This window comes from Macaca nemestrina, chromosome 1 (assembly GCF_043159975.1).
Source record: "Macaca nemestrina isolate mMacNem1 chromosome 1, mMacNem.hap1, whole genome shotgun sequence".
Lineage (NCBI taxonomy): Eukaryota > Metazoa > Chordata > Mammalia > Primates > Cercopithecidae > Macaca > Macaca nemestrina.
Window position 1 is genome coordinate 34,244,935 of NC_092125.1, and position 1,153,433 is coordinate 35,398,367.

At 40.5% G+C, this 1,153,433-nt stretch overlaps 4 protein-coding genes, 2 long non-coding RNA genes and 2 pseudogenes across 18 annotated transcripts; 2 read left to right on the forward strand and 6 right to left on the reverse strand.

Annotated features, from left to right (window-relative positions):
* The first annotated feature begins 78,707 nt into the window (after positions 1 to 78,707).
* Positions 78,708 to 384,034, forward strand: LOC105484475 (pappalysin 2). Of its 2 annotated transcripts, none has more exons than XM_011746126.2 (23): positions 78,708 to 78,956; positions 80,621 to 82,436; positions 119,538 to 120,609; positions 202,506 to 202,651; positions 219,539 to 219,832; positions 221,535 to 221,727; positions 225,183 to 225,304; positions 228,560 to 229,049; positions 232,044 to 232,172; positions 235,798 to 235,889; positions 239,486 to 239,679; positions 241,363 to 241,509; positions 268,540 to 268,675; positions 268,894 to 269,110; positions 298,688 to 298,859; positions 302,669 to 302,846; positions 304,030 to 304,243; positions 322,155 to 322,323; positions 323,707 to 323,842; positions 325,793 to 325,902; positions 337,663 to 337,734; positions 378,595 to 378,693; positions 380,803 to 384,034. In XM_011746126.2, exons 2-23 carry the CDS (start codon positions 81,521 to 81,523, stop codon positions 380,875 to 380,877), a joined length of 5,373 nt encoding a protein of 1,790 aa, XP_011744428.2. In that variant the 5' UTR covers positions 78,708 to 78,956; positions 80,621 to 81,520; the 3' UTR covers positions 380,878 to 384,034. The 2 variants fall into 2 exon arrangements, with proteins under 2 accessions (XP_011744428.2, XP_011744427.2); XM_011746125.3 differs by lacking the exon at positions 78,708 to 78,956 and adding an exon at positions 79,036 to 79,520.
* LOC105484474 (protein tyrosine phosphatase type IVA 1 pseudogene) lies at positions 141,926 to 142,438 on the reverse strand (annotated as a pseudogene).
* LOC105484476 (astrotactin 1) lies at positions 329,039 to 711,619 on the reverse strand. 4 transcript variants are annotated; one of them, XM_071076083.1, is made up of 23 exons: positions 710,864 to 711,619; positions 602,576 to 602,763; positions 573,825 to 574,218; positions 572,181 to 572,327; positions 571,006 to 571,113; positions 565,987 to 566,136; positions 564,801 to 564,992; positions 555,899 to 555,983; positions 504,205 to 504,279; positions 497,395 to 497,532; positions 496,723 to 496,873; positions 488,272 to 488,438; positions 485,019 to 485,213; positions 483,009 to 483,136; positions 475,040 to 475,144; positions 472,944 to 473,132; positions 432,666 to 432,934; positions 426,203 to 426,336; positions 422,464 to 422,615; positions 421,000 to 421,135; positions 414,963 to 415,063; positions 407,277 to 407,460; positions 329,039 to 329,495 (listed from the first exon to the last, which is right to left on the reverse strand). In XM_071076083.1, the coding sequence occupies exons 1-23, from the start codon at positions 711,144 to 711,146 to the stop codon at positions 329,420 to 329,422; spliced, it is 3,747 nt and encodes a 1,248-aa protein (XP_070932184.1). In that variant the 5' UTR covers positions 711,147 to 711,619; the 3' UTR covers positions 329,039 to 329,419. The 4 variants fall into 4 exon arrangements, with proteins under 4 accessions (XP_070932184.1, XP_070932182.1, XP_011744434.2 ...); XM_071076081.1 differs by lacking the exon at positions 329,039 to 329,495 and adding an exon at positions 399,464 to 402,904 and having other exon boundaries at positions 710,864 to 711,616; XM_011746132.2 differs by lacking the exon at positions 329,039 to 329,495 and adding an exon at positions 399,464 to 402,904 and having other exon boundaries at positions 564,825 to 564,992; positions 710,864 to 711,614.
* LOC139357691 (B-cell CLL/lymphoma 7 protein family member C pseudogene) lies at positions 636,470 to 639,880 on the reverse strand (annotated as a pseudogene).
* LOC105495756 (uncharacterized) lies at positions 639,922 to 641,706 on the reverse strand. Its single transcript, XM_071076086.1, has 2 exons — positions 641,552 to 641,706; positions 639,922 to 641,047 (listed from the first exon to the last, which is right to left on the reverse strand). Exon 2 carries the CDS (start codon positions 641,030 to 641,032, stop codon positions 640,526 to 640,528), a length of 507 nt encoding a protein of 168 aa, XP_070932187.1. The 5' UTR covers positions 641,033 to 641,047; positions 641,552 to 641,706; the 3' UTR covers positions 639,922 to 640,525.
* A 5,782-nt stretch (positions 711,620 to 717,401) lies between the features above and the next one.
* On the forward strand, positions 717,402 to 829,646 carry LOC105484478 (BMP/retinoic acid inducible neural specific 2). Of its 3 annotated transcripts, XM_011746135.3 has the most exons (9): positions 717,402 to 718,211; positions 767,659 to 767,803; positions 774,793 to 775,137; positions 801,218 to 801,408; positions 802,482 to 802,690; positions 818,442 to 818,547; positions 821,157 to 821,393; positions 823,509 to 823,731; positions 825,347 to 829,646. In XM_011746135.3, the coding sequence occupies exons 3-9, from the start codon at positions 774,869 to 774,871 to the stop codon at positions 826,461 to 826,463; spliced, it is 2,352 nt and encodes a 783-aa protein (XP_011744437.1). In that variant the 5' UTR covers positions 717,402 to 718,211; positions 767,659 to 767,803; positions 774,793 to 774,868; the 3' UTR covers positions 826,464 to 829,646. The 3 variants fall into 3 exon arrangements, with proteins under 3 accessions (XP_011744437.1, XP_011744436.1, XP_011744438.1); XM_011746134.3 differs by lacking the exon at positions 767,659 to 767,803 and having other exon boundaries at positions 717,403 to 718,211; XM_011746136.2 differs by lacking the exons at positions 717,402 to 718,211; positions 767,659 to 767,803 and adding an exon at positions 728,505 to 728,649.
* On the reverse strand, positions 726,680 to 801,989 carry LOC105484477 (uncharacterized). Of its 7 annotated transcripts, none has more exons than XR_011611302.1 (4): positions 801,770 to 801,989; positions 801,199 to 801,338; positions 790,013 to 790,134; positions 726,680 to 727,420 (listed from the first exon to the last, which is right to left on the reverse strand). It is a non-coding gene; the product is annotated as an uncharacterized lncRNA (long non-coding RNA). The 7 variants fall into 7 exon arrangements; XR_011611301.1 differs by lacking the exon at positions 726,680 to 727,420 and adding an exon at positions 768,460 to 772,319; XR_011611299.1 differs by lacking the exon at positions 726,680 to 727,420 and adding an exon at positions 768,460 to 772,319 and having other exon boundaries at positions 790,009 to 790,134.
* LOC139357702 (uncharacterized) lies at positions 821,387 to 887,782 on the reverse strand. Its single transcript, XR_011611304.1, has 4 exons — positions 887,697 to 887,782; positions 886,038 to 886,136; positions 876,159 to 876,759; positions 821,387 to 821,940 (listed from the first exon to the last, which is right to left on the reverse strand). It is a non-coding gene; the product is annotated as an uncharacterized lncRNA (long non-coding RNA).
* Positions 887,783 to 1,153,433: the final 265,651 nt, after the last annotated feature.

Genomic DNA, 1,153,433 nt, shown 5'->3' on the forward strand with positions numbered 1-1,153,433 from the left:
GTTTGAAATCAATAGTCTATTGTCCTTCTGTTTGCACTTGGATATTTGCCTGGGGAAAGCTGGAGTCATGTGCTCTTGGACCTGATGCTATGTTGGTGAGGCACCGGGACCTCGAAAATCCTCTAAATGGTTTTACAAGAACTTTTACATGAGCCACGGTCATCCTTAAGCAATCTCTGTGTTTCCTGGGCACTTTTCTCATCCCATTTAGCCTTTCAAGGGAAGCTTTTCAATCTTATTAACTGCTCTCGGGAAGAGAAATCAGTTCTACATGAAAAAGTTTTTTATTCCTTTATTTCTACCACCAAAATCTACCACCACACTTCCTCTCAGGATCATAGTCTCATTGCATTTCCTTTCTTGTGACCTTGCTGAATGCTCATACTTCCCTTTGAAGGCTCAAGAATTGGGGGATGTGAGGCTAAAATTGTAAAACCAAGGCTTTCAAACAGTTTTACTCATGATCAACAATAAAATATGCATTTTTTATTGTGATCCATTATTACACACATGCACACCAAAATAAGATTCATGTAACACTACTTACTCTAAATACATGTGATATATTCCATTGTCTAAACTATACTATTTAGTTTAATTAAAAATTATGGCCAGGTGCAGTGGCTCACACCTGTAATCCCAGCACTTTGGGAGGCCGAGGTGGGCAGATCATGAGGTCAGGAGATCGAGACCATCCTGGCCAACATGGTGAAACTCTGTCTCTACTAAAAATACAAAAACTAGCTGGGAGTGGTGGTGTGTGCCTGTAGTCCCAGCTACTCAGGAGGCTGAGGCAGGAGAATCACTTGAACCTGGGAGGTGGAAGTTGCAGTGAGCTGAGATTGCGCCACTGCACGCCAGCCTGGGTGACAGAGTAAGACTCTGTCTCAAAAAAAAAAAAAAAAAATTATGCTGGCCTAGACATACAAAATTATTTTTATGACCCACTAAAGGGACTCAACCCATTATTTGAAAAACATTGCTATATGGATTCACCTCTCTCTCAAGTATGGGTGAGGAGAGAATGAACAGCAGAGAAGTCAAACTATTTCCAAGTTAACAGCTGGGTTATCTGCTCTTAAAGGCATGGGACAGTTATGGAGGTTCTATAAGTAGCTGTTAGACCATCTAGGCAATACCTAATGTAACAGATCTGGAAGCTGCTGGCCTGATCACCTTGGGTAGGAACTATAGCTGAATATTTTGAGTGGCTTCTCCTATTAAAAAGACTGTAGAATAAGAAGCTTGTGTCAGACTATGGGTCATGAGCCATCAAAGGTGCTTTATTTTCAATAAGAAGACATTGAGAAATCTTTGTCAAGAATCCAGATTGATTTCACAAAACCATTCCAATGGAATATATTCTGATATTTAAAAATTCCTTTTAAAAATTACTTGAATGTAATTTGGAGTAAAGGGTAATGGCTAAGATCATAGACTCAGAAGGAGTTGGATAAACCTCAATTTGGTTCCTGGCTCTGCTACTTGTTAATTGTGTGCCCCTGGGCAAGTTACTCAACCTCTCCTAGTTTCAGTTGCCTCATCAGTAAAATGGGGAGAAAAATAGAATCTACCTACTGATGTCATGAGGACTGAATGAAAGAACATGAAGTATTTGGCAGGGTGCATTACAGAGTAACAGTCACAGCCTCATGATAGTTACTGGCATCACATCTGATCCCAGATGTAGGTTCAAACAGTGGACTCATTTTTATCTCAGTTGGGTTTGAGAATGTGTCTTAACCATGAGTATTGTGCCACAATATTCTTGAGACATTGATTAGGCAAAACAGAGAATGGCCAGGGAGACTGGCCAGTCCTCTCCTTTGAACCCAGTTCGTTGCTCTTGAGTTCAAAGATAAGGGGTAGTCTTGCTCAACCATTGTTGAAGCCTCTCCAGCTGGTCTTGGATGAGGACCAAGTCCTCATTTACATTTATATATGCAGATCACATTTTAAGTACACATATTTATATCACAGTCACCTATTTATGTCACCGGAGTTAAACTTTGATGACCCTTTGGTGGTGCTGGATCAAGTTGGATGGAGATAAGATCTAAGTTATATAGGGCCTTGAGGGCAGACTGACTCTTTTAGTATCTTTACATTAATCCATTGATGAGGATATTTTCTCCACAAGTACTTGACAAGGATTTTTTCACTCAAAAAACATTTTGGACCCACCAATAATAATAAGTTAACTCATTTAATGATCACAGCAACCTATCAGGTAGATACTATTATCAATATTTTGAAGATGAGGAAATTAAGGCACTGAGAGGTGAAATAATTTTCCCAAGTCCACACAACTAGTAAATGAATTAAAGCATGGGCCCAGATTCTGGGAGTGTAAGCCAGCAGCATTAGAACCATCTCTTTTGGTGCTCACTGGTTTTTGTCTTGTTGTTCTTCTTGTGGAGGTTTTGGTGGATGGAAGGTGGGGAGAAGCATCTCTTAAGGACTCACCAGATCTTTTAAAAAAAGGCAGTGGTTATTCTTCTTTGGCCTTCACAGCATCACAGCAGTGAAGACAATTGTATAGCACACTCTCTGCTCACCAGGCTAGCAGGCAAGTATCCCTAGGAAATCGCACCCCCTGACTTAGGGGACTGCCTTGGGAAGGGAGAGGTGTTAGGGAGGAGACAGTGTGATTCCAGGGCAGGAGGCTATGCGGACCCTTGGGCATTCCTCTAGGTATTTGCTGGGTAATTTTAGAGGGGGCTGGCTTAGAGAAATATAATGAATAGAGGAGGATCCTCTCATGGTCTGTACATTCCTTGCACTTTTCTTCTTGTAGGTCATCTACAATATTCACTACTTAGTAAGTTTGAAGCTTCTATAGAAAAAGTTAGAATACCTTGCTTTCTGCATGAAATATAGGAAATTCCCTTCTTCAAGCACTGCAGTCAGGAAGCCTCAGCATGCAAGGTAGAATACAATAACTTGACTTGTAACATTGACCGTCCTTGTTGTAATTCCCACATTTATAGCACATCAATCTTAAAGCATAGAAAGTTAAAAAAGAATTATTTTCACAAGCTTGGATTGGAAGATTTAGCCTGTAGAAGAGAAATACACAGGGAAGTGTCCGAAGCTGAGTCCCTCTCCCCCTCCCCCTGGCCACAAGTGGCATTTCCAGCTGCTTGACAACCTCTGTATCCTAGTTTTGAACACTGGTGCTCACCAGCTGCTGCTGGAGAGAAGCCGGCTGGTGGGGGAGGGGTCTGTGTGGAGAGCAGCCTTCTCCCCATGCCCTGCAGCCCACACCTACCTCTCTCGACCTGTAACTGGGCCTCCTCCGTGCCCAGCTTGGCTTGGCAGTACTGCTCTGTGCAACAGTCTCCAAGAAGTCTCTATGCGTCCCCAGCTCCTGGGGCACCCGAAAGGGCAGTGCTGCATAAGTCTCAGTAACACAGAGCAGCCCCGGGGAGAGGGCCGCTCCATGGCTTTTGGGCAGGCTGACCTGGAATGAGCTGGCAGGCCTGATTCCAGCCCTGAGGGACAGGTACCGACATCAGGAAACCACTATCCTAACTGGCCCCATTTTTGGCAGTCTCAACTGAGAGGCTAAGCAGGGAAAGGAGAATGTAGAATTCCACCCCACCTTAAGGGAAGGCAAGTAGGTGGTGGGGCGTGGAGGCAGGAAGGCTCGAAGGGCCAGGTGGGGAAGGGGACATGCAGGGGACATCATGAGCACCGGGAGCTGTCTGCTGGGCAAGGTCTGCCCTTACAGATGCTCATCTTGTACCTCTTTCCACACTCATGAGGGGCATCCACATTTCACAGAGAATGGATGAAGGAAAATATTTTCTTTCTCCTGCAGTAATTTCCTTCCATGACACTAGTTAGGACCACCCCTTCTCTCTCTCCCCACCCCTCCCTCAGGCTCTTGCCAGGAAGGAAAATCCTACGTTCATACCTGGAATCATAGAGCAGACCAGACCAGACGAAAACACTAAAGCCAGTCACCCGACTGTGCACATATTCTCCACCTTCCCGGAGCAGCCGCCCTCAACGCCTCTCCTGGGCATACCTGTGACTGCATCTAGGAGTGCCCCTCTCTCCTAGGCCTGCACCTCTACCCCACAGTGCATTCCTCTTGTCACCTCATTCTGCCCTTGGCCTACCCGCAACACCCACCCTATTAATGGAGAAGGATTGTGAAAGAGGGGAGGGTTTCTGAAAATAAGTCTGAACTCAAAGTGACAAAGGGAGAAGAGAAGCTTTCTGAATATTGGATTAAGACTGGCTCCAAGAATATTGATATTCCCATAAGGAAGCCGTTAGCTTGCCCACTACTTTAGATTCCATGAATATTTCATTGGTTGATTTAAGCGCTGAGATTTTAAAGCACACATGCACGCACGGACACACACACACACACACACACACACACACACAAAGCACCTTTTTGGCAACAGGGCCATCGTGCTGTCCTCCTGTGCCAGGGTCTTCGACATGACTCTGGAGTGATGCCATGTGGCAGCTTTGAGATAGAATAATCTGTCTACCTCACAAAGATCTAAATTTATATCCAACCAGGGACATCTCCTAGTGTGGCCAGGGCAAGGTATCCAGAAGAAAAACAGTGGTTTAACATGCACTTGTTACTCACTCAGGAAGTAGATTTCCTCAGCTACCCATTGCTGAGGTGATCAGTTGTCAAATTAGCTGGCTGACTGCTGCAGACTTAATAAAAGGGGCAAATCAGTTCTAATCCTAGCATTTGGGGCTAAGACAAAAATTGAGGCTATGACTTATACTTCTCTGATCCTGGACAAGAATAGATGCTTTTATTGTTTTGTTTTCTTTGTTTGTTTTTGAGATGGAGTCTCACCCTGTCGCCCAGGCTGGAGTACAGCGCCGCCATCTTGGCTCACGGTACCCTCTGCCTCCCAGGTTTAAGCAATTCTCCTGCCCCAGCCTCCTGAGTAGCTGGGACTACAGGGGTGTGCCACCATGCCTGGCTAATTTTTGTATTTTTTTTTTTGGTAGAGATGTGGTTTCACCATGTTGGCCAGGCTAGTCTCCAACTCCTGACCTCAAGTGATCCACCTGCCTCAGCCTCCCAAAGTGCTGGGATTTATAGGCGTGAACCACCACAGCTGGACAAGAATAGATGCATTTAAAAGGTTCTGTCTCTACACATTTCCTAATTAATATCAAAATAAAGAGTTTTTCTAATTCCTTTGATCACAATGCCACACAACTCTGAAATTCTCTTTTCTTCACTGTGAAAAAATCTCATCGCATAGAGGTAAAAGAGGACAGCCATTCAACACAATTCAGAAGAGTCTCCCAGTCATACTGAAATCTATTAGTCCAAATCCTTCTCTTCCCTAAGCTGAATAATGGCAGTTTTTAGGCTTTCTGTGTAAATGTCAGTCATAATGAATGCAGCTGCGTTTATTAGAGGAGAGTTTGATATAGTGGCAAGTACTGTTTATTTAGAGTTAGGAGACCTGTCTTATAGATTCAACTTCGTCATGGATACTTTGGTCCAGTCACTAAACTCATCAATTGTTTTTATTTCTATAGTCACTAATTGAACATTGTTAAGCTATTTTGCTCATAACTTTGTGGTGTTAAGTGAAGATCATTAAATTCTAACTGGCATGAACAGGAAAAATGAGTCTTTTTATGTAACCAAAAAGCCCAGGGGCAGCTTCAGGCTCAGCTAAATACAAGGATCACCGAAATACCATAAGAATTTGTTTTTTTTCCTGGCTCTGTTTTCTCTCTGTTGGCTTCATTTTCAGGCTGACTCTACGCTTTTGGTGGTAAGATGACTGATAGTATCTCTGGGCTTATAGCCTATCTTCTCAGCTTGATGTTCAGTGGGGAAAGAATTCCTCTTTCCCAGATGCTCCAGTAAAAGTCTTTGGTTTGAATCTTATTGGACCAACTTGGGTTATGTGCTTGTCATCCCTGAACTGATCACAGTAACCAAGAAGTGTGGCACTCTGACCAGGCTCTGGTCACATGCCCTGCTCTGGGTTCGAACCTACCCAAACTGCATGTAATGAGGGAAGAGGATGGGGGCATCCTAAGGAAAATCAGAGCTCTAGTACCATTAATTGATGAACTGATGGCAAGATGCTGCTTGGTGAAGGTGACGGATGCCCTTTCCAAGGTTACCAAATGTCCTTCATGTGGCTGAAGGCATGGTCAATTCTCATTCCTCCTCGTACGTGATCATCACTGTCACTGGACATACTGGATCACTTCTCTAGTCTTGCCATATTTTCTGTACTTGGGATTCCAGGTCCCCTACCTGTCTTTGTCCTTTGCTGACTGCTCCTTTGCTGGTTCTTTTTCCCTCTCTGTGACTGTATCAGTCAGCACCCAATCAGAAACTACACTAGTGATCTGAACAGAAACAAATACAATACAAAGAATTGTTTTATGCTAGCCTATTGTTTTGCTAGTATATTGGTTAAGAGAAGAGGTAAAAAAGGACTCTGAGGGATATAGAAGTACTAAATGCAAAAAGGAGCTACTACTAGGGTCTAGGGAAACTGAAAAAAGGAAGGAACCCTTCTCCTCCCTTAGGTGAAACTCAGACATTTTGTTTTTTTTTTGAGACAGAGCGAGACTCTGCTGCCTCCCAGGCTGGAGTGCAGTGGTATGATCTTGGCTCCCTGCAATCTCTGCTTCCGGGGTTCAAGCGATTCTCCTGCCTCAGCCCTCTGAGTAGCTGGGAACACAGGTGCCCACCACCACGCCTGGTTAATTTTTGTATTTTTAGTAGAGACGGGGTTTCACCATGTTGGCCAGGCTGGTCTCAAACTCCTGACCTTGTGATCCACCCTCCTCGGCCTCTAGAAGTGCTAGGATTATAGGCATGAGCCACCACACCTGGTCTCAGACATCTTTTAATGGGGCGTGGCTGCCTCAGGAAAGGGAAGATTGCCAGTGGTGAGGAGATTTGATAGGGGGAATGGGGAGAAGCTGCAACTTGTCCACGAAGGCTCCTGACGGGAGGGCTTTCCACCCTGTGAACCCAGTCTTCAGTAAATGGCAACTCTACCTTTGTATTTGCTCAGGCCAAAACAGTGAAGTGAACCTTTCTTTCGTATTTCATATTTAACCTGACAGCAAATTGTATTGGTTCTACATACAGAATGTACCCAGAATTGGACCACATCCACTGTCACCTCCCTGGTCCAACCACCTTTATCTCTCACCTAGACACTGGCATTGTCTCCTGACTAGATTTCCTGCTTTGGCACTTTTGTCTCAACACTTTAATTTCAATCCATTCTCCTCCTATGTGCATAGTTTCTGAGGACATGTCAGATGCAGTTTTTATCTTGGCTCCTTTGTAGGTAACGTTTTCCCCCCTCTGGATTCTTTCAGGACTTCTCTTTGCCTTTGATATTCTGTAGTTTGAAAATAATATATATGTGTATGTGTAGTTTTAATCTGGCATTTGCCCTTCTTGCTATTGTCTGTTTCCTGGATCTGTGGTTTAATGTGTGACACTAATTTTGGGGAAATTACCAGTCAGTCTTGCAAATATTTTTTCTGCTCCTTTCTCTTTTACTTCTCCTTCTGATATTTTCATTATGCATATGTTACACTTTTTGTAGTTGTACTACAGTTCTTGGATAGTCTGTTCAGGTTTCATTTTCAGTGATTTTTCTGTTTCCTTTGCAGTTCAGAAATTTCTATTGATGTATCATCAAGCTCGGGGATTCTTTCCTCAGCCGTGTCTAGTCTACTACTAAGCCCTTCAAAGGCATTCTTCATTTCCCTTAGTGTTTTTGATCTCTAGCATTTCTTTTTGGTTCTTTCTTAGAATTTTCATCTCTCTACATCTTTACATTACCTATCTGTTCTTGCATGTCATCTGTGTTATCCATTAGAACCTTTAGCTTATTAATCATAATCGTATTAAATTCCCAGTCTGATAATTCCAACTCTCTGCCTTATCGGAGTGTGGTTTTCATTCCTGATCTGTCTCTTCAAACTGTGCTTTTTGGCTTTTCACTTCTTTCCTGCCCGAGCACCAGTTTCTGTGGAGGTTTCTGCTCTGGCAAGTTATGAGTCTCTATATTCACCTATCAGTTTCTCCAATTTAAGGGGCAATGGTTTGCTCTGTGGCTCCACTTCTCTTAGAAGTAAAAAGAGTTGTTGATTTTTCAAGTTGTTCCACTTTTTACTCGTTAGTACAGAGTTAGTACAACTTCCAAGCTTTCCATACTCTGGACTGGGAAACAAATCTTCTGGCCTTTTTGTTACCACAATCTCAGCATCAGCAAGGCAGCTAAAGCGTCCTTGTAAAAATATAAGATAGATTACATCAGTCTTCTGCTTAAAGCCCTCCAGTGATTTCCATCTCACTCAGAGTAAAAGTCCTTATTAATGGCTTTCAAGTCCCTAATGATGTGTCTCCCCATTACCTCTCTGATCTCATCTTTTTTCTTCTGTGTCACTTCATTCTAGCCATGTTGGACTTCTTGCTATTTCTCAAACTCTCCAGGCATATAACTTTTCAGATCTTTGCATTTATGCTTCCCTGTGCCTAGAAGCCACATGATTCACTCTCCCACCTCTTTCAATTATTTGCTTGTATGTCACCTTCTCAGGGAAGCATTTTCTTATAACCATATTTGGACTATTTTTAAAGAATTGTTCACCAACTTTATTTTCTTCATAGCACTTACCACTCTTGGCATACAATATATATACTATATATCTATATAGATATAGATAGATATATAGATATAGACAGATATAGTTTATTATCTATTTCCTACCACCCTACTGAAATACCTAGATATAAGCTGCATGAGAGCAGGATTTTTGTTTGTTTTTCTCACTGATGCATTCCTAATGCCTGTCATATAGTAGGCGGGGGGAGGAAAAATTTATCTTCTATCTTCTTGAATTCAGTGACTGGGAATTTGAAAATTAAAACGACAAAAGACAGATTAACAAGAGGAAAGGCATACAGCTTTCATTGATGTTAATCTTTTTATATGCATGAAATTTCACAGAAAAGAAGTGAAAACTCAAAGAAGCATTTAGACTTGGAGGCTTATGTACAAAGGGCAATAAATTGTAGAGGAGTGACTACACAAAGGAAAGGGGATTGGACTTCTAGAGGTGACAAATTGTGGGAAAATGACTAGGAAATATATGGAAGAAATTAATGGAAGTTAAGGGTTATTTTAGTAGGGTTTGTTTATATAAGCTCATCTTGGTGTCACTCCCTGTCTCCCGTGATGAATCAGTCTCTTCTTCCTCGTACCATGAGGTACCCTCCTCAAAGGGAAATTTATGCCCTGCTTTTAGGCACATAAAAGAAGGATGGATAACTTTTCTTGCATGTCTTGTTTATTAATTGCCTTTAGTTCAAAATAATCCACATGCTAAAGTAGCATGTTTTGGAGTGGCATATCTTGATCTCCTTTATAGGTTCTCAAAAATACTTTAAAAAATCAAAGAATTAATGTCTTCTTTACTAGTATGTGTGAGAATCTGTGCCAGAGCCTGGGATATTTTAGAGATAGTATAACACATAGCCCTTGACCTCAAGGAGTATACAGTCTAGTAAGGATGCTTAGACAGGTACAGACATCTCTACAGTGCACTGTAGAATATGACATGTACAACAAGAGAAGTTCTAGGCAGCAAGTGTTACTGAGATTTGGAACTTAGAGAAATTGTATCAACTTTATGAAATTAAGAAAGACTTCACAAAGAAAGCAGCTTTTGAGTGGTATCTTAATTCTCTAGGTGGGGAGCAAACTGAGGGCTTTCAAATGGAGGAAAATCACAAGCACAGGCCTAGATGCGGGAAAGCACAGGTACTTTTTGAAACCATTGAGCAGTCCACTGTGAGTATGGGTATAGGCATGGATCCAGCAATGGACAATGAGAGGGAGAGGCACACTGGGACTAGATTGTGGTTGGTCTTAAATGTGAGCATGAAAAAAAGTATGCTTGAAGTTTAGGAGGCCTTGGAGAGCCAGTGAGGACTTCCGAAGAAGGGGGCTTTGTAATTAGATAGCTTGATAATGTTTACAGGTGGAGGGAAAGGAGCTAATGTGGGAGGGGAAGCAGGTGAATTTTTTTTTTAAAAAGGAAACAATTGAAGTTAAACCAAATCTGGAAAAAGTGTGAAGTATGAGATTAAGAACCAGGAAAACATGGCCAAAATGGCCTCCACAGATCCTCATAAAAGGAGAGAGCTGAAAAGTCCTCATCTTCTCTCCTTCACCCCACCACCCTCAGATAATTTGACATAAACTATTTAAAAACATATCTTATAAAATATAGGTAAATGTAATTGTTAAGAATCAGCAAAATAAGCATTTCTAAAAAGGTAGCCTTCTGTGTCAATAGTGGCTGGGTTGCTGGTGAAGGCCATCTTGGCCAAAGTCTACCCTAGAGACATCATTCCATGTGCATCCCTCTGAAATAGGCTCTACTTGCAGCAGCATTCAGAAAGTTGCAACTTCCAAATCTCCATATCTTCCCTGGAGCCTACCTTCTTACTGTGGAAGACTGACTCCTGGAAGACCTAATTACCTTGCTACTGTTCTTTGCTAGAGTTCGGTTTGACTTTGACAATCTTGGCCAGGTACTCAGAATCCAACTGGGAAGTGAATTGTTGAATTTCCAAAGTAAAAGTCCTAAACCATGATTAGAAATCAGAAATGGCCAACTGAGTGGCCAGGGCTGGGGTCAGTATCCATGGAATAAACATGGCCTGTTCTGCAACAGCTAGACCTAGTGAGATAATTAGGCTGGATTGGTTCACCAAGAATTCATTCTTTTGACTCTAATAAGCATTTATTGAGTGTGACTATTATAAGGGCCTTGGCTAGGACCTTGTAGGGGTAGAGGTTGAGGCCAAAGACAAATAAGATGTGATTCCTGTTCCCCAAAAGGATTTAGAGTCAAGTAGGGTCAGATGTGTGTAAATAACACAAGAGAGGCAATAAAAGGGACAGGGAAGAAGTGAAAAATAAGATAAGTTGAGCCAAGGCTGATAGTATCTAGTCTCTAAATTTTAAACTGAAATACTGAGTTAAAAGGACACTTCTAAATTCAACAGAAACAATGAGGTTGATGTGGAAATCCTACCTGGGATTTTAGGCAGGCAAGTAGAAAAAATGGAGTGGGCTGTTTTAAAATTCTGTTTTAAGGATAAGCAGCCAAAGTATCTATGGAGATATTAAAACCCTCATGTTGTTATTCTATTTTCTCTGTATTGTATGATTGTTTCTGTAGCTGTTCTGCATGGATAGAAAATAAGCCCAGGTATTCCTCATTTCCCAGTGTAATTAAACTTTTGTACGCATCTTCCCTGTTTTTTGTTTGTTTGTTTGTTTGGTTGGTTTTTTTTTAATATAAGAGAATGGTAGAGCTGGTTGGGTCATAAGTTATTACCTCTTAAGGATGTTATAGCTTTATCCAATAAATATATGAATTGAATTGTGGAAAATAATGAGGATTTGAGATTTTATATCTATCTATCTAGCTAGCTAGCTAGATAGCTAGCTATTCCCATATATATTGGCTTATATAACATATAAAATTAACTTAGAAGTATGTATAGAGAAAAAAATGATCATAGAATGGGAGCCTCTGGAAACAGGGTGATGGTGGAAAGAGTGTAAGAGTGGCTTCTAAATTAGATTTGGCTTAGTCACTGAGTAGTTGTGTGACTTAAGACCAGCCCCTAACTCTCTGAGGTTCCCTTTCCTCACCTGAATAATTGGGATGATAAGATTATCTACTTTATATACGGTTCAGGTGCAAAACATCCAGGACAGTGGAAGGCCCATAGCAAGCGGTGAACACTTTGTAAATACTATCATTTGTTCTGCTCCTTTTTGAATGAAACATGGTTGTTCATGGGCTTCAGAGAAATATAGTGTAGTTAGTGTATATTGGTGAGAGAAGACCCAGAGGTTTGGTTCCTCTCTCCCCTACTCCCTCCTTAATCTCTTTTTGTCTTCTACCATCACCTGCCCTCTCTATCACAATCTTGGGTGGATTGTGCTAGGGTTGGGGAGGCACTGAAGTGGGAGTCTGGTTCTAGATTTAGCTAGAACACTGAGTTCTAGTTTTAACTCTGCCACTAATGAACTGTAAAACTCTGGGCAAGTATTTTAACTTCTCTGGATCTGAGCACTCTCATCTGTATAATAAGGTTGGAGTACATGCTAGGAATGTAGTGATTTTCAAACTACGGATCAACACCCATACTTTACATAGTGACCCAGTGTATATGCATGTGATGTGTGCCCATACACAAACACAAGCTGTCACATTCATGAATGTAACAAAAATATAAGTTTTATAAAACAGTGATTAACCCTGCTATGTATGCTATATTCTGATATTTTCTGTCCTGCCCTGTTCTGTTCTCTAATACATAATTTAAAAATTGCATGTTGTGGCCTCGTTAATTGATTTCAAGACCAGCCATGAGTTGGGATTGAAGTTCAAACAACTGGTCTTAGCACCTCCCCACTCTAATGTATGGGATTTTAATGCATAGAGGAGCTTCCCAAGGGCTGCAGTCTCCAAGGCCTCAAGTCAAATACCCTTTATGAATACTTTATAGAAAGTAGATTTCACTCAGAAGTAGCATGCTTTGGAGACGTTACCATATTGATCCACTTAGTTCTCCAGAGAGGCTGGTGACACGTTATAGTTGGCAGGTAAATGCCTGAAATCTGCAGCAGCTGTCCATCTCTAGGAGTCCCATGGCAGCTACTGCAGATTTGGGGCAAGCTTTCTGACTATGTAATCCTGTGTCTGCTCTCCCTATAGAAGGTCAGAATCATGTTAGGATTATTAGTTTTGCAGTCTAGGTATATGGGTCTCCTTTTAGTGATTTATTTTTAGTGCTAAGAAATAAGTTTTGAAAAATTGGACAACTTCAGGCCCATTGGTGGTTCCTCTGTAATTTCAACTTTATATTGCCTATGGCATCTATGGCACTAAATGACACTTATTTGTTTATATATGTGTCTACCCACTATTAATTCCTTAAAAGCAAGGACTGATGCTCATTCTGCTATTTAGATCTACATCTTATCAAAGGGCCTAGCGTTTGGTATATGCTCAATAAATATTTGTCAAATTGGTTTAGGTGAATTTGTGAAACAATTTCAGACAGGAGCTCCTTCCACTTCTTGTTCTATGTCAGCTAGACCAGACTCCAGGAAAAGAAGGCTGGAAAGAAGCAAAGTTTCTTTGAAGTATCTTTTTTTTTTTTTTTTTTTTTTTTTTTTTTTTTTTTTTTTGCTTTGGTTCTCTTTTTCCAATAATGATAAGCCTTTCTTCCATTGAGGTCCCAGGACCCCTCTGTTCTATCTTCTATCTTTCAAAGGATTTGATAAACTAGTTTATCCTATGATGAATGCATTATCCCTTCCAGGGGAATTTAATAAAAACAAGAAGTGTCAATTCAAGTGAATGATTGACTTTTAATATTGGATCTTCAGTTCTCAGGCAGCCTGATAATGGAGGTATTTTGGGGATAGGGCTGGCAGAACAGGAAAGGTATTTCCACTTTGCTGAAGCTCCACAACAAACATAGTTATCCTCTCTGCTTGCCTGTAAAACTATCCCAGGTTATATTTGTGTGATGCAAATGTAGAATCATAAAACCAGGAAACCTATGTCTGTTTGGCATAATTTGATCCTAGGTTATATGTTTCTATGCATTTTCTTCCAAATATTTCATATGTGTTCATCTTCTCCCTCCAGGGATGCAGACTCCATTAGTTCATGCAGATTGCTCAGGAAGCATGTTTGTCTGAAATGACCAGAGTTCAAAGAAGCCAGTGCAGGAATCAGCTGGCTCCTTCATGGCTCAGTTCTCCCTAGTGTGGACTTCCACTATGATGATAAAAGTTCAAAGGACCCAGGCCACTTGACTGTTTCTCCTATGGTCACACCATATCTGTGGTAGGAGCCCACAGTCTAGCTCGACCTCAGGTTCTCAATGCCCCAAATAGGGCTTTGTTTTGGTTTTGTTACCATGCATCCTAGTCTGAAATATGGACTATCTTACCTACCACAAGATGTCTGGTGACTATGTGGTGATTTCCTTAGCCTGAAACCTGATTTACACATGATCACAAGTGCTGGCTCTGCCTGTAACCTCACCAAGGGCTAGTTCTCTAACTGGCTTAGCTGCCCAAAGGAGAAAGAATGAATCTCTACTTCATAACCTTGTTAAAGACTGTAGCTCTTGAGAAGTCAAGATAACTTTGTTCTTTGATCGGACATTTACTACATGCTGACTAAGTGCCAGGCACTATGGAAAGGCTGGAGATTCAAATATACATGGGTCAGTCTCTGTCTTCAAGAGGCTGACAGTCTGGTGAGGGAGAACATAGAACTGCGATATATTCTGGTGTATGTCATTAACTATCTGTGTGGATTAGATGCTATAGGAGTCCTGAAGTGGGAAAAATTAGTTTTGTTTGGAGAGGAGATGGGAGCTGTCTTCTTAGATGAGGTGTGACATCTGGGCTTGGCTTGAACATAAGCATGGAGTTAGAGGAGGGAAGAAGATATTTGCATGAGAAAAAACACAAAGTTATGAACATGTCTGACATGTTTGGAAAATGTAGAGGCTGAGTGTGGTCACAGCATAGAATGAGCAGAGTAGGGGGAAAGATAAAAAAATAAGTTAAAAAATGTAGGTAGGACCAGATTGTGAAAGGTGATCTTTGTCAAAGGAAGTTATTTAATTGATAAGATGTATACATGAGAAAAATAAACATTGTTGCTATTTTATATGCATGCTAAAGACAGATATCAAAAGAGAACGTATTTATCATTATTATTAGTTCCTTAAAAACACTAGTAGTTATTTGTTTTGCTTCTATTAGCAACATTCTGTTTTGGGAAATGCAAGTATTTCTAAGTTTTACTCACTGCACTTTAATCCTGGAGTTTCTGTTTGGTTTCATCTGATACTATTGAAGGAGGAAAATGTGACACAGAGACATGAAATGATTTAGCAAAGGTCACATGAGGAAGTGGCAGAAATGAAATATCAACTGAGGCCTTCCAATTCTATGCCCTGCACTTGTCAAACACAGCAGAACCCAGGCTCTTTTATTCTGGGAAAGCTTGTGGTTTTATGCCCACAGGATGCTCCTGAACACCAAGCATGGAATCCTGTGTCAAAATGCCAATGGGTCAAATGAATGAGATTGGAAACAGCAAGATGTGAGGATTTGCGAATGACAAACATCTCTACAACTCGAGGGCAGACTCAGTGGTGCTCACAGAGCATGGGTGCAGAGAGCCCAGTGCTGTAGGTCTCCCTTGCACAGCCACGAACAGACGGCTGAAGAGTTGGCTTAGGCATGGCCATTCTCCTTCTTTTCTCTGCTGTGCTACCTCTTAGCTTAGGCAGGATTTCTGTTTCTTCAGTGACACTTCAGTTTCTCCACGAAGAGTAAGGAAAATATTTTCTTGATATTTCCAGAATATATAACAATACTTGTTTTGATGATAATGGTATTCTGAGATGCCAAAAAATTAAATAATTTGCCTCAAGTCATATAGTTAGTCAGTGGAAAAGCTAAATTTGGATCCCAGTCTGTGTAACTCCAAGGTTTGTCATAACTATTATCCTTTTCTGCAGTATAAAGGTGCTTCCAGGTCAGAATTTCCTTTGTTTCTAAGCCCAGCTGATCTGGGGCTCTGCCCATACACTGCGTAGCATCAATGGCTCCTTAGAAGAGTGTGAGTGTGGTGGTGGTAGTGGTGGGACTGCGGCTACTTTTTCATGCTGGAGAGATGTACAGATTTGAAAGTCAGCTAGCTCAGATGTTTCTCAATTATAATCATAAAATAATCATAAAGTAAGCATAACTATACCTTACATATGGTTTGAGCTTAATGGTTTCCAAAGCATTTTATTTGCATAATCTAATTTATTACTCCTTGGCTTGGTGGATAGAGTGTGTATTATCATTAAGGAAACTGAAGAACAAGTTGAAGGTTGAGTAGAAAGTTAGCAGAACTGAATAGATTTGAAATATTTTTAATTACAACCCACAATAGAAAATATATTTTCTGTTGTGAATCAGGATAATACCCTCTAGTGTGATCTATTTTATCCCATTCTATTTATTTCAATGAAGAATGTTGGTCACAATCCAATACATTGATTATATAATATGCTAACCAATTATGACTTTCAGTTTGAAAAACACTGGATAAGGTAACCTATTAAAGTTTCTCCTACTGCAATGTGTTATGATTCCATGAGTGGAGTGTGGAATCATGAATTGTTCATGCCATATGAAAACAAGTTTGAACCTTGAAGTAGAGTGAGGGCAGTGATCTCTTACTCTTTCCTACTTTGCACTCCTGAATCTGATTTTCAATGGCAACCACTTTCGATCCCTGATATTTGCCTCCCTATTTCTAAGTAATGCTCTTAGACTGTTAGTTTTTAATATGTCAGTTTCAAACATTAGCTAATGAGTTTTTGTATGGCAACCTCCACTCATTAAAATGTTGAATTGACAGATGTCAAGATGGCAGCTCTGTTGCTCCTAAAGCTATTGCGGAACATGGCTTATGTGTGCTGGATTTGTGAATACCAATCTCCTGAACAAAACAGACCTCACCCCCAGTCACAGGCAATGCTGCCTCCCTTCTCAGGAGTAAAATCAATAGCATGAGAGCAGAGAAGAATACATATTCTTTGCAGGCAGGAAGATATCACAAAGAGCGTAAGAAGAGGAAAGGGCTGGATTAGATGTGTTCTATTCTCCCAAATTTACCATCCACAAAACCCAGTCTTCCTCTGGAGAGGAGAAAGTGAGAAGTGACAAGTGGCTCAGAAGGCTCTGCTAGGTTATGTCATCCACAAGGAAACTCATCACATGGGAGACACACTTGGGCATGCATCCATCTAAGTTCTAAATAAACAGTTCAGGAGAAAATCCTACTTCTCTGGACTCAAAGCAGGAAATAGGACTTTGAATAACTGGTTAAAGGAACTAGAAACATCTTAGTTAGAGAATTTTTTTGGATGATTGGTCTGGCTCAATATTGCTATTTAATTGTGTTTTACCACTCAAAATCTTATTACCAGATGCTCAGGTCTGGGAAACCCAATTGTTAACATCATTGCATAAAATTAAATTAAATTTCCAAAACCACATAAATATTAAGACAAAGCTATGGGTATGTCTGAACATAAATTAGACTGAAACTTAGACTGAATACTCTAAGAATGCTAGGCTTCTAAATGTCATTACATAATTCACCGATCATCTAAGGTGGGGAGTGGAGTCTGTTCGGCACCACCAGCTGATTTCGGTATTGTTGTTAAGGCCTAGCCTAGAAATGAAATCTACAGCAGACAATGAATTAGGGCTATGTGTTAGGCTTTTATCTGAAGCCACAGACCAAATCTTGGAATCATTCTTAAAGGTCTGACTGCAATGGGAGGCCACACACAACACATAGGCACAATAGCATAGGGCCTTCCAAGTTAAGCTTGAGAAATTTAGTCATTTAATTATATGGCCTGTGCAGAAGATGAGATTGCCAACAGAACAGTATTCTGTTGCATTTTCCTGACCCTTGGGGATTACATTTGCAACCTGCACCAGCAAAACTTTTGGCATTTAATTCTATTAAAATCAAAGAGCCAAATTTCTGCCTCCTGTTACATGAGCACAGTTCTTACTGACGTCAATGCAAGCTGTGCATGCATAACTGAGGGCAGATTTTGGCCTGGGCTATAGACATGTGAGAGCTGGCACACCATACTCACATCAGAACTCTGTCCCACCCGGCCTTCTGATAACACGGCCTCCTCATTCGTCACTCTCTCTGCACACACTGGGAGCTGGGCCTTAACCCAAAACACAAATTAGAAGCATCATCTAATACAGAAATCTAAGCCAGATGCAAATTTAATGTAGATGTGGCACAAGCAACCTGAGTGGGGAACCATCTAACTGTAAATTTCAGCAACAGATTGTGGGTCACCTCCCCTTGAAGCCAACTCAGTGTCATTTCTAATTTATGCATTTAATTAGGTAGGTGAAGGAGGCTTGCACCCACTTCCATCTTAGTCTTTGATTTTTTGCACTTGAGAATGCACTGCCTACACTAAAGTCAGACCCCTGCTGCTGGCTTAGAAAATGCTAAAAATATTACTGTGCCTGGTACAGGGTCTGGGTCAGAAGATACAGCCTGGTGAATACGTATTGGATGAATGGATTTTTGTAAGGCAACAGATGATGATAATAATAGTTCGCAGTACACATTGCTAACTGTATGTCAGGTGCTGCCTCATATCTATTACTTAACCCTTATCACACCCTAGGTGTAGGTACACATCAGGTAGGTTTACTCTTTTATAAATCAGGAAACTATTAAGAAGTTAAGAAACTTAACAGCTACCTGTAACCCCAGCACTTTGGGAGGCCGAGGCAGGTGAATCACCTAAAGTTGGGAGTTCAAGACCAGACTGACCAACACTGAGAAACCCCGTTTCTACTGAAAATACAAAATTAGCTGGGCATGGTGGTGCACGCCTCTAATCCCAGCTACTCAGGAGGCTGAGGCAGGAGAATTGCTTGAATCCGGGAGGTGGAGGTTGCAGTGAGGCAAGATTGCGCCACTGCACTCCAGCCTGGCAACAAGAGCGAAACTCTGTCTCAAGAAAGAAAAAGAAAAAAGAAACTTAACAGTTAGTAAGTGGTGACTGGGATGTGCATCCAGGCAGTCTTACTCCAGAGGTCAGATTATTATTCACTCTGCTGAAGTGCCTCTCAGTTAAAATATAGCTATTTTTTATTACTAATTAGTTATTAGTCAAATAATATTTATTGACAGCTGGGCAATCCCACTGAGAAAGACAGAAATATCTTACCAGTTAGAAAAAAAATAAATTTTGGTGTGAATTTCTTTTTTTTATTAGAGATGGGTGGTGCGATCATAGCTCACTGCAGCCTCAAACTCCTGGGCTCTAGCGATCCACTCCATCTTCCTGAGTAGATGGAACTGTAGGCATGAGCTATTATGCCTGGCTCTGCAGTGAATTTGTGGAACAAATTTTACATATATCACATTTAAACAGATTTTAAGGTTACACTGACTATTCAACTAATGTTTCTGCAGTCACTGTTTTATTTATAAATTAAATATATTCAGGTTATGACAATGCTAGGAGGATTATTACAACTGTTTTTAGTCATGGTAAAAAAAAAAAGGTAGTGGCCATTTTTTTCTTTGTGGGAGCATGTCAGAAGCTGTAATTGAGTTTAATAAATATATATGACTTGATATATAAATATTCACTTTTACATAGAGGTTTGAGGGGCACAGCTACAACCAGAAGATGAAACCTTTGTCTTTGCCCAAAATTCCACAGGCAAAAATGGGAAGAGAACGGTCCTGGTCTCAGAAGTTACCTGTTCTGTGTGGAGGAGTTTTTGAGCTTTGGTTTGGTTTTTGTATTGCTGAGTGTTCCTTTACAAGGCCTGTGGCCTATTTCTCATTTTGGGCACTTCATTGTCTTTGGTGTCAGTTGGAAGTTCCTTAGTTTGTCCTCCTACACTGTGAACCCAGATTTCCTCTTTAGCTTATTGCTCATGAAGTCATCTCAGAGATGTCCCTCGTCATAGTGGGCAAATGATGCACCACAGGAATCTAGGAAGAGGTCGAATTTGACTGCATCACATGAAATGGGGAAGTCAAGAAAGGGAGCCTAAGAAGAAAGGAGAGTAGGGGATATTATTTTAGCAATATTGAATTTGAGATGATGGTAACTCATTCAAGTTGTTTGGGGAGTGAGGCATGGGGCTTGTCCACGGTCACATTACTCAAGAGTAACATGAGTGAGGACATGAATCCAGGACACTTAACCATCAAAACCTTTATACTAAACATCCCAAAGCACGGCATAGGGCCAGAAACACCCCCTCAACCTTTTTTTTAAACTAGACAGAAAGAGATTTGGACTTATGTCCATTACAATCCTATCCCATTGCCAGGACATGTGACACATATATGTTCCATGTGGTCTTTCCTGTACTTAGAAATACTGTATTGCTTTGGCTTTCATTATGACCTCTTTCACCAATGTGTCTAAGTCCCAGTTAGATTATATAAAGTCTTCACGTGTTCTCTTCTACTTCTTTAGAATCTCTCTCAGAGAACATTTTCTGATCTCATTTAAAAAATTTCAGAGTCAATCTGTAGACCTTCATTTTGGGCTTCTGTGACCACCTAATGCAGAATTCATCTCCACAGTGTTCCTTACTGATGAGCAGCAGCTTCTCCATACATGTTTCTGGGGACAACATACTTACTACCTCACAAGGCATCTACTACATCATTACTGAAGACTTCTAATTATTAAAATATAAATAAATTATAAAGATGAAAAACTTGTCTCTTAAGAACTTTGAGTCACTAGTTCCACCTTTTGGAGCAGGGATTTCAATCTGGAGCCCCCAGCGGGATCTTTTTCAAAACTGTATTTTGCTTGACCCACAAGGTGTTTTTTAAAATAACAAGCCAACGTTGAAGAAATTGAGAGATTTCACATAAAAATACGGTTTTTGTGGCTCTTTTTGGAAAAGTAAGGTCTTGCAATATTGCACCCACATTTCCACAGGGCAACAATTAACTGGACCTGAGTGGGGGTTGCCTCCTTTAGATGAAAAACAAGTTCTCCAGGTCTCAACAGCCCTCCACTGCCTAGAGATTTGCATATGCTGGGGCTAATACTTGCCATTCATTATCATGCATGTACTATCATTTTTTTCAACATCTGGTTAGCTTCACTCCCTTATGTTACCTTTCTGAATCCTATAGGCAATTATTTACATTTCTGAGCCCTAGAATTGGGCAACACTGACTAAATATGCATCTTTCCCTACAGAAAAGACTGTTCAAATAATTGAAGTCCATTGTGTCTTTAGTCCTCCTTTTTGTAAGGTAATAAGTTTCAGTTCCTTCTAGTGCCATCACTCCTCTGCACATCCCTTTAATTGTCTAGGCCTCTTTTAAAACATAGTACTCAGAATTGAACACAGTGGTGGAGAGTTGGAACCACAGACTCCCATTATACTTTTCTTTTTTAATTTTTTTTTAATTTTTTAAATTTTTTATTATTGTTATACTTTAAGTTCTAGGGTACATGTGCATAACATGCAGGTTTGTTACATATGTATACTTGTGCCATGTTGCTGTGCTGCACCCATCAACTCGTCAGCACCCATCAACTCGTCATTTACATCAGGTATAACTCCCAATGCAATCCCTGCCCCCTCCCCCCTCCCCATGATAGGCCCCGGTGTGTGATGTTCCCCTTCCCGAGTCCAAGTGATCTCATTGTTCAGTTCCCACCTATGAGTGAGAACATGCGGTGTTTGGTTTTCTGTTCTTGTGATAGTTTGCTAAGAATTATGGTTTCCAGCTGCATCCATGTCCCTACAAAGGACATAAACTCATCCTTTTCAAGGATCTAGAACTAGATGTACCATATGACCCAGCCATCCCATTACTGGGTATATACCCAAAGGATTATAAATCATGCTGCTATAAAGACACATGCACATGTATGTTTATTGCGGCACTATTCACAATAGCAAAGACTTGGAATCAACCCAAATGTCCATCAGTGACAGACTGGATTAAGAAAATGTGGCACATATACACCATGGAATACCATTATTCTTTTCAACTCCAAAGTTAATTTTTTTTTTTTCAGAGTCTGATAAACCTTGTATGTTGAGGAGATAGGGTGGATATTTTCTGTTTTGTCTGCACAGTGTTGTTTTCCTCAGGGCATAGCACTCTCCTCTTCTCTGGGACCTGCTCCTCTTTCAAGTCCTACTCTGGGAATTGCTAACTGCTTGTGAGACCCTCTCTCCTTAGCCACCGAGATTCATCCCAGCATAGGCACCTATCACAAACCTAAACAATCAGATTTTCTTTTCTGTGATTTTTCTAACCAGAGCTTATAATTTTGGTTTCTGAGATGGTGAAGATAGAAATCTGAAGCTGGCCAGGCACAGTGGCTCACGTCTGTAATCCCAGCACTTTGGGTGGCCACGGCGGGTGGACTGCTTGAGGTCAGGAGTTCAAGACCAGCCTGACCAATATGGTGAAACCTAGTCGCTACTAAAAATACAAAAAAAATTAGCCAGACATGGTGGCAGGTGCCTGTAGTCCCAGCTACTCCAGAGGCTGAGGCAGGAGAATCACCTGAACCCAGGAGGTGGAGGTTGTAGTGAGCCAAGATCCTGCTGTTGCACTCCAGCCTGGGTGACAGAGTGAGACTCCATCTCAAAAAAAAAGAGGAAAAGGAGAAGAAGAAGAAGAAGAAGAAGAAGAAGAAGAAGAAGAAGAAGAAGAAGAAGAAGAAGAAGAAGAAGAAGAAGAAGAAGAAGAAGAAGAAGAAGAAGAAGGGGGAGGGGGAGGGGGGGAGGGGGAGGGGGAGGGGAAGGAAGAAGAAATCTGAAGCTACAGGTGGCTGGCCTCCATGCTTTTTGGAAATGCTGGTCAGAAGTGGCACAAGGAAAAATATCAGGTAGCATCGTTGAAACCTCTGGAGCCACTCACACCTAAAACTGTCCTTTCCACATTTTGCTTGTTTCAGCCAGTGTATTACTTTCCCTTGTTTTTCTTCCTCCCTCTTTTTTTCTCTCCCTTCATTTTTATTTGTTTTTAATTTTTTTTCTAATATTAATTTACATTGCTTTTCTCTAACTGGCAACTAAGTGAGAAAATCCTACCTAGCATATCGGGTGACTCAGGGTGATATGGTGATATGACTGCAGGAAAAGAACACATAGTTACCTGGCTGAATGAGAAACTCTTCCGTTACTAGAATGGGTTATGAATTTTCTATGATTTCTAGTCTATACCAATTAGTTCAGGAACATGTAGTTTTGGGAAACAATTATTTAATAACATGATTTCAACTATGTCTTCTTAAATTCTCATATCCAAAGACTAGTAAATTAACCGTAAATAATGGTTCAATTTAACTGAGTAGAATTTTGGGCTATGTGGCAAGTCATGCCATGGTCTCAGAGTAGATAATAATTGCCTAAATCTTTGCATATTCAGAATTCTGCCTCAAAGTTATTCCAAAGACCTATAAAAGTCTGCCAGACAGTTCACACACATTTTAGGCAAGTGGTTTTTAGCTTATCCTTGGGCCTGGAGACATGTATTTAAATGATCTTAGTGAGGAAAAGGATGGGACTGCTTTGGATGCTCTGATCTCTACTTCTGTGGAGTGTATTTGTGATCTCCTGAGTTTGACTTCTAGCCCAGATCTGGTTTCCAGTGGGGGAGGGGAGACCATGGTGAACCACTGGCTCTGCCAGCTTTCCTTCATACTGCTTCCCTCTCCTATACACAGAAAATGATTCTGAGGCCAGAAAAACCATTACAAGGAGAATTTGCCTAAGGGTTGGTCTTATCACAGTCTATCATACTTTCTGGACAAGTTGGCCAACCCATGATTTAATTTACTATGTGGATAACTACCTTTTGGGGTTGTGAGTAGGTTACTGTCCCTGTCTTAGCTTGTGTTAACTGAACAAATGCTTGCAACATTTTCCTGGGTCTGAGTCGTGATGTGTCCCTCTGTGTGTATGTATGTATGTATTAGGAGGTCATCGTGTTCTTTCAATAATAAATGAGAACAGCCTGCTCTTGGTTTGGAATGTTTACACCCTTTTGCAATTTAATTAGAAATAAGGATTTTAAGATAAATGAGTGTGTGGGTTTACATGGATAATTGAACTCAAGTCAAAGGAGAGGTGACATTTGTGAAAATTTTCATATTTAGAAATTTGTATAAGTACATAAAAAGTTGTGAGGTTTTGTTTACCCGGTAAAAATAAGATAACTTTCTAGATATTTTCTTTCTTTTCCCACACCTCTGAAATTGGAATATTTTCCTATTTACTTTTTCAGTTCCATGTATTTTATTTCAAAAACAAGAAAAACAATGAGTTTATAGGACAGACCAAATTAAACACAGTATATTATTTTGTTCTTAAGCAAAAGGAAAAATGACTTTAGATACGGAAAGTCACCAGAAGAAAAAACAATTCAATTTCCTAATACATGATATTTCTGAAAGCTTTTTAAACTATAATTGAATTTTAAAAGAAAAGTTAGACCTCTAAATATGTGTACATATTTGTATATACATAAATTTATATATATAATTTATTTTATATATTTATACACATATAAAACTATTTAACTTAGTTCACATCCTATTTATGAACTCTTTACTGTTTGTAATAGCACTTATAATTTAGGCCTATTTATCTCAAATCTGTTTTGAACAGCAACATGAATTCAGTAAATTTCTAGGTAAGATTAGAGGTACATTCTGCAGTCATGCAATAAGTCAAATATAACCAGTTCCTACTGGAATTAACCTTTGATAATGATTCAATAACAATTTCCCCTAACCTATGTATGTGATAACATAAATCTAAACCATAGTTACTGTTGACGTCATGGCTAACATGTCATTGAGAAATCATCCGGAGGCAGCTTATTTAAAATATTGACTAATATGTGCTTTACTTTGCTAATAGCCTTAGCAAATTGGTTTTCATTTATAGTATATTAGTACCCGGAAGGCTGCTAGGTTAGCATTAACTGCATACTGTCAACCTTACTAGTTTCCAAATGTTAACCATAAAATATGTTTTATTTTATAGTATATATAGGCATATATAATATATTAATAAGTATATATAATAAATAGAATATACTAATATTTATAATATAATTATATGATATAGACATATATCATAAAATTACATGAAAGAAAAAGAAACCCAGTGGAAAGACTGACTCCAAGAGTTAAAAGCACAGAAGTAGCAGCACCAAAGCAAATTCCCAGAGTTAATGGAAAAGCTTTTTCTAACAGCTTTGTTATCTCTTAAAAGTTAATGGCTTCTAATAAATATCTTCCTATTTTTTAGTTATCACATTTAACAATTAGTCTCTATTGTTTTGAATGGTAATTACAAAGAAACAAGAAATGACAGGTCTTTGCTAGAAAATCTATTATTACTACAAAATTGATCTAGGTAAAGTTGTCCTGTCCCTCTTTGTCCCCATTTCCATCCCTCAGGCCACTTTTCTGCAAACCCTAAATTTGCATCCTCACTTCTGTCCAAATTGATGAAACATTTTAAAAAATGACAGAAACTTAAAACGGGAGCAAACAAGCTAGTAATGTACTACTTCCCCCTTGGCACTTGTAAGACCTTTTCTCTCTTGCTAATGTAATTTTCCAGTAAGAAATGGGGAAGCCTTTCTCAAGGTTATGTCAGTATAAATGTTTGTAGAAGAGCCCAGAGACTCCATTTTACTCTTTGTAATAGTCAAAGAAGAGCGATTGCTTCCTTGACTTTGTGGCCTTGACCATTCCTTAAGTGGCTGAGTAAAAAACAACAACATGTCTCTAGAGGAGAGCTTTCTAATGGTTTTCCTGTGGTCCATCGCCCCTGGGATGCTTCCATCACAGCAAATCACCATGGTGATGCCACAGTTCAAGCCTCCCTCTGAACCTTTTGCAATAGTGACACCAATATCTCATTTATAAAATTAATGCACTGTGGTTCAGTGGCATAGTTGCTAAGAAAAGACAATCTTTTATGGAATACATGAGTGAAAAACCAATGAACATAGACTAACACAAACAATAACTTCTTATGTAAGTTTTCTATTAAGCCTGGAATAGCTCTTAAGAAATAAGCAGGATTGACACTACCCGTTTAATGTAGGAATGACCTACTAAACAATGAACAAATCTTGCAAGTTTTATCATTTACTATTCTCCAGACATCTGATTCAAGACTTGATAGCTGTCTGCACCACTCTTTCAGAATCTAATGAACAGTTTGTTTGAAAGCATTGAAACGAGTTGGCAAGGCCCCAAACAAGGTTTTTTGTCCATATATCTTTAAACTTAAACGATATTAGTGAAGTCTATGTTTGTCATTTGGGTGTAGTATAAGTAGCTATAGCATAGCTATGAAGATAGGGATTGAGTTACTTGTATTTTCAGCATTTCTGATGTACTTATTCTATCTAGAACTTCCTTCATTGGAAATGGCTAATGCAATTGATATGATCAATTTTTAAGAAGCTTTTCTTAGAAAAATATTTATTTTGTTCGGTTATACCAAATAAGCTTGTATGTATTATTCTTAATAGTATCCTTACCTGTGTCTTGCTCCACCCTCGATGAACAACTAGATACTGCATCTGGTCAAACTTTAAAGTAAACAACTAGGTATGTTTCAGGTGGTGGGGCTAGATATTAGGACAACAGTGCTATCTCTCCATATGAAAGGCAAGTAAGTGCTATGGAAGGTGTGCATGGCAAGACTAACTTGTTTTTCCTTCAAACAACTTACTTCACATCTAATTGAAACATGACCTATTATTGGATCTTCCAAGTTACTTGTGTGTCTTGACTATCAAGAGGACTTCCAACATTTAATTCCTGTGAAGAAAAGGGGTACAACCTGATTAGGTGCCTGTAGAGTCCATGTCATAGGTTTTTCTTCCAGTCAATAAAACCGGTTCATGTCCTGAGTATGATGCACCTAGTAATCTATATAGTTAAACACTGGGGAATAAACATTGTATTAGTTTACTATTGCTGCTGAAATAAATTGCTACATATTTCATGGCTTAAAATAACACAAATTTATTACCTTGTAATTCTGCAGGTTAGAAGTTTGAGGTAGGTCTCACTTTTACATTGGGACAAAGTAAAGGTGTCAGAGGGCTATGTTCTTTCTGGAGACTCTAGGAGAGAATCAATTTCTTGCCTATTCCACCATCCAGACACTGTTGACATCACTTGGCTTGTGAACCTCATCCATCATCAAAGCCCATGGTGACTGGCTGAATCTTTCTTATGTTTCATCACTCTGACAGTGATGAAGATGAGGTATCTTCTGCCACTCACTTCCACTTTAGAGAACGCTTTGATTACATTGAGCTCATGTGGATAATCCAGGATAGCTTCCCTATTTTAAGATCAGCTGATCAGTAATATTAATCCCATTTACAATCTTAATTCTCATGTAACATAATTTCTTTCCATAATTTGCCATGTAGCACAACATATTTACAAATTTCAGTGATTAGGAAGTAGACATCTTTGGGTGGCCATTCTTCTGTCTCCCACATTAACGCAGAAGAATTCTAAAAGATAGTTAATTAGAATCATAAAAAATTTAAAACATAGCCATAGAGGTAGTTGTGAAATTTCTTGATTCTCACAATAAAACTCAGAACTTCTTAGCTAATATGTTCATTATTCCAGTGTGGCATTGACCTTGTTCTTGTGCCACAGCTCTAATATTGTGAAGTGAATTCTGGAGAAAGTAGTGTCTGTTCTTTGTAAGGGTTAGGCAGAGGATTGGCTCTTGCCATTCTGGAAAGTCAAGTTCCATGCTCAGAAGACAGATATTGCAGAATGGCTTCTCAGATTAGGAATAGTTCATCAGTGGCAATTTTTGCGGGAGAAAAACATAACAGGAAACAAGTAGTACAAATAAGCATTAAGCTCTGTTTTATTTATTTGATAAGGGTATCATGAAATAAACATCTCTACAGAAGTGGGATGAAAAAACTCAGCATCAATATCAGGACCTAAGGAAGTCACTTGAAAGTTTTATTTCATGTATATTTTTTAATAAGGTTAATCTCTGGAAACTATGAAGAACTTCCTTAAGTTCATCTTGGTTATGGTCTTTCTGTGGTATGGTTCCATATCTTTACCCCCTATGACATACTGTAACACTGCTGGGGAAATTGACTGACCAATATCAAACTCTTCTATGTACACTAAGCAACAATTTTTTTTTTTTTTTTTTTTTGAGATGGAGTCTCGCTCAGTCACCCAGGCTGGAGTGCAGTGGTGTGATCTCGGCTCACTGCAAGCTCTGCCTCCCGGGTTCACGCCATTCTCCTGCCTCAGCCTCCCGAGTAGCTGGGACTACAGGCGCCCGCCGCCACGCCCGGCTAATTTTTTGCATTTTTAGTAGAGACGGGGTTTCACCGTGTTAGCCAGGATGGTTTCGATCTCCTGACCTCGTGATCCGCCTGCCTCGGCCTCCCAAAGTGCTTGGATTACAGGCATGAGCCACTGCGCCTGACTGAAGCGCAATGTTTAAAAAGTCATCAGGAAAAAAATAAATAGCCTTGAAAAAATTTAAACAGTACAAAAGGGTGTATAATATGAATATTTCTCTGAATTTACACTCCTATATTATGTTTCAGAGAAACATTTTCCTGCATATTATTTCAGCAGTATCAATTTTCTGTGCATTCTTTTAGAATATTTCTATGCTATACATGCAGATATATGAATATATTCTGTTCTTAACACAAATGAAAGTATGCTGTGTACACTATTATGTTATCTTCCTTTTGTTCACTTAATATATTTTTGTGGTCTCCACGTATCAGTAGATATAGATCACTTTTTAGTCTTGCTAATGGCTGTGGTAGTCACTTAAGCAGAGACTGTGTTCAGGATGGAGTCCACATTCAAACGCTTAGCTGCATTCCCTGATGCTGTGTGGTTTTTTCTATAGGAACTAATCCAAGACAGAAGATCAGTTGCTGTTAATATTCACAAAATATTGTTTTCTTATAGTTCCCCTGTCTTTGGAAAGACTTTGTATTTTTGGCTTGTTAAAGTAATGGATGGAAATGTGACCTGCTTAGACCAATGCAATGTGTGATTTTCAAGGCAAAGGTTGCAAGGGCCATCTCATGGTTTTCCATATCTCTTTTCCTCTACCATAAAACTGTTTATGTCTCAGATGGGTACTGCTCCTTCAGATAGATAATGAAATGAAGATAATATGGAACAGAGCTATAATCCACCCATAATGGATGGGCAGCATAAGTGAGAATAAAATGTAGTTATCTTAGGTAACTGCTATTGGAAAGTTACTTGTAACCACAGAATGATCTAGCCCATTGTATCTAATAGAGGGAGTTACCTAAGGAACAGTAAAAGAGTGTGAAAATGCTTTAAAAAATAGTTCTTCCTGTTGTGAAATGACTTTCTAGTGGCCTTGTCTTTCCTAATTCCTTCCTCCCCAGTTCATTAAATAAAATGACCAAAAAAACCCATTAATAAATAACACAACCCAATACTCATTGACATCTGTAGCATTTTCATTCTATTTAATCAAGTCCTTCAACCCTTCCAAGGCTATTTTGTTCTCAGATCAAAATAATCAATGCGTTTGTGCTTTAAAAGCAAACAAAAGCACATTCAGAGTCAATGTCTGCTTGTGGTCCTCATGGAGTTATTGGGTCCAGATTTCCTCTCCCATTATAAACAACTAAAACAACTGAGCTAAGTACGTGAGACAACTGTTTTTTGGAGTTTGGAAAACAGGCAGCACAGGACTATGATTCTTGAAAGTGGAGAAACACGTGAAGTGAGCCATAGATTGCCCAACTTTTGCCTGGAGACACTTTCCACTTTTGGTTGAAAGAAGAATTCTCAAACCAAGTAGTGCAGAATTGCTGAGTTGCAGAGATAGAGATTGGAGTTCATACAATTAGAAAAACTTAGATTGGAGGTTACACAATTAGAAAAAACTATTCTAAAATTCATATGGAACAACAACAACAAGAACAAAAAGCCTGAATAGCCTTTTACAGGGACAGAGTGAGACTCCGGCTCAAACAAACAAACAAAAAAACACTGAGTTGACTTCAGTTTTCAAGATAGAGTATTGGAGAGGAGGGAGTTGCACAGGAAATGAGGTTCAAAAATATCATAGGGATTCTCTTGAGTCTGTTGTTGAATACTTAAACATGCGTGCAAAGGAATAAATCCTACAAGACCAGTAAAAAATGAAAAACTGAAGGGTTCCTAGAGCTCACAAAGGGCTAGAAGATAGTCAGATTTTAAGCAGTTAGACTGGAGAGTTCTTATTAAGAACTTGGGACATCTTGGGTTAATTTGTGTATATAGTGAAAGATAAGGGCCCAATTTCATTCTTCTGTGTGTGGCTAGCCAGTTATCCCAGCACTATTTATTGAATAAGGAGTCCCTTCTCCATTGCTTGTTTTTGTCAGCCTTGTCAAAAATAAATTAGATGGTTATAAGTGTATAGCTTCATTTCTGAATTTTCTGTCCTGTTCCATTGGTCTGTTGTCTGTTTTTGTACCAATACCATGCTGTTTTGGTTATTATTGCCTTATAGAATAGTTTGAAGTCAGCTAGTGTGATGCTTCTGGCTCTGTTCTTTTGCTTAGTATTGCTTTGGCTATTCAGGCTTTTTTTTTTTTTTTTTGGTTCCATATGAATTTTGGAATAGTTTTTTTCTAATTGTGTGAAGAATGACATTGCTAGTTTGACAAAAATAGCATTTAATCTGTATTGCTATGGGCAGTATGGCCATTTTAATGATACTGTTTCTTCCCATCCATGACCTTGGAATATTTTTCTATTTATTTGTGTCTTCTCTGATTTCTTTCAGGAGTGTTTTGTAGTTTTCCTTGTAGAGATCTTTCATTTCCTTGATTAGCCATATTCCTAGGTATTTTATTTTCTTTGTGGCTATGTAAATAGGATTGTGTGCTTGATTTGACTCTCAGTCTACTCACTATTGGTGTATAGAAATGCTACTCATTTATGTGCATTGATTTTGTATCTTGAAATCTTGCTAAAATCATTCATCAGGGCTAGCAGCCTTTTTGTGTAGTCTTTAGGGTTTTCTAAGTAGAGAATCATATCATCAGTGAAGAGAGATAGTTTGGCTTTGTAAGACCTCAAACTATAAAAATCCAGGAAGAAAAGCTACAAAATACGCCTCTCGACATTGGCCTTGGCAAAAAATTTTTGGCTAAGTCCCTAAAAGCAATTGCAACCAAAAATTGACAAATGAGACCTAATTAAACTAAAGAGTTTCTGCACAGCAAAAGAAACTATCAATAGAGTAAGCAGACAACTTACAGAACAGGAGAAAATATTTGCAAACTATGCATCCAACAAAGGTTTAATATCCAGAATCTATAGGGAATTTAAACAAATTAACAAACAAAATAACCCCATTTTAAAAAATGGCAAAAGACATGAACAGACACTGCTCCAAAGAAGGCATGCAAGTGGCCAACAAACACATAAAAAAATGCTTCATATCACTAATCATTAGAGAAATGCAAATCAGGCTGGGCGCGGTGGCTCAAGCCTGTAATCCCAGCACTTTGGGAGGCCGAGACGGGCGGATCACGAGGTCAGGAGATCGAAACCATCCTGGCTAACACGGTGAAACCCTGTCTCTACTAAAAAACACAAAAAACTAGCCGGGCGAGATGGCGGGCACCTGTAGTCCCAGCTACTCGGGAGGCTGAGGCAGGAGAAAGGCGTAAACCCGGGAGGCGGAGCTTGCAGTGAGCTGACATTCAGCCACTGCACTCCAGCCCCGGGGACAGAGCGAGACTCCGTCTCAAAAAAAAAAAAAAAAAAAAAAAGAAATGCAAATTAAAGCAACAATGAGATACGATCTCACAGCAGTCAGAATGGCTATTACTAAAAAGTAAAAAGGTAACAGATGCTTGTAGGGCTATGGACAAAAGAGAACTCTTCTATACCTTGGTGGGAATGTAAATTAATTCAGCCACTGTGGAAAGCAGTTTGGAGATTTCTCAAAGAACATAAAACAGCACTACCATTTGACCCAACAATCTCATTACTGGGTATATACCCAAAGGAAAATAGATCATTATACCAAAAAGACACATACACTTGTATGTTCATTACTGTGCTATTCACAATAGCAAAGACATGGAATCAACCTTAATGCCCATCAATGACGGAATGGAAGAAAATATAGTGCATATGCATCATGGAATACTACACAGCCATAAGAAAGAATGAAATCGTGTCTTTTGCAGCAACATGGATGGAGTTGGAAACCATAATCCTAAACAAATCAATGCAAGAACAGAAAGCTAAATACCATATGTTCTCCCTTATAAGTGGAAGCTAAACATTGAGCCCAATGAACATAAACAGGGATACAGTAGACATTGTGGACTACTAGAGGAGGGAGGGAGGGAGGCATGGGATGAAAACCTGTTGGGTACTATGCTCACAACCTGAGTGCAATATACCCATGTAACAAACATGCACATGTACCACCATATCTAAAATAAAAGTTGGAATTTAAAAAAATTATATGAAAAGCAGAAAAGATACCAGAATAAAAAAGTAAAAATTTGAAAAAAGACCCTACAAAACCCTAAAAACCTTGGGGCATTTGGTCAAGACCTCAGAGAAGTCATGCTTTCATAGTGGGGCTAAACTATCCTTATAGTAAAGGCTACTCAACAGAGACTTTATAAAGCTTAAAAACAGTCTTCAAAAAGATCAAGCTGATCTTCTAGTAATGTAATTATCTACCAGAACAAGTGCAACACTCTTTAAAGAAAAACTATAAAATCCATCATTCAAAGCACAAAATTAACCAAGTACGTCATTCCATGAAATTACTAATCATGTGAAAACAGGAAAATATGATCCATATCCATTAAAATAAATCAGTTGGTAGAAACATACTGAAAATGACAGAGATGAAAGAATTAGCAAACAATTTTAAAACAGCTATTGTAAATATGCATAATTATATAAAGAAAAATATAAACAGTATGAGGATAAAAATGACATGTAGAGAAAAACATAAATCATAAATTCTAGTTCTGAAAAATAAAATATCTTGAATGAAAAATCACTGCATGGAATTAATAGCCAATTAGACAATGTAGAAGAAAAAATAGGTGGGGAACTTGAAAACATAAATGAAAACTATCCAAAATGAAGTATATATAGAATAAAAACTTAAAAAAAAAAAGAACAGAGTCTCGATGACAATGATATGGCTTGGTTCTGTGTTCCCACCCAAGTGCCATGTCAAATTGTCATCCTCACATGTTGGGGGAGTGACCTCGTGGGAAATGATTGAATCATGGGGGTGGATTTCTCCCTTGCTGTTCTCATGATAGTGAGTGACTTCTCATGAGATCTTTTTGTTTAAAAGTGTAGCACTGTTCCCCTTCACCTTCTCTCTCCTGCTGCCATGGAATATGTGCCTTGCTTCCCCATCCTCTTCTGCCATGATCATAAGTGTCCTGAGGTTTCCTCAGCCATGTGGAACTGTGAGTCACTTAAACCTTTTTTTTTTTAAATAAATTACTCAGTCTCAGGTAGTTCTTTATAGCAGGGTGAAAATGGACTAATAAATGACTTTTGGAAAAATTTCAAGCAGTGTAACATAAATATATGTTATATGAAATATATGTATAGTGTTTATTATATCTAATATATAATTAGATAATATGTAATATATATTTAATTAGAGTTTCAGAAGAATGGAGGGGGACAGAAAAATATATGCAGGATTATGGCTTAGCTGGGCGTGGTGGATCATACCTATAATCCCAGCACTTTGGGAGACCGAGGCTGGCAGATTGCTTGAGCCCTGGAATTTGAGAACAGCCTGGTCAACATGGCAAAACCCCATTTCTACAAAAACAAACAAACAAAAAATACACATTAGCTGGGCATGGTGACATGTGCCTGTAGTCCTAGTTACTTGGGAGGCTGAAGCATGGAGATTACCTGAGCCAGGGAGGTTGAGACTGCCATGAGTTGTGATCATGCCACCACACTCCAGCCTGGGTGACAGAGTGTGACCCTGTCTCAAAAATAACAACAAAATAAACCCCAAAAACAAAAAATAAGAAAAACAAATATGGCTGAAATTTTTCAAATTTGGTGAAAACTATAAGCTCACATATTTGAGAAGTATAAGGCATTTCAAGGAGGCTAAACACAAAGACAAATATACTAAGACACATCATAACAAAATTGGTAAAAACTGGCAATATAAAGATAATTTTAAAAAGCAGATGGGGGTGGCGAACATGTTATGAACAGAGCAACAAAGATAAGAATTATCATAGTTTTCTCGCCTAAGGCTATTTAAACCAGAAGACAATGTAGCACCATCTTTAAAGTACTGAAACTAAAGCAAACAGAACAAGAAAATTAAATAAAAATCTTCTGTTAAACTAGAATGCCATATCAAATGAATATTTCTTTTAAAAGTGGAGTTTAAATAATGACTTTTCAAAGAAAAGTTGAGAGAACTTGTATTTATGAGATCTGAACTGCAAGAAATGCTATAAGATATTCTTGAGAAAGAAATTAGAGTTACATACAGACATAAAGAGCCCTACAAATTGTAAATATATGAATAAATAAAAAATTTTATTTAAGAGTTTTTCAAAAGATAACTGAAGCAAAAATAGTAGTATGTTGTATAGTCTATAATACATACAGATAAAAATATATAATAGTACAAAGAATGGGAAGGAAAACATGGAAGAATGTCACTGTAAGTTATATAATAGCACTGAAGGTAGACTGTGCTAAAATGTATATTTTAAAATTTAAAGCAACACACACACACACACACACACACACACGCACGCACCCAAAAATGAAAAGACAGAGGGAGAGCTAATAAGCCGGATATAAAATCCAATCAAAATATTTAATTTAATCCATAAAAGGCAGAAAAAAGGAAAAAAAAAGAATTAATGGGACAAATTGAAAACAACTATTAAGATAGTTAATTCAAACATAGCCATATCAATAATCATATTAAATGTAAACTTTCTAAGCACTTCAATTAAAGGGCTGACATTATTAGAATGGATTAAAAAAAAAGAACTAATCGTTCTTGTTACGTGTTGTCTATAAAATGTGTACAGTAAATGCAATGTCACAGGTAGGTTCAAAATAAAAGGATGGAAAAAATATACCATACAAACACTAATCAAATGAAAGCTGTAACTGATATATTAATGTTAGAAAAAAGGAATTTTCAGAGCAAGGTATATTACCAGGGATTATGATACAGAAAAAGCATTTGTAAAAAATACAGCCCTCATTCATGATTAAAACTCTCAACAAATTAGGAATACAAGTCCAGTTTTGTGTACTTCTGATTTACAGGGAATCTGCAAAAACTTACAGTGAATATCATACTTAATGGAGAACAATTGAATACTTTCCATTTAGGACTGTGGCCGAGTCAAGGATGTTTGTTTTTATAACTTTGATTTAACACTGGTGGTCCTAACTGGTTGTGATAATTTTATGTGTCAATTTAACTGGGCTAAGCGGTACCCAGATAACTGGTGAAACAAAATTTCTGTGAAACAGCTGTGAAGATGTTTCTAAAAACGATTTGCATTTGTATCAGTAGACTGGGTAAAGATGACCCTGACCAATGTGAGTAGGCATCATTCAATCTGTTGAGGGCCTGAATAGAACAAAAAGGCAGAGGAAGTGAATTTGCTCTTTCTGCTTTAGCCTAGCATATCCAATTTTTCCTGCCTTCTGACATTGGCACTCCTGGTTCTCAGACCTTCAAACTTGAACCTGGACTTCTACCATCAGTCTTCCAGTTCCCTGGTCTTTGAACTCAGACTGAAACTTACACTATTGGGTTCTCTCCTACTCGGTAGGTGATGATTGGACTTTATAAATATAAGGTTTTTTTCTTTAAAAGGTGCTATTAAAAAATTAAAATTAACTCCATAGATTAGAATATTCAGAATACCTAGGTCAGACAAAGCACTTGCAACTAGAATATATAAGGAACACTTAAAACTTGATAATAAGAATAAAAAGAATCCCCCCAAAATAGCAAAGTATTTCATACCATTTTTCAGAAGAAGACATAAGTGGCCAATAAGCACATATAAATATGTTCAATAAAATTATTCATTGGGAAAAGCAATTAAAACCACAATGAGATTCCGCTACATCTTTACTAAGACTAAATTTGCAAAAAAAAAAAAAAAAAAAAAAGACCACATTCAGTGTTGGCAAAAGTGTGGAGCAACTGGAACTTTCATACACTGTTAGTGGGAATGTGAAATGGTACACCACTTTGGAAAAAATTTGGCAGTTTCATTAAGTGGCAAATTATGATATATCCATGAAATGGAACACCACTTTGCAATAAAGGAAATGAACTACTGCTAACATATGTAACAGCATTAAGGAATTTCAAAAGCATTATGCCAAGTAAAAGAAGCTGGCCAAGTAAAAGAAACTAGATACAAAAGAGTACAGCACTCTGTTTATAAGAATTTCAAGAACAGATAAATCTAATTTATAACAACATAAAGCAGATCATTGACTGTCTGAAACAAGGGGTGAAGAAATTGACTACAAAGGAACATGAGAAATCTTTTTAGGGTGATGAAAATAGTCTGTATTTTATTATCGTATTGATTACTCTGATGTGTGCATATATATATGTCAAAACTTATTGAATTATATACTTCAAATGGGCATTTTAGTTTATAAAAATCATTGTTCAATAAAATTGATTAAAATATTTTTAAAAACATTAATAAAACATATTGGGCCCTTTACATTTCAGCCGGTGTTTACAAATTAAAAAAAGCAATGTAAGAGGTGCAGCACCAGGTCATAACACAATCCTTCTGGGTATCAGACTGAGTACCATTCTCACCAGGTATTTTGCAGGAAGCTGATGAATTTCTACAGCAGTTTCAAAATTTAGGGATAGCCTGATCCTTCTGCAAACTCTGAAAGATTATATGAAGGACTGGAACTTATACCATCGGCTCTCTTGCTTCCAAGGCCTTCAGACTTGAACTGAAACTGCAAAATCAGCTCTCCTGGGCCTGGACTTAGCCTCCATAATTGTGTAAGCCATTCTTTATTATAAATTTCTGTCTATCATCATTACCATCATCATCATCATCACCATCATCATCACCACCATCGATATCTTCTACTGATTCTGTTTCTCTGGAGAACGCTAACTAGTACAGATTTTCCTTCACTTGTTTTTCTCACTCATATTCCATAGCTTTTTGGATAAACTTGTTACTTGCTTATATTTTTCTAAATTGTTAATAATTTTTTTCTTTATTTTTTCCTTCATTTTTCTTTATTCAACACAAGCACAAAGGTTTTTCCTGTTTCTTTCTTAAATGTTTCGAAGAGAAGAGTCTACCTCTTCTTCTTTCACCCTCCTCTGATTTTCCCTCCCTGCTTCTCACTTGAGACATTTATCAAAATGGAAATAGAACTTTCATTTCTGAGAAGAGAAAGCCAGCACCATATGAATAGAAGTTGAAATATCTGAGTTCCCATCCTAGTTCTTCTGTGAACCAGTTGTGTTATCTTGATCCAGTTGGCGAATCCCTGATTCACCAGAAAATTTTTCTGATTCTGGTCTCAATTTCATTATTTGTAAAATGGGAGAGTTGAATTCTATGATCTCTTCTGTCTCTTACAATTATTCTGTGAAAGACTCTAGAACGCTCACAGTTATTCTCTTCTCATTTATACACTACATCATCTGTTAGATAGCAGTTTGTATCTTGCTGGAAGCCCAAGAGGGGTAAGAAAATGCATGTTAGGTATCTGTCTAGGACTCAGTCGAAGGCAGGCAGCTGAAGTGAGCATGCTGTCCGGGAAGTCATGACTGTAACCACTTTCTCCAAAGAGCACCATCCATCCACATGCAGCACAAAAGGCTCTCATACATGCCATCTCAACATAAATGAGTGATGGAGGCTTATTACCACAATTTTATGGATGACTATTTTAGAGAGACAACAAGATACACCCTGTGTTTGTCTGTTTTGCATTGCTGTAAAGGAATATCTGAGACTGCGTAGTTTATAAAGAAAAAATGTTTAATTGGCTCACAGTTCTGCAGAAGGTACAAGAAGCATAGTGCCAGCATCTACTTCTGGTGAGGCCTCAGGAAGCTTACAATCATGGTGGAAGGTAAATGGGGAGCTGGCACATCATACAGTGAGAGAGGGAGCAAGAGAGAGGAGGAAGTATCAGACTCCTTTAAACAACAGCTCCTTTAAACAGCTCCCATGGGAACTAACACGAGGGAACCCACTAGTTACATTGGGAGGGGCACCAAGCCATTCATAAGGGATCTGCCCCATGACCCAAACACCTCCCACCAGGCTCCACCTCCAACACTGGGGATCAAATTTCAACATGAGATTTGGAGGGGACACACATCCAACCCACATCACTCCTGGATCCCCCAGACCTTAACCCAGGTCTGCTTCTGCAGTCTTTCCCTTCACCACATGGATTTGACTTAAGTCAAAACCCCAGCGGAGCAATCTCGGGCTTTCAATCATTTTGACTCAACCCTTGTTTCACTGCAGCCTAGGCTTGTTACTGACAATAACATTTTGACAAAATATACGACTTTAAAAAAGAGGTGTAAACTTATTTATCCATAGCATTCTTCATGGGATGAATCTGTTTCAAGGAAATTTTGACTTTGAATCAAATTTTAGGCATGCCTAGGACGAAAAGGAGGCTCAGCAGAAATGCGATGACAAAGCCCATGGATTACAGAAAGCCACTCCAGCTTGTGCATGTTCTGTGGTAGAGTTTGCCCATTCCAGACTGGCCTTGCTGTCTGGAGGCATTTTCCTCCATTCCATCAAGATGATTCTTATTCAGTGTTTACATCTCTATCGAGCTCTTAGTGTATATTCAGCATTGAGGAAGAGATCAGAATGAACACATTGGTCTCTGGAGTCCAAATACTTTGCTGCTAATCTTGCTTTGTTAGTTGTATATTAATGGGCAAGATATTCACAAAATTCGCTAGACTAGTTTTATCATCGGTAAAACCGGGAGAATTAAAATATATACCTCCTAAGAGTAACTGAGATAGTGCCCATAAAACACTGAGTGCAATATTTGACACTTGGAAAGTCTTCAATAACTGTTAGCAAATATCATCATTATCACTGGGGGAGAGGGACTTGCAAATGTTAATAGAGCAGAACACAAAATAAAGAGTCATTATTTCTGACCAGCCTAACGGGAATGGCTTCCCAGAAAGAGAGACACTTGAACTGCCCTGGAGGATGGATGGGGAGTTTGATAGCCAGGAACTGTAAAAGGGCATTCTGGTTGGATGGGTCAGCAATACAGTCCCCATATGATACAATCTAGGAGGATTGTGATCACCCAGACTTTTTAAAAATAAAGAGCCTGAAGCTCACAATGGGAGCAACCACGGTGGAAGGACAATTAAGTTGCAGCCTGTTCACGGGCTTCCTGCCGAACCTAAACAGATTTCTCAGACCAGTGACTCATCAACAAGACAAACTACATGTACCTGTTGCATAAATCCGGTGCTTTAGGTTTATTTTTATCTTGTCCCTGTGACCCCTCTTTGCTCCATTGTTAATACCCACTGCACTGGGCGAGGCTGGCTTAGAGACGCAGTAAGCTTCATTTTGGTTTTTTTTTTTTTTCACTTTTGCATTTTGCGACCAAAAGAGAGTGAGTTCCTTACCTCTCCATCCTTTCTTCTTTCTAGAGAAATGTTCACTGTGACATGAAGTGGCTGTCACTTATGCACTCCATTCCATAGTGTGGAAGACATTTCCCTCTTGCTGGGATAAATAAGTGGAACTGATATTTACTGAGTCTTGCACTAGGCACTTGAAGACTCTCATTTAGTCCCCACAACAGTTCGCGGAAGGAAGCATTACTAGCCCATTTTATGGATGAGACTAAAAGCAGAGGAGTAAACTTGCCAAAGTCAACTAGCCTAAATGTGAGATATTTTGCTTAGTGACTTTCTCTAGTGGCTCTTGTTCTCATCACAGGACAACATGTTCTCAAGATACCCACAATTGGGAAGAGCAACTGTGTAGGGGAAGGTAGAGCCCCCAAACCATTTCTTCCTTCTTTTAATTCAGATCCCCCCCAAGCTCAAGTCCATGGTTGTTGAGTGTCTCATCACAAATGCTGCTCAGATTCCCTTTTCTGTCCTCAAAGTCAAATGAAGAGTTTAATTTTTTTTGTTTGTTTGTGACAGGCTTTCATATACCTGAAGAAAGTTTAATTTGAATACCTCATTCTCATCGTTTACCATCCTCCCCACTCCCCCATCCCCTGCCTTAATATTTCCTTTTTAAGGCAAAACAGTTTCCATTTAGAAGCAAAGAAAGGTAAGTGATTGCTAAGATTTGAATGTTTGTGTGCCTCCAAAATCCATGTTGAAACTTAACCCCCAATGCAATACTATTCAAAGGTAGGTGATTAGGTTATGAGGGCTCTGCCCTTATGAATGATATCAGTGCCCTTATAAAAGAGCTTGAGGGAATGAATTCTATTCTTCCATCCCTTCTGTCATATGAGGACATAGTGTTTTTTCCTTCTGGGGGACCACATCAACAAGGCACCATCTTGGAAGCAAAGAGCAAGCCCTTATTATACAACAAAACTAGAATAAAGTCCAGAACTGTGAGAAATAAATTTCTGTCACTTTCAAATTATCCAGTCTGTAGTAATTTGGTAGACCAGTGAGAATGGACTAAGATAGTGGCCATGTGTCTATCTCTGGCAATCTGATTGGTTCTCAAAGGTCCTATGTCGGTGAATCACATTCATTTGTGTGGATACTTTTTCTCAGCTACTGTCACTGCCATTTTCAGCTTTATTTCTCTTAAAAATATCTATTATCTGGTTCTCCAAGTTTCTGTTTTGTAATTTCCAGTGTGAATGAAACTTATAGATTAGTAAAATTTCAATGTGACCGATTTAACCTACGATTCCTATCTGTTCTATTCCTACCATATTTATAGAGACTCTTCCTTAACCTTCCGCATAAACAAGGAAAAAATTTCTGTTAGTTAAAATGAGCTTTTTCATTAAAAAGCCAGCACTGCAATGGTATTTCCCCCTTTCTTTTCCTGCCTGCCTTGCTTTGACTGGTGGTGGGATTAATTGGGTCTTGATCAATCTGCTAAAAGACAGCAAATCGGGAATGGCAGGTGGAAGGAGGAAAGCATGAATATTAATTAGCTAAGATTCCAAACAGAAGCCTTTTAATTATATTAAAATGCACAGGCCTGCAGGCAGTGAGATAGTTCCTGCTGTAAATCTGTCGACAGGCCATTACCTCAGCAACGTCAATGTCTTTTAATGAATGAATATATACATTTCAAGTGGGGGAGAGAAAAATACTTTGGTGTTTATAAATATTAAAAAGGAAACTATCAATGTGAGGAGATACTCATGACAGCTCTTCTCAGGCAGGAGGTGTTTAGGGAAGGCAGTGAGTCATCCCAGGCTGTGAAACCAAAGCCTGTGGCTAATATGGGGACTGATGCAATTAAAAACAGGTGACCGTGAGGCAGGGCAAGATAGAGGTTCAGCTTTTCTGTAGGTCAGTGAGTGAGGCATTTAATAAAGTTGCCTTGACTTTTCAGCTCACTTTGGAATCACTCACCACCGGAAACAAGGCAGTCAGGCGCCTTTCGTTGGTACTCCTTACATGAAGAGAACATTTAAAGGTTGAAGGGTTTCTGGCCACCATGGCAGAAGGAAACGAGAAAATGAGAAGAGCTCAGAATTCCAGGGCAATAAAGAAAGGAAATTTATGAAAGCAGGTTTCAGTAGGTCTAGAGTTGCCTTGAAAAGATCCATGGAAGAGGACCTCAGGACGAACCAGAAAGTTAATGAGAAGGAAAGACCAGTCATGGATTACCAGACTCAAAGGGCTTGAATAGAACTTAGTGACCAACCATCTAACCCCCTTCATTTTAGAAAACTTGAAACAGGCCAAGGTGGGAGGATTGGTAGGGAAATGTTATTTATCTGCTTACCTACATATCTACCTACCTACTTACCTATTTGCCTGTTCATGTACTACTTGTTTCTATAAAGCCTTTGAGGCCTCCCACAGGTCTCTGACTCACAATCTGGAGAACTTTCTAGGACTTCTTGCCACCTTCCTAACTTTAAATAAGAATGCACTTGAGGAAATTAGGAATACCACATGCTGTGTAGACCTTATGTAATCGTGAAAGCATCCATGTCCCAAGCCAGAATAGTTCAACCCAAATGCAAAGAGTTGACAAAGTCCATTCTGATAAACTGGAATGTCCAGAAGGACTTCAGTGCCTTTATGGAGTTACCCGTAATTGTGGAAAGCTTCACAGGTAAAAAAACAAACAAACTTACCAGAAGACACCCTGAAACTTTCAGGCCTTTAAGTTTGACTTGGTGGGTTTGAAAGTAAGCTAAACAGAAAATAATCCCTTTGAGTGTAGTTAAAAATAATACTAGGCATTTGAAATCCAATCAAGTGTCCTTATTTTGAAAAGTTGTTTTTGTTTTTTAAGGCTAAACTCAGGAACCATCTGCATTTAGTATATTCCTGAACATGAGCCCACATGTGTGTGGAAGTGTGCATGTAAAGGGTTGGTGAAAACAAATCATATCTTGATCCCATCAGCCTGTGAGACTGCATTCCCAGAATGGACATACATCTCAAAAAAACCTGCCTTAGGCTGAATAGGAATTCAGGAGAAAATGTGGATGACTTTGCAAGAGGTACTTCTTACTGGAAAAGCAACTTAAAGGGCACTTAAAAAAAGGGTAGAAAAATACTACTGCTATATCAGAATGAGATAAATGTTCACATATGTTGTTCTAGAGAGTGGAGACCAGGAAGACTTAAAATGTCTGAGATGTACTTAACTTACAATCATAACTATAAGACATACTAATATAACTTATTTGGTAACATGGAGGAGAATGAGGAAGATGGTAAAAGTCACACAGAATATGGTAAATATCCATGCAGTTCAATTCAATGTGGCTTCAATACCTTCCATGTGCCAAACATGAGATTAGAATCTAATTTTGCAAAATAGAGTAAGACATAATCCTGCTCTTTATCAGCCAACTCTTCTCACAAGTCACATGAACAGGTAACTTCAGTACCATGGGTCAAGTGCAGTAGTAGTAGTGTGCACAGGGAACAAATGAGCACAGAAGAGCTATACTTGGCCTACCCTGTAGGACTGGGTGAGACTCCTGGAGAGTACAGAGTCTGAGAATGAGTTGGATAGGTGAGGAGGTGGGGCTGGTGGAAGTGAAGGAGGCAAGGAGAGGAGACAGCATGACCTTTACACCTAACAGCAACAGCAAAGGTATGCTTTTCCTGGCGTATATCATTTTTCTCATTAGGGAAATGACTATTTTGCTGTTCTTGCTTCAGATGAAGGTCCAGGGTCATCTAAACTAGAAATTTCCCTCTCCATGCCATGAAGACAGGAAAAACTAATAAAACATCACATTATATGTGCATTGTCCTGAGTTGCTCATGTTTGGAAGACTTGGCTGATGGTAATCCCCAGGAAGTAGAAACAACATGAGTGCCTGTCAGCTGTTCACATAATTAATCACAACTAATTAATGTAAGCCAAGATATGGTGATTTATCACAAACTCTCTACACTTGCTGGTAGTATTTTTTTTCATTTTTTCCTTTTTAATATTCTTAACCAGACAGTGGAGTTGAAAGTTGGTAGTTGGCTGGGAGCTATAGTGAAAAGAAACCCTTGGCATTGTCCCTTTGGTTATTATCAAGTACTCTTCTACTTGACTGTGTTTCTTCTATAAGGTGAGCAAGGAGCAGAGAAGTTAGCACTGAGAAGCTTGGACTGGAAAAAGCTGTACCTTATCTTTGGCTTAATTTGTTTAATCAGTGATAGTCCTTGGGGCAAGGTCTTAGCAGTTGGCTCAGGTCAGAATTTTGGCTGCACAGAGAGGGGATGAGAAGAAGGTCATCCCTTTGTAATGTTAGCAGTTTTGTCTTACTCTAGACAAGGAACAAAGTGGGAACAAAAAATGTTACCTTTCTCTTCTTCCTCCTTGTCCAACTCTGCCTCTTGCTTCTCCCCTTTCCACTCCTCGCTCCTGCTATCTTGGATCCACACACAAGGCTGGCTAGAGACTGTACCATGCTGGAGATTTGTTTCTGGTCAAACGTGTTCACCCTCTTGCTTCTCAGAACTCTCAGAAAATTCTTGAACTACCCTAATTCGGTTGGGTTTGGAAACTTGACTTACTGGAAGTCTTTCTAAAGTCATCCAGGTTCTAACAGTTAAGTCACACTTTCAGAGAGCAGAATTATTGAGGTAGAAATAGATCTGGGGAACTTCCAGTGATACATGGCTATCACTGACACTGAAGATCCTGTCATCTCTGTGTCAGTGTTGGATCAGTAGCAGGGACATTTCATAGTTAACACTTATCGAAGATGGCACGTGCAGATCTTTCTGATTACGGTGAACTCATGCTTTTTGGGGTAAGCTAATGACATACAAGTTTCAAGAAGACATGCAAACCCTGTTATTGCAGGATCTGGCCAGCAGCCTGCAATGCAATGGGCCTCTTTCTTTGTTCCCAGGTGGATTGGCAGGTTGAGAAATAGTAGATACACACAAGATAGTGAAAGCTGGATACAGGGGGGTCACTGCCTTCTGGTCCTGTGATGCCACCAATGCACTAGATATACCAGCATTTATTATTACATTTAGTGAGGGTGGGGGTAGGTTAGTGAGGGATTTAAGGTCATTTGATTATGAGGTGAGGTGGTCACATGGGGATGAAGTAATTCTTTAACATAACATCTGTATGCAGAAGTACAGTATACAGAGATAACAATATACAATATAGTGTGGGCATCAGTAATTTCTAACAGAGTCTTAAAACAGGAACACAGTCTTTCCATAACCTATGATTAGCAAGACATTAATCAGCAGTAACAGTTGTGGCAAAAGCTGATTGCAAGCAATCCATAGAAACAGGACGTGAAGTTAGACAACCGGTTAGACCAGAAATTCTCAGAAGGGAGTATGCCTTAACCCTAAAGCGGCCTAGAAGAGCTGTGGCAAGATAAGGGCGTTTATAGCTCTATCTTATCCGTATGAATGGGCGCCCCTCATGCATCTGTTTATAGGCTCTCCACAAGGGTTGCATTCCATTCCCAGAGCTATGAACATCTGCTTTTCTGGGATAGGAATCTTGGTGATGTGAAACCTCCCTGACTGCATGTCCATTCATAGGCTCTCTGCAGGGGGAAGCACATCATGCATCATTGGCTCATTCTGGCAGTCCAACCTGGCATTGTCTTTACACAATCCTGCATGCAATTTTGTATGTACAATAATCAGGAGCATTTCGTCTTTTATTCAGTAGCAATAGTTTCAGGGGATCTCCCTACATCCTATGATAATTGAGTTGCAGAGTAAGTGTGAGTGACTGAAAAGCAAGGGAGTTAGGGGAGAAGAAGACTGCTTGGTGGGGAAAGACTGATTTAGTGGACTGGTCTTGCAACCAGATTCTCTTGGAATTGTTTCTAAGGCTTAAGGACCTGCCAAATGTAATAGGCCAAGTGAGTTGGGCACAGTAGTGCATGCTTATAGTGTCAGGTACTCGGGAGACTGAAGCAGGAGAATCACCTGAGCCCAGGGGTTTGAGGCCAGCCTGGGTAACATAGCAAGACTCCTTTTCTAAATAAAAAAAATAAAATAAGAAAGAGAAATAGACCTAGTGGTTCTCGTAAGACTTTCTCTTTGCAAGAGCTTGAAAGTGGAGGGATGCCTGAGGTTTGATGTGAGAAAGCATAACATTGGGATGTGTGTGTGTGTGTATGTGTGTGTGTGTGTGTCAGAAAGAAGGAAAGACAGAGAGAGAGAGAGAGAGAGAGAGACAGACAGACAGACAGAGTAGAGTGGTTTAGTGGATTAGAGATAACTACAACTTTTCTTTCCTTTTCCTTTTATTTTTTTCCACTCTTCCCATTAAGAAGCAAAGTTTAGTTTCCTTCCTCTTGGACTTCACCAATATAATGTAGCAGAGATGATGCTATGTAACTTTTGAGGCCAAGTCTTAAGAAATCTACAGCTTCTGCTTTCACCTTTCATGGAATGCTCCTTCTTGGAACTCAGCCACCACCCTGTGAGGAAACCCAAGAAACCACATGGTGAGACCCATTAGCAGGAAACCAAGTCTCCCAGCAGCAGCCCACACTAACTGTCAGCCATGGTGAACGAGGCCATTTTGATCTTCCAGTCATCCCAGTGCCCAACCTATACCATAAGAAGCAGAAGAAATGCTCAGTCAACCCAAGGATCATGAGAAATAATAAGTTGTGTTTTAAACCACTCAGTTTTGAGGTAGCTTGCTATATAATAACAGATAACAAAAACCTCTGGAATTTCCATATTTTGGAGGGAATAGTTTAACTGAAGTGCAGCTTTGGCCAGAGAATGGGAGGACAGCCACCAGCTTACTACACCTGTGATAAAAGCTAGGCCCCCTCACGAGGCAACTGGGGAAGCAGGAAAAGTGATGACCACCAAGTGGTGGCAGATAGTCCTTATACTAGAATGCATGAAGAATGCCCTGGAGAAACTTCTAGAAAGATTTGGGGGGACTTTGATGAGACTGAAGGCGAGACTTAGAGATTGAACAATAATGAGGAGGCATGAACGAGAGAACCCCAGCCTGTGCTGGTTTTCATGTTAGTATTGTAATCCTGATATTATCTAGGGCCTCCCTTCTCCTTGAGATCTGAATAAGATTGGTTTAAGTCTCAAATTGCATATCCTGAGGAAGACTCCCCAACATTACTATGAATTTCTAGGGGAACTATTTCCCTCTTGTTAGACCTAGATCCAAACTCTGGCTTCTTCCATCTGTGGAAAGTCTCACCGTTCTTTTTATACTGTTTCTGTTTCACTTAAAATCAACCTGAACATAGCATTTAAACATTCCTTTTATTTTTACAATTTCTACTCATAAAAGCAATCTTTGTGACTAACAGACTAATAAGAAATTTGAGGGTATAAGGAGAAGATTTGAAGTTGTAGCAATATGGACTTCAAATTGAAATTGAGACTATCCTCATTCTTCAAATGCCTTTGGTTGCCCTGCCGCAGGAGATTTTTCCAAGTGACAACTCTGTTAGTACTGCCTGAGCCTCATTCTATGTCATGGTTCCTCTCTCTCCCTTCCAACTTTCAAAAGAAAAAGTCCTCTCATTTTCTCATATAGAATAGCTATCTGCTTATTATACTCAATGCTTTACCCTCCATCCTAAGCAGCTTATCTTGGTATGTTACTCCGTAAAGACAGTTGTCCCCCAAGAGACAATTATGATATCAGTTGTTATAGTAATAAAATTAGTCTTGCACTTTCTGCCCTACTCAAATCACTGCAGTTTCCTGCAGGAGTGCCCAGTGCTGGTCTCTCTCTCTCTGAGTATTGGGCAAGAGGAAAATCAAACATAATAAGCCTGGGCTTCACCTGACTCATTGCCATTCCTCTTGCTTCTTCCTCTTAGATGGGGGAGATGAAGTCCTAGTAGGTGCCCTTTAGGGTGTTGTTTCTTTCTAACTCTTCCACTTTGTGTAGATGAAGAGGGAAGAGTTTCTGCAACTCCTGACACAGAGGATCTCTCACCCCACATCAGCCTTCTCTGCTAGACTGGGGGACATCAGAGCATCCTTGTGGCCTTTGGCAAACGAGGGGCAAGGGCGGGCATTTCTCAGGATCAAACACAGCAACTTCTTAGCTTGATATGAAGTATCCCCTTTTATTGCTCTGGATTCATCAGGCAAGGTTTCCCCTGATACAGCAGCTAAATATGACTTCTTGGTATGCCTGTTTACATGTGCACTTGCTTCTCTGTGGGTATGGTGGGCTGAATCTCTAGCCTAGATTTCAGGGGCACCTTAACCAAACCAAATCCAAGCAATTTTGTTCTTGGTGAGCTATTGAGTAGGCTGATGAGTTCTAGCATCTTTTTGTGAAGTCTACACATGTCTGAGGTATAACTGCTGATACCAGCCTTTTCCCACTTTCCCTACCTCTACTTTCTCCTCCCAATTTCCCAAGAAGTCTGTTCCCTAATCTGGACATGGAAAGAACTATTCCTTTGGATGGTAGCTAAATTTCCCCCAATTCTTCCATTAATCACACTTTAAATGCCCAGAGACTGTTAGATTATCAGATTATCTCTGGTTTCTAAAAGTAAGACTATGACAAGCTTGAGCCTCTCTGCACAGGTTAAGCCTGATTCATCACAGGCTCAATATTATTTCTCTTCTTTGGGAGACCCTGACACTTGGGAAATTTCTGACAAAAATGATCTGTGCTCACAACTTTTGAGTTTGATTTTTTAAACAATTTTTCTAAGTGACATACCAGAGATAGTGAGTGGTCTCTTTCATTTGGAAATTCATTTATTTATTCATTGAATTTTTATTTTTTTGCCATGACTCTGTAGTAGACATTCGAGGAAGTCAAATATGAATGAGACATGGGACCTCTTGTTAAAAGAGCTTACGATTCAGAGAAGAAATAAAACAATTATACCTAACCCATTTAGCAAGGTTGAGGCCCCTGTGGAAATGGGAACTGTAACTGAATCAGAGACATAAGGATTACTTATGGCATAGTCCCTGTAGAATTACATCCCCTTTTGTACCTTGGCAAATGGCTCTTCTCTTCCCTCCAGATTCTCTGAAGTTGTGAACTGCAGTGTTACTTCAGCTTCATTCATATAATTGTTTGCCACCCTGTTAGGTGACAGTGATGTTTTAGACCCTGTAATATATCAAAGAACTCCCACCAGTCCCTACTTTCCCTCTCTGTCTTCTCATTAATGGCCATTTCCTTGAAGAATTTTCAAGCTGCTCTAAAACTTACATTTTAACATTCAGAATGGTACTTTTGCATTTCTTCGCAGCACTGTCATTTTCAGACTTTTTTTTCAGTCATTCTGGCTTAAGACTATTGTCTATAAACACATGGCAGATAGCAGATCTGATGTAATAAGCCATATACACTACGGAGTGCACTCAGCTCAGGGTAGCATGGCAGCACCTTCTCTGGCAGGGAGAATTTGCAATATGGTGCCATGACAATGTCCAAGAATGCTGGAATCTGGCTGCTCTGTTGGCTTTCATGGACTGGCCCTCAGGTCACAGGAAAGAGAGCTATATGAGTAGCACACTTTAATTTTTTTCTTAAATTTTCAAAGAAAACAGCATTATAACAACTCAACACTACAAGGAAGATGATCTTAAAATAAAGATGCAAAAGTAGGATAGTGACCTCAAATAAAACAATATTATAGAATACTATTATTTTTGGCTCTGATGATCGGGGAAGACTTCCTGAAGGAGGAAGCCTTTGGTATGACACTATCTTCTTTTAATGAATAATGAGACTGTTCAGCATGGGGTAAACAAGTTTTTTCTAACTAAATGAGGAGTGATTAAGAGAGCAGAAGTCTGGTTCTTTCTTGTAGAGCTGCATTTGCTCCTTGTAAAATGTTACAGCCTTAAAATTTTAGGAGCATTACACAGGACACTTCAAAGAAGCAAGCTGTGGCTGTAGATTTTCTTTCTTGAAAGATAGGAACTATTTTTATAGGAACTATCTCTTACTTATATTTATATTCCTAGACCCTAGTACAGTTGCTGGCAAATGGCTCAATCATAACTTGCTGATGGATTGGCTGAATAAATAAATGAATCAATCACTCTGTTAAGGAAGACTCTTCTGGTTTCTGACCAGTTCCATATCTTCATTTCAAGCATTTATCTGTGAAGTTTAAAGTGTCCATACTCACAATGGTGCGTTTGCTTGTGTAGTTTGTCACTCCAGAAGGTGTGATACATTAGGACAGTGTTCTGCTTTATAATTACAAAGTAGTTAAATAGGAATATCAAAAAGATGTTCAGGATTTCTTTCAGGACCTTAGGATAGTGGCTCCTAATGAGGTTCATGTAAAAATGCCTGTCTGACTACCTTAGAATCACCTGGGGAACATTTTAAAAATGCAGATTTCTGGGCCCCACTTCCTCTGTAATTTTGAAAAGTTCCTCAGACGATTCTGATATACAGACAGGTTTGAAAAACACTGCCTTAATCTTTAAAATACAACTGAAATTTCAAAATTCCTAGTTACTGGAAAATTTCTAGAAATCAATCATGTGGCAGAGGTCCACTGAGGGTATAGCCAGGTTGCTGTTGAGAAGGAAGTCTGGGTCCCTCTGAAAGTTACACTTCTTGCTGCAGGTATTCACTTGGTTCTTCCACTAACAGTATATTTCTTGTGTGTTCAATCTCTTGGAATGGTTTTAGGTAATCCTCTACTTTGGAATTTTGAACCAGTTCTAGTTTTAGGTACTCTTCCCTGTTCTTCTCCTGAGTAGAAGTGGGCTGCTAGGATCTGTATTTTAAGATGAAGCTCCATGCTTATGGAGGTTATAAAAGCTGCCCAGTGACCTGAAGCTCTTGAGGCCATGTTTGCCTCACTATATCATGTTGCCTCTCCTTAGTGACTGTTGACTGAGGGCTTACAATAACTCTGAAGTTGTGTATGGATTCCTCTACTCGTTGCAATAACCCTGCAAAGAAGATGGTCTCTGGAGTTGTCCATTTTGTGGATAGGGTGTTCCAAGAGTTGATCACCTCCAGGAGATTGCTGCTATTTAAATGCTGGGGCCATTGCTGGCTCTGGAAAAGACTGCTTTGTATTCACTAAACCCCTTGCTGTTTCTTATGACCACACAGCTGCCCTATGTTTCCCAGCATCCCTTGCAGTTAGGTTTGACCATGTGACAGAGTTGTGGCCAGTGGAATATGGGCAAAACTGGTTTAGCACTTTAGGAAGCTCCAGTATAATCCTTTGGGCTTGTTCTCTTTTGCCATCTGTAGGCTGAATGTGGCAAATGAAAAAGCCCTAAAAGATGACAGCACCGCATGGAAGGAGAGCTACTGTGGAGGGAGCCGTGTCTCTGAATGATTGTGTGGACCCTTAGTAGATGATCTTGTGGGGAGAAAACCTTTTACTAAGTTAAGACACTGAGGTTTCTGGGTGACTTGCTACAGCAGTGAGCTTCCCCTGACCAATAAAGCTGCCCTCCCTTTTTTCCACACCTCTGTAGCTGTACTGACAATTTTTGATCTGAGAGTCCTAAGCCAGTGGGCAAAAGGAAGAGGTCTTTCACAGGAGCTACTAGGAAAGTGACACGGCACAGGGCTTGAGGTTGGAAGATGTGAATTCAAGTCTCACTTTCTGCCCAATTGTGTGACATAAACTAATTGCTTGTCCTGCCAGAGATTCTTCCCCTGTGAAATGGGAATAATATGAGATAACATATGTAAAGGTATCTGGCAATGGTGCTCAATACAACTTTTTATTTTTACTTTTTAATTTGTTTTTATTAAACTTCTTTTTGTAGAGATGGGATCTCACTACATTGCTCAGGCTGTGCTGTTGTTGAACTCCTGGGCTCAAGCAATCTTCCTGCCTTGGCATCCTGAAGTGCTCGGATAACAGGCATGAGCCAGCATGCATGTCCTGAATAAACTTATTTAAACCTAAAGAGTCTTTGGAAATGCAGCAAAAGTTTAGCAGAGGTGAAGGACATTGTATTGAAGAAGAACAGGTTGTAGCTTCAAATAGCAAGTCCAGAAAGCCAGTGGATGCCACCATGGCCATATTGTGCAGAGTCTATGTGGCAGGCTCTGTAGCGAGGGCTTAACCTGCATTATCACATTTGACCCTACGACAACTCTGTGAGGTATGTGTTATCATCTCCACATTGGAGATGAGGAAATTAAGGCTCATCAAGAGTAAGTTTGTAGCTGGATAATTTTTTGAGACATTTCTTCCTGCTTCTGCTTCTTTCTTGGTTCAGGATAAAGATAGATAGAATGTAAGTTCCATGAGGACAGAGCTATTGTCTGTCTTTTTCCCCCTGTATGCCAAGCATTTATCACAGAGCCTGGCACAGAGTATATGCTCACTGTATATGTTTTGGGCTGAATGATTGGTTAATATCTCAGAAGAATAAAAGAGTGATTTGTTCCTTTGCTTTTGTCCCCATACTCTATTCCTCTCACTTGCAGGTAGAATGGCTAAGCCTGTATATTCAGATTTCTAGACCCCTGTGTTCCTAGTGTTATTTGATGACTGTTTTAGAGCCAAAAAGAAGTTTCCATTCAGAAGAAACCCTCCAACAAGACTGGTGCTTGAGTTAAAGGGGCAGAACTGGCACTGAGAGGAAGGTAGAAGCAAGTCCATTGAAGGCTGGCAGCTCTGCCCAGCTCCCTGACAGAGCTCTGTGTGGGAACAGAGATTCTGCTGGAGTAGATGTAAGAGTCATTAGTTTGGTGGACATTGAATGCCAGGCAGGGTGGCCAACTCATTTCAACTTGCCCTAGACTTTTCTAGTTTTAAAACCCAAAGTCCTGCATCGTGGAAACCCCTTTAGTCCTGGGTAAACCATGACAGTTGGTCACTCTACTGCTGTATCTGAGGATTTATAGTGAAAGAGTATCATGCCAAGCTTGGCATGGGGGAAATAGCATGTTCTGCATTCAAATGGACCCGGAGGTCTCTGACATTAATAACTCAAGTGGTCCAAGATGGACTGAAGAGCAGAGGCCCTTCCTCATAGTCTGGTGACTATATACTCCTTCTGAGATTTTTGAACTTTCTTATGGAGGGCAGCTCATTCCCTGACCTTCCCACCCCTTACACATGATAGAGAATACATTTCTTGCTTCCTTGTGGAGATCCAGAGCTAGATTTAATTTGACTTGAAGAAAGAAGCAATGTGATGTTTCTTACACCTAAAGAGGTGAGCAAATTCATATCAGCTACAAAAGACTTGCCCAAAGGCCCACAGCTAAATAATAGAACTACCATTTGAATACAGGTGTGTCTGGCCCAAATGTTGGTTTTCTTTCCCTTAGGAGGCACAGTGGCTCCAAACACTGAATGAAAAGTAATTTGTCCATTCTAATGGACTTTTAGATATGCAGTCATTCACAACTCTCTCTTTCTTTGTTTCATCTGACTAATTTGATTTACATACTCACCAGTTTCCCTTCCCTCCAGTCCAAATTTCTTAGTCTCACGTTCAAGACTCCCCTGGTTTCAACCCTAACCTATCTTCTCAGGTCGACAGTCCATGATTTCTTCCACATACCTTTTCCTTCTCCAAATAAGGCTACTTCATGCTTTCCCCACCTTGTGTGTCTACTTTGCCATGACTTCAACCTGGAATGCCCTTTCCTCCAACCCTCTTATCAAGATGTTGCCATCCTTCAAATCCTCGTGATGCCTTCCTTCTTATGATTCTCTGCAGTTAAAAGCACCTTGCATCCAGTTATTGCCACAATAACTTGTCTTGCTTATTGGATTCCAAGTTCCTTGTGGGCAGGAAGCAGACCATGCAGTTTATTTTGTAACCTCCAAAATAACTGAACATAGCAATCTGCACTGAATAGGCACGTACTCTATAAACATTTGTTGAAATGCAGTGGAAGAATTAAGAAGAAAAGGGAGTCTTTAGATTTTCCCTGGAGTGTGACTTAGAATTGGGACAAAAGCTAATTTGGTGAAGTGCATTTGAGGAAAATCAGGTGGGAAAAAAGAGACGATAGAAATAGAGGTGAGAGAGTGCAGCCAGCAGCCCATTTTATTCTGAGTGTCCCTGAAAGTCTCAGAAGGAGCCAGAAACTGATCTCTCTGACCTTTATCCAAGTGTTGGAACACATTGCCCTGTGGTTTGAAAGCCCACTCCGAAGCTCTCCTTCCAGCCTTTAGTAAACCAAGGGAGGCAGACAATTAGGGGAATGCTTTGGATTTGGTCTCCTGGCTGCCGATTTCACCGAGGTCCGCACTTTGAAGTGCTGGAGATGTCAGTTACATAAGGTTGTATGGCATTTTCTTCTATCCTGGGGCAAGGGGAGGAGGAGGGAAGGAGAACAGCTATCACAGCTCAAGAGAGCTACTGCACAAGCTGGTGCCCAGCAAGAGACCAGTGCTGCCTTCCCTTACCACATACACATCTCTTCTAAATACGCCCTGACGTTGCATTCTCCAACCCAAACAAGACACCTGGAGAAAAATGATTTTGTGGCTAGCTCTGTTTTCAATACCATGGAACGTTTGGCAGCATGGTGATCCATCACCAAATTTTTTTTTTTATTAAACCTTCAAGATGGCCACTTGCCTTTTTTATCAGCAAGTTTGCATGCATGTTGCTACTTACCGTCTCTTGAGGCCAATTTTTTTTCCCCTGATTTTTTGCCATCTGTGCCATATTTTTAAAGAGTTTTTCTTCTCTAATCCCTTCTTTGATGCCAGGAGAAGCAATATCAATGGGCTGGAGATATTCCAAAGCTTAATATACGGGGACCAGCTAAAAACCTCAACAACATTACTTCACACACATTCTCTCTCTTTCATTTTTGCAAGTGGGCATGTGATAGGGGCCACAAGAGAAGATAAATAAAGCTCACAATTCAACAGGACCGGCAGGCTACCTGCACTTGAAACATAAATCAGGAGGCCCAGGGTCCCGGCTGCTGCCTGCAGTCCCAGGGAGACATGATTTTCCCAGTCATTTGGAATGGCCAAACCTGCAAGTCACAATTTTAAGGAAGACAGGTAAAACCTCACATTTTCCTTGGGCTTTGACTTTTGGCTAAAGTCAGTAGCTATGAACTCTGTGAAGCTTAAGACTCATCTATATTTTAAGAAAACTTAGAAGACCACTGTAACCCACATAATATACTCAATGGGACAAGAACAGTGAGGAACACAAGCAAGGGCCAAGCCAATTAAAAATTGATTAATTAATTAAAAAGAAAAAAACAACTCCAGAAGTTAGCATCCCATCCTCTAGAATTCCTGGCTTACTTTGTGCCTAGAGAACACTTGGTAACTATTGTTCATTTTTAAGTCTTGTTAAATCAAAAAAATAAAGCTTTGGTAAATTTGTAAAAATATATTCATCTCATGCAAAAAAAAAAAATCTGTAGAACTCTTCCTTTCCCCTTAAATTATGTGGTAGAAAGAAGTTGAGGCTAAGAAACAGCAACGTCCACCAAATAGCTCTGTGGTCTTGGAAAAGTCATTTAAAGTCTCTGGATCTTCACTTTTTGATTGATAAATTACATGAGTTGGAAAAATGACATAATTCTATATTAGGGGCATACATTTCAAGGAGTTCCCTTAGAGATAGGGGGTTGAATTAGCATGGAAAATAGGGTCTGAACACTGGAACCCCAAGTTTGATAAGACTAAGGAAGTTTATGCATTTTTTTTCTTTTCTTTTTCTCCCTACTTTTATACATTTCTACTTCTTGTTTCCAACTGGGAGAATCAATTCTATGACCACATGAAAGTCTCATTAGTCCCAATATCTCAGGCCACTTTGGTAGTTCATAAAAGACAACCAAAGTTTTAGTTCTGTCTAGATGAGGCTACCAGGCCAAACTGGAACTGAATGTTCTAATTTGTATTGAATTATTTGCCAAGCAAATATGGAGCTCTTTTGATGTAAACAGGAGTGTTCACACCAACACGGTTTCTAGCAGCAGGCAGGCAAGCCAGATCCAACTTGGATTCTGCCTGTTTCCAGTAGCTCTTCATTAATGTTGATGTAAGTAAATCCAGCTTGCTCTTGTGGGATGTTCAAGGTTCACCATCATTGGTTTTCAGTGTATTGTATCAAAGTCCAAGGCTGCTGGACACATGACTTCCTGAACAAGGCTGGGATCTGAGAAAAGACTCTGTCTGGGCGCTAGGGTGTTGAGAATGCTTATACCATGACATAAAGATTACCCTAATCCTGGAATTATAGTCTGAGAATTAATCAATATTTATTGAGAACCTATCCTAGGTGCTGGGAACATAGCATTGATGACTTTCTGGATGTAGTATTTGTCGGTTTCAAGTTTTCCCATAGTGTCTAGATTTTCAGTCAATTTTATCAAGGAAACTGGCTACTGTTCTACCTTCATGAAGAACAGTAGCTGTGATGCTTTCCTTCCTAGCATTTGTGGGTACTCCTTACAAGGATGTGCTAAGGTCACTGTTGAACAAGCAACTGATATCTGACTTTGGTTAGGGGATCTAGATGTCAGTATTTCTCTTTACACAGATCCCCAGGATTCTCCTCCCAACTGAAGTGGTAACGGTATACAGATCAGTTAAAAAATGTAAAAGGCACAAACATAAAATGGAACGAGTATTCTTTAGTATTTTAAAGCACTCATACTGAATGTTCGCTGGCTCTCCGGCACATGTGGGCACTGACTGACGATTGTTGTTAATGATAGCACATCCATTTCTTGGGAATGGGGCTTCCTAGAGGCCTCCTGTGTTAGGGCTGCCTGGCCTGGGGCTCAAGAACTGGCCCTGACATTTTGGCAGTGGTGCTGAAGAAAAGCTGTCTCTCACTCCGAGGTTTTTCAGTCCATAAACCAGGAGCAATTTGGTTGTGGAAGACCCCGGCAGAAATAACAAGAGCAAATTGAAAACACATAAGCACATTTACCGGTTTAATAGCCCTGCTCCCTCTCTCTACCTCCGGTACCTTAGGCATAAATTGCTGACCTCTATTTAATTTTCTGAACTGCAAGAATTATGGGCCCAAAGTTCAGTGAATTGGAAGAGGTAAGCTTTTATGCCTCTGAGCCAGCTTCCCCATAAGCATTAAGTCTACAAATAAAAGCAGCATTTCTATTTATACTTCCTGGGGTTTGTGTATTAGGGAAGCCAAGCACGTCCCTGCAGCCCTGCGAAGGTGACTGCATGGTCAAATCTGCGTCCAGGTAATGCAGCGGAGCTTTCCCTTCTGGGCCAGAGGAAACAACCAAAGCAGATGGACAAGAGATATTAAAAATAACACACGCAATTTCATTTGGAAAAAGGCACCTGCTTAAACAGTGTTTGTTTGATTCTCCTTCTGGCCGTGGGTAACAAATGTGTGCCAGGGGAAGTCTTACGTGTATACCCTTCCTGGGTACTCACCTTTAATCAGGACAAGGGCCAAAAGGCAACCCAGCTTCCTGTCCCCACATGGCTGTGGGTCAACGTAGCATCACCCTCTCACGTCAGACGCAGTAGGGGTGTGATCCTGGCTGCTTCCAGTCATGCCTGACACACACCGCCATGTCATGTCATGTTTTTATGTGGCCTGGCCTGACTTTGCTCTCGGCTCCCTAGATCCACCTTTGCCTCTGTGTCTGTCTCCGTCTCTGACACTCGGCATCAGTATAATCACTCAATTCCCCACACACGTATTGCCCGCCCCCTGTGGGTGCCCTGCACTAGACTTCCAGCCCCTCTGCTCACTCCAGATTTGCCCATGGCAATCCTGTGGGTGGTTCACAGTGAGGCATATGAGGGTTGTGAGGTTTCTATTTGATTCCTTTCTGCAGCCCCTCTGCCCTTCCTCAAGGTCATTCTTTGCTTGCTTTATAACTCAAAACTTTCCCTTATTCCTGTCGAAGCTTTGTTTTTCTACTCCTTTCCTCTTGCCTGTGTCCTGCCAAACACATTCTGAACATGGTGTAGGTAAGCCTCCCTCTCCAGGGGTGAACTTTGCATGTTGCCAGAGGCTTTCTGGAAATAACAACTCAATGCAAAGGTGTGAGTCAAATGCTAAGAATGTTAGGCACCTTGGCAGGGTGCTGAAGAAATTATTTTGGGGGCAAGTACATGGTTCTGCTTGAAATATTCCCTGTGACTCTGTCCATAGATTCTGCCTTGGCAAAAGACTAGGTCGCAGTCACCACCACCATAAGCCATTTTATTGAAGCTGAGCCCAGAGTGCTGGATCACTGAAAGGTCTTCAGCTACTGAGGAGATAGTAAGATAAGTGTTTTGTTTCTTCAGACCACTCCATCTGGATCTATTTGTTATTCAACTGTGGTGCTATTTAAATTACTTTTCTTTGACCAACCAGCTGGATGAGTGAGGATGTTTCGTACCTCCTCCCTGCCACTTCTACAGCCATGGTTACACCTTCATAAACACTTGTCACCTAAAATTTCCTTCTACAGGGATTCTGCCTTTGCCCACAGCAGCATTTCTCAATCTTGAATGTACCTATCACTTGAAGAGCTTGTGAAAATGCAGATTCTAATTCAGTGGAATGGCCCTCGATTCAGCAATTTTAACAAGCTGTCAGGTGATGCTGATGGTGCTAGTCTCCGGACCACACTTTGAACAGAAAGGGTGTAGGCCTACGCTGTCCAACAGAGCAGCCACTAGCTGCACGTGGCTATTGAGTTTTTGAAATGCTGCTAGTCTGAACAGGGACTTGCCATAGTGTAAAATACACACCAGATTTTGCAGACTTAACTCATATAAAAGAATGTAAACTGTCTCATTAATCATTTTTAAATGTTGATTTACGTTTTAAAATGATAATATTTTGGATATACATATTTGATTATACAAAATTTTTATATAATGTTTCTTTTTACTTCTTTTAAAAATATAGCTAATAGAAAATTTAAAATTATACAAAGGGCCATTATTGGATAGCCCTGATCTAGAGAACCGTACCCACAGAAAGCAGTAGGGAAAAGTAGCTTCTGTCAGAATGATCCCATGTTCTGGTACCTCCTAGCATTTCTCCCCTGTCGCCCCAGGATATTGGATTCCCATTAACTCCCTGCCTATTTTTCCTAGGTTCTAATGTTAGAGTCTGAGTTGACTGCTAATTTCTCTGTATTCGCTGGGCCCAGCCTACTCACTTGCTTCTATTCCAGTCCCGACCTCTCTCCGTATCCATGATCCCTAGCTTCCCACAGCCTCAGCAAGACAGTGGTTAAAATTTGCCCAGATTGGAAGAGCTATTCTGGCTGCCTAGAACAGGAAAAGAACATATTGTAAGGATCGGCTGTCTTTAGATAAGAAAGACGTAAGAAAACGAACACATTTGAAGATATTTGATAACAGATAGAATAGGCTCACAACTAGGAGGGAATCATCTTACTTAGGACTGCTAACTACAAGAAAGTCAATATCAACCTGAGCTGTGGCTAGTCTGAATGGAGTATATGAGAGGTGTGTGCTTGAGAGAAGCAATGTGGTTTATCTCTGAGAGTAGCAAGAATTCCAGATTCAGAGTGGCTTTCTCATGGGCATCCATTTCTAATGGAGACTCCTAAAACTTTGTGAATCATGTGCTTCAACTGCAAGTACATACTAGATGTGACTTTGAGGGTATCTTGAAAGAAGAACGAAGGAGAAGAAGGAAGGTCAGCAAATAGTTGGAATAGAGATGCTTAGCTCTGGGAATCCTGCTTGAATTACACTCAAATCCTTTGCAAATTGCTGAATGTCTTGCTTACTGGGGTGCAAGAAGATCCAAAATTACTCTTCACTGTGTTCTTTGTGCTCTGATTCCCATCAGGAACTAGAGAACTAGAGGGAGACTCTAGAAGGCTGCCATACAAAGTAGAGAGTACCAAGGAATGAATCAGCTTGCCACAGGGTGGAGAAAAATGGGAAGAAGGAAGCCAAAAAGAGGTAAAGGATAAAAGAATAAAATATGAGAAAAAAAGTGTCCTCAAAAGAAATGGGCCTATTGTCTTCTCCTTTCTTCCTTACTGCTGGGTAGAATGTGGATGTGATAGCTGGAGCTCCAGTAGCCATGTTGCACTATGAGGCAGAAGCATGTGTTGAGGTTGTAGAACAAGAGAGAGGGAACCCAGATTCCAGATGACTGGGAAGCCCATACCCACCCTATTTTGCTAACTGCTAGATTTCATTTTTGTAAGAGCTGAATTCGATGTTTTCTACCACGCTTTCTCTACTACTTTTTTGAGTTTGCTCTCCTTTGCAGATAAACTAATTGTACTGATAACAGAGACATAACACACAAATAACTTGGGAAAAGGAGTGTGGTTTCCTAAAGGTACATGAGAGATGTGGGGGCCAGTGTTCTGGTATCTTCTGAGAACAGGTTTTTATAGGAGACAGAGAGCAGAAGAGCACCAGGCCAGAGGGAGAGGGTGCAGTGTGGGGGCAGAGAAGCAATATCTATAGCAGCTATGAGAATGGGATCAGACAGACTGAGTTCTAATCTCAGCAATATCACATACTAACCATGTAGGCTTGGAAAAGTCTGTGTCACTTCTCTAGGCCTCAGTTTTCTCATGTATATATTGGGAATAAGGGTAGTTCTTGCCTTTCAAATTTTTGTGAGAAATACATGAGATATCGCACAAATAGTGCTTATCATAGGGCCTGGCACAGAGTAAGTGCTGCCCGTCATTATGTGAAAGTGAAGGCAGGAAGCCCCAGGACATGTTCCACTTTGTGCCTTCGATTTTGATGGTCTCCTGACAAGTGCTTTTTTAGAACCTCACACTGTAACGTCCCAGGGAAAACATACACGGCTAGCATCTCAGCTGATGGAAGAAGCTCTCTGCTCCTCACTAATTAAGCTAATTAACAATTCATCATAACAGCCTGTGAGGTTCCCCTGTCACGGGTATCTACTCACAAAAAAAATAATAGCATCATTAGCAACAACCTGTCAGGAAAACAAGGCACAAAGTTCTGAGGAAGCAGTCACTTGCTTGCTTTGTCTGATGTTTTCTTTTTTCTCTCTGGAAAGAATAACAAGTTGTGAGAAAGACATTTTGCCTTGGACAGCTAGGTAGGGTCTGGGTGAGCTTTTCTGCACTTCTTTTAAAAGTAATGACTGTAAATAATAATGACAGTAACAACATTGATGCTGAACAACATGTTCAGTTTATCTGTTGCCACCATCATGCTACATAACAATCTTATAATATTAATTATAAAACCTTATAATAATCTTATAAAACCTCACTGACACACATGGTATAGATTTATTTAGCTCATGAGTTTGTGGGGTTTAGGTGATCTGACTTGGCTGATCTTGGCTAGGCTTGTTCATGCTTTTGAGGTTGGCTACAGGATGGCTGAGTGGCTCTGCTGATCTAGGTTAGATTTGGTTACCTGTGTAGGTATTGGCTAGATCTAGAATGGCCTCAACTGGGATGACCAGGAGCACTTCTTACTGTTCCATGGTTCCCATTCTCCAGCAATTAACCTGGGCATCTTCTCAAGACCATGGCAAAGCAGCAAGAGAAAGCATGCCCAATCTTGCATGCACTTTTCAAGCATCTGCTTGGTCACGTTTGCTAGCGTTCCACTGACCAAGCCCGGAGTCTGAGTGGGAGGGCACAGCAAAAGCCAACCCAGGAAAGAGTAAAGAATTGGAACCATGAAGCAATACAGTACAAATGGCATTGGATACGTATGCTGTACGTGAACACTGTGCTAAGCTCGTGTCACGTATTACCTCATTTAATCAGTTCATAACCCTATGAGAGAGGTACAATACCATTCTGATTTTGTGAATGAGGCCTGAGGCTTAAGGCACAGACATAGCATTTGGTAGAGTTCGGTGTGAACCCTAGTTATTTAATTCCAGGGCCCATGCATTTAGCCTTCATAACATACTTTCCCCATTCATGACCCAATTGAGGTAGAGCAGATATTTTCCTAGCGATTTGTTTTCTAAAGGAAACTTTCTTTATAGATTCTCCTAGACCTGACTAATAATGAAGGGTAAGCATGTTGTTGAAATAATTTTGTACTCTCGTTGCTCCTTTGCTCTGAGTATACATGGTATGGATTTAATTCTGTTCCCCAGGGCTGACTCAGTGGATAGCCACTAGTTGCTCCCCAGCCCTACTCCTATCAAGGCAGTGGACAAGGCTCAGGTGTTAGAAAGTGAAGGTACTAAAATGTCATCATCTGTGCTGTACCATCTTGCAACTCTGTATCCAATGCTTTCTAATTAGTCCCTAAAGACTTTAGTTCCTTTCATGCCAATTCGTCTGGCATGTATTTTAAATGGGTCCTCTGAAGACAACAGATGCTCAATAAATTCTATACTCTGACATGTTTTAAAATTCCTACACAGTTGCCTGGTGCATCAAAGAAGGTGTACAGAATGGAATACAACTTTCACCTTGTCCATGCACCAAGTCCTGTGTTCTAAAACTTATTTTCCTTCTTTTTGGCAGTTAAGGAGCCAAGTCTTTTGACTTTTGGCTGAAAAGAGAAAGTACACAAGATGTCCGTTTCAAAGCAGAGTAGGTATGGAGTGTGTGTGTGGGGGTGTGTGTGTGTGTGTGTTAATGCTGTGACCTCTGGGACCCTGGCCCTGATACTCAGGGCCATAATGTCACCTTGATATTTCTGCCTTTTACCCTCTTGGCTACTTGGACTTCTGTTGCTTTTTTCATCTCCACCCACCCCTGCATAATTTAATCTCATGTTTCATGGATTCCTTCTTCTACTGGAGTTCTATGTCCTGAATCCAACCATTCAGCCAGAACTACTATATTTCTCTCTCTCTCTCTCTCTCTCTCTCTCTCTCTCTCTCTCTCTCTGTCTCTCTCTCTGTGTCCCTCTTTCTCTCTCTCTCTGTCTCTCCTTTGAGACCCTGAAAAGCTTTAAGGAAGACTCTCGCCTCAACTCTGCTTATTCATCTTCTCTGCATAGTAATCCAGAGTGTTACAAGCCTTGTTTTGACCTCACAACTTCTCACCTTCTCTTCCTAACATTTCGTTCTGTTCATACACACTCTCATGTGTCAGGATTACCTCTTCCAAATCTCCCCTTTCTCCTTTCCCATTCAATTCCCCAACAGTTGGGATGGTCTCCAGGACTACCACTCTTCACATGTCTTGAGCATGTGTTAGGTGTCAGGAGTGAACCAAGCACTTCACATGTATTTTATTCAATCTTCACAACCACCTGTGTGGTCAGTGCTATACTTTCTCCATGTATAGAAGTGGAAATGAAGACATGGGGAGGTGAAGGCATTCATCCAAGGTCACATTGATAGTAGATGACAATGCCAGGCTCCAGAACCACATCAGAATCATGCCAAGGTCTGTGCCTTGATCCACTCTTCCAATTCAGATTTCTTCCTGAAGTCAAACCAAGTTAGATTTTCCTCTGAACAAGGTCCCATGATTGCTTTTAGAGAGGAGGGGGAGAAATGGAATGTATAACCTTTCTCCGTTTCTTTTCTGTTTCCCTCAGTTTTCTTCAGTCTCTTTCTTTGTGCCTTTCCCCATCTCCACCCACGGTGGCCCAAGTTTCCTCAGCAGAATTCACTGGCAATCAGGCAATCTCCTTTAAAAGTTTCTTTGCCTCATCACTAGACAATACCCCACAAACTCAAGCCACCTATAAACCGTATTGTCAGATCTTCATTTCATGGGTCTTTAAAAAGCAGACTTATAAAAGAGGCCAGCTGAGATCCTGGTTCTGACAGTCTTACAGCCTGTTTTTGCTTGACCTCACAGATTTAAAAAGTTTTGGTTAAAATTATGGCTGTTGACATAACCTTTAAGGATTATCCCTCAGATTCTTGACGAGGCTTCAGTCATCTCTGAGCCCTTTTCCTTTCACCTACATGGTAATTCCCTGGCTGGTTCTAAGGCTCACATATTGATGAGTGAAACGGAGATTCAACTTTAATAGGTTCTAAGTAAAGTCTTTTATTTCCCTTCTGGATAATCCCCTCACCAAACCCTTTCATCTAGTTCAAATGCCTGGGTGCTGGTGCAGCTAGGCAGACAAGAATCATTCTGACAGCAGAGCTTAAAGGATTCGGGAGTTGCTCCAATTTCCTCATCTGGCTGCCAGGATTTGTATGGAACATAGGGTATGAGCTAGGGCTGAATAAATTGTATGGGGTCCAGCCAGAGAGGGGAATGCCAGGGGTAGGCTGAAGGCATGTGAAGTGAAGCACAGGCTCACGTCATGGTGGCCTGATCCAGGAGGAACCACAGATGCCACCCTCAGCAGAGGAGATCCCTTACACATGGCCTCTATTCCTGTTCAATTCTACAGACATTTACTGTAGCTCCTATTTTGTTGTCCAGGCCCTGTTCTAGGCCCTAGGGACATACAGCTAAATAAGGAAAGGTCTACTCCATTAAGTAGCTCACAGTCTGGGGTGGAGGGAAGACCTCTAGAAAGAGAAAGGAATGTTCAAGGTGCTGGTTATGACTTCAGCTGAGTGTCACGTGATTTTTTTTTTTCCTAACGAGCTATAGTATGCTTTGGGCATATGAGTAGGAGATTTGTGTACTAGGAAGTGGGTGCTTCTACCCCAATAAAGCACTCTTCCCACTGGGCCAGCAAAGATGCCTTTGGACACCTGATCTTCTGCCCTTTATCCCATGGGAACTCCACTTTAGTCCTGTTCCATTCTCAGGAGAACTCATGCTGGATGGAAAGTCACAGAACATTTTGCTGTGGCCATGCATTGCTTTCAGGTCTAGCCTTGGCTGAGCCTGATGCTGAAAGAAAAAATGTGGATCAGTTAGCTGTTTGCTATTCAAATAGTATTTGTTTTCATTGTCTCTGGGAAAGCTGTGGGTATCATTCTAACCTATGTATACCTTTTCTGATCTTAGTCTGCTGGGAAGGACTCCAGGCTCTTTATTAACAAGAAGAGGAAAGGGAAGGACAATTTGCTTCTCTCTAGGAATTTCTTCTCCTCAATGGTCAAAATTGCACATGGTTTCATACTGAGAATGTTTTTTTCAGATCTCTGGTAATACACGAGTAATAAGACACAAGTACCATCCTCAATTGCTGTGCAGGGTCATTGGGTAGACAGACATAACTGTAGGTAAACTGCAAGACATTGCAATAAATGCTATTTTGGAGGCTTGAATAAAGTGCTACTGAGGCTACCTACATAAGCTGTTACCTTTCTAGACATAATTGACAAATGGGGTCTAATTAAACTAAAGAGCTTCTGCACAGCAAAAGAAACTACCATCAGCGTGAACAGGCAACCTGCAGAATGGGAGAAAATTTTTGCAATCTACTCATCTGACAAAGGACTAATATCCAGAACCTACAAAGAATCAATCAAATTTACAAGAAAAAAACAAACAACCCCATCAAAAAGTGGGCAATGGATATGAATAGACATTTCTCAAAAGAAGACATGCATACAGCCAACAGGCACATGAAAAAATGCTCGTCATCACTGGCCATCAGAGAAATGCAAACCAAAACCACAATGAGATACCATCTTACACCAGTTAGAATGGCAATCATTAAAAACTCAGGAAACAACAGGTGCTGGAGAGGATGTGGAGAAATAGGAACACTTTTACACTGTTGGTGGGATTGTAAACTGGTTCAACCATTGTGGAAAACAGTATGGCGATTCCTCAAAGATCTAAAACTAGAAATACCATATGACCCAGCTATCCCATTACTGGGTATATACCCAAAGGATTATAAATCATGCTGCTATAAAGACACATGCACACGTATGTTTATTGCGGCACTATTCACAATAGCAAAGACTTGGAATCAACCCAAATGTCCATCAGTGACAGACTGGATTAAGAAAATGTGACACATATACACCATGGAATACTATGCAGCCATAAAAAAGGATGAGTTCATGTCCTTTGTAGGGACATGGATGCAGCTGGAAACCATCATTCTCAGCAAACTATCGCAAGAACAGAAAACCAAACACCGCATGTTCTCACTCATAGGTGGGAATTGAACAATGAGATCACGTGGACTCTGGAAGGGGAACATCACACACCAGGGCCTATTATGGGGAGGGGGGAGGGGGCAGGGATGGCATTGGGAGTTATACCTGATGTAAATGATGAGTTGATGGGTGCTGACGAGTTGATGGGTGCAGCACACCAACATGGCACAAGTATACATATGTAACAAACCTGCACGTTGTGTACATGTACCCTAGAACTTAAAGTATAATAAAAATTAATTAATTAATTAATTAATTAATTAAAAAAAAGAAATGCCCTTCACTTGAAAACTCCCTGTTCAAAATCACTCTGTCTTTGAAATGCCCTTGATTACTGCATGAAGAGTTTATCCTTAGTGCTTTATCCTTAGTGCCTAGCAGTGCTTCATTAGAAATTCTGAGATAGCATTGATAGCAATATCTTACAATTTATACACTCTGTGTCTTTCTCCCTAATGTATCTGTGAGGCAATCCAGAGCAGTGCTAGTATGTCATTATTGGTGTATCCCCAGAATCTACAGTGATGGCTCATATCTAGAAGGGCTCAACTTATGCTTCGTGGAAGATTAGGTAAAGCCACAATGACTTAATTTTCTTTTCACTCAAGATCTAGTTCAAAGGGCAAGATGAGGCCAAAACGTGAAGTTGAAGTTGAGATGTCTCAGCACATACACTAAACTCTGAGCCATGTGACCAGTTAGCCTAACCTTCTCAATTCAGCCAAGTAAAGTGAGAGCTCCAACACCCCTCAGCAGAGTGCATGTGTAGCATTTTATGGAAATCATCTCCCACCAGAGACAACTAAAACCTGCCCACCATGGCTTCTGAGTTCTTACTGGCTTACCTCAAGAACTTCTCAAAGCCTATGTTGATCCTGGACTCTGTAACTAACATTTTCCAGTGATAATTTGAGGCACATTATGTGGCACTGGGGGCTAAGAACCAGAGTCAATGATTGGAGTTTCAAGATCTATAATCCTGGACACCGTTCTCTATTATTTTTTCAGTAGTGGGAGCTCAATGGAACTGAGTAAATGGCTACTTGAGCAAGGATAAGCTTCCTGTATGATATTTAGAAAGGTGATCACTTGATAGAATGTGCTGTATACATCTGTGTATATATAGGGGACACACAGTTCTAACCACTATTGAGGAGCATATGCTTCAGCTTTATCTCCACAAACCATACAGAAATGCAGTTAGAGGCTTCCACATGATTTCTCCACTTGTGGATTTTGACAGTGCATCAACAGCAAATACATTTGTCATCAGGATTTAGCCAGAATAATCTGCACAGTATTTTGGCCTTAGTTTAGATGTGTGGTTCTCAATGGGGGAAGTACTGTCCCATAGGGACATTTTGGAAAGTAATAAGGGTAGTTTTGGTGTCACAATCATTGGAAATTACCACTGGCATCCTTACTAAGGTCAAAATGATTGGAAATTACCCCTGGCATCCTTGGGCAGGCACCAGGGATCATTGATATTCCTCTAGTGCATAGATAGTGCCACTGAATAAATTTTCCTGCATCCTGCTTGACTCTTGAATGCCATGCAAAACATCCATGCAGATGAAAAATGCATTTATAATGATCCACATCGAGAAGCTAATTCCATTTTGATATAAACACTTTAATGAAAAGTATTTTTTGTACTCTTTAAATATACATTCCCAAGAAGGCAGCTACCATGTTACTGAAGGAAGCTTGCCTTTTGATTTGTTCACTAATTTCACTAAGACTTGTTCTCCATTTTGGGAAGTCACACCATTGATGCAATGCTGCCCACAGTATCTGAGTCACTCAGACCACACACCAGAATCAGTCTCATTTGGAGCTGTTGTAGTCATGCTGACTCTACAAATACATGCTGATACACTTTGTTAGCACTTAATTCAAAATGTCAACGTAAAGAAAAATACCTATCATGTTTGTTGAATAGTTTCTTATTTTCCTGAAGTCTGAACAGGTTCACAGGAAGTAGGTTCAAGCATTTGATTACTTTGCCTTTTAATGTAGTTGTGTCAGAAGTATTTACACATGAACATTTTTATTATTTCACTGTAAATTATTTCCTCTTATAGATAGAGCATTCACCTTTTTTGAACTTACATAAGGTAGGTCATACTTGTTTGGATTTTCAATACCAAATGTTTGCAATAAAAATGGGATTTCTGAGACTGACAAGATTGACAGTTTTAGACAAACATAGGAGCAACTGGGACATAGGAAAGGATTAATTATTTGAGTATGGTGAGAATTGATATCAAAATAGACCCTTGGGAGTGACAGAAAATTTAAAATTAAAAAAATGTAGGACTGAAGATTTGAAGCAGCTGACTTCTTTACTAATGCTAATGTATATCAAGTGCTTCCTCTGTGCTGGATCCATTGCTGAGAAATGTTCTTTGTTACAGGCTCTCAGACAGCCTGTGCTGTCTGATGCCACACAGGCAATAGGGGCAGAGCCCAGATTAGAACAATGTTTGCCAGCCTACCAAGCCTGCCCTCTCAACGATACCCCATTGGCCAGTTTAGTCTGTGGAATACAAGCTTGAACCTCCCCCTGGTCCTTACTGGACAGGATCTCTGTTGAATGAGTAGGAGGACATCTGACAAGCTTATGGGCTCAGACTGCCTTGGTTTGATTTCCTGCTCCCGCTATCGCTGTGATCTGTGGAAAGGTTAGGCTGGAATGGGATTTAGGAAGGGTAAAATGTCCTGTTCAGTAGGTCTGCTCCTTTCCCCAAAGACATCCAGGGGGCATATCTATTTTGAAATGATATTTACACATGAACCATGTTTCATCAGTTAAACAAATTGTTTAATAACAGACCAGCAACAGGAACTCCTTTTCAATGTATTTAAAATCTTCTAGGCTCTACAAAAGTTATCCAGTATGAGTTCTTTTAATTCCTTCAAAAAGACAGTTTTAACTTTGCATTGCCACAAATTCCTGGACTGTGGCTCCTTTCCTTGGAGTTTCAAAGTGTGGGAGGAATTCCACAACCACCTACAACATCTCTGTTACTCTATTTCAGATAGAGGGAAAATGAATTCTAAAGATCAGTGTTGGCTTCTTCAGGTTCCCCGTCATCTTGGGGGTGGCACTATACAGAAGTGCAGTTATGACGAAGAGGCAGCTAGGCTTTAGGGAGTCCATGTGTGGCCGCCTATTCTTCCATATGTGTGTCAACGGAAAGTGCCACTCTCCTGTCCATGCTGTCCCCAGCCCTGGAACCAGCCCACTCTCACCTCCATTGCTTTGTACACAAGCAGTAGACTCTGTTTAAGAAAATCCTTCCAGAGTCCCCACCTGGAGTTTTCCCTCAATCCCCTTGTTCTCCTTTCTCTGCCTTTTCAATATTGAGCCCCACATTCCAGCTTCATCTCTGCACCTGGCCTCTTCTGTTTGGTCACTTTCTGGAGCCTCAGACTCCCCTTCTAACTTTGTGGTTGATGTCTTTCTGTGTTTAGCTCAGCTGCTTCTTCAATTTTGACTTCTTTGAGGAACTATCCCAAGACTTTCAGAACCTCACTGACTAGGTCAGGACACCCCCTCCTTCCTCTGCTTCATCTCCAATGCCACACCTGGAGATGGGGGAAGGACTGAGCATGTTTCTCGTGGCACAAAGTGTCTGTCAGGGATTCTACGCCCCTTCCATGGTGTAGAGTTGTAAGGACGTTGTTGCCAGCAAGGGATTGTATTTTCAGCCCATTAGGTTTGAGGTGAAGACATTAACTATTTCTTTCCAATGATGTGTGATCTGTGTCACTTTCAAGCTGGAGTGGTTAAGAAGTGGGCCATCTCTCTTTCCCTACTTAGTAGCTGAAGGCAGTGGACTTCAAGGCTGTAAGGGAGGGTGGAGCCCAGATGGCAGGGGTCTGAGTCACTGAATCACCACTCATCAGCAGCAAGTCTTGTACTGGGTCTCAGTGAGCAAGAAATAGACTCTATCATTTAAGTTACTTAGGTTTGGGATTTAGTGTTAGATCAGAGAGCATTTCCCTAGTGTGTCCCCAGTTTCCTCACCTCTAGATGCAGGACTTTCATGAGGATAGGCAGAGCCTAGGGAATACCCCAATCTTGATGTCAGGCTTGTAAAGGCACCATGTAACTGAGACCTGCTGATTTACCTCAATCTGGTTGCTTGCAGTCTGTAATAGTCTTGGACAAGTGGCTTAAGTAGTTCAACTGTCAACCCTTGCATACATAAAAATGACACTATTAATAATATCTAGCTCTGATGCCATGATGCATGGCTAGTGCTTAGTATAGGAATGTAGGAGTTGTTCCACACATACCAATTGTTATATTAACACTGATTCTGAAACACTGATGGCCTATCTTAGAGTCAGCTCTGATCTAGAATTCCAGGTGTTATCTCAGGTTCTAAATACTGAGTGGTACTCAGTGTCATTCCTCAACTACTTTTGAGTAGGAAATCCCAACTGGTTTTCTTTATATTCGTATGCAATACCTCTGGCCACCAATTGAGTGGGGTTTTCTTTCACACCAAGCAATTCTTCAACTCTGTAGATGACAACTGAATGTCCTGCAATTCAATTCAATTCCCACGCTATCTACCTGGGCTTAGTGCAGATTCCACAAGTTAAGGGCTCGGTCCTACAAGATTGCTCTCCCCCAACTTTCAGACACCAATTGCAAATGAGGGATTACCCACAACTTCTCTTCAACCTGGCTACAAATCTGAGGTTCCCATAAACCTCCCTGTTTAGGTTCAATCATTTGCTTAGAAAAGATCACGTAATTCAGGAAAGCAGATTATTACTAGATTCCTGGCTTAGTGAAAAAGTATACAACTCAGGAACAACCAGACGAAAAAAATGCATACGGCAAGGTGTGGGGAAGGGGCACGGAGCTTCCATGTCCTCTCCAGCTGGCCACCTGCACAGCTTCTCCATGTGTTCAACAGCCTGGAAGCTAATTGTACCTCTTCCTTTTGGTTTTTTACATAACTTTGATTGATTAAATCATTAGCTGTTGGTGATTAAACTTAATCTCCATCCCTTCTCCCCCTCTTGGAAGTCGAAGAGGTGAGGCTGAAAATTCCAACCCTTTAACCATACGGCTGGTTTCCCTTATAATCAGTTCCCAGTCTTAGGGCTTTCCAAAAGTCACCTCCTTAATCATGCTCAGGCGTGATTGAAGGACCTTGCTATGAATAACAAAAAATGCTCCTTTCACCTTTGTCTCCCCTATCACTTAGGAAATCTTGAGGGTTTTAGGAGTTCTGTGCCAGTACCTGGGATAAAGACCAAATATAGTCACCACTCTCTGTATGACTGTGTTCTGCATCCATGGATTCAACCAACATCTGAAATAAATAAATAAATAAATAAGTAAATAAATGTACCTGAACTGAAACTGTGCAGGATTTTTTTCTTGTCATTATACCATAATCAATATAGTATAACAACTACTTACATAGCACCTACATTGATTTAGGTATTATAAGTAATCTGGAGATGATTTAAAGTATCTGGGAGAATGTGTGTAGGTTATATGCCAATACCACATCATTTTATATAAGGGACTTCAGCATCCTCAAATTTTGGTCTCCTCAGGGGGGGTCCTGGAACGCATTCCTTATGGAAACTGTGGGATGACCATGCATACTTCTTATTATAAACCACAATGTCATAGCCTTCTTTTAGCTAGGATGAAAAGGTGGGCAGTGAACTAGAGTTTCTCTCACTCTTTTTCAGTCATAAATTTTTTCTTCCTGCTTGCCTTCTGGCATCAAATTATTGAGTCTCAGTTGGTGCTCAGCCCAGTGCCCGGTTCTTAATGCACACAAGTCTCCGTCATGGAAACGTAATTTCTTTGGATTCTTTTGATGCACACTTACCAAACTGAGGAAGGTAGCAGTGTGCAAGAGGAAGGCAGAAACAGAGCATTAATATGGCATTTATTCCTGGAATATCAATTTGACTCAAGGTTAATTAATGTCAAAATAAGTATGGACAGATTGTATTGTAGAGTAACATGCACATTTTATTTATTTATTTATTTATTTAAAATAATAGAACATGAGATTTGCTCTCCTTTGTCTAGGGCTGCTTCCTGGACAGTTGGAGAAACACTGCTCTAAAACCTGTAATGCCCCTTGCTGAAGTAGAGAGATTTTTGCTACCCATTTTAATGCTGTAATTTAGATATCCACCTCACCTCACCGCACTCACTCTACCTGGGACATTTTGGTGGTGTTATTTTATTTTCTCTTCTCCTCTGGGGTGGATAGTTGAGTAATTGAAAACAATTTAGGTGGGGAATACAATAGGGCAATCAGCCCTGGATAAGAGAGTAATTCTAGAATATTTGAGAAAAATTGCTCACATTTTTCTATTAGTCAAAAATAAAAATAAAAAACTTTACCCAACTCCTAATGAATATTAACAATAAGAATGGTAGATAAAATCAATCTGATAAGGAATAAAATAAAATTGCACATTTACATATGAATTTACATATGAAAAATTTGTCCTGGGAAAATTGGACTCAGTAGCAATAATTATTGCAAAAGATAATGCACAACAGTTGAAGCTGTAATTGATAAGTCTCATGTGAACAATAGCTAAGAATTGGTTTGGATGAAAATTGATTTTAGTAAAATAAACATACAAATAGAAAACAATGAAAATGCTTAACCACATCGATAGGAATTGATCAAAGAAGTAACATGACTTAATACATTTCCCTCTTGAAATATAATTAGTTTTGGAAAAATGCTGATTTTGTGATTTCTTTTTATTTCTAAATCAATAAATTTCAAATTTTAGTGTGCATTTTTGTAATTTGAGGTAAAATTATTTCCAAGGACCAAAAATGGTGGCATTGAAATGATTTAATGGGTCAAAATGATGAGATAAAAATTAATCAAAACAGTGGGCCAAAGTATTCTGAACCTTTGGCTTGCATGTGGAAGTTTTCCTGTAAAAGTTAATTAATAACCACAATCCTCATGAGTGTCTCTGTGCCACCCACTATACAATGAAGTTCCCATGTAATATTTCATGAATCCTTTGGATAATCTGTGTGATAGATGTTAGCACCTCTCTTTTGCAGATACAGAAACTTTATGTCAGCCTGTTCATATAGCTCATCTGAAAAGACCCAGCTTTTTACGGGTCTCTCTCCTAAGCCTTCAATACATTTTACCCCACTGCCACCCACCACCCACCATTCTTGGATAGCTTGAAACCCTAGGGCATCATTTCATTCATTGCCTCAATTCAGTTAAGTAAATTGTGGTTGATTACACTACTGTTCCCAATAATTTGCTCCTATCCCTGTAGGAAGATTATATAATCATGTCTATTGCTGTGTGACTTCTTGTAGTTTCCTGCCCTGCCTCAATGACATCTGCCTTGGTTGTTCATGACTTACTTTGGCCAATAGAAAACAGGTAGCAATGACCTGTGCCAAACCCATGCAGAAACTTTAACAGCAATTGCATGGTTTGTCATTGCTCATTTTCCCTCTACACAGGGTCTCTCAGGACCAGATAATTCTTGTTGCTGGTGGAGATGGAGTCTGTCCTATGCATTGGAAGATGTTAAGCAGCATCCCTAGCCTGTACCCACTAGATGACAGCAGTATCTGTCTCTCAGTTGTGACTACCAAAAATGCCTGGAGATAATGATAAAGTATTCCCTGGGAGGTGACATCATTTCTGGTTAAGAACCACTACTCTACCACAACAATGGTATGTCCCATAAGAGCTGTTTCTTTTTTCCAGGATTTTTTTTTAAAGTGGAGTGCCAACCCACAGCTACATGTAACATGTATGAAAAATCAACCTTTTCTCTAGTCTTTGAGATTTTTGGGTTGGTTGTTAGCACAACATAATCTAGTGAAAGCTGACTAATACAGACATGTAGAGGAAAGTGCAGGATACATTAGAGATGGTCATATCTTATTAATTTTTTAATTAGATGAAAATGAAATATTTTAATAAATAATTGTTAATAGACTATCAACTCAGCGGTTATTAGTATAAAAAGTCAGTATCAGTTAAATAGACAACATAACATTTATTTATCTTGTATGATTCCTTCTAAATGGGATTAATGAGTTGGGGAAATGACTGGTTTTCCATTTATATTTGGTTGGCTATTTGTCTCTTAGATTTTAATGGGGGCATGTTGGATCTGGGGAGCAAGGGTAGTAGGAACAAGAGCTCTTGGGGAATCTGTGGAAGATACTCTAGCACTGGCAGAAGTGGGACTTTCCCTGACTGCTGCTGTTGGCTGGGCTACATTTCTTGGAGGCATTGGACCCTCACTCAATAGAGACTTTAGGAAAAGACCCAAGAAAGATCTTTCCATTACTCCAGAGGAATTACTGAGTTGTCCTCACCAGGAAAAGTCTGGTTTTGTCATGCTGGGGGTCAAATCATGGCGTGTATTTACACCCTTCACGAAAAGGCAGTGCAGTGTGGTGACCACGAGTGAGAGCTCTGGAAACGGGCACTTCTCTTCCAGGTGAGTAAGTTCAGTTGCTTGACTCTATGCTTTGGTGTTTCCATCTAAAAATGGGGATCATAGTGAGCTATATCACAAGTTTGTTGTTGAATTAAATGAGATAATTAATAGATTTACATTGATGCTACACTGGGCATGTGGTATGCGCTCGATAAATGCTAGCTACTACTGTTACTAGTTGTAAGTGGGGATGAAAATGGGCTACATTTCTTGGAGGCATTGGGCCCTCACTCAAGACAGGAAAGCCTGGTTTTGTCATGCTGGGAGTCAAATCATTTGAAAATGGGGATGATAGAGGCACCCACCTCACAGGACTGTTGTGAGGATTGAATCAATTAGTATATATGAAGTGGTCAGGACAGTGTGTAAGTAAACATTTTTATTATTGCTAATACTATTACCATCTCATGGAAATCACCACATTTTAAAATTCTAGTGCAGTACCAAATTTAAAAAAGCTGCTCTCATGTAAGTGTTTTCATACTAATGCCATGTGTTCTATATTTGAGTTGCAAAATATGTGATAATGCTACAGATGCATAGGACATCTTTTCCCCTACAATAGCAAAGCTCTAAAACTCTTCGCATACTACCCCTGTTTCTGCACATTAGTGTTTTAATAAAGTCACATTTGAATATATGGCTTTCTCTAAGGACCAAAATAAATGTCATAGGTGCCCACTGCTAATGTACACTTGAGTCTCTGGTATATTTATAGGAAGTGAGCCCTGGCTGTCTTTTATAAATGAGAAGATAGAATGTTAGAAAAGTGTTGGGCTGAAAAATAAGAGAATCTCATTTTACAGATAGCTCAGAGAAGTTCATTAACTTGCCCAAGATCAGGCAGCCGTTGAATGGCAGAACAGTGGCATAATTGTTTATTTGGTGATAGAGTATTTGATTTATTGAGGCCATCTGGGCTGATGGAGCTGGAACTTTAAGCCAGCTAAGTGCTCCATCCAGCCTGGCTCTGAAGGGTCCCCTCAGAGTCTAGGCGAGATGGCCAGTGAAGAGTTCGGGCACAGAGCAGCGCCTAACCACCACCAAGCAATGTCACACAATCTTTTAGTCTTTGGGCACTCGCAGGATGTAGATAGAAGAATACTGTATTCAAAATTAAAAGACCCTAGACTTACCCCTGGCTCTATCTGCCCACCCCCACCACATCTACTGAGGCATCATCTACCCATAGCAAGCTTTTTTAGTACACAGTTCTTTGAGTTTCGACAAATGCTTACAGTCATGCATCATCACCACAACCAAGATAGAGAATAGCCATGTAAGCCCCAAATCTCTTTGTGCTTTTTCTATTCAACTATTTCCCCAACCTTCAGCTCTTAGTAACCACCGATCCATTCTCTGTCCTCAAGGCTTTGCCTTTTTCAGAATGTCATAGAAATGGAATCACACAGTTTGTAACCCTTTAAGTCTGGCTTCTTTCACTTAGCATAATGCATTTGAAACTATTTCTGGCTGTGTTCTTATTGTCTGCAGGTCTGTGGGTAAGTAGTTTAACCTCTTTCAGCCTCAGTGTCCTCATCTGTAAGATGGGCATTAACACTTGCTTTGCATTCACGTTGTTGTGGTTAGAAAGAAAGAATGCATACAAATGTGGATTAAGTAAGAGGAAATGCAAGTGTACAAACGTACTCATTATTTTTGTTATGAAGTTGCCTTTTGAAGAGATTCCAGCTACAAAAGCAATCCTAATTGAAATATAAACCCTGCAGAGCCTTTGTTTGTCTGATGAGCAGGGCAGAACCCAGCATCACTGTTAAACTCTCCCCCAGCCAAAGGGCTCCACAAGCTAGTCCCAAGCCTCAAAATCTTACAGAAAACACCTACCCAATAGGGACTGCCACCAGGGAATGTAGATCTCTGGCATATTGCTTTCACCATACTGCTCCCCTGAGGTGCTGGGAAACCTAACCTGTCTATGACATACTTTGATCTATTTGGATGGAAAGTAGCTTTTAAAACATGACCATTAACACTGCTAATAAAATATAATGGTAATTGTGTTCTGGAAAAAATATGAATATCTGACATATGGAGCACCAAACAGTTCCACAAGAAGATAGGGCTTGTCTTGGCTCAAAAAGCACAGGGAGGAGGGTGAAATCCAGATTTGCATTTCCTTCTGAGTGTTATGTGATTCTGAGTTATAGAACACATATGACCAACATATATTCCCTGGGCATTTTTGCCGGGATGTGGAACCTGGGAGGTCAGTGTCTGATACTGTCTTCCCATCCAATTGACAAATGGCTGGCAAACCAGCCAGACAGGTGAAGACAGTGCATAGCCAGAGAAGGCAAAAAAGCTGGGCAGGGATTTAGGAGACCTGATGCTACGTCTGGCCCTACCATTAATTGTGTGACTTTGTGCTTGTTCCCTTACCCATGAAAAAAGGGGGCTGTCGTAGATTACCCTGAAGGAATCACAAGTTACACCCGAAAGATGGAGCCCGACTCCCATCTCTGAGCACCAGAGTAAGGGGAGCAGAAAGCAGCAACCCTGAGCCTCGGAGTGAAATCCTTCAGAGAAGCTCCCTGTTTCCAGCACTAGCTGAATAAGATTCCAATAAACATATTGCTGAAATGTTTGTTTCCGGGTGTCATTTTAGACTGCAAGTAGCTAAAACAGATCTGGCTTCTATATATAGATTCCGCATTTGGTTGTGTTCTAGGAGGCTTTTATTACTACGCTCCCTGGCTGGCTCCCAGCTGAGCTTTTCCTTCAAGGGATCAGATTTTGGAACCAGAAAGTCAAAGAGGATCAGTGACCATATTAAGGGGCATCTCTCTCTCTCTCTCTCTCTTTCACTCTCGCTCTCTCTCTCTCATTCTCTCTCTGCTAATGCTGTATACTGCAGGTGGATGCCAGCGTGGACTGGCTTCTCTCTTTGTGCAAAGACTCTTAATAATAATGATGACAAAGCTAATGAAAACTGACCAGCCCCACTATGGGAGTAAATACAAGCAAAACACTCCTGACGTCCTGGGCTTAAAGGAAACATCATATAATTTGGGTTGAAATGAAGTGCAGATGATCACAAACAGCCCATTCTTTAGATAAGAGGACCCAGGAACCTCTGTGGATAGAAATAAAGGAAGGGGCTATGAAGAATGGGTTTCTTTGGGGGAGTGGGTGTCTGAATTTTACTCATGAATTCTCCAGGGGAAGATATGCTGGAAATGAAAGGTGAAAGAAGGAAGGTGGAGGTGGAAGTTGGAGGCAGAGATGCAGGGAGGGAAAGCGGAGGGAAGAGGAGTTCCCTTAAAGAGACAATGTTGAAGCCTGGCAATCGGATTTTGTAAAACGTGTCCAGTCACTAAGAGACAGTCCCCTACTGTGTGTCCTTTGTTTTCTGTGCGTAAAACCTAACCTCGATCCCATGTGATAGTGTCTTTTCCCTTCACCTGCCTCTGAGATTTCTTTATATTTAATCATCATGGATCTAACTGCCTTCCTGGTCTCCATATTTTTGTGCCTCACCTCTTTCTAGTTTTTCTTCCTCCCTGTTTCATTCTTCCCTCTTCTCTTCTCTACTTCTCTTTTCCAGTTCTTTCTCCTCCCAGAATCTTCTTTTTCCTAGTCCTCCTACCCTCCCCCTTCCATTTTACCCTTTCCTCCTCCATCTCTCCCCTCCCCCTCGCCTCACTCCCTTCCCTTTTCCCTCTTTCCCCACGCCTCCTTCTTTCTTCTCTTTTCTTCCCCCTTACCCCTGTCTGTCCTTCTCCCCTTCTTTTCTCTCTCCCCTTTCCCATCTCCTCATCCCCTCTCCTCCCTCTCCTTGCTTTCCTCTTTTCCCTTTCCCTCCCTTTCCCTCTCCGTCCTGGTCCTTGTTTATCTGTAAGCTCCAATTTCTTGCCTTATAGATTTACCTGCAGAACAAGACACCGCTCCTCTTGCAAAAAAACTGTTTAAGAAATCCATATCCTCTCCCTTCATTCCTTGGGCATTTCAGAAATGATATTCCTCCCCCAACTACCCCCGTCAAAATAAAATGAATCCAGCCAGCTCCTGCTGTGTGTCCTTAAATCCATTCCCTCTAGCTTCGCTGGTTTGAAAGCCTGTACCCTAGAAGGGGCCTCCTGCATTTGCTGGCAACCCTGCTCAGTCTGATCGCCACAGATAGTGCTTTGGAGTGAAAAAAAGGGGGAAAAACCCTCTCCTTGGAGATTTCAAAACAGATTCGACCAGCTTTCAAGTCTGTGCACTTGCGGAGTGGCAGGGTTTGGGGAAGAGGGGTAGGGGACTTGGGGTGTGGGTGTTTGTCATAAACAAATAGCAACAGAATTTATGTCTATATAAATTTGGGTTTCCCTTGGCATGTCTGGTGTCTTTCTCCCTGGCATCGAGGGTGGGTGCTGTGCAAGCCTGACTTCCCTCACACTTTTGCTCGGGGGTGTGTATGTGTGATGGAATTGAGGAGGGGGTTGCTGTGTTTTTGATCTGATTCACTTGACAGATTATTTGAATCCAGCCCACCTTTCCGCACATGTCAAACAGATGGGATCATTGTTAAAAGCCTTGAGAGAGCCGAGGCTGAGCGGTGGGTAAGGCAGGGAGGGGGAAGAGAGGAGGGGGGCCGAGGGAGGGAGGGGGCACCTTCTAGTAGCTTTGTGTTTTTCACACATTGGAACTGACAGGAGCCCTTCTTCTCTGTGGGGGTGTGTGTTGCGGGTATGGGGCTGATGAGGGGTGGGATGGAAAGGAGAGGGAGGTGGGGTGTTGGTGGGCAGGGTTATGATGTCACAGCAAAAGTTACAACAGGAGGAAAACACAGAAATGGTTCAACATTTTTTTTTTTAACTTGGGACTGCCAAGAGCTGAAGGAGAGTGGTGAGCAAAGGAATGAAGGGAGAGAGAGAGAAACTAAACTGGAAGCTTGAGTTTTGTGTAGCTTCTTGAAACCTTATGAATGGATTGCTAGAAGCTGAGAGCCAGGAGAGACCTATAGGGGATGCAAGATCCCTTACACATTAAAAGGGGGAGAAAAGCAGGCGGAATTCTTCTTCCTGGCTGTGTTATCCCTCCTTCCTGAAATGAATGGTAGGAAACCTTTTTCTGAGGGTTATGGGGTGGCATGCGGGAGGGGGAAGTTTACTTCTTTTCTTACCTGAGTATCTTCCCTTTACTTGAACTAAACCTCCTGTCTTCCTTCCCTCCTTTCTTTTCTGCTCCCTCTCTCTGTCTCCCCTCTGCTTTCCTGGCTTTCTTTATATCCCCCTCCCCAGAGCCCTAATCTTTATTCTTGAGCTGCTTCAGAAAGAGAGGGAGAGAGAGAGAAAACTGAGTCAAAAGTGAAGGGAAGGAAGAAGGGCAGTCTAGGATTGAGGGGTATCTGCTTAGTAATAGCCACGTGCCTGAGTTGATATCTTCCTGGGGGACTTGCATCGAGGCTCCAGTGGATGCTACATAAGGAAACAGGACATACTGGGAATGAAGTGTTTAAGATACAGCATTTATAATGCAAACAAGTCAGTTCTTAGTTGGGGTAGAGGAGTTTAGAAGATGATGAGGAGACTCAAGGCAGAAGAGGCAGTGTGATCTTACTCCAGAGTATGTGGACTGCATGTTTTAGATGTGGGCAACACAAGCAGTGACTTTAAAAGTGTAAGTGATTTTTCTTATTATGTGAATGAAGGACACAATGCGTTTCTCTACTGTTTCATACCACCTGCGGTCAGGCATCCTTACTTGTGTTAAGAATTCAGAACCATGCCATGTGTTTGTCCATGTATACATGTATGTATTTCTGTACATGCACATGCTTTTGGGGGGTGGGGACCCTTTGAGAAAGCCTTTATCGAGGCATTTAGGCAAACATTGCATAGGTTAAAATTATGACATTTTCTTCCCCATCCTTTCTATCCATTTCAAATCAATTGGAAACATGGTTGCTTGGGTCTAGCTGTTCATTTTGGTAAATTACTTATTTTGAACATCTCATTTGTTTATTTGCTCACTCAGCATATGGTGACTTTTAGTAACTTGAGATTGAGAAACTTCTGAGATAAAAAGAAGATCTATGTAGTATGAATTCATGGCATTTCCATTTAATACTTCTCACAGCAGGATACTTGATTTCTCCTTTCTCCCATGTCCGATTTAAAGTGAATTTAAGATATTGTTCTTTTAAATCCCAAATGATTGATCAAAGTGAGAAAAAATACTTCATTTGTTTTGTTTGTGACAAAACAAAAGAAAGATACAAGGGATCCCTGAAAGGTTAGTGTGGGCTTGTTAGGCAGTAGGTAGATCTGTTCACAGTAAGTGTGTGTGTGTGTGTGTGTGTGTGTGTGTGAGAGAGAGAGAGAGAGAGAGAGAGACAGAGAGAGAATACACACAGAGAAGAGTACTCCAAAACAGTATTGATTCTTTGCTATTGATTGTGTAGGCTGCGGCTGCTGAAAGAGAAAGCCCGAGATGTTTACTGGGGAAACCAAGAGTAGTGTCTGTCCCCTGTGCCTTGGTGAGGTGGGGAGGTTTTCAGGAGGAAGGAGGGGACAGGGAGGAGTAGGTGGAGTGATGCATTGAACTTACTAGCTTTGACATCATCATTGTCTTTAAATGAAAAACAAAACTAAACAAAACAAAACAAGAAGATATCTACAGGCAGAGAGAAAGGGAACCAAGGGGAGCAGGAGAGACTGGAGAGAATAGGTCCCCTGAAGTATATACTCTTCTTTTTGCTCTTTTCCCGATCTTCCCAGGAACCCATAAGACTCCCAGAAGGTGAAGTTAAGAGCTCCCAGACTCATAAGGTTATTAGAACAGCAAACTGGCACCCCAAAGAACTTTACGGAGACTTGCAAACTACCAACAAGTTGTATGAGGGATTAAAATCCTTCAACAACCAACAACCCCAAGCATCAAACTGAAGGAAACATTCTAACCCTCACGGACAGACTGGAAGCTGACTGAGGACATCTGGAGAATGAAAGTTAAGTACCAGCTTGGATTTTTGTGCCCCTAGATTATTTTTGCATTTTAAAATAAGAAGCATCAAATTGCATGTTTCTGTGTAAAAGTTCTAGCAATTTGTTTTAAGGTGAACTTATTTTGGCTTAAGGACTACAAAAAGAGAAGGTAATTCACAGGGAAGGAAGAAGAGAAAGAAATGAAAATTAGAGAATAAGATTATTTTGAATGACTTCAGGTAGCGAAGAGTGTTTGTTTGTGAGTGTGTATTTGAGACACTTGGCTCATGCCTGTGGGTCTCTCTTCTACTATCAGTGAGGGGAGGGATTATTGAAGAAGAAGGAAAAAAAAAAAAAAGAAATCTGAGCTTTCTGGGAGGAAATTCAAAGGAACCAAGAGAAATTAAGTTCGTTCTGCAAGGACTAAAATAGAGCAAGAGGAGAGAGGTCAAGGGAGAAGCGTGCAGGAAGCACACGCGCCGGGGAGGCATAGAAGCCACGCTGGCAGAGTGGCCAGCACAGGTAGCCAGCAGAGGCATTCTTGGGGCTCTTTGAAAAAGTTTGGTCTGTGAACAAAACAGTTTCCCTGGTGACTGCAAATCCATTGCTAGCTGCCTCTTTCTCATCTGCCCATCACTCTGGTGTGGTACCCAGAAGTTGACTTCTGGTTCTGTAGAAAGAGCTAGGGGAGGTATGATGTGCTTAAATATCCTAAGAATAAGCCTGGTGATTTTGGCTGGGTGGGCACTTTGTTCTGCCAACTCTGAGCTGGGCTGGACACGCAAGAAATCCTTGGTTGAGAGGGAACACCTGAATCAGGTGCTGTTGGAAGGAGAACGTTGTTGGCTAGGGGCCAAGGTTCGAAGACCCAGAGCTTCTCCACAGCATCACCTCTTTGGAGTCTACCCCAGCAGGGCTGGGAACTACCTAAGGCCCTACTCCGTGGAGGAGCAGGAAATCCGTCATACAGGACGCAGCAGACCAGACACTGAAGGAAATGCTGTGAGCCTTGTTCCCCGAGACCTGACTGAAAATCCAGCAGGACTGAGGGGTGCAGTTGAACACCCACCTGCCCCATGGGTAGAGAATAGTCCTACTGGGCAATCTGAGCTGCTAGGAGATGATGACACTTATCTTGGCAATCAAGGATCCAAGGAGTCTCTAGGTGAGGCTGGGACTCAGAAACGCTCAGCTGTGGCTGCCACCACTGCCACCATTTTCACAACCCCGAAGGAACCCAAACCAGAGACCCAAAGGAGGGGCTGGACCAAGTCCAGGCAGCGTCGCCAAGTGTGGAAGAGGCGGGCAGAAGATGTGTGGGGAGACTCCGATATCTCTTCACATTTCCAACCTTGGCCCAAGCATTCTCTTAAACACAGGGTCAGAAAGAGTCCACCAGACAAAAGCAACCAAAATGGTGGAGAGGACTCCTACCAGGAAGCAGAGACCTTTAACTCCCAAGTAGGACTGCCCATCTTATACTTCTCTGGGAGGCGGGAGCGGCTGCTGCTGCGTCCAGAAGTGCTGGCTGAGATTCCCCGGGAGGCGTTCACAGTGGAAGCCTGGGTTAAACCGGAGGGAGGACAGAACAACCCAGCCATCATCGCAGGTAACACCCCTCTCCTGGGCTTTCTGAGATCCTGAGGGTTTGGCTGGCTTTATTTCTGACAGGTTAGATATAAGGAGCGAGGATGGGAAGGGGACCCAACAGGAAAGCCAGAAAGGGCTAGCCAGGGAGAGGGGGAAGGGCCGTTAGTAGTCAGCCCAGCAGGATTCCAGACACCATCAAAAAGGAGATAGTGACTCTAGCCATATCAGCCTCTGTACCTTGTGTTGATCTCATGTCCTTCTATACATTGTGCTTGCACTTAGGAGACTTTAGCTCTCTTACCTCTGTTTGAAGTCATAGAGCTCCTTGGTTCTTTGCCAAAAGAGAAGGGGTTTCACACTCCATTGCTGGTAGACCAATATGAAATACCCAGGCAACCTTGAAGACAGATGAGAATCCAAGGACCTGAGCAATGAGTCACGCCTGGGCTGGTCCAGGCGGTGAGGAAACAAGGCTGCTAGGTACACAGCTGTCAGGTCCTGCCTGGATTCCTTTTCTCTGAGTGCCCTGGATCTTGGCAGAAAGTTACCCTCTGGTCCAGGTCCTGGAGTTCCCTTCACTTTGTCCCAGCAATCATGTGTCCAGCTTAGGAACAGTAGGGCCCACTGGAAAAAGTGAGCACTTATAAGCCAAGATCCCGACTTCTAGGCCTGCTGTTGTAACGACCTAAAAAATGAAACCTGTATAACTCCATGGTTTTGATCAGGAGCACTTGCCTGGGAACATGACCCACATTTGTTTTCCACTATACACAGATCTTGGTTTTCATGGAGAGTCACCCAGAAGGGCAAAGAAAAATTAGGTTAAGAGTAACTGTTTCCTGTTGCCTTACTGGGAAGGTTGTAATGAAGCAAGGGGTCATGGATTAGACATGATATTTCATCATTTAGTACCTTATCCTTTTGAATTCCCCATGACAGAACCTAACACAAAGCAAGGTGCATAGTAGAACCATATAATCTGCTTAATTTGAATTATCCACAGTGCCCTTTCATGTTTTCCAGTTCCATTATATTGATAGGGAAACTGAGGCAATAAAAGGCATGCAATGCAGGCTGGGAATAGAACTCCAGGACACTTGAATTGCTTGAAAAATTTCCAAATTAAGAAAAAATTCTCAGGTTACTGGTTGCCTGCAAGAAAGTTTCAGAAAGAAGGAAAGAAGTTGGCAAGGAGGGAAGTTCTTTCAAGGGGGGTGTTGCTGGAACATCCCTTCCGGACACTCTGTCTCCCCCTCTTTGGCTGTGATTTCTTCTTCGGAAGCTGGGATTCCCAGACACTGAGCATCCTCAAGTCTTGTGGTTTTGCTGTATTTTATTTTTGGGTGGGAGAGGGGGTGGGGGAAGGGGAGAAAGAAGGGTTGGGCTGTAAGTTAGGTGGGGAAGAGAAAGAGTAGAAGGAAATCCTTATTCTGGGGCCAAATGGAAGAAATAATGAGATGATTATCTGATCAGAGTTGGCAGCTCCACAGTTTCTCCCAGATGACATCTTCGTGCTGCTTAATCTTGCTTCCTAGTACCCATCTGCCAGGGAAACTGTGTGCTTGCAGTCTAGACTAAGACCCACAACTCTGCTTTCCCCTCCTCTTGCAGTAGCAACGTAAAGACCTGGGATCAATTCCCTGGCTGAAGAAAATGAGAGAAAGATCCAATAGGAGTCTATGTGGGAGGCTCTAAGGGGCTACTGCTTTGGGTTACTAGAGGCCAAACCTGGGGAAACTTGACTCCTGTCCTGTCCCTCCTGTGTCCTGTCTGATGCTCTGCATAGAGGAAAGCAGTGTCATGATTTGATTCCAGTTACAGCATTTCTCATGGCACCTCCCTCATCCCCACCCCAGGACATCTTTCTCCCTTGCCCACCTGTCCACTGCCACCAACCGCTGCCAACACTGCCACAGCACCCACTCAGATCCTTCTCTAAAGTGCCCATCTGAACTCTTTTAACTGTAAGCATGTAAAATTGGGCAGGAAATCTTTTGCAAACTGTCTAGCTTCTGAGTTTTCCTTCTCTTCAAATCAAAGTATCCCTTGTGGTGTACTGACATTTCCCCCCTTAGGTCTACAGCAGAAAGGTTGAGGGCAGGGAATGCCCAGGGCTATCTCATCTCCACCTACCACTCTGTATTTTTCTTTCAATTTCTGTACATCAGAAAATATTCAGTAAAGATGTAGGGTAAAGGTCTGGGAAAGAGGGAGGTTGGGAACATGGTTTCATTCTTCAGGATTCTAGCAACAGGGCTTCTGAGGGCTTGGACATCCTTGTGTACTCACTGTGTTTAGCTGCTTACACTTCACCTGTGGTCTCCATGCCTGAGAACCATAATGTTGCGAAAGGCATTTGCCCTAATCTACTCATGCCTATGGACAGACCAGACCATCTTCCTTCTCTTCCATACAGCACTTGCCCCTGAGCTGGTCATTGTCTATTCCTAGGATGGTTGGCCTTCACCTATGCAGAATGACAATAGAATCATGTCCCCCTATGCAGAATGACAATAGAATCATGTCCCTGGGAGCCACATACAATTCAGCAATTCTGCTGTTCCACTGGGAATGATCCGAGGTGTTGCGAGACTTGGCCCCTACACTTTTTCAACAGCTCTCAAAGCGTAGCTTCTGTCTACTCAACTTAAACCCAGTTTCCCAATCCTTAATCTACCCGACTTAGGGCATTTTTTTCTTCAACAGAGACTTCAAGCAATGCAGCCATAGCCATTTACAGAGGAACATTCCCCTCCCCAGTCCCAGATGCGGGTGTCTTAGAGGATACTTTCTACACAGGACACTAGGTGGCAGTGTTGCTTCATTCACAGGAGAGTAGGCAGCCACGTAGTGGGGAATGTCTCTGATTTCTTGGAGGACTGTCCTGCCCTGGCTCTGGGCTGTATGTATTTAATTGTCCTCTCCCAGAATGTTGTTCGTAGGCATCCCTTGGGATCAGCTTTATGCAAGTGTTTTTTGCGGGGCTTATGTGAAAGGGCAAAAGTGTCATTTTTGGGGTTGTGACTAACTTGCACTTTAGCAAGTGGTAAAGAAAAGAAAATCAACTAAAGTTTCCCCTCTCCCTCCCCCACTCCAAACTTCCACATTCTTCCAAAATAGAAAGTTGAATTCCAGAATGAATTGCCAGAATACATTTATTTAGAGTTGAGGACAGCACGGAGCTCACAGGCTTTGGGTGCTGAACGTCTCTCTGGCCCTCGGAAGGGGAGACATGGTACCTGGGTCCCTGCAAGGCAGATCTTCTGAAGCGGCCTATTTCCCGTAACAGAGACAGAGCAACCAAGGTGTAGGAGAGGACTGTGTACAACTGCTCCACTGTAGAGTCCTCCATAAGAGTCGCTAGGAAGGGGCTTGGCAGTTCAGGGCCATGTAGCCACCTAGGAGTAGACTGAGGTCAAGAGCCCATTTGGTTGGGCCATTGGAACTGAGTACTGGATGTAAGCCAAATTCTGTCCCATCCACGTGTGTAACTTTTAAGCTCCAGCACCCAACCCCGAAACCATCCTGTTCCTTTCCCTCCTTCTCAACTTCCTTTCCTCTCTTTCAACCCCAACATACACAAAAGAGAAGATTTTAATAGGTTCCTCCTCACCCGTAATTGATTTCAAATGTTCCCTGAAGTTGCCCAGCTGAGTAACCACCTGCAGCTCCAAGTTGCAGGAGACTGAGTCACTAAGTCCATGGCAGAATTGGAGCCTGAGCCCAGGATTCTTCATTCAACAAATATTTATTGAGTGCCTTCCATGCAAAGCATGGCAAGGCCCTGAGGGGAGCACAAAGATGTCTAAGAAACTGTCCCTGACATGAAGACAAGTTTTTCTCCTCTGAGGATCTGAGCAATATGCTCGTGTAGAACTTGGGAGGCAGGCTGACCCGGCATCAGATTCCATCTCTGACGCTTATCAGGGCTGTGGTCTTTGGCAATCCATTGAGCTTTTCTATGCCTTGGTTTCCTCAAATGGAAAAAGGAGAAAAATATATGTGTACAAAATATCATTCCATTTAAATAAAAATGAAAAAAGCTCCAAAAAATGAAAAATAAGACGATGTCTTGCAGAGTCGTTACGATACTTGAACAAGTCTTGCATGTAAAGTGCCCACCACAGGGTTTGGCTGTTGTGTTTACTCATAGCCTGGCAGGAGCTAAGAGTCGGAGGCAATCATTACTGGGAGCAGCAGGTTAACCTGCTCGTCTTTGGTTCTAACCCACTAACCTATCATTTTTCCTTAGGTGGAATATTCACTTTAATTTCTTAGGAATTCAGTTTACTAAATTGTAAAATGAGAATGATAGTAAACAGACCTTTTTACAACACAGTCTAATGTGTTGTAAATGCAATAGAATCAGAGGCCCCAAAGGGCTCATTTATTTTATTTAAAAAAAATCCATTCTTTTTAGCCTGAGCAGTACTATTTTGAATAAATTGGACAATGGTGCTAAAGTTTTTTGGAGGCCATAAAACCTTTTAAAAATCTGATGAAAGCTTTGTCCACTCCCTAGAAAAATGAACATGTTCACATAGTTCACACAACGTTCAGAGCTGTATTAGTCTGTTCTCAAGCTGCTGATAAAGACATACCTGAGACTGTGCAATTTATAAAGGAAAGAGCTTTAATGGACTCACAGTTCTACATGGCTGGGGGGGCCTCACAATTCCACATGGCTGGGGGTGCCTCACAATCCCACATGACTGGGGAGACCTCACAATCATGGCTGAAGACGAACAAGGAGCAAAGTCATGTCTCACACGGTGGCAGGCAAGAGAGCGTGTGCAGGGGAACTCCCATTTATAAAACCATCAGATCTCATGAGACTTATTCACTATCACAAGAACAGCACAGGAAAAACCTGCCCCCATGATTCAATTACCTCCCACCAGGTCCCTCCCACAACATGTGGGAATTATGGAAGCTATGACTCAAGATGAGATTTGGGTGGGGACACAGCCAAACCATATAAAATGACCCTCAATACTCTTCACGATTTCCTGACGGCGAGGGTCTGTTGACATTATGTATAAAACCCATTGTTTAAGGCCTATATTGATAAGTGTTTTTTTTTTTTTGACATCTAAGAAATGAGATTTCACAGAATGCTGAAACATCCCCTTCTCCCAATAAGAGAGATTTATACACAAGGTGGAGGGTGTCATCCACGTAGAATATGGAGCTTCATAGAAGGCAGATTCACATACATGTGAAGAGAATGTAAAAGGTAGGCCATATGTGGGATCTCTTCCTTTATCCGATAGGACTTAGTGACAGATGAAGAGACAAATCTATACTTTTCCCAGAATCTTCCTGAAGATGAGGTTTGCACAGTCATCTCCTTAGTTGCTGCTTCCTATATCACAGCAAGGTTTGAAGTCAGAGTGTTCGTCCTCCAAGAATCCTGTGGAATTGTGCAGTTCCCTCCACATTATAGCCCTGCTCCCTGGTTAGGATCCACATGTGCAGCAAAGTCATGGCCACCTGCCCTAGGCATGGACGACCCATGAATGTGAGGGCTTGCTGTTGGTTTCTGGGGATGGATTTACCCACAGTGATGAGTACGAGTTGCACAAGTTGTCTTGTGTGAATAGGGCATAGCCCCTGATGGTTGTAAATTAGCATCTCTGTATAGAAGGTTTTATCATGTGGCTACATGGCCCCCAAGAAGAGAGGAACATGGAGGGACTGTATGGTATTTGGTTTAAGAAGTAAAACAGACTGTGACTATGACCCTTCTTCTTACAGCCTGTAGCCATGCCCCTCATCCATATGGGAAAGTAATTTTCTCTATGTCTCTGCCTCCAGGGCTCTTCATGTGTGGTTTTCTAGGGTGCATATTGATTCCTGCCTTATTTGTTATGTGCATGTCTCATTTCTATCCACCGGTAATTCCTCCAGAGCCAAACGCATGTCTGATTAACTTTTGTCATTCCAAAATATCTAGCACAGTATTAGAGACTCTCAGTTATGTTTGTAGAATAGAAAAAATAGAAATTTAGACTGCTGACTGCCCATTAGGGATGAATAAAAGGGTGGGAGGAACTTTCTGAAACTGGAGTCTCTTTGTGGAATCCAGAGCAGTGGCTTTCAGATTCTGTTTTTGCTGCCTACTGAGGTATCTTCCTAGCTTCTGAGGGGAAATCACTGAGTGCAGGGTTCCCTTTCCACCTTCAATAGGAGCATCCCTTCCTTACCTGTTTCACGGGAAGGAGGGGCTTAATTACTTTAAGGAAGTTTAAACCCCACAACTATAGAGCAGGGGTTGGCATGTTATGGCCTATGGGTCACATCAGGTCTAAAGCTGAAGCTTGTTTTTGTAAATAAAGTTTTATTGGCACACAGCCACACCCATTTGGTTATGTGTTCTCTGTGGTGACTTCCCTGCTAACTGGTGGAGGTAAGTAGTTGCAAAAGAGACCTTCTGGCCCACAAAACCCAAAATATTTACTGTCTGGCCCTTTGTGGAAAAAGTTTGCCAACTCATGCTTTAGAACATTGCTTCTCAAACTTCAATGTGAATAGAGATCAGCTGAGACTATTCTTAAGCTGTCTGCCATGGCAATGCACCTGGTAGCAGGTGCAATGTAAGTACGTCTTGCACACTGCAGGGAGTTTCATGGACCAAGGACCCCAGGCGCTGTGCTCTGAAACACATCACTGCATTTGCACTGAGGCCACGGATCCCTGGGGTGGCATGGATAAAGGCAGGCCAGTTCCTGAGAGACAGTCGTTGACTTTGGCTGGAGGACTCAAAAAGGCCTTGCAGGAAATTCCTTAGACTGCACTGTAGTCAACAACACTTCCATCCCACCTTCCTTCCCTCTTTTTTTTTTTTTTTTCTTTTTGCTTCAGAGTCAGACTTGCAGCAATGACTGATGGCTTTCCCAGCCTTTTCAGGATCTCTCTATATTTCTTCAGAGTTGTCTCCTCCAGTAAGATCCTACATATTTAATCCTGTATTGGCATCTACTTCTTGTACTAACACAACTACCTTATGCAAATGCAGATTTGGGTTCAACAGGTCTGGGGCAGCCTGAGATTCTGCATTTGTAACAAGCTTCAGGTGCTGTTGCTGCTGCTAGTATGTGGACCATGATTCAAGTTGCAGGACTCTAGACTCTTGAGTCCAGGCTCTTGAGTCCAGGGTAGAAGACAGCAGACTTTTCCTGTAAAAGGACAGATAGTAAATAATTTAGGCTTCTTGGGCCATGCAGTCTCTGTTGCAAAAAATTAAACTCTGTTGTTATAATGTGCAAGCAGTCATAAATGATATGTAGACACATTTCTATGCCTGTGTTCCAATAAAACTTTATTTACAAAAACAGGTGGCAAGCTAGATTTTTCTCATGAGCAGTAGTTTGCCAACTGCTTTTTCCACCATCCTTTTGTGCTTTCCTTTCTAGTTTCACGCTATGAAAAATAACTCCAACAGAGAGACTGTGGCACTGTCAGTGGTAGGGACATACCTTTTGTTGAAGTATAAACAAAACTTCCCAGATATTTCTTGCAGGAAACAAGTCATGCTAGTTTCTTGGTATGAGCACTCCAGGTAGAGTTTATATTTATTTCTTTCCTTTTTTTTTTTTTTTTAAAAAAAAAAAGCATACTGAGATGTGACTTATCTTAAAGTTCACATGTTTAAAGTGTACAAATAATGTCTTTAGTATTCTTACAGACTTATCTCAATCTATTATCTCAATTGTCTCAATCAATTATCTCAATCTAATTTTAGAATATTTTAATGGCACCTGAAAGAAATGCTGTACCCATTAGCCCTACCCACTTCCCTCCCTTCCTTTCCAAATTCACCATAGCCATAACCATTGGCAACCTACTCTTTATCTCTATACGTTTTGCCCATTCTGTACATTTCATAAAAATGGGATTATACAATATATGATCTTTTGTGGCTGACTTCTTTCACTTGAGACTTATCCATGTTGCAGCATGTATTGGCACTTCATTCCTTTTTATCATTAAGTAATATTACATGCATATACTACATTTTGTGTATCCAATCTTCAGTTACTGGATATTTTGGTTGTTTCCACTTTTTGGCTTTTGTGAACATTGTGTACAAGTGGATATTTTTTCTATGTCTTTTGGTTAGATACCTAGGAGTAGAATTTCTGGGTCATATGATGACTCTATATTTAACATTTTGAGGCCCTCCCAGACTGTTTTCCAAGGTGGTTGCACAATTTAGTAATCCCCATCAATGCATAGAGGCTTGGTTTTATACCTCTGACCCTCTAAAATGAAATGGGGGCTGGGCACAGTGGCTCACGCCTGTAAATCTAGCACTTTGGGAGGCTGAGGCAGGTGGATCACTTGAAACCAGGAGTTCAAGACCAGCCTGGGAAATATGACGAAACCCCATCTCTACAAAACATACACAAATTAGCTGGATGTAGTGGCATGCACCTGTGGTCCTAGCTACTCAGGAGGCTGAGGTGGAAGGACCACCTGAGCCTGGTGAGGTAGAGGCTGCAGTGAGCTGTAACTGTGCCACTGCATTCCAGCCTGGGGGACAGAATAAGAACCTGTCTCAATAAAATAAAGTAATAAAATAAAATGGGCTTCTGTGACATCACTGGTGAGTATGGTTTGGCCACTGCCAGCGTCTGAGAGCACCTCAGTGGTCTTGGAGAAATGTGCCATTATTGCACAATGAGAAGAGACACCTGGGGCTCTGATGCTGAGGCCTCTGCAATTGCAGGGAGTCCTTCCTAGTTGAAGTGGGTTCTCTCACCAAGCTCCCTCTTCTAGCTTCTTGACGGTATCCTAAGATGGGCTTTTGCTTCCCTGAACCTTCACCTTTGGCCTGAAGCATATTACTTCCTATTACCTGCAACCTGGCTGAATCCCCAATGCTAGGCATACAGAAAACACTCAGGCACTTAGAAGTCACGGTGCATCAGATTCTGATGCGGCAGCACCTTCAGAAAGAAAAAGAGAAGAGAAACCAAGGGGAGAAGGGAAGATGAAGCTCACATAGCTCACATAGCCATGAACTTTCTCCTAGATTCCAGCTCTATGTCTGGCCCCAGCTGGGTTCTTTGGCAGACTGTTCAGGGTTTGGTGTCTGACTCACAGGGTTAGATCTGGGCCTTTGGGGTCGTCCAGTTGTTTGGGGTGCAGGTGGGGGAAGGAGAATCACTTCCAGGCAGTGGCGTAGAGGGATTTTCTGTAAGAATGGCCTGTGATTATCCTATTCGCCACACTCCAGCTTCAGTGCCTGGCACCTGTTACTGCCTTTCCTCCCCTCATTCCCCAGTTTTCATTTACTGTAAAATATACTATTATTGGTCCTTTGCATCTCAGGGAGACAATACAGTGGATGAGGCTTTGACTGACCAAGGTGGCACCATTACTGCTCATCCGCAATCCTCTGGGAGCTGTGTGTTCTTTCTCAGACCACAGGAATGAGATGGAAACCCACAGAGACTCTCTTCTCGGGGTAGAGCAAAGATTGTCAGGTTGGAAATATTCAGGAGTGACAGAGACAGGGTTGGAAAGTAGGAATCACTTTTGGCAGCCCAAACACATCCAACTATTCTCTTGTCAGCAGCAACAATTTGTCCTTCCTCACCTCCTGCCTCCTCCTTTGTGCACTTCCTTCTTGTTTCTTTGGGCTGACCATGTGATTCACTCAGAATGTGTGTGCCAGGAGGTCTGACTCCTCTTTCCTGTTCTAATCTGTGCCTTGAGGAGGCTAAATAAACACTTTATTTGGTGTTTACTAACAGAAGGGCAACACCTTAGTTTGGCTCCTGAACCTGTATACCGTGCACATCCATTAGCTTCAGTTCCTGATGTCATAAACAAGGACACAGATTCCATACTTCTGCTCCTGAGTACATGGAATTACGTTGCTCTGGGGGCTCATCAGATCAATTTCAGCTCACATCGTACACCCCCTTGCCCTAGCACCTTCCAGAAAGCATATTTCTACGCTAAGTTTGTATCCGAAAAATAACAGCATCGTTTCTTTCCCATGTTTACTACCTGTCTCAAAACAATCTTCCTCCTTGGATTTTTAAAAGAGAACATCCAGTAAAGAAAACTCAGTGGGCAAACAAAAACATCCTAGTTCTCTTTATGAGTCAGAATTGAGTGGGGAAGAAAAGTGGTTCTGCCCAAATATAAAATGTGGAACCTGGAACCCAAAGTCTCAGAACATTTGAAGTATTGCCATGGCAACTGGTTAGGCCATCAAGATGAGCAAGTATGTTCATTTCTGCATTAGAAATCCAGTTACCTGATCAGAGGGAACATTGCAGAGCCTATAAGTTAATCAGTTAGTGAGTCATCATTCAAGTGGTGACTCAGCATTTGCTATCTTTCCTACAAATAATTGCTCTACATTCTGGGCAGGTTATAAAAGTAGTTTAGTTTGTTCATTCATTCAATATTTATTGAGCTTCTATTAAGTGAAATATCAAGCCTTTAACCACATGTTGGGGAATCAAGAACTACTAAGGCAGGAGTTGTGCCTGGAAGGTGCTCAGAGTTTAGGCCTATAAACTGTAAACAAATTATTAAATTTGTTTTAATAACAGATTATATGTGTATATGTAAACAGATTATTACAGCCTGGCTACTGAGAGTGACCAGTCCTGCCTGGATAAACCAAAGGATTTGTTGAGGCTAGGGAAGGAGAGCTGGTAACCAGAGAAACAAAAAGAGTACTGGGAAGTAGCAGAATTAGGACAAAGAGAAAATGATAGAGTTTTCAAAGTGTCAGATGGCACAGGAGCACCAAATAACACATCAGGCCTAAAGTGGGTGCATTGGATTTACCAGTCAGGAAATCATGGATGACTTTAGGGAGAGTAGTTTCACACCTCAGTTATGGGTGCATCCATATCACATTAAGTAGAGATATGAATGAGAGGTAAGGGAGTGAAGACGGGGAGCAAAGTCTATTGCACTCTATGCAGAAACTCGGCTGTGATGGAAGGAGCAGAGGAGATGTCAGAAGTAGATATGGGTTCAGAGAGATTTTATTTTAAATTCAGAAAGATCCAAGACTCAAGGTCTTGTATTAAAGAACTGGTCATCTAAAGTAGGAGACAGCATAAACACAGGAAAATGATGGTAGATAAAGTAACAGAAATGTAAAGCATGCAAATGCAAGCTCAATCACTCTAAAGAAACTATTGCATAAATTTTCCTTTGACAAGTGGTTCTGTAGCACTTACTCTATGCCAAGCATTACTGCAATCTGTTTACAAATATTAACTCACATGCTCCCCAGGACAACTCAAGGAAAAAGACGGAGAATCAGAGCATAGAGAGAAACAGGATACTGTCCAAGGTCACACAGTTGGTGCAGGCAGAGCCAAGATGTGAACCTGGACATTTGTCCTGAGAGTTCTTTTCCACTGTGCTATATTGTCACTATCTTTTATCTCAGGAGCAGTAAGGATTGAAGAGCCCCAACCTTCCTCAACTGAACCCTTCATCCGTCTCACAACCATTGCTTATCCTGTTTCCTCTATCTCAGCACACAGCCAAGAACTCTGGGAGTTCCTGTCTCACATCACTGCCCCTCGCTCTCCACATGACATGTAATGCCAGTAATCAATCACCAAATTCTGTCTGGTTGGCCTCTTCAGTTTCTTTTGGCCCTGTTGTATTCATCCCAATAACCAAACTAAAGCTAAGTTTTGGTTACAATAATTCTGACCATCTCTAAACCAAGAGATCAATTTATTCTTCAGCTGTTTGATTGCAACCAAGAAGAGCATTTTCAAATACAAAGCAGCTCAAGTCACTTTCCTGCCTACAACCATCAGATGACTCCACTGCACCCTCAGGATAAAGTTCAGCTTCCTTAAGTTGTCATATGAGACCCTACTTACCTTTTCAGTCTCATCATTGCCTCTACAATAGACACACACACCCATGCATACTCATGTGCACACATGCATGCACATATATACAGGCACACTTACACAAACTTGCACACCCATATGTACACATGTGCACATGTGTGCACAGATATACATGCACACCCACCACACACCCACACCATCATATATGATATAATCATGCTCTCACACCATACTCACATGCACTCACACATATACTTCCAGTCCAATTTCTAGCAACACCAAACCACTAGCAGTGACACAGACATACCACTGTCCCTGGCATCTAGCCCCTGATGTCTATCCTTTGTAATTTTTCTCCTAATATGAAACCACTCTCCAAAATCAAATGCACCTGAATTGTTCTTACTTAACCCCCTAGATTTTTAGTGAATACGACATCTCTTTCAGGAACTCTTCCTTGACCTCTCTAAAGACTGATTTAGGTTTCCTCTCCAGTACGTTTTCCTGATACCTTATACTGTGCCTTATCAAGACACTAAGAGAAACCTACTGTAATTTCCATTTTACTTCTCATTAATTGAACACAAGCTCATTGAGCTCCTACTGTCTGCTAGGCACTGGACAGAGTGTTTGATGTTAAATAAGCAGACATGGTTCCAATGCCCAGTCATTTCTATTCTAGGCTAGCTCCCACTGGGCTGTAAGCTGTCTGGGGTCAGAGGCTGCATCTGGTTCCTTGCTGCCTTCCTAGCACCTAGTGCTTTGTCAGTTAATAACAAACAACTCATTCAATATGTATTTGATAAGAGGATGAAGGATAAACTAATTCTCTTTGGAAGTAGGCACATGAAAACCTGGTAATCTTTAAGTTCTATTGATGTTGAAGATGGCTAGGAAGTTTAAATTCCCCTCAGTAGTATCTAGAAGGAGGAGTTATCCTTACCTTCTACCTGAACTCCCCCTTTCTCCTCCCCACAAATCTACATATATCTGACAAATGTAGACTAGGAATTTGTCTCATAGAAAAACTGGATATAATTTACAACTTGGTTTAGCTATGTTTATTTCTAAACTTTCAGAAATTATCTTTTTTATTTATTTACTTCTTCTGGGTTGTCTTTTTCTCATTCTCATAGAACTTTTGTTTGGTGCACATTATTCCCGTGGGTGGGAGGAAGAGGAGGAGTGTATATACCTAGAGAAATGTAGATCTTGCTACCAGAAGAAGAAGCCACCAGGGGGCCAGGAAACACTCCTTGAGTTTGAAGTCTCTCCAACTCCGAAGTTTGCTCCTTCTCCGGCCCTTTGAAAATCTGGAGTTTTAAAAACTCTCTCTTTTTTTTTTTTTTTGATGTGAAGATATTTTTTTTTTATTATTATACTTTAAGTTCTAGGGTACATGTACACAACGTGCAGGTTTGTTACATATGTATACATGTGCCATGTTGGTGTGCTGCACCCATTAACTGGTCATTTACATTAGATATATCTCCTAATGCTGTCCCTCCCCCTCTCCCCCACCCCACAACAGCCCCTGGTGTCTGATGTTCCGCTTCCTGTGTCCAAATGTTCTCATTGTTCAATTCCCACCTATGAGTGACAACATGCAGTGTTTAGTTTTCTGTCCTTGCTCTTTTGGGAGGGTGAAATTATTTTAACATCGAATGTGTTTATAGACTGTTCCTAGCTCAGTTTATTTATTAGCCTTTCGCTCACTCACTAATTCATTTATTCAACTGATGCTTCTTGAGCACAAAGTAGGTATTCAATTACTATTTTTGAAATTAACTCCAACTTTATGCAGAATAATAGTAAACACTAACCACAGCAGAGCTCTATTTTAGACATTGTTTGTTTCAAGGCACATTAGTAACTTGAAATAATTGCACAATAGAATATCCTTATAATCCTTATAATAAAACCCATGGCATGGATCCTGAAGATAAAAGGAAACTTGGGCAACACTCCCTCCTGGGTGTGGCAGCCTCGCTGGGCCTTTGGACCACCTCCTTGTGTCCCCTCCTCTGCCATGGCTGGTCCTGGGCTAAGGTCAGGCAGGTGACAGCCGGGTGCCATGGCAGAGGAGGGGGCACAAGAGGTGGTCCCAGCCCCTCTGGCTCTCTGCTTACAGCATTTCTGGAAACTTAGCATCTATGTCCTCTACTGTGGTGTGCTGCCAAAAGCCAAGCACATTTGAAGAAGGCAGCTGTTCATTTTGCCATTCCCAGCCCTTCTGTGAACATCTCCTCTGCTGACCCTGCCTCCCTACACTGCTACTGTCCTCCTCTCTCCCACACTGTTCTCACTTCCTGAAAGTCCAAGCTGCTTAGCAGTGGAAGCCTTCAGATAGCCTGTAGGCTTCTGGGGGCTTCTATGGATCTCCATCATCTGTGTGTCCCTCCAGCACCTGGGCCTGCAGCAGAATGGGCAATAGCGTTGAATGGACGCATGGAGGACAATCTAGCTCCTCATACACACAGAACTTTATCTCTCCTGACTCCCTAGAATGAATGATGTTCCTTTCTCTTCTCTCCACATGACTCACTCATTAACTGCTCCTTACCTTTGTGCAAGCCATCACCTTAATTTTCCTACCTCCACCTCCTCATCCATTTAAATTCTTTCCCTCACTGTATAGTTAGGAATGCAGGATCTGGAGCCTGAAGGTCTGGGTTCAAGCCCTTTACTAGCTGTGGGAACTTGGCAAATTGAAATCCCTCATCTGTAAAATGAGGCAATGGTAATTTCCATCTCAGAATTGTTGTGGTTAAATACATTTATACAAACTGTGTGTTGAGTGCCATGCCTGGAACGTTAGGGCTTGGTTAATGCCTGTTGCTATTTCACCCTTCTGTGATGATGTGATGTCACAGAAGGGACCCAAGACTTGCCCCAAAGATGCTGCCATCCAAACTGGCCAGGTCTGGCTCATATTCCTCATTCCCAAGGCCTTCTCTACCCGTTCTAGTCCATGCAAACTCTCCTCCTGAATGCTTGTTGCACGTATATTAATGTGATATAACTTAGCATGAAATTATTTGTAGTGAGATTTTGATTACACAGATTCCACATAACCACTATCCTTTACGAACTCTAATGTTTTAATTATTCTATTTCGTAGGAGATAGAGATATGTGACTGCAAGATAAATTCAAAAGAAGAATCCAGTAGAAACAAAACCTGCCCATTAACTTATGGGTTCAGCCCAATCCTTTTTACCTTCTCTGGCCACAGACTCAGGGTGTGGGGTAGTGAGAAGTGGTTAGAAGGCTGATGATCTTAAAGCCCTTCGAGATAAACCTCAAGATGAAGATTCTGGGCATGGGCTGTCAGAGCATCACAGCCCAGGTGACACCCCAGCCCATCTCTCCTTCACAGATGGGGCAGTGAGACCCAGAGAAGGAAAGGCAGTTTCCTGATATTACACAGGGGCAGACTGAGACCCCAATCCAAGTTCTTGGCTCCTAATTTGGTGTTATTTCCACTCCTCCAGGATGCCTCTGACTAATTTAAGCCTCTTACTGGAAAGCAGAAGGAAACATTTTAGAAAGATTTTCAATAAGAAAATGTATGGCTTTAGTCCTTACTTAACCTGTGTCAATTCCTCAGATCACTTAGTTTCCTTGACCTTTCTCTTTCTCACTCAGGGGCCAAGCAGCCAAAGCTATTGCACAGCAGAGGTTGACCCAGAGGTCAGCTTTACGCATCCTCTTTGAACACTGGGCTCTGAAGACTCACCTGGGTTCAATTTGAGAACACACAGACTCTGTATCCTCTGGTTTCCTCTCAGACTCTCAAACCAGTGGGGAAAAAAAGAGACTCTGAGCCTTTAGGTTCTGATTGCCATAGTATTTGGTTTTGTGTGATCCCTGGGTTGCCTAACCTCACCAACAAGTTGCTTCTTAGAAAGCAGTCAGAGTCTCCTTGGGTTATTGGTGACCACATGGTAGAGACAAAAACAAAAAACAAAAAACATTCAGGTATTATTAAGTGAGTGCGAGTAGGATATGTACACTGAAGCAATATAAGACACATTGGACAATTACTAAGGCTGTGAAAGTCACACCATATTTCACTTTAAGAAAACCTGACATGCTAATGTCTAACCTTAGCTGATGGGTAAGCTTAGAGGTCATTTTCATTGCAATAGGATTTTCTTCACCCTTGCTTTGAATAATGTCTCCTGTAATGTCCCTGGATCACTGAGTATATGTTTAACACTATTTAAACACTTTTTAAGGGTAGTATTAATTCTATAAACTGTACCTGGTAACAGGAACCCCGAAGAAAATTTCCGAGAGGGATCTCAAAATTATTTATTTGACTGAGAAGAGGAAAATCTGGGAAATTGGTGTGGTGCTGCCTCATTGGAGTTATCAAAGAGTTCTCAAAAGAACCTTGAGAGAGATGGGGTGAGGGTGGAGAAGTGCTGAGGCACCTTGCTGTGGGTGCCACCAGGTCTCTGTGTCTCTTCCAGGATGACAGGTGCTGGGCAATAAGGTATCTTATGAAGGTTAAGGAATGTGACCCACTTCACGACCCCTAAGGTGTATGACTTCCTGGCTTTTGCATGAGCTATCCTCTGCATTTGGGGATGTAGATCCTTTCTGTTGTGCTACTGGAATTCCACGCACATGAATTCCTATTTTCGTTTGGGTGGAAGATCATCTTGATAGAAAGAGAAGCCTACAGGTAGCTCTCCACCTCTGTTGAGGAACAGCGCCCGACACCTCCTCACATTCTATATGCTCATTATGGAAACTGCAGCCAGTTAGCCATTGGACATTGATGTGCTGTTTATGGAATTCCATAGTCACAGGACCAGCAGAGAATATAGAATGCTCAGGAAATTTCACACTGGTTGTTCTTGAAGATTATTGAAAATGGTTGAAATTACACTCCAAAAAAATCATGTGTTTAAAATTACTCAGGAAGTTTCTCTTTTTCTCTCTGTCTCTCTCTCTCTTTTGGGGGTAATGACTAGACATAGAAAATATATTACTTTTTCAACTAAATAATTTAGTTGGAGGAAAAATAATTTAAAGTTTCTCAAATGTACTGAGATAATGGATGGTATTGGAGCAAAGTATTGACTCTAGAGAAAATTGTCCAAGATGAGTGGGGAGTGACAAGTCTGGTCGTAACTCTTGATTCTTCCTGATCCCTCGTAGGTAATGTCAAAGGGGATGAACAGCTGGCATGCTTTTAGAGGGGAGCACTGTGGGCAGAGCTGTGCTAGGTCAAGTCAGTAACTGTTCTTGTTGTGGAGAGTGACTGGTGTATGTATGTGTGTGTGTGTGTTGGGTGGGAAAGGGTAATAAAGGGATTTTTTTTTTTAAATTAGGGGAAATGGAGTTTTTAGAGTGTCATGTGACACATCATTGTTTTGGAGGATACCATCGACATCTCTGCTAACTATCTCTTGTCGATTCAATCCATTAGTGAATTACTTGTTTTTACCATGGGCAAGATGTTGGCCTTGATACAAATGAATGTGGAGAAGTACAAGGCAGAATTTGCCAGCTGTCAAGTAACTTACAATACAGTTGAAGACATAGGCCTATATATGTTAAGATGATAATAATATTAGTCAGGAATAATAACATGGAGTATTTATTATGTGCTGAGCATAATAAGTACTGTATTTTACATGTACAAATTAGTTTTGTCTTCTCCGAAACTGTATAAAGTAATACTATTAATATCTCCATTTACTGGATGGGGAAAATGAGGTATTGAGGATTTCTCTATGTTGCTTGAGATTGTAGAGCTATTATGTTTAGTTTATCTAGTAATTTAGCTAGTTGATCCAGATGGTGGCTCTAGCCCCACCATTTGATGTTTTACCTAGGATATCGTTTACTATTTTAAAAAAATTTTTCAAATGACTGCTGGGCAGCTCCCTTTGGCTATTCTTGGGTCTAGATCAAGGCTTAGAGAGTTCGGGAAGTTGAGAATGGGGCAGACTTGTCCTGGGAGATTCTCATGAGGCTCCTGAAGGTATTGGCCACTCTCTGGAAGGCACAGGATAACTCCAGGTTGACTACCTAGGTAGCTTTTACTGATCCCTGTGGGTTACTTTTTCAGCAAGAAAATACACGGATGTTTTGCATAATGATGTTTTGGTTAACAACAGACCATGTATACGATAGTGGCCACATAAGATTATAATACCATAGCAACGATACTGTACCTTTTTTATGTTTAGCTATGTTTAGATACAAAAATACCATTTGTTTTACAGTTGCCTGCAGTATCCAGTACAGTCACATGCTGTACAGGCTTGTAGCCTAGAGGCAATAGGCTGTACCATATAGCCTCGGTATGTTCTAGGTTTGTGTAAGTGCACTCTATGACACAATGACAAAATTGCCTAATGACACATTCTTCAGAATATATCCTGGTTGTTAAGCAATGCGTGACACCCAGGCAGTAGGTGATGAGCACCTAAAGCCATGTTTATACTTGCTGGATGGCCAAGGAAGCTTCCTTAGGAAGGAGACCCCTGCTGCTCCAGATTTATCTCAGGTCAATGGCATGCTGGACCTGGTTCTTTGCAGTTGTGGGCTTCCCAGTGACCCAAGTCCTTTGCTTTCTTGACTTTCCACAGTGTGCAAAATTCCTCTAATTAACCCCAGGCCCATGCAGAAATGGAAATGGTCGATAGGCAAGCATGTATCTATTTTTGTCCTTACATTGTCATTATTATTATTAATATAATCACTACAATTTTTGACAAATAAATCCGATTAGATCACCATCTGCCATGTTTACCTTTGATATCCTTCAGTGGCTCCTGATTTGTTACCCAGAGTGTAAAGTCAAATCTTGTTCACTCTTATTCAATGTCCTTTATGATCTGCTCCAATGAACATATCTGGTTTTCATGCCAGTGCCCTGCATGCCTGTGTGTAATTCATTCATGAATTTGTATATTCAACAAATATTTATTAAGTCTCTAATATGTGCTAAGTTCTGTTCCAGGCACTGGAGATATGGCAGCAAACCAGACAAAAATGCCCATAATTAATAACAGCTAACATTTTTGAGTGTTTACTATAGTTAGGCTTTACGTGTATTAATGTATTTAATCTTCAAGTGAAGTAGATATATCTTTAGTTTTGTTCTAGAGATGAACAGACTCAGATAAGTGGTTTACTGTAGAAGTTTAAAAAATGCTTTTCCTGTAAATCTGTACTTAGGAAATTAACACCTATTTATTATTTTATACCATTTGGATCAGAGCATACGTATTGTCCCAGAACTTACTTTGTTTTCTAATAAGTAGGCTGTGAATATTTTCCTGTGTCCCTAAATATTCTTCTCAAGTGTGATTTTTTAATGGTAGGGTAGTAGTCTATTGTTCAGATGGACTGTACTGTTTCTCTATTATAAATAGTGCCGTTCTGAACATCCATGTTCATCCTTAGTTCTTGGGTTGTTTCCCTAACAATGATTCCTAGAAGTGAAATTACTGGGCTGGAGGGTGTGGCTGTTTCTGGCAAATGGTTGCTAAATGGTTTTCCGGAATGGTTTACTAATTTTCTCTCACTCCAGCCATGCATGAGTGTGCCCTTTTCCCCACAGTGTCACCAAATCTAGAGACTGTTACTATTCTTCCTCTTTGCCAACTTAAAGGACAAAAGTTTTAATCTTGACTTCATTTACATTTTCTTGAGACTAAAGACTTAAAATTTGTATTTCTTTTTTGAGTTACCCCATCACTGTCTTTCCACCCTCTTTTTTCCTATTGCTGTCACCCAATGTTACTGTGCAGGTGATATGTAAGTAGAGAGAAGTGTCCCAAATGGTCACTACGCAAACATGTCAATGGCGGGGGCGGGGGGGCTGTGTGTGTGTTTGTGTGTGTCTGTCATAAGTGAGATGCAGGTAGGAGTGGAGACTAGCCTGAGGATGTTGATTGTATTGAGCCAGTGGATAAGTCTCTATCCATTACTCACTGCTAACAAAGGGTCATCCTCAGGACACAGATCGTGGTCTGCTCTGATTTGGAGTCCTGCTCCTCAGTGTATGGTTTGAGATTCAGCAGCATCAGTTTCACCAGATAGTCTATTGGAATGTAGAATTTCAGGTGCCATTTGATACTTGCTAAATCAGAATCTGCATTTATTCAGATCCCCGGGTTGTTCATATCCACAGTAAAATCTGAGAAGCTCCAGACTTGTCTTTCAGGAGGTCTGTGTGCAATTTCAGCTTGACTTCCGACAGGTGCTGCTGATTTTAGATAGTGTAGAAAATGTTGCTAAAACAGAATCTGCATTTATTCAGATCCCCAGGTTGTTCATATCCACAGTAAAATCTGAGAAGCTCCAGACTTGTCTTTCAGGAGGTCTGTGTGCGATTTCAGCTTGACTTCCAGATAGGTGCTGCTGATTTTAGATAGTGTAGAAAATGTTGGTGCTTCTGATTTAGCTCCCTGCACTTCCCCCATTCCTAATAACTAGCAATAATAACTGTAAGAGTAGCTAATATTTATTGACACTGTGCCAGGAACCATGCCAACTGCCTTCTATGGGCATCATGTGCAGGCCACCTCTTCAACTCCTTTAGATTCTTATCCCCCATCTCACCATTCTGTGTTTTCCTGTTCTCTCAAGCAATCACAAAAGCAAGCCCCGTGCTCTCCCTGCAAATCTGCTTCATTGACTTCCACCCTGCACACGGGTGGCCTAAGGAAGGCCAGGGGAATCTCTTCTCCTGTTTTCTATTATCCTTGCACATGAAAGCATGACTACAATAAAAATAGACTGTAATGAGAAGGTGAAAAATTTACTGGAAAGGTGCTAGTGAAACAGTCCCCAGGAGGTTTTTCCCACTCCGTGCTCTTATTTGTAAAAGCTTGGAGTCACAGACAAAAAGCTAAGCCTAATCCTGTCTTAAAGGAAAGTTATCTAGAACAGCTGAAAAACACCTCCCCAAGCTTCTTTTTTTCACTTTCTCCCACTCTTCCTGCTCACACGGTCCTGCTCTCTGCCAGGTTTGCCTGATCTTTGATGGATGGCTTTTTTTCCTTCTCCTCCTCGGTTGTTTTATTCCCCTCAGGCTCTCTCTGGGGGGTCAGGGTGTTGGATAAGTAGTTCTGCAGAAGGCCGCACGTACGTGTGTGGGACAGCCACAGGCATAACATCCTGAGAGAGGACCTTGCCTCGTAGGGTGTTGATTTATGGTCATGACCTAACCTGGCCCTGTTTTTGCTCATTTTCCTCCTAAAAACAAACTTGCACCACACAGCATGTTTTTTTAGTTACCAGAGTTGATGACACTGCATGACTCCTCTGTTTTTTTGAATAGAGCTTCACCTTCCTGGAAGCTGATGGGGCTTCTTGGAGAAGGAGGACTCTCACTCCTAACTTTAGTCCTCCCAGAGGTACAGAGCAGAACTCTGCCATGGGGGTTTCCTGGAAGTGAGATTCCATGGATGTGTCTGTGCCAAGAGCAGCATTTCTGCCTGGACCTTATCTTCATCTTCTGCCACCTTGGCTTGTTGTTAAATGATCTCCTCTGCGAAACTCTGCCATGGATAAATGTTCCCTCCAGAATGAGGCTTTGTCCAAGAAAAGCTGTCAATAAGATTTATCACATATGCTGTAATCTAACTGTGTAGGATCTAGAAGAAAGCATCTTAGTATGTGATGGCTGTGGAAAAGCTCATCTAACATTATGGGGAAAATCAACCACATGTAGTTGCAGAGCAAGGGGCATGCTTGGTCCCCTTGGATCATTCTTCTAGGTCAGACGCACTTGCAAGGTTACTAGCATTCCCCAAGACTTGTGGGAAATGCTCGTTTTCTGGGTCAAGTCTCTCATGACCCCATTTGACTTCAGGAGCAGAGTGGGAACAAGGAAATACAACCCATCCTTTCTTGCTCCTGTGGTAAATTCATAGATGTCTAAGATAGGCTCTTGTCATCAGGGGACTCTCAGATTGCTTCACAAATAGCAGCAGCTCAACAAAGCTCAGCAAAACAAGATCACTTTGACTAAGGTAGTCAAGGAAAACTTCACAGACAGGATGAAACTTAAGGTAAGTTTTGAAGGGCATATCCATAGAAGGGAGGCATTTCAGACAAAGAGAGAGATACGTATTGATAATGTATATCAGGCCTATATAACCTATATAAAAGGGGCAGTTTTTTGCTTTTCCATTCATTTGAACACCCTGGAATAAGTTGGCACAATGTTCCTGAAATACCTGGCTTTGAGGAAGAAAAGGGTATGAGACAGTGCCTTTCCCCTTTTGCACTACCATCAAATAAGAACACCAAGGAGAGGTGGATTTCTGACAGTTCTTAGAAGATATTTTCCTCACTTTTTAGTTGACTATTACAATTCCAAGGGTGGATTATACTTTTCCTTCTCATTAGGGTGGTGGGGCACTGTTGAAGCATACCCAGTCTATCTGATCTTGTGGTCAGGTGACTCCATTCTGTCAAAACCCACAGACAGAAGGTTCCAGTAACTGAGAAGGGAGCTTTCCAGTAGAGAAAGGGTGAACAATTAGAGCATTTGAGGGGCAGAAGCAGTTCCTAGCTGGGCTATCTCACTTTTTTTTTGTTACATTCCCTTCAAATACAGATTCTATTCTGCCAGGTACATACCAAATGGGGAAACCAGGAAAAAGGAGGAAGTGGGGATTGAAGTCACCTGTTTGGAAGTGAGTTTTCAGTTGTTTGCTCTTCCCATTAGCCCCTCCTTATCTTGGGGTCCTCTAGAAGTGATTACTAAATGTTATGTGTCAAAAGTCTGCAGGGCCACCCAGAAATTTTACCAAATGTTTGGCAAGGCAGCCTGTCAATTTACTAATGGCCAACAGGGAGATATAAACAGCTGGGCCAGCCACTCTGTTCTGTCCTCCAAACTTTCCAGGTGTGGATGTTAGTCTATACATTTTTTTGAGTCAGATTCCAGTCATCTGCAAGTAATGGTCTGCAAATTTGTTAATGTCACACTCACCAGCCCTTGTCACTCTTCTTGCCCCAAAACAACAACCAAGAACTAATTATTTTGTATTTAAAATGTTTTAGTGTCGTAGAAAGAGCATGGGCTTTTTGGTCAAGTAGACTTGTTTTTGATACCTTTCTGGCATTTGCTAACTGTGAGATGGTGGATGACTTGCTCAACTTCTCTGATTCTCAGTTTTTTGGTCTGATACACTCAGCTCATACATTTATGGTAGAGATTAATAGAGTGGCACATGTGCAGCATCTGGAGCAGCAACATTAACAATTTTTTGTTTATTTTTAAAATTGATATGTAATAACTGTATATATTTATGAAGTATGTAGTGATCAAATCTGAGTAATTAGCATTTCCTTCATCTAAAACATTTATCCTTTTTTGTATTGGGAATATTCAATATCTTCTCTTCTGGCTATTAAGAAACATATATATTATTTTAACCATAGTCATCCTATAGAGCATTAGAACTTATTCCTCCTACCTAGCTGTAATTCTGTATCCTTTAACAAATTTCTCCCTATCTCCTTCTTCCTGCCACCCTTCCAAGCCTCTAAAACCTCTATCCTACTTTGTACTTCTAAGAGATCAACTTTTTAGGCTTCTGCATATGAATGAGAACATGAAATGTTTAACTTTCTGTTGCTGGTTTATTTCACTTAATATAATGTCCTCCAGTTCTGTCTGTGTTGCTGCAAATGACAGGATTTCATTCTTTCTTTTATGGCTGAATAATATTACATTGTGTTTATATACTGCATTTTCTTTATTCATCCGTTGTTGGGCACTTGGGTTGATTCTATATATTGGCTATTGTGAACAGTGCTGCAAAAACATGCTGATTTCCTTTGCTTTGCATAAATACCCAGTAATGGGATTGCTGAATTATAGGATAGTTCTATTTAGAGTTTTATGAAGAACTTCCATGCTGTTCTCCATAGTGGTTGTACTAGTTTACACTCCCACCAACAGTATGTAAGAGTTCCTTTTCCTCTTCATCATTGCCAGCATTTTTTTTTTTGTCTTTTTAATAATAACCATCCCAACTGGGGTAAAATTATATCTTATTGTGATTTTGATAGGCATCTCCCTGATAATTAATGATGTTGAGCAGTTTTTCATATATTTGTTGGCTATTTTATGTCTTCTTTTGATAAGTATCTGTTCAGATCATTGCCCATTTTTTCATCTATTATTTGTATTTTTGCCATTGAAATGTTTGAGTTGTTGTATATTCTGGATATTAGTCCACTGTTGGATGAATAATTGCAACTATTTTCTCCCATTCTATAGATTGTCTTTTCACTCTTTCAGTTGTTTCTTTTGCTGTGCAAAAGCTTTCAGTTCAATCGTTTTTTCATTTGTTGCCTGTACTGTTGAAGTCTTATTCATAAAATCTTTTCTCAAACCAATATTCTGAAGTGTTTCCCCTATTTTTTCTTCTAGCAACTTTATCATTTTGTGTCTTACATTTAGGTCTTTAATTCATTTTGAATTTTTTTTTAATAGGGTGAGTGGTGGGGGTCTAGTTTCCTTCTTCTGCATATGGATATCCAGTTTTCTGAGGTGCCCGCCACCACGCCTGGCTAATTTTTTTTTTTTTTTTTTTTTTTGTATTTTTAGTAGCAACGGGTTTTACTGTGTTAGCCAGGATAGTCTTGATTTCCTGACCTCATGATCCACCCACCTCGGCCTCCCAAAGTGTTAGGATTACAGGCGTGAGCCACGGCACCTGGCCTAGGTTTTTCTTTATTTAAGATCACTTCATTTGCCAATGGACAATTTTACTTGCTTCTTTCCAATTTGGATGCCTTTTGTTTTCTTCTCTTGCCTAATTGCTCTGGCTAGGACTTCCAGTGCTATGTCAAATAAGAGTGGTGAGAGTGGGCATCCTTGCCTTGTTCCAGTTCTTAGAGAAAACACTTTTTGCTTTTCCCTGTTCAGTACATGTTAGCTGTCACTTACAGCCTTTATTGTGTTAAGGTACTTTCTTTCTACCTAATTTATGAAAGTTTTTATTATTAAAGGATGTTGAATTTTATTAAATTATTTTTCCGTAATACATTCATTGAAATGAATAAATAATTTTTGCACCATTTTTGCATGTCTGGGATGAATCCCACTTGATCATAGTGTATGCTTTTTTTGATGTGCTGTTGGATTTGGTTTGCTAATATTTTGTTGAGGATTTTGACATCTATATTTATTGGATATTGGTAGGTAATTTTCTTTTTTTGCTGTATCCTTGTCTGGTTTTGGTATTAGGGTTATGCTGGCCTAGTAGGATGAGTTTAGAACTACCTTACCCTTAAACTTTTTTGGATTAGTTTGAAAATAATTCATATTAGTTATTTAAAGTTTCATTTGAATTTTGTAGTGAAGCAGTGAAGACTTTTCTTTGTTGAGATACTTTTTAAATCACTGATTCAGTCTTGTTACCTGTTATTGATCTGTTCAAGCTTTATATCTCTTCTTGGTTAAATCTTGGCAGGTTGCATGCGTCCAGGAATTTATCCATTTCCTCTAGACTTTTTAATTTATTGGAGCATTCATAATAGTTTGTAATGATATTTTGTATTTCTGTGACATCAATTATAACATCTTCTCATTTCTAATTTTATGTATTTGGGCCTTTTTCTTGTTTAACTCTAGCTAATGGTTTGTCCATTTTGTATATCTTTTCAAAAAACCAAGTTTTTGTTTCATTGAACTTTCTTAGTCTCTCTTTTGTTTATTTTTCCTTTTATTTTTATTTATTTCCTTCTACTAATTTTTGGTTTTGTTTGTACTTGCTTTTCTCATCCTTTCAAGTGCTTTGTTACATCATTGTTTTTTGAAATATTTCCAATTTTTGAGGTAGGTTTTTATTGCTGTAATCTTGTCTCAATACTGCTTTGGATGTGTCCCATAGGTTTTGGTATGTTGTGTTTCTATTTTCATTTTTTTTTTGAGAAATTTATATATTATCTTATTATTTCTTCATCCATTAGATATAGGAGTATCTTGTTTAATTTCCATGTATTTTTATGGTTTCAAAAATATTCCTATTATTATTATTGATTTCTCATTTTATTCCATTGTGATCAGATAAGATATTTGATGTTATTTATTTTATTTATTTATTTTTTTAGAGACATGGTCTCACTATATTGCCTAGGTTGATTTTAAACTCCTGGGCTCAAGTGATCCACCCGTTTTGGTCTACCAAAATGTTGGGATTACAGGCATGAGCCACTGTGTCTGGCTGACATTGATTTTTAAAATTATTTTGAGGCTAGGCATAATGGCTCACACCTGTAATCCTAGCATTTTGGGAGGCTGAGATGGGAGGATTGCTCAAGCCCAAGGGTTTGAGACCAGCCTGGGCAACATAGTAAGACCCTATCTCCACTAAAAAAAAAAAAAAAGGTAGATATGGTGGCATACACCTGTAGTCCCAGCCACTTGAGAGGATGAAGTGGGAGGATTGTTTGCACCCAGGAGGTTGAGGCTGTACTGCCACTGAACTCCAGCCTGACCGACAGAGCAAAACCCTGTCTCAAAAAAAATTGTGTTGACATCTGTTTTGTGTCCTAATGCTTTGCCAGTACTGGAGAATGTTACATGTACTGATAAAAAGAATGTGTATTCTGCAGCTGTTGTGTGAAATGTTCTGTAAATTTCAGTTAGGTCCATTCAGTCTATGGACCAGTTCAAATCTTATGGGCTTTTTTTGTCAATATTACATCTAGCTGAACTGTCCAATGCCAAGAATGGGTATTGTGGTCTAGCTATCCCTTCAGATCTGATAATATATGCTTTATATATCTGGGTGCTCTTGTATTGGGTACATATATACATACATAATTATTATACCCTCTTACTGAATTGATCCTGTTGTTATTATATAATGCATTTTTGTTTTTTTTTTAAGTTTTTGACTTAAAATCTGTTTTATTATATATAAGTATGGCTTCTCCTGTTCATTTTTGATTTCCATTTCCGGGAATATTGTTTTTCACTTTCAGTCTATGTGTGTCTTTACAGGTGAACTGAGTTTCTTATAGGCAACATATAGTTGGATCTTTTAAAAATTCCTTTGATCAATCTATATTTTTTAGTTCATTTTATTGATTGTTTCTCAGTGTTTTGTATATTCTTTATTTCTTACTTTCATTGTTTATTTTTATGTTTGGCATGGTTTTTGCAGTGATAAGGTTTGATTTCTTTCCTTCCTTCCTTCCTTCCTTCCCTCCTTCCTTCCTTCCTTCCTCCCTCCCTCCCTCCCTCCCTCTCTCTCTTTCTCTCTCCCTTCCTTCCTTCCTTCCTTCCTTCCTTCCTTCCTTCCTTCCTTCCTTCCTTCCTTCCTTCCTTCCTCCCTTCCTCCCTTCCTCCCTTCCTTCCCTTCCTCCCTTCCTCCCTTCCTCCCTTCCTCCCTCCCTCCCTCCCTCCCTCCCTCCCTCCCTCCCTTCCTTCCTTCCTTCCTTCCTTCCTTCCTTCCTTCCTTCCTTCCTTCCTTCCTTCCTTCCTTCCTTCCTTCCTTCTTCCGTTTTTGAGATGGAGCCTTGCTCTGTTGCCCAGGCTGGAGTGCAGTGGTGCAATCTCAGCTCACTGCAACTTCCGACTCCCAGGTTCAAGCAATTCTCTGCCTCAGCCTCCTGAGTAGCTGGGATTACAGGTGCCTGCCAGCACACCTGGCTAAGTTTTGTATTTTGTATTTTAGTAAAGACAGGTTTTCACCATCTTGGCCAGGCTGGTCTTGAACTCCTGACCTCATGATCTGCACACTTTGGCCTCCCAAAGTGCTGGGATTACAGGCGTGAGCCACTGTGCCTGAACTGATCTGTTTCTTTTTTTTGTGTATTCACTCTATCTGCAAGTTTTGTACTTTCATATGTTTTCACGAACACATGCAGTTACTGTCTTTTTGCTTCCAGAGGGAGTCTTCCCTTAAACATTTCTTGTAAGACTGATCTAGTGGTGATGAATTCTCCAAGTTTCTGCTTATCTGAGAAAGACTTTATTTCTCTTTCATTTCTAAGAATAGCTTTGCTGGGTATAATATTCTTAACTGACAGATTTGTTTGTTTTTTTTCTTTTAGTACTTCGAATATTTCATTCCATTCTCTTCTGGCCTGTATGTTTTTTGCTGAGACATCTGCAATTGGGTTAATGGGTATTCCCTTATTTGTGACTTGGTATTATATTTTTCTCTAGCTATTTTTGTCTTTGACTTTTGGCAAAATTCAAATACGCCTTGGAGAGGACTTGTTTGGATTAAATATATTTGGAGACTTTTGAGTTTATTGGATCTGAATGTCTACCCCTTTTCCAAGACATGAGAAGTTTTTCACTATTATTTCATTAAATAGGTTTCCTTGATCTTTTCTCTTCTCTTTCTGCAACCCCCATAGTGCCAATATTTGTTCACTTACTGATGTTTCATACATTTTTGTAGGTTTTTCTTTCTTTAAAATATTTTTTTGTCTGCCTGAGTTATTCCAAAAGATCTGTCTTCAAGTCCAAAAATTCTTTCTTCTACTTGGTCTAATCTGTTGTTTAAGTTATTGATTATACTCTTTGTTGTGTTATTCATTGAATTATCCAGCTCTAAAATATATGTTTGGTTCTTTTTTATGATATTTCTTTATTGAATTTCTCATTCAAATAATGAATTTTTAAATTTTGTTTAATCATCTATCTGTTTTCTCTTGTATCTCACTGAGTTTCCTTAAGATTATTATTTTGAATTGTTTTTGCTATTTTGTATATTTCCTTATAATTGAATTTCGTTACTGGAGAATTATTTTGTTCCTTTGGAGGTGTAATATTTCCTTGATTTTCTATGTTTGATGTGTTCTTACATTGATTTCTGTGCATCCAGTAGAACAGTCACCTCTTGCAATTTTATGAAATAGATTTATAAAAAGAGACTTTTCTTTTTTTGTGTGTTTGTGTGTTTTGTTTTTTATTTTTACATTTGTTTTAATTTATATCTTTGATAAAAATAATTCAAATGTTTTGCCTCAAATACAATTCTATTTTTTGGCAGCAAATCCAGGTAGGATTATTTTTTATTAGATTTTCTTCAAAAAAAAGAAAAGAAACAGGGATACATGTGCAGAATGTGCAGGTATGTTACATAGATATTTGTATACCATGGTGGTTTACTGCACCTCACCCCCATACCCCAACAGGCCCTGGTGTGTGTTGTTCCCCTCTCTGTGTCCATGTGTTCTCAATGGTCACCTCCCATGTATGAGTGAGAACATGTGGTGTTTGGTTTTCTGTTCCTGTGTTAGTTGGCTGAGGATGATGACTTCAAATTTCATCCATGGCTGTGCAAAGGACATGATCTCTTTCCTTTTTATGGCTGCATAGTATTCCATGGTTTATATGTACCACATTTTCTTTATCCAGTCTATCACTGATGGGCATTTGGGTCAGTTCCATGTCTTTGCTATTGTAAATAGTGCTGCAATAAATACAAGTGTGCATGTGCCTTTATAGTAGAATGATTTATATTTCTTTGGGTCTATATCCAGTAATGTGATTGCTAGGTCAAATGGTATTTCTGGTTCTAGATCCTTGAGAAATCACCATACTGTCTTCCACAGAGGTTGAATTAATTTACATTCCTACCAACAGTGTAAAAGCTTTCCTGTTTCTCCACATCCTCACCAGCATCTATTGTTTCCTGATTTTTTAATAATCACCATTCCAACTGGCATGAGATGGTGTCTCATTGTGGTTTTGATTTGCATTTCTCTAATGATCAGTGATGTTGAGCTTTTTTTCATATGTTTGTTGGCCACATAAATGTCTTCTTTTGAGAAGTGTCTGTTCATACCCTTTGCCCATTTTTTGATGGGTTGTTTGTTTTTTTTTCTTGTAAATATGTTTAAGCTCCTCACAAATTCTGGATATTAGACCTTTGTCAGATGTATAGATTGCAAAAATTTTCAACCATTTTGTAGGTTGTCTGTTCACTCTGATGATAGTTTCTCTTGCTGTGCAGAAGCTCTTTAGTTTAGTTAGATCCCATTTGTCAATTTTAGCTTTTGTTGTAATTGTTTTTGGCATTTTTGTCATGAAGTCTTTGCCCATGCCTATGTCCTGAATGGTATTGCCTAGGTTTTCTTCTAGAGTTTTTATGGTTTTGGGTTTTACATTTAAGTCTTTAATCCATCTTGAGTTAATTTTTGTGTAAGGTATAAGAAAGGGGTTCAGTTTCAGTTTTCTGACAATGGCTTGCCAGTTTTCCCAGCACCATTTACTGAATAGAAGATCCTTTCCCAATTGCTTATTTTTGACAGGTTTGTCGAAGATCAGATGGTTGTAGGTGTGTGGTGTGGTTTCTGAGGTCTGTGTTCTATTCCCTTGGTCTTTATGTCTGTTTTGCTAACAGGACCATGCTGTGTTGGTTACTGTAGACTTGTAGTATGGTTTGAAGTCAGGTAGCGTGATGCCTCCAACTTTGTTCTTTTTGCTTAGGATTGTCATGGCTATTTGGGGTCTTCTTTGATTCTATATGAAATTTAAATATAGTTGAAGGGTGCAGCAAACCAACATGGCACATGTATACCTATGTAATAAACCTGCATGTTGTGCACATATATCCTAGAAATTAAAGTATAATAATAAAATTAAAAAAATAAAGAAATTTAAAATAGTTTTTTTCTAATTCTGTGAAGAACGTCCATGGTAATTTGATGGGAGTAGCGTTGAATCTATACCTTACTTTGGGCCTTATGGCCATTTTCATGATATTGATTCTTCCTATCCATGAGGATGGAATGTTTTTCCATTTGTTTTTGTCCTATCTTATTTCCTTGAGCAGTGGTTTGTAGTTCTTCTTGAAGTGATCCTTCATATCACTTGTTGGCTGTATTCCTAGGTATTTTGTTCTCTTTGTAGTGATTGTGAATGGGAGTTCATTCATGATTTCGTTATCCACTTGTCTGTTGTTGGTGTAAAGGAATGCTTGTGATTTTTCACATTGATTTTGTATCCTGAGACTTTGCTGAAGTTGCTTATCAGTTCAAGAAGGTTTTGGACTGAGATGATGGAGTTTTCTGAATGTAAAATCATGTCATCTGCAAACAAAGACAACTTGACTTCCTCTCTTCCTCTTTGAATACCCTTTATTTCTATCTTTTGCCTGATTGCCCCGGCCAGAACTTCCAATACTATGTCAGATAGGAGTGGTAAGAGAGGGCAATCTTAGAAAAAGACTTATTTCTATAGATAGGTCTTAGGGTGTCAGTTGGGTAGGGTGTATTGGCTTTAATTCCACATGGACACAGTAGTCTCTAGTCAGTTTCTTCAGCTGTAATTCATGCTAGTGATTTTTCTATCTCAGTGGCCTAGGCTGCAAGAGTTTGTGGCAGCAGTGGCACAGCTTTGCTGGGTGTGTGCTTGCTGGGCCGTTTCTTAGGTGGAGGGAGGGATGTGAGTGCACATAATGCCCATGGTAAGTCAGTCAGCTGGGGGTCTGGCTCACTGAGGTTAGGGCTATGGGCCTTTTACTCTGGCCAGGGGTATGGGCATACAGCTCCTTGGCTGCCCTGGGGATGTGTCCTTGAGGAGCAAGCCCACTGGGCTGTTTTTCAGACCTCAAGAACAGGCACACAGTCATTTGGTCAGTCTGAAGATGTGTCTGTCCAAGGTGGCCTGCCAAGCTGTTTTTCAGGACTTTGTTATGGGTGGCAGCATGTCCACCAGGGATAGAGTTGCACATAGTAGACAAATTATAAAACACAGTTCAAGTCTCTTTGTGTGTTTTTGGCATAAGCAGCAGATATCCTGAGCATCAAAAAAGAAAAAACAAAAAGCAAAAAACACTCAAGTAATGGAAAGAAGCAGGATTACTACTTTACAGGGGCCACATTAAAAACTTTTGTTTTCATGAAACAGCTGTTTGTAACTCTATCTATGATGTTCAGTGCTTTATTAGAATTTTTCGTAGTTGCTTTGGAGGAATATATTCCAGTTTGAGAGACAACCTTTCTCCTTGAGTATAATTGACTCTATCAATTCCAAGTGCTGGTAATTAATGATAGTAGAGAAGTGGATACAAGTGATGTTTGCTAAGACCCACAAGAGCATATTGCTCTGTGAGATACCCATGGTCTTTAAGTACAATTTTTGGAGTTGAGAGCAGGTATACAATTAACAGGATATCCTCCCTTAATTTACTTTTCTTTCTCTCAAAACTCAGGTTAAATACAAGGTAAGGTGCTTGAACAGTTTTAAATTTAGTTAACATATATGATGGAAGCCAGTCACAAGAAAGAGCTGAGAAAATGATTCTTAGTAAGATGATATGGTCCAAATGTTTGGCTTCCACACTACCACCATCTTTTGAGTTACATCATTTGATCTGATTTTTCTAATCCATGGGCTACCATGGTTCAGTTTAGTGTTGAGTAATTTCATAAATCATATTCATGTACTGGTCCCTCTGTTCTTTCCAAGAATGTGGCTTTGATGAATAAACAATAGTTATAACATGTTTGTTTCTATCTCACGTACATCCAAAATTATAAAATCTCAATGTTGCACAAACTCAAGAGTTTCACCACGTATATTGTGTTGGCTTGGACTTCATTGGTTTTGTCAGTCTTTACTCTGCTAGACTGAGAAGAAGTCTCCTAAATGTGGGATTCTGTAATTTTTCCTTTGAAAAAAAGTTCATCTTGCTTTTGCTTAATGAGGTCAATAAAGTAGGACTGAGGGTCCCTCCTGAGAGCATGTGGGGAGCTGTGCAGGCTGCTCTATGACCCCAATTTGTAGCTAAAGAATGAAGAAGAGCAGGCCTGGGATGGACACATTTTGTCCACAGGTACAGTTGGTCACTGGGTCTTCCAGTAGACATGTTGTGGCTGAAAACTCAGATTATAGGTAATATTTACCCCCTTTTAAATTACAAAAAAATGATATTATCAGCAAAGCAGCCACATCTAACTTTGTAGTCCAAGGGAAAAGGAGACATTTGGCAGCTTGCAATTGCTTTCCTTTTTAGTCTTTACAGTAATGGAATCGACTCAAACTGGTTCATCAGAGAAACTTGTACATATCTCTTCCCAAATCCATGTTCAGTGACATCATACTGGTAACTTAAAATTGGCCATTGTGGCAGTAATTTATATCACAGAAACTGGCAAATGTTGCAAATCAGGACTTGGATTTTTTTTTAATCTTCAGAGGACCAGTTGTTAAATATTTACTAGCATACCACTGGTTTTATATCTAATTTATTATTTCCTTTGATAACACATCATGAAAGTCCTTCTCCTCATCACAGCTAATGTTTATTAATCACTTTATTTGAGCTGAACACTGTGCTAAGATACTTCGCATATGATATTTTATTTAATTCTCACAGCAACCTCATGCGGTCTAAGGTCTCAGCTTGTGGTTGAAGGATGCTGAAGATGCACAGATTTTATTTCTCAGGTAAAACCTTCAAATAAGGAAACCAGAGCTCAGCAAGGTGATATAACTTTTTTTTTTTTGAGATGATACAGCATGTAAGTGGTATATTGTAGAATATAATTTCTGGCTGACTCATGCTTTTAACCACATGCACTATGGTCTTTCCTGCATAGGGTTTGTAGAAAACTGTTCTGGGCTCAAAATAATGATATCTTGGTTCTAGTGTACTCTCTGCACCCAGTCTGACACCTGATCTCTCAAAGCCTCAGTGTCTGCATCTATAAAAGAAGGCCAATGACAATAACTCTGCCTGCCTCAGAGGATGGTTTTACCACTTAAATAACAGTATGCAAAAGATTTATTTGGAAAGCTCAAGGACTATATAAATGGGAGATAACATTACAGGCTAAGTAAAAGTAAATAGAGTCACACATACACAGGCACACACACACACACACATACATACACACAAAATTCCAGTGTAGAAGATTTGGCTGAAGTGAGTAATTTATATAAAGGCAGGTTCTGAGGACTCTTGCAATGAATATTACTGGGTAAACTGGCAGGACGTTGAGCTTGGCAATGTCTGACCTTATCTCTTGGAATTCTTTGGCTTTGGTGCTCTCTAGCCTTCCCAGACAGTCTGACTGGTGATCAAGGTAGTCCTAATCTCGTGGGCAGATTTTTATGGTGGATACCTTCTAGGAATCAAATTATTAACAAGACAGGTCAGTGTTGGGAAGTTGACATTTAATGGCTTTAGGGAGAATTTCTGCTATGTTATGTCCATGTTTTAATAAAGAGGTCCTTTTGCTGCACCCATAGCTATTTATACTTTCAGTAGTCAGCCTATTCCATTGTTATTCATTTCAGGTTTATTTTCTGCATTACATTGAACTATCCATGATATCATATAATTATTTGATCACTATAGAATCTCCAGCACTAAGTACTGAGATTGGCAGATAGTATTGCTTTGTAAATATCTACCAAACTTGCACTTGCATGGGTGAGCTAACTTAGTATGCTTCTGTGCACTTATTCATAACAGGTCCTATGAATCCTAACTACCTCGTTTATCCTAACTACCCCTCATTCCATTAGTTTGCTGAATTAATGAACAAGTATGTATCACTGTTGCATGGACACCTTGGACAAATCTAAGATTCCTGATCTAGTATAATTTTTAAACAAATGATTTAAAAGAATTTCAGATGATCTTTACATTTTCATGTCTGATTTAACTTACCATTGATATCAATCTTGCTAACTTTCCTTCACTGAATGAAAAATACTAAGGCTCTCAACTTCTGTCTTCTACATTTCATTCTACTAAGCAGCAGTGAGGAACTTGATTTCTTTTGTAATATGGGATAAGCTCTCCATATGGCTTTAAAATAGTCTATATTTGTGAAAGCTTCACATGTGACTGATTCACAACTAGAGCTGTTGGCACTGAATCAGAGAATTCTATTTGCTAAGTATGCCTTTTTAACTGGAGGGAGTGCAGGATAGTGCTTCAGCAACTATATACTCTATTTCCCTACAGATGAAGTATGAACAATGGTAACAAAGCAAGTAAAATGTAGTTATCTAAGCAATATAGTGAGGTTTTTCATTTGCTGTTTGGACATCCTAAATTAGAGAGCAAATAATCATTACTTTGGTAATCATTCAGAATAATACCTCTACATACTGGCTACATCTCACAAGTAATATAGATGATCTTAGTGCTCTTGGCTATAAATATTTTTTGATATAATTGCTAACTTATATTAATCAGAACTAGACTAGTATAATCAGAGTTTTCCATCTTCTATTTAGTATTTCAAGAAGTTAGAAATATCATTTCAGATACACTATTAATAACTTTATGCCTTTCTATGAGACAAATAAGAACAATTATTTTTTTGATAATAGACTAGAAGTTCTAAGGACAGCAAATTAAAATGTTTAAAATTGCAAGTAGATGCCTGGCAGATAATCATGTTAATTATCTGGTAACTTATATGTCAAGTCTAACAATTTATATCTGAACTCATACATATACCTGTGTGTATGCATCGAATATAAAGTAACCTCCCCAGTACTTTCTCTTAAAGATCAGCAAATAGCTGATAGATTAGTAACTCCATGGTCCTGATATTCAGTATTGCAGCCCATGTGATCATAGGTCAGATAGATAATTAAAACTACTTACTACTTATTAAAATAAGTGGACCAGGAGAAAATATGAATCAGGGAACTTAGTGTTAATCTCACTAGATTTATTTGCTTTTTTTGAAAATCCGCTCAATACAAGAGTTTGTAGAGGAGTATTCCTTACACTTCTTTAACAGATAGACCCCAGTGTGAAAACAATAACAACTGAAACCCCGAAACCCAAATCGGAATACCCCATTGAACTGTAGCTAGTCATCACTAGTAATTCAAAGTATAGTTGCTAGAATTACTGGGTTAGGGAGGAAATATTTTTGCTAAAAAGTACTTCTATTTTGTAAACCATGAGTTATTAATTTATGCTAAAGACAGAAGAGAAGATATTCTATCACTTTTGGAAATATAACTACTTGTAAAGCACTTGCCTACCATCAGAATAGGAATCCTCATGGCTTATAAATCTAGACTGTCTAAGAAGAATTATTGTTGGACTGGATTGCATAGGAGGTCAGGGAACAAATAAAAGTCTTATTTAACAAGCTTGGGGAGAAAGACTCTTGATGTTTACCCAGGTATCTGATCAAAAGGCTAGTATATTTTTCCATCATTTATTCATCGGTGCAAGCAATATTTATTAAGCATTTCCTATGTGATGTACTGACTTCTTGTGATTTATTAGTAAAAGCTATTCCTGAGAGACTATGTACTAGAAGAGGTACTGAGGAAGAGATGGTGGCTAAACTGAAGATGGGTTATTACGAACATTTAAGGCCTCCAAACTGCCTGAGTCCCATCTGCAATCATGCCACATCTGAAAGTTTGTGCCCCTTCCTGCTGCCAACTTATTAATGATCTGACTATTTATGGGTGTTCTATCCTTTGTTTATTCAATTAGATTTAACAGCCCTGTGCCTGTTAAATGCCCTGTGCCTGCTCTGAGCAAGGCAGGTAGTGTATGATAGGACCTTTATTAATCTGGAAACAGTCTGCTTCTGTACTGTGGTGGGTGGTATTGGGTATAGAACAGTCATTCTACTAACTCAGTGACTAGATTTTTAGGCTAGGACCATGGGGCAGTGCCATATTGCTTTCTCTGGGGAGCAGTTGTTCACTGTGGATGGGCATCCTTACCCATGAGAGGTGTTAGAGGGAATAGTGGGCTAGGAATGATGTCTGGGATGTTATCATCTTCTCTAAAAAGAGTCCCTGATTAATCAACTCTTTGTTTTCTCCCTGAGTATCATCTTTTTAACGTTCAGTAGAGAAAAATCACCTTCCAGAGGGTAGGAAATGGCTGTCATTTGCAAAAAGTATGACTACTCTCAGGGCTTCTGAGGAAATGGAAAAGCGCTAGGATCAGTGAGGAAAGGCATGGACTCAAAGCCAGTCAGCATGAAGCACATTTGTGATGGAGTGCTAGAGAATTCTTGCCATTTGCATTGAACATCTGCTTTCCAGCTTCCATTTTGGTTATGTAAACATACCAGAATGAGTTAACTTGGCTGGAATCTCAAATCACTCCTTTTGGGGATAGGATATGCCAGAACGGCCTGATATAGGGATATGAGCAGGCATCTCAGATGAGAAGTCTATGTCACTTACTTTATTTCCCATTAAAAACCTGCATTCCTGTTATTTACATGGGCTTTCTTCTCCCTTTCTCCATTCCCCTTTGTATCTGGTATCTCTTCCCTCGATTCTTCCTTCTTTCCCAGGTGTGTTTGATAACTGCTCCCACACTGTCAGTGACAAAGGCTGGGCCCTGGGGATCCGCTCAGGGAAGGACAAGGGAAAGCGGGATGCTCGCTTCTTCTTCTCCCTCCGCACCGACCGCATGAAAAAAGCCACCATCTTGATTAGCCACAGTCGCTACCAACCAGGCACATGGACCCACGTGGCAGCCACTTACGATGGACGGCGCATGGCCCTGTATGTGCATGGCACTCAGGTGGCTAGCAGTCTAGATCAGTCTGGCCCCCTGAACAGCCCCTTCATGGCATCTTGCCGCTCTTTGCTCCTGGGGGGAGACAGCTCTGAGGATGGACGCTATTTCCGTGGACACCTGGGCACACTGGTTTTCTGGTCGACCGCCCTGCCACAAAACCATTTTCAACACAGTTCTCAGCATTCAAGCGGGGAGGAGGAAGCGACTGACTTGGTCCTGACAGCGAGCTTTGAGCCTCTGAACACAGAATGGGTTCCCTTTAGAGATGAGAAGTACCCACGACTTGAGGTTCTCCAGGGCTTTGAGCCAGAGCCCGAGATTCTGTCGCCTTTACGGCCCCCACTCTGTGGGCAAACGGTTTGTGACAACGTGGAATTGATCTCCCGGTACAATGGATACTGGCCCCTTCGGGGAGAGAAGGTGATACGCTACCAGGTAGTGAACATCTGTGATGATGAGGGCCTAAACCCCATTGTGAGCGAGGAGCAGATTCGTCTGCAGCACGAGGCACTGAATGAGGCCTTCAGCCGCTACAACATCAGCTGGCAGCTGAGCGTCCACCAGGTCCACAATTCCACCCTGCGACACCGGGTTGTGCTTGTGAACTGTGAGCCCAGCAAGATTGGCAATGACCATTGCGACCCCGAGTGTGAGCACCCACTCACAGGCTATGATGGGGGTGACTGCCGCCTGCAGGGCCGCTGCTACTCCTGGAACCGCAGGGATGGGCTCTGTCACGCGGAGTGTAACAACATGCTGAACGACTTTGACGATGGGGACTGCTGCGACCCCCAGGTGGCGGATGTGCGCAAGACCTGCTTTGACCCTGACTCACCGAAGAGGTAAGGGACTGGGGTTTGGGGTGTCCTACTTGTAGGGTGCATTTCTAACATCATTTTATCTGTTTGGTTTTGGAGACAAATGTGTTCACACAGTCCCTGAATACAACATTAATCCACCCCATCAGACAGTATTAAGCTTTTGTGAAGTGCTAGGTGTTCTGTTAGGTAATTAGGAACACAGATGACTGAGACAAGAGACAGCCCTCACAGAACTCACTATTTGTGGTGCAGAAAGCTGTGTACACAGTGTAGGCATATGCACCAGATACTTGGGGCACAGGAAAGCTGAACAACTTGCTCTACCAGAGGAGGCCAGGAAATCTTCGTGGAGAATGAACAAGGTATCCAGACATAGAAACCAGTCAATACTTATTACACGTGACAATACTTCCTATAGTCTTAGGGTCTTGGCAAAGTAATACAGATCTGTGAAAAGGTCTTAGGTCTTTTTAGTCTAAGCAGTTCAACACTTTCGTAAAGTTTCGTGTGACAGCTAGCCACTAGTCTCCTTTAGGTGACTGAGATCTTTCACTGTTGCCCCATTAAATTCCATTCTTTGTGCAGCATCCAGAAGGATCTTTTGAAAAAGGTAAGTTGGATACTGTCATTTCTCGTCTTAAGATTTTTTCCTCCACTGCACTCAGAATAAAATCTGAATCCCCTACCTGACACACAGGCTCTTAATGCAATCTGCCCCCTGTCTGCCTCTCCATCCCCACCCACATAGCACAGCCTCACTGACTTGATTCTATTCCATTGAACAGATCAAGCTTTTTTCTGCCCTCAGGATTTTGCATTTGCTGTTCCATCTTCTTGGAATCCTCTTTTCCTTAATATTCCCTTGGTGGGCTCTCTCTTGTCATTCAAATGCCTACTTAGATGTTACCACCTGGGAGGCCTTTCCTAATCCCTCAGATTAAAGCAGCTATCAATTACTGTTACATCAACTAATTTAAATTTCCTGTTTAACACTTAGTACTTCTGATATTTTTTCTTTCACATTCATGTATTTGTCTGTTTTTCCCCTATTTGGAATATCAGCTCCATGAGATCAGGGCTCTTATCTATCCTGTTAACTACTATATCCCCAAGGCCTAGAATAGCAGCTGACATTTAGTTGTTTAAGTTGATGAATAAATGGATCTGATGTGTCTCTTGTTCTGAGACAGAAGCCATAAGAAGATTCTCATTTGATGGCTGATGCAGGGGTTGGACATAATAGAGGAGGGTAAGAAAGTAGGTAGGTAGCTAGTGAACTTGTTAATATGTGTTTGTGGACAAGGTATCCCCAGTACACAACTGGTGCCTTTGTTCAAATTATGAAAAGGCTTACCTGACCTAGGGTACAGGGCTGGTGGGAGGTGGGGGAACAGGATCTCAGCTCCCACCCAATGTCTTGATGGCTGCTTTTGTGTTGGACACCATTTGTACAAGTAGTTCCGGGTACCCCTGTGTGTGGGAAGTCCTCTTGTTATGAGTTACCACTAATAGAGTGGCCTGTACTTTAAGCATGTGGTGTAAAAGACTGAGTATACGATTTGGAATCAAGGGACACGATTAAATTTTGGAGTCCTCACTACTTAACTAGGTTTACAAGTTACGCAAGTCACTTTTGGAAACTCAGAAGTCTTCTCTATGAAGTAAGGATGATTGCAGTAATACCTTGCATTATCAGTATTTTCAGGTTATTTTGTGAATCAAATGAAAGTATAGGAAAGTAGCTCTAAAGTTTTCAATGTACACAAATAGTTCTAAAATAACATTAGTTCTTATTATTAAGGCTGACAGATAGGAAGTCTTTTTTTTTTTTTTTTTTTTTTGAGACGGAGTCTCGCTCTGTCGCTCAGGCTGGAGTGCAGTGGCCGGATCTCAGCTCCCTGCAAGCTCCGCCTCCCGGGTTTACGCCATTCTCCTGCCTCAGCCTCCCGAGTAGCTGGGACTACAGGCGCCCGCCACCGCGCCCGGCTAAGTTTTTTTTTTTTGTATTTTTTAGTAGAGACGGGGTTTCACCGTGTCAGCCAGGATGGTCTCGATCTCCTGACCTCGTGATCCGCCCATCTCGGCCTCCCAAAGTGCTGGGATTACAGGCTTGAGCCACCGCGCCCGGCGGAAGTCTTTATTTACATAGTGATGCAAAGAGAACTAATCAAATTATCAGAACTATTTGTATAATAAAATTCTGTTTAGAACAATGAGAACACATGGACACAGGGAGGGGAACATCACACACTGGGGCCTGTCAGGGAGTGGTGGGGCTAGGGGATGGATAGCATTAGGAGAAATACCTAATGTAGATGACGGGTTGATGGGCGCAGCAAACCACCATGACATGTGTATACCTATGTAACAAACCTGCATGTTCTGCATGTGTATCCCAGAGCTTAAAGTATAATTTAAAAAAAGAAGAAGAAAAGAAAATTATGTTTGGGTTTGGTTTTTAGATTTTGGTAACCTCAAACAGAAGCTAAACCTCACTAACAGCAGTGGTTAGCAACACTTAGGATCCCCCGGAGAAATGAGAAAGTCTGGTCTCCCAGTTTATAGTAATGACCTCCTGCCCTGTCTGAGAGAGCTGTCTTTCAAGGTACCCAGGTATTGTTCTCCTCAGAATTTCCCTTTCTTTCTCTAAATTCCTATCACACTGCCCTTATCTGGGTGTTTATGACTTACCTCACTGCCTGCAGAAGAGGAACTCACTCCTTCTATTTATAGACCCAGTAGTGTTTTGAACCTTTATTCATAAGTGACTCTTTTAGCCCCACATATAAAACCTGCTTTGCGGAATACAAAGGAAATATTTATACTTTTTGATAGTTAAAAATACTAACTCAAAGTGAAAATTGCTCATGGTTTAAAATATCAAATTATACCAAAAGACAGAAGGAAGAAAATCAGTCACCTGCCTAACTCTTCCCCATCCTTCTCCACACTCTGTCCTTGCTTTGCACAGGTTACTATATCTATTTTTTTCACCTTTTTTTTTCTGGTAGTTTCCTGTACACCTCCAAATATTGTATTTATATTGCTTGGTTCATCAATTTTAAACATTATCCATTGATTTCTTAAGATAGAGACGGGACTAACTCCCTTACATTATCTCCTTCCTTGTCCTTACATCCTTCCATATAATTACTTTACTATTTTTGTTGAATCAATTGTATGTATTATAGTATTATGACTGTGAAATGTTATTTGTTGCAGAACAAAGTACTATTCTATTATTATATTTCTTTTCTTGCACAGCTTCTTCCCATTCCCAGCCCAACCCCTTGAGTCTCTATTTCCTTCCTTCCTTCCTTCCTTCCTTCCTTCCTTCCTTCCTTCCTTCCTTCCTTCCTTCCTTCCTTCCTTCCTTCCTTCTTTTATTCTTTCTTGATATTCTTGATTGCTTTCAAATGCTTTATTTTACCGGCTAATTTGTAGAATAAATTTATAAAAATGTTCCCCTCCTCTGAACTGTTCTAACACTAAATAAAACTCTTCTTCTTTACCCTTCAAAAAATGTTTTTACACTCCTCTAGAGCTCTCCCTTTTAGTTAATTGTATTCTCTTCTTCCAATCTTGGCCAGTTATCTTTAGGTCTGCTGCACAGTTGTCATCCTGGGACTTCTGTTCAATGCGTTTTTTTGGGGGATAGAGCCACTGTGTCCTGAATTACATGAATATCTCTTAATTTACTACCTTATTTTACTGGAAAGCATCCTCAAGTAAATTTGTAAGAAAAGATGTTTTAGGTAATCTTTTCTGAAAATGCACTTCTCAGAATGTTTTTGTTCTACCTTCATACAAAACTGATAGTTTGACGGTATAAAATTTTGAATTGAAAAACAGTTTATCTCAAACTTATGAAGAAGTTCATTAATTACTTCTAGCTTCTGTTCTGATAATTGTGTGTACTTTTATAGGTGTGTGAGTATATATATACACACACATATATATATTTATATATTCTTTTAGAATCTTAGCCTTGTTACTCTAGGAATTTGTAAGATTATTTTTTAGGGATTGACTTTTATTGTTCTTTTGTTGAACATTGTTCAGTTTGGACACTTATGCCCCTTGTCTCTGGAAAAATCTCTTAAATTGTTACTTTGATATTTCTTCATTCAGTTTTCTCTATTCTCTTTGTTACCCCTGATGCTCCTGGGGATGAATCTACTGAACTCACTCTTTGTCTCTTTTCTCTCCTACGTTCTCTGTTAGTTTGTTCTACTTTTTTTTTTTTTTTGAGATTTCTTTGAGTCTTTCAATGCTTTTATTTACTTTTATATTTTAACAATCATACCTTTAACACCTTCTTATTCTTTGATTATTTTTAATATAATTTTAAAAAATTTTAAGACAGACATTTTCAAAGATAAAAATGTGATTCATTTGGAAATTTTTTTGTGTGTGTTATATCTGATACCTCTGAAGTCAACTTTTCTTTTTTTATTGTATTTTAAATTAATGACTGTCCTTTATGCTGGTGACTTTCCTTAAATGTCTAATGCTTATTCACAGTAGAAATCACACTTTTAAATCTCTACCTATGATTATCTAAGAAAGAATAATTATCTATGAATTTTCTCTTTTGAAAAAAGAAATTTGAAGGCAGAAACATAGTGGAGGAGAGAGGTTTTCTTTCTTCTCAGCTCTCTTATACTTATTTCATGTGTAGGTCTTTTCTGCCTTCCCTATCCTATTTTTTGTGCTGAATTTTTATTATAAAAATATTAATTTTTTATGACTCTTGGCAAGAGCAATATTTTGAAAAGTAATTATTTATCAAGCTTCTATGATATGCCAGGCATGGCAGAGGGACACATGTAAAGACTACGGAAATGGTAAGGGCTAACAATTTAGAGGAGAAGTTCAGTAATTTTATCTAAATTCTCTGGGTTTAAATCCAGGCTGAGGCATTAAGAGCAGAACATGGGGAATGGCTTTTCTTTGCCATGGCTTAGATTGTTTGAAAGGACTTTTGATTCATAGAGATATAGATCTTTGGGTTTCCATAAGGTCCTGTGACTTGGTGGAGTTAGTCTCTGAACTAGATTGCCTTTGTAGAGCCTGCCTATTACTACAGTTAAATCACAGAGCTCAAGCTCACAATTCCATTATACTGTTACTCTGAAGGGACTCAACTTTGACAAATGCTTTGCCAGGCATCTATTGAGCGGAGTGCACCAGGCACAGAGTCTTTCCACTCACAGTGGAAGCACCAGAAGCTCACAGTTTAGGGTCGGGGGAGAGTAGTAGAAAGTGGGGGACAGACCTACAAATAGATCACTAACATTTGAGTGCAAGGATTGATGTATGAACAACTCTCCTTACTTCCCAAATCCTGTTCAGTCTTCCTGCTGTGGTTCCAATGTGTCTCCCAAAGTTAAGAAAATGTGGCACATATATACCATGGAATACTATGCAGCCATAAAAAAGATGAGTTCTTGTCCTTTGTAGGGACACAGATGAAGCTGGAAACCATCATTCTGAGCAAACTATCCCAAGGACAGAAAACCAAACACCGCATGTTCTCATTCGTAGGTGGGAATTGAACAATGAGAACATTTGGACACAGGGTGGGGAACATCACACACCAGGGCCTGTCATGGGGTGGGAGGGGGGTGGGATAGTATTAGGAGATATACCTAATGTAAATGACCAGTTAATGGGTGCAGCACACCAACATGGCACATGTATACATATGTAACAAATCTGCACGTTGTGCACATGTACCCTGGAACTTAAAGTATAATAAATTAAAAAAAAAGAAATTTAATCCCTAAAGCAACAGTGTTGAGAGGTGAAAATGTTAAGAGATGGTTATGCCATGAGAGCTCTGCCCTCATTAATGGATTCATGCTGTTATCACAGGAGTGAGTTTCTGATAAAAGGATGAGTTTGCTACCCCTCTCTCGTGCCTGCTTTCTTGCACTTCTGTCTTCTGCCATGGGATGATGAAGCAAAAGGACCTTCACTAGATGCAGGCCCCTCAACCTTGGACTTTACAGCCTCCAGAACTGTAGGAAATTAATCTCTCTTTTTCATAAATTACCCATTCTCATGTATTCTGCTCTGGCATCACAAACCAAACCAAGATGCATTCCCACCACCCCCAGCAAGAAACCACAAATCTAGCCCAAAGTAGTTCCTCTCCCAAATGCTCTGAGAGGAGAGAAAGCCTGAAGAATTCAGCATCAAACATCTGTAACCCAGATGAGCCTATCAAAGGGAGAGTACTTATCAGGCTCTGGACTGGTCAGGAGGAGATATGAATTATAGATACATTACCCAGCCAGTTGAACAGACCTACCAAGATAAAGGAACTTGGAACTAGGCAGGGCTACATAAGCCAGATGTCTGTTTCTACATAGTAGCTTCCCTGAGAGATGATCTGCAAGAATTAAGGGAAGGAAGGGTGTTGAGTGTCCACTTCAGTAAAATCACAAATGTCATTGACTGTTCCCTGTGGTGCATACTAGGGAGCCGAGCCCAAAGGAATTTCTGTACCCTCAGGGGAACCTGTCTTCCCTGACCTTTGCAGGCTTCAACTTTTTTTTGGTTATTAATTGTTTCTGTCACATTTCTCCCTAAAATTATGTCTCAGAGTTACAGTTCTTTGCTGCTGCACCTACTTTCCATCCCATGCTTTCTCTCCTTTTCACAATAGAGTTGAGCAAGTATTTCACTAAGTCTGGAACTCTGCTTGTCTCTCTTTCTTGGTTTCTATATCTCAGATCTCATAATATTGCTATAATGTGAAGAAAAGTCTCCAAATAAAAACAAATAGTTGAACAAGGATCAATCATTTAGTGTCTGACCATGCTCTGAAGCAGACAATGGGGATACTGTATATTTGTTTTCTGTATATTTGTTTCTGAAGCCTGTGATGGGCTAACATCTCTATATGTTGGCAACTCATTGTCTCTTCTTTGCCTCATTTCCTGAGGTTTCACTGGGGAGTTCAAGGGCAGAGGACTCTTATACATAGCAATACTTGCCCATGGCATACTTCCCTCTATAAAGGTCCTCAAGAGGGTGGCTGGGAATTGTTCTGGGGGATATGGCAGAGAGTGGTGTCTGCAGGTATACACTAGAAAGGGTGTTTCTTGGGACAGGAAGGCAGAGGCACATGGCATCAAAGGGAACAGGTGGAGAAGTTGGTGCTGCACAGACCTGGATGCCTTGGATTAGCTGTGCTCACACTCGGAGGCTGTTGAGCCAAAGGCATGGTCAGGCTGGGCTCTTGCAGTGGCTGGTCTGTTAAACATCAGCCAGGCTTCATTATAGGTTTCTTTTGAAGTTGAGATTCAAAGGTCCCTGAAGCCAAAAAAAACACACGCAGGGAAAATAAGCATAAGGGGTAGAAAAGGGCAGGAAGAAAAGAAATGGAGGAGAAATTTTAAAACTAAACAGCAAAAAACTGTCAGTTCCCTCACTTCAAAATTCACAGGCAGTGTGAACTCTAGAGCGAGTGTCACCTTCTCATGGTCACGTCAACTGGCAACGGGAATAGAAGGAAAGAAGTAAGAGGAGGTTCCATAGATAAGCACAGTAAGTTTACCTACAAACAGAAATGTCTCTTATTTATTTTCCTACAAGCCAGTTTCTCCACAGTTCCAATAGGCACTCTATTATGGAGCAAATGAAATCCACAGTTTTTCTGTTCACCTGACTTAGTGGACTTTCCTTCTCAGGTTAGTGGGGGGTGGGGCAGAGTGGATGTTTTTCTCCTTTTCATAGTTTATTTCCTACCCAAATAGACAGACTGGTGAGTGAGCCGTGTAGTCTGTCTGGGTTAAAAATATTTCCTCTTAGAAATTTTTCAGAAGAGACCCCAGTCTCCAACTATACTCAGTTGTTCAAAATACTTCAGCTTTTTCCTAGGAGTTGGGGTGCTAGCCCTGGTGCCTTGGCCAGATGCCAGTCTGTCTCAGATGATTTCACTTAGAGGTTCCTTCCTAGGATTTAAGCCTAAGAGTTTGAAAGACAGCTGCACACTTAAACATTTTCTTTCTTTTTTCCTTTTCTTGGACTCTTGTTTGTAATGACTTCAGTGACTGGTTATAAACGAAATCTTGTTGGTCGGTCTTCCCCTAACCAGGCCCTCATTCCCTTGATGTCAGAGTTGTCGAGTGGGTAGCGGGTGGCACATGTAGTTAGCGTGGCCGTCAGGGATTTTTCTGAGGTTCCATCAGAGCACCAGCCTCTGGAGGAAGCTCCTGATCTATTATTAATTTCAACTCCAAGGTTTCTCTCACTTCCTACCCAGAACGCTGTCCAATGGTTGTGGATCTGATTTCCAGAGCCAAACACTTAAACAACTACTACTTATCCTTCAAGTCTCAACTAGGATGTCCCTTCCTTCTTCTTGGAGCATTCTGTTGTCCTCAAATACAAATTAGCTACCTCATTTGAATCACTTCTCATCCCCCTGTAGCCACCACCGTAATCCAGGTCCCCATCTTCACTCACCTGGATTATTGCAATAGTCTTTTAACTGGTATCCCACTATTGCCCTTGCACTATTGCCTTGAGTCTATTTTTAGCACAACAGTCAGAGTAATCCTATCACGGTATAACTCAGATCAAGTCATTCCTCTCCCCCTAATTCTCCAGCAGTTTACCAGCTTATTCAGAGTCAAAGCTAACAGCATGACTGATCTATACGGTCATATAGCATCAGTCATTTCTGTGGCTTCACCTCTTACCATGCTCCTTATTGCACTCCAACCACACTGGCCTTCTGACTTGCCAGACATACTCCTACTATGTGACCTTTTCAGTGGCTTTTCACTTTTCTGGAATATTCTTCCTCCAGATTTCTACATGGCTAACTTTCCCACTTTCTTCTGGTCTTTTTTCAAAGCTGCTTTCTAGGTGAGGCCTTCCCTGGAGACCTCACGTAAAATTGTACACACTGTCTTGGCTCTTTATGAATTCTTCCCCTGCTTTATTTTTCTTTTTAGAATTTATCACAAACATGCTATTTTGTTTATTTTGCTTAATATTCATTTTCTCCACTAGAATGTAAATTCTACCAGGGAAGGGGTTTTTATACGTTTGGCTGACTATTATACTCTAACACCTACAACAGCAAAAGGAACTAAGTATTCAATAAATAATTGTTAAAGAAAGGAATGTTCTTACTCTAGTACAGTGGTTGGCAAACTATGGACCATGGAACAAATCTGGCCTATCATGTGTTTTTGTAAAAAAAATTATTTTGGAATACAGTTACACTCACTTGTTTACATATTGTCTATGGCTGCTTTCATGTGGCAGAGTTGTGCAGTTAAAAGAAAGACCACGTGGCCCACAAAGCCTAAAATATTTACTATCTGGCCCTTTATGAAAAAAATGGCCAACCCCTCCTTAAATACATATTTATTATACCATACTGTAACTTCCCATTCCTGTCTATCTCTTGCACAAGACTTTAGTTTCTTTGTTCATAGTTCTTGGAACACATTTGATATTTTTAAAATGAATTAGTGTACATATATAAATATATATCTATATGTAGATGGAAAACCAATGACATGGGGAAATGACAATGTAGCTCAAGGGTTTTAGGAGGGTAAAAATTTGTAGGCAGAGTATAATACTATGTATGGGAAAAGAAGGGTATTCAGAAACTACACTCTAGTCAACTTCTCTACTGGTCTCATCACTGTGGTAGCACGGCCCCATTTAGATCTAGTAAGTAAAATAACTGACAATACTTATGGAAGTGTGAACATGTTAGCTAAGGAGGGAATGGCTTTAAGCCATTTTCTTCATTAACTTGTTATTTGAGTAACTGGGCCCCCAGGAGGCTCCAAAAATCTGAAACATGGAGTAAATTTTGATGAGCATAAACACAGCTACAATAGCCAGAAAGTATTTATAACATGAATCCTTTTTACCTAGGGAGTCAGTGAATGAGAGAAAGACCAGATTCCAAAAAAGGAATACAAGATCTCTTGGGCATGATGTTACAGATTAGGCAAGATCCTTGTCAAGCATTTTAGTTAGGATTTTGCAATTGTAAGGAACAGACCTACTCATGTTCACTGCAGAAAATGGATTTATTGTAAAATTACATATGGGCTGGAAGTGGAGCTAGAGAGTTGCAGAGACTGTGGCAGTCAGGAGCTCCATCTCTCTCAAAGCCTACATATTTCGCTACGTCTTAGTTAATTTGCACCATTCATGTCTCATTAGCAATCTGCTAGATTACTCATAGTTTTTGCTTCCTTATAGCTTTAGTTTAAACCGTTGCTTCAGCTTGCTCTGGCTCGTAATTTATCTCATAGAATTTTTCCCTTCAGATTTTTATCCTATTGCTAGTTGCCACAGTTTCTCACAGTACCTTGGTTCAAATTCTAAAGATAGTCAATGTCAACTGGCCTAACTCATCTTTACATGTTAGTTCAGAAGTCATAGGTTTCTGGCCAGCCTTGGGTTTAAGAAACTGTGGCCAAAAGAGCAGGATAGCTGGAGGGCTCCTCAGGGCTACAGGTCCGCAACCCTCTCTCAGCTGATGTCGACTCTGCTCGGAGTAGAATGAGCTCTCTTTTTTTTTTTTTGAGATGGGGTCTGGCTCGGTCGCCCAGGCTGGAGTGCAGTGTCACAATCTCGGCTCACTGCAAGCTCCGCCTCCTGGGTTCACGCCATTCTCCTGCCTCAGCCTCCCGAGTAGCTGGGACTACAGGCGTCCACCACCATGCCCGGCTAATTTTTTGTATTTTTAGTAGAGACGGGATTTCACCATGTTAGCCAGGATGGTCTCGATCTCCTGATCTCATGATCTGCCCACCTCGGCCTCCCAAAGTCCTGGGATTACAGGCGTGAGCCACTGCACCCGGCCGAATGAGCTGGTTTTTCATCTTTACTTCTTAAGGATGAAACTTCTGGCATGTTTAATTTCTGGTAATGTGCTTTTCTTTAGACCTTAGACCCTGGTATTCTTGGTGATATAACTCCTACTGAATTTTAATGCTAATTTTAGTCTTGGAATTGCATGGTTTAGATTTCAAACCCAAATATGCTAGGATATCCAAGTAAAGTACCTGGTTCATAGTAAAATTATATATAATATTATATATATATAAATATATATATACACACACACATATATGTATATAAAATACCAATGAAACAAAGCATTTTGCATGGATTATTTTATCTAATGCTCACCATAGCTCCAAAAAGTAAATATTTTGATTATATGTATTTTATGCTTAGATTTAGATAGTCAAATAACTATTATTATGCAGTAGCAGACAGAAGTTAAACTCCAACTTCAGAGCTTATTTTTCCAACTGCCATTCTATATTGTTTGTTAAGTATAGGTCTTACACACCAGCAAAATGTTTAGCCTATAGTGGATTAAAAACTAAATATTTGTTGATTTTAACTATGTAATGATTATTTCAGAGAATGCATTCTTGGAGAATGAGGGGAAGGAAAGGATAACTACTATGGGCTTAGGGGTTATGAAATACTTTATAGAAGTCCCTCCCTTCCTCCCTTCCTTCCTTCCTTCCTTCCTTCCTTCCTTCCTTCCTTCCTTCCTTCCTTCCTTCCTTCCTTCCTTCCTTCCTTCCTTCCTTCCTTCCTTCCTTCCTTCCTGATGGAGTCTTGCTCTGTCACCCAGGCTGGAGTGCAGTGGTGTGGTATCAGCTCACAGCAACCTCCGCCTACCAGGTTCAAGTGGTTCTTCTGCCTCAGCCTCCCGAGTAGCTGGGACTACAGGTGTGTGGCACCACGCCTGGCTAATTTTTGTATTCTTAGTAGAGATGTGGTTTCACCATATTGGCCAGGCTTGTCTTGAACTTCTGACTTTGTGATCTGCCCACGTTAGCCTCCCAAAGTGCTGGGATTACAGGCATGAGCCACCGTGCCTGGCTGAGTTTCTTAAAATATGTACAGTAGAGAGCAGAAGAAAGGTCAATTACATGAACCAAAGTACAGATGTGCAAACATGTTAAGGCCACTCTAAAAAGAACAGCTTGAAAGGAGGAAAATTTCTTAGAGAAAAGTGAGGAAGAAAACTGGAAAAGTTATACTGGACAACAGTCCCTAGATTTTGGGCTGAGGGATTTGAACCATAAGCAGTTAGGAACCATGAATGATACATGGATATATACGTGTCTGTTTTAACAGATATATGTGTTTTCTTTTTCTTTTTATTATTTTTATATTTATTTTTATTGATACGTAACATTTTATGTATTGACTGAGTGCATGTAATATTTTGTTACATGTATAGAATGTATAATGATTAAGTCAGGGTTTTTGAGGTATCATCACTCTGAGTTTATCATTTCTATGTGTTGAGAACAATTCAAGCTCCTCTCTCCCAGTTGCCTTAAAATATACAATGCATTGCTGTTAACTGTAGTCACTCTACTCTGCTGTTGAACAGTGGAACTTATAGCTTTTATCTAATTGTATGTTTGTACCTAACCTACCTCTCTTCATATCTGTTTCCACCCATCCACACTTCCTAGCCTCTAGCATCTATCATTCTACCCTCTAGCTTTGTGAGGTCAACTTTTTAGCTCCCACATATAAGTGAGAGCATGCAGCGTTTGACTTTCTGTGCCTGAGTTAGTTCACTTAATATGTGACCTTCGGTTTCATTCATGTTGCTGCAAATGGAAGATGTCATTCCTTTTTGTGGCTGAATATTATTCCATCATGTATATATACATGTTCTTTATCCAGTCATCCACTGATGGACACTTAAGTTGGTTGGACTTTCTATTAAATATATATTACTACCTCTCCCTCTGTCCTCCGTGTGCTCTAATATCTCTTCAGTTTTTCCATGTCTCTGCTGTCCTGTGCTGCATTTGAATAGCTGTTTTTGTATTTGCCCAGCCGACTCTTTCTTTAGGTTTGGCTAACCGGCTTTTACAACCCACCAATAAACTGTTAATTTTTATTAGTGTACTTTTAATCTCCATAAGTTATATTTAGTTCTTTGTCGCATCTGCCTAGCCATTTTTTATTTATTTTTGTTATTAATTCATCCTTCGGATATGCTTTTTTTATTTTTAAAAGCATGTTAAAGTGGTGCATACATGAACTTGCATAAGTAATAAAAACACCCACAAACAAGTATGAGTGACACTGGAGATATCTGAACAAGATTGATGGATTGGATCAATGTCAGTATCCTGGTTGTGGTATTGTATTATAGTTTTTCAAGATATCATCATTGAAGGAAACCAGGTAAAATGTATACAAGGCTACTCTGTAATATTTGTTACAATGCGAATCTACAGTTTATTTCAAAAGAAAAATTTTAATTGAAAACATTAAGCATTTAAAAATATTTTACATCAGCTAGTCTGATTCTGTTATTTGTTATTACTGCTTGCTCTTCCTCACAGTGTTTTGTTTCTTCATATGTGATTTTTGATTGTAAGTCCATGTTCCTTAAAACTTTATCTGTTCAATTTCTTTCCAACCTGAGTTAAATATATGCTGTATTACTTCTGGCAATTGCCTAGGGCACTACCTGCATAAAACCACTTTAAAATATATTATCGGCATAATTTTTTAGAACATACCATCTTATGAATTTGAGGTGCAAATCTGTGATATTTGGCTCATAGCTGTAATTGTCAGGGAAGATTTTCCCCCTATATTTTGAGTCAAGGCCAAGGAATACAGGTTTTCTTGCTGTACCTCTTGATAAAGCGGGCTTTTTAATTTTTAATATTTTTGGTACTCTGTTTTATTGACAGTGCAGTCCTCAGGAATTCTGGCTTTATGTGAGGCTGTCTTATCGAACACCCTATCTTGATAAGCCCTTTTTTATACAAGATTCTCAAAAGGCTGTCAAAGAAGTTCTTGGGCATTAGGAATAGGGAGAGCCCTCATACAAGTTAGTGGCTTCAGAAAATATTTATTTTCTAGATTCCTGTTTTTACTTTGTATGTGGAGTCTGAAGATATCCTTTAATTTCTTTCCAACTTTACAATGCATTTAAAATTTATTTTTGTATATTCACTGGTTTTAGTTGTTTTCAGTGGAGGGATGATCAGGAATTCTAAACCCTTTATACTAGAAACAGAAGTCTTAAGCCATTGAATATTGAATATTTGACTAATTATTCAGAAAACTAATCTGGAGGCGGTATCCAGAATCAGTGTTACGGACCAGCGAGCCTAGAGGCAGGAAGATGTGTTAGTAAGTTCTTATAGTAATCTAGATAGAAAAGGGTAGCAGGTCGGAAATGGTTAGGAAAATTATTTTTGCACTGTGAAAAGAACTAGGAAACTAGAAACAAGAAGAATTAGATTATAGTTTTTGCTCCAGTGTAGTCACATAATTTAATTATTTGCTTATTCATATTCATTCATTCATATTCAACAAATGTTCACTGAGTACCTGTTCTAGGCCAGACACTGTTTTAGGTTTTGTAGTGCAGTGTGGTATACTGTAATGAAAATAAATTTTTCTTCTCTTACGGAGCTTACAATCTATGAACTGTAAGAACAGCAATGAATAAACAAGTGTGTACATCATAGGCCAGACAGTGGTAAGTGCTAGAGAAAGAAATTCAGCAGAAATAATGGAAACAGAGAGTACTTGCCGTGGAAGCAGGGTAAAGTGTGTCTGTAGAGAATCTTACTGAAAAGATTATATTTGAGCATATATCTGAAGGAAGCAAGGTAGTGAGCCACATGGAATCTAGACTTATTCTAGGCAGAGGGAACAGGAAGGAGCTAGCGTGCCTGAACTGAATGAGCTAGGCAGAGAGTGGTTGGAGAAGACAGGAGACATAGAGCTCATTAGGCCATTCTCAATGAGCTGTGAAGCTTCCAGGACTTGGGCTACAGAGGGCCATCTGTGGTAGAGTGGGATCTGTGGAGGATGTGTAAAGAAGTGGCTAACTGCCCTGTCTACCTCAGAGGGATATTGTGAAATTCACATGAGATAATGCTTGTTGGAAGTGCCTTGTGACTTAAAGATACTTCATAAGTGAAAGTGTTTGGTGAGACACTGCATTGGATTCAGTGGTGGATTTGATGAGATGATGGATATTCTCAAGAAGACGTTAAGGTGATTGAAGAGGAGATGTGAAAAAGGTATTTATCTCAGTATGGAATTTTACAAGGGCAGGATCATACCTTATATAGTAATAAGGATTCATCATGAGGCAGAAAGCATGAGACATGAATCATCCTGCCCCATAGGGAATCTGTGCCCTATCTCCCCTCAGAGGCCTTTTTCCTATTTGAGTGTGAAAACATAAAGCTGAGTACAATGAGCACGTCCTCTCTACTGTACTCTGTTTTCAGGCAGATGTATTCTTCAGGAATGGCTATGTCTCCTATTCCATAGCCATTTCTAGGAATGCCTATGTCTCCTAGTTGTGCTCAGTACCAGTAGGTACTCAGAATTGCCTGCTGAATTAATGCTTCAAAGTTGTGTGTGTGTGTGTTGGGGGGTAGGGTTTATAGGAATGAAATTAGAGTTTAGGATATAAAAAATGTGTAAACCAAGCTGGTGGAGACCTATGTTTGCAGCATTAAATAGGAAAATAATCATGGGTGTTGGGTGGCTGTAAGCGTCATGTGAGGTCAAAGTGTGACGTGGCCGTTAAAAATATCCAACAATCTTGGGCTCTGTTAAAAAGGAGAAAGAGTACAGATTGCTGAAGGAGATGCTCCCCTTAGACACAGTCCTGGTCAGATTTTGTCTGGAATCTGCACAGTTCTGGGCAGCAGGTTTTATGAGGAACATCAACAACCTGGAGCACATCCAAGGTCTGGGGAAGAGTGGTGATGATTAAGATAGTAAAATGGCCCTGTTCTCTTTTTAATATAGGTTTTCACTTTCCTCTGCTTTGCTGAGGAGCCAATAGAAAATAATTTTAAAAAGAGTCACAATGGCTTTTTTTGCATCTCATTCTATTTATTTATTCATTTACTCATTCAGTTTATAATAAACATTTATTGAATATCTACTATGATTTAGACACAGTAGCAGACACTAGGGGTATGATTCTTGTCCTCAGAGTTCAGGTGGGAGAGACAGACATGTATGCATATAATTGCAATATTGAGTATAATAAAACCAAGTGCTATCTTTAGTTATCTTTAGCCCTCTAAGTCTGAATTTTTATGATAACTAACCAACTTGTCTTTCTACTTCCGGGCTCCCTCCATGTTAACCCCAAATTAACCCTGCACACCATCATCAAAATAATCATTCTAAGAATCATTTCTATATTGAGTGCTTTCTGACTAGAAGGACTCAATCTGGGAGGGAATGGGATTTCAGGTTGTTCTTGAAAGATGGGTAGTGAGACCAGTAGAGAGAGTATATTATACGGGGACGTAATGTCACAGAGAATTGGCATCTGGCATCTATAAGAAGGTTTAGGATAATAACCGTGATAATAACTGTCATTTGTTTAATAACCTAACCATTAACAGTGAAAATAGGGTAGCATTATGAGGTATTCACAGTCCAATATTAAAATGGCAATTAATCAGACTAACTTAATGTGGCACCTAATACTTTTATTAAATGCTTGTAATTATATGTAAGTATTCTGTTCAATAGTTTGTTCTAGCCCTTTTCCATAGATTTTAATATAATGGAAAAAGTCATCATCCCTAATTCTGTCATTTCTGTACCTTTCTGCATGATCATTGATCCTTGGTCAGCAAATTGATAAAAATCACATTTTTTTTCTTTCATTAGTAGCCTAGTCTGCCACAGGTAGTTTTGATAAGGATATGTAGTGAAGATATCCTATGCAGTAGTAACCGCTCCTATCTGTAGCATTCTGGGGGAGCTATTAGAGAATCTTTATGAGATTAATTTGAGTGGCTTATAATATTTCAAGACTTTATTGTGGCCAATATTACAATAAAACTCAAATCTAAGGAATCTTTTTCTAAGGCTTATTCCAATGCCTTTCTTAGTTTTACTTTCTTTCATTTATCCTATTCATTCATCCATTCATTCATTAACTCATCTGAATTTTATTTCCATGCCTAGAGAAATTCTTATATATTTTGATACATATTTCTAAATTAAAGATTTCTGAAAGAAGTATCTATTCATCTGTTTAGGTGCTAGTTATGCCATACCTTTTTGCAGGTAGGACTTAAGTTGGATTTTATATGTTCATATAATACAAGAATTTAATATAAGAAATATGAATTTAAAAAGGGAAAATGAGGACACATAAGAAAAGACTGGCCAAGTGCGGTGGCTCATGGCTTTAATCCAAGCATTTTGGGAGGCTAATGTGGGCAGATCACATGAGGCCAGGAGTTTGAGACCAGCCTGTCCAATATGGTAGAACCCTGTCTCTACTAAAAAATCTAAAAATTAGCTGGGCGTGGTGGTGCACGCCTGTAATCCTAGCTACTTGGGTGGCTGAGGCATGAGAATCGTCTGAACCTGGGAGGCAGAGGTTGCAGTGAGCTGAGATTTCACCTCTGCACTCCAGCCTGGGTGACAGAGTGAGACCCAGCCTCAAAAAAAAAAAAAAAAAAAAAAAAAAAAAAAAAAAGACTAAGGCAGTGGCAAATTCAGTATACAAAATGACAAAGTGATTGCCCATGCATTAGAGTTAGAGTGCTAGAGAGAGGCCACCATTTTAGTTCTGAGCTTCCCAGAATCAATACAAACAAGGAAGTAGGTAAGTTACATTGTTTATTCTATTTACAAGATGAAAACAAACAGCTTCTCAAGAGAACAACTGCCATAGGTAATCATACTGGACAGAAATTTCTCCTGGGGACTACATATAGAGGAAGCTATGTAGTGTAATGAACAATGCTCTGAACAATATCTTTATGCAAAAATCCAGTATCATCTTAAAGAATCAGTTTTGGTTCTACTCCTAAGTGCAAGAAAAAGGCCACTTTATGTCCTTAATGTCCTTTTCTAGAAAGGTTAAAATAATTGTATTCCAGGACAATTTTAAAGAAGAGGAATCAAGAGAGTAGCCCTTTTCTGGAGGTCGAGGAGGAAGGGGGTCGGAATCCAAGCACTAGTGGCAGACACAAAGTGAAGAAAGGACACATCTTTCTCTGAGACTGGAAGGAAGGAGTGGAGGGTGGATGCAGATTTATGAGTTGTTGGCATGCAGGTGGAGATTAGAAAAAGCTTTTCCTGGTAGCCTTGATCTTCTTGATGAAGAAGGCAGTTGTCTCTTGGGAGGGAGAAGATGGCTGGCAGGGTAGAAACTTGAGGGAAGTGGAGACTGTTCACAGCAGCCTCTTTCCAGTCAATCTTCAAGTGCTGAAATGTGAAAGAAACTTATGTGTCTAACTCCATTTCCTTCTTTCCAAGTCATTGTGGAAAAAAAGCAATTCTGAACCAGCTGCTGCAAACTTCTAAGGAGGTGCAACCAAGGTAAATTCTGAAAGACATAATGAGTCCACTCAGATTCAGAGTCACAGAACTTCATTGCTGGACCTCAGGGACCATCTAGTTCAACCATTTCATTTTATTTATGGATGAGGAGGCATCTCTCAAATTACAGAGCCCGTTGATTATTGGATTAGATAATCCAAAGAGAAGTCATCTGACTCTTGTTTGTTTCCCCACTGCACTGTACTCAGCCACCCAAGGTATTAGGCAAGAGGCAGAGGACACTATGTCAAAGTCTATGCCTCAGTTTCTCCATTTCATTCCATGCTTCCACTTCACTCCATAGCCTCAAAAGTATCTTTTGAGGCTCAGAAGGAGAAGTTTGAAATCATAGATTTCTGTCTTAGTAGACTCCCTTGCCTGTGTGGCCATAGGTTTATCATAGTTTTTTTCATCTAGTTTTACACAAAATAATCATTAATAAAGTAGATGATGCTGGGGAAGAAAAAAAAATAAGGAACATGATCAGGTTTGTGAAGAGCGTATGAAGAAAAGTTCAAAATAAGAATAAAGCCGAGCACTGCCTGTCAAATGGGTAATGTGACTTCCAGGAAATTTGAATGAGCTAATTCAGTGTTGTCTGCAGTGGGGCCCCCAGAGAGGCTGCAGGCTTGGTGACCAAACAGCATCTCTTTTTGCAGTTGGCATGGAAAGCAGCCTGCAAGTCCCAGCTTAAAAAGAACAAAGAGCCATATGTCCATGCTTCATTGCAATTGTCGCAGGAGAGATTGGGAAATAAGGAAAAACTCCAACGATGAGTGAGCTGAGAAAGCCATATCCTTTTTCTACAGCAGGCAGTATTCTCCTTTGAAAAATGAGTAAGCTACTAACCCAACCCAGAAGCAGAGCTGAGAGGGCAAGAGAGATAAAGCAGTTGGATAGTGAAGGGAAAGAGGGGAATGAGAGGAGGCACTTTGTCTTTCTTTTCTTCAACTTTAACTTGTTTGTTAGTTTACCAGCCTTTACTAAGTGTCAAATGGAGATCAGATTGACCCATCTATTGCCACATGGAAGGTATGACTTAGTCATTTTCCTAGAGACATGGAAGCTAACTTAATTGGGCCATGTACTGTCTTGTAGCAGGATCTGGTGTTAAGTCACCCTTGCTTGAAGCCTGTTAAATGTTCGCAGTTATTACATATGAAAACCTGAAAAGTTGGCTGGGAACTAAGCAAACCACTTGAGATCATGTTTATTTCTTAATTTCCTCCCTGTCAGTTTTCATGCAAGGGCCTTCTCAGATATCTAGAAACTTCATATTGTGACTAAGCAGGGTTTCAAGTATGGGTTTTAATGATTTGGTCCATTATTTCATTTTATTTCAATAGTTTTTTGGGAACAGGTGGTTTTTGGTTACATGGACAAGTTCTTTTATTTTTGCATTTCATTATTTATTTAGATGTTTAAGCTCTCGCACTACATTTTTACAAGCTGGTAAACACTGACAAATTATTTCTCCCACAGTACTGTAACCACACATCCCCAGACAGTATAAATATATGGTTGAACTAATGTTAATACACATCACCATTTTATCAATTATATAATAAAACAAATTATCAAGTATCCAAATATTAAGTTACACAGCTCAAAAGGCATATAAAATATTAGATGTCTGCTCAATTCATGAGCAGATACCCACTTCTTTTTTTGCAAGCAAGGTTGGGAAGAGAAGGAAAAAAAATCACACTTTCAAACAAAAATAAGTTGGTAAACAACTTCTGATAAGTATGGAAAAAAATGCAAGAATTTCAGGAAGTTTATGATTATAATAACAAAGCATCTCTACCTTTAAAAATATTTTACTAAATTAAAGAGCATATTCTGCATGTTCTGCACAAGACAAAGGCAACATTTTGCTAAAAGTAATTAATAGGTCCCTCCCATTTTTTTTTCTCAGGTCCTCCCTGTTAAGCTGCACCTCAGAGTGCAAACATTAAATTAACTGTAAGGCTTTTTTGTCTGAAGACATTAAAGACATGTGCTTTTGTACAATGTAGATTTTCAAAATGGAGGTTTTTTTTTTTTTTTTTTTGCCCAGGCTGGAGTGCAGTGGCACAATCTTGGCTCACTGCAAGCTCTGCCTCCTGGTTTCACATCATTCTCCTGCCTCAGCCTCCCGAGTAGCTGGGACTACAGGCGCCCGCCACCATGCCTGGCTAATTTTTTGTATTTTTAGTAGAGACAGGGTTTCACCATGTTAGCCAGGATGGTCTCGATCTCCTGACCTCGTGATCCGCCCACCTTGACCTCCCAAAGTGCTGGGATTACAAGCGTGAGCCACCATGCCTGGCCTGGAGGTTTTTAATAAAAGCACAAAGTGAGATTTATAGAAACACATGAAATAATCATTGTAAGGCTTGGTTTAAAAAATATCAATGGCTAAGCAAACCTGATGTCTACTGGTATGAATATGGGAGACGTAAACATAAAGTGAGCAGACAAATCACCATGTAGGCCCTACTTTCAATGTTTGAAATGATTGAAGGAATAAACCACATAAAATCTAAAGTGTTCATAGTTCCTGAGATTTTAGTTCTGTATGGTGCAAAAAATATACAAGTATAGTGCTGGGTATTTTGGTACCTAATTTTCCTTAATTTCTTATGTATCGATAATATTCTGGCATGGAAATAGATTTAAATAAGTCATAACTCAATACTGCCTGATTTTGGGAAAGGTCAATTGGTACGAATGACAAGCACATTTTATATACTGACAGAAAGAATCTTTTGCCAGGTGTCCAAATAGGTTGACTGTAACCCAAACACAGAGGTTTCCAAATCTGTCTAGCTTGTGGCCTGGTAAAACTGCCTGTCAATACTCCTATGGAAGCTTCATTAGACTATTCGCTAAGCCAACATGCTGGCTAATGTGTGTAACAAATTAGGTCCTATCTCAAGTTCCACTTCCAAGAGCGTTAGGCACCCCGGTTTTATTGAATGCAACAGTTGTTTACACGACCATTGGAATCTTTGAAGCGCAGCCGCATTTTAGGATGATACTTCTCCAAATACAAAAGTTGCTTGCTTTTAAAAGCTCCACGCTGCTTTTGTCCTCTGAATTGTATTGCATCTTCATGTTTCATTCCACCTTCAATTAATGCTGGGGCAACAAGTACTGGAGCTCTCCCAAGGCCTGCAATGCAATGAACAGCAGTACAACAACCAGGTTCTTCATGAAACTTAATTTTTATGAAATTTAACCTATCAGCAACTATCTGGTTGGATGGTGGTGCACCATCACCAAATGGCCAATCGAGGACATAGGTACCTTCTTTCTCCACAAGAGTAGTGTCATAAGTTGCTTCACATACTCTTACGATTGTGGTAACTCCATACTTCTTAAGTTCCTCTATAAATTTATTTAAGGTCACATTGTTTGGATTGTGTGCAATAGGAAATCTCATGTTCTTGTATGTGACTTCCACAGGAGCTGGGTGGTTCATTCGAGCTGTGTAAATTTAGCTAAAGAAGACTCAATAGGATTATGAAATAATTAAAAAATTGAATACAAAAATGATGCAAAGAAACAGAAGTCTACTTCAACATATTCCACTTGAAATTCTCAGTGCTTTGAGTGTGAAGTTGTAAGTAATGATAAATGAAATGAAGCTCCTAACAAGAAGCAGCAATTCTTCAATCCAGTAATACTGAGGCAACAAACAGAAAAGAAGTGCACTGAGATTTACCCCTTTCAGGTCAGAACTCTTGTAAAATGCTCTGTGGATTTCAATTCAACACTTCTGTGTCCAGGATAACCACTCCTATAGGGGCTTCTTGGTGGAGTAGTAATTAATTTCTACAGTTTACTTGTCTGCATAGAGATCGCACTGTGCCTGGCAGTAATCTCCACTGCCTTTCAGAAACTCCATAAATGTGTGACCAAGAACACCGCAGAACTGAGGAATGTATTTACTCCCTGAAGATTATGGCCTAATCATACAGTTGGTCCCGAGGCAGCAGTGACACAGGGGGTGGTGGGGGCTACAGGGCAGGAGGCAGCAGTTGTCATGGCAGAGTGGAAAAGGTGGTGGCGATGCAGCAGACAAGTTCTTTAGTGGTGATTTCTGAGATTTTGATGCACCCATCACACGAGCAGTGTACACTGTACCCAATGTGTAGTTTTTTAATTCTCACCCCCCAAGTCCCCAAAGTCCATTATATCATTATATCATTTTTGTGTCTTTGTGTCCTCATAGCTTAGCTATGATATTTAGTTTTTGATTCCTGAGTTACTTCACTTAGAATAATGGTCTCTAACTCCACCTAGGTTGCCATGAATGCCGTTATTTCATTACTTTATATGGCTGAGTAGTATTCCATGGTATATACATATATAGCTCACATTTTCTTTATCCACTCATTGGCTGATCAGCATTTAGGCTGGTTCCATATTTTTGCAGTTGCAAATTGTGCTGCTATAAACATGTGTGTGCAAGTGTCCTTTTCATATAATGACTTCCCTTTTTTGGGTAGGTACCCAGTAGTGGGATTGTTGGATTAGGTCCATTTTTTGAGTAAACTATGGCATATGGAGAAGGAGTCCAAGTAAACTCCATAGGAAATTGAAAAAGTGCTCCTTCTTAGGGAATCAGGACATCTTATTGGTTGAAATGACTTGTCTGAAAATCTAAGCTGACCTAAACTGTGCTCTATAAAGGAAGGTTGAGGCCTGTAGCTATTGGTTTTGGAGCTGTGAGAGTGATGTTTGGAGCAGCTAGATGACATACTAAGTGTGAAAGCTGGAATTTGAGGAATGTAGTTAAGTTGCATCATGAAAGACTATTCCCAGGATGTTTCTGACCCTAGTAAGTACTGATTAGTGTGGCCTCTTAGCCTTAGCTTTTCCATTTTGGAATGTTGGATATTTTGATATTAAGCTAAACCTTGAAGTTAGCCACTATAGATTGAATTTTATGACCTCCATGCATAGTTCATATTCTGAGTCCCATTTTGTCAAAACAGTTTTCCCAGATATGCCACCTAAGCCTTCAAGGGTCATCAGATCTATGTCTTATTTTCAGAGATGGATCACCATTGACCCAATGCTTCTTAGTTACCATACCAAAATACTCAAAGAGACTTAATTGCATTTCAGTCAACCACTCAAACTGAGAAATAAGAAAAGATGTTAGTCTTGTTTGGTCCATATTAGTGGATATTTTAATTAATGAGTTTTGCCAGTTTATTTCTCTATAGTGTTGTGAAGGACAACATGAGAAAAATTATACTGTGTCCATTAGCTCATTTGTTCATCCATTCAAACCATTTTGTAAACACAGATGATGGGGGGTGTGCCCAAGATGGCTGAATAGGAACAGCTCCAGCCTCCAGCTCCCAGCATGAGTGACACAGAAGACAGGTAATTTCTGCATTTTCAACTGAGGTACCAGGTTCATCTCACTGGGGCATGTCAGACAGTCGGTGCTGGTCTGCGAGTGCAGCCCGACCAGTGAGAGCTGAAGCAGGGCGAGGCATCGCCTCACCTGGGAAGTGCAAGGGGGAAGGGAATTCCTTTTCCTAGCCAAAGGAAATTGAGACTCACAACACCTGGAAGATAGGGTAACTCCCACCCTAATACTGTGCTTTACCAAGGGTCTTAGCAAATGGCACACCAGGAGATTATATCCCACACCTGGCACAGAGGGTCCCACACCTGGCACAGAGGGTCCCAACCCCATGGAACCTCCCTCATTTCCAGAACAGCAGTCTGAGATCTAACTGCAAGGCAGCAGTGAGGCTGGGGGAGGGGCGCCCACCATTGCTGAGGCTTAAGTAGGTAAATACAGCCACCTGGAAGCTCAAATTGGGTAGAGCCCACCTCAGCTCAAGGAGGCCTGCCTGCCTCTGTAGACTCCACCTCTAGGGACAGGGCATAGCTAAACAAAAAGCAGCAGAAACCTCTGCAGATGTAAATGTCCCTGTCTGACAGCTTTGAAGAGAGCAGTGGTTCTCCCAGCACGGAGGTTGAGATCTGAGAATGGACAGTCTGCCTGCTCAAGTGGGTCCCTGACCCCTGAGTAGCCTAACTGGGAGACATCCCCCACTAGGTGGAGACCAACACCTCACACCTCACACGGCTGGGTACACCCCTGAGACAAAGCTTCCAGAGCAAGAGTCAGACAGCAACACTTGCTGTTCAGCAATATTCTGTCTTCTGCAGCCTCCATTGCTGACAGCCAGGCAAACGGTCTGGAGTGGACCTCAAGCAAACTCCAACAGACCTGCAGCTGAGGGTTCTGACTGTTAGAAGGAAAACTAACAAACAGAAAGGACACCCACACCAAAACCCCATCAGTATGTTACCATCATCAAAGACCAAAGACAGATAAAACCACAAAGTTGGGGAAAAAGCAGAGCAGAAAAGCTGGAAATTCAAAAAATCAGAGCGCATTTCCCCCTCCAAAGGAACACAGCTCATTGCCAGCAACAGAACAAAGCTGGACGGAGAACGACTTTGACAAGTTGAGAGAAGAAGGCTTCAGTTGATCAAATTTCTCAGAGCTAAAGGAGGAACTACATAACCAGTGCAAAGAAACTAAAAACCTTGAAAAAAGAATGGATGAATGGATAACTAGAATAATCAATGAGAGAAGACCTTAAAAGAACTGATAGAGGTGAAAACCATGACACAAGAACTACATGACAAATGCACAAGCTTCAGTAATTGACTCAATCAACTGGAAGAAAAAGTATCAGTGACTGAAGATGAAATGAATGAAATGAATAGAGAAGAGAAGTGTAGAGAAAAAAATAAATGAACAAAGCCTCCAAGAAATATGGGATTATGTGAAAAGACCAAATCTACGTCTGATTGGTGTGCCTGAAAGTGACGGGGAAAATGGAACCAGCTTGGAAAACACTCTGCAGGATATCATCCAGGAGAACTTCTCCAACCTAGTAAGGAAGGCCAACATTCAAATTCAGGAAATACAGAGAACGCCACAAAGATACTCTTCGAGAAGAGTAACTCCAAGACACATAATTGTCAGATTCACCAAAGTTGAAATGAAGGAAAAAATGTTAAGGGCAGTCAGAGAGAAAGGTTGGGTTACCCACAAAGGGAAGCCCATCAGGCTAACAGCAGATCTCTCAGCAGAAACTCTACAAGCCAGAAGAGAGTGGGGGCCAATATTCAACATTCTAAAAGAAAATAATTTTCAACCCAGAATTTCATATACAGCCAAACTAAGTTTCACAAGTGAAGGAGAAATAAAATCCTTTACTGACAAGCAAATGCTTAGAGATTTTGTCACCACCAGGCCTGCCCTACAAGAGATCCTGAAGGAAGCACTAAACATGGAAAGGAACAACCGGTACCAGCCATTGCAAAAACATGCCAAAATGTGAAGTCCATCGATGCTAGGAAGAAACTGCATCAACGAATGAGCAAAATAACCAGCTAATATCATAATGACAGGATCAAGTTCACACATAACAATATTAACCTTAAATGTAAATGGACTAAATGGTCCAATTAAAAGACACAGACTGGCAAATTGGATAAAGAGTCAAGACCCATCAGTTTGCTGTATTCAGGAGACCCATCTCACATGCAGAGACACACGTAGGCTCAAAATAAAGGGATGGAGGAAGATCTACCAAGCAAATGGAAAACAAAACAAAACAAAAAAGCAGGGATTGCAATTCTAGTCTCTGATAAAACAGACTTTAAACCATCAAAGATCAAAAGAGACAAAGAAGGCCATTACATAATGGTAAAGGGATCAATTCATCAGGAAGAGCTAACTATCCTAAATATATATGCACCCAATACAGGAGCACCCACATTCATAAAGCAAGTCCTCAGAGACTTACGAAGAGACTTAGACTCCCATACAATAATAATGGGAGACTTTAACACCCCACTGTCAACATTAGACGGATCAACAAGACAGAAAGTTAACAAAGATATCCAGGAATTGAACTCAACTCTGCACCAAGCGGACCTAATAGACATCTACAGAACTCTCCACCCCAAATCAACAGAATATACATTCTTGTCAGCACCACATTGCACTTATTCCAAAATTGACCACATAGTTGGAAGTAAAGCACTCCTCAGCAAATGTAAAACAACAGAAATTATAACAAACTGTCTCTCAGACCACAGTGCAATCAAACTAGAACTCAGGACTAAGAAACTCAATCAAAACCACTCAACTACATGGAAACTGAACAACCTGCTCCTGAATGACTACTGGGTCCATAACGAAATGTAGGCAGAAATAAAGATGTTCTTTGAAACCAATGAGAACAAAGATACAACATACCAGAGTCTCTGGGACACATTTAAAGCAGTGTGTAGAGGGAAATTTATAGCACTAAATGCCCACAAGAGAAAGCAGGAAAGATCTAAAATTGACACCCTAACATCACAATTAAAAGAACTAGAGAAGCAAGAGCAAACACATTCAAAAGCTAGCAGAAGGCAAGAAATAACTAAGATCAGAGCAGAACTGAAGGAGATAGAGACACAAAAAACCGTCCAAAAAATCAGTGAATCCAGGAGCTGGTTTTTTGAAAAGATCAGCAAAGTTGATAGACCACTAGCAAGACTAATAAAGAAGAAAAGAGAGAAGAATCAAATAGATGCAATAAAAAATGATAAAGGGGATATCACCACCAACCCCACAGAAATACAAACTACCATCAGAGAACACTATAAACACCTCTACACAAATAAACTAGAAAACCTAGAAGAAGTGGATAATTTCCTGGACACTTATATTCTCCCAAGACTAAACCAGGAAGAAGTTGAATCCCTGAATAGACCAATAGCAGGCTCTGAAATTGAGGCAATAATTAATAGCCTACCAACCAAAAAACGTACAGAACCAGATGGATTCACAGCCGAATTCTACCAGAGGTACCAGGAGGAGCTGGTACCATTCCTTCTGAAACTATTCCAATCAATAGAAAAAGAGGGAGTCCTCCCTAACTCATTTTATGAGGCCAACATCATCCTGATATCAAAGCCTGGCAGAGACACAACAAAAAAAGAGAATTTTAGACCAATATCCCTGATGAACATCAGTGCAAAAATCCTCAATAAAATACTGGCAAACCAAATCCAGCAGCACATCAAAAAGCTTATCCACCATGATGAAGTGGGCTTCATCCCTGGGATGCAAGGCTGGTTCAACATATGCAAATCAATAAATGTAATCCAGCATATAAACAGAACCAAAGACAAAAACCACCTGATTATCTCAATAGATGCAGAAAAGGCCTTTGACAAAATTCAACAGCCCTTCATGCTAAAAACGCTCAATAAATTTGGTATTGATGGAACCTATCTCAAAATAATAAGAGCTATTTATGACAAACCCACAGCCAATATCATACTGAATGGGCAAAAACTGGAAGCATTCCCTTTGAAAACTGGCACAAGACAGAGATGCTCTCTCTCACCACTCCTATTCAACATAGTGTTGGAAGTTCTGGCTAGGGCAATCAGGCAAGAGACAGAAATAAAGGGTATTTAGTTAGGAAAAGAAGAAGTCAAATTGTCCCTGTTTGCAGATGACATAATTGTATATTTAGAAAACCCCCTCGTCTCAGCTCCAAATCTCCTTCAGCTGATAAGCAACTTCAGCAAAGTCTCAGGATACAAGATCAATGTGAAAAAATCACAAGCATTCTTATACACCAGTAACAGACAAACAGAGAGCCAAATCATGAATGAACTCCCATTCACAGTTGCTTCAAAGAGAATAAAATACCTAGGAATCCAACTTACAAGGGATGCAAAGGACCTCTTCAAGGAGTACTACAAACCACTGCTTAGTGAAATAAAACAGGACACAAACAAATAGAAGAACATACTATGCTCATGGTTAGGAAGAATCAATATCATGAAATGGCCATACTGCCCAAGGTAATTTATAGATTCAATGCCATCCCCATTAAGCTACCAATGAGTTTCTTCACAGAATTGGAAAAAACTGCTTTAAAGTTCATATGGAACCAAAAAGACCCTGCATTGCCAAGACAATCCTAAGCCAAAGAACAAAGCTGGAGGCATCACGCTACCTGACTTCAAACTATACTACAAGGCTACAGTAACCAAAACAGCATGGTACTGGTACCAAAACAGAGATATAGACCAATGGAACAGAACAGAGCCCTCAGAAATAATACCACACATCTATAGCCATCTGATCTTTGACAAACCTGACAAAAACAAGAAATGGGGAAAGGATTCCCTATTTAATAAATGGTGCTGGGAAAATTGGCTAGTCATAAATAGAAAGCTGAAACTGGATCCTTTCCTTACTCCTTATATGAAAATTAATTCAAGGTGGGTTAGAGACTTTAATGTTAGACCTATAACCATAAAAACCCTAGAAGAAAACCTAGGTAATACCATTCAGGACATAGGCATGGGCAAGGACTTTATGTCTAAAACACCAAAAGCAATGAGAACAAAAGCCAAAATTGACAAATGGGATCTAATTAAATTAAAGAGCTTCTGCACAGCAAAAGAAACTACCATCAGAGTGAACAGGCAACCTACAGAATGGGAGAAAATTTTTGCAATCTATCCATCTGACAAAGGGCTAATATCCAGAACCTATAAAGAACTCAATCAAATTTACAAGAAAACAAACAACCCCATCAAAAAGTGGGCAAAGGATATGAAAAGACAATTCTCAAAAGAAGACATGCATGCAGCCAACAGACACATGAAAAAATGCTCATCATCACTCACCATCAGAGAAATGCAAATCAAAACCACAATGAGATAGCATCTCACGCCAGTTAGGATGGCAATCATTAAAAAATCAGGAAACAACAAGTGCTGGAGTGGATGTTGAGAAATAGGAACACTTTTACACTGTTGGTGGGACTGTAAACTAGTTCAACCATTGTGGAAAACAGTGCGGCAATTCCTCAAGGATCTAGAACTAGAAATACCATTTGACCCAGCCGTCCCATTACTGGGTATATACCCAAAGGATTATAAATCATGCTGCTGTAAAGACACATGCACACGTATGTTTATTGCAGCACTATTCACAATAGCAAAGACTTGGAATCAACCCAAATGTCTGTCAGTGACAGACTGGATTAAGAAAATGTGGCACATATACACCATGGAATACTATGCAGACATAAAGAAGGATGAGTTTGTGTCCTTTGTAGGGACATGGATGCAGCTGGAAACCATCATTCTCAGCAAACTATCGCAAGAACAGAAAACCAAACACCGCATGTTCTCAGTCATAGGTGGGAATTGAACAATGAGATCACTTGGACACAGGAAGGGGAACATCACACACCGGGTCCTATTGTGGGGAGGGGGTACGGGGGAGGGATAGCATTAGGAGATATACCTAATGTAAATGACAAGTTAATGGGTGCAGCACACCAACATGGCACATGTATACATATGTAACAAACCTGCACGTTGTGCACGTGTACCCTAGAACTTAAAGTATAATAATAAAATTAAATAAATAAATAAATTAATTAATTTTAAAAAAACACACACAGATGATATCCAAAGCCCTGTGCCTCTGTGAGGTTTACCAGATGAATGAGGTATAGTTTTAACTGTAAAAGAATTTACAGTGTCAAGTAATTCAGGAAGTTCTTTCTTCCAGTTTAGTATGTGTGAGGCACAATGATTAAAAGAGTAATGGGATTTGTATTCATTGCATCTCTCTTCTGTAAACCATGAATAGTGAAATATAACTTCTCTCAAAGTGTTTGTAATCCAAACTGGGAAGTGGGTTGTGGGGGCATAAATTATAACTAGAAGTAGCTATTATACAAGATAAATCATTTGTCGCATTTGAGCCATTAAGTATTATAGGGGTTTTAGAGACAAGAGAGGCCTCTTCCAAATGGGGCCATCAATAGGATAGCCATATAATTTTTCATCCAGATTGGGACACCACTGAGAGTGAAAGGGGATATGGTTGCTAATTATGGCAGGATAAGAGAAACGAACTGGTATCAGTCAGGTAAACCAGGACGTACTTCACACATCAGGGAATGGCTCAGGGAGGAAGTTGCATTTAAACTGAACCTTGCAGTAAATTTAAACCAGAATCACAAATCCTTTCTCAAATACAATATCCCATTAGTACTGTCTTTCACATGTGTGCCTTGGAGCTGCCTTAGAGTTAAACAGATTGAAGTTAAATTATTTCAGTAAATCAGTAGCCAATCTATTTTAAAAAGAAATCTGAAACCAACTTATATCTACATATGCTGTAAAAAGACTACTATATGGCAAGGTGTTCTCTATGTCAGAGAAAGTGCATAAGTTTTAACTGAGGTGCTAATTTTGACTGAATAACATTAGATTCCTGAAGCATGGTACTGAGAAGGATTCTGAGACTGTAACCTGATTCAGTTGGAAAGAATGCTGTATTTGATTAACAATGTCTACTATGGATACAGAAAGTTGAATTGGTGCTGCTCATTTGCTTTCTTTCATAAAAGCGTTTATATATAATTCAGCAGGTAATTTTTGAAAGTAAGTATACACTGTTCAGCTTACCACTTTCAATTACTAAATCTCTGAACAAGAGTAAAAATAATAAAATTAAATTGAATAACTGTTCTTAGTGCTAGATGACCTGTTCTATGGGTCTTTCCGTAATCTGTCATTTTTCTTTTTCATATACTTTTGAATGGACTTAAATATATCAAGTAATATGGTCATCCATTAAGATGTCAATAACATGTTCATGATACTACAGTAGTGCTACAGGAAATTGAGTAAAGGGAGCTGCAGTGACTTACTTAAAGTAACTCAGTAAACTCATGATGAAACAATACATTGATTTTGATGCCTTATCTTACGGAAGGTAGTATGGTATATTGAAGAAACCACTGGATTGGGAGATAGATGTCTTAGTCCATTTATGCTGCTATGACAAACTATCATAATATAGGTGGCTTGTAAGCCACAGACATTTATTTGTCATAGTTCTAGAAGCTGGGAAGTCCAAGACCAAGGCACTAGCAAATTCAGTGTCTGGTGAGCATCAGCTTTCTGGCTCACAGATGGCACCTTCTTGCCATGTTCTCACATGGTGGAATGGTGTGAGGGGTCTCTCTTGATCATCTTTTATTAAAGCACTAATTTTATTCATGAAGGTTGTGCCTTCATGATCTAATCACCTTCCAAAGTCTCCACCTCCTAATGACCATCACCTTGGGCATTAGGATTTCAACATACACATTTTTTTTTTTCAGAGATAGGGGAAAAAACACAAATATTTAGACCATAGATACTTTGGATTTCTTGTCCAGCTTTGCTATTAGTTATATTAATGCTGTTTAGGCCACTTACTTCTTAAAGTCACAATTGTTTAATCTGCAAAAAATGAAAATGGATTTCTGATATTCCTTTTTCAATTTGATAGTCTAGACATTTCAAATCACACTTCTTCTATAATTATATACTTTCTCAATGAAGAACTAATAGTAAATAATTTAGCCTTTGCAGACCTTACAATTTCTGTCACAAGTACTTCATATTATTGTTGTAGTATGAAAGCAGTTGCAGACAATATGTAAATCAATGGGTATGACTGTGTTCCAATAAAACATTTACAAAAATAGTTTCTTGCCTTAGAGCTTTAGTTTCCCAACCCCTATGTTAATCTGTCTTACCAGATAATAGTTATCTATTGCTGAATAATGAAAAATTATAGCTTAAAACAACAAATCTTTATTATCTCACAGTTTCTGAGGGTCAGAAATCTGAGAGTGGCTTAGCTGAGTACAAAAAGTAATTCAAAGTTTATGTACGTTGTCTCAAGATAAACATTACTTGGTTTCCCCTTTTCCATATTTTCCTTATAAAAGTATAATAATATTTTTATGGACTTCATACTAAAGGTACATTCTGACTTCAGGTATAGAGATGCCAGAGATACCAGCAAAGAGGTTAAAGTTTCCACAGAGAGGGATCAAGAAAGAGGAAGGTAGGTGGGCAAAAGAGTGGCTTCTAAGTGAGAGAAGACAGCAGGAGTAGAAAATCCCAGGCCAGAAGGAGTTATTGAAAGACTAAAAGGAAGGATAGCTAATATATTCATAACAGGTAAGAATGTTGCTTCATGAATATGTTAATAACTTAATCTGTTCTTCTGAGGTTGAAAACATCTGATAATCATTGATCTTAAAGCTACTTGGGGTCTTCTGAGATGTTCCCAGACTAAGTCATTGTGTTACTTTTTTAATCTAACAAGCATTTGTTGTAATGAAAGATGACAAGCCCAAAATCAGGAAGGATGTAATGTGCTCATCAAGAAACTCAGATTTGGCCTTGGGCACAGTGATAGACAAACGGGGGACATCCTACCTACCGGCCAAAGCTGTTGTTCTCACCATCAGCCCCCTTGGCACCCTGGCTCCCTAACCCAGTTGGAATGACTGACACCTCTAGTAGCTTCTATCCAGACTTTCCCATGAGACCTCACTCTTCCAAGTAATTTAGCACACCAGGCCTTATTTAAGAAACAATCTGAAACAAAAAGAGAAAGAATGCAATGGCAGTTGTTTTTGACAAAGCCAATTTCTTTGAAGTAAAGATTGGAATTTCATTCAAAACCAGAAATGACCAGTTGATGGCAACATTTTTTTTTTTTTTTTTTTTTTGCATAAGCCACTACTGTGAGGAACCTGCTCTGTCAGTGAGGAGTTGATTAGGTTCAATGGCCTATTGTAGTAACTGCCTCTAGTGAACACACCACTCACAAATGCCAGGAAACATTAGTCTTTCTTTAAAAAAATAACAATTAAGAACACTTTGTATGAATTATAGAGTGTCTTTTGCCAGAGTTTTTATTAATATTTATTATCATTTGACAGCACCTGTATGGTGTTCTCATTAATCAATTATACTTAAATTTAAAATATTTCACAGTTTTCTTTTAACTTAACACCTATCGAGGGTGGTAGAGTTAGGGTTTGGAACACATGCAGGAGAAAGTTCTCATGGTGTTCTCTGCCCAGAATGCTGAGAATTAGAACTAAATTGAGAGTTGTTACTTGCAGAGATCATGAAAGATCAACTATCTGTAGTTCATCTCCATTTCATAGTGCTTCTGAGACACTGGGGTGATTTCGGGCAGCATTTACACTGAGTTCCCTGAGGGAACAGAAGTGTACCAGTTTATCTTTGTACTGCCAGAAATGAAAGAAATGATATGAGTACTGATTTTTGTGTCAAGCACTGAGGTAAATATTTTACATTTATTTCATCATTTAATTTCTATACTGAGAAATTAGTTTTATCCTTATATGATGGATGAAACAACCTGAATCTCTCACAGTTTGCTAGGATAGTATAGCATACAGAACGTGGTAGGTACTCAACAAATTTGTGCTAAATAAATTTGTTGAAGGTACAAATATAAAAACTGTGATCTAAGAAAGTCAAGAATGATGTCTAAAGATCTAATGGGCCTTAGAATGATCAGCTTAGACCATCAACTGTCCCCAGAGGTCACTTACCAGCTGTTTTTCCTCTTGTTTGAGATCAAGGTATCTTGAAGCAAATGCCATTTCTAACTTCATAATGGTAAGCCATAGGAATGCAAAGCTCTTTCTGAGGTTAGGGTGTTGACTTTGAGCACAGCTGATGTATAGAGAGTTGGTAAAACATTGTGTGCTTAGTACAACATAGTGGGACTTCCAAAATCATGCTGCTCTAATTAACTCCAGTTTTGCCTATTTAAGTCCAAGAGAAATAAAAATGGGATAAAATGGCATCTTAGTCCATTTGGGCTGCTACAACAAAATACATTAGACTGAGTAATTTATAAACAATAGAAATTTATAATTTACAGTACTGAAGGCTGAGAATTTCAAGATCAAAGTGCCAGCTAATTCAGTGTCTGGTGAGGACCTTTTCCTCAAAGACAGTACCTCTGTCTTCATATGGAGAAAGGAGAAAGGCAATCCTTTGAGCCTCTTTTATAAGGGCACTAATCTCATTCATAAGGTTGGTACCCTCATGACAATCACTTCTCAAAAGCCCTACCTTTTTAAACTATCACATTGGGAATTAGATTTCAACACAGGAATTTTGGAAAGACACGTTCAGACCATAGCAAATGGTAAGAGAAGTCACTGACTAAGAGCTCAATATATTCTGTTGCATTTATTATTATTATAATCATTCTACAGCTGCCCCCAAGAACTTCCATTTTCATTCCCACTCTCTGGCCTATTGATTTTCCCTTTCTCATTCTTCTCTGAGCAAAGTCCTTTTGGTCGGATTAGTCAATGTATCTTTAATTCAGAGAGGTGAAACTCTTCTGTGTGTTTCTGATAATTTACTGTTGCCACACGGCTCATTGGGAAGTAAAGAGTTTCTGAAAGTCAGGAGGGCATTGAAATGAATAGTGCAAACTTTAGCAGTGCCAGGAAGCATTAAAGCCAAACTCATTATAGTAGAGGCATAAAAACAACTAGTCCTCCTTTCACCTGGGACTGTCCCTAGTAAAGACATCCTTCCTGGAACAGCTACATTTTCTTTCTTTCTTTCCTTTCTTTCCCTTCCTTTTCTTCCTTTCCTTCCTTTCCTTTCCTTCCTTTCTTTCTTTCCTCCTTTCCTCTCCTTTCCTTCCCTTTTTCCTTTTCTTTTCTTTCTTTCTCTCTTTCTCTTTCTTTCTTTCTTTCTTTTCTTTCTTTCTTGCTTTCTTGCTTTCTTTCTTGCTTGCTTTCTTTTCTCTCTCTCTCTCTCTCTCTCTCCCTCTCTCTCTCTCTCTCCTCTTTCTTTCTACAAGGTCTTACTTTGTCACCCAGGCTGGAGTACACTGGTATGAACACAGCTTGCTACAGCCTCTACCTCCCAGGATCAAGTGATCCTCCTACCTCAGCCCCCCAAGTAGCTGGGGCTACAGGTGCATGCCACCATGTCCAGCTAATCTTTCTAATTTTTTGTAGAGATGGGGTTTTGCCATGCTGTCCAGGCTAAAGCTGCATTTCCTACAGGGAACAGATGAGATAGCTGTCCTGGCACTCAGATGAATAAAATAAAATAAACAGAATTATTGGGAGACTTCCTAAGGGACCAGGTTTTTGTTTGATTCAATGTAAATACATCCACCAATACTTCACTGAGCATCACCTATGCTCCTTCCTATATGTTATGTCCTTAAATACATCCACCAAAATTGCTGCATATCTGGGCAGATGCTCTGCCTGTTTCTAGCACCTACCTGAGGAAATAGTATGGATGACTGAAGTAGTACTACAGGGGTTCAGAGTTCCTTGAAAACTAAGCCTTATAAATCATGAGAGTGAGTGAACACTAATTCCCAAATAGCAGAATGCATTACGTTGTTTGAGGTCAGTAATAGCATCATTTTTTAGTGATCAGAATACATTAAATGCATGCCAATTTTGTCACCATTTTTGTTAGCAAGATACTTAAGAACTTCATTTTCCTCTTATCTATCATTCTACTCTCATCTCTCATCATTGCCTAAATTCTCATTATTTTCCAAACACATCAGGCTTCTTCCCATTTTTGTTTTTTTGAAGAAGTCGTTCCTTCCTGCTGGCATACTGTTTTTCTCTTCTATTTGATAAACTTATTAAGACTCAGCTTAAGTATTCCTTCCACTTCTATCCCCATCCCAGTCCTACCTCTATGCTTTCAGTATCATATTTATTTATATTGTAATGATTTTAGGATGTTTGGGAGCAAAGTCTACTGGGACTATTCAGGAGAAAGGTGAAGAGAAAGAGAACTTGGCAGGGCTGGGACAGATCAACTTAACCAGGTTGCAGGACAGATCCCCAGGAGGGCAGGCAGGAGAGTATTCAGTGGATATATAAGTGGGTGGACAACAGCAATAAGCAGCTAAGGACACTGTGACCAACAGGCACTGAGCCTTCCGGAGTTCCTCCACACAGGGAAGATATCTGGGGCCTATATTGCGGGCGATTATTCAGATCAAAGGACTGTTGTCTGTAGGCAATCCTGCTGTCAGAAGGAGTTTAAGGCCGGTGCTGGGTAAGGAAATTGGCCAGTAGACTTGGCCAATACCACAGGAGTAAGAAAGCCAGGGCTCACTCTGACCCGTTGGACACTGAGTCTGACAGCATCATCAATTCCACCCTGCTGAAAAAACTCCTGTTCAGATAGTTAACTTAGAAGCTGAAGAGGGAGAGAAGACAGGAGGAGAGTGTCAGAGTCTCCAGCTAGGAGTGAGGAAGGCAGAGAAATACTGTCATTTTGGCAATTTGGAAAGGTGCTACTTTCCTAGCACTAGAACACACACTCAGATTAGTCCTCATGTCTCATTTGTCTGTGTCTCCCTAGTGCCTAATACTCTGCCTGACATGTAACAGTCTTTCAATAAATGTTAAAGTGAAGCAACACATCAGTAAATACACAAATATTCCTCAGCCTCTATAAAACACACTCTCTGTTGCACTATCTATCATCAGTTGAATAGAAACACTCAACTAATATGTTAGTGACACAATACATAATTGTCTGATTATAATTCCTATTCTTAATTTCTCATCCCACTATCTTCCCATACTGAAAAGTATAGTACTTCAAATTTATTTCAAAAATAGGGTTGGCAGAATTTACTTTTTATTATAAAAATATCATATATGGGGAAGAGTATATACTACATACTTGGCAATGGCTCACACCAGTAATCCCAGTAGTTTGGGAGGCCAAAATGGGAGGATCACTTGAGGCCAGGAGTTTAAGACCAGCCTGGGCAACATGGAAAGATCCCTGTCTCTACAAAAAATTTAAAAAATTATCCAGATGTAGTGGTGTGCACCTCTAGTCCAAGCTATTTGGGAGACTGAGGCAGGAGGATCACTTGAGCCTAGGAGGTAGAGGCTGCAGTCAGCTATGGCTGTGCCACTGCTCTCCAGCCTGGGCAACAGATTGAGACTCTGTCTCTAAAAAGATTTGTAAAAATAAAAAAAAATTATGAAATACCACATAACTGCATTCTTTAAATAATCTACATAATTTAAATAATTACAAAGTTCACACCACCGCCCAGGTTCAGACATAGAACATTGCCAGTGCCTCAAAAAGGCCTGTATATATGTTTCTGTCTGATTTCACTCCTTCTCTTCCCTGATATCCTAATTTTTCTGATGATAATTTCTTCCTTTTTCTTTATGATTTTGTCATTTATGCATATGTTCCTAAAATATATATTTAGTTTGCCTGGCTTGAACATTATTTGAATAGAATCTTCCTATATATATATATATTTGTGTGTCACTTGCTTCTTTGGCTAAACATTAGATTCGCAAGATTATGTTAATTTATTTTGAGATTTTTTTTAAACATCTCTGTTGCTTAGAGGACTGGAGAGTACGTTTGCCTTTTACCCTTAGGGTGGAAATTTCTGAGTGAGCTATAGTGTACAGCCATGCCCCTCTCTCAGAAAAGTCAAACTGACAAAACAAACATTGAAAGTGGTTATTTATTTTACAAAAATTTCATCATAGTAGTCATTTAAAATGACTGGGTTAAAAATAAAAACTTAGTGTTTTGGAAAGTCTTATCAATGGAGTTATATTAGAATTGTTTCACATGTAGGTCAAAAGGGAGTGCATATGAGAGTGTAATTAGCATGAGGATTAGGGAGGACAGCTGGAAACTTGATGTCCAGACAGCATAAGGTGATGAGAAATCTCACTACCTTTTTGGGCCAGGAGCCCAGAGAAGGAAGTACTGTATTTTTGGCAATAAGATTGAGTGTGTGAACAGCTGAAGATAATACCTGTCTTTCTTTCTTTCTTTTTTTTTTTTCCACTATGTTGTCCAGGCTGGTTTCAAACTCCTGAGTTCAAGTGATCCTCCCACTTTGGCCTCTTAAAGTACTTGGATTACAGGCCGAGTCAACATGCTTGGCTTGTTTTGCCTTTTGTATCTGAGGAACTTCCTTTATTTCTTCCTATTTTCTTAACAATTCAGGCCTGTACATCCAGACCTATGCTACTGGTACTAAAAGAAAGACTGGTTCTGTTTTTGAGGCATTTAGCTACCAAGAAGGTGCTGTTAATTACTCAAGTGATTTCAGCTATATAGACTTGATAACATTCGTATGTGTCCACTGGTTTGGCAGCAAATCCAAAAAGTTATCAAATAAATAACCACTTCTGAAAAAAGTTTGTTGGATTAAGTCAACAACTTGTTACCCATAAGTTGTTTTTTAAAAAGCTATCTGAAAGAATTCAAATTCTAGATAAGAATCTGACAGCTGGATGGGATAGCAAAGATCTCTAAGTCTAATCCCCTTAGCTCAAAAGAAGTTCAATAAATTGCACAAAGAGCAGTGACTAGACCTAGGTCTCTTGGTTCCTGGTCGAAAGCTCTATCCACTGCCTCCAAGTTTTCATTTAATTTATCTGGTGTCTATAACTGAATTTGATTTTAATGCTATTCTTTTAAAAAGAATCTAAAGAAAAAGGCATTATTTTCATTATTTAAAAAATACATTTTTACATTGTAATTTATCCTTTCCTATAAGAAAAACTCAAGATACTCTTTGAGGGTGTAGCATGTCACCTTTAAAATCAGTCTGTCTAGGGGAGAAACAACCTATAGAAGGTGAGAGAGAAATCTAGTGTATGATAGGAAGGCTGTTTTTGGGTTAGAGCCTGTGAAGGTCACTCACGTAACAGTAGGAAAAGCAGAGTGTAAGAGTCCATGGAGAAAGGCAGGTCAGATGTGAAGGTGAGAACTTGCCTAAATGCTCTTCTCAGTTCCACTTCCCTTTGAAATAGGGATTAAGGTAATCAGTTGAGGATTACTTCAGGTTGTGAGCAGAAAGGTGCTGGGGGTTTGAGGAGGGAAGAGAAGGTATGAAATGGTCATTAGGCGAGCAAGAGAATGAATGGGCCAGAGAAATGTAGTAGGATCTGGACTGCAGAAGGGCCACTTGAGATTAAAGACCATGCATTCAAATTGAATCCAGAAAGCATATTTCCATGTTTTTCTCTGGTCACCATAAGCTACATGGGTGCAGACAGTTTGCAGAAAGGTTGATTTATCTAGGTTTGGGATTTTGCCAAGGGAGTACAATGAAATAGAGAAAGCAAGGGCAGAGGGTTCAGAATGTATGCAAGGGAGTGATCTGATGATGAAAAATTATTATGTCTGTGTCTCAGAAATCCCTGTGTCCTGTAGACCCATTTGCCAAATTCAGAGCTGTGTTTAGACAGGGATATAGTAGACTCTCAATACATATCTGTTGAATAAATGTCTTTCAGTTAATGAATTTGTTGTTAATCATAGATTTATACTACCATGTTATGTACTGTGAGGGAGACATAAAGAGACATGTCTTGATTTCACTCTACAGGACTTTATAATCCAATTGATAAATAGAACATGATGTGAAAAATGTAGTAAAATAGAAAACAAAAGCCTTTTGTGTTTGTATGTTTTGTAATGCTATTGTTTAATTCCTATTGGATATTTTCTTTGAATACTTGCTGCCACTTGAGCATATACAAATACATGTTGTTTTCTGGTTGATAAACCCAAGCAAAGTAGAAGTAGATATGATGAACTGTGTGAGATGGTTTTAAAAGTTCCTTTAAAAACATAATCTTGTTTTTGCCTTTTCATTTGTTTTACCGTTTGAAATTGAAACTGTCTCTCAGTGCTGAATAAGGATTTGCAATCTTCTATTTTTAAAGAGTTTGCTTGCGGATACAATTCAATCTTTCTTTCTGGTTCTGCTCTTCACAAGATATATTGCATTTGACAGTTCTTTTATGTTAAGAGTTGAATATGGAATCCTAGGTCGAAGTTGCGATTTATGCTACCCATAAAACTTAAGGCCTTCACTGGCAATGGAAAAGCAATCAAGAATTGATGTAAACAGACCAATCTGACCCCCATCTGTTGCGGTTTAGTATTTTCTCAGAGAGAGACATTTACTCCAATAACTCCCTGTGATGTTAACAGGAGGTTATATACAGTATCAGAGCCAGCCTCTTTTTGAGTAGGGGGATATAGGTGGATGCACAGTTGTCAGGATTTCAGAGTCCTCAGGAGAAACTTAGTCCATCAGAAGGTGTTTCCCCCATCATAATGATAATGCCTGACATTTAATTGTTTAGAATATTGTTTTCATGATTTCAGTGAAATAATAATTTGTGATGTGTTAGAAAATGTAGCCTTATCATCATTTAATGATAAATGAAAATATTAAATAATGAGATATCCAAGTGGGTGACCACAGTGATGATGGAAAATTTGGTATTTATATATGAGGTCTGTGGAAATCCAAACATGCAGGTTGGCAGGTGGGCAACTGGCAACAGATGGGTCTGCCAGAGCCTCAGATACCAAGACAGATGGGTCTGCCAGAGCCTCAGATATCAAGATTGGGTTTAGAGTTTTAGACCCTTAAAGTAGTCTGTGTTTGAATTGGGCTGGATTGTAATTCTGGGTGGGCTTAAGGTACTGAGCAGGTAATAAAGAAAGGAACCTAGGGACAATAACACAGACACAAGTTCAGTGGTCAGGACTGTGACATATAGCAGAGGTTTTCATTCATATATTCACCCTCATTCTTGTATTCTTTAATAAACAAATGTATATTGAACATCTGTGTACCAGGCATTAGGGAGGATACTGGAAAATAAAGACAAATATAACTATTTTGTAATGTGATCAGTGTGACAACAGAATACATAGGTTATATTTTAGAAGCACTTGAGTGAATCATTCAAACCAGACTAGGAGGAAGGGGAGAGAAAGCTTTCTGGAAAATGTAAGATGTAACGGTGTAGTGGCAGGCATCTGTAGTCCCAGCTACTCTGGAGGCTGGGGCAGGAGAATCACTTGAACCTGGGAGGCAGAGGTTGCAGTGAGCCGAGATCGCACCATTGCGCTCCAGCCTGGGCGACAAGAGCGAGACTTCATCTCAACAAACAAACAAATTATTGAATGTCAAATATATGGCAACTAACTAACTGTAGGACACAAAGTTAAGTGGGAGGGAGGGTCCTTTCTTCAAAAGCTTACAGCATCATGTGATCATTGTGTAATCAGATATCACTAATGAGAATTGGCTACATCAGATAGGAAAGTGAAGGAAACTTACCTACATAGTAAAACTTGAGTGATGGGAGAATTAGCTAGGTGAAGGTAGAATATATGTTTACATATATTGTGTACAACATATAAATATATTCTAGGCAGATAAGAAGTTTGTGCAAAAGCACAGAGATGTGAAATGACAATCAAGGTTTGTAAAACTGGAGCAAAGGATATATTTGGGAAAAAGCCGATGGTGGTGCCAGGGAAAAAGGCAAGGACCAGATAACGAGAACCTATGTGCTAAGCTATGGAGTGTGGCACTGAACATTGTTTAAACAGATGATGTGACAGGATCAACATTTTGTAGAAGTATGGAGAATGGGTTGGAGGGGGGCATTGTAGAGGTTATTTTAGTAATTCCCAGAAAAAAAGGACAAATCCTTAAGCTGAAAGAAAGCAGTGGCAGTAAAAGTGGAGAAAAAAAAGATGGATGTAGGAGGCATTAAGAGCTAACTATACAGACTCTGCTAGAGGGGCTGACAGGGGAGGTGACACATGTATTCATGGCATTGATTACATGGTGAACGCCATTTGTCATCATAAAGAATTGATGAGAAGCAGCTCGTTTGGGAGTGGGAAGTGTGTATAAGAGATAAATTCAACTTTATTGAGCTGCATTTGAATAGCCCGGGAGTAAATGGGCAAAACTGTCCAGTAGAAAATTAAATATGCAGTTTGAAACTGAGAGTATAGCATGTCGATCGGAATATTTTTTGAGGGTGATCAGCAAATTGGTGAGGGTTCATATTATAGATTTGGATGAATTCATTCAGGGAAAGCCTGTAGAATCTGAACACCAGACAGTTAAATGAGAAGACGTTAGAAGAAAAATCCTTAAAAGAAACTGGAAAAAAGCAGAGGTGGAAGAAAGCTGGGAGGCTATGTGGTCCCAGGAATTTAGAATAAGAGAATTTCTCAAATGAGTATGGGGTCAATAAACAAAATACAGTATATCTATACAGTGAAATATTATTTGGTCACACAAAGGAATCAAATACTGATACATGCTACAACATGGATGAAACTTGAAAACAGGCCAAAAGAAAGAAACGAGTCACAAAAGATCACTGTGATTCCACTTATATTACATACCCAGAATAGAAAAATCTATAGAGCAGAAAAGAGGTTAGAGGTTTCTTAAAGCTGGGGAGGATGGAAGGATAAGGAGATAGTAGCTAAGAGAGACAGGGTTTCTCTTTGTGGTAATAAAAAATATTCTAAAATTGACTGTGGAGATGATTGCACACATCTCTTAATGCACTAAAAACATTGAATTGTACACTTTAAATAGGTGAATTGTATGTTATGGAAATTCTATATCAATAAAACAGAAATAAAAAGAGTATGGGTAAAATCATAAACTGCAGTAATGAGGTCTAGTAAAATAAAGACAGGAAAATCTTGATTGAATTTGACAATATGGATAAATCATAGGCAAACTTCATGGGAAATTTTAGTGATAAGGAGGAGTGAAATACAGATGACAGTGGGTGAGGAGTGAATGGAAAGTGAAAATGTGGAGATGAACTCTTTCAAGAACCTTGGCTGAGAAAGGAATAAGGGAACTAAAAGCTAAGGGTAAAGGCAGTATTTCTTTAAAAATGGGGGAGACAACAAAACCTTTTCATAGGGAAAGACCCAGGAGAATATGAAAGTTTTGAGATTCGAGAGTAAGGGAGAGATGGAAAGTGATGGGATCTATTGCACAGGTGGAGGAGAGAAGAGGGGGAGTGTAAGCAAAAGGAGAAAGGATAGAGGATGATGGAGATGTTTGTAGCCGGGAAGTAGCAAGTTAAGCGAAGTGTTGTCATGTAACTTCTGTTTTCTCATTAAGCTAGGAAGCAAATCTGTTAAGGTTGAGTGGGATTTGGCTTGGTAGATGGTTTAGGAAGACAGTGAAGATTTTCACTCATGAAGAAAATGGAGAAAGATGCTTGTTAGAGATATGGATTGCTAGGCAGCAATGAACTTCAACTGAGGTTGAAGACCAATAATTAGTAATGGCGTGTGTGTGTGTGTGTGCGTGTGTGTGTGTGTGTTTGTGTGTGTGTGTGTGAACAGCTCTTAGGAAACTAGAAACAAGACAGAATGCTGCAATTGATTCAACTTTGAAGTTTTGTGGACTACTGTATGTAAAGAGAATCAGAAAATCAAATATCAAGATGAATAACTAACATAGTGGGGAAGGGATCAAGAAAGTGAAGTCTGGCAGTGCTAATAGTAGTCTAGTGGTCTGGGAGACAGTTACTTAACCCTTATTTTAGCAACAGACCTATTTTGCTTAATGAGTAAGTTTAATAAGTAACCCTCCAAGGAAACAAACAGAGCTTCTTTGGTAAAAACAGGACAAATGACCTGAAGGCATATCTTTAAGCATATTCTTTCCCTCTTCAGCAGTCCTTGAGTTGCCTCACAGGGTCCTAGGGCTCTTACAACAAAATTTAAAAACCACTGGTCTATGGAAGACTTAATGGGGTGAAATAATAAAAACAAGATATGGAGATAATAACAACAACAACAATCAATAAGATGAAGATGGGAGAGGAGGAGAAGGAGAGGAGAAAGAAGATGAAGATGAACAACATAAGAAGAAGGAGGGGGAGGAGAGGAAGGAGGATAAGAAACAGTAACTGAGCACTTCCTTTGTACTAGGCCCTGGTTTAAGTATTTTCCATCTAATCTTCACAATAACTTGATGAGTTAAGAAAACTTATCATCTCTATTTTTATAGATGAGGGCATTGAAGCAGAGAGAGGTGAGTCACTTACTGGAAGGCACTTGCTAGCATGAGGAGCGGCAGTCAGAGTGCATTATGAGAGTAACTTAATGCTGATTATGAGATGCATGCTTTACTCGTAAAGTCTCCTGTGTTGGCCCACAGATGGGAGCTATAGATGGGGCTGAGTGTGGGAATCAAGTGATGCCAGCTCTGGAGAGGATGAAGGACGTGGAGGTTTGGAAACAAGCAAGATCTCAGAGGATAAACAGGACTCAGTGAATGACTTAGGATCAAGGGACAGCAAGGAGTCCAGAATTATTCCAATAATTATTCCAATAATTCCAAGTCCTGGAGAAGTGTTGCATCTTGTAAAATTTTGAAAACCTGAAGAGGAATTTGGTTTAAGAGGGTAGGGAACAATTAGTTGTTATGAAATACTTAATGAATGCCAAGAACTATTATCCTTAGTAGACATCATTGTATTTAATATAAGAAAATACCATTACCCAGATTTGACAGATGAAGAAACTAAGGCTTTCAAATATTAGATAATTTTTCTCAAGCGATAGTCTGAAGACTTGAACCCAGGTGATTTTACTTGTAAATGCATTGATTTTGGGAGTGACAATAAGGCGCTATTGAGTACATAGATGAAGATAGATGTCTGTAGTCTGGGAAAAGATACATTCTAGTAATAGAAGTTTCATAAATTTCCACTTAGGACTAACAGATGTAGTTAAAATTTCCAAGGAGATAGATAGATAGATGATAGATAGATAGATAGATAGATAGATAGATAGATAGATAGATAGACAGACAGATAGATAGATAGACAGATAGATGCACAGCAGAGCAAAGGACTGAGGACTAAACCTCGGAAATAATTACATGTTGGAAGCCAGGAAACAAAAGAGGAGCTATCTAAGAAGACAGAGCTGACTTAAGAAGCAGAAAACTTCACTGCTACAGGCGGAAGCTTTCAGGTTTTTATCACCCTGACATCCAGTTAGAAAAGCATTTTGCATGCCAATCCAGTATGTATATGGGTGTATATTTATGAATGTAGGCAAATCAAATGTTTTCAGATATAATATTTACTGTTAACAGTGTTTGATGTGTGCTGACATTTTTCTTCTCTTTTTCTTCATAAAAATACACTTGGGATAACAACACCCTACAATTATTTTGTAACTGAATGATGGGGTCACAAGCCAGTATTTGAAAACATTGCCCTATAGCTACCCTCAAACATTCAGGGTACCACAATGACGTGGTGATGCTGCAAGTTCTCAGGTTTGGCCAGCCGTCTTAGAATAATAGCAAATATGAATGACTCTCAAATGGCTGCCTTCATAATTTATCTTGAGAAATTGTGGGCAATAGTTCCATCTCTAAGATCCACTCACTTTCTAGTTTTCTGACCCAATATTTGTTTTCTCCTCTCTTAATTTCTTGTTTTCCACTCAACTTTCCTTGTTCCCTTTGACTTGGAAATTAATTCTTCCTGGGGTTGTTCTTCTTTTATTGTTTTTTTTTAACTAAATGAATTGAAATACTTTACAAGCTGACCTTTCCATGTCATTTCCAATCTTTCCTTGTGGCTGTTTTATGCTTAAGTATACTGTACCACCGTAGGAGAATGAACATTTTATTGTGTGGTACATAGTTTTCATTATATAATAATTTAATTATATGACAAATGAGGTTGCAAAACTGATGTTACTCACAGCACCTCGCACAGATGCCCCTGAGTTAACCTGACATTGTCAAGAATGAATCCTGGAAACCCAGAACCCACAGATCCTGGAATGCCAGATGAAGTTTGTCATCAATTCTGAAACCAGAGCATCACAGTAAATAACATGAAACAGCTATTCTTCTATGCTCTTTCCTCCCTCTGTGGCATCTACAAGAAATGGCTTCCCCTTGATGCATTCTGCTGTTGAGAACATGAAAGGGACACCATCAATAAACACAATAGTATAGTGACGGTCATATAAATTAACAAAGAAGTTCTACTGGAACTTGCTCATTTTGCAGAGATAATTATAAGATTTTAAGAAGTATTGACTTTGCCAATTTCATTGTTTCCATATTTTAATTGGAGAGACTGAGGTTTGAGAGTCTAAGTGACTTAAACTCACATTTCTCTGCTATTAATTTAAATAGCCAAACCTAGATTCCAGTAGTGGACTTGAATAAGCTCCAAATGTAAATCTGTCTGAACTCTTTCTCAGACAGGATGGCTGTGTCTGTTAATTCCTACCAATTGTATAGAAAGTCAGAGGAGGAACACTGGACAAACAAATGAATTTGACATGCCTTACAGATGGACAAGTTTTTAGAATTAGTGGGCTGATATAACTTCTAAGTTGAACCTAAATATTTGGGATTGCTGATTCAAACTTTTTTCCCCATTGCAAAATTTTGTAGATTGCTCCCTCACAAATTGTATTGTACAGCAGATTCATCAGATTTTTGAAAAAATTCTGGTGCTTGAACTCTACTAAAATGTATTTTTTAACAAATCTCAGAGGTGATTGTGATCCTTGAAAAACATTGGAAATCTCTGGTCTAAGAAGTAACACATTTCTGGCACATGAAGACCTAGATTTATTCATTTATAAAATAAATAATTATTGAGTGTTGTTTTTAAGAACCTAGGTTCTTCATGAGAGATAAAAAGCAGTCAGGCATGTATGCAATGAACTCACAAAGTGGTAGTGGGAATAGATAAAATAGAAATATGAAACAATGTAAAATATGATTATGTGTTAAAATAAGATATGGGATGTCATTGTAGATATCATACAACCAGAGTGAAGAGGTAGGAATTAGGTTGTACTTCTGAAAGAGGTAAAATCTTATCTGGATATTGATGAATCAAAAAGACTTGGTAAGGGGAGGATTGTAGGAAATGGGGGATAGCATGCATGAAAGTTTGGAGAAAATGTCTAGGTGGAATCAGGGGATAGACAGCAATGTCATTCAGCTGAATCGGGGCACTTGCAGAAGGATAGGGAAATAAAAGATTGAAGAGCAAGATAAAAAATCTTTAATATAAAACTAAGAGTTTTTGGAACTAATTATTGAGTAATGAAGAGCCATGGTTGGCTTTGAGCAGACTGGCATGACCAGCACTTATTTCTTAAAAAATTAATTTACAGCTGGGTACAGGATGGGTTGGAGGAGGGATAACCCAGATATAAACAGGTGGGTTAGAAGACTTATGATGTTGCCTCAGGCTTTAGCTTCCCCAATGCTTACTTGAGGCCTCTCATCTATAACAATGCACATAACAACATGTTTCACACGCTCCTTCCCTGCCTTTTGAATCACTGAATTTGTGGGACAGATTCTACAAAGTCTGAGTGCTTTTGATCAAGTGGGTACTGAACCAGTGGAAAGTGGACCTATAGTCCTCAAAGAAAATTGAAAGACTTTGATAGCTTTTTCATGACAATTTGAAGGTGAGAAGGCGTGGGATCTAATCCAAACTGTCTGGCTTTAATTGCTTTTCTTATTCTATGTTGTGCATGGGTACTATTGGTAGACAACACTGGCTCTTGATTCAATTGTTGGTGGCCTTGCTGTATTACAAACATGTTGATTTTCCCTTCTCTCTGCCTACTCTTGCTTCTTTTCTTATTTCATGTTCTAATCTCAACTTTTTGTAAAACTCATTTTTCTTTTTTTTCTCCTGACGGCTAGCCTCTTCTTTAGGTTAGCCCAAGAGGGTCACCATGACCCTTTTCCTTTGGGAAAAGAGGGAGTGGGACAACTTGATAATTATTGTTTAGAGTGGAGACTTTTTCTTTTTAGTTGAATTATCTTAGTGTCATCCCAAGTGCCTTGCACAGTACTAGAAAATAATAAATTCTTAAAAAACATTTTTGAAAGGAAGTACAACATACAACATCAGGCATATTTATGTCCTTAATAGTGAAGGTTTACTCTACTTAGATTTTTCAGGACAGTCGTGATTTCAAATATTCTATCCTATTGTTTAATAAAATGCCTTTATATTATAAAACCATCTATCCTGATTTTTGGTTTGAAAATATGCATGCCATACCCATTAAAGATAAATATGAATCTGTACCCCCAAACATAATACATATTAGAAAAAGACAATTCTTTGGGTATTTTACATACTCATCTTGGAAAAAGCCAAAATGAAAAAATAGAAAAAGAAAAAAAACAAAACAAAACTGAGTGGCAAGAAGAGGAGGTGGTGGGTAGAGATTTGGCGGGTTTCGTTGAGCTCCGGTAGAACGCTCTCTGGAACAGTTTAGCCAGCGTTTTCATTGGCAGCCTCAGCAGAGCCATTAGAACTATTAAACGAATGTATTGTTTTGAGTTTTCTTTGGCCCAGTCTCCCCCAATATTTAGGGAAACTGAATTGCACATTCTCGGGAAAGAGGGAAGGCTGAATGCCAGTGACTTGAACCCTCCTTCATGGCGCACTGTAGATGAACAGGCCGGATTGTTGGGGAGGGCTGAGAATATCTAGCCCCTGCAAAGTCCCATGTGCCAAGTGCTCTACTGGATCTGATCAGGATTCTTGGATTTTTTTTTCTCCTTCTGGTTAACAAGTAATCAGAGTTTTGTGAAAGTTCCTCTAATAAATTACATAGGCCTTTTTATATCTGGCAATGAAACCTTTTTAGAATGTCTGCTCAGGAGCAGAGGGCCCTGATCTGGAACATCCAATCTCTCTGGCCTAAAAATAAACCTGGGTTTTAAGTAACTGTGGTGTGTGTGTGTACATGTGTGTGTGCGCACATGTGTGTGTGTGTGTGTGCGTGTTTGTAGGGGAGGCAAGTGGAGAATGCTAAAGGTCCAAAATACTTGGTTAATAGATCCTGGAGTTAGAAATGCTGACTTTAAAAAAATATATAAAAGATGAGGCTAAACAGACGACCCATCCATCCTTCTTTTTAGCTTGTCAAGAGTGTCTCTGGGAGAAATGCCAGATGAAAAAAACTAGGATGAACTCACATGGTTCTTTCTCCATTATGTTTCCATTCTCTGTTAGTTATTTTTGGTTGACCCCACTTTTTGTTCCAAATACTAGAGTTAGGATAATTAGAGATGAAGTAGACCAAATTCTGCCTAGGGAAGCTCTTACACAGAGAAGCATGGCCCCACCTAGTTGCATTTGAAAGGCCCGTTGCTTTAGCCTATGCATACCGGCCCCTCCATTGTGTGGCTGCTTTTGTTACATCATCTAAAAAGATTGCTTGGTATAGGATGAATATTCTAACTTAAATCTAATTTGGCCTTTTTATTCTTTAAAAAATGAGCTTTTCTTCAGAAATAATACATTCTGCTTGTAAATTTTCAAGCAGTAAAGGAATAGTTCTAAGTTCTGTCTTTCTTCCATTTTCCCTGCCTACTTCTTCCCATCTTTCTACCACTTTTGAAAACAAGCCTTATTCTGAGTCTAGACCAGTTTATAAAAGTATGTTTTATTGTTTTTTTAAATAGACACTGTTTGAAACCTAATAAAAGTGGCCCATTTTCTTTTCTTTTTCTTTTTCTTTTTTTTTTTTTTTTTTTGATACGGAGCTTTGCTCTTGTTGCCCAGGCTGGAGTGCAATGGCATGGTCTGGGCTCACTGCAACCTCCGCGAGGAATGCTGGGTTAAATAACAATTGCTTTTTACGTACTTGGTGTTTTGCTGTGTGCTTTACATACAATATTTTATTTAATCAGTGTGGCAGTTATAGAAAGCAGGTACTATTATTTTTATTCTCATATTTTACATTATGTTCATTTTTATATGATCATGATTATTTTTCTAATCATGAAACTAAGACTTAGAGATATTATAAAAATACCTGAGCTCATACAAGAAGAAAATGGCAAGCCTATATTATCTCAGGTTATTTAAACTCACAGCTACAATTTTTGTCACTACAGTTCCTATGCCATTCCCTGGGAATTTTAACAGATTTTGGGTTTATTTAGTATAGGAAGTCTCAGGATTTTTAATAATTTGCATTTCTTATAATAAAGAAACGAATACACTCTTCTCCTATTTTTTGACCATGAAATCCCTTTTATGAAAAGCTTCTTGAGGAACCACTGTTTCTCTTAAAACTTAATATAGTCTGAGCCAGCCTCATCATCAATTTGGTCTTGACTCTGGGTGATGGAGGTGTTATTGAGCTAAGTGTTTACACAAACACTAAGAAAAGTCAAGGACATGTAGGTCAGTGTGTACAATTTTGCATCAAAGCCAGTTCAAATAGTCACATTTCTCCTAGAACTGCCATTTGACTCCATAATCTAATTACTACTTATCCCTATAAGCAATCTGACATAAAAATTTTGAAGCAGAAAGATTTCATGTTCCCAGAATTTCCTTTTCATTTTAAGCCCTACTGAAGGATAACAATTCTAGTTCTCTAGCTAGTGCCCAAGCCACCCTTCCTTTTATAGGAATGTCTCTGAGTGGTATGGAAAAGTATTTTTCTTTAAAGAGTACATAACTGAGGAAGGCATGATTAATAGTTGTCTATGACTTATTTTAATTTAAATAACAATAATTGCAAAGGATACTTGATTGCATATTTGCTATAATTGCATATAACTTTTAAAATTCTTTTTCTGTATTCTAAGTTATTTGATAACATACATGTAGAACTTTTAGAACTAAACAAGAAGTGGCTAGGTAGAAATAACACAAGCAAAAGAGAAAAGACACTAAGCAGCATAGGTGAGTGTGGGTGGAAAACCACAAGTAGTTTGATGTTATTGGAACATAATGCATCAACCTGATGGTGACAAGAGATGAGGTGACTGTAAGAAAGACCAGAGTTTGGTCAGATTTGTGGCTTAAATGAATTGCTTCAGATGCTATGTGGATGACAGTGAAGCAGTAGGCAAGAAGATAGAAGACCACTGCTATAGTTTGAGCAAGAGATAATGAGCCCATGATATTTAAGTGAAGGGGATAAAATTGAACATAACCCATAGCTAAAATAAGTAAGCATCAGTAATTGAGTGTATGTTAGGGGTAAGAATGAACATGGAGGAGAAAGGATCACTGTCAAGTTTCTACTTAGGGTGAAAAGGAACAGAAAATATAACTCTACAATCTTCTCCCACTGAGATATTTGGAACCATATGTGGAAACATTAGTGTCTTGCCTCTAATCTTTGTAGAACCGTATAGCTATAACATTCTCTTCGTTTTTTTTTTTTTTTTTTTTTTTTTTTTTTTTTTTTTTTTTTTTTTTAGACGCAGTCTGGCTCTGTCGCCCAGGCTGGAGTGCAGTGGCGGGATTTCAGCTCACTGCAAGCTCCGCCTCCCGGGTTTACGCCATTCTCCTGCCTCAGCCTCCCGAGTAGCTGGGACTACAGGCGCCCGCCACCTCGCCCGGCTAGTTTTTTGTATTTTTTAGTAGAGACGGGGTTTCACCGTGTTAGCCAGGATGGTCTCGATCTCCTGACCTCGTGATCCGCCCGTCTCGGCCTCCCAAAGTGCTGGGATTACAGGCTTGAGCCACCGCGCCCGGCACATTCTCTTCTTTTTGAGAATGAAGAAATTAAATCACAAAATAGTTAACAGACTGCATTCACCTATTGGTCTGAAAATGCCTTGCCTTTTCTGGGGGTCACTTTTTTTCTATATGAGCATAATAAAAGTATAAGACCTCACTGAATCCAAAATTAACAATAACAAGGAATAGCTACCACTTATTCTGCCCATCTTATAAGCAGGCAAAGTGCTTTATATAGCGTGCCATTTTATGTTCACATCAATCAGGAGAGTTAATTATTACTTTATGCCACAGTTGAGAAAATTGAGGTGCAGAGGGGTTAAATAATGTGTCCAGGGTCACATAGCTAGTAAAAAAATGGCAGAGCTGGACTGTAAATTCCTGTCTGTCTAAATTCAGACCAATGCTCTAAAAACATACCTTAGTGTAGAAAAGAGATTAGTGAATATTTCTGTAAATCGCCAAATAGTAAATATTTTAGGCTTTGCTGGTCTGCAAGCTACCTATGATCTCTTTTGCATTTTCTTCTTCTTCTTCTGTTTTTTTTTTTTTTTCAATGCTTTAAAAATGTGAAAACCATTGTTAGTTCACAGGCCATAAAAAACTAACCATAGGCTGAATTTAGCTCGTACCATCATAGTTTGCAGATTCCTGGTCTAGAGTATACCAGGAGTACCAGTATACATAGAGACCTTTCAGAATCTATCAGTGGTGAAAGGGTCATGTAGGGAGTACTAAAGGGAAAGGAGAAAAATGGAGAAAATGCTTAGCTCTAGATTTCCTGGGGAAAGGGAAATCCAGCTGGAATAGAATATCCATGGTAAACACAGGAAGACCACAAGAGGGTGAGTCATCACCCGGCCATAGTCTGAATACCATCACTCAGCCAACAAACGATCCTCAGATGGCTTCAAAACACTTGTGTTGGGCGGGAGAGGGGGAGATTGATTAGAAGAGATGTGCTCTCCAGAGAACACAGGCTCTGTCCTGCTGGAGGAGGAGCCATGGTAGAGTGGATGAAGGAGGTGTCTTTCTGGGCACCAAATCTTGGAGGAGAGGAGAGGGTGAGGGACAGCCAGGTGGTGCGAGTGAGGTGTACCTCTGTGGGTGTGTATGGAATACTCTTTTTTCAACCACCTCAACACTTGCAACTTTCAGATGGATAAGGTTGGTCTGGCATCCTTCTGGAAGGAAATTAAAGGTTACAAATGATGATATAAAAGGCAAGCAAAAATTATTGACAAAAGCTCAGTGTCTTCACCGGGAGGCTTGTGTACTGAATATCTGTATGGAGTCTGTGTGTTTACGAAAACTTAGCAGGGGAGAGGGTGAATTAGGTGCCCTCTGTTCTTTGAGATATGATAATAAATGAGACTCAGGTAGGTTCCAGCAACTTCTGGGGAAGCGGTGAGCACCATCAGAAGGGCCCAAAGAGCTTTCGTGGATTTGGATCTTTTTATATTGTGTCTCCTTATAACCCAATAGGACTTATCCTGGAGTTTATGAGTGACAGGATTTTAAAAAATGCCTATTTTATTATCCAGCCACTCTTGGCACTTAATTATTTCATCAAAAGGAGTTAAATACGGATAAAAAAGGTTGTTTTCTGCATTGTGATAGTCCATTGTACATATGACAATGGAATTTATTTTAATTCCTTTCTGAGTCTCAATATTGAGAAATATGTAGTCTGTCATTAAAGGCAATATGCACCATGGATAGAGAAAGGGCTGGGGAATGGGAAGAATCTAGGTTCAAGTTTCGGTTTTCCACAGGTCACCAGCATAACGTGACAAGTGCTGTGCTGCAAGAACACAGAGTGTGCTAAGGGAGTACCTAAGCTTGGAGAGAAGTCTAGGCTCAAAGGTTGGGGTGGATTTCAGGAAAACCTTCCTGGATAAGGTGACATCTATACCACCTTTTGAAAGAAGAGTAGTTAGAAGAAAAGGACACAGGAAAATAAAGCATTCTCGGCAGAAGAAATATGCATGCAATTTTATGGAAGCAGGAAAAAGCACGACACAGGTGTAGAGCCATAAATACTTCTGATTTTATTTAATTTCAAAAGTTTTACTTATGTAGAATAGTTGTACATATTTTCAGAGTATGTGTGATAATTAAATACAGTCATATAATTTGTAAAGATCAAAACAGTACATTGAGATATCCATCACTTTAAATATTTGTCTTTTTTATCTTAGAAGCATTTGAATTATTCTTTTTTCGTTATTTGGAAATATACAATAGGTTATTGTAAACTATAGTCACTCTACTGATCTTTCAAACACTAGGTCTTATTTCTTCTTTCAATTTGTACCCATTAATCAACCTCTTTTTATCCTCCCTCCCTTCTATCCTTCCTGACCTCTGGTAACAACAATTCTACCCTCTTTCTTTATGAGATTCGTGTTTATTAGCTCCCACATATGAATGAGAACATGCAATATTTGTCTTTTTGTGTTTGGCTTATTTCACTTAACATGATGACCTCCAGTTCCATCCATGTTGCTGCAAATGACAGGATTTCATTCTTTTTATGGCTGAATAATATTTCACTGTGTATCTATACCACATTTTCTTATCCATTCATCCATTGATGAGCACTTAGGTTGACTCCATATTTTGGCTATTGTAAATACTGCTGCAGTAAACATAGGAGTGTAAATATCTCTTCAATATATTGATTTCTTTGATTTCTTTTCTTTTGGATATGTGTCCAGTAGTGGAATTGCTGGATCATATGGTAGTACTAGTTTCATTTTTTTTTAAGGATCTCCATACAGTTTTTCATAGTGACTGTACTAATTTACATTCACCAACAGTATATGAGGGTATGTATCCCTTTCTCCATATCCTCACCAGCATCTGTTGTTGCCTGTCTTTTTGATAAAGCCATTTTAGCTGGGGTAAGATATTATCTCATGTGGTTTTGGTTTGAATTTCCCTAAGGATTTATGATGTTGAGCATTTTTTTTTTTTACATGCCTGTTGGCCATTTACATAGCTTCTTTTGAGAAAGGTTTATTTGTTTTTTTGCCTCATTTTAAATTGGATTATTATTGTTATTTTACTATTGAGGTTTTTTAGTTTATGTTTTCTGTTTATTAATCATTTGTCAGATGAATAGTTTGCAGATATTTTATTTCATTCTGTGGGCTGTCTCTTCACTAGTTGATTGTTTCCTTTGCAGTGCAAAAGTTTTTTAGTTTGATGTAGTCCCATTTGTCTATTTTTACTTTGGTTGCCTGTGATTTTGAGGTTTACAGAATAATCTTTGCCTAAACTGGGCAAATGTCCTAGAGCATGTTTTCTTCTAGTAGTTTCATAGTCTTAGGTCTTAAGTCTTTTATCCATTTAAAAAGTTTTTATTTTTAATTTTTGTGGGTACATAGTAGGTGTATATATTTATGAGGTACATAAGATGTTTTGATTCAGGCATACAATGCATAAAAATCACATCAGGGTTAATGAGGTATCCATCACCTCAAGCATTTATCCTTTCTTTGCATTACAAACAATCTAGTTATACTCTTTTAGTTATTTTTAAATGTATAATAAATTATTCTTGATGGTAATCACCCAGTTCTATAAAATACTAGATCTTACTGATTTTATCTAACTATATTTTAGTACACATGAACCATCCCCCCACCTGACCCCCACTACCCTTCCCTGCCTCTGGTAATCATCATTTTACTCTCTATTACCATGCGTTCAATTGTTTTAATTTTTAGCTACCACAAATAAATGAGAACACAAGAAGTTTGTCTTCCTGTGCTTGGCTTATTTCACTTAACATAATGACCTCTGGTTCCAGCCATGTTGTTGCAAATGACAGGATCTCATTCTTTGTGTGGCTGAATAGTACTCCATCACATCTACGTATCACATTTTCTTCATCCATCCCTCTGTTGATGTACACTTAGGTTGCTTCCAAATCTTGACTATTGTGAATAGTGCTGTGATAAATATGGGAGTGTAGATATCTCTTTGATATACTGATTTCCTTTCTGTTGAATGTATACCTAGCACTGAGATTGCTGGATCATATGATAGCTCTGTTATTAGTTTTTTGAGGGAACTCTAAACTATTCTTGATAGTGCTTGTACTTATTTATACTCTTACCAACAATATACAACAGTTCCCTTTTCTCCATACCTTTGCCAGCATTTTTTATTGCCTCACTTTTTGATAAACGCCTTTTTAACTAGGCTGAAATAATCTCCTTGTAGTATTGATTTGCATTTCTCTGATGATCAGTGATGTTGAGTACATTTTCACATACTTGTTTGCCATTTGTATGTCTTCTTTTGAGAAGTGTCTATTCAGATATTTTGTCCATTTTCAAATTGGATTATTGGATTTTTTTTTCAATTGAGTTGTTTGAGATCCTTATGTATTCTGGTTATTAATCCCTTATCAGAAGGGTAGTTTGCAAATATTTTCTTCCATTTTGTTGGTTGTCTCTTCACTTTGTTGATTGTTTCCTTTGGTGTGCAGAAGCTTTTTAACTTGATATGATCTCATTTGTCCAGTTTTGTTTTGGTTGCCTGTGCCTGTGGGGTGTTACTCAAGAAATCTTAGCCCAGTGCTATGCCATGAAGAGTTTCCTCAAAGTTTTCATATAGCATTTTCATAGTTTGAGGACTTAGATTTAAGTCTTTAATCCATTTTGATTTTATTTTTGTATGTGGTAAGAGATAAGGGTCTGGTTCCATTCTTCTGCATATGGTTATCCAGTTTTCCCAGCACTATTTATTGAAGAGACTGTCCTTTCCCTATTGTACGGTTTTGGTACCTTTGTCGAAAATGAGTTGGCTATAAATGCATGGATTTATATCTGGGTTCTCTACTTTGTAATATTGTTTTATTTTCCTTGCCAGTACCATGCTATTTTGGCTACTATAACTTTATAGTGTATTTTGAAATCAGGTATTTTGAGGCCTCCAGCTTTGTTCCTTTTGCTCAGAATTGCTTTGGCTATTTGGGGTCTTAAGTAGTTCCATATAAATTTCAGGATTCTTTTTCTATTTCTATGAGAAATGTCATTGTTATTTTGATAGAAATTGCATTGAATCTGTCTATTGCTTTGTGTAGTTATTTCAACAATATTAATTCTTCCAATACATAAGCATGAAATACCTTTCCATTTATTGCACCCTCTTCAATTTCATTCATCAGTGTTTTTTATAGTTTTTTGCGTAGACTTTTAACTTCTTTGGTTAAATTGATTCCCAAGTATTTTATATTCTTAGTAACTACTGTAAATAGGATTGCTTTCTTTATTTCTTTTTCAGATTATTTGCTGTTGCTGTATATAAATGCTACTAATTTTCATATGTGGATTTTGTATCCTGCAACTTTCTGAATTTGTTTATCAGTTCTAACAGTTTTTTGGTGGAGTCTTTTGGTTTTTCTAAGTATGTGGTCATGTCATCTGTGAGCAAGGCTAATCTAAGTCCTTTCTTTCCAATTTGGATGCCCTTTATTTTTCTCTTGCCTAACTATTCTGGCCAGTACTTTCAGTACTATGTTTAATAACAGTGGTGAGAGTGGGTATCCTTGTCTTGTTCCAGATCTTAAAGAAAAGGCTTTCAATTTTCCCCCATTCAGTAAATGTTAGCTGTGAGTTTGTCATATATGGCTTTTGTTATTTTAAGGTATGTTCCTACTGTACCCAGTTTGTTAATGGTTTTTATCATAAAGTGATGTTGAGTTTTATTGAATGTTTTTTCAGCTTCTGTTGAAATAATCATATGGCTTTTGTTCTTCGTTATTTTAATGTAATGTATCATGTTTATTGATTTGCATATGTTGAACCATCCTTGCATTCTTGGGGTAATCCTACTTGATCCATAGTAAATTATCTTTTTAATTTGTTGTTGAATTTGGTTTGCTAATATTTTGTTGAGGATTTTTGAATCTATGGTAATTAGGGATATTGGCCTGTAATTTTCTTTTTTTGTTGTGTTTTTGTCTGGTTTTGATGTTGGGTAAGACTGGCCTCGTAAAATGAGTTTGGAAGTATTCTCTCCTCTTCAATTTTTTTGAAGAGTTATTTGAGTAGAATTTGGTATTAGTTCTTTAAATATTTGGTAATTTTGGACAGTGAAGTCATTAGGTCCTGGGTTTTTCTTTGATGGGAGACTTTTTATACTGGCTTAAATCTCCTTACTTGTTATTGGTTTGTTGAGATTTTTTATTTCTTCATGGTTCAATCTTTGTAGGTTGTATGTGTCCAGAAATTAACTCACTTCTAGATTTTCCAATTTGTGGGCATATAGTGAATCACAACAGTCTTTAATGATTCTTTGTATTTCTGAGGCATCAGAAATACAGAGGGGTCTTTATGCTGAAGTCTTTTTTGTTTCTGGTTTGAGTCTTCTCTTTTTCTTAGCCATTCTAGCTAATAGTTTGTATGTTTTATCTTTTTTTAAAAAATCTTTTGTTGATTTTTTTTTGTTCTCCTTTTAGATTTAATTTTATATATTTCTACTTTGATCTTTTTTATTTCTTTCTCCTAACTTGGGGTTTGGTTTGTTCTTCCTTTTCTAGTTCCTTGAGGTGTACCATTAGCTTGTTTATTTAAAGTCTTTCTAGTTTTTCATATAGGTATTTATTGCTATAAACTTCCCTTTGCTGTATTATAAATTTTGGTATGTTGTATTTCCATTTTCATTTGTTTCAAGAAATTTTTAAATGTCCATTTAAATTTCTTCATTGATGTAATGGTCATTCAGGAGCATGTTGCTTAATTTCCATGTGTTTGTGTTTTCTGACATTCCTCTTGCTATTAATTTCTAGTTTTATTCCATTATAATCATATAAGATACTTGACATGATTTTGAGTTTTGAAAATTTTTTGATACTTGTTTTGTGTCCTAACAAATCATCAATCCTGGACAATTCTATGTCCTGCTTAAAAGAGTGTGTATTCTGTAGCTGTTGGGTAAAATGATCTGTAAAGGTCAGTTGGGCATATGTACTATAGTGTACAGTTTAACTCTGATATTTCTTTGTTGACTTTCTGTCTGGATAATCTGTTCATTACTCAGAATGGGCTGTTGAAGCCCCTTACTATTATTGTATTGCAGTCTTTCTGTTTACATCCATTAATGTATACCTTATATAATTGGGAACTCCAGTGTTTGGTGCATAGATATTTATAATCATTATATTATCTTGCTGAATTGTCCCGTTTTTCATTATATGGTAACCTTCTTTGTCTCTTTTTACATTATTTGATTTGTAATATATTTAATCTGAAATAAATATAGCTACTCCTGCTCATTTTTGATTTCTAGTTGCATGAATGTCTTTTCCTACACCTTCAGTTTCAGTTTATGTGTGTCTTTATAAACAAATTGAGTTTCTTGTGGGCAGCATATAATTGGGTCTTGTTTCTTTGTCCATTCAATCACTATATGTCTTTTAATTGGAGAATTGAGTTCATTTATATTCAGTTAGTAATAAATGAGGACTTGCTACTGCCATTTCTTGCTTGTTTTCTGGTTGCTTTGTAACATATTTTGTTCTTTCTTTCTTCTTTTATTACTGTCTTCCTTTTTGGTTATGTGATTTTCTCTGGTAGATTGTTTAAATTTGTTGCTTTGTAATTTTCATAGGTCTATTATAGACTTTTGTGTTGTGGCCACATGAGGCTTCAGGAAAACATCTTATAGATATAACAAGTTATCTTAAAGAGATGACACCTTAGATCACAAGGAAAGTAATACAAAGAATTAAAGAGAAAACTTTTTAAAAGTTGATACTTTATCCCTTCCACATTTTAACTGTATGTTGTCTCAATTCACATATTTTATATTGCCTATCTCTTGTTAGATTGTTGTAGCTCTTATTAGTTTTGATAGATTTGTCTTTTGGGCTTTTTCCTAGTGTTATGAATTGATTGCACACCACAATTACACTATTAGTGTATTCTACATTTTTCAGTATACTTAATTTTAATAGTGGGTTTTATACCTGTAAATGTTTTCTTTTGCATATTAGTGGGGTTTTTTTTCAGATGGAAGAACTCTAGCATTTCTTATATGACAGGTTCCGTAGTGATGAAGTTTCTCAGCTTTAATTCATCTAGGAAATAATTTATCTCTCCTTCATATATGAAGGATAGCTTTTGTAGAGACAATATACTTGAATGGCAGTAGTTTTCTTTCAGCTCTTTGAAAACAATGTCCCACTCTTTCCTGATCTGTATAGTTTCCCATAGGGAAGTCTGCTGCCAGACAAATTTGAGCTTCTTTTATGTGCCATTTGTTCTTTTAGAATCCTTTCTTTGTCTTTGACCTTTGAGAATTTGATTATTATATGCCTCAGAGTAAACTTACTTGGTTCAATTCTATTTGGTGTTCTTTGACCTTCCTATATCTGGAATTTTATCTCTTTCTCAAGAAAGTTTTCTTGAGGAAAATTCTCTTTAGAAAGTTTTCTATCAGCCAGGAGTGGTGACTCACGCCTGTAATCCCAGCACTTTGGGAGGCCAAGGCGGGTGGATCATGAGGTCAGGAGATTAAGACCATCTTGGCTAACATGGTGAAACCCCATCTCTACTAAAAATATAAAAAATTAGCCAGACATGGTGGTGGGCACCTGTATTCCCAGCTACTTCAGAGGCTGAGGCAGGAGAATGGCATGAACCTGGAGGCAGAGCTTGCAGTGAGCGAAGATCGCACCGCTGCACTCCAGCCTGGGCAACAGAGTGAGACTCCGTCTCAAAAAACAAACAAACAAACAAAAAAGAACGTTTTCTGTCATTATTTTTTAAATAAGCTTTCTGTCCCTTGCTCTTGCACAACTTGTTTTTAAACACCAATAGTTCTTAGATTTGGTCTTTTGAGATAATTTTCTATACCTTGTTGGCAATCTTCATTCCTTCATTCTTTTTTCTTTTTTCTCTTCTGGATGTGTATTTTCAAGTAGTCTGTCTTTGAGCTCACTATTTTTTTCCTCTGCTTGCTTCATTCTGCTGTTGAAAACCTCTAATATAATTTTTAGTTCAGCAAATGTATTTCTCAGTTCCAACATTTCTGTTTTTTAAAAAATTATTATGGCAATTTCTTTGTTAATTTTTTCTGATAAAATTCTGAATTGTTTTTCTGTGTTATGCTGGAGATCACTCAGTTTCCTTAATGCTGCTATTTTGAATTTTTGGTTAGAGAGTTCACATAGAACCATCTCATTAGGGTCAGTCACTGGTTCTTTGTTTTGTTGATTTTCGAGGGCAGCGGTGGGGGTGGTCCTGGTTCCCTATTTGCTGTTGTTTCTTGTGGATGTACATCTATGTCTTTGCATTGACGAATTAGCTATTTACTTCAAACTTCTCTTTTTGGCTTGTTTTGTTTTATACTGGATATGTTTGCTTAGAGATTCTTTGTAATGTACCTAATTTATCGTTGCTTTTCTTTGTTTTCCACTAGGTTGCTGCCTCCTTTTCAACACTAGATGGCACCTTAAGTCCAGATTTACCTTGGTTCTAGTAAATAATCAGAGTGTGCCCTGCACCAAATTGGAGAGGTCCTAAAGGAAATATACCAGTAGTGTGGGAAAGCTGGCTAGGGATTCATGCCCAAGGCACCTGTGGAACAAATCTGCTACAACATGGTCCTGCTGAACAGACACTCTGATTTTGCATCTTCTTTGGCTAAAGTACAAAGCAGAGTTTCCAGGTCTGGGGATGGTAGTTTCACCTCTCTTCATTGTCTCTGTTTTGTTCTCTGTTTTGTCTCTCTGTTGCCTTCATTGTTTTGTATGATAATTTTGTGTCCTAAAGCTTTACTAAATTCATTTATCAAATCTAAGAGTTTATGGTGAAGTCTTCAGGGTTTTCTAGACATAAGATCATGCCATTGGTAAACGGAGATAATTTGACCTCTTCTCTTCTAATTTAGATGCCTGTTATTTCTTTCTGTTGCCTGATAGCTCTGGCTAGGTCTTCCAGTACTCTTCATTGTCTCTGGCTGTCCTCAGGTATGTTTCCCCCTTCAGTCACTCCTGATGCTTCCCATGGGTTGAGACAGGGACAGTTAGTTCTCCTGCCAGGAAACCTAAGATAGTGAGGAAGCTAATTATCCATCTTGATCTTAATTTTTCCAGTGTAGAAACCATGAGTTGGGGGAATTTTCTGCATGCATGGTGCTGGGCAGGTTGTAGGGACGAGCATCTTAGATATGGGAGTCCAATTCTCACCTCTCTGTGACCCTGGGAATTGTCTCCATCTCATTTTGGTTCTGGGACATTGCTAGTGATAACCTCAGCAATTTATATTTGTTCTTGGTTTTCTCTCTGGAGAGGAGTGGGAGTGAAGCCAGCTTGCTTCTACACCACCATTTTAAATGCAGAAGTCACTTCTTAGTGACTTAGTCTGCTACTTTTAAGCAGGAGTTACAACAGGATTTGGGAAAAGGTGAGCATGGAAGTATATGTTTTGAGTACCGTCCAACCAATCCTCCTATGTCCCCCTAGTAAGTTGTTTCCTATTCCTTGTTCCTCACAATGTGTGTTCCGTGCCTTCTAAGTCTTCTCAGATCTCCATACTCATCATCTCACTCACCACTCTTAGAGGATCATACCCCTTCCACTTCATTCAGAACACAGCAAAAACTAAAGGAACATTCCCTCACTGGAAGGACACCAATCCTCAAAACTCTGCATTCTTCCTTCCATTACATCCTCGCCTTTTATTGCATTAGCATGTATTCCTCTTTGTCTTTGAGGAGGTTCACAACAAGTGAAGCCTGAGACAGGAATTTGGGCACATGTGATTTATTGAGGGGTTATTTTAGCTAATAGCAATGAGGAAAACAGGATAAGGCAGGACAGGGGGCTAAGCAAGGATGTGGTCTCAGCTGGAGTCTAACTTCAGTCTGATCTTACAGGGAGCTCTGGAGAATGAATTGCAACATGGATTTAGTCCCACCTTGGGGCAAAGAGATTGGCTTTTTGTGCCCTTCTGTCAATCAGTCATTGTCTATGAACTGCTCCTGGGAGGAGGCAAACATAGCCTCCTGTGAGGCAGCTGCTTTGGCTAAGGAAATTCTCTAAAGAAAGGGACCATCCATGAGCTGTTAGCAGTCAATAATCACAGCAGGTAGGAGGTGGAGGTGCCTATTTGGATGGGGCACCAACAGTCTCCTCAACATTCCTATCCAAGGTAGATCTCCCCTGCTGGGCTCTGCATCTCATTTTCTTTCTTATATGGTCTTTTCTGTTATTCTTCATTTTCTTTCTCTTTATTGGGTTCTTCCTTTTCAACAAATTTAGTAATGATTAAGTCTTTTATTATAAAAAGCTTTCAGTTTTTCTCTGCGTGCTGACTTATCTTTCCCTTTCCTCCTTATGGTCTTTCTTTGTGGCTGAGATTCTTGTCTATGCCCGATACCTTTTCTTCCTTATGCCCCATTCTCTCTCGGATTCACTGCAATCTGATTCTGTCTCTATTGCTCTTTTGGAATTGCATTTGTCAAAGTTGCCAACCTTTTCCTTGTTTCTACTTCTGATGGATAATTTTCTGTTCTCTTACTTGAATTGCCAGGAACATTTAGAATGATCTTCTCCCTTGGCTTTGGAGATGCCAATTCTGCTGGATTTCTTTGTATCTCTTCATTATTGTTTCTCAGACCTCTTTGCCAGTTTCTTTTCTTCTGCCTATTTTTTTTAATTTACTATTCCTGTTCACTCTGTTGATTATTTCTTTTACTGTGCATAAGATTTTTAGTTTAATTAAGTCTCATATTTGTCTATTATTGTTGTTGTCGCCTGTGCTTTTGAGATCATAGTCATTCATAGTCATTGCCTAGACCAATGTCCAGAAGAGTTTTCCCTAGGTTTTCTTGTAGTATTCTTATAATTTCAAGTCTTATGTTCAAGTCATTAATTCATCCTTAGTTGATTTTTGTATATGATGATAGATAGGGGTCCAATGTCATTCTTCTGCATATGGCAATCCAACTTTCTCAGCAACACTTATTTAAAAGGTTATAATGTCTCCAGTGTATATTCTTGTTGATTTTGTCAAAGATCAGTTGACTATAGATATAAGGCTTTATTTCTGGGTTTTCTATTCTGTCCCATTGATATATGAGTCTGTATTTATATTAGATATAATATATATAAGTATATACATTTATATATTTTGGTTACCGTAGCTTTGCAGTATAATTTTAAGTCAGGTAATGTGGTGCCTCCAGCTATGTTTTTTTCTTAGGACTGCTTTGGCCTTTCAAGCTGATTTTTGTCCCAAATGAATTTTAGGATTCTTTTTTAATTCTTTGAAAAAAAGTTGGCATTTTGATAGAGATTGCATTGACTCTATAGATTGCTTGGGCAATATGATTGTTTTAATGACATTACTTCTTCCATTCCATGAGCATGAGATGGTTTTCCATCTACAATTTTATACATTAGTATTTCATAGTCTTCTGTGTACAGACTTTTCGCTTCTTTGGCTACGTGTATTTCTAGGCTTTTTTTTTTTTCATAGCTATTGTCATTGGGATTGCCTTCTTAATTTGTTTTTCAGTTTGATCATTACTGATATATAGAAACACTACTGATTTTTGTATGATAATTTTGTGTCCTAAAGCTTTATTAAATTCATTTATCAAATCTAAGAGTTTATGGTGAAGTCTTCAGGGTTTTCTAGACATAAGATCATGTCATTGGTAAACAGAGATAATTTGACCTCTTCTTTTCTAATTTAAATGTCTGTTATTTCTTTCTCTTGCCTGATAGCTCTGGCTAGGTCTTCCAGTACTATGTTTGAACAGGAGTGGTGAAAGTGGACATCCTTGTCTTGTTCTACTTCTTGAAAGAAATGCTTTCAACTTTTCTGCATTCAGTATAATGTTGGCTGTGGTTTTGTCATATATGACTTTTTTATTTTGAGGTGTGTTGCTTCTATGCCTAGTTTGCTCATGGTTTTTATCATGAAGTGATGTTGACTTTTATCAAATGCTTTTTCTGCATCTATTGTGATATTGAACAGACAACCTGCAGAATGAGAGAAAATATTTGTAAACTATTCATCTGACAGGGAACTAACACCCAGACTCTACAAGAAATTCAAACAAGTCAACAATAATCACTTTAAAATGGGCAAAGAAAATAAATAGGCATTTTTCAGAAGACATATAAACGGCCAACAAGTAGATTAAAAAATGCTCAACATTTCTTATCATGAGAAAAATGCACATTAAAACCACAATAAGATGCCATCTTACATCAGTCAGCATGGCATCTTCTCACTTATAAGTCAGATAAAAATAATGTGCCCACATGGACACAGATTGTGAAATGATAGACAGTGGAGACTCGGAAAAGTAGAAGAGTGGAAAGGGGGTGGATGACAAGAAATTACTTAATGGGTACAGTGTATGTTATTTGGGTGACAGGCACATTAAAAACTCTGACATCACCACCACACAGTATATCCATGTAACAAAATTACACTGCTTCCCTGTAAATTATACAAATAAAGAAATACAAAATAAAAATTTCTGTTCCTAAGAGTTTATCCTCTTTTCTCTTTTGATTCTACACATCTTTTCCTGGGCCAGTTTGAGGGCTTTGAGAACCTCAGAAAAGATCCCTTCCATCACTGTCCTAGGATATATAAATCAAAAGTAAACGTTTAATTTTTAAAATAAAGCAAAATTAATATTGTCTCTTTCTAGATTTTCAGAATATATTTTTTCAGAAATAGATTTCTGAATATACTTTCTTTTTTTGATGTGTTGTTCTTTTTTGTATATTATTATTATTTTTTTATTATAATTTAAGTTCTAGGGTACATGTGCACAATGTGCAGGTTTGTTCCATATGTATACATGTGCCATGTTGTGCTGCACCCATTAACTCATCATTTACATTAGGTATATCTCCTAATGCTATCCCTCTCCCCTCCCCCCTCCCCACAGTAGGCCCCGATGTGTGATGGTCCCCTTCCTGTGTCCAAGTGATCTCATTGTTCAGTTCCACCTATGAGTGAGAACATGAGGTGTTTGGTTTTCTGTTCTTGCGATAGTTTGCTGAGAATGATGGTTTCCAGCTGCATCCATGTCGCTACAAAGGACACCAACTCATCCTTTTTTATGGCTGCATAGTATTCCATGGTGGATATATGCCACATGTTCTTAATCTAGTCTGTCACTGACAGACATTTGGGTTGATTCCAAGTCCTTGCTATTGTGAATAGTGCCGCAGTAAACATACGTGTACATGTGTCTATATAGCAACATGATTTATAATCCTTTGGGTACATACCCAGTAATGGGATGGCTGGGTCAAATGGTATTTCTAGTTCTAGATCCTTGAGGAATCGCCGCACTGTTTTCCACAATGGTTGAACTAGTTTACAGTCCCACCAACAGTGTAAAAGTGTTCATATTTCTCCACATCCTCTCCAACACCTGTTGTTTCCTGAATATACTTTCATTATTGAACTTTCTCTCTCTTTTCTGGTTCCCTGAGCACAGGTCCCAGCAACTTAACACATCATCTTGCATATTGTCAAGTGCTTATTCAATAGTAGTTGACTATATTAATGCTGGAGATGAACTCTAAATGGAAAACAAGGCAGATAATACTTCATTGCTCCCTTCTCCTAGGTTTGCTGATATTGCTCTGCTGTAGAATTCCCTGAAACCACAGAGTCTAGTTATATCTGAAACAGCTAAACTCCAAAGAGCAGTATATAGGACCTGCTGCCACTGGTAGGCAGCAAGAAACAAAACTACACTCAAAGCCCAACCTCTCTCCCCACTCTGTCTTTGACAACTCTTTGTGTGGTGACTAAGGGCAGAGCAGATTCTTGGCAAAAACACTCTATGATGATAAGCTCTCGGAGCCTGAGTGGGAATGGGCAATGTAATTCCACAGGCATTACACTAGGGTTAAAAATAGGAAGCTTTTCCCGGGAAGAGTAGTTATTGTTGGTAACTGGAGCGCACATGATGTGTCTCAGCTAATGGTAAAAACTCGTGAAGTCATCCAGTGTTTTAGTCATTTTCTTGTGTTTCTTCTCTCTTCTGTTAAACCTCTTTCCTCAATTGCTTTAGAACATTTTAAAGATTTTCTTCAAATCCTGTTTTCAAACGAAGCATTCTTTCTGTAATCTCTTTCTCTCTCTCTCACATACACACACACAGAGACACACACACCAGAAGTCAGTTATTTTTGACAGCATACATGCACTAAACTGAACTCTAGACTTTCTGTTTTATTGAAATAGAGAAAGTAAACTGGTCTTATAAGAACATTGGTCATTGAAAGTTCTTTACACTTTGACGTTAGAGGTGAGGGGGACATACTCATTAATTCAGAGAGGAATTACTGAGCAACTACTAAATCTCAGACCCTGTGCTGCATACTCAGGGCACAATACTGAACAAGCCCAGACAGCATTCCTACTCCCACAGTCTGTGGTTTAATTGGGGAATCCTCAAGAAGCAGCATTCTCCCAGGTGCTCTGGCAGTGAAAGTAAAAGGTGTCACAAAAGCTCGTGGACAAGAGCACCTGACCAGGATTTAGGGTATTAGGAAAGCCTTCCCAGAATTAATATCTATATCAAAATCTGTCAGGTGGAAAGAAGTTATCCTGGAGGTAGGTATGGCAGGGAAGGAAGAAGCTATTGGTCCAAAATCCTAGTGGCCTGGATAAGAGAGAGGGAAACATTCATGAGAGTTAGAAGGAAGTAGAAAGATTGATGCCTGAGAGGTTACCAGCAGCCAGATCCAGAAAAGTCTTGTAAACCATAGTAAGACATTTAGAGTTCCTTAAAGCAGAGAAGGAACATGATTAGATCTGCCCTTTTAGAAAGGTCAGTCTTAAGAAAGCATGGAGTTTGTATTCAAGGGGTGCAAAACATGTAACAGAGAAGCTTACTAGAAGGCTGTGGTCGAATTTAAGAGACATTTATAAATAGAACCAACAGAAATTGGCAATTAATTGAATGCGGTGTAGTGAGGAAGAGGAAGAATCCAAAATAATTTCTTAGTTTTTAAATTGAGTAATTGGATAGCTCAGGCAGTATGAAACGGAAAGAACAACAAGTTTGGGTGGGAATTTGAGGCCTGTGTGGTAATCAAATTAGAGATACTTATTACTTATTATCTGTGTGGTTATGTAGATCTGAGTATCATATAAATTTAGAAAATATTAACATATATATGATAGCTAAAGCTATGGGGGTGAATAAGGCATTGCATGGCTAACATCCTAATAGGGGATTCTACAGCAGGACAATATCAGTGAACCTAGGGGAGGGAAAAAATGAAGGATTATCTGCCTTATTTTCCATTTGGAGTCCATCTCCAGCATCAACATAGTCAACTACTATTGAATAAGCACTTGATAATATGCAAGATGAAGTGCTAACTTGCTATCATGCTGAGAAAGGAATGATACTTGCCTGCTGGGATCTTTCTCCAGCTAATGAAATAAGGAATGCTCTCTATTATATATATATGTACATATGTATATACATATGAAATCCACTAATTCAATGAATGCCACAGTGGTGCTGGCCACACCTGGGGGAAGGAAACTGAAAGGAAATCTAAGTTCTTTATTGTGTAGGCCACAGGGTATCAAGAGTAAATAGAGGAACACCAGTGATATTAGAGGCAGAAAAACAATAATACACTATAGAACATCAGAAATAAAGAATCCATTCCAATACTACATATTTTTGATATTATACTATTGTGGTTGATGCATAATTGAAATTCATATAAATATCTTTTTAAATATCTAGAAGTAAGATCTTTATTGTTTGCAAATATTGCCAAAGCAGGCTTAAATATTATTGCTATATTGTGTGTTTAGATTAGACTAAATGACACAGGGATTGATATAGATATATAGATATAGATATTAGTTTAGGCTGGGGTGATCAGTGAAGGCTTCATAGAAGAAGTGTTATAGAAAAGAGGCCTTGAATGTCAGTTAGGATTTTGATAATTACAGATGTAGAAGGAGGACAGCATCAGCAAAGCAGGGAGGTAGATAAAAAAGCAAAGCCATACTTGGTGTTAATGAGTAAATCCACTCATTCAATCAATGCCACAGTGGTGCTGGCCATACCTGAGCAAAGGAAACTAAAAGAAAATCTAAGTTATTTATTATGTAAGTCATGGGGTATCAAGAGTAAACAGAAGAACATCAGTTTTGATGCTGTACAGGGTGGACTAGAATGGATATGATATTAGAGACAGAAAAATAAGAAGACATTATTGAACATCAGAAATAAAGAATCCGTTCCAGATAGTGGCAGTGGGACAGGAAAAATGCAGACATATTATACATTAGACTTTGGGAAAGGAAATTCTATAGAATTTAGTAAATATTTGGATGTATAGGTGTCTAGCTGTAGCTTAAGCTAAGCAACTAGCAGAATTTTTATGGCATGAATAAAAAAGAAAACTAAGAATGGAGATATGGGTTGGGTAGGAAGATTATACTAATGAGATATATGACCTGTTGACTGAGGTCATGAGGGCTATATTAGTTTCTTAGGGCTGCTGTAACAAAGCCCCACAAACTGGGGGACTTAAACCACAGAAACGTATTGTCTCACAGGTCTGGAGCTATAAGTCCAAGATCAGTAGATTTGGTTCTTTCCGAGGGCTGTGAAGGAGATTCTGTCCCAGGTTCCTCTCCTAGCTTTTAGTAGTCTCAGGCATTCTTTGGCTTGTAGCTGACATTCATTCTGTGTCTCCACATAATCTTCCCTCTATGGGAATCTGTTCCTGTGTCCAAATTTCCCTTTAGAAGGGCATAGTCATATTAGATTAGGGCCCACTCTAATGACTTCATCTTCACTTGATTATCTGCAAAGACCCTATTTCCAAATAAGGCAATCTTCACAGGTATTCAGGGTTAGGACTCCAACATCTTATGGGGCACACCTTTAACTCATAACAATAGTTACCCCAGTAGGTGCATTCAAAAAGTATAAGAAAATTAAAAAGAGGATATACAGATACATAAATCATTTGTATTAAGATAATCATTGAAATAATGAGAATGTGTTTAATCTTCAAGATTGTGACAATTCAGAATTTGAAGGATGGTTCAATTTAGTATTCTGCTTAATATAAGAACTTATCTCTTTAATATATCTGCCAAATAACCCATTAGCTGCTGCTTAAATATTTCTAGTGTTAGGGATGTAATTTCTTAACAACTATAATTTGGTAAGGCTCTCTGTATACTGAGGCAATATATGGATGTGTATAATTTTGCTCATTGGCCCCAGTTTTTTCCTCTGGAGCTGCACAGAGTGAGGCTCTTACATGAAATCAACTTTCAAATATTTAAACAATTTTAAGATTGCCCCCACCCCTGGCATCTAGACTACATGTGCACCATTTCTTCTACTATTCTTCCCATGGCATGGTTGCCAGATTTGCCTCCTTTTTAGTATACCTCTTCTGGGCATGTCTTCCAAAGTTGTAATGTCCTTAAAGAAGCATAGCACTGATCCAGGACAGATCTGTTCGTGGCAGTACACAGTGTTTGTGCCTGGGATTGCGGCCTAAGAGTCTGTACATTTTCCCCCAGGAGAGCCATGGAACACTGTTGGCGACTGAAAGCTATAGGCATTTTCCTCCCATTGATTGGTGTTAAACCCAGAGTTTCTAATGCTGTATTTTAGTAGTTGTTTACGTGTGTGTGTGCTTAAGTGTAGATTTTTTACATCAGAAACTTTTAGATTTTACTTTCTGAGTTTACTCTCATAATTATAACTTTTTTGAGGCCAATTTAACAGTCATGTTGTTTGCAAATTTGACAAACTTACATCGTATGAATTACTGCAAGACATTGATTAAATTACTGAATGAAATAGGGGCAAATACAGATATCGGGTCTAGGTATATAAAAACTATTTTGGGGACAGTCCCAGGATTTAGTGTGAGTTATTATAAATCTATAATTATAGGCCGGGCGTGGTGGCATGTGCCTGTAATCCCAGCACTTTGGGAGGCTGAGACGGATGGATCACGAGGTCAGGAGATCAAGACCATCCTGGCTAACCCGGTGAAACCCCGTCTCTACTAAAAAATACAAAAAACTAGCCGGGCGAGGTGGCGGGCACCTGTAGTCCCAGCTACTTAGGAGGCTGAGGCAGGAGAATGGCGTGAACCTGGGAGGCGGAGCTTGCAGTGAGCTGAGATCCGGCCACTGCACTCCAGCCTAGGGGACAGAGTGAGACTCCGTCTCAAAAAATAATAAAAAATTAAAAAAAAACTATAATTATACACGTTTTCCACCCTCCTTATAAAGATCTCATGAGAGATTTATCCAACTTCCTGTTGAATCAAGGGTACACTCTCCAAAACAGTGTCTTGCTCTAGAAAATTCAACAAAATAATCAAAACAACAACAATAAAATGTGATTAGTTTTGCATGATTCTTTCTTCCTGGTGAGCTCATGATAGTTCCAGTAATTACTTCTTCCTTGTCTAAGTAGTAAAAATTTGTTTATTTAATAATGCCTTGAAAATATTTCTGGGAATTGACATTGAGCTAACTAATTTATAGTTTCCAAATCTCTCCTGTTTCCTGTATCAGCAGTTGAAATATCTTTCAGTCTTTAGCCTCCTTGCATCACTCTATTATCTACAAAGATTGGAATTATTTGTTATATAAACACCAAAACAGGTCTTTTTGGGGTCTTATGAGTAACTCCTATGATTCTGGAGACTAATTCATTCAAAAACAGTTCTCGCACTATTTCTTCAGTCAGCTATCACTTGTAATTTCTCTTTGTTGCATTGTTCTTTTGCTTAAATATATCTTTCCTGACCTTTCTACCACGAGAATGAATATCAAATATTGAAAACACAGTTGGAATAATGTCTCTGAATCAGTCAAGATATAGTTGCAAAAAACAGAAACCACTGTAGCTATTTTAACCAAAAAGGGATTAAATACAGGAATTGAATTGCTTCCAAAATCTTTGTAAGGGCTAGAGTAGTAGAATTTAGGCTGGATATCTAGAACTATCTCTCAGAGTAAGATTATGGAACTGGTCTGCAAGTGGAGCTGCTATACCTGCCACAGAAAGGGAGGTGGGAATTCTGAAGCTTCCATTAGAACTGCCAGTTTCAGGGACACGCTGGCCAGCAGCTGTCTGGAGATCAAGAAACCACTGATGTCATCACTAAGTCATGCTGTGCCTATATAGATCCACACCAGCAAAGAGGGTTTGCCCCATAGCTTGTCTCTGAAGACCCATATTGCTCATGACTGGATGCCAGAACACTATTGCCCAGCCATTGCAGGCAAAGTCAGTGAAGGCAGTGAGAAGCAAGGTGATCATCTCACAGTCACCTTTTAGCTCTAACATGAAGAGCTACTGATGGTAGACTGTAAATCTCCTCCAAATCCCTGGGTGCAAAGGAGCTGGAGAAATGTAAAATTTAGCTTCTCTGTCCTCCAGAACAGTGAGACAGACTAGAAGGAAGGTGGAATAATTATGTGCTGACTAATACACAAGATCTACCACATTAATAAGTGTCTTATTAATGTTTGATTATCTAAGCATATTTTTCACTCTGTCCTTTGTTCTTTCATGTAATTTTGTACACACTTCTATTATGGTGCCTGTCACATTGTATTTTAATTATTTGTTCACATAATTGTCTTGCTCATTGACTGAGCTCCTTGAAAACAAGAGCCATGTCTTCTGTATCTTTTCATTGCCAGGGTCTAGCACAGTGACTTGCAGATAATAAGGGAAACCAATTTAAGGTTAGAAGAAAGAATGCATGCTTTGGAATTAGAGGAATCCAGGTTTAAAACTTTCCTCCAAAACTTACAATCTATGTGATCTGGGGGAAGACACTTTACCTCTGAAAGCCTTAATTTCTTTTCTGTAAAATGAAGTAATTGTGCTAACCTCATAAAGTTGTTTTGAGATTTACAGGAGAAAATATATACAAAGCATGTGGCATACAGTTGGGACTGAATTAATTGTGATCACTATTATTAGTAGTAGTAAATAAATGGTACCAGGTAAATAAATTATTGAGCGGATTTCCATTTTAATAATTATTCATCTTGGTAGCAAGGCAGATTTCTAAGAGTTCAGGTTGTTTTTCTTTTCCCTTCTGTATCAGTATATTATATTTTTATCAATGCTCTGAAACAAATACATTTTAAAATTTATCATTCTTTGTGTTTTTTCATGCTTATGTTGGTTCAAGGCTTTATTTTTTTGCTCTATTTTTAACCATTTTATGCTATTACTCCTTCCAAAATCTACACGTGTTCTCTTAAAATTTTAGCTTCCTAGAGAGTTCTCTTTTAATACCTGGTTCTTTTTGATGCTTTATATCTCCTTTCTGTTTTATTGGGACAATCTAGGATTAAATTGATTTTTAAGGGTTCTATCCTTCCACCTCCAAAGGGCCATTTTCCCCTTGAGAGTCCTACGCATTAAATCATTTCCTTTTTGGAAATCTAATTTGCTAAAGCTTGAAATTTTAGTGTTATCAGCCTGAGCTGTTATAAATACTAAAAATATAGAGGTTTATTTCAATAAGGAAATTTACTCACTCAACATCACCAGCTAGTTATTTCTTATTAGTGAGAATTAAAATCAAACTATTATATCTCTTTGTTGTTTCTTGAAATTTTTGAGAGTCAAGAAAAGTATTTATTGGAGGTGCTGTTGCTATTAGCAGAAGCAGCCTTCAGGCAGGGATCATCTCACTTGAGGTTGGGGTTAATCACTGTATCCCTCTTCTGTGACCATTTTGGAACTTGCTTTTGGGAGGTTTCAGAATCACTAATGCAAGTTCCACACTACTCTGTGTCTTACCAGGCCAACGGTAGTTTGTGCACAGGAGAGTTTCATTTCTACTTTATTGTTGTTGAAAGGTTCCCATCATGGATTGACTTTAGGGCGTGAATGGAAGTATACTTTCTTCCTCTCTGCACTGTGGGATTGCCTCCATTCCGTTGCACCTTTTAAGCAAAGTATACCTGCTCCTTAGACATAAGCTATGATTAGCTCTCTTCCAAGTCTTGGAAATAACACTTGCTTTCCTACATTATGACATTTGAACTTTGTTTCTGGCTAAGTAGACATTTGAAGCCATAGGTATTGGTATTCATAATAAAATTTATTGAATGTTTATGTGTGACACTATAAAGTGTCACATTTATTAAGATATTATCCATTTTTTACCTGCCGATAACTGTATGAGGTGGGTTTCATGTAGTTATTTTCATTAGTTACTATAACTATATATTTGTGTATTAGTTACTATATTTTCATATAGTTATTTTTATTATTCCTATCTTACAGTTGAGGAAGCTGAGATACATTGATGGCAGGTGCCTTGCCAATGCCACATAGCCATTGAGTGGGGGAGGTGAGCCTAGAGACTAAGTTCTTCCGGCCTGAGAGCCTGTGCTCCGGACACACTGGCTCCCTCTTGACTGTTTTCTCTCAAGTTCTCCTGGGGACCTCTTTCACTACACTTTTCTTTTGTGTGCTTTATATTTTGTCTTTCTAAGTATCTGTAAATGATGAGTTATCTATTTTTATCCTACCCTTCTAAATAAATTTTACTATATGGCTCTCTTGATATGGTGGGTAAAATATTGCCAAAACCTGGAGTGGTGGAGTACGTTCTTTTCCTCCTCTTGAATCCATAATTCTGGTCTCAGAGGTTTTTTTTAAACAAATATTTTCCTTTGATACCATCTTTTAAAGCCAGATGTTCACTCTCTTTATGCTCTTTTATTTTCCAATGGCATTACTTTGAAGTGAAAAGAGATGTATTAGCTTTCAATTCTTGCTGTAATAAGTTATTGTAAGCAAAGTGACTTAAGATTACATGAATGTATTGTACTTGTGTAGGTCAGAAGTTTAACATAAATCTCACTAGGCTAAGATCAGGATGTCAACAAGGCTGCATGCCTTTGTGAAAGTTCTAGAGGACAATCTACTGCTTTGTTTTCTGCAGTTTCTGAAGGCTGCCTGAATTCCTTGGCTTTGGGCCCCTTCCTCCTTCTTCAAAGCCTGCATTCTAGCTCTCTCTGATCTTGTTTCCATCACTACATCTCTTTCTCTGATGACACGTAGGAAAAGTGCTTTTAAGGACTTGTGTGATTAGATTGGGTCCACTGGGATAATCCAGAATAATCTCCTCGTCTCAAGGCCTGTACTTTTAGTCAAATCTAAACAGTCCTTTTTGCCATGTAAGATGACATATTCCCAGCTTCCAGGGGCTAGGACACGGACATCCTTGAGGGCATTATTCTGACTACCTTAAAGTGTTATGACACTAGACTTTGAGTCCTTTCAATCTCTGATTATTTCTTTTATTTCAACCTCAAGTTCTTACAACACAAATATTTCTAGAGAAAATTCCATTTTGCTTCTAGTAGTATTCATTTCTACATGAGTCAGCAAACATTAGTTAATATTTTGTGTATAATGTCTTGTCAGGTTTTCCATATTTGAATTTCAAGAAACAAATATATTCCTGGTTGATGATATTCTGGTGATGATACTGTCTGGTCTCTTGTGTGGCTTTCAGAAGGGAAACAATATTCACCACCATGTCTCTTCTTTCTGGGGTCATCAGCAGTTGGTTGATTGTACTGAGGGGGTGGAGTGAAGGAGAGCAAGGAATGAGGGAGGAATTCTGTGTTTTCTACTGGTGTCATAGAAAGAGTATTCGAAGTGGCACCACTTCAGAGAGGGACCAGGGAGGAGAAATGGGTATGGGGAAGATTGTGAGCATTGTCTTAGAGATAAACTGAATATCCACAGTCCACATAATGCTGTGGGCATGAATGAGCTCATACTACCATTAACAGTCAAATTACATTAGCTCAATGTGTAACTATAAAATCTTATCCTCATACAGTGTACCTTTTTGGAGTCTCCAGAAAGGTGTGCCTTTGCAATTCATGCCCACCGGTTCCGTGGCTCTCCTGCTATTTACCATTCAACACTGGCAATGGTATTTACCTTGTCTGCTGACACTCAGCATTTCCAGATGATGCGCTGCCCTATTTCTCTGGGGAAAAGCTGGCCTTAGAGAGTTGGCACCTGATGCAATCCAAGGCTGTAAAACTCTCAAGAGTCAGAATGGTGCTGATGTCCCTTAATTCTTGCCAGAAATGGAGACAGCAACCCTTATCCTCATTAGTACTTTGTTTTGTTGTTAGGACTTCAAGCAGAACTGCTTGTCTATCCTGGATTTATAAATTTTTTTTATGAAGTTTAGTTTCTTCCTAAAAATCTCAAAATCCAGTTTGTAAGATTAGGTAGAGGACAAAATGCCAATGTGTTCCTTCTCTTGTCCTTGATTTTTAAATCTTTCCATGGACACAGGCATATATTTTCTCTGTATTTAACCAAAACTCAATCCTTCTTGCAAATCTACTCATGGAAAAACAAGTCAACAGATTCACCAGCTGGAACATTATGTCAGATGCATTGAAATTCACTTTGTCTGACTTTCTTTTGTACTCAGATAGAACCACCAATTACACTGACATGCTGACTTCAAGGTTTCTGTGCACAAACCAGGTAGAAATATTGAATTGCTAGGAAAAGAACAAGAATCTAATCTTAGAGGAGAGGTAGTACTAGTTACATTTATGTTGGGGAGTTACTCGAATAGTGATGGTGCTTTGAAGTTTAAGAATAGAAAGGTTCCCAATGGTGAGCATGGAGAGTGAGAAAAGAATGGGCCACAAACAGAACCCTGGGAAATAACTTTTAAAAATTATAATGGAAAAGAGGAACTCACAATGGAGACTGAGATTGTTGGTCTCTAAAGCAGAAAGAGAACCAGGAAAGAGCATTGCAATGAAAGCAAAGGAAGTAGAGAGTTTTTGGAGGGAGAAATAACTAATAATATAAAAATGCAACAAGAAGTTCCAATAAGAGAATGATTTTTTTTAATTTTCTGGGCAGAGAATCTTAAGTAGTCAATGATAACTTTAATGAAAGCAATTTTGATAAAGTGGTACAGATGAAAGCCAGATTATAGTGGGATTAGGAGGCACATGGAAAAAAGTGAATGGGAGATGAAAAAATTATTCCTTTAAGAAGTTTGAATTGGAAAGGAAGAAGAAAAAGGACAGGGTGTTAGCTAGGATTTTCTCGGAAAACCTCATCTTGTGGGATCAGGGAAAGGGAATACAAATAGATAAGGAAGTAAATGTGTGTGTGTGTGTGTGTGTGTGTGTGTGTGTGTGTGTGTGTGTGTGTATGTGTGTGTTTGAGAGCGAGAGAGAGAGAGAGAAAGAGAGAGAGAGAGAGAGAGACCCAGTGACCCAGTGACCCAGTGATAAAGTTCATGATGAATGGGCTTGATTTTATCATCAAAGAAGGAGGTATGAGCATCTACTAAGAGTCATGAAAATAGAAAAGTTGAGGTGAGAGGAGCAAAAGAAGAATATTGAAAATTTCAGATTACCCCTGGAGAGGAGATGGCCATAAACAATTGAAAGTACAGACAAGTGGAACTGAAAATCTTCATGAGATTAAAAATGAAAAATAAATAAATAAATCTTAATAAGGGTGACAATGAGAATGGATAGGCAAAGGGAAGTGAGTGAAGATCATTAGAAATAGGGAGGTCAAGAATAAGACTGTGTTGGTCAGGTGCGGTGGCTCACACCTGTAATCCCAGCACTTTGGGAGGCCGAGGCGGGCGAATCATCTGTGGTTGGGAGTTCAAGGCGAGCCTGACCAACATGGAGAAACCCTGTCTCCACTAAAAATACAAAGTAGCCGGGCATGGTGGCACATGCCTGTAATCCCAGCTGCTCAGGAAGGCTGAGGCAGGAGAATCACTTGAACCTTGGAGGCGGAGGTTGCGGTGAGCTTAGATCGTGCCACTGCACTCCAGCCTGGGCAACAAGAGCAAAACTCCGTCTCAAAAAAAAAAAAAAAAAAAAGAGAGTAAGACTGTTTTCAGTGGATGCTTCACACAAGTGTTGAAATTCCTCGGCCGGGCGCGGTGGCTCAAGCCTGTAATCCCAGCACTTTGGGAGGCCGAGACGGGCGGATCACGAGGTCAGGAGATCGAGACCATCCTGGCTAACACGGTGAAACCCCGTCTCTACTAAAAATACAAAAAAAAAACTAGCCGGGCGAGGTGGCGGGCGCCTGTAGTCCCAGCTACTCTGGAGACTGAGCCAGGAGAATGGCGTAAACCTGGGAGGCGGAGCTTGCAGTGAGCTGAGATCCGGCCACTGTACTCCAACCTGGGCGGCAGAGCGAGACTCCGTCTCAAAAAAAAAAAAAAAAAAAAGAAATTCCTCAGGTGATGATAGGAGGTGGAGTAAGGGGAGAGCCCAGGAATCAGGTACTGGAACTCTTTACTCCAGAAAACAGAAACCAGAGAACAGTAACCAGAAAACAAAAAATGAAAGGAAGTGAGGAGTATATGGGGATGAGTAGAGTTCCATGCACCTAAGAGCAAAAGGAATTTTACAGGAACAGAGAAAACTATGTGTTTGAGGTTGCACTGAGCAGCCTGGAGAATGCTTCCAGGGGCCCACAAGTCCCAAGGTGTGGGCCCACTGAATGGGGTGGGGGATCAGGTCAAAGGTGATATTCCCTAGAAAGATGAGACATAGTGGGAGAGTGGATAGGGGATGGGAATGGCAGGGGACCCTCCTGCATATTTTGGATAGAGAACCATATTTTACAGTAATGACAGGAAGCCTTAGGATTAACCAAACCCAAATGTCTATGAGGCACACGTTGCTTCTGTGAGGGGAATTGGTTGAAGGTCCTTAGGGGTATCTGTTTTCCTTCTGCAGGTGGCTGCCGTATCAACTGTGGAGTGCGGTCAGGCTCCTCCTTTGGCGTGGGTTTACTCTGACTGTGGGAAGTAGGGCTGTGGGTCCCAGTCTCAAGGTGCACATCCATCCTTTATGTCTTGTTTTCTACATGCCAATTTTTGATACTGATTCAACTTCCTTCAGACAGCAGACAGCTCAGGATCTTTTGCTTATTTCTGGCTTCCTTCTTGAATAATTGCTATCAATGTACAACGAGGTTTTTTAACTGACTAATAAACTACAGCACAAAGAATCACTTTTCCTACACTTTTACTTTGTTTAGTTGGGAACTAAGCAGTAGTTGCAGTTTGTGTGTACATTTAGATACTGGGATGTGGCTGGAGAGCCAGCTGTCAGGGGCATGGCAGAAGCCAGAGAGAATACACTAAGGCAGGGAGGCAATGAAACATGGTAGACTAGAAACCCGGCAATGGCTAATCCCAAACCAGTAGGTGACAGTCATAGAATGGTGAAGCAGATGTGCACTCTCCTTGGGGCATGTCAGAACTAACAAGCTGGAGCAATGGGGCAGAACAGCTTGATATGTCAGCCCCAAGGACAGCCTGTTACTGAGATAATATTTATAAAAACCAAGACATAACTTTGGTCACTCTGAGTCCTTCAGGGAGACATGTAAGTGAGTATCCTTATCTAGAGTGTACAGAGCATGAGGAAAGGTAGGTCCTGGCAGAAATTAAGCAGATTAATGCAGTTTATCCCCTTTTAATACAAAGTTCTGGTCAATGCATGCCCTTTATGCATTTCACTGCATTTATGTGTGGCATTCTGCCTTCCCTTGAATATTAAGCTAATTTGAATGGCACGTCTATCTCTTAATCATTTCTGAAGTAAGGTGCTAATCTCTAAATTTGAAAATAATGTCCATTTTTTCTCATCCTAAGCCCATGAACTGGGTTCTGGTCATATTGGTTGAGAAGCTAAGACATATATCTTTATTAGCTCCGATTAACTTTTGAAATGGTTACCTGTGTTGCAGTAGACAGAGCAATCTGCATGCAAATCAGACACACTGACTTCTGCATGTTTGCTCTCACTGGTTTAGAGGAAAGTCTGGACGGTAGTCTTTGTTTCCAGCAAAATAAGGGTTTCTTCTATCAATTCAATTAATGACTCTTTCTAGATTTTTAAAATTTATTCTCTCCCTTATACTTGATGACGTATATCTCTATCTCCAGGAAGTACAGGAGTCTGAGTAACCATACCCAGTTTGCTACCAGCATGACATAAATACTGTGATCTGGAAGGGTAATTTATGGCTGGAGAGAGAATTGGGCAAGGAAGAAAAGGAAGATGAGGAGAACCAGCTAATGAGGTTGGGGGTGGAGGAGGAGGCCCCTTGGAGGTTGCTCAAGAGAAATTAGTGGAACTGCTGGGTTGAGGGAGGGTGGGAGGATGGTGTCCAAGACTGCTAGATGGCAGGCAAAGAAGCCAGTAGCACACAGATAGCCAAAATAAGCCATGCCAGGAGCAGGGAGGTTGGAGAAGTGCCTGCAGAGAAGAGAGAGAAAGCTGTCAAGTTACCAACTCCCAATTTTAATTGGAATCCAAGAATAGGAACAGAGAAAGGGTATGGCTTTTCTTCCTTGGTACCCTGAGCTGAGCCCATGCTCAGTCTCTGATTCTCTCTTCCCCCTTCTTTTCTTTTCTTCTCTTTCTTTTTCTTTTCATTTATTTTATTCTCTTTTCTCTTCCCCTCTCTATCTTCTGACCTATTGAAACATCTCCACGTTGAAGACTCACTTGATATCATCACCCCAAACCATCAATTCATCAATAAAAGAAATTATACTTATTTCTAATAAAGGAGAAAGTAAAAGAGAATGTGACTAATGTATCAGGAAAACCAGGCAACAACTCAGAAAACATTGTGTCTTCAGGAAAGCAACAAGAGAACTATCCCCCTGATCACATATGACGTCATCTCTTGGAGTTTGGTGATTTCTTGCAGCTGAGAGCTAGTTTTCCAAGATATTATAAGTCAATAAAAGATGGTATTTTAAAAGCTCTTTTCTCCTAAACATCTTTGGTTCTAAAGCAAGATCTTTTTTTTTTTTTTGTCTTTCCTTTTATTCCTATATTTGGTTCTGTTCCAGAAAACAAATAAACAATCTTTGGGATTGCCCTTTCTCAGGTGATTTTGCCAGCACATCTTACACTTGGATGAAATAGATGGCATCAATAGTCGGGAGGCAGAGCAAGCTAGAGGGGAAGGGTCATGCTGTCCTAACATGAGCTTCTGGGGCGGTAGATTTCAGTGTCTGCAGCTTGTCTACTAGAATAGCATCAACAAAGCATAATCTGTAAAGGAAATTTCCAACCTGTGTGGCCAGGCTGTCTGCCCAGCTGACGCTGTGATAAGAACATTCCTATCTCTGGAATGGCAGACCATGGCCACTGTGGGGAGCATCTAGTAAGTCTAAGGGGCCATTGAGCTCTGGTTTAGTTGTTCCTTCTTAAAATAACACTTCAGTGAGAATAGAAAGGCCCTGTTTGCTTATGGTAAAGTTTTAAGTTTCACTGATGCTGAGAAGCTAAAGGTCTTTGACTATATATGAGTTTAGAAAGAGACCAAATGTTTGTGTCCTTTTCTATAAGCCACAAGTCATGTGTTTTTAACAAACCTTTAATTCTGTGCATCAATGCAAACATAATATTGCCTAGTGCTTTCAAAGTCACCAATAAACATACTTGGTAAATATCATAAGGTAATAGGAGTATGGTAGAGTTTCTATGGATTAAGGGACTAGAAAGAGAGATGTCTATATAATTGTTATTCTTTGCAGTAGCTTTATTATGTGCTTCCCTGCTTTTAACTCATCTCATTTTTTCCTCTTTTACTTTATGTTTTCTATCCTCTATTTCCTTTTTTCTTTTAAAAAATAATGCTTGAAGTAGGCATACACTGAAAAAGAGTTTGAACTGGAATTCAAGGATCATGCAGTGTGATGGAAAGAACAAGAAACTGAGAGTTGGAAGGCCTTCTTCACTGTGGCCTGAGAATAATTCTCAAGACAAAGAATTCATGGGATCATTAGGTTTATCTTGAAGAAATAATCTAGGTGTAGGGTGGGGAATTGAGTATGATGTTAAATATGGAGTATTCATACAAACATTATAGTGTTTTAAAAGGTCATTATGCTATTTATTGGTATGAGCATCCCAAATGTGTATTAGTGCCTTTTCTTCTGGTCTTCACGATAGGCTGGTCTCTGCCCCATGTCCCTTCAAAAGGTAATGCTGGCTGGGAGTGCCATTAGAATCTGATTAAGTCTGGCTCTGCTATTCTCTAAGTACCAATTCTTTGCTGTGACATTTTCTCATCTTGCACGCTCTCTAGGGCATACATGAGTGTGAAGGAGCTGAAGGAGGCCCTGCAGCTGAACAGTACTCACTTCCTCAACATCTACTTTGCCAGCTCAGTGCGGGAAGACCTTGCAGGTGCTGCCACCTGGCCTTGGGACAAGGACGCTGTCACTCATTTGGGTAAGTGAAATGAAGACCAAACATGGTAGGAAAAAACAAAGAAGACTGAAGGAAGCTTGTGAAAATAAGTTTGGGGAAAAAAGAAAGACAGAGAAAAAGTAAATTTACACAGTGAATTAACTGCTTTGCACTGAGAGTGGCTCTTGATAGAGCCTGTCAAAATGTTTCAATATAGACAGGTAAGACGTATTAGAGCAAGCAATGACAAATGCTCAGGATGTTCTAGACTGAATCTATAATTTAGATGAAAATAAATTGCTGGCATAGAATAAGATCATTTTAAGTCTTGCAGAGCCCCAAGTGGGGAACTATCAAATTATCAAGAAGGTGGCTGGACTGTGAAACCTGCTTTACAGTGATCACTGTTCCAGAAGACTGGTGGGCTTCTTGTATGGTAGGACTCCTGAGGAAATCCCAGGAAATTCAAAAAGTGGGGTTTGCCTGCTCACTGGGGAAAACAGTGGATACCTTAACACCAAGTGCAACTACTGAACACAAGAAAGACAATCGTTTTTACAATGTCTTATTATTATAAAGGGAAATCTTACTGAGCAAGCAATAAGAGTGATTACATCCATTTTATAAACATATGGATAAAGAGTAATTATTGAACATAATTAGTATATATTTCCAAAATGTCTTAGATAGCATTCTATAAAAATTTATTTTAAAATAAGTTACTGTAATTGAGAGTAATATTTTGTGTTGGAAAAAGATTGGTTAGACAGACTGGAAACAATTTTATGAATGATTTTTAAAAGGTACTGCAAAGTTGGTCTTCCTAGTAATCAAATAAGAAGCAGAGAGGAATAAATTAAAGTAATAGAACATAATGCTGTATACGTCAAATACTTGGTCACAGTGAAGTCTAGAACATATTGACTTGACAATCATAGAAAATATGAGCAAGTATTCAAAAGATAACCAGTGTTGTAGATTGGGGAAGGAGGAAGATGAGCAATGCGTTAGCAATAGACAAAAAAAAAAGGTTGCTGTTCAATGCTGTTCAAGTGTGAAATGGTGGTAAAAATCCACAGAGTGAATCAGGTTGAGATCCAAAAGGGTTATATATACCAGAAAATGGAGGATATATGCTAATGTATATATACACACATATGAATGACAAACATGTAAGAATCCAAATTAAATGCTTTGCTAGCATGCATAGCTGGGTTTCATTGGCTCTATAGTATCTGATTCAGTTTTAGAGCCCTTTTATCACTAAACTGTATTTTTAGTTCTCAGTACATCAGAAGTCAGAAATTTGTGATGTTAGTGTTGGCCTGAGGCTACCAAGGCAAGAGCATTGCGTGTGTTGATAGCATACTGTCAGGTTCCTCAAGTAAGGACCTGATATTTCCAGGGATCCATTATAAACCAAAGAAGGCATTCAGATTTATCTACAATTACTATGAGTGAAAAACTAGGGAAAGAGAGGTTTCTGGGTGGGATGAGATGTTTTGTTGGGCCTGTCAGAAAACAAATTTGTAAGTCATAGGCTGCACTTCATGGCTATTGGTTTCAGGAAAAGTTCTAAAGGATTTTTGATACAGCTGACAGAAAGGGGCTGTAGATTTCAGTCATATATTTCCAAGATGGTCATGTAAACTGGAGACACCCCTGTGCTTTCCAGATGAAAGCTAGTGTGGGTCATTCTAGCCTTCCTGGTAGCAATGGGTGGACTAGAAAGTCATATTCCTGTAATTCATTTAATAGTGAGTACGGGTGTTTTGAGCTACGCTAATCAAAAGCAACAGTAGCAGAGGGGGCATATAACACTATAAGAAAATATCTCCAACTTGGTGCACACTCCAATCACCAATAGTAACCTTTCTGCTGTATGTCTATGGAGGTCCTGACAGCAAGATTTACCCAGCAGTGGCTTCCATAAGGCCAAGGTCTATCAATAGGAACTGAATCTATTTGGTTAAAAGACCTTAAAAAATTATCTTCCTGGCCATTATGGAGACAAATGATGACTTCTTGATAAGAATTGTTGGGCTGGGGCATACCATTGAATGTTTTCTAACTTTATTAGAATTGGGCATTGGCAAGACTCATTCAACTATAAAAAATGGATAAAATACTTTAAAATTATTTATTTGAAAGCATCAGACTGGCTAAGGCAACAAGGATATGAGGAGTCCAATCTCAGAAAGAAGAAAAATGCATTGAACTGAGTCCTGTATATAATTCAGTCTTTTTCCTTTCAGGGAAATTGCCAAATTCTCAGTGGAAGACATAGAGGCAAAGCAGAGAGCAGCAACCTAGAGCTTGCTTTGGTCTCAAGACAAAAATTAGAGTTCAGGTTTTCAGGGTAACCAAAACTTGAGGGACCAGCATCCTAGAGAAATGGAAATCACAAAAAGTAAGCCTGATTTTCTGCTTGTGATTTTCTTTTAAGATATTTGTTAGTTACTAAACTTACATTCTCAGGGCCACTGGGCAAGAAAACATGTAGAAAATACCTTCTAAGAGATTAAAAAGCCAAACAGTGATTTTAGGAGTCTCATAACAGAAGAGAGAAAATTGGGAGTTGAGGCCTTGTCGAGAAGAAGGGGCTCTGAGACACCCTCTGTGCAAGGGTAAACAGAAGTAGCACAGCTTATACAAAGTCTAAAATCTAGCCTGAAACACTTTTATAAACGTTTCAGTAGTTTTTTGGGGAACAAGTGGTGTTTGGTTACATGGATAAATTTTTTAGTGGTGACTTCTGAGATGTTGGTGCACCCATCACCCAAGCAGTGTACACTGTACCAGTGTGTAGTCTTTTATCCCTCACCCTGCTCCCACACTTCCTCCTGAGTCCCCAAAGTTCCATTGTATCATTCTTATGTCTTAAATCCTATAGTTTAGCTCCCACTTATAAGTGATAATATATGATGTTTGGTTTCCCATTCCTGAATTACTTCACTTAGAATAATGGTCTCCAACTCCATCTAGGTTGCTGCAAATGCCATTATTTTGTTCCTTTTTATGGCTGAGTGGTATTCCATAGTATATACATATACCACATTTTCTTTATCCACTCATTGATTAATGGACATTTGGGCTGGTTCCATATTTTGCAATTGTGAATTGTGCTGCTATAAACATGTGTGTGCAAGTGTTTTTTTCCATATAGTGACTTATTTTCCTTTGGGTAGATACCCAGTAGTGGGATTGCTGGATCAAATGGTAGATCTACTTTTAGTTCTTAAGGAATCTCCATACTGTTTTTTCATAGTAGTTGTACTAGTTTACATTCCCACCTGCAGTGTGAAAGTGTTCCCTTTTCACCACATCCACATCAACATCTATTAGTTTTTGATTTTTTTTAAATTATGGCCTTTCTTGCCGGAGTAATGTGGTATATCATTGTGGTTTTGATATGCATCCTATCTACTTTTCTTTGTTTTTGTTGCATTTGCTTTTGGGTTCTTGGTCATGAACTCTTTGCCTAAGCCAATGTCTAGAAGAGTTTTTCCAATGTTATCTTCTAAAATTTTTATGTTTCCTCCTGAAACACTCTTAATCCCTGTTTGGAGAAAGTTTATCTGCCTATATTCTAACTGCCTAGAAAAAGAAAGTTAAATATTCTTTGGAGAAAGACATAATTGAAAGCCTCTACAATTGTTCATGCACAGTGTCTAGCAATCAATAAAGAAATATCAACTATTTCAGGAGACAGGGTCAAATGATGATAAACCAAACAAACAAGTCATACAGAATCAAAACTTATCCAGGTATTGGCATTATTGGGCACTGGCTTTAACTATGATTAATAAGTAAAAATAGATGAAAATGCATAGTTTGTTCATAGAACTGGAATCTCTAATAGTGGATCAAATGGAAATTTTAGAACTAAAAATAGATACCAGTAAGAAAAATTAAGAAATTAATAGATGGGTTTATGAACAGAAGAAAGAATTCAAGAACTAGACCATTGTAGAATATTTACAAATTGAAGCTCTGAAAAAGGAAGTGCTGTGAAAATACAGAAGAAATCTCAGGTAACATTTAAGACTCCATGAAAAATTTCTATTGTAAATTGGAGTTCTAGAAGAAGAAAAACAAATTGTGGGCAGAAACAATATTCAAAGAGATAATGACTGAGAATCTTGCAAACTGACAAACAATATCAAACCACAGATTCTAGATATTTTACACTTGCCATACAATCCAGTAATTGGACTCCTGGTCATTAATCCTAGAGAAATGAAAAAATATATATCCACTTAAAAACTAGTACATGAATAAATCTTCATAGCAGTTTTCTGTTTTCTATATAGTAGCCCCAAACTGGAAATGACAAAAGTGTCCTTCAGTGCTGACTGCTTAAACAAACTGTGTACATCCACACAATGAAATACTACTCCACAAAGTATTAATGCATGCAAAAACTTGGATGGATCTCAAGGGCATTATGCTAAGTGAAAAAAAAAAAGCCAATCTCAAAGTTACATGGTGTAACATTTCACATTTGCAGTATTCTCAAAATGGTAAAATTCTAGAGATAAAGAACAAACTAGTGGTTTCCAGGGTTTAAGAATGAGGAGGCAATACATGGTCGGAGGTTGAGAAGAGTATGGATGTATTTGTGACATAAAGGATAGCAGGTGGGACATGTTAATAGTGATAGAACAGTTTAGTATCTTGACTATGGTGTTGATTACACAAATGTATGTATGTGATAAATTTCATAGAACTACAAACACACATACACACACAACTGCATGTAAAAACTGGTGAAATCTTCTGATAGACATCTATGATCTCTATAAATAAGCAAGGTACTTTGCATATAGCAGGTGCTCTGTGAGTGATCATTGAATGAAGGTATAGATGAGTAAAAGTATTAAATTTAAATGATTTCAAGAAATGCTTAAATTATCTCATGAATCACTGACTTCTAATGGAATTGCGAAAGAAGCAAGGGATATTTATATTTTATTCTTAATCCTTTGAGAAATAACTGTACTCCCCTACAACATGATTGTTAATGTGCTTTTCAGAAGTAAAAGACTAGACTGAACAGCTCACAGATCTGATTCAATAGAAAATTGTGTTCTTATTTATTTCTTCTTGTTCAATCATAGCTGATTAAACAAAGGAACTGTATTGATTAAAATCAGGTGTAGAGTAGTACAGACAGCTGACATACCATGATAGAGGAAGATATTCAGAATTTTCTAAATAGAGCCTTTTTGAGACTCAAGATGGGATTACCTGTTTGTGTCAGCATGTAAAGGCCCTACATTTTCAGGGTCTGTTGAGTGACCTAGCGGATAAGCACACTAGCCTGAAAGTTTGAAGACTGAATCCAATTTCTGACTATCAATGGCTTAAGTCACTATGTGAAAAGACCAAGGTAATTTGTCATCGTGATTTGCCATCAACACCATTTCTGCCCTTTCGTATGATTTTGTGCTTTCAATGCTGTGTTAACACAAAGAAAAATCTTTTTGCAGGTGGATGAATGAGTGGGATCTTCTTGAGCTCTAATATTCAGTAGTTTGAACATTTTTAGCCATAGTAAACAATGCCTGAATTGAAAACATATCTTTAAAAGCAGAACACTTAAGTTAGTCATAAACTAGCCTTTTTATAAGCCTTGGATGCCATACTCATCATCATTGATTCATTCAAAGAAAAGCTTGACTGTGTTTTGTGGCAATGCCATAGATAGAATAATGAAAACAGTCGCTCTTAAGGAGTGCACAGCATGATTGGGAGACAGATATGTAATACAGATTTATAATACTATGTGATGGCACCATACATGAAGTTAGGCAGGAACATAGAAAAGAAAGTGCCTAATTGTGCTGAAAGTATTAACAAAGAGTTTCCAGAGGGGCTGAGGCTTGAGATGGGAATTGAAGGATAAGCAAGAGTTTGCTTGGCAGACATAGGAGAGCATTCCAGAGCAGAAGAACTGGCAGATGGCGGGGTTCAGCACACACTTAGAAGTGGGGGTGCTTTGCATGGCTACAGTATTGCTCTTCAAACTTATTTTTTCCCTTGTACCTGTGAAGAGACTCAAAAAACTCAGCAAACCTTCATACATTCTCAAAGTAACATCTAAACATCTAATAATAGGTTTAATAGTAGCAAAAAGAGTAATTGGGGCATGTAATTTTATTTCAAACTACTATCATTTAAAAATAAATCTTAAATTTAGTTTCCTAAGTGTCCTCTCAGTACCATACCAATTTGAAAATCACGATCATTTATTTTTTTAAAAAAATCATGGTCATGTACTTTTTAAACATTGGGCAAGTGTTCATTGTTTTCTTTTTTTCTTTTTTTTTTTTTGGTCTCTTTAAACTTGTGTTTCCATTTCACTTATATAGAATTTTATACTAATATAACATACACATGTATTTTTTTTCAGAGTCTAGTTGGTTGCCTGTTTCTCAGCTAAAAACATTTTGAGTACAACTCTTTTGTGATCACATTTTGTTAAACTAGACTTTCTATTTTGAGATATTATACATTCACATGTAGTTGTTAGAAACAATGCAGAAACATTCTGTATAACCTTTACCCATTTCCCCTAATGGTAACATCTTGTAAAACAATAGTACAGTCTCACAAACAGGATATCAGCATTGAAACTAACATAAGTTATTAAGCGTTAAAAATCACTTCTCAGTTGAGTTATCATTTGCAATGATTACTCTTCTACAATTGATCAAAACAGTATTTTTAGATGTTGGTTAATCACTAGTAAAAACAAATACTTGGGAAATGTGTATTTTAAGGATATAAACATGGCTCTCCCAACCCCAAAGTAGTTCTTGTGTCTGTGAATGAATAGTAATTATTGCTGTAATGAGAAAAGATTTAACATAAATTATATTGCTTTGTTTCTCATTTATAGCTGTAAGTGCTAAGAAAACTTGTTCGAATAAATGAGGGATGGGGAAAGAGAAGTTCTGTTTGATTGACTAAGTGGATGATGGTGCCAAGGTATAAAATGCAGGAAAAGGAAAGGCAGATGGGGAGCCAGTTTGCTTTTGGATATGTTGAGCTAGGGGTCTCTAAAATCAACTAAGAAGGGGCTTCCATGGAAGAGGGAGGAGGAAAAGATATCAGGGGGTGTACCAGAAACCAAAAGACAGAGAGTTTGAGAAAGTCTCATGGGGTCCACAGCTACTGCAGAAAGATGAAATCAGCACACAGGCATTTTGGCCAAGTTAGAGAGAAGCATCACTGTGGCACAGAAGCTAGATACTTCCTAGTGTTCTGGTCTGCCACGTTCCTAATTGTTCTAGAGAATGTCTGTACCACCACAGAGCAGTGAGAGCACCCAATCAGCTCACAAGCAACATGCCCTCAGGTGCATGGGACCTGAGGACACTGTGGGAGGAAACTTGAACCTGGATCATGGGGGTTTAAACATAAGGGATCTTCAAATGAGTCTGGATGAAGTGATTCTTGACTGGGGGAAAAGAAAATATTTGAATGATGGAGTGTGGGTTATGGCTTCACATGGATAGGAACAAACGGGACCTGGGATTTTGTTTCATCATATGTAAAATGGGGATAATAAGCATGAGGAAGAGTGTCTGGCATAGAGCAGGAGTTCAGTAAATATGAGCTTTAATAGTAGTAGTAGAAGCTTCAAATACAGTGTATCTGTGGTTGCCTTTCCTGGTTGTGCCTTCAGCCTTCAAGATAGAAACTTTTTCAGTGCCCTGGAAAAATCTTGGCTCTTTTATAAAGGAAAGAAATGTGTTTTTAGGAATGCATCTGCTTGCAATGGTAGAACTGCTTGTAAGAAGCAGAAAGAGCTTCCTTACAAATCAGAGAAGGAAAGGGTAAACAGTGGTGGGTGATCTAGGGAGGTGAGCGGTCTGTGAATGTCCTAGAGCCCAGTGGACTGCAGTGGAGTAGCTGTCACAGGGTTGGTACGGGTAGGACCACTACCTGGGATAAGGTAAAGCAGCAGCAGTATAGGTGGCAGAAACTAGCTTGGAGGTGAGATACCCCTTCCTCATGCAGAACTTTTGCAGGGGTTCTTCCAGGACAAACTTCAGCTTTCTTTCAACCAAATAGTTAGATATTGAGATTAAAGTTTACATCAGTTATGATACATAGATGCACAATGTGAATGAAGCCTCAGGTGCTAAGAACTATTCATAGATATGGTAAGTGGGAAGTCTTTGATAACATCAACCAGATTGTTTCTGTGGAGTCTGGGTGCAGAAACCAGAGTGAGACAGGTAGAGGAACCCACAGAAGGTGAAGAGGGGGGTGTGGATCTTTCAAGAAGTTTGACTGTGAAGGCATACAGCACTAGGGTGGAGAAGGTGATGGTTAGAGGGTGATGAAGAAAGTTTTGGATTGAAAGAGACTTGAGCATGGTTATAGTCCACAACCTGATGGAGGGAGTGCTCCGAGGCACACCAACATTTGTAGATCATGAAGGTGTTAACTGGATTCCGTGTCCTCTGAGGGTATTAGTCATTAAAGGATTGGGCTAGAGCAAAGCCACCATTGAGAGCTAAGGAATAAATAAGATGTGTAAACTGGAGTGCACATGTAAATATTAGAGCTCATAGTCATTCATTAGGCAGCCTATATGACATAAACAAGATGAGAACTGTTCCTGATAATTACCCCTTGGCTTCTGTTGTAGATGATTTAACTGTCGGAAGATGACATTTAGTAAATGACGCTATTCTGGGTGCCTTGGAATTTGGAAAACAGGGAGCACTCTTGGATATTAAACACTTTAAACAAAATTAGCATAGAATTTGAATGCTGTACTCTGAAATATGGGTGCCCCAAACAAAGATTCCTGCATTTAAAAGCATGTGATGTAAATACCCACTTTTATATATGGTGATTTGAAAGGTCTTCTCTTCTAAAACATGTCCTAGTACTCATTGAATCCTTGATACTCCAGAACAGTGCCTGGCATAGATAAATGCTCAATAATGCTTAATGAATAAATGAATTATAGGAAATATCTTCCCCACGCATACTCTGTAGTGCCTAAAATTCTGTCATGATTTTCCTGCAAAGTAGACAAAAAAAGAATCCATCATGAGGTTTGTGTGTGTGTGTGTGCGTGCGTGCACGTGTGCGTGTGTGAAGTATTGCCCCCATAATGGAACAAGGAAAGGGTTATATATTAAGTCTCTAATGCCTTGCTAATAACATCTTCAGTTTTAATTCAACAGATTACTTTTCTCCACAATGTGGGAGTGGCTAGCGCTCCCTGAGTGCTTGACTGTTGCAGATAGGAGTAACTGAAAGGGTATACAAGGAGACAAAAAAAAAAAAAAAAAAAAAAAAAAAAGACACCAGATTCAGCAAAATCTTCACCCTCTACACATGCTTGTCTTGGTTCAGTCTTAACTGGAACAAAGACTGCCTTCTAATGAGACCACAAGCTGTAAAATCAAGCCAATACGAGATTTGGAGATGAATGGCTCCTGGGCTGGTTCTCTTAAAGATTCACTTCTTTTTCTAGCTCCAGTTATTATTATTTTTAATTGTCCCCATTTCCTTCTCTCCCCTTGCCTACCAGTCCACCTACACCACTTTTTCTTTCCTTGTCCTGCCTTGAAGTGCTCCTTCCCTGGACCCCAAGGCACGGTTTTATAACTTTGTCCCTTCATTATGGACAGTATGTTTTGAGGAGCAGTTTCACAAGTCACTGGAAGTAATTACATAGGCACTTGCAGACCAGCCCTCAACCTCCCCGTTTTATGGGCATATAATATTCAGCCCTAAAAATTTTACGGAACTGTTTTAGAGTTTTTCAACCAATATCCTTTTCTGAAGCTGCCCAAAGCTATTTTATTTATGTATGTATTTATTTATTTATTTATTTTACTGAAGGTGGCTTTGGGGATCATTCTCTTTACCGTGAGCCACTTGGGTATTCTTGTGTTAAAGCCTGGAAAAGCCAGTAAGAACTTAGAAATATAGAATCACTTTGGAAGCTTGGCTGTTTACTACTAAGATTTCATCTTCTAGTTAGCAGATTCTTTCTTTTCTTCCTCCACACCATCCCCTAGACCACACAACAACTCTGTCTTATTGTTTTGGCTTGTCTTTTGTAATCAAGGCTGAAAGATCTTCTAAGAAGGCATGTGTTCTCCTGCTGCCAGTCCATTAAGGAACAGCTGTGCCACACATGGCCCCCAGTTGCTGGGAGCCCATTCATATTGCGTTCCATGTACAAGTTGATGGTACTGGCACACACTGGGTTCAAGTCTTGGCATACACATTCAGGCATGCAAGAAATGTAACTTACTTTATTCTTCTGTCATTAAACTTTATTTCTATTTTGAGCCCCCATGCTACTGAGTAGTAGTAATTTACTCTCAGTCAATTATGCCTGTTATGCTTGGGGCTGTACCTAACTATGGAGATGGCTTGTATGTGCTGAGACCACAGGGAAAATGATTCATTTTTGTCCTTGGTCACCAGGTGATGCTGGTCACCTGAGATGACCCTGGTTCTCATCACAGGGACATCCTCAGGGAATTTCTGGCAGGCTGTGTTGCCCTTCCTGCTTAGCTCTGGTGGTCAGTGGTTCCTCTCTAGGGCTAAGCCACTTAGGAATCTATTACCGTAATGAAGCAAGATCCCTCTGCTGTCAGATCACACAAACCTATTGTGGGTTTTTATCTCTTTTCCAGCTCGAAAGTCAGGGTACAGTCAACTTTATTGGACCCACTACCAACTATTCATTTCCATTATTTACCTTTCGCCTCTTTCCTCTTCTTTCAGCTTGGGAGAATCATTTCTAGGCTAATGTGGTAGTGGTCGTGTTGGTAGTGTGAGAGCGAGGGTCCCTGTCTTCAATCCATCTACCATGCTGGCTAAACTGTGGATGGAGTCGTTTCAGGACCCAGGTGGCAGAGGCTTAGAAACCCCACAGCCAAAAAAGGATTTCTTGTTTCCTTGCTTTTCATTATGTTGTATTACTTCCTAGTGAGGTTAATACATGTGGAAAAGTCTGGCATTGTGAATTGAGTGGAGTAGGGAGAAGAGAAGCATGGAACCACTAGGGTAAAATGTTAGTATTTCCAAATTTTTTCCATCCTTTTACACTAGTACTTTAAAGTTTCCCCTGAGTAAGTATTCCTGGTCTTGTTATCAGTCCGTCGACAGTCTTGCAGGATGGGCATTGGGGAAGTGAGTGAAGGTGGGGGGCGCCTGAAAGTGCCTCAGAGTGGAGACTGAAGCATTGTGATATAGTTGAAAATATGTGTGTGCATTTCTTTTCTCTTCCTGTTTCAATGTGTCAGACAAAAGCAGGAACACCAAAGAAGGGATTCAACTGTAGGGGATGGAATCTCATCCCTACCCCACTCCCCATTCTACTATCATATTTTATCTCTCATCTGTGTTTCAATTTTGTCATCCAAGATAAGGAATGATAAAAATTAATGGTTTTGAGTATAAAAATGATAATCATATTCCCCATAACTAGAGAGTTGGAAGGGAATGATTATTGGCACTATAGAACAAAGACATCTAGTGTAAATCTGATCTAACAATAATTTGAGGTCTATGAAGAATTATGCCAACAGCCCCAATTTGGTAAGATTTCCTTTCCTCCTGCAATTAGCAGCCTAATTTCAGACTGCCAGGAATAAATTTTGAACCCTAATATGTTGTCTATGAAGAGAATGGGCACTTGTCTATTTGCAGCCCTCTCAAAGTCTTGCTTGTCTTCTGGATGCCTGCAGTTGTTAGGATCAGAACAACATGAAGACAAAGTATGAGCAGCTTAGAGGAAAATCAGAGCTTCTTGTTGAGGTTGTTCTCCTACTGTGCCTGGCAATGCCTGGTTTCACTCTGGGAGGTCTGTCTAATTTATGGTCAGGCCCCACCTTCTTTTTTATTTTTTTATGAATGAAGGTTAGGTGGGAGCCAATGAAGGTTATAGGCAAATGAACGTGTACTGCCAGATTGCACATAGAATAATAATATTGACAAATGGTCTAATACATATTTTGAGTCTCTTTGTTTTAGGAGATAAGCTAAATGCTTATTTATTTACCTTACTACTTTAATCTTCATGAAAATCCTTTGAGGTAGCATCTCTTGTTATTACCGTTAAACAGATCAGTAAACAGCCTTGAGAGCTTCTAAGGAGTGTTTCCCCATATCAGGATCAATACCTTTACAGTGCCAGCTAAAGAAGGAGCCCTGGCCCCTCCAAAGGCTACCTTGTGAGAGAGAAGCTTCTGCCCAGTGGTGCAGGAACCACATGTAATCACGCACAGTCTGACCCATGTAACTGGAAGAAAGTGTGTGTGTAGATTCTAGCTTCAGAAGATAATGCTGGTTCATTTGAATATATTACTATAAAATGGTACTGACAAGTAGCATTTCTGACTATTTTTTCATTATTCCTATGATCTTGCCCCTGAGAAAGGATTGCAGCTTTTCCTGAAAGCAGGGGAATGCACAGTCCCTCAGGCCCCCTCCTCCTCATTGGGGGAAGACTTAAATGCTGGTGATGGCAGGAAGGGATTGCCACTCTGGCCACTCAGTTTTTATTTATTATTTATTATCACATCTTGTTCCTTTTAATGAAAAGAAATGCTTGCATTCCTCTTATTAAATTTTGGGCAACATGTCTTTATGCCTCAGTCTGGCTTTGGCATGAGTTCATGTGTATGTGTAACTTTTATTGAAACATGAAAGAACTTTTCTAAACTAAATCACCAAATAAATTTAATGTCTTTCCTCACCCCTACATTGATATGAGTGTGTGTGTATCTCAGTGAGTAATGAAAACCCACTCCTTAATAATGTGAGTATGTGTGTCTGTGAGTGATTAAAACTCATTTCCCTAATAACGTAACAAGTTTGATTTGGTTGGAATAAAGGGTGGGTGGGAAGAAAAGTGTGAGACCCCGTATCTGTGAGAGTGGATGAAGGGTGCAAACCGGTTGTATTAGTCCGTTCTCATGCTGCTATGAAGAAATACCTGAGGCTGGGTAATTTATTAAGGGAGGGCGTTTAATTGACTCACAGTTCAGTAGGGCTTGGGGGGCCTCAGGAAACTTACAATTATGGCAGAAGATACCTCTTCACAGGGGGGCAGGAAAGAGAATGAGTGCGAGTATGGGAAATGCCAGACACTTACAAAACTATCAGATCTCTTGAGACTTACTCATTGTCATGAGAACAGCATGAGGGAAACTGCCCCCATGATTCAATTACCTCCACCTGGTCCCACCCTTGACATGTGGGGATTATGGAGTTTACAATTCAAAATGAGATTTGGGGTGGGGACACAGCCAAACCATATCACCAGTGGAGAGGGAGTGAGGATTAAAGGGTGGCTAATCCGGGTCACTTGGAAATCCACAGCAGGTCCGAGAGTAGGATGGCTGGCTTCTCACTGCCAGCTTTCCCCTTTCCCTCAGGCCACTGAGAGTTGGGAGTCTTGGAACACAAACTGCAAGGCCGAGGCAGTGACAGTCCAGGACAATACAGATTCCTTTACATGTATGTGTTCATGACTGTCCCACAAAGCCTGCATGTTAGCTCTCAGAGTCTGGGAATACAGATGGGAAGAAATCTTAGTGATAAGTCAATCTACCCCCTCATTTTACAGATGAAGAGATTAGGGGAAAGGTTGAACAGCCAAGGCCATGGAGTGAGTGAGGGTCAGCTAATGGTCCACACTCCAAGCTCCTCTCGTTCTAGTCCAGGGGGATAATTTTATAATCTGGTGCTGTAGTAGATATAGAATTACTATAAGAGGTCTAGGACCTTGGGATTTTTGTTCTCAACATGTGTTGGTGTGCACAACAGTCATCCCTAAATTAGAGCAATATTTTGTTCTATATTTTCTGTATTTCTTTATTTTGTGCAATATTCTAGTTAACACACATGTAGTTACTAAACCCGTTGCCATGTCTTCCATATAAATGAGTTATTAGCATAAGTACATCTCTCTGCAATTGAAAATATAACTTGCAAATGTGTGTTAAAATGCTTATGTTTTTAGTGGAAATGTAAGTGTTGTTTGATTAAAATTTTATTCTTCTGTGTTGGAAATGTGCACCACGAGTGCTACAATGGAGAACCCTGGCCAATTGTCCTGGGTATGGAGGGGATTTCCTGGGAGTGTCGAGGGCTTGCATTTTTATGCTTCTTCTTCCAGTTATAAACAAGCTGGTTTATTGAAAGATGGCTGTTGCAAAATATTTTTAGATTTGGAAACATCTCATTTGGGGTTGAGGTAGAGACTTCTGCTGGTTGATTAGAAGCCCAATATTATAATGACTGCGCCGTATTCTCAAGTGTTTCCAGTCCACACTCCTGGTCATCCCTCCTTTCTTGGCACATGTTGATTTTGCCATCCTTTCTTCCTAGAACCATCTTTCTTTTCATCTATATTTTCTTTATCTATAACTGAAGGAGATCACAAAAGGACCTGGACCTGGCTGGCCATAGGATGTGGGGATATTTGATGTTTTGCTCAGAGCTAAAATATATGAGCAGAAGGTAACTATTGATTTGAACTTTTTTTTTTTCCATCTTTGGTAGTGTTTCTTGGATTGTGCTCTGAGACATCTGCTCCAGAGATGTCAAAAGATATTCTACCTCGGACATGTTCTGTGTTCAAATAAGTTTGAAAAGCAAAGGGTAAAACTCAATTGATGAAGGACTTTTCAGGGCCTTTAATACAACAGCTCACTCTCATGTACATTATGGATTTTTCAGGAGGATAGTATGGCATGCTGCATTTTCCTCAAGCATATTTAACCACTGATGCCACTTGTTTTTTCAAAGTATTACCCTGGTTCAGATTTTATAAACCCAATTTGGGAAGGAAGCTAATCAATGTAGATACTTAAACTTTATAGGTAAATTGTGTAGCCTTTCAAAATCCTATTTCTGAATATTAGTTTTATTTTAAGCCAAAACTTACTTAGAAATGGGGGAAAGAAAGGAAAGAGTAGGCAGAAAAGGGATTAAACATATGTAGAGGTTAGAAGTGTGGTGGAGGAAAAAGGATGAAAAAGGTGAAGGCACCTGGAAAGAACAGAAAGCTGTTCTCTTAGAATTATCTCCACTGATGCGAAGGTCGATATTGCCATTAGAGGACTGGAGGAATAATTGTACATGAACATTGGTGATGATTACTGCTGCCATCGGATATGTAAACATGAAGTGTGGGCTCTTGGAAAGTGGAAATACTGTGTTTCTCCAGGTTTATTCAAATAACAGGCACTCTCGAATCAGACCTGTTTTTAAGTTAGTTTAACCTTATGTTGACATCATGATGCACAAATGAAATAAATATTCAGAAAATAACTTTATAAAAAAAGAGAAATAAAAAAGGATAAGTTTAGAGAATAAAAATTTTACCAGAAGTAGTAGAAATAATAAACATGGGAGGTGAGGTCTAGTTTCACCTGAGATGTGAAAGGAGACACTGTATCTTAGATGAGTTTGAGCATGGCTTGAGTAAGGTCAGTATGTTCGAGTAAACTGGGAAAGACTGGAACTTGGACTTAAAAACTGTCCTGTGCAGTAAAGTAGTCACAAGAAAGTCAATTTAGCTGCCTATTAGGTAGATCAGTGGGTGTGGTGCCAGATATCCTGTGATTGTCTCCTGCCCATAAAGCTGTGTATGTGGTTGTCTAAGGGATGTTGAATGGAGGCAGGAATAGGACATAGTCCTTGGAATATGACCTGGCAAGAGAAAGAGCTATTCTCCTGGAGGACCTACTATACTCAGAAGACTATTGATATAGGGAAGACTCAGGTGTGAGAAGTGAAGCAAGTCCTGGGAACTGGGATCAGACCTGGGACAGAAGGGCAGGGCCAGCTGGGCAGCACAGCCAGGGGTGACCTTGGACCCCAGAGGGTTGATCCAAGGATGTTGACATTCCCTGTTTCATCTTTCAGAGATAAGACTAGGCCTGGTCCTGACAATTTTGGGGTGTAAAGAAGGAAAGCTAGGTGGCTCAACCATGGGAGAGGAGGGAAGCAGGAATTAGGATTCCAACAAGCTACACAGATAGAAGTTGGGTCACTCAGAGATCCTTAGCCTTTCCATTTGTAAGTTTCCAATGATACCATTAAGTCTCCCATCTAAGCCTGATTGGATGCAATGAACTCTTCCCTGAAACACATCCCTTCGTGTTCTCATGGAGATTTAGGGGGAGTGAGGGTGGGGAATATTCTCATAGTGACTGTGACATTCCCAATTTTGTGGTAGTTCAGTTGAACTTATCTTTTGTCTAACTAGTTGTTGAGAGTAGGGATTGTTAAATCAGAAGCAGCCTACACAGCTGTCATTTCCTTTATGTGCCAAACACTGAAAAAAAAAAACAACAAATTTTAGTGTTATCATCCCCACTTTACAGACAACAAAACTGAGTTCTAGGAGGTAAGACAGCTGTTTAAGCCCTCAAAGCTGGGATGTGGAGGGGCAGGAATTAGATCAGATTTCCTTGACTCCAAATCCCATGGGCTTTTGCCTAGAGCAGTGATTCTGAACCTGGGAAGTTTTTAAAAATGTCAGTGCATGAACCTTATCCTCGAATGTTTGGACTCAATTCATCAGGGGTAGTATTTGAACCCCTGTATGTCTTCTTTTAACTCTCCAAGGTGATTTTAATATGCATACAGTGCTGAGAATTCTGGCTCTCTATTATGTCAACATTGCTATCCCAGGCCTCTAGTATAACACTCACCCATGTAGAGGATAAAGAAGTGTGTATTAATTTGTTTAGAGGGTTTCTGTGGCAAGAAAGAAGAGCAATGACTGTATGTCATCAGAAGTTATAAAGTGACTCCTTAGAGGCTGAAATGGAATATTTGATGTTTATCAGAAAACACAATTAAGGATTGGAGAGCTGCTGTTCGTTCTGTGTTCTGAAAGGCTTTTCGAAACTTTCATTGCAGGTGGCATTGTCCTCAGCCCAGCCTATTATGGGATGCCTGGCCACATGGACACCATGATCCATGAAGTGGGACATGTTCTGGGACTTTACCACGTCTTTAAAGGTGTCAGTGAAAGAGAATCCTGCAATGACCCCTGCAAGGAGACAGTGCCATCCATGGAAACAGGAGACCTCTGTGCCGACACCGCCCCCACTCCCAAGAGCGAGCTGTGCCGGGAACCTGAGGCCATGAGTGACACCTGTGGCTTCACTCGCTTCCCAGGGGCTCCGTTCACCAACTACATGAGCTACACGGGTATCACCACTGTCTTGCTTTGTTTTCTATTAAGAATACATGGGGGCCTTTGAGAGCTGGGAGGGTGGAGGTGTGGGAGCTGATGGGAGAATGAGTAAGTGGTCCTTTGTGTCAGAGAGTTGAAGTGTATTTATTATAGGGTATTATTATTTTTTCATGTCTTTGAAGAGCTTGAAGAAATACTGAAATATTAAGGTACTTTGTTCACTGAATTCTCCTCTACTAGATATTTAAAAATATACTTCTATCCTTGGTAGTAAAAAAGGCACAGAGCTGAAAGCCCTCTTGTGATCCCCTTGACTTCTAGAATGTAGTTTTTTTTATTTTTTACCCACATTCTTAGACATTTACTCTGAAGAAGAGTCCAGTAGAAATAAAGGAAAAGAGTTTATGGGTCAAGGTGGCCCTTTATACTATTTTTGAAGTTGGTCCACGAGGTGGCTTGGTTAATTTAGGCTCAGGATTTTTTTTTTACTTTATGTTATTAAAAACAAGCAAAATCAGATTCTCTTTTTCCAGCACTGGCCAAGTACTAATTCTTAGCTGCCTGCCACCCTCTCCCCACCAAAAGGTGACATCTAATTTAAAAAAAAAAATGGCATCTTCCTGGCCCTGGGAAAAACTTGTCATCTGATCTTTCCTTCCTTAATTTAGCTTCTGTACTATTCTTCACTGTCTCTCATGCCTTCCTTGTTTCTCGTGAAAAGTAATAGTGACTGGTTTCCTGTAATGGACTCAAATTTTTCCCTAAAATTAAAGACTTATTTGATTTGATTACCTAGTCCAATGGTGAAATAAGATATTTTTTTCTATAAGTTTTGGGGTCTTGTTTGGTGACATATTCTTCTAGAACTATCCAAAAAAGAATAAACCACCACACCCTGATCGTGACTTTGAAGGGAAGAAAGCATCATGAGCCGGTTCTGTCTGTCACCTTTCAAGATGTAGGTCTATCTGAGTTTCATTGCGGTGAATAATTCAGGTGTGTCAGACGTGTAAGCACCAGCACCTTTCCTCCCCCATCAAGGGGCAGAGACACCAGACGATGCCATGCAGAAGGCAGAGGTCTGGAGGCAGCACCTTTGAAGTGGGAAGAGGAAACATTTAAGAAGCTGAGTGAGGCAGTACTTGACTGGTGTGTTTTCACTGAAAAAGTCCCTGGCACTAAGAAAACTCCCTTTCCAACCCTATGCAAAATGTACCTGCTAAAGAGACCTTGCCAGATCCAAAAGTAAAGCTGAGACCACCATTCCCAGCCCTGCTGTCTCCTTGACATTTGGCTCTCTTTCCCCTGGAGCAGCTCTGAATACTCACCAATGTCACTGGGCGATAAAGCAGGTGTCTGCAACTCCACAAATGTTCACAAGTGGAAAGGCCATCTGTTGAAACACTGCCATCTTGTGGTTTGCTGAATAAGCAACCATCAACTCAGAGCAACCTTAGTCTCACCCTAGGATGCCCAACTTTAAGGTCATGACCCTGCTTTAGATGTAAAACTGCTACATCTCTGGTCTCTGTCTTCTCTTACCCTTTCCAGCTTAGACCCTTTCTGGAACAGATTGCATTTGTTCATTCATTTAACAAGTGCTCATTGAGCCTAATAAGTTAACTCAGCCATGAACAAGGCACAATTTATCCCTGCCTTGGTGGACTTGTTGGGTTAAAATCTCCATCTCTTGTGCTACCTTTTTTGTCTCCACAGATGATAACTGCACTGACAACTTTACCCCTAACCAAGTGGCCCGAATGCATTGCTATTTGGACCTGGTCTATCAGCAGTGGACTGAAAGCAGAAAGCCCACCCCCATCCCTATCCCACCTATGATCATCGGACAGACCAACAAGTCCCTCACTATCCACTGGCTGCCTCCTCTTAGTGGAGTTGTATATGACAGGTGAGAGAAGCACTGACCGTGGGTGAGCTGTTTTATTTCTCTATGGCGTTTCATATAAATAAGAGGAAGAATATGAAGCCAGGGGAACTCTAATTTGGAACTATAAATGTGTGCACCACTGCTCAGAGCTGCTGCTCCAGCCTGCTCTGTTCTCGTTGCTTTAGCAGAACTCATGGGCTCTCTTGGGAGCCAGTGGCTCATCCTAAGTGCTCAATCCCCCTCAGGGAGGCCTGGAGAGGCTGACCAATGTGACAGGGATAAATTGGCAGAACTGAGAGGGCATCTGCCATTTGCCTCTGTCAGCTGTTCCTTCGTGGCATGAGGGTGGAGTGGTGGCTTGCCACTTGCAGAGTGGTGTTGGGGGAGGGATTACAGCATACTTCTCCAGGCACTTCTGGGTGTGGGTGGATGGGAGTGTGCTCACTGCCATAAGCTGTGCATCAGAGGGCTTCCCTGACTTATGAGGGTGCTTCTGACACCTTCTCAGCCTCCAATGCCTCCCCCTCTTACGGCCACTATCTCATGGAATTGTCATCCTCTGCTTATTTTCCTATCTGCCCCACTTGACTGGTAACTATTGGGGGAGGCAGGATTCTTTTTTGTCTCTTTGTCTCTTGCCCTGCCACAACAGACACCTAATATGTGTTTACTGAAGAAAAGCATTACACCTAAAACTTTCATTCATCCTTTGCATATTGGTTTGAAAGAATATCAGATAAACTGTTGTAGAAAGGAAAGGTAGGAAAATGAATGACATCTGATAATTGGTGGGGGATGAGAGAATATGGTTTCACTGAGAAGGACCAGAACCCCTTCTGTGACCTGTGCGGGCTGACCTCATTCAAAACCTACTGCTATATTCTAAATAACGACAGTCCCTTATCTATTGGTTGCACTGTATGTGAAGTGTTGTGCGAGGTATTTTCCTTGCACTTGTCTTATTTAGTCTTTGCAATAAACACAGCTCCTGCTAAAGAAGTGAGAATTCTGAGGCGTAGAGAAACATACAATGACAAGCCCAAGACCCCACAACTGACTAGAGGTGAACTGGGGAGTCCAGTGGAAATTTGGGAATAAGGAACACGGAATGGATGATTTCTTTTAATTTAGAGCGTTCTCATTTAGCATATCTCTTCTTTGTACCACACTTTCCCTCTGGGTGTCAGGCCTCAGCTAAAGAGAAGGGTGTCCCTGGAGCAAGTTTCCATGCCCTTCAGCTTTGCTGAAGGCCTAGGGAGAGTGGCAAGAGAGAGACAGGGATAGGAGGAAGCTGGTGAATCCTCTTTCACAGTGGTGTTTCAGCCTCTTGGGATCTTGATACCTGTCCCTGATACCTTGATACATACTTAGTGTGTGACACCACTTAGACCTCACAACCCTACAAAGTAGTTTCATGGTCATCAGTGCCCAAACCCTCATGGGCTCTGTTTGTGAGTCAGCACACATCTATGTGATGTGTGTGAGAATCGTCTTCCTGCAAGTGTGACCTTGTGCAGCTTTGGTCGCACTGCCTGAACAGCAAGTCCTCTTTGGGTATGTGCAAACCAGAGTTTTACATCCGTTTATGTAACACATGTAAACAATTTAATCTTTGAATTCTCTCTCTGGTACAAACGTTACGATAAAGCGGACATCAGTACGGGTGTGCTGAGAGTCTGTTGGCAGAAAAGCCTGCAATTTGCTTCCTTTTCTCAGCTAGGTGGACTGCAGTTTTGAGACCTCCCAACATGTGTGTCAGGGGGACTCACGTCACATGCCCAGCAATTTGTGTCATGCTTGGAGTTGTGTTTACTCCACCCCAGCAGGTATTTGGAACCCTTATGTCAGAGAAGAGCCCCAGCTACGCACTTAGCAGCAGCCCCGGAAGGGCCAAGTGCATCAAAAGAATGAGCTTTGGAATTATGTTCACATTAGAAATGAGTGCTGATTGGAGTCGGAGGTTGGATCTTAACTACACCTTTTAGTTTCCAAAGTATTGGACTCTCAATGGTGTTTGGGAACTTGCTCAAAGGAATTAAGGAACTTGTTGTGACCTTAGGCAATTTACTTAACCTCTCTGAGCCTGAGTTTTCTCATTTGTAAACATAAGGTTATTACAGGAATTAGAAATCATTTATGAAAAGCACGACATAGTGGCACAATGCCAGTTATGTGAGGTACTTCAGAAATGGGAGCAGCTGTCATAATCACTACCTTTATTTTATAATAGTATTTTTCTGGCATATTACAAGATGTTATTCTTATTTTCTTACCTTTTGAGAGACCTGACTTGATGCCTCCATTTTCAGATGTGTCATTCACAAGTGGGCTTCTAAAAAGATTCTAAGGATCAGAGGCAAGCCCCATGAAGTGACTTACCGTTATTATGTAGTAGCTATGATTGCGTCTACCTCTTCCAGTTACCTCAGTTACGGTACTTGTAGAACTTTTCATAAACTGTATTAATCACCTCATGGATATCCATAAAACAAGCATTCACAGAGGGACTGCTGGATCCAATCCCTGTGCTACCTTTCGGGAATATAAACAGGAATAGGGTTTTGTCTGGACCTGCTCACAGGCAAAGGAGAGGAAAGAATGGGAATGGAAATTCTCAACACCACATAGCAGAGTCCTAAGAGAGGAGCCAGCAGGTGAAGTGGGTGCACAGAGAAGGGAGTACTGGCCACTCAGAGGAGAGAGGCTTAAGTGCTACTGCAGAGTTTACACTTGAATGGTTCTTGAAGGGTAAGTAGGAGTTTGCTAAACAGAGAAGCTTGGAAAGGCTATTTGGCAGCAGAGACAACAGCTCCATGTTTTATGGAGCTGAAGAGCATGATGTATTTGTGGAATGGTGATCTGTTCATTGTGCTGGAAATACAAAACTCAGAAAGGAACTGCAGTAGGTGAGGCTGGAGCTAGCTTGCGAAGGGCCTTGAGTCGTGATAAATAATTTGGATATATCCCCAAGGGCAATGGTGAGCCAAGAGACATTACATTTCACCTGACTTTTATTTTATGTAAGTGATTTAAAGTAGGGAGTTTGAAACATAAGGACACATATAGCTAATAAGTTTATGTGGGAAATTATTGTCTGTTTTAGTGGGGGAAATTCAAGGAGGCTTTGAATGACTTATTGAGAGTCAGTGTAGAAGGGAATTTTATGTTGAAAGATTCAGATTTTAATTGTTTGGTGTTTACTTATTTCCTAGGACAGAAACTGCCCACTTTCATCTCCAAAGGCCTCTTTTATGACTTAGTTAAATTTTTCTGCTTCATGATCTTGAAATTTTCATGTCACTGAATATTGCAAAGATGAGATCCACACAAGAAAAAACGATTGAGATACAGTTGTTCTAGGTCCTTACTAACCATCAACCCCTCCCCTCCCCACACAAAGGTCTATCTAATTTTCTTATCCCAACTCATCTGATGAACTCTCCTCATCTCCCATCTCCATCCCTTCATCTCCCCAGGGCCTCAGGCAGCATGTGTGGCGCTTGCACTGAAGATGGGACATTTCGTCAGTATGTGCACACAGCTTCCTCCCGGCGGGTGTGTGATTCCTCAGGTTATTGGACCCCAGAGGAGGCTGTGGGTAAAGTACCATGATGCTTTTTCTTTATAACCTGGTGACCACTGAGGATGGGGGTGGTGGTAAAGAGTGGAGTAGTGACGTGGTGAGAAAAAGGCAATGTGTGTGTGTGTGTGTGTGTGTGTGTCTGTCTGTCTGTCTGTCTGTCTGTCTGTCTGTATGTGTTTTGGCTGGATATCTTCAGGAGCCTTGCAAACTGTCTGGTGCTGCTGTGTGCAGAATGTCCCATATGTGTCTAACATAGAGGCCCCATGGCTGTGGTGAAGCAGAGATCAGCATATAGGACAGAAGGGTGGAGAAGTCAGCTGAACTCAGGGTGTGACTTCAGGGTGAGATAGCTGGGAGGTGTAGTGTTATGTGTGCCTACTGGTCCTTGGAGCAGCCGTGCCACGTGACAGTATAAGCTGACCTCTTACTCCTGTATATCAGGAGAGTAATAGAGAACACAGTGCAGAGAACACTCATGCACTGGCTGAGCGAGTCTGGGTGGGGTGGGGGGAACCAGGTGTTCCACACTGATCGTTCTTGTCTATGCTATTTTATGAGTCTATTAATCACTGGTAATGGTTGTGCTTTGGATATGATCTGAGTTAGGCTCCAGGAAGCGGAAAATATTTTTTGTTATCTTTTTTTCTGTACCTCCCCTAACTTTTCAAATAGTCACACATTCACTCACATATGTACATTAATGCCCCTAAGATAAATTACAGCACGAATCTTTTCCCAGTTCAAGTCAGAAAATACTGTTGACAGGATTTTAGCACCTCCTAATGAATGGCTTGACTTCTTCCATCATCATCATCTTTAATGTTTACCTAATTATCATCTTTTTTCTTTGCCTTTAAAATATTAAGACACTAAAAACAATTAAATAAGATGTGTTGGGCAAAGTCCTGTTTGAATTAATCTGCAGTCTTGATTGTGACATGAAAAAAGGAGAATATTGGTCTGAGAGTCTACAGTATCTGCAAGATATAATCCTGAGCTCCCAGTCACTCAAGTGACAGGGCTTCAGGGATAAATCTGGAAGGAGATAATTTACTTGATTGATTGTATATGACTTTTTTCAAGTGAGAATTTTCAGGGAAGAATGGAAAGTGAGTATGAAATTTACTGCTTTGGACTCTAAACAGAGATTCGCATTTCATAAAGAGCCATTTTGTGTGAGTGTGGCAAACAGTCTGTCCTGTGCTGGTGTTTTAATGCCTGTTTGATTCCCTGGCCCAGTATTTTTTTCTTTTTTAATTCTAGGGAGGAAAAAAATCAGTTATCTGAGAGAGGTAAAAGGAATTAGAAGTTCTAGGTTCTAATTCTTGTGTCTTGAGGCAAACCAAGTTAACTTTCAGGGCTTCCATTTCATGCTTTAACATGAAGTCATAATAGAAACGTTTTGACTGTCAGTGCCACTGTTAGGCTGATTTCTAAGGACCTTTATTCTGCTAGTATTGGGGGCTTCATAATAATAGTTAAGAGACCAACAGAAGTTTTTAGGACTACTAACATTGGACTTCACAAGCATTAATTCATAAATCATTAATAAACTAAGTATATATGAATAATAAGAAATACTGGTCTTCCTTTACTTTGAAAGGGTGAGGAACCAGGTCATATTTAAAATATACACTATAAAAGTAATTGAATCTCTAACAGAGCTGGCATAAACACATGTATTTATAAATATGTCTAATGAGCACTACTTAACCACCAACTGTTTTCTAAATGCTATGGGGATTAGAAAACTAAAACAGACATATGCCCTGCTTAAGCGTCATCTTCATGGTGAGAATTTTCTGGCTTCATAACCTAAAATAGCTCCCAGCCTCACCTCGTAATTCTGTATCCCTTATGTTCCTCCACTTGTCTTCACAGATATCATTACTACCTAGTATTATACTTTATATCCCTTTATATATTTATTGTTGCATCTATCACTTTGTTGTAAGATATAGAAAGGCAAGACTTTTGTCTCTCTTGTTCACTCCTCTATCTCTAATACCTAGATTAGTATCTCTAATACCTAAATTAGTTCTAATACCTACATTAGAAGTACACTACCAATTTTTGTTGAATGAATGAATCAGCTCATAATAAATGAATCAACTCACAATATAGGTGAAAAACAATAAAAACCATAAAATGTAACACACCACACACACACACACATAGTTGCACACACATATTTTTGAAATTAATAATATGTGTTTATGTTTCCTGCTGTAGTTTCTCCCTGCGGCTACCTCTTTGCTCCCCATACCTGAACTGAAAGGGAAATTGCAATGTTTGAACTGGTTTTCTCTGGGCTTTGGGACATAATTCATTTTCCAAATTTTGAAGGGCTAAATACCTCTACTTTGGTAAATGTAGATATTTAATTTCTCTAGAACATTGTATAGATCTACACTGCCCTAGTAAGGCAGAGGTTAAACATTATCGCTTATTTTCTAAAAGAGGAAACTTAGGCATAGAAAGATGTGCCACAGCCACTCAGCTAAGGGCACAGGAGGCCTGACTCTGCTGGTTCTCGATTCAGCACTCTCTCTTCAACTCCCCTCACACGACAGAAAAGAAAACCATTTGGGTAGATTATTTCCATGGAGCTGACTTTCATAGATTTGTGATATTTGATTTTTTATCATTACATTTTTATTGGCTACTGAATCTTCATTTTTTTCCCGCTCCATAGTATGTGTTTCTATTTCCTGCCTGCAGTTACCTACCTGCTTACACATACCTGAACTGAAAGGGAAATTTCAATGTATGGTTTTAAAGTTCATCTAACCATCAGTTGAAAGGATTGCCAGGGTGGGATCTTAGGGAATGAGAGGAGTTTTGTGAAGAGCCCTACAAAGATTGCAGTGACAGGGTGAAATCATTGGTCTTCAGAAGCATTAATTTATCGTAAGTTATGAATGAAGTAATCACATGTAATTCTCTCCTCAAGGATTCTTTAAGGATATGACTTTTCTGCAGCAGCCTTATGTTTCCACCTAGGATGTGGATTGCTCCCTTCCCAATTCCTGGCTGGTTTCCTCTTGCTAAGGGCACCATGTACAGGAATGGGGTAACAAGAGTGTAATGCTTTTTACTTTTACAACTTTGTTCTTACTAGTACTTAAGATCTAACCTGCTAAGATGACCAACTTCTACAGGAATTCTAAGCGTTCTCTCTGTAGTTCCTCTTTCTGGCTGCTAAGGGCTACTCATTTTCTGACTTTTAATGGCTGCTACTGATGTATCTTTCTGCTGATCTCCCACCAGGGCCTCCTGACGTAGATCAGCCCTGCGAGCCGAGCTTACAGGCCTGGAGCCCTGAGGTCCACCTGTACCACATGAACATGACGGTCCCCTGCCCCACAGAAGGCTGTAGCCTGGAGCTGCTCTTCCAATACCCGGTCCAAGCTGACACCCTCACCCTGTGGGTCACTTCCTTCTTCCTGGACTCCTCGCAGGTCCTCTTTGACACAGAGATCTTGCTGGAAAACAAGGAGTCTGTGCACCTGGGCCCCTTAGACACTTTCTGTGACATCCCACTCACTATCAAACTGCACGTGGATGGGAAGGTTTCGGGGGTGAAAGTCTATACCTTTGATGAGAGGATAGAGATTGATGCAGCGCTCCTGACTTCTCAGCCCCACAGTCCCTTGTGCTCTGGCTGCAGGCCCGTGAGGTACCAGGTTCTCCGCGATCCCCCATTTGCCAGTGGTTTGCCCGTGGTGGTGACACATCCTCACAGGAAGTTCACGGACGTGTGAGTTTGGTAGCATGACTATGGGGCTTCCTGGGGCTCTAGGGGTGGGTTTTGTTACTTTTTCCCCGCTTTTTAATATTCAGTCATGCCCTCCGTTGGAGGAATGTTTAGACTCTCAGAGGGGATTTTACTGTAAAGTGACATATCTGAGGTAAAGAAAAACACTTCCCAGAAAGGGGCAAGCAGGTGTCTGATTGCTGATGCCATCATCATGATTATGGACAAAACAGGTTAGTGTATGAGATGTTTCAGTTGAACTGAACATAATTGCCACAAATGAGTTGATCAGAATCACATACTCCTGTCTGGTGACAATTTAATTTCTAATTCTTTGCTTTAGATGTCTGATCATCTGCCACAGACCTCATAACATTTATAAGGTATAGTCAATTCTTCTATTGCTATGCAAGGAGGCCAAGGGCCCAGCAGACAAGACGATGCACTCAGTTCCATGACTCATTCATGATATGCATTTCATTCTTTCCCCTTCTCTCATTTCTCCCCCCAACCCCCCATCAACCAACTCTCTTTTATCTTTCTCTTCCAGCTCTCCTCTTTCTCTTAGTTCTGTCTTTTCTTCCTACCTTTAGTGAGTTCTGCTATGTTCCTGGCACTGCATGTTCAGTGCTGGGGGCACAGACTAAGATGAGGTCCTTACTACAAAGAACTCAATGTCTGGAGCAGGAGGCTGGTACCTCCAAAGGCAAATTCTCTCAACCGCATAACCTTCTTTGGAGACTGCCCTGAGGGCAGAATTAGGGCAAAACAAAGTTTTATCAGAGATGCTGTCAGTTAGTTTTTGCTGCATTAGAAATCATCACAAAATGTAGAAGGTTAAAACAACAAACATTATTTCCCATAGGTGGGTTGAGTGTTCTCATCTAGACTGATGTGGCTGGTGGTAGATGACCCAGGATGACCTCCCGCACAGCTGAGACAGCTGGCATGGCTGGAGAGATGAGGGCCTCTTTCCTCATGGTCTCTCAAGACTTGGCCTGGGCTTCTCATGATAGTGGAAGGGTTTCCAGCAGCAGAGAGGGCAAGCCCCCAAATGCTTACCCTTTTCAAATATTTGCTTTATGTTATTCATGATAATGTTCCACTAGCCAAAGCAAGTCACACAGCAATTTTAGACTCAATGGGTGGCAAAATAAACCCTCCCTTTTGATGAGAGAGGCAGCAAAGTCACATCATAGAAGGGTACATCGGGGACAGGGTAGTCATTTGGCAATCTACCATAGCTACAAAAAAAAATAGAGATAAATGTCCACCTTGAACTTCATTACATTTTTCTTCCCATATTTGCCTGTCAATTCGAATTAGAAGGTAGTGAAATGACCAAAAAGCTAATACAAATGCAAAGGTAGCTTTAAAAAGAAAAAAGAAATGCCATTTTGAACTTCTTAAATAAGGCAGTTAAGATGACGTTTGTTATCTAGTTTGCTACACACACACACACACACACACACAAAGACACACACATGTTTAAGGTCAATAATATCTCATTTTATAGATGAAAAATCTGAGGCTTAACTTTGATTTGGTTCAATAGCTAGTAAATAGCAAAATTGGAATTAAAATCCAATTTTTCAACTGGATCTCATTTTGATCCTCTTGCTTCAGTAACACTGCCTTTTACAAACTCAGATCCTGGAGGGCTTGGGCTACCTGCTGCTGAGTTTTTCCTCAAGAAAAATAAACACATGCTGATGTTTCCATCCAGTCCTTTCCCCAGCCACAGAAAAGTGTGAAGCTTTTATGCATGGCTGGACAAGCAGTCTGACGGAAACCGCCTTGTAAAGGGAAACTGTCAGCATTGATTAGGATGTAAAATTGGTTTTGCTTTAGAAATATCTGGCATTCTCATAAGAGGTTTGCTTCCCTGGGGAATGTGGGGGTAACTAATTTGGAAATTTAAAAGACTTTAATATCTAGGTTTCTTTTCTATTTAAATATTTAAAGGCCAGCACAGAGGTTTTTAAAGATGTTTTTGAAACCCTGAGACATTTCCTGGTTGCTGGTTGCTGCATCAGCTGAGGGAGTGGAGGCTTTGTGGGTGAGCTGAAAAGTCTGTTAAAGAGGAGAGAACCATGTCAGAATACTGATGGCAGCCACTCACGGTAGTCCCAGCAACCCTTTGAGATCCTGTTTCACTAAGTAACTCCCATCCTAGCTTGACTTTGGTGATAGTTTTCCAATTAGGGTAGGCACTGGGCAAAATTAAGATGAAGATAGAATTTGTCTTTCGGATCAGAAGCTCCCCTTCTTGAGCCCTTTTCCTCTTCTCAGTGTCCTGCCTTTCACCCTCACCACACAATCAGTGCACCCGGGCTCTAGAGAGTCTGACAAGCTCCTTCCATCTCCAGGGTCAACTGATACGACTCCATTCCTGATACCTACATACTTTAATAGGTTTGGAGGTGAGCAGTTGTTTAACGCATTTCTAATTGTGGAACTTCTTAAATTCCCCAAATTGTGACCAAAGGTGTTCCTACCTTCTGTTATGAGACAGTTTATCTTATTCCTAAGGATTCAGTCTCCTCAAGACAAAAATTCTCTTGAGAGAAAACTATGATCGCAGACCCGAGAAGGGGGCCTTCCTGAGCCCAAACACTGAAGCTTTAATCTCCAGTTTCTTTGATTACTTTGATGATACAGAAGACTGGCTTTTAAATAGTTTTGTTTTGCTTTAACATGGTAAAAATGCACTTGAAATACCATCTTCCTAGATTGACTAGGACTGTTAAGTTCAGTGTTAACACAGCAAGCGTTTACTGTGCATTTACTCCGTACAACGCACAGGGATACAGAAATAAATATGGTTTCAAACCTGGTAAGACTGTGCCTTGATCTTTGTTTTAGACAATGCAGCATATGTTTAACTTTTATGTTTCCCATAATATTTCCCTTCAACTTCTGCAAACCATCAACGAAGGACTCAGGGCATGCCTCACTTTGTGGCTGTAGTGGTCACAAACCCTTTGGTTTCCATAGGGAGGTCACACCTGGGCAGATGTATCGGTACCAAGTTCTAGCTGAAGCTGGAGGAGAACTGGGAGAAGCTTCGCCTCCTCTGAACCACATTCACGGAGCTCCTTATTGCGGAGATGGGAAGGTGTCAGAGTGAGTATTTTGTGTGTGTGTGTGTGTGTGTGTGTGTGTGTGTGTGTATGTGTGTATCTGAGCAGGGACACTGCTCTGAACAGAAGTTTCAGGAGTCTGACTTGTTTTGGAAATGTAGGGAGCAAGGCACCATTTGATTCTAGTGTTGAAATTCTAAAATCTGGGACTTGGTTTTGTCAGGTCTTGAGATCTGGCATCTCTAAATAGTTATGGAGGAACCCACTTTTATAGCTAACCCCAGAGTATTGAGGTATTGAGACTGATTATCTGGGAGCCCCTTTTATGGCCTCAGCAAGCAACTGCTGGACAGTGATTCAGGGAAGGAATTTATGCAGAAGGTTACTCATCAAATGATGCCGAAAGACGATCTCTTTTGAACAAATGGCCTATTCTACTAACTAGTTGTGTGATCTGAGGAAATTCAGTATAGCTTTCGGATCTTCAGTTTCTCATGTAAGCCTTAGTAGAACTGATAACAATATAATTTCCAGCTATTCTGTAAGCATCACCAAGGTAGAAATGGAATCACTCTTTCTATTTCTTAACATACCATGTTACTTTTCTTGTTGCCCTTTTGTGACATTAACATAGAGGACTAATTAATTCATTCTGGTTTGCCTGGGACTTTCCCGGTTTTAGCACTAGAAATACCAAGTCCCAGGAAATCCTGGACAGTTGATCACCCTACATCAACCTAATTTTAATGCTCATCTAGCCTTATTTATTACTTATATAAAGCTGCTGGGATTAGGAGGCTGGAAGACAGACACTGTGATTTGTCTTAGATTTTGCATCCTAATGAGATGGGTTATTTGTATTTTCCCAGACCAAGTGAAGATATATCGTATCTTGAAGCCCTATTGGGAATCAATTCTGTAGCCTTTCTTGGGATTCCATCCCATCATTTAGCAGTCGCTAAACATTGTTTATCTCCTCAATCGTCTAAGATCCTGAAACTATAGTAAGTCTATTCCTTGTCATAGAAGTATAAACACTAAAATGTTCCCAGCCCTCGATAATATGTAGAAGCCATTGAAGTCACCTCAACCTTGCTCATGTGCTGTCCCTTGCCACCTACCTCAGCCTCAGCCTGCCACCTTCCCTCCTTCATTTCAAATCAGATTTCTCCCTGGGATGCTTCACATTGCAGAGGACAGGTCCACTTGATACTGTTGTTGTTTTCTCTGTTTTGGTTGCTTCATTTTAAACCTACAGCCCACCAGTTAATGTGTTGGGGGGCTGGGTAACCACTACTACGCTGGCAGGACCCTCCTTGAACAAAACACTCTGCCCCCTGCCCTAGCGTCTTCCAAGGCAGCTGTCTAATGGTGGCCACCCTGCAGCCCCAGGGTGCCATTTCTGCCTGAAGCATGTGGGGCTGAAAGGGTTGGAGAGCTCTTTTCCTACCCTGGTTTTGCACATTTTCTCACGTGCCTTAAAGCAGTTTCATCTAAGGCAGCACTGCTTGGCTACTGGGTCTCACGAGGTTTCTTATCAAAATGTTCCTTGAAACTTCTGCCTGTGTTTTCTTCTCTGTGTAACTAGTGCTTCCATCCAATGAGAAGGTATGTAACTCCAAATCTGGCTTAACCAAAGGCACCACATTACACATAAAACAAGGAGCCATACAAATCATTAGTGATCACTTAGATATCACTTGTCAATAGGACCATCAAAAGAAGCACAATGCAGGGCCCTGAAATTATAAACAGTATTCATACAGAAGTTACTCATTTCAATCTGTGCTGTTCAATATAGGAGCCGCCAACCATAGGTGGCTCTTTTTGCCTTTAAAATATACCAAATGCACCTAAAAATCTGAATACTGAATTTTATTTAATTTTTAGTAATTTACATTTGGTTTAAAAACCAAAACTCAATTTGGTTATTGGAAAATCTTCAAGTATATTTGGAACAACTTGGGCAGGTAAATCTTATGTTTCAACTATAAGTATTATAAAATCTAAATACAGATCAAATAGTTAAATTCAGATGTGTTGTAAGTGAAAAATACACACTAGATTTCAAAGACTTAGTATGTAAAAATTATGTAACATGCCTCATTTTATACTGATTGCAGATTGAAATAATATTTTGAATATCTTGGGTTAGGTAAAATATAGTATTAAAACCAATTTTACCAGTTTCTTTTTACTTTTTAAATGACTACCAGAAAAATTAAAAATGTGACTTTCACTACATTTCTGTTGGGCCGCATGGCACAAGATGGTACATAGCATGCTTATACTGATTGTTTAGATTATCTTCAAAATGAAAATATAAAGTTGGCGACCTCCAAGATTATTCCTGCACCCCTTGTAGCAAAACACAGATGAAGGTTAATCTTCTCTCCATAAATAAGCACATTAAGGCATAAAGTATTTGGAGACTTCTTGGATATAGCACACATTTAATTAGGTCCCCAGTATAGTCTCTTTTCATTGAACTGCATTGCATTTATATAGAAAAATGATTTGAAGTTTCCTTAATTTCTTCAATTATGTTGTTTTTAAATCTCTTTTAGCCTTCTCCACTTCCAGCTTGCCAAGTAAAATATGATTACTATATCACTGTATTCATAGCATACATTTAATTCATTTTAAACCATTCTCATTTCTAATTATTTAATCTTTCATTCATCCTGGTGAGGAATACTTTAAACAATAGATTAGAGCTATTTGTGATGTTCTGGGTCTGAAAACACTTTAACATTCCAAATCCTTTATCTATTGAGTTAAAATACATGTCCATTTTGAGCATAAACAAAGTCAAGGAGAAAAAAATGGTAATCCTCATGCATTTTGCAATAGCCAAATGTTGGTTCTTTCATAGGAGCATCAACCCAAACTTATCTATTTTGTTTCCATAAGTTGCTTCATGTCCCTTTCACTATAAACTAACTCACCCACCTCAATTCAAATTTTGTCATCTGCTGTATTAGCATTTGAGATTGGAAACTAAAAACGTTTTTCTTCTCTTAGCATTTGTTTCTTCCCTGCAATATATGTTAGCTGTCACCAGGTGGTAGTAGGGAGTAAAGACAGGGACCTGAGCCCTAGAGATGCCCTAGACGGAGAGATGGCCCCATAGGGCTACTTAAGTCTCTAGGTATATGAACAGGAGATTGAATTTTACAAAATCCTAATTTTTATAACAACGGCACCTTTATGTAACAAAACAATGAAATCATAAAGAAATACTAGATAAAAATGAATAGATGAAACCACAGAGACAGGCAGGCTTTCTCCTTACCGTTGTCAGCTATTTTAAGCCTTTATTCATTATAGGGCTGGCAGGGCTTTTCTAAGCTTAAGACCCTCTCCCGAAACGCCATCAAGACCCTCATGGATCTCCTAGATGTTTCTGCGCCATGAGCTACCTGACTTCCAGGAATTCCCACAACCCACTGGATATGCCAATCAACAATCATTGAATAAATTGTATCTACTTTATATATCCGTATGTTTGTTTCTATTTTCTGTAAAAGCATTCTTCTAGCTCCTACTTTTTTCCAACTTGCACTTTTTAATATATACTGAGAAATTGTAAGAATTTTAAACAATGGTAGCTAAACAAGAAAAATTATTTTTTTGTGTTATATATGCATGTATATTTTACCCTCTAGGAGCCTGGGAGAAGAGTGTGATGATGGAGACCTTGTGAGTGGAGATGGCTGCTCCAAGGCGTGTGAGCTGGAGGAAGGTTTCAACTGTGTAGGTAAGTTCAGGACTTCCAGTCTAAGATTGTGTCCTACTTTTAGAGGTGTATTATTTTGTAAGTTCTTGATACCTTGTAACATCTAGCTTAGTGATAATAATAACCTTTGATGTGTCCCTTGTATGCCAGACATGAATTGTTTCACAGGTATTATCTCATTCAATCCTTAGAATAATTGTGGGGAAACCAAAGTGAGCTTAAATAACTTGATTTCATTTATGCAGCTAGAAGTGGTAAAGTCAGCATTTGAACTAAGGAAGTAGAGCTTAAATTTGAACTAAGGAAGCAGAGCTTAAATAGCTTGATTTCATTTATGCAGCTGGAAGTGGTAAAGTCAGCATTTGAACTAAGGAAGTACAGCTCTAGAATCTGCATTGTAAACCACTAGGTTATTCTGCTTCCTAGTTTAATGTTACCAAAGATTTCTCTTGGGTCCTCCAGGGTAACGCCAATATGTCAGGTAAGTAGCACAATCATATGGACTCTACATACAAATTACAGTAAGGAAACATTCTAAGCCAAAGCAAAGGCAAGACATATTTTGGTGACTGTGTGTCATAGATTCAATCATGAAGAATAACAGAGGATCCTAACACATTTTAGCCTTGGAGAATCACTGGTAAAAATTTTAACTCTAGAGTATAAGGTGCTTTTTACTCTAGACTCTTGCCACTCCGGGGAGGCAGTCTACAACACTTTTCCAATTCTGATTAAAGCTATCATCACCAGGTTCCTTAGATGCATATATTTTCCATTGTCATCTACATAAATTGCAATTATTTGGTGGAGCATAACCACACATTGAAGTTTTTTTAAATAGCAGTGCATTTAAAACTATTTTAAAGTCTTGAAATCTTAAGATAAAGTAGAATGTGATTACAATTATATATAATTTATTAAGGTGTTAAGTACTACACAGAATATACAAATGTCCCTGCTCTCCAGAGCCAGACCTGCATCATAGAATGTTGGTGGTCCTCTCTCCATGCATTCATCCATCCATCCATTTGAAAAAGGCCCGTTGTGTACTATGTGTTCAGCGGTACCATGTATTCTGTGCATGTTGTGTACCATGAGTCTGATCGAGTCCCTGATCCTTTCTTGAGTACGAGTTTATCAGTGACTTAGAGCACAGCTTCTGTCTTACATAAATGCCTCCTACCAAAGCATGAGAGATGAGTTTCTAGCTTCTGCTTACCTAACTCTAGCAGTGAAGAATGCACCTTGAAACAGACCATTCTGTTTACAAATGGCCTTATCTGTTGTAAAATTTTTTCCTTTTTTTCCAGTTTGGAAACTGAGGCTCAGAACATTTTAGTGACTCATCCAAGGGCATACAATGAAATCTTTGCAGAGCCAGCCCTGGAACTCAGCTTTCCTCATGCTTAATCAAGTGCATTTTCCCTGCTATGAAACTACAGAGGATATATATTTTTTTCTGTTTTATTTGACTACCATTCAGATATTTGAAATACCTCTCCATTATTCTCCTTTCCAATCCAAACATCCCCTCATGTGATTAGGATTCCAGACCCTTTCTTATTTACCCCAAACTGGCATGCTTCATGTGGTCAATGCCCAGAAGGAAATCCAATACTCCAGATGTGGTCTGGCTATGCAGAATACATTGAACCGATTACCTCCCTCTTCTGTACACAAGTATTTGTTAACACAACCTCTGTTAGCATTATTTCTTTTTGGTAGCCACATAGTAGTCTCATATTAAATACAATATATATTCTCCAAACACTAAACTTTCCTCAGTGCAGCTCAAGTCTTATTTAACTTACAAGGAGACCTTATATTGTGTCTATCACATTTGATCTCATAAAGTTTGGCTATTTCCTTCAACCCCAGTAAGACTATATTTAAATGGTTTTAACTATACAGGGTAAGGTTAAATGATATATTCCAACATTAGACTTTTTTTAGTGAATCGTAAGTTCATCATATGCTAAGCACATAGTTATATTCCATTATTTCTCAAAAGTTCAGGTTTGAAGAAACCATTGTAAAATATATTTTTAAAGTATTCAGTTATTTTCAGATGAATTTGAAAGAAACATAAACAAAAATTTTAAGTCTGTGCTCAAAAAAATAGAGACAAGAAGCAAGAAGAGTAGTTACTGGGTTATAAGTAGAAAAACAAAACAAAACTATACACACACGTAAAGAGAGAGAGAATTATCATGGGAAAGTCATTCCAAAAGCACATACATTGGCTTTGGAGAGTGCTTTGAGTAGGTTTGATGAAACGTATGAGTTGAAAGCCCAAAATAGATTTTCAACCAAGTCCTGTGGACAGTGGCTTATATCTGGCAAGTAGAGATAGATTTACCACAGAAGGGTCTTAGAGGAAATTATTAAGAGAATAATTAATAACTATATGTTGATGGACAGCTGGCAAATTACTGGAACAGTCCTGTGGTATTGCTATGAAGAATTGAACATGAAAAAAAGGAAATAGTAACAGTAAATTTTAGTAATGCTCTCACTGAATATATACGTAGGTGTTATTTTGAATCTTAATCTTATTTTCATGTCCTAATTTTTAAGTAGAAAATAGAAATTTGAATTGTTCCATTAATATTAATTGCCTCATATTTTGGTAAAAAATGCAACAGAACTTAAATGGCTTTGTAAGTGTTTCTCAGCTATCTACATTTGAAGGCACTGTGTCTATGTATCTATAAAGAGTCAGTGCTATTCATTTACTAGGAGTTATTATATGAGCAAGAATGGAACTTGTCCAGTGCATACCAGCTGGCTTTACAACCCCAGTATATTTTCTCAGATATTCGTTTCTCACCTGTTTGCTTTTGAAGACAGCCCCTCTGTCTTAGTTTGAGGCAGTGTGGAGTAATAGCTGCTGAACCTTCATTCTGGCTCTTGGATTTAAGCCTGACTCAAATTAATGCTCTATTGCTTACCATTCAAGGGTCCTTTATGAAGTCACATAAAATCACTGAGACTCAGGCTTCCTATCATAAAAGAAACAAAATACAAACCTCACAGGGTTGTTCTAAGACTAAAAAAAAATCAATACATATGTAACCCTCATAAGCCTGGAGCCTATATTCTCCAGTTTAATAGCAGTCACGCAGTTGAAGAAACACAAGCAACAAAAAGTGATTGAGAAAAATCCCCCCTAATGCTTTAATATTTCAAAAACTATGAAAAAGATTCAAATATATAATATATGTTAGGATTTATTTACATTCCTTTCTTCTTTTACCATATTATATCTCTGGCTTCCCCTAAATATCTTACTCAACTATTACTTAAAATTTCTTTCCACACCCAGCCTACAGCTGCTTTTTTTCTCCCTGTTCTTTCTTCCCTGATCTCAACCCTTTCTGTACTTTTATAATGTAGATGGTTTCTACCTTTCTCCCAATGAGAAAAAAATCCTTCTTCTTTAGGGATGTGTGGGATGTATGTGTATCTGTGTGTTTGGGGTAGGCACTAGACTGGCAGGCAATTGCAGAATTCTCTTTAGTGGGCTGGAGAAGAAATGTCGTGGACATTCCCATGTTCATTTTTATCATGACATTTATGAAAACACTCTTTCTGTGTCACACAATATTTCTTGGCAGGAGAGCCCAGCCTTTGCTACATGTATGAGGGAGATGGCATATGTGAACCTTTTGAGAGAAAAACCAGCATTGTAGACTGTGGCATCTACACTCCCAAAGGATACTTGGATCAGTGGGCTACCCAGGCTTACTCCTCTCATGAAGACAAGAATAAGTGTCCTGTTTCCTTGGTAACTGGAGAACCTCATTCCCTGGTAAGTTAAGCCAGATGAATAGAGTCGAGGCTGTGCAAATTGTAAAGTGACTCCCCCTACGCTTACACTTGGGGTCTGTGTTTGCATAATTAAAAGAAGAAAAAGAAGAAGAAAGGAGTTAGAAGGCCTAGGCAACATTACTGGATCTACCAGCATTGCTATTATAATTACATGATGTTGGACAAGTCACTTAACCTCTCTGGGACCCAATGTTCTCACATGGAAAATGGGTATGGTAACACCTTTTTCATGTTCAGTGGTTTACTACAGTGATCAAATAAGCTTTAAAGTGTGTATTGAGGATCAAAGTATAAATTGATTTAAAGAAGTTTTATTATTGAAGAAACTGTAGAGTTTTTGCTAGAAGTAAATCCTTGGGTATATAATTTTTTTTCTGAATATCCACCTAAATAGATAGGAGATCCTCTGACAGATCTAAAATGCTATACCAATGACATCTATGAGATAACGTTGAAGACTGAAAAGAAGATTAAAGGCTCACGACTCTTGGGACCCATTCTAGATGCTTCTGTTACAAAATAAACTCTTCAATTTATTAGAATAGGCAATACAGTCCTTTCACAGAAGTGAGATTTAGGCCTCTAGATAGTTTAGGCCAGAATGAAATAATATGATTTTATACTTGAGAAGACATCTTTGAAGAGATTGAGGAGCCAGCTAAGGTTGATGCTCCAGTTCAAGGATTTCATCAAGGACCCAGGGTCTTCTAGATTCCAGCTCTTTCATCCTCGAGTGCAGCCTTCTTCCTCCTGCTCAAAACATGGCTGCAGTTCTCCTAGGTGTGAAATCAGCATTTCAAGGAAGGAGGGGACAGGCCAAAGGGAAATAGGTGTATGTCAGCTGAGTCTTTCCCTTTTTATTGAGAAAATGATAGCTTTTCTGGACATTCCACACAATAAACTTCCACCCACCTCTTACTGGTCAGATCTAGGCCACTTCATCACCTTTAGTTGTAAGGAACCCTAGGGAGATGAGCGTTTATAACCAGATACACTGTCGCCTTGAACAAAATTGGAGTTTATTAATAAAAAAGTAAGGGGAAATAGATACCAGTCGGCAGCTAGCCATTTCTGCCACACTCTCTCAGCCTAAATTCTGGCATCTTGCTCTTTCAAGTCCTGGCATCCGATGACAGAAAGCCAGGGAAGTTGGGAGATTCTGAGGTAATGACCGCTCTCTGAAGTGGCTTTTAGTCTAGCCTGTCTGTCTTCCCTAAGTGAAGTGGGAGAAATTTCCTGGAGTTTTATTTCTCTGGCTCCTTTACTTAGCTGAATCCTCAGTGGTTCCCCAACTCAGTAGCCTCACTTTTGGGGCAGTCGATGCTGCCTGGTAAGGGCTTCATCATCACCCCAGACAGACTCCCCTGCTTTGTCCGGGGGCAGTTACCTGAAATATGCCAGGACTATTTGTAACCACCCAGTGGGCAAGACCCGTGGGCTGATGATAAACTGAGGCCTGTTGTGTTTTCTACCCTTGTAAGTTATATCTTGATGTTAAAGAGAGCACTGAGAAATACTTCAATGTTGAGAAAAGTTTTCTGCCAATAATGTGATCATTAGGCATTCAGAAAGAGAGAAAAACTTTGCTATGAGCTGGAGAGTTTCATTGTCCTTATATCTTCACACTCCATACTTCAAATTGTTGGTTGAAATTGTATTTCAGATTTGCACATCATACCATCCAGATTTACCCAACCACCGTCCCCTAACTGGCTGGTTTCCCTGTGTTGCCAGTGAAAATGAAACTCAGGATGACAGGAGTGAGCAGCCAGAAAGTAGCCTGAAGAAAGAGGATGAGGTTTGGCTCAAAGTAAGTGGCCCAAATGTTTCTTTTGTGCGTGTGAAAGGTGTAAGTATGTGTGTGTGTGTGTGTGTGTGTGTGTAAATGGTGCATTTGGATGACCTGTCAGAAAATTTTCTTTTGTTATCTCAAAGTGCTAATATTGAGTTTATTTTCACCTCTCTGAATTGTGGACTTCTTTCTGTTAATACATGAGTAATCAGTTTATCAAAGTGTAACATACACACAGAAAAGTGCAAAAATCAGAAACGCACAGCTCAATGAATTTTTGCAAAGTGAACATCCTTTCTAATCACAACACAGATCAAGAAATAGGACATTTCCATCACCGCTCCCCTACAAGGCTCTCTCATGTCCCCTCTTAGTTATTACACCACTGAGGTGGATCTATTTCTATCATCATAGATTAGTTTTGTCTGCTTTTGAAATTTATAGGAAAATGCTTTACAGTATGTACTCTTTGCAACTGATTCTTTCTTATTTGGCATTCTATTTGTGGGATTCATTCATGCTGCTTCACTTAGCAGTAGTGTTCATTTTCATTGTGGTATAAGCATTGCACTGTATGAAAACGCCACCATATATTTAACCATTCTAATATTGATGAATATTTGAATTATTTCTGGTTTTTCTCTATTGTGCTATTATAAGTCATTCTGCTATAAGCATTTCTGTACATTTTTGTGGTGAATGTGTATAAACAGATGGGTATATTTGGAACTGCCAAATCATAAGTAGGCCAGCTTTGGTAAATAATCCCAAATAATTTTCCACAGTGGTTGTACTAATTTATACTCCCACCAGATGTTTTGAGTGTTTCAAATGTTTCACATTTTCATCAACATTTGGTATTTTAAGTCTCCATTTTAATGTTTTATTGAATATGTAAAGGTATTGCCCTGTGGTTTCAGTTTGTATTTGCATGATAACTAATGAGATTGGGAGCCTTTCATATGTATATCAGCTACTCGTACATATTTTTTAAGAGCATAGTCAAGTCTTTTGTTCAATTTTCCATTGAGTTGTCTGTCATTTTCTTCATAATTTATATAATTTCATCATAATTATATGCATGTTAATTATTTTTCAGCAATATGCTCTTTCATATCTTCCAACACTATGACTAACTTTTCTTGCTCATAAACACATCTTTAGACGAACTGAAGTTCTTTTTTTTTTTTTTTTCCGAGAGACGGGGTCTCGCTCTGTTTTCCAGGCTGGAATGCAGTGGTGCCATCATAGCTTACTATAGTCTTGAACTCCTGGGCTCAAGAGATCCTCCCACCTCAGCCTCCCAAGTAGCTAGGACAACAGTTGCTTGCCACTACACCCAGCTAATTTTTAAATTTTATGTAGAGATGGAGTCTAGAAAAGGCACCAACTCCTGCCAGTATCTAACATCAAACTCAAGTTAACCAAAGCCTCTTCTTTAAACCTGAGCAAAGGGATAATCAAAGTAAACTGCTTTCATGAGACACAGGGGCAAGCTTGTATTCACTTAATAATTTTGCCTTTACCTAAATTAATATAACTTATTATAGTCCTTGATACCAAATAATTTAAATGTTTAGCTACCTGTGAAATTCCTTTCCTGTCATTTTCAAAACTAGGCTGGGCTTATGACCTTTTTGTTGAAAGCATTGCTAATTCTTTATGTTTTATTTTGCCTCTAAAATGTAAAACTGTTCAGTCCCCCCAGGCCCAAAAACAATTATGGAAGAAGTGGGCGTGTGAGATTATATGGACCAGATTTTGAGAGATAAAATTAATTGAGACCCCCCAAATCAAAGACAGGCACATAGATGCTAACAAAATGCTTGTGTTTTATATAACTAATTACTACAAACCAAGATTATAGTAACTCAACACACATAAATTAGTTTTATAACCTTATTTTTTGACTTTTAGTTTTGACTCTTATATTACTTAAAAGAGGTTTAAGAGTTAATAAGTGTCTGCCCACCTTTGTTTCCATCTGGCCTAAAACAATTAATTAGCTATAAGTCTTTTAACTCTAAGTCCCTTGACCATAGGGATCCCAACAAAGGACATAATGGACCTGGGGCAGATAGCACACCACCCCAGCATCAGGGTGAGACAAGAGGAAAGCTTGACTATTAATACTATTTCTGGAGTGCCTTGACAAAAAGGGAAAATATAAACTGAAAAAGAAAAATCCATAGGCCCTCTACACACTGAGTAGATCCCCCACTTTGGCCAAAGGGAATTCCCTCCAAACACTAAAAAATCTAATTCAAGCCTGATGAGAAATAAAGGGTCAGACACACCTCACTATGCTCCCAACCCCTAATGTTTAAGCCAGGATCAGAGGCCATTCCAAATTATAACAATAAAGTATTGCCCTTTCCTACACAAAAAAGAATACTTTTTTTCTTCAATCAGGAGACTTAGCCTTACGGGGAGAAAAAAAAAAAAAAAAAAGGATACCTTAAGGATCAATTACAACCAAAAGTGAAGGGCCCCTATCAAGTATTATTAAATACCCTCACCATATTAAACCTTTAAAACGTAACTACTTGGGTACACCTCTCCAGAATAAAACGTGTTTTTTTATGAGTCACAGGCACCATAACGTACATCTGGGAAAGAAGCCATGACCTTTGAAAGACCTCCGCTACCTATTTAAAATAACACACGGCTAAAAGTAATAACATGATACTGTGGATGGGAATAGGAGCATTCTTCTTGATTATATTTCTTTTCTATCACTTTGGCCAACTACCTTCTCCTAGAAAACACCTCTTGTATCCTTTTTGGGTGTAGAGACTCTTCTAAGGCCCAACTAGACACCATGTTGGCACTATTAGTCCTGTTTGCTCTCTCAATTAACCTAATCCAGGGTGGGTGGGAGTAAAACTCTATAATAAAATATTTCAAAAATTATAGCATCAGGGAATCATCTTTGTGATTACTAAATTTGTCATCAACATTTCCAGAATAGCAAATTCCACCTTCTGGCCTATCCAGAAAAATCTCATGGCCATCTCCCCAGACCTCCTGACTAATCACTGCAATCTCAAAGTACCCAGTCCCCTACTTGTTAGGTGAAACTCTTCCCCACTTAATGGATTCCACGTAAACCCCCTGCCACTATTACCCAGACCTGGAAAGTTGGCTATCTTTACCTCTAGTGCACTAATAATTCTATCTTTTGTACCTACTGTTGTGTTAATGACACAAAAACAAAAGTTTCCCTTCAGTGCTCTAATCTAACTCTAAGTTGCCAAGTTCCCAAGGTCATAGCAAGGTAAATGGGATTCCACTTGTGTGCAAAAAATCTGTTTGTAGGTCTTCTCCTCAATCAAAACACACAGGGGAAAAGCAACTGCCTAATTGGGGAAGGTGGAAGCACAGCCCCCTTCTAAAGAACAAGGATAGTTTGACCACCCCCACTGGAGCAGGGGAGAAATATCTCTACAGACCCAATTTGGCCACAAAGGATAGACATCACACCTTGTGGAACCTCTGTGCCCCAACTGGGCTCATTTTTGTTTGTGGTCATGAGTGGGAAACATTCATATCTCATAACCATTCCCGACTTGCTGGGGAGCCACGTGTTCTTTTAGGCATAGCTTTCCCTTATATATCAAAAAGGTGAAATGGGTAAATATACATTAGCCATGCTTACCCCTATGGAGATCACTGTCTATAACCCCTTAAGATCCAGGAATACCAGAAATAAATGAGCAATAGGGTTGATTCTGGCAGGAATTGGGGCAGCAATAAGACTAATGGACCCCTGGGGTGGCTTTGCCTACCATGAGTTAGCCCTGAAATGCTTGACTCAAACCCTACAGTCATTAGCCACCAACACAGATTAGGCATTAAAGGAAATTCAAAAATTCCTAGACTCTTGGGCAAATATAATTATTGATAACAAACTAGTGCTGAATTATTTAGTAGATTATTAAACAAGGCAAGTCTATGCAGTTATTAATAAAATCTATACATATATTAATATTAATAACTTTAAACAGATTGAGGTTAACCTTCAAAAAAATCTATGAACAAACTACCTGATAACATAAATACAATGAGGACACTGGCCCCAGCTGTATTTGGTTGACTATCAAAAATGTTCTCCCAAGTCTTACCTGGTTCTTACCTCTCCTAGGACTTTTATTATAAAAGCTAATGATAGCTTTCTTGTTGTTACTAGTTTTTGTCCTTTGCTAATTTAACCTCTTTCTTCTTTTTTTTGTTTTGTTTTTGAGATGGAATCTCGCTCTGGCTCTTGTCGCCCAGGCTGGAGTGTAATGGCGGGATCTTGGCTCACTGCAACCTCTGCCTCTTGGGTTCAAGTGATTCTCCTACCCCAGCCTCCCGAGTAGCTGGAATTACAGGTGCCCACCATTACACCTGGCTAATTTTTGTATTTTTAGTAGAGATGGGGTTTCACCATGTTAGTCAGGCTGGTCTCGAACTCCTTACCTCAGGTGATCCGCCTGCCTCGGCCTCCCAAAGTGCTAGGAAAATAGGCATGAGCCACTGCACTCCGCCTCAATTTAAGCTCTTAAGAAAGTTTGTATCTTCTAGATTACAACAATTCCATGTAAAAATGATAGCGGCAAAAGGCTTCCAACCCATCCCATCTTCTGAGTCGAAAAATAAAAACACCCTCCCTTTAGGCCCCTTAGGCCAGCTATCCAAAGATTTTTCTTCCCCCATTGCTAGGCAGAAAGCAAAGTAAAATTAGCAGAAAGTACTCAGAGAAGATAGACCTCCACCCTTCTGCAGCCCCCTAAGGATTAAGGAGGAATATCTAATATCTGAGGGGGGCAGGTAAGGTAGAAGATCAGTAGGACTTGTTTTGTAAGCATTGGTCAGGGCCCTGCTAATCACAGCAGGATCTGGTTGAAACAGGCTACAGTGAAGAAGCCAGCCAAAACCAGCAGATGGCAATAAAAGTGACCTCTAGTTGCCCTCGCTGCTCATTAGCATAAAGACACTTCCAGCAGCACCATGGCAGTTTATAAATGCCATGGCAGCATGCTATGGCAATGACCCAAAAGTTACCCTATATAGTTCTGAAAACTCCTTGCCCCTTTTCCAGAAAGTTCTGAATAGCCCATCTCTTAATTAGCATATAATTAAAAGTGGGTATAAATATGACTGCCAAAAGCTCCTAGGCTGCTACTCTAAGAACACTGTCTATGGGGTAGCCCTGCTGTGAGAGGAGTGATACCTCTGCTGCCTCTTCATAAAAACTGCTGTCTAACACCACTGGCTCACCTTTAAGTTCTTTCCTGGGCAAAGCCAAAACCTCTCCTTGGCTAAGTCCCAATCTGGGGCCTTGCCTGCCCTGCATCAATTTTCTGAGAAAGTGGAGTTGAATTTTATCAAATGCTTTTCCTGCATCTATTGAGATGATATTTTTGTCTCTTTGTTCTGTTACTATATTAACTCACATTAAAAAAAAAATTTAATGTTAAACCAACCTAAGATATTTGGAAAACCAACAACCAATCACATCGTTTTGAATTCTGTTTGAGAATATGTTGTTGGTTTTTCATCTACATTCGTTAGAGTTTGGCCCTAATTTTCTTTATTTTACTATCTTGTCAGGTTTTATGATCAAAACTAAATAAATAGGTTTCTTAAATACGTTTCTTTTTTCTCCAGTTCTCAGTTCTATGAAATATTTTGTGTAAGGTTGGTGTTAATTTTTTGAGGATTCATTAGTGAAACCATCTGAGCCTGGAGTTTTCTTTGAGGAAAAAAATACAATTATAGATTAAAATTGTAAAACAAAGGTGGAGAAATTTGTGTTTTCTACTTATCTTAAGTCAATTTTAATAAGTTGGGTTTTTCAAATAATTTGTCTATTAAAAAAATCTAAAATATCAAATTAAGTTTTTCATAATGTTCTGCTATTTTCTTTGTTATGTTTCTACAGAATCTGGTATACTTTTTCACTCATGCTATTGTTAGTTTTTGGCTTATCTCTTTTGTTTTTACTGCTCAGTCTTGCTAGAGAGTTATCATTTTCATTAACCTTTTATTAATCTTTTTATATGACCAACCGAAGATATATATGATCTTATTTTTCATTATTTCCTTTATATTTGCATTAACTTGTTCTTTTTCTAGTAATTTGAGGTGATGCATAGGTAATTGATTTTTGTCCTGTTTTTAAATTTTATACATGAAGGCCATACATTTCCTTTTAAACATGACTTTAGCTACATTTCATAAGTTTTCACACCTTATTTCTGTTACCATTCAATTCAAACCATTGTTATTTCTTTTTTTACTCCTGAGTTATTTATAAGTGTGCTGTTTAACTTGAAAACATATGTGGATTTGGGATTACTTTTAAAAAAAAAAACTTATAGCTAGATTCTTCTGTGGTCAAAAATATATTCTATGTTTCAATTCTTTGAAATTTGTTGAGCCTTGAATTATGGATCAGTCTATGGTCAATATTAGTAAGTATTACATGTGCTTTGAGAGGAATGTGTGGTCTGCAATTGTTGGATAAAACATTCCATATATTTAAAATTTCCTATTTGTCGATCGTGTTGTTGAAATTTCCTATATTATATATATTTTGTATATATTGATTTTTCCCAATATTTTGTGTACTGTTTCCATCAGGTACTGAGAGATATGTATTATATTCCTCCAACAAAATCTTGGACTTGTTTGTTTCTCTTTTAGTTTTGTCATTTTTGAGACATTTTGAGGCTATATTATTAAATGTGAAGGCAGTCTTTCTTTACTTTGCCTGGTAGTGTGAAACCACAAAATGACTATACAAGTTGCAACTATGCAATGTAACCTTAATAATCAATGGGAAAAATTACACTTATTTCATGATATATAAAAGGTTTTTTTGTAACATTAAATGCTCTCTTATTTTTAGTTATAAGTATGTAGAAAAATGGAAAAACAACTAGTGAAACTGATACTTAGTTCACTAGAATTTGAAACAGAAACACAAAGAAATAAAGTGTTTCCTTTTTTGTGAAAAAAAAAAGAAAACTTACGAAGACTAGTTTAAACATTGTTTACCTTTTCCTCTTTATATGACTTACATTACAAAGCAAGCAGTTCTTCTGTGTGTTGATGAATTGTCATGTTTCTTGTGAAGTTTGAATCCACTTCCAGCATTTTATCCTTTGCACTTTCAATGTTATGAAATATCTCTGAGAGTTCCTTTAACATACGCTTTTTTCTTGACATCACTTCTGGGACAGCTTCTTCCTTTTTGTCACAACTTATTTTTTTATTTATATCAATAATTTCACTTTCACTGACTTTCTCTGACTGTATTCCCAGAGTCTCTTGAATGGCAGTAGAGAGTCAACATTCCCAGAGTCAGCTATTTCTTTTATAACTCCATTTATCTTTGATTCAAATTTCACTTCCCAACATTATCATTTTTCATTTATTTGCTGCATGTTCATCATTTTTAGCTAATTCTCTCTTTTGATTATCCATTTTTGTAAAGTGTCATTTAAGTTTATCACTAGGAGACAAAATGGTAACATAAGTATTCACTTTTTAGTTTCTGTATGAATGAAATAACAGATACCCAGTGACCAGTCAGTGACAGACTTTGAATGAAATGATGTGATTGGTCACCCATCATTATTCACATTTGTAATTCACATGGTGATTTTTGAATTGAAAGACTAATAGTGAAGTGGGTACTTTATACAGTTAAAATTAATATATTGTACAAACTGAAATATGAATCATGTTCTTGGGAGACTGGTTTTAGTTAGCTAAATTGTTATAACTGATATTCATCCATGTGAGAACTGTGTAAACTGGAAACTGTCAGTATATAATTTTAGATTTTTTTATCTTTTAGGTGAATTATCTCTTTTAAAACTAACTTTAAAAGCCATCTAGCAACACTTCTTGCTTTATCATAACCTTTGTCTGGTTTTATTGTAGCCATGCCGATACTGAATAACATTTTATATTTGTGTATTGTGTCTTCTTTTATCCTATTACTTTTAACTTTTCTTTATAATCATATTTAATATGCTTGGTTTGTTGTCAACATATTATTTTTTATATATATGCAATCTAAAATTCTCTGTTTTCTAGTTGGAGAACTTAGTACAATTACGTTTAATGTAATTAATAATGTTTAGTTTTAAACTTACCAACTTACGGTTTCTTATTCATTTGTTCTTTGTCTCTTTCTTGTTATTTGTCTCTTTCTTGCTTTTTTATAAAATACATAGTTTGATTATGTGATTTCTCATTCTATTAGTTTGTTAGTGTATTAGTCAGTGTTCTCCAGAGAGAAATAATATGATGTATCTACATATAAATAGATAATTAGAGGGTATTCATCAGGAGAATGGCTCACACAATTATGGAGGGCAATTGGTTCACACAATTAAGTCTCATGATAGGCCCTCGGCAAGCAGGAGACCTGGGACGCTGGTAGCATGACTCAGTCCAAGTCCAAAAGCCTCAGAACCAAGGAAGCCAATGGCATAATTCTGAGGCCAAAGGCTCAGGAGCCCCACGAAGCTGCTGGTACAAGTCCCAGAGTCCAAAGGCTTGAGAACCCAGAGTTCTGATGTCCAAGGGCAAAAGAGAAAGAGTTTCCTGCTCTGGAAGAGGAAGAAAGAAAATTCTCCCCTTCTTTCACCTGTTTGTTCCATCTGGGCTCCCAGCTGATTAGATGGCACTCATCCACACTGAGGGTGGATCTTCCTCTGTCAGTCCACTGACTCACATGACAGTCTCCTCCAGAAACACCATACAAGCACACCCAGAAATAATGCTTTACCAGCCATCGAGGCATCCCTCAATCCAGCCAAGTTGACATTTAAAATTTACCATCACAGTGAGCTATACTTTTATTTTCTCAGTGGTTAGTCTTGAGGTTGCAACACACGCACTAACTTGTTAAGAGACTGGTATAAATTAATACTCTCACAATTTTATAATACCTTAGAATGCTTTTCCTCCATTTATTGCTTTCTGCATTTTTAAAGTAAAATGAATTTAAATTCCCTAATATTTACCCTCTCCAGTGCTCTTTAATCCTTTCTACATTTCTATGCTTCTATTATTTTTGTTTAGCTTGAGGAAATTCACTTTTATTATTTCTTTTAATGCGGGCCTGCTGACAATGAGTTCTTTCAGTTTTTGTGTGGCTAAAATATTTTTAGTTGGCATTCATTTTCAAAGGATATCTTTGGTACAAAATTCTAGGTAGCCAGATGTTTTCTTTTATCCTTTGGAAGATGTTATCCTGTTATCTTTTCACTTCTATATTTTGGAGAGTTAGCTGTACATCTGATATATATTTGAAGGCAATGTCTTTTATTCCCTGGTGCTTTTAATATAGTCTCTCTGTTTTTTGTCTTCAACAGTCTTTCTATGATGTTCCCAGGCCTACCTGTCTTCGCATATGTCTTGTTTGTGAAGCTTCTCCAATCTGTGGCTTAGTGTCTTAGTTTAAAAAAAAAAAAAAAAAAAAAAAAAAAAAAAAAAAAAGTTTTGGATATTCCTTCTGCTCATTTACTTTTTTTTTCTTAGTTGCCAAATATACATACATTACACCTTTTTGCTGTGTATCTTTTTAACTTTTCTATTCTTCTGTTTGTTATTCCCTTCCTTTTCATGCTGTAGTCTGATTATTATACACTGAGCTATCTTCTGTTTCAATAATCCCAAATTTTGCTCAATATAATCAGCAATTAAACTATTTATTAAATCCTTAGTTTTGCTATTGTATTTTAACTCTAGAATACCTATTCAGTTTTTCCTGTGTATTCTTTGTGAAATTCTTCATCTTACAGTCTATTTAAAAACATATTAATCACAATCATTTTTAATTCTGCATCTGATAACACCAGTATCTTGATGGAGAGGTCTGTTTAGGTTGACTTTAAAATATCGTATTTATTTGGGCTTTTCTACTACTATACTAATAATGTTTTAAGTGAATATCAGATACAATAAATTGTAGAGGCTCTGACTAATAATATCTTCCTTTCAAGATTTTTTTTTGGACGCTTGGTAAGATTTGGGAAAGATCACTTTAATTCAATGAATAATTAAGATAATTCAAGCTTGTGCTTTATTTGTGAGCCTTTATACATTCTTTTTTTCAGTTTTTTCTTTCTTCTAAGGCTTGACTCTTCAGGAGTCTCAACTAAAAGCTTGGATTAGGACCTCCACATTGACAGTCTTTGAAGTACAATTTCTATTTCATCAGCAGTGTGTCTGCTAAAAACTCTCCTTAGTTTTTTGGCCTCTCTATTGCCAATTTCTACTTGGCCTTTTATACTCTTATTTTGCATTGCTTAGGATTTGAAGAATACCTCAAAGGTTAAAGTAACACAGAATATAAAGTTCCCTTCAATGTGTTCTTTTTTTTTTTTTTTATTAGACTTTTAAGTCCTGACTACTTGGTTGCCCTCAAATGCTTTTAAACTTTTTTGTATACTTAATTCATGTTTTATGATTGTTCTTGCCAGGACAGTTTGTTGTATTACACGCTACTCTATCATAGCTGAAAACAGAAATCTCTGGAATTGTTTTAATATATGTCAATTAGCTACATCTTACATTTCAGGTATGTACCTTGTTTTAGTCTGCCTTCTGATGCTCTAATAGAATACCACAGACTGGTTAGTTTATAAAGAAAAGAAGTTTGTTTGGCTCATAGTTCTGGAGACTAGAAAGTCCAAGAGCATGGCAGTGGCATCTGCTCAACATCTGGTGAAGGCCTTGCTGCATCAAAACATGGTACCAGGGTAGAAGAGCAAAAGAGAGCATGTGAGAGAGAGCTCACTTTTATATAAAAGACACTCCTATGATAACTAAACCACTCCCACGATAATGGCATTAATCTATTCATGACATCAGGGTCCTCATGACCCAATTGCCTTTGAAAGGCTCTGTCTCTTGACACAGTGCAAGTAAATTTCCAAGACATTAACTTTTGGGGACTACATTTAATCTATAGCATACCCAGTTCATACTAAAACTGATTCAGGAGTAATAGTCTTTGTATTAGAAAAAATTATTAATATCATTGAAAGTTCAGTTACTATATAAGACCTATTAAGAAAATTTAGTCTTCACAAATCAATACAACACCAAATAACTTAGAAAGTGATTTTTAAAGATAAGGTGGTTAGCTTTAAAAAAAAAAAAAAAAAAACACACACACACACAAAATAAACCTTTCAGAGAAATACAGGATTTCTGACTATTCTTCCTTTCAGTACACTTTAATCCTGATTTGATACACAAATATGATTAGTATGCAGTAGTTCAGAGACAAGTTTACTACAAATGAGAAACAATGATAGTGGAAAACATTAGTCTTGAAAATACCTTCCCAAAATCTTTCATTGACTAAAATCTTACTTGCCAAAAAAAATTTCTGTCATTTTAGTCTACATTTACTGAAGTAATACTCTTAGTTTTTCTTTTCTTCTAATCTTGAGCCAATAGACAAAAAGCGTAAGAATTTTCTTAAATATAAAATGTAGAGTCTTTTATTATTTACATAATAAGCACATTTTATAGCCATTTATGGTTTACAAAGTACATTCTCTTGCACTATTTGTGTTTGATCCCTAGTATAGCCTTGTGAGTTTGGCAAGGTAGGTGTTTTCCAGTTTTACAGGTGAGTAAAATAAGAATCAAAGACTCAAAGTACTTTTTCTACATCACTCAAGAATAAAATAATAAATCGGACGCTCACATTTATGCCTCTTGATTCTAATCCAATGTTTATCCATCTATACTATGTTCCTTCCTTCAATCAGCATTCATTAAGCACCTATAATATGCCAAAACCAGAATTAAACACTGGTGACAGACAAAAACATAGCACGAGCAAGAAAACAAATTAAAACATATGTTGAATTGTAAGGAAAGGCATCCTATCGTCTTTTGCTGGGTTTCTTCTAAATTCTTGAAAGACCATGTATCTATTAATCTAGTTCACAGGATTTGTTAAATACTTATTGTCAACTCTTGGTGTCATTGGGGGATTGAGAAAGAAACAGAAGGCATAATTCTTCCCAGAAAGTCCCTTGTATCTAAGTAATATCGACAACAAATGAAGCAATTTGAGAAGCAGATACTCAATAAGTACTTCTTGTTTGGTTTCATAGGGAGCCCGTCAACATATGCAAAATCATATGTTCATGTTTATTTTCATGGCTCCTCTAAAATGTCTGCAATTTGGAATGGTCCCATTCAGGCTGGACTGGTTAGCAATCCTAAAAGCAACCACCACATGCTCACAGTATTTTAAATACCAGGGTCTTCCACATCAGTTATAAATTACAGACCACTGCCTGGAAACCCTTGCTACAATAAAGCCCAAAGCCTCTTAACCATAATTTCCTCTCTTCCTTTGTTTGGGTTCGACTATCCAAACACTGACTGAATCTTTAACAGAAAATGCAATACATGTTTAATTGATTGGATTTCAAAGATGAAAATTTCTAACACCAGGCATCAAAGAAGAAGAAACGCATTGATTGAAATTTACTCTATTCCTGATTTTTTTTTTATCAATTCTCCTATAAATTCTTACCAGAGATATAATTTTTCTCATTCTAAAAATGATTATCTTAAAATTCAGAGATGGCTAAGCACTTTAGATAACATGGCTAGTAGAGCTACAGATAGGATTACAATTCAAATCCAGTTTATGGAAAAACTCATGGTCCTTTCTCTCAATACCAGGAAACATTTTCTATAAAGAAAGCAGAGAAAAAAATACTTTAGGGTTTATGGTCCATACAGTCTGTATCACAACTACGTAACACTTCCATTAGCGTGAACGTAGCTGTAGTCAATATGTAAATGAACAAGCATAACTATATCTCAACAAAATTATATTTATGAACTCTGAAGTTTGAATTTCGTATGATTTTCATATTATTCATCTTTAAAGTTTTTTTTAACCATTCAAAAATGCAAAAACTATTCTTAGCTCACAGGATGTACAAAAACAGGCAGTGGGTCAGATTTGGCTTGTGGACAATAGTGTGCTAACCCCTATTCTATATCATGTTTCCAGTAAGTATTAAAGATATTTATGAGTGTTTGCTTTATTTCCACACCATGACAACATTCACTTTTAATTCCACTTAGTAAACACTGCCTCATATGAACAATATGTTGTGATATGGAGGGATCCAAAGAATGAATGAATTACCGTGTTCACCCTTAAGGTACATACATAGCAGTGAACATGTTTACAAAAATATGGTAGAAGACAGAAAGTTGTGAGTCATGTGCTACAGATACAGTAAAGTGAAAAACAGACTTGAAAGAACCTGGTAACTGATTGGACATAAGGAGATAGAGATAAGCATTATCTCAGGCTGAATTATTTCATTTGTCACATCTTCCACACCTGTTTACACACACACACACGCACGTGTGCTCACGCACGCACACACACACACACACACACGGGTTTAGTCATTTTAATCATAACAGATTTATTTTAGTGCTGAAATATGTCAGAGTTTTCACTTTTCTATAACATTCCTGATGGGAAGCTCATATTTTTTTCCTTCTCTGTAAATGATTTACTCATTATGCCTCCCCAAGAAATACAAACTTACCTTCTACTTCTATCATTTAGCTCAAGGATTATTTCCATTATAGAACCTAACCCTTTCTAAACTCTTCTCCTGAGTCCCAGGTGGTATAATTGATCGCTTCATCCTCGATACACACTTCTCACAAAGTGCCTGTATACTCCACTTTTCTTGTTTACCTATTTCTTCATCCCGTGAACTATAAGGATCTCAGGGCAGAGGCCATGTGTGGTCAAGATTGTGTGTTCAACACTGAGTGCAGAACCTACTTATTGTAGTGCTCAAAACTGGTGAACGCATGAATAAATGATGGGATATTAAGTCTCAGCCTTGGCAATGGAGAGTGTATTGATAATATTATTTATGGCACAGAACAGAGGTAAATAAGTATGACTGTACACTGGTCTAGATTGAAAAGAGGATGGCCACTACCATTTCTTCTGAGGCCAGAAATAGTGGCAAACCACCTCTTCTTGCAAAGCCTTTTAAAAGATGGGCTGCAGTTTGAGTGGAAATCACATCAAAGGGAATTTTTCAAGAATGAGGAGAATTGGTGATTCTCTTTGTTTGTGGCAGGTTGGATTTGGATTCTCTAAGAAATATATTCTGAGATGGAATTTGGTATGCAGGCCATTTACTAAGGAGTGGTCTAGGGATCACCCTCTGTGAGCAAGAAGGGAAAGAAGCATAAGTGGGTAAAAAAGGAAGTAGAGCAGCTTTAATGTTAGACTCAGCTGACCTCTTCTATGGGAAATAATATATATGATCACAAAGGGCAAGGCAGTTCAAAGTAGAATAATACTGCTGTAAGGTCCTAACATTATTCATGGGATAGTAATATTTTTGGAAGTAGATTGCAATAAGCTAGAGATGCAAATTGTAATCTGTAGAATAAAAATACACATATGCACAAATAGCTATAGAGGAAAAGTCAAAGAGAAGATTAATGGAATAATAAAATTAATTGATTCAAAGAAGGCAGGAAAAGAGGAACCAAGAAATGAATAATTGTTGGAAACAATAGAAAATAAATACCAATTTGGTAGACTTAAACCCACCTATATCATTAATTACATTATTTAAATTATCTAAAAACTCCATATAAAAGGCAGAAATTGTCATATAAAAAGAACCAATTACAAAAACTGTTTATATAAAACACACTTCAAATAAAAAGACATGTACATCAAACATAAAAGAGTGGAAAATTATGTACCATGTAAATCCTAAACATAAGAAAGTTGATGTGCCTTGTTAATATCTGTCAAAATAGATTTCAAAACAGTGTATTACCAGAGATAAAGGAGCATATTTCATAATGATAAATAGGTTAATTTCTAAAATAGACATAATAATCATGTTACAAATTGAAGCACTTAAGAAGAGAAGCTCAAAAGAAGTGAATTATAAATTAACAGGAATAATGAGCAAACAGCCAAATTCATAATCATAGTTGGGGATTTTTTTCACCTATCTGTTAATAATTCATTTAATAAGTAGGCCAGAAAATCAGAACAGATATATAAGATTTGAAGATCATTATCATATATCATGACCTAACTCACATTTGTAGAAACACTACACTCAAAATAACTGTAGAATGCTCACAGAACGTTCACCAAGACAGACCATATACTAGACCATAAGACAAGTCTCAATGAATTTGTAATGTTTGAAGCATACAGATAAATTATAGCAAGATATCTAGGCCATCTCCAAATTAAGCAATACATTGCTAAATAATTCAAAGGCCAAAAAACATTGTAGAGAGGAAATTAGAATATATTTTGAGCTGAATTATAATGAAACAAAATTGAAATTTGTGGATGCAATTAAAAACAGTACTTACAGGGAAAGTTATAGCATTTAAAATGCTACATTTAGGAAAGAATCAAAATAAGATAAACAATCAGAGTTTCTACCTTAAACAATTAGAAAAAGATCAAATTAAAATCAATTAAAATATAAAGTAAAATCACGGAGAAAAGCAGAAGTTAGTAAAATAGAAAAAACTTCAATATCATTACTATTATTTTACTTTCTCTGGAAATAGAATCTAGCCAGTGCAGTTAGACTTTTGATTTTATACTTTATGAGATGTAAAGGAAGTTAAACATCAAATATAAAAGAAGGAAGTAAAATTTTAGTTAGCATTGAAAAGAGAACAACCTGAAAATTATTTCACTTGGTATCACAGTTTAATACAAAATTAAGGTGAAAATAAATATGCTGACTAATTTAAACAATCACCAGTAAAAATGAAAATATCTCAATAGCAATAAAAATGGTAAAATAATTAGAAATAAAACTAAAAATAAATTTGAAAGATCTATATGAAGAAATGCTACTGAGAGATAACATGAGGGCTTGAATAAACGAAGAGGCACAAACTGGTCCTGTATAGAAAGACTCAGTATCATATGAATGCTGATTCTCCCTAAATTTTAAATTTCCCATAATCCCAGTACAAGCCTAACAAGATTTTTAAAAGAATTACAGAGTTGATATTAATCAGTTGATTTTAATGTTGTTGTTTTTTTTTTTAATTTTTTTGTGGAGATTCTGAAAAAGATGACTAATGGAGGCCTGGCCTTATCAAAATATTAAAATACATCCTAAAATTATAGTCCTTAACACATCAAGGTGCTAGAACATAAACAAACAGATCAATAGAACAGGGAAGTTCAGAAATATGCCCAAACATGTACTTAACCTTAAACATAGCAGTTTAAAGACAATGAGACTAGTACATCATTTCCACGTATCCTTGCCCAAACCCAATATTACCCAATTATCTAAATTTAATTAAGATGATGGGAAAAAAGGTGATATCTTACTTTTGTTATATTTTTTATTTTTCTGATTATTGGTAGGGTATAGCATCCTTTACACAGTAATTATCAGGCATTTAGGGTTTTTTTTTTGTCGCTTTAATTATTAGTTTTTGCTAAGATTGCAAAGATGCCTTTTCATTTTTAAATTGGTTTTATGCTTTTGCCTGTCAAACTTTAGCCTTTAATATATTCAACATTTGTTTTTGTATATAGAATAAGATAGGGATCTACTTTTAAATACATGTATAATCCAATTTTTCTAGTATCATCTGTTAAAGCATCCACCCTTGTCCTAGTGATTGTAGAGTCCTGTGTTGATTACACACCAAGTTCTAGATATTACATGATTCTAATTTTTAACTCTCTTTTATATTCCACTGGTCTTTTCACCTGTTTCTTTTACCAGCAATACACTGTTTTCATTACTGTAGCTTTAACCATATGAACATAGCTAGCAGGACATGTCCTCTCTCCCACTTTCTTACACGTCTTTTTCAAAACTGAATTAATTTTGAAACCAATGAGAATGAAGACACAACGTACCAGAATTTCTGGGACACATTTAAAGCCGTGTGTAGAGAGAAGTTTATAGCACTAAATGCCCACAAGAGAAAGCAGGAAAGATCTAGGATCGACACCCTAACATCACAATTAAAAGAACTAGGGAAGCAAAAGCAAACAAATTCAAACTTGAATTAGCTATTCGTCATTCATGAACACTTACTCGTTATTTGTGTGCCACTGTGCCTGGCCAAGAAGTCATTATTAAACACACACACACACACACACACACACACACAATTCAGGGACTTGCAACCTATACTCCTTGTTGAGAAAAAATAATAAAACCAGCCAATTTCAAAAATAAAAAGATTTGAAATTTTAGAAGAAGCTTTAAGTCATTTTTTCTGCCTCTTGAAAAACATACGGTCTGAACTTAACCTCTTCATTTGTATTAATTGATATGATCCTGTGATTTTTCTCCTTTGATTCATCATTATGTTAAATAGGCTTGGTAGATTTTTTTTTTTAGCTGCCAAATCATTTTTGCCTTTGTGAAGCAAAACTACATGCTTATAGTATATTTTAAACATATTGTTGGATTTTATTGGGTAATCTTTTATTTTTGACTTTTGCATGTAGAATTATTTTATATATTTGTTTTTTGAATATTCCAATTATAGAAGCCTCATAGAATTGGTTGTACAATTTTCTTTTTTTATTTTCTGGAACCATTTGTATAAAATAAGGATGATCTGTTTCTTCAAAATTTGGCAGCGCCTACCTGTAAAATCAACTGGTGTGGGGCTTACCTGAGAGAATACTTATGACTGTCACTTAAGTTTCTTTGATTTTTATTAATGTCTTATTTTTTCTATTTGTTTCCAATTTTGAATTTTTTGTTATTTCCAGAAATTTATTAATTTCTTCCACATATGCAAATTTAGTGCTGATATTTGTTCATAATGTGTTTTTATTATATTTCAACTCTTTTAGCTGTAGTCGCTACATCCTTTCTTGTGTATATTTTTGAACCTTCTTTTTCCCTTTTTATTTTTCTTGATTACATATGCATGGGGTTTAGTCTGGCTTATCAGTGTCTTCAAAGTATAACTTTTACTTTTGTTCATCTCTCTTTTTGTTCTCGTTTTTTTGTATTTCACTGATTTCTACTCTTATCTTCATTATTTCCTTGCTTTTTGTTTGTCTGGATTTACACTGATGTTCTTTTTCTAGGTTTTTGTGTTGAAATGTTTGGCTAATTTGTTTTTGGTGTTCCATAATTTTTCCCTCTAAGTATTGCTTTAATTGTGCCTCATAAATTTTGACATATAAAGCTTTTATTGTCATTCAGTCCTAAGTATTTTGTAATGCTCTTATAATTTCCTTTTAAAACCTTAGATTTTTAATAGCATTTTGTTTGTTTGTTTCTAGCACTTATTTTTCAAGGCATAATAACTTTTTATTATGCCAACTGTGTCTTTATTAGAGATTTTTTTTTCTCCTTCTCTTGGCCCTACATTTTATTAGGAAGCACTTAAATAGTGAGTCTTTATTTATTCAGGAATTAAGGGCCAGTCCAAGGTGAAAATATGTGCTCTGTATCATTCACTGGCCAAAAAGTGTCTACCACTTTTACCAATTTTATCTCTATTTTTGTTTTTATACATAAACATCCACAAGATCCTTTTCTCTATTGCTCTTTTCCTTTTTAAATTTGTGTTCCTTATACTTCTTCCTTTTCTGTCTTCATTTTTGTTTTCCTAATTGTGATTTTTTTTAATTGATGTGTTTCATTTTTTATTTTCTTATAACTGACCAAAACCCCCCCCACACACACACACATTGTACACTGTAAATGTACCACTTTGTTGCCCAGGTTGGAGTGCAGTGGTGTAATGTTGGCTCACTGCAACCCCCATCTCCTGGGTTCAAAAAAAGAGAAAAGCGGTTCTCTTTTCTCAGTCTCCCGAGTAGCTGGGATTACAGGTGTGCACCACCATGCCCAGCTAATTTTTTTGTTTGTTTGTATTTTTAGTAGAGACGGGGTTTCACCATGTTGGCCAGACTGGTCTCGAACTTCTGACCTCAAATGATCTGCCCACCTCAGCCTCCTAAAGTGCTGAGATTACAGACGTGAGCCACCACGCCCTGCACAATATGATACTTTTACACACACACACACATTGTGAAATGATTACCACAATCAAGTTTATTGTACATTCTTATATCTTTTCAACTTTGGGTTGCAGAAAAAAATAGAGCAACCATTTAAATTTAAACTTTAGATAAACAGTGAAATTTTTTTTTTAGTATAGTTATCTCCATGCAATATTTGGGCATATTTAAACCTCATTGCTTATCAGATGGTCAAATTCAAGTGCCCATCGTGTGTTTTGGTTTGTTTTGGCTAAATCTGGCAAAATAGTTTATAATTTTAAAAATGTAATTAGTCAGATGCTAATCAGTTATTCCTAGATGACTTCAACCATCCAGGAAACTGTCCAGATATCATAATTTAGCAAAATAAGCAAAAGCCCATGTACAGATGGCACCAAGTCCAATTACTACTTTGGATTATTTGACTGTGCTCATAGGAAAGTTGACAAGACCCTTTGTTAGAGCTGTTTACATTGAATTCTAAGAATATTTGTTATCTGAATTTCAGCCTGTTCTAGAAAAGGAGCAACAAATTAGTAGGGGATTTAGAAACTGGGAGAAAAGATACACTCAGAAGACCAGTAATATAAGCCTTGTTTTTACCATTAACCAGTTAAGTGACCTTATAAAAATCATATTACCTCTCAGGGCATCAGTTTTCTATTCAAATTTGTTTCAAATGATGCGTTTGGATTAGATGATTTCTTTTGGATCTGCATTTAAGTTTAAGCTTGATGGTGAGTTTATAAAAGAAGATAATAAGCAAATATGATGAATGAAAGTATTACAATCTTAGACTACTAAGTGCTAAAGGCAAAGATAATTATATCTATTAAATAACTTTAAAGCCTTGTTACTCAAAATGTGGTTGGCATGAAGAAACATTGGCATCGCCAGAAAGCTAGTCAGAAATGCAGGATCTCAGCTCTAGGAACTCATAATCTGCATTTTCACAAGATCCTCAGGTGATTTGTATGCATATTAAAGTTTGAGGAGCACTGCTTCAGAGGACTGTTATCTTAGCATTTAGTAAGATAATTGATGTTCAAAATGGTTTGAAATTGTCTCCAATTCATCAAGTGAAAATTCAGTTAAGTACAGCAGGGATTCCCAACCCTCAGGCCATGGAGCAGTACTGGTCCATGGCCTGTTGGGAACGTGGCCACACGGAAAGAGGTGAGAATTGGGTGAAAGAATATTGCCCCCCCTGAGCTCCACCTCTTGTCAGATCAGTTGTATTAGATGCTCCTAGGAGAGCACACCTTATTGTGAGCTGCATGTGTGAGGGATCTGGGTTGTGGGCTCCTTATGAGAATCTGATGCCTGATGATCCGAGATGGAACAGTTTCATCCTGAAACCATCCTCCTCCATTCCCTCCATCTCCATCTGTGGAAATAATTGTCTTCCATAAAACAGGTCCCTTGAGCTAAAAAGGTTAGGGACTGCTGAATTTCAGGATTCTCTGCTTAAGGAGGCAGAAAATTGTCTAAGGTGCATTTAAATTATTGCTATATCCATGACTGAAATTTCTAAAATGGTCTTGTGCTTCAAAAGAAAATCTTCTGATGTTTGGAAAATGAACCTATGTGGATCCCTGCATTTTGTGGGAATCCTGCAAAAGCGCAGATGACTGTGTGTATGTGATTCTCATTTCCATCAAAAACTAACTGAGCGCACTGACAGAGAAGCTCCATTTCTCAGTGGGTGAATAGTTTATTCTGAGGGTAAAGCACTCATTTCCTTCCTTCCTGTTTCATTGTTACTAATCTTTTTACTGATTTTTACATGAAAGCTTTTTCCAGTCCCAGACATGGCAACTTCACAGACTTATGAATAATTGGGATAGCAATGCTTTTTTATCCAGGATAGAATCCTACCCAGCTGGGGAACGCTCTCATGCCTTTCTTCATTTATGCATTCTTGTTCCCAAAATAATCCTCTCCAGCTATGTTCCATAACACCTTTTCTCAATTTCAGGCTTTGTCTTAAATGGGGTTTCCCCAGGATTCAGACTCTGAGAGGAGGATTTGCCAGCAGATAGTTTATTGAGAATCTGACTCAGAGCAGCATCTGTGAAGGAGTGAAAGAACCAGCATTGGACAGAGGAAGGAGGGGAACTGAAACAGCCCCCCGCAGGTGTCAGCATCCCACAGAGAGCTGGGATGGCCCTTCAGAGTTGTCCCACTCTGTATACCACTCACCCCAACCAAAAGGTCATTGGACATTGCCTGTCCACTCCACCACCCACTCCAGGAAAATGGCTTGGCCTTGTGTAGGGAGGTTTTCCCCCCTCTGAGGGCAGTTTCTGGAAAGATTCTTTCCAATGAGCTAAATGCCAGAGTCATAAAAAAGGGGATGCAGATGACACATCACAGTACTCAATACAAATTTGATTTTGTCTCTTTCTGACACTCCTTCCAAGTTCTATAAGCTCTTCTAACACAGAATCTCTGCAGACTTAGCCTTGATGTCTAAAATCACAGTTTGAGGACATGCTCTCAGAAAGAATTGAGCCAGCCATCTGATTCTGATCTAACCCCCTTCCATGGACTTGACAAATCATACATTTTTGAATGTCTACCCCTAGTTGGGGTGGGATTATAGTGGTTCCCCCTTCATTTCAAAATATTATGGGTTGATCTCACCCTTCTGTAAACACACACACACACACACACACACACACAAACTCATGATGTGTTTGTAGCCTCTCTTATACTATGAAAGAATAATACAGGAAATCAGCTGGGTTTTGGCCATACCAAGGTAGGCAGGGGCTGAAACATCAGAAGAAAGTAAAAACAGGCTCCAACCACACCTACCCATTTTGACCCACATCCCCAATCATGTAGATAACCATGGAAGCTCACTGCCTTATACCCCCATTCATCCATCCTTGTAAGAGACATGCTTAAATTAATTTTACATTGTACATTTGTAGAGTTAGATTTCAGGTACAATCCCTTGTAGATTACATCTACATTTGTAGATTTGGATTTCAGGTACGATCCCTTGAAACTTTGATTGTTAAACTCTTCCTTGACAAAATTTCAGAAGTCCACACAGATAGCAATAGTATTAGATTGAACCAGAAGAAATTGCCAATATTTGATAATTCTTCACCTATAAAAAAAGTATTATGCCAATATTTGATAATTCTTCACCTAAAAAAAAATCAACAGTGCAAACATTCTTAATCTGATTTCTTTCAACCTCTAATTGGACCATGAATGGCTTTTAAAAGTGTCTCTCAGCACTCTTAAAATTGTGTAAAGCTTTTATGACTAAGAGATTATGTGACTTTATTTCTGGTGGGGGGTAAAGGCACAAACAACAGTAAGTTTTCTAATCTATGGTTTCCTGCTTACCCCAAACTAAGAACATTGGTTCAGTCAACAGAATATAGAGCTTAAAGTGGGAAAAACCAAGTTTCTTCCTCTCTAGCATTTACCTAGGGAAAGTCACTTAAGCTTTCATAATCCTAGTTTCCTCTTGTATAACATATCCTTTATATCTTGAGGCTACTGTTGTTCAAAAATATCAAAAAGGAGTAAAATCACAATGAGTGCAGTGGACCCACCAGCAGAGCCTATAATCAGGCTTGACAAACTGTGAAGTGCTATACAAACAGAAGGTGATACCTGCCTACTTTCTCCTGTTCTAAGGTCTTCCGTTTCCCTGTGGAATCAGGAAGTGCCATAGATGAGTGAAAATGAAAAGGCACAGAAAAAAAACAACAACCCAGTAACCAAAAGCATTTTAAAACCTCAGAGAAGATTCTTTTCAAGTTTGTGGTGTAGTTTCAGGATCTGCTATCCAGTGAGCACCACAAAGGATGACCTGGAAGTTGAAATGCTTGGCTTGGGAGCATATTGAGTGTGTCTGCGCCCAGCAGGCAGATTGAAGGGGGATTTCTTAAGCCCAAGCAGTTCTGCATCAGAGACACTTTCTTTCGATCTTACCCCTCACCGGTGACCAATGGTTAGATTGTGTAGTTAACATGCAGCCTTTGGATGAAAAATCAACTGAGTGTGTGAGACTGGCTTTCCCCATCTCTCAGAATCTATCTATCTATCTATCTATCTATCTATCTATCTATCTATCTATCTATTTATCTATCTATCATCTATCAATCAATCAATCTATCCTTTGTACATGTTCTCTTTGTTTCAAAATATTTTGTAATGAATTTACTGAGCTAATTTTACTAGCAATCCCTCTATCATGATACCAGTTCTCAGACCTGAGAATCACTTGCTTTTCTAACAGGACTTGTCTCCTACCTGATACCTAGCTAAAGTTTTTCTTCCTTGTAAGAGACATGCTTAAATTAATTTTCCATTGTACATGTAATCTATGAATTTAATCTCTTTGTTAAAACAAATAATAAAATGTTAGATATAGCTAATAATTCTTTTGACTTTCTAGCACTTTGATTTTTTTCTTATGGGGCATCAGTGATGCACATCTCAGATCTGAGTAGCCCCTGAGAGGTCTTTCAGGAGAGCTTTGTCATGAAGAGGACAGCTGTTCACAAGCATGCATTTGGAGTGATCAGAGGAGTGTCATACTTGCAGTGGCAAAGGTGACACAGGCGTACAGCAGAGCTTCCTACTGTCAAAGTGTCTTCCTGATGTTTCTGCTTGTCTTTCATGTCTAGGAGCATAAAATTCATTATTTGTCTCTAATAAAGTAAAAATAGTCTGGACTCTCTTTATATATATATAAAATGTATTTCTTTTGTACAATTCCTTATATTTCCATATAAAATGTATTCTATATATGTATGTATTACTCATTTAAATGTATTTTTAAGGTTGCTCTTTCCACAGCCAAGTCACAAATGTATATGTAAATATATATGTATTTATATATTTTTATATATGTTAAAATATATATTTATATATTTCTAAATAAATATCTTATATGTAAATATATTTCTATTTAAATTAAAGTCACATATACATATTTGTTACTTGATTGTGGAAAGAGCAACTTAAAAAATATATTTATGAATATAATAATGAATACACTTTTAGATTTCTATTTATAGTGCCAGTTCTAGAAGTTTCTATGTCTCTATGTACAGTAAAAATAGATTTTTAACAAATACATTTTAAAATAAATTTCTGAAAAACCTGTAAGAAAAGTTATATATGTATTTTTAAGGTATAATTTTATTTTTCATAGACTCAATTTATAAAGTAGAGATATATTCTATACCAAGGGCCTACAATACTGATCATTTCCATGGAATTAGATCTTGGAATACCAATTCACATTTCTACAAGTATCACTTGAAAATAGCATATATGAAATATTTTAGGCTATACATTTCAGAAAATCACAATTCCCTATATATTAAACATACAAATGTATGTTTAATTAAAAAATTTTTTTCACCTTTTTCCTACATTGTAAGTAGGCTAATTTTCTTTTTTGAAATACAAGTTATTGAACATTGAATTCTTACTAAATAATAGTCACCATTCTATGTATTTTTACCTGATTTCATTTAATATTCATAGTCAAGCTATCACTAACATCTCTATTTCTTAGTTGCAGAAAAGAGAAACCCTAGGCTCAGAGAAGAGAGATATATTGCTCAGATTTACCAGCAAATAAAGATCAATCCAAGAATTGAACCCAGGGTTTCTGCCTGGCTTACTCTCTCTCTAGGACTGTGAATTTACTTGGTTCCTTTTGCCTCTGCTTGAATTTATTATACATGTATATGCAGATTCATGCTGGTTTCTATTTTTGAAGATCCAGTAGCTGTATGAGAGTTCACACTTTCTTGTGCTAGTTGCTGTTGTGAACGTACATGGGGTCCGAGTGAATAACACTTGGCTACCTTTCTGTGTCCCTGTGAAAGGAAATGCCCAAGACTCAGCATTCCATAACTTGATCAAACACTTGTCTCTGTTTGCTTTGTGTAGCCTAAGACTCCTCTCTGCCTGTGTCTCCTTTGTAAGCCTCACCTGGGGTTTTCCTACTTAAGCCATGGCCTGGAACTCCTGGCATAGCTTCTTCCCACAAATCATGGCACAGAGACACTGCCACCAGGAACAGGCAAAGTGATTTTATATTCAAAGACCCATGGAACAAGGAGGCATATTGCTAGGAGATGAAAAATAGGTTGGAGATTTAGGCAGGACCTTCAAAATGTAGAAACTCACACCATAAGACCTACCTTTATTAACTAGTTTCAGGTGGGTGAGATCTATTTGGGGATCCAACAGAAGGTGGGAAGGCTGGGCTTCCTCCTTGTTGAAACCACCCTACTCTTCATGCCTGAGACAATGGGGTGAAGTCACCGGGTACTTGTTTGGATTCTGTTCCTGGCTCAGACAATGACACAGAACTTTCTTCCAGTACTCAGGTCTCTTTTGTGGTGTATGAAAAGGAAGAGGTTGTGGGAATTCCCAGGGAGCTTTGATGTCATTTGCTGCTGGAGCTGAGGGCATTGAGTTGGGCTCTTGGTTACCTTAGGGTGTGTTTCATGTCTAGCCCTCATCCAGACAGGGACAAAGAACTTCATATGGCAAGCATAACCTTGGGTCTGGATGTTTCTTAAGTTATGAAGAAATATTTGTTACTTCAAAGAGGAGAAATAAAAAGGGGGGAAAAGACACTGTGAAAAGAGAGTGTGTAGCTGGTCTTTCCCTCAAAGAAGGAGAGAAAGAAGGGAGAGCTGTGCTGCTTTGACCACTGAAAATCATAAAATAATCCTAATTAAGCCAGCAGTGCAAATGAACACTGTAAACACACTGCCAAAGCTCAGGAAAAATCAGTCTGTGGACAAGAAAGAATTCTTGTTAAAATGAAAAACATGTTTTACTCTCCTGCTCCCCACTTTTAGAGGAAGGCCCTGTCATTAGATGTTGTACCCTGCTTTTACACTGGGAGCAATTTTCCTGGAGCTTCATCACTCTTAGAACCTGATAAAAAGCTAGAGAAAGGCAGGTAGAACTTTGTAAGGTTCAGTTCCAGATTCTGATCGTACAACACCCATATAACACCAGGGACAGTTGGGATTTATTCTCAATGGAAATTAAGAGAAATATTCAGCTATGGGAAATAAAATGAAAGTAGAATTACCGTATCAAATAAGTCCGGTGTGGAAGATGAACACTAGACTCTCAGCAGTAGCAAGAATCTGCTCTTCATCATCCAACATCTCTAAGATGTTTTTCTTTTTCTATCAAAGGATTTCTAAGGACAACACTTCCATAGCTCACTCTGAAAGCCTGTTTTAGTGTTAATCACCCTAACCATCTAGGGACATACCTGATTAATACATGAATTTTCTTGTGTCCCATTGTTGGCTCATTTTCCTGGCCAGGGACTGGGTATACATGCTTGGTGCACCCAGAAGATGCATAAGGATAAACGGTTGGGCAGATTCTAATTTCAGAAGCAAGAGACTCTGCAACAGCATCTCTACCATGTCAGAGTTCACAAGCTATGTGAGAGGTTCTGATACAGATTTGGGGGAGAGATAGGAAGATGAGGAAAGATAACTAGACATGGCAGTTCAGAACTTGGAACAGTTTAGAGCAAGATGCTAGTTTGATGATTCTCTACTGCTTTCACTTTGGCAATAAGGAGGTACTTATGGCACTGGCTATGCAGTGATTTTATTGTCTCTGGCAATGGTTTCTTTAAATGATTCTTTTGAGAAATTTAAAGAAAGACAGGTTCAAGTGAAAAAAAAACAGTTGAGGTATCAGTCTCAGAAAAAGATAAGATGTTCAGCATCTGAAAATTATTTTTCCATGTGATCTTGATGTTTGATACAACCTTGAATACCTTTCTGTGTCTACTCCAAATTTTTACCATTTGTGAAAAAAAAAGGAAGCTCTTACTTTATAAATGGTGAGCTCTCCAAGAAGAATAAAAATGGTATGGCACATGTCTTGATAGCTCAATGAAATAATGACTCATACGTAAATGTGCTTATGCTTAGGTGTGTTTCAATAGACCAGGAGTGGCCAGAGCAATTTTTATTTTTTTGACAACTGATGGCCTAGATCCTGGAGAGCATCGGCAGCCGACAGTGACTCTCTACCTGACCGATGTCCGTGGAAGCAACCACTCTCTTGGTGAGTCTGACAAATATCCCTTTAGGGCCACTGGAGGACAACCCGGTAGACCCAGAAGTCAGCTTCATGTCTGTCTTTTATGTTGTCTGGGATCTCGCCTACATCATACATCTAGGTTTTGGCATCATACACCTATTAAGAGGATAAAATGAATACAAGATATGGAAACATGGTACTAACAATGGCTGAAAATATGATTCATCTCCATTTATCTTCAGGAACCTATGGACTGTCATGCCAGCATAACCCACTGATTATCAATGTGACCCATCACCAGAATATCCTTTTCCACCATACCACCTCAGTGCTGCTGAATTTCTCATCCCCACGGGTCGGCATCTCAGCTGTGGCTCTAAGGACATTCTCCCACATTGGTCTTTCGGCTCCCAGTAACTGCATCTCAGAGGACGAGGGGCAGAATCATCAGGGACAGAGGTACAAAGTTCCCTTTCTTTCTTTTGTTTCCTTTTCTTGTGGCTGTAATGAATGGCTCACATTTACATAGTGTTATGTATAGAGTGTTTGCTCAATCACTAACTGAAAAATGAATTTAGGAACTACTAAAAAGACATAGGAAGCAAGGAAAGAATAATCTGTGGAAGGCACGCTTGGGTTTTATATTTTGTTCTTCTTTCCTTCGCTGACCACAATTTTTATGTAAATATTTAATGTCTTTACAAGGTCTTAACATCTTTTTTACATATAAAACCACCAACTTCAAATCAACAGTGTTATATAAATTGCCAAAAATTCTCTGCCAAAAACTCAATGTTCCCTAAGCAATGTATATTTTTCCACTTATTTCTACCTGGACAGTGTATATAGCAAGTTTAACAATTACTTGCTAGGGCGTGTCATATAATCATTTAGAATTATATGTGGAAATAGGAAATGCATTAGCTACATATGTCTTTCTGTGGATGTCTGTGATTGTCATCGCCTAGACAGATGTGGCTATGAGGTTCACTGGCATCTCAGCAGCAGCTATTGGAGGGATTGTACTCACAGTGTTGGTGTGCCCAATGTTAGGGGAAGGAGCCTCCCAAATACAACAATCTGTTCTGCATTTCAGCTAGAATCATTCTATACATGGTCTAATCAATTGAGTGAGACTACAGGTGACAGGGTTCATTCCTCAGAGAAGGAGGTGAGATCACTTACTAGTTACTAGGTGATTATGATCCTAGTGACAAAAGCTGGGGTTCCGAGAAGTACTCCATCACCAAAAAGAAATTCTGGTGCCACAAAGCTTATTCAAGGTATCCCAGACACTCAGACCTCACAGGGATGGGCAGTAGAGAGTACTAGTATAGTATGTTAGTTATCTATTGCTGTGTAGCAAGTTATACCAAAAGTCAATGGCTGAACACAATAAACATTATCTCACAGTTTCTGTGGTTGAGGAATCTGGATACAGCTCAGCCGGGTATCTCTGGCTTAAGATCTCTTATGAGGTTGTAGTCAGGCTGTTGGCCAAGGCTGTAGTTACCTCAAACCTCAAGCAGAGCTGGAGAATTCACTTCCAAGCTCACTCCTGTGTCTACTATCAGGCCTCAGAAGATCCGCATCCAAGCTCACTCATAGGTGTTGGCAGTGAGCATGCTCACACAGAAGTGGCTCAATTCCTTGTCAAGCAGGCCTCTCCACAACTATCTGAGTGTCCTTGTGACATGGCAGCCAGTGATCCAAGACAGAAAGAGAGCCAAAGACGGTGAACACATGAGAGGAACACATGCCCAAGAAAGAAGCCACAGTCTTTTCATAACATAATATTGGAAGTGACAGTCCATTACTTCTGGCATATTCTATTCCTTAGAAGTGAGTCAGTAAGTTCAGTCCATACCCAAGGGGAGGGGTTGGCATAGGGGCATGAATCTCTGGGGGCCAGTAATAATAGTTTATGTCAACTAAGCATTAACTATAAGCCAGGTATTGTTCTAAGTGTTAGAAAGGGATAAACAGTAAGGGGTATTGAATATCATAAGGTTAACTAGTTCATCTGCAACTTTAAAGTCTTCTTTCTTAGTGAACAAATGCCTCCAAATATTAACACAAGAATGTAGACTATTAAAATAACATTTATTAGAATTATGGCCTCTCTCTCTCATATATTTTCAAATTATATTCTCTACTGGCTCTACCTCTGGCCTTAAGCCATACAGCATTTCTTTCAGGTCCCTGAAACATGTGTTCTTGGTGAGCTTTGCACATAATGTTCCTTTCCTACTTTCTTGACTGCCTTCTAATCCTTCTTTACTTAACTCATACTCTACCATCAAGATTCACCTTCTGTGAAGTTTTGGCAAACTTCCTCACTGTTCCCATAGGACATACTGCATGATGCAAACTCTGCAAAATCAGCTGTCACATTAGGTGGTAACTATTTATTTACTTGTTGTTCTTTCTCATTAAACTCTGAGCTTCCTGTAGTGGATAATTCTGCTCAGTATCTCTGAATACCTACAGAGGGCCTAGCACATAGTAGGTATGAGAAACTGTTTTGGATGACAGTTGCCAGCTTTATCTCTAAATACTCCATGGAACAGAACTGAACAAGAAAAACAAAAAAGTAGAAGTTACAGCCTTTCTAGACAAGAGGAACAAGAATTCCCCTTACAATCATAGCTGTGAAGTTTCAACAAAGAAGTTGATTAATTTTAATTACTGCTGCTAGTTCTTTACTTCTTCTCATGTGGCACTGTGGGAAAAACAAGTTTTATATGCATGCATGCAAACCAGGAGAAATAGGATATGATTCTCCAGTTTACACTGTGTATCTGGAATGCATAAGCATTTCCAAACCACATGTGACTGACAGGAGCCATGCAAATTGACTTTTCCTTGTCAGCCAGCAAATCAGTGCAATGTAGTAAATTTTGATATACAGGGAGCCTAGTAAATCTCATATACTTTAATTGTGAAGATATCTGAAACCTAAACCCCTATGTATTCTCAAAGAGTCACAGTGTTTTTGCAGCCTGTATCGATCACGGTTGTATATGTAGATGTACCACAATATAAAACCCTCAAATTCTGGGCAGTGAGAGGGATTCCTGGCTACCTCCTTCTTACCCCTTATGACCTGAATTCCACTGATACTTACATGGGCAGGGGAGAGCTGACAGATGCCTGCCAGTAGAAGATGTGTTTTCCATTTTGTATTTAAACATTACTGACCAGTGGCCCATCCCTCCTGCAACACTACACTTTAACATCAACCTGATTGGCCCACAGAAGCTCAGATGAAAGCCAGGAAACCTAAGTCTGCCTCTCCAGTGATGTTCATCATGATCTTTGTCTTGGACAAAGTAATTTCTCCTTGCTTCCCACTTAACTACTAACAACACAGAAGAATACGAAAACTCTTATCAATAGGAAAAAGCAAGGCTGGCAGCCAGAATCTGGGAGGATTTCCTCCTGATTACAAATGTATTGGGGTTAAATTGAGAAATATAATTGGAAATCAAAGCATACACTTTTTATTTTCTGGAAAGAAAAAAGCATTTAAAGAATAGAGCCATACTAAAAGAGGAGAGGGAAACAGGTTATTCTTCATTCCCTGGCTCCCTTAACTTTGTTCTGTCTCAGTCTTGTTTCCCATTCTGTTATGATGACTACCCAGTTTATGACCCTTTGGGCTTATTCTACTGATCATGAACCCCTTAGTCTTGAAAACCAAGTTTAGTTTTCCTGATTTTGGCTACCAGTGCTCAAGAAGAGCTCAATTCATTCTTACCCTCCAATTGTTTCCAGCTCTAGCCACTTTAGGGATAGGTTCTGCACAACTTGCCACAGTATCAGGAGCAGGCAAACCTCCAACCATCCCAGGATTGTGTTGATGGCTTTGGGAAGTGGAAACCATCTATTTTATTAACGTAATGGGATTTGCAGTGTGTCTGAAATATAATCCAGACACCATTATGTTAACATACCTAAGTGAGTGAATTCGTTTACAGACAAACAGGACTCTTTCTACTTTGGAAATTTACAAGGTCAAGATAGAAGAGTTTACCAGTAGGCAAGAATTGCTGATGGGCATGTGGTTTCTCCTATCGAATTTTGTTCTTCCAATCCAATGGATACAATGAAAAAAAAATGATTGTAATTTCTGCGACTTACCTGATAATATATCCATAAGATCTCTGAGTGCTGAATCTTCAAAAGATATAGAAACATTTCCAGGACATGGATTGATGACAATAATTGAGACTTTTGACTACTCTACTCATCTCTTTACAGAATTTACGCTTTTTCTTCAATCTGCATAGATTTCCCTGTTTAGCTGGTTGAGAATGTGGTGTCAACCTTTTATGCAATTGTGCTTCTTTCATTTTTCCCTTGTATTCCAAACTGTTTTTGATTTACATAATTTTATGTTAGATAGTTAAATATATAATTTTTTGTGAGCCTTTTGTCTTTATTAGGATCATACATCTTGCCAATCCTTTTACCCCTTTCAATGCTTGTGTCTTTGTATTCTACTCTTTCTGGAATTAAAATTTCTATCCTTGCCTTCCTTTTGTTTGTATTTGTTTGATAAATATTTGCCTTTCTTTTATTTTTAACCTTTCTCTGTCTTTGCTGCCAGTGAGCCCCAGGCACATAGCTTCACTGCACTGTTCACAAAGGCACTCAGATTTTGCCATGTCCAACTACTCCAAGATTTTATTCCAAAAGTGTATCCCATGATCCTCAAGCTTCTAGGATTCTTTAGGACTCAGTAGCATTTTACCTTTAGGACGTTTATCTCCCAATATATAACGGCTTTTGCCACTAGTTCCACACCCTACCCCAGCTCACTAAGACTTTTATACTTCCTAACCTGAAGTCTTGAAATGAGTAAAGAAAAGGCAGTACTGATAGGAATAATGGCTGGAGAACAGATCTCTGACCCATGCAAAACAGGGCCCAGTTTTCTGGTCTTTACAGGGGCCAGGAAATGAAGAAAGAATGACCTGTTTTTTTCTTTTAGTATGGATTCATTACTTATTCTCTCCTTTTCAGGAAATAAAAAGTACATGGTTTGGTTTCCAATGCTGTTTCTCAATTTAACTCCAATATATTTTTCAATCAAGAGAAAATCCTTACAGATTTTGGTTGCCAATCTTGGTTTTTGGTATTGAAAATAATTTTCATATTTTTCTATATTGTTGGTATCTAAATGGGAAGCAAAGAGAAATTACCTTATAGTATTCTTGTGAGATTAACTGAAAATAATACATGTGAGATTTGTAGCACCTTCTAACACCAGGTTGGAGTACCACCTGGGGCAATTTTCACAGTATTCCCCATCTTTATTTTTTGCCAATCAGGTGTGCTAGTTATCAGTAAATTTGTTCGTTTCCTCTTGGTTCCAAATCCAGCCGCATCACCTATGCTGTAATAGTAGAGCTGGATTTTTATCACTATTTATCCTTTGCCAACTGGCATCATGTTACGCATCATCAGTAGAGGGTGCTAGAGAGACAATGCCTGAGGAGGGGTTTTCTCTGCTGTTTCTGGTGTGATTTCTTCTCTTTTGTTGCTGTGACATGCTTGGCCAGTGGTGTGCAGCACACCTACAGTCAAATACAGCAGACATTTTTTCAGTTGGCTCTTCATCACAATCAACCAAACGTGGCAGCTTGGGAAATTGTGATGCTGCTGAATGCCGTGGATTACTAGCATCCCATATTCCAATGGTAAGGGACTCAGCATTGTACTCAAGACCAAACGCACAATCAAACTTGTCCCCAAATCCCATCCTTGTGAATCTATCTTCTAGTATTAACCCCAGTACCATTCCATCTCAGTTGGGATCCAATCAGGACACAGTAATTAAAATAGAGAAGTTCATAAAAGTAATTATTAACCAGTAATGGAATTGACTACTAAAGGGTAGGGAGAACTCTAACGAATAAAAGAATGATTGATAAAGGCAGCAACCATTACTTTTAGGAGTGATAGAAGAGTATCCAAGAAAGGAACAAATATGGAAGAGGCCGCCAACCCAAAGCTGAGGTTCAGATCTCATTGGAAGAAGTAGGCTGTGGCACGTTGTGTGGCAGAGAAGTTGTGGAGGTTCTACAGAATGGAATGGGGCTGGTAGTCAGTAAATGCTCACTGGGGTACACGTAAAAACTCATGAAGAAGCTGGCTCTGGAACACAATTGGGACTTGCTGGAAAGCTGTCACTGTGGTGCTGCTGGAACTTTCTGGGAGTCTCCCCACTGGGCACTAATGAAACTTGATGGGAGACATCCACGGGGTGCCACTGAGACTTGTTGAGAAGCCAGCTAAGATGCTGGTAAGACTTGCTGGGACATGTGGAGTATCCTTGAAACTCACTAGGTGGTGAGCACCACTGGTTGCCCCACACGTGGCTGGAGAAGCAAGGAGAGGAAAGCACATAGGAATGAAGGCAAGCCTCTTCATCCTGCAATGTCTCTCCAGTGCCATCTACTGAAGAAAAAAGTGACATGCTAGCTGGTAAAGAGAAATGTTTTCATGGTCCAGCTCTAGTATCATAAAGCAGAGCAATGAAGGGTGGATTTGGAACTGAGAGGCAGTAAGTTGAAAACCAGCAGAGAAAGTCTTGTTAAATAACCAAGAAGAAACCCCTTTTCTCTGTGTCTTTTGTGTTCCACACAGGAGTTCTTTCCTGGCTTCAATACTATTTTTCTTTTTCTTTTTCTTTTTTTTAGAGACAGAGCATCACTCTGTCACCCAGGCTAGAGTGCAATGGCGCGATCTCAGTTCACTGCAAGCTCCACCTCCCGGGTTCACACCATTCTCCTGCCTCAGCCTCCCAAGTAGCTGGGACTACAAGCGAATACTATTTTTCAGTATAATTTCTGAATAGATTTGAGCTAATTAGAAATTCTTTTTTTAATGTTTTGAACTTAAGTCCTAGACCAACATAAAGTATAAATACCTTATTAGTTTATTCAGTATAAATACACATTCTGATTGAGATGGAAAACAAGTAACAGATACTCATAAATATAAAATCCTAGTGGGTTCTAAGGTTTGCCTTAAACTATAACTTATCAAAGCCAAGTGTTCCAGTATAAAATTGAATAGGATATTAATCTTTTAAAATAAATATCCATGTGGAAACTAGGGTTCTTTCTTCTCTCTCTTGTTCTCACTCTCATTATATGTGTATATGTATGTGTGTTTGTTTGCATGTGTGTATTCATGTGTGTTGGTGTATAGAAAGAGATAAACTATTTGTTGTTCAGAAACCATTTAAGTGACTCAGTTGAACAGGAATAATTTTTCAGTTTAGGAAACTGAGACTTAAGTGCACAAATTTACTTTATTTGGGATTAGCAAAAGTAAGACTAGAATCCAAGTAACTTGTTTCTAGGAAGGAAAGCTATTATATAAATGGCAAACTATTTCAGAAATCTACTATCATGTCTACTACTCTTCAAGAAATCCTCCCACTCTCTCTCAAACCATATTTTGATTCAGGTAACAAGAGTTTAACTAGCTCTAGAATAATCAAATGACAGCTGTATTTTACATCTACTTATGTAAACGGGCATATTGGTTTAGAGGAAATGATGACTTGTAAATTCAGGCTCCAAGTAATACAGGTGAGCTGGAGAAACCTGATGGAGTAGGTTACCAAGGGGAAAATTGTAAAGATACTTTGGACTTTTGGGAAAGTGTAGGAAATATTTAATTCAGATTAGGGCAATTTTATGGGCACAACCCAGAGGATTTGAGGTCAATAGAAAAAGAGAAGTTTTGACCCAGCTCCTCTGGGGTCCTAGCCCAGACCAAAAAAAATTAAAAAATAAAAATCTTGTTTCTTAGAAAAGAAAAAAAAATCTGAAGAAACATATTCCACTCTCTCTGAGATTTAAGTACATCTAATCCAGGAAAAGAAACATAATTTTGAAAGCCTGGCTTATGTGTGTATTAGTTTTCTAATGTTGTGTAATAATACTACTATAAATATAGCAGCTTATAACAATGCTTATTTATAATCTTACAGTTTCTGAGGGTCAGGATTCTAGGCAAGGCTTAGCTGGGTCATCTGTAAGGCTATAATGAGGTGTCAGGAATGTGTTCTCATTTGAAGACTTGACTGGGGAAAGTCCACTTCCAAGTTCACATGGCTGTTGGTATTTGGTTCCAAAAGACTGTCACACTGAGGGCTTCAGTTTTTTTTGCTGGATGTTGCACAGAAACCACCCTTACTTCCCTGCCACATAGTCCACTCCATTGGGAAGCTCACCTATGGTAGCTTGTTTCTTCAAAGTCAACAAGACAAAGAGTCTCTCAGCAAGTAAACTACAATCTTTTGTAACATAATCACAAGTGTTACAGCTTGTCAACTTTGTATTCAATTGATTAGCATCATGTCACTGGTCCCACCCACACTCAAGTTGAGGAGATTATGCAAGGGTAGGGATTTCAGAAGGCAGGGATTATTTCCATCACAATAGTTTAGCCTGAGATAGGCGAATGTACGCAATACCCTTGGAGTTAGCTGACTACATGTGTCTCATATCCTGACAGAGCCACATGCTATAGCCATGTAGTTTCAACTTAGACAGCTTAGGACAAAAGGGATACACAAATAACTTGCTTGTAGGAAAAAAGCATGAAGGAAAAGTAGTGATTCCAAGAGTAAGGTATTTTCATAGAAACTCCCCAGCTCTTGATAGGTGGATTATCCAAGCAGTTCTCTACCAGAGAATGTCCTCGCAACTCTCTTTCATCCAGGAAAAAACACATCTGTTTTATGAATGATACCTGTCCAGATTTTTTCCCCTTATTCTTTAGTCTGCTTCAGAGCCACCTTCTTCATGGCTCACCTGGTATTTTTATAGTATCATCAAAATGAAATTTAATCAGTAATGTTAATGTGTTTCCTAGAAAATAAGATTACAGTCATGTACCACATTACAATATTTTTCTCAGTGAAAGACTGTATATATAATGATGATTTCATAAGATTATAATGCAGTATTTTTTGCTGTACCTTTCCTATGTTTAGATTTGTTTAAATATACAAACACTTATAATTGTGTTACAATTGCCTACAGTATTTGGTACAGTAACATGTGTACAGGTTTGTAGCCTAGGAGCAATAGGCTACACCATGTAGCCTGTGTGTGTACTAGGCTGTATCATATAGGTTTGTGTAAGTACACTCTATATTTGCACAATCAAATCACCTAACGACACATTTCTCAGAACATATCCCAATGTTAAGTGACACATGACTGTATATGAAAATACAAAAATTAAAAAGTTGTGGTTACTGTTTCGATTACGCTTATTCTGATTATTTTTATAATGATGGATAATTGAGAGTTAGCAATTTTGATCCAGTCTGGATCATACGCATATTTGACCACATTGGTGGTCATACACATACACCAATGTGGTCATATATCTGTATGAATATATGTGTGTGTGTATGTGTGTGTTTGTGAATATGTTTCACTTTATGCAAGACAGTCTTGAAAAAGGTTAATGCGATATGCATTGAATTATAAAACTAATTTTTAAAATGATTTAAATTTTTAAGTGGTTGTGCCATTCAAAAGAGCATTGTTGTTTTATTTTTAAGGTCTTTATTCTTTTAGAGCAGTTATAGGTTCACAGAAAAATCGAAAGGAAGCTACAGAGATTTCCCATATACCCACTGACCTCACCCATGCCTAGCCACTCCTGCTATCAACATCCCCCACCAGAGTGAGACATTTTTTAAAACTGATGAACCTACAATGACATGTCATAATCACATCAAATCTATAGTTTGCATTAGAATTCGCTCTTAGTGTTTGTTGTGCATTCTATGTATTTGGGCAAATGTGTAATGATATGTATCCATCATTATAGTATCACGCACAGCATTGTCACTGCCCTAAAAATCCTCTGTGTTCTGCCTATTCACCAACATACCCTACATCCCTGCTGTCCCAAACTTCTCAGAACCATTAATATTTTTACCATCTCCATCATTTTGCCTTTTCCAGAATGTCATATAGTTGGAATTACACAGTGCATGGAATTACACAGTTTTCAGATTAGCTTCTTTCACATTGTTACATGCATTTAAGTTTCCTTCATGTCTTCTCATAGCTTTATAGCTCATTTCTTTTTATCATTGAATAATATTCCATTGTGTGAATATACAACAGTTTATTTATCCATATACCTATTGAAGGACATCTTGGTTTCTTCCAGGTTTTGGCACTTATGAGTAAAGCTGCTATAAATATCCATGTGCTGGCTTTTGCATAGACATAAATTTTAAAATGTCTTTGACTAAATACCAAGGAATGTGATTGCTGGATCATATGGTTAAGAGGATGTTTAGTTTTATATGAAGATATATCGTTTTTTAAGAAAAACATAAATATTGTAAAGAGCAATGGCATCCTCAGATCTTTTTCCTCTTCTCCTTCTTTTCTTTTTTCTTTTCATCATAAATCTTTATTTTTCTATTTACTTAAATAAAAGTAAGCCTGTACTCTTGAACAACATGTAAATTAAGAGTACCAACCCTGTACAGTAAAAAAAAATGCATATAATTTTTGACCTCCCAAAAACCTAACTATTAACAGCCTACTGTTGCCTGGAAGTCTTACTGATAACATAAACAATTGGCCAGGCGTGGTGGCTCACGCCTGTAATCCCAGCACTTGGGAGGCCAAAGCAAGCAGATCACCTGAGATCAGGAGTTTGAGACCAGCCTGGCCAACATGGTGAAACCCTATCTCTACTAAAAATACTAAATTAGCCTGGCGTGGTAGTGGGCACTGGTAATCCCAGCTACTTGGGAGACTGAGGCAGGAGAATTGCTTGAACCCAGGACACGGAGGTTGCGGTGAGCTGAGATTGCACCACTGCACTCCAGCCTGGGTGGCAGAGCAGGACTCCGTCTCAAAAATCAAAATGAAACAAAACGACAACAATAACAACAAACAATTAGCACATATTTGATATACTAAATGTATTATATACTACATTCTTACAAAAATAGTAAGCTAGAGAAAGGAAAATATTATTGAGAAAATTGAGGAAGAGAAAATATATTTACAATTTATTGAGTGGAAGTGGATTATTATAAAATATATAAAATCTGAGTCAAGGAAAAATAATGAATTCATGCATTGTGTTATTATATGGTCCTATATGCAAAGCAAAAATCCTTAAACCAAGAATTTACCTTTTGCATTAAAAACATTTACCAATAGGCTGTTATTATGGACATCATTTGGAGTCCAGCCTCTAGCTCTTGTATATTTATCATAAACCTGAACATATACATATAATTAACATACCTGCCTTACTTTGCTAACCATGCTTATGTAAAGAAGAGTATCAAGTAATTTTCAAAAATGAGTAATCAGTGAATAATGTGTATTTGGTTTGGCTTGCAATGCCCCAGACTCACAGATAGAGACCTGCAAATTTGTGACATGAATACTAATTTAGTCACCTTCATCGTCTCTGTTAGCCTCTGCTCTTCAGGTTACTGTTCCCTGAAGCAGGGCCTGTGAAAATAAATAATCCTGGTAGAAAAATCAACAATTAGTCATCCAAATGACCCAAATTTTCCCTTTGCAGTTTATGAATTTGGGTAACATGCCATGTTAATCCTATCTTCAGGTTGACTTACTCCGGCTGCCTGGACTCCTCAGATCCCTGCCAATGGCACTGTGTGCTAGTGACACAAAAGATGTCTTTAGCCTTAGAAAGCTATTCTTAAGAAGGTGAATCTGCTGGCAGAGAAGACATAGCCTTACTCATTAAGTCCGATGCAGGTGATTTATGTGTTAACCTCTATTGTTCATGGAGAATTCACTGTAGACATGGAATTATAGTTAGGAAGTGGGGGGATGTGGTAGAAAGAATCGAAACTTTTCCGTAGAACTTCACTTTTATGTCTTTAATAGTCCCCAGAGCGTTTCTGGGAGGAAGTGGCTGTCTCATTTAGGAGATGTAGAGACTCAGGTGTGAATATGTTTCTTCTTGGTTATACTATAGGTTACAAATTGAGCTGGAGCTAGCTTATAGGACGTCTGAGCCCCAGTCCAGGGAGAGGAAGCCAGGGCACAGCTCAGTACTTGGCCATTCCATCCCTGCTGTGATCAGTCTCTGAGTCTGGTCTTGGGAATAGCATTATTTCATCTCTATTATCTGTCATTCTGCTTCATGCTTTATTTTTTCCCTGGAACCCTCAGCTGCTGCTTTACAGATTCCCATTGTGTTTCAATTACTTGGAGCTCAGATTTGAAATGCCAATTCTTTTCCCTCCTCTTCCACCTGGATTGGGTTCCAAACCTTTCCAGCCTTCTTCTTCCTCTGCTCGGTCCTATGTAGAACCCCTTTTGATAGCCTCAAGATGTGAAGGCTCCTCCTTTTTTTTTTTTTTTTTTTTTTTGGCTTAGGAACTGCATTTTAAAGCATTTATTTTTTGACTCCTCATCTTTTATTTTTATCATCAGGTTTCCTTTTAATGTTCCTGAGTGACGGGAAATGTTCTCTCTTGCTGCTGGGAAAGGCACTATAGAAATGAAATATGTATTGCCTTTCTACTTATTTGATTATCTGCTTCCTCAAAGCAGTTTAACAAATTAACATTGAGTCTCTTATTTTCTACACAGTTTCTTTTAAGCAAGGAAAGAATTATAGCTGCTCAATTGCTCCCTTGCTTTCTTGCCCAACTTCCTTTTCCCAGAATGATTTGTCCATAAAATAAGAAGGAAGAAGGAAAACCCACTGGAGAGGATTCTGATTCCCCCGGCAGATGATGGATGGCCGGCTGGATGACAAGTCGGCTTTGGGAGGCACAGTGAGCTATTTGAGCCTTTTCAACTGTTGTTTTTTGTTTTTTGTTTTTTTTTCTGACTCATGAGGTTATAGAGGAAAAATGAAGGGGCCATGGACATGGTCTTTTGGGTGGGCTTAATGAAGTATGACTAAGACAATTCCAGAATAGCCTTTATTGAAACATTACTTTGTCTGAGATTGTTCTTAGTGGGATACGTTCTAAGAACTAACTAGTAAAAGCATTGGATCAAATGCTAGGAACAGGTGAAACCAGCTTAGGAAGACTTAGGGTTGAGGTCCACCCCCAAAGGAATAGACTGATTTTAAAACAACTCCTCCCTAGTGACTTATCATAGTGCCTGAAATTCCATTATTAAGAATTATTTTCTTTAAGTCTCTACAATCTCCAGATGTCTCTTTAAAATAGTAAATAACTATATACTAGAACTAAAAGTGTTTTAAGTCTTTATCAACTATTTATAACAGAAGTATTCTCTTGGGGGGGCGGAGCAAGATGGCCGAATAGGAACAGCTCCAGTCTCCAACTCCCAGCGCGAGCGACACAGAAGACCAGTGATTTCTGCATTTTCAACTGAGGTACTGGGTTCATCTCACTGGGGAGTGCCCGACGATCGGTGCTGGTCAGCTGCTGCAGCCCGACCAGCGAGAGCTGAAGCAGGGCGAGGCATTGCCTCACCTGGGAAGCGCAAGGGGGAAGGGAATCCCTTTTCCTAGCCAGGGGAACTGAGACACACAACACCTGGAAAATCGGGTAACTCCCACCCCAATACTGCGCTTTAAGCAAACAGGCACACCAGGAGATCATATCCCACACCTGGCCGGGAGGGTCCCCACACCCACGGAGCCTCCCTCATTGCTAGCACAGCAGTCTGTGATCTACGGGCAAGGCAGCAGTGAGGCTGGGGGAGGGGCGCCCGCCATTGCTGAGGCTTAAGTAGGTAAACAAAGCTGCTGGGAAGCTCGAGCTGGGTGGAGCTCACAGCAGCTCAAGGAAACCTGCCTGTCTCTGTAGACTCCACCTCTGGGGACAGGGCAATAGCAAACACAGCCGAAACCTCTGCAGACGCAAACGACTCTGTCTGACAGCTTTGAAGAGAGCAGTGGATCTCCCAACACGGAGGTTGAGCTCTGAGAAGGGACAGACTCCCTGCTCAAGTGGGTCCCTGACCCCTGAGTAGCCTAACTGGGAGACATCCCCCACTAGGGGCAGTCTGACACCCCACACCTCACAGGGTGGAGTACACCCCTGAGAGGAAGCTTCCAAAGCAAGAATCAGACAGGTACACTCGCTGTTCAGAAATATTCTATCTTCTGCAGCCTCTGCTGCTGATACCCAGGCAAACAGGATCTGGAGTGGACCTCAAACAATCTCCAACAGACCTACAGCTGAGGGTCCTGACTGTTAGAAGGAAAGCTATCAAACAGGAAGGACACCTACACCAAAATCCCATCAGTACATCACCATCATCAAAGACGAGAGACAGATAAAACCACAAAGATGGGGAAAAAGCAGGGCAGAAAAGCTGGAAATTCAAAAAATAAGAGCGCATCTCCCCCGGCAAAGGAGTGCAGCTCATCGCCAGCAACGGATCAAAGCTGGACGGAGAATGACTTTGACGAGATGAGAGAAGAAGGCTTCAGTCCATCAAATTTCTCAGAGCTAAAGGAGGAATTACGTACCCAGCGCAAAGAAACTAAAAATCTTGAAAAAAAAGTGGAAGAATTGATGGCTAGAGTAATTAATGCAGAGAAGGTCATAAACGAAATGAAAGAGATGAAAACCATGACACGAGAAATACGTGACAAATACACAAGCTTCAGTAACTGACTCGATCAACTGGAAGAAAGAGTATCTGCGATTGAGGATCAAATGAATGAAATGAAGCGAGAAGAGAAACCAAAAGAAAAAAGAAGAAAAAGAAATGAACAAAGCCTGCAAGAAGTATGGGATTATGTAAAAAGACCAAATCTACGTCTGATTGGGGTGCCTGAAAGTGACGGGGAAAATGGAACCAGCTTGGAAAACACTCTTCAGGATATCATCCAGGAGAACTTCCCCAACCTAGTAGGGCAGGCCAACATTCAAATCCAGGAAATACAGAGAACGCCACAAAGATAATCCTCGAGAAGAGCAACTCCAAGACACATAATTGCCAGATTCACCAAAGTTGAAATGAAGGAAAAAATCTTAAGGGCAGCCAGAGAGAAAGGTCGGGTTACCCACAAAGGGAAGCCCATCAGACTAACAGCAGATCTCTCGGCAGAAACTCTCCAAGCCAGAAGAGAGTGGGGGCCAATATTCAACATTCTTAAAGAAAAGAATTTTAAACCCAGAATTTCATATCCAGCCAAACTAAGTTTCATAAGTGAAGGAGAAATAAAATCCTTTACAGATAAGCAAATGCTTAGAGATTTTGTCACCACTACACCTGCCTTACAAGAGACCCTGAAGGAAGCACTAAACATGGAAAGGAACAACCGGTACCAGCCATTGCAAAAACATGCCAAAATGTAAAGACCTTCGAGGCTAGGAAGAAACTGCATCAACTAACGAGCAAAATAACCAGTTAATATCATAATGGCAGGATCAAGTTCACACATAACAATCTTAACCTTAAATGTAAATGGACTAAATGCTCCAATTAAAAGACACAGACTGGCAAACTGGATAAAGAGTCAAGACCCATCAGTCTGCTGTATTCAGGAGACCCATCTCACACGCAGAGACATACATAGGCTCAAAATAAAGGGATGGAGGAAGATTTACCAAGCAAATGGAGAACAAAAAAAAGCGGGGGTTGCAATACTAGTCTCTGATAAAACAGACTTTAAACCATCAAAGATCAAAAGAGACAAAGAAGGCCATTACATAATGGTTAAGGGATCAATTCAACAGGAAGAGCTAACTATCCTAAATATATATGCACCCAATACAGGAGCACCCAGATTCATAAAGCAAGTCCTTAGAGACTTACAAAGAGACTTAGACTCCCATACAATAATAATGGGAGACTTCAACACTCCACTGTCAACATTAGACAGATCAACGAGACAGAAAGTTAACAAGGATATCCAGGAATTGAACTCATCTCTGCAGCAAGCAGACCTAATAGACATCTATAGAACTCTCCACCCCAAATCAACAGAATATACATTCTTCTCAGCACCACATCGTACTTACTCCAAAATCGACCACGTAATTGGAAGTAAAGCACTCCTCAGCAAATGTACAAGAACAGAAATTATAACAAACTGTCTCTCAGACCACAGTGCAATCAAACTAGAACTCAGGACTAAGAAACTCAATCAAAACCGCTCAACTACATGGAAACTGAACAACCTGCTCCTGAATGACTACTGGGTACATAACGAAATGAAGGCAGAAATAAAGATGTTCTTTGGAACCAATGAGAACAAAGATACAACATACCAGAATCTCTGGGACACATTTAAAGCAGTGTGTAGAGGGAAATTTATAGCACTAAATGCCCACAAGAGAAAGCAGGAAAGATCTAAAATTGACACTCTAACATCGCAATTAAAAGAACTAGAAAAGCAAGAGCAAACACATTCGAAAGCTAGCAGAAGGCAAGAAATAACTAAGATCAGAGCAGAACTGAAGGAGATAGAGACACAAAAAACTCTCCAAAAAATCAATGAATCCAGGAGTTGGTTTTTTGAAAAGATCAACAAAATTGACAGACCACTAGCAAGACTAATAAAGAAGAAAAGAGAGAGGAATCAAATCGACGCAATTAAAAATGATAAAGGGGATATCACCACCGACCCCACAGAAATACAAACTACCATCAGAGAATACTATAAACACCTCTACGCAAATAAACTGGAAAATCTAGAAGAAATGGATAATTTCCTGGACACTTACACTCTTCCAAGACTAAACCAGGAAGAAGTTGAATCCCTGAATAGACCAATAGTAGGCTCTGAAATTGAGGCAATAATTAATAGCCTACCAACCAAAAAAAGTCCAGGACCAGATGGATTCACAGCTGAATTCTACCAGAGATACAAGGAGGAGTTGGTACCATTCCTTCTGAAACTATTCCAATCAATAGAAAAAGAGGGAATCCTCCCTAACTCATTTTATGAGGCCAACATCATCCTGATACCAAAGCCTGGCAGAGACACAACAAAAAAAGAGAATTTTAGACCAATATCCCTGATGAACATCGATGCAAAAATCCTCAATAAAATACTGGCAAACCGGATTCAGCAACACATCAAAAAGCTTATCCACCATGATCAAGTGGGCTTCATCCCTGGGATGCAAGGCTGGTTCAACATTCGCAAATCAATAAACATAATCCAGCATATAAACAGAACCAAAGACAAGAACCAAATGATTATCTCAATAGATGCAGAAAAGGCTTTTGACAAAATTCAACAGCCCTTCATGCTAAAAATGCTCAATAAATTCGGTATTGATGGAACGTACCTCAAAATAATAAGAGCTATTTATGACAAACCCACAGCCAATATCATACTGAATGGGCAAAAACTGGAAAAATTCCCTTTGAAAACTGGCACAAGACAGGGATGCCCTCTCTCACCACTCCTATTCAACATAGTGTTGGAAGTTCTGGCTAGGGCAATTAGGCAAGAGAAAGAAATCAAGGGTATTCAGTTAGGAAAAGAAGAAGTCAAACTGTCCCTGTTTGCAGATGACATGATTGTATATTTAGAAAACCCCATTGTCTCAGCCCAAAATCTCCTTAAGCTGATAAGCAACTTCAGCAAAGTCTCAGGATACAAAATTAATGTGCAAAAATCACAAGCATTCTTATACACCAGTAACAGACAAACAGAGAGCCAAATCAGGAATGAACTTCCATTCACAATTGCTTCAAAGAGAATAAAATACCTAGAAATCCAACTTACAAGGGATGTAAAGGACCTCTTCAAGGAGAACTACAAACCACTGCTCAGTGAAATAAAAGAGGACACAAACAAATGGAAGAACATACCATGCTCATGGATAGGAAGAATCAATATCGTGAAAATGGCCATACTGCCCAAGGCAATTTATAGATTCAATGCCATCCCCATCAAGCTACCAATGAGTTTCTTCACAGAATTGGAAAAAACTGCTTTAAAGTTCATATGGAACCAAAAAAGAGCCCGCATCTCCAAGACAATCCTAAGTCAAAAGAACAAAGCTGGAGGCATCACGCTACCTGACTTCAAACTATACTACAAGGCTACAGTAACCAAAACAGCATGGTACTGGTACCAAAACAGAGATATAGACCAATGGAACAGAACAGAGTACTCAGAAATAATACCACACATCTACAGCCATCTGATCTTTGACAAACCTGAGAGAAACAAGAAATGGGGAAAGGATTCCCTATTTAATAAATGGTGCTGGGAAAATTGGCTAGCCATAAGTAGAAAGCTGAAACTGGATCCTTTCCTTACTCCTTATACGAAAATTAATTCAAGATGGATTAGAGACTTAAATGTTAGACCTAATACCATAAAAATCCTAGAGGAAAACCTAGGTAGTACCATTCAGGACATAGGCATGGGCAAAGACTTCACGTCTAAAACAGCAAAAGCAACGGCAGCAAAAGCCAAAATTGACAAATGGGGTCTCATTAAATTAAAGAGCTTCTGCACAGCAAAAGAAACTACCATCCGAGTGAACAGGCAACCTACAAAATGGGAGAAAATTTTTACAATCTACTCATCTGACAAAGGGCTAATATCCAGAACCTACAAAGAACTCAAACAAATTTACAAGAAAAAAACAAACAACCCCATCAAAAAGTGGGCAAAGGATATGAACAGACAGTTCTCAAAAGAAGACATTCATACAGCCAACAGACACATGAAAAAATGCTCATCATCACTGGCCATCAGAGAAATGCAAATCAAAACCACAATGAGATACCATCTCACACCAGTTAGAATGGCGATCATTAAAAAGTCAGGAAACAACAGGTGCTGGAGAGGATGTGGAGAAATAGGAACACTTTTACACTGTTGGTGGGATTGTAAACTAGTTCAACCATTATGGAAAACAGTATGGCGATTCCTCAAGGATCTAGAACTAGATGTACCATATGACCCAGCCATCCCATTACTGGGTATATACCCAAAGGATTATAAATTATGCTGCTATAAAGACACATGCACACGTATGTTTATTGCAGCACTATTCACAATAGCAAAGACTTGGAATCAACCCAAATGTCCATCAGTGACAGATTGGATTAAGAAAATGTGGCACATATACACCATGGAATACTATGCAGCCATAAAAAAGGATGAGTTTGTGTCCTTTGTAGGGACATGGATGCAGCTGGAAACCATCATTCTTAGCAAACTATCACAAGAACAGAAAAACAAACACCGCATGTTCTCACTCATAGGTGGGAACTGAACAATGAGATCACTTGGACTCAGGAAGGGGAACATCACACACAGGGGCCTATCATGGGGAGGGGGGAGGGGGGAGGGATTGCATTGGGAGTTATACCTGATGTAAATGACGAGTTGATGGGTGCAGCACACCAACATGGCACAAGTATACATATGTAACAAACCTGCACGTTATGCACATGTACCCTACAACTTAAAGTATAATAATAATAAATAAATTTAAAAAAAAAGAAAAGAAAAATGTTAATATTAAAAAAAAAAGTATTCTCTTATGGATTTTGATAATTCAAAAAATGAGCCCCATGGCCCTGCTGAAATGTAACCTAAGGTAGCCATTTAGAAGTTTTAGGGAACAAGAGAAGTAGAAAAAAGTGGTATTGAAAAGAGGGATGAATTAAAAATGTCACCTACTTCCCATTTTGCTCAGGACTGGCCTTGTCGGTATAGTCTGTATTCATGGCAACTGGTGGAGAAAGCACAGAAAATAAAAGGAAACCAGTATTTCCAAGGTTCTGTCATTTTGCCAGCCTGCCAAGGAGACAGATGCTGTAGACAGATTTGACCATAAGCTCTGGTTGAAATGACTCTCAGGCCGTGTCTGGTTTTGTGTGCAACCATAGCTCTGCCGGCAGAGGAAGTCTGGAGATTGAAGTGGCAGCAAACCCAATGCCCTCACTTTTGTCTACATAATTTAGTCTCACCGCATGATTTTAGCACAGTCTATTCCCTTCCTCAGCCCTTGATTTCTCCATAAGCAAATGAGCCATCAGTGTTGCAAGGCTCCAACGGGTTAGGAAGAGCAAAAGAACAGAAGATAATAATACTCCAAATCTGATATCAACCAAGGACTGGTAAACTCTAGGATTAGAAGATGACAGAAGCAACATGAAGCTTTTGTTGGGGAGTCTAGAAATTTACAAGGAAAATAAACCAAGGAGAAGTAGGGAGAGGTAGAGTCCCAAAGCGACCCCACAGGTGTTTTATGTTCTTCTTACTTCTGCATGTGAATTTGAGAGCCATTCAAGGAGCTGGATCGCAAATCCTTAAGACTTCCATTTAGCCATAGCTTATGTACAGCCCACAGAGAAGCCAGGCTACCCTGTCTTCCTGCCCTGTAGGTACTGTTCTAGGAGTGACACAGTCTGAAGCGTATGCCCATTAAACTTCATCACGGGGCTGTGTTGTTCTCACCTAACTCTATGTTTCACAGTTTCCCAGGCTCAGCCTATGAATGTAGCTGGGGAAGTGTCATTCCCTAGTGAATAGCTTAATTTCTGTGCAGGAATAAATAATAGAGAGAGAGTCGGCAGTGCAGTCCCTTGGAGGGTGCCAGTGATCATTGCTCTTTAGGAAGTGCCCCACAGGGAGATGGCTACTGCCTTTGCAAATCATGTGTGTTGGGAGGAGAAAAGCATGTAGATTTGACGTTTGAACAGCACACGAATTAGGGCCACTGACCTTCATACAGTCAAAAATTTCCCCATAATTTTTGACCTCCCCACAGTTTAACTACTAAAAGCCTACTGTTGACTGGAAGCATTACCAATAACGTAAAGTCCATTAACACATATTTGACATATCAAATATATTACACACTCTATTTTTATAATATTGTAAGCTAGAGAAAAAATCTTATTAGGAAAATCATGAGGAAAAAAATTATTTACAAATTCTTCTTATTTATTTATTTATTTATTTATTTATTTATTTATTTTTGAGAAAGAGTTTCACTCTTGTTGCCCAGGTTGGAGTGCAGTGGTGCAGCACAATCTCGGCTCACTGCAATGCCCACCTCCCGGGTTCAAGCAATTCTCCTGCCTCAGTCTCCCAAGTAGCTAGGATTACAGGCATGCGCCATCACACCCACCTAATTTTGTAGTTTAGTACATGGGGTTTCACCATGTTGGTCAGGCTGGTCTCGATCTCCTGACCTCAAGTGATCCACCCACCTCGGCCTCCCAAAGTTTTGGGATTACAGGCGTAAGCCGCTGCACCTGGCCATATTTACAATTTATTAAGTGGAAGTGTATCATCATAAAGATCTTCATCCTCATTGTCTTCATGTTGAATAGGTTGAGGAGGAGAAAGAATAGGAGGGGTTGGCTCTGCTGTCTCAAGGGTGGGAGAGGTGGAAGAAAATATGTATGTAGGTGGACTGGCAAAGTTCAGACTCATGTTGTTCAAGGGTCAGCTAATATATACATATCTTTTTGTCATTTTAAATAAATGATTCTGCTTCCCTGGGCAAGTGCTAGGAAGCACATTAACTGCATAGTAGTCTGCAGTTTGAATTGTTTTCATTCTTTCTTTGGTATTCCAGAGATTTTATAATCTATGTTAAAATCATGAGTTCTGAAACTTGGTGACAGACAGGGCTTTTGAAAGAGAGCACTTTTGGCTGTGTGATGTAAATCTGTTTCTCTTCAGAAAGGCAGGGGGTCTGTAGATGATACTTATTATTATTATTATTATTATTATTATTATTATTATTATACTTTAAGTTCTAGGGTACATGTGCACAACGTGCAGGTTTGTTGCATAGATATACATGTGCCATGTTGGCTTGCTGCACCCATCAACTCATCACTTACGTTAGGTATTTCTCCTAACGCTATCCCTCCCCCAGCCTCCTACCCTCCAACAGGCCCCGGTGTGTAATGTTCCCTTCCCTGTGTCCATGTGTTCTCATTGTTCAACTCTCACTTATGAGTGAGAACATGCGGTGTTTGGTTTTCTGTCCTTGTGATATTTTCTTGAGAATTATGGTTTCCAGCTTCATCCATGTCCCTGCAAAAGGCATGAACTCATCCTTTTTTATGGCTGCATAGTATTCCTGGTGTATATGTGTCACATTTTCTTTATACAGTCTATTATTGATGGACGTTTGGGTTGGTTCCAAGTCTTTGCTATTGTGAATAGTGCCACAATAAACATACGTGTGCATGTGTCTTTATAGTAGCATGATTTGTAATCCTTTGGGTATATACTCAGTAATGGGATTGCTGGGTCAAATGATATTTCTAGTTCTAGATCCTTGAGGAATCACCGCACTGTCTTCCACAATGGTTGAACTAATTTACACTCCCGCCAACAGTGTAAAAGCTTTCCTATTGCTCGACATCCTCTCCAGCATCTGTTGTTTCCTGACTTTTTAATGATCACTATTCTAACTGGCAGGAGATGGTATCTCATTGTGGTTTTGATTTGCATTTCTCTGATGACCAGTGATGATGAGCATTTTTTCATATGTCTGTTGGCTGCATAAATGTCTTCTTTTGAGAAGTGTCTGTTCATATCCTTTGCCCACCTTTTGATGGGGTTGTTTGTTTTTTTCTTGTAAATTTGTTTAAGTTCTTTGTAGATTCTGGATATTAGCCCTTTGTCAGATGGGTAGAGTGCAAAAATTTTCTCCCATTCTGTAGGTTGCCTGTTCACTCTGATGATAGTTTCTTTTGCTGTGCAGAAGCTCTTTAGTTTAGTTAGATCCCATTTGTCTATTTTGACTTTTGTTGCCATTGCTTTTGGTGTTTTATTCATGAAATGTTTGCCCATGCCTATGTCCTGAGTGGTATTGCCTAGGTTTTCTTCTAGGGTTTTTATGGTTTTGGGTCTTACATTTAAGTCTTTAATCCATCTACAGGCAAACATGGTAAAGCCCATATCCAGAATCAAAAATGAGTGAAGCAATTTGCCCAGCACTGGGACCTCCAAGTCTAGTTCTGAACTTGCAAATAGGTCACATTCTAGGAAGAGATGGACATTTCCTGACAGATCTATTTTGAGGAGCCAAACTCTGTGCTGAGACTTAAATAAAGGGGCAGAGAAACTTCCACTTTCCCAGGTTACAGGAATGGAAGGAGAAGTCGGTTTGGCATAATCATTCAACATTTTTCTATCATGCGAAGGAAGAATCAGAATTACTGCTGAGATTCCTCTGTTTCCCTCAGATGAGAATCTTCAGAGGAGAAGAACTTGAATTAATTTTATTTTCCAGTTAGTAGGGTTCTCAACACCTCAAAGTACCAGCATTGGTCCTCCCAAGAAGGAAATATATTTAACATTTAACCTGGTTCCTGTCCTACAAAGCAGAGATGAAGTCAGATGAGGAGGAAGCAGAATGGGGAGTCAGAATCAAGACTTTTTTCTCTGTTAGTTTGGATAAATAGCAAAGCTATCTAAGGATGAATGCTGTTATTGTCATTACATTTGGTTTTCAGTTGGTGGTGGGAAAATTAAATGAGGACTCTGTCTCATCCAGTCCACTGTGCATTCTATACATCCGACTCCTATCTGCTGCCAAATTCAGAGCATGTATTCCTTCTTAGCCCATACCCTCTTATTTCCATAAGAATCAATACAATGAAGTAAAATAATAGAGAAAAATCTGATCCTCTTTTACTACTTAACCTTCAAAGAGCTGTTTCTAGAAAGACCTCTGGGATTGCTATTTAGTCAGGGGTGGTACTTCTTGGATAAATGAATTACAATATTTTGTTTAACTAAGCAACTGAAAAGTTGGGACATTACTCTAAAAAAATACACTGGGCAAGAAAGATTATGAGAAACTCTTTCTTGAGTTCTCTACCACATCCTGCCTGTTCATGGGTTTTCTGCACTCCCACCCCAATACCACCATCACCTCATCTGTGAAACTCAATACCATGTTAAAGCTGGAAGGGCCCTTTGATAGAAGGCAGTTCAACCCCATCATTTTACTAATTTGCAGATGGAAGGCCAGGATGGTTAAGATACTTGCCCAAGGTCCTAGAGGCCAGCAGGGGCAAGCCAAGACCAGAACCCAAGTCATGTGGCCTTGGTCTACTACTTTCTTCATCACACTGTATTGTTTCTTGAAAAGTATGGTACAGATGCCAGTTTCTCTTAAGCAAAGCTAGATGCTAGATAAAAGTTGTGATCAGACTTTTATGAATGCCTGGGGGAGGGTGGATATTGACTTTAGAAAAGTTTATGAGCTGATGTCACCCTGATTTTAAGTCTGAGCTAAAACTCAGTTAAGTGCTTCTTTGTTGTTACATTACAATCTTAGTGTTGCAGGAAGTTCTGAAATATCCCATCATTTCTTTTGGGCTAAGTTTTCTCATTTAATACAAGAAATTTGAGTTGAATTCTCTTTAAGATCTGTTTCCATTTTAATGAGCTCTGATTCCTCTAAAATGGTTGTTAAATGCCCACCCTCCCCCACCTCCATCACAGTCAGGAAATGGGGTCTTTAATCTTTCACACATTCTTACATAGGAGAAGAAATGATTTTAGTACTGATTCTGACCGACTCTGATGTATTGTTGTAACCTTCTGAAGTCCTTTCAGGTTGGCTCAGACCCTCAGGGGAACCCTGAACCAAAGCTTCAGGGCAGCTGTAGGCAGAATAACAGGACTTTGCCTATTTGTTAGGAACTACTGAGCTCCGCAAATATGGACTTGGGTTGGAAGCTGTGCCAATGTCCCTGTGATGGTCTCAAAAAATGGACGACTAAAAGAGCTGCCTGGTTTGGCATTCTCTGGGGGACAGTTCTTGGAAAGTTTGTTGGTGGGGCTGGCCACTCTATCTGCAAAGAATGATGTCTGTTTTCTGGTGTCTACCTTACCCTGTTCCTCGCTAACTATTGAAAGATGTAGGAAGACTTTGGGAACGTGCCCCTAAGTCTGAACCTGCCCCTATGTCTGTCTTCCGATATAAAAGTTGACTCCTTTCAGTATAGAATTATCTAACGTTGTTAGTCAGGAGTTAAGAGATCTGCACACACTGAATTTTCCTCAGTTCACAGTTTTAGGGGAAATGATGTTTTTATCCATGTTTTGAGATTTCTGCTTTTCCTTTGTTCTGTCTGTAAAGAACTGGAGAAAACTTTCCAGGCATCTCTTGCCTTTCCAAATTGCACTCATTCATTAAAGTCACATCAAATTCAATAATAAAACTTTCTCAGAAATAGCCATGAATTTATAAGCAGTAACCCATGATTTAATTATTTTTTTCTCTTCAGCTGTATTCAAAGTTTCTTCAGAACAGGGGATATGTTTTATGCTTTTGATCTACCTTGTGGCTTCTTTGTGATAATTTGAGTTTAATATAATAAAACATAATGATGAAGCAGTGAGGCCAATGTCTCCTTCTGGAGTCAGTCTTGGCCTATAGAATTTATTGACATATCTTTCATGTTACATATATCTAGATCTTTATGGGGTTGAGCTTTACTCCTAGTGAGTATCAACACTTTGAAACTTATAAACATCAAATTCTGGAATCCCCCTGCAGGCCTACAGAATCAACATTTTCAGGGGATAGAGCAGGAGTAAATTTTTTAAAAAGCTTCCTAAGTGAGTCTAATGCACAGCTATGGTAAAGCCTGCCTCATGGAATAAGAGGGCCACTCTTAAGGGAGTATGCCAACAGAGGCTTCCCAAGTGCAGGCATCATTCACGTACACAACTAGCAAGGGAAAAACACACATCATTATTGCAGGGCATTGCTAGGATTGTGCCTGGGTGCCCACAGGCAGGTTGTGTACAAGAGGACAATAGCCAAAGGTTAACATACATTTTGAACAGAAATTCCTCAACCAAAAGCATGTTTTAAAACCTTATAACACAATGGCATTGGAAGTGAAGACCAGCAGAAAGAGAGTAGAGGCTTATCAGAGTGGAGAGGTAAAGAGCAAAGCTAGGGTTATGTGTAGGTGGTCATCCACATAGTATGATTTGTAAAGACCTACTGACTTAAACCTCCCTTGTGAAAAAATCATTTGGCTTAAAACACTGACTCTTGTTAAGATGGAAATACCTGCGAATCACATCTGACTGGGTACATCATATTCTTACCTGAGAACACATTGTAATGGGGTGGGGAAAGAGCTGGAAACACAGATGGAAAGAGAGAGGGTGTTGCCAAAAGAGGATGCACACTGGGCAGGGCATTGTGCAGACAGTGGCAGCTGGACAAATATCATCACTTGATTTACTGTTATTTAAAAGAGAACTGCTCAAAACTATGGGACTATTAAATATGCTATGTTTTTCTCTTGCCTACCCTGCTGAGAAGCTCCTTGGCTCACTCTGGCCTCTGCTGCTAGCTCCTGAATTGGGAAGAAAGCAACAGGAAAGCAACCTCATCCCACGGGAGATGGCCCGGTGGTCTAGGCTGGCCCTGAGAGTGAGGGCTCTGAGATCCAGCCTGAGGATTTTCCTCTGACTCGCTGTGTGGCCTCCAGCCAGTCTCCAAACAGCTTTAGTTTCCTTGTATGTCAAACCAAGATAAATACCTAACTTCCCACTTCTCTGGGGCATTGTAAGGCTTCACTTCTGCCACTTTCAGTAAGGTTTGTCCAAAGACCATAAGAGGAAAGCTTTTGAGTTTTAAGATGAATTACTTTTAGTACTTATGTAGCATTAGGTAGAGAGGAGAATGTACTGGGAGGGTGGGATAATGGAGAACACAACAACCTCACTCAGAGAAGCAGTGTTTGTAGTGGAAGAGAAACCCAAAAGGGCTTTTGGGGTTGGGGTGCAAGGGAGAGAAGTCTACAATTGGTACCAGATGCCATCAGAAGCTAATGACCTGACAAACTCCGTCCTCATAAAACAAATTCCTTAAAAAGGAAGCAAATGGAAATATAAGCTAGTGAAAGAATTTGCAGCAGCTGCCCTAAAACCATTTCTCACTTCATAAACAGGTCTGGGTTTGGTCCTTTTCTTTCTTTTTTTTTTTTTTTGGTGTTGGTCTTATTTCATGCCACTTTCCCCTCTCATATTCTCCCCTGTCTCATTCTTCCTCCCTTGCTGCTCCTGCTGGATGGACTTCTCACACTGGCAGTCATAACAACAGTAGTTCCCATTTTGATGGAGGGAGGCTCATTCAGAGCATTTGTTTTGTGTCTTGTCTCAACATGTATTTGTCTTCAATGATGGCATGGATTAATTGGACGAAGTCACTCAAAACAGCACTTGCTCTTTTCACCCTAACTTCTTTCCAATAAACTGATGTGGACAAGAGTATTAATGACTCTCTGTTTTCCAGTACTTCCTGTTTAGCATGCTGAAGAAGAGATTACGTTTGGAACATCCGTGGCATGTGGCATCTAGAGAACTGGAGTTCTTTAGCATCACTAATGAAGCATCATGATCACATTTCGTAAAGGATAGTCAGATTTTAGCTTCCTTGTCAGATAGATTAAGTAAATATTTGGAGACAAAAATGTATTTCCTACATTGCATATCAGCATTGAATTTGGGGAATTGGGGCTGACTCATTAACAACCCCCACCTTATATTTTTATTCCTTCATCAGGTCTCAGAATGGATACTTCATCATCACAGGAAATAACCAGGGCTTAAACTTGTGAAAACATTTTCTTCACACCGATCACCTCCAATTCTTCCAACTTATACATAATAAACATAGAGAAAAGAAATGAGAGTATCGTTGGCATATAATTTAAATCCCAAGGCCATAAGAGCAGGGTCAACAACTTTAGCATGTTTAATTTGAATCCATCCTTTTGGGGCTAGTGCTTTTTAAGTCAAGACTCAATTATTTCAAGGTAGTAGGTGCATAGTCAATGATGTTTATTCTACTTTCTCATATCATTGCCCAGATCTTTGATAGAATAGTTGACCACTAACACAATTCAGGGGGAAACAGAGCACACTACTGATGACAAGATTCATAGTAGTCATATCTTTTGGGCTAATAATTAGCACCAGGGACAACAACATCAAGAGCAAGAAAATATCTTGTTAGTCTTCCATACTAGACTATGTATTCCCTAAGAGTATGGTTCTTATACCACTGGTACTCAGATCAATGCCTTCCCAACAGAAAGTGCTCAGTAAATGCTTATTAATGAATGAGTGGAGAAAGATGGTTGAATCAGTGTTTAATGATATTTTCATATTTCAGATCCCTATTTGTCATTATAACATTTAACAAATTTCTCATTTTGATAGCCAAGGACTGACTTTGCTGTCTATAACATGAACAATCTTAATTTGGCAAATTTTTATTGTGTCGATTACAGCAAGTCATGTGTTTAATGTGAAGTGGGTAAGAGCCAGTTTTCCTCTTCAAAATGTCCATAATCTGGTTGGAACATTGAGCATTTAGGAGACACTCATATACTAATTACCTTGTGAATAAAAGGATAAATAAGTTAATTCACTGATTAAAGAATGAGAAAATGCATACATGACTATAATACAACATAAAGCAAAAGAAATGCTAGAAGTGAGCATTTTACTCACTGGGAAGTTCAAAGGAAGAGGGCATCTGAAGGGACTCTGAGAAGGAGGGTGTCTTAGCTCATTTTGTGTTGCTATAACCAAATGCCTAATTGTGGGAAATTTTTAAAGAAAAGAGATTCATTTAGCTCATAGTTCTATAGTCTTGGAAGTGCAAGAAGCATGACGCTGGCATCTGCTCAGCTTTCTTGTTGTGTCATACATAGCAGAAGCAAACACATGCAAAGGTGCAAAATTTGAGAGGCACCCTGACTTTATAACAACCTGCTCTCATGGGAACTAACCTATTCCAGTGAGAACTAATTCAGTCACCACCATGAAAACAACACTAAGCTATTCATGAGGGATCTGCCCTCATGACCCAAATACCTTCCACTAGGCCCCACCTACCAATACTGCCACATTGGGAATCAAATTTCACCATGAGTTTTTTGGAACAAACCATATCCAAACCATAGCAGAAGGCCTTGTAGAAATCTCAACAAATTGAGCAAAGGTACTGAAATGGGAGAACAAAGAAATGGGGTGACTAACAGCAAACAGACCACTGAGGCCTTCTGCAGTGAAGCAGTAGAGGAATAACAACTCTGTGAGGTTGCCATAATTATCCCCATCTTATAGGGGAAGAAGCTGAAACACCTGGGAATGAATAACTCACTCCAAATCAAACAGGTGGTAAATGATGGGTCCAGGATTCAGTTCCAGAGAGCCTGAGGCTAATGCCCTTATTATTAACCTCCATGGTTCTGCCATGGCAAGAGGGTGACACTCATTTTGCTCCAGTGTATTCTTGCTGCTGTTATGGTCCAGGCTGAGTCTAGATTGGCCCTGGCAATCCAAGATAGCAGTTCTCTGCTGAGAGGATGTCTGTGGAAGCATCTAGCATAAGTTAAGCATGGGACATGGATTGAAGATGTGTGAGTTTCCTCTTCCAGTAACCGGTTCCATTTCTGCTGAGTCTGTGCTACTCTTCAGTGGTATGTACTGCTATGGCTTTAGCAGTTATCAAAATATTTCCATACCAATTGGTAAATTGGTGTTGCCTTTCTGTCATCTCAGAAACCTAGGCCCTTCAGGCGTGGCCTTCTGTGTCACCTTGTGATCAAACATTTGAAAGACTGATGCCTGACATAACTAGGGGCCTTCCGATTTCACTCCTGAGCTTTGTTCTGGATTTGTTCTAATTGCTTGGGACCCAGCAGTACTGGTTGTTAAATATTTTGAGTGTCATCCCATGATCTGTTCATTTCTGAACCATGCAGAACTCTTGGAATATGTTCTCCACCTCATTTCATCACCATTTGATCCTTCTGGAAGAAAAAACCATAGAAATTCAGCTAACTGTTACTTGTTAGCTGTTAGTTTTTATGTTTATTATTTGCTGCGTGGTGTTGGATAGTAGAGCAAAAAGGGGATGAGTTAAATATCGGTTTTGGAGAAAATTGTTCTCTCTGGTTTAGGAGCCCTCCCAGACGGAGCTGCAAAGTCATCACTGCTCCTTACTGGTTCTCAATGAGTCCTAAGATGCTTCTGTTTCTCTCATCCCAGCTGTGTCCATCAGCCCTGTGGGAAGCAGGACAGCTGTCCGTCATTGCTGCTTGATCACGCCGATGTGGTGAACTGTACCTCTATAGGCCCAGGTCTCATGAAGTGTGCTATCACTTGTCAAAGGGGATTTGCCCTTCAGGCCAGTGGTGGGCAGTACATCAGGCCCATGCAGGTGAGTGGAAAGATCATGATCACCAGGACCAAGTTCCTGGGAAGGGGGGGTATTCACGCTCTTCTCTCTGGCTCCACAGGGAAAGAGCAGATGTTTTAAAGCCATTTGAAAGGAAAACATGGGGGCTCTAACAAGCAGAAAGAAGGATGGCTTAATAGAAATGCAAGGTATATAAAAGTATGTACAGTGCTGATTAAGTGGGTTTTAAATTTCTCCTAAGGTGGGCAGTAAATGGGAGTGCTTATTCTGTTCTTCTCCCTTGTTTGTCTTTCTATCAGAAATTATTTTCCCTGCTTTTACCTTTAAGATGAGAATGCCAAAGTTCAGACTTGTCTGTAATTTTCAGGAAAGATCGGTTGTAATCAGCATGTCTGTGGTTCACACTGTCCACCCACCCCGCAACAACCCTCCAACAAAAAGACTGAAGAAATAGAATCTGATTTTCTCCCCAGAAGCATTAAAGCTGTTACTGAGGCAGAGATTCTGTCATGATTCTAACTCTGGCCAAATTTTCCAAATTTCTACAAGCTTCATTTCAAATTTCTACAGCACCATTTTCAGAATTTCAAGCTGGTCTGGAGGTAGTAGAATATGTAGATTAACAGGATGGCTCAGGAGACAGATCAGAATTAAATTTTGGCTCCACTGTATATAAGATGTGTAACTTTGGATTAAAAAATAAGCAAAACAAATTAATCTCTTTAAGCTTGTTTTCACATTTTAAAATGATTAGAACAGAGTGCTTATCTGATTGAGTTATGATAATGACTGGAAATAATGTAAATGCTTTTAGCAAAATGATAGGTACATAGCACCCTAACCGTTGTCAGTATTATGAGCATGATCATGTATTCTCAACTAAGAATTCTGTTTTCCATCTTTCCTTTAGAGAGTTCAATTCCCTACAGAGAAATTTTAAACATGATATCAGCCATTAGAAAACATGACCATATTATAAGATAGAAGAAGGATGCCCTAGGGAAGAGATGATGGTGCTTGAGGAAAAAAAACCAGAAAGGTGTGGTCTCATAAGGAAAGAGTGGACACACAACTGTTAACTAGACATCAGTGACTTACAAGAGTTGATTTTTTTTTTTTATTTTGTGCCAATTGATTGCTTAACAGGTTGGGAACCTGTGGGAGAATTTCACTTGCTTAGAGATGTCAGGATTTAAAGGTATGCACTTTGGCTTCAGCTGGCTTAGTTTCTGCCTAGAGAGAAACAGGTTTAATATACCTTGAGGCACCAACTTCTTGGTCTGTGATGCTTTAGTCAGGATGGCAGAGCCCTTATTACCTGTTGTTCACCCATCTCAACTCAGGCAAAGGAATGTCCACTCCAGAAAAGAAATAAAAAGACTGGAAAAAAATGCAGGGACTGAATCTACTCATGTGATAGGTGAAGAAGGGGAGAGAAGAAAAGACAACATGTTTAATGCATTAAAATTAGAAGCAAATTCAAAACAAAATGGACAATACCTAACAGAGACAGGAGAAGCACTAGGCAATATATGCAGATTTTGAGAGACATTCTTTGTTTGCTTGTTTGTTTGTTTTGAGACAGAGTCTTGCTCTGTCACCCAGTTGCCCAGGCTGCAGTGCAGTGGCACTATCTCAGCTCACTGCAACCTCCCAATCTCCACCTCCCGGGTTCAAGTGATTCTCCTGCCTCAGCCTCCTGAGTAGCTGGGACTATAGGTGAATGCCACCATGCCCGGCTAATTTTTGTATTTGGTTTCATTCTGTGTTAGCCAGAATGATCTCCATCTGCCGACCTTGTGATCTGCCCACCTCGCCCTCCCAAAGTGCTGGGATTACAGATGTCAGCCACTGCCCCCAGTCTGGAGAGGCATTCTTTAAGTGATAGTGGCTCGTTGTAGTTAGAGCCAGACTTGCATGCTGTGTTAAGTGAGTGAGGGGCAGCATCTGGGCTGGGAGAAGGGTGGGAGCTCGCCGTTTGCCAACCACTTGGCGCAGTCAGCAACGGCACTCTCCAGCTGACCAAACGTGCTGTCACCTGAGGCTGGCCCCATGAAGGAAATTATACAATCCCTGCTCGTGATCACAAGACAGTGGGAATAATGCTTTTTGTTGACACAAGAACCGAAACTAAACAGAAAAATGTGTCTGGCTTTGAATTGGGTCCTTCTGGCAAGCAACAGGGAAACATTGGGAACCAGGAAGGAGCAGCTAGCCAGGAGTTGGTGTCGGGGGTGACAGGTGCCTTAAGCAGTCATTTTACCTGTGGCTTTGGTGCCACTGTGATTTCTTGGCAGGATGGTTGACTCAGCCATAGAAACTCCCCTTTCTGCCTTTGACCTTTGATAATCCAGTAGCTAGAATGTTGGCTGTGCGTTTTTCAAACAAGTGATAAGCTTCTAGGTCTCCAGGTCCTAGCTTGTTACATTCCCCCCACCCTAGACACCTTCTTCTCCCACCTCCCCGTGTACTGCTGGGAAGTCCTGATCATTTTTCAAAGGCCAATCCTGTATTACCTCTTCTGTGGAGCTTCTACATGCTGTCCTCCCTGGCTAAGGATGGCAGTTCCTCCTCCAGCTCCTTTTGTACCATCATACAGGAGCATGCATTATACAATATGGCTTTATTGTTGCATATTTATGTTTTCTTTCTTCTTGATCTCAGTTTTCTACTTCTGTTTTATGGTTTGCAGTCTTTATATGGCATTCTTTCTAACCATTACAGAAGTGGATAGGATATAACAAACAAAAATGTAGCTCTTAACATTTCCTTCTTTACTTTCTTTTCTGCCTTCCTCCCTCTTTTTCTCCTTTCTATTCTTCCTCCTTCACATGTTTTTGAATAATTGTTTCAACATGAGATTTGCTTGCCTGGTCGATTTTTAGTTCCTGGAAGATATCTTGTTTAGGACAGGACCTGGCCCTTCTAGGTGCTCAATAAATATGTCTTCATTGAATTAGTAGCAGTGTGCTCTAGGGCTGCCTTACTGAAATGGCAGGCCCTAGGAAATGGCTAGAATCTCTCACATTTAACTACAAGGTTTGGAAGATGCCTTGTATGCATTAACTCTCAGCACCATTCCCAGTGGAGGTAATTATTTTCAGTAGCATTATCAGTTGGCTTATTAATAAGAGTGCCAGCAGGAGACAGATGACATACTCAAAAGTGGGCAATTTGAGAGAATTTAATCAAGGGACCACTCATAAATGTGTAGGCAGGATACAGGAAAATCACAAGGAGATGGTGCAGTATCCCAGGTGAAAGGGCTCAGTTATCACCCCTAGGCCTGAAAGGTTTACCTTAGGAGTGCAGAATCACAGGAAGAAGGAGCAGAAACTATGTGGAGCAGGCTTCCAGAAGATATAGTCAATCTGCAGTGACCCTTGGGAGAGAGTGGGGAGAATCAGCACCCTGGCCTCCCTCTTCCCCTCTCCCTCTCCAGGCTCCTGACACTGTGTCCTGGATCTGAATGCAAGTACAAGTCAGAGGCATGAAATCTACTGGGGTCAGTTTCTCTGGACCAGAGCAGGGTGGAGAAGAGTTGAGAACAGGTCTGGAGGAGCAACTGGAAAGCAGACAACAGAGATGGCCTGAAGGAGTCTTGCCATGTCATGATTCTCTGGCACTAGCAGCCTTCTTTTATCAGCATCATACTGAGTATTGTAAGAATGTATATTAAAACAATGAGGCCTGAAGAGGGAGAAAGGCAAAATAATTTGTCCTGTTTTAAATGTTTAGACAGATAATCACCAATACTCTTCTAAAGCCTGGAAACTACTCTCATAAGCCTTTTATTGTGACTTTGACAGAAGCAATTTCTCTGTTTCTAGAAGGAAATTCTGCTCACATGTTCTTCTGGGCACTGGGACCAGAATGTGAGCTGCCTTCCCGTGGACTGTGGTGTTCCCGACCTGTCTTTGGTGAACTATGCAAACTTCTCCTGCTCAGAGGGAACCAACTTTCTGAAACGCTGCTCAATCTCTTGTGTCCCACCAGCCAAGCTGCAAGGTATTGTCTGGTCAACCAGGAACTGTATGCAAGTTCTCTTCCATCCCTCGCTCTTGAGGGTAGTTTGGGACTCTTTTCATCACGCCAACACCTTTCCCATTTGCTCCACTGTGTCACCATCTTCTGATAACTCCAGAAAAGTCCCAAAGGGCAACACCACTCTTTGTCCCCAACTACTTGAAAGGATGCACTGGCTCAGGTTCTCATGAATGAAGGAATCTTAGACTTTCCTCTATTTTTATTTGATGATGTGTACCCCAGAGGCAAGCCTACTAGAATGGTTGTCCTGATAATATTCATAATCAAGATACAGTCTATTGTGTACATTTTAAAATTTAATATTTAACAACCATCCTTTGAGTAATGTGTGACTTTGTCCCTGGCTTTAGTGCTGGTTAGAGATAAAGATTGGGTGGAGCCTGCTCTAACTGATGGCTTCTCAGACTTTGGTGTGCTTAATAATGACTCAGGAGGCTTGCTATAATTGCAGATTCCTGAACCTTTTCCAAGAGATTCTTGCTTAGTGAGTCTGGGGTGAGATAATGATGCTATGGTGAGTAGTTCATGGATTGCATTTGGAGAAACCATGAATCGTACTAAGGCATATAGTATAGTGTTTAAATACAGAACTCTGCATCCAAAGTGCCTCTGTTCAAATCCTGATTCTGCCCCTTACTAATTCGGGCAAGTTACCAATCCCCAATTTCCTCATCTGCATAATAGGGGATAATAATAGGATCTATTTCATAGGGTTGTTTGAGGTTTGAAGTTTACACAAGTTAATACATGTAAAATGCTTAGAACAGTGCCTGGCATATAATAAGCACTATAAAAGTGTCATCTATTATTATTTTAATGCTTTCCATGATACCATCACTGCTATATTTTTTATTATTTGTAGGTAGGAAAAGAAGTAATGATTTAGTTGGTAGCCCTTCTTTCATTTGGGTCAAGAAATATTTATCTGACCTCTGTTTTATGTAAGAGCATCACACTGGATGCTCTATAAGTAAAAAGATGTAGGACAAACATTTGACATGGGATTTTTGAGATGCTACTCAAGAAAGAATAATGTGACTTTTGAAAGACACCAGTAAGTTGAGAGGTTTTTATTTCATCTGCTATGATTATCTTTCTGGGCTCTCTGTTCTAAGCATCTTGTGCTTCTCTCTCTTGGAGTCAGGACTGAGCCCATGGCTGACATGTCTTGAAGATGGTCTCTGGTCTCTCCCTGAAGTCTACTGCAAGTTGGAGTGTGATGCTCCCCCTGTTATTCTGAATGCCAACTTGCTCCTGCCTCACTGCCTCCAGGACAACCATGACGTGGGCACCATCTGCAAATATGAATGCAAACCAGGGTACTATGTGGCAGAAAGTGCAGAGGGTAAAGTCAGGAAGTAAGTTGAATTGTTCCTGGTCTTTGGAGTTCTACCTACCTCGCTGCTTGTTATGTTTGTTTTTCTGTACTATCTCTCTTTACCTGCAGGACTATATTCTCCAGTCACGACAGGTAGGTGACCTGCTGTGCTTTCTGTAAATGTATTCTGTCCCATAGAAGATCCCACAGTCTCACTTGGGTACTTTTTAAAATAATTTCTGCCCTAATGATCGCTTTCCCTGAAAGTAGGAGTTAGCAGCATCCCAAGTGTTGTATGTGTCACCTGAATCCAACTCTGTGTCGGCCTATACTCGTCAGTCCAGTTTACAACTGCAGGCCTGGCCTGGTCCCCAGTGCAGACCCTTATGAGCTGTGGATATTGGGAAAATTCCTTTCTCTGCCTCAATTTTCTTTCTATAAAAAGGGGATGATGATAACAAAAAAATATATCTACCAGTTAGGGCTGATGTAGGAACTAAATGAATGATATGAATAAAACATAAAATTCAGTATATTTACTTTAAAAATATAAAACTCAACTGGCTATTAATATTGTTATTATGTCTTTCTGCTTTCTCCTTCCTGAATTTTAAGTATGTGCACTCCTAGACCTGTGGCCAGAAACACTTTTCTTCCAATGTCGTGGGGGATCTGAAAGAACAAAAACTTTATAATATAATTTAAGAGGAAGGGCTTCCACTAGAGTCATCTTGGGGTTCAAATCCTCATCTCCCCTTTATCAGCTGAGTAACCTCAGGCAAGTTACTTAACTCCTTGGGTCTTGGTCTCCTTCCTTTCTTCTAGGTCTCCTTCTTATCCTTTTAAGTTTAGAATAATGCTTTCATCAGTATTGAGTTGAAAGATAATTCAACCTTCAACTCAATATCCAACTCAAGGTTAACTCAATATCCAGCCCAGTGCCTGGCTTGTGCCAATTACTCAATAAATTGTTTCAGAAAAAGAAACTTTTTATGAGTGAACAAAAAACTTTCAGGGAAAGAAACTCCTTGCATTTAGGAAATAGTAGCTATTCTTTCTCTACCATAAATTATGAAGCTACAGGAGAAACCAAATCTGTTTCTTACCTAGCACTTACCTAGCTACATTAGTTCAAAGCTTGTCAATATGTATTCTTTTAAGATTTTGTTTTTGAACTAACAAAATCCTAGCCATGGTATTACCAGTGGTGCCGGGGCATACAACCTTTACTTGTAAGCTAGGATGGTCTAAAGGGACAGAAAAAAAATCAGGAAGCTATCTGACTCCCATTTACCCTTTCTCTAGTTGATCTCTCAACCATGTTAACATTTGGCCAATAGAGCAATGGCCTCTCCCAGGGCCTTCCACTCTAGAAAAGGCCCATGCTCATAAGTGGGAGGGGAAGAGCAAGCCCATACCCTGCCCTTTCCACCAGAGGGAAGGGCCAGGCTGATTAGAACATAAACAATACTGATGAAAAATTCATAGGAGGCAACACTCCCTGGTTCAGTGGTCTCTAGCAGATGCAGTAAACAGTTTTTGACAACCAAGAGCATATTTGCATGTGATTTTCATAGCATCTAGAGGCAATTTGCATAGGCAGTGAGTACCCAGGTAATCTTCAAGTGAAAACGTTACTACAATTACCCTGAAGGCTGCTGTTTTCTTGCTTTTTTTCTCTCTAGTCTTGCCTCTTTTTTCACACACCAGCAGCCACCTCAGATATCTGCAGAATAGTACCATGAAGAATAAATGACCAGGGGCCAGAGAAATGTCTCAGGACTGGGAGGAATTAAAGACAGCAAGATCATCACCAGTTTTCTGGGCCATGTCTCAGCTTTATGTTGGGAAAAAACGAGGCCTCCACCCAGAACTCTGGGTGGAGTTCTGGGTTTGAGGGACATTTTTGGACACAGCTTTTCTGACTGAGAAAGTAGATGCTTGCATCACAATGTCAGCATCAGTTTGGGCTTAAACGTTGACATTCACAAGCACCATGCTGAGGAAAGATTAAATTATTTACTGTGTTATGTAAGCTGATTAAATCTTAGTTTACACCTGTTTACATAGCAGGTAGCGGATTGGTAATCAGAAGTTTGCAAGTCTAGCATAAATCACTGCCACTTGCTGCTCATGTTTACTCAGTGAACTATGTCAGCCTTGTTCCTTGCATGTGGAAAAAGCCCAGCATTGTACAAACGAGGCCCTCAACTTCTTTCTAGGACATGCAAGCACAAAGAGAAGAAATTGAGAAAAGCAGAAGGGAAATCAATCCAGAGAGAATGGGCACATGATAATTTTATGCTACTGTACAGTGTAGTAAAAAAAATTTTTTGAGGGTTATATTTGCAACTTGTTTGCATGACCCTGAGCAAAATACTCAACGTCCATGTATCTCAGTTTTTGCATCTATAATGTGGGAAGTAGTAACTATTTATATCCAACAATGTTGTTTTGAGGCTGAATGTCGGGCAATGTCGTGAAAGCATTTTACAAACTTTGAAGTTCAAAACATATGCTATGCCAGATATTACTTTTTGTTCATCTTTTTTTAAAAGAAGAAAACAATTACTAAAATATCAGCCAAATACATTCCCCTCCTGCTGCTTCTCAAGTCCATGGTTTCAAGACAAAAGAATGATAAGTGCTGGATTTGACTTCCTCTGATATCCCTGTTCCAGCTTTGTCTCATTCTACCCAGGGATGTCACAGATGACATATTCATCCCCTGCATGCTCTGTGGCAGTCTCTGGGTTAGGAATAAAGACAGACACATAAATAAGACCTGGGCAGTCCAACCTCAAAAAATGGAGTCAGGATCTTTGTTATAGAGTTGTTGGCCACACCTTCCTTCTTGAAACTCTTCTTCCTTGATTCTCTTCCATCTTGCTCCCTGATTCATGTTCCTTCTTCCTGTCTGTCCACCCTTGATTTCCTTTTCTGCTTTTAGTCCTCTGCCCATTTCTTTAAAGTTGATGTTTTTCTGAGTTCTCTTTTCCAACTTGTCAGGCATGATGCTCATTTACCCTGTAGCCTCAGTTACCATCTGCATGCTGATGGTTCCTAAATTCATACCTGCCAATATAGTATCTTCCCTTAAGGGCCATAAGGCCCATAAGACCAACTGCCTATGGATGTTGCCGCTTAGATATCCTGTCTACATCTTGAACTCTTAACTATGCAAAACAGAGCCTATTATAATTCCTTTCAAACATGCATGTCTTTCTGTGTTCTGTGAAGCTGGTTGAACCGGGTGCGTGCACATCACCTGAGACTCTTCAGTGCCCTTTACCTTCTCTCAAATCAGTTATCAACTCTGTCATTATCTTACTGACTCAGATATGCTTGTTTCTCTCCATCCCTGCTGTCGAGTCTCTATAATAGACTATTATAATTTCTCACCTCTGAACTGATCTTTCTGTCTCCAGTCCTTTTCCCTTCAATATATTCACCACTTTGCAGCAAAAATGGCCTTCAAAAACCTCAAATCCAGTTTTGTTATTTCCCCACATGAAAATGAATGACCAGCCTACCTGCCACTTTATTTAAGGGCAAAAAGTTGAATATTAAGATAGTTTCAGTGCCTGCACAATCTAGCAGGGCCTTGCTTACTTCTCCAGCCTCATTGCTCACTATCTTCCCTGCAGACCACTTCCCTTCAGCTCTTACACAACCTTCTTAGCATAGGCTCTAATACTACTGGAGTTCTTTTATATCTTCATGGAAGCCATGGCAGTCGGGGCCTTCAGACATGGAATTCCTTCTTCCCAGAGCTCTCCCTGACAGTAACCTTTTGCTTGACTAATTCTTACTCTCTTATTTTTAGTGTAGGTGTGACGTTGTCCAGGAAGTTTACCAGGTCTCCCCAGACTGTAGGCCTCCTCTCATAGGCTGCCATTGTACACCAAATTTCTCTGATGATATCACTTATCTCACTGATTACAAATGATCTGGTTACTCATCTCTATTGGCAAATAGACCATGAATATTTTGCTTAGCATCTTGTGCCCAATGACTAGTTATTTACTGGTAGGTATTCAATACTTTCTAAATGGGTAAAAGCATTGCATTTATATGCAAACTTATGATAGAATTTTGATGTGAAAGTTGATGCTAAAAATAGTGAAGAAGAGGAGAGGTTTTCTTACAAGGTAATAGAGATCCCTGTTTCAAATGCTTTAGAGTGAATGAGAACTTTAAACATATATATGTAGTATTTTTTTCTAGCAATTATCTCAACGACATAGAAAGAATGGTCATTCTTCAAAGACAGTTTTAATTTTATTTATTCAACAGACATTTATGCCTGATTAGTGCCACTCTTTGCAAGTTAACAGTAACAGAAAAAGGATTACCTCTCAACAAGCTCACCAGAAAGATGCTTCTCATACTTGGCTGCTCATGAGAATCACCCAGGGAGATTTTAAAAATCCTAATGTCCAGGTCACACCCCAAACCAATTACATCAGAATCTCTGGGGGTGGGGTCCAGACATCTGTATTTTCCAAAGTTCCCCAAGTTGCTACCATGTACAGCCAAGGTCAAGAAGCACTGGTCTAGTCAAACTTTTGTTCCTGTTAGATTAACATCAGTTATGAAATTTTGACTTTCCTGAAAGATCCAGAATAAGGCTTCTCTATTTAAAATTTTTGTAGCAGCACTTTTGCATGATAGATTTTAACACGTCTCTTTGAGACTTTTTTATTTTTGAGGGTAATAGAGAAAATGTAAGCAAAATTGTAACTCCAAGGAGGTTGTAAAGTATATGTAGTTTCAGGAGTTCTTTCCTTGTCACATTGTAGAATATGCACAAACTCTCCTTTAAGACCCTTTCTTTTTTCTCCTATGCAATTTACTTCCACATACACATCATTGTTAATCATTCCTTTGCTGTTTCATTAACCTGATTTCCTGGGAAGCTAAAGTAAGTGTGATTGACTTATATTTTATCATTATGACCATATTATGTTCTCCCTTATCTTTCACTTCCATGGTTGCCTTTTTCTCATTATGTGTTATCTTTATGTGTGAAGGTTAGGTTAACGTCATTAGAGCCCATAATTAATTTAACTTCTAAATGATTCAAACCTTCCAACTTTAGTTAGACAATCTTTGTTTCTATAAGTCACTCATCAAGATGCCATCTGTGGGGTGCTGTAGTGTCAGATCTTCTTTTGGGTAATTGTAAACATCCATCCTTTCTGAGGGTTGCCCACAGCATCAACTTTTCCAAAGTATGTAAATCTGTTTAAGTTCTATAAACACAAATGAAAGTCAAGGCTGAAATTAACAGGCCTCACATTTTGACTATTTATTATTTAACAAATGTTTGGTTGGTGAATGCCTTTAGTGAAACCTTGTCTGACCTAACTTGGGGGAGAGCCTGAGATGGACTGGAGCTGGGTGTGTATATTTGACTCGTTTCCACACACATAGAAAGATTGGTGTGGCAGTGTTAAAAAGCTTAAAGCCTGGGCTCTGTTCTGTTGGGTATTGATGAGGATGACTATGGTGATGATGATTTGTCACTATGTGCTATATATGCTAGGTATTTTGTTCACAATACCCCATAATTTGTCATAACAGTAATACATTTTATCATTAACAAAATAATAGTATAGTAAAATATATTATTATATAATAGTATATAATTTGATATAGTAATTATAATATTTTAATATATTATTATTATCCCCTATTATAGATGAGGAAGCTGAGACTCAGTGTGGTTAAGTAGCCTGCCCATGATCACTCAGCCAATAAATGGTAAAATTAGGATGAAAACCATTCTGACTCCAGAAACTGTGCTATTGGCTACAAAGGCTTTTTGTTTCAGCAAATCACTTCATTTCTCTCAGCCCTTTCCTGCATTCGTAAAATAAACAGAAATAATTGAGTGATTTCTAGCCCCAAACATTTCTATTTTATTTTCTATCTCCACAATGAGAAGAGCCAACACTTTGGTAAAACATCATTGCAAGAAGTGGTAGATACATAACAATTTATTACCATCAGAAAAAAAAAGCAGTGATATATTAAAACACAACTGTTACACAGACATGGACTTAGTAGACAGCACTTAGGGCACTGTTAGAATAATACCTGAATAACTTTTGGTCTGCATGAGGAGCCAAGGTTTTGTTCTCTCCTTCTTGATGGGTTTTGGTTCATTGTTATCCATTCACATCCAAGAAAACTGGATCTAGTTCTCCCTTGAAGTTGGAATATTTGGAAAACTTTTTTAGAATTTCTAGAATTAAGTTTTAGAATTAAACACATCCCTAAAACTTCTAAAGAATGGCTAAGAAGGGTTTTCTTAGTCCAAGATTTATGTCTTCATTTAGTGGTTAATTATACAGGGTCTGGCATTATTGAGATCTAAATTTGAATCTCAACTCCACTATTTATTAGCCTTTTGACCTTGAGCAAGTTACTGATCTGTACTGAACATCATTATTCTGATTTACAGGATAGAAATAATAGGTGTACTCACTGGTTTTTGTAAGGAATAAATGAGATAATAGATGCAAAGAACTGAGCGAAATTTTTGGTCATATTATGCTTCAGTTCATCAACACTGCTGCTGTTTATGATCATCACCATCATCATTATCATTATCATTATCATTACCATTACCATCATCATCAACACCATCATAATTTCTACCAGGTTAATGGCTCTTACAAAATGACTGTTGCCGTTTGGGCTATCCTTCTGGTGCAATAGGGAAATTTCTTCTTTAACATGGAGTATACTCAGCTACATTTTTATCAGTGGCCATTGTCTCCCATCTGTGGTTGGTTCCTATGCTAAAAACAAAACAAAACAAAACAAATTTTAAAAAAACAAAATAGCAGAGTCCAGGAAGACTGGAATTGGCATTCAAGGTCAGAGGTACAGGTCTTCAATTACCAGTGGAAAAAGTGCATTTCCCTTGCCTATAAAAGAAAACACACACCAAAATAGAAAGTTTACTAAATTTTTAAAAATGTACTATTCTCCCCCAATTAGTACACTCTCTGTCTGCTTTATATCATCCTGCTGACAACTCAAGAAGTGACCAAGTACTACAGTGGCTTCAAGTAGATCAAGGAAAATGGGGGAAAGAGGGAGAAAAAGAAACCACGTAATCAGCAAGATAGAGCTGGTCATAATTTAAAAAATTAGGATGAGCAAATAAAGTCAGGCTGGTCTGGAAGGAGAAGGGCAAGGGCATGTCCTGGAGACATTACCCAGATTTTTAGGCTCTTGATCTTTTTGAACCATAGCTTGAAACTCTGGAAGATTCAAACTGACTTTATCCTATCCTAGGAAGGGAAAGAAAGACTTGGTTAATCAACTGAAAACAGTGCAGATAAGGCAAGATAAAACTCATTAAGTATCCTGGATTCATAGCTTTTAAAAAATTATAAAAGTAATCTACCTAATTGTTAAGCTCTGTGTCATAGCGATGTGCCTATACATAGGTGAATAGGTGCTAAACCTACACACGTGTATACACATGTTCTATCTATGATTGCTCAAGGAAAGAACACACATTAATCTCTATGTACACTCATGTAACTGTGAGAAATAGAAATGTGTTTTCTTTCCAATAAGACCTTGCCTGGCTTTATAATTAGTGTTTATAGTAAATACATTCAAAATTTATCCTTGGAATCCTCAAATCTCTTGCCATTGTAGGATAATGTGAGCTTTAGGCTAATTTATTAAAGCCTCTTTTGGCTTCACAGTGATTGAATCTCTGCCCCAGGCCTTGGCCACTCATATACACACCTAGCTGCAGACCAGATCTTGACTGCAGGCTTCAAGGGGCCTGGTGACCGGCATGCATGCTCTCACTTCAAACTCAGCCCTTGTTGAATTCGTAAATTTACCTGTTAACTTCAACCCCAAACTAGAGAGCATCACATTGTAAAACTTGCTGTTTTATATTGACTACTAATTTCTATTAATCAGAGTAAATTTTTAGAAACCTGAGTAAGAGCTTAATTGTTATATATAAACCAGTAGGACTTTATTCAACCCATAACTTCACCCCCTGCTGTTCTTTCTGGTCTTCGTTTGTCCTACTCCTCCTGTGTCTCTGGCTCACACTTTCTTCAGCCCATTGAGTGAACATTTTGGTTGTGGTTTTGCTTTTGCTCTCTAGTGATGGGGTCAGGCCAGGTCAAACTGATTCATGAACTGTCTCCTGAGGGATTCTGGGTGGGACAGAAATATGAAGAATTAAGCAGGGTGGAGAAAATGAGCAGAATGTCAACATTCCATACTCATCACACATGCGCACACACACACACACACACACACACACACACACACACACAGAGAGAGAGACAGAGAGAGAGAGAGAGGGACAGAGACAGAGACAGAGACAGAGAGAGAGAGAGGAGTGTGGCTGAGCAGATCTTCTGATCATCAGGCATGGCTAGTAATTTCCGCTGCTTGTTGATCGTGGTCATGTGCCATTCATTGAACTGCATACTTTAAATATACTACCTCACATAATCTACTTATGACCCTGTGGAGAATGTATGACTATCCCTATTTTCCAGCGAAGAAAACTGAGAATAATGGAGTTTACGTGATTTTTTTTTAAAGTTAGAGATTTATTAAGCACCAAGGCTAGAGCTCTAACATCTCCTGATTCCAGAGCACCTGCTTTCAGCCACTCTGCCACATGTTCTTCCTGATGAGAATCTCCCAGTGCAGCCACTAAAGGCCTGCTGAAGCCACCGTGACTTCCAATTCTCCCTTTTCAGTCAGGGCAAGGAAAATGGTAATCAGCTCTTTTTCTTCCAGCCCACATCAAGGAATGTAATGTCAGGAGTATGGCCAATGCAGGATCCACCTGTGTGTATTCCAGGTCCTTAGGTATACCACACCTTTTTAGAGGTTCTGATGACACTTTAGCAGACTAGGGTCTTATCATTGCTGTGGCTTCCAGATAAGGGACCATGCAAATAACATTGCTTTCTCAAGGAGCAACAGTGACCTGCAGTGGTTACTTCCCAAGTGAGGGTGTGAGTGTGTGTATATACCTGTGAGCACTTTTGATCATGCCTGTCTGTGAGTCAGACTGATCAGGAACAGAAATATAACAACACCTGGAGGAATTCTTGTGCTAAAAACTTTGTGAAGATGACAAAAGGAGTTCTTACAAATGAGATCACCTGTCCCCTGAAGTTGAGTGTATACAGTGTATTGCTCTTTTCTGCCAGAATTTTGTTCCAGTGGACTTCCCTCAGGCTCTTCCCCTGCCCTGACCCTCCCCAACAAGAGGTAGAAAAGAGAGGGAGGGAAGGAGAGGTAGAGGGAATATGCAGATTTCCTCCATTTCTCCATTTACACTTTTGGCTAAGACTTTTTAAAGTCTCTGGGTTCTCACCTGCACTGTTCCCTCTGCCTGGCATATCCTCCTCTGCTTCTCTACCTGGTGAACCCACTCAAAGTCTTCCTTTGCTGATATTCTTCATGCCTGCAGACAGTGTTGGTGCCTCTCTCAGGTCAGTATTCCAACCCTATTATAATATTTATATTTGGTTTTACAACTGCAAGACCTAATATAATAAATAGGCATATCCTTGGTGCTCAATAAATCTTTGTTGAATGAATGTGTAAATGGACAAGTAACTGAATGGTGAAAGAAAGAGGTTCCTATTAAATGTTGTTTTTAGTTTGGGGTGTAACCTGGGCATATTTGGTAGAAAAACCTGTTGGCTGCATGGAGAATGGAAGAAACTCATGAAAAGAGATGAAGTGGGAGTTGTTGAACTTGAAGTGAGCGAGACTAGGAAAGGAGATGTAGATGATTAAGACGTCAGCAATGGAAAATGGAGAAGGGGCCCCAAACTTGGGTTTAGGTGTTCAAACCTAGGGACCAGGCATGATTGTACCTGCCAATCTGGAGACATAAGAATTAGCAGAAGAAAGTCCAAAGATAAAAGTGAGGGGTGGGACGTAGAAGTAAAATAGTCTACACACTTTTACGAGTTAGCAGGTGGCTCATTTTTTTTCAGAGAGGCTCTATTTTACATGTGAGGAGAGCTTTGTAAGGGGCTTTTTTTTTTTCTTTGTCAGAGAAGAAGGCCAAATCCAGTATGTCTTGTTGGATGGTCCTGCTGATACTATTTTTCATCTTGTAGAAAGGGCTAGAATAGTATTAGAGAGTGCATGATAACTATGATGGGCTGCAGACTTACCATGTCTGAAGTCCACTTACTCTGTATTTAGGAAATTTGTTTGGGAAACCAGGCCCGCAATTTGTTAGAGGAAAACTGGCATGGGCTTTGGAAGTGCTGATGGTTCTGTTTGGGGCTAAGTAGAGAACTGTGTCTTTTAAATTGGTCTAGATCACTATTTCTCAATCTTTAATATGCATAGGAATTATTTGGGGGTCTTTTAAAAATGCACATTCTTGTTGAGTCAGTCTGAAGTGGATCCTGAGATTTATTTCTAACAAGCTCCCTGGTGATTCTAATATTGCTACTTTAGGTACCACACTGTGTGTAGTAAGAGGTTTAACCGTATTCTGAGTGAAAAGGCTTTCTAACTTCAGTTCAAAAACTGACCATGTATCAGACAAAACACAACAAATTAATGCTTTAGTTTTCTAATTCGTATAATGGAAATCATGCAATTGCCTCTTTCCCTTACATCTTCTTTTTAGGGATATTCTAAATGATAGGATTTGGGGATCCTCAGCACAAACTCACTAATGAGGAGAGGTAATTTATCTGTAGCTCCATTGGTGGAAACATGAGTGCTTCCATATTATAATATAGGCATTGGCATGAGACTCATCATAGTGCACATCTCTGCTGTGCCATCAACCAGTTAGATAACCCCAGGCAAGTTATTTTATGTTTCTAAATCCTACCTCATCTATAAAATCAACATCTATACATTCATTGAACCAATATTTATTGACAGCTATTATGTACCAGGCATTGTGCTGTGCACTGGGAATATCATAGCAAATAATGCTTTGCCCTCACCAAGCTCTTTTCCATGGTGGGAGCTGATGATAAGCAAGTAAAACCAATATACAAAACAATTCAGGGTATGCATCCTATGAAAGAAAAAAAGATGCTTTGATTAAGAAAGAAAAAGTTAGAGGGGCAAAATAAGGATGGTCTGGGGTGGTAAGAATTATGCTTAGATAGGAAGAAAGAGAAGGAGCCAGTCAGGAGAAGATTAAAAAAAAGAAAAGCATCATGACTCGGGAGAATGGCATCAACTCTTGTGGCTGGAAAGGTCATGGGTTGTGCTTGGGATTCTAAGTCCAGTGTCGGTGGTGAAGTGCATTAAGGAAGGTGAAAGTGGCATTGAATAAGGTTGGAGAAATTGGGGCCAGAACACACAGGACCTTGTAGACTGAAGAAAGAACTTTGGATTTCATTTTTCCTCCTAACAGAAGCAATGGAAATGTTCTACACAGGGAAATTTATTTTTTTGAAAGTTCCCTCTGACTGGTGTTCGCTGACTGGCTGGGAAGGGATCCAGAGGAGAAGTGGAGTGTTCAGTTAGGAAGTGAGAGATGGTGGCTTGTGTTAATGTTTGTGGTAATGCTGAAGTGTAGAGACAATTTTCAGAAATACCTGGGAGATGGAGCAGGACTTGTTGACAGGTTAGAAGAAAGCAGATGGGGTGAGCAAAAAGGTAAGATTGAGAGGAAGAATAGAATCAGTGATGGCTTCTAAGTTCCAAGTTTGAGCAACAGGACAGCTGATGGTATCATTTACTGAGCTGGGGATGGTTGAGGAGGCTAATATGTGGAGTGATGGAATCAAGAATCTAAACAATAATAGTCCCTATCACACAAAGTGTGTTTGAGGACAAAATAGTATAGATGTATATTTTTCTATACAATAGTTAGCACTTAAGTGCTCTACATGTTGTTGTTTTTCTGTTGTTGTTATTATTCTTGAGGGAGTACCCACTGGAGACACCAGGTGCCCTTGATCGGCAAAGACATGATAATTCTCTGGGACTCAACAAATCATTCTTTTATTTTCTCCAATGGAAAATAAATGTTGCTCTTGAAAACCTTACAGTGGTGATAGAAGGATGGGGTAGACTATGTGTGCCTCAAGTGACATCAATCAAACTTTCAGCCAACTTTTGATTACAAGATCTTTATTTCTAGCAATGATGTAAGAAGCAGAAAGAGCACAGCTGGGTTTTCAGCACTAGGAGGATACCATAAGTTCTCAAAATTGGAAAAAGCACCTTCTAACTTGGAAATTGTGCTGATTTGTCTAGAGAAGTTAGAGGGGAAATAAATACAAACCTTCCCCCAACCCCAACTCCTCATGATACCATTTACAGAGTAAGGAAGAAATCACAGAGCAAGAACTCTCAATTAACAACCCTAGCCAAAAGGCTGGATGCTTAGCAAAGACCAAATGGAATAGTCACAGGGCTGTGAGGTGGATGATCTTCCTCTCTGGTTTCTACACCTTATTAGCATGAGAAGGTAGCGTGAATTTTAGTAGTTTGCCAACCTGGCTGCACATAAAAACTTCTGACAAGTTTAAAGATACGGAGTCCTGGGCCACTCTCAGGAGGTTTAATGCACTAAGCCTAGCAATCCAGATTTTTTAAAGTGGCTTCTACATAATTCTGATGGGATTGGTCTACACATGTAAGTTGGAAATCATTGATCTCATGATCAGAATGTTATATTATGAATTGAGAACTTTGAAATCTATGAATTGCTGTGTGCGGGTAAATCACTTCATGGTTACTAATGTGATTTCCTGTCTACAAATGAGATGTTTTGGCTGATAGACAGCGAGTAGAATGTTTTACATGGAGGGTGCTTGGCATGGGCTATCAGAGATGTTTTGGAATCTCTGTCCTGGTAAGGGCCTGTTTGTCTAGTATCCAATGCTATCATTCTTTCAAATGCAATCTATTCACTTCATGACTTCAAGGAGTCGTTTGGTTCCTGATGCATAAGCCATACACAAAGGATCATTGTGAATAAACCAGTTTTTTCATTCATGATTTTAAAGGTGTCAAAGGTCACTCCTCAACATCACCAAACTAGAAGCAATGCAGAGGCACTGGAAATCAGTCCATCCATTGCTGTGTCTCAGTCAGTTTGAGCTGCTGCAACAGAACACCATAGATGGGTGGCTTAAACAACATGCATTTGTGTCTCACAGGTCCGGAACTTGAGAAGTCCAAGGTGCTGGCAGATCCCTTATCTGGCGAGGGTACCTTCCTAGCTTGCAGATGATTGTCTTTTTTTTTTTTTTTTTTTTTTTTTTTGAGACAGAGTCTCACTCTGTCTACCAGGCTGGAGTGCAGTGGTGTGATCTCGGCTCACTGCAATCTCCGCCTCCCAGGTTCAAGCAATTCTTCTGCCTCAGCCTACCAAATAGCTGGGAGTGCAGGCGCTTGCCACCTCACCTGGCTAATTTTTGTAATTTTAGTAGAGACGGGGTTTCACCATGTTGGCCAGGCTGACCTCGAACTCCTGACTTCATGATCTGCCCACCTCGGCCTCCCAAAGTGCTGGGATTACAGGCATGAGCCACCGCACCTGGCCAGATGATTATCTTTTTTCTGTGTCCTCACATGGCAGAGCACAGAGAGGGCAAGCTGTTACGTGTCTTCTCATGAGGGCATTGGGAAGGCTCCACCCTCGTGACTTAATTACCTTCCAAAGACCCTACCCCCTAAAATACCATCACATTGGGAGTTAGCATTTCACCATATGAGTTTGCAAGGGCCACAAACATTTAGTCCATAGCGCTAAGTAACAAAAACATGAGCAGGATGGGTGGCAAGATTTAGGCTTCAGTCTTCTTCAAGGGCCCTGTGGGGAAACCAAATTTCTTGGGACTAGGAAGAATACAGAACACTCTGAATTCCTGGCACAATCCAACCAGCTCATAGCACTGCAGTGGCAAATTTCATACCATGAAATCTCAAGGCTTGCACCATAAGCTGAGATCCACGACATGAACATCAGGCAAAATGAGACAGCCCTCACTATTGGGCCCCGAGATACTTAACCTATCAAATGCTTTGCTAGAAGACTGAGGGTGGAGACGTTGGTTGTCTGATATAGAGAGATGTGGAAGTCCTGGGAGGCCCATGGAGAGATGGCAGTGCAAAGCTGTCTTCTGTACAAAGGAGAAGAAACTATGAGGAAAAAGAATTGAGGCTCAGAGGGGCAAAGGAACTCCTGCAGAAAGAAAACAGAATTTCCTATGGAATTGGTACTCTGTCTGCCAACCTTTCCCTGCAGTGCCTCTTCGCCGGTCGGGGTCCGGTGTAGCTGTGCTATTCTCTTGCTGCCTTCTAGCCATCCTCCTCCCTGTGTTGATGGTGGTTTGTAGCGCAGGGCCTGTTGCATTGTCTGGGTGCCACGATGGAAGGCTACATTCTTCTTCCCCATCCAAGTTTGATCTGTCTACTCTCACCCCTGAGGTTATTAAACTGGCAAGGAAATATATGAAATCGGCATTCTTGAATGGCTCCTTAACTCTGGGCAAGGAAAGGGAAGACTATTTCCATGGTTGAAGTATTCCAACCAGTTCAGAGAAAAATACCACATGAAGTCAAAATATGATCGTCCTGGCCAAGCAAGGGTTTTCCTTCATAACCATGCTGACATGCAAGGTTTTTATAGCCATGCCTCTCCCCTGCTGTCAGTGGTATTGCCTGCTTTCTCCAGCTGGGGAATGTCAGTTCAGCAGAGGTAGGAGAAGGATTTCATCTGTGGGAGGTGGTAGAAAGAAGAGAGTCCCTGGGAGGATATAAACTCTGCTGTGTGAAGGAGGAGTAAAATATCCATTCTAGGTGAGGGACAGAAAGGAGCCTCGTTAGAGTAAAAAAGAGCTGCAAACCCTTAATTGAAAATAGATTTGGAGAGGCATTTTTAAATGTCATCTTTCTGGAGGGAAAGAAGCAATTTACTAAGCAGTACATTTCATTTGTATAAAGTTTAAAACCAGGCAAAACTCCTCTATGCTGATGAAAATCAGAAGTGTGTGGTGTTGCAGAATACTGTATGCCGTGAGGGTGGGGGGATTTTAACTGGGAAGGAATGCAAGGGGGAATTCTTAGGGGCTAGACATGTTCTGCATCTTGATCTGACTGGTGATTGGTTACCCAGCTGTATTCACAGGTAAAACTCCCTCAAGCCACACACTAAGATTTGCATATTTTTCTATGTGTAATTCATTACTCAATACAAAAATTTAAAGTTAAACTTCTTTTTTGCCCACTTATGGATGTGGCTTTGGGACACAGGGCTTCTGAGTGCTCAGCCGAGGATGAGGATGCGTTAGTAAAACTGTGGAGCGTGCCAGAAACAGTTAGAGCCTGATGTGGCAGGAGGACCGGGGGCTTCGGCTGTGAGCAAACCTGGGTCTGCATCCTGCCTGCAGGGTTTGCTGTGTGTTTTGAGTAAGCTTTACTTTTCTCTCAGGTTCAGTTTTCTTAAGTGTGGATAATAACATTTACCTTTAAATGTTGTTTGATCCAAATACCATATGTTCTCACTTGTAAGTGGGAGGGGAGCATTGAGTATACATGGACACAAAGAAGGGAACACCAGACAGTGGGGCCCACCTGAAAGTGGAGGAGAAGAAGAGGGTGAAGGTGGAAAAACTACCTACAGGGTACTATGCTTATTTCCTGGGTGATGAAATAATCTGTACACCAAACCACTGTGACACACAATTTACTCATGTAACAAACTTGCACATGTACTCCTGAACCTGAAAGTCGGACAGAACTACGATGCAAAAAAATTCCAGTCATAAAAATCAGATTTTTTTTTTTTTTTTGAGACACAGTCTCACTCTATCACCTGGGCTGGAGTACAGTGGCAAGATCATAGCTCACTGCAGCCTCAACTTTCTAGGCTCAAGCCATCCTCCCACCTCAGCCTCCCCAGCAGCTGGGACTACAGGTGCATGCCACTGTGCCTGGCTAATTTTTGTATTTTTTGCAGATATGAGGGTTTTGCCATGTTGCCCAGGCTAGTCTCAAACTCCTGACCTCAAGAAACCTGTCTGCTTCAGCTTCCCAAAGTGCTGGGATTATAGGAGAGAGCCACCATGCCCTGCCAAAAATCAGATTTCTATTGCAAAATGTTCTTGGGAATAAAGATATGAATCTAAATAATTATTTAATAATAAAACACTCAACTTATTTCTAAGTATGTATTATTTACATGTGTTTAACTATTAAAATATTTTATTATTAAAATTATTTGAAGTTGAATGAATTCTGTGATGTGAGATCTTTGACAAATTATTTAACATCGTTCAGTGTGTTTCTATGAAGTGGGGATTAAAAAGATGATTTCATAGGCTGGGCACATTGGCTCACGCCTCTAATCTCAACACTTTGGGAGGCTGAGGCGGGTGGATCACCTGATGTCGGGAGTTCAAGACCAGCCTGACCAACATGGAGAAAACCCATCTCTACTAAAAATACAGAACTAGCCAGGTGTGGTGGCACATGCCTGCGATCCCAGCTACTTGGGAGGCTGAGGCGGGAGAATCACTTGAACCCAGGAGGCAGAGGTTGCAGTGAGCTGAGATAGCGTCATTGCACTCCAGCCTGGGCAACAAGACTGAAACTCCATCTCATAAAAAAAAAAAAAGAAAAAGAAAAAAAAAGATGATTTCATTAGTATTATAATGATTCAACTTGGTATCTTCGAATGTGCCTTGCAATGTGCCTGACATGCTGTTAGTTTCAGTTCAATGATTCAATTCAGCAGATATTTATTTAATGCTGAATATAAACCAGATATTATTTTAGTTCTTGGGAATTAAAAACAAGACCACCACATAGCCTCTGGCTTCTGGAAGCTTTCAATCTAGTGGGAAAGACAGTCACGTGCATTTATAAAACAATGTGATAAATGTTTTACTAGTGTAAGATTAGAGTACTGCAGAAGCCCACAGGAGGTATGGCACAATAGTCAGAAGATAATATGCAGGGGTTGGTGGGCATATTTAACCCTTAAAAGGGGCATAATGAGACTAGAAAATGGTAATTTAAGGCTACTACATGTTTGGAAGAGTCAATGGCCAAAGGGTTATTTTTATTTTAGAATTACAAGCTTATCTGTAACCAGGAGTGTTTTGCATTAGAAGTGGGTATGTTAAAACAGCAACATGGAAAGCACTTTCAAACTGCAGTGAGTCAAAAGGGGAATGGAATGGAATCCTCAGTAGCAAGGACCCTAATTCCATTGACTCCAGTCCACACCAAATGCTGTCACTCTGGTTGGGGACCATGTCTGGGCATGAGAATGAGGACCAATTCTTCCAGGGCAGTATTGAGTCATGTCTACTTTGAGAAGCTGGTGAAAGGTATGCACTCTTTCCAAGGAAAAATAAACTTGTAAACAAATGAAGCAGTCATCTCGGAAGTTATTGTCCTTCTGAAAGTTAGGTTCAGAATCTCTGTTTTAAAAGAAAACTCATATTGCTGCACTTTCTCCCCTCTCTGAAGAACCAATAAATAGTAGCAACTTCATCAATTATATTGCCGTATCAACACTGTTGATCCTCAAATCACTTCTGATCAGTTCTCTGAATATGCAATAACCTTTTCTGTACCCCATCCTACCTGACATTTCATTGTACTTAGTTGTGAGTCTTTTCCAAGATGAAGATCTCAGAGAAAACCCAACTGCAATTTAGATGCTGCACTATTTATCAAACCCTCTTAAGAGTAATAGATGAAATATTTCTATATAACATTTACTACTACTTCAAATAATAAATGAACATTACTATTTTTAGTTCCATGATTTAGAAATTAGCCTCGGACAGTGGGACATATGGCTCACAAAAACCATCTGTCCCTGCCTATTTGCTAATTCTTATCCTATATTGCTGAGGATCGAGTCTTCTTTCATGACCTCCTTGAGAGATTCTGATGAGCTCTTTTGTTTTATGTTTTATCAGCAAGTTCCTGAAGATACAATGCCTGGAAGGTGGAATCTGGGAGCAAGGCAGCTGCATTCCTGTGGTGTGTGAGCCACCCCCTCCTGTGTTTGAAGGCATGTATGAATGTACCAATGGCTTCAACCTGGACAGCCAGTGTGTACTCAACTGTAACCAGGAAAGTAAAAAGGTAAGGAACATTTTTTGAACTTATTTTGGATCAGGCTGTGCTCTAATCTTGATGCCCAATCCAAGAAATTTGAGAAATGAAATTTCTAAAGAATTCCAACAGGCAGGGACTTGGGATTCTAATCGGGAGTGTTGGTATTATGCAATAGAAAATTCACAAAATACCACATATTTGAAATGTTCTCTCCTGAGTTCAGAACTTCCTCTGAGGTAAGAAGAAGAATCCAATGGGTGCAGTACCAGGTATATCCCCAAAAGAATGGTAGGATCCTGATTTAGCAATGTGATCCCCTCTCATGGATGGCCATTGACATAAGTTGACTACAAATACTAGTATTATTATTTTTCTAGAACAGAGTCCTGAACAGAAACACAAATTCCTTGGCAAAGCTGGAAGTGCTGTTTGACTATTCCCCTCCCTAGGATTTTGGCACAAAAGGTCTCAAATGAAAAACACAGTCTTATCTTGGTTGTGTGACTAAAAGCAATTTTATTTTAGAATCTTTTCAAGCCTCACACACATACATGAGACAGGAAGTCAAGCAGACTTCCTAGGCAAAGGTCAATGTCCTTGTCTGCTCCCTGGCACCTGTTATCTTAGTTTTCGGTACTCCAAGGTAAGCACCATGGAACAGATGTGAAAAGAATATGGCAGAAAATGAGACCCCTGAGAAATCAAGCACATCCATTTGCACTGATGGGTTAAGGAACCATCGAGTTGACCAGATGAAGGGAGGGCTACCTACATTTCTAAAATCTTACATTTTGGAGTTTTGAGAGTTAGTGCTACTCTCTGTGTTCTAGATAAAGTATAATTTGTGGAGCCAAGAGTTATACAAACCAGCACACATGTGGAGAAAGGGAATAGAATTTTGGTGAGACCGAAAGCAACTATGATGTGTCCATTCAAGCAGAAAGGCAAAAACACACCTTTAGAAAATATTATGAATTAGTTTCACTGGATGAAGCTCATCTTGAAAAAATCTGACATTTGCCACAAGCAGCATTTGTGTGATAGTAGGGATGAATCAGTGCAAAACAACACCATCTGGGAAACAATTCCGAAAATAGCTCTGAATTCATGAGCTTTGGTTGATAGCTGATTGTATTCCTATATATAAAGGAAAATACATTGTTAATACATTTCATTAATGGAAAAAAATTGTCATCATGATTCCTCTGCCTGGAAAAAGCAAAGAATTTTTTTGGCTTTTTTTTTTTTTTTTTTTTTTTTTTTTAACCAGTAACAATATGTTGTTTCAATAGTGTCTTTTGGTCCAGGTTCTAGAACTGGAGAATACTACCACTTAATCAGACCACTTTTTTTCAACTCTCAATAAAGTTAACAAAACGATAATTAAGATGTTTACTTTTGATATTCTAGCTTCCCATCCTCTGCACTAAAGAGGGACTGTGGACCCAGGAGTTTAAGTTGTGTGAGAATCTGCAAGGAGAATGCCCACCACCCCCATCAGAGCTGAATTCCGTGGAGTACAAATGTGAACAAGGATATGGGATTGGTAAGGATAGGAGTGAATCTTAAAGTCAATTTCCATGTCATTCTTTTATTGAGCACAGCTGAAATTTTTAAAATTTTATTTATTTATTTATTTTGAGATGGAGTCTTGTTCTGTCGCCCAGGCTGGAATGCAGTGGCGCAATCTCAGCTCACTGCAACCTCCGCTTCCCGGGTTCAAGCAATTCTCCTGCCTCAGCCTCCCAAGTAACTGGGACTACATGCACCTACCACCACGCCTGACTAATTTTTGTGTTTTTAGTAGAGATGGGACTTCACCATGTTGGCCAGGCTGGTCTCAAACTCCTGACCTCAGGTGATCCGCCCACCTCAGCCTCCCAAAGTTCTGGGATTACAGGCATGAGCCACTGCACCCAGGCTGCCCAGCTGAATCTCGAAGCAGAGACACTGTTCTCCCTGAAGAGTGGATTGAAATTGCAAGTTGACTCTTAGCTGCTTTAGTAAAAATGAGATTTATGGCAACTTTGAGGGGCCTAGACCAGATGGATTTGTGGTATGGTTTGTAGCTCCAAGATGAAAGGTGGGACTGTGTAGCCACATAGCATGTGTCTGCTGGGCTCTTCCATTCTTCTTTATTCTCTGTGGTTGTTACTGGAGTGGAGAATTACTGAAAGGGATGATTTGAGATTCCTCTTTCATGCATCATTCTTCAACCATTCTTTCTCTGCAGAGGACTAGGTTCCAGAGCCATGGACAGCTTCTTATTCAAGCAATTACAATTAAAGGTCTTTGTGGCCAGAACTGATTTATAGTGATGTTAACTTTGCCTTGACTGGCCCTAAATATCATAGAAAAGAGTTGTAGCTGATGCGAAACCTTGTAAGATTACTCCTAAATTCTGAACTGCATTAGCAAGGAATAATTTTATCAGACATTCTAACCAATGCCAATGAGTATAATTTGTATTAACTAGTAAGCTCATTGCCGTCTTCAAGATGCTGTTTGCACAGTGATGTCTTGTGGTCAGGCATAGAGTATCAGGGAATTCAGATGTGCCTCTTGGGTGGTGTTTCACAAACAGATTCTCATCCTCCAAGCGTCCAATTTCTGTATTAAAATATCATATACTCACATATCTAGAGCCCTTAAGAGGGATGTAGTTCTTTTGATTGTTTTAAAAGTCACTGAAAACATAGAAACATAGATAGTAGGGACTAAAAAGAAACTTGGAAATCATCAAATCTATAGATGAGGAAATAGAGAACCTAGAGAGTGTATTTTCTCTTAATATAATTTTAGGAGATATTTGGACTCTGTGTGGAAGGGAATACAGCAAGATTTTTCTGCAAGAGACCAATACATACCCAAAGTCTCTGCTTCTGATTCTTCAGTGCTTCCTCCTTTAATCAAATAGGTTTGTTGGCTGCCAATGCAATTATCTTTAGTGCAGCAACAGAGAGAATAGTATCGGGAGTAATTTTATAATTTCTGGGTCATTTCCTGCCATCCACCACCACCACTACCAGCATGTTAAGTTCTTAGGTAGTAGTTGTTGCAATTGTAAGCTGCCAGGAGACCATGTAAACAGGAATGATATTAGATATACTTAAAAGGTATGAGTCAATCAGGATAGACTTTGTCTAGCTAGAGTCCTGGAGGAGATCTTGGAGGCCCGCTGGGCCAGGAGTCAATCTTTCAGTTACTAGATGGTGTAGAAATTCAGGCATTCCAGAGGTGGTGTTATCCTGGAAAAGACAGAGGAGGGGACACTTGGGGCAAGTGGAGTTAGGTTGGGGGAAAGTCTCTTTACCAATTAGTGTGAAAGTACCCTTACGGGAACACAGATGACTATCAGCCCTGCCTACAACATCATAATATGGTGACCCATAATGAAATCAATTGTTCTTTAAAAACTGAAAGCTATTGATTCCTGAAAGAAAAAGAACGAGATCTGGGAAGTTCAAGTCTCTGCTGTAAACTTCTGTTCTTTCAGGTGCAGTGTGTTCCCCATTGTGTGTAATCCCCCCCAGTGACCCCGTGATGCTGCCTGAGAACATCACTGCTGACACTCTGGAGCACTGGATGGAACCTGTCAAAGTCCAGGTGAGGAAACGGACATCATTATGTGCCAAAGACGTGAGTCTGCTGAGCAACATTTGGAACATTGTTTTTCGGAGTAATTTCAGAGACTTTCAAAGCATCCTCAAAGCAAACAACCACATGGATTATTCCTAGAAAGAAAAGTTAAACATTGAAAAGCAAAAAGAGGGAGACTTGAAAAAAAAAAAGATAGCTCACATCTAAAGGAAAGTTTGAAGTATAAGATGGAAAGAAATCTTAGAGACATAAGGAACAGAAAGGAAAATTACTACTAATGAAAAATAGGATGGGACAGGTTAGGATAAGTCAAAGAAATATATAAAGATGAAAGAAGGATGGAAAGAAAAGGATGGATTAGAAAAGATGAAAGTAAAACTGCAAGCAGGGGAGTGCCTAAAGGAACTGAGTAAGAAGAGAATTGCCTTTCCTTTATCTATCTCCCACCCTTTCTAAACCTGAAATCCTTTTCCTGGGCCATCTGCTATTCAAAGTCAGTCATCAGCAAAATCCACGACATCCACAGCCTCTTCTCTGGGCTTTCTTTCCATTTGCTTCCTTTTCTATCTGAAATCTGGCTCTCCACTGAGGACTCTGCCTCCCCCGCAAGACTCATTCCTTGCTGCTTTCTCCCTCAGGCCCCTCCTAACCCTGGGCCTGCAAGAGGGATAGGCATCATCCTCTCTCCTCACTGCCATTTGTAAACCATTTTTCCTCCCTCCCCTGTAAAATGACTCACATTTGAATCCAATGTCAACAGAATGAACCACTCACTTCCCTCAATGCGGCTGTCATCTTCTGACCCTTACGGCACCCCTCTCCTTGCTTCTGAAACACTTTGACTCCTGGGGCGTGGCCACATTAGCCAGCCCTCCTGTCAAAACTTGCATTGATGTCTACATCTGCACATTTGATTCTTCTGAAATCAGGATTCTCAGCTCTGGGGCTTCCTTTCCTCCTGTGGCTGCCTTTCCCTTTCCAACTCCATCTTCCTTGTGCTTTCCTTGGCTCCCCCTAATCTTGCCTTGGTGGCTTCTTGGCTCTTTCCTAAACATGCCAGCCACACCCTCACCTCAGCACCTTTGCTCTTTTGCTTCATTCAGCCCAAGATCTTCTTCAGAATATCTGCATGGTTTGCTCCTTTCCGTCTTACAGATTTTTAGTCAAATTTCAGGAAGGCCCTCTTTGGTTATTCTATTAATATCTAACATTTTAACTCCCCTGACATTTTCTGTCTCCTTTCCTTTTATTTTTCCTCCTTAGGATGTATCATTACCAAGAATATTACATATTTTACTTACTTATCTATCATCTTTTTCTGCCATTAAAATAAAAAGCTCATTGATAGATTATTGTCTGTTTTATCATTATTATATCCCTAGATCCTAAAACAGTGCCTAGTATTTGATATGTGCTCAATAAATATTTGTGAAATGAGTGAATGAAAAAGAGAAAGAAAAGGCTATGCAGGAGTTAAATGGAGAAAATCGTGTTGTAAACTAATTGTTTCATCTTAGAATAGAGGAGGGTGGGGACATCAGAAAGCCTAAGAGCTTGGTTACTTAATTATTAGGCTGTTTAACAAAATTCTTGCAAGTCTGTTCTCATTGGATGAGCAAAAGAGGACTCCAGAGATACGCCACATTTCATTCAAACATTATCCTCAAGTCTCTGCTTTTCCCTCACAGGTTAATTGTGCTTTATTGTGGGCATGGATTTGTGTCAAAGCAGGAGGGTCAGGAAAAAACGTACTCTAAGTGTGATTTGGGTGAGGAATGGAGAATAACACAATCCTATTAATTCAGTTAGTCATTCACTCAACAAACATTTACTGAAGTTATTATGTGCCATGAGCTATGCTGAGTGATGGGATGTGGAGGTGAAAAATAATAGTCCCTCTGTTTAAGGACTTACAATTTGGCCATGAAATCAGATATCTATGATGATGTCACATGGGAAAAGGTTTGAACGTAGTAGAGGTGTTATGGGAACACCTGAGAGGAAGCAACCACCAAGTCTTCTGCTCCGGAGCCTAGTGGAGTTGGGGAAGGATCAATGGAAACTGACCAAAAAGCTTTTCCTCTGGGTCTTAAACTGTGATCAAGAGGAGCACTCAAGAGGGTAAGAAATAGTAAATGTTCCATCTGGCTGAAACCAGGGTATGTGTGGTACTGAGGGAGAGGAAAGATGGTGGTAAAAAAATGAGGTTGGGAGAAGCAGGCAGGCAAGATCCCACCAGGCATTGCCTGCCCTTCCTAGGATGTCAAGCCTCATGAGAACTCTGAGTGGAGGTGGAGTGCACCTCAGGGCTGAGGGCAGTGTGAAGACTGCATTGAAGTATGAAGGAGAGGGCCAGAAAAACACCTCCACAAGTTCTCCCATCCCCTGGCCTTTCCAGACTTTCACTTTTACTCTCCATTCTGTTGTTAAGGTTTAGCTAAACTACAGTAGCTGGAATTACAGTGCCCTGGAGAAAGACTTTCTGCCTCGTGTTTCATGATGTGCCAGATGGTCTAGACCCTTTCTTTCAGCCCCATAAACTCAGTGTGCTATGATGAAACACTTCTCTTTCTCTATAAGCAGGCAAAAGGAGAAAGCCTTGGGCATGCATGAGCATTTTCTTTCTCTTGGACATAAACTGAAATCGATCCTTCTTCATTTGCTTCACCATCCACTCCACAAGGCGTCTTTGGGAACAGTCAAAGATGCAGGGTCTGTGAGGCCCGAGTGCAAGCCTTCCAGTCAGCAGGGTTTCTTCTACCTCTGTGTTTCTAATGAAACATTCTGGAAAATGGCAGTCCATTTGTCTTCATGAAAACAGCAGGGATACCAATTACAGTGACTTGACTCTAAACTGGAAAACAATTTTCTCTGTTCGATTAAAGCCTCCCTTTTCTCAGCTATCCTTTTGGGGAAATCATTATTGTTTATTTACGTCTATTCCATAGCATTTTGTTCTTGTTTATATTCCTGATGCCTTTTTCAGTGCCTGGCACTTTGTAGGTTCCTTAGAAACATTGGTTGAATGAGCAAAGAAACTGGTATAGCACCATTTTCTTTTTTTCTTTTTAATTTAATTTAATTTTCAGTACCGGGATACAGATGCAGGATGTGCAGGTTTGTTACGTGGGTAAATGTGTGCCATGATGGTTTGCTGCACCTATCAATCAACCCACCACCTACATATTAAGCCTCACATGCATTAGCTATTTGTCCTGATACTGTCCCTCCCTCTGGCCCCCTGACAGGCCCTAGTGTGTGTTAATTTCCTCCCTGTGTCCATATGTTCTGATTGTTCAGTTCCCACTTATAAGTGAGAACATGCAGGTAGCACCATCTTCTACTTCAGAAGTAAATGCATATTTTTTTCTCAGTCTGGATGCATTTCAGCAGCTTCTTATTGACATATCCTTGTCAATTCTAAGTTGACCACCTCAGGAAAAAACATGCGGAACATCTTCCTTAAGTCAGTATATCAAACATGATCGTTTCTATCATTGCATTTATCATGACTATGATTTAGTCAGTAAATTCTTGGGTTTTGACGTAGGTTGACCAGACTTGATTTTGAGGATGTTAGCAGAGAAACACTGAAGACCCTGCAATAAAAAAAATACATTTTCTAAAAGCTGAATTTTTAACTCATGAGCTCTTTTATTCACCAACTGCATAACCTTAGGCAATTTACTAGTCAGTACCTCCATTTCCTCATGTGTAAGTGGAAATAACACTGATCTCAGTAGAGTAATGTGAGTATCAGATGAGAAACGTATGAATAGACCTTAGCTTACTCGATGCATAGTAAGTTTTCTTGATCAGTTGCCATTCTTATTTGAGGCAGGTTGCTTCCCCTCAGTTTGCCTGCCTCTTCTCATCTGTATGAGATTCTGCCCTGCTCTTTATAATTTGGGTATATAACTAAACTCTACGGCTTGTCACAGTTCACAGTATTGATAGGGATGCAATTGCTTTTCTGGAACTCTTGAGGCTTGTGTCACATTTCCATGTGAAAACAAAGTGAAATCATTAAATTAGCTGCTTCCAAAATGTAAGGGAAGAGCTGAGGTAACTTGCGAAATGAGTCTTGTCCTTACCTTAGAAGGATTATTTGTTTCTAGAAAAATTCCCAGCAATCAGAATTTCAGAAGTTGAAAACATAATTAACATTTTAATGTTTTCTTGAACTCCAAATAAATACCCTTTATGCCCAAAGAAAACCAAATAGTTAACCAATGGTGAACACTAATTATCACAGAGTAGCAAAACAAGCTGTTACCTATGCTCTCTCTGCTCTTTCACAGTTACTATGTTAAAGAATATTGCTTACAAACAAAGCTTGCAAGAGATGCTCTGTGTTTAGGAAATTGCAATTTTATAGTAAAAGAAAAACAAGAAAAAAGAAGTCACTGGATGCAGTGGAAATGATGATGAGATGATTGCCCTTATGTACATCGGGGCCTCTAGGATGAGATTATGCACCAGCCACAGGTGATCTCAGATGGCTATGGTTCTGTGGCACTCAGCAACTCACCCAGGGTGCGAAATCTAACCTTGTCCTCATAAATAAGAAGAAATGCCTCATAAACCAAGGCAATTCGTTAAATGAAACTCCATGTCGAGTAAAATCCTTGTAAGTCAAATTGACTTATCTTGGGAGTTGTTCCATGTTGTACTCAATCTTAAATGTTTGTGTCCTTAAGAATCGCTTGGGCAGTATGTAAAAAGAACAGCAGGATTCCAGCCTTCAGAAAGACTGGAGATGCTTTGGAATGAGCGTCTTTAACAAGCACCTTAGGTAATTCCACTGAAATGCTTCAAGAAACCCTACTATTACAAAATAAAATACTGACAAGGTAAATATTATAAATACAAGCACACCTCTCTGAAGCATGGCTCATTTGTTTAGTAAATGATGCTTGCTTATTTCATGAAAATTCCTGCTATCTGCCATTATTTCAAATGCCTTTGTATCTGGCAGGAGTACAGAGTAATGGATTAAATTGCATTATTTTCTCTAGTCTGCTTCCAATGACTTCATTCTTTGTAATAAAAAATGATACCTTACATTTGGATAACACTTTGTTGTCTTCAAAACATATATGTGTGAAAAAATACATATGTGATATATTACACACACACGCATACACATACACATACACGTATATATTTGAGTCTCATCACAAACCAATAAGCCAGGAAAGGAAGATTATATTATATTTATTTTACAGGCACATTAGCTGTTGTTGGATGACCTGTTCAATATTGCACAGCTGGCAAGAAATAGAAAAATAAATGCCACCAACTTTGCTGACTCCCAGTTTAATGCAGTACTCCCTGCCTCACCCTGTTTGCTATAGTCTTTTTTTCCCCCTTGTATATGTTTGAGTTAACTTGTCTATCTCATAGAGAATCAGTCATTCCTCTCAACCATGAGAAGCCCCTCATTTCCATACTTCCCCCAACATGAAACCTAAGAAAAAAAAAAGATTAAAAGCAATATTTCTTTATAATACTATTTTTTTTCTTGTGAAAACAATTGTGTTTGTTTTTAAAGAACAATCAAGTATAGTTTTAGATGCCTACAGAGTTTATTTGCCTTGCTCCGGGGGTTCTGCTTTGTATTCCTGCAAATGATGCCTGACTTATAGAATAATATATTTTTTATGAAAGGAAGAATTTCTGAGGTCTTAGGTAATCTGGGGTTTTGATGAAAAACATCTCGAAGTAGCAACTGACATAAAAGGAAGAATGAGGTCCTCCTGGGTTCAAATATAATGTCACTTACTCCTTGGAGCCTCTCTCTGCTCATCTACAAGGGTGAGGATAATATCTAGCTTGCATGGTTGCTATTAAATTTAAAATAACACATGTGAAATGTCTTGCACAGTTTCTAGCACAAACTTCTTAATTAAATAAAAATGAGATTTCAGTTCACTTAGTACAAATCTTTCCCCCTGGAAATATCCTCCATCCCTGAAAAGATATCACTAGCTATCTCCATGCAAAATAAACAAAAATAGGTTTCTATAGTTTGTGTGTGTGTATGTGTGTGCACGTGTGTGTATATACAATAATGTCTGGGTCATTTGTCTTTTTCTGTCTCTTTTATAAACTGAGCTGAGAAAGGAACTAATGGCTATTCAGTGTTTCCTATTGGAACACCTCTGACAACAGAAGCAATTTCTAAAAGCTTTTAATTGTGAGACTGAGAAGAGAGGAAGGATGAAAATACAGTACTTTTAGATGTTTCGAGGGCATGCTGGATGTGAGAGATAATAGGTAAGGGTTCGAAATTTTCAGATGGACTTTCTAGACCCTTGTCATTGCAATGGTGCCTTCCTTCTTCACCTTCACCAGTGTCACTGGAGCTGTTACACACAATTGTACCCATCAAGAGGACACTTTGGGGGCGGGGCTGAGCATTAAGAGCCAGAGGGAAGAGTGAGGTCATTTGGTTGGAAACTGGTTTTTGCCAGCGTATTACCTTCTCGTTTTCTTCCTGGTGGGGATCTAGACCCTTCTGGTGGGGTAAGAAGTATACTGACAGAAAGGAAGGATGCCAGACCATTCCATGCCTGTCAGCCAAGGTGACTGAGCAGTGGGACCTGGCGGTTGGGACAGGGAGGGGGGCAGCCAAATAGTCAATGCTGATGCCCATTGCACATGTCCTCATGTGACCAGATCAAAGGCCTCCACCCAATGCCCCTGCACCTGCAGTGGCACAGACACTCCTGATGTCCAAGGCACCTGCACCCAGCAAGTGGGTGAAGCTCCCTCAGACTTTCACTAGAGGCACTTTTTTATTTTCTCATCCCTTTTTTCTAGATTCTTCTTCTTTTTCTTCTTTTCTACCATGCTAATCCCAATTCCCCAGTAAACTGTACTACTACTGAGGGTGGAAATGGTACCTTCTCCTTCACCCCCGGTATCTCCTCAGTGCGGGATTCATTTCATCTTTTACTCAGGAGGTGGTGGCTGCGGGAAATCAAAGGGCCCACAGAAAAGAATGACTGCCAGGGAATCATTTCTCAAAGAAAACCTTTTTATTTTCCCAAAAAGCCTATGTTAAGTTGAATTTTTATGATTATCCTTAACCATTGTTTCAAGAGAGTGTTTTATTGTATCTGGTGACTTTAAAATAGGAAAAAATAATGTTTTAACTTACAAAGTACTGGTCCTTCAGGAAACTGATTTCATGGATAATTTTTTTTACACATTCTGGCAATTGTTTGCTTGTAAATGTAAATGCTATTTTCTAAATAGCATTTGAAACTGTTTCCTTCTGAAGTACAAAGACATGCATCATGACATCTCATTTCCCCTATTATTTTGCTTCATAAATTCCTTTTTCCACAGACTAAACAGCACTTTTTTTCTGGAGTACCATAATTATGAATTAGTGAGGTCCAAATAAGTGAGATTTTCCTGTGGCGACATGAAATAGGTTTGCAAAGAGCCTTTAACACTATATGAAATCTCTCTCAAATTCCCAGCTTTTCAACAGAATTCTCTAGTTATATCAAATCTTATAATTTCTAACTTTGTTTTCCCAAATTGTTCCCCAAACATAAATAGTCCTTTAAATAAAAATGACTGTTTTAAAGAGAAGAGAGAAGGAGGAAGAAAACAAGAAGATAATACGCTGGCAAAAGCCACAGTTTCCAACCAAATGACCTCACTCTTCCCTCTGGCTCTTAATGCTCAGCCCCGCCCCCAAAGTGTCCTCTTGATGGGTACAATTGTGTGTAACAGCTCCAGTGACACTGGCTGCAGATCATTGGAGACTCAGACATGAGTCATGGAAAGGTCTTCTTTTTCATCATTTTTAAGCATGGAGTCATTCCCTCTAGGCATCAAGTGTCCCATCACTAGAGGAGAGTAGACAAGAGCATCTTGTAGGAAAGGGGAAGAGGAACGGAAAAGCAAGTTGCAGGGTAGTGTGCTATGGTCTAAATAAACATGCAACGGATGTTTTACTCAGGAGCACATACATGTAGCAATAAGGAAATTATCACAAATGTGGACATTGGCAGAACTTTGTGCCCTGATGTGATTAGCAGCCCATTCTGTCAAATAACTACTCCCATTAAAAAATAATTGAGCAATTTTCTGTTAGCCTTTATTGTTGGCTATTCTTGAGTTTTGTGACCTTTAACAAGACATTTACCAGGCAACAGCCTTCATGGTGACTTATGACCATCCTAGTAACCTTTACTCTTCTTTCTTTCTCCCTTTTTCTTTCTTTCTTTCTTTTCTTTCTTTCTCTTTCTTTCTTTCTTTTTCTTTCTTTCTTTCCTTCCTTCCTTTCTTTTCTTCCTTTCTTTCCTTTCTTTCTTTCTTTTTCTTTCTTTCCTTCTTTCTTTCTTTTCTTTCTCTCTTTCTCCCTTCCTTCCTTTCTTTCTTTCTCTCTCTCTCTTTCTCTCTCTCTCTCTTTCTTTCTTTCTTTCTTTCTTTCTTTCTTTCTTTCTTTCTTTCTCCCTCTCTCCTCTTTCTTTCTTTCTTTCTCCCTCTTTCTCTTTCTCCCCCTCTCTCTCTCCCACGTCCTTCCTCCCTCCCTCCTTCCTTTCTTCCTTCCCTCCCTCTCCCTTCTTCCCTCTATTTTCTTTTCTTCCTTTCTTTTCCCCTTGCTTTTTAGAAACTTTCAAATGGTCCAATCAGGAGGAAATTTGTAAACTAAATTCTCTCTTAAACTTTTTTTATGTTGGAAAGTTCAAAACAAATCTTTGGCATTTAGATACTGGAATTCCATCATGCGAAAAGTTGCTTGTCAATAGCATAATGGCAATAGTTTCAATAACATAGTAATGCATAGATTTGCGTTTGTACAATAACAAATTCAGAATAGTTGTTACCAATAGGAAGGAAGTATAATGATGTTGGAGGGACATATACAGGAGACATTAATTGAATCTATAGTGACTTATATTCTGGAAAATCTTAAAAATTTTTGATAAAGTTGGGCAGAGGATATAAAGTTTTTTTATCATCATAGCTTTCAAATGTAATGTATATGATTGTAATTTTTCAAAAGTGTTTCAGAAAATAAGAAAACCAGCCGGACATGGTGGCTCATGTCTGTAATCCCAACACTTTGGAAGGGCAAGGTAGGAAGATTGCTTGAGGCCAAGAATTTTAGACCAGCCTGGGCAACATAGTGAGACCCTGTCTCTATAAATTAAAATTTTGTTTAAATTAGCCTGACATGGTGATAGATGCCCGTAGTTTCAGCTAGTCAGGAGGTTGACGCAGGAGAATCACTTGAGCCCAGGAGACCGAGGCTATGGCGAGCATGATTGTGCCACTGAACTCCAACCTGGGTGACTGAGTGAGACTGTCTCTAAAAAAAAAAATTATAAATAAATAAATAATAAAAGAAAAGAAAATCATTTCATCTCTCACCAGGAGTCAGCCCTTCCCTGTCCATCTCACTGCTTTGCTTTTCTTCCTGTTTCACAGCCCTCTTGCACCTCAAATGCTCCCATAGAATTGAGTCTTGAAAAACATTTGAAATTTCCCTCCAATTATAATCACGAAGTACTTGTTTTATTAATGGCATATACATATATTTATAAATAGGGAACATCTTTATGAGATACCTGATTTTCATAGGAGAAGGCTAGAGATCCAATACTATAATTAGTGGCTGGCAAATGCTTATAAAATTTCGCCTTTCTGTAAATCACTGAGATAAGAAGTAGGAATGCTAGATAGTCCCTATTCTAAAGGATTTTGCAATCTAGGAAGGGATATCACACAGTTACCACCAACTTGTGCAATTTCTGTAGCAGTTAAGGAGAATTGTCAGTGTAAATTAGTCTCAAAACTGAAATTTACATCATTAAAAATCTATAAGGTGGGTATTGTCAACTCCACTGTTATGAATTTATTCTTCAGATATACTTGTACATGATTTATATATAAGCTTTGTTTGTTATAACAAAAGACTGGAAATAACCAAAATATTCATCAACATGGATCTGATTAAAGCTTTTGAACTCTTTAAGGGCCTTAACTAGATTTATGGATTTGCAGATCCCTTGCTCACTGGACAATCTGACCCCTAGTGAGTGAGCGAGGTATTTATGCATTTGGTCTGAATTGAATCACTGACTGATTAGGATAGAGAACTGGGGGTCCATAGTGAATACCCTCCTATGAGAAGGAATAAAGTTCTCATGTATTTGCCTTTCAAAGGACAAATTATATTTTGCCATTGTTACTATCTGGGACCCCAAACTACTACAAACCATTGATATTTTAAATAACAAAATGTATGACCACTGCTCAGTAGAGCTCCAGTGGAACCTGCTTTAAAGCATAAACAAGAATTATTTCTAGTTAACAGAATTACTGTTGATATGCAAATGGTTCTGCATAAATGGCTGTAAGTGCAGGAGAATAACTCACTTTTTCAGTAGGCTGAAGACCCCTTTTGGGTTTACCTTATGTATTTGTTTTGATAATCCTTTTTTTGGTACAATAATGACTTAAGCCAAGTCACTTTCTAATAATATATTGCAATATGAAGTTTTGAATATCAAACTTTATAAGGATTTATACTATTTATTTTCCCTCTAGAGAAGCTGTGAAGGAGGGCTTTTAGCTTTTAGCAGTATGACTCCAGAAAAATATTGCAGATCCCCATTCTCCTACCTGACTATGAGGTATATATTTATAGACCTGCTATTAGCATATGTGAATGTCTCCAATCTAATGATTACACATTGTTAGCATTCTAGAATTCCTGTAGGTGCTATCTCATGTAAAGCTCCTATGTTGCCATGTATTCTTTTCCTTCTGAATGTATGGAATTTCAGTTGGACTGATTAAAATGTGAATATGCAGGTCTGCAGAAGGGTGGGTTGGTAGCAGGCTACAGAGAGAACCTTCTTTTCTCTTTGAAACCTGCTATGGGACTTTCTTTTTTCCTTAGAAAAGCATATTCTTTGAGAATTTTAAAATATATAAAGAAAAAGAAAAAAGTTTTGTGAAAATGTTTTGTTAAATTATTATTTAACAAAAAGTAGATGACTATTTGTTTAAATATGCATCTGGAAATGGCCATCAGGAATGAGGCAGTCACCAGCATCTCAAGATGAACCTAACTGCACTCCCACCAGCTTGATGTTGGTGTCACTTTGAGTAGCAGTGATTTCACACTAGCCCTGTGTGTCCTGTGTATGTGTTCTGTCCAGTTTCCTACAGGGCAGGCTGTATGATGATACCAAGAATTGCAGAGTGCAATTTCACCTCCAGTCTTGGTGTGGGCACTCACGTCTTATAATCTAGCATTTCTAAGGTCCACTTTAGTTGAAGACTCTTTTGTAAAACTGTATTTGTCAACCTTTAAAAGCCTGTGGTGTGTGATCAACACAACCATCCTACAATTTCTTGTAACATTATTTAAAATTTCAAAATAAGTGGAACTAATATTATGCCTGAAACCAGATGAAACTCATTATAATATTGAGAATGCTTTTTTAAAACCACACTACACCACTCTGAACATTTAGGTATTTTGGGAAAGAGAATGAAAAGTTTTGAGAAATCTCGTCCACCAAGATTTCTGCCTGAACGACATCTGTCAGGGTGGGCAGTGTGCACGGGAAAGGCTACACAGCCCCAATCCACTTTATGGGACACAATTAGAAACTAGCTGCTTGAGGAATGGAGTTGGACTCCTGTGGTGAGCTCAGGATTTGCCCCTTCTCACACAGAACAAATGTCTTTAATTTTGTTTTCTGTTTTTCCCGTCTTTCCCCTTAGAGCATTGTGTGCACTGGCCGGCGTCAATGGCACCCAGACCCCGTCTTAGTCCACTGCATCCAGTCATGTGAGGTAAGATGGCCTCCCCTTCCCCAATGCAGACGAGAGAACTCAGGTGGATTTAATTTATGGAACTTGAGTCCTTCTAATTTAGGACCCAGTCCCTCTCCTATTCCTCTGCCCTTTGTTTAATTTCTTAAATTAAGTTGGTTCCACAATCTTAAATTTACAGAAATTAGGAGCTCTGATTTTTGTTTTGTTTTGTTTTAGCAAAATCTTTGGAGATCCCCTTTAAATGACTTAATAAAAGCTAACTTAAAAAGCAAGTCAGAATTATTTATGGTTTTGGGATTCTGTAACTGGGCCTTGTTTGAGCTTAATTGGCTCGGGGTTTTGGAGACTGATGGCCCACTGACAGGTTTGTTTGGCCAGCGCAGTGTCTAAAAACAATTTTCTTTTTGGTTGCCAACGTTTAAAAATCAGGATTTTTACATAAAATTCATGTGTGCATATATAACATTACACACATCCCAAATAAAATAAATATTTAAAACTCTGCACAAAGATTTGTCTCTTGAAAAATAAGACTAGCTGGCAACCATGATGACAATTAGCTGGATCCGAGTAGCAGCTGCAACCCCAGAGGGGCAACTCTCTCCAGTTAGCACAGCTTTTACTTTCCCTATGGCTACTTACCTGGTGGGCACCCCTTGTTTAGACTAACTGCCTGGGTCATGCAGGCATCTATGTTTGCAGTCTCTTAGGTAGACCTGTTATCTACTGTTGATTAACCAAACTAAACCTTTACCACCTCAAGAAATCTTGTCCACTTCTTCACATAGTAGATTCCCCAATCAGTGCTGGGACATAGGCTGCTGTGATTTCTTTAGCTAGATTAACTGAAGTTAATTTTAAAAGTCAGGAACAGGGCAGAGTATTTCTAAGAAACAATGACCCAGAAATTCTGTCATAGGGGAAGGAGATGCTTACACACACACACACACACACACACACACACACACACACACCATTTAAGCCCTCCCACCCTAAGAATAGCCAGTGACAAGTACAAGCATTCTCATCTCAGTCACAACAGGTTTTGTCATCCACATCTCACATTGGAAGGAAATAAGCCACTTAGCAGCAATGCTTGGGTAATTCTGGCTCCTGTAGGTGCTGCAGAGAGACCCCTTTAACTGCCCTGATTTCCAGCTTCTTCCCTGATGCACACCCAACCCACATGCATATTAAGTTCATTCTTCCGTATCTCTGTGTTTCTTGATCTAATTCTGGGAATCCAGGATCCACATGAGACTGGAGAGGGGGAAAGGGTGGGGTTTGAGAGAAAAGGGAAAACTGGGTGGGGAAATGATACCAATAAAACAGCACTCTGCGAGCGCATCAGGAAAAATGCTAGCATGGAGTGTGCTTTGTTATGGTGTGGGCCAACAAAACAGCTCATCTTCTGCCATCATTAGAAAAACAGATGGCAGCGGGGTGGGGAGGCGGGAGAGAGGAGGACTGAATCATCCACTGGGCAGGGGGTAAGAAGGAGGGAAAAGAGGAGGCCAGGGAAGGAGGGAGATAAACAGACAGAAGACTGGGGAGCTGGGAACAGATCAAAGGGATCCTGAGAATTCCCTTCTGCTGCTTCTATGCATGATCTCAAGTGGGATAGTGGATGACAGGGCTTGGAGCTGGCTTCCGTGTTTCCCGGAAGGTTGTAATACAGACCTTTTCCCATTTGTTCTCCCCTCCTCTCTGCACCCCAGCACATCAGCAGGGTCACTTATCCAGAGCTTCCTAGGCTGTCATCAGTCCCTTTGTTGATGTGACAAGGAACAAAAGCTCCAAGTCTCCTCTGCCTGTCTGCTACCAGGCAACAGCTGTTGGTTCCCCTGCTCCAGTGGTTCTCAGCATCACCTGGGAACCTACTGGAAATGCGCATTCTCAGGCCCCCAAACATCTACTCGATCAGAAACTGGGAGTGGGGCCCAGCAGACTGTTTTAACAAGCTTGCAAATGATTCTACAGCTTGCTAATACTTGAGAACCACCGCCCCAACTGAGAGTTTGTTGTGCAGCAATAATTGTAGCCAACATTATTTAGCCACTTTGAGGGTGGAAGGAAGATGCAACAATACAGGTGAATCAATCCCCTAGGAAAGGAAGGGGAACTGGACAGGAGAGGAGAAGGAGAAACAACTCTGAAGAAATAAGTAATAAGAAATGCAAAGAGGCGGGGTGAAAATGAGAAAGAAAGGACAAGAGAGGCTGAAACTGGCATGCTCTAGGGGCAAATTGGCAGACACTTAATTCTTTACTGGAAAAAGTCAGCAAAATATGTTAGGGAGAACAGAAGAGTGTCAGGGACAGATGGAGGGAAAACAGACCAGAGGCAAGATAAAGCAAAGCGGGCCAGGTAGGAGAGAGGAAGTTTTTAAAAGTGCAGCACAGAAATCTGAGCTCAAATCAGGTACTTTGTTACCCAGTATCTAAAAGGGTTTTTTTTTTTTTTTTTTTTTTTTTGCTTCCCAGTACTGAATATCATTCTAAGAGGCCTCCTTTTGATATTTAGCCTTGTAAGGGTGGAGTGCCTCATTCATTATTTCTCCCAATAAGCCCAAGGCAGTAAATCCACCAACTCAGTATCCTCAGCCCATATTGCCCTTCATGTTACTTCAGCACCTTTGTTTGTATCACATTCTCTTGGCATAAGGATTTGCTTTCAATTATCCACTATTCTGTGCTGCTTATGTTTTCTGAGGTGCCACTGAGACTTTCTTTAAAAACTCTTATCTAAATAAGTCCATCTTCTTATGTTAGGTCATAAGCCAATTTTTGCCACTTATGTTTCCATTGTCCCAGCAAGAACACATGTATGCTACATATCTGCAATCCAAAATTGTTTGTACGTTCAATTCTATTTTTGTAGTTGTTGCTTGCATTTGGCCTTTGTGACATGAATACTCCTTGGATCTTCTGTTTTTTTCGTAAACTTCATATGGGCAAGGAATGGCAACTTGCTTAATGGAAAAGTTTTGAAGTCAAACAACTCTAGATTCCAGTCCTGGGTCAGCTGAGTATTGTGAGCCTCTGTACCGGGAAGTGGGGCAACAAAGCTGTTTTAAGGAGTTGTTATGAGGGATGCATGTGATAGCATACATAAAGCATTTAGTATCATGCCTGGCCCATAAGAGATTCTTATTGGTGTCATTTGTTGTGAGCTGTTAGCCACTTCGTGAATGTTTACTGAATGAGTAAAGCAGAAAGCAGGGCATTGCTGCTGGTGTAGCCCCAGTATAATTAGTTGTAAACTCTGAGGATGTGAAAAAGGAAAGGAAAGGAAAAGAAAAGAAAAGAAAAGGGAAACAAGTCACTCCCATAGAGACCTACTGAGAACCATAATTCACGAATTCACACATTGATTGTGTCCAATCAGTCATCAGGTCAGTTGGTCACCAGATCATTATATGCATAGCTCTACTCATTCCTTACAGTTGCCCACACTGGTTGGGACCCTCAACATTTCTCATCTTTTGCAGGAATTTCCTAATTGCTCTCCCTTCCCCCAGACCTGTGCCCATCAATTTCCTTCATTCTCTCTATTGCTATTACTGGGTTCTTTCTATTGTGTCTCTTCTGCTAAAAGTATCTCAGGAACTCCGCATTGTTTTCACATTTAAACCAGACTCCTTTGCAGGTAGTAACTGAGCCTTGTCTTTCAACCTTCTGTCTCTTCATATCTCTTTGTGCACACTCTACTCCAGACATAAAAAGCCTTTTCCAACACAGTATTCTAAAAAGTGGTTGGGCTTTGCACTGTCTGTTTGCTTGATCTGGGATTGAATATTTGTTCCACCTGTGGGGTGACACTGGACAAGTTGCATTAGTTCTTGTGCCCCATTACCCTCAACATAGTTTTAATAGCGTTTTTATAACAGGGTTTTTTCATTGTAATGCTTATTTCATAAGGTTGTAGTGAAGACAAATGAGTTATTAAGTCTAATGTCTTGTACATAATTGTGCATTATAAATATTATCTATTTCATTATCCATCACAGAAGTATTGTTGCCACATGTTACTTCACTCCCTGTATCTTCATGCACATTGAAACCCATTCCCGGGACTCATCCTGTGACCTATTTCTCTAAGCTAGTGATTGTCAGCTAGGGACAACTTTGCACCCACCACCTCTCTCACATTAGGGGAAATGTCTGAAGACATTTTTAGTTGTCACAACTGGGCGAATGGGGGGAGCTGCTGAAATATAATGGGTAGAGGACAGGGATGCTGCTGAACATCATATAATGCACAGGATAGCCCACAACAAAGAATTATCCTGCCCCAAATGCCAGTAATACTGCCCTGAGACACTGCTGTAGACTAACTCCTATTGATCTTTCAACACATTTTTCCAGGCATTTTTTCTACATGGAGTATTTAATGACTGGCACTCCACTCACCACACACCCTCAACCACAGATGGCTTATATAATCATACTCTGGTCTCTATTTTACCACTTATCACCTTAGGGAAAGTATTGGTTTCCTGTGTTTCTGCCTTAAGACACTGTAACTACTTACAAGCTAAAAATATTGTCTTTTCCATTATTATATCTTAGCTACTCAACACAATGTTTGAAATAACTGGGGCTCAAAAAACATTTATTGATTGAAAGAGTAATTTAATTTGCACATGGCTTTTAAAATTATAGATAAAATTTAAAATTATAGATATGCAAATATTTTATGATAACTGTATAAAAGTCCTGTTAAATGCTTGTCCAATAAAGTGTACTTTCTTCCCAGCATAGAGAGAGAAAGGAAGAGAGGAAAAGAAAGGAAAAATGGTTTTCCTCATCTCCTGGAGTAATAATTAAAGTGAGTGTTCACTCCATCCATGAACACTGTGATACTATGAGATAATAGATTATCTTCTTCTTTCCCTCCCTTCCTTCCTTCCTGCCTTCTTGCCTTCCTTCCTTCCTTCCTTCTTTATCTCTTTGCTTTTATCTTTCCTTTTTTCTCTTTCATAAAGCCATATTTATTAATTCTACCAAAGTTCACAATGCTAGATTCTACTTAAACCAAGAAGATTTTGTTCCCTAGGGAATGTACCTAGGGATAAAGACTTATCTTATACTTATGGTATCCTTTTACATAGAACTGATTAGGTTTCTTCGTACTTATGGGCTGGTTAAAATCCACCTAATTCTTTGACTCTGCTTTCTCTGTGAGCATGTATTTCTTGTAAGTTGATCCTTTTCTTCCCAGCAGTCTCCATTTTGAATTACAGTTTTTGATAATCTCTCTTCAACTCTTTGCTGGTAGAGTTGTGCCCTTTCTTTTTTTCATTTTTTTATTTTTTATTTTTATTATTATTATACTTTAAGTTCTAAGGTACATGTGCACAACATGCAGGTTTGTTACATATGTGTACACGTGCCATGTTGGTGTGCTGCACCCATTAACTCGTCATTTACATTAGGAATATCTCCTAATGCTATCCCTACAGGGAACCTACAGAATGGGAGAAAATTTTTGCAATCTACTCATCTGACAAAGGGCTAATATCTAGAACCTATAAAGAACTCAATCAAATTTACAAGAAAAAAACAAACAACCCCATCAAAAAGTGGGCAAAGGATATGAACAGACACTTCTCAAAAGAAGACATTCATACAGCCAACAGACACATGAAAAAATGCTCATCATCACTTGCCATCAGAGAAATGCAAATCAAAACCACAATGAGATACCATCTCACACCAGTTAGAATGGCCCTTTCTTTTTAAAAAGAGAAAGCTTCAGAGAAGAACAGAGGCCAAGTGATGTCAGAGAATTAGGTTCAAGTTCTGACTCTACCCTTCATTAGCTATAGGTACTATGGTACCTGTCAGGCTTTCTCTTAGAACTTCTGTGAGAATCAGGGGAAATAACTGATTTTAATGTGTTTTATGAATTATCAAATAATAGAACATACTAGCAGTGATACTGCCTAAGGAATGATACATATAACTTTGTGAGGACAGGGTCATATTGAAACAAGATATTAAGAAGCACACTGGGGCCTGTCATGGGGAGAGGGAGGAGGGATAGCATTAGGAGATATACCTAATATAAATGATGAGTTAATGGGTGCAGCACACCAACATGGCACATGTATACATATGTAACAAAACTGCACATTGTGCACACGTACCCTAGAACTTAAAGTATAATAAAAAATAATAATAATAATAATAATACTAAAAAAATAGTTTCCACTGAAAAGCCTGCTGCCAGTCATTAAAAAAAAAAAAAAAAAAAAAAAAAAAGAATCAAGGCCAGGCACAGTGGCTCTCCCTGGTAATCCCAGCACTTTGAGAGGCTAAAGCAGGAGGATCACTTGAGGCCTGGAGTTTGAGCCCAGCCTGAACAACATAGCAAGACCCTCATCTTTACAAAAAAATGAAAAGTTAGCCAGCTGACTATGGTCGTATGCACCTGTGGTCCCCAGCTACTCAAGAGGCTGAGGTGGGAGGATCACTTGAGTCCAGGAATTTAGGTCATGGTGAACTGTGATCATGCCACTGTACTCCAGCCTGGGTGACAGAGCAAAACCCTATCTCTCTTAGAAGAAAAAAAAAAAAAGAAGAAGCAATTAAATTACATCTAGTTTATATCTTTATGACTTTTTATTATATACTGCAAGTATCCATGGTTAATTGATATCCTTGGGGCTACCAATGCAACCTACAAGGCCTTTTAAAGTTTGGGGGAAAATTTCCAATAACTCTGTCTGAGCCTGAGCTGCCCAAGTCTCTAAATTCAATGCATACCTTTGTAGATGCCTATCCTCTCATCTATCACATATTTCAAGGTTATCCAATAGGTCTATTCTTCCCGTAGTCTACTAACTCCTGAGTGGCAGGAGGTGTGTTTTGTTCACTTTTGTATTCTCTTTGAGAGACGCCTAATTCTTTAGTGACAACTGCTTCTATTCCCCTAAAGACAGAGATGGAAAGTTGCAGACAGAACTTTGACTTTGAGAGTCTTAAATGGAAAAGACTGAATCAGTTTTCCATGAAGTTGCATCATGGAAGTAAAGTAGGGACAAGATAGATGAAGAAGTAGAAAATAAAAACCCTGTCATGAGTGGAATCAAAAGGCCTTGTAACCGCAGTGAAAGTGGCATGGGCTGGCAGAAGCAAAGGCTTTACACACAGCTCCATCTCTGATTAGCTATTTCCTTGGGCAAGTCAGTTAACTTTTCTGAATTTAAGTGTCCTTAGCTTTTAAATTAAACAGATAAAATTCATCTCTTAAAATTGTTGTGAAGATTCAGGTTCAGAAAACTGTGGAGACATGTGGTTTGAGGACTTCAGAGAGGTCACACCTCAGTAAAGCATGGTTGTGCTAATTTTTCAGAAATAACAGCAAACCTGCTCTTGTTTCTGGGAATGTTTTGCCTTCCAAGTAGATTTTGGTTTTCATTACACCCACAGGTCCTTCTCTTATAGGTCTTCTTTTCAGATTTATAGAATTCTTCTTGGTTAGCCTCAACTTCTTATTCACTGGATGGATTAGGTTTTGGAAACCTGTTAGTACTTCCTTCCTTGACTTTCAGTTCAAGACCAATCCTGGTTTTGGATTTACTACTTCTACCATGGGACTAGCCTGCCTGCAAGAGAGAAAACTCAGTCTAAGATAGGATGGATATGACAGTCAGGACATGATAAAGGATTCACAAGTACCTACTGTATGAATATTTGATAAACATAATTGAGTATGTGATAAAGGTTAGTCAAATTGCGTTTATCAGTAATGCTGAATCACTTCTGTTACTCAAAGCGCAAGGATGCTTCTCCCCACTATTAATTCTCATAGAACAGTGACAGGCAATACACACATGTATACATGTTGAGAGGGCAAGAAGCTGAGCTGGGCTGGAGAGAGAGTTGGTAAAGGACTGTTTAATAAGACCAGTAAGACCCTTTACATCCCCTACCTAATTATTTTGATTTTCTTGAAAGAGTGAGGAGCTGTCAAAAAAGCCAAGCAGTATTTGCTATTTTAGGAAAAAAAGGAGTTGAACAATAAGAGCTAGTTTGATATTTTCTTTTTCTTTCTTTCTTTCTTTTTTTTCTTTTTTGAAGGAGCCTCACTTTGTCGCCCAGGCTGGAGTGCAGTAGGACGGTCTCAGCTCACTCTAACCTCTGCCCTCTGCCTCCCGGGTTCAAGCAATTCTCCTACCTCAGCCTACCGAGCAGCTGGGACTACAGGCACATGCCAACATGCGTGGCTAATTTTTGTATTTTTAGTAGAGACATGGTTTCATCATCTTGGCCAGTCTGGTCTCGAACTCCTGGCCTCAGGTGAACCACCCATCTCCGCCTCCCAAAGTGCTGGGATTACAGGCATGAGCCACCATGCCTGGCTAAGTTTGATATTTTCTACTAGAAAAAGTTTTAGAACAAATTTCTCTAAGTACAGGCCCTATATTTGTAAGGAACATGCTCTCCTATACTGATGCTGTGTTCTGTGAAAGAATCAGTGAGGCCTATAAGATAAAGTAGAAGCAACTTCTTACATTTAGTAGATATGTTATTCTGGCCCAAATGATGTACTCCTGCCTTCAGAAGGCAGCTAAAGGAGTTGACACCATCTTGGATTATTACTACATTCTCTGTTGAGTTGGAAGACCCAGCCAGTGGAACGTCCAGGGCTTTCTCTGGTCACACCTTGTCTTTAAATGTTTCACATTGGCAGTGGATTCAGCTGATAATGTAAAAAATATACTTAAGAATTAAATGAGGTGAGGGGTACTTATTTTTAAAATGCAGATTCTTAGGTTCTGCCCCTCCCTCCCAATTCTTATATGTCAAGTCGGGTGTGAAGTACAAGAATTTGCTTTTTTAACAAATACTTCAGGTGCTTCTGATGCAAGTGGTCCTCAACTGTGCTTTGAGAAACACTAGGCAGGGATTAATTCATATGCTAACAAATAGTTATATGGCAGTGTCCAGCTCGCATTTTGGGAGAAAAGGAATCATCTTCCAGTGGTTCTCAAATAAATGAAGAAATCACTTGGAATAGAATAAAGTTCAAAAAGGTCAAGGATAGAAGTAAGACTAGCTGACAAACAGTGATAAAAATGAAATTATCCTAAGCCAGAAAAAGGTGAATTGTTTTAAAATTATAGTTATTTTTTTTTTAATTATGACTTATCCTGGGTAAACAGCAGCATGGCTCTGGTCTTGAAACAACAAGTCACATGGAAATAACTATAAGTGAGATTATCAGAAAACCTGAGTATTTCATTGTTTTGTCATTAATCTCACCATGGATCTCATTCTACTTTCTCTCTAGGGTTAGCTTCCACAGGCATTAGAAAATACGGAACACGTTGAAGACCAAAAAAGTGATATAAAAAGATTAATAATAATAATACCTTTGGAAAAAATCAAAAGAACTGAGGTTTTCAAGTCTAAAATGAGAAGAATAAAGGTTAATGTAGTAAATATGTTCATGAATTGAATATTTTGCTTAGAGAAAAGTTAGCAGTCACCATCCCCCAGTGAGAACAGAAGAGAATATAATGGGCTTAAAATACTGAATGAACTAGTTAAAGTAAATCTATGTGAGAATATCCTAAAAGTGTTAAACTTTATACAAGGTTATAAAGGGAGGCGTTGAAAAGGCACGTTAGTCTTTGGAGAGTTTTAAAATGATGCATATTCTCCCTCTCTGACATGGTTACACATTTGCCTCTATCTCAAACACCACTGATAGTTTGGTACCCTCTTTCCCTGTAAATCTAGGACTCCATGGATTTAAATGTGTATATATTTGTGTTATCTTAAAGCAGTCAATAGAGATATTTTATGTGTCTTTATCATCTGAGTACTACTTCCAAAGGAATTTATGTAGGAAGGAGCTGAGAGTAGAAAGGTGGGGCCTTGGGACAAATTTAACTTCATTGGAGTGGCTGGATTACTGAAAAGGAGGTGGAAAGTTGTATTGTTTTTACACATTTAGTAGTTGATACCAACAATGGTTCCATCACTAATTCATTCCATCTGTTACACCATTCCTTGGATTCTTTCTTCTCTGTTGTCTTGGACCTCTCTCTGCCTCCCTTTTATTATTTATATTCCAGATGGTAGCCCTGTTAGCTGTGTCTGGAACGCGTGCTTATTGATCACTCATGGGCACTGCCTGCTTTACTGCTGCAACTCTATGGGATGCAGAGGCCAATATATAACTCATGTGGTGGAAAATAAGGGCATAAAAATTGAGGGGTTTTGTACCATTTTTCTGGCCCAGAGTTTTAGCCAAGAAGAGGTAGAGAGTAGCTGAAGCCTGACTAACAAGTCCTAATTGAGGGGATATACTTCATTCTGGGATGTGAAAGGCTGCATATAGGCCTGGAAATGAGAGGATCAGAGGAGGGGGATGGGGAAGGTTAGCTTGCCGGAGACATTGACCGAGGAATAGTAGCAATCATGGGCTTCTGCATCGTGTGTGACCCTTTCAGAGGAAGGGCTTTGTCACTTTGTAGAGTTTTGTCTCCTTATTTTTAGGATGAGATGCAAATTGTGTGTGTGTGTGTGTGTGTGTGTGTGTGTGTGTGTGTGTGTGTGTTACAGTTCTTCCCATTTGACCCTGTGAAGCACCCCTGTAGTGTGGTAAATCTTTCAGCACATTCATAAATTCTAGAGCTCTTTGTTCTAAAAAGTGAAATGAAATATGTGGCTAAGAGACTCGAGTGCAGACTCCCCACATACTCTGTGGCAGTGGAAATGGGCTCAGGCCCACCTTTAGGAAAACAGGAAAGGGATTTTCTCCCAAGGTTACATACTTCAAGACAGAAGTGAGGCAGGCAGTTTTGCATCATCCACAGAGCTCGGATGCTCAGGACTTCCAAGTGACAGCAGTTGAAACCTGGACCTGTGAAGAATTGGAATGGTTTAATGGGGAGTGGTCCCCCACCTTTTTGGAACCAGTGACTAGTTTCATGGAAGATAATTTTTCTATGGACATTGTGGGCTGGGGGAGTTTCAGGATGAAACTATTTCACATCAGATCATCAGGCATTATTTAGATTCTCATAAGGAGCGTGCAACCTAGATCCCTCACATGCACAGTCCACCATAGGGTTTGTGCTCCTATGAGAATCTAATGCTACCACAAATTTTACAGGAGGCAGATCCAGGCTGTAACACTGGCTCCTCCACCACTCACCTCCTGCTGTGTGGCATGGTTCTAACAGGCAGCAGACCAGGTTGGGGACCCCTGATCTGGGGCAGTAGTGTGGTTCTGGACCAGTGGCAGCAGCCTCACCTGGGCACTTGCTAGAAATGCAGAATCTTAGGCCCCACTCTGGACTTCTGAATCAGAAACTTTGGGGGAGAGGTCCAGCATTCAGTTTTACCAGGCCTTTCAGAGTACTCTGATGTACTTGCAGGTGCAGGATTTGCTGGTCTAGAGTGTGGGGAAAATAGTAGCAGAAGAGTAACAGTTTTGAGGGACCTGAAGACTATATCAACACTAAGGTTGCTTCTCTGATCCCAAATCTCTTCCCTTTCTGTTCCCCTGAGCTTCATAATGAAACCTGTTCAACTCTTCCTTCCTCAGTCTTTTCTGTCTGTAAGACTTCTATTATTACACTTTAGTAATATATTTTTCATCAGTGGATAGTCACGGATTACTCTTAATAAATATCAAGGCTTGACAGCATAATCACAGCCCAAAATGGACTTAGATGTGTGACCAGATGGAATTGCTTCTGCTCTTTCAAAAAGCATCTCACTTGAGTATGTCTCTATGAATTCTTATTATAAAGATAAAAATGAATCTTATTTGTGATATCGGCATAAAAAAACCAATGTTCTATTTCAACATCATCATTTGTGCACTGTGTGATTGTTGTCTAACTTCGTTTCCTTTTTATTTAGATGTTGTCATATAAATAATAGCCAACAATTAAACTTCTCTTTGCCACACTTCAGCTGTTTACAAATCGGATATAATAATCATTCCTCCCCTGTTTCTCAAAAGGCACATCTTCAGGGCTTATTTTTCTTTTAATTCTTGCCAGGTTTTTTAGGATCTATTAGTGAAAAGGGGTTATAAAAATGCTAATTAGGATAGGGATAATAATGGCCTAGAAGCCAATAATAGGGACAGCTACTAGACTTCTAGCAGGGATGGTGTAGGTCCTTACAAATCTAAATCTAAAAAGGTGTTAGACATATTAAAATCCAGAGAAAAATTGAAAAATTGCTTAAGTTGGAACTGTCTTCCAGGCTCACTACCTGCCAAATTCTAATCCCCTTGAGATTTGTTTGTGAATTTCACTGCCAGTTTTGTGCAATATCTGCACCAGCCTAAAATCCCGGCATGTCTTTAAGCTTGTCTAGAGTCCCATTTGGTTCAGGGCTCAACTTCAGATTCTCCAGCTGGAATCTCTGAAAATCAGACTCCAAATGTTAATTAGGACTAAGTTTTCATTTTGAAAGCTAAAACCATTGCCCCCACACCCCTACGCCCCCACCTTTCCACCTCCAACTTTTTAAAAAAGTGAAACATTAAAAGCACAACCAACCGTGCAAACTGTAAAACCTCATCTAGATTAACAACATTCGTGAGAGTTTATGCTCGTCTAAAACTCCTCTGGAGCCGTGCTGTGACTTCCTGGTGGGCTCTCTGACAGGCTGCATTTTTGCTTCTTTTGTCCTCTTGGCCTCCTGGGTGGGCCACTTTCTCACTCTGTTAATTTTCTTTATAACATCTGTTATCCCTTTTTCCTCCCACTCCACCCTTTTTCTGATTTATTCTGGGCTTTTTTGTTTCCTTTTTTTTTTAAGGAGGGTTCTTTTTCTCTTTCACTGTCCTTCCTTTTTTAGCCCAGACTTGCAGATAATTTAAATATTACTCGCCTGAAGAATTGCCATCACAGAAATGCTACTACCTTTTCTTTAACCTGCCAGACCTTCAATTGCTTCTCGATGATTTTGCTGAAGTTATAGGAATGGACAGCATGCAAAATTATGTCTATGGATAACTCTAGCTTCTCCTCTTTTCAAAGGGACTTTGCTCAACTAAGATTTCTAATTGTGCTTCAAAGATGTGTTTTAAATGCATTCTAATAATGGCACAAATACAATATTGAGATTATTCGTGAATCCTATAAGGCATTGCTTATTTTACAATTTAACATCATGGTAATTGTTATAACTTCTTAATTAAATAATCCAATAGAGAAGCTCTTTCAGAAAGTTTATAAAATTTGAACCATTTCCAATTCATTCTACTAGCATAGATGTTCATTTAAGTGAAATTATTTTATTAAATACTTATTTATTACAAGGACGGAGTGCTAGCAATGCATTTTACTAATTTTCTTACACTTTATTTTTTTTTCCTTAAACTTTTATTTTAAGTTTAAGGTATATGTGCAGGAAGTGCAGTTTTGTTACATAGGTGAACATGTGCCATAGTGGTTTGCTGCACAGATCAACCCATTACCTAAGTATTAAGCACAGTATCCATAAGCTATTATTCCTGATGCTCCTCCTCCCCCAGCCACTCCTGTGGCCCCAACAGGTCACAGTGTGTGCGTTGTTCCCCCATTCTGTTCATGTGTTCTCATCATTCAGCTCCCACTTATAAATGAGAACATGTGATACTTGATTTTTCGTTCCTGCGTTAGTTTGCTGAGGATAACAGCTTCCAACTCCATCCATGTCCCTGCAAAGGACATGATCTCATTCCTTTTTATGGCTACACAGTATTCCATGGTGCATATGTACCACATTTTCCTTATCTAGTCTATCATTGATAGTCATTTTGGTTGCTTCCATGCCTTTGCTATTGTGAATAGTTCTGCAGTGAACATATGCTTTCATGTATCTTTCTAATAGAATGACTTATATTTTTCTGGATATATACCCAGTAATGGGATTATTGGGTCAAATGGTATTTCTGCCTGTAGGTCTTTGAGGAATTGCCACACTGTCTTCTACAATGGCTAAACTAATTTACACTCTCATCAACAGTATAAAAGCATTCCTTTTTCTCTTCAACCTCACCAGCATCTGTTGTTTCTTTACTTTTTAATAATAGCCATTCTGACTGGCATGAAATGGTATCTCATTGTGGTTTTGATTTGCATTTCTCTAATGATCGGTGATGTTAAGCTTTCTTTCTTATGTTTCTTGGCTGCATGTATGTCTTCTTTTGAGACGTGTCTCTTATGTCCTTTGCCCAGTTTTTAATGGGGTTGTTTGTCTCTTGTAAATTTGTTTAAGTTCCTTGTAGACTCTGGATACTAGACCTTTGTCAGATGGATAGACTGCAAAAATTTTATCCAATTCTGTACGTTGTCGGTTGACTCTGATGATACTTTCTTTTGTTGTGCAGAAGCTCTTTAGTTTAATTAGATCCCATTTGTCAATTTTGGCTTTTATTGCCATTGCTTTTGGTGTTTTAGTCATAAAATATTTTCCCATGCCTATGTTGAATGGTATTGCCTAGATTTTCTTCTAGGGTTTTATAGTTTTGAGTTTTACATTTAAGTCTTTAATCCATCTTCAGTTAATTTTTGTATATGGCGTAAGGAAGGAGTCCAGTTTCAATTTTCTGCATATGGCTTCCCAGTTCTCCCAGCACTATTTATTAAAAAGGGAATCCTTTCCCCACTGCTTGTTTTTGTCAGGTTTGTTGAAGATCAGATGGTTGTAGGTGGCAGTCTTATTTCTGAGTTCTCTATTCTGTTCCATTAGACAATGTGTCTGTTCTTGTACCAGTACCATGCTGTTTCGGTTACTGTAGCCTTATAGTATAGCATGAAGTCAGGTAGCACCATGCCTCCAGCTTTGTTCTTTATGCTTAGGATTATCTTGGCTATTTGGGCTCTTTTGTGCTTCCATATGAATTTTAAAATAGTTTTTTGTTTTTTGTTTGTTTTTTTTTTTTTTTTTACTAATTCTGTGAATAATGTCAATGGTAGTTTAATGGAAATAGCATTGAATCCAAAAATTACCCTGAACAGTATGACGATTTTCATGATATTGATTCTTCCCATCTATGAGCATGGAATGTTTTTTCATTTGTTTGTGTCCTCTCTGATTTCCTTGAGTGGCGATTTATAGTTCTTCTTGAAGAGTTCCTTCATTTTCTTTGTTAGCTGTATTCCTAGGTATTTTATTCTCGTTGTAGCAATTGTGAATGAAAGTTCATTCATTATTTGGCTCTGTGCTTGCCTGTTTTTAGTGTACAGGAATGCTAATGATTTTTGCACATTGATTTTGTATCCTGAGACTTTGCTGAAGTTGCTTACCAGCTTAAGAAGCTTTTTGGCTGAGACGACAGGGTTTTCTAGATATAGGATCATGTCATCTGCAAACAAAGATTATTTGACTTCCTCTCTTCCTATTCGAATATGCTTTATTTCTTTCTCTTGCCTGATTATCCTGGCCAGAACTTTCAATACTATGTTGAATGGGAGTGGTGTGAGAGGGCATCCTTGTCTTGTGCTGGTTTTCAAGGGGAATGCTTCCAGATTTTGCCCATGCACTATGATGTTGGCTGTAGGTTTGTCATATATGGCTCTTATTGTTTTGAGGTATACTCCTTCAATACCTAGTTTATTGAGGGTTTTTAACATGAAGAGATATTGGATTTTATTGAAGGCCTTTTCTACATCTATTGAGATTATCATGTGTTTTTTGTCTTCGGTTCTGTTTATTACACCTTATTTTTTAAAGTATATATGTATACACATACATTATGCATGTATATGTATGTATATGTATGTATCTGTTCTTTTGACTAACCCAGCAGTAAAGTGATGACAGAGGAAAGGGCAACACTCCTAAATTGATTACAAATATTTGTAAATTGCAGCAAATAGCATGCATAGTGAAAATAATGTACATTTCAAATCCTAAGAGGTTTAAATCTCAGCTTCACCCTTATACTTATTTGTAATATTTTTTTAAATTAATTTTAATTCTATAAAAGTAATACATGTACCTAATTTGAAAAGCTAGTTCACACCTCTAGGTTTATTTGGAAGACTTGCAGTTCCTACCCCTATGCTCCTAACCTCAGCCTCTCTCAGCAGAGGCCATCCCTTCATTTTTGTTGTTGTTGTTGTTGTTTTTGCTTCACCTGTTTCACTTATTTCTTCTGAAAATTATATATATACACATAAACATACATACATGTATATGTATTGTAAACCAAAAAGTATCTGAGACAAGTCTCAATCAATTTAAAAAGTTCATTTTACCAAGGTTAAAGATGCACCCATGACACAGCCTCAGGAGGTTGTGAGGACATGTGCCCACGGTAGTCTAGGTATAGCTTGCTTCTATACATGTTAGGGAGACATGATGTATCAATCAACATGTGTAAGATCTACACTGGTTCTGTAAGGTAAGGCAGGACAACTTGAGGCATGGGCCTCCAGATCATAAGTAGACAAGAGACAAAAGGTTACATTCTTTTGAGAACTTGATCAGCCTTCCACTGAATCCACAATTTAGTTTGGTTCAGTGAATCTGCATTTTTACATAAACAGTAGGATGGAGGAAGTATTCAGATATGCATTTGTCTCAGGTGAGTCTCAGAAGGATGCCTTTGAGTTCTTTCTGTCCTTTTTCCACAAGGAACTTTCTTGTGGACAAATTGTGAGGAAGTAAGGTATGTAGCTTCTTATATTTGTCGCTATCTTATTTAGGAATAAAATGGAAGGCAGGTTTGCCTGGCATAGTTCCCAGCTTGACTTTTCCTTTGGCTTATTGATTGTGGGTTCCTGAGATTTATTTTCCTTTCACAGTGTGTGTGTGTGTGTGTGCGCGTATATATATATATATATGTATTTCACAGTATATATATACACACACACACTGTAAATTGCAGCAAATAGCATGCATAGTGAAAATAATTTATATATATACACATATTATATTTATATAAATTATATAATATATAATGCTTCTACTGCTAATCTTAATTTTTTGATTTAGGACTTTTTCTCCTGATTTCCCTAATACAATAGATGAGGTTTTAGCTTTCTGACATCATCACGCATGCACACACACACACACACACACAGTCCTGCACTTTTGCCTTTAAAGGTACCAGATGCCTCTAACTCCTGAGCTTTCTGTTGGTTCTAGGTATTCTAGGCATTTAGTTTTCTGCTTTCCTGCATCTGCTGTGTCAGCTACTATTCATCTATCCATTTTCCAGTTTTCCAAGTTGACTTATTTATCAGCTGCCATCATCTCTCCTGTTGTCTTTTTTCTTATGAGTTCATGCCTTTTTTGTTCCTTTTTTATACTAATATTTTAGTGGAACTTCTGGAAGGGAAAGATATAAAAACAAATTCATGTATTCACACTTTCCCAGCTCTAAGCCTGAGAGATAGTGACCAATGTGCTATTACTACGAACTACTTCCTTCAACAGAATCTGTGCCTTTATGGAAGAAAAAGAGGCACCTGATAAAGATGATGCCTCTTACTTTGCTGTTTTTTCTCTCTGTCGTCTCTTCTAAATTCTTATTTCACCTAAAGTCAAGTAAAGATCTCTTCAAGATGGTTAACTCCTGAAAGTATAAATTTTAGATAGAGGAACACTTATTCAAGGACTATATATTTATTGTGAATGAATCATGTTAGACCCTAGGAATATAAAGGTAATCAGTAGAAAGCACAGACCCTATCTCCTAGGAATCCCCACTCTGCCTTGGGGAGAGGTATGTTCTAAGTGCTAGGGGATCAGAGAAAAGAAAGTGGTTGTATTTGGGAAGCAGGCAAGAGGTTGGCATGGGACATAAATTTGGGGAAGATTTCATAACAAAGTAGCACTCATGGGGCCTTGAAGAATATAATAATTCCACTAGTTGGGGACAAAGTGGAAAGCCCCATGGGCAGAGAAAATACTATAAGCACAGGGCACAGGGGTTTGTAAACACAAGATATTTAGAGAACCACTAGAGGATGGAGCATGTGGAAACCTGGAGTCTGCAGAGAGTCTTGGGCCAGATTAGGAAGAGTGTTTAATGCTGCCATGCTTGGGATGTAAACTTTTTATGAAGGCATTGAGAAGCCTGACACATTTTATCACTAGGAAATGATAAGATCAGATGTGGTACATTGCTGGAAATGAAGTCCGTGGAAGAGTGATGGGTGATAAGCAGAATGGCTAGGAGATGGTGTCCGTATTTCAAGAGAGAAATAGTGACAGCCCAGACTTGGCACCAAAATAGTATAGATAGGAAGAAGTAATCATTGAAAGCTTTTCTTTTAAGATATAAAATGGATTCTAGAATTCCATCCAGTGGGGGAAATGAGGTTCTGAATCTAACTCCCTGGTGCTTGGGTAGATGCTGAATGCCATTTACCTCTGTTTTAAAAAAAAAAAAAAAGGAAAGGGAGGAAGGAAAGAAGGAAGGAAGGAAGGAAGGAAAGAAGGAAGAAAGGAAGGAAGGAAGGGAGGGAGGGAGGGAGGGAGGGAGGGAGGGAAGAAGGACAGACAAGAAAATAAAAGAAAAGAAAGAGAAAAGAAAAGAAAAGATGCAGGCTTATAGGAGAAGATAATGGATTTGGCTTTAGACCAAGTTTGTTCCATAGAATTGGAAATAAAAATCTGGATTTCAGAAACAAAGTCTCAGTTGAGGACTTATATTGAGAAATGAGGAAAGTATGGATGCTAATTGAAGGCAGGTAAATGGATGAGGTCATGCAGGGGTGTGAATGGGGAGAGGAGATAGGTGGGGAAAGACATAGAGGCAGGAAGTTAGCAGAGGAAGTGAAGCCAGTCAAGGGGACAGAGGAAGAATGACTAGAGAGGCGGAAGGAAGAAAAGGAAGGTATGGTCTTAGGAAAACCATTTAAAAAGAAAGGCCTAAGGGAAAAAGAAATATTGAAGAGTGTTAAATGCTGGCCAAAAGTTGGCCAGCACAAGAAGTGAGATGGCAGTAACTTGAGTGGAAAATAGTTCATGGAAAGACTTTTGAGATGAAGAGACTGGAACATGTTTATTGACTTTGAGTAATAATCTGATTGAGAGCATGAAGACCAAAGATAAAGAGGGGATATAAGGGATTACAGATACTGCTGCCTCTCAGTCAAGTGAGAAGGGAGTAACAATAACTAAAAACAAAGTGTATACAGTAGCAGATGGAATTCAGGAATTCAAGGTATTGTATATGCAACGGTTTCTTGTTTCTCCGTGTAGACTTTCCCATTCCTGTCAATGGCAACGTCTTCCATCCGGTTGCTCAGGACAAAATTCTTGATGTCATCTCAATTTCTCCATTTCCCTCATGTTCCACATTTAATTCATCAGGTAATTCTATTAGCTCTACCTTTAAAATATATCCACACACTAGCCACATTTTACCATCTGACCCACTGCCCCCTGGTATGAGCCATCATCACCTGCAACATGGCTTATTGCAAGAGCCTCCTGACTGGTCTCACTACTTCCCCTGCCTCTTCACAGCCTATTCCCAGCATAGCAGCCAGACAGTCCTGTTAAAAATATAAGTTAAATCATAATGCTTCTCAGCTGAAGCCCTGTGGCATTTCCCCATTTCACCCAGAATAAAAGCCACAATCATTGCAATGGCTTACCTAGCCCTCCACATGTCCCCTCTCTGAACATGTGATTGAAAATTGCAACCATCTTCACTCTCTTTTTCTCTGGCCATCTCCCCACCACTCCCGATTCCCTTATACTGGCACTATTATTTAGTAGAATTACCACTTTCTAATTTGCTGTCGAGTTATTTGTTATGCTTAATGTCTGTTTTCCCCATTGGAATATAAGCTCCACAGGGCAGTAAGTTTTGCTGATTTTATTCACTGTTATATCTCAAGTCCTTAATACAGTGATGTAGTGACTGGCACATGGCAGATGATCAATAGTTTTTGAGTGAATGATGGAGATAAGAAGTTAAGGGCATCCACATGTCAGGGGGAGGGTCAGCCGCAGGGCAGAAGCCACTTGACCATGATGGAGAAAGGACAATTTTGCTGACTTGAGAAGAGTAAAACTGGCAGGAGATCCTGAATGTCACGAGTCCTTTAAAAGTCTTTTCTATTGACAGTTTTGTTGTTAAATTAAGCCTATAGTTAGCATCACTCTGTGCTGGGACTCTGGGGATGAGGAGGTTTGGTCTTTGAGGGTCTCTTCAGCTATTTGAAGGCTATTTGTGCTTTGGGGAAAAAAGAGTTGGCTTCACTTCTTGCCTTTATTCTCTTTGGTTGTGTGACCTCAATCAAAGTCATTTAACATTTAACTCTTATGAAAAAGTATCTCCGTTGCTTGACGTATACAGTTCTTTTGGCTCTCAAATGAGATAACATTTGTGAGAGCATTTGTAGACACTAAAATGCTACACATACCTGGGATTATCATCATCGTCATCCCTGTGTGAGAAGTCTTTTGAAGCAAGCCCAGGCTGAGCCGAGGCATGGCCATACTCCAGGTGATACATCCTGTGTGCTGCCCACTGGGAGTCCTGACCAAGGAAGCAGAATGCCTTCCAGGAGTTGCATACATAAAGCTGCACCATGATCTGATAAAGAGAAAGACAGCCTCTGCTTATCTCCTTTCAGTGCAGTCCAGCTTAAAGCCTGGAACTAATTTTTGCATCTCTTTGAATCTACCTAAGTGCAGGCCCCCAAACTGGATATCAGATCTTGATTAAGGAGACTAACAACAGCCCGGATCTCGGGCTTCCAAGTAACCCCCCAGCTCCAGCTGAGCAACTTGGGGTAACTTTCCTTCAGAAGCTCCTCTTGGGGGGATGCCCACACTCCATAGGGGATACAAATCTTCTGCCTTATTTGGCCTCTATTTCATTGAACAGAGTGACAAGAAAACAGCAAATAAGTCTTTGGATGCTTAACCAAACCAAAAACAAAACAAAACAAACAAACAAAACAAAACAAAAAAAACCATGCACCTATTTTGAAAACATGGACTTGCCTCATCCTTGTCTCCAAAGTCCAGTGATCCTAAGTAAGCCTCTTGGTTCCGGTAGGTTCTCCATAGCCTTTTCAATCTTATACATTGTTTTTCTTTCTATTTAAGATCAGTAATGAGAATTTGGCAGGAGAAAGATTCAAATGGGTCAGGAGGCTCTTGTGGCTTTTCTCGGGCTTGTTTTCCACAGCTCATTCTAGCCTGCAACATACTTTGCAAGAATAAGTTGGCTGGAGATCTAACCCATGGTGAGAGGCCGCCACTGAGGCAGCATTTCAGAATAGGGAGACTGGAGCCACGATCAGGCTTCCTGAAGCACACAGCTGGGGTGTTTCCTTACACATGCACATGCACACGGCAGCGTACACTGGGGATCCTCATCGAGAACAGATGTTGCTGCCCACTGTGCCAGCCACATGTCGTGCATGGCGTTTTCTTCTGCTAAACTCCTGGCAACAGCGTTTTTCTTTTCTTCTCCCCTCCCTCTGCCTCCTACCCTCTTTTCCCATCTCCTACACCCACTGCATGTGCAAATTCTCTCCTGATTCATACTTGGCCAGCCTCATATTTTTGTTGTTGTTATTGTTATTGCAAACATTAGAGGCTTCCAAAGCTGGAAAAAAAATAAAAAGAAAAGAAAAGAGAAAAAGAAAGAAACCACAACAACCCCCAAAGGAAACATGTTCTAACCCAGGAATGTACAATACTTCATGCATGGGAAGCATCTTCCCACCTCTCCAAGCTTAGCTACAGAAACAAAGGCTCCAAATTCCAACACATGAAAAAAAAATTAATCCAGCTTTTTTGTATGTGCATCATACCATTTTTCAATCTACAAGTCTGCTGCTCCCCCCAATGGCTAGGATTTGCAGGAATGTCATAGCCTCTTTCTCAACTTACACCATGGTTACAAAATTATGGTCACTGCTTCCAGTCCATTTATTTATTTCTTCAATGAAGATTATATTTTCTGAGTACCTACTATGTGTTGAGATTACAAAAATGAATCAGTAATTCCCAACGCAGTGTATATAATAGAGAGAAAAACATCAAATTACTATCCAGTGAGTATAAGCCGATAATAGAATCATATGAACAAGGGCATGTGGGAGCACAGGGAATAAAGCAAATAACTTATCCCAATTCCATGGATAAAGTTTCATAGAGGGGTAATCATTTGAAGTAGATTTGAAGAATAAATAGGCATGAAAGGCAAAGATGTGAAAGGAAATGGCATGAAGCAGTCATCAAGTTTTTCTGTAATAAAGCTGCATAACAAAATAATCCACAAATATCAATATCTTAGTAGCAACTTCTCACTCATGCATCTATAAGTTGGCTAAAGTGACTCTCTTAGTTTGTGGTCTGGGTTCAAGACCACAAATTTGTGGTCTCTCCCTCAGGGACCCAGGCTTTAGAGTTTCAGCGTCGGCAGCTACACAGGGCATGTTCTTTTCATGGTAGATAGCATGGGCACAAAAGGGTGAGTTAAGGCATGCTCATACATTTCCAACTTTTTGTCAAGTGTAGCATGTGTCACATACATTTATGTTCCACTAGTCAAGGCAAACCACATGGCTGAGTCCAAAGTTAGTAGGGAGTGAAGTTATGCTCTGCTGACATCGGACTCGTGGCAAAGGAAGGGTGAGTAAAAAGAATATAGACAAAGAATAATATCTACTAGTCAGCCTTTGCAGTCACAAGCATTCATTAAACATATTCACTCCACCCTATGCCAAGACACTCCAACAGTCTTATCCAGTCCTAGCATCAGGTTTGAAATCTAGAATCTCATGATTGATATCAGATTGCAATGTAGCTTCTCTTAATCTGGAGTCTTATATACTAAAATCACAAGCTCCCTGCCCCCCACTCACCCCACATGCAAAGTGGAGCAGAAATAAATAACTACAATAAACATTCCCTTTCAAGGCGAAAGAATGAGAGGTGCATAAAGGCCACCTGTCATTCTTTGAGCAAAAGTTGTAAAACCACAACTGGGAGAGTAGGGAGCACTTCTTGTTTAGAAACCTTTGGTTACTCCCTGGGTGTCACTTCCTAGTTGATAGTTCTTCATGGCTCTTGGCTCTGATCTCTAAGGAGTCCTTCATTTTCCACTATCTTATTTGGTCGTGTATTAAGAGCAGTAAAGAACATCCACTTTTGGAAACTGAGTAGCTTTCTTAGCTTGCTTCCTCCTTGTAGGATATAGTGGGCCCAAAGGTCTCTAACAGTAGGTCTCCTTCAATCCAGGCTGATAGTGATTTTGGCACCTCAACTCCCACAAACTTGATTGATTTTTGTGTATATTTCATAAGCCAAGAGCTATACTCGCAAGTCTTTTCAAGAAATGCCTCTCTCAGTAAATACAGGTATTCTGAGCTTGTGAGGCTTCTCTTGGATGAAGTTCTTAGTCTGTTTCCTCAGAGTCCTTTTGTAAACTGCAAGAATCTCCTAGGTGTTGATTTAATCCAATTGAAGGTCCTAACAAATGATGTAATAGTTCACTGCTTAATTTGTTTTTTTTGCCTAGCGTTGTCTTAACTTCTGTCTTAGAAGGCCCTTCCAATGCAGATTATTATTAAACTTGATCTTTTACTGGTCAGAGGTGAGAAAAGGTTTTATTTTTCAGTACTACAAGTTTTAGAATTTCTAATAATTTATATTCCCGGTCAATTCTACTGGCAAAGCAATAACCTTTGCAGTGCTCATCTCTTCTCGCAGTACCTTATCAAATTAAGGTAATAACCACCAACTAATCCTAGTAATATTCTTCTTCAAAACCTCTTTATTCAAAGCCAATAGGGCATTACTAAATTTTTGGCCTGCAAGTAATAACAATTAACAATATAATTTCTCTCTCAAGTAACTATAGGAAGCATTTTATGAAATACTTTGCTACCACATAAATGAATAACATAATTTTTCCAGCCTCCTGAAACATTTATTTTGCTTCCTGCTCCTCCATTCCAGAGCCAATCTCATATATTTTAGGTTTTTCATTTGTTTGTTATGGTAGCATCCTACTTCTGATGCTACTGTCTGTATTAGTCAAGTGTTCCTGCAATAATGTCACATAACAAACAATCCCTAAATATCAATGACATATAACATAAAGTATTATTAGTCTGCTCAGTGAAGTTGATCTTGAGGGAGATGAGGAAGTATGGAATGACAAAGGTTAAAAGAGGTAAGTAAAAGGTAGATCATTAGATCTCTGGTATGCCAATCTAAGCAATTTGGGCTTTATTCTGTAGCCAGTATTGATCCAAGGCTTATAAATAGAAGAATATGAATTAATCAGGGTAGGCTGCGGTCATAAATTAACCCTAAATTTGCAGTCATTTACCATTACATTTCTCACTTACATTAAGTCTGGTATAACTCTTTAGAGCAGCTATTCATTTCTTCCATCTTATTACTCGGCCCTTTCAAAATGTGATCTCCATGGTTGCCTCCATGAAGACAGAGGGGAAATACAAAGTGAGGCCATTAACTCCTGACTCCCTTGGACTAAAAGTAATGCATCATTTCTGTTGGTCCTCCCATTCACCAGACATGGTCACATGTCCTCAAGCCCATAATAAGTGAGGCAGAAAAACCTAAGGGACCACAGAGATATCTGTGAGCATTAAGTATCTCTGTAAGAGAGAAAAAAAGGTAGGATGTATAATTTAAGAAGAAATCACGGTGGCAAAATTGAACCATGGGGATCAGGGTGTTACCATCTCTCACCTGAACTAATGTAACAGCCACCTCACCAAACTGAAGAAGTGCAGAGAGGAGAAAAGAGCCCGAATACAAAATTATGTCTGCAATAGGATAGTATTTGTTTGCTGGGTGTGATGATGAGAGAGGAGTTAAAGATAAAGTAAACGCGATTGGAAAGGTGGCAGTGGTGGATGACAGTACCGTGGGCTTGCCTCTTAAACTGTCTCAGTTTGCTCTGAAATAAGCTCAGTCAACAGTTTATCAACACACATTGCTTGAACATCTGCTGTGGGGAACAAAAAGACCTGGTTGCTGCCTGCATAGTTGGAGGTGTGTGCTATTTGTATGTGATTTTGTTGCTGTATCTATTTTGAATGTCTGGTTAACCAGTTTCTAGTTGGCAGGGGCCATGTTGAATTTTTCTGTGTTTATACTGCCACACACCCAATCAAATTTAATAGTAAATACCCTAAAAGTAGTTAATAAATATTCACATTTGGCTAAGTGATGCTCATTTTATTCTCTTCTTTGGCTGTTCTTGTAATATATTTCTTGGGAAATTTCTTATGCATTAAATATAGAATATTGCAGTTCAGAGCTAGAATTAGTATTTTATTTCTAATTTATTTTTTAATTAGAGAAACCAAGTAGTAAACTGAATATGCATTAACCAGATGTGAAAGCCTTTGAACAAACAGAGATGAAATCGACTCCCCAATGTCCTCATCTTTGCCTGCCGGTTTGGAAGTTTAAAATACTTAAGTTTAATTTTCACCTCTATTGCTCATTCCCCAAGTGACCTTGGGGCATGACCCTTTGTCTCATTTTCCCCATCAGTGGAATATGGATAATCATATTAATCTGCCTCACCAGGCGATGTGAGGACTAATTAAAAATGAGATTAGATTCAACTGAAGTCTTTCTAATGTGAAAAATATTAAACTTGGTGATGCATGTCTGAAATGCTGTTAGGATCTGGGAATGGTCTCTGGCTTTGGAACTGCTTGTGACCCTGATGACATTACAGCTAAGACTGGAGTGCCTGCAGGCTGCCCGTCTTACTCATTGGCCAGATTGCCTCTGACCTGGTTCCATGTCCTGTGGGCCCAGTCTGAGGGCCAGCCCTGTGTAGAATTGACTGGTAACTGAATAACAGAAGCTAATGATCTGTTCACTTCTTAGTGCTTCTTCAGAGGCTTGCTTCCTGCCTTTCCTCCTCTTACCTCCTCTTCCTGACAGGATCTCTGGGAATTCTTTGGATTGATCCATCACTAAAATCGTCAGATTGATAAATTTACCAAATAACTTATGTGTTTTGCTCATACTTACTTCACCTAGGCAGACAATGCCCTGATACACAGAGCTGGCATTTCCAATTGTGTTTTATAAGTACCTACCTCTACTAGGTAATTTTAGGGGTGTTATGCATGGTCTCATTTCTCCCCTGAGTACTTGTCTTCCAAATGTGGTTCATAAAGTACCAAAGTTTTTGTAATTAAATTCATATCTTGCCTTATTCTTTTATCTTTTATTTAATTGCAGATACATATTAGTCCTTGACCCTCTAGTATGTCAGCTGCTTTCCAGAGGAATAGGAAAATATGCAGATACTGTGGCAGGGATGGAGACATTGGTTATGAGGGTCGTTAGAAGGTGCAACGAGTTCAGCATGAAGGTGGGGATGATAAGAAAAGAAAGGAGAGACTAAGAGACTCAAGACAAACTTAGATACAGCATTGCTGCTATACCTTAGCTACCAATAGAATCTAAGACATAATTAGGTACTGCAGATAACTTTGATTATTGTATATTTTGTTTGCCTTGAAACCACGTTATGTATTCTATCCCCATAGATGGGCAAGGTAAATGGTAAGATCCGAGATTAGAGAACACCGTTAAGAAAGAGGAAGAATGTCAAATCATTAGGTAGCCACTTTGGGAGGGCTGCGCTCCACTCTCACAGACAGAGAACCATTGATACAAAGAGTATCCAGGCACATTTAGCTCATGAAACAAACAAAAAAGACAACTGGGGATTGTTCAGTATATTTAATAACATTATTTAGTGTTTTTAGCATTCCAGGTCACACTATGAGGAATTATCACCACTGCTACCATCCTTATCTTACTGATGAGGAAACTGAGGGGCTGAGAATTTAATTAACTTCCCAAATCTCCTGAGCTAGCAAATATGAACCTCAGTAAATGAACCTCAGTAGTGTGATTCTAGAGTCCACGTTCTTAGACTAGTAGGAAGATTAAAAGCAAAGGAACAAATAAATGATGTATAAATTAGAAATGACTTGTAGAAAATACAACTGAGAGATGAAGATGGGGTGCTGACCACCTGTTAGGAACCCTTTCTGGGCTTGCAAGATTTAAGCCAGAATAAATGGAAAAGGAGGTATGCCAATAAACTCTGCTTAGCAAGGATCAGAGACCAAGAAAATGAAAGCAGAGAACATGTTGTGAAACAGATGCAGTCAATCAGTGATGAGTGGATAAGATACACAGACAAGCGTCCTGGAGATAAAGGGAATGTAAACAAGACACTCACACAGAGAATAGATTCCATATGGGTGAAAGTGAGACTGGATGGACCAACCAGTTAGGGGAGAAAGGAACAGCTGGGCCAATAAATCAGGATGGTGTAGCAGGTTGAGGATCAGAAGCACAATGATCAGCCACACAAACTGAACTGTCCAAAGACATGGGAACTAGATATTAGACTGAAGCTAAAAGAAACAAGACTACTGGCAAGAAAACATTCTAGAATAAATATGACACCTCCCTCTTGCCATTTTTCAAGTCAACTGGTCCTGGATATTGCTGGGGATGATAAAATGGTTATGTCTAAATTGTAGAAAAAGTCTGGCAGAAACTGGACAGGATAGAAAGTGTGTGGTGCCCCTCTAGACCTGTGTTTTTATATATAGGAAAAAGGAAAATGTGTAAAGCTTCTCACTATGCCCTGGGACAGGTCTTGCTGCCTGATCAAGATCTATGTCCCATGACTCAGACCTTTGATTGTGGTAAGGATACTTTCTAGATAGATTTTCAGTGATCAAATTATTTTAGAAAAGTGTATCATAATTTGAATAGTCAATGTCATAGATAAGCTTTCATCTCCACTGGTCTTCTGCCCACATATGGCCATTCAAGTGGTCCTGACAACTTTCCTTCACAATACCCCTCCTATCTGCCTTTTTCTATTCCATGTTATGACCAGCCAATTCTGTTCTTCTTCGTTCATAGTGCTTGAACTCAACTCCTACTTGGCCCTGGCCCCTGCGGTTGTCTCCTGAACGTTCCCTGTATTATCCCCAGATCTAACCTTCAAAACACAGCTTTTACCATTTCTTCTTCTGAAAAAACAAAACAAAACAAAACAAAAAAACAAAAAAAAAACAAAAAAAAAACAAAAAAAAAACAAAAAAAAAAAACTTTAGTTTTTCCCTATTGTCTTCAGAATACAGACAAAATTCCTCTGGATGGAGATTTTTACTTAGTTCCAGACTTGCATCATTAATATTTGAAGCAGAAAAACGCAGATATATATTTTCTTTCTCCATCTGAAATGTCAGCTTATATTTGGCCTTCCTGCTGAGGTTATTCTCCCCATTTCTCTGCCAAAATCCTATCCATTCTTCAAAGATTAGGTTTAATCCCATGTACCCCATAAAGCTTTTCTAAAATGCTACAGGCAGGTCCTCTTTCTGCACTGCTATCATTCTTATTAGTGGTACCATTAATTACTGTGGGAACTGACCCTCATTTACCTATGATTTCTTTCCTATGGTTTTAGGTGCAGTTCAGATTCTGTATTACACAGCACCTCATGGCACAATGACTTCTTTGAGGCAAATACTTTGTCACCCAGGAACCTTCTGTGGTGCCTTGTACATAGCAGACACACTAAATATGTATTGACCAAATATGCCAGGATTCTAACAACTAACCCTATGCCTGGCTTATAGTAAAATAGATGTTAATTTACTGTATAAAGTAATTTTGGCAAAATGTGAATGATTTTTTCTGGATAATTATAAAAGAGTTTTCTATTTTTCCTTAAAAAAACACTATATAATACATTTCTCATGGCTATCTGTGACACCGACTTTTCCTTAGACAGAAGATGGCTGCCTCATTCTCATAGTTTCAGTGGGAGGTTAGACCAGGTGTACAGTACCGAGCAGTAGAGTGAGGCATATTGTTAATACATGATAGCAATGCTGGAGGCAGCATGAGCATATCAGGATGGTCAGGGTACAGGCCTGAACACCGGACAGTGGCTCTATCCTTGGACACATTCCTTATCATCATGATTAGGCACATTATGATAAGACATATTCCTTAACAGCGCCAGTTTTTATTTTTTTCACCTGTAAAATGGTCATGATAATGGGTCCAATAACAGAGTTATTCCAAGGGTTCATAAAATCACATGTACAAACCTTGTAGTATACACCACACACCTATATAAAATAAAAATAGCATTTTGCTTCTATATAATGGTTTGTAGTTTGTAAAGACAGTTTTACCTTTAGGTTTGCTCCTTTCACCTGAAGATTTCAGATAAATTGTGTCCATCTATATGTGTGTATAATGTAAAAATATACTTTATGTTACAGATCTATAATATAGATTATATATTATTAATTATACACATAATATAATACATGAGAAAGAGAGAAGCATATATATGTATCATATGTATTTACCACATCTATGTGTATGTGTATATAAGTACATACAAATATATACATACAAATATATGTATACAGTTGCATATACATACATATGCACAAGCATTGCATAGATATGAAAGAGAATAAAAGAGAGAAAGCAGGTGCTATGAACACTAACAAAAGGCTGGGCGTGGTGGCTCATGCCTGTAATCCCAGCACTTTGGGAGGCCAAGGCGGGTGAATCACGAAGTCAGGGGTTCGAGACTAGCCTGGCCAACATGGTGAAAGCCCGTCTCTACTAAAAATACAAAAAATTAGCTGGGCATGATGGTGGGCACCTGCAGTCCTAGCTACTTGGCAGGCTGAGGCAGGAGAATCTTTTGAACCCAGGAGATGGAGGTTGCAGTGAGCTGAGATTGCACCACTGCACTCCAGCCTGGGCAACAGTGCAAGACTGTCAAAAAAAGAAGAAAGAAAGAGAGAAGGAAGGAAGGAAGGAAGGAAGGAAGGAAGGAAGGAAGGAAGGAAGGAAGGAAGGAAGGAAGGAGGGAGGGAGGGAGGGAGGGAGGGAGGGAGGGAGGGAGGGAAGGAAGGAAGGAAGAACACTAACAAAAACTCAAAGAAATGTAGAATAAAGCTAGTTTACCCCAAAATGAAACGCTTTCATCTTTGTAAAGAGCTGGATGTGGTATCAGAATGGGAAAAGGCTTGTCAACTGCTGTACTTTCTTTAAACAATTCTCACCCTAGCAGTCTCTGCTTTCTCCTCAAAATTCCTCTCAGTGTACTTGATTGCTGAGAAAGAGAGGGAAGGATGGAAGGAGGAAGGAGGGAGAGAATGAGAGAGAATGGGAAAGAAAAAAAAAATAAGATGCTCAGCAAACAGCAGGAGGGCCAAGAAAAATATTTAATCCAAACAGGGCATATGGTCATTTCCTCCCACAGTCTGCATTCCCAGTCACCTTCCACAGGCGGGCTCGGGGAGCCAAGAAATGCTGGGCTGCCTGGCATGTGCCTGCATGTGGTGGACAGGCAGGGGTGAGCACGCATGCTGGGGCTGTGGTGGAACATTCTGGTCACCAGCTCAGGCCTGCCTCAGCCTCCCATGAACTGAAGGCTGGCTGAGGAACCAGGAGACAGAGATGGAGGGAAGTCCAAACAGGACCTAAGAGACTGTCCCAGGCCTTCTTGCAGGGTCACATGCTTTTCCTTTCTTCCCCCAGCTGCAGGTTATCTATCCCTGACTTGTACCTGTCTCCTCATCCTTTCATCTCCCACAGCTATATGAGCTCCATCCAGACAGAGCATGTACCGCCTCATGTTTCAATTATGTGGCGTGTAGCCCTTGTGCAACAGCTGGCCAAGGGCCCAGAGAAGGGGGGCACAGTGAGTGGCCACCTAGAGAGGTGACCAGAGAAAAGCACTGGAAGGTCCCACCTTACTGGGCAGGGTGCCTGCAGTGGCCTGAAATTCTTCTCTCAATTTCATTCATCTGTAGCCTTAAGTCTGATATCTGGAAGAGTCTACTGTGAATGAGCCTATGACTGGAAGGCCATTCCAAGCTATTTTCATGTGATATTTTGGGGTGAGTAATTGATAGTGAAAACAAATACCTGGGAGGCAAGGGGACAAGATAGGGGAAATAATTGGGCATAGTGGTTTATACCTGTAGTCCCAGCTACTTGGGAGACTGAGGCAGGAGGATTGCTTGAGCCCAAGGGTTTGGGACCAGCCTGGACAACATAGCCAGACACCATCTCTTAAAAAATAAATTTTTTTAAAAAAACAGACAAACAAATAGATGACAGGGGGAATGTTGACCTTATCCTGGAGGAAAGGTAAGAGGAGTGAAAAACAAGAACTGTTCTGAGTTTTTAGTTTTATAGAGTTAATTCTGGAGAGAATTCACTAGTTTAATCCATCAGATATTCATTAAGCACCTATTGTAATGTACTGGATACTGTGCTGATGCACAGGGTTTATTGCTGATGGAGGAAGAGGGAACAGAAAAGAGACGAAAATGGAAGTGTTCCTGCCCCCATGGTCCTTGCAGAGTTGCGGCCTCTTGTGTTCAATGTTCTATGCCTGACCTTGAAACACAGTTGGTTGGCTCCAATTAGCTGAAAAGGAAGCAGGATATTCCCTAAACAAACGATTGTTAATCCATTGATTGTTTAAAGAAGAGAGCCAAATGTCATGCAGTAAGACTGTATCTGAAGACCTTGCAGGCCATCACTCCCACCATGAAAGCAAGAAAAAGGAAATTATAAGAACTCATGGGCCTATCAGCCCTGCAATGAAGACACCAGTGAAGTCTGATGGTATGTCATTATTAATTCTTGTAGGAGCCCACGATGAGTCCACTTGATGGACTGCTGCTGTTCCTGGGCAGCGTTTTAAGAAGCATTGCTGGGTGCTTAGAGGAGGAGGAAGGGTGACAGTGCCATAAAAACAGACTTTGACAGCAAAGCAAAGGACTGGGAATCACTGGAATAAAATCTTGACTAATGAATTGTACAGGATCAGCTTCACTGGAGAAAAAGGGGTCACATGGAGGATAGCAAACACTGATGGAGAAGCACACAAAAGTTTTTTGTTTCTTTGTTTGTTTGTTTGTTTTAGGACATGGAGTTGGGTTTGGTGTGGAAGGGTCGAGGAGTGATCCAGTGCAGAAGGAATAAAGGTGGTCAGGGGAGTGGAGCACTGGGTGCCTTCACAGCCTTCAAAGTGTGTCTTATATAGTTTGGTAACAGGTGAGGGAAGAGATAGGGCAAAGGGTACCCAACGCCTTACCATCAGCAAGGCCTCTGAGGCAGAGGAGGGCAAAGACACATTCCCATCAGGAAAGGCTCAGGCTGCAGCTCTCAACAGAAGGGCCACTTCTTGCAGAAGTTCTGTTGTTTTCAGTAGGGCCCTATGCAGGGATGTTCTGTCCTTAAGGAGCCGGGCTTCAACTTCGAGCTGGTGTTTTTCTTGCACAAATGTGCACGAATGTCATGTGAACACTGTCTTGCCCATCTTCACCCTTTGGGACTATAACTCCATCCACCAGCACTGCCCCCCTCCTGGCCTTGAGGTGGGCAAGACCACTCATATAGAACTGTGTCTCTCCCAGAGGAGAGACTACATGGGGAAGCAAGTCAGTGTGTGCTTGCACTGAGGTAGAGAGTTTGTGTGACTTTGAGTCTTTATTTGCAACTATTTGAAAGGGGCCGTGAGGTTAGTTTTGGCTGAAAAGTAAGTCCCAGAGAGTCTCCTCACCTTCCTGTTTTCCTTCAGCACATATCAGAGTAGAAATGTCTGTGTGATGGTTTGGGATTTTTTTCAGAGACTAAGACACCCAAGTCACCACTGTGGTTTTTGAAGAGAGCCCTAGTTTCCAGGAGCCAATCAGGCCATTCCTTTTCTGTTTTTATAAGTTTCAAAACTATTTCCCTTGTCACCTGACTGTCTGTTTCATGACTCAGGTACATGCATTGGTGGTAAAAGTGAATGGGGCAGGAGGCTCTCAGGAATGAAGCATGACTGGTTTTGACTCTAAGGTGTTGGTGGCAGAATCTTGAAGTTTTCTGACTAGAGTCTCTAGGGAGACAATTCAGGCACCAACCTGCAATGGTAAAAGCAATGGTAGTTTTCTTGCTGCTTTCATAAAATTATGAATTATTGAATGCTTTCTATGGGTCAGGCATTGTGTTATGTATTTCACCTCCATTTGCTCATTTATTTCTTGCAGCAATTCTGTGAGGTAGGTGCTATTTTTCTCATTCACTAACAAGAACACTGCTACTCGTTGTTAAGAAATTTTCTCAGATTCTAATTGTTGGTAAGGAGCAGAGCTGGGATCTGAGCATAGGTTTATGTAAAACCATATGCTGTGCTTTTCCTTTTCTTTTCTTTTCTTTTCTTTCTTTTTTTTTTTTTTTTTTTTTTTTTTGAGACAGAGTCTCACTCTCGCCCAGGAGGAGTGCAGTGGTGTGATCTTGGCTCACTGCAATCTCCTCTTCCCAGGCTCAAGCGATTCTCCTGCCTCAGCCTCCCAAGTAGATGGGATTACAGGCATGTGCCACCGCACCTAGAGACAGAGTTTCGCCATGTTGGCCAGGCTGGTCTCAAACTCCTGGCCTCAGGTGATCCACCCACCTCAGCCTCCCAAAGTGCTGGGATTACAGGCATGAGCCACTGAACCTGGCCATATCCTGTGCTTTTAATTGCCATACTCTATAGCCTTGATCGTTTCTGGGGCAGGAACTATGACACCCTGGGTACCTTGGAGTAAGTGAAGTCAATACAGGTGAAAGATGTCTTTTTTACCTTACATTTGCTTGCTTTTCTTTTTTCATCTAATTTCTCTCAGAGGAGATTGCTTTTTGTCCTATTTGATTATTTCTAAGACTTTGCTTTGATCTTGGTGTCAAATGTAGATAAGCTGATTATAATCAGGCTTCTCTTTCAGCCCCTGCTGAGGTACATAGTTGCCTTTTTAGAGGGTCTAGTGGGTTGCACAGGCAGTGGTTTGAGGTCCTACACAGAAGATGTCCTACCACACATGGGCCAGTGATGCATGAGAGGCCACACAAGTAGACGTGCAGTCGGCATCCCTCTCATCATCCAGCAGGAGGTGTATCTTCATTGCCTTCCTTTCAATTACATCTTCTCATCTCTTGTTTGTAGATTCCACCCTTGCCCTTCCAGGAGATACTCCGTACAACTTCAACTGTTGGCTGAAAACACAGAAGATCCTTGATGTCTTACTGTTAGTGACTTAGCCAGGCCTGGATTTGAATCGTGTAGACTTCAGAGCTGGTAGGCAGGAGCAAATCTCTTGGCTCCCAAGTGAGCCGAGCTACCTGTGGAGCATCATAATGTGATTGTGTCATTCCATATCAGTCCTCATAAACACTATCTTTTTATTAAAGTACTAACAGGGTCACATAAAAACTCCCTACCTTACAAAGGGCCAAGACCTAGGCCTTTATTCCAGATCATCTATTAAAACCCAACCACTTGATCACAGATATTTGCAAACATTCCTAGGACAGCCATGGTTTACTGCTTTCTTTCTGCTCTGGTTTACAATTTCTTCATTTTTGGCCTTTGGGAAATGTTCTTTTTCTTCTTATGATGCCAGATGTGAAACTGAGAGAATATTATTATGTTTTATCTAACATTTTAGATGGTTTATAGAGGGGTAATTTTTACATAGTATATTCTACTGCCTTGTCCTCCTTCCTGGCTGAAATGTAAGTATGATACGCCTCCAAATGGATGGATGTGTACCATGTTCTTCACCTAGAAGATGATCTACATATATATTATATACATACACATGACCTGCATATATATGTATATATGTGTATGGGTATATATATATGTGATTTATCTCAACTCCAGTGTCTACAGTATATGCATTTATAGTAAGAAATGGACCGGATGCCCAGAAAATCTGGACCTGTGTCTAAGTTATGTGATTCTTATAAAGTAACATACCTAGCAAATTTTCTAGCAGTACAGGAATAATGAAAAGGAAGGATCTGGTCATAAAGTATGCTAAGGAAAAGTAGTTTGCCTCCCACTTCAAAATAGGACAATCATATTTATTTATTTGTTAACAACCTACATCAGTCACTAAACTAGTAGCTGGGACTACAAAGCTGATTAGATCCCAAGCCTTTGAAAATACATTCCAGAGGTTAAGCTCTATAATAAATATGTGGATAAAATATACCGTAACTCAGAGAAGGGACAGCCCTCTGAGTCCTGGAAGCCAGATGAAATTTTCCAGAGAAGATTGTTCCTAAGAAAGTATTCCTGCATAATCCATCTTGATATATGTCTATTTGAATTTTACATTTTCCAAGAAGACTTGCAGACCCACAAATGTGACATCATTGGAACCCTCCATCCCAAGGAATGAACAGTGGACGAGTGGAACAGCACCATTTCCTTTTTTCCGCACCTGATAGCAATGAGCAGCAAAACGTTTGGCTTTAGCATTCTGAGTCTTGGAAATAGGTGTTTCTGGGCTGCAGGCATCTGTTGATGTGATTGGAGCACAGTGTTGCTTTCTCCTGGGGATGTCAGCCTCTAGGGGAATATACCAAGCCCCAAGTCTCAGAAGGAGCAACAGTGCCAGGCAGCCTATTTGGGATAAACCTTGACCCACAGCTGAGAAAAATAGAAGTGAAGTTGTGGGCTGGGTGTGGTGGCTCACACCTGCAATCTCAGCACTTTGGGAGGCTGAGGCGGGTGGATCACCTGAGGTCAGGAGTTCGAGACCAGCCTGGCCAACATGGTGAAACCCCGTCTCTACTAGAAATACACAAAATTAGCCAGACGTGGTGGCTCGATCCTGTAATCCCAGCTGCTCGGGAGGCTGAGGCAGGAGAATCGCTTGAACCCAGGAGGCAGAGTTTGCAGTGAGCCGAGATCACACCACTGCACTCCAGCCTGGGCAACAAAAGGCAAACTTCGTCTCAAAAAAAAGAGGAAGTGAAGTTGTGGGGGTCCAGAGGAATTGAGATTGTGCATGACCATTTCTTTGTCTCTGTGTTAGATTGCTAGGTTCACTTAATATACCCGTACCACGCCCCTTTTGTAAAGGTGCCGAAAGAATTTAAATTACCCTTATTTCCCAATAAATTAAAAGACTAATGAAACCATCAAATAGTGGTGGTATGGCATAGTAGAAAGAACAGAAGACCTAATATCTAGAGATTTGGAATCTGTTCCCAGGATTGCTACTAACTATCCTTGAAAACAAGACAGTTCACCATTTTAAGACTTCATTTCATAATTTGTAAAATAAAGGGTGTCTACTAAATAATCTTCAAGGTGTTATCTGGCCTTAGAATTTCATATATCTATCGTCCTTCAAAAAAATAACTTCAACATACTGATTTGATTTCCTTTGGATATATACCCAGTTGTGGGATTGCTGGATCACATAGTTTACATTCCCAACAACAGTGTGAAAGGGTTCCCTTTCCTCCACATTCTCACAAGCACTCGCCTTTCATTGTTGTTGTTGTTGCTGTTGTTGTTTTTGAGCCGGAGTTTCACTCTTGTCACCTAGACTGGAGTGCAATGACACAATCTGGACTCACTGCAACCTCTGCCTCCCGGGTTCAAGCGATTCTCCTGCCTCAGCCTCCCAAGTAACTGGGATTACAGGCAGGCACCACCACGCCCAGCTAGTTTTGTATTTTTAGTAGAGAGGAATTTCTCCATGTTTGTCAGGCTGGTCTCGAATTCCTGACTTCAGGTGGTCCACCCGCCTCGGCCTCCCAAAGTGCTGGGATTACAGGTGTGAGTCACCGTGCCTGGCAGTCTTTCATCTTTTTGATAAGCAACTATTGGTCTCATTATCAGGAGTCCCTGAGGAGCCCTACAGGCCCCCCAGGTTCTGCCCCCAAGATTCTAAGAGAGAGCTTGTACTAGGGCTCTAGTCTTAATGTTCTTTGCATTATTTGGATATGAAGCCCAGGATATGTGGGCACAACAAGGTAAATCATGGGATGCAAAGGAGATTGAAGATCAGGCCAGAAGTCACCGTTCATTGAAGAGCCAGAGAAAAAGAAAATTAGTGTACAGATTTGTGTACATTTACATAGAACTTCTATTTGCTGCAAGAACTCCATCAGGCACTGCACCATGCCTGCTTTGGAAAGGAGCTTCTTTGGGGCCTGATAGGACCGAATTAATATGAAGAAATTGAAGTGGCTCTGATTTGTCATTCACATAACGAGAAGATTTTTTTTTGAAAATGATGTGGAAGAGAGAAAATAGTGCTTGGCCTCAAGCAAAAATTTGATTAGCATCCTCTCTTGGTCTAAAACATTCATCAAGATAATAAAATAGGATTCAGTCCCATGCCTTGCCTTTAGAGATACAGTCCCTTTTGGCTAAGATTCCAACCTGTAGGTTAGTAAAGCAGAAGTTCTAAAGTCCAAACTAACCTTTCTAAAACATCAACGCGGTCTTGAGTTCTGTTGCAAGCTGTGGAAGAACGATGTTCTTAATCCGGTTCAAGAAAGAGAGATCTTATCAGCCAGTCAGTCAATGTTTGTGGAACTATTCCAGAGCCTGGGCTCTGTAATAGGCAGCCTGAGACCACTCACCCCTCTATTTCTTCTTCTTCTTAGATGGATCTTTCAGATTCCTCAGAATCATCCAGTCCTAAGCTCTTCTCCATAGGGCCTAGATGTTGTGGAGCCAGCTCCTGAAAGCAGATTTCCCTTACCCCCTAAATCTGGATTAGGTATTTAACTCCTGTTCACATCCTGATGCTACACTGAGCTATCACATGAGTTAAAAAAAAAATTTCTATGGTGGGTCCCCCCAAGGGCTGGAACTATGTTTCTTTTATCTCTGTGACCCCATAACAATGCCTGGCACATATAGGTGTGGAATAAAGAATATGGAATGATTGAATGGATGACTGTATATACCCATAGACAGCAGACAGGGCCGCACTATCTCTATGGCTAACTCCCCACAGCAGCCTCAAAATGGGAAACTTCGCCAGGTTATATAACATGCAGAAGAAATTACGTTTGCTTTTGAGAAGTTTCCGAAGTGGTATTCGTAGGGCAGACTGACAGCCTTTCCTTTTCGTATTCCACCGCTTGCACACAGTCATTATTTGTCCATTTCATCTGCCTGGAAAACAGTTAGAAAAGCCATGGCAAGAAAAGGCTTCCTATAGCAATGAAAATCGATATCGTTAGGCTCATACATCGTAAGAGGAGTAGTCCAAGTGCTCTCTCAGATTTAAGTATTCACTATAGGTATAATAGGGCTTGCCTTTCTGGCTCAAAGATAAATCATCTCTGAGGGATGTGTGTGTGTGTGTGTGTGTGTGTGTGTTTTAAAGGAGGCACATTTAGCAAAGGGGAGAGTTTTTCTATACAGTGAAATTAATATAGAGTTATGTTAATGACTTTGGGTTGTATATGTTGTTAAAAGGCAAAAAGATGGGTGTTTTATAAAGATATTTTTCTCTTACCAAGATGGTTAAAATAAAAATTAAAAAGTGACCCTTACCAGGATAAGCTTCAGATATTTGAAAAGTGCACTTATGTGAAACGCTTTATTTTCTGATGTTACAGGATAAGCAAGGTATACATACGGGCGGTGAAGTTCACCTATGTACACATTGTGCAGAGAAACCAAGCCCAGTACCTTTTCTTGGAAAAGATGCCTGTGGGTTAGAGTGATATCCTAAGACTGACATCTTTCAATTATTGAAATTAAAATTTTCTAGTCTATATTCAATCTTCAGATATTTTTAAATTTGGGATCAATTAGTCATTTTTCCTTTCCTATTTTTTTCATTGTAACCTTGGACTCAAACTGTCAAGCTTCCCAGGCACATGTTGCCATAGGAGACTCTGTTTGTTGAGGGTGGAGTAGTTGTTTTTGGCAGGTTGGGGGAGGAGCAATTAATTCTAATAGGTATATAGTAAATTAAACACTTGGATCTTTCTAGCCTTTTTTCTGTATTTCTGCTCTTTTCTATAAACTTCATTCTCTTTCCAGATGACTCTTTAAGAGCAGAAGAGAAGGAGCTTTTAGAAGTAATTCCCAGGCTATAGCAAAGGAAGTCCAGTGGGGCCTGGAGAAGGTCACTTAGGTCATTACTGCTCTTTTCAACATACATTCTCTAACGTTTTTGAGATTAGAAGTGACCCTTGGTGAAGACTTTAGAAAGAAAAATTCCCTGGGATCCTTTACTAACCCATTCAAATACTTAGATTGTTCTTATGAAAAGAAAGATATCTTTAGATATACCTTTAATTTCCATTCTGAATACCAGACTTATACATGTAAGAAAAGTATTTTGGGTGCTTCTTAGATTTTAATAGACAATTACATGGAAAAAAAAGAAGAAACTTATTAGGTTTTGCCAATGAGTCAGTCAGGGTTGGAGGGAAAGTAACAGATGTAGTGTTAGATGAATAAGATACACTCCAAACACTTGAAAAAAGAAAAATAAAACTCTGGGGAAACTCCATAGTTGTATCCAGTCATCCTGCGAGAACCCAAGAGCATCTATAGGTGTTAAGGATACACTAGTTATCTTTGACTTCAATTATTTGGCTGCAGTTCAGGACCTGAGTCTTGATTCTATAGTAATTCCAAGTTCTCTAGAGCCAGAATAACTGGTTACAGCATTAAGGACAAATGCGCATCACAGAATCTTCGTCTTTTATCCCAGTGAGGCCTGTGTTGAAAACAGAATTAATTTTCACTTCCTGCTCACAACTGACATTGCTATGCAGCTGTGCAGCAGCTGTTGAGTTCCACCCCACAAGTAGCAGCTTCTCAGCAGTTGGCAAACTGGTATACATCTGGAATGATGTTCAAATGACCTCAGGATCCCATAGAATAAATCAAAACATTGAAGTAATAACTTGGATAAACTTGTTCTGATGTAACTCAATTGCTGAGAGTTATTTAATGGCCATTTTTGAGTTGAGTGAACTCAAGAGTTCTGTGGCCCAAAGAGTTTGACCACAAGATGTTTCTTAGGACTTTATGGCTGAGCATCGCTCAGGATGGGGAGCAGCCCATTTATTGAGTAGGTGGGCTGGCTGATGTACCCTCCAGGGTACAGCAGGACAGCGTTTCCCTCCAGAGGTAGTTTTCTGGAGAAATAATGCACTGGGCTGCCGAGCTATTTTTTAACAACTTGTTGCTGTTCTTATTGTACATTCTCTTTTGGGGTGAAACACTCCATTAACTCTGGTTTGGCCTGGACCCCTTTCCCACTTTAGTTCATGTTGACTTACTGCAGTAACAGTAGTGGATGGAAACAGAACAGCTTTCTCTGCTCTAACCCTGTGTCTAGTTTCTGTGCATGAGTTGGCTGTACCTGTGGGAATATTTGTGTTACAGCACTGGTGTCCTCAACCCGAGCACCACTGCGGGCTGGACAGACACCATTTGAGTCTTTGTAGCACCCAAGGACTACTCAGGTCTCTAAGTATCAGTCTTCAGTGCACCAGGAGAGGGGTGGAGGTTAATATGTGAGAAGCACTACAAAGTCAAGATACATGACATCTAATACTAAGCTCTATCTGACACTTGCTATGTGACCTGGGCAATTCTTATCGTCTCTATGCATCCTCATTTCCTCATTAAAAACCAGGACTTTTAGCGCCAACTGCACTACTGCACAGGCTTTCTCCCATGCTCAACAGAGTTAAAAATATGTGGAACTGTTTTGTAACCTACATAATATAAAGACCTCTTATTACAAGAAGGCAGAAAAGTTGATCAAAGAGTTTAAATGACCTATCTCAGACCTTAGAACAGGCCAGGAGCAGTGCTGCCAGTGAAATGTGACAATTACTTGGACCTAGTGGACTTGAGATTTTTTCAACTTCTTGCAAATGTTAGTTCAATCTGTATCCTGCACCTTTGGTGCTTTTCTGTAATATCTCTGGAGTTTTATGGATTATGCCGGGATGGGAGGAGTGGCAGAGTTAAACAAGACATAATAAGACTGTACTGAGATGTTGCCTTCTAACCTCCCTACAGCCCTTCCAAGCAGATGGTTGGTGTGACACTATCAACAACCGAGCCTACTGCCACTATGACGGGGGAGACTGCTGCTCTTCCACACTCTCCTCCAAGAAGGTGAGTGAGAGAACCTGGAGATGGGGGAGGCAGTGGCTTCAGTAATAAAGGCAGGGTCTTTGGCTAGCTCTCCTTCATGGTGTGTAATAATGGGTTTGTATTCAACAATTAGGAGGGAACTATAATGGACAAACATTGGAGCTTTTAAAGTGACAGGTTTAAGGGTAGCATAGGTTCTTAGACAACCCCAGTTCTTTGTCGGTTCAGTGATTCTTTCAGAAAAGCCATGGTTTTTGCTACGGAAAGACTCATACCTGCTTATCATTGGCCAAGAAATGTCTCTGTAGGCAGGGAAAGTAATCGTCTTTACCCCTGGGTGAGGTGGGATTACCAACAAAGTGCTGTTCAGTTACTATCCGTCTTCATAATTACGTTAAGAATTTTATATAGTGTATTACAAGCATCTCGCAGACACATGTTAAATGGCTGCCACCAATCACCTGAGCACTCTCTGGATTGTATCCTGAGCAATAATCCTTTCTTAATGCCCTTTATCCCTGTCATTCTTGGCTCTGTTAAATTAGCAGATAGGCTCAAGCTAAGCCTTATAAAATAGAATAAGCTGAAATTTTGTAATAATATGGATAAAAATCTAAGTGCTCCAAAGGTATTTGAAGCTAGTTGGGTCAATATGATAAATCTGAAATAAGCAAGAGGTGTTATTTCCTTCCTTGTATGTGTCTCCACGATAAAACCACACCTACCATGATCACCTACATGCAGACTTGAATACTACATCTCTTCCTCACTAATGTTTAATCCTCACTCAATATGTGGCAGGCACTGTTCTTGCCACTTATGTGAATCAACTTATTTAATGCAGAGTGCTCAGGGGCTCATCATATCACTATTTAATTTGGCTCTCTTTTGCAATAAAAACCAATAAATACTAAACTAAGAAACAGATCAAGAGCTTGGACCGAAGGTCAGAAATCTGGCCAGCTATCTCTGTACAGGAAGACAAGATAACTTAGGAAAAAATAAAGCAGTTCTCTCCCCATCTCACACTCTGAAAATCTAGTAATTGTCTGTAATAAATTTCAGTGCCTGTGGCCAGCATACACAGGAATTAGGATCGAAAAGGCACTTCGCCCGTCTGATGACTCCTAAATCACATTTTAAAGTAATGTGCAAATATGCTGGAAAATCTCCCCACACAACCCCACCCATTCTCCTACCCACTTGCCCAATCACTAAGCCCATCTCTTTAGTGTGCTTGGACTAGTATTGTATGTGATATGCCTATTTATTTTTATCTCATTAGATTGTTAATGCCCTAAAGGGAAAAATCATTGCCACTTTTATATCACATTTCCCAAATGCCCAATTTTCTCTGATGCTAGTTATGGACACTCAAAAAGTAGCATTTATCTGTTTGTAGCAGTGCAAGCAGAAGAGAGTAACTTTTTCCAGACTATCTCTGGCATAAGGAAGAGATAGTTACATAGAAGGAAGGCAATACAGCCACAAACAATGGGTGGGGAGATGTATTATTCCACCAAGCCAAAGTATATCCTGGGCTCAAGAAGAGCAAAAACTCATCCTTTATGAGGGTGGCAAAGATGTTCCTATTGTTCCAAGAACACTGAGGATCTGGAGTTGGAGAGCTCGTCTTTGGCTAGTCTCGGCTTCCCACATAGTAGTGTCATTACCTTGAATTAAGTCACCCCACATCTCTTGCCCTTCCCTGTAAAGAGAAAATGCTAATGCCACCTATTCATCTTTCCTACTTCACAGGGAAAGTGACAGTAACAGTAAGAGCAGGATTTTTAGATATGAGTAGTAATATTAGAACTGATAGAATAGTAGTTATAAATGCTTGGCAAAATAGAAGAGCTTTATACTCATATTATTTAAATCACACAAACACCCTCTGGGGTAGTTTCTATTGTCCTCCCCAGTTCATATATGAGAAAAGTGAAGCAAGGAACAATTACCTTGCCAAAGCTACATGGTGACATGATGTGTGAGTGGGAAAACTGTGTGTTAATTTCCAGTTTGTGATATTAGCACATAATTCTACAGTTCCTCTGGGACCAAGTGAGGAAAGTGAAAGCTGGTTGAAAAGTGTGAAGCTATCACATTTCAACTTCCCTTTCATTCCCCTAGGTCATTCCATTTGCTGCTGACTGTGACCTGGATGAGTGCACCTGCCGGGACCCCAAGGCAGAAGAAAATCAGTAACTGTGGGAACAAGCAAGCCCCTCCCTCCACTGCCTCAGAGGCAGTAAGAAAGAGAGGCTGACCCAGGAGGAAACAAAGGGTGAATGAAGAACAGTCATGAAATGGAGGAAGGAGGAAGAGCATGAAGGATCTTATAAGAAATGCCAGAGGATATTGATAGGTGCCAACTAGTTCATCGAATAGCCCAAGTAGGAGAGAATCATAGGCAAAAGTTTCTTTAAAGTGGCAGTTGATCAACATGGAAGGGGAAATACAATGGATACATAAGGACCCTCCTCCCTCATTTATATTCTATTAAATCCTATCTTCAACTCTTACCCTGCTCCCCACTCTACACCCTGCCAACTATTCAGTCCCACCCAACTTGTAAACCATTACCAAAATACTAGAGGAGAAATTGGCAGGGATACTCTGTTAATGCCCATTTCGAATGAATTGCCATCTTTCAGAGCTTGTCTGCTCTCAACTGGCTTTTTTTCTTTTTGTGTAGTTGCCCTTAAATAATGAAGTTAGTTATTAATTCTTTATAAGTATTTAAACATAATTATATAAATATATTATATATATTATATTTTTTGCTGTTTACTAAGCTAAAAGTTATTCATTGTTCCACACATGCTGCTGTGAAGTTCACATTCAAAATGAATGCTGAGACTTTGAGGACAGAAAGGCAACTTATTTTCCCATCTTTCTATGGATGGGGATTGGCAGGTTGAATGGGAAGTGCAGAAGGAGAGACAGTAGTTAAATGAAATTCTGGATGCTAGCATGTAAAGCTAATCATCTTTTTGTTATGACCTGGGAGTTGGGCCCATTTTATGACCAAGGAGATGGAGAGTTGGAATGGTGGTACTAAGAGGCATAGGAAGTTGGGTCTGAGTACCATTGGTGATGGGTCCAGGAGAACTAGACTATGGTTCTTGAATATCTGTCCACAAAGAATATACTAACTTGTGTCCACTTCTCAGAACTCCCAATTGGAGTTGGTGAGACCCAGGATTTTCTGCACTTCCATACATGCCTGTTCCAAGTGTGGCTGTCAGCCAGTCAGCAAGTTTGTACTATGGCCCATTCTCTGATCACCAGGATTACAGGAACTCACACGCTCCTCATACTTGGCCTGTAGTCCCACTTCTTGTTAGAAGTCTCCAAGTCTGGCCATCACTCACAGTCACATGACCAAATGTTGATTTTTCTGGGGGAAAAATGTTATGGAAATGATATAGGAGAAAGGTAGGAGGAGACGAAAGAACAGGCAAGAACTGTCAGGGTTAAATCCAGGCCCAGGGAATGAGAATGGAAGTGATCAGGGAGACTCGGTCCTTGTTCCAAGTCTCCAAAGAAGACCAAAGTGGGTCCCTTGAGCAATGAAGAATCTGAGATAAATTCTCTTGAAGTATCATGTACAAAATCTGTGAGCTGGAGATTTTGACTTGAGCAAGTTATAGAAATGCATGGAGCAAGGGTGACACTCTGTGGGGAGACAGAAGAATTTCAGCTATTTAAGGTCCATTTTGTTGTTTTTACCCTTTCTTATCCAATAGATGGACTGCACATGAAATGACCACATTAAGCCTCTCTCTATTTACGTCCCAGGCTCACTGGGATGTAGTCTGTTGCAGTTACATTTTCTTGTAACGGTTTCTGGATTAGACCCTAGGGAAAGAGAGTAAGGAGCCAATTTCTGTTTAACATTCTAGTTTTACTCATTTTAGGAAGGCTATGAGGCTTGTCTCCCTTGAAGTTTCTTCTCCAATGGAAACCAAGAACAGACAAAATTTAGAGCTCAACTGTGGTCTCTTCCCATCCTTCTGCTCTTTTTGCTTTGACCACAGTTTTTCTACTCTTCCCATCAACACTAGAGCAATGGCTGTGCAAATAGGAATAGGAAATACTACCACAACTATAGAAATATTATCCATACTATCATGTAGGGAAGAACAATACCCTGAAAGGGAGTAAAACACGAATAAGGCGATGTACCCACATTAATCTGTGGGTTTGTGGAATGAGGGTGGCAAAGTTATTGGGAAAAGGAAAGAGCAGAGTTCACCCATTCAAAAAAAACCTTTTGTCCTCTAATCACTAGCATAAAGAAAGTGTCATTCAGATACCATTCATTGTCTTGGATCATGCTTAGTGCCTCCAAGAAGACAAACATATTTATTATTGGGATTCTGATAGGCTTCAATATGCAAAGGACAATGGAAAAGTTTAGACACTCTATTTTCAAAATTTTATAAAATTGCTTTCTTGGGGAAAATGTCCAAATTGCTGGACGTGTGCTAAGTTCTGCCTTGGGGAATCCTACCTTGTCTGAGATTGATGCAGAGGAATTGTTATCCTGGGCATTACTCAGCTCAGGAACATGGAGCCTGTGGTTCACGCCAGTGTGTGTCTTTATACGGTCTCTCCACAAGAGCAACAGTAAGAACATTTCTGTTTTAAACTTCTTTTTAAAATATTTTATTCTCTGCAATTCACCACTGCTCTGGGAAGGCAAAAGGAAAGTTCCTGTTGTGTGTGAAAAGCCTCTTAGGCTATAAGGCTTCCCAGCCATAGTCAGCTGTAGCTATTCAGAGACAGCAGGTTCTTCCAGTCTTTGTTCCTGGGACCTGATGTTTTGGGCAACTCAGGTCACTGATAAAGTGGAAGGACTAAGACGCTGTGGTCACAGATCCCAGTAACATCAACTCACACTCACTCCATGTGGTGGTCCACATTCTGCTGCTCTTATCCACCCATGTGGTCATTGACAGCCTTTCTCAGAGACTCTTCTGTGTGTTTGATTGTGCCCAGGTGGCCCAGGGCTAGCTGGCTCTGACAACTGGCATGACAGCTTCCAATCAGAAAGGCAGCTAAGGGGACAGGGTGAGGAGAATGGGCAGATTCTGACAGAAATGAAAGTAAGGGGATTGTGAAAGTAAAGAGCTCTTCCTGATTCTCTTCTTCTCTTTTTTCTATTATAAGGCATTGAACTTGGCACTTCCTGTATTCTTTGTGATCACTATTGAGTGCATTAGTTAACACCCAAGGGGATGGCTTGATTGGGAATGTAGTGAAAGGAGCTGATCTACTGTATTGTAATGTAAAACAGCTACAGCCAGTTATTTTGTAAGATTATAAGATGTTCATTAAAAAATCAGCACACAAAATATGATGTGTCTTGGTGTCTCTTTGTTTAAATCATTTCATCACTTTCTAATCACTTTCCATTGTCTTGTGCCGGGTCCGGGCAACAGTCATTATTTATTTGATTGATTAGTCATTTCTTTTAGTCATTTAAAAATAATTTGTTAAGTAAATAGAATGTGTAAGGAAGATGAACATGAAAGCCCATAAGAAGACATGGCATATATGAAAGTAGAATGTGAGGTAGGAATGTCAAATGTCTCCTGAGTTTTGAAATAAAGTGCAAGAATGACTTACAGTTCAGAGGAAGTAGGGCTCACTCCTGGATGCCAAAGGTAGGCAGCATTTAGAAACTGGTTGGGGAAGGATGCATATGATCTGACAGGCAGAAATGGGGGTGGGGAGAGGAGAGTCCAGGCAAGGTAAATAAGAGGGTTGAAGCTGTGGAGGTAGGAATGGGATCGGTGTGCATTATGGAACATCAGTGAGGCATCCAGCTTAGCTGGAAGGTAGAACTAAGCTAGCATGTACCATACGTTTGGTAAATACAGAATCTTACTTAATTCTTACAACAGAGCTGCAAATAACATATTCTCACTTCACAAATAAGAACGGTAAGCCACAGCCTGGTAGAGAAAGTTCTTCAAGATCATATGAAGGGAGTTAGCCTGGTTCTGTGGGACACCAAGATGTTAGAAGGAAAAGAAAAATGGTGATTAATAGGATGGAGAGAGGTGAAATGAAATGTCAAGGATGATGCCTCTGCATTAAATACACAATCTGAAAGCTTGTCAAGAGGAAAGCTAGCAGGAGCAGGCTTTTAAAGGAAGAGTATTCATTTGCTCTTTCAATAAACTCAGGTTGAGGGCCAGATAGGAAATGCCATCCAAAGCAGTATTCAGAATCCTAGAGGAGGCTTCTGCAGTTGGGGCCAGTTTGCAGAGTTTTCTGGCCACACCAGTCAACACCTGGCTACTGGAAGGGCTGAGTAGATATCTCAGCACACCTATGAGCCATGTGGAAAGAACTGTGGAATGGACAGTTGAGAATGTGAGCTTGGACTTGGGAGAGAGGTTTGTGGTTAGAAATAAACATTTGAGAGAGAGAAAAAAGCATCTTCTTTATGATTTACTAAGTGCTTTCATATGGTTTATGGCTACCCACAGGTTAGGCAGAGCAAGGACAGTTTTGTTTTGTTTCTTTTCATTTTACAGATGAAGAAAGCGAGTGTCTGTGAGGTTACAGGAAAATTTAAGTTCACATATCTAAGTGCACGTTGGGGTGGGAATCCAAGTTCTTTGTCCCCAAATGTAATATTTTCTACTGCACAGTGTTCAGCCTGCTAGGCCAAAGAGTAAACCCAGATCCATTTGCAATGTGAAAGTTTAATGTCTTTTTACCAGTTTATGTTTCAAGGTGCTCATTGCTTTCCTTGTGGCTTTTTTAGTAGCTAAGCCTATTTTCTCTCCTGCCTGTTGTTCATAGCAAATGGTAGGAAAACTGAGGGCAAACCTTCTTGAGCACCCTTCCAGGGCCCTCTCCTCATGCCAGGCCCTGAGTATAAGCAGATGCCCTTGCACATACCAGTTAGGCCAGCTGGACAGAAATGTCTGGCAAGGCAGCATTTTCCTTAATAGCTTCCCTGGGGAGAGTCCTGGACAGAGACTTTCGAGCTCTGGTTTCCATTGACTGACAAACTTAAATGACATGATGAGTCATCTGTCAGCTGGGAGACTCACTACTCTTAGATTCAGGCCATCCAGATGATGAAGGGCTTAGGGTAGGGTTGGGTGAGGTAATGAGAAGGGCTCCAGGGCATCTCTGAAGCTGACTTTGGGTCATTTCTTTCTATGTTGCTCCAGAAAGACCACTGAAATACTTTTAGTATTTCAGGTTTCCCAGTGGTTAGCTCAGAAGGAAAGGGTGGTGGTGGTGAGAATCTTGTAACCCATAATGATCCATGCCCATAAAAGCTTCTACATGTACCTGGGATATTTGGCCTGGCAAAACACAAGACTAGTTTAGAAAATAGATGGTTATTCTCAAGTCTCCCATAGTGTGAGCCTACCCGAGATTGAGTACATCTTTTCCAGTCAGAATTCAGTCTGGTGGTCAATGCACTATGGTGTGTGATTTGCCACATTTGGCTCCTTGCTGAAGACAGTTTGGTTTTCATTTTTAATCTGGTCCTGCCACTCAATCTTTAGGTTACACTGCTATGCATTAGCAATGATGAAGCACATTCTTGAAAGAAATCTACAGGTCAAATTTTTATTCCAAGTGCGTATAATAAAAACATTTCTAACCCCTGAAAGATAGTTCCGCGTAATGACAATAGTTCACATTAACTGCAATTTGCTAATGTTCTTCAAATTCAATTTTCTTCTAAGATAATTTAATATAGACGAGCTTCCTTTTCTTTGTCTTTGTCTACACAACAGTCAAATTTCAAATGCAAAAAAAATGAGTGAAAAAAAGGGACAGTGTTGACTTTTTAATGACTACCAATTATGTTGCGTCAACATGCCCTTCTGAAGACAATTGCTGGTTTAAAAATGTTTATACACATAAAAGACTGTTCAAGTTAGAGAATTTCCCCCATACCACAATTTAATACGTGCAACTCAAAGTGCTTCCTGAACAGTTAGGCAAGTTATCTTAGGGTACAAATGACTTCCAATTAACAACTTCGTAGGTAGCGAATCAATAACCATTAGAATAATCCGTAAGAAAATTTAGATAGCTTTTTAGAATATCCAAGTGGTCTTCACAATGGGGAAATATCGCTTATTAACTCAACATTGTTCATGCTTTCTCTACCTTGATAGGTGACCTGGCACAGGGAGGCTGCGGGCAGGGATGACTGAGCCTGGACCTAGAAAGTCAATATGTAGGATGTATTGGTGACTTGTGACCCATGGGCAGCAGCATAATGATCTGCAAGGATGACAACCACAAAGTTTCAAGGCTGACAAATCTGAGTTGAATTCTGGGTCCATTACTCACTAGATAAGTCATCTAGTTACTGAATCTCTCTGAGTCTCAGTTTCCTAAATATCTACTTTTGCAGCCCCATACCCAGCATAGTGCTTAAGAAGTGCCAGACAGGAAGGGGTTAAAGAGTGATTGATGGAGATGATGTGTATAGATTATTCTCTCAAAAAGTTTGCAGCTGGGCATGGTGGCTCATGCCTGTAACCCCAGCACTTTGGGAGGCCGAGGTGGGCGGATCACTTGAGGTCAGAAGTTCGAGACCAGTCTGGCCAACATGGTGAAAGCCCTTCTCCACTAAAAATACAAAAATTGAGCCAGGCATGGTGGCACACACTTGTAATCCCAGCTACTTATCAGGCTGAGACAGGAGAATCGCTTTAACCTGGGAGGCAAAAGTTGTGGCCAAAAGAGGCAAAAAGAGATTGCACCACTTCATTCCAGCCTGGGCAACAGAATAAGATTCCATCTTAAAAAAAAAAAAATAAAAAAGTTTGAGGGTGAAGAAAAGGAAGTTGGGGGTGGGGGAATTGCCCTTTTGTGGCTTCAAATTCTCAAACACCATGCCTCCCTGACATGAGAGAGACTAAGATATGTGCCATCATTATTTATGTTCCCAGGACAGTTAGAACAAATGGAGACTCCCAAGTAGTTTGGCTGGCAAAAGATGTTCTATCCCACTGATTCAGAGAGAAGCAAAGGGGATCTGTAGGGTAAAGGTTGTAAAGCATGGAGCTGAAGAAAAGAAAGTGGGCTAGGGTAAAATTTTGGAGTTGGCGGAAATGTTTGTTAACTCAGCCGGAATATGCCTATAAAGTTGCATTAGCTATGTGGAACACTGGTTATTTTCTTCAAAAGACAATTGAATTGCCGAATTTATCCAGTTATACAATAGCACAGTCCAATGCAACTTTCGACAATGATGGAAATGTTCTACATCTGCATTGTCTGATGTGGTAGCCACTAGGTACTACAGGTTGCCATCTAGCCTTTAAAGTGACCAATAAGACTGAAAAACTGAATTTTAAATGTTACTTAATTTCAGTGGTTTAAATAGCAACATGTAGCTAGCCATGCCACTGGCCAGTACAGTTCTAAAGTATTACGCACATATATAATTCAATTTGCTTTTTAAATCATGCTACTTATATCTCATGGCTAACGTAATGTTATATCATGCTTAGGTGGATATTTTGGGTTATATTATTCTAGTTTGGAAAAATACATTTAAATAAATCATCTACAAATTATACATCTAGACACCTGAAACCATAAATTAAAAAACAAATAAAAAGATCTCTTACTGACTTGTAGCTTTTATAAAGCCATTTTTTGGTAGCTGAGATAAGTAGTCATTCCTGGGACCCTAACTTTGGGAAGTCAGACAGTGACTGGAAAGCAGTGCAGCACTTAATATAAATGAGACATAAGAAATATTGAGAGAGCCACAAAGAAGCCCAAGATGGCACATCCAGTAAGTGGCAGAGCCAGGGTTTGGACCCAGTAGTCTGGTTCTAGAGTTCGTGCATTAACCCGCCATGCTCTATTACAACACTCCATTTCCTGAGAAACCACACACATAAAGCACCATACTTAGTTTTGCAGGTTCTCAGGCTTGAAAGGGTCTCCAAAAGTTCATTATTATTCACTATAGCATTCCTTCCAGTGAGTTGTCCTGCTTCATTATGAATTTACCTCGTATCAAGGAACTCAGTATCTCCCAAAGCTATGTGTTTTATATCTGGCCTTCTCTGACTTTAATGAAGTTAAAAATACTCACATAGCTGATAATATCATTATTTTAGTCAATATATTTTTGTTGAACAACTATTACATCCAAGGCCCTAGGGATACTATAGTGAGTAAAACAAAGTTTCTGTCCTCAAGAAACTTGAAGTTGAAGGAGACAAATAGTAGGCAACAAATATGTATGCCAGCTGTGGAAGATTGCTATGGAAAAAAATGCAGTGAGTTGGGGTAAGGAGTGGCAGGGCTGGAGAGGAGCTAGTTCACATAGGGAAGGTCCATGGATGCTTCTTGGAGATGTGAAGGGAGTGAGGAAATGAGCCAAGTGATACCTGGGAGGGAGAATGAGCCAGACACGGGGAACAGCAAGTATAATGTGGGAGAGACCTTCGTGTGTGTGAGGAAGACCATTGAGGCTGATATGGCTGGAGCAGAGTGAGGGAGAGAGGTGACGTCAGAGTTAAGTGTGGAGGGGTGGAGGGGACCATGGAGGGTCTTGTTAGCTATGGTAATGACTGGCTTTTACTCAGAGTAAAATTGTTTTCTACAGCAGTTTCTCTGTACTTGTAAATAATCCATGCATATCCTTCATATCTTTCACATCCATCATCCTCTTTCCATCTGCTGTGCTCTCACTCTGGCTGGGGCTGGCATCACTTCTGGAACAGGCCATGGTAAAGTCTCCAAGCGAGTCCTCTTCACCTGCCTCGTCCCCCTCCGACTGATTCCAGCACAGTGAGTCCACACTGTTCCTCTGAAAGCACAGCTCTTGTGGAGTCACCCATTACTTATGGAAAGAGTTTGCTGTCTCTGTGTCCTTAAGGTTCGAACACAGAGACTTTTCACACTGCACAGCCAACCTTTCACACTGACCTCCCCCTACTTCTGAACAAATACTCCATACCCTTGCCAAAGGTGATACCTCCCCAGTCCCTGAAGTTCCCACTTTTGTGCTCATGTTATTTTCTAACCTGGAGCGCCTTACCTTCTACCTTCACATGCCAAAAAACCTGCTCATTTTTTCAAGAGTTTCTCACACATCTCTAATCTCATGAAGACTTTCTTCATCTTTCTGTTTGATGAGATTTAAGGTTCCCATAACCCCTATTGTCCTTTTCTAGGATAATCAATATATTTGACTGATATTTTTATTAGATGTGTGTTCTTGTCTTTCTTCACTATTCAATTGTAACCTCTTTAACAGCAGGTGAACTTGGGACTCCACTAGGCCATTTGATGCCTTTTGGGAGAGTTAGAAAAAGGTATCCTTTTATCTGAATAAAGGCAAGTCAGCATCAGAGACTATGGCTTGAAAATCCAGGTAGCATGGCTGGATTTCTGGACATATTCACTCCTTGGATCAGGCAGCCTTGGGCAGGACACAACCTCACACCTTTATGTGGTGGCTCTGAAAACACTGTATTACCCATTTTTGGATCTCTGGCACTGCCTTACATAGTGTTCTTTCCTGCCCTAAATAAAACCTTGAAATGTGTCAAATTGAATTTCAACTGATTTGATGCATGCGAAAACCAAAAGAAAAGAGCATGTTGTATTTGTGTGTTTGCGGTTGATGGGTGGGTTGATCTGTGGATACTAGAGTTTTATGTTTTGATCACTTCTTGAGCAATAGTTCAAGGATTGATGGTAGTGCAAGGCCAACATAGAAGACTGTGGGTTTGGAGTACACAGCAGCAAAATGATTGATTCTCAAGTTGATCACTGTATTCTGGACTTGAAGATCAGTTTTATGTTGAGGCATGCTTTTGCCCAGCTAATAGACTACCAGGTGCACATAAACATCTCAGGTGTAAGTAGTTCACGTGGATGGGGGGGAAAAGTAGCAACTGTCGATCAAACAAGATAGAGGGTCTAAGAGGCAACTTGACCCGAGATCAAGTTGGGAGATCTTGAGCAAATTAGTTAATGGCTTGAGACTCAGTGTTCCCATCTGTGAAATGGCAAGATGTTAATAAATTTCCAACTTACAGAATTGTTATGCAGACTTACTACAATGAATGTGAAGTGCCTATCCTGGAGCTGGCACTTCAAAAATAGTTTTTCTGTGTATCACTACCCTAAGTAAACAGAAGTATCCGTGGTACAGAAAGAACCTAGAAGAAACAAATTAGTGGAGATGGTTATTGGTCAGCTTTTGAATTCCTGTGCACTTTCTGGCCTGGGATATACATCATTTTAACAGGCTGGTTAATGTTTCTCTCTCTCTCTGTTTCTCCCTCTCCCTCACACACATGCATGCTCACATACAATTAAGTATTCTATGAACTTTTGGCTATGTTTTAAGTATAATTTCATTTAAAGCCATGCCGTGTTCCAGTTTGAGGCCCCAGATTTAATAGAATGTGACCTTGATTCCAAGTTTTAAGGGAGGAAAAATTTTTTAAAAACTATGTCAGCGAGAGTGCAATTTCTCCACCATTTTAGAGGGTCATGCTAATGCCAGAGCATGTCCCGGGGCTCTTCCTGGGCAGCACACTCGCTAATGAGCAATCCATAACCACCCGTCATAATTTTAGAGTTAGACAGTTTACCTTCATGTAGGGAAGAGTGCCCCAGGCGATGGTCATTGCTTGGGGAGAGTAGCAGAGGTTCTCTCTAGGTATAAATGAAGTCCCCAGAGGTAACAAGGCATTTTTGTATTTCAGCCCTTGTCTCTCTCAAAGTGATCTTTGGTAGACATTGCAAGCACTTAGGTATTCATGTGTGCTCATCCAGGGAGTACAGACTTCAACATCAAGACCTAGTTGGAATCCTAGCTCAGGGAGACCTTGAGCAGATGATTGAGTCTTTTAGGGCCCATTTGTAAAGTTGAGGGATAAGCTTAAATTTTCTTGGATGTTTTACACATTTAAATGGGCAATCTAGTCATCCTTGAAGGCATCTGGCACACACGAAACGCTCTGCACAAGTTTCTTTCCCTAGTATAGCTGGAGCTAAAAATACAGTTATTAATACACATTTGATTACATTTTAAATTCTTAAATATTTAATATTTGATTACATATTTATTAGTAAATGGATTTTGTTCCTTCTTTTTCGGTGAAGTACCCTACATCACCTTATTAGCAATTCATAAGTGCTCAAAATCTCACTACTTGTTTCTAGTTTCCATTCATGGCACACTTTAGACATGAGTTTCTTCTAAGCTGGTTAAGGTTTAGGAATGATGACGACAGAAGAGTTAGTCTGAAGAAGGGAACTTAAGTAGCAAGACTCAGAGGTGAAGTCAAGTTGAGATTTTGGCAATATCTGTTTTCCAGGCTCTTCGGGGGGCCTCCAAGTCTCCTTCCTCATCGGCTACCTGGCCAGCAGCTGACCTCACTGTTACACTCTTATCAGAGTTTCTAGGAATCTCTTGGCTAGTGAATGCTTCATTCAACCACTGGACTCTGACACCCGACTCTGCCTTGACCTCAGGCTTTTTTGTACTCTCTAAATCCAGTTGCCAGTGCCATGCCAGCCCCAGTCCTTCCATATATTTATCATCTTGTCTTTTCTGGATCCAGCATCTTTCCAGACCTGCCTCTTCAACTCACTGTCATCTACAGTCCCACTGCTAACATGTCTTCCGTTTGATCAAACCGTGAGGTCTCTCAGACCCCAGGGCCACTGCCACAGTGAGAATACCATCTTAGAGTAGGGTAGGGAGCAAAGAGAAAGCCAGAAGTAAACTTCTGTAAGGAAGGACTTTCAAAGTGCCTTCTCATACCCCAAAGAATGTCAGTGTCAGAGTTTTTAGGGAAAAAAATAATTTGTAGATCAAGTCCCTTTTGGCTCTTTGAGGAGTTTTCCAAATTTCTTCTGGGAGGCCCCAATTTCTGTGGCTGGAGTATGGAAACCCACACCTGGGAGGCCTGCTTGTCTTTTCCGTGGCTGTCTTTATCCTGAGCATTCCTGAGAGGTACGGATAGTCCCTGCTAGTGGGCTGGCCCCAGGCTCTGTGGGAAGGAATGCAGCTACACTCAGACATTCCAGTTACTGCTTAAACCCAGTGGCACTTCATTAAGTCCTAGGCCACTCCTTCTCTCTTTTGAGTGTTTGCTGGCTTGCCATGGCAACCAGATACCCTTTCTTTATGTTCCCCCCACTTTGCCCTACTCTAGTCAGCTCCATCACCAACACCTCTATGTGGGCATTTTCTGATCCCCTCCTAGTTGCCAAGGGACATAGAAGCTACAGGGTGAGGATCAAAACATCTTCCTTCATTGGATACCCAAAAGTGAAACTGTTTGGAAGATCCAGAAGTCCGAAGTGCATTACACTGACCTTCCTGGTCAGGAGTTACCATGATGTACATGCAGCAGATCAAAATGGGTGTGGTAGAATGTGCCTGTCCTCTGACTGTATAGACATCCCAGTAGCTGGAATGGTCTGTCTGAGAATGTGGCCAGGCCAGGATGATAGTTATACTTGGTAGGTTAAGCCAGTGTAGGTTAAATTTCAGTGAGCTCAAAGATGGGAGGAGTTCTGGAGTTTCCGTTTCTACCTATGCCAATAAGCACACATCACCAGGAGCCTTGAAAGTGCACAGGCCTAGAGCCATAGTCATGGCTCCTCCATGGCAGGACTGCCTCTGTGCTAATGACCTGGATGCAGCAGCAAGGCTGGGAAATATAAAAAAGATTGCTACGTCTTGTTTATCAGAAGGCTCCCAGTTTTGCTGTATGCAAGAACTGTGTGCATTGCTCCCTCCTCCTAGATTACAAAACAAACAAAAAAAGCATTTTATCAAATTTTGCTGTTAGGTCAGTTCACTCACCATGTTGAACGAATGTAGAAGGGAAGGTGATTTAAGTGAGCTACATGGCAGCTTTGCAGAGTGGTAAAAAGGGGATATCCTAGCCTCCCATGCTTAATGGTGGCTCCCAGCTGTATGGTCCTAGACCAGTTAATCTAAGCCTGACAAAAAGGAACTGAAGTTTGTAACGTCTCATGTGTAACATGTAGATAGTGGTAGTATCTTTTTATAGGGTTGTTTGGTGATTTAGACTACAGACGCTATGCAAAAGTGCTTATATGGTGCTTGGTACATAATTAGTCATCAATAAACATTAGTTGCTATTAAAAATATAGCATCTTCGGCAACAAAAAAACCTCACATACGATAATCAAACCTCTTAAAGGAAATCCAATTTCAGATTCAAAAGATCTTTGGCACATAAAAAAAATGATGAGCAATGGAAATTTGGAACATGTTTTCTTGCTACCCTATCCTGTTATGAAGAGAAAGCAACTGGGGAAGGATAATGTTGGTGAAACATGTGGCCTCATTTCAGTGTCTAAGGGACACTGAAGAGGATACCAGAGTGATAATATTAGTTGAACACCTGCTAGGCATATTCTTGCCACTGCACTAAGTAATTTCAAGAGTCTTATCTTGTTCCACCTTCAGGCTGCTTGTTGCAGTTAGTAAGCTACTGTGTCATGGCTGAAACCCATCATCTGTCCTCTGCTTCGTGATGCTGCTTTTGGAACACTACAAACCAGTTCCTTTTTGTCAGTCAATCCATGTTAGAGTTTGTCGATGGGGGCATCAGGGAGACTGGAAGGAAGAAGGGAGAGGGGCTGGTGCCTTCCTGTCGGCTGGATGTTCAACTCAGTAGCTTCCAACCAATGGCTTCTCACAGTGGCAAAAGCAGTGTATTCCTGTCTCTTTCATCTTTGTGCATTAAAGAACCAGCCTCGGATAGGCACGGTGGTTCACGCCTGTAATCCCAGCACTTTGGAAGGCCGAGGCAGGCAGATCACTTGAAGCCAGGACTTCAAGACCAGCCTGCCAACATGGCAAAATGCTGTCTCTACTAAAAATACAAAAATTAGCCAGGCATGGTGGTGCCCAGCTATTGAAGGAGTTGAGGCAGGAGTACCACTTGAACCCAAGAAGCAGGAGTATTGCTTGAACCCAGGAAGCAGAGGTTGTGGTGAGCTGAGATTGTGCCACTGCACTCCAGCCGGGGCAACAGAGTAAGATTCCGTCTCAAAAATAAATAATAAATAAACAAAAGAAAATAAAGAACCAGCCTCATTACGTTCTTCCAAAGAAGTCCCGGCACCAGGCAAATGACCCCTCCTTTTTGAAGGAACCTAGGTTTGAGTCAACCAAATTCCTCCCTTTGCTCTCCCAGCCCTAAAGGTTGTGGCTGTGTCCTGCAGTTAGTATTAATACCTCTGTACTTTCTCAGTGTTTCAGATATTTTTGTTTTGTTTGGTTCTCCAGAACCTTTTCACCAATTCCTGATATTAAATTCTCTCTGTCAAAGTCTTGACTGCAGCCCTACTGATATGTTGCTCAAGTGGCAGAAACAGATGGAGACTGAAATTTTTCATTTTCTGCCATCTAAGATACCAAATCAACACTGTTAGGTCTTTAAAAAAAATATTGATTTATACCTAAAAATGGCAGCTCAGAAAACGTAAGGGAAATGCTATGAAATTGATGTGTAAGTAGTGGGGTTAGCAAATCTCAAAAACATTTGTTCTCACTCTATTTCCATTTTCAACATGTAATGAACTTATGTTCACCTTTGTATATGCCATAAGTTATGTACAATATGTGATGTATACATAATAGATTTTCCTAAATAGTACGGACTTTGAGTATTCCATGCCTATTTTAGCTCTATAAATTACTCAAGACAAATGCACGGCACATATCTTGCTATTTGCCATTTCAATATCTGTATGAAGTATTGATCATGCATCTCATCACTCTTTCTGGCCAGGTACAGATCCATTCTCAGAATCTTTTTCAAGTCAGTTTTCCAGGCAGCCACTGCTGCTTTATCAAATTTCGCACTCAAGTGGAAACCTATTCGTCACCCCTGCAATCAATCTTAGAATTCATAAAAATGTACTTACTTTTGGCATAAAATTGTTATCTTCCAGATTGTCTTTCAAATCCTAAAGAGTTACAAAATTTCCATGTCAGATGATATGTACTAACTTTTAGTTTGAAGTATATATTAATCAATACCTAGTCAGGAAAGCAGAATACATTTTAGGTAATTCCACAGAGGAAGCTCAAGGTGAGAAATCAATTAGAAAGACTTTGGGATTGTAGAAGGACAAATAGGAGCAACCTATCAGATTAGCAACATCAGGGCGCAGCTCCTGCTTTGAGGGGATGGAGGATCACATGGAGGAGACAGAGGTCATGAAGAAGATGCTGGAGACACCATCTGAGGCAGGGAGAAGGGGAAATACCCCTGTTGCCTTCTTCTTCCTTTCCTCCAATCATCTACAACTCCTCTGACTGTCCCAACACACTGGAAGCCTGTTGACAAAGGAGTCTGGGAAAAGTTCCAATAGTTTGTAAGCGTCAGCACTATGTGATACAGAACAGTGGAAGGTTGAGAAATGGATCGGAGAACAAACAGGCAGTGGTTGATTAGGAGTATGTGCATTACTGTTATAGTCAGTGGTCATCGGGGCAAAATGGCATGTAAGGCACATTCAGCCTTAGTTTTATCTGTGGGCACTTAAATCCTTCCACACCACAGGGACAGGGCATGAGCGGTTCCATCTCTAAGTCAGTATTTCAGGGAACACTGCCTGACTCATGGGACACCAGTAGCCTCAGGGGCACTTGACATTTGAATTATTTGAAACAAAGCAAGTTGCTCCTAATTATTAAGCACAAAATATGGCTAAAGTTCTCCCACTGAGAAAGATAGTAAGGAATCAATTACACTAATTTGTACTCCCATGTGAGCAAGCATATCATAGACTCTAACAAAAGGCAGATTTGGTGAAGAAACATGATGTCAAAACCTGTCTATCTCTAGGGGAATCAATCCAATTACAGCAGACACTGCAAACTACCAGAACAAAGAGAGTTATTTATTTATTTTCTCACTTTGGAATAGTGCAGACATGAGCCAAGTCCTGGACTCCCACATATGTCAAGAGAAATTGTAAAATTTTATTATATAATGTTGAGGTTTCGTTTGAAACCAAACTGCTCATTAATTGCTTACTTGATGTGACAATAAAATAGGAGTTGCTGGTGGGAGCAGGGTTAGGAGGCATTAGGTTATCAAAACATATCAAGCTATGCTGTCCTCAGGGCAGCAGGCATTTGTTCCCTGAGTTCTCACCCAAGCATTGAGTGTTACCATGGATGCATGCAGAAAACAGAGACTGGGACAAAAAGAACCATTAAAGCATAGTAAAAGGCAACATTGAACATACGGAGTGAGAGTCACAATTTCTTGGCTCTGAATAATCCTCACGTGACAAATGGAAAATAAAATAAAAAACCCAAATCAAGCTAAACAACTAAACAAACAAGAAGAGACAATCTGCTCAGCTTGTAAAGGTAATCTATATGCCCTGAGTTGATTTACTAATGGCATTACTGAGTTTGCACTGGCCAACCACACTCTCTCTTATTGTCTGACATGGGGTAACTGGGCTGCGATTTGCAAAAATCTCAGTGGGATGAGTGTTTCCCTTGTTAGGACAATGAATGAGACACAAACTCATTAATCATGATGGCAGTATGGTGTAAGGGTTAGTGTCAGACAGCCCTTGGTCAAAATGCCTGGACTTCCATTTAGCTGTGAACTTGGGCAAGATATATAAAGATACCGAGACTCTGCTTCTTCTTTCTTAAGAGTATTTACTTCAGACTTGCAATGAAGATTGATGAATATTATGCAGTTCAAGTGTTTAGCACAGTGCCTGGCACATAATAAGTATGGGGTATGCACATTTGCATCCAAAAAGTTCCAAATACAAAGGGACAGAAAAACAAAGTAAAATTGGAAGAAACTCTTCTCTTCCAATGTTTTTCCCTTGTCCCAAATTGTCCACACCCTTCTCTGTCTTTCTTTTCCCAGCTCTGGAACAATTCTCTTCTTCTCCTGGAATTCCTATCTGGGTTCTAAGATTCACCCCCTCAGAAGTATTAGGATACAGTGCCCCACCCTTCTTCTTGCTCCCCTCCATGGAGGCAGAGACCCACTTCATTGGTAACAGGGACATTTTGGATGTAGCCCAGTCTCCATAAGTTCTCATCTCCGAATTCATGCCCAGAGCAGGGCTTACCTAAATGTTCTGTCACTGAGTGGATGGAAAGGCACTGTTGACCCCTGATTGGATTCTTTTTATTTAAAAGATCCCTGGCTGGGAACAGTGGTTCACGCCTGTAATCTCAGCACTTTGGAAGGCCAAGGCAGGTGGATCACCTGAGGTCAGGAGTTTGAGACCAGCCTGACCAACATGGCGAAACCCCATCTCTACTGAAAATACAAAAAAAAAAAAAAAAAATTAGCCAGGCATGGTGGCAGGTGCCTGTAATCCCAGATACTTGGAAGGCTGAGGTAGGAGAATCACTTGAACCTGGGAGGTGGAGGTTGCAGTGAGCCGAGATCACATCATTGCACTCCAGCTTCGGCAACAAGAGCAAAACTCCATCTCACAAACAAAGAAACAAAACCCTTAGTGGCTTAAAGCAATAACCATTTTATTACGTTACATAATTTGGTGGTGGGGGCAGCTATTCAGGAGGAGCTTGCAGGGTGATTCTTCTCTTTCATGTGGTATTGGTGGAGGTTGCTTGGTAGCATGCAACTGGGATACCACCTGTCTTGGGGTCTCAATACAGCTTCATTCGCCTGTTTGGTGCTTTGGCAAGGTTATCTGAGCTGGGACTGTGGACCAGAGCCCTGCCATGTGACCACTCCAGCATGGTGGTCTCAGCACAATGGCCTTGAATTTCTTAGGTGGCAGCTCAGAGCTCCAAGAGCAAGAGTTTCAAAGAAGGCAGAAGCCCTAAGGCCTTTTTCGATTCAGACTTGAAAGTCACATAGTGTCACTTCCATTACCATCTGTTGGCCAAAATACTTAGAAACCTGCCCAGATCCAAGGAGAGAGGCAGTAGATCATACTTTATATGGGAGGAGTGTCAAAGAATCTGTGGCCATGTTTTAAAACTGCTAGAGTCATCACCTTCTTTTAATTGCCCCTGCTCGGGCAGGGACTTGGATTCTGATCATTACTTTTCAAGGGGACCTATTAAGCCCAGGCACTTAACACCTGATTATTGAAGAATTTAAATAGAATCACATATTTTGATGGCAGCTGAGATAATCTCTATTTAAAGTGGCATTGTAGAGAGAAAGAAAGAGATTACATATTTTGGGCTACCCGTCTTGAAGCATTTCATAAGTCAGCCTGTCTCAAATGCCCCTACACAATGTAAGACAGGAATGTGTCTGGGAGGGCCTTTTGCAACATTTTTCTTCAACGTTTTTCTTAAATGGCCAAAGTATAAATTTCAGCAGCTTTCACAGCATCTTGTACTTTTCTGTCATAGTCTTCCTCACCCTTGTGATGATAAGTTCAATGCCTAATTTTCCCCATAGGATGCCATGCTCTCTGATAGAGAATAAGCCTGTATCCTCTGCATCATGTGTAGTGTGTAAAATATAGCAGCTGTGCAACAAACATATTTCACTGGCTACTTATTTGGAGAAGGTTGTAGAGAGAAGATGGGACTCACTACTATTTAATGTTTATAATTTGCTATGAAATATTTGATTCTTTTTTTTTTTCCAGTTAGAATGATGACTATGAGGCCCGTATGTCTGGAATCTGAAGTGTAACATTTAAAACCTTAACAAGTTCCCTGGTGAGTCTAACCAGTTCACTCAGATTATTGAAAGACACAAGATAACATCCACATACCCAACACTTACTAATAGCTTTGTTTTATTATTCAGTTAATTATTTCATCTTTTATAATCATACAATAATTCTCTTTTAAACAACGCTGTTATACCTGAAGATGGTCACATGATATTCTTTCTTCCTTCTACAGTAGTAAAGTGTTTTTCTTCATACTCAGTTTTTTAATAGAACATTTGAATATCAAGAAGTGTAGTTAACTAAAAAATAATGAATGGACCAAACTCCATGGAAAACAATTGCACACTCAATTAAAAGTCTAATGCTATTACAGCGGTTCATGTACATTCAAGAGGAAACTCCAGAGGTCTTGGGGACACGGGAGCTGGGAGAGTGTTGGTGGGATATAAGCACCTCCCTTAAGACCTGTTTGGCAGCTTGAAAACTCGAGGTTGAATACTGGTCCAGTACCATCACCCTTTCTAGCCAGGATGGGTTCCTTCTGGCAAGCATCAGGAAAAGTCAGCAGGGTGCGATCAATAGTGTCTCAAGGGGAAAACATCCTCCAGTCAATTGTACAACCATCCTAAGACTTTCCCCTGCCCCATTCATATCAGCCTTTTTAACTTGAATGTAAGTAGGAGCCAGTCATAGTTGTGTGCATTGTGTGTGCACGCATGTGTGTGTGTGTGCACATACATACACACATTCAGTGGGGAGAACTCAAGGGGAAACTGGAGGAAGAAAGTCTTGGGGAAAGAGGGGTCTAAAAAAGGAGGGTCACAAAAAGAAGAAGTAAAAGACAAAGGTAAAGAAGGTAGAGGAACTTGGGAGACTGAGGGAAAGATAGGAGAGAGGAAGATAGTGTGTCTAAAATAAAAAGAAGGAGAGGGTGCAGAGGAGGGACCCTGATACCTGCTTCACCCTCTCCCTGGTCTGTCAACTTCCACATCATCCACTTCTGGGCACGAAGGCATCGGCAGCCTCACCCTCCTTCCACTCAAGCTTAAAGCACCATGTTCTGCACAGACGTGAATAGAAGGATGGCAAACAGTAGCAGCAAAGAGATGCTCTGGGCCCCGTCCGATTGGCCTGTCACATCTTCTCTGGCAATGGTGAAATATTTGCCCCTTGAGGCACTTTAACTGAGGCTCCAGCATTTGCCACAGGTGGGACAGTCAGTTTTTCTGCTGATCTTTTCTTTGAAAGTAGGGGAATCTCCGAGGCAGGTGCATTAGAGAGTTTGAAATAAATCCTTCAGTGTTTGGAAATAAGGAGACAGGAGAGTGAAACCACCCTGTGCTTTATCTCAGCCTCATCACAGGCTTCCTTCTCAGTCATGAGGGTGGGGAGGAGGGCCATGTGCAGTGGAACTGAGGGTCCCAAGGGTGCTCTAGCTCCAAAGGCCAAGGGCGCACTTTGGCCCCTCCTCCTTCCACTGCACAGAGGACACATCCATGCCACAGATGCTTGGGATAGGTAAAGCTCTCTGGGCAGGCTCCCTGTTGGGCTGAGAGCTCGGACAATTGTGTGCCAGATGATACCAGAAACAGAACTGAGTATTGCAGGGTAGCTAAGATCCTGTGCCCTGGAGACCAACAGCCTGAACTCACACTGAAATTCAGTGTGAGTTAAGTGCATGAGGGATTTGGGGCAAGCTGTATAACCTCCTTGCCTCATTTTCCTCAACACTAAAATGGAGACAAGAATAGCACTTTCCTCAGGAGTTGCTGTGAGAATTCAATGACACCTAAAGTGCTTAGAGCAGTGCCTGGCCTACAGCAAACACTCAATAAATGTTGCCTGTCATTATTACTATTTAGAAAAAAAACCATAGCTCAATGACTAGCCTTATAGGTCCTGCATCTGTTTCCTGACCTTTCTCATGTGTTTCCAAATGAGGAGCCCTGGTCAAAGGCATGATGGCTGAAGGTGTGTGTTCAGGCCACTGAGTTGTATGGGATGGCTAAGGCCATTGCTAGTTAACAGGGCCTTGCCAGGCTCTTTCTGAAAGTCTGGGCTTCCTGTTGCCTGGGTCACTATTGGTGACCATGCCAATGCCTGGGCGGTGGGATGGAAACAACACTCTAGTCCTTAACTGCAATCAGTGGTGCTTCCCTACACAGAATTCCAGCAACTGGATGGGCAGTGACCATGGTGGAATCCTCCTGCTTATGGTTATCAGAGAAACGATTTGCAAAACTAGCAACACAAGCAAATTTAGCAAGGTGGGGATGAACAGACGTTTTTTGTGATCAATAATAGCTTTAGTTCACTGTAACACTGATATGAAAGTGTTGACCCCTCCTGGACCCCATCAGACATCCGCCAAGCCTTATCTGCTCAATCTAAGAGGTGTGGGGGTTAAAGATAATCCAGGCACATGGATATATATTGGTAGGCTGGAGAAGTCCATCCAAAGGAAGCATGGATTTTTTTTAAAAAAATAATAAACTCCAAGTCTTTTCTAGAATGTGGACTGCTAACTAGTCTCCCAGGTAGACTTTTCTGAAGGTGCATTTGACAGATGGCATCTTGTTCCCTCTCAAAGATCATGTTGTTCAGAGAAGGGGACAGAGATCTGACAGAGGGAGATTTAATCCCAGTCCTGGCTTAAAATAAGGAAGGATCTCAAAACCCAAGTGGCCCACTGGGGCCTATAATGAAAGCTGGTTACACCTTTCAGGTATGGAAATAGTGACAGCAAGGCCTAGGAAGAAAACCAGGAGGCACAGACAAGGGCCACCTTCCCCAGTTTTCTAATTGTCTTTCTCTGTGAGCAGGGCCAAGGCTCCCAGAGTGAGATGCTTCCTGAGGCATGTTTCAGCGTGGGGCCTGAGGCAGGCCTAACAACTTTCTGACCTCACCTCTATCCCCGGTTGCAATGGATTTAGGAACTCAGTGAGCACAGGGTGCCTACTTAATAGACTTTTCATGGGGATCACAGCAGAGCTCTTGAGCATTTTGGTAATCTTCTCGGGGAAAAAAATGAATGGAACAAAGTAACGGCAAAGCAAACCCCAAAGTAATCCTCTAAAGAAATATGGCACTGCATGAAGCCACTAGCTGGCAGATTTCCCAATCATGCAGATGGAGAACATCATACTGAAGAAGTTCTGCAGGGAGCAAGGATCACTTTCTCCCTGGTTTTGATGTTGCTGTGGAGGTTTTAATGTTCCATTAAAAAATATTAAAAATCCACAAACCAACCCAGATGGATCCCTCCTCTTTCCTACTTCATTCTGGCAGCAGCTCCCTGACCTTATGGTGCTAGATCTCTTTGCTGTCCCCATAGTCGTTGTAGGGGATGCTCAGGGTTTGCTCCTCACACGTCTTCCTGAGGTCCCGGCTGAGCTCCGCCCAGTCAAGTCCATAGGGTTTGATCTCGCTGTAGCGGCACCCCAGGTACTTGAGTGAGCTGCGCCGCAAGCTTATCTTGGGTTCCTGAAGGAGTCCATTGCACCAACTGCTGAGGTCCCCAAGCTGGGAAAGGATGAGACCAGCTTTCCTATGGATCAAGCACAGAGGATACTTAAGTTAGAAGGAAGAGAGGGTCTGGATGAACACAGCTACTGTTAGTGTGAGACTCTAAACTTCAAGAGGGCAGAGTGTGGTGTGTTTTCTCCCTATTTTACCTTTGGCACTTAGAACAGTGAGCCCTCCATAAATATCTGTCAAGCAAATGAATGAATGAATGAATGAATGAATGAATGAATGAATGAATGAACGGGATAAATGTTCAAAGTGAGCAAGCACCAAAAAGAAACAGACAAAATGTAGTAAGGAAAAATAAGAAGAGAAAATTAAAAAAAACTAATATTTTAGTGGAAATGCATGCCTTTTAAAAATCATAGAGTTGGCAGGTTTGAAAGACAAATCAAATCAAGTTTCTTTAAAGCTAGTCATTTATCATCACTAAATGACAAATAATGTGCTCGACTGAATATTTCCCTTTCCAAGGCCGCTTCTGAACTAGTAGAAGCAGCCATTATGTTGAACTGAAAAGGATATTAGATGTGACCAATTATGCCTGGATGGAAGTAGCTGTAGTGTAATAAAGGCAAGGACAATAATACCCTCAGTTCATGTTGACACAGGATTATCCTTTGGGAAAATGAAGACTGTCAGTTGCACATATCACCTAGTTAACCTCCAGGTGAGCTCATGCTCCATTTCTCCACCTCCCTCAGAAAATGAAGAGGCCATTATCATTGTCACTTAGCCCCAAAGGAGAGGGAAAACAAAGAAGGTGATGAAGGTCACCTGAGCCATTGCAGATTCCTGAGAGAGAAGGGAGAGAGGAGAGCAAGGTGCCCCAAGTTGCACACACTGGAAAGGAGTGATCTCCCTGGGCCAGGAGCACAGAGTGTGAGAGCCTCTGGCATCTAGTTTGGGGGAAAGGACTAGCAACACTATGTCACTGGTGCAGACCAGTGGCACTCACTTCTGGTGTCATAGATAAAGAAAGCCTAGAGTCAGTTCTCAGACCTTACTGGATTTGACTCTGAATACAGGAAGAGTAAAAGATCAGGATCACCTCATTCAGTTGTGTTTTTCTTATTCTTTAAAAATGCAAGTAACCAGAGACCCATGAAGGAAGATACTCTCATTTGAACAAGGTCTTGTGACCTGGAAAACTCAACAAAGACTACTGACTTGGAAAACTCAATAAACACTATTCTTTGCAGCATTTATTGACTGCTAGTCTAACTCATGTGTGGAACCACTCTTTTCTAGTTTCATCAAAAATTTGTATTAGTCTGTTTTCATGCTGCTGAGAAAGACATACCTGAGACTGGGCAACTTACAAAAGAAAGGTTTAACTGGACTTACAGTTCCACATGGCTGGGGAAGCATCACAATCATGGTGGAAGGTGAAAGGCACATCTCACATGGCGGCAGACAAAAGAAGAGAGCTTTTGCAGGAAGACTCCCATTTTTAAAACCATCAGATCTCATGAAACTTATTCACTATCGCAAGAATAGCACGGGAAAGACCTGTCCCCATGATTCCATTACCTCCCCCCAGTTCCCCCCCCAAACACGTGAGAATTCAAGATGAGATTTGGGTGGGGACACAGCCAAACCATATCATAATTCCTTCCAGAAACTGAAATTTTATTCACCTTATTTAGAGAGAGGTTTCAAAGAACAATAGCCACATGCCTTTCATTTCTCCTCTACTGTCCTGGCAGAGAACATCACCAAGGGATGACCTCCCTGCATTTCTAAAGGGTGAGCTGGGAGAAGGGCGGAGATTGCAGTCCATCGGAGGAAGGGTTTGAGCTTCCGCAGCAAAGTCAAGGGCTAAGAGTGGAGTGAAGTCATGGGAGGTACAGTCATATTTTCTCCAACTTCAATAGTGGGTCAAAAGAAATCAAACAAACACTCTGCCTGCCGACTAAATCATCTTGGGCGGATGATCTGTACTTTCCCTATCAGCCTCTGCAGTTTGGCCAAGCAGGTTTTCCAAAAGTTGTCATCAGCAAGAACTCTGGTGGCCCTGCCTCTCAGTCTGTCCTACTGTATGCCATTAGTTGTTGACAAGTTCATGGGAGGTGGAGAAAGGGGAGAGGCAGAAGAGGGAGGGACAACATCGGCATCATCTTCAAGAAATGAACAAAGAACTCCCATCATCCTTCCAAAAGAATGAATTTAATTAGCCCATACAGCCTTTGTTGCTGCTTTCAGTGCTCACTTTAAATAATAATAATAATAAATTTGGGATTGCCGTTGACCATTTTGGAGCCTGTGGCTTTCTTTCTTATTCGTAGAGCAACCAGTGTTTTTCTCAAACTATTTTCAACCCTCAGCTCAATCTGGAGGCCTCATTAAGTTTTAATGAAATTGGATTGTGGTGAACTGAGGGAATCCTCTGTTTGCTCAGAGGAAGTAAGCAGCCATAGACCCTTTTCTGCTCATCTTCACAATTAACCCCAAAGTGGGTTGATGTATTTCAAAACAGAGGATTTTTCCTTTCCTGTGGTTGTCTCTGAGATCCATGACACTAAAAAGCCAAATTTTATTTCCTGCAGACTAATGAAACTACACAATGTTTTCTAATATATAGCCATGAAAGACTAGTATTACACATGAAGGAGCCTCCTGGGAGGAGACTGTGCAGTCAGTGGTGGCCTTACTTTACAACAAGATCTACATTTCTTCCCCTGCTCACTTTCTTCATTAACCAATTTTGCTTCTGACTCTTGAGTCACAAGAGAGAAATTTTAAAAGCACTCCAAATGCCCTTAGAAATCAAGATGATATATGCAATGTTAGTGCTTTTCAAATTGTGACATTTATGTTCCCTGACAAAGAACTGTATATATACACTCAATAAATGTCAAAAGAGAGAAGGGAAGGGAGAAGAAGAGGGGAGAGGGGAGCAGAGAGGAAAGGAGTGGGTGGAGAAGGAGGTAGAGAGAGTGGAGAGGAGAGGAGAGAGTTAGAGAATGGAGTTGATATTAGGGATGAGTAAGAATAAGGTAAAGACAAAGATAGGGTATGAAGTGAAGGGGACATTTTTAAACATGTATCTACTTTCTAACCCAGGATTTGTCTCTTACCAAAACTGAGACAAAGCAAATTAAAAAAAATTTCTCTCTGGTCTATAGTGGTGGCTCTCTTTGCCCAAGAACTATCACTCTTTATAAACAGGAAATTATTTATGGATTGTAGAAAAATCCTGCCAGATCTTACACATAAAATCATTTTATTTCAGGAGATAAACCTAATTTTCCTCTTTCCTTCAAAAGTAAGAAAATAGAATGTCCTCAATGATGGTCTTCTGGGGAAGTTTATAACTGCAAGTCACAGCAGGCCAAATGAGGCTGATTCTCTCTCCAGTTTGGTCAGAGGTCAGATGGATGGGATGACTTTTGGGTGGTACTTTCATTCTGCCCTGTTGGCTGGAGTGAAAGAATTCTTTAAGAGACAGAGGATTCTATAGTGTTGATTTTCTTCATTTCCTTCCTTCCTTCTTTCCTTCCTTCCTTCCTTCCTTCCTTCCTTTTAAATTTGCTCCTTCCCTCTTCATTTTCTTTCTCATTCATTCTTTTTTCTATTCTCACAGCCCTTCCCCTATTTTTATTGTTTCTGCATGAGCACCTAAATAATTTGGGGACATATAGGTAATAACATTCCATATGAAAATCCTTTTTATCATACTTATCCAAAAATTAAATCTTTCCAGGGAAGTCTGTTTTCTCAAAGCAGCAATATACAGTTATGATTAACAGAACAAAAGAAAAGTGAAAGAGAAGAAAGTGCACATTCTTCTCATTTCTTACTTTCCAAGCACACTATTCTGTTTGTGCAACCTAAAAGTGGTGGGTGTGGAGTATTAGGCAGTTGTGGCCCTTGGGGCCAAGAGAAGTTAGCACACACTATGTGACCCTAGCTCTGGCCAAGATTGACGTCAAGATGGGTCTTTGTCTACTCTCATGTTGCATTTCAAGAGATGTGGAATTTAACTCAAAACAAGTATTTACAATGCATATAATATATGAAAAACCTAAATGCAAAAAATATTTTTGGATAACTTCTTTAATAAAATTCCAAATTTTCTTTCACAAGACCATGCTTTTGGCTCTTTGAGTTTTAGAATGCAATGTCAACATGATAAAAAAGGAGGGTAAAATAGGTCATGAGCAAAATTGTTTTTCAGAGTTCAGGAAAAGCATTCATGGCTGGACTGCTTAAATAGAGCTCATCCAAAACTAATCTGCATGGGCTGAACTGTCTTAAATCAGGGGACTTACTTCTCTGATTGCCTAAGCTCATCCAGGAAATCTCTACAACTTCATTGATGCAGTATTACAGCACAAGATATACAAAATTTCAAGAAGTCTTTAAAAGGGTTGACTTAGTTTATTGATTACCTGGGACCTAACTCATCCTCACATCGCCAGGTGAATTCCCCGAAGCTCTCGTAGTGCTGGTTATAGTGGTAGAGGACCCGGTGTAAGGTGGGGGAACCCAGATCCAGGAGGGTATTGTAGGCGGTCTGCTGCTCCTTCCCACTGGTGTAGCCATTGAAGAGATTGTAGATCTTGTCTGCTATTTCTGAGGAAGCAGGAAAAGGAAAATAAGTTCATATTTACATATATACAAAATAATGTATGTATACACATATATTATATATGATCTATATCATATAGATATATCATAGACACATGTAGATCATTTATAATGTGTATATAATATGCATATATATCATATAGTATATGCATACACATAAATGTGTGTATGTGAATATGTGTGTATATACATATATGCATGTTTGCTTATGTGTGTGTGAGTATGCTGTTACTGAAAGAGTATTGAACCCAAGGCCTGAAGAAAGTGATTTGAGTAATTCACTTTGTGTCTGCCCCACCAGGCTTCAGTTTTCTATTCTAAAATGAAAGCCTTTGACTAGAATACCTCTAAGGTTTGTTTCAGTTACAATATTCTTTTTTTTACTCAGGTTTTCTAAAAATACCTAGCTTGAGGAAAAAGCTCATATATTAACACTTTTTTGGCAAGTGCAATTCCAGGGAAGCAGGAGCGAAGATAAAGAGAAATGAAGCAAGAAAGAAGAGAAAGTAAATGTAAGGGAGAGCATGAAGGAGCTGGTCATGCCTTCCTGATGAGCTGATTGCTACATTTTGCAGGAGAGGATGTGTGACTCACTGGATCTCCAGTGGGTCATTCAGGGGTAGAAGGAAAGAATTTATCTCCAACTTCCATCCGTGATTGGTCTGAGTGTGTTCCCATGGGTCATTAACAACCCTACACTTCTAGGTGGCACGTGCTTGCATACCAGGGTTCCTGCCAAAGCAGCAGGGCAGCCCTGGCAGCGAGTGGTGGGCGTTCGGCTCAGGGATGAAGTGAGGCACTGTCAGGCGGTGCTTGCGAGTGACATGAAGAGTCTGAAGTGGCCTCATGACTGTGGGAAAGCAGAACCCTTGTTAGGACCACCTAGACCAGACGCAGAGGCAGATCTGTGGAGACCCAGAAATGGAATCTAGTGTAAATGAGTAATCTTTCCATGGAATTTATGTCTCTGATATTTCTTCCTCAAAGGCATAAATTGCTAAGTCTGAAGTTGGTGGTGTGGCAAAGTGGAAATGATTTTGTATAGACTTGGCATTTTTTTCTTACAGAGCTCAAAGTACTTCATCATTAAATATTTTCTCTTTTAACTTGTCAGAAAGGAGATGTATTTACATTTTTCTCACTAAACAGCTGGGAAACTAAGATCTGGAGAGCAACGCTTTGTCTTGGATGCAGTGTTAATTCTGGGGATGAAGAAATGAAGTCCACAGGTTCCTAAGCCACAACTTGGCCAATGTGACTGCCTGTTAGCTCGCAGGCATGGTAGCCTGATTCCTTGTCAAACTTCCAAGTGACTTCAGCACTGCTGGTCATGACAAAGTCATCCTTGTAGCAGTTTCCAGAGTTGGAATGAATAAAATTTCTACCTCTATCCTGCCCAGACACAGAAATTATTTCTTTACATTTCTGTCTTACCTGCTGCCTATGAGGACAGGAGCCAGATTTTACGCCCTTACTGTCCTGAGTGGCTAGCACAAGGCCAGGCAATCTAGTAGATCCAAAAATGTTACCTGAATGAACAGAACTTAAACCTTTGGGAACAATTTAAATTTACTTTGGGGAAGAGTTTCTCAGTGATATCTCTCTATACCAGGTCACACCAATCCTGTAGCAACCAAACTTGCAGCCAGCATATAACTTGAGTATAGAAGTCCACTTAGATTTTCAGGTTGCTAAAGTTCTCATATTGTTAAAACTGGAATCAAGAAACAAAGAGGATAGTGATTTAGAAAATAAATATCTATGGTATCTCTAGTTGTTTATCGAAGGCCTATGATTGCCAAGAACTTTGCACATGTGAATTCCAATTCTCACACTACCACTGAAAGATGGATATGAATGTGCCTGTTTTACAAATGGGAAGATTTGGGAAAAGGTCAAGTTACCCACCTGCCCAAGGTCACACTGCCAGTGTGAGATGGAGTCAAAATTGAAAACTACGCCTATCTGCCATTGCTATTGTGTACTGATGCGTGGAAATAGGTGATGTATAACCAATTTAAGGTACAGGAGGCAGAGTCATGGGATGGAAAATCTGGGATGACTCTCTCTAGTCAAGGGCATTTCCCTGATTGGGCCACAGATGTCAAGAAAGAGGGAATCCTAGTAGCTGTGCAGGTGGTCTGTCATTTCTGAAGTTGAGATAAGAAGAGGCCGAGGGACTCTTCTTCTAAGAGCTGTGTTGTGTTCCATGGGAGGCAGGGAGCGCTTGCTGAGAGAAGAATGACCAGGGGCAGGAAAAATGCTGGTCATAAGACCAGAGCTGAGATAGGCAGGTCTGGACTTCCTCTCCCGCCCCTGCACTGGTGCCAGTCTATGCTTACTTGTTGTGATGAGAAAGAACAGTCCACATGCCAGGCCCTGGTTGTGGTAGTCTTTGCTGAGGAGCAGTGATGGCTGAGGAGATGCCAACCATTCTCATAACATAGCAGTCATATCCAGCTAGAGAAGACTAAAGGCTCCCAGCTTTTGCAGCACGTGGGATGAGACCAGTTTCCACCACAAATCTCCTAAAACCACAATATTCTAGCTCTTGGGTATGCTTAAGAGCCCACATCAGTAAGTGAGATGCTGTTTTCAGAAAGATCTATGCTCCAGGCTCCTAGCGCATGAATATTTCTGGCTCCTCCTATTTTCACAGAAAGAATTGAGAGAATTTATTTTGTTAGTCTTCATAGCATATCAAGAATTCACTAACTCAAACAATGGAAAATAGTAGAGGTATTTTTAGTTATAATTTTACTCAATTGCAGGTTCACAGAAACCTCAAGCTATTCAAGACAGATACCTGTCTTTTCTCTCTTTAACGATCATGATGTTTGGAAATACATAAGACGCAGGTGAAAATATGGCAAAGAGCCTGTCTACACAGTCTCATCACAAAAAACTTGATGAGAAAAGAACTGAGATATCTCAGGCGGCAGGATAAATTAACAAGGCTGAGACTGAGGCTCTCAGGCCCAGGCACCATGGCAACAAATGGAGTTGGGCCACACCCACTGTGTGACTGGGGACAAGTTACTTAACCTCTGTGGGTCTCAGTTTCCATGCCTGTTCAATGATGGTTAATAATACATACCCTCCAAGATTCTTGTGAGAATAAAAGCTATATTAAATGTCAAACCTTTTTTTTTTTTTTAAAGCACAATGTCTGGACATAGTAAGCTTATATTTATTCATTTATTAAATAAAATTGTTTTCGAGTACTTACTATGTGTCTGACAGTTTTCTATGTCCTTGGGCTATGTTGGACAAAAATCCTCACCCTTATGGCACTTACAGTCTGGTGGTAGGAGACAGTCAGGTCAGGTAAGCAATAAACGTAGTAAATAAGTAAAATATAGTGTGTTAAAAAGTGGGGAAAAATAAAACAAGAGGAAGTTCCTCCTTCCACAGCCTTTGTATTTCTGTGAAATCTGTTCTCCAATAATGAAAAGGAGAACCAGAAGGATTTGCCAGTGGGTTGGATGTAGAGCATGAGAGCAGGCAGGGGTCACTCCACCATCCATCAAGTCAGCCCCTTGCTCACCGTCCTCCAGGGCTTCCCAATCCAATCCCAGGCAGAGTCCAGTGCCCTGTTTTGATGACCAGGCCCTGCGGGATCCTTCCCACACTCTTGGAGCTCCTCTCCTGCCCTTCTCCCTCCCACTGTGCCTCCTTCCTCTTCTTCAAACACGAGCCAAGAATCTCTGTACCGCTGCTCCTCGATCTGGAAAGATCTTCCCCTAGATTTCTGCATGACTTACTCCCTCACCTTCCCAAGCCACTCCAGTTAAAATTCCACTCTCTGCACCTCCTATCCCACAGCCCTGCTTATTTATCTCCATAACACATATTGCCATCTGAAATATTACACACATTACTGTGTTGTTGTTGGTGGTCATCCTTGCTAAGATATAAGCTCCATGAGGCAGGAGGTTTGGCTCCAACTGCCTAGGACAGATATTTAGTAAGGGCTTAAGGTATATTGAATGATGTAATGAACTCATGAAATTAGATTGTAAATTTCTTGAAAACAGATTTTGATTCTAATTACTTTTGTATGTAGCATCTAATAGCAGGGTTCGCTAAACGGCTGTGGAAGGAGCAAATAAAGGGATGGATAAACATTTATGTCTGCATCAGGAAGAGAGAATGGGCATCAGGGAGGGATGGAGGAGAACTAGCCTTCCACGGATGAAGCTTCATGAAGGAGAATTCTCAGAAGGCCATGCCCCAACCTAGAGTCTAGCCAAGAGGGTTGATCTTATTACTCACATGAGCCTGAACCTACTGTGGGAGGCTGGTTTCAGCAAAACATTGGTAGAAACTTATTTCCACAGTGGCTTTAGTGTCATGATGCAGGAAAATTCTTCAGAGAAAGTATCTAGTTTAGGATAAATCTTCACATAAGGGATGAAGTCTGGCTTTTAGCTAGATAATGAGGAGCTGAAGTCATGCTCCAGGTCACTTAAAAGGTAATTCCCATTTGTTATTAGATTTAAACTTAGAACTGAGTGCAGCAAGATCGTATTTATGATCACCATCTGGGTGTGAGGAAGACAAAGCATATGGTATTTTGGTAGAACTTCTAGAACTGTATTAATTAGCAAGGATACCCTCAATTAGTCTAACTCATTAATTCTGGATTTACCTGCACAGGACACCTTCCTGGCTGAAGGATAGCAGGCCCTGGGAGTGTTATTTCACTGTCTCAACACTAAATTGGTTCTTCTGCTCCCAGCTCGTCTGCTGGGATTTCAGAAACTCTCTTTATTAAGAAACACAAGGAGGCATAGCACGTCTTGATGTACTCTGGAGGGCTTGGGCTGACCCGAAGGAGCCCCACATGGAAAACTGTGTAGTTGTCTGCTCCCAGCAAACTTCCCTATATGGGTCACTCTTTATTCTAGAATTACTTTCTACCTAGCCATCTCTGCAGGTAGCATCATGCTGCATCCCCTCCACCTGCTAATCACCTCCCTAATGTCCCACCACCTGCTGCGTACTCCCTGATGTCCCACGACTCACTGCAGGCTGTGCTACCTGCAAGGACACCAGCATACTCTCCAACAAAGGAATAGCGGAGGCACCTTCTCACCACCTGCCTCTCTCTGGCTTAGAAGAAGAAATCAGCAGATAATGAAATAAGGGTGTCATGGATCCTCTCCAGACAGTCTCTCATCCGGGAGTTTTCAATTCCAGTTTTCCCCATCAGGGAATTGCAGAGACCTTCGAAAGTCATTCAGTCTAAATCCTACAAGCAAGCAGCACTCACTCCAGAGGGTCTAAAAAGGGAGATTTTCGGTATGTAACTTGAACAGTCTTTCAAAATGTGAGCCTTTTCTTCTTCATCAGTATTTAGAGACAAGGGGAAGTGCTTCAGTCTTTGACATAATAACTCTCTAACCATTTTTTGGTAACCTGGACAAAATGGGAATTGGGTAAAGTAACAAATGTGAGTACTGGTTCTGCCAGATGCTTTGTGATATTGATCACTTTACTTACTCTACTCTGAACCTCAATTGCTGCATCTATAACATGGGGGTACTGTGTCATTCATTCAGTAAATACTTGTTGACTTCCTAGTAGACAGCAAGCTCTATGGTTGGTTACTGATAATAATAGCAGGTTTTACTGAATAATTATTATATGCCACGCATTGGGTGGGTTTTTTTTTTCTATTTTACATTAATTAAGTCATTTAATTTTCACTAGAACCTCATTAGCTAGGATACTACCTCCCCCATTCCCACTTTACAGATGAGTAAACTGAGGCATGGGGTGAAGTAACCTGTTGAAGATCAAGTGGTTAGATGGGAAACAGGCATTTGAACCTGGGATGTTGATTCCAGGTTCTCTGCAATGAGTTGGTCAACCACACTGCCTCCCAGGTGTTAGTGATTTAACAGTGGACAAAAACAGACTGGGAGCCTGATCTCATGGAGCTCACTGTCTTGTGAGGTAGACAGGCATTGAACACATCATTATAATAATAAATATGATGAATGTTCTGAAGAATGAAACATGGTACTGTGAGGATACCTCATTATGGCTCCTGGTCCCTTCTGCCCTGAAGGAGGGACACTTGGTCTGAGATTTGCAGACTAAGAGGTGTTCATCAGTTGACAGGGTAAGAGAATTCTAGGTAATGGGACCCATGTGTGCAAAGGCCTCATGGCAGAATGAAAATGGTGTTGGAAGAACTGAAGAAGGCAGTGAGGCTGGAATGCAGAAATCGGCTAAGGGAGGGGGCCAAAGTGCTGGAGAAGTGGGCTGGGGCCACTCCATGTAGGTCCTAATGTACCTGTTTAATGTTTTTGTCACAAGAGGAATGGCAATACATTAAAGAGTTTTAAGAAGGGCCCTTGATATGATCAGACGTCTGTGTTGGAAATAACCCTACCTTAAACATGCTCTGCAGATTAAAGATGAAAATCTTTTCAGACCTTGTACAGCGCTACAATATTAGTGGTTTTAATTAATGGGAATCCAGGTCACTCTTTCACCTGTGATTTTGCATCATCATAATGTCACCCCTTGGACATTCTGGGATTATGTCCCTCCTGTCAATCTAATACACCTGGAGTCAGGAGCCTTATACAAGGTGATTTAAGGAATGTCAGCAAATCAGACTGGACACAATGTTTCTCTTACTGAAACTACTGAAACTTGCACAACCTAAAACTTTCAGCATCAATGTCTGTTAATATGCAAATACTATCTGTTCAATACTACCATGTTGGTGGTTGATAAGATCACTTAAATTAGTGCTGGAGGCCTGTAGAAGTGTTGACCAGGATGAATAAAATTCTGGTTATAAATAGGGTGTAAAAACCTTAGAACAGGGGATGATGTCAAGACCAGCCAGGTACTGTCATGAGGAAAAGGTAAGCTTTATGCAAGGGATGCTGACTGAAGACAAGGTTTTCTTAATTAACAGGGACTGATCCTGCAGGGGAGCATGTACTGAAGACAGCCAGTTATTTATCAAACAACTGGCCCATAATAACTTCAAAATATAGAATTAAAAATTTTGATGCATTTTTGTCAGGGATGGGGGGATTTAGCAATTAACTCCAAATCTGCAGCCTTGCTGTACATGTTGATTCAAAATAAACTTTCAGGTGTACAAAAACCTGTAGACAGAGTAAATGACCATATCAGTATCTTGAGGGCAGAGATCACAGGTACTTCACTATGTATGTAAGCACCTGGCATGTGATCGTGTATGCTAGGGGGCTTCACCAGTGTCTCCTATGGGCTCCTTGACTTATGACTATGTGGAGTAATGCAATACGATGAGAACTTTTGCCAACAGCTGAGGAGTATTTCTGGAAAGGCAATGCTCCTGTACTGGGCCTTGAATTCTCCCTCCCTGCTGAACTCCAGGTTGCTCCATTCAACTCTCTTGGTCCCTCTGTCCTCATAGCAAGGGGGAGTACCTGGGGCATCCCTTCAGAAACCCTGCTAACTTCAATGCCTCTTACCTTGAGCTTTGACATCATCCACCACGGGGCATGGGGTCTTCACGATCACATCGCTTGGCCTGGAGCGCCGTCCTGTGTTGTCCACTCCCCACAGCGTGAACCTGGCAGGGAGTGGGAGGGCATGGTTAGCAGAAACAGTATGGCTGGAGACTAGATCTCTGTGGCCCTACTTCATGGCCCAGCTCTGCCTGGATGGGTGACTACAGACCCGGATACTCTCATCATCCTGGTTCACGTTTACTGCCACCATTCCAGGCAGAAAGATGCAGCCCAGAGCTCCTCACTGCTTCCTAGTGGGTCTTGGGTTGTAATTTGCTGCCGTGGGTATATTTTTTGGCAGAAAGCATCACGGCCTCAGGCACTGGTTCACAAAGTGGGGGTTCCAGACCAGCAGGACCAGCATTACCTGGGAAACTGGGAGCAGCAGACCCTAGCCCAGACCCACTGAATCAGAAACTCTAGGGATGGGGACTAGACCTCTGTGCTTTCCTGGGCCGTCCAGGTGACTCTGGTGCCTGTTAAACTTTGAAAACCACTCAGGGAAACAGTTTACATCTTTGGAAACGGATGGTCAGAACTTGGGTCTGAAGCCACATAGTTATAGTGAATGCCTGCGAAATGGAGATGATAATAAGACTACTTGTAAGCCACTATGAGAACGAAATGAGACAATAATGTACAGAAATACCTGAAAGATAATATGGTTCATGACACTACATATATCACATTAGTCCTCTTCAGTGCTGTGCCATGTGCAGTGAACCCAGAGGAATTCTAGGTTCTGCCACTAAGAAGGGAATCTGAACATAACCATGACCGTCAGCTCCAGTGTTTGCACCAAGGGTCTCTGATAACCAACCCAGTCAGTCTAAAGAAAATCACTGGCCGGGCGCGGTGGCTCAAGCCTGTAATCCCAGCACTTTGGGAGGCCGAGACGGGCGGATCACGAGGTCAGGAGATCGAGACCATCCTGGCTAACACGGTGAAACCCCATCTCTACTAAAAAATACAAAAAACTAGCCGGGCGAGGTGGCGGGCGCCTGTAGTCCCAGCTACTCGGGAGACTGAGGCAGGAGAATGGCGTGAACCCGGGAGGCGGAGCTTGCAGTGAGCTGAGATCCGGCCACTGCACTCCAGCCTGGGCGACAGAGCGAGACTCCGTCTCAAAAAAAAAAAGAAAATCATTAATGTTGCCTTTCTTGTCACTTTACTTTCTGCTGTGTCACCACAGGAGGCTGCGTTTATTGACAATTATTGATTTTCTTTCCTTTTGGCAGAGTTACAGGGAGGGAGAGAGGTGAAAAGGAGAGAGAGGCCCCGAGACACAGTAGTCCAGTTAAATGTCAGCTGGGCGTGGAACAGACACACTGGTGAAGTAGAAAAGATACAGATGATTGCCTAATGATACCAGCAAGAAATATGCATTTCTCTCAACAGAGAAAAAGCAACCATGGTCCACCACTCCCTCCCCACAAAGACATCCACAGAAACGTCAGTGTGAGAGCCTGTGTGCCATGATACATCATTTACCTTCTCTCTACTTTCTCCAAATTCTCATGCGAATCACGGGGGCTTCACACAGGCAGGTCCCATACCACCTGAACACTAGTCTGCTGGGACTCAGAATGTGATGACCTGCCTGGATTCAAGACACAGTGGGTTGGGCCACACCTGCTGACCTCCTGCAGGACTTCGGCCCCTCCTTGCTGTCAGACCAGGACCAAGTGTGCGAGCCTTCACTCCTGTCTGCAACACAGTGGCTCAATCCACTTCACTGGCCTCTGCCTCATCCCCTGTTCCTGAGATCTGATAAATGGTCTTACCTAGTACTCAAACCCAGCCTGACCCTGATTCCAAACCCAAGGTCTTCTCGCTCTTGTCTCCTTGCCATTCTTCCCCTCTGAGGTCAGAGGGGGCCCCTCGCACCCAGCCCCTACAGCTTCCCGGTGGCAATGCTAGGCTGGCTGGACCCATAGCAGTGGCAGCCATGAAATTTTCCATCATTTGGCCCCACACGCCATATGCTGATGCCTCATCAGCTTCTGGTACTGTTTCTAGAATTGCGAATGGGGCCACCAAACCCCAGCTGGTGTATCTGACCAGCCCTGTGTAGAGCCAGGTCTGTTCCTGGTTCAATCCCACAATCCAGTCTCAGGTCAGGCACCAACTCCCTCCTCTGTCCACCTGCTCTAGACCACCTTGACCTCCCTCTCAGGAAGGGCCCCAAAGGTGCAAGGACCAGAGGACTGGGCCAGGCCCATGCCCCAGCTCTGTGACCATGCTGGCCCGAAAGCATCAGCCTGGGAGAGAACGGGACTTCCTATCTCCTGACGCTGATGAGAACTCGCAGTTTGCTCTCCCTCTTCCTATAGGGCCTGCATCCCTGACTGTGTGTCTGAGTCTCCGTGTCTAGGCCCCTGCCCTGGTTTCCATTGCTGAGGCCCTGCCTGCCTAGTGCCCCATCCCCTGTCATTCTGGCCCTGCTCTGCCTGTTCCTGCCTGACTTCCAGAGCCCTGAGCATGGCCTTGGAACTCAGGGCTGCAGTCTGGCTATGTGCAGCTCTGGGCCACATGATGCTGCCTGCCATATGTTAAAAGGTCACCTGCCCTAGACCATTTGTGGCTGCATTCCAGCCACCTTTTGTAGCCCACCATTCCTTAACCCTGGACCTTTAATTTCTAAGTGTCCTTGGACTATGATAAGAAACATCCTAATTGGTTGTCAGATGGACCCCTTCTCTCTCAGTCCCCACCTCTTCCCTCCCCATGCTTGCCCAAGCTCTGCCTTGTGGCCTGTCTTGCTGTAAGTTCCAGCTAAACTGTATTGGATGCTGACCTAGGATGAAAATACCTGTCCTCACATTAATTCTCACATTACCCTGATGGGGCAAAATTTAAGTTCTCAAGCTCTTTCCACTTTGAGTAGTGTATTTTATTTTTAACATGAAGCAGGTATCAGAAAAGGAGATGCTTCAGTTAACCTTCCAAGGAGGGTTGGGGTTTGATCTAAGAGCCATTATTCAGTAGTCCCAAATCTCTCAGTCTTGGAGGGCCACTGAAAGAGCGGTCAGTTTATTTAACCATTATGGCCCGGGGAGCACTTTACACATTTCATGTGGAAATGCCTCGGCTTACCATTAGCGTTATCGTTTCTACCACTGAAGACTCAGCACCCTCAGAGGGTTAGATGGGATTACTGGGCAGAAGAGATAAGCCCTGTTCCCAGTTGGAGGGCTCATGTATAAGTGTATTTACTGCTTTGTCCAAAACTTCTGGGCTTCTTCCACCGTGCCTGGCTGGGATTGTTCAGCCCATGGCTAGAGACTTGGTGATGACCCCGACGCAGGCCGGTGTGCGTGCGCACCGACACAGAACAGCTTTGCTTCTAGAGGTGGGTCTTATAAGGCCTGAAATGCGATGTGAGTGGAGGACTCGTAAGCCCCTGCTAAGGACTGACTGTCTTGTCTGCTACTTTCCCACTTTCCTTCTCTGGGCATGGTGGTTTCTGCCCATCCCTCAGATTTGGTTCCCTTTTTTTCTGAATTATCTGTCTGCTGTCACACATCTGGAAAGAGAGCAGCTCTCCTGTGAGCATGCATTGTGATGATGGCGCAGTGGGTTGAAAGGCTCGTGAGTCACTTCCCTATCCTGGCCTCAGTTTCTTCATCTGTAAAATGAAGAATGCTGGACCAAACATACTTTAAGGTCTCTTTCAAGTAGGAGCTCTTCACTGTTTTTGTACCATGGATCCTTCTCAGAATAATGTTTTGAAAAGCATTAAATAAAATATACAGAGTGACAAAGGAAGCCAGCTAAGCAGAAATGCTGTTCCACCTCTGTGGATCTCAGGTGCAGAGCCAGCTCTCTGCTTTAATATGAGGTAATGAGGTCATGCTCTGAGATTCTCACAGTAACCTAGAGCAGTGGGGAGTAAGATGGAAGGCTTGCAGAACCCAAGCAACTAGCTGTGTGATTCTGGGGCAGATACTCCGTTTTCTTGCACCTGTTTCCTCAATTATAAAATGGAAACAATACCCCTAATCCCATAGAGTCAGAGAGGATTCTCAGAGACACTGAGTGTGAGGCACCCACGTGCATAGTCAGCACTCCATTAATGAAGGCCACCCTCCTGCCAGTTTATAGAAAGAAAACTTAGTTAGAGAAAGTTTAAGTGTCTTGCTTACAGCCATTTAGTAGTTAGGAACAAAAAACCAGGCTCGCAGCCCATGTATTCTCAACTCTTAATCCAGGCCTCTCTCCCTATCCCGGGGCTGAAGCGCAGCTCTCCTGGATCCTTCAGGGAGAGGAATGCCACTCCTGGCCTCCCACACGGCCCTCTTCTTGTGATCTGCAGCGCCACCTGGTGGAGATTTGCTGTTTCTTCCTTAATCCCCTGCATTGGCTCCAACTTTTCAAAAATCAGCATTCATAGTTTGCATTTTATAAGATGTAGGAGGGACATAATGGGAGATCACCAAAGACAGCTGGAGTGAGAGACGGTATTGGCCTCGGTCTCTGATCAGAAACGCAGCCAATCAGGCCAACATGAGGAGGGTCGCAGAGTGGGTAATGGCTGCACTCGTAATACCACCTCTTGTACATAGGAACTTTGGAATTCCTAATTAACAGTGTGACTTAGTCACAACTGAAGGACTATGAGTCTTTACTGTAAACAATAGTTCAAGTTTCACTGAGTTTGAGATGCTTTACAGCAGATTAGGTGGTCTGCACTCTCGAATCCTTGTTCCTTTCACCCGCTCCCCTCCAATAAAGGGGCCACAACTGCCCCCCATCAAAAGGGCCAAAGAGAATCATGGCATTGGTGGAATCACCCAAAAAATGGACCAACATGGTCTTAGTATTCTCATCTGTGTCTATATATACTGTCGAAATCCTCTAGAATGTCACTTGTGTTTATGTACTTTACTTTCATCATGCATGGCCCATAGCAACATCCCTTTTTCCTATACTGAAGACATTCAGCCTGAGCACTGAAGTTCATCTTGCAATCAATGCCACTCAAATTTCTAGTGCTTTTCATCTCTGAACTCTTTAACTGTAGAAATAGAAATGATTTATTCTGGAAACCTTGACTCTATTCTCGTGACCTCCTCTGCAAACTGTTAAATGTTTTTCATACTGATGGGGTCATGAAGTCCTACAACAACATCACTATGAATTCTGCCTTAGCACCCAAATTTTTCCATCAAGATTTAGATTCTATCATTATCTCTCCTTTTCTGGCATCTTTTACATCTCTGCGTCACAAACATTTTACAATTGTTTCCAGAGCACAGGGAGAAATGGGGAAGAGTTCACAGAAAGAATAGGGTCATTCCAAGGGCCATGATATAGTTCACTGCATTTCTTTGAAGAAAAATGCTGCCCATTTCTAACCTTTATAAATTACTTCAATGCCATCGGAGCTAGCTAGCTTTCCAAAGCGAGTTCTTGGTATTCTATGCCTTTCCTCAAAAATGACTCCTTGGACTTAGAGCATTCTATCTTTCCAGTCTCACTTTCTTCCTTTCCCTTTTACTCACCATCTGCCTCTGCCCTACTAGACTACTTGCTACTCGCCTTCATGCTTCTTCACCTTTGCTTTTGCAGTGTCCTGAGCCTAGCATACCCTTTCCAACGTGACTCTGTCGGTTGAAATTCTACACAACACAGTTTAGATGACATCCACTCTAGTTAGAATTAATCACTTCTTTCTTCTCTTTTACAATTTTTTTTTCATTTTTTGCTTTTCTATCTACATTATTTAATTCTGCCTTAAGTCAAAGTTAGTTTTTTATATTTTTCCACTCTATGTTGCAAACTCCTCAAGGGACAGGACCGTATTATCTCTCTAGATCCCCCCACTCCAGTGCCTAAGTACTCGAGAAGATTCTCTATAATGCCACCTGGGATAAGACTTAAGAGACTCAAAATATTTTACTGAGACTCTAAAGGAACTCAAGTAGTAAGAAGAAACCAGTAAGAAGCCTTGGGACTGTCAGGGTAAGGAGTCACTATGTAGGCATGTGTTACTCACATGTAAATGGTGTCAGGTTCCAGGCATCGTATGATCAGAGAGATGGTGGTGAGCTGCTTGTCCGGCACCTGAGACGGCATTGCACAAGGAGACTTTGCTCCAGAGATGATGTCATCCACAAAGCTCAGCACTGTTTCTGCCCAGAGGAAAAGGAATGGAAAAGGCATGAGAAACAATGATGGCCAAGCAATGAGGAGATGGAGTCAACTCAGTGAGAACTTAACATGACAATGACTTGGTCCTCAATCTCTAGGGTAGAGAAAGGAGGCCTAGAAGGAATGGCCTTTTCTATTTCATATTTAATCACTCAGAGCCATTTGTCTAGAGTTAGTTCAGACACAACTAGGGCAAGAGGTACACATCACATCTGAGGGCTTTTTTTTTTTTTTTTTTTTTTTTGAGACAGAGTCTAGCTCTGTCGCCCAGGCTGGAGTGCAGTGGTGCGATCTTGGCTTACTGCAACCTCCGTCTCCTGGGTTCAAGCAATTCCCCTGCCTCAGTCTCCCGAGTAGCTGAGATTACAGGCACGTGCCGGGGTTTCACCATGTTGGTGAGGATGGTCTCGAACTCGGCCTCCCAAAGTGCTGGGAATACAGGCGTGAGGCACCACGCCCGGCCTGAGCGCTCCTTTATAAAATGTTCTTGGCATGGACAGAGAAAGCATTCTGGTCAGTGGCCCCTACTATACCTCAGCAATACCTGTGCACATCAGGCAAAGGGCCTTGGAAGAAGCAGTAGGCAGCTCTCTATGCCTGAAGGCAGCTGTGTGCGTCTCTAACCCTCAGTGGCAAGCTCACCAGAAGCTGTTTATTTTGAATTAGATTGTTGGTGCCATCATCCTGCTAGTGACCACATCCCATGCATAAGTTTTTGGGATTATGAATGTTGACCTTTCACTGTGTGCAGGTAGTGAAATATTAAGGCAAGGAACATTTTTCATGGGGTGTTTCCATTCAGTTAAGGCTTCCCTCTTCTAGCTGGACCTGAGAAAAGCAGTTTGCTTCAGGAAAAGACATGGGCCAAACACATCTGTGTGCACATGCTTTTGCCTGGAGGGAGGTTATTAGCAAAGGAATTTTTTTTTTTCTGTAATCACGGCAGTGGTTAGCAGAGAATTGTTTCCTAATTGTGGGCTAGGATAACTAGTGTACTACATTGTTGTTTCTTTGTGAGTGTGCCTACAGGCAATGAAATGGACACCTCTTTTATAAACAAAAAGCAAAATCAAAACAAGGCTTTGTCAGATGCTCACCAGGCAAAAACTCTTAAATGGACAAGATGACTGCTGCTTGGAAGAACAGCTGCTTCTCGGAGAAGCAGAACAGCTTCTTCTTCTCCCTGCTCCTCCTGCACTGCCCTGGGCTACTGGGGACCTGGAGCAAAGCCATGACGCAGGGCATTTTTCTCTGTTTTTAGTTCTATCACCTTGGATCAAGACAAGCCCATGAGGTAGAAGGTGCTCACCTGTCTCCACTTTGGAGTGGTCCATCCTGTCAGTGACTTTCTCTTGACGGAGGAGGTAATCTACAATCTGCACCCCGATTGGTGGCTCTGAGTGTTCCCACTCCAGGACCACAAGAGTGCTGCTGGGCTCATGAACCGTGGAGAGTCTCAGCCTGTGTGCAGATGAGAAGGAACATGAAGCAGGGACACAACTGTGACTCACTTTGGGCATTGACTACCTCAATTGTGATACTGTAAACTTTTCTTTCCCAACCAACTGCAAAAATGATGTCTTTGAGGGCCTGTCTCTTTCAAAAGATAGTAATGTTTTTGAGGACTCTTGAGATCTAAGTTTTATGTATTAAATGCCTGTTACATATTATAAACTCAGCCAATAAGTGTAAATAAATAAATCAGTAGGTGAGTCAAAGATGAATGAATGTCTGCATATTACATGGGTCAGAGGATAGGGCTTTTGGAGTAGTACCTTTTATATGCCTGGAAAAATCATAATTTCTAGATTTTCTCTTGAAAAATATCAAGAAAGTATGTGTATACTGCTCATATAAAGACATATTGAAGGTGATGTCCAGAATCTCAAATTAATAAGGCCACAGTTGGTTTGGCTTCCATAACCTTATCAGGATCTGCCCTGCCAGTGGGGGAAACCCCAGCTTCCCTTCTTGCTATGGAAACTAACCTATCCTTTTATCCATGCCATCTGCTAGCTGGACCTTGGAACAGGTTCAGTTTGGAAGTAATATTCATAGGGGGCTTTACTGGACAAGAGAAAGTTGAACACATGTCAAGTTCTCCTTGGAGTGATGACCTCTGCCTGCTTACCCAGATTCTGATTTCAGTTTCTGTCTTTGCTCTTGGGTTTCTGTGGATATCCTGGTTCCTGATTCCAGCCTTTCCTTGTTTTTCTCACTTCATACTCTCCTCATTCTTTACAAGTTGTCCACATTTACCACTGTCTTGCCTTGACAGCTCATACCTCTCTGTACCTCATAGAAACTTAGTAATCCTTGTTGGCATTCACTGCTATGGATCTCTTAACTGTCCACGTGGCTTCAATTCACAGCCACCTTCTTATTTCTTGTATGTGCCTCAGGTTTCCCCTCTTTCTTCCAATTCTGTGTTTCTTTCAAGACCATTGGATTCTGGGAATGTTCCCCATTCCTGCTCACTCCAGCCTCCCTCCCTTACAAGTATTCCTGCCATTTATCTCATCCTTGGTTCCCAGATCTCATGATCACTCATATTCCTGACCCTCCTTTCCTCTGCTCAGCTCACAGGTGCCTGTCGGTGGTCTCAAGGATCACTGTGCAAGGTACTAAGAATGAATGACACCAAACCATGTGCAATCTTGAATTTTAATTCAATAGACATTTGTGAAGCACCCATTTGTTGCTGGGGATGCAGTGGTACACAAGCCCATCCAGTCCCTTCTTTCATGGAGCTTAGTGAACAATAGAAGCATATAATTATACATGTGATTATAATAATATGTGATAAGAGTTTCAAAAATAAATTATAGTAGGCTGTGGGCACAAAAGTAAGGAATTCAACTAGTGGGAAAATAATACAAAACACATGCTCTTCTGTTAGTGAAGGAGTGCATAGTTTGCATATGACATTGAAGATGGAATAGACCCAAAACAGTGCAGATATTGACAAATTCATTAATTAGAGTCATATGCAGAGTGCTAGTTTGAAAAAAAAAAGCATTAGGAATATTAAGTAAGTTAGACTTCTGAGAACACAAATTCTGTGAAAATATGGACTAAACCCAGTCTCTTGTGAGAAATAGAAGCGTATATGATTTACACAGACTTGTGTAAAACTAGAGTATATTTTCATTTCCCACTGAAATTAAGGTTTGCTACTGAAGGAGGTGATCAGTTGTCAAGAAAAGGAAACTCTTAAATAGACATTTACTGTTTATGAAAATTTAGCCCAATTTAATCTTTTGCAATAAGATCTAGTAAACACAGGTTTAAAAACAAAATAAGCCCTAGGACATTATGGCTGGATCTTGTGTCCACCTGATAACCATTTGGTAGCTTCAGTATTGTTTCAGAGTTAGCTCTCTTATCTGGTGAATTAGTCTAACAGCAGCAGTTCTCCTAGCAGCTCCCTTTATATTAAATGAAAGAACTTTTATTAATAATGAGCTTGATTCTCTTTTAACTCAAGAAGTCCAAATTGTGACTATGAAGAACAGGAAGCCAAAAGTTGGTGGATCTATAGCCAAAGGCTGTACGTATCTAACACCACCTACAGAGAGAAGGAAGACTTTGGACAAGAGAAGAAATTGGCTTGTAATGACCCTCTAGCGCTGCATTCTCCTCTTTCTCTGATTTCTTCTTGCTCTGTCCTGGTCCTATAGTGCCTACCCGCACCTGCATGAAACAGGCCTGAGGGCAGCCTCTCCATTGCTGGTTTCCTAAGTGGTCTGTTGATCCTGCCTACTCAGCCTTCCACTTTTGCAGGTCCTGATCCTTACTTTAGGATTTCTTTGCCTTACCAGCCCGTGGGGTCACTCTCTTCCAGCTTGTCCTGCCAGCACTCTTTATTAGATACAATATTCCTGTGGCTTCAGTCCCATGGCAGATGCCATATTAGAGGCTACAAGGGATTCTTGTCTCAGGTCCCAGCCCTCAGCTTGGCCAGTTCTGTTTAGTCTTCCATTGAGGGGAAGGAAATTGGGCAAGTCCATTCTCAGACACCTTTGTAGCACTTCATCCTCTTCACCCCTCAAATGCAGACCCTCCTATTGTTCATCCCCAGCCCTCTGCTCTTCCCACTTGATTCTTGTTCTGAAGCATTCTTTCTAATAGCTGTGGTTTCATCTCCCATTTCTCTGGGGTTGACTGAAATCTCATCCCTAGTATTTACTTTTTTGCAGAGCTCCATCTTTCTTTTGGCACAATGAACATCCCCATACACTCAACTACCCGACAGCTCCAAGGCAAGCCCAAATGAAACTGGCCTCCTCCTCAAACCTGCATATTCTTTTATTCTTCTTTGCTCACTGGTGGCCTATTCATCTTCCCAGCCACCAGGGTTAGAAGCCTTAAGTTCCCTTTCCACTTATCCTTTCTCCTCACCACTACTTCACTCAGTCACCAAGCCCTGTTGGTTCTACCCCAGACAATCTCTCAATTTTATCCTCTCCAATTTATAATGGCCAAGAACATGCCTCTTCGCCAATTCTGCTTCCTGCTCTACCACTTTGGAAAAATCATTCAATCCATTTGAATGCATTTTTTTTTTTTTTTTTGTCTATTAAATGAGCAGTATCTAACTGCTCCATACAATGCCTGGCACCCAGTAAGTGTTCAATGAGTGGTTATGCTGTTGGTCTAGTTAAGCTCTCAGTGTAGATCTCTAACTTCTTCCGTTACAATGGCACTTTTCTCCCCATTGTCTTCTAGATATGCTGTCCGACTTTCTCCACCTTCAAGGAGAAGTTCAAGTGTCACCTCCTCCACAAAGCCTTCACCACGGCTTCAGTTCAGACTTGACCATTCCCTCTTCACACTTTCTTTAAATGCCACTCGTTAACACTTGTCACACCCTTTCTTCTATCAAACCATCTGTGCTGCCTCCCCTGGTAGACTGAAAACTCTCTGAAGGCAGGTATTGTGTCATATTTTTCTTTATGTTTCCCAGTACCCAGCCTATTTCTTTGCAAATAGTAGACACTCAGTATTTGTTTCCAAAATAATGCTGAAAGAGAGAAAGAGAACCGTACACAGGCTGCGGGAGAGGTGCACAGGTGGGGAGTCCATCAGCTCCAAAAGCAGTGGAGTCACATCGACACCAGTCCTCGATGACATCTCCAGTCCCGGAGCACCAGAGAGAGCTCATGGTAGCCTCCTGCAAGAGCTGCGTGAGAGAACAGGGAAAAGATTGAGCGTTGAGAAGCCAGGGCTAGGCCATCAGAATCAAGAGGCAGAGTGTCAAGGATCTGCATGGCCCTAAATTACTTCCGGCAGCAGGTTGTGTGGCCACTTTATCACTGTGGAGTCTCAATTTCTGATTCCAGGAGATTGTTTCTGGGAAGCCTGAACCTCTTAGAACCTCTAGGGTGTCCCTCTCCCTTTACCGTAACAGTTCCCCCTTGTGGTAACTGGCTGCCACTTTGGGAGCAAGTCATATTCCGCCCTCCATCTGCCTCATATGCCACTCCATCATTCCACAACTTAGGCTCTAGAAAAAAATGATGCCTCTACCACACATCTTCTGGGTGGCTACTCTTCCCTCCGCCCAGAGAATTAGCCTTTTCCCAAATGCCTCTCTGTGCATCCTTATCTACCTGCCCCAGTATTCCCTTTGCATTCCTTCAGCATGCTTTCTAACCTGCTTACAATATTTTTGCAATGCTGCCTTGGGTTGTGATTAGGCATTAGGAATTTCTTTCTTAGTAAATCATGAACAGGAGAAGCAATGTGACACACAGGCTAAGAGCTGGGCTCTGGAGCTGTCGGCCCTGAGTGAGAACTCTCACTTTGCCAATCACTGCCATGTGACCTTGGGCAAGTTACATAAGCTCAGTTTCCTCAATAATAAAATGGGATAAAAATAGCACTTTCCTAATAGAGTTGCTGTGATAATTAAATATAATAATATATGCCAAATGAAATAATGTATGCATAGTACCTGGAACACATTAGTCACCAATAAATGCCAGCAATTATTATTGTCTTTGAATAACAGGGTTGAGTCTTAGGTAGAAATTTGTAACCAACATAGAACCTAGCAGAATTCTTTACATGCAGAGGGTTCATAGAGATATTTACTTTTAAGTAAAAGGACAGAAGAATAAAATTAGACCAGCGAAGTAACAGAACCCGTAATAGGGCCAGACCCTGGTGAGGACGTGGATCCTGATGGAGTACTGACCCTTCAGCGGGGCACTGCTGCCTCAGCCCCATCCCAAGGGGAGGGAGAGGGTGGGACTTGCTGCAGGGAGCATGGCTGGTCCAAGCTGACCAAGGTCAGGACTTTCTCTCTGGGTGAGCCCAACATCTGCAGCTGTGGCTGTTTCTTATGATTCTCTTCTCTTTGTTTCATTCTCACCACATTCACATCTAATCCGTGAATTAGAAAAGTGAAACCTAGCTATCCTTGAAAATTTTAGACCAAAGAATTCAAAAGAAAAAGAGACAAAGGGAAAAAAGGAGATAACTCTACAAAAATCAGAATGTCTAAACCTAAAGCCAGCAGCCTATGTTCCATTCTTTCAGAACTTTACATAGGCTACCTTAGGTTAGAATGGTTAGAATAAGGGTCCATCCTGCCCCCTCTCCGGATTGGAAGACTCTAGGAAACAGAAACCAATAAATGAGTATAACTATCATTTATGCAGAGATTTATAATTTACAAGGCCCTTTTCGATGCTAACACTTTGATGAATGGTTATCATGATTTACAGTGGAGAAGACTGAGAGTCAAAGAGGTGAGGTGACTTGCCCAGGGTCACAGGCTGGTGAACAGGGCAATGCCAGAACCTGAGTTCAACATGACTCACTGGACATCTTAGGCTCCCAGCATGAAGCCTGGTGCATATGCGCCCACTTTATGCTTTGCCTGACTGATCCAAATTCGAAATTAAAAGGTGCATTGCTTAAAACTAGGAAAACAGACGTTCTTTGAGATAGGTAGAATAAAGGCAACATTGTGACTACTGCCTTGCACAGCCTTCAATCAACAATTATTTGCTAAGCACCTGCAAGGGGCCATTTTCTACGTGAAGCATTAAGGATATGAGGATGCACAAGACACCTGTGGCCCCTGTCTGCATAAATCTTAAAGTCAGATGACAAACAAACAAGCAAAGTTACAATAACCAAATCACCACACCTGTGGTCAGAACCGCAAAGGAAAAGGTTGAGCTGCATATGGTGGCAAGAGAGACAAGGAAGAGTAGATAAGCTCACAGAGGGGTACGCGGAGGCCTCTATGAGGGTGCAACTTTTTATCTGAGCTCTGAGGGCTGGATCAAAAGTTATTTACTCATGAAAGTTGAAGCAGTGTTCCAGGTTGAAAAAACAATGTCAACAAGACCAGCCTGGATGGAACTTGACTTCTAAAATCAATGGAAAAAAGGTGGGTCTCTCTGTAAAAGACAGCCTGAGGGAGAAAAGACATTCTCAGCAAGCAGGAGGGAGACAGGGCTGAAACACAGAGGCCTGGTGTGTTGTGGTGAGGCAGGCAGCCACATTTCAAGACCACTGGTAAGTAATTGCAGTGTTTAAAAGAGTGGAGCAACAGGATCAGATTTTCAATCCAAAAGAGAAAGGACAAATACCTGTGATGACAAATATGCTAAATGTCATTTTGCAAAAGCTTTCACTCTCCATCTTCGATTCACACCACTGCATAAGAGTTCCTACTCTGGGCGGGGTGTGGTGGCTCATGCCTGTAATCCCAGCATTTTGAGAGGCCGAGGCGGGAGGATCACCTGAGTTCAGGAGTTCAAGACCAGCCTGGCCAACGTGACAAAACCTTGTCTCTACTAAAACTACAAAAAATAAGCTGGCCATGGTCGCGGGCACCTGTAATCCCAGCTACTCAGGAGGCTGAGGCAGGAGAATCACCTGAGTCTGGCAGGCAGAGGTTGCAGTGAGCTGAGATCATATCACTGTACTCCGGCCTGGGCAACAGAGCAAGACCCTGTCTCAAAAAAACAAACAAACAAACAAACAAACAAAAAAGAGTGCCTACTCTCTGAATCCTGGGCTGCAGGTAACTGCAAACTGTTGGATGAGGATAGAAGAGAGGAATTAAGAAGGAACCCATTTGGAAAGAAAGAGAAAGGGAAATTATCATTTGTCTGAGTATCTACAATGTACCCAGCATTGCATAGGGAATCCACATTTGTTATCAGACTTAATCCTTATTCCGGGAAAGAAATAAAATTTTCCAATTTTTGTTATTGTTATCTCCAAGGAGAGTGGTTGAACTTCAAGCTAAATTCATCTATCCATTCATTTATCTATTTATGCATCTGTTCATTCATTTATTTAGCAGAAAGCGAACTATGCATCAGCCACTTGCTAGGCACTGGGATTCTGGAGAAGAAAAACATCCTCATAGTCTAGAGGGGAGGAAACAACTATGTCAACAGCTGCGATAATAGGTGATACATGCTGTAAAAGATGTAGATACAAGTCGGGCATGGTGGCTCACGCCTGTAATCCCAACACTTTGGGAGGTCAAGGCTGGTGGATAACCTGAGGTCAGGAGTTTGAGACCAGCCTGACCAACATGGAGAAACCCCATCTCTACTAAATATACAAAATTAGCCGGGCATGGTGGCACATGTCTGTAATGCCGGCTACTTGGGAGGCTGAGGCAGGAGAATCGCTTGAACCTGGGGGGAGGAGGTTGTGGTGAGCCAAGATCGTGCCATTGCACTCCAGCCTGGGCAACAAGAGCGAAACTCCATCTCAGGGAAAAAAAAAAAAAAAAAAACAATAAAAAAACAAAAAGATGTATATACACACACAATGGGAATTACATGAAGGGATACTTGGGTTGGCCTAGGAGTGTAAGGAAGGGCTCTTGGCAGCTGGTGATATTTGAACTGAAACTGAAGTAACAGCAGGACTTTTCCAATGGCAGAAATGTGGGCGAGAACATTCTTGGGACAGAGAGTTTGAAGTCTGAAGGGCCTTATGCAGGAGAAAAAATGTGTTTGAGGGAGTAGAAAGAGTTAAATTTTGGAGTGCAGAGTATAAGATATAGAGTGGTAACAACCTAAGTAACTGAAGACAAAATTGGATCATGAATTGCCTTGTAATGATGTTCTGAGGACATTAGATTGTATTCAATAGATTCCTGTGGAGCCATTAAATTACTTTGATGCCAAATTATCCAAAGTCCATATTAGATATATAATTCTGGGTGGTCTGTTAGGGAGACCAATGAGGTTACTTTAACAGGATAGTAGCCTGATATCACAAAGGGTATCAGAAACAGGTTGTGATGGGGGTATCATAAAAAGAGAATGAATTCAAGAGATATTTGTGGCTCTTGGTGACAAAACGGATGCTGGGAATGATGAGGAAATTCTAAGAAGTGTCCCTAGTCTCCAGTTCAGGCAACTTAGTGGAAGACAGTGCCATTCACTGGGATGGCCACACAACAGGTATTAGTTTGTGCTGGAAGATGATGAGTTCAAATGTGTTGGGTTTGAGATACCTGGTTCATTATATGGTTTGACCTATTTGTTGGTTTCTTTATGATATTCACAGATTAGACTGAAATATAGCATCAGAGATTATTTAGCTCAACAGGAGGACAATGAGACCAGCAAAGGTCAGAAAATGGACCCAACGATGCTCCAGAATAGAAATAAAAACATACATTGAATTATACTCTAATGTCATGATTTGGCACTCCTCTACTTCTCAGCTTCTTCACTCATCATCTCCACTCTTTAGGAAAGGGCAAAATTAGAAAGAAAAACAGAACGGCGGATGGCAAAGACAAAATATGTCTAAGGAAGAAACATGACAGTGACTAAAGTCCAGCTAGGACCACTTGTCTATGTGTTTAGAAATTAAAGAGTTCAAAAGACGGCCAGATGGAAAGCATTTCTCAACTCATCTCTTAAAACTGGTGCAGGGAGAATGGGAAGGGCCTGAGGTATGGCCAAGTAGGGGATCCAGAAAGGGAGTTGCTAAAGACAAACTTCCTTCAGCTTCCCCATTTTGCTCGCAATGCTCCATAGAAAACACGATGCACTCTCTCATCTCCCAGCATGCCTGCTCCATTCTGCAGCTCTGCATGTCCTGTCGCAAGGATGGTTTTGCATTAGCTCTCTGATCCCACTGCTCCCAGGCAAGTGGTCTGGGAGCTCTTAGGGTATCAGCAGCAGCAGCCTTGAGATAAAGAGGGGCAGGTAACGGGAGAAGAAGAGGGCTGGGCATTGGCTTAAAGACATTGCAGGTCTGGGTTTCCATGGTGACCCAAGCCCTCTGCCTTTCTTTATCCTTTCAGACCCATCCTTCCAAAGGTCTCTTTTCTCCCACTCCTCTTCCCATAGCCACCTTTATCAGAGTGAAGACAAATGTGTAGGCCACGAGAACAATTTATCATTTTGCTCCTGTGAAAAACCTTATTTTCAAACACGCAGTGAAATATCTGTGGCAGAGGCGGGTAGGCGAGAGAAACACACACACCTACAAAATCCTTCCTGTTGGTCTGAGCATTACCTATGAAACAAACACCAGGTGTTCCTTAAGGAGAAAACAGAAAGCAATTATCACCCCACCTGGATGGGCACACCTCTCAGGCAGGTAAGCAGCTCACTGCTGCGACTCCTGCTGCCTTGTCGCCTTGTCCCCAAGGCTGCCTTTGCCATAGTTCCAGAAGTCCCACACCCAGCATCTCCTTGTTTTTACTTTTGTTGTTGTTGCTGTTGCTACTGCTTTGTGTTTAGACTCACTCTGATCTCTATGTCCTTGAGGAGGTTGGAGAGCTAGGAAAGGAGCTGAGCTACGGCCTCTGACACAGTTCTCCAGCCCTTCTTTTTGGTTCCATACATTTTCTCCTGGCATCTTTGGAAAGGGAGAGGCAGAGGCAAAAGAGGAGTGGTTGGGAAATGTAATGGCCCAGCAGCATAATAGAAAAGCAGAAAGATCTGCCTGGATGTGGTGTTTTGTTCTTAGAGCCAGAGTGATGGGCAGGAAACCAACCCCTTCCAGGCTGAGGCTGCCAGATTCTTCCCTTTGCAACCTGTGCCCGATATGCTCCTTCTAGTCCAGCTGCAGCTGGTCCAGGATAAGGGGTCAGGGAGGGAAGCTGGCCCACCTCCCAAGCCAACCAGAGTGAGGCAGAGCTGAGCATCCTCTCACAACTGTCCCCAGGGCATGAGGGTTCTCTGAACAAAGACTTTGATGATGGCAAATGTTGTGCCTCCCTACTTGCTTCCTTCCAGCCCTTTGTGTAGGGCTCAAAGCCCTACACAAGTGCTCAGTTGTGACTCTTGAATCATATTTTCCTGGGTGTTGTAGATGTAATGATTTGACTTAACATGCAAACATGCAAATGTAAGCAAATTAGGTGCCCAGATTAGCTAAACAAAAAGCTTCACTATCTATATTGTAGTATGGCCCTCAACCGCACCCTGTCACTTCCTCACACCATTTGAAAAGCCCTCTGTTGTGGTTGACGCCTCCCAGAGCCAAGAGTCCCAGGCCTCTTACCCTCTGGGTCTGGTTGTTGGTCACTAGTTCATAGATGGGGGCTGCTTTGGTCACCTCCAGCAGAACCGGCTCAGCAGGGGTGTCAGGGCTGGATGTCACATGACACAGGGGGCAGGACGAGGGGCATCGTCCCTTGCTCTGGCACTCCATGCGGACTCCGGCCGCCATGCGCTTGGTGCCGGAGTCTGACAAGCTCGCGATATATTCTGGGAACGTCAGCACCTTGGGGTCTCTTTCCCGCTCCTCAGACTCATCGGATGGGGAGTTGCCTGCAGACACAAAATGGAAAGAAACAGTGAGGGAGTCAAAACAGTAAGGACTAGCATGACCTCATGGCCCCTGAGTGCTGGGGTCCAATCTTTGGGATCAGAAACAGCTACTGAAGGGGTAATTCTGTGATTTTGCCATCCCACTTAATTTGGAGCACCCAACCTCCCAGTGACACACAGAGTTGGAAATGGCCCTTTTCAGTGAGAATCTAGGCTGTTCCTTTTCTGAGAATCATCAGCTCCACTGAATCTCTAGAGAGATCGGGCTCTGTGCTGATGACCTCAGTAAGAACACAAATCATAACAATGGTTGTTCTATGACTCAGTTTCCTCATCTATGAAGTAAAGATGCGAATAGTACCACATCTAGCATTGGGTAATGAATGAATGGCAAATCCTTTTATAAAGCACATAACACTATGGCTAGTACATGGCAAACCATCATCATAACAGTTTTAATTATAAATATAGCTAAGATTTAGAGAGCCTGTACTATAAAAGTGAGATCCTTTCAAGGTCTACTTTAACCATTATGACAACTCTCTGCATGGAGTTCTATCATTACACTCAGTTTACAGATGAGGAAAATGAGGCCAAGAGCTTCAAGGTCACACAGCTAGTAGACTGTGAGAGCTGGGGTTTTAATCTACTTTTGTCTGATTCTTAAGTCTTTTAGGTCAGAGAGGAAGACAGCTAGAACTCTGTTTCATTATTAATCAATGTATTGAAGATGGAAAGGGAATTTTGACTTTTTCAAAAAGATTTGCCCTCCAAAACTTGAGAGATGGGTCCACATCAATTTTGTTTGTTGAGTAAAGGATAGTTAAAGAATCTTTTTGTCTACTTTGGTAACAAACATAGGAATTGCCTGCCAGAGAATAATGGTTTGTTCTTTATACAAGAAAGCACTGCTTGGTATTTCTCTTCCCAGTCCTCATGATTGTCCATTTAACTTATTAATTCTAAAGGAAGATCGAAGTAGTGTTTGCTGACAAAAAAGCACTGGGTTTCTGAGATTCATCCCTCCTTTTTGCACAGTTGCAGTTCTGAATGTGAAACAGCTTCAGAGAGACCACTAGGCTTTTGGACATCCTGGGTATATACAGAACATTCATTCTGGCCCTCTCAGACTCATGAAGAATGCAAGAGATGATGGGCTGAACCTTTGGAGGCACTGGTTGGAAGGATTTTTAAAGTGGTTCCAGAAGGTGATTGTAGAGATGACTCATTGACTTTATAAAAGGGTTATCTCTTATGGGGTCCAGGGAGCTCTTTGCGATTCCCTTCTTGTTTGCTATGTAATATGAGCCCATTTAGAAACATCACAAGGCATTTCAGCATTGTTGTTTCCCAGAGGAAACAAAGAGGAAGTTTTACCTAGCACGTTAAGGCAAAGGACTCCCTGACTATAAATATGGCATGTAATTCATCACATACTTGCATTTTGTTTAATAATTGACCCAGAGCCAAGCTCAAGCCCATCCTAGATTATAAGAGAACTGCATAACTACTCACACCAAAAACAAAAATGATGCCTTCAAATAGAACTAACCCTCAAATCACTTCACCCATGGGTAAATCTTCACTGACATGGAGGTTTATGCAACCCAGTCAACCACGTGGCTACCAGTATTTGCAAAGTGGCCACAAGCTGACCCAGGACTCCCCTCCTCCAGCCCCTGGCCAGGCCCCCAGTCTTTTCCAATATATTGTATGGATTGGGCAGGAGCGAGTGCGGGTGGGGTGAGGTCTTTGATTCCTGGTGTGATTTCTGGACAAACAGCCCTTCATTAATGCCTCATGAAGTTTCTAAATGGGCTCATATTACATAGCAAACAAGAGCAAAATAGCAGAGAGCTCCCTGCATCCCATAAAAGAGAGCTCTTTTTGTGAAGTTGACGAGTTGTAGCTCATAATCACCCTCTGGAACCACTTTGCAAATCCTTCCAACCAGTGCCTCCAAAGATCCAGCCTATCAAGCATCATGTTCTGCATCTGAGAGGAACAGAATGAGTGTTCTGTGTGTGTCCATCATTCCCCAAAGCCCAGCGGTCTCTCTGAAGCTGTTTCATGCAATGTATGGAAAAGGGCTCAAGCATTTCAGAAACCCAGGGCTTTTTTTTCAGTAAACTCTACTTCATTAAGAAAGTAAGTAAAGGGCGAATGTGGTGGCTCACTCTTGCAATCCCAGCACTTTGGGAGGCTGAGGCAGGTGGATCACGAGGAAAAGAGATCGAGACCAGCCTGGCCAACATGGTGAAATCCTGTCTCTACTAAAAGTACAAAAATTAGCTGGGCGTGGTGAAGCACACCTGTAATCCCAGCTACCCGGGAGGTGGAGGCAAGAGAATCGCTTGAACCCGGCAGGCGGAGGTTGCAGTGAGCCGAAATCGCGCCACCGCACTCCAGCCTGGGCTACAGAGCAAGACTCCGTCTAAAAAAAAAAAAAGAAAGAAAAGAAAGAAAATAAGTAAAATCCCCCACCCTCCACACACAAAAAAATCAGTAAAGATACAGTTTCTTTTCAAAAAAGATTATTGAAATTTCGCCATGCAAGTCTTGCCAGGGGGCTTGAGGGTCTCCTAGCTTGCTCTTACGCACCTTCCAATCATAGGCATTTCCTTACTCTCCTGCAGCCCTCCTTGTTGAGAATCTGTTCGAGTCTGGGAAAAGAATTTCCAGGAAATGACCGCTAGATGGTGATATAAGTCTAAAATGACTTTCGTGAGCGGGAGAAGGAAAAAAATGGGTAAATCTCACTTTGGCACCATAGAAAATAAACTATGAAAAAGTAACACATGGCTACTTTAAAAATGTTGTGGAGGTACAATTTTTCTTCAACCAGAGAATAAAAAATTAGAGACTAAAACAATTCCATAACATTTACCCTAAAGAGAAAAATACAGAGGGGCATAGATGATGGCAGAATAATTAAAGGAAAATTACATTCCGAAGGGAAAATAACCCCTACCCCCAATATCCTTAACATGGAGTAAACTTCATGTTTTACTTCTTCAAAGGGGAAGTAATATGCCACCAATGTCTTTTTTCGCACCTTGAATCCCCAAATACCGAGGCAAGCTCTCCACGCCCCCTCCCCTCATTACTAAGCGTGTACAAATCTCATGACAAACGCGGCCACTAGAGGGCGCTGCGACCACAAACAGCCTGGAGCTGAGGGTCCGAGGGCCTTCCTGCCCTCCAGCTGGCCATCACTGGGTCTTGTCATACCTGTAAACATCTGAGGGGCTGCTCCCCTTGCTACTGTTTTCTGGCGATCCCAATTAAAATCAAGATGCAGCGAATCTCCCTCAAAGCCCTTCAGTCCTAGATTCCTGGCAAGGTTAGGGAGTAGACAGGAATGGGAATGATGCAGAAATCCGTGGAGGGAACCCACCAAACTCTTGCTTTAATTCAGAATTATATTTTCTGTCTCCGGAAAACCTTCAGGTCCATATAAAAAGAACCCTGCCGGAGACCAAGACCCACTGCCTTCTGGTCCGCTCGCCATGCAGCATAGGGCTGTCTGGAGAGGAGATGGATTCGCACAGGAGGGATGAGCAGCGAGCTCCCAAAAGCTATTCAGCTTCCAGCAAAGAATAGAGATGTGTGTGTGAGGGAGATTTTTCAAAGAAGAAATGCATTTCCTACGTGCAGTTAAAGATACAATTGGGAAGTACTCTTTAAAATGATGGAGTCCAGTGGTGAAAGCCCAGATAAATCTCCCTTAGCTCAAAGAGAGCACCTATAACCATCATGTCTGTGGTAAGCGAGAGTCTATCAGGTCCTAAAAGCTTCAGGAGAGGCTGATCTTTGACCCTTGCTTTTAACTCCTCCTGTGTGGGAGTGAACAGTGGGGGAGGCTTGTGCCTGGAGAGTTTCGGGAGAAGACCCCACCTTACTTCCTTGTGAGTCAATGGCTCACCCCCTCCACTGCCCACACCTATTACAGTTCTTTGGGGCATCTTCCCTCTTCTACCCTCTAGAGTCTGAGTAGAACTGCTCTAGAGGTTAGAGACACTAAGCAATCTTTTAGCAAAATAAATATTCTAGTCCAATAAGTACACTATCTCACTGGACAGAAGAAATAAGCTACAATTAAGGTCTCAAAATCTTTTAATTGACAAAGGTACCTTTTGATAAAGAATACCCAGGTGTGGCTCCCTCCCACCTCTGCAGAATTCACTCCACTGTTGTCAGAGAAGGTTCCGGAGTCCAGTCAGGATACTTCAGTTTCTTACAAATAGAAGAACATTCAACCTGAATGTAGTTAACAATCCTAAAACTGCAAAGCATTTTGCAAATACAGTTTGCTATAAATAAATGCCATTTGCTTTAGGCTAAATCTGTATCCTAGAGCATACAGTGGATGAGTTTCCCCAATAGAACATTGTGGTATGAGAATATTGGCGTCCTTAAAGCTCAGCATGTCATTGTGGATGTGCACATGGCCTTAGGCATGTACATAGTGGCCCACCTAGATTCAGGAGCACATGAGGGTGACAAAAGTGACCCACCCATTCTCATGCAGGATCTGCTTTTCTGGTGGTAACTGACAGGCCATGAGGTGAATTAGTTGTTATGAAGTAAATTGGTACAATTCCTATAGGATTCTGAGGCTGCTTAAGAATCTGTCTCCTGAGCTGCTGCCCAAGGCAATGAGATGCTAATGACATCACAGCTAGAACGACAGAAGCAGTTCATTAGGCAGCAAAGAAATCAAATGCAAGCTAAACAGATCCCAGCTTTTGGAGATAGCTTAGGATCCACAGGAAAGAAGGCTTGATGTGGGGCAAATGAAGCACGGGCCACCCTGAAGCCCACCAAAACCCTGCATTCCAGGATCTACCCCAACCCCCACCCCAGTCTACCGCTCCAGCCAGATGTCCTAGAGTCATCAAAATTCACACAGAAGTCCATCTACTCAGGCTCTAATAAGTCTCTTGGGATGTTCAATCATGTCTTTGGACAGAGAGATCACTATGGACTTAAAATGAACTGCTAGACCTGCCATGATGACATACTCTCTGAGCTCAAATAAAACACAGTGCAATGGATTAATAATTAGGGAAAAGAAGATAGGACATAAACTGACCATCTTTTTCTCCACTTCTACATGAAATAATAAGTGCCTTGGGGTCGGGAACTATGTCTTTTTTATCTTTGAAACGTCTTTGCCTAGTTTAGTTCTAAGTATCTATCTCCATATATCCATGAACATGTTGGAGTGAACATATTAAGTCATGATCTTAGGTTTACATTTTTAGAAAAAGTCAAACACAAAGAAGAAAACCAAAGCATTTGTAAACAGTTCTCTAGTCCTTTACTAACACATCAACTAATAAAGAGGAAAGAGAAAGCATTATTCTGATCACAGCCAACTCTATATCCCTGGCCAGGATCTCTCCCACAAGGAACAAAACCTCAATATGCTTGCTTGGACATCCACTTCTACGTCCGATAGGCACCTCAAACTCAACATGTCCCAAATTGCAGTCGTCATTTCCTCCACACTCTCCTCAGCAACTGTTCCTCCTCGTGCAGGTCCTAGCTCAGCAAAACACACTGCTAACTTCCTAGTTGCTCAAGTCAGAAATTACAGCTTCCTTGCTGGTGTGTCCTCTCTCCCTCCCTCCCTCCCTCCCTCTCTCTCTCTCCCTCCCTCCCTCCCTCCCTCTCTCCCTCCCTCCCTCCCTCCCTCCCTCTCTCTCTCCCTCCCTCTCTCCCTCCCTCCCTCCCTCTCCCGCTCTCTCTCTCCCTCCCTCCCTCCCTCTCTCTCTCCCTCCCTACCTCCCTCCCTCTCTCTTCTCCCCAGTCACCTAATCTAATGAAATTTACATTTGTTTTAGCCCCCACCTTCCACTTCTCTTGCTCCATGCCCACGGCCACTCAATGGCTGTTTAAAGTGTGTGGCCTGAGGCAGACTGCCTGGGGTTGATCTCTGACCTTACCACTTGCTGTGAAATTTGGGGTGTATTTCTTAATCTTTCTGTGTTTGAACTTTCTCATACATAAACTGGAGATAATAAATGAACTGATTTAGTAAGAATGTAGGAAAGGCTAACTAATATAACTCACAAAGACAGTTTAGAACTGAGCCTGGGACATACTGAGTGCTTTCTAAATTTACTTACTCTCTCAATGCCTGTTCACTTACCTGCCCTGCTCACCACCAACACCACTGGATGGCAGATGCCTTGAAGGACAAAATTATGCCTTGTTCTCCACTATAATATTCCACATGCCTAATATGTAACATACACTAATGTATTCAACAATTCATTAAACAAATATTCATTAAATGACTACAAGTATTTGTTGAATTAATAAATCATGTCTAATGACTTGTATACAAAATGACTACACTATATATTCTGCAGGTACTAGCTAGATAGGCTGGTTTTAAATTCATCTGGGGCATTGCTGTCCTGTGTTCTTCTGAGATTTTCTGGGTTCTTTTAAGAAGAGGGGCATCAATCCAGAGTGGGTTCCACTACCTTCAGGTACAAATAGGTATTCTTCAAAGGTAACCTAGTTGCTGAGATTTGGGGAAAGACTGCAAAAAGTGCATTTTGCAAATTTTGTAAAACATACAAACACATACAAAGATCATTAATTCCCTTGGGATGTGAGGACTTAAGTTTAAGAAAGGGAGCAGCCAGGTCTTGTGCTGAAGGGCAGACAGTGTGGTTCAATACGGCGAGAAAATCTGGGAAAGTTGTAGCCAATAATGTCACAAAGTGGCAAAAGTGTATGTCTGGTGTCCTGGGTCAGTGAAACCATGGGTACCAAACAGCAGCTGGGGTGAAAGGTAAACTTCTCCCTGTGGGAGCAGTTGGATGTAGCTCTGGGAGGCACAGTGCTTGTAGTCATACTGGGATTTGGCCTCTATGCTCCCCATCACCAGCAAAAAAGGCAGTGGCTGTGGTAGCAAGAGACAGTCAATCTGAACCCAAGGATGGTCATGTGATGCAGCATGAAAACCTGCGTCTTCTGCAGTTTTGTTATGCTGCCCAGTCTCGGCCTGCACACAAGAGCCCTTCCCAGTCTCCAACCTCACATTCAGCTATTCATCAACTCAGAGTAAACACACTTTTCTTGGGATTAAATAATGGAAAAACTAGCGGTTCACAACAGTCCAGCACATCCAGAAATAGTCCCGAGTCCAAAGGGTTTATGTTCTTGTTCCTTCTTACAAATGAATTTGCACAAGTTGAAAACAAATCTTTTGTCAGCATGTACCATTACTTTTTGTTCCAAAATTAAGGTTACTGTATGCTTCAGACCCTGTTCTTTGGTATTTGTTCAAGAAGTTTCTGGAAATAGCAGGAAGTCTTTGTCATAATCATGCCCTGCAGCCAGTCCCTCAAGAGCAGTATCTATAGGTGCTGTGAGGTCCAGTGAGATAATTAGCAGCCATCAGATACCCACAGGGCACCTCCGCAAAAATGTCATTAACTGGGATGTTCGAGAAAAGGTGTCTTCCGGAAAAATGAATTTTTTGTTTAACTGATACTTACCCAGAAAATGCTAACGTTCCCTCCAATCCCTGTTGACATTTTTCTTTTCTAAAAATGCAGTTTTCCAATTTCCTGCTGCCTCATGAAGCATTGCCTACCAAACAGCATTAAACCTTTCCCCAAGGAGCCTCCAGGTGATGATTTTATTCATCAATTATGACTATGTGGATTTGGAAGCTGTAGGATACAGAAACAAAATGGTATCTATACCCCGAACAGCTTTTTAAAAATGGATCGATAACATACGGTGGTATTTTCTGAAGATTTTCCCTTCTTAATTGGCATGTTGTCAAACAAATAATGGTCTGGTTGAGGTCCCTGGCTAATTAGGTTTATGTTAAACAGGTTTTGGTGTAGATGCCGGGGTTTGTCTTTGCCAAAAGGTGTTAGTCAGCATTGGCATGGAAACAGTGAATTTCATAACGAATTGACTAAACTGCCTCCCGTATGCTTCTTTCTGCTCAGTAATGGTCAGTTCCATTTGGAATGAGAGATTGGGTCAAAGAAATCGTGAGACAGTAGAATCTACCAAGAGCTTAATAAAAACACAAAAACAGCCTTTGAAACTTAGCTGTGACCCCAATTGCATCCCTTTATGAATCATAAACTTAGTGTAAAAATGAAAAGAATGAATTGCTCAGCGAGGCAGACACCTCTGTAAGGATTCCTGAGATCCAGCTCTACACAGCCTATGCATCTCAAGAGGAACAAGAATTAAATCCAAGAACTGCTGGGAAGTCCTGAAGCTTTCACTCCTCAAAGGAAGTCTTCTAATTAGCTAGACTGTTAGTTCCCAGTGGGCAAGAAGCTGCCTTATGCTTGGGTTGTCACGGCTCTCACCCAGTGCTCTACACTTGGACGCATTCAAGAAATACATGAGGACGGAGAGAAGCAAAGGGGATTTAGCCTAACATCCCTCAAATGACAACCCAAAGCCTCATGACGACTCGCCACAGGCAAGACTGGGAATGTAAGGCGCCTCCATGGGATTTTCCTAAAGCATTTGCTAAGTGCATATATGTGGGGCGGGTATGGGAGACCAAGCTGATACCATAGCTGCCCCCACCTTTGCACACCCTATAAAGTGTTTCCTTCTCTCTCCCTCTCCCTTCTTCCTATATATTTTTTGAGAGCTACTCTGCTCCCATCATTCCTTGCAGAACTAATTCTACTGGTACTTTGTGCCTGAGTCCACAGGAGCCCCGACCTCGCTGTGCCAGTGTTTGGCTTTATGGCCTCTCTGTCCCACTCACTCCCAGGGCGAAGTGAGGACGTACTCCTCTGCATGTCCTTAGAGCCTAGCACTCGGTACTCTGCAGGAGCTCCCTCTGTCTCGGCTGAATTATAGTAAATTTGTGTGTGCGTTATCTTATACCTACATTTTGAAACCTTTCGCTGGGCAATTTTGAGTGTACTTGATTCCATTTTTTCATTTGCCTCCTACACTCCTCCTTTTTGATTCACCAGATGCCTTTCTTGTGACTCAGAGCTAATCACCAAGGCTCTTGTTCTTATCAAATCCCTTCCTCTTAGTTTCCCAGGGCTGCTATAACAAGCCATCAGCAATTTAGGCGCTTAAAACAGCAACATGCATTCCCTTCCAGTTCTGGAGGCTCCACATTCAAAATCAAGGTATGGTCAGGGCCATGCCCCCTTTGAAATCTCTAGGGAAATATCCTTCTTTGTGTCTTCCCAGCTTCTGGTGGCTCCCAGATGTCCTTGGCACTCCTTGGCTTATAGCTGCCTCACTCTAATCTTGGCCTCAGTTATCATGTGGCTTTCTTTTCTGTGTGTCTGTGTCTAAATCTCCCCCTCATTTCTGTTATAAAGACACTAGTCATTGAAGGTAGTCTAGGATCACCTCATCTTAGTGTAATTACATTTGCAAAAACCCAGGTCCCATTCTGAGGTTCCGGGTAGGCATGAATTTGGAAGGATACTATTCCAGCCACAACAGTGTCCGTAGCCTTTAACATTGTGGCACAGGGAGCCCTTCCCTGACCCACAGCCTGTGAGGACTCACTTGGTGGCCATGTAGGGGCTTGCAGTCCATCCCCTCAGCTTCCTACTGGGGCTTCAGGGCAGTGGGAAGTGAAAAGAAGTTCCTGGCTCCATCGGCGTCCTGCTGCCGAGCAGCAGCTGTGTGCAGCTTCTTGTCAAAGTCAAAATAAACCTGACATAGAGATTCAGAGACACAGCTCCAGGATGTGGAGAGCTGTGCTGGATTATCCCTGCTGTGTCGCCACAGACAGAGCAGCATGGGGAGAGGGAGTGTGGGGAGAGGACGACACTGAGAGAGAGGCGAAAATGAGGAACACCTGCGGGATTTGCTATTTCCAAATCTCCATTAGCAGAAAGACAACGTGAATGAGTGGGCATGCTCAGCACGCTGCCAGGAAAGAGCCTCCCGTGCACTTGTCTGGAGATTAAGGCTTCCTCCGCACCCCCAGTCTTGTTCCTGATGGGAGGCTGAGCTGAGAAGCCAAGTGTGCATCCCCAGACCACTCAGGAGCAAGTGCCTCCCATCTTTCCTGGTCCTCCCCAAGAAGGAGCCAGGAAAGCTCTCAGGAATAGCCCAGAACACGGCAACTGTGGCACAGCAAGGCAGAGGCAGAGAGCGTGCTGAGGAAGGGGTGTCCAGCACCAGCCCGGACCTCGGCTCATGTTGAGGGCCCCACTGAGCTACAGAGTGGAGTTAGTGCTGCTTTTCTCTATCTACCCTGCGGCAGTTGTTTCTCGACTAGGGAGCGCACATGAGTCCCTTGAGTTTGAGCAGAACCATCAGCCCAGCAACGCTCTCTCTATGACTCCATTTACCCCTCAGAGCACCCCTGCCTGCTTATCTGTTCTCCACCTCTCCCTCCCTATAAGATCCAGCTCCTACCTCAACATCTCTCTGTTATTCCTACCTTCAAATCTGGACAAGAAGAGCACAGGACAGGGAACCCCTGGATAGTTCTACAAAGGGTAAAACTGACAAATCGCCATTACTTGCCCCAGCTCCACAGTACAAAACCTCAGCTGCATGTTACAGTATGACCTGTGTCTGTGTGAGGGTGCCTGATATGAGTGTATGCAGGCGGGTGTCTCTCACGGTTTAGGCAGCACCATAGCGGGAAATTCAATGCCTTGCTGAGACGCTGCAAAGGCTGGCTCATAAATATCTTTAACTACCAAATGGTCTAGAAATGTTTAATAAAAATATTATTCAATAATAATAGTACTCCAACTGGCAAGGGAATGTTGTAAGAGTCTCCATTTTCCTCTGGACACTCATCTGGCTTCTGTTTTTAAAATGGATTTGGATGTTAAATCCTCTTGCTGCCCTGACCAATTTATTCTGCAAATTAACTATATTTGACAGAACTTAAAGTCCGTTACCATTTAGCTTTGCCTCACTGAAATTTATGCTGCTTCCCTGCCTGCTGGAGCCACAGGCTCAAATAGACATGGCTCTTGGTGGCGATTTGGGATTCTACACAGTTCTCTCACCGCTTAGTCCTCATCTCTTGAGTTCTAAAATGTGCTGAGTGGACCAGGCTCTTTTCACCTCTCGGTGACCTGTGCCCTCTGTTTTAAAATACTCTGGTCTCTGCAGCTGCCTCTCCCAGCCTTAATGAAGCTGTCATTATGAGATGTAGTTTCACCCAGAGCTGCGACCCAAACTGGTTGGTGAGGGAGATTCATGTGGCTCTGACTGGGTTGCAATACCATTTGCAAATGGTAGAGACAGCTGGACATGGGGAGAAACAAAGGGGACAAAAGGAAGAGACCAGTGACGTAAGGGCCATGGCCGCTAGACCGAGGGATGGATCTCAGATTGAATTAAAAGAGCATGGTGACCAAGGTGACACAGAGAAATGGTGTGGTGGCAAGCCATATACCAGCAGTTGGTTTACCTCTGGGTGCCCAAGCTGAGAGTGACTCTGGCAGTGAGGATTGTGGGCCATCCAGAGGCAGTGCCATATGAACAATGGTTGAAGGAACTCGGGAAGTTTAGAGTGGATACAAGGAGACTTGGAGACAGACTTAGCAGCTCTCTCTTTGAATATTTGAAGGGTTGTCACATGGAAACAAGATCACATGAATTCTATGTATTTTCAGAGAGCAGAATTAGGATCCAAAGAGAGAAATAATGAGAAGAGTTTACTGAGCCACAGGTTTTCACTGAGTGCCAACATGTGTCAGAAACAGTGCTCAGTGCTCAATAAGAAAAGTACTCTGATAAATAAGAAATAATGCTCATTTTCCAGTTTGCAAGGGGTTGGGCAGACATATGATATGATAAGAGGTGTTATTAGTGGCATGGGACAAGGGCTTTTGCTTACACAGGAGGAAGTACTAAAGTCTACTTTGGGCCAGACACGGTGGCTCAGGCCTGTAATCCTAGCACTTTGGGAGGCCAAGGTGGGCAGATCACTTGAGGTCAGGAGTTCGAGACCAGCCTGGTTGACCTGGTGAAACCCCGTATCTACCAAAAATATGAAAATTAGCCAGGCATGATGGTACGTGCCTATAATCCCACCTACTTGGGAGGCTGAGGCAGGAGAATCACTTGAACCCGGGAGGTGGAGGTTGCAGTTGTGTCACTACGCTCCAGCCTAGGTGAGAGTGAGACTCTCTTTCAAAAAAAAAAAAAAAAAAAAATTAAAAAAATTCTACTTTGGTGGGGGAGGTAGGCTAAAGAAAGATATGTGATTTCTTTCAGGATAATTTTTGTGATAGTTTATAGCTTGTATAAATTAGGAGAGATGCCTTAGAGATGGTGACCCTTTGACTAGTAGAAGTATTCGTGTAGAAGCATTCATGTAGAAACCAGTCAATCACTTGCCAGGGATGCCAGAGCAGAGGGAACATTCCAGAGAATGAGTTCTATTTTCCTTTTAACAGCCAAATGTTAAAGTTATATTATTGAATGACCTGATCTGCTCCGTATTTTCCTAAATCCATGGAGCTGGAGAATCTGCATTTTATCAGGTACTCCAAGTGATTCTGACTTAGGCCGTCTTCAGACAACCTGTTGAGATCCACCACCCCAGGCAAAGGTAATTTATTAAATATGGTCAGAATGTTTTTTATAAATCTTATAAATAACCCCAATATGTAAGAGAGAAAAGGGAGGGGGGAGAATATACTCCTTAGGCATTTAATATCATTACTGTTTAGTAAAAAGAAACAACTCCATTGTTGATGCAGCTATTCCAGCAGCTACTCAAATCCCCAGGGTACAAGTGGCCTGATTTGAAAACTACTGACATTCATCTGAACTGTCCTGGAAGTAACCAAAAGTACTACTTCACAAGCACTTTGCTTCTTGAATTTTTCTAGACAAAAAGCACTACGCAGTCAGTCCCGCTTTAGGGGGAAATAATGCAAGTCAGAAAACTTTTCTATCCTTGACCAAAGAATAGATCTACATAATCATGTAAGTTCGCCTTCTTGTCAAGAAGGGACTTCCTGGAGAAGTTAGAGAAGAAGGCAACACCCCTGTAGACAGCCCCATTCAATGGGAGGAACCCCAACAACACAGAACACAGAGAGGGGCAGACAGAGAAGCCAGACCTAATGTTCTCCTCCAGACAATGGCTGGAAAGGCATGTATGAGTTAACAGATTACAGTATCAACTCATCCCATTCCAATGCCATGAAGAAAACTTTATCATTATGTCCAACCAAAAGAAGGTGTTATGGTTTTAGGTCACCTCCCTGCACTTTTAACAACAGTAGATATTAAAACAATTAAAAACATTTAAAATAGCATAACAGAGTGGTCCCTTTACAGGCCCCTACTGAGGAAGGTGGAGGCCGTTATTATCACAGCAGGGCCTACTTGGGAGTTATGATCACCAATAAAGAGGGCTATCTTGTTACTTTGCCTTCAAAAGCTTCTGCCACCAGGACTCCCTTTAATATCTAGCTCTCTTATGCAACACACACACAGAGTTAGCTTTTTAATTAAAGAAATTACTGGATGAAGGTTGACTAAGAAGCAACAGTAGCAGCCATAGCAGCAAACAGACAGACAGACATACAGACCTGGCCCTGCTCAGCCAATGTGCCAGCAGAGGCTCGCACACTCACTGGCATGTGAGGACACGGTCTGTAAGTAGACCAAGTCTCTGAGACCCCTGAGGTTGGACAGCAGGTGAAATCAGGAAAGCAGACCCACGTCTGGCCCTAGGAAGAAAGGAGAAGGCAGGAGAGAGATGCAGCAGCCCCATCATGTCTGAGTAAGCAGCCAAGGCAGAGGCTATAGCATATCATATCCCAGGCCACCCCCTCAGCGGGCAAAGATATCTTCACCTGGAATTCCTTAGATCATGGCACAAGGCAGTTGGCCTTGGGTTCAAAGTCAAAGCTCTGAGACATCATAAGATGCTTTATCTCTTTGGCCTTCAGTTGCCTTATCTGTAGAATAGGTTAATAACAGAACTCATCTCACAATGTTATTCTGAAGGTTAAATGGGATAATACATGCCAAGCCCTTAGCATGGCTTCTGGTATATAAGCTCTTGATGGTAGGAGCCATTCTTCACCATTTTATCCTTATTACCTGGCACAGTCTTGGCAACCAGGAGGTATAAACATGGGATGAATAAAAAAAAAAATAGCACTGTTCAGAAAGAAAACAAGAATCTCTACACACTAGGGACAAAACAAGAACATTTAGTAGTAAATAAAGGCAAAATTAGTAGGCTTCACGTCTGCAAGAATGTAGCCCACCAAGGTGGCTGTGAGGTCAGTTCCTGTATAGTAAAGGGACCAGAAGTCTCCTACATTGGTGGTGAACCAAAGCCAAGCCCAGAGGGTGAAAGTAGGATTAGGAAAGGCTCCACCACTTGCCCCCCAAAATGTGGCTGAAGAAGCCTTGACTCAGTCCAGGTCTCTGACAGCAACGAGTTGGGTGCCTGTGCTGGCAGGAGGGAGGAGACTATGGGCCCTGATGAACTCTGCTTCAGGCCTGGAGCCACACAGTCCTCAACAGCCTCACAGGTTGAGAAAGAGGGAAGAAAAAGATGATGTTAAATGCATAACTAGTTGGTGACAATGGGCTTCCATGTAAAGTTTTGATGCATGAGATCTATCAAAAGATGTGGCTGTTTTGCATAATGGTGGCATCTCAGACATTCTCATTGTTGCAGGCATGCTTGTTTAGAATGACATGATGCCTGTGGTTCCAAAGGGACCCTCAAGGCTGATAACCATTCTCTCTAGGAGTTGGGTGATCCTTTAATACATAGTAAGGGGAAAATGGGTATAAAAGATGCTGATCATCCTGAGCTTTAGCTCCTTTGAATAAAAATGCTACCCTGGCAGAACAGAATTAAGTTTTGGTCCCCCAAGCCAACCATTTTTGTTACAAAAGATTTCTCCCTGAAATGTAATACTAGTTGGATGGTGCTCACGTGGGTGAACGGTACATAAATGTCAGCCTCTGAAGACCTCCATTCTGAGTCTTGAATAACTATTCATGATACCTAGCTGTTAGCACTAAGAGAGTGCCAAGATTTCTAGATTCTTTTTAATTTTCACAGAAAAGAGAAAAAGCCTATCCCTCCTAGTAGCGGTAAGACCCTGGGGGTACCTTTCCCCTGCCTGAGTCTGGAATCACAACCCACAGAAAATAAGCCACTCAGCTATATTATGTCATGAACTCTATTTCCAAGGCTTGTAGTTCTATAGGATTCTGTATTTAATTTTCATTCCTACAGTGACAAGCCTACTAAAGCCTAGTCTAGAGTCAAAAAAACCACACAATGCAATGCCTGCCTCTGCATGTATGTTTGTGTATGCAACCATCCCCCAACAAAACACCCCCAATTCCAGGAAATTAAATGGTGTTGTGAAAACTGAGAGAACAAAACCCTTCTAAATGGTTGATAAGAAAATTCACTGTTATATTTCCAAATCTCTGAGGCGCATCTAACATTTTACTTTCAGAAGCAATAAGAAGCAAATGTTGTCAACAAGCAACCAATGCTGGAATTTTTCACGTGTCCTGGTAAGCACCTATCTCAAGCTCGTTACTATTATTTCTGTTTTTGAGTGCACATCTTTTTAGGCCTTTCTTGTGCTTCTGTCCTCAGTCTCCCAGGGCTTTGTTTTCTATCAAAAAGTTTGTTGACAGCAGTCAAAAGTCAGAAGACCCAAACAAACCCCACCCAATTGGGTAGAGCAAATACAAAGTTATTGAATGTCCACTCACAAGATACGATGCTGGTCTTCCAAATATACCAATATGAATTATGTGTAATCCCTACATTCGATGGATGTGTTATCTTGTTGAAGAGATAAGACAGACACTCAGAATATAAGCACAGTCACGCATTGCTTAACGACAGGGATACATTCTGATAAATGTGCCGTTAAGTGATTTCATCGTCATGTATGCATTACAGAGTGTCTTTACACAAACCTAGATGGCATAGCCTGCCACACTCCTAAATATATGGTGTAGCACAGGGGTCCCCAACGCCAGGGCCACGACTGGTACCAGCCTGTTAGGAATCGAGCTGCACAGCAGGAAGTGAGCGGAGGGCGAGGGAACATAAACACCTGAGCTCCACCTCCTGTCACATCAGCAGTGGCATTAGATTCTCATAGAAGTGCAGACTCTATTGTGAACTGCACATGCAAGGGATCTAGTTATGTGCTTCTTATGAGAATCTAATGATAAACGCAATGCTCTTGAATCATCCCCAAACCATCCCCTCTGACCTGTCCGTGGAAAAATTGTCTTCTATAAAACCCGTCCCTGGTGCCAAAAAGGTTGGGGATCGCTGGTGTAGCATATTGTTCCTAGGCTATAAACCTATACAACATGTTACTGTACTGAATCCTGTAGGCAATTGTAACACACATAAGTATTTGTATGTCTAAACATAGAAAAGGTACTATAAAAACATGGTATAAAAAGATAAAAAAAGGCCCACCTGCAAAGGGCACTTACCGTGATTGGAGCTTCCAGGACTGGAAGCTGCCCTGGGTGAGTCAGTGGGTGAGTGGTGAGTGAATGTGAAGGCTAGGGCATTACTTTACACTCCTGTAGACTTTAGAAACACTGTACACTTAGGCTATACTAAGCTTACTATTGTTTTTCTTTCTGCAATAATAAATTAACTTTAGCTTACTATAAGCTTTTTACTTCATAAACTTTTTAATATTTTAAATGTGATCACTCTTTTGTACTAACACTGAGCTTAAAACACAAATTCCATAGCCATATGAAAATATTTTTTCTTTATATACTATATATATATGCTTTTTTCTATTTTTTAATTTTTTTTTTAATTTTTAAACTCTTTTGTTAAAAACTAAGACACAAACACATACATTAGCATTGTTTGCCACCTCCATATCTTGTCCCACTGGCAGGTCTTTAGGGGAAGTAACATGCTTGGAGCTATCATCTCCTGAAATAACAATGTCATCTTCTGAACTACCTCTTGGAAGACCTGCCTGAGGCTGTCTTACAGTTAACCTTTAAAAAATGAGTACACGCTAAAATAATGATAAAAAGTATAGTATCAGAAATATGTAAACCAGTAACTGCCATTTATTATCAGGTATTACGTACTGTACATAATTGTGTGTGCTAGACTTTTATACGACTGGCAGTGCAGTAGCTTTGTTTACACCAACACCACCACAGACAGGAGAGTGACGCATGATGCTGTAACATTACAACGGCTACGTCACTCAGTGGCAGGAATTTTTCAGCCACATTATGATCTTATGGGACCACTGTCACATATGTGGACTTGCATTGACCAAAATGTTGTTATGCGATAAATGATGGTGCTCTTTCATAAAATATCAAATAAGGACCAGATTATATCAGGAGACTTAAGCAAGGGAAGATTCACTGAGAAGGAAGCTTTTGGGATAGGCTCAAGGATACAGGCATCTTTAATGACAAGAGCTACCATCTATGGTGGAAGTCGGCAAACTTTTTCTGTAAAGAATCAGATAGGAAATATGTTTGTCCATGCAGTCTCTGTTGCAACCACTCAACTGTGCCTTTGTAGTGCAAACACAGCTATGGGTATTATGTAAACAAATGCACATGGCGCTGCTTCAATGAAACATTATTTATGGATGCTAAAATTTATTTATGATGCTCATGGCACATAATATTATTTTTCTTTCTTAGTTTTATCTTTCAATCATTTAAAAAGGTAGAACCCAGTTTTAGCTTGAGGGCCATATAAAAACAGGTGACAGACCAGATTTGCCTGCAGGTCATAATTTGCTGACCCCTAACTTTTCATTACACATAAATGCTTTAGTACACCCATTCTCATCGAATTCTTACACCTGCTCTTTGAGGCAGGTACACTCATTTCCATTTTCTGGATATCCAAAACGAAGCTTAGAGAATTTAGGTCACACAGATCTCAGAGGCCTTTCTTTTAACCACTAGGCTATACTACCTCCCATAATGCTAAGGAACACATGGGGATGGTGGAATGAACAGGTTTTCTTTAGCCAAAAGAATTTAAAAATCTAAAAGTAGTTTTAACAAAGAATATGAGGTTTGCTATCATGGCTTTCTTAGAGCAAGCTCATTTTAGATCTCTGCGATTACTACATTCTCTGTTTTCACAAGTCAAGCACGGGAAAGATAAAATGTTAATAAACTCTAGTTTTCAGAATATAATATTCCCCCATATTTGAAGAAAAAAGAACAGCCTTCTAGCATTTGTTCCAACTTCTCTCCACCATCCATGATCCCATGGAAGGTCGTGCCCACCCCTGCAGGCAACAGATATGCTTGAAGATCTTGCGCTCCCCTGCTGGAAGATCAAATTCTATCAAAGTTGCCCACTTCTCTCTTTCCTTTTCTCACTGTTTTGAGCAACAATTATCTCTTACTTGGCTTCTTTGCTTTCTTCTTGTTTAAAGGTAATTTTATGTGTCAGAGAGAATGGAAGGAAGACAGAGGTTGCCATGTTCTCTCCATTACCTATTAAGATTACAGGAGATGGTGATTTCAGTTCTTTTTTGGTCATCTTCTTTCTCTAAACAGAGCTAAAACGTCCTTTACACTGTCTGTGGGTTTTTTCACAAATGTAGGATCACATGTGGGTTGTTGGCTTCCTGATGCTGCTATTCATAGGTTCATCAGTCAGTGCATGTCCATTAATGCACGTGCCCAGCATTGGGCTAGGTACTGTGTGAGCTGCAAAGGTAGGATTTACAATCTATGTGGGATACAAGACTAACAAACATGTGATAGTAGTAATAATAACAGCTGCTCATTATTAAACATTTTCTATGTCCCCAGCACTCTGCTAAATTCTGTCAAATAAAAAACAAATTTGGATTTAGAAGAATTTTATTCTAAGGGATTATTTCTGGGGCAGGGTAGGGGAACCACTGAATTTGGGAGAATGCTCTGATAAAGTCTGCAAGCATCTCTAGAGTTGAACAAAAAGAGTTTTTAACTTTTATAGACAGAAGTGAAGAAGGCTACAAAGAATCTGGTGTGGCGAAGCATCATGATTGGATAGTAGATAAGAGAATGCTTTACCCTGAAACCAGCCTACATTCAGGAGTCACTATACACAGCTCAGGCTAAGGGTGAGCCAAAGCTCAAGGGCTTGGGGGAAGAAGAAAAGTTTAACGAACATTTGATTCACAAGCATTTTGTTCTGATTGATTAGAAGACAAACAATTTAGCTCATGACTTATAAGGCAAACAGAGGGAATTTGAAGAGTGTGTCTGGCTATATTTTAGGTAAACAAGGGGGGCATCATGAGTCTTAGCTAAGTCTCATGGGGAGGGGTGAAATTAAACATTGTCAGTTCTCTATATGAACCTCAGTGGTTGGTGCTAAAATAGTTCCTATTTCACAGATGACAAAACTGGGCAACAGAGAGCTTTATTACTTTGCCCAAGGTCACAGAATTATCAGTAGAAAAGTTGGAGCTTATATCCAGGTCGGTCTGACCCCAGGGTAGTCAATCAGTCCTAAATTATATGGTAGAGACTATAAGTGTCACAGGACTTTGGAGGAGAGAGGACAAGAGTAAGGCCCAGGGGAGTCGCCAAAGGCCTCATGGAGGACTATGTTCTGAAGAATGGGCAGGCTTCGCTGACTAGGTAGTTAGAAAAAGTGTAAATTATTCAGGGCAGAGTTGATAAGATCAAAGAAACAGAGGTGAAGGCGGCCACAGAGGTCATTACAAAGTTTAACTCTGTGTTATGGAGGTTTTAACTGGATAAAGAATAAGCATTAATTTACATAAATAAGCTAGGGTCAGACTGTATGGGGTCCTGAAGAACCAGACCAGGAACTTTGAGCCTGAAGCAAGTTAGGAAGCAAGCAGTGTCTTGCCTTGGTCAGAAACTACACAGGAATGGCACTAAACCGAGTTAAACTGAGCCAGGCAGCGAAATGACTTACAACAAATGAAAGTTTGAGGCTGGGCACGGTGGCTCACGCCTGTAATCCTAGCACTTTGGGAGCCCAAGGAGGGTGGATCACGAGGTCAGGAGTTCAAGACCAGCCTGGCCAAGATGGTGAAACCCCGTCTCTACTAAAAATACAAAAAATTAGCCGAGTGTGGTGGCGGGTGCCTGTAATCCCAGCTACTTGGGAGGCTGAGGCAGAGAATTTCTTGAACCCAGGAGGCGGAGGTTGCAGTGAGCCGAGACCGCGCCACTGCACTCCAGCCTGGGCGACAGAGCAAGCAAGACTCTGTCTCAAAAAAAAAAAAATAAAGTTTGAATGAATGGTAGACCGGAGGGAAAAATAGCCAAAGGCTGTAACAATACAACCTTGGAGGTCTGGGGATCAGACTAGGGTAGCAACCGTGTACAGAGAATGAGGGGCAATCTAGGGGATATTTTAGAAGAAATGAAAGGATTTGGTGCTAGATATGGATAGAGGAGGTTAAAGAGAAAGCTTATTAGAAGATGCATAATAAAAACTCAGAATTTTTCTAAGTAGGTTTGTAGAACTTTTGTCGTTTAGGATCCTTTAATATCATTACTCAAAATTACAAATAGACAAAAAAAATTTTCATGCTCTGATGCAATGGGAAAATCTAAGTTAAAATTAGCAGGTTTTCTGTAAACCTTTGTAAAACCTTTAAAATTCTAATATTTATTACAAGTATCCAAGGAAAAAATAGAGCATACAGTGTTGGTCGAAAATAATATAGCATACAGTGTTGGTCAAAAATAATTTGAACATAAGAATCACTTCTTGCAGAACATTTCATTGAATTAGGGTGCTACCGAGCCCACTTTGGGAAATACCCTAATGGTTACATTACTGAGGACCAAGGTGCTCCTCCAGCCTATGTCTCTTGGTCCTTACAATATTCTCATTATCCTGTTTTGCAGATGAAGAAACTAAGGCTTGGAGGCTTTAAGTCATCTGTTTGATGATCAGGCAACCACTGAGTATCTAACTACCAAACCCTCCTCCCCTCTTTGCATCAAGCCTCCTTCCACATCACAGATGTACAAGATCTTCAAAAGCAGACTTTCCCAGCAGCCTCCAGAACACCTGATTATTGGATTTTTCACAGTTGTTTTCAACAGTTTCTGAAATCCTTTCCTGGATGCAGGATTTCATGCATTCTGGGCCTGCTGACACCAGCTTCCAATCTATTGGCATTCACCTGCCGTTGTACATGGCTTCCGGTGGTATCATTCAGATTTTAGATTACTCCTCTCCTTTGTTCCCCATAACCCAACATCTATAAACATGAAAACATAGGCAGGAAGGGGCACAATGAGCAATCTCCAGCTTCTTAATGCAGGCGGTGTGATGCGGGGAGGAGAGGGAGGGCACGATAAGGTCCCGATGTCTCACATGTCCCTGGAATTGACATGCACCAGGCTAGTGCTTGCAGTCACTACCATCACAGACCGTTTAGTGTTAAATTTAGAATAAAAACCAATTAAAAGATAACAAGGAAACATATGCTTGGAATGGCAAGAATCAAACATGACTGCTAGCTACTGCAGGGAGGTATTAGTATGTTTTACAAACCCGAAACTTCCCTTGCCCATTCTCAGTCTTTCACCCATGTCCCTGGTTTATCTCCACCCAAATGACTTTCAATGGAAAAAAATCACTGCGATCTTTACTACAGTGAATCTGAAAACTGGAGTTAGAAAAGACTCACCATTGACCCTTTCTCTCTTTTGTTTTTGAGACCGAGTCTCGCTCTGTTGCCCAGGCTGGAGTGCAGTGGTGCAATCTCGGCTCACTGCAAGCTCCTGCTCCCGGCTGCACGCCATTCTCCTGCCTCAGCCTCCCGAGTAGCTGGGACCACAGGCGCCCGCCACCAGGACTGGTTAATTTTTGTATTTTTAGTAGAGACGGGGTTTCACCATGTTAGCCAGGATGGTCTCAATCTCCTGACCGTGTGATCCACCTGCCTTGGCCTCCCAAAGTGCTGGGATTACAGGTGTGAGCCACCGTGCCCAGCCAGACCCTTTCTCTTGTGCTAGGCCAGATGACTGAGTCTGTCTGGATTCAAGGTTGTGTTTGAATCACGGCTGGAGCTAGGATTGAGGTGCTTCTCCTTGGAGTCACGGCCAAAGCACAGGTTATTTGTGAGACAAGGATACGGGGGAGTACGTAGGTTCCCCATTGCTCCCTTATATCTCAAGAAGGTAGGTGTGCCTGCAGCTCTGGAGCTTGAGGTAGACACCCCAGAAAGGTGAGTCTGCTGCCTTTGGCATCCCCGGACATGTCAGCATCCAGAAACAAATTGTACTGTCAAAAAAGGCAATAATTCTGCCGCTCAGCAAACCAAGTCAGCCAGTTTAATGTCTGGGCGAAAGATCTCTACATTCTTACCGTGCCATCATTGAGGGGGTTCCTGCAGAGCCCACAGGTTTTCCAGGTATGTCTCCCTAGGAGATTTCCACTGGTGGGCACTGCTGTGGCTCACTACATCCTCACCCTCCACATCCAAAGAGTCACCTACCGGCGGTATTTCCTAAGTTAACGTCATATCAACTTTCCACTAGACATTTCTTCCCTCTTCATCCAGACCCTCAGCAGCTCCCACCTGGTTTACTCCAAAATTTTCCTGACTGGTACACTTCCCCTCTCATTTTCACATCTCCCAATCATCCTCCACGCTGTCATTACATGTATGTTTCTAAAGCACAATCAGAACACATCTTTTCCTCCTGAAATCCTTTAGTAGCTCTCAAGGGACTTGAAGATAAAATTGGGCAAGAGGGCATGGCAGGCTGGCCCTTTGAACCTGCACTTCCCCAACCCACCCACAACCAGCCTCTCTCCAGCCTCACTTCCCCTACTTTCCCCACACTGGCCAGGTGGACAGCACTTTCTTACAGCCCAGGGTTGCGCCTTTTTCCTTTTTAGAACTCCTTTTGCAGAGTCGGCCTGAGGTTCCCTCACCCTCCTTCGTTCAGTGCAGGCAGCACTCCTGCTAGGAAGGTTCTCCTCAATCCTGCCCCATCCAGATCCACAGCCTCCTCTTTGGTGCTTCCTTTTTTCAGGTCTCTGGTAGTCCCTATCATACCTCATTGTAATTTCTGGTTTCCTGGACTCTTCCCAGAGACTTCATGAACAACTTGAGGGCAGGCATAGTTCTTATTCATCAATGTATTCCTAATGCTTTCCACAGGGCCTGGCACTCAATCACATGTAGCTGTAGGTATGTGTGGAATGGAACTCTTCCCAAGGTGGGGTGGCACGGTGAGAACTGGGCAGAGTAAGGATTTTCTTTTGTTTGCTATCATGTTAATATTGACTAGCAATAATAAAACTGTTCCATGGATGACCATGCTTCATCTGGCATCCCCATGGGAAAACGTGCTTCTCCTGGGGCAGCAGTGTGGGCAGATCCAGAAGCCAAAGACATGCCCAGGCAGTGGGACAAGCCTCTGGAGTTCTCCTGGGTTTTAGCAGAAGGGAAAACAAACGCACTGCTTTGGGAGGGAAGGATGATGAACTATGAAGCCTTGGGTTCCAGTTTCAGTTCTGCCCTGTGGAGTAAGGGGTGCTGGGCTACCAGCAGATGAGATAGAGAGCCACAGTGCAAGGACACGGGGTCTGTGGACAGATGTCCTGTGTGTGGACTGGTCCTACTGCCAGCATCCTCACATGTGGGACAGCACACTCATCTTGGAGACACCTCAAGGGACAAAGCTCTGTTCTACAAGGTGCCCTTCATGACTGGGCACAACTCACCACATGCCTTCACCAAACAGAGTCATACAATGTAACCTACCTTCTCACTTCATAGGGTGGTAAGAAAACAGTATATGTCAAAAATAATAATTTTAAACTCCTGCGTATCTATTTCCATCATAACTATTTCTCAGAGCTTTTGCAGTTATAATACTTTATTATTCTCCAAGTGAACTTGGCAATAATTAGTAGGCTTGACCTACTAATCTCATTCTGCCTCTCAGCCACAAAAGATACAGCTGGTCACTCCTTTTGTCACTGCAGCCCTCCTGTGATCCGCCTATCTCCTGACTGTTTCTTCATAGTCTTCTTTGCGGCACCCTCTACCCCAACCTTTCCTTTATCTTACCTCTTATGGTGGGAACAATTCAGGGCTGGGTCCTGAGCCTATTTCTCTTCTCTGTCTTCCTCCTTAGATAAACTCATCTATCCGCAGGGATTTAGATACTAGTTGAATTCTCCAGAACTCACAGATTTGCATCTCCAGCTCTGACCTCTAGTCTGAGCTCCAGACTGGCAAATCCAATGGCCTCCTTGACTTTTCCCCTTAGATGTCTCTATGGCAACACAAAACTGACAGGCCTACATGAAGCTCTTTATTGCTCACCCTCCCCCAACGTGTTCCTTCTCATTGGCTCTGAAATTATTATAGTAACTAGCACTTCTGCATAATCAGTTACTCAAGCAAATATCTAGGAATTCTTTGGTTCCTCTTCCTCTGCTTTTCCCTCCCCAAGCCTCACTCTATTGCCAAGTTTCTCTATCCCCTAAACAAACCTAGATCTTTTCTTTCTTCTCTGTGTCCTTTCTTTTCCATTGTCCAGATTACTGCTTTAGGTCACTAAATGGTATCCCTGTGTCCACTGTGGCTTCCCCGAAGCCATTTTCCATCCAGTGCAGGAGGGATTCAAAGAACAAAAATCTAAGTGGTACATTCCTCTTGGTGGCTTCTTACCCATGAGCCTAGCTGGGGTCTGTGTGGCCCTGCATAGCCAACCTCAGCCTTCCCAGCCTCCAGCTGGGCCACTGTTCCCTTACTCGTCCTGGCCCAACCCCACCAGCCTTCTCCACCACAGGTTTCTACACTGGCCATTTCCTCTTCCTGGGACATCTGTCCTCCGGCTCACCGTCCACATCTTGGCATAAGTGCTATTCAGCCAAGCTTTTGCTGACCACCCTTTTTAAAGGGGGCCACTGCCCCTGTTATCCATCATAGCATCCTATTCATTACCCTCATAGCCCATCCAACACTCATAATATTTTGTGAATTCTTTATTTTCTTTTTAATATTCTGTCTCCTTCACGCCCACTCTAACAAAGCAGGGATTATGGCTCTCGTGCGGTGTTGTTTGCCCCAAATCTGCACACGTTAGATACTCAGTACATGTTCACTGAATGACTCATAAAGAAGAACAAGCATTTTAAGAAAGAATAACTGATTGAATTACAAAAGAGATTTTCTTCGGTTTCATTTTGCCTTTATGTTTAACTGTAGATCATTAATGATCTCTACCAGCCCAAGGAATGCAGGACACGTGCTCTATGCAGATCCCAACATATTACTTACCCCCAAAAGAAAGAGTAGTGTGGGAATTTTGAAGGAAGCTCACTTCTTGTTTCTACTCTACAGTGTAAAAGATTCATAGACCAGTAAAGGCTGGCAGCTGGCATTTCCTGATTATCCTCATCCACCTTACCGTGGTCAGTATTGAATGTGAACCCACTGCGAGCCCAATCTATCACAACACCCACCGGGAGTTGTAAAGAGGTAGAGACGGAGTCCCTGCTCTCTAAGGGAAGAGGCAAAACAGACCAAATAAAAATACAAAAAGCTGAAAATGCCCCCCAAACACATCAATATATATAGAACCAATTACCACAGTAATCGACTAGGTTTATAATAAACTGACAAGAGGGACCAGGGCAGCCTGCATGGGCAATGGAGGCACACATAAAGCGTGACTTTATAAGCCGCCTCTGCGGAATAAACCTGACTGAAGAAAAACCCCAAGGACAGTGAAGAATGTCAGGGGAGTGCCGGCGTCAGGTTTACCCTATTAACGCTGGTTTCCCCTGGTCCTGGCACTCACGTTTCACCTACAAAGCACATATTTTAACTGGCAGATTTATCGAGAAATTGAGCTGGAGAAATGCTTCTTTCTACTTTTCTTTTTCTTTCTTTTTAATATGCAAAAGCAAAAACATTTTAAGGCCCGCTTGAACTTGCTTAGTTTTTGCAATTGCTCTAAACTGAGGGCTTTTGTAATATTGCATTCTAAACGAGAGGAATGGTGCTCTCCCTTGCCAGGCTTAAACACGCTGATGGGCTTTGTATGGTTATGACTTAGTGCAGCCATCTCCTGCTTTCTAATTATGGTGGGCTTTAGGAGGAGATAAGGGTTTCTCAGTCCCAGGGTATGAACTTGTTTAGACAGGTACTGTCCCCACTCCAGCCTCAGTGGGTAGCCACTGGACCTCTAGCAATCTATGAACAATCCTTCATAAAACTGCAAGGGAGTGGTCCGGGCATCCCACATGACCTGGGAATGGCCTAATCTAGCCGGATAAATCCTCTCCCCAGAAATGCCTTACGTTGCAAGGTCTTTCATTCATTCAAAGTTCCCCATACCTCCCCACTTGTTTCCCCTTACAGTGCCTTTCGGAGTCTCTCCGAGAGCAGCTGCCTTTGGTATAGGCACTTTGGTACTTGAAAACCAAATCTTGCCCCCTGGAAACTTTCCAAGAAATGGGATGAACAATGAATGTGGGGAGCGTGTTCTGGGTCTTACAACAGGTTTTCCTGCTTCTCCCATGGGTCCTGCTGAGGGCTCAGCAACACTGTCCTATGGATACTAGCTCACCAGCTGTCAGCTTTGCCTTCAACATCTAGAATTCCACGGTGGTTTATAAGTCTTCTTTTATTAACCACTGCATTCCTAGCACCTAACACTGTGCCTGATCTATATATAATAAACACTCAATACATCTTTTTTAATGAATGCATAAACATCATTATTGCAAAGGAATTCATAGATTTCCCTCAAGATGCTGCTAATTGAGGCCTACATACCAGTGACTCTGCAGACAGCAATATGTCAACAATAAAGACAAAGTTCATCTGGAAATTTCCAAGAGAGAGAAGTTAATCAGATTGGAAAACTGTCTACTTATCAGTAACACAGACTGAAATGATATATTCTGCGGCCTTTGACTAGTGTAGCATTGATTAATGCATTGATCACCTGCATTTCGCAGAGTAGCTGGCCATTAGGGCCAGATTTGAAAATGATGTGACTGCCCTCATTTTCAAAAAATGAGTTACTTACCTGATTCATTTCTTGCTGATTTCCTTAACATTAGTTTTTTCTTATATATTTGTATTTTTCCTTTAACTTATATCTTCTATTAATTGAACCAACTTTCAAAGAGTTTCATGAGATTCAGAGAATCTCATGTTGTCTCTGACAACAGAGAAATGTAAACTAGAAATGGACAGAAAATGGCTAGTGGCCAAACAAACAAGAGCTTAGATGAAAGGGGTTCCATTATTTGTTGGTTTAGGTCAAAGTATTTTTGTGCCTGTTGTTTCAGTTTAAACACAGGTTGCATGTTATACCTAATACACACTCCCTCACCTTCTGCAAAGAAAACTTTCCTACTCACTTTGTAAAAGAAAGGAAAATATAAAAAAGGTAGTAAAAGAAAGACTATTGTTGACTCCTACAACATTAACTGGTAGCTGGAAACTTACAATAACAATCACTAATTGGAGGTACACAAATGGATCTAACCCAGGTCCTAATAATTAATTCTAGTCTCACCTTGTGTTTAATCAGTTGGTTTTTATGTCCAGCTTGTTCTTTTAATGCCAAATTCCCAGACATCACATTATCTATCCCCCAACCCCAACCTAACCTCACACACACAAAGCAGCAAACATGGAGATATGAAAGGAGGGATGAGCAGCTGGAACAAGACCGCCTTCAGCATGATAAAAGGGTGAGCTGCTGCCAGGAGGTTGGAGGGGAGGGTGTTTGGGGAGATGCTCTCTTAAGCGACATGCTATCATTTCTGGGAAATAGAAGAAGAAGAGAAAAAATATGGCATTCACTCATTTATTAAAAAAATATTAACTGTCTGCCTGCTAGATGCTGTACATTGTAAAATGCATTGCAGGAGATGGGGTAGGAGTAGGAAGAGAATTCAGAGATTTGTGAACATGGCCCCAACCTTTCAACAATTGTTGACCCTCTTATGCCTCAGAGAATATAAAAGTGTTTCTCTAAAGCAGGATTGTTCATTGAAATCAGGACAATAAATAAGCCTAACAAAAACACAAAACTACTAATGGTATCTCTCAGCCCCCATTTGCACTTCTGTTGAAACTGGGTTGTTAATGGAGCTGGAGTCCCCCCTGTGAGGAACCAGAGGTATCTGCACCTGCATTTGTATGCAGCCCGTGGAACCGGCCTGTGCAGACTTTGTGTCATAGGTCACAGGGAAGCTGACACAGCTGGGCACTTTTATTTTTCCCACCTTTGGAGGATGTGCCTGACAGCTCCTTTGCACTTAAAAGGGAGTAACCCCCAGGCTGCTTATCAAAAAGCTTCCCCAGGGAGGCTGAGACGGGAGGATCCTGAGGCCAGGACTTTGAGGCCAGCCTGGGAGTCTTTTCTACAGACAGCACATTCTTACAGTGTCCACTCCAGTCCCCACTGCCAAAAAAAAAATTCTCACATGGGTGGGAGAAGTGGTATTTGTTTCCTGGTCTTTTCCAATAAAACTGGCTACAACAAGGTCTGAATATGGTTGGCAAAGGAGGTGATCCTGATCCTGATTTTTGGAATGGAGATTTGACCCTTCTGTTGCACTAACCGCAAGTTAGTAGGTGATTTGTGACTTCTGCAATATACATATGTGTTGTACAAAGGGTGAATTTTACCCAGGGCAAGTTTTACTAACATCTCTTTTAAATTTTTATCAGTTGCTATTTTGTTCAAAAATAGGGAGACGAGTTTCAAATTTCATTCAAATAACGCTAATAATAGTAATGTAGTAATAATCAGTCCCAATGCACTGAACACTTAAAAAATACTAGACATTGTGCTTTATGTATAATTATATCCAATCCTGGTACAACCTTTTAATATAAGTATTGCTAACCCTATTTTACAGACATGGAAACTGAGGCTCACAGCCATTAAGTAAACTTCTCAAGAACCATATCTAAAAAAAAATTTGAAGCAATTCTGTGTAATAATAAATCCTTGCTACAGACAACTACATTCAACTACTTCCATTGCCATATCAACCGAGTTAACCTGTTTAACCTTGAGTCAGGCAGTATTAAATGGTTGCATTCCCTTATCAGAAGTAGAAATCATTTGCTGAGTTTATAGAGTCACAGAACATTAGAACTAGAAGAAACTCTAAGTATAATCTAATTTCATTATTATATAGATAAGAAAATTATTTTGAAGAGGGTTAATAATTTACTCTAGGTCAGCTGGCTGGCTACTGGCTCAATTGAAACAAAAAACCCAGTTCTCCCAGATCCCAATCCAGTACTCTTTCCCTCAACATGTTGTCTGAGAGTAGGATGGGCAATACAGCAGGCCCCCATAATCATCAGGTTTGTTTTCTGCCACTTCAGCTAATTATAGTCAACTCAGTGCAGAAATAAGTAAGGTGAGACATTTTGAGATAGAGAAACCACATTCATCTAACTTTTATTACAGTATAATTATCTTATTTTATTATCAGTTATGGTTGTTAATCTCCTACCGATTTATAAATTAAACTTTGTCATAGGTATGTAGGCACAGGAAAAAAAAAAAAAACCTAGTATATGTAGGGTTCAGTACTATTCAAGGTTCCAGGCATCCATTGGGGGTCTTGGAAAAGATTCCCTGCAAATAAAGGGGACTACTGTATAGACATTTTATTGCTTAGGACATGAGGTACTCACCCCAAAAGATGTGAAAACCCCAATGATGTCAAGTTCAGATTCTCACATCTGATGTAGAATCTTCCCTTCCCTTACCCTTTATCTTGTGATTTTTTTTTTTTTCCTTAACACATTTCCTGCAGAGATAATTAGTGGTGGATTGGAGCCTATAACTTAATCAAGATAATATGCCTGGTAAATATATGTCTTGTACTATTTAGCCTCTAGCCATATGCTTACTTCTCCTGGGTCTGTATTTCCATGGCCAGCCCAGTTGCACATTGAGCTACATGTTGGATAAAAGAAAATGCGCTAAACAAATTGGCCCCAGTTTAGCTTGGCCATAAATAGAGTTTCTTCTCTACATACCCCATCCGGGGATCTACGCTTCTCTCTTTTCCACAGTCATGTTGGTTATCATTCTGATAGTTAGCAATTATTTCCTATAGGTCCTACATTATTCTAGGAGCTATGGGAATTCAGAAAACAATTGTAAGGGTTTTGCATTTGCTATTTCATCTGCCTGGATTGTTCTGCTTCCCATCTTTGCATGACCAGCTCCTTATCTTTCAAGTCTCAGCTCAAAATCACCGTCACTGAGGCTTTCTCTGTGCTGGCCATCTGGATTTACTCCAGTCCTCCAGTCAACCTCTGGTACGTCAACTGGCTTCAGTTTCCTCAAAGCATCTATGAGTATCCGAAATTATTGCTTTCATTTATTTATTACTTGACATTTCTCTTTCTTCTCACTAGGATATGAGCTCCAGAAAAGCAGGAAAAGTTTCTGCATCATTCATTATCATAGCTCCAGAGCCTAGTCCAATGACTAGTAGAGAAGGTGTTAAATAAATAAATGAACAGCCCATTCCAGGAAGCAATCAATCAAGTTCTGAAGGCAAAGTTTACATATCTGGAGTAGTTGGGAATAGTCCAGAATATGATAAAATTAACTACTAAATTGTATGGTAGAGACAATATGTTACTATTGTCAGGCTCATAATTATATGAAAGGAGCTTTCATCAGCACTAGAATTTTCCCATCAACCAAAATACTATCCAGGTTAGGATGCAAAACTCTTCAAAAACTTTCTAGAGGAAAAAATGAGGGCCTCATTTGAACACTGCTTTTAGCAACCTAGACAGAGATTTCCTGAGATAGTAAGATTAGGACAATGTTGCCTAGAGTAGTACAAAGCTATTAAATAAAAAAGTCAGCTTATTGCCTTTAATACTGATTTTTGGTATGTTTCCAATTCCTTTCAGTGCCTGAGGGCTTTAGATAGTTCAATTCTTCAATTCTGCACACAAACTATTTTCTGCACACAAGCCTAGTGATCAATGGCCTAATCAAAGAAAAGCCTTGGTCCAAAGTGAAAACCACTCAGGATAGTCCTCCTCTGTGGAGTTAACATCAGGGCATAACCCTGGAGACCACCGTGCCATGGCTCCAGTGTCGAAGTTTCTGTATTAGACAGGATGAAAAAAGACAGTAAGAGAACCCACTGCCTGCAGGTCTTCAAGAAAAATATATAGACTTGCTATACAAAATGTGGTCTTGGAACTAACAGCTTTGGCATCATCTGGGAGCTTGTCAGAAACGCAGAATTTCAGGACCCACCCAGACTTACTGAATTAGAATCTCCATTTTAACAAGATCTTAGGTGATACATATGCGTATTACATTTTAAGAAGCACTGTTGGATAAGAGACAAAAACTATTCCAACAACTGTGTCGTCATTATGGATCATGGCCAAAATAAATCCCACAACACTCAAAAATACAAAAAACTAAGAGTTAATGGCAGTGGATCACCATGAAATCTACCTAGGGTTGATTTCTGTTTCTGTGGTGGGTTTACCTTTGACCAGTTTCCTGGCTTCAGTTGTTTCTTATTCTACCGCATTTTGTTCACAAACTTTTCTACTTTGATCTGTTTTTGTGCAATTGGCAGGCTAAAAGGCAAGAAGCGATTCCCAGTCCATCTCAGTAGGTAAAGGCATTCTTTGTTTTGTTTGTTTTTTGAGAAGGAGTCTCCCTCTGTCACCCAGGTTGGAGTACAGTGGCGCAATCTCCGCTCACTGTAAGCTCCGCCTCCCGGGTTGATGCCATTCTCCTGCCTCAGTCTCCCGAGTAGCTGGGACTACAGGCACCTGGCACCATGCCCAGCTAATTTTTTTTGTATTTTTTAGTAGAGACGGGGTTTCACCATGTTAACCAGGATGGTCTCGATCTTCAGACTTCGTGATCTGCCCGCCTCAGCCTCCCAGAATGCTGGGATTACAGGCGTCAGCCACCGTGCCTGGCCAAGGCATTCTTTTAAATCCTGACTGTATTACTTACTATTTCTGTGACCACATGCACATTATTTAAGCTCTCATTATTATTATTTCCTAATCTATAAAATGGGGAGGGTAAGACTTAAATGATATGTATGTTTGAAGGTTAAATGAAAAAGGCGATATAACATGCTTAGCAAAGTGCCTGCTCAAAGTAAGTGCTCAAAAAGAGAAAAAAAAAAGGTAGCTATTTGGTAATATTATTCTTAGTAACTTTCTCCCTCAACCTACATATCTAGTTTACTCTGGACTCATTGCATCAGAGCCGAGGGACTTGGAGACTCAAATTAAATCCTCACACATATGTTTAGGAAAGCTTTAGAGTGTCTTCAGGAGGCTCTGTCTATGACACCAGTGGGCTTCGCTGTGGCAGCACCTTCATCAGGCCTGTCTGCCTATGAATGTCATTGAACAGCTGCCTTCTCTAAATCCCCTCTCTGCTCACTACAGGTCTTTGCATGTAGCAGGCCCTCAGCAAACATTTGTTGAATGAATGAATGAATTAATCATTTAGAGAAAATAACTATATGCCATAATTGCTTTGCTACTTGAGTGCTAACTTTGTTGTTATAAATGTATAAAGAAAGATCCTTTGGAGCTAGTTTGCAACTTTGGGGTTGTAAAACGTAAAGCCTTTTAGAAATTTGTTATGACTCCTCATTGGATTTCTATAAATTTGTGTCATTTTTATGACACATGTTACAATGAAGCAAGTTAGCCTAAGAACTACGTCAGCCTCAAATACACAAGGACAGGTCTAGGCTGACCAGCATTCACAGAGCAGGAGTAGAAGGCATTGCTGATTCGGCTGTTGTTTTTGGTTCAGCCAAAGCAGAGGTCTGTTTACTATCTTGGGAGAGGAACCAATTTAGTCTTCCTGGGCTTTATCCACATACAAACGTGGAAGACATGGCATCTTGTCTGCTGGAAATACAATGCCATGTAGCTGGTTTACTCCTTTCTTTGACTCTGATTTACCACTGCTTAGAGCCTGAGCATCACATTAGAGAATGAACTAAGCTTGTGCCTCAGAGGGAGAGCAAGTCATTCTTCTCAGCTTTCCCGATGGGAAGGAAGAAACTGGCCAGAAAAAAAAGATGGATTATGTAGAAAAAATGTGGATTACAAACGAGAAGGTGCAGTGGAATGGAAGAGCTTGCTTATTACAATTTGTCCACCCAGATAACCCCACTGATATGCACCAAAAGCAATAGCAAGAAAAGGTGATGGCAAAAGTCAGATCTAAAGCAACAATGAAAGTGATATTGGAAAAGGAAGGGAAGAAAGACCCAAGGAAATCCACTCCTGAATGAAGTATAAAGAAAAGAAAAAGAAAAAATATGTACCGTGCTTAGTGCATCAGGTGAGGTACAATTAAACCCCTGAAAGTTCTAATTTAAAATAGGTTTCCTTTTTTCTTGGTTATTTCTCTGGGATATACAGATCTATATCTCTTTACTGGTTTCTCATGAAGTAAGAAAATATAAAGGATCCATTCCTTTAACAAAATGTGGATGTTAATTACATGCCAGGCACTGTGTCAGGGATGAAGACTCAAAGATTAATAAGACGTGGTCATATCATTTTGTAATTCCTCCCAGACTTCAGTCCAAAGCTCAGCTTTCTGCAGATAAAAAAGTATGTTTTCCTTTGTTATCAGTTACCTCACTGATACAGTTAACTCAGGATAACATAAACTTTCAGAATATACTTTTCAATCTTTTAAAAGAGTTTTATTATAACAGTGGCAGATGCTTGTGGGAAAAGCAATTTGGAAGTTTTTAGTCCAAAAAATAAAAGTCCCTCATCCATATCTCTAATCTTGGAGCAAACAGATAATTTATTTTGAGATTATATGTTCATGTTTCTCTATAAATATGCATATTTGTATGTATGTGTATATTATATAAATATACACACAAACTCATATACATATATAACATACATTATATATAAATATATATTTTTTGAGAAAAAGGATAACATAATTAAATATATATGTATTTATAATTTTACAGAAAGACCAGACCCTAGTATATCTATTCTTCTAAAGCTTGCTTTGTTCACTTCCATTGGCTAGGAATAGACTATCTTTGGGTGGATAGACAATAAACTGGTAGCAGTGGTTGCCTGATTGCCTCTAGGGAGTGGAACTGGATTACTGGGAAATAAGAGTGGGAAGAAGATTTACTTTTCATTTTATTCTGTTTTCTGCATTTTGATTACTTTAAATAAATAAACTTTTGAAATTTAAAAAAAAAGAGAAATATGGTAAATACTGTCAAGTCTATTATTATGGAAGACAGTCGTGCAGGGAAATGACAATCCAGGGAAATGTGGAGAGTGCTGCCAAAGGATGCATATGAAGAGCTGTGAGAGCATAAAATAGGCAGCAGAGAACCCTGTCTGAGTGTCAGGGGAGGCTTGGTGGGAGTGATGTTGGAGCTAGCTCTTGAAGAGTGGGAAGGAGGAGATGGTAGAATGGAGGGCGGGTTAGATAGATTGAGAATCACATGCCCCAAGTCTTGGAAGTGTGAAAAACCTTGATGCCCTCTTTCAAACTAGGGAAATCTTAGTCCTGGACCCATGATGGGGCCTGACATTTGGCAGGATATTATTTAATTATTTAAGGTCTAGCAATTTATAGAACTTTAGGAGGTGAAAGAAAAATGCAAGCAAGAAACATAAACCATAGCCAGGAAGACTAATGTGTTGATCCTCAGGGCCTGGAAAGAGAGATAGATGCCCCCAGGAATTACGCAACAGAACAGACACAAAGGGACAAGAGAGTTTCAAGTGGAGGACAAGAGAAGCATTCAAGAGAGAAAATTTCTGAGTAAGACAGAGTAGTGGTGGAGACTTCAGAGAGCAAATCTGTGACCTTGGATTGACGCAGGAAGGAAGTCTCTAGGGACCTAAACTGTGCAGAGGCAAATGAAAAGGTTTAGGATTGACAGAAGATAACCTTATGTCATCAGAGTGGAGGGTACTCGGGGTAGGTAGCAGTCAGTGATGCAATGGCTGGAGAGGTGAGAGGGGGTGGTAGGCTGAAAAACGGCTCCCACAGTCCTAATCTCTAGAACCTGTGAATGGCAGAGGAGAGTTTACAAATGTCATTGAATTAAAGATCTTGAAATGGGGAGATTATCTTGGATTATCTGGGTGGGCCTAAAGCAATCAAAAGGGTGTTTATAAAAGGGATGCAGGAGGAGTCAAAGTCATAGAGAAGGCTATGTGGCTCAGAGACTGGAGTGATGCACTTTAAAGACGGGGAAGAGGCCGCACACTAAGGAATGCAGGTGGCCTCTAGAAGCTGTAAAGGACAAGGCAAGAGATTCTTTCCTAGAGCTCCCAGAAAGAACAAGCCCTGGTGGTGCCTTGAATTTAGTCCAGCGAAACTGAGTTTGGACTTCTGGCCCCCAGAACTCTAAGAAACATAAATATGTGCTTTTTTAAGTCACCAAGTTTGTGGTAATTTGTTGCAGCAGCCACAGAAAACTAATATAGGGAGTGCAGTCAATTGTTCGTGCTGAGAAGGCAGAAAGGAGTTACTGAAGGGTTTCAAGCTGAGGAGTGATGTCATTAAATAGCATTTAAAAATAACAGGCCAGGCACAGGGGCTCACACCAGCAATCCCAGCACTTTGGGAGGCCGAGGCAGGCGGATCACGAGGTCAGGAGATCAAGACCATCTGGCTAACACGGTGAAGCTCCATCTCTACTAAAAATACAAAAATTTAACCAGGCATGGTGGCAGGTGCCTGTAGTCCCAGCTACTCGGGAGGCTGAGGCAGGAGAATGGCATCAACCCAGGAGGCGGAGCTTGCAGTGAGCCAGGATCGCACCATTGCACTCCAGCCTGGGCAACAGAGCAAGGCTCTGTCTTAAAAAAAAAAAAAAAAAAAAAAAAAGGTAACAGACGGTGAACTGTAGAATGTAGAATGGAGTGGAGTGGCAGGAAACTGAAGAGGAAGAGATACATGACGAGGTGATTGCAATAGTTTTTGAGAACCTTGAAGAAACGGAGAATGGGAGATGCTGTTGAAGACATACTTAGGTGGTGAAAAGGACTTTGTAATGGTTTAATGTGGAGAGTAAAGAGGAGGATCAAGAGGGAATCCTCACTCTACGCTGTGACCCATCAATGGAGTTCACAAATCTACCACAGTGTAGTACTTATGGGGAAGAGAAAGCATCCATCATTGAGGTGCCTGGAGAATTTCCAGGTAGAAATGCTAAACACTCAAGAGCAAACGAGGTTTCGAGCCTCAGAAAAAAGGAGAGAATTAGGAGCGCCAATGGAGGTGGCTGCAAAAGGACAGTGCCCAACAATAGGAGGGAGAGACTCACTAAGCACAAAACCCCATGAAATGACCAAGATGCATATGGTTTCTTTAGAGGGATATGCACACACACAAAAAAAAAGAGAAATAAAGGCCAAAGATTTATGGAGAGAATCTGCACAGAATTACATCTGGGGCATCAAGGAAAAGAGGATTTTCAAGAAAGCTGCCCTGGTCAAGAGGGACACAGTCTTCTGCTGAGATACATGGGATGGTCACAGGATTGACATCAGGGAATCTCCAATTAAGAAGCCCTAGGGTAGATTTCCTTCTCCCAGCGTTGTTTTTGTAGAGCAAAATAGCTGAAAGTGATAATTGGAAGAGTGAACTGGAGGTGAGGAAGTAGAGAAAAGAGGTATAAACTACCCTTGTAAGAAATGAGGTGCCAATACATTGAAAAGAAACAGCGGTAAAGAGGAGTGCGTGTTTATAAAAGGATTATTTTTTAGGAAGATACAAGGTTGCAGAAGAGAGAGTTCAGTGACTGAAGAGGTTGTAAAGATTAAAAAGGAGGAAGGTAATGAAGGAGTGAGGTCTAGAGGAAGCAGGGAGGGATGGGTGCCAGCACGCAGGTGGAGAAGTTAGTCTGGAGAGGAAGAACCTCCCGACATTTTCTGTGGCATGTGGGCAAAGAACGATGGGAGAAGATAGGAGTAAGGTTAGACATGGGGACGGGAGGTTGAAAATTTCATTTCTGAAATGTTTTACTTGCTCTGTAAAAACAAATTAAGACAGAAGCCAGGTGCAGTGGCTCATGCCTATAATCCCAGCACTTTGGGAGGCTGGAGGTCGGGAGTTCAAGACCAGCCTGACCAACATGGAGAAACCCCGACTCTACTAAAAATACAAAAATTAGCTGGGCTTGGTGGTGTATGCCTGTAATCCCAGCTAGAGGCAGGAGAATCGCTTGAACCCGGGAGGCAGAGGTTGCGGGTGAGCCGAGATCGCACCATTGCACTCCAGCCTGAACAACAAGAGCGAAACTCTGTCTTGAAAAAAAAAAAAAAAAATTAAGACAGGCTTCATCAGACTTATCTTGAGCAAGATGAGCCTCAACGTTGGTATGGCAAACCACATAGTGTTAGCATGACAAATAAGTGCCTGTTGAATGGGAGGCTGCCTTCCGAAGATCTGGCCCAAAACACCCATCTCTGAATTTTCCTCAGTCAGGCATAACTAAAGCAAGTTACATATCTGCAATAAAACCCACATGGAAGTCACCACCTCAGGGGGGCTTTTACACCATTACTACCACCATCACCACTGTCAGTGACAACAAAGCAACAGCAACAGCAAACACCTTGAGTGCTTACCATGTGCTTGGCTCTGTGGTTCTGTGGCTCTGAGATTTAAAGTTGCATAAGGCAAAAAACCTACTCATGAGAATTCTATGACTTTGTAGAGAGAAGAGGAGACTTTTATCCGAATACCTAACCTGAGAACACATCCCATGTAAAGGAAGATTCATAAGGATTCCTAAACTGTCGGGGCTGGAGAATTAGAGAGGGCATTACAGATGCGGTCCAGATAAATGATTGACTAAAGCAATATCACCCGGATGACTCCAGACTTCCATCCTTAAGTCCTGTGCTTTTTCCATTTCACTTCACCCTGGTAAAGTTCCTTTCCTATTCAATCCATACATAATTTTAGGTATCTGGTCATAAGTATAGAAATAAGAAACAGAGAAACTCATTTTACTAGAAGGGTTTTCAAGTCAGAGCAGGCAATAACATGTAATCAAAGGACTCAAGCCCAAAAATAGTGTCCCTTGCATGTCACAGAAGATATAGCCCTCGCAGCACACTTGTCACTCCTAGGGTAAAGTTTCGTTCAGTATCAGCCCTCTCAGAGAGCAGGACAGAAGAATATCTCCCTTTGTCTTACGCACATATCATTCTTTATCAGTGACATTCCCTCGTGCAGCATTTTGGAATAAAAGGAAATGGATGCCAAAAGAGGAGAAATATATTTAAAGAACCAGACTAAAGAACAAAACACATAAACCCTATAACTTAGAAGTAAGTTTTAGGAATGAAGGTGGTAGATAGAGATTGACGTAGACCTACTAAAATGTTTGAATGTCTTTTAAGATTAGTAACAAGCAAGGAGCTTAATATAGACCATATTTCAGAGAACCAAAGTCAACACTTAGACTGTGGCAAAACTAGCTCCTGAGCAGCAAGAGAGGATTGCAATCAAGAAGAATAGGGCATAATGCCAAGGCCGTGGACAGAATTCCCTCTTGGATTCAGTATTTAACCTTAAGGACATTGCATTGCTTGGGAGAGAGGCAAGGTCTAGAACCAGGAGCTCTTGGTAGGGTCAGACTCTTATCTCCCAGAAATCTGAGACCCTGGCAATCCTTGAACCACTGGCAAACAGAAATAGAAGAGGATTCAGCCCTCTGGTTCAGTCCTCAGGCTCTGGCATGAAAACATAAGAAAGCTTTGCCAGCTGGAACTGGTAGTATCTACAGTTGCTTATATTACATTGCTCTCTTGGCAAATTGGAATCAGAACAATGTTAAGATCCTGAAGTTTGAAGAGATAGCAGAAGCCTGTGGTTGTGTTTCTGAGTTTACAGGAACCAAGGCTTGAGGGGAATGAATGACTGCAGCCACTGTAGCCCAGACACAAATCTCTTGTTTCTTCTGGGAGAAAGTGCCCAGCCAGAGGAGAGACCATCATAGCTCTGCTACCTCTTGAGCAAGGGAAAGCAGGAATTTGTGTGGAGCTCAGAGAACCAAGAGCACCTCAGTCAGAGACATACTTGCCCCTGTGGCAGCCCTGCTGACAGTAGAGGTCCCTTGTCTCAGAAGAGCCCTGCCTTGGTCATTGAGTCTTAAGATGACCCATTTCTTGAGTTTTTATTGGGCTAATTCATCACTTGCCCTTTAGCAAGTCCCATATCCACAACTTGGCCTCATCAGAATGCCATGTGGATAAACTCAAGAGAAATTCCATGAATGGCAATTTTAAAGCAGTCTTGGTTGATCAGATACAAATATACTGGCCACTATGTCTGCTATACCAGAGAGTGAATCAAGAAGGTATAAAAAAATTCCAATTTCTTATACTTACTTGAACTGAATACTAACTTGCTGTCAAGACAGTAGACAAAGATTTGTTTGTGAGGCTGTTATTCAGAGCTATATAAACGCTTGGCCAATAGAGATTCCCTCATAACACAAATCAGTCGGAAAAATGAGCCTACGCAGAGGGCAGGATGAAGCAAGAAGGGGTTTACTATGTATGTAGCTGCTATAAAGGGATTCCAGGCAGAGTTGGGTGTGACTCCTGGAGACTGAATCATGCTCTCTGCTACTTCTCTCTTACTTTATACGAGCAGTCTGATACTTTGTCCTCCCTAGGGTAGCAAAATGGATGGTGGCTGGCAAGAATCTTTCGAGGACTCTCTCTGTGATAACTAACATAGTAAGCCTACAGTTTTGACCCCATTCTGCATCTAAAATTCCCTAAACACTTTGATTTTGAGATTTGGTTTTTGCAACCAAACCTTGGAAATGTTAAAGATGGGCACAGAGCATTGTGGGAAAATCTGAGTAAGACCCGTTATTACAGACTCCTTAAAATCGGTCTTATAGATTGTATGCAGGCAGCCGGTACTGACATGAGGTATGGAATTTGCCAACAAGCATGCCACTCACCTTTACTGATGTCTTCATACTCCAGCCAGAGTCGCCGCTGGACCTGCTTGTTTGGGTACCAGATAGAACAGGACTCCTCAAAGCCGTAGACAGCTTCCTGGATGTAATGGTTGCCGAACTGGTCCAACAATGCCACAAAATCTGCACGAGATGTAGCCCCATCCAGCGAGTGGAGAGCATTGCTGAGGGCTATGGAGAGGCATCACCCAAGGGTAAGAATGAGGGCTCACACTTTGTGTATACAGATTCCCAGGCAATTCAGTCCCAAACATGGAAGTGCCTGTGTGGCTCAAAGTGATGTGGGAGAGCTAGCTAGAAGTGTCTGGTGAGTATTTCCATTTAGCTAAATCAGACATTTCGGTTCCTAAGTGAGTATCTTTTAAGCCAGTTGGTTGTATTAACTCTGTGCCAAGTTAAGCAAAACGTTGCCAAACCTCTACTCCTGCCCTCTTTAAATCAATGTTTTTTCTTTTTTTAATCACAGGTCATGACATTAAATCAATTTAGTGAGTTCAAATAATAGCATTTGAAAAAAGCAGAAACAATTAGCATAGTCTAAAATAGAAACACAAATACCAGTCAAGAACATTTCACATCATGAAGATAAAGTATCGCTTCATGAAACTTCTGTTGTGTGCATGTGGGAGTATGTGTACGCACAAGGTCACGATACAAAATGTGTTCTAACTGTGGGTAGTGATCAAAAAAGGCAATTGCAAAATACTGCCTTCAGACGTAGACATGGGCAATGAGAAGACAATGACAGAAGAAAGGAAAGAAAAGTCACTAATACATGCCTATTTTATTGCAAAAATTCTAAAATAAAAGGACTGGGAAATGACAAATGGAAAAGAAAACTTGTTAGCCTCCTCTCCCCCAACCCTGCAGGCAAATCTTGGATTTGCTGTCTCTCTTTAAGAGAATTACTATATATCTGTCTGAAAGATGGCCTATGGTAAATCTTCCAAATCCAATACCTTTTGGATCTGGCTAGCTTTTAATGATCTCCTCTTCTACATACCTGTCTCCCATGAAGGCAAAGTCAAGTCTAGCTCAGCTTGAGACTTCAAGTGGTGAGATCCACATCACAGTGACACCATTGTGTGACTTTGAATGGCATGTGGCAACAGCGATATTTGTTGTTAACTCCTGACATGCACAGCATCTGTGCTGGGTGCACACTGACTATGGAAATGGAGTAAAATCTCTAATGTATTTTCCTAGAATGAAAAGTAGCTTAGTTCTTTCTAGATGTGCTGCACCAGAAGAGTTTCTGTCAGTAAGGTCCCCATCCCAATCACTTCTTGCCAAGAACTCTTTTGTGTTAAAAGAGAAAAAGTTCTGAGTCCCCTGTGTCCTATGAAAATGTGCTATATCCTTAATGCATTATCTTTATGCACAAAACTTTACCCTTTGTGAGTTTCTGTCTCACTTAACTTCATAACTTCTCTATTTGTCCTCTACCATTTATCTTCCTCCCATTGGCCTTAAGGCTCTACCTCCCTATTGCTGACTCTAAAACCCTAAGTAAGTTTGGAACTCACTACTCCTTAACTTACTAACTATACAGAGCGAGCTAATATCTATTTCTCTCTCTCTCTCTCTCTTTCTCTCTCTCTCAATCCCTCAGTCTCTTCATTTCACTCACTTGCTGTTTAGGAGTATTAGGCTGATTTCTGGTTTTCCTTCCCCGCTCTTTCTTGCTCTCTTTTTTTAGTTCATTGTATGGAGTCTCTAAATTACGTTCTTTGCATTTGGAATGCTTAATTCTGTCAATTTGTAAAAAGTCTGCTTTTATGTATCCTCTCCACATACTGGATGAGCCCAGGAAAAATTATACCTTCATTGGCTCCGGTCTTGCCCTTTCCTTCTCTTCTGTAGTCCAAGATAACATGTGCAATGTAATCTCTACTTAGAAAAGAATCCGATTCTAGCCATCTGCTCTTTTGGATAAATCTGAGTAAATAGCTCTCACACCTCATGTAGTAGCTACATTTTAGGCTGCATCTTCGACAATGGGACCAAAGGCTTCTCCCCTTGGAAAGGACTTCTAAGTTCCAGAGAAGGTGGGCAGGATAGGCCGCAGCAGTGCTCACCCTGAGAGATGGCCACTTGGTTGAGTTTGATGTGGTACATCACAGACCGGACCTTCCAGTGCTGCAGCACAGGGTACCCAGACACTTCACTGAAGTTCACCATCCCTAAGGACAGAAGAGATGTAAGCTCAGTTCTGAGACTGATTCATAAGTCCCAAATCAAAAAACATGACCCACCTCTATGAGGAGAAGTGTTGTAATTGTGAGAAAATGATTAAATGTTCTTTGATGAAGAGGATTTCTGGAACCATAGTAACAACAGCTATCATTTATTAAACCCTTACTCCATGCCAGGCATTTTGCTAAGCACTTTGCATACATATATTAAGCCATTTGATCCTTGTGGGACAGTTGTTATTATTTGAATTTTTTAAATGAGAAAATTGAGGCTCTAAGGCTGGCTATGTTACTGCAGTAGGTGGTTTCAGAATGATAGTCACTTTTATACGCAATAACTTCTTGTTCTCAAAACCTGACTAGCCTCTCTCTGGCTACCTGGCAAATAGACTTTTTGGTGCCCAGTCATTTCGTCTGTAAAGTGAGAGGCTTAACTGAGATGACCTCTTGCTTCCTTTTCAATTCTGATTCCTACCAGCTGTATGATTTGGGGCCATGCAACTCATTTGTTTGCATTTTGATATCTGAAAAATGGGGATAATGGTATTCATCCAATCTACTTTATAGGCAGGTTGTGAGAACAATACAATTATGGGCATAAAAGTATACTTTGAAAAAAGATAAGGTCCCTAAGACACCAGGTAAGCCAGGATGGGGCTCCAGATGAGTCTGAGGCCAGGCGGCAGTTCTTACTCATTCTGGTATAATATCCCCATAGCAAATTTATATTAAACCCTAGGCTTACTGTAATACACCCGATTTTTACTCTTTTTAATGGTTGCAGTAATTGACTCAGCTCACATACCTGATAACATTGATTTTTCTGTCTCGTTTAACTGATTTGTGTTCAGTATTTAAGTTTTAATTACTCTCAGGCTGATAATGCTTATTTCTTCTTTACCAGAAGGAACAGTATCAGGGTGACTAAATCATTAAGTGGCAGGAACAGCCAAATATTGAGTGCCATCTCTGTGTCAGACATTGTGATAGCCATGTGTTGTCTCATTTCTACTAATGGAAAAACTGAGGCTCTGAGAAGTTAAGTTAGTTGTCCAAAGTCACTCTCAATAAACACAACCTTACAGCCTCTTAGTGATGTTATTAATGGGCTGTTCTTCCTTGAGTACCTTGAAGGAAGAACGTCACCCTGTTTGAATTCTAGCTATTACTATAAATATAAATGCTACCGAAACAAAATAATTAGGTCATAGGAAAAAAAGTTGCCTTGCTAGGTTTAGAAAACCAATTTTAGCTTTATTTCTATGCTTAATCTTTGCTATATGTGTAAGTTATAAGAATATATACACACTTGCATATGTGTGTACATATTTATATATATACAAATATAAGAGCAATATATAGTACATTTATATATATTATGCATAGAATGTGTGGTGTGTGTGCATATTTAAAATATAATGGCAATAATACATATGTAGTGAATTATCCTGCTATTTTGACCCATGTTTCTTTCAGGCTAAATCAACTAATTTAATACTTAAACTGGATGAAGAGTCAGTAGGATTAATTAGCTGCTTGTCAACCCTGATCAAATTAGGTGAGTAACTGCCAAATTTTCATTTCTGTGTGAATTATATGGGAATAATTTTTGGTAAGGCAAAAAGAAAACAGGTCAGGAAACGTGCTTAGTGAATCAATTGCTTAAATTTTATCTTAGGCAATCAAAGGTAAGCTACCTGAAACTAAGAGAAGGTTTTTAGTATTCTTTTCTTTCAAATATTCTTTTAGGGCATTAATCTTTGTGACTACCAACAGTCATACTACTACATACTTTGACTTTTAACTTTCACGTTAACTTCAGAAGCATACAAATGGAATTCTAACTTTACAAGTTTAAGACTTCAGTCACATGCTTTAAAGGTACATTTTATGAGAGCATAAGATGTGCATGATATGTAGAACTATTTAATATAACAAGTATTGTCTAATTAGGTCAGCTCAACGGCTTTGCTTTTAGTTTGAAAAGTTTATTTATAAAAAAAATAACAAGTCCACTAAATAAAAATTTTTCAAATTATTAGGCAAAGCCACCTTTAATTGAATTATTTCATAGGGGAAAAAGAAACAGGAAAGAAATCACAAAGCCTGAGCTCTAAGGTTGGCTGTGATGCTGCAGTAGGTAGTTTCAAAATGACCGTCACTTTCATACCCGTAACTTCTTGTTCTCACAACCTAACTATCCTCTCTGGCTACCTGGCCCAGGGATCTTTCTGTTCCCAGTTGTTTCATCTGTAAGGTGAGAGTTTTAGGTGAGATGATCTCTTGCTTTCTTTTCAGTTTGGATTCCTACCAGTTGTGTGACTTTGGGGAGGCCACTCATTTACTTGTGTTTTCATGTATGAAAAGTGTAAATAATAGTATTCATCCTATCTACCTTACAGGCAGGTTGTGAGAACAAAATAAAATTATGGGCATAAAAGTTCTTTGAGAAAGCTGGGCGCGGTGGCTCACGCCCATAATCCCAGCACTTTGGGAGGCTGAAGCGGGCAGATCACTTGAGGTCAAGAGTTTGGGACCAGGCTGGCCAACATGGTGAAATCCCATCTCTACTAAAAAAAAAAGAAAAAAGAAAAATAGCTGGGTATGGTAGTGCGTGCCTGGTGCATGCCTGTAGTCCCAGCTACTAGGGAGGCTGAGGCAGAAGAACTGCTTGAACCCAGGGGCCGGAGGTTGTAGTGGGCCAGGCTCACGCTATTGCACTCCAGCCTGGGTGACAAAGTGGAACTCTGTCTCAAAAAAAAAAAAAAAAGTTCTTTGAGAAAAGAGAAAGTATCATACACATACATGGCCTCCATAATTTTATCATGATCACCCTCCTTACCTCTCTCTCATCATACCTAACTGCGTAAACTTGGCATTTCTTAATTAGTGTTTTTGTTAAAACTTCCTGGGCTTTTTAGTCCAGAACAACAGAGGGAAGATAAAATAAAGAAACAAGCACAGATGTTGGGTGGGGAAGAGGGGTAGGGTGTTCCATATCCACAAAGAATGAGCCAAACAACTGAACTCCATTACTTAGTTGATCAACATTTCTCCTGGATGCATTTATGCCACACCATAGTCAGGGAACAGTTACATAACTGTTCATGCTTAGAAGTGTTTTTCCATGCCTACTTACAGATAATAATTCTGTTAGTTAAAACGAAAGGGGTATTTTAAAATATATATTTTCTAGGTGAGCCATATGACATACTTTCTCAAGGTGCCCTTGACAGGCAGTCAGTGTCATGCGCGTACGTGTGAAGAGACCACCAAACAGGCTTTGTGTGAGCAATACAGCTTTTTAATCACCTGGGTGCAGGCGGGCTGAGTCCGAAAAGAGAGTCAGCGAAGGGAGATAAGGGTGGGGCCGTTTTATAGCATTTGGGTAGGTAAAGGAAAATCAAAGGGGGGTTGTTCTCTGGCGGGCAGGAGTAGTAGTCACAAGGTGCTCAGTGGGGGAGCTTTTTGAGCCAGGGTGAGCCAGGCACAAGATAATGTCATCGCTTAAGGCAAGAACCGGCCATTTTCACTTCTTTTGTGGTGGAATGTCATCAGTTAAGGCGGGGCAGGGCATTGTCACTTCTTTTGTGATTCTTCATTTACTTCAGGCCATCTGGGCCTATACGTGCAAGTCACAGGGGATGCGATGGCTTGGCTTGGGCTCAGAGGTCTGACAGTCAGGTTCAATTTTTTTAAAAATTTTATTATTTTGGGACACATTTCTGCTGGATGACTATTTTTCAAGCAATATCTCTGACTATGTTTTCTCAAGAAAAAAACACTAATTTTTCCTACCTATTCTTGAAAGAAGAAGAACTGAAAAGACTTTACCGGCAATATTCAAAGCAAGAAAAAGAAAGAATAAGGAAGAAAGGAAGAAAGGCAGGAAGGCAGGAAGGGAGGGAGGGAGGGAAGACACTAGCTTTTTCTTGTTATTTTTTCTGAAATGTCAGGGATATATGTATATTGCCCCAAAGTTCTAAAGCCAAGAGTCCATCCCCTTTGGATGAACTTTAAAAAATTCTAAAGAGCCCAGAGGTCCAAACCTTCACATAGATTTGATGACTGTGGCACCCAACAGGCCTATGAATGCAGCCAGCAGCCTCCTCTACCTCCTCTGGACTTCCTTCCCTTTCTCAGCTGAAAGACTGAATACACAAATGGACAACGGCCAGATTATATATAAAAATAGAACTCTGATTCACAATCCTCAGCAACCAGCTCAGAAAACCAACCCGTTATCTAGAGTAACCAGCCTAGGAAGTCAGTCTACTATCTGTAAGTCAGACTGATAGGAAATCAGACCACTATCCATAACAAACAGCCCAAGAAGTCAAAAAATAACTGCTATAACAATTGACACCAAACAACCCAGACTTGATGAGTAGCTGACAACTTCCCTGTTTTTTTCCCAGTTCCACTTAAGTCCAAACAGAGAAAGTACAATATGCACCCCTAACCAACCACATAGGATGCTCACTTCTAGTTAAGCCACCTACAACTTTCTCAACCGACAGCCTCCAATATGGGCATACTTGAAGACTTTCCTATTTTTCTCTCTAAAGCTTTTCCACTCCTCTGCCTGTCTTTGAGTCTCTGCCAAAATACAAGTGATGACGGCTATAGCAAGCCTCCAAATAAATAGCCTTTGCCTGTTCTTGTTTGCTTGGTCTTTGTTTATTTCCATACAACATGTAACACCAAAAAGTCCTGTTATTTTGATGAAGAGGGAAGCCAGCAGCAAGATAAGACATGTAGTTCAGTATTTTCCAGTGTGTTCTTCAAACTGATAATTCTACAAGATAGAAATAGGTGTTATGTGTGAAAATGACTCTCTAGTTAAATGGACTTGGGAATTGCTGGCTTAAAGTGAAAAGGATTTCTTTACTGCAGGGCTTCTAGGAAACTTCTCTAATGTTGAGGTGTTGTGTATTGCTGAGAGGAGGATACTCTTTCCAAACATATTTGAAGGCAGAACCCATTTATGAATGGAGCTATGACTTTTCATAAGAAAAACAACAAATAAAAAAACACACTTGGAAATGCTGATATAGAAGATTCTTAAGATCACTTTAGCTCTAAAATTCTCTAAACTAAATTTACGGGAATTATGACCTATAATAGTAGATAGAGTGAAATGATATAAGATTCCCTGTATAAGTCTAGGAAAGACACAATTAAAATGTTCCCAGAACTAGAGTTAACATGGGGAAGATTTGGCCAAATATCTCTTTAATAGATTCTTCTAGTTATTCTGGGCTTTAAAATAAACCCATTCCCTGCTTACATCAAAGGAAATATGTGATCTTGGCTTAACTGGTACCACTTCTTAACAAAAATAGGTTAAAAACAAACACAAGGTAGAAAAGTAGCCAGGTCAAGATTCCCATACATTTAGCTTAGAGGATTTTAGAGTTAAAGTGATCTGAAGCTTAAATTTGACTGCCTCGGGACCATCAAAATAAGTGTCCTGTCTGGGCATCCTTCTATTCCTTTTACCGTCAATGGGCCAAATTAGGAGAGGACCAATGGCATGTGGAGGAAGAAGTTTCTATCGTGAATGAGGACCAGGTTTAGATCTTTCCTTGTTCCCACAGATGGGGAGTCAACCACATGTTTTCCTGATATTTTTCAGCTCTATCCATGCTCTCCTCCCCAAAAGCTTCAGGTAACATCCAGGACTTTTTCTGGCTATCTCATAACTGAAGTAAAATCTCCTCCCTCTACCATAAGTTATATTGTGAGAGAGGTGTCCTGCAGATCTTTAAGCAGAGCCATGTATCTTTTTACCAGTGTGTCACCTATGCTATTTGTATGTGCCACCTCACACGTCTTCAAGGCATTTTACATACACATGTGGAATGTGTCTGCCGAAATGGTTTGGCAAAAAGGAAACTAGATTCCTTAATGCCAGAGATGCAGGCTTTAGAGATATGTCCAGAAGTTGCAATTTAATTTCTTCAGATGTGTGTATGTGTGCATGTGCATGTGTGCATGTAGTATTTCATAGGGTCACTGATTTTGAAGGATTTATTCTTGGTCCAGAATATATCTAATTGTTTTTTCTCTTGCTCTTTCTTTTCTATAGGGTAGATACTACTTCATAGTTTTCATACTATTTTCTTTCTTCCTTTAAATATTTATTTATTCAACACACATAGATCTCATTATGGGTCAGGAACTGTTCTAAAAACTTTACAAATATGAATTTATTTATTCCTCATATCAATACTGTGAGGAAGAGAGTATTAGAATGCCCATTTTTACAGGTTAAAGAAATTGAGGGACAAAGAAGTTAAGTAATGTGTCCAGATCATGCAGCCAGTGACGAGCTAAGCCTTGCTGACCCGCTCCAGAGCCGAGGCTGTTAAACACTATGCTATATTATATCAGACAGACCTACATTGCATCCCATTCAGGTCTAAACTCACATTTTTAACATAGCTTGATGCCTGGAAGAGACCTACCCTTAGCTGAACTCATTCTTTAGAAAAGGAAGAAAAAAGGAGAGAAAGGTGTGAAAGGAAAATATCTTGGGCCCCCCAAATCACTAAGCTAAAGGGAAAAGTCAACCCGGGAACTGCTTAGGGCAAACCTGCCTCTCATTCTATTCAAAGTCACTCCTCTGCTCACTGAGATAAATGCATATCTGATTTGCCTCCTTTGGAGAGGCTAAGAGAGGCTAACCAGAAACTCAAAAGAATGCAATCATTTGTTTCTCACCTATCTGTGACCTGGAAGCCCCCTCACCTCTTAGAGTCTTCCTGCCTTTGCTTCCAGTTGTCCCACCTTTCCAGACCAAACCAATGTACTTCGTATATATATATTGATTGATGTCTCATGTCTCCCTAAAGTGCATAAAACCAAGCTGTGTCCCAACCACCTTGGGCACATTGTCAGGACGTCCTGAGGCTGTGTCACAGGTGCACGTCCTCAAGCTTGGCAAAATAAACTTTCTAAATTAACTGAGACCTGTCTCAGACTTTCTGGGTCTACAGAGGTATAGAATAAGGAAGACAGAATGAATAGGGAGAAGAGTAACAGAGAAACATACAAAGCAATCAGTGGAATTGAGCTCATGTCTAGTTTTCTAGCAAGTGTTGCCAAATCTCAGTCAGCTGCCTCTCATTAATCCATGGGACACCTTGAAGTCTCTTCCTTGGCCCAGGAGGTGCCAGCTGGGGGTCTTCAGAGGCACAGGCAAGCATACCCAGAGATTCCTGCCTCTTCTAATTAATCTGTGTGTTTGTTCCATAATGAGTCTGAAGGAAAAATACTGCTGGGCTCAAAACAGTACTGAGGGGCAGGCATTATTATCCCCATCTTATGATGGTGGACCATGAGGCCACATGAGACTCTATTGTCTAATGGCACACAGCTTGAAAGTAGCAGAGATGCAAACCCAGGGTCATGTGACAACAAAACTGTCATTTTCTATTTCCTCATGATGGCCGGTAAATACTTGCCAGGAAACCCAACAGTAGCAATGATGGATATTTAGGTGAGAGTAGCAATCTAGCTTCTCTCTCTGCCTCTGTGACCTGGTCACTTCCTCTACTCCCCCAAGAACTCCAAGCAACTATTATCTTATTTGTTTTCAATGCATCTCTGTGAAACTAACAAGAAAATACACTATTAGGACCACTTTGCAGGAGATTATATGATAATATCAACAATTTTATTGAAAAATAATCCTAACAGCATTCAGTTTTATGGCTGAGCTTTTATTGTGTATCAAGGAAATCACTGGCTTAGAAACCAAAATAAGTGAGGTCAAATCTTAATTTTATGAAACTGCAGGAAGCTGCCTGTTTGTGCCAGTTGAGTAAGGTTGAGAAGGCACACTCACCAGTCAGGAAGTCAGGGTCAGGGGTGGGCTCCGAGATCTCCTCTAGGCATTGATTCTCCAGGGGGACAGTGGCCACCACAAGACCATCTGGCAGTTGCTGGTCTAAACCACGAGCAAAGTTGTTTTGCCTAGAAACAGGGTAGACCTTCATTTCTTAGTGTTCAGGTGAACCTGACTCCTTACTGAGCATTTTTGTTTTTTTTTGTTTTTGTTTTTGTTTTGAGATGGAGTTTTGCTCTTGTGGCCCAGGCTGGAGTGCAATGGCATGATCTTGGCTCACGGCAACCTCCACCTCCCAGGTTCAAGCAATTCTCCTGCCTCAGCCTTCCAAGTAGCTGTGATTATAGGCATATGCCACCATGCCCTGCTAATTTCAACCCACAATGTAAGTGCAGTGGCACAATCATAGCTCACTACAGCCTTGACCTCCTGGGCACAGGTAATCCTCCCACCTCAGCCTCCTAGGTAACTGAAACTACAGGCATGTGCCACCACACCTGGCTAATATTTTGTATTTTTTGTAGAGATAGGGTTTCACCATGTTGCCCAGACTGGTCTCAAACTCCTGAGCTCAAGCGAACCACCCACCACCTTGGCCTCCCAAAGTCCTGAGATTATAGGCATGAGCCACCATAAATGGCCTCCCAATGTAAAATTCTTTCTGAACCAAGAAGTTCCCCTCACCCTGAACCCCATTGTAAATACACATCAGGAGTAAGACGTAATGGGTATGGTTGGTGGGGTAAGGGCTGGCAGATATGGGAAATAAACCAGCTGAAAAGATCTACCAAAAGGGTAAAGAATATGCTTTCCTCTTTCCCAACTCAGTCCCTACTTCCTGACCCCCTCTCGACAAGCTCTAGACAGTCAGTCTCATTTCTAGACTACAGTGAAGACTTCAGCCACCACTACATTAGTGATGACACCTCACTTCTTGCCTTTGGCAAACCAATTCCCAGGCTAAAAAGGGAAATGTTAGTAATGTCTCCTGTCTACAACAGAAAAAGCAGCTGATTCCAAAAACTGTCTTGAAAATTTACTATCAGTTTCTTCATAAGAGTCTAGGCCCAGGTTTCTGTCAACTGCTGGTCCATATCATAATACTGACATCCTCCTCCTCTTCCTCTTTTCCTCATCATCATCTCCTGGAAAATATTTCCCTGTAGGTTCTAAGAAGATGTATTTAAAGAGTCCAAGGCAGAACAGGGACAGGCATTAAATGGAGAATCACCTAGAAATATTCTAAATCAATGATTTGAAACATTTTATTCTCAGGATTCCTTTACACTCTTAAAAATAATTGAAGGCCCCAAGCAGCTTTATTTATTTATATAAAAAGGCCCAATTATGTCTGTCAATATTTACAATATTGGAAATTAAAATAGAAATTTTAAAAATTTATTAATTCACGTAAAAACAACAATTAATTCATTCAATATTAACATATTTTATAAAACATGAGAAGTAATATTTTATATTTTTTGCAAATTTAAAAAATATCTAACAATTGAAGATAGCTGGATTCTCACATCTGAATTCAATTTACTATAATGTCTTATTTGGATTAAAGTATGGGAAGAAAATTCAGCCTTTCTGTAGTTGGAAAAGGCAGGACCTTGGATATACCTCGAGAGGGGACCCTTAGATATCCTTGGATGACACTGTGAAGACTGCTGTTCTAGACTGACTCACACACTGATGCTTCCATTCATAGGGAAATGGAGCTTGAGCATTTTCGTGTGGGCTTCCATGCAAAATCTTCCAGTCCCTGCCTGGGCAAAGTAAAATCTCATTTAACACTTTACTGTTAACCCAAGCTAAGCATGGTTCTTGGATTCCGGAAGAAGGAATGTATTCTTGGAGAAGACCAAGGGCAAGAATGTAGTCGATCCCTTTAGGCATATCATATTTACCCTGCTTCAAGATATAAAGCTTTATGCTAGTGCAAAACTCTTTAGAGAAAGTCCACCAACAACCTTGAATAATCACTTCTATGCATATGAGGTTTACCTGAATGTTCCTTTCAGCACCTGTCCAGCAGCTACTTCCTTGGAATGGTTGTTGTAACCAAAGAACATCTCCCCAAAGAGGGTCTGGTTCATGGGAAGCTCCCTGCTTTCCCCACAGTCACTTCCCTCTGGACAGGTCTCCGTGATGAGTTGGCAAGAGCGTCCATCCACACCAAGCTTGTAGTCCTCGATGCACCTAGCACAGAGGAGAGCTCGATATAAGAAGTTATTACATCAGTGACCCATGCAGGCAAGTCAACCCCTGCATTGGGAGGAAATGCCTTTGAGAGCATGTTGGATCACCAAAGATTAGATTTCCAAATTAGATTCCAATTTGATTTTGACTCATTGGTTTTTTAAACCTGTAAACTGAGGCTTCTTTCATCATGTGATCAGACTAAATCTCTCTCCTTTGCTGTGCAGACAAGTGCTGTCAGAACTTTAGAGTGCCCTCTCCTCTAATAACTGTACAGTTTCCCAAATAGGTCAGGGTAAGAATCACTGAAGATAAGCTTGCAAATGAGTTAACACATTTAAATCCAAGATATTCTAGAGCTTTTCTTAAGAACCATCTACAGGTCAGACCCTGCATTTGTTTGGAGGCTAATTAGGCAGCAAAAAGAAAGACACTGTGCTTAAGAAATTAATAACTTTCTAATCTGGTCCTGTGACAAGTCAACTAAGAAATTAGAAAGATTTATCATCTCCTGGCGGTGTTCTGTTTGAATGTATCCAAACACAATATCAACCCATAAAAACTCCTCCTCCATTAAGAGTAGCCTTCCTGAACTAAATAGACCCTAGGGCACACAGTGTGAATGCCACGTGCACCATTAACCAACAACTGCCTCCTTGGCATCCTCCTCATTAGGATGGAAAAGCAACATCAATGTTAGTAAATATGGGTCAGCAACTCATAAGTCATTAATTGGACCTTATTTGCAGTTATAGTGAGAAGAATATACATTTGTTAGCTAAAGTAAGAACTTCTTTCATAAGGCTGTCATTAAAAAAGAATATTGATTTAATTTGGGTCTCTCATTAGACATACACCAAATTTAGAATTTAAAGATGCTCATGATATTAAAGCACATCATTTATTACTATCCACAGCCATTGTTACGATAAGATAAAGAACTCTGTCTTATGTAGAGGAACAAGGAATAATACAGTGAGAAGCAATATTGTAATAGCAGTGACTTTGTCCTTTACAGGGAAACCTTGGGTCAGCTGATTAACCTCTCTGAGCTTCAGTTTCCAAAACTGTAGAAAGAGGAAAAAAGTAGCTGCTTCACTGGGTTGTTGAGAAGATTGAGAGACTGCACGTAATGAGCTTATGCGGTGCCTAACATATAGCTAGTGATCATTAAATGTTGTTATCAGTAGCAGCAGAGGTGCAAATGAGGCCCATGTTCATGCAACTTTAACTGTTTTTTCCATTTCCCATTTATATATTTGTGTGAACAGGTGTGATGAGAGCTCTTTAATTATAAATGTATGTGATTTGGTCTTTATACAAGAATCTCAAATCAAGGACTTCTTTGGCAGGCTATATATAGTACCTTGGATAGTGCTAAACACACGGGTGTCTGATTCTTATTGAAACAGGGAAGAAATCCAGTCCAGGTCCTACTACATTAGTCCAGGAAATAGATGTGACTCAAAATTCCCAGAGGATTCCATGGCACCAGCTTAGATCTCAGACAAGATAGTGAAGTGGTTCCTTCCTTGAGCAATAACACAGTGTTTCTAGGAAGAATTTTGAAGCTGTGTGGTGCCCTCTCAGTCCATCTTGAACATCTGGACAGCTTCCCCTTTTATGCTGCCTCATCTTCCTCATTCTCCTGACCACGTGTCCCACTGTAAACTCCTTTGAGGAGAGAGATCGGGTCGGGTATCCTGTTTTTTTTCCTACACCTGACACCCAAGGGTCTCTGTGCAAAGTAGGTGCTCAAATATATGTTTATTAAATAAATATATTTATGTAACTTTGGCTGAATTGACCTCTGTTAATTGAAATGGGTCAACCCTAATGATAACATTACAGAGAATATTAAGATACAGAGCAAGCTTCCATTTATAGTATGAGAGTTTACAAGAAACTGAATATGAAAACGGCTCAGTTACAAAGAAATAAAACGAAACACAATAAAATAACATTACATGATTATTCAGCAGGCACTGGCTTTGGGCAACAATCCAGCCTAGTTTTATGACTATAAACATTGATTTTCATTGCAAGCCTATCAGACTGTGAGATCCCTGAGGGCAAGAACTATGTGTTATTTATCTTTGCAGCTCAGTGGTCGGCACAGTACGGGGCATAAAGTAAGTTCTGTCCTTAGCAGGCCGGAAGAGAGAGGGGAGGGGAGGGAGAGGGGGGAGAACAGAGAGTGGGGAAGGCTAGACAAGCTAACTATGGCTGTAGAATAGATGAATCTTTGTTTACTTTATAAATATAGCATAAAATGTCTTTAAATATAATTCCAGTCAGCAGTGTAAATTTAAATTTTTAGAGAACCACAGAACTTTTAAAAAAATCAGGGAAGGCCTGAATCTAGTCCTAATCTTCTCACTCACCATCTTCCCCGCTTTGAGGGAATCACTTAACCTCACTGTGCATTAGTTTTTCCATCTGTAAAATGGGGTTGCATTGCCTGCCCTGCTCCCTCAGAGAGTGATCCTGAGAAGAGATGAACTGAGATGGGTGGGAGAGCCGGTCTGCAGGAAAGGGCTCTTCACACACAGGAGTCACTGCGCCTTAGGAGGAGTGGCTGCACACAATGCTAGGACTTTGGGGCCAGAATTTAAATAAGTTTCCATTTGTCCAAAGACCAACCCCTTTTTTTGAGAATTGACTAGTTTTGCACACTCTTTCCCAAGTTTTAAACAATGAAAATCTTTTGTCACAAAACAGCTAATTAACATAGCCTTTCAAAACACAACTTGGAAAATGCTGGTTTAATTGGAGAATGATTTAAGTAAACCATGTAGTTAACTTCCCCTTGCAAGAAAATACCCCAGACTCAGTTTCCCCATCTATAGGGGTTGGACTAGACTTAGGTCCCACCCAACTTTAAAATGTTCCCCCTCGACTTTAAAAATGTTCCCCCTCCAGTCCTAGAGGCTCTTTCCTCAGAGACTAAGGGATGGCCTAGGGTGACCTATTCACTCACATTTCCTGGATTCAGCATTGAAAGTCCTGCGTCCTGGGACAAATGGACGCCGGGTGGCCCGCTGGCAACTCAACTCACCCACAGAACATGAGGATGTTGTACAGGGTGGGGTCGTCCGGGAAGGGCGCCATCTGCTGGAGGCACAGCTGCTCACAGCCGCCGTTGAAGCCGTCCGAACAGTCCACCCCGATGTGACGGTCATAGCAGCCGGAGCTGTCCTTCATGGGACTGAGTCCAGATGGGCACTGGCACAATCAGAAAGCATCCATATACGTGGGTGAATCGGGGAACTGAGTTCTCTGGGAACTGAGTGTAATCACTGACACCAGTTTGTAGCACTCAGCCTTGAAACTATTACCATTGGCAAGTAATCCACGAATTTCCCACCGCGGCGGACTTCTTTTAAAAACAAGTGACCTTTTATGACACCTTGCTTCTTCTCTCTGGACACGGATCACACACATTTCCATTAAAGACACTTCCTCCAAAAAGGCTGGAAGAGAGCATTGTAGCAAGACACAGCTGAGGTGTGCTGACCTCCCAAATGGGCCTCTGGCTAGCAGGAGAGTGGAAGTGATGGGCCAGAATTAAAATGCATTTGCAAAGATTCCACTGGGCTACAGGAAGGGAGTGCTGCTGTTTGGCCTTGATATTAAGAGTTTTTTAAATGTCTAAAGTCCTTTGTCAACATTGGTACCAAACAGCAGTGTTAGGGGGAATGGACTGAGCCAGGGCTTCCAGCCTGAAGGAGGAAGTGAACTTTCCCTGTAAGCTTGGAGGGGGATTGCTCTCATAGTGGGAGTAGCTTTATCATCACCTTCCTATGTCAGGGATGCTCTCTGGAAGACACACAGACAAGGGTACCTACTATGTGGTCACCCATAGGTGCTGCACTTGGGTTTGGCTGGATGCTTTTAATGCAAAATATTTAGCTTTTCTGCACTACCTTGTCCTCAGTAGTATACTCCCCAAGATTTATAGCAAAGAGAAAATCTAAGAAGATATGTCTTTTCCCAGGAGAAGACAAAAGGACTTGGTGAGCAATGGCGGCACTTACCCATCACCTATTATATGCCAGGCAATTGTCTAACCTGCTCACTAACTCATGTGACCCTCACAACACCCTGAGGAGGTAAGCAGTATGATCATCCCCATTTTACATATAAGGCAACTGAGGCACAGAGAGTTTCACTTTCCTAAAGTCACACAGCTGCTCCTGGCAGAACCATGCTTGAACCCTTTGTAGCTTGGCTGTGGAGTCCATGACTTAGCCGCTTCATCATTAGCGCATACCACACTCAGGCGTTTACACAGTAGTCACTGTTTACTGAACACTTATGAGGAGCTGGGCACTGTGCTTAAGTACTTTAGGTATTTTATCTCACAATATCCTATATTATCCCTATTTGGAGATAAGGAAACCATTAACATTGCCAGTTAATTCACGAACTCTTCTCATTGCACTGGGCTCTGTTTAAAAGTCAATGACTTTTTTCTCCATCCTGTTCCTTCTGCTTGTGCAACAGATTCTGTACATTTGCATTAGCGCCAATCCTTTCTAACAGGCTGGAAGCAGGTAAATAACTTGCACAAGGTCAAGCAGCAAGAGTTGGGCAGAGCTGGGGGTCTGTCCAGATCTGACTCCAATGCTGGGGCTTTTAATGACTATGCTATATACATACCGTCAACAAGTTAACACACTCCTCCAAAACCAATACCAAACTAAAACAAAACTTTCTAAACTCAATGAAACACAGTGTTAAACATCTCCCCTCCTCCCTACTGCCTGGTTTGCACTTTCTCTTTGCTGCCAACCACCTTATCTTAGTAGCCCACAGCTGCTGCAGGTGTGCCTCTGAAAACTCACCTCTCCTTCCTCCTCCTTCTTAGTTGAAGATCATCACGAGGCAGGATATGCACTGTTTGCTAACACTCATTCTGTAATTTCCCAAACAAATGCCCCCCTGTGGGCCTGCCAGGCTCCCAGCCTGGTCCATCCCCCTTTTTCCCCATGAAGGCAGCTGGAGTGCTGGAAGGTGACAGCATTTAAATAAATTTCCAAGGGCTGCCTCGTGCTGAGCAAATCCAGCTGTTCCAGATGATGGTAAACAAGCAAATGAGGCAGCTGAGGATTGCACCCCATGTTTTGCTAGCCTCCCACTAATCATATTCCTTGGCCACCCAGCTGTTAGGCCAGATGTGCCACCAGAAGGGAGCTGGCCCCAGCACTGTGCGGCTGCCCAGGCATGAAGGCAGGATGGAAACATGGAAGACATGGAAGTTTGACTGGAATTGAATGGGCTGCACTGGTTGCCATGAGTTTGGTTTATTTTTTTCTCCTTCTAGACAGCTTGCTAGAAGCCATTAAGCAGATAAAGTCAGTCCTCCTTTTATTCCCACCCCATATGATTTCAGCCCTCACACCAGCTAGCTACCTCAGTCACTAGCCAGTACTTTCCATCTTTCCAACCACCCACTTTTTTTCAGAGTTCTCCTTCAAGCATGATTTTTGACAAAGACTTTGTTGAATGAAACACGAGCAGGCTTTGTTTCAGAATTCCAAAACCACATCTTGCCTGACTTTAATGTCTAGATGACTACTGCTATCCCAAATTGGACCAGCTAAAATTCATACTCTCTTAGGAAACTTGCAGAAAACACAGTTAGCTGCCTCGTGCAGGTTTGTTTTTTTTTTTCTTATCAGTAAAACCAAAAATAGTATAACAGCTATCAGAAATTAAGCAATTCTTTGTGTAGAATGATCTACATATATTATCTTCAACCCAATAACACAGGTACATTTTGTCTTCCACAATTTAAAGATGAGGAAAATTAGACTCAGAAAGATGAGGTAACTTGTCTAGGTCACAGAGGTAGAAAATGGCACAATCAGACTTTGGGCCTAGATTGCCTATCCTGAAAGTGTGTGTGTTTTCCATCCACTCCGCCATGCTGCTTCTCTAGTATGATGAAATCTGGATTCATGAGAATCCCTAAAGAAACAAAGTCAATGTGTCAACAAAGCAAAGCAGTCCTGTAGATTTGTTGATCGCTTTAAGGAATTCCCAGAGTATATTCTGGGGTCAATTATGGATTTGTAGATTCAGTCTAGTATTTTCTTTCTCTCTTTCTTTTTTTTCCTCTCTCTTTTCAAACATACACACACACGCGTGCGCATGCATGCATACACACACACGAAATACTATGAATGTAAATATTTTAGGACAAAACATTATAAAATGTCCAGAGTGATGACCTTGATTGTGAGTCAAGATCCTCAATCACTGAAAAAGATGCAATTATCCCTACTGCACTGGAACTTCCTTGGGCTGCAGTTCACAGTAAAACATTTTAGAAAGATTTCCAGAAAAATAAAAAGGCTAAAACCCAAAATAATTTCCTTCTTAACCTTTGGGAACCAGAACACACATTCTTTAAGGAGTTTCCTATGGTATAAATTTGTTTTTTGCCTGAATCCTCTTTCTGCTATTGCATCCACATTCTGGGTTCCCTCAAAATCTATAGCTAAGTACAAAGAAACCAGAGTCTCCAAACCATGCTCTTCTTCTTAGAAGTGTTTGTTGCCAGAGTCCTTTTGTCAGAAAGAAATCCTACCTCCAGGAGACACATGCATTTTCTGTTTGCAAGAGCTGGATATTCTTTTCTCCTGGCTGTGGACAATCCCTCCATTTATTCCTTGAAAGAGAACTGTTTGCTCAGGAGAGATCCCCAAGGTCATATATTAATCCTTCTTTGCATAGGTTATATTTAGCATTCCCAGGGACTTTGTAAACTACGGACTTAAGAAGAAAACTCCATTTATTATGGCAACAGCCCTCCCCTATCAAAAAGGTTGAACAAATGAGCTCATATTTCAGTGACCCCTAAAATACACAAGGTTAATCATCTTTCATGAGATGCTCATGGCTTCTTGACTTATTAGTGGTCTAAGGCATAATTTGCTAATGAGATTAAAATGATTTTTCCCATTGAATTCCTTTTCTTTGTCATCTTTCCCCTCTTTTCCTACCAGTGATTTTTGGTTGATTAATTACTTAGGAGGCTGGTCAAATCTCACTAAGACTCACTAAGATGCATACTTCCGTTCCAGATGATGAAGTGGGTGCTCTGTTGGGAGATGAGTATGAGAGATAAACACACGAACGTATTCAGGGCCTCTGGAAGAAAAGGGATAGATTCCTGAAGCCGAGCCTCCTCGCCTTACCTTAGATGATTCATAGGACATGCAACTATAATTCCTACTAGAAATAGGTTCTCTTTTACTAGATGGCAACCTCACTTCTTTCACAAATAATGATTCCCAAACTTTTTGATGGGCTCTGACATGCAGGCTCAAGCCATGCAGGACTTCTCCCAAGGGTAAAAGTTTGATGGAGTTAAATTTATATTTCAGCAGTGATACCTTCCTGCCTCCATTTCTCTGGAAGCCTCCGAGGCACACTCTCCTGCTTACTGTCCTATAGAGAGAAAGAGAGATGGTAATCTGTGATGGTCTCCACATATCTGTGCTCCAGTAGAGGTGAAATGACACATTTCCTGGGAAACCATTGTAGACAGCATGTGGAGGGAAAGGCAGCAGGGTCGCTGGGTAATTCAAAGCTCATTAGAGCATAATGCTCTGACAAGGAAGGTCGTGTATTCAATACATGAGAAAGTGGGCACCTGACTTCTCCCCTTCCATGGCACAGCTGCTCACCTGTGTACATTCTTACATCTTACAAAGCTAAGGCATTTTTTGGCCACTTTCAGGATGAGTGTGAAGTTAAAGAAGGAGCATTAGAGCATGGGTTTTCCTCTTTTTTCACTGCATTAGAAATCATTTTCAAAGATTCAGACAAAATTTTATATGAAACCTCAGTAGATAGACTTGATAAGGGTGACGATATCCTGGCTAAAGCTCAGAGCAGGGAGGCTGAAGTCCTGCCAGCCAATCCTGCTCCAACCCCTACTGCCATCTCCCATGGATGCTCCCTCCAATGATGTCCCTGGCATAATCCTAGAAACCTGGAAGATACCACCTCACATGGCAAAAGCAACTTTGCAGATGTGATTAAATTAAGGATCTTGAAATATCCTGGATTATCTAGGTGGGCTCAATGTAATCACAAGAGTCCTTGAAAGCGGAAAGAGGAGGCAGAATTAGAGCGGGGGGGGGGGGGATTTGCTACAGAAAAATGGTCAGAAAAATTCACTGTTGCTGGCTTTAAATATGGAGAAGAGTCATGTGCCCAGAAATTTGGGTGGACTCTAGAATCTGCAAAAGGCAAGGGAATGGATTCCCCCTAGAGCCTCCAGAAACAATTGCAGTCCTGGTGGCATTTTGATTTTAGCCCAGTGGGACCCATGTTGAATTCTCATCTACAGAGTTGTAAGTCAATAATGTGTGTAACTTACAGCCACTACATCTGTGGTAATTTGTTACAGAGGCACTAAGATTATAAGTACTCTTGAAAGACCCTATAGGGCTCACTCAATAGACCAGAGAACTGCTGCTCTTGTACATCACCAGTAAGGAAGACAGCTCTTACCTTCCACACTAAGAACAAGGAGTAAGATTTCGTCATCAGCAGTGGGTAGCTGACCATGATGCTTGGAACCCTCATGAAATTTCAGCAATCCATGGCTATTGGAGAGCAGTCTGGCTTGGAATGCTGTGACTGTGGTTTGTACAGGTCTGTGCCTTTCACGGATATTTGTTTCCTGTCCTCAGAGACTATATAAACAATAGGGCAATTAACTGTGTAGCAATTAACCCTGTGGGAGTCCATGCATAACTGAAAAACATGTCCTGCTTCTTAGAAAGAATGAAGGTTGAACAGCCTATGCGGACCAAACATGAATCCCACCTGTCAGGTTTGAATTCAGCCAGGAAAATATAAAGGTACATTCTCTGCCTCTGCCCACATCTCTGCTCCTTCCTTAGGTTCTTTAAGAGTCAGCGTGTTCTGAGTTTCTTATCTCTCTCTCCTTTCATAAAAATAGACCTTTCTTGGGAAGCCTTTCAGTTCAGCACCCAGAGGACTGAAGGTAAAGTTTATGTGGAGAGGAAGAAGGCAGGCCAATGCTCTGCAAACTACAGTTGGTTCAGCTGATACCTTTGTCCCTGGTCCAATTCCAGATGACAAGGGACGACTCTGCTGACATATCAGAGCTTTAGGACAGCACCGATGCTCACTGGAGACGGGTCAGGCTCAAGGTCAAGTCTCTGACCTTCTTAGTGGGGTCACAAGGGTCATGGTGGGACACATCAGCTCTCACCCATCCATCCTCCTGCCTCAGGAAGCCTATGCTTCACAGCCAATGAGAAAAAGGAAATCGAGTGTGTCTGCCAATCCTCCTGCCCCTCCTTCTCCAGAAGCCACGTGGTCCAGTGGCTTCAAAGTATTATGCTAATACCAAGTACTGGTGTAACTGGGTGACTTTTTGCAGTGGCTCCAATTCTAAAATGCAGCAGCCTTATTGCAAATGCATATTCATCAGAACTATTCCTGCTAGCTCTGTCTCACAGATCAGTGTTAAAAGTACAAAAATCCATCAGCATAGCTATGTGCCAAGTAAAAGGGGCTATCACCAACAGAAGGCATCTGACAGGCAGACTCTGAGGGGTTCAGGAAGGGGCAGAGAAGTGGCAAAAGAGGGAGAGCCTAGCCCTGTGTGTGTCTGCTAATGCATGTACATGCTCAAACACGTATTGCAGTGGCTACAGAGGGTAGGGAGGGAGGTGCACATATGAACACACAGTGTTTCAGCACTTAGAATGACTCCAGACAGTAATAAGACATGAAAGGCTGAAATCTGGATGAAGAAATATAAGCTGAATAGCTTTTTTAAAAAGTGTCTCAGCTGGGAGCTCCATTAGATAGTGAAATTGTCTCCTGAGGATCCCAGCTGGGAGCACGTTGCTTAAGACATGTGAGAGTGGACCAGCCAAAGGGAGGGTGGCACTGTGGGACATCAATTTCCTCCTTGGCTGCCTTTGGGAGGCGTGACCTAAAGAGCACCGTTCTTTGCATTTTCCTGACAGTCTTTCCCCTCCTTATCATGGATCCACAGGTTCTCCTCCTATCTCCCCTCAGTGCTCTCTCTCTCCCTTTCTTCTTCTTCATTTTCTCTTCCTTCTCAGATGAATCACCCTCCTGTCAATAGGTAAAAGTTTGGGGAGGCCTTAGGACTGGGAGCACTCCACCCTGTACCAGGCACATATCTGTCTTTGACTGAGAGCAGCTCCCTGAACAGAACAGGTGCTCAGTGATGGGAAAGAGGGGAGGGGAAAGATGGCATCACCACAGCATCCTCACAGCTTGTCCCTGCTCGGGGTCCTCTCACACAGCACAGCTGTCAGACTGGAAAGCGAGACAGGGCACCATATCCTCCCTAGAGCTGGAAGCTCCTGCTCCAACCCCCACTCCAACAGAGCGACCAGTGAATCATCTCTTCCTCTCCTCTGCTCTCAGTCTGAATGGCTTTCCTCCCTGCCTCCTCTGTCCCATGCCCTTTCCTCTCTTGAGGACTATATCATTCTGCCTTCAAAGAAGGGAGGGACGGAAATGGACAATAGTGCTAAGGGCATAAGAGTGGCCCACATAAAGGAGCCAGCAGGCAAAGGCTTCATCTGCTCCTGCCTCCATTTCCCTGCATGGCACAGTACAGCCTTCACATTCATGATGTGGGAGATAGCTGAGTCCACTCTAGTCCAAATCGTCTTACTAGTTAATAGAATCACATTTTTTTTTTTTTTATGAGACAGGGTCTCACTCTGTTGCCCAGGTTGAAGTGCAGTGGCGAGATCATAGCTCATTGCAGCCTTGAACTCCTGGGTTCAAGGAATCCTTCTGCCTCAGCCTCCAGAGTAGGTAAGACTATCAGCATACACTGCCATGCCCAGCTAATTTATTCCATTTTTTTTTTGAGAGACGAGGGTCTCACTATGTTGCCCAGGCTGTTCTCAAACTCCTGGCTGCAAGTGACTCTCTCACCTCGGCCTCCCAAAGTATTGGGATTACAGGTGTGAGTCAGCCACCATAGACACAGTCCATAGAGCTGATAACGAAGTATTTTAGAAGCCCACCTTTGAAGAAGCAGGTGCCCATTGCTGTGGTCACAGAGGGGACAAAGATTTTTTCTTTTTTAGTTTTTATTTTTTCACTAGCATTCCTGGCATAACTTACTTCTTTCATCACTCTAGCTTTAGGTAGGTTTCTCCTAAAATTTTCTATTACATTTAGAATCAATGTCATACAATTAAGCAGTTATTTAGTTCTTATGAACTAAACTTTTTCTTGAATAGTTAAAGTGCACACAGTAGGTACTCCATAACAACTTCTCGACTAACTGACTCATGATTACCTTCTCATCCTTATCAAGAGAAAATCCCTAATTTAGCTAGCTGGTGTTTACAACTGGGGATCACAGCACATTTTTACCTATATATCTGCATTGTGTCTTCCCCTCGTGCTTTTCCTCCCCATCCCCCAAATAGAAAGTACTAGCTTGGCAGGGCAGACCTACCACGCAACCAGTGGAGTCCAGCTTGCGATCTGAAATACAGCGGAAATTCTTACTGCAGCCCCCGTTATCTTTGCTGCAGTCGCGCACCGGCCCAAAGGAATCTAAGAGAACCTCCAGGCTGTCGAAGGAGGATGAAGTCATCAGCTCCTCTCTGTGGGCAGAAAGAGTGGGAGGCAGGGAGGGGTCAAGGAGATTCCAGATGCAACAAGTGGCGTGGCATTACATTCCATGCTCCTCTCTAGTCAACTGAATTGTATCTCACTCTCTCTTATAAGAATTGAAGATCAACTATACTCCAAGCCTTGAACTAACAAATGATGGGCACTCTCCATATCCGGGAAATGAACCAAGGCTGTAACGCCTGGTCAAAGAAAGAGGTCTAAACTTGGGCAAGTAAATTAACATTTTATTGCCTGTCAGTCCTTAGTGTATGTGAGAAGTGCTTACAAACTCTAATTTTATGTCTTCTTCCAGTGAATGAGCCTTGGGATGTGCAATATTGACCCAGATAAAAAGCAGATCCTGGCACAACATAGGGGGAATTAGCAGGTTGCCTGCCAGTTTTTCCTTTTAGCTTGTCGTGACTCCTTCCCCAGCACCTAGAACCTACAGGTAGTTTCTCATTCTGCTTCCCAAGCCAATTGCAGGCCTCAGTCCTGAAGCCAGACTCACCTGACCTCCACAGCATCCTCCATCACGGTCATGTCCGTCTTGCACTTTGCTGATGGATTGATGGCCAGTTCGGCTGGCGGAATCACAAAGCTCTTGCTGAGGGGCAACCACATGCCCTCCCCAAGGGTGTAGGTGAATCTGCAGGGACATCCAGTGCCAGGTGGTCATGACTGGAGGCATCACCACTCACCACTGGGGGATCTGGCATTTCATTACCAGTGCTTTCTTCTCACCCTTTGCAGTCCTCTTCAGAAAGATTGCCATTTTATGGGTGCAATGACTAAGTTCTAAGGAGGTAGAGAGACCAACCCTTGCTCACATGGCCAGGCAGCTGGAGAACTGATTATGGTGCCTGCTCACTAGTTGTTAGAAGTAGTTTTTATCAAGTCATAAAAAGCAAGTTCCAGCTTTCTTCGGATTTGAAGCTGGGCTTCCCCAGTCTTGAGTCAGATATAATTGGAAGCATTTTAATTGAAGAGAGATGCCAGCCTCCCACCGTCCCCATCCCACGGCTGCACACCCACAGTGGCGGCAATGGCATCTCTCTGTGCCTGGAGGAACCCTAACAAAGAAAAGAAAGAAAGAAAGAAAGCACCCCTTTACAGCTTCTGTGTGATGGGAACAGAAATGACTGAAGCCAAGAGCCTCCAGGGAGGAGAGAAGAGCAGATGAACAAATGAACAGAACAGGCCCAGATTTATTCTCTGCACTCCTACCCACACCCTTGGCTAAAGGTGTTAACCCTGGGGATACAGGGAAGATTTTTTTTTATTATTCTTACAACAAGGGCTAAAAGGAGTAAAAGAATCAATCGGCATTTCAAGGGAGAGCTTAAGAAAACCATGAGAGATTATTTGTTTATTTATTCATTCATTTCATTTCAAAGACATTCAAATGCTCTGTGTTCATAGTCAAAAATAGTCTGCGGGATCAAAGCCAGTGTGGGTGGGCTATGAAGAGGCTGTGGCAGTCTGGCATCCCCTCCCCACTTAATGTGGAAGGAGGAACAATGGAAGGATGTTACAATTAAACAGAACCATTAGCATGCTCCTCACACAGCACCATTTCAGAATCCTGCTCCTTTCTCTATCTTAACACATACATAACCCTCTCCCCTCCCCAGGTTGCCTGAAATTCTAGGAAACCAGACTGATGACTTCAGATCTTTTATTTAAAAAAAAAAAAATGTAGCCCTCTCCAGTAAGCTGACCACTGACTAGCACCAATGGGACAGAGCAGACCCATTGACTAGGGCTCATGAGTTAGAGGGCAGCCAAGCCACATGATTTCTGCCCACAACATGAAAGAGAGTCCTGGGCCCTAGAGCAGCTGGAGGGGTGTGGGACATGTGCCAGCTTAACGCAGGGGATTTCCAGGGGCCAGGCAGAGCCACTGGTAGGAAGGAAGTGGCCAGGATTTGGGGGATTTTCTCCCATTTCCACCCTGACTCTTGGGCCCCTACTTCTCTGACCTGTTGGTAAACCTCTGCATTAAGCAGCATTGAAATGTTAGAGATGCTTCTGGCTCTGTAAGAGTCACTCAGTTCTCCCCACTCACAGGAGTATCAAGCAGTAAGTCTGTGCAGGGAGGTGCCTGCACCAGGGGAGGAAAGCTTGTTACTTAGAAGACCATGACCATGGCTTCATTCTTCTGTGAAGCAGTTAGCAAAATTGGAAGCATGACAGTCCCTTCATTCACACACACTCACACAAACACACACTCACACACTTCATCTGGTAAGATTAAGGAGCCCATTCAGGGCTGATTGCCTCAAGGTATCTGGAATCCGGGACTTAAGGATAATGTAAGTTGAAGAAAACAACCTCCAAGAATTTGTATAATTTCACTTGGCATTTCACAATGAACATCCTTGAGATAGAAACATTATAACAGGCAGGCTGGAGTGGGGGCACCTCCGCTATTATATTATTTTAGAGAGAATGTCTACAAGTAGTTTGAATGGTACCAAGGAGGAGGCAGTTTATTGGACATAGAAATAAAATTTTGTTTTCTATTTTGATTTCAAAATTACAATATTTGCATTGAAGCAGAGCAACAAATCTGTGACCTGTGGTTTATAATTTATGTAACTGATTTTAGGAAGCCGTTGGCAGTTCTGGTACATTTCCGATGGTTAATTTTTCTTTTGAAAGAGAAGGCTCCATGCCCATCCATCTCACAGTTTTCTCTTCCTCCTCTGAATACACTAATATTTCTAAGAGAAAAGCAAATCACATCTTCCCCCAACTTAAACTGTTTATGGCACCCTGTACCTACAGAATAAAGTTCCAACCTCCAAAGAGGTCATCCTCGATAGCTGATAGCTTCTTCAGCTTCTTTTTTCACCAAACCCTGGGTCACCCTCTGCTCTTACAATGAAATCTGACTATAGTTCCTAAAGTAGTCCTGATTTTCTCACCTCTTTGCTTTTGCTCCTAATAGACCTTCTTTCTGGATTTTCTTCCCTCTCTTCTATGTCTGACTTCTAATCATTTGCAGACTCAGGTAAGATCCTATCCCTTCCAGAAACCTGCCCAGGGCCTTCACCCTGCACCCTCAGGCTGAACAAGGGGCTGAGCCTGTGCACCTGACTCAGAGCCCCTTGCTGCTCCTGAAACGATGAGTTGTGCCTGTCTTTTCATGTGTCCATCACCACTCAGAAGAATGTGCTCTCTTGGATGGCAAAGGACAGTTCTTTGTCACCTATGTATCCCCACTGCCTCACACAATTTCTGCCCCAAAGAGGTCGCTCCATAAATATGTATTGACTGATCGATAATGATATTTCATTAGGTTCTTTAGTTTGCACAAGTTTCTGGGAAACACAATCTCCATGTTCAAATTTAAAGGTGGAAGCAGAGGTTAAGATTATCCTCTACGTAGAGCAGGCTATAGGTTAACCTCTAGGTTTATACGGATTTAAAGGTTAAGGTGGAAATGCATCTGATATTGTGAGAAACCTCCTATGTGCAGAGCAGCTCCTGAGACACTGCACTGGACCATTTTAATAAGAAAAGCAGCCTCTGGTAAGATCAAGGTGAAACCCTGTAGGGGAAGCAAAGCCAGGTGTTGGGTGAGACTAATCTTTGCAGAGAACTGTAAAGGGGCAGGTGCTCTGTAGTGTGGCCTCATTTATCCTTACAACAGTCCTCTGAGGCTGGTCAACTGGCCCCACTTTACCAATATATCAAGTAATTTTTAAGGCTAGTAACCTCTCCAAGGTCACCCTCTGTAAATGGGAAAATTGGGATTGGTCTGATTCTCAGGTATGGATCCCAGCAGCTTTCTAGTTCATGCTGGCTCAGGCCTATGGAATTCTCAAGTTTTCTTTCATCTGCAAAATCTACTGAGTAACTCCAAAAACCAAATATAGAACAAACTGTCAGAGAAAAGCTGTGTCCTAAAATCTCATCTGTCCCTCATTCATGCAGATTTGGCAGGAACAACTTCAAAAAGCTACCCAAGAGAAGCTGGGTGAGCATCTAGAATGCTTTCCCAACTCAGGCCTTCTCTGGAGACAGCTGGTGCTGACCAGTGCAGTTGATGGCTCAGCTGTGCACTGAGTCCTGCACACAGCCCTGTGTTCAACTAGAGCTAGAAATTCCTGTCCAGAGGCAAACACTCACCAGAGAGTGCTGCACAGAACGAGGCTGTGCTGTCACCGTGGCTTGCCATTAAATGGAATGTGAGGAAACGTATCAATTGCTATTGATCTGGCATCTCCATGCTTTCTCAGAGCAGGCTATTCCAGGACAGGGAATTGTTCCATAGGATGCAGGCACTCACTTTGAGGGAAGGTCTCTGTGGGATCAATTTGGTCTGTACCAATCCCTACCCCCACAGTCTAGTGGAAAGGAGTGACCCTAGCCACAGTAGAGAGGACTTCTTGGGCACTGGAGTGGGTTTGGTGAGAAGATTCAGTCGGTAGATTCAGGGTCCTCTTAGATCCTTTGAGTCTAGCTTGGGCCCTTCCCAGGTTATTTGGATTGCAGATTATCAAGGTTAGGTTGAACATCAAGGTCTTTTCTTACTCTGGGTTCAAGTTTTTAGGAAATAACTGAAATGATTATCTACATATATCTATTGAAGGCCTGCTGTGTTCAAGATTGTATGTTAGATGTTAAATATTTAAAGCGATATAAGATACCGCTCCTTCACTCAAGAAGAACATCATTTCATTGGGGAAAAATAGGCAGTTGAAAAATAAATATTAAATAACATAATTGACGAATACATATTACAATCCATATATGATGGGCTTTTGCAGGGGTAAAGTCATTGCGGATTGCTACAGTGGATTGGAGACATTCTAGAGCAATATTCTTCCATCCTGGCTTCAGGTTAGAATCACCATAGTGCTTTTAAAAACGCTCATGCCCTCGCCACACCTTCCAGAACTTACGAACTAATTGGTTTGCTCTGGGTATGATCGTCAGTCATTTTTAAAGCACGCTGGGGACTCTCATAGAGAGCCAGGGCTGGAGACTGCTTTTTGGATGAGACTGTAAATGCTTGAAGTCAGAGACTATCTTGGTCATATTTGTTTGGTTATATCTGCAGCATCTGAAACAGTACCTTGAAGGAGTAGGTGTTCAATAGATGCTGAGTTTGGTGGAGACTTGATCTGGATCCTAAAAAATGGTAGTATTTATATTGTGAGAAAAATGTGCATTCTTGCTAGAGGAAAGGGTATGAGCAAATGAGCAGAGTGGGAGACATTCAGTTTATTGCGGATATTGGATCACTTAGAAAACAGATTCAGCCAAGAACGAAAGGTTCTCTAGAAGAAGAGTGGCTCATTTAGAGGAAGTTGTATGTTGGCATTCGATAGTAAAAAGATTTAAATGGAGGAATTTAAACTCGATTTCAGAGTCTAGAGAGATGTTCAGGAGCTTGGAATTCAATAGGACACTAAATCATAAGTGAGCATAGTAGCAAAATAAGTAGCCAATTATAGTGACTGACCAGGTCACAGAATTTTTTAGAGTGGTCGTTGGTAGGTGGTTTACTCAGATGCCAGAGTGGTTTCGATTAAAGTTCCTGGTACCTAAAATAAACAGATTGTGACCCATTGCTTTCATTTGACAGGCTAGTTGTTTCCACGTTAGGGATACAAATTCTTAGTCACTTATTGATTAACCCACTGGTTCCTAAGATATCTGACCTCATGGGTCAAACCACACAATTGGTCCACTCTGCAGTGCTTGGATAAAACATCCAGTTGACAGCCAGCAACTTTGAAAAAAGCATAAATGGAGCTTGTGGGGATAGAAACAGTTTTTGTGCAGGTTTTGCTTGAATAGCAATTTTATTAAGGCCCTTGTTTTTCAAACTGCTAGTTTCTGACTTTCAGGGAATGAGGAACTTATCCATGTCAATAAGCCAAATTCCACCAGGCTCCTCATCTGCCTTATCTTTATTACCCTCTGAAGTTGTGGAAGATCAGCAGTAGGGAAAAGAAAGAAAAAATCAGCCGAATGATAAATCCTTGTTGGAAAGTTTTAATGCCCATATCACAGTCCAAGGAATGGAGCTGACATCTCTTGCGGCACAAATCCTCAAAAGCAGCCTGTAACCAATGCCATGAGCGTGACCCAGCCTTCCCTGGGACAGACACTCAGGAGAGAAAAGGACAAGGGAAAGTCCTTTGAGGAAGTGGTTCTGTGAATCCGCATTCTAGCTAGGAGCATGCCTAAGAGAACACGGCTGTGGCTAAGCTGAGTCCACAACCAGCTACAGGAGGAGCAGTAGAAGCTTTGCAAAAGAGTGAGCCCTAGGAGGCAAATGCAGGAGCAAAAATTAACACCTAGGCCAGGAATGGCTGACAGGGATGGTCTGGGAAGGGGCTTGGAAAGGTGGCAGTGAAGAAGTGAGACTCAGCAAACTATATGGGTGCAAGTCTTCCATTTGTCCTACACTGCTCACCATTTCTCCAGAAAAGGCATGCAGTAGCTGAATTCATCAGCCGCTTATGCAGGACTACTCACTTCCTCTACTAGACGACTTACTCAAGGAGGGACATGTATTCATGCCCATACTGTCAAGCCAAGCACTTAGAAGGAACTCAGCAAATGTACGTTAAGTGAATGATAGATTGACAAAATGAATGGATAAGATCTTATTTTGGAAATAAACTGTTCCAGCTAAGGCCTAGTATGAATTAAACTTTATGATAATCGAATCGCTCCTGGCTGGCACTCAAATTATTCCTCTGCTGTGGGCCTTTCTAATATGTGCTATTCCCAGGTATGTAGGTAGAAATTTGGGAGGGACTAGAAGCATCCAATTTGATCAGGCAAGTAGTAGGTAAAAGAAAATAATAATGAGGCAGAGTTTAGAAAAGGGGAAGGCAGGGGCGGGAGAGATTCATTTTGAACAACTTAAGACTCTATGAGGAAGGTGCAAATTAGATGCAAAAATGGAGTGGCAGAAACTGACATTAATTGCCCACTCTGTGCCAGGGATTTTCCCTGCATTATCTCATATATCCCTCACAACAACCTAGCCAGGCATGTAATATAGCCCCATTTAACAAATGCAGAGACTGGAGGCTTCAGGAGGTTGAGTAAATTAGTGAGGTTCCCAGAGCTGGCAAAGAAGGAAGCCAGGGTCCAAACAGAATCGGTCTGACCTCCAAGTCCTCCATGTTGTCCCTGGGCATGACTGGGGGCAAGCACTTTTGTTAGTAGGTGGCCATGACAACTCAAGGTGTTTCCCATTTTATACTTTACCACTAGGAAGTAAGTTCAGGTGGAAGTGGAACACAGGGTTTGCAGACATACATAAGCAAGTCCCTAGACAATCACTTACCTAAATATTTTATCAGAGGGCTGCTCTCCCAAAACCAGGTCAAAGCCTCGCTGAAATATTGTGTAAGGCCATGGCCTAAAAGAAGAAACATCATTCAATTAAATTCAACTCAACAAATACTCACTGAACGCCCACTTCGTGCCAGGCACAGTGCTGGGTGGTAGACACCCAGCCATCCAGGGCATAGCCCCTGCCCTCAGGAAGCTCACTAATATGAGCTCACACATGACTTTGAATCCTGGGACCTGACAAAGAACACAATAAATGTAAAAATCACTGAACTACTAGGAAAATGGAATTTAATAGCCATGACAATTGGAACTACATATAGAGTAAAATTATATGAAGATAGACCTCACATATTCATAATTCATGGTCCTTCAGATGTAGATTTGCAGAAACCTAGCTAGAAGAGCAGTGTGAGTTCTTGGGAATCAGACAGTTCTGGATTCAAACTTCATTCTGACATTGAACCAACTGTCTGACTATGGACAGATAATTTGCTTGCCAGTCCTAATTTCCTATAGGGTCAATAAATGATAGCTCCCTAACAGACCATTGTGAAGATTAAGCAAACCTCTTAGGCCAAAGACTACAGCTCATACAGGATATTCGATATGTTTTCTTTTCTTATTCAAAATGACAATAGGATGCTGGGTCTTTGATAGGTTTCAGACATCTTCAAACATTTTAATGTCACTCACTCAAACAGAAACAATTGAAATTGTGTTTGCAAATATTTCTTAACTGTAATGCTTTCTAGTGAACATCCAGGTATTGTCATATGTATTAGAAAGTAACAAGACTATTTCTTTCAAATAGTGTATATCTTTTCACTAACCCAGATCTCTAAGCCCATTATTTAATCATTAAAGCAAGAATTAGCAAAGCCCAGATCTTGTGAGTACTGAGCTATTGCACACACTAGGTGGATTTAGCCCTTACACTTGTGCAACTTACAGTCTTATAATGAACCCGATTATTGACAATTTTACTGTAGACATTCCTTTTGTTTTCAAGGACTACAAAAAGCCAGGAGAATAAATTATTAATTATTATTTGGGACTAATTCTAATACTAGGAGTTAATCTAGTGGTTTTCAGTGCAGAGGGTGTCACCCCATAGAGGGTATTTTGATAAATGTATGGCAGTTGTTCTTGAATGACACAATGACTGAAGGTCATTATTGCCCTTTAGAAGGTAGGGCTAGGATGGCTAGAATAGTGCATTGCTCAGGACAGTTCTGCAGAACAAAAATTTCCCCATGTCCTACAAGCTTTTGACTGTCATGCAAGACATTTATTTAGGTTTTGAAAACCCGCTTCTAATGGTATGAGCATAGATGCTAATTCCATTGACATATAAGCACAAAGTACAGTTTGAATACAGTGAATTTTCTAGGTCCATAACTACTTTATAATTTGAGGGGAGGTTACACATTGTATAATCACTTTGAATCACCAATACAGCACATGTGTATCAGTCTGTATTATTCTCACACATATCATAATATAATATTGCATTTTATATTATATATTATATTATGGTGAATCTGCACTAGGTACAAATGTCTATCAAATTTATTATTTATTTTCTTGTAATGGAGCATTAAAATATTTATTATAACTAGCATAGGAAGGTACAATTATTAAATATTAACAGTTATATCATTATAAATTATTCTTATTTCTCCCTTAATTAATATTAAGATGCTATATTTGTTAAAATTTTGTATCTACGGGTTTTATTATTTATAAATTTTATTTACACATAATAAAAGGGGTTAAAAATATTTGTTTTTTTTTTTTTTTTTGAGACGGAGTCTTGCTCTGTCGCCAGGGCTGGAGTGCAGTGGCCAGATCTCTCAGCTCACTGCAAGCTCCGCCTCCCGGGTTCACGCCATTCTCCTGCCTCAGCCTCCCAAGTAGCTGGGACTACAGGCGCTCGCCACCGCGCCCAGCTAGTTTTTTGTATTTTTTAGTAGAGACGGGGTTTCACCGTGTTAGCCAGGATGGTCTCGATCTCCTGACCTCGTGATCCGCCCGTCTCGGCCTCCCAAAGTGCTGGGATTACAGGCTTGAGCCACCGCGCCCCGCCAAAAATATTTGTTACAAAATATTGATAGTGTTGGAAATCACCAACTTAACCCAATAAGCTAAAGAATTAATTACCCAGAGTCTTTTTATTTGTTGCAAGGGAAAGCCATTGGAACTATATAAGGAAGTGGCTAGGATGAATGTGTTCATTATTTAAGCTTACTATTTATAAATGCATTATTCCTGGGATTCAATTTGGAAATACCTAGAGGCAAGAACTGGCTCCATAAAGTATCCAAACAGTGTACTGTGAATAACTCTTGCATCAAATAAAAGGCCCCTCCCCAGGTGTTTTTATGTTTGTTCGTCTTTGTAGGTGAACCCACTGAGTAGGGTTTGAATTTGATTCTTTTTTTTTTTTGCTGAACAGAAAATGGTGGTCTATGCACAGCTAAAAATATCTGTTAATTCAAGAAAAAGTCTAGAAATCACGAGAAAAAAATATTCCATATAATCCCAGACACCTAGAAAAGGCAATAAAAAAAGAGGGACATGCAATTTTATTTATCTCTATTTTGGGTAGGATCATATTTTATTTACTGTCAGTTTAACATTTTAAATAACATACATTTTGCCTTCCAACCATTTCCAGCACTCAAAACTGATACAATGTGTAATTATAGTTAATTGTTGGCATAGTTCCTAGGTTGTTTGAAAATATATTTTCAAGAGCCAAATGACTGGCATTAAATACTATGTGAACAATTAGCTATGCAGAATGACACAAATAAACCTGTATTCAAGCCAAAGTTAAGGAAGCAATGAGCCTGGATGTATTTATTAAGCACTCATCCACTGTTGCTAAGTAGGTTAGGTCAAGGAGACCTCCTGCTTTTGAGGGCCCTGAACATTAAGAATATCAACTCAAATTGGAAGGATGTAGAGGAGTGCAGTGTAGACCCCACCCTGATCACATTTAGAGGCAGCAGAGCACAGTGGTTTTAGGACATGGATTCTGGAGTTAAGCTGCGTATTTCAAATGCCAGCTTAGCCACCAATCACTGTGTGACTTTGGGCAAGTTCCTTCATCATTCTGTAACCCCATATCCTCATCTGTAAAATGAGGCTGATGGTAATAACTATCTATTTGACAAAGTTGTCATGAGGAGGAACTAGCTAATGTAATTAAAGTGCCTAGAACAGTTCGTGGCATTTAGTGAGTGCCACACATAGAATCATTTGTTAAATAAGTTAAATTGATCAATTATATGCATCAAATATAAATACTATAATAAGGAGTGGTTCCCAAACTTCAACAGAGGAAGAAGTGTCTTGCCCTAGGTGCAAATGCAATGCCAACGCAGGCTTTAACTCAGATTGTAGATGTCTTCACATAGGCTGGAGAGGAGGCAACGTGAGAATGGAAAGACCAAAGCCCCGACACCCCACCTCCCACCTCCCACTTCCCACCCAGTGGTCACTTCACTGGGCAACTAACTCTACAGCATTGACATTAAACTCAAAGAGCGGGGAAGAGCATATTGTGAAATGGCAAGAGAATTCAGCAAGTAGCAAATTGCACCGGCAAAGGAATAAAGGGGAATTTACTTAATTTCTTCCCTCTAGTCCGGAATGATCTGCCAGAGAGATGAGAAATCTTACTTGATTTATTTAGCAAATATTTGTGGAGGCCTATTGTGTGTGAACTGTGATATTAGGCAACAGGAATTGGGATAAAGAGATTCTTGCCCTCAAAGGAATCTAAGGTCTTTGTGAAGAAACACATATAGATCCAGACAAACCACTGAGAATGTTAAAAGGGAAGAGGAAGGGGTTTTTAGGAAATAAGCTAAGTGGTAGTGGCTGGTGGTAGAGTCGCCATCCTGGGTGCAAGGAAGGCTGGTGTTGGCAGTGCATAGAATGACAGTGGAGGGTCTGGCAGGGGAGCTTAGTGCACACAAGTAGAAAGCCACAGATGGTCATACAGGAAAAGGCGGGGCAAAGTAATGAAGAGCTGGACGTAAAAGCACTCATAACACTTTGAAAACGGACCTGCTTGAGACCCACTGAAAGAGGAAAGGCCTCTGTATTTGGGCTCTTTGAGTGCAAGAGAAAGTAAGAAAACCCAACAGGCCTCACTAAAAAAAAAAAAAAAGCCTATCATGAAGTCTTGTATCCAGGTTTAAATGGAAGTTGCCTCTGAGATACCTGCAAGCAGGGTCTAAAGGTCCTTCTAGGTGCCCCTCGCCTCCCTTTGCTCTGTTTTTCAGACTATGGACTTCACTCCAAACAGCTAAGACACATGGTGGAGATGCCCCCTAGCAGTATGGGCCACAGAGGAAACACTTTGTCTCCTCATTAGGAAAAAAAAAAATCTCTGGGAGAACTGCCTGACATATTCTGAGTCAGACGAACAACCTGGACCAATCTCTCGGCTGGGTAAGCAGAGGCTTCTGAAGAGATAGCAACTCCTATCTGGTTTTCTGGGCTAGAGCTGGAAAGGAGTGTGAGTGGCAAGCCTCAGCTTCTGTCTGCTTGTAGTGGTAAGAGTGTTGCCTCCATTAGAAGTGAGCAGCATTATTGAGCAGACTGTGCCAATATTCGTTTTTTGGAAAGGGCACTAGGCCATCAAGGAGCCCATGGATTGTGTCAGGTCAGATGTGGGGCAAGAGGTTGAACCCTGTCATTGGAAGGAACCTTCAGTCTCTCGTATCCACTTTGATATGTGGTCTCCAATATTCATTCAGTGCAGGGCAAACCACTCACATCTTTTTAGTCAGAATAGAGCATTTTTGTTTGTTTGTTTGTTTGTTTCATTCATTCTAACAAATAAAGACCCTGAAAATTGTCGTCCCATGTGGGCAGCTACAGGTGGCTTCCATTCAGGCATATCACAGGAAGCACCGCAGACCCATGCCCATGCAGGAACATAGCCTGTGCCACAGAGGAACCCATTGTAACAGATGCACAGCAGCCAGCAGGCACACATGCAAACACGTATGCTAACTAGTGGTAATCTTTTATTTGCCTTTTCTTTCTTCCTCCTGTCTCACACAATACCCACAGTCTATTCAGAGTCTTCTCTAAGCACTGGCAATTTCCAAGCTTTCAGTTTCTCTCCCAATTCTCTCTCCTCCCCCTTAGGACATATCCACTGTTGCAGGGATTTTTCCCTTAGTCTAGGTGATGTGTTGCGTCAGAGGTTGTCTGTGGCCTTGACTCGACTTGATGCTTGTCCATGTTGATAGCTTAGGCACTTCTTTCACTCTGTAACCTAGTGAGTAAAGACCCTGCATGACTAGGCTGACTGGATGCTCCCTTCATATGGGCTTTCTCAGTGCATCAAGGGACTACTCTTGCTTTAACAAGGGTCCTTTAAATGTCACTTTTTGATTAAGTGCTAGTCCCAACTTTCCACCTAACTGTGGCACTTGGAAACAGAGCTCAGAAGCTGTTAGCCAGCATGTCTGGTGATAGGCTTCCTTGTATAAGACTTGCCATCCAGGGAGAGGGAGGAGAAATAGGGAGAGACAGGTAGGTAGGTAGGTAGGTAGGTAGGTAGGTAGGTAGGTAGGTAGTTAGGTAGGTAGATAGATAGATGATAGATAGATAGATAGATAGATAGATAGATAGATAAAAGAAAGCAAGCAAGAAAGAAGGAAAAGTAGGGAGATAAGCAGAGTGAGAGAGAATATATGTATGTATATATGTATTTGTGTATATATGAATGTGGGTATGGTGTGTGTGTGTGTGTGTGTGTGTGTGTGTGTGTGTGTGTGTATTCTCTTTGATACAGTCCAGCATAGATGGGATGTTTCATTCAGAAGCAGTGATGAACAGGGCATTTCATTATGGACTTTGAGAAACTATAAGCTTTTTCTGGACTTACATATTATTCTACCTGTCATAAAAGGAACTTTCACAAATGGAAATATTTGTCCACAGTTAAATGAAAGCACATTCTTTCAAGCCTGCCTCTGGCCCACATTTGGTTGAGTTTCTGGTAGAAGCATGGTTTCCAAAATTTCTGCCCAGCTATTCACAGCACTTTGGGGTCCCAGTATGGGATATTATATTTATATGTAACGTGAGAGCATTTAAACAAATATTCCTTTTCTAAACTACGTAAATAAATCGCAAGAAGGGTGCAGTGAAACAAAGAGAGAATAGAGGCTCATTTTAAAAGTGCTTGTGGAGAAAGGCAGTTTGCAGTATATACAGGAGAAAGGTGAAGAGAAAAATGGCAAAAATGAATTTTTCTGCTGTGCAGTTGGCTGAACCATCACATGCTTCAATGTATCCTAATGGTAAGATGGGGAGATTATTACATGTCACTATCTTCACAATCATTACTAGTTCTGGGAAAAAATAAGTACTTAGAATGACCAATCCCTAGATTATCTGGTAAACCTGTGGCTTTATCAGAAGTTAGTAAGCATAATGATGAATAATGATGCCTAAAGTTTACAAAGGATGCTATAGGGCCTTGAGGCCTTTGCAAATGTTGTTTCTCTACCTGGATTACCACCCCCGACATATCCCCTGTCCCTCAACTGCTATTTACTTGGACAACTTACACTGTTCTGAAAGTCTAACTTAAAAATGATTTCCTAAAATAGGCCTTCCCTGGCACTCCTAGACTAGGTTATATTTCCTTGTTGTATTCTCTCATGGCACCCTGCACTTTCCTTTATATATATCTAGTGACTATTTTCTGCTCACCAGATATAAAGGACCTTGTCATCGTGTCTACTAAACCCACCATGTGCAGAGTAGTACCATTACATAGCAGGCGTTCAAGAAAGAGCTCCACTGTATTGCAAATGAGATTGAGGGTTAGACAGAGTTGAATTTAAGCCCTGGATGAAGCAATCATTGAATTATATGACCTCAGATAAGTCCTTTGATTTCCCTAACCTCAGTACAATCATGAGTTGCTCAATGATGAGGATACATCCTGAGAAATGCATCATTAAGTGATTTTGTCATTGTGTAATTACAGCACATTTACACAGACCCAGACAGTATAGCCTACTAAACACCTAGGCTATATAGTATAACCTATTGCTCCTAGGCTGTGAACTTGTACAATGTGTTACTATACTGAACACTATAGGCAATTATAATACAATGGTAAACGTTTAGGCATCTAAACATTGAAAAGGTACGGTAAAAATATAGAGTTACAATTTCATGGGAACACTATTGTACATGTGGTCCACTGTTGACTAAAATGTCATTATGTGGTGCATGACTGTATTTTCATCTGTAAAATGTGGATAAAATGGTGCCTCGAGTTATTACATGTTGATCACCCAGCAGTATTCAGAGCCCACTTGAGGTTAGCGGTCAGGGATATTAAATGAGACCAATCAGTGTGGTGGCCAGCTGCAGTCATTTGTGCAAACACAGATGTGGAGCCACAGGGTTGTTGAGTTTAACCAGTGTTGAAGTGTTTCAATGAATAAAATAAAATGGTGATAGGCCGGGCGCGGTGGCTCAAGCCTGTAATCCCAGCACTTTGGGAGACCGAGACAGGCGGATTACAAGGTCAGGAGATCGAGACCATCCTGGTTAACACGGTGAAACCCTGTCTCTACTAAAAAAGTACAAAAAAACAGCCGGGCGTGGTGGCGGGCGCATGTAGTCCCAGCTACTCGGGAGGCTGAGGCAGGAGAATGGCGTAAACCCGGAAGGCGGAGCTTGCAGTGAGCTGAGATCCGGCCACTGCACTCCAGCCTGGGCTGCAGAGCAAGGCTCCGTCTCAAAAAATAAAATAAATAAATAAATAAATAAATAAATAAACAAACAAAATAAAATAAAATGGTGATAAAATAGTGCCTACATTTGCTAAATGAACTACTACTTTTTTTTTTAATTTTTAGTTTTCTTAGAGACAGGATCTCACTCTGTCACCCATGCTGAAATGCAGCGGTGCAATCATAGTTCATTGTAGCCTCTAATCCCTAGACTCAAGCAATCCTCCTGCCTGTGCTTCCCAAAGTGCTGGGATTACAGCTGTGAGCCACCATGCTTGACCTCAAACTTACGTTATCTTTTACCATATAAATCTCATGCAAAGAAAAATTAAATATTGATGTGATTGTACTATTTAATGTCTATTAGTAGTAAACAAACTCATTTAGAATTTTTTTATACAGAAAAATAACACACTTGTCAGTAATTAGAAGAGTAGTTCATGTAGGTGCAGGAGCCAGACTGAGTCGGTTTAAAACCTGGCTCTACCACTTACTATCTCTGTAACCTTGGGTAAGTTCATTAATTCATGCGATGAGAGTATCCTATCCACTTCCCTCCTTGCTGCAGTCATACTTATACTGCTCTGCCCCCATCTTCCCTCCTCATTTCAGATCCTGGATCACTGTCCTCTCCCAAAACTTCTCCATAATTTTTGGTAACTTAAGTATCCACTAAAATCAAGTCACTCTGCTCTTTGACCTTTCTCCTCTAATGATCCTACCTCTACCCTCCTTTTCCCATGGTCATGTTCTAGATAACCAATATCTGCAGCCCCTCCCTGGTCTCAATTTCAAAAATCCCAATATCTAAGCATCATCTCCTATTTTGCCAACTTATTGTTTCTAATGCCATAATTTTCTACTTCCTGGATGCTTAGAATTTATTCATTCTACCATTGTTTTCCTGACCTTCACCCACCTCGTGTACGTTCTTCCTTCTTTTTTCATATTAAATTATGTCATCCATTATTGTAATCATTCCCTTTCATGTAACCTCAACTGCCACGCTCCTCCATCACTTCATCATACTTGTCTGAAACACTCCAACACTGGTTAAACTCAACGACCCTGTGGCTCCATTTCTGCGTTTGCACAGATGAATGCAGTTGGCCACCACACTGATTAGTTTCATTTAAAATCCCTGATCGCTAACCTCAAGTGGGCTCTTGAATACTGCCCAGTGATCAAACTACATTTTCCTCATTCATTCACTCTCCCTTTCTCTAGATCACCTTTTCATACTTTCTTTCTCTCAAACCTCTGACACCTCCTCCCCCATTTTCTCCTTCGGCACATGATGTGCTTCCTCAATAACTGAGAAAACAGAGGTAATCAAGATGCAAAGCTTTCACCACCACATCCACCTGCCTGCCTGCCCATGCCTATTACTCAGGTCTCCTTCCAGTAATGAGGCACGAACAGTTTCCACTCCTGACTAGAGTGCTGCCATCCCGGCCCACTCCTGGCATTTCATAGGCAATGGGATTTAAGAAGGGCCCTCCAGGGAAGTTACCAGTGCAAACTCCCCATTGCTCCCATGTCCCCAGGCAAATAAGAGCACAGATCCTCAACTTCTTCACATGTAAAATGGGAATTCTCAAGTACAGTATACTCCACAAAAACATGATTATTGTTGAACACCATGTATAAATAAATTGCAAATTCTTGATAATCTTTGGTTATTAATTTTTAATTATTATTTAGGGTAACTTTCAGTCTATCTTTTATATATATGTGCACACATGTGCTTTATATAAATTATCTCATTTAAAGATAGAGCAATAAAAACCTGACAGGATCCCTTCCTTCTGTGGCTCAATTTTCTCATCTGTAAATTAGGGATAATAATATTATCTACTTCATCAACTGCATAGGGTTGAATACTCTTTTAATATATGCAAATAACTTTCAATAACCTTGGGATGCAGTCAATTTTTAATAAATATTAACTGTTATTATGCACACATTAATAGGAATTTTGATTCTAAATGCTGAAATTTTTTTTTTTTTTTTTTTTTTTTTGAGACGGAGTCTTGCTCTGTCACCCAGGCTGGAGTGCAGTGGCGCGATCTTGGCTCATTGCAACCTCCGCCTCCGGGGTTCAAGTGATTCTGCTGCCTCAGCCTCCTGAGTAGCTGGGATTACAGGTGCCCGCCACCATGACTGGCTAATTTTTGTACTTTTTAGTAGAGACAGGGTTTCACCATATTGGCCAGGTTGGTCTCGAATTCCTGACCTTGTGATCCATCTGCCTAGGCCTCCCAAAGTGCTGCGATTACAGGCATGAGCCACCGCGCCCAGCCTGAAAATAAATTTTATAGATATGTCAAATGATTTTGAAATGGGTAGTAGTGAACAAAATGTTGTACCTTTTCTTCTAGATTTTGAAACTCAAGGATACAACCTTGTCCCAAAGCATGGCAATAAAGACAAATACACATGTAACATAAATGTGATGTTCACACTTGAACTTTTTGTCATCACACTCGGCCTTTTAGCCAAGAAAGAGCAAGTGAGAGAATAAGAAAAGTGAGGGGCACTGTCATGGGCCCCAGTTATGCAGAAGGCATTCATACCTTGACTCCCAGCACCTGACTTGGAGAAGGGCTCGCTGCTCCTTTGATTTAAGGATCATCATAGAAGGCAGAGACAGAGTTCATCTGTCCCCAAATAGGGGAAGCTTAGCCCAGAGAACTGTAGTTTCCCTGCATATTTTGGGATCAAGAATTATATAAGGCAAAGGGAAGAAATCTTGAGTGGGTCAGAAAAAGCTGGTAATAGCAGCTGCCATTTATTGTGCATTTCCATATGTCAGGCAGGTACTCTGTTGGGTGCTGTCTATGTGTCATTTCACAGCTACCTAGAGAACTCTACAGCTGTGTTATTATCCCCAAGTGGCAAAGGTGAACAAGGGTTCAGCAAGGTCATGTTAGTTGCCCAAGGTCACACTGCTAGTAAGGGGCAGAGGGAAGGATTGTCATGGAGCACATATCCTGGGATTTCTCCCACACCTTGCTCTGCTCTTCTCCCCATCATAGGCATAAAGCTGTTGGAGAAAATACACAAAGGCAGCATTGGGTCTACACACAGGACTGTTAGCTGGGCATCAGCTTAGCTTGTCCACCACTGGCCTCTGGGTACAAAGTAGTGGGTGGAGCAGAAGTTATCTGTAGTGCATAGAAAGAATTACTTGTCCCCTTGCCTGTGTTTTCATGGGGCAATATTAGCATACATGGCGTTGTATTAGAGTCACTTACCTGTCTTCTTTTATAAATATTCTCTCATTAAAATAGCTACTGAATCTCATTTATCATGGCATCTCTCATAAGCAGAATTATTCTCAAACTTTGGTACATCAGATTTACCCTACATATGGGTAAACTGGTCCTCAAATTTTGATGGCTCTCATTTCACCAATCTAGGATTGGGTCAAACATCAGTATTTTTAAAATGTTAGATGGATGATTCTAAAGCACACACTAGGTTGGGAATTGCTGACCTAACATGTATACATTCACACCTTAGCTGATCTTTATAGATGAGTTTGGCATTCTGTATAATTGCATAGAAACAGAAATTGCAATCTAGCCTAAGAATTCATTGGAATCCATTTTTTAAATTTCTGGATAATGAGAGGTGAAGCATATTGAGTTCCTCCCTGTTCCCTTTATCGATGAATTAAGATATCCCAAATCTCATTACAATTATATGAGATGCACATTCAGTTTTGAAAACCTGTCAGTCATTTCTATTTCTGAGGATCAACAGTTCCATGAAAACAGTATTATGCAACATTGAGATTTTCCTACATTCGGAAATTCATCTACAGGTACAGATGCCCCCACCTATGTGCACATACACACATGTGAGTTGTGCACATGTGACACACACACAAACACACCTATGTCATAGCTGCAGCATTTTCTTTGTGGGTAGGGAGTCAGACGACTGGTGAGACTCACGACTGCTCTCTTCCTCCTCTCTCACCCTGCTAGCAGCTGCTGCAGACACTGAAAGCAGTCAGGCAGAAAGAGCATGCTGAGAGCAGGGTCCCTCGCTGATCAACACTGAGCCTGCAGTTTCCCACACAAATCACCCCAGGAAAGTCTCACCATGGCTCAGGTTTTGTGGGTGAGCTCTGAAGTCAGATAGATCTCCATTCAAGTCCAAGTTCTGGATTCAAGTCCCTTGCTAACTTCATGCAACTGATATAGCTAAATATATTTGATCTTTCCAAGCTTCAGTTTCCTTTTCTGTAAAATGGTGATAATAGTAACTACTGTTTTCTTCCCTCCACTTCTCTCTGGTTCTGCATCTAAAGGTTCAGTTGACTTTTACCCTGGGCTAATACAGCCGGGGCCTCAAGTTTAGTGGTCCTGAAAGCTTGTTCGTCTTGCTTACTCCCGTCCATGGGCACAGCCTGCCATGTGTCCCCGGACACCCATCTTTGCTCACAAATGAACAGGACAAGAGCTCGGCAATGGATCTGTGCAAATCCATCCCTGTACAAGAAAAACAGTTTAACACATATTCATGACTGAATGTTACATCCCTGTACCAAGTAGGGTGAAATTCCTCCTCCACCACAGACACTAACATTAAATTCCAGTGACAAGGTAGGAGAGTGAACAGTACCAGCACAAGAGACAGTGAATAATAAGGGACAAGATGTACAATAGTAAAAATAGCTTCCTACATTTCTGTGATTTTACGCCAGGAAAAATTGACAAAATAAGTAAACCAGGGAAGAATAAAATATCCATCAAGGAACTATATTTAATATAGAGCTTTTATCGTTTTCCCAAAGTCTTTTTCTATCTACTAATCTGTTTAAATTCAACATATTTAGCAAGTTTCACTATTAATTCAATCACTCATTCATTTCTTCATTTATCTGTTTATTTAAAAAATATTAACCAGTTGCCATGTTAAAAAAACATTTGGCTAAACACAGTCAAGGGACACAGAAATGATTAATACACATTTTCTGCTATCAAGAATGTCATTAATGTACTGATTCATTCCTCAAGTGTTTATCACACACCTCTGATGAGACAGGCGCTACAGAGAGTACTGGGCTACGCAGATAAAAGGCCGGGTCCTTGTCCTGGATCAGGAGCCAATGAAACAAGGATGGCAAGTAAACAAACTATGGCATTTATTTTGTCAATTTTGATGCCTGAACAAGTAAAAGCTATTCGTTTTTGTGCATTTATACTAGTCAATGAGCCAAGCACTTCTTTTCACTTAATTCTCATAAGACCCTCTGAGGCACAGCTGTTACATTAGTCTTATTTAACAGGTGGGGAAAGTGAGGCCTAGAGAAATTAAAAAACATAGCCAAAGTCTCACAGCTACCAAGCAGCAGAGTCAGGGCTCAAGCCCAGAGCTCTCAGACACCAGAGCCCTGGCTAAGACCTCTGTGAATTATCAGCACTTGCTCCTGCAGGAGAACTAAGGAGAGTCACTGGGCTGCACTGGCTGAAGGCTAATGACTTGGGGTCACATCCTCATTCCTGGGCATGGTGGAAGAGATTTCAGGTGAAATGGGAGTGAGTGGGTTCAGAGGAAGAAGAAATCACATCCTGTTCAAGGGTCATGGAGAAGGCTCAGTCAGGAAGAGCTATTTTAGATAAGCTTTAAGCTTTGAAGGATGCACTGAGTCAGCATTGAAGATGCAGAAGGAAGGAAGGTTTGTTGCAGAAATAATGACGAACAAAGGCATGGAGGCGTGTGGATGTGAGAGAACATTAGAAACAGTGAAAGGTTCAGTTCATCTGAAGTGTACGATACACAGAGATAGAAAAAATAAATTAAAGCCATAACATGATGGTACCTGAAAGCAAATCTATACTTGGGTAGCCAATGGGGAGCCACTGATGGGTTTTGAATACAGGAAGACAGCATCAAGATTTTGCCTCTGTGAAAGCAGGATAAACGAGAAAGAGAAACCCAGAGGGAGAGGAACCAGTAGAGAAGCCTTTTGCAATCAAGGTAAAATGAGTACTTAGGATCTGAATTCGGTGGGAAGATGTAGATTTGGAAGAGAAAGACAATTCTTAGGCAGAATTTCTTGGAAGATATTTTAAGCAGTGGTTGAGGAAGAGGAAGTAGTGTAAGATGGCCTCAGAGTTTTGAGCTAGAAGGACTAGGAGAATGATTTTGCCATGAATAGAAACAAGTAGTTCCAGAGGATGATTTTATGTGTGTGTGTGTGGGGGGGGGGGGGCTGGTAAAGGGAGGTTCTTGTGGGGCAAGAAATGATAAGATTAAAATGAAAAGACTGAGTGCTATCTGTGAACATCTGGCAAGATGTGCAGCAGGTAGCTAGGTAAGCAGAGCTGACATTTAAAAGAGAGGCAAGTACAGAGATAAAGATTGGGAGTCAACATAAAGGACACAGAAACAGAAGACAGTAAAAACAAGTTCAATGACTGATCACTTAATATTCCTGTTGTATAGATAAGCTCAATGAGGCTCAGAGAGGCGGAATTGCCAAAAATCACACCTAAGAGAAATGAGGAAATATTCACTATTTGTTCAGAAAATATGCATTCAGCAGCTGGCATAGCCAAGCTCTGTGCTCTGGAGACACAGAGGTGAAGAAAAGCAAAACTGATGGAGGTCTGTTATAGGGAGTTTCTTGAATATATAACCATACGTTGAGGAAAGTGCTCTGAAGAAGGGAAACAGTCCTTGAGCACGTATGGTGAAGGGGAGCCTCTCTGAGAAAGTGAGGGTTAAGCCCTGGGCTATAGGGGGATCATGCCACTTCCCTGCTTTAAATCCTCACCCTGGTCATCAAGACTCCTGCATGCTCTAGCCCTTGCCCACCATGCCGACCTTGCCCATTGCCTCTCTCTCCCTGCTATGATGATATAGCAATGGTGGCTATCATCTATGATGATAGAGCAATGGTGGTTGACAATCCCTAGAAGTGGCCTGACTTTGTCCCCCTCCAGGGCCAACCAGGGTGCCCTAGGTCTGGAAAGCTCTTTCCCTCCCTTCTGACCCGGTTGGTCCTTTCTCATCTCTCAGTGTCAACTTAAACACACTGCCTCAGAGAGGCCCTGGTTCCCCCATTTCAGGTTAGTCCACTCTTCCCTGTCTTTTTACCCCCTTGTATTTTTCACAACCTGTAAGTACTTGTGATGTATTTATTTAGTTGTTTGTTTTAGTGACTCCCTTGACAGAGCGTTAGTCCCTTGAGGGCAGGGACCCTGTGACCCTTCCGGTCACTGTATTAGCAGCATGTGGCAGAGTTCAAAACACAGCAAAGCCCTCAGGAAAACAAAACAAAACAAAAAAAACAAAGCCAAACTGTTTAATGAATGATTCTGGTGATTATAAGTTAGCAGAAGTGTGTGATATTAGAACAATTTCTATGAGTGTGCTGTTTGTATGTGTGTATGAGAGAGAGTTTGTTTGTGTAAGGGAGATGAAAAGAGGAAGAGGAAGAGAGGGAGAGATTGCTAAATTGAGTTTAAACTTTCAAGGTAATAATTATAACACCAGCATCAACAATCTTCTTTAAGAAATTAACTGGTGATAAAATTAAAGACAGTATGTGTATGCATTTTTCTTAGGAAGTACAGCAGTGAAAATCACTGAGAAAAACCATATGGAGAGTTAAAGGGTCAAGGGATCACTTGACATTTGAGTAAGGGATAGAGGATGTGTGGGTATGATCATAAAAGCAAGAAGTGGCTGACTAGGGGGCAAAGACTGGAGAAATTGAGGAGTTAAAACAACAATTTAGGGTAGAGAATTTAGCTGTGACACGAGACCACATCCACTTCAAAGAAAGGAGTGAGAGGGGATGAAGACAAGGAGAGGTGACAGGAAGTAAGATGACAGGAAGTAAGATGACAGGAAGATAAGGGAGCCAGGTTCCCATTTCACTAAGTTAGATCTGAGGTTCGGGGCTTAGAGGGAGGGTCCAGGACAGAGCTGAGGCCTGAGGACAGTGGACAGGTTTTTGGCACATGACAAGAAATGAGTAAGAAGAGTTCGATGCTGCTGGAGTCCCTGGCTGGATTTACAGAATGCCTACCCACAGCCAGTTTCTATGAGACTCTCCCAAACTCCAGGAAGCTCCAGAGCAGCAGAAACACACACAGAAAATCAATGCAAGGCTGAGGATGGGCCAGGCAGGGTGGTAGAAGATAAAAGGGACGAGGATTTGGGGGTGAGATCTAGGTTGGGTAGGGAGGAAATAAAGCCAGAAATGTGCCAATGGACTTGATGACACTGGGAAATAAGATCAAAGAGAGCAGTTTTGGGTGGGATGGAATGGGGCAAGGAGAAGCTGAGAGACTGGAGAACTTCAGGTTCAAATACTAAAAGGTGGAATATTTTTAGGATCATGATGGCCTTGGTAACTACCTAAAATAAAGAAGAATTTGAAGATATTGAAACACTGAGAAATCTGTTAGAAGGGTAATTAACATGTACGCTTTTCCTTTCATTCAATCAGCAATTACTGAGGGTTTATTATGCACCAGACACCACAGTAAGCACTAAGGAAATAGGCTCGGTGCGGTGGCTCAGCCTATTTGGGGTGCTGCGGTGGGTGGATCAACTGAGGTCAGGAGTTTGAGACCAGCCTGGCCAATATGGCGAAACCCCATATCTACTAAAAATACAAAAATTAGCTGGGCGTGGTGGCAGGTGCCTGTAATCCCAGCTACTAGGGAGGCTGAGGCAGGAGAATCACTTGAACTCAGGAGGCAGAGACTGCAGTCAGCTGAGATTGTATCACTCAACTCCAGCCTGGATGACAGAATGAGACTGTCTCAAAAAAAAAAAAAAAAAAAAAAAAAAAAAAAAAGTAAGCACCAAGGAAACGAAGTCAAATAAGATATGGCAACTCTCCTTCAGGACCTGGAGCTTAAGGAAAGAAACAAGTAAGCAGATGATTATTATACCTGGTGACATGAGTTGCATTTTGTCCCCCCAAAAAGATATGTTGAAATTCTAACCCCCAGTACTTCAAAATGTGACCTTATTTGGAAATAGGGTCTTTGCAGGTATAATTAGTTAAGATGAGGTCAGCCTGGAGTAGGGGGTCCCAAAATCCAATATGACTGGTGTCCTTTTAAGAGGATGGCCACGTAAGACATAGACACACACAGGGAGAATGCCATGAGAAGACGGAGGCAGAGACTGAAGTATGCATCTCCAAGCCGAGGAATGCCTGTAGCAATCAGAACTGGAGAGCTCCAAGTAATATTGAGGGAGTAGAGCAAGCATGATGTGGTGATTGATTGGATGTGAGGTTGAAGGAGAGACAGGAGGCTGGTATGATTCTCATAGTTTGGCTTGGATACCAGGTGGTGGCAGCTCTGTTCAGTTCACTGTGCTAGAGAAGGGAGGAAAGCATTTGAACTAAGAGTGTCAGTTGTTTTAATGATGTGGCATAGTTAATGTATGTATCAAATCTGAAGTGAAATGTATGTATCAAATCTGAAGTGAAATGAGAAATGTTATCAAGTTTTGGATTGTTATGCTGGGTAGGAATTAGCTTCATGAGAGGCAATGAGATGAAGATTGGTGCCTGTTTCATTGTGCCAAATAAAAAAAGTCTTGAGAAGTCAATAGGAGGTAACTAACTGGAAGGGGAGGTCAGCAGGAAGACGGAAGAGGCCTGCATATGCAGAATTCAGTCAGTAAAGGGGCTTTACAACTAAATGTGTGCAAGGTTTCCAGCTTCAGGATAAGCACGAGGCTGTGTCTCTGCAAATTTCCTTCTCCAGAGGACTGGCCAATCCAAGGAAAAGTCCTGTGAGTTAAGGGTTTGTTATTAACTGATTCCTGTGAGAAAGAAATAGGGGGAAGACAGAGAATGAGATTCCAAAGCCATGGCTTTAGCAACTGCATTTATCCTGGGAAGTACTGAGGGCTATGCAAACCGAGGGGCTGGTAAGTCAGGATGAAGGGAATGCCTCTATGGTCCAATTCAGGGATGGCTTATTGGATGCCTTTGCTAGAGCAGCCGTTCACAAACCTTGGCATGCATCAGAATCACCTGGAGGGCTTATTAAAATGTGAATTTCTGGGCCCCACCTCAAGAGTGTCTGATTCAGTAGGTCTGGGGTGGGCTGGAGAATTTGCATTTATGACAAGTTCTCAGGTCTACAACCTACCAACCTGAATGTGCTCGATCTCACCTGATCTAACAAGTTCTCTGGTGATGCCATGCTGCTGGACTGCGAATCAGACCTTGAGAACCACCATACTATCACTGGGCACCAGAATCACCTGCAGAACTTTTGACCTTCAGAAATTTCTGATTTAGTATGTCCTATATGGGGCATAGCCATGGGTATGTTTTAATATACCCAAAGAGATTCTATTGTGCAGCGTAGAGAGAGAACACTTGCTTTACTTTGTGCCTGACCCCATGATAGACAACCCAGGAACACAGAGTGAAAAGACCTAGTGTGAGCCTTTAGGAGTTCGTGATCTAGCAGGGACAATTATATGTCTGCATATCTTTATGTAAGGTAAGGAAGGTAAGGAATAGAGGGACAGAAAAGGGCAGTGTGAAACTAAGGGAAGGCAGGGAAATCCACAGATGATGACTGAGGAGGGATTTGCAAAAGTACACTGGAAGACAGAAAAGGTCTGATGTTTCCAGGTATGCACACAGGGAGGAGAGCAGCCATGATGTTGGGGTGGGTGAAATTCAGTGATCAAAGAGGGAGGGTCCAGTCCAAGAAGGGGAGAACTGAAGAATGTGTGACAACATGGTTTGTTTGGATAATGCAAGTGGTTCAATGTGGTAGATGCAGCAGGGTCATGGAAGGCAGAGACCTGGGATGAGGCTGGACAGGTTGGCAGGTTGATCTGGGCCATTTAGGGAGTCATGACAAGTCCCTGGAGATCTCCCCACACTGTCTCCAGCACTTCCACTGGGCTCCTTTCCCTGCCTCGCAGCCACAGCCTCCCCCTGAAAATCATCACAACTTTCTCAATTTTCTTGTTATTTTCCACGTAAAAGACAGATAGGAAAAAGCAATTCAGCACCTTGGTCTTGTTAGACTCACAGTAGATTTCAATCCCCTTTACTTATTTATGGACCTATTTTCCCCAAGCGCTTCTTTTCCCTGGTATATTTGTAAACACCATTTTTATTCCACTTAATCCTTTTGGCAGCATTAACTCATTCTGCACTCACTTCCCTTATCTTTCCTAGGAAAAATATTCACAGACATAGTTAAAATTCACAGGGTTGTTTTCTGTTCTCTTCCCAAACTTGTTCTGATTTGGGGTGTGAGGATGTTTCCTTGCGTGGGCCATTTTTTGCTGAAGGCAACTCACTCAGCAGCTCAAAATGTTTTCTGCTTTTTGCATCTCAGTGCCCCTGTGCTGTGCATGCCAGCCTCTTTCTCTCTCTCAAGCCTAGTATGTATTCACGTTGACCTTGGACTTGGGCACAGTGGTCGGGCAGCCTCAGGCCTCTGCACTAACAAAAGATTTCAGATCCCTGTGGCTGATCATCATGCATCTCCCACCAGCCTCAATCTACTCATTCAAATGACAGATGCTGGGCCTACCACTGTTGAATTGTGCTGTTGTAGAATGATCCAACCAGAGCCTAATCCATTCTGTCAAGCCGACTGCAAGAGGAGACTTCAGGAAGTCCAGTGATTGTAGCAGCCCAGCCAGAGGCAAGGAAGAGAAAGAGACAGCAGCAGAGGCTGTCCTCCATACCTCATCAATACCGTGAATGCTTTGCAATTTCTTGGGCCTCTTAGCATTCGGCAAGATGGGGCCTTTATTCTTCCTCCACACGGCTGGTGCAGCAGCCAGCAACAAAACGCTGAGGTTCAGTAATTGTTTAGTACAGACAGCAAGAAGAAAGAAGTGTTGGAAAGTGCCATTCTGCAGTGCATGGCTTTTGATTTCCTCTTTCTCCAATTTAAGTGATAGGAGATGGTAAGCATTATTCTGGGGAAAAGGAAGTGGAAGGCCTTTACCTCCATTAGAACCATCTAGAAATAAAAATCAGTGCCTTGTAAGGTAGTGAGGTTGCCATCACACCGAAAGCTCACAGGCTGGACCCTTTTGCTTGTGGAAATGCTGTTGAGATGATTACAGTCTCCAGGGAAAGACTAGACTGGAGGAGATTACAAAATTAAAGGACTTAGCGGCTACAACCCTCACTGCAAACCCACTGCCATGTGTCCACTGAACAGTCATGAGCTTCAGTCCCCACATTTCTTCTTCTAGGGAAGACCATTCTATTTTGAAATGGTGATAAGCATTCAATGTTTTTCTGATTTGAGCTCAAATCTGCTTCTCTCTAACTTATACCTTTTATTTTCAGGTCTGTCTTTCTGGGACAAAACAGAGCAAGCATAACTTCCTTGCTACAGTTATTAGCATGTCCTCCCTTCATTTCTTGTCCATAATAAATATTCCCTGGTGCTTTACTCACTCCTGCCACATGACTGAGCCATCTCTGCTCACACTTGCCTGAACGTTCTCCAGCTGTCACTGAACTGCCTTGACTTAAACTTTGAACTCTGAATGATCAGACCAACATGCCATACAGCAAAATTCACAGAGCCTCCAACCCCCTCCCATCCACCTTTTACTGGACATGCTGATCCTATCAACTCTGTACAAGACAACCTTAGACACGGCTCAGATGAGAGCTCTTACACTACCCGTGAGTTTGGCACTTGGGGCAAGTGGCAAGCAGAACACCCACATTCTCACCACTCTGCCCTGCTATTGTGGATGTTCTGGGAACCACCCAGATCCCCCTTTCAGGAACCAGGCACTCGGCACCTCCAGGTGCAGCAGTATGACTGCTGCTGAACCACACGGAGTCCCTGTCTGGGAACTGTCCTCCGTTGAAGGGAGTTGATTTGCCTCATAGAGGCCTCCTTCTCAGGGCAGTCCACGTCCACTGGCTAGCTGATGTGGGAATCAAAGGCCCAATCCTTTGGCCTTCGTTTGAGATAACTGAAGGGCCATCCCAGCTCCAGATCTCCCCATGGAACTGGCTGAAGCCTTTCTTGTCATGGCCTCAGTGTTGAGCATCTCCCACTGCTTAGTCAGCTCCTCTCACTGCCTCGCAGGAGTTGCTCTGAGAACTCTCCCCAGGAAACCACCTGCATGCAAGTCCTGCCTCCAAGCTTGTACCCTGGGGAGTGGAGCCTCTACCTGTACCCACACACCTCTCCCTCCCTACAGGACTCAAGCCCAGCTTCTAAGCAGTGGTTGGAAACCAACTTCGTGCCTTCGTGTCCCATAAGTCCTCTTCTTCTCCAAATGTAGGGATTTTTACCCTCCAAATACCAGTGTGCTTTGTGAGGAGAAGTCACCTGTTCTGTGTGCACCAAAGGCCCTCTGTCACTCTCATCTGCCAGGGGTAAAATGAAGCATAGATAACATGAAAAGTCTTTTCCTATGGCAAGGAATTGTCAGTGAGGAAGCCCAAAGTTTCTTTCCCATTGACCTGTGCAGGACTCGGTCTCCACCCTCACATCTGTGGTCTTTGAGTCCTCCCCCAGCACTGCCCCACTGCCCATGCATTGACACTCTCCTTCCCCTCTCCCCATCTGGTCTCCCCTCTTCCCAGTCCTCAAGGTAATTGGAGCTTCTTCTGTTCTTTGTTCCTTCTCTTGGCTGTCACTGCACCCCTCACACTCTTTGCAACTTAAAAAAACAGGGCCAATCAAACAAAGACTCTGGGCTAAATCAAGTGGATCCGAGTGCCTGAATGGCAGGGTTCTGCTTTCATTATTCCCCTTTGCTGTTTGTTGCCACCTGGTGGCTTCCTGGTGCCAGCTCAAAGCCAAGGAAGCAGGTCTGTGGGTGCAGATCCTTTGCTGCACCTCATTTCTCTGCCCAAAGCTCCAGTCCCAGATGCTAAAAGCCCCTCTACCTGGACAGGCATTGACCACTCCATCCTGTCCTTCTGAAGTACAGCTACTTGAACCTTGTTCTCTAGTAAATAGGATTTTTATTTTATTTTCAAACTGTCATCTTTAGTCCCAGCTAGTTTATTGCTGCTCTCTCTCTCTCTCTCCACACACACACACACACACACACACACACACACACACACACACACAGCCTTTTCCTCCCATCTAGGGTATTTTCTGAGGTGGCCAGCTCTGGCATTCAGGCTGAAATCCTGATACACTCAGGCAGCTGGTGAGCAGGGTGAACTGGATGACAGGCTTCCAGAGGGCGCAACTGAGAACCACCTCCCTCGCCCGCCTCTGTAGCTGCTTCTCCAGCCTGCTCTTTTGTCCCTAGAAGCATTGTCTCCCTTTATGGACACCTTCCAGCTTACTTCATTTTTTAGACTCATCTTCAGCCCATTTCCCTTCACAACATTTGCACTCTTTGTGGACAGAAAAACCAGGAAGATGGCAAAGCGATTGCTAGGTCTAAATAACAAATAACTGCAGAAAAGAGGTTCTGATCGCTCCAGAAGTGGGAATAAGAAATCACTACTTTAAAAATGTTGTAGAGAGATAACGATTATTAACATCAAGAGAAAAGCAACCATTTTGAGCATCCAAAACATAGGTGCATTATGCCTGATTGATGTACATTTCTGCAAGGAGGTACATGTGGCTAAGGAGTACGAGGGTAGTTGGATGTAACACCTTACAGGTACAAAGGGATATGAAAAGATTATGTGGGTGTTCGTGTTTAAAGGGAAGTAAAAGTGGTTTGGAAGTCGGGGGAAGGAGATAGTTCAAAATGTCTATTTTTTACTATTCTCATATTCATTAAGCGACGAAGACATAGCAGTTCCTTTTTCTTGTCACTCAGTATAGTCTCATGGTTAAGCATGTGAATCCAGGAGCCAGACAATCTGAGTTCAAAGCCTGAATTTGACAGTTATAAGCTGACAAATCTTAAGTAAATATTATCTCTGTGTCTCATTTCCTCCTATGTAGAACAACGATAATAATGATATTCACCTTACTGGATACTGATAAGAAAATAATACCCACCTTATAGAATTATTAAAAAGATGAAGATAATTAATACATGTTAAGTGCTTATGGTGGCAGGCACATGTTAAGTACTATGTAAGTACCTGTCGTTATTATTCTCCTCATCATTACCTGTTGCAACTGTCTCCTAAATTATCTTCTATACTATGATCTAATCTCACTATAATCAAATGCAGTGGTTTACAACAGGAGCAACAGTGGATTTTTACCCCCCTCTTAACTAGGCAATGTCTGGAGACACTTTTAGTTGTCAAAACTGGAGGGTGGGGTGCTACATGCACACAGTTGAGGGAGTCAGGGACACTGCTAAACACCTATAATGCACAGGACAGCCTCTCACAACAAGGAATTATCAACCTCAAATGTCCATAGTGCTGAGGCTGAGAAACCCTGATCTAATGCAGGGGTCATGACACTTTTTTGGTAAGCAGCCAGACAATAAATATTTTTGGCATTGCAAGCCATACAATCTCTGTTGCAACTACATAACTCTGCTGCTGCAGCACAAAAGCAGCCATGGCCAATACATACATGAACAGGTATCACTGTGTTCCAACAGAACTTTATTTACAAAAACAGGTGACAGGTCATATTTGGCCTGAGGGCAGTAGTTAGCCAAACCCTGATCTAATGCCTCCTGTGCTTTCCTGTAATACCATATTCATTATCCCCTCTCCTGCTTAAAATATACTCTATAGCTTCCCATTTCCTACTAGGTAAAATCCAAGCTTCTCATTTGAAATTCAAAGCCTTCTGACCACTGCCTATATTTCTACCCTTACCCTCTCTGCCTCTCCTATCAGGATCCATTGCCCTGTCATTCCCACTATTCCCTGAATAAGCCATGTGCATTTCTTCTTCTCCCCTTTCACTCTGCTCATGGTAACTTCCCTATCAGGCATATTCTCCAATTAATTCCCAGGCTCTTTCCTTCTTTTCTTTCCTTCCATCTTTCATTTCAACAGATGTGCCTAATGGCAGTGAGAGCAGTTAGGAAGATGTTATCAAATTTTAAAGGCAATGGATTGTCCTAGAGTAAGACAATAGCTTTGGGAATAGCAAGAAGCAGCTAGGTTTGAGAGACACATCTGAGGTGAACAAAGAGGATTTGGTGACTAACAGGATGTGTGTGAACTCTGGAAGGTGTGAACCCTGTTCACACCAAACAGAGGGTTCACACCAAACAGAGGATTCACACCTTCCACAGTTCACAGAGGGGAGGGTAATTTTGGAGCAGTTATGGAGAATAACCCCCAAAGTTTCTCATCTGGAAAATGGAGTGGCTATTGATACTATTAATACAGGTCAAGAATGATGGGAGTTAGAGCATCAGGGTGGGAACAGGTCTCATGCTCTATTTCGGACAAGTTAATTTGAGATACTTGCAGAAAATCCATGAACAAATATCCAAGAAGTAGTTGAAAATGGAGCCCTGAAACCAAGAAAAGAGATTAGGACTGGAGACAAAAATTTGGAAAACATAATCATAGAGATCTGGGAGAGGGGGAGGTCACCCAGGGAAAATGTGTTGTCTACTAACAGAAGGGAACAAAGGACTCTACCAAAACTCCAGGAAGAGGTAGAAATTGCAGAGGATGCTATTGGAACAACAACAACAACAACAACAACAAAACCCTTCCTTTTAGATCCTCAAATGTTTGAACTTTGTCCAGGACAGTTTTATTATGAGAAAAGCTGAAGGCCAAGGTCTCATTTTAGGTTATTTACAAATTAATAGACATGAAGAAAAAATAAACTTTTATCCCTAGTTATAGAAACAAAGCAATTTCCAAATGAATTTCTGACTCCTTCAAAAGATCTTGGCTCTGGGTCTAAACCTACATTCTATCCAAACATAAATGTGTTTGAGAGTCTCCAACTGATGTTAATTGTACCCTTGAATATGAAGCTTGGAGGCAGCATTTATTCCTTGAAAGAAACTAAGAGATACAAATCCATTTGCCTCTCTCCACTCTTCGGAGGGATTTTGGTTTAAAGATCTTGGAAACTTTTCAGAGTTGCATTTAATAATTTTATGTATATTCATATGCCTGGCATCTGGTACCAGGTCATGGCTATAAGTACAGGGGAAAGAGAACTCACTGATGAAGGAAACCAAGAATCAGCATTAAGATGCATAGCCTACATGCAATTTAATGTTTCTACAAATATACACCTCCTGTCTATTCAGATGAGGCTAAAATGATTGATTGTAAGTATAAGGAATATTGAGCTGCAATTGTCACCCATTTGTTAAAATTGCAAGGCTTTAAACGATGGAATTAGTATCAAGTGTAATTTATGAACTGTTGACAATTAACCAGGTTGATACTTCACAAATGGAGAGGTCTTAAGTAATTAATAGGCTGAAACCCAGGAGTAAAAAGGGACATTTCCCAACTTCGACTTTGCCCTAGACCTCTATAAAATTGGATTTGCGGAAGTAAAGTGGATTTGCCACTGTGTTACTCACATGTGATTATAAGTGCGACGGGGACAGAGTTCTGACAGGATGATTCATTTTAGTGTTTGGGATTTGTGTTAACTTGTGACTGACTCCAGGTTTAGGCATTCAATTTATTCTTATTTAGCAACTTTTTATCCAGCTGTCAAAGGCATTAGATCTAATCACTGCCATTTTCTTTAGAGAACGGTAACCTCTGCAAGGAGATATTTTTTCTTCTTTTCAGTGCTAGGAAAAGAGCCAATTAAGCTTTGTCCTGCAGAGGTACAATGGCCTAACGAACAAAACATAAACCTGGCAACTCCATTAAACTTTTGCATTCGTATCCCTAGAAAAACAAAATCCGGAAAAATGATGTCAGCCACTTCAGGTCTCAGAGGTTCACTTTCTTTTTCTAAATGAAGAGTATGTGGGGCCCCCTTTATTTCTTCTCCCTTCCTACAGAGCTTTATTTCTTCTCCCTTCCTATAGAGCTTTATTTCTTTACTTATTCTCCCTTCCTATAGAGCTCAGAGAGAAGAGGAAGAAGAGAAGAGAAAATAAAAGAAAAGAAGGGGTTTGGCAGGGCCATGGTATTTTGCCGATAATGGACGAATAATGGCTCATTCCAGGAAGACAGAGAAAATGGGCTAAATTAGAAAACATTTCATAATGTTGAGCTTCAGTATCAAATTGAGCCAAACTCAATCCAGCACAGCAATTTCCCACCTCCCAACTGTTTCTGCTTGTGCTCAAAGCTCCAATTATCCAGCCTGAATGCTTCTTATGAGACTACTACTCTTGTCCGCCCTCCCCCTACCCCCATCTTGAGCTCTCTCTGGCTCCAAAAGGGAGTTCTGACTCTCTGTGGATTTGGGTTCCCTCCCCTCCTTCAGCTTTCTTGGACTGCCTGTCTTTTCTCCAGTGTCCTTTATTTAAAATGCTAATACTACCATTTTCGGCCTGGATTTCCAACAAATGCAGTAAAAAGGAGCATTGCTGAGGATGGGAGGGAACACGAGAGCCTGAGATGATCTGAACCAAGGAGCGGCTTTTTATCTGGCTGTCCCTCAACTGATGTTCACAGCCCAGAAAGCAGTGAAAGCACAGCAGGGGTGGGGGGTGGGAGGGGAGAAGAGGCTGGATTTTTTTTTTTCCTTTTAAAATTAAAACCCCTAAAAAGAGAAAATGCTGTCCTTGTAACTTTGGCAGGGACTTTTAGCTTTTGTTCTCTTTGTCAGAGTGGCAAAATTCATCTTCTATTTTGGAAGAAGAAGGAAGAAGTGCAATGGCCTGGAAACCTGGAATATAGCAGGTACTAGAGAAAGACAAGGAGGAAGATGAGGATGGGGGAGAATAAGTAGAGGAAAAAGGGAAATCAAGAGTGAGTGTGAGGCAGTGGGGTCAAAAGGAAGTAAGAGGGGAAAAAAAGGAAGGAAGAGGCTGGGCTGGATATAAATGAGCAGGAAGTGAAAATAATGGAATGGGTAACTAACACAGTAGAAGATGAAAGAGAAAATATGGCTATTAAAGGACTCTAAAAATTGCAAATAGGAGAACCTACATAATTCCCCCAGTGATGGGTGTAGTCTCCCCACAGATATTTCCCAGGGTGCTTTCTCCAATCCAACTTTACCTAAATCAGGCACTGTCCCCATCCCTCTCACCCCCATCTAATAAATATCAACATCACATTGTCAGCCTAACATTTCTTTCTTCTTCTTATCCCATTTCCTGGTTATATCCTCTAAACAATCTCTCTTCCCTGGTCTATGACTTTTTATCACTTTGATATTAAAGGTGATGGCCACATCTCATTTAAGTATATTTAAGTATATTTAATCCAAATTATACATTGCATGTTTGTTCTTTTCATCTCTCCCTGTAAGCCAATCCCTTTGCCCTCATAATTAGCTTCGCTGCTCTTCCTCAAAGTCCCTCATTTCTCTCTACTTCAGCTAATAAAACATCTTCAACATTTGACCATAAAAATTATAGAGTTGGCTGGGCACAGTGGCTCATCCCTGTAATCCCAGCACTTTGGGAGGCCGAGGCGGGCAGATCACCTGAGGTCAGGAGTTCAAGACCAGCCTGGCCAACATGGAGAAACCCCATCTCTACTAAAAATACAAAAGTAACCGAGTGTGGTGGCACATGCCTGTAATCCCAGCTACTCAGGAGGCTGGGGCAGGAGAATCGCTTGAACCTGGGAGGCGAAGGTTGCAGTGAGCTGAGATCATGCCATTGCACTCCAGCCTGGGTGACAAAAGCGAAACTCCGTCTCAAAAAAAAAATTATAGAGCCATAATGAGTGGTTGTCCAAAGCTGGAAAGAAAGAGAATTAAAATGGAGTTGAAGTGATGTAGAATCAGGAGCCAGAAGACCTGATCCCTTGATAATTCAAACACTAATTAGTTGTGTGACCGGGCTAGATTGTGAGCTGGACTGGATTACTGCTGAAGCCTGCTTTGGCTCTGACAGTCTAAGATCTAATCTTCATAACCCCGCAGTAGGGCAACAATTTGGAGGAACAGGTTTCAGAGACTAACTATCTTGGGTTCAAATCTTGGCTCCACCACTTACAAACCATTTAACTATGTAGTCATTTATTTGACCCTGTGATCCTTGGTATCCTCAGAGGTAAACTTGAGAAAATGATGTCAATCTTATTGGGGTCATTATAAAAACAGAGGTTCTCAAACTTCTTGGATCATAGTATTCAAAGTAACCCACTAATTTTCACAGCTCCCCTAGGCCAAAAGAAGTATCTACTAGTTTTATGTATTAAGTAGTTAGGTCTGAACAATGTAATAAATCTTTACATCTGAAAATGTATTAGTAGACAATAGAAAAAATACAATAGGCCGGGCGCGGTGGCTCAAGCCTGTAATCCCAGCACTTTGGGAGGCCGAGACGGGTGGATCACGAGGTCAGGAGTTCGAGACCATCCTGGCTAACACGGTGAAACCCTGTCTCTACTAAAAAATACAAAAAACTAGCCGGGCGAGGTGGTGGGCACCTGTAGTCCCGGCTACTCGGGAGGCTGAGGCAGGAGAATGGTGTAAAAACCCGGGAGGCAGAGCTTGCAGTGAGCTGAGATCCGGCCACTGCACTCCACCCTGGGCGACATAGCGAGACTCTGTCTCAAAAAAAAAAAAAAAAAAAAGAAAAGAAAAAATACAATAAGTACAAATTCAAAGTCGTTAGTATGGTATCGGACTGATATTGCCATTTTTGTTGACATTTCAAAATATCTCACAGTGCCCCTGTAAGATTGCTGCCGTCCCCCAAGTCCCTCAATGCATAGTTGGGAACCATGGAAGTAAAGTGCTACCAATAGGAACATTTCCCTGGCATCCAACACAGGACCTAAATAAATAAACTGAAGTTATTTCTGAGAGGGAAGAGTAATGAGTTTTTCTTGCCCTTTTGAGTCTCTGTCTACTCCTGCATTCTCCACCAAGTAATAGCTAATGAGAGATTTTGCAACAAAAATCATCTTAAAAGAGATGCCAAGTCTAAATAATAAAACTGAAGTTATTTATCTGGATTCATTTATTTCTCCACAGTGTCAATTCAAGTCTGGAGGAGATGGGCGAATATTGAAGTGACCTTCTGGGTTGGATCCTGCCCTTAAGAAAAAAATATATGCCTTGAACGTTGTTAAAAAAAAAAAAAGAGAGAGAGAGAGAGAGAGTTAAGAGAGAGTGGGAATTCTGCTTCTAAACTCATTAAGGACCCCCAACTGGGCTGTTGTGTCCACTGACATGAAGAAGCAAGCTAGATGAAGATTAGAAAGCATTCTCAACTTGCTAAACTGAAATAGCAAAAGAAGTTCTTGTCTCCCTTCCTTTCCAAAAAGACTTGGCATCTCTTTTAAGATGATTTTTGTTGCAAAATCTCTCATTAGCTATTACTTGGTGGAGAATGCAGGAGTAGACAGAGACTCAAAAGGGCAAGAAAAACTCATTACTCTTCCCTCTCAGAAAGTGACTCCAGTGGACCTATCAATCATCTGGCACTACTTGGTCATTGATTCTATCATTGATTTAGTGTTTATTGAACAGTGCTGTGGGTTGAATTGTCGCCCCCTGAAACCCCACCCAAATTCGAAGACCCAAATCCCCATGTGACTCTATAGGAGCTACGGCCTTTAAAAATGTCATTATGGATAATCAGGTTATAACAGCAGAGCTCTAATCCAATAGAATTGGCTTTGTTATAAGAAGAGGAACAGATAATGCCAGAGCTCCCTCTCTGCCATGTAAGAACCTGGCAAGAAGGCTGCCATCTGCAAACCAGGAAGAGAACCCTCAAAAGAACCCAGCAGTGCTAGTGCCCTGATCTCGACTTCCTGCCTCCAAAGCTGTGAGAACATAATGTCTGTTGTTTAAGCCACTCAGTCTATGGTATTTTGGGGGACAAATAGACAAATAAGAAAACTCAAGACAGTATAACCATTGGTGTTCTGTCTGTTTTCCCACTGGACTATAAACTCCTTAAGGACATGGACTATGCCTTCTCTGGCTTTGTGTTTGTGATACCTTACTCTCTAAGTCATACAGTAGGTGTTTGTAGTCGTCAGCTCAGCCTGCCCATAACAAAATACCATAGACTGAGTGGCTTGGGGGACAGCAGCAATCTTACAGGGGCACTGTGAGATATTTTCAAATGTCAACAAAAATGGCAATATCAGTCCGATACCATGTCTATATGTGGGTGCTATGGAACTCCAGGGAGAATCTTTTAAATTGTGACAGCAAAAACAAGGAGCAGAACAGAAGCAAGTGTTCTGGGAAGGCTTTCTAGAATAGGATTTAGATCAAATGGGAGCAGGAAGACATTTATCCTTAATCCCCCAACTCCCTTACCTCTACAAATCTAGTATCTCTCCCAAGAACAACCTCCTTTCAGAAAAACACCTGCTATAAAGTCTAGCTGCATTCATCTCACTAATACACACTTAAGTCACCTAATCGATGTCAGTGGAGACTCTATTAGCTTGTCGTTTTGCCATTGAGATAGCCATTGTCCCATCTGCATTAGTACTCTGGTAATCTATGGGGTCATTTCAGGACTCTTCTATTTTCTTCTACTATGTATACCTAAATCTCTCTTTAGGATGCTCCCTTCTCATTTATTCATTCATTTATTCATTCCAACTGATTCATTCATTCACTCATTCATTCAGTAGACATTCACAGTCCGCTTTCAGACTCTCTGGTAGCCTATACTGTACTTTATACATTGATCTATGCCAAAAGTGAATTTTCATTATAGTTCCAATGGAGATTCCTCGCTTCCTCAATTGAGGTTGATCCATATCAGAGACTCATTTGGATGTGAGAACTGTGTGTGTACGTGTGTGTGTGAAGGTGGTGAAAAGCCTCGGCTTCATTCATTCTGACATTATGGAGGTACTTAAAAGTTTTCAACCCCGCCCCCCGCCCCCCACCAATGAGAACTAAGAGATTGGAAAGAAAATAGCAGGTAAATTCCTCTCCTTTCCTGACTGACCTTCACTTTCTATGGACTGTTTAGTGGTAAAAGTTGCTATAAGGTCTGTTTATAGTACATCCTGTGGATCTCAGAGCTTGTAAAGCTAAGGTCAGTTTCCTAATGCAACACCTTGCATTTACTTTTCCTCTTTCCTGTCTCAATTATCTTTTCCCCTCACTCTTGCTGACTTGGAATTATACTTTTTTTTTTTTTTTTTTTTTTGAGCTGTTTCCCAGGCTGGAGTGCAGTGGCATGATCTCGGCTCACTGTAACCTTGCTGGGCTCAAGAGATTCTCCTGCCTCAGCCTCCCAAGTAGCTGGAACTACAGGCATGTGCCACCACATTGGCTAATTTCAGCATTTTTGATGGAGGTGGGGTTTCATCATGTTGGCCAGGCTGGTCTCGAACTCCTGACCTCAAGTGATTTGCCCGCCTTGGCCTCCCAAAGTGCTGGGATTACAGGTGTGAGCCACCCGCCCTGTCAAGGATTTTACCTTCTTATAAATCATTAGCTATAACCTTTGTTTCTAGGGTACTTCAACGAAAACAGCCTTTGTGCTTCAATTTCTTCACCTATAAAATGGAGATGGATAATGATAGTACCTATTCATAAGGTTGTAGTGAAGATTAAATGGGTTAATACTAGATGCTTTGAACAGTGTGTAGCATGTAATAAAACCTAAATGATTGTTGGGTATTATTACTCATCTTTTTTTCCAGGTGCCTAACACAATCCCTGAGACATAGAAAGTCATCAGTAAATGTTTATTAAATGAATAAATGATGGATGTATTCTACTATAGTCGTAGGTGGAACACAGATGATTTACCTCAGTAAAGAACACCATGCCAAATATTAAATATAAAAATCTGACTTCTCTTTTGTGGATTGAGAGACCTAAGCACTGGGAAATGCACTGAGACAGTCAAGCAGAGATTTGATAGAACTTGCACACATAACCTTATATGAAACCATTCACCGATTCATTCAATGAACATTTATTCAGTGCTTAATAATGAATGTGACAGGAAATGCCATAGGGTTACAAAGATAAGTAAGACGCAGCCCTGAACTTGCAGCTTGGGATAGTAGGGGCAGGGGCAGACCAGTGAACAGATGATTATAGTTATCAGATCATTATAATCACAGTTTGAAAACAATGGCAGAGATATGCAAGGATGTCACAGTATCACAGAAGAGGGCCACTTTATTAAGACTTGATAGCATCAGATGGGTATCTCAGATTAGACTATCTGGATGCAGATTTTAACAGTAAGTAGAAAGTAACCAGATAAGCTTGGGATCACAGAGGGAGCAAAGTAGGAAAAGCCATTCTAGGCACAGCACACTCATAAGCAAATGCACTGAAATGTAGGATAGCATGGCACACACAAGGGCTCTGCAAGAGATTCAATGTCATTGAAACAAAAAATTTCAGGCAGGGAGAGATTGAAGATGGGGCTGAGAGGGTTGGCAGGAACCAGATCAGGAAGCACTTGTAGTTTACCTTAGGAAGCTCCAAATTTATTTTCTGTAGGGCCATATGGGTCATTGATGGATTAGGGGCAGAGGGTAAAATGGACATACATTTTAGATAGATCTTTTGGTGGCTAGAGAGGAAGGACTTGGGGATAAATCAGGGGGCAGGAAGCCAGATGAGAAGACCATCATGGTGGTAAAAGTGAGAGATCGCCAGCCCGAGAGCAGTGGTGATGGCAGGTGAGTCTGTGTACATGTGTAAGGGCAAATGTTGCAGCGATGAAGAGGAGATGCCCCATGCTGGATCCTGGCAAGGGCCACTGAGATCTGGATTCAATACTCTCCCCCAACTTAAGAATTCCATAATGGAGCTCCACCAACTGGTCTTCCAAAAATAGAACAGGTTAGCTTAGTCTGGTCCTTGGACTTCAGTGCTGATATCAAAAGCCTAGGTTCATGCCGAAATTTAAAATCTGGGTCTAAGTAATGGCTTTGTTAAAAATTATTTCATTCACAATAGCCACAGAGCTTCAAAGGGACTAAGAAACTGAAAGTCAGAAAAAAAGGAGGCTCCCCAGTTCCCCAGGTAAATGGCAATTAAGAGACAAAGCCATATAACCTCTCTCTCTTTCTCTCTCTATCTCTGTCTCTCTCTCACACACATACACACACACACACACAAACACACACACAGAGAGAGAGAGAGAGAGAGAGAGAAAGAAAGAGAAAGAGATTTCTAACTTTACAGCAGATTCCTCACAGTAATTATCAAGTATATTCTCAGTATCCAGATCTTCCCAGGCAGTTTCTTTCCCTTCCCAACCCCCATCCCATGGCGCCTTAGATTACCAGCTGGAACCTCGCTATGCCCTACATTCTGTACTGCTGGCCCTAGGAAGTTTAATTGCTAAATTGGTTGAAGACTGAAAGAATGGGGAGAGGTTTTGCGATAGCATCACCAGCCCTCTCTCTGGGCTTCAGTTCAAAGGAATTGCAGTTCAGGGCTAGAGGAGAGAACAGCAGACTTAATACACGTGTAGGCTCCCCTCTCCCCACATCTGCAATCCTCTGGTGCACAAGGGCACAGCAGGGGTTGCTGGGAAACAGAGTCTTTGATGATGTGCTCTCCCTGCTGTGAAGACTAATGACTTCAAAGAGGGCATCCTGCCACGCTAGGGGCTTCCATGGAAAATCTGACTGCAGCGTAATTAGGCAAGAGGCTGGAGTTCAGGTTAGTGTGTCCAACAACACCCTCCCCTGCCCCCTGGAAAATGCAATTTGGGGAAGGGAGACACAAAGCTTTTGAAGAGCAGAAGTGTGTCTGATGCAGGCAGAGAAAAGGAGAAAAGTTAAAACCAAACCAATTCAAACAAAAAACAGCCTGCCCAGGGACTGTTGGCCAGTGGTCAGCTGAAAGGTTTTAAATCATACATGCAGGACTTCCCTCCTGAAAACCATCTCCCTGACAGGGGTTACAATGCATGATGCTGAATTTCTTGATTCTTACAGGAAGAATCATCTGATCCCATTGGCACCTGGGATTACCAAGCACCCTCCACAAGCCAGGCACTCTCACTTTCCACAATTCTTTTGTTTACTCCTCACTGCAATCCAATGAAGCAGGCACTATCGTGATCCCTAGTTCACAGGGGAGGATGTTAAGGCACAGAGAACTTTTGTAATTTGTCCCTAGCGAAGCGAGTAGTTAGTAAGTGGTACAGCCACGATGTGGTACCAGGTGGTCTTCTTATAGAGTTTTAAAACTTATGTTCTGCTGGCTTGGTTCCCTTCAGATTCAGGCTTCTCATCTCTAAAATGGAAAAGACCCTAGAGGACTATGGTGAGGATCAAACAGGGTGTGTGACACAGAGGATATCCTCAGAGGAGGTGATGTGTTGTGAGTGACAGCAACACATTCCCTTGTTCTTGTCCCTAATGTAAACAGTCATCTTCCCTGTAAGTCCATTTCTCATGACTTACCAGAGAAATCTCACCAGTAGCAATTATTCTATTTTTATTGATCACCTACTGTATGTACTTGAGAATGAGACCCAAAAATAAGCCCTTGCTCCAAAGTCTTATGGTCTAGCACAAGTCAAGACAAGGGATAGAAATAAGACAAGGCACACTGGGGCGATTGCCACAAGAGACAGTCACAGGCCTGAGGCACCCCAAGGAGGAAGAGAGGGCTTCCAACTGGGGAGTTGGAAAAGGCTTTATGGTGGAGCAGGTATTTGGGCTGGGCCTTGGAGAATGAACAGAATTAACCAGGTAGGGTATTAAAGGGAAGGAACTAGAGGGAAATAAATGACCTGAGCAAAAGTGGGGAGGGGGTAAAGTAAAAGGCAAGTGTGATCAAGAACAAGCAGTTCAATCGGGCTTAGAAACAAATGCTGGGTCTGTCTTGCTAGGAGTCTTAAGTGCCAGAAGGAATCTATCCTAAGAGCTCACATGGTCACCATATTTGTCTTCATATATCACACTGAGAGCCAGGATTTGGAGTCAGACTATTAGGGTCACTCTATCTCCTTCTATTCCTACTGTGTCCTCTCAAGCCAGTTATTGCACCCCTCTGTATCACAGCTTCCTCATCTGTAAAATGTGAGAAGAAAATAATGTGAATACTCATAAAACATTTACAAATAATGCTTGTCACATGGGAAGCACTCAATAAATATTACCTAGTATTATGTAAATGAGGCTACAAATTTAAAGCACCCAGAAGAGTGTCTGACTCATGAAAGGTTATGGTATATTCATCTCCCTCCCTCTCTTATACAGACCATGAGGCACCTCAAATATTTTTCCAAATGGACTTCACTGATACCTGGGGTATCATTTCTCTGGGGTAAGCTCTACTTCTCTGCAGGCTTCTTTCCAAGGGCAAAAGCTCCTGGGACCTGGGCGGGGAGGTGGCGGTGGGGAGTTCATTAAGTGACTGACGGTGGAGAGAAGATGATTACATAACCTCTCAAAGAAGAAAAATCAGAACACCAGGTGGAGGGCAATCCTGGAGTGGGAACTTCACCCACCCAACCGCTGTGCACACAGCCAGCTCAGCTGTCTGACTCACATTACCCCGCATTTCAAAGGAGGATGTGAGAGGGAGAGCAAGACATAAAATGGGGGCCTCTTGTCACCCACAAATCTGCTTATCCATAGAGTGATAGAGTGTACTGCCTTCTGTGCCAGGCAGCACCGTGAGGGTTTTCGTGCATGGACTCCAGTCAGAATGCCTAGGCTTGAATCCCAAATGACGCCACTTTCTATGGGTGTAACCTTTGGGCAAGGTACCAAACTTCCTTGTGCCTTAGTTTCCTATCTATAAAGAGGGGATAGCCTCACATAGTTGTGGTTAGATTAAAAATATATAGAACTCTTAGAAGTGTGCTAGGCACAGAATAAACTGACAGTAAATTATTACCTATTATTATTATCTTCACCTTCACTTATCAAATAAAAAACCATTGAGGGTCCCGGCATCAGAACTCCTTTTAAAGCAAGACTCTAAATGACATAAAACTACATAGCTTAGAGAAAGACAAGGCCTAAGACACACATGGAGACTGTGAAGGCAAAATCTCAACAGCTTTGCATTATCCAGGGAAAGAGGATGGATCAATCCTTTAAAAAAAATAAAGAATCCAAAGATGTCTAGGAGCTACAATTGATTCACTAACGAGACAAAATCCCAAGCTAGGGGCATGGCCATTGATGGAGACTTCTCAAGGTTGGCACTGACGTCATCTTTGAGTTTTAGAAAAGCACGCACTCACTGGTTTAGAAAATGTATTAAATGCCTCTTCTGGTCCAGACAGGATGAAATCTTTGAGATGGACTAGATGGAAATATGCTCAATGATCATCAGTATATTTGATGAATTCATGTGGAACTGAACAAGCACAGCCAAGAAGTTTTGAGTAAAGGGTTTAGTTCAATCTTCAGGAAGATCTCTAAGTGAAGCAGGGCTTGAACTTGCTTTCTTTAACAATTTTGTCAGTGACTTCGAGAAGGTGACTAAAGGTGATACGGTTTGGCTGTGTCCCCACCCAAGTCTCATCTTGTAGTTCCCAAAATACACACATGTCATTATGGGGAGGGACCCAGTGGGAGGTAATTGAATCATGGGGGCAGTTTCCCTATATTGTTCTCGTGATAGTGAGTGGGTTCTCACAAGATCTGATGGTTTTATAAGTGTCTGGCATTTCCCCTGCTGGCACTTATTCTCTCTCCTGCCTCCGTGAAGAGGTGCCTTCCACCATGTTTGTAAGATTCCTGAGGCCTCCCAGCCATGTGGAACTCTGAGTCAATTAAGCCTCTTTTTGTATAAATTACCCATTCTCAGGTATCTCTTCACAGCAGCAAGAGAATGGACTAATATGAATGTATGTTAATTAAAATGGCAAATTACATAAAGAAGAAGGGATAGCTAATACATGGGATAACAAAGTCAAGATTCAAAGAATTTCAATGGGATAAAGCTAATATTTAATATGATTTTATATAAGATCTATACCAAGGTTAAGAAAACAATTGACTTCAGTCTTGAATACACTTTGCCTTTCTGACAACAGTTTCTGCGGAAAAGATCTTTAGTTGACCACAAACTTACTATAAGAAAACACCATGACTTTTCTCTTAAAGGTCCTAGCACAAGCTTAGCTTAGAATTCACTAATAGAAAATACAAGGAAAGAAACAGGCATGCCATATTTTACACAGTGATTTGAACAGTCCTGGGCAACATAGTCTAAAAGGCATAATGACAAACTAGGGACATGCAAAAGACAGCTACTAGGATCTTTAAGAGACTCATAATACTTACAATCTAAAGAAAAGTTGAAGGAACAAGCTCTATTTATAAGAGAAGGGCCAATAGAGACATCATCCTATACACAATTATCTGAGACATTAGCACGTAGCCAGCCTGTATATAGTGGTCCTATTTGTTCACAGGTATCTATCCCACACTTTACAGTAGATGAGTATATTTTTCTAATGCACACAAAGGTACTATATATGCCAGTGGTCCTGAGCGTAGAAAATCAACATATTCTTTATTGCTCCAAAGGATGGAGCTGACCAAACAAATGGAAGTTACAGGAAAACATATTTTTGCTCAGTCTAAAGAACTATCTAAGAATCTGCATTACAACGATGGAATGAGTTGCCTCTTCAAAATAATGTAGCCCACATTGCCAAGAGTGTTCAAGCAGTAGTTGGGCAGCCATCTGATGAAATGGCCATAGGAGGGATTTCTACACTGGGTGGCAGATTGGATATTATGACCTTGAGGTGGGTTTCCACCTCTGTGTGTCTGGAATTGTCAGCGATTCAGCTGGTATTCCTACTCTTACTTCCTGAAATTAGGGAAGTGATTAACCACTCCATGAGAGAATCTAAAGATCCAATTAGGTTCAGAAAACAGAGGTCTGTGTATGATCTGCCCAAACAGCCCCCAGGCTTGGTAATACTGGAAAGGTGGTAGCTACTATTATTCTTAGGTATTGCTTATGAAAGACCATGGGAAGATGGACACATTTTTTTTGTTGTTGTTGTTTAGCAAGTACTTCTGGAACATCCACTATTTTCCAGGCAGTGTACTAAAGTATGACAATACAATTTTACATAAGAGACATTGTTTCTGCCTTCATGGAATTTATGTTCTAGAGGTAGGTTACTCTAAACTCAACTGCCAAATTGACATGAAGGTTGACATCATTTGGTGAAAGTTCAAAGAACATAAATGAGGCTGTGACCAACGCAAAGCATCATCAGTGTGAATAGGCCATCACTTATTGAGTACCTACATACTTCATGTAATATTATTGAGTGCAAGTCATCTTATTTAGGTTTTTAAAATAATCTTTATAACAATTCTATGAAGTGGATACTATTATTCTCGTTATTCTCATTTTTAAGAAATAAGACTCATAAAGGTTATGAGGTTAGCCAAAAACACAAGGCTTTTAAGAAGACGAAATGAGATTTGAATCCAAGTCCATCTGATTCCACGGTTGTGTTCTTCCCATTATGTTCTGCTGCCTCTCTTAAAGATACAAATGTGAGCAGGTGAACGTTAATCCTCTTAGAAGTGAGGTGTACATAATCTCTTGAATAGGATGAAATAGGTGGTTACTCCCACACCTGCAGGGCAGAATGTAGTGGGTACTATAACACCAGCATGCAAAGTACAATGGTTCACAATGGCATTGATGTTAATTCAACTCCTCATAGGTTTTTCCTAGTGTGCAATATGTCTCCACTTGTGACCATCCAACAATGGTGAGCACTTACTCCTTTCAAAGTCAGCCTTCTTATGTGGTTATACACTAGGGAGTCTCTAAGCATGGAAGACCATGCTTAGAACTGTGGTCTGGACAGCCCCATGAGAGACTTTCACCTATAGTGCTAATTGAGTTAATGCAATCTTAGGGCTTTGAACAACTATTTACAGCCTCACAGAAGTCTAGGGACCCTCTGACATCCAAGAGTCTTAAATCTAAAGGCCAACCCCAATTGGCAAGTCTGGTGTTGCCTATGTTTCTTCAAAATAACAATGCTAGTCTCAGTGTAGAAAACCACACAGAAAGGTTAACAAACCTGTTGAGAAGGGCCATAAAGGAAGGAAAAAGTGACCCCAATTGTTGAACTTCATTGTGGTTTAATGAAAAAAGCCTAGATGTTGGCATCAGACAGTTCTGTTCACTAACTGTGATTCTGGTCAAGGTACTACCAACCCTTAAATAATAAAATGTGCCTCTCTCTCTCTCTCCATACACACACACACACACACACACACACACACACACACCCCTAATGAGAAAGGCACATTATATATATATATATAAAATATATATATACACACACACATATGAACAAATCAAGAGACAGAACAATACAATGTTATTTTGTTAACAAAAGCATTATATCTAAACAAATATACGAAAAAGTCAGTATGAACACTCTCCAGGGAATGGTACTTTGGGTGGCTTGGATTTTCTTCTTTTTGCTGTTTTGTTTGTTTCTAGATTTTTTATCAATCACATGCATTCCTTTTGTAAAAAAAATAGATAAAGTAGAAAATAAGATATGCAATGGTAAAATGTTTGCTCTTACTTTTGAAATTACATAAAGTTTAAAACTTAGGAAAAATGGTTATAGTATGTGTGTTTGAACAAGAATCCATTGAACTGGCATAGGAAGAATAAACCTTAATATTATTTTTACTAGCATTGTTTTCACAGAAATTGTAGGTGAAATAAATATAATTAATTACTCACCTCTTTTCAAATATCCAGTTTGACCTCTATGCACACAAACTAGAAAATCTAAAGGAAATAGATTCCCGAAGACATACAACTCCTTTAGCTTGAATCAAGAAGGAATAGAAACCCTGAACAGACCAATAATAAGCAGAGAGATTAATTGGTTAAAAAAAAAATGGCCAAAGCAAACAAACAAACAAAAAAGCCCAGGGGCAGATGCAAATACATTCACAGCCAAATTCTACCAAATATGCAAAGTAGCATTGGTACCAATTCTACCGAAACTATTCCAAAAGGCTGAGAAGGAGAGACTCCTCTCTAACTCATTCTATGAAGTCAGTATCACCTTGATGCCAGAGCCAGGAAGGGACATAACACACACACAAAAAACTGCAGATCAATCCTTACTGAATATAGATGCAAAAACCCCAACGAAATACTAGCAAACCAAATCCAACAGCACATTTAAAAAAAAATCACCATGGTCGAGTGAGTTTCATCCTAGGGATGCAGAAATGGGTCAACATATACAAGTTAACAAATGTGAATCATCCCATAAACAGCATTTAAAAACAAAAGCCATATGAGCATCACAATAGATGCAGAAAAAAATTTGATAAAATTCAGCAACTCTTTATGATAAAAACTCTGGAGAAAATAGGCATAGAAGAAACATATCTCAAAATAATAAAAGCCATATATGAAAACCCACAGCCAGGCTGGGCGCGGTGGCTCATGCCTGTAATCCCAGCATCTTGGGAGGCCGAGGTGGGCAGATCACCTGAAGTTGGAAGTTCGAGACCAGCCTGACCAACATGGTGAAACCCTGTCTCTACTAAAAATGCAAAACATTAGCCGCATGTGGTGGCAGGCACCTGTAATCCCAGCTACTCTGGAGGCTGAGGCAGGAAAATCGCTTGAACTTGGGAGGCAGAAGTTGCAGTGAGCCGAGATCACCCCACTGCACTCCAGCCTGGGCAGCAAGAGTGAGACTCCATCTCAAAAAAAAAAAAAAAAAAAAAAAAAGGAAAAAAGAAAAGAAAAAAGGAAAAGAAAGGAAAACTCATGCCAACATCATACTGAAAAGGGAAAGGTTGAAAGCATTATGCCTAAGAACTGGAACAAGACAAGTATTCCCACTTTCCTCACTTCTATTCAACATAGTATGAGAAGTCCTAGCCAGGGCAATCTGGCAAGACAAAGAAAAAAAAGGCATCCAAATTAATTGGAAAAGAAGAAGTCAAGCCCTCTCTGTTTGATGATGATATTATCTTATTACCTAGAAAACCCTAAAACTTCCTCCAAGAGTCCTAGATCTGATAAATGAATTCAGTAAAGTCTAGGTTACACAATCAACGTATACAAATTATTGGCACTGCTATAAACCAACAATGACCCAGCTGAGAATAAAATCAAGAACTTAATCTCTTTTACAATAGCTACAAAAAAAAAAAACACACCTAGGAAAATACTTAACCAAGGAGGTGAAAGATCTCTACAGGGAGAACTCTATAAAACACTGCTGAAAGAAATCAGACATGACACAAGCAAATGGGAACACCCACCATAAGCATCAATTGGAAGAACCAATATCATGAAAATGACCACACTGCCCAAAGTAACCTACAGATTCAATGAAATTCCTACCAAAATATCAAGACCTTTTTTCACAGTTAGAAAAAACAATTCTAAAATTCATATGGAACAGCAGCAACAACAACAACAAAAGCCCGAATAGCCAAAGCAGTCCTAAGTAAAAATAACAAATCCTGATGCATCATATTACCTGATCTCAAATTATACAAGACTATCATAACCAAAATAGCATGGTACTGGTATGAAAGTGTATACACACACACACACACACACACACACACACACACATATATATATATATATATATATCTCAATGGAACAGAATAGAGAACCCAGAAATAAAGCCAAATACTTACAACCATATGATCTTTGACAAAACATACAAAAACAAAAATCGAGGAAAGGACACCCTATTCAATAAATGGTGCTGGGAAAGCTGAATAGCCACATGCAGAAGAATTAAACGGGATCCCTCTCCCTCACCATACATAAAAATTAACTTAAGATGGATGAAAGACTTAAATCTAAGATCTGAAGCCATGAAAATTCTAGCAGAAAACCTAGGGAAAACCCTCTGGACATTGGCCTAGACAAAGAATTTATGACTAACACCCCAAAAGTAAATGCAACAAAACCAAAAACAAATCAATGGTACTTAACTAAACTAAAAAGCTTCTGCACAGCAAAAGAAACAACCATTTTATTTCATAATCAAGAGTAAACAGACAACTTACAGAATGGGAGAAAATATTTGCAAAATATGCATCTGCAAAGGACTAATATCCAAAATCTACAAGGAACTCAAATAAATCAGCAAGAAAAAAAAAATCCCATTAAAAACTAGGCAAAGGACATGATTGACATATCTAAAAAAAAAAAAATGACCAAACAAACATGAAAAAATGCTCAACAGTATTAATCATCAGGGAAATGTAAATTAAAACCACAATGAGATACCACTTTACCCCAACCAGAATGGCCATTATTGAAAAGTCAGAAAACAACAGATGTTGGCATGCATGTGGTGAAAAAGGAATGCTTATACACTGCTAGTGGGAATGTAAATTATAACAACCTCTATGGAAAGCAGCAGGAAATTTACCAAAGAATTAAAAGTAGACCTACCATTTGATGCAGCAATCCCACTATTGGGTATCTATCCAAAGGAAAAGTAGTCACTATATCAAAAAAACACCTGCATGTATATGTTTATCACAGCACAATTCACAATTGCAAAGACATGGAATTAATCTAAGTGCTCATCAACTGATGAATGAATAAAGGAAATGTTATATATATAAAATATATATTCATACATATATGTAATGTGTGTACACATATATATAAAACGTGTGTGTGTATATAGTAGTGTTCCATGGTGTGTGTGTGTGTGTGTATGTGTGTGTGTATGTGATGGGATTACAGGCGCCCGCCACCATGGCACCCGCCACCATGCCCAGCTAATTTTCTGTATTTTTAGTAGAAAGATGGGGTGTCACCATGTTGACCAGGCTGGTCTTGAACTCCTGACGTCAGGTGATCCACTCACCTCAGCCTCCCAAAGTGCTGGGATTACAAGCGTGAGTCACCGTGCCCTGCCTAATGACAGCAATTAATTAGCATTATGTGAGGGATTACTCCAAGCATTCAGTGACATTGAAGTTGTAATGCATTAAATATGGTGTTGAACGTGCAGGATGCTAGATGGTGTTCCTACAACTTCTTCTTATACACAGACTTACAGAGATGTTTATATTAAAGGAGTTTGACTTGAATGCTAGGCCCTGTGCTGCTGTCTTCTTTCCTCTAAAAATAGTTTGAAATTGAAGGTTTTAAATTAGTCATTAAGAATAACATAGTCAAGGAAAAAGTTTTGAGAAAAATAATATATCACAAAGATACTTTTAATGCTTATTTCTTTATATGTCACCCTATTTTGTGATTATAAAATCATACATGCTCATTGTTAAATTATGAGAGAGAACAAAAATATATACAGAATCGAGGTGGGGGGTAGTAAAAAGCAAGCATTTGATGCATAGAAAAAGAAATTGGGGAGAAACACGCCAAAATGGTAATGGCAGTTTTCTCTACACATGGGATAATGAATGTATTTTTTTCTATTGACTTAAAAAAAATAAAAATAAATAGCCAAAATCTCCAAAGCCAGGAAAAATAACAGCACTCTCAAACCTAGTATTTTTATACTGAAACCCAAGGAAGGTGAAAGTCTAGGGAGCATTCCTAGTGGAATGCCCATGCATGCAGTAGGATATATAAATGCAGGACACTATCTGGAAAGCATAGGAAAGACATAAAACATTCATTTCTATAAAATTGAAACAATTTATCTTCCATTCTTGAGCAGATGGGAGGGTAAATTGAGGTTGATTTTTTTTCACCCTGGTGGACATGTTGGAGGAAATATGAGTGTTCCTGCCTCTGGCACTGTTTAAAATAAGTCTCTTGGTACCGTGACTGGACTAGTCAGAGACAACGGCGTGACACAGCCTCCCCACTCCTCTGGGGGTAGGCAGCACTGTAGGTGGACTCTTGTCGCCACGGGGAGGGGATGGGATGAAGATGGATCCCTCAGTCTTGGGGAAGTGGGATGCAGAGAAGCAGGCTGTCAACCGTAGACTGTCCACCTCCCATCTACAGCTGATCCCTGACTTTCAGAGTATTATATGCTCTTCACATTGCTCTCTCTTTTAAATCTTTATTTAGCCAACTGACTTGTCTCCAATACCCAGAGGTTACTATGAAGCTTGACTACCAGCTATGTGACCTTGGGAAAGTTACTTCACTTCTCTGGCTCCCTATTTCCCAATTAATAAAATGTGCCGGGGGCGGTGGCTCACGTTAGTAATCCTAGTACTTCGGGAGGCTGAGGCGGGAGGATCACCTGAGGTCGGGTGTTTGAGACCAGCCTGACCAACATGGAGAAACGCTGTCTCTACTAAAAATACAAAATGAGCTGGGCTTGGTGGCGCATGCCTGTAATCTCAGCTACTCAAGAGGCTGAGGCAGGAGAACCCCTTGGACCTGGGAGGTGGAGGTTGCGGTGAGCCAAGATCGCACCATTGCTCTCTAGCCTGGGCAACAAGAGTGAAATTCCATCTCAAAAAACAATAATAATAATAAAAAAATGCAAAGATCTTTAAAACTGCACTTAGTCACTCGTCTACAAGCTCATTCTTATTTTCATCGGAAAAAGTTAATTCACTGATAAAAGGATGCCTTCTTGAGGTGTCTGGAGACTCCATGTCTTGCTTAAGAAGTGTTCTTATGTCTGGCTGTGCTTCAGAAACATCTGGGGGAGCTTGTCAAATGTAGGGATTCTGGGCTCTCTCCCAGACTTGTGAAATTTAAATCTCTGGGGGTAGACGTCTGAAATCAGATGATACTTAGGTAACTGCTCCATGAATCGGCATGCAGGAGTCACTCATTACGGCACATTTTGTTCTTGTATCATCCTGAGTAACCAAGAAGGTTACAATTGCCTCTAAGAGGGGAGCAAAGGGCGTCACTCAAAATGATCACAGATTCAGCACTAGCTCAAGGGCCTTTGTGTAAATCAGAATAAAGTACCCATCTGGACAGATGCGCCCTTTGTCTCAGAGTTGGCTTGTTTTAGCAAGCATGGGTTGGGTTTTAGCCCTCCATTGCTGGAGAGATGTCCTCTTAGCCTGATGTCCTCTACAAAGAACAGTGTATCACTGTATTCAGCTGACTGACCACAAAGGTTTTGTGAAAAATCGGTCAAGTTAAATATGTTTTCACTTGAGAAAATCCCTGAGAAGGAGGTGCAGAGTTTCCCAAGCCAACTGGAGGGGACGATTCTGTTAAGTCTGTCTGTGGAGGAAATCCTGGTAGGTGGAGATTTACTTTCAAGCACTCAGTTCCTGCCTGAGGTTTTTTTTTTTTTTTTTTTTTTTTTTTTTCCTTTTAAGGGATGATGTTTCTGCTAGAATCAGGTTTCAGCAGGGCATCTCTAGAAAGAAGAAACAGAACTTTAGGTTAAATTCCAAGAGCCCCTTTGGTCTGTTGGACACAGAAAAATGTAAGATTCCTAGGGGAAGAGGAGAAGATAAAGGTAAAACAGAGAGAAAGAGGGGAAGAGAGAGAGAGAGAGGAGGAGGATAACAGAGAGCAAGAGAGAGTGGGGAGAGAGGAAGAGTGAGAGGGAGAGGATGAGAGAGAGGCAGAGGAAGAGAGAGAGGGAGAGGAAGAGCAAAAGAGGGAGGAAGAGAGATAAGAAGGAGGAGGAGGAGAAGAAGGAGGAGGAGGTGGAGGAAGAGGAGAAGGAAGAAGAGGAGGAATAAAATAAATTGCTAAATGAATATGCTGGAAATCCTTATTAGCAATAAGTGATAATGATGAGAGAGGAAGAAGAATTAAAAGAGAGCTAATGGGAAGATAATCCCATTTGTAGATGGCAAGGCAATGACAGAAGCTGGGCACAGACAATGAAGTCTGGGCTGGAGGGCAGGAAAGGAGGGCACCCAGAGATAAAGAAGCAGCCACAGTCTGGCCAGCAAATCTTGTTTGAGGGGTTGGATGAAGGTGAACGGGACAGCAGTGACCTGGAAACCAGCAAAGGGGTGGGGGAAGTAAGAGTCAGATGATGAGCTAGAAATAAGCAAAGAGTCAGAAATTTCCTATGTCACAGCAGACTGTCTGACCCCACCTGAGTCACTTTGGAAGAGACTTTGGGCTGGTCAAAGAAACAAGACATGGCCCAAGACCTGGGCTTGGAATCAGAGCTACAGCTGAACATGCCAGTCGCTGCCCTAAGATGGTCTAAGCATTTACACTTTGATGACAGCTGAGAGGAGGTTCTTGCTCAGTTTTAGGTAGACAGGAGAAGTCAGGATTGATTTTGGATCTTTTTGAATAATTAGTGAAGTTTGGCCTCACCTCAGTCCTAGAACTCAGAGGACTCTGGTAGAGAGTCCTAGAACTCTCTACCAGATGTGGCCTTTGCCATGTTAGTGGTCTCTAAGGAACTGTTAAGAATGACATCGTTCAGGCAGGACAAAATAAAATCACTTCCTGTCAAGGACATGTTTTGAGCAAGACAGAGGAGCTGAGGCCAGTTATGATGACACAGTCCTCATTCTTGGCTTCAAGTGGGAACTGGCTCCTATGGTTTGGGACATTTGCTCCTTATAAAGATATGGAATCCCTAAGCAGTCACTCCTGAGTGGGTGAGAAGTAGGAAGAAGTTGCAGAAATAGAAGGGGAGACAGTAGGCACCTGGGACAATGAGAATGACATATTAAGGCAGCGTGGGCCATGTATGAGTGAGTGAATGTGTGTGTGCCTGTGTGCACCTACCTGGCATGTCATGGTAAGTGCATTGCCTCCAGAGCAGGCAGTATAAGGAAGAAGTACTCTGATGAGCAGGACCACTCCTGACAACTTCTAACACCTGGGAGAAACACCTGTTCATTTTCCACAGCAGGTCACTTCCCATCTCATGAATGATCACTCTGTCTCCATCCTTCAGCATTGAAATCTAGTGATATTTTATATCTCTCTAGTAGGGAATCTCCTTGGTATTGCCCTCTGTATCTTAGATGCCAGAATAAGAAATCAGGCTATTATTTAATGGGAATCTTCAAATGCATGAATTTAAACTAATTGTGATATTCTGAAAATTGTATCTAGAGGCCCTTGGGTGTACTTTTAACTTAACAAAAAAACATGATTATAGTCTTTCATAATCATTTCCAAAGTAGCTACATAAATCTGTTTTTCCTCCTCTAATATTTTCATGTAAATCAATCTCTCCTGCCTCCTCCACCCTCATTTATTGTTTTCAATTCTCTTCTGTGAAAATTTTCCAATTTGTCCTTGTTGTCCTAGCAAACAAATATCAAACACAGACTTTAATAGTCCCTGGCTGTGTCTATGCAGCCACAGGGATGGCAGCCTGAGGAGTTATTCAGTGAATTCATACAGGGGAGACAGAAGACAAGGTAAGCCACTGTGCAGGGGTAAGACCTGTCCACCCTGGGTCCTGTGCCTGGCAGCAGGGTCACAAGGGATGTTGTGGCAGGGAATGATTGATTTTGTTGCCAACCTCAAAGACCAAGGCTGTAACCTCAAACATTCCATGTTCTTTTAATAACCCATTAGAAATCTGTCATCTGTGACTTTGTTTAAATGTTTCTGAAGCTATTTTTACTCTTAGTGAATAGGACCTTCTTGTGCACTGAATTCAATGATCTTGTAATCTGCCACCTGGACCCTGTCACCTGGCTGAGCTGGAGTGACTAGCTTCACCACTAAGACCAACACACAAATGTTTCAACCTGCCTCATTTCTCCCTGAGCAATTGTGGCAGAACTGGAGTCACCAGGAAATGATTGCAACCTCCTCGATTCACATGCTTTCTGCATATGGTCTCCAATTCTCTGTCATTCTCGGTTGTTTGGTCTTGACTTTTATCTACAGGATAATTTTAGGACTATGTTTTACTGAGATAATCCAGATAAATGAAAGTCTAGATAACCCCAAGAGGTTTTGCGTTTGTTTCTTTGCTTTTTAGGATCATTTAAATTTAATATGAAAGGTTCCAAAAAAGTAATGTGTAGTGAGAGTACACCTGGAACACCTCCCTCCCTCCTGCTAGTGGGTCTAGGGTCCTATGCACTGGAGCTGCAATGTCCACAGCCTTAGTAAACAAGACCTCTTTCCTACCTAGTCTTTTGCCACCTTACCAGCCTCTTGTCCTCTCTCTGTAAAGTGAATTCTTATGCTACATTGAGCTTTTAATTTACCATTCCTGAAAAAACCATGTTTCTCATGTCTCCATACCTTTCTACATTCTGGTTCCCTTTGCTTAGAATGGCCTTTGTTATCTGGCGAGTAGAACAGTTCACAATCCAAATTCTCCATGAAACCCTATTCCATATTCTTTGACCTCACATAACTCACCCCTTAAACTTCAATCCCACAGACTTTTGCTCACACCTTTATTTTAATAAGTCTTAGATTTCATTGCAATTACTTGTTACTGTTTCAACTATCTACGTAGACTGTTAGCTCTTCCATAGCAGGAACCACGTCTTCTTCTATCAACAACCTAGCATACCCTGGACCACAATAGGTAATGGGGCGAGTATCTGTTGAAAACACAAATGAGTAGGAGAATAAATGATGGAGTGGTGAGAGAATTACTATAAACAAACTGGCTTCCTGTCATGCACATACACACACACACACACACCATACAATCACACATATACCACACGTGCACACATACAACACAGGCACCACTCACACTCACACACACACCACATACACACACATGCACACACAAACACACACACACACACACACATTCAGGACCAGGTAACTAGAACAAGGCAGAGGCTGTGTAAAGTTGCAGGTGCCACTCCTCTGCCTCAAAAAAAATAATCAATTTGTAACTTCTTGTATTAGTGTCCTTGATGAATTTTCTTCCTTGTCTGAAAGTCATAAAGACTTATTTTTACTTTTCTCCTGGTACATTTGACCTTGATATTTCACTAAAGAATTTGTTTTAACTATTACTGGCCTAGGATTTGGTTGTTCTACTTCAAAGGAATCTTCAGCTATTTTAATATATGTAATATAAGAATGTGAAGTGAAAAACATTCACACATGGGCTGCTTACCTCCACTTCAGGAGAATTAAATAAAATATTCAGGAAAATCAGACATACCATTGATTTTTCCATAATACCTCAATACATATCACTAGTTGGCAATCTGTCAGGCAGTTTTCAATTCGAGTGACAGTCTTCATGTTCAAACCAATTTCGATTACTTTTTTGAGAATCATTTAAAGAAACATGGCATTGGATCCCTGATTTAAATCAAGATGTATGGCATTTTATACTTTTCACTTACCTTGTCATTTTATGAGGAAAAATACAGTCATTTGTCTGGCACTTTTTTTAATACTGTGTACATATCAACTCACACTGCTTATCACTCCTGGTTCCATTATCCTCAAGGTAGTCACTTTTTTCCTCCTCCTAACAGTTGCTCCATTATTTTATTAGTGTCCAAAATGAGACCTCATAGACAGTGATGATCATAGAATAATGGAAATTAAAGATGGAAATGACAGATTAGGTCTTCTTGTCTATTTCCTGGGGCTAATGTTCCTATCAGTCTATAACTCACTGCTTTAGCCTGTCTTGTTTTCAATGACACTTATGCTGGGACCTCAACCATTTCCCTTGAGGCTCTTGTCTACATCCTAAGACTGTCTCTACATACAGCCAGAGGGAACGATGAAGGCTTATGCAATTATCAAGTGAAGTCAGGCCCATCCTCACATCATCTGTCTACAAGGCTAGGGATGTGGAGGCTTGAGCGATTAGCCACCAAATCCAGTCACTACAGCCAGCCAGCCTGGATCACTCAGAGCAGAAGTGAAATATTTTGTCATTGTTTTCTCCAGCAGCAAGTCAGCAGCTAAGAGACAGAGATTGGTTATCCATCAGTTTTTACACTATTTTAATTAGTAAGAACCACAGTCCAGTGTGATTCTTAGCCATCCCATAAGCTAAAATTTTGGATCCCCAGAAACTATGCAAACATTTCAGAGGCGAAGACGGTAAGGGGACTCCATAGAATTTAAATAGCCAGTAGTATTATTCGCTCATATCCCACTGCACATCTGTCAGCCAAACCTCCTGCCCTTCTCCCCAATCTTTCAATAACAGGCTGCCTCATATGTAGCTGCCCTTTTACAAACACCTTCCTCTAAATTTTGTGGGTTCTCTCTGTGATATGACCTCAAATTCTGCCCAAACTGAGCAATCCTTCATTTTCACGAACAGAAAAATTTCATGGCATTTTGATTTCCCCAAGTTTTCTGACCTGTGACTCAGATTTCCTTTCTCTAACTTCATTCTCTCTTGTCCTTATCCCTCAACTTCAACCCGTTCCAGAACATTTGCCCTCCCCTAACATCTATGGGCATCTATCATGCCTTGACTTAGTCATCAGCTAGCTAAGTTCTCAGAGTTGAGTTCTTCTATCCCTTTATCATAAATCACTCCCTTGGGCTCTTCAATCATTTTTATTGCTCTTCTCCAAACGCTCACCCATTTGTCACCATATTTATTGCTTTGAGAGTCCAGAACTACATTCAATATTCTAGGTTTGGTCTCATCAGAATCACATGGAAGGAGTAGATCATTGACCTCAGGGACGTGAGTCCTCCATGGCAATGTCTGAAATGACATTGGTTCCTTTTTTCCACCTGTCAAGCTGCAAACACATATCTAATTTGCAATCCAAGGAACCATTCTGAGATGGCTTTTGCCTTGATTTCTTTCTAGTTTTTCCTGTTCCATTGATTACTATTATTAGTTTATTAGTTCACATTTATTGATCCCCTTCTCCTCCCACCCTCCTTCAGGACCCAGCCAATGCAGAAAGTAAACTCTCAACATCTAAAAGAAAGTAGAAAGTCGCTTTTAAAAAGTAATAGAGGGCAGGGCACAGTGGCTCATGCCAGTAATCCTAGCACTTTGGGAGACTGAGGCGGGAGGATGGCTTGAGGTCAGGAGTTGGATGTTACTGTGAGCTATTATCATGCCACTACACTCCAGCCTGGGCAACAAAGCAAGAAAATGTCTCAATTAAAAAACAAAAAGGCAATAGAAAGTGAATAATGGGGATGCTTGTATAATGTGAGTGTACTTAATGCCACTGAATTGTATACTTAAAAATGGTTAAATGATACATTGTATGTTATATATTTTTTATCCCGATAACAACATTCAAAATGTAAAAAATGAAAACAAAAAAGGAATACACTACTGGCTAACACCGTGAAACTCTGTCTCTACTAAAAATACAAAAAAATAGCTGGGGGTGGCAGACACCTGTAGTCCCAGCTACTCGGGAGGCTGAGGCAGGAGAATGGCGTCAACCTGGGAGGCAGAGCTTGCAGTGAGCCAAGATCACACCACTGCACTCCAGCCTGGGCAACAGAGTGAGACTCCATCTCAAAAAAAAAAAAAAAAAAAAGGAATACACAACGTAACTACTTTGTCCCACTCGTGTGTGTCTAGGGGAACACAAGTCTCATTGAGAAATGGTAATTGGGGATCAGGGAAAAATACTCTCTTATTCAACACAGAGTACTTCCTGAGTCTCTGTATGTCACCCCTGCTGACAGTCCTGGTGAAAACAAATTTCCACTCATGTCAGTCTTGCAAAGCTCATCAGGCTCTGGGAGAGCTACATTGGAGTCTCTGTGGCTTCATGTGTCTCCAACAAAATTATCAGCTAAATTCTGCCTGTGGAATCCTCATGGCTGGCGGCAGTGTGAAAAGGAAGAGAGGGGCAGCTTGATTTTCAGATCCCAGCTGGAAGCCGCAGGGCTGCGAGTCAGAGGCATCATCCCTTGACTCGTAAATGGAGAAAAAGATGATATGGACGTCACTGGAATGGTATAAATATGGAAAGGCATAGTGACATTTTTACCCACTTGCTGTTCAGAATATACCCACCCTTTAGCTCTATTCCTTTCCATGCAGTTGCTCCACGTCATGTCTGTGTAAGGAGCAGTGACATGTGGGAACCAGCTAAGTCGTCATGCCCTCACTTACCCCTGGTTTGTCCCCCATTCGTTCCGAATGCAAAGGTGCTTATGTACTGGATCCTTCATGTAGCCTTCGTAGCAGAGGCATTCCCCTTAGAAGCAGGGTAAGGAGGAAGAAAGAGAAACATGAAGGAATTGATTAACATGTCTGTGTTTGTAAAAATTCACATGAAATAGTCAGGGTAAACTCTTACTCTGATATTAGCATGAGTGACACAGTAAGTTCCATTATGTCATATACTCCCGTCTCCACCACTCACATGAATGGATACTCCCACCAATCTTTCCACTCTCCGGTGTGTGATACTTTTCATAAAAGAGGAATCTAATATTTAGAAAGCACCTATTATATGTGTTCTGTAAGCACAAAGACCAACAATCCTTTGAGGAAAATGACTTTTTCATCTTTATTTTCTCAATGCCCAGTATACTACAAGGCACATACTAGATGAATAATAATGTTTAAAGACTGCATAAGTGAATGATTTCACCAAATATTTCTAGGAATCTTGGAAAGTAAGTATTATTGGCTATGTTATGCTAATGGGAAAAATAGGCTTGAGAAAATTGAAGGCTTGTAGACAGCTTGTGAGTGGCAGAGTTAATGTTTGAGCCTATGTCTGTCTGACTCCAGACCTTTTTCTCCCACCATGCCAGGCTGCTAGCTCATAGAACAACTACTATATGCACAGGAGACCTCTTACAATGGTTTTAGAGGAACTCTGCATTTTAGCTTTTAAGTAAAAATAATTAATTATCTGGGAGTGGGTCACCAGAAGAATCATCTACAATTCCATATTTGTTTAGGATATCACTATGTTTCATTATAATTTGTTATTCCATTAGTATACCAAGGGATCCATAAGCCTTCTGGAATTTCATGCAAAACTGTACATGTGCGTATATGCATGTTTTTTTGAGGCAGGGTCCCATAACATTCATCTGATTTAGCAAATCCACGATCCCCAAAAGATTAAGAATCATTGCTCTATTCACTACTGATTTGGAAGAAAATTGTTGCTGCTTCATTATTACTGATAATTCTTTATGCAATGACATGTAGCCCAAACTACTGAAGTCAGTTATACTGCAACACTAGTTCCTACTATTTAAATGTCTGCTTGTTTAATTTATAACTTGTGAAAGAGCAAAGTGTGACTTTCTGAAATTTGTAAATAACAAAAGTGCCATGTCCTAGTGAAATGATGGGTATACCATTTCTTTATCTCTCCAGAAAGAAACACTTTAAGATGATATAAATAGAATAATAGCTTTGAGTGCTATTTTCTCTTTCTGAAGATAAAACCCAGTAAAAACGAAGTGAAGGGGCCTTACAGTTAAGGGGGAAGGTATTGGATAGGGCCTGAGCAAGAGCTTTTTTTGGCATCTTAGCTTAGCCATTCATTTCAAGATTGATCTACAAGCGGCTGTCCATCAGAGCCTCACTACCAGATCACACCATTTTTGTCCCCCACAGCCGTTCAGCTCGATGTGCTGAGAAGTAGAGTGAAAACCTCCTCATTAAAAAAAAAAAAAAAAAATCCCACAGGGAGTATTTGATCAGGACATTGCCTCCTGCATGCTGAATTCTGGCTTCCACATGGGCTGGATCCATAGTAGGTTCAAGTTTATTGGCTTCAGTGGTACTGAGCTATATCTAGAAATGGTCAGGGAGCTCTGAGCCAAAAATAGGAAAACACAGCTTGAAATTAGGTGGCTGATGAGGCCAGGCATGGTGGCTCACGCCTGTAATCCCAGCACTTTGCAAGGCCGAGACGGGTGGATCACAAGGTCAAGAGATCGAGACCATCCTGGCTAACATGGTGAAACCCCATCTCTACTAAAAATGAGACCAAAAAAAATTAGATGGGAGTAGTGGCGGGTGCCTGTAGTCCCAGCTATTTGGGAGGCTGAGGCAGGAGAATGGCATGAACCCGGGAGGTGGAGCTTGCAGTTAGCTGAGATCACGCCACTGCACTCCAGCCTGGGCAACAGATTGAGACTCTGTCTCGGGGAGGGAAAAAAAAAGAAATTAGGTGGCTGATGATAAGGTTTGTGGATGAAGGCTGTTTGTCTGATAACAGGAAAGATAACGAAGGCAATTACTGGGGAGGGCAAAAGAAGAGAGTACCAGGAGCCTGGCTTCATTGAGAAGGCTTCACACCTTCTCAATTCCAAAGAAAGCATGGATGCTAGCCTATAAGCTATACAGGGCAGAAACAAGGAATGAGGTTGGTCTTCCCCCATATGAGTAGGTCTTTGACAAATACTGCACAGTAGAAAATAAATTAATTAAAGGATGTGCCCTATATTTGCAGATATTTACAACCAATCCCGAAGATGCAGAGAGGTAAGCCAATTAATAGGTCAAGGTCTCAAATATACTTTTCCTTTTGGGAAAGATACTCTCCCAGTTGTCTTTGTGTGGACAATTAGCCATGGGCATGATATTTAGAAGCAGGAAGTAACCTTAGGAGTTTGTTAAAGCCATCACTCTGACTCTTAGAATGGTCTTGGCTAGCTGCCTTGCCTAGAATTAGGGATTGACAAAAATGGGAGTTCTCTTCCTCATTTGATACCTAGTTACCACAAAACATGTAAAAATAAATGCAGTAACAACTCAGAGTTCAAGCCGAGCCTTATTTTCCTAATGATGGCAATACCTACCATTTGTATAGCACATTTACCTTCTCAAATTGCCTTCGTAGTCATTATCTCCTTATGAGGCTTCTGTCACTCATTACAATGTGGGGGCATACTGCCGACAACCAATAAAGCTTTCCTCCACATAATGTCAGACACAGTCCAAAGTCCAAAAAACAGAGAAATTTTCAAACACATCATGCTAGATTTTGAGGATCTCCAAAATTTGCCTCTCACAGGATCCTCATTTCTGGAACCCACCAAGTGTCCCTCGTCTGTATTCCTCCACAAAACCAGTTTGGCCATCTCCAGCGAAAGGATTTCAGACTTGATGGGGGAAGTTGCTATGGCAACCAACTGCTAAATCTTGACTTTAAGAGGGGTTTTGTGAAAGCACAGGCTCCGACTGTTAGCTGTGAATTTTAAAGACCCCACAAGGGTGTTGGATGCCCTCATAAGCTAGAAGTGTTACAGTCTCCGCATCTGCTGTGACAGATGGCGGGAATGCATGAGGCGCCGACTCCATGGTGGTGTACATAGGACTCCAACGGAGAGACGTGTCATGGTACGGAGGAGAGCCCAGCCAGATAGAGTGTGCCCTGCAGGAGCGCTCAGGCAACCACACTGCCAAAGAGAAGAGGCCCTGAAAGGTGGTCGTGCAGGGTCTGGAGACAGCTGCACTTGATCTGTGCTTGGTACCCTGACAGTACATGCCTGGAGGTACCTTGGATGATGGACAGTGCCTTTGGGCACTTCCCATTCTACAGCTGAAGGACTGAGGCACAAATCTCATTCAAAGATTGAGGAAAAACCTTGATGCTAGGGGTCGTCAGACATGGCTGGACTCACCATAAGTTCTCCATGAGGAAAATGCAGATCAAGGCCAAATGCCCTCAGCCACTTCTATGCTTCATGTAGGGGTGGACTTTTATGAAATGAAATTGGGTGTGCTCCTTCTAAAAAGGGAAATATTTGTAAGATATCTGACTTGGGTAGTATCTCATTGTTTGGTCTCCCTTCCCAGCGGAGACATCAGAAAAGAGGCAAGTCCAGGGTCAAATAGCCCCAAGCAACTCTGGGAAGGGAGTCAGAGGGAAGTGTGCCAAAAGAACATCCTAAAGGAATGTGCTTTAATGGAGTCACAGAACGGAGTGTAGAACGCGTGGGCAATCCGGGTATCAGGAACAAAATCGAGACTGAGCTACCCTGCCAAATTAGGTAAAAAGCAAACCACCAACCAACCAACAAACAAAAACAGGGAAGGTTAGAGAGAGAGGCAGTGGTTCAGAGCAAGCAAAGAAGAGGGCAGCTGGTTTGACTCTGGGAAGTGGGTCGGATGCCCCTCAACAGGTTTACACATTTCCACATGGTTGGGTCTGGCCTATGGAAAGACCTGGGACAGAAGAGATTTCAGTGAACATCTTGGATAAAGATTAAAATTTAATTTAGCTGGGAAGCCTATGCTCCTTGCAGAACCATAAAAGCTATGTATCTTGAAAATGGCAATGAGGGTCTGTGGCCAGGATTGATGGGGGCTGTGAAATAAAGCAGGTGTGTGAAGCCTCCACGGCTGTCCATATGGCAGAACCAAGGCCAGGGAGAGAGGAAAGAGAAAGGCCACTGAAACCAGGTAGTCTGTGTCTCCATCAAAAAAAAAAAACAAAACCAAAACAATCAAACAAACATACAACCATAACAAAAAACCCTTGCAAAGTGCAGGGAAAGTCAACCTCTGGCTGCATCCGGGGAGCATCAAGTCATGCAGCCCTAGTGCTTTGCTGTTAGCCCAACTTAACCAGAGGCACACCTGGGGTTACAAACCTGGGGACATGTGGGAGAGAATGTCAGAGTGCAGTTGGCAAAGGGGGTTAATGGCAAAGCATCAGGGGGCTGGGGCTCTGCTGCAGTCACACAGAAGTGAAACAATTCTAAACCTTCTGCCTTAGTTCCTTTCCTGCAGCTTGAGCAGTGGGAACAGGTTTGAATAATGGTCAGGAGTGTGAGTTCTGAGTCAGGCAGCCTGAGTTTGAAGTCCAGCTAGGTCATTAAACTAGGTAAGTGATGTTGGGCAGATAAGTCAACAATTCTGTAAAATGGGGATAAGAGTACCATCTACTTCATGGTGTTACAGTGAAGCTCCAATTACATAAGCTAAGTAAAACACAATGCTTGACACATAGTGAGCTCTCAAACATCACCTATCCTTATTTTTACCGAAAACCATTTTTTTCTAGGCATTTCCCACCAGTCTCAGCTGACCTGGAAGGGCACACAGTAGGCTTTCTGAAATTGTCAATGCAATGAACCTAACTCACATGCATGCTGAATTACCAGACAGCTAAATGATAGGAACATAAATTGTCATAGAATGAGAATGGTTAGAAGAGGTCACAGTGCTCAGCAGAAGACTGGGAATGGCGGGCATACCTTGGGGTACCAGCCTACCATTTCTCAAGTGCATCCAAGTTCAAATTGGAAAGACTTTGGGCACTTGATGATCTTAAGAGCATTTGCTAGTGCTTAGTATATCCCATGCATTGGGCTGAGTGCTCTAGGTACGTTACATCCCTCCCAGGTAGCATGTTGCTAGAATAGAAATACAGAGGGAGGCTGGAATGAAAAACACATCAGCAAGTTTTCTCCAGCTCCAGTTCTTCCATAGATTCCTGATACATCTTTAAAAGGTCTATAAATTGCACAAGAAAGATATAAAGAGGGAGCAAAACAATGTTTTTTCTATCTTTATCTTTTCTTTTTATTCTATTTATTTATTTCTTTGAGACAGGGTCTCATTCTGTCACTCTGGCTAGAGTACAACAGTCCAATCTCTGCTCACTGCAGCCTCGACCTCCCAGACTCATGCAATCCTTTTGCCTCAGCCTCCCAAGTAGCTAGAACTACAGGTGTTGCACCACCCACCATGCCTGTTTAATTTTTTGTATTTTTATTAGAGACAGGGTGTATGTCATGTTGTCCAGGCTGATCTCGAATTCCTGGGCTCAAGCAATCTGCCTCCCTCAGCCTCCCAAAGTGCTGGGATTATAGGTGTGAGCCGCCACACCCAGCCTGTCTTTGTCTTTTCTCTCCTGCCTTAGTGTATAAGTTTTCTATTGCTACAGTAAAAGCATACCACAAACAAAGTAGTTTAAAACAACATAAATTTATTATCTTACCAGAATTTTAACATGAGTTTCACTTGGCTAAAATCAAGGCGTCTATAGAGCTATGTGGTCTTCTGGAGTCACCCGGGAGAATATATTTTCTTTATTCTTGCCTTTTCCAGTTTCTAGAGGCTGCTGACATTCCTTGGCTCATGCTTCCTTCCTCCATTCTCAAAGTCTGTAATGGCTGCTTGAGTCCCCACATCACACCACTCTGACCTCCTCTTCTACCTCCCTATTTCACTTTTAAGAATACTTGTGATTACATTGTGACCACTCAGATAATCTTCCCCCAAAATCTCCGTTTTAAAGCTAGTTGGTTAGCAACCTCCATTCCATATGCATCACTAATTCTCCTTTGCCATGTAACATGACACATTCGCAGGTCCTGGAGATGAGAATGTGGACAATTTTGGGAGTGCATTATTGTGTGTCTCACGCCTGGTGTTCTGGAGCATGGTGCAGGTGACAGGTAAACAGAGACTCCCTCGGGGACGCTTTTAGGAAGGATGCCTGAGGAGAGCTCCAGGCACCAGGAAGCTGCTCCTTTGCAGTGACTGAGCATCTGTGTTTGTGTGTGTGTGTGTGTGTGTGTGTGTGTGTAAAAGTACACAAGTGCACTGCACAGCTCCATGCATCCATATGGGCAGACCCCTCAGTATGGCTGGGAAAGCACATGTCCCAACACTATGACATTTCCAAGTAAGCTAGCTAGAGGATTTCAAAAATAACGTCGACTTGACTTGAAGCCAATTCCCACACTCAGCTCTTGGGAGAAAGGCTCTGGGATGGAGTGTGGGAGGCGATAAAGTTTCTTACTGATGAGCGTGTGGGATGACCACATCACCAATGCTTTCCAATTCCAGCATTCATGAAAAGGAGAGTCTTCGCAGTATTGTTTCTCAGCTGCTACCCAAAATGAAGATGCTGCACCTTAGTTTTGTCTTGGGGTTTGGGATCTTATTTTTAGTCTTCCTCTGTGTCTTTCCAATTGGAAATTCATTCATTGTCACAGACACTGAGAAGCCATTAGCAGGGGAGGGGCTTCCCAAAGTCATTTTCAGCAAGGATTAGAAATGAGACATCTGGAAGGGACTGAAGAGTTGATGGGAGGGCTTTGCTGTGGACAAGCAGCTTCCTGGTGCACAGAACAGTAATGCTTAGTAATGGTTGTTGTTTAAATAGTTTTGAATGACAAATATGTTGGATCTGACATGTCTGGGGAAATTAAGCAACCCTTTATAAGCCCACCTTTGCAGATTTCATGATAAATAAAACACAGACTCTGCTTTAGGTAGCTGTGGGACTTTGGGCAAATCATGTAACTTCTTAAAGAATTCAAATGTGAATGTAAAGCATAGAGGCAGTTTATCATTGAGACCCCTCCAATCATAAAGCACCAATCTCTTGTTTTCACATGTAACTGAAGGTGCTTCCTTTTCTTTAAAATCCAAGTAGGAGCATCCAAAGTTCCTCTGGGGATCAAGCTTCTCTCAGAAGTGAGTGTAACAACTGAGATTGTCCCAAATCCTTCCAATCCAAGCCAGCTGGAGAACTAGGGTACCAGAGACTAGCTCAGTTGCATGGAGAGCCCCCACCTCTGAGATTAGCTCTTTTCAATTTCTCCCAAGCACACTAACTTTGGGCATGGTACACAGCCCATCTGTTTGGTTTGGTGTTTGCCTGACAGCGTGGGAGGAGCAGCAAGTAAGCACAGTCTTAGACTTCAGATGTTTAAAATGTTGTACTTTCTCCTCCATATGGGGGCCTAGAATCTCTGTGATGGGCCCACATAAAACAACTTTAACACCTAAGATGGTGAATTTTAGATGTTTCAGTTACCTGCTACTCTCCCAGAGGGATCTAGTCATAGATCATAGCAGAAGTAAGGGCTAGATATCTTAGACTCATCCTCTATTAAGATCTCTCCACCTCAGCACCTGAAGAAGATACGAGTGTGGTGGGCTGGGGTAAAGGGGGTTGGCAGGGGGTGGCTGCACATGATGTACAAAAAGCTCCAGGGTTTGGGCCCCAACTCCAGCAACATTTTGCTTGGGATTCTTAGATATCACTGTAACGCTTTCCTTTGCTCTAAGGGATCATACTACTTTGGGAAGGATCTATTTGTGGTACTCAATTTACCAAAACCAAGTCTTCGTAGAGACTACTGTAGGTGAATGTCTTCTACAGTGAAAGTGCAAAGCAGCCTGAAATAAGAGATCCATGCTCCTGGCTGTATTGGAACCCAAGAAGCAATGGGAGAGCTTTAATTCATGCCACACCAGAATTTGAACCCTCCCTCAGGGAAACCCCAGTTCCATTTGATAATATAACAGACTTGAAGACATTCCTACTCTTTGACCCAGTACTCTCTCACTAAGATTTTTCTGAAGAAAATAACTTCAAATGTGTCTAGCATTTATGTGTAAAGATGTTCATTTTAATAGTATTTATAAACATTAAAAATTTAAAGCATCCTAAATGTCAAATAATAGGGGACTGTTTAAATGAGCTATGATATAGACATACAATGGAATACCAAATGGCCATTAAAATTATGTGTTTGAGGATTATTTAATGATTCTGGAAAAGTTATGATGGAATGTTAAGTGAATAAAGCAGGAAAACTCTACTAGACATAGTATGCTTCTAGGAAGCCCCTAAAAATCATGCATAGAAAAGAGATCAGAAAGGAGGACATTAAAAATTTTAAAGTGACTTATCCAGGAGATAGAAATATAGATGATTATCATTTTCCTCTATAAACTTTTCTAATTTTTAAAAAGTTTTCTATAATAAACATGCATTAATTTTATCATCATAAAATGTCTAGCCCCAGTAGTTAAATATCCCCTGGCTGTGTGACAAATGGGTTATGGAACTCATCCTAAAACTGAGTTTTCTGGCTTGGAACTACAGTTAGGATCCTTCCAAGTCTTCTGCCAGAAAATGACCACAGTTTTGGCCAATAAGTTCTACGGCCCAACCACATGCTGGCAGTCCACATGGTCTAGGCTCGAGATGGCAGTGGGACAAGGGAGTTGGGAGGCATGGTCTGAATTTCAAGGGAGTGATTGTAAAAGGCATGATCTCTCTGACAGTTACCCGCTGCCCGGTGCTCCCGCCTACCAGTTTCGGGGTCACATTGGTGTTCACAGGGGTCCAGGAGCCGCCGGGCACAGAGGTCCATGGCCCAGGGTCCACTGGAGTTCTGCTGAGAGAAGAGAACCACTTGGGCAGGGTTCAGCCAGTCACTGGCATCCAGCTGGCTCCCCTCCAGCAAGATGAAGCGGCTCCCTGCAGGGTGAGAGAAAGGAAGCATGCCTATGTGTGCAACACAGCACACGTCCACAAGCCACTGAAGACAAGGAAATCCCAACCTGAGAATTAGTACCAATCAGAGATCCTAGCCCATCATTACTCCCAGAGCAAGGGATCAGCAGACAGAGCCTGGGCCATCACCTGGACCTCTGTGAGGCCAGACATTGAACTCTCCAGCCACAGAGTCCCCTGCTGCCTTGCTCCATTCCATCTTTCCAGGGTGTTCCTAAGGAACACAGGGACAGAAGAGCCCTGTGATGGCCATGGCATGGCTCCATCAGACCCAGCCACAGGCCCTGGCACTCCTCCAAGGAACAGGGGCTGCTGCCTGTCTTCACGTGCTATGAGAATTGCAGGCCCTCTAACACTGCGTGAAGTCTCCACCTCTTTGCAGCCTTACAGCAAGTCAGAGAACAGACATTAACAAGTCAATTAGGTGCTCTGGGCTTAAATGATTCAGGGACTCTCAGAACCTATATTACTCCTTCATTATATTGGGGTCCCCCTGGATGAAAGCAAATTATTACTTCTGAGTTCTAGGCTTACAGCAAGTTACTGCAATTAGGAATTTCTCACCCAGGCATACCAAACTAAAGCATGGCTAATTCTTAAACATCTCTACTACTCCACTTAGCTTTTTCCTTCTCAAAGGCTAAGGGAGTCTTGGGGCCTTCCTACCTCTAGCCAGTGGGCTGTGCATTTCTCTCAAAGACAGAGACATATTAAAAACAAACAAAAATGGGAGAGGGCATAGAGAAGAAGAGGTGATCACTTTAGTTTATTTTTTTAACTTGCTTTCTAAGTTCATCTATGGGCAGTACAATTGTATCCTAATCCTTACTTATTTCAGTTTGGTTTTCCCCCGATAGAGTAATAGGTAACAGTGACTCCTGTCTTCTCTAGCCTTTACCCAACTGGAAAACTTTCCTTTTTGGGGGGCAAGGTCACATCCTCAGAAGAATGGGCTCACCATCAGCAATCAGGTGCTCAGGGACATGCAGGGTGATCTTGACAACGAGAGGGCAGTTGACGTGAGAGGAGCACACGAGGCCAATCACACAGCTGGTGATGCTGATCAGGGTCAAGGTGGTCTTATTCACAGGACTTCGGGGAGAACCCACTGAAAGTGAGACAAAAGCAAGATACACGGTGGTAAAAAGTTTGGCATTGAGAATCCAACTTGGGCTTTTTGCCACCCATCCTGGCAAACAGGGGAGACAGCTGGCAAAACCAGCCCATGGAGGGAACTGTCTCTGGCTGCATGACCTCAGTGACCTTCTTCCTCACAGACACCATGCCATCAGTTGGAGTCAGAGGGGACTTGGCCAACTGGTGGCCCTCAAGGTCAATAATAGTCTGTTGACCATTTTCAGTCTTCCTGGGCCAAGTTCACAGGAGAAGTCATAGAGGGGGCATTCTCTTCCCCTAGTTGCCTTACTGAGCTCCAGGCATTTGCCAAGGGTGGGAGGGATGCTTTAATCCCACACTGTACCTCCCATCGCTCTTCACAGAGGGCACTCTGCACAGAGCAGCTCCACCCCCACGGTGCACACTGCTGCTCCAGGAGGAACTTCCTGAGCTGGAAGAGCTTGTGCTTACTCTGTGGGCAAGAGTTCTACCAAGTGACTCTTACTCTGTGAGACCTGGAATGAGGAAAACGGGGAATGTCTGCTCTGTATGAGCAGACAACGTTGTCACACCAGGATGCTCTCCACAGTCCTGGAATCACTGGAGGAAATAATCATTGCTGAGGATTAAGAAACACTCCCAGGGAGGTGGAAATAGGGATAGGGAGGGAAGGGGGTTTTGTTTCTTTATTTTTTTACGTACCACTGCTAATTTTTTTTAATTTTTTGTTTCTTGGCTTTTTTTTTTCCTGTTGGGGAGAAGATGAAATGCTGTTAAGCAGGGGAGCCTTATGCTTATGGAAGCAGAACAAATGTGGGAAAGTAAGAAAGCAAGACAACAAAATGTGTGGGTCTTTTGGAATTTTTTTCTCTTCTGTGTTAATATTTATTACTGATAGTAATAAAAGGCTTCCATTAAGGCAGACGTTGTGCTGAGTGTTTTACATATCTTATTTTATTTTTAATATTTGCTTTCCAACAATAAGCCTATGAGTCTGTATGGGAGCCACCCGCTTTACAGATGAGGCAAATAGATCTGTAAGAGTTGATGCTCCTTGTGGCAGTTAACACTCATCAACTGGTGATTGTGTGTCAGGCTCCAGTGCTCAGGGTTTGATGTGGCTCGTATCATTGACTAGTGTCCCCAGTCTTATGAGGCAGCTCCCCTGGAGCAATAGAGGGTTGGAGAGGCTGGAGAGCATGCCTAGTCCCAGGAAACTACTAACATGTGGAGCCAGATAAAAAAGGAGATCTAGGTGAGGTTTCAGGCTGCACGAACAATGCACTACTCAGTCTTTGGGCCCACTGGTGCCTTTGGAACTGATGTTCTCAGGAACACAGGTATGAGTTTTTGGTTTATGGATATACTTGTCCTTTAGGGGAGCAGTTTCCTCTGGGTACATGTGTTGGCAGTAGCTGGAAAGGAGAGACTTGAAGGCAGAAGGTAGTCTCTGGGTCCTCCGTCCTTGATAGATGGAAATATTCTGTTCATGTTACTATCCTTTCATAATAGAGTCTATTTTCCTAAGCTTACAGGTTTCCAGCCCAGCCCAGGCCTCAGATGCAGATTCACCTTCTCTCAAAACCTCACTACCTCCTCTCGCCACCTTCTCCCAAACCCCGCTCCTCCAACTACTTCCATTGCCCAGCCAATGGCACTGCCACCTATTTGTTTTCTCAAGTTTAAAAACTCCATTATATCCAACTCTTTCCTCTTGCTTACAAGCCACACCCCCACCCTGCCCTCACCAATGCCATTAAATCTTTGTCTCTTTAGGGTATGTACCCAGCAGTAGGATTGCTGGATCATATGGTAGCTGTATTTTTAGTCTTCTGAGGGACTTCCAAACTGTTCTTCATAGTGGTTGTACCAGTTTACATTCCTACCAGCAGTGTACAAGGGTTCACTTTTCTCCACATCCTCATCAGTGTTTGTTATTGCCTGTCTTTTGGGTATAAACCATTTTAACCGGGGTTAGATGATATCTCATTGTAGTTTTGATTTGCGTTTCTCTAATTTCATGTCCAAAACTTATCTGGCCTCCATTCTTTCCATCCCTCCCTACCGATATCATCTTATAGCTAAACCAAAGTAAAAGCCATCCATCTGTTCCCCTGCCTCAAGGTCACCCTGCTGTCACCTATTCTGCATGCTGTCCCTGGAAGGATGCTTCATGGAGCAGAGCAGACCAGGACATTGCTCTTTCATCAGGTCCAAGTCCCTTGGAATCAAGCTCATGTACTTTCTGGCTTTTGCTGGTCTTCTAACATTATTTCCTAAGAAACCCACAAACCTGCACCCTCAGCTCTATTCTAGTAAACATTTTACTGCTCCCTGACAAGACCATCATAGTTTATGTCTCAGTGACTCTGCACAGATTATTTCCTCCTCCACAGAAGGCCATTTTGTCACCTTGTCAGCCTAGTATACACCTACTCTTCAAGTCTCAGCTCAAACAACATCTCCCTGTAAACACTTCCCTGAAACCTCCAAGAACAGATTCTCACTAATTCCTTGGTGTTCTAGCCCTCGGTGCGCCCTGCCGTTATAGCTCTTATCACATAGAATCATCACTGTTTACAGGCAATTGCCACTGCTCTCGTGTGACTGAAATGACTTGCTACTGATATTCCTGTCTCTATGGTCTTTCTGCATCACCAACCCATAATCCAGCATCTCTACCTGGTTTCAGAACCTCCAATGGTTCCTTACACCCAACCGAGGCAAGCAGAAACTCAGTCACATGGCATGTGCATGGTCCTTTGTTAGCCATTTTCCAGCCTCATCCTACCATCTCGTGTGCGTATGTATTTATAACTTGATGACAGCTGCCATATTGAATGACTTTTACTTCCTTTAAAACACCATGTTCTTTTGTCCCTTCAAGGCTTTTTATGTGCTATTTTCCTTTACTAAAATGCCCTTATCCTAGACTTCTTCTCTTTTGAGAAACCTGGTACAGTGTGTGTGTGTGTGTATGTGTGTGTGTGTGTGTGTGTGTGTGTGTCCGGGTTCTAATTACTTTCTCCCTTTTCGCCTCCTATTGCTGCCAGGTAGGATTAACTGTCATCTCTTCTGAGTACTCTCTTCACTTTATTTATATTATTAAATTAAGCCTTATCACTGCCATATTTTCATGTTTCTACCACCTATCACAAACCTGACCCACAGCAGGAGGGTTATAAAATGTTTTTGTTGGTCTGATGGATATATCCAATCCAATTCAACAAACACTTACAAGCATCTGTTATAGGAAAAATCCTTCACTAGGCACTTTGCAAAAATAAATTAGGCATTCCCCACCCCTAAGAAGCTTACAGTCTAGTTAATAGCAGTAAAAAGTTGATGCATTAGGAGAGCTTGGTATTTAAAAGAAACAGTTTCATACTGTCAAGAAACTCTTTCTAATTCATTACCATGGGTTTTTCTGAAACAAGACTTTACTAAAGCAGGACACTCCCTGCTTTGATCAGGCCTGGATTAGCTGGGCCTAGGTTGGGTATCCACTGTCTATAAATATGTAATAAGTATCAAGGGAGATTGGGAGACCCTAATTCACATTATAGCCTCAGAGAAACTGGCCATTCAACATTAGAATACCCAGGGCCCCATTTATCTCTTGAGAAAAATGATGGAAATAACTTTTATTATGCTGATAGCAGTTAAGCCTATAGAAACTGGAATTTACAATCAAAAAGGCTTCTTCCAATCTCTGGGAAGAACACCTGTTATGAAGGGAATTCAAGTGGAGGTACGAGAGAGTAAAACTCTATATATCTTTCAGGAGACACTGGTTGACTATCAGTTGAGGAAAACGTTATCAAATGTAGCACAAGGAGATGCCACTCAAATATCTTCTACTGCATCTTACAGGGACTCTGCCTAAAATTCTTCAAGATGGGGCACTGTATAAATATGGGGCTGCATGATGGAGAGTTGTAACAGCAACAATAGGGATTTCATAGTGCTTTAGCAGTCTCCAAAAAGGCACATTTTAATATAATTTAATCCTGATAAAGCTCTATGTTCTATGCACAAGGTATTGTTGACTCATTTGACATGTGAGAGAACTGAAGCTCAGAGAATTTGTTTTCTTATCCAGTATCACACAGCAAATAACTGGTAAAGCTGACTGGAGCTTGTGCCCCAAACTCCCCTGGTGTGGCAGTGATACCAGTGAAGACAGAGGCAGTGGGAGCTATGGCCGCAATAGCCACAGTTGAAGCCACTGATCATGACAGTGAAGTGGCACACAGTGGCTCCATGGAAGGATAGCTCTGTACACGTGGAGGGGAATGGATTAGCCACCTTAACCCTGCTAGGGGGAAGGAAGGAACTTGGAGGCTCAGGGTCCTGTGATTCTACCAAGCAGGGGCTTAAAGGTCAAAGATAATTACACAGATTTTGAGGCCATAGATCACTCCTCAACTGCACTGCCCCAATCCTTACCTAGCTCAATACCAAGGCCAATGTGGTAGAGGAAGCAGGGGTACATATAGTATCCATCTTTCCACATACAACACACTTTATTAACTTTAATTCATTTGTCTAAACAGTAAAATATGACTACTGAGTCTTCCAGAAGAAATTGAGAGTCATCTGACCAAGAAATAGCCTTTCAAACAACTTGGAAACTTGTTTGAGAGTGCCATTATCTGGGAGAGATGATTCTCTGAAATTTTCCACTCTAGGCTCTTCTTTCTTCCTTAGGAGGAAACACCAGTCATGGTCCAAAAATTCTTCTTGCAGAAACTGGTTTTGTTCCATAGAGCCCACAACCCAACCCAACACCTCTTCACCTTCATGCGCCTCCCTCACCCCAAGACCCTTTACCACTTTCTGCCACTTCTATCATTCCTACCTCTACTACGCCTCCTGCTCCTTGAAGGATCCGTGTAAAAGGTCAGCTGGGGGTCATTTTCTGCCTCTGTGCCAGAATCCCCTTCAGGGTTCAAGAAGGCAGAACCAGCTGTAATGAAAGCAGCATGGCCAAGAAAACGTTTTCAGTTCTGATTTCATAATACCAAACCATTGGGCAAGTTCAATAGGAAAATCAACAAAAATTAAAGTAAGTTGACTGACAATCTGGGAGAAGTAGCCAAGGGGGTTGGGGCTTCCTCATACCCCCTTTGGAGATTTGTTGGAGAAGTAGACCATTAGGACAGCAGTCACTGGAGCTCTACCCTGCCCAGCCCACTTCCCTCTGACTAGGGCCATTTCTGGCACCTGCTAGAGAGGACCTCCAGGGAGAGTGGGTGGAATAGAAGGAAAGGGGAATTTACCTCATTAAAGGGTATGATTCTGTTAATATGAGACTATCTAAGGGGTATAGGAAATTACATCTTTGTGTTTTTTTCTGGCTCTAGAATTATATATATTTAATATAAAAAAGACAGAAGAGAATAAAGGAAATACATAAAACTATGTAAAGGGAACAATTCTAATGCCCTCTAAATCCTTTAAATCAGAGATAAACTCTGCTAACATTTCATGTGTATACTCTCTGGCTTTTGCTGACACAGAAACAAGTAACAGTTTTTTAATTTCTCTTTTAAAATGGCATTATGCCGTATCTTCTACTTTATAACTTCATTTTTTCCCATTTAATAGATGGGTGGTCAACTTTCCATATTAACAAATATAGATCTGTATTATTTCAAATGGCTGCATGGTAAGTGCTGGACAGTAGACAGATGTGCCAGGTAGTTAACCAATTCCCTGTTGATGGACATTTAAGCTATTTCCAATTTTTCGCTTGTTTAAACAATGCTGTGATGAACGGCCTTTTACACACTTCTTTGCATACTTGTCCAATTATTTCCTAAGAATAGACTCTTGTTGGTGAAATTACTTGGTCAAAAGGTTTGCACATTTACATTTTTTTTGGTAAGTGGCTTTTAACTGGCCTCCAGAAAGGCTGTGCTGGGGCACACCCCCTCTAGCCATGCGTGAGAGAATTGGTAGAAGATATTAATGGCCCTGCCTCTACCAATATGAAGGAATCCACCCGCAAACCCTAGCATCAGACATGCATACCTCTCGCTTTGTTGTTGATCCGCTTTCTCTGGCTGCTAGAGGTGTGAGAGAGAAGGGTGGCTTGCTGGTGGTTGGAGTCCACAGGGCTAGTGGCGATAATGTTATCTTTATACTTGTTCATCAGTGACAGCTTGGCATTGTCACTTCCTGTATAAGGAAAAGATGAGGCAAAAACTTCAAGAGAAAAGACCAAAAGAAAGGAAAAAGGAAATCTGCATAAATCAAGAAGATAAGGTCTCACAGAATTGAAATAAGACACGAGCCAACTGAGAGACTGGCTGCAAGAAACTGAAATACTGCTTTTTAATTTCTGAGGGACTGCAAAGTTACGGGAGAAGCAGTGAAGTCAGGGAATTACAACTGAAAATCCAATTCAACTATTATTATATTATGTATTATAATAATTCTGTATTGATAAGGTCAACACTTGTAACCCTTTGGCTAAATACAGACTGCAGATTTCTTTATTTTGGTCAGCACAGAGTTTTAAAAGAATTTGAATTTGTGTGCATTCAGGCAGAACATGCCCCTTCTCTTTCATCACAGTCTGCACCATCCCCTATTGTCTGACCTCCTTCTGCTTCACATATCTGTGTCATCTGTTGGCCTCCTAAAGGCATTTGAGTTGATAATAACCCCTGAGTACCATACGTCTACTTCGTGGGCTTAGCACTGCACCAGGTGTTATGGGGAATATGAAGAGATGTTGATGATATGTCCCCCATATTCTCAAGGAATTCGCAGGTTTTAAATCTTATTAGAAATTGGCTTTTCGTGTAGAATTTCCTGTAGAGAACAAGCAGAATAAAAACCTCTACATGTTTCCACTCTTTCAAGCCCCTCTGAAAGTTCATATATAGTAAGCAATGTTCAGCATCAAATATGTCTTCCTCAAAGATAATTGGGCAGTTCTTTGAAGGATCACCGTTAAGGGTTTATCTATGGAGATTTGCTGATTCATAGAAGTTTTAAAGAGAAATAGGTAGGCTACTGTAAAGGAAGAGTGCAGTCTTTCTCTCTCTGCAGTTTTGACCCTGATCTTGTTCATCTGGATTAGTTCTTCCAGCCAGTGTCTCCATAGATACACAATGCATCCAGGGTCTGATATCATGATTGCAATCCTTCATATTCTTTGAAGAAGTGCATCTCTTGTAGAGAGCACAGAGGCATGAGCAAGATAACATAACTAAAACACTCCAGGCCCAATTCTCAGGAGTCATAGGAAAAAGCAGATACCACTGTCCCCTCCACTTCAATGGAGAGTTAAATTGCCTAAGCAAATATACAATATACAAGAAATCATATACACATGTTCATTTTTCTTGCTATCTCATTTCCCAGAGGGTTGCTCATTACACACTAAAATGGCTCTAACTCACTCCTCTGTTGAACGTTACAGTATGTTGCTTCCAGTGCCTGGTGAAAGTGAAAAGAGATCCAATTTACATGGTTTTTCTGGTTTTCTAGATTAGAAAACAGCTCTCATCATCTCAGGCAACAGGTTATTCTTGCCTATCTAGGGAAGGGCACTGCCACATCACACTATGTAGGACAACCAGCTGTTGTCACATAGCTGTTCCTACCCACTCCCCGGCTCCTTGGGATGAAGGACCAAACAGCCCCTTGCCTTTCTCCCATCCCCACCTGGTGTGAGGTCCATCCCCGACTTTTCATTGCAGCCCTGCAGGGAGTCGAGGGTGCGCGTGACCTGGCTGGCAAAGTCCTCCCCTCCGTTCATGCACTCCCTCTGCAGGTGGTGGCGCAGATCAGTGATGTCATACTCATAGCCGTCCAGGATGGGTGTCTCCCGGATGCTCAGGGTGCCACTGGAGTTGTGGCCCTGCACGCGGGCGTTGCGCAGACTCTCCCGTCCATGCCCGCCAATCAGCACAGAAGGAATGTAGTGAATCTCGTTGGCTGCCTCGGCACTGGCACTCTTCTGGGGCTGGGGGACCCGGCGGCGTTTGCACCAGCGCCGGCGAGTATACAGGATCATCACCAGGCACAAGATGGACAGCAGCAGAGCGATCATGCCACCCTAGGAAGAGAGGACCACAGATGGGTGTGGGAAGATGGGCAGGCTCCTCCCACAAAGAGTCATTGCTCCTTCCGCCACCACCATTCATCACTTATTTATGCATTCATTCATTCAACTGTATTAAGCATTTGTAGCAAGCATCATTCAGCAGTCAAGGGAAAGTCTGCTGTGACTGGTATTTAGGGTGAGAGAAAAATGGAGCGGGGATGACCAGTGCATCATTTCAAGTGATCCAGTTCCTTCGGGCTTAGCAAACAATTTGAAGAAAGAAGTCTTTGTGAGTGTGTGTGAGTGTGTGTGTGTGTGAGAGTGTGTGTGTGTGTGTGTGTGTGTGATTTCAGCTGCAAAAACAGGGGAAAGTGTTTATTTGTTAAATCAAATCTGCCACACACAAAGCTGGTTTCAGGACTTTATTTTTTTAGCAATTTGGGGTGGCATCTGGTTTCTTCCTGTCTCACGTCTAAAGATCAATCATAGATTCTAACAGTGGTTCCACCAATTATCAGTGGGTCCTATAAATTCTAAACCTCAGATCCCTCATCTGTATAATGGAGAAGACACCACTTAACTACCCAGGGTGGTTGTAAGAATTAGGTTAGCTAACTATGTAAAGTGCCTAGCATAAGATATCTCACATAATCAAAGCTGCTCTCAGCATAACCTTAAATGTCGCCATCTGAGTAACTGGCCCAGCAGGAAAAACCATTGACAAATCTGAATTGAAATTTACATCCATCAGGAATTTACCACCAAGTGTGGGGAGGAATCTCATCATTTGAACATGACTTTTTGGGTCACAGATTTCCCTTAACCATACAGTCCTGAGTGATGTTCCCCCTTCTTACTAAAGCTCAGGGGAAGGGATTGAGACGCAAGTCCTGAAGTCAGGCTGGTGGAGGAGTTACTTTCCGGTGCTCAAAGGCCAACACCTCGAAGGCCATTCCTTACAAATGAGGACACCACGCTGCTGCCTATCAGAGGTGAGGATGCAGGACTCAGTGAGACTGAACACATGGCCTTGACGTCACCGGGGCAGCATTTAGAGGGACAGCCTTTAAGCTTGGTGCTGCACGGCACTCGGTGGGCATAAATCTTCCAGTGCACAATCTCTATTCACTCCCTTTATTTTGGTCAATATCTTTCCAAACCTATTTAATTAGGCTAGCATGTGCCAAATGATTTTTCTCTCAATCTTGGGCTTCAATCATACCTCCCTATCAAATAAGCTAGAGATAAAAATCCGCTACTAATTCCCAGAGGGCCCACCTGCATAAGACTAGGTCAAGAGTATGCCCCCAAATACATTAAAGGGGCTTTTCCAGTCTCATAATAATTATGCCTTAGATTTATAAAATTCCTTTCCCTGAAAATCTTCCTATTTATCCTCCCTCTTTCACCATCACTGTAAGCAAAGGAATAGACACACACACACACACACACACACATACACTGCCACTTTCAAGCAGGCAGCACAGAGGAGCAGAGACACGAGGCAACAGAGTCAGCTGCCAAGTGACAGGCTATATCATGTGACTTGTTGGGGACAGATGTATGCTGACCTCCTGGTTTTCAATTCTTTCTTTTTTTTGCAGAACCCTTTCTCCTGGTGCAAGCTCTTATGCAAGTAATGCAAGCACAGAGAAAGAGTAAACATGCTCAGGTTCCATTGTGGGTAGGAGTCCAAAGCCAAGTATTCTAGGTCCTTGCTAACTGCTACCTCCACTCCCATCTATCCTGGCAGCCCTGCAGACACACACGCAGAGCTCCTGGGACCCCACAGAATACTGCCTAGAAGACACAGCGCCTCCACAGTGCTGTGCCACTCATTGACAGTGACTGTTTGTGTCCAAACCAACAGTTTTTTTTTTTTTTTAAACAGAACCTGTATCTCAGAGTCAGAGCTAACTTTTCCTTCACCTCAAATTGAAATTGCAACAATAGGTAATTAAGCCACACGGAAGGAATAACTTCCCAACTGAGAGAAGTTGTCAGACATTGAATTAGGCTAGTGAAAACGAGAGGTAATTTTATTCCCTAAAGAGCTCTAAGAGTAGCGTAAGCATCAATCTCTAAGGAATGGCTTAAACACCATGTTTTTTGCTCACGTAGGTTTTTTTAGGAGCTCCTTCCACTGTTCCTCTCTAATTCTCCTTTCAGATGGTCACAATAGTGTTATGATGAGGTCTGGGGCATAGGCTCATTCCCTATATTATGCAGTAATAAAACAAGATTAGCTGTCCATTATCATCCTTTTACCATGTACCAGATACTTGTTCAAAAGGTTCCTCACTTTCAACTCAATTTCCCATTTTACATTTGAAAAAGATGAGGCACAGAGGTTAAATAACTTGCCCAACATCACACAGCAAATGAGCAGTGGAACTGGAAGAAGACCACAACTCTTATTTCAGAGCCTATATTCTTAAGCACTAGCCTGCAGTCACCCAGAATGAGCATGGCTCACTGGAGAGACATCTACACCCCGGCACCTATCTTACAGATCATAAGAGGACAGAGTAGGAGAGTGTGGATGAATACATCCGGACCTATTGTCAGTGCTGGAAGAAAAAGAGTATTCAAATACTCAGATTTCAAATATTCAAAGTGCACATCCAGCTGACAGTGGGTCAAAGGAGGAGCTATCATAAACAAAGGACCTTTAGTAAGCACCTATGAAGCATCCAAATCCAAGGTTAGTCGGTAGTAAAAAGACAACACTCACGTTTTAAGTTATCTGTGTTAAAATAGGACTATTTATATCACTACATGCCTGAAAGATACCATTAGGCCCTCAACTGGGCTGAATTTAGATGAGAAATGTTTACTTTCTTTCAATTTAGGGATGCACTGCCTATCCATCTCTAGGTTCAGCCCCTTCCTTTTCTGATGAAAAAACCAAGGCTCAGAGAAACTACAGAACTAGACAGTGCAGAACTGGCTCTAGTCCCAGATCTTCCTTCACTGCTCTTCTCACAGGCCATTTTGGTAAGTTCATCCAAAATTCCCTTTACCATGTGTGGAGCCTAGACACTAAATTAAGAATATTTTATGTTCATTTTTCTTAAAAACATAATTTATAGGGAGCTAGAACAGAAGCTTTTGTTTTGCTAAGCCAGTATATTTAGCTTCTCTAATTTTGCTTTAGTGAAAAAACACATCCTCTGCTTAGAGTCAGTGACTCTCGATGACCTCAGCTTTCTAATAATCAGTTACCAGGAATAAGCTTCAGTCAATAGGTGAAACTCAGCACAAGCATTTGAAAAAGGATTCTCAGGTACTCAAGCTGTGGTATGGGTTCTCTGCTTCTGTAACCCAAATGGGTGACAGATGTCAAAATGCTTTGCAATGGCTTACTAACTGTGGACTACTTTATAAACAATAATATACCATAATGTGGTGTGACATTAATATGTGATATTATTTAATAATATTTTGTAATAATTATTTGTAAAATCACTACATATAAATTCCTCTGAAATGCTCTACCTGCTTGAGCAGGTAGTAAGTAGGAAGAAAATATAGGCCCACCACTGTACTAGGAAAAGGCAGGGGTCTACCACTTTGGTAACTGTCCTTCTACAGTGAGGACTTGGCTCACATTCAGTTACTGTCACATTTTTCAATAAACCATAGGTCTTGGACAATTTCTTTCTTTCTTTCTCTCTTTCCTTCTCTTTCTTTCTTTCTTTCTCTTTCTTTCTTTCTTTCTTTCTTTCTTTCTTTCTTTCTTTCTTTCTTTCTTTCTTTCTTTCTTTCTTTCTTTTCTTTCCTTCCTTCCTTCCTTCCTTCCTTCCTTCCTTCCTTCCTTCCTTCCTTCCTTCCTTTCTTTCTTTCTTTCTTTCTTTCTTTCTTTCTTTCTTTCTTTCTTTCTTTCTTTCTTTCTTTCTTTCTTTCTTTCTTTCTTTCCTCCCCTTCCTTCCTTCCTCCCTTCCTTCCTTCCTTCCTTCCTTCCTTCCTTCCTTCCTTCCTTCCTTCCTTCCTTCCTTCCTCCCTCCCTCCCTCCCTCCCTCCCTCTCTCTCTTTCTCTCTTTCTCTCTTTCTCTCTTTCTCTCTTTCTTGACAGGGCCTTACTCTGTCACCCAGGTTGGAGTGCAGAGGTGTGAACTTGGCCCACTGCAACCTCTGTCTCCTGTGTTCAAGTGATGCTCTCATCTCAACCTCCCAAGTAGCTGGGATTACAGGCACACACCACCACACCTGGCTAATTTTTGTATTTTTAGTAGAGACAGGGTTTGAACATGTTGGTGAGGCTGCTCTCTAACTCCTGACCTCAAATAATCCACTTGCCTCGGCCTCCCAAAGTGGTGGGGTTACAGGTATGAGCCACTGAGCCCAGCCAATTTCATTATTCTTAACCTTACTACTTTCGTAGAGAATTTTAAGCAGTTTCAGTAAGTGTCATGGATACTCCAGGATTTTCCTTTCAAAGAGTCTAGTGAAATGAAGAGGGGGCAGATGGAATGGAAAGGAAACCCTAGGCCAAAGACTGTGGCTGGAAGCATCCCAATAGCCAAGTCGAAAAGAGAAAGGCAAGATGCACACATCTTACACAGCTTATTGGGGGCACCAATTGTCCTCTGGATACTCAGCTCCCAAAAGACTTCTACTTAACGTCTGCTCATGAGCATGCTGACAAACAGAATGGGCACTTATCACACAAGGCTTTACAGAAAGTGTACAGGGGTTCTTCACATGCACATGTCTTGCTTTGAGTTTCTGTTTTACCCTAGATGTGTTCAGAAAGTATTTTTCATTTATTTGTGTTAGCTCCAATTTTTATAGCCATTGGAAAAACAAAGACAAAACATTACAGTATATCTGGATTCAGGCAACAAGTTACAAGTTGTAAACTCTGAATATTAAAAAAGAAACACTGACTGTAAGCACTGGCTGCAAAACACGGAATTGTTTTGTTCATTATTCATCTTTGCATGAGTTTTCTGATTATTCTATTGATTTTTTTCTCAAAACTGTTAACATTTGGTAACTAGAAGCATGTTTGGGGTATATGAGAAACCCACATCTATTAACGAGTTCCTTGAAAAAAAAAGCGGCATTTTAAAATACATTTTTCTTTTAAAAAATCAATAAATCATTTCTACTGGCTGTAATACATACCACACAAATGAAATCAGCTTTTATTTTATTATGAAATTGACATTTTCAGCACTTACTTAAGAGAGTAATATGAGGTTTGTCAGATAATTTGTAGATTTTAGGATTTTTATGTAACAATGTGTTACATAACATTGATGGTAATTGCCGAAGGATGGAAAATTCTAAGCAGATCTCTCCTTTATGCTTATCCCAGTCCTCTGGACCAATGACAAGATTGTCTCATTATCTGACCCGTATATTCATCCTGGGTCCTGGGTCATACTTTCCTCCTTCAGCTAACTCCTATTCATTCTTCAAAGTCAATTCAGTGACACGACTTCAGCCAACCATTCTCTAGTCTCACTGCACTTTCCATAGAACCCTCCACATAATTCTAACCACAAGTACATTTACCTTTGATTTTCTTGTCTATCTCATTTGCTAGACTACAGAGGACAGGGGCCATGGGGCAGAGGCCATGTCTAATCTCTCTCTTTTATAGCTCCAGGGTAAAGCACAGTGCCTGGCATAAAGCAGATGGTCAATAATTGTGGGACAGAGGAAGGAAGGGAGAGGGGAAAGAAGAAATAAAGAGGGAGGAAGGAAAGAAGGAAGAGAAGAAGCGAAGGAAAGAGAGAGGAAGAGAAGGAAGAAAAAAGAAAGGAAAAAAAGGAAGAAGCATCATCAACTTTCAATATATTTCAATATGGTCATCTTCTCTGTGCCTACAAGCTAATCTTGTATAAGTTAGCTGGTTGGGTGACTCATTTATTCAATTTATTACTAAGTCATTCAACAAGCACTTACTGATGCCTACTTTAGCAAGGCATTTTTTTCAGTGGTCACTGTTATGAAGATAGTGCAGTGAGTAACACAGGTATACTTCCTGATCTCATGTAGTTTATATTTTAGTTATAGGAATTAATCTACCTAATTTGATTTTTAAAGATAAACGCAGGCATAAAAGGAAGACAAAAACAGATCACAGGCGCTGGCCAGTCATTACTTCTCTTCTTCAAACCAAAGACACTGTGGTAGATGAAGATATCTTGGACTAGAGGTAACACTCTGGTAACAACCCCATGGACCAGTGGAATCCTCAAATCAGTGTCACATAATCAATAAATCCTAAAATAAAAGAATCTGGATCTATTAAATGTCACAAAGTTTAGAGAGTCACCTGGGCTTTCTGAACCCTTGGCAGAGAAATGGAAAAGCTGAGATTATGCTTCCAGCTACCATCTGTCAAGAGACTACAGCCAATCAATCAGCTCACATTTCAAAGCTTACTTTTACCTTAGGAGTAAGCAGAAGAGTGAATTTGAGACAGAATTAATTATTCCTCAAGGCAATGGACATACAGAATTCAAATTATATTCCTAGAGGAATTAAATAGTGGTTACAAAATAGGAATCATATACAAGAGTTTGGTAGCTCATGTCTCCTGTTTTGTCTTAATACCAATGCCCCAAGGTCAGGGGTAAACACCCTCTCTCGGATACAGCAACAATCATTCATATTTTTTTCTGGATGTCACTCATATCTTTTATAAGAGGCAGAACAAGAACAGAAAAACTGTGCAAACCCACATGGAAACTCTGGGCATATCCTAATCTAGAACCAAAATGTTTCAGGAATAAGGAATGGATAAAGCAGGTGGATAACTTCTTAAGATCCCTTCTGATCCTGTGATACTATGGAGCCTACTGGAAAACTAGACTTAAATTACTAGCAACATGAAGAACCCCAGTAAAATAATAGGGCAAAGCAGCTGTGTAATTGTGTGCAAATTGCAGACCCCTTTGAACCTAACCCAAGCCTCCATCGATAAAATTCAGTGATTGAAAGAAATGCATGACTCTTCCAATCTGAAAATTTTCTGATTGTAACACTGATCCCTGTCAAACAGGAAATGGCCCTGCATTGGTAAACTAAGGGTAGACAAAATGCCTGTGCATTCTTCCTGCCCAGCAAAGTCACAAACCACAGACCAAGGAGATGATGGAGCTGACCCACCAGAAGCAGGTCATCAGCCCCATGTAGCCAATGATCTCCTCACAAGCAGACCCCCTCTTCCCCAATTGCATACAAAGGTCTCTGAAATGAGTGGATGTCATAAAAACTGTGATAACACATTCTTGACCATGAAAATCCCTTTCCTGCCAGAAGGAGTCACCCAAACTAGAAGAGAAAATGCCCTTGCTTCTCTGGCAGATTCTCTTTTCTATGCTGGTTGGTGAATAGAAATCCATTATCCCCTGCCCATCTCCTTTGCAGATGAAAGACAAGTGAAAACACTTTAAGCATATTAAGTAGCAAGTTCGATTTATAAATTATTAGGAACATTACCTCCCCTTGGGAGTTTTCTGAAGTCTTTAATCGTGTGGAAAGGCTTTCCAGTTGCCACGGGCCACCATGTTATTTAAGAGGCCTCAATATGTCTTCTGGGGCTCCTGGTGTGAATTGCATGCCCCACTGGCAGGGCCCAGCCCGTGCTGCTTGGTTAACTTCTCACTGGGGTAGTTACTACTGCTGACTGCTGCCTCAAGATGCTTCAGCATCTCCTTCTCCCATGCCCCTAAGACCAAGTATCCAAAGCTTAGAGAAGAAATAGGATATTCCCCCAATTCTGTCTCATTAAAATGCCATTGGTGGGTAAATATAGGGATGAAGCAACCTTCCACAAACAAGAGGCAAAGGCTAAGACCAAGAGCCTTTCAAGGTTAAGCAGGTTGGTATTTGAGTCCTTCCAACCTAAAGAGTCTATGTTCCTCTTAGGAGGAAACTCAACTCTCTAGCCTTGTAATTACTTTTTAATTTAATTTTGTTTTATTTTGTTTTTCCTAGCTCTAAAAGTTTTAAGACCGTTAGGTTTGATCGTCTTTCTTCTTTAATCTGGAAAGTTTGTCTTCAATTCCTGTATGAGACTTTAGGAGTTTCGTCTAATGAGAGCCTGGAGCCCTACAGGGACAGTGGCTGGAGGCTAGTGTGCTGGAGTCAGCCTGGGCTATTTCAAGTTGTACTCTTTCAGATTCTGTTTATAGAACTGCTTTTTTCCGTTCTCGAGATTTTTTTTTTTTTCTTGCCTCAGACCCTTGACTCTGTCATCCCAAAGAAAAGCAAAGGAGCGCATTTCTCCGTGAGCTGCTTAGAGCTCTCTCATCATTAGTAGCTACAGTTACCTGTTGTTTGCCTTAACGAGAGTGCTATGGCCAAGCAGGGCTGGGTGAAGCAGGATGACAGAGAAACAGCTCGTCATGGGCTGGGTTTTCAGCCCATAGATCCATAATTCCAAAGACTGACCTATACCTCTGCAGTGTAGGAGACCAGTAAGGAATCAGGCTACCTGGGCAGACCTGAGGTCCTTCATCCCTCTGGATGCAGATGTAATAATTTTCTAAGAGATGACACTGCCTAGTCAGACATCATGGATGACACCCCAATTAGTATCATGTGTTAAGAGGCTGGCCCCACATATAACCCATGTGTGTGGATATTAGTGTGCATGCACACGCACAAATGTGTGTATTATGCACAACAGACAGGCTGGAAGATAAAAGGGTCCACACGGAAGCAGAAGCACTCCAGGTCGCTGTCTCAGCAACTCATGGGCAGAGCTGCATGAGACAGGCTCCCTCCATGGGCTGTGGGCACCAGCCCTTCAAAACTTCACAAGCCAAGCATGAAGCCAATAAATAAATATCACCAGCTGGATAATGCTCAATGCCTATTCTGGGCCACGTTCCTTTCCTCCTTTCTTCTTTGTTTTTTATGCAGTAGGTGATCTTGATGAAATAAAATAATAATAATAATCTACTCCATTAGGACCAAACATTAAGGGAATTATTGAACGAGTAGGGGAAGAGGCAGCGGGCACAGTATATGCTAATGACCATTAGACTTTATCCCTATTTTTCTCTGATCATAAAGGAGTTATTAAATCCCTCTTCCTCTCGTTTCCTCAAAGTCAGGCAGGCCAGTTTAACGGGGGAAAAGAGGTTCTCAGAGAGCTGATAGTTCCATAGGCAGCAGCTGGGGCTGAGTACGTGAAAATCCACAGCATTAAAAACTAGTCACTGCAGGAAGACCTTATGCAGGGCATGTGTAGGGATTCCAGTGACTTCAGAGGTAAACGGCCTATAACATAGTTGGGAATAGGAGGGGAAAGAGGGCCAGGATGTCAAAATTTCTCTGAATTTGGTACATATTCATCAGTATCACTATCTGAACCAGGGAAGACCCTGAAGATCCGTTTCCTCTCCAGCTAACACTGAGATGGATCCTTAAAGGCTGCACTATTCAGAGATGTCTGCGAGTCGGGGTGTAGGTAGAAGGCCTTTCACATGGAGTGTGGCCTTGATCATATTCTTGTCCCACACAGAGAGGTACAACTTGATTTTCATGATTGCCGTGAGATCTGGTGTGCCAGGATCCAGTCAAGTATTCATCAAGTATTCAAGGATCCTGCCCCTGTTCTCTTTTACAGTGGGATTTCCAGCAGCACAGTCCCTAGACTGGGAGAGGTAAAGATCACATAGCTGATGGCTAGTTTTGTGATGATCTCAAAGTCCACAAACCACTATAAATGAATTAAGCATTTCTCAGCTTCCTATAGTTAATCCCATTACATGTGCTTAATTCTTCCTCCAAACTCCTGCCTCATTTTGTTAGTCTATTCACACAGTGCCTTATTCCTAGAGTACTGGTACAATAAAGAAGTAATACTAATGACGACTACTATTTATTGTGTTTGCCACATGCCAGACATAGCACCTAATGAATTATACTCATTATTTTATTTAGTCCTACCAATAAGTATAAGTAGTAAAAATTACAATTTCCATTTTTAGAAAGTAACTTATCCAAGTTTACATACTAGTATGAGGCCAAACTAAGACTCAACCACCGACATTAATGATGGTGTTTTACGACCATGTCACATAGAAAGAAGCCCACCACTGTGGTCTGGGTTCTAATCACTCAACTTCCCATTTTCTTTAAATTAAAACCCAGACTTCCTTGCTTCTACAACTAACTCTTGAGGTTATGCAAATGAGGATCCCTAAATGTCTACACTCAGTACTGTCTACACTGCCTGATGCCTGCAATCTTTTCCAGTTAAGCTTGATCATCGGATTGGCCAAATACAACATTTTAAACAATAATTTAACCAATATGGCCAAGGAGGATCACACTTGTCAGGTTGTCATTTTGACACAGGCAGCGAAAATTCTATGGAGATATCTGCCCTTGGGTAGATGTAAAGTGAAATCAACTATCTTCAGAGTCTGAGAGTACAGATGCTCAACCATTTCCTTGAGAACAGTCTGACACTAATGCACACAGACTCAGGTCTCTTTGTTCTCTGTAAGCCCTGTTCTGGGATGGTAGACATAAGAAGAACAATAAACACTTTCCACAGTATAACAACACACATGTAAGACAGACTGGGGAGAACTGTCAGACTTAACTTTCAGGGAAACTAGGAACTTCATTACAGTCAGGTCACACACAAAAAACACTGTGCTAGCCGATAGATTTGGAGAAGACAGAAGAAAGCCCACAGGCCATGTTTTGCATTAGAACCCAAAAGATGATAACGGCCATTCCCAGTGCAAGTCATTTAATGCCAGTCAAAAACAGAGGTTAACAAAACTTGTATACATTGCTTTGTGCTCATAAACTTCCTCCAACTGGTAACTGATTTGACCCACCACAGAAAATTCTAATCACAGCCCCCAAATTCTGGGAGAAAAATGGGTATCCATGGTCATATCCCTTGTAATGTTCCAGCTGTGACTCAATCTTGGCATCCAAGTAAGATGCACATTAGAGCTCAAGAATTGTAGCAAAGGGAACAGAAGAGGAAATTAAGGGCTGAGAGGAGATGCTGACGTACAAACACGATTAGAGCATCATACGCCAATATCCCTTCCAAGCCCCTCACTCCTTGCCAGCAAGCTTTGTCTGGCATCAAACAGGGGAAGGAGGAGAAACCCTGGCAGTCCAAAAAGTCTTCTTTGGGGCCCCACACTGAGTGCTGTGGCTCTTATTTCTCCCTCTTTAAAAAATTGTTAAATTGAATTTGTTTTTCTCTGGAACTAATCAAGCACAAAATCTGAAGAAGAGGCCTGGTTTGTGAAGGCAATCTCTGAATGAGGTACTAACATTCTCATTAGGATGGGCTTCGTTAAGCCACCAGCTCCAACATCAGCAGCATATTGTCTTCAGCTAATTACATTTTTTGCTGGCAAAGCTATTGTACAAGTCTTCAAATCCTTCCCATCATTAATTTTAAGAAATGAAACACACACACACACACACACACACACACACACACACACACACCCAATTGCCCTGTCCTACCTCCTCTCTCCCTGGCATCCTACCCACCCATAGCCCCAGGCTGTCAGCTTTGTTTTTCTGTTTTTTCAGGCTTCCTCTCTTGTGCTGGCATTTGTTGTTGTTGTTTGTTTTGTTTTGTTTTTTGAGGTGGGGATGGGGATTGTGATGGAGTGGGGTGCAGGTAGAGAGTCTGTTGCTTAGGCCTGATTTCTTCACTAGCTGACCATGGTCCCCTCTGTTCCCAGCAGAACAGCCAAATGCTGGTTGCTCCCACCAAGACCTCCCGCGCAGGCCTGGTGCTCACCAGCCAAAGATGGGCAGGAGCAAAGGGAAGCTGGAAATTGAGCCCCAGCTCTTCCCCACCTGCCAGAGAAAGTGACAAAAGGCTCAACTCTGCTATTGTTTGTCAGGTTTTGATTTGCTGATGAGTGGCTCAATCATGCAGGGAATCCATAGGTCAGCCAGAGACTTTCGCGTGATCCAAAGCAGTCAGGGGTTCTTGCTTCCAAGACAACTGACGAGACAGACATCATCTGCTGGGCCAACTGCCTAATTCTATACCTGTTTTCCTGAATCCATGGGGTCATTCCCAGCCAACCTGCAACATCATTATAAATTAATTCAGATCATAGTGTTCACAGAGTTTCTTCTTTCTACATTTTAATAGTTGTGATTTACTTTTTCTATTCTTAACATTCAGTTCTGTTGTAAGGGAGAGAGAGACAGAAAGAGAGAAAAACGGGAGGGAGAGGAAAAGGGAGAAAGAGCAGGTATGGGGTAATAGGCCTTTCTCTGCCTATCTCCAAACCTTTGCTTTCTCATTTCCCTGAAATGTCCTTCTTTGTATCTCCCCTACCTATGCCTTTTCTGTGCTTTCAAGTTGCAGCATACATCTGTCTCCTTCCTGAAACCTACTTTGATTACTCTGATCCTCAGACATATTGTTCTATTCCAATTCCTAATGCATATGTGGACATTTATCAATTAATCCTTAATCCCTAATTCTGTTGCTCCCTGTATCATGGCTCTGACTGGACTTGCAGGCAGAGACCAAGTTCTAAATTCCTTCCACAGCCCCAGCCTTAGCAGAACGTCCAGCACGGGGCTGACACTCAGTGAATGCTACATAGCTTGATTAACTCCAGGGAGGCACATTCAGCTGACTTGCTGAGGCTGACAAAACACAAACAGCATTACGTTCATACTGTTGGTCAGTTCAGACTGAAGACCTCCATCTGAAAATCTCTCTTCCTTCTTTTCTGCTGGTTCCTGGATCGCTCTGAGGGGCACTCCCTTGGTCATGGAGTCCTCCCAGGAGAAAGTCAACTATAGTCAGGTGGTGGTTTCCTTACCCATGAGGATGCTCAAATGTAAGGTGCATGCTACAGATCCATCACCCAGAGGATACAGCTGTGTTTTTAGAGCGTGTGAAGACTTCTCTTTACCCAACCTCACTCTAGCTCCTATCTTTTGGTGCCTTTAGCCAGCATTTGTGAGACGGCTGAAGGCTCACTTATAGTGACAGATTGTTTTTTCTAGTAAAATAAACTAACCTGCACGTTAATCTAACTGTTCTTGCTCCACTCCTTAGAGGTCTGCAGGAATAGAGTATCAACACCAGAGAAGTCAAAACTTGTAATCACATTAAAAATGTCTATTTAGAATCTAATTATAGCTACATACATGTAGCTGCATTACATACTTTATAAAGTGAATGGTGCAAAAATAAAAGTCCCTTCCCTTAGAAACGAAAGTGTTAATTTTGCATTTATATTTCTGTTTCTGCAGAGTGACTACAGGTAGGATGGAGAAGTTCTTCTTAACTTCATTCTATAATTGGGGAAATTAAATTTGGCTTAACAGGAAAACCAAACACTGTCAGGACCAACACTTCTCCATAGTTGTTTCTGCCACCATACCATGAGAGATACAGGCTACAAACCGGGTAGACCCCATTGGCACACTGAAGGCTCAATGTTCCCCTGGCACCGGCTGTAACTCCAATTTTTTATCTCTCTCAGTCAGCAAAGTATAACACAATGTAAGTTGAGTGAGAATGACCTTATTATAGGTCATTTGTAACTCTGACTCCACTCTAATGGAGAAAAGAAAACCAGTCACAATTTTCAGCACTTTACCTATTATTAGTATCAAATGCACTTGGCACATCTTACAAATGATGCAGACAGACCAGCCATCGTGACACTGTAGTAGAAGTGTGAAAGCAGCCACTGAGAACAGGAAAACCAGGAGCTGTTGGTTTTGCCCAGAAGGCTGAGTCAGGGACTTCCTGGATATTCGGGCTCTGGCAGGGGCCCTCTTCATTGCAGAACACCATGTGGTCTCATCCCACCCCTTATACCATGCCTCGTGACACTCAAAACTAAAGTTCCCACTCTGGCAACCTTTTATAGTAATTTTGCTCAGTATCAACTTAAAAATTATACGTATACACGCACACACACGCAGAGGGAGAGTGAGATGGCCTCATGATCTAGCCACTTCTCGTGTGTGTGACAGCCTTCCCCTAAGGTTCCTGTTCCATGAATATGTGAAGGGAGGAAGAGATGTGAGGGTTCAGTGGAGAAAAGGGAGCACAGGACTAGAGAGGAGGCCTGAGAGAACATTTTGCTGAAGATCTTCCAGGACAGAGGGGAAAATACACTGACTGATCACCTGCTCCCCATCCCAATAGTGCCACTGACCAGCCATTCAGCCATCTAACCTCCTTGAGCCTCAGCTCTCCATATTACCAGACTTGCTCAGCCTTCCTTGCAAAGCTGTCTGTTCATTCCCAAAGTCCCTTTCAGCCTCTCAGCAAAAGGCCAGGCCCTCGGTTAGGACTGAGAGAAGCATAATCCCTCCCACCAAGGAGCTTACACTCAGGGGAGGTAGGCTTATGCACAGGTAAGGATGATGTAGAAATATGCACCATGGATTGCACAAAACTACTTCACCCAGCCCGGAGAGAAAAGGGGGTCAGAAACACTTTCCTAGAGGGAGTCATGGGGCAAAACTGAATTTTAAGAAGAGTAGAAAGAGGTGACCTCACTCAGAGGAGAGGAAAGACATTCTCAGCCAAAAGGCCAGCATAAGTGAAATCACAGAAGTATTAAATAGCAAGGGAGGTTCACAAAATATGACTGATGGTCAGGGTAGCTCACAGAGAGGAAGGCAAGGAGTGGAGGAGATGAGGGGCAGGCATGAAAGGTTTAACACCCTGGAAGTTAGCTTTCTGAGTGGAGGGACCTACTCAAGGTTTTCCACCAGGGAGGGGACATAGTTCAAGTTGCATTTTATTAGATTCAGCCTGATGGTGATTGAAGGGAATTGTTTTAGGGAAACAAGTCAGAAGACAAGAGTGAAGAGGGGGGAAACCACTGTATCAGTCCAATGAGAGGTGAGGGGGGCCTGCACTTATAGTGGTAGTAGAGAGGGAAAGAAGAGAGGGAGTCTAGAGATGTTTACAAAATAAAATAAGCAGAGTATGGTGAAAAGGAGGGCACAAGAAGAGGATCCCATGGCCACGCTGGGCATAAGGACAATGAGTCTGCAGGTACAGAAAGTGGAAACCTGGGTAATAAGAATGAATGGGAAGACTGAGATCCATCTGTTCCTAAATAATGAAAATGCACTACTTGTTCAGAAGATCTTCAAGTGAAGTAACTGTCATTTTCCTTTGGAGTGTTCTTTCTTTTCAACCCTAGTGACCTGGAATGATTAGCTAGGTAAGGCAGCATCTAACACAGATGCTGATGAAAATTTCTGGATGCAAAATACAGGCCTTTGAATGCACTTACAGTATCACACAGGAACAGCTACATGGCCCACTTCCCACTCTTAACTTTTTTCATTAGATGAGATCAGGTGAAAATGAACATCAGAATCAAGCCTGATCAAAGAGGCAAAGGAACTCTTAAAGGGCGGCCGCCAGAGGGGCTCAGGATGTAGAAGAGGAAAGCAAGAAAGAGGAAAAGGCGCTGAATCTCCAGTACCTCAGAGGAGCCTCTCACTCCTAATGGCAACATGGGACTGACTTGTCCTTGTCTTCCCCTGATCCAGGGACTCTCCTGAGAACCAGCAAGGCCAGCCCAAAAAGGGAATCTGAGACATGGCCTGCAGGTCCCAGCATGGTTACTCAGCAAGGCAGAGTCCACCATCCTGCCAGAAAGTTTCCTTCTAAAGCAAATATTTTTCCCCCTAAGACATAACTGTTATCCTGGGAATAGGGCACATGGGGCAACTAAAACAATACTTCCATAAGAAAGAATTATATTATATAAAGACTGGCTGGGCTTGACCTGCCAGGAATCACTCTGCCTCCGGCTTTACCTGAGTCATTTTAGGGAGGAGGATAAATGTCTCCTTCCGGGAGTATTCAAAGGCCTCCAGAGGCAATTCTGGGAGATTTCCCCTTCCCAAATCCCCCAAAGCTGGAGGCTGAAGGCTCTTCCTGTGGCCTGCTCCCTAATGTGGGGGAGCCACTCCATCCTAAATCAAACCAGGAGGCTCCTAGAACACTTCATGCTAGCAGAGGCTAACAGTATGTCAGAGAGACTCGCTGGAGACACAGACACAGAGGAGCAGAGCAGGCCGAAGGCAATGGCTCTGAACCAACAATTCACAGATCAAAGGCGCCTGCAGAGAGCCCCCACTGGGCCATGTGAAGGGCTCAAAGTCACCAGCCTCCCTCCAAAGGACCAGCCAAAGATTCACAATGGGATGTGATAGCTCCCTCCCAGGATGGATCTTCTTCCATTCAACCCAACCTGTATACAAGCCCGCCAAGCCCAGCATGTTGCCCATAGACCATCATCTCATATTCATAAATGGAAAAAAGAAAAGCAGAGTTGCTGCAGGGAATGGAAGAAAGTTTATTCATGCATTTCTTTCTGTGTCAACCAGGGATTGCTAGTGTCCCATATGTCCTTCATTTTCACATTCCTAGAATGTGGGAGCTGAAGGCAACTTACAAGTTCAGCTAGCCTGGGAACCCCAAGGCACAAGACATAGCCCATCTATGTGCTCCTGGTATGGGTGTGCCAACTGCTGTTAAAGGGGTGGGACATTTTTATGTTATCATTTATTTGTATAAAATACTATCTGCCTAATCTGTATTGAAATAATCAACTATAACATCAAACCCCTGATTTTATTGACATATTTCTCTCAGATAAGGCCAAAATAAGTTTAAATTGAAAAAGCAAGTCAATTTAAATAAGAATATTCAGAAAATACTAACATAGGTTGCACAAAAATATGCCAATAAAACATGAATGCCAAAGTTTTGAGAATACTTATCTCATTCCAGCCTCTCCTGTGTAGATGAGCAAACTGAGGCCCAAGAAGGTCAAGGAGCTTGCCTGAAGTTTCACATGTTTTTGAGAGAAAAAGGTCTATAATCAAAGCTTCCTGACTTCAAATCCAGTAGTCTTATCGCAACATTAGGCTGCTTGCCTCATCAGCAAGCTTTCGTCACAAGTGAGAAGAGGAAGATGTAATGCTATCTGCATGAGGACAGCTGGGTCCTAGGCCCACGTCACTCTGCTATGAAAGCTACAGCAGAGCCCTGGCTGGGACCTGTTGGTGCTGCCTTATCTGACCCCAAGGTGGAGTCCAAGGAGGGTGGTCCTGCCATGGAAAGGCTGGGGGCCTCAGAGGCCAAGGCTGTTCACTCTGAGCCACAGAGCACTGAGGAAAGAGGGGCTGGGGATGGACACAGCCAGCTGAAATCCCAGGGATGATGACTAGGATGTATACATTCCATGACACTTAGGAAATAAAAAGAGAATGAAAGATGGATGCTTTCACATCACTGTTGGGACACAAAGCTTTTCTGAGTTTCCTCTGTATGACAGCTTACTTCATGTAAGAATGTGTCTGAAAACCCACAAATGCCAAATTATGACATGTTCACTCTTACAAATCCCAAGGGCATATATATCTAAGTCCCAAATCCTTCTCACTTCTTCCTCAGACAAGATACAGACATGGAGGAAATGAAGGTTGAATCCTTTCATAAGGATCTGATGACTGATATCCCATATGGATCTCCCATATAGCCCATATAGCCCTGTCTTCTTTACGGTATTAGGGTAGCAGAACTCACATCTCAGGCCACCTTAAGCAGTTATACAAATCCCAAATGTCAGAATTGGGAGCCAGAGCCCAGCAGACCCCAGATACAATTCTGTGAAGCATCCACTACTGTCAGCCATAGTACAACATATTAATAAACTGACATCTGATTCATCCCAAGTGAGAAGGCTACTTGACTCATCCTTTGCTATTCATGGACATCAGCAGCAGTGCTAGAGGTATCATCAGGAGAGAAATCATAAATAGCAAGGCAGCAGCAAGAGGCTCCTGACTTTCCTAGATTTATTAGAGAGAGAGAGACCCCTTCCAATCTTGGGGAAGGCTACTGACATCTGCCTGTCACATGGGTAAGCCATTTAACAAACTTTAGCAGATACTTAAATGTGTCACAGCTAATTTTATAAGGCAAGGCTAAAAATGCTTTGTTCACCCTAAACTTTAGCAGCAAGACCAAGAGCCACCACTAACTCTTAAAGATATGTAACAGTCCTTACACAAACCAACTTTATTATGACATCAATGTCTGGAAGCATAATTCCACTTCTATTCTTATATATTTATATGAGGTATTTTGCTATAAGGGGGTATTTTAGCATATCCAAGCATGTCACACATGTCTACTGTGCACTCAAAGTTGAAACCAAGCAGGAGCCATCAGACTCACAGGGAAGAAAAAATAGCATATTTGCTAATAAGTATCCTGTTTATACTTTTCTTGTCAAGTCTAAGCATAGTTTTGTTTTCATTAACATCTGTCTTTGCTAAACTCATCAGTGTCTCTCAGGAGAAGCTAATGTGCTTGCATTTCACCTGAATTTGTGAATACCACATGTCTTGAATTTCTAGCAAGAACAATTTTTGTCAGTGCTTTAACTGACAATTATAATCAATCTGTGGGGGTCTGGCTAAAACTAGCAAATTATTTTCTTTCACACTGCAAATAGAACCCTAATGCTTCTACTGAGTTGTTGGGTTGTAGTCTTTATGTGGGTTCTGCAGACAAAATGGGGAGAATGTACTAGACTGAGGTCAGCAAACCTATGGCCTCCAGGCCAAATGTGGCCTACTGCCTGTTTTAGTAAATGAAGTTTATTGAAACACAGCTACATGCATTCAGTTATATACTGTGTATGGCTACTTGGGCACTACATTGGCAAGAGATAAGTAATTGAAAAAGAGCTTGGATGGCCTATAAAGCTAAAATTGTTTAACATCTGGTCCTTTACAGACTCCTGGCCTAGATAATTCCTGCCATTGTCCATGTTAGGGTTTTCTCTGTGGACACATGGCTGGCTACATTTACTATACCTAAGTCTAATTCATCTCCAGCCAAGGCCCATAGGTGTGTGTTTGAGATCAGATTTAAAGGTGACTTTGGGTCTGTGAGACAGACCCCCAATTTTAGAGATGGGCAGAGGGTGGGGGAAAGATAGTGTGATCTGGAGAAAAGGTAATGGCATCAGAACTCAGAATCTCTGAGTTCTTACATCAATGCTGGCCATGAGTATCACCCACTTCTCTAAGTCTTCTTTTTCCCATTGCAAATGAGAGTAATAACAATCTCGTATGTGTGGATACCTGGGCAGTGATGGAATTCCCTAAATGACATCACTTGGTTTGATTAAAAAATAAATTAGTAAACGAAGTTCTTCCAGAGAAGTTGGAGCTGAAATTATCACCCTAAATTATAAGATACCTGGTAGGTATCAGATGTCAATTATCAGACCCGACCTCAATTATCATCCTAAATCATAAGACACTTGGTAGGAAACCCTGTAAACAATGAAACAGAAGTGACATAACAATTCCCTGAATGGACATGACTGCATCCCAGCTTTGTAATGGCGCTATTCTGTTGTCCTGATATCCCTAATTGCCTCGGTCTTTTCCCTGAGCACAATCCTCTAGGACTCCTCTGAGAGGTTGCCATGATCACAGATTCTTTTCTGACTCCCTAAGCTGGTGGCCCCTGGGTCACACATTGTAGGCAAGATTGTTACAGGCAGCTTGCATGACCCTCCCAAGAGTTTACCGAGCTAATATTTAATGGGTACTTCCCTATGGGCCAGGCAGTATAGGAAGTGTTTATAAGAATCATCTCACTTAATAATTAAAACAGCCCTATAAAGTAGGATTTAATCGCATGTTTGGAGAAGGAAAGTGAGTTTAGAGTGTTTAAGCAATTTGTCCAAGGTCAATAAAAAGATCGAGTAAGTGGCAGAACTAAGATTTAAATTGGTCTCAGAGCAAAGCCCTTGCTGTAAACTGCCTCACTAAAATTCAATACCATAAAACTATAGTCTTTGTTGGCTTCTCAATGACCAGTGTCTTCTCAGAGCCAATCTCAGTCTTCTTTGCAATATTTGATCTTCTTGCCCAATCCAACTCTTCCTTTACCTTTTGAAGCAGCTCATAGACCTCACTATGACAGCACCTTGTCCAATTCACTATGTTCCTTCCTAGTCTTCAAATAAAGGATTTCTACTGTGCTAGCTAAAAGAAGTAAAATTATTCCATAACCTGGAAAATTGGAGAAACTATCCAACCCTAATACCACCAAGTAGCAGAATTGTGTAGCAGAGTCAAGTTTGGAGTCAGATACACTTGCCTTAAATCCTGGCTTCCCTTCTCGCAGCCTATGTGACTTTGGGCCTATAATTTACTTTCTCTTAGTCTCAGTGTTCACATCTGAAAGATGGAAGAAACGATAGCTATTTCACAAGGTTGCTATGGAAACTGATTGATAGTATGTATGCAAATGATCCCATACAGTGCTGGAGACACAATGAGGGCTTAGTGAGCAATAGCTTTATTACTGTGAATATTACCAGTTTCTAATATTGATTGAAACCTCATGGAAATTATGACTCCTGCTTTCAAAAGGATCTTCAGGGATTTCTGAAACTGAGTACTTGAAAGTAAATTGCTAGCTTCTATATCAAGTGAACTAGATTGCTGAACAGAATATTACATCAACTTGTTAAAAGACATCAGCATCCTTTTGAAAATTTGGCCTCTTAGCTATTTTTCTTGCTGTCTGCAGAGATGAGGGTAGCAGAAGGCCTCTGTGAACTTCAGGAAAAAGAAAAACAGATTTACAAAGAAGATGTAAAGACTGAAAAGGAGTGAAAAAGATGATGGAAACTACTTGTCTCTCAGTTCTACCAAGGGCCCTCTTCAAATAGTAAGCATTAATAATGTGATTAAACGCTCCCTGAACGCAGAACTTTGTCTTATTCATTTCCTATCTACTCAGTAGCTAAAAAACTCTGAAGCCTGAAAACAGTGTTAAATAATCAATATCTAAATGAAGGAATGACTCAATGATTTTAAAAAATCAATGATGTCAATAATGCTTTGAAAATACTTTCCTAGTTTCTAAAAATTTCCTGCAAAAGTGCGAAAGTTTGCATATGAAGAAGCAAAGTTCATTGTTTCATGACTTTCACAATTTTAGGCTGGAATTCCCCAACTACACTTTTCCCTTCCCTGCCAATAAACCCACCACCAGCTGTGAGGTGGTGTGACTGAAGCCAAGGTTAGCAGGTGGGATTAGCCAAGCTGAACAGAGTCTGAGCTTCTGGGGCTAGCTGCCTGGTGTAGCCACAGAAAGAAAATTTGTGTTCCATCATGGTTGTCGGTCCTAGTGCTTGTAGCGTTCTTAGTGTCAAAGTAAAAATGGAGTAAAGTGTCAGATGAGTCTCAGCAGTCAAAAGTCAACAAAACATCAAAAGTTGGTGAAATGACACATACTAAATATACATTGTGTGCTCATTACGGGTCAGGAGAGGAGTGCTTCTCAAAGTATAGCGTCTGGACTCTGCCGACAGCCTTGATTCAATTCATGGTCCTGCAAACTAATAGTTGTTTACCTTTGGATAAATCACATAGCCTGTTATGCTCTCAGTCTCCTCGTTTGCAAAATTAGTAATAACATTACTACAAAATGAGTAATAACATTATTTTTTAAAATAAATAAAAAATAAGTTAAAATATATTGAAAGCACTTGAAACAATGTCTAGCACATAGTAAGTGCAAAATACGATTTTGATGATGATGATGACAACGAGATGGTGCCTATGTTATATTTTGATTCTCCTAACATCTCTGCAAGTTAGGTCTTAGTCTGCCTGTTGTACTGAAAACAAGAAATCATGAAATCAGTTTTTCAGCCTCTGCTAAAGGAAATGGCTCTGACCTATGCCTGGAGCAGGAGTGTACCACATAAGCCCACCTCCCCACGATAACCACCAGAGGAAGGCTAGGATCACATTCATCTGTGGGATAACCTGATACGAAAGCTTTGAATAAACAGGGTCTATGGTAACAAATTAGACCCATCTGCTTCTTTCACTAAGGAGTCAGAATAAGGGAGGAAGGCAGGACATTTAACAGCAGTGGGAACAAAGTTGGAAACAACTGTGAAGCTGTGAAAAGTCAGAACAGGTCATGAGTGAGGTGACTTGATGAGTAAATGGAGTGTCAAACATATAAAAGTGTCGCAATTGAGAGAGATGTATAGAATAGACTAGACAAAGAAGTTAATTCATAGCAAGAGGAGCAATAGAAACAGGTGTGAAAGGGCCAAACCACAAGCTATGGAGGCTGAGGGCTGATAAAATCACTCAGATCCTCAACAACTTCCCAGTTCCAGCCTTCATGAAAATCTGCTCTTTGAATATACTTTTCAAAATCAGGAGAGTGTTGTCTCCTTTATCTCCGTATGAATTTCTACAGTACAACTCTATTACACAGAAGGCCTCAGTGGATCTCCATTCTCTAAAACTAAAAAGCCTGACCAGTGCATTCATTTTATAGGCGAGATAATGAAGCTTCCAAAAAGCTCAGCAAATTACCTAAAGTGGTAAAGCCAGCACATGAAGCCCACTCTTCCAACTGTAAATCCAGCGTGTCTTTCCACTATATCTCAGCTCTCATTTTACTGGAATACGAAAGGGCACCAAACAAGAACAGAATAGATGAGCAATCCAAATGGCAAATGAATTCATGTATACCTATGCCCGATGCATCTTGGCAAGAGATGCAGAGCATCCCATGGTGCCAGGTGAGGGAGGTTTGTAAGCCAAACCTTAGTTGGCACTTGACATAGCCCCCAAATGGACCCTGGCATCTCCAGGCTTTTGCACATCAGCATTTCAGAGAGAAACAAAGAGCAAAGAGGTTTTGTTTCAAGAGATCTTACTGATTATCTTAGGAACTGACCACAACTTTCCTAATGGAAGGTAAAATAGACAGTGATGACCCTGGAATGTGGGCAGTATGACCAGTAAGTCAGTTCAGCCCCATGAAGGATGGCTTGGATTGCAAGAAAAGTCTTCTTTGAACCAAATCAAGACCTGTCTTTTTGTTCTTTCCGACTTATTACTCTATCTCTGTCCTTTCTAGGAACACACAACATGCTTAAATGTCTCCATTTGTTGCTTAAAGACGAGAAGGATTGGTTCTGATAAATTAGGGCATCCTAAGTTGAATGAAACAAATACTACAAATTGACCATAAAGATGCAAAAGTGACCTTGATTAATGAATTTGTTAATGAGTTTTTGTAACAGATCTGCTGAAGGCAAAAAGTGCTGACAAAAAAGACATCTAACCCTCTTTTCTGGGCCCACAGACACTTAATAAGAAACTAATAGTGTTGATGACACACAGTGACTGCCACGCTTAGAATTGCTCCTCTCTACATTGGAAGTGGCTGTGCTCTAGGAATGAAATGAGGCACGGCTTCAAGCAAACTCACACACGATGCTCAGGCAACTGGACTGAATGAACTTGAATATAACAGTAAGGGCAAGGATGAGGCTTTGGTAGAAAGTTGTTATGCAGCCGTGGAAACATGATCCTGGAGGCTTCCATAGGTGTGTTCTGTGGGCTCTGTACTGACTCAGCCCCAAATACTACTTTTCCACACTGGCACTTTCCCACGGTGCCCATTCTATTTGCTGAACTCTGGGACTGTATAATGGCACCTGCAGCCTCTTTTTGTCTCCAAATCTTGTTCCCAACATTGTTTCTCCCAGGAGTGAACTCTGTACGTTGGGTTCACCTGGAGATCCCAGAAACAGGGAGCCTGGGGGCAGGCTAAGGCCTCTGATGGCAGCCAGCAGTAGAAGGCCATGGAGGTCTCCAGATACTGGCCAAGGAGCCACAAACAGCTGGGGCTACTAATATTTTTCCCCCACAACAGTGCCTAAGAAGGCTGAACCACAAAAGATATTCTCTACCAGTGGGAGTTATCAATACAGAAAAATTTCATATATATATATATATATACACACATACACACATATATATCTCCAAAGAATTTTAGAAAGGCTACTTGCTGTGAAAAATGTACTTAACCAACTTATATGCATATAGGAAATCTATTAACACTGCCATCTTTAATTAAAAAGATGAAATATATAGACAATACATTTAAATTCTACTGCGCACCATTAAACTCGTTTGCATACTTTAAGAAGAAAAATGTACATAGTATGGTACATTAGCACAAGTACAATATGAAAATTTAAATCCACACAGAGTCTGAATATCTGACATGAAGTCATATTGAAGCCTGGTCTTCTATGGAGTAAACCATTTGCCTTATAACTGACCAATTGCTTGACTTCTGGTTTAAACTCACACTCAGTTTTCATTTGCTGAATCTGCTTTCATTTGTTCAAGAGTTTGCAAAAGAGTATCCTTGTGTACTTTCATAGTTCTGATGTCAATTATCTTGCAAAATTTGAAATAAATCTCTTCAGCCAAGTTTGAATCATGCAAGGAGGTTAAAATACATCATTTGACCCTCAAAGCAATAACGTAAGATTTCAGAAGGGAAATCCAATTATTCTACGCAAGGAATAAATGGTACCTCTTTGGAAAAAAATAATTCAAAAATTTTAGGATGTGACTGAAAAATAAGAAAAGCAAAAGGTTTTTCAAAGTTTTAAATTGCCCAGCTCCCAGCTGGGGTATTGGTTTTCTGCAAGCCCACAATTTTGCTGATGGTTGATTTATACTGGGCATGGTATAAAAGAGAACTTGCAAATTCTCATTCATAGAATGCCATAAGGGTCCAAAAAAAGGTTTCTTTTACTTCTCATTCTCTCGTTTTTTATATTTTGTGTTTAAAACAAAACATAATATATGCAAAATATAGAAATAAACAGTGGTCTCTGCATTGAGGAAATATGGATAAAAAAGTATACATACAAAATAAGAGAAATGTAAACTTTAAGATTTTCATAAAACCATTAATTCCCTCTTGCACATATTGGGAATATTTAGGATTATTAGTTAAGCTTTTAATTATACATTTTCTTAACAGAAGGGAAAAGGTTGGATGTGTTCATGTTTCAATAATCACTTTATCTTTTCTCTTTTCCCAATTATGCTATTTTGATGCAATTTGAAAACTGTATCCATATTGAGCATTAGAGTTAATGAAAAATAGTTTTGCTATTGTTATTTCATAACTAAAGGGGTTTGGGTAATAAGATTTCATTTAAGTGTATTTCACCACTCAATATTGTTACAAATCAAAGACTTTTGCTATCTTCTGGCATTTATAATGCTGTCATCCAGATGCCTCTATTAGCTGCCTACCTTTCCTCCAAAGGGTATGGTATAAAGTGTGCCAAATACAGTCTACCAACACTTGAGTCTCTTAAGAGGAAGCCATCAGAGACTCCAAGAACAACATCTTCAAACAGGATACCCTCAGGCTTGATTTCTAAGCTGAAGGCAGATACACAACTTCAGACTTTGAAACTGTTTCTAGAATAGAATCCTAAGGATGAGAAAGGCAGTGTGTAGGGTGTGTGTATGGAATGGTAATGGAGGACAATGAGACGTCTAGGTGGGCTGCAGTAGGCTCCACTAACCAAACCATCTTTGATAGGGAAAGGAGGGGGTAGGGAGGAAATATTTATATCTCCAGTTCATCCTGAGATTCCTGTTCTGTGGAAGTGAAAGGCCTTCATGATTTTTTTATGGAGATGTTGGCCTGTCCACATACAAGAGGCCAACCCAAAGACAACACAAGTCTTTCCTACCCTTATGTTTGCCTATGCCCTTTTGTCCTCTGTCTCTTTAGCCTGGTTAAAAACAAAAGAGAATAAATTAAAATTAAGCTGAAGGAATCTTCTCTTCCATTTTATTTGAAAAATAAACTATCATTGGTGGTCTGCCATGGGTGACAAGTAGCATATGAAGGAGAGGTCTCAGAGATAAGTTTAAAGTTGACTCTTGTTCTTTCTCCATTTCAGTGTCCACTGTGCACTAATTCTTGCTCAGGGGATCTTATTTGAAAAAAACACTACAATGTAGGATTTTTCATAGAGGTTGTTTTATTTTAAGGGCACAACCTATTTCCTAAAGTCTTTGGCATTTTTGATCAGCATACATATTTTTTAAATTTTTTATTTCCATAGGTTTTGGGGGAACAGATGGTGTTTGGTTACATGAGTAAGTTCTTTAGTGGAGATTTGTAAGATTTTGGTGCACCAATCCACCCAGCAGTATACCCAACCCACAAACATACACACACACACACACACACACACACACACACACACACACACACTTCTCTAGAGAACTGACTGAGCACCTAATTCCAGGGATAGATGGTAGGGTGCCTCCTACACTGAAGATACAATGCGACAACAAGTACAAGTTTCAGGCCGTTTGTCTTTCCGCAGATTCTCGCAATATGCCCCCAGCCCTCCCTAGACTCCCCTTCTGACATATTGTTTGTCTCAACTTCTTCTATTTAGGGTCCTTCCTTAAAATATAATCGCAATATTTATTTTTGGAAATCGCTATACACCTTTCTTTACCTTAAACATTTCATCAGTGTGACAAAGACTGGTTCTTTGAAATGGTCTCAAACCAAAACAAAACAAAACCACCCATGACCACCATTGCTTCCCACACCGATGGCAGGATGTGGATGGCTGGCGAGAAATCCACCATTGTGCCCTTCTTTTTAGTCAGACCATATTATAAATTTGAAGACCATCTGGCCTCTAAATTAATCACTCCAGTCAATGCCAGGGTCAATTCAGCTGACCTGCCTGAATCCTGCCACTCTCTGGACACTACAAGCTACAAAAAAGAAGACAACCTTCTCAGGGAGGAAAAACACTGTTCTTTAATAAGGATATGCAAGTACTGTACTCCCATGCTATAAGCCTTGATTAATTTGTAAATGTGAGTAATAGCAACCTCATTTACCTGCCTGACATTTGACCTTATCTGGATATTAAGGCTCAACATTTGCAATTCAAGAACTGTTTTCTCCACCATATAGTTTAAACAAAGTGCCTCGTGTACATGCAGATAACCTGTCAAGCCAGTTACTTATGGGGACGCTGGTTGAGGAAGAAATAGAAGGCTTACATTTTGAGATTTATCAGAGATTTTATAGAGAGATTTTCCATCTTTGGATAATGGGCATTCTTTTATATCTAAAATGCACTCAGTTTCCCTCAGTCTTATATATAAAACTAAATAGCATGTAGTGATGGTACTAGAGCAACAGATGAAATAAGGTTTGAACTAAGACTCAGGTTGGTTCTGTGTTGAGTTTCCTAACAGTGAAATAATCTACATCCTCCCATATACATGGTTCATAAATAATCAGTCAGGTCTCAACCTGTTATTAGGCTATCCTAAGAGTAGACAATGTGTTTATTTACCAACACAGTATCAGCACATAAAATACCCAGTGTAACAGGTTTTATTCATCTCTTCACTGGGAAATTCATTCATTTATTCCACAAATATTAATGAAGTATCAACTGTGTGAATGCATTGTTCTAGGTGCTGGGGACACATCAGTAAACAAAACGATACTAAACAAAAACCCTGGCCTGCAATCATAGCACTTACTTTCCAGTGAGATTCTAGAATACAAGTTCCTAGAATGTTAGAAAGAACCTTCCAACTTTTTTTGAGGCTTCAAATTTCTAAGTAGGAGAAGGAATGTTAATAGTAAAGGATCTGAATTGAGCTAGAGAGAGATGCAAGTGTCTATTGACAAGCCATCTATTGTAAGAGGAGAGAAAGCCAGTTTACTGGCTTCCTCCTGGCTGGGAGAAGAGAAAACAGAACTTGGTAGCGGCAAGCAGCTTGAAGAGTCAGTCATTTAACAAACATTTTTGGAGCAACTACTCTAAGATTCTCCAATATACTAATTGGATAATTCCCATCTATGACAATCCATTACCCTCATCTAATTTTGTTGTTGTTGTTGTTTGAGACAGAGGCTCACTCTGTCACCCAGGCAGAAGTGCAGAGGTGCAATCTTGGCTCACTGCAACCTCAGCCTCCTGGGTTCAAGCAGTTCTCAGGTCTCAGCCTCCCAAGTAGCTGGAACTACAGGTGTGCCCAGCTAATTTTTGTACTTTTAGTAGAGATGGAGTTTCACCATGTTGGCTAGGCTGCTCTTGAACTCATGGCCTCAAGTGATCCGTCCACCTTGGTTTCCCAAAGTGCTGGGATTACAAGTGTGAGTCACTGTGCCTGGCTGCCCCGATCTATTATTATCTCTGGTTTGTTAAAGTTTCTTCATATATGAGCATGTTCCTAGAGAAAACAGTTGGGGAATGGTACTGTTAGAAATAGTTGCAATTATCACTTACATCACAAGTGGATGCATTTCCCACAAATGGGAAATTTGCTTATTAACATGATCAATGATCATTACAGAGTTGGGTCTGATACAGTGGTATCTATGACACCAAGACCCTTAATGTCAAGGTAACATAAGCTATGGCCTGACAGGCTGAGGCTGTGCTGCTCTTACCATGACTGAGATGTGGAGGATCCTCAGCTCCTCTTCTGCCGACTCATGTTGGGGTTCTTCAGTGGGGTCTTGTCCAGGAAGGCTTGGGGCACCATCTTGGTGATGAATGTGAAAAAGCAAAGTGCCATTCTCCAGCCACTGCTGCCTCCAGCGCACCAAAGGGATATCCTCTGTGTTCCCTGAGATCTCTAGAAGATGAACACCAAAGGCACAGGTGAGAATTTGGATGAGACCAAGTTTTTCATCTTCTTCCTCACCACTTGTACCAATTAGTCAGTTTCGTCTGAAGCCAACAGAAGTTTCCAACAGTGTATAGTTAGGTCAGATTTTGCTGCTACTCCAAACCACAAGGAAGAGAAGAGACCCTGAGAAGAAGACAATTATCTCCCGTAGGTCTTTCCACCATAAATCTAGTGAGCCAGGCTCTCACCCATTGAGAAAACTATCAAGGTGAAAAATCAAGTTCTTTCCCTTATTTCTATGATCTTTTACACAGCTCAGTTTGAATACCTGATAACCCCCCGAGGTAAATGCAAGGTTGTTTGCCTCTTGTAAGTTTGAAAGTATGAGTTCCCCAGCAATTATTCCTAGACATACCAGTAAATTTGCCAAGGAGAGAGTTGGTAATTACTATGCAGACAACTGGTATTTATGGAATAGTCCTGGGAGGTTACTGCAGAGCAACTGGGGCTGGCAGGTTATTTCTAAAACCACAATCATTTGCTGCATAGTCCACTGGAGATGTTTGCTAACTTGCTGTGACAGGTAAAGTAACGTTTTAATTCCCTTTAATTTTTTTTCTTCAGTTTTGCAGAGCAGAGTTGGTATACATGAAGAAAACGGTGAAGAATCGGGCCTTTATCACAGATACACTCACTTGGTTGTCAGGGATGGAGACTGAGGCACGAGACAAGCATCAATGACGTAATAGCAAAATACTAAAACTGACTATGCCCCTAGCACTGTAGTTGGTGCTAAGGTAGTACTGCAAAATACACCGTGTGTATGTTCTTCTCTTTGGCATTCTCAAGCAATATTGTATCAAAGCTCTGAGACATAACACAGCAGAAAAACCCGATTAACCTCGTCTTTCCCAAATTTCTAGGGAACTAGTATTCTGCTGAACACATGTTCTATAAGCCATTGCTTTACAAATTTTTTCTTTTTTTTCTGGCTTTTTATTTTTGAGCAAGGGTCTCGCTCTGTCATCTAGGCTAGAGAGCAGTGGTGCAATCACGGCTTATTGTGGCCTCAACCTTCTAGGCTCAAGCAACCTTCTAGGCTCCCACCTCAGCCTCCCAAGTAGCTGGGACTGCAGACACACCTCACCATGCCCAGCTAGTTAATTTTTTATTTTTTGTAGAGACAGGATCTCCACACGTTGCCCAGGCTGGTCTTGAACTCCTGGTCTTAAGCAGTCCTCCCACCTTGGCCTCCCAAAATGTTGAGATTAGAGATGTGAGCCATATGGCCTGGACACTTTTTTATTTTAAAGGCAAGGCTTCAAAAATTTATTACCTTTGGCCAAAAACAAATAATAATTTCACAGATATAAAAGAGATTTAATAAGACACACTTAGAATGTGTTCTCTCATCAAGTACCACAGCCATAAAAAGGAAAACAATTTTAAGTATTTACGGAGTTTATAAATATATTTCAGTATTTGTGGGAGGGCACAACTGATGTTATTTATTTATCGATTGGTTTGTTTATTCAACAGGCATGAATTGGCCATGTATTATGCACAGGCACTGTCCCAGGCACTCAGATACTAATCTAAACGAGATCCCCAACAAATTCTACAAAGCAGCCCACCATGAGTGAATGTGACAAGTGTGACACCAGTGGCAAAGTTTTGTGGGAACACAGAAGAAGAAAAGAGTAATCTCATCTGGGTAGAGGGTAGAAGAGGGGAGGAAAGTAGCCTCTGAGGATGATGATACTGGTAATGGGTTTGATGGGCAAGTGGACTTCCTTTCAATAGGTAGAGAAGTAGGGGAAGTATGTTTAGGCATTGATAGGAGAATAAGGATAAGGAAAAGGAAGAATATCAGCTGGTCCACTAAGGGTAGGGCAATGAGAAGGTTTTATATGAGCCACAGGTCATTAGCCTGTCTCAAAAGACACTGATATGATTCCCTGTCTTGTCCTACCATCCCACAGACGAGGGAGAAGGTTCAATTAAGAGTGTGAGGCAGGGCTAAAAGAGAAAGGGATCAGAGCTCCCTTCCATCCTTGGCCCCTCCCTAACTACCTAGAGGACTCAGTCATCCTACTGGGTTGCTAAGCTGTCCATGAACTCAGACAAAGCATCCAGGAAGCTGTAGTGGGCAGAGGGTGTGAGGACAGATGATCCCCTGAACCCCAGTCCTGGCTTTCTATAAGTATGGCCCCATTTATTAAGCGAGGCTGTGACACAGACTTCTCCAGGAAAAGAGTCCCTCTTTCTACTAAGGAGGCTTCCAGATTTCCATGTGGGAAGAAACCTGTGGGCATGTCTGTGGGGGTGCATGCTTGGAGCAGCAGTGACCCACGGCTCTTCAGAGGAGGCCTGACAATCGCAAACTCCATTTCCCACACGGGCGCTTATCCTTCCAACTACTTCTCATGCCTTCACATCAAAGCCCCAAAGGCTCCTCCGAGACACACACCCTCCTCTGTGAGTGCCTGTCTTGTTATTGCAGTGGAAACCAAACTCTGTCTCCTAACCCCAGACATAAAAATCACAAGCTATCATAGCTCCTACCAGAGCACCTAATGACAATTAAATCACCCACAGCAGGGCACCTCCAGCCTCCTGTCTGCACCTGTTCCACCCCAGTGTAGGATTTATCTCATACACATCTGAGTGCCACTCAGCCCTTCCTGTAGCTATTCCAAAGGATCTAGCACCTCATACCTCTAAAGCACTTGGCAAACCAGATTTTTATTTCCCAGGAGATCCTCATCAAGTAGGTCAGGCTTATTACCTCTGTTTCCATGGTGGAAGCAAGACAAGGTTCCTAGACCAAGGTCACCCCAGTCTGACACAGAACAAAGGCTGAGGTGGATGAACAATTAGTCCCCTCCACCCCCAACACATGCACCAGACAACGTAATCTCAGAGCATGCACAGACAGAGAGCACATCTGAGTAGATAAATCCATGTAGTCTTTTAGGAGTTTCTGTGTTGCAATCTTTTAAGTTTTTGTACTAGGTCTTCATATCCCATGATTTCTTTAAAAATTGAGATATAATTCACATACCATAAAATTCACCCATTTCAAATGTATAATTCAGTGGTTTTTAATATATTCACAACGTTGTGCAGCCACAGTCTAATCCCAGAACATTTCATCTACTCAGGAAGTTCCATACCTATTAGCAGTCCAAGTTTTTCATGAGGAAGAAGGTCTTCTGCTCCAGGGTCCTAGGCATGGTAGCACCAATGGAAGAACAGGTATAGTGAAGGTTTGACAAAGTACCTCCATGGGAGGTGGGCTGAGAGCACAGCCTCTGGCCTCAGCTTCCAGACCAACCCTCAGAACCTCTCTGTGGGTTATTCATGCCCATCTTTACAGTGAGTTCATGATTCTGCCTGGACTAGACTCACCATAGAGGGCAAAGGATGGAAGGAAGAGGGCACCATGCCTACCAAGGGTGCCCATCATTTTTCATTTTCAAGATAATTACCTAATGATAGCTTCCTCCTTGGCTTTTCTTTTTCCTGGCAGATCTGACACAGAAGCGCTACAGTGCTAAACCAGGAACTTACTTATGTATGCTACATCTTGCCTGGGTCAACCAATGAAAAACCACACAGGGCATAGTAAGTGTCTTGTGAGTTTCCTCACCGATAGGACTGAGATCAGAGCTTGGAACGTCAGTGTAATCGTACTGGTCTAGATGCCAGCAGAATATCTCAGGAAGAGGAAATGCTCAGAAATTGCTTTACCAATGCAAGCCTGCCATGAGGCTCGCAAAAGCAAATTTGGGAGGTGATAGTTATGCCCGCCCAAGGCTAGCTGAGGTTGCTGAGGAGGCTCAGATAGAACCTTTTTCACACTGTACAGTCAAGTCTCAGTGAGATCCTACACAGTCATCTCAAGTCACCACAGGTGGCAGGAGCACCAATGCCCTCATCACGCTGTGGGGTTGAGACATCCAGAAAGGGAAGGTATCCTGACTTCTGGTGTGTCCATTTTCCTCCACAAACCTCACATCCCTCAGCACCCCCTAAATGTCTGGAACTTCCCAGAATCTATGGAAACCATGGTGCTAGTTACTCTTGTATACAATACATATTTTTGGAGCACACTATATTTGCCACATTCAGCAAATTGTGTTACAAGGTCCCCACTCTAAAAGAGATTTCAATCTAATAGGAAACTTAAGACATGATCATGAAGAAGTACTCTAAGCAGTAATAGCAGTGCTGAATGCACAGTGGAGCTTGGCAGGGCATAAATGGATGGGAAGGAACCAAATGGGAGAAAACATTGGAGAGGCAATTCCAGATGAAGAGAACAGTGTGTACAAAGGAACAGAAGGATAACACATGTTTGCAGAACCACAGGAGGTCTGGTTAAGCTGCAGGGGGGATGAGGTGGACAAGAATAGCCCAGGACAGCAGTGAAAAATGCAGATTGGTGACAACTGCGAACATTGTGAATGCCCATTTAAGGAGTTCAGAAGTAATGGAAAGTCACCTATTGTTTTATTACGCAGAGGAATGAACTAGGCCACAATTCAGAATGATTACGAAGACCCCGAAAGAGAATGGCAGGAAACCAGATTCAATAAGGTCTTACTATAACTCTAATCCTATATTCTGCGGTGACTAAAATAGTGAGTTGAGGTGCAGGAGGCCTAGGTATGGTACGAGTAACCTTGAATGAGTTGCCTTGATTTGAGTTTTCTTGTCTGAACAAGGAGGATCTGTGTCAATGAACTTGAAGATTTTGTTGTAACTTTGACATTCTATGATTCTAAGTCCACAACGGTGTGCCTCATATGACCACCTATAAAGAAAAGTTTATTATCTCAAACCACATCAAACCTTCTCTAAGTCTAACCCAAACTCCACTTCTCCTTTCCCTCTGCACACAGGGTGGACAGGCTTGGGAGGATTTGATCAGAGCCTTCAAGAGCTAGGCCATGTTCCCACTGGACCTCAGGCTGATGAGAAAGACTCTCATTCATGCTGGTACAGATGCGTGGTTTCTAAGAAAGATAATTTAGAGCTTCTGCATGCAATACAGAATTGGAATAATGAGATCTTGGGCAGGGAAAGTCGCAGTAGAGAATAATCAGGGATAGGGAAAGGCAGTGGGAAGGAGAGTGAGATGAAATCACTTTTAGATTAGCCTTAGTCATTGTTCTAATGTTAGCTTGTGGATTGTGAGCTTGCAGCACTTTTTGTGAGGTTAGATTAGGACACTGGAAACTTTGCTTCAAAAATTCCTCTTCCAGGGATTACAACTTCCCCATACCATCCAAGTGCCCTGTTCCTTCTTTGGGCATTCCTTCACACTGGCAGTCCCTGAACTGAGCTGCTAAGAAAACACATCATGTCAGGATCAGGAATTCCCCCAAAATACAACCTCACTGAGGACCAGATCCACGATGCCCTCTTTCAAAGAATTTCACAATTTGAATTCAAATATGAATTTTAACCTGGAAAATTGTCAAATAACTTTAATTCACTGGAAGGCTTAGTGTGGCTTAGAGCAGTCCTGGCATTCTGGGACTCTTTCTCACTCTTAGCAAGGCTGAGTGCAAGCTGAATCCAGCTGAGTACTAATGAGGCTGCTGTGATTGCTGAGGTCAAGGCAGGAGGAAGCATTAACTAGTCAATTTTTAGCCTCATGTTGAGGGCACCTGATGAACTAACCCTGCAGTCTGTCAAGGTTGAGGTTGACACTCCCTGATGGCTATGACTGACTATTAAAAGACTTCGCTTAAATTAGGAGTTTCAAAGTTGCTGTTAGTCTAAGAACCCTTATCCAAACCAAGTCTAGTATGGTTTCTGAGGGGGGTTTCACAGAGCAGAGTTAGGGAAGAACTGGATCAGTTGGAGGACAAATAAAATGTACTCCTATGAGGGGAACTTGCTGTTGGGGGTTGAAGGCTGTCTCTGGGTTATTACTTTTGCTGGTTGTTTTCAATTTTATTAAGTGTGGTATTATGAAGAGCCTTAAAATCTCTATGAAAGAAATACAATGGAAAGGAAAAGAGGCCTCTCTAAAAATAGAATCTAGCTACACCTCCACCCTCTGCTATCTCAGCAGCCATTATGAGCTTCCCTATGTGATAAAGATTGAGCTCCGAACTTTAGTAGTGATAAGCCTACTGTCAAACACCAAGAATAACAAATGGGTCTTGTCTATCAGATACTTACTATCATTAAGGTAACCAAAGATAGGCCTATGATAGAAATATCCCCTCTTCTGTTCTTTTTTACTTTCCTCTTTTTCCTTCTAATTTCAGAGTTTGAAAGATACTGATGGTAGGTCTAGTTTCCCACATGGTTTCATAATGGTCTTCTCACTGAAACTATTAACAGCAGTATTAACTTTCAACATCTTTGTAAGAAAATAACCTGCTTAAGTCAGGGGTTAATAGCAGTAGGGGATCACTAATTATCCTGCAAATCTTCACCTTAGTATCAAGCGTGACCCAAATCTTAACGTCTGTGGAAAGGGATCCTCTAAAGACCCCGACGTGTTTCATAAACATAATGACAGGAGCACAGTAATGTCCTGGCCATCTGTGAAGGAAGATGCGGGACAGATGAAAAACAGACAGAGGAGAAAGATGCAGAGAGGAGGAGTCAGGGAAAGTGAGGAAATGAGACTAACCCGGGAAACAATGGCCCATGGACTGAGCTGGTTGAGCCTCCCTGCCTCTCGCCATAGGGACCATCTGGTATGGAGTTCTGAAGTGCTAAAATCCCGCATCCCAGAGTGAGAGCCACAGAAAACAGGGCACCCTGCTGGGCCTGAGCCAGCACAGATGTCAGAAACGTTGGTGGTTTGCCTGAAGTTTGTGCCTATATTGGCCTGGCTAAGTGAACAACAATATGGAAGACAGCATAGCCAGGAAACTCTTTTGCAAAGATGTTCAGAGAACAATTGGGAATGCAGTTCTCATTGTGGTTCCTGTATTCAACTCATTGCCATAGAGCTGCTTCCTCTCATCTCATTCTCATTTCTCTTTCTCCAAACAGGCTTGAGCAATGGCCACAGAACTATGTGGAACAAAAGCTTTAGAGCAAAATAGCTTAAAATTTCAAAAAGCTTTCATCCAACAGAAGCACAGGAGGTTCATTTTTCAAGGAACCAGAATCTTCTTGACTTGCTGGGATTTGGAATAGAAATATCCACTTGTGACTAGGAGAAGGATAATTGAATTTCTATTTCCCTGCTTGGTGACATTGCCCTTAAGGGCAAAAACAACAGAGCCTCAAAGCATGAGTGATTCAGTGATGAGAAACGATGGCAGGGTAGAGAAAGCACTGGACAGGAAGCCTGGAGAATGGGACTGTTGTAAGCTCCCTGGAACTCACTTTCTCATCTTCAAATCATGGGACTAGATTTCTCTAGGAACTGTCCAGCTCTAACCATGTTATTCAATGACACAAAACCAGACATGACACTTGGCTCTAGTTAGACTCCAAATCAGATGCAGGCTGTTTTGTTTTTTGTTTTTTGTTTTTTCTGTATGGCACCTGGATAAAGGTCTTTGCAGAAATTTTTGAATCAGATGATTTTTTTCTTGGAGTTGGATTTTTCTTTTCTTTTCTTTTCTTTTTTTTTCTTTCTTTTTTTTTTTTTTTTTTGAGACAGGATCTCACTCCACTGCCCAGGCTGGAGTGCAGTGGCATGATCTCAGCTCACTTCAGCCTCTACCTATGGGGCTCAGATGATTTTTCTACCTCAGCTTCCCAAGCAGCTGGGACAACAGGTGCACACCACCATGCCCTGCTAATGTTTGTATTTTTTCTAGAGACGAGGTTTCACCATGTTGCCCAGGCTGGTCTCAATCTCCTGGCTCAAGAAATCCACCCACATCAGCCTCCCAAAGTGATAGAATGTTTCAGCTGTTTCAGCTCAATCCAGCCAATCAACTTATAAGGTAAGGAGTGGCTGTATTGAAACTCATGAGAGTGACCTATTGAAACTCCAATCAAGAGTCCCCAGTAAGAAGAAAAATCACCCACATATACCTATAGATGCTTCCAAACACTTTTCAATGAATTATTAACCTTTGATCAGTTATGTTTATGTGCATAAGGGTAGCCTGATCTCTCTCTCAGTGACTCCATCCTTCACAGAGCTAGACCCTAAAACTCTGAATATTGAAGCTGCCCATCCACCTGCTTCTCTTTGCCAAAAGGCTAGGATGGACTAAAATGAACCAACACAAGAAGCAGGAGTGATGAGAGAAAGGAAATAAGCACCCTGGAGAGTCCATAGTTTGTTGTCTCTGGGGGCAGTTGGGGGTGGGAGCTGTGGGAAGCAGAGGGTGGCTTTTTAAATCAGTCTTGATGGAAAGCCGTGAAGCTTTCTATGGATACTGCTGGAAGTAGGTCACTCTACGCTACTCTGTGCTGGCATGAATAGCAATCGAGCAACTACACGAACATTCTATTTACCTAGCCATGGAGATGAAAACATTCCTGTAGGGGAAAAATGCAGCCAAAAGGTTCTGACACAACCAGACAGATGAGGAGGCATTCAAATGACTTGTGATTTCATCCAAAATGATTTGCTTGTTCCTACCACAGTGTTTCTCTGGATCTTTTCAAACCTCTGCAAAGAGTTTATCCACATGATACTCATTAAAGTCTCATTTGAAAGGGTAAAAAAAAAAAAAAAAGCCCAAAGCTTTTTGAAAAAGGCAGGGTTATCTGAGTTGCAAATGTACTGGTAAAAGGATTTTTTACTTATATCTATTCCTATTCTCCACTGCCACCCGACTGACCTTTGTAAATTGAGATAACAGCAGGCATTTAACAGAATCTGACATCAAGTAAGGTATGTAATAATATTTAAACTTCATAATGTTAAAATATATATTTACAGATCATTTCATACATTGTAATGAGAATAAGTCATTTTGAAGCCTGAAGTTTCACGACTGGAATTCTGATTTGAGCTTTGCAAGTCCTTGAGGTCCACTCTCCTGCAGTGATGCATTGGAAGCAACGTGGATGCCGGAGTTTTGGAAAAGCCAGAAGACTGGTCACAGGGTGATTGTAAGAAAACTGTAAACTAGACCCAGTGAGCGATCTGTTCATTCTAAATCCTCTCTCTTATACTCCAGGTCTTTCATTAACAAAGAGATTAGTATGTGCTATAATTTTCTGATTCTAAACGATTTCAGTAAGGTCCTCGGTATGGCTCTTGCCTTATAAAATGAATGGAAAAAAGAATTGAAAATGACAAAATATCACCTGTAAATGGGTTACAAAAGAAGAATAGCCTGTCGCCTATCCTAAACTGTTTTGATTCATCTCCATTTTTAATTAGTTCTCATCCACTTGTATTTCTGTTCTTATCATCTAGGATTCAACTCAACAAGTAATAATGTATCTATTATGCACTGGCTCTGTTAAGAAGCCCTTTTAATATTCATGAACTAACTTAATCCTCAATGACCCTTTCATGTGAGTATTTATATCTGTATTTTAGAGATGAGGAACTTGAGTTCCAGAATAGTCAACCTACTTGACCGTGTTCACCCAGTGAGTAAATATTAGAATGGTAGGGGTGGGAGTGGCAATTAAGTGGGGAATATTAGGTCTCCTGGTTTTAAGGCCACTTGTTTTTCACTATCTGAACGTTCATTCCCTCACTTCGCAAATCTCAGTCTTGGGATAATACAAACTAAGTGCTTAGCAGTACTTGGAGTTTAATAAATACTAATATCATCATCATCATCATCTTCATTAATACTGTTTGTTGTCATTATTACTATCACTCACATAAATCCTAAAATTGAGCAATAATCTTTGACAGAATCAAGCAAATTATACCTTTAAATAGCTTCAGCTCTTAAAAGTCTTCCTAAGTCCAGGAACTAAAAGTCCAGGAATCAGCTCTGTTCAGTTGAGAAGTCCAGACCAAGTCACATTTGTACATTTCTGTAAGTGCTGGTTAGCAAGTTGAACAATCTTTAGATGCCTCTGATAAAACTCCACTTACACTCTCTATGCTTTAAGACTTGGCCACGGGGGCTTTCACAGAGGGATGCCATGCCATCCAGACCCCTTCAAGGCTTGCATGCAAGGCCAGCCCCAGGCAGCTTGTTGTCAGGCACTTAGCAAGGCACTCATGAATTCAAATGGGCAGGTCCTTCCAGGACATGGGGGTGGTGATTGTGGTCAGAGAAGAAGGAAGGAGCAAATGGGGGCGATATTAAAATAACAGCTATGTTTTTACCAGTAGTAAACTGAGTCCTTCTCTGTAGACTAGTCTGTGTGAGCACCTGTTATCATAAATGCCAAGAAGTACCGCACTCAAGTAGAGCCTTCCATTCTCATCCTCACTCTAGGGAACAGGCTTTCCACCCCATTCCCACAGAGACCTGAGCTTACCTTGCTGACCCTAAGCACTGCCTTCTGGCACATACAAACAGCCAGGGAGCCCAAGCTGGAGGGCCAGTCATTTCTCTTGGCTCTTATTTCTAAGCCATTTTCTCCTACAGAAAAGGGGGCTTAAGTGACCTCTAAAGCTTATTCTCACTGTAAAACTTTCTGGTATTTTTTGTCTCTCTGTGATTTGCAATTGCCATAATGGGGGCTGAACCTCAAGTTCCTTCAGAGTAAGGCTGAGACATGATAGTAATCTTAGGTATCTCTGTTGCATCATTTAGTGTGGGAAAGTGGAATGGAAAGGGAATTCCACAAAGACTCAAGCACGTGAAGAATACCTTATTATCATCCCTGTGTTACAACTTGCAAAGGCCTTTCTTCTAAGGTCCTCTTTTCATTCATCATTCCTGTGTGGTAGGCTTTACAGAATTAGAAACCAGAAGGCCAAGGAGGGTAAGTGACAGTTTCAAGGGTTAGAGCTAATGAGATGGAGATAACAGCCTTCTGACTCCTGGCACAGTGCTCTTGCTACAGACTGTGCTGTCTACGAAACCGATGTTTATTTACAGTGAGAAATCATGAGCCACTGTGCTTGTATTTCAGCTTAATGACTTAGGTATACAGAAGATATACATCAATAGTGAACACTGTCAGGAGTTTGAAGAGTTTGGGCTTAGAGATCCAAGATTGAAATTGAGTTATTAACCAATTCACACTAGTGTACAAATCATACGGCAATCTGATGTGATTTCATTGTGACAGACTCTCCTGAAGAATCACATCTGCATAGTATTTGGTCTGTTACTGGTCTAAAGACTCTCCACACTGCCTTGGGCCTATTTCTATAGGCTAATTTGTGTAAGGTGCTCATTACTAAAGGGCTTTAAGATGACCTCTAAATGACCTGACAGGCATATCTCCATGGAAACGTTGATCTAGCCATCTAATCCCTGCTGGGAGAATGATTTAAAAGAAATACAAGGTCACTTGATTGCTACGGTGTCTTGTTGCTCAGCTGGGAATAACATACATTGACAGGACATTTTCTTTATTATTGCCCCTTCTATATTTTCTATCATAATTCTAAAGCCCTCTCTCCTCTACAAGCCCTCCAAACAAAATACACTTTAAGGGGCTGATAATGAGAAACAGGACCCATACATTCTACACGAATAATGTCTTTCAGAAAATAGATGAAGACTATGTACCATGTGGCACCCATCAGTGATGCCACTCCTCACACCTACGTGTGCTGGTCACTGTACTGCTGCTTGTGTCTGAATGTTTGTGTTCATATTCTCATACTTCACAGTAGCACTGGCCCATTAGTTTGAGATTTTAACTAAAACAATGTTAGTTGAGTTTTGCAAACTGAAAAAAAGTGCTGAGTTTTCTTCCTCTGATGTGTAAGAGCACGTCCCAAAGGAATATGGCTGTAGTTTCATATATAAGCTAGATTGTAAACAAAAGTGACAGTAACTGGAATGAATGGATGATTCACCTTAAATCGGGACACAAAGACAGAAATTAGGGACAGGTATACAGCATTGGTAGCTTCTCCATCTACTCCTCATTCTGGAGCCAAAAAGGCACAGAGCTGGAGGTAATTCTGTGCCAGGGAACATTCATCCTCCCAGACATCAACCTTAAAGCTGAGGTCAGTCTTAGCTACTTGGCAATGGACTCTGTCTCTTTCATTCATAAACTGCTTAATATTTTTTTGCTTTGTTTGCTCTAAACTCATCTTCCTTGGGTTTCAAAAACTTTGAGTCCTAGCAGTTGAATATTTGGTGAACAAGGTCATGTATACTTTAATGTGATAAGCCTAGATCACATTCCTCTATTAGTCTGCCTTGTATCAGAAGACTCATTCATATTTCTTTCATCCTTATTTGGCTATTGCATCTAGTATGTGCCAGGCTTTTTATTCTACCTTCATAGAACCACACCTACTTCCTACTGATGATTACGGTTCCTTTTCTGTGCATGTTCACTGGGTTCATTAAATGCATTCCCTAGAGCGGAGTAATGTAGCACTGCAGAAACAGGGAGGGTTCTAATATCAGGAAACCAAAGTCTGAGGCAAGGCTCTTGCCCATACTACCTCTGAAAGCTTTATGCCTCAGTTTCTCTATCTTTCAAAAAGTGAAGATAACACAAACATCTGTCACAGGGCTGTTACAGTGAAAATGCACATGGAAATGCTTAGAAATATGAGTTATCATTATTAGTAATACTAATATTATCATTCAAGATTAGTGACAAGAATAACCTTTTTAAATTCCTGGTTAAAAAAAATTCAATACAGTTCTACATAAGGGTAGAATACTATTGTGTTCCTCACGTCCTTCATAAAGACACTTGTTCCCCTTTTTTAGCCACGACTTCATGTTGGGTCAATGTTTTCAGAGAATGATTTTAATGAACTCTAAGTCATTTCCTGAATCATTAATGATATGACAAAGATCCTTTTATTTCATAACTATAGCTGGAGTCTTTACCTGTGAGGGCATTACCTTGAAGTTGGTCACAGGAAAATCATCTCCCTCTTTTCTGCCCTCTAACACTGATCTTCTTACAGTCTGTCTCCATTAACTTGACTTTTTAGTACAAGGTTCAGTATCATCTAAATCATTTATAAAGATTGTTAATCATATTGCTTTCATAAAAACTGAGGCTCCATGCCCAACAAATATGGTAACTCACCATTTTTTCAAAAAATAGATCTTAAAGGGAGGATCTATCAAAAGCTTTTTAAAAATTTAAGTCAATCTCCTTGATCAGTATGTATGGCACACCCCTACAGGACACTCACTCACACTTGGTTTCTCTGTACAGATTCCCACCGTTACCATGCCCTCCTTCACAACTGTACCCCCTTACACTCATGCTAGGTTCCATTTACAAATCTCATCTGTTGGTCATCAACGTTAATGGTCTAACTCATTGAGGGGACACAGTCCTTGCAGACAAGGATCTTTTGCTGGATAAGGTTGAATTAGATAATTTGATGTCACCTTTCCTAACTTCTCTGCAATTCTTCATGATGCATGTATGTATTTTATGTAGTACCAGGAATTTAACTATTTTTATTTGGTTGCCTGATTTGTGGTATTCTCAGTATTCATTATTACTTATTTTAGTACTTCAATTTCAAGAGGTAACATGCTGTTGAAATATCACAAATTCTTCAATAAAACTGAAAATAATATTTCATCATTACTTTTCTCACTTTTTGCCTCCACAATAATAAAAGAATTTGGTATTTTCTAACTGGCACCATTTTCTCATATCTCATAGGATCTCTTATTTGTAACCCCTGGTGGTTACAAATCTCTATTTGCAGTCAATTAATTTATATTTAACACCCATTGTTTTGTACACAGTTATTTAATAATCCATTAAATTCTTCCAGTTTCTTCCTTTTTTTTTTTTTGAGATGGAGTCTTGCTGTGTCTCCCAGGCTGGAATGCAATGGTGCAATCTTGGCTCACTGCAACATCTGCCTCCCAGGTTCAAGCTATTCTCCTGCCTCAGCCTCCTGAGTAGCTGGGATTACAGGCACACGCCTGGCTAATTTTTGTATTTTTAGTAGAGATGGGGTTTCACTATGTTGATCAGGCTGATCTCCAACTCCTGACCTCCTGATCTACCCACCTCGGTCTCCCAAAGTGCTGGGATTACAGGCGTGAGCTGCTGCGCCCGGCCATTTCTTGCTTTTTTAAAGAAAAACTTGACTTTTAAAAGGTTCGGAAAAAAAACAAAAACAAAAAAATATACTAAGTAGCTTTGCTTTCTTTGCTGGAGGTTTCCTTAGTCATTTAAAGGAAGAATGATATTCCACTTTGTGTTGTCTTTGGTTTTTCATAACAAGTTGAACCTGAATTTGGAGGGAGAAAGCTTCAGGCAAGAAGATTGCTTTTCTTTGTTTGAACAACATTTTTTCTCTTTCTCTCTCTCTCTCTCTCTCTCTCTCTCTCTCTCTCTCTCCTCTCTCTCTCTCTCTCTCTCTCTTTCTTTTGACAAGGTCTCGCTCTGTTGCCCAGGCTGGAGTGCAGTGATGCATTCATAGCTCATTGCAGCCTTCAACTTCTAGGCTCAAGCAACCCTTCCATCTCAGCCCCCCGAGTAGCTGGGACTACAGATGTTCACCACTGAGCCTGTCTCTTTTTCATTTCTTTGTAGATGCAGGGTCTTGCTATGTTGCCCAGGCTGGTCTCAAACTCCTGGCCTCAAGTGATCCTCCTGCCTCGTCCTCCCAAAGCACTGTGATTACAGGTATGAGCTCCCAGCTATGAACAAACCTGTTGATCTTATGTGAGGGATCCTCAAACTGCAATAGAAATCCCTCATACCGGTAGAACACGGTGGCTCACGCCTGTAATCCCAGCACTTTGGGAGGCCGAGGAGGTGGATCATGATGTCGGAAGATTGAGACCATCCTGGCTAACATGGTGAAACCCTGTCTCTACTAAAAATACAGAAAATTAGCTGGGAGTGGTGGCATGAGCCTGTAGTCCCAGCTACTCAGGAGACCGACGCTGAAGAATCACTTAAACCTGGGAGGTGGAGGTTGCAGTGAGACGAGATCGTGCCACTGCACTCCAGCCTGGGCAACAGAACGAGACTCTGTCTCAAAAAAGGAAAAGAAAGAAGAAAAAAGAAACCCCTTACACCATCCACCATCCTCACAGAAGCAAGCCAGAAAACCTACCCTGCTTTGTCTGTGCTGGGAAACAAATGAAGGGGGAAGCGCATCCTTGGTCAGAATGAAGGGTCAGTCATTTGAGGAAGGATGGGAGAAGGAAAGATGTTTCCTTGCTAGAGTTTCTTTTTTTTTTTTTTTTTTAATTTTTTGAGATGGAGTCTCACTTCATCACCCAGGCTGGAGTGCAGTGGCAAGATCTTGGCTCACTGCAACCTATGCCTCCCAGGTTGAAGTGATTCTCATGCCTCAGCCTCCCTAGTAGCTGACCACAGGCCCGAGCCACCATGCCCGACTAGGTTTTGTATTTTTAGTAGAGACGAGTGTTTCACCATGTTGGCCAGACTGGTCTCGAACTTCTTACCTCAAGTGATCTGCCTGTCTCGGCCTCCCACAGTGCTGGGATTACAGGCGTGAGCCACCATACCTGGCCTTAGAATTTCTAAGACTGTGTTATAGATGATAGAGCTAAGACGAAGGGACTTTGAGAAGTAGCTCATTCTGCCTCTTTAATTACCCTGTCTAGAAAGAAAGTCTGTCATCAGGGTCGGAGACTGGCTCTGCTAGAGAGATTGATTGGAGTAAGAGACTTTTTCGCCCAATCTCAATTGCTTCAGTTTTCCTGGAATTGAGGCAGGCCATAAACCTATCAGTGACTCAAGAAAATTGAAGCAATTAAGTCTGCAGGTGTGCATATTTGTCATATTAATGATGGATCTGTGTTAATATAAGTCACAGAAGCCTTCGGCATGCCGCGTTCACTTCTGCTGGGGGTGAAACCACCTCGAGGAGGCGCTGCAACTCCATCATGCTGATATCAGGGATTTTCCCCTTTGGTCTCAGAGTGACTCCCCTCCTTCCCAGTTCTGGCTTGGGATGCTCTCCCACTGCTGCTCCGATTGCAGTCACATTTTTCAGGGATGCCTAATTTGACTCTGGTGACGAGCACGCTAGTTACTTAAAGATACCTAGTTAGGTATAGAAGGAGTATAATTTGCCAGCATAATTTTGGAGTCAGACAAACCTGGCTTGACTATCAGCCTTTTTACTTCATACTAGCTTGTCTCGAACAGGTTATTTAAGCCCAATAAGGATTATAACATTTATTTTATAAAGTTGTTGTGAGGAGGAAATAAAGTAATAAATGTAAAGCTCTAAATTCAGTGTCTCCTGGTTATTGTCACTTTAATGATTTCTCCTTTTCTGACCTTGAAAACATTTTAGCTCTTAGAAAATTAATTTCCAGTCATTCCTCATAGGCTGCCAGACAACTTGAGGGTGAGGAACAGTATTAGCAAGGTTCATGAGAAGACAGTAGGCCAGTGCCTCGGATGTGTCAATCTTGGTGACTGTCAACTGCCCTCTCCGGAGGACGCTGCCTCTTCCTTTAAAAGCCAGCCAGCCTTTCCTGAGGCCCTTCATTCCACATGACCCCCTAGGGATGGGCACCTCACCAAGGGCAACCTGTCTGTGGGATGAGCAGTGATCTACAACGTGGTTTGACACAAAAAGGTGAGTCATCAGATTCTCACTCGCAGGAATGTGAAATCGGGAATATGGAACAAATCAGGCATAAGTCAGCAGAAGCAGAGCTCAGAGAGATGCACAGGGAAAGCACAGACGGGGAGTCTGGGCCGTAAGAGCCACTTCAAGCTGGAGAGACAAGGAAATAGGAAAAAGGTGAGTAAGCAAACGCTTCGCGGTAGAGAAAAGACATGGGGTGTAAAAAGAGAAGCGCCAGGTACAGTGGTAGGGAAAGGAGAGGAAGATGTATGATAGGAGATGGGCACATTACTGAAATGCAGCCCAGGAATCTCCCAAAGCCCTACCCCAGAGCCCCAGCTGTCCTGGATTCAGGCCAACCTGTCTTGAGGGTTGGCTGACGCACAGCTCCTGTGCCTTCATCCCTGTGGGGTCACTGCCCCTCGTTGACATGTGTGTCCTCACAAACATTTCCCAGCACTGAGCAACTTGAGCAGGCCACTGTGCATAAGCAACTGTGCTCACCCACTGAGATGTGAACACCCTTTAGGAGACCTGGAATGCTCAGAGAATTCTGAACATCTAGGCACCTCACTCGACGGCCTAGATCATGGAATCCCATTGAGGGCTCTTCTGATCCTCTGTCACATATTATAGGGAAGTCTTTCCCTCAAAAAACAAGTAAATACATGCCACTCTATGGGAAAGAAGTGATAAAAATGCTTATTTAGACAATTAGGGAGTAAACTAGATCCCAGATTTCTTCATTATTGTAAAGTCTAGGTATGGCCCTTTCTCCAGTCGGCAAAATGGGAATCATGATAGCACCAACAATGTCAAACCACAATATGCTGCATCTATAAGGTCATAAAAACACACCAGCAGATAATGATGCTGGAAAGGAAATACATTCCTTTTTATTATCAAAGAAAAGATTTTCCTTTGTCAACCCACATAACTTAACAGTCAGCAATAATGAGGAAGGAAACAAAAAATGCACTGTACATGACAGCCAAAATCAGAATTTGATAAAATATCCTACTTCTAAAGGGATACTGTCATGTAAAAAAAAAAAAATCAATTTGAGTAGAAAAAAGTCTGGTTTGTTTATTAGTTTTGCTCCTAATGCCACCAAATGGACTTCAATCTGAAATTGCTTTTGAAATCAAATTTGCTGTTCTCCAATTCTGCAACTTACTCTTTATGCTAATTTGTCTGCACCTGCAGGGACAAAGAAACTGGCAGCATTGAGCATGAGATCCAGGAAGAAAAAGCAACACAAAGATTCAGGAAATGAAACCAGGACTAAATCATATTAAGTGTATAAAGGTTGGACTTTTATAAAACAAGGAAAGAGTGGATCAAATGCCTGAGAGAGTGTTCTGACTGTAGAAAGTGCTAGAGCCTTGGTGAGGGAGCTGATGTCTTCCCAGGTCCTAGAAGAAGAATGGCAGTGTGGGGTTTGTGGAATCAGGAAGGCCAAGTGCTGGGACCAAGCTGGGTCTCCCTCAGCCTTCACATCCCTTAATTATGAGAGTCATTACAAAAACGTCTTAAAAGTTTCCTCCTCAAGAACTTAGCCTCTATGAGTTGGGGTTAATTCTTCCTTCCAACTTAAAAAATATCTTCATTTAAGGCTCTAGTTTGAAAGGAGAAGTACCACAATTTCAAGGAATAGACTGCCATCCTTTTCCCATTGTTCTCTGTTATATGGGCCCTCAACTCTCTCCTTTCTCCTGCTTCTTACTGCCATGCCATTGGGTGTGGTCAGAGAGTATCTGGAGCCCAAATCTATTATCCCAAACATTATAAAACTTGAGAACACAAGTACTACAAAGATACTTGAAAATACTCTCCTCACTTTACAGATGCCCAATTCCTTCACAACATGAACTCCACGCCCCCACTGAAAAGATAACAAAAGCTCAGAGAGTTAAGCATTTTGCACAAGGTTATACAGAGCGTTCACTCATAAACAATCCAGAGAAAGAATCCCACACCAGGCCTTGTTCTGTTATGTTGCCTCTCAAAATTCAGAAAAAAAATTAAAAATATAATTCTTTATATTTCTATGGTGCTTCCACTTTGAGTATTTGCTCCATCACTCTATCCAGTATATTTAATTTTAGACTTTTTACATTTCTACATTATAAAGCACTGTTAAAATTCAAGTTCTGTCAAGAGCTGGTAGCTGTTGAAATACAATGAATGCTGTGAATGTTATGTGTTTAATGCTCAAGCAAAAATGTCAATTTTCACCTTGGATTTATTAAACTAGGGGAAAAAATCAATTGGGAACATAAAATGTTCAATAGCCACCTGCCTACTGTCCTTCTTCTTCCCCTCCTAAGTGTGCCTTCATTCCTCTCATTCCTCCATTTTTTTTTTTTTTTTTTTGGTATATCACCAGGCAAAAAAAAAAAACAGGTATCACACTCTCAACTAAGATTTTGTTTAAAACAAAATAAAATGAGCATCAGGCTTTTGTCCATTGTTTGATTTTCATTAGAGCAGCTGCCTTATTTCCTTTAGACCAATACTAGTTTCTTGTAGAAGTAAGAGTACTGTTATGGTTAGTATTAAATAATTGCATTAAATGCATTTCCATAGCAAATGACACAAACTTATTTGTGAAGTACCTCTTTTCTGTTAACTGATAATGAAAGTCTGTGTTTTCCATATTTGTGAATATGAAGAAATGGAAAATAAGAGGTTAACTGACTTTCTCAAAATCATGCCACGCAACAGGATTAGAGTTAGAGTTCATAGCTCCTGCCTCTCCAGTCCAATTTGTTATTGGAGTCACAGAGGAATGTCTTTTAGTGAAACTTCTTCAGATTTTATGTCCCTAATTCTGTTCTGTTTCCCTAGGGAGGAAGTGTAGTGAAGGGGAAAGAGAATGGGCTTTAGAATCAGACAGACGTGGTTAGACTCCCAACTCTGACATTTGCTAGTCAGATGATCCCAGGCAAGTTACATAACCTCGAAGCCTCTAGGTCTTCATTTGTTAGGGTAGATAACAGCACACACTTCAGAGGGGTGCATGAGGCTGAAATGAGACCATGTATGAAGCATACTGAAGGCACTCAATACATGTGTGCACCCTCTGTCTGTATTATTTTTCTTGGACAATTAAAATATAATTGACTCACCAGAGAGATAACAAGTTCTAGAAATTGGGGACCCATTTTCTCTTATTTTCAATTTGCTTGTGAGTTCTAACATTTCTAACATTTCTAACATTTCAACCTGAAAACAAGATAAATTTTGTAGAGAAAATGCATTGGTGGTACCACTGTAAAAGCCAAGGCCTTCTCATTGGTCAGCACAGAGTAGAAAAAACATAACCTGGCAGAAGAAAGGTCAAGGAGCTCTTGCTTGACTTGATCTCTGGTGGGCTATGTGAACTTTCTTTTATTTGGTTATTCATTCATTCCTTTAAAAAGTATTTTACTTTTTATGAATTGTATTTCATGCCAAATACTAAAGATTACAAATATGAATGAGCTTGCCCCTAAGAAATTTATAGATCAGAATGGGCAGCGGAAAAAATTAGTAATGAAATAAAGGGTCAGTTGCCAAGAAAACACAGGATGGAGTCAGGGTATAAAACAGGAGGGTATAAAACAGGAGGGTATAAAACACTCTTATAAAACAAGAGTGGCCCATCTTCTTAAGAAGAGAGCATCAGGAGGGCTGAAAAGAAGAGGCAATGTGTGCATGAAGTTTAAAGATAAGTGAGCTACACTAACTAGCGGGTGTGGGTGGCAAGGGGAAGACACCCTGGCCACATCTTGGCTAAGTTACAGAGTCATGCAGTGATGGCAGGGTGCCTTCTGAACACACCAAGATGGCTCTTGGTAGGTTGTACAAAGATGGGGAGCTCACCAGAAGCCAGGCTACAGGGGATGATATGTGCCATATTTAAGAGTTTGAACTTTACTCTCCAGATGAAGGGGATTGAAAGACATGGCTGCATTTATGCTTTTAGAAAGATGGCTGAATAATGCAGAGTCAAGCTAAGAGTGGTTTAAGGGCTTGCTCTTGGAAAGGAGAACAGGGAAAACGCAGAGGAGAAGTGAAAGGGGAGGAATTAGCAGAGTAAGTCACTGCTTGGATGTTGGGGTTAGGGCAAGGGAAGACATGTGGACAACCCCAGAAGGTTAGGTCAAGGTTTATGCTAGAGAGGAAACACAGCCTGGAGGAACAAGATTGGCTGAGGGAGCAGAGGTCTGGATATGCTGAGTTTGAAATCCACATTGGATTGTCAGATAGGAAAATTTAAATGGACCTTTCAGACATTTAAATGGACATGTCAGAATTGCATGGGAAAATTCTTGTCTAAAGGAATGCACAAGTGATGGTAAGTGGAAGCCATGGTCATGGGGATGGAAGAATCTACCTGTGAGTGTGCAGTATGTAAAGATGAGGACCCCAGGATGATAGCAGGCACAACACTATCTGTTAAGGGAAAGGCTTCTCTGGACCTGAGTTTCCTCCCCTATTAAATGGAAGGGATGGGCTCCATGCTTTCTTAGGTTCCTTTCACCTCTAAAATGTCTCATGCCATGCTTTTTTATTTGGTTCCAGTTTTCACTCCTATGGCTCTCTTTTCTTTCTTCCACCTTTGTTATTTTTGGAAAAAGCTGTTTGAAGCTGAAGCTCCTCTGAAGTAGCCCCTTGATCTTTCTGTCATAAGGACACTCACACAAAGGGTACAGCATGGAGACTTTGCAGAAGAAGAAAAGGCAAGCGAGAATCAGGGCAGGTATCAGCTCCAGGACGTGGACCTTCCCATGCCTTCAAAGAAGCCACAACATCATGGATTTCCCTCCCACTCCTCAGTTGTTCAGGGGAGATGTTTTTGATACAAACCAGAAGAATAACACTGGCCCCTTGCATTAAATACTCCTGGCTTCCCTGTAATACTCTCCTTCCCTATGCTGGAGGGAGCTCTGCCACCATAGATTATGCCTAAGGTATTGGTACCTCATTACTTGCTAGTAGATTTAAAAATTACTAGGATCATAAAACTTTCATGGGTTATATTCCCATTTATCATTTAACCCACTCATTTTCTTATCAATGCACAATATTTCCTACTTTTCTACATCCTGTCTGCATAAGGCATATGTGGATGTTCTCTGTAGAAAATACATCCAAATTCCTATTAAACCCAAGATAAAAGAGAGAAAATTCAATTTATTTTTTGTATACTGCCAGTTTCTCATTAGCCTTGACTTCTTAAGCCCTCGGGTTATGGACCAGTGCTTATTTTCATGGCTGCATTACTAGGTTTTATTACATTTGTACCGAGAGGCAAGATAGTCTCATTTTATATCTGGAGAAATAGGTTTAGTGACCTGGTGACAGCAACTGGCCATGGATCAGTATATTTTCCTTATTATGTGAGTCTAGGGCCATATGTTTTTGGTTGTCTGGGCAGAGTATAAAACCCACTGCTCATCACATACAAATTCAACACTAGTGATCTATCGCCCTCTTTCTGGAATCACCCAATGTCAGGAGATGATGGCGTTCAGGATTACAATTCTGGAAGGGAATCTGTTGTTCTAAAAGCAACAGTCTTTTCTCTATGCCAAATCAGGTCATGCACCATTGAGAAAAAAAAATGCTTCATCTCATCTTTGAAAATAAAAACATTGATTTTAGGCTTTGGAAGTTAAGAATTCCAAGTATGAAGTCAGAAATTAAAGAAATTGCATCAACTGGGGCTTTCCCTGTATAAAGCTGTGACTAAGCATTAGGTTTCTAACCCCTGGAATAAAATACTTTTCCTCTTATGAAGGACCTTTGCACAACAGGCAAGCAATAGAAAAACCTTTTCATCCTCTTTTGTAAGGATAATGGAATTCAACAAAGTACCCCAAATCCTGAATTGTCAACACATTCTCATAAGTGGACAACTACTCTCAGTGGTAACCACCTGGGGTCAGGAGATCAAAATTATAGATTAAATATGGAACTGCAAGGAAGTCCTAATATCACCTGGCCCAAACTCCTGCAGAAAGCACTTCTGCCTCTCAGAGAGTCAGAGGTCTCTAGGGATAGATGTTCTACATCCTTCTCCAAATCCTTTTCTGTAGCATATTTATCCTAACTTACTAAAGTATTTTTCTTCTTTTGTCAGAGTAAATTCTCCCTTGCTGTCATTTAAGCCTGTTCCTTCTGGCATTGTCTTCTGTGGAGATGGAAAATAACAAGTTTGGAGGCTCCTTATAATACCTGCAAATACATGACCACCTCCCTTTGCAGTGCCATCCACCTCTGACTCCAAGGCACAGTGCTGCTCTAGCTCCCCACTGAGTGGGAGTTAAATTCTCAGAGCCACACTTCCAAAACTCCACCAGGGAGTGACTGCTTGCAGGTGTCACAATTTGCACTTGGGAGGAAAGAAAGGCAAATGGCCACACTGAACAAGGGCAAGAGACCCATCTAGTCATGCTTTACCATGACTCCAGCCCCTACATATCTCCCACTAAAGGCAGAAGGCTGCTATGTAAGCTCCAGGGGTTTATGTACCTTCCCAATCACAGAGGTGCCAACAAGTGTGTCTCTTCCCAAAGAGAAAATCTCCAGAGTGGGTATATTCTGAGCCTAATTCTTGCCTTCATAACTCGAACCTATTATCCCAATCCAGATTTATCTACATCATTCTCAGCAAACTATCTCAAGAACAGAAAACCAAACACTGCATGTTCTCACTTATAGGTGGGAATTGAACAATGAGATCACTTGGACACAGGAAGGGGAACATCACATACCAGGGCCTGTTGTGGAGTGGGGGGAGGGAGGAGGGATAGCATTAGGAGATATACCTAATGTAAATGACGAGTTAATGGGTGCAGCACACCAACATGTCACATGTATACATATGTAACAAACCTGCACGTTGTGCACATGTACCCTAGAACTTAAAGTATAATAAAAAAGAAAAAAAAAAAAGGTGAACTCTGTTAACTTCCCGTTTTTCACTTCAAGAGTTTTTCATTTCTTCATTTTCCTTTCATATTCTTTCCGTCTTAGAGGGAAATCTAGTTCCATGGTTAACCCCTCTACCTGTGCCCTTGACCCCCTCCCTCACTTGCTACCTCCTATGATTTTGCTCTATTTTTGTGTCTCTTTCAACTTCAATCTCTCTTTCCACTGTCTCTCACCCCTTGGTCTAAAATAATGATAAAAGTAATTCCCATCCCATCTCCTTACAAAATACTTTTGACCTTGATTTTAGCTTTTCTTATTGCCTTTTTTTTTCATTAATTATCCAACCCTTAAAACTTAAGCTTGTGAATTTGTTTTTTCTCTTCATTTTTCCCTTTCACTTCTTAACCCACTGACATCTGTTTCTGTCCCAAACAACATAGGGTGTGAAAAGAAGGGCATTGGCATACAATACTGTGAACTTCTAACTGGACTAAGAGCCTCCTGAAGACATGGCTTGGGCACAAGTGAATGTTAATGAATGGAGAAAAGAACACAGGAAAGGAATGGAATAGCAGAAGGAAAGCGTAAGAAATGAGACTTACTAAATGGTTGCTACTAGTCCATACCAGACACTATGTTAGGTGTTATAAATACTTGCTTGTCTCACTTGATTACAGATGACATTGGCTCCTAATTCAGCTCTGCTCCTAACCATCTAAATATCATTTAGCTTTTCTGGACCCTAGTTTCTTAGCTATAAAACAGTGGTTGGACCAAAGGATTTCTAGTGCTTCTTGACACCTAAAGAGATGAAGGAAAAGTATTTGGTTATATATGTTGGAGTAGACCTTAGAAAAAAAATAGCCCCATGGTGTCTAGAGCATTTTTATCTTAAACCTGACAAGGATCCTTGTATTTTGTCTTCCTGTTTACCCAACATTTATTGGGTAAGGATTCATATTTTTCTCTCTTTTTATTCAAAGACATATATGACTGGATCCCCTGTGGTCCAGTGACAACATCATCTATTTGAAGCTAGGTAGCATGAATTTAAACCCCACTTTGCCACTTACTGGCCACATGACCCTGGGCAGGTTCCTTGATGATCTGAGTCAACCTCAGATCTCTCACTTGGCAAAACGTAGTCCAGGTGGTAACATGCACCTGCACAACCCCTGCCTGCCAGGGTTGTTGTGGCAGTTGACCAGAATAATGCATCAAGGGCCTTGTTCACACAACTGTTGGCACAGAGGAGGCATGCGTACGTGTGTGATTCCCTGGTTTTCTCCTTTTCTCTTTCTTCATGAGCATGGGCATTGTCTTCACCAGGTTTGTACTTTCTTGGAGGCTCCTAGGTTGGCTAGTGCCTTTCGTGGGAACTACAGACCTACACCAATCTCCTCGTTATAGGATGACATAACAGAGTTTAGACACATGTCCAAGTTCCTTGGACATGTGTCTAAAATGATAACCCCAAACTAAACTAAATAAAATGATAACCCCAAACTAAAAAAAAATGATAACCCCAAACTAAACTAAACAAATAAACCAAACAACATCAACAATTAAAGTTAAAACATATATTTATTGTGGAAAATAATTAGCCTAAAAATGTTCCTCTTTGGGATAAACTAGCAGATGCTGGAATCCATTTAGATGCTCAGCCCAAGGGATAGATAAACGATGTTATGCACGTATGATGGAATACTACATAATACTAAATGCCAAAAACCATCACATGTTTCAAAGAACATTTAATGACATGAAAAATCACTCGCAAAATAGAGTCAAGTGATTTTTTAAAAAACTTTTTAAAAATGTGCAAAATATGAGCTCAGTTTTTAAAAAAGAAATTATATATGCATAGAAAATTGGCAGCATAATGTTTACAGTTTGTTTCTAGAAAATAGATTCATGGGTGATTTTAAAATTTTTCTGTATATTTTTCTGTTTTTTCTATTGTTCCAGTGTATCCAAGTTCAATAAATAGTTTGTGATGAAGGGGAAATAATAGTTTTAATTTTGAGAATATACATTGTTAAGTATCTTTTATGATAACTAATATGCATACTTTGGGTGTTTTGTTTGTGAAACTCAGAAAGTTATTTGCATGGATACAGACTATTATAGCTACAGAGAACTAGAAAACAGCATCTATTCTCAAACTTTTTTTTTAGAATATTTCCTAAAGAAACCTTACAGAGATGCTTACTGTATCAACAAAGATAAAGAGCTGTTCTCCTCCTGGCAGGGATAATGGGCACTGAGTCCCAACATGCCCCTTCCTCCTGGCAGCTGAAGCATGTTAGTGAAATCCTTTGGACTCTGAAGAACACAATTTGCAAAGATCCTGGTTTAGTACAATACCTCCATGACACAGATGATGAAGAGTCAGGCACCAAGAAGCACCGTGACTTGTGTAAAGAAAGCAGGTTTCCTGACCATGCCTAAACAGAAAACCCTAGTTTTCAAACCCCTAAATTGGTTGCATTAGAAACTTGCCTAAACGTGGAAATCATCTTTCTTGAGATCCAAGACCAGTAACAGTACCTGCGATGCTGACCATGAATAGCCATCCTCAGCAGTGCGCTCGGCAAGCCATATGCCAAATTCTGCCCGTTCAGCAAGAGCCTGAACATTATTTATTATTCGGAGGTGACCATGGCCTCCTTTACAACCTTCAGACTTTGTGAATCTCCTCTAATACCCACCTCCACCCTCAGGCTGCCTAGGTTTACAAGAAATACTAGTAAATCCTTTCCCCTGGTTGCAATGAATCAATGTCCCCGTAGTCTACTAGTCCGCAACCATGTTTCACGCAGAGCCAACTTCTGGATGGAAGCATAAAACCCCAAATCTTGCTGAAGCTATTCAGAGAGCCCAAGGTGCCTGTGGGAGTTGGGGAGTGTTAATCCCCACTTGCGAGGCCGGCTCCTACTCTGGTAATTACATTTTGCCTTGAAAAAGCGTCCCTGCTGCTGCTGTTAGATGCAGTCTTCTTTTTCACCTCACTGAGTGAGGTTCGGAGTTAAGGTCTCTCTGAGGGTGGTTTGCTGACACCGGAGGCTGCTTCATTCAGGGGATGGCTGCATTTCAGCACCAGCTCAGCTGAGCTCTAGGTCCTGGGATTTACTGAGTTGTTTGCAAAGAGCTTTGGATTAATGAAGTTGTGTACCTGTAAGGTATTATTATCACTTAATCTTTTTCTACCTTCAACTCCAGTGATAGTGATGGGGAACCAACCTCATGTGCCTCAGAGTTTCCATGTAGTGTAAGCCTAAAGGCTTAGATTTTGAAAGTATATCTGAACCCCTCAGATGTGACAGAATTGGACTGGAAATCTATTTAAGCACCTAAAGAGAATGGAAGATTTCCCACCGTTACACATGGGGATGCCTGCCTGCCTGTCACCTCTGCTACCTTGGTGAAGCCAGAGCAAAGTTCTGTTGCCAGAGTTGAATGATATTTACTCCTAAAGTGCTCAGTCAAGCTCTCTTGGTGCTCTGCATTCCACAAAAGGGGAAATCGAGGCAGTTCACTTAAGCTGGGAAATCAGGCCAATAATCTAAAGAAGAGAGGGGTTGAAATAGTCCGGACATTCACCACATGCCCGACTGAATATTTCTCTGAATGTGGCTAGTGTCATCCTCTGTAACAACAAAGAAGGCAACATATTCACAAGGGAAAAACATGCTTTTTTGTGAGTTATCAACAACCAAGAAATGCTACTTAAACGTTTTTGAAAAATCCTACACTCTTTTGAATACTACTTTTAAAGTCATATTAAATTTATTTAAAAACACGGCCTGGATTTTGAGGCAAAATTTTTGCCCCTCTGCCTTCCAGTCTTACTCCCAGAATAAACTAATATTCAAGCTTGAAACATATCTTTACATTGCTTTCTTCAATTCATGTAAATATATGCAAACATATATGGAGTTTTCTTCCTTCCTTCCTTTTTTTTCTTCCTTCTTTCCTCAATAAAACGGTATTAAAAATACCAAAATGCTTTCCTTAAGATTAATAACAGTAATATTCATCTGAAATGAACTATTTCACCTGGCTCGGGGGCAGGGAAAGTCAAATTCCTACTCCTGTTTCTCCTTTCTCTTCCCACCACACTCCTTCCCTTTATGAGCAGGACAATGGCAGACAAAGGCAGTGTGAGCAAGCAAGAGAGGATGCTGATTTTTCTTGGCTATATAACTAGCTACAGCCAGTTATTTGCCTCAAAAGCAGAGGAGGTGACCCAGAAGCTGTTGCCCTAATCATCCATGTGGAGGCATGAAGCAGGCTGAGCTCTGTGATGTGTCAGATGCCAAGAGTCTTTCTGCTCAGCAAGGAGCTCACGATAGAGGGTAATCCCTGAGAGCCCCTTGAGAGTATCTGGATTATTTTTGAAAGAGGCCAGATGTGAACCGTCTAATAACAAAAGCTCCTGTGAGGGGAAATTAAAGCATTGTTATTATTTGGTTAATGTATTAATCTCTGACTCATAGCTATAACTCAAGGGGGAGGTAGAGAAATAGAAAAAGAGAGAGACACACTGCGACATCATACCCTGAAAATGTTTGAGACAAGTAAGATCAACATTTGCTTCTTGACTCTCAGTCCAGTTCACCAAATACTAGAAACCTTATGCCAGCCAGGGTACATATGCTTGCACACTCATGCCATCCTTTCTTATGCACACCCACTGCTCACACCCAGACAAATGCATGAAGGGCTGTTTTGTCTTTGTTCCCATTCTAAGGCCTCCTTCCACACTGCCCCAGCCCCCAGCCTGCCCTCCACCTGCACATCACCCTCCCCCAAGTACTGTCAGGCATGCTGGGCCCTCTGGGTTCTTTCTCAACCCTACAAACCCCATCAAAATGGACTCTTAGCAACAGGCGTGGCAATAGAGACATGAAAATAGAAATGAGAAGTCACTGACATTTGACACCTTTTCTAGAGGTATGATTAGTCAGAGGTCGAGCAAAGTTTTTACTTCAATTAATAAAATAGGGCATCCTGTTCAGTTCTGACATCAAAAGCATCAGTTGTCCATATGTTAATTTGGCCTTACTCACATGAACCTACATGTACACACACATAAAACACACACACAACACACACACCCTCCTCAATCAGTGCCACCATCATCAATACCATACAAAACAATATAAAACAAAGGCCCTAGCAAGTTAGAAAGTTATGATTTACACACAATTATATTCATAATCTTTGTAATTCAATTTTTACCATAAGAGCCAACCACCACAATATGATAATATCCTGGAATAAGGGATCTCACAGACCAGCAATCAGCTACCCACACACAGTACCCTGTTCATCCAGTATAGACATTCACTGTATTTATTACTGTCTGTCTTCCCTAATTTAAAAGATCCCTAACATTAATTGAGCATATGCAACATGCTAGACATAGCTATAGCTTTACAAACATTATATCATTTAATCCTTAAAAGAACTGCTTGATGTTGATATTCTTATTATCTGTTTTATACTGTGAGCTTCCTAAAGAACAAGATACATGAGAGAGCCTTAGGTTTCCAGTCTCTGGTAGAGTGTCTAATGGATAAATAAACTATCAGAATTGCTTGACATATCATTAGCATCATAATGAAAGCTGAAAGCTAGAAAAGATTGCAAAGATCATATAGACCCAATACCCATTTGATAATAAATTCCACCTAAATGGTCATTAACCTTGTGCTAACATAGCTCAGCTGACTCTCCACATTTGGATGAAGGCCACACATCTATGGAGAGCTCAGTTGAAATGCTCTCTACATTGAGTCAAAACACATCTTCTCTGAGGCTTCAATGTGTAAATTCCTTGTTATACTCCTTTTTCCTTTCCCATGTCTATAAGAAAACCTTCAAATATTTGAAGTCAACTCCCAAGGCTCCCACATTTTTTTCTCATCAAATAAAACTAGTTCATTCCGTTGTTCCTTGCCTTTCAACATGCTTTGGGACTCCTTTACCATTCTGTCTACATGCCCTTGATTTCTAGATGGGTTGGGGGATAGGGGAGCTAAACACAAATATTTATAAGAAGCTGAAGGGTAACATGCGTGTTTTGAGTCTGGTCCTGCTTGATAACGAAGGAGTGATGAGGCTGGTGAAAGGGAAAGTCCTGCCCCACCAAAATGCTTTCAAATGAAAAAAATAAACTTCTAAAAGCCAAATATGCATTTGGATTAGGTGCACATACTGAACTAGATGCTTCCTGAAACACAGCAACCAGAACTGACCTAAATGTCTAGGTGTCATCTGACCTACTCTCAAAAAAGGGATGTTAATTCCTCACTGGAGTTACTATACTCTATTAAATATTGCAAACATTACATTAACCTTTTAGAATGTGACATTCTGTTGACTCACATCAGGCTTCCTGTGAACTAAAGCCTGGAATTATTTTTATTGGGCTGTTATTAGTTGTGTTTCTTGAATGCAGTTTTAGGATTCTATGTTTATTTCTAGTAAATTTTACCTTGTCAGATTCAGCCCATCTTTCCAATCTGTCAAGATTCTTCTGAGTGCTGACTGTCATCTTTGCCATCCAATGCAAATACTCCCTTTGCTAACTTCATGTAACTTATAATTATGATAAACATGTCTTTTTTTATTGAGACATAATTTGCATACCATAAAATTTACTCTTTTAAGATGTACAATTCAGTGATTTTTAAAATATTCACAAAGTTGTGCAACTATCACTATTCTCTAATTCTAGAACACTTCTATCTCCCCAAAATAAAACATTCCCATTAGCATTTCCCATACCCTAGCCCTCTATCCTCTAGCAATCATTAATCCACTTTCTGTCTGTATTTGCCTATTATGATATCTCTTATAAGTGGAGTTCTATAATATGTTTCTGATTTATTTCACTTACCACAGTGATTTTATGATTCATACATGTTGTAGCATGTATCAGCACTTCATTTTTATGGCCAGTTATACATTGTATTGATATAACACAACTTGTGGATTGTCTCTATTTTTAAAAAATATTATGAATAATGCTACCATAAAATTTTATGCATAAGTTTTTTTTGTGTGAACAGATATTTTCAATTTTCTCAGGTATGTACCTAAAATAAATGACTGGGTCGTATGGTAATTCTATGTTTAACTTTTTGAAGAAATGCCAAATTGTTTTCTGCATCAGCTGAACCATTTTACATTTCCACCAGCAATGTACAAGGTTTTCAATTTCTCCACATTCTCTACCACATTTATTATTGTTCCCATTTTTGACTGCACTCACCGTGGAGGCTGTGAAGTGGAATCTCATTGTGGTTTTATTTTGCATTTTCTAATGACTAAGGATGTTGAGCATCTTTTCATCTGCTTATTGGTCATTTGTGTATCTTCCTTAGAGAAACGTCTATTCAAATATTTGATCAATACCTAATTAGAATATTTGTCTTTTTATTGTTGAGTGGTGGGAGTTCTATATATATACTGCTACAAAACCCTTATCAGATACATGATATGCAAATATTTTCTCCCGTACTGTGGGTTGTATTTTTACTTTCCTGATGGTGGATTTTGAAGCACAAAAGTTACAAACTTTGACGAAGTCCAATTTACCTAGTTTTCTTTTGTTGCTTTTGCTTTTGGTGTCATATTTAAGATGCATTGCTTAATCCAAGATCACAGAAATTTATACCTATATTGTCTTCTAATAGTTTCATAGTTTTGGCTCTTACCTTTAGGTGTTTGGTCCATTTGGGGTTCATTTTTGTATATGGCATGGGGTAAAGGTCCAACTTCATTGGTTTCCATGTGATAGGCAGTTTTGCAGTTGTCTCAGCCCTTTTTTTGACAAAATTATGATTTCCCTCATGGAATTGTCTTGACACTCTTGTCAAAAATGAATTGTCTGTAAATATAAGGGTTTGCTGCTAGGCTGTAAAGTGGCATCTCATCGGGTTTTTTATTTTAGACTTTCAATTCTAACCCATTTCTATATATCTATACTTATGCTAGTACCACACTGTTTTTATTGCTGTAGCTTTGTAGGATAAATATGTCCTTGACTGTTAAAGAAGTTAGCTATAGAAATGCTGAACAAGACGGAACTGAACAGAGAGCTCTGTGCCATAACACTAGAATATGAGCTCCATGAAGGCAGGGGCTTCATTTCCTTTGGTCACTGTGCATGACCAGTACCTAGAAAAAAGTCTGGTACACGGTAAAGCTCTGAATATATATTTGTTGGCTGACTGAATGAATGACTGAATGAAAAATATAACTAGCATCCCTTTCACATTTCAACCATATAATCTACTTAGTTGGACTAGCATTTTGCCTTCTCCTTTCATCACATCTAGAAAGCTAGTGCAGAAGGCCTTGCCAAATGCCTTGCTGAAGTCCAAAAGACATTTGTTTTTAGCCTCAGTGCCAGGACACTGTACGTGATATCCATAACCTTAGAGTCATCAAAAGAATGATTTTTCCCATTTCTGGCACAGACAGGATTTCACCTGGTAATTTAAGAAGGAAATAGTCTATTACCCATTTCTCTAAAACCATTATTTTACCAACTTAAAAAAAAATTGCAAAATTCTAGGGCACCCATACTTACTTCATTTGACATGTCAAAAGGAATAAAAAAGAGCCACTATTTAGAGAGTTAATATTCGGAGGTGTCACTTTTGCCCTTTGTGTAAAAAGGGTAAGCCTGGAAAGCAACAATAAAAAGTCAGGAAAAAAGATCCTGCACACACCCTCAAGACTGGCTCTGCCAGGGCTTTTCCTGCTTCTGAACAGGGCCTGAGTGAGTTGAAAAATGACACAGTGTACAGATTTCATCAAAAGACAAAAGAAGCATCAACAAAGAAAAGGGTAGATTTCAATCATTTTCCAAGGATTAATGATTCAGAGTTCGTTTTTGAAAATTCAGTTGTTCTCTTAATTGTATGTGGAAGAAGACCCTTCAGTTATGTGTGTATACATGGGCCTGTGAGGTCACTGCATTTAATTGAGGGTTTGTGTTTTGGGGCTTATGTTTTGGGTTCAGATCTACATAAAAATACTGATACTGATGTTGGCTCCCAAGAGCTCCTGGCTTATAGAAATGCCCTTACCTAAAATTTCAGGAACTTCCAGGCAACTCCTGCAACTCAGATAGTTACTTCAGTCTCATGTATTAGTGCTGCTTTCATATTAACAAATAATCACCATTGTCATTTGAGATTGCTACACAATTACTACAGATTATCTCATTTAATATTTTCAGATGAGATAGATATTATCTTCCACTGTACAGATGATAACATCAAGGCTCATAGATGCTAAGAAAATTGTGAGTTCATAATCAGAGGAGCCAGGACTCAGACTCAGATCTGTCTAACACCAAAATGCATGCTCTTCATCACTGTGCTATCCTGACTCTTAAAAAGAAATAATGCCTCATGAATATGCACAGGGCAGTTTTAAGTAAAGGGAGGCTGCCTATGCACATGATTGTTTTCTAGGTATAATCCAATTGCTCATCTTCCTCCAGTGCCCTGCTTTGGGCTTAGGATTAGTGTCCTAAAAAAAGAGGCTCCAAAGAGCTGCCTTACCCCTTTCATCATGTGGAGCCACAGTGAGGAGCCACCATCTTTGAACCAACTCACCAGATACCAAATGTGCTGGTGGCTTAATCTTGGACTTCCCAGCCTCTAGAACTGTGAGAAGTAAATTTCTGTTGTTTATAAGCCACCCATTGTATGGCATTTTGTTACAGCAGCCTGAACAGACTAAGACAGAAAATTGGTACTGAGAAGTGGGGGTGCTGTTGTAACAAATACCTAAAAATGTGAAAGTGGCTTTTGAATTGGGTAATGAGTAAGAGGCTGGAAGAGCTTTGAGGTGCATGCTAGAAAAAGCCTAGACTGCTGTGAAAAGACTGTTAAGGGTAATTCTGATCAGGGCTCAGAAGAGAAGAGGTGAGTGGTACAGAAAGCCTTGATCTTCTTAGAGAATACCTAAGTGATTGTGAAGAGAATGTTGGTAGAAATATGGATGATAAAGGCCATTCTAATGAGGACTCAGATAGAAATGAGAATCATGTTATTGGAAACTGGAAGAAAGGCAATTCTTGTCATAAAGCAACTGTTGGAACCGAACTGTCGATTCCCTCCTGGGCAGGGGTCGCCGCGAAGGATCACCGACACGAGATTCACAGCAGAGAGTTATTTATTACTAGCGCGCTAGGGTCCCAAGCTCTAAGTTGGCCCTGGGACCCCGACTGCTTGTTACAGGCTGTTTATATAGGCAAATACAAGTTCAAACACAGCTTAGGGCGCGAAATTCAAACAAAGCTTTAGGCGCGTGGTAATTGGGTCTGTCTATGGCCTGAGCAAGGTGTCTTATGCTAATTGGTTAGAGCAGGACCTTATGAGGTTTTTTCTTGGAGTTGCTGATTCCGGGAACTTCGAGGCAGGGTGGGACCCCCGGAATTGGCAGGGTGGGACCCCATGAGGTTGTTTCCCGGAATTGGCAGGGTGGGACCCTATCAGGGTGGGACCCTATCGAGGCAGGGTGGGACCCTATCCAGAGCCACCTGGTGTTAATTTTTTTATATGAGGCCTAGTTTCTAAGTTTTATGCGGCCTAGTTTCATTCCCTCCTCTTTTTGTGTCAGAGGCTCAATCTTGAGCCTCTTTTTCAGTCCTGAGGGTCTGGTATTGTTGGGTCAGAACCATAGCATGTAATCTATTTTTAGTAAGGGTGAGTAAGTGGTTGAGTATGCATGGCCTGAAAGTCAGGATGAGCGTGAGCAGGATGAGGGGTCTTAAGATGGTGGAGATTAGGGTGCTAAGCCAAGGGGATTGGTTGTACTAATTTTTAAACTAACTTTGTTGAGATTGTTTCTTTTTTTTTTTCTTGTCTAATCTTTTTTTAGTTTTGCCATAGAATTTTTAACTATTTCTGAATGATCTGCATAAAAACAACATTGCTCTTTCAGGGCTGCACAGAGCCCGCCCTTTTTTAGAAAGACAATTTCTAGTCCTTGTTGGTTTTGTAATATAATTTCAGACAGAGAAGTCAAGGACTCTTTAAGTTTTGTGATAGATTGTTCTATGGCTACTTTAAGTTGTTGCAGGTGATGGTTACTATGCACTAGGGCTGCTGTCCTGGTCTTAACTTTAGCCGCTACCTTAATTCTTAATATGTCGGCGAGGGTGAGGGAGATTAAGGGCGGGGAAGTGCTTTGAGGAGTTTTTAGTTGGGGCTTCTCCGATATGGAAACCGGGGGCTTTCTAGCTTCTAATAAAACCTGGTCTGGCCTTACTGCAACAGGGGCAGTGTCTGGATTGACTAATAGTCTGATTTGGAGGGGAATTTTAGGCGGGTTGTGCTGGTATAAATAGAGACCTTATATTAACCTTGTTGTTATCTATCTGTTATCAGATTTTGCCGCATCTTCAAACTTGATGCGAACCAGGTTGCAATTTTCTGAATATCGGGTTGTGGTACAGGGCTGGACAAAGGGCATAGTTATATATTAAGGTTTTGTGGCTTATTTTACTTTTTATTATTAGTAGTTACACAGGACCAGTTTTTGCAATACAAGTGAGTCAGATTTCTATAAGTTTTTTTAATTGGTTCTGTCTTGCATCCGGGACAGGCATAAAACCTGTTCCGGCTGATGGACATTTTTCTAGCCTGTCCTTTTTATTCTTGTCTATCCTGAGGAGTCGTTAATAGGACTCCTGTGGGACCAGTAAACCGGGGGCCTGTGTCTTTTATCTTTTCTGCTATTTTTTTTTTTTTTTTTTTAGGTTGAAATAGAGGTCTGGAAACTAAGTCTTTATAGGAGTATTTTCGGAGGTCTTATTTAAGACCTCTTGATTACTAAAATTAATTACCTGTCAGGTCAGGCTAAATGGCCGGTGGGGGGTTAGCGTCAAAAACTATACTAGAGACGGCGCAGGGAAGAAGGGCAAACAATAAGCAAGGAGTTAGATATGAGAGAGTCTTATCTTGAGCGGGTCCGCGGAGCGTCGGAGTTTCCATGTCTCAAGTGGTGTTGGTCTGGACGTCTCTGGAGCAGCCTTGGCGTGGGATGCGTGGATCTAAGTGGAGATTCCGTCAACCTTTATGGCTGGAAGGGGTGACTGGTCAGGAGAACAATGTAGGGTTCTTTCCACCGAGGCTCTAGTCCTTGAGTGCGATGCCGTCTAACGTAGACAGAGTTTTCCACCTGGAAGGGGTGACTGGTCTGTGGATGTCTTGGTTGGTACAGTTCTGCCAAGGGGGCCCAGATTTGGGCCTGTACTGCTTGGAGTCCTTTTAGCCGGGCCTGTAGGTCAGTCTTAGGATCGGAGGGGTAGAAGGAATTAAGCAAGGTTGACAAAGGGGGAGGTCCTCCGTAGAGGATTTCATATGGAGTGAGCCCAAAACGGTTAGGTGTATTCCGGGCCCTTAACAGAGCTAAGGATAGGAGGCGTCTCCAATCTTTTAAACCAGTCTCTAAGGTCAATTTAGTAAGGGTCTCTTTTATTGTTCTATTCATTCTTTCTACCTGTCCTGAGCTCTGGGGTCTATAGGCACAATGTAATTTCCAATTAATCCCCAATATCCTGGCGAGCCCCTGACTTACCTGAGAAACGAAGGCCGGCCCGTTATCTGACCCAATTACCTTGGGAAGTCCGAATCTAGGAAAGATTTCTTCCAAAATGTTCTTGGCTACTATGTGTGCCGTTTCTTGCCGGGTGGGGTAGGCTTCTACCCATCCTGAAAAGGTATCTACAAACACCAGTAAGTACTTATATCCAGCATAGTGAGGTTTTACTTCAGTGAAGTCTATTTCCCAATAGACTCCTGGGCGATTATCACGAGTTCGTTTCCTTTCTGGCACTCGGGTAGCCCCAGCGTTTACCTGCTGACAGACCTTACAGGCAGATGTCACTTGTTCTACGAGGGTACTTGTCTTTGGGATTAGAAAGTCAGTTTTTTAATCAGTAATTTTAGCTTTCAATTACTTAAGTGTGTCCAGGCATGCATCTGCTGGATCATTGCCAGGGCTTCCTTGGTCAGCATTGGGGGTTCGTCAGTGCTGCCAGCAGTTATGCCCCCGGGATTTTTCTCTTGGCCCAGCCGTGGGGGCTGAGCCTCTTCAGGGACCCCTTCTGGGGGTCCGGCAGGTGACACAGGGCGGCTGGGCTGGGGGCTGCCCTCAGGACTGGGCTCTGTGCCTTTTTGCAGGGAACTTTCCGAATGGAAACTCTGGTTGCTGTTCTCATCATTGAGATCCAGCAGGATGAGAGGGCCACCCCCTCGGGGACTGGCGCCCCTGCCCCGACGTTCCCGGCCACGGGATTTCTTTGCCCCGCCACCTGCCCGCCTTCGCTCCTCCTCCTGGGGGTCCACCACTGGCACTCACTTGAAGATACGAAGGGAAGTGTCGCCTACAGTCACTCATTGCTTCTTCCATTTCCGGACCTTCTCGATGGTCGCCATTACCTTCTTGATGTTATCTTTGGCCCGGCTCCGGGTCTCGGCCCGTACGGTCCGGCCGGCCATGCTGGCGTGGCTCCGGGGCCGGAGCCGAGCCCGCGGCGGGGCCGCCTCCCGTCTGGCGGGCTTAGGCTGGGCGCCAGGCCCGGGCGCCGCGCTCTCGGCCTGCCGTCCCTCCGGGAGTTGGCCGCGCCCTCTTTCGTCCTTAACGCCTCCGCGAGTCCCCTGTTCTTTGCAGTAGGCACACTGGTCTTTTTCCACTTTTGGCCGTCTCCGCTTCTTTCCCTCTCTCCCTGGTCCTTTCTCTCTCACAACTGCCGCCAGGATTTTTGTTAAGTGCTTATCCTTTACTCGGTTCTTACGATCCTCTCGCTCTATCTGTTCCTTCGCTAACCTGGCTTCCTTTTCCTTAGGGGTTTCTTTCTTATCTTGGCCAAATTTGTGGGGCGTTTTCCTGCCCCTTTGAGACCCGCCAACAGAGCCTGGCGATAGATTCGGAGACTTTCCCTACCTGGTGCCGTTTCATAGTCCTAGTCCGGGCGGGTGAGGGGAAATCCCTCGTCTATTTTATTGGGAAGTTGGGTTGGGAGGCCTCCTGGTCCTGGCACATTTTTCCGGGCCTCCAAGAGGACTTGCTGCCTTTTTCAGTGGTTAAGAGGACCTGCAGGAGTTGCTGGCAATTATCCTAGGTGGGCTGGTGGGTGAGGAGAATGGATTCTATTAACGAGGTTAGGGCCTGAGAGTCTTGGGAAAAGGAAGGGTTATGGGTTTTTTAGTTGTAGACTGACAGTACGGAGGGGGAAAAGGGAGGATTGCTAAGTGGAAGGGCCTTCTGGGTCCTCAGTCCGCCGCAAGCGGAGACGAGGAGGTGTCGGCGGCGCATCCGAGGGGTGAGTTTGGGCGGGGCTGGAGGAGGAGACGGGGTGGAGGGAGGGGCCGAGGGAGAAGTTGGAGAAAGGGTAGGGGTCGAGGCGGTAGAGGAAAGAGCTGGGGACAAGACAGGGGGCAAGGGTGAAGGTGGAGGTCCCAGAAGGGGGTTCTGAGGTGGAGGAGGCAGGGGTTCGAGAAGGAGGAGGTCCCTCTGGGGTTTATCTGGGAGGACTGGCTTATGCGGGTCCAGATTCCGATTCTTTGGGGCTTCTAAGGCAAGGAGGGTAGATTGGGATGGGGAAGGGGAATGGAGGAAGGGTTTCACCCAAGAGGGAGGGTTTCGGACCAGATCCTCCCAAGTAATTATGTAGGCCACCTGGTCTGGGTGTCCGTGTGGCCCAGGATCCATCACTGTTGCTTTAACCTGTAAGATAATTGGGAGGTTAAATGTTTCGTCCCGGGGCCACCCAACATAGAGGGTAGGCCACTTGGACGAGCAGAATTTTCGCCATCGTCCCTTACGGACTTCTATGGAGAGGTTGTGGGCTCGAGCCCGAACGTCAGGGAAGTGAGTCAGGGTCAGAGACAAAGGAGTCGTCAACGTCTGTCTTATTTCGTCCACGTATAACAAACAAGGACAAAACAAAAGTAACAAAAACAAAGACCAGACAAGTAAGGAGAAGCCGCGCGGCCAGAGAGTAGCGCCACAAGATTACAAAATATTCAGACGGCAGGGGCGGCCTGCCTACAGATTTGAGGAGGCTGACCGAGTCATTAGCCTTCTCCCAGACTACCGCCAGGGCGTCCCCCAGGGCGAAAAGTGGGAAGGTGCCGGACACGTCTGTCCCCCTTCCCCACTTAATTCAGAAGGAGTACTCCCCAGAGTTCAGAGTTAGCCGGCAAGACAGACAGAACAAAACGAAAGTACCTGGTAGGTCCGTTCAGTCAGCAGTCCGTGGCCCGGGCCAGATGGGTCTCCGCCGGATGGGTCGGGGGTCCTCGGACGACCCCACTTCCCGGCCAATGCACCAAATGTTGGAACCGAACTGTCGATTCCCTCCTGGGCAGGGGTCGCCGCGAAGGATCACCGACACGAGATTCACAGCAGAGAGTTATTTATTACTAGCGCGCTAGGGTCCCAAGCTCTAAGTTGGCCCTGGGACCCCGACTGCTTGTTACAGGCTGTTTATATAGGCAAATACAAGTTCAAACACAGCTTAGGGCGCGAAATTCAAACAAAGCTTTAGGCGCGTGGTAATTGGGTCTGTCTATGGCCTGAGCAAGGTGTCTTATGCTAATTGGTTAGAGCAGGACCTTATGAGGTTTTTTCTTGGAGTTGCTGATTCCGGGAACTTCGAGGCAGGGTGGGACCCCCGGAATTGGCAGGGTGGGACCCCATGAGGTTGTTTCCCGGAATTGGCAGGGTGGGACCCTATCAGGGTGGGACCCTATCGAGGCAGGGTGGGACCCTATCCAGAGCCACCTGGTGTTAATTTTTTTATATGAGGCCTAGTTTCTAAGTTTTATGCGGCCTAGTTTCACAACAAAGAACTTGGCTTAATTGTGTTCGTGTCCCAGTATTTTGTAGAAGGTAGAATTTGTGAATGATGAAATTGGATATTTAGCCAAAGCTATTTCTAAGGAAAGTATTGAAGGTGTGGCTTAGCCTCTCTTGAGTGCTAATAGTAAAATATAAGAAGAGAGAACTGACTTAAAAATGGAATTGTTAATCAAAAGGAAAGCAGAATTTAAAAATTTAAAAGATTCTTAGCCTATCCATGTTGGAAGAAATGAGAAAGCCTTTGTAGGAGAGAACAAGAGTGTAGCTAAGCAACCTTTTCATAAGGAGATTAGTATGGATCTGCCATCTCAATAACAATCTGCTACTATTTGTTGAGATAATGGAAGAATGACCCCAAAGGCATTTTAAAGATCACTGGGTATGCCCCTCACAATAGTGGCCCAGAGTGCAAGGGCCTGGAGGGAAGAACAATTTCAAGGCTCCACTCCCCGCCCTGTAGTGCAGTATCCTCAGCTGCCCTATGTGTGGCTACAGTAGGCTCAAGGCCCTGTGGTAACCCTTCTGGAAGGTACCAGTGGTAAACCTTGGTACAGTCAGTGTGGGGCTGTGCATGAAGTGCATGAGCTGTGGAGGCACAGCTACCTCTACCTAGATTTGAAAGATGGAGACCTGGAGCCTCAGCATCACAAACCAGGCAGAGGTCCACTGTGGTGATGGAGCCACCTCAAAGACTCCCCCTCAAAGAGTCCCCACTAAGACAAGGCCTAGTGGAGCTATGGGGCAGGACCATCCTTGCAACTCCAGATAAGCAGAGACACTAGATTGCAATTCCAGTCTGGGACAGCCCCAGGCAAGTGACTCCAACCCAGGAGAGCTGCCTCATCGTCTGTACCGAGCAAAGCCATGGGGGAATGGCTGCCAGGAGCCTTAGAGAACCAACCCTAGTCCTAGTGTTTTCAGAAGGTGGAACATCAAGTCAGAAAAGACTATTCTGGAGACTTAATGTTTAGATTTAAAGATTTAATGTTGTTTCCCCCATTAGGTTTTGGCTTGCTCAGGACTTGTCACACCATTCTTCTTCCCTGTTTATTTCTTTTGGAATGAAAGTATCTATACGATACTTATCCCACCATTGTATTTTGGAAACACATAACTTGTTTGATTTCACAGGTTCACAGCTGCAGAGCAATTTGCCTCAGGTTAAATAATACCTTAGTCTCACCTATCTCTGATTTAGATATTATTTAGACGAGATTTGGACTTTAACTTTAAAGTAGATGCTGGAATGAGTTAAGACTTTGGGGGCTATTGGGATGAAATGAATGCATTTTTCATGCAAGAAGGACATTCAGGGACCTAGGGGTAGAATGCTATGATCTGAATGTTTGCATCCCCCAAACATCATATGTTGAAACCCAATAATTAATGTGATGGTATTAGGAGTTGGGGTCTTTCGAAGATGATTAGGCCATAAGGGTAGAGAACTCAAGAATGGGATTAATGTTTGATATAGTTTGACTGTGTCCCTACTCAAATCTCATCTTGAGCTGTAGCTCCCATAATCCTCATGTGTTATGGGAGGGATCCAGTGGGAGGTAATTTTATCATGGGGGTGGGTTTTTCCCCTGCTGTTGTTCTCTTGATAGTGAATACGTCTCACGAGATCTGTGGCTTTGTAAAAGGCAGTTCCCCTGCACATGCTCTCTTTCCTACTGCCATGTAAGACATGCCTTTACTCCTCCTTCACCTTCTACCATGATGGTGAGGTCTCCCCAGCCTTCTGGAACTGTGAGTACATTAGACATCTTTTTCCTTATAAATTACCCAGTCTTGGGTATTTCTTCATAGTCGTATGAAAATGGACTAATACAGTGCCCTTATAAAAGAGGCCCCAGTGAGCCACTTTGCCTTTTCTGTCATGTGAAGACATAGCATAAAGGCACCATCTCTGAATCAGGAAATGGCCCTCACTAGACACTGAATCTGCTGGCACCTTGATCTTGGACTTCCCAGCCTCTAGAGCTGTGAGAAATGAATTTCTGTTTTTTTTTTTTTTTTTTTTTTATAAGCCACCCAGCATATGGTATTTTGCTATAGCAGCCTAAATAGATGAAGATAAAAACCCAGTTTAGAGCAACCCATACAGAGATCTTAAGTGGTTTCCTCATTTCCTCCCCAGGCTCAACAACACTTTCATCATTTTTACTCATCACTATCATTTCTTGAATTATCACCACTGCTAGGAAGAAGATGCTGTGAAAATTTCAGTGAAAGCTCCCATTATTATTTTTTTCTCCAACTGCCAAGTGCCTTCACTTTATTTCATATGATAATTTTGCAATATAGATTCAACCTAATGATTCCAGCTCCCGTGAACACTGAGGTTAGAACCTGGGTCTCAGGTTAGAACCCGATTTAAACTCTAGTCCCACCGTCTATTGGCTATATGTCTCTATACAATTCATTTAATAAAGTTAAGTATCAATTTCCTCATCTGAAAGTGGCTATAACAATAGTAGTGTGATATCATGATATATTAAAAAATATAGAAGTATATCTTTGGTCTTTATCTCTGTTCCTGGCATAAAGCTCCTAAACCCTTGGAATTTCTTAATTAGGAAGTTCCTTATCAATAAGGAACCCTTAATGATAAGGGTAAGAGGAGGAACATCTTTTGCTATTCATAATAAGATCCTTTCAAACATCCGAGTTTATGCTAATGAGATAAATGGGGTAGGGGAGTTAGTTGCCAGAGTAACCAAACTGGTGATTAGATGGTTGAAACCTTGGAACCTTCTACCACACCCTAGACCTTCAGTGAGAAAAAAAGGGCTGGAGATTGCACTAATCATCAATGGTCAATGATTTAATCGATTATACCTATATAACGGAACCTCCATAAAACCCCTAAATGACAGGGTTTAGAGAGCTTCCAGGTTGACAAACACATTCAGGTGCTGAGAAGATAGCATGCCTAGTGAGGGCATGGAAGCACCTCGCATCTTCCCCCACCCCATGCCCTTCCGTACCTATCTCTTGACTATTTCTGAGTTGTACCCATAAAAATAAACTGGTAAATGTAAGTAAAGGATTTTCCTGAGTTCTATAAGCTGTTTTAGCAAATTATCAAACTCGAAGGAGAGGATTGTGGGAAATCTTCCCACCCTCAACTTTATAGGCATTTGGTCAGAAGTATGAGTAGCCTGGACTTGCCATTGGCGTCTGTAGTGGAGCAGTATTATAGGAATCTATGGGGTCTGATACTAACTCCAGGTAGTTAGTGTCAGAACTGAATTGAATCACTGGACACCCAGTTGGTGTCCGAAGAGTTGGCTAGTTGGTTGTTGGCATGAAAAACCCCACACATTTGGTGTCAGGAGTGTTGTGAGTAGGCACAGATCATCATAGCAGTGGGAGTACCTATATCAAAGGGCTGTTATAAAGATGAGATAAAATAATACAGTGCCTGACACTTAGCAAAGCCGACATGTTAGCTATTTTTATTTTTTATTATTTTCTTTTCTGAACCCTCCAGATCAGTCACCTTGCTTTGCCTGATAACGCCTTTCCATACAGTGACAAAGTGACTTCTCATTACTTAGCATTGGATGTGTGGTGGTCAACATAGCAAATGTTGGGTGGAAAGAAGGAAGCAAGGAGAAACGCTAAGCATATGGAAGAAAAAATGAAGGGGAAACAGAAAGACGAGGTAGAAAGCAGAAGGACAAAGTAAACAATGATTTGAGATAAAAAAAAATTATCGGTTATGATCTTCTGTGATAAACTAATCTCCATTCCTTCTCTCCATCTGCCTCAGGATAAGGAAATTAATATCACCTTGTAGATCATGAGAAAAATAAAGGTGAGAATGCTTCTTGGTGACCTGTCGCTAACTGACCATCGACTGATCCCAAATCTCTTAAATAACCCCATCTGTGATTTAGGTTCTAAGAGGTCAGGAAGGAACACAGATCATCTTCTATTAATGTGAAATGAGCCTGTAAGTGCACTGCAGGCAGCAAATCAAAACCTCTCTCAGCAGCTACTCCAATTCATGAGGCTCTGTCTCTTAAAGGACCAGCTGCCCTTTCATAAAGACCATTTTTTTCTATGAATAATACATATACTACTAGGGAAGAATATACATTCCCATTAAGCAACATCATTTCTCAACACACTGGATATAATCTCTTATACTGCTATAATTAAAAATTAAAGACAAAATATTACGTTGAAGAAACTCCAAAGCTGATTTTTATGTACTCTCTTTTTTCCTCCAAAAGCATCATTCTTATGAGCTTTTTAATATAATTATATTCCAGAGAAAAACAGGCTGGCAAAAACAAATAAATCAATATATAATCTTTTTAAAGTCCTCGCTTAAATTTTATGATCTGTACAGGCGGTTAAAAAAAATCAGGTCTGAAGTTTTCTATAACGAACATATCCTAGCTCCTTTTTTTTTTTTTTTTTTTAATTTTAGAAAGGGAAAGCACATAAAATATCAGATCAGTTGTGATTTTGGACGTAAGAAATAACCACAGGCATTCACTGACTGTGAGGACTTCTGTTAACCTATTTCTTATCATAAGTGCCTGAATTATAGCTGGTGCTTGATGAATTTTTCTGAATGAATAAACATTAATATTAAAAATTAAAAACTAAGAAGATATTTGAGGTCTGGAAAATTCAGTATTTTGCCAATATAGTTGCCTAGCAGATATTCCCCTCCTGTGCTCCACTTTCTTTGCTAAAAAGAGAGAGCAAGCCCAAGGAAACTGCCACTGAGAAGCTGGAGGATTCTTCCAGCTTCTCTTAATTGGTCTTAATCTACTTAGTAGGAGCATTCTCATCCTGTTTCTCTAAGAAGGCCCACGAAAAAGCTCAATGAAATCAGAGAAGTGTGAGCATCTATCTTTCTAAACTATGCAGGAAAATCATATATTTTATTAAAAGGAAAATTTGATTATATGCATTTTAATTGATGTATCCAAACTGCTAAAAATTCAAAACAAAAGATTTTTAAAGCTGGATGGACTCTTACATGTCATGGAACCCAACCCCTCCTTTCAAAATTGTGAATCCTGAGATGTTAAGAGTTAAGTGATTGTCTCAAGGACACAAAACTAGTATATGGCAGACAGGACTTATTCCTAGGCACCTAATTCCAATTCTAACACATGTTCCATTACACCACACTCTACTATAAACCCCTTAGTGCTTTATGGGCAGATAATAAAAAATGTGTTAATACAGATGATGACGATAATGAAATTTCACTGTACTGAAAACAGAAATGTGGTGAGTTATAATAGTTGGTATTTGGTGAAGCTTATGTTAAGCTGGAATGTCTATTATTTTCCATCTCTCTCTGCATTTAAAAAAAGCCTATGTCCTTTGCCTTAAAAAAAAGCCTTAGGCAACTAAATATCATTCATTAAAACATTTAAGACAAGTGACAGCTCCTAGTCATACATTTCCAGAACAGAACAAGCAGGTTAAAGATAGCTTAGAAACCGCATACACATAGAATTCTTCCACTGATACCCCAATCCCCTGATGGCCAATTTTTTAAAGTAGGTTTTTATTGTACCATAAAAATGAACAAGCTGAGGCTTTGACATCGAAAGAAAGGTTGGTGCTTCCATGGAAAATATTTTGCCTTCAGTTTAGGATGAGACAAAATTACCACTGGGTAAGGGTAACTAACTATTGTGATGGAACTCAGATATTGAAATTCTACTTGTGAGTGGCACAAAAATTACAGCGCAGGGAAGATGATTCCATTTCTAAGTATAAGTTGATTACTGATGCAAACTTGGTTTCAGGATCCTTTCACAATGTTACCACTAACATATCCTTTCCTTTAAAAATGTGAAGACTGGCTGGGTGCGGTAGCTCATGCCTGTAATCTCAGCACCATGGGAGGCCGAGGTGGGTGGATCACCTGAGGTCAGGAGTTCTAGACCAGCCTGGCCAACGTGGTGAAACCCTGTCTCTAAAAAAACAGAACAATTAGCCGGGCATGGTGGCGGATGCCTATAATCCCCGCTACTGGGGAGGCTGAGGCAGGAGAATCACTTGGACCTGAGAGACGAGTTTGCAGTAGCTGAGATCACACCATTGCACTCCAGCCTGGGTGAAAAGAGTGAAACTGTGTCTCAAAAGAAAGAAAGAAAGAAGAAAAAAAGGTGAAAACCTAGCTTTGGAGAACTGTTTGGCAGCAACTGTAAAACCTACAATAAGCTGAAATTCCACTCATTATTGTACATCTAACTAAAATGCGTTTATCTATAAGTCAAAAGACATACATAAGAATGTTCATAGTTGTCCTGTTCAAAATAGCCCCAAACTGGAAACTACAAAAATGACCATCAACAGTAGCATGGATAAATACATTGTGATAAATTCACACAATGAAGTGCTATTTTTCAGTGACAATGAACAACCTACAGCTACTCTCAACAACATGAACAAAATTTCGTGAAGTCCATGATGTTGAGTAAAAGAAAGCATGCCCACAAAAAGTTTGCTTTGTAAGGTACCTTTACGTAAAATTTAGAAATAGTCAAATTAACCTATGGTGTTCAAGTTATTGGTTTTCCTGGGGGTGGGGGTGGCAACTGGAAGGGGCACTGGGAGGACAGGGGGTGCTGGTGCTGTTTTCTTTCTGGAAAAGGATTCTGGGTACATAGGCTTGCTATCTTTGTTAAAATCCATTGACCTATATGCTTGTGATATGCTTTACATGAACGCATGTATATGTCATTAAAAAAAATTGGAAGCCCTAAAAACTGTTCTTTAAAAACATGATAGGGAGATAGTGACAAATTAGATGTCCTATCAATAAAGCCAAGAATGATTGCACCCACAGGCACCCTTTCCTTCCCTGCCCTTGTCTTCCCTCATCATTGATTATGAAACTGGTCACCAGCCTGCAAATAAGAATCCCAAATGTACAAATGTCACATTCTCATGCAGGAGCCAAGACACTCACTTCTTTGTGCCCCAAGGCATGATTGGGTCTCAGTTTTCATACACTAAAAACGGACCTGTTAGGATAATGAGTGAGTTCACATCTGTCATTTTCAAATTGACGGCTGGCAGTGTGCAGTATCTGAAATGGGTCCCACTAATTACAAAGAGAAATCAGACACATTCGGGAACATACATCATTTTGGGACATGGACTAATTAGGCATTTATCCTTTGTGCTCCATCTACAAGGTCTATTGAGGGTACATAGAGGTCTATCCTCAAGGTTAAATAAGGGGAGGAAGGAAGAGGAATAAACTTTGTTAAGTATTATAAGTCAATACAGGGTTAAACATTTATATAACCTTCACAAAAGCTTTTCAAGGTAGGTACTATTGGTCTCTTTATACAGAGAAGGAAGAAAACTCTGAGAAAGGATAAAACCTATGCAAGTTATACTGCCAATAAGGAAAGAAGAATTCAAATTCAGGACCATTTGACCCATCAGGCTCTTTCCATGCCATCACACATCTTCCTACTGAGGTCAATGACCCTTTGCAAAAATGTCTGCATTCCCCATCAAAGTTACTTTCAACTTCACTCCAGTTTTAGCCTAATATCTGGGAATATTCCAAATGCAGGGAAAAAAAACCACAACCACCATCTTGCCTAAAAAAATACAATACAACAAAATAAAAAAGGCTTAAACAGCTGGGATAATGAGGGTGTAAAATTATAATGGACATAATTGGGTCAGACTACTTTTTCAATCCAGACTAATACTCTTTTATAACTGATGGTATCCAATGGGTAGTCTATAAGAGACCTTCCAAAAATCAGGTCTCAAAAGGTTAGGTATCCACCTTCAATGTGTCTAATTTCTTTTAGACCCAAGAATAAATTATTCTTAACATTATAGAACTGGCCAACATCCAAAGAGGAAAATGCCAGTGGTGCCAACCCAAAAGACTTCAGAGAAACCGCAAACCAGATATATTGCTTTGAGTTATCAGAACTCAGACTGGGAACAGGCTATTCTCTGACCATAATGGCTGCTACTAGAACCTGAAATAAGCACTTGATCTTTTATGCCTCAGTTTTCCCATACTGCAAAAGGATGATAAAAACACCTACCTGCAACTGTGTGCATCAGAAAAATGAACTAATGTCTATAGAAAGTTTTGATGGTAAGAAGCACTAAGGAAGTGCTAAGTACCATGTGCGCATTAGTGCAGAAAGCCCTGAGCGATGCAAATTGGTGTTGGTCTTATACAGACCTCACATGTTCACAGCTCCCAGCAGAGAAGGTTGGAAAACAACTTCCTGACTCATAATGAGATGCTAAGGCAAATAGATAATGTGAAGTTATATTTGGGAACTGAATAGATCTAGAAGCCAGAAAAAAACCCTTACAGTGAAATTTGCCAGGCTAGAGGAGATCTACAGTCAGCCTTGCCCTTGCATACAAAATCACAGGATGAACATTTGTCCTCTGGACTCTCTCAAGCAAGATTAGCAGGATAGGGCACTGGGTGAATTGACTGAAGCTACACTGGGGAGGCTGGTAAAGGAAGAGCACCCATGGAGACTTTTTGACCTAAAACTGGATTTCACATGGGAACAGGGGAGAGGATACACTGAGCTACAGAGAAGCAGCAGCAGATACTCAATCATAATCATGCAAATATAGCAAAACAATAGATAAATCAAACTTAATAGCTGGCACATGACTGGGTGACTCTCTTCTCTAAGGCTTCCATCTGATGTCAAGCAGAAGTGAATAATAACAACCTCCTAGACCCTGAGTTAGGTTGTTTTTCATGTTTATCATACAGTCCTCGAATCAGCCCCTGAAAAGTGGGTATTATCATTTTTAAAGAAATGAGGGTCAAAGTGACAAAGTAACTTGCCTAAGACAGTAACAGACAATCACTAAAATATAGGTCTGGCTGACACAAGAGCCCCTGCTCATTAAACTGGGTCCTTTTGTCTCTTTCACAGTTATTTACAGTGTATACTAGCTCTGAGCAGATCCCTAGGCCAACTCAGTAAGAAATCCAAAGCATGGTGCTGCTGCTTGGGAGTTAAAGGGTATGGCCTGGAGTGCAGTAACTCATCCAACAAGAACTTGTGGGGCCTGCTATTGGCCAGGCTTGTGCTAGACATGACTGATGCAGGAAAAAAGTACCCTCGCCCTGTCCTCTGCAATGCCCACCAACATCCTAACAAGCACAGCATGGCAGCCATCCTGGGCAAGTTCTCCCCAGCACAGACTTCAGTCATAGCTAGCAAGACATGGAATCAACCACAGAGGTTACAGCCCCTTTGAAAGCTTTCAAGAACCCCTTAGCAAACAGAGCGTACTCTTTATTCTGCGTTTCGACAATTATTTATTAATCTCCTGAAGATTATGGCTAAGAAACTGCTGCACATACCTTAACTTTTAATTACCATCCTATGATTGGGTTTGACTTTTTGAAAACCTAAACTAACAAAATTACTGCAAAAAGAAAAAAAAGCCCTTAATAATTTATTCATAATGTTATTAAAACAAAGTCATGTTTTATTGGACCACATGTGTTTGTGCTGTGACGCAGGAGTCAATAAGGAAGAGCTTGAGTAATATATAATATCCATTAATATTCCCCACATACATTCACCAAACAGTGTCTCAGCATCAATAAATAATTTCAATAATTAAAAAGTGTGATTTTCCCAGTTTAACTCTTTCCTGCTTAAAGCCTGCCAAGATGCTTAGACCCAAGCTTTTCCTTCCCAGCAAAAGCAACTGTACTATGTGCAGAGAATAGTAGAGTGAAATGAATGCTAGTCCAAAAAAGGGACTTGTCTCAGCTCCGACACCAGCTGCCAGTGACTTGGGGTCTAGACCCTTCCTCCTTCTTCTATCAGTAAGAGGAAAATATTTAGATGAGATGATACCCAGGTCTTCCCAGATTTTACAACTGTGAAATCACACTCCTCTGGGCCTTACTGTTATCCCTTCTTGATCACCACTATCTTTCATGAAGGATCATTTTGAAATGAGTTCCTCTTTTCACAGATGGGCATTCCTCTCTGACTACTTAGCCTGGCTCACAGAGTTAATAGACAGCGTGGAGACTCACTGCCTAGGGAGTCAAGTGGTGGTTGTCTCTCCGATTTGCCATTTGCCCTTGAACAGTGAGTCACTTAGGAATTCTAGACCCATCATTTCCTCACTGATGGGGGATTATATGACAACACTCAGCTACCACGAAAAGAGTGAGAGAAGATTAAATAATATGCTTGTACGGGATTTAGCCAATACTTTCTGTCACACTGGATACTTGGTAGTAATTGCCTTTTGAGTCTCACAGAATTCACCTGAAATACCTTCCAGATTCAAGGGCATATGATTCCTTAAGAGGCTTTAGTTTCTTTTCATTCCCCATGGAGAACTTTGCCCAAAAGTGAGAGCCTTGGTATGACATTGAAATCATGGATTTCCCTCACCTTAATGTCTTCTTTCTCGTCTCCGAGTCACTAAAGAATCATGGCCCACTGTACTCTACATTCTAAAATTATTTTTCCCATATTCCTTTCCAGATAGATGCTTGTGAAGCTGAGAGCACAATTTGGAAATGTCCTGTGGCGATTTCAACACTATTAAGACCCCTCTTTCCCACCATAACAAACATGGTCATCCCACTGTAAATTATACTTTCACTAGGCTGAAGAGATAATATGGCTTCATGGGAAAAAAAACCCTCACATGTATGCAGGAAATAGAACTTGGTTAAATGACAATAATTATTGCTAGCACTGATTGATAAATTGGTATATTCTGGCTTTGTTCTTAGTAATTTCCACTTATGAACACCGTTATTCTTCAAGACAACCCTAGGAGGTTGCTTCTATTTTCATGTCCATTTCACCATACAAAAGAACATGTAGCACTAGCTGGGTGCGGTGGCATGTGCCTGTAGCCTCAGCTACTGAGGACGCACAGGGCGGGAGAATCACTTGAACCCTCGAGTTCAAGGCTGCAGTGAGCTATTATTGCACTACTGCATTTCAGCCTGGGAGACAGAGCGAGACCCTATCTCTAAAAACAAAAACAAAAAAAAACATGCAGCTCAGAGGGATTACGGACTTCTTAAGGCCATGTTTCCAGGAACTGGTGCATACCAGATTTGAGTCAGCCAATCTCATTTAGAGGCAACACTCTTCATCTTTATGCTATTCTTCCCAGAAGGTGTGATGATCTGAAAGAGTATGTGTAGAGAAATGGCCACATTGTAAGCACTCTGTAAATAGTATTTTTATTATTTAGGTTAAAATAGCTACTTTCTTAAATGTTGTTGCTTTTCCCAGTTGATGATGACAGAAATGTACCCTTTATATTCCTCTTCTCTCCCTTCCCATATTTTTAACTCCACTGGCCTCATTGCTGTCTCAGCCTATGAATGCAATGTCCCAGGGGCATCCACAATCATCCCAGATATTCTGTTTTGTAACTTTTCCTAAGTCCTGGCTTTCAGAGTTCTGCTGCAGCTTACTATCTGATATAAAGTTCAGGAATAAGTCATTCCCCACCTCTGCTGTACTATTTCTACTCTTTGTAGAGGCTTAAGCCTCTGCTAAACTGGTCATTTATTTTGTAAGTGCTGTTTATAAATTTTGCTGAAAGCCCATTAAACAATAGGGCCAAAGATATGTTAACATACACAAAAATTTGAGTCTATGATACCTCGCCCTGCCAAAGGGAAGTTTACTCTAAGATTATAGACTTCTCATTTCCTGCAATTCACAGATCCAATCAACGAAGCACCATCAGCTTATTTGGCTCAGGTAAACCTCAAGCTGAATGCGTTCAAACAAATGACAGCAACAGTGAGGCAGATAGGACTTATAAGACACTATTCTCAGAAGATAATCATAGTAATTTGCTGTTCTAATTCCCTCCCAAGTCCAGGAAAAAGAGCAGCAGGAAATCACATACAGAAGGCAGAAATGTTGAGGCTTGGAGAAGCACATGGTACACCTGAATCCTGGAAGCCAGTGGCAAAGCCAAGAAATAATGAAATAGCAGATGGCAGGCCATGCAGCAGTGGGGTGGACCCTCCCACTGACTCACCTAGCAAATTTAGGGCAGCTGGCAGTTTATCTAAAGACCATTTTTAAATGGTTCAGGGCCCTGCTCTTCAAATTTGGTCCATGGACCAGCTGCATGGGCGTCACGTGGGAGCATGTTAGAAATGAAGAATCTCCCCAGACCTGCCGAACCAGAATCGGTCTTAGGAACTCGTCATTCCTGAGTGCAGTATTGAGAGGTGCTGGTAGAGGGTTCATAACTCTGGTTAAGACTGGCAGGTTCAGTCCAGCTATACAGTAATACGATACACTCCATGCTTAAAACTTGAACAAATAAATAAGTAATATAACAACATAAAACCCAAATTAGAAAAGGAAAAAAAAAAAAACTATGCTCAGGATAAATGTGGCACCAAAGTGGAAATGGCAAGAGATCTATGTGTAAACCTAGTAAGGCTATTCCATTTGCTACTCCAGGATTGCCACCCACTTTTCTTCTCCTTGCTCTGTGCTGAGGGAGGATGACTGGTATGGAAATCTTCAGGAGTCTCTTGCCATTTGGCTTCTGACTGGGTTCCCAGGAGAGCAGAGGGAGGAAGAATAGTGAGATTTCCTGTGGGCTGGCCTTGAGCTGGCTGTGTCTCTCAGTGAGGGCTACAGCTCTCCCCAAACAGCCCTCACCACCTCTGGGTTCTAGTAACTGCCTCCTTCTTCACCGCTTAGGCCTAAGCCTGGCCATAGCACCTTGCTGTTATCAGCCTCTGTATACTGCACTATTCCTTCCAGAACTTCTGTAACAATCCCTCAATAAACCCAATACATTCAATTGGAGTATATCACCTGTTTTCTTCTGGGACCTTGACTGATGAATTTAGACAAAACTGTTCACTCAAGGAAAAAGGGAGAATGGAAAGCAATCACATATTGTTGGGAGGATTCTTCCTTCCTTCCTTCCTTCCTTCCTTCCTTCCTTCCTTCCTTCCTTCCTTCCTTCCTTTTCCTTCCTTCCTTCCTTCTTCCTTCCTTCCTTCCTTCCTTCCTTCCTTCCTTCCTTCCTTCTCTCTCTCTCTCTCTCTCTCTTTCTTTCTTTCGGATGTTACAAAAGGGAAAAAGTTGCAATCAATTTAACCAAGGGTTGATGCTCCACAAAGCTACGAAAAATATATTCTGAACATGTTTAAGAATATTCTCACCCTTCATCTGTTAAGAAATCCTAATTATCGGCCAGGCGTGGTGGCTCATGCCTGTAATCCCAGCACTTTGGGAGGCCGAGGTGGGCAGATCATGAGGTCAGGGCATTGAGACCATCCTGGTCAACATGGTGAAATGGTGAAAACCCATCTCTACTAAAAATACAAAACATTAGCTGGGCATGGTGGTGCATGCCTGTAGTCCCAGCTACTCGGGAGGCTGAGGCAGGAGAATCGCTTGGACCTGGGAGGTGGAGGTTGCAGTGAGCTGAGATCACACCACTGCACTCCAGCCTGGTGAAAGAGCAAGACATCTCAAGAAAAAAAAAAAAAAAAAAAAAGAAGAAAGAAAGAAAAGAAAGAAATTCTAATTCTCTGAGAGGGTGTATGTATTTGACTACTCTAGTACGTCGTACAAGTGAAATCATACAGTACTTGTCCTTTATGACTGTTTTTTTCCACTTAGCATAATGCCTTCAAGGTTTCTCCACGGGGTAACATGTGTCAGAAATTCCTGTTTGAGGCTGAATAATATTCCATTGTGTGTGTATACCCACCCCCTGCCCCAACACACACACATCATATTTTCTTTATTCATTCATCTGACAATGGCAGGTGTGTTGCTTCCACATTTTGGTTATTGTGAATAATTGGTGGTGTCATTTATTGAGATAAGAAAAACTGAAAGAAGTTTGAAAGGTAAAGGGAGAAATGAAGAATCCAGCTTGGGGCATGTTAAATTTTAGTGACTGTGAGACAGATAAATGTTCATATTCAGGACACAAATATACACATACAAGGCTCTCAAGCTCAGAAAAACATCTGGACTGAAGTTATATAGTTGTAGGCATTTAGGTGGCAATGGAAACCAAAAGAATGAATGAGATCATCCAGGAAGAAAAGGCAGAGAGCCTTGGGCCGTGTCCTGAAGAACTGATTTTGTAGCTAGGTAGAGAAGGATAAGCTGGAAAAGCATGCAAAAAAGAAAGAAAGAAAGAAAGAGAGAGAGAGAGAGAGAGAGAGAGAGAGAGAGAAAGAAAGAAAGAAAGAAAGAAAGAAAGAAAGAAAGAAAGAAAGAAAGAAAGAAAGAAAGAAAGAAAGAAAGAAAGAAAGAAAATCAACAGACTGGAGTTATCTGAGTCTAAAGAACACTTAGAATAGATAAAGGGATAGAGAGATTTTCATACATACAAGATGTCAGTCCTCATCAGTTTGGTAAAACTAAGATTGAGAATAGATATAATTAAAATTTATTAAATTATGAATACTGGATTTTTTTGTACATATAGTATATCAAAATTAAAAGAATCTGCTTGAAGCTTTGCAGGAAATATGTAGTAAACCTAAGAAACCCATTTGTTCAAAGAACAGAAGAATATAAATACCTACTAAGAAAGTGTCTATAAATTCATTGATGTTACAATTGTGATAAATTGCTAGAAGATGTTTGAAATGCACCTGACGAAACTTCAAAAGTGTTTTAAGGGAGAGAAATCACGCTTACACACAGACACACACACACACACACACACACACACATTCACACACAGTATCTAAAGAGGCAGACATTCCATTGCTGTATTGGATATAGGGATGTTCTAGGATGGCATTTTGAAACTGTAGCTCTTAGCAGTGTATTATCTATAAAATTAAATGTTAAACAAGAAACACAGGACTTAGGTTAGATTTCAGAATGAGCTCTTTGTGACTGGAAATTGTTAAAATCTGAAATGCTGATTGGAATCAAGAGACCATGGAATATCCTCCTTTCACATTGTTTAAAAGCAAAAATGGGTTCTCATCTGTCTGGAACTGTCTAAGTGTGAGCATGCCTCAAGATAAAGAAGATAGACTTGAAGATCTCCCATGGGTCCTTCCTTTCATAATAGGGAATCACAGTTCTCTCCACTGTTTTACTGCTTTGGGTGGAAGAGCTTTCATCCTTCCAATTTCCAATCTACTAAAATAGATAGTTCAGCCAAGTTTCTCAGACTCACTGATTTTTCTATTCCTTGAAAAGTTCAGCTGAAGGCATTTTTCATCTTTAATTATACTTCTGAATATTTTCCTCTTATTCTACGTAATATCATTCACTCCTTATTTGTCCCCCTTTCTCCATCCTTTCTCTACCTTATTTATCTACCAATAAAACACATTAATATTTGATTCTTTCTCACTGAAGTGTGATATTTGGAGAGCTCAAAGTTGGTGGGTAAACATGAACTACACATGACGTGTGAAAAAATATTAATTGGGATTTTACTAGGTCAGAATTTTATTGCTTTTGGCCAAAGGCCATCATAAGACATAAAGAGGAAAGATTACGTGCAAAAAGACCTTTAAAATAAGTTATAAAGATCAAACGAGAACTAAGTTAGAATGAGTTCCTAAGTGTAAAACTAAGTAACATTTCAAAGTTAATTTATTGAAACGAGTCATAAGACCAATACATCATTGTACCATTTTGGCTGGAGTGTCTAACATAACATTAGCTCTGAATCTGAAGTGGCCAGTGAGTAAGAGTATCAAAAATAATGCCTGTGTCCCTGACACACAAACCTGTCTTTTCCAGCAATGCTCTAGAATAAAGCTTACATTACCCCAAGAAATGGTTAGAATTAATTTTCGATACAAAGGGGGAGGAAATAAACATGCATAGAGTGCCTACTATGTGCAAGGTTTTGCCGTTTCAGCTGAATGTAACTTTTCGCTTAATCTTCATTCACAATGACCCAGGAGATAGGGATTTACTAGCTTCATTTCCTAGATAAGGTATAATCCCAAAGAGATTAGACAATGCCTCCAGGTCACACATTAGTAAATGGCAGAGCCACAGTCTGGATTCGAGATTGTTTAAGCTCATACCCTGCGCTGTTACACCAAGGTCCACTGTAGAAAAAAGAAATGTGAAAAGTCTTCTGATTTCAGGTTGCCTCCAATATAGGATCAATGGACCAGGAAATAAGCCAGTATCTTACCTTTAATTATGAAGTGGGCTTGATTTCGAAAAAGATTGCTGTGAAAGCCTGGCTGAGTTTAACAGAGGTGAGATCAAACAAGCGAAGTGAAATTCAGTGTAACCCTCTAACTCTTCAAAACACTGGTTTCTATAAAAGCTAGCCTCTTGGGGACTGTGGGCAGGATATTTTATTCAAAAGTCCTTTAACAAGAAGAGCTGGTAGTTGGGACACTAAACTTTGTTCAGCCCCTCTCTTTGCCAGGCACTTGATACCTATTAGCTTACTGAATTCTCACAACCATCCTGGTGTTCTGATTTTACAATGGAGAAACTGAGTCTAAGAGAAGTTAGAATTTTTTTTTACAACATCATTAAGTAATGGAGCTAAGATTTGCATCTAGGACTAATTCCAAAGACTGTTTTTTTTTTCTTTTTTTCCATAATGTTGCCAATTGAAAGAGGCAATACTGATGGCACCTAAAGCAGTGCTTCTCAGTCTTTCATGTGCACGTGAATCACCTGGGATCTTGTTAAAGTGAATGTCTGATTCACGAGGTCTGGGGTGGACCCTTAGATTCTGCATTTCTAACAAGATCCCAGGTGATGCTGATGCTGCTGTTTGAAGACCACTCTTAAGAGTAGAAACAACTTATTTATTTACAAACCAAGCCCTCCTAGGGTATATCTAAACACACATTCTTCTGCCAGGTGGCTTCCATGGAAGCTTAGTGCTTTCTGTTTGATCATTGCTCTAAATGATGAGATGATAATTTCTGATAGAGCTGAAAAGATATAGAGTTGGAACACACAAAAGATTGGTACGAGAGTTTAAGTGCACCATCTATGTATCACCTCAATCTCTCACCTTAGTTTTGCAAACATCTAGACAACTGCTGGGCATGGGAAGGACTCTACAGCAGTAGAAAGCAGCCCTTTTGTATGGTGGGCTTTTGGTATACCTCCTCTGATCTTAAGAGTCTGTAGCAGTCCTTACGATGACCATGAATCCACCCAACAGGCCCACATCCACAGGGGTCGGCAGCACTGGGCTTGGGGAGAAGGATGGCAGCTCAGAGGTGTTTGGTGCAGTTATTCTGTAGCCTTTTTCCAAGCCTTTTCCCCCTGCTCCCTCTCAAGCTCCCAGGTAGGTTTCAAAGAGCCTCCTTAACAGAGCTGAATAGCAAGTGACCCTCCTCTATATGTGTAATCTGGGTTCCAGGCTGGCTTCCATAGAATGTTTTGCTATTTCAGTGGAAACCAACTTCATAGCAAATTGCTCTGGTTACTGTTGGGGTTACTTAGGTGTTTGCATAGTCTGTGGTAATTGCTTTATTTCAGCAGGAAAAAAAAATACTTATTACCATGTTTTTGCTGCTGACAGTGGCTTTTGTGTAAAGACTCTTTCACATCAAAGGAAGAGGGAATATGTTGAAGGCACACAAGCCAGCTATTTCCAGGACCTCTTGCTCCTACCTGTCACGCCTTCTCTGAGCACCTGGTGGAGGCTCTGCCTGCCATAAGGAGGAGTTCCTAGAGGATACTGTGCGTTCCACCCATGTTGAGCAGGGGTGGGTGCCACATGGGCAACAATCAGACCGGGGACATTGACTCAAAGGCAGATGTGGGTAATGAGGTCTGATGGGAGAAATGGCTTCAAATAAAGCTTTCTGCGCTTCATCAATATTTCCACAAGGAGTAGATTTTGCTCCCTCCCAAATAGGCATCTCTTTTCTCTTCATCTCACATCCCTAATGCCTTTGGGTTTGAGATTTTAGCCTACGAAGGAAGGTAGGAGAGAAAAGCATGCAGCGCAGACATCCCCCATTTCTAATAAGATGGCTGAGTTACCTTTTATCTGTACATTTCACACAGCTTAGACAGTCCCGGGTAGCCTAGAATCTTTCTCTCTTTTCCTTTTTTCGAGTCAGTCTGTTATGCCCAGTGCTCTTCTCATTAATTTTTCCCCACATCATCTCCTGCTCCTCCCTCTGCAATGACCTCTCTCTCCTGTGACTGGTTGTGAAGGTTCTCTTTCATTTTCACTGTAAGGCAATCTTTGTAGAGCTAACTTTAACTAGCCAGACCAATTCTTTCCCAACCCTGAACAAAGCATTCCATGAAAAGAAACACATAAGCATGCACAGAGCCGACCTGCATGAGGTCAGTAGCCCTCCTGACTCTCCAGCCTTCTCTGCACACACTCAGCATCTTCCCAGCAATTGCCTGAAAACTGCCTCTCTTTATCACATGGAGTTCAGGCTCAGAGAGGCACGGGGGCAGTCAATTCACCACAGGAAACAATAACTCATAACCACCGCACTTGCTCCAAACCAGGGCACAGACACCTAAGGTTGTTTCCAGCTTCCATACAGCAGGAAAGAGCCCACTGTCCCCCACCACCCCGCTTCCCCAGAACTGAAAAGGATCACATATAACATCAGGACTTTCAAGGTTCAGTGATTAAAGTCTTCCGGCAATGTGGAACCAGGGCTAGCTGGGTGACAGTGTTGCTGTCCACGTACTGGAGCTCGTGGCTTCTCATGGGAAGCATATCCAGGTTGAGCAGCCCTTCCTTACCTGAAATGCCTGGGACCAGAAGTGTTTCAAATTGTGTATTTTTGGATTAGGGGTGCTCAATCTGTATGAGAATATGAGCTATGGAGAAGATGTCCTCAATACTGTCATCCCCTTGACCTTGGATTTGTTATCCTCCTTGCCTTCTTCAAGTACCACCTTGTTTCCTTTAGATGTGCCAGTGCCTGAGCTGGGCTCATTTTTGTCTTTACTTGTTCTATTTTCCCCCTGCCAGTGCACCTAATTGGCACACCCTCTTTTTTGCTCTCAACTACAGTGGACTCACCAAAATACTGCCCCAGTTCCAGAAGCTGGGCTCTGCCCAGATTGCCAGTTTTGGGGCCCTCCCAACCTTGCTGCCGTCTCCCAAGTCTCACCACAGGATTCATCAATAGTCAATTACATGCCCTGCACAAACAGATTATGTAGACAAGCTCTACCTAATCTTGATAGTTAATTCGTGGGTGTGGAAGGAGTGGGGAGTCTCCCACAGAAATCTAAGAGAAAGAGTTCAATTTTAAAAGGCATATGTCTCTACATAGCAGTGAGTAAACTTGATTTACTAGCCATAGTAAAACTGGCTCATAATAAGTGTAGTATTTAGATAAACTCATAGGGGACTCAGCTTCAAAGGATCAAACAAAGAAATGATGACGGGGAGAAGTCAAGACACCACTACCTGTCTGACTTAAACATCATTCAAGGCAAACGTGTTGCCTCGCAGAGCACAAAGGGGGTACAGCGTATTGATTAGATGCACACACTTTGGGGTCAGCCACCTGGGTTGCTTCCTCACTTTGAAATTACTAACTGAGTGGGCACCAGTAAGCTACTTAAGTTTGTTAAGTCTCCATTTTCTTATGTATCAAAGGAGGATAATAAAAATACCCATTATAAGGTTGATGAACTGATTAAAAGAGAATAATACATGTAATGTGCCTAGTTATCATAGTGCCTAACATGTAATAATTGCTTAATGTATTTGTTTTAAAGCCATTTGTGTTTCCTATCAGAGCAGAATCCTAAACCACATGGGCAATGGATTTTACATGACATGAATGGTGCACACACATATATATATAATTTTTTACATTACATTGTTATAATTTTGAGATAATTATAGATCTATACACAGTTATAAAAAGTAATACAGAAGTATACCATGTATCCTTTACCCCATTTTCCCCAATGGAAACAAGGCAAAACAACAGTACAATATTGCAACCAGGTGATAGACACGGATACAGTCCACCCACCTTATCCAGAATTCCTCAGTTTTTCTTATACTTATTTGTTTCTGTGTATGTGGTGTGCGTGTGTGTGTGTGTGTGTGTGTGTGTGTGTGTGTGTTTAGTCCTATGCAATTTTATCACATGTGTAGGCTTGTGTATATGCCACCACAGTCAAGATAAACAATAGTTCCCTTGCCACAAACATACACCTTTTTAAAATCAATTTTTTAAATGTCCTAATTTCAGTGGCCACAGCCAAAACTCTCCTTTTGCCTTTCCTCTGGTTCCTGTTGCATTTCATCAATGATGACCATGAACTTTTCCTGACCCAGTTCTTCATCCTCCAGTGCATATGGTTCAAAATCAAGAGAGCATGGGACCATTAAGAGAAGCAGTGTTTGCCAGAAAAGGAAGAGGGCAGAGAGCAGAAGCAGGAGGAAGAGGAGGAGAAAGGAGAAGTAGGAGGAAGAGGAAGGGAAAAGAAGAGGGTGGGGGACCAAGAAAAGAAGAAGGGGCAACAGTATTGACAGTCCTACTCTGTTCAACAGACCAGGAGGAGCACGACCACCCATTTCACCCACAGGAGTACATATCTAATAAACAGTTGTGATTTGCTCTTGTCCATAGTCTAAATGGAACCTGTTCTGATTCAATACTGAGGTGTGGTTGTAATCACAGGTCCCAGGGGTTTTAAAACTAGCCCCCTCCAAACTCAGACCTTATTCAGAGTGCAAATTAAATGAAAAGATGGATATGGGAAGACACATGTGCAATTATACTTTTGTGATACTTAAGTTGTGGTTTTAAATACTTTTATAATCATAAAGGCCTAGTGCAATGGCTCACATCTATAATCCCAGCACTTTGGGAGGTCAAGGCGGGTGGATCACCTGACATCAGGAGTTCAACATGGTAAACCCCTATCTCTACTAAAAGTACAAACATTAGCCAGGTGTGGTGGCGCACACCTATAATTACAGCTACTTGGGGGACTGAGGCATGAGAATTGCTTGAACCCAGGAGGCGGAGGTTGCAGTGAGCCAAGATGATGCCACTGCACTCCAGCGTGGGCAAAAGAGAGAGACTGTATCTAAATAAATAAATAAATAAATAAATAAATAAATAAATAAATGTATGATAATGAAAATAATGTATGCTCATTGTTTAAAACTTGGCAAGTATATAAAAATATAAAGAAGAAAATAATAATCTCCCACATAAACCCATTCCCATAGATAACTATTGTTAATATTTTTGGGGAATAATATTCCTTCAGGTCTTTCTCTATGCAGATGTACCCATATGTGCAACATTTAATTTTATAAAAATTGTATCATACTACATAGAGATTTGTAATCTGGATTTTTCCATTGAACATTTTATTGGATTGCCTCCATGTTTTAGAATATGGTTAATATCTTTACATGATGAATCTTCATGAAAATCTGGAGGGTGAGATGAAAGGTACAAAACCTTCTAATGTATCTCCACATCTAGGATTCCTAACATTGTCATGAAACCCAAATTCTAGGAAAACCAAGTTCTCATCCCATCTAACCTGATTGTCTCTTGCTTGGGACTACATAGCCAACACCAAGGCAAATGGTGAGACAGGCAAAGATTGCTCCCTTTGACCTTTCACCATCCCTTTGACCTCACAGCATTTACAGAAAGAAGCTCTTTTACCATGGCCAGAAACTGAGACTGCCAAAGTGATAATTATTAGCAAGACTGAATATTATCTTTATGGGTTGTATTTTACACTATCACATTAAAATTGTGCACAGATGTATTATTTTATGTGTAGATGACAACACGTTTCATAATACCTCTTTTCTCAGAATCGAAATACTTTTTCTATACTATAGATAACAAAGAGTTTATCATTAAATCTTTAGGTAACAGTTTCCTTCCCATTGGCTTGTAAACATACATCCACTCATAAAAATTAAAATGTCTTTCATCAACTCTGATTTCCCCTGAAGCTACCCCCCCCTCTCTTTTCCTTCATTGCCAAACTTCTTAAAGAAGCATTCTACATTTGTGCTCTGTTTTCACATCCAACATGTGCAATTTCCTATAATGCCTTCTGCCTCCACCGTTCTACTGAAATTGCTAGTACCTTTTGACTACCTAACCCAGTGGGCTCTCATCAGCCTTCACCTCAACTATACTGAGTACTTATGGTCACATCCTCAGTCAGAACACTCTGTTCCTTTGACTTATTTGACCCTTGTTCTCCTAATTTTAATCCTGACTTTTCTACCATTTTTCACGGTTTTGTATTTCCCACCCATTAAATGCAAGCTTTCCCCAGATTCTGTCTTCTAACCTTGTGAACCTTGCTCTCCACTCTTCCCCAGGAGACCCGGGCTTCCACTACCTTAGACGGCAATTATTACCTCTATCCTAGTGACTCCCACCTTCATAACTCTAGTCCCATGTCTCATACTGAGCTCTACTCGCCAATTTTCTCCTAAAGTAGGTGTCTACGTGCATTTTTCAAGGCACCTCAAATTCAGCCAGTCTAGAAGCAAAGCCGTTATCTTTCTCGGCTCCGCCCCTCCCCAGCCCCACCTCCTCTTTGGTGTTCTGCATCTTGTTAATGACAGTCTAGCCAGTTGTTCATTTCTAGATACACAAGGAACATTCACTCAGTGTCCAAGTCCTCCAGCTTTCCTCAGTCTTCCCATTTATAGTTCTGTTCCATTCTCAGAGTCACTCCTGGCTTCAATCCCACCGGTTTTTTTTTTTTTTTTTTTTTTTTTTTTGAGACGGGGTCTGGCTCCGTCGCCCAGGCTGGAGTGCAGTGGCGCGATCTCGGCTCACTGCAAGCTCCGCCTCCCAGGTTCACGCCATTCTCCTGCCTCAGCCTCCCGAGTACCTGGGACTACAGGCGCCCGCCACCACGCCTGGCTAATCCTTTTGTAATTTTAGTAGAGACGGGGTTTCACCAGGATGGTCTCGATCTCCTGACCTCGTAATCCGCCCACCTCGGCCTCCCAAAGTGCCGGGATTAGAGGTGTGAGTCACCGTGCCCGACCCCCACCGGTATTCTTTACAGCTACTGAAATCATTTGCTAGAATCTCCTGCAGGAAACCCTTCCTGTTTCCCAACTCTCACATTATCTCCAGAAAAAAATTCCCAAAGCCCTGGCAGAATCCCACCAAAAAGATATTTACTGAGAATCTACTGCGTGCCAGGCACTGGGTTGAGCTCTTGGGGTACATGAGTGAACAAAGCAGACAAAAAGCCTGACCTAGTGGAACTGAAGTTCTGCTGGGAGTAAACAGACAGTGAACAATAAACATAATTGCATCAGCTCCTTCTTCAAGCATCATCAATGGTTGCTCACTTCCCACCCACCCCCTAATAAAGTTCAAATTGGATATCATGGCATTCAATATGTCCCAAAATCAAATGCCCAATTTCCAGGTTTCCCACACCATACCACTCCCTGGACCATTCACCATTTCCCAGGTACAAACTGCAATATCCCAATTCCCAGCCTTTGCCTGGGCTGTTTCTTCAGGCTGTACTGCCCTTCACCTCTATACCTATTAAAATATCAATCACCCTTTGAAATTCTATGTAAATGTTACTTCCTCTATAAAGCTTTTCTGTCCTGCAAGCCCTGGACACCCATCAAAATGAATCATTTCTTCTTTGCCTGTTTATCACATGTTTATTTATCCTATCAATCATTTTACACTTACAAAACATGTTATGTAAAAGGCATAGCGCTAGGTTATATGTATATATATTTGTATGTATAGCAATTGCTTCATTCTGCTTTGTATCATATTTATTTATACATCTCCACCCTCCCTTCCACAAACACAGTAAATTGTAAGATTCTTGGAAATAGGACTTGTTCTTTTTCATATTTATATTCCCACCACAGTACCTTCAATATAGTTGTTGGATGAATGAATAAAAGAGTAAATATATATTAGTAGTAATATTGGTTGTGATGACAATCTGAATAGTTAGTGAATCTGGGTAATAACAATGATCTTTGAATAAAAGTGTACAATCACTTGAGATAATTTTCTTCTTTAAAAATGGCAGGTGTTATTTTTCAATTATCACCAATTAATATGCACAGAGTGTTCATGGGATGACTGGCATTGATCCTAGGAGGGGCTGTGGAACATTACTGAGGTGGGCCTTACTCTCCCGTGCTCTGAAAGAAGTAATTTATCTTCATATTTTTGTTGTCAGTATGCAAATTAGTATATCCCTAGAAGCATAAAGAAAACAGTTAGCAAAAGTAAAGACCACTGAGGTAGTTCTGAACAGGTAGGCCCGTCTTCAAATAAGCCATTACACAGACAGTGAAACTAATGGTGGGATTTCTTAGGGAGAAAGTATTCTAACCCCCAAACAAAAGTCTTTCCAAATGTTTACTTTCAGGCTGTCTTTAAAAATCAGGCCTATCCACCCTCTCAGGCCCCATGGCATTTGGTTTGCCAATATTACATGTGTATATAATGTTAGAAATGTAGGTATATAGGTAAGTGCCCCAGGAAGGCTTGGGAAATGCCATTGGTCCACTACCTCAACCAAATGTGGTAATGCTGCAGCCACAACCTTCTAGTTGGGGGGCTGTGGCTGCCAAGAGGGCAGACTTACCAGGTGGGGGGCCTTGGGAACACGTCAAGAAACAAAAATCAGAATTTGGTTTCTTTTCTGCTTAATGATGTTATTCCCACAGAAATTCCCTTCTTCTTACCTTTTCCACCTGGAAAACTCCTACTCACTCCTTTTTGTGAGTTCTTGAATGTCATCTTCACTGGGAAGCCCTCCCAATTCCCTGCCAAATTAAGCTGCACCCACCTCTGTGCTCTTGAAACACTCAGCACCTAAATCCACTCATCTCATGGCATGGTGACTTTGTGTTTCTTTGGCTGTGTGTATTTCCCCACACCCTATCACAGACAGTACCCTCATCAATGTCAAGGACTGTGCCTCATTCATCCTTGTATCTTCAGTACCTATACAGTGCTGGCGCCTAGTAGGTGCTAAATAAGTGGGCAGAATTCATGGCTTTTTAATGTCAAGAAAGAAAAACAGCATTTGCTACTGAATTCACAGATTGTTACATACCTCCATGTGTATATACTTAATGTTAATAATCCAGGAAACGAAATTTCCCCTATAACATTTTCTGGTTCGGTAGCACTAGCTCCAGAGTGAGCTGTCACAGCCCTGCAGGCTGCCGGTGGGTTGCCATGGTAACAAGGTTCTGGATGGAGGCTCTGGCTAAAGAGTCCTTCTCAACTCAAAAGAAGCTGCAGAAATGCAAAGGGTATTTAGGTTTCCCTTCCTTCTCTCCTACTTTCCTCTCAAATCTCTCATCCTTCAAGCAACTTGAGGGCCAAAATGAACTAAGTTCTGGGATCGATTTTTTCCTAGGACTCCATACACTCCTGGAGTGGCCTTGACCACTACGGACTAGTGTGAATGTGTTTAATCTCTCTGTACTTCATTTTCCTCTCCTCCTTCTGCCTTTTGTTATTACTTCTCCTTCCTCTTTGCCTCATTCCCATATGCCACAGAACTGCCCCAAGGATGCCCCTTAACATCCTCCTCTTCCTGATGGCTATTAACCAGCAGAGGCCACCCCCTCAGTCCTGAAATAGCAGAGGAAGAATTGGGGCAGACTGGGGGAGAAGCTTTCCATATAGAAGCCAGGTGCCTTGTGGCATGGTCCACTAGAGCGTCAGGCTCAGGAACTTGATAAAGAATCCAGGAAACAGCCTCCTCCTCAATCTTAGCAGTAATGTTTGGCTCATGTTTATTTGTTCCACTCTACACAAAATGAAACCTCAATGTGGCATCAGAGCCAGAAAATAGAGCAGCAATGGAGCTCCTATAGCTGGTCTCAAGCTCAGAAGTCCCCTAGAAATATGTTTCTTTGATTGTTTGATATTTAATCAAAGTATTCAAATGCTGAGCTGCAACAATGATACCTTAAAACATCCTCAACTGCCCCAGTGCATTGAATCGTTGGGAAGTTTTATGTAAAAACACTACAGAAATCAAGCCTTGAGCCTGATGGGCACTGCGAGCCCCACTGATTACAAGGACACCTGCTTGCCCTCTGGTCACAGAAAGCCTTTCTCCTCACCTCAGGCATCCCAAAGGGGTTTGCTTCATCTAGATTCACACAAAGCTAAAAATCCAAGGCAAAGCCCTGACAGAAACTTACTTCCACAATCAAATTGAAAAGCCCTTCCTAAGGCTAGTTCCCAGGAGTTACTTAATTCTCCCAGCTTCTGGGTTTCTTTTTCCTTCTCTTAAACAAGCCAATTCTTTTGATGCAATATTCATGACTCCCAGACACAAGGAGGGCCCTCCATTGCAAAAAGACAGCACTTTCTTCTATAATGAGTTTTTGCCCTTCCTATCTCACTCACGCAGGCTGTCTCCCAGTTTTTCTGCCTGCGTTGGTATTCGCCTTGGCTTTCCTCTGAGCTGCTGGGATTCTGAGGGAGATATCTAGGCACTGAGTCCAGGCACCAGAAAGGGGGCATTCACCCTACTGGACAAGGTGCCCAAGCCGCAGTAGATCCCTAGCAGCGGCCTTCCTCTCTCTTCTGAACTGAACTTAGAGATCTAATATGGATATTGCCTCTGACCATCCTATTGCTTGTATGTTAGATTATTGTGAGCTGAGGTTTGGAAATGGAAGGTGCTTACAAGCATGGAGTATTTTCATCCTAGGGAAATCAGATCTGTGAATTAAAAACACCATAGGCAAGTTTTTGTTTGCATTTTGTCTGTTGATGCTATTGCTGCTGGTGATATATATATGCACCATGTAAAGTCCATGTGAGTTCTATAAGAAGGAACAAAAGGTTTTGGGTTTCAATAGACTAAGAGATAGGACACCAAATATCATCATAATCCTACACAGGATGAAGGGGGAGTGCTGAGTGCTTTTTAAGATGGACACTGGGTAAAAGACAGAAAGATCTATGCCCCTAAAAAAAGCTCTGTGACCTGGAATAAGTGATACACAAATGATCCATTTTCAGTTTGCTCAGCAGCACAGTGGAAGGAGGGGCCCTGGGGAACTGTAAGGCAGGAAAAGTCCATTTCATGGGAGAAACGTGGCCCTTGACATCAGACAGACCTGGGTTTTCAGTGTCAGTTCTGCTCCTTGAGGGCTGTGTGATGTTGGGCAAGTTACTATCCTCTTTCTATAGATGAGAATCCTATAGGTTTCTCATCTATTTAAAAAAAGTCTAATACTCACTTCTACTCTTTCTGGGGCTTGGGGTAAAATAAGGTATAGAGCATTTTACTACCATTAGCACACAAAAAGTGATTTGTAAAAGTTAGCATTTCCTCCACCTCCTTCTTCCCTTCCTCCAACTTCTTTAAGGCTCTATGAGCTCTCACATTTCATGACTCCATGATCTGCTGACCTGAGGGCCCCTGAAGTTAGTTAAAAAGACTCACCTATGGAGATATTCCTCACGTCCCTGCCAAGAGTCTAGGTTTTGTGATGAGGACCTAGATGTGATCAGGGAGGAGAGTAACATGCGTCCAGAGCTGCGGCTGAGGAAGTACTAATGGAAGAAGTGAAATGGTGGCCCTGCTGGCAGTGCAGAGCAGCTCAGGGATGTCATCAACAGGGTTGAAGCAGATGCAAGGAAACGAGAGGCCCTCTTGACCCGCTTAGCACAAAACTGGCAGTTTCATTTCTTGGCTCGAGCAGAAGGCATCAATGCTGAGAGGAGGAAGTGCTGCCACTACCCGGGAGCACTTTGGGGTTATTGGGTTAAAAAAGAGATCGATGGGGACCCTACTGTTACCTGCCAAATCCCATTCTCCTCATGCCAAAGTGGTTTTAAAATGAGTTGCAACAAGGAAGTAGTGAGGGTAAACTTGGGGTTGCAGAGGGACTGAGAGAAAGCCCAGTGAGTTAATGTGGATGGCGGGAGACTCAGAGCAGGAAAAGACATGGGTCAGAAGTGACAGGAGCCATATCTCACCCATTCTTCAAGAGGCATAGCACAATGCCACCCAAAACAAAACCCAGAGAGTGGAACTGTCTTTACTTCCTGTCAACCTGATGAGTTGTAATAGCTGGGCACACTAGAGCTGAGCAGTGATGGCTCAAACATACTTGATTGCTGCTGGAATGTGGCAGCAGGGAAGAGCCTCAACTTTCAAAGTCAAGGATGCTAGAGGGAAGATTGTTAAGAAGCCAAATGGGGACCCTCCCTTTTCTCTCTTCCCTACCCTGCTGCCTCTCACCACTTCAGGACACTGCGCTCAGCTCAGACTCCTGCTCACAAGACAGGGCGACAGTCCTGTCCTGGCAACCTGACTGCTCGTGTCACCACCTGCGGTTTTTGCATCTGGCCACTCCACACTGCTTCTCACTTCCCAGTGGTCAGTGCTCTGTCCAGACATTACCTAACTCATCAGACGCACTGCCTTCCCGGAAGAGAGGTGACGGGAATTATCCTCCTTATTTCAAAGAACTGGAGGCAGAAACGCCCAGGATCTAAAAGGTCTTCTCAGTGACTTTCAATAAATTATGGAAAGGCTGAGAGAGAAAAGCCCTTGAGATAGTGAGCTAAGATCAGAACAACAAAGTGCACTGCCCCTTTTGGAGGCCTCAACCTTCTCTCTAGGGATTATCATAACTGAAGCACTTCCTGAAGCACCAGCCCCTAGCTGCAAAGCCAAGGCTCCTCTCAACACTCCAGGGAGTGTGCAGTGCAGCTGGTTCTGCCTCGTTTATTTTAATACCACACATAAGCCATATGCAGCGGCACTTGACCGCAGGGTCAGGTGCTAGTCAGGGGTGCAGAAACACATTCTTCCACAAGGCTTCAGCAAGAGTCAGGGGAACCAGTGCATGCTGAGTAGAATGGATTCATTACTAGTGGTCCCATGCAAACCCTCTTAGTACAGGTGATGGCTTCATTCCAACAATCAATCAACAGGAAATATAGAAGGTCAACACAAATTTGCACAAAAAATGTTAAGGCATTCATTAAGAAACAAAGGGAAAAACTCATCAAATAACAATAATTATCAAACTTTTTGCCCGCACTAATGACAACTAATACCCAACAACTGCCTAGTACATTTTGTGGTTTACTGAGTTCTCAAAAATATAAAACCTTAGAGCATCTGTTCCTCAGCAAAACGCCATGAAGGAAGCAGGGTAGGTACTATTTTTCCCTTTTTACAGATGAGGCAGGCAACAGAGTCTACAAAATATATAACACCCCTTACTCAACATCCCAAAGATGGTGACCACAGATCATGGAAGGTGGAACCTCACATTCCTATCTGGCTACCCCAACTTCCTACCCTAACCTCAACCCAGTGGGCTCCTGGTGGCCCCTGGGCTACTTCTTTATGCTAGGAGTTCAGGGTTCTCGAGAGCAGACTTTCTCTACAGATAGCAGTCATTCACTGCAAACTGCCTCTTTCCCACCCTGGCTCTATGAGCTGATTACATTTTGGCCAGTGATGCAGCAAGAAATTGGCATAGCCAAACCTTTGGGAGGCCTCAGGATCGATTTGTGAGCTAACCCCAGGGAGGAAGCCGAATTCAGTGGCCGATTAGCAAAGAAAGGAGAAGTAAAAGAACTAAGCCCCAGAATGGCAAGTCTATTTCCATCTTGCCCAGGAGGAGGACTGGTCCATTGTGTAAAAGGTTTGATTTCAGGGCATTTAATTCTGTTCTCTCTGACGGAGCCATTTTCGAGGAAGCCTTTCAGCCGCACTTCTGATTATCGCGGGGCTCAGGAGCTGCTTCCCACGGAGGGCTTGACTCTTGCTTCCATGGTATACTACATTTCTCTTTCTAAGAAGCACAGGGTGCTAGCTCAGCGTTTTTTCCCCGCTAGGATGAGTACGTCAGCTTCAAGCAGGTAGCCAGCATTTGAAATCCCGGTTAGGATCCTAACCTGACAGTGGAGCATCTACTCTCCTCATTTACCCAAGCATTTCACACATTTTCATCTCATTTCATCCTCACAAGAAGCATCTGGAAGATAATGAAACTGAGGCTGATAGAGTTCAGTAGCACAGTTGAGGCCAAATTATTCAAGTCATTCTCACTCCAAGTCTTTCCTCTGGCCTCTACTACAGATGAATCCTCTCCCACAAAACTCTCACCAGGAGGGATGAGATAAAGAAGGCCCGTATGAGAGATTTAGTAAGGGTGTGAGTGTGAGCTTCATGGCGCTTTAGCTAAACACTGTATCATCTTAGATATTAGCTTGGGAGGAACTTAGCCATGATGGATTTCTATGTCTGATGTATATCGCCAGAAGCATTTTGCTAACAGCTACCACAGAAGCCACTGCCCAGAGGAACAAAGAAAAAAGATAGGGAGAGAAAATTCTGTTCTTAAAAATCAGGTAGGAGATTAAATTCTCTTTATTGTCAATTAGGAGGTCTTTGGGATTCACCAGCATGTTTTGATAGAGGAGGAGGAGTGGGAGGAAGTTAGCGCCACTAAAAGGGGCAATAACTTTTATTACTCTCAGTGAAAATTAAGGACTGCTTTCATTATCCAAATGCAACGAGAAAGCATTTTCACATGGGGCTACAGAGAGCTGCCTGCTATCTCAAGTTGGCTTGTGTGGTAGTCCGTACACTCCTGTCACACGCCAACCCATCACTTGGCAAGTGTTCAGCCAGCATCAACTAAGTGCCTAGCATTGTGCCAGATGCTGGCAGAAGATGGCAGTGCTGTGAGACCTCACTTCTGATCTTAACAGGGCTTAAAATCTAGTTAGAGTAATATGATCTATGTATAAACAAAGTGATTAGCAACCAATTCAAGACAGCATAAAGCTGAGTATTTATGACAAAGAAATAAATGCCAAATGATTTAAAACAGTGAAAGGCCACAAGGAATGAAGTAGTTAGAGATTTTATGGAGAAATGGGAATTTGCCTGAGTCTTTTGGTGCACGGATTGGATAAACAGAGAGAGAAGGCAATCCAAGTATAGAGATTAATTTAGGCAAAGAACTAGAGTTCAGAATGAGTATGATGAAATTAATATATATTATATTTGTGTTTCAAATGACTGTGCAAAGATTAAGTGGACTGATTGCCCATTTAATCCCTCACTGGTTTGTAGAGGAGAATTAAATGCTAATAGATGAAGTATTGACAAAGGCCGAGTAATCCTTAAAGAGAACACCATTCCTTTATAAGAATGTAGGTTGCTTACCTAGATGTACAGGCAAAAATTCTGTTGCATCCTTCACAAACCCTCACACCTCCCTTGTGGGGAAAAGGTCCCTGAAATTACTATGAATATTAATGATAAAAATAGGTATGTACAACACTTTATTGGCTCAGACCAATGATCCATTCAGACCAGGATTCAGTCATTGAAAATGACACCAAGTATATTATATGAAGGACATTACTGTCTTTTGTGACCTCAATCTCAAAAAGTTAGGGCTAGTACCCTAAACACCCTTAATTTCCTCATAGTTGCCGATTATGGCTCCATAAAATATGAACTTACCTCGATTATTCTTCAACCAATTTGTATTTTATTCTGACAACATCTCTTCAGAGGATAATATATTCTATGTGTTTACTACCCACTATATTAAATAATAATAATACTCTCATTTCTCCCAAATTAACTCTCCTTCAAGCTTCAAAGGATGCCCGTTATTTCTAATATTCCAAGATGTTATGAACAAATCTATATCCATTTAATTAGGACTACTCTTGGCCCCTACCTATCTAAACTGAAGAGTGTTTAACCTGTCCTTACATTAAAAATGTCTTCCACCTATTTGGTGATTCCTGCTTGCTTCCTCAGGTGCTTTCTTGGCTCATTTCTTGCTGCCAGTGCTTTTATTTTATCATCATCACCATCATCATCATCATTATCATCATCATTATCATCATCCTATCAGATACATCTTATGACCATCATCTGATTGCCTTGGGCTTCCCACCTCTGAGACCCTCAGCTGCTTGCTCCATTTTAGCTGCCCTTAGTAACTGATGAAGTTGACCTAAGCCAGCATGGCTTTGCTGCTTAGGAATAGCTACTTGCCTGAGAGTGACAAACACTCTCTCCCTTGGCTAGAGACATACACCAGGCTAACAGGCTGTACCCCTTATGTCTTAGCATCTCCTGCAACTTCCAGATCAAATGAAATGCCATTCATTAGGGTCTGAGATATGGCTTGCTCAGTGGCCACTGCAGGAGCCAGGTGATGCAACCCAAATGCACACGAGAGTTAATAAAGGACCAATGGAAGACAGGAACAAGGAAGGGGCCAAGTGGATAAACAGTTGTTCCTTCCTCTCTTCCATGGACTGCTCCGAAGAGTGGGATACCTCTGTCCAAAGATTTCCCATTTGACAAGGCAAACGTGCATACTAAGTAACTTGCTGAGTCTTCTTGCTGCCGTCCTGAAGCAAAGGTCATTACGATAACGTATCATCATGCATCGCTTCTCATTCTTTCCTTGCTCACCGCTCTTTCTCTTCATTTTTGTGGTCCTTGCCTTGCTATTAAAAGCAACATAATTTAGTGCATGCCTCAATCCCTGTTTTCTAGGGAACCTGGGCAAAGGTAATGATCAAGAATACCCAAAAGGTTCATTGATGATCCAGTGCTTTCTGGGCTCTGTGGTAGATTCTGGTGATACCAGAAGGAAAAATACAATGTTACTGAGCAGTCAAGATGTATATGGAAAAAGACAAATAACATTTTGAAGCTAACATATGCCCCATGCCAAATAGACAGCATAAACAATAAGCATAAAAGGCTTTTAGAGGGTGAGCAATCATTGGAACAGTCAGACAAATCTTGTGCAGGTAGGTCACACTCATATGGGCTGCAAAACATGACGTTTTATTATTTTTTTAAAGAAGTTATTCTTCAATTCTCTCATTTAAGCTTCTCTGATAGTTCTGAAATTTATTTCCATTGGCTTGACATTCCTGTATGTGGAAGATTTTAGTGTCGATTGCGCACTAAAGAAATTTCATTATGACCTCTCTCTTCCATAAAAATATTAAAATGTTAAATTAAAAATTTGAAGTACTGGTTTCTAGAAGACTCCACGGTTAATGCTTTTTATTCCGAGAAGCACTCATTTATTCTCTTCTTTGATGTCTACACCAGTTTTTCACCCATGTCGCAATACTTTCCACTATTCCACCCATGCCCATGCCTTCTCCGTAATTGAGCAGCTTCCATACACCTCACCCACCATGTCCTTTGGGGTCTGAAGCCCAAGACTCTTACCACCATGCTGTCTTTCCACTCTGCCTATGGTTTGTGCCCATTCAGTGGTACTTCCTTGGTTAGTGCTTCACCTCTGTCCTTCAATGGAAGGTGACCTGAGGGTGCAGAGGTCCCCTCTGAAGATCCCTGGGTATTGCTGATACTTGCACAGGGCAGCCAGTGACTCAGGGTTCTCATTCAGGAGCCATCTGACATATTTGGCCCACAGTGTTACAACTTTACTTGCAAACTTTTTCAAAACTGTTGGATGGATGGCATCCTATTTTGATGATTTATTTAAACAGTTTGTCAGGTCAACAGCATTCTGTACGCATATGATTCAAAAGGTAAATGTTTGCTGTAGATGTAATTTTTCATGTCAACTTATGCAGCAAAAGAAAATGACCTTTATTCCAGAGAGATACAATTTCTTTACAAATAATAACTTACAATGCCCTGGTGAAGCAATCATCAGGTTCTAATACAACAAAACAGTAATAATAATAATAATATAAATGTAAGTTTCCATTGACTAGCAGAAATGGTTTAGGGGGCTTGATCTTTTCTTAATTACAACCCTGCATAGGAATTTAAGGGTTATTCACATAATTTTCTGTCATTAGGTGAATGAGGGAAAACAAGATATTTTTGAAAAGGAGTCATAACTTAGAAGTACTATATGAAAAAAAGAAAACAAAAGAGTGTCCATTTCTTTTTCTCACAAGCCTCTCTGAAGATTATTTTTTAGCTCCATAGGCTATCCTCACCCCAAATTTTCTCATTATGCATCACACAGCCTCTACGCCCAGTACTAGATTTTTATGGTGAGTTCAAAGACGCAAATTGCATTTAATCTTTGCTTAATTTAATCAAAATTCTAAAAGTCAAAACATTATTAGCGTTAAAATTGTTACCCTCAAATTCTCCATATATTTCTTTCAAAAGTCAAATGAGTTACTTTTGAACAAGCTCACAATTTTAAAAATATTCTTACCCTTCATTTGGAGAACTAACAGTACTACTGCTATTTTTGAAATTGGTGCATGTCTGTTCATGTGTATGCACCAAATATGAGATCTCTAAGTGACTCCCAAATCAAAATCTAGAAGAAACATCTGTGAGAAAATCACTCTTCTCTTTCTTCTGTGATTTCAAAAGTGTGTTTATGGTCTTTGGGTATTAGACAAGAATCTAAAAGACTAATCTCCTCTGGGTGCAACTGAGGGAAAGAGTTGTTTAATTTTATAGAATGGATTGAAAAGAAATTAAAGAAGTCGGTAGAATTAGCAACCCGACCCAGCAAAGTCTGGCTCAGCCACTGGCCTAAGGAGATAGCAATCACTTATCTCCACTCTGTATACGATATGAGCATTGAAATTTCTTATCATCCATGAAATAGGAATATGATAAACAGTCAAAAAAGAAGTATGAATGTAAGAACAAAGAGGGAAGTAGCCTCTGATTGTCAAAGGTGCCAATGAGCTCCAAGAAAGGATGGTGTTACCATCAGGATTATTTTAAGAAGACCAGGTCAGTATGCTAAACCAGACCAATAGATGACGATGATAAACCAGATCAATAGATGACAGAAACCAGACCACATTTCACCAAATAGTGGAATTCATCTTATTTGGAAAACAACAGATAAATATGCTTCAAGCAGTGTAAGAAGTTCCCAGTAGGCATATGTAAGGGATAAGAGTGTCAGTTCCTGGGCTATATAATTACTGCATTCATTGAACAAGTTGGCATGAATTCCAGGTGAGAAACTGGGGACCATTCATGAATGGAAGAGATTATTATAGTTTCAAAATCAAACTACAAATAAGTGTAAGGACAGAGGAAAGGCTTGGGGAGGTGAAATGTGAAGAAATAACACTGCAGAGCAGCGTGTAGGTCCCAAGGATCCCACCAAGCAAGGAAGCAGGATGTTGGGAGGGATCAATGCCACCGCCAGATCTAGAAGCACTGTCAACTCAAATCTTCAGCCTGAAGGCTGAATATCTTTGTTTAGCTTCTACCTGAGAAAGAGAGTTGAACAGAAACAAAGGAATGGGGAAAATAATAACCACCTAACAAAAAAAGAGAAAAATGCACTTACCATTCTTGAGACCCAGTGACGTGCTAAAAGTCATGCTATATTCTCTTTCATGCATTCCATCTTCTAATGTTAACAAGAACTCTTTGCCGGGCGTAGTGGCTCACACCTGTAATCCCAGCACTTTGGGAGGCCGAGGTGGGCAGATCATGAGGTCAGAAGATCAAGACCATCCTGGCTAACACAGTGAAACCCCGTCTCTGCTAAAAATACAAAAATTAGCCAGGCATGGTGGCATGCGCCTATAGTACCAGCTACTCAGAAGGCTGAGGCAGGAGAATCACTTGAACCCAGGAGGCGGAGGTTGCAGTGAGCCAAGATCGTGACACTGCACTCCAGCCTGGGCAACAGCGAGACTCTGTCTCAAAAAAAAAAAAAAAAAAAAAAAAAAAATTAAAAAAGAACCCTTCTATGTGAGTAGTATTATCTGCATTTCACAGATTAGAAAGCTGAGGCTCATAAAAGTTAACTAACTTGCCCCAAGGTCACAGAGTTTATGAGTGAACAATCCCTTTCATGGCTAAACCTTACTTTGTAAACTCATCTACCTTTGCAAATATAATTGACATTTTCTTTTTCTATTATATCTTCCTGTTTAATTTCCTTTTACAAAACAGCCATCTTGTCTCAGTCAACAAAGAAGGCCAGAGATAAAACTAGGCTTTGGCAGTGCATGGCAGGGTGGTCTGTGTGACCCTGGTTATGAGGTTAGGATATCCTCCCAGAGTAGTGAGCAAGTGTACCCTCCCTCTGCAGACCTATCGTACATCAACAGGAGGCTTGAAATGAATAGCAAAGTAAAACAGTCTGTGCCCCAGGATGATGACTCTACGGCATGAGAGGTGGCATGGCACCTACCTAATGCTGATACTCTTAAAATTTTTCCGGGAGTGCTTCTTTTCTAATGATTTAGGTCCAGAAAAATACCATGTTTCACCTCCCCACTTAAAAGTGTCACGTTGCAAGTCACTGGATGGTGCGCTGTCATTTTCATTGAATCTCTGAGCTGTAATCTGGTTTTCTGCACCCACCAGAGTTAGCCTGGGTGAGGGCCACACCTTTAGGTAATGCTCTAAACCCCCAAGATGCAGTTCATCAGGGACTCCAGCTTGTTAAGGCCCATCACACACTGCCAAGGGTAATTAAATCAGGAATTAGTGTCACCTAGAGACTTTGGTGTGAGCCTGGTCCACGTTTAAGTGTTTGACACCGAGTGGTGGAGGCAGACAAGGTTACCATTAGCTCCTGGCATGGAGCATCCTCTCCGAAGTTTGCAGAGATTGGTTGTTAGGTCCCTTGAGAAGGAGAAAGCTTTATATTTCGGTTTTGCTAAAATGTTATTTTTTCTATCCTTAGACCAAGTTTGCACTTATTGGATTTTTTAATTAAAGGACACGACAAATTTCACTCTTCAGATCCTATTAAAAAACACCTTCCCCTCAAGTCACCAGAAGCTGCTCTTGTCTGTCCTCCCAGATGGATGGAGCTGCCAAAGTGGTCCTTACTGCTGTATTTACTCCCTGTCTGCCTGGGCTACAGTGAATGTGCCTCTCATCCACTTCTGGTGGAAATATGAATTAATACAACCTTTCTGGAAAGTCATTTGGTAATATGTTCCAAGAACTTTAAAACGCTCATACCCTTTTGACAGAGTGTGTAATTGTACTTCTGGGAATCCATCCTAAGAAAATAATCAGAAATACAAAAAGAACTTTGTTATACCATAGATGTTCACTGCAGCATTAGGTATAATTGCAAAAAAAAAAAATGTGAAATTTCAATATTATCCAATAGACTACTTAACATCCATATGCTAGAATATCATTGTTTATTTTATTCAACAACTATATATTGAGAGATTGTGTTGTGTCACAAACTGATAGGAACTGAGAATTTAATAGTAAACCCATCTGCTGCCTTCCCAGAATTCATAAAATTACATTTTTTAGATTTTTATAGTACGGAAATTTGTGTATATTAAATTTTTAAATGAAAAACCAAGATTTTTAAAATACACAGACAGTAGGTAAAAATTAGGCTTTAAAAGAGGAAAATATACCTATGTGTCAGAAGGGTTCTGTCAGTCTGTTTAGTGTCGCTGTAACAGAATACCTGAGAGCAGGTAGTTTACAAAGAAAAGAGACATATTTGGCTCATGGTTCTGGTGGATGGAAGGTTCAGGACTGGACAACTGGATCTGGTGAGAACCTTAGGCTGCTTTGTCTCACAGCAGACACCAGCAGAAGGGGAGCTATCGGAGAGAGAGGAAGCAGGGGTGATGGTGGAGAAGCACCAGGCTCTTTTTAACAATCAGCTTCTGTGGGAACCAATAAGGTGAGAACTCACTCACCCTGGAGGAAATGTATAAGGGATCTGTCCCCACAACCCAAACACCTCCGACCAGGTCCCACCTCCCAACATTGCCACATTCACAATCAAATTTCAGCATGAGGTTTCGAAGGGACAAACATCCAAACCATAGCAAGTTCCCTCTGGTTGGTAAAGTTATGGGTAATTTTCCCCCTCTTTATTCTTTCCTATCATTTCTAAAACAAATACTGTGAACATATATTACCTTTATAATCGAAGGAAGTGAGGAAAGTCTCGCATTTCTAAAAACATGTGAACAAAGACAAATAACAATCTAATCAATTCCGTTCCCCTGAGCAGGACACATGATTCTTATCTTGGCTAAGAAGATTCATATCTGCCTTTTGGGTTACCAGTTACTATCTTCAATTTGAACTTTGTCGCCAGTAGAGATGAGTAGGTACCAAATGAAGTCATCCAAGAGGAATGATGGCAGTATGCTTTTCTCATCCTGTGGCTTCATTCAGGTAACTTCGTGATCCTGCAGCTGAATTTTTGCATGCCCTTTCCTGACCCCAATATCTCCTAAGCCCACTCATCAGGAGGCAGGTGCAGATATACCAGCAGCAGGGTCTCCTTTCTGCATTAGATAATTATGTCAATGGAACATCCAAAGTCTGGAAGCTGTAATCTGCAATCTAGAATCCCACCAAGGTTTAAATACCATCTGGGTAATGACTGGGACCCCCCCGGGACTGAACTCCAAAGGCCCTGATAGAAAAAACAGAGCTAATAAAATTCCACTCTGCAAGCCACCTTGTATCCTGCCTTGGTATACCTTCTAGCACTTGCTTAGCAAACTGCCTGTGTTTAACAGGTGTAAACTGCTATGATGCCAGTAAAGCTGTTCATTGAAGACCTGGAATCACACATATTTGCTTATGCATTTTCCAAGTAAAATGATGTGTTAAGGGATACTCATACTCAGAGTGAGAAGGGGGTAAAAAACGTGAGGGAGATGTTCCAATATTGGCGGTCTCCCTCTCCTTGTGACTCAGCATGGGTCAGATTCTCCAGGAAAAGAATTCTTTTTGGTTAGTTCATAAATCACAATGATTCATACACTATAATTTTAAAGATAGCCTTTAAAGTAACTCTCATATTTCAGCATAATATCTGTGCCTGTCCAGCTGAATCCTGCTTTTATCACATGTATCACCTTACTTATCCAACTAAGATATCTATAAAGATGCTTCTAAGCATTGACCTAGACAATAATTAGAATAGGAAGAACTATCAGGCAATAATTGTGTGCAAGGCACTTTACCATTTATAAACTTCTCAGAGGTCAAAAGAAAATCGAGGATCAGAGTAGTTGGATAACTGGATAGCAATCACTCACAGACTGAATTCAAAACAGAGTCTGTCTAGACACAAAGCCCAAGCTCTTCTTCTCTTTCCACAACACCTTGTCCCTTAAAAATATTAGTTTTTTTTAAGAGACTGAAATAATTCTCCTCTGTATCAAAAACACATGGCTCAAAGTCTGTGTGCCATGTAAGCATGAACGCCCCATAATCCCAAACTCATCAAGCCTTTCTCTTTTCTTTAAGTGGCGATAGGTCAAGATGGTCAAAGCATAATGATGGGGGAGGAACGGGGCTATATCTTGTCATTAATAATACTTGCACACTAGTATCATCAGAGCAGACAAAGGTCATTATTTTACCTATAGTCCAACTAATGTAAAGACTCTCTACTCACGCATCTAACAATAATTTGCAGGTAAGCATCTCCACTCATCCAAAAGGGTGGGAATAAACGAGTTCATAGTTTAGCCCTGTAAAAGTCTAGTTATTTTTATTTTTGAAGTGGGGAAAATGAAACTCAAGAAGATAACTAATTTTCTATAGATTATATGCTTATGCTATAGATTGCATGCTCTATGAAGGAAAGGAACAGGTCACATTTGCCTTAGCACATACATTAATTCATTCAGACATTTATTTATTCCAGTAACTTATCCTGAATATTTACTATGTATCAGATGCTAAGGAAACAAAATTATCTGGAACTAGAACTGTGTTATGCCTACAGTAGTCACCCAGGGAATGTGTGTTGAAAGCATTTATTGATCGCAGATAACAGCAGCAGAAATGAGGGCACAGATCTCCGGATCCACAAATCCCAATCCATTGTGCTAACATCTACAAAATTCATCATTCCATGTACATAGCTAGCCCCCGTGCTTCCAAGCAGCACTGAGATCCACAGATTAGTAATGGATTGCAAATACAGGAATGTCATTGCATCAACACTAAATGAGTTACATTTTCATTTCACTGAGTGCCTTCTTGCTTCTGAAATGCAGGCTCCTGAAAGCAGTAGTACCTAACTGACCTCTCCACCATTCATTATCTACTCCTGCTCCATCGCACGGGTCTAATCAGCTCTTACAGTTCTGATCTTGTTAGAGAACACTGATCTTCCACCTCTGGAGTCCTGTCTAATGTACTGCTGGGAGCAACCTCAATGGAATGGAGAATCACAAGGTGTCTGGATTTTTATTCTTGATGTTGGTCCGCTCCCCACCAACCCGCTGGAGTGGACTTACGCAAACACCAAATCGCTATGATTCAGTCTTACTATTATTCAGCAGGGAATGAAAGGGGCTATCCTCCTTAATGCTTTAAAGAGATACAAAGGATATTTATTGTCTGATGTCTGCAGAAATCCTCAAAGAAAACTCCTGTGAAAAACAATGCATCTTTATTGCTTAAAATATCGATTTTTCCTCCAAGTTTTAAAAATGGCTTCACTGTATGCTTCTACAGAATGCAAAAAGGAAGCGGTAAAAATGTATACAGGAGGGAGAGGAAACTTCGGCAATAATGATCATCCTGTGAGAAGAGGTGTAATCATTATTTTCAGATAAGTTTTGAGAAATGCCTTAGGAATTCCCAGAGGGATGTCCAAGGCTAACTATTTTGGTTAGTTATAATAATGACCTGAAAAAGAACAAGACGCCAGAAAAGACATTATAAGCAGATGAATAATGAAGAGGTTCAAGTGAATGAAGGCGCAGGTCTCCTCTCTCTTCTTCCTTTTCCTGTCCTCAATGACCTTCAACGCAATATTAATAGAAATTCCATCCTTAGGATTCTAAGAGAACTTTTTCTACATGCGGAGGGGCAGGTGGATGTGCTTACTGCCACGGGACGTTGCTTTTGCTTTGTTGTGTCTCATTTCTCAGCAGCAAGAAATGTCAGTTCCCATTAAGCTCTGTGTATTTCATCACATCAGTAGTGGCCCTGAACCAGCTCGATGGGTGCTAGGATTCATTTGTGACCAAGGTTAGATCCTAGTTCATTCATATGACGAGTGTACTAGATACTAGATCCTAGTACACTCACCATATGAAGACAGTACCTGCTAATCCAACCAATACCCCAGCAGCAGTCCCCAGCAATCTTCTGCCCACCCAGCCCTGCTTCCTGCATTCTCCAGATTCACTCCCTGGAGGCAGCAGGAAAAGAGCCACAAGCAACGTGACCATGGGCATCCAAATGACAGAGGCATGGAGGAAATGACAGCCCCAGTTACAGCAGAATTCACAGGGACTACAGCCCCCTCATTTTTAAAAACAGAAGCCAAGGCCCAGCAACAGGAAGTGGCTTGCCGAAAATTGTGCAGCAAAGTGAAAAGCTTGGGGGTAGGGGAAGAGGGGAAGGAAGGGCATGGGAACAGGGCTGGGCTTGGACGTCTGTTCACCATGCTCTGTCCATGACTGCTCTAGAGTCTCCAGGCCTCAGTTTCATCATTTGTGATATACAGGCTTGGGGTAAATGACCTTTAAAACACTATACAGCTTAAATATTTAAAAACTTTGCCACTCAAAGTGTTCTCATGACCCAGTAGCATGGAGCTTGTTAGAAATGTGGCTTCTTGGTCCCCACCCCAAAAGTACTAAAGAGACTCTGCATTTTAACAATACCCTCAGGTGATTCATATGCACATTAAAATTTTACAAGCATTGTTCTAGAATATGTTATCACAGGTTTATAGAGAAGCACCAGTTCTAACTTGAGAATTATAAAACGAAGCAAAACAAATGTCAAACTAGATGACCTCTCTTCCTAAAGAAAGTAGTACCACTGCTCATTAAGAGAGCTTGACACTGTGCTAAAATTTGCCACCAAATGAAATCCCATCCTACTGAACGATTTGCTCTTTGTTTCCACTCACGGTAAGCACTCCTATGCCTCACAAGTCACTGTGACAGACCTTGTGGCTACTCTCATGAGGAGTGTCCTCTCGTGAACATATCCCAGCTGGATTGCCTTAGGGTCTTCAGTCTTATTGTATTTGACTAAATATCCCAACAGAATAGTCTTTACATGTTTCAAAGTATCATATGAAATATCGTAACTGTGTTTTTTTTTTTAATTTTTCTTTTTTTTTTTTTTTTTTTTTGAGACAGGGTCTCACTCTGTCACCTAGACTGGAGTACAGTGGCGCCATCTCAGCTCACCACAACCTCCACCTCCCGGGCTCAAGTGATTCTCCTGTCTCATCCTCCTGAGTAGCTGGGAGTACAGGTGCACACCACTACCGCACAGTTAATTTTTGTATTTTTAGTAGAGACGGAGTTTCACCATGTTGGCCAGGGTCATCTTGAACTCCTGACCTCAGGTGATCCACCTGCCTCGGCTTCCCAAAGTGCTGGGATTAAAGGCGTGAGCCACTGTGCCCGGTCGTGGTTTTAGTCAGACCTTGCTATCCATCTTCCTGGCTGTGCTATTGTAAGATGGCACATGACTAAATTATATCACTGAGCCACGGTAGCTCTGTTCACCTACCCAGGGGCTAGTTAGGCAAACAATAACAAGCAATGTCTTTTCTTTCTTGTTGTGTAGCCCTGTGCTGCATCCTATTCACATGGAAATAGACATATACTTGGTTTCTGCTTTAAAGAAATTAAAAATAATTCTCCAAGGGTTTCTCAATCTCAGCGTTATTGACATTTTGAACCTGACAATCCTTTGTTGTGCGGGCTGCCCTACACACTGTAGGATGTTTGGCCGAATCTTTGGCCTCTACCCACTGGATGCCTGTAGCACCAAATGTCTCCAGCCATTGCAAATGGGAGGGGGTGGTAAAATCATCCCTGGCAGAGAACCGTTGGGTTAGAAAACACTGGTATGAACAAGCAGGAAAGCATAAAGAAGGAGTTTATGGGGATGTGATTCTAAACAGCCACAACACAAATGCTGAGCAATTACATAATGAAATAAACAGAGGGGTATTAATAACACATGCAAGGAAAGGGCTGGTGAAGACAGGAGAAAGGTTCAAGACAGACACATGGCTCAAAAAGGAAAACATAAGTGGAACAGGCCACATCTAATTCCAGCCAACATCTCTTCTTGAAGAGAACAGGTCCTCATCACAGGCTTTTCTCAGCCATAGACATTATTAACTAAGATGGAAATAATGCAAGAGACAAAGAAGAGTTCAAGGATATCAGACAAGAAGGGTTATTACAATAGGAAAATATTACTTTGAAGTATTAATTCCCAGAGGCAAGTCTGCTGAACATAGATTCATAAAATCTGCAGCTAGAATGAGCATTAGATTCACCTACTCCAATGCCGTAATTATACACATAATCCAGAGAGGTAAATGCACTTGTTCAAGGTCACAGTTACTGAGAGGTGGAGCTAATTCACAAACTGTCAAGGTCTGTGAAGGCTCAGCCTTGGCATTAACTCTTTTTGGATGCCCAGCACCCAAGCTAGGCCTAGAAAATACTGAGGACCAATGATAGCTGTCCAGCCAAACTGAACCTGGGTCTCCTGCCTCTTAGCCTAAAACTCTACCATGCCACTCTGCCTGTTGTGATTTATGGTGATTTTTATAATGTGGAAAGTCCATTAATAAAATGCTAACTAAAATAGCATCCAGTGTATTGGAAAACATAAAACATGCATTTATGGGTCTTAGAATAGAAAATGATGAGAATAGGGTTCAGACGAGGTTAAGATATCAGCACTTAAAGGAGGGAGGAAGTGCCATTCAGGGTACCAAGGGCAGGAAACATGGCCCTCTAGAGGCTGCAAGAGGATTATAGTAGGGTACTCACTTTTCCACCCACCCCCTTGCCAATCACCAAAACAAGCTCCAGACCTGGTACTCAGATCAACTCTTCCCAGGGGAAAAGGGAACGTAACCATCAGGGAGAAAGAGAGATGTCCCTTTTGAGCCAACATATCCTATCACCTTAAAAAGGCTAAATTTGGTTTATGTTCAAGGTCAACCTTATAGCCAGCAGATTGGGACCGTAGAATTTTCCTGCCCCAGAAAATCTCTCTGCTTGCTGATGCTAGACATCTCTTATCATGGGACTATAGACATAAAAGGCCTAAAATATAACTGCTGGTTGGGATAACACACTAGCTGAAACTCATTCACATTCAACTACAATCAGTTAATCAAAGAGCATTAATTATATCAGATACTTCTGTTTTTGTGTTAGGGTGGAGGGGAAGCCATTGAGGAATCTCTGGTCACCGAGGAGTGGAAGGAAAAGGGAAAGCACAGAAAGAAGAGGCTGCTGACCCAGATATATTTAGAACATTTGGTCATTTTGCTGAGCCAACATGGCTCCACCTTCAACTGGACTGGGACAAATAGCTGTGTCCTGAGGTGGTTTTGTCATGCTAATGCACCCAGACAGCTCTGCTTCGCAAGATTTAGAAGAGGTTTTGTGAGTTTGTTTGCACCAAGCTGAGCTTCCTTAGAAAGCTTTCATTAATCAGGATATCACTGAACAGAAAAGGAAAGAGTGCTTGGATGCTACCTGAGTAAAGGCACAGGAGAGGGCGCAGCCTGGGTGGATCTTGTTGGTGCCAAAAACTGTGCCAGCTTCCCTAAAATATGATTTCCTGCTCTCTTGTGAGAAAAGTACTATCTCTCCCGTACAGATTAGACAACCAATGTTCAGGAGCTTTGAATAAAACTTGGCTGTGGTCATTTAAAATAAGTGGTGGATTCTCTGACACCAAAGCCCATGCTCTTTCCACTCTGCCATGCAGAAAATTGAGGAAGGAAAAGAGAGTCCACTGAAAAACTTTTCCCAGTGTGAGTTAACAACAGAGTTCAGGATTTAGCAAATCTCAGCAGATGTGAACTCATGCATTTATTCTGTAACTATTCATTGAGACTTTTAGATGAGCATAGCATTGGGGATCTAAGGAAGACAAGGGAACTAAAAAAAGACACACACAAGATGGTACCTCTTATATGTGAGCTTACCATCTATCTGGGAGGAAAAATAAATGCAGAATGAACAATTAAGTAATATGAAATAATGTGAGTTAGATAATAAAAACTGTGGGACTTTTGATAGAAGGGATATCTATGTGAGATAGGGCAAATGTGAAAAGTATTTATTAAAGAGAGGGACTCATTCTGGTTTTTGCAGAAAATCTAGCATTTCAAGGGGCAAAGAAGGAGAAAAGAGCATTTCATAAGGAAAGACATGCCGTAAACCAAATCACAGCCAATGCATGTAAGTCCTGAATAGAAGCTTATAATTTAAATCAAGGAAGGTACCTTGGATGCAGTGATGAAGGCAGCCTTGTTACAGCACAGTCATTGTGGAAATGCTTGAGAATCTTGAAAATCAGGCAATCTATTAGAAATAAGGGCAAAACCTAGTGGATTTTTAGTATTTATCTGATAGTATTATTCTAATTTTAAAGTGGAAGACTCAAAGTGTTCATAACTCCAGTGACTTTGTCCACAGAGAGAATCAAGAGGGTATGATAAGGTGAGGAAAACCTTCATTCATCTTTCTTGCTTTTCTTCCGGGGGCCCCACAGAGAAAACATTCCCAACAGGATGGGTCATAGATCTTTGGCTTGTCCCATCTAGATATCCAAGGCAATTTCACTGCTTTCTTTATTAGGGTATTTTTATCACCTACAAAATCAATCACTGTAAGAAAGTTTTTCTGTATATAGCTGATAGAAGTTTGCATTTGGCATAGAAAGAAGACAATCTATTTGCAAAAGGCCAAAGCTCACTAATCACCAAATGAGTGACAGCATCCTCTAAACACCACCATTTTGAACTCAAAAATGTCCAGTTGGCCCCAATCTGAAAAAATCTTAAAAAATAAACATATGGCTTCAGAGTCATATTCAAGCATGTAACTGAATGAATGAATGAATTCTATCATCAAAGTGATGCTACAGGAAGTCAAATGCAGTGAATGTATTTTTGAGAAGAGGAAGAGTTATAATATCTGAAAATAGCTCTGCCAAGAAGCCACTATGGTTGAAAAGACATTATAATCTTTTAACTACCTTTCTTTTTATGGGTATGTACAGGACCTCATAGTCCTGGATTATTATCCCATCAAAGCATCCTCCTAATTTAGCCCTGAGCCTCCTGGTACAGAATTGACCCCTGATAAGTGTTTTATGGATGGATAAGTGAATAAAATACTCTTCTAAGTACAATGTGACCCAATTTACCACTTTATGGGAAATAAGGCTAACTTCCTTTATCCTGCATGTATCAGCTCACAGATAAAGAAAATTTTGAAAAAAAGCCTGGGTACATTCTGTTATCCACATTATAAGTGCTTATCCTTCACCTATAAGTAGATTCATTGGGTGTCCGTGTGTGTATGTGGCTAACTGTAATTTACAACCATTCCTTACTGTCTATTCTCTATAAGAGTCCTCTCATCTAAGCCAGAATGGTTCTCACCATTGGACACATAGTAAAAACAAGGTATAGAGAGATAAGGTACCAGAGTGCATGTTAAGGTGAAAAGTGCTGTTAGAGCTAAGACTTCTGAGACCTCATAGTGCTCTAGTTAGGAGCAGAGGTTTTGGGGTCAGGTAGACTGAAGGATGTATTTTTTTCACCCACTTTCTAAGCTGTGTGACCTTGGGGAAACTATTTACCTTATGAAGCCTTAGTTTCTACATTAATAAAACAGCACTTACTGGCCAGGCACGGTGGCTCATACCTGTAATTCCAGCACTTTGGGAGGCCGAGGCGGGCAGATCATGAGGTCAAGAGATCGAGACCATCCTGGCCAACATGGTGAAACCCCATCTCTACTAAAAATTAAAAAAATTAGCTGGACATGGTGGCAGGCACCTGTAATCCCAGCTACTCGGGAGGCTGAGGCAGGAGAATTGCTTGAATCTGGGAGGCGGAGGTTGCAGTGAGCTGAGATCATGCCATTGCACTCCAGCCTGGGCAAAAAGAGCAAAACTCCGTCTCAAAAACAAACAAACAAGAACAACAAAAAACAAACAGCACTTACTTCCTAGCATTGTTGTAGTAGCTGAGCTAATAGAGGAAAAGTACTTAGCTTAAGACCTGGTGTGCAATGAGTGATGGGGGCTTGGGGAACTTCTCTTCTCCAGGATTCATGCTTCCATATATAATACGTCTCCAGTAAGGTAGCATGCCTGGTCTCTCTACCCTTGTACACATTGTTAAAAAAAGAGAAACAGATCTGATTGATGAATACGGGGGAAAAAAAACTGATTGGCAGCACTCAGCCCTTTTCATTCCTCTCTATGTTTTTGGTATCTGCGTGCCTGAATAAAGTGTTTTCTGCTCTGCTGTCTAAACTCTGTGGGGACTTGTAGGGCCAGCTCTATTTCCATGGAAACCTGATATTTGGAGACGTAAGTTTAGTTTAAAATAATGTTAAGCAAGCATCTTGACCATATCTAAGCCACATCTTCCAGTATAGTTTGATCAGTAATAAAGGTGATATTTTCATTTCCAACTGCCTGGCTCTTATCTCCGTCTCTTAGCTGGTCTCGAAGCTAGGTGGAGAAGAGAGGTGACATTCATTGGGTCTACTCAACTCCAACAATAGGTATTTTGGAAATGTCACCTTGGAGCAAAACCAAAGCATAGTTATGTGCTATGCTTTCTTACTTGACTGTATAAAATAGCCCAACAGTTTTGTTAGTATTGGTGTCAGTGGTTAGCAAGACATTACAGTCCACATGAAGTATAGTAGCTCCCATCTGCCAAGTTAGAATGAATAAATGACCCAATTTACTGGATGCCCCTCACGCATCCAAGGGGTAGTATCAGTCTCTACCAGTATTACAACAACTAGAGGGAAATACATGTATCACTATACCATGAATCCCAGCTCTAATGATTATGTAGACATGCTCTGAAGATGGCTCCCTCTGGTCATATTTTTCTGAACTTATTGTTATTTGAGGCAATAAAAATAATAATTACACATTGCTAGCAAATTTACAAAATCTAAGCAAGGTGGTCAGCATGTGGCTCAGTGGTCAAATTTGCTGTTGTATTTTTTTTTAATTATGCCTGTACCAGCAGTTGTTACATGATATGCAAACTCAGGAAATAAAATCTAAAAATAAAAAAGTTAATAAACAAAAGCCACCATAGAAACAGAGGATTACGTTAACCACAGTTCATGTGCCTGACATTCAGAAATCAGAATACTTATCCTATTATTCCAGAGCACCCCAGGATTTGGAAAAAGTACTTCAGAATCCCAGACAATATGGAGTAGTTTGGAAAGCCAGGCAAATATAAACAAAAAAATACAGAAGACTGTCAAGTAGTAGTTTCCAATCAAATGGTTCTTTATACATCACTGCTACTCTTCACATTCAAAATTTTACATAAAAAAATAAAATGAGGGAAAGGAGGAGGATCTTAAAAATCAGCAGACTGAGTCAACTTTCACTAAGAAAGATTCGGCTTTTAAAAAAATTCCAAAAGCATACCCTGCACCGAAAAACACGTTGCTCTATCTGGAAGTCATTATTTAATCCAGCAAGTTCCTGATTTCTAGAAGGACAATGAAATTGTGGTGACCTGAACTGAAGCCCTATGTCTCACCAAACCTTAATTCACTAACAATGAGAACATGCATGGGAAATCAGGATTCTTTGAGCCAGAGGAAAGGAGCAAGGAGGAAAAAAAAAAAAAAAAAAGGCTGAGTTTCAAGAGCCACAAATTATTATAAGTGCCTTTGAGTACTGAGGGAGGAAGAAACACTGGACTTCATAAGGCAGATGTGGTCAGCAAATTCCACTCCAGATTAAGCAAGAGTCCTTCTGGCTATCTGCACAGCCCTCATGGCCATCTCAACCCCTAAATAGCTACCTTGCTCCAGAGTTCTTACCAATCATTTCTGCACAGAACCTGAGAGGATGTAAAACTGCCAGGCAACAGCGTGATTTACATGGTGACTTGAAGACAAAAGCAGTTTTTGCATTTATATTGGAGAAAACCCATTAACTGGATAATTTACACTTCCCTCTCAAATCTCCCTCTAGTACGAACATTTCCAAGTTGTTGTCAATGCCCAGTCTTTGGGAGAACATTAACTTCCATCATCACTACCATAATCATCAATCTACATTGTAATGTGAGAATTATAGGGAAGTCAGATTTGCTATGGCCACATGCAGGGACTTTATTCTGGGCTGAACCATCATGGATGGAGAATGCAAATCACTGAGAAGTGGCACCCTGAAGTTGTAAAGCCCAACTTGGGAAGCCATTGTCCTAGGAGCCTCTACCAAGGTAGTAAGGGAAAGGAGGTAAGTTCTTAAAATTCCTAAATCACACATTTATGTTGACAGAGATTCCGAAAAGTCAAATAATATCTTCATAACTTAATTTTGCCATGTCAATATGCCACTTGAAATCAAAGTCACTTTTATGTTTTTTAACTAAAATTTACTTTAAATCAACTTTCTGCTTATCTGAATCTTAGAGACAAAATGAATGAAATCATAGGTTTCATATGCCTATTATTTTTCTAATACATATATTTTCTAATATATGTTTAAATATTATAGTTTTAAAATGATAACTCAAGTACCAACTAAAAATATTCTCATACTGATGCTAATTTCTTAGTTTTCAACATCGTACTACAATTAGGCAAAATGACAATTAGGAGAAGCTGGGTGAAAGGTATGTGGGAATTATTTGTATTATTTTTGCAACTTTTACATAAGCCTAATATTATTAAAAAATAATAAATTACCATTTATTGGGCAACACTGACAGTGAACAAGTTTCCTCAGGTAAACAAATGTCTTTTCTTTGCCTTTAGGGTTATCTAGAACTTTATCAAATCCATGTGGAAATAATGGCTACTACATGTCTTCACGTGCTCTAATTTGTGTTGATGTCATAAGAGATTCTGGAACATGATTTTTATTTTTTCTGCCAGGTTACTGGACTAAATAGGAATAGTCCCTAAGGCTACTACCAAAACAGGTCCTGAGATGAGATGGAAGTAGAACTCAATGATTTTAAGTTATCTCTTAGCTTGTTTAACATACTAGATTACAGCCTCAGTGGTTTATAGAGGTAATCTGGTCTAATTTAGAGGAACCACAGCTTTAAAATTTTGGAGAAGGTTATTAGTGATTTCTCACTACACACAAGGAATCTACACAGTGTGCAATGAGATTGCAGCCCCCTCTCACACAGATGCTTTAGACTAGAAAATGATTTCCCAATAGATATGCCCTGGCATCCCAGTCTGCTGCAAATGGATTCAATGTGCAGTGATATTCACCCCCTGCCTTCGGGGTAACTGGTGGGATCTGGCATAAGCCACAGTCCCTAAAACCCATCACCTCTAACCATGAGAAGACACATGATTCACTCCAGGGAGATAGAGAAAAATCATCATTTTTAGGGATGTCTTGTCATGAAAAAGTTTGGGAAGTATTGACCTGGCAGTTTTCAGGGTGCCTTAAATCTTTAAGTCTCTGAGTTTTCTAGTGTCTGACCTCAGGATAGCCTAGCCCAGCAAAATCTCTAAGATTTTGAGGAACTCAGATAACTCTCAGATTCCTTTAACCTGCAACCTCAGAAAAATCAACTTTCAGCTCCGTTCCTCTGGAGGTAAATGAAGGTAAAAACATCTTGGATTTAGGTGTTCTGTCTTAAAGTAGCTCATACTTTTCCGAGTGGCTCTGTAACAACAGCCATCTCCTATCCTTTAATACCAAGGCCCCTGGGAAACATGCCAAAGTTGCTTTAAATGTCAGAGTCTCTCAATTGGTCTCCCCTGTGACCTTTAAGTAACCATAACAATGCGCCTTCCAGGCTCACTGTATGTCCAAAACCCTCAAGATAGTGGCAAAAGAAAAGGACCTCTGAAAATCTCTTTAAGTTCCATAATTACAAAATTCTCAACCAAGCACTCTTCCTTTCTGACCCACAGAAATTTCCCATATGGCTGAAGGGAATGGAAGCTGAAGGCAGCAAATCTAATTAGAAGAGGTTATTGTGTGTGTATAAAGCTCTGTTCTCCATAGGACCCACAGGACTCTTATAACAGTTCAGGAACAAAAACAGACCTCAGGGTAGAAAGAGCAGATCAGGAACTCTTACTCATTCAATCATTCAGTCAGTCAGTCAGTCTGTGTGTCTATTTGTTCATTAAACACTGAATATCAGGTATCTGTCAGCACTAAGTTCACAGGCAGACAAACCAATATGCTATTCTGTGGGCATGTTGTAATAGAGATGTAAACCAAGTGCTGCTACATTCACATGAAAGACAATTAATTCTCCCTGGGATACCAGGGTCAGTTCCCAGCTGAAGTACCATGGGAGTTAGGTTAGCAGTTCTCAAAATTCTTGGCCTGTGCAATCCTTTACACTCCTAAAAATTCTTGAGAACTATAACGAGCATTTCTTATATGAGGTATATCTACCAATGTTTACCATATTTGAAGCCAGAACTAAGAAATTTTTAAAATATTTACTAATCCATTTCATTACAACAATAAGAAACCCACTACATGTTAACATAAGCCATATATTTTATTTTAAAAAACCTATATTTTTCAAAACAAAAAATGGTGAGAACAATAACACTGTCCAATTTTTTTTGTAAATATTTAAATACTGGCTTAATACAAGACAGATGGATACTCATCTCCACTTCTTTAGCGAATACACTACACCATGTTATTTTGGATGAAATCGATAAAGAAAGTTCTGTTTCACACAGATATAAAGTTAGAAAAGGAAGGAGTATTTTAATAGCCACCTCAGATAATTATAGATATTCTTTAATACTACACCAAAACTCAACAAGCATTAATTTCTTAAAGGTGACTGGCAATGCAGAAACAGAAGTCATACACTGAACATTTTGTACGCTCTTTATCAAAATCATTGTCCATGTTGAAATTTGAACTTTTTTTATACATGCACTGGTCGCTTAGAAAATATCAGTTCATGGAGTTACACAGATCTTCCAAATGCTGGTACATTTCATTACACAATTTCAAAAACCCTCACGCATTAATAGCATTACTGGTTTCATCAGAAAAGTCTTCAAGTATTGGAAAGTTGTCAAGCTCACTATGGCATTTACAAGTTTCCATAATACGTTAATTTTTATCTTAAAAGCTTGAATTTTATCATTGGCAACACACACTGTCAGTTGTTTTCCAAGATCACTTAGTTCACTTTCAAAAAAATTTCAGCCAATTACTCGAGTCTGAATAATTATAGTTAGCTTGTCAGTTGTTCTTTCAAGTAAAAGTTGTGATACAAGACAAAAGTAGATAGTTGAGCCTGCAAATCAAACAATCTCACTTTAGCTTGCAGCAGAAGTGCTTTCTGTGTGTACCCCACATTTTGTCACTTGGAATATTAAGGGGACATGTACTCAAGGGTGAATTTACAATAAATTAATAATTGTTACTGCTTTATTTGGGTTATTCTTAAATGAAACTGGATTTAAAAAAAAAAAAAAAAACCAGTGAGAGTGGTGAAAATACAATGACTGCTAGTATATTTTGGTGGTGTATTAATTCCTGCTAAGACACCAACAGTTTTTCCCACTACTGTTTTGCACCATGATTGTAAATATCAATTCAGTGAAAAAGATAACTGATATCTTAATATTATGATGAAAATAGTTTTCACTTCAAAGATACCCTGGAAAGGGTCTCATCAGTCCCTGGGAAGGTCTGTGGAACACTTAGAGAGCTGCTGAGCTACACCATGGCTTCCCAGGAGTTAGTCTGTTGAAGTTCAGTGGTACCAAGCTCAGCATACATTCACTAAGTAGGTACTCCATGCCAAACAGCACTGTGCCAGAACCTGTGGACACAGATAACTAAGAAACTGTCTGCCTTTAAGGAGCTTACAGTTGCAGAGGCAGGAAAATAGAGAAGAAAATTATTTTAGAAATAGAATATTACCAAGGAATATAAGTGCATGGAGTGCTATGAGAATACAGGAGTACAAAGAGCCCTCAAAAGATTCCTAGAAGGAGATTTTATGTAAGACATATAAGGCAGAATGAAAAGAATCAGAAGGAAAAATAAAAGAGCCAGTAATAGCCCATTATTCCTGAAGTATGAAGTGGAGGAGAGTTGCTGAAGTAACTTTGAGGCTGTCGCTTCACCTTACTGCTTGCCATGATGTCTGGGTGGGTAACTTCAGCTCCAGGAATGGACTCTGATTAGCCCAAGCTGACCAGTTACTACCTTCTTCTTAACACAGAGACTGGCCCAATGAAGAGTAGGCCTAAGCCAACATATGCCAAAAAGTAGCAAGGAGTAGCTTGCAGGAGTCTGCTGGTAGAAAGATGCCTCCTTCCTTTTAGGAGAGCTTTCTCAGAAGCAATCCTGACTCTTCCTCTGAACATTTTCCATATGAAAGGGATGCCTGAACTGTTGCAGCTATCTTACTACCAGCCTGAGGATGAAGTTCACACCCAGAGGTCAAAGTCATGAAAATTGCAGAGACCCACAACTGGAGCCCAGATAAAGGCAAGCTGCACTGCACCTTCACTGACCTGAGCCTATGCATCTTCTTTTCCGTTTACATCACTTTTTGTTGAATTTTGTCTTATAATCGAAAATGTCCAAACTAATATGAGGTTAATTTGAGATGGTGCTAGAGAGGTAGGAATCATCAGTTATAGAGTCTTTTAATGCCTTGCTAAGAATTCTGGGTATTCTTGGGCAGGTTCTAAGAGTCAAAATATCACAAGCTGGGAGATAACTAGGCCTTTGAAGTCACCACCAACTGACTTGGCAAGGACTCTTTTTTTTCTTCTTCTTTTTTTTAATGCACTGGCGCTTTTTTTTTTTTTTTCAGTTTTACAAGTTATTTTCCTTCCTATAAAGAGATTGTGCATTACCCAAGAAAAGAAGAGACAAATTTGAAGGAAGATCAACAGTGACAAATACAACTGAAGGCCACTGAGATGATGATAGAAGTTCCCTGGATTTAACATTAGAGGATCAATGGTGACTTCAGTGCAATGAAGCAGACAGGACTGTGACTACTATTGTGATTGGGAGACTGATAGGATGCTTGGTGAGAGGGTACACAGGTAAGTAGAAGTTTCTTTAATGTTTTAAGACAAAGGAAAGCTGAATATGCTTTTAGGCTTAAGGAAAAGATCTAGGAAAAAGAAGAATAGAAAAAGTAAAAATCTAGAAGAGAGGAAGGAGATATATATACACACACACACATATATACACACACACACACATATACATACATACATATATAGTTCCTATGTTCCTAGAAGAAAGCAAACTCCTGGTTCTGTAAAGACAGGACTATGTCTGTTTTATTTCTCACTGTTTTCCAAAAGCCTACTATCATGACTGCTACTTAGAAGCTGCTCAAAATACATTGGAAATTGGAGGTAAGAAAGTAACAATGAATTCCAAAGTGGGTCTACAAGTTTGTGTGTTGGAAATATATGAAACTGGAGATAATATACCTGATAACCTCAACTACAAGGCAACATCTTATGCTAGGTGTAAAGATAGGAAATTCAGTTGGGAGCTTAACTACCTTACTAATGGTTTGAAATAGTCACTTGGGGAAGAGAGAGGAAGGGACGACCAAAGTCAATAAAAAGTAATAAGCAATTTTCAGGACCAAATGTAGACTAGAACCCAGATAACTATAGTACCTTGAATGTACACAAACAGGAGAATTTACACACAAATCTCAGCATTCAGTCTGGGGGTAAAGGTAAAGCATGTAAATTCGGGAAATTGATCCACCTCTGGACATTCGACTGGTAGATGCTGTATAATGACAAGAAGAAGCACTGAAATTGAGGATTCTAATAAAAAGGTAGTTCAGGAAAAGGAAAATATGTCAGAGCATTCTAATAGACATGGAGAAAATAAGTGTCGTTGAAACGGTGAATTTCCAAGGACCAATTATCAGGCAGAGTGAAAGAGCATGAGAAAGCTGGAAAGAATTTGTGGTTCGAGTAGGGGCAGTTTCAGGGTTGAAGAATTTTTAGGGATGAGAAGGGTGTGACCATAGTTGTGGGTAAGTAAAATGGAGTTATGAAGGCGGAGTTGCAGGAATCAAGGAATTATAAAGTAGAAAACTGAATGTGTTGTGTACTTCAGGGGTTGGCAAAATACAACCTATAGGCCAATTGCTTATTTTTGCAAATAAAATTCTAATGGAACACAGCTATATACATTAACTTACATATTGTCTATGGTGGCTTTTCTGCCAGTATAAAGATATATTGAGTAGTTACAACAGAGACCATCTGGTCTAAAAAGTCGAAAATATTTAATATCTTGCCCTATAAGAAAACATGTTTTGATCTAGGCCTATATAGTTAATAAAGTGTTCTTGTGTAAAGGCAGGAGTTGTCATAGCAGAAAATACAGAGAGGCAGTACTAAGCACATTGGGGAGTGACCTGGAAGACGATAAATAGAGGTCGTTAGGAGAGGCAGAAGACTACCAAGCCAAAGATGTGTATTTTCAAACAGGAGGTGTTTCCTGGAAGGAGAGTGAAATTGTATGGGCCTAGAAGAATGATTTTTACTTTTTTTTTGAATCCTTATAGTAGGGACTGACTGCTATTTAAAATAAATAAATAAATAAATCTATTCTCTCTTTCCTTCTAGAATTTAAGTTGAGCACATGACCACCCAGATAAGACTGCTTTTCCCAGTATCCTCTGCTGGGATTTCAGGCATGCAACAAAGTTCTTACCTATGGCATTGGAGTAGAAGGGATGTATGCAACTTTTGCCTTACTTTCTTAAAAAAAAAAGAGAGAGAGAGAGAGAAAGAAAATTGTTACCCTGAATGGCTGTCCTTCCCCTTCCTGTGAGTGTAAACACACATACTGGTGACTCTGCAGAAGAGGATAAGGGCCTGGGGAATGGCAGAGCAACAAGGTGGAAGAATCTGGGGTTTGTGAATACTTCATGGAGTAGGGTCTTGCCAAGCTGAATCACTCTGCATAGAATTGTCGCCTGTGGGAGAATAAGCTTTTCTTCTTTAAGTCACTTTCTAAGAACTGTTTATTCCAGAAAAGAAAAAGTTCATCTCTATCCCACTTATAGGACCTTTTTAAAAATATCATTTAAGTTGTGGACCCTCTTTTCAAGAAATTGCCCTTATGCATAAATATTATACTCAATTAAGTCTGTAGCCTATATGTAGTCTTGAAGCTAAGAACATGTGGTATAGAAGCAGCAGTGGAGAGAAAAAGGAAATAGCCACTCCTCCCATGTGTTTGTACAGAAGGAACTTTTCAATAAAGCAGTCATCCTTTGCCATTGTGCTTTTTCAGGTTATATCCTTGACTGGCGGTAGACTGAAAGAGCCAGCCAGACAAATCAGGAAGGACAGGAGAGGGCATATTGTAAAGATAATGAGGTCAAGGTACAGGATGAGACTATGATGGGAGACATGAGTAAGAAAGAATTTGAGTTCTCAGAATCTATATTTGGGAAAGGTAGATATCCCAGGGAGAGTAGGACAATCCAAAGCCATCAGTCAGTACCACAGAAAGCGTACAGATTTGCATTGCATAACTGCAAAAGATGCTACAGGTACACAGGTTCCATAGTGCGGCAGATTCACCATCAGAATTTTCTCGTATTTAGAATTTAAAAGCCAGCTAGAAACTGATAACAGTAAAAGGATTTCACTGGGTACTGCTGTGATTTACATGACTAACATCACGTTCCCTCAACTAAAAGTAGTCAATTAACACACAACATTAATAGCTTTCATATACAGAAAGTATAATCCTTTGGAAAATAAATAAATCAAAAAGAAAACACTGCTTTTACAAAAGCACAAACAGATAAAATACCTAAGAGTAAATCTAACAAGAAATGTGCAAGAACTATATGAGAAAAAAAAAAAAAACCTTTAAAATTCTACTAAAGGGCAGTCAAAATTTGAACAAATGCAAACATATAAATTTCTTAAGTAGAAAAACTCAACATCTTAAATATTCAGTTATTTCTTAATCAATTTAAAAATTTAACAAGGTTTATGATTAAAAATACCACTAGCTTTTGTTATTCTTGTTGTTGTTACATTTTTAGAACCAGATAAGCCAGTTAAAGTTTATACGGAAAAAAGGAACGGCTAGGAGAACTCTAGAAAAGAATAGCAGCAAAGGGTGACCAGCCCTGTGAGATATTAAAACACACTACAGAGTTTTAATAATTAACACAATATGATATAGGCACATTAATATATCGACATAGTAATAGAACAGAATAAAAGCTCAGAAATAGACCTAAATGTACTATGGAATTTATTATATGATAAAGGTGACATCTCAAATCAGAGGGGAGATTATGAGCTATTTAATAAATGGTAATCAACCATCTGAGTAACCATGTGGACAACTGCTACAGCTTGGATGTGTGTCCTCCCAAACCACTTATTAAAATTTGATCCCCAATGTTGGAGGTGAGGCCTAATGGAAGGTGCTTGGGTTGCAGGGGTGGATGCCTCATGAGTAGATTAATGCCTTCCTTGGAGGTAAGTGAGTTCTTGCTCTATTAGTTCCCTCTAAGAGCTGGTTGTTTTAAAAAAAAAAAAAAAAAAAAAAAAAAAGTTCTTGGTACCTCTGCTTCTCTCTCTTGTGATGATATCTTACCAGGTAATCTCTGCACATTCTGGCTTTCCTTTGTCTTCCACCATGAGTGGAAGCAGCCTAAAGCCCTCCCCAGATGCAGATACCCAATCTTGAACTTTCCAACCAACAGAACTGTAAGCCAAATAAGCCTTTTTTTCTTTATAAATGACCCAGCCTCAGGTACTCCATTATAGCAACATAAAATGGACTAAGACACCAGCTAAAGTTGGTACTTCATATACTATACTTGGATAAAGCCATATATCAAACTACATACCACAATAAATTCTAAATATACCAGGTATTTAAATGCAAAAAAATAAAGCCATTAGAGTATTCAGGGAAAAAAATGATGAATACTTCTATAACTTTAAAGTGAAGAAGACCTTTCCAATGAAGACATAAGGTATAGAAGTCAAAAAGAAATAATTAATATCTTCACTTACATAAAATCCAAAGACTTCTGGAAAACCAGCCAACCAATAAACAAGCAAACAAAAACATAGGCAAAGTCAAAAAACACACAATAACCTGGGAAAAATAGTATTTGCAACTCACGTTACAGTCAAAGAGATAACCTCCCTCGTATCTAAAATGCTCCTAAAATATGAAAGGAATAACAGTTAGATGTCACTTTACACTCAGTAGATTGACAAATATTAGAACACCGTACAATGCCAACTGTTGGCGGGAGTATGGGGATTTAGGAACCCTCAAATATTAATACTACTGATGAGAGTACAAACTGATCCAGCCAGTCTGAGCACAGTTTGGTAGTATTTAGCCAAATTAAATATGCATAATCTTTATAAACCAGCAATTCTGCTCCTGCTATGTATCCCAGAGAAATTTTCACAAAAGTCCTTGAGGAAATACGTACAAAAATGATAACTGCAGTATTATTTATAGTGATGGGAAGCAGGAGGCATCCTGGATGTCCATCACTGAGAGGACTGGCAAAATGTAATAGGTGACCATCATGTAGTGTTCTGCAACAGTCAGAATCAAGGGATAAGACTTGTGTTTTCCAATAAACCCTTCTGCAATAGTGGGCAAGTTTTATGTATTCACTGTTCAATATGGTAGCCGCTAGCCACATGAAGTTATTTGAAATTAAACTCATTAAAATGTAAACATAAAAATTCAGTTCCTTGGTTGTACTAGCTATATTTCAAGGGTTCAAGAGTTACATTTGGCCAGAAAGTACCATACTTGATAAGGCAGAACTAGAATACTACCATTATTACAGAAATCCCTATTGGACAGTGCTGGGCTATATTTATACTAAGTAGTATGAGTAGATCTTAAAAATATAGTGCTGAGTGAAAAGAGTCAGTATCAGAATAACAATATCACATCACCATTTCCTTGAATTTAAAATACATTAACACAGAACAACTATTGACTTATTGCAAGAACACATACCAAAAAAATAATAAGCATTAGGGAAATTAGAATATTTTCCTATGGGGAACAGTGAGTGAAAAGGAAAAAAAGCAAATAGGCAAATCAATAAATGACTGGAAGGAGTAAGGGCTTTCAGAGACCTATAATAAAATATGCTGTGAATTGAGGAATACGATTAAGTCAAATCTCTGCATGAGATTACAAAAAAAGGAAAGCACACAAAAATCTGCATACTAATGTTCATAGTATTTTTATTCATAACTGCCAAAAACTGGAAACAACCAAGATGTTTTTCAATAGGTAAAAGGACAAACTATGGTACTTCATGCAATGGAATATTATTCAGCAATAAAAATAACTGAGCTATCAAGCCATGAAAAGATGTCAATAAATCTTAAATGAATGATATTAGGAAAAGATGCAAGTCTAAAAGGGTTACATACTTTATTACAACTATATGGCATTCTGGAAAAGGCAAAACTACAGTGATGGTAAAAAAGCTGTGGTTGCCAGAATTTGGAAGTAAGGAATGGAGGATTAAATAGATGAAGGGTAGGAGATTTTGTAGGGTGATCAAATTGTTCTGTATGATTCTATAACTGTGGATTTATTACACCATACATGTGTGAAAATTCATTAACTTTAGGGAACAAACGGACAACTTTATATGTGCAAATTAAAAGAAAATAAATCATTTAGGAGATTGGGTGATCCCAGGATGAATGCAGAATGTGACAAAATGCTAACTATATCAGAAATGTATGAACAACCTCACTGGAAGGAGGTTGGGGGAAAGTGTTGGCCTAAGCAACTTTAGAGTAATCTGTAAGACTAAAGACAAAAGAAATTGTACAGAAAAACTGCCCTACAACTAATAAAATTGTTCCCCATAGTGGTATGGACAAACAATTCCAATACTGTAATACATCCACAGTGAAACTGAAAAATTAAATACATGGATGGTAGATGGTGGGAGCCAGGTTACTCATTGTTGGAGTAGGATAAGCACGGTGAGGAAGTGAGATGATTCATGAATTAGATGAGACCTAATGTTAATTAGGTAATGATAATTAGATAATGGATTAAAGCTGGAGACATCAGTATGAACTCATGATTAGCTTAATACAGACACATATGGTTACATATAGAAATATTTACAGATAGATGTACACATATGTTAGTAAAGATACATATTTCCTTGCTCTGTCAGCTGAGAGAGCCTAGAAGCAACAACACTCCTGCAACAAGCCCACCTAGTTCCCAGATCTTGGTTTCTAACATCATCCTCCAACTAAAAGAGTGATGGGGGCCAGGCATGGTGGATCGTGCCTATAATCCTAGCACTTTGGGAGGCTGAGGTGGGCAGATCACAAAGTCAGGAGTTTGAGACCAGCCTGGCCAATATGGTGAAACCCCATCTCTACTAAAAATACAAAAATTAGCTGGGTGTGGTGGCACATGCCTGTAATCCCAGCTACTCAGGAGGCCGAGGCAGGAGAATTGCTTGAACCCAGGAGGCAGAGGTTGCAGTGAGCCAAGATTGCGCCACTGCACTCCAGTGAGACTCCGTCTCAAAAAAAAAAAAAAAAAAAAAAAAAAAAAATCATGTGCTGCTTGGAGAAATAGCTGATTCTAGAATAGGGGCAGGTAATATGCAAGATGACCCTGGAGAAGCCTGTAGTGACAAGAAGTAAAAAGGTGCTCACAAAACAAAAACCCACATTGACTGGGGTATGTCAAAGTTTCACAGTAGCCAACTAAAAGAGCTTCCATTAGCCAATGCTGAGACAAACAATTTGAGCAATAAAATCAATAAAGTAGTACTGAATTAAAACCCAAAGTATAAATATTCATGAGTCCATAGGACATAAATAAGTAAACAAATAAATGGAAGAAAAGAAACAATTCTCTTATGTAGCATAATTCAAAATAATTTATGTAGATACTCAGCCTTCAAGAAGGTGGACCACAGCTCCCATTCCTTTGGAATAGTCTGTGCATAGTGACTTCCTTCAAAGGAGTGGAGAGAGGGTAAAAAAGGTAACTTTACAGTGGAGAAACCTGGCAAAGACAACCTCAACAAAGTGACTGAGGTCAGCATTAACAGTGAGAAGTCAAGTTGATAGAATGTACCCTTGATATGATCTGATGAAAATGACACTTTATAGCTTCCTTCTCCAAACCTTAGTTCCAGTCTAATGATGAGAAAAACATCAGACAAATACTGATTGAGGAACATTCTACAAAATGCCTGACTAGTATTCTTCAAACTCTCAAGGTCATTAAAACCAAAACAAGCCTGAGAAAGTGTCATAGCCAAGAGAAGCCTAAAAAGACGTGATGACTAAGTGTACTGTGGTACCCTGGATGAGATCCTGGAACAGAAAAACAATGTTAGGTAAAAACTAAGAAAATCTGAATAAAGTATAGACTTTTGTTAAAAATCATGAATCAACCTTGGTTCTTCAATTGTAACAAATGTATCACACTAATATAAGATGTTAATAGTGACAGAAACTGAGTATGGGGTATAATATGGAAACTCTCTGTACTGTCTTCCCAATTTTTCCATAAATCTAAAACTGTTCTTTTTGTTGTTGTTGTTGTTTGTTTTGTTTTATAAGGTCTTACTCTGTTACCCCGGCCAGAGTGTACTGGTAGGATCTCTGCTCAACTCCACCTCCTGGGCTCAAGCCATCTTCCTACCTCAGCTTCCCAAGTAGCTGGGACTACAGGCACACGCCATCACATCCAGCTAACTCTTGTATTTTTTGTAGAGATGGGGTTTTGCCATGCCCAGGCCGGTCTCAAACTCCTGAGCTCAAGCCATTCACCCACCTGGCTTCTTAAAGTGCTGGGATTACAGGTGTGAGCCACCACACCTGGCCTAAAACTGTTCTTTAAAAATTAATTTGCTTTTTTTTTTTTAAAAAAAAAGGAAAACAAATATCAGGTACTGCTGCAAGCTTTGAGGCCCTCTTTTTCACCCTCTCCCTTCACACAATCTTCCCTTTCCACAAGAGGTAACACTCGTCTTTTATTTTGTTTTTGTTTTCTTGCTTTTCATAAAAATTTTGCATTTGTATGTATTCTTAAACAATATGTTATTTTAAATTTATATAAATAAAATTGTACTATATTTTTTTTCAGCTATTTTCTTATTTTCACCTAACGTTACATTTGTGAGATTTACCCACATTGATATATGTAGCTACAACTCATTTATTCTCCTGGTTAGATAATATATCACCGATGAAGGTGCCACCTTGTACATTTCTAGTCTCCTGATAATGGTTGCCTCCAGGTTTTGCTATTCCCAACAAATATTCTCATGTATACATGTAAAAATTCCTGAGTAATGAAAAGCTAGAAGTGGAACTGCAAAATCTTCAGGCATATACATTTTCACCTGTACTATATAATACCAAATCGTTTCACAAAAGTTGTCATGTCAGTTTAGATTCCCGTCAACAATTTGATTGTTTGTTCCTTGGAAATCTACAGATCTATACCAATACTTTGGGGTTTTTATTAACATTTTAAAGTGTACATGATTAAAAACAAAATATCAACTATTTCATATTTTTAGTAGGAATAAAATAGTGATAGATGACCATGTAACAAAAGCGATTGAAACAATTTTTTAAAAAAGTAATTAATTACTTTTTAAAAATAATAAAATGATGATAGGTGTCAATTTGTAGTACATTCGAAATTTCCATAGACCTTAACTTGCCCTGGGAGATTAACTTGCTCATAACAGAGCTCTTTTTGCCATCTGTGTGCATAAGCATGAACTGGTTTAAAAGTGAAGAAATGAGGACTTCGCATGTCCCTGCTGAAAAGTTGCCAAGTTTTGTTCTCATAAACTGGCCGTAATGTGAGAAACTACTAGTCTTTTAAGTTTAATTACATTTCTAAAAAAAGAAAGAAAAAAGTACGTGTGTGTGTGTATATGATATATATGTGTATATACAGAGTGTCTATAAGACAAGACCTCAATCTTGCTTCCTCAGATGAATAAAGAAACTAAAATTGGCTGGGTGTGGTGGCTCATGCCTGTAATCCCAGCATTTTGGAAGGCCGAGGTGGGTGGATCATTTGAGGTCAGAAGTTCGAGACCAGCCTGGCCAACATGTATGTATGTAACATGTATGTAACAAAAGTATCACTGCCTTTAATGAAAATACAAAAAGAAAAAAATAGTCGGGCATGGTGGCGGGTGACTGTAGTCCTAACTACTCAGGAGGCTGAGGCAGGAGAATTCCTTGAACCTGGGAGGTGGAGGTTGCAGTGAGCCAAGATTGTGCCACTGCACTCCAGCCTGGGTGACAAAGTGAGGCTCCATCTCAAAAAAAAAAAAAAAAAAAAAGAAATTAAAAATTTATTTTTTCTTCAAAAACTCTAATTACTTGAATTTGAGTCATATCAAACATATCTAAAAAAGCATTTAAAATGTTGTAAAATTCATCATTCACATTCAAAATTCCTTTGTTGTAAACATCTAAATTCCTGTAGAGAAACAGTAAATAACAACCCTCTCAATACTATAAATTAGCACATTCTGCTAGCATGAGTTATATAAGTGCTGAAGAATCTACCTTAGGATTGCTACCATTCATCTATTGTGTCTTGGATAGGGCTGCCAATCTATACAAATGCATTTACTGTTGACTTAGGCAGCTCACTGTAGTGGAGAGAAAAAAAAAAGGAAAAGAAACATACTTCAAAGTGTCCCCTCAAATGGGAAGATGGAGAGATGTGTGAAAAGAACTGGGGATACCTGGGTATTTTAACTGTTTCCTATCAGGCCAAAGCTCACCCATAAGTAACATTATGTCCAATATTACCTTTGAAGCCAACTGAAAAGCTCAGTAACTGCTATTTAAACAGTTCCACTGAGCTCTCAAAATAAGTTCTAAGCACAAGACCACCCAATACAAAGATCATCGGCTTTGGACAAGTAGCTAAAACCATATTACTTTCTGGATAGCTCCATTTAACAAGGGAGCCTTCTCTCTGGGACTCTCAGTTTGCATTTCTGTAGGGCCCTCCTCAGAAGAGCACTGAACATATTACCTTCATCCCCAATGCAGCCTACCTACCTTGTTTATCATGATTGTGAGTCCCATACATGTCACCATAGGGACATGGAAATATGGCTACCTGAACCTGAAAACTATAAATAAATAAGAATTTCCAAACTCTTCTTAGCAAAGTATATGTACTTATCTAACTATTTTTTGATGAAGTTATTAAGGCTGGTATGAGAAATCACTCAATGGGCAAGGATATTCAAGATGTATTTGCATAAAGACCATAAAAGACTCCTCTGTACAAACTAGGTGAGTGTGCTTTCCCTATTTTAACTATTTTCAGGGCTCATTTTATTCAACCATGAAGAAGAAATGATTTTGAAAACTTTTAAGGCATGTAAAATAGTAGCTCAGAGAAAGGCTTAAACATCATATTGACCTGAGTTCGAATGATGGATCCATCAACTGTTCATGAAGTGACCTGAGTAAGTTATTTAGCTCCCCGATTCTTCTATATTCTCCACTGCTGGAATAAGTAGAAAGCCAGAAGTTGACAGCAAATCTGTCTTCAAAGCCTGTTCTTTTAACCGCCACACTTGCCTGCTCCAGACACTTTAAACAGCACCTTGCATGTGGGAACTTACTACCTCTCTGCAGGCTGATTGATTTATCTTCAGGAATACCTTCTTCAATCAAAAGCCATGACAGCTAAAGCAAAATGCCAAGGCACAAGAGAAACACCTTTCTTCACTAAGTTGTACACATGCAAAAGCTCAATAGTTGGGTGAAATAGAAGGGCTTCTCCTTCAAATAGTAATGAGGCTGATATAAAAATATATTCTATTCACAGCACAGAAAACCTGGAAGTCACACTTCAGGTTAACTCCTTATCTCCAAATCAAATATGCTCCAAAGCAGGAATGTCTACTATATTGAAGGCTGAAATATGAAATTTTAGTTCAGATATGAAATATTAGTTGACTAATTTGGCAAATCTCTTAAATCTCCTGAGAGGATGCTAAGGCTTATGTGCCTAAATATTTTAAATTAGAAATGACAGTTATTTTGCAACACTTTTGAGGCTTTCACCGCACATCTGAAAGCAGGGGTTTAGGTTTAGATTACATGGCTTAGAGTTAACCAGATAAGTACTATGAAGAAGAATATCAGGCACAGAACCATCAGTATCTGTGAGAAGTATAGCAATCTAGACGTAACTAAAAACATTCATATTCAAAGCATTTTAAAAACCATGTATAGTCAAACAAAACATACCTAAAAGTCATATTGGGCTCTTGAATCACAGTTTGCAAACCCTATCTGAAAGAAAAGGAGATATTGACTCCTCTTCTCTACTCAGAATTACACCACAAGCAAAACTGCCAAGGCTGATGGCTGAGATAGCCTCTGGGAGCCAGACTTTAATGCTTTCTATGTCAAGTCAGCCCTCCCTGCCTAGTTTTGAAGTGGAAAGCCATGTGCCACTCTACAGAGCCAAGCCCAGTCCCCAGTACTGTTATGCCACAAGGCTCTGTCCAGGCAGACTGATCCCCACACTATGCCATATGCACGCCATTTCCATATTCACTCCCACCACCAAATGCCTTTGCTCATCTTTTCTCCATGACCTTAAAAGTCTTCACCTTTCCTAGTCCAAGCCAAACCTAATATACCTTTAATTTTGCACATTTGTGGGTGTTTTTCTGTTTTAATCCATGCAAAGAGCACAGAAGTGGGATACAGGCTTCATAGAGAGATGACACGTGCATTGTTTAGAAGGAAGAATGGATACCACCTAATAGAGAAAAGGCAAAGAGCCTTCTAGGCAGAGTAGCTACATGTGCAAAGTCTTGAAAGAGTCCAGAAGGCCATGGCAGGCTTGGAGGAATAAAGGGCTGGAGAAGCTGGCTGCAATCAGAATGAGAAGACCCTAGTTAGCCTCAGTGAAGTTACAGGACTTGATCCTAGAGGCAAAGGGAAGCCAAAGCTTGTTTTTCTTATTGTTTGTCTTTTTCTTTCACTCAAAGAAGTGACAGGTCTGATTTTAGTCAAAGCTTCCGGTCCATGATTACCATGGAATCTGCTCTTGTCATGCAAGCAGATCCCTCCACAGCATCCCTATACCCCTCAACAGCCATACCACACAATTAGGTAGGTACAGCTCTTATAGGTATCTTTGTGTTTCCAGTGACTAGAGACTACTTGAGAGCAAGAGACATTTTTTTAACTTCTGTTTCCTAGTAATGCCTCTGAGTGCTGAGCAAGTACAGCTCAATAAATTTCCAGAATTGACTGATTCAGATTCTTCCAGGAGATGGATTAAGTAAACAAGGTTCCAAAGATAGGAGTAGGGAAATCCGAAAACCAGCTTCACTACAGCCCTCACCATTGGCCAAGAGCTGCATGATCAAGACCACAAAAGTTAAATTCAAAACTACCTTTGAGTCTATCCTCCATAAATTTGGACTCCTCTTCCTTTCTGCCCCGATCTGTTTAACCACCCACCCAAACTGAAATTCATTCCTTCTTCCTTTGAGCATAATGAACCAGAAAGAATAGGTATCAGCCCGTCTCTGGTTCTGAGCATACCCCACTGACTGGGAGGGTGGGAGACAATCGAGGTATTTAAATAGTGCATCTGGCCCTGAAGTTAGAGAGTGTGTCTGTGTGCCTGTGTGTAAATGCCAAGTTGCAGCAGGTTACCATAGCAACCCCAACAGGACACTGCAGTGGGCAGCTTTGCACAGAGGTGCAGAAAACCCATTCTTACAACATCTGGGCTTTCACTGTGCACATTGGTTCCTAGTAGGCACATCACAGCATTAGGCCCTGGATTTGGGATTCTGTAAAAAAGAAATGAAATGTTGAATACCTGCTAGCCCTCCCTTTTTTTAAGCACCATGCATGTACCTTTTCATGCACAGTAAACACTACAAGCAGAGTGCAAAACAGCCTCCTTAGAAGCACATAATTCCCTCTACTCACTTTTATATACTATGATGAACAGACTGTACTTTGCACATCAGCATGATTTCAACGTGAACTTTCCATCCTCTAAATAACCCAATAATTGTACATTTTGATGAGCAGCATATCCACAATTGTCCCATTTCCAGCTAATCCCCAGTTTTTATTATGTTATTGCTATTTTTGAATGCAAAAATAAATAATCCTGTCAAGAGTGTAGGTTGGGTTTAATGGGTTCAACTGAGCTGCACTCCAGGAACTGTAAAGCAACTTTTCAAAGGGCCAGGCAATTTTTGAAATTGCTTTTCCATAGGGGTTGGGGAGTAGGGGTTTATTCACTCACTTTCTAATGTTTTCATTGTGAAGACATCTCCTGTGATGGAAGAGCAAGGGGATGTGTTAGAATTCCACACGTGGCTCCAGCCTACATGTGGCCATCAGGAAACCATGTTCCTGCAAATGGAACTCTAGTTGGTAGGGTATTAAGTAGATGGAACAGCCTCCTGGACATTTTCTTTTTTTCTCTTCTTGGATCTAGAGACTGAAGTGTGGTTTTCTTTGAATTTCTCCTGGGCAAAATAAGAATAATTGGCAACATCACTAAAGAAATGGATTGCATGGTAGGCATGCACAGCAGGGTGAGAGCTCCATCTGTACCTGGGAAAGTGAGGAGAATTTGGCTAAGTGACATGAACTTGTGGTGCTTTGCAAGATACTAGAGCAGGACCACAATATCTTTGCAGCTTAGTAGTGGAAAACAGGGATGATTTAAAGTAATGTGTGGGTTCCAGTACCTGAAGTGACAGGAGTTCCACTACTTGAAGGTGACCTAAGAAAATTACAGTGGGGGAACCAAAAAGAGAGAGATGTAAACAAACAAAGGAAGGAATCGCCCCTTGCCTAGAAAGGTCATTCTGTATGCAGGAATGCCTATGTCTATCTAAGGTGGCCCTGGGAACAAAGAAGAGACCAATATTAACAGACTACAGTTGTATTATATCTTTAACCAACTGTGATGTGACATGGATGTATGGATGTGGTTGAATTAGGGGGTTGTGACTTCTAAGCATCTAATTCTGGAGGACTTCCCAGAATGAACAGTTGGGGAATAAGAAACTTGAGTGTTTGGCAGGGAGGGTGTCAGTAGCCTGGTGATAGATAAAGGGCTCTCCATGAATGAAGACTAGAATCTGGCCTGCACATAGCTGGCAAGGTGATGACAGGATACCTGTTTCTAAAGCCCCCAGGAAGTGCTGTGAGTGGGTGTGGGTGCCCAGGGTGTGTGAAGCAAAGAGCTGAGCATGTGGCTAGGGAGTGGGGAAAAGGGATTATGGGAGTTGAGCTGGTAGCAAACAAAAAGTGCTGTGTGGATGTGCTTCCGAATCAAAGCTGGGAGGTCAAGGCTGGGAGAGGTTTCAGAGAGACTCCTGCAACCTGTTTCTTTGGGGCAGGGCAGCTGAGAGGAGGCTCAGCATCCAGGTCGGATTTGGGGAGAAGTCAGGTGCAGAGGCGCTAGTATGCAAGTGGGTGTGGAGAATGGTCCGGGAGTGGGGCGGATCCGGGAGGTACGAGTGGGGGAGGGGAGGTCGTCGGCGAGTGGGTGTGTAGAGAGAGCTGGAGTGGGGGGTGGGGGTGCCGGTCCAGCGCCTCCGGCCGCCTCGACCTCCCCCGGGACTCACCCAGCACGAAGTAGGGCAGCTCCGTGTTCTCCAGGTCGTCCACTACGACCATTTCTCCCGGGAAGTCGTTGCGCACCGAGAAGAGGAGCTTGGGCTCCGAGGCCGAGGGGCTGTGCATGATGCTCAGGTCGTTCTCGCGCAGGAAGGGCAGCGCCGACACCGTGATGCTTTTGAGCTTGCACTCCAGCTCCTTGGATGGATCCACGTCGCCGGCGGCCGTGGCCAGCACAGCTGCTGGCCCCCAGCAGCAGGCGAGCAGGGCGCAGAGCCCGGCTAAAGCCATCTTGAGCCCCGGCCGCCTTCCTCCTAGCGCTGCGATGGTGGGGGAGGAAGCGAGCGGGGAGGGAGCGAGGGAGCGAGCGCGGGAGGCGGGGGAGGTTAGGGAGGGGATGGAGAGCCGGGAGAGCCCTGGACCCCGGAATGAGATGCCGCTTGCAGAGTGATGGGTTTAAGCTCTGATGTCTGGAGAGCCCCGGATTCTTTGTTTCCCGGAGCTGCTTATCTGGAGAAGAGAAAGCGGGGGAGGGGAAAGAGGAGAAAAAGGGAAGGAAGGACGTCGAGAGGAAAGAGGAAGGGAGCTGAGGATTCTAGGGAATCAGGTCAGCCCCCAGCTGGCTGCCGGTGCTCCTGCCTCTCTCCTCCGTGGCATCCTCCAACACGAGCAAGGCTCTTGGCTATGAACTACCTGCACGGCATTTTTAATACATTGGTCTTTGCAATGTAAAATCTTCCCTCTAGCATCATTATCCAGAAGGCTTGAGGAAGGCACACACAGGCACACACCTTAACGGGCGCTTCTGCAAAGCGGGGCGGTAGGGGTAGATGAAAATTCCCCCAATGGTTTTGTGGATGTATTATAGCTTGTCCGAGGCTTGCTTTCCGCCCTCTCCCCGCCCCACTAGTTGGATTTGTACATAAGATGAACGGCAGCTGGGAATGCACATGTGCATATTTTTACTTAGCACTACCTTTGCAAAATATTTAAAGAAAATATTTGTTATACTGGGTTAGATGGATGGATAGATATGCACAACAGAGCAAGGTGCACAGTTAAGCAGGAGATCAAAACTTTTACTTGTAACTTCTCTCTGCTTCCTTTCATTTCTATCACAAATGTTATCTGTAGTAACCAATAAAAAGATGATTTGGGGAATACTATAGATGATAGGAAAAAAAGCAGAGTTAGCTCAAATAAATCTTGAATTTTTAATTTTAGAGAATCTAGTAAATAGGACAAAGCTAGAAGGAAATTGTGAGAAAAACCAAAGTTCCTAAGCATTCTTAACAGATGGAAAAGTAATAAAAGAATATCCTTGGATATGAGCTAAGTCAATCCCAGTCCAGTCAAGGGTACAACAGGGCAGATATTCAGCACCCTGCGTAAGTATTCTGAAGAATAACACTACCACCACCAGCACCAAAACCCATAGAAGATCTGGGTTTTAAAAATGATGACAATATGCAATAAACAGTGGTAGAAAAGTGACATTGTCTATTCTGAAATCTGACATTTAACTGAACTTTCTCTCACATGATAACCAATAACTTATTTCCAAAGCGTGTCCCTCCGATGTTATTGGGTCAATGCTAACTTCAATACCAGGTGCTATGAAGACTGTGTTATTTGTAGTTCTCACTCTAGAAATATAATTCACTACTGGTCTAAAAGAGGACCTCTGCTTAAGAAACAATTACATTTTCATTCTACCTGGTGTCAGTTTGTTGGCATATGTGAAAATATGTTCTTTAAAGGATAAAAACGCTTTTGCCATATATTTTACAAGGTTTAACTAATTGAATAGAGAAAATAAGCCATATTTAAGGTAATGTTAAAGTAGTGAAAGATCATTTACCACATATGCAAAGGAAAGAAGAACAAAGATACTTTATTAGTTAAGTTTTTATACCTAACTTACTTGGGAATTAACCCCAAGGCATCTTACCATGCAGCATTGCAAACTACTGTAAACTACTGTAAAAAATATGTACCAGCTAACGACCTTTTGAAAACTCATCCTCATCGTCATTGCTCCCCTAAGAGAAACTGAGTCAGAAAAAAACAGAATATCTCTTTCATTCTGTTCTCCCTAGCATAAAACAATCTATTATTAAACTTATTTATGCAAGGTTATTTGCCATTGGATAATTATAGTGGATGCCAGGAAAACACCCTTGATACTAGAATGTGAGAAATGGCCTGTAAGTACTTGATCATGTGTTCATCCAATCTCTCATTTAACAGATAAGGAAATTGAGGCCCATGAAATAGTGATCTATCTTCTGTGGAGCTAAGACCACAAACAAGATTTCTTTGCCCACTGCTCTTTCCACTATATAGTTATGGTACACTAGGGTACACCCATGGATAAATCACTGGGCTTTATGGACCACAGTAATTAATTCAGCAAATGTTTCTGTACCTACCATATCATAAGCATTAGGCTTAGCACAGCCAGAAGAATACTCCTACTGCTTTTGAGTAGCATATAATCTACCGTCACTTTGAAATCTTTCTTCCTAATTCTCTGAAGAGTCTTGAGTCACGTTAGAAAGCCCAAGTGAATCACTTAGGGTTGATTTTCTAATAAGTCAATATCTAGTCTTCTTAAAATGTACATTGAGTTGGGAATAGTTGGTAGTTGGTATCTCAAGTCTTTCTAGACCTTCTCTCTCTCTGTAAATAAGAACCAAACAAAAGAAACTGTAGAATTTTCTTAAAGGGAATATATTATTCCAGGGTACTTGATTCCTGTAAAAATGGAAATAATGTCACATGGCCTTTTCTTAGGGAATTAAATACCTAGAGATGTGGATAAAGTTTGAAGTGCATAGAAACCAGGCCATCTCTAGTGCATGATGTTTCACATTTGAATGAGATGGGGGAAAATGTTATGCATCTCGATCATCACCTTTGTGTAGAGGCATAATGATACAGTGAAATTATAGAATTGGATTAAAGACTTAACTTCATAATATTCCTATTTGGAGATAAACTTGGACCATTCTTGTCTTTAGTTCCCCATCAACAAATGGGGCCAATCATCTCCGCTCACCCCTGCAGGTCACAGAAAATGTTTCTGACTTCCATCACCAAAGAGTAATGTTACTTGCTCTTGAATTTTATAAATACAGAATCTTAGAGTATATGCTCTCTTGTGTCTTAGTATTTTCACTCATCATTATGTCTGTGAGATTTATCCATGTAGTTCAATGTTTTACTGCTGTGTACTAGTGCATTACATGACTACATGGCATTTATTCATTCTCAGAAAATTTCTGTTCTTTAAAACACTATAAAAAGCAAGCTCTGTTATCTCCAATCTTCACTTTTCTCCTGAGGTACACCTTCGTGTATTTAAGTGCCAATGGCCTCTTTTCTCGACTATTAAAATAGATTTTGATTCCTTTCCCTCCTAGCAACATATTCTGTACACAACTACCAGGTTGATCTGCATGAAATCTCACTTTCATTATGTCATTCTAGTTTTTCTTTTTTCTACACGATAAAACTCAAACCTCGTGGTTTAGAAATTTAAAAATCTTGTAAATCTCACATTGTTTGTCTAGATAGATTGCTCACTGCACAATATCTCTATCCTCCCACCACACGCACGCGTGAGCGCACGCGCACACACACACACAATCTCTCCACCAAATTAAAGTCTTTCCTATTTTCACTCCTCCCATAACATTCTGTCCACCTGAAATGCAACACTCTTTATTCTTCAGATTGTCCCATCTCTCCAAGCCAATCTCCTGCTGCACCTATGCAGTGAGAACTTCCATCACTTCCCTTCCTCTAGCTCCATTCCCTAGGCATTTATTTACATCTCCCCCAACATCTACATATCTACACATATACATACACTCAGGAAAGCGACAGCTATTTCCTAATACAGGGTCTGAAATTCAATATTCTTATCTGCAAAACAGGAATAATACATAGTTTTGGGGGTGGTTGTGAGGAGGAAATGAGATTATGTATATAAAGAATGTGACACATTTTAGGCATTTAGTTGGTACTCAGTAGCGATAGTCTTTCCCACTATCACCTTATTCAGTTATTTTGCCAAGATAATAGGCTTCAGAGTCATCTTCAGGTGATTTTCTCCAGCATAGTAGTCAAAGCAAATTAAGTAATTTATATTCCTTGGCGTCTTCCCAGAGGAAATGATTACATACATCCACCAAAAGACAAGCACAAAAACATTTATAACAAGTTTACTTAAAATAGCAAAAAAAAAAAAAAAAACCCAAATATCCATCAGGAGCAGAATGAATAAATGTCATGTAGTCATGTAATAGAATGGGGCACAGCAATAAAACATGCAACTACATGACTAAATCTCAGAGACATAATGATGAGTGAAAGAATCAAGATACAAGAGTGTATACTCCAAGATCCTATATTTACAAAGTTCAAGAACAAGTAACATTAGTCTTTGGTTATGGAAGTCAGAATATAGTTATCTCTGGGGACTGGAGGGTTTTGACTGAGAAAGTTCAGGAACATGCTTCCTGGGGTGCTGGAAATAAAGTGAGTAATGGTTACATTGATGCATATATAGGCAAAGATTCATCAAACTATATACCTGTGGCTATTCTTAATGCATATTCTGCCTCTTTAAAATTTTTTACATGGCTTCAGACTTTACAGGAGAAGAAAGCACAAGCAAGTTTTCTTTTTCAAGTTGTCTTCTTATCTGCCTTCACCTCTTTCCTCTCTCTTTTACAGATTTTGGAAATTTTAACTTTCTTTCCATTGAAATTAGCAATGTTCAACCCCTCTCTCCATTTACCCACTCCCTTGTGTTATTTTAACATTTCAGTGTGTTATCACTTGGGACAAGTTCAGTGGGTCTCTGTCTCTAGACATCACAAAAGTAAGTAACTCAGCAGTTGGGTAGCAATATATTTAGGTTTTCAGTGGCTCACTTGGATACTTTATTCTATACAGAGAGCTTAGGACCCTGTGGGACCACCATTCTCTGGCATGTTTTGTAGCTTAGGCAAACAGATACTTGCAGTATGCAGAAGGAAGTTCAAAGTTGTATAAGATACAGAGAAGAAAACATAGGTGAAAGTGATAGATGTGTGAGTCTGAGGGGATGAATAAAGAAAATTTCTAAATTTCTAAAATTTCTAAATTTTCTTTATTCATTCAGAACTTACAGCTACTTGATGCAATTTAGCTAATCTCCATGTGTACTTCTTAAACATTCATTAAATCTCTGCATACTTTTTTTCTAGTTCTTTACAAAATAATCTCTGATGTTGCTTTCCATTTAAGGAAACTAAATTGAAAGACTCCTCTCCCTTTCTGACTATATATTTATCTTCTTCATACTTCCCCCACCACACGACATAGCATGGATCTCCCAAGTTCCTTCCACAGCTCCAGTCCCCAGCTCTTCCCTTGAATTGGATTTCTCTTCAACTATTACTCTCTTTCCCATGCTCTTGCCAAAATCTAGTTTAGTACACTAGTTAGTGGGACATATTTCAGTTTTGTACCCTCATGAGGACATCAAAAATATATACTTCACACTTCAATGTAAAGTTAATATTTTCTTCCCTTCTCATTTCCTCCCTTTTCCCTCCACCTCCCTCTCTTTTTTCCTCCCTCCCTCTCTCTCAATTCACAAGCCCAGTAACAGCACCTGCTTCACAGAAACAAGGCTGGTCCTGTTCTGATTTCTCTAGTCTTCCTTTAAAAACTAAACGGAGATGCACAGTCCCTCTTCCTGACACACACAGAAGTGAAAGAAGACACAGAGGGAAAACACCACAGGCAAAACAATTCCCTTTTTTGGAAGGACATTTTTAAAACTTAATCTCTCCCCAGAAACCTGAAGTTCTCCTCTTTGCCTTTGTCCTTACAGTCCTGGTGTGGGGACAGAATGTTTCCTGATTTAGCTGTCCTGGCCTCTAAATCTCTTTCACTCTCTAGCCATCTTACTGGGTTCTTGCTCTCTTTTACCTCTCTCTCCCCTTGGATCTCGTGTGTGTGTGTGTGTCTGTGTGTGTGTGTCTGTGTGTGTGTCTGTGTGTACTATTTCTCACTTGGGGGCTCATTTCTAATTAAGTAATCCAAGAGGCTAAAAAATGCACAAAACAACCAAATAAAACCTCAAATTAGATGGGAAATGGCTCAGATGGGTCCCAATCTCTGGGAGTTCTAGTTAAGCAAGCCAACAAAATGGACTGGGACAAATGATTATTGTAACTCAGGAAGATTAGAAGAAAATGTAATTAGCTCCCCAGCTACTTCTTGTTCCCCAGCCTTCTTAGAGTGTCGAACACCCTACCCGTGAATGCACCCAAGGCTTCCTTATCCACACCAAAAAGTCCCCACTGCAACACTGGGAGGGTTAACAGAGCTGGTACCCCAGCCTGCCAGCTCACCAAAGGAGACAGCGGTGAAGCTCAGAGCCCGCCCCCTGCCAAGCCGCCCAGCCAATGGGCACCTGTGGGGAGTGTGGCGCTGTGTCCCATTGGCTGCCAACCTACGTGCATAAGAAAGAAAGAGAGAGGCAGGCAGGGCAGCATTGTTATCTTAAGACACTCATCTGGTGTCTGAGTCTGCAGGTTATACTGCTTAGGTACAGAGCGTGGAGTCGGAGCGGGGACGCGCCGGGCTGCAGCTCTGAGATGCAATCCGCCTGCCTCGCAAGCTGCTCGCCGCTGCGCTGGCAGCGCCTACGCTGAGCTCGGAGGATCTCGTTAGGACTTGCCCAGGGATGTGCACCTGCCGTGCGCTCCGAGGTCAGAGGCAGGTCTGCAGGCAGCCAAGGGAGCGGTGAAACCGGAAGACCTGTCTCTGCCCATGTGCAAGTCTGTGATTTCGGGTGAGAGAGCTGGTGGGTGAGTCTCTTTAGAGTTGGAAAGAAGGCAAAATCTTGGGTTTCTCCTCGGCGGAGGGACAGGGGGACTCCCCCAGTTGGGTCTTGCACTTTCCTTACCTCTCCCACTCCGCGTGCGCCCCGGTCCAGTGCCCAAGCCCCACTTCAAAGATGCTCTGGGAGACCGGGATCCTGGCTGCTCAGCGGGAAGGCAGCAGGCAAGTGGTCTAACGTTGGCGGCGGTGGCAGCGGCGGCGGCACCGACAGTAAAGCGGGGAGCAAGAGAATTTGAAAAGAGACATCCGCTCCCTCTCACACGCTGAGGGGGAGGCATTCGCGTTTCCCCAAATGAGAAAGAGCCACAAGAAATCATGAAGTAAAAACTTTGGAAAGCTGCCACTGGAGATGTTGCACAAAAACCTGGAATCTTTTAGGAGTCTCCTCCCTGTCGTTGAAGGTTTGGGGAGCAGCTGATACAGCAAGGAGGGCTCTTGCAAGGATTCAAGGTAACAGTGCAGGGTTTCGGTGATTTTTCTCCCCTTTTTCATTGTCCTTTTCGGTGTGTCCATTGGTAAAGGGACCATTTGGCTCTCATACAACCCTCTTGCCCTAGTGCCTGGCAGTTGCAGGCAGAGGGAATGATGACACCTCTCTTAGTTGCTGTCTTGTGGAGCTGAGCAATGGACTTTGGGGTTGAGCGAGAGATCGCTCTGGTATTGCCTCCTGGTGTTGCATGGCTGTCACAGGGTTTGGGCACCCTGCCTGACCTATATTGCTTTTGCCTGGTTTAAGTCCTCAAAGTTAGTGCAACTCCTATTAGCTTCAGAAAATGCAATAGGGCTGCATAATTGCAGAAGATGACGAGGACTTTTGCCTGCCCAGCTGACGCTGAGAGGTTCATTATGTTTGGGAAGGACCCCAAAGAGCGGAGGTTATAATGCACGATATCTATATAATCGTGCTCATAGAGCCCTATGGCATGTTTCCCATGCGCATGCAGTCAGGAAAATAAAATTCCAAACAGTGAACCCTGTAGGTTGCAAATAGTCTCCCCAGAGTGGTGGCAGAAGCCCCATTGATTGAGTTGAGCCTGGCAGAGCACTGGAGACACTAGGGAAGAACACTGATGTGCTGAAAGGTGGGATGTGCTGGTATCATCTAGCAGATCTCTCTCTCTGTTTCTGTGATCATCTGGGTACACTGTCGAATGCTGCCTGTGGTGTGTGTGTATGTGTGCTTGTGCTCACAGCTGTATGCAGGAAGCAGGCTGCCCACAGAAGAACCAAGCATGTGCAGCACCCTGCCCAAACCACGGATGCCTGGAGTGTTCCTGCCTAGTAGGAACATGAACTTGTGAGCTGTTTTTCCAGCCCAGAGGACTTTTCTCCTCGCCAAGCAGTCCCTCTGCATGGTACATATTTATCCAGGGTATATAGACCTAAGCCAAATATTAACTAATATTCAAGCGAATGTACTGTAACGTGATTGAACAGACCCCTCTGTAAAGAACTGTGTGTGTGCTCTTTGCAGCCCTGGGAGCAGGGTGCTAGGAGCAGAAACAAATGTTTTGTTAGAAGGATAACAATTATAAAAGTCCAAGCTTATAGTTGGGTAATCTGGGCCTTATTCAGCAGGGACAGTGTTATGTCAGCATAGACCAATCAGAGGGATAAAAGGTAGAGTGTAAGTCAAGTATTTCTGCCTCTGTCCTTCTCCAGACATGTGCATGTTGAAGTGACTCTCTCTGACCATGCTAGCTAAAATACATGCAATGCCAGTATTGACCAAGCAACTAAAGTATTTTACCAAATCCCCTGGGGGGCAGTCTGATGACATCAGACAACAGCAAAGTGATGCTGGAGTTTGTGTGCTTTCCCTCCTGACTCACACAGTTGTGTGTATGTTATTTGTTTAAGGCATGACCCCCTGGAGTCCTCCTTCACCCAGAATAAGTTGTTTTGCAGCACTGAGGGCATGACCAAGAAATGCTGCTACAATGATCCTGTCTTATCAATATCAGAGCTGCTGCCTACTCTAGGAAAAGATGCATGCCTTGCTTTTTTGAGAAGGATATGATTTGAAAAGGCACAGAGCATGTATATTGTGAAATGTTTGAGAGAAAGGAAGCAAATGTCACACCATAGTCTCCCCTTCTGGAGGTCAGCTGGCTCCAAAGTGTTTGACAGCTGGGCTGCAGCCATGGAGAAGACAAAGCATTCTTGACTCTTACTTCCCCTCTTCACCAAAAATGGAGCTGGCTTTGTCTCCTAGAATGGAGTGATGTGTGCTGCAGTGTGGGCACAAGAAAGGAGGTGAGGAAAAAAGGGCTGGGGAAGGAGGAAGGTTCCTGCTCTGTCACCATGGGGCTGGTCTCGAAGATGGGGAGCATCTTCTCTTTTTGGCCCTCAAAATTATCTTCTAGGTGCTCCTTTCTGGCCTCCTGACAGGTTGTTTACTGAGCAAGGCCAAAGGGCAAAGAACAACCCTGCGTCATCACCTTCTCCTGATCCCCTTTCCCAAGACACAGGCTAGCCACTGGGGAGTATCGCAGAAAAATGATACACTCCTTTGAGGCACTGCTCTGAAATCCCTCCCCAACTCACAAACAAGAGGTAATCTGGAGGGACTTGAGACATCTGCGTGGGCACTTTCTGCTGACTGGGATGCTTAGTTGAGGTTTCCTGGTTAGTGTTTTGTTTTCCCCACTGCGCAGTGTATTTTTGGCGATTCGACTCTTTCTCTTAAATAATAAGACCTTGTATACATTTTATGATGGCATCCTCTTCCGAAGGGCTGAGAGCACTTTACAGAGCTCATTTAATTAATCCTCGCACAGCTTATTGTCTCATTTATCTTTGATTACCCTAAGAAGTAAAGCTAAAATGATTTCAACCCCCTTCTTGGAAAAGAGAGGGCAGAGAACCTCAGAAAGAGGAACTGCTTTATGCAGGGTCACGCAGCACTTAAGGGACACTATGGAATGGGATCCGAGTCTCATCACTCTTGAACCAACCCCAGACTCCATGGGCTTCTTCTAAGGAATAGTTTGATTTTAGTAATTATAATCTGAATTAGTTGTTCTGTACTTTATAAGGATGGAGATTTACAATGACACAGGGTTTCTCCTCTGGGACTAACTTAAAAGCCGTGAAGAATAAAAGTCTTATAGGCCTTTGCCCTTGCCTTCAGTGATCTTGCAGTCTAGTTAGGAAACTAGGCTCACATCTGACAAAAGGGAAATGACAACGTAGGTTCTAAACAGCAATTCAGTACCAGAGAATTCACAAGGCCGAACTAGTTCATCTGTGATTGATATGTACAGATAGGGAGAACTATCAGTATTCAAAGGAAGGAGAATTTGAGTTGAGCCATGAAGGATGGGGTGGGATTTGTTCGGATAGAAAGAATGAGGGAAAGGGTTCTAACTGACAGAAATAATAACTGCAGCACTGTTGGGAAGGTTGGAAACTTCGAGGCTTGCTTGATTCCTTGGGCCACCTCTTTTCTTGCATTCTGGAAATACTATACACCTGGTTAAATTATTATTATTATTATTATTATTATTATTATTATTATTTGAGATGGAGTCTCGTTCTGTCACCCAGGCTGGAGTGCAGTGGCGCGATCTCGGCTCACTGCAAGCTCCGCCTCTCAGCTTCACGCCATTCTCCTGCCTCAGCCTCCCGAGTGGCCGGGACTACAGGCACCCACCACCATGCCCAGCTGATTTTTTGTATTTTTAGCAGAGACGGGGTTTCACCGTGTTAGCCAGGATGATCTCGATCTCCTGACCTCATGATCTGCCCACCTTGGACTCCCAAAGTGCTGGGATTACAGGCGTGATGGTTAAATTATTTTAAACATATATTGGTCTACAGGAAGTTGCCCTAGAACCTAGGCAGGGTGCTCTGGAATGCTGGGCATCTAATTAGACGTTGAAAATTGGCTGGCCTTCCACCCATCCTCAAGTCTAATCTATATATTGTGGGAAAAGTATTGCTCAACCTCAGAGAGCTTATCAATATCATATCAAAAAATCTGAATGAGGATATTGTGGACAAGCAAGCAAATTTTAAGAGAACACACACACAAAATTCTCATATTTTAGAATCAGAATCTCCTAAGAGAGAGCCTTGATTTTCCTCCATTTCCTATTTCTCCACCTAAATGTTCCTCCTGGGGTTTTCTTAGAGCTGGCAAAATGCCAAACCCCTTAGGCATTTAGCACTGAGAGGAGATTTTCAATCTTAAGATTCTTGAGCATGCCCATGCACATAACCTCTTGTCTCCCCTTCTCTCTCCCTTTTAATAAAACATACGCTGTAGCAGTCACTAAGGAGGAGACCATGGAAAAGCAGGGAGGGGTGGGATGCAGTGTTGCCTGAAGCTGTACCACAGGGTACTGTGCTTGCTCAGCTGGGCAGGACGGGGAGAGGCAGCTTGCCAGCCTGGGCAATGCCAAGGAAGGGCCCACCAGGAGAGAGCTGTGACCAGCCAGCCACACACATTTGCTCCCACAGTGGGCATCTCTCCCAGAGGAAAGGTCAAGGCAAAGCACAGGGCCTGCGAGAGGACTGGTAACACAATCACGCTGGTCATTGGTCTTCACAAGGTTTGGGACGTTTTTCAGGCTGCAGGTCACCGATGGCTTGGGTGGCCCCATTCCAATATAGAAGAAGTTCCCACTGAGCATGAAAGTGGAAAGGATTACCTAAAGTCACTCCATAATTGCTCCCAGGTCAAAAGTAAAACTCCCAAGAACCCAGTCTGTTTGGTTGCTTAGCCCTAGGAGTTTATTCAGGGAACAGGTCTCAAAGGACATTACTTTCCCTTGAAAATCCTTCCCTGAACCTTGCTGTCACCCTTGTTTCCTGTGTTAAATGACTGTGCAGCTGGACTGTGGGCATGATGCCTTTTCTCTTTACTATTCAGAAGCATCCACTGCTATATTTGGGGGCTGAGTAGAGATCCGGGCCCAAGGGCATGTGGTTAAGAGTTGTGAATTAAAGTCTCTTCTATCTAGAAAGGAAGAGACAGACAGCTGAATTATGCTTCAAACTGGGGGCTACGGTAAACCAATCTTGTCTGACCAATTAGGATGCAGGTCAGCCCCTCTTTAAATTGTCACTCTGTCATGGAGAGAGAAGTAAAGTTGAGTAGCATTAACACAGCATGGAATCATCAACAGCCAGTCCCATTATTCCTCTTACTGAGGCTCACATGAAATGCAAACATTTCTGGAATTCTGGATTGGGCAAAGGGAGAAGACAATTTGGTACCTTACAGGACTAAGCTCTAGGCACTTGCCAATATGATAGCATATTGGCAACATGTGGGTCTTGAGCACTTGAAATGTATGCTGTAAATATAAAATAGGCATTGGGTTTGGAATACTTGATTTGAAAAGAAAAGCAATGTAAAATATCTCATCAATATTTTTAATCTTCATTACATGTTAAAAAGATAATATTCTGAATATATTGAGTTAAATCAAATATATTAACATTAGTTTTACCCATTTCTTTTTTACTTTTTAATGTGGCTACTAGAAAAGTTAAAATTATGTAAGTGGCTGGCATTATTATTATTATTATTATTGGATAGTGTTAGCAAAGGCCTTGCAAAGTAGTGACAGGTTAATGGGGAAAAGGCGCAGAGGCATGAAATAGGAGGAGTTAGAGACATTAAAAAGAGAAAGAACATGGAGGGAGGGGTCAGGAGCAGCCCAGAGCGAGCCTTAAGGCATGTATTTCTAAAATTTCAAGTCAAGAAGGGCACAAATAGCATAGACCAACCTATATTTATTTGAAGAGGGACCTTGTTAACTGTAATTAAGCCCACCCAAAGCCTTTGGGAAGCATTGCAGCTCTCAGCTCACATACAAAGAATGAACCGGTGGGTGGCTTGGTAATTTTATCTTAATATTTTCGAGTTTTTGAATGACAGTAGAAATAACCAAGTAACTAATCTTTAGGGTCTTACTCCAAAGTGTGAGGACACAATAGTGGGATCAGCTGGGTATGTCTGTCTTTCAAATTCCCTCCTTTCTTCTCATCTCTACCACGTTATGATCATTCCTTGTGAGAGCTTTTTGTTTTCATATCAGATATGTTGATAGTGTGGTAGGGAGAAAGAAAGGCACGGCCATGTATTAAAGATTATTTTGTGAAATAATTAGCTGGGTGTGGTGGTGCAAGTCTGTAATTCCAGCGCCGCTTGGGAGACTGAGGCAGGAGAATTACTTGAACTCAGGAGGTAGAGGTTGCAGTGAGCTGAGATTGCGCCACTGCACTCCTGCCTGAGCAACAGAGCAAGACTCTTTCTAAACAAAACAAAACAACAACAAGAACAAAATTTGTGGACCAAGAAGAAGAATGGAAAGAAGACACAATAATTGAATTTTAAAAAATTACAGATTTGAATATTATAACTCATTCATTGTCATTATTGTCATTCACTGCAATAAGTTTGGCCACAACTTGAACTCATATTTGCTTATCATTCTATAGTTCACAAAAGGTTTTCACAAGCTTTCTCTCACTTGATTCTCATTCAAGGTTTTTCATAACCTGCCCCAAATTACCTTTGTTACTGTATTTTCTAATCCTTCTCTATTTACTTCATTCAATCTTGCTTAATGAAACTACTCTACTTACTGTTCGTACATGTTAACCACATAAAAGAGGGATTATTACCTCTTTTATTTTCAGTTTTATCATCTATAAAAGTAAAAAATAATAATGCTAGATCTCTCAATGGGTTATTCTAAATGTTAAGTAAGATAAAATAGGTAAGGTGCCAAACATAGTTTCAGGTACATTGTAGATACTCAACAAATGTTAACACTCTTTCTTACTAAAGGCCTTCACTTTGACATTACCAAGATTAAAATTCAAAACTAAACTCAGTATGCACCAGTTCACATCCCAAACTATTCCTTTCCCCAAATTCCTGCTTTGGTTAAAGGTACCAAAATCCACCTGACTTCCAGAGGGATAATGAAGAAATGTAAATTGTCCTGGGCTCTGCTTTCTCTCACACTGCCCCTACATGCAATGAATCCTCTAGGCTTGACAGGGTCGACCGCATAATGATTTCTCAAAGCCATCCTCTCCTCCTCACCCCTCCTGCCACTCTCTGATGCCAGGCTCTCATCCTTCTCTCCAGCATCTTCCCAGGACTTGATCTCTGTATCTCTTCCCTTGAAGGCTAGCCAGTCCAGTCTCTTCCCTGCAGCCAGGAGGATCTTTCAAAATGGTAAATTTGACCATGCTTTTCCTCTTACTGTAATTCTCCAGCGACTCCCCACTACTGTCAGAATAACAAGTTGCTTAGCATAACAAACAGGAGCTCCTTCATGAGCTGGTCCAATAACCTCTCTGTGCATCTTTCCTACATCCTGCTTCTCACAGCAGCCACTTCAAACGCCAGGCAACTCCCTCAGCACTCTGGAACCTTAGAGGTCTTGAATTGTTTTCATGCAGAATCTTCCCCTGTCCTATTCTCTGCTTCTTGAAGGGTTACTGAGCTTCAAGACTCTGTAAATAGTATCCCTCTGTGAAGTCTTCTCTGAGACTCTGGGACAGAATTAATTGCCTCCCCCTCTAGACTCCTACACATCTTGTTCAAATTCTGTTTTTGCTCTGTACTCACCACACCATTCTGACTTGTTGATATGGCCATCTCCTGCACCAAGCAGCAGGGCTGGGATGGAGACTCTGAGACATACTTCTCTGAAAATATTTATTGAGTATATTATTAAGAGTGTGTAGTGCTGGGTCATATTCCTAGGCATTGAGGATTCAGCAAACAGCAACACAGATAAAAGATCTGCCCTCAAGTTGCGTCCATTCTAGACAGAAGATATGATTATAATCATGATAATCATGGTTATTATGGACATTGCCGATAATAGCTAACACTTTAATAGTACTTAAGTGTCAGGCAGACACCGTACTAAAGTTTTACACAAATAAACTCATTTGATCCTGTAAGGTAAGTAGGTTTGTTATTTTATAGATGATGAGTTGAAAGCCCAGAGAGGTTAAGTAACTTGCCCAAGGCCACACAGCTAGTAACTAGGGGAGCTGGCATTCTAATCAACTTTAGACCCCGAGTCCACATTCTTTATTACTATGGTATCCAGGAAAATAACAATATAAACAAATAAATAATTTCAAGTGCTGATAATGAAGAAGATAAAATAGAGTATTGTCAGAGAGAGTGACTGAGGCATTGGTCAGGGAAAGTCTCTTAGAGAAAGTAACATTCAAATTGAGGTGTAATTTGTCAATTGAGAAAAGGAGAAATTCTAGAGTTGGATCTGGGAATCTAAAGAGGAGAAAAATTGTTTCTTCTATGTAACCAAGACACTAGCTGCTGTGATGTTTACCTCTCACTGCTGGAGGTACCACACTCAAGCCTGGATGGTCTTGGGGTACAGCAAATAGCCCAAATGTTCCCAAATCTATCCCCTATAAATCTACTTGTCCCTCCTGTTCTTTTGGGTTAAGACATATCTCAGAAGGTGTCCAGTATGGGGCATCCTACAAGGGTGGGAAGCATGGTACACACACACTTTCTCACACACATACACCTGTTTTGCTGAACCACTTTATTTCACTTCTCTCCTGTGAACAACGTGTCACTCAGAACCTTAGCAAAGTGACAGACAGAGGCAGAGCAAAAGGTCTGGGGACAACCCAGAGGCATGAGTAAAAGGGGAAAAGACAATTATTTTTTAACAAGATGGGAAGTGAATTGAACTGGAGGGAGAAATAGGAATTTGATCAAGGAAGGATGTGCGGAAGGGGTTGATTCTGAGATGCTGGCAGTGTTCTGTTTCTTGACCTGAGGGCAGGTTTGCTCTACAATTTTATATCTACACACACACATCTATACATACATACATACATATGTATTCACATACACGCACACCCCGTATATACACAAGCATGCAACTATACCTTCTGAATGAATATCTCTTATAATAAAAGGTTAAAGAAATTATTTGGCGAGCAGATGAAATGGGTGGGACAAGTTCATACATATTTAATATACTTCCAATGCCTATTTTATGATAAAAATTGTACTAGGTTCATTTTTACTTATATTATCTCATTTAATTTTTATTACAACCTTATGAAGTAAGTGTCATTTCTGTTTTGCATATGGAAACTGAGGAAGGCAAAGGATAGAGGAGCAACCAACATTCAGACTCTGGGCTTTTGCCCCTGCACCATGCCCTCTGCCTTCCACCCTGGGTGGCTCTGAGGGTCAATGGGGTGGGTGACTTTTGGGTGAAACAAACCTGGGCATCAATCTGGTCATGGTCACTTACCCACTGTGTGACCTCAGCTATGTGTGACCTGTACCAGCCTCAGTATCCCCACCTAGCAAAATGGATATTACACCTTACGTTGTGCAAAAACTGTAAAGATTAAAGACAATGATTGACAAATAGCAGAGTTGAGCATCCTTAAGCTTGAAGGAAAAGGTTTCCCTGAATTATACAAGGACACATTCACAGTGGTTTTCATCTCTCAAAAAAGCAGTGGAAGACTTTAATCAACAAACCCTTACCTAGAAGTCCAATATATAAAGCAGATAAAAGGGCAGCTCTCTGGCTGGAGCAGGCCTAGGGGGTCTGGAGCTCTGCCACCTGTTTCTTCCCTTTCCTCATCCACCGGTGTTCGCCAGGGCAACTCCTTGGAACCTAAAGGTATTCAAAAACACATTGAAAACCGCTGCAGAAGTCCTTTGAAAAGCAAAACTTGTGATTCATTTAAAATCACAGGTGATATATTAAAACTGATTTTAAAATATAAGACTTTCACTAACCCAGAAACATCTGCGAAGTTCTGTGAGACTAGGACCAATCACTGTTGTTCTCCCTTGTTCTCAGTAATTGAAAATGCAAGGAGTTCAATGTCTATGAATAAGCACCTGCTGTGTGCCAGGCACTGTACTGGATGCTGAGAGTATGCACTGTAAGATCTCTTTCAAGTCTAACAACTCTCTATGAAGTAGATACTATTATTCTCGTTTTGAAGATGAAAAAATAAAATTGGTACAGAGAGGTTAAGTCAATTACCCAAGATCTCACACCTGGTGAGTAGTGGCGTTGGGATTCAAACCCGCGTTGCAGGATGAATTAGAAAGCCAGAATTCTGCCATCAACTCCTGCAGCCTCTTCAACAGTGGATTGGGAGGAATGGTGCCTCGCTCCAAGTTTCGTACTTTTTCCCAGCACTCCTCAGTTGTGATTTTCTTTTTCTTCTGTTTTCATTAGGGCACCCAGGTCTCCCAGAACGAAGGCAGCGGTCCTCCCTCGCGGGGAGCCCCAGCCCAGGGAGGGCAGAGCATCAGGCCCAGCTGCAGCCGGGAGCTGGTGACTGGGGCCTGCCCTGTCGCTCACTCGGCTTCATGCCCCATCCCCACCACGAGGCTGCCGGGCTGAAAGCGCGGAGACTCCTGCTGGGCTGTAGTCTGGCAGCTCCGGGGACTGGGTTTACTGGAAGAGTGTGAGGTGGGGATGCAGAGGGAAGCCCTTGAAATCCCCTTGAGACATAGAAATACCTAAGCACTCAGGGAGGACTGTGGGGGCAGCTAACGTCTGCTTCCCCCTCACTCGGTGTTCAGCCATTTATCATCAATACGTCGTTAGGCAGGAGCAGGGGCAGGTGGCTGACTGGTGTGCCGGCGGGTGGCGGGGTCTTGGGAGGCGCCCTGCACGCGCCTCTTCTTTCTGAAATCTCCGACCTTTGGGATTTGAGCAGCGAGGGACGGCGGAGCAAGGGCAGCCTCCTCCGGAAGCCTCGGGGCGCTAGAGACCCCTAGAGGCGAAAAGCTGTGTTACAAGCCCCTGGCAGCGGAGGCGCAGGCGAGATTCTTGCCCCGGAGGTTGCCGAGGAGTGACCGGTACCTTTCCTAAAACCCTTACCTGTAAGTACACTCCCGCAAGCTCGAAAGGGACAGCAGGGGACCCGTGTGTGTGTGCGCGTGTGCGGAAAAGGAGTGGGGAGGGACAGTTACATTTGCAGAAGCAATCCTGTCTGGAACTAAACTGATTAGCCCTGGTCCCGTCCCTCCCTCCCTCCCTCCCTGCTCCACCCCTCCCATCCTCCCTTAGCTACCCGCCGGCGCCTCACTCAGACCCTGCAGCAATCCAGAGACTGCCCTCCTTGGCAACTGCCCTCCTTGGCAACTCCCCACCACCTCCATCAAGATAATATCCTTCCCCCAGGGCCCTTCACACCTCTCAGTAACCTGATCAACTAATTTGTGTTAAGGTATTAATGACTAATAATGATTTAATGTGCTGCCCTCCCAATTAACACTGGAGCATTTCAAAAGAGAAATTCACAGATTTTAACCCAAGTGAGACATGGTGCTTTTCCTTTTTGAGAGGAATGGTAGGCCCTTCAAAACGAACCATACAGACAGCTGCCGATTCTTTAGATTCTTTATATACGCTGCATCACTCCTGAGCTTAGCAATGTTTGGAGGCTTCATGCAGAGGCTCAAGCAGAATTTCCCAAAGAGGGCTGCTCTGATCTACAACCCTTACAGAACGCGCCAGTACAGCCTTAATGAAGAGAAGAAAACGGGTGCCTCAATACCATGTCTTTAGAAGTTTCGATGGTTTTTTTTGCTCACACATGTGACGACATAGTCATTGAGAGAAGAGGCTCAGGCATGGTGAACTTGGGTTCAAGTCTTTGGCAGGCTCTGCTATGTACCATGTATTTGATCTTGCCAAGTTACTTTACTACATTAGCTTCAGGGTGCACATCTGTGAAATGGATGTGGTACAACTCACTTCACAGGGTTAGAGTATGAAATGAAATAATGCAGAATTAGCACTCATCAAGTCTGATATATAGAGTTCTCCATAAATGACAGTTCTTTTTATTAAACTTAGTGTTTTTTTGTTTTTGTTTTAATTTTTGCCCTGTCTCAAACTCTCAGTGCAGGGCAGCATGCAAATGCTGTATTTATTTATTATTTAAAAGCAGGGTGAAGCAATCCAGCCTTCTAGGTGTGGTTGGTTTGGTAATGAACTAGATTTCTTTCCAGGTGACGGCAGTGTTTGAGCTTTTTTTGATTGATTGATTGATTATTTTTCTGCTTGTTTTCTTTAAATGTATCTCACAAATGCAGTGAGCAAAATGGATTTGGCAGTGACTTAAAAAGACTTAATGTATTTTGGAAAGAAAAAAAGCCACAACAAAAACTGGTTTGTTTTTGTGATATATGGTTCACGTGATATGACAAAAATCCATTTGTATGCTTAGGAAAATTGGCTAATTTTAAAACAGTTGACACATGCCATATGCATATAGAGTAATGATGGATTTTGCTCAGGCAAACAACAGAAGAACACAGGGCCAGCAATATCTTTGTTAGGGCTTTAGTTGGTTAAATTCTTATTTGATGGGCATATCTGCCCCATGTAGGAGAGGAGAGTGACAGGAAAAAATGGTCATGGCCTCAGGTGATGGAATCAGATATTTGATCATAGAGATACTAAGCTTAGGACACAGACACTGTGTTTTCATTAAATCAGTGAGAAGAAACTTGGGAATGTACCAATGTAGCAAGCTTATGTTCAAGAAAGCAAACAGTTTATGAAGATATTTTCTGGATAAAAGGTGTAGATGGTGCAAAGGATACTGAATTGGTGAGCCATCATGTTAAACTTTCCCTGGTCATTCTTCCTGTTGGAGACATGAATAATTTTTGAACTTCAAATACTGTTTATAATGTGCTTTGGGTTCCTCTGGTTTACAGTTCTACATAAATCACACTGAAAAGGGAATCCCACATATTTTCGATTACTGCTAGTTAGGGAAAAGAGACTGCATATGAAAGTAAGGTGCTACAAAGATGGCACATTCAATGAGAAATAATTATGAAACCTTTTTTTAAGGAAGAGACAAGTGCTCTATTTTCTTTGTTTCCTTCCACTTTCAGTTCCCCCTACACATCAACCAGATACCCAGCTCCTTATAGGCCAGTGGTATGTAATCTACTCAACTCAAAAAAGCATTTGGCTTTTACTTTATTTTACTTTATTTCTTTCAAGGCATGATTTAATTAGTGACTGTGGAGAAAAAAAGCTGAACAGCTTAGAGGAGGTTTATGGTTAGGTTTGTAGGACTCAGCAATTTGACATTCTAAATCCTGTTATTTCTCACCTTAAACTGAACAGAGTCAGCGGGGTTTTTTTCCCCCATAATTCATCCAGTTATTAGGTCTCCTCTCCCCGCTTACTCTTCACCCTCATCCTTTGCTTCATCTGATTTTTTTGTGTATGCAGTCCTCTACTACATGGTTCTCCCCAGACCCACCCCAACTCTCAGGATAGCAACAAACAAACAACACCAATATCTTGATGGCTCATTCATGACTGAGCCATCTAGAAGATAAATTCTTTCTCTCCCTACTTTGATTCCTAGAATGAGCCATCTATCTCTCATGTGAACTTGACTTCTAAGATGACTGCAGCCAAGGTCCTACAATGATGCAAAGAGGCCAAGTACTGTCTGCTTCCCTTTTTAATTATAAACTGTAAACATTTTGAAGGTAGAGCCTGAGTCTCTTTTTTTTCTTTAATCATTTTTTCCCCCAGCTCCCTGGCTCAATACTGAGCACAGGGATGACGTTTATGTTTATGCAGTTAAAAATAAAACAACAAAAACCCCAATACCTCATCATCTACCCCACCACACCCATTTTCATTAAGATATAGGTTACTAGAAAGTTAACAAAACTATCTTTCCTGTTAAGGATAGTGTTCAGGATTTCAAATGTATACATTGCAAAATTAGGGATGTGTTTCCTTTAAGGCAGTGGTTCTCAAAATGCAATGTGCACCTGGGGAGCTTATTAAAATGCAGAATCCCCAGCCCCTCCTCCATAGAATCTGATTCTGTAGGTCTTGTGTGAGATTCAGAAAACTGAATTTTAACAAACAGATGATATACAGGCCACACTTTGAGAAATATCATTTTAAGGCAATCCAAATGAAATGTTACCCATACTCAGTTTGGTAGAATGTTAATGTCGCCTAAGTGGTTAATGGTTGTCATGTTGCAAAAAAAAGGTTCGGAGATTAGAAAAGTTGGAGAACGTGCCCTCCTTGCCACCCATCCCCTCATACGCACTCAGAGGTTCACAACGCACTTATCACATTAGAGGGGTCTGAAAAGGTCTGCAATAAAGAAACATGTTTTATCTTTGTTTAGCCAAGTATTTCCAATATATCTTGACCATGAAACTTTTTTTGATCTTATTGCCAAACACCTATTAAATATTAATGAATTTTTTATGGAAAGTACTGCCATAAGGGAAAGGGAACCACCTACAGGAGGAGGGTGATATTGCAGCCCAGCCATATTATCCCTATTAAATTTCCAGAGGAGAGAATGGACAAAGTGCGTGCAGAGTTGGGGGAGAATCGCTAACCATGTGGAATATCTTACAGCCTGAAGAAGTATTTATAAACAAACATAATCATTCTTTATTGAGCATTTAATATTGATCAGGCACTAGTCTATGTTTTTAATATGTATTAACTCATTTAATTCTCAGAACAATCCTATGAGTCAGACAGTTGTATTATTCCCATTTTACTGAAGAGGAGACTGAGACACTGAAAGGCTTATAATTCCCTAAAGATCACAAATGTAGGAAGTGATAAGGTGGAATTTGAACCCAAGCAGTGTGCCTTGAGAGCCTACCCTGTTCACAGCTCTATCAGACAGCCTTTCCTCTAGTAGCAGTGTTCTGGAAATTACTGCCAGTGAGGAGCGAGCTCCCAATAGACATAACCTGTTCCAGAGCTATGCTGTCTCAATGCCGCAGGATACTCCTTTATACATGAGGGCCTGTGATCATTGCCCTTTATTCATCAGATAATTTATTATAATGACTGCCTGAACCTCTGAAAGATTTTGCTGTACTTAAACACAAAATATGCTTAGCAAAACAACCTGACAAGGATGATTCATGGATAGCAATTAGGTGCAGAATCCTGTGCCTACCAAATCCCAAATTGGGTTGAAGATCTGGCCATCCTGCTGACAACTTGATATGGAATACAGTAGGCTGGCCCTTGTCACTCCACCCTACTCTCAACCCTCTCATTGCTCCTGGGCACAGGAGGTATCCCTGAAGGGGCAAGCTCTATGGATGACACAATTCCAATTCCAATTTTGGCCTTTGGCAAGTTGCTTCACTTCTACAGCCCCGAGTTTCCTAATAATACAGAAAAAAATAAGGGGGAGGATAGACTAATGATAACTATTAGGTTAATGCAAAAGTAATTGCGATTTTTTGCTATTGAAAGTAACGGCAAAAACTGCAATTACTTTTGCACCAACCTAAAACATTGTTGTATGCCATATATATACATATGGTTTATTCCAATGTTTGCCACAAGAGCAGTGTTTGGCCTCTGGTGCTGTTAGGTCCTGAGGGTGAGATTGCTCCTTGTCTGTGCCTTCATAGGTGTTTATGTAGAGGTAATGGAGGTCAAAGTTAGGACCCTGGGAAGTGAGAGGGAATTGAGGAAGAAAACGCTTGGCTTCCAGATCCTGGATCTCTTCCAAAATGCATGTGGGATGTGGGTCAGTGGCCCTTATAATCCAACCAGGATTCCTGGGTACTTTAATTTTCTCCTTTGTAAAAATATGAATAATGCTAGTTGTAGGCGTATTCCACTGGGAACTTCGCATCTTCTTCATTAACAAATGCTTAAGAAGTATCACATCACACTAAAGAGGCATTTCTCAAAGAGCCAACACATTCCAGGCATCATTTTAGACACTCCACAAATGTGAACTAAACAATATGCCCTTTTAATGGCGATTTAGGCAAGTTTGTTCTTGGCCTGAGGTTACACAAGTGGGAGAGGCAGAGTCCAAACCTAAGTCAGATCTGTCTGACCCAAACTGCCAATTCTTCCTCTCAACCAGTTAGAAAAGGTATGAGGACGGGAAGTGGCAGGAGGGAAAACTGAGGTCTGGCTCTCCAGTGATGGATGCTTAGAAAGAACCGTTTCAAAGCCTATCAAGATCTTAGGAAAATCAGTTTTCCCAGTGCCTTTTCCCCTTCTACCCCAAATTTTGTGGCTTCTCTAAGTCAACTGTTTCCTGCCCTAGTGTGTTGTGCCCCCCTAACCCTCACCCCGCCACACCTAACAGAAAATGCTTATGGCGCATCCAGGCTGGCTGGCCTATCATCAGTCACCAGTCCCAGAAGCCCAGATTGAACTCTCTGGTGTTGGTCCTTGGTCTTCATCCTTGGCTACTTTATGAACTCGTTCCTTCAGACCCAGACCTTTTGGAAATGATGAAGAAGAGCACAAGTTTTTTTTTCTTCCCAAACTAAGCACATTCACTTGCCAAAATGGGTCCTTCTTATGCCATTTTCTTTTGAATCAGACCTCACACATCCTGTGCACAAGGTCAGGCATGGAGTGAGGACAGAGCCTTGCTACTTCTGGGGCTTCTTATGAAACCTAGAGGATCAGCTTGCAAGGAGGAGGAGAAGGTGGAGTTTAGCCAAAGCAGACCTCATGAAGGCCTCTCAACCACTCATGTGTGTTGACTTCCACTCTTGTTCTGCTCTTAAACAATGAATGTTCTATTCCACTTATTTAATTATATGGCAAGTAGTTAGGACTATGAGCTCTCAAAGCCAGGTAGGCCATGGATTTGTCATTTGTTGTTTGAAGCTAAGTGATAGGATAGGGATAGAGGAGTTAACCATATGATTTTTTTTCTATTTTTGTATGTGTTTGGAAATGTTCTGTAATTTAAAAGGTTAAAAAATAATCCATGGATTCTGGAGTGACAGAGTCTTGATCTAAAATTCCAGCACAACTGTTCTCTTGCTGTGTTACCTAGGGCCAGAGATTTACATTTTCTGAGCTTCTATTTTCTTATCAATAGAGATAACATATATCTCAAAGTATTACTGTGAAAATTAAATGAAATAGTGAAACAAGCTATGCACAGTGACTGGCTCATAATTGCTTGATAAATAACAACTATCATTCTTGCTGTTATTATTATCTTTCTAGTTAGCATCATTTTGTGACTTCCTTACAGCAAGAACTGTAACTTACTCAGCTTCATACTTATTCCATCTAGTTTAATTTCAAGCTCATATAACAAGAATAACAAATATTTATTGAGCTCTTTCAAGGTGCCAGGCATTTTCTAGGAACTAGGGAAATATTATTACTATTAGTAGACATATATAGCAGACAATATATATAGCAGACAAAAAAATAGAACCCCTACCCTTGTGAAGCCTATGTTTTGGTTGCAGAAGACAAATAAACAAACAAAAGAAAAACACCATAACTAATGAGTTGTATTTGTTGTTAGAAGGTAATAAGTTCAATGGAAAAAAATATAGCAAAGAAGATTGGAGCCCTGGAGAAGGGTTGCAGGATTAAATGGAATGATCAGGGTAGACCTCAAGGAAGAGGTGACATTTAAGCAAAGACTAGAAGAAGAAGGTGGGAGGATGAGCCATGTGGATAACTGGAGAATTTCCATGGAGTGGAAAATTAATACATTTTTCTCTAGTAACTGCCCCATGACACTCTTTGATATCTATTTAACTCTTCATTACTTCAGCTTCTGCGGTACACGTGTTTCTTCCCACAGTAGGCTTCTTGAGAGCTGAGAGCATGTATTACACTTGACATTTCTGTTCATTCACAGAGCTCCCTACTCAGTATTATGCATAGGTTAAGAACTCAGTAATTGTTTATAGAAAATAAACCCACACCTGTCTTTCCTGAGAGCTGTTTTTACAAAAGCAGAAACTGCAGTGTATAGGTTTACAGTAAAACTCACCCTATTCACCCATACCTTGTAAAACACTCATATTTTCTAAGTTTCATTAGCTGGATATTTTCAAGTTAAAAATACAAGGTACACACTAATAGTAGAGAAATCGGTAGCTCAAGAGGATTCTTGCAGAGGTAAAGAAGGCCAGGCTACAGGAATGAGGGAGAGACACACTTAATGTCTTTAATGCAGTCATAACTATGATAAAACATTTTAAAGATCTTAATGCAATTAAGACTTATGATTATACATTGTATGATCTTAATTGAAAGCAATAGTTCCAGTTAGACTTGATTCTGAAAACCCTAATGACCAAAAACTGTAAGTAAGGAAGCTGAAAAAAAAGGTACTTTGGATTTTCTTATGATGCAGTCTGTAAGATTTTCTGCCATTGAGTCACTTGATAGATGAGACTTGTTTGTCAACAAGGTCCATTTGGTAACTTCAGTGACCAAACCTCCCAGAATAAGGTTCAGGACAGTCCTGCCTCTGGCCAAGCGCCTGTCTACAGTGAATGTTGTAGAGAGGTGACAGAATGATTCATTTGGTCACTACCACTCTCTTCCAGAAAAGAACCATAGCCAACAATGGTAAATTACTTCTGGGGTGGTCATTTACCTTAAGACTTGTTACAGATCCAAACAATCAGAGTTACTAATCTGTTCTTCTTAACACAGACTTACCCTGTCTGGAGCTAAGACATCTTTTGATCTTTTACCTCCAGCAACTGTGTCAATATAAATACTTCTCAACTTGGGAACTAGGTAACATTGATCATTAAACAGAGGCCTCTACATTGAGATGTTTTGTCCTCATAAAGCCTGATGGAGTAACACATTCTGCAGATGCCACTCTCCAGAGAGACTCTCACTAAAGCAGGTTGTCTATCTCCTGTCTCCTAAGGCAACCTCATGAATAAACCATCTTAACGTTAAGTCATGTGCATAAATAATTTAAAATTGGCTTGCAAGCAGAAAGGAAAGGGGAGTATGTGGGACACTGATCACACCATCAGCATGCTCTCAGCCAAGACTGAGGAGAGTCCATGGAGCTCGGTAACAGGTGGTGAATCTATAAGTTTCAACTGAACAGAAATTCCCTTACATCTCATTGTCCTCCTTTCTGGAACTCAGTTAACAATGGACAGGGCCTGATAAAATTCAAGCTTCCTCAGAATACCCTCATCTTTTCTTTTCTGCTAGGCTGACTCTAGACTAGAATGATGGGCAAGTTGCCTTCAGAAGTAAATATGAATCCCTGACTCCTTATTTGGGGGAACCCTCCATAGGTCTCTCCTGGTTTTCAGCTGAAAGGCTGCAAAAACTCTATGGAGAGGAACTCACTCCTCTTGTTTCTGAACCTGTCTCTCTCCTCACTCACTTTTCCTCACTAGGCTGGAGTTATGTGACATTTAAAACATGTCCTTTCAAGACTATTTACCCATCTGTCCCCTAGAGCAGTCCCTATCCCTCAATCTTTCTCTCTTCCTCATATATTTCAAGTTTAGCTCTTTCTGCTTATGTCACACTTCTCTGCAATCTCTTTCTCTTGTTCTTTGTCAGCCAGCAAAAATCTCCCTCTTCCCGTCTCCAAAACAGCCCACGTACCATCTGTTGAGGTTGGCAGTCTCCCGTTCTCTCCTCTCCTTGTTCCCCTGGTGGGAGTAAGTAAAGGGGGAGTTAGATCCCCCTTTGGAGAAGCTATAGGAAAACTGGACCCTGCTGATAGTTCTTCACTAATGGACCTTAGTTTCACAGGACAGGAAGTGAGCACTGGGCCCCAGTCTATCTGCTTGGATTCAGGCAAAGTGGATACACAGTTGGGTATGGTTAAGACAGCAGACTCCAGGGTCAGATTGCCTGGTTTCAGTTCTGGGCTTCATTAGTTGTGTGATCATGGGTGAGTCATTTTAACAGATCTAAGCCTCTTCATTTAGAAAATGTAGATGCTCTTTGTGTATTTTCCTCATAGGGTTATGGTGAGGACTAATAAGACAATTTAGGGCTCAGCACAGTTGCCTGGTCTATAAATGGTAGTCCTTATTATTACATCATCCTTAACCAATGGTATAAAGTCCAATATTTCCCTCAATAGTCAAGAGAAATACCCCAACACATTTATATTGCAAAGGGCCCTGGCTGTGTCATCAACTCTCCAGAGAGCATTGTCGAAAGTATAATGTCTTTATTGGCTTTTCAACTGCAGAGCACTAGTTTACAAATCCAGGATCTCAATGCTAAAAAACTCTATCGAAACTTGTGTTCTAACTGAATAAGTGGTGATTTGCACATAGAACATTTCTGAGGCTAAATTTCAAAGGACAGCTGAGTCTTGGTTTGGGAGTGCTTTCTAATGGCAAGCTCTGTAATCCAGTGCTCTTCCTCTGGGAAAACCATTGCTTAAGATATCTCAAGCTAAACTGAATAAAACTCGGGAGAATATGAGGATGAGAACAAACTGTAGGAGCCCTTGGGGAGATAGGACTTAATGGCCTGGCAGTCCCTTCCTTTCTTTTCTTCCTTCCTTCCTTCCTTCCTTCCTTCCTTCCTTCCTTCCTTCCTTCCTTCCTTCCTTCTTTCCTTCCTTCTTCCCTCCCTCCCTCCCTCCTTCCCTCCCTCCCTTACTCCCTTCTTTCCTTCCTTCCTTCCTTCCTTCCTTCCTTCCTTCCTTCCTTCCTCCCTCCCTCCCTCCCTCCCTCCCTCCCTTCTTTCCTTCCTTCCTTCCTTCCTTCCTTCCTTCCTTCCTTCCTTCCTTCCTTCCTTCCTTCCTTCCTTCCTTCCTTCCTTCTTTCCTTCCTTCCTTTCTTTTTGTTTTGAGACAGAGTCTCACTCTGTCACCCAGGCTGGAGTGCAATGGCGTGATCTCTGCCCACTGCAACCTCCGCCTCCTGGGATGATCAAGCGATTCTCCTGCCTCAGCCTCCTGAGTAGCTGGGATTACAGGCATGTGCCACCACACCTGGCTAATTTTTTGTATCTTTAGTAGAAACAGGATTTCACCATGTTGGCCACACTGGTCTCAAACTCCTGACCTCATGATCCACCTGCCTCAGCCTCTCAAAGTGCTGGGATTACAAGCATGAGCCACCGTGCCCAGCCTTGGCAGTCCCTTTCTAAACCTGGTTCATTTGATTCATGTGTCTTTCACCTCGAATGTGTGCAGAAGGGACCTAAACTAGAAACACCAATAATGTGCAGTTCTCCAACAACAGATTTTTAAGCTAGAAATTTACAATGAATTGCTTTACAAAGAGAAAATCTATTTTCTTTGATATATAAAACATGTATTTTTTCTTGTGTTTTCTTTAACGCATATCTTGATTTAACCTCACATTAAAAATAAAAGAATACAATGAAAGACCATATTTCTTTCAAATAGGTTTAAAGGTGGCATCAATCAGTTGGAATAATGAAAATAATGGGAAATATCTTTAAGTGTGGGATTCATTTTCACAGTGGAGCGGTTATTCCAGTAATTGTTCTGCTATGAGCAGACATAATACGGGTCTCTGTAAACCTAATTTCCTCTTGTTACTTCTCATCTTTGGTGGTGAATCTTCATCAATCTCCTAAAGTTAAGAGTGTTCTGATTTGAATCTCCTTTAAATGGAGAGGGTTGACCTTTTGTGGTGGAGACAAGATACCCGGGTTTTTCAGTGTACCAGGGCATGCCCACTTCTGCTATAGGTGAATGGGTCTGGTTAATTATCAAAGGATTAGTCTAAGAAGGAAATTATTTACCTAAATACAGGTCTGAGATTAGGGAGACCCGCTGTGAAAGCTGTGTGGTGTCCAACTCAGTCTAACTTACTTTTTTTCCCTTACTACTGCTGGAATCTGTGCATACATATTGGTTTGTGGGAGAAAATGAGCCCATCCTAGCTCTAGTCTTATTAAGAACATCACTCATCTCCCTGGTACAGCTGAGTTTCAACTTTTATTACTACCAGTGACCAATGGCTAGACCTTAAGCTCAATTTTGGATTATTTATAGTGGTGAGTGAGAACATGAAGAAATGTAACTCTCAGAATATTTAAAACTTGTTTTACCCAATCCTTTCTACAAATATCTCATTAGAGCAATGAACAAAGGCAAAATTATCCTGCTCTGCCAATATGCAGAAATGAATACGCCGTCAGGTAGTTGAAAAGATAAAGTAGAGAAGCCAATATCTCAAATAACTAAAACACAGACTAGATTTAGGAGCTATCTAAGATTGAATAACACAAGAATAACTAAAATTTTACTGAAGTAGGAGCCAGCCTACAAGGACCGTATGGTGAATCCGTTACATTGAACATAACACCCTCACAATAGCAAACCACTACCCATGATGGGTAGAGGAACCTCAGAGGAGGAAACCCACCTGGACTGTGAAGCATAAACTGCTTATGGATCCAGTTTTGTGTCCACAGGCAGTGTGGTAAAAACTGGGGCAGGTTCTTTCTTCTCCCTTTCTATTTGTGTTAATGATGAAGATCTCATTACAAACCGTTTATTTCACCTACCCTACAGTCAGAAGCCACAAGCATGTGATGGGTGAAGGGAAGAATCCAAATCTCCCAATAGCACTGTCATGTTTCCAAACAGTTTTGATCAGCAATAATAAATGCCTGGATTTGAGCTATTGCAAGCTATTTCTCAGGCTGTGAGGGGGAAGGATTAGAGACAATTAGACAAAAATCATCAGTGTTATCTTATTGAAAGCAAATGTCTGCCTTATGTTAATGGCATTTATAGGATCTAAAGAGGTAATACTAATGGAATTATAGGGGATGTGGCCAGGAATGCCCAACAGGCACCTGTGGTAATTCAATTGGAGGAACCTTCAGGAACCATATAATTGCACAAAATTTTTAGTTTCCCCCTTGTTGAGTGATATAACAAAATTTTTATCTGTCTCTCTTAGCATGGAGAAGGAAATAAAAGAATGCCCTTTCCTGAACTTGAGCCATGCCACTAAAGCATTCCTCAGGTAGAATTTAACAGAGGAAACACTGCCACGTCCAGCACGTGCCCTCACTAAAGGCTGAGGTCTTTACAGCAGACACTGTTGGGGCATTTATAGAATCATATGGTTCTGTGCTTATCTCTCCCATCACATGGTGAAACTGTGTTTAAAAAGGCTGTTTGTGTTGGGAGGAGACCCAGCTATGATCTGTTTCAATCTTCTCATTTTATTCAGGAGGGAATAAAAGTTCAGGGGAATAACTTGTTTAGAAGGGTGAATGGCTCAAGGTCACTGAAATAGTTATTGAGAAAATTGGCAAGTAGCAATTGGAACCCAGTTCCCATTCTTTCTAATCCATGGCCCTGAACTATTACATACTATTGTTGCAATGGAAATGCTGGTGTTAGCCCTAGACAGACACTGACATAGAAAGACGTTAATATGTCTATGAAATGTTTCGCTGTATTTCTTATTGTTTGTATCATGTAGAAAGGAATAACAGTGAAATTCTTCTCCCATCATTATTCAATAGGAGAGACTGGGAGGCTTTTTGTTTTCTGTTTTTCTCAATAACATTTTTAAAGCAACTTGTAGGAAAACAAATTTTCTATTCCTCCCAACACCTTAAAAATCTTTTTATATGACATGATCTTAGTCCTGGTTCCTTCTATGAACAGGATATTTCACTTTGCCATTGTTTGTTATCCACCATCCAAGGAGGATAGATAATGGAGTTCTTTCTGCCAAGTAAATGTTTCTGAGAACCTGGGTTCAGATAAGGACACTGTGCTATATCTTGGACTCTGCCTGAAAAGGACATCCATGTTTTAAATGGACAGGATCACAAAGATGAGAAATGTTCATTTGCCTGGTATCAGGAATGGGAATGAGATGCATTCTTAATTTGCAGGCAAAACCTTGTGTCTAACCATTTAGTGTATCAAATCTCCTTCTATCCCCTTTTGATTTTAATAAGCCTTCATTTTTCCCTCTCTCCTGAACAGCTTCCCATGACTAAGAAGATTTAACTGTCTTTCCATACATTTATGGGTGTCTCATACATATTTGCATATGGATAGAAAATGTAGGACTCTTAAGTGACGAGGCTGTGTGTGTGTGTGTGTGTGGGTGTGCACGTGAGTGTGAAGCATACTCATTAGGACCTGCATGACCCAGTAGTCTCTGGTCCCCTTAAGAGGCTCTGCACTCTCTCTAGTGATATTCTACTGGTTGGAATATTTTTGGATTTTCTTGTTAAGATATCACCTTCCGGGCCTCATAACAAAATAACTTCTACTCATTCATTAATTTTCTCATTGCTTCACCAAATACCTCTCGATCATCTATTGTATGGCAAACAAGATGGCAGAACCTGTGGGTATAAAATTTTAAAAATGACCTGCTCACCACCCTTAGAAATCTCACAGCCCAGAGTTTTTCTAAACAAAGCCTACTCTTCTTCACTGTCCTCTTTCTTATTCATTGTATTTGGTTCTAAATGACTTTTTATCTAAATATAAACTATTCTCTCAAAGGACAAATATTTGCCATCATTAATTATATTTACAAGAATGTGCTTCAGGTTTTGGAGGCACTTCCAAAAATATTATTGGGCCATTGCCATATCCCTGGAATAAAACAGTGTACCTAAGGCACTTTTGTGATAAGCAAAATTCTCCTTTTGGATGTTTCAGTTCCAGCATATTTTGCAAAGATTGTTACTATTTTATAGCCTAATCTTATGCTCACATACTCAGGAGCAGCCTGAGGCAGACACGCTAAGGACAAAGTACGAGTCCAGCACCCTGCCTTTCCTTTCAGCATTTCTCTCCCTCTTCTGTGACCGCTCTCAACCTCAAAGCACTGAGTCCTCCTACGCTGTGTCTTACTTCAACTGAGTTTGAATCTTCAACTGCCACTCACTGATTTTGTGGCTTTTGGCAAGTTATTTAACTCCTCTGGCTCAAGCAAAGTCAAACCAACACCAGCGCTGGCAAGTGGGGAGGGAATCAGTCCCTGAAAAGCAGCTAACTGAGAGCCAAGCCAATCTTGGGATGTCAAGGGGCAAAGCAGACATCATTGAGCAGCCAGAGAACAAAACACACCAAAAGCCAAGTGGAGAAAAACATGTGGGACCCAAGTCATGGATGAATGGCAAAAATGCCCTGTAGGTAGCATTGTTGATAACAGACAGGCCAAGAGCAAAAAAACCTGGCAGATGGCATTTTGCTGATTTGTTGTTTCTTTTAAAAGGGTTTGGTGTACTCCCCTCTCTGGGCTGTTGCCTCAAAGCACTTGTAAAGAATAATGATACCTTCCTCCCTGGGTTATTTTAAGATTTTGATGACACACTGAATATGAAAGTGCTTTGAAAACTGTAAAGTGCTCTACACATGCTAATTTCTCTATTTACCCCTTTTCAAAACTGCTCAAAGCTGGCAATTTATAGTAGGATAAGAGAAACAAATTCATGGTCAGGACAATGACTGATAATGTTGAATGAAATGTGCATTTTAATGGATTGCATTTTCCTAGCTCAGTTGGTTCAACCCGGATATACCTTAGAATCACCTAATGAACCTTAGATGCTTACCAGTGCTCAGAAACCTAGTTCCAGAGATTCTGCACTGATTGGTTTAAGGAGGGGTCCAGCCATCCATGTGGCTTAAAAGGTGATTCTAGGCCAGGTATGGTGGCTTACCTGGGATCACGCTTGTAATCCCAGCACTTTGGGAGGCCAAAGTGAGTGGATCACCTGAGGTCAGAAGTTTGAGACCAGCCTGGCCAACATGGTGAAACCCCATCTCTACTAAAAATACAAAAATTTGCCAAATGTGGTGGTGCACGCCTGTAATCCCAGCTACTCGGGAGGCTGAGGCAGGAGAATCGCTTGAACCCGGGAGGCAGAGGTTGCAGTGAGCTGAGATCACGGCATTGCATCCCAGTCTGGGCAACAAGAATGAAACTACATCTCAAAAAAAGAAAAAAAAAGAAAAGAAAAAGAAATGCAAATTCTTAGTTCCCACCTCAGACCTATTGACTCAGAAGCTCTTTGGGTGTGCTATAGTCACCTGCTTTAATACGCCCTTTGGTTGATTCTGGTGTACACAGATGCTTGAGGATCTTTGCAGTAGGGAAACTGAAGCAGAGGTTAAGTAACTTGCTCAAAGCCATTTAGAGACTAAATAGCAGAAGAATTCAAACCCAGGCAATCTGGCTCAGAGAACCCACTCTTAACTTCTGCGCTGAAAAGAAGAAAAAAATTCTCCCATCCTGCTATGAACTGAATTGCTCCCCCACACCAGTCCCCCCAGTTCATATGTTGGATCCCCACATCTCAAAAGTGACTGTGTCTAGAGATAGAGTCTTTAGGTGGTAATTAAGGTTGAATGAGGTGAGAAGGTTGGGCCCTGTATTAGTCCATTCTCACATTGATATAAAGGAATACCGGAGACTGGGTAATTTATAAAGAAAAGAGGTTTAAAAAAAAATTGGCTCACAGTTTTGCAGGCTGGATAAGAAGCACAGTGGCTTCTGCTTCTGGGGAGGACTTAGGAGGCTTCCAATCATGGTAGAAGGCAAAGGGGGACCAAGATGTCTCACATGACAGGAGCAGGAGGCAGAGAGAGCAAGGTGGGAGGTGCTACACACTTTTAAACAACCAAATCTCACAGGAACTCACTATCATGAGGACAGCACCAAAGGGATCGTGCTAAACCATTGATGAAGGAGCCATCTGTATGATCCAATCACCTCCCAACCAGGCCCCACCTCCAAGACTGGGGATTACAGTTAAACATGAGATTTGGGTGGGGCACAGACTCAAATCATATCCGATCCTAATCTGATAGGGTGTGGCTTTATAAAAAAAGAGAGAGAGAGAGAAGCCATATGAGGACATAGTGAGATGGTGGCTGTCTGCAAGCCAGGAAGGGAGCCTTTGCCAGGAAACGAACTGTCCTAGACCTTGACCTTGAACTTTCCAGCCTCTACAACTGTGAGAAAATAAATTTCAGTTGTTTAAGCCACCCAAACTTTGGTATTATGTTATGGCACCTGAGCAGACCAAGACGCATACCCACCGAAAAGGAAGGAAGAGCATATGCAAAAGGGTCAGAGAAAGGAGAGACCATGGAATTTACCTGAAGTCTTGAATGAATTGGACGGGGAATAAGGTGTGTTGGATGAAGAGCAGATGATCGGGTATGAGGATGTGACAAGAAAGAAAGTTAGAGAGAATGAAGGTAGGTCCTAAAGGCCTTGAAATCAAGAGAAAGGTGTTTGCACTTTTTAAAATACGAACGTTGAGGAACCACTGAAGGATTTTAAGCAGATCAAATTTGCATTTTAGAACAATAACTATTAGGGGGAAAAGATGGATATGAATATGGTGATTTGCTGGGGGTGGGGGGTGCGACAGTGGTAAATTGATGAGCTAGGAGGCTGTTGCATGATCCCAGGTTCAAAGCAAAGAAAATGTGAACTAAGGTCAAAGAAGTTTGAGTCTAAAATATGAATATAAGATGCATTGGGATTAAGATGTCTATGGAAAATATATGTAGACATGTTCACATATATATTACATCTAAACAGACAAAGGTATAGATTTGTGTGAGTATGGATGGAGAAAGTTGCATGTCTTTAGACATGTATTAAGCTGTTAACATTTCTTCTTCAGAGAAGCAAAACTGGAGAGGAAAGGAAGAAATAATTACTGTTCTCTTATGCCCTTGCATTGTTTCACTTATTGCAATGAGCATGCGGTACCTATTTAATTTTTCAGCAAATTCAACAATGATTGTATATGCACACACACACCCAGTTCTGGAGGTCAGGTATGAGACCTTGACTTGAGATGTAAAATTGGGAGACATTGCTGTATGGGTACTAATGAATCATGTGGGAATTCAGAACCCTTAGGAAGTACTCCAAATATGGCAGGCTGGGGTCCACCTTTTTTAAAAAATGGGCAAAGGAAAACAGATGAGCACAGAAGAACTAGCCAGAGAAGGGACATCAGAAAAGAGTCCATTATTCTGAGGAAGCAGTTTCTTCATCCCTCCTTGTTTTCCCAGTTCTTGACACATAATAAATTCTCACTCAGTCATTCTACAATTGTTGGATGAAAGAATGCATTTCAGGAAGAGCAGTGACTCCAGTGTTACATGCTGCTAGAAAAGTCAGGTTAGCTCTGCAAACACCTTTTGAATTTGGAAATTAGGAAGTTTCTGAGAGTCAAAAGAAAGAAGAGCCACTTTTAGTTTTTTCACCTCTCTCAGTCATTTGTCATTTCTCATGTCTCCCTTCCTAACTCTGAAAATAAATTATACTCACAGATACATGAACACACACACCATACACATAAGCTTCATGTAGACATTGCATTCTGTTTTTGTTCCTGAGGTAATATTTTAAAGGAAAAAAATCCACCCTTCTAGATTTTCATTCATTGCAAGATGGGAGTAGGAGTCAGGGAAAGCGTATGTAAAGATCTTTGACCTGTTTTAAGATATTTCACCTTATTGCCCCCAAGTGGTTGCAGTCATAAACCTTTAAACTTGGCAGCATGATAATTCTCTGAGAGAGAGGAATTGTAGGCCAAATTTGAGGAAAATCAATGACCTATTTTCAGTAGGGTGGTGGTTTTGGTTTCCAACTGTGGCCACATACACTAGAGCACTTTTGTTTGACTTTTTAAGGACAACTTTGCCCCACATGAGTCCAGCAGAGAGGATGACTATCTGATAACATTTGGTCATCAGCTCCTTCTGAGGCCCAAGTCACAGAGATGAAAGGAGAATGGAGAGGCCACCAACCCTCCCCCAAATGTCCCAGGCAGACTGGAATTGAGAACTATTTTAAGGATTCATTCCCATATTTAGTAACTCACAGCATCTGATCTAGATTTCCTTTGTATTCAAGTGGAGTCCGTCAGGCTACAGCTGAAGTCCTTTCTTTTCCTTTCTTTAGTGAAGATTCAGAAAAGGCAGACAGCATTTTCAGGGTGAAAAGAACTTCTCAGCATTCTAATTTTAAAATTTTATTTAGGTTGAGAAATTTGAGATTCAAGCATGTCCCAAGATTGTTTTGTTGATGTACAAAAGCAGGACAGGAAAAAAGTAGAAGACTTTTTAAAAAATGCACTCAATTATAGAATATAGCCAAACTCCTTTATTTTCCTTATTCTTCTCATGCAATGCATCTGCAGATATTGATGGCTCTATGTGCAAAATATGTAGAGAATCCGACCGCTTTTCACCATCTTCACAGCTACTGTCCTAGTCTAAGCCACCATCATCATTTACTTGGTCCATTATTCTGACCTATGACCTGCTCTCTACTTTTACCCTTGGTATCCTAGAATGTATTCTTAGGCCAGGCACTAGGCATGGGTCACGCCTGTAATCCCTGCACTTTGGGAGACTGAGGCAGGTGGATCATTTGAGGTCAGGAGTTCGAGACCAGCCTAGGCAACATGCTGAAACCCCATCGCTACTAAAAAATACAAAATTAGCCGGATGTGGTGGTGCATGCCTGTGATCCCAGCTACCTGGGATGCTGAGGCAGGAGAATTGTTTGAACCCAGGAGGCAGAGGCTGCAGTGAGCCACGATTGTGCCCTTGCTCTCCAGCCTGGGCAACAGGAGTGGAAACTCTGTCTCAAAAAAAAAAAAAAAAAAAAAAAAGCATTATCAACATAGCAGCCAGAGCAACATAGCAGCCAGAGTGAACCTTCTACAGCACAATGTCACACTCAGATGAAAATCTCAAGTCCTTACAGAGTCTTGCAAAATCTGCTCATCACTGCCTATCTGACCCCATTCCTCATGCTCTCCCACTCCCTGCTTCATCGCCACTCCAGCCTCTTGGCCATTCCTCTAACAAGTAAAGCAGGTTCCTATGTGTACTCATTCCTCCCTCAACTTGTCATACTTTTTTCTTCCAAATGCCCTGTTTGGTTTCTATCTCATTTGCTTCAAGTCTTTGCTCAAATACACCTATTTCTTGAGTACTCTATATAAAGCAGCACACCCCCTCTCCCCTTGCCCTGCTTTCTTCTTCTTCCTGGCATTTATGATCACTTAATACTTCATGTATGTATTTATTTATATGTTTACTGTGTATACATACCTCCCCACCAGAATGTAAGCACCATAAGATGAAATAATTGATTACTGATTAACATGTAGCAATTACTCAATATTTTTTGAAATAAATATGAAATAAAAATAATATTTATAGTGCTTCATTATTTATAAAACAAGTATTGTTGTTGTAAGTGAAGTAACTCAGGAATGGAAAACCAAATATCGTATGTTCTCACTTATAAGTGAGAGTTAAGCTATGAGGACACATAAGAATGATACAATGGACTTTGGGGACTCAGGGGCAAGCGTGGGAGTTGGTGAGGGATGAAAGACTACACATTGGGGACAGTGTACACTGCTCAAGTGATGGGTGCACCAAAATCTCAGAAATCAATGAAGAACTTATCCATGTACCCAAACACCACCTGTTTCCCCCAAAACTATTGAAATAAAAAAAAGAAAAAATAAACAAAACAGGCATTGAATAGAACTGGACATCTTAGAGATTCAGAGGTCTAACCTGATTATGGCACAGCTATACCTTTAGTTTATTTTCTTCTAACATGTCTCTCTTTTAATTGGCTTGGACGGGACTCTTCAGGCAATTTCAGCTTCATCTATTGTGTCATAAAGGACTATTTCTTTAATAAGGGAGAAGGTACGCTATTTCTTCAGTTTTCTCTTGAGGCCCTAAAATGAGTCCTTGCCTGTCATTGGAACTCAAAGATTTTGCCTTGTACTTTTTGTCAGCCTTCATATTAACAAACACTTTGCTTAGATATAGTTAGTTAACGCTGAAAATTTTTTGCTTGAAGATTAAAATTTGTTGGATATTTGGCTGGCTGAAGTTTGCCTGTCTCAAAGCCTGTGTCATGAATGGAGTTCCCTGTGGTTAAATCTGGACTGAGGATCTGGACTCATACACCTTGATCTCATTAAGACCCATTGGGATAAGGCAAGATTCATGTTCTCATCTGAATGCACTGATATGAAGTGGGGTCCAATAAACCATAACCAATTCACTTTTTATTGATTTAAGGAACATTTTTGAGTGCCGCTTATGTGTTAGTTAATATGAAAGATGCTAGGGATAAAACGAACCAAAATAGGTAATACGCAGACTTTCTGGAACTTACTGACTAGCAGGGGAAACAGACTTTGACCAAACAATGATCCAAACAAATACGTACAATCATAATTGACACGTGCTGTGAGTACAAGAGATGTGATGTTTCAGGAGGCTATAACCAGGAATTTGACCCTGACAGAGAGATTCAAGGAACGCGTCCTTAAAGCAGTGATGCTAGAACTCAGAATTGTGGGCTGAGTAAGAGAGAAGTGGACAGATCCCACATAGGAGTGCTAATATCAGGAGCCAGTGCCCTGTGGTTGAAGGCACCAGACCCCTGGATTTTTAAACCAGAACCTTTGGGGATACAGACAATGGTATGTTTTATGGCTTTCCAGATAATTCCAGTATGCATGCTGCATTATAAGAACCACAAGAATAGATGTATTATTTTGCCCTTCACTGTGACAGAAACCACTCGAGATTATGAAGCTGGTTGGGTATATTGAATATGAGGCCTTTTTGAGACATCTAGTTGAAGCAGTCAGTTAGGTATAACATAAATCATGTGAGTTCAGGAGAGGGCCTGGGGTGGAGGTGTGAATCTCATATGCTCTGTGGCTAACTGCCTTGTGAAGCCATAGATGGAGGTGAGGTCACCAGGGGATAAAGTATACAGCAAGAGAGAGAAAAGGCCTAGAGCTGAGCTTCGAGAAACTTCAATTGAATGACTTGATGTAGAAGCATGAGTTTATGAGGAGTGGCCACAGAGCAAGCAGAAAAAAAGGAGAGTGGGGCCAAGGAAGCTAAGAAAAGAGGTTTAAGAAAGAGGCAATGGTCAATGGTGTCATATGGGCTTATGCAAGTGGGCCGGTAACACCAATGCCCGGCTCTCTCCCCAAAAAAGAAGGTTACAAATTTCTGATTACTTTTAATTGAACCCCTGAACCAGCATCTGAAACTCTTTCTCTTTTCTTGTCTCATTACAAAGATAATGAATGTAAAATATAGGAAATTTAGGAAAAACAGATTAGCCAAAATGAAGCAAATTTTAACTACCTATAAACCTACCAACCAGTGATACTTACAAATGATGTTTTTGTGTCTATACAGTCTTTTTCTAAGCAGATATACATTATGTTTAATGGAATAAAAACTTGCATACTATTTTATAACCTGAATTTTTCACTTAATACATCCTAAATTTTTAATATCATTAAGTAGTCTTGTATGGCATACTTTTTTTTTTTTTTTTTTTTTGAGACGGAGTCTCGCTCTGTTGCCCAGGCTGGAGTGCAGTGGCCGGATCTCAGCTCACTGCAAGCTCCGGTATGGCATACTTTTAAATGATTGCATTATACTGTATCATATGTATATGTCATAACTTGCTCAAGCAATCTATTATTTGATATTTAGGTTACTTTGGATTTTCCACTATTGTAAATATCGTATTATAAAATATAAAATGTGTTTAGGAATGTGGTGGGGGAAATGTCAACAAATAGCACTTCTTTCTTCATGTGTACTCTTTTTTTTTTTTTTTTTTTTTTTTTTTTGAGACGGAGTTTCACTCTGTCATCCAGGCTGGAGTGCAGTGGCATGATCTCGGCTCACAACCTCCACCTCCTGGGTTCAAGCAATTCTCCTGCCTCAGCCTCCTGAGTAGTTGGGATTACAGGCACCCACCACTATGTCTGGCTAAATTTTATATTTTTAGTAGGGACAGAGTTTCACCACATTGGCCAGGCTGGTCTCGAACTCCTGAACTCTGACCTCAAGTGATCTCTTTCCATGTCCCAAAGTGCTGGGATTACAGGTGTGAGTCACTGAGCCTGGTCTCCATTTTTCTTCAATAGAATTCCAGTTGAAAAATAAGACACAAGTAAAGATCAGCTTCATTCCTGAGAAGAATGAGTAGAGATCCTAGGATAACCTTGATCTGGAGCCAAATCAGGCTAGACAACACAGGCCTTCCCACTGCTACTTCCCTAAATCTGTGGATTTAGCAGGCTGACCACAGAGGCAGAGCCTGCTATGCTAAGTTTATTGGGTAACAGAAAACAGGCAGAATGCCCATCCACTGCAGGCTGTCTAGCTGGCAAAGAGAAAAAAGTCTAGAACTAACAGGTCAGTGTGAGCTCTGTACTTCTCTCAAACTCACAATACAAATAGTTCTTGGTGATGAGAGAGACCAGGAGTATTTTTCTTGGTGAAGTCTTCTGCTATGTGGCAGCTAGCCTTCAAGATGGCCTTCAATACTCCTTAGTTCCTGGTATTCGCACTCTTGTATACTCCCCTCGCATAGCGTATCAGGGCTGGTCTATGTGACCAGAAGATACAGCAGAAATGATGGTGTGTGACTTTCAAAGCTAGGTCATGAAAGTCATTATAGCTTCTGCATTGCTATCTTTTGGCTCACTCTCTCTGAGGAGGCCAGATTCTGTGAGACGTGAGATGTTGTGAGAATGAATACTCAAGCTGCCGTATGGAGCAGACCACATGAAGAGAAATGGAGACCTCCTACCAACAGCCAGCATCAACTCACCAGCCTTGACAATGAACCACCCTAGACCTGAATCCTCTTTCCCCAGTCAAACCTTCAGATGACTGAAGTCTTGGCTGACATTATGACTACAACCTCATAAGAGACCCAGAGTTACAGCCACCCAAATTTCTGACCCACAGAGATTATGTGAGATGATAAATATTTATTATTATTTCCAATCACTAAATTTTGTTATAAAGAAAATAATTTGTTACACATTTGTTACATAGTAATAGGTTGTTAGTATATTCTTTAGAAAGAAAAGGCCACGTACATGGTGCTTTCCCTCTCCCAACTAACATCCTTGTAGCTGAATCTTTGTGTACATCTTCAAAATAATTGTCCAGATGTAGACTTGCTAGGTGAAAGGAGATGCAGAACTCTGATGTTTTATAGTTAAATCTTATATTATTTTAGATATCACAGCATTGGCCTTAAAGCACACAGTCATGCCACCACTACTCTTGCCCCACTCACACACATGCCTGAAGAACTGTGTGGAGACAGTGGGACAAGAAGAGGGATAAGGACATCCAGTGATAGGAGTCCCCAGATGTTAGTAGGAAGCATGAAAGGCGCTAGGACATGTGCTGACTTATGGATACTCAATGTGGCTACATTGGCAAATGAGGCTTCATAGAGTGACAGAAGTATTTTGTGGGTGAGATGGAAACACGCCGATAGATGGAAATTCAGCCTATATCTAAGACATATGTGGCTAGAAGAGATTGGGGGAAAGAGTAAAAGAAACATAGAGCACCAAAGCAATAGCTAATACATATGGTGTTAGAGTTAGAGGAAGACATAACAACCACAGGAGAGGGAGATTTCTGCTAGTGATTCCACCCATAGCAAGCTGCTCCTGTTTATGGGCAGGAAGCTATAAAGCTCCAACAGTAGCACATCCTGCCTTTCAAAGGCCTATTTTTAGAACGCTCCTGATAATGCCTCAGGAATTGCTAGATCTGAATTAAAAACTCCAGGTCTCTACCTCCCCTCCTTTTCTAAGTAAAGGGTTATTGATTTACTAATGGCCTTTGTATCCTGCTGCAAATAAATCCTATAGAAGAAGAAAGATGTTACCTAGAGCCTGAGTGGCTAACAGCTTGGAAAAATCAAGCTCACAGGTAGACAGATAGAAGGCAGACTCTGAGAAAACTTTGAGCCTGGGGCAAAGGAAGGAATCATGCCGGGTGGGAAAGACGCGTTTAACGGGGAAGAGTAGGGCTGCTGAAAACAAGTGTTGTCATAGGATGCAACCGTGTAAGGGCGGGCATGTGGAAGTCCTGTGTGGATAACAGAGTCCTGCAGGCATTTGTTGGAACCAGATATTTGTCAGAGGAGCGGGGCACAACCACGGGTCTCTGGGCTGAGTGGCAAATATACGCCTCGAATCTGGTCCCAGCTCTGCCATTAGTTGCCTATGTAAGTCTAAACCTCAGAATCTGGACTCTGCATCTTTCTCTATGAAACAAAGGGCCTTTGCGATGAGTCTAGAATTCCAGATGTCAGTTGCCGACATGGCGGCCGTTTTCCTGGAATGTTTCTCTAGCTGCATCACTACAATTTCTCTCTGGTTGCTTCCCTTTCCCTGCTCCCTCAAAAAAGGCTGGTTTCTGGGGCTGAGAGTTAGAATAGGCCCTGTAGGTGGAAGGAGGTGAAGTGAGGAAAGTGAACCAAGAAGCTAAATCTAGACGGCAGGCAGGAAAAGCAAAATAAAGACAGAAAGACAGAAGCCAGGGAAGAGAAAAGTCAGGCCAGAGTGGCCAGCAGTGCCAAATGCTGCAGACAAGTCAGGGTAATGAGGGGGAAGTGGATTGAGGGGAGTAGAACCTGGTGGTTACAACCTGCACTCCGGACCCAGACAACCCATTCTGGCCGTGAAGTGCTGCTTTAGAAATTAATCTCTTTAGCTCCTAATTTCCTCATCCATACAAAGAATCTAACAGTAGAACACAAACCTTTTTATTGTCCTGTGGATCAAACGAGACAATGTATGAAAAGCAATTAAGAGCAATGTCTGACACCCAGTCATCACTCAGTAAGTATTAGCCACAGGTACTAAAATGCCTCCTTGGCTTGGAGACTGGAAAGTTGCCGCAGGTTTTGCAGAAGTCAAGCTTAATGATGTTTGTGGAAAGATGGGCAGGCATTGTATGTAAGTTGGTTAAAGATTGGTATTGAGAAGCAAATTTGGGAAGGATAGTTTTGTGTTTGAAACAAACATCCAACAAATGAGAATAAGTAGATAAGTACTGTCTTTTAAAAAAGTGTACTTAACCATTTCCCCTACTCCCCTTATCCCCTGGTGTGGTGACGGTTGTAACCCACTAACTGCTGGTAACTGCCCTTCAGAGAAATGCGTCCCAGGTGCTGGATCTGTAGAGAGTATGCATTATTCTAGGGCCCCTTCTCCACTACATTCTACATTTGCATCATAGCCACAGATTTTTTTTTCTTTTTCTTTTTTTAGCTGTTGTCCTTTAACTGTTATTTCCTTAATGAATAGGTAACATTTGATTTTAACACGGTTATCACAGTAAGTGCTGATAAGGAAGGTGTCTAGGAGTGACACTGACGTGTTTGGGTTCCAGCCTCAATACGAATCCTTTGAAGGCACAAATAACACAATTGGAGTTTATCAAAAAGCCTCAGATATTTGAACCCTGGCAAGCCACCTCAGGGTACTCTAATCCACGGGTGTGTTGGTGGTACCCAGAAATGTACGTGGTCAGACAAATGTACTTTTCTTCTTTTGTTTGCTTCTTGGGTCCTCTCTTGCCTTTATTCCCTGCCCCTCTTGGTGATGCAACTGTGCTGCATCACCAAGAGTGGGGTTTGTCATTCTGGAGTTTAAGAGGCAAAACATAGAAGTGGCAGGACCCTGTGTGTGACCGCATGGGTTGTGTTCTGCTCTACAACACAGGGTGCCATTCACTTAGGCTACAGTGTGAATGATGCCTCCTGGTGTGCAAGGACAATCTGCATCCCAGTATGTGGTGGAAGCGAGGGGTTCTAAGTTAGGATATTAAAAAAAAAAAAAAAACCAAAAACTGAAAGCATCTTTAATTGAAACTTCAGGGATCGACAAGCACAGAAAGCATATGGGTAATTGCTCCCTAGGCCCTCCACACCAGCTGAGATGTCAGGAGGGCAGTTGCAGCCTTTGGGCAGCTCATTAGGGCAGAGAGTGAGGATGGACGGAGTGAGACAGAAAGCCCCTTCCTGCTGAATCACCAGCATCAGTTCCAAGATCTGCCTGGGCCATCCTCATAGGGTGCTTGGCCAAGGACTGATGAAGCACAAGGCTGTAGAATTGGCAGAGAGTCAAGAATGGTGGGGCCAGGCAATAGTTAAAGGAGCGACATTTGTGAATAAGTGTGATGAATTGTTTCTGTTTGTTTAGACTAAACCCCAGCTCCACCTCACACAAGTGGAGCAACCAAGTGTGAGACACTGAGATCCTGGAAATGAAAGGATTGTCTGACCAGCTGTTCAAATTGGTAGCTGAAGCTCTCCAGTAAGAACAGCTAACACTCAGGTCTCACTCAGAGTCTTATGGATAACAAAAAAAAAAAAAAAAAAAAAAATGCAGATAAAAGAGTACTCATAATACCTTGTTCTAATTTTTTAGTTAGAAAAAGAGCTTTATGATTATAAAATCCTAACAAAGAAGGTAAAGAGTATCCATAATTTCAGCACTTGGCAACAATTATTAATATGAATTGATTTGCAATACTTTTGTTTCTTGAGAGCATAGCATTTTGCCGACATTTTCTAATTCATTCTGTGGTGTAGATGTGTGAGGGTTGTTGGAACAGAACGGTGCATCCTTTTATTATCATTACAGGAGAGAAGTCAAAATAGCAAATTCACTGACTTCTCCAAAGTCAGAAAAATTTGTGATGGCAATATCTTCTGTCCTCTGCTTCTGGTCTCTAAAAATAAAAACAGCCTAACCAGTTAATATTTATCTAGTGCTTTTCAGTCACATAATCTTTCCCTTGTGGTGCCATTCTGCTGTGTACTTTCTATCTTTACTCACCCAAGTTCTAGAGCACAGACAGCCATGATTCTAGAGAGTTTAACCAAGCAGTTGGAGGTGGAAAATCAGGAACCAGGCCCTCTGATTCCTTCACTTGTCTAGAACCATGCTTCACTCAAAATCTTTATGCCTGAGGCAACAAAATGAAGAGAGTACACTGTTCTTCATAAAGTTACAGTACATATTTGTATATAGGAATGGAGTGAGCAATGTACCTGCACAAAAATAAACACATAGAAATATATAGGAACGGATGAAATCTGGACTCATCCAGCCCTGTGTTGTTCATTATGATAGCCACCAGCCACATGTGGCCATTGAGCATTTAATATATAGCTTGTGCAACTAATAAATTAATTTTAAGTTGTTATTTTTTTAAGTTAAAGACATACTCAGTTTAGATGTTAGAAAAATTTTAAGTATTCTTGGAGTAACTCATATAGGTTAATCTATTTTTTAACTATAAATTATTTGATCTCTAAATAGAGAATCAAAACTTTCTGAGGAAAAATTATCTAAACTGAGATGTGCGATAAATGTGAAATACATACCAGATCTCAGACTCAGTGTGAAAAAAAATCTCAGTCATAATTTTCTTATACTGATTACATGTTCTGATGACAATATTTTGGATTAATTAGTTTAAATAAAATATTATTAAAATTAGGTACATTTATTTCTTTTTATATTTTTAATATAGCTACTAGTAAATTTAATATATATTATGTATATATATTATGTACATATATATATGGTTTTTATTATATTTCTATTGCACCACTCTGGATACAACCAGATAACAAATCTCCAGTTACATCTATAAAGCTGTAAATTAGGAGGATCTGTCTTATAACATCTAAGATATTCCTCATGTATTTCAATAAAAGAGCATATATTTTAAAATAGTACATTGGTAAATAGCATAGATGTCAAAATTAGAACCAAGGTGTCAATGTTGGCCCCATCAACTGTATAACTATATATAACTTTATTTTTTTCATTTTTTTCCTGTGTGCTTCATAATAATTTCAGCTTCATAATAATAATAACAGGGAAGTTATGTAAGACTATAAATAACTCTCATGGGCCCTTCACCCAGTGACCCTTTCAAGGTTTACAGCTGACCCAGTAACAGCCTGTATGGCAAAAGATCCAGTTCAGGATTGTACATTGCACGTACTTGTCATGCCTCTTCGGTGTCCTTCAATCTGGAACAATTTGTTCCTCTATCCTTCTTTGACCTTCATGACCTTAATATTTTAGATTACAGGCTTGTTATTTTGTAGGATGTTCCTCAATTTAGATTTGTCTGTGGTTTCCTCGTGCTGAGATTCAAGTTATGGCTTTTTGGCAGGACTATCACAGAAGTGATTCTATGATCTCACTGGATCCTATCAGCTGGCACATGATTTTTATTTGGGTTATTACTGGTGGTATTAACTGACCACTTGAGTAAGATGGTAGCTGTCATGTTTGTCCACAGTAATTTTTTTCTCTGTATAAGTGTTTTGAAGAAATACTTTAAAACTGTGAATTATCTCATTCTACATCAACTTTTATCTCATCGTTTAGCAGTGATTTATGTTTCTTACCTCAATGGATTATCACTGTGATGATTACTAAATAATAATTTCTAATTCCATAATTTTTGTGCATGTATTAGTTGACATTATATTGTAAATAAAGATTTCTTTTCTTTCTCTCTTTGAGTGTATCAATCAATCTAGCTACCTACCTACGTGCCATCTATCTACATATCTCGATAGATTAGATAGATAGATAGATAGATAGATAGATAGATAGATAGAGAGATAAAATGTGGCCTCATGGATTAGTATTTTACTCACTGAAATGTCATCTATTTGCCATTGTCCTGGAGTTCATGAGGGGAGCCCTTTTAAGGTGGCTCTGTGTCCTTTTGACATGTACCTATTATTTTTAGGGTATTTTAAAAAATTTAGTGGTGTGCTGGAGTTGGTTTCACACTACCTTAAAAGAGCCCATTGTAAAATTTTCAGGATATTTGTGAGCTAATCATATCAAGTCAGTAGCTTGGAATCTAGTATGGTGAGGGTATTTACATCACAGAAGTCTGCACATTTTACAATCAGAGCTTTTTCCCCAGCTCTGAGTGTTAAAAATTCACGAACACACTACTCTATTTACTAAACTATAAACAATTGGAAGGAAGGAGGGAAGGAAGGAAGGAAGGAAGGGAGGGAGGGAGGGAGGGAGGGAAGGACAAATTTCTTAATCTCTCAAAATCTCATTTTTTCTTGTATTAATTCCTCATGAATTAATAATACCTACCTTGTTGGAAATAAGCATAGTTCCCAAAAGAAAATATGCACTTAATAAATAGATATTTTCTGTTGGTTTTATTGTTATTGTTATGATGGACCTATTAAGCGTGAACCCAGAGGTCTAAAAGGAAGAGATGTGGAGATGTGTAATCTTTGATCTTTGGCTCCATGGTGTGTGTTGGCAAACTAGAAACACATGAAAAAGTTATCCAAAGAGTTGGTCTTACATTTTTCAGAGACATTTTATGAGTCTTGATTCATTAGAATTTGTTGGCATAAATCAGGGTTTCTCGATCTTGGCACTACTGACATTTCGGGTCATGGAATTATTTATTGTGGAAAGTTGTCCTGTGCATTATAGGATATTGAGAAACATGCCTGGCCTTACCTCACTAGATGGAGCACCCAGCCTTCATTTATTACAATCAAAAATGTCTCTAGATATTGCTAAAGGTCTCCTGGGGGTAAAATCACCCCTTCTCCCTTCCTAATTGAGAACCACAGGAGTAAATGGTTGGCTCTGTCTTAAGTAAATTTTCTATTATTCACCATGTTTGAGAAATAAAATATTTAATTTAATTTTTAAAATACTGAATAATAAAGTTACTTTATACTATTTTCTAAAGAATTGACTGAAAACCACTGATGCAATTCAAAATTAGGCTGAGAATAATTTAATCTGTTTTGATTCAGAAGTGACTGATTTGAACCTCTATTATCACTGAGTCGTGGACGTGTGCAAGTCCTGGTCAGCATGGTCTTCTTGATGTGACTTTGGTTAATAGGGCTTGCTGCAAGAGCATTATAACAAGGATTTTCACACAGCTTTCTTTCAAAAAAACTAAATTATTACATTTCAGCCTTTTCTCCCATCTTCCCTTTCTTCTATTTTATGTCCCAGCTAAATGGAATGTTCTCTGTCTAATAAACATTAATTGGATGAATGAGTAGATATTTTTTAACTTTCTTAAAAGGAAAGAAGTGAGAAAATTATTACCACATTTTACAAAAGGTTTCATTTGTCAAGAATAGTTTAGGAAGTTAGCAGCAGTCTGAGCCAAAATTAAGTCAGGTTTCTTTAGAATTATTCAAGTTCTTCTTTTGGGGGCTCTTAATTTTGCACAAGGACCTTCAACCAGTGCTCAAATTGCTGCAGTCTAAGTCTATAGTCCCACTTTCTAATGGAGAAAAAACTTGATGTTAAAGAATTAAAGTCTGGGTGCGGTAACTCATGCCAGCACTTTGGGAGGCCAAGGCGGGTGGATCATCTGAGGTTAGGAGTTTGAGACCAGCCTGGCTGACATGGCGAAATCCCATCTCTGCTAAAAGTACAAAAATTAGCTGGGCATGGTGGCAGGAGCCTATAATCCCACCTACTCAGGAGGCTGAGGCAGGAGAATCACTTGAACCTGGGAGGCAGAGGTTGCAGTGAGCTGAGATCACGGCACTGCACTCCAGCCTTGGCATAAGAGTGAAACTCCATCTTGGAAAAAAAAAAATTAAAGAGGAATACAACAAACAAATAAATAAAATTGGAAACAACATAGCAATTGCAATAAATTCCAAATGATGAATACAAGTAAACCTTAACCCTTAGGACAACATTGAAGTTTTCCTGAATGCCAAGTACCCTTCATTTTGCACCACCACCAGGAGTGTGGGGAGTTCCGTGATTTAGGCAGTATGATGGGAGCTTTGCATCAATGACCAGGATTATATGGCAACAAACTTTGGTTGAAGGCTAAATGAGAATCATCAGTAAACTCTTACACGGGGCTGATTTTCATGCATGAATACCAACTTTTCATTATTTTTTAGCATTTTAAAAAGTACTTATTGACAAAATATAGCTTTATATATTTATGGGGCAAAAAGTGATGTTATGATTTTTGAATACAGGGTGGAATGATTAAATCAAGCTAATTAACCTATCCCTCACCTCAAATATTTGACGTTTTTGTGATCAGAATACTTGAGATTTACTCTCTTAGTAATATTGAAATGTATAGTACTCAATTATTAGCTATATTTAGCACACTGTGCAATAGATCTAAAAAAATCAAACTTATTTCTTCTATCTGAGGCTTTGTACACTTGGATTATCATCTCCCCAGTCTCCCCAGTCTTCAGCTTCTGGTAACCTCCGTTCTACACTCTGCTTCTATGAGTTCAATTGTTTTAGATTCCACAATTAGTTGAGAACATGCAGTATTTGTCTTTCTGTATTTGGTCTATGTCACTTAGCATATTGTTCTTCAATTCTATTTGTGTTGTCACAAATGAGATAATCTCTTTCCTTTTTAAGGCTCAATCATATTCCATTGTTTTTCCTATATCTATGAAAAATGATATTGGGATTCTGATAGAAATTTTACTGAATTCATATGTTGCTTTGGGTACTATGGACATTTTCACAACATTTATTCTTTTAATTCATGAACATGGGCTATCTCTTATTTATCTGAGTTCACTTCCTTGATTAAATTTACTCCTATTTTTTTAATAGCCATTGTAAATAAGATTGTTCTTTTGATTCCTTTTTTTTTTTTTAGAAATTCTGTTCTTAGTGTAGAGACACACTACTGATTTTTGCATGTTGATTTGTATCCTGAAACTTCACTGAATTTGTTCATTAATTCTAACATTTTGTTGTAGATTATTTTGGGTTTTCTATATAGATAATCATATCATTAGCAAACAGTGACAATTTCACTTTTTCTTTTTTTTTTAATTTTTGTGCCTTTTGTGTGTTTCTCATGTCTTATTGGTGTAATAAGGAATTCCAAAACCATGTTGAATAGACCTGGCAAGAGTGGGCATCCTTGACTTGTTCCAGAATTTAGAGGGAAGAGTTTCAATTTTGCTTTACATATTTAGTGGCTCCACTGTGGGATCATATGAATTTACAATTGTTATATCCTCTTAATGAATTGACCTCTTTATTTTTATATAATGTCCTTTTTTGTCTCCTTTTACAGTTTTTTACTTAAAGTTTATTTTGTCTAAGTATCACTGCCCCTTCTGTCCAATTGCAAAGAATATCTTTTTTTTATTCTTTCATTTTTAGTATATGTGTGTTCTTAAGGAGAAGTGAATCTCTTATATACAGCATTTACTTGGACCTTGGATTTTTATCTATAAATTCACTCTATGTCTTTTGATTGGAGAATTTAATTCATTTATTTTCAAGTAATTATTAACAGGGAAAAACTTGCTATTGCCATTTTGTTAATTGTTTTCTGGTTGTTTTGTAGATATTTTCTTTCTTCCTCTATTTCTGTCTTGTAGTTTGATGGTTTTCTGTAGGGTATGTATTTTGTTTTGTTTTGTTTTGTGCATCTCCTATAGATTTTTGATTTTTGGTTGCCATAAGGCTTACATAGAACATGTTACACTTATGTTACACTTATAACAGTTTATTTGAGGCTAACAGCTTAGCTTTGATTGCACACAATAACTCTCCAGTTTTCCCCCATTCCAATATTTTATGTTTTTGATGTCTGAATTGTACCATTTTTTAAATATGTTTTACTTGACAATTTATTTCAGCAACTGTTGTTATTAACAATTTCATCCTTTAATGCTTGTACTAGGGATAAAATTACATACTACTATTACAGTCCTAGGCTATTCCAAATTTTGCTACATATTACTTATACAATTAGGTTTTGTACTTTCATAAATTTTATGTTAATAATTAGCATCTTTTGGTTTCAGTTTAAAGAACTCCCTTTTGCAATTCCTGCAAGGCAGGCCTAGTGATGATAAACTTATTTGTTTGTCTGGGAAAGTTTTTATTTCTCCCTCATTTCTGAAAGACAGATTTTCTGAGTGAAGTATTTTTGGTTGGTAGTTTGTTTTTTTTTTTCACTTCACCACTTTGAATATATCATCCAACTCTCTCCTGGCCTGCTGGGTTTCTGCTGAGAAGTTTGCTAATAGTTATATTGGGACTCCTTTTTATGTGATGTATTTCTTATCTCTTGCTGCTCTCACAATTTGTTCTTTGTATTTAATTTTTGATAATTTGATTATTACATGCTTTGGTGAATTCTTCTTTGGTTAGAGTTTTGTTGGTGACCTCTGCATTTTCTATACCTAGATGTTGGCTTCTTTTCTTGATTAGAGAAGTTTTCATCCGTTATTCTTTAAATATGTTTTATGGTCTTTTTCTTTCTTTCTTTCCTTCTGGAATGCCTATGATGCATAGGTTAGGTTTCTTGTTTGATGATGTCCCATTATTCCCACAGATGTTTTTCTTCATTTTTTATTTATTATTATTATTTACTCCTCTGATTGGGTAATTTAAAATTTTCTGTCTTCATGTTTACTGATTTTTCAGCTTGATAAAGTCAGCTGTTGCAGCTTTCTATTGCGTTTTTCAGTTCAGTCATTGTAATCTTCATTTTTAAAATTTCCATTTAAAAAAATTGTTTCTATTTATTTGTCAAACTTCTCCTGTTTGTGTATTATCTTCCAGATTTTATTTAATGTTTAATCTGTATCTTCCTGAAGTTTACTAAACATTTTTAAGAGGATTATTCTGAATTTTTTTTTTCTGTCCTTTTATAGATATCTCTTTCCTAAGAGTCTATTGTTAGAGCTTTGTCACTTTCTTTTGGAGGTGTTATGAGTCTTTTTAATCCTTGTATCCTTGCATTGGTGTTTATGCATTTGTGGAGACCGATAACTTTTCTGGCTTTTACAAGTTTGTTGTTTTGGCAGGGATCGAAAGTCACTAGTTAATCTACCCCTATGATTCTGGATGGGTCATTCTGGATGAGTAATGATCCTGGGAAGGCAGGCTTGCTTTTAAGTTCTCTAGATGGCTGGGCTACTGCTTTTACCTGGAATTTGTGTGGGGCAGCTGGCTAGGCTTTGCTATTTGGCAAGATCACTGGCTGAGCTCTAATATTAGGCTGAGCTGCCATATGGATGCTGCAATCACATCTGATCTGGCAGGGCCACAGGGTGTAATTCCCTGGCCAGGTACTGCTATTTGAGTACAGGAGTTGACCAAGGTTGCAGAAGAAGCCCCAAAGTTAAGTAGGTTGAGATGAATGGACTAACTGCTATGTTCAGTAGAAATGCATGACTGAGATTTGCCTTCCTTCATGGGTGAGGTGTGGGGTGGGCTTTGAGGCCAAGAGAAGAACTGATGAAACTCCCAAGTGTGGCATAACTAGTGCCTACTTTTTGTCAGTATTTGCTATAGTGGTCAGCTCTCTCCTTGGGCAGAGTCTAGGGGTAAGCTTTAAGGCTACAGGGAGTATAGATTAAGCTCCTGACTGTAGCAGACCTAGTGCCTGCTTATGGAAATTTGCTGCAGGGGGTCTTCTCTTACCTAGGCAGGACCCTAGGGTAGGGTCTGAGGCTGGCCATCTAGAGACTCAAGCCATGTAACCCTTCCCACCTCTTCTGGGAGTGACCAGCTCAGCTTTGTGGGTGAGCAACACTGTTAGTTGATACCTCTGATTGAGCACGACTAGTGGCAGGTGCACTGAGCTTTTACCAAAATCTGCAATGTCTAAATTTGCATAATTTTTAAATATGTTTCACTTGACAATTTATTTTACTGTTCTCTGTGGGCTCCACCTCCTGACTTTGTTTTTACCTGACCCCAAATAGTCTAGTCATGTGGTTTTCTCCTACATTCCCCATTTCCAATGAGGTGACAATGGGGTGAGTTGCCTGGTAAGCATCTCAAAATGCTGGGAAAGTTGCATATTTGCTTTCCCGCAGTAGAAACCATGGGCCCTAGGGAATTTCCTCTGTGTGGCACTGTGCTGACTTAGAGGAGAGAGGAGGGGCAATGTGGTCAAAGCAAAACCACTTCTCTTACCCCTTCCATGTGGAGTTTGATTCAGTTCCGTGGAATACACAGGTAACTCAGGCTTATTCCCACATTTTCACCAAGGTGTTTTTGACTGGATAGTTGATGTTTCTGTGGGAGCAGTGAAGCCTGGGATCTCTTCTTCCACCATCTTGCTGATGTCACTTCAGCTTGCCATTATTAATTAAATAGATTGCCAATATATAAGCTTTGGTTGTCTGTAAAAATCAGTCTAAAGGAAGGAGAGATATTTGGCTTAATAACTGAAGAGAGAACTTGCAGTGATTGAACAGCTTGCTCCCCATCAGTAGTCCCTTGCAAACTACCAGTGAGCCTTGGACCATACTTTTAGAAATGATGCCTTGTGGTCAGCAATTCCAAAAGATTAACTGTGATATTCCAGTCTACCTGTGGAACCTCCAAGCTAGCTCCTGCCACCACACAACATTTCCTCAATGCAGCAGTTTTATTGATTGCACCCTGTTGTCTCCTTACCCACTCTATCCCCCTAGCTGTCCACTTATACCAGTCAAAAGCCTGTGGGGGCCTAAAGAGAGAGCCTTTTGTCAAACAAACAAACAAAGCACTTAGGGGTGGGTGTCTTGGACTATGCTACAAAAAGGGATGATTCTCTGCGTACTTACTGACATTCATTGAGCAGCATATAGTTTATTTTAGCTAGAGTTTGTGATGTAGCATCTATATTTAATTCCACAAGCTGTCAGGCAACTCATATATTTACAAACACAATCCCGGAAACAATGTGTTTGCTGGTCACAGCTGCATCTGTAACATCTCAGGAGCTCTGTGCTGTTCAGTACAGCTCAGGGCATTATCATTTTACATTCTGGTCTGTGCCAAGGTCCAAATAGGGCAGAGCTTGGGCTAAAAGTTCAGATTCAATGACAGGCCTGGCAGAAAGCCAAGAGCAAAGGTAACATTGAGGCTGCAGGTCACAATGGAGAGCTGCTTGTCAGCCCCTCCTCAGGTTTTCAGCCTACACAGTGATGAGCAATTTCTCTGTGATTGGCTTCGGTTTATTTTGGCTTCCTAGGCCTTAAACCACCCTATGTATATACAGAGACTCAGCTGGGAAGTGAGCTGGGGCTTAAGCAACAGAAGCCAGTCTGTTGGGAGGAGGCAGGGACAGAGAAGGGTCTCTCTCTGGAGTACAAAAGCAGCTGTCAACAAGGGATTGAAGTAGATGACTAAGCCAGCTTCAGTAGCTAGATCCAGGGAGATGGGCAGGCCATGCTCAGGGACAGGGGCCAAATGGTTTGATTCAGGCAATCTTGGTAACAGGAGGTCCAACGGCCAGAATACATAAAGAGGAACCCTAAGAGGGGGTGCAGTCCAGAAGCAGGTAAAAGGGCAGGACATTCCTGGGGGCCTATCTATCTACAGCAGGAAATGGGGGAGCAGAGAACTGGAGGCACAGAAGCCAAAAAGAGTGTGGTGTAATTTGGATATTTGTTCCCACCCAAATCTCCTGTTGCAATCCCCATTGTTGTAGGTAGGGTGTGGTGGGAGGTATTTGGATCATGGGGTAGATCCCTCATGAATGGCTTGGGTCATTTCCTTGGTGATAAGTGAGCTCTCACTCTGAGTTCACACCGATCTGTGGTTTCAAATTGTGCAGCACCTCCCCCATCTCTCTCTCTCTCTCTTGCTCCTGCCTTTGCCATGTGATGTGCCTGTGCCCCCTTCACCTTCTGCCATGATTATAAGTTTTCTGAGGCCTCTCTAGAAGTAGAGCAGATGTGAGCACCGTGCTTCCTCTAAAGCCTCTGGAACCATGAGCCAATTAAACCTTTTCTTTATCAATTACCCAGTCTTGGGTGTTTCTTTATAGCAATGCAATAATGGCCTAAAGCAGGGTACAAGCCCCTTACACCTTAGATGGACATGTGGAGACTGGGCAGAAAGGAGGGGGATGAGGAACCTGGGCCCAGGCTCAGTTGGGTTTGGGGATATGAGGGAAGAGCACTATAACTCAAGGGCATGCAAGAAACCAGCAATTGTGGATTGGCCTATGGTGGAGGAGTACACCTAACCTATGGTTTTCAGACAGCACAGGTGAAATACCACTGCATTCTTATGAGGCCATGCTGACAGCCCATCTAAACAGGAGCCACACAGCTTCCAAAAAAGCAGGATGCTTATCCAAGCTGGAAAAATGATTTTAGGTGAATCCTGCTTGTGTACTTTAAGATTTTAGACTTTTCTTCAATCTTGCAATTTTTAAAATGAAAATGACCTAGAGGAATCTAGAATAACCTCATGTGAAAACAGCTACCTTATTCAAGTCTGTAGCTGTTAGATTTATAGGTCGTGTAAATGGTATTAAGGACTCCCCTTGGAAGAACATTATTGGCTTCTCTGTTCCTGAGTTTTCTTCTCTGTACAATGGGCATAATAACAGCATCAACCTTCCAGGGGTTTGTGCATAGTAAATAATGCATGGAAAGTGTTTAGGTTGATGTTTGGTATACAGTAACTAATATGTAAACATAATTAGAGGTGATTATAATGGCAACTCTGGGACTCATGAGTTTTGAATTTTGAAAATTTTACCATTGACACACATAAAACAGAGACAGACAAGCTGTAGGCTTAGTGTTAAGAGACCCAAGTTCAAGTTCTGACTTTTCCCCAAACCAGTGGTGGGTCTTTAAATAACATATTGCACTTCTGTGACTAAAAGTTTTCTCACTTATGATACCATGTGAAATGAATTTTATCATTGACTCTCATCAGAATGTTGCATCAAAATCTCCCGGGAGGTTTTTAAAAAATATTCCAAATTATTAAAATATACCCCAACCCCATATCTCAATTATTTCCCTCTTTCCTCCCCTCCCTATTTCCATTCCACTCCCCACCTTCCTCACATACACACACTACCACACATGCTCCAGGCTGCTGAGAACCACTAGGCCAGGTAATCTCCAGGATCCCATCCCTTCTCCCCAGTTCCAGGCCATGATCAGGTGGAAATTAACCAGGGAACAGAGGTGGTAGGAAGCCAAAGCGACCACGTAATCAACGCACAGAGCTTTGAAAGACTTCTTGGAGAAAATGAGTCTAAAAGATGTGAGAGACCATTGTAGACTCACAGAGAGGAAAGGCAGGAGTGAGTACAATGGCAGGGCTCATAGCCAGACAACTGGGGAATCAAGTGACCGCAGGATTAAGGCAAAAGGGCCCTGGATTGAACCTATTACTACAGTTATCAGCTGCAGAGGACTAGGGGTGGGGGGACTGGTGAGGTTATTCAGAGTGACCTGTAGAAACCTCTAAAAGGCTAAAATGAGGACAGGTCTTTTAACAGAAATCTTCCCTTTTCAGGCTTCAGTTTTTTCACCTGTAAACAACAACAAAACAAACAAAAACTAAGATTGGATGAGTCTATGAACTGTTTTTGGACTCTTTTTAGTGCTAATAGCCTCTGTTGGAGCAATGGAAAAAATAATGGTGAACACATAGCACTCACCATGGGCCAGAAACCTTTTTTTCTTTTTATTTTCTTTTCGAGATGGAGTCTCACTCTTTTGCCCAGGCTGGAGTGCAATGGCACAATCTCGGCTCACTGCAACCTCTGCCTCTCAGGTTCAAGTGATTTTCCTGCCTCAGCCTCCCAAGTGGCTGGGATTACAGGTACCTGCCACCATGCCCAGCTAATTTTTATATTTTTAGAAGAGATGGGGTTTCACCAGGTTGGCCAGGCTGGTCTCAAACTCCTGACCTCAGGTGATCCACCCACCTCAACCTCCCAAGGTGCTGGGATTACAGGCATGAGCCACCGTGCCCAGTCAGGCCAGACACCTTTTAAAGGATTTACAAATATTAACTCTTTTAATCCTCACAATCCTGTGGAGTAGCACTATTATTGTTATCTTAAAAAAGCAAAAGAAAAACAACAGACAAAAAAACAGATGAGGGACTTGAGGCAAAAGTGTTGGAACCAACCTGGGAAGGTAGGCAGCCAGGTTGTGCAGTCTGTTCTCATAACCACTCTGCTTTGGAATAGCCGATCTGGGGAGCTCAGTGACTGGAAGTGGAAGGCAAATTGGTTCTCAGGGCCACAAGGAGTGGCTGGGGTTTCTTAATGATGGAGGAGGATGGAAATGGTTTTGAGGAAGGATGGAGATGGAAAACTGCATGGAGATGAAGTTTTAAAGGTTTTGAGATGAGCAACTTTTTATTTAGAAGTTCTATTTGATCAGCAGTACCATCTTTCTATTTGCTAGTGATCCCCCTGACTGGAAGGGAGGCTCTGGAGGAGAAGGGTCTTCCTGGTCTGCACACTCAGCCCCTGGCTTTATCGCTCAGGGCTCTGGGCAAGCCTGTCAGTTAGTTCGTCTCACCAAGGAAAGCACCAAGGACACCCGACAGGCGAGTATGAAGCCTCAGCAACTGACAGATGCATCTGTCCTTGATAAGTGAAGGGCTAGTTATCACACAGAGAAACCTATAAATTTGGGGCCTGAGAGCAGGGAGCCTACTAGGTCTAATGTCACTAAAGCTGTACATGTTTGTGAGTGCTGTGTGTGTGTGTGTGTGTGTGTGTGTGTGTGTGTGTCTGTGTATCTTTTAAGCTCACTGCAGGATCCTCAAGTCCTATGTTTTGTTCCTGCCCTATGAAGGCAAAGGTTGGGTCCGTCTTGTTCATGAGATTTACTCCCATCCCTTGGGACAGTCCTTGTGCATAGACATTACTTAATAACTGATTGACTGTTTGATGAACAGAGGTGAGTGAGGTTAAGGAGAGCTGAGTTATAGGTCTCAGAGTCAGAATATCTGAGTTTTACTTCTGTTTTATTGTGGAGTGATCTCCAGAGGGTGTCTTTGGCTCTCTCGGCCTCCTTTCTTAAAGGTCTTCAATTAATGTAAGAATATTTAGTAAAGAGTAATTACGATTAGCTCTTACCTTTGCATAAATAATTATTAATATTATTAACCTGAGTCTATACAGTGAGGATATGTATACCCTCACCGGTTTTAAGTCATTCCTGACCAGCAGTGGGGAAATGCATCACCTATAGCTTGCCAGTTCCATGCCAGTCCTGAGGATGACACTGAAGGTCGAATCATGGAGCCTGGGGAGGGCAGTGACAAAATGTGTCACCCCTACTCAGGTTCAAATGGGAGAATTATGGAAGCTGATGAGGCTCTACAAAATGAAACCAGGAGCACATTGTCAAGGCAAAAGCACCACGATTAGTCTCTGTTGAAGTTGACAGTTTATTGCAACAAGACGGAAGAATAAAAGTCATAGATCTGAGATGATAGCACCCCCACATCCACCCTTGCTCTTAAGAATGTCCTGTCATCTCTCCTATCTACCCTCCCTTTCTTGTAAAAACAGGAGGTTTTGCATCAAGATATTGTGGATGACAAGAACAAATAACACTTTCTGTGATTTTTTTTTAACCACTGACACCCTCAGATTTATTCAAGAAAACATCTCCTCAACAGAGTTGGCCAATTAACCACTTAAATGGCTTGAAAACTTATTTAATGTCACTGCCTAATCACTTTATGAAATGTCACTGCTCCAGTAGGCAAAAACTCCTGCTTTATATCCTGCTTCTTTTTTCTGGTTTTGTTTTATTTGAGACAGTCTCGCTCTGTCACCCAGGCTGGAGTGCAGTGGTGCAATCTTGGCTCACTGTAAGCTCTGCCTCCCGGGTTCACACCATTCTCCTGCCTCAGCCTCCCGTGTAGCTGGGACTACAGGCACCCGCCACCATGCCCGGCTAATTTTTTGTATTTTTAGTAGAGACGGGGTTTCACTGTGTTAGCCAGGATGGTCTCGATCTCCTGACCTCGTGATCCGCCCACCTCGGCCTCCCAAAGTGCTGGGATTACAGGCGTGAGCCACCGCACCTGGCTACCCTGCTTCTTTTATGTCTCGGTCCCTTTCTGAAACACAGAGCTTCCTTCCGAAGAACTCTAAAATCATAATGCCTCTCCCCTTTCATATGAGCCCCTTATATGTACATAGAATTATGGAATTTCAGCAGCAGGTGGGGTCACCTGACCTCATAAATCATTTTACTGATGATACAGTGAAGCTCCTAGAGGGAAGTGACTTGCCTGAGGGAGCCAACTTGTAAGTGGCAAAGGCTCCTTTTTTTTTTTTTTTTTTTCTAATAGCTGTAAGTCATATAACTGATGCTGTGAGGTGTAAATACTATGGGATCTAGAATAGGTCGACCTCAATCTACCACTGAAATCTGTGACCTTGTGCAATTTACTTATCCATTTCTAGCCTCAGCATTCTCATCTGTTAAAAAGATTGATTTTATTGTTTGTGCTTCATAAGCAGTAACTACCTTACAAATATGAAATGATTTATATTGGTATTTATTAATGATAATTATCATTAATAGTCTTGTTACCTACAATATTACTCTCACACCTATTTTACCTTTTCTCCAGGCCTGTAACCATAGCTTAGCCAAATCCTTAACTCGCCAAGATATAACCCCTCCTTGGCAATAATATTCAATGAAGAAATCTCTATCTCACTTGCCAAGATATGGTACACCAGCAGCTAATGCCTCAAATCCTGAGTGCTTTATCTTTTGACATACCTAGCATAAATAGATATTAAAAACAACGGGAGGATGCAAAAAAATTCCCAAGAAGTCTTCAGCTGGGTAATAAATAATCTGAGAGTGATAGAGACAGGATTCCTATAAGCTCTACCATTTGAAGACTGCACTGCCTATGTCTCATGTGACTTCATCTATACATGACTTTTTCATTGACAAAGCTGTGACCCATTTAATCCATGGCTTAAAGAACAGATTTGAGCTGATGCAGTCAACAAAGGAAAACCCATGACTTAGTTTACCTGTACCTTTGGTGCAAAGCTAATTTATTATTTCTTTAGATGTAAAACTGTCTTAAGTGCGGTCTAATAAGTAAAATGATTTGGCTTTCACAAGTAAATTTATAATTCTTTTCGTAAAGGAACTCACTTAGCCATTACTTTAATATCCTAGCATATAACACGGAGGCTTACTTATGCGGTCAGCTTCAGGACAAGAAGGAAAAACTGAAGCACAGTGGGGAAGGTACTAACTATTTTACTTTTCTGCTTATTCATAGTTCCACCAGAAGTTGTGAGGATTTAGACAGTTAAAATTTGCTTGACAGGTTGCTGCAGCAAAATTTCTAGTGATATTATTTGCGGAGCATAAACAGGAAATGGCCAAAAGCTGTTCCCCTTAAAAAGCCTGATGGTAACACAACTGTCAATGCAGCAACTATTTTGTCCTTTTTTAAAAGGTGAAGGAACATGTTCTAGGGATTTCTTTTAAAGAAAGTTTGAAACCTGTTTAAAACTTCTCTTTCTTAAACAGAGATTTTTTAGTTAAAATGTCTTCAGATCCTGAGAAAAATCAGTGAAGCGGAAACCATATGATTCCAAGGCCAGGTTTTTGAGAGGAGCAGTCAGCTCTGAATTCAGGCGTTCTTGCTGTGCTCAGCAGACTTGGCCCGGCAATCAGAACTGTTTGATTCTAAAGCTGATACTCCTATAACCAGGCAGGTTCTAGCACATTGTGAGTTCTGAAAAAGCATAATTACAAACAAAGAATGACAAGAAGCACCCGTTGACTTAATATAGCTTTCTTCTTTCAAAGAGCATACAGCTTTTTCACATGTGTGCTCTCACCTGTCCTTAGAAAACCCTCGCCTGCTAGGTGAGGTGGTGACTATAACCACATATTGCAACACAGGAGATCAGTGCACCACGGGGGGGGAAGTAGCTGGGCCAAGGACACGTTTTCAGTAGCTCACAATGACCGCACGATGAAATGCATGGAATTGATTCATCCAATATTTTTGAAAACTACTTATGGTCTCTGACCTGAAGGGGTCCATAAACTAGGCAGGCAGGGTGCGATGTGACTCATCTGAGTTAGGGGAGATGATCAGTCTCATTCTGCTCAAGAAATTGCCACACTGGCTTCTTCTCATGCAGAGAATAACAGCTGGTCTGCAGGGAGCATAAAGAATCCCCCCTAGGCCAGGCCTTATACAGAGTGGGAGAGGCTACAGTTATCTTTTACGTGTCTGCATTATTTTTCTATTGCTGTGCAACAAATTACCACAAACTTAATGACATAAAACAGTACAAAAGCATTATCTCACGGTCTCTGTGGGTCAGGAGCATGGGTACAGGTTAACTGGGTCCTCTGCTCAGGGTGTCACCAGACTCAAATCCAGGTGCTAGACAGGGAAGCAGTCCTTATCCAAGGCTCTGGGTCCTCTTTCAAGCTCACATGGTTACTGGCAGAATTTGTTTTCGTAAGGTCATATGACTGAGGTTCCCATTTTCTTGCTAGCTGTTGGCTAGCAATTGCTCTTAGATTCCAGAGCCTGTCTATAATTCATAGCCGTGTGGCCTCCATAAGCAGTTCACCTTTGGCTGTTTGCTACTCCCCAGGTCAGCAGAAGCTTATCTCTTTGACACTTCACTTTCTTCTAAAGGCTCACTTGAGTAGGTCAGTTCTACCCAGGGTGTTGCTCAAGGTTATTCAGAAAACTTTGTCCTCACTGCCACCACCATGATCTAAAATATTATCTGCCATCTGGACTTTCAATGCACTCTGTATTCATCAGATCATAACTCAAAGTCAACTGATTAGCAACCAGATCATCACGGGAGTGACATCCCATCATACTCACAGGTCCTGCCCATATTCAAGGGGAGGGGGTCATATAGGGCATGCACAGAAGGGTGTGGGAATCTTGGTCATTTGGGAATTCTGCATTCCAGTGTCTTCCCACCCACGTCCTTGCATTTCCACCTTGATGTGTTGGATGTCTTGGCCTCCAGAATCAGGTAGCTGCAGTCTTCAGAATGAACATTTCCCCATCCCCTTTGTCAATATTCCTTTAAACAAAATAGAACAATATTTTATAAAAGGAATTAATTGGTAATGTTAGAGTTTCAGGTAATGTAATGAGCACTTGCTTTTGTATTGTCAATGCTTAGCAGAGTGTCTGGCACTTAGGAGCCCTCAATTTATGTTTCTTCAATAAATGAATATGTGAATGATTATATGAGAAATATTTTGGGCATCCTCATCAGATTGCATCCATGTAAAAAATGCCTACACCCTCTATGTACAAAGCTGATTTCATTTTTTAGTTTCAAATGAGTTTTTTTTTTTCCTGGTAATGCATGCTTATTATAAAACACTTGGGGATTTTCCTTCTTTCTATGATTTTATTTTTTATATTTAACTTTTTATTCCAACTGGAACTAATTTTCCAATATTAGGTATAAAATATTCCATCCTCCATGCAATTAGTCTCTGATGCTTTTTTTCATATACTTAAGTTCTAATACATAAAAAGGTTTATTTCTAGCTATCTATTCTATTGCATTGATCTGCTGTCCAATTTGTGTGCCAGTATCACCTGTTTTAATTATTGGAATTTTATCATGTTTGAAGATCTGGTAGGGCAGGAGCTGCCTCATTATTCTTCTTTCTTCTTTCAGCCCCCACCTCTAGTTTATTAAGTGAGGGTCTGTCTTACTGCCTGCTCTAGTTCCTTAGGCTGTACCACATTCTTTATCAAGGTCTGGACATGCAGCCAGATCTAGGCTCATATTATACTTCTGCAGTCTCATAGGCTCAACTATTCTGGGTCCCAATAAAATATAAACATACTAATCATGGCTATTTAACAAACTTTCTGTGAGAACTGTGGTAAGTTCTAAGAGCTGCCTAGCACATGAGAGGTGGTCAATACCCACCAGCTGGAGTGAAGGAATGACACTGAACATCCAGCCGCTCATGCCGTGTCCTCCATCCTTCTAAGCAGGGGTTGCAACTCTTCTGAAAGCATCCTGTATGACTGGTGAGGCACGGATCTCTCAGACTCAGGCCAAACTTTAGGCTGGGAGAGTTCCAGAATTAATGTTTGTTTCCAGCCTCTGTGCAGCCCCTTTGGGATTCACACTGATCTGATGGAAGTCAGGTGGTTTTGTGAACTGGCGCCAACCCAGAGTGCCCTGGGGGACTCTGGCAGGGGGCATAAATCAAGTGCTGAAGTCCACATTGTCTGCCCTTACCAGAGTCTGGAACTGCCAGGGAATTAACACCCCTTGCCTCATCCCCAGGGAGCCTGTCTCTGCGCTTTGGTAGTCAGAGAATGTTCTCAAGCCATGAACTACAGGTGCTGGGGTTGGAGGTCATTCTGGCACACACTGAAGTGGTGCTGACAAGGAGAGATGGCCAGATTCTGACAGTATGTGCTAGGAATTAAAGACTGAGGAAATGATCACAATTCCAAGAAGCCCCACAGTACTGAACAGTCCTGTGCATCTGCCCAGAGGTTTAAAAAGGTGACTCGCTATTCTCAGTCCAAAGAGTAGGCACTGGAAATCAGAGACCTGTGATGAGTCACAAGGCAGCCAGGAATTTCGAAGGCCAGAATCTTACTACTTTCTTGGCATCTTACCCCTAACTCAGAGAGGGCAGGGCAGGCACTCATTCATCCCTTCAAGAACGGTCTGTGAAGATCTGCTCCCAGGAGCTGGTATAGAAAGATACAGCAGTTATTGCTCAGCCCTGCGCCTCGTGGTGCTCCCAAGCTGCATAGTGAGGTGAGAGGATGATGGATATCCTTGAGTGCATGATCCACTCTGATGATGCTATATGCAGTATCTGAATTCCCCATTCCAACTCCATCCCACGTGACCTTCAATAAGAGAGGAGATCAGATGTTCAAGGCTGGAAGAGGTCTTAGAAATTAGCTCTTCAAGCCTGTCTATACATTAAACCCAGAGAAGGAAGCGATTGCCCACATTCACTCAGCTTCACAGCAGCAATGGAAGGAACTTCAGTACTTTTCTACCTCACAATTCTCCACCAGAAAAATAGGGTTGCTTCTCACCTTACATCAAATTTCGAGAGGCAGCCCACAGTCTGAGGCAATTGCAGAAACAGATTGAGCATTTTTGGAAGAGGAAGACAGAAATGGATGGTGTTGAGTTGGCCAAGGCAGGACGCATGGACACAACATAACATAAGGGTTAAGAGTCAGATCCCCTGAGTTCAAACTCTGGTTTTACCACTTAATAGCTGTGTAAACTTAATTAAGCATCTTTCTTAAGTTTCTCTCTAAGCCTCATTTTCTCATCTGTGAAATGATGGCAATACTGTTTCTTCACAGGTTGGTTTTAAGGATTACATGAAATGATGTACCTCAAGCACTTAGCTAAATGCCTAGAACCAAGTTATGTTACTAGGATAAAGGATTTCCAGAATGGGCCCAACCCAATTATGAGTGATGCTCACAGGCCCATGGGGTAAGACCAGGGTGCCCAAATGACATCGCCTTTTGTACTTTTCTAGCTCTGAGCCCTGGAGGAGCAGCACGGAGTGGGAGAGCGTGGCGAGAGAATGAAGAAACCAACCGCCCGGGAGAAGCATGAGGTGGCAGTGTGGCACTCGGTTTAGAGGGCTTCGGCCGGCAGTGGCCCCATGGACAGCCCTGCTGGCACTGGGCCTGCCTGGCTGGGTGTTGGCCGTCTCAGCCACGGCGGCTGCTGTGGTCCCCGAGCAGCATGCCTCCGTAGCTGGCCAGCATCCCCTGGACTGGCTGCTCACAGACCGGGGCCCCTTCCACCGCGCTCAGGAGTATGCTGACTTCATGGAGCGGTACCGCCAGGGTTTCACCACCAGGTACAGGATCTATAGGTAAGTGGGGCCTCCACTGAGACAGGGGCTTCCCTAAGAACCCAACCTGCACAGCCCCTGCTGGTGTGCCAGCCCAAACCCCTAAGCGGGCTGGTATGGCCCTCAAACTGAACTAGGGGTGAAGGTTGGAGGAACACCAGGCAGGGAAAACAAGCCTACCATGTTAGTTTTTAAAAAAAGAAAGAAGAAAACACATACAAGCTGGAAAACCTGCTGATGCCTCCTGGGGAACTTAGCACAAGGGTTTCTATTTATAGGTTGTGCTGCTTATAAATTGAGGACAAATCAGGCAGCATGGAGTCAGCGTGTGGCCCAGGCTGCCGTAGGAGGTCAGAGTCAAATGCTGGGGCCAGGTTTTAACTAATGGGTTAGATAATTTCATGAGTTGTAATTACTTAGACATACAAACAAAGGAAGGGCAGCTCCAGGTCCTGCCTTAGAGGTCTGGGGAGCCATGCAGGGTCAGGAACAAACCTGCCCTTACACTTTGTCAACACCCCAGGCTCTGCAGGCCTTGTGGGGAAAAGGGGTTAGGCCCTTTAGGCCCATCCCCAGAAGCATCAGAGCTGAAAGTCAGACTCCTGAGACCTGCCTAATTCATCATCAGGTGGAATAAGCCAGGCACATATTCCTGGCTGCTGGACCAGCACTTCCAAAATAGAGTGCTCCTCCACGTGCTCACCTCCAGGGCTCCCACAGTGCACCAGTGAACTCAAACTTCCCTTCGATTCCTCTGTCCACCTGCCCCCTTGTCATCTCTCCCCTTGCCTGCATCTTTAGATAACCCTGGGAGCTTTGGTGATTTTTTTCTTTGTTCAAAGGCATTTATTTTCTAATTCAAATTAGTTAATTAGTTTTTGACGGAAAAAGAAAAATAAACACGAAAAAGCACAAAGAGAAACAAAAACACAAAACCATCCATTCTTTTGGCAACTAAAGGTTACTGTTGTTAACATTTTCGCATAAGCATTTCTAGTCATATGAACACACTAATGTTTTTGGACCTCTTGCTAGATTTAGCATCTTGCACGCCTTATGTAAAGTAGCTCCAACCCTGTGCTGGAAGAACAGTTATTCTCCCCATTTTACAGATGGGGAAATTGAGGCCCAAAGAAGTTAAGCAACTTGCTGAAGGGCACAAAGCTAGTGAATAGTGGTGCCAGGATTAGCTCGCAAGCAGGCAGATTGCAGAGTCTGGGTTCTGAAAATATATTTAGAGACATTTTCTTTTTTCTGGGAGTTCTTTTTTAATATCTGCAGTAACAACACAACCACTTTAGATTTGTAAGGGGTCTCAGAGGTATGGTTTTAAGAGTATTCAGTACAGTATTAGAAGATTCCCAAATGGTAAAACAGTGGCTGTTTATAGAGGCCATTCACCTGCTTCAAAATTCCCACACTTGGGTGCAGACAAAGGAGCAAGGTTGGAGATATTTGAGGGGCTGGTACTTTGTGGACCCAGAGATTCCTAGAAACAAAATCCTACTCTTAGGAACTGCCTGCCCAGCTATCCTTTCAGGCCATTTTTCTCCCACTGGGCTTAGATGCAGTCTGGTCCTGGAAAAGACTGCAGTTCACACTTCCTGGTTTGGTGATTCTGGCCCTTGCCATCTTCCAAGGGCCACAGCAGAAATTCACACAGCGTCACCAAAGCAGAGAGCACCAACTCAGGCTGGGAGGGACTGAGTTTATATCTGCTCAGGTAAAAGCAGCTGAGTAGAAGAGGAACAGAGTAGAGGGTTAACTCAGCTGTCAGTAAACACCTAAGAATCTCAAAGAGATGGCAAATTCAGGGTGACCTTCTCTTTATTAAAGAAATTTTTTCAGTCTTTCAAAAAAAAAATCAGAAAATCCACTCTAGAATGTGCTTAAGCAGAGAATCCCTCCAGTCCAGTAAAATAAGATTTAATTTACCTTAGACTTTTTAGTTTATCCCAAATCTCACAGAAGCATTGTTATCACCAAAAATAATTTTTTAAAAGTTTACTGGAATTGAAGTCAGGCTGGGAGTCCTAAAACTACTCTCCACTTCAAGGAGCTATAGAAACTAGAGGGAACAAACTCTCAACTTCCTTCTCCCCTCAGGAGAGTTTTCTTCCGGACAGCCTGGTAGCCACCTAGCGCCTGGGCGGCAGCTCTGAGCGGGCCCGCGGGGAGTGTCTGTAATCATCTCTGCACCATCAACTGTTCTATCAGTTGGTAATGGTTTTCTGATCATTTAATGTGACAAGCTCTTACACTGTGCCATTCTGTTTCTCTGGGCTCAGTTATTGCACATGAACCTGTACTTGGGGAAACAGTAACCAGTCATTCTGACAGGAGTGTAGTATTCTGATTTGTGGCCCTTTGGTGGGGCAGAGAGAGGACAGTCACACACCGCTGCTTCAGGAGCATTCCTCGAGTTTTGCCTTTAGTGATGAAGCAAAATGGCGGCTCATGGGCCCTTATAGGGCTCTACATTATCCCAGTGGGAATTCATTTTTATCCCTTCCCGCTTTGTATCTAGTGGCATTTCCTCTGGCAAATTTAGGACCTTGTTGGCATTGACTAAAGCAGGTCAAAGAAAACTGGTAAAACATACATGGAGAATCATCCTCAAATTTCTCTCCCATTATCCAGAAGAGTTGAAGGATTTAAAAAAAAACAAAGAATATCAGAAATGCTTTGAAGGAGAAATATTGGGTCTCAAACAGAATTAATGTTTTGTTTCCCCCTTTAAGGAAGCTTTTGGGACATAGAAATCAGATAGTAGCCACATGTGTCTTCCATTTAAGGAGATGCACTGTGGTAGAGAAGAATAAAACTATTATTCCAGGGGGTCAGAATATTTGGCGCAGAATCACTTGAACGTTTCTTGCATAATAGGAAAGAGACCCTCTGTTGTCTTCTACCTGTTGAACAGATCAAAACCGTTGCACAGCAAGGTTCTAATATTTAACTACAAATTCCATCTATTCTTATGAGGATGTTGGAGTATGCTCTCACTTTGAGATGACTAGTCACTCTAGAATAGGTGCAGCCTCTGTAATCATGGACCTCCAGAGATTGTCACTCTCCTCATTACAAATTTGTATCCGTACAGACATAGGTGCTTAAGAGTGAAGGTCCTAGAGCCAGGTGACCTGGGTTCTAATCCTGGAGCTGCAACTTTCTATCTGTATAATGTCAGGCAAATTACATAATTTTCTTGTCCCTCAATTTTCATATTTGTAAAGTGGGGACAGTAATAGTGCCTACCTAATGGATTAATGTGAAAATTAAAGGAGGTAGTTGATGTAGGCACTTAGGATAGTGCTTAATAAACACTGCCGATTATTATTAGGTTGTTCTCTTAAAATTAGCCTATGCAGGAAGGATAATGAGATGAGAATCATAGGTGCTTTTTTGCTTTAATGTCTGCTGAGGGCCTAGCATTCAACAGCATATATTAGAGGGGGGAACACTGTTCTCTTGCTTTCTTTTTTAGAGCATGTTAACCTTTACCCTTCAATCCAGCTCTTTGCTGGGAGGGGAACTCCATTGAAGAATAATTGGATCTTCTCTGGGGCACAATCTTACTGGCCTTATGGGCTACCAGAGGAAGCAAGATGGTTTCCAGCATATGTTAAAGTTGCCATAGGCCAAGCCCTTGTGTCTAAAGTTAAGGATGGCTCACTGAGGAGGCCTTTCTTAGGCATGTCCTCCAGTGGCTGGTGACTGCTGGCTCCTTTGTCCCAGGGATGAAAATCATAGTCTCAGGATATACTATGAAGAGAACAGAGACAATATGTACTCTGGTTAAGCCCTCCTAGATAACAGGATGGGCTTGGGCATCTCACCCAATTTTTGACAATCTTGTAAATTAAACATTAACCAACCTCTCAGCATATCTTTGAGCCTTGTCAAAACAAGATCTGATCTATTAGCCTATTTCTCAGATCCGTCTCTTAATAGGCTCATGGTAAGAGCTAGAAGAACAGAGGTCCTGTCTCCAGTTCCATGTGTGACTTCTGGGCTCCCCATACCTTGCTCCATTCCATAGCCCCCACTGCAATAAACACTTAGAGACCAACCTTTCACAGCAGCCTTACGATGGGCTACCAGGGTCTAAGGCATGTGAAATGCACTTGTTCAAGGTCAGAGAGGTAGCCAGTCACAGCCAGAAATAGCACTCAGGGCTCCTGACTTGAAGTCTCCTGCTCATTACTCTAGACCATGCCACCTCCCTTTGACTGGTAAGTGCATCTTCATCATAACACGTACCTAATCAGGCACCTAAATTGAGCTGATGCAAATGTAAATATGGTTTCTCGAAACACTCTAGTGGTAATGTTCCATTCTCTCTTTGCTACAAATCAAAGTAATGAGCAGTCTGGTTTTTTTTTATTTCTTTTTTGTATTAAGGTTTTAATAGAGAGATAATCATGGAATTGGAAGAAATCCAAGCCACTATGATGAAACACTTAAAACTCGGAAAGAATACATTAACATTAACAGAGAAAGTTGGAAATCATAGAGAATGATGAGTGGTTGGGAGGAAAGCAATGCTGGATGCAATTCCAAAATATTGACCTAAGTCCTTATTACATCTATGTCTAGCTACCTCTTTTTGGAAAGGGATGGTCTGGGGATACATTAGAAGCCAAATGTTAGAAGTCAAAACAAAATAGAATTAAATAAATATCTTTATTGACTAAAAGGGACATCATAGTCTTATCACATTGTGGGATATGTATGCAGATTTGTAGAACAAAACTGAACACTAAGAAGCTGTAGGGCTACCAGGGATATAATCAGGTGAATGAGGCAGTAAACAAGACACCAGAGCAACAACCCTAAGAAAGAATATCTGGAATTCATCAGGATGAAAAATAAGACTTGGCAATGGCTTAGACGTGAAGGAAGTGCTCACCTAATTTTTGGCAACCTTGTAAATTTTGCTGACCAACCTCCCAGCATGCTCAAAGTGCAGTCTTTGGACCAGCAGCATTAGCGTCGCCTGAAAGCTTGTTAAAAATCCAGAACGTCAGGCTTCTCTCCAGACCTAAGGAATTAAAATCTGCATTTTAACAGGATCCCCAGATGAACAAGATGGCATCAGAGCTTGAGGAGTACTGCACTTGTCTACACTAAGTATTTGGAGATGGAGAGGGGAGCAAAAATGAAGAGGGTGGAGAAGCACAGAACGTGTACTGGAAAGACAGCACCCCCCATGATGCATTTGCAGCAGTGAGACTATTTACAGGAGGCACTGCAAATAAAATAAAATAGGAGTCCAGAGACGGTAAATCTAGGAGTTATTAGTGCCAAGACATATGAACTCATAAGAGTAGGTACAGCAGCTGGGAGAAAAGTTGAACAGCAGAAAAGGCTGGAGGGCCTAGAAGCAGCCTGTGGGTGCCTCCCGGGAGATGGGGAGCTGAGGAGGCAGACAGCAGCTGTGGAAGCAATCACAGGAGGAGCTCCAGAGCTGATTTATCATCCGGACCACGTCTCTCTGACTAACAAATACTGATTTGGATAAACAGCGAACCCTGGGAGAGGCACCATCTCCAATTAAGAGATCACAGTCCACATAAATAAACGGCAACCAAAGACAACTTCAGTCTGCCTAGGTAAATCCCAGTGATTTCCAAGGTGTGCATTACAGTCACTGAGGTAGAGAAAGGCTACATTATCGCACGGCTGCAGGCCTCCAGAAGGGAAGCTGTAGTTCTCAGGTGGATGGGAAAAAGGAAGGAGGTTAGCTCTTCTGCATAAACCACCCGGCCCAAAGTAAACTGGCTGATCTCTGATCTTCTCACTGGGTTTGTATTTTGACCATAAGGGAGTTTCTTGAGATGCAAGGAGATAAAGGAATGTACACAAACTGGTATTGTGATTTAAATTAGAGTGAAATTAGAGGCAATATGGCAACAATGAGCCTGCAGTTCTGGTCACAGGCACTATTTCTCAGTCCACAGGAGTGAGAAGGTAGGAGAGGGACAGAATAAAATGTTTAGAGGTTGCTTAAGCGAAGAGTCCAGTACTGCCTAAACACACAGGCCCTATAACATAAATACCTAACCTAGCACAAGGCATCTTAGGCCTTCCACCCAAGGAATTTTAACCCAGAAGTATCTGGATGACAAGCCCAGCATGTCCTTATCCTTGGGCAGAATTCTGTTTCCACTTCTGGCATAGAAACATACCACATCTGTGCAGCAGACCCATATGGAACCCTCTTATGTGCATACAAAGAACCGAATGAAAAGGCATTCTGCTCTCTTGGAGCAAGGAGAAATATTACATAAACAAACAGCTATAATTCAAGAACATAAATAGAGACATAGTCATTCATTCAACACCCATTTCTGAGGGCCAGCTTAGTGCTTATTATTTCACTAGATTCTGATAATAGACTATAAACAAGGTGGACAGAGTTCTTGATCTGATGGCACTTACAGATAAGTAAGCAAGTGCTAGATTGCTCTGCACAGAAAGGTCAAGAAAAACTGGAATAAAAAGTAACACACAGGCAAAACCAATGGATGACTGGAGACTCCAGGTGGAGGCTTGTGGAATGGTGTTGTAGTCACAGGAGCCGTGTAACCAAAGGCATGGGAGCACTAGGTGTGGTTTAGGAACTTAACCAGTCCCATGTCAAGAAGTGCATGACGATGCCTCTCCTTTCCCTGTTCTTCCCCACTGGTTATTTATGCCATATTTTGTCTCTCTGAAATGCCAAAAGTGTCTCTTAGACACTGATTTCTTCCAGGGTGCAAACAAATAAACAAACAAAAAAACAAAAAGAAAACATAAAACAAAAACAGAACAAAAAACTCTCACCTGAAGAGACATGTCATTTTCTAGTATTAGGGGTAAGTAAAATGAAGTAAAAATCACTGCATGTGTAGAGAAAGTAGGACCAAAAGCAACTCCTTACATTTCTGCTTTGGAAAAATGGAGCATGAATTCTCACCTGGTGAGAAGATGGTACATAGTGCTGTAAGGTCCTATGAGACTACTGGTTCAAATAAAAATTGGCATCATTTATGCTTGAGCAATTGGATTCAGGGTAAGGTTACCACACCGTACTTTTGCACACTTGGTCCTCTCTCAAGTATTTATGGAGCATCTCCTTCATGCAATGCATTATTCTAGGCACTATAGCAGAACACGAAAGACAGACAAAACAGGATACTACTGATTTCTGGGAGATTAGCAGTCCAGTTTGAGTGACAGCATACACACCAGAAAACGCATTGGGATGCATCACCTCAAATGCTAGAAAGAAGACATTTAATACATTCTCAGTGATTGATGGACAGGTTTGGTCTATGGATGCTGTGTCAGAATGAATTCTCAGGATGCCAGTCCCAAGCATCCCTAGGACACAATGGCTCTTGCCACACATTTTCCCATGTCTTTGGTGGCTATACCCAGGTTAGCCACCCTGGCTTGAGATAAGATTGCAAAGTTGATCTGTGAAGAGAAAATGTGAAAATAAAAATTTGGAAGAAACGAAGGGAGCATTCAGGATGGCCAAGGTGGGCAGACAAGATCAGTTTTGTTTTCAGATGAGATTTGGTAAGAGATCTTGAGTCAGTCAGGCAGAGGAAAAGAGGATTAAATTTTGCTTCGAGAAATAATTAATTTTATTCATGAATGAATTGCTTCTTAGAGACATGTGTGTGTGTAAAAAGGAGTGAGGTAGACTTCATCCAGAAACTGTCACGACACAGATACGGGCCAACAGGGACGCTGTCTAGTCATACGGTCTTTCTCTCTCTCTCTTTAAAGAGAATAGCTTTTTCTAGGTCAAGGATTCTCAATATTTTTTTCTTTATTCAGCTTCTGCCACATTTCTCTCACCCCAGAGCTTCCCACATATCCCACAAGAAAATCATTTCAGTACAGGGAGCTTAGAACAGTGAGTGGCACAGGGTGGGGTGTTTCTTCATTCAGCCCATGTTTATTCAGGATTTGTGTGTGTTGGCCACTCTACAAGGGCTGGGGACACACCCTGAAGGAGACAGAGCCCAGGCCTCAGAGAGTTCTGCTTTCCAGGAAGATCCATGTATGCAAAGGATTAGAAGTGGGCGAGGCATGTGGTATAATAAAAAGTCTGGGTGAGAGGAGCTTGGCTCCCATGCTAGTTACCATCTTCTCCTCTGGGAGTAGAAACAGCTGAATCTGCTCACAAGGAACTGAAGATAAGTTGGGCTGCAGACAACAGCTTGGACCTGAGTCAGAGCTGGCAATGCCAGTCCTACAATCCTGCCTTTGCCCCAAACTAAAGTCAACTGGGTTGTCCATCAGATTGGTTTGACCAATCCTAAGTGAAGCAACTAGAGAACCCAGCACTGGATTGTGGGGATGGGACAAGCCAGAAACCTCAGAGGGACAGCTCTGCCAAGTGAGCTGATCGTGAGGAGGGGGACATGATCAGAAGCGTTTCCCATTGCCGGGCTTGAATGTCCAAGAGACAAGAGCCTTTTGTGAGCTGGGATCTGAATCCATGCACTCTACACAGTATTGAGAAATATGGATGAAAACAGCAGGCTTTCGCCAATCTCCCCAATTCTTCCATGGGAAGAAAAGAGTAAGGTGATAAAGAAAATAGATGGTATGAAAAAATAAAAAATAGTTGGTCAAAATTTCTATTTAACTTAGGGAAAGCAAGCATTCTCCCTGTACTATGAGATATTAATGACATTAATGAACACTAGTAGCTAACATATATTAAATGCTCATCATATGCACAACATTTTACTAAGTACTTTATTAACATTAATTAAAATTATCCTAGTAAGAACCCCGCGAGGGTGTGCTATTTGTACACTTGTATAACAGATGAGGACACTGAGTTTTAGAGGGTGTCACACAACTGATAAGAGGAAAAGCCAGCACTCAACCAATAAGACAGGGAACCTGTTCATTAATGATCATTATTTAATGAAATAAATCACTGAGCCTGGGCTTGCTCTGAGAGAAACAGTGTCTCAGGTTGTGGCCGGGGCTCTTTGCCCTTCTTTCTTTAGGCATCCTGGTAGGTCTTTGAGATGCAGAAGACAGGCCTCAGAAGGCTGGAGGGTGACCCATCTCCCTCAAAGACCCTGTCGTTCTCTCTTTCCGCAAGAGTTTTCCATCTGTGCTTAGGCTCCGGGGAACCCTGAGTGGGAGGAAGCCACAGATGGATCTTCCTGAAACAATGCACCCACAGCAACTTCTGTATGTGTTGGTTGTGCACTGCTGGTGTGTTTCTACAAGGGTGCGATGTAAATGGAATTTCTGTAAATCAAATCCTCTACTGGAGGAACACTTAATGCCATTTCCAAGATGCAGTATCTTACTTCTTGCCTGGCCATGGCTTATAAACATTCAGTGTTATGTAAATCCCTACTGCCTGACTTTAGAATCAGGTAGGTACTGATTTGTAAACACACATGTCCACTTGGAAATGTCTTATGATGTCAAGGAGTATTTTCATAAATCCAGAATAAACTTTTGGCATTAAATGCAATCTCTACTGATTGGTCTACTTGTTAAATTTGAATTTTCCTACAGCGATGAGATTGGTGTATGCTCTGTTATAGTCCCACTTGCCTTCACATCCACAGCACTCAGGTGAAGCAGTGAGAGAGACATAGAGGCTGAGGCCCCTGAGTATATTTTAAGATTTGTAGGCATAGTTGTGTGCAGATTAGGGCTGTTATATATTTTGGGGAAGATGCAGGAATCTGGCAGGGGTTCCCAACCATGTCTTCTCCTCTGTACCTGTTTAATGCTCTATGATTCTGCCACCCTGCCAAGCTCTCCTCTGAGCCAAGAAGTGTGCCTCTTCCTCCTCCCCTGCAAAGAGCAAATAAGCTCTGGATGTGACAGTGAATCAGAGTGAGTAAGAAGTCTTACTGGCTGGGCAGGAGGCCTGGTGAGAGAAAAATGAGGTAGCCAGAACTGCTGCTCACCAAGTCCTTTGTTGTGAGCCTCAGTGCCCTAGAGAATTCTCATTTTCCTTGTCTCCCAGGAGAGCCTCTGCCTTACTTGGGGACACACTGGTGACGAAGGAGGGACAGGAAGAAAGTCTCTTTGGGGAATGAGTTCTCCTGGATCCACAGAGGCATGTAAACACCTAATGATCCTTTGACATGAGTTACACAGTTGGTTTACTAGTAACACAGGTAAACTTTAGCATCATAAGCCAGCCTCTTGCTTGGCTGGTTCTGTATATGTTCTAAATTGTGAGTCCGATAAAGAGGGCATTACCCTGATTTGATCATTACATGTTGCATACATGGACTGGAATATTACACTGTACCTTATAAATGTACCATTATTATATGTTGATTAAAGAATAATTTTAAAACTTAAAATTCAGCAAACTACCCTTAACTTAAAAAGAACTACACTAAAAAAGAGGAGTAGAGAGGAAAAGAGGCTGTGAGAGTCCCTGAATGTTGGCCTGGTTCATTGAGAAACTCAGGAACAAATGGAACTCCATAAAAGAAATGTGACTGGAGGCTGAGAATACATTATTTTGTCTTCTGCAACCACTAGGATAGATGTGTGCATGTTGGTGCCTGCATATCACAGTCAGGCTAGAAAATGAAATCTGAGAACCACAGGGTTTATTAGCCTGGGGACAAGAGGCCAAAGCTTCACAGCGTTTGGGCGTGGAAGGAAGCTTGACAACGTGGGATGGCAAATCAGGGCTAAGTGATGCCAGAATCTGTGAGTTAGAAGGAAACTTAACATCACTTATTTCCAAGCCAGTGAAGACAACCACTCTGCAGACACTCAAGAAGGTGGTCAATCAGCGCTAGCTTGAACGGTTCCAGCCATGAGGTGTTCACTGAAGCCAATTTTTATTCAGCAGCCTAAAACATTATGAAGATCTTTTGGAAATTGAATCATAGTCTTTCTTCCGATAACCTTCCCTTATTGGTCCTGATTTTGCTTTCTTTTATTTCTCTAGAATAATTCTAACAGTCTGTTCCTCACAATAGGGCTCTAGATATTTGAAAACAGTTACTATTCTCCCCAGTTCCTCGTCAGCACTTTGTAACTTCCTTCCAGAGGTTCTTTCCTCCTCCTTCCCCTCCTCTCTCATTCTCTTTCACAAGCTGTCCTTGTTTGTTTTTCCCCAACTCTCCCTTTTCCATCTTTCTTCATAAAGAAAATACATGAGACTTATTTTGACATAAGGTTTTTCTTCCTAAACCAATTCTGACTCCTAGGGAGCTTGCTTGCTTGCTCACACTTCAAAGTACTCAAGAATTTTGTCATGGATCAATATCAGTTTTTCATTTTAGAGTTTTTCAGGTCAGGCATTTCCCTCTCCCCAGACTTCTTTAACTTCTTGCATTCTGTGCCATTGTTGAAGACTAGCGACAGTGATGCCAGGTCACAGGCACACCGCAGGACACAGGGTGACTCTTCTGGAGTTGAAATCTCAGTGCTTCGAGGAATGTTGGAAATATGCTGGAGTTGTGTCTAGAGAATAGAGGTTTCTCATCCAAGTTCAAAGATTATATCCAGCTGTTATTCAGTTTGCTTTTGTATACCTAGATTTAGTTTGTGTGGTAAAATCATAGCCAGAGCTGAACTCATGAGGTCCTAATACACCTGTATCGCCTACACTGTTTGCCGTGCTTCTGGTATGAACAGCCACCTGGCTTTCTCAGCTAAGGGGGAGCCTATTCACATGGAAACAAGGCTACGTGATTAAGGGAGAGTCTAAAAACAAGGTTAGGTATTACATTAGCAGCCGCAGGGCCAGGTGGCCAGGGAAAGACAACCTCTTGAGGATCCACAGCTGTTAACCTTAAAGTGTTAATTGAACGCAGACCCTGAGAAAAGCAACTTCCTAGGCATGCAAGTTGAGACAAAATGGTGAGGTATGACCTCCTGGGTACACTCCACTAGAAAAAGGAAGAAAGCCTCAGATGGGCATGCATACGACGCCAGGTCACAGGCACACCGCAGGACACAGGGTGACTCTTCTGGAGTTGAAATCTCAGTGCTTCAAGGAACATTGGAAATGTGCTGGAGTTGTGTCTAGAGAATAGAGGTTTCTCATCCAAGTTCAAAGATTATATCCAGCTGTTATTCAGTTTGCTTTTGTATACCTAGATTTAGTTTGTGTGGTTAAAATCATAGCCAGAGCTGAACTCATGAGGTCCTAATACACCTGTATCTCCTACACTCTTTGCCGTGCTTCTGGTATGAACAGCCACCTGGCTACTGTAACTCCTGCCTCTTCTCCATTCTCTCCCCATCTGAGTTGTGTGGCTTCCATCTCAGAACTGCCTTTCAAATCCAGCCCCTTTTCTTTTCCCCTGGCTTCATTGTCTACCACTTGTAGTTTCCTTGCTTCTCTAATGCAACCTGCCTAAGTCCCTGTTGGTCTGTCTGTACCCCAAAAATAAAACCCAAACCCATTTTCTTAGCCTAAAAGTCACTTCCAAATCCATTCATTCCCTATTTCAACAAATAGTCAATGAATACTGACCTTCTGCCATTGACTGTGCCCCACCGTTTCTTCCTGTGTTTCTTTTGTTCCAGTCCCAATGAATACCTCCGATTTGCCCAGACACAGAAGGCCCCCTTGTTGTCCTGTGTCTTTCCATAACCCATTTCCTCTAGCCCGAAAGCTCTTTCCATCTTCTCTGAGCACCTTCTCACCTTTCAAACTCATCTAAATTATCATCGCCATGTGAAGTCTTCTTTGACTCCTACAAGAGTTAGTTTCTCCTACCTATGATTCCCCATCAGTTTGTTCGTAGTTTTGCCATACGAACTTATTTTTGTGCACTCGTTTATTTCTCTTTGCTCTTCACTAGGCTCGGAGCTCCTTCAGGCAAAGAGCATGTTGTATTTCACCTTTATATCTCCTGACCCCAGCACCATGTCTGCCACACATAAGGGCGTAATAAGAGGATGAAACCATTCTGTAGGAGCAGGATGTTCTGGGATGAAATTAGATGAAGGAGTAAACAAGTGGTTGAGACTCAAGGTTCTGGAATCAGACTGACTGGGTTAAACTGCAGTTTAAATTGCAGAATCAGACTGACTGGGTTAACTGCAGTTTAAATTGCAGAATCAGACTGACTGGGTTAAACTGCAGTTTAAACTGCAGAATCAGACTGACTGGGTTAAACTGCAGTTTAAATTGCAGAATCAGACTGACTGGGTTAAACTGCAGTTCTGCTGCTTTTAGTTGTGTAAATTATTTTGCATCTCTGAGCCTCATTTTTTTCTCATTAGTAATAGTGGAATAATAGTACTTTCTTTATAGGATTATTTAGTGATAACTGAAAAAAAAAGATTTGGTTTATTTCAAGCTAAATGCTTATTCTTTTTGTGAGGGGTCACCCATTAGTAAATATGAAAAAAAGTGAGAAATCTAGAGAAGAGTACAGGGAGAAAATAAAGAGATTAATTGAGAAAGAAGAAAGAATAGGTAGTCTTACTCTATCAGATTTACTTTATGCATAGAACTCTGTACATTAATCAGATTTATCACTTACAGTCTACATACTGCTCTCCTTAACTGTAGCTTGAGTTAATCTAGCCACTGATTTTATAGTTATAGATAGTTCAAAATAAATCATTAACAGTGACAGGTATTCTCCCCATAGAGCACGACTCACACACCAAGATCCCACAGCATAAAAGACAAGGGCTCAAGACCAATACCATCTCCCCCTAGACCCAGAAAGCAAGAAGAAGGGAGACCACATACAGGATTGTTGCTGAGCTGAGAAGTAATGGGAGCATGGCTGCCTCAACAATAATTGAACCCTTATCCAGCTAGGCAATACAGTTAAGAGATCAAGAGCCAAGATGGTTTCATCAGGCTAGAATATTGGATAGATACAATCAAGACAGTATTAGTCAAAGTAGGCTAACTGCTGAAACAAACAGTCTTCAAATCTGAGTGACTTAATGAAAGTTTATGTTTTTGCTCATGTCACACTACAATACAATTTATGAGGGACATAAAAGGAGATTGCTTCACGAAATCAATTCAGGACCAAGACTCCTTCTGCCTCATCACTCTGCCATCCCTTAGGGCCTCAGAGTCCTGGATCCTGGTAGACAACGGAAGAGAAACAGCATGAAGGATTTCATGAGAGGTTTGATGGTATAGACCTGGACTCATATTCTACTGTAGAATTCAGTCACATGGCTATGTTTAAATGCAGAAGAAGCTGTGGGGGTGGGGGTGGGAAATTGTCCATCTGTGAGCCCAGGAGGAAAATGGAAACATCTTTGGAAACAACTTGCCAGCCTCTGCCACAAAGGGTGGAATGCAAAAAGAGGGTGAAATGTAAAGCCCTAAATTGAAGTTAAAAATGTCAGTGTCACAAATATAAGAGACCTGACTTGACTGTGATACTTGAGAAAAAAAAATTCTGGGGCTGGAAAGAAATATGGGATACCAACTGATGATATGATTACTGTTAGCAAGGAATATTTTTGTCTTTAAAAAATGAATGTAATATTCAAGTGCATTAATAAAAAATATATAGCAGCAACAGCATAGACTGCCTTCACCTCTTACTTGTCTTTGTGTCCTTGTGTGTGTTATCTGAGCCTCAACAAGCTTAGCTATAAAATAGGACTAACACTTGTGGTGTGTGTCATTTAACTATTGCTACAATGATGCGTACAAAAATCAACAAAATTCAGTAGCTTAAAAATAATTTATTCCTTAGCTAGGTGTGTTGGCATGTGCCTGTAGTCCCAGCTACTCAGGAGGCTGAGGCAAGAGAATTGCTTAAACCTGGGAGGCAGAGGCTGCAGTGAGCCAAGATCATGCCACTACACTACAGCCTGGGTGACAGAGTGAGACTCCATCTCAGAAAAATAAAATAAAATAAAATAAAAAATAAAATGTATTCTTACTCACGCATGTGTAGGTTTGCTGGGTTAGCTTTGCTTCATGCTGCAGGTCTGCAAGGAGGCCATTAGGTGTTCCTTCTAATGGTGTTTATTCTGGGACCCAGGCGAAAAGAGCAGCACCTGCAGTACCTGGGGGAAGCAATTCTCATAGTAAGGGCAGAAATGCAAGACAGAGAGTGGAAATGTGCAGTATCTATTGAGGTCTTGGTCCCGAATCAGCACACAATCACTTCTGCCCTCATTCCTTTGTCCAAAGCAAAGTTACATAGTCAAACCCAATATCCTTGAGGGAGGGAAATAAGCTCCCTCCTCACAAGTGAGTGATATTGCAAAGCAACATGTCAAAGGGCATCCTAATACTGGCAAGAATGGTGATTCAATCAACCACATTGACATCTGTAAGATTACAGTGACAATTTAAAAATATATAAAGCATCTACTTCCATTCCTAGAAACAGAGGGTCTCACTAATAACTGAAACGATGATAATGGTCATAATGATGGTGATAATGATGTATTCAGATCTTGTATCCTAACGTACTTTCAGTGGCTCAGAATATATCTACCGGATTGCGTTCAAATTTGGTTTCCATCTTTAAAAAGAAATACCATTGATTGCAAGCAGAAAAGGTTGAGCATGTAGGCCTAGGAATCTGGAAACTGTGTTGAAGGAACGAAAACTATTTAGTCCAAAGAAGAATGACCCATATAAAAATTAAATGCACCAAAATACCAGAGGGGCTATTTCTTTGCAAAAGGAATAAACTTGTAGAATAATGGAAGGAATTACCAGTCTGCGGGAATTCTCTGGAAGTCAAGTAAATAAAGGAAGCTCAGGAAGACATCTGATGGGAGAAGTGTCTCATGGGCCACTTGCTGAGCAAAGACAAGCACAATGGGAGGCAGATAGTGGTGAACAGAGCCATGCTGTCCACAGTTGAGCCGATGAGATGCTGGGGAGCAGTTTGGGATGTCAGGAAAGACCTGAGAGTGTGTGCCCAGGAAGACACAGGTCTCAGCTCCCTCTTCAGTTCCTTCTGGTTGCACAGATTCACTGGGCCCTCATTCCAGTGAGTCTGTTGTCTTTCATGTTGATTCTATAAACACACCACTCTCAGTGCCCTCCCTATGTCCCCAAGCCCCACCAGGGCAGTGTGAGACTAGCCAAACAGTGATCTCTTTCTCCTCCTTTAAGCTTGACTCTCCCCTCCCCCATTTCTCCCAATCAGCCTTAATTAAACTGTTTGAAAGCTGCAGCTTGATTTTAATTAGAGCAAAATTGGGAAGATTAGAATGAAATTGGCCAATCATTGTTTACGGGCCGTTGTTTGAGAACACAGCAGGCTGCTAAATTACCTCCATGCCAGGCTTCTTGAATTCTCCCAGACAGTGAAAAGATGGAGAGCACCAGGACATCAGGGAAGAGATGGCCTCATTTCTGCTCTTGTGTGTCTAAGAGTTGCAAGGTCTGAGATATTACTTAACCAAATGACTCCTGGACTGAAGCCTTCCTGCCTGGGGATCTCTCCCAGCCACAGTGGTAAACAAGCCAAAAGAATCACCTGGGAAGTATGACAAAGGTGGACAGTAGTCCCTGAGCTTGAACACGGGTCACAGACAAAGGCAGAAAATCATTGGTAGTATGGTGTAGGTTCTAGTTAAACTCTACCACTAGTCAACTGAGACTTGGGGCAAGTCATTTCTCTCAGTTTCTCTGTCTCCTCATGTGTTAACATGTAAAAGCTTAATAGTTGATCAATGATATTTTCTCTCCCTTTCTCCCAAGGTCCCTGTATAGATAAAATAAGCGTGTATAAAAATGGTGTGCAAAAAACCAGTTTGGTTCATATCAAGACAACTGTTCGGAGAATAATAGCCTCATCCCTTTCAGTACTGTAGTCCTTTTGAGCACTAAAAGTTAGAGGGGGTGCCCCCAAAAGAGAGACTACTGGAAATAGATCAGGAGGGCCAAAGAATAGAGAAGGTCAATGTCCCTACCATGATAGCTGACTGCTTCTGTCATTGTTTGCAAAGTGGGTTCCATCACTACTTTACCATTTCCCCCCAATCTCGCAGGAAAGCACTACACCAATATATGGGATTATGGTTTTTATTATCATTTCTTTTTATAGCTCAGATTTATCATATCCTATTTGTTATAGCAGTAAAGTCTCTAATAGCCAAGTACATTACAGTAATCTGTTGTTGAGATAGAAATCTCTTGGTGATGTGATGTGTCTGGAAATACTGCCTCTGTATAGGAGCCAAAGTATGATATATCCTTAAGCCCCTAAAATGTCCAGCTTGATAGAGAATGTGAAACCATCATAGCTGAGTCACTGGATAAAAAACTGGCATCACTCAATGTACATGTTGGCTTTGGCTATTCTTGTTCATGTGAGTTTTTCAAGATGAAAAATGTGAGTCCTATGAAAAAGACAAAATGGTGATGTCATTGCTTGGTGGATTGAGTTCTGTGATGGGAGCAGTAGCCCTGGGTGTGAGGTATATTGGTAGAAAGATGAAGAAAGAGAAGGCTTCCTGTGCCTGAAATTCTTTAGGAAAATCAGCGGTGTGACACTCAGTGGTATTTACTGAGTTTCCTCTGTCCGATTGGCAAGTCTCAAGCTAATTGGGGAAAGGCAAATCTCCAAGACAAAGGCTCTGAGAAGAAAGGCAGTTGCACTTACCCAGAACTGGTTGGTATGTGAGAAAATTTCCCATGGGTCATTGGTTGACAGTGTAAGTAGACAAAGTAAAGTCCTAGGAAAAATGACAAGAAAACTATGTGCTTGGCTTAAGGCCAGTGCTCCAGAGTTCTTAAATATTTTATTCAATAACATGTCCTGTGTTTACCTTCATTTCTCAGGGAAAACCAGTTTGGTTCATATCATGACAACTGTTTGGAGAATAATAGCCCAGTCTCTTTCAGCACTGCAGTCCTTTTGAGCACAAAAAGTTGGAGGGTGTGCCCCCAAAAGATAGATCATTGGAAATAGATCAGGAGGGTCAAAGAATAGAGGTCAATGTCCCTACCCTGACAGCCCACTCCTTCTGTCATTGTTTGCAAAGTGGGTTCCGTGGCTGCCTTAAGACTTCCCCACAGTCTCTCAAGTCCTATTCTGAGAAACGCAGAATAGTGAGCAGGCAGTGATTGGTTGGCTCTGCTGGAAGCAGCATTGATTTCCTCCTCAGTAAACCCAGCCTGGAGTCTAATGCAGGAGGAACAAATGTCTCCTAGTATGCAGGGGCACAGTGACACCGGGATAGGTTGGTGCCAAGCCTGCAGGGGAGCCGCGGTGGAGGGGGGTGGATAGAGCTGCATGCTTAGGATGCAGGATGTGACTTTCCAAATGACAGCCCTATCTGTGGACTTGGAAATGGGCCTGAACATGCTTCCCCCGCAGAGGTGGAAAGATGAAAGATCTATTAAAAAACTGGTAACAGAATAATCCGGCTGTTCGCGTGAAGTTATAGCACAATCACCCACACTGTAGGCTACAGTCTTCATTACAGGTTGAGTATCACTTATCCAAAAATTTTTGGGGACCAGAAATATTTTGACTTTTTTTTCAGATTTTAGAATATTTGCATTATACTGGATCGGCATCTCTAATCTGAAAATATGAAATTCTAAATGCTCCAGTGAGTGTTCCCTTTGAGAATCATGTTGATGCTCAAAAAGTTTTGAATTTTGGAACATTTTAGATTTCAGATTTACAGATTAGGGGCACTCAACCTGTACTTCTAGATTTCAGCTTCACTGAGGTACAGTTTGTGTGTGTGTGTGTGTTTTCATACTCTTCCCCTTAAGGCTTCATAGGGAGGGAGGCTTCATAGGTAATGACTCTTCACAGGGGCCAGGTCAATGTTCTCAGTTTATGAGCCTGGAAAGTGGTGCTTCCATGTGCAGCTGCTGGAAACAGCACCTGGGCTGGAAGACCCCAGCTGTGCTCTTTCTGAGCCTTTCATCTTCAGGCACGAGACCCCGCAGGGGGATTCTTGCTGGGAGATTTCTTGTTGACCTTGTGTAACATAGTGCTGCAGGTGGCTGCTGACATAAGAGTCAGTAGCTTGAGTTGGAGGCAGCACTTTTTATTTACATCTTTTGAATTAGGAACATTTGTAGTCATTTAGTATTCTCATCGGAGACCCTTTTGCCTCAAACCCAGAGCTGGCCCAGTCTCAAAACCCTGCTGAAGCTCCTGTGCCTGAGATCTGGCACGGCCGTGGTTCAACTCTCCTATTGCAGGGCCCCTTTGGATTTTGGGGAAATCCCTAAACTCACGTACAACCAGAAGCATCACTTTTTGGCAATCTGGCCACCAGTGTTATGCAATTTGGGATAAAGATAACTACAATTACTTCAGCACTGATTATTTAGATATCATCATATCTAAAATATTCTGAGTGTCAGTATGCTGGCTGATTTAACACACTGGATTATACCTTCCAGGCTGGGTTATCCCTTCCCTGGACATTGTTTTGGTTTTTATTAATGATTTTATGTGTATGTTCACCCTTTCACAGAAATACACATTGTTCACTCTAGGCTAACCTAAAGCATGCTAGAGGAAGATGGAAAATTGACTGAATTTTTGGTAATTATAGCAGTTTACTGAAGCACCCTTTATATGTGCAACGTGAATGCATTTTACGGGCAAAGTCCACAGGGAAGCGCTCTCTTTACCCTTTGGCTGAACCTGTGAGCCCTGAATGCAGTGGCCGCTCCTATTCTAAAGACATTTTACACAGGGACTATAGTGCTGTTAGAAATGTTTGCTTTCTCAGATTGTTTACTGTGTAACAAACACAGTGGGAGAAGATTTTAGGAGAAATGGCTAAATTGAAATGGAGATTTACTTGATATCTTAATTGAAACAAAGATGATGGCTTAATTGAAGCAGTGTGCGTTAATATAATTGATATATAGAAAACATCCTTTTCTGAGTTAAAAAAAAAAAAGAGCCTTGATTATTCTATTACTGGGGGGAAAACTGCTAAATGAAAAATCGGAAATGAACATTTCTTCTTTGAATAGCTCAGGCTGCCTTCCAGTATTGCCTCTAAGGTTTGCAGATGCTGGAAAGAACCAGGTTAATAAGTTCTGTAAGCACATTTTTACCACTTTCTGGCTCAAACACCACTCACAGATGTTTCTCCATTATTTTGCTTCCATGAAGGGCCCCAAAGGGCAAGGAAGAAGTTGGGGCTGAAGAGAAAACCACTGGGAGCCCTTAGAGTCTGGACCTTTCTGTGGCTGAGTACTTATGCCTAATGTTTCTTTTTTGAGACAGGAGTCTTGCTATGTTGCCCAGGCTGGACTCGAACTCCTGTGGCTGAGGTCTTATGCCTAATATTTTTTGAGACAGGGGTCTTGCTATGTTTCCCAGGCTGGACTCAAACTCTTGGGCTCAAAAGATACTCCCACCTCAGCCTTCTGAGTAACTGGGACTACAGGCACTAGCCACCATGCCCACTTGAGCCTAATTCTGAGTTGATAGCCCGCTGCAGTTTGTGATGAAAGTAGATTTGGGCTTTTTTGTTTTTCGTTCTTTGGCAAATGTAGCCACTCGTATGTATTTTTTTTTGTTTATTTGTTTGTTTGAGATGGAGTCTTGCCCTGTTGCCCAGGCTGGAGTGCAATGGCACAATCTCGGCTCACTGCAACCTCCGCCTCCCAGGTTCAAACTATTCTCCTGCCTCAGCCTTCCGAGTACCTGGGATTACAGGCACCTGCCACTGCGCCCGGCTAATTTTTGTATTTTTAGTAGAGACCGGGTTTCACCATCTTGGTCAGGCTGGTCTCGAACACCTGACCTTGTGATCCACCCGCCTCGGCTTCCCAGAGTGCTGGGATTACAGGTGTGAGCCACGGCGCCCAGCTGCCACTTGTATGCATTCTTATGGATTCTTTCTCCAGTGAAATTCTCCAAATATAGTCCCTATCCTTAGAGTCCCTATATGGCACTATTGAAACTCTCTCCCCCACATGCACACACTTCTACTCCATAGCACAGTTGTTCCTTAGAGTTTCACAGGTGAAAGTAGTATAGCCTAGTGGCAAAGACTGTGTGTACTGGAGTCAGACAGTCTGTGTTTAAATCCTGACCTTGCCACCTACTGGCTTAAACTACTTAACTAGTAGTTAAACTACTGGGCAAATTAACTTATTTGTATCTCAATTTCATCATCTATAAAATGAAGATAATTATATTTTCCCCCTTATATGGTGTTTTGAATATAATATTAACTAATCCTTGTAAGATGCTTGGAATGCCTATCACATACTAAAAATTCATTAAATGTTAGCTATTATTTTTTATTATTTGCTCATAAAAAGCTTCCTTAGACGGTATCATTCCTTTTTCTAGGTCATTCATTATTCTGTGTTATGATTTCTTTAGCAGCCACAGGAGCTGGACTCAGGCCTTTATCTGTGATTCCCCCCATGAACCTTCTGTATGGACTTGGCTTTTTGAGGCATCTCAATTTCTTCTCCTTCAAATGGGCATGTTAAAATTGCCTTAATCCAGGAACATTTTGCTGTGGTGCAAACGTTATGCTATGTTTTGAATATAAAATTAATCCATGTTTTATGTAGAAAATGTAAAAAGTGGAATGTTCTGGGTAATAAAAGTATGTGTGTTAAAGGATACCAAACACAAAAAAATTAGAATTTGATAAAATACACTTAATACTTAACCTCATCTACTCGAAGGAAAACAGTGCTATAGAAACAGCAGTACGATATTGGCCTGGGTTTTAAGCACAACTCTGTCATTTACTAACCGTGTGATTTCATCCACACTACTTTCTTAGTCTCTCTGAGTCTCAGTTGTGACTATTGTCACCACCATCATAGTTTCTGTTAATAGCATAGAAGGAGGGTCAGCACACTAGCTTTTTGTTCTGGTTCTATTATCAACTGGCTGTATTGCTTTCGGTAAACCTCTTGCCCTCTCTGTTTTACAAGAAACATGAGAAAACTAGAGAATACTAATTCCCATCCAGACCCAGTGTCTGACTGGGCCAGACAACTGACTACCAATTTTTATTTATTATATTTAATTAAAGTGGGCCCCACCTCTATGCTAAGTTGGCCTTTCCTTTCTGTGAGGGGCTTTGACCATTGTAAGAAACTATGGAAAAGGTAATAATGTCTTTTTCCCCTAGCAATCTAGAAAAATAATAGGTTAGAAATCATTAGTTAATGAAGTCTAGCTGTGCCCTATCCCGAAGCAAGGGGGCTGGGTTTGATGACCCTAAGGTTTTTTGTTTGTTTGTTTGCTTGTAGTAATCTGATTTTATGATTCATCAATGTAATTATCAACTAACCAGTGAGAGGATTCCAGTTTCCATCCAGCCAATTACAGACGAGATTAGGTAACTGTTCTTTACCCTGCAGTGGGGTTTGGGATAGAAAATACTTTTGACAAATACTCTGTACTTAATTAAAGTTTAGCACTTGCTGCACAAAGGAAATAACTGACAATATGTGATTATGAACTTACCTGCTTAGATAAATAAAGCTACACAGCAGGAATTTTGAAGACCTTGTTGGAACCATGAATTATTAGTCACCCGCTTTTCTTTGTTTCCCTAGTAGCATTTGACATATGCTCCTCCCCTGTCAGCCTCCAGAGTTAGATGGAGGGATTATGCATCAAATGTAGCATGGATTTTTATTTATTTATGTATTTATAATTTTAATTTAAAAAATTTTGTTCATAATTGACATATCTGGCACAACAGTGTATTGGTGTGATGTTTCAATACATGCATACACTGAATAATGATCAAATCAAGGGAGTTAGCATATACATCACCTCAAACATGTATCATTTCATTGTGGTGATAACTTTCAAGATCCTTTTTTCTAGTTACTTAAAATCTACAGTACATTATTATTAGCCATGGTCACCCTACTATGTAATAGAGCACAGAACTTATTCTTCCTAACTGTAACTTTGTATCTGTTAACCAAGCTCTCCCCGTTTCCCTTTCCTACTACCCTTCCTAGCCTCTGGTAACCACTATTCTACTCTCTAATTCCATGATATCAACTTTTTTAGACTCTACATATGAGTGAGGTTATGTGGTATTTGTCTTTCTATGCCTGGCTTATTTCACTTAACATTATGTCCTCCAGGTTCATCCATGTTGCTGCAAATGATAGGATTTCATTCTTTTCCCAGCTGAATAGTATTTCATTGTGTATATCATCAGTTTGTGGAAATTTAGGTGGATTCCATATTTTGGTCGTTTTGAATGGTGCTGCAATAAACATGAGGGTGCAGATATCTCTTTGATATACTAATTTCAGTTCCTTTGAATATGTACCTAGTAGTGAGATTGCTAGATCATATGGTAGTTCTATTTTTAGTTTTCTGAGGAATCTTCATGCTGTTTTCATAATGACTGCACTAATTTACACTCCCACCAACAGTGCATTAGAGTTCCCCTTTCTTTGCATCCTGGCCAGCATTTGTTATTTTCTGGCTTTTTGATAACAGCCATTCTAACGAGGGTGAGGTGACATCTCACTGTGCATTTGATTTGTATTTCCCTGATGATAGTGATGTTGAGCATTTTATCATACACCTGCTGGCCATTTTTATGTATTCGTTTAAGAAATGTCTATTCAACTCTTTTGCCCATTTAAAAAAAAAATTGTTCTTTTTGCTATTAAGTTATTTGAGTTCTTCACATAGTCTGGATATTAACCCTTTACTGGACTCATAGTTTGCAAATATTTTCTTCAGTTCTGTAGGTTGTCTCCTCACTCTGTTGTTTCCTTTACTATGCAGGAGCTTTTCAGTTTGATGTCATCCCATTTGTTTATTTTTGCTTTTGTTGCCTGTGCTTTTGAGTTCTTATCCAAAAAATCTTGCCCACATCAATGTCATAAAGCTTTTCCCCTATACTTTATTCTATTAGTTTTATAGTTTTGAGTCTTACATTTAAGTATTTCATTCATTTTGAGCTGATTTTTGTACATGGTGAAAGATAAGTTTTATTCTTCTGCATGTGGATGTTATGTTTTTTCAGCACCATTTATTAAAGATATTCTCCTTTCCCAAATGTGTGTTCCTGGCATCTTTGTCAAAAATCTATTTATTTATTTTTAATTATTTTATTTTTATGCAACCCTATCATTTGCATGTCATGGACATTTGGGGACGGTTAGACCAAGGTTTGGCACTGTTACGATGAGCAGATTTGGGATGGGTGAAGAGGGTGTAAACACTTTACATTTTGTTGCTTCCTAAGGCAGTGGAGCTGTTCTTACCAGTACAATTTGGGGGACAATGTAAAACTCATTTCTCATTAATGGATATGATTCTTTAAATTTCATTCCAAGGCAAAGATTTATAAACCTGTCCCCTTTAAAATGCAAACATTCCAATGAGGAGCAAAGCTTGAAAATTAAAATCTTCAACAGGATTAGAAACGAACAACTTTGCAATCTTCTAAAATAAGGCTTCTTAAAATATGGATCCTCTTAGTCTATTTCAGAGTGTTCATGTTGACATTTGCACTTAAGGTACAAAATAAAACTGCTGGTACCTTAATTTGAATAAAGGCAGTGACACCACATAACACTAGGAGTCATGTATTCTTCATTAAACACTTGCACCTAAACACACAACCACACATGCGCGCACACATACACACACACGCGCGCACGCTCCACACACAGAGACATTTATTAATTTTATTAAATCTTGACCCTTGGGTACATGTGTTTTTAATATTCTGTAAGATGAAATGGGAAGTGCACATAAAGCAAATCTCAGGCTACTTAAGTACTATAATTGTCTCAAGGAAAAATACTTTTGTGGTTGAGTTGCAAGCTGAATTAGCCACTTTTTTCATGGAACTCCATTTTTCTTGAAAGCACAAGCGACAGGCAAACTATGATTATTCAGACTTGAGTGTCTGGCAGACGTTTCTCCAAAAAAAAAAAAAACCAAATGAATTAACTAAGCCAGCCTCTGCAAGGAAAAACACCTGACAGTATTTGTTACCAATAATACAATTTAAACTTTTAAATGAAAATTCAAATTTTAGAAAACTTGCATTCATCCTCATGAACTTGACATTGTCCTAATATTTAAAGACTTTGAAGAGATTGGTCATGATATTACATAGTGAGATGTTTTAATATTACATAATGAAAAGTGTCAAAACGTGGAAGATCTGCATAACTCGGTGACCTGATATTTTCCAGATGACCAACACATGATGTTACAACATTATGCAGGAATAAAAGATCCATTCAGATTACAATATGGAACACTGGATTTAATGTAACAAAGCATGAAAAGTTCACTGATATGATTTCAGATTCCATATTGTAACTAACCTTTAAGAAACTACCATCTGTTTAGTTTAGCGTAGTACCAAAGATGAAAATCCACAATTATGAAAACAGATTGAATGTAGAAGCAAATATGAGAGTGCAGCTCTTTTCTGCTAAGCCTGATATTAAAGAGATTTGCAAACATGCAAAGTCATGCCACTCTTCTTGCTAAATTTGTTTTGTTTCAGAACATACAGTTGTCATGAAAATGTTAGGTTTTATGTAATGGGTTTATTAATGTTATCTCTAAATGAAATAACAAATGTTGATTTTCTTGGTTTTAATTTCCAAAATGGTAAATCTCAGTAGCTCTAAGCCACATGTACAAATATGGGGATTCAATAATTTTTAACAGTGTGAAGGGGATCAGAGATCAAAATATGAGGGCAGTGGTTCTAGAGCAAGCCTCCTGACTTCACAGTTGAGTAACTGAGGCCATGACAGGTGATGTGACTCATTCACTATAAGACAGCTGTGATTAGATCACATCTTTGCAAACCACTGTTCCGATGTGTGTTTTTTCTCCTACTCGATACTGTAAACCATGACTTCATGTGAATACGCTAATCAACTACTGCCTGATGAGAAAGTTGGCTGGGAGAGGCTCTGATGGAGGTCAGTGGAGACAGAGCTTTCTTACAGCATGTGAATGACAGGCCAGGTGAGAGGCTAAGGGGCCTCTGCCAGACACTGGGCACCTCCAGCGGGTAGAGGCCAGGAGGGGGGATGTGGGCTGAGAGGAGATGAATGGCTGCAAGTGGAGGAAGAACATTACCTACTTCAGATTTTATGCCTCTTGCTCTGAAACGCGGTCAGCTTTTCCTTACCGCTTGGCTTTTCCTCCAGGGAGTTTGCCCGTTGGAAGGTGAACAACTTGGCTCTAGAAAGGAAGGACTTCTTCAGTTTGCCATTGCCTCTCGCCCCAGAGTTTATCCGGAACATTCGCCTCCTTGGAAGGAGACCCAATCTGCAACAGGTTACAGAAAACCTGATTAAAAAGTACGGCACTCATTTCTTACTTTCTGCCACCCTTGGAGGTAAGCAACATCACAATCCTAAGCTAATTGGTTGTCAGACCATTGGAAGTAACATTAAGACTTATGTAGTATAGCTCCAACAGTCTTTTGTTCCTCCTGGCCTTTTATTGCCTCAGAAGTCTTTCTGGTGCATTTGAAAACAGCGTAGTCTCTTGACATCTCAATTTACCCCAGAGCATCTCTATTTGCTTATAAGGCTCTCCTGAGGAGGGGAAGTTGTGTATGGCGGTTGGAGGTGGACAGGCTCCTAACAAGCACTTGCCAGCAGGGGGCGCTCCCAGTTTTCTCTTCGCTGAGTCACCCAACCCCTGAGGCTTCGCCACTTTCTAATGTTTGCTGTGGCTACAATGGTCAGACTCACAGGCAAAGAAGTCGAAGTTCCTGGAGTCCCTGACCCCTCTTCCTCTCGATAAAGATTGGAAACTGTCCAAACAACTCCAGTGGTTCTGGGCTGATGAATCACCCTCTTGTGGGGCGGAGCGTGGGGGTAGGGTGGAGCAATGTGGGCTAGAACCTACCAGGGCAGGATCAAAAGCTCTGAAGATGCAGAGTTCCCTCTGCCCTGGGAAGAAGGAAGCAGGATTTATTATAACATTTAGCTCACTGTCCAATCGACCCAAACAAGCTCTCCCAGGGCTCAGGCCAGCTGTCGGCATGAGGCTGGTGTTGAGTGTTTGATGGGGAGGAGGGAGATGGAGCTTCAAGGCTTTTGCCCTTCCCGAGGGAGCAGAAAAAGCCACGAAGACTCCTCGTAAACAATTTGAGAGAGAGAATTATGTCTCCCCTATGGAGGAGAATTGCTTGAGACAGAGTTCAATAGAAGATGTTAAGCAAATAAGCTGATGGCAGGGGGACTGAGCTTTGGAAGAGGGCCTTTCAGGCAGCGAGGCCGCTGGCTTGTGGCTCCCTCTGATGAGCTTCTTCTAAAGATGGTAAGGGCTGGGGGAGGAGCTTGGCAGCAGGGGCTGCACTCTCTCTCAGCTGGGTCTGCCCTGGCCAAGGGTTTATGTTCCTATTGGTAGGGGATTCGAGAGCAGAGAGCCTCACCAATACACTCGTGTTGTTCACCATAGGAGAAGAGTCCCTGACCATTTTTGTGGACAAGCGGAAACTGGGAAGAAAGACAGAGACAACAGGAGGTGCCTCTATAATCGGGGGCAGTGGGAACAGCTCGGCCGTGTCCCTGGAGACCCTGCACCAGCTGGCCGCCTCCTACTTCATTGACAGAGAGAGCACCCTGCGACGGCTGCACCATATCCAGATAGCCACGGGGGCCATCAAGGTAACGACCTGAGAGGTACAGGGCAGGGGGTGCGGGAAGCACTGAGGAACTCGGGGGAGGCCCCAGCCTCAACCAGCTCTAGGTCAGCCGGGCGGACTGATGGAAGAGGAGACGAAGCTTTCTGATGAAGACACAGCCAGCCTTCAGACACGATGGGGTCACTCATTCCACAGCAGACGCTCACAGAGCGCCCACTCTGAGGCAGGCTGCAGCACTCTAGTGGAGGATGGAAAAACAACAAAGTCTAATGATAAATAAAGAAAAGCAGAGTCATAGGTGCACATTTCCTGGGGCGTGGGGAGGGAGCAGCCCATATGATTATTAGATTGATCATGGAGGGCACTTTGGGGTTTAGACTTTGAGCTCTGAATGATAAGAAACCAGCTGTGTGGAGAAGTGAGCGGAAAGTGTTCAGGCAGACAGAACAAGTGCTAAGTACTTGTTCTAAGTAAGTACTAAGGCCTTTTAGCAGGAACCAGCCTCATGCCTTGTTGGGCCACAGAGAAGACTGCTGAGATGGTGGGGAGGTGAATAACAAAGACAAGATGAGGTTTGGAAGTCAGCTGGAGCCAGATTATGTGCCATGAGAAGGAATTTTAATATAAGTCAAAGTGCAGTGAAAAACCACTGGAGAGATTTAGCAGGGGAGTAACATGATCTCATGTATGTTTTTAAAAGATCAATAGTTATTGTGACTTTATAACCTTCGTCATATCTTCTCTACTTACACCTAAGAGATTTCTAGTAAAGTTCATGTTGTTTTAGGGAAAACCAGTGAAAATACTGTACTTGAGAATACAGGTTTTTAAAAATTCTAAGCATAATGTTAAGGTGTTGAAAAGACTTCATAGTTGTCTTATATCCTGCTTTTATCCCATCTGAAACTCACAAGCAAATTTTATTTACTAATTCATTCAATAAATATTTACTGAGCACCTATTATTTGTCAGGCACTGTTTTGGGTCCTGAGAATACGAGAGTGAACAAAAGCTGTAAAGTCCCTGCCCTCATAAAGCTTGAATTCTAATAGCAGAGAGATAATTCATAAATATACAGACAATAGCTCATTTTGTTATGGTTTGCTTTATTGCACTTTGCAGATACTTTTTTTTTCTTTTTTACAAATTGAAGGGTTGTGAGAACCCTGTGTCAAACAAGTCTACTGGCACTATTTTTGGCACTATTTTTCCAACAGCACGTGCTTACTTCGTGTCTCTTATAATTCTCACAGTATTTTAAACTTTTTCATTGTCATTTTGTCTGTTATGGTGATCTGTGATATGTGACCTTTGATGTCACTTTTATAATTGGAGTGTCACAAATTGCACCCATATGAGATAACAAACTTCATCAATAAATGATGTGTGTTCTGACTGGTCACTGTATGGAACTGGCTGTTCCCCCATCTCTCTCACCCTTCTCAGGCCTCCCTATTCCCTGAGATACAACAATATTGAAATTAGGCCAACTATTAACCTTACAATGGCTTCTAAGTTTTCAAGTGAAAGAAATAGACATCTCTCACTTGAAATCAAAAGCTAGAAATGATTAAGCATAGTGAGGAAGGCATGTCAAAAGCTGAGAAAGGCTAAAACCTAGGCCACTTGCATCAAACAGTTAGCCAAGTTACAAATGCAAAGAAAAAGTTCTTGAAAGACATTAAAAGTGCTACTCCGGTAAACACACAAATGATAAAAATGCCAAACAGCCATCTTACTGATATGAAGGAAGTTTGAATGGTCTGGAAAGATCAAACTAGCCACAACATTCCCTGAAGCCAAAGCCTAATCCAGAGTAAGGCCTAACTCTGGTTAATTCTATGAAGACTGAGAGAGGTCAAAAAGTTACGGAAAAATGTTCAAAGCTAGCATAGGTTGGTTCATGAGATTGGAGGAAAGAACCCATCTCCGTGATATAAAAGCACAAGATGAAGCAGTAAGTGCTGACTTAGAAGCTGCAGCAAGTTATCCAGATCTAGCTAACATCACTGATGAGGGTGGTTATACTAAACAACAGATTTTCAGTGTCAATGAAACCACTTTCTACTGGAAGAAGATGACATTGAGGACTTTAATAGCTAAGGAGGGCAAGTCAATGCCTGGCTTCAAAGCTTCAAAGGACAAGCTGACTTTCTTGTTACAGGCTAATATAGCTGGTCACTTTAAACTGAAGCCAAGACTCATTTAGCATTCTGAAAATCCTAGGGCCCTTAAGAATTATGCTAAATCTCCTCTGCCAGTGCTCTATAAATGGAACAATCCTGCCTGGATGACAGCATATTTGTTTACAGCATGGTTTATGAACTATCTTAAGCCCATTGTTGAGACCTACTGCTCGGAAAAAAACTTCTTTCAAAATATCACTGCTGATTTACAATGTACCTGCTCACCCAAGAGCTCTGATGGAGAGGTACAAGATTAATATTGTTTTTATGCCTGCAAATACAACATCCATTCTGTAGCCCATGAATCAAGGAGTAATTTTGATTTCCAAGTCTTATTTAAAAAATATTTTGGTAAGGTAAAGGCTGCCATAGATAGTGATTCCTCTGACAAATCTGGGCAAAGTAAATTGAAAATCATTTAGAAATAACACTATCCTAGATGCCATCATGAACATTTGTAATTCATAGGGGGATGTCAAAATATCATTAACAGGAGCTTGGGAGAAGTTGATTCCAGCCCTCATGGATGTCTTTGAGGATGTCTTTCCTCAGTGGAGGAAGTAATTGTATATGTAGTGGAAATAGGAAGAGAACTGGAATAAAAAGTAGAGCCTGAAGATGTGACTGAATTGCTGCAATCTTATGATAAAACTTGAATGAATGATGAGTTGCTTCTTATGAATGAGGAAGGAAGTGGTTTCCTGAGAGGGAATCTACTCCTGGTGATGATACTATGAATGTTGTTGAAATGACAGCAAAGCATTTAGAATATTTTATACACTTAGTTGATAAAGCAGTGGCAGGGTTTCAGAGGATTGACTCCAGTTTTGAAAGAAGTTCTATTATTGGTAAAATGCTATCGAATTGAGTCACATGCTACAGAGAAATCTTTTGTGAAAGGAAGAGTCCATTGATGCAGTTAATGTCATTGTTGTCTTAGTCTAAGACATTGCCACAGGCCGCCCCAACCTTCAGCAACCACCACCCTGATCAGTCAGCAGCCATCAACATCAAACCAGGACACTCTACCAGCAAAAAGACTCCAACAACTGGCTGATGGCTCAGATGATCATTAGCATTTTCTAGCAATAACATATTCTTTAATTAAGGTATGTACATTCTTTGTTCAAACATAATGCTATTGAACACTTAATAGACTACAGTATAGTGTAAACATCACTTTCATATGCACTGGAAAACCAAAAAATGTGCGTGACTTGCTTTATTGTGATATTTGCTTTATTACAGTGGTCTAAAATTGAACCCATAATATCTCTGAGGTACACCTGTATAATGCCAGGTGAGATGAATGGCATGAAAAAATGAAGCCAAGTAAGAGGATAAAGGGTGATGGGAATGTGGAGTTTAGGGAAGACCTGTCCAAGGAATGCCACTTAAGCAGAGACCTAAATGAAGTGAGGGAGTAAGCCCCAAACATCACAGACAAAGGACAGAGCAGGTACAAGTGCTGTAAAGGGGCAGGGCAGTGTACTTTGTATGATCCAGGACTACCAAGAAAGGCAATGAGGCTGGCATGCAGTCAGGAGAGAAATGAAGTAAAAGATGAGTTTATAGAGGTTGCAGGGGACATATCATGAAGGCCTTACTGATTAAGAAGTAAAAAGAAAGGGGGATCCTGGAGACCAGTGCAGTGGCTATTGCAATAGTAAAGGTAAGACATAATGGTGGCTTGGACAAAGCTGGTGTTGCAGAGGTGGTGAGAAGTTGGCATATTCAGAATATGTTTTGATGGTAGAGCCTACGGAATCAGACAATGGATTGGAAGAAAGGAGTAAAGATTTACTGCAAGATTTATGGCCTGAGCAATCAAATGAACAGTGATTCCATTTACTGAGAAGGACAACACTGGGAAGAAGTACAGATCTGAAAGAAATAAATCAAGAATTTGGTTTTAGACATTCCTAAATGTGACATTCCTATCAGACGTCTAAGTAGAGAAATCTAACAGTCAGTTGAAAACAAACACCAAGATTTCAAGAGAAAGGCCATGATTGAATCTGGAAAGTTGGTATACAAATATATACACATGTCCACCTGTGTAGTTGGTATTTCCAGCTATGGGAGAAAATGAAATGAGATCACTCAAGGAGTGAATGCAACTACAAAAGTGGCCTGAGGACTGAGTTGTGAAGCACTCCAATATTCAGAAAGGGGGAAGAAGAGAGGATCCAACTAAGAAGACTGAGACAGAGAGTATGAAGAGGACCAAAGCGGGCTCACAAAACCATGTGAAGAATGTTTTTCACAAAAGAAGGAACTGGCAACTGTGGCTGTTGAGCAGTCACTAAGGTGGAGATTGAGACTCGACCTTCAATTTTGTGACATGGAGGTAACTGGTAACCTGAAGAAGAGTAGTTCAGTACATGAAGGGTACAAAAGGCCGAGTGAAGAAAATTCCAGGAAGGAAGAAAAGTGAGACTCAGATATGAGTAGAAACAATCCTTTTGCTGTAAAGGCAAATTGAAAAACAAGTGATAACTGGGGAGCAATGTGGGGTCACAGGAGGGTGTGTTTTTGTTTTTAAGATGGGAGCTATTCCAGCATATTGATATAGTGATTAAAATAACTCCATAGGCCAGGCGCGGTGGCTCATGCCTGTAATCCTAGTACTTTTGGAGGCCAAGGCGGGCAGATCACAAGTTCAAGAGATCAAGACCATCCTGGCCAACATGGTGAAACCCCATCTCTACCAAAAATGTAAAAATTAGCTGGGTATGGTGCTGCATGCCTGTAGTTCCAGCTACTTGGGAGGCTGAGGCAGGAGAACCGCTTGAACCCAGGAGACGGAGCTTGCAGCGAGCCAAGATTGCGCCACTGCACTCCAGCCTGGTGGCAGAGCAAGACTCTGTCTTAAAAAAAAAAAAACAAAAAAACAAAACAAAACAAAAAAAACTCCGTAGAGAGGGAGAAAGAAAGTGATGATGTAGGAGAGACAGAAGATAATCGCAGGAGCAAAGAGGTTGTTCTTACCCAGGAGCTTGAGCTCTTCATCCTTCGAAACAGGAGGCAATGCAGAGGGCACAAGGACAAAAGTAGCAGGATGTTAGTTGCATGGTGAGAAGATGCCACTGTTTTCTTCTGATTGGCTTCTTCTTCTTGATTTCCTAGGTGAGACAGAAGGAAAGTCTTTGGCTAAAAGTAAGAAAACGGAACAGTTGGGAAAATAATCTATGAAATAGTCTTTTGAGAATAAGAGTTTCTTTTGAGAATAAGAGTTAAGAGTGTTGGTTAACTAGATAAACATAGTAGATTTATGGGTAGCACTGAGAGCCCACTTCAGTGGCTATAATTATAACATGAGACCAGTCAGCATAGTTGTAAGTTTTATCAGCTACATTTAGCAGTTCATGTATAGGTAGGCATGGAATAGACAAAGAGTTGGATTTAACCAAGATGTGTGTATATACATGGTGAAAGATAAAAGAGGGAAGAGAGTTGAGAATATACACAAAGGAGTGATTATAGTAATGGACCATGGAATATAATTCAGTCAGTGAATGAAAAGAGGCCTTTGAGGGATGCTAGAAAGTGAAAAGTTGGTCAGGTCTAAAGGTTAAAAGTCTAAGTAGGTTTGACAATTCATTACGGAAAGAGACTAGAGCAAGTATGATTGGGTGATGCCTAATGTTGAGATTATAGAAGGAATACTATGCCCGGGAACCTCATTTTATTAGTAACTGCATTCCCTCTGTAATCACTTAATGGAAATGAATGAGGGGAAGTAACAAGAAAAATAAACTGCAATGAGGATGGGTAGTGGGTACTAAGAGTCCCATGGTTCTGGCTTCAAAGGAGCCAGAGATCATTAGAGAGGATGGAGGAATAGTGTTCAGGATATCACAAGGGAGCACCTTCCTTACTTCCATGCCCAGGAGCATGGGGGGTGGGAAATGAGATGGCCACTGCTAGAGAAGGCTGCAGGGGAAACCATGTCCTCAGGGTCAGCTACACTGTGGTTAGAACTGAAAGGCAAAGTGGACTCTTGAGAAGTGGTTGAGATTATATGGGATTTTGCTAAGAACTGATCGTGAGATCCAGAGAGCACAGTGGAAGTTAACTGAAGAGAAGAGGTGAGATTAGGGAGTGTACAGAGTTTGGAGTGAGAGTAGAAGAGATGAGGATGACTTTCTATTAACAGGAAGGTAGGGTACATTTGAGAGACTAGTATCTTAGACAGTTTAAAATGATTTAAAAAATCATTGGTGTGATTTTTTTAACTCTTAACTCTCTTCCCTCTTTTATCTTTCATCATGTATACATACATATCCTGGTTAAATCCAACTCTCCATCTATTCCATGCCTTCCTGTACATGAACTGATAAATGTAGCTGATAAAACTTACAACTATGCTGAGTGGTCTCATGTTATAATTATGGCCACGAATCTCAAGCTGGCTCTCAGTGCCACCTAGAAATCACTGTGGCATGGAGTAGGTTTTACCAAGAAGACAGAACTCTGTGAAAGCCTATCTCCCCATTTAGTCCTGTGGTGGACTGTGTCAAAGTTGGAGAAAAATGGATCATATCAGAAAATGAAAGGTAGGCATTGGGTCTACAATTTAAAGATCCCATTTATGTTCCTTCCTATTCCTTGACCTGACCAACTTTATACTTCTTCACTCTTTAATGGCCTCATTTTCTTAAATTCCTTGATTTATCACTATAATCTCAATAAACTAGGTATTGATGGACCATATCTCTTAATAATAACAGCTATTTATGACAAAGCCACAGCCAATATCATACTGAATGGGCAAAAGGTGGAAGCCTTCACTTTGAAAACCAGCACAAGACAAGGATGCCCTCTCTCACCACTCCTATTTAACTAGTATTGGAAGTTCTGGCCAGGGCAATCAGGCAAGTGAAAGAAATAAAGGATATTCAAACAGGAAGAGAGGAAGTCAAATTATCTCTGTTTGCAGATGACATGATTGTATATTTAGAAAACCCCATCGTCCCAGCCCAAAATCTCCTTAAGCTGATAAGCAACTTCAGCAAAGTCTCAGGATACAGAATCAATGTGCAAAAATCACAAGCATTCCTATATACCAATAATACACAAACAGCCAAATCATGAGTGAACTCTCATTCACAATTGCTACAAAGAGAATAAAATACCTAGGAATACAACTTACAAGGGATGTGAAGAACCTCTTCAAGGAGAATTACAAACCACTGCTCAAGGAAATCAGAGAGGACACAAATAGAAAAACATTCCATGTTCATGGAGAGGAAGAATCAAAATCATGAAAATGGTCATACTGTCCAAAGTAATTTATAGATTCAATGCTATCCCCAACAAGCTACCATTGACTTTCTTCACAGAATTAGAAAAAATTACTTTAAATTTCATATGTAACCAAAAAAGAGCCCGCATAGCCAAGACAATCCTAAGTAAAAAGAACAAAGCTGGAGGCATCACGCTACCTGACTTCAAACTACACTACAAGGCTAGAGTAACCAAAACAGTATGGTACTGGTATGAAAACAGATATATAGACCAATGGAACAGAACAGAGGCCTTAGAAATAATGCCACACATCTACAACCATCTGATCTTTGACAAACCTGACAAAAACAAGCAATGGGGAAAGGATTTGCTATTTAACGGTGCTGGGAAAACTGGCTAGCCATATGCAGAAAACTGAAACTGGACCCCTTCCTTACACCTTAAACAAAAATTAACTCAAGATGGATTAAAGACTTAAAGATAAGACCTAAAACCATAAAAACCATAGAAGAAAACCTAGGCAATATAATCACTCTCTTGCATATGCCTTCAACGTGCCCTTTGTCCCTTCTTCATGCCCACTGCCATTTCCTTAATCTAGGACTTCATCAGCTCTTACCTGATTTTCTTGCATAATCCTGTTAAGTAGTTTTCCTATCTCTATTCTCAGCTCTTCTCCCTGATTCAACCTCTGGGTTGCTACCATGAGTGCAAATCATCATATCATATTGTATCATATTACTCCCTGCCTAAAATCCGTCAGTGGCCCCAAACTGTACATGGGACAGAGCCCAAACTACTGTTCCCCATCCTGGGTGGCAGTGTGATACAATGGAAAGAACATAGGCTCCAACCCAAGAATCTGAGTTCTGCCATTGTTCATGGTGGGACTTTGAACAAGCCAAACTTCTCAGACCCTCAGTTTACTCATCCTAAAATTGTTGTACAATTAGAACAGTTTCTATCTTGAAGTTTTCCATGAGGTTTAATAAGAAAGTGTAGGCCGGTGTGGTGGCTCATGCCTGTAATTCCAGCACTTTGGAAGGCCGAGGTGGGCAGATCATGCGGTCAGGAGATCGAGACAATCCTGGTTAACACGGTGAAACCCCATCTCTACTAAAAATACAAAAAATTAGCCAGGCGTGGTGGCAGGCTCCTGTAATCCCAGCTACTCAGGAGGCTGAGGCAGGAGAATGGCGTGAACCCGGGAGGCAGAGCCTGCAGTGAGCCCAGATTGTGCCACTGCACTCCAGCCCAGACGACAGAGTAAGATGCCGTCTCAAAAATAAATAAATAAATAAATAAATAAATAAATAGATAAATAAAAGAAAGTGTAGATAGTATTAACCATAGCACTGTTGGAGTGTGAAAAAGATTAATTCCTGTTCTTAACTAAACTATGTGACTATTGAAAATCTGTCTCTGCTGTCTTTCTAGTTCCATTTTTAACCAGTCCTTTGGTACTTTTCTCAACCCCCATACTCCCCACTCTACTCTTCACCTTCCACTCATATTGTGTAAACCATTCATACCTAAATATCAGGCTTTCCTCAAATATGCCATGTTCTCATATCTCACTTTCCTGGCACTTGCTGTTTGCTTTACTTGTAATGCTTGTCTATTCACCTGAATGGCTCTTCACCTTTTTTTGCTCAGCTTAAAAAGGTAACTCTTTTGTGAAGCCTTTCCTAACTCCCAAGATAGTCAAATGCCCCTCTTTAGGGTTTCAAACATATGCCTCTTTTATAGGGCATATCATTTGAACTGTAAAACTGAACATATGTCAGCTAACACAATGACCTCCACATGAGACAATGAGGTTCTTGTGGAAGAGGCTGGGTCTTGTTCAACTATGATTTCCCAATAAGAGTACAGAGCTTCCCACACTGTGGGCAATGGGTAAAGGTTTGTTGAATTAATGAATGAGTCCCTGGACATGGCATTTTTCACATAGATTAGGCTCTTCTGCTTAGTGTGTACGCAAGTACATATAAGCATGCTTAGTTGAAAGAAACAGAAATCTACTCAAGGTAGCTTGAGTATAAAAATAGTTTAAGAGAACTCTGGTGAAAAATACCACAGCTCTCCAAGGACTAGGCACTAAATCTAATGCAGGCACATGGAACTTGGAAAAGTATGGTCATACTCTCAGGTTATTCTTTTTGTTTTTTGTTGAAATACATGTCACTACTTTTTCATCGGTGTCATCTTCCTGCTTCCCTAGTTGGAAATCTTTTATCTATTTATTCCATACTTTTCTGTACCTCGATGACTTTAACTTACATGTAACTTTGGCTTGCTGTGGAGTTGACTCTGGCTCTGCTGAATATTTTTCTGTTTTATCTCTTGGTCAGTGCCACCACGGCAGAGGTCACTACTTTGTTCATTGCCATGTCCTCGGTTCCTGGCATATTTTAGGTGCCTTATAATTGTTTATTATTTGAATTTTATGAGTATCTACAATCACCTTTTAAATTTTTTCTTTCAGTATCATAGTTTTCAATTCTCTTGAGAAAGAATCTGGTTCAGAGTCTACCCTTAGTTTAATACAAAGAGTTGGGCTTGCATAGTCTTAACTATGGTTTTCTGGACCCACCTCTTAAGCAAAATCTGTGGGTGGTGGAGCAAAAGGTGGTTAGACATCCCAAACTACATTTTTTATAGTGCCTATGAATGTACTTTCCAGAATTAGAGCCACTGCCCATCTCTTCAAAGAGGTCATCATCCTTGGAAGCCACTTTTTGAAGATTCTCCAAGAACACATTGAAAGTGAGATGAATATTCAACTTCCACTGGGCTGACTGATCTGGTAATTTTTTCTGTCTGGGAGTACAATGGGTTCTCCCCCTAGGAAGAAAACCATGAAAAAACAAGGATGATTTTGTATTTTCTTCAACCTTCATCTCTTCAAGTTTTCATATTTACATAACTTAGCAAGGTCTAGAGACCTGATGTGGCCTGTTCAAGGACCCATTGCTAGACTAAGGAGCAAAGGTGTGTGTTGGCATCCCACCCCACAGTTCTGCTCACTTTATGGGATTGACCTGCCCATTTTGTCCTGGCAGTAAGGTTCTCTGCCAGGGAACATTTCTTTGCTCTCACACACTTAGTACTTATAGATCCATATAGCAAAGGCCAATACACACAGCAGCACATCCTTCCTAGCTAACATTCTTTTGTTGGTGCTACAGTACCTGCCACCTACCTCCCTCTATGAATATGCCTCAGCAGCTGGCTTCCAGCACATTCATTACTCTTGAAAGAGGTGGATGGAGTTGGGATGGAGGATTCTGCTTACCTGCTCTGCCTTGGTAGAAGAAAAGTTCTCTAGCATATCTGCCTGTTTCTTGTTCCCCTAAGAAGATGTGCACTTACTACCCTTTCTTAGCAACTTCTTTGCACTAACATGGACATATGCACCTTTTTGTTTATTTAATATATTTCTTAAGACCTCACTGAGCATCCCTCTCTGTTGGAAGGTTTACCCGAATTGGCACACACCTCTATTGCAGAAATTGTCACATTACATTGAGGATGTTTACATGCCTATCTCCCTCCTGACACATACACCCACGATGACACCAGGTCTTAGAGCAGCAGAGACTCTGTGGCAGATACACAGCTCCAGGTCCCTTTACAGTGTTGTCTGGCATGTGGCGAGGTGAAGGCAGACTTACATGGTTTAGTGGGAAACAAACTTACTCAAGTAAGAAGACTTGGGATTGGTTTTGGCTTTGATGCTGTCTATTTCTATGACCTTGAGAAATCATTGAACTCTATTTCTCTCATCCATGATACATATTACCAACTATCTGACTCACCTGCACACAGGGCTTACATTCAGCTGGTATGGTTACATCGGTTTTTAAAATATTGAAACACTTCTATACAGCTGGTGAATAGTCTTCACTCCAACCCCCATGTACTGCCCTAACCACACTTACTCCCCTTCTGTAGCCCCCAGATTTCCTTTTGATGGTAACCAAAAGGAGAGTATACCTCAGGAGGCCTCTAGAGCCCTGCCCTGGCACTAGGGCTGCCATCCCTTCTGATGAGTCAATGCGCTTCTGTTCTACCTGCTGATAAATACTGTGAATGTCACTCTTGGCTCTGCCATAGGGTTGGGGTGTCACCAAATGATTCAGAGCACATGCAAACACTTTGCACACTGTGAAGAGCTGTATACATAGACATCCTGTCCATAATATCCCAGAAGGGATTAGAGCCACAAATGAGGGAAGGGGCTTGTTTCTAAATTACAGCTCACCCTGTATTTAGTTGAAGGCTGAGGGAGGACTTGGTGGGGAGGGCTTGACATGCTCACCAGCTGACTGAAGGGAGTTCACACAAAAGTTCAGGTGGACCCCAGGATGAAAAAGAGTGTTTCTCACAAAACCTCCTTAAAAGCGACTTGTCCGAATTCCTCGCTGCAGCAGCCTGGGATTCAATTTGCAGGTCTTTTAAGCACATACACCATCAACTCTGTTCTCCCATGCCAGCCCGATTGCTCACAATTAGAAGCCCATTTCACTCTGCCCTTAGTTTGCAGGTGTCTCCTTAGGTAGGACAAGAGCAGCCTGGAAGTGGAAGGTGGAGGGTGGGGAGAGGAGACTGGCTGGAATGAGGGTTTGCACGATCTGGTATTTATGGAAAATTTGATGTGCTAATGAACCTGAGGTCCATCAGGGCTTTCTCAAGGCAGGATGGTCTCTGTCAACAGACCAGTTAGCACACAATTATTGGCCCTTTCTGAAAGCTTATCTGAGGCATTCTTTGAACAGTGTGTGCCTGAGTGAACTGCACTCTCCATTACCTGTACAGGCTCTCTTTATAATCTGCCAAAGCTGTCTGCGTCTTCTACAGAGAAAAGTGCAGGATTCTCTTGAACAATCCTCCAGAGATGCTGAGGTTTTCCTCACTTTGGGGCGAGGGATTGGGGGTGTCTCAGGCTATTCTGCTTACTCAAGTCAGTACTCAGGCAAAAACTGCAACGGGTCCCTCTCCAGCTCCCTCTATTCTTTTCACCTCCTTACTTCTGAAGGGAGAAGACAGCATCTCAGAGCAGAATAGCAATGAAAAGCACTATGACTTTGGGAACTAGTGAAACTTGAGTGGGCCTTCCTCACTCTTCAGGTTCTTCACTCTAACAGGAAATGAGCATAAGGATCATGTTATTTTTCTCCTAATTCCCATCCTTGTGCCACAATTAAAGTGAAGTTACTCACACCCTTTCAATGACTTACCAAATTGATTGTCCTCTTTTGGGACTGACCTTTAGAAACAGCAAAGTAAAGGTCAGAAAATTGAATCAAAGATAGCCCAGCATGATGAACAAGATGATGGTGGTTGGGGGAGGGGGGGTGGGGAGCAGATGCATTGGTGGCAGGTAAGGATGGGGGAGGGAGAAGGGGAAGGAAAGGAAAGCTCCTATTGTGGCTGTTCTCTAGCCTGTCCTCCTCTTTGGGTCGCATCTTTTTCCCACTTAAGGCTTGTTAGCTTCCTTTTTTCCTGGACCTGATTGGTGAGTGGCCAAGTCAGGAGTAAGTGGATGGATAAGCCAGTGAAAACCCCAATGATGATGGAGTGGCCAGCTTACCTGTAGGCAGGGACAGGCAAGCCTCCAAATACCATACCCCTGTGTCCCACCTCTGTCCTTCAGCCCACCCTAACCTAGAGGGGCAAACTTCCCCAGAGTAGCTGGGACAGTCATTGGCCATGGCTCTTCATAGGGGGAATTCGACACCATAAAGAAAGTGAAGACTTCACCTTGAAATGAGGCTGTCTCTGCTTCCCAAGTACAGTCTGACCAGTAGTCAATCACCCACTCACCCAATAAAGAAACATGATTCAGCACCTGTGTCCACATGTGGAGGGAGGCAGGCTCATGTGTAACAGCCAGAACACTGGGATTATTTAAGTACATTTCCACTTGTCTCTAAGCTCCTTACTGGCCATGACTATGTCTTATTCATCTGTGAGTTCCAGATGCTCCTTGAATATTTGTTAAATGAACAAATGAGTAAATAAAAGAATGAATGAATGAGCCAAATAAATCTTATCCTTGCGGGTGACTGTATGACCTGGAATAAGTCATTTAACTTATCTGAGCCTTGGTTTCCTGGTCTGCATTGTAAGGATAATCAAACTGATCTGAAGTCAGTACAATTTGTTTTGCTCAATGTTAACATTCTGAGGAGAGAGCAGATCACTAAAATATTTTGGGTGGACTGGTCTGTTTAGAATACTTGTGTTTGACAGTGATGGCATGTAAAGGATTTAGACTCTATTTTCTATAGTCCTTTGACCTGCCTGCTCAGGAGACAAAAGGGTATTGAACTGGAGTCTGAGGACTGTAAAGTTAGAATCCTGTTTCTGCTACTCATCAGCTCTGTGGTCTCAAGGACTATAACTCTCTGAACTTTACTTTCCTCCTTGGAGAGTGATAGTAATGAGATTTGTTCCGGTGAGTTCTTGGGAAAGTTAAGTAGGATGCTCTTGGAGGAAGAATTTGGAAAACTGTAGAGAAGCTGTCCCTGCCCCTGGCGTGGCCTCGGTCTAGTTCTCCCTGCTGCCTCTCACGCTTTGTGCCTATTGCTACCCTTTGGTATTTGTGTGGAGTTACCCTTCTTTATTCAATTTCCCCTCCCTTCCTTGCCACCCCTACTCATTCTTGAAAACGAATTCATGGCTTACTTCCTTCATAAAGCATTCGTGGACTACTTCAAGCTACAGGAATCCCTCCTGCCTCTCTCCTGATTGTTTTTGCTCAGCATCACGCAATCTCTCACTTTATCACTCTGCTCTATGTGTGTTTTTTAAACCTAGGTCTACTAAACTCCCTTGAAGAATGTCCCTTACACTTTCATATTCACCATGGTAACAAGGCAGGGTGCTAGACACATGCACTATGCACTTCCAAGCCTGTGTGCTGCAGAGATCACACTGCCCCTTCTCCTTTTCCTCGTAGTACATTTCCTCTCTTCCCACCTGTCTACTCCCTACTTCTCCTTAGGGACCAACACAGATGGTGCCTCCTCTGCTACTTCCTCTCTTGTTTCCCTTTGTTTAGAGCTGTGCTTCCTTAGAGCTCATCATGATGCGGGCTCCTACCGTGACTTGGATGTCTGTCAGTCAGCTGTGTATGCACCTGCCTCCCCCACAGGTTATGACCTCCTGGAGGTGTGTACATTGTTGCACACACTTCCCTACCCTGAAAAGCCTGGAACATATTATATGTGCATTCTCTTGTTTATTGAGTACCTACCATGTGCCAGAAACTGTTAATTGCTGTCGACAAAATGGTGAGCAAAATAAACACGAGCTTCCCTCTTTGGAGCCTATAGTGTGTAGGATCCAGACATGGATCACATTCTTGCAGAAAGAGATGCAAAACTGCAACTCCTGTGCCTACTGCAAAGCAGGGGGTGCTGAAACCAGAAGAGGAGATCAGACGTGTCAGATTGGGCTTCCACGATGAACTTCAGGAAAGGTGCTCTATAAATGTTTGAAGAATTGCATGGAATTAAACAGTGGCTGCTCAATAAATACTCATTGATTGGTTGATTGATTGTTGGCAAAGCCTTCAGAGATCCTGAGAAGAAAGGGCCTCTGGTCCCCATCATTCTTATTACATAATTATTTCAGTGCATTTAAAGCTTCCCATTTTTCATCTTATACTTTAAACATCAGGGAAAACTGATGGGCCAACTTTATAATATTTTAAAATGACTCTATGGTGTTTTGGAATATTACATGGCTATAAGAATTTATGTATATTTAATATATGTATTAAAATATGCAGTAAGCCCATGGCTGATTTTCTCTAAGGACGTCTCAGTGCCGAGGTGGGACTTAAATGTTTAATACTAATACTAATACTCATAACTCATATTTCTCTAGTGCTGTTCATCTTTAGGATCCATAAAGCCTGTGAGTAGCACATCAAGTGGATGCAGCTGGGCTTGCCAGCAGGCTGACAGGGACCACATATGGCCTCTTGCCTTCTTCTGGAGGGAGAAGGGGTGACTCGAGCTTAAGGTTTCACTCCTTCTCCAGCATTCTCCGCCTTTCCAGACACAAATTCCCTTTGGCTCTCTCTGAAAGGCTCTCACTTACATACAACTGCTGCTGCCAGCCAGCCATATGTAACAGACACTCACTGCCTCAGGACAAGGAAGAAAGTGACTTTCTACCTCTGGAGTACGAAAAGGCACGTATCACTGCTGTAGCTGGTCGAGGACAGGATGTGGAGCTGGAGCTGGAGCAGCTGGAGAAGGGAAGTACAAAGGGAGTCTCCACTTGTTATCTAAACCCACTCCCTACTCCTTCCTTTTCTAGGTCACCGAGACCAGGACCGGTCCTCTGGGCTGCAGCAACTATGACAATCTGGACTCAGTCAGTTCTGTCCTGGTACAGAGTCCGGAGAACAAAGTGCAGTTACTTGGTAAGCAGCACTGTGATAGTTTTCATACCTTTCACACCTGATTAAAAAACAAAAAACAAAAAAAACCTAGATCAAATAGCAGGATAAATTCTGCCTGTTCCATTTGATGAAACCTTTCTTAAGACAAGCACTACCACAAGTTCTGGGACCTGTATTTAACAACTTTCCATCATGTTTTAAGAAACTTTCTGGTATGGTTTGCCCTGTACCCCAGATCTATTGCTCATATCACATGACACCTCAATCATCCCGCTTCACATTCCATCTCAAGTCCTCTGTCACAATCCTGTAAGGAACAGCATACCCATCCTTATAAGCCTTTACCTAGTTCAACGATCTTCATTTCCCAGAAAACTCTCTGCTTTATCCCAAAGACACATTGAGGAATAGCTGGCCTTTACAGAGTGGTTATAAGACTACCATCCAGCTCAACTAATAGCTATACAAAGTGGGGAACCACTACTTACTGGAACCACAGTTTGAAGGTGGCCCCTGCTTTCTGTTATCTGTCTGTGATCTTGCAAATGGGTGATTCAAAGTCAGGAGATGAGTTTGAGAAGAATAAGAATTTGATTTGAGACAGAACAAGCAAAACTGTGAAAGAAAAGGGAAAGAAAACTACACTAACTCTGGAGGTTGGGGGCTAAGGGCAGACGTGCATCTCTTGCTCTCTGTTCCCCACAGACATCCTGGGGGCAGGGCTATGCAAACTGGTTCAGTGGGAAAACTTCATTTTTCTCAAGGCCTAACTGAATTGTACTCTGTTTAAGATATTACTGTCTCAGCATTACAAAATCAATAACCCTCACCCAGGATCTACGATTACAAATTCCAGGCAACCTGAGTCAAATGCGACCCAGCAATGCTTTAGGAATAAAGAAATATATAAGAAAGAGGATTAAAAACTCATTTATTTAGAGCTACCTAAGGCAATTAGCATTCCTCTTCACTGAGGTCCCTGGATGGGCTGGGTTTGTGTCTGGAAAGTAGCAGTGAGTGAAGTTCAATATGTCTAGTTGTTCATTTGGAATAGTTTATGCTATTTAATTTTATAGCCCATCACTCATGCAGACATTTCTCGGGGCACTTATTTTATAGCATGGGAAGTGTTCTGGTGAGGAGGAGGGATGTGATGGGGGAGGTGAAAGGAACGAACTTGGAAAGGGTGAGTGCTGAAAGCAAGCATGTGGACGGGGTGTGTGAGGAGAACCACTCAAATGCCACAGTAGGCACAGTGCCAAGAAAGGAAAATTTAGGGGCAGTTCAGAATTGGAGGTAGACCTCAAGAAAGAACAACAAACACCCACTGCTGCTGGCAATTTTAAGTTATATTTTGAGGCCTGCTGAGACTGGGATACATACTTTGAGTTCTCTGGTTTCCTGCCAAGGACAAGGTCAAGGGCCTAAAAATAAACAGCTGGCAGACATTTGAGGAAAGAGTAGCTCGCCATATCCAGAAATTCTTATATTCCTCACTTTCCTGGCACAAGGTTTCACAATGTCCCTACTGGGGGAGCCTCCTGCAGATCTGACCTCGAATGTGGCCCAGACTGCATCCAAAGGTGCGCCTACCCTTTGTTCATCCTTTGGTAAGCTTCCAGCAGCCGCCTTGTGAGTGGCTTGAAGCCAACTAGGAGTATGTTCTGCTATAGGTAAACTGGTAGTTACTGCAGTTGGGTGAGAAAACTGAAGCTCAGAGCAATTTAGTGCATTGTATCCAAGATCAGAAGCTAATTGGAAGAGAGCTGAGAGCCATTCATATCTATCCAGGCATGACTGATCTCAGGGCATTGACCACCATCCCATCTTCAAATCTTCTTAAGAGTTAAATCCTATTGAAATAGGACAGGCAGTCCCAGTTAAAATAGTATTAGCTGATGAGACAAGGGCAGGATCTGAAACTAAGCAGATTCTATGAGTGCTGTGATTTGGGCAGGTCACTGTGGTCTTAGGGCTTGGATTTCCTTACCTATAAAAACCTCAGTATGAGCACAAATGTTATTTGCAATCATATATAAAAAGTACTCAACATAGTACCTGGACACTGTATACCCACAATATCTGTTCCTATCTCTTAACCAGGACAGCTTCCCTGGTCATCAGGGCTGGGGTGGAAGGCCCAGAAGGGTCAGAATTCAACAATGTCCTAGGATGCCTACTGCTGATCTCAGTTAAGCTAAAAACAGGAGGATGGCTACAGAAGGCAGGGCAAAAAGCCCATCAAACCTTGTTTTCTTGCCCAAGAGGGCTGTAAGCTCTTCTTTTATCTGAAACATCTTCCCGTTTCCATCCCAGAAATGCTGATGTGTAGCCAATAAGCCTGTGCTTATGATATGCACGCTCTCAATTTGGCTGATCTGAGGGGTTTGGCTAAGCCTTGGGCTTTGATGTTCCCATCTGCATTTTCAGATCCTCCCCCATCTGTCACTGGGGCAGCAGTAGCCTTCTCTCCCAACAAGCTCAGCAGGATCAGGCCCTGGGGTGACCATGCTTGGACCCAGGATGCACAAGTCAGCAGAACCCCAGCTGGGGTTCCTGCAGCCTTGGGCATGGAAAACTGAGTCCTCACTGGTTCTTCCCAGAGATTCCTTGACACATCCTTTCCCCAGGCCTTCAGGTGCTGCTGCCTGAGTATCTGCGTGAGCGCTTTGTAGCCGCAGCACTCAGCTACATCACATGCAGCTCTGAGGGTGAGCTCGTCTGCAAGGAGAATGACTGCTGGTGCAAGTGCAGCCCCACCTTCCCTGAATGCAACTGCCCTGATGCTGACATCCAGGCCATGGAGGACAGCCTGCTGCAGATCCAAGACTCCTGGGCCACTCACAACCGGCAGTTTGAAGAGTCAGGTGAGCAGCCAGCTGACCCAGAATTCCTCCCTGTCAATGAGAGGTGGCTGTGAGGTGCAGAGCAAGAACTTGGGGAGAACAAAACTTGAGAGGTGAGGATCCTCATGGGGATCCTGACACGGCCAGTTACTATGTCTGTAACCTCAACCAGGTTATATCACCACCCTGAGGCTCAAGTGGTTTCATTTTTTTCTAGGACATTGGTATTATGTCCATTTACATAGGCGTGTTTTAAGGACTTAATAAACTAAGATAAACATAATTAAGGACATAGACCTTGTTTGTCTTGTTTGCTACTGATTCCACAGTGCCTAGAGCAATGCTTGCACATAAGGTTCACTATAAATATGTGTTGAATAAATGAAGTGCATAGAATGGTTCTAGATGACATCCAATACAATTCAGTTGTTGTTTGTTGCTGTTAAAGCTAATATCAGTTACCTTGAGACCCAGATTCAAGAGAACTAGTTTTGCATCCTTGCCTGGTTTGACAAGCTTTATGACCTTGGATTAGCCGTGCAGCTTCTCAAGGTCTGAGTTTCCTCATCTGAAAAAGAGGGAGGGTGATAATAGTGAATGGAAGGCTCACATGAGATCATGTAGATGAATTCAATGTATAAATAACTCTGCATGGTATATTTGCACATTTCAACACTAAATGAATGATATTTATGTGGTTATAGTTCAAAAACATAATATTAAATAAAACAAACCAAGACAAAAAGGTTACATTATATATATTTATATAATGTCTTCATATAATACTATAATTTATTAAATATAATACATGTTTAATACTATTTATATAATGTTTACAAACAGGATACCCAATACATGATACTTTTATGGATAACTACATTTGTAAAAAAATTAAAAATATGTGATAATGGAAAAGAAAACATCAAGAGAGTGGTTATATCTGGATAGAGAGAAAGGGAAGTTTAGGGCCCTCATGTGCAGTATATTTGGTTTGCTTTATTTCTTAAAGAAAAAAATCTGAAGCCAATATGGCAGAATGGCAAAAGCTAATGGCAGACACATGGGAGTTTGCCTTTTTGTTCTGCATGCTCTTCCATATACTCAAATGTTTTAACTGTGCACATACTAGATGTTAGTGCCATTACTAGGCATGCTTCTCCAGTCTTCCGGGGAAATGAGGAACCAGGTACATGAGAAATGAAAATGAGCTGAGGCCCCAGGGGTTGCCATTTTAAGTCCTGGACAAGGCATTTAGTAGCTAAGGAGAATATCACATTCCAGTCCCCAGCCCCATGCTTTGGGCTATGGTGGTAGGTTATGGTCCATAACATGACTTTGGGCCTTTACTACTATGAGTTACTGCTAATGAATAAATCAGGGCTCTCTAGACCTCCACCAGGAGACCTGGCAGCTGCAGGTCCCAAGGAAAAGCAGAGCAATGCACAGAAACCTGCGCATGAGTTCAGAAGCCATGGTGTGCCCAGGAAGCTCTAAGGAGAACCTAGACTCAGCAGGAACTTAGAAGCAGAAGGCAGATTGCTTCTAAATTTGCTGTAGGGCAGAATGGGTATCTGCCCAAGAACTGAAGCCGAAAAGAGAAGAAGAGTATCTTAGACAGTCAGAGAGGAGGATATGGATGGGAGAGGCCGGTCTCAGGGACTGGAGGATTTCTAGAAAGATTTCTGAGCTAGGTGCTGCATCTTCTCTGGGCCTACTTGTGCCAGTCTGGGTGCACACTCACCTTCACGAGGGCCCCACATGTTCCATATGGGTGTTGTGGTGCTACTGAAGAGGATTGGCCTGAGATAGTGTTGTGGATGTCTCAGAAGGAAGTATAAAGGGGGAAAGAGATGCATCCAATGTCATTTGCAATAGCAGGAGCTCTGGCCCCTCTGAGGGTGGCAGAGATCTATTTTGAAATTCAGAGGCATAGGGGTAGAAAAGATGAGAAAATTCACAAGGCCATATTTTACAACTTGTTAATTATTTCTCAATAAAGGTGTTGATTTTTAAAAAAGCAGCCTCCTTCCTCATGCAGTAACTCTGAAGGGCCCTGGATCTGGGCAGTGTCCACCTGTCCCTACCAGAGCTCTGCATAGCTGCCCCTCAGCTCAGGTCCTGCGTTCTTGTTCACAGAAGAGTTCCAGGCCCTGCTGAAAAGGCTGCCCGATGACCGGTTCCTGAACTCCACAGCTATCTCCCAGTTCTGGGCCATGGACACCAGCCTTCAGCACCGCTACCAGCAGCTGGGAGCTGGCTTGAAAGTGCTGTTCAAAAAGACCCATCGGATCGTCCGCCGGCTCTTCAACCTCTGCAAGCGCTGTCATCGCCAGCCTCGCTTCCGCCTGCCCAAGGAGAGGTGAGCGCTCCCTGGATGCTAGAGCAGAGCTCAGCACCTCCCCCGACAGCTGCTGAGGCCAAGGAGAACCCTCTGTCCAATGTAGGGGATCTGGGAGTGGTGACTCACACATAGCCTTCCAGTTATCTCAGCCTACTCATGTGTGTCATTCTCAGCTGTGAGCTGTGTCTGAAGTGAGACAGAGAAAAAAAAGATGGGCTGATTTTACTTTTATCTAAATTATAGTTGATTCAAATGTTATTCTAGTAATGCTCTAATTCTCATTTACTGATTTCCATTTTAATAAGTCTAAGAAAAAAAGGGATGGAGTTAAATTTCATCCAGCTATTGCATCTGATGAAAAACACACACACTGGCTTGTGTCAAACAAATGATTCTGCTCTGGGTCACAGGAGGAAAGAAAGTAGAGACCTGCACCCTCAGGGATAGAGTGGGGCTGTATCATTACAGGCATCCACTTGTTCATCCACTCATTCATTTATTTATTTGACAAGTTTTTGAATCCATATTCCATGCCTTACTATTAAGCTGCAGGGGTATTCATGAATTGGAAAGATTTAACAAACAGAAACATAAAAACTAGAAAATTATAACTATGTGGCAACCACTTAAATTTGTGGTGGTGGAACATAAATCAAAGGGATAGTCTCCTAGAGGTAAAAACCAGAAAGGAAAGCTTCCTTGGAGAAGAAAGTCTTGGAAGAGAGGGAAATTGCTCTGGTACACGTGAGGTAGGACAGTCTTCCAAGTCAAGGAGGCCACCTTCACAGCCAGCAACCCAGTGGTGCAGCTCTATCAGAGGCACAGGTAAGAAGGGAAGCGTACAAAGAAGAGGTTTTGAGAGGAGTTCATTTATTCTTCTTTCAACAAATAATGATTAAATGCTTACCATGCATAGAAACAATTCTCATTTCTGAGAAGCTGTTGGTCTCAAGACAGTGTTCCTGCTTTCATGGTATTTATTAACAGGGAAGAAGTTTATAAACAAGTAAACAATAAATAAATAATTTCAGATACTGATAATTGTCATGGATTGAATAAAACAGAGTGATGTGATGGAGAGTGAGTGCAGTGGTTCTTCTGGCAGGGACATCAGGGTAGACTTCTCTGAAGAGGTAACATAAGAGCTAAAATCAAAATTTTAAGAGAATCAGCCATAGAAAATTTCTGCTCTTGGTGGAGGAGTGAGAGGAGCAGAGAGAAGAGAAAGGACAGAAACCTTGAAGAGGGAATGAAAATTGGCAAGAAGTTAGAAGATTTGAAGAGCCATCTTATTTAGAAGACTGAAAACAGATTTGACACAAAAGATGCTGGAGATCCTCTGTAGGTTTTTGAATAAGGGAATGAAGGAGGACTTGGGAGAGATGAGCCTAGTTGCTCTCAGTACAAGTTTGGTGTCCAGTATTTCTGGTGCTGACCCATCAGACACAGAACTCTAGGCTTTGCTCAATTAGTCCAAAGTAGTAAAGTAGAGTTTCCACCACTCAGAGATCTCAGGGATTTTATCTTCCTCATTGCCTTCCATGCCTAGTGGTCAATGTCTTGCTACCCTTAGGGAGGGTGTCAGTGTGTGACTTCTTTTCACTCTTACTTCATTTTATCTCTGCTCCCAAAGGTCCTTGTCCTACTGGTGGAACCGAATCCAGTCCCTCCTCTACTGTGGGGAAAGCACCTTTCCTGGCACTTTCCTGGAACAGAGCCACAGCTGCACCTGCCCTTATGATCAATCTTCCTGCCAGGGCCCCATCCCATGTGCCTTGGGCGAAGGGCCCGCGTGTGCCCACTGTGCTCCAGACAATAGCACACGCTGTGGGAGCTGCAATCCAGGCTATGTGCTGGCCCAGGGGCTGTGCCGGCCAGAGGTGGCTGAGTCCCTGGAGAACTTTCTTGGGCTGGAGACAGACTTGCAGGACCTGGAGCTAAAGTACCTGCTGCAGAAGCAGGATAGCCGCATTGAGGTACACTCCATATTCATCAGCAATGACATGCGGCTGGGCAGCTGGTTTGACCCTTCCTGGAGGAAGCGCATGCTGCTCACCCTGAAGAGCAACAAGTACAAGCCTGGGCTGGTGCACGTGATGTTGGCCTTGTCCTTGCAGATCTGTCTCACCAAGAACAGCACCCTGGAGCCTGTCATGGCCATCTATGTCAACCCCTTTGGGGGCAGCCACTCTGAGAGCTGGTTCATGCCTGTGAATGAGGGCAGCTTTCCTGACTGGGAAAGGACTAACGTGGATGCAGCTGCCCAGTGCCAAAACTGGACTATCACCTTGGGGAATAGGTGGAAGACTTTCTTTGAGACAGTTCATGTTTACCTACGGAGCCGCATCAAATCCCTGGATGACAGCTCCAATGAGACAATCTACTATGAGCCCCTGGAGATGACTGATCCCTCTAAGAATTTGGGTTACATGAAAATTAACACCTTGCAGGTCTTTGGCTACAGCCTGCCCTTTGACCCAGATGCTATCCGGGACCTAATTCTCCAGCTGGACTACCCATATACTCAAGGTTCCCAGGACTCTGCACTCTTGCAGCTCATTGAGCTCAGGGACCGGGTGAACCAGCTTTCTCCACCTGGCAAAGTCCGACTTGACCTTTTCTCCTGCTTGCTCCGGCATCGGCTCAAGCTGGCCAACAATGAGGTGGGCAGGATCCAGTCCTCCCTGAGGGCTTTCAATTCTAAGCTGCCAAACCCTGTGGAATATGAAACCGGCAAACTCTGTAGCTAATGGGCGGCCCACTTCAGCACTGGGCAAGGAGGCGATCCATGAATCTGGGGTACAAAGATAATCTAAGCCCTCACCTTAGTGCCAACAGGGTATGCTCCCACCACGAGACTTTCGGCATCCAGCAGATGGGACCTTGAGGCTCGAGCTGAAGCAGGCGAGAGAGACAGCTACTGTGCACATGCGCGTACACAGACACAGACACACACACACACACACACACACACACTGGCACAGGGAGGCTACAGCTCAGCAGCCTCGGATCTGTAAAGTCGATCGGTGCTTTCTAAAATGAATGCAATTGAAAGAAAGGAGCCAAGGAAGAGATTAAGAAAAAGAACCAGCCGAACCATGAAACAAACAAAAATCCTTAAAAGTGATTCTTGTCATTCAAGAAAGCAAGAGGGGACAATGGGAGGGGTCGGAGCTCTTCCTCCCCCTCTGTGGAGTCACTTTTGTATTCTTTTTAACCAGATTTCTTAAAATGTTGTTGTTTTGTGAATCCTGACATTGGTTCTTACTTTTGTATGCTGCCTCCTCTGTGCCCTCCCAAATGCTGACTGGGAAACATGAGAAGTACAACCAACAGAGGAACGAGTGCCAAGGGCAGGCAGCGGCCTCCTTGCTCCCCTCCCTTACTCCTCCTTCTCTGCTGCCTCCTCCCCCCACCAAGTTTCAGGGCCCTGGATTGTTACCAGTTCCCCTTGTGGTTCCTTCAGAGCTCCTTTCCAACAGCATCTCTCTGTCCAAGAAAGCAGCTCTATCAAGTTAGAGAGAGAGAGAGAGAGACAATGTGTAGGAAAATGTTCTTTTTTTAAAAAAATAACAAAAAAACAAAACAAAATTATTTATTTTGTGATTGTTTTCCTTGTCAATCTGCTCCAACCACCTGAACATCTAAGTAAACATTTACCTGGTTTAATATATTTTTGGAAAGGCCTTTTTTAGTGGGAAAAATGAGAGAAAAAAGAACAAAAGAGAGTATCGTTCCCTGGGTTACCTGGATTTTTCTTTTTAATTGCTATTTGCATGACACAAGAGTGTCCATGAAGCAGAGATAGTACTGTGTGGGAGGCTGGTTGATTGACAGATACGCAAGTTACACAAGGGAATGAGTGCCTGTGCTGACTGGGGTGTGAGGGGTGTATGAGAGAGAGAGATTAAATGAGAAGTGAGGTAGAACTATCCCAGAGAGTTATCTCACTACACTCCCACCACCTTTTCTTCTCTCTGGGTGTGAGGGTTAACATGAGTCCTCAAACCAGGATTTCCCATGATGGGGAGAGTAGTTAAAAAGGCCTTGCTTCGAAGAGGAACTGCAGTCTTTGCACTGGAAAAAGTCCTGCTAAAGGGGCTCCTGTTTGCCGACACTGCTGCAGACATCAGGAGAATTTCCCATACGCTGCATCTTATGGTATGGGATCACCCTTTGAGAAAACTGGGAAAGACGGAAATGTAGCATCGGCTCCCTCCATTCTGTCTGATTACCACATTCCCAACCAAATAGCAGCTTTGACGTATAGGACACAGAACAATGCATCCTTTTCTCCTAGTGCCTCCCTCCAGGTGGTATGAGAATCACTTCATAGCATCTCTTTTGGAGAATCACTTCTCTGTCTATGCTTCACATTCCAACCACAATGCATAGGCATGACAACCCCCATTTTATTCAGGAGAGAGTCACCACATAAATATGAAGTATCTCATTTCCTATCTGTGGTATATATCTCAGTTGGCATAAAGTGAAATGGAAGACAATGAGACGATGATTATGTCTCTCTGCCCGGGGGCCTTCTATGTTTATTATTGCATGCGGAAGAATTTGACATTATATTTAATCATTGCATGGTCTTTCAACCTATAAGAAACTGAAATCCTTGGTAGATAAGCAGCCTGGGGCATTTCTTTCTTCATCACTTTTCTGAAGGCTTCCAGGGTAGCAATACAGAGTGATAGGATGATCTGGGGTGAGCACGGTTATTGGCTGTCTATTTCTAGTTAAAGCCACTGCTTGCTTTGGGAAGTTTGTACAGAGCTCCTCACCCATGGGAGATGGAATAGGCAGATGACACCATCAGCGGGAGTGTTGAGATGTAACCGATGAGGGTGCTTTTGGTGGGAAGGGGGTGACAAATGGTGGGAAGGCTTTGATACCTTCCAGTGATGGGGTTTGAGTGGTAGATACCGGAGTCTGATTTTAGCGCTCTGAAAGTGTATGTCTACAGGCAGTAGGAGTGTGGACAGGGACTCTTACTCATTAATTAAAGGTGCACCTTTAGCAAACTGTCAACTGCCAGGCACAGCAATACTCAGAGTGGGGAGGACAGCCATTGAGAATGTACAGTGCACAAAGCAGTGTGGAGCCTCAGTAGCACAAGCGTGACTGTCCTAGTGGGAACAGAGTCATCACATGAGGGCTCACATCCCACCTAGGGTATTCCCACAGTTGTGGTGAGGGGTGGGAAACCTCAGCCATCTGTCTTTGTATCAGTGACCAGACTGGGAAAAAATTGCACCTATGGAGTTATTAGTAAGGATGCTGTGTCTGTTTATTTCAGAAATACAAGATCTCTTGTCTTGGGAGGGTTTCAGGAAGATGATGGTGTGATGTATTGTGGCTTTAGGGAACATATGCATCCATTTCCTAAGCTTTCCACATCTTGCCTGTCTGGAGGTTTAAACTATGAAGCATAGTGTACCAACTCCATCTAAAAGTACTACTACACACTGGTAAATATTTAGTGGTGCCTTTGATTCCAGATGCAAGTATCGTATTGATAGAGGGCCTAACAAATATTAATTACAGAGGTAGAAATGTCTATATTTGACCTAGTCATCTGTTATCTGTGATAGATGTCTGATTTGTCTGTTCTGGGACAGTGATAGGGTGCTTGGTGTAGAAGAGCTTGTGTCAAAGGAGCAGGCCAAAGACTTTGCTTCTAGAACACAGGTGGAAGAAGAGGGGGTGTAAGGGATGAGTAGCATCCTTTAAGAAGCTTTCAAAGGCTTGAAACCATGAGTTTAACACAGAGTTTTTTCAGAAAGCTTGGCTAAGAAATGCCATAATAAGAAAAGGCTGTCCTCAGTTGAAACTGTCACCTTTAAAGTCTATAATAACCAAAATATGTGAACCACCTATTCACAGACACAGTTACAAATAAAGAATTGTCATGAATTAGTACTGGATTATCAGTGTTGGTGAACTCATTGTAGAATTAAGAGCAAAATCACAATATACTTCCTACTATGCATTGGATAATAACAATTAGGAATTCAAGTTTTAATTGTAACCCCAAAGAACTAATACATCAAATGCTAATCTGCCCTAATACTTGAGACTAATATTTCTAATACTAAATAATATATTTAATACCTGCTGCTAATAAAATATTGCTATGCTCTGGAAGCACACTCATGCATCAACAGCCAAAAACATAAATGAAGATCACTTCCAATACTGGGTATTACTAATAGTTTAGTTCCAGTTCTTCTGTGTTATTTTTTTCTTTATCAAAATATAAAAATAGTGGTCATGATAGGCAAAGCTGCCTTGTAAGTAGACAGAATATGTTGCCTACATGATATCCTGTCCCAAAATGCCACTTGAAAGTCTGTAATTTCATCAGATAGGTCTATTCTTTTGCATGTCAGAAAAATCATTTTTTATTTTTATTTTTTGGCCATTATATTCTGCATGATAACTAAAATACCCTGAAAAAGAAATCAGTCTTAGAAGTTAACCCAATGGCAAGATAGAAAATTAGATTTTTAGAGTTGGAAGATTTTTAGAAGTCATCTAGTAAAACAGTCTCATTTTTGACATGAGGAAAAAGAGGTTAAAAAATTGAGAAGTTGGCTGGGCGCAGCAGCTCATGCCTGTAATCCCAGCACTTTGGGAGGCCAAGGCAGGTGGATCATGTGGTCAGGAGTTCAAGACTAGCCTGGCTAGCATGGTGACACCCCGTCTCTACTAAAAACACAAAAGTTAGCCGGGCATGGTGGCACATGCCTGTAGTCCCAGCTACTCGGGAGGCTGAGGCAGGAGAATTGCTTGAACCCAGCAGGCGGAGGTTGCAGTGAGCCAAAATCACACCACTGCACTCCAGCCTGAGTGACGACAGAGTGAGACTGTATTCCCCCTCCTCTACCAAAAAAAAGAAAAAAGAAACAACTGAGTAGTTTGCCAGGCCTGGTGGCTCATGCCTGTAATCCCAGCACTTTGGGAGGCCAAGACAGGTGGATCACTTGCGGTCAGGAGTTCGAGACCAGCCTGGCCAACACAGTGAAACCCTCTCTACTAAAAATACAAAAAACTAGCTGGGCGTGATGGTGTGTGCCTGTAATCCCAGCTACCAGGAAGGCTGAGGCAGGAGAATCGCTGGAACGTGGGAGGGAGAGGCTGCAGTGAGTCAAGATTGCACTATTTATTGCACTCCAGCCTAGGCGACAGGGCGAAACTCCGTGTCAAAAAAAAAAAAAAAAAAAAAAAATTGAGAAGTTAAAAAACTTTCTCATGGTTGTGTCTATTATCAGAGCTAGGAATAGAAGTCTCATCTGGTTTCTTCTCTACCTCTCTTTGCCAGTAAGTGACATTTGGGTCCTAGAGATGACAGGGACCTTGGCCAGGCCTTAGGAGTGTGGGGATGGAGGAGAGAAGGCAGTTTTCCAGGGAGGAGAAGAAGGCTTCTATGAGATGGAGGTATCTTCAAACTTTTCCCTGTAATTGATTTTAGCAAAAATAATCAGCTACTGTGACAAGTGAAAGAAAAGGACTGAAGTTTCACCCCTTAGAAGCTTGAAGCACAGAGTAGGCCTGTTTCCATCTAGGCTGGAAATAGAGTGATTAACTTGCTGGTTTCCTGATGACCACCATCTCAGCTCCATGCTTTTTAATTGCAACATCCTGCCTTCAATTTGTTGCTGTTTTCTATAAACCACCAATTGGAGAGTTTGAATGTCATTAAAAATTTGATAATTTCTGAAAACTTCCTCCATGTGAAGTCTAGAGGTGACTGGGTCCCACCAGCATCCAAAGGTCTTGCGCTGTGTAGTTCCTGTGGTCTAGATCTAGGGTCATGGCCAAGGAGAGTAATGCAGTGATACTCTGCTGTATACTAAGAGTCCTGGCTGCTACCAACAGCAAATCACAAAGAGCAAGGGCCAAGGGAGTCATCTTACCCAAGAAACAAAACTGTGGCTTGAACTCCTGGCATGCTTTCCTTCTCTCTAGAACATGCACTCCGCATGTTAAGGAGGAAGGATAGGTTGGGAAATTTAGGTAGTCTGATGGCATTAGACACACAGATTTCTTCTGGTTTCTCATTCTGGTGCTGCTACCAGCCAGCTCTGTATTTGTGAGCAAGGCTCTCCACTTCTCTGACCCCCAGTTTGCTCTCCTATGGAAGAGTAAGTTGGACTTCCCATGCAGGTACTGATTGTACTTCTGTTATCATTTCATGATGTTACAAGCAGTGTGGCACAGGAGACTGTGTAGGATGTAAAGTCAGATCTGGATTTGCATGTTGGATCCACACTTACCATTTAAGTGACCTTTATTCTTGATTTGTCTCATATGTGACTCAACTGCTACATCCTCACCTCCCTAAAATTTTTCATTCCCTTCTCTTCCTGAACATTCACCTCCTTGCATATGTTTGCTCCATACTCCCCAACATTCAGAATGTGTCCCTTCAATTCCCTAAAACTCAATCAATATTCCTTCCTTCCTTCCTTCCTTCCTTCCTTCCTTCCTTCCTTCCTTCCTTCCTTCCCTCCCTCCCTCCCTCCCTCCCTCCCTCCCTCCCTCCCTCCCTCCCTCCCTCCTTCCTTCCTTCCTTCCTTCCTTCCTTCCTTCCTTCCTTCCTTCCTTCCTTCCTTCCTTCCTTCCTTCTTTCCTTTCTTCAGTGATAGGCACTAGGCTAGGTGCAGGATATTCAAAACTCTATAAAACATGTTTCCAGACCAGAAACAATTGTGCAATATGATGTGGGGTGGGGAGCGGGGCAGTGGGATGTATGAACAATTCAGAGTGGCGCATTCTTAGTAGGGACGTACAAAGTATTGATGCAGCATAGAAAGAGAGCATGTCACTCCCTGGAAGAGACTAATGGTATTTGTTGTGAGCCTTCTAATAAAGCGGGAGCAATGTCCCAAGTATCCAGATGCTTTACATCTCAGTAGAGGGAAAGACTTAAAATATAACAAGTGCATCCCTTCTCAGAGAGCAGAAAAGAGCAATAACAGCAGCAGAGCCCCATTGAAGCCACACACTACGTGTTGGGTACCCTAATTTCTGACTCCTGAGCACCAAGTTAGCACTTGTTATTCAGTTCGAGGAATACTTGTGGGACTTCCATGGGAGCTCTGTTTGGTAGATGAGATGCCTCCACTCCTTAAGGTGCAGTGTTGCATAACCAGTGCTTCCCTGACTTAAATTAACCTGCAGATTCTGATGCACTAAGTCTGTAGTGGGCCCCAGATTCTGCATTTCTAACAAGCTCCCAGGTGATGCTGATGCTGCTGGCCCATGGACCACACTTTGAGGAGCAAGCTCCCAGAGAGTCTTATTATATTATGTTCTTATTATGTTATATTCCTGCAGTACTCACGGCTCAAAAGTAAGAGCTTCACAGGAAGGATAGAGGCTAAGAAACCAAAGGGTCAATTGCTGGCTCTGAGGTGGTGACTTCACTTATGAAAATCTTGGTGCTCTACTGGCCTTTATTTTCTTAACCAATGAGAAGCCAAGTGTCTGACCTACACAAATGGAGTGAGAATAGGGAGCTGAGAGAAAAGAAAGGAAACTTAACTAAGTCAAAATTCTGAGGGCTCTGAGCTAGCTTGCTTATCAATGTGTGTTTAAAGATAAGCAGCCCCATGAATCATGCTGGCTGAATAGAGGTCTTTTCCCCAAGCGTATCAAAGCAAATATGTTCAGAAGTGGAACAGCAAGTATCTATCACTCTATGAAAACATACATCAGATGAGGTGATTAAATCCACACCAACAACATACAAGCACCCAGAACTCCCAGACTTTAGACTACGTAGGTGCCATGTACCCCCTAGGCACCCCATCTGAAAACTGAAATGAATTAGTTTTGTTTTCAGTTCTATCCTTCTCTCCTCCAACCTGTGTGATTACCACCCTCGCACCATTAATAAAAACAACTGCCACAATTTTTGTAGGGTTATTCTTCCAAAGATTTCAGGACTTGGAAGAATGAATCAACCCAAAATATTTATTAAGCATTTTCAGCTAGGAGCTGTGGGAAACAACGCAAACATGGGTTGAGTATGTACATTTTTTTAATTCTAAAGGTTTGCAGATGACTTAGAAAATGAAACTTGTGGGGAAGTTCCATGGCTAAGTGAAAGAATGAACAGGATTTAACATGCTTTCTGGAATCAGGCTGCTTTGACTCAACCCCATCGCTGCCACTTACAAGATGTGAGGGTCTGGATATGTCATTTAATTTATTTCAGCCTCAGTTTGCACATCTGTAAAAGAAGAGCAATGAAGTGTGTATCTCTTAGGATATTGTGATGGTAAAATAAGATAAAACATATAAAGAGCAGGGTCACGCTTGGAGCACATGCTCAATAAGTGTAGGGTTTTTCATTCTGTTAGATAGTTTCCATGTTTGAGGAAAAGGCAAGGGAAGGGAAAGGGAGAGAAGGAGAGGGGAGGGGAGGGAAGGAAAGGAAACATCCATATTATCTACCTGCAGAAGCAAACTTCCTGGAAGCAAAGAGGAATTTATCATCTGGGCCCTTACATAAGAGTCATCGGATAATGTAATGAAACGGCTCTTCAATTACAGTTTCGTGGAAGACACAGATAAGCCATTGAAATAGATATTTTTTATGTAGACCCTCTATTAAAGCAGAGAATATAATATTACAGCATAACTCATTGCTGAAATGAGTTATGCTGTGCCCTGCTGGGTCATGTGGCCTGGGAACATTGTTTTGATGATACAGCTTATTACAGTGATAGAGCTTGGAGTGTCTAAGAAAATGGCTAGTTAACATGCCCATTAGACTGCCTCTTTCAAATAGCACATCTTAAGTGCACTTACGGCAAGTACCGGATTGCAGTCAATCCCTGGTTGAATTCTTTGATGAGGAACCAGGGTGCAGTACTGCCATAAGGTTTTTAGATACAGACAGAAGGGAAGCAGAGTTTATATTCCTGTTATAATAGAAGTATAAGAAGTGCATAGGCTGAAAGGTGAAGGATAATGTTCCAAGCAATGGGAGCACCTATGTCTAGGCACATATTCCTAGACACAATGATAAGTTAGCCTGATGTTCACATTCCATACCCAGCCTCCTGGGCCAATGCCTTCATTTCATTCCTCTTTTACAAATAACAGCTTTATGGATATATAATTCATATACCAAAAATTTCACCCCTTTAAGGTGTACGATTCAGTAATTTTTATTCAAAATGCTGTGCATAGATTGCCACTATCCAATTCCAGAACATTTATATCACCCAAGAAAGAAATCTTATACCCAGTAGCAATCATTCCCCATTCTTATCTAGGCCCCAACCCCTGGCAGTCTCTATTTCCTGTCTCTGTGGATTTGCCTATTTCAAACCTTTCGTATAAATGGAGTCATACACTATGTGGCCTTCTGTGTCTGCTGTCTTTCACTTAGTGTAATGTTTTCAAGGTTCATCTATGCTGCAGCATGCATCATGATATCATTCCTTTTTATGACTGAATAATATTCCATTGAATGAATATAGCACATTTTTGTTTATTTATTCATCAGATTATGGTTATTTGTATCATTTACACTTTTTGGCTATTATCAATAATGCTGCTATGAACATTTGTGTTTTGAGTTGTTTGGGGTATATGCCTAACATGGAATTACTGGGCACCATGGAACTCTATAATGTTTTAAGGAACCGTCAGTCCATTTTCCAAAGCAGCTGCACTATTTTGCACTCCCATTATCACATTCTTTTCAACACATGTCATTATCTGTCTTTTGATTATTGCCATCCTAGTGGGTGGGAAATGGTATCTCATTGTCGTTTTCATTTACATTTCCCTAACAACTAATGATATTGAGCATCATTTCATATGCTTATTGGTCATTTGTATATCTTCTTTGGAAAAAATGTCTATTTAAATATTTTTTCATCTTTTTAAATGGGCTACTTTTCTTTTTACTGTTCAGTTCTAGGAGTTCTTTCTTTATATATTCTGCATACTAGACCTTTATCAGGTCTTGATTTTCTCCCATTGTTTGAGTGGTCCTTTTATTTTCTTGATAGTGTCCTTTGGACCATAAGTTTTAAGTTTTGATGACGATCAATTTTTGTACCCTTTTGTTGCTGTTTATACTTTTGGTGTCATATCTTAGGAAGCATTGCCAAATCAAAAGTCACAAAGATTTATGCCTATGTTTTATTCTAAGAGTTTCTTAGTTTTATGTTTTAGTTTGAGGCCTCTGATTCATTTTGTTTTAATTATTATATATGGTATTAGATTGGGGTCCAACTTTATTATTTTGCATGTGGATGTCCAGTTGTCTCAGCACCATTTGTTGAAAAGTCTTCTTCCCTTGTGGAATTGTCTTGGCACTTGTATCAAAATCGATTGACCATAAATGTATGGCTTGATTTCTGGCCCCTCAATTTTATTTTATTGATCTATGTGTCTATTTTTATACCAGTACAAAAAGGTATTGTCTTTATTGTTGTATCTTTGTAGTACAGTTGGAAATGAGGAAATGTATATCCTTTAACTTTGTTTTCCCTTGTCATGATTTTTTGGCTATTCTGGGTCCCTTGCGTTTTCATATAAATTTTAAGTTTAGTTAATCAAATTCTGCTAAACAAAGACAGCTGGGATTTAATAGCAATTGTGTTGAATCTTTGAATCAATTTGGGGACTGTTTTTATCTTAACAATATTAAGTTTTCTGATCTGTGAATACAGAATGTCCTTCCATTGATTTAAGTCTTTAATTTCTCTTGATAATAGTTTATAGTTTTCAGTATTCAACTCTTATACTTCTTTTGTTATATTTCTTCCTAAGTATTTTATTCTTTTTGATGATACTGTAAATGAAATTGTTTCCCTAATTTCATGTTTGGATTGTTCTTTTTTTTTTTTTTTTTTATCTCAGCTCACTGCAAGCTCCGCCTCCCGGGTTTACGCCATTCTCCTGCCTCAGCCTCCCGAGTAGCTGGGACTACAGGCACCCGCCACCTCGCCCGGCTAGTTTTTTGTATTTTTTTAGTACAGATGAGGTTTCACCGTGTTAGCCAGGATGGTCTTGATCTCCTGACCTTGTGATCCACCCGTCTTTGTTTATGTGTAGAACTACACTTAATTTTTGTATGTTGATCTTATATCCTGCAACCTTGCTAAACTTATTAATTCTCATTCATTAGGGCATTTTTGTATGTGAATTCCTTAGAGTTTTCAATATATAAGATCATATCATCCCCTATTGTAGATAATTTTGCTATGCCCTTCATATGTAATGCCCCTCCTTTGGCCAATGTATTCTGGCTCTTGCTTTCAGAGTAGGGGCAGGAGAAATTCTTTCTTATATTCTTACTAGAAGCATCTGAGAGAATTGTTTTACTGTAGAGTCAAACTGGCTTACAAAAAATATTACTGTCAGCACTAAGGCACTCAAAAGCTAATATGGTAAAAGGATGAGAACAATTAATAATCCAGGGTATTTGTTCAAAAATCTTAGCCCACCTCCAACATTCTTAGCTGTCCCCAAGGACCACTGTACACTAGCAGTAAATGAATCAGGCTTAATAAATGGGAACCCCATTCATAGTCTCTATCCTTGCCATGTAGCTATTTAGTTCATGCACCCATTTTACCAGTACCAGAGTTGCCAACAAAAGGGATTGGCTTTCATCAGCTGACCAAATCATTACATCTAGTTGTTTAATACCTTTTCTATAATAGATTTTTCTCTGGTGGGCACTACCATGCAATTCAAAAACCTTCATACTTCCTGTCCACTTCCATAGATCTATCCGCATGTCTCTTTCCCAGACCTCCTTGTCTCTGCTCATCTAATCTTTCTCTTTCCATGTTCTTGACCAAACAACCAAGCCATTCATCATTGCCCATCAGTTCATGTATCTGTATTTCTGCCTTTGGCCACTGTTCTTTCAACACAAAGTTGATGACCAATAGCACACTACGTCAGATCTTTGCCCATTGGGAGGATTTCCCTCATCACTATCTGTCAGAAGCTCACTATAAATAAAGCTTGGCCTTTTTACTTCTCTTTTAGGTGGTTGTTAAGGCCCTTCTATTAAGCCATATGTGTGAGCTTTGAGAGAAATGCTAGTGCAACAGTGAGGGATGGCATGGGGCTGTGTGTCAACTATTGCTTAGCTTACTTATGCTCTCCAGCCCTGCTTGTGCCAAATCTTGGCTGTACCGTGTCCATCTTAGAATGGATTGCTGCAAGACAGGTCTCACTTGATGATGGGATGGCTTTGACTCAACTCACCTAGTAATAGGTAACTCTGGCGCCCATAAGGTTCCTTGGTGCTTTATGATCAAAAGCTCTGTGTTTACTAGGGCCCAGTATCACAACAGGAACTAATTTTGGATGGTATATAGTTCTTTGTTATAGATGGCATGGACTTTTTCCAGAACCCCAGAATTCTACAATGTGATTCTTCTATTGAGGCTTTCCATAAACTCTATACATGATGCTTCCTGTCATTGATGTCTCTACCACTAAAGGTGCTCCTAGGTTAGATAGTTCAAGTGTCAAGACCATTTTTACCACAGCCTTGTCCTTCTTCTGAGAGCTCTTTCCTGCTCTGAACAATACTCAAAGCTCACAGATTTTTGTGTTATCCAGCAAATGGCTTAGGGCAGTATTCCTTCATACAAAATATGCTCCCTTCTGAACCAGAATAAACTATCAATATTTGTGCTATTCTTTTTTAGTAGTGAGAGGTGTAAGGTGCAACAACTTTTAATTTAATTTGGAGGGAATATCCTAGTATTCTCCAGAACGGTGGACTCTGTCTTAGTCTATTTAATGCCACTATAATGGAATACCACAGGCTGGATGATTTGTAATTAATATAAATTTATTTCTTACAGTTCTGGGTGCTGGGAAGTCCAAAATCAAGAGGCCCACATCTGGCAAGGGCCTTCTTGCTACATTATCCTATGACAGAAAGTAGAAGAGCATGAGAATGTGAAAGGGGTTGGGCTGAACCCATTCTTATATCAAGAAGTCACTCCTGCAATAACCAAACCACTCTTGCAGTAATGACATTAATGCGTTCATGAGTGCAGAGCCTTCATGACATAATCACCTCTTAAAGGTCCTACCGTTTAACACTCTTGCATGGGAGACTATGTTCCCAACAAATGGATTTGTGGGGGGACACATTCAAACCATAGCAGACCCTTGAAAGTTTTATTGATGTGCTGAGTTATGAAGCTTTAATCACCACCTCCTGCAGCACATGTGCTTTGCCCAGGCTTCCAATACACTTGCCACTTTTTGCTAATGTGATCTGACTACCATGATACTGGGCCAGTGTGATGTTCTGAAGAATGCCAGACACCCCATCTCCCTTCTAGTAATATTATGACAGAGAGTCAAAGTGTTAACAACCTGAGACAAGATCACAATTGTATACTCTTGTTCTTATCACACAAGTGTGAACTTCTTCTGATTCTCCTTTCTGATAGGGATGGAAAAGAATGCACTTACCAGATCAATAGTCAGGCTGCAGACTGGAGGCTGCAGTAATCAGCTTTTGTAAATTTACATTTGGCATAACAGCTACAATTAGGGCCACTATTTGATTAAGTTTGCAGTAGTAATTCCTTCAACTGTGATTCATTCCATTTTAGAAGGGTCCATTCTGGTTAATTGAATAGAGATTTGATACAAACCATCACCCTTGAATTCTTTGCACCTTTTAAGTTAGCACTAATCTCTACCATTTTCCCTGGTTGCAGTATTAATGTTTTATTTACTGTCTTAGTTTGAATGAGGGCACAGATTCACAGACATCCACTTGGCTTTCCCTACTATAATGTCTCTTATTCTACAGGGTAAGAAACCAATGTGAGGTATGTTCCTTCAGTGCCTAATCTGTTAACTGTCTTTATCATGAAGGAATATTGGATTTTTTTTTGAGAGTTTTTTCTGCATCTTTTGAGATAATCATATGATTTTTTTATTTTAATTATGTTTATGTAGTGAATCACATTTATTGATTTGTGTATGTTGAACCAGTCTTGCATTCCAGGAATAAAGACTACTTGATTGGTATACATTAACTTTTTGATGTACTACTGGATTAAGTTTGCTAGTATTTGTTGAGGATTTTTGCATCTATGTTCATCAGGTATATTGACTTAAAGTTTTATTTTGCCATTGTGTCTCTGCCATATTTTGGTACCAGGCTGATGCTGTCTTTATAGAATGAATTAGGGAGGAGCCCCTTCTCCTCAATTTTTTGGAATAGTTTTAGTAGGATTAGTATCAGCTCTTTGTATTTCTGGTAGAATTCAGCTGTGAATCCATCTAGTTTGGGGCTTTCTTTGGTTGGTAGGTTTTTTATTACTAATTCACTTTTGTAACTTGATATTGATCTATTCAGGGTTTCAATATCTTCCTGATTCAATCTTGGGAGATTTTGCATTTCCAGGAATTTATATCTTTCCTCTAGATTTTCTAACTTGTGTGCATAGAGTTGTTCATAGTACTCTATGAGGATCTTTTGTATTTCTGTGGGATCAGAAATGCAAAGTTGTAATGTCTCCTTTGTCATTTCTGATTGTGTTTATTTGGTTCTTCTTTTTTTTTTTTCTTTGTTACTCTAGCTAGCATTCTATCAATTTTGTTTGTTCTTTTGAGGAACTAACTCTTAGTTTCTTTTATCTTTTGTATAGATTTTTTGGTCTCACTTTTGCTCAGTTCTTCTTGAATTTCAGTTACATCTTCTCTTCTGCTAGCTTTGGAGTTGGTTTGTTCTTTTTTTCTAATTCCTTTAGGTATGAAGTTAGATTGTTAATTTGAGATCTTTCTAACTTCTTGATGAAGACATTTAGCACTATGAACTTTCCTCTTAATACTGCATTAGCTGCATCCCAGATATTTTGGTAAGTGGTGTTCCTGTTTCATTAACTTCAAAATTTATTCTTTATTTCTGCCTTGATTTGAATGTTCATCAAGAAGTTATTCAGGAGAAAGTTTGATTTCCCTGTATTTGGGTAGTTTTCAGAGATCTAGATATGAATTTCTATTTTATTGCATTGCGGTCTGAGAGTGTGCTTGGTATGATTTCAGTTTTTTTTTTTTTTTTTTTTTACTTTGTTGAGACTTGCTTTATGACTGAGCATGTGGTCAATCTTAGAATATGTTCTGTGTACAGATGAAAAGAATGTATATTCTGGTGTTGTTGGGTGAAGTGTTCTGTAATTCTGTAGTTGTAGTGTTCTATTAGGTCCAATTGGTCAAGAATTGTGTTTAAATTCAGAGTTTCTTTGTTAGTTTTCTGCTTCAATGATCTGTCTGACACTGTTAGTGGGGTGTTGAAGTCTCACATGATTATTGTGTGGCTAAGTCTTTTGGTAAGACAAGAAAAACATTGTTTTATGAGTCTGGGTGCTCCAATGTTGGGTGTGTATATATTTAGGAAAGTTAAGTCTTCTTGTTGAATTACACCCTTTATCATTTTTTAATGCCCTTCTTTGTTTTTTCTTAACTAATATTTTAAAATCTGTTCTAACTGATATAAGAATAGCAATTCCTGCTCTTTTTTGTTTTCTGTTTGCTTGGTATATCATTCTCCATTCCTTTACTTTGAGTCTGTGGGTGTTTTCACATGTGAGATGGGTCTCTTTTATCCAGCTTACCATTTTTTTTTTTTAGATGGAACATTTAGCCCATTTACATACAGGGTTAGTATTGATATGTTAGAAAGCCATGTATGACAAACCCACAGCCAACATCACACCAAAAAGGCAAAAGCTGGAACCATTACCCTTGAGAACTAGTACAAGACAAGGATGCCCACTCCAGTCCTATTCAACATAGTACTGAAATTCCTAGACTGAGTAATCAGGTAAGAGAAATAAACAAGTCATCCAAATAGGAAAAGAAGAAGTCAAACTATCTCTCTCCTTTGATAATATGATATATACCTAGAAAACCCTAAAGACTCCAACAAAAGGTTCCTAGAACTGATAAACAACTTTAGTAAAATTTCAGAATAACAAATCAATGTACAAAAATGAGTAACATTTCTATACACAAACAACACCCAGGCTGAGACTGAAATCAAGAACACAATCCCATTTACAGTAGCCACAAAGAAAATGAAATACTTAGGAATACAGATAACCAAGGAGAATACAAAACACTGCTGAAAGAAATCAAACATATCACAAATAAATGGAAAAACATTCCATGCCCATGGATTAGAAGAATCAATATCATTAAAATGCCCATACTATTCAAAGCAATTTATAGATTCTATGATATTTCTATCATACTACCATCATCATTTTTCACAGAATTAGAAAAAACTACTGTAAAATTCATATGGAACCAAAAAAGAGCCCAAATAGCCAAAGCAATCCTAAGCAAAAGACCAAAGCTGGAGACATCACACTACTTAACTTCAAACTATACTATAAAGCTATAGTAACTAAAATAGCATGGTACTGGTGCAAAAACAGACACATAGACCAATGGAAAAGAATAGAAAACTCATAAACTCATTATTAAAGCTGTACATCTATAATAATATGATCTTTAATAAGGCTGACAAAAACAAGCAATGGGGAAAGGTTTCCTAGTCAATTAATTGTATTGGGATAACTGCCTAGCCATATGCAGAAGATGAAAACTAGAACCATACTTTCTACCACATTAAAAAAAAAAAGGCTCAAAATGATAATAGATTTAAATGTAAGACCTCAAACTAAAAGAAAACTTAGGAAATACTCTTCTTGACATCAGCTTTGGCTAATAATTTTTGACTAAGTCCCCAAAAGCCACTGCAACAAAAACAAAAATTGAAAACTGGGACCAAATTAAACTAAAAGTTCTACACAGCAAAAGAAACTATCAACAAGTAAACAGACAACCTACAGAATGGGAGAAAATATTCATAAACTATTTATCTGACAAAGATCTAATATCCAGAGAAACTGGTCTGTGAGAAACTTAAATAAACAAGTAAAAACCAAATAACCCCATTAAAACATGGGCAAAGGACATGAACAGACAATTCTCAAAAGAAGACATAAAAGCAGCCACAAACATTTGAACAAATGCTCAGCATCATGAATCATCAGAGAAATGCAAATCAAAATCACAATGAGATACCATCTCACACCAGTCAGAATGGTTATTATTAAAAAGTCAAAAAACAACAGATGGTGGTGAGGCTATAGAGAAAAAGGAATGCTTATACACTGTTGGTGGGAATGTAAGTTAGTTCAGCTACAGTGGAAAGTAGTTTGGAGATTTCTCAAAGAATTTAATACAGAACTACCATTTGATCCAGTAATCCCATTCCTGGGTATATACCCAAAGGAAAATAAATTGTTCTACCAAGAAGACACAGGCACTTGCATATTTATACAGCACTATTCATAATAGCAAAGACATTAAATCTATTAGGTGCCCATCAATGGTAGATTGGATAAAGAAAATGTGGTACGTATACACTATGGAATACGATGTAGCCATAAAAATAATGAAATAACGTCCTTTACAGCAACCTGGAAGCAGCTAGAGACCATAATTCTAAGTGAATTAACACAGAAACAGAAAGCCAAATACCACATATTTTCACTTACAAGTGGGTGCTAAACATTGACCACACATGGACATAAACATGGGAGCGATAGACACTGAGGACTACTAGAGCGGGGAGGGAAGGAGGGAGGTGAGGGTTGAAAAACTACCTTTGGTGTACTATACTCACTACCTAGATGATAGACAGGAGCATTCACACCCCAAACCTCAGCATCATGCACTATACTCATGTAACAAACCTGTACATATACCCCTTGTATCTAAAATAAAAGTAGAAAGAAAAAAATAGAAGAAACCAATGTGAGGGTTTCTGTCAAACCCCAATATCTAATCCAATTATACCAGTAAATGGCCACCAGGTGGGTCTGTGGGCCACTGCACCCACTGTGAGCCAGACCTAAGATTCTAGGATAGGATTCCATTTATTTTTTGGTCCTATACAGCCCCACTCTGACAGCAGGGCCATTGTAGATATTAGGTCTCATATTGGGTATCAACGCCAATTCTGCTCCTATGTCCGACAATCATTGAAAAGTCTTGGCATTCTTTTCCCCAAAGTATTCACTTGAGTAAAGGGCTCGTATTCCCTTGGGGAAAGGACAGGGGAGTTTCAACTGAATACAACTGCTATGTAGTTGCAGGATTCCTTTACATACAAAACCAGCATCTCTTTCTGCCGCCAGTGTCCTGGGTCTGAGAACTGACGCAAGCTTGGAAACTGTACCAAAAAAAAAAAAAAAAAAAAAAAAAACCATAAGGTTTAATTTGAGGGGCTTTTTCTCAGCCTTCTTAACATTCAGTCTTGATATATATTGTGGTGTAAACTAAGCAATATTCACTTTTACTGCTCTTCTAATTGTCTATGGAAACTCCGAGTTCCATTAATACTTCTGAAGTTCTTTGAAGGATATAGGCCATTCCTCTAGTGCATCCGAAATGCCACTTGAATTTTGCCACACATTGTGATATCTGTGGTCACTTTGCTTCATTACAATAATTGCAACTACTTTGATTCTAAGGGTTGAGTACCTCTAAATGGACCTTTATTGTTTGGGGGAACTAATTAGGCTCATTGTATTTAGGAAGCCCAGTTTTGTATTACCCTCTGCTAACATCAGCCTTGGCCTATAGAGAACAGTCATCACTGAGCTGATCCCACTCTTACCAATGCATTGCTTATTGTTTTTACACTTGGAATGTCCTTCAGACCCTCCCATGGTACATATTGAATGATGGGTTTCCAGCCGTACATAGTATACGCACTCTAGCATGCCAGCTCCTCTGAACCTTTTCACCTCTCCCTTCCCTATCCTCCGTGGCAGTTCTGGCACTTCTGCTTCACGTAGTGTAGGCCTTTACTTTTTCCAGCATCAGAGAGCCCTTCTAGCAACTTATTGGCATCACTTCCTGAGTCCTTGTCCAGGTGTCAAGTTATAAAAAGGAGAAGCCTCCTTTTTATAACTTACCCAACCCTATGTTCTTCCCCTCTTGACCCATTATCCCAGAAGCTAGTACCATGCATATGCTACCAGCTACTACCAATGCATGGGAGCTGTACCCTGCAGATCCTTTGATGTATACTCTCTCTCCTTTTACAGCAGTCTCAGCACATTATTAGTCTGGGTTGTACCAGCAGGATTTGATCTTCCTTATTGGAGTAGTTGCCAGGGGGAGAGCTAGGGGTAGATCCTGAAGTCGGCAAATATTGTCATATAAAATGCATACATAATTTGAGGTTTCTGTACCATCTTCAAGCAAGGGGAGGGCTATTATCTTCTAACACAGGAAAGGGAGTTATCATGGTCATAGTGTCGGGGGGTACTACTGAAGGCCCAGCAAGTCAAGGTTCTTAACTGCATCCACTCAGACTATCCTATATCAAGTCTCAGTGCCCTTACTCTTTCTCTACTAGGACCCAGCAGTTGGCATAGGAGACTTACTGAGGCTGAGAATTCAATCCTATCTGCAGCTCCAGTCCTGAGCCTGGTTTTCTGTTCTTTTGATATTTTGGCTGCAGGAGATTAGGATTTCCTTAAATGTTGCTAAGGAAGCCTTTTGAGCTTTTCACATTTTGCCTTGAAATGGTAATTAATCATCTGAGCTTCTCATTATTTATCTTTCACAAATCAATGGTTCTCCATAACAGCCACCCAATTCCATAACCCTTATAATTACCATTTCCCTTATGCCTCTCAAGCACAAGAAACACTGCAGCAGGCCATGTATCCCCCTTTAAGGCTATCTCATATCAGTCTACCGCTGGTGAAAGTCTTAACAATTTCACAGCAATTTCCCTGCTTTTAACAATTATACTGCTGCAACATCTCAGAGTCCAGCTCTACTCCACCCACTACCAGTGATGGGGTTTACAATTCCAGAGAGCCAATGATTGGCCCATCTCCAAAATCTCATTTTAAAAGTCAGCTTCCTAAAACCACTCTTAGTCTCAACAAATTCTTAGATAGGAAGTCGCACACAGAGGAATTCTTGAGGGATACATATGTAAGGAAGTAAAGAAGGTAGGTTGGGGCAGAAGGAGAAGCTGAATTAAAATAAGGTAGTAACTGAGGCCTAAGCTGATTCTCTGGGAGTTCTGAAGCCTGAATGGCCCCTATAGAGTTGTCCCCAAATGAGGCAAGAGGGCCAGGCTTTCAATATCCCCAACTAGGCAGTCACTGGCCAAGGGCTACCTCCCTAGGAGGAGGCATAACTTTGGATCAGGCAGTTTCCTGTGACTGAAAGCAATTCCTCACAAGAGGCATAGCTACAAGCAGACAGCAGTCCAGGAAGCTAAGGGATGTATGTGCCAACCCTGAAGATGGCAGCCCTGTGGCACACCACGATATCTGTTACAATGACCATTTCTGTCATAACTGTACCAGCACCACTGCCTGTTTTTCACAATGGAATGCCCACACCTTTGCAGATAATGCTCTTATTCTGGACAGTTGCTTTTTAAAGCAAAAAGAAAGCACTCTTCCACCATATTATCACTCAAATGATTCACTAAGCTTGACTGGCAAATGGCGGCTGTGGGTGACAATGTGGTATCACTTAGTGAGGGGAAGAGCAGCCTGGAGGTCTGCTCTGTTGGTACTCAGCTTGCAGCACCTTCTGTTGGCTGAGGAAACTGATAAGATAGGTTCATAACACAAGAGAGAAAAACTTAGTTTGTCATTACAACTGCTTGACCATCACGTTGTCCTGATTAATAATCACCTTGCAACTCCAGGGCATCACCTTCTAATTAATGTTGCCCCACTCCTGCAGCCTCCTGACTCTCAAACCTCCAGGGTCAAGTCAGAGCACAAAAAGTCTATCTTGGTCTCATCAGCAAAAGAAAAAAAGAGAATGACTGTGGCAAAGATTGACTAGATGTTCAACAAACGTTTTCCCTATTTCTCCTTGGCACATAATTAGTCTATATTTGCCAGCCTGTCTTGGAGTTGGACGCAGCCGTTTGCCTGAGCTCCAAACAAAGGAATTGGTCAGAGGTGAAGTATTGCCCGTTCCCAGGCCTAGTCTGTGGATGCTCACATATGCAATTCTCCTTTTCTTTGCCATCCTAGGAGGAGACAGAAAAGGACCTTGAGGAATAAAGGTTAGTAAAGGTTAGAGTCCTGATATGGAAGGTACAAGGTACCGAAGTCCTGGGATTTCTGTTTAGAGGAGAACTGTCTAAGGAGAGCTGCTCCTCCATATCAGGCTGCTATGCAAATAATCATTTGTTATGCAATCCCTGTGGAATGATGGGGTTGTTTGTTACAGCAGGTAGCTCACACTGACTAACACAGAGGCAGCAAATTAAGGTAACTCAGAGGGATTCCAAGGGAACCTGAGCTGTACTTCTCACCAGCTCTAGGCCCTAATTACTTGGTAACTTTTTTAGATTCTCAAGTGACTTAGGCTGCCCTGAAAAAGCATTTTGAAAATAAACAAATATTCATCTGAAAGTCACCTCGGTGAGAATAATAGGAGATAGGCAGAACTTTCTTGTGCTCAGAAGGACCTTAATGCAACTAAGATTTGTAGCCTCTATGTTACTTCTTGGACACCCTACATAGACACTTCAGGGACTAAAGAATAAGCTATCTTCCTTCCCCTTTACCCCAGCCTCTCTGCTCAGCATAAGCAGCTCTGTCTACAGAGCTATGTCCTGCATCTACTTGGAAATGCATTTTTTTCTTCTTCCAGGCAACATAAAAGCTGTTGGTCTGTGCACAGGGTTTGGCTGGGGGCATTTCCCAAGAAAGCATGTGCACATCAACCTAAGTCAAGGAATACAGGCTCTGGGGAAACGTTCTCACACTGAGCCATGCCAGCCTGGCACTCCACAATGTTCACACTCCTGCAATTAAGCTGTTCAGTTCTCAATCATCTGGAGCTGCTGCCAACTGCTGGCTGCTGATAGTCAGAGTGGCTGCTGCCTGGAGTGTCAGCAATTCTGCTTTCTGCCTCTCCCGGACTGGCTTCACTGTTCTCTCCCAGCCTTCCCATGACAGTTAGGCACTGACATCCCTTTACCTGGGTGATATCGAGAGAGAGGCCTGGGAAGGTGCAGTGGGGCTGCTCTGTAGGACTTCTAGTGCCCACAGTCTATGCCTCCTGCTGTGCCATTTCAGTGCTTTAAGCTCCACCTCACCCAAGTGGGATGTTAATTCCTGTTCCCGAAGAGAGCAAACAGCCTGGGTAGGTGGGGAATGCCACCAAGCACACATTCCCTACCAGCCTGTGCTAGCTGTTTCATTCACATGATCTCAAAAAAAATCTTTACATGGCCCAGGAAGTTAAGTGCTGTATCATGATTTCACAAAGATACTAGGAAAAGCTCAGTTACTTGACAACCCGTCATCTTCTCTCCATTCCCACTACCAACACCCTGGATTAGAAAGGTATCATTTCCCCTTGACTCTTGTAAAGACTGCCTCCGGTTTTCAGCCTCCAGATTCCATCCTGTAGGCCTGTGCTGTTCCACGCTGTAGCCACACGTGGCTATTGAGCACTCGAAATGTGGCTAAACTAAATGGACATGTGGTATACATGTAGCCTGCACAAAGGAGTTTGAAGATTTTCCACAATAAGGAAGAATGTAAAATGCCTCATTTAATATTGTTTGATATTGATTACATTTTGAAGTGATCACAGTGATTATATTTTGGATCTATTATGTTAAATAAAACATAGCATTAAAATTGATTTTTTTAACTTTTTAAATGTGACTACTAGAAATTTAAAGTTACATATGTAGCTTTTATTTGTAGCTCACTGTATGTGTGAATTGGATAGGACAGTGTCTAGAGATTGACCAGAAAGTTCTGTTTGAAGCACCACCTGCCTGTGTCTTTTCCTGCTTCCCACAACCGGGAGGACAAATTCCAAGATCTTTAATATGGCTGAGAAGACCCTCTGTGTTCTGTACCTCATCTCTCTCATATCTCCCAACTCTCACCTTTAATGTGATACTTCCGCTGACTCCCAATGGGGAATTCTTCACCCACACCATCATGTTGCTAGCACCTCTGCTTTGGTTATTTGCCTCCCTCTGCCTGAAATGCCTTTCTCCCTAAGAGTCACTGCACAACGCCTTCCTGTTCATCTTCTCAGACTTGAGGAGTCCTTCTCAAAGCCTTTTCTAACTCTTCTCCTCATCCCAGGGCAAGCACTAGGGTGAAGCAGACAAGGCACCTATGATGAGAATTTAAGGAAGCACCCACACAAACTTCTGAGTGGTGCCTCCTTAAGTTCTGTGCCTCAGGGCCTCTCCTGCCTCCCCCTGGTCTTGCCATGCCATCCTCTTGGGATATCCTCTCCATGCATGTAAGGCCCCACCTGTAAGTCTATGGCTGCTCTTCAGCAACATTATATTCAGTGTCACTGTTTCGGGGTGAGAGGCCAGGCCTTATTCATTAGTGAGTCTCCCACCTTCTCTCAAAAATCTATTGTGACACTCATGAAGAAAACTGCATCCTGAGGTATCAATGTGTTGTTTGTCAGGCACGGTTCTATGTTCAGGGATTCAATGATTCTGTCATTTCTACCCTTAAAAAATATCACAAAATTTTGTCATCTGCCCTCTGCTTTCCTACTTAGAACAGAAATGTCCCAATTTTGAGACACTGACTAGCTGTGCAGCCAGCTGAGATACAGATCCCTAGACCCCATCTTTGCGCCTCTGATTCTGTAGGGCCACAGGGAGTCCTGTGGGGTCCAGCACCTACCAGCTAGCCTCAAGGCTGCTGTTGCTTAGTCCCAAACAATCTCCCTTGCTTCTCATAAGCAAACACAGGGGAACTTTTCTCTACTACACCCATTCATCCATGTGTTTATTTGTTCATTTGACTATTATTGCATGCCTATGGTGTAAGTCTTTGTTCTAGGGGCTGTCAAAGAAATAAAGGTAAATCAGAACAGAATGTCTTATAGGCTCTTCTAGTTTATGAAATGTCTCCATATGCACAATTTTGTTTGATTTGTGGACTAAAAAATATCTCCCTTGTAGAGATAAGACTGATTTGCCCAAGATCACACCTGAGCAAGCATTAGGGACTGAAATCAAGGTCACATAGTAAGTAGTGGGGACTGGAACCAAGCCCAGTTATGTCTTCCAACTTGACACAAGAATTTGCCCTGAAGAAGGTTATCTTGCGAGTGGTGGAAATTTCATACTTAGGAATTTGGAGCCAGGAGAAGGAAAAGGGAAGAAGAGAAAGGAAAAGGATCATGCAAGCCAGTGTATATAGATGAGAAGTAGAAAGGGCCAGCTAGCCCTTGGAGTGGCTGTTAGCTAGCCTCAAGGCTGTTCCCAGTACCAAGGTGGCAGAGGCCGAAGGAAGGATTTCCTTGCACCTCTGAGTCTGGACTGAGCTCTGGAAGCCTCTGGAAATCTTCACTCTCTTCTTCCTCATTTCCCTAGCCGTAAGGAACCTCTCCTGTCCCAATGAAGGAGGGTGTCCTTCAGTGGCCTGATCTATCCATAGCCCAGCAGCTTTGGACCCTGTGGCCCCTCTGCTCCATGACGACTCGTGGAATAGAGTGGGTCCTACTGCACACCCTGTGCCCCACCCCCAGGCTTGCTGCTTAGCCTTGGGCCTTGCCCTGATGGGCCTGAACTGGTGGGTGAGGCGGAAACTCAGCATGTAGTTGTGTGCAGGCTGGCAAAGGCCCCACAACCCAGACTGGCCCTCACTTCTTCCTCTCCTTCCCAGGCCCCCTGGGGCTCTGGAGAACAGGTTGTCAGTTAAGCAGACCTGACAGCTGACAGCTTTCCCGAACAGCCGGAGCACGGTTAGCTTTCCTTCTTTTTTTTTTTCCTCCTCTTCCTTTCCCCTGTTGTTGTTGCAAGACTGGAAGCCTGACTGGAATTTAAAGCAAGGCTTTGGGATAAAAATATATGCTAGCACCAAGCCCTGCTTTCAGCTTCCTTCTCAGATTGGCAGCTGTCCACTTTCTGGGGTCGAAGAAGAGAACAGCTGCAAATTGTTAGAGGAGGGGTGGGAGCAGGGGAGTGTGGGAACGGGCTCTCTGATGCCCCAGTAACCTTCTCTGTCTGGACACTGGTCTTGTTTTATTTGGGGCACAGAAGGGGCAGGAAATCCTTCAGGGAAGCTCTGTAATCTGTCCTCCTGATGCTTATCTGCAGGTCCCTTTGCTCTCCTGGAATCTGAGACGCCACGAGGCTCCCAGTCTGCTGCTAATCCATCCTTCTCATGTTATCTGTCTGTTCCCCTATCAGTCCCTGCTTAAGGCAGATAGATAAATAGATGGATAGATAAGAAGAAGAGACTCTAAGCAGCTTAAATAAACTATCGTATTTACATCTCCAGGTCCAATCTATCAATCCATCTTCTGTCTATTATGAGCGTATTCTCTCTCAATCTGCCCCTTCAGCCTCCATTAACCACTCATCTGTCTTCCTTTTGCCCTACACTTTCCCCTTGTACTCTCCATTTCCCGACATCAAAGTAAATCCAAAGCTGAGACACAATGAGGCATGTCTTTCCATTCCAGTTATCCCAGAAGGGTAGCCACAACGGCTGACTTTGGTGGCTTCCTGTGACTCTCCTCAGGAAATACACAAATGTCCTTTTGAATGTCAGGGGACAAACACCAAGTGTCAGATCTGCTGGGCTAGGTCTGTGTTCACAGTTTTACAAATAGAGTGACAGTTTCCCAATCTAGTCTCTCTTGGGGTAAGGAAGGTGATGGGGAATGGTGGTGGGCTGGGGTGGAGGAGAAGAGGCAGGTGAGCTATTTGAATCAATAAGGAGACCTAAGTGTTGTGCATTTGTATGCAAAATAGTTTTATCACTGTTCAAATGATTTGGACTACTGGTTGAAGTGGAGTAGGAGAAGAGAGAGGAAAAGGTGGGGATTTTCTAAATTTCATAATTCATACTATCTATTAACCTTCAAACAGTTAATTTCTTTGTCCTCTGAACTTCTGGTTTTACTGCTAACAGCATAAGGGGCTAGTTTGAATAATGACCTTCCCAGTAAATGAAATGAAAATTCATGATATTAAGTGTAAATGAAAATGTCAACAATTTGAAAGAAAGGGAGGAAGAAAAGAAATAAAAGGAACACCAACCTCATCAAAGCAAAAGCCCTTTCTACTTGTCAGACACACATACCAAAAAACACAAGTCATCTTGCCCTTTCCTTGGGGCCACCAGCATGTAATTCTCTTCGTCTTGGAAAATACAGCAAATCTGTAGTTTCCCATTGACCTTAGGAAGACCACCACAATCTTATGGCCATAATCTATCCCCAGACTTGAGTCCCAAGCTGTTGGCCCGATCCTTTCTCTGATACCTACACATTCCTTCTGTTGACTTCTGGATAAATGTGAGCAAAAAAAGATAGCACCTTCATTCAGAGACTCTTATGTGGAAGAACATAATAAGACACGATAGACCTTTGTTAAAAGTGGAAGATAGAAATTCTGTGATTGGCATGCTTCTCTGACACACAGGATGTGACTCACTACAGGAGGACAGCACCATCCTTGGGCCCTGCGAAGTTTGAGTCCAGTAACAAAAGGAAAAGGGACAGCGAGGCTCCCAGCTGCTGCACCCCTACTCCAGCAAATCGCATGCCAGCTTTCAGAGCTGCCTGAGAACCTGCCTCCCTGCCAGCGTTGGAGACTGCTGGTGACAAATGATCAGAGCATCCCTGGAACAGAGGCAAAGTAAAGACAGGAGCAACAGGGCTCAGGTGCAAGCACTTTTACCCTCCAGTGCTGGAGAGGCTCTGAAAACAAACAAACAAACAAACAAACAAACAAACTTGAGGTCCCACTGCAGCCTAGGAAAATATAGTTAACAATATTTTACTTATCCACCACTTAATAGGTATTAGCTAGCTCAGTTTGGGGCATGTGATATGCTTATAAATAAGCATAGGCTGGTGAGTATCAGAAGATGTCAATAAGTAATTATGAGTTCTGCAGAAGAAAGGGACTATTCTTCAACCCAGTCAGACGAATATTTGAAGGATAGTATTTTTGAAATTGGAGAACATTGCTCTCATGTACATAATTTTAGAATCAAAAATCTGAATAAATATTACTTTAAGGAATGAAAGGGGATAGGAGCTAGGAAACCTAGGCCATACGTGTCCTGATTCTGACATCAGGAAAATCATTCAAAGCTCCTGACTTATCTAGATTATTTTTAATTGGGGAAATGGAGATTATGTTACCTTACACTTTAGAGGATTGCGTTTCTCAGGGACCCTCCCTGAGAAATGATCCATCATTCTGAGGCATTCAGTGATTCATCATTTAGGGGAAGAAATGCTTCCTCCTTACTTTAGAGATAATCCCTAAAAAAGAGAAAAGCAGACAGTAAAGCAGAAAGGCAAGCCCTCCTATATCTCTACTTACTCAAGGCAAAAAAGGAGAGAGGCTTTAAATCATGGCGTTTGTGACGACAAGGGACCTCCTGAGAGGAAATGCCGTAGAGTAAGTAGTAGGTACACAATCAATGCCTGTATGAATTGATGGATGAGTAATGAATGATTGAATGAGCCAAAAGGGGGCTGTGGCTGTCTCACATGACCACTTGGTACACAGCACATCTCTAGTGAAGGAAGTTGCAAGAATTTCACGAAAATCTTTAAAATAGATTGCTTAGTGTGATATTTTAGGCATGGTTCTATATGAAGGTGGTGGGAAAAGTTAGATCAGTGTATGAAACTGCTGTATCACGTCACCCGGAACTTCTTAAAATGCAGATTCCCAGGTCCCATCTCAAACTCACTAAATCAGAATCCCCAAGGTGGTGCTGGCAACTGTATTTAATGGGCTGCCAGCTGCTTCTCATGTAGGCCAGGTTTTGCGGTCCCTAAATTAGCATTTGGGAGCTATTATTCTAGACAACATCACAAGGGCCCTTCCAGCCCAAATATTCTATGATTCTGTGGAACGGATAAAAGGGAGAAGAGATATAGGCAAGGACAGTTCATTCCTTTCACATTTATAGAACACACACTGGATTCAAAGAATTGGAAATATAACAGTACATGAGAATGCACAGTTGTATTGCTCTGGGCTTTTGCTGAGAAAGAACAACTTGATCTCCAGAGAAGAGGAACAGAGCTCTACCCCCCGTCACCAAGACCATCCTGTAAGACAAGAACTTTTTTTTTTAAGTTATTTTTCACATAATAAAAATAATTTCGGCCGGGCGCGGTGGCTCAAGCCTGTAATCCCAGCACTTTGGGAGGCCAAGACGGGCGGATCACGAGGTCAGGAGTTCGAGACCATCCTGGCTAACACGGTGAAACCCCGTCTCTACTAAAAAATACAAAAAAAAAACTAGCCGGGCGAGGTGGCGGGCGCCTGTAGTCCCGGCTACTCGGGAGGCTGAGGCAGGAGAATGGCGTAAAAACCCGGGAGGCAGAGCTTGCAGTGAGCTGAGATCCGGCCACTGCACTCCAGCCTGGGCGACACAGCAAGACTCTGTCTCAAAAAAAAAAAAAAAAAAATAATAATAATAATAATAATAATTTCTTAGATTTTATAAAGTTTTCTTTTAATAAAGCACTTTTACAGATGGTATTCACATGACACAAGCAGGTAGGTGTGGTTATTATCTGTACTTCATAGACGAGAAAACAGAGTCTTAGGAAAGTTGAAATACTTTCCTGGGATCATGTAGCTTATATGTAGGGGGACCAAGAATCCAATCCAGGTTTTGAAATTGTAATATAATGCTATCTTTACCATTCCCTAGAGATTCTTCACCTGTGGAGTCTGGCTTAGGTGTCCCTGTGAAATTGCTGATTTTTTCCCTAGTTTGTCTGTGTGATGATATCATCTCCCGAATCAAGGAAAGTGCCATCTGCCTCAGTCAAATAAAATCCAGATCCACAGAGAGAAGGGCAGCTGGACTGATTGGCTTTGACTTTTCTCCAAGACTCATCTTCTCTTGCTAAGATTTTCCAAAGTGTATTCCTCAGAATACCAATCCAGCAAAAAGTACGTGAAAGGAGAGTTGCCTTGTCACTGAGGTTCAAGAAACACTCTGTGACTCTCAGCTCATCCTAGAGATCCACAGTACTCAGAACGTATTAAAGGCTGGGGTGAGTTGAACAGTGGCCCTGCGAAAAGATATATACACTTCTAAATCCCTGGAATCTCTGAATGTTACCTTACACGGCAAAAGATACTATGAAATTCAGGGTCTTGAAAGGAGGAGCTTATCTGGTATTATCGAGTTGGGCCGTAAATGCCATCATATGTGTCATTACAAGAGGGAGACAGAGATTTCACATATACACTTCTGAGGGTGATATGAAGATACAGTGGACAGAGATTTGAAGATCCTGGCCTTGCAGACTGGATATACTCACAAGTCAAGAAATGCTGACAACCACCAGAAGCTGGAAGGGGCAAGAAATGGAGTCTCCCCTAGCCCTCCAAGAAGGAGCACAGCCCTGCCAACGCCTTGATTTCAGCCCCGTGACACTGCTTTCAGGTTTCTCGTCTCCAGAACTGTAAGAGAATAAATTTATGCTGATTTAAGCCACCAACTTTGTGGGAGTTTGTTACGGTAGCCGCAGAAAACTAATACAAAGGCCTTGAGAAGTATTCCTGGGAATAAACCTGTTTAAATTGCTTAACCCAGTATTCCCCAAACTGATTGGACCATGGCCTGCTTTGCCCCACAAGGCTTAATAATAGCCCAACAGAACACACATAATATACTACCCACTTTGGAAAACGCTGCCTGAGGGAAATCTTTTGCTAATTACTGGGGCTACCACTGCTGGTCTGGGGACAGAGATACTCCTATTTAGAGTTCTGAACAAACATGAGTCAGATCCTGTCCTGCCAACCCTATAGCACAGCTGAGAACAGAGGGAATACTTAAATAAGATTTCCTGAAGGCTGGGGGTAACAAAAGAGAAAGCCCAAAAGGGATATAAAGATGCAAAATAACATAAAACTGGATAATTCTGATGCCAAAGAACTTGTTTGCAGTGGTTTTGATTTGGGGAGAGTATAGGGATGCTGCTTTGGCTACCCCTGGCCACTACCATGTAGTCCCAAAATATCTCTAAACCCCCACACCCCAGAGCACATTGCAATGCCTCTAGGCTTCTCTCCAGAGAGCAAGACCCAACTATGCAAGAAATCTTTGTCTCAGATGGTTTTTCTCAAATGACCAAGATCCGGACAATGGCCTTTTGGGCCTCTGTAGAAGAATTGTGTCCAACTATAGCTGGGTGACTCTGGTATTAGTGCAAAAGATAAACACAATAGAAGGCAAAGAGGCCAACTTCTTCCCTTCACCTGAGTCAGGATGGCAGCCTCATCCTCACCATGCAGCTGTGCACAATTAAAGACCACATCAAAAAAGGGGGCACAGGCTTAGTGCAGGTTTCCCCACACAGGCAGGAAAGGCATCACACTTGTTTCGCAGGAGTTACACAGGGAATCACATGAATGGGAAAGATCATTTCATTGCAGCCCCCATTTCTAGCCTTCCTTCCCTAATATCTACTTGTTGTTATGACTATTATCATTATTTTACATACCTCTTTCACATGAATGGTTGGCTATAAAGCAGCACTTGTTTTGCTTTATTGTCATTTGCCTTATGTAGGCCATTAAGACTTTACCGCTCAAGCAAAGAGGCTTAATTTTATTTTTAACTAAGAAGGTTCTATGACTTTGAGACATTTGTAAACTCCAGCTGGAAGGTGTTTGGTCTTTCTATGGAGAGAAAAGGACTCAGTGGTCCTGGCTATTGAGCAGGGGGTCACAGTGACATTTCAAAAGTCCCTTGAAGGGTTAGCCTGGCTGTGAATTCTTAGAGAAAGCACAGAAAAAGAGCAAGAGAGAGAAATAGATAACTGCAAGATGAAAAGAACATTTAGAGAAGAAGGAACTCATGAAGGATATGTGACAGACACACACAGAACAGCGGCTGCCGGCTCAAGGGTCCAGGTTTCAGAGTAATTACTTGAAGCTAGACTGCCCACGCTCTTCACTGAGCTGATTCGCCTTGACAAGGAGGGAAAGAAGCTGGGGAGGGGAGCCGACTTATTGTCTCCACTACACTGGTGAATATTGTATGAATGCTTCTTTATGATAGGGAGAATGGTGATGTGAACTCTATTGATATTCATAATATGCCAAAGCCAGCCTCCCCGTAATAGACTCTAAGAGCATTCACAAAAGCTTTAGCAAGGGGCACCGAGAGAGGTGTGTGTCTCTTCATGGGATCTGAATGGAGCCCTTTTTTTCTAAGGGCGACCACAGGCTCATACCAAGTTACTTTCCCCCCTGAAGCTACAGAGTTGCTTTATTAATAAGCTGAACAGGTGAGCCAGAGGGAAATATCTTTAGGGAAGTTTCTATAATTTCTATTCAATGATGGAAGAGGACGCCACCTCCTCCCACCAGGGCAAAGGATAGCAAGCACTCCCCAGGCAGCCTCAAGAAGGGAGGTAAATGCATTCTGGGGATTGGCAGGGTGGTCGGAGAAGGGAAAATGTCACTCTGAAGACTGAGCAGCAGGCAACCCCTTCCTCTCTGGCTGAGCATTCGGCAGCTTTGTGGATGCTCCTCAGAACTGTGACAGCTGGAAGCAGGTGAACTGGTGCAGATAAAAGAACCCACCTCCGCCTTTGGAAGCATGAAAACAATCTCCACTAACCTTTATATGAGGCATTTATTCTCTTCCAACCATTGTCTCTGCCTTTCCAAAGCACTGGATAGAGCCAGCCTCGTAAATACCAATGTGCCGATTAAAAATGTAAGGATGCAAGCCCAACTGTGCCAAAGTCCCTTGGTCTGCAGCGGTACAGCAATCGAGGGGAAAGAACTGAAATCAAATGGACCCCTTGGGGATCACCTGCCTCTGCACATTGTTCTCTGCAATCATCACTGACCCAAAATGGAACCATCTGACGGGGAATGGGCTGTGCGGTCCAGACAGAGTCAGTGCCATATGGAAGAGGCATTCCAATTGCCCATTGCAATACATAAAAACAATTCAGGATTCTAACTCTATTTCCTTGGCAATCGACTTTAACTATCACCAGGCTCGCTATAATCAAATACCGCTGCTGTATTTATTAAATATAAGTTGCTAAACATATGGCTCAAGAGATGGGAAATAGGACGTGCAGTTGGTCTTAGCAGGGTCTGCCCCCAGGTATTTAAGGCCAGCGGCAATCACCAGGCCAATGGCTGCCCAGAGGCTATGAAGAATGGATCTTCTGTCATGAAAGGGGGTTCTCTTAATAGTATATACATGGTTAGAAATTATGACTAAAGAGGTCAAGACTGTGGGTCCAATTCTGGGAACATATAGCTCTTGTCTCCTCTTTATTCAGCCAACATTTTACTAAACACCTACTATGTACCATGTCCAGTGCTAGAACTCAAAGATACTGAGCTAAGTAAATAAAGAGCAAGATACTTGCCTAGAAGCAGCTTTGTCTAATGTAAAGAACAGAAGAATATAAATTTAACTGTAGCGTGGTTTGTGCTGTGAAATAGATGGGCACAGATTGATATATTTGGGAGCTAAGATGGGCGATCAACTAAAATAGAATGGCTCCCAATATTCACACAGAAATTTACAGTTTATATAATAGCTAAGTCTCATACAAAACTGAGAAGTAGAGATGTGTTTATTTTCACAAGGGAGGTAATGGAAGTCAGAGTCTCTAACTGTCCAAGGTTATAAAGCCAATGAGTGGCAGTCCTGGGAAAACACACTGCCACCCGAGCCGTGCCAGCCAGTCCACACACGAGGTGCTATCCCATCCTGAGAGCCCGTTGGCAGATCAGGGCAGTGCCTTCCCAAGACTCAGAGCTCAGCTCCCTGACTGATGACTCTGCCATAGCCTCTTCTGTTTACTAATCATGTGGACTGTGGTCCTCATTATTCATGGTTCATTGCACAGAACCCAAAATCATTAGAAATGCACTCAAAAGTGTTCATTGTAAAGAGTGGCAGATTTTTAGACACACACGTGCATTTATGTGTCCTTCCCAAACTTCAAAAACATGACAAAAAAGAGATTTTTTTAAAGCTGCATGCATTTATAAAGATAATGAAAAAATGAAAGAGGAAAATAGTCATAGAATTTTAGAGCTAGAAGCAGATGAGCAAGTGATAATGAACTTAGGAGTATTTGTTAAATGTCTATATATGAAGCAGACAGGTTCTCAGATTCCCCTCTACTATTCTGCAGAACTAGGCAATTGTCAGCTCCAACCCTAACGGAAGACTCTGAAGAGGTACTTCAGGCTCCCTGACATGAGGCTCAGCAGAGGCAGTAGCATCTGCTGAAAGCAGTGGGGATAAGTGGAAGTAGGCCTAGTGAACCAGAAGACCTGGGTCCCCTTACCCAGCTCAGTTCTAAGAACTCTGGCTGCCAGGTTTATACCCTCAGGCAAGAAACTAAGCAGACCAAGACCTCCTACACTCGGGGGTTATACAATGGAATGTCCAGCGGATTACCTACAGAGAAGCCCACCTGCCAGCAAACCAATGCAAACACACAGAGCATCCAATCAGCATTTTAATTCCTCACTGTTAAAATATGAAATGTTTCAGGAATGCCTCTAATATGAAAGAAAGAGACCAAAACAAAACAAACAGCTAACTACAAACAGGAAAAAAGGGCAGAGACGAAGAAGGAAGGAGAAAAGCATTTTCAAAAAAAAAAAAATTCCTGTAATTACTGTATTCACAAAGAGGAAAGGAGCTACTGCATGTATAATAACAATAGTTGAAGTGTACAGAGCACTTTCTATGGGTGAGACACTGCTCCAAGTGCCTTCACAGCAGCTTACTGAGTCTTCACAATAACCCTACATGAAGTGGATGGTATTATTATCCCCATTTTACAGTTGAAGAAACTGAGCCACATAACATGTAAGCATGTTGTCAGATGTCACACAGCTGGTTAAGCAGTTGAGCTGCAGTTTGTACCCAGGCAATCTGCTTCTTCGGTTTATAATCTCAACCACCATGCAAACTATGCTGCTCTAATGCAAATAAGAGGCCATAAAAAGGAATATTTAGAGAATAAGAAAGAGTTACTGGGAATTAAAACTACAATTGCAGAAATAAAACATTCATTCTTGAAAAATAAAGTTAAGGAAGTATTTCAGAAAGCAAAACACACTGAGGAAGAAATAGCGAGAATAGGAGGGAATATATAAAAACAAACACCACTCCCTTGTGCAAAAATCTACAGGATCAACCCAGTGGGTCCATCCAAAAAAAAAAAAAATAGGTGTTTCAGAAAAGAAAAGATATTATGAAGAGGAGGAAACTACTACAGAAGTAATTAGACAATTTCACAGAACTGAAAGACCTGAAGTTTTAGAGTGGAAACACCTACTATGTGCCTCGTGTTATTAATGAAAAATAATTCACAGGCACAACATTTTGAAATTTCAGAATGCTGGGAAACTGAGAATATGCTGAATGTTTTCCAAAGACAAAAAAATTCAAACATAAAAGATTGGGATTCAAACAATCTCACTTTCTCAACAATACGTGGAAACTAGAAGACAGTGGAGAGATGACTTTAAGGTTCAGAGAGAAAACTATTTCTATGGGCAGTTGATTAGGGAGAATAAAATCAGGATTTATAAGAATAAAATAAGGATCCTTTTTAAGGATGTAAGAGTTATCTGAAATGTATCTCTGACTCATGCACCCTCTTGGAAAGCTACTGGAAGATCTGAGAGTGAATTGATAAAGGGAGATAAATGGGATCTAGAAAATCAGGGACTCCAACACAGAGGCAAATGTCAGGGACCTGTGAGGATAAGAGCTCAGGAAGATCCGAGAAGCAGGGACGTGCGAAGCAGACCTAGAGAGTAGTCATCAAATGTCCAGAGAGATGAAGGCTTTGAGACAGATGTAGCCAAGAAACAAAGGGGAGCCAGTGGATTACCTGATGTGTTTTGAAGATGTTGGGAGGAGATCTAGGTAGTCTCATGTGTAACTCAGTTAAAAAGTATATAGGCAAATTAGGAGTTAAATTATTAACTCCAGGAGAAAAATGTACAGGAAAAAAGTTGTAGTGCTACCTATGACTCAGCAGTGTAGGTAAGTTATTTTTAAGCCCAAAGTAATATAAACAATGCAGAGTAATAAAAACTTGTGATATAACTATAGTGGGAAAATGTGGGCAAGAGAATATGGATGTGTGTGCATGCAATCTCAAGAGCCTGTGTGTGTGTGTATCAGTCCAATGTTTATTTTTTTATAGTGGAAAACTCATAGAAAATTATGCCTAAAATGGAAAAACTAGTAAACATGTTATTTAAAATTATTGAGGTAATCACCAAAAGAATAATTAAAACAATTAAAAGCGATTGCCTCTGGGAAGAACCTAGGGTTGAAGATAACTGAGAGTTTTATTGTAAGCCTCATAGAACTATCTGAATTATTTGAACTAGGTATACCTTTTCAAAAATTGAAATGTTGAAAAAGAGAACTATAATTGTCTTACTGAAGGCAGCAGGCAATACGCACTAACGGGTCGTTTTTGACTGGACTAATACAGCTCCTTAAAAGTGGAATCTCACTTATTAAGTTGGAGCTGAGTAATGAGAACTCATGGACACATAGTGGGGGATCAACACACACGTGGACCTGTCAGAGGGTTGTGGGGAGGGACAGCATCATGAAGAACAGCTAATGGGTGCTGGACTTAATACCTGGGTGATGGGTAGATCCATAGCAAACCACCATGGCACACATTTACCTATGTAACAAACCTGCACTTCCCGCAGGTGTGCCTTGGAACTTAAAGTAAAAGTTGATTTTTTAAAAGTGGAAGCTGGGTCCAACCAGTTTCAGGGGAAGGGTACCCAGCCTGTTTGTGCCAGAATTCAACTCTCAGTGGGACGGAGCCTGTCTGGCCAGGTGATCTCATTTCTGCCAGCCACAAATGCCGAGAAACCCATTGTTAATAGATCCTAAGGGAAGCAACAGGAAGAACCGGGAGAAGCGGGATTTTACCGCGTGTGAATCAGACCGAGCCCAGTCTGCTTTCCCAAAGGATGAAAGGCTCTTTTCACTCTAACTAGGATTTTTTTTTTCCCCTTCTATGCCAGTTGTTTCTCAGCAACAGCACTGTTTATGGAAGGAGGATACAGGTTTTGGATGACATAAGGAAGAGGTAACTTTTCTCATCGGCCTCAAATTCTCAAAGCCAATGTTGAATAGTTTTGTTCTTCACCTTATTAATCAGCAAGTCAAAGAGCAAAAATTGAATTTGTGTAATGGAACCACACACTATGGGTAGATATAAAAGCAACCAATGAGGTTTACATACTGGTAGAAGAGACAGTCAACACACATAGGCCAGGACCCTACCTGTGTGCATAAACTTTCTTCATATATCCAAACGAAGAGACCACTAATCGAGTAGGCTGTCTGACCTCGCCTCTGGTACCCAGGAGGAGTGACTTCTTTGGTTGGTGGGTTCCAGAGAAGGAATTGAGTGTATGCAGACCAGCCCCTTCTTTTCTCTCTCTTTTTGGAGTGGCAACTTGCTCATTGGGAAGACGCGTTCTCTGCTTTTCTCAGGGGTAAATTTTAGATGAAAAGCCCATTGGGGTGGCTGGTATCTTTCAACTAGGCTTGGGTTGGCAAGTTTAATTCTGAGGTACACTTAACAAGACCACTTACCCAGGATCTATACCACGTCCTCTAATCTAGGTTTCTTTTCGTTCCAATAATGGAGCTGCCTTTCTGATCTCCAACTGCCTGTTTCCCCTTGTACCTCAACGGTATCGTGTGTCTCCCACCAGGCTGTCCGTTTCGGGGACATGCCAAGCTATTTCTTCTTCTGAGCCACTACATCTGCTATCTCCTCTGCCTCTGCTGATTTAAACCTCAGTCCTACAACTTTGTATGACTGGTTCCTCACTTTTTTGTTCTCAAACATTACCACCTCAGGGAGGTCTTCCCAGATTATTCTATCTAGAACAGACCCATCTCTGCTTGCTTTTTAAACCAATCACAGCTCCCTGTTTATAGTATCTATGGCACTAATCACAGTTGAAAATCAGCCCTCTGTATCTGTGGGTTATGCATTCACAAATTCAATCTACTAAAGAAAAGAAATATTTGGAAAAAAATTAAAGAATAGTTGCATCTGTACTGAACATGTACAGACATTATTCCTTGTCATTATTCCCTAAACAATACAGTATAACACCTACATAGCATTTACATTGCATTAGATATTATAAGTAATATAGAGGCAATTTAAAGTATACAGGAGGATGTGCATAGGTATATGCAAATATTACATAATTTTATATAAGGGACTTAAGCATCCACAGATTTTGGTGTCCAAAGGGGTCCTGAAACCAATTCCACACAGATAATGAGAGCCAGTTGCATATTCTCATCTATTTACTAGTTTATTGTATTCTATCTTCCCTCTCTAATGAAAGTTACATGGGGGCAAAGACTTCATCTTGCTCTTTATTTTATCTCCAGCACCTGACATAATGTCTTGCACATAGTAAGTATGCAATAAATATTTATCCACTCAATTAATGAAGTTAATGTTTTCTACAAAATAAACTTAATTCAGATTTTATTCATGTATTTATTTTGAGACAGGGTCCTGCTCTGTCACCTAGGCTGAAGTGCAGTGGTGTGATCTCGGCTCACTGCAACCTCCTTCAAGGCTCAAGCTATTCCCCTACCTCAGCCTCCCAGGTAACTGGGACTACAGGGGTGTGCCACAACTCCCTGCTAATTTTTGTATTTTTTGTTTTTTTGTGGAGATGGGATTTCGCCATGTTGGTGAGTCTGGTCTCAAACTGGTGAGCTCAAGTGAACCGCTCTTCTTGGTCTTCCAAAGTGCTGGGATTACAGGTGTGAGTCACAGCAACTGGCTTAATTCAGGTTTTGAAGCAGGTTTTGAAGCTCTATTGCTAAAATTGGCAAATAGCTCAACAAATGATACTTCTTCAAAGATCCCTTTCCCTCTGTTTCATTAGTTCACCAGTTGACTCCTGGTCAGCAGTAAGCTGATAGCACTGGGGCTTCTCTTACCACCCTGGTAGGTATACCTGGTTCTTACTTGGGATATTCTGCCTTATCTACCTCTATTGCGGGATCTGGCCAGCAGCTCACAATGCAAAAGGACTTTCTCTTTGTTCCCACGCTGATCAAAAGGTCGAGAAATAATAGACATACACAAGATAGTGAAAGCTGGGTCCAGAGGGGTCACCGTCTTCTGGTCCCACAGTGCCGACAATGCACTGGATATGCCAGCATTTATTATTAAGTTTAGTGAGGGTGGGGGTAGGTTAGTGAGGGATTTAGGGTCATTTGATTATGAGGTGAGATGGTCACATGGGGATGAAGTAATTCTTTAACATAACATCTGTATGCAGAAGTACAGTATACAGAGATAACAATATACAATATAGTGTGTGCATCAGTAATTTCTAACAGAGCCTTAAAACAGAAACACAGTCTTTCCATAACCTATGATTAGCAAGATATTAATCAGCAGCAACAGTTACAGCAAAAGCTGGTTACAAACAATTCATAGAAACGGGATATGAAGCTAGACAACTGGTTAGACCAGAAATTCTCAGAAGGGAGTATGCCTTAACCCTAAAGAGACCTAGAAGAGCCGTGGCAAGATGAAGGTGTTTATAGCTCTATCTTATCCATATGGACTGGTGCCCCCTATGCGTCTATTTATAGGCTCTCCATGAGGGTCACATTCCATTCCCAGAGCTATGAACATCTGCTTTTCTGGGATAGGAATCTTGGTGATGTGAAACCTCCCTGACTGCACGTCCATTCATAGGCTCTCTGCAGGGGGAAGCACATCATGCGCTGTTGGCTCATTCTGGCAGTCCAACCTGGCATTGTCTTTACACAATCCTACATGCAGTTTTGTATTTATAATAATCAGGAGCACTTCATCTTTTATTCCATAGCAATAGTTTCAGGGGGTCTCACTACACTACCTCCTCTCTCCAACCTATGACCTGAGTCCTCATTGCAGACTATATTTAGCTTCTGAATGCATCAGCATCCAGCCACCATTTTGGTTATTATTTGCTGTTTCATCCCATTAAAATCTATCTTTTGGATTGTTTTCCTATTTCATTCCTTTTTTCCCATTTTCACTCTACATTCAATCTTGCTTTTGTAATACTCTGTCTCAAAAGAGTCTGTACCACTGCCTTTCAACTCCTCCTCCAATCTGGAGATCATACTTTCCTTAGTACTTCTCCTTCATGGCTTCACAGCACTTCATATTTAAAAATTAATATCTATATACCTTTAAAGATTTTAAAAAGTCATGAAGACTCTACATGAAATCATGAAGCTACTAATTTATATTTTATTCGAAATAATCTTCATCCACAGTCTAAGTGGCATCCCTCAAATTTCTAACCATAGTTCTAGAAGGATTCTATGCTATCCCTTGAAGGGCTTGTGGGTCAAACTCTGCAGCTGGAAGGTAGAAAATGGGTCAAAGGACTCCTCTGGAGCTAGAAGTCTCTATGGATCCTCTACCTTAGATGTTCCAGTCAGAACAAGGACAAGGCAAATCACAGCAGATTTTGTTCTCATGAGATTTTGAGTTCAACCCATCTAAATGTGACCTATAAGGCTCCTAGGTAGTTCACAGTCATTTTTAACTTTTCTGAAACTAATGTGAGATGTAGTTTATAGAGATTTACCCATCATGACTCATTCATGTATATAAATATATGGCTGAGTGTGTGTGTGTGTGTGTGTGTGTAAAACTTATTTAAGGCAGAGCTGTAAATGCCCTCGAAAATAGAAAATTAGATATCCAACTGAAAGCAGGGCTCCAAATTAGAATATACTTCACTGGGGGGTATTTTCTTTGATCCTTCTTTCCTAACAGTGTTCTAGAAATATTGAGAGGTAAAGCCAACTGGACTTCCTGGGTCGAGTGGGGACTTGGAGAACCTTTCTGTCTAGCTAGAGGATTGTAAATGCACCAATCAGCTCTCTGTAAAATGGACCAATCAGCAGGATGTGGGCAGGGCCAAAATAAGGGAATAAAAGTTGGCCACCTGAGCCAGTAGTGGCAACACACTCGGGTCCCCTTCCATGCTGTGGAAGCTTTGTTCTTTCGCTCTTCACAATAAATCTTGCTGCTGCTCACTCTTTGGGTCTGCACTACCTTTATGAGCTATAACACTCACTGTGAAGGTCTGCGGCTTCACTCCTGAAGTCAGCGAGACCACGAACCCACTGGAAGGAAGAAACTCCAGACACATCTGAACATCTGAAGGAACAAACTCCGGACACACCATCTTTAAGAACTGTAACACTCACCGTGAGGGTACGTGGCTTCATTCTTGAAGTCAGTGAGACCAAGAACCCCCCGGAAGTAACCAATTCTGGACACATTTTGGCGACCACAAAGGGACATCTTTTGGCGACCCAGATGGGACACATTTTGGTGACCATGAAGGGACCATCACTAAGCGGTGAGTACCATCAGATCCCTTTCGCTTGCTATTCTGCCCTATTTTTCCTTAGAATTCGGGGGCTCAATACTGGGCATCTGTCAGCCAGTTAAAAGCGACTAGCATGGCTGCCGGACTAAAGATACAGGTGTCAGGCTTTCTGGGAAAGGGCTCTCTAACAACCCCCGACTCTTTGGAGTTGGGAGCATTGGTTTGCCTGGAACCAGCTTCCACTTTTCTTGTACTTCTGGGCTGAGCTGAGGGTTGACAGAGAGGAAAGCCATTCAGCTCTGGGGTCCCAGCAAAAAGTTGGTTGATCCTGTAGCCATGAGCGGAACTCTCAAAGTCATGCTGCCCAAGTGAGACTCGCCCATCTATCCTATCTGTCCTGACCCTTGCCTCCTAGGTCCTAATGCCTGTCAGACAAACTTCCTCTCACCTCTCTTCTCCGAGGCTGGCCCCACTTCTAAAAATTACTCCCTGTCTCTGGTGCTTTTCTAGTTTCTCCTATAAGAATGATTTCTAATATAAACTTCAGGACTCTATTCCCTTCTTTAGGCACCTGGGCTCACCAATCAGAAAGACATAATTTTTGCCCAAAGTTCTGTTGGGGGTTGGGGGGACTATCTTACTTGGAATTTTGGAATTCCTCCTCAGACTAGCAGGCCTAACAAAAGCTATTCCTGAAGCTAGGATATGGGGAGCCTCAGAAGTGATATTCTTTATTCAAGTGAGGACAAAAGGCATCACTCTTCCAACCCTAGAGTTCCCTTCCCTACCTCAGGGTATGGCCCTCCACTTGATTTAGGGGGCATAACATCTTTATAGGACAGTGGTAAAGTCCCATACTAACAGGAGAATGATTAGGACTCTAACAGGTTTTTGATAATGCATCGGTAAGGGCCACTAAATCCAATTTTCTTGGTTCTCCTTGTGGTCTAGGAGGACAAGCAAGGGTGCAGGCTTTTAAGAATGTGTTGGTAAGGGCCACTAAATCGACATTCCTTGGTCCTCCTTGTGGTCTAGGAGGGAAACTAGTGTTTCTACTGCTGTGTCGGTGAGCACAACTATTCTGATCAGCAGGGTCCAGAGACCATTGTGGGTTCTTGGGCAAGAGTTGTTTCTGGGGCTGCGTCAGTGAGTGCAACTGTTCCGATCATCAGGGTCCAGGGACCGCTGGTGGATTCTTGGGCAGTGGGAGAAACAAACCAAAACCACAGGCTGTTTTGTCTTTCAGATGGGAAACACCCAGGCATCAACAGGCTCACCCTTGAAATGCATCCTAAGCCATCGGGACCAATTTTACCCACAAACCCTGAAAAAGAGGCAGCTCATTTTTTTCTGCACTATGGCCTGGTGCCAATATTCTCTCTCTAATGGGGAAAATGGCTACCTGAGGGAAGTATAAATTACAATACTATCCTGCAGCTTGACATTTTCTGTAAGAAGGAAGGCAAATGGAGTGAAATACCTTATATCCAAGCTTTCTTTTCATTGAAGGAGAATATACAACTATACAAAGCTTGCAATTTACATCCCACAGGAGGACCTCTCAGTTTATCCCCATATCCTAGCCTCCCTATACCTCCCCTTCCTATTAATGATAAGCCTCCTCTAATCTCCCCCACGCAGAAGGAAACAAGCAAAGAAATTTCCGAAGGACCACAAAAACCCCCGGGCTATTGGTTATGTCCCCTTCAAGCTGTAGGGGAAGGGGAATTTGGCCCAACCTGGGTACATGTCCCCTTCTCCCTCTCTGATCTAAAGCAGATCAAGGTAGATCTGGGGAAGTTTTCAGATGATCTTGATGGGTATACAGATGTCTACAGAGTCTAAGGCAAACCTTTGACCTCACTTGGAGAGATGTCATGTTATTAGATCAAACCCTGGCCTTTAATGAAAAGAATGAGGCTTTAGCTGCAGCCTGAGAGTCTGGAGATACCTGGTATCTTAGTCAAGTAAATGATAGAATGACAGCCAAAGAAAGGGACAAATTCCCGACCAGTCAGCAAGCCGTCCCCAGTACGGATCCCCACTGGGATCTAGACTCAGATCATGGGGACTGGAGTCATAAACATCTGCTGACCTGTGTTCTAGAAGGAGTAAGGAAAATTAGGAAAAAGCCCACGAATTATTCAGTGATGTCTACCATAACTCAGGGAAAGGAAGAAAATCCTTCTGCCTTCCTTGAGCGGCTATGGGAGGCCTTAAGAAAATATAGTCCCCTGTCACCTGACTCCCTCGAGGGTCAATTGATCCTAAAAGATAAGTTTATTACCCAATCAGTCACAGATATCAGGAGGAAGCTCCAAAAGCAAGCCCTGGGCCCTGAACAAAATCTGGAGGCATTATCAAACCTGGCAACCTCAGTGTTCTATAATAGGGACCAAGAGGAACAGGCCAAAAGGGAAAAGCAAGATCAGAGAAAGACCGCAGACTTAGTCATGGCCCTCAGACAAACACCTTTGGTGGTTCAGAGAACAGAAAATGGAGCAGGCCAATCACCCAGTAGGAGTTGTTACCAGTGTGGTTTGCAAGGACACTTTAAAAAAGGTTGTCCAACAAGAAACAAGCTGCCCTCTCACCCATGTCCACTATGCTGAGGAAATCACTGGAAGGCACACTGCCCCAGAGGACAAAGGTTCTCTGGGCCAGAAGCCCCCAACCAGATGATCCAACAACAGGACTGAGGGTGCCCGGGACAAGTGCCAGCTCATGTCATCACCCTCACTGAGCCCCGGGTATGTTTAACCATTAAGGGCCAGGAAATTGACTTCCTCCTGGACACTGGCGTGGCCTTCTCAGTGTTAATATCCTGTCATGGATAGCTGTCCTCAAGGTCTGTTACCATCCGAGGAACCCTGAGATGGCCTGTAACCAGGTATTTCTCCCACCTCCACAGTTGTAATTGGGAGACTTTGCTCTTTTCACATGCCTTTCTTGTTATGCCTGAAAGTCCCATACCCTTATTAGGGAGGGACATATTAGCCAAAGCTGGAGCTATTATCTACATGAATATGGGGAACAAGTTACCCATTTGTTGTCCCCTGCTTGAGGAGGGAATCAACCCTGAAGTCTGGGCATTGGAAGGAACAAACTCAAGCTCCAGCCTTAAGCCTTCCCACAGGATGAAACTTCTCTTTATACGTCACAGAGAGAGCAGGAATGGCTCTTGGGGTCTTTACTCAGACTCGTGGGACAACCCCACCACCTGTGGCATAACTAAGTAAGGAAATTGATATAATAACAAAAAGCTGGCCTCACTGTTTACAGGTAGTTGCGGCAGTGGCTGTCTTAGTGTCAGAGGGTATAAGGAAAGGATCTCACTGTCTGGACTATTCATGATGTAAATGGCATACTAGGGGCCAAAGGAAGTTTATGTCTATCAGACAGCCGCCTGCTTAGATACCAGGTGCTACTCCTTGAGGGAACGGTGCTTCAAATACTCGTACAAAGTACTTGTGTAGCCCTCAACCCTGCCACTTTTCTCCCAGAGGATGGGGAACCAATCGAGCATTACTGCCAACAAATTATAGTTCAGACTTATGCCACCCGAGATGATCTCTTAGAAGTCCCCTTAGCTAATCCTGACCTTAACCTATATACCGATGAAAGTTCATTTGTGGAAAATGGGATACGAAGGGCAGGTTGTGCCATAGTTAGTGATGTAACTGTACTTGAAAGTAAACTTCTTCCCCCAGGGACCAATGCTCAGTTAGCAGAACTAGTGTCACTTACCTGAGCCTTAGAACTGGGAAAGGGAAAAAGAATAAATGTGTATACAGATAGCGAGTATGCGTATCTAATCCCACATGCCCATGCTGCAATATGGAAAAAAAGGGAGTTTCTAACCTCTGGGGCAACCCCCATTAAATACCACAAGGAAATCATGGAGTTACTGCACACAGTGCAAAAACCCAAGGAGGTGGCAGTCTTACACTGCCGAAGCCATTAAAAAGGGGAAGGAGAGCGGAGAACAGCAGCATAAGTGGCTGGCAGAGGCAGGGAAAGACCAGCAGAAAGGAAAGACAGAAAGAGACAGAAAGTCAGAGGGAGAGAGAGAGAGAGAGAGGAAGAAACAGAGACAAAGAGGGAGTCAGAGAGAGAGAGAGAGAGAAAGAGAGACAGAAAGTGAAAGAAAGAGAGGAAGAGACAGACAAAGAGGGAGTCAGAAAAGGAGAAAGAGAGAGGACAAAGAAGAAGTCAAAGAGAGAGAAAGACATAGAAGTAATAAAGAAAAAATAGTGTACCCTATTCCTTTAAAAGCCAGGGTAAATTTAAAACCTATAATTGATAATTGAAGGTCTTCTCTGTAACCCTATAACACTCCAATACCACCTTGTTGTCAGTGTAAACAAGGGCATAGCCTGAAAGCACTGAGGCCACTGACAACTCAGAGCCTTCCTGTCAAAAATACTTAACCCAGCAGGTTTCCTAACAGGGGATCTAAATTTTAATTAATTACCATACAAAGGTCCGACCACACCTAGGAGGAACTCCCTTCAGGACAGGAGGATAGATGGTTCCTCCCAGGTGATTAAAGGAAAAAGACACAATAGGTATTCAGTAAGTGATAAGGGAACTCTTGTAGAAGCAGTTAGGAAAATTGCCTAATAATTAGTCTGCTCAAACTTGTGAGCTGTTTGCACTCAGCCAAACCTTAAAGTACTTACAGAATCACAAGGAGACATCTATACCAATCCTAAGTTAATATGGACTGAATGAGGTCTTATTAATAGCAAAGAATAATTGAAATCCCAAACTTACAAGGTTTTCTTTTCTTTTTTGTTTTTGAGACAGAGTCTTGCTCTGTCACCCAGACTTGAGTGCAGTGGCATGATCTCAGCTTACTGCAACCTCTGCTTCTCAGGTTCAAGTGATTCTCCTGCCTCAGCCTCCTGAGTAGCTGGGACTACAGGTTTTCAACAACAGTTAAGTTCGCTACCAAAACCGCCAAGGCCTAGACCTCCTCACTGCTGAGAAAGGAGGACTCTGCACCTTCTTGGGGAAGAGTGTTGTTTTTACACTAACCAGTCAGGGATAATATGAGATGCCACCTGGCATTTACAGGAAAGGGCCTCTGAAATTAGACAATGCCCTCCAAACTCATACCAACCTCTGGAGTTGGGCGACATGGCTTCCCCCTTTCTAGGTCCTATGACAGCCATCTTGCTATTACTCACTTTTGGGCCCTATATTTTTAACCTCCTTGTCAAATTTGTTTCCTCTAGGATCGAGGCCATCAAGCTACAGATGGTCTTACAAATGAAACCCCAAATGAGCTCAACAATGTCTACCGAGGACTCTTGGACCGACCTGCTGGCCCTTTCACTGGCCTAAAGAGTTCCCCTCTGGAGGACACTACAACTGCAGGGCCCCTTCTTCACCCCTATCCAGCAGGAAGTAGCTAGAGTGGTCATTGCCCAATTCCCAACAGCAGTTGGGGGTGTCCTGTTTAGAGGGGGTTTGAGAGGTAAAGCCGGCTGGACTTTCTGGGTTGAGTGGGGACTTGGAGAACTTTTCTGTCTAGCTAGAGGATTGTAAATGCACCAATCAGCACTCTGTAAAAATGCACCAATCAGCACTCTGTGTCTAGCTGAAGGATTGTAAATGCACCAATCAGCATTCTGTAAAAACGCACCAATCAGCGCTCTGTGGCTAGCTAAAGGATTGTAAATGCACCAATCAGCCATCCGTAAAAATGCACCAATCAGCACTCTGTGTCTAGGATTGTAAACACACCAATCAGCACTCTGTAAAATGACCCAATCAGCTCTCTGTAAAATGGACCAATCAGCAGGATGTGGGCAGGGCCAAAATAAGGGAATAAAAGTTGGCCACCTGAGCCAGCAGCGGCAACCTGCTTCGATCCCCTTCCACGCTGTGGAAGCTTTGCTCTTTTGCTCTTCACAATAAATCTTGCTGCTGCTCACTCTTTGTGTCTGCACTACCTTTATGAGCTGTAACATTCACTGTGAAGGTCTGCGGCTTCACTCCTGAAGTCAGTGAGACCACTAAACCACTGGAAGGAAGAAACTCCAGACACATCTGAACATCTGAAGGAAAAAACTCCGGACACACCATCTTTAAGAACTGTAATACTCACCGTGAGGGTCTGCAGCTTCATTCTTGAAGTCAGCAAGACCAAGAACCCACCAGAAGGAACCAATTCTGGACACAATATCATGTTAACAGTAGACTTTCCTGGATTTCAGAAAAATCTCATTCTTTTTACCCTCAGCTGCCTTGGATTGACATGGGCAGCCCAGGGACTTAAGTGGGTGCTTGTATGTAATATTCTGATTTGAAACACAAGTGGGCCCATATGGTATGTCTAGTAATGTTTAGAAAGTCCTAAACTACTTGTTGAGTTTATGCCCTACACCTGGAGAAAGTGTGGCAAGAAAAATATATTCTATTATGTTTTTCGATTTTGCCTTGATTTTAATCTCTTTATCCTGATATCTTCTGAACTGAGCATAGTCCTGTTATGTCCTATATTACAAATAGGAAAAAACAATATATACACACATATATAATGTATTATGTATTTATGTATAGTATATGCACATATGCATATATATGTATAACATATATGTGTATATGTATGTGTATATATGTATGACTATATGAGAGATAATATATGTTGAGAAATTATCTTATAATAAATGCCTAGATTCAATAAAATGTCCTTAACATGACAATCTGATCTGACAAAAATACTTTAAATCTTCTATCTATTAAGACTTATTAAATCTTCTGGTTATAAATGTTGTTTAAAAATGTTCTGTGGTAAGAGATACAAGGCTTATGGAAAACAATTCTTGAAAAGAGAATGTATGTCTGATGATATGCATAAACTGAAGCTGATGCTACAGGCAACCTGAATCACTGACTGCAAATAAAGTATTGATCAGAAAGAAAGAAATCTGAAGGACTTCTCAAGAAAAAAAATGGATGGCAGAGAAAACTGTCATAATTGCAGGGGAAGTGGTCTTGAGGCTCAGTTATGTGACTTTTCCTACTCCCTGTGTGCCATTCTAGCCTATAGGAGAGAAGACACAGAGCTCTCAGGAAGAACAGAGCTGAGACCCAGGGATTTAAAAGACAAATGAAATCTGTTCCTCTAATTCAAAAGGAAGCTGGGTCTTTGTTAATAAACAACTAGAGACACAATCAGGACTCAGGATTCTGACCTTCAGTCACTCTTCTCTGGAAAACTTCCAAGGAATGAGAGCCTAAGTACCCCTGTGCCTAAAATAGAAGTTGGGTAAGCCAACTTGGAGTTGGGTAACTCCAGGCCTTCTCAGAGCAGTCCCAGACCTCTTTAACTGAAATCATGTAAAAGAGAGGACCTCAAAGGAAATATCATCCCTAAAGAGAGAAAGAGACTATCTCAGCATCTGGACCCAAAAAAATCCCCTCAACTTTCATCCATTAATAGCATCTCTTCTTCACTCTGAGATGGGGTGGGCTAAATGTGGGTAGGAGGGAGCAGAGGGAACACTTGGATGTCCCTGAGCCTTGCACAATAGCTCAAAGCTCCAAACAGGGCATGTAGATCAATAATAATTGGGATGAAGGAAAAGAAGTCTCTGGATCTCTGGCAAGGAAGGAAAACCCCCAGAGTGGCTGCTGTGGCAAAAAGGCTCCAAAGTGAGGTGACAGTGCAGTGGAGCCATGCCAAGGTGGGATTCAGAGTTCATAACAAAGGAGGAGGTAATTTTAATCAAGGTATGAGGATAAGATGAGAATTAGATTAGCATAATTTGTGAGAAATGTTCTACAATAGCTAGTAATTTCTGATTAGGTACATCATCAATGAATTAGAAGTTGATAGTATAAGGTTTCTACATAAAAGTAGCAATAAATATATGCTTACTTTCATCTAAGGCAAAATTATCAAGGTGCAAGTAGTATTGTTTTCAACGTTTCTGGCACATGGTAGTTCTACTAAATATGTTGAATTAATTATTGAATAAGTTATCGTCCACATTTTTTAACTTCATGGCCTTATCTTGCATACTGCCATTTAGTGGCAGCATCCCTAATTGTAAGCAAAGTACCAGTTGAAAAGAAATTCAATTTTGAAGTATTAGTACATACTATGGGGAAGGAGTTTGTGTGTTTGTTTTTATTTGTATAAGTTTTTAAACCAACGAATACACTAGCAATAGATTGTATACATGTTTTTATTGTTATCCTAGATGATTCAGGGGAGCCAAAAAATTCTCAGAAGTCTTATCTTTTTCACCTGGAATTTATCTTAGCCTTTCCAGCATTTTCAGAGTTAGACTGTGAAACAGTAGAACTCTTTTAATATTTCTAATGTCTCTTGACTCACAAGTCACAGGGGAACTGATGAGTTAACATTCTAAACATTTCAAAAGAGTTTAAGGAAATGTTCATTCTCCAGCAGCAGGAGATGAATGCAAAGGTCCAGAGGGCTTTGTGAGCCACCTCCTCACTGACAATGATGGACTCTGTTTCTACCTAGGAAGAGAACATAGGGGGCTGACACAGGCGTTCTATTTTTTACTCTAATGAATGCTATTTTCATTTGCTTTAGAGAGCAGTCCCCAAGAAGACTAGTGACAAGATGAAGGTTCACTGGCTTCCTTTGTCCCTGACAGGTTCAAAAGTGCTGTGCAGGTGGCAAATTAGACTTGGCTTCCCATTAATTGATAGGAAGAAACTTTCTTTCCTGCTGTTCAGATTGTCTTTGGATCCTTTAGCACACATGAGGTTTCATGGAGTTGTTATTATATTTATTATTGCTGCTGCCAATGCTGTAGGCAATATATTTGAGAAAATGATGAAGGCTAATAGCAATTAGAAGCCTCTCTGAATAAATGTCTTAAGGTAGCAAGAAACTTGAGATTAGGTAGGGTGAAAAGCGTATCAATTGATATCAATTCTGATTTGGGGTAGCTCTGGGTCTGGGTAAATAACTTACTCTTTATTATATTTAAAGAATTAGAGAAAATAATAATATTGATGATGATAATTATGATATGCTATCACTTTTCAAACTCCTACAGTGTTCAGGCAGCCTGCACAGTGCTTTACATACATTTGGTCATTTAACCTACAGAGCAAACCTAAGAGGTGATTATTCTTTGAGCACTGGAGGTGTAAGGGATTGGCCCAACTTCACACAGCTTGTAAGTAGTAAAAACATCATTCCTCCTCAGTTTATAATGAAAGAACTACAACCAAGCAAACCACAGAAATAAGAGTGTAGCTCTTTCCTTCCTATGACATTCAAGCAAACAGAAACAAAGACTGACAAGGTGAAACGAGAAGGATTTAAACCCATGGAGGACAACTAAAGGAAGAAAAAGAGAATGTGTCTTCTCTAAAGCCTGGCAGCCTTTTCCATGAAAGTCAGGAAAGAGTTTTGTTTGTTTGTTTGTTTGTTTGTTTGTTTTTTAACAGATCAGCCCTACATGTTTTGTGGAGTAAAAGCTTGAGAGTGAATCACAATGATATATGTGAGTATTGGACACTGTCATGGCTTTCTGATGTGTTAACAAGGCTAAGCTAACCTATATTCCCCAGAATCCCCTTTCTGGCATGTTTCTGGTTAAGGTGGGATTCCGGGGAGATTCTTTCAAGAGAATGGAAGTATCAAAGAGGAACAGCAGCCAATCTGTAATACATATAACCTTCTCCCAATTATTCAATCAAATGCTATTCTAGGTGCCACTACAAAGAAATTTTGTGGGTACAATTAAAGTCCCAATCAGTTGAGTTTGAGTTGATAAAAAGAAAGATTATCATGGGTAGACCTGACTCAATCAGGTGGATTTAAAGAGGGACTAAGCTCTCCTTGAGTATGAAAGATTCCAAGCAACAGAGGAGAAATAAATTATCAAATATTTCTACATTCTGGGGCCTCCACACTCACCTCATTGTTGCAGATCTGCTGATTGACCTCATTGGCATGACGCAACAGTTGGAGCTGCAACTCTATTACCTCTGGATCCTTCCTTCATGAATGTTTACTCTGTGGACTTGGGGCGCATGCGTGCGCGCACACACACACACACACACACAAACACACACTTACTTCCCATTGGTTCTGCTCCTCTGGCTGTACTCTGATAAAAACACTGAGAGAGGGTGAAACCACAGCACATTTGAAAACCAGCCTGTCTACCAAATAAGTAAGCTTATATAAGAGATTGTTTTTTTACAATAGGAGGGGCCACTGACTGGTGCAGCATTCTAGGCAAAATCACATGCAAGAAAAGTTAATATAAAGTCATATCCAACTGTGAAGAAGAGAGAGCTCTTTTAATGGAGCAACACATTTTATTAATCAGCTTGGGCTTCTATAACAAAATACTACAGGCTGGGTAGCTTAAACAACACAAATTTATTTTCTCACGGTTCTGAAGGCTGGAAGTTCAAGATCAACATGCCGGCAGAGTTGGTTTCTGCTGAGGCCTCTCTTCGTGGCTTTCAGGGAGCTGCCTTCTCACTGTGTCTTTGTATGACCTTTTTCTCTGTGTGTGAGTGGAGAGAGAAAGAGGTCTGGAATCTCTTCCTCTTTTTATAAGAACACCAGTCCTATTGGATTAGAGCTCCATCCTTATGACCTCATTTGTCCCTAATTACCTCTCCAGTGGTCCTGTTTCCAAATTTAATCACATTGGGGGTTAGAGCTTCAACCTATGAATTGGGGTAAGGAGACATAGTTCATTTTATAACACATATCTAGCAAACAAAAAGAAGAAAGAAAAATGTTTATAAAAGTAGGGAATTTGAAGGGCGGACCATTCCTTCCAAGAATTAGCTGGTTATTGGTAGAAAGAAACCTTCTGCTCTTCAGGTGGTCACTGGATACTGCAGTACATTTTTTACCCACTCTCCCTCCTGTTGCCTGCTACCCACCAACCACATAGAATGTCCTCATCTTCTCTTTACCAGATTATACATCAATATTGGCCTCTTCACTGTTTTTTAAAAGAAAAAGTTCATGCTTTGTTAATGGATTTACTGAAGAATCATAAGAAAAACAGAAAAGATAGTTTACATCGCACATCCCACAGCAACGTATTTCACAGTTTTGCAGCCAATATAGCTTCTTGTATTTTCACCGTAGTCTCCCTCCAGGATCCTACACCCCAAGTTAGTCTTTGGCTCCTTTATTGTCCCAATTAATTTTGCCCCTAACCTGAATACTCCATCAGGCTACTGTTATTTAACATAACATACATTTGTGGTCCCATCCCACCAACCCAAGTGATACATCAAACAACACACAGTGGTCTTCCTCAGAGGAGTTCTAGTGAGACATGCCTTTCTTTATCTTGCTTCAAGAAAAACGGAACTCTAAAGGAGTTTCATGCTCAGGCAAGACAGGCAGGTGCACCAGCCAACAGCACACCACTGAGTGGATGACTGTAACACAACAGCTCTTTAGTCATCGGTGTAAGGTGGGCTGATTTGGGTAGGGGACAAAGATAGAAGGAGAGGTAGGCTTCAAGTCACTAAAGATAAGCAGATATTATTTCCCAAAGACAAGGCTAAATTCTTCAAGAAAGAAGAAATGGAGCAAACCTAGTTTCATTATGGTCTCCTGCTCCTAATCAGGAAAGAGGAACAGGCATCGTCTTGACAGCTGGTTGGGACAGTTGGGCTCATGGAAGATAGTGCAGGTCCCCCTGAAGGAACTCTCTCTACTGATCATAAAATGGCCAATTTAACACAGCATCAAATTAATAATGGAATAAAGCTTTGCCACAGCCTTGAAGGCCTCACATTCATCAGCTGCACTGTTGGAATGTGGCCTTTCTGTGCTCTTCCCTCATCTTTTTACACAAACACCTCTTTCTGGGACTCACCTGTGAAACTCTTATACTCGGGTGCCTGAAAAATGTTTCTGTGATTCGGTTTGGAGAGGCAACATGGTGCAACAGGGAGAGTTTGGGGATAATGTGTGTGAATGTGCTTTGTTAAGGGTGAAGACAACACATAAAATGAAGCATTTCTTTTAGAGTCAGGAGACCAGAGTATTAGTACCCATTCTGTGCGTGACTTTCAGCAACTCATTTTACCTCTTGAGAATTCAGTTTCCTTCTTTGTAAAATTATAGTATTCAACTAGATGCCCTCTAACATCCACTCTGGATCGATAATGGCCATCATCATAATGATGACTTGATATTTATCACACATTCAATATGCTTCAAGGTGCTCTTATAACTCTTCTAAGGTGTCACCTCGTATTTTTCACAACAATCCTATGAAAGTATTCTTTTCATCATCATCCCTACTTTTCTAACCCAGGTAATTGCCTCTAGTGCCTACACCCAGCCACTATGCTATATTGCTACTTCGAGTGTATTTTAATGATGTGTTCTATAAGAAACAAACACAAACAAACAAATGAAACCCTCTGAGACTGCCAACAAAATATCCAGTACTCAGCTGTGGATTTTTTCAGTGGTGGTGGCAGATATCTCCTATTTCATTTATGTTCTTATCCAGGATTCTTATGACCAACATGGAAGAGTTGGCCTAGAGTTAGCAGCACAAACTCAGAGTGAGAAACAGGCAAAGCTGACTGGCTGTCCCGGGATTGAACTCGTGACCTTGGGCTCTTTATCAATTGGAAATGTTTCACTTCCCAAGTTTTTGACAGGTATTTACATGCGCTGTGGCTAGAGAACCAGGTTTTAACATCACTGGCACGGTCTATATTGACTGGCTGTGCACGGACAAGTGTCATCTTGCCACATCTTCTCCTTGGGAGTCTTCAGAGGGGGAAAAGCAAAATTCAAAAGAGGTAGCCTTTCCCTTAGTACTTAGAGATGGCTCAGAGCATCAGCTTTAGGTTAACTCTGATTTCTATTGCCCAGCACAGTCACCATACCACAAGTGGCCTTCTCCTTCTCCCTGCTCACCCCAAACCCACTCAGCCTTCCAGAACAGCTATCCACATTGGCTTCCCTGACCTCTATAGCATTGTCAACTCTGCCCTAAAGTTTAGTGCCCAGTTATGAGCTTTGTCCTGCTGCTTCATGACTGTTTCATATGCCTTTAAATCTTATGTGTACCAACAGGGACCCTGGAGAAAATGAAGCATTCATTTTTAGTTCCTCTGTAGTACTCAGGTCAGTGGTAAACTGAACTCATGTTTCCATTACCACTAGCCAAACACTCGTTGAATTGGATTGAAAGAAGGAATTGCAGGTAGGGCACCCTCCTGAAGAAGAGTCCTCAGGATCCAGGGTTCTTTGTGGAAATGAGAACCCCTGACCATGATTTGCGTGTAGACTCCTCTGGGGCTAACCTCTTACTTGGCATGTCCACCACTGACATTCTTCAGAGTGTGAACATCAACAAAAGTTTCTAAGGAATACATATCTGGGAAGGATACCGTGAACTGCTATTGACAGTCATCAATATCTAAATTCCAATTACACTGGTGGAAAACCAAGCAGAAAGTCAGGTCCCCATGGGAATCATGCTTGGGGATCAGGTCTAAGGAGGGAGAGTCAGCTCCTAGACAACAAGAATACAGGAGGTGAGGATGGCAGGGTAAGAAAGGCAGGAAGACCATGAAAAAGGCAGTGAGGTAGCCCATGGAGATGTCTTGTGATGAGGCCAGCATTTGGGGAGACCTCCCAAGTGTATTTCTGTGAATACAAGAAAGCAGGACGGATACCTGCACAAATAATATCTCATCAATTTACAGTCTAAGGAAGTCCAGGACTCTCCTAGTTTTGCCCTTTATTTGATTTAGCATTCTAGGAAGAAATGGAGTAAGGATGATTTTTATTGATATCTTATTTTGAAGAAACTGCCTTTGAATTATCTAGCTCTTTCTGTAAAATATAACCTTGGTTCTCAATAAAGACTTACTGAGTTGAAGGGGCGTGTGAGCATCTTCCCTTCACGAGGCTTCCTATGGGGATAGAGGAATGTCTAATTTGCCTAACCAAGTATGTATACTCAGACTCTCTCTTAAGTATGTATGTACTCAGGTCAGGGTAGGACAGAAGAGAGAGTCTTTGTTGTTTCCATCAGAGCATGTGCGAGGTTGACTGTGAAGCAAATAGAGGCAATTCTGGGCCAAATGGACATCACTGGCCAAGGCATCTGCAAATCACATTTGTTTTTTGGCTGCAAGGGAAAGGGCTTGGCTGTCTCTGTCTTGTCTTCCTCTACTACCTTGATCCCCTGGGCCAGAGGAAGGTGTTGCTATTGATGTCTTTCCCAGACATGGCTTATTGTTTTTCTTTGTAGATTTTATGCATTGGCAGCCAAAAACCTCGAGTAAGGAAATGATGCTTTAAGAACAAAACAAGCTCTTTTGTATGGGACATTCAGGACATCAGACAAAACGGTCTTTCCAGACGAAGCTGGCTGGCGATGGGAAGAGTGGTGTCTGTGGGTCATAAAGCACACTGTCTGTACATATTTCCTGCTGACAGGCACTTACTGTGCGTGCCAATCCCACGTGCTAATGTCATTCCATCCATCTCCACCGCGGTTTAGGTCTTTGCTGAATAACTGCCTCGTGTAAGGTCCTATGGTCGAGCTAGGAAGAAAGTACACTGGCCTCAACACCTTCTCAGCTGATTTTATGTTTTTGTTGGCTGTCTCTAAATGTTTCATTTTTTTTCTACAAAGTAAAGAAGAAAGTAGAACCAAAGTAAATAAACTAGCTATCCATTTCTTGACTGGATTCAAAACTTGGAATTTGATTGCATATTGAATCTAGCCCTACTGCATACGTTTAATAAACTTTAAACAATGTGACAATTTCCCTTTAGAGTCGAGAGTCCCAGTCCCCTATAGGACTAGAAGTGTCACAGAACAAGGGAGCCAACATTAGCCAAGTCCTAAGAGAGGAGGGTCTTGTCAAAGTGGCTTGACCGTGTTCAGAGACCTTTGCTTCTTTCTGTTAACCTTGTCATATCTCCCAAACTGTTTCATTTTGTTCTTTTCTATGGACATTCTATAATCTTTTATAGCATGAGAAAATATACACATGAATCATCTCCTTAGGCCCAAACTGGAATTACCTTTCGGGGATTTGGAAAAAGAAACAATGTTTGGTGAGGATGGGGAACAAAGGTCAGAGGAGGAGAAAGCAGTTTTCTCCCCTCTACGGAGTCTTTCTTATAAGGCAGGGTGGAGGGGGGAAGCTGCAGACAGGTGAAAAAACTGTGAGCCTGTGGTAACCAATCTTTCCCCCAACATACTAGGCAGCTGTAAATCTTGATTGAGTAATGAGTAAAAGGAGTCAATTGCTTTCATTGATTTGCATAAGTACAATATCATTACGATTGGTGACTTTAAAAAAATATCCTATTAGTTTTTATGTGCCTCATAACTGTAGGTTAGATTTTTTAAAAACTGAAATGTAGGGCAGCAAGAGGAAATTGAAAATACATGTTTCCATTCTTAAGTGAAATCAATGTGAATCTTTAATAATATTTATTTCAAATATGTCACACAGGAAAGAAAGGATCTCTTTAGAATTTCCCTGTGATGCTGTCCTCAGGGTCCATAACTCAGAACTGCTTCAGTCTAAAAATATTTCATAACTCTGGTGCTAAAAGGACAGAGAATTTAGTGTGAGGCAGAGAATTCTGAAGAAAGATATATAAATTTCTTTCAATTATAGAGACCAGTATTACATGAAGGATAGTGATTGCGTGTTCTCTATTCCTATTAAGACAATGAAAAAAAAATTGAATAAAGAAATACTGTAGTTAGATACAAGGAAGAACTTCCTAACAGTGAGGCTTGTTAAAAATGAGAGTATTTTCTAATCTCTCTTCGAGAACAAATTTTTTAGCTTATAAGGATACCAATTGACTAGAGGTTGTTTATGGGGAATATGTAAGGGAACTAGCTCTTCCAACCCACAAAGTCAAAGTGACACACACACACACACACACACACACATTAGTACAAGTGTTCACAAACTTTGATGTCAGGAAAAATTACCTAGAGAGTTTTTTAAAAATATAGATCCCATGGCCCATTTCCAGAAATGGTGATATGGTAGATTTGGGGTGCTATCTGGAAATCTGCATTAATTTTTGAAGCACGTCAGAGCTTGCGAAGCACAAACGGTCATGTTAAGGCCTCTGACCAAGGTGCCAGCAGACTGGGCTCCTCCCCTAGTCTGTCACTAATTCATTAAAGGATCTTGTCAAGCTGCAGCTTCCTTGCCTAAAAAAATCAATATAAAACCTCTTGCTCGGTCTCCTCTGCTTGGTCCTTCTATCCTATTAGATAAATCTGTGAAAGGTTCTTCAAAATAGAAAAGCACTTTGCAAATCTGATGGCATATTCTTTTTATCAAATTTTACATCCCTCATTAATCACTCTCCCAAATTAATCAGAGAAGGTCTTCTCTTCTTCCAGCTAAATTTGCCCATGGAATTTCAAATCCACAGATATTACTTAGGAGTCTGCCCCGTGTGCAGACCTGCAGGACCCAGTTCTGCTACTTTCCACCTCTATGATCCTGGGCAAATTATTCAAATTACCTGAGTTTCTATATCCTCATTTGTGAAATGGGGATGCTTTTACCTGCCTCCCTGGTTGAGTAATGATAAAACCTGCAAAGTCCCTGCTGCTTTTCATGAGCCTGATTCTTCTGACCCCCAAATCCTTTCCCTTATTCAGGCACAGATTTCTTCCCCTACAATTGAAAACGATCATCTTGCAACGGACAGTATTTGGAAAAAGTTAGATTAGTAGTTTACCCAGAATGAACAGAAATAAGTTTTTTTACCTTCTCTGAAAACTCAACAGAGTTCTCATTAAAAAAACATATCTATTTAAAGGAATGAGAAAGTCAGGCCTGTCCCTGGGTATGAGGTGAGGGCCGCCGAATTCCCTTGGGGCTTCTGCAAATTCAGCTTTATTGAGAACTCAAGGCCCTCAGCAAACAGAACTCATGGAATTTCTGGAGGCTGGCATAATAGTGATAAAAAAAGGCAAACAAAGACCTATTCAGTGGGGTCTTTTCTGGCTTCAGCTCTGGCATGTTTTTTGCACTCATTCTGCTAAAAAGAGACTGAGGAGAGTAATAGCTTGTTGGATCTGCAGAGTAAGTGAGAGAACAACTGCCTCATGTTTTGGGTGGGACTTTAAGAAATGAAGATATGGAACATTTCATCTACAAAAATCTCTGACATCAAGAGAAAGCAGATACAGCAGGTGCCTTTGGGAACATGAGTTTTGTTTTTCTTGGTGAGTCCTTGTTGAAAATATATCAGTGTATCTGTAGCCTGCTGCCTAACTGCAGTTCTCAAAGAGCATATAACACCCAATCAGAAATTGCCAATGATTTCTCTTTTATTGCAGACAAGTTCAACACAATGGGGGAAATGTCCTTGAACCCTCAACTAGAGTGTCTTCATAGGAAATGGTGGCATGGCCACCTGGCAATCAGCTGAGTGCCTGCACCATTGTTTTGGTGCCACCCTCATACCCCAAATGCTTAGTGGCAGAAGTGATGCAGCAGCAGAGGCTGGCCCAGTCACTTCCCTAAGTCTGGGGTGTGACACGTCATCAGACTGAAGCCCCAACTCCCAAGACTGTCTCATGAGGCCTTTCCTGAGGTGCTACTGGCCGGCCTCCCCATCATGTCCTCTTGCTGTCCCCACCCCCCACAACCCACTGCATCAGATGCAGCTCTGTGTGTTCACAGCAGGAGGGGCCCTGCACTGTCCTCTGTACACTCTCACCTGGCCAATGCTTACCTCTCTTTCAATTCTAACCTCCCACTTCACTTTCTCCCAGAAAACCTTTTTAACTACCTTGATTCCCTTCCCTCCAGCAGGGTAGGAACCTTCCCTCTGTGCTCCATCGAAGCACTTAACTCACAGGTGTGTTTGTTTATATGCATGTCTTTCTCCCTTATTAAACTGGGATCTCCTGAAGGCAAAGTTTATGCCCTATCCATCTCTATTTCTAGCTTTGGCACTTGTTCAAAAGGATTCAGTAAATGTTAACTGATTAATTAAATGGATGAATTAATGGATGGATGAATGAATGAATCCTTTTAAACTGCTTCTAAAAAGTAAAGATCCCCCCGGGCACAGTGGCTCATGCCTGTAATCCCAGCACTTGGGGAGGCTGAGGCAGGTGGATCACCTGAGGTCGGGAGTTCGAGACCAGCCTGACCAACATGAAGAAACCCTATTTCTACTAAAAATATAAAATCAGCTAGGCGTGGTGGTGCATGCCTGTAATCCCAGCTACTCAGGAGGCTGAGGCAGGAGAATCGCTTGAACCCAGGAGGCAGAGGTTGCAGTGAACCGAGATCGTGCCATTGTACTCCAGCCTGGGCAACAAGAGTGAAACTCAGTCTAAACAAACAAACAAACAAAAAGTAAATATCCTAGCCTCTCCACTCGCATCTTCTCACAACTCTCTACATTTTGGGAGGTGGAGCTATTTCACTTTATATATTTTAGATCCAAGATCATTGAAGTGAGGAGTATTGCTCAGAAATAATCCTTTGTGTTGATCTGAGCTAAATACTCTAATCCCATTCCCTAACTGGCCTGGCCATCTTCCTTTGAAGGCTTTTAAATCTGCTAAGAACCTGGCTTCAGCTGCCTGGGCAAAGTGGAAAGGCAGAAGGCCTGGATCCTGCTCAGTCTGGTGGCAAAGCCTGGCTTCTAGGTTTCAGCACTGAAAGGAGGGAAGGGTTTTGGAAAGTCAACCTGGTATCTGTTTGCAGTTTGCAAAATTGTCGTTAAAATGGAGAGAAAAATGTCATAGGGAAAAGAATCTTGTAGGAGATTAAAGTGGAAAACATGGAGAGAGAGTGAAAGTCAAGGAGCTCGTTTGAGGTTTATAGGAGAGGCATTCTCCTGGGTGATGTCTTTAAGAGTTGTCAGGAAAAATGGCGCAGGCCCACAGCCATTGGTTGAGGGGCCAGGAACCCCTTTGCTAGCCTTCCCTGACACCAAACCCACCTTTCACTTGTTATAATACTCGTACTAATCCAACAAATACTTTACGGTGCATTCGGCATCGTGTAAGCCTTATGGGCCATATAGAAAATGTAAGATACACAGTTGCATACCCAAATGGTTTACAGTCTCACAGAGGAAACAGGGTTGATTCATGTGCAAACAGAGCATGAAAACAACAGAATATAATACCAGACGGCACAGCTTAGGAAGTACTCTAGACTCTAGACTTTGCTGCATATTAGAATCGTTTGGGGAAACTTTTAAAAATCTTGAGCCCAGGCCATACCCATATCAATGAAACCAGCATCTGTAGAAGTGGGACCCAGATATCAGTATGCTTTGGTTTCCCGAGTGATTTCAATGAATAAGTTTGAGAAACTATGCTAAAGAAAGAGCATTAGCTTTGACTGAAAAAATCACGGCTGTCTACTCATGAGCTCTGTAACCTTGGGTTAGCCAAGGAACACCTCTGGACCTGGCTATTCCAGAAATTTTTAAAGCCCTATGAAGACAATTTATATTCCCAATGCTCAGCATAATGTTTGACACAAATAAGGTATCCCATAAAGATGCATTTATTTGAATAATATATAGAAAGTTATTTAAGAAGCCTGCAAATGTAGTTATTAATAACGGCACTATTTGCAAAAACACAATGTCAGTAATCATGGCCATGGTGATCCAAGCAAGTTCCAAGGTATACAGTAAAGACAGTCTTCATGTTTAACATGGTGGCTGTACATAATGGTGCTCCATACATGTTTGTTAAATTAATAAGCACCTTGAGTGGATTGGAAGAATCAAGAACAAAGCTTTTTAACTCACCTTGGGAAATTGCCTACTCTATTGCTATGGTCTCCGTCCATCTGTCCATGCACCACTGAGATGCCAAGCCAATAAACCCTATGGCAGAGGTTCAGAAAACTGCAAAGGAAGTGAGAGGGAGACAGACGGATAAATAAAAAGAGGAGGGAGAAGAGGAGGAGGGAGTACGGAAGGAGGAGGTAAGAAGTAGTCTTAGAAGGGAAGGAAGAGGAGGGTTTTGATGATGACTGGGAAGAGATGTGGGAGTGGTTGGGGGCGTGGAGAGTGACTGAAGAGATAGTGAAACACTGGATGGGCCCAATAGTTCAGGGAAGTGAGATGATAATACACATTTTGTCTTATGGTAATTCAGAAATCCCAGGAGATGGGGGCAGAGGAGAGAGGGGGTTGGACTAGTAAAAGGGGGCTGATTAACCATAAGAATTCAGAGAACAGGAATATATAGCCCACCAAAAGCATGTCAGGTTTTACTTTTCTGACACTTTGAAAGTCTGAAGGTTGTTAAATTGCCTCCCATTCCTGAAAAAGCCCAGGCAAGCAGCTCCCTCTGGGACTCGCATTAACCCTAGTGCTCCATTGCCAGAAACATGAGCTCATTCCACTCATGTGTCTTCAGTCCTAGCAAGCACGATCAAACTTTATGAGGCTTGTTACAAGCAAATTACATGGGAAACTGCAAAGGATCGGAGGGAGGGAGATGGCAGTGGGGGGCCGCGTACACTGCCGGGAAAGGGAAAGGGGAGTGGGGTAGGGATGCTGGGCACAACCCAGACTTGGAATGCATGAGAGCCCATCACTGAGCAGCTGGCAGCTCCTGCCTCCGGGGCCCAATTTTCCAAGTGATGACTTGAGTGTTCACACCTGCACTGGCTGCCACCGAATCCCTCCCTCCACAGAGTTAATGGGGCAGACAGAACCCAGGAACGCTTTTGGCCACGGCAACAATTTCTCTCCTTGGCCCCACCTTCTCTACTGGCAGAGAAGATTCCTCTCCAGCTCTGGTGTGGGCATCACCTTCCAGGCCTCCCTGCTTCTGAGGTGTGCAGATGCCTCAGGCAAGGCAGCCTCAGAGAGGACTGCTCTGAGACACAAAAGAATCCCAGCACTTTTTTTTTTTTTACCTTAGGTGGGTAGCTAACCTCCTTCCCCATTACCTTCCTCCTCCCCTTCCCAATGAATAGATCCCAAAACTATTTAAGATTTAGCCTTTTTTTCCTATGAAACTCAAGCTTGGGTAATTCTCATTATTATTATTACTTTGGTTTCCCCAGTGCTTTCTGCTGGAAACAAACTGGAGACAGAATAACTGGTAATATTCCAGGATCTGGGATTGCTGTGGCTTGGGGTAGCTCCTACAAAGAGAAGCAAAAAATGCATACAGATCATTTTCCTTGAACACTTACTTTCCCATAACAATTGCTGCTGGGAGAGCTCATAAACAGGATTCCCCGCTCTTCGCTTACTACACGCTTGTGTATGCACATGTGCGCGCGCGTGCGCGCGCGCGCGCGCGCGCACACACACACACACACACACACACACACACACACACACACACACACACAGGTGAATCTTGCTGAAACAGAACCAAATTAGAGTGCCCAGATAGGTCTCATGCTTTTGGAACAATTTAGGAGATAGATGCAGGCTGAGTTCTACCTGAGCAGAGGCTTGGACAGATGCCTTCCACCAATCGGAATGCAGGAAACCAAAGAAGCAAAGGAAAGATGCTGTGTGAATGTTATTATATAAATTTTCTCTCCCAGCATAGCTCGGGGTGGTTAGATGCTGTTTCCATCCAATGGGAGCTCTGTAAGCTCTCCTACTAATGCTGGAAAAACATTCACTTAACAGGCTTGTCCAAACAATTCCCTTCTAAATTCAGACATGATGAACTGCAGGGGGAAAGCAGAGCCCCAGGGCTGTCTGCCTCAATACCATCACTCCTGACAGGGCACAGAGCCACACGGTTCACCTCAAGAGTCCATTAAAAAGCCTGATGGAGAAACTGTGTTTATGGTCAGGTTACGGAACAGGCAGCAGCAAGCAATTAATGCCTTCCCAGTTTCCCTGTCCTTCAATTTTCCATCCCTCCCAACACCCACACAGGACACACACACAAATCCAACTCTATTCCTTGCCTTCTCTTAAATGCTCTTCCACAAGCTCCTTCCCTGACACCCACCCACCTCCCTGTTCATGCTCCTGTGTCTTTACAATGGCTCTCTCAGCGTGCAACTTGCAGGAGAAACCAGCCTCACACACCGATCCAACACTCGCACTCCCTCTCAGATCATGACTACACTCACAGCCTCTTTCTCCTTTCCATCCACATTCTTTCTAAACACGTTGATTTTCCATGTCATGTCCCCAGCTTTGAACCTGCTCCCATCTTCCTTCAAAAAGAAAAGAAAAGGAAAACATCTCTGCTTCTGTCCCTTCTCCAGATCCTGGCATCCACCATTGCTCACATCTCCCTCCACTCTCAGTGGCCAAGTCAGCGGCCCCCACCCTTTCTGACACTCAAAGAAAACTTGTTTGTGAGGAATTCTGATAACTACTTTATTGTTCTGTCTCTCTCTCAATATATTCCTGTCCTTCCAACTGAACTAGATTCCCCTGAGTTAAAACCTGACTTTGGATTATGTAACGAGTTCCTTCGGGAATATATGAGGACTCAGGCAGTCACTTAGAAGTAAAGCAAACTGCCAAAATAAAAATATACATATATTTCAAAAAGTGGCTAGTTTACACAGGAATCTAATTAAGGAAAGATCTAGTTGGTGGAAAGCAGTGGGGATAAAGACAGTCCTAGGTTGGGTAATGTTAGTTTCTTGTCCAACAGTCATTTTGCAAGTGCTAATAGGATAAAAAATGCCATTGGGGAAAACACGTATCTGCGAATACCTAGTGTGTGCTTCAGGTGGTATAGGGCTGTGTGGAATGTGGTAATATTCACTGTAGCAATACAAAATATATTTCACAAATGTGATTAATTAGCCAGACTGTCGATACCATATGACATAAAACATTCACTATTATGATAAAGTTTAATAGCATTGCATATCATACGGATTAATACAAATTTAATCATTCAAATATGGCTGTGCTGTGCTAATAGTTTCTTTGTAAAATATGGAAATCGTGTAACACATATTACAAATATTTCCATCTCTAACTTTTTCTGTGATATTTCAAAAAGTGGGATGTCATTCTCATGTGATGGTACAAATAAAAATCTTGTATACATTGAGTTCAACTAGGGTAGGCTGGCTTCCAAAAAGAGCAGCGAGAGATGCATGTGGAGTTATGCAGGTAGTTGAAGGGCAAAACAGAGCTGGAGAGAAAGTGGGAAAGGTCTTTCTCTACCTGCCTTTGCAGCTGTGGCCCTGGATTTATCAGAAAACAGACACAATAACAAATAATTGCTAAGTGCTTCTTGTTGGGGAGGTTTAGACTGCTAACCCAAATTTACAGGCCAGTGTTTAAAACACTATCTAGAGCAGGGGTCAGCAGATAGTAAATCTGCCAGGAAAGGGGCAGACAGTAAATATTTTTGGCTTCGTGGGCCATATGGTCTCTGTTGCAATTGCTCAACTCGGCCAGCAGCAGCAAGAACGCAGCCATGGGCAATCAACAGTGGGCGTGGCTGTGTTCCAATAAAACTTTATTTATGGACGCTGACGTTTGAATTTCACATAATTTTCACATGCCACAACATATTCTTCTTCAGATTTTTTTTCAGCATTTTAAAAGCAAGAACCATTCTTAGCTCATCGACCATAGAAACACAGGCAGTGGGCTGAATTTGACTCATGAGCTGTAGTTGGCTGACCCCTGATTCGGTGTTTTACTGAAGGCATCTACTGACTCTGTGAATTCTTTCTTGACCTGCCTTTTTCACCTTGCCCCCTTCACCTCCTTTCTGTCTTTCCATTCTGCACCTTTCAACTTCTACCTGTCACCACTTCCAATAGATGTCAAGGGCTTACTGATACACCAGATGCGCTCTTTCTGTGGTGAGAGTCCATGTTTTGTGTGTGTGTTGTTTTTGTTGTTTAGAGTGGGAATTTCTGTTACTTCCTCAAGAAAATGCCACTAAGAAAATGCCTTTCTGGACACCCTCATCAAAAAAGCTACTTCTTGCCTCCAGAAGAATTCTTTGTTCCTATTTGGAAACAACAATCACAACCAGCAAAGTGGGAAAAGAGAAAGAGCCTTCACGTAACTGATGTTTTAGCTTGGTGATGTTTCTTTAAATTCTTCTACAATACAATCAGGGAAAACATTTTGAGGAGTTCGTGGAGGGAGAAAGGGTTAGGAATTTGAAGCCTTGAATAGGGTATCACAAAATATAGGGACTAACAACCACCTTTCTTCACATACCAATTCCCCGCCGGGGACCCCCAGAATTTGCTTCAACATCCACTCTGCGCTTGGGAGTGGGAGGTGTCTTCGTCAGTTTTGTGCTGCTACAACAGAATACCTGAGATTAGGTCATGTATAAAGAACAGAACACAGTTTTGAAGTCTGGGAACGCTAAGATCAAGGTGCTGGTACCTGGTGAGGGCCTTCTTGCTGCACCATGCCATGGCAGAAGGGCAAGAGTGCAGAAAGGGAACCCACTCATAGAACCCCTGTGAGCCCTTTTTATAATAGCATTATTCTGTTCATTACCTAAACAGCTTCCATTAGTTCCCACCTCCCAACACTGCCACATTGGGCATTAAGTTTCCAACACATGAATGCTGGGGAACACGTTCAAATCATAGCAGGAGGCAATAGGCAGTCATTCAGAGGCTGGCTGTATCTCCATCTCCATGTTTCTCCCCCAACAAGCACAGAGACAAATTTGGAATGGACCTCTAAGTCTGTTAAATAACATTGCATGGAATATAATTTTGCCTCAGGTCAGCCCTGACTTTTGTAGGCTATCAACATTTATAAAAGCTAAATGATATGCAAAAGGCCACACAAGGTGTTATATTATCCCCAATTTACAGATAGGGACACTGAGGTTCAAAATCAGAAAGTAATATACCCACAATTGGAACGTGAGATCCAGTTGCAGCAGAAAATCAAAATGACTTCTCTGTATTTACCAGTATTTTGTCTCTATTACAACAGTCCTGTGTGAGTATGTGTGATTTTATTTGTCCTTGGTGGGTATTCTTAGGTTTCTATAGCCATAATATTTGCCAAAATGAAACTGCACTGGATAATTTAACATCATACTCTAAGCATCGCCCACATTGACCCCCAGATCCTAGGGGTGGGAGAAATTAGAGTAGATCTAAAACAAGCAAAACTACAGAACTACAAATAAGAGCACATCGTACCTGAAAAATGCAAAGTGTTATTTTCTGCTCTGTGCTCTTCTTCTCCCCATGACCCATGATCCCTACTGAATGATCCCTGCCTGCAAAGAAAGCAGTCAGCAAGGGGAGGGTTATGAGAGCTGGTGAAATTTTGAACAGGTCCATGCATTTTAAATTTATCTGCATAGTATAATATCACTGCAACCCCACACTCTATCTCCAACTAGTTATTTTAAACCACGTCACCAAAACAACAGCAGTACAGCTATAGCAATGGGCAGCCTGAAAGGGCTAGACCAACCACCAAATATCTTTTTTCCTGGCAAGCAGACAAATAAGGCATTCCTCCAGGGGCCTAGAATCCACATCAGTGTTAAATAAATTGGTCAGGTCTGCTAGAACAGTTGGAAAACAATAATACCATGCTACTTTGCATTGTAATAGCAAAAGGGTCAGGATGGATTTGCTAAAAGTTCACATTACATGGGCAAAAGGCAGGAGTCAAGATAGGAAATAAAATTGATATGCAGAAAGGGATTATGATCAGTCAGTGTCTAGTTACTCTGAATCAAAACAACATGGTCATGCAAAGAGTAGCTGGGACTGCTGAGGACTCCATTTAGAGTATGTAATTATATTTCTCCAAAGTATGATTTATATATTAAGCAAAGGTTCTAAATGTTCCATGAATCAAGCTATCAAAAGCCAACTGTTGACCTTGTGTGTTATCCTTTAGAAAGAGCCAGAACACATGCTTGGTCCAGAAGCCCAGTATCTAGGACACTGGAAAAGAGGGATGGAAATACTCATCATACTCACCAAGACAGACTTTGCAAGGTAACCTCAACAAAATTGTGCCTAATCAACTCTTTAAAGAAATAGCGCTAACATTTAAGTCCCAAAGGAAAATACTTCCTAAACTCCTCATGGTAACTATTTCAATTGATCCCAACTCTTCAGAGCCAGTAATAAAATGTTGCAGAGTCATCCAGCACCCCGACCCCAGGAGGAATGTATTATTAATTACTACAGATGTGCCCACTTTCCTAAATTCATGTATTATTTCACTTAGCAAACATTTATTTTAACATCCACGCTGTGCTCTATAGTAGAGACTGGGAAACAAAAATAACAACAAAAACAGACATGATTACTGACAGATATAAAAGTAAATAATTATAGCGCAATTAGATAACATCTATGAAAAAAGATGTATAGCAGAAATAGTTACTATTTGTGGCAAGCAGACTAAGTGATTTGGGGCCAGATTATTTACATTATTTACATACAATAAAAAAGAAGTGAGAGCCAGGAACAAGTATGTTAATATTCCTGAGAAGCTGAGGGAAGACTCTTCAGAGGAGATGACATTTAACTTTTCCAGAAAGGCGTGCAGGACTGGGAGGATCTCATGCAGAGGGGATCGCATATCCAAAGGCATGGAGACATGAAAAAATATGGGGCATACAAGCAAATACTAGTAAATAAAAGGCTTCTTGAGGAACTCAGTAAAGTGAGAAGCCAGATCAATAGCACCTCTCACTAAGGAGATGACAAGTGATTCTATAGCCTTCTGCCCTGATTGCTCTTCTCCAGCGGGAGGTGTTGATGGCCCAGCCCACCTCCTGCAGATCTGTATGTAACCTCCCCACACCTCCCTTCCTTCTGTGCGTGTTCTGCATTCTTCCCACACTGATGATCCATCCGAGAGAAGTGACAGCCTGCACTCCAGTTTTCCAGCCAGTGACCAAACCCAAGCCAAGCAGCGCTGCCACAGATCGGTCTCCACTTAGACCCTGGACCACAGCCAGCCAGGAGTAAACACCCTCCAAGGTCCAAAGGTCCAAGCATATTTCACTGCTGCTATGTCTACCTTACTCCCAGATACTTAAGATTTCTGCTGACTAGAAACACAGCATTTTGCGATATGGTCTGTCAGAGTGTAAATAACACTGGGTTAGAAGAAAGAAGACCTAGGGATCTCTGAGGATCTACTTTTAGTCAGCCATGGTACTTCTTCCATGTTTCTTAATCTCTCTGGACCTCAGTTTCCATGTCATTAGCATTAGAGTAGGTGACTTCTGAGGTCCTTTCCAGCTGTTTCTCTGAATTATTGCTACTCAGGGGATACGGTGGGTAGAAGCTGCTACCATAACTACAATTCAGCCAAACTGTGTGTCACAGAAGATTATTCCAGAATGTGAGCTGGCAAACTACAGTCCATGGGCTGTATCTGGCCTGCAGGCCATTTCTATATAGCCGGCAAGCTGGGAATGGTTTCTACATTTTTAAAAGGATTATAAATAAAACAATAATATGTGACAGAGACTATATGTGGCTCACAAAGTCAAGCATGTTTACTATCTGGCCCTTTACAGAAAAAATTTGCTAACCCCAGTTCTAGAACACTCAGAAACTGGTCAGATTGGACGCCTTAGCTATTTGGTACTCTGCAGCAAAACACTATTTACTAACTCTGCATAGGCAGATTAAAGAAGTTTTACACATTCTTCTCATTGAGGGGTGAGCCTGTGTCCCTTCCTCTTGGTTCTGGGTAGGCCATGGAACTGCTTTGTCCTATGGAATATTGGAAAGTGGTATTCATGCAGTTTTGAGACCCGGGCCATGAGAAATGGGCAGTTTCTCCACCCTGCTTCCTGGAATACTGTCTCTGGGAGCCTTAAGTTGCATCCCCAATATGGAGACAGACATGTAATGTGAAGCTTTCTTGGACCCTTCCAGACCAGCTCGTCTGCCAGCTGAATACCTCGAGGGATCTCAATCAGCACCACATGGAACAGAAGAATTGTCCAGTTATGTTCAGCCCAAATTTCTGACCACAGAATCTTGAGATATAACAAAATGGATGTTGCTTTGAGCCTTTCAGTTTTGGGGTAGTTTGTTACACAGCAGTAGACAGATAACTGGGCAGGATCAGAGTGTGAGGTGCATGTGAAATAGACACCAGGCACTCCTCTGTCTGTTGTGGGCGGAGCCCTAGATCTGAATTTTACTAAGTGCCTCTACATAATTCATAGTTTCAAACAAGATTGGGAATGCATCTTCATCCTGGCTTGGTTCTTGTAGCATGATTTTCCAGAACGTGCATGGGATTGTGGAAAGAGCACCCAAACTCTTCCATGGTACCTCCTGGGAAATCTAGGCACAGTTAAGATCTGCTCACAGCCTACTCCCTAGTGCTATTCACCCCCGAAATATGAAGCTGCTTCTTCAAAAAGAACACTCCTAAAGACACTGTAGGGCCCAAACTGATTGTGAGATATTTGAAGGCCAGGGTTTGGTGGTATTCGTCATCATATCCCTAGCACCTAGCCAGTCACAAAGTAGTTGCTCACTACATGTTTATGATTGAAAGTAAATAATGATAATTGCCATAAATTTAACAATCCTTTACTTCACACTAGCATAGTACTAAATGTTTTGTATGGATTTTCTCATTTGCTCTTCACAATAATCCCAACAGGTAGATGCCATCAGTCTTATGTTAGAAATAGCAAAACTGAAGTTCAGTGGATGAATCTGCACAAGGTAGCTGGTAGAGCAGCTATTCTGTTTGACTTGAGTGCTTTTAACCACTCCACAGTACTCCCTCTCACAGGTGAGGTATCCATAGTCCCTGCCTTTGAGGGGCTCCAAATCTGGGGGAGCCAGAACATAACTGCACACCTGGAAACATTTTGCAGAGCAGATTATGTAAGTGGTTCAGCTCTGTCAGCAGAGTTCTGTAGGGATCTTTGAGAGCTATATTAGTTTACTATTGCTGCATAGCAAGTAACTACAGACTCAATGGCTTAAAAGAAATCCATTTATTAGCTTACAGTTTTGTAAGTCCAAAGTCCAAGCACAGTCCAGGTGTGGTGGCGCACACCTGTAATCCCAGCACTTTGGGAGGCCGAGGCTGGCAGATTACGAGGTCAGGAGTTTGAGACTGGCCTGACCAACATGGTGAAACCTCATCTCTACTAAAAATACAAAAATTAGCCAGGCGTGGTGGCACACACCTGCAGCCCAGCTACTCAAGAGGCTGAGGCAGGAAAATCGCTTGAACCTGGGAGGTGGAGGTTGCAGTGAGCCGAGATCATGCTACTGCACTTCAGCCTAGGTGACAGAGCAAGACTCCATCTCAAAAAAATAAAATAAAATAAAATAAAAAGTCCAAGCACAGCAGGACTGGGTTCTTTGCTGAGGGTCACCCCAGGCTAAAATCAAGGTATTGGTCAGGCTGCTTCCTCATCTGGAGCTCAAGGTCTTCTTCCTAGCTCGTGTGATTGTAGCAGAATTCAGTTCTTTGTGGTTGGAGAGCCAAGGTCTCTGTTTCCTTGTCAGCTACAGATGGGGGCTGCTATCAACCCCTAGAAGTCACCCATATCTCTCATCCACTGGGTCTTCCATCTCCAAAGCCAGCAATGGAAAACGTCCCTGGGGTCAAATCCCTCTCACACTTCTGGAAGAACCCAGTCTCATTTAAGGGCTCACCTGATTAGGTCAGGCGCAGCCAGGATATTCTCCTTAAAGTCAACTGATTTGGCAGGTTGATTACATTTGCAAAATTCCTTCATGGCAGCACCTAGATTATTATTTGCCTGGATAATTGGGAGAAGGTGTGTGTGCCCCAGGAGGTGGGAATCTTGCAGACCATCTTAGAATTCTGCCTACCATGAAAGCACAGAGCAAGGACTGACTGACAAATAGAAGCTGCTTCACAGGTTTGTTCTCTTGCAGAGACTTTATCTGTTTCTCTATTCAGAGGCCCCAGTGGAGAAGGATTCGTTCTGGAACCTTAAGGCAGATGATTATACAATACGTCTTAATCTGAGAGTGGGGTTTGGAGAGGAGGGGTGCAAGGCCCATAAAACAATGCCTTTGCATGTTAATGTGCTGTACAAAGGTAGAGAGGCTGCAAATTGTGGTACCCCATGCTGGTTCCCCATCTTTCTCCTCTTAATAAGGTCTCTGTGGAGAGGATTTGCCCCAGAGGGTGTGAGCTGGGCAGGATCTGGGTTTGTCTTTCTCCACAGCCCTATGTTCTCAGCAGAATCTGCTACTTTTGCAGTTGGAGTTGATTACTGAATAATGAATTATCATTCTTTTTTCATTTTCTAGCCCTTTTCAGAAGTGTGCTGCTATTTTTCTACTTATTGAGTCTCAAAATGGAAAGAAAAAAAGATTTTTCTGTTGGCGGGGGGAAAACACAATTTAACAAACCCATTTTGGTCCTGCAGGTGATAGTAATAATTGCTTTAATTAATTCAGTTTCTGATTTGGAGTAATTTCATTTCTTCCTTGACTGGTCAATAACATGTCTAATGAAGTGAGCTTCATTGGATAATACCAGGCAGGGCCACTTGGTCAGATCAAAGAAGTTCTTGCCCTCCTGGAGGGCTGCTTCCTCCCTGCTGGGCAGGAGGGAGGACATGAAGCGGGATCGGGAAATGGGTGTTCCATTCAAGGAGAACAGAGCCACACCTGTGTCAGAGAACAGAGGCTTGCTCCAAAGCCCTCATGGGGTCGCGCTGGAGAGCTGCCCCGCACATCACAAGTCATGGAAGTTCTATAATGTGAGATTTGTTTTCCTGGGAAGGAGGCTGCATCCAGGCTGCCTCTCACATCCACTGAGAAAGATGAGGTCAGTGCATCAAGGGCAGGTGGCCACAGATGAGAAAGGACAATGTGGCTGTGTTAGTCAGCTGTATTAGGCTCACTAACAAAGTAGGGAAATAACAGAAATTTATCTTCTCACCATTCTGAAGGCTGGAAGTCCAAGATCAAGGTGCCAGAAGGGTTGGTGTCTGGTAAGGTCTCTCCTTGGCTTGCAGAGGACTGCCTTCTTCCTGCATCCTCACAGGTCGGCCCTCAGTCTGTGTGCTTTTTATATCTTAATCTCCTCTTTTTATAAGGACCCCAGCCATATTGGGCTGGGGCTCATCGATACGACCTCATTTTACCTTAATCACCTCTTTATAGACCCTGTCTCCAAACACAGTAACATTCTGTGGTAGAGGGTTAGGACTTCAGTGTGTGACTTTTGTTTTGTTTTGAGGCAGGCAGGGGAAACACAACTCAGCCCCAGCAGTTACCCCACAGACACTGGAATGAGGAAACCTAGAGTTCTTGGATGGCAATGCAAGCAGAAACAGCCCGGAGGTGGCTTTGTTAAAACTGACCTGTGACCCAGCACCAGGCCTTAAGTTACCACATTACAAAGTGTTGGGATGGGGGGGTGGAACGGCGGCAGCTGCGGACTGTGGCAGCCTAAGCGACCCTCTTCACGGGCTAATGACAAGTAAAAAAGGAGAGTGGAGCCTCTGCTGCTGGGATTTTAGTGTGTTCGTGAAAGGGTGTGTCTGTGCGTGTGTGAACAAGTGAGCATGTGTGTAGGAGAGTGTGTAAGGAAGGGTGAGTGTGTTGTGTGTGTATAAGGGTGTGTGTGAAAGTCAATGTGTACATGAGTGGCGTGTGGGTGTGTGAATGTGGGTGTTGTGTGAATGAGCATGAGTGTTGTGCGAGTGTGTGCTATGTGAGTGAATGAGTGTGTTTGTGTGAATGTGTATGTGCTGTGAGTGAATAAGTGTGTGCATTGTGTGTGCTATGTGAGTGTGAATGTTGTGTGTGAATGTGAGTTGTGTGTGTGCTATGTGAGTGTGTTGTGTAAGTGAATATGAGTATGAGTGTTGTGTGTGTGTTGAGTAAATGAGTGTGTGTATTGAGTGTTGTGTGAGTGAATTAGTGTGTGTATTATCTGAGTGTTGCATGACTGAATGAGTGTGTGTGCTGTGTGAATGAGCGTGAGTGTAGTGTGAATGAGTGTGTGTGCATTGGGTGTGAGTGGTGTGTGAGTAAATGAGCATGTGTATTGAGTGTTGTGTGAGTGAATGAGTGTGTGTGCTGTGTGAATGAGTATGTGTGTGAGTGTTGTGTGAGTGAATGAGTGTGTGTGCTGTGTGAATGAGTGTCTGAGTGTTGCGTGAGTGAATGAGTGTGTGTGCTGTGTGAATGAGTATGTGAGTGTTGCGTGAGTGTGCTGTGTGAATGAGTATGTGTCTGAGTGTTGCGTAAATGAGTGTGTGCTGTGTGAATGAGTGTGTAGTGTGAGTGAATGTGTGCTGTGTGAATGAGTGTGTGCTGTGTGAATGAGTATGTGTGTGAGTGTAGTGTGAGTGAATGTGTGCTTTGTGAATGACTGTGAGTGTTGCATGAGTGTGTGCTGTGTGAATGAGTGTGTGTGTGAGTGTAGTGTGAGTGAATGAGTGTGTGCTGTGTGAATGAGTATGTGTGTGAGTGTAGTGTGAATGAGTGTGTGCTGTGTGAATGAGTATGTGTGTGAGTGTAGTGTGAGTGAATGAGTGTGTGCTGTGTGAATGAGTATGTGTGTGAGTGTAGTGTGAGTGAATGAGTGTGTGCTGTGTGAATGAGTGTGTGAGTGTAGTGTGAATGAGTGTGTGCTGTGAATGAGTATGTGTGTGTAGTGTGAGTGAATGAGTGTGTGCTGTGTGAATGAGTATGTGTGTGAGTGTAGTGTGAGTGAATGTGTGCTTTGTGAATGACTGTGAGTGTTGCATGAGTGTGTGCTGTGTGAATGAGTGTGTGTGTTGCATGAGTGTGTGCTGTGTGAATGAGTATGTGTGTGAGTGTAGTGTGAGTGAATGAGTGTGTGTGCATTGGGTGTGAGTGTTGTGTGTGAGTGTGTGTGTGTGGCGCTAGCAGGAATCATAACAGTGGCTAGGTTGCCTGAATCACCTTTGCACCTTTACCACAGGTTACTGGGGAAGGCAGGAGGCAGGGCGAGGCATCTGCAATGAGGAGGACCCAGGTGTTCATGTGAGAGACGAACGCAGAAAAAAAAAATCCTTCAGTCCCATCGAGGGAAAGAAATGCACAGATCTAGATGCTAATATTCAGGTAGAAGCTACAAGAATTTGATATTGCAGGCAGTTTGCAAAATCATTTCTTTATTTTAGATGAACATTTGCTCAGACTCTATTGCTCACAGACCATAGGTTCTTCTGAGTCCCTCTCACTGGAGGGTCAATACCAGATTTTTCAGACATTAATGAGTACTATCTAGATCTCTTGCTTCTCTCAAATTTATTCATCTCAAGTGTATCCCTCCATTCCCTTGTCCTGAAATTTTAGAAAATTCCCCAGGAGAAGGAACAGCTCATTTACTCAACACACATTTCTTCACATCCCTCCTCTAGGTGGGCTTGGGTTTTCTCCTTGGCACTCATCACTGGGTCACATAGTATGTTTTTGCTATTTATCGTATTTACTCTCTGGCTCCCCCACCAGCATGTATGCTCCATGAGGGCAGATAATTGTCCCCCATGGTGTTTTGCTGCTACATCTCTAGGGCCTTAAATACTCCCTGATACAGAATAGATGATTTAGAAATATTTGTTCAGTGAATGAGTATATTTAATGAAAATCTAATATGCTCTAGACATTCTGCTAAGGGCTAGAGAGAAGAAAATAAATGAGATCTGGACCCTTTCTTCAATTGCCTGGTTGGTGGTAGGATCAGCCCTGCATGCAAATAGTAAGAGTACAGGTGATAAAGGGCCAGCAGAGATCTACGAGGTCTTTAGAGAGTGACTGGGAAGGGGAGGAGTGTGCTTTGCATTGAGCGAAGTAGAGAGCAACCTAGGGAAGACATCACAGTAAGCTGGTACTGTTGGGACAAGTTGAGCTTTCCTGGCACAAACAGAGCTTGCAGGTGCAGGGGTGAAGTAAGGGGCAGACTGGGAAAGGGCACAGGGGTGTGAAGGCGCTGATGTGGAAACAGTATAGCATCAGCAAGGAGCGGCACAATCTAGTGTGCAGGACGCTTTGTGTATAGATCAAAGGGGAGAAGAAATGACACCAGAATATCGAGGCTGCATACCAGCTAGGGATTGGGAATTTTGTTTCATAGGAGCCTTGGAAGATTTGTTTTTAATATTTCAAGCCTATTAGTAACATGATCAAATTCGCAATTGTGGTAGAATAAAGGACGGACGGGACAGGAAGAGACCAGCGGCTGAAATGAGTTAGGAAAGCCCTGCAATAGACCTGGAAAGGCAGGGGAGGGAGAGAAGTGGGCATGGAGTCAACACTGAGAAAGCAGAAATGACTGATCCCGTGACTAAGAAAGGCAAAGGAGAGAAGAAGCCAGTGGGGGTCAGGAGGAATCTGCACCTCCAGCTGGAGCAACTGGGTTAACAGTGGCACCATCCATTCATATGCAGAATAGAGAAAAATGGGAGGTGTGATAGGACGTAATTTGAAATGCGCACACACTGTTGAGGGAACCACGTGGGTCTTTAAGAAGTATTTCCTGTCCATGTAGTCTGCAGAAGCCTTGGGATTGTCATCATCTCCCAACTGAACCAGCAAGAACGTCATTTTCCGCCTCAATCATCCTTTCATGCCTCTCAATCCACCTTCCTCTTTATGTACCAAACTGTTCCTTCTGCTCTGCATTTTTGAGCTGTGCTTGTTTCCCTGCTGATCATGTGTACCCTTACTATAAAGCTAGCATTATCTCCACATTTTGTTGCCTCAAGACTGAACACAATCATAGCCAAGGTACCAAGGAGACACCACTAGCTCTTTGTTGACTTGAACTGCACAGAGCTAAAGATTCAAAGGAGAAAAAGCGTTTCTGTAGTTTTTATATATATTTAAAACTTTCTTAGCTTAATAGCTGTTGGGAAGTTTAGAAACACACACACACATACACACATACACACAAACAGAAATAAAAAGCAGGGCTTCTTCTACTTGGGAGAGACCTTGTCCCTCTCTTTTGTTTGCATATTTAGCTGATTGTCATTATTAGAACCCCACCTTCCAGACAAGCTGGTAGCAGCACCTAGAGGTTTAAAATTTATTGGGAAGGTGGGGAGACGAGATGGCATTACTCTTCTGTGTCAGGGACTCTGAGTAAGCACAAGTAACAATGAGACCTTGAGATCAGGGGACTGGGTGTGGCAGCTTCTGTGAAGGGTGGGCAGGCAAGCTCAGTCCTAGGAACACCTGGGCACATGACTCTTTCCTAAGTCATAGGAGGCTCTCACTGAGAGAGAGACTGTCTTCTCAGATGGTCAATTACTGTAGGATTACAATTGTAAGAATTAGCTTAGACCCCTTATGAGAGGGACCAGATTGAAGACAATATGCTGCTTAGTTTCCCTAGTTCTCTTCCGTTGCAAACAAGGCTCTAAAAATGCTCTGCAGAAGTAAGTCATGAATCATGCAGGAGAGAACAGGAAAGTCTAGGATGAAGGAGACACTGCTACCAAAAAATAAAAACAAACCACAGGATGGGGACTCAATGGCAAGAACTGAAGGGTAAAAGGTCCTATAGCAGGAGTCCCATGGATATGTACAGAGACATGAAGGAAAGAAGTCTGAGGACTGAGAAAAATTGGGGAAAGGAGCAATAAGAGTTGCCAGAACACTGTCTTATGAATTGTGAAGTGGTCCTAAGACAGGTAGACTCACATACCTGAGTGGACACAGGGAGAGTTATTTGCAGACAGAGATTAAGCTAGTCTCCAGTACCACCCCCACCTTCCCTTCTGGCCCTGAGGTCATTGGCATCCCAGAGATGAGCAGTGGTCTTAGTTTTCTGACTTGGGCTCACAAAGGCAAAACTCCAGAGGCCTCATGCAGGTTATGAAAGTGAGTGAACCCAACTAGGTATAGGAAAAAATCATCCACCTGGATCTCACTATTGATAGAAACCTGGATATGGACAAATATGTCTTGACCATCAGGGAATTTGCAGTGTGAGGGGATGATAAAAGGGACTTGCAGTCAACCACAATGTCAGAAGACAATGGAGTGTGGCGGGCAAGGTGGCAAACAAGCCTCGTGCCAGACCAACAGCACGGTCACCCTCCAACACACCATCAGCATCAGACACTGTGTGTCCAGTGCTTGTTACATCTGATTTTAGAGAGAAGTTATACTAATTTTTAATATGATGGCTGCCAACTTAAAAATATTCAGATTTTTAAATGATACAATTGATATACATAGGCATGTTGCATTCAGCCTGCAAGCAGTCAATTTAAAATCCCTGCTCTGGTCCAATCTTCTCATTTTGTATACGGGGAAACAGGCCCGTAGAGATGTCTTGCCCTCTGTTACACTATGAATTGGGGCAAAGACCACACCCAGAGCCTAGATCTCCCCAAACCCAGGCCTCCTGCATCTCCTATTGTTCCAGGTTGTTTCTTTCAGAATCTGTTTTGGCTTCGTATGCTGCCCCCTGGTTGTCAATAACATCACTGCATTATCCCACTCAGCATCCTGTGTACCACACATGTATTCCACCTACCCCCCAAAAATCAACAAAAAACTTAATCCTTCAGGACCTGTAGTGGGTTGAGTTGTTTACATTCCCACAAACATGTTCACATCCTAATCCCAGAACCTGTGAATGCTAGTTTATTTGGAAAAAGAGTCTCCGCCGATGTAATTAAGTTAAAGATGTCGAGATAAGAACATCATTCTGAGTTAAATGAGTGGGTCCTAAGTGAGTGGTGTCCTTATAAGAGGAAGGCAGAGGAAGAGCACACAGAAGAGGAGGAGGTAGGGTGACCCTGGACGCAGAGACTGCAGTGATGTGAGCGTAAGTCAGGCAAGCCAGCAGCCACCAGAAGGTGGAAGAGGAAAATAATGGATTTCCCCTCAGGGCCTCCAGAGGAGGCACAAACCTGCCAACAGGTTGATTTCAGACTTCCGGCCTCCAAAACTGTGCAAGAGCTAACTGTGTTGTTTTAAGCCACCTGGTTTGTTATAATTTGTTACAGAAGCCACAGGAAACTAATACAGAACCCTTTCTTCTGCTAAAGGATAGGAATTTCCTGTGAGAGTAATAACAGTAATAACTACCATTTTGGGGGCATTTCATCTATACCAGGTCCATATGTTTCCTACAGTCCCCATACCATTTTTAAAAATAGATGTTATCTCCTTCCTTACCCCTCTGCCCACCTATTACAGAAACAGGGAAACTGACCCCGAGAAGCCACATAGCTCCTAAGCAGTAGAGTCACGATTTGAACCCCAAGTTTTTTATTCTTACTACGTTACCCATAGGGAACTCCCTCAAGTAAGCTTATATAATATAACAGTGAACTTGCAAAGCTCCAAAGAGTGGCTTTTATGATGGAAGTTTCCATTGTAACAGGTCAGTGTAGACGTTTTTGTGTGACAGTGACTACACTTCTAAGATTTAATATGTTAAGGTAAAATACGCTAATTAATATTAACAGAAAGAGTCATGCTTGGTGCACAGCTCTGTGTCCTGGGCTCGTGGTTGAGGCAGAGCTGTGCTAATGCACATGACTTCCAGTTGCAGACATTGTTGGGCTGTTTCCTAAGGTGAATCAACACGAAGAAAAGCCCTGGCTGCTTGTGCACTGATAACTTCAACTTTTCAGACATCTGGGAACTACCACCACAATGTGTGGAAAAAAATGACTTCACACTAACACAGCAGAGGCAAACCATGGGTTGGCCCAAAATGGAACAGAATTTACAAGGGAAAAGGGAGGTTCCTGGAGTAATATGGTGGGTAGATTCTGATCCAGAAAAATAAGACTTAAGTATGGATTTTAAATGTTAAGCTTGAGTAGTTAGAGAATTAAAGTTAATCTCTTTAAGCCTCAATTTGCAAATCTGTAAAATATAAAAATAGAAATAATATGTACATATTATACGGAACAGTTTCTGGCACATATTTGGTTCTGAGTGAATAGTGCTTATTAAATTATTGATGCTGTTGCTATTAATTGTGCTGAGCTCACCCTCTGCCTTATTATACAAAGTTTTGACTAAAATATTCTGTAAGAATAGATCACAAAAACTATCCCATCACCAGCTTATTTTTTCTTTTTATAGTTATATAAAGAATTGCAATCCCGCACCAGAAATAAGCACCCTTTCAAATTATCCTTTAAAATAACTTGTTGCAAGCTTACATAAATTCACTTCACGTATAATATTTTTTCAATTGACTTAGAGTCTGTGAAATCAGACTTGTTAGAGGAAAAAAAATCTATAAAGGCTGTACTCATTCATCCACCAGATATTTATGGAGGAACATCTCCAGAATCAATGCAAAGTGCATAATTGCCCTAAGAGCTATGGGTAAAATGCCATGGGATTATAAACGGAAAAATACAGAGAAGTCGGTTAATTAAAAAATTAAGTGTAAATTCAGAAGACAGAGAATTACCTTTCAGTAATACATGAGGTTGGGGAGGGAACAAGACAAATGACAGTGAGAAAAGCACAACACAAGGTGAGGTTGTGTGAAGGCGGCTGACTTCTGGTTGGATCCTAAAGGAGAGGTCACATTTCAATGTGCAGAACAAGGGCTTTCTAATCAAAAAAGAGAGAAAACTTCTAGATGCCTAGGGGAAACAGCAAATGAGTCTGCTTCACGGGGTAAAGGGTAAATAAAAGTGGGTATTTGATTTGATATTGAAAAGGTAAGTAGGAGAGGCTTCAAATATAACCTGAGCATTGTGATCCTTCGTTGTTAGATTATGTGTGTCCTTAACAACCTTAGTCAATGAGAGATATGATCAGAAATGGGTATTTTGCAATTTAAGTGTGTAGTCTTTGTTGGTGAGAATGAAGGCAGAGAGGATGGTTAGGAGACCATTTTAATAACCTAGGTGAGAAGAGAATGAATGTTTAGTTGGGTGGATAGGAAGGGAGTGAAAGAAAACAGGGAGTTAGCTGAGAGACCGCCAAATGATTAGATGTGCCAGGCCAAGGGAGGAAAAGTCAAGGATGATTCAAAAGTTTTAAATCTAAATGTCTGAGAAAATCTTCTGATAGTAACCTGAATAAAGAACACAGAACGGTGGCAAACTTTTCTGGAATAAGTGATATGCTTGGTTTGGGATGCATGAAGTTGCCCATCATGGAAATAAAAAAAAAAAAATGAATTTAGAGAAAGTTTGGCCCTGAAGACTGAGAAGGATAAAGCTCTACATAAGATAATAGTAAATAGCCTTGAGTGAGCTTAAGATTACTAAAGAAGAACATAAGGAAAAAGAAAAGAAGGAGACATAGACAGACTCTTGAGGGCAACATCTAATTTCATGTGGGTAGAAGTAAAATATCATGCTGAGAAAGGGCAATCTGGGAGGCAGGAAGAAAATAAAATTATTCCAAGGGCTCTATATTAGTCAAGGTTCCCCAGTGAAACAGAATCAATAGAAAGAAAAGAAAAGGAAAGAAAGAGAGAGAAAGAGAGTGTGGGAGGAAGAGAGAGAAAGATAAAAAAGGAGGAAGGTGGGAAGGAGGGAAGAGAGAAAGGGGGAAAAGGAGGAAGGAAGAGAAGAAGAGATAAGAAAGGAAGAAAGAAGGGAAGAAGAAGGAAAGGGAAGGAGGAAGGGAAGATAAAGGAGGGAAGGAAGGAAGGAAGGAAGGCAGGCAGGCAGGCAGGAAGTTATTAGAGGAAATAATGTACAGGATTATGGAGACTGAGAAGTCTCATAAGGCCATCTGCAAACTGGAGACCCAGGGAAGCCAGTAGGATGGCTCAATCCAAGTCCGAAGGCCTGAGAACCAGAGGAGAAGACAGTGTAACTCTCAGTCTGAAGCTGAAAGCATGAGAACTGGGGGCACTGCTCACATAAATTGCAGAGTCCAAAGGCCATAGAACCTGGAGTTCTGATGTCCAAAGATAGGAGAAGAAGGTTGTCTTAGTTCCAGAAGAGAAAGAGATAATTCATTTCTCCTCTGCCTTTCTGTTCTATCTGGACCCTCAGCTAATTGGATGGTGCCTGCCAGGTTGGGTAAGGGTGGATCTTTCTTACTCAGTTCATTGATTCAAATGCCACCCTCTTCCAGAAACACCCTCACAGACAAACTCAGAAATGATGCTTTAACAGCATTTACGATGTTTTCAGAAACAAGATATTACTTGCCGTTCAATTAATTGTTCCTAGATGGCAACTTCCAGCCTATAGCAAATCTGTATACTTAGTATTGTTGTCTTCATAAAATACATTAACAGAGTAACAGTAATACAGCTGCTGGAAAATGCAATGCCTAGATGAAGTGCTCAGAAGATTTTATGGAGTGAAGCAATCAGATGAAGAGAAGTAGTGCCTTTGCCCTTAAAAAAATTTCAATGGAGTTTTTATATTAATTTCATATTTAAAAATTATTAAAAACAGAACTATGCACAAAATATAATCTCATTTATGAAAATGACAGCCTAAAATCCTATTTCAGAACCAAGTTTCAATATATGGAAGTTGTTCGGGAGCTTCTAAGTCATATTAGGATATTCTTGTTACAATTACTGCAGTTTGTAGAGAAAATTAACTTTCTGAAGTATTTCATAGGTACAAAAATTATAGGCTTTTTAAAAGTGCACATTCAATTTTCTAAAATATATTGTTAAGTTTTCCTAATCCTGCATTGTATATTTAAATATAATATGCATTATGTATATAATGTATATAAATTTAAACTATATACATTTTATTAACATGGTATAATTGTATATTACATATCTGACATATCAATTTCCTTACATATGCATCTTTCTCTCTGGCTATTTAAAACAAAAACATTCAATAGTGTTTTATTAACATATCTCTAAGAAGAAAGAGGCGGCGGCAACTGCCTTCCCTGACAATCAGCTGCTCTCACATTATTTTCAAATTTTCATCATGAAATTGCATTTAGGAAAAGAAGAAGTCATTGGCGTAGGTGGGTGAATATTACAAGAAACTAAGTGAGGAGGCAAAAATAAAGTCAGAACCCAACTATCAATTCAGGAGCAAATATAAGGCCAGCTTCAATTTTGTTTTAATAATCAGGCAGTATCTCAACCTCATGCATTGTTCTGGATATGAAGATGTGGCTTGGAATATCTCCCTTTCCTAATACCACACCAAAGAATCAAGAATATATGTCAGCTTCCCTCAAACCACAGTGGGGTTGGCAAAGGGGCAGCAATCCTGCAGAAGGAAGAGTCAGGTTGGCAGTCAATAATTGTGCCATCTGCACTTGAATGGTCCTCTCTACTGACTTCCATTTTGTAGAACTATTAACGGTCAACAGACTATGTATAAAGTACTTACTGTGCCTTTAAAACTTTTTAAACTACTAAGAACCACTTACACATTTGGGAAGAATTCCATTTGCAGAGACCAAGCTATGACATTAGTTGGGTGAACATGAATTTTAAGGATTACATGTTAATGAGACCAGGTAAAATTTAGTCGTTTGAGCAGCTGACCAGGCTTGTGAATGCTAGGACTCCGTACAAAAGGAAGTTCCTATTTGGGTCATTGATTTGCATAACTGAAGTAATTACCTTGGTGCTCTACTTCACTCTGTCTATAAAACTCACCAGACCAGGGAGGAGTGTCTGTCAATCAGAATGATGACTGGTGAGTGCCTTCCTGTGCCCCAGCAGCATTCCTTGGTTATCTGGCTACCTAAATGGTGGTAAGGGTGTGCCCGGTATGTTTGATTATTGAAGAATTTTCTCTTAGGTTCAGTTAAGGGTCATTATTTTTCACAGTCTGGATTTCTTGAATTTAGCTCAGATAAAGAGTATGGTGAAAAGGCCAAAAAAGTGGATGAGGCAGAAGTTAGGAGAATAGGTTTCTGATCTTAGCCTTGTGATCAATCACGTCATCTCTCCAGCCCTCAGAACACCCCCAGTTAGAATGACAAAGGAACCAGGGTCATTCTAGAGAAAAGGGTCTGGGTCAGGTTAGGCAAAATCTCTTTCTCACTGTCACCTATGTACACAGTGAGCTCACTGGCCCCAAACACTCAGATAATTACTATGATGTTCCGTGTCGTCTGTCCCCTAGACCTTTCCCTTCCGAGTGGGAAGAAATATAAAATCATGAGTGCCAGGTAAAAAGCAAACAAAAGCTTCCCTACGGCTGTGTGGCCCTTGGTCACTGGATTGGGGAACTAAAGTAGAGAAGGGTTTTGTACAGGTTACTTAGGGCAGCCAGACTTTAAACGAGACTTTGCAACACTAAATAAATAGGAGGCCCCAAGAAATTTCAAGAAAGAGAGAAAACTCTGCAGAGGAAAAATGGATTTAGTCCAGAGTTCTTAATCTGCTACAATTTCAAACTTTATTTTTTTAAGTCTCAAGACAAAGAAAGTGATACATAGCAACTGTCAGAAAAAAAAAAAAAAAAAAAAAAAACCTCGATTTTCTTCTCTATTTCTTCTTTCTGAGCAGAGGTGGAGGTTCAAATGACTAATTTTAGACTAGGCTGATGAGGAAAATGATATAAGTTAACTCAATTAACTAGATGTTATCACACAGTACAAATGTGACTATAGACACAGTGGAGAAAGTGATCACCATGGAGATGTTAGCACCCTGAGATTCAGAAATTTGTTGTAAAATTGTTAGAATAATCATGTACAATGCATACAAAGATTTAAGCAGAGATTAAGTCAGTGGACACCAGGGCTAAGCGTGCTGACATGTTAGAGCAATGACATGTATGTTGTCAAAAACATGTATGTTCTAGCAATGATTCTGGCCTTTATATCCTAGCACATTATTCCCAAGGAAGAATAAATCACACAGGTTCCCAGGAAGGAGAACATAACAGACAGGCTTGGGCTTAAGCATTTTTCTCTGATAATTACCATGTAACTTTTAGGCTTCAATTTCTTTATCTCTATAAAATAGGAATTAACAGTAATGTCTACCTGGTAAGTTGTGAGGATTTAATGAAATAATGCATGGAGAGCACTTAGCTTTACTAAACTTTATTAAGAGCCCAATTACTCACAGCTTTCATTAGTGTTACCATTCTGTTTTCATGGAAATACATATCAAGAAATCTGCTCAAGCTATGGGCAGTGCGATTGGTTTAGGCAAACTTGTACTTCTTAACTCAGAATCATGAACATGTAAGTGGAACACAGATGTTGGTAAATGTTGTTCTGTGGGTTGGTAATAGCTTTAGCAGATGAATCCAGAGCTCTTTTGTGCTAAAGCACAATATTTTAGTGTGTTTGCACAGCCTACAACACATTCTGGCAAATTAGCATCTATTTTGGCCTATTACATTGATGAATGCTCTAATGAAAGTGTGATGGTTGTCAGTCCTACACCTTGGGTGAGTCTCTTTTGAGATGGAAAGCTTTGTTTAGTGTATAGCCAGAATTAGTTGTCACCAACATCTTCCATATGAATGCAGATGCTTCCCAAGGAGGAAAGAACAGGATAAATACTTCAACACAATCTATGGAACTCCTAGAAAGGCAATTCAGTGTCCAAACAGTATACACGCAGTTCTGAAAAGAAAAGAAAGGAGGTTCCTCTCCTGTTTTCCTTCTAGTAAGATGGAAGGAATAGGGAATTCTCTTTTCAAGGACATTGTTATGATACCGAAATGTTGTTCAGCCAACACCGTGAACAGAGGTCTTGGAGGGGAGACCATAGCACTCAAGTATTTCACAAGGAGAAGGCTTACGACAAGTTAAAGAACATTTTGCAAATTATAAATGCATTTAGACTCTTATTATTTATTTCAGAGATCAGAATTCATTCAAGTTAAATGAGCAGTTAATGGGCTACTTTGTGGTTTATTCCTGTATCGTCATTAAATTTGAGTGGGTACATGCATTCCCTTAAGTAAGCTGGAAGGCAAGATTGTTTCAGTTGTTTCTGTATTTATTGTTATTGTTGTTTCATTAGTGGCTGATAAATTATTCCTAATGAATTATCAAAAGCACTAATTATATCTGGGTTCCTCTTTTCCACTAACTAGCACAAGTGTAGAATATTTCACATTTTCTGGAAAGCTTGTTTTGTTTTTGTTTTTGTTTTTTTAATAATTTCTCTGTCATAACTTTACCTCGCCTATCTCCAGTGTAGGTTAGATGAGGATGGAGCTGGTGAATGAGCAGAAGAGAAGGTTGGAAGAGTGCAGAGGTGATGACAGCCTTCCGCTGCTCCTTCCCCAGAGGAAGGAGCTCCGGTAAGTAAATCCAATCAACACCACACCTCCTGTTCCTTTGTCCTTTCATATACAGCTGCTTAAATTAGCTTTAAGTTCCCTGAGGGTAGGAATAGGTCTATTTTCAAACTGTGTCAGGATCTAGCACCTTGCTTAATCAATGTTAAATAGTAACAGTGAATTTTAATTGGCCTACTTTCAGAGCATCAGATTAAATTATTCTGCTAATTAATTGGTTGATCTCATATTTCACTTATATTGTCAGGTTATTATTTTTCCCTTTAGGGCTCAAGATGCCACTGACAGTTCAAATACTTCTTCATTAATTACCACATCTTGGATTTCACATAATTTTATTATAATTATTTTGATATCATATTTATTGAGCACCAGCATGTATTCAGACCAGTCAAGAATAGAGGATTGGTTGCAGTTCCTTCTCCTACATGCACATCAGTTCATTGCTTAAAATCCAGTGGAAGGTGTACTTGACTTGGCAGAGCAGAGACTTCAATTAGGTTTAATTGGTCAGACACTAAACTAGTTTCATGTAAGTGATCAACAGACATTTTATAACATTGGATCAAGTTTCTTTTTCACCAGCCAAATGTTTCCTGTTAATTGACTCATCTTGTCTTCCCTAGATAGCTGTGATATATAACTAAACCAATCTCTACATTTTAAGAGGAAACTAGGCAAACTGGTAGTTTTCAAGAGAAAAGGAGAGAGGGAAGAATTTGAAAATCACGACAGGTCAAATGGTTAAAGCAACTGCTAGTGTTTCGCTTGGAAAACAAAAAATGTAGTAAGGCATAGAGGTTCCATGCAACATTTAAAGAGCTTATAGATAGGAAATGGGTTAATTTCATGTAAGTGGAATGAAAATTTTGCACAATATATGAAAAAACTAAATAAACTCTTAATATATACATCGGGGACCCTTATAATACAGATAGTTCTTGTCATGTAAAGAGGCATTAAAAATGCTGGATTTTTAAAAATTCAACAAATAATTACAAATGCTCTACAAGACTTTTTTTTTAATAAGTAGAAATAAATCAGACAAAGCAATGGCTGCCAAGGAGATTAGGTTTTTAGTGTGTGTTTTCGTGTGTGTGTGTGTGTGTGTGTGTGTGTGTGTGTTGTGTGTGTGTGTGGTGGTAGTGGTTAGGGGCAGTCACAGAAATAATCAGTCATGCAATTATGCCCCAGGTAGTAATGAGTGCTGTGCTGGGATGGCAGGCAAGTGAGGTCAGAGAAGTGGGTGAAGACCTAAGCATGTCAGGGGCTTATGGGGAAGGTGGAAAGTTAAAATTTTAATCTAAGTGCAGCTGAGAACCTTCAGAGGGTTTTAAAAAGAGAAGACATTATCTGATTTGCATTTATAAAAGATCACTCTGTCAGCTGTGTAGAGAATGGATTTTGAAGGAGGAAAAGAATGGAAGCAGAGAGACCTGCTAGGAGACTATTAGACTGAGACAGATAACAGATGTGGGCAGATGGATTTGGGAGTGTTCTTTAAGTAGAGTTGCTGCTAGATAAGAAGTGAGAGATGAAGGAATAGGTAGAAGGTGGTAAGCACCTCAAGGGATGCTTGAAACAAATTTTTGCTTTAAATATGAGGTTGGAGATAATGGTATCTGAAGACTCTTTCTCTTCTGAAGTTGTGTAATTTTACAGTAAACTTTTGGGGTGGCAATTCTATAACCTACATCAAATTTCTGCTAATACCAGAAGCACATATGTGAGCATCAACATTGATTATGGGACTGGAAGAGATTATAGCATCTATAAAGACAGATGTGTTCTACTGTTTGCTTCACTACTATTCCCCTAGTGCCTTGTACACTAGACAAATAATCAGAATCCAATAATTATGTGATAAATGCATGAATAAAAGGATGAAAGAGCTATAAGTGTACATTTTTTGTACCTGTAGTTGACATTCAAACTAATTTATCCCCACTCAACCCACCTTGCCCTTATTGCAGTGTAAGAGTTGTACTTGGTGACAACACAAAGAATTAACAGTAACTTACGTATGCAGGTTTCAAAGCTTAGCAGTTGAAGTGGATCATAAAATGAGTTAGGGAGGATTCCTTCTTTTTCTGTTGTTTGGAATAGTTTCAGAAGGAATAGTACCAGCTCCTTCTTGTAGCTCTGGTAGAATTCGGCTGTGAATCCATCTGGTCCTGGACTTTTTTTGATTGGTAGACTGTTAATTCTTGCCTCAATTTCAGAGCCTGTTATTGGCCTATTCAGGGATTCAACTTCTTCCTGGTTTAGTCTTGGGAGGGTGTATGTGTCCAGGATTTAACCATTTCTTCTAGATTTTCTAGTTTATTTGTGTAGAGGTGTTTATAGTATTTTCTGACGGTAGTTTGCATTTCTGTGGGATCGGTGGTGATATCCCCTTTACCATTTTGTATTGCGTCTATTGGATTCTTCCCTCTTTTCTTCTATATTAGTCTTGCTAGCGGTCTATCAATTTTGTTGATCTTTTCAAAAACCAGCTCCTGGATTTAATTGATTTTTTGAAGGGTTGTTTGTGTTTCTATCTCCTTCAGTTCTGCTCTGATCTTAGTTATTTCTTACCTTCTGCTAGCTTTTGAAGGTATGTGCTCTTGCTTCTCTAGTTCTTTCAATTGTGATGTTAGGGTATCAATTTTAGATCTTTCCTGCTTTCTCTTGTGGGCATTTAGTGCTATAAATTTCCCTCTACACACTGCTTTAAATGTGTCCCAGAGATTCTGGTATGTTGTGTCTTTGTTCTCATTGGTTTCAAAGAACATCTTTATTTCTGCCTTCATTTCGTTATGTACCCAGTATTCATTCAGGAGCAGGTTGTTCAGTTTCCATGTAGTTGAGTGGTTTTGATTGAGATTCTTAATCCTGAGTTCTAATTTGATTGCACTGTGGTCTGAGAGACTGTTATAATTTCTGTTGTTTTACATTTGCTGAGGAGTGCTTTACTTCCAACTATGTGGTCAATTTTGGAATAAGTGTGATGTGGTGCTGAGAAGAATGTATATTCTGTTGATTTGGGGTGGAGAGTTCTGTAGATGTCTATTAGGTCTGCTTGGTGCAGAGCTGAGTTCAATCCCTGGATAGATATCCTTTTTAACTTTCTGTCTCATTGATCTGTCTAATGTTGACAGTGGGGTGTTAAAGTCTCCCATTATTATTGTGTGGGAGTCTAAGTCTCTCTGTAGGTCTCTAAGGACTTGCTTTATGAATCTGGGTGCTCCTGTATTGGATGCATATGTATTTAGGATAGTTAGCTCTTCTTGTCAGAAATGGATCAGAATGCTCCTCTTTCCCAGACTCACAAGTCTTGAAGTTGTCTTTTTTGATGCAACTATGCCAATCTTCCAAATTAAGAAAAATAAAAATAAGGATATATACTAAGCTAATGTTAAGTAAAATCATTTGAATATACTTGTGCTTTCAGGTGCATGTGATATGTGGACACTAAGGAAGGTTTTTGCCAAATTGTACTGTCAGTCATACAGCCTTGCTCTGAGTAGGCCATTAGTAAATATCAGTGGATCCATAGCATCTAAGTTCATTGAGGATGAGGAAAACATGCGAAATGTGGTTGTCCAGTCTACCCTGAAGAGATTTTCAGTACTTTCTCTGGAGTCCCCTGTTCTTATGATTCTCACAGGAATTGGTCTATCATGTCAAGGTCTTTATTTACCTGCCTTTAAGTTCTAGATAACATGCTTCCTGGTTTTAATAGCTTTTGTTAAATGCATAACTACTCTGTAGCCCCCAAAGACCCAACAGGGGCCTTTCTGGAGGTTCTCTGTCCTTCCTCTTTCCTCTTTCTGTCATTTACCAGATGGCTTCCTTTGTTTCGCCTAATCCACACAGTTTATTCACCCCTCTTGTACTACGAGGCAGAGGGGAAAGCAACAACAAACACACAGTAAACTTTGTTATCAACAAACAGAAGCTGTTGCCAAGGCAACAGAACAAGAGCATCCCTGCATCCAGCCATCACAGTGTGAAGCGAGTTTCAGATGAGGAGATGCCTTGAGGGGCAAGGAGACCCTTCAGGAAAAAGCTGACCTGATAAAGGAACCAAGGAGCTGCCATCCCAACTGATGTCTTTTTTCCCTTTCTCAATAAAAAGAAGAGCTTGCAAGAGCCCCGAAGGACAGGCAGGCTGTGTAAACTAGCTGGGATTTCAATAAGTCCTGTTCAATTAATCTGACTACAGGTAGATCAGAATGGTTGTACTTCTGGGTACCAGCAGAGGTGAGACTTTGGGGTGAAGAGACACAAGGAAAGGGGACAGGGCATTAAACATCTCTGAACTGCTGTGTACATTATAAATAGAAGTGAGATCCTTTATTTATACAATGCCTTTTGTCCAGAAACCTGCACTCACAGCACAGACATTACCTCCCTAGGCTTCCAAACACCCCTGTGAGTTGAGGATCAAGGACAGGGATTATTTTACAGATGGGAAAACTGGCACTTAGAAGTAGCATATGTGCCAAGGCTCTTCAGAAGGCAGCAGCACAGCCAGAAACAGGATGCAGGTAAAAATACCAACAATAAATTTTTTTTATTGGTTCTTAACATCTTCCCTGCTGGATCAAGATCTTTTTCACAAAATGACATTAAAGAGTCAAAGTCTTCCTTTCTCCCCAACAACAGTGAGCTTGCACAATCTGAATGTGCTTGTTGCAGCCCCTGACACTATGGATGGAGGGGGATCAAGGGTGGGGTTGTGGATTACACTTATCAAATTGAAACACTCTAGGGAAGCTTTGTAGCTGCTCTTGAATTCACCTTCTTGGTTTAATGGAAGTACTTTTAGAAAATTCATTTTGATACCTCTCAACCATGTGGATTCTTAATCTGGGGACCTCAACCAATCAAACAAATGTTTATTGATTGACTATCATGTTCAGATCTAGTGCTATGAATGAATAATAAATATTACCTATGGTACTCACCTGATAAAACTACTGTGTATCTACCATAATGTTCTCTAAAGAAGTACTGAAAATATATACTAAACAATGAATGAACAAAATTAATACACCATAGATGGTGACAGGAGAGAGTGTGCTAGGGTTCTAAGAACAACAGGGTATGGTGACCTGAAGTCAGAAGAGCCGTGACCAAGGAGAGGGGTCTTGAACCATTTGTCAAAGGTTTTATCTGTGAATGTAATGAGATGGTGCTATCCCCAAGTAAAATAGAGCTAGACAAATACCATATATGCTAAAACAGAATATACAAAGCTCTAAAATAGAGCTAGACATATACCATTTAACAGCATTTCTTCATTCATGCTTCAGAGATAGGATGCTTAGCATGCTGTATTGTAAATATTTTTTTACTTTCCAATCATAGCTTCTTTCACTAGACTGGGTCCTTCTGAGTAGGGACCATGCTCTATTCATTGCTGTATTCCCAATGCCTAGCACATAGTAGTTGATCAGTAAATGTATGATTAACAAGTGAGTCAAAGAATAAAGAAGTGACCTGAAACAATCATAATAGTATAAAGTCTAATGCAGTCCTCCATGCAGCAAGCATTCACAGCTGATGATAAATAAGTGAGACCTTTAAGTCCCCAAATATCAGAGAAGGTCAAGATTTTGGAGGGTTTGAGTCTTGGCTCTGCCACTTACTTCCCTGTAGCCTTAGGATAAGGCTCGAAGTCTCTGTTTCCTCATTTATAAAATATGGATGAAGTATTTATATTTATCTCAGTGGTTTGGGTAAAGATCAAATTAAATAATACATGCAAAAACACTCTGCAAAGTGTAAAGCAGTGTACAAATCTCAGTCCTTATTGCCATCAACAGTATAATTTAGTATATCATTAATTTATGTTACCCAACACATACATTTCTCACCAAAGTACTATTGTAAATCATAGACCATTTAAGGCTGGAACAGCCTCTTCTTAAGATAAATAAGCTAGGGTTGTAATAAACTTATTTTTCTTAAGTTCCAACAGCCAGGAGTGGAGCCATGTATCAGATGCCTGGCTAGTGCTGCTTCTACTACACAGCTGCTGGAGGCCCCTTTAGGAGACTAGTCTTGTGAGGATGAGAACTGCATGGTTGCCTTTCCCCCCTCTCTGTCCACATTACTCAGTGTCACCACATCAAAGTAGAATTGAAATCATCTCTTTAGTCATTTCCTGTCTCTCTCCTCACCCAAAGCCAGATGCTACACTCTTCCTGAGGACTGTGGCAGCACATGGTCAGTTCACAGCTCAACTACTTCCTTCTCCAATCCAATCTGGACTCCACAGTTAAGTTGTCTTCCTCATACATCATGCAAGCAGGTGACTGCCCTTTTCAAATAACACAAGAAGCTTCCATCAAAGATCAGATGGTCATATGTGTGTGACTTTATTTCTCTTCTGTTGCATTGGTCTGTGTGTCTGTTTCTGTACCAGTACCAAGCTGTTTTGGTTACTGTAGTCCTGTGGTATAGCTTGAAGTCGGGTAACATGATGCATCCAGCTTTGTTCTTTTTGCTTACGATTGCCTTGGCTATTAGGGCTCATCTTTGGTTCCATATGAATTTTAAAATAGATTTTTTTTTCTAGTTCTGTGAAGAATGTCATTGACAGTTTGATAAGAATATCACTGAATCTGTAATTTGCTTTGGGCAGTATGGCCATTTTAATAATATGGATTCTTCCTATCCATGAGCATGGGATGTTTTCCATTTGTGTCTTTTCTGATTTCTTTGAGCAGTGTTTTGTAATTCTCATTTTAGAGATGTTTCACCTCCCTGGTTAGCTGTATTCCTAAGTATTTTATTCTTTTTGTGGCAATTGTGAATGGGATTGCCTTCCTGATTTGACTCTCGGTTTGGCTATTATTGGTGTATAGGAATGCTACTGATTTTTATACATTGATTGAATATCCCGAAACTTTGCTGACGTTGTTTATCAGCTCAAGGAGCTTTTGGGCCAAGACTATGAGATTTTATAGATATAAAATCATGTTGTCTGCAAACAGAGGTAGTTTGACTTTATCTCTTCCAATTTAAATGATCTTTACTCCTTACTCTTGCCTGATTTCTCTGGGTAGGACTTCCAATACTATGTTGAATAGAAGTGGTGACAGAGGACATCCTTGTCTTGTGCTGGTTTTCAAGGGGAATCCTTCCAGTTTTTGCCCATTCAGTATGATATTGGCTGTGGGTTTGTCATACATGGCTCTTATTATTTTGAGGTATGTTCCTTCAATACCTAGCTATTGAGAGTTTTTAACATGAAGGAGTGTTGAATTTCATCAAAAGCATCTATTTAGATAATCATGTGGTTTTTTGTCTTTAGTTCTGCTTATGTGATGAATCACATTTATTGATTTGTTGAGCACACTTGCATCCTGGAGAGGAAGCCTAGTTGATCATGGTGAATTAGCTTTTTGATGTGCTGCTGGATTCAGTTTGCAATTTTTTTTGAGAAATTTTGCATTGATATTCATCAAGGATATTGGCCTGAACTTTTCTTTTTTTGTTGTATCTCTGCCCTGCCAGGTTTTGGTATCAGGATAATGGTAGCTTCATAGAATGAGCTGGGGAGGAGTCCTTCCTCTTCAATTTTTTTGGACTAGTTCAGTAGGAATGGTACCATCTCTTCTTTGTACATCTGGTAGAATTTGGCTGCAGATCCACTGGGTCCTGGGCTTTTTTTTTGGTTGGTTGGCTATTACTGATTCAAATTCAGAGCTTGTTATTGGTTTGTTCGGGGAATCGATTTCTTTCTGGTTCAGTCTTTGGAGGGTATATGTATCCAGGAATGTATCCATTTCTTCTAGATTTTCTAGTTTATGTGCATAGAGGTGTTCATAATATTCTACAATGCTTGTTTGTATTTCTGTGGGGTCAGAGGTAATATCCCCCTTGTCATTTCTAATTGTGTTTGTTTGAATCTTCTCTCATTTTTTCTTTATTTATAAAGAAATAAAGACCTGCACACCTGTGACCATCTGATCTTCCACAAAGCTGGCAAAAAACAAGCAATGGGGGGAAGACTCCCCATTCAATAAATGGTGGTGGGATAACTGGCTAGCCATATGCAGAAGATTGAAACTGGACCCCTTGCTTCACCATATACAAAAAAAGGTGGATTAAAGACTTAGATGTAAATCCCCAAACTATAAAAACCCTGGAAGACAACCTCGGCAATGCCATTCTGGACATAGGAACAGGCAAATATTTCATGACAAAGACACCAAAAGTAATCACAACAAAAGCAAAAACTGACAAGTGGGATCTAATTAAACTTAAGACCTCTGCACAGCAAAAAGAAACCATCAGTAAACAGAAAACCTACAGAGTGGGAGAAAATATGTGCAAACTATGCACCTGACAAACGTTTGATATCCAGCATCTATAAGGAACTTAAACAAATTTACAAGAGAAAAACAACCCCATTAAAAAGTGGCCAAAGAACATGAACAGACACTTTCCAAAAGAAGACATACGTGCAGCCAGCAAGCATATGAACAAAAGCTCAATAGCACTGATCATTACAAAAGTGTAAATCAAAACCATAATGAGATACCATCTCATACCAGTCAGAATGGCTATTATTAAAAAGTCAAAAAATAATAGATGCTGACAAGGCTGTGAAGAAAAGGGAACACTTATACACTGTTGGTAGGAGTGTAAATTAGTTCAACCATTGTAGAACTAATTTACTTTTTGTAATTCCTCATAAAGTATGGCAATTCCTCATAAAGCTAAAAGCAGAATAACCATTTGACCCAGCAGTCCTATTACTGTGTATATACCTGGAGGAATATAAATCATTCTACCTTAAAGACACATGCACACAAATGTTCATGGCATTCCAAATAGCAAAAATCCAGAATCAACCCAAATACCTAGCAATGACAGATTGGATAAAGAAATGTGGAATATATATACTGTGGAATAGTATGCAGCCATAAAAATGAATGAGATCATGTCTTCTGTGGGAACATGGATGGAGCTAGAGGCTATTATCCTCAGTAAACTAATGCAGGAACAGAAAACCAAATACTGCATGTTCTCACTTATAAGTGGGAACTAAATAATGAGAACTCATGAACACAAGGGAACAATAGACACTGGGGTCTACTTGAGGGTGAAGGGTAGAAGGAAGGAGAGGAGCAGAAAAGATAACTATTGGGCACTGGGCTTAATACTTTGGTGATGAAATAAACTGTACAATAAACCTCCACGACACAAGTTTACCTATGTAACAAACATTCACATGTACCCTTGAAACTAAAATAAACTTTTTTTTTTTAAAGTTACTTCTCTTAAAATCTTCTTCATGAAGTTTGAGCCCCTTAATGCATTCCCCTCCCACTGTTGCAGAGCCTCAGGTTAGGTGGCAGGCAAAACTATGTCAGCATTACCATTGTATCTACCAGCTCTTTGCATTGTACCAAGCCCATAGTAGATCCACAATACAATTTTATTAAGTTAGAGAAACTATATTGAAGCCTGCTAAGCAACCACTCTTCCAACTTTGACTCTCAGTTGTTACATAAAAGCTCATAACTTCCCAGTCAAACCTTACATCCACAAACTATATAGAATATATTCTATGATATACGCAGTACTTCCAATAGTGGGTGATCATTTGTGATTTTTCTTTATCTTCTCCTTCTTGTCCACTGGCAGCTGCCCTCTTATTAACCACCCCCATTCACCTTTTATGGCTTGGTAGAAGGAAACCCTTTACCTACAGTCCTTCTAATCACATACCCTGCACACAATATCACCATGTTTTTATACTTTACACAATATACTTGCCACTATCCCCATAGAACGACTCTCTCCAGTCTTCTCCAAAAATCAGGTTCTTCTCCCACTTAGAACTGTGTCCAGGGTCCCCTCAGCCTGTGTCTCACCAGATGTCCTTACTGTCTCCTCTGCCATGTGGTCTAGAAATGGGATTCTCTTCTACAGCAGGGAATAGATATTGAGTGCCTATTATAGACAGGTCTTAGTACTCAGTGTCAAGGAAGCTGCATGGTGTGTAAGTTTTAGTTCCTGCCTTCTGGGACCTTCCATGTAGTTGGTGATAAAAGAAATATGCATAAACTAGTACCATGATCTACGAAGAGATCCTTACACCTCCAGTCATGTCTCTTCCTCCCTTTCATGTGATCTATTATACAGTGGAGACAGCTACTCACTGGTTGTTTTCATATCTGTGTTCCTTTTACTCTGTGCTTGTTTGTGAATGTTTCACAGAGTGGGGCACTTATGCTCAGGGATATTTCTGCACATATTTCTTTATGTGTGCTCAGACTCCCACACTAGAACATAAGCTGGACGGTCATGGCAGTTAGGTCCTTTCACTCCACAGACTGCTATATGCAGTGGCTTTTAGGAAGTGGTAATGATGGAGCTGAAAGTGGTCATCTGGCCCAGTTGCCACCATCTCACACACACACACACACACACACACACACACACACACCCAGAAAGAGGGGAGTGGGGGCTGGGGGCATTTAGCTCAGTTAGAATCGCAATGCCATCTCCTCCAGAGGAATGTTCATGAACCCTTATCAACTTCTTTTGACCAAGGAACTACACACCTAAACCTTAACATGACACTAGGTGAGACAGGAATGTGTATGTACCAGGTGCATAGGTTCACAAAAAATTGCCAGATCATTCCCACTTCACTAGTTCCACAACTCTATTATAGTACCTTAATACCCATTTTTCCCATTCCCTTCTAAATTTATTTGGATATTGCTGTCTCTTTTATGCTTTTTGCATGTAACATATGCACCTATTATTGTTAATTAATTGATTCATTTATTTAAGATATGTTTGGTGAGCATGTCTCTATACTGTACTGAATGGTGGTAACACTAACAGTGTACTAGTCAGTCTCTGCTCTTAACTAGTTTACTGTCCAATGAGAGAAATAGTATACAGGAAATCATGAAGTGCAAAGGTAAAGGTCAGAAAAGGCTTTGGTGAAAGTTGGTAACAGCGTTAGCTCACCCAGGAAGAAAGGATTTCCTTGAGAAAATAACCTCAAAATTTGACCTGAGGTGTTTAGTGAGAGAAAGGAGGAAGGAGGAGAAACTCCTGAAGATGTAAGGACCTTGTAAGCTACATTACTATCTTATACATATTTCTCCTATCACCAACTACACTGTAAGGTCCCCAAAGGCAAAGACTAAAATTCACACACCACGTGGCTTCCTTGGCACCTGATGCTAAGATCTGCATATAACAGACACTCAAAACCGAGTGGCTGTTGCTAAAGAGAGTCCCGTTTTAATGCAGTGCAGTTGTCAAACTCTGAAGAAAAACGTCAGCCCTCAGGTGGGATATCTCACTAGTCCACTTGCTTAGGTGACAAGAAGGCAGTGCTAATGTGCGCATAAGGGGGGATTGCCCCATCCTGTTCTTCTTCCAGTAGTTTAGTTATGAATTAATCCTCTTTACCTCCAACTACACTTTTATATGCTGTAGATTTTGTGAGGTCAGGAGATGGTGAGGGCCAGGAAATTTAGACATATCAGAAGGTGGGGGTAACCATAGATTTTGCCCTCCTGGTAGGCCTCCACTGCCAGCTGCAGGGCCTGATGGTTTGAAAGAAGCCCCTAACAGGGGTACATCTGCTCCTGTCCAGAAAGTCTGTTCATAGTCACCTCTGCTATAGACAGTTTCTCCTTATTCTCATGACAAAGACAAGAAAATGGAGTGGTGGGGATCATATGCAGGTAAGCTGCTCCTATGATCTTCTCCAGGAAGGGTGGAGATACTGCTCACTGAGGAGCAAATAGATGTAGATGTGGTGTCAGAATGCTGCCCCTGTTCTCTCCACTCAACCCTTACACCGTCAGGCCAGAGGAAGTGCCTGGGAGGCATCTCTCTTCCATTCCCAAGCTACCCAGTGCTAACCACTCCAATGGGTTGCTTACAAGCCAGTGGTGTAAACTTTGGAGACAATTGATCTTAAAACATGACTTTTCCAAAAGTGCCCAGGTAACATGAGCTATAAATGACTAACACTCAGCAAGTGCACTATGCTGTCTAAACAGCAAGATTTGAGCTTGTATTAGTCCGTTTTCACACTGCTAATAAAGACACACCTGAGACTGGGCAATGTACAGAAGAATGACCTTTAATTGGACTTACAGTTTCACATGGCTGGGGAAGCCTTACAATCATGGCAGAAGGCAAAAAGGAGCAAGTCCCATCTTACATGGATGGCAGCAGGCAAACAGAGAAACAAGGAAGATGCAGAGATGGAAACCTCTGATAAAACCATCAGATCTCATGAGACATTCACTACCACAAGAATAGTATGGAGGAAAACACCCCCATGATTCAATTATCTCCCACCAGGTCCCTCCCACAACATGTGGGAATTATGGGAATACAATTCAAGATGAGATTTGGGTGGGGACACAGAGCCAACCCACATCATTCCCCCCGACCCCGGCCCCTGCCAAATCTCATGTCCTCACATTTCAAAAGCAATCATGCCTTCCCAACAGTCCCCCAAAGTCTTAACTCATTTCAGCATTAACTCAGAAGTCCACAGTCCAAAGTCTCACCTGAGACAAGGCAAGTCCCTTCCACCTATGAGCCTGTGAAATCAAAAGCAAGCTAGTTATTTCCTATATACAATGGAGGTACAGGCATTGGATAAATACAGTCATTCCAAATGGGAGACATTGATGAAAACAAAGGTGCTACAGGTCCTATGCAAGTCTGAAATCCAGTGCCAAAGTCAGATCTTAAAGCTCTAAAATGATCTCCTTTGACTCCATGTCTCCATCCAGGTCACGCTGATGCAAGAGGTGAGTCTCCATGGTCTTGGGTAGCTCTGCCCCTGTGGCTTTGCAGGGTACAGCCTCCCTCCTGGCTGCTTTCACAGGTTAGTGTTGAGTGTTTGCAGCTTTTCCAGGCATATGGCACAAGCTGTCGGTAGATCTACCATTCTGGGGTCTGGAGGCCCTCTTCTCACAGCTCCACTAGGCAGTGCCCCAGTAGGAACTCTGTGTGGAGGGCTCTGACCCCACATTTCCTTTCCTGACTGCCCTAGCAGAGGTTTTCCATGACAGCCCCACCCCTGTAGCAAACTTCTGCCTAGGCATCCAGGAGTTTCCATACATCCTCTGAAATCTAGGCAGAGGTTCCCAAATCTCAATTCTTGACTTTTGTGCACGCGCAGGCTCAACACGACATGGAAGCTGCCAAGGCTTGTGGGTTGCACTATCTGCAGCCATGGTCCAAGTTCTATGTTGGCACCTTTCAGCCATGGTTGGAGTGGCTGAGATGCAGGGCACCAAGTCCCTGGTATGCAGGCTAGACGCAGCATGGGGACCCTAGGCCTGGCCCACAAAACCACTTTTTCCTTCTATGCCTCTGGCCTGTGATGGGAGGGGCTGCCATGAAGACCTCTGACATGCCCTGGAGACATTTTACCCATTGTGTTGGGGATTAACATTTGGCTCCTTGTTACTTATGCAAATTTCTGCAGCCTGCTTGAATTTCTCCTCAGAAAATGGGATTTTCTTTTCTATCGCATTGTCAGGCTGCAAATTTTTCAAACTTTTATGCTCTGTTTCCCTTTTAAAACTAAATGCTTTTAATAGCACCCAAGTCACCTCTTGAATGTTTTACTGCTTAGAAATTTTTTCCACCAGATACCCTAAATCATCTCTCTCAAGTTCAAAGTTCCACAAATCTCCAAGGCAGAGGCAAAATGCTTCCAGTCTCTTTGCTAAAACATAACAAGAGTCACCTTTGCCTCCAGTTCCCAACAAGTTTCTCATCTCCATCTGAGACCACCTAAGCCTAGACCTTATTGTCCATATCGCTACCAGCATTTTAGGCAACACTATTCAACAAGACTCTAGGAAGTTCCAAACTTTCCCACATTTTCCTGTCTTCTTCTGATCCCTCCAAACTATTCCAATCTTGGCCTGTTACCAAGTTCCAAAGTCACTTACACATTTTCAGGTATCTTCTCACCAGTGCCACACTCTACTGGTACCGATTTACTGTATCAGATCATTTTCATGCTGCTGATAAAGACACAACTAAAATGGGGCAATTTACAAAAGAAAGAGGTTTAATTGGACTTACAGTTCCCCGTGGCTGGGGAAGCCTCACAATTATGGTGGAAGACAAGGAGGAGCAAGTCCCGTCTTCCACGGATGGCAGTAGGCAAAGAGAGAAATGAGGAAGATGCAAAAGTGGGAACCCCTGATAAAACCATCAGATCTCATGAGACTTATTCACTACCACAAGAACAGTATGGAGGAAACCACCCCCATGATTCAATTATCTCCCACCAGGTCCCTCCCACAACATGTGGGAATTATGGAAGTAACAATTCAAGATGAGATTTGGGTGGGGATACAGAGCCAAACCACATCATAACTCTTAGGAGATTCTACCCAAAAGTCTCCCAAGTCTCCTAGGGTGAGAGTCTTTGCAAAGTCATCTTCAAGTAAGCTAGAAAATATATTGAGAGAAATGTAAAACACATACAGAGTGGCATCTGGGATAAGAAAACCCCTCATTTTTCTTTTGTTAATTTGGGTTCTCAACATCATACCTGTCCCCAGGCTGATATTTTGCTTCATCGCCACAGAACATGACAAATAGGGAGATGGAAATTAAAAGAAAAAAGAGCAAAAGGAATTTCTAAACAGACTAGAAAATAAAAGGCCAGAAATCTTTAAAATGAGTTAAAATAGTTACACAAGGAAAAAGGTTAAATTTGGGCTGAGTATTTCACATCATTAAGAGTTTAAAAACAAAGCAGAAAAAGAAAAAGGCAGAGTAAAACAACTTGTTAGAAAGCAAAGAGAAGCTCAAAGCTATCAAGATAAGAGGTTGAAACATGGAAGTCAAAAGATGTAAGATTATGATAAAGTGAAATCCAAAGATAAATTTAGAGCTCTGGAGAAATGGGGCTCCTAATGCTATCCCTCCCCCCTCTCCCCACCCACAACAGGCCCCGGTGTGTGATGTTCCCCTTCCTGTGTCCAAGTGTTCTCATTGTTCAATTCCCACCTATGAGTGAGAACATGCAGTGTTTGGTTTTCTGTTCTTGCAATAGTTTGCTGAGAATGATGGTTTCCAGCTGCATCCATGTCCCTAGAAAGGACATACACTCATCCTTTTTATGGCTGCATAGTATTCCATGGTGTATATGTGCCACATTTTCTTAATCCAGTCTGTCACTGATGGACATTTGGGTTGATTCCAAGTCTTTGCTATTGTGAATAATGCTGCAATAAACATACGTGTACATGTGTCTTTATAGCAGCATGACTTATAATCCTTTGGGTACATACCCAGTAATAGGATGGCTGGGTCAAATGGTATTTCGAGTTCTAGATCCTTGAGGAATCGCCACATTGTTTTCCACAATGGTTGAACTAGTTTACAGTCCCACCAACAGTGTAAACCTGTTCCTATTTCTCCACATCCTCTCCAGCACTTGTTGTTTCCTGACTTTTTAATGATTGCCCTTCTAACTGGTGTGACATGGTATCTCATTGTGGTTTTGATTTGCATTTCTCTGATGGCTAGTGATGATGAGCATTTTTTCATGTGTCTGTTGGCTGCACAAATATCTTCTTCTGAGAAGTGACTGTTCATATCTTTTGCCCACTTTTTGATGGGGTTGTTTGTTTTCTTATAAATTTGTTTGAGTTCTTTGTAGGTTCTGGATATTAGCCCTTTGTCAGATAAGTAGATTGCAAAAATTTTCTCCCATTTTGTAGGTTGCCTGTTCACTCTGATGGTGGTTTCTTTTGCTGTGCAGAAGCTCTTTAGTTTAATTAGATCCCATTTGTCAATTTTGGCTTTTCTTGCCATTGCTTTTGGTGTTTTAGACATGAAGTCCTTGCCCATGCCTATGTCCTGAATGGTATTGCCTAGGTGTTCTTCTAGGGTTTTTATGGTTTTAGGTCTAACATTTAAGTCTCTAATCCATCTTGAATTAATTTTTGTATAAGGTGCAAGGAAGGGATCCAGTTTCAGCTTTCTACTTATGGCTAGCCAGTTTTCCTAGTATCATTTATTAAATAGGGAATCCTTTCCCCATTTCTTGTTTTTGTCAGGTTTGTCAAAGATCAGATGGTTGTAGATGTATGGTATTATTTCTGAGGGCTCTGTTCTGTTCCATTGGTCTATCTCTCTGTTTTGGTACCAGTACCATGCTGTTTTGGTTACTATAGCCATGTAGTATAGTTTGAAGTCAGGTAGCATGATACCTCCAGCTTTGTTCTTTTGGCTTAGGACTGTCTTGGCAATGTGGGTTCTTTTTTGGTTCCATATGAACTTTAAAGTAGTTTTTTTCCCAATTCTGTGAAGAAAGTCATTGGTAGCTTAATGGGGATGGCATTGAATCTATAAATTATCTTGGGCAGTATGGCCATTTTCTTGATATTGATTCTTCCTATCCATGAGCATGGAATGTTTTTCCATTTGTTTGTGTCCTCTTTTATTTCATTGAGGAGTGGTTTGTAGTTCTCCTTGAAGAGGTCCTTTACATCCCTTGTAAGTTGGATTCCTAGGTATTTTATTCTCTTTGAAGCAACTGTGAATGGGAGTTCACTCATGATTTGACTCCCTGTTTGTCTGTTACAGGTGTATAAGAATGCTTGTGATTTTTGCACATTGATTTTGTATCCTGAGACTTTGCTGAAGTTGCTTATCAGCTTAAGGAGATTTTGGGCTGAGATGATGGGGTTTTCTAAATATACAATCATGTCATCTGCAAACAGGGACAATTTGACTTCTTCTTTTCCTAACTGAATATCCTTTATTTCTTTCTCTTGCCTGATTGCCCTGGCCACAACTTGCAACACTATGTTGAATGGGAGTGGTGAGAGAGGGCATCCCTGTCTTGTGCCAGTTTTCAAAGAGAATGCTCCCAGTTTTTGCCCATTGAGTATGATATTGGCTGTGGGTTTGTCATAAATAGCTCTTATTATTTTGAGATACGTTCCATCAATACAGAATTTATTGAGAGTTTTTAGCATGAAGGTCTGCTGAATTTTGTTGAAGGCCTTTTCTGCATCTATTGAGATAATCATGTGGTTTTTGTCTTTGGTTCTGTTTATATGCTGGATTACATTTATTGATTTGTGAATGTTGAGCCAGCCTTTCATCCCAGGGTGAAGCCCACTTGATCATGGTGGATAAGCTTTTTGATGTGCTGCTGGATTCGAAGTGTCTCTGTCAGGCTTTGGTATCAGGATGATGTTGGCCTCGTAAAACGAGTTAGGGAAGATTCCCTCTTTTTCTATTGATTGGAATAGTTTCAGAAGGAATGGTACCAACTCCTCCTTGTACCTTTGGTAGAATTCAGCTGTGGATCCATCTGGTCCTGGACTTTTTTTGGTTGGTAGGCTATTAATTATTGCCTGAATTTCAGAGCCTGCTATTGGTCTATTCAGGGATTCAACTTCTTCCTGATTTAGTCTTGGGAGAGTGTAAGTGTCCAGGAAATTATCCATTTCTTCTAGGTTTTCTAGTTTATTTGTGTAGAGGTGTTTATAGTATTCTCTGATGGTAGTTTGTATTTCTGTGGGGTCGATAGTGATATCCCCTTTACCATTTTTTATTGCATCTATTTGATTCTTCTCTCCTTTCTTCTCTATTAATCTTGCTAGCAGTCTATTAATTTTGTTGATCTTTTCAAAAAACCAGCTCCTGGATTCATTGATTTTTTGGAGGGATTTTTGTGTCTCTCTCTCCTTCAGTTCTGCTCTGATCTTAGTTATTTCTTACCTTCTGCTAGCTTTTGAATGTGTTTGCTCTTGTTTCTCTAGTTCTTTTAATTGTGATGTTAGGGTGTCAATTTTAGATCTTTCCTGCTTTCTCTTGTGGGCATTTAGTGCTATAAATTTCCCTCTACACACTGCTTTAAATGTGTCCCAGAGACTCTGGTATACTGTATCTTTGTTCTCATTGGTTTCAAAGAACATCTTTATTTCTGCCTTTATTTCATTATGTACCCAGTAGTCATCCAGGAGCAGGTTGTTCAGTTTCCATGTAGTTGAGTGGTTTTGATTGAGTTTCTTAATCCTGAGTTCTAGTTTGATTGCACTGGGGTCTGAGAGATAGTTTGTTATAATTTCTGTTGTTTTACATTTGCTGAGGAGTGCTTTACTTCCAACTATGTGGTCAATTTTGGAATAAGTGAGATGTGGTGCTGAGAAGAATGTATAGTCTGTTGATTTGGGGTGGAGAGTTCTGTAGATGTCTATTAGGTCCACTTGGTGCAGAGCTGAGTTCAATTCCTGGATAGATATCCTTTTTAACTTTCTGTCTCGTTAATCTGTCTAATGTTGACAGTGGGGTGTTAAAGTCTCCCATTATTATTGTGTGAGAGTCTAAGTCTTTTTGTAGGTCTCTAAGGACTTGCTCTATGTATCTGGGTGCTCCTGTATTGGGTGCATATATATTTAGGATAGTTAGCTCTTCCTGATGAATTGATCCCTTTCCCATTATGTAATGGCCTTCTTTGTCTCTTTTGATCTTTGACGGTTTAAAGTCTGTTTTATCAGAGACTAGGATTGCAACCTCTGCTTTTTTTTGTTTCCATTTGCTTGGTAGATCTTCCTCCATCCCTTTATTTTGAGCCTGTGTGTGTCTCTGCATGTGAGATGGGTCTCCTGAATACAGCAAACCGATGGGTCTTGACTCTATCCAATTTGCCAGTCTGTGTCTTTTAATTGGACCATTTAGTCCATTTACATTTAAGGTTAATATTGTTATGTGTGAACTTGATCCTGTCATTATGATATTAGCTGGTTATTTTGCTCGTTAGTTGATGCAGTTTCTTCCTAGCATCGATGGACTTTACATTTTGACATGTTTTTGCAATGGCTGGTACCTGTTGTTCTTTTCCAGATTTAGTGCTTCCTTCAGGATCTCTTGTAGGGCAGGCCTGGTGGTGACAAAATCTCTAAGCATTTGTTCGTCTGTAAAGGATTTTATTTCTCCTTCACTTATGAAACTTAGTTTGACTGGATATGAAATTCTGGGTTTAAGGCCGGGCGCGGTGGCTCAAGCCTGTAATCCCAGCACTTTGGGAGGCCGAGACAGGCGGATCACGAGGTCAGGAGATCGAGACCATCCTGGCTAACGTGGTGAAACGCCGTCTCTACTAAAACATACAAAAAACTAGCCGGGCGAGGTGGCGGGCGCCTGTAGTCCCAGCTACGCAGGAGGCTGAGCCAGGAGAATGGCGTGAACCTGGGAGGCGGAGCTTGCAGTGAGCTGAGATCCGGCCACTGCACTCTAGCCTGGGTGACAAAGCAAGACTCCGTCTCAAAAAAAAAAAAAAGAAATTCTGGGTTTAAAATTCCTTTCTTTAAGAATGTTGAATATTGGCCCCCACTCTCTTCTGGCTTGTAGAGTTTCTGCCGAGAGATCTGCTGTTAGTTTGATGGGCTTCCCTTTGTGTGTAACCCAACCTTTCTCTCTGGCTGCCCTTAACATTTTTTCCCTCATTTCAACTTTGGTGAATCTGACAATTATGTGTCTTCGAGTTGTTCTTCTTGAGGAGTATCTTTGTGACGTTCTCTGTATTTCCTGAATTTGAATGTTGGCCTGCCTTAGTAGGTTGGGGAAGTTCTGGATGATATCTTGCAGAGTGTTTTCCCACTTGGTTCCATTTTCCCCATCACTTTCAGGCACACCAATCAGACGTAGATTTGGTCTTTTCACATAATCCCATACTTCTTGCAGGCTTTGTTCATTTCTTTTTACTCCTTTTTCTCTACACTTCTCTTCTCGCTTCATTTCATTCATTTGATCTTCAATCACTGATATTCTTTCTTGCAGTTGATTGAGTCAGTTACTGAAGCTTGTGCATTTGTCACGTAGTTCTCATGTTATGGTTTTAATCTCTATCAGTTCTTTTAAGGTCTTCTCTGCATTGATTATTCTAGTTATCCATTTATCCATTCTTTTTTCAAAGTTTTTAGTTTCTTTGTGCTGGTTACGTAGTTCCTCCTTTAGCTCTGATAAGTTTGATTGACTTAAGTCTTCTTCTCTCAAGTTGTCAAAGTCATTCTCCGTCCAGCTTTGCTCCATTGCTGGCGATGAGCTGCGTTCCTTTGGAGGGGGAGATGTGCTCTGATTTTTTGAATTTCCAGCTTTTCTGCACTGCTTTTTCCCCATCTTTGTGGTTTTATGTGCCTTTGGTCTTTCATGATGGTGACGTACTGATGGGGTTTTGGTGTGGGTGTCCTTTCTGTTTGTTAGTTTTACTTCTAACACTCAGGACCCTCAGCTGTAGGTCTGTTGGAGTTTGCTTGAGGTCCACTCCAAATCCTGTTTGCCTGGGTATCAGCAGTGGAGGCTGCAGAAGATAGAAGATTGCTGAACAGCGAGTGTTGCTGTCTGATTCTTGCTCTGGAAGCTTCGTCTCGGGGTGTACCCTGCCGTGGGAGGTGTGAGGTGTCGGTCTGCACCTAGTGGGGGATGTCTCCCAGTTAGACTACTCAGGGGTCAGGGACCCACTTGAGCAGGCAGACTGTCCATTCTCAGAACTCAACCTCCGTGCTGGGAGATCCACTGCTCTCTTCAAAGCTGTCAGACAGGGGCATTTACCTCTGCTGAGGTTTCTACTGCTTTTTGTTTACCTATGCCCTGTCCCCAGAGGAGGAGTCTACAGAGGCAGGCTGGCCTCCTTGAGCTGTGGTGGGCTCCACCTAATTTGAGCTTCCAAGAGGCTTTGTTTACCTACTTAAGCCTCAGCAATGGCGGGCGCTCCTCCTCCAGCCTTGCTGCCGCCTTGCAGTTAGATCTCAGACTGCTGTGCTAGCAATGAGGGAGGCTCCGTGGGGGTGGGACCCTCTGTGCCAGGTGTGGGATATAATCTCCTGGTGTGCCATTTGCTAAGACCCTTGGTAAAGTGCAGTATTAGGGTGGGAGTTACCCGATTTTCCAGGTGTTGTGTGTCTCAATTTCCTTTGGCTTAGAAAAGGAATTCCCTTCCCCCTTGTGCTTCCCAGGTGAGGCAATGCCTCACCCTGCTTCAGCTCTCGCTACACCCACGGACCAGCGCCAACTTTCCGACACGCCCCAGTGAGATGAACCCGGTACCTCAGTTGAAAATGCAGAAATCTCCCATCTTCTGTGTCGCTCACACTGGCAGTTGAAGGCTGGAGCTTGGGTGCGCCCCCTCCTTTATCTCTTTATATTGAGCCTATGTCTGTGTTTGCATGTGAGATGGGTCTTTTGAATACAGCACACTGATGGGTCTTGACTCTTTATCAAGCTTGCCATTCTGTGTCTTTTAAATGGGGCATTTAGCCCATTTACATTAAGGTTAATATTGTTATGTGTGCATTTGCTCCTGTTATCATGATGCTAGGTGATTATTTTGCAGACTTGTTGATGTAGTTGCATCATAATGTCATTGGTCTTTGTACTTCAGTATGTTTTTACAGTGCCTGTAACAGTTTTTTCTTTCCATATTTAGTGCTTTCTTCAGGAGCTCTTGCAAGACAGACCTGGTGGTGACAAATTCCCTCAGTATTTGCTTGTCTGAAAAAGATTTTATTTCTCCTTTGCGTATGAGGCTTAATTTGGCTGGATATGAAATTCTGGGTTAGAAATTCTTTTCTTTAAGAATATTGAATATTGGTCCCCAATCTCTTATGGCTTGCAGGGTTTCTACTGAGATATCTGCTGTTAGTCTGATGGGCTTCCCTTTGTATATGACCTGACCTTTCTCTCTGACTTCCCTTAACATTTTTTTCTTCATTTCAACCTTGGAGAATCTGATGATTATGTAGCCTGAGGTTGATCTTCTCATGGAGTACCTTACCGGGGTTCTCTGGATTTCCTCAATTTGAATGTTGGCCTGTCTTGTTAGGTTGGGGAAGTTCTCCTGGATGATATCCTGAAGTGTGTTTTCCAATTTGGTTCTGTTCTCCCTCTCTTTTAAGTTACCCAAGTCAGTCAGAGGTTCAGTCTTTTTACATAGTCCCAAAGTTCTCAAAACTGTTGTTTGTTCATTTTCATTCTTTTTTTTTTTTTTTTTTTCTAATCTTATCTGCCTGTCTTATTTCAGCAAGATAGTCCTCAAGCTCTGAAATTTTTTTCTCTGCTTGGTCAATTCAGCTATGGATACTTGTGGTTGCATTGCGAAGTTCTTGTGTTGTGGTTTTCAGTTCTATCAGGTCATTTATGTTCCTCTCTAAACTAGTTATTCTGGTTAATGGTTCCTGTAATGTTTTATCACGGTTCCTAGCTTCTTTGCATTGGGTTAGAACATGCTCCTTTAACTCAGGAAAGTTCATTATTACCCACCTTCTGAAGCATACTTTTGTTAATTCATCCATCTTAGCCTCCACCCAGTTCTGTGGTCTTGCTGGAGAGGTGTTGCAATCATTTGGAGAAGAGGAGGCACTCTGGCTTTTTGAGTTTTCAGTGGTTTTTTGTTGATTCTTTCTCATCTTCATGAATTTATCTAGGTTTGATCTTTGAGGCTGCTAGCCCTTGGATGGGGTTTTTGTGGGAACTTTTTTGTTGATTCTGTTGTTGCTGTTACTTTCTGTTGGTTTGTTTTTCTTTTAACAGTCATGCCCCTCTTCCATAGGGCAGCTGTGGTTTGCTGGGGGTCCATTCAGGATCCTATTCACCTGGGTCCTTCCCATACCAGGAGGTGTCACCAGTGGAGGCTGCAGAACAGCAAAGATTGCTGCCTGCTCCTTCCTCTGGGATCTCCATCTGAGAGGGGCACTGACCTGATGCCAGTGGTAATGCTCCTGTATAAAGTGTCTGGTGACCCCTGTTCAGGGGTCTCCCCCAGTCAGGAGGTGTGGGATCTAGGGCATGCTTAATGAAGCCTCTTGGTGGAGGGGGTGCACTGCACTGGGGACAATCCTACTCATCCAGACTGCCTGGATTTCTCAGAGCTAGCAGAGGAAAGACCAAGTCTGCTGATCTATGGACACTATGGCCACCTCTCCCCTTAGGGGCTCAGTCCCAGGGAGATCAAAGTTCTGTCCCTAAACCCCTGGTTGGAGTTGCTGAAATTCCTGTAGGGAAGCCCTGCCCAGTGAGGAGGGATGAGTCAGGGTCTGAACTAAAGAGGCAGTCTGCCCATGATCTGCCACAGCTGTTGAGCTGTGCTGTGAGGGATTCCTCCTGGGTCCCAAACCTTCCAGTCTCCCCAGCACTGGCAGAGGATAAAATGGTAGACTGGACCTACAGTGATGGCTGCCACCCCTCCCCCAGGGAGCTCAGTCATCATAGTCAACAGGCAGCTGCAGGGTTGACAGCGGCCCCTCCCCTGGGAACTCAGTAGTCTTTGACAGTTTCCAGGCCAGTGGCCACTGATAATCTGCACAGCTCTGTGCTTAGGACCCTAGGTCCTGGTGGCATGGGTTCATGAGAATGATCTGATATGCGGGTTGCCCAGATCCATGGAAAAAGCATGGTTTCCTGGGCAGCATAGTATGATCACTCACCACCTCCCTTGGCTGGGAATGGGCACTCTCCTTGCCCTGTGTGGCTTCCAGGTGGGCCATCACACCACCCTGCTTTTCCTTGCTCTCCATGGGTTGTGCCAACTGCCTAGTCAGTGCCAGTGAGAGAACTTGGATACCTCAGTTGTCAGTGCAGGATTCACTAGCTGTGTTCATTCTTCTTGGTGGGCGCCCCTGACCACAGCTGTTTCTAATTGGCTATCTTGGCCCCTCCCCATTCCTCTTGTTCTTTACCTTCAACTAATTCTTTGAAATTTAAAGACAGCACCATGAGAGCAATCATCCTGGTATCATTAACACAGAGAAATCCTCAGAAACAAGAGAGGTTTTTGTTAACATTGAGATGATGTCCATTCAGAGCTGTTGTGCCTGACACTGCTTCTTGTCTCTTCATCTTAATAATGAGCTTCCAGATATCAAATGAGGGCTCCCTGAGTAATGCAACAGGAGAAGCAGTACATCTGTGATGCTGCCAGTGATAACGCAGACCTATGATGTTCACGTGGCTTAAAGTACACAATATACAATTCCTACAGCACAGCAGTTCACAAACCAGCACACGAAAATTATGCTGGAGGAGGATATTAACTGGAAAGTATTAAATTTTCCTCTTGATAAACTAAATTTGCAGACAGAGCAACTAATTAGATCTCATGTGCTGGATCCAGAGGGACTTTCATTTTTTTTTTTTTTTTTCTTTCTGGATGACCTGAGGCTGGAGAAAGAAAAGTAGAATTTAATGTAGACAATTGTAAAGTATTGTCCTGGGGTAAAGAATCCATGGAGTGAGCCCAGTGTGAGAGCCAGCAGTTCACAGAGGGAGCCAGGCAAACCATGCCAGTGCTTTGCTCTGCTAGCTGGGACACCATAACATCCTCTTGATAAATGCTGACCTCCTCTGGAGATCTAGGTCAAGGTAGTGGAGGGAGTCATCTTTTGTTCTTTAATCCCAATGCTGTGCATTTCCCCTGGGGCTGGATTAGTGTCCTTTCAAAGAAAGAACCAGAAAAACAGTAATCAGTGTGTCAGGTTATCCATTGAGGGCTCACAGCTTTACAGTTCAACAAAAAGCAGTTACCCAAGGGAGGACTTAGATAGGAATGCAGTCTCTTCTAAAGTCTTCACTTTCCTTTACCCAGTAGCATGTGGTCCCACTTTAAGGACAGCACATACACACACTCAGACATTCATGGAATATGCACTGTTGCCCTGTGTGGAGCTTATCTGGGGTCTGACTATATCCAAGTCTATAAGAGTTTAATTATTCAACTGAGTTTAGTACCCATGAAGGTGATACATAAGGCAGGTTTTTGACAACACCTCCATTTCTCATTTCAGATTCTTGTCTAGATAACACAAGAGCTCTGTCTCTCTCAGCCTTAGTGACCAAGGAAGTAAACTCCTTTCTGTTTTGTTTTGATAAATCCAGTGCTTTTCAGCCTCAAAATGACTCACCTCCTGTCTTCTCAAAACTCACCATGGACATGTCCCTGAATTCTGTCCACAAAATTTCTTTGAACCTTCTTTTTGTGGGTACAAGAAAAGTCAATACCTCTTCCATGGCTGTGTTCTCAGGTTTTTGTGAACATACTCAACATTTGCATCTTCTGTTACAAGAAGATGTGTTTTGACTTCTGTTGTGTTTTGACTCAGTTTTTCTGAAAAAGCACCTGAATTTGTTTTCTTTCTAAATTTTCTCTCCACTGGAAACACTAAATGAGACTTTACACTTGTCCCCATAGGTCCGAGCACATGTTCCCTTTATGTACAGGGATTTTCTTTTTAAAAAATTTTTGGGCCAGGCACAGTGGCTCACGCCTATAATCCAAGCACTTTGGGAAGCTGAGGCAGGTGGATCACCTGAGGTCAGGAGTTTGAGACCAGCCTGGCTAACATGGTGAAACCCCATCTCTACTAAAATTTCTATATAAAATTAGTCAGACATGGTGGTGCACACCTGTAATCCCAGCTACTTGGGAGGCTGAGGCAGGAGAATCACTTGAACCCGGGAGGCAGAGGTTGCAGTGAGCTGAGATCGCACCATTGCACTCCCTCCAGCCTGGGCAACAGAGCAAAAGTCCGTCTCAAAAAAAAAATTAATCTTTATAGATATATGTACATAAATACATTTCAGATGAGGTCTTGCTATGTGCTATGTTGCCCAGGGCAGTCTTAAACTCCTGGGCTCAATTGATCCTCCTGTGTCAGCTCCTGAAGTGCTGGGATTATAGGCGTGAGCTACCATGCCCAGCCCATACAGGGATTTTCTACTATCAGAATGTAATCTGGTCTTTTTTCTGCACAAATATTTTAATAATTTAGTATCTCTTTTACGCCTACTGACCCAAAAGTAGTGAGGCAAAGAGTGGGGATTCTTCATCCACAAAGGTAATTAGTAGTTTGAGAGACTCACTGAATATGATAAAATGGTAAAAATAAAACAACAACAACAAAATTTGTAATACAGCCATACAATGTGTAACAATTAGTTCTAGGTAATTGGGATATTCATTCATTACCTCAAACATTTATCATTTCTTTGTGTTGGAAACATTCCAAATCTCCTCTGCTAGCTATTTTGAAATATGCAATAAATTACTATTAACTATAGTCACCCTACTGTGCTTTTGAACACTAGATCTTATTCCTTGTATCTAACTGTATTTTTGTACCCATTAACCAAACCATCGTCATCCCCCACTCCCCACTAGCCTTCTCGGTCTCTGGTAATCACCATTCTATTCACAATCCACATGAGATCAATCTTTTTGGCTTCTACATATGAGTGAGAACATGCAGTGTCTTTCTGTGCCTGGCTTATTTCTCTTAATGTCCACCAGGTCCATCCATGTTGTTGTAAATGACAGGATTTTGCTTTTTTTTAAGGCTGACATATATTTCACTGTGTATATATACTATGTGTGTGTGTGTATATATACATAATCCATTTATTCACTGATTGCATGTATCAAAATATCACATATATACCATAAATATATATAACCATTATGTATCCATAAAAATTAAAAATTAAAACTGTGAATATGGAGTAAAGTACACAGACTTTGTAAATGCTAAGTCAAATTCTACTTTTTAATTCTCCATATTTTCAGTGTCACTTTCTTTTGTTGTTGTTGTTGTTGCTGAGATGGAGTTTTGCTCTTGTCGCCCAGGCTGGAGTACAGTAGTACAATCTCATCTCACTACAACCTCTACCTCCCAGGTTCAAGCATTTCTCCTGCCTCAGCTGCCCAAGTAGCTGGGATTACAGGTGTCTGTCACCACACCTGGCTAATTTTTGTATTTTTAGTAGTGACGGGATCTCACCATGTTGGCCAACCTGGTCTTGAACTCCTGACCTCAAGCAATCCACCCACTTCGGCCTTGCAAAGGGCTGGGATTACAGGCATAAGCCACTGTGCCCGGCCTCAATGTCCCTTTGATATGGAGTAATAGGAAGAGGATGAGGTAGGTAGAATCAAGGATGGTGAAATTTTCAGTTTCCCACAAGCCACACAGGAGCTGATCATTTTAGAAAGCCACCCATTGGAATACATCAGCTGGAGAATGTTATTTTTAAGAAAAAGAAAGTAAATAAAAAAACCAAACAATTTAATTTATCTAGAAAGAATTCAGCTTGGGTAGTTGTGCTGGACAGGTGTATGTATTTTATTTTGAAATGAATGCATTATGAAAAGATTGAATATGAAAGCCATGCCTGTTACCCTGAAAACATTAATCTTAAAGGAGCCATTAGGGAATGAGCCATGAGCTGAATAATGGATATGTATGTTCTTCTAATGGCATCACTTACGGCCAGTGTGATGAGGGCAAAAGTTATGCATACAGACTGCCTATACAAATGTTTGTATTCTAAATGTCTCTGTGCTCCAATATTGCCTGCCTGCCTTAAATCATCATTTCCTAGGTGTCCACTCTAAAAGCTTATCCCTCTTGCCCAGCATCTAATAGGTATTCTGGAAAATGCAACATGTTGAGACTACTAGAACTGCAGAGCTGGAGAAAACTTTAGCGATGTTCTTATAACCCAATTCTTATTCAATAACATTGATTTTTTCCTCAAATTATAAAATTAACATATGTTCATTTTAAGGAATAAGAAAATGAAACAACCTATAATTCAAATATCAAAGTTCTGAATTTCTTTTCAGTATTCTTTGAGGGGAGGAGGATGAGTATATATACGTGTGTGTGTGTGTGTGTGTATGTGTATGTATGTATATATGCACAAACTCACATGTACATTTTAAATCTTTCAAAATTGAGATCATATTGTAAGTCCAGTTTTTAATAATAGGTACATGGTGTGAATTTTCCCTTGTCAGTAAATATTCTTTAAAAACCATGATTTAAAAAAATAATGTAAGGCGAAATTTACATAACATAAAATTAACCATTTGAAAGTGAAGAGTTTAGTGGCATTTACTACATTCACAATGTTGTGCAACCATCATCTCCATCTGATTTCAAAACATTCCTATCACTCCAAGGTAAAATCCCATACCCATTAAGCAGTTTTTCCTCATTCTTCTTTCTGGTAGCACTTGGAAACAACCAATTTGCATCCGGTCTCTGGATTTACCTATTCTGGATATTTTACATACATGAAACCATACAACATGTGAACCTTTTGTGTCTGACTTTTCACTTGGAATAATGATTTTGCGATTCATCCACCTTGTAGCATGTATCAGTACCTCACTCTTTTTTATGGCAGAAAAATATTCCATTGTATGTATATACCGCTATTTATTCATTCATCCATTAACGGACATTTGGGTTGTTTCTTCTGACTGTTGCGAATAGTGTTGAACATATGTATACGTGTTCTTGTTTGAGTGTCTATTTTCAGTTCGTTTGGGTATACACCTAGAGTGAAATATGCAGAATCATATGGTAATTCTATTTTTAGCTTTTTGAGGAAACACCAAAGTGTTTCCACAGCTGCTCTATCATTCTACATCCCTACCAGCAATGCATGAGGGTTCCAACTTCTCCACATCCTCACCGGAATTTATTAATTTCCATTTGTTTGCTTGTGTTTCATTATAGCCATTCATTATATCCATTAGAGAGGGTGCAAAGTGGTTTTTAACAGTTATGTGATTCATCTGGTTTCTCTACAATGTATCTTCCGGTCTCTACCCTATTGTTGACCTTTAGGTTGTTTTGAAATTGCTCTTGTTGTTACTAAACATGGGATGAAATTTTTATACAGTATATAAATCTGTAATTAAATATCATGATTTCCTCAGCAAAGTTCCTCAAAGCAATCATCTGGTTTTGCAGGTGAAGAAGCTGTGTTAGTAAGAGCTGAAACCAGAGCTCAAGTTACCTATACCTTAGCCAGTGTTTTCCTTCGATTTTTTCATGGGGTTGGGTCAGTGTTTTAGATGTAAGATGGATACCAGGTTAGATGGAACTCAGCTAAACACAGTGAATTCTTTAGCATTGGGTCTGAAACCCTGTGGAACCAATGGTTTCACAGTCCTGTCGAGTACTATGTCCACTTACACTATTTTGTCCTAAATGGAAAAAGGGCTGCACACACAGCAAAGCTCTATGTGTCCACAAGCACTGTTGCACACTGTGTGCCATCAACAACTTTACAGCATAGTTTCAACATAGTCTACCACAACTTCATCAGTTCTGCATGGCCACAAAGTCTTAGTAAAGGAGGTTCAGCTCAATCATACTGGGTCAGTTGCCTCTCTGCAGCATTGCCTTTCCACCTCCATGATATTTTGTGCTTGGGTAGGAGAATGCAACAGATTTGTCTGTCATTGGTAGACCTCTATTTAAATGGTGTTTTCAATGAGGTTTGAGCTGGTAAAAGAGTGAGATCCAATGGTACATTTTAAAATTTTTAGTGAGATCCCAAAAAGAAATAAATCCAGCCACATACAGTGCATAAAACTACAGTCTGTTTCCCCTCTAATTGGTAATAAATGTAAATGTTTAGTTATGCCTGACTAGGGAGCTATGAACAACACATCTGTCTGACTGCTTTTTCAGTCTTCCCAAGGACTGCAGCATTTATACCATCTGTAGCTTGTGCAAGAAAGAGACAGAGAAAAAGTGAGACCGAAATTTAGAGAATGGATATTACTAGAAGTGCATAGGAAATTGATTCAGTCAACAAATATTTATTGAGCACCTATTATAGCCTATGCATGTCAGGCCAGAAAAAAAAAAAAAAAAAAAAAAAGAGGATGCTGTTGAGTTTGACGTTGATAATAAATCTCTCCCCTTCCTAAATTCTAAATCCATTGATGAGGTAGGGGGACGTTAAGCAAATGGAGATATAAATGTCAAGTTTATTACTGAAAACAAATACTGGTGAATGAGGCTTAGGCTACAATAATAATGGGTTTCCTAAGAGTGAGCTCTGGTATCAAACAGGCCCACCTGCCCTGACACAGAGCTGACAGAGGATTGCAGGGCTTACTCATGAGGGCAGAGCACAGACTACTTATCTGGAGGCCTGGTTAGAAGAAGAGCAGGCAGGCTCGCTGCAGGCCAGCAGGGCCCCGTGAGGTAGAGGAGGGGAAGGGGCTGGCTGCAGGCCAGTTTTACTTCTTAAATTGGTCAGAGGAGCCAAGGGGATGGAGAAGAGCCATACATACACAAAAATACTGTGGATCTCAGGCCTGTTAATATGTTAGGGTTACCTGGGACTCCATCCTCATGCCTAGAGAGTCTGATTCCATTGACTATGATTGGGTAGGAGACTTGGGTAGGAGAATGCAACAGATGATTGGGCATGGGCTTGGATATGTATTTTTAAAAACTTCCTAGGTAATTGTAGGTGTACAGCCAGGGTTGAGAATCATTGTCCTAATAGAACGTATGTGGAAGGAGCCCCTGCCATCATCCCATGCACTCCACTAGATACAATGATCAACGAGGGGTAGTTCTTGCCTTCCAGAACCTCTCATTCTCCTGATAGAGAAGGCATGATAGCAACAGTGCTGTTTGCCAAGGGCCGTAGGCACTCAGAGGATGAAGAGACCAAAGGCCCAGGGTTCCAGAGACCTTCCCAGCTCCACGGGTGGCCTGGGTTCAGAAGATCACCCTGGCAATTGTGGAAGAGGCAACATAGCAGAAACACGGATGTTTGAGAGGCCTCTTCTGATATTGCAATAGATCAAGAGACTATACTATAAAAATGAAGCAAGGTGGCTAGGGACACAGATTGCTCATTAATTCACATCCTTCAGGGTTCAGCCTTAGAATAACAAGCCGCCTTCTTGAGAGCAGGCTGCCTGTGGTCTGCCTGGGCCATATGTGCGGCCTCCACTGGGGGCCATGGTTCTGTGTGGAGGAGCTCAAGCTTCTTGAGGTCGTGCTGAGGATGAGGGGAGAGGATGAATATAAGGTGCACAGCTTGGCACCTGGCGTAGAGTGCCTGCTTGCTAGGTGTTAGGTGCTGCTGCTGCTGCTGCTGCTGCTGGTTCTGAGAAGCAAGAAAGCTGCAGCAGCATAGGTCTCTCCTTGGCTTGTTGGCTTGAACTCTGACTCACCTGTGTGAAAGCAGAGCTTTAGATGATTTGTGATGGGCTCACAGTTTTTCAGAAATGCGACAGATATTTTACTCCATGTTTTAATCATCAGTAATTGGAAACAACAACAAAATGCTGAGGATACCTGAACATTCCATCTTAATGAGTTTTATTGATAGTTAGACCAAACCAGGATTCAAAACCAAATAAGCATGTTTTCCATTTCCTTTAATCCTCATAACTACTTTATGAGATACATTTTATAATCCCATTTTATAGATAAGAAACTGAGGTTGAGAGAAGTTAAATAATTTTTCTTATGTCAACTTTTAAGTAACAAACGAAGGATGAAAACTCAAGGCTCTGGTTTCACATCGGGCTCTGTTTTGATTATACTACAGCAAGATTATGGTGCTTTTTGCTTTTAGAGAGAAAAGGAGGAAAAAAAGCATAATTCTCAAGTCCTTCAGAGGAACATGCCTACAAGATGTCCTTGTGGTGTAGAGAAATAGGGTTATACTAGTTTGAGTATTCTTGCTGGGCTCTATTGTCTAGAATAGTCACTATTTCTCTTTTATAAATGTGGAAAATCTGTTTTCTGAAGTTGAAAGTAAATTAACATTCACACTCTGCAAATTTATTTTTCAAGGGGCCTATACGATACTCTGAAGACTGCGAAAAAATAAGAACTTCTGGACTCAGAGTCATGTTTTTTCACAATTTAATTGTGTGCCATGTATCTTGGATCAGTATCCTCATTGTATGTTTTATGTGCCTGCAGACAATCCATGAAATGACATGACAAATATTGGCCATGAATTCCTTAAAGTTGCACTTGTGCCTCGCGTTTGACAGCTGACTTTTGACTAAAGGAATGAAAATGTTGGAGGAGATCAATATTGTTGAATTCAAAGGGTAACAGAGATGCTATGCTGTACTTAGGGAATACCCTTGGAGGATGACAGCCTTTAAGAGCTACAGTCTGACAGGGAAAGGGAGCCTGAGAAGGGAAGGGAGGTGGTCTCATCTTTCCCAGGGCCTGGTGACAATGTTTTTTGCTATAATATAAGTGCTGGATGCCTTTTCTCATCTTAATTTCAAATTGATTCTTCATTTTGAATCAGTTAGACATTGCGCTGTAGCAGTCCACACAATATCACTTGTCTTCTGGGCCTTCCTGGAGGTCATATCTTGGCAGCACTTCCAGCTGATTTGCAATTATCTTCACTCGCTTTTTAAAGAGGCATTTGACAAGCAAGTTCACTGCAAAGAGAAAGAAATGGTTGCTACATATTTTTCCATGACTGTCACAAACAAATTGGTGTCTCAATGAAGCTCCTTTCCACTTGGCAGCCTCAACTCAATTCAATACACACTGATGGAGATCATCCTCTGTTTGGGACATTGCAATGGACAGTGTAATAGTTTCAAGGCTAAATAAGCCCCAAGCCTTGCCTTCCAGATGGAAGCACTGTAGTAGGGACTAAGAGATGTACATAAATAACAATAGCACAATGGAGTCTCCATTGTCTAATAACTATGCGCTGCTTTTAAATCACAGGAAACTTCATCATCTTGGCCTTGGACATATGTCTTGCCATCCATACTATTTAAAATAGATTTGGCCAAAGATAAAAAGGTAAGAGATAGCATATAATTGTACCACTAACCACCCTAAGTCCCCCGAATTCTGCTGCTGGAGCATGAGAAACTTTATTAGAAGTGTTTCTGAACACAAGATGTGAAATATCAGGAACCGAAAGATGAAGAACTAGAAACACTCGTATTTTGTAATGTAGGGACATTCTGGTATTATTTTAGGCCTAAGAGTTCCTTATCTAGACTTAAGTTTCAGCCTCTTAAATGATATTTCGGATCAGTTAATATTTATGAAATACCTACTATGTGCTCCCCACTTAGCTAGGTCTTATAGGGGAGGTACAAAGATAAATAAGAATTGTTTTGACTTTAAGGAGCTTGCAGCCTTGTGAGGATATAAAAAACAAATAATTTCAACAGCTCCTGTTGGGTGCTTTAGATAAGAAATCATGCTGGGCCCTGTCTTGGCAGAAAAGAGGGGTTTATGGCCCAAGTAGCGGGTCAGAAAGGCTCCCCAAAGAAGCAGCTGTTCCTCTAATCCTTGAGGGTATTAGAAAGGTGAAGAAAGTTGAGAAGGGAAGTCCAGGTAGAGGGGAAAAGAAAAGGCATAGAAGACAAGGGTATGTGGTGTTTAGGGAGAATTCTTGACTTTGTTTTCTTAGAATTAAGTGCGACTCAAGAAAGATTACCAGAGGGAGGTAGGTCAGGCAAAAGGAGGCTTCAGGTAGCATGCCAGGTGTTTGCGCTCCATTGTAATGGAGTTCTACTGAAAGTGTCCATGACTGCAATGTGGAAAAGACTTAAACGAAGCAAGGCAGGGATGGGAAAACAGGTGCCCAGTTCAGGAGGCTACAAATAAGAGGTTATAAAGGCCCGAGTTAGTGCTGTGAAAATAGAGGTGAAGGAAACGGTAAAATTGGCAGAGTTGAAAACTGATTGGATCCAAATATCAAGAAAGAAAAGGTCTAAAATGGCTCTGAGGTTTGGAGCTTGGATGACTGGATTGATGGCGGTATCATTTACAGGCATTGGAAAGAACAGAGAAGAGAAGGCTGGGGGAGGGAGAGGAAAATCTAATTTGGGATAGGTGTTGAAATAAGAGGTGTTTGTGAAACAACCGGGAAGGTGTTGACTAGGAAACAGGAGGTTCACATCTGAACTTCAGAGAAGAGCCAAGGGCTGAAAATACCAGCAGAGACCCTGTCTTCTTCTAGTCTGCCTCTCTTAGATCAGAGCTCAGGAAGGAGTAAGCAAGAAAGTAAATAATACATGTCTAAGATTGATTGCTTGGGGGCTGTGGGAGAGAACTATTTGCTCTAAAAGAGAAAATAAAATCTTTTAATATTTTCTATGGCTTAAATTCTGCATTACAGAAAAATACTTCAGACCAGAACAGAAGTTGGCTGTTAATCTCAGCCTGAAAGCATTTTTTCCACTACCTATATTTGGTGTCATTCAGTTTATTTTTGGACACCATTGGAACTAACTTTGGAGAGTCCTCTTTTGGAGTTTATCCAGGGGCAGGTGACCTGGATAGTGAAGTATCTGGAAATTCTTTCATATGAGGATTAATTTAAATACTTGCAGATATTTAGTCAGGAGAAAGACATCATACACATACACAGAGATATACTGGCATACATAATAAACGCTTCCTTCAAATATTGAAAGGGTCGTCACATTAAAGAAATAATAGACTTATTGAACATACCTCCAGCTGATCAATGAGTGGAAGTTATATGCAGGTAGAGTTCACTTTTACTCAATAAATGATGATTAAACACCCAGATGTAGTATCCTCCTTTCTAATATAGGAGTCTAACAAGGAACAAGATAGATAAGGTCCCTGTTCTCCTGGAGTTCATATTCTAGTGATGAGGAGACAGATAATCAACAAGATAAATGACTTTATACACTGACAAGTACTGTGGGGATAGGAATATAGTATTAAGAAACAGAGTAAGACCAAAGGGGGAATGTGAGGGCGGGGGCAGAGCTCTCTAGGCTGGGTGCTGGGGAAGTCCTTCTAAGGAGGAGACATTTTGAGATCAGAATGACAAGAGCCAGCCAATTTTAGAAAGAGCTTTCTGGGCCAGGTAAACTCAAGTGAAAAGGCCTTCGGTCAGGATTGAGGCTGAGCTATTGTAGCAAGAGAGCAGGGTGTGGCTGAGGGAAGGTGAATGGGAACGTAGTACCAAGATGAAATTGGATGGGTAGGCAGAGGAAGCTCAGAAAAGGCTTTCTGGATTTTGATTGTGATGGGAGATTACTATGTACATTTTGCACGGGCAGGACTTGTTCAGGCAGCAAATTATCTAAATTATACTTTCAAAAGATCACACTGGCTATTGAGTACAGAACAGAGTATGTGGGAGTTTACACAGAACAGTATTCGAGAGGACAGAGGACAGTAGATTGCAGTAGAGTGGTAATGTGGTAGAGAGAAATGGATTGGTTCCAGAAACATTTAATATATAAAAATCACAGGATTTGCTGAAGAATTGGATGTTGATGGGGCCATGAGGAAAAGGGGGAATGAAGGAGGACTCTTAGGTTTTTGGCTTAAATGTTCCATTGGATGGTGCTGCCATTTGATAAGATAGAGAAAGAGTGGGAGGAACAGGTTGTAGACAACAGAGAGGGTTAACAGTTATGTTTTGGATATATTATATTGAAATTCCAATTTGATTCACACGTGGATGTATCATGTAGGAAGTTAGATGCATGAGCCTGGAGCTCGGGGAGGAGGTCCTGGTTAGAGCAACAAAAACTAGAAATCATCAACACATAGATGGGACATGAGCCATGCGAGTAGGAATGGAAGGAAACAGAAGAGAGACCTCAAAACTGAGCCTTACAAGTGTTTAACATTTAGAGACCAGTTAGAGGAAGCAGAGCCAGTAAAAGAGAAGGCCAATCATATAAGATAAAAACCAGGAGAAGGTGGCATAATGAAAATCAAAAGAAGAAAATAATTAAAGAAGAGGAAGCCATTCGATTTAAGGAAAATTCTGCAAAATTTAGATTTAGCCTATCATGGATGGAATCTCACAGTCCCCTGTCAAGGGAACAGGGCACATTATGTTTCATATCTCTCTTCTTCTAGATGATAAAAACAATGTATCTAGATGATAAAACAATGTACACCAGCGGGCAAATGCCACCCAGGCCAGCACTGACTCAGAAGAAGGGACACAGAGATGTCTATCAGTTGCTCAAGGCTTGTCTTCTGGACACTCTTGTTACAGACATTACTGTGTTCTTAGAGACCCTTTTCCCTAATTCTGAGTCCTTGCCTTGTTCTCAGGTCTTCAGGGATTTTACTGATTCTTGCAGTCATCTCTCTCAACTAGAACCACTCTGGTTGTCTATCGATGTCCTGCCCTGGCCTGAGCAGACTACTTCCAAGATTTAGTTAGGTCCTTGTCCAATGCTACCTCCGCCTCCCTTGTCCTTTCACCCATCATTACCACCACGGTTACTTCCTGATTATAGACCAATTCTCAGATACAGATCCATGCATCTTGTATGACCAGGCCCTTAAACTTTGTCCAGCACCATAGATCTTTCTAGATTCCATCAGCTAGTTGCATCTGGTTTGGGACAGCTCACAGTGCCAGAACCTGGTTCTGATCATCATGAGTGAACAAGCTTACGTGGGATGAACCATCCGGAAGGGGGTCCTACCTTAAAGAGCAACTCTCCCATGTGAGAATGTTGTGTGGATAGCCTTTGAGGACTCTTCCAATGTAAGAATCTGGGGCATTTTGAAATATAATGTAAAGAAATGAATCTCGGTTCCTTTTTAGGGAATCATTTAGAAAGCAAACATTTAATGAAATACAATTACTTCTCCTTTTCTCTAGCATATGATTATTCACATTCTGAAATTCTGTTTCTCTATTTCCCTCATATGTTTTGTTTTAGGTTGAGGGATCTCTTATTTGCTGACAGGATATTTTGCTTCAGGCTAGTATATTGCTACTCAGGCAGAATTCTAAATGACAAGATTGTATACAAGAATATACAGTTTCTTCTGATCAAAGCTGACCTCCTAAAATTTTCTCGTATGTCCTAGACACTCAGTAAAAACTGAATGAATTGAACTGAAGCCTTTTAAAAAGTGGCTTCCTTGGTAAAGCAATGGTTGGCGTTGGTGTTCATTACTAGGATCTGGCCTGTGATGGGAAGAGGAGTTTTTGTGAAGCACACTCTCTGTTTCTCTCATCTATTCTCCTGTCAACGTTCAGATGACAGGTTGATGCTTTCCTGTGTGTAACTAGAATGCTGACAAGAATCATAAATTATAGATTTGGGAAATCTCAGAATATTTCTGCACTTTTCTAGTAAGCGGCATCATCACAGTATGTGTGTGTGAGGCGGAGGCATGTCATATTGCCTTGTTCCCTGTCCCCTCCCACAGCCACACTTAATGCAATGTAGGCTTACAAAGGCCTGGGTAGGGGAAGATACTTTTGTATATCTAACACAAAAGTCATTTGTAGTTTGCATATTTGTGTTGTTTGACCCAAAGAGGGTTGTTAAAACATTAAAGGCCAGGCAGTCTCCAGTCCTCATTGTTATCTATTGCTCCTCACCTGCCTCATCCATTTTTGCTACCTGCTAGGCATGTGGATGCCTTTAAATGTATAAACCTGGTCTACAACATGATAGACCAGGAATCACAGCAGTGCTTGTAAACTGTCATATGTAAGTTTTATTTGGACTGCAACAATGTAAACATCACAAAGTTTTAAGATAGAAACAAATTTAAACCATAACCAGTTTATTGAAAAAGCTGGAATCAGCAAGGGGCAGGCAGAAAGCAACTTGATTCCTTCTCGCCCATTTACACTCCCTCTGTGGAATTGTTCTTCCCCACCCCAGGATGGCTCTCGTGTATATCATTACTTCTCCTGTCAATCTCTGTTCTTAATAAAAAATAAAAAATATATATATACATATATATATATATTTATGGTTTTTAAAGTATTTAAAAAGTCAAACCCAGTTTGATGTCAAAACTTCAACCTCCCATCCAATGTAACTGCCCCCATGGCTTTGCTCCACAGAGTTGCTGGACTTTCACTCAGGTACAAGAGTCTGCAATGAGGAAGGAAGATGAGATTGGTTTATTTTTTTGCCTGCTTCTGCGTTTCTTCTCCTTCTCTATCTCTTTCTTGCCGTCTAAATCCTGTTCCTGGTTTCCTCTTGGGCTGATCTCCGGAGAAGAGTATTCAGAGAAAAGGCCACCATCTTTCTTTGCTGGTGTGTTGGTATCACAGCACTGGGGCCCTCTGTGTGTCACAGCTCAAATTTAGCTTCTTCTCTGATTGGTTCCTTTGTGGGTCCCTCACATGTCTCCCCGCTGGGAGCTTCCCATCAGCAGTTCCCTTATGCGGGAAGTGTCCTCTCCAGTGGGTCTCTTATGGTTCTACTGACATCCCCTGGGTTCCAGCCCATCGACACAGACTCTCACTCTGGTGGTACCTCATCTCTCTAGAACATCCTATTGGGAAGATGCCTTTCAAGAAATCTCAAGACTCACTACCTTTTGTCAGGTTTATGACCCACAGGAAAACAAAACCAAATAAAACATTTGGTCCTGGTGGCTTTAGAAGTGCAGGCCATTCCCAATGAATGTTTGCCCTGCTGCCACTGATGACTCCCCACAGCCTTTCATCCATAGACATTTTTAGGTATAGTCAGGGAGGCAACAGTTTCTGAGTGCACCAGACTCCAGAGATACAGATAAGCCCTGCTGATTGGCTTGGAGAGGGAGGAAAGCCCCCCTGCTCTCTCATGTCAGGAGGAACAGCAAACTGACCATCTCCCAAGCCTCTCACTCACTACCAGCTCTCTCATAAACTCTTACATATTTTTCTATTTTTTTTTTTTTTTGAGATGGAGTCTCACTTGGTCGCCTAGGCTGGAGTGCAGTGGCAAAATCTTGGCTCACTGCAACCCCCGCCTCCCGGGTGCAAGCAGTTCACCTGCCTCAGCCTCCTGAGTAGAGGGATTATAGGCGCACACTACCATATCTGGCTAATTTTTGTACTTTTAGTAGCGACGGGGTTTCACCATATTGGTCAGGCTGGTCTTGAACTCCTGACCGTGTGATCTGCCAGCCTTGGCCTCCCAAAGTGTTGGGATTACAGGCGTGAGCCACTGCGCCTTGCCTTTCTTATGTATTTCTTATGTCTTATATTGCCTGAAGTTACCTGATGGGCTAAGTAGACAAAACTGGAGTTAGTTGATGGGTGAAGGGGGCAAAATGTCTCTCTCCAGGTCTTGCCTAAATGGTGCACTGCCTCGCTTCAGAAAGCAGAGCTACTCCCATCTATTATTCTCAGCCGTTGGCCTCAGCAATGAAATAAGAAAAGCAAGCACTCTTTACATCCTAACTTCCATTAAATAAAAACTCTCCTCCTACCAAAAGCCTTTTTTTTTTTTTTTTTTGCTTCTACTTTGGATCTCATTCTCTGTTGACTTTTAAAGGAAACCTCTCCCCTCTCTTCCACACAATCTCTCCCTCTCTTCTGAAACAGTCCCATTAGTCTCCTATCAGAAAAAAAAAAGTGGTACGTTCTCCCTTGACCCCACATACTTCTCTAGTTATTGCAATATTTTTCTGCTCCTCTTCACAGTCAAGCTTCCTAAAAGCAATCTTCCTCTACTCTCTGCATCTCCAATTTACTCTTCAACTAACGCCTGACTTCCGTTGCCATTACTCAACGGAAACTACTGTTGTCAAAGTTAACAACCTCTGTGTTGCCAAATGCAATCTACACTCTTCCCTCCTCTTCTCTCTTAGTGTTTCACCAGCAGTCAGCTTAACTGACAAACTTCCTACGAGAAATGTTTTCTTCTTTTGTCTCCAGGATACCTCACTATCCTGGATTTCTTCTTATTTCACTCTTCTTATTTCCTTCTAAGTCTCTCCTCTTCTAACTGACCAGGACTGTTAAGATTTCCCCAGGGCCTCGTTCTGGAATATCTTCACTTCTCCAGTCTTTCCTGGATGATGTTATCTATTCCCACAGCTCTAAACATCCTCTGTATTTGAAAGGATCCTAAACTGCTAGATCTAGCCCAGAACTCTCCTCTCTTTGGTGTGGCATATTCAAATATTTACTTAACGCGATGTGTGGAAGCCATCTCACAATTAAAATATTCAAATCAGAAGTAAATACTCCTATGAATGCTATTTCTCTCTCAGTCTTTCCCATCTCAGAAAGCAAAAATGTCCTTCCTTCCTGTTATGAAAGCTAGAAATCTGGGAAACATTCTTATTTCTCCTTTTTTCCTAAGGATACAATATAGTCCTATGTTTATTGATGGGCTTTCATGTATCTAGCCCTGGATACCCCTGCTGCATTCTCTCCCAGCTCCTGCTTGTTCTACCTGCAAAACAGAGCCCTCATCTAGTGATGTCTTTCCCTTTCAATTGCCACTGTCTCAGTCCAAACCTCTGCCATTTCTAGCTCAAGCATCTCAACTGCCTTCTAGTTAACGTCCCTGCTTTCACTCTGGCCTGAAACCTGATCCATTTCCACCTAGCCTACAGAGCAATTTTTAAAATATAAGAATTTTACTATAACCCAAAATATTTCAGTTTTATAATTGAAAATATATATATGAGTTATAACATATATATCATATATGTTATATACATAATTGTTTTATAATTGAATATATATAACCCACCTTGGGTAAACCCTGGATGCCCAGTCCCTGGACACAGATCCCACCTTCACTCACAGCTCTCTAGCCATGTAAGGTCTTTTAGCCCTAGGAGTCAGCCACCTTTTCTACCTCAGGGCCTTTGCACTTGCCAGGCACTGTACCATACACCCTGCTCACTCTCATCCTTCAGGTCTCAGCATAAGATCATCTCTTCTGAGATGCTGTCTCTAACCACCTTCTATAAAATAATGTCCCCTGCCATTCTCTATCTTGGTCTTCTATTATTTTCTACATAACTCTCATTACAAACTTTCTTGTTTGCTGTTTGTGACTCCCTCTGGACTGTAAATTCCATGAGGGCAGATAATTTGTCTGGCTTGCTCACAGTTGCATCCTCAGCACTTACTACAGGGACTGTTGATAGAAGGGATGCAAGAAGAATAAGTTACAAGAATGAATTGGTGAACAGGGGCACAGCTCACAAAGAGACAGCTCACTCCCCAATTGTCCTTCCAATTGCAGTGTGTTTGAAAATTATAGCATGAAAGAAACAGAGAAATATGTTGGAATATTGGAAACATTCATTCAGTTCACTTCTATTTAAGGACTATTTATTTCCTAGATGCCCAGCACTACTGTTCTCACTGAAGATATAACTGTTAACACGGTGTAATGTCTCTGTCTTCATGGAGCTTTTGTTCTCATGAAGGAAATAGACCACAATATATTTAGCAAATGCAGATATAAATAATATTCTTCCCTAAGATATACGTTAAGAAGAAAAGTAAGCAGGCCAGAGGATAGAGAATGACCATAGTGAGGCCATTTTAGACTGGCTGGTTGGTAAGGAAGCCCTTTCTGAAGAGGTACATGTGAACACAGATGCAAGGAAAGGGCGTTTCTGATGAAGACTCAGCAGGTGGGAAGGCACTGGGGTGGGAATAAGTTTGAGAAGCTGAAAGAGTAGAGAGAAGATTGAAGAATCTCACCAGAATAAAGTGAGACAAGAGTAGGAAAAGTTGAGGTTGGAGAAGTGGTCAGGGCTCAATCACAAGGGGTTTTAGAAAACATGGCAAGATGCTAGAATTGTGTTATGAATGTGATAGAAAACTTTGTAGGGGTTGCAGCAGGAGGACAACCTAATCTCATTGACATTTGACAGACCGTCTCTGGAAGCTCTGTAGGAATTGACTAGAGGCCACTAGAAATAGTAAGCCCCGTTAGGAGGCCATTGTGGTAGAGATGACAGATGACCTGTAGACATGGAGAAAAGTGCACAAGGAAAAGATATATTTTGAAGGTAGGATCTAGGCAACCTGCTGGATAGGCTACAGGTGTAGGCAAGTTTCAGGCAAGGTTTTACATTTAGGCCTGAGCAAACGGGTGCCATCTATTGTGAAGAGGAAGCCTGGGGGAGAGCATGTTAGAGGTAGGGGTGAATAAAGAGTTGTTTTGGCCATGTTATGTTAGAAGTGTATTGAAAACGGACACAAGCCACTTTGATAATGCACAATTCTTAGGCTGATTGTGGTAGACAGCTATAGCCACGTAAGGAGCTGAAATTGGTGAATCAGTTACTGCCTTACAACCTCATTACCAAGTTATAATGAAAGCAAGTCTCATATCTGATTTTACCACATATGCAGACATAATGTCATTAACAAGTAGGCACAGAGCAATTTATACGCCTGCTCTGTAAGCCTGATGCAATCCCAACTCACTATCCTTCCTGGTGTTCCAACAACTGCATCAATTGAGGAGTTCACTCAGCAGAAGGTAATACTCCAAGGCAAGGTCAGACACCCAGAAATCCTTTGCCCTAATGGCTGGAAACGGAAGTGTTTAAGAATTAAGCTTTTACATTGCTGGTGGGAGTGTAAATTAGTTCAACCATTGTGGAAGACACTGTGGCAATTCCTCAAGGATCTAGAACCAGATACACCATTTGGTCCAGCAATCCCATTACTGGATATATACCCAAAGGATTATAAATCATTCTACTATAAAGACACATGCATACTTATATTTATTGCAGCACTATTTTCAATAGCAAAGACTTGGAACCAACTCAAATGCCCATCAATGATAGATTGGATAAAGAAAATGTGGCACATATACACCATAGAATACTATGCAGCCACAAAAAAGAATGAGTTCATGTCCTTTGCAGGGACATGGATGAAGCTGGAAACCATCCTCCTTAGCAAACTAACACAGGAACAGGAAATCAAACACCACATGTTCTCATTCATAAGTGGGAGTTGAACAATGAGAACACATGGACAAAGGGAGTGAAACGTCACACACTGGGGGCTGTCGGGGGGTTGGGGTCAAGAGGAGGGAGAGCATTAAGACAAATACCTAATGCATGTGGGACTTAAAACGTAGATGATGGGTTGACAGGTGCAGCAAACCACCATGGTACATGTATACCTGTGTAACAAACCTGCACATTCTGCACATGCATCCCAGAACTTAAAGTGAAATATAAATAAATAAATAAATAAATAAAAAAGATTTAAATTCACAGTTAAGGTCAACATCTGGCTGAATTTAACATTCACATTTGACAGTTTTACTCTCATTAAAAAATGTTTGGCATTTTTTCAAAGCAAAAAAAATAAAACTTCATTTTAAAATTGTATAAATAAAAAAAAAGAATTTAGCTTCAGGTACTATTTCTAAAGGTACAGCCTATAGGCCTTGGTAGCTTCTTATATTTTATTTTTATATGGGTAGAAAATGTCCCTACGACATTTTAGCCAATTCCCATATCTTGATTACCTCTAATTCGACCTATAAAAGCCCATTTCTAACATCCATTATGCTGATTAACAAGCCACTAATTTCACAAATGAAAACCCGGTTTTGACTTCAGCATGCTAATTAGCAAAATGTCTGGTGTTGATCAGAGTTAAAGATAGCTGAAGTGCTTGTAGTAGCTGCCTCTGGAGGATGGCCTTTCTGCAACGAAGCCAGCTGTAGTGCAAATTCCTGATTAAAGCAACTCTGTAGCTTAAAGTAACTAATATACACTTTTGGAGCACACTTTCTATGTTATAGTATTATAAAGTAGATGACAATGTCACGAGTTGCCAGGTAGACACCCACACAGAGGCATCCTGGAGGTAGCCAGATACATAAATATGATGCTCAGGACTGCAAGAGTACATTTTTGAGTCCTTGGCATATTAATGGTGTGTAAAGCCATGAACCTAGATGAGCTCATCGAGAGTGAGTAGCTAAGAGAAGGAAAAGAGGTCCAAGGATTGAGACCTGGGACACTCCAACATTTAGGGGCTAATTAAAGAAGGAGGATATAGCCAAGGAGATCAAGAAACAGCTAGTTATATAGGCAGATGACTAGAAAAGCATGTTGACCTGAAGGCCAAGTGAAAAAAAAGTTTCAAAAAAGAATGATCAAATGTGTCAAGTGCTATAAGAGACTAAGTAATGGGGATTGAGAACTTAACACTGCATTTAACCAGACTGAAATCACAAATGTCTTGATAAGGACAATTCCCATACAACAGTAGAGATGAAAACATGATTGGCATGGACTAAGGAGAGAATGGGGGACAAGGAAATAGAAACAATTTGGGCAACTCTTTCGAGTTGCTTTCCTATACAGGGGAACTGAGAAATGGAGCGGTAGTTGGAAAGTACCAGGGGTCTAAGAGGTCTTTGTTGTTGTTCTTGTTGTTATGTGAGATATTATAGCATGTTTTTATGCTGGCAGAACGGATCCATCAGAGAGGAGAAATTAGAAAGCAAAGAGAGTGCCCCCTCCTGATGCTATGCCACAGAAGGGGGAGGGCCATGCTGCTATCTCTGATGTCCACCCAGATTCCCTGCCATCAAGATAAATTTCTAACCTAGAGTTGAAGAAGTCTCCTAGTAATTCAGTGGGATGGAGAAAAGTAATTTACAAAAGAACTTGAATTTTAAAATAAAAGACTACCTAAGAAGACACACCCCAAGCCCTGCATCTCTAGACCGTGGGCTAGGAGTGAATGAGAGGCTTCTCCTCTGTTATTCACTGGCAGTGGGTTTTGCCTGACAAATGTTCTAATTGGCCTCAGCTGCAAGTCCCTAATCCATCCTGAGCAGGGATTATATCAGCCTCAGCAATTGCAGAAACAGCCCCTGGTAACAAGATCAGGAATCTGCCAGCATCTCAGTGAATGTACAGAGAAGAAACAGCTCACCACAAACCAGAGAGAGGAACCCCATGGTCCACTGACTGGGTGCTGAGGCTCTCCTTATGTCTTCTTAAGATCACAAGTCTCACATTATTAACTCAGAAGCCTCCGTGCATATGATAAACACCGTAGACCCAGAAAAGCCCAGGAAGCAAGGAAGGTAATTGTGACCTATTCCCCCACCCCTCCGTACACCTGAAACTCCTGGCCCTCTGGCTCTGGGATTAGATATGTGCACTTCCAGCCTCACTCTTGCCGATGCTGCTTCTGTCATTCCATTATCATAATCAATTCATTCCTGTTTCAGTGACCCTGAGAAGGGACTTCAAGAGGAAATGTGATCTCACAAAGGCTCCTTATATGTCCCTAGCTCTGCATCCACATCCAGCTTGATTTAGCCAGGAACTTAACATCTTTAATCGAAACTTTGCAGCTCTCTTCTTGTTGCTAACCTCTCTGTTCTCTATACTCCTGTCTGTGAGGCTAATCTTCTGGAAGAAATTTAACCTCATATTCCCTGTCGTCACATAAATACTATCATTTTTTCTCCATTGCCTGCAGACTGAAAACAAATACTTTGTAAGGATGTGTGATCCTTCCTAGACTACCCCCACCTCTTCCAAGCCCCTCTTCCCCCTTCCACTTTGCTCCCATGGAACTGGCAGCCCAGGTGTCAAGTGTGGTAGGCTCTTCCACAAAGGCACAAGCTGTTTCCTTCACTAGAAATGCACTGTCAACCCTTGCTATCTGGTGAGCTCTTATTCACCCATCAACATCCAGCTCAAATGCCACTCCCTCTCTGAATTCTGCTATAGACATTGTTGATTTTCCTACCCAGCATCTATTCACTTCTTTCTTTGTTTCACTTTCCATACCATGTACATGATTCCAGTGAAGTCTATTTCAGGGAAGGGGTCTTTTTTTTACCAAAGCCCATAATGATAATCCTGTTCCTTTACATCCCATGTGAATGCTGTTGTCCCCGGAGTGGGTATGTGACCTGTACTGAATGAAGGAAAATACGTTTTCACAATTTGAGCAGAAGCTTTTCTCTCTGTTAGACACAAACAAGAAAACTATTGCCCAAGGTGATGCTTCTGGCCATGATACCACATCCATTAGGTGAACTGAGATCAAATGAAGCCCACACAAGAAGGCAGAGCTGAGAGGGGAGCAGAGAAATGGAATCAGAGCCCTGGTCATACTGTAACTTTTGCCTACCATGACTTGGACATTATGTCTTGTGAGATAATAAATTTCATTTATTGTTTAAATCAGTTCGAACTGGGTTTTCTGGTACTCGTGGCTGAATGCCTCCTACCTGATGCATCCACTCTCAGTTACATAGCATCAGCATTCCTCCATGCTCCTCTCCCATAGGACTCAGTCATAGTACATTTATATGTGTCTCTCTATGCAAGACTGTGACCTCATCAATATCTGTGTATCTTTAATGTCTCACACAGTTGCCAGCACACAGTAGGTTGATGTGTGTAGAAGTTATAAACAAATGAATGGATGAATTCCTTGGTAATCCCAAGAAACCACTCCACTGAGTTATAAATTATTAAGAGGAAGGTAACAAAAAAGAAATAAAGGAAGAATGCTTTCAAAGAGAACAGTGCTAATAACTGTAGAGATATCAGTGTTTTGTATCAATTAGTATCTTCAAGTTCAGTTAGTTTCCTAGTGTGTTCCTTCTTGCAACAGGGACAGGAAATTGCAGCAAAACTAAAGCAGATGAGTCTACCTCAGAGCTTATGAAGACTTCAGATTTCTTGTAGTTTTGAATCTTGTCTTCAGCATTCACCAGCAATTTGACCTTGAGCAACCTCTCTGAGCTTCACTTCTCTTCTCTGTGATTTGGGGATGATGATATCTCACAAGGCTGCCTGAGGCTTAAAAAAGGTTAAGTCTGAAAGAACCTATTGTAGTTCCTGGGTCAGAAAAAATATCTTAAGATCATACAGGTGTGGAAGATAGGCAGCCTGGTATATTTTTGTTTGTTTTAATTGAGAAAGGTTTTCTTAAGAGAGAAGCTCTCTCAGCTGTCATTCTCCCAGAGTTAAGTTCCTTTATTTCCATCTCTATTTGTGTCTGAGCTTAGCCTAGATACAACTACAGAGATGAAGGCAGGACATTCCTTATGTTGTGACAGGAGCATTATAGTTTTCTAGTTAAGAAAATAAACCGGAACAGAAAAAGTAGAAAAATTAAGTAGGAAGAAAGGATGGAAATGTCTATTCACTGAACCCTACTGTAGCTGGGGCAGCTGTTTCCCAGCCTTGAATACAGTGGGATGTATATTATTAACCCCGTCTTACAAATAAGGACACCTAAGCTTAGGGAACATAAGAATTTATCCAAACCACATGACTGGTCAGAGGCAGAGGTGCCAATCCAAATCCATTTGGTTCCAGAGATGATGGGGAGGCCAGAGAGATTTGGGACAATGGCCAGTACCTAGTAAGAGAGCCAGAGTCTGGGGTCCTAGCATACCTAGCAGAACCACGGGAGTTGAGGTAACACAGTCAGCTTACTTGCATTTTCCCCTGAGTCCTGAGAAAGAATGATCCATTAGTAATTTAATTCATTCCCTGCAGTTGGTGCAACATAATTCCCTAACAAAGTGTATTCAGGCCAGTCCACAGGGGGAACAGAAAAAATGAAGTAGGACTCTCAGAAATCATGTTCTTTACATGAAAATAGATCAGGCAGTGGGAGGGGGCAAGCTGAAAATAGCCTGAGGGAGTGAGAGACAAAACATGTGAAACAGTGAGAGGGAGGCTGAGACAACTGTGATGTGGTGAAGAAAGGCCACTATGCAGAGAAAGGAGCAGAGGAAGGGAAGAGATGGAATGATTTTCTTTTCAGGATTCTGTTAAGCCATCCATTCATCCCCTAAGGCAAAATCATTCCCCAAAAGACAGACTAATTGAAATTATATCAACTTACTTAAAGTACCACTTCCTTGGTAGTCTATCTGCCCTTACAGAAACACTCATTTCATGAAATAAATAAATAAATAAATAAATAAATGGGTAGATAGATAACATTTTCCCCAGATTTGAAATTAATGCATCTTTATTATACAAAGTTTGGAAAGTACATGAAAAAAATCACCTATCCCACAGCATGAATATTACCACCTGCTGTGTGTGTGTGTGTGTGTGTATCTCCACAATGTTACAAAGTGACAAACACATGTTGCTAATGTTTCTGAGGTGTCCAGAATTACCTGTATTCTAGAGGTAATTCTGAATACATCAAAGTTTTGTCTTCTCAAAGACTTTGAGTCTTCATCCTTATCTCTCCTGCATCATAAAATGGACTTTAAAGATATTAGGCTGGGCGCGGTGGCTCACGCCTGTAATCCCAGCACTTTGGGAGGCCAAAGCAGGCGGATCACTTGAGGTCAGGAGTTCGAGACTAGCCTGGCAAACATGGTGAAACCCTGTCCCTACTAAAAATACAAAAAATTAGCCAGATATGGTGGCAGGCAGCTGTAATCCCAGTTACTCAGGAGGCTGAGGCAGGAGAATTGCTTGAGCCCAGGAGGCAGAGGTTGCAGTGAGCCAAGATCATGCCACTGCACCGCAGCCTGAGCGACAGAACAAGACTGTCTCAAAAAAAAAAAAAAAAAAAATATATATATATATATATATATATAACCCACATAATTCCTCCATTTATCACTTCAATTCTCATCACCACCCTTTGAAATAATTGTCTTCATGGGCTGATTCCATTTCACCTCTAATTCATTACTGCTGTAAAATCATATATGTTATAATTTTACTATATACACCTATGTAAAATCTATACATGTATATAATTACTATATGTGTGTATATATAGTATATATAATTTTACATATGTATATAGTAATATATATTCCTACATATAGTACATATAATAATTTTACATGTTTTGTAAATATATAAAATTAGGTAAATATGTAAAAAATTATACCTAATTTTACATATTTACAAAATTATATATACACCTATATATATACTTTATAATTATATATAATTACTAACTGCTTGTTTTAGAAATTTCCTTCATTTACCATGTCCCTCCATCAATTCAGCTCCAGTAGAGCACTGTCTGTTGGCCTTTTCTCTGGGTCCATCCAGCTTTTCCTGAAAAGACTACCAATGTATTCTCCAGACTTGCTGGAGTTCTGGGAGATGATAAATAGGGAGTGGAGACTAGACTTTTACTTTTTCCTATTATTTTAACATTTGCCTCTCCTGCCCCTCCAGCCCTCTGCTATTCATGGGACTGGAGAGAGAACCCTGAGGTTCTAACTGCTCCTCACAAGACTTCCATGCAGCTGTCTCGTGTTCGGGTCATCCTCTCAGTCCTGCTGTGGCAGTGCTATAGGCTAAATGTTTACGGCCCTCCAAAATTCAAGTGTAGAAGCCTAATCCCCAGCGTGATGGTATTTGGAGGTCAGGCATTTGGGAGGTGATTGGATTATGAAGGCAGAGCCCTCCTGAATGGGATTAGTGCCCTTATAAGACACCCCAGGGAGCTAATTTGTCCCTTCCACCATGTGAGGACAAAGTGAGAAGGCACCGTCTATAAACCAGGAAGCAGGCTCTTACCAGACAATGAATCTGCTAACACCTTGATCTTGCTCTTTCCAGCCTCCAGAGCTGTGAGAGAGAAATTTCTGTTGCTTAGGAGCCACCCAGTTCATGGTATTTTCTTGTAGGAGCCCAAGCTAAGACAGGCAGATGGTACTAATGGAACTAATTCTTCACTTCTCCCTTCACCCATGTCCTTTGCCATGTGACTCTGCAATTCCTCTCACTAAAGAGTCATGGCCATATGATTATTAGACTTGGCCATGTGATTCTCTTTGGCCAGTAGATGAGGTATGAGTGACAATGTGCCAGTTCTGAGCCTAACCTTAGCTTTTTCACTTGTCCTCTTGTGCCTCTGCCTTCCCCGTGAGAAGGATATGATCGTGCTACCTTCCTGGCCTCAGGGGAGGGTGAGAGACAAATGCAGAAGAGCTGCTCCTGCCAAGGAGCTAGGCCAAGCCCAGCCTTGAGAAAAGCCCCCTGCTGACCCACAAATGCATGAGTGAACCAACCAGTCTTCTGAAGTGTGAATAGCAAGAGATTATGGTATGCCCCCAGGGTTTTATGATTGTTTCTCACCCATTATTATTTGAACTATTCCTAATCAATGCACCCTTTTCTTCCAGTACCTGAAGTTTTCAGGGGGTTTGGAGATGGGTTTTCTCTTTGTCATCCCTCTTTTCAAACATTTACCACTTCTTCATCTAATTCAACTGATCATTTTTCAAATTTTGTCGATGCTTTTCTCTCACTGTCTTTCACCCTCCTATTCTCTTTGCCCTTTTCAACTTCTACATGTTTAAAACTCCCATTTTGTCATTTTGAAGGCTTATTCTAGAGTCAGGGAAATAAAAGATAGACACATGTGGTTAATCAAAAGTCCCTCTTTCCTGAAACTTTGTGCTCTCTTATATTACAGAGGCAATGCTATTGTTCACCAAATAATTTCCATTTTTCTTCTGGCTACAGTCATTCTGGCTGCTGCATCTAGGCTCTGGCCTAGATGACTGGCCAGCAGCGTGTAAGCAGAAATGATTCAGGCCACTTTTATGATTCTCTCCTCCTATTATCTTACATACAATGTATTGATAGTAATGATTAATTTAGTCTTTACATTATGTAATATCAAAGAGAATTTGGACTGTGCTAAGGAAGGAATGAACATTCTCCACACATGTATCCATAGGATTTTGTATCTCCCTTTCTAGGGGAGACAAAGAGTAACTTTTTATTCATATAATACATGAACACAGCTCTTGGATCATTCCATGCTGCTGATACTGTTGTTTAGAAGTTCAATATGGATAGAAGGGTGTATTTGGACACTGAGAATCCTAGGGGTGGAGTGTATCAGATATTATTAAACTTTGTAGCTTTGCTGCCATTCTCAGCTCTTCTCTGAACTTAAGGATGTAATGCCTAAAATAACATTTTCCAGACTTGCTTAAAAGCCCAGTTTCTAGTTCGACTCTGCTAATTAGTGGCACTGCTACGACTACCCTGACTCCCTCAGGAAGTGGTAAAGTCCAGCCCACATGCTGTGCTAAGGAGTGGGAAGACACCACTGTAAACACATAGTTTCCTCCCAACTGGTGATTGGTACTCCAGTCAATCAGGTGACTTGAGGGAGCCCACATTAATTTTACCTTGTCCCCTGTGTATTGAACTTCTGAGCCCAGACACCTTGCTGTGTCACTATGTCACTTTGCTTACTCTGAGTGCAGGTGCATGCATTCAGTGTCACAGAACTATGAATCTGGAACTGTATGGAGGTGGTAGGGTGACTCCAAGGTCCCTGACAAGATAACTGGCCTCAAGTATGGCACCGACAGTAAGGATACTTCCAGAACAAGGAAACACCCCTTTTCTATTTGAAAGGAGATGACTGAAATCATGAGAGGCAGAATGTGGATACATAGTAATTGAACTTGAATACTTCCGGAAGAATTGTCACCTAGGCCACTCTGAGTCCTTCGATGTGTTTCTCACAGGTGGTGACCATCTCAGCTAATCTGTCACGATGCTGGAGTTACTACTTTGTACTGAATGGGCTGGTGAAAAGTTGGTAGCCACTTACTGTATCCTGATAACACCAACGTTTTTGCCTACTTCTGGTGCCTTCTGGCAAGCTCTAGTGAATTATACCACATAGCACCCCACAAGTGTAACTATCAACAATGAGTCATAGGACTGGAGACTGAACAAGCCATGCAGTCTTCCTCTTTTCAGGAATCATTGGAGAAGGCTTGAGAATAATGCTGCAAATTTTAGTTAACATTTGGTCAACCCCTGGGCTACAGCTGCAGATGCTGCTGACATGGCTATACTTTCCAAACTGGAGAATATGCCCCTCCTGGTTGTTATGATGAATGGAATCCCCCTCACTCCTTGGGTGAGAATGACCTGCCTCCTGGGGATAGTCAACTATTACCATCTTCCCATGTCTCTTAAAGTGATGTCAGTGACTGCTCTCACAGTTCTCAGGATTGAAATAGTATATATTTCTGACATGGAGGTATAGTGCATAGACACCACCTTTTGGATTCAGAAGGCAGATTGGGAGTAAAGAATTAACCTGTTTAAGACTCATTTCTTGTAGGACTCCAGCAAAGCTCCATGGAAACTGGCTATAGCCCAGGGCTTCGGTCAATCAATGCTAATCAATCAGAAAGCTTAGACCCCAGGAACCTGACCAGAACTTGGGAGGATCTAATGCTTCTCCAAACAAGAATGCTGTTATAGAAAATCTTGCCAGTAAACTACCACCTCATACAGTTGCAACTCCAAGTCTTAGATCTCAGTTCCCTGTTCACATCAGAAGTAGGACTGGTGCTTTATCAGCCATAAACATGGAGCTTGCAGAGCAGGGCTACAGCAAAGCTCCACCACTCAAATGCTGTTGAATCAAGGCACTGATGGTGTCAGGTGAAAGGCTGATGCTTCCTTGGTCAGACAGCTTAAAAGTCCCACAGTCCAAGAGCTGTAGTCTAATATCTGTGCTTGTTAGATCCTGGACCTTGATCTGAAATCTAATAAGCAATGGAGAATCTGAACGTATGTTAAAATGCCTATATCCAAGAATTTTTCCCAAGGAATGATGGCCTGGCAAGCCTAATGTAGGTGCTGACTTGCTGTCTGCCCTGTTTTGCTTTGTAGACAGTATTCAATTCTGGTATTTCCCTCCACACACACACTTTTTTTCTTGATGGCATCATCAATTTCCATGGCTTTAAATGTCATCTATATGCTGCTGATTCTCAAATATAAATTGTACTTGTACCTTTGACTTCTCTGACCTCAGGAATTACATCCCTAACTACTTACTTGACATCTCCATCTAAATGTCATGCAGACATTCCAGACTTGATATGGCTCAGACTAAAACACAATTTCATTTTCTCCACTGCTGCTACCTTTTCCACGCCATCCTTCTAACTGCCACATGGATGCCACCATCTCCCGCCCAGAGCACAGATATTTCTTCTTCTTACCCTCCTCTGCCCCATTCTCCTTATGGCAGACAAAGGGATCTTTCAAAAATGTAAACCAGGTCATCCGATTCCACTGCTTATTGGTACAAATAACAGCACAAATGCTAAATTTATATAGCAAAAAGGCCCCCAACTACCTTCATGATGAAAATTGCCCCATCCTTCAAGACTCATTTGAAAGTAATCTCTTTTTTTAAGCACCTGTCCTTTTTATGTTTTCTAAAGGAAATCCTCATCCTTATTCTCATACCTTCACAATTTTTAATTATTTAATTGGCTTAATTGATTTCTCTATTAGCTCTAGAAAAGCAAATATCATATCTGTCTTATTCATCATCATTTTTGCGGATTTGGGACAATGGCCAGTACATAGTAAGTGCTCAATAAATATTTGTAGAGTAAAATAATAATCACATTTCTAGTTGTGTTTACTGAGCAGGTCCTTAGAGTATTACTTGATTGCCTTTTTTACTTTAGCTAATATTTTTCTCTCAGATGATGGCCATTTTTTAACAAAGAAATAATTTTACTTTTGATCACTCTAGGGGAGTTGAATATGTACTAAGGCAAGGAAAACAGTCCTATACATGCACATGTAGATGGTGGGATAATAATATTAGCTTCCTAGCTCTGCAGCTCAACTCACCTTGCACCTCTCTACTTCAATACAATTGAAAACTGCTTCATACATCTTTGGATTGCTTGAGAATAGTTAAAACTATAAATACGACATTTATGCATGCAAGGAGTTCCATATGAAGTTTTTAACAAAGATTTGTATTTTAAAAATGGCTTCATTATATCATTATTAAAACTCAGTTGGAGACTAAGTTCAATTAACTTTCTTCAGAGTTAGTGGTCCTTTGCCTATATGACAATGATTTGAATTTGGGGTAACATTCCTTCCTCTCACAGCTACCACAATTCCAGCTGTGGCTCCATTGTATTACAGCATTTGTTACTGAAAAGATTAAAATGTCTGTTGCCAACTAATATTAATTCTTCTGTAGATAAGCTCTTCACTTGTTTTCTTACTTTTGCTGGGGGCACTCATGAGATTTTTTTCCCTCTTTATAATTCAAACCTTGTGCCTAACTATATATAAGTAGCATTTTATTAATTTTACCTATTTGAGATCTTTTCTAAAAATCAAGAAATATTTTCATTATCTTTCCTAATTTAATCTGCTTCCAATTGTTTGGGACACTTTTCAAAAGCACTTCTAATTATCTGATAAAGCTTCTGTCTTCTATCTTCTATATTCATAATCCTCTTTCACATTTTCTTATTTCCTCTGCATTTTTGAAGAGCTTCTCAAGTTACTCTTGCCAATAGTGATTTACTTTTTTTCTCAGCATCAATTCTGTTCCTAAGTGCCTCTGATATAAAGTCAAATTCTTCCTCAGAAGGCCCTGATTTATAGTTGCTAGACTTGTACCTCCTCATTTCCACGATTTTTATGATATTCCTTTTCAGGATGACAATAATGCTCCCAGCTAGTATTAAGGAACATCTAATGACTGTGAATGATACCAACACCAATGCTATCACCATGCCAAGTCAATTATCACACTTGGTTAGCTGGTGAGGAGTATCCTGCAAACATACTTAAGCTGTGAGAATCTCATTCATGCAAGCTCTATAGTGAGGCTCTTACTGAAACAGAACGGAAAACAATGATCTGAGGATAGGTAAAAGATGAGAATTTCCTCTGAGTGGACCAAGTAGAGAGAAATGCACTGCCTTTGGTCAGGCCTGACCTTGCACGTGAGCAGAAGGTACCTATGGGGTACACAATCTCATGCCAAAGAGCACAGCTTGGGGAATGGCACAAGGGCTGGATCCCAGCTCCTACTTGCTCCCTTGGCTGGGCACCTATGCAATAAGCAAAATGTGCAAATGTACATGGCAGCTCTGGTTCCTGCTGCTGCAAAGGTCAGCACTATCATTTCATGATTTGGTTGTTTGAGTCAATAAATGTTTGTTTGTTTAAAAGAATTTCATCACTTGCAACTGAATGAATTCAGTTGATCTGTACATATGATATGATTATTTCTCCAAACACTAACAAATAAGATGCAGAAAGTGTTGGCATGAGCCATTGGCTGAGGAAGGATAGGAAGTTTGGGAATATCTAGTGTTAATACAGTCTCAGATGACATCATTAATGGGCATAGAACATGGTAAGGAGAAACCTGTGAGCTGAGGTTACACATATTATCCAAGAACAGGCTATCAGGGCAATGAGCCCCTGAGATACCAACTCATAGTATCTTAAGGCTGGGAATGAGGGCCTTTTCCTCAGTTATAGGGACCAACTTAAGACAGAGTGCAGTGTATTTGTAGCATGCTGAGAATTCAGAAGGGAAACGACTTAAAAACACGTTTTCTAGTCCACAGTATAGGCCTTTCTAGGTTATACTGAGACCCAATGAATCTATCCAGTTCCTGGGCTTCTGTCTTACCCCAACATGGATAGAGCATCATGCAACAGCCCAGTCTGACCCTTTCTGTCAAGAAATAAAAAGGAAGGAAAGGAAAAAGGAAAAAGGAAAGGAAAGGAAGAAGGAAGGGAAGGGAAGGAAAGGAAAAAGGAAAGGAAAGGAAGGAAAACATTCATAAGATTAAAATACTGATATCAGGTTAAAATATAACTCTTCTCTGAGATAGCTGCATTACAAATGTGGTGGGGGGAGACATCATGTCAAGCTACTAGAATTAAGCTAAGAGTATAAACTCCTTGGACAACTGAATTTAATTACTATTTGTATCCCCTGTGCCTAGCAAAGTGCAGAGCATAGAGTAGGAAGTCATAATATGTTTCCTGATTGGGAAAATCCATGTTGAATGCATGAACAAGTGAGCTGGGAAGAACTGCAGCAGTGCCTACTCAATGCTCCTGAAACCACACCACTTCAGCGAAGCTCCCCATGCCCATTCCTCAGAGGCTTAGATTTGTCCTTTGTAGTCTAATCAGACTGCACACACTTCCATTAGCACTTATATCTGCTATGTTATTTTTTTGCATGTATGTCCTCATTGGTTTTGAGTTTCTGTCTTTATATCCCCAGCACCTATCTACTAAAAGTAAGAGCTGATTATCTTTGTTTCTTCAGCACCTATCTACTAAAAGTAAGAGTAACAAATGAAAGAAGAGGAGGGAGGGAGGGAGAGAGGGAGACAACCTCCCAGTCTGACCATATAAAACTGGAGTTAACAGAGTTCTTGTATCTCTGAGGGTTGAGATGTTGAGTTGGGGCTGCAGTAGCTGACTCTGAGCATCCTTCTCTCAAATCCACGACAATAAAAAATTGAAGGCCATGAAACAGCTTTTGTTATGTAACAAACTACCCCCAAAATTAATAGCTTAAAACAACCATAAGTGTTTACTTAACCAAGTTTGTGAACTAACTGACTTAGGCTGGGCTTAACAGAATCATTCAGTTAGGCTTGGCTTGGCTCCCTCACCTCTCTATGGCCAGCTGGGGTTCACTGACTTAGGCTGAGCAGGGCTGGGAGTGTGTATATTCCACATGCCTCTCATCATCATCCTGGGACCAGCAAGGTAACCCAGTTGGCTCTCTTCATAGGGCTGGCAGAGGTACAAGTGCAAGCCCAATCATGCAAGCATTTTCAAGACTCTGCTTGAGTTACATCTGCTAACATCCCATTGACCAAAGGGGTAAAGCAGTGGAACCATTAATGTAATCTACCCAATTACATTAATCTAACTGATGAACCTAATGAAGAGGCTCTTCATCCCTGTGAGAGCAAACAATTGTTTTAAAAGCCCAACTCAGACATACCATTGTGTGGCATGAAAATAAATGCTTAATTTGAGAGAGAAAAAAACTAAAGCTTTTAGTAGGAAAAAAACCCCCCAGCTTTGGTAGAAATTTAAATCACCAATCACAAAGTTAAATCTTCTTTCTAAAACCATAAGTGGTAATATATTGGTCAAAAATTGTGATGGGTCTAAGATTTTACCTTATTTACATGCTAGCAAGTTAGCCTGTCACAATTTCATGGATATTGGTAAAAGATATTGTGCTCCTCAGTCAGAAATAAAGGATACTTTTATTAATCCCAGCAGCAGCAGCAGCAGCAGCAGCAGCCAGAGAACCATCATTTTTGCCTCAATTCCCCAAGTCCAATTCCCATAATGCAATGCTTAGAGGGCCAGGTGACACCTGCATACTTAGTGTGTTGTGTTGCAGGAGAGGAAAATGGACTTTGGGGAACCCAAACCCTACCTAATAAACAGTAAGCATCCTTCCCTTACTGTGGAAAAAGACACTATGTCTATCTTCCAAGACTGTTGGCTAAATAAACATCATGGTAAAGTTAGTCAGGAACAAAGGCAATCAGTGCCCCCTTTCACAAAATGTCTGGACATGCAAGAGATTCATGGATAATTGTGTCTCAACTATATAAAATTATCTTCACCCTTCTATGCTGGCCTTGGCCAGAGCCAGGATTCAGGTAGGGCTTTAATTTCTGTTTTGGATGCCAACACTACCTGTGGACCAGGGTCACATGCATAGACAGAATAATATAGGGCAAATACCAATCAGCTTCCATGCTGTGATCTTTGCTCACTAACTGTTTGAGTTCCTTAGCTGGAGCAAGGCTTATCTTTGAGTCTCAGTTACCCTATCTGTGAAACAAAGGGTAAAGTCTACAGCATCTTCCTTCCAGATCCTCTTTCCCAGGTTAGAGTACCCATCTCTCAGCAGCTGAGAGTGTTGGATAGTAATCCCCTCTGGGAAATTGCCCTTAGCCAAACAGAAGCCTCTTACTCAAGATGTTAAGCCATGACCATCACTACACCGAAGGAAATTTATGCTCCCAAGCTCCAGTGGGATCAAACAGAGACCAAATGCTTAGTTAGCTCTTTCCCCTGCCCTACTTCCCTCACTCCCTTTCTCCTTAGAGCATTGTCTCTGTAAATCACATGCACTCAAATCCATGACTCAGATTCTGCTTTTAGGAAATTTAACTTTAGAGTAATAGCTGCCTCAGAGGGCTATGATCAAACATAACTGGATACAGTTCAGAATGAAAGGAGTAATAATAGTTTTCCTACCATTTCTGCCTCTATTACCCAGTATAACGGCGAACTCTAATTGTCCTGGTTTATGTAGCTGCTCTTCCCATCTAAGCTGGCCTCCGTTCTATCAGACCCAAGAGTGACTGCCAGACCCCTACCTCCTATTTAGCTGGTCATGGTCTTTTCTGAGGCAGGCCTGTTCTGCTCCCATCATGGTCTTGGATGACCTACACCAGCAAAATTCTGAATCATCCAGAGAAGTAATATAGTCTCCAAACAAAGCCATGTGGCATGCACACGTGCGTGCGTGTGTGTGTGTGTGTGTGTGTGAGAGAGAGAGAGACACCAAGACAGAAAGAGACTGAACCTGAAACATACTCTGCTATAGCAGTGCATATAACCTAAAGTAAAAAATTATTTTCCAGGCTATTTGAACCTGGAATCATGTCAAGAAAGATGGCTGTTTACTGGGACTGCCCCTAGCTTTCTGATCACTGCAGTTACCCACTGTTACTCCAACTACACAAACATTTATACAGATATATAACAACAATGCCTTTGGCAATGCCAGTGTCTGGAAAGTGGCCTGTCCTCTTCCCTGGTACTTATGTACCAATAATGCTAGTTTCTGGATTAATCAGATTCTACTGTAGTTGCAAGGAGTCAACCATTTCTTAATCTATGCAGTTAACTGCTTAGGTAAAAATATCAAACCAGACTCTTCTTACCAAAACTTGCAGTCATTTTTACAATTCTTTACTTTCTGTTTCTGGCACCCTTCCAAAATGAATTCACATGTCCTCCCTTTTGAATTCATGTGTTTATCCCCAGTACTCATCTCAACTAGAGCCACATTTCTACTTGGGGATTGCTCTTCTGTCCTCCCCAAACTGCTTCCAGTCAGCTACATCTCTCCTGAGTTCGATCAACCCACTTGACTCAGGTCTTTCTTTTTTCTGACACTTTTGCCATCTAAATAAAGAATATTCTGGACACAATGTACTGTACCCTTCAATGTGACACTCTGATTGGCAGCATTTTTTATTAGTGCAGAAGCCATGTCCCTAAAGTCAAACTAGCCAGGGGTAAGCCACAGAAGTTCAGCTCACATCATCAACTCCATCCTGCTCCTTCACCCACCACATATGCGGGCAGAATGGCATTCAGTTTTCACTAGTTAGAAAAGGCAGAGAACTGGTAAAATCATCTAGGTAGATAATCTGGGCAAAATTCATCTCTTGTATATAAGCATATATCTCCCAGAGAGACTCAAATCAAGCACAAATGAAATAGCATAAAAATGGGCATGGAATCACATCCAATCCATCCTAATAGATTTGGGAAGCATGTCTGGCTTCTCCACAGAGTCTCATTTTAGCAGCATAGAAGCTAGTCCCCAGAATGCAAATGCTTCTACTTGGAATGTTCTTTGACTCAACAAGGCAGCATCTGCATATTGGGAGACCTGCTAGCACTAATTTATTTTGGAAGAGAAGAAGAAATTTGTGAGCAATTGGTGCTCAGAGTCATCTTACTTCCCAGTGCCTCAAAGGGAATCAGAGACGTGACGAAGAGACAGGCACAGATGCTGCTCAAGTGCTTCCTCTTTTAGAACATTCAAATCACTCAGAACACTAAGATGCATTGATTCACTGCTCTGAATTGTATTTTTTTTTTTTTTGCACATCTAAAAATATTTACTCTTTTGTCAGGCCTTAGAAAATCAAGTTTTGAAAACCCCTCCTTTCCCCCACGCCCATTTCTATAAAATTCACAACAATTCACAAGCGGTCAGGGATGAATAAAGACATAGACTATTCTGTGGAAATCAGCACAGTGACAAAGGTTTCAGAATCTAGTTCTGGTAGTCAAGGAATAGAATTAAAAGTAAAACAATCCACCTCCACATCTGGTAACAAGGCAAAAAACTGTCACTTGGTGAAGCTGCCTCAGAGTCATCAACATATACTGAGAAGGCTTTTCTTTAATTTCATTTTACTCTGGTGTATGAGCATAGCTAATATCCACATTAAGACATCTATTTATGCTGTCTAAAAGGCATTTGTCCACAACATCCTGAAAATGAAAATGGATTATGAAATATTGATGAGATTGTAATAATAGAAGGTGAAAGTTCACAGTGTCCAGAAAACAGAGCAGGGATGTAAGAGTGTTTGTCCACCATTGTCCAGGATAAAATGACATTGTAAATGTTGAACACTATATTTAGTGCCTGAAGACCTTTGCTCTAGCATAGAGCAAAGGCAGTGTGTATAGCTTCTCTGCATATTTCCTGGGCAATTTTTTTTTTACTCTATGGTTTCATTTACATAGAAAGATAGATGATAGATAGATTAGACAGACCGACAGATAACTCTCAAATCAAGCTCCAGATCAGTGTTAGACTTTGCCACTTATATAACTTATAGATGTCTCACAATTCATAAATCCAAAACTGGACTCAGTGTCTTCTCCTCAATGAACAAAATTTGGAGTTCCTTCTCCCTCGACTACCACAGTTAATCAACGAAATTCTGTTAATTCTTCACCCATAATATGGTTCAAACTTATCCCTATCTCTTTATCTACAATGTTACCACCTCAGGTCAGGCTACCTGAGGTCAGGCTACCACAGTCTATTCCATGAATTATTTCAACAGTCTTCTAAAGGGTCTCCCTGCCTCCACCTTTCTCTCCAGCAATTCATTTTTCTTCAAAACTCTTCCTTCACCCCAAAATGACTTTTAAAACAATAATTCATTATTGTATCCAGGCTGGCAATCCTTGCATTCTAAATTCTACCAAACTGGACAACTTGAAGTCCCCTGGAGAAAATTTCTAGTTACTAGTTACTAGGCCCTTCCTCTCCTCTGTCACCTAAGTGGATCCCACTCATCCCTCGAGACTCCACTCAGACATGACCTGATCTGGAACATCTCCCTGTAGCATTGTTGATTACATATCACATACTGTGAGGGTCCTCTCTTGACAAGGCTCTTGATGATATGTAATGTCTTACTTGGGTAGCACGTAATAATGGCTCAATAGGAATACATTCAATTTAAAAATTCCTTGGTAAAGTATGTGACATTTCTTGTAAAACTTTTTAGTTTCTTTTTATTCTGAACTCTTTGAGCAAATTCACATTATTTGTTCTGTGCCCTGTTACCTTGATATTGGAAAACAATCTAAACTAGAGGATATAAGAATTTCTAATACCTATTTTTATTGTATAAAGAGCTGGAATCTGAGATATCAATCAAACTATGCATAATCACTCATCATATATCAATTCTGGGATTGCTTTCCCCACCCACCCCCCAAGATGAACTGATGAAGGTGAAGGGCTAAAATGTCAAAGGAAAAGATACTCCCTGAACCGTGGCATATCTCCTCCACCCCAGGATATAAATCATCAGACCCTGTCAGGATATTCTGTTGGCCTGGCTGCTTTAGGTGCAAGTATCACTGCAAGGGATGTGACGATAAAGCAAGCTCTGCCTAACATCAAGCGGTGAGGGAAATGGTGGCTGGCTGGCTGAAGGAGGCAACAGATTTGCAGAACCTTCTGCCTTCACCTCTGTAGAAACTGTTCAAAAGTTTACATGTGATTTTCAACTGGTACAAACAGAATCTCAAAGTAAATACTTTCCATTCCTCTCACAGATGTTCAGTCAGTGGGAATCTATCAGGTACAAAGGAAGCCATCTGTCTTTTCCACATATACCTATTGTTAGGAAATCTTAAGGGTCCTCTTAGCATTTGGCCTGCTCTGCTTATGGTAAAACAGCAGGGGTAGCCATTCCAGATCTGATCTTGGACACTGGACAAAGTGTAGGAAAAAAAACACTAAAATGATTAAAATACATACACATACTAATTTGTATCAAAAGAAGACAATGTCTTCAAAAGTAGCAAATTACCAGGAGTTATGGGTCTGTACAGATGAGAAGCCAACAACAGTTTTCAATTCTCTTAGAGACATTTAAAGAAAAATATAAGGATTATTAAATACTAGAATGATTTTTCCAAAATGAGGAATACAATCTCTTATTCCAAAGAGCTATAAAAAAGAAGAGAATCAATCTACTTGAGAAAATTGTTGGCCTACCTAAAGGCAGGGGAATGGCTTCTATGGACTCTTAGATTCTCCTCTCATTTTGTGATTCTATAAATCCTTCTAATAAAAATATTGTCAGACATACCATGTGATTTATGTTTATTTTTTCTCTGAGTACACACACACATACACGTCACCAGCAGGTGGCTCATCTGGGGACTTAGTTTTCCTGAGGAATTAGGCCTTTATCAATACCCAGTGGCCACCTTGTGGTATTTGACTGACAGCTGCAAATGAAACCCTAAAATAGAATTATAAATCAGGAGAACATATCTGGAGTGGCTGCTTTTCCTAACGTTGAGTAGGGACACTCCCTCATGCTATCAGCCAACCTGAGTAAGTGTATGATAATAGCAACAATGTACTTACTGCTAAAAATTTAACACCAAGATTTTGAAAGGTGGACAGAACCGAATACAAAAGACACTGAGAAAACCAATGAAAGCTGCCCATAATCATAAGGGGAGAAAAGACAATGCCAAATTCTTCTACTCTTTGGAGAAAATGGAAAACAAGAGATATTTTAGATAGAGTTCTATTGAGTGAAAGCCTAATAATCTCATTTTAAAGCGCCGTAAGGGAGGCTGTAAAAAAAAAAAAAGACAATAAAACCCCCAAATGCTTAGAATTAGGATGAAGAGCTCACTAAATCTTAAGATATGTTTACAGATCTTTTACCATGATAACCAGAGTTCTACAAAATGTGAAATCATTAATATACTCTGTACTCAGCATTTTATATGTTTAATATTGCATATAGTTATTTGTATATCCTTACATCTGTTCAGTAATTACTGGCAATGAGTATGTATCCCTTTAAAAATATAAATTAAAGCTTAAAATACATGTATCTGACAAATGTATATGAAATACTACAACTGGTATGGAAATTTATTTTAATAAATCTTTGAGTTTAATAAATCTTTTCTCCATTTCAGTATTTTCAAAGTACTTTTTTGACATTGCTGGTTGCCAAAAAAAGCAAGGTTTGAAAAGAGAAGGGGCCGGGCGCGGTGGCTCAAGCCTGTAATCCCAGCACTTTGGGAGGCCGAGGCGGGCGGATCACAAGGTCAGGAGATCGAGACCACAGTGAAACCCCGTCTCTACTAAAAATACAAAAAATTAGCCGGGCGCGGTGGCGGGCGCCTGTAGTCCCAGCTACTCAGGAGGCTGAGGCAGGAGAATGGCGGGAACCCGGGAGGCGGAGCTTGCAGTGAGCCGAGATCGCGCCACTGCACTCCAGCCTGGGCAACAGCGAGACTCCGTCTCAAAAAAAAAAAAAAAAAAAAGAAAAGAGAAGGAATAAATGCACTCCAGTTTTTAGGTGAGAAAACAGTGTTGACCTGAAATCACTGGCTTTACTTCCACCTTGGTGAGATGGGTATTTAGGGGAACAATAACAGGGAGGACAAAGAGGAAAGAATACTTCCATCCCTCTGCAATCTGACTCACCATCTTCTCCCATCTTCACACGCTTATAGCCCAGCCTTAGAAAGCACCAAGGATTCTGAAATCCTGGACAAGTTCTTAGTCAATGCAGATGTCATGGCCACACTTTAGAGATCTATGCCAGACCTTACCCTCTTTCAGTCTATGCTGTTCCATAGCTGAAAACCAGTCACCCCAGAATGGCTAAAGAAACTCTAGGAGTGCAGTAGTGGAAAACTATGAAGCAGTCATAAATAACAATGAAATCCAAGTGTATTGACGTATAAAGATCTCTGCGACATATTACTGAGTGTAAAAAGCAAGCTACAGTATGATATATACATTACGACATAATTAATGTTAAAAACAAATGACACTGTGTCTTTCTGTACATAACTAGTTTATTGAAAAGTTTGATTTACTGGGTTAAAAATATGGAATTGATTTGTTTCACTCACTGCATTTAACTGTGTTGAATCTCCCTTTTCAACCCTTTAATAGTATGCAGGACAAATCCCATAGCTTTCTGATCACTTTCACGTGTTAAACCTCCAGTTTAGTCCTATCCATTTATCCCAGTTTAAATAATTAATCATAAACCCTTTTTCCCCTCACTCAGTTCAGCCTGCCCCAGCTGGAGGGACTTGAAGTAAGGAGAGAGGCTGGTCTACTCATTTGATTCTTTTCCTCCTGTTCCCTCTTATCCATCTCTCTCTCTCTCCATTATATTAGAGGTGAGATTGGGGTCTCTGTGCCTTTGGGGTCCTCTCTTGGCTGACACTGTCAGGCTTTTGATGCCATTGACTTGGCAAACACCTTTCTTTGGGAAACATGGATGAGTTCTTTCTGAAACAGATGAAAGGCTCTGATTTGATCTTTTCTGCCTTACCCTCCTAGTGGCTCAAAACCACAGTCTCTTGCTGACAGGGTCTCCTCTTCTGGAAGCCAGCCATCCTGCTCAGGTAATAGCAAGTGCCTTCAAGCTACCTTCCTCCATGTCCACTTGAGACATAGGAAACAACTTTATTCTCCCCAAACCAAGCAATGTGTAGCTGCTTCATTTTGCTCTCCTATTAAGTGAAAATCAGCAGGTCTACTCTCTAAGCAGATGTCCAATTAGTGAATTAAGGTCCAGTCTCCCTTTCTTGAAGACATTCCCAAAATATAAAAGTATTTCTCTTGGAGCCTTCTCCATTAGGCTGAAGTACCTCCCGTGATTTCCCATGAAGAGAGAAAGGAAAAACTACAGCACCCCTTCCTAATCCAACACATCATAACTCCACTTCCTTTCTAACACATTTTGAGAAGGGAATTGTTGGGGGAAGGAGGGTCTCCTAGAGAATCATGCAAGGAGATGCTCAATGACTCCACATTCATCATCCTGTTACATGCAGCTCTCCTTATTTAAAAACGGATTGGTTGACATCGTTCTCCTCTGGGGAGGGACAGGCGTTGATGAATGGTGGTAAATGGGCTTTCACTTCTTTTTATTGTTTCGGTTTTTATAAAGAGAATGTTTTTATATATTTCATCCATTAATTCAAAATAATATTGACTGGACATCATATCATATTGACTGGATATCATAATATCTGCTTTAATCAAGGCAACCAAAGTTGCAGTCTCAATCTGGCCACTATATTGTACTAAGTACCATTGACTCTGCACTGATAAAACTTTCCCAAAGTTTGACGGAGGAGTTGCCCTTTCTCCAAGAGTATGACTGGCAACTAATTGAAGCCAAAGAACACAGCACAGACTCCCTTTACCCACGTTGCTAATGGGACACAGACTATAGGGACAACTCAATGTTCCCTTCCATGTTCCACCTGCTGTAAGTCTGTGTAATCATCTGCTAGACTCTGACTAATGAAAGCAGCTGAAACTCTGTAGGGTAGGAGGGACAGTCTGACACGAGCAACAGAGGGAGAAGGTGGTGGTATATTGCCACGCTGAGCACCACATGGAGTTACCACTTGTCAGGGCCTCCTAACAAACATTTAGAAGGCTGGGAAAGGGCTTAGCCAACAAGCAAAGAGGCCACGGATTATCTCCTGGTTGTTATTCTGCACATCAAGAAAAAGAGAAGGTTCCGAAGACACCTCTATTGGCAAGAAGAGGAGGTAATATAGCCAGCCTCTACCAGGGTGGCATTGGGCATGTGAAAACACGGTTTTTACATCTCTGCCAAGACTTAAGAATCTCAGTGGGTATCTGGAAAGGAGAGGAGTCTACCACCTCTAGCAAGCTATTGGACAGAAGATTCAAAAGGGAAATAAAAAGAGAAACCTGAAGGTTTGAGATAACAGCACAAGTATGATGATTTTGATTCAAGACAATTTTACCCTAAAGAGTATAGCTCTCTAAAAATAATTCCAAAATTTCCTCTGTGACCTTGTCCTTTAACATTAAATTACAAGAGAATTGTGATCTTCTTGATTAGAAATGACAATATATGTTCTTTCATTCCTAGCTCACCATCTGGGTTTCCATTATAATGATACCTCTTTGATTAAAAAAAAAAATTGGTGCTAGAAAAGAATTTTGGTGATAATCCAGTACAGCTATCTCAGATTACAGATGTGAAAAGTTGTGATGTTACATTAGCTGCACAAGGGCTCACTGTGCTGTAAGAGCTGATGCAGTGCTGGGTTCCAGCTCCCCAGAATCCCAGATTCACCATCTTTTACCACATAATTCTGCCTCTAGTGGCATAAAGAAGTAGTTCTTAAAGATATAATTACTTTCATAATTATTGTTCTTCAGCATCAGTGTTGATAGTGGAGAATAGTAATAGCATCTTAAACATTTACAGATCATCACAATTACTTTCACTTGCATAACCTCATTTGATTGCAACCACTCTGAGAAGCAAATGGCACAGCCACCACTAGGCCAATTTTACAAATGTGGCAACTGAGTTCAGAGATACTCGTTTGCCCTAAATCGTGCAGAAACTGTCAGTTCTGACTCGTAGTTTAACTTTACTCTCGTATCATCAATCACAAGTCTTTGTATTTTCTACACATTTTTAACATCATAATTGACTACTTTACACCTGAAGTTGATGTTTTATTCATCTCCACATGGATAAACCACACATCAACCATGTGTTTATTTTTAGATGTGTCTGCAAGGATTTCATTATGAGAATGTAGTATATTGAAATTAATAGCCAGAAGCCACACTGACTCAAAGAAGCACAATATGAGCCTGCTTTTTATTTTCATAACGTGGGCTTGATGCCTTTCGGGAAAAGTTTCAGTTTGCACAGACTCTGAGATGCAATGTTGGGAGTGTGGTAAGTGACCTACAGATGGGTGCTCTCAGCACCTTTCCTCCTGCTTCACCCCTCAGAGGCTTTTGCCTCTCACACTCCTTCTCCCCCCACCACATACACACAAAGGCACCCTCAGCTGGCTCTGTGAACAGTAAAATAAGTTAGCTACACCGCAGGCCTTGACACATGGCTTACTCAGCCTCTGGCACATCCGGCGTCTTACCTTTCACATACACCACTTGGCCATATTAATTTCTGTCACAGGGGGGAGATTGGTCAGTGAAATCTAAATGGGCTTTTCCTATTTATTGATACAATTTCGTGGCAAGAGCAATTTTCAGAGCTTATTTTCCACTCCATTGAATCCCATGTTACTGCAAATGAATATATTCCTCGGTCAGTGCAATGGCAAAACACAGTTGTAAGTGCTTTATGCTTCATTTGGATAAAGAGTTCAGGATATTACCAAATATAAAAGGAAGTTAAGGGCCATATTTCATTAGAAACCTGTCTCCCCTGTTAATAAAACCTGATGCCGGTGGTAGATGTGTAAAAACAGAGAGCAGGGACTGGCAGCTCTGGCTGGTATTCAATAAGGCAGCCCAGTGGTTCCAGGCACCACCTGAGGAGTACACCATTTCTCCCGTCCGACCAATATCAACACACCAGTCCAGGGATCAGAAAGAAACTGAACTGTGGGATGTGAATTGGATATTTCATAGAAAATTGAAAATCCTACCCTCCGGCCAAGGTATGCTCTCCTTGGCTTTGCTGCCATTAAAGGAAAGCTCATGCTAGCATCGCTAAATGTAGAAGGCACCAGGTCAGCCCGTTGTGGGCTGATGTGTTGTGGCTTTTAAAAAAATTACCTAGTGGATGGGCTTCCTGTATTGTGTCTGTTTATTGAGTATAGGAAAATGTAGCCCCATCTCATTTCTCAGAGGAGAAAATGTAGGAGCAACCACAGGCAAAATTGGGGAACTTAGACTTTTATAACAACTAGACCACTCTCAAATTACAGTGTCAACAACAAAGAATGAAGAGAGCATCTGAACTCAAACTCTAGTCTTTTCTATAACCTCTGATCCACATAATAACACTCTCCACCGCATTATAATTAGTTCACACTGAAGATGGTAGATTATCTCATTTAACCACCAACCCTTGAGAAACAATAGGAGTTATTGGCTTTTACTAGTGGTTCCAAGAATACTTCCCAAATCCAAGGTATAAACACTCCCTTTTATTCATTACCTAACAGGTGGATCATATCCCATACCCCACCTGCATTGAACTCCCCTGAAACTTCCCAGTCCAAGGCAAGAGTTCTGCCACTGACCTAATTCCTTCTCATTTTATTTTTAGACAGATTTGCAAACCCTGCCCTACTTTTGATCTCCACATTTGTTTCCTATCTTAGAGACAATTTCTATTTCAAATACTAAAGCTACTACATTTCATCAAATTCATTTTTGTGTCACCAAAGAAGGTATGAGATCTCCTCAGAGAAGAAAATCTGATGCAGAAAATCCCGAGATTTTCCTCATCTATAAAATGGGGATAGTAACACCCATCTTATGAAACTGTAAGAATCATGTGATTTAAGATGCCTGGTACTTAATAGAGACTCAACAAACATTATCCCTTTTTAAAACTTTCTCCTAGATTTTCTATCTGGTCTTTGATTACTGCTGAAGCATAGTTGCTCATACTAACTGAGTTGCTCATACCGTCTAACATCCTTTCTTACCAAAGTCACAATTCACCAGGAAAAAAAAAAAAAAGCCAGAATTAACACTTTGGGTTCCGGGATTTAGTGAATTTTCTTCAAAGTGCTGTTGCTTGGAACTATTCACATCAAAGCCAGCTTGTAGCTAGTTCTCATCCAGATTTGGATTCAACACCTACTTTCTGGAAAATTTATATCCTTATGTAAGTGAAATAGTTTGTCGTTATGCTTTCCCTTGAGTTTTAGTAAAAGACATTTAAAAAGAAGTCCAAAACCATTTTGTCTGAACTAAAAGAGAATAAAAAGTTTTATGCCACATTTGTTTAATTATAACTTGATCAGCACTGGCAAGACTTTCCTCACAGAGTTATCTCAGAGGAGTTAACACTGGATTTCACGCAGAGTGCTCAGTATTTGTTCCCTTGTTTCTTGTCCCAATTAATCTCCATATGACTTTCTACCTTTCTTCCTTAACTTAGCCCCTATATTTTCTCATTTGGTTGGGCTAAATACAAATAAGATCCTCAAGGAAGAACTCTGGATGTCATTTAGTGATCTTCAGGAAGACCTGTCTTTGGTTTTTAAGTATTTTTTTCAGGGTTCATGAATTGCTTGTTACATTGTTTTAAAGTAGACTGAGTGCTCACCATCTACCAGGAACTGAGCTATGTGCTAAACACTCAAAGTCCTTGACTTGAAGGCTCTGTGGGGGAGAACAAGATGTAAGAGAGAACTTGAATGCTATTCATTAAGTGTGCTAGAACAGTAAAATGATTCTTTGAAGTAGGCATATGGAGAGCTCTCTGTTTTTCAGGTAAAACCCAGAGTCACAATTTAGTGACAGATAGCTTATGTCCCCAATCATCAACTATCTTATGTGGTAATCCAATATTGTCCTGAAGGACTGCAATGTAGTGGAAAGCTTAATGAGAAAAGGGCATTCACTTGAGTGTCATGAAGGAGATGTCTCCTGATGGTGGGATAGGGCTTAGACCATGATGGGACTGTGAAAATTAGGATAGGAACAGTAGGGAGAGAGGTATGGATTTCCCCTCTGCAGAAGTGAGCAAGATCAGAGAACTGCCACAGTCTAAATGCCAGAATATTTTTTGAGTGCCTGGGTTAAGGAACCAGAGGAAAGAATCCTAAGCTGACTGAATATAAAAAAAAAAAAAAAAAAAAAAAAAAAAAAGGGGGTAAAATGGTAGAAGTGACTGTGTTAACCTTAAAGAGGTGATATTAAAATTTTTCCCATTGGTGGAATTTGAGATTTAAGAATTAAGGTAAATTCAGATATAAGGAAGTAAAGAAAACTCCATTTGTACAGAAGAGTCTGTAATTATGAAAGTCATGCCATCCCACATAATGATAGTGTTCTTCTACTATGCCAGACTGTGAGCTCCTTGGAAGAAAGACTTTGTTCATCTTTGAAGAAAGGTCTTGTTCATCTTTTGAAGAGTGGGTGGAGGATGGGTTTTGGGAATTAGCTAGCTTGACTTTTAGCTCTGACATTTATTGGCAATAAATTTTTGAAGTTTCCATTTGTTTCCTCATCTGTAAACTGTAGGTCATGTAAGCTACCATTTCTTAAGGATTTTTGTGAAGACTTCATTAAATAATGTGTGGAAAGTGTCTAGCACTCAGATATTCAATTAATATTTTTTTCTTTCTTTCGTGTATCTCCTCTTTCCCCAGCACAAAGCAAAGAATATGGGACATGTTTTTTTCTTGCCATTCCCCTGCCTATAGCAATCTCTCCACTTGTCACACACAGCATGATCCTGGGATAGCACCTCCTTCCTTTCCCCCAGAACATTTTCTGGAGAAGTTTAATTATATTCAATTATGCAAAGTTGTTAATGTTATTACCCAAATGTTGTGGATTGAAAAACTGAGGCATAGAATGGTTGAGTAACATCCTTAAAGTCGTGTAGCTAGTAAAATGATGAAATCAAGGTATTTCTGACTCCAGAAAATAACTACTTTTCTCTCTTGATTCTAGGTTGATCCAATTCCAAGCTCATACTTCTTCAGCTGTACCACACACCTCCCTTTCACAGACTACAGTTTTTCTTCCTGTAAAGTCTTCATTTTGTTTTAGGTAGCTTGGATGAGGTAAAACTGCAAGCTCCCAATGAAGCACTTCATTATTTTGAGTTCCACAAAGCACATCTGCATGTAGCCACCTTTTCAAATTTCTGCTAAATCAGCCAGTAAGCTCTTAGTGAGAACCAATACATGGTCTCGAGTTCCAAAGGATTATGGAACTGCATGTGAAGATCTTGAGCCATGAAGACAGATGGGACAGTGAAATTAACCTAACCAGTGACATGCAGTTCCCTTAGACTTCTATTTTCTCTGTGAGTGAAGCGCCAACTCAGGTGCCATGGTGTGACAGGGCTTGGCAGACCAACTCAAGGAGAGAAAAGAATCCAAAGGCAACTTCCTTCTCAAACAAAAATATCCTTGGATCTTCTCTTTCATAAAATAATAATAATTACCAATGTTTCCTTCTGTACCTTTTTTTTTTTTTTTTTTTGACAATGTCTTGCTCAGTCACACACGCTGGAGTGCAGTGGCCAAATTTCTGCTCACTGCAACCTCTACCTCCTGGGTTAAAACAATTCTCCCTGCCTCAGCCTCCCAAGTAGCTGAGATTACAGGTGCCTGCCACCACACTGGGCTAATTTTCGTACTTTTAGTAGAGATGGGGTTTCGCCATCTTGGTCTCGAACTCCTGACCTCAGGTCATCCACTCACATCAGCCTCCCAAAGTGCTGGGATTACAGGTGTGAGCTACCATGCCCAGCCTGTACCTTCCTGAATATTAAAATGAGGATGTTTTATCCACCAAGGCTGATCTTTTCAGTACAATGCATGCTCTGGGAGATCAGGGTCCATTCTCTGTGGTATCCCAAGTGCCTAGCATGGGGCCTGGCACACTTAGGTTCTCAATAAACACTTATTAGATTCATAATTAAGTTTATTTCCCTTCTCATTCTGAAATAATCTGATTAAAAAACATGACCTTAGCTCCCAGCTGACTCAATTTGGCTGGGAAGGCAAAGAGGAGTGACATATATTACCATTACTCTGTATCAGCCACAATGTTTCTTATGTATGGTGTTATTTAATCCTCATAATAACTCCATCAGGTGGATATTACTACTTCATTTTACAGATAAGAAGCTGGATCTTAGAGAGGTAAGATAATGATCCCAAAGTAGCACAGCTAGAAGTAATTCCTAAATCAATGACTTTTCCATTGCACTATGTAGCAGTTTTCATGAAGGCCAAGAAATTGATAAATTTTTATGGTTTGGTCCCTCTTCAACATTACTTTAGATAGACAGTTTAATCTAATTATCATTAATAGTAAGTGTAACATTTCTGAGCACTTATTATATGCCAGGCATTATTCTAATGCTTAATATGTATTAATATATCCAATTATTTCAATATCTCTATAAGGTTAGTGGTATTATTGTTCCTGCTTTATGGACAATGGGTGAGAGATTTGTTCACAAACAACATGTCCAAAGTCATATATCTAATAGGTAATGGCCCCACATTTCATATCCAGGCAGTCTTGTTTCAGTGCCCGAGGTCTTACCTACTTTGCTACTCCTTCTCTTCAAAATCCACCTCTATTAGAAGCCTACTAGGATAACTCATGGCTACCAAAAGTCCCTACCACCAGGGAGAAGGATATTCCCGGAGCAATTCATCACATCCTAGACATTCATCTCCAGCAAAGTAGCCCTGGAAAATTCTCAGTCAGTATGAACTGTGTACATTCTGGCCCTTTCATATACACAGACTAATTGGTGACATGGCTATGCTTTTTGTCTTCTCAGAATAATCACATTTTGGAATGTTACTACATTTCAGGTGGTGAACTAGTTGGGTTTTGCTTTGTGTTGTTTTTAAGGAAGATTTACACAGTCATTGATTGCAGGCAAGTTCTATCACCTCACTGATGATAATTCTGCCCAAAGTCACTAGATGCTCATATTTAAAGAGACCTCAGAGAGTCAATGACACAGCCCAGCTCAGTGACACATGACACTGTAAAGTGGTTTAGGATGTGAATCAGACAGAATAGCTAACATTCTAGAAACATAATGCACGAGAGGCATAATCCTCTGAGGAAACAAGACCAGAGCCAGGTTACATGGAACAAATCAAAGTGCAGAAGCATCACCCTTCAATTTCTTCACAGATCCACCACCACACGAACCTTAGCTGTGCCCTGCTCTTGAAGCTAAGAGTGAGAGTAAATCTTAAATAGGAGAATGAAATTTAATCTTTCTGGTGGCCTGTCATGTGAAACAATGAATAATACAACACTTAAATTTCTTGTTGTAATTGGTTAATCATACGATAAACAGTGCTTTTCATTGAATTCTCAAAAGTGATCTCAAGGCTTAACCATATTATGCTGGGATGTGTCCAAAATTTTTTTACCCTCATCCATAGTAACTGCTCTTTGAAATCAAGAGCACTGACTAGCAGATGAAACCTCTGCAATTAACCTGAAATAGAAGGCTATCCTAGAATGTAACAGGCAATTAGTTCCTTTTAACTCATTCGTCTTCCTGGGTCAGGCAAAACAGGGTCTATAACAAAGGGCTGCTGCTTCATGCCTGGCACAGCTGGGACAAAGCATAGGTATCCTCTGCCACTAAAGGTTTATTCTCCCTGGTCCACAGAGAATGTGGACTCACACTTTTATCATTTTCCTTTTGCCTCTCCCCTCCCCTCAGCCACCACTACTCCCTCTACCACCAACCCAAGGCAATGTACTAAGATAACTACATTCTAAAATGACAACAAAGACCTCAAGGGCTTCTAAAGACTGCCTTAATTCCAGGTAACTTCAGAGTTGTAGTTAAGTGAACCACAGCCTCACAAAAACTGAGAGTAGCTACTCAGAAAGGAACTTTAGAAACATTACACCTGGTGTGTAAGTCTACAAACCCAGCCATATCCCCTTTTCTAGCATCCACACACCATATTGATTTGAACATTGAAAAGACAACATTTCTGTGTCTAAGTAACCACGTGACTTCAGACAAGTCTTTTATTTCTCTGGGTCTCCATTTTTTCATCTCTAATGGGAACATATTGGATTCTTAAACTACATAGATGAGGCTGGACTTCATTTCCTCAAAATACTGTGGTTTTAAGACAAGCATATTGTTTCATTTTGCTGATCCATAAATTAATACATTTTCATACACTTTGAGAGCCCAAAGACATTTTACTTTTTAGCAAAAACATGTCTGTATATCCCAAAGTGTCTCAGCAAGTAAGGATTATATTCCTGGGTGGCAGACCTGGTTAAGTCTAGATTTTGTGTTTCTCTACTGCGAGATAAGTGAGATTCTATAATTGAGGTTCTTGCCATTTAAAAGTTATGGCAAAAACCACAATTATTTTGCACTAGCCTAATAATATATTTCGAAAAGGAAGTGGTTTGGAAGGATGTGTGGAGGAGGTATTATTGGTTCAGATGTCCTGGAAGCAAGCTTATAGTTGTCAGTGGCCGCTGTGGATCTGCAGGTGACCTATATTTATAATTTATTATTTACTGCCGACGTCCATCCAACCTGTTGGAAGCAAATGCATGCAGTTCCCATCCTGAGGAGCAGATCAAGGGCAGTGATAAGTAATATTGACTTATGTCAGTGTCATCAGTTTTAACTAAAACATAAGCACTGGGTCAATTTAACAAGCACATCGACCAGCACTACACAATGTCTGCCCAGAGGAACTCAATGCTATTGAGAGAAATTAGAGATTTTTCCTGAAGCTTTGCTGAGCCTTACAAGAGATAGTTTATGGGCAGAGGAGAGATTTGCTGAATGTACAAGATACATGCTACATTGAATATAGGGTTTTTTTTTTTTTCTTACCAGGTTACCAAGGTTGCTCACATAAGTTTGGAAAAATTAGAGGGTTCATTGAGTTAGTACGAAGAATTATGAAAGTAGTTGAACCCAGAAAGACCATAAATACAGCCACTGCTATTCTGAAGTCTAGACTATATCACCACAGTGGTCCCTAGCGTGCTATTTGGCATTCCTTTTAATTTGCCTCCAGTTGTAATGAGATAACCATGGTTTATAATACAGTAAATGTATAATTAAATGCAGATGATATGCTATTCCTGGCAGTACAATTCAAGACTGTGGGTTGACACTATCAAACACCATGACTACTTCGAACACAGGGTTGTTCAAAGAAATGAAATCCATAGTAAACTGGATCACTTATAAAAGTCCATGCTGTTAAATTTGGTGTTGATTGGGAAATTTGGCCATTTCAGGCACCTTGTATTCACTCACTCATTTAACAAATATTTGTTGGATGACCACTCTGTGACAGGGACCATGCTAAGCCCTGAGTGTATAACAATGTATGCCCATATGCATCTTACATTCTACTGGGACAGTAAACAGACATAAATAAACAAAAGGTATATAATAGGATAAATTCGATGCAGAAAACAAGAAAGGAGATGTTATAGCAAAAATGGGAGAAAGGCAACATTTCTGGAAGGTCAATTTTATGGTTAGAGCGTGTGAAGTTACACCAGGCCTATGCTGCTGAAACAAACTGGATGGTTGATGAAATGATCTAAGGAACTGGTGCAACATTGTTGGCACCCTTGTCTGAACCATCAGGGACCTAATACTGGTGGACACTAGTTCTGGCTGTCACAAGGATGGGAGTAAGGCCTGGAATATTGTCAGCTTTTATCCCCAAACCTGGTTGGGAGGATGTGGGGTAGATTTTATTTTACTAAACTTGTAGACAGAATCAATAGACAAACAGGCATCATTTTCCTAGGGCTGTGGATCAAAAACACTTGGATTCAATTCTTGGCTCTCTCAATTATTAACTGTGTGATTTTGGGCAAGCTGTCTGCCCCAATTATTGCTTTTTTTAATATACAAAGTGGTAAAATACCTGTTCTATCTGTTTCTATCATGGTGCTAATGAGGAGCCAATAAACATGAAATTATAAAGTACTATGCAAATGTTAGCTGTGTGATTCTTAGAGAAGCTCTAGGGATTTCACATCCTCTCTCATACCATCAAGATGCCAGCCATGGAGATTTTACCTCATTCTTTTCCTTCTGGCTTTCTAAATAAAATGCCAGGAATGTAAACTTTGCCTCCTGGCAAAATATGACCTCTGACATATATTGTGCACAAACTTCAGTCTGCAAGCGAGAGAGGTATCTCAAGTGCTCTACACATCAGGAGTTGGAAATATGTTTATTAGTCAGTAGTTTGAGGTCTTGGTGGTGACTTCCTTTCGGTGCTCAAGTTACATAAGGAAATAATCAGTAAATAGAAAGATTGCCTCATTATGCAAAGTGAAATACAATCTGCCATAGAAAGGAGAATCATGCTGAGAAGCTTGCTGAACAGTCTCTGCCTCCAATTAAGCTCCGATTACAGAGTTGTACTTTAGTTGAAAATTCATTCTCCAGAATGGGTTAGATTTGAAGGGACATGGTGAACATGACAATAATAACGATATGGTGCTACTTTCTACAGTTTTTTTTCCCAGGAGTTCAGAGTACCATCCCCACATTGTCTTGGCTTTTATCCTCTAACCTGGTTGGTAGGATGTGGGGTAGATATTCTTTTACTAAACTTCTAGACAGAACCAATACAGAAAACAATCCTGAAGGTTTTGCCTGGGAAGCAGGTTAAGAATTGAAGCCAGGTTACAAGTGTATCCTTGCCAGTCTTGTTGGTTGGCATCATTTAAGCACTGACAGGTATTTGGTGTAATAACAGAGACACTGCCTCAGTCTCTTAAACAACAAAGAAGTTGGTGGGGGAAAAAAAGCACCTGATTAACATTGAACAAATGCACACATTAGCAAAATCCTGAGGCATCTCATAAGTATTACCATTATGCCTTAGTGCCTACTGCTCCCTAAAGAACACCAACAATAGACCAATACTGTATTTTGTGAGATTGAAAGTGAAGGTGAAGACACATCATTATCTTTCCTTACCACTAAGAAAGAAAACAATTAAATTTTGATACATCGCTTTCTTAACTTGATTATAAGACATATCTTCATTTTAGAGATATTATAATATGTGGGAGGGGAATAATGTGTTTTGAAATATTTAAATACAGTGTATTGACTGACAGGTGTGTTAGGTTTAACATACCCCCTAAAAGACACACCAGACATAGAGAAATCTCAGGAAAATGTGTAGCCAATCTGATAACAAATTTTGATGGTCTTCTCTATGAGGAAAAACAAAGAATCTTCAGAAAAATAGAAACTCGAGGAAGGATATAAAAGAAACCTGCTAAGTCATGCAGTGTACAGGTAGAGGGCACGTGACAGAGGGACCTACTCACTAAATCTTGGAAACTCAGAATAAGTGGGAGTTCTTATAAGCTTAGAGGAAAGAAATTTCAGAAAACACAAAAGGATGTGTTACTTCACACAGCAGGCAGTTCACATAAGGAACTCATTACTCCAAGAGCTAGCGCAAACTTAAAAAAGACAATTCGCTTCAAAAAGGGTTTTAGGTAAATTCATGGACGATACAACCATAATGGAGTCCATCCTCTATACACTCAAATACTCTTATTAAGTTGTCACTTCAGCTTTTTCCTTCTGTGCTAAATAACAGTGCCTCCTCTAGCTTTTCCTAATAGTCCTCATTTTCTAATCCTTCAGTTTTATCTGTCCTCCTTTAAATCAGTCATCTGTGCCCCCTCTTTTAATGAGCCCCTGAAAATACCATCATGGAAAGTTTAAGTGTCATCTAATCCCAAGTCACAGTCAAAGTTTAAAGCTCACTGGGGGCAGAGACATTACCATTTTTATCTTTGAAGCTTCGTAGCACCTTACACAGTGCCAGAGATATATTTCTGTTGAATTAATAAGTGAATCAATTAGTAAATATGTGCAACCTCAGCTGCCTTGAACTCGTATTGAGACCTAGGGTGCCTAGGTGTCCCCATATGATATGCAGCTGTTTTATGTGTGTGATGGCAGATTTGGGGAATGGGGTTGGGCAGGAGGAATGCTGGTTTACATGAGGGATTTAGGTCTGTTGCCAAACCTCCTGAATATCGAAGTTTGGTTATAATCTTGGCTATACTGATTTTAAGGGATCCTTATGGAATGTGAGAGCCCACCCTGAGCCAGCTAACAGGTGCCTGTTCTTGCCACAGAACTTATGGTAAAAGAACAGATTAGGTAGATGGGTAGAAAGGTTAAGCAGGCAAGCACAGTCCGTTTTGGTTTTTGTTTGGTTTCAGAAGGAGGGAAGAGGGATCTTTCTCCCCACAGGAAAAAGTTGCTTAAGAAATTTGTTATTGGCATGATGTTTATGATTCTGCAGCTGCCCATGGGGCTCAGCAGATAGACCTCTACAGGTGAAGGAGAAGGAGTTTAATAAAGTTGTTGCCACGGCTTCAATATTTCTAGTTCAGAGAGAACCAGGAGTGGGTTCACATTTAAATAGCCACAAGGCTATAGTGAGACTGGAATATTAGGAGTTGTCTGAGGTAGCAAGGGGTTAAAACACTCACAGATAACAGACTTAGAAAATGAGCTTTACTTCCCCTTAGAGTAGAGGGTTTCCGCTATTTATGGTCATAGAACACTGATGGAAGTTCTCTCAATTACAAAGACTCATTTGCCAGAAGATGGCTTTGGTGACCTGGACTAAAATTGTCCAGTAAGCCTAAACTGTACACCAGTAGTACCTGGGTGTGGCTGGGTAAAAGGCATGTCAGCGACATCATTTAGGACACACAAAAGAACAGTTAGTGCCTCTGTGAATGCAAGGATCATGTCCCTCCTTACTCAGCAGTCTAGATTTCTGCTGATGGAGAAATACTGGAGGAAAAGTAATTATTCATATATATATATTTATATACACATACATATATGTGTATTTATTTCTTTATAGCAGTTTTGTAACACCCTTTTGAGACAAGCTTCAAAACTTCAATTTGATAACCAAATCTTCTTTTTTAACATTTGACTCCTCCCCAGTGACCTGAGTTAGCACTCATCATTGTGTTCTTTATATGCCGTGTTTATGGAAATGATACCATGTGAGGACAAAATGCTTTATGACTGGTAATCTCTGTCTTGTTACACGAGATTTATGGGACCAGCGGGGCAACCCTCATCACTGGCCTTGGGCCTGATGTCAACGTTTTATACATTTTCCCTTCTTCCTTGTTAAGGAATTAAAAATTCATTTTGCCTTATATTATCTATTGATTTTCCTTCTGTAATATTTGTTAAATATTTTTTAAAATAGAAGAATACTGCGCATCTTTTGTGATCTGGGCATGGGTCTGTGTGTGTGCTTGTGTGTGCCTATGTATCTGTATCTGTATGTGTGTCTGCATGTTTGTGTGTCTGTGTGGTTGGGACTACTTGGGACCACACAAGGAACAAATCCCATTTCCAGACAACAACAAACAAACAAAAAATTTCCTCTAAACACTATCCCATGTAGTGTGATCCTGAAGGAGGTTTGCATTCTTCAGGAAGCACAAAGGCAGTGACTACCTTCTGCTGTATACACTGGCCATATGTGGGAGTTTCCTAAACCTTCTCACCTAATAAATACCATTTATCTTCACAGACATTTTGCCTTCCCTGTCACTCATAAAACATCCTTGTTGCTACCAGTTTCTACCTCTTTCAAAGGGCAGTGACAGATCACACAGTGTTCCTGAGCTTCTAGGTAAAGGGTTTGTTTTCTGTTAGGGTTGAAGGTGTTTGGGTCTCAGTCTAGCGGACCAGGACTAGGAATTGTTTAAAACATGCATCTTTATAGAACATCCTTTATATCTAATGTAGAGAGAGGCAGAAGAGACAGAGGAATGTGGAGACCTGCCGGGATCCGCCCTCAAACTTCTTGCTTTGGCAATCTTTGTAGAAACAAAAACAAACTTCCTGCTGTGGAAAAGGTAGTGTTTTACTTTCTCAAAGAGCTTTCATATCTATTAATACATTAATATAAGATGGCATTTTCAGCCCTCCGTTTCTGCTTCTGTATACTGTTACCTTCTTGATATAGCAGAAGGAACAGAAATGCAGAAAAGCTGAATGGCTGGCCCACAAGCAATAACGGAGAACAATGGCAGAGTGTGGATTCAATCCCAGCTAAACACAGCACTACAAAGTGATGGCTAGGAGGAAGGCATCCAAAGTCTAGCACCCTCAGATGCCACAGCTGCCTCTTGCTGACTTGGGCCTTAGGAGGGGGTCTCTAAGCCTCAGTTACTTCATAAGGAAAATCACTAATGAGGGTAGTTTTTACCTCATGTGAGTAGACGAAATAATTGAATGAGATAATGAATGTTGAGCCTTAAGCAGGGTCCTAGGTTCATAGTAGATTTATCATAATAGTTGATGTTTTATGCTCATATTTTATATTTTATTATCAAAAGGGACCTTTGAAAGTTTCACATTGTCCCAGGCACCACATGGCTCATTTTGGTAAAATGTGTAGAATTTGTAGATTACCCAGGAGAAACTGAAAGGTAATTTTTTTCTATGATAAATAAGCTAAGTATAAGGTTTTCATGAGCTAAAAATTTTTAATAAAAAGGAAACAGAAAAATCACCAAATCAATTGTTACTTAGGGCAATAAAAAAATTAAAGGAATATCTTTAATTATGTTCATAAGTTTGTAAATTCTAAAGGTTATTGGGGTCTGGCCTTCCTTGTTCACCCTTACAAAATTAACTAATCCTGATTGTGTTCTATATTCCAAACAGTGATAAACCAAGCGTTTTTCTTAGCTTCATGAAATCTTCTTCCAGTCTATCGCAGGAAACATTTTTACCTTAAAATTTGGTATAACCCACTTCAGGGGAGCCCTAAGGATCTTTCCAGGTAAATAAAGACCAAAATAAGGATCCTCTAGATTTAGATTAGGCAGCAGTTATCTTTTGCTACACAACCAACCACTCAAAACTTAGAGGCTTAAAAATATAACTGTTTATTTAATGCATGATTCTGATAGGTAGTTCTTCTGGCCTGGGCTGGGGTGAGCTCAGCTAATCTCAGCTAGGGTTGCCACGTTATACTCAAAATGGTGACCTATTAACCTGCCTCAACTCTTGTAATGCCCAAGAGACACAAATTAAAATCTGGCTAAATATTTTTGAATGAGTGAATGAATAAATAAATGAAGCTATTTGCATTTGGTTCTTTTTGGATATTTTGTGGCACAGGACCGTCTTCTAGAGAGTTGCAGAACAACTAAATTTATTTTTCCCAGCAACTTCCCAACTCTCCTCATATTTGAAGTTGATGCAGTACAGTCTGCCCCTTAGTTAAACATATATCCAGACCTGCCTTTCCTGAGTGATATACCCAGTAAATCACATAACTTTTCCCAAATCATCCCTTCCTTCTTCCCTCTGAAAAATCCCATTCTTGCAATGCCCTGAGAAAAAGAGAATCTTCCCCTCTTGATGGGAGAAACTACAAAGTCACATTGCAAGGGCATGTATACTGGGAGAGGACGAAATTGTGGCCATTTTTGTAATCAACCCTGGGCCATAATTGATGGATTCTAAAGTGTACCATGCCATCCCTGATCACTAGGTAGCATAGAAATGTTGCTACATAAAAGAGAACAGGCATCTCTTTCTAATACTCATTCTATTTAAAAAAAAATGCTCCTGGATGTCAGCAATTCTCAACCTAAAATAGATGCCTCAGCTCTAGTCAAACAGCCTTTAAGCTCTTAAGAATGCATTCATCACAGACTGGAGAAGTGACAGACAGACTCCAAAGAGGAAATCCCAAGACCAAAATATCATCTGTCACTTCCGACAGAGGATGGCACGTGAGGCTGGGAGAGGGAATATAAGCTGGAGAGGATGGACCCTGTGGAGAAGGCTGCTTTCGGTCACCACTGACTGCTCTGGGAGGCTGGGGGGAGGGAAGTATGGCAAGGAATCCAGGCCGTGCAAAGACAGAAACTGGAGACCTCCATGCTGTGAAAGTCTTATTTAAACGAGCTCAATTTCTTAAAGCAAATAATGGCCCGAGCGTGACTGATGTTGGGACTGGTTCTCTATTTAACTGCATGGAGCTGCAGATGATGCTAGGTTCCCCTCCCAGAAGCTGAGAGTAGCAGATATCTACCCTTCCAGTGAGGTAAAGAAACAGTTAAGTAAAAGTGGCAAGTTACTAAACCCAAATTATCTGTATATTTTAGTCTCTGGGAGTCATTCTGACTTGTCACACTTTTCATAGTCACAGAACCTCATATTTTCAACTTCTGCAGATTCTATTAGCTCTCCTCCCTGCTTCCCATCCTGCTGGCCAGTTCATGGCCAGTTCATGCCCTTACTGCTATTGTTTGGTCTCTGACTGAGCTTCCTGCCTCCAGGTGAACTCCTCCTATCAATTCTTCCCTCTTTCTAAAATGTAATTCTGGCTGTGTCACTGTGACCCTGTTTTCAGATTTCACAAAGCTTTCAGGATCAAGTTCTGAAGTTTTGGCTATACCATCCCTTATTGCTCTGTTATCCCCACCCCTGCACACACCTCTCCTCCCGCCTAACCCCACCACCCATCACACACGTTCAAAGCAGTCATTTGAAACTACTTGTTCCTTAAAATATGACAGGCACTTTAGGCTTCCGAGTCTTTGCACATATTGTTCCCTCTTCCAGGAAAATGCTCCCTCTACCCCCACATCATCTAAGACTTACTCACCCTTCTAAATTCAGCAGAAGCATCACCTCTTCCAAGAAACCTTTCTCAAGCTTCCTAATCCAATCTAGATGCTCCTCCTCTGTACTCCTCTCATAGTTTTGCTACCCCTATCACAGCTTTGCCACATTATGCTGAAATGGTTGATCTATTAGCCTGTCTCTGCTGCCACTTTGTGAGACTGTATTTTTTTTTTTTTTTTTTTTTGAGACGGAGTCTCGCTGTGTCGCCCAGGCTGGAGTGCAGTGGCGCGATCTCGGCTCACTGCAAGCTCCGCCTCCCGGGTTCACGCCATTCTCCCGCCTCAGCCTCCGAGTAGCTGGGACTACAGGTGCCCGCCACCTCGCCCGGCTAGTTTTTTGTATTTTTAGTAGAGACGGGGTTTCACCGTGTTAGCCAGGATGGTCTCGATCTCCTGACCTCGTGATCCACCCGCCTCGGCCTCCCAAAGTGCTGGGATTACAGGCTTGAGCCACCGCGCCCGGCCTTGTGAGACTGTATTTTATTCAGCCCTCCCAGTGTTGAGCATGAAGCAAAGCTGGTTAAATGTTTTTTGAATGAATGGATGGATAGATGAATGAATAAGTGAAGTTACCTGCATTTGACACTTTTTGGACACCATGTGGCCCAGAGCTTTCTCTTGGAATGCTACAAGGTGATTAATTTATTGTCACCAGCAATTTTCTACCCTCCTTGTGTGTTGGGTTTCTCCCAGTATCTCCCAGTTAGACACATGGCCAGATCTGCCTTTGACAAGTAAATCATGTAACTTCTCCCAAATCATCCCTCCCTTTTTTCCCTTTAAAACTCCCATCCTGAAAGAAAGAGATAAAATTAGCAGATATTATTTATAATGAAGTAAAGACAGCTGAAAATAGTAATCCCTTACAATTATATAGTAGCTTTAAAACTCTCACCTTCATTACTTTAATCTTTCTAACAATCTATAGGTGGGCCACACAGGCATTCTCATTTCATTTTATATCCAAGTAAACTCCAGCTCACAGATATTTTGAAACTTTTTCAGGATCATAAACATAAGTATTAATACTTCAGATAGTTTTTTATTTTTTCCATTTTATTTTTCAAAAGATTATGCTTGGATGGATAAGAAAAACCTTCAACCTAAAAGAAAAGCATTACTAATCATGAAGAGAGATCATAGGCAAAAGGACCTCTCTAGACCCACCAAATAACAATGCCATGTACCCCTATGGCTGACCAGGGTAAGACGGAAATAGACTCTAAGTTCTGTGATTCCATATTTAGTGAGTTATTCTATAAGCAATGTTCATGGAATAAGAGATGTTGGAAATTCTTTGTCAAACCACAGTAATATGTTGACAAGGATCTTGACTGATGTCCTGAGGCCCATGACCTGCTCATCAAAAACAGCTTCTCCTCACAAGATTTCCCACTGAGCCTGCATCTTAGTCCGTGATACAGTGGCCTGTCCTACAGACTTTCTGGGAGGCTGCCCCGACTTTCAGGGCAAGAGTACGTGCAGCAAGAACCAGGGGCTGTATTGTAAAGGAGGGAGTGGAGGAAGAAGAAGGAGAAAAGAAACAGGACAAGATAGCTAAAAACTCTAAGAAAAAGAGTTTCAGATTATAGCCATTTTCCTTGCCCCAAAGATATATGGTTATATAGGTTATCTTCCACATCTATCAAAAGACTGTAAGCTCCTTGAGGGAAAAATGTGATGGATCCCTTTCTCAGCCAGCCTTTACCACATTGCTCCCACTATTCTCTACCACCACTGCCAGCATCTGTGGCTGGACTCAGTGTTTATAATCATTTGCTTATTCATTGCCTCCCTCCCCACATCCCATTTCACTCTGAAAAGGAATTTAGGCCATTCACATGAATGATTTTTCTAAAAACGGAGGTGGGATTATCTTTTCATTCTGGGATCCAGTACCTTTATAAGTGAGTAGCACATCCCTGAAGAAGGTTGTAGTTACTTCTAATGGGTTTCGTGTGTTTTCTGTTCACGTGTTTGTTTGCTTATAATTTCCCTAGACCCTGTGGTAGATTAGGTTCTCAGGGAAGCAAACCTTGAGATTGAGTTTAATGTACAGAATGTTTATTAGGAAGTGCCCTTGGCAGTTCTTCCAAAAGCTAAACTTAGACTGACTTTATGATCCAGACATCTCACTCTTAGGTCAAAGTCCTAACAGCACCAGTTTAAAGGAAGGAAGCACGCATGATTGGATAGGGGAAGAATTTGAGCTATGCTGGTGGTCTGACAACAGCCTCAGCCTACACTACAGGGGGCAGTGCAGCTAAAAGTGATGCTTGAAAGTTATCTCACATTGGGATGAAATAGCTGAGCCTTTAGATTATTTCTTCTGTCAATTGCTGGAGGTAGACTGACTCAAAAACAGCACTGCCTTGACCAAGGTGTCTTTGTGCAGCTCGGGAAACCCTAAAGAGGCTGACAGATCAAGGCTATCTGCTCGCAGTACTCACCACACTTAGTGGATCAAGTCATTCCTCAAAGGAAAGCTGAAGGGCACATAACGATGTCCAGTATAGTCCCCCAGCCTTGTATAAATTGGGTCAGCTTTCACATGTGCCTTTGCAGCACGGCTTCTCCAGGATTTCAGTAGGACTCTCTTCCTGTGAGAAACTTACAAGGGAAGTTTGGTGGTTGGTCCAGGACTAGGGTGAAGCATGTGGAACAACTATGGCACAAAATTTAAGGAGGTGCTTGCATGAGAATAAATGCCTCCTTAAATTCTGCACCGTGGATGCCTCACTCTTTTACATTTTGGGCAATTTACTGATTTATCATTTACATACTGTAAAATCTAGCCTTTTAATGTGTATGGCCCAGTGGTTTTCAGTTTTGTGTGTTTCATTTTTAGTTTTTGTGTGGACATTTTTTAACTTTTCTTTGACCTAAGAGTGGAATGTCTGGTTTGTAAAGTCACTCTAACTTTTTGAAGAACTACCATTTTACATTCCCCAAAACAATGTACAAGTGATTTGATTTTTTCATGTCCCTGTCAACCTCCTCATTGCCTATCTTTTTATTATAATTATTATTATAGCCATCCTACAGGGTATAAAGTGGTATCTCTTCATGGTTTTGATTTGGTGTTTCCCTAATGACTAATTGATGTTAAGCATCATTTCATGTGCTTACTGGCCATTTGTTTGCCTTTGGAGAAATTTCAGTTCAAATCCTTTGTTCATTGTTTAATCATGTTGTCTTTTTATTGTTTAATTGCAAACATTCTTTATAAATTCTGCGCACTACATTCTTATCAGATATATGATTTGCAAATATTTTCTCCCATTCTGTGAGTTGCCTTTTCACTTTATGGTGTTCTTTGAAGCACAAAAATTTTTATTTTGATGAAGTCTAATTTATCTACTTTTTTTCTTTTGTAGCTTTCGTTTTGGTGTTAAATTTAAGGAACCATTGTCCAATCCATGATCATAATGATTTACACCTATGTTTTGTTCTGAGAGTTTTATAGTTTTAGCTCTTGTATTTAGGTATCTCCTCGATTTTGAGATAACTTTTGTATCAGGGTAATGCCAGCTCCATAGAATGAGTTGATTGGTGTTCCCTCCTCTTCTATTTGCTTTTTGAAAGAGTTTGGGAAGGTTTGGTATTCATTCTTCTTTTACACATTTGTTAGAATTCACTGGTAAAGCCATGTGAGTCTGAGCTTTTATTGTGGGCTTTTTTTTTTTTTTTAAACGAATTCAATCTCTTTAACGGTTTTAGGTCTATTGATATTTTCTATTTCTTGAGTCAGTTTCAGTAGGGTGTATCTTTCTAGGAATTTATCCATTTCATCTAGGTTATTTAATTTGGTGGTGTACAATTGTTCATGCTATCCTTCTTAGTTCTGTGAAGTTGGTAGTGATGTCCTGTGTATCATTCTTGATTTTAGTAACTCGAGTCTTATCCCTTTTGCACTTGGTCATGCTAGATAAAGATTTGTCAGTGTTGTTAATCTTTTCAAAAAAATCAACTTTCTTTTTTTAACTTTTATTTTAGGTTCAGGGGTACACGTGCAGGTTTATATAGGTAAACTGCATGTCATGGGGGTCTGGTGTACAGATAATTTTATCACCCAGGTAATAAGTATAGTACCCATTAGGCATTCTTCCTGATCATCTTCCTTCTTCCACACTCCACCCTAAAGTAGGCCCAGTGTCTGTTGTTTCTCTCCTAGTATCCATGTGTTCTCATTGTTTAGCTTTCACCATTAAGTGACAACATGTGGTATGTTTTTCTGTTCTTGCATCAGTTTGCTTAGGATAATGGCCTATAGCTCTATCTATGTTGCTGCAAAAGACATGATCTCATTCTTTTTTTATGGCTGTATAGTATTCCATGCTATATATGTACCACATCTTCTTTATCCAGTCTACCCGTGATGGACATTTAGGTTGATTCCATGTCTTTGCTATTGTGAATAATATCGCAATAAACATATACATGTATCTGTCTTTATGGCAGGAAAATTTATAGTTCTTTGAGTATATACCCAGTAATAGGATTGCTGGGTTGAATAGTAATTCTGTTCTTTGAGGAATCGCCATACTGCTTTCTGCAATGCCTGAACTTACTTATACTCCCACCAGCAGTATTATATAAGCATTCCATTTTCTTCACAACTTTGCCAGCATCTGTTATTTTTTTTTACTTTTTAATATAGCCATTCTGACTGCTGTGAGATGGTATCTCACTGTGGTTTTGATTTGCATTTCTCTATTGATTAGTGATGTTGAGCATTTTTTCATATGCTTGTTGACCACATATATGTCTTCTTTTGAAAAGTGTCTGCTCCTGTCCTCTGCCCAGTTTATAATGAGATTTTTTTTTCTTGTAAATTTGCTTAAATTCCTTATGGATCTGGATATTAGACCTCTGTTGGATGCACAGTTTGTGACTATTTTCTCCCATTCTGTAGGTTGTCTGTTTACTTTGTTGATATATTCTTTTGCTATGCAGAAGCTCTTTAGTTTAATTATGTCCCATTTGTCAATTTTTGTGTTGCAATTGCTTTTGGCATCTTTGTCATGAAATCTTTGCCAAGTCCTATGTCCAAAACAATATTTCCTAGGTTATCTCCCAGGCTTTTCATAGTTTTATGTTTTACATTTAAGTCGCTAATCCATCTTGAGTTGATTTTTTTTGTATAGTGTAAGGAAGGATTTCAGTTTCAGTCTTCTGCATCTGGCCACCCAGCTATCCCAGCACCATTTATTGAGTGGCAAATCCTTTCCCCACTGCTTGTTTTTGCCAGCTTTGTAAAAGGTCAGATTGTTGTAGGTGGGAGGCCTTGTTTCTGGGTTCTCTATTCTGTTCCATTGGTCTATGTGTCTGTTTTTGTACCAGTACCATGCTGTTTTTGTTACTGTAGACCTGTTGCATAGTTTGAAGTCAGGTAATGTAGTACTTCCTGCTTTTTTCTTTCTGCTTAGGTTTGTTTTGGCTATTCAGGCTGTTTTTCAGTTCCATATGAATTTTAAGATAGTTTTTTTTTCTATTTGTATGAAGAATATCACTGGTAGTTTGATAGGAATAGCCTTGAATCTATAAATTGCTTTTGGGAGTATGGCTATTTTAACTATACTGATTCTTTCTATCCATGAGCACGGAATGATTTTCCATTTGTTTGTGTCATCTCTGATTTTTTGGAGCAGTGTTTTGTAATTCTCATTGCAGAGATCTTTTACCTCCCTTGTTAGCTATATTCCTAGGTATTTTATTCTTTTTGTGGCAGTTGTGAATGGATTGAGATCCTGATTTGGCTCTCCAGCTTTCTGTTTTATTGATTTTTCTCTATTGTTTTTCTATTCTCTATTTATTTCCACTCTTGTCTTTTTTTAAATTTCATTTCCTTTCTTCTGTGTGCTTTCGGTTTAGTCTGCTCTTCTTTTCTAAGTTTTTAAGGTGGGAAGTTAGGTTACTGACTTGAGATCTTTTTTTAAAAAAAAAAATACGCATTTACACTGTAGATTTCCATCCAATTCCTGTTTTAGCTGTATCTCATAAGTTTCAGTATGTTGTGTCCTTGTCTTTATTTATCTCAAAGTATTTTCTAATTTCCTTAGCTTGATTCATTGGTTGTTTGAGAATGCGTTTAATTTATATATCTATATATTTTAATATCCCCAAATTTCTTCCGTTACTGATTCTAATTTTATTTTATTATAGTTGGAGAACATAAGTTATTGAATTTCCATGTTTTTTAATTTATTGAAGCTTGTTTTATGGCCTAACATAAGATATATTCTGGAGAATGTTCGGTGGGTAATTTAGAGGACTGCGTATTATACTGTTGTTAAGTGAAGTATTCCATAGATGTCAGATCTACTTAGAATATTGCCTTGTTCATGTCTTCTGTTTCTTTGTTAGCCTTTTGCCTAATTGTCTATTTATTATTTAAAATGAGGTATTAAAGTCTCAAACTATTATTGTTGAATTATCTGTTTCTCCTTTCACTCCTATCTGTTGTTATGTCATGTATTTTGGAGCTCTGTTGTTAGGTTCATATATGCTTAAAATTTTTGTTATGCTCCTATATGTTATAAATGTTTTGTTTTTCTGATGGATTGTAGATGCATCATTCTTAAGGAAGCATTCATGCTCAGGATCATACAGGTGCAGGGTCAGCACTTGCATGACCTTGAATGTCTCCCCAAATTTTGCACCTTGTCCCCTCATTCTAGTCCTGGCCCCAGTTATTGTGATAAACTGGAGTTGATCTCAGAGCCACAACTAATACTAATCATCTTCCTGTTACACTATCCATTGTAGATTCCCTCATCCTCACCTAGTTCTTCTGCTCCAGTGGCTTACCTGATGGATGTGAAATGGATTTTCATCTTATATGGTGGTGTGGCCTCACCTGATGGTGTGAAATGGAACTCATGAGTGGTCTGAGTTCCTGGTCAAATGCCCTTATTAGGCTGAGTTTTCTGCACTCATCCACTTACTATTAAAAATAGGCAACAAAGAACCAAAAGGTACCCAAGTAGATCAGCTGGATGCCAAATAGATTCCTTAGGTAATAGCAATCATATTTCCTCTTGGATCAGGATCAGTTTCCCCTGCCAAGATTATGCCTTTTCATGCCTATTGGTAGTTGGACACAAATAACTCTAAATTCTCAGGCAGTGACTATAATTTTTACTTCAATGGTATGCTTGCTTTATAATGTGTTTTCCATTTGGGGACAAAGATCTTTAAATCTGTAGGTGCCAGAAACACAAATTCCTCAAGTAGATCATTAAAAGTGTTGGTAACTGGAGCATTTTTGCTTTCACCCAATTTATAGACTCGGGTAGTCTCACTAATAGGAATAGAATACCATACGAAATTCTAATTACTGAAAAATTGGTCTTCTGGTCTTACATGATGTTATATAGGGTCATATACTAAGCCCTCAGACAGTGGTATTGCCTGGGGAAGAAAAGGAAAGTCTATTCTAAGAACATATGTCTATTCTTTTCTGGATAAATGATACCCCTTTCCAGGATAAAATGGGACCAATATATTTAGCTTGCCACCAAGTATCCACTTGTCTCCGTAAGAGTTGGTGCCATGTTACAAGCTAAGTATTGGTCTTCTTTGTGGGCAATTTGGGTATGCAGTAGTGGCAGTAGCTAGATCAGCCTTGAAAAGTAGGAGCCCATGCATAATCTTTTGGGCCCATGTGTAGGTTTCATCTGTATGATCATGAGCAAAACTTCATTATGTGACCATTGGATCAGCACTGCGGTGACCAATGGAAGAGGCTAATTGACATCCATTGGCCAAATTACTTTGTCTACTTGGTCATTTAGAGTTTCTTTCATGATGGGTATTCTCTGATGAATATTAACATGTGGTGCAAAAATTTTCACATTTTCTCTCCACTTCTGTATATTTACCAACATGCCTCAACCCCATAATTTCTTGGTCTCAATCTCCAAATCTTGTTTCTTCAGATTCCTAATAAGTCATCCGGGTTATCCTCCACTGCCCATGAGTCTATGTAAATTATAACCCTGGGACATTTATTTTCCTCAACACAAAGTGTATTACTGTGCTCAGCCTGAAGCTCTGCCTACTGGAAGATTGTTTGCCACAATCTTTCAAGTCCACCCCTGAGTGCCCATGTAGTGCACCTATTATCCATTTAAAGAGCCAACTCCCACATACAGAGCTAACTCATCTTTAAACAAAGCTCTGTTAATTTTCTCCTTTCGTTAGCCAGTCATAAGGCAATCCCACAGGTCATTGGTATGAACTGAGAGGGAAGCGCTGGTACAAGAGTGATGGATGACATGGGATCTGGGCCACCTGTTCATCCTGCTTGCATATGCCCTCTTGTCTTTTTTGTACTTGATCCCAGATGTACAAGGCACAACTACATTTACAACGAATTGTTTTTGGGCCTGCTCAACCATGGAATTTGGTAGGCCTGACCAAATCTAGATCCTGATGAGAAGTTCTAGATGCATCACCACCTGATGCTCCATGATCTGTCTTTACTCTGTCTCTACTAGGGCCCAGTAGCATTCCAAGTGCTATTTTTCAAAGAGTATAATTCTTCACTGTAGATAGCATGACCCTGCTCCAGAACTCCAAGACACCATGTGATTCCCTATTGGAGTGTGCCATAAACTCCACATGGCATCTTTTCCCACCAATTATATCTCTAACACTGTAAGGTGTGCTATGTTATATGACCCCAGTGGCAGGCTGCTTGTTCCATATCCTGGACATGCTGAAGAACCCTTTTCTATTCTAGTCCCATTCAAAGCTAGCAGCCTTTTGTATCATGTAATATATGAGAAGTGTGAATTATACTGATTCCAAGGCCTGAAAGGCTTATTGCTTTCTTCTTTATGACAGGAGGAACGAGATGCATAATTTGCATTTATTTTGAAGAGGATGTTCTGAAATGCCCCTGATCACTGGACTTCAGATTTTACTGATGTTGTGGGCCCCTAGAATCTTCATAGAGTTTATCTTCTACCTTCTTGAGAGTCTGTATGCTACCAAGACCTCAAACATGCTAGTCACTTCTCATTTGCCCAACGTGATTAGCATAATGTCTTTGATTTAGTATATCAATGTGATATTCTTTGGGATGTCCACATGACCTGAATCTCTTTAGACTATATTATGACAAAAGATAGTAGAATTAGCCCTGAGTGCATTTGGGGATGTGGAGGGCATAAATGTATATATTGTTGTCCAGTCCATAGGAAAGCAAACTGTTTCTGATCCTCTTTTCTAACCAGAATAAGGAACCACACATTTGCCAAGTCAATGGGCACATTCCATGTACCTGAGGCCATGTTAACTTTTTTTGGCAAGAGATCCCCCGTCTGGCATGGCAGATGCAATACAGATTACAACTTGTTTAAGTTTGTGATGGGATCAGTCTGGTTTCTCTACAGGAACCAGACTGGTGATTTAAATGAAGATATGATGGGGACTACCACTCCTGATTTCTTTAGATCCTTAATGGCAGCACTAACTTCTATTCTCCCATGGAATACAATATTGTTTTTTATTTAATATCTTGTCTAGGGGTAGGGAAGTTCAAGCACTTGCATTTGACCACCCCCTACTATGATAGATAGCTTTTACCTCACAGGCCAAGGACCGAAATATGGAAGTTCCACAATTATCAGATATTTCTAGCTTATTTATACTTTTGGGTACGGGGGAAATTACCACAGGGTAATCGCAAACCCAATGAACCCATGAGCTGCATTTTTTCACATTTATGTTTAACCTAAGCCCCATATAATATTATCTTAACAAACCAGAAAAACATTTCATGTCTCCAGGTATCAATATTGACTCTAAGACTGTGTCCAACAGTCCTGAAATATTTAGGTATTCTGTTTTACAATGTCCCTGAGCAAACTGCTACATATCCCTTTGTGGGAGGACTGGAGAGATTATTACTGTGTATTTTTGCCATGGTGTTGCAGTCTTTCCTCCCACAGGCCCAGTCTCCTCTTCAATCAATGGCTTCAGAATCCAAAAACTGTCTCAGGACAAGAAAGTTGGCAAAGAAACATGATTTTTAGACTGCCTGAGCCTCCTGATGATCTATCTTGAGATCTTTTTAAATGATCTTTTTAAATGATACAGGTTGAACCCTTGTTAGATGCACACTTATTTAGCCCTGAGGGATGCCACAGTCTGTTAACAATTCATAACTCTCTGCAGATCATATCTTCCTGGCTACCATTCCAACCCTGCTGCTTTTTATGAAAATTACATCCATCTGACTGTTAAATGCTGTTACCTGGGTTCAACTGTTTAGTTGATCCAATCATCCCATTGCTATCAGTGAGCTTTGTTCTGTAATGGTTTCTCCTACCATTGTCCCTGGTCTATAAACGACAGCCATTGCTGAACTTCTTGATGTTAGTGATCCTCTCATCAGAGCTTTCCTAATGGCCTTGGTAAATTGTATACCTGCTGGGTCTTCCCATAGAACACAATATCAGGTGGGCTTTTGGGCTTTAGATATTATATCCACTTTGGCATACCTACTTTCTTGCCTCTTTTATTAATTTCCTCCATCTTCTTCCATAAAAACTATGACATTTTATCCTGACTAGGTGTGGGCTATTGCATTTTTATGTTCCCAGAGCTATCTTTGTAACAAGTTTGCCATATCTCTAGGGTCCTTGCCATAGTATTGAACCCTGTAACTCAAAAGAATACTCTTAATTCAATAAAATCTTTCTTAACCAACTCATATGGTTTGGTCATGTCCCCATCCAAACCTCATCTTGAATTGTAACTCCCACAATTCCCATGTGTTATGGGAGGAACCCAGTGGGAGGTGATTGAATTATGGGGGCAGGTCTTTCCTGCACTGTTCTCCTAACAGTGAATGAGTCTCTCAAGATCTGGTGGTTTTAAAAAGAGGAGCTCCCCTCCACACACTCTCTTTGCCTGCTGTCATCCACGTAAGATGTGACTTGCTCCTTATTGCCTTCCGCCATGATTTTGAGGCTTCCCCAGCCATGTGGAACTGTAAGTCCAATTAAACCTCTTTCTTTTGTAAATTGCCCAATCTTGGGTATGTCTTTATCAGCAGCATGCAAATGGACTAATACACCAACCATATTTTTAGTCCCCTTGATCAAGTGACTTAGAATCTAGTCTCACACATACTCCTCCATCTCCTGCCAGTATATGCTGTGTAAACCCTCCAGCTCCACTTAGGCAAAGTCTTTTTCCTTTCTTTCCAGGCCCAGCACACGTCTGGCTGCTACACATAGTTCTAATGACCAGGAGAGAAGATAGCACAGATATTGAGAGAAGCACATGTTGTTTCTCAGAGGAGAGATCTCTGCATTTTTTTCAAGTAATAAAGAGGGTATGCTAGCTCTTAATAGGGATAGGGGGCACTTTTATAGGCTCAAAAGGTTCAGAGGTATTATAAATCATGCTGCTATAAAGACACATGCACACGTATGTTTATTGCGGCACTATTCACAATAGCAAAGACTTGGAATCAACCCAAATGTCCATCAGTGACAGACTGGATTAAGAAAATGTGGCACATATACACCATGGAATACTATGCAGCCATAAAAAAGGATGAGTTTGTGTCCTTTGTAGGGACATGGATGCAGCTGGAAACCATCATTCTTAGCAAACTATCGCAAGAACAGAAAACCAAACACCACATGTTCTCACTCATAGGTGGGAACTGAACAATGAGATCACTTGGACTCAGGAAGGGGAACATCACACACTGGGGCCTATCATGTGGAGGGGGAGGGGGAGGGATGGCATTGGGAGTTATACCTGATGTAAATGATGAGTTGATGGGGGCAGCACACCAACATGGCACAAGTATACATATGTAACAAACCTGCACGTTATGCACATGTACCCTAGAACTTAAAGTATAATAATAATTTTTAAAAAAAAGATTAAAAGATAAAAATAAAAAAATGAAAAAAAAAAAACAAAAAACCAAAAAAAGATTGTTGGAGGCATCAGCCTAGAGGCTCTTATCCTGTGTGTCAGTGTTCTCTTCTTTTCTAACCAGAGTCCTCACCTTAGCATAGCAGACCTGCCTTGGTTGAGAGTTTACCTTTTTTTGGAGCTCAGCTACTTCACTGAATAAGTCCTGGTTTAGCTCTGTAGCTTTTTCTACCCTCCACTGCATGAGATGAGAGACGCTTTGTACTTTGCCAAAAAAGTCTTCTGGGTTTCACACTTCGTTTTGCAATTGCTTGATAATCTTTCTCTTTCCTCTTTCCCTGTCCTTTCTTCTTGTTCAGAGGTCAGCAAACTTTTTCCTTATAGGCTCATAAAGACCCTAGTAATCATTTTAGGCTTTAAGGCCATAAACTCTCTATCATAACTCTTCAACTTGCCTTTGTAGTGCAAAAGAGCTATGAATAATATGTAAATGAATAGAAATGGCTTTGTTCCAATCAAACTTTATTTATAAAAACAAGTAGTGGGCAGAATTTGGTTCATAGGCCAAGGTTTCCTGACATTCAGTCTAGTGCATCAATTGAGCTTAGCAATTGCTGCTCAATTCCATTGTTCTCCTAGTTACAATTTCTCCCATATTTCTCAAACACTTTGTGCACAGCATTATCAGCTAGTATATTCTCTTCCACTGTATACCATTCAACCCTGGTGAAAGTTTTAATAACTTCTGCCTTGTGCCAGGGACTGTCTGTGCTCTGCTGGTAATGGGATCCTCATTGCCAGATGGGTAGTAAGTCACCTAGCTCCAAAATTCCATCTTCACACCTGCTTTCTTGGACTACTCACGGTACCAACTGTTGAGTTCTCCAGGAAGCAGACTGAGATGGAGGTTACTGTGGAGGATGCTCATCAGGGAAGTAACTGTGGGTAGTGAGAGGAACTGAGTTGCAATACAAACCCAAACAATAGTGTCAGCCAATCCCTCAGGAAGCTCTGGGGCTCTAATGCTCCAGCAAACTGGTTCTGCATTGGGTTGAAGAGACCAGGGCTTTTTCTTCCCATCTCTGCCAGTCAGTAGATTCAGGTCACCTTAGGCAGGTACTTTCAGAGCTGATGCAATCCTTAAGTGGCCTGAGGACTGAAGGCTGTCTGCAACTAGACCTCTGTATAGCTAAGACAACTAGTTCTTTGAAGGGGGACTAGGTAGTGCAGCTCTAAGGCCATCCCAGCCCTCTAAGCTTAGCCTTCTTACTGCATCCTGCTTCACCCATCTGTGTTGATTCTGTACCCACACTGGCGTGGCTTCTGCCTCTTTACCAATTCTAGCCCACAGTACATTTCACCACACCTTTCACAAGGCCCGCCACCCCATGCTCATTTCTTCCTTTGCTGACTGGTGCTCAGGTATTTTGTTGGGTTCTCACCACTGACTTTCTGCTTCTCTCAGAATCAAAGCCTTCCTGAATGCTGGGTTGCAGTGCTGCCATGACCATGCTCTCACCAGTGTTGTCTCTGCTGCCCTGCTGCTCCTTTTGTGTTTCTTAGCATGGTGGATGAGTAAACCTATGGAAGGCTTTTAACAATATTTGTATTTGCTTTCAAAAAGCAAATAATTATAGCCTTATTGGGGATGGGAATGAAAACCAACAGATAAATAAACTCGAGGCTTCATACAAATGTTCAGACAGTTGACAAAATGGTCTCCTGTTGGGTGGGATCAACAGAGTCATCCAGAAATAAGTAGGCTGCACTCAGTCCAGGCTAATTTGTCTGGTGGCCTGGGGAAAGTCTTCCTGTTCCATTCTCCCCTCTCCTATCAGTCCATCTGTATCTTGAGGAACAAAGCTTTTCACCCCCACTTCTGTCTCCCAGGGGGTGGAGGGATTGATGACCATTAAAGATACGAGTTCTTTTGAAAAAGGTGGTGAATAAGTAATATTATTTTGAAGAAATGGAAAATATTGTGGAGGGAGAAGGAAGAGATATTCAGAACAAAACTATAGGAGATGGGTTAGGTTTGACAGATGAGGAAAGGAAAACAAAGTAAAGTGAAAAATGCAGTAGAGGAAGGACAGTGTATGAAACCTATTGTCCATTTGAGAAGGACATTAAAGAAAGGAAGACGAGGAAGACAGGGAAGCAGATAAGAAGGAGGAGGAGGACAGGGAGGAAAAGGAGGAAGATGAGAGAGAGGAAGAGGAAGAGAAAAAGGAATCAGGGAAAACCAGTATGAGCTCCAAACTTCCAACACAGTAGCACATTTCCTTTAGCAAACCATATTACATCCAGACTGAGCCCCAAACTCATCGTGGAAATGAAACTGGCAACTGGATTAATCCATTTTCACACTGCTAATAAAGACATACCCAAGACTGGGCGATTTACAAAAGAAAGAAGTTTAATTGGGCTTACAGTTCCATGTGGGTGGGGAGCCTCACAATCACGGCTAAGGCAAGGAGGAGCAAGTCCTGTCTTACATGGATGGCAGTAGCCCAAGAGAGATGAGGAAGATGCAAAAGCAGAAACCCCTGATCAAACCATCAGATCTCGTGAGACTTATTCACTACCATGAGAACAGTAGGGAGGAAACCACCCCATGATTCAATTATCTCCCACCAGGTCCCTCCCACATCACATGTTGGGACTACAATTCAAGAATGAGATTTGGGTGGGGACACAGAGCCAAACCATATCAGCAACCTAGAAAGTGGACAGGGAGACGAGGAAGCCAAGATCTTAGACAGAATTTCTTCAATTATAACCTTGCCTTGCCCCTTGTTTATCTGTTCAGTATAACTGGTTGGCTGAGATGTAATTCTCCCTAGAGTCCAAAATGATAATCTGAAATAGGCTTCTAAAGAAAATCAGAAAAAAAGTCCGGCTTCTAACAAAGAATAGAATCCCACCACCCCCAAGCCAGGAGATTACGCAGGCAGATCCAGGTCAGGCTCGCTGGTCTTCCCTCCCACTCACTCCACCATCAGAGCTTATGTTGAGAAACTCAACCATTACCAGAAGTCCTTTTTAAGGTCAGGAGAGAGTTGCACATTACCTTTGTCTGCAGATTTAATACTCTTGGAATGCCATAAGAAATTTAAGATAACTGGAATTATTTTTAAAATATAGCTTTATTGTGCTCCACTCCCCTGCCAGCAGTAAAGTGGACTCCTTAAATAGGCCTTGTAAAAGCAGATTATAAAAGCAAAGATCCAAGAGAAGCAGACATTTAAGCACCCACCTGCGGTACACACCAGTCGCCAAGGACCTCTGAATGCACACTCTAGAAACACGCACAGATTTTTATATTCGCTTTGCCTCAATTACACAGGTATCATACTCCCAGTCAATCGCCTTCACCTTTGGCAGTAATTATTCCCGAACTCAGCATTTACCCTCTTCTTCCCTTTCTTCTTGTATAATAGTTTTAGCCCTCCAGGGTGTAATCATTTATTTGATCCAGAGGACAGAATCAAATTTGGTTTTATATAGAATCTCTCATATCTTGCTTAGGGGGCTTGAAAAGGCATGCCGATGCACAATGGTAAGTAGGAAAAAGGCCCTAACACACCATTTCTCTGTGTTTACTTAGGCAGAGAAGCCTACCCTTGTCCATTGTTACCCAGATGTTGGGATCTGAGCATGCCACTATAAGATACATATCAACCCCTGAATGATCCTAAAATCAAGAAAACAGACTTGCCTTTCCTGACATTGACTAGAAAGCAGCCAGTTTTGTTGGCTGTGGTCTCACTTCATTTACAAGGTCTCTAAAGTTCGTGAGTATGTATGAAGAAGTGGGGTGGGTGGAAAGGAAGGTCTTAAAAGCTCTCTGACAAGGAAAGAAATGATGAGAATGAGATAGTTCTATTTACTAAATGCATGATATGTGCCAGCCATTTTTCCATAAATTATCTCTGGCCAAGGTATGAGATTCAAGCCAAATCTTAGTTCCATCTCGTACTAGTTGTATGATCTTTGACAAGTTAGCTAGCCTCTTCACACCTCAGTTTTCTCATCTTTTAGGCAGGAGTAATAAAACCTACTTCACAGAATAATTGAGGAGGATTAGACAGGTAGCACTTTGACTAGTAAACGGGAAATGTTTACTATATGGCAACCATTATTATTATCACCCTCAAACCAACTCTGCTATCTATGCATTTTTAAAATGAGGAAACCGAGGCTCTAGAAAGTTTAAATAGCCTGTTCAAGGACATACAGCAATAAAGAGTAGACCTGGGATTTAAGCCCAACTCTGCATGATTCTTTTCACTGTGGAATGACACTTCAGAGCACCCAAGATAGTATCCATGGCAACTGCAGAGTGACTTTGGGGATAGTTTTTTTCCAAAAAACAACAATATGCCAGTTCAACTGCCAGTGTAAGCACCTCCATCCCTTATTCCTGCCTATTCAGGGCTTGGCTGTGCTCACTGCATGACCTCCAGAGGCTTTACTGTGGTCCAGTAACAAAAAAAAAAAAAAAAAAAAAAAAAAAAAAAAAAAAAACACACACAAAAAAAACGGTAAAAAAAAAATGAATAATGGGTACATTTCCATCTTAAAATAGAAGAACATTAGACACTAACATAAGAGGGAGACCCATGAAATGTATGGCCAATCATCACCCAACACCTGACTACTTTGCCCTTCTAAGCCTCCTTTTTATTCATTCATTCAACTAATGTTTATTGAGCCCTTGTCACAAGTCAAGCACAATTCTAATGATGAAAAAATAGCAATAAACAAGAGGGACAAGATTCTGGCCACAAAACTAATAGGTATTATTATAAAGACACTGAAATTCAATATCAAAACAGGAAGGTAATTTAGAGATTATGTTGCCAATATTGTACCACCTAAGAATGTCTTCAATACAAATAATACATAATTATTATAATTGAAGAAATGTGTAATTGAAGTAATTACAGAGTTAAACGAGAAAGAAAGAAGTGTCAGAGATTTTAATACCAGCATGATAGATGGATTTAGTTAATTAGATAAGGCATCTTCTTTATACTAATCCCTCCTAACATGGGCTTGTCAGTCATGGAACTTGACACATTCACCATCCCTTCTGTATTAGTCCATTCTCACACTGCTAATAAAGACATACCTGAGATTGAGTAACTTATAAAGGAAAGAGGTTTAATTAATTCACAGTTCCACAGGGCTGGGGAGGCCTCAGGAAACTTACAATCATGGCAGAAGGGGAAACAAACATTTCCTTCTTCATATGATAGCAGAAAGGAGAAGTACAGCGCAAAAGGTGAAAAAGCCCCTTATAAAACCACCAGCTCTCGTGAGAACTCACTCACTATCATGAGAACAGCAGCATGGGAGTAGCTGTCCCCATGATTCAATTACCTCCCACTGGGTCCCTCCCACAACACATGAGGATTATGGGAATTACAATTCAAGATGAGATTTGGGTGGTGACACAGCGAAACCACATAACCACCTAAGGACAACTATCTGCCCACAGCCTTCTCCTGCAGGAAATAGCCCTCAGCTGTTCATAAAAAAGGGTTGACCACTGATTGGACAATAAACAAATCTGATCCAAGTGTAGTCAATGTATATGCTGGTCACCAATCATTTGATAGACTACTAAGAAGCTGTATACAATCAGGTAGTATAATTATGCATGACATCTTTTTCCAGAGTTACAACAGGGCAAAATTGATAGAATATATTACTATATATTTAAATATATGAATTCTTTAGTTACCAAAACAGCCAATGAGGTAGGTACCATTATTATCTCTATTTTACAGATGAAGCAATTGAAGCATATGGAGGTTAAGTAACTTGCACATCTAGTAAGGAATAGTGTTAGTGTTTGCAATCACACAGTTTAACTCCAGAACCTATGCCCTTAGTCACTATCTCTCTCTCTCTTGCTCGTATGCGTGTGCATGCACAACTAAAAATTGTGAATCACTCCTGATGAGAAGACCTAGAAAAAGAGGAACCTGGGGATTAGCTGCCTATGTGGACTTTTTGTATCTTCTGTGTTCAGCACATGGAAATCTGATGGCTGATTGAAAACCTACAAAAGGACACAATAAATTATTCTGTAGGAAAACTCAGCCAGCCAAGCCTGCCCCACCACACATGTCTGTCACTCTTGGACAAGGAACAAGATGTAAGTAAGTCCTCTGGGCATCTCTCTGTTCTTTATCTCACATTCCCACTTTGTTCTCTCCACTCCCTCTCCTGACCAAGACTCTTACTGCTTCTTTTTTCCCATACTTTTTAGGGTGACCTTTGAATTCTCATTCCATGTATATGAGTTCCAGTTAAGTATGTCCCTTCTTTCATACATAAAATTGTCAATTATATGGTAACTGCTTCATTCTCTTTATTTTACTTCCCCAGCCTCTTCTTGCTAATTTTACATACCATGCCCATATATACAATCTCCTCCAAATCTTTTCAAAAACTTTTTCAGATTCTTTATTTATTTAGAAGAGTTCATGGTTAATAACTACCATTTGTCTTTTCACAAAAAATAAAGCTTCGTAGGTAAAGGAAGACCTGAAATTAAAATTTAATTTGTGCTAAAATTAGGGAGGATTTTGAGGTGGGATAATACCTTGAAGAAAATCTTCTCTTTATTTACCAAAATATGACTTCATTATTAGACCTGGATACAGACTCCAAGAGAAGATGAAAAGCATTTTTTGCTTACAGGGACCAGAACAAGCTTTATACACCATCTTTGATTAGAATAGGAATTTTCTGTATCCTATATATCAATAGTCTAGTGATATTGAAATCTCCTTAGGCCATAATATGATGTTATTAGCAAGGAGAATGAAAACACATAAATAACAACACCATGTTATTTTTTTTTTTAATTTAAAGAACTTAAAAGAAAAAAAGTGAAATTTTTCTCCTTCAAATTTTCCTTGATTTTTCTGTCTCTGTGAGGATAAGAACACTGCCAAGTTTGAAGCTTATAGCTTTAGACATTTCTGAGTTATACAATCACAAGAAAGAGATTGAAGTGTATATATATATATATATATATATATATATATATATATATATATTTTTTTTTTTTTTTTTTTTTTTTGAGAGAGGGACTTGAAGGTAAAAGAAGCCTATGTGGTCTGATTTAGAGGCAGAGAAGCAGTGGAATTGTATCAGTTCAAACTTTCAACAAAGACCAAAAAAAAAAATCTCACTTCAGGATGAGCCATGAAGCAGGGCTATTTCCAAGCTAAATCTTTTTGTGATGAGAAAGATGAATATCTCTAAATGTCAGAGGAGAAACGGCAGTTGATTCATAATTATACTGGGTTTCTCTTTTACTTAATAGGGTCCAAGCCCACAAGTTAACTCTAGCTGACTCTAGCAATCATCACTCCCATAAAAATACTGATTTCTAGAGAATAAATGTTTACAAAGTATCGAATATAATCTTCAAATCAGCTCCTGGGAATAGATATTACGTCCATTTTATGAATAAGCAAGCAAAGGCTCACTGAGATTAAATGACCTGCTTAGGAGCACACAGCCGTTAATTGGTACAACCAAGCAGTAGAAATCCAGATTGTCTGACTTCAAACCCTGAACCCATTTCCTTAGATCATAAAAACATGGGTGTATTTGTGAATTAGACTAAGTCATTGGACCACCCAAGCAAGATGTTACTCTGTATCCTTCTACTATCACACCCTCCAATGGAAAATTCCAAGTAGATTTTGGACTCATTGGAGAAGAAGAATAAAATGGAACAATTCCTCTCAATGGCAGCATAACTACCTTTAATTTGCTCTACTACCAGGTCAAACTAAAGGAGTAGTAACTTTCAAATGGAGGACACTGCATCAAATAATTGATTTTCCATGACATCTCTTAATTTTTTTTATGTAAACTGGACAAATCCTAGAACAAATGCTGCATTCTATTATCAACCAAATGTTATAAAGTTCCAACAATGCAACAGACATTGCCCTAGGTCCTGGGGTTATGAAGAAGAATAAAAGATATTCTCATCAAGGAAGATTACTTCCTAGTGTTATAGAACAATGAAAGAAAGAATTATTACGCAATACAGGTATAATAAAATAGAACCAACAAAAGTACAGAGGGAAGACCAAATACACTGGAGAGTCAGAGAATCTTCATAGAGGTGATATTAGAGCTGACATTTGAAAGAAAATTAGTTGCAAAGAAGAGGAGGTACATTCTAGAAGTTAGTTTTTCTATATTATTTTATCATTTTATATTATTTATTTTGAATTGCATTCAAAGCCTGAGAAGTGGGGAGATGCTAACTTCTTAGATTGTGCAGCATGTTCATGAGTTGCCAAAGGTTATCCTCGGTGTCATGATACTGGGTTGGCTCCAGATTTACTAATTAACCTAGGTTTTGTCCAAGACCTCAGGTTTTAAACACCCAGACTTTGTCTTCTCATCCACAAAAGGATGGTGGATTTTATTAATGAGCATTTTTTAAAGAATAGGAATCTTTATTTTATAAAGAATAGGGTGGCCAGGCGTGGTGTCTCATGCCTGTAATTCTAGCACTTTGGGAGGCTGAGGCAGGCGGATTGCCTGAGCTCAGGAGTTCAAGGCCAGCCTGGGCAACATGGTAAAACCCCGTCTCTACTAAAAATTACAAAAAATTAGCCAGGCATGGCAGCATGCACCTGTAGTCCCAGCTACTCAGGAGGCTGAGGCAGGAGAATTGCTTAAACCCGGGAGGCAGAGGCTGCAGTGACGCGAGATTGTGCCACTGCACTCCAGCAGTCTGGGCGACAGACTGAGACTCTGTCTCAAAAAAAAAAAAAAAAAAAAAAAAAAAAAAATTGGGTGTCTTCTTAGGTTAAGTAATTTTTAAAAATTGCAGTGATTACGATTATGAATTTAAAAGCTAAAAAGGTCTTTGTCTGGAGTAGTCCCCAGGAATCAAGCTTGCTAAGAAAAGAAATGGACTTTGCTTTAAAAATATGAATTATCTTAATACCATATCAGAAGCTGTAGAAGAAATATAAAAAATTCCTTAGGAACTCTTAGAGAACTGCCTATACCCATCTGAATGTGAAAATAAAATCTTGGATGTCAATAGACAAATATAAAAAGGAAAATGAGATGTTTCTAGATCAAATGGCTCAAAGAGAAGAGATTAGAAAAGCAAAGGAAATGTTTTGTTTTAGGTACAAAAGTGTTGCTCTAGTCCAAAGAAATCCCACAGAGCAAGGAATAAGAGCTCAACCAATCCTAAAGGAAGCCTGAATCCAAGAAAACCCTCCTTTTAAAGCTGAAGGTAATTTATGAAAGAGCAACTGGGACCACTTCTTGAAAGTTGGAATAGCTATACAAAAGGTTTCAGGAGAAAAAATTAGACTACTTTAGTAAAGATCAACTTAAAATACTTGCAGCATTATGGGGGTAAATTTCAAGGATACTAGTTATTGTAGGTGGAATTGTGTTGGTTATTGTTTAACAACCCACTCTCTGGAAAATAATAATAACCTTATTTGTAGCATTTGCCAATTTCTGAGATATGAATACTCCCTCCATGACTGATTTCAAGCATCCAGTGTAAAGTTACTGAACACAAAGTTGGAAGAGATGTGCACAGCCAGCTCTAGGAGTCAATGCAAGTCAGCTCCAGCACACAATGGTGCAGATGCATCTATTGAAGTAGGCCAAAATTTGTGAAATTTGGCCTCTAAGAGAATATGAGGAATACGGAAAAAATACTAACAGGGACCTGGGGAAAATAACAAAAGATGAAATCCTGTTCCAGTTTAGATGTTGGTCTGCTGCAATACTACCACTTAGGTTTACCAACTCCAGGTTTGGAAGCCAAAGTGGATTTGCTTGAACAACAGATTACCTTATTGACCAGAGCTCACTGACTTATCATGTCTTACTGTGAAGCCTCCCACTATTTTTTATATATATATCTCTCATAAATTTTTAAAAAGCCAATGTCTAGGGCTGGGCTGATATTCAGCACAAGTGTATACCAGCATGGCCATATGTCTTATTTACAGTCAGCATTTCTTTCTATTTGTTAGTGACTGTGCCCTTCTAATTGTCAAATACTTGAGTATCATCCCTGTCTAGGGCAGAGATCAAAAAGGAGAGAGGAAAGAGAGTGCTTAGTCCAGCTAATACTGCTAGCCTTCCACCATGTCATGGTAGAGAAGGAAAGGAACTAACTAAAGAAGAAAGTTAAACTGTCAAAATCTCAGCTGAGCTTTTCTTAAAAGGCATAGAGAAACTAGCAAGGAAAATGAAGCATTAGAGACATATCCCATTATTGGAGAAAAATATTACAGTGAAAAAATTGTTACTCAAGGCTTGTATCATCTAAAAGCAGAGGAAAAATAAGAATTGCATGGCTGATGTGCTTAGGGGCATAGACTTCAGAAACGTCAATGGCAACCTCTGTTTTAGAGCCTTCCAAGGGTAATGCCCCAGCTAAAAGGGATGTCAAGGCAAGGGTACAAACCTTCTTAAAGAACAGAAGTCTTAGGATTAAACAATGCCACAGGAAAAGACATGGTGGGGCCACTGAGGCACAAGATTGATAAGTATCTGCATTACAAAGCTCAAAGAGGCTGTATCTCTAAACAGAGCCCACATCCAATTTGGTTCTCAGGCACCAGGTACAAGGACTCTAAATAGGCCAAGGCAAAAAAGAGGTTTTGAATGTGCAATATGGGTAAAAAAAAAAAAAAAAAAAAAAAAAAATTCCCCAAACTGGTGCTTGGGCCTGCCACCACTGCATACCTAAATTTAGAAGAAACATGTCTCTCTGAGAAAGGGGACTGTGTATATTTGAATTCTCCTTCAGTTCTGATAAATCTATGGCCATTATAGACTCTTTCATGGGAGTTGTTTCCCAACTGGGTTTAAGTTTCCTAGGCCATGTCATAAATAGACTGGAATTCTGGCAAAGTTACAACTGTAACGTTTTCCTCTTTTTAGTCTACTTTCTTTCAAATGTGACTAAGTCTCAACTGTCGTCTTGGCAAAGACCAGAATGGTCTGTACAGTAAATATCTCCTGCTAGTGTTCATCTGAGGTGAGGACACATTCCTGGCTCCATTCTAAGTTGATTACTTAATCTAAGATGTCACCAATCAGCCTTTCTCAACTAGGGTCTCCTAAAAATTTAAGGCTTAATAAAGACCTAATGCCCTAAAACAGGAGTTGGTAAACTTTTAATGAAAGGTCCACACAAAACATGTTTTAGGCATTGTGGGTCGTACATGAAAACTGCCATAGGCAATACATAAACACATGGGAGCATCTGTGTTACAACAAACCTTTACTTACGAAAGCATACAATAGGCTGGATTTGGCACCAGTAGTAGTTTGACCCTTGCACTAAAACATCCATATTATATAGTAACTTTGCTTCTCTTCCACATACCTAGAATGATACTAGATATTGGCAATCTTGAGAGGGCTGAGAAAATAATTTCTGAAGTTTTGTGTGTGTTCTGTTTCACAAAAGGAATCCTAGATTGGGAAATGCTGTACTAGTAATCTAGACACTTTGATTCAGATAATTCCAATTCAGACTCCAAAATGTCTCTCTGAGGTTCTTTGAGACTCGCCTCTGCAACCCCTGCAGCTCCTGCATAAAAACTTGCTCCCTCTGTTTTTGCCTCACTTACCCTGGATACAGAGAGCTTAGTACCTCTTCCAAGTCCACCGAAGGAATCATGCCAAAATAGGGGCTGGTATCAACAAATGATGAAGTAGGAGTTTTATGTGTGACATCTCACACCAAAAAAATCTCTTAAATATTCCCACTAAACACGTCTATACCTCCAATTCACTTCTCAGGCATGCCACTACTGGAGTTTCTCTGCATCTAATTATACAACTGCCCTTTTGCCTGTCATTTACTCCTGGATCTTTCCTTGCCAACTTTCTTCTCTATTATGCAAAGCAATTCTGCTTGGTTCCAGGGCTGTACCTTCAACTTCACATAACCAAATCCATACTAGACTTCAGAACAACCACGGCTTTACTGTTGTCCATATTAACCCCGCTTAGAAGCAGGCTCAGTTTTAGAGAGCAAAAAAAAACTTCTCATTTTATAGATATAGTTAATCAAGTGTTCTAAAATGGCATATGAGTGAAGGAGAAAGGCGTGTATATTTTTACCTACTTACGTTATCCACAAGTCATGCTGTTTGACCTTGGGATCCAAGCTTTACATGTCACTTGCGTTTAGGACATCAAGACTCTTGGACAAATCTTAGCATGCTGGTGAAGGCCTGATGCACACAATGTATGACTAGGCTGCGGAAGATGCTGGAGGGAGAAAGTGGGCAGCAAATGCTGATGTGATCTAGAAAGAAGAAAATGGATGCTGAGTGGGTAGCCAAGTACACAATGATGTTAGGAAGCATGTGCAAACTGGGTGAGAACAACCATGTAATTGGGTATGAATCATTAAGTTACATAATTATATATTATGTATAGCGTGACGTGAAAGAGTGAATTCGAGTGGGAGAGAAATCTGGTTGCTATATCTTTATGGGATACTTCCAAGGTAAATAAACTTTTTTTTTTTTTTTTTTTTTTTTTTTTTTTTTTGCCAGAGGAATTCACAACTGGCTGAATGACACACAAAATGTCTTATTTGTGTGTCGTTTGTTTGTGTCACTCATGACTCCTGCTGACACCACCCTTGCTTCTTCAGGTCTGTGGGTCTTTGTGCCTTAGGTCTCTGCATTACCATCCCCTCTTCATTGGAGCTACTTCGCTGAGAGTGGGTTAGGGTATGAACCTTATGGTCTAGTAATAAAGTCCACACTTGCTTTGCAGACAGAATGGCAAATAATTTTCAGTCTGCATACTAGTACTAATTAATCAATAGCGGCTACTTAGATGCTGTGTTGAGAGTGATTCTTGGGTCACTTCTAGGGTAAGCAGGAAGAATTTTGTCTCATTTGATATTCTAAATACTGTTGGCCTTCCCACACCAACAATGTTTTTAGGGAAAAACATTTTACAGAATGTAAAAAAGCAATTGCTCTGGGGAAAGGCAAGCCTGAGTTTGCTTCCTCTGCTATTTGTGTTTTGGGGGAAGAGCATAGAAGCTTAAGTCCAGACACCTTTATTTGTGAAAAAGAGACAACAGCACCCACCCCCAGAGTTGCAAAAAAAATGATTTAGCAGATGTTAAAATCTAGCACATCTCTGGCACCTGGTTACTAACTCAAAGTACATTATTTCTACTTCTTGACTAGAAAAAGACCATATTTTTTTCATGCAAAATCTCAGATATATCAACGGCTATAAAAATTATCTGATGGAAGCATGACTGAAAGACTAGATGTTTTCAGTCTGGGACAGAATGTTACGGAGATCAATGTGACTATCAACAAGTTTGTCTCTCTATGCGGGACACAGAATTGAGAAGCAGGGACTTGAAGTAAATGAAAATGTAATTCAATAAACAATCAAATAAAAATTCTATAGCTTTAGAATCAGAGAATATTCTTGGAATGGACTCTTTTTCAGTACCATAAATTTAACACCAAGTGAATTCTTTAAGTATCTGCCTTGTCAACCCTTTGAAATGAAGGTTGATTAGGTTCAACGGGAAATCTACATTTCATCATGAAAATGGAACACAACGTGTCCTTGGCTTAGTTTCCCGTGGAGTAGCAATTTGGGGCACTGTGTGCAAAGCATGAAGCAAAAACACAGGTAGAAAATTTATTTCAGGCATGACAAACAGGAGGCATGCATATGCATAGCCCAAGAAGCATGAAAAGGCAGAGATTCCATTCTCACTGCACAGGCCTCCATAAAAGGAAAACGAAAGGGGCTTCTTCAGCCTTTTATTTTACAAACAGTAGTTTATGAGAATGGAGACATTACAAGAAAAGGAGACACTTAAGATTAAGTGAGTTGATGTGTTTAAATACTAGGAGGAAGAGAAACTCAATTATCGAGGGGTAAATGCAGCAATAGCAAGTCTCGTCAAAGAAATCAACTCCACTGGGTGTTTCTCAAATTCTTGCTTCTTTTGACAAGGTTTAATGCAGAACCCAAGAGAATTTGACTATCTAATAACCTGAGCAAATAAAAAAGTGTAGAGGAAGAACAAGTGTGCATATTATGCATCTCAATTCTAAGACAACAGTGAATTGTGCACTAGATTTAGCAGGTTAATTAAGGAGTCTGTTAGCAATGAGGTGCAAGCTGGCACACCCTCAATTCTGGCTGTTACCAGCCAAGGCACGGACATAACTGATGTTTCTCCAATACGACCAAGATGTGTCACCTAATCCAGAGAGAACACATTATCTATAACAGGCTTAAAGTCAGTTTGGAGGCCAAAATGTTGCCAATGTTTTCAGAACAAGTAATAGGCCTCTGAAAAGCTGAGTAAGCTGTTTGACTGATGGAACAGTTAAAATTGAAGAGACAGTTCAATGGGCTGACACTGGTTAAGAGAATCATTTAGTCAAGTTCATGACATACTCTTCCTCAATCTTGCACCTTTAAATCAAGTTGACCCTCCCCTGGAGCAAGTGGCTGGTGGCCAGTTAACTTGAGAAGGATAGGCAGCCCATTCCTTGTAATTGTTCTGGCCCTGAGCTCCCCAAGCAGGCCCACTGAGCCTTTGGAACAACAGAGCAAAGGGTAGCAAGCAAGAACTACAATTTGGTGCAGTTGTGCTAATGAGTACCCAGAATGCATCTGGAACTATGCTTGACCTTATGGATATGCTTGGTATTGTGGATACATACACTGAGGATACATGACTCTTCCTGCAAAGAGCTCACCTTTGAGTGGGGAAAATAGGTGGTAAATGTTAGCCAAGAATGCAAAATGGCAGAGTTGGATATAAACTGAAATGTGAAAGGACAGCTACTTTTGACTCAAAAAGGTAAAGCAGAAGTCAGATAAAATGATAGAGAAGTAGTGGTCCTTAAACAGTGATGAAGAGTTTTCCCTGTGAACAAAAGAGGAGAGCACATTTCAGGCAATGAGACAAGAGCCAGTGTGTGGAGGGATGATATACATGGCATGGCTAAGGAGTCACAATAAAGAGTTCAAGGTGGCTGGAGCAGAGAAGCTGTATTCTGACTCCGAGATTTTGAACCTTTGGGACAAGGAGGGGAGATCTTGATCTCTTCCATGGTGTCCTACAAAATGCCCGCACCTAGTGCCCCACCTAGCTGAGACTGTAGTCTTGGGAAGACAAAGTCACTGCTGACAATATCCGATATCCTTTACTCCCTTCTCTGATAAGATTTTTTTTTTTTAGCAAATATTTTCTTTCAGCACATATTCATTGAGCATCTATTGTCTGCTAGTACTGTGAAAGGCACTGATATTTTAGAAGTATTGTCATTAAATGGAATTAATATAGGATAAAAGTAAAAGTCTGAAACTAGTCTGTCTGGGTTCAAAGTTTAGTTTCAACACTTACCAGCTGTACAATTTTAGATAAGGGACTTCATTTTTTAAAATACAGATAATACGAGTATTCCTCTATAGCATGGCGCTGAGGATTAAATGACAAAAATCATGTATAATACTTAGAACATCACCAGTTATAAAAAGTGCCCCATAAGAGCTGGTTGTAATCATTATCTTTGGGTGCTAGAATGACAGTTCACAGAGTGAACTGTCAACGTAACTATTAATTCTGGGAGGGAATCTTTTGTCAGGTATATGCATCCCTCCCTCTCACCTTTTCATTAGTGTTGCACTGCCCTGCAACAGAAGTAACATCCTTTCCTCATGGCTCCAGAAGGTCTTCCCTGGGTATTGGAAGAGCTCATTTTGTTGGGTTATTTCACCTAGGGGTTGTATTCATTCCTCACAGAGCATCAAGACCCCCAATATCTAAACAATCCTTCTCAACTGTGACCCACACTCATATTTTCACTAACAGACAACAAATGCTATTTCCAGCGCTTGTGAAACCCATTTACTTTCACATAAAATAAGCTTGTTGTTGACACAGTGCAGCAAGAAAGGTAAGCATAATGGGACTGTTCAGAGGTTGGTGGTGTCTGACATTAGTGGAATCATCTGGATTTCACATTTGGCAGATTCAACAAAAGAGAAGGAATCAAAAATCATGTCTATTTGGCATGGGAAGTATGGAGAAAAGACATAAGCTTGGGAACACAGTGAGGAAGGCGTCAACAAGGCCTGTGGGGTCCAGGCTGCTCATGGCAGAATTTGAGTCCAAAGAAACCTAGAAATCCTAGGATTAGCCTTACAACGAAGGGCTTCTTTTTCTGGTTCCTAAGCCTGAGTGATTCAGAAAGAGTACATGGGGAAAAGGAGGAGGAGGGAAAGATCAAAGTGAGTATCATTGGCAGCAAATAATGGAAAAAATCAGTACAGGCAGCATACTGGTTGAAAATCTGTGCCAGCATCTACAGCAGGATGCCACCTGCAAGCTGGTCACTGTGACATTCTGAGAATGAAACCAAGGGGAGGTGTACATGGTAACCAGCGGCTGCAGGACTCAGGGATACAGCAACCTGGGCAGAAAGTAACTGGTGTTGCCAAAGAGCCCTCATGCATAGCCGTGTATCTGAGGGTGGCCAGTGCCCCACAGACAGTAGAAGATTTAGCTACAGCCTTCTGATTAACCTGCCAGAAACTGAAATATAAAATCAGGGAGACAGAGAATGATACACTAATGAAGCAATGATTTAAAAAGACAAACCCCAGTCTTAGACAAGTAGTTTGATTTTCCTGCCACTGTGCAGGACCATTATTCTCACACTCCTTCCCTAGGCTGTGGGAAGAGGTCACCTGTCTGAAGGAAGGGGACCTTTGTTCCTCTGCCACTATCAGAAGTGAGGGCAGCATTCTGATCCCAAATGCCTAGAGACATATAAAGAAAGAGGTTGGAGAAAGTGTTTGCTGTTAATATTCTAAGGCTTTCCTATTCCCAAAGAACCTTACTATCTAGGGACCAAAATCAAGATGAGGAGTCCAAAAAGATGTCTGTTGTGTCCTTCTGAGCCATTTATCCCTAAGAGATAACAGTCTACAACCAGTTCTGTGGCCATAATTCAGGGCACCCAAATGCCCTTCTCAACAAGAAGCACCCCTGGACATCCCCCCTAATCCCAGAACTGTAAGGTAATTTCCCATCCATAACTTAGGTCCTCAAATTATTTTAAAATGCAGCTATCTCCAAGAAGAGTTGACATTTCAAGCAAGCAGCCATTTAGACCTTGGCAAGAAGGATTTACAAGCAGGCTTTAACATAGCAATATAGTCCTTGCTCAGTAAATGTTTGCTAAGTGAGTCTGCAAGAATTCTGTGTGTTAAAATCCAATGACAGAAAGAAGCAGTAATACCCAGATGAGATACAACACAGGTCTAGTTTAAAGAAAACACCACTGCAACAAGACATAAATTACACAGCATCAAAGGAGCAGGTCAAAATTCTGGTCACACATAATACATCTGTTTTTTTGGAGAAGGAGGGGGCTGGGAGAGAGGAGGTGAGAGGAGCGCGGCAAAAGGTGGCGTTCTGAGGAGGTTTGACTGTGATTGATGGTCTGTGCTGTGCTCTCACTCATGTAGAAAATGAGAGTGAGATCACTCCAGATACGAGCCTGTCTGAGTTCCTGCTTGTGTCCATCCCCTATACTCACTTACTCATCTGGGAGCCGTCCCTTCCAGCCTGTGAGTCTCATTATTCAAAATTCCAAGCAGAAGAAAGCAAAACTACTTCTTTCTTCTTCCCTCTCTCTCTTCCTCTTTCTCCCTCTGTCTCTTTGTCTCTCTCTTCCACTTTCTGTCTGTCTCTTTCTCTCTCTCTCTTCCACTGAGAAGTATAAAATCATTATTTTGAGGATTTCTTTACTTAGTGACTTGAGAGAAAATTCATTTCTCTTGGTGCTTCAGGTTATTTTTCCAGAGGGCTAAAAAGCGACAGTAACAATTACTTCTGAAAGTGTCTTCATCAAATGTGCCACGGCTCCATCTCTGCTAAATTGGCCTGACTGTCTCTCCACCCTCTGCCCATCTCCCCCGCTCCCTCCCACACATAGCCTGCTTTGTACCAGACAGGATTTATTTTATAACTCTGCCTCTCCCCTTAATTAGTGTGGTACCGTTTTAGGCAGTTCTTACAAGGCTTCAGTTCCCATCCTAAGGGGTGGAGTCGTGAGCATTTGCCTCCTTCATGGGGTCTATACTGTGTTGAAACCTGCCTTTGGTCCCACCAGGAGCACCCATTTACAAGCCACTTTCATGAGACACCACTAGGAAGAAGTAAGGTGGAATGTTGTAGCATCATTCAAACCCAAAAGTGTCATTCATAGACTGACATTCACGGCACTCACATCTGTATGTACAATCTCTGCTAGTATGTCACATTTCACCAAAATCCAAAGTCCATTGCAAATTGTGGACAGAGGCATATTTAAAAGGATTTGGCTGCCATTTTGTTTCAGTGTGGAAGCCTGAAACACCCACCCAACCAAGGTTAAAATGAGATTACATTTGTCAAAGTTGCCACAGAACACTCATGCCAACCAACAGATAAATGAAAGATGCCTAGTGATTAACTTGAGGTAAAGACCTCACTCTATATCCTTATTTCATGTAGTAAATGCATACCCAATCAGTCCCATATACATTTTATTAGAGGCAACCAAACAACATTTTTTCCTTTAGGAGAACTTTTCTTTTCAAATCCTATAGCAAAGCAGATAAATTGAGATACCAGGCTTCTAACCTCACCAGAACAAGCAATGTGTTTGCAGCACAGCAGGGATTTGAACACACGGGACAGGAAAGGGTGCTGGAAGATCTCTCTTTTACCCCTCATCCCCAAACCTCCTCTCACCCCCATATCAGTGAAACACTGCAGCTCTTCTCAAGTTCAAATCAGCACCGGAAATGTAGTTCCATCCAGCTGGGATGTGCAGCATCAGGCATGACCTCTGAAACAATTAGGCTCCACACTGCTAACGCTCTGTAGATTAAACCCAACAACTTGAATTGCATGAGGGATTGGGGTGAGGCAGTGATGGACAATGAAACTAAGATCCTCCCTGGGCTGGACAGGTAGAAATGCCACTAGAAATATCAAGTGTGTCTCCAGTGAACTTTATTTTTAATATGAAGACCTTTCTCTGCAGGAGGACGTTTGCTGAAACGTGATCTAAACTCACTTCAAGAAGAAAAGTACATGCCGGGAATTGAAACCAAGAGCTTTCTTTCCATCCTGGAGGCCCTTGCACCTCATGGAAGGTGACTCCTTTGAGCTTTGTGGCAGGTCAGCCATAGCCTGTGCAGTGTGTGAGGTGGCGCCTCCCTTCGTTCCTGGCTAGCGCCCCTTTCTGATCCTTTCTTAGCCTGGACGTCCCCTGCTGTTCACTTCGGTCTTTTTCGGCCTCCTCCCTGAGGTGGCTTTGTTCCATCTTCTGCTTAATGTCACAGGCTTTGGTTCCTGCCACCAAATGAGCCCTCCTATTGTTAAACTCTGAGTCTTTTTTTAGGCTATGCCTGCCTCCTCTGCACCCTTTACTCTTATTTTCATTTTATTGATTGCCTATGTGGTTTTTCTCCCAAAAATCTGACAGTGGTGTGGGAGTCCGTCTGCCTAGTTCTCTCTTCTTCCTTGTTTTCCCCAAGATAACTGCAAAGTCCCTTTTGGTTTTAAGGGTTTACTGTTAATAACTACAAAAAAAAAGTCCAAACCTAGCAGTGACAATAAATACAGTGAAGTTACAAATCTTAAAAAATCCTTCAAAGTTTCTGCAGCATTGGTCTCTAGGCTGTAATTATGGCTTCCCTTCAAGATGGTAACTGAAAACTACATTTGATTTCTGTTCCCTGTTTTTATTTTTAAAACTGGAGCCTACTAAACCCTTCTGTCCCCAACACACATACATTGCCCACCCTTTAGTTAGAGCATGAACTGTGTCCATCCCTGAGGACCTACCATACTAAGTGGTCTTCATCTGTCTTGGACTCCCTTCATGGCAATGGGTCCTTTGGATATAAATATTTCAGCAAACATTTCATCTCTACCTAAGTTCCCATCTTTAGGATCCCAATTTAATTTGGTCCTTCAGCTTACTTACACCAAAGGGCTAATAGCTACTTTCTATGTTACCTATCTAGAAGCATTTTCATTTTTAAAAATTGAGAGAGGAAAATAAATAAAGGGAATACAGGAATGACACTCTGGTGGGGGATCTTTAGGCATCACAGTCACAGGTGAGAAGAGAAACTGACCAATACACTTGAATTGTCCCAAGGCTAGGGATGGAAAAATAGTAGCTCAACTTTGTCTCTGTCCACTGTTAGAGGCTTTTAATATTAATGTAAATTGTAGTTAATTGTAGTTAAGAGCTGTTCCACCACATTCTTTATACTGAGATAAGAAGAATCTGGGTTATAAAATGAAATCTAAATTCCAATGGATGTGAATTGTGGTTAAATAGACTTGAGAGGAGCCAAATCAAAGAGCTGCCATCTGGCATTCAGTCTGGCATCCAATTAGTGCTTAGGGGCACCCAGTTTGCTCAGCACTGTTCTAGGCACCCAACAGAATCAGACAGCGCCTTTGCCCTTTGTGAACTTAATTGAGGATGCACAATAGACAAATATAAAATCAACGCTTGATTATACACACTAATGTTGAAAAGCAATGATGCAGATAATCAAAAGCAGCAGATCATCTGAAAATTACACATGCCCTGCTCCCTCCATGGCTGTGGGAAGCAAAGAGAAAGAGTAAAAAAGAAGCACCAGGCAGCACAAGCAGAATAACGATGCGTCGGGCAATAATTTGCATCACAGCAACTGTCTTGGCAAACTGGTGTGAGCGAATGTTTTGTATGTTTAATTATATGTGTTGGTTAAAAGATATAGCTGTTTAATATATATCAGTTGTATTGGGGTTTTAAAAAATTCAGAGAGTAGAGTCACTTGTTCAGAGAAAGCCTGAGGGAGATGATGATAACAATCGCAACAACAGAACAACAGATAAAAGCTGGGGCTTTGGATTTGGGCTATAGTGACTTCACTAAAATATTTTTTCACTTGCTATTTTATGGTTTATAGACTTATTAAAAGAATTGGTTAAATAAGAACTGTCACCTTAATTTTTCAGTCTAGTTCAGACTGAGAGAGTTGACTCAAGCCTATATCAAGAATTCTCTTGACTCAAAATACACTAGCATCCACCACTGGTGGCCTTTATGCTAAACAAGGCCTTACTGTATCTACATCCCTCTGTGTGTCAGAGCACCTGAAATGACGTAGTAAAAGAAGGGTGGTGATCTTCAGGCTCCAGCCTCCCTTTACTGAGGCCCTGACCCCTGCCTCTTCCCCTCTATAATTACTGACTTCATTCGTTCTGCTGAGGATGCCTGCTCCTTCTGCCCCAAGTGAAAAGGAGGTCTTCCTGCCCAGTGCAATGGCTCTTGAAGCCTGAGCCAATTGCTAAATGTATGCAACTCTATTGATCTCTGAGATGAGCTGGGCAAAATAGAGTTGGTGAAATCCTAAAGTAATGGCCCAGAAACCTAGCATGTCTGCCCTTCATGCTGGGATCTGAGGTCTGGTTTCTGTCCTCCCACTTTTCTCATATTAGAATGTGGGACTTCCGGACACTTCTGAAAGGGAGTCGAGGGCAGACTGTCCTCACCTCTCTCAGGGTTCTTCAAAGTTCCCATCACAGCTCTTCCCAAGTGACTTGGGAGACTTCATGAAAATAGAACCCCATGTAACCTGCTCTGGCATCACAGAATTCCTGAGGTAACTATGCAGATTAGACCCCTCTATGATCCTGGGCGACTTTAATTTAAGGCAATGTGCTAATTAAGTACTAAAATGAGTGGTACAGGCAGCGAGCACAAAGGGAGTTCAGAGTGGGGAGAAAGTTCATGTCCCTCTCAGTTCAATTTATAAAGAAGGTCAAGGAATTTCATCCTCTTTGCCTTTGAGATTTCTCCTCAACCCCTTCTTAAGCACACCACCATCACTACCACCCCCCACCCCCACACACACCATACCCTTGCTCTGTCCTTAGGTATGGCAGTGCTCCCAATCCAATCCCTGAAACTGGGCCACTAAAGTGAAATTCATTTATTTGGCAAGTATACAATGAATACCTACTATGTGTCAGGCATTATGCTTGACTCGGGAATATAAAAATTAATAAGATGGCCTCGCTGCCTTCATGAAGCCTATAGTGGAGGCGAGGGGTGGGTAAGCACGTTAGCAAATTGCTGAGGTTCAGGTGAGAAGTGCTTCAACTGCAGCATGGGCAGGCTCCTGGGGAGGCAGAGGAAGGACCAGACATACAGGAACTGGTAGGAGACACCACCCTGACTACTGCAGGTGCAGGCAAATGAATACTCTCCCACAATTTTTAAACTTTTGAACCCAGAAAACGCTCTGAAAGGCAAAACACAGAACAAAAGTACAGGAGGGTGATACACATAAATTTGATGTACAGGTGTGGGGAAGAAGATGTCAGAGTTTTTAAAAGAAGAGCTAAAAGGGGATTCGGGTATAGTGATAAAACATTAAGCTCCTTTCTGATGCTTTGTGAACAATAAAAGGCACATTCCAGTAAGCATGTTTGTACTAAAACAATGCAATAAACACAAATAGGCCAGTGTGATGACCCACATCTGTGATCTCAGCACTTCGGGAGGCCACAGCAGGAGGATTGCTTGAGCAATGGAGTTCAAGACCAGTCTGGACAACATAGAAAGATCCCATCTCTATAAAAAAAAATTTAATTAGCCAGGTATGGTAGTGCACACCTGTAGTCCCAGCTACTCAGGAGGCTGAGGTGAGAGAATCACTTGAGCACAGGAGCTTGAGGCTGCAGTGGGCTGTGATTGCACCACCACACTCCAGCCTAGGCAACAGAACAAGAACCTATCTCAAAAAAAAAAAAGAAAGAAAAGAAAAGAAACCAAAAATCAGCAACAAAAAATCCTTCTAGGCTGAGACTCTTCTCTGACTCTGGAAAAATAAATGATCACAATGGTCACAATCTTTTGTAGATGGGTAGGATAAATTATCTGACGAATTGCAAATGAAAAGAAAACTTTCCCAAAAGATGTCAGCACCACACGTGTCTTACTTAATGGCTTGATAAAATTATATAAGTGCACACGTACCACACACACACACATATACATCTCCTGTCATGTCTTAGCTAACAATTTGATCAAGCTCTATATATGTCTACATACATCTCCTGTCAGAAGGCTTAATGGATTTGACTAAGAGCCTGCTTCAGGTTTCTTCATCCAGCACTCCATCAACTACTAAAACTGGAATTCTGATTGATTGCAGAACCCATTTGAATGCAGCCCTAACCCTGGTTAGATTTTTCCTGGAAAAGCCTAAAGGCTGGCTAGAACTTGCCCTTACCGTGGAGCAAGGTTAGAGTCCTCCAAGAGAGCAGAGAAAAGGTATATGTCATGCATGGACCACATGTGCACCCGGGGAAAGGAACTGAATTTGAGACCTCACCCACGAGTTCACTGTTAATCTCAGACAATGAGGTGACCCCAATAAACAGAATTAATGTGGAGTGGATCATTAGAATTCAGATTCATCATCAAGACTGAGAAAGAATGGAAAATGACCAGCCAAAGGAGCCACCATTTATAGCAGCACTATACAGAGATCTCCTCAGCAAGGGAGATCTCTGTGTGCCCTACAGAACCACACCAGCAGCTAAAGGAAAAAGCCAGCATCGGACGGGCATGGTGGTTCATGCCTATAATCCCAGCGCTTTGGGAGGCCGAGGTGGGTGGCTCGCCTGAGGTCAAGAGTTCAAGACCAGATTGGCCAACATGGTGAAACCTCGTCTCTATTGAAAATACAAAAATTAGATGGGTGTGGTGGCAGGCGCCTGTAATCCCAGCTACTGGGGACGCTGAGGCAGGAGATCCCTTGAATCCGGGAGGTGGAGGTTGCAGTGAGCGGAGATCGCGCCATTGCACTCCAGCCTGGGTGATACAAGAGCAAAACTATGTCACACACACACACACACACACACACACACACACACACACACACACAAAAGCCAGCATCTGAATATCTGCTAAAACCAAAGACATTCAAAACCAGAGACAACCACTTGAACTTAAACTCGCTGCTTTCTCACCATCTTTGTATATAACCATAAAATTCCCCTCTTAAGGTATATTGCTTGGGACAATTATACAAAAGAACACACTTTGGGAAATACTGACCTACACCCATCATCCCCTCTCCTGCCCTTCATGCCTCAACAGTCTTGTTGCCTACATCACCATTCTATTGACATTGCTCTTGTTAAGGTCACTGGTTATATCTGCAGCCCTCTTGCTTTTTTTTCTTTCTTCTTTTTTAAAATTTTAATTAACGTATAAAAATTGTATATATTTATGGGGTAAATATCACAACAGTGGTGTTGTGATACATATAACGTACAGTGATCAGATCATGATAATTAGCATCTCCATCACCTCAAACATTTATTATTCCTTTGTGTTGGGAACATTCAATATCCCCCTCTTTTATCTATTTGAGACTATATACTATGTTATTAACTGTAGTCATTCAACAATGGTAGAGAACACTAGAACTTACTCTGGTCCTCTGTGATTTTGGGGGGCATTTGACAGTGTTGGTCACTTCCTCCTTGAAATGTAATCTTTGACTTTTGTGGCAGACATTCTGTTCTGGATTTTTTTTTCCCATTTCTGGATTCCCCTCAAGACCCTTCTGTACTGTCCTTCCTTTTACGTTTTGTTTTTGTTTTTGAGACAAAGTCTCACTCTATCAGCCAGGCTGGAGTGTGGTGGCACAATCTCAGCTCACTGTAACCTCCACCTCCCGGGTTCAAGGGATTCTCTTGACTCAGCATCCAGAGTAGCTAGGAATACAGGTGCATGCCCCCACGCCAGGCTAATTTTTGTATTTTTTGGTAGAGACAAGGTTTCAACATATTGGCCAGTCTGGCCTCAAACTCCTGGCCTCAAGTGATCTGCCTGCCTCAGCCTCCCAAAGTGGTGGGATTACAGGCATAAGCCACTGTGGCCAGCCCCTTCCTTCCTTTTAAATATTATCAACACCAGCATTCTATTCTTGCTCCGATTCTCTTCTCATTCTGCACATTCTTCCCTGGTAATTCGTTTCAATCATCACCTTATTATTATTTTCTGGCCCTATAAGCCAAATAAAAATATACAAGAGATGGCTTTTCCCAGTTCTCCCTAATGAATTTAGTTATTTTAGTATTCAATTATTTGAAGGATATATTGGCTATAGTGAAGTAAAAAATAGAAGCAGTGTCTTAAACAACTACTCCCAATGTCAGGTTCCAAATGCTGGCCTGGCGAAGCTCTAGTGATACGGAGAATGGGAATGGTCCTTCTTGAATCACACCCCGGAGTCTTCTTCAAGAGCAAGTTAAGGAGTCTAATGCAACATGAAACTCATCCAAACAAGCAGTCCCCACATCCCACCTCTTGTAACAGGGATTCAATCTTCTTGTAAGGAACCTGATTACAACAGCATACAATGCTCACTACATCGCTTCAGAAGTGAAAACTGGAAGAATGATTTTCATGGTCTCTATCATAAACACATAGAAAGAACTTAATGCAAGTGTGGCAAGATAACAATTTGAGATTTTAACTATGGTTCCTCTATAGTTCCAATGACTTTTTTTTGTCCTTTCTTCTCTCATTCAGTAGAAATATCCATTTACCTCAAGAGAAGATTGTTACAACAGAAATATGAAAGGACAGTATTGCTTTTGAGACTCACAATAGTGTCTTGATATGATTGCTGGAGAAAACTGTCTGAGAAAAAGGTTTTTCTGTTCCAAAATCTTGACTTTTGAGTATCAAAAACAAAAGTTTTAAAAGATTCTGAGACTGAAGTTTACTCTGTACAAACACAGGCTTGGGGAAAACAGGAAGCATTAGACAACTCTGTCTAACTAGGTAAAAATTCCATCAGGTGGGCTGAGGGAAGATCATCAAAGAGAGGAGGAAAACAGTGTGGAGGCCAAGAGTTATCTGAGATAAAGCCCTGTCCTATACCCTATGCCAAGTTTTAAGAAAGGAGATGTTAAAAAAATACCAGAATTATTTGAGAATCTAAGATCAGCAATCATCTTGGCCCTGAGTCAGATAGGGCCCAGGAAAGCACCAAGATCCCCACTCATATGAGGCAGTGGGGATGCATACAAAGGAAGGTCCTGATGTCGCTCGCACCCCTGAATTTCTCTATCCTCAAAGTGCCTTTAGGGAAATATACAGAATTTTCCCACATACTCAAGAGATATAAGAAAGTGGCCCAGAGAGTACTTGTGCATCCAAAGCAGCCTTCCAGTTTCCACAAGGAGGGGGTAGAAGGATCCAAGTGGGACTCTCTCCAGACCATGTAAAAATGCATAATTCTCAGTAGATGCCAGGGGGAAATGGGGCAATGACCGAAGACCAGACACCACCTCAACCGTGAGGTCTGATGCTACATTAACTCCTGGAAACTCAGAAGAAATTTCAAGGAGAAAGGTAGGAGAAGAAACACTGTAAATTGACCAGGTGCATCCTGAATTGCTCTATATTAAATTTTCTTATCCATGAAAATATGATGTAATAAATTTAGATTATGAAAAAGTAGATGATATACATTTTGACACACTTGAATTTGTGGACTTAGAATTCAAAACCCCTACATATGTTTTTGCTTCCGTGAATGTTTAATATATACATTAGAGCCATCAAGGTTGTGACTAATCTTATATGATGTCCAGACCCCTCAGGCGAGTCCAACACATCAGTCAATCTGACTAAATCTTCAAGCTTTAGAAGCCCTAATATTAGCATAACTTTCAATATCCCACTCTCCTCCCCACTCTCTTTCCCCAGAAAATATTCTAGATGAACAGAAGGTGAGAAATGGGGGTAAATACTGGATAGGGTGGGCAGAGTCTGTCTCCCACATCCACAAATGATCCTAGAGCCATAGTCTGAATGTTATAGTATCTATACACCTTTGAAAAACAAAAACAAAACTGTTGGGCAGAATGGGAAAATTACACAGAATGAGCAATCACACAAATCCCTTCAGGGATACTTGTTCTGCTGCTTTCTGCCTTGGAGCTGCTGCTGAGTTGGGAGAAGAGGGCATCCTTAGCTCAGAACTGCTGGCAGTAGTGCTTCCCTCCCCCTGCCTGGTCCTACTGCTGTGGCTGCTGTTGCAGCTCAGCCTGTGGCAACTGCTCCCTTCTCCCTGTGCCTCTGCCCCCACCTCCTCCATCTTCCAACCTCCTCAGGAAAAGCTGCAGAATCAGGAATTCTGTACCCTCCCACTTGGTCAAACCACTCCTCTTCAGCATCCCAAGTCCCAGGGCTTCTCAGCTGCTCTCTGCAGGGGCACTGGAAGCTCATCTAGGGTCTTATTGGATAAGATCTGTCCTGCTGCTACTCCTCCAACTATAATACAAACTTGACTTTCTCAAGGCATTTGCTAAGACAGAGGAGTCAATGAAAGCAAAAGAGCTTAGGGCTTGGCATTTGAGGCTATACCTTCCTATGAATTTGAATGTAAAGAATCACACTCTCCCAGAACCTAAGCAGGAGTTTCATCACCAAAACAAACAAACAAACAAAAAACTCCAGGATACTCTTGACCAGCTATACTCCCTTGAGGTACAGTGAAGACCAAGCTAAATTTGATTAATTGGAAAAATATCCATGGTTGTAATACTTAAATAGAAGTTATTACATGTTTCAACATTAAACCTGAAAGAGGCTCTCTGCTGCTTAAAGTAAGTGAGAAATATGTAGTGTAGTTGAATTAAAGATATATCAATCTTTTCTAAAATAACTAATCACAGCTGGGACAGGTATAGGGTTTAGGGAAAACAAAGACTGCTTTGTATGTTTTATATCCAAATTTAAACAAAGTGTTTGTAAGCTCATTAACTTTAATACTAGCAACTTGCTTGCCTCTGTTTTTTTTTTTTTTTCATCTTGAATAGGAAAAAAAAAGGTTGATGAATTTTGCAGTCAGAGAATGCATTTCACCAACATTAATGGGGCATTCATCATGGGCCAGGCAATGCTGGGGATACAAAGACGATCAAAACACAGGACAAGTATTCAGAGAACTCAAAACTATCAAAGGATGCATACCCACAAATGTGTATAATATAATGGGGAAATGGTATAACAGTTGTCAGAGTATTATACAATGGGAATCCAGGGAAAGGAGCAATTAATACACCTAGGGGTGTGTCAAGGAAGAATAGAGACAGGTAGGTAACCCTAAAACTAAGACCTCTTGGGGCAGTGGGAGTGTCTCCAGCAGGTAAATGGAGAAAAACATTCTTGGCAGAAGGAACTACAGACAAAATCATGGAGACGTGACATCTTGGTATGGTTTGGAAAACTTTGGCTAAAGCCCAGGGTACATGGGGCAGTGTGCTAGTATGAGATGCTAGAGAAGCAGACAGGGGCCTCATACAGGAAGAGGTCTGTGTGCCAGGCCAAATAATCTGGTTTTCATCCTGTGGAGTCATTAATGACTTTAATCAGGGCAGTGACTTGATTAGAAGAATGACAGGGGACTCAGACAGAAAGAGACCATCTGGGAGGGAAGCTGTTGCAATAGTAAGGGCAAGATGGGAAAAAAGAACTGTAATATTTTTTCTGGTTTAATCTGTACCCAGGAGAATGCCTTCCCTACCCCACAAAAACTGATTAAAACATTTATCAGTGGACTAACATAAAATATTGTTTGAATCACACAAAATTGTCATTTTTGTATATCAACAATAGTTGAGCATCAGCAATTTCATATAGTACAGTTTAATATAGAATGACTGCCCATAAGCTACTCTGCATTTAGGAGAGATACAAGGAGCACACATCTTAGAAGAATTAAATTTCTAGTACCAAGGATCATATCTGTGTAACTTGCTTTATACATTACCTACAACAGAATTGCCTATAGCTAGATTCTTAATGCTGTGATAAGGGGAAAAAATCTGTCAAAAATATTGCTTGGAAGTTTGCTATTTCTTCTGGCTTCCCTTTGTCGTTTGTTTATTTAGAAGCATGTTACAGAAGAAAGAAAAATATCATGATGTAGGTAGAATGGGAAAGAGAAAGGAAAGTGAGAGCCAAGATGATAGGAAGAAGGGAGAAATAAACTGAGGGCAGAGTTTGCCGGCCACAACCAGAGAAGAGGACAGTTACCTTGCAGGGGTGGACTAGCCTGAAGAAATTCAAAGAGAGTCTCTCTGGATTCCAGCTGGAGAGCGGAAAGGAAAATAAAGCCAGTGATGAGCAAAGAGGAAAGGCACGTGCATGGAGCTTATGGAGAGAGGAAAGGACTTGGGAAGATTTGGGGTGAATATAAATATCTCTTCTACCACAGATGCAGCATGACTTGGTTTGAATCCAGTCTCAGTTACATTAGCCCCCACCACACATGTGAACATGCGTGCGCACACACACACACCCCCCCCACACTCTGCCGTCCCCCCACACACATTCCCACCACAAATCCAATCACTGATTTGTGAAACTCGACATCTCCCTGTTCTTAAATAATAGTTTTTTTGTTCAATTTACTCTTCAGGCTCAGGATATATAGAATTAATTTTCCTAGCTCTGGTCATCTCTCTCTCTGCATCCTAAATAACAAATCAATCTCTCTCTCTCGCTTGCTCACTGTCTCACTTGCTCTCTGTCTCACTTGCTCTGGTCTCACTTAAATGTACACACACACATACACACATACATACACAGATCCTCTTTGACTGAAAATTAACATTAAACTGTTCTATTCAAGGAACCAAGACTCTGCTATCACACCCAAAGAAGTGACAAGTTGCAATTTCCCACCATGTGGTGCTACCCAGAGTGGGGAAGAAAGGGGAGCACTCTACAGAGGCAGAATGCAAGCGGGCCCAGTAATGTGGAGGTTATGTTCTCATACTACCCCCACAACCACCCCTCACCCATGCCATATGGAGTGCTGCACCTGTTCAGAGAAATGAACTGAGAGCACACCCTCTTAGCTGTCCCCTGTAACCAAAAACATTTACAACCTATAGAGGGAGTAAGTGGTCCCAAATCAAAGAGCATTTCCAGATGAAGAGAAAATTTTGAAGAGCCAGCATCTTGCTGGGTTTCAAGGTCAGGTCCTATTGTTTGAATTCCTCCCTTACTCACCTAGATCTATACCCAAAGCTAAACTCAAGGAGTCACCGTGACCCCATGTTTATAAGGGTGGAGTGTCGTGGCAGAGGCCATACTGAAGGATTCCTGATGAGAAACCCCGTGATAGATTCAGAGCCTGCAGTTGCAGAGGAGATTCTTCTGTTCTGATACCCTCAAAGGCACTGCTAGGTTTCTAGGTTGCAAAATTGGCCAGAGTACTTTACTGCTTCTCCCACAAGAAGAGGTTTATCTCCCTAACCCTTGAATCTGGCTAACCTGGTGACTGGGTTTGACTAAAAGTGTTACAGTGTGAGTTCTGAGCGTAGTAGCCACATTGTGGTCATTAAGAAGGTCAGCTAACCTGCTGGATGACAAGAGACAAATGGCCTCCCACCTTAGCCAACAGCCATCTGATTGTCAGATAATGTGAGTGAGACATTAACTGCCAATGGAATCTAGATGCAGGAGTGAGGCCAGGTGAGAGCAGCAGAAATTCCCCAGCTGATCTTAACTCAAATTGTGAGCTGTAAAGCAGTTGTTGTTTAAAGCCAGTAAATTTTAGAGTGGTTTGTTACACTACAAAAACTGATAAAAAACTAATTGGAAACGATGCATAATAAAAACGTTATTTAGAATCCCTATGGAAGAGTATCATCATCCAGAGGGAAAAAAAATCTGAATTTTCTAAAAAAGATTAATAAATTTTCTGTTTTAACCATCTTAGGTAGAAATTTTTCTAAAGGCATTTAGAATTCTTTTAATAAAAGAAATAGAACACAATTTAACCTTTCTTCAGGTTCTTTGGGCTTCCATAAAATGGAGATAAAATGTTCACACTGTGCTGCCGGCACAGAATGACTTTAAAGCACTAGCAAGGTCTATGAAAGCCAGAGTGGTACGACTTGTTCTCAACGATGTCATCTATGATTTTTTATTATTTTACTTTTTACATTTATAAAAATGTTGTGATCTTCAACAATTTCAAACAAATCATGACTTGTCTTTTACAACTGATATCGCTGATTTGATGTTCTATCATATTTCCAACATTTACAATATCTTTTCCATTGTATTTCAGGGAAATTAAGAGTAGGTTAAGAGTAGGTACTAGAAGAGGGGGCACCATAATGATGCAAGTAATGATAAAAACTTTGAAAAAATAAGCTGAATTGGTTAAAACCATAGAAAAATATGACTTAAGACTGACACTAAGGAACCATTAAGGAAAATTAAGTGGTTAATATATTTCTGCAAAATATTGAAAAAACTAATGCAGCAGTACATAAAAAAATGTGACACCAGAAATGGAACAGTAGTTATGCTTCAGAATATTTAAAAGCAAATCAACTTACTAACATATTAAAGTAGTAAAACCACATCATTAGGCCAATAGATGCAAAAATAAGCACTTGGTAATATTCAGCACCCAATCATAATAACAAGCTAGAACTACAAAGAAACTTTCATAACCTGATAAAGCCCAGCCACGCCAACTCTACAAATGATTCCTAAATGTGAAACGTTAGAATAATTTCATTTTAAACCAGAAAAAGGATACAACCATACCTGACTTATTCAACATGTTACTAAATGTTCTAGCTAATGCAATAAAATGAGGAAAATAATATTAGAATTGGAAAAGGAACAAAGCTGTCTTTTTTTTAATAGATGTTATGGTTGTCTACAAAGAAACCCACAATAATTTAGAGATACAATGTTAGAAATTTTTAAAAGTTTAACAAACTTGTTAAACATCTAATTAATATACAAAAACAATTTGATTTCTGCACAGCAGTGAAAATTACTTTTTAAAACACTTTTTAAGATATTCTATACAGCAGCAAAAAGAAGGCAACTATTAAGGATTTATAAGATATTTATGGAGAACATTTTAAAGCTTTACTGAAAGATAGTAAAAAAGACCTAAATAAGTAAATACATACATATGTGTTTGTGTACACACAGACACGCACACACGCACACACCATGTCCATGGATGGGAGCCTCAAAATTATAAAGATATCAATTCTTTCCAAATTAATCTTTATATTCAGTACTATTCCAGTTAAAGACTAATAAAGCATTTTGAAGTTCTTAGCAAGCTGATTCTAAAATATATGTGAAAGAACAATGGTTGAAGAATAGCCAGAGCACTCTTATATAAGAGATAAATATCAAAATGTGTTTAAAATCTGTAAAATTAAGTCAAATCTACGTAGTATTAGTGTTGAAATTGATAATTTAACCAAAGGAATAGGAGAGATAACACAGAAATAGACCCATGCATATGTGGAAATTTTATATATGACCAAGGTGTCACTGCAAATCAATGTAGAAAGAATGCATGATTCAACAGATATAGATTATATTGTTTATGGATATCAGGACAATGCACATTTACATATAGAAATTAAAATCTGATCCATACCACATATTGTATATAAATTACAAAGACTTCAACGTGAAACCCAAAACTTTAAACATTTTAGCATAAAGAAGAATATATTAGTAACTTGAGCATTTTAGACTTTTCTAAGACACAAAGAGCACTAAACATATCAAAAATATTAACACACCTTATTATAATTAAGAACTTCTGTTACAAAAAAAATCACAAAGTAAGCAGTAAGAAAAATTGTAAAATTATTGCAACTTGTGTAACTGCCAAAATATTAGTATTCACTTATAAAAAACAAAAAGCCCTGTATGAAGAAACAACAACCAAGCAGAAAAGTGGGCAAATGACATAAACAGTTAGAAATTAAAGGACAAACATGAAAGATGCTTGTCATTAGAAACTTTGTAAATGCTCCTTAATAAAGCCTATTGTACACCATCTAGATTGTAAAAACTATTTATTTGATAATGTCAACTGATGGCAATGTTGTGAAATAATAAGACCTCTTATGTTCTACTAATAGAAGTGAAAATGTATTTTACCACTTTGCTGTTATTTTGTCAAGCTGAGTATGCTCAAACTGATATGGCAATTCCACCTTTGGCGTATTCCCTAGGGAAGCTCTCACACAGGTATATTATGACACAAGAACAAAAATATTCAAGGGAGGATGTCAGGAAGATGGCAGAATAGGAAGTTACCTCTTCATATCCCCCCACAGCAGCAAGAACTGGGTATCCATCTACAAAAGTATATCTGTGAGAGCCTTGGGATTCAGGTAGGAGATTATGAAACACCAGTGCCACCTGAGACCTAGGAAGATAATTTTGAGAGCAGACTGGCACTCATGTGGCTAATCCAATTATGTTCTTGATTTTAAGCCTGGAAATGGCCCATTCCCCAAGGGGCTGGGCTACAGGCCCATTTGGCCTTGAGCCTGCAACCAAAACCATCTGCTAAGCGGTCCAGAAGGGATCATACACACTAGTGCCTCGGCAGCATTGACATAGGTCCCAGCAGTGAATCTGAAAATTATTCTGTGACTCAACTCAAGCCATACTCAGCTGAGGCCTCAGCTTAGAGTTACTTGCACAAGGACCCAGAGGGAGATTCCCTTATATTACACAGCACAAAAGTCTGCGCCCCCATGAGAGGCTTGTGAACCTCTGTCCCACAGCATACTCAAAGAGATCCAATCTCAGCTCTACCTCTCCTGCTGCAGTCAGGGAAATAGAAATATTCCCTCTGTGGAGGGACCTGCTATGAGACTCATGGCCATCTGGGCCAATGAGGTGGGCTTGCCAGCTGCCATCCCACAGCAGATCCTGAGGGGGTCCAGTCTTGGCCCAGCTTCTCCTGGTACAGTTGAAAAATTACCCCATCTGTGCAAGAACCTGCTAGGAGACAGGCACTTGTCTGAGCCAATGAGAAAGGCTCTCTAACCTCCATCCCACAACAGATCCTGAAGGGGCCCAGTCTCAACTCCAACCTTTCTTACCAAAGTCAGGGAACTATCCTGTCTATGAAGGAACATGCTGGGATGTGCATCTCCTCTGGGCCACCAGGACAGTCTTCCAGGCTCAGGTCTCTGCCCAGCCTTCCCACACAGCCCAAACACCCTCCTTGGGTCTTTCCCAGATCCAGTTGGGCCTAAGAGCTGTGACAAAATTAGAGACTTCTCAAGACTCATGGCAAACCTGGACTTGTGAACTCCCTCTAGTGCAGAGAGAGCTGCAATGATCACAGACTTGAAAAACACAATAGTCAGTCTGCTTAAAATGTCTGGAAGGCCCGCTGAGGAATAACAGGCACAAAACCAGACAGTGAAGACTGAGTGAAAAAAAATCTTAAGTCTCTCAATGTGCAGATATTGTTACACATTCACAATCATCCAGAACATTCAGGGAAATTTGACCTCACCAAATGGACAAATAAGATGCTAGAAACTGACCCTAAAGTAATGGAGACATGCAATCTCTCAGACAATGAATTTAAACTAGCCATTTTAAGGAAGCTCAACAAACTTTAATTTTAAAAATCTAGAAATTTATCAGAGAAATTTAACAGAGTTTGAAATAATTTTTAAAAAAACAGAAGTATTAAAGCATAAAAATACAATGAACAAAATGAAAAATGCAATAGGGAGAATCAGCACCATAACTGATCAAACAGGAGAAAATACCAATGAGTTCAAAGATAGGCTATTTGACAACACACAGTTAGAGGGGGGAAAAGAAGAAAAGAATAAAAAGCAGCATAAGGAATTGATGAATAAACATCAAAAGAGCAAATTTTCAGGTGTTTGGAGTTAAAAAGGGAGTTGAAAAAGAAAAAAAAAGGTAGAAGCCTTATTCAAAGAACGAACAAATGTTTCTAAACTTGGAAAAGGGCATTAATATGTAGGTAAAGGAAAGTCAAAAGTCCTCAATCAAGTTCAACACAAATGAGAATACTCCAAGACATACTATAATAAAACTCTCAAAGGACAAAAACAAAGGACTATGAAAGCAGTGAGGAAAAAAAGCATATAACCTGTAATGGAAATCCGATATGCCTGGCAGCAGACTTATCAGCAGAAATCTTGAAGACCAGGAAAAATGGGATATTTTTAGAGTGCTGAAGAAAAAAATAAAATGCCAACTAAATAGTATACCCAGACAAATTGTCCTTCAGTAATGAAGGAGAGACAAAGACTTTCCCAAACAAAAGCTGAGGGAACTTATGATTACCAGGCCTTTCCTACAACAAATGCTAAAGGGAGTTCTTCAAACCAAAAGAAAAGGATGGTAAAATATTTAGTATTCTAATATTGCAATTGTGGTGTATAAACTAAATATGATGTATAAAGACTAAATGGGAAAACTATTAAAAATAATAACTAAAATAATTTGTTAAGACATAGGCAATATACAAAATATAAAGTCACATCAAAAATTGAAATAGGAGGGAGAGAACTGAATTAAAGTCTACAGGTTTTTTTGTTTGTTTCCTTTCTTTGTGATCAAAGTTAAGGCGTTATTTGTTTGAAATAACTTGCAATACAGTAATATGGGGTCACCACTTTCAGCAATGAACAGATGACCCAGACAGAAAATTAACGAAGAAATATCAGAGTTAAACCACACTCTATGCCAAATGAACCTAACAGACATTCACAGAACATTCCATGCAAAGCCACAGAATATACATTATTCTCAATGGTGTATAGAACATTCTGCAAAATAGACATTTTATGCCATAAAACAGTCTTACAAATTTTATAAATCTAAATCATATCAGGTATCCTTTCTGACCATAGTGAAATAAAACTGGAAATCAATAACAGAAGAAACTTTGGAAAATGTAAGGATACATGGAAATTAAACAACATGCTTCTACACAACCGAAGGCCTAATGAAGAAAATTTTTTTAAAGAAATGTTTTTAACTCTTAAGACATTGAAAATGGAAATACGACATGCCAAAACCTATGACATACAGCGAAATAAGTTCTAAGAGGGAAGCTTATAGCAATAAACACCAACATCAAAAAAGTAGAAAAATCTCAAACTACCTAACATTGCAGCTCAAAGAAACAGAAAAAACAGGAACAAACTAATTTGAAGTTAGTAAAAGGAAAGAAATAATAAGGATTACAGAATAAATAAATACATTAGAGAAAATACAAAAGAACAACAAAATAAAAACTTGGTTTATTAAAAAGACAAAATTGGCAAACTTTAGACTAAAAGAGAGATGACTCATAAATAAAATCAGAGATGAAAAAGGAGACATTACAACTGATACCACAGAAATACAAAATCATTAGAGTCTATTATGAGCAACTACACACCAACAAATAGGAAAATTCAGAAGAAATAGATAAATTTCTGGACACATACAACTGCTTAAGAGTGAATCACAAAGATATAGAATATCTGAACAGACCAATAATGAGTAATGATATTGGAACAGTAATTAAAATGTCCTCCATCAAAGAAAAGCCCAGGACCTAATGGTTCACTGTTGAATTCTACTAAACACACAAAGAAGAACAAATACAAATTTTACTCATACTATTACAAAACACTGAAGTGGAGGAAATTCTTTCAAACTTATTTGGTGAGTTTGGCATTACTCAGATACCAAAACCAAAAAAGGACATAACAAAAAAAGAAAACTACAGGCCAATAACGTTAATGAACATAGATGCAAAAATTATCAGCAAAATTGTAGCAAACTGAATCCAACAGCACATCAGAAATATAATCATGATCAAATGGAAATCATCCCAGGGATGCAAGGATGGTTCAACATATGCAAATGAATAAGCATGATACATCACATTAACAGAATGAAGAAAAAAATATCATTTCAACAGATGCAGAAAAAGCATTTGATAAAACTCAACATCTGTTCATGATAAAGACTTTTAACAAATTAACCACAGAAAAAACATACTTCAGTACAATAAAGGCATATATGACAATCCCACAGCTAAATACTGAATGGGGGAAAGTTAAAATTTTTTCCTCCAAGATCTGGAATAAGACAAGGATACCCACTTTCACCACTTCTATTCAACATAGTACTGGAAGTCCTAGCCTGAGCAATTAGACTACAGAATAAAATAAGAGGCATCTAAATTGGAAATAAGGAAGTCAAATTGTCCCTGTTTCCAGATGACTTCATCTTATGTCAAAGATTATAAAAGTCTGTAGGGTGAAAACCCTACAAACTCCACCCAAACAAACTGTTAGTAGTAATGAATTCAGTAAGATCACAGGTCACAAAGTCAACATACAAAAATAAGTAGCATTTCTGTACACCAGTAGCAAACTGTCTGAAAAAGAAATTAATTCATTTACCATGGCTACTAAAAAATACATAGGAATAAATTTAATCAAAAAGGTAAAAATATCTACACTAAAAACTATAAAATAGATAAAAATTAAAGAGGAACCAAATAAAGTTATTCTGTGTTCACGAATGAGAAGAATACTGTTAAAATGTCCATACTACCCTAAGCAGTCTACAAATTCAATACAATCCATATCAAAATACCAATGACATTTTTCACAGTAGTAGAAAATTTATAGAATCACAAAATGTACCATATAGGCAAAGCAATCTTCAGCAAAAAGAACAAAGCTGGAGCCATCACCCTACTTAACTTCAAAATACAATACAAACCAACAGTAACCAAATTAGCACAGTACTGCATAGAAACAGACATGTAAACCAGTGAAACAGAAGATGGAATCCAGAAATAAATTTACACATCACAACCAACTGATTTTTTAAAAAGGCACCCAGAACATACAGTAGAAAAGGATAGTCTCTTCAATTAATGGTGCTGAGAAAACTGGATATTCATATACACAAGAATAAAACTGGATGCCTATGTATCATTATTTTTAAAAAATTAACTCAAAATGGATTAAAGACTTAAAGGTAAGACTTAAAAATATAAAACTACTAGAACAGGTTAAATACTTCATGACATTGGCCTGGGCAAGGATTTTTTTAGATAAGACCTCAAAAGCGCAGATAATAAAAGCAAGAAGAGACAAATGGGATTACATCAAACTAAAAAGCTCCTGCATAACAAAGGAAACCACTAACAGAGTGAAGAGACAACCTAAAGAATGGGATAAAATATTTGCAAACTATGTCTCTGACAAGGGGTTACTATCCAGAATATAAAAGAAAGTCAAACAACTCAATAGAAAACAATTTATTTAAAAAATGGGCAAAAGTTCCAAATAGATATTTATCAGAAGAAGACATAAAACAGGTATATTTTTTAAATGCTCAACTTCACTAATCATCAGGGAAATGCAAATCAAAATCACAATAATACATTACCTCACCCTAGTGAGAATGGCTATTATCAAAAAGATAAAAAAATAACAAATGCGGGTGAGAATACGGAGAAACGCAAACTTATACACTGTCAGGGGGATGCAAATTACTATAGCCATTATGGAAATTAGTATGAATGTTCCTCAAAAAATGAAAAACAGAACTACCAAATGATTCAGCAATCACACTATTAGGTAAATATCCAAAGGAATTGAAATCTGTTTCAAAGAGATATTCTGCACTCCCATGTTTATTGCATCTTTATTTACAACAGTCAAGATACAGAATCAACTTAAATGTCCAGCAGTGGATGAATGTATTAAAAGATGGTCTATTTACACAATAAAATACCCTTCAGCCTTAAAAAATTAATGAAATCCTGTCATTTGTGGCAATATGAATGAGCCTGGAGGTCATGATGTTAAGTGATATAATCCAGGCAAAGAAAGACAGATATTGCATGATCTTACTCATATGTGAAATCTAAAAAAACTGTTCTCATAGAATTAGAGAGTAGAATAGTGTCTACCAAAGTTAGAGAGGGGAGGAGGAACACGGGATTGGGAGGAGTTGGTCAACAAATACAAAGCTACAGTTTGGGGAATAAGTTCTGGTGTTCCATTTTACAATAGAGTGGCTATAGTTAACAATGATGTATTATATATTTCAAATTATCTGAAGAGAGGATTTTGAATGTTTTCACCACAAATAAATGACATGTGTTTGAGGTGATGGATATGCTAATTACCCTAATTCAATCATTACACATTGCATGCATGTATCAAAACATCACACCATACCCCATAAATATGTACAATTATTATGTGTCAAATAAAAGCAATATAAAACTTTTTAAATTGTCAGTATTATTTATGACAGTAAACAGCTGAGTATCATCCAGATGCCAATTAACAAGAGAATGGATTAATAATTATACTATATGCAAAATATATTATACAGTAGTGAAAATGATAAACTCCAACTACATCAACAACATAAATTAATATATGTGTGTATACATATATATGTGTGTGTATATATATATATTTATATGAATACACACACACACACACATATATATACCGAAATATATAAAGCATGATTTGCACAACCAGGTACTATTCTAAGTTGTTTACAAATATTAACTCATTTAATTCTTATAATAACACAGTGAGGTAAATATTATTACCCTCATTTTGCAAAAGAGGACATTAGGTACAGAAAGACTATGTAACTAATTAAATTTTTAAAATTAAGTCTAGAAGACTGCTTATAGCATGATACCCTATTTTAAATAAACTAGAAAGCAAAAAACAAAAGCCCTCAAAATTATATGTTTAGGGTTACATATGTAATAAAGCATTTTTCAAAGAACATATGACTATATATGCTCAAAATTTAGGGAAGTAGTTATCTCTGGTTGTTTAATAGACCTTTACATGGGAAGTAGCTTCAAGAGTATTGGTAATATTCTAGCTCTTCTGACAGATGCTAGACTTAATGTCGACCATTATATTGGTATGCTTCACAAGTTATATATATAGACACACACACATACATATATATATATGGGTGTGTATATAATATATATTCATAATTATCATATATATTTGTAATCATGTATAATGGACATACAACATATAGTTTGCTTGTATCAAAATTATATTCTAAGAAACTTGGTGCCAGTATTTTGTGACACTTAAGTGAACTGTTCAGAGGATTATTTTGCTTATATTCTTGTTATCAGTTGCACTTCAAAGAGACGGGCTTGCTGTATAGCTGACTTCCAGAGAGACAAGGCAAAACTATAATTATTTTTGAGAGAGAGAGAGAGAAAGTGTGTGTGGTGTATAGTCATTCTAAAGATAAATCAGCTTCAAATTTATGGTTAGAGAGGAATGAATGGTCAAAATCTGCTCTTTTCTTTTTGGCACACTAAATTAAGAATCAATTCAACCACAAGAAATATAAATCAGCAGCTTCTGCCTCATCACCCTTAAACTAATACACCTACCTTATTTTGAGAACTGGGATAATAATGGTAATAAAATTAGCAATGGCAACTTCTAGTTTCAGCCCCAGCATGTAAAGACCTGGGAAATTGGTACATTTGTCCTTACAAGAGAAAGCTGGACATGCTAAAAATCACTGTCTTTTTTGAACTCAGCAGAGAGCTGAGTTTGCAGGGCAAACTCTAACTCCAAAACCTGGACTGGTAAGTTCATTCAGAAGGGAACATTCAAGATCTATTTACCTAGAGCAGAAGCTGCTAGAACCATAAATCAGCACAAACACTTAAATGATAATTTTGATGAATTATTGGCAGCTGAGTGCGGACTAGCATGAGAGTGAGAAAATCTGAAGATCACAGTCTAAATGGTTTATTAAATGTTCATAGATTAACCTCCAAGCAACCCACCAGATTCTCACAGTCAAGATCCACAAAAGATCCCTTTGTGGGGAGGGTTTGGGATGGGAAGAAAAGAAGAATCACTGTGGAATGCACCCAGAGCTTTCCCCATAACAAAGACCTACCCTCTAGGAAAAAAACACTTTTCCAGAGGTTAATCCAAGTTGAGGAAGAGCATTACTCTCACTCTAGCATATACTTTACTACTTTACTTCCTGTCACACTTTAAGGTAAAGTATTTTTAAAAGCTATCCTAAACTACCAGAAAAACATTTATGAAGGTCAGAAGTCCAGACCCACAGGCCTAGTAAAAGGCTGAGATTTAATCACAAGATGATAGAATATTTTCTTTCTTCCTCAACTGACCACCACACCAACAGGGATCCTGAGAAATACAGTGTATTAGAGCTGAAAGAGCTGCAAGATACAGACTCTGGCTGAAAAGGAGTACTTAAGGCATCCCAAAGTCAAGAGGAGAGACAATAACAAGGAAACTAGAGGAGTCTGAAGCCTCTGGCATCTAGAGCCTACAGCAAACATTGAACGCAGAAAAAATTACAGCCAGATTCCCATAAATCCTCACAAAACAGCATGTCCTGTTTCAACAAAAAATTACAAGGTATGAAAAAGGATTTAAAAAAAAAACTTGAAGAGACAAAGCAAGCATCAGAAGCAGACCTAGTTATGACACAGATGTCAGAATTATCAGATAGGAAATTTAAAATAAATATAATTAATATGTTAAAGGCTGTAATGGAAAAACAAATAGTATCCCAAACAGATGGGGAATATAAGTAGAGAGATGAAAACACTAAAAGATAATCAAAAGGGAATGTGAGAAATAGAAAATATATTATAAATTAAAAATACCTTTAATGGGCTTATCTATAGGTCATACACAGCCATAGAAAGAATCAGTGAAGGTGAAGATAGGCTAATAGAAACCTCCCAAACTGACATTCAAAGAGAAGAAAGAAACAAAGAAAAGAAAAGAAGAAAGGAGTGGAGAGGAGAGGAGAGGAGGAAGGGAGAAGAGGAGAGGAAAGGGAGAGAAAAAAACAATGAACTAGAATAAACCATCCAAAGAATGTAGAAAAATTTAGAAGATATATATGTGTGTAATGAAAGTATTAGAAGGGGATAAAGAGAAAAAAGAACAGAAGAAATGTTTGACAAATCATCACTGGGAACTTTCCAAAATTAAATAAAGACACCACACAAAAGATGAGGCAATCTCAGAAGATACTAGGCAGGACAAATAACAAACAAACAAAAATTGCACTATATTCAGACTTCTGTAAACCAGACAATAAGAAAACTTGAAAGAAGTTAGAGAAGAAAGTATCTTATCTACAGATGAACGAGGATAAAAGTTACAGTCAATTTTTCATCAGAAATTATGCAAGCAAGCAAGCAAGTGTATTGAAATATTTAAAGTGTTAAAAGAAAAAAATACACCAACTTAAAATTGTGTATTCACTGAAATTATACTTCAGAAATGAAGGAGACATAAAAACTTTCTTAAACAAACAAAAATGGAAGAAATATATTCTCAGTACACCTGCCCTGAAAAAAAACTTTAGAAGTTCTTCAGGGAGAAGGAAAATGATAATGCTAAAAAAAAAAAACCAAAAAAACAAAAAAACCCAAAAACGGTCAGGCGCTGTAGCTCACGCCTGAAATCCCAGCACTTTGGGAGGCCGAGGCAGGTGGATCACGAGGTCAGGAGATCGAGACCATCCTGGCTAACATGGTGAAACCCCGTCTCTACTAAAAATACAAAAAAAAATTAGCCGGGCATGGTGGCAGGTGCCTGTAGTCCCAGCTACTCGGGAGGCTGAGGCAGGAGAATGGCTTGAACCCAGGAGGCGGAGGTTGCAGTGAGCCCAGATTGTGCCACTGCACTCCAGCCTGGGCAACAGAGCGAGACTCCGTCTCAAGAAAAAAAAAAAAAAAAAAAACAGATCTGCATAACACAATGAGCATGATCGGGGGAGAATAAATAAAGGTAAAATAAAAGTTTTTATTTATTTTTATTCTTTATCTAAAAGTTAACTCTTAAGTAATGATACAAACAGGTGGTTACAGCATATGAGTAAGTAAAATAAATTACTACAACATCAATAATGGTTGAAAATAAGGAATTGGGAATATTCTGCTGTAAGAGAACAACATTGCATTTGAAATGGCAGAAGTATTATTTGGAAGTGGACTTAGATTAATTGAAAATGTATATTGCAAAGTCCAGAGTAACCACCAATTTTTTTAAATAAATATGATTATATGCTAAGAGACAACATAGAATCATTTTACATGCTCAATTAAGAGTGAGAAAACAGACTTAAAAGAAACCAATAAAATGGTTACAAATACAATAGATGATAATTCATCTACGTCAATAATCATTTTAAGTATGAATGGTCTAAAGGTACCAATTAAAAGACAGAGATTGTGAGAAGAAATTTTTTAAAAGAACCAACTATATATTGCTACAATAAACCCACTTTAAATATAAACACTAAAATAGATTAAAGGGGATGAATAAAGATATATTACATTAAGTAAGCTGAAGTAATTATCTTAAATTTAGTGAAACCAGAAATGTATTAAGAACAAGCAAAATTATTAGAGATAAAAAGGAGCATTCCATACTGATAAAGGAGTCCATTCCCCAAGAAGACATAGCAATCCTAAAGGTATATGCACTTAACAACAGAGTGCCAAAAACTGACATAAAAGAAAAGTAGACAAATCCACTACTATAGTTGGAGACTTCCCACATTCACCTTCAAGCAATTGAGAGATCAAACAAGACGGTACTCAGTAAGGCTACAGTAAAATTAAACAACACTATAAATCAACCAGGTAATTGGCTTTTCTAGACGATTTTATCTAACAACAGCAGAACATACATTCTACTCACACTAAAATGGAACATTCAGCCAGATAGAGCACATTTTGGATCATAAGACATACTTTAACAAACTTAAAATAATAGAAATCACACAAAGTATGTGCCCATATTACAATGAAAACAAACTAGAAATTCATAACAGAAAAATATCTGGAAAATCCACAAATATTAGGAAATTAAACAGCACACTCCTACATAGCACACAGGTTAAAAAAAAAGTCAAGATTAATTAAAATGTTTTTAACTACATGAAAATACAACTTATAAAATTTTGTGAGATGCAGAGAAAGCAGTGCTTGGAGGAAATTTATGGCATTAATTATATGTACTTAAAAAGAAAAAAGATATAAAAATCAATAACCTGAGCTTCTATCTTAGGAAAATAGAGAAAGAAGAGAGCAATTCAAGCCAAAGCAAGCAGAAGGAAAGAAATGATAAAAAAAAAAAAAAAATTAGAGTAGAAACCAATAAAATTGAAAACAGAAAAAAATTATAAAACTAAAAATCAGTTCTAATTCATCTAAATTAGGTATGCATCAGAATGTAGGTATAATCCATTTTGAGGCACATTTCTGTGCCTTTTCTGTGAACCCGTGGAATACAAAAGAAAAGCTATCTGCTCTCAAAAGATAATGAGAACGGAAACGTGCAAAAAAAAAAGGTGTCACCATTCCCAAGCAATTTTGAAACCCATCCAGGAAAACTCCATTTAGTTTCAAGCCTTGGGAATAACCTTTTGTGATTTTCAGCTCTGCCCTCTAGGATCTTGGCTCAGCTTCCTGGACTTCAGGATCTGCCTAATGAGTCAAGATTTCAATTTCATGAAAGTTGGCATGTGTTTACAGTTGAGTGACTTTATCAGCAGTTTCTTCACTGTAAATTTTTGAGGTTCAACAGCTTTTTTTCATTTGTATTCCCTCTGTCCTTTTCAGGTCAAGGTAGCAGTGTTTCTACTGGTATAAAATTCTAAAAATCTTTGTGTGTCTCCTGTGTATGTCATGGAGATTTACTCCAGTAAACAAGAGAATCTTTCACAAATCTTTCCTGAATATTCTCATTTATATTTCTGGTATCTAGTGAGGAGATCCATGTGTCACGTGACCTCTCCAAAGAGCCCTCTGTGTGACCGGATACTAATCTTTAGAGGCACAAGCAAAAGGCTGTCCAGCAATGTCTTTGGTTTTCTCTCCAAAATATAGTGAATTACCTAATTGTGGGTAATTTGAAATGTTGACAGGCTGGAAATTTCGCAAATCATCAAGCACTGGCTCCTTCTTGCTGAGCAATTCTTCCCTCAACCTATAATTTTCCTCTCACATTTTACGATTAGCAGCAGGAAGAGACAAGACACACTTTCAATACTTTTCTTAGAAATCTCTTTAGTGAAATATCTAAGTTCATTATTTACAAATTTGCCTTTTCACATAACTACAAGACAAGATTCAGCTAAGCTTTCTGCCACTATATAACTAGGATTCCCTTTCTTCAAGTTTCAAATAAGTTGTTCTTCCTTTCCATCTGAGCCCTCACTGGCAGGAACATTAACACCCATATTTCTAGCAACAGTGTTTTCATAAAGATTTAGGTATTCTTTAAGACTACATATGCTTTTTTCTACCATGTTCCTCACTTCTTTCTGAGTTCTCACTAGCAGAGTCATTAACATACATATTTCTACTAACAGTTTGTTTAAAGCAATCTCAGCTTTTCCCATCATCATCTAAATTATTACAGCCTCTGCCCATTGCCCAGTTGCAAGCACATTCCCCCATTTTTAGGTATTTGTTACAGCAACACCCCACTTGTAGACAATAAAATATGTATTAATTTTATATTGTTGCTATAACAAATTACCACAAACTTAGTGGTTTAAAGCAAGCAAATTTATTTTCTTACAGTTCCAATGGTCAGAAGTTCAGAATGGGTCTCAATGGGTTTAAGATTAAGGTTTTAATGTCAGCAATGATGTGTTCCTTTCAGGAGGTTTTCTATGATTTTTAAAACCATCAATGGCCAGTCAAGTCCTTCTTATATCACATTACTCTGACATAGATCCTTCTTCCTCTTACACATTTAAGGACACTTGTCATTATATTGGGCCCAAATAATCCAGGATAATCACTTCATCTTAAGGTCGATGACTAGAAACCTTCATTTCATTTGCTACTTCAATTCCCTGTTTCTATGTAACATAACATAGTCACAGGTTCCAGGGATTATAATGTGGAAATATGAGGGAGGCCATTATTCTACCTGCTACAGTCATTTAAACACACACATGTGCATGCACACACACACACACACACACACACACACGGAAAGTCTAAGAAATCATCACATCCAAGAGGTGCTAAAGGAGACTATGATATCCTGATACTGTCCTTGAACAGAAAAAGGACATTGGGTAAAAACTAAAGCAATCTGAATAAATGATGGCCTTTAGTTAATAATAATGTATCACTATTATTTCATCAATTGTAACAAATGTACCACACTAATGTAAGGTGTTAATAATATGGAAAACTGCATCCAGAATATACAGGGACTCTCTGCCTTAACCCAGGTCCTTTTGCCAGGCAATACCAGCAACAGGAATCCCTTTTCCTGTGTATGAGATACACAAGCACATTGAAAGCTCTTGCGACAAAATGAAAAGAAAAAAAAAATCCTCGGGGAGTATGCTCTTGACAATGAAAAAATAAACTATGGGCTTTAACACTATTATCAGAAAAAAATGAGACTTGAAATCCAGTGAAGGGTTCCTGAGGTTTCATCAACTGTTTTACTTTATGTTGGAGAGAAAGAGAAGGAAAGCAGCTGAGTTTGTTTTCACGGGAAGCCAGGGGAGTCACAAGGGTATGTGGGCCAGATGTGTTTACAGGTGAAGCCAGCTGTGTGAGAAACAAGTCCACAAGTAGATTTTGTACTGACTCTAATAAGAAAATGCTTCAAGAAAAATAATTAAGAATTATGGGCTGATTAAAATTTTTACCATCAAAAAGAACCAACGAACATGCTTTCAGGCCTCCAGCCTTGCATCCATTGTCACCTGCTTGTATCCGGATCTTCCTAAGCAACTCCTACTCATACTGGAAGATTCTGTTCAAATGTCACCTCCCCTGAAAATCCATCCCCAAGCTGACTTATATGCTCTGCCTCTTAAAATTTCACAACTTCTAATACCCATTTCTATTATAACTCATCACATTCCATTTTGTATCTTTGTATTTGTTATTAAAGTCTGTTTCTTCATCACGACCTACACACCCCGCACCTCACCATTCCTAAACCTTAAGGCGGAGATTTTGTTTGAGTCAGAAACAAAAATTGTGACTGCAGCAACTTGCATAGTCCCTGGCATTAAATACTGGGAAGTAGATCGTATGAATAAATGAAAGAAAGGAAGGGTAGGAAGAAAGAAAGAGAGAAAGGAGAATGTGGGGGGAAGGGGAGAGAGAGAGACCAAAAGGAAGCAAACCTACTAAAGGATTCCCTTTCTTCTAGTTTCAAATAAGTTGTTCCTTTTTTCCATCTGAGCCCTCATATCCTTTTCAGTCCTAAAGGAAGCAAATCTACTGAAGCTCAATAAACCCTATGTTGTTCTTAGTTTTGTTCCATGATCTGCAAGAGCCTAACAAATTAGTTTTTTTGAAACATGCTACTCTCAGCTCCACTTATTTCATTAACCTATTCACATATTGCAGGGCCTATTTCCACCGAGACCCTTCTCATGTCCTCTTACTTTAAGCCCCCTTATGCATGGCAGCCCCCCAATGGTTACCTGAGTAATGCAAGCTTATGATTTATACTCCAGCTACCTTCTGGAAAGGGCTGTGGTCCAGCTGCACATTTGTATATTCATTGAGCTGTACTCCCAACTTCACAGCCTCCTGACAGCTACAGATGGCAAAGCCATTTTTCATAAGGCACATGCAAGAAGAAGAGGGACAGGTTTAAACATCACCTGGAGGAGACAACAGCTTTGGAGCAACCAAGAGAGTGAGGATTGATAGAGAATTAAAAATAGGAAGCAGATAGTATCTTCTCATTCTATTGACATCCACTTAAAGCTACACTACAGTTTCACCATTATCAATTACCATTACACTATTACACACTGTTCAGAATATTCTACGTATCCTGGGACTTTATTCAGGAGCTTACAAGCACGGGCATTGAACTTTAGCTCTCTTTTCTCTCTCTCTCTCTCTCTCTCTCTCTCTCTCTCTCTCTCTCTCTCTCTCACACACACACACACACACACACACACACACCCTTTCAAGTATGATCTTGCTGATCATAAGCGCAGGAGTGAATACTTTAAGAACAAAAAATAACAAGAAGTTGAAATGGCTGATGGTTGGCCACATATGTCTTCTTTTGAGAAGTGTCTATTCATATCCTTTGCCTAGTTTTTGATGGGGTTGTTTTTTCTTGTAAATTTGTTTAAGTTCCTTGTAGATTCTGGATATTAGACCTTCATCAGATGGATAGATGGCAAAAATCTTCTCCTTTTCTGTAGGTTTCCTGTTCAATTTGATGATAGTGTCTTTTGCTGTGCAGAAGCTCTTTAGTTGAATTAGATCCCATTTGTCAATTCTGGCTTTTGTTGCACTTGCTTTTGGTATTTTAGTCATAAAGTCTTAGCCCATACCTATGTCCTGAAAGGTATTACCTAGGTTTTCTCCTAGGGTTTTTATGGTTTTAGGTTCTACATTTAAGTCTTTAATCCATCTTGAGTTAATTTTTGTATAGGGTATAAGGAAGAGGTTCAGTTTCAGTTTTTTGCATATGGCTAGCCAGTTTTCCCAGCACCATTTATTAAATAGGGAATCCTTTTTATTCCCTATTTAATTGTTTTGTTTGTTTTTGTCAGGTTTGTCAAAGATCACATGGTTGTAGATGTGCTGTGTTATTTCTGAGGTCTCTGTTCTGTTCCATTGGTCTATATATCTGTTTTGGTACCAGTACTATGCTGTTTTTGGTTACCGTAGCCTTGTAGCATGGTTTGAAGTCGGGTAACATGATGCCTCCAGCTTTGTTCTTTTTGCTTAGGATTGTCTTGGCTATACATATAAAAAATTCATCATTTGTCATTAGACTAATGCAAATCAAAACCACAATGAGATACCATCTCACGTCATTTAGAATGGCAATTATTAAAAAGTCAGGAAACAACAGATGCTAGCGAGGCTGTGAAGAAATAGGAATGCTTTTACACTGTTCATGGGAGTGTAAATTAGTTCAACCATTGTGGAAGATAGTGTGGCGATTCCTCAAGGATCTAGAACCAGAATCCCACTTGACCCAGCAATCCCACTACTGGATATATACCCAAAAGATTATAAATCATTCTGCTATAAAGACACATACACATATATGTTTATCGCAGCACTATTTACAATGGCAGACTTGGAACCAACCCAAATGCCCATCAATGACAGACTGGATAAAGAAAATGTGGCACATATACACCACAGAATACTATGCAGCCAAGAAAAAGAATGAGTTCATGTCCTTTTCAGGGACATGGATGAAGCTAGAAACCATCATTCTCAGCAAACTAACACAGGAACAGAAAACCAAACACTGCATGTTTTCACTCATAAGTGGGAGTTGAACAATGAGAACACATGGACACAGGGAAGGGAACATCACACACTGGGGCCTGTCCTGGGGTTGGAGGCAAGGGGAGGGAGAGCATTAGGACAAATACCTAAGGCATGCTAGATGAGGAGTTGATAGGTGAGCAAGCCACCATGGCACATGTATACACCTGTGTAACAAACCTGCACGTTCTGCACATGTATCCCAGAACTTAAAGTAAAATAAAACAAAATAAAGAAATGGCTGAAGGTATATAGGAAGCATGTTTAAAAAAGAAAAGGGTTAGAAACCTAGTATTCTTGTCAAGGGTGAAGTTTACTGAGGAAGAATTACCAATGGGTCTTGGCTTTCATCTCAAAACAGCAACAGTAGTTGACTCATCAAAAACAAAACGTGGCTGACAGAAGAGGGAATCAATGAATCCACAGCAACATTTCTCCCAACCTGAATCAAGAGGTGTATTTTTACTGATGAGTGATCTTTTTTAAGAAAGAAAGTGATGGGCCACCTCTACCTCGGTTGTTCTCTCCTGTCACCCTATAGTTTATACTCCACATTTTGGCCCCTGCTTAAAAGCCTAATAAGACTCACTTGTGCTATTTTCTGTGTTTCCTTCATAAGTCTGATCTCCAGAATTATACTCTTTTAGGACCAAAACTGAACTACCTGTTTTATTTTTTAAACCCAGTATTATTCAAAGTGACAGTGGGCAGGAGCTTGAACCTCATCAAATAACTTCTTTCTCGTAAAATGTTTGGGTAATAATAAACACACTTTGTTTTCTTCATGATGAAGAGTGTCATCATTGTATTTTAAAGTGAATTTTCTTTTGGTTCATTACTTCAAACTGGCTTGGGTGTCTTTCAATTTTAATGTAATTCCTATTGACAAATTGGCTTAAATCCTGGGATCTGCAACTTTTTCTTACCTCATCTTTCTCTCCTTTCCTATCTCCTTATCTCTTGTACTCATAAATTAGACTGCTGCAGCAGATTGAGGGAGATTTGCTATTCCAGATACTATTGAGATAGAGCACATTTATTCTATTTAACTACAGGAGAAATAGAAACAGAATACGAGAGAAGCTACATTATCTAGAGTAATGTTGGAGGATCAGGCTTGTTCCAGATCTGGTCATGACTTCATTCATGAGGACTGGTAATGGTGCCACAGAGGCCGCTCTACCTTTTGTACTACAAAGCCACATTGTAAAAAGCCACAGACCCAGCACAGGAAGACTCCACTGTTGGACGCAGGTTGAGATATTTGATTACAGTAATATACATATACAGAAAAAGTATTTAATAAGATATTCCAATAAAATGAATCTTAATGAGGCAGAAAAAAAGCTTTCTTCTATCAGAGGAGAAATTTAGAGATTGAAAATAATCTACTTGGGAGTGGCATTTTGATCACATATGACTCAGGTACCATTTTCCACTAATATAATGACCCTTTGGAATAAAGAAAGGTTCAAAAAGGAGCCAAATGCTCCTTATAAAATACTATCAAGCTTTTTGTTTTTCAAGATTTCAATGAAACGATTATGCTTTCCTTTTTTCAGGGACTAAACTGATTTCTTCAACTCCTTGTACCAAGAAATGTTTGTGTTTAGGTAACTCAGAAAGAAACTTATCTCAGTCCTCAGTAGCGGAGAGATAGAACTGGAATTGAAGCTTCATCCACCTTTTTCACCATCACCCCATTCAAAGAACCAACCTGTTCCTCTTTACAGGCAGCAAATCCCAAGGCAGAGGGAAGAATCTACTTTTTTTAACCCACTTGAAATCTAGAATGCCAATGTTTCCAGAACACAAATAGACATACAGGCTTCAGACTCTTTTCTCACGGGTTTCCTGAAAGAGCAGATTGGAAACCCTGCATTTGAGCAGAAAGTCCTGACAGTGGTGCAGGACAATAGAGAATTGAGGAAATAGAGAGGGATCCAAAGAGGAGGTGTGTTCATGTGGATCTCCCTCCAAAGAATGCCTAAACTATGAGGGAGAGTTCCCCTACCCCTTATGTGGTATAAGAGAATGGCTTTGTGAGGCAGAGTCCCAGTTCTCCCCCCTCTTACTCTGGACTATCTCAGAATGTCTCCTCAGCCCTCAAGCAAAAAGTTGCCTAAACTTCCATCAGAGTTCTAGCGTATGCAATGCAGAGAAGGCAGAACCACCATGTTTAGGAATGGGGTGGGACCCTAATCACTATGGGCACTCTGGCAGGCCTGGGACTGATGAGGGAGCAGGGGATTGTCAGTGGCCTCTTCCTGTGAATCACAAGATGGCAAGGACTACAGACTATCTGCAGAAGACTTTGCGTGCATAACATCCACCATAAAGCCAATGAGGTATTGTAGATCAACCCCTATCCTTGCCCTTGTTTAATCCAGCCTATACACTGACACCAGGGAGATTTTCCTACTATACACAATCATGTTACTCTCCTGCTCAAGATTATCCTCTGACTCCTCATTTCCCTAAGAAAATAGTCTAAATTCCTTAACATATCCTGGAAAACCTCATTATTTTTAGGGATTCAAAGTCCTTGGATTCCATGCTCAGTGCTTCCTTCATTGCTCTAGCTCATCCATGCCATCATATTAGGAGAAACTGAATGGTCACAAGAAGCTAAAAGCTATGAACAGCACAGTGTTCTTAGTCACTTTCATGTACTGAGGTATCTTCTCATCTCTGCTTGCTTCAATTTAATGTTTTTGTGGCAAGCTAACCAGAGTCACCATCACCAGTTGAAAGTTGGTCAATCAGCAGAGGTAGCTTCAAGATCCCTATGAGTTCCTTGAGGAAGAGGCTAGTTCCAGGGTGATTAAGTATTAATTAGAACTGCTGCAAAGAAAGGAATATTAAATGGCTATCCCAGAAGGGTCAATTCTGTCTGCAACTAATTTCTGCACGGCACAAATTTTGCCTAACTTGGGTTCTTTTCATGATTTTTATTTCCAGATAAGGTATTTTAAAACCTTGTTTGTTGTTTACTTGTCTAGGTGGGTGAGTATAACCTATTTAGATGGGCCCAGCACATAAATTATTGAATCACTTTCTTGCCCTAATTAAATTAAAAGTGAAATTTTCTACTGACCTTTAAATATAAGGAAGAGAGGAGAAGTTGAAAGAAGCTACAAGATACAACTAATTTCAACCAGTCATCCGAGGACAGGGTAGACCTAGAAAACTCTTCCCATCTTTTTTCTGATTTCCAGTTTATTTCACAGAACTCTTGGACTTATTCCCATGGCATTCACTGTCAGGGAATCTGCTTTAGTGAAAAGAGAAGGAACTGCATATAGCAGACCCACAGAAGCTCAGTATCTCATTCTCAGGACTTGCTGGGACTGTTTTCAGCTCTTTGACCCAAGACAAGGAGAAAGGAGTGCCTGCATACTCCCTGGAGGTGTGATAACACAGTTATAAGTCAGCAGGAGTTGCAGATTGCTGCCATGAAGGTTTTTGTGAAAGAGCCTGGAGGTGTCTGCTGCATCCCTCACTAGTTTTCTCTATCTTAAAGAAGTTAGCGTAAAGTCATTCAATTACTGAGTGTTAAGTGGACACCTAATTATGTCAAGTCAGTGAACTCCAGGCTCCCAGAGGCTGTTAGAATTTCTAGTTCTAGTTTTTAATCCCTCCTTATAACATTCATTTTGCCATTCTCTCATTACCCTGAACAATGTGAATCTTTTAGGCTGCCTTTTTAAGAACAGGAAAAAATAGAAACTCAATGGAATTAGTCAATGTTAAATGATATAATGAAAATATTCTTCAAAGTTTTCAAAAATTAATTTTTCAAAGGCTACAATATGTGACACAGTGGAAGAGTGAGAGCTCTGAAATATAAAATATCCAGGCACCAACTCCATCTTTACCATTTGCCAGCCATGTGTCTTAGACAAATTACTCAACTTCTCTGAGTCTTAGTTTCTGGAAGATGGATCTCAAAAATGTGAAGGTTTATCTTTTCCATCTTTCCAATAAATTTGGAATTCCTAAAGGCTCATTGCTAAGCCTTCTTTTCTTATTTATATTTTCTTCTTTGATTATCTGAACCATACCTATGGCTTTAATTCCCATTTCCACAGGTGCCTAATAAATTTCTATCTTCGACAGAGATCTCTCCTCTCATTTGCTGGTATATAGCTGATAACTCCACTTAGATGCCACAGATGAAACCCTAATTCAGTGTCTCCACTAGGCAACATAGTCCTCTTCCACTATTCTCTATCTCAGGGAATCACTTCACCATCTATGTCATTTCACAAGTCAAAATCTTCGGCATTATCTTTGATTACTTTCTCACCTCATCTCCAATTTACCTCCTAACATTTATTGAACAGGTACTATTTTCTCCAATACCTTGGATGCTACACTGTGACAGACTACCATCATTTCTAACCACAATATTCTCCTAACAGGTCTCCATATTCATAATTGCTACATTTCTCCAATCCATTTCCCTTCTAACATCCAAAGTGATCTTGACAAACAAAAACGTAATCCTGTTATAGTCATCCTCTTACAACAGTTAAGTGACTCTTCATTGCTCTCATGTTGAAGATCAGTATCCCTTCTAAGACCCACAAGTTCTGATCTCTGCTTATTTCTCCAGCTTTAGTTTATACTTTCTTCTCCGTTACTCTGACCTCTAGTTTCAACAGACATTTTATGGTTTTTAAGTGGGCCCTGATTCTTGCTGCCACTGGGCCTTTGCACACACAGTTCTCTAGAGCACACTCTCTCAATTCTACTGAATATAAGCACACATTTTCATATAATCACAATTAGCTTCTCTGTCTGTCATATGATAACTGCTAATATCATTTCCTTGAGGAAGCCTCCTCTGACCGAAAGATGCTGTGTACATTTGTGCAGGTTATACTCTACACAAGAGCATCTGGCTGAGGGTCAAATGATGGGTAGAATCTAGTCACACTCCACTCACCAATTCCTATATCCTAACACAGAAGTGCACATCCTAGGACACCTTTTACCTAACTTTCTCAAAAGCATAGTGTGGCCTAGTTGGAAGCTATGCCCAACATTCAGAAACTTGATCAAAGCTTTGTATTTCATGCTGCCATACACCATATATTCTCATTCATAATACCACAACTGCAATTTTACATTTTTTATATAGATTATGTGTTTGACCTCTCTCTCCTAGTAGACTGTAAGCTCCCAGGTACTATATCTGACTTGGTCACCCTGTTATCCATTGTCTAACGTAAACTTTGACACCTGGCAGGTGCTCAATAAATAGCTGTGGAATAAATGAAAAATGAATGACTATTGTTAGGAGGATAAATTTTTGTGAAAACAGCATGTAATTGCCTAAAACCTAGCAAATACCCAATACATGTTAGTTTGAAAATGAAAATGAATTATCTGACACTCAAATATTAAGTGACTCATTCAGAGCCACAGCAATATTAAGTGAGTGATATGAGGAAAAGCCCCTCAGGTAATCATTTCATGTATAGAGAGGCTTGGGAAACCGACTTCTCTCCATATAGAGGGATTTAACACGTCTACTTGAAACATGAGGACCCATACATAACATTCTTCCCCAGTATTATATTCAAGGCAACATAGTGGAAAAGTGGTCTTCAAAGGTTGCCTGTTTGCCCCTTTTCAAAAAATGGTCAGGAAAAGCTAGGCATTTGGTTGGTGCCACTCAGAAAAATTGAGCTGATGGCAGAAGTCCAATAAGACGTCAGTCACTGTCTCAGATAAAAATCATTAGGATCATCATAGCTTGCATGTATTGAGTACTTTTGGGACAGGCATTATGATAAGTGCCTTATATGCATTATTCATTTCATCTACACAGCAAACGTATGATGTATTAAGTTGAGCTATATGAAATTGTCAATATTTGACCCTTTTTGACCTACAAAAATGACAATTTTATATGTTTTAACCTCATAGATACTGTGACACCACCTCCCCCCCCCATTTCCAGGATGATGAATTGAGGTTCCAAAAGTTAGGATTGAAGTCCAGAAAGCCTAATTCCAGAATCATGGGCAGCAACTGGAAACTGATTTTTGTCCTCACAATGGATAAAGGGTATTTTAAACTTTATCACTTCTCTCTAATTACTATTTTAGTTCCCCCAACTGTCTTTATGCCAATTCATGGCAAAACTCTATGTAATGAAATAGGCTTGTCTGCATGTCTCTGTGGGAAGACGATACCCCATTTCCTATCCAGCTCTGGAGAGAGAAGTATTCCCAAGGGCAAAGTGAACAGCATGCATGCTAAAGATGAAAGGGTGACAAACATTCTCTAAGCCCTACAGGAAGGAAATAGGAGGTTAAAGGGCCCCTGCCTGGGCCTGCATGAAAGTAGAAAGGCCTCAGAGGGACTTATGACAAAGACCAAAACCCACATCACCAGCAGTCATGCCCTTCCCATAGCATCAGTGACTGGGAACATTAAGTCCTACTGAAGTCTTTTGCTTGGTCTAAACATTACCACTAGAAACACAGAATTGGCAGGAACCTAGGGATCACGTCATTCAGACACTTCTTTGTAAAGATAAGAGTACTAATTAAATAAACATTTACTGAGCACCTACCACAAGCCAGGTGCTGCCACTAGTTATTGGTCACAAAGACATGAACCAGAGATACGGCCCCTACCTTCATGGGGTTTACAAATTGAGCAGGATGATGTGAGTTACCCTTCACTGCAGCATGATGAGAGCTAAAAGCTCAGGATGCCATTATAAGTATGCTCTGGTATGAGAATTTTCTGAGGAAATGACTCTAACTAAGACCTAAAGGATTTTAACAAACTAGGCAAGCAAAGAATGGCGGGCCACTAAAGCAAAGTCATCAGCTCTGTGATGCAGGCAACTTACAAGCCTCCCTTTGCCTCATCAGTAATCAGGATAATGTTATTTAATGCATGGGATTCTGGTGAGTATTAAATGGACCAGTGTATGTAAAATACTTAGTGCGTAATAACTGCTCAATAAGTAAGTATTCTCTTTCCCCATTTTTTCGGCCCCAGCACATTTTTGCTATGTGTCTTTGTCTTTAATCTTAAGCAAATGAGCTCTTCAGGGTCAGTAATTTCAGTCTGCTTTGATATTTGTTTAACTTGTTGCAATGTTAAGGGCTGAACAACATAATCTGAAAATTATGGCCTTTCACATAACTGACCCAAGAGTTTATCTTGCAGCCAGAGACCGAGTGCACTCTATTTTCAGCTCAAGCTGTTGTCCGTGTTTCCCATGATTAAAACTATGCATCATGTAGTCCCAGCTACTCGGGAGGCTGAGGCAAGAGAATGGCATGAACCCGGGAGGCAGAGCTTGCAGTGAGCAGAGATCGCGCACCGCACTCCAGCCTGGGTGACTGAACAAGACTCTGTCTCAAAAAAAAAAAAAAAAACACACACACACACACACAAAAACCATGCATCACTAACTTTAGAAAGCAGAGAGTCTCAGATTATTTTGGACATGTCCAGTTTTCAATATCCCTCTAATTGTCTATTTAGTCAAAAAGTTAGAGAGGCACTGTTTAGGGGAGTCCTTTTCATCAATAGTGTGTTAATTCAGCTGGATGAATGGTGATCTAGCAGCCTTTGGGACCACCAGCTTCCTAAGCCATTTGCATTTTCCATCTGGGGCAGTACTTAGTAGTTTCCACCAGAGAGGTAATAAACTTGACCAACTACTATATGTCTCACATTTTTCCGGTTCTCAGCAATATTGCAGGGTGGCAGCTGAGGTCCTAGAGTGAAGTCAAACTAGAATCAGGGCCAAGATCTAGGGCTGCCCTTTACTGTCTCTGTGAGTTTAAGTAATTACACTTTAAGTACCCATTCACTCATCTGTAAAACTCATGGGTGTTTGGGAGATAACTGATGATGTTCTTTGCTTTGCTCAGTGTCTGGCATATACTATTATATTCTATACTATACTATACTATGCTATACTATAGATGTTAATTACTAATATTTTTATTATAATCGTAGTTATATTATTATAATAGCTCCTGCCCTTCAGGAGCTCTCAGCCATGTAATAATAGTATGGTATGAAATAGCTATTATTCATAATCTTATTATACTATAATTATCAGTAATGTTATTATACAATGTTATAAAAAATAAATTATAATATTGTCATTACCAAGTAGCTATCAATTAATGTGTTTTCTATGTACCAGTCACTGTTCTGAACTCATAACATAAATTTTCTTATTTAATTCCCCCCAAGGTCTTCTAAGATAAGTGTTACTATTATTGCCATTTTACAGATCAGGACACAAAGGCTCAGAGAGGGAAAACAGACACATAAGCATATAATTACCATTGATAATGCTATGGTGATGAGTGCAGGATGTTATGAGGGCACCAGAGACACCATGGAAGGGCATGGAACCTATTTTGGGAATAGCAAAGAAGGTATCCCAGAGGCCATGTATCACTGAGTTGAGTTTTAAATACTCAGAATAATCCAGATCAGAAAGAAGGCCTTCTCAGGCAAGGAAATGGCATGATCATAGGTCTAAAACCTGATGTGACTAGAGAATAAGAAATATTACCAGCCAACATGATGAAACCCCATCTCTTCTAAAAATGCAAAAATTAGACAGGTGCAGTGGCTCACACTTGTAGTCCCAGCTACTCAGGAGACTGAGTCAGGAGAATCTCTTGAACCCAGGAGGTAGAGGGTGCAGTGAGCCAAGATCACACCACTGCACTCCAGCCTGCGCAACAGAGTGAGACTCTGTCTCAAAAAAAAAAAAAAAAAAAAGGAACTATTACCAGAATTTAATGACCTGGAGTGTGAACAATAGTGAAGACAGAGACAGATTTCAGGTGTGTCACAATGGAAGGTGAGCCAGGGCCAGATGGTGAACAGCCCTGCTTGGTCTCTGAGGAGCCAGAGAGCACACTGTATGTGTCAGTGACTTTTTGGAGAATTTACTCCAAAAGAGTGACATGACCAGATTATAGGCTAGGTAGGTAGATCCCTGAGGAAGTAAAGACAATGAACTGGAGGCACAGAAATGAGTTAGAAGTCCAGGTAAAAGATGAGGAGAGCCTCAATTGGAGCAGTGCTTATAGGAATTAGTAGAAGGGAGGGGTTAAAATATACTTAGGAAGTAAAATCATCGAATTGAGTGAGCGATTGATAGAGGATGAAGATATGATAAAAAGAAGGATCAATGCAGGATTGCTCCACAAACTGGGATGCAGAAGAAAGAAAGAAAAGTAGAATGAACCTGGGGAAGGTTGAGACAGCAAATTCAGTTTAGAAACCACTCAGTTTAAGGCTATGTGACATCCAGGTAGCAGTGACCAGTTGGCAACTGGTCTAGCAGTCTGAGGCTCAACTCACAGGTTAAAACTAGAGATTAAGATATTGGGAGAGGGGACATCTGCATATCCATGATGGCTTAAGCCCCTGTACAGGATGGAAGCCCCAAGGAGAATGGAAAGAGTAAGAAGATAAGAGAGAAAAGAATAGGCCGGGCGCAGTGGCTCAAGCCTGTAATCCCAGCACTTTGGGAGGCCGAGACGGGCGGATCATGAGGTCAGGAGATCGAGACCATCCTGGCTAACACGGTGAAACCCCGTCTCTACTAAAAAATACAAAAAACTAGCCGGGCGAGGCGGCGGGTGCCTGTAGTCCCAGCTACTCGGGAGGCTGAGGCAGGAGAATGGCCTGAACCCGGGAGGCGGAGTGTGCAGTGAGCTGAGATCCGGCCACTGCACTCCAGCCTGGGCGACAGAGCGAGACTCCATCTCAAAAAAAAAAAAAAAAAAAAAAAGAGAGCAAAGAATAAAACCCTGGAAACTAATATTTAAAAAGTGAACAGAGTAAGAACTTGCAAAGGAGATGAAGAAGGACTATCAGAAGGGTGGAAGACAAAAGAGCAGAGTGTGATGTTCTGGAAACCAAGAGAGGACATGGTGCCCAGTGCTGCTCAGTGCAGAGAGTTAAGAAAGACAATAACTGAAATGCAGGCATCTCATGCCCCTCTAGAGGTCAGCTATGGCCTGGGCAAAGCAGGTTTCTACTAAAGGGCTGGGCACGGAAGCCAATGAACTAAGACAAAAATGGGATGAAAGGAAGTGAGGGCACGGCCTTCAGCATGGTCAGGGGTTGTTGTAACACCAGAAGCCATATCTCATTATTATTTCTAGATCTTCTGCTTCTCTTTCAACTTTTTTTACACTGATTTTTGTACTCCTAGGTTCTAGAGCCTGCTCTGATCAGGACTCGAGGCCCTAGAATAACAAAGTCACAGTTTTCAAAAGCAAGATCAGCAGTGCTTTAATGTCAAAGTAGTACTGTAGGGCCAGTCACTCAAACTTGTAAAATGAAATCTCACCCTTCTACATTGTCAATAATCAGGGTGATCTGAGAAGACCATATTCACTACTGCTTCCTATTTCAGGCCACTGCCATTTCTCTCTGGACCACAGCAAGAGACTCTCTGCACTCTCACCCCCTTACATCTATATGCCACACGACAGCCAGAATGTTCCTGTTGAGAAGGAAATCAGATCAGGTCTACCCCTTGCTCAAAGCCATTCAATGTCTTCCCATCTCACCTGGAATAACTTCTAGTCTTTACTACTGTGTAAAACCCCTAAATAATCTGGCCCCTGCCTAACTCTTTGAACTCATTTCCTATAATTCTCCCCCTTGCTACTCCTCTTTGGTCACATGGACCTCCTTGCTGCTCCTCCAACACAGCAAGCACATGTCTGCCTCAGGAACTAGACAATTCTTTTGCCTAGAATTCTCTCTCTGTAGAAATTTGCATGAAATCCTTCATGCTTCATTTAGTATTCTGTTTCTATTTCATAGACAGATACAGATTAGATAGATATAGGTATATCTATTTCTGCATCTTTCAATCCATATATATGGTGGATATGTCTATTTCTATATCAATGAAGAATATAAGCTCTATGAGGGTATAAACTTTGTCCATATCTCTAACTCTTAGCACAGTTTTTGGCATTTAATGCACAATTGTTGAGTGAATAAGAAAATGAATACCTAAATGCAGCTATAAAAAATCAGTCGCAAAACCTGAAACAGAAAAGAATGAACCAAACAGAAACTAAGCACAGATATAATTCCTCTGGCAAATATGTACCAAACACTTCCAATGTGTCTAGCATCATGTTAGACACAAGGTAGACATACAAGAAGTCTGGTCCATGCCCATATTAAGCAGGCAGTTCAACTGAATAGACATGTTAAATAATTAGTGAAAGAGACAGTTTATAGAAAAGTACTGGCAGTCTTTAAATTAAAACTCTAATTAGTTCATAATTTGTATTGCCTTGCTCTGAGTCACTGGATTTTTCCTACACCCATCACAGCTCCTAACTTCTGCCATAAATGTGTCCTTCCTTCATGGCTCTCCCTGACAGCACCAACCACTGGAGGCCTGGCTCACCACCTCGCTAACTTCCTCAGTGAAGGAATCTTCCCATTTTGCTACTTAGGAATTTCCCAGGCACTGGCCTGGGAAATTTGTTATTTCTGGCCTAACATCTGCCCCTTTCAAGGCTGACAGAAACTCAAGGATATAACCAAAGGATAGTGTTGCTAGTGCCACATCTGTCTGATACATGCAAGTAATTGGGACTAGTTAAAGACTTAAGCCATCTGTTTCACATTGATTGCAAAGGTTTTTAACACCAGTATATTATGAAAATGTGTGCTTATTATCTGTCCATTAGTCAGAAATTACCTATATGGTTATTAACATTGTCTCATTGATCCTAATAAGACATGAAAAAGAAAGTGAGAAATATATTGACCCATTTTCCTCTGAATAGAATGATGCAGAAAGAGGTGGATTTCTAAGGATCAAACTGTTGGGAAAAGAGGTCAGGTCTCCTGAAGCTTGATTCTGTGTACCTCCTCTTTATGGTCACCATTGATTTCTGAATGGGGTCTCAAGGTTTAGTAGGGAAAAAAGAAGAGCAGAGTCAATAATTTTGATTTCTTGACAAGGCCTTTGCCTCAGTAGTAGATTTTCCTTCAAACAAATCTCTTGGAAGAAAAGTCTCATCAGGTTACCCCACTAACTTGGAAAATATATCATACGCATAAGGATACATTAACTCAAATATGAAACCAGCAGAAGTGATGATCAGACAACAGTAACAGACTGAAGAATCTTTTCTTTTGTTAGATAAAAAAAGTCGATATAGTAATGATTGACCTCATTCACAAAAGTCAGCCAACTCTATGCAATGACTCTCATAACACCAAAGAAAATAAAGAAATCCAATACAATGTTTTGATATCTCCAAAAGCAGGAGGTTTAGGTTAATTGACATATATTCTTTTCTAAATTCAGAGGAGAGAATGGATTCATTCACTCAACTAACATATATTAAGCACATGTAAATAAAAACACTTAAAAGTAAATACAGTGAAAGAGAATGGATATGAAGAAAATATAATTTTCTTGCAGCAGCATTTCTGTGACACATGTCTGAGAAGTAGACACAGAAACAAGAAATGACACCAAAATCATCCATGGAAGGAGCAAAATACTGTAACACAAGTTAAGCCAGTAAGAAGAGATAATATGCAAATTTTTTTAAAAGGCCATCTGTTCATTTTACAATTATTTCCTGAGCATCCACAACATTCCTAATACTGTGAAGCATAAGACAAAGGTACTACTTTGACAGATCTTAAAATTTACCAGAGAAGATAGAATATATACATTAAAGCTAAATAAAAATCAATGCAGTATTATATTATTTGCCAATCAAATGGAAAAGTAGTCTATGTGATTTTCAAGCATTTGGAGAGGAAGTCACTCTGGATTGGTGAAACTGGAGGGAGTTTCTTGGAGGAGGCAGGAATTAATCTGGTATCAGATGAAGCATAAAATTTAAACATGTGAAGAGGAAACTCATTCCAAGCAATGAAAGCAAATGAAAATAAGTGCACATAGATGAGAAAGGATATGGTGTGTGTTAGTAATGCTTGCTATGGTCACAAAATTGCAATAATCTTAGTGGTGAAACAAGGTTAAACTTTATTTATTGTTCATATAGAGTTTAATACAGATGTTCCCAGTTCCCAATAAGTGAGTGGCCTTCTACCTAGTCATTTAAGGACCTAACTCTTGTTGTCTTGTGGCTCTGCTCTCCTTTGGGTCTTTGACATCTTCTCCCTTTAGTTAGTGGATGGGAAAGACAAAGAGTAAGAATGGATTATACATAGAAAATTGTTACGTACCAGACCTAGAAGTGATATACCTCACTTTTGCCCACATTCGTTTGGCTAAAACTCAGACCTAACACCTATTGCAAGGGAGGCCTCACTGAATGTCTAAGAGGACAAGGAAGTAGGCTGTGGTGGACACATAGCAGTCTCTGTCATAATGTGTTTGGGGGAAAGAAAGTAATTTAGCTAGAGCAGAAGGTTACAGAGATAGAAGATGAAACAAATGATGGAGAAGTATATGACACAAGACTGTTCTCTACGAGCTTAGGAAAGAATAATAGACACAAAAAGTTCAAAAACAAACAAAAGGCTGTGATTCATTCTCCTGAGAGTGATGCATAAAATAGATGGGAAGGAGGTTCATGGTATTAGGAGGTTACTCAGAGTGGCATGGTTGGGAAAGGTTTCAAGAAAGATGTGAAGAAAAAGCTGAGTCTTTAGGGATAAATTCAGAGAAGTAGACAGTATATGAGTGTATATCTCAGGTGGGATAGACATAGACAGATGTGTAAAGAAGAGACAGTACGCAATAATACAAATGAGGAGGAGGACAAAGAATGTGAGCTAGGGCAGAGGGATAATTGTAAAGCTGATAGAGTCAGATGAATGGTATTTATCAATGGATGTTTTCTGGCACTGGAAGCAGGGGGACAATTCTTCACTTGTAGGACTATCACACATTACAGAACTTTTAGCATGCCTAAACTCTACCCATTAAATGCTGGTACTGCTCCCAAGTAACTATGACTATGAAAATTCCTGCACTCTTCCATACCTCCTTCCTGGGGGTAGGGAAGGAGCAATAACGCTTCTATTGAGGGCACTGGCCAGAGATTAAGAGGAGGAAACCTTTGGTTCAGGGTCCTGAATGTGAAGCTAAAGAGGTTAAGCCAGAGAAAACAGGAAACAAGAAGTGACTATGGGCCTTTAACTGGGGCTTGTGCTGAAAAGAGTTTTCTAATCACTTACTTCTAGCCTTGATGTCCAAGATGACGGCACTGCTAATTCAAAATTATGTTTCCGACTCAATTTTCGGCATTAACTCACAAAAGACTTACACCCAAATCAAGTCGATTAATCCAAGTGTCACATATGGGCATTCAAATATTAAAGAATAAATTCCTGAAAATTCAGGACACTTCTAAATTAAGACCACTAAATCAGTCTCTTACCTCCTGAGGCTAGAATGGTATGTAGATGGAAGTAACTTCCCCTAATGAAAGAAATCAATCTGGCAAGAAAACCAGAGAAGTAAAAGTAACTTGAAAGTGTCTACATTTCCTGCCCACCCAGCCTTATTTTCTAAATTTTTTTACTATTTAGAGAGTCACTACAGTTGCTTCAGGCATGTCAAGCCCTGCCACACAGCATGTCTTCCCCTGATTCCAAAACCACTGGAAATGGTTTTCAATAGGATTGCTGATTTGCCAAACTACACTTTTGTCCTCATTGTCTTTGCCCCTTGAGTGGCCCTTTAAAATAAGCGATTTTTAGCTGAAGAGCCTGCTGAGTGAAATAGAGCTAACCCATTGGCTGGAATTGCCTTCTACCCTACAATCACAGAAACTGGCTGGACCCGCATAGCACTGATATGGGACAATCAGAGTTAGGTCAGATGCACTTCCAGGCCTGATAGGAAATGTCACTCAGAGATGCCTCAGCTGCAAGAGAGACAGCTCAAAATTGGTGTTTGAAAATAACCATAATGAGACCCAGAGACAGAGTACTTAAAAGGTTTGAAGGGACAAAGGACAGATTTACAAAAAATCCCATGGGACTGTCTCTCATAAAGAAAAACAGGTAATAATTTTCCCAAACTAAATGATTTCTTTTACAGTTCACTGACAGTTTTTTTCTGAGGTTTTCAAAATGAAAATATGGAGATGAACAAGGTTTCTCCCTCTTTTGAAGATTCCGATACTCTCCAAGAGGGCTCTGATGTAATTATTGGGACATCAAAATCAATTACTTCAACTAGATTATTTACCTCCTTCTTTCCCAGGGAAATGCTCTCTGTTGAGGGAATTGGGCTTTTGATTGAGAAAGAGAAGAAATGGGTAACTTTGACATATGTAAAATTCTAAGGTTTAGAGCTTTGGGAGGACCTGCTCTTTAGGAAAATGGGAAAGGAGGGGTTAGGAGAGAGGCGGAGAAATGAAGGAGAACGTCCCATCCACGCATCTCTCACTACCTCTAGAAACACAGTAAAGGGGATTATTTTTGTCTGAAAGTAAAAGAGAACTACCATTCATTCCACTTACAAATATTTATGAGATGCTTACTTGGTACCAGGAAGTACCAGCTTTGTGAGTATCCAATAATGAGTAAGAGAAGCAACAAACAAAAACCCTCCTGCTCTCATTGGAAAGCAGGAAAAAAATGATGTAATCAAATGGGAAAATTCACAGCTTCTATGAAGAGAAGTTTGGGAGGAATGCTAAAGAAGGCTGCGGCTTAGTTAGAAAGAGGGAGCTTATGAGAAGAAAGAAAGGCCTTAGGGACAAGCATGGGTGGAGGCAAAGGTTTTGAGGAAGCTAAGATCAGATGGCCATGATGTTCTCAGTAAGGCTGGAGGCATTTGCTGAGAGTAAAGCTTGAGAAGGAAGAGAACAAATAAGTGCTGAAATATAGTAGATGTGTTCTTCATTCTAAGTCTACTGGTGTGCCTGCATTTTATTCACTGGAGGTATGTGTTCTTGTAGCAGCCTTTTGAATGAGCTGATGTGCACGCATTTGATAAAATGCTCATATCAGCCAGGTATTTTTACCTCCCTGAACCTTTTATGATATTCCAACAACCTGTTAAATTCTCCTTTTGGGTCTAGCAATCTGTGCACCTTCTGATCTTGTATGAATTCCTCTAGGAGTCCCTTTGGAATCAACTACTCTGTCTTTAGTATACACCAACAAATGATAATTAAATACCTGAAAAACTACACATGAAAGTTAAATAGCAATTTTACTGGAAAATTCAGCCCTAAATGCTCTACTCCTTGTGTTTCTCAAATACTCCAAGAGTGCTCCCACCTTGGGGCATTTGCACTTGCTATTTCCTCTGGATAGCCTCCCAGAGAGAAATACAACTTACTCCTTCATCTTCTCTTCCATTAGGTTTTGCTCAAATGTTACCACTTCAGCAAGGCCAACCCTGAAACCCCTTCTTAAACTGCAACCTTACAGCATTCGCATCCTCCTTGCCCTCCTCTATTTTTCTCCCCAGTGCTTACCACCTTCAATATACTATATAATTTACTTTTTAAATTACATATGTCTCTCCATTCCCTGCCAAGTATGAAACCTTTGTAGGCATGTATTTCTTTTCTTTTCTTTTACTGCTATATTCATAACCTGGAACAGTACTTGATAGTAAATAAATTATTTGTTGAAAGAATGAATGATAGCTATGGCTCATTCTGTCTCTCAAAAAAGGGAGTCTGAAAAACCCCCTCTCAGAAGTATATCTGGCTTCCAAAATCTTTGGTAATGGGTTCTAGATTACCATGCTTATTACTGTGTTATAAGCAACATAGCCAATAAATATTGAATTTGTTTATTGAGAACTCTCATCAAAGCAACAAAAGGCAGCATATAAAATAAAGAAAAGAGAGAGAAAGAGAGGAAGAGGAAGTAGAAAAAGGAGATGAAAGAGGAGGAAGAGGAGAAGAAAGAAGAATGAGGGAAAGAAATAGACAAAGCCAAGGGAGGAGTCAGCTTGTAACGAGAAAAAACAGCATGTAATGAAAAACAAAAGAAGACTCAGCATGTGAGAAAGTGGCCAACTGGCTGTCCTTTGCCATTTTCCTGCCCTCCATGCGCCTGAGGACAATGGGATAAGGGGGCATGTTCCAGCTGGGCCCCAAGCCTCCATTTGCTAACCTTGTTTGCCACTTTCACTGTGGGAAGGACTGTCTGTGCTCTTGTAGCTGTGCTTTAATTGAACTGGGCAAGATCAGGTAGATTGATTACCCATTTAGCAAAATGCTCACAGGGATTTCCTCAGAAAATTAAATGCACTGTAGACTACATATTGACAGAGACAAAATGCTCCTTTGAAGTGCATGTTAGGATGCTTAAGAGTTGTTTTTATTGGGTCTTGTATTCAAGAACCTGAATTTCAGTGCCTGTGTTTTCCTAATGGGAGTAAAGCTTCACAATTATGTCAAGAGATCCTATATACAAATAGTAGCTTTATATTCAACTTAATGCATCCAGTGCACAAAGCAAGGTCTACTTTTCTGGAGATGTTTTCAATTCCGTAGGCCTCATTACCTTCCAACAAAACACAAACTGAAAAGTCTACAGTTGTTTTATTATATACAACCCTCCTGTTACCAACTTACCCCACCAAAACAAGCAAACAAACAAACAAAAAAACCCACCTTATTTGAAGTTCTAAAGAGCTTTTATCCCACTTCACATCAGAGGATATTTTAAATCCTGGGATTGAAGATGAGTGTTGACATGTTTGCTTAATCCATACTCCAGTTGACACTACCATTTGACACCATACCAATGCTGGCAATGGTCTATGGCTATCTACTTTGGGGGCTGTGTACAGACTTTATGTAGTGCTAAGAAATGGGCTTTCATATCTCATTGTACAGCTGACTATAACCTTGGATATACTCAACTCTAAAATGGATATAATAATCTATATCACATAATGTTAGGAATAGCAAAGAATACATGAAGTACCTAACATGGTCAAGTCATATTGCTAGATCTCAACAAGAAATAATTTCATTCTACCTTTCCATACCTGACTTTCTCATTTTTATAATTTTTTTTTTCTCTTATTCAAGGTCATCATAGATACCAGGTTCTATACACTCCTACCTCTTTTCAACCCTAGGCTGATCTCACTCAATGTAATAAATGGGACTGGGATGCTGAGGTCAGCACAGGTTTACAAAAATGCCCTCACCAGATGGTAAGCAACTGATCTACACTTTAGGAGAAGATTGCCTCACCCAAGTAAAAACAGTACCTGCTTTTTCCATTTTGAAGGGAATGCAGCCTTACAAATATTTATAACTTTATCCAGTAAAAACTGTAAAATATTAACCTGTTGATCTCTATCCGGTTAAAATTTCCCCCACATAAATACCAATAACAATACTTTATATCAATTACTTTTAACTAGAAATTTATAGAAACCCTCACAGGAAGTATCAGGAAAGTGTTCATAATAATTACAATGAATACCATCTATTTATTACTGTGCACCAGAAAACATGTTATCATTTAATTCTTACTTTAAAAATTGAGGTCTATTCCTAACCTTTACCACTGTAAAGATAAGACACATGCTAATAAGTTTATGATAGAAGGAAATAAAAATGAGAATACAGAATAGAAAATTAACAATAGGAAAAAAATGACAAGGTCAAAGTTAGTGTTAGAAAAGACCAGCAAAATTGTCTGGTCTTGACTACATCGTGGAAAAAAAAAAGAGAGAGAGAGAGAGAGAGATAACACAAATTACCAATATCAGGAACAAAAAGGAGGTTTTCATTAAAGGTTGTACAAACATTTAAACATATAAGAGGGTAATATTATAAGCAGCTTCATGCTAAAAAATTCTACAGCTTAAATGAAATAAACTTCTCAAAATATACACTTATTAAACTGACACAAGATAAAACAGAAAATTGGAAGACCCATATACCTGCTGGTAAAGAAATTGAATTTATTATCAAAAACTTCTTCACACAGAAAACTCTAGGCTCAGGTGGTTCTACTGATGAATCTATCAGACATCTGAGGAGGAAATAAAACCAAATGTACACAACCTCTTTGAAAAAAAAAGAAATCACTTTCCAATTAATTTTATGAGGCCAGAATAAAACTAATAGCAAAACCTGAATAAAACATTACATAGAAAGAGGGAACAACATCTTTCAAGAACAAAATGTAGACACTCTTAACAAAAATGTTAACTAAAATGGGTCCGGTTGTATGTAAATAGGATATTGCATTATGATATAGTGGTATGTATTCTAAGAGTGCAATGTAAGTATAACATTTAAAAATAAATGTCATTCAACACATTAACAAAATGGTTGAGAAAAGCTATTTTATTACATCAATAGATGCACAGAAAACACTTGACTAAATTTCTCTTTTTTGAGTTTTTTTAATTTGTTTTTGGGTACACGCACTTTCAGGCTTGTCTGTTTGTTTTTATTTTTCTCAACTTTATAAAGCTGTTAATTGATAAATAAAAATTGTATATCTTTATGGTGTACAATGTGATGTTTTGAGATGTGTATACGTTATGAAATGGTTAAATCAAGCTAGTTAATATCTTTATCATCTCACATACTTTGTTTTGTGTAATAAGAATATTTAAGATTTACTACTTCCAGAATTTTCAAGTATACAATATATTATTATTATTATTATAGACACCATGCTGCACAGCATATCTCCAGAACTTATTCATCTTTTCTAAATGAAACTTTGTATCCTCTGGCAAATATCTTCCAATTCTCCCCCCAAAACATTTGACAAATTTTAAATGGTAAGTCGTATTTTTGAATCTAATAAAATGAAGAATTGAAGAGAATTCATTAAGATGATCAATGGTTTTGATAAAAATGAAAAATTGTCATCATACTTAATGACGATTAAACACTCTTCCCATTAGATACAAACAAGGCAAGGATGCCCACTCTCACTGTTCCTATTCAACATTCTACTTAGGTCATGGCCAGGGCAGGTGAAGAAAAAGAAATAAATAAAAGGCTCAAAAATTTAAAAAGAAGTAAAGCTGTCTTATTGCAAATGACATGACTGTTGTTGTTGTTTTGAGATAGAGTGTTACTCTGTCACCCAGGCTGGAATGCAGAGGCATGATCTCAGCTCACTGCAACCTCTGCCTCCCAGATTCAGGCAATTCTCCTGCCTCAGAGACCTAAGTAGCTGAGATTACAGGTGCACACCACCTCCCCCAGCTAATTTTTGTACTTTTATAGAGACAAGGTTTTGCCATGTTGGCCAGGCTGGTCTTGAACTCCTGACATAAAGAGATCCACCTACCTTGGCCTTCTGAAGTACTGGGATGACAGGCATGAGCCACTACGCCCAGAGACATGATTGTTAACACAGAAAATTCTAATACATTTGCAAACCATTTAATATAACTCATAACTGCACTTAGTAAAATTGTAGAATGCAAAAATAATATACAAAATTAATTGTATTTTACTTAGTAAATTATAAAATTTAATTAAAAACAACTCTACTTCCAATGTCATCAAAAATCACAAAATACTTAATAAGTTTAACATAATACCTGTAAAATGAAAATTGCAAACATCGTAGAAAAAATTTAAATGTAAGAGAAAAGATATACCATGTTCATTGATTATAAAACTAATATTTTTAAGATGTCAATTACTGGCAAACTAATCTCCACAATTCTTCTCAAATTATTTGAAAGCAATTCCAATAGTGATCCCAACAGACTTATTTGTAGAAACTATTAATCTCATCCTAACATGTATATGGAAATGCAAGACCTGAAAATCCAAAGCCAATATTGAAAAAAAAATTAAGTTACAGAATTTTTACCATGATTTCAGAATTATAAAGCTCTTGTAATGAAGGAAGGTGTTCCTGCCATAAGAGTCAGTAAATTGATGATTTTATCATGGGGCAGAATATAAATCAGAAATATACCCACACTTGCATGGTCATTTAATTTTTGGTAAAAATCAAAGTAACCTAACATGGTAAGGAATCTCTACTTAACAAATGATGAAACACTAGATATGAATATATGAAAAAACTTTGACCCTGACCTCACACAATACATAAACATTAATTTATAATAACTCCTACTCCCAAAAGTGAAAACTAAAACTAATAAGACAATATCATTGTAACTTGGGAGTAAGAAAAGCTTTCTTAGACTGGACACAGTAATCAATAACCATAAAAAGAAAGAAAATGACAACTTAGGCTTCATCAAAATTGAAAATTTCTGCTCATTCAGAAAACATTAAAAAAATAGGCAAGCCATGAGGTGGAAGAAAATATTTGTAAAACTGGTATTTGACAGACTGTTATCTAGTTAATATAAAAAATTCCTACAACTCATTAATAAAAAGGGAATTCTTGCTTCTGCCTGCTAAGCTCAAGCACATCTTCACTGTTCCATATCCTATGTTTAATGAGGCCCACATGGCTAAGCCATAGCTTCTGTTGTCTTGTTACTTACAGGCACTGGGAGATCTACAGGGAGGGCTCCAGGACATTCTAGAATCCAGGAAACACATTTAAAACCAAAGGCAGTGTATGCCTGCATGGAGAATGGCACGCTTGCACTGGTCAGTGCCCCACCTCAGTCAATAAGCATGTGCTGTGCTGCTGCTGCTGCTGCTGTTGCTGCTGCTAGAACATGGAAATGACCATGAATCCTGCTGCCACCACCTGATGAAGTGCCTTGGCTGGCACCACCCATCATAGTGTTGTTACCAGAGGTCTATAAACATCTTGGCCACTCCAGCACAGCAGGTTTCTAACCTCAAGGGTCCAGAAAACAAAGCTGGCAGACCCCCAGAAATAGAGCACACAGCATAGGAGTCCTGAACTGATATTTGTCCCCCTAATCTTCAGCCAATTGACTGCACTCATCTTAGACCAAAATCAAAGCCCCTAAGACATCCAAAAGGATAAAACGAGGGAGTGGAAAGCCTATTCAAATGGCACCAACTTCAAAGACTGAAGGAACATCAGCCCACAAAGATGAGAAAGAATCAGCACAATAACTCCGGCAACTCAAAAAACCAGAGTGTCTTCTTACCTCCAAACAACCACACTAGTTTCCCAGCAATGATTCTTAACCAGGCTGAAATAGCTGAAATGACAGAAAAATAATTCAGAATATGAATAGGAATGAAGATTGTACAAATCTGTTCTCACATTGCTATAAAGAAATACCTGAAACTGGGTAAATTACAAAGAAAAGAGGTTTAATTGGCTCGTGGTCCACAGGCTGCACAGGCTTCTGCTTCTGTGGAGGCCTCAGAAAACTTATAATCATGGTGGGAGGTAAAGGTGAAGCTGGCACATGTTACATGGCTGAAGCAGGATAAAGAGAATAAAGGGGGAGGGGCTATACACTTTTAAACAACCAGATTTTGTGAGAACTCACTCACTATCACATGAACAGCAAAGGGGAAGTCTGCCCCCATGATCCAATCACATCCCACTAGGCCCCACCTCCAACATTACAGATTACAATTTGACATGAGATTTAGACAGAGACACAAATCCAATCCATATCATTCTGCCCCAGCTTCTCCAAAATCTCATGTTCTTCTTACTTTGAAAAACCTCCTCTGAAATCTAGAGGGAGGCTCCAAGCCTCAGTCCTTGCCCTCTGTGCACCCACAGGCTGAATACCACAGGCTGTGTCCTGATATGTAGCTGGGGCCCTTTTAGCCATGCTGGAGCTGGAATGGCTGGGATGCAAGAATCAGTGTCCCAAGGTGCATAGGGTAGCAGGGCCCTGTGCTGGGTCCATGAAACTATTCTTTCCTCCTAGGCCTCTGGGCCTGTGATTGGAGGGGCTGCCACGAAGGTGTCTGAAATGCCTTCGAGGCATTTTCCTCATTGTTGTGACTATTAACATTCCACTCCTCTTTACATTCCTCCCCATAAAATGAGATTTTATTTTCTACCACATGGTCAGGCTGCAAATTTTCCAAATTTTTATGCTCTGCTTCCCTTTTAATTTCCAGTTGCAGATCATCTATTTGCTCATGCATAGGAGCATAAGCTGTTAGAAGCAGCCAGGTCACTTTTGAAGGTTTTGCTGTTTAGAAATTTCTTCCACCAGATACCTACATCATCTCTCTCAGGTTCAAAGTTCCACAGATCCCTGGAGCAGGGGCACAATGCCACCAGTCTCTTTGCTAGAGCATAGAAGGCGTGACCTTTACTTTATTTCCCAATAAGTTCCTCATCTCCATATGAGACCACCTCAGCTTGGACTTCATTGTCCATATCACTATCAGGATTTTGGTCAGAACAATTTCAAAAGTCTCCAGCAAGTTTCAAACTTTCCCTTATCTTCCTGCCCTCCAAACTCCTCAAACCTCTGCCCCTTACCCAGTTCCAAAGCTGCTTCCACATTTTCAGGTATCTTTATAGCAATGCCTCACTTCCCAGTACTAATTTGCTGTATTAGTCTGTTCTCACACTGCTATAAAGAAATTCCAAAAACTGGGTAATTTATAATGACAACAGGTTTAATTGGCTCATGATTTTGCAGAATGTTCAGGCTTCTGCTTCTGTGGAGACCTCAAGAAAGTAACAATCATGGTGGAAGGTGAAGGAGAAGCTGGCACATCTTTCATGGCCAGAACAGAAACAAGAGAGTGAAGGGGGAGGTACTATACACTTTTAAACAACCAGAGATCTCATGAGAACTCACTCACTCTAACAAGAACAGCAAGGGAGAGGTCTGCCCCCATGATCCAATCACATCCCACCAGGCCCTGTCTCCATCATTGGAGATTACAATTTGACATGCAATTTGGGCAGAAACACAAATCCAAACCATATCAAAGATCATTGATATTCAATAGAAAATCAAAGTCATATCCAAGGATTATAAGAAATATAATAATACAGGAGATGAAAGATGAAATATGGCCATTTTAAGAAATAACCAGGCCAGGAATGGTGGCTTACACCTGTAATCCCAGTACTTTGGGAGGCCAAGGTGGGCAGATCACTTGAGGTCAGGAGTTTGAGACAAGCCTGACCAAAACGGCAAAACCCCATTTCCACTAAAAATACTAAAAATTAGCCAGACATGATGGCATGTACCTGTAATCCCAGCTACTTGGGAGACTGAGGCAGGAAAAGCACTTGAACCCAAGAGGCAGAGGTTGCAGTGAACCAAGATCATGCCACTATACTCCAGCCTGGATGACAGAGTAAGACTCTGTCTAAAAAATAAAAATAAAAAATAAAAAAGGAACCAAACTAATCTGATAGATCTGGAAATGGAAAGCTCACATAAAGAATTTCAGAATACAATCCCAAGTATTAACAGTAGAATAGGCCAAGCTGAGGAAAGAGTCTCAGAGTATGAAGATAGTCTCTGAAATTAGTCAAAAATAAATAAATGAAGACTGAATAAAATCTCTGAGAAATATAGGATTATGTGAAGAGACCAAATCTATGACTCACTGGCATCCCTGAAAGAGAGGGAGAGAAAGCAAGTAACTTGGAAAATATATTTCAGAATATTGTCAATGAAAATTTCCCCAACCTCGCTAGAGAGGCCAACATTCAAAGGAAATGCAGAGAACCCCTGTGAAATACTAGCCCTGTGAAATACTACATAAGAATACCATTCTCAAGACAAATAGTCATCAGATTCCCCAAGGTCAAAATGATTTAAAAAAAAAAAAAAATGTTACAGGCAGCTAGAGAAAAGAGGCAGGTCATCTACAAAGAGAACCCTATTAGGCTAACAGCAGATTTTTAAGCAGATCCTATAATCCAGAAGAGATGGGGGCTCATATTCAGCATCCTTAAAGAAAAGAATTTCCAGCCAATAATTTAATATTCAGCCCAACTAAGCTTCATAAACAAAGGAGAAATAAGATCCTTTTCAGACAAGCAAATGCTGAGGGAATTTGTTATCATCAGACCTACCTTACAAGAGAAAGAGATCTTGAAGGCAGTGTTAAATATGGAAAGTAAACATCACTACCAGCCACTACAAAAACACACTTGACTACATAGACTAGTGACACTATAAAGCAATCACAGAAACAAATCTGCATAATAAAAACCTAAAAACTTGATGACAAGATCAAATCCACACATATCAACACCACTAACCTTGAATATAAATGGGCTAACCCAATTAAAAGGCATAGACTGGCAAGTTGAATAAAGAAGCAAGACCCAAGGGTATGCTGTCTTCCAGAGACCCATCTTACATGCAGTGACACACACAGTCTCCAAGTAAAGGGGTGGAGAAAAATCCACCAAACAAAAGGAAAACAGAAAAAAAGCAGAGGTTACTATTCTAATTTCAGACAAAACAGACTGTAAACCAACAGAGTTAAAAAAAAAAAAAAAAAAAGACAAAGAAGGACATTACATAATGGTAAAGGGCTCAATTCAACAAGAAGACCTAACTATCCTTAACATACATGCACCCAACACAGGAGCACCCATATTCATAAAGCAAGTTCTTAGATACCTATGATGAAATTTAGATAACCACACAATAATAGTGGGAGACTTGAACACCCCAATGACAATATTAGACAGATCATCGAGTAAGAAAACTAGCAGAATTATTCAGGACCTGAACTTAACACTTGACCAAGTGGACCTCATAGACATCTACAGAATTCTCCACGCAAAATACTTTCTTCTCATTTTCACATGGCACATACTCTAAAATCAATCACACAATTGGGCATAAAACAATCCTCAGCAAATTCATAAAAAACAAAATCATACCAATCACACTCTCAGACAACAGCACAACAAAAATAGAAATCAATGCTAAGAAAATTGCTAAAAACCATAAAATTACATGGAAATTTAAAAACCTGCTCCTGAATGACTTTTGGGTTAATAATGAAATTAAGGCAGAAATCAAGAAATTCTATGAAACTAATGAGAATGAAAATACAATACAGAATCTCTGGGACACAACTAAAGTATTGTTAAGAGAAAGTTTATAACACTAAATGCCCACATCAAAAAGTTAGAAAGATCTCAAATTAAGAACACAATAACTAAAGGAACTAGAGAAACAAGAGCAAACCAACCCCAAAGCTAGCAGAAGACAAGAAATAACCAAAATCAAAACTGAACTTAAGGAAACTGAGACACAACAAACCATAAAAAAGATCAGTGAATCCAGGTGTTGGTTCTTTACAAGAATTAATGACTGATAGACTGCTAGCTAGACTAATAAAAAAAAAGAGAGAGAGAGAGAATATCCAAATAAATACCATCAGAAACGACAAAAGGGAGGTTACCACTGACCCCACAGAAATACAAAAACCCTCAGAATCTAACATCTCTATGTATACAAGCTAGACAATCTAGGCGAAAAACTGATAAATTCCTAGAAACAAACAACCTCCCAAGATTGTACCAGGAAGAAATTGAATGCATGAACAGATCAAAGAGTTCCAAAATTGAATCTGCAATAAAAAGCCTACCAACCAGAAAAAACCCAGGACCAGAAGGATTGACAGCCAAATTCTACCAGATGCATAAGGAAGAGCTTGTACCATTCCTACTGAAACTATTCCAAAAAACTGAGGAGAAGGGACTCCTCCCTAACTCATTCTTTGAGGCCAGAATCATACTGATAATAAAATCTGGTAGAGAAATAACAAAAAGAAAACTTTAGGTCAATATCCTTGATGAAAATAGGTGGAAAAAATCCTCAACAAAATACTAGCAAACAAAATTCAGCAGGACATCAAAAACCTTATCCAATATGATCAAGTAGGTTTTACCTCTGGGATACAAGGTAGGTTTGATACATGCAAATTAACAAATGTGATTTACCACATAAACAGATCTAAAAAAAGAAACATATAATCTCAGTAGATGCAGGAAAGGTTTCAATAAAATTCAGCATCTCTTCATGTTCAAAACCCTCAGAAAACTGGGCAATGAAGGAACATACTTCAAAATAATAAGAGCCATCCGTGAAAAACACACAGCCAACATCATATTGAATGGGCAAAAGCTGGAAGCATTCCCCTTGAAAATTAGAACAAGATAAAGATTCCCACTCCCACCTCCCCTATTCAGCATAGTACTGAAAGGCCTAGCTAGAACAATCAGGCAAGGGAAGGAAATAAAAGGCCTCTAAATGGGAAGAGAGGAAATCAAACTATCCCTTTCGGTAGAAGATATGATTCTATACCTAGAAATCCCCATAATCTCTGCCTGAAAGCTCTTTGATCTGATAAACAACTCCAGCAAAGTTTCAGGATACAAAATAAATGTGGAAAAACCACTAGTATTTCTGTACACCAGCAACATCCAAGCTAAGAGCTAAGTCAATAATGCAATGCCATTCACAATAGCTACAAAAAGAATAAAATGCCTAGAAATAAAGCTTTAAAAGGAGGCAAAAGACCTCTATAATGAGAATTTAAAAACACAGATCCAAGAAATCAGAGAGGACATAAACAAATGGAAAAACATGCCATTCTCATGGATAGGAAGAATAAATATTGTTAAAATGGCCATACTGCCAAGCAATTTACAGATCCAATGTTATTCCTATCAAACTACCAATGACATTCTTTACAGAATTAGAAAAACCTATTTTAAAATTCATATGAAACCAAGAAAGAACCTGAATAGCCAAGGCAATCCTAAGCAAAAAGAATAAAGTTGGAGGCATCACATTACCTGACTTCAAACTATACAAGGTTACACTAACCAAAACAGAATGGTATGGTACAAAAATGGAACCGCAGACCAATCGAACAGAATAGAGAGCCCAGAAATGAGGCTGCACATCTACAACCATCTGATCTTTGACAAAACTGACAAAAATGAGAAATGGGGAAAGGACTTCCTATTCAATAAGTGGTGCTGGGAATTGGACCCCTTCCTTACACCATATAAAAAATCAACTCAAGAAGGATTAAAGACTTAATCTTTAATTAATATGGAAAATATAAAACTATCCAAATCCTGAAACATAATCACAAAGTACCATTCTCAATATAGGACCCAGCAAAGATTTTATTACAAACACACCAAAAGGAATTGCGACAAAACCAAAAATTGACAAATGGGATCTAATTAAACTAAAGAACTTCTGCACAGCAAAAGAAATTATCAACAGAGTGAACAGACAATCTACAGAATGGGAGAAAATTTTTGCAAACTATGCATCTGACAAAGGTCTAATATCCAGAATCTATAAGGAACTTAAATTTGCAAAGCAAAAATCCAACAACCTCATTAAAAAGTGGGCAAAGGACATGAACAGGAACTTTTCCAAAGAAGACATACACTTGGCCAACAAGTATATGAGAAAATGCTCAAAATCACTAATAATTAGAGAAACACGTATCAAAACCAGTGAGATACCATCTCAAATGAGTCAGAATGGCTACTATCAAAAGTCAAAAAATAACAGATGGTGGCGAGGTTGTAGAGAAAAGGGAACACTTATACATTGTTGGTGAAAGTGTAAGTTAGTTCAGCCATTGTGGAAAGCAATGTGGTGATTTCACAAAGAACTTTAAAAAGGATTATCATTTGTTGCAGCAATCCCAGTATTGGATATATACCCAAGGGAATATAAATTGTTCTACCATAAAGACACATGCACACATATGTTCGTCACAGCACTATTCACAAGAGGAAAGATATGGAATCAATCTAAATGCCTATCAATGGTAGACTGGATAAAGAAAAAGGGGTACATACACACCATGAAATAGTATGCAGCAATAATAGAAGGAGATCATATCTCGTACAGCAATATTGATGGAGCTGGAAGCCATTATTCTAAGTGAACTAACACAGGAACAGAACACCAAAGAACACATGTTCTCATTTATAAGTGGGAGTTAAACTTTGAGTACATATGGACACAAAGAAGGCAATAATAGACACCAGGGCTTACTTGAGAGTGCAGGATGGGAAGAGGTGAAGATTAAAAAATTACCTATCGGGTACTATGCTGATTACATGGGTGATGAAATAATCTGTACACCAAACCCCCATGACATGCAATTTGCCTATATACCAAACCTGCACATGTACCCCTGAACCTAAAATAAAAGTTAAAAAAGAGTAATAATAGTATTGGAAGTCCTGACCAGCACAAGCAGACAAGAGAAAGAAATAAACGGTATTCAAATAGGAAGAGAGGAAGTCAAACTATCTTTGTTTGTAAGCGACATGATTCTATATCTAGAAAACCTCAGTCTCGGCTTAAAAGCTCCTCCAGCTGATAAACAACCTCAGCAAAGTCTCAGGATACACAATCAATGTGCAAAAATCACTAGCAGCCTATACACCACCAACAGTCAAGCCAAGAGCCAAATCAGAAATGCAGTCCCATTCATAATTGCCACAAAAAGAATAAAATACCTAAGAATACAGCTAACAAGGGAGGGGAAGATCTCTACAATGAGAACTACAAAACACTGCTCAAAGAAATCACAGATTACACAAACAAATGAAAAAACATTCCATGCTAATGGACAGAAAGAATCAATATTATAAAAATGGTCTTACTGCCCAAAGCAATTTATAGATTCAATGCTATGTCTATTAAACAACCATTGTGATTCTTCACAGAACTAGCAAACTATTTTTAAATTCTATGGAACCAAAAAAAGAGCCTGAATAGCCAAGGCAATCCTAAGCAAAAAGCACAAAGCTGGGAGCATCACACTACTCAACTTCAAACTCTACTACAGGTCTACAGCAAACAAAACAGCATGGCTACTACGGGCTACAGTAAACAAAACCAAGAACAAACACATAAACCAATGGAACAAAATAGAGAACCCAGAACAAAATAGAGAATAAGGCTGCACACCTATGGCTACCCGATCTTTAACAAACTTGACAAAAACAAGCAATGAGGTAACTATTCCCTATTCAATAACTGGTGCTAGAATAACTGGCTAGCCATATGCAGAAGGCTGGAACTGAACCCCTTTGTTATACTATATATAAAAATTAACTCAAGATGAACTAAAGACTTAAATGTAAAACCCAAACTATAAAAACCCTTGAAGACAACCTAGGCACTACCAGTCTGGACACAGGAACAGGAAAAGATTTCACGATGAAGATGCCAAAAGCAACTGCAACAAAACCAAAATTTGACAAATGGGATCTAATTAAACTAAAGAACTCCTGCACAGCAAAGGACAACCTACAGAATGGAAAAAAAACTTTGAAAACTATGCATCTGACAAAGGTCTAATATCTAGCATCTATAAAGAACTTAAATTTATAAGAAAAAAAAACCATTAAAAAGTGGGCAAAGGACAAAATCAGACACTTTTATATGTAATGAACAATCATATGGAAAAAAAAGCTCAACATTACTAATCATTAGAGAAATCAAAATGAAAACCTCAATGAGATACCACCTCACACCAGTCAGATTGGCAGTTATTAAAAAGTCAAAAAAATAAGAGATGCTGGCAAAGTGGTAGAGAAAAGGGGACTCATACATTGCTGGTGGGCATGTAAATTACTTCAGCCATTGTAGAAGACAGTGTGGCAATTCCTCAAAGACCTAAAAACAGAAATACCATTTGACCTAGCAAACCCATTAGTGGATGTATAACCAAAGGAATATAAATTATTCTATTATAAAGACACTTGCATGCATATGTTTATTGCAGCACTATTCACAATAGCAAAGAAATGGAATCACCCTAAATGCCCATCAATTATACTGGATAAATAAAATGTAGTAGATATACACCATGGAATACTATGCAGTCATAAAAAGAGTAAGATCATGTTCTTTGCAGAGACATGGATGGAGCTGGAGGCCATTATCCTTAGCAAACAAACAGAGGAATAGAAAACCAAATACCACATGTTTTCTCTTATAAGTGGGAGCTAAATGATAAGAACACACGGACACATAAAGGGGCCTATCATAGGGTGGAGATTGGGAGGAGGGACAGGATTCGGAAAAGTAACTAATGGGTACTAGGCTTAATACCTGAGTGACGAAATAATCTGTACAACAAACCCCACAACACAAGTTTACCTGTATAACAAACACGCACATGTACCCCTGAACTTAAAAGTTAAAACAAACAATAAAAGAGTAATAAATTTAAAATTTTTTAAATAACACAAATTTATTAAAAAGAAAACTCTCAAATAAGAAATAAGTAAAAGATTTTAACTGACACATCACAAAGGAGGATGTACAAATGCCCAATAAATACGATAAAGAGTTCAATCTCATTAGGCCTCAAGAAAATGCAGCTGAAATCACCATGAAATAAAAGCATATACCATAAAACTGTTAAATAAAGACAGATAATACCCAATATTGGCAACTCAGAACTCTCATACATTGTAGAGGGAATATTAAATGGTTCAACCAAAACACTGAGCCATTTATGATAAAAATAAACATACATCTATCTTATGACCCAGAGATACCACTTCTGGAACTTATCCAAAATAATAAAACAAAATTTATAGTAGTTTGTTCATAAAACTTTATTTTTCTTTTCCTTATGTTCACCAATGCTTACCTTTTGTTCAGCATATAAATTGAATACAACTCTTGTCAGCTGCTCAACTGTCTCATCCCTAGAAATATCCTGCTCTACTAACAATCATCAGGCAGAAAATGGAAGAAATAGACAGATTTATGGAGCCTTTGTGAAGAGCCTCTCTGAGTCCAGTTGGATTGGACCTGGGTGCTGGAGTTGCTGTGACTCCCACCATGTTGGAGGATGTGCTAAAGCTCAACTCTAATTTCAGGAGAGGCTAAAACAGTTGAGGTTATTAGGAGACAAGTAACCAGAGGTATATCCAGTACTCTCTATTGACCAAACAGCTGAGGGCTAGTGCACATATGCACTATGCACATAAACTGTATTTTCAAATATTGTAGTTGCCCAACTGTCAGTGCTTAGGTAGCTGAGGTGGAAACCTCATCATTCACTTTATAGACTTTCACTTAATACCCATATGCTCTGTACAAATCTCATACCCAACCTCAGCTACACTTTGTATTCCTGAGTTCTGACCTTCTCTGTTACAAACTTTTCAACAAATACCTTTCTAGTCCTCTGCTAGGGAGTTGTGGGGAGCATTGTCTTGTCAGCTGGAGAAAAGAGCTGGAGTGTTACTCATAGCGACTTTTCAAAATCCTGGTTTCAGCCTGCACCATCCTCAGTCTTCAGATGTATCTGATGCCTCCAATTCCAAAGACTTTCTGAGTTACTGTGGTACGAACAGCATCCTTGTTTTTTATTTACTCCAGTTGCATTAGTTACACTTTGACTTTCTCATATATACTAAATTAGTTAACATTCATTTCATCTTATTTTATTTATTATTTCTCTTCATTAATCATCTTCTACCCAATTCCTTATTTGCTGTGCATTTATCATTTTTAAATTTACTTATTCTGATTTTAGTATCTTTCAGAAATATTACATTGATCATTTTTAACTGAATATTCACTTCTCTATACTTCTTGACCTTTCTTTCAGATTTTCCAACTTTTCTTCTCTTTTTTTTTTCTTGAGACAGAGTCTTGCTCTGTAGCCCAGACTGGAGTGCAATGGCATGATCTGGGCTCACTGCAACTTCCACCTCCCAAGTTCAAGCAATTCTCATGCCTCAGCCTCCTGCGGCTGGGATTACAAGGCATGAGCCACTGTGCCTGACCAGAATTTCAAAATTTTTTCTATCCCACTGAATGTCCATTTGCCTTTTTGTATTTCACTAGTTGTCTGTTCAACTAGGCAGGATCTTTTTATTTACCAAAGTATTAAGTGTTATCTTATGTAACTATTTATTTGTAAGCTTTAACTAATTCCTTTTTTAAACTGTTTGGTCTTTTCCTTTCATAGAGTCTTGTTCTATGCTTTTTTTATTTTTGCATTAATTTAATCATTTTAGATGTATCTCTCAAACTCTTCAGTAACTCAAAATTGTTAACAATATAATTCCCTGATGTTTGTTGTAGCTGCTGATGCTTCATATGGTAGATTATTTCCTCATGTATCATATAAGGTTTTATTTAATCTTCAGTAGACCTCTGTATGTGAAAATACAGTATACCCAAGGTTGAGAATTTATTCCTCAAGAATGATTTTATATTTGATTCTGTCAGTCATCCTCAGAATATTACCCACATGGGACTGAATTTTGTGTTAATTTCTTAATTGGATATCTCTCAGGACAAGAACCTAATGTAAATTCAAAACATTACCCCTATGATTTTAAGGCCTATGCTAACAATATATCAAGAAAGACTCTTTTTCACCCAAAAGCCAGGCAGACACATAAAGATGACTTTGTCATCTTCCGATGCTCCTGAGAAGATTGTTTTTATACAGTATAATTTCACTGAGGCTATAGCATTTTTAAGGCTTCCTACTTTATATGTGTGTATGTGTGTTAGAAGAAGATATTAATCCCAGCTGTGCGATTCTTGTAAGTCCAAAATTTCGTCTCTCATACTTGAATGAATATTAAAAGTAAAGGCCTAATCTTTCACTTTAGGACACGTTCAGATAACTAAAATTGGACTTACCATTTCATCCTAAATAACTACAAAACTGGACAAAACATATGAGGGAATTACAGGCATGAACAACAGATAGAGCAAAACAGTGAGCCTTGAGAGAAGGAAAACATTTGAGTTGAATATTTGTTCACACCAGCTCTGTTTTACTACGGTGAAGAGAGGTAGAGTCAAAGCATAAAGGTCTTACTGCTCAGAAGGCAGAGATTTATGGTAGCTGAGCTAGCTGAAATTTGCGGGACAGGCTATAAAAGATGAACAAACTACACAGATGTTAGGGCCTCAAGATCTGAAAGGTAGCTCTCCTTCAGTTTATACACAAGGGCTGGACTGAACTTGCACAAGGTGAAAATCCATGAGGCCTATTACAGAGCGGCTATTACAGAGGGAAAAACCTGCATGGTGACACCAGAAGTCATTGAGTACTGGGGAATACTGGAGTTCCAACCCACCCAGAGTGGAGAGACCTTACTGAGCACCCCCATATTCATTGTTGACTTCAAAAGTCAACAGTTTAGATGTAAGGACCAAGACCCAGAACAGGGATCACAAACATTTTCTGTAACTACTCAGATAGTATTTTAGGGATTGCAAGCTGCAAATAGTCTTCATCGCTCTCTTCTTCCTCCTCTTTATTCCTCTTCCTCTTCCTCAATTTTTTAAAAAAGTAACAAAAAAATTATACATTTTGGGCCATACAAAAACAGTTTGCAGGCCAGATTAGGCCCATAAACCATAGTCTGTGGATACTCAATCTAGACTACAATCAGCCAAATGAGTCTATAATGACTGGAAGAGACATTTGCTCTATAAAAAAGGACACACCAATACAAGACTATGTGGAAAATAAAGAATCATGATACCACCACAAGAAAGTTCCAGTAACTAACCAGAGAAAATGAAGTTCTATGAGTTGCCTGAAAAAGAGTTAGAGGAATCACATTGGGGATCTCAATGAGATACAAGAGAACACAGATGGAACACTAAATGAAATCAGAAAAACAATGTATGAACAAAATGAGAAGATTAATAAAAATAGAAACTAAACCATTAAAAAAAGAACAAAACAAATTCTGGAGATAAAAATACAATGACAGGAGAGAAAAACTGGAAAGAGTTTCAACAGGAGGCTCAATCATATAAAAGAAAGAATTAATGAACTTCAAGACAGATAATTAAAATTATTCATCTGGAGGAATAAGAAAGAAAAAAGAATGAAAAAGTGAAGAAAGCATACGAGACTTACATGACAACATCAAGTGAACAAACATATGAATTATAGAAATTCTAGAAGAAAAGGGGATATAGAAAAGGGCAGAAGGCTTATTTTTTTAAATAATGACTAAAAACATATCAAATCTTGGGTGGGATATAGACATTCAGATATATGAAACTCAAAGAATCCCAAGGAAGATCAAACCAAAGAAGATTACACTGAAGCATACAATAAACTAATTGTCAAAAGTCAAAAACAAAGAGAGAATTTTTAAAACATCAAGGAAAAAGTGACTTATCATATTGCAAGGCAATTCCTATTAGGCTATCAGTATATTTCTCAACAGAAGCTTTGCAGGCCAGAAGGGAGTGGGAAAATAAATCCAAAGTGCTGGGGTTGGGGGTAGGGGGGAAAAACCTTATACCCAAGAATACTATACCCAATACAAAGCTGCCCTTCAGAAATGAAGACATTCCCAGACCACCCCTCACCCCCCAAAAATGCTGAAGGAGTTCATCTCCACTAGACCTAACTTACAAGAAATGCTAAAGAAAGTTCTCCAAGTTGTAATAAATGAAATCTGCTATGAACTGAATATTTGTATCCCCACCTCCCCTCAAAAAATCCATATGTATCCTAATGTAAGTGTATTAAAAGATATTGGCCCCCAATGTGATAGTCTTAAGAGGAGGTGATTAAGTCATAAGGGAAAAACCCTCATAAATAAGATCTGTTCCCTTATAAAAAGAAGCCTGAAGAAAGTTGTTTGTTCCTTCTGCCATGTGAAGACAGAGCTAGAGGCATCATCTATGAAGCAGATAGTAGGCATTCACTAAACACCAAATCTGCCAGTGATTCCCAGGCTTCAGAACTGGGAGAAAAACACTTTCCTTGTTTATAAGCTAACCATTTAAAGGTATTTTATAATAGCAGCCTGAACAGGCTAAGACATATGCTAGGTAACAACATAAAAACATATAAAAGTATAAAACTCACTTGTAAAATTAAATATATGCTAAAATGTTAAATGCCCTAATATTGTAATTACGGCACATAAATCACATTTAATTCTAATATAAAAGCTAAAAGAAAAAATATAAATAACAACCAATAATTTGTTCATTATTATACAATATATAATAAAAATATGTAAAGTATGACATCAATAACATACAATGTGGAGTGGGGAAAATAAAAATTTAGATTTCAAATACAACTAAAGTTAAGTTGTTATCAGCTTAAAATAGACTATTATAATATATTTTAGGTAAGCCTTGTGATAACCACAAAATAAACCTCTAGTAGAGACACAAAAGAGAAAGAAATCAAAGCATAACATTACCAAAAATTAACAAATTGCAAAGGAACTAGGCAAGAGTGGAAGAAAGGAACAAAAGAACTACAAAACAGTCAGAAAATAATTAACAAAATGGCATTACCTATCAATACTTACCTATCAATAATTACTTTAAATGTTAAGGGATTAAATTATTCAATCAAAAGAAAGAGTGAGTAAAAACAAGATCGAACTATCTGCTCCTACGAGATACTCACTTTACCTTTAAGGACACACATAGACTAAAAGTAAAGGGATGGACAAAGTTATTTCATGGAAATGGTAATAAAAAATGAACAGAGGTAAGCACAGTTACATCAGACAAAATAGATTTCCAGTCAAAATCTGTCACAAAAGGCAAAAAAAAAAAAAAAGTTAGTTTGTAATGATAAATTTATCAAGAGGATATACAGTTGTAAATATCCATGCACCAAACACTGAAGCACTTAAATATATAAAGTAAATATTAACAGAACTTAAAAGAGACAAAGACAGCAGTACAATAATAGTAAGTAATTTCACAACTCCACTTTCAATAATGAATAGGTTATTCAGACAGAATATCAATAGGAAAACAGCAGATTTGAAGTACACTTCAGAGTAAATGTAACTAGCATATATACAGAATACTGCATTCAAGAGTTGCAAAATACACATTCTTCTCAAGCACACATAGAACATTCTCCAGGATAGATCTTATATTAGACCACAAGACAAGTCTCAAAATATAATTTAAAAGACTGAAATTATATCAAATATATTTTACAAGAATAATATAAAATTAAAAATCAGTAACAAAAAAACTTGAAAACTGTACAAATTACATGGAAATTACTGCACTCTTAAACAACCAATGGGTCACAGAGTACATTAAAAGAGAAATCAAAAAAATGCCTTGAGACAAACAAAAAGGAAAACAATATACCAAAGCTTATGTAAGGCAGCAAATGCAACTCTAAGAGGGAAGTTTATGGTGATGAACACCTATATTAAAAAAAGAAATATCTCAAATAACCACCTCAAGGAACTAGAGAAAGAATAAATTAACCCCATAGTTTCCACAAGGAAGAAAACAATGAATATTAGAGTAGAAATAAATGAAATGAAATAAAATAGAAGCCAAAAAGACAAAAGTAGTTTTCTAAACAGAAAGGATCATGAGAGACTACTATGAACTACTACTATACATCAAAAAATTGAATAACCTAGAAAAACTGAATAAAGAGCTAGAAACATACAACATACCAAGATGGAATTATGAAGAAATAGAAAATATGAACAAACCAATAATCACTAAGATTGAAGCAATAATCAAAAACTTCTCAACAAACAAAAGCCGAAGAACACATGGCTTCAGAGGTGCATATTACGAAGCATTTAACAAAAAGCAATGCCAATCCTTCTCATGCTTTTTCAGAAAATTGAAGAAAGGATGCTTCCAAACTGATTTCAAAAGGCCAGAATTACCTTCACACCAAAGCCAGATAAGGACACTAAAATAAATGAAAATTAGAAGTCAATTCCCGATGACCATAGATGGAAAAATTCTCAACAAAATACTAGCAAAACCAAATTTAACAGCACATTAAAAAGATCATACACCAACACCCCCAAGTGGGGTTTGCCCCTGGAATGCAAAAATGATTACATATATACAAATCAATAACATTATATGCCACATTAACAAATGAAAGGCAAAAATTATATAATCATATCTGTAGATGCAAAAAAAAATTGACAAAATTCAACACCATTTCATATAAACACTCTTAACAAATTAGGTATAGAAAGGAATTACCTTAACATAATAAAGACCATATATGACAAACTCATAGCTAACATCATACTCAATGGTGAAATGCTAAAGTCTCCAACTTTATATTTGAACCACCTGTTTCTTTCTTCAATTCTGTCCATTTTTCTTCCTGCATTTGGGAATCTGTTAAGTGTATGTATGTTTATAATTCTTCTGCTCCTTGATACTTTTATTATTGTATAATGTTTTTCTTTGTCTCTCATAATGATTTTTGTTTCTTTTTTTTCAATATTACTATAGCTACTCCAGCTCTCTTTTGGATACTATTTACATGCAATATATCTTTCTAGCCTTTCATTTTCCAACGATTTGTGTATCCAAGCCTCTTGTAGAAAGTATAAAGTTGAATCATAAATTTTTATCCATTTTACTTATTTTTTTAATTGAAGAGTCTAATCTATATATACTTAACATAGTAATTGATAAAAAGAACTTATTTCGGACATTTTTCTATTTGCTATATTCATATCAGTTATGTCTCTCAATTCATCTATCCATTAGTCTTTTTTTGTGCTAAACAGGTATTTTCTATCTTTTTTTTTTTTTTTTTTTTTTTTTTTTGAGGCAAAGTTTCACTCTTGTTGCCCAGGCTGGAGTGCAGTGGTGCAATCTTGGCTCACTGCAACCTCCACCTTCCAGATTCAAGCGATTCTCCTGCCTCAGCCTCCCAACTAGCTGGAATTACAGGCGCCCGCTGCCATACCCGGATAATTTTTTGTATTTTTAGTAGAGACGGGGTTTCACCTCGTTGGCCAGTCTGGCCAGGCTGGTCTCGAATTTCTGACCTCAGGTGATCCACCCACCTCGGCCTCCCAAAGTGCTGGGATTACAGGCGTGAGTCACCAAGCCCAGCCTATTGTATCATTTTAATTCCCCTTTTTTTTTTAGTATACAGTTCTGAGTGGGTTTCTTTTGAGTCGTTGCCCTGGGAATTATAATTAACACTGCAATATATAATATGAATTTATAACATCATAAGTTATCACCTTTACTCTTAATATTTACATACTTTCCATGAAATATAAAATATTTCCCTTACATAGTGTAAACAAAGCCTGAAATATGTCATAATGCTAGAAACTAAGAAAATGCTCAAAAGAACATGAAGGCTGGGCGTGGTGGCTCATGCCTATAATCTCAGCACTTTGGGAGGCCAAGTCGGGCGGATCACCTAAGGTCAGGAGTTCGAGACCAGCCTGACCAACATGGTGAAACCCCATCTCTACTAAAAATACAAAAATTAGCCAGGCATAGTGACAGGAGCCTGTAATCCCAGCTACTCAGGAGGCTGAGGCAGAAGAATCGCTTGAACCCAGGAGGCAGAGATTGCAGTGAGCTGAAATCACGCCACTGCACTCCAGCTTGGGCAACACAGTGAGACTCCATCTCAAAAACACAAAAGGAACATGAAGAAATATCAAAAAAATTACAGGAACAGCTAGAAGGACTCCCCCCAGTGGTCAAATCTGATACAATTTGACTATCAAAATAAATAATAATGGATTATAACACAGCAATAAAATAAAAATCTGTCATTTTTATAATGAGTCTACCATCACAAAAATATATAAATGGAGAGGCACAAGGACTGTTTGTCTTTATAATAGAAGCTAACTTATAAATATAGAAAGAATGATGGAGTTAGAAAATCATCATTGTATGCCAAAACTGGTGGGTGAAAATTTGAGGAGAATTGTGTATTTACAATCCTTAAAATATGTAACCAAAATTCTTATTCATTACAAACAGGAATATTTTATTGACACATAATTATTGTACATCTTTTTGGGGTATGTGATATTTTTATACATGTATACAATGTATAATTATAAAATCAGAATATTTAGGATACCCATCACCTCAAACATTTCTTATTTCTTCATGTTGGGAACATTTCAGATTTTCTCTTCCAGATATTTTGAAATATAAAATAAATTATTGTTAACTATAGTCATACTAGTGTGTTATTGAACACTAGAACTTATTTATTTTATCGAACTGTGTATTTGTACTCATTAACCAGTATCTCTCCAATCTCTCCTAACACATTCCAGCCTTTGGCAACCATCATTCTACTGTCTTCATGAGATCAACTTTTGTAGCTTCCACATATGAGTAAGATCATGTAATATTTCTCTCTCTGTGCCTGGCTTCTGTCACTTAATAAGACCTCCAGTTCCAGTCATGCTGCTAAAAATGACAGGATTTTATCCTTTTTATGGATGAATAGTATTACATTGTTTATATATAATACATTATCTTTATCCATTTACCTATTTATGGACATTAGTTGAGTCCATATCTTGACTATTGTGACTAATGCTGCAATAAACATGGTGTGTAGGTATTCTTTTGGTATACTGGTTATCTTTCCTTTGCATAAATACCCAGTAGTGAGATCACTGGATTGCATGGCAGTTCTATTTTTAGTTTTTCAACCTCCATACTGTTTTTCATAATGGCTGTACTCACATTCCCACTAACAGTGTAAGTGCTCCCATTGCTTTGCATCCTCACCAACATTTGTTATTTTTTGTCTTTTTGATAATAGCCATTCTAACTGGTGAGATAATATGTCATTGTGGTTTTGATTTACATTTTCATGATGATTAGTGATGGTGAGCATTTTTTCATATACTTGGTCATTTATATGTCTTTTGAGAAATGTCTATTCATAATCTTTCCCACATTATAATGGAATTTTTTTATGTTTAGTTGAGTACCTTGTATATTATGGATATTAGTCCCTTGTTAGATGAATAGTTGGCAAATATTTTCTCCCATTCTACAGGTTTTCTCTTCACTCTGTTTATTATTTTCTCGCTGTGAAGATTTTTAGTTTACTATAGTTCCATTTGTCTATTTTTCTTGTTGCCTGTGTTTTGAAGTCTTAGCAGTAAAATACTTGCCTAGATCAATATCTGGAAGTGCTTCCTCTGTTTTCCTCTAATAATTTTATAGTTTTAGGTTTTCATTTAACTCTTTAATCTATTTTGTGTAGATTTTTGCACATGGTGAGAGATGGAGGTATAGTTTGATTCTTCTGCACATGGATATTCAGTTTTCCCCACCTCATTTATTAAAAAGGGTATCCTTTCTCCAATGTATGCTCTTGGCTCCTTTGTAAAAAATTGGCTATAAACTTGTGAATTTATTTCTGGGTTTTTGATTCTGTCTTATTGGTCTGTGTTCCCATTTTTATATCAATACCATGTTGTTTTGGTTACTATGGCTTTGTAGTATATTTTGATGCCAGGTAGCATGATCCCTCCAACTTTATTCTTTTTACTCAGAATTGCCTTGGCTAAATAGTCTCACAGAGAAATATTTTAAAGTGGAGAAACTGAAAAACACTATTTTATCCAAGTTATTAGGTTGGTGCAAAAGTAAATGCAGTTTTGCCATTACTTTTAATGGGAAAAACCGAATTTACTTTTGCACCAACCTAATATTAAAGGTAATATATATTTGGAAGCAAACTTATGATATGCCTTCTAATAAAATTCAGTGAGAAGAATATATCATCACTTCATAATATTCTTGCCAAAAATATGTATTAGGTCTAATCATGAAGAACCACCAGACAAATACAAATTGAGGAACATTCTACAAAGCAACTGGCTTGAAATCTTCAAAAATATCAAGGTCAAGAAGCACAAATGAAGACTGAAGAGCTGTTCCAAATTAGACACTAAAAAGATGTAACAACTAAATGTAATGCAGAATCCTGGAGTTAATCCTAGATTTTGAGAAATCAATAGTTATATAGGAATTTATTGGAAGAATTGATTAAAATAAGATAACAGTATTATATTAATATCACATTTCCTGATTTTTATAACTCTAATCTGGCTATGCAACAAAATGACCTTGTTCATAGTATATACACACTGACATAGACATAAAGGAGCATATCTTGAACTTACTCAGAAATTTTTTTCCAGGAAAAGAATACACACACACACACACACACTCTCTCTCTCTCACACACACTCACACACAGAGACAGGGAAAATGGTAAAATATAAACAATTGGCTAAAATGAGTAAAAGGTATATGAGAGATACCTTAAAATATTTTTGAAACCTTTCTGTACAACTGAAATATACACTCACCTGAGCCAACATGGAGTAACAGGGACTAGGTTTAAACTTCACCCAAAACAAACAAAAAAATGAAAAAATATATGAAACAACAATTTTCAAAATATAGGGTATCAGGCAGTACAAGACAGTAATCTATGAGAAAAGGTAAACAAACAAGGGGAGAATTACCTTAGAGAGAGTTTTTAGAATGCAGGGGAGGGGAGAGAAAACCCAGACAGAGCCCAAAAATTTTTTTGGGTTAAAGAAATACAGATATGAGACTAAGGAAGCCAATGTGTCCAAGTTCAAATGGCAATGTACTAGAGAGGAGATATATTCACTAAAAAATAAATCTAGAGAACTGCAGAGACTCCATCTCAAGTCCTCAGCTGAGTACTGATCAGAGGATCAGTAAAGAAAATACCCAAGTCTGGGGAAAGAAGCACCCAAAAGCAACAGAGAGAAAATTCTTAGAATTTACATATACAGAAATTTCTCAAAAGAAGACATTCATACAGCCAACAGACACATGAAAAAATGCTCATCATCACTGGCCATCAGAGAAATGCAAATCAAAACCACAATGAGATACCATCTCACACCAGTTAGAATGGCAATCATTAAAAAGTCAGGAAACAACAGGTGCTGGTGAGGACGTGGAGAAATAGGAACACTTTTACATTGTTGGTGGGATTGTAAACTAGTTCAACCATTATGGAAAACAGTATGGCGATTCCTCAAGGATCTAGAACTAGATGTACCATATGACCCAGCCATCCCATTACTGGGTATATACCCAAATGATTATAAATCATGCTGCTATAAAGACACATGCACACGTATGTTTATTGCGGCACTATTCACAATAGCAAGACTTGGAATCAACCCAAATGTCCATCAGTGACAGACTGGATTAAGAAAATGTGGCACATATACACCATGGAATACTATGCAGCCATAAAAAAGGATGAGTTTGTGTCCTTTGTGGGACATGGATGCAGCTGGAAACCATCATTCTTAGCAAACTATCACAAGAACAGAAAACCAAACACCGCATGTTCTCACTCATAGGTGGGAACTGAACAATGAGATCACTTGGACTCAGGAAGGGGAACATCACACACTGGGGCCTATCATGGGGAGGGGGGAGGGGGGAGGGGGGAGGGATTGCATTGGGAGTTATACCTGATGTAAATGACGAGTTGATGGGTGCCGACGAGTTGATGGGTGCAGCACAGCAACATGGCACAAGTATACATATGTAACAAACCTGCACGTTATGCACATGTACCCTAGAACTTAAAGGATAATAATAAAATAAATAAATAAATAAAGAATTTACATATAGCCAGACGTAGTTTATATTCCCATCATCCAGAGAAGGAAGTGTTACAATTCGTGTGGACATTGCCATAGGAGTGGGGGAAAGTCATCCCTGGATTAAATCTTCTCTAATGCCACCTAAAACAGCTTAAAATGATGCCTCAGAAAGATTAGATGGTTTTCAAATAACTAAATAAAGTTGAGAAATACTATATTTATAAATATAAATATATGATTATATTTACAAATATAAATGCTAGGTATTTTATAATCCAGCATTCTATCAAATTAAAATGCAAAATGGCTGTCATCCAATCAAAAATTAGAAGACACACAAAGAAGCTGAAAATTAAAGCCTCTAACAAGGAAAAGAAAAATGAATCAGTGGAAACAGATACATAAATAACATGAACGATACAATTAGTAGACAATGACATTAAAACAATTACTATAACTATGTTCCACTTGTTCAAATACATAGAGGAAAGATTGCAAATGACAAGTAGAAAGGAGGACATTTTAAACATCTAGATTGAACTTCTACAGATAAATCTACAGTATGTGGGATGAAAAGTGCACTGGATGGGATTAAAAGCAGATTAGATTCCACAGGAAAAAAAGTTGAAAACATAGCAATATAAAACTAAAGGTAACACTGAGAAAGAAAACATAATAAAAATAAACAGTATCAAGCACCTTTAGCCATCTGATTTTCATGTAATTCAAGCTCTTGAACAAAAAGGTAAAATAAGGTTACATAAAAATATTTGAAGAAATAAGGGCAGGTTTTTTCCATATGTGATAAAAACTATCCACAGATCCAAGAAGCTCAATAAACCCCAGGCATGAAAAACAAACAAAAATCCACAACAAGGCACATTATACTGAAAAAAAAAAACAAAAAAGACTGACAACAGATGTCTTGTTAGAAACAATATGAAAAAGAATAGTAGCAGAATATCTTTTAAAAGCTGAAAGAAAAATCTGTCAAGAGAGAATTCTATACCCAGTGAAAGTATCTGTCAAACTGAAGGCAAAACAAAGATTTTTTTTCAGACACAAATAAGCTGAAATAATTTATCACAAGCAGATCTGCACTACAGGAGAGGTTAGTGATAGCCTTTCAGTAAGAAAGAAAGTGGGCCTGTGAAATAAAAATAATTATCTCCTTCCACAATACAATGGTGCGACAGACATAGGATATATATTTCCAACCCAAAAGGGGAAAAGAGGCAGGAAAAAATGGCTATCTGGTCCCAAGTAAGACCAAAACCCACCAAGAAAATCAACATTATACATCAAATATCCAAAATAATCTTTCACTTCATGTTCCACCTTCTTGAGATAGGGACAATGCACAATGCCTGGATTCAAACTTCAGTGTGATGAATGCCAAATCCCGCCCAGTGCACTTCCTGGGTACCAAACATACCACATGGGGCAGGAAGGGCACTGCACTCAAAGGTGCAATGGGGAGGGGAGAAGTTGGACCCCTAAAGTCTTGGACAGCTCTGCCTCTATGGTTTTGCTAGACTCTGTCCACACTACAGCTCACGGGCTGGAGGTTCATACCTGCAGCTCTACCAGGCTAGTATACCATTCTGGCAGCTGTATAATTCTGGGATCCTTATGGTGGCCCCACTCTCACAGTTTTACTAAGCACTGCTTTAGTGTGGGTTCTCGAAAGTCCTCTGACCCTACAGCAAGTTTCTGACTGGCTCCCAGCCTGTCTGCAACTCTTTGAAATAGGTGGAGGCTACAATGGCCCCACAGGACGCACACTCTGCATCACAGTGTCAGCACCATGTGGACCCCACCAAGAATGATCACTTGCACTCTCCAGTGGCAGCACAAGCTGCATCTGAGCCTACTTTAGCCACAGCTGGGGCAACCAAGGAGTCCTGCACTGGAATGCAAAGAGCAGAGTTCCAAGGTAGCTCTGGGCAGCAAATACTGAGGTCTTTGAGGTACCTCTCTGGAAACTTTACCCTCAAGGTCCTATTTCTGCCTTCCATAAAATTTCTAAGGCATGAACATAATTCCACCAAGTTATTTACAGCTGCATAACATGAGTATCCTTTATTTAAGTTTTGAATACCTTATTCCTCATTTCCAACTGAGACATCAGAAAAGACTTTACTGCCCATATTTTTACCAACATTCTGATCACAGTCATTTAAATAATCCATCAGAAGACATAGGCTCTTTCTACAGCTTTTTTCTTCTGAGATCTTACCAGAATTGCCATAATACATCATTCATGACAATCTAGATTTTTTCTAGCATGTTCCTCCAAATTCTTCCAGCCTCTACCCATTACTCAGTTCCAAAGCCATTCCACATTTTTAGAAATTGGTTACAGAACACCCCACTTCTGGTACCTGTTTCTGTCTTCATTTGTTTTGTATTCCTGTAACAGAATACCAAAGACTGAGTAATTTATGAACAATAGAAATTTATTTCTCACCATTGTGGAGACTGGGAAGTCCAACATCAAGATGCCAGCATCTGGTGAGGGCCTTCTTGCTACATCATTCCCTGGCAAGGCAAGAGAGGTAAAGAGCAAGGGAGCAAAACGTCAAACTCGCAGCCTCAAAACCTTTTATAATTGGCTTCATTCCATTCAGGGGAGTAGAGACTTGATGACAGAAACACCTCCCATTAGTAGCTACCTTTCAACACTGTGGCATTGGGGATTAAGTTTTCAATACATGCTTTGTGGGGGATACATTCAAACCATACCAGCTATTATAAAAAAGACAAGATATAAGTGTTGGGGCAAGGATGTGGATAAAAGTTTACCTGTTATGGTTTGAATGTTTTTTCTTTCCAAAACTCATTTCCAAAACTTAACTCTCAGTGTGGCAATATTGAGAGAAGGGGTCTTCAACAGATGATTTGGGCAAAGGCATCATGAATTAATTAATGTATTCATGGGTTAATGGGTTAATAGGTTATCATGGGAGTGAGACTGGTGGCTTTATAGGAAGAAGACAGACTTGAGCTGGCAAATTCTTGCCCCCTCACCCAGTGATGCCTTCTGCCATGTTATTATGCAGCATGAAGCCCTCACTAGAAGCTTACCTGATGCTGCTGCCCAATTTTGAACTTCCCAGCCTCCAGAACTGTGAGCCAAAATAAACCTCTTTTAAAAATAAATTACCTAGTCTCAGATATTAAGTTATAGCAACAGAAAACAGACTAAGACAGAATCCTTGTACACTATTGGTGGGAACGTAAATTGGTACAGATATTATGAAACACATTATAGAACTCCCTCAAGAAACTAAAAATCGAATTACCATATAATCCAGCAATCCCACTTCTGAATATTAAAAGATTTGAAATTAGTTTGTTGAAGAGATGTTTGCAATCCATTTCCACAACTTTTCCATTTCTACTTCTACCTCTTAATTGCTACTGCACAAACATTTACAAAATAAGCTAGGAGGTCACGTGATTTGCCTGTATAATTCATCAAATGTCTACTGCTGCTCCACAAGATAGTCACTTTATTTAGTTTTCTTTAACTTTGTTTTAAGTCTTTCCTGATTATAGATGAGAAATAAATATTGTCTGGACTTCCTGGAAGACCTTCTGTCATTACCTGAATGCTTAATCATCTGTGACTATTCTTGCCTCCCACAGTAAATGTCCTCAGTTAAAAACTGAAACTAGGCTGGGCACGGTGGCTTACACCTGTAATCCCAGCACTTTGGGAGGGCGAGATGGGTGGATCACGAGGTCAGGAGATCGAGACCATCCTGGCTAACACGGTGAAACTCTGCCTCTACTAAAAACACAAAAAATTAGCCAGACATTGTGGCAGGTGCCTGTAGTCCTAGCTACTCGAGAGGCTGAGGCAGGAGGATGGCATGAACCCAGGAGGTGGAGGATGCAGTGAGCCGAGATCGCACCACTGCACTCCAGCCTGGGTGACAGAGCGAGACTCCCTCCGTCTCAAAAAAAAAAAAAAATTGAAGTTAAAAATCTGTTATGTGGGACAAAATTTTGTCTTATTTCAATTTGTCAATATGTAACCAGTGCTTTTCTCTTTAACTCTTTGATGCATCATGTGTCATACTTGAGCCTAACAGTTGTCACCTCTCTTGCCAGAAAAGAGAAAGCATAGCAACTCGATGGATGAAAATTATTGCATAGATTTTCTCTTCTCTGACCTCACACCACAGTGAGCCTCAAGCTTCAATTGATGAAGCAAACAGAATTGACACCACCCATTCTTTTATTCAGTAAGTTTTTAAATTCCCCTTAAGTGTTTAATAAATAAACTACTAAGACATTTCCACCACAAGTTGTTTTTACCCTATAATTTGCCTGGATTTAAAATCAGGCAATCACACTCTGTCAACTAGAATTATAGCTCTTTTGAATACAGCATTCATCATTGTGTGCCTACAAATTCTGTATGTCACAGTACAGCATTAATCCCAGATAGCTCTCATGTTCTACATCTAGGAGGTAGTCACGCAATCACTGAAGAGAATACAGGTGTGAGATCTTGAACTTGTGAAGCATATAAGTGGCTATTTGGAAACACGCATATCCTAGAAGCAACCCTGATATTAAGAAAGAATAAAATGAGAACAGGAGTTAAATAAAAAGTCGAAGATAGGAAGAGCTTAAGAAAATCCAGGAAGAGTTTATGAATAGGAACATGAATGAAAAAGGAGCCATCCCAGCAACTCTCTCATAGGTCTTAGCAGAAACCAGAAAAAAATGCTGATGTCAGTACATAAAGCAGGAAAGGTCTCAAGAAAAAGCAACATTACTAATGGACTTTCAAAAGAAGCTAAAAATACTGGAGGTTACTGACTTCTGGCAAATGAAATTGGCATGCAAATTAAATGTCCTTCCTCCATTCAGGGAGAGACAATGAATGAACAGTATGGTTTTTTTTGTTTGTTTGTTTGTTTGTTTGTTTGTTTGTTTGTTTGTTTTTCCTGAACAAGATGAGAGGAAAATCATCCATTAGAATTTTACCTATCTATATGATAGTAAATGAATAAATGTTTATTTGAAGAAAAAAGGAATATTTGAGTTATATCAAGGTTAATCTTACGAATCCAAAATGGAAAGTCTTCAGGAAAGTTTAGAAAGTGTAATGACATTTCCATTCACTCCTTGGTTTTAACTCAAGGTCAGAGGAAAACTTTTAAAAATATGCCAAAATATGCCATCACAAATGCTCATAGTTCATGACCTTTAATATTTGTCACCATCAACTGTGACAAGTCATACTCTCTCTGTTATAGGGAAACAAGGCCTTTTCACAAAATCAATATGCAACATTATTTTAGAATAGTTGATATTCTTGAACTCGGCAATTAAAGGGGGAAGAATTATGTACTTTATAAATAAGTGGTTAAAAGAAGTGCAAGTTTTATTACCATCATTGAATGTATAAATTTTCTTAGTCACCAAGAAACCAAGTCTTCTAGAACCTGTCTCTCACATATGGTGAGGATCTTCTCTTGAATATTGTCTACATTTATGCCCCTATCCAAACCTCAATAGTTTAGCTTTCCTTCTCCATATCTACATAACATCCTGTATAGGCAAAAATAAGTGCTTCTACTGACTCCTCATCACTGAGACAAACAACACTGAGAGCAGATTTGAAATAAATTCCATCATAATTGTCTCTTGCTTTCAACCTTGCCTATGTACCCCCCACACATACCCCTGAATTCATCCACATTCAAAAACTGTAAATCTCTTTATGTCACTCCCCTGTTTAAAACCTTCAGAGCCTCATAATACTTTCAAGATAAATTCAAACTTGGTACCATGACACAGAAGAGCATTCATGATCCACACCTTTCCAGCCTCATTTGCTGACTCTCCCCAAAGTCACTCATGTCTATTCATTTATTGAAAGTTTTCTGTTGCCTGCACACACCATGATGCCACACACCCTTTTAGTATTCTTGTGTGATTCCCTCTATCTGTAGTACCAAGCCTAATCCTACCTCCAACACCTGAGTCAAGAGTTTATATTTATGAAGCTATATATTTCTTCTCTGTACTTTCATAGCACTTCATACACAACTCTCTTATAGCACTGATAATAGGCTGGCATTTTTTATTTTTTTAATCTCTCTTTCCTTACTAGACCTCCTTTAAGCAAGGCCCATATTAGTTAATCTTCATGCCAATAGCACCTAACAGTTTATCTCATCCACAGGTGGTTCAATAAATGCAGGTTAAATTTTTTTAAAAAAGATGGATGGATGGATGGATGGATGGATGGATGGATGGATGGATGGATGGATGGAACGAAGGAAGGAAAAAGGGGAGAAAGGGTGGGTTATAAACTGAATGCTTGTCTGCCTCCCAAAATTGAATGCTGAAACCCTAACCCACAATATGATGGTATTTAGAGATAGAACCTTTGGAAGGTAGTTAGGGTTAGATAAGGTCATTAGATTGAGGCCTTCATGATGGAATTAGTATTCTTATAAAAAGAGCCACCAGAGAGCTTGCTCACATCCTTTCTCCTCACACATTCAAGAAAGGCCAGTGAGCCTTTCTTCACAGCAAGAAGGCAACTCTCTGCAAACCAGGAAGAGAGCCCTCACCAAGTCAGCTGGCACCTTGATATTATTAGTCCAGCTTTCTGAACAGTGTGAGAAAATAAACATCTGTTATTTAACCTCCCACTCTGTGGTATTTTGTTACAGCAACCTAAGCTGACTAAGACAGATTTGGGTACCAAGAAGTAGGGTACTACTGTAATAAATACCTAAAAATGTGAAGGTAGCTTTGAAACTGGGTAATGGATAGAGATTGGAAGAATTTTTAGGAGTATGCCAGAAATACAGGCATTGAAGTCTATTCTGGTGTAGTCTCAGAAAAAAAAAATTAAGACTATTTTATTGGAAAATGGAGGAAAGGTGATCCTTGTTATGAGGTGGCAAAGAACTCGGCTGAACTGTGTTCTAGTGTTTTGTGGAAAGTAGAACTCATGAGTGATAAAATTGGATATTAAGCTGAGGAGATTTCTAAGCAAAGTGTTGGAGTAGCTTGGTTCCTTCTGGCTACTAATAGTAAAATGTGATAGGAGAGAGATTAATTGGAAAAAAAAATTGTTATGGAAAATGAACCAGAGATTGAAGATTTAAAAAATTCTATGCCTATCCATATTCAAAAAAATTAGAAATCTTGTTCTGAAGAGGATACAAAGGTTATAAATGAACAGCCATTTGATAAAGAGATCATGAGTATGACTCATGAACTTCACTGGCCATTTTAACAGAAGCCAGGAAGAGAGAAGGGATTATACCAGCAAAGACATGGCTAGTTTAATCCAAAGGAGATAGAGAAAGCAGAATGAAATGAAGGAATTCTGTCAGATTTCCTAGATTCTACAAGACCAGACCACAGAGATATTTCGCTGCAAACACACACTATTCTTCAAGGAAAAGGAAAAATTGATCCCAAAGATTCAGAGATCATAAGGGCTGCCACTCTCACCACAGGCCCAGGAGCAAGACTTTCCTCCTTGGTTTCAAAGGGTGGGGCCACCTCTTTGGTTTTACCAGGCTAGGATGATCCTACCCAGTGTTTCAGGGGTTGGGGCCATCCTTGAAGAAAGCTTGTGGTATTTCATTTTGTCAGCCTTTGCTAAGACAACAAGGAAGGAAGGAAGGGAGGGAGGAAGGAAGGAAGGGAGGGAGGGAGGGAGGGAGGCAGGGAGGGAATGAACCAACCAGTGGATACTCCCATGTCCAACGGCTCATGGCTGCAGATGATCAGCCATGTATTGAGATTAAGCCTGTGGTTTTCTCTGCATGGGTAATTGGCTCCCCTGGAGTCACATTATTGACCTTGCATTATTGGTGTCCCTTGATCTAATCAGAACTAACAGCACAGATAAAAAGGAAAGTGAGAGCCATTAAGCTGGTGATTGTGTTGGGTAAAGACCACAAAGATTCCTTCCATCCTTTACCTGAAAGCGTCAACCTTGACTTTCAAATTCTACCATTAGGGAAATGTGTGGGGTCTGTAATATTCATGAAACCCTAAATTATGAAGAAAATTTATACTAATAAAAATTGAAAATTAAATGAAACAAAAAGAAATGCCACATTACATAGTGGCATCTCAATTTCCTTATTTGCTTCCCATTCTGTCTTCCCTGCCCAAAAGAGTCCATTCATTCTATCATTATTGAAACAAGCCTTCTTAAACATTTCAATGGCTCTTCATCATCCTCATGATTAAATCCAAATTTCCTACAACTCACACTTTATAAATTGGCCTCTACCATCCCAGCCATGGTAAATAATGCCATGCCTTCACTCACCCCTTCACCTCTGTATATGCTTTTCTTCCTACCTAGCACACCACTCCACCCATCACCTACCCCTAGTCATCCTCCAGGTTTTAGCATATATATCACTTTAGGAAGTTTTGTCTGACTTCCCAAATATGGGTTAGATTTGCCTCCCTCATTCTCACAACACACTATTTCCCTTTAGAAAATTGTAGGACATGTAATTTCTTTGTTCATATGCCCTACAGACAAGAAGCTACTATATGGGGAGAACTATTGTACTCATGTAGTCATGTATGCACCATGACTGGCATGCAGTAGGTGCTCACTAAATAATTTTTGCTGAATGAGTGAACTGATAAGGTTCTAGAACTTGTAAATAGATCCAAGTCTAATGACAACTCTACATGTTTGTGTTATTTAATATTTAAATGAGCACATTCACATCTCATTATCTCTTTTAACTCTTAAAACAACCCAGTGTAGCAGGACAGGTACTAATCAAACACTGTCGATTGTCCACTCAATAGCCACACCATTTCTCTGCCATATTGACAGGAGCCCTGGTTTTCTTCTGGAGCTCACTTTCCTCCAAGTAACCAGAATTAATACTGATTGGCTTGAGGTAATGTGGTGGCTGTGACAGCCTGTTTCCACAGAAGAGAGTCTGAGGCAAGGGTTAAGTGCTATTATTGGGAGGTGCATTGCCAGGCCTAGGGAGTGAAGGAAGAAGGCAGTGAGACAGGTAATAATGAGAACTAAATAAAAATTGATGCTTTTTCATGTTGGCCACCATTTCACAAAGTGAAACAAATTCACTCAGCTACTTGAGATGTCTCTAGACAAGCTACATTCAAAAATCCATGCTTCAGAACAGGCTATCACAGGGGAAAGAGAAAAGGAATTTTTCCACAAGTTTCTTCCCACTCTCTGTCTCCCACTGGTAAATGTTTGCCCCATTAAAAAGTTACTGCTAATATGGTGCCTCTTCTAAGTGCAGAAGTGATGGGAATAGCCAAAGACTTAGCAAAATGGTGTTCGCTTGCACAGAACTGGCCCAGGTTGCTGCAGCTCCAGCAGCAACTGCAATGGAGCAAACATCCAAAGGCACAGGAGACAAGAGAATAGAGGACATTCACAAGATAGGGCAGATACAGTGGTAATTCCAGAGATTGGCTTAAGTGCCGTCATGTGGGAAGTCTGCTGGCCGAGGGGGAATGGTATGGTAAAAGCTTACAGAGACATTCTTAAAAACACTAGTGAAATATATTGCATATTGTATTTTACTAATCAGGTAACTAAGAATGCATTTTACAACCAATAGTGTGTCATAATCTAATTGGTTGTGCTATTTCTTTCACAGTGGTATACAAAACAATGGTGCATTTTATAGTCAATGACATCTTAGACTCTGTGAAATACAGTAGTCCTGTGGTGGCCTTCAGACCAACACAGCCCTGCATAACGTGTAATCATGTAATGCAAGAGGCTCCAACAGCCTTCCTGCAACCATGAAAGGATCTAACCTGACAGTCTGAGGCTAGCAGAGCAAAAATATGGAAAGTATCTGTGTCTTTTTAGTGATATGTTTCCCCATCTGACAGATAAACAAACTGAAAATAGAGAGCTGATGTTCTTTTCCAGAGCCTCATAGGTGGTTAAACAATGGAGCTGAGACTTTAACCTAAGACCTTGGTGTTCTTTCCCATTCAACTTCAACATGGTCTTCAAAGCCCTTCACAACTGGCCTGTTTACAGCCCAGTCTGCTAATCTCTTCCCACAGGTCTGTCCTGTCCTCTATATATAAGACTTAAGGTTTCCTGAAAACAGTCCATTTTCTCATATTTCTCCAGCTTCTAATGTTTTAAGAAAATCTGGCAAAATAATAGTAAAGAGGATGATCTCACTAAATATTTATTATGAAGAAAGTACAGAGATCTGGTACCTTATCTCCAATCTTTTAGGATTCAGTATATGGTATATGGAGAGTAATACCATCTTTCCTTAAAAACATCTTGCTGCCACCACCAAAACCAAAACACCAGCTGCATGCAGATGTGATACTCAAGCAATGAAACCACATCAGGTCCACATCCATCAAAACAGGTTCAGTGGAGCCACACTAGCCAGTGTGTATCAGCTGAGCACCATTCTTCAACCAACCCTGGCTGCATATAGCCCCAGAGCCCCAAAGGTGCCCATGGTCATGTTCACAGCTACCCAGTGACTCTCCCTCGAGTACCTCTAACATGTTTATGTTGACTGGCTTTGGTCCATGCTACTTGCACTTTCAAGTATTTCAGCCAGGTAAATTACTAAATTTCAATGGGAGTATGAAAACTGGAAAACAATGGCTCTATAATAATTCAGGCCCATTTTAATAGGACTTGATTGCCAACATGGTCAAGCATCAGAATAAAAATCCAAAATATCCAGAGAAATCTATGCTGAAGCAACTTAATAACACCATAGGTTACTGCTCAAATGAAAGAGGATCAAGAAAAAAGAAAACCCACTAGAGCATAAAAACACTCTACAGAAACAAAGCAGCTGTTTTCTGCATGTGGGTGCCTCCAGCATTTGTGAGTCTGCAGTCGGCTGTGAATACCCTGGGAGCCATTTCCCATCTTCACCAGAGGAGGCTGCATGGTTTAAGGTTTCCAAGTCAAGGGAGCACCCTGTAGCAGCAAATTTAATAAGACAATATCTCCAACATGTCGATCATGCCTAAGTAAGTTAGTAATCATTATCTTTTTTCTTGTTACATCTAGCATTATGTGACATATCTCTTTGATGGGAAGAGAAAAATTGCATACATTTAGGGATTCCCTCTCAATAAATGGCTCAGGATGGAAATTAAGCCAAAGACTTCACGTCTTGAAACTCCAAATAAGCATCCTCAAGGAAGTCTGACTTAGAGAACCTAGACATTCGACAGTTCCAGTTTTCTCTTTTCCTGCGGTCCCTTTCTCTTAGGTGGGGGCCTGGGGTCAGGATGTGGCAAACACACTCCCCCTATCTTACCTTTCTCTCAGTTCTCCAATGTCACACAATTCAGTAAATATTTATGCATATGTATAAGGGGTGCTGCAAGTCACCTGTAGGAAGGTTTACAAAATTCGGTCTTCCTAAAAGATAAATTGCAGGTATTTAGTTCATTATGTTCTAAGCAGAACCGAGGGGGAAAGAATGAGAATATGATAGTGATTTTAAGTGCACCTAGGGTCCTTTGCTGTGTGGGAGCCGCTAAGTGAAGAAATATATTAGTCTTGCTTTTCTACTAGCCTCCTCATGAAGTAATCACTTAAATGGGTTCTCAGAGTTCAGGGGAATTGGAAGACCAGCAGTAATAAGAGAAATACCTTGAATTTTCTTCCAAGGCACTCCAAGGGCTTTGCAGACATTATTACATTTACCAGCCCTCCCTGGTCTCTGTGCTTCCGTCCAAAAAAGATGTCAGCTTCATGAGGGAGGAAATCTGCCCTTATATACGAGAAAAAACGAAAGCAGAGCTTCTGAGACTTGTCATGCAGGGTTCCTGTGGCTTCCAGGGCCCAGGATTCTGAAATACCAGTCACTCAGTGTATATTTCAGTATTTTAGAGTACTCATTCCAGGAACCTGAAGGGGCAACAGCAGTGTTGATCCCCAAACTCCCTCTCCAAAAGGAAAACATTTGGAGGTCAACTTAAATGCCAGCCTCCTCTTTCCCCACTCCTGCTCCCCACAGCTCTGCGCACACACACACACACACACACCCTTGAGTAGCTCTGAGCTATTTTGGGCTTCAACCTCATCTGCCTTTCACATTAGATTCAGCGTTAATTATGATGCTCCAGTGAAAACGAGCCTTCTGACAGTCTCAAGCTTGGAGAATGGAAGGAGAAATAAAGGCAGCTCCAATTACAGGCCGTTAGCCCTAATTAATGCCCACCTCCTGTGCTTGGCATTCTAGACACAATCCCCCCACTACTATGGGGAAGAACTCAATTCACTCTATGGCACAGGGACCAACAACATTAAGACAGTTACTTGCTGGTCCCCACGGAACATGATCTTTCAAGCAAGGAAACGATGTATATGCAATAACCAGGAGGAACACAGAATCCTGCATTTCTCCTTTTAAACTGTCCTTTGACATTCTTGTGGCACACCTTTAGGGACAAAGAATAGAGCCTTTTAGAAACCCAAAATCTATTTCCTTTGTTGGTTCTAGACCTCGAGTCAATCAAACAACCAAATATATGTATTCATATATATACACACACACACATATATATACACATATATACACGCATATACATACATATACACACATAGACACACACATATACACATACACATATAATGTATGTATATGACTTAAGCACTCTAATTTGCTCCGTGAGAAATATGAAGGATGTAAAAATCTCGTTTCTCCTCTGAGAAACATGTAGTACCACAAACCTCACTAAATCAGAACGTCTTCTGGGAAAGTACTACTTCCCTGCTGCTTTCTGAAGGACTTCAGCAATTAATTTTGCAGGGAGTAAATTCACATGAAGAACGAGACTGCTGTACAGCTCCCGACCAGAGCCCTATTTGAAGCATTAAGCTGCCCGAGTTTGCAGTGACTTCTACCTCTCTACCTCCCAGCCTGCATACTCTTTCTTATCTGCAGCTTCTAGTCCACCCATTCCATTCAATGTGGTTCCACAAATGGTCACTGAAGGCCCTGGGTCAGGAGCTGAACAAATATAAAGTGTGTAATAACCCTGCTCCCTTCACTCTGGTGCTCACTGGAATCTACTGTATATGTCTTTATGTCACTCTCCATCACCAGATTGTAAATTCCTCAAAGGCAAGTATTATGTCATATTCACCTCTGGATCCTTGGATCCAAATTCAGAGCCCCACACTCATGAACTCAACAAATGGCAAATGAATTAGGAAATGGATGAATAAATTAGAGCAAATTTAGCAGGCTAAATGATTTTGGCCTCCTCCTAGCATACTCTGAGAACATCTACAGGGAATGCCCAGGCCATCTCCCTATCAGAGATTTTCTCTTAGTATGCTCTTTGAAGTGGCCTTCTTCCCCTAACTCACCCTTTAGTCTGAATTTACTTACCCACACTTAACAGTGGTCTGAAGTTAGCCTGCCTGTTCATATGCCTACTTGATTGTTGCCTGTCTAACTAGAAAATAAATTTGAAGAGGTCACAGACTTGTCTGTCTGGTTTGCCTGTATCCTTGGCATTTATCACAGTGTTTAACATAAAGAAAGAAACCAGTATTTCATAAATGAATGGGTGATTGAATAAATGATTAAATGGAGAATCACACACCAAATTAATGTGTAAGGATATCTGAACTGTGAGAAAAGTTAACATAGCCTAATATTTAGTCCATTAAGTAATATTTGTAGGTAGGGAGGATAGGACACTGCTAAGAAAAGTGGATATAAAGATAAATAAGACATTGACTTGAACCTCAAAGAATGCACAGTTTAGTAGGGACCAAAAGACAGACAGACAGACACACACACACACACACACACACACACACACACACACACACTCCATTTTAAGAACTCTTACAATAAAGCAAATTAAGACACTAGAGATTAAGTCACTAGGAGACATAAAATTGTTTAAATCTCAAGGGGCATATTACTCAGTAGAGAGACTGATGGATACATGAAAAGATAACTAATAATATCTAACGCCATTTGATACCAGCCATGTGAATCATAATCTCATAGATCACAAAAGGGAATGATTATCATCATTCCTTTAAATGGTTCAAAGACTCTCTTCTTCCTCCGTCACTGTCAAAGGGGCAGACTTGGCCTACAATCAGTAAGAAGGTGGTCCTGCTGATAGCTCTGTAAGTATCAATGTGCAGGTAATATCAGGAGTAGGGAAATTATTCATCCCACTCACCTATTCAAAGGAGGCTGCTTTATACCTTTATGTTCTTCAGAGCACTTAACATGCCACTAGTTTGCAATAAATTACAATTAGTAACAACAGCATCATTATTCTGGGTTTTATTATTAGAGGCATTAATTTTTAATGTTTACTATACTCAAATATGTGTAGAAGCCTCGAAATGTATTTAATAACAACTTCCACCTTCCGAGCTCTAGTGATGGTCTAGTGGGATTTAACCAAACTCTACCACATTTAATGCTCTGAGCAGAGTAAGGCAGCCAGAAAGAATAGGAAAGCGAGGGGGAAAGCTCTGAGCTGAGAAGGAATGTATGCTCCAGAGGATCTGAAGCCCATTCGGTCTTCGCCTGGAGGTCAGCAGGGTGCTCTGCAGTCTAGAAAACCTCACCTGGAGCCAGCCTGGAAATGCAGACCCTAACCACTCGCGAGGTAAACAGGCTCAGAAAGAACCACTCTGTATCTGGAATTGAACATTTTCAAGGAGCTAGGGAAGAAAATTTCTGGAGCGAGGAGGTAGGGAATGAAAGGAAAGAAGACTCTGCCTCACTCCTCCACATGTCTCCAGCTATAGGCTGTCTTGGGGCTCTGAAGGTTCGTGACTTCCACCAGCTCCAGGTTAGGCTGACAGATCCCCTTCCTCTGCTCCCTTCATCAAGCCAGAATAGGATGAGGGGAGAAGCTTTCCTTTTATCAATATGACAAGATGATCAGAGTGAGAAGCTTGGGTCCAGGTTCTACCTAACGCTCTGCGTGGTTTCGGATATGAATTCTCTTTGTTTAAACAATACTTTCTCAACCCTGCCCAGAGGACACCAGCCCTGAACTCTTGACTCTTGATGATGGTAACTTACCCTATGCAGAAGCTGTGTTGAATTTTTATAAACAGGATTACGAAGTACCAAAGTCAGCCTTCAACCTTGGTGCTTGGCCAAAATCTGCTATTCTGTTTGAACTGTAGCCACTGCAAGGCTAAAAAAACCTGAAGGTCCATGTAAACATAATTTCTGGGCCCCCTGGATGTAGGTGTGATCAGTACTTGTGCAATCATCTAGGCCATTAGCTTTTCTAGTCAGGGTAACCCTATCAGCAATATAAACAAGCCATGTCCTTTGAATTTACTGTTAACATCTGATTATTTACCTTCAAATATAGAAAGGTATTCCACATGGACCTTGGAGTGAAATCTTATGTGCTTTATGTCAGTTACATTTAAAATATACATTTATTATCACAAGAGTAAAATGCTACTCAAATTAATAGTGATTGTGAAAGTTGTTAAATTTATTAACAAAACCATTTATTTAGAACTTTAAAATTGCAAAATATAAGAAAATTAATGGGGAGTTGATAGGAGTGTGTTACCTAGACAACTTTAGGAAGGGCATTGTATCCTTTCTGCAACCACAAATGTTTATTACAATGCAAATAACAATTCAAGCAAAGTAACAGAGACTGGATAAAATTGTATTTCTAATCTTTGCTAATTTTTTTTGGAAATCTGGCATTTATAACATCAAACAAAATAATCTTGAATAAATGTATTGGTGTTTAGTTACTCTCTTTTAGGTCCTGATTCCTACTCTGCCACCCAACTCAGCAGAGTATGAGGATGGCTTTAGGATGGTAGTTGTAGAACACAATCATCTCACAGCCTAGCCAGTGGGTAGCAGTGTAGAGAGTTTGTTGCTTCCGTACCATAACGTCAAACTTTTTAAAAATTTGACTCCTAAAATTTTTACCAATAAAATTTTTTGAATAACTAAATTTTTATAATAAAATCTGTTTTTTATTCTTGTAACCCAGAAGTTTATTCTCTAATGGTAATATCTGGCTTAAGCCAAATATTTTTTTTTTAACACATGACTATTCAGCATGAGGGCAAAATGCATATTCCATGCACTTCTTGGGCTTCTCACAGCGACCTCCTCTCTCTGCAGGAACAGGTAACTGCTTGCCAAGGAAGTCTATACAAAGTGCCTAAAACAATTATTAATAAATGGTCCCTTCAGTTAGATTCCCTAAGCTGCTTTCTCACTTAATTACAACAAGTAACAACAGCATCATTATTCTGGGTTTTATTATTTATCTTTTTAAATTATATGTATCTTTTTAAATTATAGTCAGTTGTTTGCTGCCATTATTTTCTGCACACATAGTCTCAGTTTAAGCCTTTTCATCATGGTTGGCCACAACCCACAACATGGGAAACAGTGTGAAAGTGCCGACTCCCTTAGGCTTCTGTCCAGAGCCTTCACCCTCCGTCCTTGCTCCTACCCAGTTCATGTGCCCAGGCCCTGCCACCTGTTCTCTCCTCTTCCTTCATGCAGGTCTGCTCCCCACACAACAGAAAGACTCACGCTTGTAGGGTAGCGTATTAGTCCATTCTAGCACTGCTAAACAAGTATCTCAGACTGGGTAATTTACAAAGAAAAGAAGTTTAATTGGCTAACAGTTCTACAGGTTGTACAGGAAGCATGATACTGACATCTGCTTAGCTTCTGAGGAAGCCTCAGGAAATTTACAAACATGGCTGAAGGTGAAAGGGAAGCGGGCACATCTTACATGGCCAGAGCAGGAGGAGGTAGGGGGGAGTGCTACACTTTTAAACAACCAGATCTCATGATAACTCACACTTACTGTGACAACAGCAAGGCAGATGGTGTTAAACCATGAGAAACCACCCCCATACTTCAATAACCTCCCAACAGGCCCCACCTCCAACACTGGGGATTATAATTCAACATGAGATTTGGGTGGGGATACAGATCCAAACCATATCAGGTAGCCTGCACAGAAGATCCCAAAGCCTGTATTTACCCAAGACCTGTCATGTTTTACATTTTTACTGACCTCTGGGATTCAAAAAGCAGTGTACTTGCAGAGCTCAGTGTCTTCATTTCATTTAATCTACAATAAAAGAAAAAATAATTATTCTACATCCTGAGTCCACAGATGTCCAGGAAGAAAAGAGACAGCTCTTGACTCAGGCTCTCTTGGATGGGGCTATGGTGCTCCACAGGAACACCTATGGCACCCGACTCACCTGTGCCTCCCATCACAGCTGTGTCTTTAGACATGCCACAACTTGACATGGCAAAGCATTGCCTGTGCAACCTACAGCAGTAAACATGTTAGCGTAATTAATGTCTTAACAACTTATTACAATTCTCAGATAATTAATCACAAAAGCTAAACACGCTGTCTCACCCTCCTAATGTGCTAATGCTCTAATTATTATGCCTCAATTAAGGGGAAGTCAAATGCTCCTTGCTTCAAAGCACATGCTTAATAAAGGCTCATGCATGGCTCCAGCACACAGTAGGTAGTATATGGTAGTGAGGAAGGAGGAGAAGAACTTTTTAATGCAGGCTTGTAGGCAGCTTCAGGCAAGAAAGTGACAGTTCTCCTTTCTTGAATTTTATTCCTGGACAAACGCCAAGTTCTGAAAACCTACTGGGACTTAGGGATGTCTCTAGGAGGAATGGTGTGGTGGGGGAAGGAAATATGTTCCAGGTGAGGATATGTATATGTGCTGGCACATTTGTGTGTATTTTCTAAAAGTATAAGTTAGACAACAGTCATTCCCTTTAACAGATTCATGGGTGAGTATGGCCCATGGAGCCTGGCTACCTCCTAGGACCCTCAGGACTCTGTGCTTGGCACACTAGGGACACAAAGGCTACAGCAATGAAGCGCCTCCCTCTAAATTAAATCTTACATTTGCCTCCAAATTGTCTTGAATAGTGTTTTTCTTTTTTAAATACACTATACAAACACACCAGAGTGCATTCTGGTAGGACGTAGCCTAGGCTTTCTGTGACTCTCACCTGAGAGACTGGTCTGGCCGCTGTACTTCCACGACCCTAGGTCCACTACCTTTGTACCCAGATTCAGGATTCTTCACACATGCACACTATCAACCCTATGACAATGACAAGCCTCCTGGGTAATAACACTAGCCCACGCAACCCTATAACAACTAATAATTAGAATATAATTTATATTCTAATTATAAATTATAAGTATAATTATTGTGCTACACACAGTTTCTTGAACTTTGGGAGATACTGAGAAGTACTGGACACAGTTTTGGCTCATTAACCATTTTCAGACTTCTTGGGAAGGCTAGACACAGAAGTATTAAAAAAGAAAACGCGGTTCAGGGAAGTATTTGCTAAGTGGCCCATAAGTGATATTTGCCTAGAAGAGAGACAGAGAGATTCCTGCAGTGCTCAGCAAAGTCTTTGCAGAACAGGAGGTGCCAAAGCTGATCCGTGAAGGTGGACAGATGTCACATTGTGGGTCTATAAACCCTTCATTCCTAACTCTTTATTCTTTCATACTTGATCAAAATTCTATGGACTCTACCTTCAAAATATACACGGAATCTGTTATTTCTCCCTACCTCCATTATGACCATCCTTGTCCAAGTCTCCATCATCTCCCACCTGGATAATTGTAATTCTCTTAATTAGTCTCTCGGCTTTTGAGCTTGCCCCAATAGTTAGGATGGTCCAATTACAACTTAAGTCATTCTACTCCTCTGGCTTCTCATTTTATTCCATACAGTACTCTACAAGGCTCAGATGACCTGGCCCTCCATTAATTCTCTTACCTGATCTACTACTACTTCCCTCTAACCACTATCCACTCTGTTTCAATCTCATGTGCCTCTTAATAGCCTCCAAACATACCACACACACTCTTGGAGTACCCTGAGATATCTGCATTGCTCACCCTCACCCCCTTAAGGTACTTATTCAAAGGGCATCCTCTCAGTTGAGGCTCTGATCACTCTATTTAATATTGAAAATCCACCTCCCCCAACCAAAATTCTCTAATATCCTCTCTGTGTCATCTTTCTCTATAACTCTTAACACCAACTGATGCCAAAGACATGTTACTTGTTTATAGTCATTCTTTTTTCAGTTAACATAAGCTGCATACAAGGAGGGATTCTTGTCCCTTTATTTTATTTTTGCACAGCACCTAGAACAGCAGCTGGCACACAGTAGGTTCTCATTAATTGGGGTGGCTGGGAAATGACACTGGGGCAGGAGAATGGTATAAACAAAACCACAAAAGTAAGACAACACCAGCTGTGATGGAGAAGGTGCAGCTAGGAGACTCACCTGCCAGAAGTGGGAGTTTTGCCTTGAAGGAAAATGGAAATTGAGGTGGAAAAGGTGAGGATAAGGCTGCTTTGTCTTCCGTGCTCTGGAGATGCTCCTCTCATCTAGCACCTTCTACTGCAGCCATGGGGAACTCACATTCTTCTCTTATTGTCTTTTAAAAACATCAGCCTCTGTTTTTAGAAGGAACTGTTTTCATCTGTCTGAAGTCATGAATGGATTGTATTATGATTTGGAACATCCTGTGAACACCAATAAAAATAAAGGCTGCCTTAGGCAACAATTTAGCCACTTCTTCCTTGGCAGGAAATTCAAAGATGGCTTTAATTCTCAGAGGCAGTGGATCATAAAGTGGACACACCCCTTTCACTTAAGTTTCTTCTTGAAATTCAGCATGCTCTTAAGAGAGCTGCTCTGGGAAACAGAAATGTCTTTGGACTTTGATACAAAGTATGTGGGATGGGTAGAAGAAAAGGCTATGGGAAGCTGAGAGAAAGTTTTCAATCACAGACTTTCAAGCATTGGGTGGTTCCTCCTTAAGGTTAGAGTCAAAATGCCTCCTAAACCCTGTTATTACCCTGAACAGATTCACCCAAGCTGCAAGAGAAAAGCAGGATTTAGATCAAGTGAGTATGTATACATGTGCTTGTGTATTTACTAACAGCCAATAAAAATACATCAACAATTCGTTATGTAAATCAGGAGCTCTAGATTGACAAGGAAACTGCTGCTTTCAGGATCTCATGAAAGCAAACTCTTCCTAGGTATCTGGCTTCAAGTTCTTTGATTGGCAGAGAAGAAACCAAAGTGGTTGGTCCAAGAGGGTGAGAGATGACTTAGAAGCTAATTTTTGCTTGCATTCTTGATCTCCCGTGTACTAAATACATGCCTTAAGGCAATTCAGGAGAAATCTCTGAGCCTCAGTTTCCCTTAGAAGTATAAAGAGAGTAAAAACTTCTATCTCATAAAATTACTATGAGGTTCACAGGATGCAATGTTCATGGAAGTGCTTTGCAACATGCTGTGTCAGTTAGCTATTGCTAAAAAAAGTATGGCTGCATAACAAATCACCTTCAAAACTCTGCAGGTAAGACAATAGCCTATATTTACTGATCTGTGGGTTGGGTTGATCCAGGCTGAGCTTGACTCGATTTGGTGGGCAGCTCACATGATCTCAGCTGGATTCATTCATACGTCTGATGGTCATAATGGGATCAACTGATCTAGATAGGACTCAATGGGGCAAATCAGCTCTAGTCCACATGTTGCTCATCCTCCTTCTGGAATCAGTAGGCTAGCCAAGACATCTTTGTCCCTTGATAAATGAAAAAGTACAAGAGAGCAAATTCAGTCACTCAAGAGCTTCTCAGTCCCTTGCTCACATCATGCACGCTAGCATTCCACTGGCCTAAATAAGTCACTGGGGAATCTGCAGTGAATGAAACTGAAATATTCTATGGTAAAGGACATGGATGTAGGAAGGGGTTAAGAGCTAGAGTTGTTAATGCAATCTACTGTAAGTACTTTAAAAATGCAAGACATATTGCCAATGCTCTCCAGAGAGTTGTAGAATGAGCAGAAATATTTTTGGCTTATCAATGTTGTATTTCTCCAGACTACAGCAGATCATTCTCTTCTGTCATCAGCCCCCACCCTCCAATCAGTAAAATCCAGGAAACTTATTCACTATCAGCCATCAAAGAAGGCAGGATACTCAGGATACTATACTGGTGGAGAACACAGGTTTGTGGTCAGATGGATCAGGATTTGAGATCCTGCTCTATTACTGACTCACTATATAATCTTGGATGAGGTGTTTAACTGCTTTAAGTCTTAATTTCCTTATCTCCCTTGGTGATCCAGGCTCATGGCTTTAAACACTATCCATGTCATTACCCTGGACAGATTCACCCAAGCTGTAAGAGAAAAAGCAGGATTTAGAAAATCCAGTGAATGTGTAGTGTACATGTGTGTTGGAACCGAACTGTCGATTCCTTCCTGGGCAGGGGTCGCCGCGAAGGATCACCGACACGAGATTCACAGCAGAGAGTTATTTATTACTAGCGTGCTAGGGTCCCAAGCTTTAAGTTGGCCCTGGGACCCCGAGTGCTTGTTACAAGTTGTTTATATAGGCAAACACAAGTTTAAACACAGCTTAAGGCGCGAAATTTAAACAAAGCTTTAGGCGCATGGTAATTGGGTCTAGCTATGGCCTGAGCAAGGTGTCTTGTTCTAATTGGTTAGAGCAGGACCTTATGAGGTTTTTTTCTTAGAGTTGCTGATTCCGGGAACTTTGAGGCAGGGTGGGACCCCCGGAATTGGCAGGGTGGGACCCCATGAAGTTGTTTCCCGGAATTGGCAGGGTGGGACCCTATCAGGGTGGGACCCTATCCAGAGCCACCTGGTGTTAATTTTTTATATGAGGCCTAGTTTCTAAGTTTTATGAGGCCTAGTTTCAGTGCTTATTTACCTGCAGCCAATAAAATATATCAACAATTAGTTATGTAAATCAGGCACTCTAGATTAACAAGGAAACTGCTGCTTTCAGGATCTCATGAAAGCAAACTGTCTTCCTTAATGTATGGCTTCAAGCTCTTTGATTGGCAGAGAAGAAAACAAACTGGTAGATTCAAGAGGGCGAGAGATGACATAGAAGCTAATATTTGCTTGCATTCTTGATCTCCCTTGTACTAAACACATGCCTTAGGGCAATTTGGGAGAACTCTCTGCCTCAGTTTCCCTTAGAAGTACAAAAAGAGTATGTGTGTGTATATGTGTATTTACCAACAGCCAATAAAATACATCAACAATTATTTATGTAAATCACGACCTCTAGATTGACAAGGAACTATCCATATGTTGATGATGCTAAAATTTGTATTTCTAATGAGAACTTCTTCCCTTAACTTCGTATTTGCACATTCCCCACTCCACATCTACAACTGGGTAACTCACCAGTATCTAAAAGTGAATATATTTAGAATGCAGCTACTCATCTTTTCCCTTAAATCTGCTCCTCCACCCTATTACTTATCTTGTTCACTGGCACCTCCATTCTTCCAACGGATTACACTTACAGCCTTATTATCATCCTTGTCTTATACTCTATATCCAATCTGCCAGGAAATCCTTTTGACTCTACCTGTAAAATATACCCTAAACTCAGCCTATTTTTACCAAGTCCACTGCTAGTGAGAGGTGACAATGTGCTAGCAGCCCTTGCTCTGGGCGCTGCCTGGGCGTCCACTCTGGGGGCGCTTGAGGAGCCCTTCAGCCCGCCACTGCACTGTGGGAGCCCCTCTCTGTACTGGCCGAGGTTGGAGCCGGCTCCCTCTGCTTGCGGGGAGGTGTGGAGGGAGAGGCACGGGCGGGAACTGGGGCTGCGCGCCTCGCTCACAGGTGGGCGTGGGCTAGGCGGACCCCCCGCACTCGGAGCAGCCGGCCTGCGCTGCCGGCCCAGGGCAGTGAGGGGCTTAGCACCGGGTCAGCAGTTGCGGTGGGTGCAGTGGGTCCCCCAGCAGTGCCGGCCCGCCGGCTCTGCTCGAGTTCTCACCGGGCCTCAGCTGCCTCCCTGTAGTGTACGGCTCTGGACCTGCAGCCTACCATGCCCCACCCCCACCCTGCGGTGGGCTCCTGCACGGCCGGAACCTCCAAGCCTACCCCTGCTCCATGGTACCTGGTACTATAGACCCCCCCAAGGGCTGAGAAGTGCAGGAACAGCTCGGGACTGGCAGGCAGCTCCACCTATGCAGGATCCACTAGCCAGGTGGGCTCCTGAGTGTGGTGGGGACTTGGGGAACTTTTATGTCTAGCTAAGGGATTGTAAACTCACCAATCAGCACTCTGTGTCTAGCTCAGGGTTTGTAAATACACCAATCAGCACTCTGTCAAAATGGACCAATCAGCTCTCTGTAAAATAGACCAATCAGCTCTGTGTAAAATGGACCAATCAGCAGGATGTGGGTGGGGCCAGATAAAAGAAGAAATGCAGGCTGCGGGAGCTAGCCAGCGGCGACCTGCTTGGGTCCCCCTCTGTAGCGTGGAAGTTTTATTCTTTCACTCTTTACAGTAAATCTGGCTGCTGCTCACTCTTCGGGTCCACGTGGCCTTTAAGAGCTGTAACACTCACCATGAAGGTCTGCAGGTTCCCTCCTGTCCGCGAGACCACAAACCCACCCGAAGGAAAATGCTCCAAACAAATCTGAACGTCTGAAGGAACAAACTCCGGACACAGCATCTTTAAGAACTGTAACACTCATCGCGAGGGTCCACTGCTTCGTTCTTGAAGTCAGCGAGACCAGGAACCCACCAATTCTGGACACACTAGGACACCAGACTAAGCCACAGTCATCTCTTATGCAGATAATTGCATTAATTTCCTGACTCTGCACAGCCTGCTGTAGTGAAGTCACTAGCCAGAGTGAGTCAGATCATGTCTTCTTTCTGCTCAAACCCTCTAACGTCTTCCCATCTCACCCACTGTAAAAGCCAGCTTCTTTACAGTGGCATACAAGGCCTTCATGATGTTGCCTCCCTGAACTGTGCTCTCGACTCTTTCCAATATAGCCATATGATGGTCTCCTTGCTGTTCTCCAGAGCTTTGCACTTTTAACTTTCTCTGTGATGCTCTTTCCTCAGATACTCAGATGGCCCATTCCTTTACCTCCTCTAGGCGTTTACTCAAAGTTCACCTTTTCTCTGAGGCTTTCCAACCACCCTGGCCACCTCCTCTGCCATATATTTTCCTTTATACCTTATCATCTAACATGCTGACTGTTTTACATATTTGTTTCACTTACTAGCTTTCTCAGTTGCCAAGTTATAAAATCCAGATAAAGTGGAATGTTGTCCATGATATACACTGTCGTATTCTTAAGGCCTAGAATGTTACCAGGCACATAGTAGTTGCTCAATGCCTATTTGTTGAATGAATAAGTGAAGAGAATAGAAGTATTATACAGATTAAATGAGATAATACATGCAAAAATTTAGCATAGTGTCTGATGCATAGTAAGTGTTCAAAAAATGATAGCTCAAAATACCCAGCAAGTAAAATCTAAAGCCCTGGTATTCTGAGTCTTAGCTGTGGCTCTATAAACTGCAATTTTACTAATTTTTTCGAGAGGGAGTCTCGCTCTGTCGCCCAGGCTGGAGTGCAGTGGCCGGATCTCAGCTCAGTGCAAGCTCTGCCTCCCGGGTTTACGCCATTCTCCTGCCTCAGCCTCCCGAGTAGCCGGGACTACAGGCGCCCGCCACCTCGCCCGGCTAGTTTTTTTTTTTTGTATTTTTTAGTAGAGACGGGGTTTTACCATGTTAGCTAGGATGGTCTCGATCTCCTGACCTCGTGATCCGCCCGTCTTGGCGTCCCAAAGTGCTGGGATTACAGGCTTGAGCCACGGCGCCCGGCCTAATTTTTTCTGATAGCACCTTTTCACTAGGGCTCAAATTAACTCTCTCCCCCCAGTACCTGTGTATTAGTCCATTTTCCCACTGCTATAAAGAACTGCCTGAGACTGAGTAATTTATAAAGGAAAGAGGTTTAATCAACTCACAGTACAATATGGCTGGGGAGGCCTCAGGAAACTTACAATTATGGCAGAAGGTGAAGGGGAAGCAAGGCACCATCTTCAAAGGTGAAAGCAAGAGGAATGAACACAGGGGGAGCTACCACTTATGAAACCATCAGATCTTGTGATAACTCACTATCATGAGAACAGCATGGGGAAACCACCCCCATGATCCAATTACCTCCATCTGGTCTCTCCCTTGACACGTGGGGATTGTGGGGATTATAACTCAAGATGAGATTTGGGTGGGAGCACAAAGCCTAGCCCTATCAACCTGGCACACAGAAGATGCTGACTGTGTTTTTATTCAAAGTGAAAGTAAATAAATCTGAATTTGCAGATGACTGGTCAAGTTGTTCCCTCTGGTGTTGATCAGGGTCTAAAGGAAGCTGCTGCTCTGGAGAGTATGTGAGTTTGTGAGATTACACTGGGATGACACCAGGTCACCTACAGCATTTAAAACCTAGTGGGTACCACAGACATTGGACTGTTAGTTTGGTATACTAACAGTCTGCCCTACAAGTTCTCTCTGTCCAGTCTTTAGGTTTCCTCAGGAAACTCTATTTCCTCTGAGAGTGAAGATCTATTTATATTTACTGCTATCCCAAGAACAATAATAAAAACCATCACAGAAAAAATTGTCTATAGTAAGAACATTTTTTCTTAAACTCACAAAGTAGGCAAGCATGATTCATTCTCCCAATAGAAGAGAGGCCAATGGGTGTGTCTGGAGTTGTTTGGATTCCAGCTTAATTCTCTGCCATTTCACTTACCAAAAGAAAGAAGGATGGTGCATCTATGAATAATATCTCTCTCTTAATGATGCAGAAAAGAGCCAGCAGAGATGCCCCCAATATTATATCCCCAAATCTGAATTCTTACAAAGGCAACTGTTTGGGGCATGCTTTCATTTCTTACTCAGCCTCTACCCCTAACTTGTGTGGGCCATGGCATCTATTCAACATGATATGCATTTATGGACCATCTGTTATTTGCTTTGCACTGGGCCACAGGGTACAGAGTCCAGACATGATCACAATGGAAGCTCAGTAAATAATAACATGAAACAAACCAATAAATGTTTCAAGGTGATATATGATTAAACATCCAGTAATGTCCTGTGGAAAATATGTGCTGTTACAGTTTATTAGCTATAGGCTCTATAGAAAAAAATCACCAAGGAAGGCTTCATGGAAGAGGTAGTGCTTGGTATGTGCCCCACTCCATTCTATGTGCTTTCTTTGCATTAATTCATTTCATCTTTAACTAACTCTTTGAGGCAGGCTAATGTTATGACCTCCATTTTCCAGACAAGGAAATTGAGGCACAGAGAAGTTAAGTAGCTCATCTACCAAGTGTTGGAGCTGGGTTTAAACTTGGAAGTCTGGCTTCAGCGCCTTTGGTTTGCTTTTTATCAAGGCACTATCCAGGATCCTCACACCCACTGTCAACAATGAGTACAACCTTCTTTTCTCTGAACATATAAAGATATATATTTGTCAGGGACATCTTAACTTGAGTTAGAGGCTTAAGACAGAAAGGATTTAAATAGTTAAGGAGTTTAAGAAAGAGACTCAGCATAAACACATAGTTAGAAGTGAGCAAGGCTTATGAGTTTAGGGCCCAAATTTTCCATGCATTTTATACAAAAATATATCACTGATGAACGGCCAAACATAAAATCTAGGTACTACATTAGTAATAGCTCAAATGTAAATGTTATTGGTAGTAAAAAACAAAACAAAAAAAAGTTATAAAAGGTAGTTGGGGCCAACATATTTTTTTCAAAATGTACAAAACAAAACTATTTTTTTCCAAGTTGAAGGCTCTTCTGGGTTTTCTAATCACTGTTTTCTGATATTTTATTCCTAGTCATGACTCTGATGGCACCTGGTCTTTACAGGTTCATTCTCAACAAGGGAGCCAACAGCTTTCCTTCCTTTACCTGCCATAATGACATCAGATCACTGAGACATTTTTTTCCCTAATCTCTGAGGATCATATGGGCTTCTTGCTTCATCTACTAAAGCGCAAAGCAGATTTACATTGCTGCTCTTCCTGAAGGTCCCTGCAGCCAAACAACTACTCATCACACATTCCCCATCCTCAAGGCCAATAACCTTTACTTCTTCCTTTACCACTGCTTGTCCAGAGCAGGGGCAGAAAGAGGCTCAAGGCTCAGCCCCCTTAAACTTCACCACTTATGACAGACTAGAACATACTTGATATTTTCCAAGGGCTGAGAGATTTACGAACAAAGGTCCTGACATGCTATAATATAAAATAATTGGAGAATTTCTCAAAGAACTAAAAATAGAATTACCATTCAACCCAGAAATCCCATTACTAGGTATATACCCAAAGGAAGATAAAGCATTCTATCAAAAAGACACCTGAACTCACACGTTAATCACAGCACTATTCACAATAGCAAAGGTTTGGAATCAACCTAAATGCCCGTCAATTATGGATGGGATCAAGAAAATGTGGTATATACACACCATGAAATACTACACAGCCATAACAAGAATGAAATTATGTCCTTACAATAACATGGACACAGCTGGGGGCCATTATCCTAAACAAATTAACACAGAAACAGAAAGGCAAATACTGTGTTTTCTCACTTAGAAGTGTGAGCTAAATATTGAGTACACATGGACATAAAGATGGAAACAATAGACACAAGGTATTCCAAAAGAGAGGACGGGGGAAGGGGGACAAGGGTTGAAAAACTACCTATCAGGTACTATGTTCAGTATTTGGGTGATGGGTTTGATAAAAGCCCAAACCCAGCATCACACGAAATACTCATGTAACAAACCTGCACATGTACCCCTTGAATCTAAATTTTCTTTTTTTAAAAAAAAAAAAGAACTATCAAAGATAAAAAAGAATTATTTTAACAATCCATTTTCTTAGGACTGACAAGTCTCACCTGTTATGTGTGGCAGAGAAATATCATTTTTATTTTCCTGAGGAAAGCTAAATATTTCAGCCTCTCTTGCAGTTAAGTCAGAAGCCATGCAACTAAGTTTTGACCAATGAAAGGCAGATGGAAAAGATATGACTCCCTTCTAGTCCTGGCCCTTAGAAGCATCATGCCAGCATCTTCCAGCCCTTTCTTCTCTTTCCTTTGAAGCCATTCATCTCAGCTGGCATTAACGACAAGATGGAAGAATGTCAGATCCCTGAGTCACCTCCTAAAGGACAGCCACCTAGTCCATGTTAGACTATGACATGGGCAATGAATAAACCTTTGTCATGTACAGCCACAAATAATTCAGGGTTTATTTGTTACTTCAGCATAGTATAATCTATCCTCATCAGAGTGTATCCTCTACACTCTGAGGAAAGGATGTCAAATTGTAGGCAGATTATTGTTTTCGTTAACAATAATTGTTGAGCAGCTTCTCTATGCCAGGCACTGTGCGTGACACCAAGCATAATAATATAGATCCTCAGCAAGGATATATTGATATCCTTGGTATTTTACATTCATTTTACAAATGGGAGAAGCAAGACTGAGAGAGGTGGTGGTGGTGGTGGTGGTGGTGGTGGTGGTGGTGGTGGTGGTGGTGGTGGTGGTGTTTTTTAAAAAAAAAAGAAAGAAAGCTTTTCCAAAGTCAAGCAATTTGTGGTAATTTTTCTGATGCCAGAGTTTGTTATTTCAATGACTTTGTATCTTTTTTCTCATGGTTAAAGATCCCCTCTTCTCATTTTTGGCAAGAAGAGATGACCCCGATTACATTCATTTTTCTTCATGAAAAGCCTGCTATTATTTCTACCAAATTCAGAGTTTTTTGAATACTGCCTCATTACTTGCTCTACAGAGTCACTGAACACAATAGAGATTCCAGCACATTTTGTGTTGTTAATCATTATGGAAGCCTAGTGGGAATTGTCCATCACTCTTAGTCCTTGTTCTGAATGTGAGAGCCTGTCTACATATTTGTCTGTGATCCAATTGAAATGAAGATGCTATAAGAAAAGTCACCCAGATGTTTTGGTCCATGTCATCACAGTCACTAAAAATGCTAATTATACCCAAACCAATCTAGATAAAATAAATCTAGTCCACAATATATATCAAGCACTCTCTATGTACAGGACACTGTACAAGCAAAAGGGTTTGATGGTTTACATTTGAGCTCTGGGTCCTCACGAGCCCCATCAAACCTAGCCTCAGGCAAAGAGCATGGTTGGCTTCCAAATCATACACATTTTTTACATCAAAGGGAAAAATCATTTAATCTTTACTTCTAATAAGATAAAAGAAATTAAGATTTTATTCTGGTAGTGGATGACATATATTTATATACAAGTGATTTAAGATCTATAATTACATTTTATAGTCATAGCAACCCTGTGAAATAGCTAAAATGTTTATAATTATCCCCACTTGTCCATGGTACAATTGAGGCACAATGACTTTGCCAAGCTCTCATAGTGGTAGAATTGAGAATGGAGCTATATTCCCCAAATCCTCATGCTGAGCAATCTATACATTTCTTACAAAAGAGCACTTGATATTGGATATAATTGATAGCATCCCATCCCATCCAAATCATGCAGATCAGGAGCAGCAATTCTTCATGAGGAACTAGTACATGTAGGACAAGCTTTTAATATATTTCAACGTTCTATCTACCTCACTTTCTCCTTTCTCACTTATAAGTCCACTGAATCACATAGAGCTGATCCTCTCTGCCTCTTCCCCTGACCTTTTTTCCACCAGTGAACACATTATTCACATTGAAACTTTGCCATTTTATGTGCTCCCATAAGCTATGTATATAAAAACTACAATATATTGTGTCTCCATTTAGAGTAGAGTATTCTAGTCTCATTTTTAGGAAGTAAGCTTCCATTTTCTATAATTAATTATTTCTGATGATATTTCCATAGTGAGCCCCTTGAGGACCGTGAAAGAAAGGTCCAGGCCAGTTATGAACAAGGTGAACGGAGAGGTCATTTGCCAAATAACTTATTTGGAAACCGTAATATTTGGTGTTTCCAACAGAATCCCAATGGGAAATGTAATTCACCCAAATGGCTCAAGTGAAGACACCTAGATGGAATTAGCTACCAAGGGATGGGCGAGGAAGCTGAGGCACTAAGAGACTGGCAACTGATGAAAACCACTACACTTCCAAGGCAGAAAAGCAAAGGACAAGTGCAGGAATTAGTGTTATCAGAACTCAGTGAAGGCTATAATCAACATCAGGTGTAGTGGCTGTCAGAAACACCGCACCAAAGCAGGGTGAGAGCAAGAGAGAAACGCCATAATCTTTCTCTTCTCCCAACCTCTGATTTTTTGCTGGTGCCTCCCACTGGCCAAATCCAATCGGAGGCCAGTAGGCAAAGGAATACAGGTGATGCAGTCCACACTGGACAGCTTCCCAAGTATAGAGCAAGGCAGGAGAGAAAAGAATGGATCTGGGGCCAGGGTAGAGGTCCGTGGAGATTGGTACAAATGAGGAATAACCACGACATCTGGTTATTCACATGCCATTCTATCTGCAAAAGTGGGAGATGCTTATTATAATAGTGAAACCCCTTTTCAACATTCCACCATCTGACACACACATAAAATACTGGTGTAAAAATGGCTCTGGCCTGAATACACATCAATGTTTTTTAATGTGTTAGTAAATACAGTCGTTAGCTGTTCCAGGAGAGAATTATGCATCATCAACTGACATAAAAGGGAGTGTAATGTCATCTTCAATTGCTGTTAGAAGAAATAGAATGAAATTATGAGCAATTAGGAAAAGAAATATTGTGTCTCTATGGCAGCTCAGGTTTTACTGAAAATCCTGTTGGACTGGTTATGCTAGCTGAAGCAGCCACATAAACGTTTGAGGCCCACGCCCAGGCAAAGGAAAGAGTTATGACCTGGGAGTATGTTTCCATGGTAAAGCTTCAGGGAATTTAATGCCCTGAAGTAGCTTGAAGCACATCAATGGCACAAGGTCAATGAAGAAACCTGTTCCAAACATGAGGAGTGTTTACAAGCCTTCTGTAAATGTGATTTAGAAAACTCTTATCTCAAAGATGCCAATATTTAAGATAACAAATGACTCCTGAGAAAAAGCAAGAGCAGGCCCCTCAAGGGACTCTTTTGCTAAGAAAATACAGATCTGAATCTAAGGGAAGGGGAATTTGGGCTGTGGCTTAGTTCGAAACAAACAGTATCTGTCTTCAGAAGAGGATTTTCAATTTGGGGTTGGCCATATATGGTGACTCTGTAATACCAATCAATTAACTTTCTCCTTGAAAAAGGATCACAGCCCTTCTAATACCCATTTGTTCTGAAATTGGGGAAGGCCTGGTATTGACCTCTGAAATATTGTTGAAACAGAGCTTGAACTCTTTTAAACTATGAAATCAAATACAATCTCTCCACCCTGGCATTCAAGGCCTTAATCTATCTTCTCGAGTTTACCTTCCAGTGTTCCCCTACAAACCATCTGAACTTAATCCCCTCTGTCACTTTGATTTTTTTTTTTCTATCGCTAATCTCTATTATCTCTGCTGATCAAAAATCTGTTCATTCTTCAAGACCAACTTCTCTATGGAGCACTTCCTGACTTGCAAACATACTAATTCTTTCATCTTTTATGCGTTTGTAGCATTTGTTAATGTACATGGTACTTACTTTATTCTCCCTCCTATTATAGTCATTTACACTCTTGCTGACTATTCTCTAAAATGTTGGAAATTCCTTGGAGAGAGGGTTCACGCCTCATAATGACTCATGTACTAGGGGTTTGGCCAGAGTGTTGAACTGACTTGATTTGAATGGTATTAGTGAGGATGAAGGAATGAATCAGAGATTCCCTTTAAAGTTCATGAAAACAATCTCAAGATGTTCTATCCCATTGAGTCAAAGATAAAATGGATATTTTCAATATTACCAGAAAAGATGCTTTAGACAAAGGGAACTCAATACTCTAAACTGCCTTATCAGTCTATGAGACAGTTAACTCCAGGAAGGCATTTTATAAGCATTCTTAATACTCTCCAAAAGTGCTTTCACTCATACCCACAGTGCACAATTCTTACATGCTGATAATTTCTAAATATAAGTTTCTAGATAGCACTTATCTCTGAAAATCCAGTCCTATATTACGACTTGTCTCCTAAATACATCCATCTTGATGTCCCAGAGGCATCTCAAATTCAACATGATGCATTTGAAATTCATGATATCCTCATCCCATTTTTCCCTTGCTCCCATCCTCACAATTCCTCTTCGTTCCAAATTCCCCATCTCAGTTAATACATCTTCATCAATTGTGTTGCATCTATCCAGATGCCATCCTGCACTGTCCTGTGCAATCACCTGGGAGGCTGCAGTGAAACAGTAGACCCTGCCCATGTCCCCATGGACACCTGCCTCCAGCTTCTCTCCTCCTTTCCATGCAGGCCTGATACTGTTGTTTGCTCCACCTAATATATTATCTGGTTCCCACCATTTAAAAATCAAATTCAAGTCTTTTAGCAGGACACCCAAGGACTGTCATAACCTGGCCCAAATTCCCTTTCCAGCCACACAGTTCCCATGAGTTATTTGTTCTTTGCTTTTCCCCCGAGACTGAATCTTGCTCTGTCACCCAGGCTGGAGTGCAGTGGTGGGATCTCAGCTCACTGCAACCTCCACCTCCTGGGTTCAAACAGTTCTCCTGCCTCAGCCTCCCAAGTACCTGGGATTACAGGCGCATGCCACCACACCCTAATTTTGGTATTTTTGGTAGAGACGGGATTTCATCATGTTGGCCAGGCTGGTCTCGAACTCCTGACCTTGTGATCCGCCCACCTCGGCCTCCCAAAGTGCTGGGATTACAAGTGTGAGCCACCGCGCCCAGCCCCCATGAGTCATATTTTTACAGTATCTTGCATTCTGTCTACAATATTCTCCCTCTTTTCAACCTTGTCCCCAAAATAAATTCTTACACATTGCAGAGACACAGTTTAAATATAACCTCATCTGCACAGCCTTTTTTCAATCCCCTCTCTCCATATCTATCAAAGGAAGTCTTAGACATTGTCTTCTCTATTTGCATGGCTTATTCACTCACTCTCATCTTATTTGGGGACAGTGTTCAAGTGTCATGGACCATGCCAGGCACAGGAAAAAGAGGGATGACTAACAGACTTGCTCCTTGGATACACCTTTGTAATATAATAACATTTAACACAGGTCTATCTCCCCCAATCCCTCCCATCACTGATTATGATCAATAAGACAAGTTTATGTCTTGGTTATTCCTAGATCCTCAGCAGCTATTTATTGTGGTCTAGTCATTTCTTTGTGCCCTTGCCCTATGGTACCTAAAACTTACTTTGGTATTCAGTGGATATGCAATAAGTAGTCACTCAACAAAGCAAGTAGCTGGTTCACTGTGTAATTAATTCCCTAACATCTCAGACAGAAGATAACTTGGTTTTACACAGATTATCTCTTCCTTGCATTTATTAGCAAGACAACTCTACTCTGTTGTCTTCTTGGTACCAAGCAGAGAAAACTGGTTGAGATAAAATTCACTTAGATGCTGTCTCTAGGATAATGCCCCACTTTCCTCATTTCTTCATGAGAGTGAGGCTTAGCACCCCTAACCTGAGTCTCAGTAAGAGGAGGAAGAGGCAGAGGAAATGGAACGGAAAAAAATATCATGCCAGAGACTACAGGTTGCAGAAAACAAGAAAAACACAGAAGCCTCAATGTCCTAGAGGCTAGCACCATGGATCAATGGATTAGGAACTGAAATTAGAATCAAAATACCTGTATTCAAGTTCTAATTGTCTGTTCTCTAATTGAATTACCTCAGTCAAGTCACCTAAACTTCCTGGGCCTCTGTTTTCTTAATCTGTAAAATAGGCATAATGATAGCTATCTTTTTTTTTTTTTTTTTTTTTTTTTTTTGAGACGGAGTCTCGCTTTGTCGCCCAGGCTGGAGTGCAGTGGCCGGATCTCAGCTCACTGCAAGCTCCGCCTCCCGGGTTTACGCCATTCTCCTGCCTCAGCCTCCCGAGTAGCTGGGACTACAGGCGCCCACCACCTCGCCCAGCTAGTTTTTTGTATTTTTAGTAGAGACGGGGTTTCACCATATTAGCCAGGATGGTCTCGATCTCCTGACCTCGTGATCCGCCCGTCTCGGCCTCCCAAAGTGCTGGGATTACAGGCTTGAGCCACCGCGCCCAGCCAGATAGCTATCTTATAGTATTATTGTGGGGATCAAATTAGATTTTGAATATGAAGTATAGTTTGATAATTAAAAAATGGGCTTTGGAGTCTACTAAATATGAGTATACTTATTAATTGTGTGACTGTAGACAGGCTAAAACTCCTTGAGTCATAGTTTGCTTGTAAAATGGGCATTATAAAGGAATGATTTGTGGTATAAAATAATGTATACAAAGTGTTGAGCACAGTACTTGATACAAAGCAGGCACACAACAAATAGTAGTTATTTTATAATGATTAACAAAATATAAAATTCCATACAACTGCAAGGAGTATATCCTTGGGACTGATTGAGAAAGAGGTATCAACACCAGGTGCTCTGCTCGTAAAGTAAAGCATCACTGAGGAAAAATATAAGCATATCCAGAAAATAAAGCTAAAAGCCTGTCTGTCATTAAAACTCAGAAGTAATTGATAAGTGTTTCATGAAGAAAATATTTATAAGAGGCAGGATTAAAAAATGGATGGACTAGGAAACAGAAAGGGCTAACCTGCTACAAAAAAGTATGAACAAGTAACATGGGGTAAGCCAGGTGATAAAGTCGGAGAACAAACAACGCCAGGTTTACATGCAGGTAAGGTGACTGCTAGACCAGGAGCAAGCCCATAAGGGAGCTAAGCCGAGCTCCTGGGAGAAGGACATCCAGGCAGAAGGAATGACATGAACAAAGCTGCTGTGGCATCAAAGCATCAAAGCACTGAGCATGGACCAAGGGAAGATGGATAATCACCTTCCCCAGGGGTGAGCCTGAGTTAGATGTTTCTCTGGCCTATCGTAATCAGAAGTAAAGTACAAGGAGACTCAGAAAGCCAGGATCTGATCTTTCAGTTCTCCTTGAGAACAAAGCAAAGGAAGAACTGAAAGCATCTATGGGCTTTTATCACCAAATTCCATCACAAAACAGAGGTCTTAGAAGGACAGGATGCACCACCTCCCTCTGCTGATGGTAAAAACAAGGCAAGTCACAGAGCAAATTCCAGCACACTGCAGGGCCTCAGGGTGCAGATGGGCCACCTGTGCACCAATGCTAGATATTGCTGTCAGCCAAAGCCACCTGCAGAGGCCTGCATTTGCTGATTCACCATCTCAGGTGCTCAGCACACACATCCTCAGGGTAACCAAACTCCTGTCAGCAGATGTGCACTGTGCTCAGTGCAGTTCTGCTCAATGTCTTGCTCAAAAAGGAAGGCTGACACCTTGACACATGGGAGGGAGGCAAAAAAAAAAAAAAAAAAAAAAAAAAGAAAGAAGAAAAAGAAAGAAAGGAAGGTGGAGGAAACCATCCCTAGCCTCCAGCCAGTAAGACCCAGAAAGCTCTCGAGAAAAGTCCGGGCTGGGACTCCTTCTCTGCATTTTCTAACACAGGGAAAGAGATGTGGAGCATCATTCCTTTTCTGGCTCCAAGTGCTCAACAACTTTTTCCATATCCCCGTGGCCTCCATCCCAGAGGAAGCATCCCTGGTAGCCACCATGTGAAAAGCCCTAATGCTGAGGAAGAAACTTCATTCGTACTCATTAAATCTTAGGCCTAATGAATTTCCCATTGATCTTACTTCAACTCGGGCATAAAACCCAGGGCTCCGCGCAATACAGTCACTTCTTAAAATATCCTTATAAATCATGGCCAGCATATCCATTAATTACAGCCCAGCCAGGACTCTGGCTGTTAGTTCTGGGTGGCAACTTCATTTATTCCCACATTAAATGCTTTATTTCCATTGAGCTATTTCAGTCTTAGTCCATTACTTAGCCTACCCACCATTAAACCTCTTCAGCCATGTCATCCAAGCAATTTTTTAAAAGGAAGTCCCCCTACCACATTATTTTAAATTTTTAGATAAAATATTCAAGTTATTCTAAAACTTTGTAGTAAACAGGACAATGAAATAAAAACAGGTAAACATTTATTGAGTTTTAATATGTCCCAAATGCTGTATTAAGTACTTTGAATATATTAGCCCATTTAATCCACAAAACAATTCTGTAAGACAAATACTATTATTATTACCCTAATTTTATAAATTGAGGATTGGAAAGATTAAGTAACTGACTTAAAGTTAAGTAGGTAGGTTCATCACTGAAATACAGGTTTATCTGACTCCAAAGCTCAGAGTTTTATTGGCAGAGTTGTAGTGAGGAATTCCAAAATTATAATTGCATACCTTATTAAGCTGTAATATGAAGATATACACTGAAAAACAAATATAGAATTTTGGAATTAAAGAGACCTTTAAAATGATTTAATTCAATTTCCATATTTAGCAGATGAGCCCAGGTCCTTTAGTGGTGAGGCAATGTGCCCAGGGTCATGATACTCGTAGAGGCAGAGCCAAGCCTGGGACCCAGGCCTCCTCACTTCTAGCCACATGCTCTCTCTACTGTGGTCTGCTGCTGTCCAAATGCTCTATTACACTGGAATTTGTTTCCCTCTGGGTACAGATGAGAGAAGAAGGATCTGTAGAGTGGCGTTAAGTGAATTGAATGTTCCTTCTGCAAATGAAAATGAGAAGCTAATTGGATTCCATAATCACTCTCTCCGATTAAAGTCGCCCTCCCTCCCCTGCCGACTTCCGCACCTCTGACGTCCCTTGGTGGTGACCTGCAGCATCCCCTGCTCAGTCTGAATTTGTCTCTTCACACATCGGTTCTGATCACAAAACCCGATTTACTTCATTCTCTAAGCGCCAGCGACTATGGCAGGCCGCATGGGGGTGAAGGCCTGAGATCATGCTTGTTCTAACTGCCGAAAGCTGCAGGCTCTTACTGTTTCACGGTAAAGTTGTGGCTCCGCAGAGGGCACAAACTCAGTATCTCACGGAGGCCAGGCGTGGAACTGAAATAAGGAAGTCAGTAGGTATTACTAGAATCCAGTATCGGGAGTGAAGGCAGAGCCATGGTGATGAACCACAGGGACCACAGGCCTCCTAAAAGAGCTACTGCTCCTCATCTCCAGCCACTGGTTGCTGTGGATTCTCTGAGAAAATAAAATCCACAAGGGTGGGACTTCATCTCATTCCCTGCTGCATTTCCAGTGCATGAAGGGGACCTGGGGCATAGTGGGCACTCAATGCATAGTTCCTCAATGACTGAGCCTTCCACTTTGAAAACTCTACACTGCATTCTGTACTCAGTGTCCAGGCAGGTACAGCCCCTGACCTATTATGATAGGAGAACAGTATATTTGATTGCTGTAGAATCAGGGGAACTATGTAGGGAGGTTAATTTCAACCACAAGATATGTAAGGCCATACTGAGAGCCACATTCAAGAAAAAGGGAGTGAAGGAGGGTGATGCATGCTCATCACCTTTATCACCAGTAACAGCACTGCCAGCAGGGCACCCTACAAGCTTAGCAAGTGCCATGCAGTGACAGAAAGAGCTCTGGGTGGGCAGATCTGACTCAGGCACTGAGAAGTCATGAGACTTAAAGCAGATCTGGCCTCTCTCTGACCCAGGTTCCCTTTCTTTAAAAGGAAGGGATTGGACCCACAGCCTCTAAGTTCTTTTCAGCTTTAATAGGTTTTGACACACGTTTTGTGACAGGAACACATCCAGGACTCTCCAGAGTCATTAATAAACAATAAAGCAACCACCCACCTTGCCTGGCTGCTGTTTGAGAGACCATGAAGCTCAGCAGGCAAGTGAAAGCATAAAAATCTGGAACTCCAAAGTCTAATGCTACTCTGCATGTTATTCCCATAGCTTGATTTCCCCAGCTTTAAGATCAGAGTAGCAATAGCCATCTAGACCCATCGAGGCATCATAAAAAGATTTAAATGCATATGCATGTCTGAAGTGATAGATTTGATATGTGGGTATGCATATAAACCTAGCCCAGCTAATTGTCATTTGTGGATTTAATTCCTCATGCACCCATTCACGCTTGTAATTTTCTTATTCCATTCTCACCAACACAGACACTATTTACAGTACATGTTGTCCCTAAGGAAGAGACCCAGTTCTGTCCTCTTCTCTTATTCTATTCCACAGGCAATTTCTATACACATGTGTGTGCGTGCATGCATGCAGGTGTGATTGTAAGTCACTTTGTAAAATGTCAAGTGTAATCTAGCCACTCATTATTAACACCTAGCTCTGCATTTCTGGGTAAATAACTAATTGCCACTTTTCTTGTGTCATCTCCTCCTGCCTGTGTTGTCACTTTGGTACTTCAAGGGATCAAAATGTGGAAACTTTCAGTTCTTTAAAAATGTTATCTTCAAAGGAAAAATTCTGCGACTGACTTGAATTGACATAATTGGCTCCATATCATTATTTTTTCCCTACACACGTTTTAAATTTAAAAATGCAATTTGTTTTTGTTTTTTATTTCTGGCATCACACATAATAATTGGTTATAATTGGGAATAAATTGCTTCTAGGAATGAATAAAGCATCCAATTGTGTTAAAAAGAAATGTGTCATTAATGTCAAGACATCCAAGAGTAACTTACTTATTTGCATTCAGTCCAGAAACCAGGGCTGAGATCCATTTGGAATAGGGCTTTCAAGGAGGAAAGATGAAGCATAGGCCAGGCATCTGAAGGCTCAGATTCTAGGACTCATGCAGCAACATGAGACCTGGCTAAAATGAAATCCAATGTCTAGGTTTTTATTTTCTCTATTAAAAAGTAGGCTAAACCAGAAGCCCTATCAATGGCAGTAATTTGTGACACAGAAAACTCTAGAAATATCTGAATGAGCCCAAAACACCTTCTGCCTGGAAAGCAGGAATATTATAGCCATAGGTGTTGAAACAGATGCACAAAGGATCGAAGCACAAGTGAGTGAAATTGTTTACCATTATGCATACTGTAGGAGAAAAACATTCTGGGAGTTGAACCTGAGCCTATCGGACCTAAGAATGAGGACAGATGAGAAGAGATAGGACTGAGAGACAGACAACCCAGGCATCCACAGGTGATGTTGTGAGTGAAATATCAATATTTCCTCCTGTACCTGTGTGCTCCATAAATCCCTTGCTAATAAGGTGCCTATGATAGAGGTGCTCTTTAATAACTACTAGGGTGTAATAACTGATGGTATAGCCAGCTGGTTGCTGTGATCAGATATAAATTAAATCATCTTTATTGTTTTATGTTTCCTCCAACTCCCTGCCCCCCACCCAGTCCAACTACCTTTTCAGTCTCTCTTATCCAATCCTGAGAGAAGAATTTTTCTGCATCACTTATCAAATGACAAGAGCTGGAGGGAAAGAGAGAGGAAAGATGATGAGAAACGAGTCCTAAATGATTATTGGTTCCTTGAGCCAAAGATCAGTCTCTTCTTTTACAAAAAAAAAAAAAAAAAAAAAAAAAAAAAAAAGCTGGATAATTACTTCATTCCTGTACTTTCCTGCACCACAGATCTACCAATGACTAAGCGTTTTTCATTTAAGAAGCATGGTTTGAGGGCTTCTGGTGGGCCAGGCCCTGTGCTGGACAAGATACAAGATGACTAGGACAAGTCATTCTTCTTGAGGTCATTGCCTCAAGAAGTTCACAGTCAGGGTGGAGGTGGGGAAGGCAGACAGACACACACAGGCATGGATGAGGGGTAATAATTGCCACTGTGGAGATATTAATGGAGAATAAATGGGGGTGAGATAAATGCAATCCCAGTGGGAAAAAACCAGCACAGTTCTGTAGAAGCAAATGGAAAAAAGCCTCCTTTTAAAGGTAAGACGCACCCTAAATCCCTTTCTCTTCTGAAAACAAGGACAGTGTCAAAGAAGATGTGAACTAACCGATTAGGATAAAACGAGGCAGGCAAAGCCTGTCCTTCAATACTTCCTGTGCCTCTATCACTCTGTCTGCCCTGAAACAAAGGGTCCAGTTAGCAGTTAAGTGCCTTAAAGCAATGAAAAAATCCTGGGTGAGCTGCCCCCAAGTCCTTACCCAGTGAACGCCTATCTTTCATTCAGTCCCATGCCAAATAATTCCTGAGTGACTGCTAGGTGCCAGGCAATCGGCCGGGAGCTGAGGACGAAGATATGTGCAAGTCTCAAACCCCGCCTTTGAGGTGGCAACCTAATCAGGCAACAAAAGCCAAAATTGACAAATGGGATCTCATTAAACTAAAGAGCTTCTGTACAGCAAAAGAAACTACCATCAGAGTGAACAGGCAACCTACAGAATGGGAGAAAATTTTTGCAATCTACTCATCTGACAAAGGGCTAATATCCAGAACCTACAAAGAACTCAAACAAATTTACAAGAAAAAAACAAACAACCCCATCGAAAAGTGGGCAAAGGATATGAACGGACAGTTCTCAAAAGAAGACATTCATACAGCCAACAGACACATGAAAAAATGCTCATCATCACTGGCCATCAGAGAAATGCAAATCAAAACCACAATGAGATACCATCTCACACCAGTTAGAATGGCAGTCATTAAAAAGTCAGGAAACAACAGGTGCTGGAGAGGATGTGGAGAAATAGGAACACTTTTACACTGTTGGAGGGATTGTAAACTAGTTCAACCATTATGGAAAACAGTATGGCGATTCCTCAAGGATCTAGAACTAGAAGTACCATATGACCCAGCCATCCCATTACTGGGTATATACCCAAAGGATTATAAATCATGCTGCTATAAAAACACATGCACACGTATGTTTATTGCGGTACTATTCACAATAGCAAGATTTGGAATCAACCCAAATGTCCATCAGTGACAGACTGGATTAAGAAAATGTGGCACATATACACCATGGAATACTATGCAGCCATAAAAAAGGATGAGTTTGTGTCCTTTGTAGGGACATGGATGCAGCTGGAAACCATCATTCTCAGCAAACTATCACAAGAACAGAAAACCAAACACCACATGTTCTCACTCATAGGTGGGAACTGAACAATGAGATCACTTGGACTCGGGAAGGGGAACATCACACACCAGGGCCTATCACAGCGAGGGGGGAGAGGGGAGGGATGGCATTGGGAGTTATACCTGATGTAAATGATGAGTTGATGGGTGCTGACGAGTTGATGGGTGCAGCACGCCAACATGGCACAGGTATACATATGTAACAAACCTGCACATTATCCACATGTACCCTAGAACTTAAAGTATAATAAAAAAAAAAAAAAAGAAAAAAGAAAACTGACAAGTGAAAAACAGTAAAGCCAACCACTGAGGGAGGAATGTGATTAGGGCCTGAATGCTGGCACCAAACTGCCTGGATCCATGATCCTGGCTCTGCCACTTACTAGCTGGATGATCTTGAGCAAGTTACTCTTCCTCTATGCCTCAGTTCCTCACCTGTATAATGAGGATAGCAATAGTACCTACCTTGCAGGGCTATTGGGAAGAGTAAATAGGGAACAAGGGACTAAGGGCTGTTAGGGCTATTCAAGCAGTATTATTAATGATATTAACATAGCATGTATTATTAATACTACAGTACTAGTACTTGAACTAGAAACAATGTGCATTGCAGGCACAGAGAAAGGAGTACTATGGCTTGGTGATAAGGATGCTTCCCAGAGGAAGTGGCATTTAGATTCACCAACAAGGAAATCTTTGCATTCTTTGTCCATAGGCACCTACCCAGGAGCCAGGCACATGTCACTATTGGGATATAATAGTATTGGGATACAATAGAGAAAAAGACCCAACAAAGAGAGAGGAGAGGTTGGGCTAAGGGTGATTCAGGGATGGCTTATTTAAGCAGGAGATGTGTTTCTGAGTAGTTAACATGTGGCAAAATCCTACCTGAAGGCACCAGAAAAGCTTGCTACCTAAATAAATGTTGGCAAGACAGTCTCCTGCATGCAGTCTTTGAACCTCCCAGTAGCCACATAAGAATGTGTCTTGGATCTGGAACCCTTCCTTACCAGGAGATAAAGAGCTCACACAGCCTGTGCAAGCATTATTACCTTGTATGGGAATAGCTTTCACTGTTTCAAGCTCAATATATGCTTCTTTGTTCTGCTTATGCATGTAAGTCAATGGCCCTCAGGCATGCCCCCAGGTTTCAGTATTTCAGAGTACACATGGAAGGGGTACATGTCCTCCTATTAAGATTGTGAGGACAGCTCATGACCCAATTGCCCCAGTTAGGCTGCTAGGGGGATCCACTATCCATGGGGGACCAACACATACTATTGGAGCTGATCTTGTTCTTTCTCTTCTCTATGTGATTAAAGCATTGTTCCATCCATGCTTGACTGTATTATGTTTCCTTGGTGACTACAATACCAAGAAGCAGCGGGTAAAAGTATTTGAACTTCTATTCCTGGTAGCCAACATCATGGTGATCTTTGCTACCTTCCACGTATTAACAGTTGGAGTCCTGACCTAGCATTGGTAACGTACACGGTGATCTGCCCAACAAGAAGCCTTCTTAATCTTGCCTAGAGTGAATTACTACCTAGAAAGCCATCTTTATTTGTACATACACATTTTAACTATTTATTTTTATTTAATTATACAGACTTGTGGCTATTTGACCTTGGGCAAGTTACTAAACCTCTCAATATTTCTGTTTTTAAAAAATGTGTAATATGGGGATAATAACAGTATCTTCTTAAGATGGTTCAGATTTTAAGAAGTCTATTCTCATAAAATATTTGTCAAAATGACAAAATAATGAGTATGCAATAACTGATGGCTACTATATTAACATGATGATGGTGATGGTGGTAATGAGGGTAGTGATGGCAAGAATATGGATACACAAGGCCATAAATGGGTTATAAAATGCCATTTTACTCATTTTAGCTCTTTCAAGGGTTTTGCATCTCTAACAACTATAATCTTTCCATTCAGTTTAATATTCTCTGAAGGCTGGCAGTGCCTCTTTTCAAAGAAATGCAGATTGGACTCATTGTTGATTATGTTAAATCCTACATGGGTAAAAATTTGAGGGAGAAACAGACATGCTTGTTCACTCGGAATCCTTAAAATGTCTGGCTCTAGCTCCCCACTCATGAACTGCAGCGCAGCAGACAAGGGCAAACAGCAAAGTGATCTGGATGTGATCAGGTGGGACCATAAATCATGGTGAGGGCTGAAATTGAATCAAACTGGGGCACCTGTGCACACTATTTCAAAATGCAAGCAATATGGAAAACACAGTCTTGTAAAATAAAACAAGTTGCTGGCCACTGGGCAACAATTTATTCCTCCCCTCCCTTGGGGCTTGGGCTGCTTCCTGGCTCCCAAGAGCAATTCAGAGGCTCATGCTAACATTTCACTATAGATCTTACAACGTACAGAAGTTTTCCTAGCCAACCCCTCCAACAAGAAAAGGCAGTGAATTCCTGTGCAGAAAGGTAATTTAGGGAAAACAGGTAAAGTTGAGCTGGGAGATGAGTGGGCAGCAGAGGCCAGGGTTTGACTCTCTGAATAGGTGCCTGCCTAATATCTGGTAATAATTTTCAGGGTTCCAGGACTCTGATAATCCTCCCTAATGCTTCTATACCCTCTGTCACAAAACAAAACCCCACCCCAAAAGAGATAACCTCTAGACAAATTAATGTGAGCACATTTATCGTTTCCTAATTGAGAACCAGTATTGATGGTTCATGGGGCAGGAAGGGAGACAGGTTCACTGTACTGCATTGAGTCGTTGAAAGTCAGGAGTGCTGGGAGAGATGCACAGCAGGAACAGGGGAGTAGGCAGACACAGCAGAGGGCAACAGGGCTACTGAGAACATTTACCTATTCTTAGTGTAAGTACGGCTGGCCCTGGCCCAGGCCCCAAAGAAGGCAGAGGATTAGAAGAGAAGGGGACAGGAAGGGGAAGTAAGGGTGAGGAGAGACACGCAGACTTCCAAGCTGCAATCTGTGCAGAGGTTTTCTGCCCACTCTTCCCCTCCCCCATTAAACATATGCAAATAGCAATGGTAATAAACTCAGATAATGATAGAGTCAGCATTTAAACTCACCATAGAATGCACAAATTACAGAGGAGGTTGTTACAGATGCAAAGGCTGGATGCTTTATTGCTGGGTGAGAGGGTATTCTGAATTGCAGGTGTTAACTGGATATCTCAGGCCAGGCAGAGAGTCTGATAGGAGGCTTCCTACAAGAAAAAGGAGTCTAAAATCAGGTTATGCTGCTGATGAACATGAAATTTGTCCTAAGTATGTTCAGTGGGTCTTTGTCCCAGCAGGACAAAGCAGCTGGGACTTCCCCTTTGTGACACATTCACTTACTCACATCACTCCAGCTTCACAGGTCCCCTCCCTGTTCCTGGAAGCTGCCAGGCATCCTCTTCCTCTGCACTGGATGTTTTCTCTGCCTGCGTCTTTCTTCCTCTAGCCAGGCATGTGTTCACTCTTTCACCTTGTTCGGGTCTTTGCCCAAAGATCCCTTTCCCAATGAGGCTTACACTAACTACCCAATTTATAATTAAAATTCTCCATGCCTCCTTACACTTGTTCTTTTTTCTTGTCAGTAGTATTTATCATCTTCTAACATACTATATAATGTACACTTTGCTATATACATTATTTATTAGGCTTAATGTTTATTATCTGTCTCTTTTTACTAGAATATAAACTCCATGAGAGTAGAGAAATTTTATCTTTTGTGTTTCTCCTCCACACACACATCCAAAGTATCCCAAGTGCCTAGAACAGAGTCTAGTACATAATATTAATAGGTCCTTATTAATTAAATGTTTGCTGAGAACATGATTCAAAGCAGCCTCCTTAGAAAAAGAACCTTCCTCTCAATAGAGGTAACTGAAGCTTCCAAGATGATTGTAACATATTGGACTCACTCCTTTCACAAAGCTATAGTTTGTTATTGACTTGGGATGGAATACCTTTATGAATTAGTGCAACACATATAGTTGTGAAGCGTATCACCTCCCAAATAAAAGGGACCAGAGAAGCCCAGGGGCCTGGGGCAAACACACATTGGTTTGATTTCTCTTGTGCTCACATAAAGACCTACTTAGAAAGTCATTATGGATTATAACGTTTAGAATTTTGAATGAACTTGCATCCCATCCAATTATCTTATTTTACAAATAAGACATGCAGAGACTAAATGGCTTGTCCAGGCTCACACACCCAGTTACTGGGAATAGTGAAATCAAACCCTATTTCTGTTAATTCATTGTCCAGTATGTACCTTTTTCCCCATGTTGTCCCTTGTGCAGTTTTGCTACCCTAGGTTTGTATCTAGATGTCTCATGCAGCACTTTCTGAGCAGTTACTTTTTTGAGAGGGAGTCTCACTCTGTCGCCCAGGCTGGAGTGCAGTGGCACGATCTTGGCTCACTGCAAGCTCCGCCTCCCAGGTTCACACCATTCTCCTGCCTCAGCCTCGGGACTACAGGTGCCCACCACCACGCCCGGCTAATTTTTTGTATTTTTAGTAGAGACGGGGTTTCACTGTGTTAGCCAGGATGGTCTCGATCTCCTGACCTCGTGATCTGCCCGCCTTGGCCTCCCAAAGTACTGGGATTACAGGCGTGAGCCACCGCGCCCGGCCTGAGCAGTTACTTTTTAAGAGCTCTGCTGGAAATCCATTTTTTAATAGCACCAGGGGAAATCTGATTCAGCACCTCTCCCTAATGGACAGCAGCCAATCCAGCTTATTCTAGCCAGTCTGTGCTTTACAGAACATTTTATTCCTTTCATTTCTATTTATAGGATTGGCTCATACCATCCTTTGCCTTCAAAAGAGCCTTTTCGGAGGGTTTGATGATCCATGACCATTTCTCAGTAACTTGCATGTCTAGTAGTCTAGACAGGTTTTGCAGTTTGTGGACATTATAGTAGAAATGCCCAAAGAAAATTCTGAGAAGTACTAATTCTTGGGAGGCTAATAAACATGTTGCTATTAAATAAACATATATATATATATATGTACTTAAATAAGTGTAAATAACTTTCCTTTAGCACCTATTAAAAAGTGCATTACAAATTTCCAAGAAAGGTGTGTAGTATGCATCATTTCTCAATCTCAATTGACCATGAAGTCTTTTATTGTGCAGCATCTCATAGATCTAATGAGAATGTATTTGGGAAATGTTTCTCTACAAGGCCAAAATATCTAAGGGCAGGAGAAAAAGACTTATGGGTAGCATTGGAGAAGCAAAGCAGAAGATAAATACAAAACACATTGTCAAGCTTTGGAGTCAAAGAATAGTGCAGGTGAGGCTATAGCAGAGGCAAAACTTAGGATAAAAATTCACAAGATCTTTCAAAAGAAGAGGTCCCTCTCCTAGATCTGTAAAGTAGAACTTCCCCATAAGATGCCCAGTCACTTATTAGCAAGACCCAAGCCTCCGAAATTCTAAATACAAATCACCAAGGAGCTGAAATCCACCCCTAAGCCTCTGGTTTTAGCAACTTACTTATTTCCAGAAGAATTGTCTTGCCTATAGTAACAACTCACTATCTGAAGATCCTAAGTCATTGAGTTAAACGCAAAAGCCTTTTGTTAAAAATCACACTCAACTAGATATTGAGGTTTATTACACACTTTCTCCAATTTTCCTTCCTCCTTTATGTAATCTCAGCTGGGCTGATTTGCCTGCATTTTTTCCAGTGGAATCTTCTTATTACTCCCAAGACGCAACAGAGAATCACCAACCCTGTGCAGAGAGGCACATGGCTGCATCTGGATTAGAAAAGTGGGGCTATTTATATTCAAATCAAAGGCATATTTTAGCATAACACTTGCAGGATATCTTCAAAGAGAATGAAACAAGAGAAAATGCAGTTCCTTTTTCATTCTCCTTTACCGTATTATTTGCCCCAATGTATGCTTGTCACATGGCCTTGAAGCAGTATGATCTTATAATGATAGGCCCTGTTGGCACAAAGAAGAAGAAATCCAGCTGCACTGGGGGTTTCAGGGGATGTCTTAGACAGCTGGTCCAGCCCTCACCCCTGCGTGTTTCAGGGAAAAGGATCAGGATATTGCTAATCTTGCTTGCATATAATTTCTTCCAGTGCTAAACCTGACTCTGGGTCATGACCATTCAGAATCTCTTGCCTCCTTAACAACCAGAGATCCAGAAAACCTTGGACAATGCCAAAAGTAAACAAACCTGAGGCCACCAAAGTCTTTGATTCCATTTCAGCTGGGAGACCCTCCAAGTTTATGCTCAAAATGAGCACACTGTGGCCTTCTAGCCCAGCTGTAAGAAACAGCCAAACAGTCTGCCTCTTTCTGCAGCTTTAATGAACCCCCATGCCATGTAGGACCAGTGGGAAATGCTTCTATATGAGAGATTCATGAGTCAAACATTTGAAACTTTAAAATAATGAGTAGGTGGCCCCTTCATAAACCTGAAGGAGGCAGGAAAGAGCACAGATTCCCTCTGCACCAGTTTTAGGGAGCATGCAGGTCATTTTAGTTGCTCAAGGAACACCTGCCAAGACAAACTGCCAGGGCACAGCAGAACCACTAGCTTTCTAAGTCTTTTGTGCCAAGCTCCACCAGTGTCCCCTGCCATTCTCAGGACAAGCTCCTCACTTTCCTGTTTGCACCAGCTAAGTCTCAGTGCCAGGAACAGTAACCCATGCTTACTCAGTCACTGTGTAAAAGCATATAAGGAAATTCCTGGCTGCTGTCACCTAATCCATTCTCCCCTTCATCTTCTATTCAGCCTGATGTAAGCAAAGACTATAGGAAGAGTTCTGAATGTCAGAGAAATAGAATCCAACGGCCCTTCCACCTCAGAACAGCTAATGGGGTTTCCAGCTCCTCTTCTTCCCTACTTACTAACTTTCAAATCTGGAACCTGTGAAACCCAGTGAAATCTTTCTTTACATACAATTACAGCTAAAGTCCACAACTGAGTAACAGTCAGATTATCCTCTCCTAAAATTGTCATGATACACTATTATTGCATGGATAGAGGGATCTCTGCCAGAGATCCACTGTGCTCTTATTTCAGAACTAGATAGAAAGTGAGAGGAACATCACACTTAATCAAAATTCTTGGAAGAGAACATTGCAAGGTTCAAAATCATGACACTAGACCGTGTACCAAATCTCCAGAAGAAATTAGAAAGAACTTTTGGTGTAGAAAAATATAGCAGACATAACATCTGGAAGTTCTGGGGCTTTCAAAAAGCATGTTGTAAAATATCTCAAGAAGTTAAGATGATGGCATTCTTGCCTTTACATAGAAATGCTGTGGACTGCATGGAAATGCACCTTTTTTTTGTTTGTTTGAGATGGAGTTTCACTCTTGTTGCCCAGGTTGGAGTGCAGTGGCGCAATCTCAGCTCACCATAACCTCCTCCATCTGCTGGGTTCAAGCGATTCTCCTGCCTCAGCTTCCGGAGTAGTTGGGGTTACAGATATGTGCCACCATGCCAGCTAATTCTGTATTTTTAGTAAAGACAGGGTTTCTCCATGTTGATCAGGCTGGTCTTGAACTCCCAACCTCAGCTGATCCACCTGCCTCGGCCTCCCAAAGTGCTGGGATTACAGGAATGAGCCACCTTCTTAATTACTATGTTAGAGAATCATCTTGCATGCAACAGACAAAAATAAAATAAAATAAAACCTTAAAAAGGTGCACACCACTTTATAAAGCCATGTGTCAGAAGGCAATTTCTTTCAGTGGTGCAAAAGTAGATGAATATAAAGATAATGGAAGCCCTGATATTCTTAGAATCATGTAGCATAAAACATCTAGTGAGATCTCCTAGTATTTCTGACCACCATATGAAAAAGGTATAAATCTTTTCAGAATAAAAACACCCAGATTATGTAAGTTAAGGTAATGTGAGCAGATATTATGAACCAATTTCCAAATTTCAGCAGCCTTACAAAATAAAAGTGTATTTCTCACTTAAACAGCATTCCAAAGTAGGTATTCCTGGTACGTTTCTCTTCTCCATTTGGTGATTGAAAGACCCAAGTTCCTCCCATCTTGTGGCATTGTTATTCCTCTAGAGCCTTATAACCTTTTGTACTACTCTGGCAAGTGAAAAAATAGAAGACAGAAAAGTCATATCCCTTCTTAATATCCTAGACCTCGAAATGACATCAGTACTTTTGTTCTTATTTCACCTCAAGCAATCCTCCCACCTTGGCCTCCCAAAGCACTAGAATTGCAAGCCTGAGATACCATGCCTGGCCTAAGACAGGTATTAAGACAAGAAATATCAAAAAAAAAATTGTGTTTATTTGGCTTCTCCAATAGTTCTTGTTCCCACATTGATTATTTCGTTTTTGAATTTTAACCTATTAAAACATGATAAGGGGATTTCCACGTAAAACCGGCAATGTAAGGGCATTTTTACTCCTTCAGCCTCCCAAACTCACAAAAACAATTTTTTTAAAGAATTTTTTAAAACTCTCATCATCTGTGAAATAAGCAAACAACTATAAACAATCAAGCATATATGCCAAATAATGAAAAGCCTGGACTAAGATGAAGGAGGATTATAGAAGCTGCCATAGCTCCTCAGTTCTTAAATAAGATTCTTAAAAAGCAATTATCTAGGAAAGGCTGGTTAATAAACCATTGGTTTAAAATTTTTGGGAGAAGCAGATAAATACTATAGTACTCAGGGAAGAGGAAATTTAAGAAGAAATGATGCTGACACCCCATTTTTATTGTCTCTGACATAATCCCCAGCCAAGGAAGATCACTGGAAGTGAAACAGGATGAAGAAGATACTGTAATCACTAGATCACAATGTAGAAATCCTGTAATTTCTGATTCCTTACTCTAAGCTGAACCAACATCTTAAAAAACAAAAACTATGGGAAGTTATGACTCCCAGAGCAAAGGAAAGAACTTAGTAAAAGAGTATCAATAAAAGCACGTGAAGATTATATTTTACATTCAAAGAAGAATTATCAAAGGAGAAGAAATGTTATTTTAAATGAATAATTTTTCTCCTTCAAAAACTTATGAACAACTGCTCTCCCTCTTGATAAAAAGATACATTCAAATGAGAAATGCAAGATTTTGAAAAAATATTATAAAACAATGAAAGCAAACACAAAATGTTCTGGGGGAAAAATATATCTTAGTTCAGGTTTCATAAAACTCCCAGAAAATGTGTTCCAATAAATATAAGTTCACAACGAAAGTCACAAAATTCAGAGGTAAAAAGCCACCATTAATGAAAGTCAGCTAAAAGCAACAGTAACAAGAAAACAGACTCCAGATATTGGAAGTATCAGATACAGGATGAAATAACGATTTTTAGTATGTATAAAGAACTAGAAGGAGTTGGGGAAGTGTCACTCTTCCTCAATTTTTTGGAGTACTTTCAGTAGGAATGCTACTAGTTCCTCATACATCTGGTAGAATTTAGCTGTTAATCCATCTGGTCCTGGTCTTTTTTTGGTTGGTAAGCTTTTTCTATCACTGATTCAATTTTGGAGCTTGTTATTGGTCTGTTCAGGGATTCAATTTCTTGTTGGTTCAGCCTTGTGAGGGTGTGTGTGTGAAGAACTTATCCATTTCTTCTAGACTTTCTAGTTTGTGTACATAGAGGACAAATCAACCCAAATGCCCATCAACGGTAGATGGGATAAAGAAAATGTGGTACATATACACCATGGAATACTATGCAGCCATAAAAAAAGAATGAGATCATGACCTTTGCAGGAACACAGATGGAGCTGAAGGCCATTATCCTTAGCAAACTAACACAGGAACAGAAAACCAACATTACATGTTGTCACTTATAAATGGAAGCTAAATAGTGAGAATACATGGCAACAAAGAAGGGAACAACACACATTGGTGTCTACTTGAGGGTGGAGTATTGAGAGAAGGAAGAGAACCAGAAACAAATAACTATTGGGTACTAGGCTTTGTACCTGAATGACTAAATAATCTATACACAAAACCCCCAGGATATGAGTTTAACTATATAACAAACCTGCACATGTAATCCTGAACTTAAAAGTTAAGAAAAGAGAACCAATTAAAAAAGGAATTAGAGAAAAGAATTTCTAAAATAATTAAGGAGCAATGGACTATAAAAAAAATGACTAGATACACTATCACAATAGTTAAGAATTTTTTTAAATGACCAGATTTGAAAAATGACCAAATACAACTTCTTTAAATTAACAATAAAATAACTGAAAAATTCAATACAAGCGACTGAAAGGAGGCACCAGGAAACTTTCTGGGGTGATGGTAATGTTCTCTATTTTGTTCTGGATAGTTGTTACTGGCTATATTCAAATGCTAAAACTCATCAAACTAAGTACAAAAGAACTGCGCACTTTATTATATGTTAATTATACCTCTGTATTTTTAAAAAAGAAAAGCTCAATAGAAAAAAAAATCCAAAAGAGAATTAAAGAATAATAAAAGTGTAGAATGTTACTTAAAGATATTTAAAATTAGAAAATATAAAAGAGAAATTAAGAAACAAGAGTATGGAGTCAGATGTAACATAAATTTATCAGAGTTCAAGAAGGACACTGAAACCAGAAAGTAAAAAATAATATTCAAAAGCTAATGAGTAAGAATTCTCCAGAACTGTTGAAAAACATCAAACCTCATTTTTGGGAATCCCGAAAAATCTAAAATTCATCATAGTAAAACTACAGTACACCACAGATAAATTGAAGACCTCAAAGCAATCAGAGATTAGCGAGATTACCAGCATAGTCATAACAACTAAATTGACAGCTAACATCTCAACAGCAGCAATGAAGCTGGAAGACAATCTAATATTGTAGTCATTCCTAAGTAATGATAAAAAACAATAAGTACATTAAAATCCCAGGCAGTACCACACTTCTTCAGAAAATAAATATTTATGTAATACAACTGGAGATAGGCTTCTTCTCTGACTCAAGTTCTTACCCTATGTAGATCATGGGGTAAAAAGGTAGGGGGAGTAGGAAAAAGGTGAATCTCAATCTCCCCAGCTAACTAGAAGATCCTTACAATCACTGTTACTCTCTTGGAAGTCTCAGCTAGCCAGGGGACACAGAATTGTCTTCATCAATATTTAAGCTGAATTACAGAATGGCCACCCCCCAGATTGTTACCGTTACTGATATGTAGACAGATTTGGGTCACATGACTAAACTTCAGGAACTCTCAGCCAGCTAGGCTCAACCAAATCTTTTCATTCATCATAAAATAAAGTGACCCTGCATTTTATAAAAATGAATGTTTGGGTCATGCTTATTGCACTATGTTGGAGTTTTACTGTATCAGCTCAAAAGTGTATACCAATATGAGTTATATTTCAGGAACACAGATGAAATAAAAATATATTCAGCTATAAAAGTCTGAAAGAATTTATCACTATTAATCTCTAACTAAAGAGAGAAAATAGCTAAAAGAAGTTCTGACATACAGGAAGGGATACGAATGAAATAAAATTGAACATATGGAAAAATTTAAACAAAAACTGACTCTTTAAAACCATAATAAAGTGTCTAATATATAATACTAATTTAAAAAGAGAGTGCTAACAGGGCAGATCTAGAAGATGGTTTGGGGTGACTAGAAGTAAACCATTGTAAAGTCTCATTTGAGAGGAAGGTAAAAATATTAATTAACTTTACACTGTGTTAAGTATACATTTTAAAATTTCAAAGGTACCACCAAAAGAACTAAATCAAAATAAATATTTTCCAGACCAGCAGAGAGGGGAAAATACTTCAACTAATATAAGTAAAGGCAAGAAAGAAGAAGGAAAAAGAAAACAGCAAAAGCAAAACAAAGAGAAAGTATCAGATAAAATAGATCAAGTAAATCTAAATATATTAGCAATTAGAATAGATCAAAACAAACTCTCTAGTTAAAAAGTATAGATTGTCAGACAAAAAAATTTTTTTAAAGGTCTGTGTTTAAAGCTTCATGTTTATATCTAAAACATGAAGACATGGAAAGGTTGAAAGTAAAAATATAGAAAAATTATAAAAGTAGCCAACATTAACTAAAAGTAGTATAGTTGTGTTCATATCAGGCAAAAATAGACTTTAAAGCAAAAGGCATACTAGAGATAAAGAGAATCATTGCATAATGGTAAAATGTTCATTTCTCCAGAAAGATAAAAATAATTTTATATTTGAATACATCCAATAAAAAAATTTAGAACATATAAAGAAAAAATGAAAGAACTACAGAAAGAAAGAACGTTTACTATGTCATTGGGCAACATTAACACATCTCTCAGAAATCAAAGGTAAGGGTATGAAATATTTTGATAACATGATTAACAAGCTTAGGCTATATAAAACATGTAGAACATGCAACCAATAATTGGGTAACATTTTTTTTTTGCAAATATACTGAGAACATTCATAAAAACTGATTACACATTAAGCGTTTATATTGTGCATTATTATCTAGAAGAATACACAAGAAATTAATAATGTGAGTTGTTAAAGGACAACAAAACAGCAGGAAGACAAGAATGAGAGATTTTCCACTGTATGTACTTCTCTATCTTCTGAATTATAACCCTGTAAATATATGACTTATGCAAAATATGTACAAAATTAAAATTCCAAAAACAAGACAAACTGTAAAAAAAAAAAGACATTAATGTTTGAAATAAAAAAAGAATACAATGATACAGCAAAGAAGCTAACTATGTATTATTATGGCTAACTTCATACCAATGTATTTTAAAATGTTGAGAAAATTGACAAATTCCTCAATAAATATAACTTATCAAAACTGGCTCAAAAAACAATAGGGAAACAACTAACATAAAAGACATTGGACCAGCAATTTAAAAATGTTTCACAAAGAAAACACTAGTCCCAAACTGTTTTATAGGCAAATTCTACCAAATATTCAAGAATGATAAAATGTGAGGTACAAAAGGAAAGGGATTTTTATCTGTTTTAGTCTATGTTATATCCCCAATCCCTACAATTTCTGATGTATAGTAGACTCCCAGTTCACTCTATGAAACGAGTATGAACTTAATTCTGAAAACAGACACGGAAGTATAAGAGCAATTGCAGATATATTTCACTGATAAATATATTTACCAAAATATTAATGAAGGTATACTAAATTTATAACTGTATTTTTAAAAGATAATACATATTTACCAAATTGGATTTGTTTTAGGACACAAAGATGGCTTATCATTGTAGAGTGTTTTAATGTAATCACCACATTAACAGCTTTCAAAGGAAAAGGCACATGATCATCTCAATAAACGAAAAAAGCTTTGACAAAAAAATCAATATGTATTCACAATAAAAACCTTAAAGTAGCATACAAGAAAATTTCCTAAATCAGGTAAATGGCATACTACCAAAAATCTAGAAGAAACATTGCCTCTGTGGAAAAACGTTAGAATTATTTTCTGTAAAGTCAGTAACAGGACAAGTTTTTCAAATAAAAGAACTCTTATTCAGCACCAGAGAAGAGCCTAACCAGTACAACAGTATTAAAGAATATAAAGCCCCAGGGCAAGATGGCTGAATAGGAACAGCTCCAGTCTCTAGCTCCCAGTGCGAGCAATGCAGAAGACTGGTGATTTCTGCATTTTCAACTGAGGTATCAGGTTCATCTCACTAGAGAGTGCCAGACAATCAGTGCTGGTCAGCTGGTGCAGCCCGAGCTGAAGCAGGGGGAGGCATCACCTCACCTGGGAAGCACAAGGGGGAAGGAAATCCCTTTTCCTAGCCAGAGGAACTGAGACACACAACACCTGGAAAATCAGGTAACTCCCACCCTAATACTGCACTTTACCAAGGGTCTTAGCAAACGGCACACCAGGAGATCATATTCCACACCTGGCCAGGAGGATCCCACGCCCACGGAGCCTCCCTCATTGCTAGCACACCAGTCTGAGATGTAACTGCAAGGCAGCAGCAAGGCTGGGGGAGGGGCGCCCGCCATTGCTGAGGCTTAAGTAGGTAAACAAAGCCCCCTGGAACCTCAAACTGGGTGGAGCCCACAGCAGCTCAAGGAGGCCTGCCTGTCTCTGTAGACTCCTCCTCTGGGGACAGGGCATAGCTAAACAAAAAGGAGCAGAAACCTCTTCAGATGCAAATGACCCTGTCTGACAGCTTTGAAGAGAGCAGTGGATCTCCCAGAACAGAGGTTGAGATCTGAGAATGGACAGACTGCCTGCTCAAGTGGGTCCCTGACCCCTAAGTAGCCTACCTGGGAGACATCCCCCACTAGGTGCAGACCGACATCCTACACCTCACATGGCAGGGTGCACCCCTGAGACGAAGCTTCCAAAGCAAGAATCAGACAGGAACACTCGCTGTTCAGCAAATTCTATCTTCTGCAGCCTCCGCTGCTGATACCCAGGCAAACAGGATCTGCAGTGGACCTCAAGCAATCTCCAACAGACCTACAGCTGAGGGTCCTGATTGTTAGAAGGAAAACTAACAAACAGAAAGGACACCCACACCAAAACCCCTTCAGTACATCACCATCATCAAAGACCAAAGGCAGATAAAACCACAAAGATAGGGAAAAAGCAGGGCAGAAAGGCTGGAAATTCAAAAAATAAGAGCACATCTCCCTCTCAAAAGGAATGCAGCTCATCGCCAGCAACGGATCAAAGTTGGACGGAGAATGACTTTGACAAGTTGAGAGAAGAAGGCTTCAGTCCATCAAACTTCTCAGAGCTAAAGGAGGAATTATGTACCCAGTGCAAAGAAACTAAAAATCTTGAAAAAAGAATGGAAGAATGGATAACTAGAATAATCAATACAGAGAAGGCCATAAACGAACTGACAGAGATAAAAACCATGACACAAGAAATACATGACAAATGCACAAGCTTCAGTAACCATCAATCAACTGAAAGAAAGAGTATCAGCGATTGAGGATCAAATGAATGAAATGAAGTGAGAAGAGAAGTCTAAAGAAAAAAAGAGGAAAAAGAAATGAACAAAGCCTTCAAGAAGTATGGGATTATGTGAAAAGACCAAATCTATGTCTGATTGGGGTGCCTGAAAGTGAAGGGGAAAATGGAACCAAGTTGGAAAACACTCTTCAGGATATCATCCAGGAGAACTTCCCCAACCTAGTAAGGCAGGCCAACATTCAAATTCAGGAAATACAGAGAATGCCACAAAGATACTCCTCGAGAAGAGCAACTCCAAGACACATAATTGTCAGATTCACCAAAGTTGAAATGAAGGAAAAACTGTTAATGGCAGCCAGAGAGAAAGGTCTGGTTACACACAAAGGGAAGCCCATCAGACTAACAGCAGATCTCTCGGCAGAAACTCTACAAGCCAGAATAGAGTGGGGGCCAATATTCAACATTCTTAAGGAAAAGAATTTTCAACCCAGAATTTCATATACAGTCAAACTAAGTTTCATCAGTGAAGGAGAAATAAAATCCTTTACAGACAAGCAAATGCTGAGAGATTTTGTCACCACCAGGCCTGCCCTACAAGAGCTCCTGAAGGAAG

Excerpts from the sequence above, each read along its gene's own strand:
- LOC105484475 (XM_011746126.2), top strand. The coding sequence starts at position 81,521 with ATGATGTGCTTAAATATCCTAAGAATAAGCCTGGTGATTTTGGCTGGG. Across the intron at positions 268,676-268,893 it reads TGGAAGCAACCACTCTCTTG|GAACCTATGGACTGTCATGC; the intron begins GTGAGTCTGACA and ends ATTTATCTTCAG. Across the intron at positions 269,111-298,687 it reads CAGAATCATCAGGGACAGAG|CTGTGTCCATCAGCCCTGTG; the intron begins GTACAAAGTTCC and ends CTCTCATCCCAG.
- LOC105495756 (XM_071076086.1), bottom strand. The coding sequence starts at position 641,032 with ATGGATCCTGGGCCACACGGACACCCAGACCAGGTGGCCTACATAATT.
- LOC105484476 (XM_071076081.1), bottom strand. The coding sequence starts at position 711,146 with ATGGCTTTAGCCGGGCTCTGCGCCCTGCTCGCCTGCTGCTGGGGGCCA. Across the intron at positions 488,439-496,722 it reads TGGACTCCACTGGTTGCGTG|TGCCCATCTGGACTCAGTCC; the intron begins GTAGGTCTGCCC and ends TGATTGTGCCAG. Across the intron at positions 402,905-407,276 it reads GAGGATGAGTTAGGTCCCAG|GAAAGCTGGTCTCATCCTTT; the intron begins GTAATCAATAAA and ends CTTGATCCATAG.
- LOC105484478 (XM_011746135.3), top strand. The coding sequence starts at position 774,869 with ATGAGGTGGCAGTGTGGCACTCGGTTTAGAGGGCTTCGGCCGGCAGTG. Across the intron at positions 821,394-823,508 it reads CCGGCAGTTTGAAGAGTCAG|AAGAGTTCCAGGCCCTGCTG; the intron begins GTGAGCAGCCAG and ends TCTTGTTCACAG. Across the intron at positions 823,732-825,346 it reads TTCCGCCTGCCCAAGGAGAG|GTCCTTGTCCTACTGGTGGA; the intron begins GTGAGCGCTCCC and ends CTGCTCCCAAAG.